The sequence below is a fragment of the Aythya ferina genome (assembly GCF_964211825.1).
Source record: "Aythya ferina genome assembly, chromosome: 2".
NCBI lineage: Eukaryota > Metazoa > Chordata > Aves > Anseriformes > Anatidae > Aythya > Aythya ferina.
The window spans coordinates 7801418-8784661 of NC_140297.1; the positions used below are offsets into that span (position 1 = coordinate 7801418).

General features: G+C 41.1%; 5 protein-coding genes and 5 long non-coding RNA genes across 15 annotated transcripts; 6 read left to right on the forward strand and 4 right to left on the reverse strand.

Annotated features, from left to right (window-relative positions):
• Positions 1–166353: 166353 nt before the first annotated feature.
• DPP6 (dipeptidyl peptidase like 6) lies at positions 166354–724116 on the forward strand. 4 transcript variants are annotated; one of them, XM_084509965.1, is made up of 26 exons: positions 166354–166549; positions 548559–548673; positions 556809–556907; positions 580273–580367; positions 583442–583516; positions 603024–603076; positions 617790–617871; positions 639579–639699; positions 669849–670003; positions 670819–670916; positions 675708–675831; positions 676734–676772; positions 682359–682466; positions 683011–683102; positions 684714–684761; positions 686688–686806; positions 706934–706981; positions 711508–711606; positions 713999–714068; positions 716075–716269; positions 716950–717004; positions 717759–717864; positions 718338–718396; positions 719954–720026; positions 720126–720199; positions 721855–724116. In XM_084509965.1, exons 1-26 carry the CDS (start codon positions 166490–166492, stop codon positions 721999–722001), a joined length of 2409 nt encoding a protein of 802 aa, XP_084366091.1. In that variant the 5' UTR covers positions 166354–166489; the 3' UTR covers positions 722002–724116. The 4 variants fall into 4 exon arrangements, with proteins under 4 accessions (XP_084366091.1, XP_084366093.1, XP_084366090.1 ...); XM_084509967.1 differs by lacking the exon at positions 166354–166549 and adding an exon at positions 225578–225776; XM_084509964.1 differs by lacking the exon at positions 166354–166549 and adding an exon at positions 307571–308068.
• LOC311432532 lies at positions 263995–265016 on the forward strand. The gene is made up of 3 exons (XR_014690120.1): positions 263995–264070; positions 264431–264522; positions 264900–265016. It is a non-coding gene; the product is annotated as an uncharacterized lncRNA (long non-coding RNA).
• Positions 563411–564349, forward strand: LOC311432583. Its single transcript, XR_014690150.1, has 3 exons — positions 563411–563513; positions 563624–563701; positions 564234–564349. It is a non-coding gene; the product is annotated as an uncharacterized lncRNA (long non-coding RNA).
• LOC311432765 lies at positions 594411–595883 on the reverse strand. The gene is made up of 2 exons (XR_014690301.1): positions 595819–595883; positions 594411–595677 (listed from the first exon to the last, which is right to left on the reverse strand). It is a non-coding gene; the product is annotated as an uncharacterized lncRNA (long non-coding RNA).
• A 26894-nt stretch (positions 724117–751010) lies between the features above and the next one.
• On the reverse strand, positions 751011–785473 carry PAXIP1 (PAX interacting protein 1). 2 transcript variants are annotated; one of them, XM_084511254.1, is made up of 21 exons: positions 785299–785473; positions 781796–781930; positions 779872–779915; positions 775215–775278; positions 774108–774221; positions 770705–771349; positions 767507–768104; positions 766571–766665; positions 765516–765611; positions 765035–765172; positions 763520–763641; positions 762783–762967; positions 762605–762648; positions 760734–760801; positions 760259–760361; positions 757663–757831; positions 755868–755968; positions 754522–754656; positions 754363–754438; positions 753744–753808; positions 751011–753323 (listed from the first exon to the last, which is right to left on the reverse strand). In XM_084511254.1, exons 1-21 carry the CDS (start codon positions 785383–785385, stop codon positions 753312–753314), a joined length of 3096 nt encoding a protein of 1031 aa, XP_084367380.1. In that variant the 5' UTR covers positions 785386–785473; the 3' UTR covers positions 751011–753311. The 2 variants fall into 2 exon arrangements, with proteins under 2 accessions (XP_084367380.1, XP_084367379.1); XM_084511253.1 differs by having other exon boundaries at positions 767507–768230; positions 785299–785471.
• A 21070-nt stretch (positions 785474–806543) lies between these two features.
• HTR5A (5-hydroxytryptamine receptor 5A) lies at positions 806544–809179 on the forward strand. Its single transcript, XM_084511503.1, has 2 exons — positions 806544–807425; positions 808280–809179. The coding sequence occupies exons 1-2, from the start codon at positions 806682–806684 to the stop codon at positions 808610–808612; spliced, it is 1077 nt and encodes a 358-aa protein (XP_084367629.1). The 5' UTR covers positions 806544–806681; the 3' UTR covers positions 808613–809179.
• A 1763-nt stretch (positions 809180–810942) lies between these two features.
• Positions 810943–813261, reverse strand: LOC311432283. Of its 2 annotated transcripts, XR_014689937.1 has the most exons (3): positions 812572–813261; positions 812297–812471; positions 810943–811786 (listed from the first exon to the last, which is right to left on the reverse strand). It is a non-coding gene; the product is annotated as an uncharacterized lncRNA (long non-coding RNA). The 2 variants fall into 2 exon arrangements; XR_014689938.1 differs by lacking the exon at positions 810943–811786 and having other exon boundaries at positions 812287–812471.
• Positions 813262–921415: 108154 nt separating this feature from the next.
• INSIG1 (insulin induced gene 1) lies at positions 921416–929899 on the forward strand. Its single transcript, XM_084511965.1, has 6 exons — positions 921416–921568; positions 922284–922652; positions 924432–924556; positions 925085–925251; positions 925717–925816; positions 927629–929899. The coding sequence occupies exons 2-6, from the start codon at positions 922301–922303 to the stop codon at positions 927656–927658; spliced, it is 774 nt and encodes a 257-aa protein (XP_084368091.1). The 5' UTR covers positions 921416–921568; positions 922284–922300; the 3' UTR covers positions 927659–929899.
• LOC311433154 lies at positions 928527–937122 on the reverse strand. The gene is made up of 2 exons (XR_014690597.1): positions 937013–937122; positions 928527–933981 (listed from the first exon to the last, which is right to left on the reverse strand). It is a non-coding gene; the product is annotated as an uncharacterized lncRNA (long non-coding RNA).
• Positions 937123–974400: 37278 nt separating this feature from the next.
• Positions 974401–977435, forward strand: EN2 (engrailed homeobox 2). Its single transcript, XM_084511964.1, has 2 exons — positions 974401–975490; positions 977111–977435. The coding sequence occupies exons 1-2, from the start codon at positions 974938–974940 to the stop codon at positions 977425–977427; spliced, it is 870 nt and encodes a 289-aa protein (XP_084368090.1). The 5' UTR covers positions 974401–974937; the 3' UTR covers positions 977428–977435.
• Positions 977436–983244: the final 5809 nt, after the last annotated feature.

A 983244-nucleotide genomic window follows, 5' to 3' on the forward strand; every position in this document is an offset into this window, starting at 1 on the left:
CCATTTAGAAAAAAATGGGTATAGATTTTCTGTCTTTTACCTGATCCATTTCCTTTCTTACAAAGGAACAGCTAAGAAGGAAAGTGCACTCTTGTTTCATAACTGTTCCTCTGATGCTTATGGTGATTCTTTAATGGAGATGCTTTGAATCATTTGCTTTAAATTGCTGTTACATATTATTTTCATATCCGCTTTCCGTTACAGTTAAGCAAAGCACCCATTTAGTAATTCTTGCCCAAGGCCACAAGCAAACAATAGGAAGATATTTAGTGTTACTAAGAAGCCGCAGGAATGTAGTGTATGTGTTCATAAACTATACATACATTTCCGTGGACAAAATGGGCTTGCACACATGGCTGGGATTTGTGCTCAGAGTTATAATGGTTAGTTGTGAGGGAATCTTTACATTTGTGCTCCAAGAGGAGGCAATTTCAGTAATTTATTAGAAAATGCTTCATTGCAAAAGGTGTGAGCACTCTTTTTAATGCAAAGAATTCAGTGTATGTTGCATATGCTTCTTCAGCACCTTCTTTGCAGGGTGGTTAGGCTCACAGCAATCAAAATTAAAAGCAAATCCCCAGATGAAGCAGTAAAACCCCTGGATTCAGCCCTGAAGGCCCTTAATACCAGTGTCAGAGCAGATGAGTGATGGGGCTGCTTCCAGAGATGATTGCAATTTCCTATTATTATGATCTGTCAAAAATGGTGGGTTTACCCAAAGAGGAAAAAATAAAAAATATCAAAATGAATCTATCAGCTTCAGCAACATTTTTCTCAAAGCAAATAAAATGCTTTAAACCACCCTGCCTCTCCCTATCACACATGATCACCCCCTGCAAACCTAAGGAAAGACTTTAAAAGCGGCAAAACATTCTGCTTTTGACATTTTCTGAATGCATCATTTTTCACCGTGAAGTCATCTCATACTTCATTTTTTTTTTTAAACCTTTGTGAGTTATAGTAAAAAAAGAAAATGGAAAAAAAAAAAAACACAAAGAAAAGCAAATGACAACAGCAACAACACAACACATAATTCACGGAAACCTTTCCATGAAATAGTTCCTATTTTGTTTTACAGACTATGAGTTCATTGAGCTGATATTTTCACCTCTGGATGCTGAGGTATCATATTGAGCATATCAGCACTTGTCTGCACTTTACAACCAAGGGGTATCAGAAATGGGCATATGAATAGTGGGAAGTTACATTGTGGTATATCATCTAGAATATTATAAAAAGGGGCTGATTTACAGACTTTCAGCCACTCTGATGGCACAACCTAGCACCTGAGTGCTGTGGGAATGAGAAAGCTGTATCCCGTGACAAAGTGGCTGCTGTATCTGCATGTACCTCTTCACTTACATTAAATTAGGTTGCCTAATGCAGACCTTTTTCTGAGTTTAGAAAATAATTGGCTGGATGAAACCAAATGCAATCTGAGCAAAACCAAGAGAATTAATGATTTGTCAGCTCTGTGTTTAGTAACAGCAGAAATTAAGAGACTGTCAAAAAGATGTGCTTCAAAAGGTAAATAAAAAGGTTTTATAATAAAAGTGTAAATCAAACCCTTTATGTTTTTCTAATTCACATTGTCATGCTTAATATTTATTATGTATCCTGTGGTTTTCTCACTACCTTGCTGTTAATTCAGTGAGACAAACTTAGTAGGTGACTGACTCAGTAGTAATGTAATTAAAACTCCATAAATCATTTTCACCCAGTGTTTAGCAGTGCTTGGCTTTGGGTCCTTCTTGAAAACTCGTTTCTAGAGCATTAGGACACGGTGCAGTGGAGATAAAGGATTAATGTTTCTTTGTTCTTCTTGTTGTTGTTTTTTTTTTTTTTTTTTTTTTTTTTAAGACTATTTCAAAACAACAACAACAACAACAACCTGCAATAAATGCAACCAAAAAATAAAAAATAAAAGGAAAAAAAGGAAGTGATAGTCACAATATGGTGCTAACAACAACAACCACCACCACCAGCGACAAAAACACAAAAAACAACCAACAAAAAAAACACACAAAAAACAACCAACCAACTACCACCATCACCAAAAAAACACAGAAGAAATGATTCTCAGCATAATTACTGATGTAACTCCATCATCTGGTGCCACCCTGTTTTTACTACATAATGAGGCAACTACGCTAGAGTCAAGTGATACAAACTTCTTTCCTTAGTCATGCACAGAGGAGATCACAAAGTATTTGCTCCCTAACCACTCCTACAGGGTATAAGGGGTCAATCTGATTACTGGTTATTGCAGCCTGATGCCACAGTGATCCCTGAATTATACAGCCTGGACTTCAGAGACCTCAGCCAAGTCCATCCCAGCCAGAATTTCCCCAGGATGTGGAAGACGTGCCTTTCTCAGGAGCAGGCTACATCTTGCTCCATACATCAAATCAAACACAAGTTTCTCCCATGTCAAGAAAGGCTGTTTCCCTGAAAGACCCTAGTAGCAGTGGCAGCTCGGGACTCTTCTGGGACATCCTTGTGCTTGGGGCCAATGGGCAGTGTGCTGGGATGAGTGGTACTCAGCTGCTTGCTCTGAAGGGATTTGCCTTCTTTTCTGCCTTTAAACTAGGCACAGTCTCTCTGGAAGATTCTTGCAGATAATACAGTAATGTTGTTCATCAGACAGCACAAGCATGTGCTTTCATGCTCATTTTTCTAGCTCCAAAAGTTAAAGGATTGTAAAAGCACAGGGATGGATAATTTACATCCAAGAATTTTAAGGGAACCAGCTAAGGTACTCTCAAATTCCTTTAAAACTGATGGTTAGCAAGGCCAAGAAATTGCAGAAAAGTGAATACACCAATGTTTTTAAGGGATAAATAGAATGACTTGGGTAATTACAACTCTTTCAACGTGACATTGATCACAGAGAAGATAATGGAACATTCAATCTGGGATTTGACTGATAAAGAATTAAAACACAGTAATGCAATTAATGCTAATCTGCCTAGGACTATGGGCAATAGATTTTATCAAATTAAAGTGGCTAACTTTACTTGATGGCTTTACAAGCTGTGTTGACAAGGGAAATACTATCAGTTTGATGGACTTAGACTTCCCTAAAACATCTGACTTAGTTCCACATAGAAAAATAGAAAATCAACGTGTATGCATTAAATTGATTAAAAGCTGTTAATGGGCAGGACTCGGAACATTCCTGTAAATTGAGGATCTTTACCGGGCAGGTGAACTGATAGTTAAGACTCCTATTTAACACTTCTGTCAATGTTTTGAAAGAAAGCATAAAAAACTTCCTGATAAAGATTAGTGATGACAGTAATATTGGGGGAGTGATAAATAATAGTAGAGGGGTGATGGACTCAGAGTGGTCTGAAATGATTGCTAAACTGAGCTTGGCCAAGAAGCATTGCCTATTACAACAGCAAATATAAAGTCATAAATCGAACAAAGAAAGCATTGATGTTGGATGGAGGCTGCTGCTGGAGAAGCTGATTCCCTGGAAAGGCTGCTCAGACTAAAACAGAGTCAGCATGGTATTCTGTTTGGGGGTCTCACCACATGAACCGAGAGGCTCCTTAGACTATCAAATAGGGGAATACCAAATTGGTATAGTGAGGTTTTAACATCCCATATTGTTTTAGAATATATCTATACATGACTAAAGCCTCCATTTTGCAAGATAAGTAGCGCCATGCTGAGTTCTTTCTTCCATTAACTATATGCTTAAAGCATTTGCTGAGCTGGGGACCTTCACCACAAGATATTCAGATATTCTTAAGATATTCTTCCATTATCTTTTTTTTTTTTTTTTTTTTTTTTTTTTTTCTTCTTTCTTTTTTTTTCCTCCTGTTGGTTTCAGAAACTCATTTGGATGCAGTGGTTTTCTGTGGTTTAATTTACTTTCTCTATGTTATTATTGTCTCCAAACTGTGTATATTTACAAAAGGAATTAAATGAGTACTATTTATTTTACAGCCTGTAATGGTCCTTTTGGAGAGAAGCCATTATGTAGATACTTACAGCATACATCTTTTCCTATTAGAGAGCTCTTATGACATAAACACAACAAAACAAATATCAGGCTCAGTCCTGCAAACAGTTTCTCGCTTTATTGCAAGAAACATGCTTTATTTCCAAGAACAGCTCAGTTAAGACACCGAAGTATTCATTCAGCTTAATAGAGGCTGGAATATCTCCTGATTTCATCCCATTACAACAGATGCTTTGTTATTGATGTCTGGGTAAAAGTGTCATTCAAAAATTAATGTGCTTGTGTGTGATCAAATGAATGTGCAAAAATCTCAGCTAGTCTCAGTAGGAAAGTTCCTGTGTCTCCCAGTTTCAATTAGGATGGGATATCTGCCAGGATACAGTCCTACAGTACCCCACTAACTACTGGCCTCCAGGTGAAACCCATCAACCATGACACTTTAAGGCCAATCATCCAACCAGATTTTTATCTAACTGGTTTCCTACCAATTCAGACCATAACATGCTAACCTGGATACAAGACTATTGTGGGAGGTGGCTTTGAAAGCCTTGCTAAAGTTGATTTAAATGACATGTACTTCTCTGCTATTGTCCATAAATCCATTTGTTTTATTATAGAAGGTAATCGGATGAATCAGGCATAAACCATCTCTGGTCCATCTGACTATTTCCTTCTATCCACGAGCAGAGAAATGTCTCCATAGTTTTCCCAGGGATTGGAGTGTCTTCAGGAACTCTCCATTTGTTGTGATTTATCTGCACGTCTTTGAGGTTCATTTCAAGGAGTAGGTACTGAAAGCATTTTTCTGTGACTGGCTTAGTTTGAAATTCACTCTGATAACACTAATAGTTGTTGGGCAAGGAACAGATGAAAGAATCAGATTCCTTCAGTCCCTGGACACCAGCTCAGTTCAGCTCAGAGAACCAGGCTGAGCTCAGCCACATGTGACAAAACCAAGTACTTGGCACTGGGGCATAAGGAGTAGAGGCAGAGCAATGCAGGTAGTGCCTTGTATAGTTTAGTTTGATGGAATTTTCCCTTTCTAACTCCTAGTTTCATTTGATGATAAGTTTGTTATCATCATCTTTCACCTTTCAAAGTTCTCCAAGCCGGATATCACCTCAGGCTGATGCTTATTTATTTATTTTTGTTATTATTTTAATTATTTACAACTAATTATATCCAGAGAACAAATATAGGGATAAAAATATCATGTTAGCTGTAGTAAAGGCTTTCTTTCAGTCATGTTGTTGAGAAGGTATATCTTCTGTGTTTTGAGATGATGACTTAAGTCTACAGCTAGAAGGTCTGTATTATAGAGCTGTGTTTTTGCCCTTCATCTGAAAAATGTTCCAACACAAATCTAATGTAGTAATCTTCAAAAAAGCTACAGTTTGTACATATTTTTTATCAGATACAGAGACCCGGGACCAGGAGAATCAGAGAGAGCATGGTGGAACAAGGACCACGAGCTGTGAGGTACAAGGGGACAGGAGACCAAAGATAAGTTTGGAATAAGAGGGTTATTGTGGTGGTGCAGCAGAGGTGGTATTTTGTGGAGAACAACTACATCTAATACTGTTTTGCTATAAGCTGATGACCACTGAGGTGGGTGAGAGCAGTATCTCGACTGACAAGGTCCATATGGATTGAGAGTTTCAGGGGAGACTTTATCTGATTTCTAAATACCTTGTCCTTGCCAAGCAGAAAGGAAAAAAAGAACAAGGTAGCCAAGAAACTGTTGATTACAGAGAGCACAGCTAGGTAGAACTGCTGTGTAAATTTGAAAGAGAGGAAAGTGTGCCATGGCTGAAGACAGCAGAAAAATGTTGGTGTCTGAAACATCAAGTGAGTAAAAGGGAAGAGCCTTGCTGTCACAGTGGCTAGAGGACCAGAAGTGCTTCCTGAGAGGGAGGCAATAACATTTTATTTGATCTTCTCTATTACAAATCTTGCAGATATTTGCTGATCAGCTGACAGAGCTGTAAAGTTTCCATGCATTATGCACTGGATCCTATATAACCCTGAATCTTTCTTTTAACAGTGCCATTAATTCAAGACTTGTTTGTCTCATGCCCTTCCAGAATGGGGAGATTGGGCAGATGCAACCCTTGCAAAACCAGAAAATTTGTAGGCAAGCTGCAGACTTGGAAACTGAAGAGGGACAAGAGCATCTAAAGGACACAATATTAAAAGGTTTGTCTTCCTCCACTTGTGTCACCATCACATAAAAGCTTATATAATAGAGAATTTCCTATATTCATTGATGTTGCTGAGCTTCATTTTTCTGCAAACAAAACTGACACCTCCAGTTTATAACAAAGTCTGTCTTCATGGCCAACTGACAGGCAAAAACTGGGAAATGAAGAAAATGAGAAATTTCACAGATTAACAGGATAACCAGTGGCTTTGCTGTCTCCTGCAGCCTTCATATCAAGACTGGATGCCTTTCCGGAAGGCAGGCTTTAGCCAGATGCTAATCATTGGACTAAACAACCAGATGGAATGGGATGGCTTCTGTTTTGGTAGAAGATCAGGTGGTCTCTGATGACCTTAAAATCTATGACTATCTAACAAACAGGCATAAAGAGCAATGTGCTGTTATTAGCACAATTTTAATATGGAGTATTTGTGGAGATCAGGAGCTCTTCTTGCTCTATCAGACCTAAATCTCATTGCTGTTTTGGCAAAGAACAGCTTAGCTCTACCCCATCATGCTTGTGTGGTGGTCTTGGTATCTTCTGTGAGTTCTGAAGTAGGACTGTGCTCTTACTGGTGTTATCAGTGTGCTGATAACTGTAGCAGGGCAAAGTTAGCACCCTATTATGAGCTTTGCATTTACTTGTTTCAGTTATTTACCTTGAATATTTCAGAAGGGACCAAGGTATAAGCTGGTACTGTTTCTTCAGCACTAATCACTTTTTGGGGCTGTAAATCATACTATTAAGTCGTACTTGTTACAAAGCAAAGCATTTTAAAATGATTAAATTTAACTACCAACACAGTACTTTTGTGGCTGCAGTAGTAAGAATTTTGTTCATACTCTTAAAATTCATGGAAATTCTGAGTTATCATCTTCAGTGGGATTTGGATAAAACCCCATGACTTTCTGCTTCCATTATTACAGTCAATAATGATGTTTCATTGACAATAATGAGGCCAGAAGGAAGCCATGAGGAAAGTGTTTAAATGGTCTGTCTTTAATTAATTCCCCCCTATAGAGTACCAGGCCGTAGAGTTGCCTTAGAAAAATGGCTTCACAATGCAATTAAATGGGTGCAACTACTTTCCTCATACAATACTCATCAGTATAAAGAAAACAAACACTCTGAAGTAAACTTATTTTGCTCCATGGGTTAATCAATGGATTAATCATGAACACTTTATTCTAGTAGCTGGTGATCATCTACCTAGGAAAGGATTGCAGGACTCCCAAATGCATCTCCTTCATACATTACACTCTGCTTACAGCAGTGGAGGAAGAGATCTCCAGGACGCAGGGATTAGGCTATAGACTTAACAGGCAAACAGAAGAAATGGCCAAAATCTAAGGAGAAGATTTGACATGAACTTTGTTAAATTATCACCATCTTTTACATATTTGAAGTCCAAGCTCAGGGTATGGCTACTTTATAGCGCTTTGTAAGTTAACAGATACCTGGCATTTATAAATGCCTGATAGAAATTCAATAGTTACTGCTTATGTTCAAGGTCACAGGCCTGGGAAATGGGAACCAACCCACAGCCAGAAGCATGCTCTCAGGTGAGGTAGCTTGGAAAGATTTCAGGGAGAGAGTGGACCACCTTTCACAGCTTCATAGCAAGATCATAGCTTCTGGAGAAACACCTGATCTCTGAGCATTTGCAAGGAATGATTTTCTTGGTTTGTTTTTGTTTTCTATAATACATGCATTGCAGACTACCACAGCCTCTTCAGATTTTTTAGGGAAAAAAGTCATTAAGGGGTAATCATTCCACATTTGTAGGATAGTTCACTGGCAGTATTTGCTCTAATTGATCCATTCAGGAGAGTTATGTTGGTAGTGTGAATATAATCGACCAGCAGCAGATTATTATTTCTGTCACAGAGCTCCTCTGCAGATGTGATAGAAAGTAACTTTGGTAGGGGCTTACGGGCTTTGGAGAATCTCATCAACCCTGAGCTGTGCACATACTTGTATGCCACTGAGATAAACATGAAATACAACATTCATAACCACCAGACCCTTGGGCTCAGAACACCTAATGAGCGTGGAATGTGTTTCTTATATTTATGTAGATGTTAGGGAATGTTACATATTGACTGAAAATAAAGTACTATTTTTGCAATGCTTTTTTTGTAAAAAAATGTATTTATATTTATACTTAATATGTTGGAATAACATCTGTTCATATTAACTTAGGAAAATTATTGACTCAAACACAAATTATGTGAACAATCATAGATTTCTGACTGACAGCTTGTTAGCAACATTTGCATTTTATGCCTGTATCATGACAGGTCTGGCAAATGACAGCTTACTAGTCCATTAATATTCAGAAAAGTATTGATAACGTTCTTGTTGCAAAAAAATAATTTGTTTTTGTCATCTATCTTTTAGAAGCCAAAACCAAAATTAAGTGAAATTTGTCTCAGATTACCATGAAAATGCTGTACCTGTAAAGAACAAACAGTAGCTGAAATATATCAAGGAGTTTAATTAAAGAATATCTCTTGGTTTGGGATTTAATACTTTAATCAAGTTCTTTCTGAAATCATGGCATGCATGTTATTCTGTATTTATGGTGGTGGCAGGGAAACACCTTCGCTGTTCCACTGCTAATAGGTTTTATAGAAGCTGTGATTTGGCAACAGTTCCCAAAATCCTGATTGTACTTTCTCCCTACCCACGATCAGTACCTTGCCAAGACATATTTTTTTTTTTTTTGTATTTAAATTAAAAATGAAAATACAGCATGTGCAAACTCTGAAGTAAGCCAGTATATGAATCATTTAAACTGCAATGTATACCACTCCAAAAAATAGTTTAGAGTGCATTTCTGAAAAGAAAATTGTGCAAAAGAATGGCACCTTCTTATCCACAGATTTGTGGCTTCCTATGTGTATTTCAAGAAGATTGCTTTGTTTTAGTGACAAATGCACTTTATTACTGTTGTAGCTAAGACAACTGCACAGCAAAGAGGCAATGAGCTGTGCATAGGGTTCTTTGTGTATATTGCTGTTGGAGACTCTTTCCTGTCTCTAAGTTGTGCATGTGCAAAGCCATTGAAAACAACGGTATTGAAAAAAAAAGTTAAGGCTGCAAAACTTTTGCCTTTGCTGCAAAATTACTTTAAGCCCTCAAGCTCTGCCCACACAAAATAATTTATAGTCTGGAATGAGATGGTGCTTTTATGTATGTAGAGTACACTGGTCTTGTAGGTCACATAAACTAGAGTCTAAGTGTGCATCTATGACATATTTGATGAGGAAAGGCAAAGGAAAGGGAGGAAGGGGAAAAGGAAAGGGAAACAGAAGGAGTGCAATCCTCAAGATGTTAAAAGTGCATATGGCTGGAAGCAAGAGATTGGCAACTCTTGTATTTGTGTATGAGATAAAAATGATACTCCACAGCAAGGCCACCTTACTCACCCCTTCTCAGTCCTCATGGGACTCCAAGGGACAGACTGAACCTGTCCTGGGCTGGGTGTATAACAGGATTTTTGCAATGAGGATGTTTTGCCATGAGAAATGAGCTCTCCAGCCAGACTGATATTTAAATTTATCTGGTCTCCAGAGTATTGTAGCAGCTCATGGGAGGCCTGTGTTATCTCTGTGGAGCGTGAGACTCCCACAGGAGGGTTTACTGAGGTGAAAAACCCTCATTTAACTCTGCAGAATGGTTTGTGGCTGCATCTGCTGTACGCTTATTTCTGCTTTTCTTTTGTCTCCTTCAGGAGAGTTTCTCTGAGACTGGAGTAGCCCCATATGACAATGACTCAGTTCCTGAGTCCATTTCATTTGGAAACCACTGAGAAGCAATAAACACAGAATCCCACATTGGCATTAATGCAAAACCACTTTTTAGAGCAGAAGCTGACATTACCAGGCGCCAACTGATGCCTTTTATGAGCCACTGACAAGTGCTATTTGTGGAGACAATTCAGCATTTAACTGTGTGTAAGAAGTGAGAAACAGGGTTGCCTTATTTTTATCATATTATTTAGCATAAAAACATCACTTTGGCTTCTCAAATGTTGACTTATTCCTCTTGCTGCTGCTTTACTTGAACAGATGAAGCCAAATTTATCTAGGGTATGATTTTGACTTGAATTGAGATGAAAGCCACCTTTCATCAGGTACCTCATGCTTTGTCGTTCCCCTGCCATTCCTTCTGTCCTATTTGAGCATATTATTTACTTATTTGTCATTTTAATTTTGTGTCAACTATTGCCAAGGCTGGTTGTTACTGTCTTCCCTGACCTCCAGATATGTTACCAGAAATAATTTGGGATAGCCAGACTTCTTCAATAAAGAAGTCAAAGCTTTAGAAATATTTGTTTGAGTTTTAACTCATCCTTGGAGCCATTTTTGCAAGTGGACAAAGAGTTGTGATTTTTAGAAAAATTCCTAGTTTTCCAGTACCTTCTTTATTTCCATGAGAGTTAAATTCTCTGGCTAAAAAAGCAAAAGTATTCTGGAAATATTTTCTACAGACAGATGTTTCTCTCCTTGTAACCCTGCTGCTGGCAGGAAAACATGCTCTGGGTGGCAGAGGAAAGTTCCTAGGGAAGTACATATGGCTGGGTTTCGAGCTTTTGATTTTGCAGGGGACCTGTGCATTATGGCTCTCACATATAAGGTCTCCAGAAAACAGATTTACTAGCAGGGCTTCTAAAGCAGGCTGTAGGACTTGGTACAAAACCAAAAGCTCCGCTTTATTTGGGATCATTACTTTTTTGGCTGAACAACACTAAAAACTTTATTAGCATTTGTCTTCAGATTTCCCAGCATTGCACAAGTCCAATGGCAGCAGTAGGAAGAACAAGTCTCACAGAATTAATACCACCTAACTAGGACTTTGTAAGGAACTTGGTGGTTTCAGGATACTTACTTCAGAGCCCAGGCTAGGACATGTTTCAGAGAGCAAAAATCTAATGTGATTCTCTGAGGAGTCTTATTATGATGTTTCAAGTTGTGTTGTTGGTAAAGGAGACCTCCAGAACCACTAGTGATTTAAGAAAGTACATGAGTGGCTGAGAGCAATGGTTGTCACTAGAGGTCCCACTGATCCTATCTCTGTTTGATTGGCCCTCATCTCTCATGGGATGTGGTAAGAAATGTGTGTGTGAGAGATACTAACAACACAAGCAAACACGGACTTATTGTCCTTGACAATTAATGAGATGTGCTAATAGCAGAGATCTGCCCTTCAACGGGTTTACAAATCAGGGAACAAACCAAGGTCTCTGGGCTGTGATTTGGATTGTATAGTCCTGCCGGCAGAAGCTGAACTATTCCTGATAATATCCAAATACCTGCAGTTCAGCTTTCAGAGAGGACCCATGGGGTGATTCAGAAAAAGAATCAGAGAAAGAATCTGTCCAAGCATCAGGTACTTTAAAAAAGAAAAAAAAAATTAAAAAATAAAGAAAAAAAAAAAACATCTTTGGGCTATTAAATGTTGAAAGCAAATCTTAATAATAAAAACTTTTTTGATTTTGATGTACAGTATTCAAACTTTATGAGCCCCACCATGTTATGTTAAGAATCTGTTTTGTTCTTGACTGGTTTTCAATTCATTTGGAACAGGCTCTAAAAATGGGAGGGCATGTGTGTATATACAGAGAGCTACAAGAAGTCTGAGCTAGAGGTAGAGAGAAAAATCCATGTGGTTTTATTTTCAGCCTATGGTCTGTGATTCCCCAGAGGAAGGTTGAGGGCAGGGGGCTAAGAGGGTCTGTTCTTTCTTTATAAAGATCCTCAAGGAGTAATTAGAAAAAAAAGATAGGCTAATCTCACTATCCAGGGGTTCCTGCCTCTGTGGGAAATTTCTGAAGGTCTGCAAGTTGGAAAAAATAGACAAGCTGAAAACCATTAATCTGCAGCAACACTGGAACATCACAGTATTTCCAGACTTTGCTATGAATTCTCTTGCTTCCAGGGGGTGTTGAGTGAATAATGTCCAACAAATAATTTATGTGATCTGCTTTTTTAATTTTTTTTTCTTCTTTTATTTTGTCTGTATATTGATCACAGTTTTCAACTCTGCCTCTGGGCGTGTTTGTAAAATGTGAGCCCTCATGCTTACCTATCACAGAGGGGTTTTATTAGCACAGCTGGGCAAACCCCACAGTCTTATGATGCAGCCCAGTGCTTCAGGCTCTTTGAAAGTTCAGTGAACTTCAATGTTGAAGAGGCCAGGTGGGATTTGTCTCATAGTGCTGTGCAAACAGCCTCACTCTAGGACAGAAAAGGCTTTTGAGAACACTACGCAGGGCTCTGTGACTGTAGTTCCAGCTTGAACAGATTCAAGGGAGAGTAAGCCTGGTTGTTAGACTTTGTTCATTCACTCTGTTGAGTCCTTTTGAAGGATGAAAGGTGTTACCAAAGTATATGATGAATTATTAATTTTTAATAAATGCACCTAATTTTAAGTATACCCTGCACATAAGAAGGCTACCTCACCTATACAAAATGAAAACAACAACAAAACACGAAAATTTCAACAGAGCTACATCTAAGTAATGTATATAATTATGAAGCCACACAGAAAACATCCCAAGCTTCAATTTTGTCTCCTATAAATAGGACTCCTGGGCTAACAGTATTCTGCTGACCCATAGAATAATAGTTGTCATGGCCCCACAATCACTTGCATGCTCATTGACAGCTTGAGCATATGCTTATTTTATGCTTATTTTAATAAGCCGAGTTCTTCTTGATAGGTAACTTCTGTCAGGACTACACTCTGGATACTGCAGTGGGTTAAGAGTAGGGTCCCTTGTTCTGGCAGAGCTTATTGCTGGACAGGGACTTTTTAATTTGCATGAAGTTAACAGTGAAGAAGAAGCAGTCTCATGGGTAATGCTAGTTACCTTCTAAGGCTTCCTTACTGAAAAACAATATGATCTTTTTCTGCCTATAACTGATTTCATGCAAGTTATTTCTATAGTACAAGCCCTCAAGAAACCACACCAGAAATTTCAAAGAAACATCTTTGCTGACTAAGCTAGGAACATCATGGAAACAATCTCTCTGATGGTACTCTTTATTCTAATTATAGGCAAATCAAGAGCAACAAATATAAGGAAAAAAAGCATGAAAGTCCACTGCATTTTTGTTTCTCCTTTTTTTTTTTTTAAATAAAATTAATTGCTTAATTAATTTATTATTATTATTATTATTATTATTATTATTATTGATAAAGATTTATGTGGCTTCTTGGTTCTAATCTGAACTGTTGACCATTGCCAGCCAACAGAGGTCTGCATTTGAGCTTGAATGTCTCAATAACTCCTTTTGACAATTACTCAACTTTGCACTTAAATAGTTTGAAGCAATTGCCCCTTGATTCCTAACTGGTGAAAGTGGTCTGGTCAATATGTCTATCTCTTTGAAGAAAATGTTGAAGTACTATTTTCATTGGGGGAAAAAAAGAAGGCCTGCATAAAATAACATGATTTATCCAGGAGGTATGATGAGGATGTTATTTTTAATGATAGCTCAGCTAAAATAAAATGTGCAATGACTCTAGGAGGTTATCATCTAGGAGAATCGGAATCTCATGAAGACAGAAAAAGGGCAGCATGAAAAATTGATCATAGGGATACATATCTAGCTTACACAGAAGACATTTTTCAAAGAGGAACACCTTTCACACTTTCTGAGGGAGTTCTACCACTTGAAAATACATTTATCAGAGACAGGAAACAAGAATGCTATGAAACTTTCAGCCTGAATCTGAAAGGTGGCAAAACACGTTCCTGTGTTTGTTGCACACTTCGAAATTTGGATACATTCACTGAAAGCTCTAGGTAAATTTGTACTGATCTTTGAGTGATTTTGGACAGGTTTGTGAGTGCCACTGAAACCTAGGTGACAGCCTAATTACTAGGTGAAAGCAATGTCCATTAAAATCTGTAGAAGCCAAAAGCACTTAAGAACCTCTTAAGAAAAATGACTCGCTCAGAAAGGCCACACATAAATGATACTTACATATAATTTACATATTTAAAAGCCTACTTTTAGTTTGATACAATAAGAAAAAGTAAAATAAAACATGCAGCATACCTCAATCTGTTCCTTAATTTCTTCCCAAGATGAACAAGTGCGTCTATGTGTCTGGTGTTTGGTTCTTTCCTATTAACTCAAGTTGATCATAGAAGCCCTTGATGAAGGGCTTAGGTTCATGCTCTTTTTATTATTATTATTTATTTATTGTTTATTTATTATTATTTAAAACCCTGTTAGATTTTCCCCTCTGAGCACATTACGTGTTGTGCCAGTCTGGGTCATGCTATTGCACACATTTCCAAGAACTGCTGCTAGATCTGCTCTTATGTCTCCTGGCCATGCTTCCAGGCACACAACATAGCTACGAACAGCTTGAACTTCCATGAGCTTCTCACACTTGTCCGTTGTATTTCTGTCTTTTTACTATGCGTTTGGTTTGGACTCATATAGCAATGTTTGTTGGTTCTGATGATTTTTTGTGCCAGACTGAAGGTGCTGGAACTTGGGTGTGTTTAAACTTTTTTTTTTTTTTTTTTTTTTTTTTTTTAATATAATATGGTATAATATAATCACAGAATCACAGAATTTCTAGGTTGGAAGAGACCTCAAGATCATCGAGTCCAACCTCTGAAATATAATATAATATAATATAACTTTATAATATAATATAATATAATATAATACAATATAATATAATATAACATATATAACACCATCTCAGTAAAGACTGAGATCTATTATCTATCTGATTATCTATTCATATTTCCATGAATAGATAAACACTTTTTTTGGGGCCAAGCTCATGTTCTGACAGTCAGTGGAATTAATGGTTTTGTTTTGCATACCACAAGATTGTTGATAAATTTGCTGGACTTTAGGCAGAACCCATGAGGATTAGGCATTCTTGGAAGGCAGATATTTTTGTACAGCTTTTTGAAATCTATCCTTTCAATCTGAACATAGAATGTGTGTTGAAGGTTTAACAGTACAAATTATCACTGCTCAGTGGAGTTATCATGTGGAAATTCATAAATTCTATATTGTTTGCTCAGCAGAACTAGGTATTTTATAGTAACCAGTCTCTTAAAATCCCTTTCAGAGGTAGATAATGTTATTCTTGTAGTTCTCATGTGACTTTCCAACTCAGAAATCTATGCTCAGCCCATGCTGCTTGTGGTCTACTGTTAGATTTTGTGTTACAAGTCATAGTTCATTTACTATCATACAGAGGTAAAAACATTACCCTGAATGTATACATTTTATGGAATAAATAAAGCAGGCCAAGTGTTGTGCAGTTCATAACACTTGTACTGGATAGCTAAAAAAACTGTGAAGCTAATGATATCCCATTCAGCCTAGAGCAGTCTGCATCCTGCTGTGAATAGAAATGGCCTGCGGTAGTGCTCATGCCTTGTGCTCATTGCCACCTCAGGAAGTGAATGCATTGTGACTCTTCTTTGCTGACAATGAAGAACATGCTTTTGACATAAATTGCAGGGAAATAAAGATTTTCCTGTTTATAGCACTCCAAAGTCAATGAATACTTACTCAAGGACAAATTCACTCCAAGGACTGTGCTGGATTGAATTTAGCACAGGGACATAGAAAACAGGAGCAAAGATACACTACTCCTTTTCCTTTTCTATAATGTGAGGTCTGTAGACTAATTTAGATCACCTTACCAGCTACAACAGAGTTCTTCAGAGTCCTTGAAATCCCAGAATGGGTCATGGGGAAGTTGGTGACTTCTCTCTTTCGGATCCCATCCCATTATTGTAGCTGTTTCCATCAAAGGGAAAAAAAGTCCTTATGCACATTGGGCAGCTGAGGTCCACTGCTTCCTTAGCGAGCAGTAACACCCCAGAAGCCATGTGAGCCCTGACTGGAGCCAGTGGAGTCAAAGAAGTTTTCTTTGGCAGATAACCAAGGCACAGGGACAAGGTGACAGGAAAACAGTCTCCAAAAGTATGTAACAGGCAGAACTCTGCTGACAGCCAACCTGTGAGCTGTTGGACCATCTTCAAAACTAACATGGCCATGCAGAACATTCCCATTCCAACAAATCAATAAGGTCAAGTGGCAAAGTGGCATTGATCTCTGATCAATCAGTTTTCTTCTCACAGTTTAATTATATCTCAAAATAAGGTCAATTTTTGTACTAGACTTATATTCTTCATGGTGCAGAGCTTCAGATTGATGGGAAGTTATTGTATTCCATAGAGTTTCAAGGGATTATGTTTTTATTCTGCCATCACTTAAAAATTTAGTCTTGTAGTTTTCATTAGTGTATTTGATATAATATTCAAGTTCATGTGCTTTAAGTTTAGGTGTGTAGTGACTTCCTCATATGCATGACTTGCAGCAAGACATGCCTTAGGATTTGAAAGTGTATTAAAAGGTAGAGAAAAGCACAGAGAGAAAGAGACGGATGTGTCACCTTAGCAGACTTGAACAGAGATCTGAGACAATACTGGTTCAGTTTTGAAAGTAAGTTTCCTCCTTTGGGATTGTAGGACAACAATACCATTAAACAAGAGCTATCTCTCCAGGCTTCTACCAGATGTAAATCTCTATAATACCAAACTAGAGAAAGGAAGGACAAGTCTTAGTCTGCAATAACAAGCATTAGAGAAGAAAAATGTTTTGCTCTTTAAAATGTTTACTTTCTACCTGTGAACTGAACAGCGATGTATAAGGTTAGTTAAGCAGCATTTTTATTTTAAAAATAAGGAGGGAGTGTTCATGTCCTCGGGGTAAAAAACTAGATGCTTTCTCCTTTCTTTTTGTCTTTTGCAGAAAACTGCACTTAGTTGTAGGTTTTGCAAAATGTTATGGAGACTGTTGCCTGTGAGTATAACAGAGGTGTAATCACAAGCAGAGAGAAAGAACTTTCAGCCAAAGATCAGAGGTGGAACAACACAAAATTACTATAAATCTTCCACGAATAAATTTAGACTGTATTTCTCCAATAAACAAGGCTGTCTTTCAGTGACCTTAATAAGGTCAAAGCAGCTTGTCAAATCTCAAAGTAGAGCTCATGATAAATTACATGATGTGGTAATGCAATAGCAGAGCATGGGACCCAGTAGCTGGGGAGGTCCCTGGGAAGCTCCATGAGGCAGGAGCTCTGCAGTGGTGCCTGCAGTTGGCAGCCACTGCCAAGGTCCTCCTGGGAAGGACCTTCTGCCTGGTAGAGGACAGCCTGCAAAGTGATATAACTACTGGATACAGATGGCCAAACACTCTTTCCTGGGCACAAGTGCAGCTGAAAGCTCTTACTGCTGCCACTGCCACCATGAAAGGTGGCTGGCTCATCTATCAGCGTCATTCATGTTCTTTTTCTGCATACAGTATGGGGTCAGTTCAGTTGCACACAGACATGGGCCATTTGAGATGTCTCCACCTGCTGCAGGCAAGTCTCCTGTGGATCCTGCATCTTTCCTGAAAAACACACTTGGATGTCCCGGGTACCCATGGGCATTTTGCATGGCAAGTGCACCTATGTTTAGGAAACTAAATATATTTCCACAGGGTAAATCATCTACGTTCATCTACATCTACATAAATCATTGTCTACATCCACCTGTATGAGCTAGTCAATATGCCCATTAAACATACCATAACTAAATCAATAGAGATTTAGTCAGTATAAGTCAATGGTATCTATGGGGCAATTCATATCCTTCTGAAACAGACATCTAAAACAGGTCGTATGACTCCCACCCTAGATGTGCTGATTTCTCTCCTGTGACTATAAAGGGAGATCGAAGTAAGACTGCTATAATCCTTCATTCTTCAGATGTCAAATACAAAAGTGAGATCAATCCCTATCTTATTGTAATGGTTAGGTGTGAACCTTGATGAAACTCCCTAAATTCAAGAGATTCTGGTTGGAAGAAAATGGAAGGTGTAGTTTTAGTAACTTATTAATCAAAGATTTGTCCAAGGGATGGGGTCAGCTGCCATCCCCAGTGATGGTAACCAGCTCAATGACACATTGCTTGGTTTAGATCAGGCCAACTGCTTGAGTCTGACCGACAAAACACCAAAGGGAGCAGCCCACTTAAACAACTATAGGTCAGATGACATTCCCCTGCTCAGAAATCAGTGTAAACAGATTGATTTACTAAACTGTATAGACATGTTATCCTGTCTGTTACCAACATTTGTGGTATTTGCAATGTTCAAACACTATGTCTTTTTTTTTTTTTTCTCTTTAGTCTATCAATGTTTGAGGTCTGTAGATAGTGCTATTGCATGTTTTGCCCAAAATATCTGAAGACAAAATTAACTGATATCAGCAATTACGAGATTACAGGATTCATAATCGACCTCTTTTAGAGTGACTATATAAGATAAATGGATGTGAAGTCACTAAACTGGTCTCTGATTATCCCTTAAAATCATGAACACTCTTGCAGGTAACATTTGGGATGTTATGTAGGAATATAAATACAAAATTTATTGATGGCTTATTGATTTTATACAGTGATTCAAAGCATTTATCGTAGCTCTACTTATCTTATCTCCAAGGATGGCAGCAGCATCAGATTCCCACTAATGGAAAATGCATTTCAGATTTCTCCGAAGAGTGATACAAATTGTTTGGTAATAGTATTTTGCATAACCACCTGTTTAAATAATTACCAGCATCTTCCTCCTCCTGATGTTCTCTAATAAACCTAATGATTTCTAAAAACATTTTACAATCTTCTCTAACAGGCTCAGACATGTCAAGGTTTTCTGGTCTAACAGTCCACAAGGTGAAGAAATCGTGCTTAGCATGCATAAGACATGCTCCAGTGTCAAAGCCAAGTGTTTAGCCAAACATTGCTAACATGTAGTGTTTTCTGCCCATATCCAGCTGATGCTGCCTTGCATCACAGAACATTTAGGTTTCTTCTTGGATCAAGAAGAGAGAAAATAATTTTGTCTTTGGGATTAAGCTGGTGATTAATCTTTTGAGTTTTCATTTTGATTATTTATTTTATTTCATTTTTTTTTTACATGTAGTAACTATGGTTACTTGATGCTGTTGTTTGAATTTATGATATTTACATAGCCTTCTCCTGTAGTGGAAGTGGGAAATCGACTCCTCAATTGAGCTGAAAGTGTACTTAAATAAACAGCAGTATAAAATGCAAAACATGTTGTGGCTTTACTTCAAAATTTGTTTTGCCATTCCTGTCAAAGTGAAAGAAAATTTGGAGAATATGTTTTAGTGGAAAACTTATTTTGCTTTCATTATGGTTACATTTAAACCTGCTGGAAGCTTGTAAGTTGTCTGCAATGATGCATTGAATGCTCATGGTAGACAGAGATGGTGACATGCAAAATGTTTGTAGATGTGTACAGTTCTTTTGCTGGATCACAGGCCTGTGGAGCACGTGGGTTCCTTCAATGCATAGTGTAGAACAGTCAAATATTTACCCTTGAAACAGGGAGACTGCCCGAAGGTGAGAGGTCTTCAGAAAAAAAAAAAATCTGGAAAAAAACAGTCTTAGACTAGGATGGTGGTTGAGATTAATTTCTTGTTTCAATCAACCCAGAAGAAATCTCCTAGAAAAAGGGGAATTTGGATCAGATCCAATATGTGCTGGAGACACCAGGAGCCACAATGGCTCGAGTTCCCTGCCTTCCCCGCCTCCTCCCCAGGACAGCAGCTTGCTGCCACCTCCCTCAGAGATGCCTGACAAGCTATAGAATAAGTTTGACTACAGATCTGGGTCAAATATGTTCATTTCTATAATTTATTTGTCATTTTTAGCTTGACTTGAGTGATCCCATCACCTTTTGTGACAAAACCATTGAGAAAGTGGTGCTTTAGGGCAGGGTAGTAGAAACCATCACAGCAGTATCATCACTTTGATTGTGGTACAATCAAACCATGGCATCAGTCTTGATACCTCATGATGGCAACGGCACATCTCTTTTTGGCTCTGTTTGCTTGGTGCTACCACTTTTCTGGTACTTGCCCTTTAAATTGAACAAAGCCAAGATGTTTAACAATCCTTCTCAGTTTAGTGAGAGTGAGGTCATTACTTAACTGCTTTCTGTGTCAGCATCATTGTTTTTTTCCACTAAATGTCCTTATCTTTTCTTGTGCTTTCATATTCGTAAGAAGATAACAGGTCCTCCATAGGAGCAAATTTAAAATGTATTGCTGTTAAAACCTGCAGATACCGATGAGCCAGAATTAATGTTTAAACCTCAAGGGCTTCCAAATGTCAAAGACAACATGGGATTTGTGCAAGGACCTGTTCAGAAACTTTCCAGAAAGGCTGCCTGTTTGCAAACAGTGATTTTCACTTAGTCCAAGCACTTCACTTAAAACTCTCATTCTCAAAAATTAAATCTTAGAAAATAATTACACATTGTTTCAGTTTCCGTGAGGATGTGCTATACTATTGAGTGCAATTATCATTGCCAACCTGTTGTGAAACAAAGTGTTTCATGCTAAAAGCAGCGGGGATGATGGGCATTGAAGCCTTCCTTTTAAAAACTCATTGGGCTGTGTGCACTGGAGTTAATGCAGTCCATTTTCCTCTAGGTTGTATCCTGTGGCTGGCTATCTGCTGTCTAATGAAGTGTGTGTTCATGTTGCATCTTTTAATACTTTACAATCTTTTGTTGGCAGCCAGTTTTCATGAAACATCTCTGAGACGTGTGTTCTTGTGTTGAATTTGGCTTCATTATAGCAGGACAGTCACACAGTCTCTTTCACAAATGCGCTAAACACAGCTTAAATTTTATATCCTTAGAAAAATAGGCTAAAAGATCTTGGCCCAAAATAGTTAATAAAATTCAGAATTTGCTTGCTGGGTGTGGTTGTGTACAAATCACTGTTGCAATGGCCAGCTCCTGTATTTGCTGGTTGTTGCATGGGTCCATGCCTCAACCAAGTGACGTTCTTGAAGACAAAATTTGCCTTGGGATTGTTTGTGTCAGGAAGGTTTGAGGGCTGTGACTGCCATTGGAAAGGATTTGCTGGTTTAAAGAGCACTCTTTTGTCAAATGAGTGCCAGGGGGTAACATTTTGTAGTTTGTAACTTAGGCTGGTGATTGCAGCAAAATTGCTGCTTGTGGCAGAAGCAGATGATGGCTCTGTCTGCAACACAGAGTCAGAGGATTTGAGAGAGGTTTTAATGATAAGATATTTTTACCCTGCCCTAGACCCAAAAGCCTGATATCTAGTCGTGAGCAGAATAATTTTCCCTGATAAGGATTCATTAAAAATGTTCTCAAAACATGTCCAGCTCCTGCATTAGACCATCTAGTTTGTAAAACATTTCCAAGTACCCATGAAAGCAGCCAACGGTGAGATTTCACTAGTGGTTTGAAGGCTGGAAGATGTGTAACCAGCTCTCCCTTCTCCAGTATGGATACAAGGCAGTGCAAAGCCAACTATTTCTCTTGCTGAGCTCTCTCAATATTTAGTTCAGTGCTCTGGGACAACTGCCCTCCTGCCTTTGCAGAATCCAGTCCTCAGTGCACTGCAGGGGACATGGTCTCCCAGATCAGATGATGGACGTGGTTTCCCTCACTAAAAATGATCTGCCACAGAAATGAGCTGTTCTGATCATTCTTTCTCTTTGGAAATCTCATCTAATGGTACATTTTTCCTCTGACTACCAGAATGCTAGTGAGAAACATGGAGACTAAATTGCAGAGGTAGAAGAGGGAAAACTCTGGGGTTTCTAGACTCTTTTCTCTGATAATTATCAAATTACTCAAGCAGAGAAACACAACAGAACACAACAGAGAATTCACAACAGAAGTGAAGGTAGGGAGGAGTTTTAAAAATACAATATTATTATATATACTATATATGTTATGCATTGATATAGTTTTATTGTATTAACAGATTAAGAATATTGATTTTCAGTAATTCTTCGGGGCAGAATTCTCTTCTGAGCTCAGCACAGTTACGTTATTTCCTTCTCTCAACATCTGGGAAAACTTTGGTGTGAGGATGATATGAATGAGCCTGGGCTGCTGCAGGAATCTGATGTCTGCAAGTGCTTCTGCCACGATCTGTGTTGTGGTGTTGCACGGTGGTGTAGACCTCCCAGCTGAACCCTGATGGGACTGCAGATCTCCAGGAAAAAGGACAACGGAATTTCCCTTGCATTTCAGGCCTGGTACTGCCTGAGAAACATGGCTGGACTGTCCCACCTGAAGCCGTTCAATGTATTTCAGTTCTTTTACTCAAACAACATATTGTAATATATATTGAAGCTGAAATCTCACTCCTCTTTCTTTATTCTTATAGTGCTGGAAAGTGACTTTTTAAGGTGCATTTTTTTTGTTCTCTGCCATAAGAATACAGCACTGAACACAGGTGAATCGTCCCTGTATTAATGTTAAATGAGGCCTTTCATAAATCATGACTAAATTTCCTATGTTACATTATGCCAGAAATTCTCAACTTAATGCTCAGTGAATTTAAAGTAACAAACAAAGATTAGTTGATATGTAAGTTGCATATCTACCTAAAAACACATTACAAACTCTATTAAAAATTTGCAGATAATTTAAATGTATTAATTTAAATTAAGGTCATTAAGTAGTGGTACAGTGTATTTTTAATGCTGGAAAATGCCTATCTGGCAGCCTAATTAAATATTTAGAACAAACAGAAACAGCTGAGATCTAATTTTCAAATGTTACTCAGTCATGTTTGGAGAAAGGTAAATACACCTGCATCTGTCTACCTTTCCAAACAAAGAGGTTGACAGCTACAGAGTATCACTAGAAGATTTATGTCTCTTTTTGTCTTTCATCTACCTAAAACAAATAAAATTCATGCTGCAGCTGAAGGGATGGAAGCATTAAAGAAAAAGGTAATCAAGCAGAAGCTCAGCCTTTTTTCCACAAATTCAGTCCTTGCTGATGAAAACAGCCCTTCCATTGGTGGCTGTGACTAACAGCCTTAATTCTACTCCTCTGCAAGTCTCGAGTTCTATTTAAATCTTTATACTGGAGGATTTACTATGTTCATCCCACTTGAGACTGATCATCTGCACAGCATATTCCTTTCACTTCAAATACTGCATTCACTAGAACTGGTGCAAGTGTCCATATCCCACCTGGTCCCACCATGTGTATAAACTCTGGTGCATCTGCAAAAGGAAAGAAGCACACAGGTGAGTACTGGGTGTATTTACATTTTTTGTTTGCTTGGCCCAGTTGAAAAGGTCCCCTAGGGACAAGGCTGAAGGATGTCCATGTGGCTGAATGAGCCAGAAGCATTTGATTGAGGGGAAAAAAGCAGTGCCTTGACTGTCCATTGCTCTGTACTGTCGTTTGCATACTTGGTATGGAAGTACTTCACACCCATTCATGGTGGTGAAAATCACAGCACAAGGTACCAGAGAACCCCAGTTTAGGGGTCTTTGGTGTCTCTGGACTGCAAACAGATGGAGCAGGAGTATATTGCTCCCTTGGCTTAACCTCCTTGGATCAGTGTGGCTTGTGCCGGTCTGGTATAGAACGCACATTAGTATTGAGGTGTGTGATGGATAGAGATGTTTTGGGGTATCTCTTTCTCCCTTGCTGTAACTTCCTGTGTAAGAATTTATTTCACTGAAGGAAAGAAATGCAACCACAGATAAAAAAATAAATATTTCTAGTGTTGGTCAGCCAAACTGGATCCTCTACAGTGGGGCTGGTGCTGTTCTCCACTGGTCAAGCTGATGCCCCACTGAAGCTTTGTTATTCTTCAAATATGTTACCCTTTTCTGAAAGCACTGACGAGCCTTCCTCAGAAGAACATAGAATCATAGAATCACAGAATATCCTGAGTTAGAAGGGACCTACAATGATCTCCTGGCTCTATACAGGCCCACCCAAAAATCAGACCCTACATGTATGCTTCAGTGTTGAACTCTGTCAGGCTCAGTGCTATGACCACTGTCCTGGAGACCCTCTTCCAGTGGCTCATTTTGGCTGCCCTTTCCCCATGACAGCTAAAAAACACAGCTAAGGAGAAGCAAATCCTACCACAGCCATGTGGATCTACATGACACAACGTAGAGCTGTTCTAATTTATGACCCATCCTAAGGTGGCAATTTTGTCACCTGGGATATCTTTGGTCATCTAAGCTATCTGCATTAAGCTGGCAGATATTTTGTAAGTCATAAGGAGGACCTGATTGTTTCAGACAACAGCCTGTACATATCAACAGCTTCTAATAAATCAGACGACTGTGTTTTTCCAGGAGTGCTGGCCCTAAAAAGAGGGGTTCAGCCAAACACTTGTGTCTGCAGAGCGTGCCCATGCACCTGCTCCCTGTGGCAGTATCCCCAGTAGTGCAGTGGCTGTGTTTCTCTATTTTAAAGCAGTAGATAACTGCTTGAAAAAATTCAGTGGCCTTATAAAGAAATGTTTCAACGGGGTGAAATCCCTCTGGCCTGCTGTTATTTTTATACCTGCCAGCTTTCCCAATGGGTGAGTTTTTCCTCCCCTTGTTCAGTGTCTTAACAAAAGTCATTAAAATTGCCACAAAGCTGTCTGTTGTGAGCAATTCCTGTGTGTGAAAGAAAGCAGACAGGAGGATGTTAGAAGAAACATGTAGTTTTGAAGAAATCTTTTCATTCTGCTGATCAATTTGTCTTCCTCAATCATGTGAAATAGAAGCAAACACTTAACTAATAAGACTATTTTGTAAAACTTCTTTTTCTTGTCCTTGTTTTATATTACATGAATCTATCAGTTTGCCCTGCATAAACAAACAAGATTAATAATCTCTGGATGTTCACGAATATATCTACCTCTCATTGTGAAACCTACTGAAATGATTAAAAGGAATAATAAGTACAGTATTTTATGTTGAATAAAATGTCTTTTATTTGGGCATTAACACACTCTGGTTCTTACTTACCAATGCCCCAAGAAACTAAATTCTCATGAGGTAGATTAGCCTTTGAGGGCTAATCAGAAACCTGGTAGAAGCATGTTTGAAGGGGGACATATTTCAGAAGCTGGATGAAGTATGGATGTTAAAAGCTTGTTTCACATGCAAACTGTTCAGCATAGAAAATGGTTTGTTGTCACCAGAAGTGACTGTGAATCCATTTCCCCGTCTCATGAAATATGTTGAAGCTTCACAGAATTCTTTGTTCCAAACCCATATGTATTGAAGACCTATCAAAATGTTTATGTTTACTTATTTATATTTCCTGAGAAATGAAAAAGGGAGGTGGAGGAACACAGAAGACTTGGGAGAATGAGTGAGTAGATTGTAAATAAGTCTTTCTCCTGCACGCTCTGTAGATGATCTGGTCTCCTTTGTAAGAGGAAAGGGGCACCTTTCAACCTTCCTCCCATTTTGATAACACTCAGTAAACATCCATGCATGAACACCTACTGAAGTAATACAGTTTGTGTCTCCTTTGCCTACATAGCTACTGATTGTGGATTTTTGCTTCTCATCCTCTCCAACAGAAGAGATTTGGTCTTGGGGACAAGAAAAAGAGCAAAGGCTCTCAAAGACTCATCATTTCTTAACAAGGAATGCCATTGAAGATTTTCTCACTCAATTAACTTTTTTATTTATTTTTTTCTGTATTCAGCCCAGCACATAATTTTCCTGATCTGTGCCTGCAGTGATGGCACTGTTGTAATGCAGTGGATAAAAGTACTGCTTTGCTTCTTATGACACATTGAAGAGACATTGAAGCAGTGCTTTGTAAATTTGGGCTGTCTTAAGCACTTGGTGCCTTAGGAGAGTAGGAGCACAGGGATGTGGAGGACAGATCCTGCAAGATTTTGGGAGCCTGACCCAAAAGTGAGTTAAGTGAGCTTAGCCTATATTGGTACAATTTCTACTCAAATTAAATACTTCACTATACAAATAAGTGTTACACAGCAAAGGGTCAACCACCCTGTCAGCATCAGGAGGAAAGGGAGATGAGGTGGAGTCTCCTCTCCCCTCCCCATATCCTCCCTTGCCCCCATAGCTTGTAGGTTTGAGTATCTATCTTGAGGGCAAACTCCCTGAGCAGCAAAGAAGCAGCTAATAGAGAAGGTAAAAATAGGTCAATACATGCATGAGCACTGAAATGCACTAAAGAGAACCACAGTGACCGTTTGGGAAGTGTCCCATGAAATGGGCATATATCAACAATTGCAAGAGCATTCAGTTGGGGTACAGCTGGTTTGGGATCATCGCCATGACCAGAAATGCATGGAAATGTGGTGGTGTCTCTCTATTTCATTTTCTCTTCCTGCTTTCGCCCCTGTCATCTAAATTCAGTGTGGCACTCTCTAGACCAGTCTGCTCTGTTCAGAGCTCAGAACATGGTTGTCCCCTGTCATATTCCTACCAGGATTGTTCTGACACACAGAGATCATGGCTTGCTCTCTCTTTTCTTATTAATTCTTCTCTCTCTCTCTTTTGGCCTATGAATATGGAAAGGATTATAGGCTGAGTTCATCTTCAGTTCAACCTTCATCAGTAAATATGATTAAAAGCAAAAATTTGCCGAAGAAAATGTATTCTGTCAGCACAAACAATACCTCAACTCAGACCCACTCAGACAGGTGGATGAGGGGAGCGCTACGTGACAGACTTCTGAAGGGTTGCTCCAGCAAGTGTCACGGCTGCTTGAATTTAAAATGTCAGAGACTTGCTCCAGTTATAACTCCTGCTGGGCACCAAAGCCTGTTGAAAAGCCCTAAAAGACAGCTGGAAAGGGAATATTGTATCAAATGTCAGTGTGTTTTAATTGACTGGTCTGAGCACGGAAATCCACAAAATACCCAAAGGCCAAATCCTTGCCCTCAGATAGTTGGCTTCAGGAGAACTTGCAGGTGCCTTCAAAGTGTATATCATGCATCCCTGTTGTCTGAGAAGATAAGAGTCTAATGCGGCTGCTGAAGTTCAGCTTTGAGTTTGAGAGGTGTAGATCTGTGCTCAGCTCCACAGGTCAGGGGTTCAAACCTTTCTAACGACTCTTGAGGAAGCAAATCTGACACATCTATGGCAGAAATCAGCCCTGGAAGTTTAACGCTGGTGAGTTCTCAGTAATCTATTGAAAAGCAATACTAGGAAGAAGGGCAACTTTCTGCCTTTGAAAATGCAATCCCCAAACACTGCTATATCTGAAAATGTGCTTTAGCGGTGGTGTCACATTATCACCAGTGCTGACCTCTTTGTACTGGACAGACCTGCTCAGAGACAATAGGACCATTTGACCCAATAAGTGTTTATAACCAGGTGTTCAGGGCTACAGCAATGGGTAGAGGTTCTCAACATTCACTGCTTTTGAGGCCTTTGGCTGAGCTAGACTTGAGCCAACCTATTGGGGGGCTGCTTGTAATTCCCTTGGTCATCTGTCTTTTCATACTTGCCCATAGCTTTCTCCCAGGGAAAGGAAAGAGTGTGGTGAGATGGATCACTCAGCAGGTATGGGCAGGAGAGCTAATACTTGTTTCAGATAAGAATATATGGTTGAGAAGCTAAGGCCACAGGTCTGGGTGGGATAACACAAGTCAAAACATTTTGACTCCTGTTTTAGTGAAAGAATCATGAAAGCTTCTGAGAAAATAAAACAAAACAAACAAAAAAGCCACCACCACCACCACAACAAGTTTCCTTGGGAATCACCTTCTAAAGTGATACTAAAATGCTTTTTATACATAACTAAATAAAAATAAGACCACTGTGCAGTGCTTACTTCTTTCTCTATTTTTCTCTATATTTTTTTTTCATGTCAAGTTTTTGATCACTTCCATATGTGGGAAAAAAAGATGTATTTGAACTTTATTTCTAGTAATTCTTTGTGAAGGACTTTCCAACATCTTACAGGGCACCAATATCTGCTAGAGAATGGACTAAGAAAGAGCAGCATAGAGGCACCTTCCCATCACCTGAGTCACGTGTGACATGTTGTGATGTGCATGCAGACAATATGGGAGACAGCAGCCATAGCCAAGGAAAGTTTGTGGCAGGCAGAAAGGGCTTAAGTAATTTAGAAACATGATATGAGTACCTGCTCCTTGTGGAAAAATGAGAAAAATCTACTGTAAATCCTCTGGCACGATGCAGAAATAAATAAGTGTTGCGCCTCGTGGCACAGACCTTTAAAGAGTGAAAAAGATGTTCTTGCTCCCCTGTGGTTCACTTGAAATAGGGCTCCAGTGTCAGCTCATGAAGGAGCCAGCCACCTTGCTCTTTTGTTGCCCTGCTCCTCGAGTGCATCCACACCTTGTGCACAGAGGGGAAGGCTCACATTCTCAAGCACTGCATCAGTTTATGATAAGACCCAAGGCAGGAAAAGAAGAACTTAGCTTTAAAGTGGGAGTGGAGGATTAAAATAGAACCATAACCTGAGGAGGTTGGCATTTTTATTTTATTTTTATATTTTTGTATTGTGAGTAGCATCAGGCACCAAAAAGAAATGGAAGAAAAATCCACTTCTGTCCCCAGAGATCCAGCAGTCTAAACAGACAAGTGAACAAAAAGTAGGAGAAGAAAGGGATGCCTGGAGAGGTGAAGCAGCAGCTGAAGGTCATGGAGCCAGGGCAGAGTTAGCAGAGGAGCCAAAGCTTTCCTACTAGCAGCCTATCCTTTGTCTATTTGTTGGACCTTCCTGACTTAAGATGCCGGTTTCAAAGCCAAGTTAGCAAGTATAATTGTACCCCAGTCACCTTTATTGCATTCTTATAGTTTACTCCGACAGCCTTATAGGCACATCATTTTATGGACCACTGAAATGGAGGTATCTGCAGTGAGGAGCTCAGTTTAGACTGTGCTTAGCACTACTGTAAAGTAATGGCAGACAATAAACTAGAGAAGACAAGTGGGAGGGCTGTAACATTGAATGTGCTGATATATCAAAGAAAAGGCAATGAAATCCTACGTTGCCAGATCATCCTTCATCCATAAAACAGGACAGTTCACAGCAAGGGAGGATTACATTTAAATGCAGCTCTGCCTTACTAACATCTTTTTGGCCTTTTTCCTTCTCTCTTGCCTGTGCTCTGATGACCACTGGGCTTTTCCTATAAGAGTTTTCCCTTTAATCTCAAACTTAGGGTGTGAACCAGAAAAGAAGTCTTTTATAATCCTTAAGGATAAACCAAATATAGGTCATAAGCCAACTGTGCACTTAGCATTTGTTTTCAAAAAAGAGGACAAGGCTGGACCTGGAAGTAAAGGTGTGCTTGCCAATGAGAATGTACATATTCACAAAGACATTGCTAAATGTAAAGGAGTAACGAACACAAAGTGATCAATCTGCTTTGTTCAGGGAGGCTGGAGAATGACTGCCCTGCCATACCAAAAGCCAGGAGGGTAAAATTGCTTTCACAGTAGCAATTTTATAAATGTATGCTACAACTGTTGGAGAATAAACTATTGGCATCTAAAATAAGCAAAGAAAGTGGTAGATACAACCAAACACCAATATTAACAATTGTACTAAAATTTTTGGAATCAGTGTGAAAGCAGGCAACAAACAAAGACATGAAAGTGAGCAGAAAATGGACAAAAAGTAATACAGGATCATCAAAGGGAGAACACCAATTCTGCCCAATACCTTCCTTTGAAAGAGATTGTGTCCCTGGGACTTTCCTTATTTAGAAAATCAAAAGCATTTGAGACAGTGCCACATGGGAAACTATCAGTAATATAACAAAACATGAGGTTGAGTGCAAAAACTCTATGGTGAGTATGGAAATGACTGAACAGAAGGCATTAACAGTTGCATGTAAAGGAGCTGTGTCAGTCTCAGGGAAGTTACTGACAATTTTACTCAAAAATCTTTGCAAAAGCATGTAATAGAGAAGATGGGAAATAATAAAGAAAGAGAAATACCTTCCTTTACAAGAAGGCTATGAGCTACTAATGTGACATGGCTATGAAAAGGCAAATGCTATAGTAAGCTGCACTGGGAGGAGCACATCCAGGTAGAAAAAGTAGAAGTAGTAACAACACTCCGTAAGGCAGAGGACTTGTAACATTTTGCTATATAAATTGTAATGTAAAATTCTGGCCAACTATATTCAAGTGAGATTAACCACAAGCCAAACGGAGCAGAAAAGTAAAGTGGATAGGAGCAAGAAATTGTGTTTTACAAAAAGAGACTCGTATGCTATGACTCTTACAGCCTACCAACAGAGGGATGAACGAATGTATGACTACTGTCATCAACTATGTGACAATGAGCAAATACACAGGATGGAAACTCAGCACCAGGAAAAGGAAGATTAATGCAGGTGAAATAAGAGACAAACACAGACTATCTGGAGATATACTTGAGCTAGATATTTTTAACCATCAAAGGAGTGAGGCTCTGAAACAGTTTTTGGAATGGGTCAGAATACAAGAGACTAATAAGGTGGCACATAGTTTGTGCTGCCTGCAACAGCAGGGGCTAAACTCAATGATCTGTGGGATCCCTTCTTGCCCTGAGCTCTTCTACGTCAAGGAAGAACGGGTAACATCATGGGTGGACACAGGGACATAATCTTCATATGGATTGTTATTCACTGCCTTCTGATGAGGATTTTTTTTTTGTTAGTTTTTTATATGTATTGGCAGTTTGAGCACTGGCTGACTGATTCTTGGATGTGATGGCTTTTGGAGTAATTGACACTCCTTTCAGCCCAGTCTTGAAGGCATGTCATCCAACTGAGAGTGTGACCCTGAGCATGCTGCCCTCCAAGGATATGTCAAAAAGAGCTGGAAGAAAGCAAAGCATCAGTTGCCTAAAGGCATGTATGCAGTTGTAAGAGATGCTTTGTTTTATGTGTCTGTTGTGGGGGAGAGGTAGTGTGCAAAGTACAGCAAATAAACTGAGGGTTGAGCACTGCTTTTACAATTACTAAGAGATTTCACACCCCATCCATTCTAAGAAGATCTCTGGTCCAATAGCTAAGGTTTACAAACAACTTGCTACCATAACTCACTAAACCTTCATGACTCCATAGGTCAGAAATGCAGTCCCGGTGATTAGAATTCAATAGATCTCCACCTTCTTATACCAGGATTAGGTCTGGCCACAGTCATCCTGATGGCCTTTGACAAAGACAACATATTACTTTCGATACAGAATTTATCTATGCAGTTCAACAGAGTAAAGTTATCAGTTATCCGAATAATGTAATATGGAAGGGAAATACAATTTCATTTAGAGATCTACAGGGATAATTTAGTGTTCCAAATAGCCTCTTGACAGATACCTGCAAATTAAGGGTTACTCTCTCCCTCAATTTAATAATAGGGCTCCCCTAGATGCATCCATCTTAGTAAAAAAATAAATTAAAAAAATCAAAATCTAATTTAGCAACTCCCCACACAGTACTGGGATATTTATAAGCAAGTAGCATCTGAATTACTCCAGCCTTTAGTAAGCCTATAAATATCATTTAGAGAAGTAGACTCAGACTTCTGTGAGCTGGAATCAGTGGACTACTACTCAAATCCTCCCCAAACACCCCCTTTAGATTCCTTGTTCTACAAGGAGCTACAAGAGATAGTCAAAACCAAGCTCATGATTTTGATTTACAGTAGTTGTATGCAGTTTGTAGAGCATATTTAAAGTATCTCAAGATTTTCCTGGTTGGATTATCTTGTGTATCTCAAGATTACCTGGATTATTGTCTTGTGGTAATAGGACTATCTTTTCTGTGATGTGTAGCAAAGAACTATCACATCTGTCTGAACAACACTGTAGAAGTAGGAGATTGCCTCTCCCTAGCTCTGCCAATGTCATTATTCAGTGTCTTGTTCTTAGCCAGCTTAGGGCAAAGAAGTGTTCCCCAAGGTCTTGGTGGAACCTGATTTTCTCTGCAAGTGTCTGGGGAGGTGGTTTGAATAACTGAACTTGTAAATGGATCTAGACACTTTGAAGACCATCAGCATATCAAAACTTCTAATGGCCTGGGTTGCACACTCAGCTGGGAAAAAACACTCTGCAACCCAGACCAGCCAGGTGAAAACCAGACAAGCACTCAGTAAAGATGGTAAAACTACCTCAGTCTTTAACTGGGGTGTTTGGATACTGACACAGTTGGGAAAAGTCACTGGAAAACTTTTATTTTGTAAGGATGGCATGAATACAGAAGTTGAATAGGACAACTCTTATATCCAGTGATTCTGTTAAATGGTGATACCAATGCAGGCACACCCTTTGTTTGGAAGGACACGAGTATGTCTTGGTGTTTATTTGGAGAAAGCACTTAGAAGGAGGAGTACCACTTGAAAGACAATGAGCAATCATTTCTTATTGTGCCATTAAAGTTTTATTTATTTATTTATTTATTTAATAGAATCACTCAAAATCACAGGATGGTTGAGGTTGGAAGGGACATCTGGAGGCCATCTGGTCCAACCTCCCCTGCTCAAGCAGGACCACCCAGAGCAGGTTGCCCAGGGCCATGTCCAGGTTGTTGTTGAAGATCTCCAAGGAGGAGACTCCACAACCTCTCTGGGCAACCTGGGCCAGTGCTTTGTTACCTGTACAGTAAAGAAGTTCTGCTTGATGCTTAGATGGAACCTCTTGTGTTCTAATGTGTACCCATTGCCTCCTGTCCTGGCACTGAGCATCACTGGCTCCATCTTCTTTGCACCTTCCCTGGGGGTAATTATAGACCTTGAGGTAAGATCTATTGGTAAGATAGGTCTTACCAATGTGCCTTCTCTTCACCAGGGTGAACAGTTCCAGCTCTCTTGTTTCATCTCACAGGACAGGTGCTACAGTCCCTTGATCAACTTGCTGGTCTTCTGTTGGGCTGTACATGTACATGTATGTCCACGTCTCTCTTGAACTGTCGGCCCAAAACGGGACACAGTACTCAAGGCTTTGTCTTGCTGACTTGAGCAACTTTTACAAGCAAACATCATTTACTTGTGTCAAAGTCTTGGAGAACTCAAAGAGGTCTTTTGAAACATCTCTCTGAATTTGTTACAATTGCAATATGAAAATGTACAGTTAAAGGAAAATTGTAAGAGTTCTTTCACCACTGATAGTCGATATCCAAGAAAGATAAGATCTGAAATAAGAAGTTCCACTCATAGACATTTAGGCTGCTATGCAATACATTTTTTGCCAGCATAGTTACTTCACTCGTCGATGTGATGAGACTGATTTCAGGTAGAATTTGGTTTCCAGGCCAAAGGTCCTAGTTCATCTGCATTTACATGCCATTCATTCAATATAGTTTATTTTCAGAGAATTGAACAGTTGGAGAGACAGGAATTGAGACACAGATCCTTGAAGGTTGTCATAACTTTTCTTTACTGTCCTACTGATGACAATATTGATTTGTCTACCGTCTATGTTCAAACACACAAAACTGTAGCAGCACAGAGAGCTGAGAGAACATATATCTGATCAGTTATCAAGGCAGATTTTATCAGGAGAGATTGTTGTGTCCCTTCCTGTCATAACTGTGTCTTCCCATGTCTCTGAAAATGCCTTGCTTCGGTGCCTTTCTTTAGTGTGCTGAGTGGAGGTATTTGATTTATGCATCTTCTTTTGACCCAACTGGAGGGCACTGCAAACAAAGCACAAAGCAAAGACATCTTCTCCATGGGATGTAAACTCCTTTGAGTCATTGTCAGACAACATTTCTGTAGTCTTCCAGTTCACAGCTCAAAGCTGGGTTTCACAGCATATTCCAGGAAACACAGAAATTTTTAAAGTTCCTATTGAAAGGGACATGTACAGTGAGAGTCTTAACACCTACTCAGGTCAGGTACTTTGATTCTGCTACAAAAGAAGGAAGCTGTGAGCTGCAATTCCCACAGAGGTATTCAATGTTTATCTCCAAAGGGGTATGACACATGAAGCTTAGTAATAAGCACCCATCTTCCCAAGCAGACAAAGCTAAATGCAAATTTCATGGCAAGGCAAATGCATAATTTTCAGTTCATGCTAGGAAAAAGGGGGTGGCTTTTTATGACCCGATCCAGTTTCAGAGTCTTCTTCAACTGATAGATTTGGTCTGTTCCAAACTAGCTGCTGCTGCCATTGAGTGCCAGCAGTCCTTGCTGTCTTCTTGCTGTTTCTTTATTTCTTTCCTAGAATCTGATCCTCTGCCTTCCTCTACCCCCCAGCACTGACTGTGTTTCAGTGCTTTGTGAAGATCCTCCTTCGGCTCCCCTGGGGATCCATTTAGGACCTACATTGTTCATCTGGGACACGCTGCCCATATCAACCTCTCCAAATTCTCCTGTCTCCCAGTCTAAAGCCTTAATACCTCCATTGCCCTTCCCAGGCCAAAGCAGTGGAAACACTTCCCGTACTGGACAGTCCTACTGGGTGGTTCTGATTGCTTATATAGCAGGTTGTAGGGAAGACAACAATCACATGAGATACTTTTTTATTGTGCCACCACTTCAGTGTGTTCAGCACAAAGCCCCAAGTGTTACACCAAGCAAGAGCAGCTTCATTTGGGATCCACCAGCAGTTTCCTGCCCCAGTGCACGTGTCATGCTGATCAAGGCTAATATGCAGGGGGGTGGGGGTGGGGTGGTTTTGCCTTTTTGGTGATTCTCTTTTTTTTTTTTTTTCGTCCCAAACAAATTTTTCCCTCCCCTTCCATTCCTGCTTCCCCTTCCCTGTACCCTTTTCCTTCCTCTCTCTTCCCCCATGCACAGCCAGCACATACTCATGCACATATATCTGTTGGCTGCAGCAGCTCCTGGCTGGCATGGGGCAGCTACCCAAGGGCAATTATGACGTCTGTGGCAGAACAGGAAACCAACATCCCATCAAAATGCCAAATCATCATTTTCAGAAGCTAAAATGTCATTTTTGCATTCTTTTAGCTCAGAGCACAGGCAAAACACCAGGCCTGACATGCCTGTCAATGGGAATGGAAGAGACACTGCTGACTCTGTACAGGTGCTGCTGTCCTTGTACCAGAGGCAAGGCTCAGGGTTCTAACACCAGGATGCAAGTGACCCTTCCAATGTGCAGCTGTGGCTGTTTAATCTTCTAACAGGAGCACAACATTGTTGCTGTTCATGGAGCCAGTGTATGGCTTAATCGAGTGGTTATCTTCAACGATGCGCCCTGAAATTAAAAAGTGGAGCCTGCCCAGCCCCTGCTTATCAGCCATGAAACAAAATATGGCCACTCAGATTTTAGGTTCTCTACATTTGCAGGAAAAGTGATGGTGCAGAAACCTCCCCTAAGGCTGCACCCCATACTCCAAACCACAGGCAATGAGGAAAGGCAAAGAAAGGGATTCGCCTGCCCTGAGCAGCTTGTGTAAAGCAGCACAAAACCCTCCCCAGCTAGCCCACAGCTGGGATGCGATCTCCTCTGAAGATCTCCCTTTGCTTCAGATATGAGCAATGCCATGGCCTTTAATCACATTCCTCCCCCAAACAGCCACGTGTACAGGCTGGGGCCTCTCACTGCAGTGCATTTATTCCCACAAAGCCTGTGGTGCATGTGTGAGGTACTGTCTTGCTAACTATTCCTCTCTTCATAAATTATTGATAAAGCTGCTCCTTGACAGATTACAAAGCCAGGGAGCCCTGGGCAATTCTGCTCCTCCCCTAAAATGTTCTTAAGCTTCTATTTATCTGAAGAACATATGCATGCTTTTACTGATGACTTTGCAGCTTTTGAGATTGTCGCCTTCTTCAGGAACACAATTGCTCTGCCTTTCTGCAGACAGGAACACCTCTTTTCTCCCTGCTCCCTAACACTCCACTTTTCATATTGCTTTTGGGTTTAATAGAGAAATACTCTGATGGAGACATGACCAGATTGCATACAGATAGATCACGAAGTATGAATTCCAGGCTGACAACTGGTTTTGGTATAAATGCTCAGCAAAGAATTGGGTTAAAGCACAGGCACTAGCACGCAACTGTAGCTGGCTTGTGCTGAACTTTGCTTTGTCACCTAGCTGGTGAGGGAGGAAGGCAGTATTACCTCCAACTGACTGCTTAAGGAAAGCCATATTGGACAATGGGAATGAGTAAATTGGATAACTGTAAAATAATTAAACTCCTTGGTTCTGGTTCTGTTTTCCTTCTGTTTGTATGAGTTGGCCATATACGTACTCAGTTTCCCCCTTTGCAGAACTGCATGCAAACTTCTAGCAAACCACAAAAATAAGCTGTGGCAATAGTCTGGGAGTCAGGATGATCAGGTTTTGTTCAGGAAACCATTCCTGTGCCAGTGTATGATACAGGAAACTCGTTTAACACTTTTCTTTTTTTAAAATTTTTACTCAGATAACCCATCTGAAACAGCAAACAGTGTTTAATGCTTCTTAAGTCTTGAAAGCACTATATATAATTAACAGATGTGTGCAGAATGTGTGGCAGTTCTTAAAGGAGAGTCCAATGCCAGAGGGATTGCCTTTATTGCTACTGATTGTATTGTTATGCCTGGTTCCCAATAGGAACACATGATTTTTCATCAAGCTGGGGGCAGTGTTTCATGGGTGGGTAACGATCAAGTATCTGTACAGGTGCACATCCATCCAGTCATCTGGGCAGCCAAAGAGCTTGGGTTCAATCCATTTCTGTAACTGTAGGACCGTCTCAGGATAGTAGGAAAACATAACTTTAGTAGAGTTTTTCCAAATACAGGCTCAAATTGACCACCTGGGAGCCAGCATGGAAGATATGAGCTTACAGGAGAGTGCCTGTGGAGTGCCTGCCCCAAGTCATCCTAGTGTATTAAGAATCATTAAAAACACAGGGTAGAAACACATTACTGTTGGAAACTGAGCTCCCCAGGCACATTCTGCCTACAATAAGTTGCCTCTGAGGTGCATTAGCAACCAAAACCTGACTTATCTCTTGAAGCAGACAGAGTAGCCTTCAAATGGTAAAGAATACATATTACTGTCAGTGATGGCACAGACAGGACTCATTGTCCCAGCCACAACCAAGTTTGAACTGCGTTCAGGGAACTCTGCAGTGCTTGAGCCAAAGAGGCAGGCTTGGGGCAAGCAGCTCTGCTGGAGTCATGTCCATGCGCAGGTCATGTTGTGTTTGCAAGTTTTTTTTTTTTTTTTTTTTTTTTTTTTAAACTGGAAGCTGGTTTACAGTTTTTAGAAAGTGGGGTAACTGTCAAACTTCAAATTCTTTCCACTTCTCTCAAAATCATCTTTCTAAAATTCTGCACCCTTCTACTGTGCCAAAAATATTCTTAAATATTCCTTTTCAAGTCAGCAAAATCTCCTTCTATTTCCATATTTCACTTCTGTATTATTTTTGTCTACTCTGTTTTGCACTTCTAGAATGAGGTAGGGCTTTTTTTTTTTTTTTTTTTTTTGTTCTCTTTGAAAGCTGCAAATGATCCTGTGCCAGTCCTACTTCGTGCTGGCTTCAAGGAGAAGGCTCCTTCAAATTCCCTGAGGAAAGGCATGCAGAAGGGAGGAGGGCTGGTAAAAAAGCATGTAAAGGAAGATGGTCCACACTTATCAGCTCCATTTCTGAATTGTTAGAGTCATAGAAACACTGAATCATTTAGATTGGAAAAGACCCTTAAGATCACCAAGTCCCACCAGCCACCTAATTATCAACACATGTCCCAACCACGTCCACACATCTCTTAAACACTTTGAGGGATGGTGACTCCATAACCTCCCTAGGCAACCCATTCCAGTACATAACCACACATTCTATGAATAAATTCTTCCTGATAACCAGTCTAGACCTCCCCTTGTGCAACTTGAGGTTACTATATGAGAATATGTATTTTCTCGTTTGAAGCATTTATTGGTGTCAATGGCAGGGCTTGAAGGGTAAGAGCTTACACACTGCAGGTTTGATTTTTCAAATCAGATGTAACTTTTCTCTGTAAGTCATCAGATATCATACTCTAATGGACATTGTTTCCTTGCACCAGAGAAAAATACAATCTTGGTTTCTTTCCCCTGTCCTGCTGGGCCAGTCCATGTTTCAGAATATGAAGAATCATAAAATGTAAGTGACTGGGCTATTTTTACTGTACTTTTTGCTGTTATATATACACAACTTCTCTGGCAAAATCCACATTTACTAGCAACTTTTTTTTTTTTTCCCCTCTTTCCCCCCCCCCCCCCCCCCCCTATTTTCTCTTGAGCCATCAGACCTGGTGGTCTGGCTCAGTTCTTGATTTCTGGGTAAAACTTGGGGGTAAGGTCCCTCAGCTCCATATTTTTGTTATATATCCCCTTTGCTGTCTGAGACCTGCACTTATACTAGTCCAGAGTGAACTGGTGGGAGGAATATATACTACTTGCTAGAATAGGTATTTCTCATCCATTGTCATCAAAGGTATGTTTTCTTAATCTTAAATTACAGCCATTTTTCTGCACACCTGGAAGAGAAGGTTAATATTGAAAATAAACTAACAGGAGTGCCTGAGGGCAAACTCTCTAGTAGCAATTACCTTCCCTGTGAGGTAATCCTTTTGTTCAGTTTTTAAAGGTTATAGTTTACAGTGCCAGGGTCTTTTGAGGTCTTCACTCAGGATTATGAATTTTTAGGTTTGCACTGTAGTTGGGATCTCTTTATGTAATGTTTTTTATTTATTTTCATTATCAGTGAGTGTTTTAAAATTGCTACTGAAACAATCACTCAAAGAACACCAACAGAAGTGGAACATCAGATGACCCCTGATCTGTTACAGGTATTGTGAAGCATTTCTATGAACAGGACTTCTGGGTTCTGATCTTGAGAACAATGGCTTATTTCTGTAGCTAGTAATGTAAAATTAATCTGAACAACGCTCCCCAGTTCAAGAAACTCAAAGTAAGATATCTTCTCATTTATTTGACAGGTTTCAGGGAAGAGTTTCTCATTCTTTCCTGACCACAGCCTGTTGGCAGCTCTCAGTGTCTCACAGACCTGATCACATCTCCCCCACTCATGCCCTCAGTGAAAGGCTTGTAGACGCAGAATAGATGTGCCAGCCAGGTGTGCCTAAGGCTTCTGCAGTCCCACAAACCACAAGTGCGGAACTTCTGGGACTGAACTGCATGGGCACGTGCCAAACAAACTGAATATAAGTAAATTCTGTATTGGTCCTCAAGAATTTGCAACCTGAAACACTGATACCTCATTCCAGGGACATTTTCAAAGCTGGAAGAGTGATTACACTGCCATTTTTTTTTTGTCTCAAATTACAGTATGTCAAACTGTGAGACAGAATATAGTACAGAGGAAACACTGGCCAGCAGTGACCCATGTTGGAACTGGATACACTGCAGTGCAGCACTGCAAGAAGATGCCAGCTGAGGTCTGTCAGCCATACAGCTGTTCAGGCTATGGTCCAGTCAGTCCACTCTTCCTCTCCACAGGATGTAGTAATACGGATACTAACACATCTACTTGGTTTCTGAAGTAAACTTTTTATAGTTCTGGCTATTAAAGTAGGATTTTATGTATTATTTTTTTCCATCGTTCTGTGTTGAAGATTCCTCAGTTCACTGAGTGTACTAAGATCTCTGCACTTGGCTTCAGCCTGGGACATGACTCTACTCTTTTTCATATGTTCCATTCTCCTGATCGCCTAGTTTTTACCAACCATCCTAAATCTTCCTCCTTACTACAACAAAAAACACAATGCTCATTTCATGTTTTGTCCAGGGCTTTAGTCCCTTCACAATCCATACTGGCCCTGTCTTGTTTCTTCTTTTTCCCTATAATATCAACACCTTTCACTAGCTCTTACTTATTTGTTTTGACAGAATTAAATTAGTTTAACCCTTGGCATTTCTCATCCTGTTGATAGCATTACCAGATTGAATCTTTTTCTAATGTTTCTGTCAGGATGGTCCAATTCCCCTTTCTTGTTCAGGTTGGATTATAAAAGTCATTTGCTAAAGGCAAATAAACAAGAACTTTTTACTTGTAAACAAAACTTAAAAGCTGTAATAGAACAGAGAACATCACAGTGCCCTTCTGACAAAGGATGAACCATCACTTTCTTGTTCATTGATCCCATTTATTTTCTATAGCAAGAAGGCTGCAGCTCCCAGCAGACCTCTGGAGCACACCATGGAAAGGTGACTCTTTTTGACACATGCATTTAATTTAACATCCCTCACAGTGGGCTGCATCTTCATTGTCCCATTACCCTGTCTCCTATCTTACGTGTCAGCTCTGCTGGTGTGGTGGTTTTATCCAGCTGGGCAGCTGAACTCCACCACAACCGTCCTCTTATTTGGTAGAAAGGGGAGAAAATGTGATGAAAAGAGATCAAGAGTTGAGATAAGGACAGGGAGATCCCTCACCAATTATTGACATGGGCAAACCAGATCCAGAATAAGGAGATTAATCCAGTTTATTACCTATTACTAACAAGCTAAAACAGTGAAAAACAAACAGAAAACACCTTCCCCTCATCCACCCTCTTCTCCCTCCTCCCCCCAAGCAGCACAGGGGCACGGGGGCTGTGGTCAGTCCCTGAGGCTGTGTCTCCACTGCTTCCTCATGGCCCCTCTCTACCCCTGCTCCATGCAGGGTCCCTCCCATGGATGCTGTCCTTCCCGAACTGAGCCCGCGGGGGCTGTCCACAGACAGCAGCTCTTCAACAACTGCTCCCACACAGCTCCATCCCACGGGGTCCATCCCCCAGGAGCAAACTGCTCCAGCATGGGTCCCCCACAGGCAGCAGCTCCCCCCAGACCCCTACTCCTGTGTGGGCTCCTCTCCACGGGCTACATCTCCGGCCTGGGGCCTGCTCCTGCAGGGAGATCTGCTCCACGTGGGACCCATGGGCTGCAGGGGGACAGCCTGCTCCACCAGGAACCTCTCCACAGGCTGCACACAGGCTGCAAGGGAACTTGTGCTGCATGCCTGGAGTACTTCCTGCCACACTCACCTTGGAGGCTGCAGGGCTGGTGAACTCATATTTCTCACTCCTCAATCTCCAGCTGCTGTTGTGCAGCAGGTTTCTCCCCCTTTCTTAAATCTAATCTAATCTCACGGAGGTGCAAACGACTTCTCTTACTGGCTCAGCCCTGGCCAGTGACAGGTCCCTTTGGAATGGGTTGAAATTACCTCTGATGTAGGGCAGCTGCTGGGCTCTGCATACAGGAACCACTCCTGCAGCCCCACACTACCAAAACCTTGCCATTTAAACCCAATACACCTGGGCAGGTGAGACCCATACATTTGGTGCATGACCAGCACTCAGCCCTGGAGAAGCGTACCTCACCACAAGGCTCTTAGGTGTCACCTTGTCCACTGAGAAAAGATGGCAGTGTTTAATCATCATCACCTCAATTTCATGAGCGTTAAAACCATCCAGACTGTTTTCATGTAAGACTAACTAACAGGTTTTGTTTGTGAATAATGAAAAGTAGGGTGAAATTAAATACCTCTAAAATATGTTGTCAGTTCTCTCCCCATGTTCCAACTCTGCTTTGCACTGACAGAAAAATAAGATGCATATGAAAATAAAATCACCAATGAATAACTCATCTATTCAGGAGAGCATGCAAAGTCAGGAAGATTGTCTTTCCCATTTATGAGTTTAAAGCATGAATAATTTAGCAACATACTGGCACACTAAATATTTATTTGTGGTACTGTTCTAAGCAGAAAAGATTAAAAAAGGTACAGAAAAAAAAAACAACTTTAACCATAAAGATAAAAATAGGAGATTTACAAACAATCTTAAATGATTTAGGAACAGAATTTGTGCTTCTAAATCACTGCATTTCTGCTGGAAATGTCCTCCAGCATCCTATGTGGTTCCTAGATACTTACATTGGTTTGTCTTGATGTGTCTTATATTTTGCCACTTTTTGAACACAGTTTGTGATAATATTTTGGAAGTAGCACTTGAAAAACACACAGTGGATACATGGGTTTTAATTCTAAATACATTTTATCCAATGAAAAATTAAATTCCACATCCTTCACTAGCTTTTTTTTTTTTTTTTTTTTTTTTGTGATTGGACTAATATTCTGAGCCCTTGCTTTGTTTCGTTCAAATCAAATCATGATCAGCTCTCCCTGAAATCAGTCACTGGAGGAAAGATGGGGGCAGAAAAAAAAAGATACCAGATACAATTTGCTGTAAATAAGGAGGAAGGAATACACCAATGTGTTTGCCACCACGTGGTTTCCAAATATGAAAAGCAAACAGCATTCAACACGCACAGGCAACTCAGGATCTCTATTTTCTCTCCCTGTTCTCAGATGTCACCATCTGAGGTGGTATTCAAGCTCCTAAATTTCTGAGTTGCTCTTCTGTATCAGTTTACAAGCAGTGTATGGGGGGACAGGACAGACTGGATGACATGTTTGGAGACAGCCCCATGTGTAAGTTCTTGTTTTTATAGTTAATGCACCATGATTTTAAGACAGAGCTAAGTGTGTGCAATTTTAGTTAGAGACAAGCAGTATAGGTAAAACTGTAAGGAGAGACCATATTTTAAATACAGAAGCACAAGATGCCAAAGCTATGAGTGAGCATTCAAGTATTTGCTTTCTGAGTCATATTAGAAGTATTTTTTCAAAAAGCTTTCTCCATATTCTTCACTTCTGCAACTTCCCCCCCCCCCCTTTATTTATTTATTTATTTATTTATTTATTTTTTATTTATTAATAGGCTGAGCATATTGTTTCTCTCTGTGAAGTGGTAAGATGAACATCACACTTTCAGGCTGGTAAATGAACTGCTTGCATCCTGTAACACTGTGCCTAATGTTATGTTAAACCAGTTTCTGCCAAACCTCCCACACAGGAAAAAGTACTTTGTGGGCCTTGCAGGCTGCTATTAGAGAGGATGGGAAACCAAGGCTCCAAACATGATGTTAGCTTCCAGAAGAGGAGCAAAATGTTTGAAGTGTCAATGAGATGAAAGAAGAGTCCTATTTAATACTTAGGGTGTGCATATAGAAATTGTTGGATGGGATTATGTGTTGATATTATGGCAGATGGTTGAAGTCAGACTAGATGACAACGGTCCTTTATGGCCATATAAGCTATAAATGGCATGAAACAGTGTATACATGTATTCATGTTACACCCACAAAATCTATTTGAAACAACCACTAGGATTATGTGATTAGGCATACACCAGCTGAGGAAGGCCAAAATTAAGGGATGACTGCTAATTTAAGAACAGCCACTATGCTTTTCTTTTACTTTCACAATTAATTATGCACATTGCTATGTGATGTGAGGATCCAGGAGGAAAAAGAGTTATTTGTGACCTCTCCTGGGTAGCTGGTGGCAAACCAGAGTGAGCAGACCTGTGGCATCAGCCCCTGGAAGCAACTGCCTTGGGTTTTGGGAAACCTTGAGCTTAGAGCCCTTGGGTTTGGGACCTCTAGGAAAAGGGACTTGGCTGCATCAGGGAAGGGTTGTTCTTAGGCTTTCCTATTGAGTGAGTGCTCCAGCTGGCAAGACTCCGAGCTTCACACCAGGAGACAAGCTTATAGTGACATTCAGACCTGCAAATCCCCACTCTATTATTGGAGTAGACCTCAAACCTCAGGTACCAACTGGAAAACAGAAGCAACAACATTTATCAGCCACAAAGGAGAGCTATGAGGATAAAGAAGTCTATTATGGACATACTGCAAGGTGCTCAGATAGCAACAGTTAAATAAATAGAAAACATCTCATACAGACCTGTCATTTCCTCCATTGATCATCTCCAGAGTGGAGGCTGGTAATTATAGCCCTGTACATTAAATTCAATCATGAGTTTGTCAAACAAAGCATAAGTTAATTAATTTTTACTTGTTCTCTGTAAGATTTTTACTCAGCTCATTTGTGTTAAAAGGACAATGCCTTAAACCACTGCCTTTAGTGTTTTCCAGCCTCACTGTCTTGGTTTAGGTACAACTCAGATCACATCACCCTGAAGCTTGTACTAGCCAGATGTGTAAAAGCTGATCTGTTTTTTCATATGTTGTCCTGTGGTGGGTGACTGCTTGTCTGAAATTAGAATCACGGCCTTTGTTTACTATTCTGAGTATAAAACTTTCCTGCTTGAATTCCCTTTTCATCCTTGATGTGATTTCAGGCTCTTTAATTATTCGACACAATGAATATTTTCTTCTTCACTTCACAACTCTGTCTGTTTTAATTTCTTCTCCTCTTCTAAAAAAAAAATAATAAAAATTCATTATTTGTTTTGCCATTCAAGAATAAGCAATCTTCTGGAAGCTTGAGAGTGTCCATCTCTCATCTTTCATCTGTAGGTGAAAACCTGCAGCTGCCATGAACTCATCGGTAGCATGTACTAATGCCAGCAGTGTTCACACTGGGAGTTTTCCACCCTCTCTCTGAATCCTCCTTGCTTCTTGCACAACCATCACTGCAGTTTGATGAACTAATGGCAGTTTCCTTGGCATATCACTGTTTAGATGGGTGTTGTTTTAGTATTTTCTTGGCAAAGGATACTGTGGTACATGTCATGGTAGGAAAGTGGCCACGGTCCTGTTGTGTACGTTTACAAACACCAGTGCCTTGGACAGCCAGGCTTGAGATAGTTTCTGAAAAAAGAGTAGAATTCAGGGTGACAACTACCAGCAGGGGAAGGAGCATTGCCCACCTCCATCCCGAACACTGTTCTGGGCTCCAAGTTTTGACTTTTCTCTTTCCCCTTCCCCTTGTCATGGCAACAAGAGTTTGTCCCAAGCCTGGCATGTCTGTGTCAGTGAGGTAGCAAATCCATAACTGGAGTGCTGTTTCCCTGCTGTCTGCTCAACCCAGCACCACCTTAAGCCCTACAGCTATTGCTGTACTCATGCCCAGTCCTAAGGTGCTGGTGGTTTTACTTATCTATGTTTTCCAATCTCCAGGCCCAATATGACAGCTCAGAACTGGCTTTTTTGAGTGAGGGTCTTCAGGACAGCTCATTATCAGCCTAAAAATATTGGTTTCTGTTGGGTGTTACCTGTCTGTTGGAGGTTTCCTTATCCTTTCACACCTCTTAGTGCTGCCTACTTTGAATATTTTTCTCTAACACTTTCTATATCCTGGTACCTGAGCTGGTGTGATTTGCACTAATCCTTTGTACTGTCAAAATCTGGATTTAGCTCTAGAATCCCTACTTATTAAAAAAGAAAGAGGCTTCTGAAAAGTGGAATACTTATTACCCAAGCATACATTTAGAAGTAAGGCTTTAGGACACATTACTGATAAAAAATTGTTTCATTTTAGAAAGACTTACCTTGCTTTATTTTGGGTGTAATGATCTTTGTTAAGAGCAGCATCTCCTTTGTACAATGACTGACTGAAACCTACAGTAAATGAATGTATGCAGCACTGAATGAATGCTCAATCCAGAAAATTCAAGAGTGAACCTAAATAACAAGAAATTAGCTCCTAAGCTAAACTTTGCAAATATTTAGAGAAAAACATAGAGTTATGCCTATGTAGGTTCAAATTGATTTTTGGACTTAGTTTACACTGTCAAAATTTGTCAAAAACAGGGAGAGAACTTTTTTCAGTGAAGGAAGAGAAATGGTTAAAATGCAGCTTTTTATGGCATTCTAGGGATAAAAGATAAGGAAAATGTTCCAGACTTGTTAGTGAAAGATGAACCAATGACAAAAATGTAAGAGAGACCCAGAGACCACAAGTGCCTTTCATCAAATACTGCCCAATCAATACAATGCTAAACAAAATCTAGACTGCTGGGGTAAAAAATAAAACAGTCAAGATCACTTTGGAAATTAGACTAAAAATAAAGGGTAGGTTTCCTTCTTTTTCTTTATTTGTTTAATTGTAGTCTGGTTTGTTTAGCTGGGGTTTTCTGTGGAAGGTGCATTTAAAAAAAAAAAAAGTTTTTATAGGAACAAGAGAGGGAAGAAGAGTAAATGATTTTCATCACAGCTGCTTATTTCTTTGACGAAGCAGCTTCCAGCCCTGCAGCCCTCCCCAGCCTACCTGCAGCAGAGCCTTGCTCAAGGCAATAGGATCATGCTTTTGAGAGGAGCTGGAGGCATGAGCTCTCTGGATGCAATATCTATTTGGTTTTTTGAAAGCTCTAACTTTTTGGCAGTGTTCAAAGCTAAAAGATACCCAACAGTTTAGTTGTCTGCTAAAACAGTTGCTAGGGAAGTTGGTAGGAGCGAGGAGGTGGATGAAAGTTGGCTCAGTACTCTCTTTGCCATGAGCATGGGGTTATCTCCTGCTGGATTAGCTTATCTGAAGGATTTAGAGAAACAAAAGAGCACTGGCTCTGTCACGTCAGTCTCTTTCCAACCAACCCACATTCAGTCGTGCCCCAAGCCTATGTTGGAATGGAGATGGCTTGGCAGTTGCTGTTGATGAAAATGGTTTCAGACAAATTTCTATTAAAAGAATAACAGAGAGCTTTCTAATCAGGGAGGGTTGGCAGAAAAGATGCTAACCAGCTATTTTAAAATAAGTTAGAAAGAAAGCATAGTAGACAAAACATATGCAGTAACTTAATAACAAAAAGCTGACAAATAATATGGAAAGAGGGAAGCTGCTGTGAGCATGCATACAAAACAAATGTTCTGCTGAAGTGAGGTTCCTGTCTCACTGTGGGAATTCAGAGGAAAAAAAAAAGAGTTTCTGTCTCTGATGCTACTAGGAAAAGTAGTTTTTTGCAGTACAGTTCAACAAACTAATTAAAAAATGATCCGTCTCATGGTGAGTTTGGAGAAAAAAGAACTATCTCATCTGTTTTTGAGTACCAGAAGTGATACTTCTCCATGATTTTACAATATGAATTCTCCCATTAGAAGATTTGATGCAGAAGTAGAAAAGTAATGACCTTAGTGGGATAACCAACAATATTTTATATCAAAGAAGATTTTACAGAAATTTGAAGTTTAGTCTGCTATTGCTGTAGGTATCTGTGTCAAACAACCAGATTTGTATTTTAAGTGTAACTTTGTATTTCAGCATAATTATATTGCTTCCCTACTAGTGACTAGCCTGAAAGCATTTTTAAATTAAAGTTTGCTTACTTTGCTTTAAAAATGTGGAAAATTTGAAGTTTTTATACCTCATATATATGAACTTCAGTGCTTGATACACGTTTATAGGAAACAGAATGTTCAGGTAAGAAGGAATTATAAAATTATCTGTTCTACTGTAGCACTGTGTTCAGCCCAGGTGAAACAGCATTTTGGAGAATTTATTAAAGTTATGCCCAGGTTGAATTCAGACTATATTGCCAGTCTACTTAGCTAAATCTGAAGTGGACTGCTTAAACCTTCCAGTATACATAAATTCTTTAGGGAATTAGGTAGTTCTAGACATAATCTGCCAGAAAACACACACACTACTTCAATCTTTTAGCTACCAAAATATCTGGTAAAGCCTGTATTTTTTTGATTTCTCTTAGACTAAATCACTGATATGATCATGATATTTAAAATTGGTCTTCAAAATTCTTTTAAATGTGTTCTTATGCATTTCTTACCACTGCCAAGTTATTTATTAGAGTCTCTTATTGCACCACTACTCATACATAATTGTGCAATAAATTGGATATATCAGCTAAATCTGATTCTCTTTCACTCCTGTAGATACAGAGGTAGGTACAAGGCATTAGCATACTTTAAGGAGTGCAAAATTTGATACTTTATACGTGACTCACTAGCTTTCTGTGGGTAAACACTAAAGAAGGTTAGCTCTTCTCCAAGAGATTAATCTCCTTCCAACCCACATCCACTAATTGATTTTTCTCTGTAAATTGTTGCAGTTCTGGAAATAGTTTTACTATCTACTGAGGTTTCTGATTCACTGCTTTATCTGAAGTGGCACTTTCTATTTCAAGGTATTCTCTGATTCAAGCACTTCTGCAGGTGTTGTATGAAAAAGGTTATCATGATCATCATTGCCTGCATGGGAGTCACAATGCTAAGAAGATGCCATACAGATTGGATTTGTGCTGTTGCTCTCATCACCTGGATCATGTTCAAACACTTGGAGTTGACAAATGGCTCAGAAGTTCAGAACATCAGAACAGGAGTGTTGGAAGCAGATATCTATCTCTCTGTTCTAATGAGCTCCTTGGTTCTCTTTGATTATTTCCTCAGAAATAGCACAACTAAATGCTTCTTGCAGCAAAACTCTTCCTTCTCTGGTGATAAATTAGAATAGAATGGTTGTGACTTGATTATGAAATGCAATGTTACTGAGGAGAAGAAAGAAGAGGTGAATCATTATTAGGAATGGCGTTAGGGTGGTGATAAGGTTTCTCAGCAGTAGTGATGTTAAAGGGAGTGTGCAAATTATATGCTGCAGTTTTAGTATAACTGCAGAGTGAAAGGAAGACATATGACTTACAATTTACTGCAAGGAAACTGAGTGGTTAGGTCTGTCCTGAACTCCCTGGAGGAATCACTGAAAGAAGTCATTTGATTTCTCAAAGTCATAGCATCATAGTGTTGGAAAGGCCCTCAGAAGGTCAGCCAGTACATCTGCCTCCGAAGGCAGGACCAACTTTATCTGAGTTATTCTTGTCAAAGCTGTTCTGGAAGACGTCCACTGCTAATGATTCATATGCTCCCCAGACAGCCCATTCTCATGCACCCTGACCTAACCGTAAAATGCCTAGAAAGCTTTTTTCCTGGTTTACAATCTGTTGGGTATTAGTAAAATATTTTGAGCTTGGTTTTTAAAAGTCACTTTGTGGACTCAGTGAGAAGACAGCTTGTTAGGACCACAAGGCAGATACCTAATTCTTGTTGTAATACATTGCTGCAGAAGGTCTACTAGTTTAGTTCACGGGGTTTAGCAGATGTACCCGTGGCAAACAATTATGGTAGAGTCCAACATTTGCATCTTTCATCATACTGTTGCACATATTGAACTGCAGTTTTGGAGCTCATTAACAACACCTACCCATTAGTTCTAATAAAAAGACCTGAGATATGGATTTTATTTTTTTTATTACTTTATATTTTATTTTTCCCTGAGAAAGACAAAGATGGAGGATCTGTCCTTGCTTTTATAATCCAGCAGATAAGGAATTGAATGTGGGTTTTCTTGTGCCATTGTCAGACTCCTGGGACCTGTCACCCTGCTTCTTAAATAGTCACAGTCAATAATTTGGAGGATGACTCTGGAAATTGAGTTGTCTCAACAAGAAGAAAGGTTATTTAAAACTTTTGCTGTGTATCTCCATGAAATTAAAGTTGATTCAGACTCAAGTTCACACTGCATCATTTCAGAAATTTTTCAACATTTTGTTATTTCTGCAGAAAAAAAAAAAAAAGTGTTGAATTCAATAGATGCAGAAAATTCAGGAATAGTTCGAGACATCTCAAAACAACATTCCCAGAATACAAAGGAGTCAGAAAATTATTACCTTTGGGCTTTGGGTTTGTGAAGATATAGGGGAAAACAGCTTGTCTGCTTCAGAAAATAGGGAAGGCAAAACAAGGGATAAATATAAGGCTTTTTTTTTTTTTTTTTTTTTTTTTTTTTTTTTTTTTTGCGGTGGAGCACTGCTTTAGTTGTTTTCTTTTAAATATCATATTAGCAATATCTAAAAGGAATAGACATCTGTCTTGATGTCCATTTGCTATGATCCAGGACAGACCCATCAAAGGTTAAATCCCAGGATTTTATAAGAATTTTATTTTATTTTTTTACTATTTCTAACCACTTTCTTCCTAAGCATGAAGAACTTAGCAGTTGTGGACAATGGTTCTCCATGATCCAAAACAAAGCACATCTCCACACTCTTTAGCCTGCTTTCCATGTACTTATCTTAAAAAACTGAAATCAACTGAAATGGACTCCAGAATTGCAGTTTGTGTTATTTTTGTATCAGGAAGTGGTGCTGGAGCCCAGGATAAAAAGCTAACACTAGAACACTGGTGTTGCTGCTGCTGGGGCTTTCTTCTCTTCTTTCCACCCCAATCCTCTTTTCTCTACACTCTTGAGAATTTGCATCCTATTTCTGCTATTCCACTGTCTTCACATAGTTACCCATGCAAACCACATGGTTACCCATGCAAACCACGGTCTTTCTTTCTTGCTATCACAACTGTCTTTAAAGTGGGCAACTATCCTTCATGGGATGGTTATGAAGATGAAGAAATATACCCTGGTAGGTGAAACATTTAGTGGGGAGATCTGGTTTCATTTATGAATATGTTTGGTGTTCATGGAACAGTCCTACCAACTCTCTATGCCTCAGTTTCCCCAAGAGTAAGCAGAGATAATAATGCTTACCTTTCTTTTCTCAAATATTTTTATTTTTTTTTTGTCTGATGATGATGATGTATGTATCAGGTAATAGTTGTTTTTACAAGTGTTAACACTAAAGATTATATATTGCATATGTATCTTAGGGAACAGGGAGATAAATCCCCTCAAAAAACAAAACCCTGTCTGGAAGAACTGGATTGTTTTCAACTGGAGGATGAGCAACTGTTTGAAACCAGTGCTTGTATGCTTGTGGATGGAGGCACATGTCAGGTGCTGTCCTCCAGACAGTTGACTTCTGCCTGATGTCTACAGCTGTGACAGAATTCCTCTTTCAAGTGGCCACTGAGCACTACCAGGATATATCAGAAGTGTATTGAGACAGTTCATCCTGGAAAATGTGATTTCACAGTTAGTAGAACATTAGACATGGTGATAAAAAGGCTTAATGTGTGTTGTTTGTTTTTCTGGCAACAGTGATTTTTTTATTGAACGTTTGAAGCCGAGCAAAATGAAGTCTCTACAAGATTTTCTGAGTGACTCTGTTTTGATTTTTCATCTGGAAGAGTATTATTTCCTCAGACATTACAAAAAAAATACCCACAAAAATTTTTTGTTTGTTCTTGACAATAATATGCACAATCCCTGTGCACTTTGGCCTTGGACTTTGCCTGAAATACACATCACAGGAAGACAGCTTCTTCAGACAGAAAGGGCAGCTTTGGTGTTGACATCTAAAACTATCAAATAAGGAAAGTATTTTAATATCTAGGTTATGACAAAGTAAGTCTGCACTGCCTTCTGCCCCAGCTGCCTTCCATGCCCCAGCAGCAGTGCTTCCAGCATGGCAGGTATAGCCAGAGGAGCTCAATCCAGCGTGATGCTGATGCAGCCAAATAAATGATGAGGCTTCATCCAGAGCAACTCCTTGCAAATGCACAGCTCTGGGCAGGGAGAGGGATGAGACCAGCACTTTTGACAGCAATATCAAATTATGTAACCACATTTTCAGGTTCGTAGGCAATTAAACCAAGACTGCTGAAACCCAGGGCATTAATGTGCTGATGGTGATTTACATTAATCCAGAGGCTGTGAGCTGTAGTGCAGGGGTAGCTACATACCTACTTTAGATACGGCAGTGAGGAGGGAGGCAGAGAGCCTAAACTTCAGCTACCCCTACACTGACTGTGAAATTTAATTCACAGCCTTGATTTAATTACGTTATGGTAAGGAGGTTCAAAGTGATGCATGACATTTTACCTCCTAGCTCTTAGCAGTAAAGGCAACAGGTTGGGATGCAGGACGGTTGCAGGATGGTGTTGTTAGTATGTGTGTCCTATGCTTAAATTGAAACATTTTGCCCACCTGGCATGTCAGTTATCTTCTAAGATACTTCATATGTTTTCCAGTGTCTTGTTTTTTTAACGAAACTAAGAAGAGTTTTATGCAATGAAGCTGCCCATCACTACTGTATCTGTGTGGTGGCAGGACTGGGGTGGCAGAAGTGACTGTAGGCAGAAGGGACTGCCAGGACATGTATGCCAGCTCCTGTTTTAACGTGTAACATATAGGATCAAATCAGAGTCAGCTCAAATGGATTTGACCGAAATAACAAGTGAAGGATGAGCCGACCAGAGAAGTAGAAAGGGGACTGATAACCTGTTTTCTTTGAAAACATCCCTGCTCTTACTGAATTTGCACCTGGGGCAGGTGGGCATTCTTCATGCAACTCTGAGAACACTTCCAAAAGTGAGGAGAGAGCAAACGTCTTCAGACCCACAGGGAACCAGAGATGTTGAGAAGAAAACCACTTGATCAAGGACATCAAAGAGAGAAGGTGGGTCTCTGGGAATAGGAACAGATGAGTAAACTCAATCCATCATGATGAGTGGAAATGCCTCTTGGAAATGCCCTTGCCTGAAAGCAAACTGAAGTCTCACCTGTCCAGCAAACTTCAGGAATATCCTGTGTTTCAGGAAATAACACAAGCCCCTGAAGTGGTAAAGGATCACTTGTAATGACCTTCTATGAGATAGGACTCAATTTAGGGATCTAATCTGTGTATGACCCCTGCTTCCTGCTCTCATCAGTTATTAGATGCTGGGTGCTACTGGAAATCTGTGCTGTTTCACAGAGGATTGCTTAGCTGGACAGGGGACAGGCTTCAGAGCTACAGGCTGGGAGAGGAATGGTTGGAAAGCTGCCAGGCAGAGAAGGACCTGGGAGTGATGGTGGATAGTCGGCTGAATATGAGCCAGCAGTGTGCTCAGGTGGCCAAGAAGGCCAACGGCATCCTGGCTTGTATCAGGAACAGTGTGACCAGCAGGGCTAGGGAGGTGATCGTCCCCCTGTACTCAGCTCTGGTGAGGCCGCACCTCGAGTACTGTGTTCAGTTTTGGGCCCCTCGCTACAAGAAGGACATGGAGGTGCTTGAGCGGGTGCAGAGAAGGGCGACGAAGCTGGTGAGGGGCCTGGAGAACAAGTCCTACGAGGAGCGGCTGAGGGAGCTGGGCTTGTTCAGCCTGGAGAAGAGGAGGCTCAGGGGTGACCTTATCGCTCTTTTTAGGTACCTCAAGGGAGGCTGTAGCGAGGTGGGGGTTGGCCTGTTCTCCCACGTGCCTGGTGACAGGACGAGGGGGAATGGGCTTAAGTTGAGCCAGGGGAGTTTTAGGTTAGATGTTAGGAAGAACTTCTTCACTGAAAGGGTTGTGAGGCACTGGAACAGGCTGCCCAGGGAAGTGGTGGAGTCACCATCCCTGGAAGTCTTCAAAAGACGTTTAGATGTAGAGCTTAGGGATATGGTTTAGTGGAGGGCTGTTAGTGTTAGGTTGGAGGTTGGACTCGATGACCTTGAGGTCTCTTCCAACCTAGAAAATTCTGTGATTCTGTGTGATTCTGGGACAGGACAAGTACAAACATACCCTTGGCTTTTTGAAAGGGAACTTGGAGATCCACTGATAAGAGATTGAGATCTGACTATGCAAATTGTCATGGGGCAGGCAGAAAAAGGAGGGGATTCCTTTAAATCCAGATAACCGAATCAGCTGTTTATCAGCTGTTGTTTCAGCATGGCCCACACAGGTGACAATTACACAGAGCTTGGGGAAGTGTCAAAGCATGGTCCATAGGTGCATACAGAATTTATGTGGATATAGTTGTGCATTGTATAACAAAGAACTGTGGTTGCTTTCAGTTCTGTTCTTGATTGGTGACTAAATAAAAGAGAAAATTTCATCTGGTTTGTATGCCCTAAAAGAGATGCTCTGTAATACATATATCTTTTTCTGTCCCTATGTTTGTTTTGGGTAGGAACAGGTTTGTCAATCAATCAAGACAAGAGTTCATATGTACAATACAGTCATTTCCAATTCCTGTGATGGAAAAAAAATATCAATATATGTAGTCAATGAAAACAGGACTTTATCCAGAACAGTAACAATTTCAAGTTGAATGTTGGGATATACTTTCACATATAATGGTAGCATGAGATAGTAAACCTCTCCCTGTCTAGCTTATTAGTTAGGTCTGTAGCTGAGCATCCATGTGACCCCCAAAACATTTCATTACCTCCCTGTAACTCTTTCTCACTTTTTTTTTTTTTTTTTTTTTTTTTCTCCAGCTTGTGGTCAGGTTGCAAGGCAAGGGTGCTAAATAAATTTTATTCTTCCTGCAGCACAAAATACCTCTTATCTTATTTGGGGATCTCAGAACAATCATATCATGAGCATCTTGATCAAATATATCAGTTACCATGAGTCCAAACTCTCTTCAGCTAGCCTTGCTAGTGCTTTTGCCTATCACTTGAGGACAAAGAGAACTTCTGTAGTGTAGGAGTTGTGGGGCAGTTGGGATCTTTCATCTTTCATATTTTCTATATTTTTGATATTTTTTTCCTTCACCTGCTCCTGTGCACTGCCTTCAGATGCAATAAAGCACATTTCATCAATGTTTCTAGTGGGATTCAACACATTTCAGTACTCCAGATTCTCCTTTATAATTCTGCATTTGTTGTCATATTGTTTATCAACCATTCCTGCCACAGAGTCTCACATGAGTTCATGTTGATCATCATTTTTTAACATGAGTCTCTGCTCTATACAAGCAGTTCTAGCCGGCTTAAAGCAGAGACTCTGGAAGACCCCAAAGCCAAACACAGTTTTCAATAGACATGACAAAATGTGGGTGATTTTATTAATTAACAACTTGTTCCTTATCAGCTTTAGATGACTTGCCAGAGTATACTTTGTCAGTCCATTTATCATTCTAATTACTGCATAGTCTTTATTCCCCCACAGTTCCTTTGTAGAAGATATCTTTCTCTGGCATCTCACTCTTTAAACCTAAACAAGTGGATTTTAGAGTTGCATGAGAAACACTTTAGCAATATGTATATATAGATGATCAAAATTTTGTTCAAGGAGACAAATCTTAAAATAAATAAAGGAAGCAAAGACTCCAGGTGGGGCCTCACAATGGCAGAGCAGAGGGGGACAATCACCTCCGTCCACCTTCTGGCCACTCCTCTGTTGATGCAGCCCAGGATGTGGTTGGACTTCTGGACTGCAAGCACACTCTGCTGGTTCATGTTGACCTTTTTGTCCACCAGAACCCCCAAGTTCCTCTTTTCAGGGCTGCTCTCAATGAGTTCTTCTCCCAGTCTGTACTCATGTCTGGAATTGCCCTGATTCAGGTGCAGCACATCGCACGCGGACTTGTTGAACCTCATTCAGTTCACATGGGCCCACTTCAGCCTGTCCGGGTCCCTTTGGATGGTATCTCTTACTTCTGGTGTATTGACTGCACCACTCAGCCTGGTGTCATTAAAAACTTTCTGAGGGAGCATTTGATCCTAATGTCTATGTCATTGATAAATGTCAGTCTGCTCCAACTGGATATAAGCCTTGTTGGACAGTCAGGATATAAACTCAAGCACTATCCAAATAAAAGTATTGGTTATGAACCAAACAGACAATACATCTCCAAGAGATAGAAAAGAAACACTCATTAAGTGTTGATAGAAAGGTTGGCAGATTGTTTAGAAATGTGTGTTAAGGGCACAGTATCTGCTCTGCTCATATAGGCATCACATTAATTAGCAAAATCTTTAAATGAGGTTAAGGACTTAGAGCATGAATTCTTGCCCTGAAGATCTTAGGGGAAATACCTATCTTCCCTCTTTCTTTTTCTCTCCATCTTTATAGCTCTATCAAAAGGAAAATGCAAGGCAGACGTGCTCAAGTGTGATGAGACAAATAGGTGTCAGAATGCTTCCCTATAGAGATATGAATTCAAAGTACAGAAGGGGTCAAGATGCTCTGACTTACACTAAGCCTCCAAAAACTCAAAAGCATTTCCTGAGCTGCTTGCTGCAGGTGCCTTCTGAAAATATGGCCCCATTTACAATTGCTGGGCACCAAGATCTTCTGAACATTAAGTTCAGTGGAAATTAAGACAAAATATGTCAGAATTTGGTGCTAAAAAGGAGATGATGCCAAACAGAATCTTTTCTGATGCCAGCTGCTGCCTACTTTGCTCCTTTTAGGAGCTATCACCTGCTTTAATATTCTCAGTGATTAATGTAGGCCATCCCCAATCCTCAGGCAAAAGTTGTTACTACTTGATTAATATTAAATACTTTTGGCTTTTTAACATAATAATTTTGTTTTTGCCTAATTATGATCTTTAAAGGATTATATATAGTTTTTTCCTCTCCGTTTGGCAGCCCTAAGTACTCAGTAGTTATTGATCAAACCTTCAACATGAATCCTAATGGAACCACGAGAGCATGTGATACATCTCTGATCAGTCTCTGAATTGCTAATGAATGCACTTCAAGCGAATTAGATTTGTTTCAGCTTTGTGCAGTTCATACAGAGGCTTTGAAAATACACAAAATAAGAGTCCTCATGCTTTTTTTTTGACATTATCAGAGATAAGTTTTATCAGAACCTGGGGTCCTAGCCTATTTTTTTTTTTTTTTCTTGGAAGCTGCCAGTATAAACTCATAACTCTCTTCTGAATTGGCACAGCACATTTATCGTGCTCTGCAGCAAGAAGAGATCAACAAGAGATAATGGACCATGATACCACCACAGCTCTGGGAAATGGGGCAATGGAAACAACAGCAAATGATGATTGAAATGCCAGTGTTAAAGCTCAGCCCTGGAACAGTTTGTTTGCATTGTCTATTCAGTTTCCTCCTCTGAAAAATAAAGCACTGTCTACTTCAGACAATTCTCATGAAGCTTAGGGAAGCAACACAATTTTTCTGATTCTGGATGGAGTGGCAGGATTGGAAATGGTGGCCTGACATCTCTTAACAAAAAAGGAAAGAGGAAAAGGGGAGCTTAGTCTTTCTAAGTCCCTGAAGGAGGATTGCTGGAGTAGTAGATGCTCAAAGAGAGCCTATACTTACATTACGCATTACACTGTGATGAAACCAAGTGCAACCAATGTGCAAGCTGAGTATGGGAGACATAAGAATCAAAGCTTGCCTGTAGGTGGCTGGCAGAAAACTGCTGGGGACCAACACATCTGACAACTAAACCACGTTCCTTGTTCCCAAAATCTGGATATTGACATTTGGCAAACATTTCTGACAAAGAGGGCTGAGTTATGTCTTCTAGTGTGGTGGTGATTTGTAATTCTCTTGAGGTTTTACATGATCTCAGGAATCTTGCTAAGAGCTTGCATTGTCCACACACTTCTTCTTCAGCCATGAATGGCTCAAGTCTTTGTATTTCACACTACTACGTCTTTAGGGTGCTATGAGGTCAAAAAAATCCTCAATGATTGGTCTTTTGGACACTATGGTAATGAAGCCATATTATTTGCCAGTAAAAGTGTCAGTAATTGACTGGTGTGATCCAGCATGAAGTGGAAGATAGCTTATTTTTAGGAAAGATGTTTTTATCCATTTTATCAGTATTTTACACTTGCTCTCAGAACTTTGAAATTCTAACAAGGACCATTTTAGAAATTAAAAATGTATGGCATGAGGCTATTTGATTTTACCATTAAGGCTCTCCACTGCTGTATTCCTGAGTCATCAAGGGAGGAGGAGGGGGGGTATCCTGCAAATTAGCAGCTAGCTGTGCATTACACAGCTGCACAGAAGGACCTTGAGTGCATTTTACTCAGGGAAAAATGGTAGTGGTGGCTGGCAAGAACTACCTTTTATAACAGAAATGGTAAAAAGCCAGTCAGTTTGCAATAAAAAGAGATACAAACCTCTGGACATGACACATCAAAACATTTAGACTATTTTGATACTGAATCCCAGTCACTCAGAGAGCCCAATGAATGCACCTCACAACATGCATGCTATTTGCTTTATGTGTTTACCCCTTCTTTTGGAAGGCTATTGCTCTTTGCTCTTCTGGTCCACATAATTTTGCCCGTGTCTAGATATTATACAACCTCTAATTCCCTGTGCAGATGGCTTTTCTGTGATTCCTGCATTGTGCAAGAAGAATAGAATTGGAAAAGTCAAGGGCTAGGTTAATTGTACTGCTGCTGTTTTGCAGGTGTGCTCAGCACTTCCTTTAAATTCCTGTTGGCTAAAGGGTTCAAAGGCAGGTGGCTGAAAACGGGCTGCTACCTCTGTATTTAAACACTTGCATGTTAATGGCCTGACCTGTGAGAAGCAATGGACACCCACATCCTCCTCTGCACACATTTGGGGCATTATCATAAAATGACTTGAATATTAATGCCCCATCTTCCAGTCGGTTAACCTCGAGGGTTTTGCTAATATTAAAGGACTGAGCCCTGTGACTTTTCTGTTGGGTAAATATATTTATCATAGGTGAGCTGCAACATGGGGCAAGAGGAGGTCAGAACAAAATTCATGCCTTGAATCACTAACAGAACTGGAAAGAAAACTTCTGTAACCGTTACAGTCAGTCTAGTTTCTTGCTATAAGTCTCCCTGTGGTAAGGTCTGCTTGATTATGGCTTATTGGTGTTCCTTATTGCCATTGTTTTGCTCTCTTTAATTCTGCAAATGCTATCACGTTCAATCTTGGTCTGGTTGTCTAAAGGAGTGGTCAGAGGATACTGGTGTAAAGTGGAGTAAAAGACCTTCATTCATCTGCAGCTGGAAGGTGTGACTCTGAATCCATGTCCAACCTGATGGAAATGAACCAGCCTCTCTTAGGTCTTTGTAAATATTCCTCAGACTTCACTTAAAAAAATCAAGCTTTGGCAAGTACTTAGAACTGGGTTGGAAAAAACTTTTATGGTCACAAGTTCCAACCATGAAACGGACCTACCAAGTCCCATCACTAACCCATGCCCCACTGAAGTGTTAACACTGCATTCTGGTATCAGGGACATCCCCAGATTGGTATCTGAGGGTTTGACTGAAATACACTAAATGGTTGACTATTTCCAAGAATAACTGGGTGAAAGAAGATGATGTGTCATCTTGGAGACATATAGTAGTAGACCAGAAAAATATCTCTTCTGTAGACTTCAATAGGAAGATTCTGATATCTAGAGGAGAAAAAAATCTCAGGTTTTAAGAATTGACTTACATTAATGCTTAAATGAGTGGCATGGTTTGGAATGAGACAGTAATTTTCTTTGTAGAGGCTCACACAATGCTGTTTTTTTTTTTCTTTCTTTTTTTTTTTTTTCATGAAAATAGAGATTATAGCAGACTGATTTATTAGTTGTTGCAGAACAGTGCTCACACAGAGCCAAGGACTTTCCAGCTCCTTGTGCTGTCCTGCCAGTGAGGACGCTGGGGGTACACCAGGAGCTGGGAGGGGACACAGCCAAGACAGCTGGCCCTGACTGACCAAAAGGATGTCCCATACCATGCGGCATCATGCTCAGCAATAACAGCTGGGGTGAAGAAGAAGGAAGGGAGTAATGTTTGGAGTGATGGTGTTTGTGCTCCTAAGAAACCATTACAGGTGATGAGCCCTGCTTTCCTGGAAGTGGCAGAATGCCTGCCTGCTGATGGGAAGTAGTGAATTAATTCCTTGTTTTGCTATGTTTGTGCATGTGGATTTTGCTTTATTTAGTCCTTATCTCAACCCATGAGTTCTCACACTTTTATCTTTCTGATTCTCTCCTCCATCCCACCTAGGGAGAATGAGCAAGTGGCTGGGAGGTGCTCAGCTGCCTGCTGGGGCTGAACCACAGCAGTGAGGGTAATAGCTAACTGTAGTATGACATGAAGACCTTCTCTTCCTCCCAATTCAGTGTGGCATGTGATGATTCATTCAAATCTTCTTAAAACACAATGGTTTTAAGTTGATCTGATGGCCACGATGCCCATGATCTGGTGCCCATTTGTGCAGCGTCCCCTTGGGCTGGCTTCACTTCATGTTAAACTCTTCTCATATTTGAATATGACTTCAAATCAAACACGTTTGAAACAGCTTCAGCACACATTCTGTCTACAGCACCAAGAAGCAGAAGCTGTATTTGCTGTGAAACTTGTGATACAGTTCTTCTTTGTCCACATATGAAACACTAAATCACTGGAAGGCAGCAGGAATGGTTGTACTGTGGCTGTAAATTTGTTAGTGCTGCTGTGATGAGCAAGTCATACTTAGTTAAGCAAACTGTTTGTTTTCACTCTTCCTGAGCAAGAGGCCAAGAGAAGTTCACTGTAATTAACAGTTAGAGATACATGGGATGGAAAAGCATGAAGCAGTGTTTATTTAAAGAGCTATAAAACTGGTAAAAAAATAATTTTCCTACCAGAGGGGGAGCTATTAGAATCAGCTTTCATTAGGAATGGTTCTGTAATAAAGAGTTGTAAGTTCATAAAAGAGTGTAAAGCCATCTGAATAAACACCAGGAGGAGATCTCAGCAGCCCAGGAGCCACAAGGGAATGGAACACCAGGTAATACTCATAGGTCTTTCACTTCAGGCTCATGTGCATGTAGAAAGCTGCATTTTGTTAAATGCCCAGTGAATTGTGAACTTCAGTGGCTGGAATGGAAATTTAGGAGTCCTGGTGGGGAGCTATCCTTCATGCAGCACCCATGTGAGAAATGCTGGAGGGTCTTTATAGTGTGTGTAATATTGCTCAGCACACTGCTGTGCACCAATTCCTTCTGGCTGCAGCTATAAAGTGGTGATAATGTTAATAGCCACAGTGCCATGGCTGATAATCATCCTTAGCTTGGGTTTCCCAGGGTGCATGACTTTCCATACTAGTAGTTTGAGCACCTCAATAGTCTGTTCCTTCCCCTCACAGGGGATGGGAGAGGAATAAGCAGGGTCAAAGCCACAAAATTCAGAGTAGCTGGGTTGGGCCAAAATTTCATCCAAAATGACCCAGGAAACATGCAGATCCTCAGGGCATGTGAGCTCTGCTGAGGGTGTTCCATGTACCTTCCTCCTGGGCCTGTTGAGAAGGGCAGCAAACATGCTGGAGAGGATAGCACAGTACACTGACCCCAAAACTATTCAAGTGGTGTGATAACAGCAGTAGCACAGCTGTGCTTGGCTACTTTGGGGGCCTGTGTTTATATTTTAATTCAGAGCCAAAGCTAATGTTTGAACAAAGGATTTTGCTTTTTGTTTTTTGGAAGGATGCTTTAAAACCTCTCATATTCTTGAGAAATGTTCTCTCAAAATGCAATGTCTACTGGTCATCAGAGGTATATTATTTTTTTTTTTGGGGGGGGGGGATTTCATTGATATTTAATTTCCGATAAGTCTCATTTTTAATTTGCTTCTCTTCCCTTCTATATTACCAATCATTTCCTAAGGTATCATTCCTACTCTAAGTGACCGGAAATTAAAATAAAATAAAATAATAATAAAATAAAAACTCCACTGAAATTACAAGTGGAGGAAATATTTTTGAAAAATAACAAAGGTTGAAAAATGGTCTGGCAACATTTAATGTGGACACTAACTTCTATTCATAAATCAAATGGCTTTCTTACTTAAGGAACTTGTCCTGTCTTCACTCCTTTGCAAGCACTCACCACACCTTTGGGTGCTGTAAAAATAATAAATAATAATAACTATCACAATCACATGTTGCCAAAGGTAGTAAATACAAGTTTTACTTAAAAAGAAGTCTAAAAATTATAGGTGTTGGTTCATTATCAAAGAACATTTTCTACTTCACACCATTGTATGAGCTTTTGGATTCACGAGGAGAGTACAGAACTGAAAATAAAATCCATTCTCTAAAAGCTTAGATTTCACACACAGTGCTTTATCTTTATTGCTTAGTGGGATAAATTTCTAGCTAAAATTTACACAGCATTTTATAAACCTAATAAGATATTTTCTATGCTCCAGCGTTCCCCAGTCTTAGAAAAAAAAAGTCAATTCATATAGTTAAGGGAAAATAGGAACCTTGCCACCTGACAATGGACCTGAAATCCATCTTCTCTACTATCCTGGCTCTGACACCAACCCATAGGAAGTGCTTCAGAGGGAGACCAGAGAGTTTGGCAGCAGGGAGATACAGGCTAATTTGTTTCCCCATACTGACCTCTAATTAAAGGAGATTGGCTTAAATCCTGATGGGTGAGGTTTTGAAATCCTCCAAACCCCTTAAGCACAAAGCCCTCTATGGGTGAAGGAGGGAGATGGAGAGGAACAAAATGAAGTTATGAAGCTCACAGGAGTCCTGTGTAGGGGAATAGAGGGGAATGACTCCAAGACCCTCCATGTAGCGAAGCTGCTGGGGAGGCAGATGGTGTGCAGACTTCAAGACTTTCCTCTGACTTCATGTGGATACTAGAAAACATAAATTAATTGGTTCAGGTGACATTAGGGGACTTTTGTAGACCTATTACCCCAAATCAGACCTTTTAGGACCCGTGTTGGGACCTGTCCTCCTAACAGGAGGACAATCATTTCTAAGCAGACACCAAATCTAATCAGTCATTATTCAATTTATTATTAATAATGGAAGCATTAATATCTCACAGTTTGTGCTCAGCTGGCTCTACTGATCAGGTTTTGGACCACTGTCTAATAATTTCAAAGGGATTTTGGATCCACATATTTCCAGAAAACTGAAATGGCAGATAAGTCACTGTTTCAAAAACCCCAAGATAAATCCAGACATTTCTTGAACCTTTCATTTGTAGAAATTAACATGATGAATTAATTAGGAGGGAGTGAATTTATGTACAAAGTGTTTGAAGTCATTCTCTGAGACTGTGTTTGAAGGATATTTCATACATTCTTTGCTTTCCTCTCCCTCTTTTTTAGTAACTCAGCAACCTCCAGACCTGAGGATACTGGAAACAGCAGTATGGACAGATTTCACAGCTGCTGCTTGGAACTGTTCATTTTCACTCCTATCCTTGAAAAACAGAAATTTACTAAACCCTGTTCAGTGTGAATTAAGCTCATGATCACCCCTTTTCCAGGAGGACATGACTACAAGGTGAGGTGACAGGTCTGGCTACTCACTAACATCTCACCCCCCCTCAGTACATTTACAGTACTGTTCTCACAGTACAGTAAATGTTGGGTAATTTGGTGTACTTTCTGATCTGTCAGTGAGTTAGTCCTCAGACATGAGCACAGTGCAGACAGGTAGATGGAGAGAAAACACCATGTGTGGGTATAACCATTGTGCAGTGCTGCTGGGCTTGGTGTTAACCTGGGTGTAGGATGGAAACAAGACATAGGGTGACTTTTTTGAGCATTATAATTCTTATGGGAATGAAACTACAGTCTCCATGGTAAGTGATTAGTCAAGAAAGTGCAAGGGCGATGTTAACAGGCTGAAATAAGTCCATTGAAAAGGCCCTAAGGTAGTCAGGGCGTAAAGTGTGATGGCTAAGCTTCTACAAGGCCAAGCACAAGAGCAGGGACTTAGAGAGCTGTAGACTCTCCACCAATCGAGACATTCAAAACCTACCTAGACAAGACCATAAGCAACACTGTATAAGTTTGAAGCAGGCTCCCTTTGTGCAGGGGTTGTACCAGATGAAATCTGCAGAGATCCCTTCCGTATCTGAACTTTTCCATGGACCTCTCATCTAGATCCCAACAACCAAATTAAGGACACCTTGGCTTACAAACTGCCAAGAGAAAAAAGGGTCAAAGGGGATTTGGATCTATACAGATCCACCTGAACCCACCTGAATCTTTTTGAGGTGCAAATTCCTCATACTTCCAAGAGATGGAGATTGCCACAGTGAGTATTTGCCAGAAAAAAAATAATAAAAAAATGAATCCCTTAGCTCATAAATCTCAGAGCAGTAACTTAGGAAGAAGGTAAGGCATATACCCAGTTGGAACTTTGCTTGGATAAGTGGTCAGCACTTGGGTCTGCTCTCAGAAGCACACCAGCATGAGTTTTAGTTAGGGAATGAGATTATCAAAATGCTTAGAGTTATGTAGTTCACCAGGTCAGAAAAATAATGATCAGCATTAGCCAAAATTGAGCCACTGCATAAGCTTACCTTTGTGGCAGGGATTTCTTAAGCTTAAAAATAAGGTCTTTCAGAAACATATAGACATATATATATACACGCATATATACATTGCATTACATATATTATGTTGCAGAAGTGCGTTGTGAGGGATAAGAGTGCCTTAATTTATTTATTTATTATTTATTTTTTAATTTTTTTTTTTTTTTTTGCCTCTTGTCTTGGCAAGGAGAAACAGAGTTTGACTTTGAAAATAACATTTGAAAGTCCCTACATCAAATTTACCTCCCTTTGAGGTGCTGCATGAATGGCTGTCAGGTAGAGGCACAACAGATTTGATTCAAGTGTGTAAGAGGAAAAGTAAAGTGAACTTTTTTTTTTTTTTGAGAAAAAATATGTTTACCTCTATTTGTTTCTTCTGCTAGATTTTATCATGAGCAGTGATGAAAAGAGAAAAAGGTTTCCTTAGCTGGGTCCACATTTTCATTTGCATTTGCAAGAGTAGAGGAACAAAGGGCAGAAATGTTTTAAAGCAGAACTATGTAGATCAGGGAATTTCCATACTGAGGGAAATGTCAATGTCTTAACATTTGCTTGCTCTTCAGAAGGAAACAAGCTTATTTTTGAAAATCACAGAAGTTCTGCAGAAAATTGATTTTAAAATTCTGGAAAGGAGTTTATTTCACAGTTTCTATGAAAATAAAGAAGCTGTTTAGAAGTACCAGTATTGCAAAATATTGATTCACAGGGAAGTACTTCATTCTGAAAGTTTCCATCAGAAAATATAAATTATTCTTTTATTCCCTAGGAAGAACTCTCCTGCTTCAATTGATTCCTTTGCCAGCCTCCCCTTTCCCCGTTTTCCTCACGGTGTCATCGAGGAAATTAAGTTAATTGAAAATTAGTGGCCAGCTACACTTATTACAGATCACACACAGTAAATCACTGTGACAAAACCAATGTGAAGAGGTATTGGGGGACACTACTTCTTCTGGCCTCCCTCCAGCTACCATTTCTATGTTTCAAGGATGATGGACATTTTAAACTAGAGCTGCTATTCACCTGTTATTTTGTTGCTGCTGAGCCAGCAGGAGTCTTGCAATGGACGTAAACTCCTCATCCTAGGAGAAAAATTACCTATGAATACTTCTTTTTACAAACATGTTGAATTTTCAGGTCAGTGTGGAGATTGTTCTTCACTAACTGGTAGCTGTCAGCAGCATGTTCAGATTGGTAATTAGGGCAGATTTACAGAATGGATTGCAATGGGGGAAGGTTAAGATGTATCTGTCTTTTAACCTGTTTTTAACTCCAGCTCTCAGTTTGGCTACATCACTGCTAATCAGGCACTTTCCTGAACCAGAAGTTTCTTATTACATATATATAAAAGGACACTCTTTTTAAGAAGTGAGAAATATCATCTCTGTTCCATCCACTACATTCTTTCCAGAATACTACTGAGTGATCTTACAGACAAGAAATAGCTCCTATGGCAGTACTTATAGACAAAGTAACTGATACTTATGCAGTTCTCAGAATAACACACAGTTACTCCTCTTTAGCATAAAGAGCTCCATATTAGCCATTATAATGCACACTGAACTCATGTTTTCTCTAGGAATCATAAATATTGTGGAACAATTGAATCACTATTGCAGTGGCTGTAGCACTGGTGACGACTTAAATTTAAGAGAGTGATTGATTTACAGTTTATTAAACATTAATTTGATGCCTTTTGTAATGTTGGCTCCAGTGCTGTTTTCTCTCAAGTCCTATTTCCTTTGAAGTTTTATCACTGTCTTTTTCAATAGCAAGATCAGATACTTCTTCTCCATAAGTGTTGCTGCTCAGGACAATGCTGCGCAAGACCTGTTTCCTTATTCAGGACTTTCTGTTGACCTATGGAATCCATTTATATCTATTATGGTGCTGGATATCTGTAGCTCTGTCACTAAAACTGAGAGTTTTGTGATTTATTTTTTTCCATTTTGAGAGTGTGGCATTTGTTTTGCTCTTTTAAAATCCTGAAATGGTTAGGGATATTGGAGCTGGTAATATGTATGCAGTTAAAAATATTTTATGTTTCATATCTTTTATTCTCACAATATACTGTCATGACTTCCCAAGAAAATCCCCAAGTATCTTGATGGCAGTTAACAAAACATATATCACGTATCTATCATTAGATCTGTCTTAATAGAATAAAAATTAGAAGTTTGATTCTTTTTATAAACTTTTCTCCTAGTCACAGGGAACAATTTTGCACTCCCTCCAAGTTAACAGTGTTTCTCTGCTGTTTTAGAGTTTCATTGGCTTATGACAAGAGTTGCATTAGCATATTAACATTTCCTTCTTCTAATTTTCCTTGCTCAGAAAATAGTTCTCCTTTGGATACCTGAGATTATTATTGTTATTATTGTTATTGATATTATTATTTACATTGCTTTCCCGAGGCAGAAAAATCATGCAAGTGTGTGTGTGTAATAATTTCTGAACCGTTGTCCAGTTTTAGTCAAATTGGTGAGAGGTGACAAAGTAGAAAGAATAGAGAAGTTAGAAAAGATTTTGTGAAAATTGGAAAGCAAGCTGCCATCTGAGTTAAAGTGCACAGTCTGAAATTTCATGGCTTCAGTTATCAGAAAACCCAAACTGAAGAGGTGCAGGAAACGGAGGAGACAGAAGAGCTCTTTTGAATAATCCAGTCACAGGCAAATCAGGGTGAGGGTTTATACTTTCTTTAAGAGCCATCCAGGCATACACACGACAAGATGGGAAATGAGACTCCAGTGCTCCCAGAACTGCATTATTGCAGTTAATGTGCCCATAGAGCAGGACCTCTTGCTTGTCCCTGTTCAATCACATGCCCTGATGAGGAGAGTTCATGGTACAAATAGATAGATACAGGAGTTAAGGTTACAGGTGGTAGTAGGAACAAAGACACAAAATGTGACATTCCTGGAAATAAGTCTAGAAACTTATATTCTCCAACTTTTGATGTTGCATTTTTAAAAAGGAATTTTGGTATCTCACTCCACTGATTTAATGACGGAATGCCGTTTTCTTTATTCCATCTCCTGTGGTCAGTACAGCACCACATGCCCCCCTCAGTTACATTCAGCTAGTGGTAAGGTTATTGTCCGATATGCTGAGAATTTATTGTCTCTCACATTTCAAGCATCCACAACTGCAGAGATAAAGAACAAAATGTCTTCGGTTCCTCATTTATCATTTCTGCTCTCGTAGGATCTGTCATTGTGAAATTAATTTTCAAAGTGAAGTAAGGGAGAAATCCCTTTTAATTGCTAAACTTTTCTATTTTTTTTTTTCCATTATTAGTTGCAGTTAGATACATGAATTACTTCACTGTCTATAGTTCATCAAATATCTTCATAAAGTGTCTTTGTAAAGCAATTTAATTTTTAGTAATACTTTCCCCTTTCAGGGATAATGTGATGACTACATAAAAGGAAGTTGCCAAAAATGCTTTCTGGGGGGTTAATAAATCGATGTAGTAAACATCAGTTCAAGTAATATTGAAGGCAAAAGGCAAAGTGGAAATTTGCCGTAAGTAGGTATGTTCTTATTTGCATGGATATTTTGTTGGTATCATATTTCACTGCCAGCGTGTTATAATCTAAATCCTTTCAAGACAATGAAAAAAAAACAGTCACACTCATTGCTTCCAAATAATTCGCAGATTATGTGTTCCATTTTGCCATTTTCTTAGAAAATCAATTCCATGTCTCTTTATTTTAACTTTGGTGAGCACTTTTTTTTTTTTTTTTTTTTTTTTTTGTCTGGAAAAGTCCTGTTATGCCAGCTTATTTTATCACTGACTAGGATCAGCAGCATCTGCCAGAAATGCACTGTCTTTCCAACCCCTAAATTTTGTATATATAAGAACCCACCTAACATGTATTTCTTCATCTTTGAAGGGAAAGATATTATGGAAAAAAAATATGGTAACTAGTTTGTAATATTATGGTTAAAAAAAGGAATTCACCTTCTTGGAGTAATTTTTATTTTCTTTTTTATTTTTTAAGTAGGAAGAAAAAAATTTTCCTGGATTAGCATATAGTGACTCATACCAGTTCCTATACTAATAGTTACACAGGAAGTTACACTACTAGCGTTCAACATATTTTGGTCACCCAGAGAACCAGGTCACAGATGAGTTGGCTGGGATACTCTTGCATAAGCCTTTATAAATATGTGAAGCCAACCATTTTTAGCTTCAACAAGGTATTTAAATAGCTTGTAAGGGCCTTAAGGCAAATGAAGAAGCAAAAGAACAATTTCAGAAACACTTTTTGCCCTGGGAATGGCAAGCTCTCTAAGTCTTGGGCAGGCTTCAAAACTGTACACAACATAGAAATGAACTGGTTGCCCTTAGTTTAGGGAGGTTTTGCTCCTGTGCCTTCACACTGAAAACCCATGCTATCCAAATCTCTCCTGTAAAAGTACAGCTTCTGCTATGTTTTCCAGCTGGAGAAGGAGTCTTTTTTTTTTGTTGTTATTGTTTTGTTTTGTTTTGGTATAACCAGGTAAACTCTGATACCAGCTTTCTTTTTAATTAAGTATTCTGTCTTTACAAAGCAGGGAGTCAGGTCCACACATCAGACTAAATATCCCCCCAAATAGGTAGCAACCAGTGATGCTTTGCTTCCATCATTCTTTGAGGTATGGCCAGAACTCAATATGGATAACTATGATCGGCAGCAAAACTCCAGCCACAACAGGAACAACATTTTCTTTACGTATTTAATATAGAAAGACTGAAGCATGTATGCAGGGTTAGACATAGCTGCAACTGGCCGTGTTGTTCAAAACTGCAAAGCTACAACAGGAGTAGGAAAGAGCTGTAGGAGGACCTTGAGTTTCACAGCAGTGTCCTTATTTTTGTCCTGGAAAGGACAGCAGCACACAGGATCACAAACACTTCAGTGAAGGAGGTAGTGTTGAGTGGTGTGCAGTAAGATCATTGGCACAGGCAGAAATTTAATGGAGCAGAAAGTGGGACTGGAAAAGTAGAAAGACCATCCTTAGCTCCATCTTCACTGCTCCACCATCCCTGGCATCCCCTCAGGCACACAGTAAAGGCTGTAGGGCTTGGCAGAACTCTTTCTCCAGCCCCATTTATTTATTTTTATTTTTATTTTTATTTTTATTTTTATTTTTATTTTTATTTTTATTTTTATTTATTTTTATTTTTTGGTGGTGGTATCTGCTTTTGTGGGTATCTATTTACACTGTAATCATATCTATTTTGAAATGTTTTGTTTCATTTGGATGGGCTTCTGTTTTTCTTCTGCTCTTTAAGTTTAGATCTGTTTTTGAATTGAAAATGTGGCTTCAAAATGAAACCTAAAAAGCATAATTTCAAGAGCTGTTGAAGTGAAATGCTCCATCATGTCAGAAATGGAAGAGTTTATTTGGGAAACATGGAAGCAAAACTTCAGTTTTTCTAATTTTTTATTATTTTTTTTTTTCAACTGAAACAAAAACAAATGCTCAGGAAATAATACAAGATTTTGCAAATTTTCAGGGATTAATAATACAATAATACAAGATTTTGCAGATTTTTTTCAGGGATTCTTTATGACTAAAGTGAAACTTTGCTAAATGGAAAGAAGAGACACTTTATTGTAGGTGCTTGGTCCACTAATGCTCAAGTTATTTTATGTTGTAAATGTCAGCTGTAAGGCTCAATTTCTGTTACTAATAACTGGTGTCCAATCTATAAACAGTTAGGCAGTCATATTTTGGAAAAATGAGCAGTTGTTCAGAAAGGAATATGATGCTTTTATGAAGTAAAAACAAACAAACAAATAAATAAATAAATATATAAAATTACTTTACTGTATGTGCCCAGGTCCTGGCCTCAGGACGACCAAAGGAAACGTTTTGGAAATTCAACACCAAAGTGGTCATTTTAGAATGTTCTTTTTAAAGCCACATTTAACAATTATCTCTTGTTTTTCTTCATGTGTATTAGCTAATTGCTTTTCAAATCAAAATGAATAGAAGTAGATCTCCTCAGGGACTCTGGGAGTATGCTGGGAACATGTTGTGTTACATCTGCTCATTTCACTTTGAATTGCATCAGATTTTGTAGTCTAACAGACTGTTAATGGGTGCTGTCACATGTAGTTTGACACATTCATATGTCTACATTATCAGCTTGCAGTCTTGATCTTGCCCCCACTGGAGCCATGAGAAGAGGTTCAGTCCTTTATAGGGGACATACATGTAGATATGCCTATGCATTTTGGGAGAGCTTTCTGAGGTTGCACTATTGCATAACTGCTATTGGACAAGATCACTTTGCACATGGAAGGTGCACATGGGTAAAACAGAATGCAGGCTGAAAAATGGACTCCTATCTTACATTTAAAAAGTGAATGAACTACTTTAAGGAGCTAAAAACTATCACTGGATCAATCCAGTCCAAAGAACATCAGCCTGCCCATAGAGATCTTCAGGGAGAGATATTCGGCTTCAGCAGAGAGATGTTCATTCACCCTGAGAGCCCTGCTAGAATTTTGCCAAGCATTAAACTTACATCTGTTAGTTACACAGTGAACCAAATTCTTGCCTTCAGCAACATTAATTCCAGGAGTTAATCTGTGGAGTTGCTGTGAACTACGGCTAATGGAAATGAGAAGCAAATCTGATATAGAATCTCATGTGAAAACTGGCAGTATAGATTATTTGAGACATTATTTCAGAAATATTTCATAGTTGATACTAAGACTTCAAAGCTCAAAGTCATCTCAAATCTCTTGGCATGGGTATATGACATTTATTAATAGCGGTGCTGAAGGATCAGCTTCCAGCTGATGTCATCAGACAAATTACTTCTCCATTACCTATTGATTACAGTTCTGCCTGGCAAAGAAAATGTGCTTACTTTTCATACCAACAAGAAACAGAAAGATGTAATAGCTGACCACTTTAGGTAATTATGCAGTTCTTGAAATGCTACATCTATAGCCAGATTGAAACTGCAGCTTTACCAGCATCCAGTAATCTGTCTTCTCATCAGGAGTCCCAGAAAACATATTTTTCGTGTTCCTCACATTTCCATGGATCTTTTCCATTAGATACAAGGTTCAATTCATACTTCTAGCCTGATTTCACGCAGCTGGGGAACTGTTAATCAAAGGGTGACTTTATTATATCTGATCAACAAGGCAAGAGAGAATCATTAGTGGGGCTTATGAAAAAGTTTAGATCCATTAGGTTTAGACAAAAGCAACACATTTATTTAAAAGAAAATGCTTGCAAGAATATGTCAGTTTTCACAAAATATGTCAGGGAAAAATCAAAGTGATTGTTTGTTCTGATAAAAAATACCATATCTCTCCATCCTATGAAATAAGCCTGGTTTTGTTGCTCCTACTTGGAGATGGTGTGGAGGTGACTGTTTAGACCTAATTACATCTGGGGTATAATAGACACAACGTTGAGACAGGAGAGCTAAAGGACAGCCCATTGAGCTAGGAATGTGATGTGCAGGTCTTCAAGGTGAATCCCAGTGAAGAAAGGATGGAGGCAGAATGACTATTCTAGACGGGTGATGAAAGAAACATCGTTAATTTACAGGCATCATCAAAAAGGCCATTTGTCTTGTCCAGAGTCTTGTGAATCACTGCTAAGGATGCAGGGCAGCTGAGATTCAATTCAGACTTTCTGATCACTCTGCAAAGGCCAAGGGAGTGGAACTGGGAGGGACAGTGGCACTAGGGTGGGCAGAAAAAAATAAAATTTGTAGGAAGAATGTGGACAGCCAGCCTCTTGGTGCCAGTCTACAGCTGTGGTCTGGGAAGTGGCTATATTTTGCTGCTTCCAAGTGTCTCCCTCAGAGGAAGAACATGAAGAGGTATTTCTGTGGGAGCTAGAGAGCAGCTATACAAGAATACACAGAAACTACTGCCTATCTCAGCAGTGCTGTGGACACCCATGGGTGTGCTCTGAAAGTCTGCGCAAGTCTGTTAAGACCTCTAAGATTTACATGAAAAGAACTTTGAAGAACTCTGCCCTGATTTACATCTTTTACAACTCCAAACCTTCAGCCAGCTTCCACAGGGAATAAATCAGAACAGGATTTGTCTCACTGATTATTTAATTACTCTGGGGCTGTTGAGCAGCTCTCTAGATTGGCACAGAGTGGCTAGGGGACTTCAGGAGACATTTTGACTTCTTGCAGAGCATGAAGAAAAAATAATATATATATATATATATTTAATCCACTCTCAAGGGAAAAGTGCTGACCCAATGAAAAAATGGTCAGTGAGCTGGATTTTATCAGTTAAAAAAAAAAACACTCAGAAGTCAAACAAACAAATTAAAAAAATCACACACACAAAAGAAACTTATATAAAAAGCAGCAATTCAGATCCATTGTTAACATTCCCATTGTTAACATTCATTTCACAGAAGAAAAAAAGAAAAAGCAAAAAAAAAAAAAAGCTCAGTATCTCTAGTTTTCCTGCAACATTCCCCTTTCTCAGGCAATAGTGAATCCACTGCCAACTCCTGCTTTCCTGCTTCCCAAACCAGAGAGAGGAAACACCCCACCTCGTTGAAGTGAGCATCTCAGTTATTTCCTAGTCTCTGCTTTGAAAGCATCAGATGCTTTCTCTACATCATGTAGTTGTATGAACACCATGATTATTTGTTAATGTTATGAATAGAATCACCTGTAAAAAAGATGAATGAACTCCAAATAGGAGGCAAAATTGAGGAGCTAAAATTTATTATACACCAACATCAGCTCTCTGAACATGAGCATCAGGTGAATGGGCAATTGCAGAGCTACAGCAGGTGGGTGTTTGACAGGGTGATGCTTTTATTTTTGTGAGTAGGATTGGGCTCTTCTTGCTTGATTGCCTCCATCCATTTTTACCAGGGTGACATTTTTCTCAGTGAGGATGAAGTTCTGGACCTTTCCTATATGCACAGTGAGCTCTTTTGCAGTTAGGCATATTTATCAGTAATAAGTAATAATATGTATGTTTATCTATGTTCACAGTCAAGAGTTACCTACACCTCCCAGTGGTGAGTGAGCCAGAACTCAGGCCATCTTTCTGGTCCAGAAGATAAATAAATGAAGAGACGTGAGCTTTTTATTACTTTTGCAATGTCTGTAAGTGGTCTTGGTAAGTGACTACAGTTTTAACAGAGGAAAGTTAAGCAGCCTTAAAAAAGAGTACAGTTTTGTGTTCACTGAAGTAGAAAGGATAACTTTTCTGGCATGATGGAGGTTTCTGAACGTTATTACAAGCCCTGTGAACAAGTGGGGTTTTAAGATTACAGTTCCAGAACTGAAATCTATTGAGGGATACATCAGGGACTTGAGGCAGAAACATAAGCCATGGGTAGGTCTGTTATCAAGGATAAGGCATGTATGACATGTAAACAATATCCAAAACATGTGAACAAATCTTTTGAAAGGAATTTTTGCTGCTAAATTTAGCAGGGGTGGAGATTTGTTAGTGTTTCCAAAGAATTTCCCTCCATGAAAAATTGATAGCATGCTAAACTAAGTGAATGAGGCATGCATCTGTACTTCATGTAGCCACCACCATTCTCCAGTCTCCTGGCATGAACTTGCAAGCAGAAAGAGGAAACTGAAGCTGATGGAAGTTTTGACACCATCTGCAGCAGAACCAGGATTTTGGTCTCCAGTTTCACACAGTTATTGCACTTAGGAATAAGAGGCTGAGTTCAAGCACTACCTACCTGCTTGCCTAGGTAGGGGAGCTATGTAAGACTTTGGCATGAGGCATTTGGAAGAGGCTTGTAGCGTGGCTGTGCATGTTATAGAAAATTGCAACTGGCATATGAACCTTAAGGGTGAGACTTCATTTAATGTAACCATGATACTTTACACAGAGTTCCTTCTGCATTTAATGGATAGAGAAAGATGCCTCCAAAGGATAATGGTGCAAAACTGCTGGTGAATAGGCAGAAGTCTTCTCTGTTCAGTTTTACAGATGGATCTGCTGCATTTTGACTGCCTTCATCTTTATTGTTCAGAGCCCAAAGCAGAAATAATGTAGCACTTTTCAACTGACTGATAAGCAGACAAAGCATGTCTGCTAGTCCATGTCCCTCCTGTGATGCTGGCTTCATCAGTGTGATGATATCCACAGACTGATGATTCCCAATTTTCACTGAACCTCTTTGGGTAGGATAAATAGGACAGGCATTTGTGTTCTTGTTTAACAGCACTTTCTGCAGATCGCCTCCTTAGATTAACATCTCGCCTTTGTTCAGCTGTCAAAAATAATTAATGTAATGGTGCAAAATGTATTTGAGGCAAATAATAGCACAATAATGAATATAAACCATGTAGCATTGCATTGCAGGTAAAGCAAAAGGGGAAGGAGATGGAAGAATTAATAACTGAAACTACTGGGTACTGATTCTTTTTTAAAGATAAACATGGAGTGATAAATAGTCTAAAAAGCAAACATCTATGCAGCCTGAAACAAGGTGTAGACAAGCAGAACACAACCTCCCCCTAAAAGCAGTAGAAAAATAATTAGAGAACATCTGCCAAGGGAAACTAAGTCATTTTTAAAGACTGCCAACAAATAATACATAATGGATTGGATTACATGCTTTGGTCTTTGTATACCCCAAGCTTTTAGTGGTGTCAGGAAGAACTAGCAGAGTCATTGGGGTAAAGTGAAGCCCTGAATAGGAATCCAACACAAATTCTACATTGTTTACATCCTTCCCTGCCATGCATAGGATTATAGGATTTTATACCTTTGCTCATCACCTGAAAGCAGATCTCACAGGGCTGATTTACATAATGTTACATTTAAGCTTATTTATCTGGAACAGCATTGCAATTTTGCTTGAATCTTTTCTTTTCCTCCTTTCCCTTTCCCTTTCCCTTTCCCTTTCCCTTTCCCTTTCCCTTTCCCTTTCCCTTTCCCTTTCCCTTTCCCTTTCCCTTTCCCTTTCCCTTTCCCTTTCCCTTTCCTTTTCCTTTTCCTTTTTCCTTTCCATCTTCTTTGTCTTTTTCTTTGTTTTGCCCTTTTTGTCTTATCTCTCTACTCTTTTTCATCATACTATTGGATGAAATATATTAGTATTGAGTTTGCAAGAGAGAAAAACTGAAGATTCATAAAACTTCATGAAAGAGAATTTTACCAGCCAAAGACCTGATTTAAGCACATTTACACAACTCCTTAATTCCTTCACTATCTAAAGCATCACTCAAGTATGTGCTTAATGCAAAGTATGTTCTTTCAGCCCATTGACAACAAGGTCTAGTAAAAGTATTTGACTAGACATTTTTTCCTAGTTGTATGAAAGCATATTTTATTGTACAGGTTTCCTGTTCCTTAAAATAATAGGCCCAACTGTGGTGGTTTTACCATGCTAGGCAGCTAAACACCACAACCGCTCTCTCACTCCCCCTCCTTAGATGAGGAGGGGAAGAGGTAAAGTAAAGAACAACTCACAGGTTGAGGTAAGGATAATTTAAATAAAGGGAAAGAATAATAATTATTATTAAGGAAAGATTATTATTAACCAAACAATTTAACTAAAGGGGGAAAAAAAAAAAGGAAAGGGGAAGAGGAAGAGGGAGGGGGAAAGGGAAAGGAAAAAACAAACCAAAACAAACCAAAACAAATAAAGGCTATGTGGAAGTGCAGAGGAAAGAAATTACTCTCTACTTCCCACAAATGAGTGATGCTCGACCATGTCCTTAAAGCAGGGCCTCAATGGACATAGCCGGTGTTCGGGAGGAGGACCAACGTTTTCACAACGAGAGTCCACCCCTCCCCTCTTCTTCGTGTTTCCAGCTTTTATTGCTAAGTGTGACATTATATGGTATGGAACATCTCTTTGGTTGGTTTAGGTCAGCTGCCCGGGTGATGTTTCTTTTCTCACTTTTTTGCCCACCCCCTAGGAGGGTTAGAGAGAGTCCTGATGCTGTGCCAGTGCTGCTCAGGAGCATACACAACACAGGTGTGATACCACTGCTGTTCTAGCTACAAGTGCAGAGCACAGCACTGTATGGGCTGCTGCAGGGAAAGTGTAACATCCCAGCCAGACCCAGTACACCAACAAAAAGGAAGGTAGTTTAGATCATACTACATTGCTCTCTTGGTGATTAGGACAAGCAGGTGTCATCAGGCTTTTTAAAATCAATGACGCTTTTTTTTTTTTTTTTTTTTTTTTTTTTTTTTTTTTAATGGTAATCATACCCTTCTTGAAAGGAGATTATCTGTTTTGTTTTCAGAGGAATTTTTAATCATTACTTTTTAGAGAAATAGAGGTAGTTTTTATCCAAGACCACTAGTAGAAAACAAACCAAAAATCTAATTGATTTGCTCTCCACACACATTATGCTTAAGCTATGCCCCTTGCTTTGGGGCATTATCTAGTCATCTCAGGGGCCAGAAAATATTTATTTTCCCCATTTTTAAGCTATAGTTTTGCTTCTGGGAAGGAACCACAATGAAGAATGGTTATGGTTACAAATATATGATAGGGAGGATGTGCTGGTGCTCCTAATAGTATTAGTTGTTACACCTAAGATTATAGTGTTTTGTCTGTTTTGAGGTTCCAAAAGGATTTTTCTCCTCAGTTTGTTTTCAGGAAAAGGGAATTGATGTCCTCTGTAGAGTGGGTTGCAGTTGTCCTATGGTACCTGGGAGTAATTTAGCAAATCTCCTGCTAGAGAAGTCCAAAGCAGGGAGTGAGCAGCCATAGTCTCCATCTTTCTGATGTGGCATGTGTGGATTTTAGTTCCCCTGTCTGTTTTTGGTCAACATAGCTTCTTGGAGAAGAAGGTCCGTGGGGTGAAGACATCTCTGAGCCAGCTAAGGGTCAAAGAGTGTCATTTAGAGAATGTGGGAAAGGATGGTTTGGGGTTTGATGTCTTTTGTCTTGTCTTTTGCCAAATTTGACCTGATTTCAGATTTGACTGTCAACAATATATCATCAGCTAGAAAGTATTTCAGACATTACTGTCTGTTTTGTGATCATGTGTACAGCAGCTTTCCTAGACAGGCCCAATTATACATTACCCTCAGGAAGTCCTCACCTACTATCAGGAAACCTTCACCTACTTTTCAAAAATTCGAAATACTGTTCCTTTCAGACAAATGAAGAGTGACAGCACATTGGCTAGCAGTGACCAGGTGCCACTGGGTGTTAATAGGAAAATTAATAGTGAAAACCAGACTAATCAAGTTCTATGATACATACTTGGCTGATCATGGCTGGTCATGGTTATCTTTGTTTTTCAGGTCCCCAAGTGTGCTGCTGCTATACTGTGTTACAGAAAAGATAAAGCTCTACAATGGGAGTGTGTGAGATAACATGAAATGAGTGCAAAGCCCTACTAGGGAAACTAAAGAGGACCATATCTATCATCTGATGGGATTATAAGGGTGGGGAAGCTTGAAAGATTTAGCTCCTTTTGTACAACACAAATCCATTCATCACCTCTTCACATACAGAGCTGTTCAGAAGCAAGAAGCTTTGGCTCTTTTTAGATGGAGGAGAAATAATTTTCTGCTAAGCTCTGCTTTTCTTATTTATAAAAATTATGTATGTTTTGTCTATGTCTAAGAAAGATGCAGACTGGATATTAAAAAGCTTTTTTTTTTTTTTTTTTTTTTTTTTTTTTCATGTTGGTATTGAATGGGGTTTGCAAAACACCTTGATGACTAATTTTCTTTCATTTCAATGAGTGTCAGGTGATTTAGAAAATGCTGATAAGTACCTCTTACCTCTCTATAAATATCTTAAAATATCTGACCTGCATGACCTATATAAAAGCAGACAACACAGTTACAATTTGAATGCTTTGTGGATGGTAAATGATCCAGGCTGATTGTTTGGCTTCTCTCCACACTGGAATTTCTCCTTCGATGGTCACCCCAGAAAGGACAGAACTTTCTGAGGTCAACCAAAGTTATGTGCATGAGTAAGGGAGTGGAACTGCTCAAATGGAGGGGATGGCCTTGTCTGACAGCTAGAAATATCCTCCTGACATTGTAGGAGTAAATCTGGGAAATGTTTCCACAGGGGATGGATGTTGACATCATCTCAGTCACTTCAACCAGGACTGGAAATAATCAGGGCCAAACTGAACTTCGCTGGGAGATAAAACACTGAGGGAATAACAGTCTTCCCCAGTCTGCTTTCTTCTTGTCTCAGACACATCTTGAATATTCAGTCAATATATTTATTTACATAATATATCGATTTGCAAATGTTATCAAAGGGTTTCTGACATACCATTTGAAGAAGTTCTGATGCGGTAGAGGCTCTTGCCATGTTGTTTTTATGTGCTTCTGTGGAAAGATTTAGTATTACTAATTATTCCATGTCACATTCAGTTCTACTTTTTGAGAGTTTCTTAAAAAAAAAAAACAAAAAGTGTTGGACTTGGACTCTTGGGAGTCGGGGAAGTAGGAAACTCAGATTAAAAACTCTTCCTTGAATTCTTTAACCCTGGAGAATTTTTTACTTTGTTTGGGAGCAGGAATAGGAAATATTCTTTGCTCTATGACAAGACAGGAAACGTCCTGTGGAGGACTGAGGAGAAAGATACATTTAGAAAACATTTTCAACAAGCACGCATCACCAGTAAAGATGTCCCTTTTCATTTCCATCTCTTTCTTTTTTGAAAAAAAAAAAATCTCTCCAATACTCTCTCTTCATTTCTCTTTTTAAGAATCTATGGCACTTAGCAACAAGTGCCAAGTTCTGTGTCAGGAAACTGGTGCCAGGAGCTATTAACATTTACGTGTCCTTGAATGTGGCAAGGAGTGTTTCCTTGATTTATTTATTTATTTGTTTGTTTTCATTTTTATGATCTGGCTTATAAAACTGGTGAGAGCAGACTGGAAGAGAGTGAATACTTCACTTTCTTTTAAATTCCTGCCACCTACTGTTGTCAGAAGCCATAATATAACCTAACTAAATGTCATAGTACAAAAGTAGAGGTATTTTGTTCTAATATCCTTTTATTCTTCTCCACTGCTAGCTCATGAGTTGGTGTTGATGGTTGTGCCTTTCAACTTGACTTTTCACAAATCCTCTTACTTGTGGTTTATACTTTTCAAAGAAGGCAAATACATTTTCTTTTTTTTCTGAATGTACTCCAAACACTACACCATTATAAGGTTGTTCCTATAACTTTTGTTGCTTTGAAAAACAAAATGAAAAGCAAAAAAACTATAAACAAAATGAACAATCCTCCTCCCCCTCCCCCCAAATTACTGTTTCAAACTCCTGGCAAATCTTTCATGTGCTAACTTTCTGCCCATGGACATTCTGGTCATTGAAGCAAAAGATATGGGTATTAATTGTGGTTTGTACAGCATCACTGTGGGAACAGTGAAGCAAAATACATGTTTGCTAGACTATTAGGATGCCTAGTGGAAAAGTGCACTTTAGATATGGCTCAGGATGTGAAGTCCTGTAAACTGGTTGCTCGTCTGTGGAAAGAGACTACCATGAGGTCTCTGGGTAGAGCACAGGTCACTATTGGTCTGACCTAAGTTAGAGTTGAGGACTGCCTCTTCTCTGAACAGGCTCAAAGCTTCCCAGCTAAGACAAATGCTATCTGGCAGCAAGACCTGGATGTGGGAAGAAAGATGAGACAGCAAAACACTCACATGTGGGGAATATAAAGCCAGAGGCAGGCAAGCCAAGACCCAGTGATTTCTTCCAGTTTTGCTGAAGCTGTGGTTGGCAGTGGACATTGATGCTGCTGTTGATTGGAGAAATTATCTCCCAATGAGCTCTACTCCCAATGAGCACCTACTAGAGTAAACACTGGAGATTTTGTAGCCAAGGATCTTAGAGGCTTATCCACACAGTTAAGTAAGAATGTAAGGGTACATGCTCCGGCCCTGAAGTCAGATAGTGTGGTACTGCTTGTGTCCATAGAGCTTTTTCCCTTAAAAAAGAATGGCTTCCCCAATGCTGCATTTTGGGACCAGTCACTGACCTACATGATCCTCCAGGAGACTAACTTCTTACTGTCTTGTGGAAGCAGGCTGGGAGAGGTCACAAGCCAAAACTTCTAGGAGTCTACCAGCAGTGGCAAGCATGGGCTTGTGCCCAGGCTGTGCTTGTTTTTATAGTCCTGGCGCCTCTGATCCTGTAGACTTATGGACAGATGGCATATAAAAAAAGGCAGAGTTATTTTACAATGTCAATTTGTCCATTGGTAATGAATACCAGTCAGTAAACTTATTTTCCCTTTGAGCTCACTATGCAACCTTGCAAAGTGTAGAATTTCATAGGCTCAAAGGGCAGCTACAAATGCCAGCAGAAGAAAATCTTGCTTTTCTTCACCCAGAGGAAAACCATCTCTTTGGTGTGTGCAGTCTCAGATTAGTTTGCAATTTCTTGTGGTGGAGTTCTCAGTGCAGTAGTGCTTTTATTTTAATACTGTAATAGAACATCTGACAATAATCTCTTATGTAATTATCAGTGCTCTGTTTCTATCAGAAAATCCTGATATACCTGACTTCAGAAGATAAAGCTTTTTGCAAGATAGAGGAGGACTGTTACATACTGTCAGTAAATACTGCATCTAATATCACATCTATTTTTACTGAAGTCAAAATCATTATTTTAATGCATTATTAGTTGGTGTTTTTCACCTAAATGTCACACATTAAAACATGTCATTTAGCACCCAGGTGTTGTCAAAGTAAAGATACGAAGTAGCACAACATCATCTGCAAAAATAACTTATAACAGGAGTATTGGCCATGAGGATTTCAGTTATATTCTATCTATAAAGGAAGACAGTGAATATGATATCTGGGAATACCCATGTAGTTGAGTAAGGAAGTCACTGTATGGAGCAAGGGACTGTCTAACTGAATCAGTGATAAATGTGGATGGCAAAGGTATAATGTGATTTCTGAGTTGGCTTGGGCAAACAAAATGTCAGGCTGCCATTGAAACAGGCAGTCTCTGCTCATCTCTGCTGCCCTCCTCATCTTCAAGGTTCTTCTCCTTCCCTTTGTGGTTCATGTAGTTCTACCGGGTGACTGAAATGTTCAGCCAGATCAGTGAAGATGTTTCTTGATGCTTAGTTTGGCATTCCTATTTCAGAAGAAATTGGGTATTTCTCAGCTTCCAGCTATAGATAGGTGCATTCATGTCCTCACTCAGGACTGGGGAAAGATGGAAATATTCATTGGATTTTTCTGCCTCATCCTGATTTCCATGGGAAAGAAACCTTGGTTCTTATACAGATGGGTATACGGTAAACTGGTAGATCCTTATAATGGCAACAGAATCCTGGGGTGGTCAAAGTCTTTGCTTCTCAGGTAGAGACAGAGCAAAGAAATGCACAGCTTGTATAATGTCATACATGAACTCTGTTGCAGAGCTGAAGATAAATTTCTTAAATACCATCCAGTAGTATCAGTCATGGGGTCTTGACATGCTTTCAGCATTTATCACTGAAATATATCACCTTTACATGTTACTACCCTGAGAGTCAGGGATGTTAAGGGCTCAGTTCAAGTGGAGTATTTTAATTATCCATTTTAGGATGAAATAAATGATGTCCTGAACTGTACTGATCACAGTGGCTAGATTTCCATGGACAGTGGCTAAATTTCCACAGACCATTACAGGAGCCCAAGGTCAACCAGCTTCACTAGAGTCCCACTCCCTTGTCCCAATGGGACAGCACAGCTGAAATATTGCTTTTGACATGACAGGCATCTAACATGTTATTGGCCCTAATATACTGCAATTAGAGGTACACTTCAAGACTGTTTACAGATTCCAGCGAGCTCTCTCTGAACTGGGCAGGGTTATTGACTGTGATGGCTTCTACACCAGTAAGACAGCCAGCCTGGTCTGAGATCAAACTAGCCAAAGGAATATCACTGTCAATAAGTTATGGTTTCCAAAAGCCAATGTCTTTTAACTATTCTACCACAAGAGTGCTACTGGGACGTGTTTTCTATTATCTAATTTGGTAAAGCCAATCCTTATTTAACATTATTTCCAAGTTTAATATAGTTTGTCTTTTGTTAGGTCACAGCACCCACAAATCAATATGTATTGAGTTAGCCAACCGCAAGGAGATAGTTAATTCTCATCCACCATGCTTTGAGCACTACTTTCATCGACTAGAGAAGGCAGAACTGGCTTTTTACACTGAAAAGCAAGGGGGAAAAACCACTAATGACAATGTGAAGAAGTGACCCCAAGTTATTTAAGTTAGAATTATCACTAAAATAAACCATCAGTTCTTCCATTGTGACTTTTTCAAAGTCATTCACAGGCTTTGAAACTTCCAGCTGCACTATATAGTTATACGCTATATGGCCAATTTCAAATACATTAAAGGCAAGAATGATACAATCTGAGTTACACTAATGTATTTTCTTGTTATATAAATTACATGTTTTTGCATTTCTGTGAGAAGTTTCTGTATAAAGCAGCCAATTTTGGTGCCACAGGAAAAAAAAAAATACTGCAGTGTTTGGCTACTAGAAAATATAATAAGAAGACTGTCTACACAGCTTATTGTTATGCACAGACTTTACTAGCTGGTAACAAATGGTTATCATACCTTTAACAATGTGGAAGTTTTTAGATCTATGAAGTATCAGCAGTCATTGTCATTTATTTTTTTTAATAACTCCAAGCACTCCAAACAGCATTTTCCTTGAAATGCTAGAGTATAGCTGATCACACATTGCTTTTCTTTTCCTCTAATTAAAAACAAATATGTAAATGGGCTTATGATTAATGGGAAAACTTGAAAATGTCATTATTCACAACTTAAAACTCGTAAGTAATAATCCTAATACATTTGACTTCAAATGATCAAAAAAATATGTGGATAAATACGTAAACAAGCAAACAAACAAAAAAGAAACCTGAGACTGGTGATGATGAATGGTTGGCCTATGGTTATGGTTCATTCAGAGCGTGCGGGCACTTAATCTTCTCTGCCCTACAAAGGCAGGATCCCAAACCCAAGTAATGATTGTGGAGTGTTACTGATACACAGGGATAATATAATTTTTCTAAGTGCTGTGTTCAGAGTCTCAGCATTGTTTGGTAACACTGAACAGAAGATAATGCCTGAAGCAGATTTCAGTCTCTGGGGGATTAAATGGCCGGATGCCCAAAGCTCTATCAAATTATTATTTTAAGGATACCTACTAGGTAATGAGAGACCAGAAAGAAGTCACACCCAGCCTTGGTGTAACATCCTGCAACACCACAGGCAAAGAGGTGCCAAGGTGTGACTTGTGTGGCACTGGTGGCACCCAAACCATGTCATGGCTATACATGATGTGGCACAAATCCAGGAGCTTCTTTTCCCACGTGTGAAACTAACTGGCTTCTGCAACAGCTACTGAGGCTTCTGACAAAAGAAGCTTGTGGACTTTTGTTTATGCAAATGTGGGAGTGCAGCCATTTTAAATCTCCTTTCCTTCATCAGTCCTTTATAATCTTCTCAATCTAAATTTTCCATAATCAAGTTTGCTTTAAGCTACATTTAAGGAACAATTTTAGTTAAAGGAGTTATGCTATTTCTGACAACAGAGGTGAGCAATTATCCAGCTTCTCTTTAGACATCTCAGTATTTTTAAGTGCTTGGGTTTGAGATCTGAGTATTTTAGTGCATTTTTGTGTGGCAGTGTACATCCATGCAAAGGCCACATATGATGAACATTACAGGTTGCTTCTTGCAGTTGCTGCTTCTCTGAGTTTTGGAAGTATGTCTTTTTTTTTTTTTTTTTTTTTCCTATCCAATTTTAATTTATGAACACAAAAGTAGTGAGAAGCATGGCTCTCCTATGATATCAAGATTTTATTCACAGTATCATAAGGAAATAACATTTATAATAGAATCCAGCCAAAATTATAGAAATTGTTGTTGTTGTTGTTGTTGTTTGTTTTTCTCTTAACATTTCCCACGTCAGGTAAGAACATAAACTTACTGTTAACTTTTTCCGGTATTGCCCTATGTCTCTGTCTTTCTGTCTTTGTTTACCATAATTTGTAATGAACTCTGCATGCCTTTTATAAAGGACTATAGAGCAGTTTTCTTGAAATATTTTTGTCTCCTCCTTGTATCAAACTTCATGAAGAGGTAGGTGAAACAGTCACACATATAGAACTGCCTTCCTACAGAAAGATAGAAGAGAAGACAGCAAATAAAAACTTGGTCAAAAAGGAGAGGAATAAACAAAATACTCCTAAAAAAATTTATGTTATGGGGTAAGCTGCATGTACCTTGTCGGTCAGGGTAGTTATGTTATAGTGATAGTATTAATTTATTAATTCCATGTGGCTGGGACCTTGTACAAATTTATTAATTGCTACCTTTTTTTTTTTTTTTTTTCTATCTGCAAGATGAACTAGCATTGAGTCCAGATGGCACTGTTGAGGATTTACTTTTAGTTACTTTTGTGAAGTAATCCAAATGTGTATGAAGACCTGTACTAACCTTACTGTTCATTCATATTCCAGACCATGTGAACTTTCTATAATTGTAGAAGAGATTTTTGCAAGATGAAGTCTCTCAGTTCCTTTTAGTGCTGTCAAAGCTGATCCAAAATCTTTCTTCCTTCTCTTGGATCTGACACCTCACTTAATAACAAGGAGTTTTTTTTTTTGTTGTTATGTTCATTTCATTTAATTATAAGTACTGGTAAAATAAAATTTACAGCAAACTTAAAGGTTTAATTTTTGTGCATGTACTATTTCCTGAATATATTAGCACCTTTCCCCAAAATTTCATACAATTTTGTGATTAAATCCCCAGAGTTTAAGGGTGAGGTTAGAGAAGACCTATCTTACATTTCTTATACCACTTGAAGGATGGTCTCTTAAATGCATGTGTCTCTGGTTTTGGTTCCAGACAAGGATGTGAATATTTGTTAAAAGTGATGATACTTGCAGTGTCCTTTAACATTCTGCTTCTTCAAAATTTGGACACAAATGAAGCCTCTGCTCTCATTGCCCTCTTTTATTTTACACTGTTCTCTTCAGTGTCACATGTGTACACTTCCAGGGACACTTAAAAAGGGAGGGTTCATTCATTGTCCTGGTTCGTAAAGACCAGCTGATGTGGAAGAAAAATTAACATTAAAGAATTTTCTTGGAGATTTTCCAGGGAAAGCCTCAAGACTGAGCAAATGAGAAAGGCAATATCCATCAGTTACACCTGACTGTTCAGAGAATTAAGCTTGTAATGGGAACGATAACAAATGCATTTTCTGTCAGTGGGAGGTTTCCTGGCAAAGCTAAAGCCAGGAGACGAACATCAGGCTGTACTGAAATTGCCTAGTTTAGTGGTGTTACAACCCATACCTGCTGCAGCTTATTTGAGCTGTCATTCATGTTTCCTTGCTGGTGCTGGCAGTGTTGTTACGTACTCTCCTCCTACAAAAACTAGGCAGAGATACAGCCAGGAGCCAGGATAATGTTCAGCAAGCCTGTCCAGCAGTCCTGGTTATGCCACCAATCAGCTGAATAATGCAATTAAGGCATTCTGCCCTGTGGTTCCCACCTGGCTCTTGTCCCACTTAGAGACAGTCTTGGCCAAGCCAGGGAGACAGGGGTGAAGCTGTGTTGTGCAAGGGACTATAAAAAGAGGTAGAAAAAAAGAGGTAGATTTGTACCTGAAGAGCATACAATGGTTGCAACCTCTAGTGCTGCTGTAATACAGTTTAATCACAAAAATATTTTATTATAGCTAAATATTCATGGTTACTGTCTGTAGATTGATAAATAATCACAGCCAAAGCCACACAGCAGACTTTTGCTCCTACGTCCTCTGACTGGACAGATTCTGCTGGATTTTGGAGGACTCTGACCAGTGACAAGAGGGATGTTGGGACAGATTCATCCTGGGGCCTGAGGTAACCAGCAGCTCTGATGAGGTCCTGAGACCATGATGTTAGGGACGGGAGGGGATGTCAAGAGAAGGTGGGTTAGCTAATCTGGCCTTTAGTAAAAGATCTGACCACATTACTACTTCTACAGCCTAAACAAACCCCTAGATGGATTAAATCATAAACAAGAGCAGCAGAGATGGAAATTTTTCCATTTGGTTGATACTTCCAACAAGTCTCTGCAATACTGTTTATATCTTTTCTCTCTCAGCTATGTGGGTCACAAACAGACTTACCTGCTCCTAAAAAGTCATCTCATGCTTTTATCTGCCATCAGGACCAGACACGCTGCTGCAGATCCACCTTGCTCTGGCTCATGACTGTTAATTCTTCCAACACAAAAAATGTGCCAGCAACTGCGTTTTCCTACCAAACTGCATTATTATTACAGGCATAAAAGAACTAGAGGATAGGTTGCATAAGCTGCATATGGATAAAAAGAAACAGGTCATATCTCATTTGCCAGCCTCAACAATTGTACAGATTCCCCTAAAGGCAGCTTTCCCAAGACTGCCTCCTATTTGCAGGGTTGGTCCTGTAGCATCCTGCATCTGTTACCTGCTGTGCACAACTTCCCTGGCTGCACCTGCCTGCAAAACAGTCTGCACACAGCCCCTCTCTGCTGCTCACTGTCCAAATTCTGCTCCTGTAGCATCATGGTCATCATAAGAAGAGTGCTCAAATCTGTCAACAGCAGAAGGTGAATTTATCCACCTGTACCATGGCAGCCATGACTGCTCTCTGCTCAGGCCCTCCTTGGCAATAGCAGCCAAGATCTGGTCACTTGTTTTGCTCCCAGTGGGAAGCAAATAATAATAATAAAAATATTGTATTCTTTTTCTAAACATCTACTAGAGGAGAAAAGAGCATGGCATCTACACGTCAGGAGGAGGACACCAGAAAAGGGTTGGCATGAGTTTTTCCAATGGGTTTGCAAGATTACAGTGAGGACGGAGACTACCAGGAATGCTTGTAATACTGGCTATTAAATTATTAAACCACTGTTCTCCACTGTTTAAAATACTTCAAAGTGTTTGGAGCAGAGAGATGCTTAATTTGTACTTTAGCTAGGACAAACAATAGGCTATGATTTGTTTAGAGATATTGCAATTTCTTCCATGTATTCCTCCATGCAAACACCCAGAATTTATTTACCATAGAACACCAACACTGGCCAGCTGGTGTCTGTGATGGGAATGGGGGACTTCACTTCCTGGCTCTTAGGTCCTTTTGCAGAAGCTGATTCCTGTCCTCAGCCTGGTTCCCTCCAAGCAAGGGAGAACATTGGCTAAAATGCACCTTGTCCAATGTGCATTGGTCTCCAGCTGGTCTAGACCAGGACCTAGAAGACATGGAATTATGCCCAGAAAAGAGAAGGAAGGGCACTGCAACCTTTCAAAGGTCATTCATGCCTCCAGGGTTAATCCAAGAGCCTGAGAATTCCTTCTGTCATGTCACTAGCATCCAGTCAGTCATATTACACTTGAGGTCCTTTGCTAAACAGGGAGAAACAGTTCAGAGAAAAATGAGTAATCAGCACATCTCATCCCTCAGTGCATTAGCTCAGCTGGTCTTGCCCTTGGCACATTAGCTGTATGTCCTCCTGCCTGCTGGAGGGCAGAGCTGCAAGACACCCTCACCTTGCATGATCTGTTAGATCCTGCAGCTGAGCTCTTCATTGTTAGTAACTACTAGTAGCTAGTACCTACCCAGAAACACAGATTTGGCTGCGATGTGCAAAATGAGAGAACAGTAGCCTTGGGTGATCCCTTCTGTGCCTGACTATCTCAGCAGCAATTTGGGTTTAAGAATAACTTCAGCAGAGGTTCCATGCTTTGGAAGCTGTCCTCCTTGGTCTCCTTTTTTTTTAATCTGGCCATCTTTAGAGCACAGCCTGCCCATGATCTCCAGAGCTGTTCAGAACCATTTCTGTGGATATCAAACTTTCCCTTTTCACTTCTTCATTTCAGTTTATACACAGGAAGTAAGCACACCTGAATCCTCAGGATAATTTTTTTTGGAAAATTAAAAACAAACAAACAAGCAAACAAAAATATTGTGTTTATTTTGAGAAAAGAAAGAAAAAGGCACATGTTCTTAAACAGAGCCAAGGTGGATGTTTAAAATATTGATATGGATACAGAAGGTCTGTTGACAGAATGATAGCTTGGCTTTGTGTGTATTTGTCATTCCCTTTGTTCTCCAACGAGACAAGCCTGGTTATTTATGCTGGGGGCAAACTCTATTGTACAGGGTAACAAAGCTAAGAATGAATTATTAACTCATTGGACAGGTAAGGAACATGCAGTAGCTCTCCTTGGCTGGAGACTGCTGCCTTCAGTTCAGCTTGGGATGCAGGGATGGCACACTGCTGGAGGTGGGACAAAAGATTCGCCTTCTGAGCGCTGCTGTGCTCAGCCACCTGGGGTGGATTTAAACTCACATGCCTTTAGAAATCTAAAGTATCGCCCTAGGTTTCCTTTAAATCAACAAGAGAAATGGGCACCTACAAGCAAGTGCACTTCTGAAGCCATATTATAGATGCCTGATTTTGAAGGAGGTAACCCCCTCCCCAGACACTGCTGCCTGGATCTCCATTGATTCCAAAAGATGTCTTGGGGCACTGGAGTACCTCAAGATACTTAAGTGCAGATATCTACTTTTAGCCAGCTGAGTGCATCTTTGGTGGATGGAAGGATTTTTTTTTTTATTTTTCTATTTACCAGAAGTTCTTTTAGCTGTAAATTTATATATTCCAGTTTTTTTTTTTTTTTTTTTTTTTTTTTAATCTACAACCATTCCCTGAAGGTGAGGAAGTATGTGTAGCAAATTTAATTCTTCCTGAAAAGTGAGCTTGGTTTTCTTATTTACTTTTCTCTGATTCCATAGACACAGTCTTCTGACTTGCCAAGGCCCATGGATGACCAGGTATAAGCCACTGGGTTTTAGAAGTGTACTGTAGGTGAAGCTATGAAAATAACCTTGGTGACAATGTTAGTGGTTTGTACTTTTTGAACCAGTGAGATACCCCCAGAAAAGGTTGACAAATTAAGGGATGGAAAAGTAAGAAACAAATTTTTGCTCTCCCTACATGTACAGAAGTGGGGAAAAATGGTTTCCTGACAGTACTCCTGGTAGGTTTAATCAAAGCAATTGCTGCTGACCTAATTCTCCTCTCTAGTAAACCAGGTTCTGACCTTTACAACAGTAGAGTTAAGGCAGCCTGAATACGTAATACTTATCTCCATCACTGAGATGAGAGTCCCTGGCATCCCAGGGGTCTCAGTCCACATGAATAATTTTGCTTCCCTTAGATTCAGCTTGACTCTATGTGTGGGAACTATTTAATCTCCAAGTCCAACCTCTAATGGAGAAGAAGAGACCTCACAGATGCTTTCATGAGCCTTTTCCTTATGCATTATACCTATAGCCTAACAAAAGGCTCTCTTGATTGAAAAGTATGCAGTTTTTCTGGGAAACTGAAATCCCTACATTGCAAGCTGGAGATAAGAAATAATTGTGCATCTGTATTGTAAAGAGACAGAAGCATTCTGCTGTTGCAGTATTAAAATAATGACTGGCATAAAGAAAAGATTTTGAAAAATCAAGCAGGGGGAGCAAGACTGCATGCAAGTGAGTGCACATGTTGCATAAAAGGCTGAGTGAGGATTAATATTATATTAGTTATTCAACAACACTGAATCACTGCAGTTTTCATTTAATGTTTCTCCAAATGACTATAACCTTAAAAGTCAAATACATGACAGATGCACTTAATCACCTCAATGTAAGAAAAATAATGTTCATGCCTGTTAAATAGAAGAAATGAAACATGACTAAGCTGGTGTTTGTTACAGTGCCTAGTTTCTGACTTTTCTGAGCTGTTTGATGATAAGGCGAGTCTGTAAGGAGTAAGGTAGTTGCTAATGCCTTTTCATCTTTAGAGCAATGGCACTCATTGTCAAAGCAAGGGTTTCAGTACAATTCTCCATGCTGGCCATGGGGTTGGGCCAAGTCCACACCAGAATGTAAAGCCTTAGAGCACCAGGATGTCCTCGCCACTGTTGTCATTGGGATTGGGGGAACCATCTGCTCCAGACTAAGGTCCTGTGTAAGGTGACGAAGAAATGAATAACTCTGGGAGGCTCACACTAAAAACTAACTAACTAATTAATTAATTAATTGTTACAAAATGTTGCACATTGTTCTTCAGATCCATGGGTCAACATTCAGCTTACACCAGTAAACACAACATGTAGTTTCTGTGAGCAAGCATAGCTGGGTGTCTTACACAGCAAACATTGAAAGCAGGGGGAAATGCTTAATGACATAATGTGTTCATTTTTGTTTGTTGAAAATCATTTTAATTTTTCAAAGAAAACTTGACATTAATGGTAAATTCAACTCTAGGCTGAAAAAAAAAATACCTTTCCAACGCCCTTGGCTACTCCATCAGAATGCAAGACTTCTGATTGGAGTACTTTTTTTTATATAGTGCTTCTTTCTTCTTCTCCTTCTTCGTTTTTACCCAAATTTTTATTCATTACGAAGTCAAAAACTGTTGAGCTGAAAAATTATCACGTTTAAATTTCTTTTATGTTAAACGTTTCAGTGAAGCAGCAAAGTGCTTTTTGTATTTCTCCATTGCCTAAGGCATTTCTTAAAGCCTTTTCTCATGAGCTACTTTTACCCAAATGCCTGAGAAGAGAAAAAAAAAGAAATATTCTGAATGAATTGATTTATGAACATAGCTATTGCTTTTTAGCATACCTTTCATTTTTTGTCTTTCTATCCTGGATGAAAGATACTTAGTCTACGAATATTATTGGCTCTAAAACTCTTCTCTCGTATTTCTCATATAGTCACAGATATTAGAGAGAAAGAAGACTTATTGGGCCATTTAATTCATCTCCTTACTACTACAGGACTGATATCTAGAACATTTACAGTACTTTGTTCTGTCCAACTCTAAATATTTTGGTAGATGATGACTTTGAAAAAGCCTAGAAAGCCATTACAGTGTCTCATCAGTCCCAATTCCAGCAAGACCAGTCAAGATAGCCCACTTGGACTAGTATGGTCACAGCACAAATTTTTTTTTGTGTACAGGAGACAGTGATATGATTGCCACAACTTGTGGCTGCTTCCCCAGCCCATCCATTTCTGCATTGCTCAGGTTGGGGCAGCTTTTTCTGTAAGCCTACAGCAGTCCTCATCCTAGTACCCTTGCACTCTTTCATCTCTTACTGCTTGAGGGTTGGGGACAGGAGGGAGTGTTGCAAACCTTTCATGACTTAATCATTAAGGATGCTCTGCATACAAGCTTACTCCAAAAACAGTGCTTATGACTTTCAGAGAGACCTCTCTGGGTGTTTTTTTTCATATATGTAGATACTGTGATTTTTGTTTCTGTAGACAGCACCTTTAAATCTCATGGAGTAGAGCGCAGCAGTAATTGGATTTTAGCAGACAGAACACCGAGTACTTTCTTTATACCAGGGACTTTGCCTCAGTTTCTTGCTTTTTCTCAGAATGTTAAAACTGCTGTCTTCTGGCTGTGTCCTAAATGTAATTGGATATTGGTATCCTCCTTCCCTTGATCTGTTTTTTGGGGGAAGAAAATATTTGAGTTGAAGTACATAATGGCTCTGTTATATCTGAGTGCCTCTGACATATTTTAATACATTTATTTTTTAATCAGAAATTACTAAAACATCCTGAAAGAGCCAGGTAAGGAATTTGGATTTGGTCCTGACAAAGTGTTTTATTTCTGAACAGAAAACATTGTACAGCTTTACCAGCATAAATGTTATCTAAGGTCAGTATCTTTGCTGATCACACAGATTATAAAAAGTGAAGGCTGAGAAGAATGGATTCAGGCAGAAATTAAAAGATTATTATTTAGACTCTTACTTCTATTAGTCTTGTGAAATAAAAAATAAAATAAAATAAAAATAAAATAAAAATAAAAATTGCTAAAATAGAGTTTTGGGTCCCAAAAACCCTTGCTGGAAAACTAAAGCTTGGAATTTAAATAATTCCAATGTATTATTATAGATTTGTGAGGACTCATTCTTTCAGTATGGGTTTTACCTGTAGCAATCTGTCTGATATCGTCACCATCAGGAGAGTTTTTTAGTGCAAATGAGATGAGAATCCAGCTTTCAGTGTTAGAAAACTTGGTATTAAAGTAAGCTGGCTAAATTGTGTCCTCTGTCTAAATGCAGGATCCTGCCAAACAGCAAAGGGAGATAGATAAGAATGAGGGAGCAACTGATGCACCTTTCTGTCTATTCTTCATTAGTGCATCACTGAACCCTGACACAAACGTTTCTCCATGGCTGTGTAGCAACACAGCTTTACAATTTTTATTAAGGCCAGTTAATGGGTCTTCACTACCCTTGCTGCTCACTGTTTTGAAGTATTGGGGCTCTATCCACATCACTTAATTTTTGGCCTAGGAGACAGTGGCTGACTGGCAGAGCCCAGCACTAGCTGTGTCAAAGCATGGGATGTCTGACTGAGTTTCTGCCAAATGTTATTAAGGGAACAGTTGCCAGTAAATGCTAGTAAAGATATGGCTTGCTCTACTTTTAAAGAACAGCCTGCAAAGTGCAACACCCACTCATCCTACTCCCGCAAGTCATGTGTGCTGAAAGATAAGCAAATCTATGTGAATAATTTCATTGAAATCTACATTCCTGTCTGTATTAATGTTTGCACTGCTGTACCACTTGGAAGCTGCAGTCATAGATACATACCATTAATATTCTAGGTGCTGTACAATGGCAGGAAAAAAAATTTGGGGTGTTGCCATCATGTTTTTTGTTTGTTTTGTTTTGTTTTGTTTTGTTTTGTTTTTGTCAGGGTCTTGTTCGCCCTGTTCACCCTTAAGTCAGGTAACCTTAGCACTTTCCTAAGCAATTACTGTTTTCTCTTGGACTGGTAATCTTGGCTGTAATCCACTTTGACTGTTCTGGATATTATATTAAAATATTACTGAAAGCAGTGTAGAGACTGAGCATCCTTGGTACTGTCCAAAAAACAGTGCAATCATTGGCTAACCAATGCAAATAATTGGCTAAGTAAGGGTGGAGCAAGAAGTCACCAAGTAGAACATCAAAGGTAAATTACGCAACAAATAAGATTAATAAGAAGAATTAATGGAATAACAACTAAGCAGCATAAAGCTAGGAGGCTCTCCTGTTAAAAAGGGATGTGCAATACAGGCTGTTCTAGGAATCTTCATTACTCCCTACAAAACAGCAAAGAAGTGGAGGAAGGGGGAAATATTGGAAAAGCAGAGCTTCCAATCCTGCTGGAGGGACAGGTTAAAATTCTGCCTCCCTTGTGCAACTGCTCTTCACTAGAGCACAGGACTCCATAACCAAGTCTGTAATTCAGCCTTCTTGACTCGATTCTGAGCAGGGCACTGACCATATCTGGGTAACTGCAGATTATTTGCAGATATTCCTTTGCTTCCAGTTTAAGGTCTCTCACAGAAACAACAATAAAAATGCTTAGATTGTTACTTCAGAAACACTCGAAAATCATTGGTCTGCTTTCCACAATGATCCCTTGAAGCATGATATTGTCATTGTTCATGGGGAGGCACAATGAAAGCCAACAGTAAGCACTGAGACATGCATCTGTAGTGGTGAAATTCTGAATGGGGATATGGAACACAAGTAGGAAAAAGAGATGGAAAACTGCTTTCTGCAGCTCTTTGTTGCTGTTATGAATAGCACCACAATCTCTCTTAATGAAGCAGATGTTCAGATAAACAGATTTCAGGCTACAAACACTAAAATATAGAAACTTCCCCAGGGCTTGAGTTCCAGTTCTGTTCCTTTTATTAAGCAGTTGCCATGCTCTGCTTGCTACACTGTAAGCAAAAGGCATCTATTGGATGGAGAATATTTTAGAAATAGTGCTATTACAGTTTCATAGGCACACTGTGCTGTAGTTTCCTTCATCATCTTGGATGTAAACTTTGTCTTTCATGTTTGTGATCCCAAATGCTATTTCTCCTCTCTTTCTCATGTGGGACACCATGGCTCTAATGCACTGCTATTGTGAAATTGGGAAATCAGTTTGTGTAAAACAGATGAGTTTTCATTTAATGTTTTTTAAGTCAAATAATGTGTCAGTGCTTGCTAACTGGGACTGTGTCAAATAATTACCAAAGCCTCACGAGAAAATTGTTATATCCAAAATAAATTGCATCCACATTTGGTAACACTAATATATTTACTTTGGGGACTGGTGCTCGTTTTTGGATATACAGAGGACAAAATTACAAGGTGAGAGTGAGAAGGAGACCTTCTGGAGGAAAGGTCTGGTTTGTACTTGGAGAAACCTGGATCAGCTGTGAGGTCTCACCGATCCTGAAGCAGAACACAAGAGATGGCTTTGGAGGATACCTTAAAGGACACAGCAGCTGCTGAGGAAGCTTGGTGAACATTGGTTTGGGACATAGACCACTGGGTCAAATACAACATCTGCACAGGGAACATCTGCTCTAGGTTTGTTTCCAGCCTTGGACATGAAGTCCGAGCAGCCACCTGAGGAGTGTCCATCAGGGGACATCAGCCACAGGTATAGACAAAGTAAAAAATCAGCCCTGTGTATATCTCTTAGAAATACACACTTATTCTTAAGCTGCTATTGTTGATTTTGAAGTGGCCTGCCTGGCTTGTTCACAAGCAGAAAATTGGCATCTAGAAGTGTAAATTTGGCTAATGAGGAAAGGCGCACAAATCTGCAGAAACAGAAGCTGGCTCCATACAATCTGGAGGCAAAGCAAAAAACATCATGTGCACTGAGGTATAAAATGAATAAAAAAAAAAAAAAAAAAAAAAAAAAGAAAAATTGGACCATAAAGGGCAGCAGCAGTGACTGCAATATAGCTTGTGTGCTTCTGGCCTCCCACAGCCCATGTTAGACAGCACAGCTGCTGTACATGTTGCTCTTCTCATGGTTTTGTCTGGGGAGTGGAGTATTTGCCTTGTGATGTGGAAGAGCTGTGTGATGCGGTGGCCAAGACAATGTGCCAGGACCTGCACAACTTCTGTCTTCATCCAGCACACGGCTAGATGGCACATCTCACTGCAACAGTGATTAGAAAGACACAGTTCCCTACCATCCCCCCAGCTTGAATCAAATTAAAAAGTAATAAGGTCTTGAGTTACAAGACACCTGCAGTGAAACCTCTGTAGAGGCAGCTGGAAACAGAATAAGTCTTCTCCAATATCAAGGGGTAAGAGTTTGCCTTTAAGCTTCAGAAAACAGCAGCATTTGTGCAGGCTGTGTGAATATAAATGTGCATGCCCCACAGTCCACACCTGAGCATGATTTTCTGTTTCCATGCTGTGAGTCCTGATCAAATCAGGTGTGGGAATGGCTCTGTCCCACACCTGTCCTACAGGACCTGCAGGGTAAAGTGAATGTTATATAAAGATCAGTTTAGCATTCTACAAGAGAAAAAGGATCCTGAATATACAGGGTGGTATAGATGGTAGAAGTCATCTGAATTATGCAACATTTTATAGAGTTAGTGTTAGTTTTTCATGCTTACTAGTACATATGGATGTTTGGTGCTCTTGTGAAGACAGACTGGATGCTGAGGCTGGGTATGTGCACATTTCTTTCCTCAGGTGCAAGGATGTTTTCTGGAGTCCACAAATGCAGGGAAGAGAGAATTTCTGGCCTGGAATCATAGAGCCATTGACAACTTGACAATCCCAAGTTGGCAGGCACCCACAAGGATCATCAAGTCCAACTCCAACTTCTGGCTCCACACAGAACCACCCAAAAATCAGACACTGTGTCTGAGAATGCTGTCCAAATGTTTCTCGCCATTTCTACTACAGCTCCTGTAGTTTCAGGCCTTTTCATTTAAAGATCACAGACTTCTCTTGGGCTATGGGAATATTTCTCAGGGAGATGGCTTTCCTATTTGAGTCTGTGTTGGTCTCCAGTCCCATGTCTCCCTTGTTTATTATATTAGTAATTGACTTGAGATGACTCCAGAAAAAGAAGGGTACATGAGTAAAAATGACTTTGTAAGAACTAAGTATGATCACAGGGGAATTGAAATGACTTTCCCCATTCAGACTTTTCAGGAAGATCTGCTTCTGTATCTATAGGACACTTTGTTATCAGTGGAAAGAAAAAGGTATGTTAAGAGTGGAGGTCATCTGACCTATTATAGATGTCTATTTTAGAACAATGGTTTTTCCCCACCTCTGTCTCCATTGACTAGATCTCCACTGAATTTAACAGAAGCCTACAGTAACCTCAGCTCAGTAACCTCAGCCTCAGCTACAGATGTCTCCATTTAGTCAGCTAAATCCACAGGCTGATACAGAGAATCTGGGTCAGAGATGTCAAGTGCAAAACTAATAAAGAAATGAACAGACACATTCATCAAACTCTTCTATAGGACAAAACAGCAGTGTGCTAGCAGCAATACACAGCTATTTCTTTCCTTTCATTAAAATGTGCTTAACTTGGATTGCAATTCACTTAAAGGCCTTCCTTCACATTTTGCCTCTTCCCTTAGAATTAGCCTCTGAACTCGTAGCATTTTCTATGAACACCATGACCTCCACTAAGAGTACATTATTATTTATTTATTTATTTATTTATTTTAACCAAGATTGCTCTTGTGTAAACAAAGCTGAATATTAAGCAAAATTAGTTCAAAACACTAAATCAGCTTCTATTTGGAGCGGGTGAGGTGCATGAGTTTGGGATGTTTAAATGATGTTTCAAACCTAATTAAATAAATCCAAGGGACTCTGAGTTTTCCCACTGGAATATGCCCTGTGCTTGTTGCACAGAGGCTAATGGACCTTTGGTCTCCCAGTCACCTCTGTGTCCCTCAGTAGGTGTGAGGCTCTGTGGAACAAGCCACCTGCACAGGAGAATTAAATGTACTTGCTGCTGACAGCAGTCTCCTAACAGTGTGCCCAAAGCAGAGGACACAGACTGCTTTCTCTTCTTTGGCTAGGTACTAGGTGCCAAGCACTGTCTGGATGTCTAAGGGCAGTGATTTATCTGCATGCCTCATTGCACCTGTGGGGTGATGGAAAGAAGTAGCAAATGTGGCACTCTGGCATGAACAGTGGACTACTGCATTTCTGTAAGAGAAGACTTTGCCTGGCAGTGCAAGTTAAGACCTTTTCAGTCATTTATGATAAGCACAAGAGCCAGAAACATGAAGAAAGCTGTCAGGAAAAATTCTTAACACCCTGGAACTCAATGATAAGACAATGGCCTGTAATTTCAGGCTCTCAGAGCTCTCCCAGCCCTGGCACAATATGAAATGACTTCTGTGCTTTATTTCTGTCAAAGTGCTACAATCTCCTGAAGCCAGGAACAGCTCGAGAGGCCAGATGAATCATGCCAGTGGCAGGGCCAATTGACTGCAGTCTGAAACTAGGTCTGCAAGGGGTGGACTGTCCTCCCCCCCAGTCCTGTTCACCTCATGGACTGGTGCCGCACCTCAGAGACATGCTCCATGCCTTCTCGGGGACAACATCCAAGAGGCAAACTGTCTGTAACAGGAGATTTTGTAAATCTATTCACTGCTTGGTCTGGTCTTGGTCTTTGAATTTTAGGTGATGGGACTCTGGTGTGCCAGGCTGATTGCAGTAGAAATAGCTTCAGAAGATCCTTGGTTTCAATAAATGTATTTCTGAATGTATTGCCTCTGTTATTGGTTCCATGTGAGACCTCACCATGCTAGTTTTTATATAACCAGCTTTTTGTGCCAAAAAGCTTTTCTGGCTATCAATGCCAACTGCAAGTCATTTCTTCTTTCCTTGAGTCTGTCCATGCCTCTTACCAGCAGTTTTGTGTAGCTGCCATAGATAGTCATACTATGGTATTGTTTGAGTGTGGTGTGGGTGGGGACATTTGGGGACATACAAAAGTGTGGCGTTTTGTACATCACTGACAAGATGTATTTGGTAAGATGACATCTGAATGTTAAGATTTACTGCTCTGTAGGAAATGAAAGCCTTGTTGTGAGTTACATTAGATGTTAGCCCAGTAGTAGCTCCATTCAGGATGCAAGAAGTGCTCTTTACTTGAAATATATATACTTAAATCTTTGGAACTGAGTTAAAAAAGATTAAACTGCAAAATACATCAAAGATATCCTTCTTGGCTACTTCCTCATCTCACCTCTCTCCTTCCAGGTTACCTAATTAGTCTCTTTGCCTATAAGGGCTGTATTTGCTTCCGTGTTTCTTCTATGTTGCCCAAAGGAGTGTTAAGTCAGTACAAGTGTTAAGATCTTCTTCCACTGCCCTGTACATTGCCTTCATCTCCTTTAGCCCCAGATATAGAAATTTGCCACCTTGTTTATGATGTTGCCACACTGTTTCACACTGCAAGATTTTGAGAGTACAGCCCAGCATTTTGTTTACCTTCCTTCCCCATCCTTGTCAAGACTCCTTAATGTTTCTGTTGTAAACTATATTTCTAGTCACAGGTCATTTAGCTTCTTGCCTGCACACTGGATATAATCTTCCGAAGATGTTTTGCGAAGGTCTTAATTCTTAGGTTATGAAAAATTTGAAATGCACTACATTTTCCCTGGCTTCACACCAGTTTCACTTTGTAGATATTGACTGAATATTATGCTCAAATAACAAAATCGGTATGGGGTCCTTCATTTCAGTAGCAATCCCTAACCCTTTGAAACCATAGGCTGTATGGGATCTCTGCTCATCAGAGTGTCAGTCTGTGTAAGAAAATGATAAACAAATAGCTTAGCCAATATCCCAGTGGTTGTGCCAAATGTGGACCTAACTAATGTGGTGTCTAGACCACAGCTAGATCAGTTGGATCACACTTTTTTCTTCAGTGGCACTTCCAAGTATCTCATTTCTGACTGAGCTGTGAATTTATCAAAATATTGCCTCTCCTGCTGATCATCTTACATTTGGTTCCTTCTGCTGGGCCATAAATCATAAAGTTGCCCTCTTTGTTTATACTGTGCATAGCACAGATGGAGCTGTGACCCAAGGCTGAGGTCATCTAGCCTCCTGTAATGCCAGTATAATAATAACAAGCTTAAAAGAAATCCGTGCCTTCCTAGAGGTGCAGGGAAGGACATCTGCTGTAAGCAATTCTTTTGTACAAGCTGCAAAGAAATACTGCGAAAGCTGTGCTTGTGATTTGTCACTGATTTCTGTGCAGTCGTTACCCTTTCTCTCACCCAAATATTTTCATCTTCAATTGTTCCTATATTGTTAATCTCTTTATTGTTGTCGTTGTTTTTGTGGATACAATTTCTCCTCATAAGTGACTTTATATTGTTACAAGCATTGTTTCATCACCACATTGTGTTGTACAGCTGCTATTTTTTCCTAGAACTGCATTTGTATCTGTAATTTCCTGCTTAGTACTTAGTACAAAACCCTGTTGTCCTTGCCTGTAATTTTTGCTTTTTCTCCTTCTCAGTCCTGCTTTGCTCATCTATCATTCAGCTTCTATAACCATGTTTCCCATAGTATCCTTTTCCTTCTTTGTAATTTGTATCTCTTGCAATATTCAGTGTGTTCCCATTTCAAAGTAAAGTTGCAGCAGTTTTATTTTCTTACACTTCCTTCTATTCCAGATTCAGCTATCCTTTCTTTTCCCTAGCATTTCAACTATCATAATACCACAGTTTCTTTCTGCTTTATTGTAATGCATTCTTTTCTGTGGTTTAATTTTATTTTCTGCTTGTACCTTTTGAAGCTTTGGAGTGTTTCTCTACTTTCAAGTTTTTGTTCTCTTTCCAGTACCACTTCCTTGATTTACTTATATTTTCTCACCCCCTAAAGCAATTTCTGTACTTCTCTGTAATGCTATTACAACTCGGGGCTTTTACAACTGGGCAGGTGCCAGGTGACTGCTGGTGGCTGTGCTCAGAGCAGTGAATCCAGTGCTCAGGAGTGGCTCTGAGCCCATGTCTGTCAGTGGACAAAATGCCCCCACTGCTGGCAGTGGGATGGGGCTCACGGCACCCACCTGGATGCTTCAGAGCAGCTGCTACTGAGACCTGGGGGCTACAAGGCTACAAGAGGGAGACCTCAGGTATAGGAGGTCTGCAGGCAAGCAGCATGAGAGCTGAGCTCTCACTGGAGGCAGCTGGTGAAGCTGCAGAGGTTTGCACAGGGAAGGACCTAGAGGGGATTGCAAGTTGATGCTCTCCCTGCAGGTGCTGCACCCAGTGGAGGGCAGGAGACAAAAACCTGTGCTACTCCCTCCCTCCCAGGCACTGGCTGTGTGATCTCCCCCATTTCCTAAATGCACTACATCGCCCTCTTTTTTCCCCACAGAAACCTGACTGCTCCCTGCCTCTCACCTTCTCTCTTATTCACCCCCATCAATGTGGTTTTCCCCCTTTCCTTCTCTGCCTCCCTCCACACACGTCTCTCACAGAGCTACTTCGTGTCTGCCTAAGTACCCTGAATAGTGGGATCTAAATAATTATTTTGCTGTCAAATGTTCCATTTTCTTTTCCTTCCCTGGTCTATAATTCTTCTGTGAATGGTGACTGCATAGTTAATCGCAATTCATTACACGGCTGTCAAAAACCAAGCCCTCGCTCCTCTTGATATATTTAATCAGTGTCCTTGGCTTGTGCGCAGTAATGTGTAGTGGGCTTTAGATTAAACTGTTATTGTTTTTTAACAGCTTATACATCTTCAAATGGAGTCATTGCAGGACCTTGGGGGAGCTGGTTGGAGAGACAGGGATAGAGTGAGCAGCAGGATAAAAAACTGGCTCCTGAGCATGATCGGAGGAGATGTGGCACAAACAGAGGCTGAACAAGGACTGGTGGGAAGATGCCACCACCTGCGAGCTGTCCCTGCCTTGTGTGGCCAGGCAGGGCTTGGGGACCTCAGCCCAGGCTGCAGCCAAAGCAGTTGGCACCTATAGAGTGTGAGAAGGGTTCTCCAGTGAAATGTTGTACAAATATCTCTGAAGCTTGATGGGCCAAGAGAGTAAGTGAGACAAGGCTTGTGCAGAGAGGTAAAATCATTTTCTGCATTGGTTGTTAGCATTGGCTGAAGCAGGGGGGCTTTTAGGTAAATAAGCCTTTCTTCCAGCCAAAAATAAATGCACTCATCCTCAAAGCTGAATTAAGCTGAGGGTACTGTTTAAATCACCTCACTTCTACCATCCTTGCCATGAGGGACATGCACCATGAGGGACAGCGCAGCCTGTCCTGTGTGCCTACAGCCCACAATGAGGACCTGTCAGCATGAGGTCAGGCTTCAGGTCAGCCCAGATGTATTGCTGAGTTCATCTTTTTCGTAGTCACTGCCAACACAATGTCTCCAGACTGCCTGAACATCTATAGGCACTGAAGTGGCTCCATACTGCAACTTCACTGTTCAACACTTAAGAAGTTTAAACAACCTTAGTTTGAAGCCAAGTTAAGTCAGCACTTCACCTGGGAATCACAGATGGCATCTTCATTGTCTGAACTGAAAGCTTGGAAGTGTCAGCTGCACCCTAGATCACCAAACTCATTAACAGCAGTACAGAATAACCTGCACCAAGTGGAAACATGTTGTGTATGAATAACAGGTATGAAAATTGTGAATATATTCCCAATTTTAGAAGTATCCCCCTAGGACAGCACTTTAAAATCCGTGAATCCTACATCTGCTCCTCCCAGAATGTAATGCACTTCACCCACTTCACAATGTCCTCAGAGAAATTTTATGGATAAAACTAAACAACCATGAATCAAAAAGAACTTGAACAGGCAAAGAAAAAAAGACCAAACCACCCAAGTATTAGTAGAATTGTTATTATTATTATTATTATTTTTACAATACAGTCACTCCATTTCTACTCTCTCAGTCTTGATCCTCAAGAGAAAGCTACAAAGCACTTTCCAAAGGTGACAATCAAAAGACATTACTCATGATAAGAAAAAAAATCACAGCATCAACAGAGACAAACATTTATGGCATGTTATAATTCTCCCCTTTCATCACCACACGACAACTCACTTCTCGGATAAACCAGCCGTGCTCCATGAACTATAAATTCTCTCTCTCTGTTCTGTAGCTCTGTCTCTCTCCTTCCAGTAGAAGATATTGCCATGTCACCTTTCACTTTGTAATATCCTTTCTTCTGTCTCAAAGGTACCAAATGCTATTTTTTTTTTCTAAGTGATTAAGAGAATCTAAAGTCATACCTTGCCCCTCAGCTCATATTCACCTTTGAAGTTTGGTGCACCTATTTCTGACCCAGTAAGGAACTTTTGAGCCTAAAATGTCTGTTGCAAAGTAAATCAGTTGCTGTAACAAAAGATGCTACCTTCTCCCCACAAACTTTGCCTAGCTTCATGAATAACTTAGATTTGTGTTGAAAAAAATGCATCCCAAATATATCTTTTCGTAAAAATGTTATTCACATTTGGTTTTCAGAACCCCGCTTCTATTTATTTGTTTGTTTGTTTGTTTGTTTGTTTATTTATTTTCTCTCTCTAATCTGGGAGTGATCTCTAGTGGGGTAATATTGTCTACTATATTAGGAATTATATGAATTGGATTACTTTATTTTTGAAAAGTATGTGCAGATGTGTGTGAATAAATCACCTCAGATTGGCCTGGGTGGTTTGTAATACCAATTTAATGCTTCGTGGCTGTTCCTTTCATAATACACATATAACTGGCTCAACATTTACATGTGAAATATCAGTTTTTTAAAGCAGCCTGTCTGTGTTAAGCTATAAGATATGTGTTTGTGACTCTGACTCCTGACAAGATCCCCTAGGTGCTACAACGAAGGAAGGTATTATGAAGCAGGGCCTAATCTTGCCATTCATGTGGTGTCTTGAACTTAAATCAGCATGGCACCAGATATGCTACTTGGCATGGGGATTGCAAGCAGGGCTGGGCAAAAGACCCTTCTGAAGCACGAGTACATGAATCAGAGCAGTGCTGAGCTCCTCATAGCAGCTGATCATAGATGGAAAGCCCCCAGGTGAATTGTGCAGTCTGATACCTGATGGTGAACAGCAGCTTTGAAACTGGGAAGGTTTTGCCCTTTCTCCCACAGGGCCCGGTGCGTGATGTGAGTGCAGGAACATGCCTGCTGCTGCTCAGGGGGTGGAATTGGTTTGATAGCAAAGCAGGCAACAGGCATGAACACTTGAATTCAGGACCCTCATTTATGCTGCTACTGAATTTTAAGACTGCTAAAGTGACTTCTCCTGAATTACTGCTATCATTCCACAAGGATTGTATTTTATCTTCTTTTCAAAAAAGACTTGTTTTCTTTCAGTCAGTAAAAGCCCATCAGACTATAAATCACTTCTGTACTCCTTGTGTCATTAATAACAGCATATTATCTCCTAATCTCTGTGTATGAACATGCAGTAGGGAGGCTCTCAGGGACTGAAATTCCAGGGAAACACTTCCCCAGGTGAACTGCAGCAGTTGGGATGGCGGCATTTACTGTAACATTTAGCATATATGATGTTTCAGCTCAGCATAATACATACCCAGACCTCTCCCTGGGTTAAGTGCAAGCTGCTTGCACTGCAGACATGACTAATAACACATTCACTCCTGCTTGCCTCAATCCGACACGGATTTTGTATGTGTGACACTGTTGCGGAGTCAAAGTCACCTGCATGCTCTCAAATTGCAGAAAAGGCCTGGAGGAAAAGTAAGTGTTCAAGAATTGATGCTGTTTTAACTTCAGTAAATTTCTAATGTCATTTTAGCTTGTTATAGTACCAATAAATGAAAAATCCTGAAAACCCTAAATGTGTCTTTGCCAGTTGTTCATGCTAAGTACTTGTGGCTATATGAGATACAAAGGGGATGCTACTGGAGATTATTTATTTATAAAAATATATCAGCTGCAGTAGCTCTGACAAGACAAGTGCCTGTTTCCACCTGGGTGGAGGCAATCAGGTGCACAAAACCCACTGGTTAAGGAGTGCTGGAGTGGGCAGTGGTGCTGTGGAAAAGAATCTGGAAATGGGTGCAGGCCTCACAGCAAATGCATCAATGGGGTCATGGAAATAGGCATCATGCTGGGATGTCTAAAAATGGTGCCATGGGTAATCTTCCATGATTATACCATGATATATTACACTATGATATAATGCAGAAAAAGTACAGATTCAGCTACAGCACCGTATTCAGTCCAGGGCACTCAAACAATAAAGTAGACTAGAAGTTTGGAGGAGTTAACTGGAGTTTTTTGGTCAAAGAAGAGAGGCAGTAACAGCCTTCAGAGATGCAACAACTTATTATGAGCAGCAAGGTGATAAACTGGTCACCTTGTTCCTTGTGAGTGGGAAAGAAAAAAGGAGCATTAGGCTGCAGCATGGGAAATTTGTTAGGAAAAAAATTTTAAGGTCACTTAAAAGCACTAGGAAGGCCTAGCATCTCCACCTTGCAGGCTGTTGTGAAGAAGTCATGCAGGCACCTTTTGGCAACGGTATGTTGATGGAAGGTTTCATCTTCTGTAAGTGGGAGGACCGTGGGTTTTGTATTGCCCATACATAATTTAGGAAGCTTGCAGCTGCTGCCTGTAGGCTTCCAAAAACAGTGATGCTCAGAAGTCCTTGGCAGCATTTTTCTGTCTTTCTCAGTGGCACTCAAAGGTGCATAAGGATGGAATTTTTTTTCTGTCTGATCATCAGATTCTTCTGCTCACTTATCCTTGGTGAACGCTTCATGTTCAGTGGTTAACAGAAAGACAATGGGTACATTCTGAGAAGTTAGACCATCTGTTTTGCCTCAAATATTGTCTTGTCAAACTGATTTTTTCTTCAAACCTGGGCCAAACTTATGAAGAAGCATCCAGAAATAATTAAAAACAACAACAAAAAAGAAAAAAAAAAAAACAGAACCAACCAACCAACCAACCAAAAATCTCTGAAACAAAGTCACAGCTCATTTGTTGCCTTGACAGTTTTTCAAAGAAGCATTTATTTTACCATGCTCATACTGACTTTTCCACTTTCATTTTCTTTCTTTCTCTCTCTCTATATTTCTTTCTTTCTTTCTTTCTTTCTTTTTCTTTCTTTCTTTCTTTCTTTCTTTCTTTCTTTCTTTCTTTCTTTCTTTCTTTCTTTCTTTCTCTTTCTTTTCTTTCTTTCTTTCTTTCTTTCTTTCTTTCTTTCTTTCTTTCTTTCTTTCTTTCTTTCTTTCTTTCTTTCTTTCTTTCTTTCTTTCTTTCTTTTTCTTCCTTCCTTCCTTCCTTCCTTCCTTCCTTCCTTCCTTCCTTCCTTCCTTCCTTCCTTCCTTCCTTCCTTCTCTTTCCTTCCTTCTTTCCTTCCTTCTTTCCTTCTTTCCTTCCTTCTTTCCTTCCTTCTTTCCTTCTTTCCTTCTTTCTTTCTTTCTTTCTTTCTTTCTTTCTTTCTTTCTTTCTTTCTTTCTTTCTTTCTTTCTTTCTTTCTTTCTCTTTCTTTCTTTCTTTCTTTCTTTCTTTCTTTCTTTCTTTCTTTCTTTCTTTCTTTCTTTCTTTCTTTCTTTCTTTCTTTCTTTCTCTTTCTTTCTTTCTTTCTTTCTTTCTTTCTTTCTTTCTTTCTTTCTTTCTTTCTTTCTTTCTCTCTCTCTCTCTCTCTCTCTCTCTCTCTCTCTCTTGTTCTTTCTTTCTTTTTTTTTTTTTTTCTTTAGACATAAAATATTTAGAGAACAAAAATAGGTGTATCAAATCATTTTTCCTAGTGATACACAACATTTTTTTGAAGCTGACTGGACACAAAGTAGTCAAATACTTACACCTTTGGCTTCTTTAGAGGGCATATGGGCAAATAAAAATCCCATTCAAAGACTTGTCTATAATTTTAAGTTTACCATTATCTTACAAAGATCTTATTGATTTCCCAATTCAGAAAGTAACTATTACAGCAGAATGCCCAGGCCAGGTCCTCACTCCAACAACCTGATGACTGAATCACTCTTTTCTTATGAAAAACCAACAGGATTTAAATTTGATTCAAGAAATAATACTCTGTTTTACTGACAGTTCCAGCAGCCTTGTAATATGTTAATCCACCTTTAATTTAACCTCAGTGGTCTTCAGACTTGACCATACTTAGTTGGGGAGCAGGTGCAGCAATGATACAGGGCAAGAAATGCAATGGTTTACTCTCCAGAGGTGGGCTATGAAAAAAGCTCCTAGAAAATACCTCTAACAAAATTTACAGCTGGAGACAGCAGTGCTACCTGAAGAGCAGGCTGTCCTTGTAAAATTATAAACACCTTTCTTAGCCTGGTATGTGCAGCATTTGCAAGTTCATTGAGCAGTTGTTAAATAATATATTCAGTATCTAATTATTCTCTGAGACGGGAACAGTCAACAGGTTGTCCAGCTCTGCTTTGGTTATGAGCATTGATATTTGCTTAGCAGGTAAACCAGCTGGATGCTTCATTTTCCTTGTTTTGTTTGCAATGAGCATGAACCTGGAAGATCTTATGATCCTTCTGCAAACTGTCAGCTTCTCTGCATCCCAACTAGTTTCTGGAGAGAGCAGAGAGGACTGAGAGAGCACCTTACAAGGCCAGATCTGCACATGAGTGGAATACTTTAGCATGAAAAATGTAGTTGCAGTCAGCAAAATATTTCCCTCTAGGTTTAGCAAATGTAACAGGAAAGCAAAGGAAGTTAATGTTTGCCAGAAGGGAAATGAGTAAGCTCCCCAGTATGGTTCTCAACCGCGCAATCAATCTTGAATATGGAGCCCAGCATGCCCAGAGGCAAACACCCTACTCCTTCTCCCCAGCAGGAATTTATTAGCTTGAGACACTTTCCACAGCTTTCTCTCTGTACTCTGTTTTCATAGTATAGAAATGCTCCTTGGGGGACAGACACTCTGCAAGTGTTATTCAAGTAATTGTTGCATTGCTCTTTGAGAAAAAAAAAAAAAAAAAAAAAAGGTGAGCAGCCACACACATTCCCTTCTTTGACCAGGATGGCTGATGCACCAGAGCATGTATTTTCAATTACAGACAGATGTGGCAGTTGAGATACTTTTGGTGGGGCTGTCACCCAGAGCCCTGAGGCTGGTTTCCCCTGCAGGACTTTATCCTGGGGCATTGCTGAGTGCAGTGGGGGGCTTTCCACCTACAGCCATGATGAGTTTTAAGCAGCACTGCTGGCTGAGTGCAGATTTTGAGACTAATTCTCCCTTGTTCCCGTTCAGAACCATCTGAGAAAATATCTTATGGCCATTCAGAAAATATCTTAATCTTCCTGGACAGCATGGCAGAGATAGCAATGGTATTTAACTGTAATCATTACTTTCTTTAGGAACTGCTGCAGTGGTGATCAAGGGAACTGACAGTCTCTGTCTCTGACGTGCTGGGGTCATGACCAGTAAGACTTGCAGTCATCTCGGTGAATCCCTTGAGCTGGCATCTGCCTTGGGATCATCTTGCTTGTCTTGGGGTGTCTGCAGGGTAAAAGTTACCATCTGAGCCAGTCATACTTCCTGGCAATAGATAGGCACAGTCAGGTTGTCACTCACTGAATCTGTCAGACCTCTCTTCTAGATAATTCTCCCTTTAAAATTCACACTTGTTTCACCAGTGACTGTAATGGATATCATTGCCTCTACTGCTTCAGACATCTGCATTTGGTCAGAGCCAACCCCTTCTCTGGACTTTTGCTACCTGTGAAATGTCTCTGGCGCAAAGACTTCTGTCTGAGAATGTAAGGAACCATATTCTGTACCAAGACCAACAGGTTTGAGAAAAAACCTATTCTGAAGGTTCAGTGATTAATATGCTGCTGCTATCAACTTGCATTTAATAATTAACGTGCTGTTGGCGTTGACTTGTTTTTAGCTTCTTTTCGGAAGAGGGATTCCCAAGGCAGTAATAAACTGACCAGGGGTCAGATCAGAGGCATCATCAACCTTTGTTTGCTGGTGCCACTACTAAATCTTAAACGCCCATTACAAAGAGACCATGGCATTGTTTCAAATAGTCACTACCTAGTTTGAATAATGCTGTTATTTTTAAACCTCTGTTAGTAATGAATGCTCTCAGTCTGAGAAATCTTTATTTTGTGGACTTGGTTAAAGATTTTGAAGAACATTTTTCAGAAGGGGATTGCTTTGATGATACACTTTAACCATAATAATTGAACAATCCCTATCTGAAAGCTGTGTTGTTGAGATATCATTTTACTTCTGGTGGAAGGTTGGAAATGCTGATGGTTTGTCTATAAGATGCATGAGCAGAGGAGGCAAATTAAAAAACAGGGTCTAGATGAATAATTATTTTGCACACTTACCAGATGAAATTGATTATCAGACAGTCCTCATCAATTCATTTTCCCTGCATCTGCTTTTTTTACAAGAATGAATATATTTCACTCTATTAAAATTTCATGATCTAAGGGAGCTTTTAACACTATTAACCAATAATGCCAATAAACTTTTAGAGCAAAGAGTTGAGCCTCATAGAGATGTGCAAAATCTTCACATGTGGAATGAAGTAAAGAAGGTAGGAAAAAGAGAGGAAAGAGGAAGAACTAAATGAAAAGAAAGAAAGATTTAATAAGTGGTAACTTATCTTTTGTCTCTTCCTCCTTGTGTTACTTCCTGATTAGAGTTTTCCTATTATATTTCTATCTGAAATTGTCTCCTTGCTCTATAAAGCATAGTGAACACATCAGGTGAAGAAAAATAGTTTATCACAATGATTTTTGAGACTGTTTTTTGCAAAATTCATGACATCTACTCAACACTGTTACCAAACATCCATGCTTTGAAATTTGTAAGCTCAGCCCAATACAAGAACATGTCCTTAGCCAATATTTATGTTGAGGGCCTTTGCAGTTACCTGATGCAGGGTGTGCATGCCTTGGGGTATTCAGTGTGAGAATCCTGAATTCTGCTTTTGATAGGGATACTGTGGTTTTTCCTGTCTGGAGTAGTTACATGGCTGCATGAAACTTCAGAATTGATATTTGATATAATGTTTTACTTTCTTCCTGGCACTTCTTGCTATCTTGTCAGCCGTGAAAAGGCACATAGAGTCTCTGCATGGACTACCTGCCTTTGTATTTGCCAGCATACAAGAAACAGCCACAAATGTGGCCCTGGGAATACCTTTTGCTCCTGTTTAGAAACTCCCAGGGGTGTGAGAGGATTTTCTGTCTAATTATTTAATGGTTGTGGTTGTTTTATGGTGTAACTGAATGTTGAGCAGCCAGCATTTCTGCTTTGATTTTATTTTTTAATATTTGTTATTATTTTTTACAGGGTATGTTTTAGTTCAAATGTGTTACTGCCCAGCATGGGAATGGGCTGTCAGGGAGTTGGCAGAGTTTGGAATTTGGCAGGGTATGTTTCCATGATGTACCTGACCACCTGAGACTAGTGTGTCTGCTTCTGCAGGAGTTGCTGTGTTAATTTGGGACTGACCATTCATAGGTGATGAAAGAACTGAAACTTGGATTTACTCAACCTAGCCTTAGTATCTACTCAGAAGACTGGAGAAAAGATGGAGAAAGCCTACTAGCTAGTCATTGGAAAGAGATAGCACTGCCAAGCAGTGGCTTGGATTATAGTTGGATTATTTTGGCTTGTCTGCTAGAGAGAAGGCCTGGGAATACACATTTGGGTGAGAGCTATGGAATTCAGTTCATCCTGCAGTAATAGCTGAGGTGCAGTGGGGAATCAAGGCTGTACCTGTGTGCACACCGTGCACTTAATGTCCCCGGCTGCACAGATGACTCAATGGCCAAAGTTCAAGAAATAGACCAGTTTGAGATGAGGGGACTGACTGAACTCCTTGCCACCACATTTCACACAATGCATTTCACTACTCAGTGTAGGAGCTCACCAGCTGGCAATTTTGGACTGTCCCAAAGACTTCCTGAGGCAGTTCCTGCTGTGTCTAGAGCAATTTTTGTGTTTCAAAACAATTTATACATTTTGACATGTTGATTAATACCCTGGGTGGAGAATCTGGACTCCCTGAGGCAGTTCCCTCTGCAAGATTGATCAAATTGTACATAGATAAGATGTGCATAAATGTACAGTAGAAACATCTCTTGTAGATGCAGAAAGAGTTGCAAAGGACAGGCTTTTGTTCTTCTGTACTGTTGTACATTTCTACTAAGACAAGATAAGTTTGCCTGTAGTTTAAGAACACCAATATATACATGTATGTATTGTTCACTTGCTGTTGTGGTCCTGTAGGACCAGGAACCACCTGAGTATAAGAACTGTTCATTGGGGGTTCTCACATAATCCAGATAGAGATGTTCTTGCAAAGGTGTTTGTAACTCAGACTCCTGTCACCATCCAGGCAGTGACCAGCCACTGTTCAAAAGATTTAATTCACCATATGAGCGTCACCTTTGGCAAAAATTCCAATAAATCGTTTTTTATAAAACACTATGTGTTGACTGAGTTTCTGTGCAACATGTAGCTGCTGAAAGGTGAGATTCGTGCCTATCTGAACCCATAAAATCAATTTCTACTATAGCAAATTGTCTAATCAAGGAGCGAGGTATGTCATACAGTGTTTAAGAAAATTTGTCATGAGTCTGCAAATGGCTCTTTGCTATTGCACATTCTCCTCTATCAGCTCAGAGTTCTGTTTATAATATTGTGTCCTCCTCCAGAAAATAATTTCTGCATCAATCTCAAAAATAGGAAAGTTTTCTTAATCAGCTGCATCCCAGTTGGGAAAGAGGGAATAGCAGCAAGGACAAAAGTGATGTCCTTGAATCCTTCTTACAAATAATTTAGATTCAATCTGTTTACAGAGGTTAGATACCAGTATGTAATTCAAATCCCATTGGACTGTAACATCAAGGGTGAAGTGGTATTTAGATAGATCATGCAAACACAAATCTTCATTTTCTTAATGAAGTTAACTAACACATTTCACCTTACAGTGCAGAGTACACCGTTTCTAAAGAAACAGCAAGGAAACATAAAGCAAATTCTGAGTTTCTTGATTAATCTTACAAGCAGCATTGATGTTTGAATGTTTACAAAGTTATTAATAGGTCAAGACACATCTGTATTTCCAGGCTAAAACCACAACATTAAAATAAAAGGAAATATTTCTACCATGCATTATGAAGGAAAGAAGGATAATCAAAAACTTAATTTAAGGGCTTCGGTTCATTGTGATATTGGCTCACTGTCCTCAGTACTGTGGAATTAATATAACAGAATTTGGATGCATAAAATATAGACTTCTGCATAGGAATTTGTAATCTCCTTGAGCTTCCTGTGTCATCATTGGAAACTCAGCTAGAGAATTTTCATGGACTTTGAGATGCAGCTGATCTCAAAGTTGACTTTAAAATGTTTGTTCCTCTCTGTGAACAGAAGAAGAAGCCTTGGTAGGTTCATTCATTTGTAGATTGCAAAGGTGCAATGTTAGCTTAGCTAAGCCTACACTACTTTCTATAGCAGAGAATCCACAGAAGCACTTGAACATTGTAGCTGAATATAAGAGTATGTAACTGGATGCTTTTATTGTTCTGAAGAGAGAAGACACACCACAGGTCCATGAAACCTCCAAAGAAACCCCTGGGAATGAAATCAGGAACAAGTTCTTGTCTCAGACACATCTTATAAAAAGTTGGTCTTGCTTCACAGAGTAGGACCATAGAGATGGGTACTGTCATGTTCATTTTCAGGATGCTAGAAACAGCAAAACTGTAGAAATTATAGGAGAAAATTGAAAGGCACTGAATCTATGCTCCTTACAACCAGTGTATCAAAACTTCCCTGTCTCTGCACAAGCACTGCTGCTGCCAAGAGAAGGATATTTTGCACTAAACTCAAAATCTCAACTTGCTGCAGCAGCTAGACTCACTTAAAAATGGATGGCTCAGCCAACGACCACTCTACTAATTTGCTGAAGAGATTATTTCTGCCAAAATGCAGAAAGAAAACAAAGATCATCTGGGCTTTTTCATCACTGCTAATACAAAAGTGAAAGTGATGAGACAAACTGTGTGTACAGAAAATTGAACCTCTGTGACAAAAAAAAAGCTAGTTAGCTAAAAGGGGAGCCAAGCAACTAGGAGACAGTGACACTGCAAATATAAAACATCCCCATCTTTGGCTACCAGGTTCTTAATAAATTCTGCTTTTGCTTCAATGTTTTGCTCACCACCTAATGGCTCTATATTTCCTTGCCCTGGAATAAAGGTTCTCACTTCATTTCTGCTTATCAGTTTTGAATTACATCTTTTGCAGAGATATTCCACATTGGGATGTGCTGTCTGTTGAACACAGAAGCATAGAATCATTTAGGTTGGAGAAAACTTCTAAGATCATTTAGTCCAACCTTTAACCTAGTACTGACGTCCACCACTAAACCATTCTAATAAGTTCTAAATCTGCACGTTTCTTGAAGACCTCCAGGGATGGTGACTCAACCACTTCCCTGGGCAGCCTGTTCCAATGTCACACAACTCTTTCACTAAAGAAATTTCTCCTAATATCCAACCTACATACACCTACATACAACCTACATACACCCCTCATCCCCCTGCCCCCCAGCACAACTTGAGGCCATTTCCCTTCATCTTATCACTTGGGTGCCAAAGTTTTCAGGTAACTAATAAAGAAATTTACAAATGACAACAGCTTCTTTTTCTAGGAGTTTTCCCAGCACTCAGCACAAGGTGTTTTGGTCCACGACTGAGCTCCTAGGCTTTTCTGCATACAGTTCATGTCTGTTCTCACTGCCAGCTTAAATCATTATAGGATCTTGACTGTAACAGAGCAGTGACTTACAAATATTGATAGCTTACATTAAAAATGTAGAAACAAACTCTTATTGAAAAGGAAAGCCATCTTAATCACAAGAACAGTGTTCGTTTAGACTTGTTGGTACATTTGCCCTTCCTCCTTGAAGACTACCTTCAGAAAGAGGAAGGAGAGCCCTTAAAGCTTCTTTTCATAAAGTGTGTCTTAACACTGACAGGTATGGTCTGAGATGTGAGAAACTCTTCCAAAGCAGCAGTCTGTCATCATGACTTCTAAGAAATCCTGTATTACACAATGTGCACATATGTAATTATGGATAAAAACCTTCCAGAATAACTACATGTTGGCCAAACCTCATCTTCTGAGCATTCTGCTAGGCTGCCACAAGATTCTATTTCTAAAAAAAAACAAATATTCACAAGTAGTTTGAAGACTGGTTGCTTCTGGGTGCTTAAAATCTAGCTTTGCTATAATTATTTTTAATTCTAGAGCTTGTCATGGTGAAGTGTTTATGCGATTCCCAGCTTTTGTTGACTGTCAAAGGGAAGTGGAGAGCTTACTCCCTTCATACTATTGGAAAAAAAACTAGCACTGTATAAACCTGTTGAGTGGAAATGAGAAATTTAAAATGTGTTTTGCTAGGGCTTTGGTGACAGCTGTCTTCTCCCCTTTCATCGCCATGCTAACAGGTGATAGATGAACAAGAAAGGCAACTATCTCCCTTCTTGCCTTTGTCTCCCTTCAAAAGGAGAAAAAAATGAATCACTTCAGAATAAACATAATTCCTCACCCATGAAGGGCAATTAAACTTATTTTACTAGTGAAAAGGGGAGCTTAATAAAGTTATGAGTGTTTTAAAACTCGTAAAAGAAATTTTTACATTCCCCCTTCACGGATGAGCTCACACAAGTCACAAGCTTGTGAGCACGTTATCAGCTGCATTCAGAGAATAGCAGGCTGTTAAAAGTACTTTGTTAACTCTCTCTGTTTCCAACCTTTTTCCCATTAATTCAAGAATCTTTTTTTTTTTTTTTTTTTTCTTTTTCCCCCCATCCAAAGGATTCAAGCCCAATAACAAATATGATCAAAACAAGACAAGTAATATATTCAGAATTTCATCTCCTCTTTTTATGCCATGTCAGTAAGTCATCAGCGAAAGAAGTGGTAGATTTTCTTTCTTTCTTTCTTTCTTTCTTTCTTTCTTACATTTTTGTTGTTGTTGTTGTTGTTTCCTCCGTTTCCTCCAAAATAGCTATTGAAAACTGAACAGGTTAAAATATGTGACTTAGGCCCCAAACACATGACCAGAGAAGCAAAGCTCAAAGCAGTGTGATGGAGCAAATCCTGAAAGGCAGCAGTAATGTGCAAGTAAATAGGTTAAAGATAGGCATTTGAAAGCCTAAGAGGTTTAACTCTGGTTCATCCATTAACAGAATTGGCTCTCTCTGAGCACATGCATATTGCTTTGGATGTTTGCATCATGTCTGGTGTTTTCTGCATTATTTGGTCTTTTCTTCCCCAAGTCTGGACAATATGACTTGCCGCAAGCTGACTTATTTTAGTGGTTCTGGCCTCAAATTGATTTGTATTTGCAGACAGAAATTGTCTTTCTTTTTAGTGCTTATACAATCATACATACAACAAGGGAGTTGAGTGAGAAGGGAAGAGAGGTCTTGATCTGTTTCTGGTTTCCAGGAGCTCACGTACAATAGAAAGCAACTTAATTTGTGACCTGCTGCACTGAAGATTCCTGTATATGCCAGTGCTACAGGAATTTAATGTAATTTCTGTGATAAAAGTTACTGAGAATTGTATACTAAAAACAAAACAAAACAAAACAAAACAAAACAAAATAAAATAAAATAAACTTGTCTTTTGAGAACATCTTGTATCTAGCAACATAGTATGAATATTGGGCTGAAATGCAGTGTTTTGGTCACACCTCCCATTTCTGGGGTGAGCCTCACAGAAGGTAACATTTAAGATAAAATTTCAGACACCTAAAACAAGTGCACAATAAAGATGCACCCCAGGTGGCATTTCCAAAGCGGTCAGTATAAAAACAGTTGAAAAAGATTGCTAAAAAGCTGGGTGTCACTGGTGTCACTCAAACCCTCCATAAGTGGTTGCCTCTTAAAAGTGATCTGTTCTGTTCCTCTTTTCTTGTAGAAAGACCATGCTGCTCTTTCTGCTCTTTTATTTACTCCCCCTCCTCAAAAGAACAGGGATAGAAATTATGTTAAAAAGAGCTCATTGGTTAAGGACATGAAAATCATTCACCTGTCAAGGGCAGAACACACTCAGCTCAGGAATAGGTTTCATTGCCCTTTTTCCTTCCCATGGGAAATAAACTCCTGGCCTCTGGAAATAGGGACACCTAGGTGAGATAAGATGTCACCTGTGGGTGGCTCATGATACAGGCCCTTCAATGGGCCTGAATGTGGAGTGAGCACTAGAGAAGCAATTCTGGTGTGACCAACTCAAAGTACAGTCAAGGAAGGGAAGTCAAGTGACATGATACTGCGGGCCCCCAGAACAAAGCACCCACAATCTGCATTTTGAAACAGGCAGAAAAGAGCTGTGGGAAAGTTCTAAACATGAAATATTTTGTCCAAAGCTAAAGAAAAATGCTAATTAGTATTACAGTGTCAGTAAAGCTTGCCAATGAAGCAATCATATATTTTTATTTCTTTTCTGCATCCTGTATTTGCTACCCTTGCTTCTGAGAGCCTGTTGCTCTTTGTGTGGTACCTGAAGCATCCTGCACAGCTTTCAGATGCCTTAATTGTGAGGCTGGTGAAAAAAAAAATCAGACAGTGTCAGACAAGAGCAGCAAAAAATATTTTCCAGTGGTTGTCACAGAGAGCAGGGAGAACAAGAAACACAAGGAAAGCTGCAGATAGACATACCTTGATGATTCATTTCTGATTCTGCTGATGCCTGAAAATTGACAGGACTCCCCTCTCAAGAGTAAGCAGGGGAAAAGGAGACAGAGATAAAATCAGGTGGAGAAAGCTCACTTGCTATTCATTGCAATAATTTTCATCTCCTAGCATTAAGCTTTTGTATCTGTTCTTCTAGTGACAATTGATGAAGATGTAAGAGCATGGAAACCTAGGCTTTATCATCCCATATCTTCCTAATAATACTCAGGCAAAAGAGTAACATCCTTTATCAGGCAGAATGACAATGTATAAAGCTGGGATAAGAGATTTCCTAGGACACCATAGTGGTGGTTTCACTCTGCTGGGCAGCTGAACTCCACTACAACCATCTTCTCATTCCCCCTCCTTGAAGGGAAAGAGGGGGAAAATACAATGAAAAAGGCTCAGAGTTTGAGATAAGGACAGGGAAATCACTCACCAATTATTTTCATGGGCAAAACAGACCCAGCATAGAGAGATTAATCTAATTTATTACCCTTTACTAAGAAGCTAGATTGGTAAGAAACTAAAAACAAACATCTTCCCCTCATCTACCCTCTTCCACCTCCTCCCATTAAGAGGCACAGGGGAATGGGGAATGGGGGCTGCGGTCAGTCCCTGAGGCTTCGTCCGTGTCACTCCTTCACAGTCCCTCTCTGTCCCTGCTCCACGCAGGGTCCCTCCCATGGATGCCATCCTTCCTGAACTGAGCCTGCGGGGGCTGCCCACAGGCAGCAGGTCTTCAAGTGCTGCTCCCACACCACTCTGTACCACGGGGTCCATCCCCCAGGAGCAAACTACTCCAGCACTGGTCCCCCATGGGTGGCAGCTCCCCCCAGACCCTCTGCTCCTGTGTGCTCTTAGCTTTACTGCAACAATATAATTACATCTACGCCTACCAACACCAACATCCACAGGCCAAAGTAGAATCACATCTCAATATTCAACCCTTGACATGGTCATTGCAGAGTGATGGATCAGCATCACTTACAGCATAGAAGTCAGAAAGGTTACAATAACACCAACTGTATGTTAGCACAATAGCTTCTGAAAATAATACACATTTTTCCCACTTACAATGGTGATACATTTAACAAATGTCCCCTTCAGACACAAATTCAATAAGCCTTTGGTATTCTGTGTGGGGCCCAAATATAATATCGTTATGTGATACACACCATTTTACTGCTTTCTAATATAACAACTCTCCAGTGTGAAATATGGTTTATGATCAACATAAAATACCGATCACTTTAGTACAGTAGTAAATCAAAATTTATTTTGTACCTGGGCTGCCATGAGGGTATGATTAACTTTTATAAAATGGGCAGGATTTTGGGAGCCATTTGATTGGTCAATATTAGCTCTAAACCACAGGTATAAATCTTTATGACTAAACAGGTCGAAATTCATTAGCCCTGTGCCCCTCCCTCCTATCACGTTGCCGTAAAATGGTAAAAAAAGAGTTCCAGTGGAAAAAAAATAATCCTTGTATTCATTCCTTTCTTCACCCCAGAGAATACAAATATACTGCAGGATTTGGGTTTGCACTTACTGAATGATGATCACTGAAGGTCTGACAGCCATGGGCTGGCTGTGTTTGCAAGGTTGCACAGCATGGAGGATTTCACAGGAGCCAACATCCTGCAAAAGGTGCTCACCCTTCTCAGCCAAGGCCTGAAGCCATCAGTGCTCCTTTTCCACATCCCAGGCCAAGCCTGAGAAACAAAGCCACCTGGTGCTGCTTGGAGAGCCAAGATGAGGAAGAAAACTTGGCACAGACTGACCAGAAGTCTCCAATGTTATTGAGTCCTAGTCATTGCTTCCTCTGTGTCTTGGGGCAATCCTCTGGCCACATGATCAGCTCCATCTCCTCTCAAAATCAAAGGCGCCTAATTTTGTGCATTTTTTCATTTTGGTATTTTGTCCTTGCTTCCCAGTGCACGAATGTCCATGGGAGATGGGGGATTCCTCCAAGCCCATGCAACAGGTGAGTCTGTAGAGTTCATGTGCATGATGGAGACAGTTGTTTTTCTTTTTTAAATTCTACATGAAGAAACAAGATGGCAAATGGTTTGGCACCTTGTGTTTCTAACCAGATTTTTTCAACATTTACCCTCCTTCAGTGTTAGCCAAGGGTCCTGCATTTTCACCTCCTGTAGGCCCCTAGTTAGGTGGGGTTTTTGTGTGAAACTCATGAAATGCCATACTGCCATGGTGTTGACACCTCCATGGTTTTAACCCCACTGATGACCTGATTTGCAGCCAACAAACTGCCCATCAGCTATCTAACCAGCAAAGGGACATTGGCTGGAACAGCAACCATGGGCCATGGGAACATGTTCCCAAGGGACTAACACCTCAGCACCCCTATGGAATTCACCTTCAACTGATGGTGACAAGGATACATGGAGAGGCTGTGTCACAGCAGGAGTCTGGCCAGGACCTGTGTCTCTCCTCTGTGCTACCTCTCTGTCAATAAAGCTGTAATAATTGTCTCCAGACAGTTAATGATGTGTTCATGTACCAGAGTTTCTAACACCATATAAACGATTCGTAACATTCCTTTAAACATCTTCCTTCATCCATATTAGATTGCTGTTCCCGTGAGATCTATAAATGGATATTATTCATCAGAGAACAATGTTATTGAAGAAATCAAAACAGAATCTATTGCTTTATGCTTGGGAATTAGGTGGCTTTATTATAGAAACTCAGGGTATAACTAATGTAGAGTTAGGATTAGGATAATAATAAATCACCTATTGGATGGGAAATATATTTCTTTGCTCAAACGAAGCCTAAGGAAATTTCCCCCATCTGAACAACAAATTTAGTAGAAAGTTCAGTTAAAACTGGAAGGAGTATGCATACAAAACTTGTTAAGCAAAGAGGACTCATTTCTCGTCTGAGTGGCCAGAGATTAATCCTGTGCAGGAAGTATCCTCTGCAACAGATTTTAGCATCTTTCTGACCCAGTGGCCAAAAAGCACAGCCGAGCAGGTGAAATCTTGCTCATCGCTTCCCGAACACTCACTGCTTATTGTTTAAATAAGAAATGAGTCATCAGCAATTTTAACTAGAGGCATTGCTGGCTTCATTGAGCACATTTTTTTGACTTCAGAGAGCACATCCCTGCCTCAAACCATTCCTTTAGAGGGAGGATTCACTGCTTTTTGTCTGGAGCAGTGTCAAGCATGGCACAGCACTGATGCATCTGGGGTTCTTCAGAGTGATTTGCTCCTGTTTGATTTGATTTCTTTTAAAGGAAAACAAACAGACTAATAGCTATGCTGAAATAGAAGATGCTTCCCTTATGGACTACTATTTCTGGAACTGGAGAGCCTCTTCTTTCTGAGCAGCACGGGATGGGATATGTTTAGATTCTCAGGTAGAAGGAGAAGCCCCCCTTAGATGTGGCTCATACAATTACACTCTTCTCTGTTAACATGGAGTTTAGGCTGGGCAGACCTTTAAATGTTCTTGTTTGACTTGTGCCCTCCACATCCAGGGTTGATTTGCAATCTTTAATGCCTTTGCATGGCCATCTGGTCACCTGGCCGTCTGCCTGGGGACAGCCTGCTCCTACCCTTGCCCCTGGACATACGGCTGTAGCGATGAGAGAAGGGGAGTCTCCACCACAGGGCAAGAGATAGCGAGGGCATGGAACTGGGAAATTCAGCGGAATTCTCCTCTGTGCTCCCCTCTGCTCTCAGTCTCTGCTCTGGCAAGGAAGGGGAAAAGACCAGGATGAAAAAATACAGAGAGTGAGCCTGGCATCTGCAAGGTCCCTGATTGCTCACTCTGATCCCATGGGACTCGTAGACAGGCAGAGGGGATCCAAGGCAGGTGACCCCCTTTGAGCAGTTTACCCTGAGGTCCCCTGATGGTCTGCAGAGCAATTTGAGTTATCAACCGTCTAACTTCAGACTGTCTCCTGCTGAACACACCCAGCTCTATAGAGAGCTGGAGAGAGCTGATTCCCATCAGACATCCTGCCTGCAGACATCTACCCGTGGGCAGGTAAAGCCCTCCTTTCCCACTGGCTTCACCCAGTAACAGTTCCCTGTGGGAGCAGAGCACCAGGACACCCACCTTGTAAAGCTGGATTTGCGTTTTGCACAGATGGGTGGGTGTCATTTTAAGGTCTGGGTATGAGAGCATCAATACCATGAGTGCAGTTCTCAAGGGTGCAGCCCACGGAAAGCTGATGTTCCCCCCTCCTTTTAACAGCAATTGCTAAAAAGCATTCCCCTAGGAGTTTCATTTGTGTACAGTCTGGCAGAAAGCAGCAGGTCTAAAATATACCTGGACAGAGATAATGAGCTCCAGACTTTCATGCTCAGGAATGATTAGAGCAATAGAGTTGTTTGAAGGGAGGAGATATCTCCAGGGGCTAGCAGGCAGCAGGTCCAAACCCAGAGGGAATTAAGTCAGTACTTATTACAGAAGATAGTTGATTTGCCATGATTTGTCACATATGTATAATTCAAAAATTAGTGTGCAGGTCTGTTCCTTCAACGGTGTATTCTAACAGGTTTTGGAAGGATTTATTTACAAAGGCTTCTCGCAATATTTTGTCCATTTCATTTTCACTTTTTATTACAGGTAACAGAAGCTGGGAAAATACTTTGAAGAATTGCTTCCTGTTACTATACTCATAAACTGCCCTTGATTAGACAATGAAGTACTGGCTATTTTACAGAAAAGTGAAATGAAATTCTTGCTTCATGGTTCACCACATTTTTGGAAGATTTTTACACCAAAACCACTCTTTACAGCTGCAAAGTTGGAAAAAAAAATCTCAAAATGAAGTGCCAGCAGAGGAGATTTAGGAGTAAATTAATAGACTAAAAAGACATAAATTGCTAGAGCGAGATGATACTAATCCAAGTGCTCAAATAGTACTCAAATATGAAATTGAGGAATCATTAAGAATTGGTTAACTGAGCCTTCCTATCTGAGAAATACAGGACAATGAATACAATTTCAATGGCAAACATGACATTTAAAAATGTTTTAGGCATAGTGTAAGGATCCTGAGATTAGTGATCTTCTCTTTTGCATCAGACAAAATGTATAAGCTCTAATAAAGAAAAGGATTATAAAGCAATGATATGAAAAAATGATATATTGTGAAAAATTAATGGGATATTTGTCAAAAAGAAATTACATCTTACATATCACTTTTAGGATTATTTGCAATGAGCCCATGAGCATGAAGATAAGTAAGGTTTTGTTGGTGCAGAGGACCTGGAGTTTAAAAAACCTTAAATGTCTCACCAAAGACTTGTAAGGATGCTAAGTTCTTATAGGTTAAGAAGGAAAGTCCTACTTCAGGTTAATTACTGAAAGCAATTAAACTAGCAATTGCTTAATTAATTAAGCAGTTAGGTAGAAATAAACAGTTTGTTTTTACACTGAAGAGTAAGAAGATGTGGGGTTCTACATTAAGGATCTCCATTAAGTTCTGTGCTGTGTGTGTTTTCACAAAAGACGGTGGAAAAAGGGAATATACTTAACCAAAGCTACACCTGACTGATGAACTGTGAAAGAGTCTTGTGATATTCAGCAACTTGGAGATAAAAAGGCATGTATCATTCATTCTGGACCCCTTGTTGAGGTCTCACCAGCAGATATATTACATGGGTGTGGCTTATCTGTTCTATCATCTGCACACAGGATGCCTGATGGTATCTTTAATGGAGTGCTACATGATGTGTGGATGCTTTCTGAAGCCATACAAGATATTTCGTTGGAAAATTCCATCCTTCAACACAAGACCTCTGGCCAGTGCACGATGTGCTTGTGGTTTTCTTACATGCTCAGAGCCAGACTAGTGACAGAGACAGCAGACACACCTGGAAAACATCAGGCTGTGGAGAGAGGTGCCCACACCCCCCAAAGAAGCCAAAGGATCATGAGCTTTGTGCACAAGCAGAAACCCAGTGCAGATGTTATGAACAACCTTTAAAGGCAATTTGCTGAACTAAAGGCAATTTGCTGAACATCTTGCAATGCTCACTTAACTCTACATATAAAAGCAAACTGATAAACAGGCAGACAACACATCACTATTTAAATAAGTCAAACTGGAAAGAAATGTTGAAGCAATGTCACTGTGGCAAAAGTAAAGTCCAATAAAAAAAAGATATGAGTGATATGAATGTATAGGAAAGAATATTTATGAACATAGATACTGTAAATCCTTTTAAGTCTATCCCTGTTCTTGAAAAAATGGAGAGCTTTCCTTTCTGTGGCTCACTGTCCTGGTGTGGACAAAAAGCTTTTTTTTTTTTTTTTTTTTTTTTTTTTAACCTTTGCTCCTAAACAAAAGTGTCTTCCCATGGTCAATCTGTAAGCAGTCAGTGTTCAAATTATGAGCTGAAAATTGCATCACTGAAGAGCACACACCACATTATGCCCAAACAGAAGAACTTTCATCTCAAAAGAAGAGGGGGAGGAAGGAGACATCTTCTGTACACTCCTTCACCACCCCATGTCCATTCAATTTTCCCTCAGTGCTGAACTAGTTTCTTTTTCTAATATTTCCTGTATTTCCTTTATGTAGGTTGAATCAGGCCCATCCAGTATTTAGGGCAGCCCTTATTTCATATTGATTACTTTTAGCTCTTAGTATTCAGCAGCAGCAGAATTCTCTATTGAAGTTCGATGTGAAATCTAACTAGAACAGCACTCTTGTGATAATTATTTTATGAATTAATTACAGGTAAGTGGCTGTGCATAAGGGCAATTGTAATTATCTGTATCATACAGTGAACTCCTGCAAATTGTCATGCACTTGGGCCTATATATTCTTTCCCTGCCTCTTGAAAACCAGCATATTGAAGCTGACAGAACTGCTTGCACCAGAATTTGGCTCACAGTGTTGACTGAATGCAATCCTTCTGTTCTGGGCTTTTTTTTTTTTTTTTTTTTTTTTTTTTTTTTTTTTTTTTCCCAAAAAAGATCCTGTTAGTGGCTTTTTCCTCTCTTCCATATTGTTATTCAGTTGCTATGTGAAACAAGTTTCAAGGTCAGGCAATAACTCTGTTAACCTTCCTGATAACACCCCTTCTTTGGGCAAAAAATCAAAGTGAATCAGGAATGAGTATGGAAGCATCTTCTAATAATGCCTGCTTGTCTTGGGGATCTGGTTGAGCCCTGCTTAGTTACGTGATATCCCATCTCTGCTGCTTCACTCCTACTTTTGATTTTTTTCTAAAGAGAGTATTAAGCCTGAAGCCAAACAATCATGAAATAGTACAGACAATAAATTCAAGGCTTATGCACATCTCCCCTCACACATGCTGAATTGCAGCTTCATGTCTGAGAAACCCTTACAGTCTGTAGCGGCCAGGAGCAGCTGACCTGGATGTCACTGGCGCATCCTGATGGAGAAAGTTTATTTCTCCATATCTCCATAGCACCAGTGCCAGAACCTGACCAGAGTACCCCCACAGGAGCTTCTCCAGTGAGGGCTGAGCTGGGGGTACCTGCTCTACCTGTGGCCTCACACTAAAACTGGAATTTTTTTGTAACTATTTCTCATTGTCACAAGTGTTCCCCACATCCCGTGTCCTTCTTTAGCCAGTATTCTTCTGGGTGGGTCTGTAGACACACAAAGGTGTTTGGGCACCTAATTCCAGTGTGGAATGGAGAGATTTAGGCACCACTGCAGATCTGAGTTAAGGAAATACATCTAAGCTAGTTCAGTGTACACTGGGGCAGAAACTGCAAAGGCTGGCCAGGGTTTAATGAAGCTTTTGTAGGTATTCAGAAACTATAAATATCTGGCACAAATAGCATGGAATGTGTGTAGGGGTACATCAAAATTTCTGCTGATCAGGTAGGCACGTCCAGAACACTTAGGAGATGGGAAAAATCATATCTCAGTCCTGATCTGAGGGTTTAAGGGTCCCTTTGCTCCCCCCATCTCCCATGGGGATGTCTGCACTCATTCTGTGTAGCTCCCTAAGATGAGCTCCAAAAGGAAAACTAGTGTTTGAAATCAGAGAAGATGATCTGTGTGGGAAGAAGAAAAGATCAAAGACTAATTAACCTAGATCTTAGGAAATGAACTACAGATCAAGCAAGAAAGAAATGAGGAAAATGAGAGATTTCTCAGGCTGCAGAATTTGGATCTGGAGAGTTGAAGTACTCTGCAAGTCTGCAGTGAGACCAAGGGGCTCCGTAGCCATGCAGTAACAAAGCTGAGAGAGGATAGAAGTAGAAACACTTTTCTCCAAAACTGTTTACAAAACACTCAAGGAATGCTAGAGAAATGTATAACCTGTGCTGTGTGTAGACTGAAATGTATCATTTTTTGCAAATGTCAAAATCAATATTATAAAGAATAGGAGTCATTTCCCCAAAATGTAGACTTGGAGAACATTTTCATTACAGTGATAGAAGGCACTGCATATTAATTGCTCTTCAACATTTATTCAAGAAGCTCTGAGGATTTAAACCACTGGTGGAAGTTAGGAGAACTGCAGCTTCTAAACAACTCCGAAAATCAGTCATTTAATATTTTCCTCTTTGGGTTGTTGTGAGGCATTTTGATTTTCTGACCATCCACAAGGTGGAAGCTAGTGGCCTTCTCTTTACAGAGGACAACCTGCTTGTTGGACTTTCACTTGGCCCTGAGCAGTGCTAAATAAGAGAACCTAGATGAGTAAAATGTGTGGGATAGGGTTAAAACAGAGCAAAGGGCAAAACCTGCCCCTTTTGAAACCTATCTAAAAATCCCATTGAAGTGCAAGGGGGCAGAACATCACATCTGCTTTGGAGAGGATGACTTTAATTATATAATATGGTACTCAGCAAAGATATAATTCTCACAGCATCTTCTGCCCTTACTGTAGACTCAAAAGAGCTACTGAGCCCAGAAAGGAGGCAGTTCTGTCCTCACACTCCACACTGCTCTGATGAATGGTGGTCTCCTGAAGATGCTCAGATGGAAGCTGAGGGCCTTGTCACTTCCCAGTGCTATCAGAAAATCTTGCAATTGTCAGGGAATAAAATGTAGCTGCACTCACTCTTCTATGTTTCTTTCTTGTGGCTGCCCATGACATCATTTTTTCTACCATCCAAAATAAGTGGCAGGACATAGCCTCCAGAAATATATTTCAGGCTGCGTGCATGATAAATCACCTTTCACTGCAAAAGGTGAAGAACTGACAGCCCTGTGTCTATGCTTCTTAGCCATGTCCTTTAGAAAGAAAATTGCCTCCATCTGTTTTGAAATGTTTGTTTAAGTTCTGGAAATAAGAAAGATCTATTTACATGGAAGTATTTTTTTTATTTATTTTTTTTTTTCCCTGGAGGTATCCTTAATCTTGTCTTCTACAGTGGTTGAAGCAAAGTTCAAGAGATGTGTGGCCAGAGACAGGTTTATGATTATTTCCTTAGAATTGCCTATTTATTTATGAGCTAGGTTAGCCTGGCTTAAGTAATGTATTCAGCAGTCTCAGTTCTTTTGTCAGGAATATAAAATACCTTGAGTGTTTGAGAAGTTGATTTTTATTAATTCTCAGCCTTTTCAAAATTCAGTTTTACTGCTGTCCTTTCAAGTGTTCCTGTCTAAGACCAAGTGCTGACTACAGCAGCTCATCTTGGGAAGTTACTGAAACCTCTGAAAGAGAATAGTCAGGCTGGGAGAGAGTCAGGCTGGGAGAAAGCACAGCTCACAGCCAGGCTGGCTCATCTGCTTAGATGTAGGCAAAGAGACATCTGTGTCTTCCAACTTCTTGGGTTTCTGTGGCTCCCATATCTCACCTTAGATCCTTCTTTTCTTCAGGGCACAAATGTGGGCTTCTGCTTGGTGGCCTGATATGACCTATGGGAAGACAACTAGCCATTTATGTCTATAAAGTAGTGTAAAACTGAATTCTGCAATATGAGCTAGGGGATCAAGAGACGCAGAGTAAGTCTCCAACATGAGATTTTACTTTGCCCTTTCAAGATTTTACACCCTCCGGTTAAGTAAAATATTTTATACTCTAAATATTTTAGACTTTAAAATATTTTAGACACCAGGCTTTCTTTACAGAGTTGTAAACTAATGTTTTTCCAAGTTGCCTGTTCCCATTCTGTTATTTCATCTTCCCCTCCACACAGGTGAGCCCTGGGGGCTGAAGAATCAATTCTCATCTTCAAAGATGTTAAAGCAGCTAATAAGATTGATAGGGTTACCTTCATCTCCAGATAAAGCTGGCCAGCTTTTACTTGCTGCTCTGTATATCAAAAATTTCTACCCCTCCTTTAGAAAAAGAAAAATAAAGGTTAATATTCATTCTTGATTGATATCTGATAAACATTTGCGGGCACAAAGTACAGTGGGATATAACTGGTGATGGAACAGAATTTTTCATTTTTGTTGTTAGATGTTTTATGAAAAGGACATCACAAGTTGTAACTGTTTAGGGATTTAAAGTTCCTACATGCATCTCAGTTACAGTAAGTGTTTATAGCAATGTGAAATCCCTGTTGTCAATCTGCATCTTCTAACGTGACTGATTTTGTAGTCTCTGTTGAGAACTGCTAATGAAAGTTTTGTTTAGCATGAAGTCTTCTCTACCTTTTAAAAGTCTGAAAAGAATCTCCTCCCCTACACAGAAAAAAATAACCCAACACAGCCTCGTACAGATTAGTCTACCCAACGCAATGGAGTAACAGCATGGTCCATGGTCCTGGGCACTTGGACTGACAAAGGAGAACAGTGGTACTTCACTGTTCCCAGTGCAGACTGGCACTGAAAGAAGACAGGACACATAGCTAGCCAGAAGATTTCACACCTTTTTCTTGGCATAAATTCTGATGAAGGTCTGAATCTCTTTCTCATCCATGGTGGTCAAAAGTTTTTATGCACACCTTGTATCACTAATGCACTATGTTTGTCTCCCTCCCCTTCTCTCCAGCTTGGTCACAGTCTTAGTCTCCTTTCCTTGGCTCCTCTTCTACTTCCTAGTGCTAATCAATATGTCCAGACACTGTTTCTATCTTAATCTCTGCCTAATTTATAGGCAGAGATCTACATATCTCAAGATCTCAGAAGTGTCTACTGATCTAGTAAAAAGGGTAAAGTCCAAAAACTTCAGCCTGAATGATAATATATGATTTGCACAATTATTTTAGGCATGAAGGTAACTCTTCTTTCATATTTTCAAATGGTGGAAGTGGTACTAAATCTGCTAAGAAATGTTTCAAGGGTTGCATGGCATGAGTAGCGGAGCATATTTTTCTCTGTCCTCTCCTCAAAACAGTTGTGGTTCCTCTGGTGAGGGTTTCTGGTTAAGTTCAGCCTGTGGTAGATATATGATGATGAGTTTTATTTGTATAACTGATGTTTGGCAAAGTCATAAGCAACTCAAAGCAGGTTGTTAGATGAGGACCTTAGTAATCATGCCCCACTGCCATGTGCATGCAGTTTTGTGCCCTTGTGCATGTATGGGTCTGTGCATCAGGCAAGAAACATAAAAGAGGTTGTTTTCCACCAAGTACGTAGTTGTAATACTTTGGCAGAGTCCTCAAATCAAAAGGTCACGGAAAAGTCAAAGCACACAAAATCCACCTTGCTCCACAGGTCTCAAAGTCAGCTGAATAAGAATTGCTTCAAGGATTAGGATTAATTCAGGACAGAACTGTGCTCCTGTCTTGGTATGTATGCCCTCACTGATAGGATTCGGGAAAGAGAGAATGAAAAACAGTGGAAACAAAGTCTCATCTTGAAAATGTTTGTGCAGAAAAGCAGTTCCAGTGAGCAGCCATGCTAATAAAAAAAAAGAGAAGGCAATTTCAGCTATTGCCAGGACTTTCATGCTCTGCTTAGGCTGCACCTTTGATCCTGTATGAAATCCCCAAAGCTTCGTGCCACCTGACAACGATGTCCCATCTCCTGTGAATTGGTTTAAAGGACGAATCTGTTTCTAAAGGACAGAAAATGCATGATACAGGCTCTACTTAGGAAAACCCATGTGATTTCATAAAAACAGGGTTATGCTTCACTGGCTTGTTAGAACATGTTGAGTTTTACTGTCAGTGTAAAGGCTTCCGTAATGAAACAGCACTACACTGGATAGGATATTCATAAAGCTTTTAAGCCAATTCCTTGGTTTCCAATTAAAATAACATCTAAAAGGCAGAGTTATAGAGCCATGAGATATTAGTGCAGTGCTTAAAATTAGGCTAATTCTAGAAACCATCTCTTAAAAAAAAAATTAAAAAAATTAATGACCATGAGAGACTGCAGAAGCCAGCTGTGGGACATGAGCTTTGTTACTGTTTATATTAACGAGTATAATGACACTGAAATCAAGGTTTTCTGGTTTGTAAATTACGCTAAATACCAACAAATGATATGGGCTTTGAAATTGGACTCTGAAGCAATATCAAATAGTGAATGTGATTAAATATAGATAAACAGAGAACAATCAGTCATGGAACTAGAAACCAAAAAAGCAATTACAAAAAATGGAAATTTGCTGCTATAAACTGACAAGAAAAGAAATTTGTCAAAGAAAGAGAAAATGTATCAGAAGATGTCCTGAATTCAGACAGCAGTTTCAATAATGAATGCAAAAAGGACATTGTCTGCAATGCTGGGGAATATAATCATCTGAAAATCAAAGGGAGAGGTAGAGCAGTGTTTCTGTACAACGTATTAGTTAAAGACCTTCTATAGTAATTGTCATTATGCTTTTGAAAAAAAACACCACACACACACACACACACAAAAATAATAATTTATCTTAATGGGACAAAATAGAGATGAAGTCTATTATTATGCATTTCAAAGATTTGAATGATAGAGAAATTGTATAAAAGAGACTTGTTCCTCGTTGTCTGGTGAAGAAGGCCATACATGTAAACATTCTTACAATAAACCATCAACATTGCTCCTGAGGAAAAAGTACACATAGGTAGGAATAACAGAAAAGAAATATATTCCCCCCTGGTAATTCTTACCCAAATGCCCTGGTGCCTTCTCCTCTCCCTACAAGGTGAGGACAGCACTGTTAAGAGGGGTAAATGGCAATGAAATATTAAGGAGGCATGTGCTGGGAAGAGTACTTCACATGAGGTGTCTTTGGTGCAGTAATGGACATGCAAGAGATGTCCTGAAGAACCAACAGCTATTGTTACACACCATTTATGAAGAGATGTGTTCTGCTCTTTAGAGCTTTCAATGCAGATGAGCAAAAGCAACCAGGGAGAGCAAGACATTTGCAGTGCAGTGACTTAGATGGGGAGTGGAACCACAGTTTTGTAGTGTTAGAAGTACAACACTATTTCTGAGGTGTAGAACATATGTATAGCGAAGATTAATTCTGTTCATAGCTTTCCCATGGGCTTTTTCGGCAGCTGCAGTTCTCTTCATTTCTGACCCTCAATTTCCAGATCTGCTGTGTGCCCCTTTCCTTTATTGCTGCTGCAGTAGAGCTAAGCTCTCTAACACATTTAATACATTTATCCTGTACAGCACAAGCTGTTCAGCATGAATGTATTGCTCTTTGCTCATCCCTCTTGTGTTCCCATGGCACTATTGTTGACAGGTTTTGAACACATCACAGACAGAGAGGAGGAGAAGAAGAAATGAATCAAGCTAAAATCACAGGCAATGAAATTTCTTTCTTCTGAAACCTCTTTTTGCTTTATGTTTCATCAGAAAGTTCATTTATTACCCTGTTTTTAAGTGAGTTGCCTATTCTACCTTCAGGATCCTAATTGCTTTTCAGATTGTGTATATCATTAATACGCTATATCTTCATTTTCTAGCCTAGGTAGTAATCAAGCGCTCAGTCATTGTTATACTCACCATTCTGCCAACATTTATTAAAATGAGGCAATTAACTATTGTCTTAAATGGAGTTTAGAGGTAAGGCTCATTAGTTTTAGACTCATTACAATTAAGTGGGATGATAAATGTAAAATTATTTCACTGCAGCTTTGTACAGAAAACTTGTTTGATTATGTACTGTCAGTGTTCACTTTGTGTTGCGATTTTGCAGTTCTTCTGGGCCCATTTTATGAAAATCCAAGCCATTACATAGGCACTGTTATAAATGGTAAATTGCATTCCATTCACAGTCCCTGTGTTTGACATTGGAGTTATCCTGCCTCTCATCTTCTGTAAGGCAAAGCTGCCCCATGAGAACTAGATCTGCTGTCTTCTGAAAGTAGTTACACCGTTCAGTCCTAGGGGCCATTTTATTCTTAATCTTGGTCCCTTGGCATCTGATTTTCTATCTAAATACTTATGAATAAAGTATTTCTAAAAGATCCATGCAATAGCATGAGGAGGCTATTATTCCTCCATTGCCTCTGTAAGTGTCTCCATGTTACTGTAAATGGTGCTGTAAGTGCTGTAAGTTAGCTGGTTGTGATGTACAAAGTCCTATTATGAGGTCCACAAAATCTTCAAGGTACAGCCCTCAAAGCGCATTGAGAGAAATTGTTCAGCATGAGCACTCAGGAACACTCTCAGGGCAGAAAGTGCCACCCTTCTAGCCGAGACCTCCAAATTTGACCATCTAACCTTAAGATCTATCACACAGAGTGACCTGGTTTCAGAGGCTGATTCCCCCTACTAAGCTCAACTCCCCTACTTGGAGCTTTCAAATGAAGTCCTTTTCTAATTAGGGTCTTTGAACAGAAAAAGGTCATCAGGATCTAAACATACCCAGCCAGGCTTGCAGGTGCTGTCATTGGTCTCCTCAGAGGGAAGCCTCTGATGTGTGGGGCATACCATGCCACCACTCAAACCTGACACTTGCTTCACTTTTTGGAAGTTTAAACATCCTTTAACTTCCAGGCTGGTATTTAACCAAGTTGCCCAGTTTGGCTTGTTCATTGTCTAGAGACACAAGAGTGAGGAATATTATTAATATCTAAAATAAGAGAGACTGAGGGAAAAGGTAAATAATAATCTTGGTCACTAAATGATCCCTTAGGGCATAACTATGCAGTACAACATTTCTGTGCCTTTGAACTAGCAGCTGAACAGGGCACTGTGAAAATGTTTCCAGAGGTGGGGTATGTGTTCTCAGAGATGGGGTATTCTTATGCAGAGACCCAAACATACTCTCCCTTGTAGGACATATTACAGCTTTCATATCACTGGAGATGTAAATTGCATCGACACTTTGCCTATACTCATTTTAGAAATTTAAGGAAATCCATCAAAGTAAGGAGTAACCTAGATATGCCCAGCTCCACACCTCAGTAGCTTCCTCACGCATCTCCACAATGAGATAAAAGGGACAGAGCTGGTTAATGGCTCTTTGAAATCTGCCAGGCTTTCCTCTCGGTTTGTGACAACTTTGAGAATCCCTGGGCTGGCTGCAAAAATGCTGCTGCTGTAGTCCTTGCTCCGAGCTGTTCTTGTCTTTGAAACCAGACCAGTCGGGGGGAATCTGGCCTCTATCTGCAGGGAGGTCATGATCAAATGCCTAAGAAAATTGCGCTGAGTCACAAATGGTCTTGCTCATCAGAGAGATACCACTGGCAGATAAAGAGGACTCTGTTCAGTCACAAATGTGTCAGTGAGTCCCCAAGTACAGGGGAGCTGTGTCAGGTCCTCAGCATATGCCAGGGTTGGACATATTTGCACTGGGGTGTCACATTAGTCATGTCATCTCCTTGAGAAAAAAAAAAAAAAAAAAAGAAAAGAAAAAAAAAGTAAGCTTGAAGAATTCAGTCTCTTTTTGGAGTCTCTTCTGGATGCTCACTAACATAACTGTGCAAAAGACCTGTTTTTTCACTTCATTAGCCAAAAAGAAAAATGGGACAGGGAGCAGTGGGAAAGAGGAAAGGATTTCTCTCAGTTGAAAGCCAAAGCCTTTGCGAACAGGAAACTAACAAATAATTCATGTCACATTGAATAAAACCTTGTACTTGATCCAAAACAAAATGCTTATATGAGGAGTCTCTTTTATGTTTGAAGGTTTAATAAAAGCAGTCAAACTAAATTAAATCAAACCTGACTTTGAGTGAAGGCCTCTTCTTTTAAAAAATGTCAGAGCAACAGGTGACAAGACAAGCAAGAAACCTGCGAAGTGCAAACAGAATGATAGAATAATTTAGCCTGGAAGGGACCTCTGGATCTGCTTGCTAAAGGCAGTGTTCAGCTGAGTTTGAGCATCTCCTGGTTTGTAGATTTCACTTTCCCTCTTGGAAACTTTTAAACAGGATGGCCATGGAGCACCACTAGATGGGCTTCTGCAGGAGGGGAAATCATCAATGCAGAGTCATGGTGCCTCAGCTATCTGCTACTCCTCAGCAGCAAGGCAGCAGTCACTCTGCCCAGCATCCACCCAACTTAATGTCATCTGAACAGCTCTGTAGATGAGGGATATAAACAGCTTTTTTTTTTTTTTTTTTTTTTAACTTCATTTTTATTATTGTTATTGTTGTTATTGTTGTTGTTGTTGTTATTATTATTCAGAGACTCTGAGATCAGGTTTCTAACCCAGAAAAATATCACACTGAGTTAGTGACTAAGGTTGACCCTGAAGTGTACACAGATCACATCACTCTAACACCTGGGCATCATAGTGGTGTTAGCTCAGCCTTCCTCTTAACAGCCTGTGGGGAAAGATGTGTTACTGTCTTCTTTCCATGGGATGGGGAATAACGCATGGAGAGACTGTGGCTTGAATCTTCAAAGGCACCTAGTATGCATGGATGACATGGAAGAGGAGCAGTGTCTAATTCCTTTTAAAAAATGACTCCCTATGAAATTTGTTCAATGCTTTCCAACCAGGCTGCAGTAGAGCAAAAACCGAACCTTTTCTCCATGGTCTGAGTACCTTGAGTGCTGGAGCAGGCTCTCATTAATGGTGGCTGTTCTCAACAAATGAGTTTTTTTGTGAAATGTTGCCTATAGAAACCTGCAGAAGGATTCGTGATTCTTACATTTGATCTGCAGATAGAGCTTTTAAATTGTCAAATGTGGCCCCAGGTGAGGCCAAAAATGCTGTTTTGGAGCTGGCTAGCAACACACTTGAGAATCAAGTATTCTGCCATGATATGATACTTATATTATCACTCTGGTTTGTAAAAAAAATAAAAATAATTCTTTACGAATCCATCATCCTAACCAGTTTGCAGTGACAACTTTCTTTATGCGCATAGAAGAATCTTTCCCATAACTTCAGACACTTCACTTTGATTGGTTCCTTGGCTTTTAAACTGTAATGTGTAATATAACATACAATATAAAATAACAAAATGAAAACAAGTAATTTGTGATTAATCAAAATGACTTGACCTTTTTCAGAAAAAAAAATAAATCAGTTCAGACTAGTACATTATTTCAAACTGTTCTGTGTTAAAGGGAGAATAAAACAAACCAAACAACAAAACAAAACAAGCAAACAAAACAGTAAGCTTGTGTTTTCAACGTGGTACCAGATTAAATTTCATATCTGACAATACTTCTTGGGTCAGAAATTTTGTTTTTCAGCTTGTTCTCATTACGGATTTCCTGGGAGAGCTCAAGAGGTAACAAAACATAATACAGAGAGGCTACAGAAAGCCTAAAACCCTGTAACAAATATTTCAGGGAATGTACTTTGTGCTTTCAGTTGTGCAGTATTGCATCCATGTAACCAAGAAAAGAATTTGTGCCTTTCTGAGGAACCTACACAGAATCAGGCACTGCCATTTTTCTGCATCAAATCCTCAGGAGCAAATAAATAAGATCAACACTGAATTATTGGTTTCAACAGTAAAATTCCAGGCAGCAAGCCTCATTACACTTGTTTGGGAAGGGAATTTAAATGAACGAAATTCAAAGTGTCTGACTTACAGTGTCACACTGCAAACGGCCTATCACTCCTGTAAATCACTCTCAACTGCCTCAACACCAGTTTACCAGAGAGTTTCTGCTCACAATACACTACCTCTAATTTAAGAAAACCTGCTAGCAGCAAGGGTAGGAAGCCCAGGTGCCTTTACTCACACATCGTGTGTTTGCCCAGAGAAGAAGGGGAGTGGATGGACTGATTTGCCAGATTAGATGTGACCCCACTTCCTATCTCGCTCAGAACAGAGTGCCTGTGATTAGTAGCTATCTGTGAAATCTTCAAAGTGAATTGAGACTTAGTGGTCTCATCTGACTCCCTAATGGTATGTAATCCCTGCGCACAGGGGTTGAGATGAGTTGATGTGACGTAATTTGTAATTTGGCTGCTTGAAAAGCTGAGAGCTGTCAGCTAGCTGGGTAAATCCTGCTTTCTCCAGGGAGTGTATTTTACAGTGTAAGATAAAAAAGCAGCAAAGCAACCACACAGCTTTCAACAGAGCTGAGAAACACCACTCACGCTGTTCAGAGCCCCTCACTTTTCTCTCTCCTTGCCTCCTGCAAATAGCTTCTTCTTTCCTGGGATGTTCCCTATTCTTGGTAATGTGGCTTACTTCCAGAAACTGGGGTTACTTCCTGTATCACTGATGTGAATATCCTAGCTGTGGCTCTAAAGAAAAGGAAAGTAAATACTACATTCATTCAGATCCTCACTTCATGCCTATTTAGATCACCGCTGACTTCAGTAACCCTGAAATAATTCTATTTCTGTTTGTAGGAGATTTAATGGCCGGTTGTCACTCTATTTTAAACATCAATATCACATTGTGTTTCTCTAAATGGATGATCCAGGTGTTTTCTCAGGATTAATAAGGCCTATTTCTTGTCCTTCTCTTATTTCCTGTTCTAATTCAGAAGGAGCTGGTTCCTATGGCATCTTACTTAAATCCTTGTTAGAGTACAGGGGGCTGTGTGAGGGACCCTGGGGATCTCAGTGTTTCTCTGCAAGGGACTGCTTCATATTGAAAGTTCATTTTATGTCACTCCACTGCATTTTCATTGTTCATCCTCCAATCCAAGATTATCTTTGCCCATCTGTCATTTATCCTACCAGTTACATGACCTGTGAATCACCCAGCTTTTCTTTTAAAATCTCTCTCTTTTTTTTTTTTTTTTTTTTTTTCTGTGTTCATTCATTACTGGAAGTTTGTTTGTCAAAAAAGAATTACCAGCATATAGTTTAACCTGAAATAGCAGCAAGCTCCACAATGTGCAGCAGAACTATTCGTGCATGCATCTGTAGCTATGTGTGTTACTGCAGCCTCAGCCCCTGCCCTGAATATGTGATCCCCCATATAACACAGGGGCAGCAGAAGTCTGGAGAACCACATGTGTACATGTTGCAGCCCTCGAGGAAGTCCAGATGGCCATAATGTCAGATTTTGCATTTGTGATGCTTCTTGAACAAATGCAGACCTGGTAGTATACACTAAAAAATTGATATTGGAATTTGTCACTTTTTTTTTTTTTTCTTTTTTTTTCCCACTCACTGTTGTAGTTTGCACTCACACTCCCCTAATATTGCCCTTGCAAAAGTGCTCTTTGGCAACTGGTTTATGTAGGAAGTAGGTCTGTCATCATTCCTAACTTGCTGGTCTTCTGCCTTTCTGGATCGCAGAAGGGTTTTGCTTATGCTCCTTCTTGCTAACCCATGCAGTAGCCATATGTGGGTCTTAGCACAAAGAGGCAACCTTTGACCGAAAGAAAATCTGTGCCCCCAGAATAGCTGTGGTCCAACCAAAGCTATTGCACCTGAAACAAATTAATACAAAGCTATCTGCTGGACTTATGCTATACAGAGATCTAATAAGATGTTCACGTAGAGTCCCTTCTGGCTTTAAAGCCATTCTTCCTGTCTTTTTTCTTACTGAGTAATTACTCAAGAGGGAGACTGAAAATGTGATATTGCTGCTACTGATATGCACTTTGCATTATATGGCATCTTTAAAGCTTCATTTGGGGCTGTGTCCCATTATGCTGGGAGCCATAAAGGCAGAGGGGAAGTCACTGTTGACCTCAGGGAAATCAGCATTTAATTTAATAGCATAAAACAGGTGGCTGTGAAACTTGGAGGTTGGCAAGGCCTGGGAGTGTGGACAAATGGAGGGAAAAGGCTAATGGGAGCAGTTCAGACAGGAGGAGAATATATGGCAAGTTAAACTGACATTTTCCATTCTAACTCCTCTCCACTGCAATTCTGTGTTTAGGCTGCTGTAAAAGCAGAATAAGTCCCAGCTGTTTTGTCTCAGTTCCCACGTACAATATCATAATTTTTTACTAGATTTTAAATGTTTTAAATTCTTTGTCCTTGCAAAATTGTTGCTGTTACCTGGTGCTATAACCACCTTGCTGGTGGTAAAAGAACAGTGTCTTAATGTTTGCAGAGGGCTGCTGTAACCAGAACTTGGAGCAGTCTCCTACACCCAAACAGCATAGCACACTCTCCTGTACCTCCCTCTTGCTTCCCCTTTAGTACATGGACAAGCTTTTGCTACCTCAATGACAAGTAAATGGTAGCCCAGGGGAAAACACAGAGGTGCTGGACAACAGCTGCATCCTTCAGCGTTGAAGGATTGGTTGATAGGGGTAGAAAACCTAGAAAATAGTGTTAGGCAATATTATTTATGTTCCAGGTGGGCTCTAACCACTGAGCTCAAGGGCACATATTTCTCTCTTGCACATGATACTGAGCTTCTTCTATGGTCAGGAAGGAAGCAGGGGGCAAGACAAGCTGCTGGCTTCAGGATCCAGGCTTAGTTCCCTCCATGTCTCTAGTCTTTGCAAAATCTGTGGATTTTCATGGGAATTGCATTAGATTAGATTGCATGCCAAACATCTGTTCTCATCTCCCTGCTCATGGAGGTGCTGGAGAAGTCAAAAGAACATTTCTCCCCCACCTCTGTTAGGTACCTACAATTGAAAATACCATCCTAAATGGCTAAAAACAGGTATGATCTTAATGGGCCACCCATTGAAAAGAAAGTGCCACTGACCCTGCCTGGTACATGGTACAAAAAGAACAAAGGCACTTTCCTGTTGTCAGAAACCTCAGTTTACCAGTGACAGGAAGAAAGGAGCCATGACTTCAGCCTCATAGCTGCAGGACGATCTAGAGCAGGCAACTGTCCTCCTGCTACCTAAATCCTCAGAGATCTGAATCCAAATGCTGTCTGTTGCTCATGGAAAGGAAAGGGAGCTCCCACATCCCCTTCCCTTGGTATTGCTTGTGTCTGTGCAGAGGCAGATGGGTTCTAGCAGCCGTGTGTTAAGACATGTCTGTGTGGAAGAAAAATGTCTTTTCCACAATACCAAACTAAGGCAACATTTCTTTTTTCTTCTTCTTTTTTTTTTTTTTTTTTTTTTTTTTTTTTTTTTTTGAAGTAGAATTTACAAGCCATTACCCATCACATCCAGAGTATTACTGGAGCTGTCAAGAGAAAGGAATCAGTGTAGAAACCTCATTCCACTGAGAAATGTAAAATGGCAACAAGTTGGTCCCTCTACAGTATGTCCAATGCTTAATATAAAATGATGTACAACTAACCTGCAATGAGTTCTGTGCATGAACTCTCTTCTGGGATGCTTTTTTGTGATATCCTTTCTTGTTCAGAAAAATAGCTCCTTTTTAAAACATTCTTCACATTCTTCTTTTTTTTTTTTTTTTTTTTCCTTCATTTTTATTTATTTATTTTTTTTTCCAGCACAAATTAATGAAGAAGCTGAGTGATTCAGCTGCTAATGTGATCATAGGAGGGACATGTTTTATCATTTATGATTCTATGGTGATTATAACTCCCTCTCAGTTACTTTTCATGCCACACACTCTGCATTAGTAACAAGTGGCTTCAGGCACATTCCTTCTCTGTAGGACAAAGTGCTGGCTCAGTGACCAAGTCTTCTCCTTGCTCATCTGCAATCTGTACTCGTTGCTTAGTGCCCTTCTCTCTTCCATTTACTTCCTTCCAAAACTTAATTTTACATTCCAACTTCAATTAACCTCTACTGATACATTGTTTCTTCTGGCAAGGGCTCAAGGACCTTGGAGGAATCTCCTGCAAACATCTTCCCCATGCTCTTTCAGGTCTGATTTCAGCTCCTGGATTGAATCTCACACTGGCAAATGGTGGCAAAGTGGCTAAGAGCTCCAACCTCCTCCGTCTTTTCCTCTTCATCATTTTTTTGTCTTTTTCCCATCCACTCTCCCTTGTTTTTTTCATAGCTTCCTTTTCAGACATGGTCCCATGGTCCTCTCCTTCAGTATTCAAATACTTCAGAGGAAAAAAACAAAACAAAACAACAACAACAACAAAAAAAGTGTCTGTACCACTCCACTAAAAATATTTGATTTTTTCTCAGCAAATTGTACAAGCCATTACCCATCACACCCAGCACATTGTTGGGGCTGTACTCACCTGCTTCCCTAATAAACTTCCCACGTCCTTGGTTTCCTTCTCCTTTCAACTCTCTAAAAATGCTGATGACAACAATGAATTCAAGTTTATATTATGCCAGCCATTTTTTTCAGGCTTACTCTTCACCCAGTTTTATGGACGATCTGAGTACTCTCTGACAACTCTTTTTTACTGGCTGTTTAGATCTTTGTTCCCTCCCTGTCCTCCTTGACACTTCAGCTGCTTCTGATGTTGTTTCTGTTTTTTTCAACACTTTGTGGCTTGTGGTGTCCTACAGCAAAAACTCTCTTCTAAGAGTTCTTTTCTCCCTGATTTTTTTTTTCTTTTCTACTTTTTTTTTTTTTTTTTTTTTTTTTTTTTTCTGGTCACTTCTGTAAGTGATGTCAACTCCATTTCTCCCTTCGTGGTCCTGGTAATCACTCATGTGTTTTGCCCTGAAATCATCTTTCTCTGCCACCTCTCCTTCTTGTGTCTAAGCATCCCAGATGCCTAATGGTCACCTTGATTCTCCATACAGACAAACCAAACAGGATAGTGGCTGAGGGAACACTTTCCAGGAGAGTTTTGGTGTTGAGCAGGTTTCTGTACATTTGACACTTCTGTGCAAATTCAGATGAGGTAGTTGTAGATAAATACTGCACAAAAGGCATATTATGGGTGACCCAAGCAGTTGTAAAAGTTAGGTCATAGGCAAGCATATCTTCACAGTATAATAGTAGTTTTACAACAGGAATTTTCCAGGGCCTGCTAGATATTATGTCCTATTAAGATGATCTGTTGCAACCACTGTTCCTTCCCTAGGATGCAATAAAGAGCCATTCCTTATATATTATTTACACTTTGCTCTGGACTAGGTAAATATATATGGTAATGCTGAGTGGGTCATTTTACACCTCGCTGTGCTCTCTCTATTTTATTTGCTGTGTTAATACACTTGTTTGCAGTGGTCATTTCATCAGAGTATCCTTCAGAGTAGCAAGTACCATTTCTCAGGTTATGGTGCATACATTTTCTGAGGGATATGGAGAAAAATGAAATAGAAGAGATTATTTTTTAAACCCCAAGATGTTTGTCACTCATACAGTAAATCAACTGTGCATTACACAGCTACATTACTGCTTTTTAAAGTGTTTGTATTTGAAAACCAACTATGGAGGAAGCTGCAAATTCCCTCTGGACTTCATGCCATTAGACTACTTTAATCATGCAACAACTTCACGCTATTATTGAATAGAAAGGGCCTGATTTTCATTTTTGTTAAAGGCAGTTTCTACCGAGAGCAGAGGTGCATTACCAAGAGCAGCTCTCACCTCTTAAGGCTGACAGGGCTCATATTTGGTGCCACCAAGCTGCCAAGGTTTCAAGTAGCTGAAGATGAAGAGATGGCTCCTGTGACAGGACATCATCAAGCAATGACAGACCAGATAGATACCAAGCCACTGCAGTGTTGCAGATGGAAGTGGTGGCTGGGATCTCCTGGGAGCACAACCCTTTGGAGAAGTTCAGGATCCCTACGGATAGAAGCAGACTGTGGTGACAGCATCACTGAGTGAACATCACAGGGCTTGGTGAGTGTGATAGGCTGTGGAGTGGCTTCTCCAACAGGAGGAGGTGTCACAGGGCTGAGCCTCTGCTCTGGTTTTGCTGAGGTGTGCAAGCTGTCTTTTCTATAGAGCTTTCTTGGAAAAAAACTGTCTCTCTGAGCTACGCTATATCTGTAAAACCTTTCTTCTTTTCCAATGGTGTGAAGAACAAGTTGTCCCTCATCTTTTTGCCTCTCCAAGCTATAGAGAAAAAAATACTATTTGCCATTCTTGAGCACACTCACACAAGTAGGTAGAAGAGTGTGAGCAATGCGAGTGTCCTGCTGTGCGCTTGCAGCCTCCCACCATGCTTAGGACTGGGGTGGCACTTTTCTGTGCAACAGCACTTTGTAGGGTTTTTCCCCCTGAACTTATGTGAATGTTTCTTTAAGTGTATGAAAACAATTAGCATTTACAAATCCATCTGTCAAAACTTCCACAGCTTAAAAATTTATTGGGCAAAAAGAACTCACTCTGTTGAATGTTTGTTTGCTTGTTTTTTAAACTTGCCATTTTACAACATCTTATGATGACCTCTAATTATTGTATTTTGTGTGCTATGTGCAATTATCACCTTGTCAACTCCATTGTGATGTTCACATCTTGTACCTTTGCTTAGTGGTTCTACTCAGACTAGTCACTTCTTGTATGGAAATAATTTCACACCTCTACTTACCCTTGTGACTTCCTCTGAGCATTCTCCAATTGTCTATACCCTTTTGGAGAAGAGCCATTAAAATCACAAGCATTACTTCAGATTTGGGATCATTTAATGGATATAAGTAATGGCATAATGATGTTTTCTATTCTGATAGTGTTATGAAAGAAACTTTAGTAACTAACTAACAGGTTATGCATATGGTTTAGTAGAATGTCAACTAAAATGAAAGATCTCTGAGATAGATTGTTCAGCTGTCAACTGATATTGTTGAGAGGTTCTCTCTTCTGCCATTTCAATGTATAATCAAGTCTCTGCAGAAGTAGGTAAGAAATATCACTCTGTGATCTCAAAACAGTCACCCGTTCTCTGGACCATTTAGCAACTTTGCAATGCAAAATCCATGTTAGAAATGAAAAGCTTGTACAGCTCGACACTGCTGAACCACAAAATTACTGACTGTCCCAAAATAGTTACGCCCTGCTAAGATAAGACAGTTAAGTGCTTCACCACAAGTAAATTATCATCTAGAAAGTATAACCTTTGCTTAGTAAATCTCCAGAAGAAGTGGAATCTCTGTAGATAATAGCTCAGATAAACTAATGAATGACAGTCAGGAAAACTTTACTGTATAATCTTGTTGTACATACATGGGCTGCTTAGCAGGTGTTATGGAATGAACTCTTATTATCTAGTACAGAGTCTTTAAAATAAGGCTACATCTAAAGGTCTCCACTGGTGCAGGGCCACACTGAGCTCAGGACTTTGAATATAAAACCGGTGTAATAATGGAGCACCGGGAATTAGTAAGTATTATAAAATCAGTTATGCAGTTACTTATCTTAAGCCTTCTTTGAAGTGAGAAGGATTTTTAATACAGTGATGCCTTGAGTTTAAATTCACTCATTTCAGGGCTTACTACTCACTTCTAAGAGTTTCTATAGACTATTGGATCAGGTAGTTTTATTTCTTACTTATCAAAGACAAAAGGCTTTCATTGAGCTGTTCACATGGAGTCCACACAGGGAGTCTAAATGCCGGATAAGCTTTAAGCATCTGTGCAGGGTGCCTCTCCTCCAGTGCTGATGGTGAATGTCTTCTGTGTAAGAGAGTTGTAAGCCGTAAACTTGCAGCATCGAGTTTCAGTCTCTTCCTTTTAATCTTAATTCAGCAACACTCTTTCTTTTGTGATGACAATTTTGTGACTATACTTTGAATTTCCAGAAAACTAGGATTGAAGACAATTAGTTTAATTTCTTTCCAGTAGCAAGAATGACTTACTTAATTCATCTGCACTACAAAGGGATGAGCCATATTGATTCATGAGCTACCATAGCATCCATGTACAGAGTGCAGACACCTATGTGCTTGCTATATTGCAGAGGACTGAGATGGTCCCAGTCTAAGTGGAGAAGGAGGAGTTTCATCTTCAACTGAAGGAAAGGAAGGTAGGAAGGGAGGAAGGAAGGGAGGAAGGAAGGGAGGAAAGAAGGAAGGAAGGAAGGAAGGAAGGAAGGAAGGAAGGAAGGAAGGAAGGAAGGAAGGAAGGAAGGAAGGAAGGAAGGAAGGAAAGAAGGAAGAGAAAGAGAGAGAGCGAAAGAGCGAAAGAGCGAAAGAGCGAGAGAAAGAGAGAGCGAGAGAGAGAAAGAAAGAAAGAAAGAAAGAAAGAAAGAAAGAAAGAAAGAAAGAAAGAAAGAAAGAAAGAAAGAAAAAGGAAGGAAGGAAGGAAGGAAGGAAGGAAGGAAGGAAGGAAGGAAGGAAGGAAGGAAGGAAGGAAGGAAGGAAGGAAGGAAGGAAGAAAAAGAATTTGAAAACAGCAATGTTTCATATTAGTGTGGTGATATAACTGCTGAGGGAAAAAAAAATCCCAAAGGAAATTATGGACAGCTTTCTTGAATAAACGTTTTAGTCAAACACAAATTTCTGGGCTAAACAAGAGTATGTGTAAACTGAAATGATGAGGGACACCACAGAGGTCAAAACAAGGGATCTAATGATCCATTCAGTATTTAAAGTTGTCTGAGTTCATGAAGCTGATCTTGTACCTGGCTTCATTAGGACTGTAGGGATGCATGGGTTACCCCAGCTGTGTGACCAGGCCTTATTATTTATTCACAATTAGAGAGATTGTCATTGTCACTTCATATGATGCTCTGTAGCCTATTGCATTTTTAGGAAACAGGGCATTACCAATATGTTCTCAGTGGAGTTGCATTTGACCAGGTAGGGACACCACCATAAAAAGGGAGTTCAGTTTAAGCTTCCTCAAATCTCAGAAGAAAAGGGTATTGATGAAGAATTTCATTTCCAGTTTGAACTGAGATTGAGTCCACTTCTGATATGATTTCTTTCTTTTCCTAAAGAACATAACATCCTCTAACTTTGAGGCCATACTCTGCATTGAGTCAGTGATACCATTAATGCAACTTTACCAGGACATTTTCTTCACTTCATCTATATTTACTTTAACAAGATGCAATAAGATGTATCTTGGTGTTGCAGGATTTTACTATCTAACCCTTTGAATATTGTCCATTCCTCAAATGCATGTCCTGATTTTCTGAAAGAAAAAGTGTATCTCCTGGGAATCATACAACTTCAGAGACAGTAATGAGCACCATTGACATTTATTTGCATTTTTAGTCCTACTAGAAAATCAAAGCAGGATTTTTGTGAGCAGTTCTCAGATCTTCTAATATGTTTATTAAGAAAAATATTGTCTTGCTCTTTTCCTCTGGGTTGTTAGAGAAAAAAAATAATCTGCTATTGAGAGAGAAACTTGGCCCTAACTCAACACTAGCTAAACAACTGCTTATGGTGCACTCTCTGAACAATTATGTATGTTCTTAAATGTGTAGTTGAATCAGGACTTTTCTCAGTCCCAAGATAGATTATTGTGGTCAGCCTTCTCTTCTCAAGCACCACCAGAGTCTGAAACAAGAGGATGTTTAGGCTTATTTTTACCCCCTCCCTCCATTTGAAATAATTAACCAAGGCTCCTAAGTATATTTTTTTATTTTTATTTTTTTATTATTTGTTTTTTCTCTCTAAAACTGGTGAAAATACCTTACTCCTCTTGACATGGGCAACAAAAGGCTATAAATCTCTGGAGCCTGCCCCACACCACTGTCTTCAAGCTCCTTCGTAGCATCACCGCATGTTTTCCAGCACTAGAAAAAGGAGGTATGAACCATACTGGGGTCAGCTTCCTGAGCACCAGCAAGACCACACATCCGTGGAGACCAGCAAATGCATACAGGGCCATTGGACCCCAAGGGAGGGTGGAAAGAGCTGGTGCTCTTCCTAGCACTCTCTTTGCTAAGATGCAGTGCAAAGTGTGCCTACACTCAAAGATGATTGTATTGGGTTTATGTAGCAAGGTATTGGTAACAGGGGGGCTGCAGGGGTGGACTCTGTGAGAAGAGCCCAGCAGCTGCTCCATGTCAGATCAGAGCCAGCTCCAGCTGGCTCCAAAAAGACACGCCACTGACCAGACCTGATAGCAATAAACAATGTTGTTTGTGTTTCTGTGAGAGCAGATTTAAGAAAAGGAAGAAAAAAACTGCTGCGTAACAGCATCTGGGTGAGAGGATTGAGAAGCAGCCGTGCAGCCCCCAAGGTGAGTGCAGTAGAAGGGTAGGAGGTGCTCCAGGCATGCAGCAGCAGTTCCCCTGAAGCATGTGGAGAAGCCTTTGGTGGAGCAGGCTGTCCCCCTGCAGCCCATGGGTCCCACATGGAGCAGATCTCCACGTTGCAGCCCGTGGAGGAGCCCCTGGTAGAGCAGGTGGATGTGGCCTGGAGGAGGCTACAGCCCATGGAGAGCCCCCGCAGGAGCAGGCCCTGGGCCAGAGCTGCAGCCCGTGGAGAGGAGCCCACGCAGGAGCAGGGGGGCTGGGGGAAGCTGCCACCCGTGGAGGACCTGTGCTGGAGCAGTTTGCTCTTGGGGGATGGACCCCATGGGACGGAGCCGTGTGGGAGTAGTTCAGCCCCGCGTGCTCAGTTTGGGAAGGACAGCATCCTGTGGGAGGGACCCCGCGTGGAGCAGGGACAGTGAGGGACTGTGAGGGAGTGGCGGGGATGAAGTGTCAGGGACTGACCACAGCTCCCAGTCCCAAAAGGAGGTCAAAGAGGGTGGATGGGGGGAAGGTGTTTTTAGTTTCTTACTGGTCTAGCTTGTTAGGTAAAAAAATAGATTAATCTCTCTATGCTGGGTTTGTTTTGCCCATGAAAATAATTGTTGAGTGATTTCCCTGTCCTTATCTCAACATCTGAGCCCTTTTTCATCGCATTTTCTCTCCCTTTCCCTTCAAGGAGGGGGAATGAGAAAATGGTTGTAATGGCGTTCAGCTGCCCAGCAGAGTGAAACCACCACTATGGTGTCCTAGGAAATCGCTTATCCCAGCTTTATACATTGTCATTCTGCCTGATAAAGGATGTTACTCTTTTGCCTGAGTATTTTTAGGAAGATATGGGATAATAAAGCTTAGGTTTCCATGCTCTTACATCTTCATCAATTGTCACTAGAAGAACAGATACAAAAGCTTAATGCTAGGAGATGAAAATTATTGCAATGAATAGCAAGTGAGCTTTCTCCACCTGATTTAATCTCTGTCTCCTTTTCCCCTGCTTACTCTTGAGAGGGGAGTCCTGTCAATTTTCAGGCATCAACAGAATCAGAAATGAATCATCAAGGTATGTCTATCTGCAGCTTTCCTTGCATTTCTTGTTCTCCCTGCTCTCTGTGACAACCACTGGAAAATATTTTTTGCTGCTCTTGTCTGACACTGTCTGATTTTTTTTTTCACCAGCCTCACAATTAAGGCATCTGAAAGCTGTGCAGGATGCTTCAGGTACCACACAAAGAGCAACAGGCTCTCAGAAGCAAGGGTAGCAAATACAGGATGCAGAAAAGAAATAAAAATATATGATTGCTTCATTGGCAAGCTTTACTGACACTGTAATACTAATTAGCACTTTTCTTTAGCTTTGGACAAAATATTTCATGTTTAGAACTTTCCCACAGCTCTTTTCTGCCTGCTTCAAAATGCACATTATGGGTGTTTTGTTCTGGGGGCCTACAGTGTCATGTCACTTGACTTTCCTTCCTTGACTGTACTTTGAGTTGGTCACACCGGAATTGCTTCTCTAGTGCTCACTCCACGTTCAGGCCCATTGAAGGGCCTGTATCATGAGCCACCCACAGGTGACATCTTATCTCACCTAGGTGTCCTTATTTCCAGAGGCCAGGAGTTTATTTCCCATGGGAAGGAAAAAGGGCAATGAAACCTATTCCTTTTCCCCTTCCAGCAACATCAAGGATGAGACAGGATGGTCTTCTTTCTCCTTTCCATCATCACACCCCCATGAAGGATGCTTTATCTGCTCTGGGAAGTGCTGCTTTCTGCCCTGGCACAGCACCCAATGGCAGGCCAGGCAGTGGTGATGCCCAGTTAGACAGCGTCTGTGTCTCTGCAGGAAGGAAGCAGCACACAAATTCCCCTGCCAGCTGCTACAGGGGTGAGCAAGGAGTGTTGTGCCCCGTCTGCACCTTGGTCTGAATTTATCATATCTAATTTGGGCATTCAGAGGTGCTGGGAGACCAACCATTTCTGCAGTCAGTGCAGGAATCATTAGATCTTACTGCTCTACTAACCACAGTAGGATCATTGGCTTATTAGTTTTACAGCTTAGGGTACTTCAGGTAAGTGCCTATAATTTGGGGAGAGGGAAAAAAGAGGACTCTGGCCCTTCATTCCTGAAGAGGAGGATATATATTTATTTTTTTTAAGTAAAGTAGGCTACATAACTTTAAGGTTATATATCCCATAAGTGAGGGAAATTGCCAAAGAAATACTCCTTTAACTCCTCTAACCTGTATATGATAAGGGGAGTAAGGTGTGAATACATACCATACTCCAGGTAAGAGTATAAAGTAAATCAATTTGTTCTAAGTAAGAAGGTCTGAGAGTGGATACGTACCGAAGAAGCTTGGCTAATATTGCCGCTGTAACATGTAGGAGTGGATGGGTCATAAATCAACTTCATTGGAGCTGTAGGAAAACTGCCTGGAAAAACAGATTCTAATGCAGCTTCATGATGGTAAAATTGCATGAGAAACCTCAAGCAGCTCAGCTGTAACTTCATAAGAAAATTAGATGTCTGTATTCCCTAGACCTTGCTTGTTCTCCAAAACAAAATTCACTCTACTTAAATTATTTCCTTCAACATATCTTCCATGCATAAAGTGGATACATCAGTTTTGACATGGACTGAACAAGGCCATTTTACTTCAGTGCTGCTGGTGTGTGGTTAAAGATCTGTTACTGAAGATATTATTAATTGAAAATTAATTAGTACATTGTACTTTCAGTGACCTCTACTCTGTGGTGTACCCCACTGTACTTAGAAAAATGCAGTAAGTAAAAAGAACATTGCAATTTTATTTTTAGAGACTTTTAAATGAACTCATTTTCCTAATCGTCTTAATTTAGAAGATGAAGAGAATACAATGGGTGGTATACTTGTTGGAAAAAAACAAATTCCTAATCCTTTGTCTGATACATACAGTATACTCTAGTAATACCTCTTGCATGAATTGTTGAGTGTCTGGTTGAAGAAGAATTTACATATTACTTAGCCCATGCTTATCATTAACGGTGGAGTTTTTTTGTGGTTATAACTGTTACTTCTCATTAACCTCTGTGTGACTACAGCACTGTAGTCACCTCTCCATCATCTGGGGTCTTGGTAAGTTGGAATACTCTGAATAACAGCAAAACCCTGGTAGCACTAATGTACTGGAATGGATGGAGTAAGAGTAAAAACATTCAGCCTTATGAGGCTTATGAGTTTTGCTCCATGCTAACCCCAGGCCAAAGCAGGCTGCTGTGGATTCAGTGGGATGTCATTGCACTGCACTCTTCAGTGTTCTGTGCTTCTGGAGGACTACAAAGTGCAAATGTATGGCAATAATTCAAATCTGGCCTCATAACTGAGCTAACAAAGCAGAACCTGTCTGGATTCAGAAGGACTTTTCTGATCCAAACCCAACAGTGTGGGACCCAGGCGCACTGCTGTAAAGATGCTCAGGTTATGCTGGTACCAAGGGATGCATGAGTACTTTCCCCATCTCTGTCCCACATCCTGACTGCATGCTGGGGCACCACCTGGCACAAAAAATCCTTCTCTCCTCCCTTGTTCCCCATGATCTTAGGAATCAGTGCACTCAAGCCAGTGTCCAGATGACAGTCTGGTTATCCTGAGACATGTCTTCATCTCAGTGCCCTGTAGTTACTTTGAAGGTAATTCTGGCAGAGGATCTGTTATCTTGGTTGCAACTCCTAGCAGGAGTTAGGAATGTGCTTTTTTGTCTTGCTCCATCAACGCTGGAGTTAATGAGCCCAGCATAATCCAAGCTGATTGAACATGGAACCACCACAGTGTGGGGGTTCAGACCTTGGTCTAAGAAATACACTAGAGAGGTACCTGTGGCAGTCTAGATAGAGCCACTTTTATTCCCACTTTTATTTATTTATTATTTTATTTTACTTTTACTTCAAGTTGGCACAGCCCAAAAGTGAGTGGACTTACCTCTGGCTCTAGAAATAATACGGCCATATCTCTACGTGTTTCCTCAAACATCACAGTCAGAGGTGAGACAGTTCTGAAGCTCTGGCATGGATAACCGACTGCCAAGGTAATGAAAGTCAACTACACTCGGTACCCAGAGTGCATTAGCTTAGGCATGCATTTTTCAGAAGGAAGGGAATTCAGTTAAGTGTTGGCATTGCAGACTTCAGTATTTAAAAACTCCTTAGTTTTAGAAGAGCTTTGATGTCAGCTAAGTAGCTAACCAAATGATATCCTTTGGGAGAGCAGATGATGTAGTTAAAAGAAACGAAGACATCATGTGAAACCCAGAGCAATAATCTTTGCGTTAGTAATACAGATATTTAACAGGTACAGCTTTTCATCTCTCCACCTGTACAACTCCCCCTGATATCACTGAGAGGATGTTTGTGCAAGGGTGGTGGGATCATACCTGCAGTGATCTGAGAATCAGTAGATGGAAGTTGATGGCTTTTTTGAAGGGAAGAGGGTAATGCACAAGTCACCAGCTGTAATTTAAAATGTTCAGACTTACAGAATACCAAGAGAAAGAAAAAAAAAAAAAAAAAGTCTTTTCATTAGAAAATGGCTAGTCAAAACCAGCTCCCCAGTCTAGGAATGTTGACTCTTAAAGAGAAGGGGTAGATTATATTCCTTTGTTTGTAAAAGACAATACCCTAATGGCCAAAGCTCCTTTGCAGACAGGGCAGAAATCAAGGGAGAAAAGTAAAGTGACTGAAAGAGGAATAAGGGTCAGCAATGTCCCCAGCTAATCTGAGGTTGCTGTGTCAAATTTTTCAGTGTAAGACCTCATCTTTTATTCCAACTCTGAACAAAACCTTCAAAACCTCTCTTTGTGTGTGTACATTGTTTTGTTTTTCCGGCCAGGCCAGGCTGTCAGTTCCTTTGAGGAGCGGAAAGAGGGAACCCACACAGCATATGGTAATACTTGGCTGCATTGCTGTTCCCAGAGAAAGCTGTTTGGCTCTCCTGAAATACAGACAGCCAAAGCATGTAAGGAAAAGTACTGCGGATTAGCACTCATATGCTGTGTTATCTCAGACACAACAGTGTTTTTTTTTTTGTTTTTTTTTTTTTTTTTTTTTTCCATCTGAATACAGCATAAATAGGACAAGTAACTTATACTATGTATAAGTTATATAGTAAATAGTTAGTATTTTGGAGTAAATCACTGAAATTACTCAGTCCAATAACCTACCAGATTTGGTTTATACCAGTACACTGAAATTAAAGTCTAACTATGGCCTCTCAGGGTTCACAGAAATTGATAAATAGTCCACATAATTGGTGTCAGCAATGGACCTCTGATTTTCCACTTTAGTTTGTCATTAGCTGGCTCCTTGGCTTTACTCTGGGCCTCCTTAACTGTCACTCTCTGACACAAAATTTAGCACAATTCTAGCACCGTGCTCTGTAGGGACAGTGCCTTAGAGGCTGCATGGGCAAGGCTGTTTGCTCTCTTCTCCATAAAACATTTTCCAATAATCCCAGAGCCAGGTCCTACACAGTGTGGATGTGGTCAGTCTTCTCCAGGAGAAGCGAGACCCCAGGAGGGTGCACATAGTCCAGTCTGTGCCATGTGGACTAGGGTACAGGGCTTGGTGACTGACCTGTCTTTATTATATGTTCTAAATAGTACATTTATAGTACATATGGTAGTTCACAGCCTCGGGGTGCATGCTAAACGTGCATCATAGCCCTCAGCCTGAGTCCTACTCTGGTTACTGTTCATGAACCACCTTGAGTAGTGGCTCACCTAGCCTCTAAGCCTATTGCCTCCTTAGGATCATTGTAAGAAGAAGAGATCTTACATCAGATTTATCTGTAGTGTAAATGTACTTGAACAGGCTTGCTTCAGGCAATCTCTTTCAGATATGCGCCTTTAAAAGTTGGGCTGAACTGTGTTGGTTACAAATGTTCCCTGTCAAGTATATTTACCAGCAGCACTTGTTCCCAGCTTTGCTGCTGGTCAAATGTCTGTTGAAACATCAAGAAAACAAGGGCTCTGGAGTTTTAATTCAAATACTTGTATATCACTGACAATTATCAGCAGCCTTCCTATTGTATAACCTCCCTAGGTTATCAAAAACCCTTGGGAGTAAATACTTTAGTGAAAGACTGAAAAAGCTATCTGAAAGACTTTCCCCCCTTCCCTTTTTCTTCATCATGACTAGCCTGGTGACCACCGACTCTCTGATTTCAGTGTGCAAGTTGTTAACCTAGCAATTAATTGAAGAGCTTGGATCAGGGCAGGGACTTTGCCTAACAGCATGGATAAAGTACTTGTGGCTTTTGCTAATCATTTAAGTGGATTTACTATGTGCCTGGTTTTCTTAGTTCTCAGGCAACCTGAACTGCAAGTGCAGCTTTAGATAAGTTGAAGGGAAATACACGCTTTTAAAGATGAATCATCCAATATATTTTGAGTGTCTATTCTGCAATGAGATGATCATGTCATAGAGTCCATTGAATAATAGATGAGATCTGCATTGACTAGAAAGGAAGCCCTTAGTGTAACTCAGAGGTACTCCACTGTAACTCCACTCCACTGTAGCTACCTACTGCTAGGCAGATGAGTCCCATACTAAATGCCTGTCTAGCAAATTCAGTCAGTTTGAACCCCAGGTTTTTTAACTCAAGGCACATGTGAAAGGTGAATGTACATGAAATTGACAGTTTAGGATCCCTCTCTTTACACGTCTATAATATCACTGTCTATAGAAGGATGGCTATTTCATTTCACTCTGGTGTAGCTGCTGTGCAGATCTTATTTGGGGGATAAAAGCAGCTGGGTATCCCAGCAATATAAATCAGTTTAATCACACTACTTATCTGGGTGTATGGTGTGGCTACAACAATGAAATCAGCTGACTTTCTTCAGCTATTGGCTGCTCTGGAGCAATGGAGAGATTTCTATCCTTTAGAAAGGACTCTACAACTACTGAATATCTAAAGTAATTCAGGGACCTGTCACAGGCTTTCCCTGTGACAGCAGTGAGTGAAGTTTCACCACAGAGGGAAAGGAAGAGAAACTGAGAAACTACTTTGCTCTTTTAGTATGGATGTAATCAGCATCATTACCCAAGGGAATTAAGCTGTAAATCTAATGTCAACTTCAAGGTTAGTATCATCCCAAGCACGTCCCAGGAAGGTCTGGGTTCACTGCAGTGAAGTACTTTGACTTACTGCTGTTATGGTACTCTTGATTATGTAGTCCTGTGACTACATGAGCTGTTACCTTGGAGGCCATTTCCTACCTGTGTCCCTTGTGAAGGTGATTTTGAGGGCTAGGACACTGGGAATTGAAAATCCACAAAAAGTCAGAGGAACAGTTCAAGTGTGGTGTTTGGGGCTGAAGTGTTCAACTGCAATGTTCCCTACCCATCACAATCCCAAATCCAAAGAAGAGGGTGGGTTTTGTGAATCAGCAGTTTTGGGATGAATTTCAGTCCCAAACCCTTCTTCCTTTGCAATACCAACTTCCATCCTCCTGCACACTGTGCTGAGGGCCTTTCTGCATAGACAACGGGTCTTTCTTTCACACATGTCCATGATGAGATTTAACCAGTAACATCCAGAGCTGTGACCAATGCCAGAGTAATCTGAGCCATGGAATTCCTTCATTCCATCTCCTTTGCTCTGCCAACTCTTCTGGGGAATGACCTTCTCCTTTTAGAGCTCCTTAATTTTTTTTTTTTATTTTTTTTTTTTCTGAGGAGTCTGAGATCACAGAAATGCCTTTCTTTCTCTTCTTTACATGTCTGTCTGTGAATGCATCTCTGTCTTTTCATCTACCTGTTCTTTTCTCTTCCTGCAGTTCTTCAGGGAAAGTTGTGGTCCCATCTTAGCTACCCCAGCCTGTCCACACCACCACGGAAAAGCAAGCTGTTCCAGAAGAACCTCATGATTACTGAAGTAATGCAAACTCACATTGGCAGACTATAGGTTTTGCAAGCTCATTTATTCTGCTACCACATCTCCATCCCAAACTGGCAAAAAGGCTCCAAACATTCTTGCCCCTTTCTGTCACCTTCAACATCCATGTTCCCTTCTCTCTTTTTTTTTTTTCCCCCTATCTGATTAACTTTAAAGTGAATACTCATGCCTAAACACCTGTGATTGAATCTTCTTCTGTCCTAATTTGAATGAATCAGTTCATTATTTTATGAACTCCCTTCAAATCTGAATACCCACTAATGTTGCATGATCATTACAAAATCCCCCAGCGGAATTTGACTGCACTTTCCAAATTCTCAGAACAAATTGGCCATCAATTCCTTCTAATATGACTGCAATGGTAGCAATGACAGCAGGAAGATAGGACAAATTTTCCTCTTGTTTTATCCACCTGAAAACCCCCAGGCAAATTTTCAGTCAAAATACTTTAAAGCAACATCTGAGTAACAGAAGTTTTCAGTTTTGCAGAGCTCAGTAAGACCTTGCAGGATCAAATTTCTCTAACTGAAGCCTGGCCCTAATGCATATTTATGAACACGGAGGCTCACTATGCAGCCAAATCCTGTAAACTATTATTTGTATATGATAAGATTTACACATGAAAGGGCAATTGTTGTTCTTGTAAATAAATAGCTTGTAAAGGCATTTGCAATTATGCAGGCCTCTTTTCAGGACTGCTGGCTTTTGCTACCAAATTTGGGTGAGAAATAGACTTCAGCAAGGTTTTTTTATAACTCTTTTTATTATAACTGCATGACTTCTTCCACTGTATTCAGCTGAGACACCAACTGTGCACCTCAAGATCTTGGAATATTAGTTCTGCTCTCTTTAAAGGAGGCTTAAAGTTCCTTCAGTTAGGCTGTAAAATGGATAGTCTGCTATGTAAGGAAAGCTAATAAACCTAGATTATTTATTTATTTATTTAGTTAGTTAGTTAGTTTTAGGAAGCCAGATAATAGCTTTTCCCTAGATTGCTTCTTGCCATAATGAATTTGTTTGGTGACATCTCATCGCAAGACTGATGAGGTGCAATGGCTCTTTGCAAATGGATAACAAAGCACTGCAAAGAAGCCTTGCCATTGTTTAATTATGAATAAAATATATTAGATGCTAACTCATAACATGCAGAGCAGGAACAAGATTTGCAATGTAACATTTCCTGCTTTCCCTGCTGTTACTTTTAGCATACCAACTAATAACCTGTAACATATAATTATAATCCTTGTATATAATGGACATGAATACCACTTTAACCAAGAAGAGCTGCACTGTGAAAGAAAGAAGACAACAAAGTGGTGATACTAACTTTCATGACAAAGTATAGTTATAGAAGTCATCATGCACATATGTTTGTGTGAGTCCTAAGGAAGGATTAAGATCATATATTACTGGAGTCAGCTCTGTGTCAGGTTCTGTATGTTTGAACTAATTATTGATGATATAGTGCCAAACAAATATGGCCCTGTGTTGATGGATATGTCAAAATCACTGTCTTAGGACAATGTCTATTAACTCCTACATTGATTCCTTTTGATGGAAGAAATGGTCTAGTGGTGGAGAGAGCAGACCCAGGTCCAATTTCTTGTTTTACCAGGAATGTCTTGAGAAGTGGGAGCAGCCTTTTATCCTCCTTGGGCCACTAGACCCATGAAGGGTTTGAATATTTGACTATTGGACTTCTTTCTAATGGGACATCAACTTGTCGTCCCATGCAATGCCTGGAGAAAAGGAATGTTTCAAAAGGATTTTCACAACCAGACTAGGAAAGTGTATGTACTGTCAGAGGAGATGCAGCAGACAGATGTGTTTCTTAAATCCTGCTCTCTCCACAGTTCAAGCACTTAATGCATCACCTTCTTCTATTTGGGATTGAGTTCTGAGCTTTATTCTTTCCTTGAGAAATACAGCAGAGATCAATACTGTCTTATGAAGGATATACTGCTGTAGTGGCAAAGCTTATGTATCACACGTACTCTGTGTCGGATCATTCAGTAGTCACAAGGCACCAGCATTGCCTCTGAGCACATTAAAAACTTTACTACCCACCAAGCAAGAAAGCTAATGGCCTCTTCTTCTGCAAGCAAGTGCCTAAACCAACAGGCTCAAAAAGGCCATGATATTTGTCTGGAGGATCTTTATTCAAAATGCATTAGAGAAGCTGCAACAAGAGCAAATGAGAATGACTTCCTTGCTATCCAGGCCTTGCTGCTGCCCCTCAGAAAACCTGTGCACACCCCAGGTTGACCTCTAGCATTGGGATGGGGGATGTGCCCATAATCATCTGTGGTAAAAGAGAACCAAACTCAGGTCCACCAGGTCCCGGTGGGGTGCTTTAAGAAGCTGGTTATTTCTGAAACATGGAAACCACACTCCCAGCTCAAGCTGATGTTGAAGGAATCAGCTTCTGATGCATGTTTTTTTTTGCAAGCCAGCCTCAGCAAGATGCCCATCAGTCCAGAGGGTGAGGTGGATGGACAAAACAACTTTTTCCATATTCCCCAGGCAGTTCTCTTGATTGCCCACAGAGAACTTGAGGTACCTCGGGATTTTTAACATTCAGAGATAGCCTGCCTTTCACTAACCCCAGAGTTGGGTGAGAGGACAACAGTGAGTGTTGCAGCTTTCTTTGGATCAAGTCCTCAGTGTCTCCATTACCCCTCTCTAACAGGGGAAAATAGCATATTTGAGGGTAAATACACAGACAATTGCAAGGAGAGAGGTTAGGTGCAGTGGTGATTGAAGTGTTCTCTTAGCTGGGCAGAATCAGATGTCAGGCAAATCTATCTGCCAGAGAAAATCAATCTTCAGGTAAAACCAGATCAAAACCATGAGGAAAACAGAATTAGAGGGGAGAAAATTCTAGTCTGCCACTTCCCAGACCTTATAAAAAACAAGTCAATTCAACACTCCACTAAAGCCTTCTTATCAATCAGACTGAAAAAAAAAAAAAAAAAGTGTAAAGCCAGTGTTTTTATACATACATACTGCAATTGTACCTACATCTTTTTAAGAAAAGGGTGCTAATCCAGCAAGAAAAATCTGTTGAATTTCAATCTACACCTGACACAAATATAAGAAGTGACTGAAGCCTCTCTTCATTCTTTTTATTTTTCTATTCATAGACCCTTTAAAATCCTATTTTCTGACTACATGATTTGACCCCAAGTCAGATTGCTCTGTAAGTTTAACCTTCTTTTTCTGTACCCTAATAAACCTTTACATTATGAACATATTTCTGTTCAGTTGCCACCTTTTGCCTCATTCAGTTTACTGTGTTCACAGAAATGCCAGACATTGCACTTGATCAGCAACAGCTAAAAACTGCTTAATTTTAATGCCTGAATAATAATCCTTTTTTTTTTTTTTTTTTTTTTTTTTTTTTTTTTTGTAATGAAACTCAAGAAGAATCAGAGGATGAACTGCAGTTTACATTTCTTCCACTCCACAACTCCAATTGTAAGACTGAGTAAGAATACAGGCTTTGATTGTCCACTAGATATCAAATTGGGTTGGACTTCATCATATGTATAAAAAACTTATAAAGTATAAGAAACTATTGTATTACAAGGCTGGAATTAAAATCACCTACTGAAACTCACAATAAATCTGTATCATTGTTCATCAGGAATTAACATCTTGAGAATAAATGAGATAGTTACCAACAGACACATGGCTGATCCTTCAACTCAGTTGTATATATTTATAAATGTCCATACTGTGCACGTCTCTGCTTTTACATATGCATTGGTCTGTTCCTCCCTAAAACCTTTTCAATGGACTGGCCATTTTAAACCCAATTGGATGGAGAGTTAAGAGTCTCAGAGTTATTACAAGATTCCTGAAAATAGCCTAGAAGAGGAGGGATTGAGACCACAGTAATTCCTCACTGAGGAAAGGGCTGCTGTATGAAGTCAGCCCCTGCTGGAGAACCTAAATGGAGGACAGCTGTTACAAGCATCCCAGCTGGAACAAATGTTTTCTTAAGAACCTAGTCTTTGTTTCTTTTATGTTTGTGAGGCTCTCTCTTGTGATTTCCTTCATGCTTGTCCTTCACTAATTCCCACAATTTTTTTTATGTTGACTCTGCTACCTGCTGTGTGAGGAAATATGAAGATCTTTAATTAGACTGGAAGATGTGTATTGTTTTCTTCAAGGACAAAAAATCAACTGTGGGGAGAAAAATGAATGTAGGGGGGTGGGAGAAGGAATCTGGAGAAAGGCTCATGTGGTAGCTTTTGTTTGGTGGGGTTCAGTTTTTTTTTTTTGTTTGTTTGTTTTGTTTGTTTCTTTGTGGTGACTTTTGTGGATGATTTCTAGAATGCAGTTTAAGATCTCTGTTTTTAAGAACTTGGTGTGGCCTACAGCAGTTGCATTACTGCTTACAACATTAAAGAAATATGTGTGCTGAGTCATTTTTGGTAGTCTTTGACCCTAAAACTTAGGTTGTTTGTGCATATGACCTATATTTTTAAGATCTTAACTGCATTGTATACAACATATGTAGAAATTCTGATCTCTTTTTTATTTTACCATTCTATACACTTATTCTTGAGATGGCCTTACCAGAAACTTTTCCTGAATAGGATGTAAGGCTGACTATGGTGACTTTAAAGCAACAACTTGAATCTAGTTATACAATTAAGTGTGCACTTGCAATGATCGCTAATGCTGGGTGTTGTTTCTGCCTAACTTTTAATGAGGAAAATGAGTTTTATATTTGTAACAACTTTCTTAATAACATACCTCCCAATCAGTCCTGCACTGATTAATTTTAAATGTAACATGTCAGCAAGTGCACCCCAGTGGCTTAATTTATTTGTCAAATTAAGGATATGTGTGCGTTGCTATAGAACCACCAATGTGTAGGGCTTGACTCTAATGCTGCAGTCAATTGTTTTTATTTTTTCATTTTGAATAATTCATCACTAAAAGGATCAACTTAATTTCCCCCATTCCCTTCCCAGAAGACTGTAATTAACAAAGACCACATTCCTTATGAGGTTTTACAACTTTAAGTACACAAACTACACTTAGTTTTTGGTTTAAAAGACTAGATAACACCCCCTTAATATTAATTAGAATTAGGTGTTGTCTGTATTGCAAGCTTTTTCATCTTATTGTGATGAATTCTTTTGAGTTCCTATAATGTGTTAGAGTACAAATTATTCCTCATTGATCTCTTACATGGAAGTAAGGTGGGGAGAGCCTAGAGTCTATGGTTCAAAGTAGCTGGCTGTTAAGTATTGATCTGTTTAAGTTAACAAGAGCATTCTTGTCAAGTTCTCCCTGTGTTCCTATATGTTTTGCTCTTTTATATAAAAGTCCATATAAAAGAACTTTGTTTTCTGTAGACATTTTGATAAAGACATCAGAAAGCACCCAGGAAAGGGAAAAAAATAAATTAGAAATGCTGCTAACACTTGCACAACAACACAATTAATTCTTCTGGTAACTGATTTAGCAACGTTTGCTTCATTTGCTGCTCTTGATGCAGGGAAAATCTGTTGTTTCAAAGGTTTTCTCTCACTGCTTGTGAACTCACCTGAATGTATGTGCTGTGAGCTACATCGCTTGTCTGCTCAGACAACTAAAAGTTGTTCCCACACAGCAATACCACAGGTAACAACTATACCTGCAGAGATAACATAGCCTGCTTTAAAAACGCACAAACAAATCCACAACACACAAAGCCACTAAACAAGACCAACAATAGACTTGGAGGCTGAAATGCCCTGTTAAATAGGGTACGTTGTAGGTTGTGTTTTTGGTTTTTGCCCTGTAAGCGTACTTTTAGGTATAACTGCTTTTATTGATGTCTGACAGCCTTAGGCAGCAGGCTGTATAGAAACTACTAACTCTTAGATGGTACTGGGGTTCCTGAAGGTCTTACCTCATTGTATCAGCAGTTATCATAGTATCATAAAGGTTGGAAAATACCTTCAAGATCATCTGGTCCAACCATTACCCTACCACCAATGTCACCCACTAAACCATGTCCCTAAGCACCAGGTCCAGCCTTTCCTTAAACACCCACAGGGATGGTGATGCCACCACCTCCCTGGGCAACCTGTTCCAATTGACCTGAAACAGAAAGAATCCAAGGACTGATTGCAGCCTCATTTATTTATTTATTTATTTATATTTTGGAAGGCCATAGGCTTGACACAACTAACACACCTGTCCCTGATACTGGTTGGGTTAGATGTTCCATGGTGGGAAGCAGTAGGGTGATTGCAGCTAAAGAGCAGAGGGAGGCAGGGAGCCAGGTGCAGACCCAATCAGGTTAGTCTGAGGGATGGGAGCTGAGGATGAGATGACAGAATATGCTTACAGCTCCATTTTAAACATCAGACCGTGACTTATGAGGAAGAGTAGTGATAGGTCAAGGAGTAATGGCTTTAAACTAAAAGAAGGTAAATTTACATTAGATATAAGGAAGAAATTTTGCACTGTGAGGTGGTGAGGCACTGGCACAGGTATCTCAGAGGAGTTGTAGATACCTCATACCTGGAAATGTTCAAAGCCAGGTTAGACGGGGCTTTGGGCAACCTGGGCTGGTGGGAGGTGTCTATGCTCGTGGCAGGGGTTTGATGATCTTTAAGGTCACTCCCAACCCAAACCATTCTGTGACATGGCTAAAACCAGGCTTCAGTAAGAACATACAGACCCTAAGATACATAGATTGTTACATTCAGTGGATGAACAGCTAAATCTTGCCACAATAAGCTGTGTTTGAACTCTTCTGAGATCATCCCTGAAACTCCAGAGCTCCAGAAAGTCTTATAAGTATTGAACTATATAGCACAAAAAGATCGTAACTAGAGAAACTGAGCTCATCTTCGGGTACATTTCAGGGTCTGTCTTAAAGCTCAGATTTGGCACTGCAATATAGAGCATGAGCTGCATCCCGATCGGTGTTAGAGTATCCCCAAATCCATTTTCTTGTACAGCACAGCAGCACATCCAATGCAGGAGGTAAGCAAAACTTTCCCCCAGATGTGTATTCAAGGCCAAATCATGCCCTCTAGTGCACTGTTGCTGAAGGGGGAAGGAAGACCTGACTAAGGTTTGACTTCTGTACAAAATTAATACACCTCATTTACTCCTGATTTTTCTGCCCATTAGGCTGCAGTAGTCATCACTATTTTTCAGCAGATGGACTTGTTTTGCAAAGTAGAACATTGTTCATTGGTGTTAGCAAGGCCTTTAGTGTTTCAGTAATGGTTGCCAATGTGTATCTTGTGTCTGAGTTCTTCCTGTTATTTTGTTTGCATTGTTTTGTTTTGTTTTTCAAGTGCCAGTGGTAAGCAATAACTTTTACTGCTATCTTACTGATGATGTGCATGGGGGCTTCAACAACATCTCGTGTAATAGTAAGGTAAATTATTTGCAAGCCAATGAAATTTATACTGAAAGTGCAAGGTAAAATGCTTAAGAAATGATAGATGGAAGAGAGAGTGGATTCCCAGGCAATCATTGCAAACGTTATGTGGTAGTTTGATAATTTCAGTTCCATATTGTTTCAGGGGGCTCCTACAGTGTTCTCTAGAAATACGTTTTTAGGCTCTTTGTCTTTAGAGCTTATAGTAGCCACAGTGGGGGTAGGACCTTAACTTAAGGCTCTATCACAAGGCTCAGGCCACTGAGCTGGGTTATCTCACAGTATTGAAATGAGGCACAATGGATATTCCACTCTGGCTTACCTCACATTAATCACAGCTGTATCAAACTGACCTGGTAAATCCTTCATCCCTATGGATAATGTGAGATTTACCAGGTTATATGTGTTTCTGTGCACCTGAGTATGGTTTTCAAATACCAGAATTTAAAATACTTGAACTTCTAATTGTTTCCCTCCCCTGCCTTCCTGTAAAATTGCGAGCTTTTAACAGCATGCCTTGGAAGACAATGAGGTGTTCCCAGCCAGATTTTACACAGAGTTAAAGAAGGGGTTCTGCCACTGACTAGCAAATGCACAAATGTTCATGTGGCAATTTTACAGCAAATTGTATGAGTTTTGAGTTGAATCATTTTGAATCATTTAATTTTTGAGCTTTCTCTTCTAAGTCAAGTTAAGGAGGATAAGGGGAAGGGCAAGTCCTTTCTCAACAGATGGGTCTGCCCAGGTGGAGGTATGCTGTCTGCTGGGGGCTGTCGTATAGGCCTCCACAAACTGGAGGTACATGCTGTAAGCTGGTAGGTCTTATCTTGCTCATCATCAACCTTGATTTCCACTGCATGTTGCCCAAATAAACAGTTAAAATGCAATGAATTCAGAAGCAGCTATTCTACAGGAGCCTAATGCAACTTGTCTTAAAAGCACCTGATTTTAGGGAGTGGAAGCTCGTGGCTAGCACTTTGTGAAAATGAGGAAGGTAACTGAAGCATTCAAAGTAACTCATCTGTTTTCAAGAATCTTGGCTTAAAACATTTTTTTTTTTTTTTTTTTTTTTTTTGCTATTCTTTTTCCATTTAAGTAAATGCTTTACTTGCCCTGGGGATACTGTGTGTTATCCTTCATGCTAAAAAGTAGTTCACACAGAACAAAAATGAAAACTAAGGCTGCTTCGGAATTTTCCATCAAAACTGACCCGTGATAAATACTGTGTTTTCAACTCAATAAGGGCAAAATGGATATTCTCCCACTCCAGACCACTTTTACTGGGGGGTGAGCAAGACTTATTATTATTATTTTTTTCTGGAAAGTCTTAATGTTCTTAGTTGAAAAGACTGTTAAGTCTTAAAATAAAATAAAATAAAATAAAATAAAAATCTGGTTTTGTGGATACAAGGGATACAAGTCCCTTTATCCTTCTCTGATGTTCAGAATTCATGGACAGCAGACCTTGGTCTGGGTTGACTGCTTCATTTCCAAAAGAGGACTGATAAACATCACAAGAGATGAAATGAAACTGAGAAGTCCAGCAAAATGGGTTTGAATTACTTCCCCTGTGAAAATCTGAAGAAATCTTTCCAACTGCTTTTCCACTTATTATGACATATTTTGAATTGATGAAGATATTTCCCTGAAAACCTAGATTATTTTTTTCTTCCCTATTTTTTTTTTTTTTAATGAGGAAAAAATTCCTTTGACTTGCTCTAATGAAAAAATGTCTCCAGAGAATTTTAAAATAGAGCTTTTATTATTTTATTTTATTTTTATGGATTTTGTACATATTAGCTGTCAAAACTGACCTGAAGTTTCAAAATATCTAACTGGTGATTGGTGAAGGGTCAGCAAGGCTCTTTGAACTTGTCACCCAATTTATGCATGGCCAAATGTTGCACCATCTTGTGGACAGCACGATTATGACATCGTTGTAGAATTCTCTCATCCATTTGTAGAAAGTGGTACCAGAGTTTTAGTTAGATACAGATACTCATTTTCAATGCACATATACTACTCTTTTATCTGTTTTAAAGAGCTTGTTTCTTTTGCAAAGGTGAAATTTGAATGTAATTTTCTTATTGATTTATTAAATTAAAAGGCCTCAGGTAACCTTAATCTAGCCTCAAGAACACTTCATGGCAGGTTTCATTGGATGATTTTTCTTATGTTTATAATTTGTATAAATTATGCAATATTTTTGTAACACCCTATATTATGATATGATTTAATATCTCATATATATTCTTGAGCCTGAAAGTAATGTGGAGAGATGTCTTTGAAAGACCATTAAGTATAAATAAATTAGAGTGAGAGCTAGAGTGGTACTGATGAATAACATTCCTCAATAAGGAGACCTAGTAGACTAAATTAGATGAGTAAATTATTACTTAATAATGCCATGCTTAAAACATTCCTAATAGTTAGGGCATTCACCTGGGAGTGTTAACTTATCTGGCCAAAGCACTGCTTACCCAGCAGCTATGTAATATAAAATACAGTGCAGTTCCAGAAGCAGGCACAAATGAAGAAATGCCAAGAAAACGCCCCTAATGGCACTCTGTAGATGCGGGTCACCTTGGGCATGTGCTTTTTAGCCTTATGAAACCTGATTTCTTTGCTGGACAAGTTCATTGGTTTCAAGGAATGTGGGCTGGGTGCTGCAGATGGGGCTTTCTGGCTGTCCCTGGTGCCCACTGAATTTAGGAGCCTGTTGGAGGTACAGAATACCAAAGTGAGACTGGCTGTTTTCTAACTTATTTTGGTTCCACTGAGGTCTTTTATCAAATCTAGCCTGCTGCCCTTCCTCCAAAGTCTTAGAGCCCTGGTACAGCCCAGAACCTAGATGCCATGCAAGTGCTGAAGCATTTGAGCTCCTACTTCCTCCTGAATTACTACAGCAGGCTGAGATAAGTGGGCAGGGAAAGGTGGGGTGATATTTGGGCAAGCTGAGGGGTCCAGCATCTGTGTTATTAATTGTTGCTAGCTTTTTAAGCTCCCTTTTTCCTGCTTGTCTTGGGTGAACAACAAGCAAAAGAAGAGCTGGAAAATGTAACTGAGGAGACAGGAGAGGCTTGGTGACCACATGAGCTGTTTTCAGAATGCTAGGAGAACGACACCAAAAACTTGTGTCTCTCATGCTTCTGAGGTTCTCACAGGATTGACTTCTTTCAGAAACAGATTTACAACCTGTCATCACTGCAGCCTGCAAAGGACTGCAGAGACACTGTGAACTAGCTCTAAATGCCCTCATGTAAGCACTGAAGTCTGAGCTTTGAGGGGGAAGATTTTCAGACCAAGTTGGGCTCTGAGCTGGCAGCATTGGCTTGATGTTTTACCCTAAGTTAGAGTCAGCATGGATAAGTCCTGGTTGAATCTCTGCTCATGCTCAAACTTTTGGGGAACTTTGGACACCTCTTTCCTTGTCTGTTCATAAAGCCTGGAAGTCCACATAGATAGCTCTGTTCAGGGAAGATTTAAAGCTAATTTTTCCAATCACTACACTAGCTTTGATTAACCCCCACTTCTGGTAGTGTTAAGAAGTGAGTTTGGAGAGCAGCTGTATGCAATTTCACTGCAGAGCCACTGAATGCAGTGTGGACAGAACAGGTCCAAGTGCTGCTCTCCAGCATTTTGCTTAGTCCATGTCAGTGGTCCCAGCAATACAACTGCAGCAGGAGACGCTCAGCCTCATCCACATGCAGAATTTTTCTGTATTTTTTTTTTTTTTTTAACATGTGTTGCCTTAACAGAGACTAAAGGATGTTGTGAGCCTCCCTGTGTTGCTGTCATGAGAACTGTAATGATCAAGCCAAACTCTGCATTAACTGTGTCCACTTCAGTGGATTCAAAAAGCTCAGTCAGGCTTCTGGCTATGACTAAATCATCTAATTATAGCCTTCCCGTGCTGTGCTTTTTGCATTCGTTCCTGATCCATCATTGCATTGATTTTTAGAATTGTGTTCTTTAGCACTCTGTGGTCTCAGTTTTCACATCCTCCTTGTCTCCTCTGCTCTCAACTTCTCTGTGCTTGCTGCATGTTGACTTCTTATCTTTCTAAGCATTTTCCTTAAACCATGGTTTTAATCACGTTTCTCTCCCTAGGTGACTCTTCACCATTTCTGCAAAGCTTTGACTTTTGTGTGAATTCATATTAGACTCTCTGTAGCTCTGCTTTTTGACCTGTACAAAATAGATGTTCCCTCCTGGTTACATCACAAGTGACGTCAAAAATTGCAGAGTCGTAAAATATTGAGTTTTAGACTACCTTGGGCAGCTTTCTACTGTAAATATCAAAAAAAGGAAAATGAAAGTGTTATGTCTTTGCCATATTATTGCAAAAACTTGGAAGCCCATGGAGTTCATAGAGCAGTGATACTATGCCCTATTCAACTCAAATTTATTTCAAAACAGGCTCCCAGAAATAACTTATAAACGTGGGGGCATATTTCATCTAATTCTGAGCTTGAACTTGAAACTAGTTGAATTTAATGGTTTGCGGTCCTGCTGTTTAATATTGAGATTTGTGATACTGGATGTTTCTCCAAAAGCCTCAAATTGTAGAGACAGAATAAATATGGAAATCTCTTATTTTTATTTTGTTTTAGTTTTACAGAGTTTTTCTGTGAAGTATAAATTTGAAGAACTCATAAAAAAACACTCAACACTTTATTAAAATTCTATGATATAGTTTTAGCTTTTTTTTTAAAAAAAAAATCTTATGTCATGATTGTGTGAATTTTCCTGTATCCATTTTGCATAGCTGTAGCTCAGCTCCAAAGACAGATTAGCTGTCTTGCTAAATGTTCCCAAAAAGTATGACTGAGATTCCTTCTTAATACCCTTCTCAGCTGAGCTTATGTATAATCCTTTTCAAAGTGTAAAATGCCGAGGGATGTTTATATGCTGTAGCTTATATGACAGTATATTGTTGTTCCTTCACACTTCACTGAACTGTCTTCAAATACTAATCTATAAATCACTTACAATTCTCATATGCACTTTAAAACTTTGTGCAGCTCGTGGCATTGTATGTTCTTTTCTAGATATATAAGACACTTTAGTGTAAAAAACAACAGACTAATGATTTCACATTTGTTTTTCTGCAGTACTTAGGGGCCTTTGCTGAAACAAGGGACAAATTATGCTGGACCATGTAGGACTGCATGGGTATGTCCTGCTTTAAGCGAGCTGTAAGTGGGTGGGCAGAGGTGGGATCTTCCCATTTCATTCATGGCAGAAGACTTTTTTATTTTTATTTTTTTAATTTATCATTTTATTCTATTTTTGTTTTTATTTTTTCCCCTGAGATCATATAGGATTGGACAGAGTTTGCAATTGAATCGATATCTCCTGAATTTCAAAGGCTGCACTTCCACTATTCATTAGTCTTTTTTTTTTTTTTTTTTTTTTTTTTTTTTTTTCCAAGGGTTAATAAATATCAACAAGCTAACTCATATTTCTGAAAGCAAGTACCTTCTCCCCACTATACTAATTACAAGCTGTTCTTTCCCATGTATAAATGAGGTCCAATGCTGTAAGGTTTTTATCAGTTTCAGGGGAGAATGGGGATTCCTGCAAGTGGGGCTCTGGGCAAGCATTAAGTGCAGAAAGGAGAGGAAGTAGGAGACTCTCCAGCTCTTCCTTGCCAGGGCAGAAGAAAAACTTTGCCCTGTGGTGAAAATAGGATCCCTGACTGCTCTAGTGGGCTGGCTGTGGATGGAAGAGGAAGTTACACCTCAGAAAGGGTAGTAGAGTGGTGTCTCTCCTATACTGCTTTCCTTCAGGACAAATCTGTGCTGAACAAGCATGGGGTGACACCCCCATGATCAGTCTGTGTGATGCAAAGGGTTTATTGTTTAAGGAAGAGAATACGTAGGCAGGAAGTTTTTTTTTTTTTTTTTTTTTTTTTTTTTCCCTGAAGAATTTGGCTTGAGAGGCAGAATAGGAGAACAGATTTTTTTTTCCCCTGTTCCCTGTAGTGGTCAGAAGGGTTTTCCATGCATCTCCTTGGGCAGTTTTGCTTGCCTAGGTCTTCCTATGAAAACTGTTCAGCCTGGATTATTTGCAGTTGTATGAACATGGACATCTGTGTGCTCAGCACAACAAACTCCTGTGAGACTATAATGCCACCAGGGCATATCAAACATGCAACTATCTGCTACAGAGGGAAGTCTGATGTCTGACAACATGCTAAGGCTTTGGGACCTCTCTCCTACATCAGAGCTTAAAGGCTTATGGCTCTAATTAAATTTACCTTTTAACTACACTTCTGCTATCAGCTTCCATAACAGTCTCTCTAAGCCTGTTCTAGCCATGCAGCTAGAAGATTTAGCCAGTTAATCATGTGATGAGATGTGTACTGTTCAGAACTGGCGGAGCTGTGATTCTCCAAAGCAGTGTTGGCTCTGGTGCTCGGTGAGCAAACCGGGCACTTCTGCTTGCCATAAAGCATCATGGCCCACACTTGCTTCCCTGAAGAAAGAAGCAACACCCAGGAAGGATTTTATTTATTTAAAGGTTTCTAACTATGAAGTAGAAATGCACTAAAAACAGGGAAGTGGTGGAGTCACCATCCCTGGAAGTCTTCAAAAGACGCTTAGATGTACAGCTTAGGGATATGGTTTAGTGGAGGGCTGTTAGCGTTAGGTTGGAGGTTGGACTCGATGACCTTGAGGTCTCTTCCAACCTAGAAAATTCTGTGATTCTGTGAAAATGCCTTCATTAATCTGATTGGATAGCTGAACCCCCAGGAAAACAAAACAATTTCATAAGATGCAGCATGCATGCTTTTAGCCTTGGTTAAGCAGATCTTACTCAGAGGTAGGGCTTTTGTTTGTTTATTTATTTAATGCTCTTTTCCCTATTTTGCAAACTAGATTTTACAAGTTTTTGTTGCGAGAACAGAAGGGGCAGCATCTGGCTTCATGGGCTGAACTGGAGGGATGGAACAGGGCTAGCAGAATGTGTCTGGATCATAACTTGTGATGTAGATTATTTACTTTATTTTTAGTGTTTTTATTTTATTTTATTTTATTTTATTTTATTTTATTTTATTTTATTTTATTTTATTTTATTTTATTATTTTATTTTATTTTTAAACCTAAACACCAAATTTTTATCAGCAAAGCAGAGTTGGCTGTACAGTCCCCACTTCCCCTGAACTCCAACACCTTTGGAAGAAGAATTCTACCAAAAGCAAACAAATAAAGTAAGATGCAAAGTTCATCGCTTATTAGAAAGTAAACATCTCTCCAGCAAAACACAACGCACCTTTTCTTCCACTGCAAACAGCTGGCTTAACCCCCCCTGAGCACCGAAAGGGGGGAGGATAAATAAATAAATAATCTTCAAGCTTAGTGGAAGCCTTGAGGTTTTTAACGCGATTTCTCAGTGTCCATGCTGGGGTAGGGGGGAAGATCGGGATAAACCCGGAGCAGGGGAGCTGTGCGGGGCGAGGGGCGCGGAGCTGAGCGTTCCCCCCCCCCACGCCGCGGCGGCCCCGGAGTGCTGGGGGCGGGCAGAGCCGCGCTCGCCTCGCCTCTGCTTTTGGAGGGCGGGGGAAAGAAGCGGCCGGGTGGGGAAGTGGGGGGGTTGCTTTGGGTTTGGGTTTGGAGCTGGGAAGCCGGGAAGCCAGCTCGCCAAACCCTGCGGCCGGGGGCGAAGTCCCGGTGCGGGGGCAGCCCGCCCTGTCCATCTGCCCGGCGGGGCGCAGAGCCCCCCCAGCCCAACTTTCCCGGCCGGCCCCAGCATGAACCAGACGGCCGGGGTGACCAACAACGTTCGCTGCTCCGGCGGCAAAGGGCCCAAGGTAAGACCGATAAACTGCCCTGTTCTCCCTCGGCTGCTCCCGGGCAGCAGCCCCAACCCTAAACCTGTGGCTTTGGAGCAGCTCTCCCCGCCCCGGGGCAGCATCCCTCCGGTCCTGCACTTCGCCAACTTAAGCATCCATCCTTCTCTGGCTACCCCCAGCTCTGGGCTCACGGCCGGGTTCACGTCCTTTAGGCTGCGGCTCCGGGAGGTGCCGAAGCGGGGTTGTAGGGAGCGAGGATGCTGCGGCCTCGTAGCATCAGTGCTGGACCGGTCCCGGCTGGCGCTCCTGCTTCTAAGGGGTTAAAATGATGTGAAAGTAAAGATTAGTGCCGGTGTGCTGTGTGCGGTCAGGTGCGTCTGTAGCTGCTGCTTTGCTTCTTGCCACGGTGTGTTTGCATAGCCAGCATCTGGAGAAAAAAAAATAATAGCTGGGATAAAACACCTGATTGTGCGCTCTGCTGAATCCAACAGAAATGGAATGGGGTTCTTGCACCGGATTCAGATCAAATTTGCACTAGCCTTTTCTGGTATTAATGAGCATGGCCCTTGCATTTGTCTTTACAACACTGGTACGCTGTAATGTTAAATGAGAGTTGGGTAAATTAATGTGCCTCTTGTAAGCAATTCTGTTGATGCTTCTTCTACAACTCTTCAAAGTGTATTTCAATGTTTGTATTTCTATCGGGAGAAAGGGGGGGGGGGGGGTGGAGGGGAGGAGGGAAGGGGTTTTTGCTTGATTTTTCTCCCTAAAGATTTCAAATGTCTTTGTAAGGCTAGCATTTTGTAGAGAGACATGTTTCCGTGTTAGTTAATGGGGTGCACCATAAAGAAATGCAAAATTTATGTTTCACCAGAAATGGTGCTGTTAGCTTCTTTTTTATTTCTTATTTTACCTCTTAATACTGGCTTTGCTTTCTGTCTTCTAGACTTGACATAGTGGTGCTGTTTAAAATGCTGGTTCTGCTGCTCACCTGGTTGGCAACGTCCCGTTTAATCAATACAGCCCTGCTTGTAAGAGTTTGCCAACTCTTAGGCACACTGATGTACCCTGTACCTCTCCTGAAAAATGAATTCTGTTAGTCCTTTTTTTCTCATATGATGTTTTAAGGATTAAACCCACTTGCCCTGCATCTATGTGAGTATTAAAAGACGCTACATGATGAGGGCTGTGGAAGTACACAAACAGATTAGATGAGTCTGCTGAAGTTATTTACTTAGCTCCATGACTAATCATATATTTGAAGTGAAACCCATTCATAAGCAATTTGCATAATTCAAGGGCCTTAAACTGAAGGTCCTCCATGGATCTTGCCTGTAATTTCAAAGTTGGGCCTCCTTTCTTTGGACTTTCTGGTTTTCTGTGAGTTTTGGGTTTAGCAGGTAAGGTTATTGCATGTCAGTAATAATTTTTTTTATCAAGCTGCTGACCTAACACTTTAGTGCAGAAGGAAGAGACGAGGCTCAAATGTGTATGTTCTTAGCACATGGTAACTGATACCTTTGTATTCGTCTTGAAGGCAACATCATCTTATTTTCAGACATTGTAATAAATGGATATTTTTTTCCATTGGAAATAAATAAATATATATTTTTTTCAAATCAGAAGATTGACATGATTGATGGTTTCTAGTTTTTAATTAAAACACAGTGAGCTCCATGGATGACTGATTTATTAGCAAGAAAACCTTGCGGAGCTCAGAAATGTGAGCATATAAAATAGAACCAAAAAACAACCATCTGAAAAATGTCTGTGGTGGACTAGACAAGAGGCAAAATAACTAAGTGTTTTGTGACACTGACTTCTGAAGCATGGAAATGCTTGTGAGATGTTTAATGTCTTTTTTTTTTTTTTTTTTTTTTTTCTGGGGGAAAAAAAAAAAAGACAAAAAAAAAGCAAACCAAACTTCTCTAGTTTACCCATCTCCTAACTTTTGAACTCACTGGCTAACTTTAATCAAAATAGACAGAACTATGGAAATGTTGCAAACATCAACTTTCTACAAGTGGCATGGAAATCAATTGCTTCATAGAGAATTACTAACCTGAACAAGGGAAGAAACAGGGAGAAATCATCCCTTATCTCCACTTGCCCTGTCTCATCAACCCAGTCAGCATGTGGATATAAGTACAACACGGGCTTTCCACAGACCATCCCGGGCTGCGTAGAGGTTGGGACAGAATGGGGGAAAGGAAGAAGTGTTGAATAAACTCCCAAAAGAACCGGATGGTTTTGGTAGGAAAGCAGCAGCAATGTGTGAGAGCTGGGGTATTTGCAAGAGGGGATGGGTTGTGCAAATAGCATGGGGTGGAAATCCATTGCAAATCAAGCACCATTATTTCCACAGCTCATGAAATAAATTGTTCTTTTTCCTTCCCCCAAAATATGTTAGCACATTGTGTCATCTTAAGAGCTGCAATTGCCAAGTCACTGGGGCAAGGTCACTCTTCTTCCTGTCTTCACTTGATTTTTCCTCTTGCTAGACAATAAGCACTCAGGCTCCAACTTTCCTCTGACAGATTTACAGCTATGCACAGTTGTGATGAGCAGTGGAGACAACGTTTTAGAGAGGGATACTGTTAAAGGCCTTAAGTGACTGCTTTTGTTGTAATTTCAAAGTGTAGTAATGCATGCCCACTAAAACATGTAAGGTTTACAGACATTTCCATGTAACACCTTTTACCTGTTTTAACCAAGATCTATCTGTAAGACACGAGTGGTTTCTACTGAAAGGCTGCAATTTGTTTGTTAGAGAGAACTATTTTTGAGAAATTGTTGGTGTACATATGGTTTTTAATGCTCTTTTTTTTTTTTTTTTTTTTTTTTTTTTTCCTGCCTATGACTAATCCCATTGCCTTTCTTAAGAGAATTTGTGGGAGGAAGGAGAGTGGATTCACCCCAACACTGCAATGAAAATCTTCATTGTAGGAACATTTCTGACATGTTTGGGTGCTTGGGGTAGTGAGCCCTAAACTGCTGAGAGTCTGCACAAAACCAGCCAGCCCTCTTGTGTGGGCTGAGAGCAGGCTTCAGCTCTAAGGAAGTGAGCATTTTTGGAGAGATGGTTCAATTATTCAGATACTGGCATAAGAATTTTGGGGTCAGTTCCCAGCTGTCTCATTTTGACAGATTTCTTGAACGAATTAACGAGGGCTAGCTCCATATGGGGACTCAGACACTTCAGCACTGCACATTGCAGCTCCTGGCTCTTGGCTTCTGTTAGCAGTCCAGAGCCCTGTGCCAACCAGCACAAGGCACAGAAGTTGTCTTAAATCTTGCTTCTTTTCTGAAATTATTACCAAAGTAGATGTCGTGAGAAGTCACTATTTGATATTGACACTCCCAATTTCATCCATCTCAAGGGAGGAAAGTCTACAGAAAAACATTGGGAGTCATTTCTTTCTTTGGAAACAGTTCTGGTTGGGGTCTTCTATCTGTGTACAGAGAGCAAGGAGGTATCGCAGGGATCAGGATTTGTGGATCTGGTGTACTTTTAAGCACTGATGGTGATTCAGAGTCTGACCAGCTCCTGTACTCCAGGGAGTTGCTGTAGCTAAAGGACAGGCTGCTGCACAGCAGGAGCACTCCTGTATTCCCCTCTTGGAGAAGGGCCAGCGCCTGTTCTTTGGAGTGGGGAAGGAGATGGAAAGCCTCAATGTCTCCAGGGGAGAGAGGGATGCACTTTCTCTTTACTTTGTGTGAAAATACATTTAGCCAAACCGTTGGCTCATACACACATCTGGAGGGTATGGTTTGAATCCCACAGTTTTGTACAGCAGCCTCATGTGAAGATTAGTGCATAATGGTTGGCACAACACTCCTGCTGATTCAGTCTCTTCTTATTTCTCTCTGGCCATCTCTTTGAATTAATATATCTGTGGTAGCTCTTTAGTGTGGAGCTCAGTCTTAGACACAGTCAATGTGCATCTTTTGGGTCAGGTTTCCTACCTCTGAGACATGTTGTCCCATCAGATATTGGTACAGCTTTGTTGGTGTACACGAGTACACAATGTATGACCCCAGTAGCACATCAGTGATGAGATCCCAAATAGCCTGCATTTGTTCTGATGGTAATGCTTTTATTTTGATACCTAAATTGCAATGTTTTGTTAGACATTTAAATCTATTTGTTCATCTGGGCTTTAACCTCTTCTTCATTCAGATCCCAATGAGTGGGTTGGAGGTGAGTGTTTTCTTCTCATAGCAGGAGTGATAGGAATCACTCAAGCTCTATGGCAAAAGGAAACAACACAGGGATAAAATTGAGTAAATGGTGTGTGTTCCCATCGTGGTTTTCCTACGTGTGGCTTACAGGACACATTTTAGGCTACAGGAGATACTGAGCAACCACCCTTCCTCTCGGCTTTATGTACGTCTGCATATTAAGAAAAGCTCATTGAATCAAACTCTTGAGGTTGGGACATCTGCCTGAATAACTGTAACTTGATTTTTAATCAGCACTAATGAATGCCTGAGGATAGCAGCAAATCATTTGGACAGTCTTCTTCTTCTTCTTCTTCTTTTTTTTTTTTTTTTTTTTCTTCTCATTTTAAAGAAGAGACAATTGTACTAATTATCAATATCAGTATGCAAGAAAGTGGGTATGAAAACAACTCAGTGGAGTAATTTAAAGTCTTTGTAAAAGTAAAGTACACTGAATTATGATGAACTGGAGATAGAGTTTTGATTGTACCCTTGGTTGCACTGCCATTATTTTGAAAATCACAAAATTAACCTATAAGAGAAATAATTTGTAGTTTTGGGGTGTCCATACAGAACAGAATATTTGCAAGGAGTTCAAGGGGTTGATCTAAATGGGCAGTGCAGTGCTCATGCATCTGTGGTCAACAGCTCAATAATGACCTTTAAACAGGATATGAAAGATTTTTTTTTTTTTTTGTTAATGTTGCTTTATTCTTTAAACCGTCCTATAATAAAAGATTGTTTCATCTTTACCGGGTGAATCTAATTCTCTTCTTTTCTACATGAATTATTACCCCATGTGAATTTCACTGTTTTCAGTTGAATTACTACTTATTTATGTTGGTTTAATTGCAGACAGATTCAATACCTCTAAATTTATGAAAGCAATAGAGCTGCAGCATTTCTAGCACTCCTGGATGCAGAAAATGAAGATAAAGAAGCTATAGTAGTTCCTGTGTATTATTGCTAAAGTGGAAACAAGTTCAATTTTACTTGCACATTGCATTTTACTGTGTGGGGGAAGCTGCCATGTATGGGCACAACTAAGGAGTATATTTATGAGTTGTCCATTTTTAATACCCTATTGGGAACGGAAGGTTGAATTCTGCACCCTATAAGTATTAAAGTAGGACCTGCTGTGGCTGCTAGGGTTTTAAAGCATGATCAGTTAGCCATCTTCAAAATCCAGCCCTGCTCAATGGGCAGACCCTTAAATCACACTTCCATCTCAAGACATCAACCTTTCAGAATAGTCTAATATAGCACTGCATGAGAGACCCTGCCACGTTTGAGGCCCAGCCCTGCTGGATGCTGTTACTCCTTATAGACAGAAATGGCTTTGCCTCAGAGAGTTTACACTTGAAGTTGACAATAGGGGCAAAAATCTGGGATAATAGGAGAATTGCCTTGTTTATACAGACAGTGAAGTAAGGTGCTGAATATAAACTACCAAACATAACAAACCTAATAATTAACTGAATACTTAACTGAATTTCTCTATCACAGACAAAGAAGGCAAAACTAGCTATTGTCCATTTAAGATCCAGTTGGCACATATGCTCTCAACATCCCACCAACATATCCCTCTCTAAAAAACGTGTTATCTCTTGCCCAGTATAGGTGTCAGCAGGAGAAAGTTGGGGTCAATGAAAAGGAAAAAATTTATTGGCTTGGGAAACCTATACACTTCCTTTGTCCTTTAGGAAGCCAGGATTTAGTCTGGCTACTCATGGAGAAACATTTATTTTGTACACGGGGTGGAATTGTGTAGTGTTGATTTAACTCTTTCCCCTATATCAATTTTTACAGATCCTCTATCTACTGTATCCTCTGTGGGGGATTGTTCACAAATCAGCAGAGGAAGGCAAAACCTGCCAAAACTGGGAAAGATGAACTGTAAATCAAGAAAAAATGCTAGGGAACTTCAGGGGAAGTGTTTGAAACTGTTTTTGTCACATTCTCACTCTTTCTTGTAAACTGTAAGTTCTCAGTTGGCAGTATCTGGTGGAAGCGCTGAATTAGTGAGAGATGTTTTGCTTCTGTTGATGTAAATGGAAAGACTTAAGAAATTTCTAAAACCTTAAGCAACCCAGCCTTGAGAATTTTAGGAGTATTGATTGTGTATTATCTCAGACAGTGAAATCTGATTTCTCTGTGGTTCTCCCTGTATACCTGATGGCTTTTGCCAGTTAATTCCAGCCATATTCCCTTGAGTGCTTCCTTGCACCCGTCCTGGTGCCAGCTGTTCTGTAAGGTTTCCATCAACTGAAAATTTTGCAAGGAGCATGATGGCAGGTTCAACACTAGAAATTTTGGTGGAAGATGCAAAGATCCCCTTTGAAGTATGGGAAGACAAAGGGAGATGGCCAGGCTGACTTTATAGATGCCCAATGGATCAAGAACCTCCTGGTAGGTGTCATGCTTTCCCCAGATGGAGAGAATCTAATTGCAAAATGCAACCTGGGGAAGAGCTCCCGCAGTGCTTGTTGATGCCACTCGTTTGTGACATAACAAATGTCACAGAATCACAGAATCACAGAATTTCTAGGTTGGAAGAGACCTCAAGGTCATCGAGTCCAACCTCCAACCTAACGCTAACAGCCCTCCACTAAACCATATCCCTAAGCTCTATATCTAAGCGTCTTTTGAAGACTTCCAGGGATGGTGACTCCACCACTTCCCTGGGCAGCCTGTTCCAGTGCCTCACAACCCTTTCAGTGAAGAAGTTCTTCCTAACATCTAGCCTAAAACTCCCCTGGCTCAACTTAAACCCATTCCCCCTCGTCCTGTCACCAAGCACGTGGGAGAACAGGCCAACCCCCACCTCGCTACAGCCTCCCTTGAGGTACCTAAAAAGAGCGATAAGGTCGCCCCTGAGCCTCCTCTTCTCCAGGCTGAACAAGCCCAGCTCCCTCAGCCGCTCCTCGTAGGACTTGTTCTCCAGGCCCCTCACCAGCTTCGTCGCCCTTCTGTGCACCCGCTCAAGCACCTCGATGTCCTTCTTGTAGCGAGGGGCCCAAAACTGAACACAGTACTCGAGGTGCGGCCTCACCAGAGCTGAGTACAGGGGGACGATCACCTCCCTAGCCCTGCTGGTCACACGTGTTCTGGGCAATGGGGAGTAAAAGGAGTGGGGTTGATTGTAGGGTTGTGCAGGTATGCACCCACAAGGGTGTATTTTGCCTAGAGCAGATGTTATTTCAAGGTTTTTGAGGGAACATAAGAAAGCGGTTGGAGAAGGACTATTCTTTCACCAGTAAATGCTTGCCAGGAGCATTACAGTAGGGCTGTGAGTAGTTTCCAGCTATGTGGGTGATTTTGTTCTCCATATCTCTGCAGTGACCTCAGGTGAGGGCAGCCCCAAGACCTGAATCTAAATGAGCTCTGGGGATCTGCAACATCAGAGCCATCCTGCTCTTGGTTTATTTGTGGGTGCTGCTCTCTGCTGCTGTTTTTCATCTTTAATGAGAGCTGAACACACCATAAAATTTTATTGAGTGTTTATGCTAACAAAATTAACTAACAGTTGGTGCTTTAAAAACGCAGCCGGAGCTATGAGTGCTATAACTGGAATCTGCAATGGCTTTTTAACTGGTGTAGGACAGGGCAAATATGTGAGCATCAATGTCATTTAACTGCAAACCTCTTTATATTAACTTGTTATTGACCAGAGTAGTTTAATAGAAATTTCAAAAAAATCTTAGTGTGATATGTGCTGATACGTGCTCAACCCTGCCCCCGCCCCCCTCCCCCCCCCCCAAAAAAAAAAAAAAAAAAAAAGGCAGCCATAGCTGGAAGCTACATCAAAAATGTTGGGCTAATTTATAATACCAAGACCAGTGGGCTGATAATCAAAATAAATTAGCTTAGCAATTTCAGTACTTAAGTGCTTAAGTCAAATAATAGGAAGAAGATTTATTTTAGCATTTTGACTATTGTGTTTCCCAATAAAATAGATATAATATCATGCTGTGAACGCGGTATGGATCACTTGAGGCCATTGACTTCAGCAAGAGTACAAAGAACCTCTAGGCTATAGAAAAATAAGAAAAGGGATTAACTTCAGATGCAATTTCTTGTTCACTGGAACTCATTTGGGTTATTTCTATATTGGTGCTGTTAAGTAAACAGGAGAGACATTTGCCTTATTTATTTATTTTTCTCATTTGTTTATTTTCATGCATCTTACCTACACCTATTCTGGACAGAATTCAATATTTATGATTCTTATATTATGCTGGGGATTCTTATGCCCATTTTAAACAAAAATAGCTAGATTGTCATGCTGGGACATTTCTTTTGTAGATGAAATGGTTTGGTTATCAGTCAGAATTGAGAAAAATGTATTGACCTAGGTATTGGTAGGGCTAATCTGCATTTCATGGTGTTTCCAGAAATAAAGTTTGGTGTATAGACTTGCATAACGCTAAAGGGGAAGATCTTGATTCACAGATTAAGTCCCATGTTACACTGGGATGTTGGCCAAGTGATTTAGGCTTTATGTTTTTGCATTGTCACTTAAAAATCAGCTGGGATTTATGATAAAGGCCAGACACTGCTGCCAGCAAGAAAAAAATGCCCTAGCCTGCTTTTAGTCTCCCATTATAGGCATGGTCTTGAGGGTCTACTGTGAAATCACTGCAGTCAGTAGTAATTGTTCCATACTGGGGCAAATATTCTGTCCATGCTTTAGTTTTTTCTGTTGCTAAGAATATGTATGAGCACTTCTTTTGCATGGTCTACCAGCTCTTTCATGACGGATAACAACTTTGTAACCCACTAAGTGGGGTTTCCCTTCTTACCGTTCATCTTATATTACTGTGTTTAAAATCAGAGATTTTAGGAAATGTTAACATTGTTATGAACATATTCTCCTTTGTGTTCAGGCATAGGACGGACAGCAAGACAGAAGGATGCTTGGTCCCTGTACTGTGAAATGCAAACCTTGCTCTGGAAAATGTCCACAGGGGAACCTTATGCAAAGGAGCAAGTTGAGCTTGGAAGCAACATGCATGTGGCGAGAGCAGGAACATGTCAAATTTTCAGCTTGTTTGAAGGGGAGATTCTTAATATTAGGAAATGGTGGGGTAGCAAGAAAGAGAGCATGTACACTAATTTCTAGGTGTTGTGCCTTAGAGTAGGAAAAATGAAAGATGCTGTGGCAAATCAAAGGCTTTTCCACATTGAGAGTCCCAGGGAGAGTGTTGGGAGGTGACGGAGGTGGCTGGTGCTGGGCCCCTGCCAGGTAGGCCTGCAAACTGAAAAGGGGCAGAACAGCAATGTTTCGAGGTGAGTTAACTTGCTTATTTGCAGATGGCATCTCAAACTGGAATGCTAGGAAGAGGTTTAAATTATGGCAGACAGATGTGTGCTGCTACTAATTTACTGCTACTCAGGGCAGGAGATACACCATATACTTTTTTTTTTTTTTTTTTTTTTTGTAATGTTTCTTTATGCATTAGTTTATGCTTCTAGGTTTTTGACTCTTGGACTTCCTCTTAGCATCCCAACACCATTGTGTTTGCAGCTCTTCAGTGCAGTATTTCTTTATCCAAGTCAGATTTTACAGGATAATGACCTCACACAGAGCCTTTGCTGCTGCTTTAACTGTTCTCCGAAATGGAGGATCAGGTAGTTTTTCAAAAGAAACAAGTCCAGGAAAGGTGCAGCAGCAGGGACTCGCTTCAATGTTATTTCTATTGCAGCACTCCCTAGGAACACTGGTTGCATATTGGGATCCAATTGTACAAGAGGCTGTGCAGCCAGAGAGCACAATACTACTTCTTATCAAAGCACAATACTGTTCCATCAAAGAGCTTACATTTTAAATTTGTTCACTGGTTTAGGGATATCCCTCAAACTAAGGACTTTATTCTTCACATTTTATTCTTGCTCTTCAGCACTGATTTCAGTGTGCGATCCCATTGATTGCCATGGGGCTTCTTGTAGGTTGCTTAACGTGAACCAGGTTTATATCTGGGGCCCAATGAAAGCACACAGTGTAATGCATTTTTCTCGACATGATGTGTTGCTGCACTGCCAGTCCTTTTCTGGCCACCTGTGGCACAGTTAATCTGCCATCAGAGAGGCTGCCAATGTCTTTCAGTCATTTACGGGGAGTGTAGCCACTTGTTATTGTTATGGATCTCTTTTCCACCAGATCAGGACTAATGTTGGATTTCCCAGGTTATCTTCTGTGCGTTCTCTATCTCCATATTTTCTGATTTGTTCCCACCTCAGTCATTTGAATTATACTGAGTCATTTGAATTATACATTCCTAAACTCCCTAAGGCTGCAGATATGTTACAGAGCATATCTGCATCTGTCCTGTGTCTTTCACTCCTTTATTCTGGGTTCATTCTTGCTTCCTTCCTCTACCTCATATGCTCCTGCTGGTTTTCATGGCAGGGAGGACACTGAATATTCCACTTTAAAAATAAGTTAATTTAGTTCTTGTGAATAAAACCAGATAGTTTTCCTTTAAGTAGTAAGGAAAACTCAAGACCGTTTGTTAACCATTTGTGTGAAAAGTTGCCCATGAAGGATATCTAAAGTGTTAATAGACCCAAATACACTGCCATTGTGATTTAACCAGCTCATGGACTGACTCAGGTTGAAACACAGATATCTTCACATGAGCTACTGAAAAGTTAATGATGTTTTTTGATTGCTACAACACAGGCTTTTAAGAAGGTTTTTAAAGCTGCTGCTCAGAATCTGCACCTAAAATTTGGAGCCACATGTGATCATTATAGAACTGATGAGATATATAGCCAAGGATGAAGAGAGGAAAGAAACTGTTTTTGGACCCTCAAACTCTGTATGCATAGCAATATTTCAAGTATTTTTTTTTCCTTGCCTCTTTCCTTTCCCTCAAAAAACAGTAGAAAACTTCAATTTTTATTACATAATGGAAAGTAATCAATGTTCTGCACCATCATAATATTATGGTAAAAATACTCAGTTACAGTATTTTGCTGTCAAAGATAGATTTAAGTGACTCCAATGGTTAGCCTTCCTCGGGTACTCTCCTTTGCTAGCTTCATTGCATTTTACAGCTTATCTTTTGCATCAGAAAAAAAAAATGATTTCTATTTGATGTGGACTAACTTAAAGAGCTGAAGATTATTCCGTTTGTTGTTGGTTTTGTTTATTTATTTTTGTAATAAGAAGAAGGAGGTACATGTCTAAATTTCAGTGTTGCCAGAAGAGGCAATATATCTAAATTTCTTGTGTACTACTGGAAGAGTTCCCACTAAAGCTTTTTCAGAGTGTAAAGCATGAAGTTTATTGAAGAACATAGTAATGAAAAACTGTGGCTCCTGGTGCTTAAAAATTTAGTGGTTGTACAAAATGAAGCTTTCGGCACTTCAAATTATAGTTTGTAGAGACATTAGTACAGATGACTTATTCTTTCTGAAAAAGCTCCCCTCTTCTAACTTCCTTGTAAGCATTTATTAGATTTGGGTTTTAATATGGAGATCATCCAGAAGATAAAAATATCAATATTTTAGCTAGAAGCTGTCACTTATATATACTCTTCTACTATAGAAACAGAAATTGAGGAGTTAGGGGAAAGCTAGCAAAGTAAAAAGTGGTCCTACCACCTTTGCCCTCATCTTAGCAAGTTAACCCTGTAACCCTCTTTGTGTAAGCAATGACTGCGTCCAGCTGAGAAATTTGCAGAGGCTGAAGCAGTCAGATGCACCCAAATACTAAAATAAGATGACAAAATGTAAATGTTGTCAAAACGAAGGCAATAAAATATCCCTTGTTTTGTACAAAAGGTACTTACTGTCCCATGAAGTGCTTGGAAGCCAGTTTGTATGTGCTTGTCAGTGGTTCCACTGAGTTCAAGTCACAGTGCTTGCCCAAAAAAGGTTTATTTGGTGACTGGGAAGGTTATATTGGTGCATCACTGAAAAGACAGCTTCTTTCTGATGTATAAATGTGAAGGAATTTTCACATTTTGGCTACATGCTTAGCTATGCTGTAACAGCTCTCCTAAGCATCACTATAATAGCATTGCCAAGCATGAAATTTCACTTATTTTCCAAGGTTTCCAATTTCTTTTAATAAAAAAGAAAATCAAATAATGTTCAAGCTTATAGCCAGTATTGCTGCAGAGATGTTCCATTAAAAGGTGAAAAAATACCATCAAGATGATGCAAGGATGTTTACTTGAGTCCTCAGGAACTTTCACTCTAACTGGGTAATCAAGGTAAAGTGGTCCTTGAAGGATAGGACTCAATTTAAGGATTACAACACCAATGTTTAGGTGTGTGATTTCATCTCACATGTAATTTAGGGGTAGAGTTTCTCTCCATTATCACTATGTGAGATGTGCCAGGTATCCTTCCAGCTGCTGTACCATGGGAATACAAATTTCCTGCAGCTCTTGTGTTGTGTTTACCATCATCAACAATACATCTTGAAGGTCCTGGGACATCTCAAATGATCCTGGCCACTTTCACTTAGGTAGCTGTATTGGATTGGCCATACCTAAAATCCAGTTATAGTTACTGGGATACATTCAGTGCAATTAAGCTAACTGTAAGGTCCCTGTGGGCCTGCTGATCCCTAACTTTGACTTTTTTTTTGGACTAGATTCTTGTTGATTATAACAGGAGTTTAGACACATGGTATTTTATAAGCACCTAAATTTAGGAATCCTAATCTCAAATTGCAACCCGCTTGCAGTTGCAGCCTTGTACACTGTGTTACTCGCTGTCTGTATGGATGAGAAAAGATGGGAATAATTTTGGTTTTGAATTCTTGCCTGCCATTTCCCAAGGGCCAGGACATTTCTTTTGGGTCAGGCTGGAGAGCTGAGTACTACAGTGTGATTAGCATACCTCTGATCAGTTTATCTATAATAAGATCTTGGGGAAAAATGACTTTTTATTTTCCTAGAATTTGTGGCTTGGAAAAGAATGGGTTATTCTGATCAGAGTAATTGTGATCAGAGTAATTGTGGCAGGAAACTTAGATTGATGTTTGCACTTCAATCCTGATAAATCTTTGGAGAGAGAACCTCTTGTCTGGAGCAGGAGAGAAATGATTCTTATGTGAATTGTGAAGTAGTGTTTTTTGTTGTTGTTGTTACTGTTTACTTTTTTTTTTTTTTTTTTTTTTTTTTTTTGAAAGGTTAGACCAGACAAGCCAATCCTTTTTTATACAGGGAAATAAGGGTTGCAAAAATGCTGATATCAGTGAACAGGAGACTTATGAATCTCTATGTGGAGATGAAGGCAGATAAAAGAGGCAAGATTAAATCCTGCTTTGCCTGTAATTATGAATGTGATATCAACATTTGCAAGGTCCTTTGGGAGCCCTGCAGGGCACGTTGAAACATTAGCTGGTCAACTACTAGCCAGGCCATGGTTTCTTTGGCACAGCTGCTCTCTCCTCAATTGCTCTAAGAACCAAAGATGGGGTAATTACTGGGTGTTCATAATTAAGACTAGGTCTCATTCTCCACTACATTAACATGGTTTTAATGCCAGCATGGTGACATTTTCTTTAGTCCTATTGCCATGACCTCACTGGACTTAATTCAGCACATGGCTAATGGTAAGGAAAAGCCAGGCTGTGCCAGTATTGCTAACATCTCTTGCTGTATTAATGATATTATTATGGCATCCTACCCTAGTTCATTCTTATTTAGGAAATCAATCCTAAATCATTCTGACATTTGAGATAAGCGAATATTTGGAAGATTTTGTTTGTTTGTTTGTTTGTTTTTTAAGGGAAATATAGCTGCCTTTATTCTCATTTTCTGTTCGGTAGCTTTGGATTGTTACAATGGAGTTTTCTTCTTCAGTTGTACTTTTTAAAGATATGCTTTCCCATTAAAAATAACTCTAGAGCTAAGTGACAATATAATACGTAAAAATCAGTAGGAAAACATCGTTTCCTATGGAAATATGGAAGCTCATTGGAAAGTTACTTTCAAAACTCTCCCAGAATTTAGAGACATTATCCTTAGAAGGGAGGGGATTAGGAGTGAAGGAAGAGGAAGTTATCTGCTAGGATATTTCTGTGGACTCCATTGGTGTAGTGTTTCAGCTTCTCAAAATCTCTAATGAGATTTTCTTCAGATCACTACTGATTACTGTTAAATTGGATTGGATTACATTAGATTAACGTTACTCCAGTTTTACAGACAGTGGAACTGAGAAATGATGACAATGGATTTTTGAAGATAGTTTTATATTATATATAAAGATGACATTTTGTGATCTTTGCACAAGCATCTGCCATTACATGGGAGATGGGAACTATTTGCGGGATTTCTCTTTTTTGCTTTTGAGAATCTCAGGGGTGCTTTCCTGAAACTTAGGCCACATAACTCTGAAGCCCTTCTGGGATGCCCTCTGCTGCAATCTGTGGAAGAGCAAAAGAAATGAGTCCAGACTTCAGCATTGTATAATAATAAACCAACCACTCATTTATTTGCCCTCTGGCTGGCAGAAGGAAGGTATTTGCACTCAAGTGGTTTAGTGACATCACTGGACACTACCAGCCTTTGCTGTTTTTATCCAATGCCCAGGCATCTCTGGAAATATAAGTATTCAATTTCCCGGATTTCATTAGGGTTAGGTGTCTAGATACTTCAAGAACTGTTACCCTATAAAACTGCTCCTGAGTAGTTTTGACTTGGGAGTATTCACTGACATCAGAAATAACATGGTTTCAGGTACTTGCTATTGTCCTGATAGTTAATTATTTTCAAATAAATTCAGATAAATGAGTGGCACTTGTAAATATTATTTTTATGTACTGAGTAATATGCTGAAGTGAAATTTTACATGCCAAGTCCACAGGTGCTATCAGCTTCACTGCCTCTGGAAATAATCAAGGTTTGCCATGAATGAGCTGCATGATGTCAGTAGTCCTCAGATACTTACAGGAACTAAGTCTGATAGGACTGAGTTACTCAGGGGCCTCTATATGTCCAAGAACAATGGGGATCTGAGAAAAAAAAAATATTTCCAAGTGTCCATCTAAATCATTGAGGGATTGAAGTGGAGAAGAGGTTAAGATGCCTACAACACAGATGAGATTCAGTTTCTCCTGTTGCAGTCTTTGCAGACATACTTTAAAAGAAAGGCATCTTATAGGGAAGCAGCGAGGCCTGTCTTTAGTGAAGTTCTGAGATCTCTGTGTTCAAGGCCAGGCTTTTTTTTTACTTGGACTCATACAAGCTGCACTAATCACCAGAATACTCTACTACTCCTTAAGAAATTTGAGAATGAGATTTTGGCATTTTTTCCTCCTTGTAACATCCCTTTTTAAAAATTTCCTTCATTATTTAAAGGAGAAAGGGCAGTACAAGTTTTCAGATGCATGCTTAGTATTTTGTAAGCTGAATTGTATCCTCCTTCCTTCTTGTGGCTTGAAATGAATTTTAGATTTTTTGAACAGTGATGTAAGCCGTTAAAGTCTTTCTGTTTCAACAGCCACAGTGCTCCTGTAAAGCTTCCTCTTCCTTCAGACAAAGATCAGAAAGATAGCATACTGAGAAATCCTCAGTGGTTTGGAATAAATATCATGTTTTATTTAACAACCAGAACAAGAGGGTTACAGTGGTATATTGGTGTGCATCATCTTATGCATTGGCTACATTCATGAGTTAATAGCCAGCAAGAGTTTACTGCTATTTATCTGCCTATCCAAACTCAACTCTGGCATGTCATTCCCAGCACAAAGCCATCACTTCTCCTTCCCTCTGGGATGACCTTTGTGTGGGAAGCCAAAGAGAAGTTGCTGTATTTTTGCAGCCAACATGGCTCTTCTCAGCAGGGCCCTACTTATTCACTGGGCAGCTTCCAGACTTTGCAGCCCCTTGCCAAAGCAGCTTATCAAGCAATGCATGCCCATGTTTCCACCTCAGTGAGCTCTCTATGTTCATCACTCTTCATAGAGCACCAGAGATGGAGATCCTGATCTCCAAGGGATCAAGTCAAGAAGTTCTCAGTGCCAATGACAAGTAGAGGCTGATGCCTGAAGTGCAATATCAAGAACTCCACCTACCACTTTTCTTCCTATACTACTTTTAAGGCTCTTTCTCTCCACCTGCAGTGGGCCAAAGGTCTCAAGCCTGGCTGAAAATCAGGACTGTTCTGTCAAATTTTGGTTTTATCTTTTTTTGCATCAGCAAATGGTGTATTTTCTAACAAGACCCAGATGTAATCATAAGCTGCATGCTGAACTCTGTGCCTTCCTTTTCTTCAACCAAGTTGCAGATTTTGTTTTTTCTTCTAAGGAAAATGAACACTGTTGGTTCCGGCTATCAGAGATCTATTTTTTTTTTTTCCTGCTCTGTGGTTTCAGTTCAGTTTGTGCTAGTATGCTTAACATTTTTTGTGGGAGGTTTGTTTATTTTTGAGATGAGAACCTATGACAAGCTATCCTGTATTTATTCTGTTTAGCTTGTCAACTCAGATACTTGAGGTCACTCATTGGTAGTTTTAATAGTCAATATTTGCATTCATTAACTTCTGTCTTGGCATCAGAGGGGTTTGCATTCACAACCTGAGATGCTCCCTGTGAGGGACCTGTTTCCAGAAAAGCTGTAGGAGAAGAAATAGGTCATTTATTTAGCAAAGTTAGGTAGTTGCATATCACTTTTCAAAAATCCTAACTATCTATACATATATTTAATTGTGGAATTCATTTATTTAGATATTAAAGTCTTTGAAATCTCTCTTTCATAAGAGGAAAGCATTTACCATGACATCCATTTCATGCTGCCCCTTTGCATCTGAAAAGGCTCAAGTTGTAACCCGCTTGGTCACAAACTATCAATTACTTCTGTAATTCTCTTTCACAGTGCACTGCAGGAAAAAAAAAAAAAAAAAAAAAAAGAGGGAAAAAAATAAGAAAAAGAAAAGACAGATTTTATATGCTAAGGAGACTACTTCAGACAGAAGCAATTAACTGGCGTTGTACAGCTTGTACAAGAAAATCGGGAGATGTGAAGTGAGGATTGGTCTTTGAAAATGTAGGTAACAGGCAGGGCTTGAAAGACTCCTGTTGTAGCAGAGTGGGTAGAGGGCATAGCATAGTGATTTAATTCTAGGTCCTGAGCAGCTTCCTTACTGCAAACCGAGATGAAGACCTTGTTTCTCCCTGTAATCACATTCACAGGGATGGGGCAGTTTTGCTCTATGCTGGAGGCAGCCCAGAAGTCTCTAACATAAAGTAGTGCCCATCTGTATCATCTCTGTTTGTCCAAGAATTATATGTGACCAAATTCTTTGCTGGAATCAGTGTTGCTGGGGTCAGTGGAAATGTGCCTGCTCACACTAGCAGAAATTTTGCACAGCTCCATCATAAGCAGACAGACACCCCCAAACAAGGCTTATGTATGTGCTAAGAGCTGAAACTGATTGACACCAAGAGGGAGCATGTCTGGGGGGGGAAAGGGCTGCTTGGATCTGCCTCAAAGTCCAGTCATTCAACACATGAAATGATACGATGGAGAAAAGCATCTAATGCCTCTGAAGATTAAATTAGTGGAAAGAATCCTACTCAAGGAGTAGCAGGGTATATAGATTGACCTCACTGGGACTCAGGGGCTCAAATTATCTTTGAGCATCTGGGCATCAGTCCAGTAAAAGCCAGATTTGTGTCCTATACAACAGATTTTCCCCGGTTCTTCCTGAAATAATGCATTTCTGAGGCACATTTTGTTCATATGAAATGTTGCTAGGAAAGCCAAGATGGAAAATTCATAGATACCTTTTCAGACTGAAGCAGCTGGGAGATCTCTGTCTACATGTGACTTTGCTAGCATTTTTTTATTATTTTTTTTTCAGATTCAGAAACCCACACGTAAACAGAAAAGCTCAGGAATGTCATGTAAATTAGTGACACTACCTTACAGAATAGCCAGACCATAAAGCAATAGGTGATTTACTTTTTTTTTTTTTTTTTTTTTTTTTTTTTTACTTCAGCACAATTTTTCACCGTGAAAGGAATTATGTGTCCTTTGTTTAATACATAAAGTAATTCAGCATGCTACTGTATACTAGAAATCAAGTATTAGTTCAGGCTGTAAAATTCATTTTTGCATTCCTGTTTTTTCCTGTCTGATTTTATTTTTTTATTTTTTCCCCTGTGTGGCTAGTGGCTAGTGATACCCATGGAGTGGGCAGGGTTCAAGCACTGTCTGGCTCAAAATCTGATGGGCAATTGGAGGACTTCCTTGCCCCAGAGAAGTTTTGGGCTTCTCTGTCATTTGTCCTGTTTTATATCCTCTCTTGAAAATAAATCACTAGTGTTCAAAATACTCTCTTCTTTTCATTTTGTTGAGTTAGTATATTTTTGAAAGTTATTCACAGAGATTTGTGGTGTTTAATTGTGCAGGTTACTTGCTAAGGAGTGGCTGACCTGGAGACATTACTTTATCTGCGGAGTATGAACTCGTTTTGTTGTTGTTTTAATTGCTCCCTCTTAACTTTTAATCTATTCTATATTAGGTGTGGACTGCTGACAGGTTCAGGTTGGGTGATCTCAAGGGCTATTTGTATTAACCAAACCTGTGCTCTTTTTTATTAGAGATGGAGCTTTGCATTTTGGGAGGTAAAGTCTGCAGGCTCTGTGCCATTCTTGTAGGAATTTCTTTAACTTCTGACACCTATTTTATTTGGGGACTTAGGTTTTAGGTAGATGTCATTCAGCAGTTGCCACTCATATGGGAAAATTTCAGCACCTGTTTGAAAAATGATAAATAAAATCAGGCATCGTAGCATTTGAACCCATAATACAGGCTTTCCATGCATTAATACAGCTAATGGAAGAGCAGAGACTTTTCATGTCTCACTAATAATGCTGTGCATTAACCAGTGGTTCAGTGCTGAATAAAATGGCACAGCTTTAGCAAAAATATGTGAAGGCAGTACTCTGCTGACCAGTCTTGAAGTTTTTCTCCAGCACTGCTCTTGCTCTAAGCATGCGGATGTGGATAGAAGTGACCCATGCCCCTGCCACACGCATAAATCTAATGCAGTAGTAACGGAGATTTTTCTGCCCTCATAATATGGAGAGAGACCCACTTCAAGTCTCACAGAAGCAGAGTGCAGGAGTGATGAAAGATGTTGAATCTGGCCCTTTTTTCACAATTTTTACACAAGGAGCCAGAATATGTAAAAAATAAATAAACAAATAAAAAATCTGTAAAGGATGAAGATTCAATTCTGCGTTTTGTGTGTGTGTGTGTAAGTCAGTTGCTGGAGCTGATTAAAACTCAGAATTTATCTTTCCTCCAAAAATTTTGTCAAAATCGATATCATTTTGTAAACAGAGCCGGTTTTCTCAATCTGGCTTTTCCTGACGGAAATCTGTTCCAGTGGAAATCTTCTGCCAGACCTTGTTGAAGAACATATGGATCCTAAAACTGCTGTGACTGAGGAATGAGGCAGTTGTCTGCTTGTGAATTTAAAAAATAAAAATAATAACAATGAAAAAAAAAACAACACAACAATAAGAGGAGCTGCTGATTTGGGACTTATTTCCCTATCCATCTCCAGTTTTGTTTCTTGGTCTGAGCAGAATTCCTGAGCACTGATCTTCATTTCTGAGAAAACAGGTTCAGCATGTATATGACCACATACAAAAAAGGATCACACAAAAACAGGTTCAAAAAACATTAAAATAATAATGATAATAATTAAAAAAATCATTTACTGCTTGTGGTGGAAAGCTGTAAGCTTGTAATGAGGGTATATTTGAACTGAAGATGAAAAGCCTACTGCTATCAGGGAGCTGAGTGTACTGTCAGATAAACAAAAGCAAACAAACAAACAAAAAAGAAACAACCAACCAATCAAAACAATCAAAAAACAAAACAAACAAACAAAAAAACACAACTATATCAGGCAGCATATTTGTAGCAATGGTAAGAGGATATATTCTAGGTAAAAGATAATCATCCTAATACATATGCCTCCAGTGCATGTGCTGAATTAAATAATGGAAGTATACTTTCTTACAGTAAATATATGTATCATCAACAGCAATGCTGAATTTGGCTCACTGGCTCTATTCTGTTCTCTTAATTGTTCATATGAACAGTAGCTCTAACAGTTAATAAAGCAGGTTACAGTTCCTGGGGTTTTGCCAACTTCTCTAGTGTATCTCTCAGCAAAAGCAGTCAGCAAAAAATCCTCTGGGGAAGATAGAGTGTTGGCAGCAAGAAGTAGCAGTTCCCCAGGGGTCTTGGCAGGGGTCTTGAGTTAATATAGAAATGTCACTGCTGCAGTAATAAAGCAAAGATGCTTCTTTCCCAGTACTGGCATCCCAGATGTGGTTCCTACATTATCTAAAATTCATGGAAATTAGATATTTTTAGCACTGTGCTCATTAATTCAAACAGAAATGGAGTCCCAAATAGTAAGCAAATATTTTTCAGCTTTCATGGGCTCAGTTGCATCAGTCTATTCTTAGTTTATTCATTCCTGGTTGTGATCAAACTGGATTAAGATGTGCATTCATACGTGGTGACAAGTTTGACTCAGTGCCTTGAAAGGTAGGAGGATAGTTAACTGATTTCTATAGCTATCAAAGTATTTGATTGTGACTAGCAATCAGAAGCATGAAAGGAATTTGCTGCAGCAGGGCTGAATCTTTAAATACCGCCAGTACATTTCCCAAAGCTCACCAAACTGGCCTGTGTGGTTAAGGCAAACGCAGAGTTAGAGATGAACCAAAGGGGAAGGTGGTATTGGAGACAAAAGGGCAAATATATTTTGAATTCAGTCAGAGAATTGCTTTGCATCACAGTGAGTTTTTCATTAGAGGTGTGTGTTAGATGACTTTTAAACTGTTCTGAGAGAACATTCCTGCTGTTTATCATCCCCCAAAATAAACAACAAATAATGTCCAAAACATGGAATCAGAGAGGCACAGTGTTTTGCTCACTATCCCATTGCAGGTCAGGGGCAGAAGGGTGAGAAAGGCTTGTAAATCCCAAATTCTCTTTGCATAGACACTGCAGGCTCTTAGTAGCTGCTGTCTGGCAGAGAGCAGTAGGAGCACCACCTTGCTTTCTTAGGATATTTTCGATCCTGAGAGCTGTTCCTGGTGGGTGGCAGGGATGACCTGGGTGCGTCTGGCTGCTGCTGCTGAACTCAGAAATAGCCTGAAGATGTAGCTTGGAGCAATTAAGCTGTCTGTTTTGCAGGTGTGCACATGTTTGTACCTTGAGCAGAAGCTAGAAATAGGTTGTTAGGGGAGGTCTTGTACAGCTGACTGCTAATCGTGGTAAGAGATTTTTATATGCCTAGTGGGGATTTTCTCCATTCAGTGTGGGAAAAATGTTCAGCTGAGAGTGCAGAACATATTTCAGCTCAGCTCTGGGGAAACGTGAATGCTGGTCTCATCCTTCATACAGCTGATGGCTCTACTTAAAATCTCTAGATAAGAAAGTGGCCATCACCTTAAATGTTCTCTGATCTCTTCTGGACCATGTCCATTAGCTTTCTGTTAACAGAACTAGGGACTGAGGCATCTGGCATGGCCTGAAACCTGGACACCAGGCAGCTGGCTAGAAGTCCTGTGCCAATGCAGTACGACTTGTTTCTTTCTCTAGTGCACTCTTCTTGTCAGAGCACTTCTTAGTTCCCTGTAATCTGCCAGCAAATGCATTTGGATCAAGTGTTAGTGGGGTTGAATTAATTGTCCCTGCTATTCCCAAGTGAGGAAGTACAAGCAATGCCGTGTTTGAGGAAGCACAGCATGCCCTTCTCTATCACTACATCCCTATGTATTCTCTTCTGGTCCTTCTGGAGAGGCAGCAGAATTAGGGTACGTGATGTCCCTGTGCATAATAGCCTGCATACTTCTGTTTCTGTATGCTGCTGGACTGCCTTGACTCCAGTAGATTAAATATGTCTGGGACAGTTCTCAGATGCTAAGGCCATCTGGCATAAATGGCCGTCCTCTATATCCTAACCTCTTGGAGCCTCCCCAAAAGGGTGCAAATTGCTTTTTGTAAAGGGACAGCACCTGTGTTAATTCCCAACCTGCACCAAGGAGTTGCTTGGGAGACTGCTAGCATGCAAAGACCAAAAATCTGCCTGTAACTTTGTTAACAGTTTAATGTCATAAAGCTCTCAGGGCTTGTGTCCATGAATGGTCTTTGAGACCAGTCATTTGTTAGCACGGGGACACAAGCCCCACAGTCCTGGGTGCACAAGGATCAGGAAGGTGCCAATATCTGTGAGGCCTTAGTGAAGAGAACTGTTTTCTTAAAAGCATGCATAGATTTCTCATTTCTCCATATGGCTTTAAGATAGGACTGAAATCCAGAGGTAAAAACTCTCCTGAGGTGTTTCACTTGCTTTCACAAGTCAGTATGTAGCTTGTTGGCATCTTTAGAGAATGGCAGAATGAAAGGATTAAAAAGGAACACAGGCATCCCATAGGCACCATGGCTGGTGTTCTAGGTTGCCATTCTCTTACTTAGATACGGGAGGCACTTGGGCAGAGCTTCTTCCTTAAAGACCCATAGATGGATAGTCTATGTGTCAAGATGCAATTTAAGAATAAAAAAAGCCCATAGTAAAAACATTTCATTCCATAGCTCTTAGTGCCATTAAACCAGTCAGCACAGGATGTAGAAGTAACCCAGGAAAGAAAAAGCATGATAATTTTTAAAAGAACATAGGCTGCTAAATTAGTTTGCAGCTTCCAACCATCTGGGGAGAAAAACAAAGTATGCTCTTCCCTGCTTGAACTGATGAATTAAAAGTGAAGAAGCAACTGGGTTTTGTATTGCTGGTCTGCATGTTAATTCAGAGCCCAGAGCTGGTGGATTCTGCATTGACTGAGCAGAGTTAGCAGAGCATATATGTTGAGAACTTGCCTCTCTGATACCATTTGAATTATTTCATCCAGATAGAAATGGTTGCCTAATGGCACGCACAAATGGCAACATCTCTTGTCTGGTTTCCCTGGGGAAAGGGGGCATTATGTGATCACAGTGTGTGTGAGTGTGCACTCTGCTTCCCAGTAGTTTTTGAATTCAGTGGGCCAACATCAACCAGCTCTGATGAATGGCCCAAAAAGCTTCATGAAAATCAGTGGCTTCATAGAGGAGAGAAACTCTTTTTGTGCCTCCACCATATAAAAGGCTGCAGTACGTGTTTGTTCACTATTCACGGGACACTGGAAGCACTGTATGAAGGAGGATTAATAGGAATAATCAAGGGGTAAGTGTCATCTGGAGATGACACCTGGTTAGACGGCAGAGAACTTAACTGTGAGTTACGGAGCTATGGAAAACCAGGCTTTAGTACCTCTGTTGTACAGGGAAAGCCATGTTGTTTTAAGGGCTCTGGACCACTGAGAAATAAAGAAGACACAGCATCCTGTTTAAGACTTCCAGAATGTAGCCCATCAAAGAAATAACTAGCAAATAACTAGCCTTCTAGATTGTGCTGCCTTTCTGAGGCAACAATACTATGGTGAAAGTACCAGGTCTTTATATCTTCCTTTGAATTTGTGGACATTCCTCTTGTAAGGAATGGTTGGGTCCTTTCTGGATAAAGAACAGCTATTTATGTGAGGATTGTCTGTGCCATGATGAGATTATGGACCTTTTGCAACACAGACTAGGTTCCTTTATCTTTTTGCACACATGAGAAGATAAGAGCTGTGTCCTGGCATCTTTGCATGAAGCTGTGTTTTTTTTCTTTGCAACATCCTTTGCATATTTGGCATCCCATATTCCTGAAACTCATCAGAGTACGCCTGGGTGCAAGGGAGGTAGAATCTGCCAATTAGTCAAATGTCAAACAGAAGTAATGTTTCATTTAAGTTATTGTGTTGTTTAAAGCATTCATCTTCACATTACTCCTGAAAGGTAGGGAAGTCCTCATAGCCCTCTTCTGCAGTTGGAAACGGTGACACAAAGGTCTTTTTTCAAAGTATTTCAAGAGGTCTCTGCAGGAAGGCAGATTAGACTGAGGCTTCTAGGCTTATTTCCAAATCTGTGTAAGATCAGCTTTCACTTGAGGTCTTTACTGATGGGCTGTGACTACCTCCAGAGATGGGTTAATTTGACCAGGGCAGATGTGGGATTTTGAAACAGCTTCTATTGTAACCTTGGAGAGATGATGGATAAAACACGGAGATGGTTAGGAGCTGTTCATGTAGTCCATTAATATTTGAGAAGAGGCACTACTTTAATAAATAACCAAACCTTTGGGCTGACAAACCTCAATAGAATTTTTTTGATGAATAATACCCAACTTTCAGACTTAGGTCTGTCAGCTGTTGTCTTTTGCTGTTTGTGGATTTTTCATCCAAAATCTTTTTGTAGTTAATAATTCAAATTTTGCAGGCTTTATATTCACTTTGTTCTCATCTTCAACGCATTCTTTGAAAAAGCATGGGAGCTTTCCTCGATATGATAACCATGGCTAGGTATAATATACCCGGAGAGGTCTTATCAGTTCCTTCCAGTGTATAGCAATTATAGTAGTGCTTTTGATTTATGTTATATTCTCCTAGCAACCACGCATTCTGTTTGCCACCTTCATTTCAGCTGCATATTGGACTAACAGCTTTAGGGATTTTTTTTTTTTTATTATTATTATTTATTTTTTCTCACAGTAAAAAACCTTAATCTCTCAAAGAGCTCCAAATCACTTTCCTGGTCAATGTGCTAAAGCTTCTCATTTTTTTATCACAGTTTTTCTTTTCTTAGTATTATTACCATTTTATTTTTTTCAAGATCTTTTACTTTCTCCATTTTTGCATAAGCTTTAAGCTTAACCACTTCATTTATTTAATACCTGGCTGTATCTTTTTTTAGATTTGAGAGGCCGATAAAGACACAACAGGTTCACTCCCTATTGGTATTGCAGTCTTACTGACCCTATCCAAGTCCTTCATTCAGAGTGAATGGTGACACTCAGAAGTTGCCAAGGAAGCCTTTACTCCATCCACAATACTTCCACTGTTTGTGTTGCTGTTGAATTTCTGCTGTGAATGCCTCAAAGGGAAAATAGCATTTCCCCCCTCTTGCTTTCCAATGGGAGGAAAAGAACCACTCAGAAGAGTGCATTTCTCTTGGGAGGTTGTTAATTTATTATGGTGTTCTAAATTTATGTATAAACAAATGCTAATTTGAGAGCAGGCAGCTTTTATAGTGACAGAGCCATCTGTAGGGGACCGATTCTAATTTAATTTTATTATTTCTCTTTCTATTTCTAGAACACAACTATCACTCACATCTCCAGACCTCTGTGTCATTAAAGAAAAATAAAAAAAAAAAAGCAAAAACCAACAGCAGACACCAGGCTCATGACTATTTCACTGGGGCAGGTCAGGGCTTGTATAGCTAAGCATCCATCATATGGCATACTGGGCAAATGGGGCTTTTGGTGACACAGTCTGAGCCTGGTTTGGGCTTTGACTGGTTTGACTCAAAGGGAAGCTGGATCTGTTTCTGCATCTCTGTTGTCTGTCTCCATCTCTTCAGCATCATACAGCCTTGGGGCCAGATCCTGCACATATGCTTGTGATTGCTTTGGGTACACGTTCACTCCATAGTCAGCATGAAGGCAGGTGGGGCAGGACCGAGCAGGCACCAGGACATACACTGGTGTTAACATGGGAGCATTTTTCTCGTGTGAATGGCTCCAAAGACATTTCTGCCTGTCCTGACCTCTCCATGCCATTGCTCACAACCTCTAAGGTTCACAAACTCTAAGGTTCCATCCTGACAAACATTATCATGGAAGGCAATAGCATTAGGAGAGAAATGTGAGCAAGTTCTAGAGAGTGAGTTAAACCTGAGCTTTGTCCTCTTGTTGCCTTTAATAACCTGACTACATCTTGTGGACAGGCTGGCCCAGGAGCCTCTTGTGAGCTCCTACTGATCATGAACTGGGGGCTCCTCACTCCCATTTAATTCACTGGGAGACAAACTCTTTGAACTTTTTTGAACATTGAAGCAGGTGGCAGCCTTGGTTCAGGTGCAGATCTGAGCATCAGTGGTGCTGAACACAGATGGGTGTGTATGTGTTTTTGTTTGTCTGTTTTGTTTTTGTTTTTTGAAAAGTGGAGACAAGAAAACAAGATTTTCTTTCATGATCTATCCAAAGCAATTATGATGGCTGGTAACCTTCCAGAGATTATGTAAATATAATATCAGCTCCTCTAGAAAATGCATATTAAACATGAAAAGCTACAGAGTGTGTAACAAATGGGAGGAACTGGGTGTTTTAACATAGTTCCCAGTTCAGAAACCTACATCAATCAAGTTAAAGGCTTTGAAAACCTGTCTTACTTCTGGGGAGCTTTCAAGTAATGGGATTTATCACTTTAAAATCCCGTTTGTAGGACCTAGCATACACACACACACACATGTGCACGTGCACACACCCACCGTTTTTTTTCAAGAATAGTAAATCACATGTAGCATTAGCACAAGATTTTGGAGTGTGTTAACACAGCATATTTCAGTCAGTGGCAATCTTACTTTTCACAAATTCTTTGGGTGGTTATGAATACATGATGTAAGAAAGTACAAGGAAATCTTCAGGTAAATTGTAATGTTATATTAGGAAAATGCCGAGATAAGTTTATGCAATTTTTTAAGAAAACCAATAGTTTCTAAACTGTACCCCCACATGAGTATGTGGCATGATGGCTATATATGAGCTAGGCAGGCTGTTCCCCTTTTCTCCTCTTTGAATGTCTCTGGAAAAAAATATTTTTCTTTTCATACTGCTCATCTGTGTGTATAATTGGTGGCAGCTATGCTATCAGGAACAAGAGCAGTTTAGCAATAATTCTGCTGTTTTTCAATTAAAATTGAATCTACATTACCCTAAATTCCAAAGATTGACTCTTAGCTTTATTGTTCATGGGGAACACATTTCTTCATGTGACCTATGAACTGCTTGTTTCAAGCAAGATGATTGCTGGTGGGGAATTTTCATTTTCCTTTATTGTTGTATAAATCAGAAACCTCTATAAAAACTTTGGGCAATCTCTGGCTTAATCCTAAATTACTACATGATATCAAATGTATTAGCAGAGAATGTATTTGTGAAAGATGTGCATATGAGATGTTTCACCACAGCTGGAGATGGTACTATGCAGCCCAGCTCAACAATTTATAGAAGAAATCTCAGATGCCTTTGAAATGTATTTGGAAATGTTTCCCATGCTTTTGCCCAGAATAAGCTTTGAAGCCTTTATATAAAAAATTTTGGATCAGGTGCTACAAATTTGAAGTAATCAGCAGTACCAGAGTCTTTAAGAGACATTGCAACAACTGACCAGAGTGAATGGTCTTGAAAATCTCACAGCTGTAATTTGTACATTATTTCTTTGGACAAATACCCTTTCCAGTGGGTGTTTGACTTATTCATGTTATCTGATGACAGACTTCTTTCAGTCTACACCATTTCAGCATTGGTTAGGAGCAAGTCCTAACACCACTTTAGTATCAGTGGACTCCTAAGTGAACATCTATCCTACCATCGTGGTCATTTCCAATTAACTACTGATCTGGAAATTTCCAGCTCAAATTAGAGAGATTAAAAATTAGGATGAAGAGGAACAAGGGGTATGTGCAAAGGTGTTTTTTGATGTTTTGCCTCATTCCGTCCTACTTGGCCATTTCTCTTGCCCTTTTCTTCACTAAGCAGGAGAAAGGAAAAAAAAAACAAAAACAAAAAACCACAACATTTGTAAAACTTTTTGTATTCATCTCCAGGGTAATTGTATCTTTCAATGCCCAGAAGTCCTTAGGGCTTTGTAACTCATGCTGTGTCCTGATACAGTGGAAGGATGATAACTCAAGGTGACGTATTTGAGAGGCGGTGACCGTTAGTTCACTGAAATGAGTTTGCCTTTGGCGAGAACTAGGTCAAGTCAACGTACTTATGAAAATCCCACCCTCCCTCTGTACCAGACATAGCCTTCAGGTGTAGCTGTTGTAGGCAGATAACAAAATCCTAAGTGTTATAGAACACTGATAATTTATAGTAGCATATACTTTTCATTTCCATCTTTATAATCCTTGGAGAAAATCTGGATTTGTCCACATTGACTTTATAAGTTCCCTCAATTCAAGCCAGGAGGCAGACTGGAAGGAGCAGTGATGAATGCACCCTCATACTTCTCTGGAAAGAAGCAGGCTCTTATTCCCAGTTCTGGACCTTCTACTACACTCAGCATAGCTGGTTATGCTGTTTTGCCATCCTACCGAAGGATGGTGGCAGCACTCCAGAAAACTATTTTGTAACGATTGACACTTTTCTTTGAGGACTTCACTAGCAGAGGGCACAGACCCTCCCTGAGTCCTCCCTGGATTTCTACAGTGCTGTAGCCTGTGCTCTAGTGACAGTCTAGACATCCCCTCTGACCTCTGTCCCCTCAGTCTGAGAGCTGGCTGAACCCAAGTACCAGCTCTACATGTAAGTTGTATCTGTGGGAAGCTTCTTGTTTTTCTTGGGAACTCTTCCATGCTGTACTGATGATAAATTACCTGCCTTCCTCTCCATTTCCCATAGGAAAAAACACCTTATAACCCCAACCTCTGCAAAAACTTCCCCTCCTGCTGCACAGATGCAAGCTGCCTTTTCTCTCAGGTTCTCTAACTGATTAAGATATTTTCTTAAATTCTGAAGAGCTGTTCTTAGCTTGCGTGTATTTCTGAAGAGTCATGTTTCCGTGTCAGGCCTGGAGGAGGTCATTGTGTGTCCAAAAACTTGTCGTTTTTTCCAACTTTATGAGCTGGTCTACTAAAAAATGTTTTCTCTCTTCACAGACAGAGGTATAAAGGAAAAAAAATCATGGGTTGCGTGGTATGTGTGTTTGTGGTTGTCAGCAAAGTGTAGTCTGTTGGCAGTTTGCTATGGACAGAAGAGTGCAGTTTTGAGTTTTCCATCCTAAATATTACTTTAACTCTGAACGGTGCATAGCAATCTCTGAGACACATTAAAGAAAGAAAAAAGAAAAAAAAGATGACAGTCCTATCTCTGGGGTGCTGTGTGCCATCTTTACTGGAAATAATGCAGGCTTGGTGGCCTGATAGTACATTAAATGCCTTTATTGTTTCTCACCTTTAGTATTGAAGCATTATTTCATCTGACCTTGAAAAGAATTATGTTTTTATGTCCAGAAAAAGAAACAAACCCCCCACAAAACAAATCTAGCTGAGAATGTAACTCTAAGCCTCCTCAGCAACATGGATTACTAAAATCACATCACCTCTGTGCTGTGCTCACTCCACTGACTGCCTATATAGAGCAGCAAAAGGATTATGCAACCATCTAAGAGATTGGCTGTCATAACAAGATCCAAAATCAGGTGAGTCTGATCTAAATTTGGGTTGTTGTGAATGCTTTTCAGATAGCTCTCTGTACACAACTCCAGGTGTCTCAGTCTGAGAAAAGGGTAGATTCATTAAAACTCAGAGTCAAGCTCTCTCAACTTTTTTTTTTTTTTTTTTTTTTTTTTTTTTTTTTTTAAGTTATAGTACACATAATTACATTTAGGCTTTAAATCCCTAACAATGTCTCTTTGGTAGTTAGTCTTAATTAGCATTGGTCTGTATATGCTGAGCAAAAGCTAAAATTTTAGCTTTGCCTTGTTCCACTCTTCCTTTTACTGGAGTAGTTTAAAGGATCAACTTGTCAGGAAGAATAAAAGACTCTCTCATGTTGAGAGTTCTCATAAAAGGCCCTAAGAGCTTCGATAGAGCCATTACTGTCTATTGTGCACAGCCAGTTTGTAACATACAGACATAAGCCTATATTTAATGCACTGAACTCTGTTAACGTGATTGGGAATCAGCATGTTTTCCTGCTGAATTGGGCACCTTTAGCCCCTGTCTCCAAGAAAGCCCTGCTATTGTGTGCTTTCCATCACTAACTTTATTGCTTTGAAATGGTTGTATCGTGGAGGAAGAAAAAAATGAAAAAATATGGAGGAAGAGAGGAGACGTTGACGTTAAAAGTGTGAGCATGCTTTGTGCTGTGACAGTCTATGTATTAAAAAGACAGCTTAAGGAAAATTCATTTCTATTAGGAGTGGGAGAATTGAATGTGTAGAGACCTGAATGAGATGCATAAAATTACAAGAGATGGAGGAAATACTGAGTGTCAAAAAAAAAAATGAATCAGGCTGCAAAACAATGCACTGTAAAGGGTACTAAAACTTTGAAGAAAGATTGATGTAACAACAGCTGCAGTTAAATATTGAAGGAAAAAAAGTTCTTTCTATACAGTACCACAAATCTTGACTTTAAATCAGTTTTAAATGGGATGAATACATCAAAATGTATAGGGGAAAAAAAAAGACACTGGATTTGTGTAAGGATAATTAAGAGATTTTTTTTTTTTTTTTTTTTTTGACAGTTTTGATCACTGAAAACTTTGTTATAGGAGAAAATTTGGAATTATTTTTGCAACTTTGTGCTTACAGTCTGTGGGACCCAGAATTCCACATGGAAGATATAACAAAGCAGTCTCATACACTGATATCTTGGCAGTTGCGTCAAACAGCTCCCTCAGCATCCCACCTCCATAGCTACCAAAAGGAAAAGGATATTAATGCTATCAGAAAGAAAAATTCTGCATCAAAAAAAAAGAAAATTTCTGCATCAAAAAGACATTTTGTCAGCAAAGATAGAAATGGATAAAAGGCTTCAGAGTCCATTTAGAATTTAGCTATCAGTGACATTTTTTTTTTTTAAACTGATGGTCCAGTGCTGTCCAATACTGCATGGAACTAAGGAATGCAAAAATAGTGAAGTAGACCTAGTCAGGCTTTAAAGAAGAGTTAGTTTTTTTATGAGATTAACAGATTAACAGAAATATCCATTTTTAATATACTACAAACATTTTTTTAATTTATTTTTATTTATTTTTTTCCCTCCTGATTCCTTTGCTTGTCGGGGGCCCAATTCATTTTTCCTAACTGAGAAATCCAGAAAATCTTCCATTAGAGTTAATTTCTGTTGGTGAACAAGTCACTGAAGGGACTATATTCTGGATGAGAGAGACATCTCTCCAGGGCTTCTCATCACCAGCAGAGACAAAAACTGCTGGAAATGCCTGTTTCTCTCAATTGAGAATACCTGACGCTGATGCCGAGGTAAGGGTGTTGGAGGAAATGAGATAAATACCAACATCAGCCTTCATAATTAATGTTAGCCATCACAGTACAGATTGCAGGCTATAGTTTATGCTCCTTTCTGTGGACTTCATGCAAGTGAGGTTCGTTTTTTACAAGGACACTGGCTAGGTTTGAGTAGCTTAGTGAACCTTGCCATTCATCCCTACAGCTTTTCTAATACCTTTCTGTTTCCTTTTTATGTGCTTGGATGCTATAGTACTGCTGTGCTGGTGGTGGGGAACCTCCTTCCAAAGATGCACTTCATTTATGGGAGGGATATGTCTTGCAGGCAAAGGACATGCTAGCCACCCTGCAGCCAACCTAGCCAAAGAGGAATCCTGGTTTAGAAAAGGTGGAAGTACCAGGCAAATATAGATGCAGGAATCTAGGCACACGCTGACAAGTGTGTCTCCAGTGTCCAGAAGCAAGCATAGAAAAGAATGAGAGATTACAGCATGGTCCTAATGAAAACAAAAGCCTGATTCTTTCACAAAGTTTTTTTTTTTTTTTTTTTTTTTTTTTTCCCTTGCAAAAAACAGAAGGTTCAGTATTGTCAGCAGGAAAATCCACTTTTGGATTGTATTCCAGGTTATAAGCTTCCAATAATGTTTCAGGAGGAAAAAAAAAATAAATGTGAATAAGCAGATTTACATCAGGGAAATATCTGACTGTCATCCAACAAAACTTCAAAGATTGTCTAAGCAGTTGGATCAAAAAGAAGTTTTAATTTGTTTGGTTTTGACTTCAAAATTTCCATGCTTGCTTTTTGATGTTTTTGCTAGTTCTTTTCTAAATTTCAATCTTCAATATTACTGTCTTTTGTTTCTTGGTGTTGTTGAACTTGTAAATCAGGTGATAACTCCTAGTGTAACAACTCCACTTCATTTATTTTGTGCACCAATCACTGTGTTAGTTGAAAAATAGTTTATACTTTTTGCATTATCTAAATTAAGCTGTTTCAAGGTGCATTCACCTACAGCATCAAGAATTTATTCCTTACACCTCTTTTGCTAATTATTCAGTGTATATGTGCGTATTTGAAATAGTTGCTGCTCCATTCAGGAAAATTTGTCTGTAGTAATTTTGTGCATCTAAAAGTTGTGTCCTCAGTATAACCTGTCTATCTTACAGTGATAGAGTGGAGCCATATCAGAATTTTTATATTTTATAGCATTTGGTCAGAATCCATGCAGATTCAGGAATTTTACCTATTTGCAGAACCATAACATACAGTGTTACTCTGTTAATTCATTTCTCAGGCAGTAGGATATACAAATATCATATGATTTTTCATAGATAGACTATTGATTATTCTTCTCTGTGGAGTAGTGATAGGACAAGAGGTAATGGCTTTAAACTGAAAGAGGGCAGGTTTAGCCTAGAAATTAGAAAAAAATTCTTCACTCAGAGGGTGGTGAGGCCCTGGCCCAGGCTGCCCAGAGGAGCTGTGGCTGCCCCATCCCTGGCAGTGCCCAAGACCAGGCTGGATGGGGCTGGGGGCAACTTGGGCTGGTGAGAGTGGTTGCTGCCCATGGCAGGGGAGGTGGAACTAGGTCCTTAAGATCCTTTCCAACTCAAACAATTATTTGATTCTATGTTTTGTCAGAGTGCTTTTGTAGTACCAGAAATTGAATTCCTCCATGATTGCTTTTGGATTTTTTTTTGGCATCGCTAATGTCCCAACACTGTAGCCAAACTAATCTAAATTAATTTAGGTGTACTGATTTTATGGGCAATTTGTATTAACTGGTGATCTGTCCTTTATGGTTAACGTTTTTTACATGAGCTTATTTTTACCTGCTGCATTAGCCTGGCATCCAAATTGAAATTTGTCAAACTTTGCCTCATATACACTGGACGTTTGACAAAATAAAAGATTTCAACTCATCATCTTCTCATTTGCCTTGTTAATGCATAAATACAGTCTATTTTAGTATTTTCTAGACCGACTACACCTAAATAATTTTCTCTCCTTTTCAAGTGTTGTCGCTTCTAAGAAAGTGGTGTTATCCCCAAGATCTACAGAGAACTTACCAAAGCCCTCTGCTTATCCTCACCATGTTGAAACCTGTCATGTATTCTTAGTGTTTTATTTTTAACCAGCTTCTAACCCATGACATTTCTTTCTCAGCCTATGAGCCTGGAGATCCTAACACAAATCCACTGAAGCTGGTGTGAATCTCTTTCGATTGTCTTCAAAGGGCTTTGGATTAAAACCGTTTCCCCCATAGTGTCTTCGGAGGGATTCTCCAATAAAATAAGATTGCTGTAATATCATTGTCAATCTTACCCATTCTGTTACCAGAGCGCTGTATGACTACAGAGGTCTCACTTTATCCCTCATAAAAGTCTAATGAATTGAGGGTATCTGTGCTAGGGATCTGAACAGGGGCAGGCCAGAGGCTGATAACTGCATGTGGTTGTCTGTGCTGTTAGGTTGTTAACACAGTTGTTGGCACAATTTTCGTCTGTCACTGTCCTCAGAAGTGTTCAGGCACAGCTCCAGCTGTAGCAGAGGCTAAAGACCTTCCCAGTGGGCTGTCAGCATATGCTCCCTGTTTCAGAGAAGTGAGGGACTTCAGCTGGATGGATGCAACCATGTTGCTTGGCCTCAGGAGGTGAGATCGTCCAGTGGGTTATTTTGTCTGCTTACATAGATATAACCATTCAAACTGGTAATAAACAAAATTTTCCTAAGCTGTATATTTTGCATAGCTTTGTGCACCACTTTGTTTTGATGCAGAAGACAAGGTTGCACTTGATGTGTGAACTGGAAGCCAGGGCATTGAGTGCCTGAGGAGAGATTGACAGGATTGGGACTGGCCTCTAAGAGGCACAGAAGAGGATGGGAATGAGTTTTGATGTTCTGTCCTTCAGTCTTTTCTTCTAGACCACCTTCCTACTTATAGTTTGGTAGGTGCAAAATGTCCTGGTCTGAGATTGTGACGTGGTTGTCCTCCAAATGATCCATGCAGGATGTTCAATGGTGCTTTTAAAACTGTTTTTTTTTGTTTGTTTGTTTGTTTGTTTGTTTTGTTTTGTTTGTTTGTTTTTTGTTAGTTGGATATTTTGTGTAAGCAGTTGGCTGAGAGAAAGATGATATCCTTCACATGCATACTTTAAGGTAAAAACCTGCTTTTTGCACTTTAACTGGAAACAATGAAGTTCACTGTCAAGTGATCTACATCCTAAATAATCTGTGTAAAAACATTAGAGAACACAATGTTGCAGGGATTTTTCAATTACTTGATTTCATCTTTCAAAGACAAAATGACATACCACAGTGACTCTTGGACAATAGACCATCCTTGCCCCAGATTAACCTTGTGTTTATTGAGTGCAATTGTCTTCTGCTCTTAAATGCCATGATGCCATGTCTGTTGAAATATTTTTTTTTTTTTTTATTCCCTTGAAACACACAAGGTGTTTTTTCAAGTCCCTCTAAAAGGGACTTGACTTAAAAAACAAAACAAAACAAAAGACAATACCAACACAATCTGAAACAAGAGACAGACTGTGCCCTTAGGGAAGGACTGTGCTGGGCATTTTTGAGCATGTGAAAGAACAGAGTTTTTCTTTCCAGCATGTGTCAGCAGACCTGCATGACATTTAAAATGCTTTGGGTTGGAAAGCAGACTAGGAAAAGAGACATTTCAGTTCATCAGTCTTATATATTTTTTAAAGTAGTATTTCAATTGACCAAAGTATGCTTCTGTTCCTTAAAATAGAAAATGTATAAGAAAATCTATTAACAGGTGGGATAAGAAGTTCATGGAATAGATGTAATACTTTTCTACATTCCTCTCTACAAAGCATCAATGCTCATCAAGGCAGTGCAGCCAGTGGTATGACTGGGCACCAACGGAAGATCCTACCAAAATGCGAAACAGGAGGGGATCTGTCTCCTCAGCTAGCTGTAAGTGATGACCAGCCAGAAATGAGTAATCAAGAACACCTCTTGTCCTCCAAATTGCCACTTATCTCCATCTTCTTCACTAAGAAACTTATGAACCACCTTCCTTCATAAATTTCCATAAATCTTATACACTCATATCTCAGTGTGTAAAAAATATGAAATAAGAAGGAAATGTAGAGATTAAGAGTGGAAAATGTCATGGTTTTCTTCCCTCAATAAAGGCCGTGTGCTTTCACAGGGATGGTGCTCTTGTCTATGCTTGTCTTTATCTTTCCCCTCCATTTCATTTACTCTAAGCATCTGAGCACCACACCACTGTCTGCTGATGAGCTTTGTTGTATGTGTCTTAAAATGTAATTTCTCCATACAAAGACTTTTTCCTGGTGTTTGGAAAGTAACATGCATTTCAGTGTCAATGTTTAATGGAATTACTCAGAAGAAAAATTATTCTGGGTTTAAAAATCATCATGATAAACCATTCAATAAGACATCAAATCAACACTTTAAATTACCTAGAAACATGAATCTGTACAGGACATTTGGGTTTGAGGCCATCCCTCTGCTATGGCCAGTCTCTGTCAGATAAATCCTTTCATAAACTAATTAACTGATCCTTCTTAGAATAAATTAGGTTATTTGCTACCATTACTCCCACTGGAAAATTGTTTAAGAGCCTTACTTCTCTATTGCTTTGAAACGTTCTTCTAATTTTCAGCCTCAATTTATTCATGACCAGTTTATCTCCATTTGTTCTTGTGCCAGTGTTGTCCTTTAGTGCTTAAATAGCTCTCCTTCCTCTCTTGTTTGATTCCTTGATGTATTTATAGACAACAGTCATATTCCCTCAGAGCTTTTGTTTTACTAGGCTTAAAAAGCCAAGCTTGTCTCTTCCCATAACACTGGCATCATGTTAGTGTGATTTTCTTCATCCTTCCACTGAGCACCTGGTCTTGTCTGAATTTGTTTCACCTATACTTGCATGGTAACCTACAAATACCTGAAAATAATAGCGGCCAGCTCTATTCAAGGTTCTATAAAGGAGAAATAATGGGAAATGATACTTGAAGTAGATGAAGTGGAAATTTTTCATATGTTTGGTAGCATTTATAAAAAGCTGAGCTTATTTCAAACACAAAAGCAAACCCACTTCATGCTGTAAAATGTTTACACTTTGCTTTCCCCCACTGCATCTAGCAGCATGTTAATTTTGCTGTTTGAAGCTGGTGTTTTGTTCTCCCAGGATCTTTTTCAGGCCACTGTTTTCATTTTAGTGTGTCTGGGATAGATACAAAAGGGAGAGTGGGGGAGGCTGTGCATTTGTGAGGTCACACATCTCTTTGGCAGGTTATTTCCCTTTTTTTTACCCCATCTTCATGTGCAATTGTGCCCTGCAGGAGCTGCTGTGTAGGTTTGCAGCACACTGTCTCATTATTACTAACACCACAAGTTTCCTCTAGCTCTAGTTCACACATGGTGGCCTGAGCACTGCCCTTTGCTTGGCAGGGTTGAGAAGCTGGGACATGTGATGTGCCAACAATGGGTCAAGCAGCTCATTGGGGTCACTTTCATACCTTGAGCAAATCCAAGCCTGGAAACTGGTCTAGTTTTCTTTCATGCTTTCCCAGGCTCCCTGAAACATGTTGTGAAAACTTCATTATTTATTGTTGTAGTCATCACATTGTGTTTGTTTTTGGGCAAGAACCAAAGATGTTGGCAGCAGTTTTGAGTAGTATATGAAAACAGTTTCAAGGAGTTTGTATTCTGATGTTTCAGTACTGCATAGATTTAGGCATCTATTTAACTTTTAAACAAAAATATCTTTTAAAAATACATGTAACTTTTAGAAATGTATGTTCATCTGCTTCAGGTTAAGCAACTGTGAAAGCCTTTGAAGAGTTGGAGCCTATAAAGATGCACTCAGCTAAGACAAGATGCTTTGGGAAATGCAGAAGAGGTGTTAACACACTTATTAATTCAGTTTCTCTCTTGTATACACAAACTCTCATGTGCTCTTCTCTTTAGAATAAGAAATGTGACATTTATGGGCCTCAATGGTGGAGTAAGTCTGTAGAAGAGACTTAAAACCTGGTGTTCAGGTGTGTGCTTCATTTTATGTGTCAAAGTCAGTTTAGAAGACATATACAATATTTTTTTTTTTCCCCACAAAAATTCCTGAAATCATCTGTTATTCCTTTTTCTCTTCATATTCCTGACACATGCTATCATCAAATGGCCACTTCACATACTTAGCTTCTATTCGCATATCTGTTTCTCATCTAAAATACTTCCCTTTGGTTTCAACCAATTTCTAGGCTTTAGGAGGGCTCTTAATTAGAGATGATCAAAAACATTTTAAATTTAACAACTATCAGGAAATGCAGCTTAATCAAAGTAGAAACATTTTGAAGGGACAAATTGGTTTCAGTTTTGATACAGTTTTAAATAGAGAATAAATGTAAATGAATCATGTCAGCTGTTTCATTTAAAAGTATGAAATATTTCATTTTTACTTTCCTGGTTTGATTAGTTTTGTTTTACCTGTCATAGTATCAGTCAAAACATTGTTCACATTGCCATTCATTGTGTATATTTTTTGTATTTAATATTTAATTAAAATGCATTGGCATTATTGGAACTTTTCTGTATTGTGATGGGATTATTTTTTTCCTCCAGAGTTTTGTGTTAGTGAGAAATATGGATTGTTAATTTTGCTTTCTGATTCGGGATTTCCTAATTCCAACAATAAATTTGTGGTGAGCCTCTCCTCCGTATTTTATTTTATTTTTTTATGCTGCATGGGGAGTAATGCTTCCCCAGACTTTCATGTTTTACAAAATGATCCAGATCAGTCCCATTAAAACAACCTTTGGCACCAGAGGGTTCACCCAGATGTCTCTGAGTACTGAAGCTGGCTTGGCAGATACAGCTCTAAATTTCTCCAGAAGATGCAGAGAATGGCAGAGGTTTCAGGACAGGTGGTTTGAAGTCTGTCTCTAAGAGTCACACTGGGGGAATGTGTGTTGAAGGAGTTTTCATGAATCACAGGCTCACAGTGCCTTTAATGAACAAACAAATAAATAAGTTATTGTGACACACAAGTTTTGTAGCTGAGACCACAGCATGGAAGGCTGGGAAGGCACTACCCAAGTCTGGGTATTTATAATGTTGATTTAGCTTTCTTTGCCATTCAATGCCCCGTAAGCAGTTTATTTTCTGGAAAGTTTGAGAGCCCTGTATTTCATTGATGGTTATGCATCAAGTGTTTCCTTGGTTCCCAGGCTGTGCTCAGGCATCTTTCCAAATTATGGTAAATATTGATTTAGTGCCCTGTTTAAACATGCATCTCTGGCGCAAACTCTTCAGTGAGTGTGACTGAGTCAAGCAAGAATTAAATTCACAGCCAGAGTTCACTATAATAGCTGTCTTATTCTTGCCTTCTTGCAAAGCATCATGCTGTCATGTGTGGCTCTGAGGTACATAAATTAAATAAATGTATTAAAATGCTAAGATCCTTGACAGTGAAATATCCCCAGACTCTTAATTCTGCAAAAGTCACCTCTGAAGAGTGACTGTAAAAAAGGCGTGTTAAGGCTGTGCCTTGGGCTCCTAAGAGAGCTTCCCATCAACGCTTCCTCCATCTTCAAGTTAAACCTTCCATGGTTGCTACTGTAGCACTTTGAGCTTGAGCAGTTGGTGTTGTTCCACACAACATCAGAAGTAAAAAAAACATCCCTAAGAAAAAAATGTATTCTTGGGTTTGTAAGTGAAACTATAGCATCTAGAGGGGATATGGTAGAACGTTTGGATAGTCTTTGGTGCATGGTGCATGATGTGGAGTCCTCTTCCCCATTGATGGGCCAATTTAACATCTGTTGGTAGGTAAGCTTTTCTGACAAGATTTATGTAATTGGTGATCTTCACAGAGAGCTTTCACATGATCCCCTGAGGCGTTCTCTGATATTACTAAATTGGGGTCTTTGCTACCTGAGGCTAATATTAAATGAGTTCCTAACTCCTCAGGATTAGCTCCTTTGACCAGAGTTTTTACAAGAACACCGACTATGTATGTATTTAAAATAATGCAGCAAAATAGAAAATGATTGAAATGGTTGTCTTGAATGGTTTGAGGGATGAGGAGGGTTAAGCAAGCTCAACTGAAAGGAAAAAAAAAAAAAAAAAAAAAAAAAAAAAGCTAACTTCTGCCTGCTCCATAAGAAACTATTTTAAACTGTGCAAGTTCCATCTAAGATTTTTTTTTTTTTTGCGCTTATATGAAACCAAAAATATATTCTCTTTGATGTTGTATAAAGCCTAGCCACTAGCACTATTTAATAGCTTGTGTCTCTAAGAATCCACATTTCTAGCAGAATCTAGTTTTCTTCATGAGAAACATACTGTTGGCTGTACTGGATAAAACTGTATTGGATAAGAGGACTTTGACTTCTTACCAGTGTTGCCTCTACTCTTAACTGAAAAGTTTCAGCCCCATCCTGCAGGAGTGACACAGCCCTCAGCAGACCTGGGAGGATGTTTGCTTAACAGTGTCCACTGCTTGCACAAGACCTTTTCTTGGTCCTTTCCTTTTCAGATGCCACCTGGGACCTGCATGCACCAGTGGCTTAGTACCTAATGCTGCATTTCTCCTACAGCCACATATTTTGCAATCTGCCTACAAGCAGTGAAACATGAGTGAAGCATTATTTCTTTTTATTTCTACATCTAAAACCTGTAACCTGAAACACAAGTTTTTGAGAGCTCTCTTACACAGAAAACTTACCCATGGTAAAGGGAGGCACTTGGAAAAGGGAGGCAAGGCATTAGAGGCCATAACTGAGCTTTATTATTATTACTACTACTATTATTATTATTAAATATGTTTTATTATTATCTTTTATTATTATTGAGAAAAGGCAGATTTCAGCCTTAACTTGTATATCAACAGAGGCTTCAAGAAGTGGTAAAAAAGGGAAAAATAGACCCAGGTTACCACTATATGTGTGACACATTTCTTTGTGTCTTATTCCCTCGTGGCCTCTTTTCTTTCTTTAATGCCCATACCAGCCATTGTCAGAAGGGAGTGTGTGTTTTGTGGTAGGTATGAGGCAGGGCACTGTGTGCAGGCAGCTGATAATGGCTCTGAGAAAGGAAGAGGACATAACTCTTGGTGGTGTCAGTTTAAGGTGCTGATGGATTGAATGGCAGATTCAGAGAGACAGGTTGGTGTCCCTGACAAGATCAATGATGTGAGAGGTTAATTAATGGCGCATGGCTCATTTAGTGTTAGGAGGGGCGCCAGCTGGACAGACCATGAGATAGATTTGTTGAAAGAGCATTACAGCTGCAACTAGATGTGTTGGATTTTTTCTCACAGAAATGGGCTCTTCATGTGTACTTTCCTACACCAGCTTGGTTAAAGGTGCCCTAGGGAAATTTGCCCAAATATAAACAGTGTGTTTGTACATGTTTGTATATACGGTACACATATGTTTGTGCATCCCATCTTTGGCTCCCTAAAGGTCTTAAAGAAGCTAAGGGTCTTCTGAGAGAGGAAAGCTTTGATGGTTCTCAAAGAGTCATCATAAAGTTGGGTTCTACTGAGCACACTGACTCCGGCCCAGGCATTTATTTAATAATGTGCTGAACTTCTAGCATGGGAATAGTCCTAGTAGGTCAAAGCATGCACATTAACGCTTTGCTGGGCTGAGTCATGTTGCTCAGCTTTTTACAAGGTAGAGGCTGTAATAAGCAAGGCTGTTCAGTGTAATTGTGATATTTCACAGTATTCAGACACAATGGTGCTCTTCATTTAAGCACTTTAAAAAGGCCATGGTTTTTGCCTCATTTTAGCAATGGAAAAGGACTTTTGCTCAGGCCAACGGCAGATTTGTAAGCAAAATTCAAATCTCTTGAGACATGGCCCTACTTCTGGAGTAGGTTCAGCTGAGTCTCCCTGAGGATCCACTGTCACACAGGTACGGTGCCTGCTGCAGTGCAGCTCTCGTTCTTTTGGCTCTACCGTCATAGAAAGTCACTGTGTAAGGACTAGTTGTCACTTGGCTTCCATATCTAGGTCTATGGGGTGATGGGCAGAGTGAGCAGGACCCCTTCTTCCTCCAGTCACTGGGAATGACAGTTAGTTCCTGTGAGCATAAGCTTACGTGGTGGGGAAGAGGTGTTGCTCAGCAGTCTCCTTCAGGTTTCCCATAGGAACAAGCAACACTTGGAGCTAATTTTACTAATCATGTGGAAAGAACTGTTTGATCTGAATCCACACGTCTTGCACCTCTACCAGCAGGGCTCCACAGAGCCCTCAGTTCTGTGAGAGGAGCAGAACACATAAGTGAAACATTATTTTAAAAGCAAAAAATTGGCCTATTCAATTCATCTATCCAGGACCATGTAAGTAATTGCTGGAAAAGTTGTGCCTGCTGTGCATGGCCATTAACAGCAATATGATTTTGTAGAGGCTTTTTTATACTAGATAAAAACATTTTTATACTATTTTATACTAGATTTTCTACTAGGATTTTATACTAGAAGCAAGAGGGTCTTTCAGAAAACATTCTCAAAAAAAACTCTGCATTCCTTAATACATCCCAGAACCCAATGTTTCAAGCAGATGCTTCATTTCTAGACAGCAGCTGAAAAAACACTCCTTGAAGCAGGTGTACTGATGTGTATTTAGTAAGAGTAGGGAGGCATGCTTTTCATTTCTTCGTTATAAAAGCAGCTGATCTCCAGAAAATAGGTGGGTAATTGCTGATTAATCAAGTATTGGAATTAATGGTATAAAACAGTACAGTAATGGAAAATATTCAAAAATGTATATTGTTCTTCACTGGTTTGTTGATTTTGTAATAAATACTGATTCAGCTGAAGACCCACTGAATGATAGGTACAACTGATGCTATTTCATCTTATAAGTTCTGGTGCTGTTGGTTGCTACGGGTTTTTATAGATTATCAAAAGAAAGATAAACATGTCTGAACACCTGCCATTGACTGTCTTAGGAGCATTTTGAGAAAATACAGACTAAGTTTGCCCTCTACTGGATTGCAAAATTATATCACTGACTTTATGACCAGCTAGAGATATTATGTGCTTGTTATTCCCATGGAAGTTTTCCATTATGTGATATAACACATACATATTTTTACCTCAAGAATGTATAATTTTCTATGTCATCTTTCCAGGCAGTCACCTTTGTGTGAATAGTTCCCTGAATTATTTTATTAATAGCAGTTTCTCTTTGAAATGACTTCATACAGTGCAACCTTTGAATACTGTTTCTTTTTCTGCAGTGGGAATAATTCTGAACATCAGGAATAAACTAACAACTGATTGACAGAAGCCATCTGCTTGAACAGGATCTTCATTTTTCCCTCTGACATCTTGTTTTCAGCTATGGCTGGGGTCTCCAGCAAGCTGTACTTGCAGCCAGGGAATGGGACTAGAGGGGCTGCAGCTCCTGCTCTTTCTCTGCCAGTCCGGCTGCCTGCCATGTATTTACCGCATGCTTTTAGTGTGGATGGAACCACTTTGCAGTCAAGGCATGAAACTACGCTGCATCCTATTTCTAATTGCGTAGTGGGACTTTGTGTCCCATTTGGCTTTTAGTTTTTAAAAATAGTGGCACACATATATCTGTGATGCACTGTATTTTGACATCAGCTCCAGAAGGATGACCCCAGAGTTATGAGGTCATACCCATGAAAGCTGATTCTGCCTATAATGAATCACAAGGTATATGAGGCCAGATCCTCATCTAATGTAAATCAGCAAAAGTTCTCTGACCTGAATGTAGTTGTGCTGGCCTGTGCTGGCTGAGGATTTTTCTCATTTTTAATATCACTTCTCATTTGTTATTTTCTTATTTTGGATGAGCTTGTAATGAATGTTTTTGGCCTCGTCACACCACTTCAAATTTCTGTCCTTGTTTGCCATTTTTTGGTCTGCTGGGTTCTGTTTTACTACCAAAAATGCTATGTCACACATATATTTGTACCAAAAAGAAAATCAATAACTGACTGGACAGTGCTCATTAGATCTTTGTTCTGACCTTTTGTCCAGATTTGTTCTAAACTGCTGGTAATGTGTTACAAGCAGTTCGTGACAATTTGTAGGGCTCCTTTCACAGCCCTCCTGTGGTCTGTGGAGCACCCAGCAGGAGTGTGAACCAGAAAGCCATACTGAGAACTGTTGTGCTGGCAAAGCTCTAGTATTTTGGTATAAATTGTGTTTCCACACCCTGGTGAAAGGTTATGGTGAAAAGTCATGAAACCAAGACCAAGCCAGAGAGCCCAGTGGTTCCCTTGATTTCCCCACAGCTCCCAGAAAGTCAGAACTTTTCTTCTCTGTGAGGTAGGAAGACCACAACCTGAAAAGGTGATAAGGCACAGAGTTTGCTCTTCTGAGAGCTCTCTTCCATCCTTATTGATGAACAACAGACTCCAGGGCTCCTGAGTGCAGCTGTGCAAAGCTCAGGGGAATCATACAAATCCATGGCAAATAACTGCAAAGCAACCGTGTTTCCCCTTCACCACTGTACCACACTAAAAGTAGAGCATCTCGGGCTCCCCACAAGTAGGGAAATTCACCTTTTCCAGACACATAAAGTTCCTTCCAGTAACATGATGGTTTTCCAGAGCCAACAGGTTGTGCTTTTTTTTTTTTTTTCTTTCTTTTTTTTTTTTTTTCTCCATTGTAGTGTTGTATATGACTAACCTGAAAGAGGCATGGAGATTGAATATTATCTATGCTGCCCACCAGTCAAGACTAAATTTGGAGGGCAGGAGGAAACCAACATATCTTACAGCATCAGGTAATAGAAGAGGAGATATTTCTGGCTGGCTGATTTATTTGTCTATTTATTTCACCATCAATTTTGGAGCTAAAGTCCCTAGGAAAATGGAGTAAGCAACAAATGATCAGTGGAGAAAGGTGCATGATAAATTAACATGCCCATGGCTTTACAGTTTGTCTCAGAGACAAGCACCTCTGTGGCAGGCAGAAGAGAGTGCAGCTGCTTATGCTTGGGAAGAAATCTTTTAATATTTGAATGCTGGATAGGTGGAAAAGGAGGTCCACTGCAGTAGTGGAGAGACCACTGATTGCTCTGACCAGGGAAGCTTCTCTCAAAGTATGTAGGTGGGCAACATCATCAGCCTTTGGTTTCTGAATTACTTTAGATGTCAAAGCTTGGTATTTGTCCCAGAGGTTCGTGTCTCACAGGTTCCAGACACTCTCTCAGTCCCTGTGGGAACAACTACGTGCTGTGGTTTCTCATGCTGGACAAAGTTTGTTTGCACTGGGGAATGTGATGGCAGAAACCAGCCCAAAAAACTCAAATCAGGAGGTGTAACTTGGCAGAGAATAGCTCTGCTGAGTAAGGAGTTTCTGTGGTTGTGCTTTTTGTTTCGTTTTGTCTTGTTTTGTTTTGTTTTTAATAGTTCCCAACTAGCCCTTCTGTGCTAAAGTAGCACTGCAAGGAACACAAGCTAAATGTCCTGAATCCCACATTTTCCGAAATGTGACATTCTTTGGGATCTCTGAGATTTGGGGACCATCTGGGTCAGAGCAAGGAAGGTGATACAGTTCTGTGTTGTGAACAGGGCTGGATATGGAAGCAGCACACAGGGTATTCACCCTCCTGCATGCACCCTGCCCAGTGCCAGAAGGAGCTGTAAGGAGTCTGTTGGCTGCAAGTTTCCTATCATTCCTGTAAATTCTCTCATTCAATGTGATTTATTTTCTCTTTCTCAGTGAGCAATCAAGAACAGAGTATGTCAGTAACAGCTGAACAGTTGCATTTTTGTGGTGCCAATTCATTTCTTGACAATAATGACTTCACTTTTGTCCTGTAACTGATATTATTGGGATAAATCCCAAACACTGGTATGTTTGATTGTGCATGGCCTGAAAGGCAGTGGCTTCATCACTGGGGCAGGGAAAGCAGTCTTCTGAACTTTAAGTGTGGCTTCAGCATGGGTTTCTGCCCTGAGGCTGGCAGAGTGTGGGTCAGGAGTAGTGCTGATGCTGTGTAGCAGAGAGGAGAGCAGGTCACAGGGGGAGCTTTCAAGCTTTTATGTTAACACCTTTGATTTATATCTTTCCACCTGTGAGCCCAAGCTGTTCTAGCACCATCAGACCAGCTGTCTTTCTAAGGTAGTCAGAAGGTCCCCTGTTATCATGGTGTCATATAAATTTTTATGATATTTTTCTAAGGATAATTCTGTAATAGAACTAATAGTGCCTTATTTTTCCATGGAGTGACATTCAGAGAAGCTAAGATCTGGGTCCTCAAAGTTTTTTGGCCTTATTAGGCTATATTAGGGTTGTCAGTATGCTAATGAGCCTTGATTGCCCTGAACAGCTTCCTCTTGGAACTCTGCCCACACCTTCTGCCCATGGTCCAGGAGCTCCATTTAAGGTTGAGCTCAGAAGTCCAAGGCTCACCTGAGCTATGCTGTAGCTCAGCCCTGAGCCCAGTCCTGTCTCCTGCTGTCCTGGCACTGACTGCACTCCCTGGATATACCCATGGATCTACAGTGTCAGTAGCATATCTCCAGACCTGTCTTCTGCTGGAGCTCTTGGAATGGCCCTGGCCCTGACCCACCATTTCACCTTAGGACTTCACCCATCACCACCCTGGCCCTGCTCAGGTGCCCTATCACCCTTAGCTCCTGACTTATTCTCCCTTGTAGAGCAGCCCTGTTTTTCCTACTCCCTGGCACTCAGCCCTGTTGAAGTCATTGGGCCATTTATAGACATTTCAAAAACTAGCCTGTGTCTTGCCTGAGGCTGTGGAGTGATAGCACAGACAAGAGAAGTCTTCATTGAACCATTGTTTTTTATGCTGCATTAATCCCCAGTAATTAATAAGATTTACAAACTTACATCCATTACTTAATTGCTTCAGTATTCATAAAAATGTCACAGCGTTTTAGTTCCTTTAGCTTGAGAGGCTGGAACTATGCAATCTGTGGGGCAACATGCAGATGTTGCCTTTGTTATAATGTCCCTTTGTTATAACATTTACTTGGTAGATAAATACATGTAGGTCTTTATTGTTAGCTCTGGCCTGACAGCTGCCTACTAAACATATTTTTGATAGAGAAAACAGAGAAAAGTGATGGAAAAGAATTTTGAAAAATGAAAGAAAATCTAAAGGGTAGCTTGATAATTTTCATTTCTCAAAAGCCATTTTAAACATCTTGGGAGTAGATGGGCAGAGAGAAGAGAAAGGGACCTGGATTGTGAAGACATTACATAGAAATGGTCAGGGGGTTGTGTAGAGCAACTCATTTAGGATATAGAAAGACTCCTTTTCCTGTAATGCACATGAAAGGAGAAGAAACACCTGTGTCCATTTTCCTTGCATTGGAGCCTGGCTCTGAACTCAGTTCTCTAGGTATTACAGAGCTAGTGTGTTACCTCATTTGGTAGTCTTCCATTTTTATTTTCACAAACAATAGCCATGGCTTTAGAATGCAGCTGTGGGATTTATAAAGGAAAGGAAATAATTTTTCTTGCGTTCCATCATATCAGCTCACATCTAATTTATTCAATTCATAGATGCATAAATCCACACAGAAGTCAGATTCAGCTGAAAACAAAGTAGATGGAGTATTTATTGTATAGGCAAGAGCAGCCCAGGGGATGCCAGAAAAAGAAAAAAGAACACCAAAGTACATATTCTGATCCCAAACTTAAAAGAACCTCCATCTCATAAACAACTCCGATTTCACATTCTTTACAGAAAGGAAAATAGTATCAGGGCAACTGCTTAAACAGGCTTGATATTACAGCTGACTGGGGAGTAGTTTCATCTCTTGTACCAAAAAGTGCTTATTTTTTATTTAATTAAAGAAAATTGCAATGATTTTAATAGGAAGTATGGCATAACAGCTGTAATTGCCAATCTCATCCAGCATTGGAGTTACATGAAATCATTCTCCTCTGACTTTGGACCAGATTGGTAAGACCTGTTTTTATTTCAGAACTTGTTTTCTCTGCATTTTGTAAAAACAGTGAACACTTGAATTTCAAAGAGGTAGCAAGCATTTGTGTGGAAGTGAATGGGAGACAGAAGAGATAGTGGCTGCCTAAGGTTAGGATTTCAAACCACTTCTAACTGCAGCAACAGATGTAGGAGGATGTATTTTGTGCCTTAGTAAAGTGATGAGAAAATAAGGTAATTTTCTTCCTATCAACTGTTTGCAAGTTCTTCTTCTCCTTGGCTTTTCAGGATATCTGCATGTATCTGGTAGCTCTTGACCACAGAAGACTTTGGGGCCCTGATTTTCTGGGTTGGAAAGGCTAAGGGGAGGACACCTTGCTACAGAGCTGTAGGGTGGTTGCTGGATGGTGGTTTGTAGGGAACCCCAGCACACAGGCAAGCTTTGGAGCACCGTAGCTATGCATGTATGAGAATGAGCATGTATGAATACTCATGTGTGTGTATGAGCCCAGGACAACCTTGCATGTCACAAAACCCAGTGCTGAGGGAGATGAAGATACCACAGCAAGGTGAGGGCTGAGCAGTAATTTTCATGGTTTTGGCTTTAGATTCAAACATGAAGAGAACCATGAACATACTGGAAAAAGTTCATTGTGCGTTCACAAAAAGAGGACTGGAGCCACCTCTTCTATGAGGTGAGGCTCAGAGAGCTGACACTGTTCGGCCTGGAGAAGAGGAGGCTCAGGGGGGACCTTATCAATATCTATGAATACCTGAAGGGGGGATGTAATGTGGACAGAGACAGGCTCTTTTGACGGTGCTCAGTGCCAGGACAGGATGCAGTGAGCACAGCCTGGAGCCCAGGAGATTCCCCTGACCCCCAGGCTGTGCTGGGCAGGTGGTGGAGCCCTGGCCCAGGCTGCCCAGAGGCTGTGGGGTCTCCTCCTTGGAGAGCTCTGAAAGCCACGTGGCCATGGGCCTGGGCACCCTGCTCGGGGTGGCCCTGCTAGGGCAGCAGCTGGGCCTGCAGGACTCTGAGGTGCTGCCAACCCAGCCCAGTCTGTGATTCTGTCTATTCCACTCATGTCCTGCTTTAGGCTTCTAAATCTTCCTCTGGCCTTAATTCCTTTTGCCCCTTGTGTTTCCATTGAAGAATTACTGTGGTAATGCTTCTTCTGTCCATTCTGCCATGTATTTGATCTTTGTGTCCTTTCACAGCATGGATTTATTAAAATGTGCTGTTTACATTTATAATTTGCTGTTAATTCATCCTTGGAACAAGCAATTGCACTTCTATGAGACATTTTGTTTGACTTTGTAAAAGATAATTGAGATAAGTTCACTTTGCATAACATCTTGCAGATAGCTATCACAGGAGTCAAAAGCTTTTCTTACATAAAATATTTCAAAACCAGAGTTTCTGCTTACAGAAAATGTTAGCATAAAATATATTATTGTCTGTAGGAGAAAGTATTAATCAGCTCTACTTCAAAATGTTTTCCATAGCAAAACTTCATAGTGTCACTTATACTGTGTGCTGATATTTAATAAATTGCTTTTGTTTTTCAGCCATGACAAGGCAAGATGAATTTTGTGGAAAAGGACTGTCTAATGGAGATGTGCTGTATAATTTGGATGATGAATTACTGGAAAACCAGAGTAGTCTGTGTTGTGGTCTTTTTATTGTTCAGTGCACTAATGGAGTTAAGTTATATTTACATTTTCTAATTATATTGTGTTACGCAAAAAAAAATATACGTAAATATCCTCTTGCCAAACCAACCACTGAGCTCCATTCCTCTCTTAGAGAGAGAGAAAAAAAAAGAGAGGAAAAAAAAAAAAAAAAAAAAAAAAACACAAACAACTAAGCCTGAAAGAGAAAACAAAATAGATAATGAAAGCCCACTGCAATCACAAAGAGTCTCCACATGGTATGCCAGGCAAGCCTCCTGCTTTTCATCACAGCCATGCCATGGTGTTTGCTTGTCCATCGAGCACACAGTTTGAAGTCTTCTCCTGCCAACAGCCTTGGCCAAGATCCCTTGCTCAACGATGCTTTGGGAAACTGTCTTTACAGCCCTCTTGATTTTAGATTCAGCCAGGGAATGTGCTTGCTAGGGGTTGTAGTGCTCAAAAGGCTGTTTGAAATCATGCTCTCCTGTGCCAGATGCAAAAGAGCTATAAGGGCAAGGGTAGATGATCAGATCCCAGCACTTGCCACTTTTTCCCACCAGAGCCCAGGCACAAAATCTTTTACTCTGAAGGGATGGTTCAAACTTTGGTGCTCCTCTGTGTGGTGTGTTCTGGAAGGCAGGTGAGCTGCATGAGTCATTAGTCCTCTGGGGTAATTACAGAAAGGGAGGGACAAACCATTCAATGAGGCACCTTTTTTTCTCATATCTTTGTCTAGAATGCCAAAGTGAGTTACAGAGTGCATCACTATAGTACAACAAAACATTATCATTTTAAAGCTGGTTATTTCTTTAAACATGCTCTATCTGCCTCAGTCAACTGAGAGAGCCTACAAAACTCCCCCTTACCTCCTCTAAATGTGTTGCTAATAACTGAATTTCCTGAGACTTGTTAGAGTCAGTGGATTTGGTTTATTGCTTCATATCTATGTATCTTTGGAAGAGAAAAATGATATAATACTTATTCTTTTTGATGAGACTTCCAGGGCTTGTTCTTTGCTGCTTTCCAGGCATTAATTTCAATTATCTCTGTTTTCTTACTTAGCTGTTTGCCCATGTTTAAATGCCTGTGTCTAGATTATATGCTACAGGATACATTAGAACGCAAATTGAGAAAATGTATTCATTTATGATGCCCAATAAAATAGAGCTTTGAACCATATCTTTTAATGAGAAAGATGTCCAAGGCAGGTTTAAACTTTGGTGCTACTTCCCCAAAGCTATCAACCTAATCTGATGTCTAGGAAAAAAAAAAAAAAAAAAAAAAAAGCAATCAGATCCTTTACTGTCTTTCTAAACAGTTTGGGTATTCAGAGACGACAAACCGATATTATTCTAATGTCATGTTTTATGTTATTGTAAAGAAGTCGCTGTCCTGTTTGCTCCAGCATTTTAGAAACATGATAAAAAGTAGGCCCTACCCAAAACAGTTCACACCTTTATAAACTCAAATAATGCAAGTTAAGTGATTGGCCCAACCGATTAAGTAAATCCTTGACTTTGATGACCTCAGTAACACCAGCCTGGCAACTGGTGCACACCAATACACAATACAGATTACTTGTAGACATGATATCCACTGTTCAAAAGGATTTACATGCCTTATATCAAAGAAATGAGAATTTGAGCCTTGCTCACCACTTACACCTAGAATAAATAGTATGTTACAATGCCTATGTTGCAAGATTTGGTCATCCACTGTACTGAAAATCCATTGAAAGTCCATTGAAAAGTGAAGCAAAAATTATCTGCGGGTGTTGTAGGAACATCATCTGACAGTAAGAAGCATTAACATCGCCTTCAAAGTGAGAACTCAAAGTGAATTGACAGGCTTATATCAACCTCTCATCATATAAAAGGAGGAATGCAATTAAATGTAGTCTTATTTTGTTGAAATATTTTTGTCAGGCACAGGGTGTTCTGAGGTGATACAGATAATTAGCAAAGAAATTTAATCATCCGTATCACAATGAAAGAAAAAAAATTGGCTCCTTAATCAAAACATAGACCCACATGATCTGAAATTAGAATGTTTCAGCATGTCTTCCAGGCTAGAAAGTCTAGCTCAAAATTAATGGGAGTTGGCAAGCATTAAATTATCTACCTAAAAGAACCCATACAGTTTCATGAAAGAAACAGAAATATACTGATACTCACAAAATAAAAGTTATCTGCTGGACTACAATACTGAAATAGTGTCTTTCCTAACATATAGCAGAGACAGAATGCTTTCTGAGCAATATACTGTCACTAGGGCATTTATTAAAAAGAATGTTCATTCTTGGGTAGAGTGGGAACTGTACTATTTTTACCAATAGTGACCTTGACTTACAGTGTTGCACACTGAAGGAAACTTTATGGCTAGACCCTAGCCATAGCTGTGGGATTCAACAGCTGGGCTTTTGTTTGTTTCAATGGGATGAGCTTGCTTGGGTCCTAAAGCTCGGCATTTTCCTGGCAATATATGTGAGATTCTACTTGTGGTTTTGATATCTTTCCAATTTGTCTGGAATCACTGTCAGGAGTGAGCACTTGAGTGAAGGGGACTTTGATGCTTTTTGCCTTTTCAAAGTACCTGTCATTAAAAAAAAGTAACTGTCAGAATGGCATTGACTTAAAAATATTTTAGAGAGTGAAATCCAGTGCATAACAAAATTTCAATGTTTAACACAAGTCTGCCAATATTTTCAATTCAGTGTTAATGAAAAAACTTAACGCATATGTTGCTTTTAGCATACCATGTTTTAGTTATTCTTTTATGAATTTAGTATGTGTTTGTTTTTTAAAACTCCGAAGCACCCACTTCAGCTGGAAGAACCAAGTAGCACAAGATACTCTTAATTTAGGAAAGACACTGTGATCTGTTGTTTATGCACTAGATTTGGTGAAGTCCATATGGAAATCCAAAACACGTTCAATAGTGAGAATACTTGCTTAAAGATGTGTGTATGTCATTTCTACTACAGAACATGTAGTTTTTAAAGTTTTAGAAATTTTAGCTGTGTTTAACCAGAAGTGGTACCTACCTGAAAAGCAAGGTCTCAGAATGCTTCATATGCTTCATATTAGTGTTTTTCTGTTGTCACTAGTGCATCTAATGATTTTGACCAGATTTTCCTACCGTTCCCATATATTTACATTTTATAGGCCATTCCATTTTGCAGAAAATGTATTCTGAATGCTTTTCCTCCAACTCTGAATCCCTTGGCAACTTCAACAATCAATTTCATTCATGAAAAAGTAATTATTTGAATTCTGCATATTTTTAGCTTTTATTCATGGGGTTTAGAAGCTGGAAGTGTGAAGAAACAGAAGATTCAAAGGGGAATCAGTAGTTTTTTTGAGCAGTCCTCTGGATCCTACTGTCCTAGCCTGCAGCTGTCTATGTTGCCTCACACTCAGGCTGTGTAATGGAGTGTATACACTGCCTGTCTTAGCAAGTAAACTCACACACTCTATATGGGCACGTACATCCATATGGACTCACCTAAGCCTCTCTTCCTATATGCTGTATGAGTGCTGTAAGTGTACTTCAAGTGTCTGAGGCATTTAGAGGTTAGACAATACCAGAGCATAGCTCTTGGTTCAAAATTTGAAAAACAGCCACAAGTGCTTCTATCTAATAAAGTAGAAATGCAGGACATGTGGGCTGGGAGCTCTATACACCCATTAGTGCTACAGATCTCAATATGAGATCTCTCATCAGATATGCTTTTATGAAGCATACTGTGAGTGTGTAAGCTAGTTGAGGTGGCAGCACAACATGAAGGCAGTGCCCTGTGTGAGCCTGTAAGCTCTGTGGTTTGTCATGGACTACATGAAAACACGCTGTACCAGTGTTATGGTCTATTTGCAGCTGAATAATTCACTTGCAGATAATGGGGAGTTGACTGCATTCCAGGTAGCTGTCTAGAGGTGATGTGTCTCAAGACAAGTCCCTGGTGAATCTAATAAATTACCATGTTTTCTAAGAGCTAGATGTCAAAGCACATACATGTACATGGTCATTTAGTGTCTGAATAGTGTCAGAAGGAATCAGCTGTATTGAGCCCCCCACAGTTTTGCCCAGCATGGAGTAGATACATGACAAATAAACTGTCCAGTTGCACCTTAGGGAACACACGTTCCTATTACTACAACAGAAACATGCTGGTAAGTCTTTTCTCAAAAGGAACAGTTTTCAGCTATGTGGTTTTGAATTCCCTGGGCATGTAACGTCGCTTAGTCTGGTGTCTCACAGAGTGAGGTTGTGCCTATGAAGGAGGATGAGAAATAAATGGCCAGGCTAGCAGAGAAATAAGGTCAAGAATATGAAGAGGGGGGGAATGTCCTTACATGGTGACAATGTTGGCAGTACCCCCACCAAAATGTAGGTGTGGGTTTTAAAAATAAATAAATAAACAAATCATTAATGGCCCAAAGATAAATCATTCTGAAATTCATATCATACTCCTTATCCTCAGCATATCTGAGATGACATTATTTCCCTCCTTTCAGCCGCTTCTCTCCTATTTGGGTTAACAAAGACGTCTTAAGTACCCTCATGCAGTAAGAGCTAGCAAATGTTAGCTTTTTAGCAGCAGCCGCACTGTCAGTACTCTAATTTCTTGAAGAATTAGGGATTCTCAGAAGTCAATTTTTAATTTATTTAACAGTTCATTTACTTTATCTGTCCCTACAATGTCTTCTCTTTACTAGAATGAATTATCACTACAGTTGTCTCCATGTTTTTGTTTAAATACATAGGCAAGGTTCCAGCATAGTTTGAGTAAGGGTTTTTCAGAATAGAGATGTATCATGGCTTGACTAACAAAATTCTCAAAATTGGTCCACTTAGGTTGAAAAAAATTGCTTGTTTGTAACTCTCTCTCTCTCTCTCTTTTTTTTTTTTTTTTTTTTTTTTCCTGTGTTGTACTACTAAATATCATTATGGAATTTATTTACTACTACTAAAGTTCTATTCTTGTCTTCCATTAGGTTTGCACAATGTAACAGTCAACCATTCTATTTGGGATATCATCAATCCCATCTCTCTTGCATGCTATAACTTAATAGCAAAGCAAGTACTACAGGTGATCTTTCCCTTGGTAATTATCTACTTTACTTGGCACTTATTAGACCACATATTAGAATAGATTGCACAGTAAGGCTGTAGAGTCACCATGCCTGGAGGATTTCAAGACGTATCTTGATAAAGCCCCAAGAAACCTGGGCTAATGTCAGAGATGACACTACTTGGAAAGGAGATTAGTGTAGGGATCTCATGAACTCCTTCCAGCCTGAATGATACTCTGATTCTGAGTTTTTGAGTTGGGTTCCTCCTCAGGGTTTCTACAACAAAACACTAGCACACAGGTAGTAAGTCTCAATAGGAGAGGAAATGTTGTATTTTTTTATTTTTTTTTTTGAGACTCCTGATTTATTTTAGATTTAAGGCTAAGTATTTTCAAGTTCTGCAAGTTATGCTCCCTTGGCAAACTGATGTGTGATAGAAAATGCAAATCAAACCCACCCCAGTGCTCAGTTCAACCCACTGGCCTCATAAAAGGAAGAAGATGTGGGTCTCACCACAACACACTGTGCTGTGGATCTGGGTCTGCCAGGAAGTAAGAGTGTGAGGTGTAGTATGACTTGGTTTTAGAGAGCACAGTCTTGAAATTAGGGTGGAGAGAAGCCTGAGCACAGGCTTGTGGGTTGAGGCTGACAGGAGATGGGATTCTCACAGAAGTGTTTGACTTGGAAAAAAAAAGTTGTTTAATATATTTTGAAATTACACAAATTATTTTACAGGGGAGAATAAAAAGTGACCTTAAATTAAGGAGAGGAAGTAAATTGCTGATACTCTCAGAAGTGACATTTTTTTTTTTTAGTTCAACAGCTGTTGTATTTGTCTGTGGTCTTACATACTTAAAACATTTTTCTTTAAAAATACTGAATAAATGAAAGTCAGTGCTCTGCAGCCAGCTAATACTGCGTGAGATTAATTCTTCCCTTCTGTTCAGAAGGACTGTTCCCAGGCTTGTTTTGGCTAGTGAGAAGGAGAGCTAGCATCAAATGCAGTGAATGGGTTTTATTTGATAAAATAAATTCTCCCACTCTCTTATCATCATAGCTTTAAATAAAGTATTGTGAATAGGATGTAAGCATTGTAGCCTGTGTTCCCTTTCAGATAAAGAAAGTCTGCATCAGAGTACTGAATCCTACAAAGAATAAAATTTCTATAAGGCAGTTTTTTCTTTTTTTCCCCACAGTATTGCATACTGTGATAGAAGTGAGAAAAACACATTTCTTCAAAATAGCCTATAAAAATATTGGCAGATAAAGATGCCATATTGTTTTTGTCATAATACCTGAGATATAGAGAAAATATCTGGATCAAGTTTAAAAAGCCCAAGTTCCCAGGGTTTTTCTTCAGGTATGTACCTTAGATACAAATGGATGGATATTTATATATAACTATACTATACATATATGTGTTTATAGTTATAAAGAGGTTTCACTTAAAATCATGGTGTTAAGAGTCAACTGAGTCTAGGCTGAACTTTCCCATGTTTAAACAGTCAGTGACTCTGCTGACAAAGGAGGTACATTGGGACTAAAATGACCAATGCAAGAAGTCACGAATTCTAACAATTTTTCTCTAATAAAACACCTGACTTGGTTAACAAACATTTTTATTTTTGAATTGAAGTTTTCTGGACTAGATCTTTAAATTCAGAATAGCCACCAGCAAGCTTTTTAACAGCTTAAATCTTGTTACTGTCTTTGGTTGTAGGGTGATTGGTTATCTTTCCACATCATTCAAAGTCAAAAATGTTCCCTACAGAAATGTGGAATTTCAAGTCATTTCTACATTCACCATTTCACTTCCTAGGCATGGAAATTTGATCCTTGTTCAGTGAGAATAAGTATTGTTGCATCTCTAGTGAATTTCCACTAAAATTACCTGGAGAAAATCCATGAAGAAGAAAAGCTCAATAGTGAATGCCAGATGAAAAGAAGTCCAATGGGGTTAACATACTTGAGAGATTAATGTGGTAATATCATTTGTAGCTGCCTAAAACTTACCAAACTGCTTCACTGACCATTTTTAGTGCAATCACCTGGCCACAGCTCAAGGTACAAGTCTGGAGCATGACTTAGTTTCACACTTCAACATCCCAGTGCAAGTCCTAGCTGTTTCATCAGCCAAACAGAAGTGATTCAGATAGGGAAAATAGCAGCCAAAGTCATGATAGGCAGAAGCCAAAGTCCTTGTGACCATGAGGGTTGCAGTTTTGGAATCATCTTAGAAAGTGACGCAAGTCCTTTCCTTAAGAGACATTCTGTTTTCTTATATAGATCAAGTATCCTGCTGTCTGGATGGCAACTGAGTACAGCCAGTAACAAAAAATGTCATTCAGTTTGGAGTTTTCTGATCTTATGGGTCACAGGCTAATTTAGGCTTGTCTCTAGCCCAACCTCCAGCTCAGAGCCAGGTTGCTCAGGGCTTTATCCAGTAGGATCTTGGAAACCTCCAAGGGTGGACACTGGCCATAAAGCTTTCAGAGATAAAGTGATTACTGCCTCTTTTCTCAAAGTGTTAAATGGTTCAAAAACCCGAGAACTAAAAGTGGTAAATCAAGAATTTGTCACATAATAGATTTTGGTTTTTCTCCAACATCAGCAGTGTTATCGCCTTGCACTGTGTTGCAGACACTGACTGTTGGTTCCTATTTCTTTTGAAATCTCTGGATTATGAAAATGTGAGTATAATTTGTGGTAGGTGTAGAAGCACACTAATGCACATATGCTGGCCAAATGAGCACTGGTTGGTGTCAAAAAATTTTTAAAAAACTCAAGAACTGGATAATGTCAAAGGTGAAACTAAGCATTTTCCCCTTAGTTCAACTTCAAACAAAGCTGTTTTAATCAAGGCAATTGCTATGGTTATTCCAATTGCATGTAAATTAAAAATTAAATGAAAATAGGCAAGCAAACCCAGTAGCTGCATTATGCCGAAGCTGAGGGAAATATATCCAAAAAACCACTATTTCCAGAGTGCAATATACGGTAAGTAATTCTATTGGTATATAAAGTAAAGCAAGAGGCAAATGGGACTACTAACTGTGAAGTAGATAACAAATATTCTGCATTCATACATAATTAAAACACCTGAGGGTAAAATACTGAGATGCAACAGGAACTGTTTGATAAAATATAAAAATTGAAGTAAAGAAAACAAGAGACAAAAATTCGAGAAACATTATGAAGAACTTCCTGCTCAAGAGGCACCATGTATCAGGTGTATGCGGTTCCCAAACAAAGACAAGGGAGAAGATAACCAAGACCTATAAGTGAAGTTTCAAGTTCTAGTGAGTGGCATTTTTGTAGTATGTCAGCTCACACAGGTGGACCTCATGTACACCAGCATCACCTGCCATCGGTATTTCCCACGAGTGGCTTTGGGTCTCAGCCTGGGCAGAGGTTAGGCAAGAATTAACCATAGCTAAAGCACTTCACAGGTGTTCACTTCCTCATTACCATTGCTTTCTAGACATGTTTAACATTGTAGGTGAGAGACTTTATATTTGAGTATCTTTCAAGAGTCGTATCATGGCTGAAAGAAAAATAGTGTGAGCACCACTATGGGATTGCACACTTTTTCTCCTGTTTCTAATGAATGGCCATTGCCTATGAGATGAAGATGCTACAAGCTGTGAAGGACTGGAGTTTGAGGTGCTACAGATCAGCACAGCAAAAGGACTTGTGGAAGGGTCTGCAACTCCCCCAGTGTAAAAACAGGGAGCTTCTACTCTAGCCATCACTTTGGTTAAACCTTGGCAAGAAGAGAGTTTCCGCCTACGCCTTTTTCTTCTTGGTTTTCCTTCTCAGCTATTAAGCAAATCACTTCCTTTCTTCTCAGAGTTTCTTCTTTGGAGTGGGCAAGACCATCCCAAATGAAATCAATGGGCATCTAATCCTGGAGATGGCTGTGATTACTCCTGGTGCATCACTGGACAAGTGACACACATGCAATCCAGGAAGAGAGAAAAAGACGCAGCTCTTCTGGAAGGAGTTTTTCACGTGGGCAGGCTGAGGTGTAAGCCTTTGGGATGCGTGGCAGGGCTGTTTCTGGAAATCCACCTACCTGCAAGGGCAGCTGGAGAGGAGCATCTTCCAACGGCCGCTGAAGGAGCGGCTTGGCTGGGGGTAGAGAGGTTCCCCCGGGCTCACAGCGGTTAAAAAATCAACCAACCAAACAAAAAAAAAACCAGAAGTGGGGATGCTGCTGGAAGGGCGCAAAGGGATGCCCGGGGGCTGGCTGTAGGCACAGGGGTTCATTTCCCCACGGTGGGGCCGAGCTCCGGCTGCATGGAGGGAGGCACCCTGCACCCCGTACCCCACACTAGGGGCGCCCCCCAGGACTAAGATGGGCGTTTCCAGGGGGCTCCTGGCGAGCAGGGGGCGGCGGGGGTGGGGTACAGCCATAGAAACGGCGGCGCGCATCCCCCGCTGACCCCCGCCGGTGGGATTCCTCATCCCCACCCTCCCTGCAGCAGCCGTGGCCTGTCAGGGGCCGCGCAGGCTCTAGGCGGTGAACAGTTAACGCCGGGAGAGGCGGCTCCTCTCCCCCCCCCCCTTTCCTCTGATCCTGTTTGAAGAAAAAAAAAAAAAGAAAAAAAAAAAAAAAAGAAAAACGTGTACATCCCCCCCCCCCCCCCCCCCGGGAGAGCAACGAGTCGGGCACGGCCAAGGCAAGGGACCATCACCCCACCGCCCTTCTCCATCTCTCTCTTTTATTTGCTATCCAGCCCCCCAGTTTGCAAACGGTCTCCTGGGGTGGCCTCGGCTCGCCGGGACCTCCCGGGCCCGGGGCGGTGGCCGAGGATGGCCGGGGCGGGGGCGGGCGGGCGGCTCCCTCCCGCTCCCCCCGGCGGCTCCCCAGGGCAAAAGCTGCAGCTGGGAGGGGACTGAGCCCGGCTGCACCCCTCTTCTGCAAGCTCCTACCTCCCCTCCGGCAGGGCTTGCTTTATTTTGCTTGCTTTATTATTATTATTTTTTTTGGCAAAAGGGAAAATATATCTCGAAAGGGTGGGGAAGAAAAAAAAAAAAAGAAAAGCAAGCAGGCAGCCTCCTCCTCCGCTGCTCGTAGTCCCCTCCACTCCACACCAAAAAGCCATCGCAAGTGCATGCCAGTTCTTCACTAAAGTGCTCCAGCCGCTGGATTAAGTAACTCCGGGAGAGCAGCACACGCACGCACGCACAGAGCAAAAAACATGAAGGAAAAGGCGATGTTTCAAACCGCTAAAATGCAAGGAAACATGATGGTAAGTGGCTGCGGCTGGCGCCACCAATGCTTGTAAGTAAGTGTCGGGGCTCCCTGTTCGGGTTCGGCGCTGCCCGGAGCCCTGACACCCCCCTCCACGGGCTCCCCTTGGGTGCTGGGGCACCCAGGGAGGATGCTCCTGGTCCCCTCCCGAAGGATGCTTCTGGAGGTGCGGAGGCTGCAGCGCTGCCCCCCACTAGGAGGGGGTCGGGGGCGCAGCGTGGGGTGGGGGGCGCCCGGCTGGGGGTCGGCAGAACCGGGCTCTCTCCGGTCATCGCTCTCTGGTACGGGCAACTTCGTCAAGTTGATGTTGGGGTGCTGGTGGGGGGGATACCTGGCATGCTGTTGAGTATTACTAGTGCAAGCATTTGCCTTGATGCCTTTAAAAAAAAAAAAAAAAATCCTACTCGGGTACTCGGGATGCCTTTCTAATCAGCTCCCCCTCCATTAAGGAAAGAGGAAAAAAAATAAAGAAAAAGCCAGCTGCTCTCCCGGAAGAAGCGCTGGTTGCCATCTTGTGCTGATGGAAATATATTGGTGTGTTTTGCCCGCTGGTTTGACCCGCTGGGGATGCGTGGTGCCCCGGGGGTTGCTGATGGGATGGAGGGGTGGTGATGGAGCAGTGGGATGTCTGTAGGGCACTTCTCTGGGAGAATAACTTCCTGTGCCTGACCTGGAGCTCACAAAGGGTACCTGTTGGTCTCCTGTCCCCTCCCTGCTCCCCAGCAAAGTGCTCATAGCTGGCTTTTGGCCACCCTTGGGGGGGGTGGTGGTGATGTTGGGGTGTGATACAATTAGTACCATGAGTCTCTTTTGTGCCTTATGTCAGCGTGTTCAAGAGGCAGCCAAAGTGTTCTTCATCCTTTAATTAAGTTCTGTAGTAAAAGGCTTTGCTGGCTTTTTAAGGCAATGCCTCCTTCTCCAAGTCCGGTAATGTTGCTTTTTTTTCCAGCAGTAGTTTTTAAGAGGAAGGTGCAATGCTATGTGACCTGTGAATTCAACTAAGGGAACTGAACAGGAACTTCTGCAAACAATTCCCCAGCAGAATTGCACAGCCAGTGTGACTGCATCGTACTCCTTTCATTGTCCCTTTTAAATGCCTGGGAAATATCTGGTGCTGGAACTTTTTTAACATGGGGAAATGTAGATTATTATTTGCTCAAGCTACTGATCCTAGAGGTCGTTATAGTCTGTGATGAGGATGTGCTCTACCACTAAGAAAAAATAATTAACCACCTGAGATGACATTGTTCGATTAAAGTGCAGGATTAACCTAATTTACATAGGCAATGTCACAGAACTAATAAAAGCCTCACACACATTTTCCTTGCTGGTGTATGAAGTCAGGAACTGAGGAATGGGCAGGAATTCCCCCACTGCCGCTCAGCTGAGGGCTGGGGCTTCTGCTGGGATTTTTGGCTGGTACTTCTGAGTGTGGCAAAATGGATCCGCATCTGCACACCTCTGCGAGATGAGCAAAGGCTGGAGTGATCGATCTACACAGAGAGCTTTGTAGCCAGGGCTGTCCACAATTCAAACCCTGCCAGAGACAACAGCGGTTGCCTTTGATTCAAACGGGAGGGGAGCAGGATCCAGCCCCCAGGCTGCTAAGTCACAGTTACCGCTTTCTTACTGTCACTCAAGGGGGGTCCCCCCTGACTTGATGCCAGGTTTCCCTTTGACAGCATCTTGGGAAAGAGTTCTTCAATGAAATTCAGAGACAAGGAAACTGTTCCACTGACACAGCTGATTTCTTTAATTAATGCTTGTGTTTTTATGGGCCACCTAAAACACACAGCTGGTTTCTGTGCTAAGCTGGTCTGTGTTTGCAACTGAATCTGCAGTTCATTTAAGCAAGAATTAAATTTAGGTGAATATTTGAGCTTTAAAATCTTTGGAGGGATTTCCCATTTCTTCAAGTTAATAGCTAGTGGACCTAATCCTGAAATCTCAGCTACACTTTCAGTAGAAGCTCTAGCAAGTTAAGACTAGTAGTTTTGTTACTTTTTTTTTTTTTAATATATTTTTCTTTTTATCTATTTACCACTTTTGTTACAACTAGTATCAGAGTCCTGAACTAATCATGTCAAACCCTCCTGCTCTGAGTATCTTCTCACACACCTGGCAGTCACTGAGATGAGGAGAGGGCTGTGTGTGGAGTTGCAGGGGATTGCATTAAACCCTGCACTACTTTAATTGCCTTACAGAATTTGAAAAGTCATTGAAAATTCAAAGTCTGCAGTGTTTCCTTGTTTGTTTGTTTTCTAGCACTTTTGCTGTTGTTTAGAATCTGGACAAGCTTCTAACTATATATTGATTTATTTTTTTTTTTTCTTAAAAAAATCTTTCTTAAACTGAGCTATTTCATTCTTAAAATGATGTGGCAGCAAGTGATAATACTGGCATGATGGCCATGCAGTGGGCCTTTTTTAAGTATGGTGATAGCTCACAGAGTTACTACACCTGTGATTTCTTTATTACCTAATTAGACCAGCAAAAACAAAGCCATTCTTGTGACACCAAGATAAATGTTTTTATCCTTGTGATTGTATTTCACCAGGGCTTTCTTTTGGCTTTTTTAAACAACAACATTTACCTGGAAAGGTGCCTATTCTTTATTTTACTGCACTATTTCCCATTCATCATTTGAGCCAGGGGAATGTAACTTTGAGAAATAGTTCATGCTCTTACAATGGGATTTCTCTTAATTCTACATAAATACCGTAGGGAGTGATTAACACACAGTGGTTTCCTCTAGTAACAACTGACATATCCCACGAGTTTTTCACAGTCTCTTTCAAGTTAATATGCAACGATAGGGCTTGGAGATAAATGTGCATCACTTCTGGAGATTAATTTAATGCACCTACATTTGATCCTAACTGTAGGTGCAGCTATATGGTTTATTTCATTGAAGTATTTATTTTTTTATTCCCCTACACATTCAGTTGTCAGGTCAAGGACGATAATACCAACTTCAATTGCAGTTGTTTTATTCTGCCCATGCCTTCATTTCCCCCAGGACTGATCTATCAAGCACACACAGGTTTGCTTTTTTCATCTTCCCATCTTCCTTCTTTTTTGTATTTTTTTTTTTTTTTTTGGATTTGCTTGCAACCACATAGGGGAAAAAAAAATGTTTTAAAGAGGACCTCTAGTGCAGTGCCAGGTTCTCATTTTATGTACACCCGTGTACATTTTGAGAACCAAAATGGGTAGGGGTGCAACTGCAATGAAGATAAAGAGGAGCTGCTACCTTTGGAAGTAGACACTTAGGCAAGTGGAGAAAATGGGCTTAGTGAAAGAACATAGGGGTCTGTGAGGCAAAATTCAATCTTCTGTACAAGAGCATGCTTTATTAGGTGTGTTCAGTTGGCAGTGACAGCAGTGAGCACCCTGCTGTAGCCAGCTCTCCCTGTTAGAAGGATGTGTTCTGAGTTAGAACTCTTGTTCTGAGTTCCAGCCTAGCCAGAATCTGCCCTAATGTTTGGAAACTACCAAGAGAAACTCCAATGAATGTGCTGATTTTCTGCTTTATTCTCTTGAAAAAGAATTATGGCTGGGGCAGAAGAGGCTGTCCTGGTTCACTGGGAGGACTTATAGAAGAGTCTGGAGATTTAGATGTTTTCTTTGACAGTCTGAATCTTTACTCTGGTAGCTGCAGCTTGGATGCATATATAAAAACAAATAAAAATAAGCCCAGTGGCAAGTGTTATCCTCAGAAACTCTGTTGGCATCTCTGAGGCCTTGTAGGCCTCAAGGGTACAAGTGGCATGAGGATGAAGCTACCTTGTCAGTCTTGGTGAGCTCTTTCTGTGTCTTCCTAGAGACACACTGGTGCAGCCAAACAGAAAATCTGGCTTTGATCCTGCCCATTTTGTTTTCTAGTGCCTCTCAGGAGCAGTAAATTCATATTAAAACCCATAAATAACAGGCATTGAAGTTCCATTGTAATTTCCCTTATTTGCTGTATTTTATCTACAGGTTTATTGCTTGCAGTGATCAATTACATTACACTGAACGTGGGGTAATGTTCCTCAGCCAAGAATACAGCTGGCCTACCATGGGGTAACGAAGCTGCGTAGAGATTAATCTTTTCTTGAAACTTCCACACTGGAGTAGGTGGTTGTGTTTCTGTTCCAGCTCAGTCTCCCTGCTACTTTTTCCTTCCCTCTGCCTCAACTCCCACTTAATTTAGAAGCCTAACCCAGTCCATAGTTTGTGTACTACCCATCAGCTGACCACTACCTCGGCTGAAACACAGGGGCTCCAGAGCTACAAGCAGGGGAGCTATGGCAGCAGTTCCCAGGTGAGCTATCATGACTCCAACTGAAGTTTAAGTCAGGCAGAAATGAAATTGTCAAACAGCAAGAATTGCAGCAGAAGATCTTTGGCTCTACTGCTGCTTATTGAGAGGTGGGTTGTATTCGGAGGACTGTAGTAGTCCAGTATCCTTTCTGGGTCAAACATAACGGAGAACAAGTTTTTCCTTTTGTCAGGATAACACATGCAGCAGAGGGTACAATCCACAGGAGGTACTAGAATTCCTGCATTTTGCCCAGTGGAAGAGCTGTGAGATGTGCTGGGCATGTTCTGATACTGTGTTAGTAGTTGATGGGAAATTACGGGTGTTTGCACATTTAAGGTGGGATGGTTGAGAGCTCCACAAGGAAATATCCAGAAGGATCACAATGTTGCCTACTTTGTCTAAAGGGACACCTTTATCCTTATGGTGTAGAGGGGCTGAGTCTACCCATGGCATGTTGGGAAGTGGTAAGGGATCTGCTGGAGCTGCAAATTCCATGAGAAATATATGGGGCCAGGCTGTGTCTCAGAACGGCTTTGGGACTCATGTAGTAGTCTGTGCTGCTGGTCAGTATTTAGCAACGGGAAAGAAAAATTGGGAACTTGTGGTGAAACTAATTTTCATAATTGGGAAGGTTCAACATCTTGAATTTTGATGTAGGAATCACTCCTGCATCACTCTGTCTTGGGTATTAACCAACAGCTCCTCTTCTTCTTCCTGCTAGCAAGGAGAAAGGAACACTTTAATGTTCTTTTTTCTGTCCCTCCTTTGGGTCTTGACTGTTCACAGTATAGTCTAAGCCCACTCTTTCTGAACCTTTTCTCTGCTTTCCTGAATGGTAGGCGCCCTAACTGAGGCGCCTGTTGTGATTTTACTGCTACCCACTCAGATGTCATTCACTAGCACCCTGAACAGTAACTGAGACTGCAGAGCTGGCTGTGCAGTCAGGACAGCAGCACGGTAGTCATCCATATCTGAGGGGTTACTTTTGTTTGGTAATCAAGTGTGGAAGTGCAACTTCTTTCACAACCTAAGATCACAACATAAAGTGAAAGTTTTGGAGAGGTTGATGGCCTGAGATGACGAGGAAAGTTCCCCTCTACATTGTGCAATGTGTCTTTCAACTACTAGAAGATAATTCATAGTATGCTCCTTTGCACCAAGTGTCACTCCTGTGCATCCCACTGGTTGAATTTCTTGGCAGAACCTTGCGCTCACTTAGTATTCATCTAACTGTCTATATAAAGAGGAAGGCAGTAACAAGTCATGCACAAGTATACCTCTGGTTGGTACAGAACTTCTAATAGGAACAGGATCTTTAATGTAACTGACAAAGGCAGAGCAAGATTCAAAAGCTTGAAGTTGGAACATTTTGGACTAGAAAAATAAGATGCACAGTTTTTACAGAGAAAGTATTTATCTACTGGAATAGTCTGTGAGGGAAGCGTTATAGTTTCTCTGGCTCTTATAGTTCTTCATTAGAACAAGGTAGGAATAGGATTCCTCTGACTAAACATTGGCTTCTTCAGTGGAGACATCTATATCTAATACCATCAGCCTTGGCTCTCTTTACAATCATTTTAGTTGATGGAGTCTGGGGCATGATTCATCCTAACTTCATGTAGGTGTACACAATGGACCAGAGGAACTGCACTCTTAAGTGCCGATTTCCTTTCATTGACTTAAAGAAATAAGGAGTACTGGCTGAGCCATAAACATCTACACTGCAGATATCTATGGCTTGAGTCTGTTGCTTAAACATAGCCATAGACATTCCAGAGTATCTCAGATGACACTAAACACCTCACCAGGTCTTTGCCATTATCAGGACAAGTACTGCTCTGCAGGGCTTGCCAACCATCTTCAGTGGGACTGGGGATACACGAGCTGCATGGTTAGGATTTTACTCTGGCCAGGTCCCAGCATACGCGTGCAGAAGCAGGTTGGGTTTTCCACTGCTGCAGTCTACCTGTAGCAAGAGAGGAGCTGCATCTCAGTTAGATGCCATCTTGCTGAAGAAATTGCTTGGTCCATGGTTTGCGTGTATACAGAGCTGCCCTAGAACATTATAATGCACCTCTAGCTATAAAAGGACTCAATCTAAGTGGTTTTATGTCATCACAAACTCAGTGCATGCATTTATCTTCTAGGTCTGTGTGTTTGCATGTGTGTTGTCTGTGCATTGTTGTACTAAACAGTGACTCACGTGAGGTTAACAAGCAAAACCTATTTATTAGATTGTTTTATGTCCCGTAAATCCTGTGTAATCCACTAATGCATAATTCTGTCACTTAGGAAGCCAGGCATTCTTTCCCAATGGAGCATCGCATTTAGCAGATTCCAATGGTTCATTTTAGAAAAGTTTCAGAAGGGAATATTTTTTAAAAAAATAAAACTAATCTACAGAATAAATACATGTATAAACCATTAGGGTCCAAGTGCTGACAATACATCAGTAATTGGGTCCCAGATGTAGCATGCATATATACATAGATGTTGTAGATTTGCTACCGTCTTAAGGAAATATTATTATTGTAGAAAGGAAAGCTTGCATTTGTCATGTCCTCGTTGCCCTTGAAGTGGATTATCAAGGTTATGTTAAAACTCTGCTTTTGCAGTGGCTGTCTTTGTGGTGGTATCAGTAAAATCCTGGGATTTTGTGGAGCACCTGCATTGTAATGCTTATTCTGTGCATTGGGAAGAAAAGCATGTCTTGCAGGTAGTTTCCAAGCACAAAACTTTTGCTGTGAGATTGGTATGTCCAATGGTATCTTCTCCATCACTATCAAATTAAAGGCTGGGAACAGCAACAATAGAATCACCAGTGGTATTTTGACCAGAGGAGAGAAATACTATTTGTGCAGCTGAGTCTGAGTTCAACCCTGAATCATACAAAGAAAGGTATGTACAGTCTGTACATACCAATCTGAACAATTACAAAGCACAAGGTAGGAGAATTTTAAACTTACTGAATGGCCAGCAACCAGGCCAGGATTTTGTTTGTAATAAGAGCCTTTCTGATGGGGTGTCTCTATTTATTGTCTTTATTAAAAAATATGAAGTATTTCCACCATCTCATCCCAAATCTCTCTAGAGATTACCCTGAGATGCACCCAAAAGCCCACATGAGACAACTGACCACTCAAGACAGTGGGATTAGCTGCACTGCTGGCTGTTGCGTGCCCAAGTGAAGCACTGGACAGTGAGCAGGCTGCTGAACCCTGTGAAAAATCACTCTCAAGTTACTGAGAATACTGGCCAGATTTCATCAACTCAGGTGTGTGTGGAGATGGTTAGACTTGGCAGGAATTCCAGTCACACATTAGATGGCCTCATTCTGTAGTCATTATTCAGCACTTACTCAAGCAAAACTTTCGCTGAACTTAATGGGTTTACTACCTCTGCTGAGCTGAATAAGGAATTTGTCTGAGACTCAGGTGCCTTCAGACCTGAATCTCAACACAAAACCCCACCACGTGATGTGTCACAAAGGATTTTCAATTATTATCTTTTTAAGATTGCAAACAGAAATATACTGGAGATAAATAAAAGAAAAACAACAAAGGTAAGGGGCATGATAAAGAAGTAAAGCAGAAAGGGAGAGTAAGGTGGTTATCCGAGAAGATGCTGCAGGTTGAGGGAAGCTCTATAAAGTTTTTACTTTATCCCATTTTGTGTGTTGTCCCCCCATAAAGAACCTCAAACGCTCCATCAGATGCTTCATAGAGCATGCTGTGTGCCTGCACTTTTGTTAGGATATTCTCTGATAATGATGAACTGGGAAACATGCTGGAAATGAAACATTTTTATTTGTTTACAATTTGGGACTGATATTAAAAACATGGAGAAAAATTGAAATGATAGTTTGGCATGTTTTCTGTAAATACTGAGTATTTCTTCTGTAGTATACAATATAACCAAAACAACCTAGAAATAAGCTTGTATTGCTCTTTTCTTGCATCTAATTATGAGGATGTGAAAAATATGTTCATATGAATGCCTTCTCATGCTGCTGTGAGGGGGCTGAAAGTACCTTTTATGAACATCTCGTTTGTAAAGCAAATGATTTTAATGCAGGAATATTATTATTCATGAGCTCTGAGTTTATTGACTCCATTAAAAAACAGATCTATGGTCCACACGAAGGATATGTGAATTGCTGTGAGAAGAGCAGAAACTAATTGTACTTCATATCAGTATGACAGTACCTTTGCTGGTCTTGCTATTTGAGAGTTTGTTGTTATTGTCTTTATTTTTCAGGAAAGGAATGCTTATGCTATGGTCCCTGATGTTTTCATATTATTCTCCATGCATTTTATTTTATTAGCATTAATCATGAACATTTTGATTTGTAATTTGTCAAAAACTTTGTTAAGAAAGGTACTGTTAGTTTGGATTTGCACATTCCTGGAGGAATCAAAATCTATTAAAGATTACAGCAAACTTAAAAATAAAAGTTAGTTACTTCTTCTTTTGGTTCCTTGGCTTTTATGGATAGGCTTCCATAATACAAAGAGAGCATCCCCACAACTTACTTATTCATTTTCTAACAGAACTGGGGTCCTACTGGAGAAAGGAGGCTGTTGGTAATATCGAAGGGCAACCAAATAAATTAAAACAGCATGTATGCAATAGAAATGAATGCAAAACTGACATTCTCCAGAGGCATGCTCCTTGTTATGTTCCCTGTTCAGCAGTGTGCTTAAGCACCTGTTTAACATTAATGGTAAACATGCATATGCTTAAATGTTTCTGCTGACTGGGGAGTTATGAGAAGTCTGCCTTGCACACACATAGTTAAACAGCCCGTTTTCCATCTGTGTGCAAGACTAGAGCACGGTGCTAGCTGAGCATTTTCCAGGTTAATTAGATTGGCATAACAAGATCCCCAGTGGACTCTGTGCAGTCATCAGCTCTTCTGCACTCTCCAGTTATCAGGAGGTCTGCTGGAAGTAGCGTATCTTTTGCTAGTAACTGAAACAGAATATTGCACTGTATTTCACCAGCGTGTTCAAATGGAAACAGAATTGAATGGATTGTGAGTACACCATAAATATCAATTTGGCTCCATATTGCTAGCGTGAATATGGTGCATCCTTCAAACGCACAGTGTCTACCAAGGACTATTTATTCTATGGAGCTACCAGTAATGGCTGTGCTTTCATGAATTATGCATGTATTTGTCCCTAAACTTCACCTAACCATGATTTGGAGTGTTTAAATTTGATGCTGGCTGTAAGTACAAATTGCAGACATTTTTCATAAAATGTAATGTCTTTTCAGATTTCTCTGCAGTACTAGTAAGAGTCTGTCGTGCCTGCATCAGCAACAAAAGAAAAAAAAAAAAAAAGGAATCAAAACTTTTCTAATTCAGTATAGGGGGAAAAAAAGTATCTTGATGCTACAAAGCCTTGCGAGGCAAGGCAAAATTATGTGAAGTCAAGGGTACTCTGTTCATCTTTTCACTAAAGCTAGTGAAACAGGATGTAATCCCATTGTAGATATAAAGCAGTTATTATTTATCAAATGAAGAAAAGAAAATGATCCCACTATATGCCTAGAAGCAGCTTGCCACAGTGTAACGTTGTAGCAGCGAGAATCATATTAGCCCTTGAGGCCTCTTGATGGGTTAAAATGAGGGAGAAAAAGCACATGCTTTTAGGGAGAGATTAAATACATGAGAAGGAATGTGACTATTTTAGCTGAATTCAGTGGCACAAAATTTGGCTTTCCAGTATTTTCATGGAGTGACTGCTTTGGTTTCCTCTGAAGAGTCCCTGTTTTCTGTATTTATACAGTTCTATCTGTACATTTGAATATCTGTTTTCTGGAGATTTCTCTAGAATGGGCTTGTTGCTGTTTCTTAACCTATCCTCTTATGTTTTTAAGGAGTTATATCCTCGTGAAGCATTGCATATTAACAGTGACATGATGGAAAACATTGAGACAAAGCGGGCTAATCCACAGAATGGTGACAAATGGCTGTAGCGCTGTCCTGAGCTCTGTTTCCTCCTATATTGAAGAAGACACATCATGAATAGATGCAACTAAAGAAAGGCAGAACAATGAAAAGACCGGAAGGCTTTGGGCAATTTGCATTTGGGTATGGTGAAGCTTTCAATCTTCAGTCACAGTTTGAATCTATCCTAAATTGATAGTTATTGATGCTTGCTAACGTCCATTGCCTGCTTGCTAATCTTGGTGTGCTGTAAGAGGAAGAGAGCCCAAGCTGCATGAGGAATTGCTGTGAACCAGCTTGTGACCACACCACTTGGGTGCTCTCTGAGGTGGCTGATGGAGCCCACGTTGCACATCGTGTAGCAGGAACCCCACTTGTGCCCAAGTGGCCTTGGTAATCTTGTCACAGGAATTAAAATAATTTGTGTGGAATGTTTTATTTTTTTATTTTTTATTTTTTTTCAGCTCAGAAATACCAGAGGGTAGAATTCACTCCTTCCGAATGATGTTTTTGTTGTTTAACATAGACGTATGTGTGTTGCATGTAGGAGTTGAAAGTACAAGACCAGCTGATATAGGACTGGGGGATGAGATGGGTCCTAAGAGCTCTTCATCTCTGTGGGGCAGGCTCTGGAGTGGACTCTTTGTGCACAGTGCCTTTTGCAGGGAGCTAGCGGCATTGCTTGGAAAGCAGCTTGAAGGTAAATTGCCATGTATGAGACGCAGACGCTCAAGTCGCTGTTCCTGGAGTGAAATAAAGAGCGAGCTAAATTTGTAGTCAGGACACACGCAGTCTCCACTTATGGGCAGAGTCCATATGTCAAAGAATACTGCAGTTGGTGAATTCATGCACGGGCACATCAAGAACTTGCAACACATAGGAAATACTGGAATGGAGGATACTGAGCCTAGTTCCCAGCTATCTGAAGCAATCACAGTGTAGCAGTTCTGTCATCGGTGTATGCAGGAGAATTTTTTGCTTGAGGCTAGTAGAGTCCATCAGATCACAGAAGCTGAGCCCAATAAACGCTTTTATTGTCTGAAAAGTGAATGCAATTATTTCTCTTGTGCCTTGTAAATGTGTCAGACTGGTACACCTACTGTGCTAGTTTCTATCTTGTGCTTTCTCTTTTGGAGATTCTCATAGGAAGACACTTTTCATCTCATGTAACTAAACATACAGAAATTCATAACAGAAATATTAAGATTGGTATTAATGAAATACAAATAATTTTGGCCAGGCTACTTCAACACACAGCTCTTGGTGCACAGGGCAGTGTGATGAATGAGCTCTATGTGAGAATGAGAGTAGAAAGGTGTTTATTAACAAAATCTGAGCATGCTGGCTTTATGATTTTCTTCCATAAGGTCTTGCCCTGGAGCTTGTGACACTAATTTCCCACATATTTAGGAGTTCATAGAACCATAGAATGGCTTGGGTTGGAAGGGACCTTAAAGACCATCTAGTTCCAACCACCTGCCATGAGATGGGGTGGCAGGGATGCCAAGCACTAGGTCAGGTTGCTCAGGACTTCGTCCGACCTGGTCTTGAACACTTCTGGGCTGGGGCATCCACACCTTCTCTAGGCACCCTGTGCCAGTACCTCATGGCTCTCTGAGTGAAAAATTTCCTCCTAACATCTCATCTAAACCTCCCCTCTTTTTAGTTTAAAACCATTTTCTCTTGTCCTGTCATTGTCTACCCAAGCAAAAAATTGCTCTCAATCTTTTTTGTAAGCCCCCTTTAAGTACTGAAAGGCTGCAATGAGGTTTCCCTAGAGCCTTCTCTTCTTCAGACTGAACATCCCCAGCTCTCTCAGCCTTTCTTCATAGGAAAATGTCTTCATAGGATTTGTTGTCTTTCATTCTCTGCATGTTACCAGCAAGGCTGCACTTGATTTGAGGATGGGGGAAAGTCAAGTGACCTGACCTCCCCAGCTATGTGATGGCAATGAAGCCTGGAAAAGATGGTAGAAGGGGGGCTGGAGTATGTCAGATTCCAGTCATGGGGTGTCTTAAAATAACAAAGCTTCATACATTTGTGGATGTCTAAGTCTATTACACCCACAGCATTACCTTTATCAATCAAATCTAATCTCATCAAGAAATGAAATCAGGTTTATTTGACAAGACCTATTTTCCAGAAACCCATATAGGCTAACCTTAATTATACTCCTGTCCTTTAGTTCTTAATTAATTGACTCCCATGTCATTTTTACTACTTTTCCATTCTTAGAAGGAGTCCCTCTGAAGGGAGACACCAGCAAACTATCGCTTCCATGGGTAAATGGGACATTAGTTTTGAAGAGTCTGGTTGTAAATTCTGTAAGTCATGAGAGTAAAGTCAACAAGGGTGAGGGGGAAATGAAGGGAGCTGCTTTGTGATACAAGGTAAGACAAAGAGCTGTGAGCAAGAACGTCCATTCAGGATCCTATGGCGTCAGTGAAATGATGGAGTGTGTGTGTCCATGAGAGGACAGGAGAGTGTGAGGCAGAGCAAATTGATGTTAGTGAAAGTCCTAAGGTGATGGTATTGTTTGTTATAAATTTTGTTTGCAAGCTGAAGGAGTGTATGCTGAAGGTGTGAAGAGAGGCAAAAATGATATTGATGATTCAGTAGAGAAACAACTTTATGATGAGATGAAAGTCACTAACAATTCTCAGCTATAACAAGGACAGACTGGGGTGAGAAGCAAAAGAATACTGAAGCAGGTCTGTGTATGCTGTGCTGGAGTGGAAGGATGTGTTGCACAATCTAACTGAAAAGCCTACACCACATTGCTATGATGTGGAGCAACTTAAGAAGTTGTTAATGCAAATGTGTCCTGCCATGGGGAGAAAAGCAAGTCTAGAGATTTGACTATAAACGAGAGGAAGGACTAACCTATGGTAATGAAATGCAAAGTGTCTGATCAAAATTCAGCATGTTAATCTGAATAGTAAATCTTTTATATGAATGTGTCACTTGAGCCCCATAGTCTACAAGGTTTTCTTCTTTCAGTATATGTTGCCCTTGATGTCCATTTTGATTGCAGAGTGTGGTAACGTTTCACTGTTGCCACTTCGTTTGCCTGCCAGGGCTGCTTGAAATCAAACAGCTTTAAAGATTTCCAGCTACTGGAGGCTACAGTGCGTGTAAGGCAACTGTGATGTGTTGAAATGGAAAGCATAGGGCCTTTGCCTGTGATTGAGAGAGTGTGATATTTAACCAAAGGGCACTCCATCTGATCTAGTCATATACAAATGAAAATTAAAAGAAAAACTGTATTTAAGTACCAATGAGGGTAATGCTCCCAGGAAACCGTGCTGAGCAGTGGCTGTTGTGTCCTCAGCTTCATGGAGGCTTTGACGTGTCACGCTTTCTGAGAAGAAACAGTGTCCAGCAGTGAAGACACCTGGCTTAGCATGCAGCAAATTTGAATTTGTGGGGAATACAACCCTGATATCTTGTGTGACCTTGGGTAAATCTCTCAGTGTGGCTTTGTCATCGGGGGGCAGCTGTATCACCTCCAATTGAGGTTGCTGCAGCCTACGTGGAGCTTCCCACTGGTCTTTTCCTCTGTTCCCCAGGTGTGAAATAGAGAAATTAATTTCTTCCTTTGCCTTTGTATGTTTTGACTAGTATTTTAAGTTCCTATAATATTCATGTGTATTGTTACAGTACATAAACTGTCTTACTCTTCTAAGTTGGAATATTGTCTATACTTAAGATTATATTAAATGTCATAGATCTACTGAAGGTAAGTTATGCAGTAGGAGGTAATAGGGACATGTAAATCTCTACAGTTGAGCTGCACTTGTAGAGCAGGTTTATTCTAAATTACAAAGAAAACAAGATACTTTCTTCCATTCTTGTCTTTGTTTTTGTCCGAATCAAGGTTTTATTATGAATCTAAGCAGTATTTGTTACTATAGGTGCTCTGTAATTATTATTTTTTTTTCCAATGGTATTCGATGTATTACTAAATAGATGATATTTCAATTGATGAGAAAATTCTGACTGACAGTGGAATCTAGTAAAAGAATTGAGATCAAGTATTTATTTTTAAGCTTCTGGATTTGTGTCATTAATCTTATACAAGAATTGCATGATTTTGATAATACTTTGTTTAGAAAAAGAGGAATTAAAGCACTCTGCCAAAGTCAGATGTATGGAAAAAGAAAAACAAACAAAAACAACTTTAGCATATAATCTTTGATTGTTGTTTGCCTTTATGTAATATAAATATGTAGAAAATTAATTTCAGTTTTAATAAGATGAGGCAATCTGATTGATGGGAACTGAAATTTTGTTTACCGGGAAGTTTCAACGGTCCTTGTTTTCATCCTGCTTAGGAAGAAAAACAAACATTGAAATTTTTTTATTATTTTTTTATGCTAAATTGAGATTTAATTTTCTTTCCTCATCTTAGTTTTACTTTTTAACACATAACTTTTCCAACAGTCTAAAACCTACCAATACCATCAGAAGTATGCTGTAAATTGGGGTGACAGAAGAAAGCATACTCAGACACTAGGTATTAGTGCTTAATTCATCCTTTGCTGTTGTAGCTATCATGTTATGCAAAACCACACTCCTCATACACAACTCCTTTAATACCCAGCATGGTATTTCAAGCATGAATTGACTTAGGTTTGCATAAATAAAGAGTGGTATTGGATCTGGAACTGTCTACAGGATAGAAACATTTTATATTGAAGAGTATTTTGTTTCTCTGTCTTCAGAAAGAAAGACATCTGCTGTCTGAGTATGCAATGGGTATGTGTAGCTTGCTTTGTCTTGATGCCCTGTTGGATGAGAGATAATTCCAGAGGAGTATTTACAGCTTTCCCAGGAATGAAGCAATAGTTCCTTTGCAGCTGTGAATATCCATGTAAAAATGTACTTTCAAAGTCATTAATTATTTAGAGTGCAGTAACAAATACTGAGGGCTTCCTTAAAGTCCTTGGCATACACTATGGGATGGTTTCAAGCTGATTGTTATAGAACTTACATATGGACAAAATTTTAAAACATACCTAGCTGAATGTGGCATCCAAACCCCACACTGGAAATTGAAATTCACTCCAGTTTTGGTGCCACCCATTTAGATCTTGATTCTCCATGCATCTCGTGCAGTTGTGTTGTTCAAGAGGAGTAAAGAGATGAAAACGATGCCCAGGGAGAAACTGCAGCACATATAGACAATATTCATCCTATTTTCCTGTAGTCAGCCACTGACAGTGAATCTGGGTCAGGCAGCTGCTCTGAGTGCCACATTCCCATGACTAGACTAATATCATCCCAAACTTGCTTGTGTGAAAATATCAGAGCTGCTGTCACACTCGACTGCATTTAAACTTGCCCTTGATCACAGTCCCACCTCTGTTCCTTTGTTCTAAGTACAGGGTATTCTGCTCTTGTTAGCTTTGCCAAATTTGCTGAGATTTGTGTGTTGACTTTAGACAAACAGCTCCCAAGGAAATGTTATCACTTAAGGTAATCCTTATTACCTTGCAGGTTTACATGGCAAGTGGAGCGTGGGGTGTGTTCTCAGGAGGGTGACTTTGTGGTACGAGGTCCCAGAGTAGCTGGTAGCTATCTACAAGAATGGACCCAACTGACTCAGAAAAGAGCTGTGCTCAGAAGCTGGCCCAGAGGTTTGCTGTTTTTATTTCCCAAAACAGAGACCTCAAAGTTTACACTGTTTGTCATATGAGCTTTTTTAGAAAGTAACAATAGAAAAAACAAGCTGAAGAATAGAGTTCAATGAGCTCTTTGGAGCTAATTTGCAAAGCACTATTCATTTAAATAGTTGCTCAGTGTTGTATGGACTTGTATGCTCCTTGTATGGACTGCATGCTTCTGTACTGTCTAAAATAACTGTGTGAAAACATCAATAAAAAAGTTAGCTGTGGTCCTAACCTGGTTGATTTTCTTCCTGTATGGAAGATGTAGCTTTCACCTTCTCCTTCCTTCAGGACTTTCCTATGATTGCAAGTGTACTATGGGATAAAAATCATCCGCTCCTCTTGGTTTGTCTCCCTCTACCTTTACAGTGTTGTGGCATATATCTAGGTCATAATGTTACTCTGCTTGATGAACAGGAGAGGCAGACAGTCTTTTTGCTTTCCCAGTAGAGAACTCAGATGTTACACTGAGGCGTTCCTACTTCTTACTGTGTTTTTTTTCAGTCAGCAATGTTGCAAGGAGTGTTTCATTATATATTGTTGTAAAACATAATTTATAAATGTTGAATCCAAGGCACTGAATTTAGCAGTTAGTGAGATGGTTGCATATTTATGTAGACAAAAGCTATCATGGAGTTTGGGTGCCAAATTCTATTCCAAATGATATGTTAAGGCTTTTTTTAAAGCAAAAGCAATATTTCATCTCAAAGCTGCAGTGCATAAGGGCCATGTCATGCTAGCTGTGCTAACTGCAGTCTTTTCTGTTGTAATGGCAAAAATTCAGGGCTATTAGCAAACTGATCCAGACAGAGAGGGATGTTTTTGATGCAAAGGAACTGTTTCCTTTCCACCTCGGCTGCTCCAGTGCTGCACAGCAGAGACTTGTGGAGCTGCAAGTAGGATGGAGTGATCCTATAAATGACCCTGATTATCACTCTCATAAATGACTTTGCGTTTTCTAACCAAATGACCAATGAAGCAAGAGACATTGAACAAGATTTTTAATTATAACAAATGGAATCTGTGCTCTCTAATCAGATTGCTGTATAGGTGGCTATTATTTATTGCTAAAAGTTAAAGCAATTAAGCTTCAAGCAGTCATTGGGCAGCTTATACCAAAGAATTACTTCATTTGAGTGTTTTTTTTTTTTTTTTTTTTGTTTGTTTGTTTCTTTGTTTCTCTGGTACTAATACTGCTGCCAAAATAACAGCTGCAGGTGTTACTGTTACAGACTTGCAAATGTGAACAAACTTAATATTTGGATTACATAGAATATAATGTGGAGTTTTTCTATTTCTTTTCTTCTTCTTAGCATGTCTTTCTTTATCTGCGTTTTCCATCTATCTCTGAGCAGATTCAACAATGTTCTTTCTCCTTTACTTTTCACCTGCATCACAGCTGTCTGCTTGCCTGTCAGCCAAGCATGGTGGGGTATCTGTTTCAGCTGTTTTAGGGCAACACCAAGAGTAGATGTGATGTCTTAGTTCAGAATGCAGTTAGTTGCTGATGCAGCATGATGACGTTTTGAAGAGTAAGGCTCACTCCTCCTTTGTAACATATTTGTACCAGGGATTTGCACTGATACAGCTACTCTGGTGGAAAAAAAAAAAAATCTGTTTCAGAAAACTCTAATTCACCTCATTGTATCTGTGTTCACCTGTTTGTTAAGTGGGCAACTTAACATCTGTCTATCATGTTGGGGTGCTGTAAGGCTTGCTCGAGAGCTGCTTTTAAAGCATTTGGAGATGCTTAGATGATAGACATAATAGAAAACCACTGATTCTGTGCTCTACTTTATTTCTCCCTTTTACCATATTAAGTCCAGCTCAGCAATTACACAAAAATATCAGCACAGTGCTGTTACACAAAAACACGTTTGCTCATTGTTTTTATTGAGAAGTGATGTTTGTATTCCCCATGCATGCACACATAATACCTTTAGAAATTAGAGCAAAGCCACCTAAGTCAAAGTAGATTTAACTCACAGCAGGTCACACTGAGAAGGTCCAAGACAAATGTTGCCAGAGCTCCTCAGACAGCATAAATAGCAGAAACAAGAAATCAAATGAAGTCTGTAGTTGGATTGCTCTTCTCTCACGGCATAGTCATCTGGAAGCAGAGGCAACTGGTTACTTAAGGGAGCTTCGAGCAAGGATCTGAGCATTCCTCTAAGAGGATAAAAGTTGCTGCTTATTCATATGTTTTCCAAAGCTTTCATGGGATTCAAATGCCTGGTTCTTTAGAAATAGAATAATCCTCTGAGTGGCCTGGAGGAGCCCAGCCTGAATGTTACGCTATCAGAAAGGCATGTGTGTTGGTACGCTACTGTTTGGATGTCAATGTGAAGGCAACTTTTTTGACCTCTTCGTGCCACTCAGCACAAAGGGATTCATTTGGAACTACGTAGTGATTGTAACAGAAACCTGTGTGCAAAGTACTGCATGGAGGCTTGCTCCAGAGGTACCAGGAGAATGGTGTCTTCTTAAAATGTGGCCAGGATTAGCCATTCAGGAGCCAGACTGAAAACACATTATTAATACTTGCTGCCTTCCCCCATACTGGTGTGTTACAGAGCAGGCCAGCATTTATACCCACCGCCCCCCACTTATTTCTGTTCGGACACTGTCAGAGCTCATCTGTCTGGGGGTGCTCATAAAGGTCTATCTGAATTAATTAAATAGTTGTCAGTTGGCTATTTACACCACACTGAACTCTCATTCAGAATTAAAGTATCCTTCATTTCCTTTTATTTATTTTACTTGTGAAGTGGATTAAGTTAAATTAAATTAGAGCTATTTTAATTCCATGTGGGACTATCCTCCCAGGAATTTAATGTGGCATAACTCATCCATTTGCAAAGTAAATTTATATATGTCTTCACTGAGAATCTCAATATAAATAGATCCTTAGGCCATATCAAGAAAACTGTTTGCTGTTAGGCAATGCACTTGGGAAGTGTGTAAAGTTATACTGCAAAGTTATACTGCACCAAGTGTACACCTGGGCAATTGTTATGGAACAGTAATGGAGTATATATTAACATCCTGGATTAATTTGTAGTATTCTATCCCCTTTATAGACAAAACAGGTTCTGTTGAGGTCTCTAAGAATTTTCCTGGGAACTTATGACCCTAGATTCTGTTTAGAAACATGATAATCACAGATTCATAAAGCAAAGCTGGAATCTGAGACCTGATTCAGGAGGGAACACCATGAAAATGCTTAGCTTTAAATACAGAAATAGTTTGATTGACTGGTTAAGAATTGTTCTGAATCAGAGCCAAAGTGCTGTGGCTTTTTGTGACATTTATATGGCCTCAGGATATGGATGTTCAGAGAAAACTTCAATGACAGTCTTCCTTAATAATTCAGAAGTCCCGATTTTTCTTCAGAATTAATATCAGTCACGATGATACAATCATTCTGTTCACTTGAGGCCAGACTATATGAGGACCTGTTTGCAGAAAGTAGCTTACTGATTACAGCTTTCTAACAGGCAGCGGGAGCACTGGGCTGTAACCCCTTCTTTAATTAAAAGTTGTTTGTCACTTATTAAGGCTATTTTTAAACTTTTTTTTTTTTTTCTTAGTTTCCTGGGGAAAACAGTGTCATGCTTTTCATCAACTTTAATTTTTGTTTAAATTTTGTTTAAATTTTAATTAATTAATGCTAGATTTCTATATGTGTGGCTCTTGCTACAGGAGGTCTCTCTTCATCATTAGGAGGTGAAAAACATTGATAGCAACACTATTGTGAAGTAACACAGAGCTGTTGATGTACTTTACTGCAGTTAAAGATTAATATTTCCTGAGGAATTAATGATAGAAAAGGGATCAGTAGGGAAACCTGTGGGAAATCATGCAGCACCTTACAATTGCTATGAAATTTACACATTTCTACCATTGTAAGTAAACTCTCTGCAACATATGATGAATGAAATTGGAGATGGGCCACAAAAGCTTTTTTAAAAATTAAATTAAACAAAACATTAAAAAAGAAACGTTTAAATTAAAAAAGATCATCTGTAAAGATGAAAAATTAACAACTGTGAGAATTTACCTAGGGACTTGAAAATTTCTAATCTGAATCTGAAAAAAATCTTTTTTTTTTTTTTTTTTTTTTCTCCTACAGTCATCTTCAGTATCATTGGAATAGTACAGAAAACACCTGCTTTGTACCACTATCTTTCTTTCAAAATACTGCAAAGCTGAATGAGCAATATTCTTGTAAAGTTTGGTTACCTGAGATATGAATGATCTGTCAGTGGTGCCTTAGGAAAAATGAAGAATGTTTCAAGAAAGAACAGTTTTGTTTATTGCAAATCTATTATTCACAGCTGAGTATATGTATTCTTTTTTTTTTTTTTTTTACAAGTGTGTAGACTGATATTACAGATACATTTGAATATGCAGTGAAATCTTAAAAACCTTAAAGTTAATAACCTAAAATAAACTTATTTTAGTATTTCAGTAAGCAGGGGGAAGAAAATTCACAAAATCAAATGTATTCTCCCAAGAGCTTCAAAGGAATAAAATCCCTTTCATTTAAAAAGTCATCTCTTGATTGTAATCGCAAACTTGCAATGGATTTCTTCACAAATGTATAAAGAACATTTTAGAAAGGAGTAATGCATTGAAAAAAATCTATTCTGTAAGAAACACTTAAATATGAAATTCAGTTGGGCCCCGCCCAGACAATTTTCCTCATCTGAGGCCTAGGCCAAAGCCAAGGCTTTGGATCTGTAAGTGCTCAATTACCTGGGCAACCTGATTCTGGAACCCATGGGAAGATGTAGCATGCATGGTTGAGCATCTGCAGAGCACCAGAGTGGGTCTTACCCAAGCCTGATGCAGTTCACGTGGAGAGCTACACTGGCCTGCCCTCCCTTTTTCACACCTTCAGGAATTGTGGCTCTGCCAAAACTGCTTGTTGATAATTCTTGTTGATAAGAGTTGATAAGTCTTATCCCAAAGCTTGTATTGAATAATTTCCAATTGCTTGCAGTCTGGTGAAATAGGAGCTAATGTGAAACTGGGACACAGGCAAATTTGGGAATCACGTACATCTGTGCCTCTAAATCTCATTCAAGACCCTGTATTGTGTAAGGTCAACCCTACCCTACAAATTGGTCCCATATTTCATTGCTAAGCAAATTGATGTCACAGTCATGTCCTTCCTATAAAGAAAATTATATCATGGGAACTATTAAAGCTTTCCCTTTAAACTACTTTATTTTGTGTTTTAGTACAGGACCATTTTAAATTAATTATCCTCTAATTTGTAGTTGAGGCACTCAGTGGCTGTAAGTGATAACATCTCCACAGTGCAGTTAATGTTATGCTTCTTTGTGTATATAAATACTTCACAAAAGCATTTTTCTGTGATGTAAATTGAATTCTAATACGTTAGACAGGATCATTTCTGTATAGTGCTTAGCAATGCATTCCAGGTGCTTGAAAGCAATTTTAGAGAGGGTGAAAAATTCTCTACAAATTGTTATTTAGACAGATCTTAGAATTTCTGTCTGTATTCTACTAGAATAGAGTAGACCTAGTATTCAGTTAATAAGAAACATTTTTTCTGTATGAATTTAGCTACTTGACTGCAAAGAGAGTGAAGTGATTTGGATTTTCAGGATTTTTGAGTTTTTAATGCAGGTTCAGTTGTGAATTTTTGATGAAAAATATATTAAAAGTTAAAAAAAAAATAAATGAGAGAATTCCTTTTATGTTCTGATATACTTCTATACTTTTTTTTTTTTTTTTTTTTTTTTTTTTTTTTTTTTAATAGTGAGGTTGAGAGCAGGAATTCCAGCAGTGATTTTTGTAGGAGGCTTTGTTTTTTCCAGTGTTCAAGGTGACATTTTAAAGACTCTTAGAAAAGGATCTCACTGCTTTTGGGAAATAAGGCCCAGTTAGGGATGAGTTGAAGTGAAGGGGAAAAAAAAAAAAAAAAAAAGAGCTGTCTTCAAAGTCTTGGTCTATGGATTTAAAATCTTTGATTAAAAAGAAAAAAAAAAAAAAAAAGAAAAAAAATAGCAAAAGATCTAGCATTCAATTGGGTTTCAAAAAGCTGAGTGATAAATGAATACTAGAGAGTAAACTTTTTATTTGTGCTGTTAATATATTGTTGATCTTATTAACCCATCCACAGGGGAGGGGAAATAGACATGGTTACTAGATGGATTTTTGCTCTTTTAGATAAAGCCCTAAACTTTGAAAGCACTCTCTGAGACATTTTTATGCATGTCTTGATTGTTATCCCTCCGTCATTTATGCTGTAATGCATTACTGGAAGATCTTGAGTAAATTTAATTTCCTTACCAGCTGCAGCCTTTTCCTTTTGGCAAAGAGTGATTATGTTTGGCTGTGTTCAGAATGAGAATAGAAAAAGCTTTTCACAGGGTTTCTCAGATCTGTGGTGCTGTGTGAAGTACTGAAGTAGGAACTGGTAATGGCAGAGACCCTGTGAGATGGGAGATGAGACATTCTGCTACAGCAGCAGAGTCCCTGCTCTCCAGTGGCATTGCAGGAGCTCTGAAGGAAATAACTGCTTTCTGCCAATACTTAGAACACAAAGCATACTAGTACCGCAGACAACATCACAGACTCTCTTAACCGTGAGAACAATCTGGGATACTTTTTTTTTTTTTTTTCCTTTTTATTAAGTCTCCATCCAGTGTGATGTAGTTAAAAGACACCAAAGAGCTTAATCAGCAGCTCAGCATTACAGACGTGATTTCCAAAGTGCCAGGCTTAGCAGTGCTCTCATTGAAGTCAGTGGGCATTTTCTCAATGACATTATGGCTATGGGGAGCTTACATGTTTTAAAAAAGCAGTTTGTAAATTCATGTCTCATGGGTGCATTTCAAACAGTCTTAATACAAGAGCTTCATCATTTTGCCCTGATCACAAATTCATTTGATTGTACCACATTAACACTGGCTGTTCAGATATGTGGGGTAGATACAATCTAATGTTACTACTAAATCTGTTTTGTTATTAGTAAGTTTTTCTATGAACCCAATAAGACTGCATTTTCAGGTGTGGCTTTGCACCAGAATGTTTGTTTCCCTGACCTTTATGTACTGTAAAAGAGCAAACAAACAAAAACCTTGGAAGACAGAGGAAAAGAGAAGCACAGCATGATAACAGCAACAACTCAGCAAGCTTCAGTCTTACCTAAATGCAAATCAGCACAAACTTAGACTAATTAAGTTCTGCAGTTAATGACAGACTATACAAGCCTGATTTAGCAGATCCTCTAATGAGACCCTTGGGACTTGGAAAGCAGAAGCACAGTGCCCTCTGAGGTTATTAAGGCATTGCATCCTCACTAAAGATTACAGAACTGCTACTGTGAATGGGAGGCCAGGGCACTCAAGATAGTCAATCCAGGTTTCCTAGAGCAAATAAGAGTCAACGAAAGAGCAGGAAGGAAACATATCACCCTGACATTGCTCTCCTAGTTATTGTTTGTGTACTCAGTATGAGAGAAAGAAGATTCTCCAGGGAACAAAAAGAAGGGTGTTTGGGCCTCTTCCAATATATTATGCAGCAAAAGATCTGTTTATTTAATTATTTGTTTATTTATCTTTTCGTTTGTAATCAGAGGATTAATAACATATATAATTTCATTTGTGTTTTCAAGCTTGCTTTGGATGTTACTTGTGTGCTGCAGAGAGATAGATGCTTTTCATTTGCTTTATTTCACCATCATGGTATTTGCTGTGAATTACCAGAGATCTGCAACTAGTGCCATTTGTTGGCACTGTACTTCAAAGTTTGTCACCAAAGAATGCCAAGGAAGTTAAATGTGGGAAAATAACTTTTTATTTATTTATTTATTTATTTATTTATTTATTTATTTATTTTTGGTATGTGTGTGTTTGTGTTAGAAATGATTCAACACACATGAGCAAAGGCCTTTGAATGATCACTCTGAAGTCAGAGTTCTGACACTAAATATCTCTGGGCTGTGAAATAGATATGAAAAAAAAAAAAGCATTCTAAGGATTAACATGCAAATAAGGGCACAAGTCTGGTGGTTTGTTTTCAAATTCCCACATTCAGTACTGCTCCAACAGCCTTTTTAAAGTGGAGCAGTTTGCCCACAGGATAGGTTTATAGGATCACAGTGGAGCCTGTTCACTCTGGTAGGTCTCACCACTCCAATTCACTGATTTGATGTCCATGCTAGGATCCAAATTCTTGTTCAGCACAACTCCAGTTTAACTGCAAAGATATGTCAGAGGTCTGTGGAGTGAGGTGCAAAGTCTGGGCAAAATAAATTTCTGTTTTTCTCAAGGCAACCTGTGTTCACTTAGAAAAACAGCAACAACAACAACAAAATCCTCAAACTTAACAATTGGCTGATTTACTTCTCAGAGAAAAAAAAAAAAAGCTTTTCCGACCACATGGGTACACCTTACGGTAGACTACCATGTCATATGATCCCTTCATGAATCTGCACTGGGAGCCTAAAATAGGCATTTGCTGTGACATTCCATTGCTTGATTTGTGCTAAGTGGCCCCGAAGGCTCAAAGGGAGTATTTGCTCCTATAGACAGTTGCTTGTAGAGCATCTAGCACAGTAGGGCCCAGACCTAAGTAGGGCCCTTGTCACAGCCCAGCTGTGGCTGCCATAACCTTCTTCCTGCTGCCACATCTTCTGAGAGATGCCTGGAAATACACATTCACAGTGGTTCAAAAATACACTTCATTTTCAAAGATAGTTGCAAGCAAAGGAAGAAAACATTGAGGGTGGAAGACAAAGCAGATATTTCAGGGTTGCTCAACATCATACATTTTCACAGAACTATTTAAGTTGAAAACCAGCTTTGCAGGAAAGGAAATTAAATTGGTGAAAATTTATACAGTGGCAGCTTCTCTTGAGTTGCAGATTTTACCAGAAGAAAGGAATAGAAATAAGGAGAGGCACTCAAAGATGTTTAAGGATAAATATCAGGAAAGAGCTCCTGGTTGATAAAGAATTAACTTGTCTTTGTCTGACTTTTCCCAAGAACTGCATACTATTTCTGTTAAAACAGCAGGAAACATGTCTCTGGTTATTGTCTGGGAAAAGGCATGGGACTGGGTGGTACAAATGCATTTTTCCTCGTTCTCAAGCCCACTTCCATGTAAATCTTAATTCACTTGATGGCTGCCCACTGGAATTCCTTGGGTTGTTTCCTCATCTCTCTCCTCTTTCCCCAGTGCTATGGATAAAGTTCTTGAGTCCAGCTACTTTCTCCAATTTTCTCTGGTGTGTTTTCTTTGTGGGATTTGGTCTTCAACCACAAGTCCTTACTCATATTCCCTGATTGTTCTTGAGGGACTAGCTGCTCTGTTCTCCAGCATGGTGGTGAAAGATGTGCACCACGACACAGCATGAGATGCCAGAGGCTACAGAGTCCTGGGGAGATACCATGCTCTTGTTTTGAATCCAGTAAAGTTCTCTTAGCTGGTGAGCCTGGCTGAACAGCTAAAGCAAGGATGCTTTAATTCCAAATGACTGTGTATGACTTCAGTGCCTGGGAAGTCTAGGTTACAGACCAGGACTCCCTGTGGCTCTTAAAGCAGAAGAAAACCATGGAAACTGCCCCAAAGAACTCATAACTTAAGATTTACAATCCAACTGGTAGCAAAAATAAGTCTCCAAAATGACTGTGGTGTCAGAAAAAAAGATTCACACAGAAATAGGAAATCATCACTCTAAAGGCAGACGAGAGCTGAACAAAATCAAGTCTAACAGGAAATCTACCAGTTTCGAAGTAGTCACCTTGAGATATATTGTTTTTAAAAGCGTGTTCCATTAATGCAGAGGTTGATTAGCTATTTCCTGTGTCTGGTCCTAATTTGTTAAAAGTACTTTTTTTTTTTTTTTTTCTTTAAAGAAGTTCTTTTCCAAAGTTAAAATTTATCAAAATTTGTGTAAGTTTAAAAAAAAAAAGTTGTCATTGTGACCATTATTAAAATTAGTAAGAGTAATTACTTATATCCAGCATGTTAGTATCTAGATCTGCTTTCATAAATGGAAAATATCGAGAATGGCTTTCTCACATATCGATTGCTAAGTGTGAGTATACATATATATTAAAATGTGTGAGCATATATACACATATTTTGAGTCCATTGCAAACATCTCAAAATGAAGCCAATTCAGTATTTCAAAAACATCTTTTCATTTTTCAGCCAACTGACTGATAATAACATCTGATGTACATAAAATGCTAAAGAAATACATCATTTCTCTAACACAGCGTCAATGCCTAATTTTCTGCATTTTCAAATGACAGTTGAACATTTTTCAGCATAATCTGTTTTACAAGGTTGGACCTCCTGCTGGGGAGTAAAGTGCTGTATCAGTGAAGGTAGATGTCAAAGCAAAGTGCTTTTTTTTTTTTTTCTCTTTTTCTTTTTTTTTTTTTTTTTTTTTTTTCTCCCCACTTCCTTCCTGTTAAGGTATAAAGCAGCCTTAAGGGCCTAGCTTCCACTGAAAAATCTAAAAGTGTACCACTTGTTCATCTACAGATGATGAGCTATCAGCTGGCAATAGTGTTTTAATCCACAATCTTGAGTAACCCTGCTGAGAGCAGGTCTAATCGGCACAGCAGTGATGGCCCAGAGGTGATGGAATTTCCCAGGTGTAGTAAAAACTAAAGGTTAAGTGCTGTTCTCTCATTGTTTTTTATTTATTTATATATATATTTTAGGACTATCAGAGCTTTATCTTTTCTTTCTTTGGGCTCAAGGGCTTTGTTTATAGCTTCAGCATTAGCTTTACTCAATGCTGCAATGTTGGTCCTCTAAAAATGCTCACAGCCTTATGTTGTAAAAAGAGGTAGGGGGATGAGGATTGGATTGCTCCAGCTTAATATGTTCAGCAAACCAGCACTGGCTTTGAAGATGCCCCTGCTAACTGGGAAATGTCAGTTGTACTGTTTCCTGGCTTACTGAAATTATAAATTGATGTGGAGTAATTTGCCAAACAGTTTGATGGAAAAGAGACACCTGGAACAAAACAAACAATTCTAAAGCGCTGAATGACAAATTTCTCAGGCCCAGTCCTAGCACACAATAACTGCTTAGGCAATGTTGAGAACTAGTAATGAAGGAGAAAACATGATTCTTATTTATAAACAGAAGTTACTACAGAGTTGCTACAGGATAAATATAAAGCTTACTTGCTGTTCTGCAGTAATGTTGTATGGAGAAAATTCTATTACATAATCAAAATGCCATTGTGTGGCTTTTAGAAATTATTGCTATGGTCCTCTCGAATGAGGAAGAAAGGGTGTTTCAGTGTAGTAATAGAGAGGCTGGGACAGATTTGTATGAACAAATTCATAAGAATGATGTTCAGAGGGCGTGTTGGAAGCAGGACAGTCTGCTTCTTCATGCTGCAATTAGTCAAACAAAGAGGAACATTAAAAAAAACAACAACAATGCACTAAACAAAGAGAATAAAGGTGAGTAAGGCTTGGGAATTTTTTACTACTTCCCTTGTTTGCTCTATGCACTTTGTTTCTTTCAGAGGTCTGATTAAAGAATGCTTTGTGCTGACGATGCTGTCCTAGAGTCATTTTAATCAGCTCGCTGTTCAAATATCCCTTGAGTGAAAGAGCTTAGAGATGTCAAATGCACTTCCTCTTGTTGCATTAAGAGTGCTGGAAGATGGAGGAGCAGAGAGAGCTGCTGTATGATCCAAACGTTCTTGAAGCAGGTGGTGCTGCTCAGTGTGGTGTAGAAATCCCAGCCTGTCATCTCAAATATGAATTAGAGAAATATTCCTGGGGTTCTTTGGCACATGTCTCCTGGGGGCATGACACTGTCTTTGTCTAATAAAAGCCTGGCCTCAGCAGGGTGAGTGACAACTTATTTCCATATTTTTATTGAACTAGACTCCTCAAACCTTGTACCAATGTTCATTAAAAGCTGCACAGTTTAGGGAAGAAACATAAATCTGGACTTCCATTTTACATCAGAAGCGACTAAAAGGTCATCAGACTTCCCTTTGTGACTTCAGCAATGTAGATTTCTCTCTGAACTTTGTTCCTTTTTAATATGAGTTACTCAGGTCTTACAGTATGCTGATTACATGTTGGAAACAACTTTGAAATGTGCTGTTGGCAAAAGGTCACCACACTAACAATTTATCAAAATCTTTTAAATCCTTTCTGTGAGGAATTCAGTTTAGATTTTAAGAAATGAATTTCTTTTAACTGATTATAATTAATTTTAGCCCATTTAGTAAAACAGAAAGGACCATTTTTTAAAGGCATTTAACTTCAGTGATATTTCTTGTCCATGGAGATAAAACTGCTTTTAAAATTAGAATAAATAACTTCATCCTGATTATTCTAAAGTCACCAAACAAAGAGGTGAGCTGACCATGATATAAATCAAGTATCTGACAAAACCAGTCCCTTAATCCAGGGCCTTAAATCCAGGATGTGCTCTTCTGGATTTAATGTTACAAACCATGATGTATGTTCAGTTTGAAGTCTGTGGATGATCTGAAATGAGTTCACTGGGATTATGAGGCTTGAAGCAAAGCTTATGGGCAAATCTTCTAGCCTATGCAAAGTCAACACAGTCAGTCTCCAGTTAGGAGCAATTTGCTCGAATGGTGATCTGCCAACTAAGGTAGTGTAGAGGGGCTGTAGAGGGTACAAAACAGGCTGTTGGCTGTCAAGGGAGCTGAGGATGGCCAACTTGGAAGTTTACAGTATCTACATTTGATCAGATAAATCCTATCCTTAATAAGTATTTCATTCTCTAGAGTTGTTTGTTGCATTTTCTTAGTTTTCATTTATGGATAGTGAGCGTGTAGCCAAGGACCATTTAAATCTTGTGAGGAGGAAGGCTAGAAATAAAATGAGGTAAACAGATACCTACCAAGTATCTCTTAAGTATCTATTAAGTATATATCTATTAAGTATCTCCAAGTATCTATTGGGGAATGGCTCTTTTGTCTTTCTTTGCAACCCTCCACTTTTCAATGCCCAGAGGAGAAAGTGTGATTTATTACAAGTTATATGCAGAACTGATCACTGTGTGAGCCTCAGGGTGCCTCTTCACCAGGAGGTCTGTACTGAGAATGTTAAACAGTAGCTGGTTTATTGATTATCTTTCTTATATGTCATTACCATTTTTGATACTCTTTTAAAAGGTTCCCACTCCCTGCAGAAGAACCTGACAGCTTTTGTTTCAGACTGATGCCTGAAGTTTTGATTCAGCGTTTTCCATGACACAGAGAATGGGGACAGGAATGGGGAGGGTGAAAGTGACTGACTCAAGTGATCAGCTGCATTCTTCATTAGTGGCCTGTCTAAGTGTTTTCCCGTCCTTGTTGCATCTTCCATCCTCCATCCCACATGTGGAGTTTCCTACCCACAAGGAGCAGTTTGAATGGCTGCACTCTCTGTGGAGTTTTGCAGTCCAAGTGAGTGTAAAACTATCTCCCATGCTCGCCCTCTTGCTCCCACAGCTGCATGGTGTTTTCCCTTCCTTTGCACATCAGTAGCATTCATGCCCTGTGTGATCTGCTCACTGATGAGCAGAAACCGAATCTTACTTTATTTTGATGGGTTTGGCTGGCTGAATGTGCTGAAGTGATTCACCAAGAGCACGACATCTAAGTCAACAAGGAGCACATGGTAAAGAGGCTGAGAAAGAACCTCTCCATTCAGTGTTGGCATGGTGTTAGATGAGCTTAATCACAGCTTTGGGGGAGGAGAACCTTCTGAGTTAAAAGATAATCAGATTTGGTTTTAACTGGATATATTTAACAGACTACTTATTTTACTTACAAGGCAAATTTAACAGTGGTGATATAAACAGGCCGAACTGGCTCAATTCATGCCGTATATATGGTGAAAAGTGAGTGTGGGAACAGCCTGAAGAGTTGTGTGTGCTACCTGTGCATACATCATAATTTCCTGAGCATATCACAGCTAAAGGGGGATCAGAAGAAGAAGGGAAAAAGCAGGAGCTGCATGATTTGTGAGCAGTAGGGGTACCTTGTAACCAGCCAGGGTGAATGCTGAGATGCATCAATCGTTAATTGGTCACTGTAGCAATACTGTAATAGAGCTACAAGAACTTTGATTTTCTGCAAATGAACAGTGATATAAATATAAAAGATTAATTATACTTCTGTTGCTATGTGGGTCTCCATTTCAGAATAAATATTTTTTTTTTTTTCTGGAATAAAAATGATTTTATTCCAGATTAGAGTGTATGCACTGGGAGGGTATTAACTTATCTATAGCCATATATTTTTTCTGTTTTGTAGCCACATCATCTAATTTCCCCATGTAGCTGAATACAGAACTGGGTGGGTTTTGAAGCCCAAATGCAGTAATAAGTGAGATGTGATACAGTGAGAAAATTGATCTGAATGTCACAGCTTGTAATGTAGAGGACACAGGTACCTGTTAGTACCTGTAATGCCATACTCCTCAGCCTCAGGCATGATGGAGTAATCACTTTGAAAATTATCCAGAGTGGAGGGCCATCTCAAACAATTTGCTGAAAATCAGTTTCTGCGTAGGTGTTCCTGCTAAGCGAGTACCTCATTTAAGCTTCATGCTGATTAAGAAGGTCTTTCTATACACAGGGAGATATTAAAAAGAGGTTGCTCATTTTTTTCCTAGTAGATTTAGCAGATATTTTTTCTCTGGGGAAGAACACAATTATTATCAGTTTCATTTGTTAGCAAGTAATAATGTTGCATTTATTACTGAGTAACCAAGGAGAGAGCCTTGGTTTCTTAGATGCTATAGACAGAGAGAACAAACAGCTCTTACCCCAAAACCACATGGTCTGTGTGAGATAGATTTGTAGGGAATAGGTCAGGAGTCTACAGTTTATACTTAAGACAGTCTTAATGTTTGTATTATGTGCCCAGAGCAGGGCAGTGCACTTTCGTAATAGCTTCTGGGACATTTTACAGTGGTTCTGCTTGTTCAGCTGGGAATTAGCTAAAAGGAAAGCAGTGGAGCAGGTGTGAAGTGAAACCTAGGACAGAAGATGTGAGAGACAGAGTTGGAGAGAGCGGAAGTGCAGAGAATATCAGCACTCAATGGAGGATGCCTGGGCAGCACTGCAAATGTTCCTGCGAACAAAGATTCCTGATGTATTTGCTTCCACAATTGTTTCTGTTTTCTGGGATGTCTGGAAGACTATCTTTTCCTGGTGCCATTTACTGTGGAAGAGACACTGTGAGCACTGTACAGTGGATAAGCCTTCTTCTGATCAATTTTTGGATCAGAGGAAAGAGAAGTTATTCTTAATGGAGGTCACGTTACTGACCCTCTCTTTCTCTGATCCAGATCCTCATTTGATTATAAGAAAACCTCTACTAGGATTGCTACTGGTTTACTTGTAAAACAGTGGTTTGCTTCTTTTTCCCTACAACTTGTATTTCTAACATTTCAGCTTTCATCAGTTCTTGCAGGGATTTTGTGGAAGCTGAAGATATTGGTAATGTTGACAGTGTTAGTTTTGTGTAGTATAAGAGGTAGCATTCTCTTTTTAAGGACAGAAGACAAAAGAAGGACCTGGGAAAATAAACCTGTAGGTGTTAAGTTAATCAAGGCAATCACTGCGGTGTCCCAATCAAAAATGACAGCATTCTTCTTTTTTAATTCAGACCAACACATGACACCTTCTGCAGTCCTGCTGACAACACATGTGCCACAGCACGTACAGCAAGATCAGAGCTGATGCTAGACTGACTGAAAAGCAAGAAACTTAGAGCCTGAATCCCAGTTCTGACAGCTACTCCCAGTGACCTGCAGGATAATGTCTGGCCTGCCACATTTGCCTCATTCTAGGGCAGTGAGTGAATCCCAGCAGCCAAACACTTACATAGAACTTACTGCTGTGAGCTCTAAATAATAAACTCTTGTACTGTAAGGGAGGGGTCATAAAATTGACATTTGGTCATCAGCTCTGGAAAGGTTGGTCCACCCCAATTTAAATTATCCCTTCGGGGAAAAAAAAAAAAAAAAAAAAGAAAAAAAAAAAAAGACGATCATTAACCTCTATATCTCTGTTCCCACACAGTGGTAGAGGAATAAAAATGGAGTTTATTACATAAGTCTGTAGCAATAGTATTTATTGCCTCAGGACTTCACATCAATGCAGATAAAATGCATATTGATATTGGCCCACATATAGCTGTGCATGAGAAAACTCTAGTCTGGAAGAAAGCGCAGTTTTTCATTCTTTTCTATAAAACGTCAATGAAATCATCAGCTTGATAAGACCTCATAGGCATAGCAGTGGTAAAAATTATAAATGCTAACAATTATGGCTGTGTTTAATTGGGCATGGATTCTCTTGCAGCTTAAACACAAAGTTGTTTCTTGCCAGTGACTGTCAGCACAAAGGATTAATCTCATTTGGGGATATGGTTTTGAAATGATGTTCCCTTATCAAGAAGAAAAACTACAAGGATCACTTTAAATCTCTGAAACATTGAGGCAAACCTTAGCTGATGCAAGCTTTCATTCCTCCTCATATTGCAATCCAGTCAGCAAGCTGATAATAGTGCTACTTATGTGTCACCTTATTGTTTAAAGCAGCTTCTGATAGGTATGTAGCAGAAGCCCTTTTTATTCTCTAGAGTATATGATATAGAAGAGATGTTCAGTGTTAATCTGTACAGATGATTTTCTGAAATATATTGGTCTGGGGTTGGATTTCAGCATCTCTATGTGAGAAAGAGTATCTGAAAAAAGCAGTGGTTATATGTTTAGTCTTTTAATGGAATGGATTTATCAGTGTTAAACCTCTTTGCTGTTATGAAGGATATCTTCTAGAAGAGTATATTAAGAAAGAAGCAAACATTTGATTTGCACAATCTTATACCAGCACCTTAAAATCTCTTCTTAAACTATATCATTTCTCTATTCAAATTCAGGGACATTATACATGTAAATGCATTGTTAATTATGGAAGTTTGGGCTTTGGATAAGCATTAGGATGTAGTCACAAGGGATTGTAACTGAATATGAAAATTACTTTTACAGCTATATTTTACTCCAAGAACATGCTTAAGCAAGGCCTATCCTGAGGAGGCTGCACAAAGAGTAATTTTTCAGTTTTATTGGTGATCTATTATAGTGCAGATTGGCCAAATTATGATTGTCTTAGTTTTACCCCTACAACTATAAAATAATTGTGCCAATAAAAAAGAAGTTGGGACTATTGACTCCATGACTTTTTAGGTAAGCTGAGAAAAGAGGCTATCCACATTCCCCCAGATTAGCACTACTATAAAGATCTATTAATTCATCTGCTTCACTCATTAATCAGCTATAGCTAATAGGGTAAAACTGAGCAAAGGTTTCTGTAACAGAGTGCAGAGCTTATTAGCACACAGATACCCTGGTCCAGCATGCCTGGGGTGTTATAACAAAAACATTCTGAACTTGGTTTACTGAATAGTTGTATGAGATTATCCTATCCTTTGCATTACATGTGCTGAATGGAATAATGAGGTCAGTAATCAAGAGCTAAAACTTTGCTGATGGATAATAATCCACTTTCTGGTAATGGTTGACCCCTGTGAACAGTCAGCATGAGTTGCATTGATTAACAAGATGAGAGACTGCAGCTTGATAGGAACAACCCACTTATTAGTGTAAAACAATAGACTTATTGTAAATTGCACAGACCAACAAATGAGCAGGAATAAATTGATGCTTGGGCATTTTGAGATCTCTTGGTGGAAAATTCCTCTATAGCACGAACATTAAGCTATGCTCCTGCACTTTAAACTGCCCTTAAGAGAAAGTAATACAGACCAGTATGGCAGAGAAAAGGCCATGGATGTTCACAAAGTGGATGTTCATGGTACATGTTGATACCTAATTTATTAATGTACACAAATGATCTATGGTAAAGATCAGGACCATGACACCATATATAAATAATGCACTTGGTAAGCAGTTGACCTGACCTCCTAGAAGCAGAACATCAACAAACTGTACTCAATAAAATCACATATATGCTTAGCTTATGAAAATTACATCCAAGACCTCCTTTGAGTAAGGTCTGAGAAGCTCCATGATAGGCTTTATGCTCCCACTGTTCTCAGGAGTATGTAATGCATGTGTTACTGTGTAATGTAACTACTAGCAAAAAGCATCCAAAAAGTTTGAGAGGGACTCAGCTTTTCCTAGGTAAGAGTGGGATGACATCTCTGTGTAGGTTAAATGCTGGAGGAGACACAACACCTTCATAATCTGTTGCAGAGAGTTATTTGGTGCGACATGTTGGGTAGGAACCTCATGTTTATATTGATTTTTTGAAAGAAAAAAAAAAAAAAAGAAAAAGATTTGGTGAAGTTTTTTTTTCAGGCTCCATTTCTCGACTATCATCATCTAAGGTAAAAAATAATTAAATATTGATTATAGGGGGGAAAAAAAAATACATTACCCCATTACCCAAACATGTTCTGTTGTAACTGGGACAAACTGATTCCAGAAAGGAAAACTGCATTATAAAAGTAAAACAACAGCAGCAATTATAAGTGAAGGCAAATAGGAATTAAAAATTATAGCAGAAAAATCCCTAGCAAAGCAAAATATTTCTAGTTGTGATATTAATTTCCTGCTGACGTCAGGGAAAGAGTGCTAGCAACAAAGGTGCAAAGTTAGAGAAAAGATGTTACTTGATCTATCAAGACAATTCAAAGGAACCTGTTGGCATTGTGCAGATACCTAATCTCACAGGTGATGCCATAAAGTTGAACTAATTTATTCATGAAGAGTTAATCTTCCAGTGACAAATCTTTAACCTGAAAGCTTATTTACTGATATATGGCCTTAGTGCAAAACACAGAAATTTACTCAGTGAAAATATTCTTAACACAATTTGGCAGGAAATGCCTTCATTCAATCAGATCCCTAAAAATATCCTCTTGGTGCTGTTGTGAATGCTTACTATTTAACAGCAATGCTTCTTCAAAGATATGAAATTCAGGTTCACTGGAGGTGAGCGTTCTTGTTGCTTAACACATCCTGTGTAAAGTCTGTTACTGAAAAGTTCTTGTTACTCTGTGATCCTGTGCACAGTAAGCTGCTGCTGGCACTTAGGGCAACATGAAGGTTGAAGGACTTCTACTCTACATACCGTGCTATTATATTTTGTGTTTTAGACAAGATGAAGGCACTCAAGTGGTAAACTTTTGCAACTGTGTATTTTTAGGTCAGCAAAAAGTTTTTCATAAATTTGGTCTGAATTTGTTGAATCAGATTGAACACTAAAAGGAAAAAGGAAGATTTGTAAGTAAAAATTCTCTGCTTTAGAATTTTCCATTTGAGATATTTTGTCTTTTTCTCTTATAGCAGTGCATTTCTTTATTATTAGACCACACATACTTTCTCCAAAGGACAAAGATGATGCATGTTTAGTGAAAATAAAATGAATGTTTTGTTTGTTGTTAAATTATTGTTTAATTGGAAGATACCATATCCAACTTTTCATCTAAAACTTTACCCATATTTCCTTTACTTTTCTAATCAGTCACTAACAAAAAATTAGTCATTCAGGTTTTATTTCTCATGACCCCTTCTGTTCCCACTGAAGTTGATGCATAACATTTCAGGACAACAGTAAACCATAGTATGATACTGGTTCTGCCTGCCTTCATTTTGTCTGAGCTTCTGGTTCCTTTCAAAACTGACTGGCCTAAACTCAATTTTAAATTAAAATTTACCTTCATAGTAGATGAGGAAAATATAATAGCAACAAACTGTTGCTTTTAATAGGTTTATGAGTTTATGTTAGTGGTTCCTGAAACTTGAAAGTGGGTAGGTTCAAGAGATGAGTTTCATTCAGAACAGGATGCTGAAAACTTGTATCCATTAAAAGACTTTTAGAGATGTAAGCGAGAAGAATTTAAGATGGTGAAGTGGCTAAATGCATTTCCTGAACACTCAGAACGTGATTCTTCTTGTCATTAATGATGTTGCTCACATTGTTTAAACAAAATATCATGGTCCACTTCAAATATTGAGTACAGAACCAAATCTAAACAAAACAAAGTAAAATTGCTTCTGCTTTTAAGAAGGTGAAGAAAAAAAGCAAAAAAAACATTTTTAGTATTGGGTCTTTAATTTCTCTGACTTTGGGTGTACTTTTCTTTGTCCACATTCATTTTGTATGTTCTTACCTAATCTATAATGATTTGAAATCTAGCATCACTCCCTCTTTGACGAGTCTGCAGAGAGTATGTGTATTTTTTAATGCACATTTTTTTTATGTTTTGGGAGATGCATGTTTTTATGCTTTTTTGTTTTTGTTTGCTTGTTTTGGCCTTTAATTTGGATATCACTTTCACCAGCAGTCTATCATTAAAAATACCAGAGTAATATTTCTTTAATCAGAAAATGGGCAGTGTGTTCAGATGACTTTTTTTTTTTTTTTTTTTTTTTTTTTTTCACTTCATGAGCATCTTTTTCTCCTGTTTCTCCAAATTTCTATTCTGGGAGAAAAGCTAAAGACTTTTTCAATTCTCCCTCCCTCCCTATTCTCTGTATAGCATTGATTAGTTGTCTCATTTAAATACAGAGCTCAATATTGAGGTGTATAAGTGTGACATAAATAAAACAGCACACTCTGCTGAGCCAAAGGGGCTATTTTGCTTGGAACTGGGATAATTTATGGTAGGCTTGGCACCAGCACAAATACATAGTTGGTTTGTTATCACAACCACTTTGGATTTGTGGGAAACAGGTGGTCTTGGACAACGGAGTGGAGAATAGGAAAGCTGAGGGCTGCTGCTGCACTTGTTAGGATAATGCTTTGAGGCAGCTGTGCCTTGGTATGGCTGTGGCTGGACCAGCCCTGACTACTGCCACAAGCAGCTGCAGGAGGAAGGATGGTTGCCCTGAATGGGGGAAATAGTGATTTTTATTTAGGTGATTTATTAAACCATGATGAGCGCAATGAGAAGATCCAGGGTGTGGAGGCAAGATTGTTTGGAAACTTGAGCTGAGGAAGGGGTCTGGAGCCTTGACCTGACTGGGAAGGGGGATTTTCCTTCCCTCTGTCACTATTTTTACCATGATGTTGGTGATGATTTTGGCTCAGCAGAATGAGACCTCCTACATCTCAGCCTCCACACCTCTCAGCCTACCCTATGCGTATCCCACCCAGCCATGAGCCTCCTTGGCTGTGCATCCCCCCACTTTGCAGCCCTCCCAGGACAAGAGACTGCTGAGGCTCCCTCCAGTTTGCCCACCCAGGAGAAAACCCTCGCTGTGCTTTTCCTATGGAGAAGCTTTCCCCCCTGTTCCACTGCCTGGGGCAGCCGGGGCTGCTGTGCTGTGTGAGTTGACACCTCAGGTGAGGTGTGGGGATAGGGTGAATGCTGCCAGGTGGTGTCAATTTAAATAAAGCTGCCAAGAGAGTGCATCATAAAAAGGAGGGATAAATGAATCTCCAGGATGCAGCTTCACCATTTCAGCGACCCACAAATTACTATGGAAATTGCACTGCTCATCACCCCCCCTCCACTTCTCCTCAGGCAGGAAAGCAGAGTCAGCGGAAAGCATCGTCGTCCAGAGCACAGCCCCAGTGCCCATTAAAAGCAGCCTGAGGAAGGACAGGGAGAGTGCAAACAGAGAGGAAAATGCCTGTTGAGCAGGGCTTGGCCTAGGGGAGCTGCCGTGTGTTCACATGTGCTGAGGGAGAGGGGCTTAGGCGGACCTTGTCGTGGCCACAGCGTGGCAGAAAGCAGGCTGTGGGCTGAAGTGTACTGGGGGCCCTCACCTCAATTGTCTGGCAGAGTGTGGGGCTGTGCCTATCTCTGAGGAGAAAAAGGCTTAAATCACTTAGAGCATGCTGCTCTAAGCCTCTAGCGGGAGGGGGAAGGTGGGTTTATTCCCAGACCATGATTTGGAGCTATGCATGGTGCTGAACAGGGTGACGTGAAGTCAGTAGGTCATTTATTTGCTTGATGGACCCTCTGCTTGGATCTTCCTCCCCTTCACCCTTCAGATACTCTCACCAGATACTGGCTTAATGCATTGCAATTAGTGTATGTGCACAGTTTTTTAGTATTAACGGAAGGAATGCTGTGCAGCATTCCTCATATTTCTTGCTGATGCTTTTCTGTGCAAGGTCTGAAGACCACTGAACCAGAAGTCATAAGATTTAATCTATCACCTGCATATCTATAAGATCGATCACCTGAATACCCTTAGGAGAAAGGCAAATCCTTTTCTAGGATTAAGCTGAAAGTAGGGGGAAGCCATTCCCCAGGATAATGTCTCAATAATGCTTCACTCCAGTTAAAATGCTGGTGTTTTTCATCCCTTTAAGCACTTGGCTAATAGAAGGTAATAATTGGGTTGATTATAATGTTTAGTTTTTGTTGTTGGTTTATGCTATTTCCTACTGTGAGGAATATATGTAAGATGGCTTTAAACTATTTCATTCTGTGGCTTGAAATCAAAATTAATCATAAGGCTCTCTTTTCTTTTTAATATAATCAAGTGTTTCAAGTTGTAAGATTCAGCTTGCGCTGTACACCACCTCATACAAACTGCATGCTTCACGGAGTTAAATAACAGAGTCAGGGCTTTTAATCATAAGTAATGGCAAAGGCAGAAACAAATTAAGAGCTGCAGGCAAGAGAAGAATAATATGTCCTGGTGAGCTTTGAGAACTGATGGTTTATGTGATTATTCATACTCCAGGAGCACTGGTGGGCTTTGTCCTGGGAAGAAGGGCTCAGTGCGGTGCACACGAATTGCACAGGAGATTCCTGACTGACAGTGAAAGGCAAAAGGTGAATGAAATACGCAGATGGAGCAGAGGATGATGGAACGGGAACGTGTCCATTTAGGTTTTCAGTAAAGTAGCTGCTGGCACAATAAAGTCCCATGGATGTTATAGACATTTGGCAGCAGTGGGAAAGGGGGAGAGGAAGGGGCCCAGCCATGGCTCTTTGGGGGAATTTGGTTAGTGTGTATAAACACAAAGAGTCAGTGGCGCTCAAAAAAATGGTTCCTGGGCACAAGAACTGCAGAAAAGGCATTTTAACTTGCAACTTCCAGTTGATATGAAGACATGGCAAATAATTTCCAGGGAAGAAAAACTCAGGGTGAATGTGATGTCATACTTGCAGTTGTATATTTTTTAAAGTAACTTTTAATAATTTTGCAGAAAATTCCAGTTCTTGGCTGGAAACCGAGTATACAGTTCTGAAGCCCAGAGAAGAAAGTGTTGCCAACTGAACCTTGCTGGTATTTTCAGATTTCTGGAAAATTCAATGCATGCAACCAGACTGATGGAACTTAAAGTATTAAGAGCTTATGTTAATATTGAATAATGTACATGTCTATCAAAATATGTTCTTTCGTTGCAACTGCAGTATGTTAGTATTTAATATGTTCAGCTGATCACTTAACTCGATATAGTTTCCAGCCTGCCTCTCCAATGCCTTGTGCTTGAGGCAGTCATTCACACCCTGGGCAAGGAGGAGTAACCCTCTGCCACAACAGAATGGTTGTGATTTAGTCTCATTTCGCATGAGTGAAAATCATTTTACATGCTGGGAAATAATATGAGAGGAGTTGGGAGTCCTGCAAGCAGCCATAGGTTAAGGGAGTTTTTGTTTATTTTTTTACCTTGATGGAACAATTTCAGCTGATACTCAGTCCATGGACGAACAGACAAAATTTGTGCTGCCCCTCAAGCTTTTCCTACTGCTGCCTGTGCACCACCCTGCAATCCCATGCAGTGACCTGTGCAATTCTTGTGGCTCCCATGGCACCATTTGCTGACTAACTGGGGCTGGTGGTTGCCGGTTTGTAGCATAGTTTTCAGACATGGCAGTTAGAAACAAACCATCTGGATGTTCTGGATGTTCTGTGCCTTGTGCTCTAGTAAATGATGAATAGTAATTTCCTGTTGTTATTGGTGTTGTAGAGAACTTTTTTGCTGTTGTTGTCTGACACTGAAGTAATTCTTAAGCTTGAGTTCTGCCCCTTCAACATGCAATCAGCAGAAAACTCTCTTCTCCTGTCCTGATCACTCTTGGTCCAATTCTCTGGATTTACTCTAAAATTACCTTTCCAACCACATTTCCTTTCTGCCTTCACCCCACACCCTGAATGCAACTGTCTAGTTTGGTGCGTTTTCTACTGCAGCTTAGTTCGTTTCCTCTGTGTGTCTGTTTCAGAGCTGGAAGCAGTCCAAGTCACCTGTTTGCAACGGCTCTTAGGTTCTTGGCTTCTTTGCTTCAATAGGAGGCCACCCTGGTTTGGACTTTTTATCTGTGTGTTTTTGTGGTGTTTTTTGCTTGTTTGTTGTTTGCCTGTTTGGAGTTTTTTGTTTGTTTTTCTTAGTGGTCACTTCTCTGTTAGGCTGCAGTTGTGTATTCTAAAGAAAGCAGAGTCCTGACTTTCTGTCAGTGGAAGGGATGATTGTTTCTGCCTTCCTCCATAGGTAAACAGGGAAAAACTGGCATCACAACACTTCTGTGTTTCACCACAGTTTGGATGGTATCTTCTTTAGTCCGCTATCTGAACCCAGCACAACAGATGTGCCACCGATGGCAAAATTTCTTTTAGTTTCAACAGTCCATGGTTGAACATCTTCAGATCTCCCACATTAGAGAAACTGCAGCAGAAACCTCTGAGTGGATAGTTCCCCACCCAGTGCTGTAGAAAGGGGATTCAAGTCAAAGAATCAGTGCTCATAATATTTATTTATTTATTACTGTTGCTCATCAGCTCTCTGCTCATTTCAGTGGATGCAGAAAGAAAAGCTCTTAATTTCCACGATCTTTTTCAATGACTCTCATGAATGCTGTGTTTCACTGGCCTCCTGGGCTGTATGGGATGGTCTGTTTCTAGCTCTAGTTTGCCAGTTTTTAGTCACTTACCTTGAAATATGTTGATTGTGATACAATGCTGTATAAAGCCTCTGGTGACCTTCTCCTTCCTCTGTCACCTTAGGATTTCCTGTGATTAATCCATTGCTCATGTTTCCCTGCAGTGGCTGATCCTCTCACATTCCAGCTACTGTGAGCTTTATGCGGTACTTGCTCTTGTTTTTGTGGTCCTCTTATCGACATCCTGCATTTGCCCGCTGGCCTTAAAATGGCTTTGTCTTTCATCAGCTCTTGCTCACAAGTATTATGGTCTGCTGTTACTGCCTTGTCAGTGTTGTAGGGATAGCATTGCAGCTGGCTACTCAGTCCTGCTGGAACAGAATTGGTCATTGACCTAATGGTGTACCTGCCAACATGGTGATTGAATTCTTGGCAGTTTTTTCCTATACTGTGTACACATTGATAGCCCTTGGATTTGCTGAAGTCATGTTGTGGAGCTCTGTTTAATTGGAAATCACTGCATCTTCAATCACTGCATGCATCACTTTCTTTCTTCTGAGAATGGTTGTGGCTTTTAAAATTAAAAGAATGGTGATTTCCAACATGTTACATGCCAAAGACTGCTTGTCTATTTTTCTTTCTACCTTTTTCTTTTTTCCTACCATATATATTCCAGACTCAAATGTCTATGTATGTGTTCTGCTTTATGTTTTCTTTTTACCTTGGCTTTCAGTACTTATTCTCTTTTAACCTTTTCCCTGTCAGATCACTTGCCTTTGCTGTTTGCAACCATTTCTCTAAGATCAGCTGCAATTCAAACATTTCTCCAGTATGACAGAATCAAACATCCCAAACAGTTACTTTCTGATTGGGCATCTCTAATGACTACAGTGTTACATGCTGATTGCAGTAAGGTCCTACCTACTGCGAGACACCGACCTCTCAGCACTGTGTTGTTCAGCAATGGCTGTTCAGCAACAGCCAACAATTCTGCTCCATTTCTCAGTTCTTGCTACATGAAGAAAGGTATTTCTCTACAAGCTGTTTCTTTTCCTTGAATGTCAATACTTACCAGAAAGTCTTATTAGATGTTATGGGGTTTGAAGCAGTATTATTCCTGACAAGTCTCTCCCAGGAGGATTTCACTTTTTCTACAGTGAGATAGCAAAAGTTCTCATTTTTGTTCCTTGTAGGTGGCTGTTAATACTGATTGCTCTTTCTTTTACTTTTTCCATATTTTCACAAAGGTTTTGTGTAGAAAACTTCTTTCCTCCAGCTGCCAATCAGAAATCTGAATCCCCATCTGTATGCCTTAGTTTCTAGTAAATTGTCTTCTGTTCTGTTTCTCCCTTTAGTATATTTCTGTATTTTTGTATCAATTGTAAGGGCATAAAAATCCCCATTTTAAAAACCAAACTCACCTTTTATTAAGAGAATTATGAAAATGCTGTATGTAATATGGAAGTACAAACATGATGATTGCCTTGTACCTTCAAAAAACTTTTTTCAAGATATGATTTGTTCCCTCCAGGTTTCGTGGTGTTTGCCCAACATTGTGTACAAATGTTTCGGCAATATGTGAGGCAATGGAAAACTTTATTTAATTTCTAGAGTGAAAGCAAATTCATTAAGATTGTTATGCACTATTACACATCTGTGTTTTCTGGGTGTTCATCTTTCTCATCTTCTGTGATAGGCCATTTCAAAAGTTTTCACAATGTCTGTATGTTTTCCTTTTCACACATGGCTCTTGGCTAATAATTGTGTTATACCTGCGTCTCTGGTTCTCCTCAGTCCACATCAGTCCTGCTTTGTGCACAGATTATGGGATAAAGTGTGATACTGACATGTTTATTCTGGATAGTGAGAGCTGAATCCAGAACCAGGATTCAGTTTATTAATGCTGAAACTTACATGCCTAAACTCTTGAAAGTCTAGAATTACAGTCCTGACAACCTTGGCTCAGCTACAGACTAAAATTCTGGATGCCTACATCTAATATCTTGCTTTTTAATCTTACTCTGCCAAATGCCTTGGACAGACTCTCTTTGCATTCTGAGGTTTGTGTCTGTTTTTTCTAGGTGTCACAGTCTCCTGCCTGTGCCTTGTCAGGAGAAAGAGTGTTCAGCTCTCAGCAAGGTTGTTCTAGTAGGTGCTGCCATTGTGTGCTAACCAGGCATCCATCAAGTTTACTGAAAAAATACGTCTGCTGCTTCAGATAAATGGTAGAGGAGTATACAGGAGGGATGCTCAATCTTTTTCTTTTTCCCCATAGGACATTTTGGGGGTTGAGTTTTCACCTACATAAAGCATTAGACTCTTCCTCTGCCTGAAAAGGATTCACACCCATGTGTACTTCCCCAGATGTAGCAAAACCTTTTCCCTTTATCCTTTAAAATGCTACCGTGCAAGCAATTTGGGATTCATGGGCCAAGGGACACCACATGACCAACTCACCAGCTTATTAAAGTACTTATCTTTGAATGAGAAGTCTTGGGTTCACATTCTTGCTTCTAGGCCTTTTTATGTATTTTGAATTAAATAGTTATTGGTTATAGCTCTGAGTCCTTCAAACTGACATTGGATGGCTTGTTTCATTATATAGAGCCAGGTGATAAACTGTGTCTGTCAGATCAAAAACTAAATAAATATAAATATCCCTTAGGCCAGGGAAATTCTCAGTTTACCTTGCAATTTTTTGTGGTAATGAAAACGCTTGGAAAAATCAGCACCTCAACTTCAAGAGTTTTATACAGGAGAAAAATGAACACAGGAGAAAAGTGCGCAAAAGCAATTTACTCCTTTCAGCAGCTCTCTAAAATCCATCGTCTTTCAGTCCTTATCCACAACATATATTTAAAAAGCATTCTCTTCACACCTCATCTCACTAAGAATCCTTAATCAGATCTTTGTCATTTTAACCTGTTGCAAGTAGAAATTGAAGAGAAATCACAAATTCAGCATTTTTTAAACACAGTAAATAACCTCGGGTGAGGAGTCTTGCTTTGTCTGTGCTGCCACTGGTCTCTGGGACCTTGGACAAAAACTGGAAGCTTTGTTTGTCTCTCCCTACTAGTAAAGTAAAAGGAACCTCCTTCGTAAAGGAGGGTAAAGGGTGTTGGGAGGTATGGAGTAACATAATCAAATACTTCACTTTTCTTCAAATTATTATTATTATTATTATTATTATTATGTAGTCCCATATATTTCTGAAAGGCTATCCAGTACCAAACCTAAGCTAGAAACAGGTGATACATCTGAGAAGCAGCAGATCTGGTCCCTCCTTATGTGTTTTAGGAGCCCCAGGAAGTTCTCATATAGCTGCACCAAACAGCTGACATCCCCTATGCATAGTCACTGTTAACTCTTTTCTATTAGGGATCCTCTGTTTTTACAGTAAAAATCCAATGAATACCTTTTGTAGCCCTTAGGATATGTGTTGGTGATTAGTGGGAATTCCTCCAGGAGTATATATTGGGACTGGTCTGTAATCAGACCTAGGAAGGACATTCACAAGAGCAACTGAATTAAGTCTGGACTTCACCTCAGTTTAGCATCGGAGTGTGGACATGCTTTCTCCCCTGTGCTTGGATAGCAATCCCCTATCCTTATAAATAAAGGAGAAACATCCATTGTTACCAAATATTAAAAAAAAACCTCCAGAGTGCTGCTTATTTGTCTGTTATCTGTACACATGCAGGTACAAGTAGTATCAGCGAGAAGAAATATAATAGGGGGGTCAGAGTCTAACTGCTGAAATGGATGCTCCGTCACTGTATGCTTACTGCCCCAGTCAGTTTGGACATAGAGACTTCAACTGCCTTCCAGCAGACTTCTTATTTAATTAAATTTATTGGGATGTGAGAAGAGTACTATGCTCTTAGTGATATTTTATATTAATACCTTGCAAAAACACTGGACTAAGCTACTTTTGTGGTTTATGCATAGCTGTCTGGACTGAACTAATATTCACTTAAACACAGATGTATTTTTTAGTTTACACTATGTCTGTTTTGTAATTGCATTATGTTCCTCTCCTGTCTTTGTTGTATTTGGCTACAGTACTCAGATGTTAAGGCAGCAATTTCCTTTGTATTTTACATGCTGGGGAGCCTGTCTGTGCTGCTTAACATTTTATGGTGAACTTTCTCCCATTTTACAGTCACAATCTTGGATTTGTGTTTATCAGAAAATCTTATATTCAGTAACGGTATTCTTAAAGGCAGTTTTTGACCATGGTGCTTATGAAGGAACTTGCAAACAGAAAGTGAAGAGAAAATAAAAGCAGTATAAGTAAATTATTTTAAACTTCATGATTTTTAGGCTAGTTGCAGTATTTGGAGAAGTATAGCACTGGACTTATTCATACCTTTTCAAAACTTGCATTGCTGACTTTTTGGTATATTTTTTATTACGTGTTCAGTGATGCTACTGTGTACTACTTGGAAATAAAATGAATAATAATAACTTAGTAAATTGGACAGAGTAAAGTATAAAGAAAATATAAGCATGCATATATATAGAGAAGAAAACCTTTTACTTTATAATATTTTCAAAGTTCTTCTCCAGTATGAAAATCCTCATATGAAAACTATATAGAAACATAATAAATCTTCAGTAGAGTTCTAAAATATAATTTCTGCAGATGCTACCAAAAAGACAAAAGATCCTCGAATATCTCCTCAGGAACTCCAGGTTATTATATACCTTACTAGACATAAGGCACAGCATTAGCAGAATTTTAAAAAGTACAATTAGGAAGAAAGTGATACTTTGTCTACCTTTTCCTTTATTTGCAAGGAAATGTTCACTCAGATTAAATAGATATTAATTCAGGTTGAGTAGTACTTAACAGGTCCATTCACAAACCAAAAATGTGACTGTGTCTGGTGCTATATAAACTCTGAAAAAAAAATTCTAATGCAGGCACTTAGAAGTATGCATATCAATTTTCTTCTCTGCTAAGATAACCACCTGTAGAGGAGACTCTGTACAATGATTTTATTTATTAATTTATTTATTTTTATCTGGAAACAAGCCTTGGTGGAGATACTGAAAATATTTAACAATATACTTGTATGTCCCATTTTTATCCCCCCCCTCCCTTTTTTCCCCCCATGTCTCCCTGGTAGTCAGGTGCCAATGGATGTTTGACTTTGACCTCTTAAAACCAGTTTTCAACTGCTGTCCATTTAAAAAAACTAACAGTGTGGTAATGAATAGCATTTCAAAAGTATTTCCCAAGTACTTTGTAATGGATGGAGTACTTGGCCCTCTGATCATGTTAGTGAGATGTAGTGTTTCTTCCAATACTCTGCTCGATGTAGGACTAAGGATCAATTTTGGTTTTAGCTAATTGCCAAGGCCCAAATAGTGCACAAATTACATTTTATGTCAATTCAGACATCACAAACCCTTAACACAGAGTAAAGAGCTACAAACACTCCTCTGTTTCCTGCTTGTGAAAGTAATATTGGAAAAATACAATCCTAACAAGTCATGTCAGGTTAAGGACATTTCTATTTCAACACATCGGTCTAAAGTGACTAGTGCATTGCATGTTTTCTGACAATGATCAAGTTATTAAATAGTTTATTATTTGGTATGTTATTTTCAATGTTTTATTTCCTCTCTCAATAAATTAATTAATTAATTAATAAAGAGTGCAGCCGCACAACATTTAGTGCTGTGCATCTTTGACTAAGTAAAAATGCTCCAAATGTTACTGGTAACATTCTGATCTGCATCAGGCTATGGAGAACTTGGTTCAAGTCTATATTTAACCTCAGTGAATTTAAAAAACAAAACAAAACAAAACAAAAAAAACTGTCTCTGTCTCATGAACTTTCAGAACATCTTGCAGGAGTGAACAAAAGGGTCCCAAGCCAGTCTCACTGGCATCTTGGTAATGGAGAAGTTCTGTTCCTTCCAGAAGAGGCCTGATATTAGACTGCATGTAGCAATATGTGTCTTGCACTAGAATTTAATGTATGCATCACCAAGAAACAATATGATTTTTCAATTTAAAAACTCATTTTTCTTGTGAAGTTTGCATGTGGAAAGAGAGAACTTTTCTGTTTTTTTTTTTTGTTTGTTTGTTTGTTTGTTTGTTTTTTGTTTGTTTGTTTGTTTGTTTCCATATTAGAAAATCAGACTCCAAGACTTTTCACAGATAGAACCCTTGCCAGAAACAGTGGTTTCCTGTTTGTACTCTTTTACGCTTTGTAGACCCTCAGCACTTACTGAACTACATAAGAACTCAGCCATTTGAAAGCTGAAATAGAAGGTTGATAATTTCTTCTTTTTCTCTTTTGATTTTTTTTTTTTGAGTTTCTGTTAGAATTGGTGAATTGCCCAGAATTGCAGAAACACTGTAAACAAATCTATTTTTGCTATTTTGTGCTCTGCTGTGGTCCAGTCTTCCTCATGTCTTCCTCTCTTTGTTGTCCAAGCTTTTCAAACTGTATTAAAGCTTGAGGGTGACACAGCTCTGTGGGAACAGACAGGCCTATCTGTGTTCCCTGGAGAATAAAGAAGCTATTGCTCCAAAATAATTTGTGCTCATCTATGGACAACCAGATCACCCAGCAAGACAAATTGGATCTAATTTGGGTTTTGGCACATGCCCACATTTCTGTCAGCTTCCCTTGCACATATGCAGGCTTTCAGGGCTGCTGTGGAAGACCAACAGGACCTGATCTCACCAATGAAATTGTCCATACTTCTGTACTGAAGTCAGACCAGCTGAATGAGTTGCTATTGGGCCACATTTTGTGTCACTTAGCTAGGAGGTTTCTGTTCTGGTTTTGTAAACCTTCAAGCCAGATTTACTGTATTACTGAGCAATGGTCTGAGCAAGAAAATGTGAGGTTCTTACCTGTGCTTGTTAACAATTAGAAAGCAAAGACACATTTGTGCAGTGTATTTTAATAAGACAAGGTTTATTTAAAAATTTTTGTGAAAATGGATTTGCATTAAAATATATCTAGTTTATACTCCTTGTAAAATAAGTTACATATAACACAGTTACAGCTTGCTACAGAGGCCAATGGCAAAAAACTCCCCGGAAACAGTCCACTGCCTAATCCCACTTCTGAGGCTGTCGGCAATGTATGAAGATACATGGAAGACTTTAACATGTTTTAATTATTTTTTTTTCCTAGATATTGACCACAAAGACTATTTGCAGAAGTTAAGCAGTTACTTTCTTAAGGCTTTGACATCTGTTGACTTTGTTAAACTTTCACAAAACATTTTATTTGATTGTAATAATTCAAGTCAAGCTTCTTACTAAACTTTCTAAGTGTGTATATATATATATATATATAGATAGATAGATAGATGTTTTTTTGGATGACAACTATGAATGATGGTTTGACACTGCTTGTCAGAGTAGCTGAGACTAATATATGCTAAAGACAATGCCCCTCTTCAACTTGACAACTTGACTAGACTTTTGAAGCTGAGTGGTTGAATGAGTAGTAAATATTTTAATTCTGCTGGTCTACGTTTGAGTAATGGATTCATGTAGTAGATGTCGGATTGCTGAGAATCTGCTTTATCATTAGACAAGTTTTAATAATAACAAAACCAAAGAACTAGTGTGTAGTAAAGAAATAAAGAAGCAAGAGATACAATGTCAAAACACATCCCCAGTATTATGCTTAACTATAGGGATTTTCCTTATCTGTTCCAAGTAAGTCAGCTACTTAACTTCTAAAGCCCTTCACAACTGTTGTGTCCTGGAGACTTCTTAAAGTTGCATCTTCTCCTTTCCTTTTGTTTTTTAAAAAAGCAACTTCTTTCTATTTATTTCTTTATTTATTTATCAATGTAAGATAGAATGATCTAGCTTTGATCAGTCGCTCCTTTCCAAGACCTCATTTTGTTACTTGTGATCTACCACTGGAACATCACAGGTATTATGACTGTATTAAATGTGTTTTTCCCCTGTCCTTACCAAGGTTTATTAATTAACAGTCCTATGACACATAGTGATGGATTATGCACCTGACTTTAGGCTTTAAGTTGCCTTCCTATTTGTAAAATTAGCAATTTTAAAAGATGATGATATAGCTGCTAATATATTAAGAGAAATATCAGCATACAGTCGTTTTGAAATTTGTGTTATATTGCTCACCACATGATTTTCTCAAGAATATGTGAATATATGTATATATGAAGATAAAAATCAGTCTTTTAGTGAATGAGTAAGGATGGAAAATTAAAACTGCTTAGCCCTTCACTTCCTTTCACTAATGCTGTTAGGTTTGAAGGGATTTGGCCAACTTTACATTGCAGAAGTCTAGTTTTGCACTGTGGGCTCTGAAAAGTATTTTAGGAAGCACTGAGACTATTTTCTTACACAATACCCAACTTCAAATGCAATAGCTGTGCATCTGTTGCCTTCTGTTGGCTGTATCCATCATCCAATACCACTTGCTATTGCCCAGAAGAGATACAATTTTTATGAGATACTCCTGGTTTGCCTCCCAGGATGCCTTAGAACTGACATCTCTGTCAGATTGGGTCAAAAAAAAAAAAAAAAAAAAAGTGTTCTATAGTCCATTAGTGAAAAAAGAAAACATAAATATACACATCTTAAAAGAACTCTATAAATTTTGGAAGTTGTGCTTGTGGGCTAAAAGAAGACTCCTCATGTTCTCTCTCTCATTTGTTTTCTAGACACCAAAACAACTAATCATACCTTTCTAGGACATTGATTTATCTTATGTGTACATATTTCCAGCAGCTGGGATGGACTTCCAAAGTATAAAAGAAAATACTTAGAAGTACTGATGTGGTGCAGAAAGAAACTGGGTATTTTTGATGTGGCTGTTTCTCATTGTTATTCTTTTCCATGGAAAGTCCCCCCCAAAAAACAAACAAACAAACACCTCAAGTTTTGGTTTGACCTGTTTTAAATACAGTATTTTTAAAAATATTTTTGCTGACTTCAGAATTTTGACCTGATTCTGCAATAATCTCACATGTTTTGGTTAAATAGTTTCAGGCAAGATGCTCGGGAGAATGTGTGGAAATTACTTTTTTTTTTTTTTTTTTTCCCAAAATTATCAAAAGGGATCCAGAAAAACATGTGCTATTTTGTAAACTGAGGTTGGTTTTACTGTCTCCATGACATGGACTCCACTCTCTGAGTGAAGAATTTCATCCTAATCTCTAATCTAAATCTCCCATCTTTTGGTTTTAACCATCCCTTCTTGTTCTGTCATTATCTGACTGAGCAAAAAGTTGCTCTCTATCCTTTTTATAATCCCACTTTAAGTACTGAAAAGTTGCAGTAAGGTCACCCCCGAGTCTTCTCTTTCTCAGACTGAACAGCCCCAGCTCTCTCAGGCTGTCTTCATAGAAAAGGTGCTCCAGCCCTCTGGCTGGCTTCATGGCTTTCTTCTGGACGACCTCTAACAGCTTCACATCCTTCTTGTGCTGGGGAACACAGACCTGGACACAGGACTCCCAAGTGGGGCCTCACAAGGGCAGAGCAGAGGGGCACAATCATCTCCCTCTGCCTTCTGGCCAATCCTCTGTTGATGAAGCCCAGGATGCAGTTGGTCTTCTGGGTTACAAGTGCACACTACAATAGCTTGTGTCAAGCTTTTGATTCACCAGGACCCCCAAGTCCTTCTGTTCAGGGCTGCTCTAAATGAGTTCTTCTCCCAGTCTGGATTCCTGTCTGAGATTTCCCCAACCCAGGTGCAGCACCCTGCACTTGGACTTGTTAAACCTCATTAGGTTCACATGAGCCCACTTGTCAAGCTCATCCAGGTAAACTCTTCCATTTTTCTCTTGTGTATGTTAGCTCTGCACTCAGCAGCTTGTCTCTCCTAACTTTTATTGCTTTCACTAGAAACAACACTATGCAGTGCCTCACCTGTGTTTCACTTTCAAGCCCGGTGTGATGTGGTGAGTCAAATGAGATTATCTGAGCTGTTTGTCCATAGTAAGAATCCTCATATATGAATGTCTACAGTTAGGATCTTCAAACTGAAAACAGAGTTGAATGTTAAAATATACTATTAAATTAACTCATTATGAGTGGAATTAGGAATGTGTCAAGAAAACTGGTGTCTTGCCAACTGCAATTTCTACTTTACATATCATAATGCCAGTCATTTCCAAATGACTTTCTAGTTCTTTGAAAAGTTATTGAAAAATCTACTCCTACACAGGAAGAGGTTAAGGAAGGTTGGTCCTGAGGTTTTTCCTTGGATTCATTTATGAAAGCAGTAAGACTTTTAAATGCAACTGTTAGCTAACTTCAATTAGGCCAGAGAAACTCATCAGGAATTCAGCAAAGTCTTGTTGTTTGGTGAAGCAAATAGACTTGATACTTTCTCTCAGTTTTGCAAATACTACAGTCTGTTACTGATGCAGTAGATACACACACGGACTCTTAGGAATTTGTTTTAATGCTGAGAGTATTGATCGAACAGTAATCTGAGTTTCTGAAATGTCAACATCAGTTTACAAAATTATCTCTGATAATGTGCTGGCTCAGATTATGGAAAGAATTGTAGATTTTGTAGCCTGAAATGGGTAATTTTGATAACCAAATCAGAGCTTTTGTGTAACACAGCTCTGTAGGGGACCAGGTAGAGCTTCTGTGCTAGTTTGGCTAGTGGGCTTTACCTGCAGAGTATATTGTCTCTTACCTTACATAAGACTGGGACACTTTCTGGGAAGAGATCAGTTTTCTGCTATCTGTCCCCATTATCTGACAGATTTTTGGTCCCTACTAATGACTCAAAGAATCTACTGAGGAAGAAGAAATCTGGAAGGAGTCTTTATTTATTTATTTGTTTTTGTATGAGCTTGTTCCTGTTTGTTGGTTATACTGGAAAGTTCTTTTGACCACCTAGAGAAACCAAGTCAATAACCCTTGAGAGCTTTGAGATAAGCAATACAAGCAAGACCTTAAAGTTTTATTCTGGTACTGATTAGACACAACTTCAACCAAAGTCTTGGAGTCAGGACTGAGGTTTCTTAGTCAGGAAACTTTGAACAGGCAATTTGGAAAAGATAGAAAGAACAGTCTTGATGAGGAGGAAAGAGGAAGAAACTTCAGAAAAACAGGTAGAAACTTTGGCTCTTGTAATTGGGGCACATAGAAGAAAACATTAGGTTCATTTAAAACCTCTTGCTAAGAGAGAGTGCATATAATCCTTCTTGTGTGATAATCTATAGCTCCCTTAGGTAAGTGCTTTGTTTCAGAGAAACTGCCTGGAGTCACCATGTCTTTCTGTGGATGGGTCTCAAACCTGTCCAGCCCTGAATGAAGTATGGCCTGATGAGGAAGCACAGTTGCTCTCAGAGAAACTCTCACAGTTAGGATTATGTGAGAGCAATACCCTGTTAAAAAGCTGCACAGACTGTAATATTTTGCCTTAAAATGCTAACACACTCTGGGGCTGCTGGTTGGAAAGGTTTGTGCATATCCTGAACCCTGTATTCAGGACACAATTTTATTAATGCTAGTAATTGGTGAACTCCTACATAAAGCAAAGGGTGCAGTGATATTAAGGGGAAGTCTAGTTCCCACACCTAGCCAATGGGAAATTTTAATTAATCAGTTGATTTGTCCATGGTTTTGCTCTCCTAATTTTAATTCTGTACATTTTTTTCCCCCCAGTTTTTCATGCACTGGAAGGCATATGAACTTCTGATCGATGCCACTAAACCTGATTTATTTTTTTTTTTACTTTCTTTTATGAATAGCTTCTTGCACCTCTGACTTTGAAATAGTTTCAAAGATGTAGTTTTACTGTACACACAGATCCAGTTATGCTGCTTAAGGCTACATACTGTTCTCGCATACCAAACAGCTTTACCTGATGACCATGTGTCACCAGCATTCTCTTGCTTCAGGTTACTTTGTGTAGGATCCGTCATTCAAAACCAAGTCATTCTAGCTATGTGATCACGTGTATATCTTTAGTCATGCTTGCAGAACACCTCCCCATTAATTAGGTACTTGTTCCTCCAAGGTGATTAACAAACTCATTTATTCTGCTAATTGCCAGAGGATTTGACACCTAACCTCAAGAATTACTGTAGATTTGAGACAGGATAATGCTCAAGATTTCTTCTTTGACTAGCTGATTCAATGTCCTCTCAGTTGTTGACAGCCTGCACAATCAGCAGAACAGTTCTCTTGAAATGGCTTCCCATCAGTGGTGCACTAGGTGAGGAACAGCAGGAGCTCTTTTATAGGGAAGAGAGGCAAAGCATTTCCTTTAGAGTACTTATCTTGATTGATGATCCCCAGAAGTGTCCATGGCATCCTCAGTTAACCTCAGCTCTGGAGCTGAGATTGGTTTCCAATCACTAGGTTTTATAGGTTTACCTTTGTTTTAGGCACTTCCTTTTTACCTCTTATCTAGGAGTCTAGAGTCTTTTGCTTATATCTTGGACAGAAATAACAAATTATTTTTTCAAAAATTTTTTTTTAGTTTAATTTTATTTTTTATGGAGAGTCAAAATAATGACTTCTCTTATGAGTAAGGCATTAGAGTTGTAGTTAAGCAGGGAGAGTTCCCTTGCAGTGATTGGAATGAAACTTCTTTCCAATTGAAAAGCATTTCTGCTATATCTATTTGTGCATGCAAGGGAGGATGATGTTAGTGACAATTTGCACTGTGAATTTTATCAGTTTCAATCTTCATGAAAAAATTTAGCAATCAAAAAAAAAAAAAAAAAAAGACAAGACATAACATGATGTTTCACTGCTCCCTAAAAGCATAAAGTTTGCCAGTGTCAGTCAGTCATTTTCTGTGGCAAAGCAATACTTTTGTAGGGAACCTAAACTAGCTTTTACTTGATTGAGAATTAGACACTTTACCCTTTCTGAGTTCATTCTTTAAAAGACAAATAGGGGAAATAACTTACAAATGCATTTGGAAGAAAACAGTAAAACAAGAATTATCTGCTATGAATTTTCTTGAGCCTTTTGAGGTGAAGCATCCTTTTTGATACGGGACTATTTCACTCTTGGAGGAGTTCCAGGAAAAATATTCTCAGCAATGCTGTCTCTGGCAGTACAATATTCTTGGTATTGAATAGATATGTCCTTGTTTTGGGTGTAGGCTTCTTCACGGAGTTGTCTGAAATATAGAGAGGCCAGTTCTCATTCTTGAATTTTCTGTTCAAATCTTACAAGTCCTGGTTTAACATCTGGGAGAAGCTTTATGTCTGTAAAAAATGAATCCTGGCCACTGGAGATGCCACTTGAGTGATGATGTGACAGTGCTGGAGATTTCTCATATTTTAATACTAAAAGTAATTTTAATAGAATGCAGTTTGGGGGCATTTTCAGTTTAGTTTAATTCGTAGGTTGATTGATGGGGTAATAGTCCTGTGGATATTTCCTCGGATCCAGCCCATCTGTAGAGTACTGAAAGTCATTAAAGCTTTTGTCCAGAGGTGGAATGAGGTCTAGAAAGAGCACCAGACTCTCCAATATTCCTTAGGTTTTTTGCTGCTACATGCATGAGCTCACTAGTGCAACTCACCAGGAGATGTGATCACAGCAACTTACTGCTAAACCTGACCTTTTGAGGGAGCTTGTCTCATTCTGTGAGAGTTTTCTTATGAGTTTAATCTACTCAGTCGTTTCTATTGTTTTTAAGCAGACGGCTGTATTCAGTAGCTTGCTGAAGAGTTTTTCACGTTACTTATATTTGAGAACTTTTGGATTGAGTTACTGGTAAATCTAGCCCCATCTGTAGGGTTCTGCAGGGGGGTTCATCTGTCTTTCTGTGCTTGTGCAAGCAAGCAGTCTTAAACAAATACAGTCATGCCACTGCCATGAAAGGAAAACCTGGAGGACAGAAGTAAATTGCAAAAAAAAAGCTTCAGAACATTAAGATCTTGTAATCCCACAGCCATTTTACTACTTCAGGGCTGAGTCTATTCTCATTTAACGTAGTGGAAAAATGGGAGGATTAATGCCATTGAAGTCAGCAGGAGTGATGCCTGCTGAAGTGAGAGTAGAATCAGAGTATAATCAAGTGACAAATGGGTAGTGTAATTATGAACATCTTAAAGATACCTGCTATAGTCCATGATGGTGTTAATGATCAGCTTATTATTATGATTATTATTATTATTACAGAACTGTATCATTGTAAATATGCACAGTTCCCATGGAATAGAGAGACTTTTTGGTACATTTCAGCCTTGCAGTTTCCCAAGAGAACTTGGAAGACAGACCATGGACATTCTTTCCTGATCATTCACAAGAAAACCAAACAAAACCAAACCAGAGCTATCTGCTCTGCCCACCACAGACAATACCACAGATACGTATACAGTTTTTGCCATGTCCTTTATAACTGGCTGTTAAAAAGTGTTTGGTCATTTTTTTGTTTTGTTCTGTTTTTTAAATCCCTCTCAGTTTAACAGTTATTTTTCTTCTGTATGTTTCTCCTTGTTTTTCTCCATGCTCTCTCCAAAACTATTTACATTTTGTCTCTTCAAATGGGCACAGAATCCCAAACGTAGTCAAGTAAATATCTAACTGGAATTACATTGAAAACTCTTTTCTCCTTCACCAGTCCCAGCATAGTATTTGCACTTCTCAAAAGCATGATGTAGTTTTCTCATACTTGGTTTAAGATTCACTTTAATATCAGATCCTTCCCCGCAGAGCTTCCATTTATGCAAAAATTCTCTAACCCATGTTTGTGTATTTCCTTATTTTCACTGAACTGTAGTTTCTGTTCCTTATTGCATTTTTCTATTTCTCCAGTTTAAGGTCTGTCTGAATTCTAATATACAACAGTGTGTTGGTCAGCGTATTCTAAAATCAGGCATACCTGTGAACTGTAATGAGCCAGAGAGAATGATGTTACAGATGATACCCTCACATTTGTTGACTTTGGAGGAGTGGAGGAGTAAAACTATACTTTTGGCATGACAAAGTAGGTGCTGATGGCATAATGAGCATAGATCTGTCTGGTCTGTGATGTTTACATCACTTTTCTAAGCCAAAACTTAGAGGTGCATTTATATAAACTGCAGAGTAAGACAAGGAATCAGCTCAGCTCCTGACATAGAGATATTCATCTCTTTGCAGAATTATACCCTGTTATATTTTATAAATAATGAGATACTACATTTTCCAAATATCTATTAATATCCAGGAGATACAAGTGCTAGTGATAAAAATCACTGTAGCATTACCAGTTTCTTCAGAGGGAGAATGTTGCTGTCATTCTCAGGCTGAGGGCAAAGCAGAGGAAATGTATTTTTTTTTTTCTGTAACGCTTTTACCCTCTAAAGAAATCAAGGTGAAATTAAACCCATCATAGCTGTGCTGAAAAATAAAATTTACACGAGGAGAATATGAATGCAGTTTGTGGGCAGACTGTTTTCTGCCTCTAGGAAATACAATGAAAATTCAAACTGGCTGGCTGAGTATTGGTTTGTGAGTGTTTTTGTAAGGTTGTAGACAGGCCTGACGAGTCTCACACACAAAGTATAACATCACACATTTGGCTTCCACCTCACACTCCCTGCTTGGATCCTTGGCTTGTGCATCTTGCATTTGAAGTATGTATGGTTTCTCTCCTGCTCAGTGACCCCTTAGGGTGTATGATCTCCCACTGCAGCCTGGTTTCGTGGCTTTCTTTTTTATCAGGGCATGATGTACAGGGACACATCCACATCTGATGGAAGAGAGACTCCACATCTGAATATTTCTGTAAATTTAATCTTGGCTTCTCCTCTCACTTGATTCTGAGTAGAACAGACACTGTCAAACACTGTTTTTTAGTGGCCTACCAGTGGGAGTTTAAGTACGTTGATGTTTGTGTATGCATGGACGTGTTTTAGGCTATGTATGCAGACACTCTTCGTTGCTTTTTCCATATTAGTTTAATCCTCTGTGAAAAAGGATTAAACTAGAAAACAGTACTCTTTCTGTGAAAGAAGTTGATTGTGGTATTATCCTGTCCTCTCCATCACCTTTGTAGCTGGGGACAGCTCTGTTTGCTTTTCCTTCTGCATTCATTGATGAGTGACTTCACACGTACATAAAATCATAGGTATTCTTTCAGGATCCATGCAATTTTCAGAACCCTCAAGTCAATAGACATACCATTTTCAAAAGTGAGTTAATGGGAGATGATCAAAGGCATTTATGCTCTCAAGTCAGATATGGGGCTGACTTGATGATTATTATGGGAGACCAGATATCCTAGGTAACTCGGAGATATGCAGACATTGAAAGTTATTTTTTCACATTTCTTATTGTGTTTTTGGTGCCTTTAGATCTTGTCTCTGTATGAAATAGGTTCTGAAATAGATTGATTGCCTCTTAAACTAAAGGGGTTGTTCATTATACAGGGAGCATATGTAACTAGAGCTTAGCTATAAATACATACATTGTAGGTTCTTAAAGGTATAAAAAAAAAAAAAACCTCACCTTCATAAAGTGAGGGCATATCATGGCTAACAGTTCAGGTGATAAGAAAACAGTGAGTTTTCTGTGACTGTAGCTGGTTTCTAGAGAAAGTCTGGCATACACTGTTGGCTTGAGATCCCTTTCTGCTATGTTGTTGTGTTGTTGTTTTTTTTTTTTTTGTGTGTGTGTGTATGACATTGCAGAAATCACTGAGGCTGCAGGTTGAAAATGGGCAACTGTGGTGTATTGGAGCTTTATAACCGTGCATTCATCTAAATATCGCAAAAGAGGAGTCTCATTGTGCAGAAGCAAATCCATAGATAGATAACATACTTTATAATGGCCTATCCATCCTGTTTCCACAGTAGAAGACAATCTGGAAGGGGGAAATCTGTGCTGTTGTATTGAAATACAGGGTTTTTGTGCCTGTCGAATGTTTTATTGCATGCTGTTAGTGAACTTATATGAAGAAGGAAGACTTACCGTGTTGCTATCTGGAAACTCTGAGGCTGGTGCTCAGTATTGATTTAGTCATTGTCCACAAGAACACTGAAAATTATGCCTTCTGTGGTTGTTATGCTTTCATCGTAAAGCCTTTATTGAACAGCCTTGGCCAGTAATACTAATGGATGGAGCACTATTAAGCTCACTCCTCTTGTGGGTCAAATGAAGTCTTCTCAAAATTTAGAAGTTCAGTGTGTCCTTTCTTTGTCAGTGATTCTGCTATCAGTTTTCCTGGCCAGGTGGAATGAACATTGCAACAACTGTATTGTGTGAAAAATTTGATTCCTAAAATAATTTGGCTCCAAAGTCTCTAGACAAATGAGAAACCTGAAGTGTCAGTTACTGAAGACATTAGGGAGCTCTCACATTCCCTGAGACAGACAAGGTTTTGTGTTATTTGATTTCAGTTTTCTACTGTGTCTGCATCAGTCAGCAAGGAAAGATTGACTGATGTCATTTACTTGGACTTCTGTAAGCCTTTTGACGCAGTCCCACATGACATCCCAATCTCTGAATTGGAGAGAGATGGATTTGAAGGGTGGACCATCTGGTGGATAAGGAATTGGCTCAATGACCACACCCAGGGAGTGTTGGTCAATGGTTCTTTGTCTTGGTGGAGGTTGGTGATGAGCGGTGTCCCTCAGGGATCTGTCCTGTGACCAGTGCTTTTCAATATCTTCATCAATGACACAGATGATGGGAATGAGTGCACCCTTAGCAAGTTTGCACATGAAACCAAGCTGAGTGGTACAGTTGATACCAAAGAAGTAAGAGATGCCAGGACAGTAGATCCTGGCAATAGATCCAGAGATGCCTGGACAGGCTGGAGAAGTGGGCCTATTTGAGCCTAATGAGGTTTAACAAGTCCAAGTGCAAGGTGCTGCACCTGGGTCAGGGAAATCTCAGACAGGAATCCAGACTGGGAGAAGAACTCATTTAGAGCAGCCCTGAACAGAAGGACTTGGGGGTTCTGGTGAATCAAAAGCTTGACACAAGCTATTGTAGTGTGCACTTGTAACCCAGAAGACCAACTGCATCCTGGGCTTCATCAACAGAGGATTGGCCAGAAGGCAGAGGGAGATGATTGTGCCCCTCTGCTCTGCCCTTGTGAGGCCCCACTTGGGAGTCCTGTGTCCAGGTCTGTGTTCCCCAGCACAAGAAGGATGTGGAGCTGTTAGAGGTCGTCCAGAAGAAAGCCATGAAGCCAGCCAGAGGGCTGGAGCACCTTTTCTATGAAGACAGCCTGAGAGAGCTGGGGCTGTTCAGTCTGAGAAAGAGAAGACTTGGGGGTGACCTTACTGCAACTTTTCAGTACTTAAAGGGTACGTGTAACTCGATGTTCTTGCCTCAATGATCTTGAGGTGTCTTCCAACCTAGACAATTCTGTGATTCTGTAATTATAAAAAGGATGGAGAGGGACCCTTTACTTGGGCAGAGAATGATAGGAAAAGGGGGAATGGTCTTAAACTGAAAGAGGGGAGATGCCCCAACCCTGGATGTGTTTCAAGGCCAGATTGGACAAGGCCTTGGGCCTGATCTAGTTGGTGGCATCCCTTCCCATGGCAGGCGGGTTGGAACTAGAAGGTCTTTAAGATCCCATCCAACCCAAGCCATGCTATGATTCCATGACTCTATTACAGTGTAGATATCTGCAGGTAGAGGTGGGAAGCCTGGGCTCCCTTGATAGTGGAAGGATCAATGTGCTTTTAGGGAGTGATTTATCCAGCCTTTTTAGATCTCTGCTTAGCAGGATATGGTGTTAACATCATTGTGATAACATCCTTGATGTTATTAACTGTGTTCAGTTGCTCTCCACTGACTGTGAAGGGACTTTGTTATGACTTGTTCAGATGTACACCTTTATATTTAATCAGATTAATCCCAACTGAAATCTTAACACCTTCTCTATCCTGAGACAAGACCTCTGTTCTAGTCCTTCTTATAATTTTAGTAGGGACTTGAACAGGATTTCTGGTATCAGCACTGTTATCAGCTATGCTCTATTGTAAACACTGTTTTTCATCAAAGTTTTCAGAGTGGTTGTAAACTTGCTAGTGGTTCTAAACTACCGAACTAAAGGACTAGATAATTACACTTGCATGTCTGTTTCATCTGGCATTATTCACCAAAAAAAAAATAAAAAATTTAGTGTAACATTTCTTGAGGATCTAATGAAAGCTCCACATCAGCAGACCCCACAGTAGTATAGTGGCCGTGACTGTTTACCTTTGTCTTCATTGGACTCCGACCTCAGTTTAGCTAGCTCAGTTTAGTTAAACTTAAACTTAAACTCAGTTTAAGTTTAGATACTTAACTCATCTTGAAGATGTCATTGACTTATTATCTCATGAAAGCTTTCTTGTTTTGCATATGTAGTTCTTTGCTTTGTCAAAAGTAAGGAAGATTTGATAAAGAATGCCCTGGAAACAGGACTGGTTTGGGTTGAAAAAAGTATCCATCTGAAAGAGTGGGTAGATAAGTGGAATGTAGAAGGTATTTCTAGTGATGGCATTGTCCATGGGATTGTAGTTAAATCCTAGGAAAGGTATTGGATCCTAACAATTCTTGACCCTTACGTTAGGGTAAGTAGTAGGCTTTTAATGTTAGCAAAACTTTCAATTAGGAATATATTAGAACATATGGGTTCTTAATGTGTTTATCTTTTCTGCTTTAACTTCCAAAGGAAATCTTCCTATTTCACAGCACTTTATTTCTTATTTAGGAAACTGCTCTTGTTATGACTACTTGTGTCAGAGAATTCTAGAGTACGGAATTATATAATTAATTTCTTAAGGACATAGATTACTAGTCTATTGTCAGAAACAACTTGCATAACATTTCAACACCAATATTACATTCTAGATTTATATAAAGGTCCCCTTGTGAATTTGGTCCTTTGTGACTCTGTTGAGCATGCATTCAGTGTTTATCTGCAAATGTGAGCATGTGTGTGCTGTCTGATACATTCACAAATAATCCTGGGATTATAGCATCAGTATCCATCTTTTAATAAACTAGCTATGGGCTTTTCTTTCACTTAAAATGCTATGTAGACAACCTGAATGCAAGAAGCCCTGCCTTACTCTGTGAGGTTCTTTAATCTTGCCTTGTATTACATGGAGAAATTTACTAAGAACAAGCATCTATTTTGCATAGCATCATTTTTGGTGGTGTGAACTGAGACCCTTGTAATTAGTACAAAGAGAAAAGAAGAAGAAGAAGAAGAAATGAGCTTGATTTTATTCTGCCAAGACTGTATTTTAGGAATGTGCAGAGTTCAAATTTCTGTCAGCCTCACATGTAGGGAATTTTGTTTTCTCAAGAACAACTACTTGTAATGTAATTAAACATCATATGTGAAGTATTGTAGTGATTAAGAGCCTTTTAAGAGGTTAGCAAAGGGCAGTCTATTGTGATGCTTATAAATCACAAACTAAATATAAATATGTATCTAAGAGCAGGGAGAGGTCTGAGATGGGGAAAAAGAATAAACATTGATGTCTCTATGTTAAGTTTAGTGAATTAAAATTCTCAAGTGAAATTAGTCTCTAACCTTTCACCACCTTTTGATCAGGCTCAAGTGTTTTAGTAGATAATTTAATGGCAAGAGTTCTTTTGTGTCTGTTGTGGGTTTCATCCTGCCTGGGTCTGAGATATGCCACAGAAGCATAACAAAAGCATTTGTCTATTCTTGGAAGTTGATGATGAGCCTTGTAGTCATTCCCATACTTCTTTCAGTGGAGAAGATCACACTCACACAGAGAAATAAATCTCCTTAATGCTTTCATAGTCTTATGGCTTCATACTTCAGGAGATGAGGTGACCTACTTAGGGGAAAAAAAGATGGTTAAAGAGAAGTAAAGGACAAAGGAGCAATGTAGATTCATGAAGAATCATAGCAGAACAAATTGATCATTTTGGTTTCTGGAGAAATGAATCGGATTGCTTTCTGCTTGAGGCTCCTCAGTTCAGCTTGCAGAGATCCTATGGAAACGGTAACGTGTTTAAAGTATCAGGCTGCTTTGGGTAACAGGCAATATGACCAACTGGACAGGGGACTTTGGTATCTGGAGGGAGAGACTTTTACCTTTGTGACTAATTTTGCTGCGAACATGTTAGTTCTCTCTGCTGCTTTCTCACCTTCTGCCTTGCCTCTGAAATCTGTAAGCTCTTCAGAGAGCTATTTGGCTTACACTGTACATTTATATGTAGGCTGGCACACTGAGCCTGACCACACTGACCATGGCTGGGGTTCCTATGCACTGCTGGAGGAAAACAAACAAACAAACAAACTCCTTTTTTTCTTTAATTAGTTCTAATTCCACGTATATCTGTTGATATTTCCCTAGTTGTGCTCAGATATTTGAGATTTTTGAGGCATTTCAGGAAATGCCCACAGTCCTTGCTTACCAGTTATCCTACTGCCTGTCCTATCTATTATTCAGACAGAACTCCACTGACTGCAGCTGAGTCTGGGATGAAGCATTACCGCAAATAAAGTTGAAGGTATGATCCCAAATGGCCTTCCAGTAGTGACAGGTGCAGGAATGGTATTGACTTTTCTGTACATATGGTTCCATTTGTTTTATGTATGTTGAAATGATGTGAAGAACAAATGCTTTGTCCAAATTTATCTTCCGTCTTTTGCTGAAACAGTACCCACATCACATGGCATCTTAATATTCTCATATATCCCAGAGGGTGTGTCAGATCTATGCCAAAAAATTCCCACAAAAGCCCTGTGCCTTTGAAATCTTGCCACTTCTCAGGTTTGTGCCAGCTCTGCTTCAATAGTCCAGTTGCTTCTCTCCCTAGAAGTCCTTCAGAAATTGCTTTGCCTCACAGCTCTTGTGGGGCAGGTCATAGAATGTCTCAGACCCAGAGAGCATCAAACCTTTGAAATCATTCTTCAAAAGAAACTTGCTGGTTCCGTGGAAGGGAGTGTTTGGAGGGAAGGGGGAGCACTAGATCCACAGAGCTTTTTCTTTCTGAATGTGTCAATTTAAAGTATATTCAGATCATTTCATTCTAGGTATTCGGTTCAAGTGGATTAGGGAGGAATCTGGGCTTGCTGTAGTCAGTGGAAAGAAGGATGCCCTTCCAGAGTGTCATTTGAGAGTCCATAAGTTTTAAGCATGCTTACTTCCACTGACTGAAAATCCCAACTGTAGGTAGTAAGTATATTTTTTTCTAATGCATTCTCTTGTGTTTGTTGTTGTTGTTTTTCTTCCCAGATTTCCAAAGAAAGTGACACATTTGCAGTCATGCTTGTGTGTCTCTTATTTCCCCTATCAAAGAAATTTTAAAATCAACTGACCTTCACCAGAGCTATCTTAAGGTAGAAGTCTGTATTGCTACAATTTTCTTTAGAAATAGGTAGTCTGATAAGTAAAGACAATTCATAGCCCCTTGAAGGGAGGCTGAAGTGTAATTTTTTGTCTTATCAAGCACTAGAAACAGGAGGAATTGTTATGAGATGCCCCACCTTCAGGACACACTTCAGGTCAGAGCTAATACCTCATTAGACACTACAGAATCTTACTATTAGAAATTTCTCAATAGAAAAACTGTGCTTTCTGAGTTCTGCTATTCTGCAAAACTGCATGATCTTTCTTCACTACCTTCCTGCCTTTACTGTCTGGTTTTAGGACAGTAGTTTGTTGTGTGATGCCGTATACAAGTGCCACAGTCTGGGAGCAGCAGTACAAAATACCCTCTGTATTAGCTGTAAATAACTCTCCTTGCTGTGCACCTGTTAGAGCATCACAAAAGATATTTGTCAAGATGCAGGAGGCTGAACTTCAGCTGAAACTACATTTTGCCACATACATGATCCAATCGATGCCAGTAAGATTGTCTGAAGTTTAAATTAGCACATAGCCTGACCTCTGCTGTTTACTATTAAGCAAAGGGGACAAATCTGTTTCCATTAATCATGGCAATGGTGGATGTAAAAAGCTGTATTAAGTCATAGTGTTAATCTCAGAAATAGGAAGGAAATCTGAAGTAAGGAATTGAGCAAAGTGTGTGGTATTAAAAGTTACTTCTATGCAACTCTTTCTGTGCCACTTTAGTTCTGCATATTGCTCTGCTACAAGGAAACAAGTGTAATTCCAGCTGGAAAAGAACAATGCCCACCTAATACAAGTTTGTAGTATTGATAATTTATGAATAGGCCACCGACCCTAAGGATCCTTCAGCCCTTTTGGTGTATACAGAAGGCTATTACTTTTCATGTGCATATTTTCTTTTCAAATAGTAGGAAGAAACTTGCCTATTGCAGATGATCAGTTCATTCGGACTCATTTCTCCACTTTTAACATAAGAGGCTTGGGCAGGGAAGCTAAGTAATGAAATAGCTTAGCTGAGCTTCTCCCTTTTGTGGGTCATCAACAGGATGCAGGTTTCTGAAAGATTAAAATGTATTTTGTAGCTGCAATTTGTTGTATATTCTATTGCATTGTGGTACACTAGTGAAATAACTGTTGGTGCTTTGAAACGTACTCATTTGTGCTGGAATCATGAAAGACATGTACAGACAAGAGTGTCAGGTAAAATTCAGAGTGCCTGAGGAGAGTGAAATACTGCCCTATTGTATAAAGAGCAAAGCTTACTGAAATATCAAGACTGCTTATTTAAACATCATGATGTGGCTGTTTGTGTTTTTTTTTTTTTTTTTTTTTTTTTTTTTTCTGTACAAATAAACTGGAAATCTGATTTCTCACATATAAATAATGACATAAATGAATGTAGTGTCTCATAAATGTTCTACTCCTCTAGCTAGCACCTATCTGGGGTTAATTTTCCGGTTTAGGGAGTATTCACTTCTTTCACTACCTGGAGGCCTAATACCCTATGAAACTTTCCTTCTTGTGGAAAGACCTCCTTCATCTTTAGCAGATATTGGATCAAGCTTGAGTTCCAGCTTCAGACTGTCACAAATAATAGTTTGGAAGCCTTGTATTTTTGCTGTCTGGATTGAGATTCCAAACTTTGCCATGCCATGTCAGAGTTTTGTGTATGTGTGTGTATGTGTGTGTGTACAAGTACATAAACACTGACATACTTGCTGGCATTTTCAAAAGTGAATCTAGAGTGCTGGCAGTCAGTTTCACTCTCCACTCAAGTTTGGATATGGATGCAATTGAGAAGCTGAACTTCATATTTGGCAATACTGAGATCACGAAGGTAGGATAAGGAAACAGATGAATAAGATCGTGCTTTGGGAAGGAGGAAATTACATTTAATCGTGACTTGGAAAGGAGGAAATTGCATTCATTGCCCTTTGGACAATGCCTACGGACATTTCTTTTCAGTTGCCTTTTCCATGCCTCGTCATCTGTGGGCAGATTATTGTCACTTTGTCACAAGGCAGCTAGGGACATGCACAGATTTTCTTTCTGAGGGAAACATTTTGGTTGGCATGGCCAGCTCAGGATCTCTGCTGGCCATTTTTAGGTCACGGGTGGTGCATTAGATGCCAGTTATGATCTATGTGCCTGGGGCTGGTTTAGCACAAGAATCATGCTTGCATCACGGAGCTGAGATCAGAAGGGTGTCTGACCTGTATGCTGATTAAAAGCTAAGTCAATTAGCAGACTGTTCTCCAGGACTCTTGATTGTGTTCCTAATCACAGATCTGAAACAGCGCATATTTCAAGAATTTGAGTATGCTTCAAAAAGCAGTGAGGACTTAAGGTTTTCTTCTTCCACCACTGAAGCAAGTGTTAGCTGTGAAAGTGGCTGGCTGACTGGGTTTCTGTAAAACTGATTACTTTAAAGCTGTTGAAATTTGTTTGAGTGGTTAATGATGTTAGGGCACTGAGAGCCATGGAGAGGCAAATTTGTTAATCATTTTGTATCTAAATAAACAAATAAATTGTCACAACACATGCAGTGTTTCCATTCTCATCTATAAATAACCCTTTCTTCCGCTACTCCCCTTTGCTCAGTGCTGCAGACACAGAGCATCTCATTGATTTGGTTTGATGATTTTAAGAAATGGATGCGAATCATTCCATACTTCCTCAGCTCACCGGTGAACCTAGAAACAGGAAAGTAGCCAGGCACAGAAACACTGCTTCTGTAGTGCTGCCTTCCTGAGCTGCCCCTGCCCTTTGGCCATTCCTGTGTGAGGAGGCAGTCTGTATGCAGGAACATGTGGTGCTTCTTGTAGGATGGAAGTGAGGGAGGTATGTAGCATGCCATCAGCTCCACAACCTCCTCATCTGCTGCCTAAAAACACAGGATCCTAGGGGGAAGAAAGGGGAAACCTACCTCTTCTCTGTCCTTGCCCAGGTAAATGGTAAGTCAGAATTGCTGTGTTGGGTGAAACACATATATCATGGGCTTAAAAAGCAAGGAGCCTTGTGTAGTGACAAGCTTGAGAAGAACTGGCTGTGTTCCAGGGAAGAGTAGCATGGAGAACATCCCCACAGAGCATGGAAAGATGCCTTCTAGAGAGAAATGAGGTAGGGCACCTCGCTACCTGAGGCAGCAAGAAAGGAAGGATGAGTTAGTTTCAGCTGCTTTTTCAAGGCATCCTGATTAAAAACCCAGGGCTGCTGATAAGCATTAATTCTCCTTTGCATGTTTCTCACTGCTCTTGAGGAGCAAAAGAAGTTCCTACATGGTGAGAAGCAGTCAAGCATTATCCTTTCTGGAAAGAGGCTGAAAAAGGTGGAAAATGCAAGGGGTGAAAGAGGCAGGACTGTAGCCCTCCACAAAGCAGAGGGTGCTGGCTGGTGATGAAGCCAGCTGGCTGGCTGGTGATGTGAGCATCCAGGCTGTTCTCACCATAGTATAAAATTGAAGTCCTGAAGACTCCTGTGACAACTGAACACTGCAACATTTCTTATGGGTCTTATGGCCTATTTCTTATGGGCCATATGGTCATCACCCATTTATGTGGATGAGCATTTCCAACTGCAGGTGTATCCTGCTGTCATTGAATTCAGCAGAGAATTTTGCAGGGGCTTTGCTGATACAGGACAGATACTTGAATAATGAATATCATGTGAAAACACACATTTGCTTGAAGAAACTGGATAGCTGGCTGCAGGTCTGGAGTGTGTGCCTTCTGACTTTTTGTTTCTCCTCCAGCTGTTAATTATTCTTCTGGTTTAGATCTTAAGGGAGGAATTATTTATCTTTTGCTATTTGTGCTTCAGTGAAACATTAACAATCTCTTACTAATTGCCTCTACTAATTAGCTCAACAGTAGCAGTATTCCTGCTCATCTAGTGAAGCCATGGATGGAGAATATGGAACAGGAAGGAACAGGAATAATGCAATCTCTTTGTTGTCCTTGTTTTTTTTTTTTTTTTTTTTTAATTATTATTTATTTATTTATTTATTTTTATTTTTTAATTTTTTTATGAAAACTGCACAGAAGTAGAGAAAAAGCATAGTAAATCCTGTTATGCAGCAAGTGCACTGCTCAGGACATGCCTGTAGGAGTGCAGATGTTTTGAAATGATTCTGTTATCCTAAGAAGAAATTTGAGGGTTTGCAGGAGGCTGTAATTCGGTGTTTACACATCTGTCACTCTCTCCTGTGTACATTGACACAAAGCAACCACAGGCTCCTTTAAATGAAATATTTCAGCCCTAAGATTTGAATGTTTAAAAAACATTTGTGCATAGCAAACCACGTTGATTTAATATGTGACAAGCATTCCTCATTTGAAATGAGTGCTTACAGGCATCTGCTATGATACCAGTTATTTACAGAAGGAAAATTAGAAATGTTATCCAGCAAGTTACAGTATAATTAAACTGAATGAAATATAAGGTTGGAGTGTGCAATAAATAACAAACTTATTTATTGAAAAAATTAAGTGCTGCTACCACTTATCTAATACAAAAGATTCTGCAATGGCAGACTTAATAAATATGCCTTTTCTGTGGTGCTATTTTCCACACAACATAAATCCTTCTTACTAAATAAGATGACTGAAAGAAAGCAGAGTTATGGAAATACATGACTGATGAGAAAGTGGTACAAGTTATTCTAACATAAAAAGATGTCTCACACTTCTAATGCTGACCTTTTTCCCAAGGAAAAATATTTACAGTGTTATATGTTACTTAATAATTTCAACTATTTTGGTCTTCCGGTTCTCAACTCTTTATCTTGAATATATATATTAAAGTAACTGTGACCATTTTCTGGGATTCAAAAGAGCCTGATCATTCTTCATATGTAGACATAACTAGGACAAATGCCTGTCCTTGGCATCCAGGTGCCTTCCTACCATTAATCTTCACAGCCCACCTGGGTAAGTGGAGATTATTCTGCACACATTTTATTCCTGGGGTAAGTTAAACAGAATCAAACAGCTTGCCCAAAATTTAATCTTGGTCTGACTGAAGTTAATAGGAGGTAAATGCATCGTTATGCTGGAGGCATAATTTCACACATCATGAAGATGCGAGTCAGTAATCAGGAGTTTCTGTCTATGCATCCGACAGCCAAATCACTTCTCTGTGGCCTGTTTGCTGACTCTTCCTATACATGTCGGCCAGGCTGGAGCTCCATATAAAGCAGTGTGAGACTGACTTTTGTTCTAAATGAGGCCAAGATAGTGTTCTACCTTCTTCTGCTTTTTGTCTTTAAAATGTCCCCACAGCAGTTCTCTAACCTGTAAAAATAAAATAAAATAAAATACATATACATTTTCTTTTACTCATTGGAAATGCTCACCTGGTATCTGTGACCTTGGTATAGGCGAGGAGGTAAGCCTTGTACTAATGTTAATTATGTGTAAAGGCATTTATAGAGATATTTAAAAGGTTACCCTTCTCAGAGGAATAATCAGGGCACTGTCTGCAAAATAATGAAAATTTAAAAATAACTAGTTGAACAATGCCTTGTAGAAATGAATAGGCTATACAAAAACCCACATAATGTCAAATTGCCTGCCTATTTCTAACACACTTTTTATAAAGAAGGGGAATATTGACATATTGGCTCTAATTTTAGATGCCCTAGTGAAACAATGTGTTGCTATATAGGTTCACTTACTCCCGTCCCCATAAAGATTATGCTGTAGCTTTTGGTCTCTTTTTCTGATGCTGACTATAACAATATAGGGGCCAAATGACTCCAGTCTATTAGAGGACTAAGGCCAACGGAGTGTGTAGCTAAGCATATCATTTGCAGAATGAAATTCTGGCTCTGGCTCTCCTTGACTCACTCACTTGCATCTCATTGCATTTTCTTTGTTTTCCTTTAATATGAAAAGAAATCACAACTATTTTTTGAGCTTTGCACATGCAATGCATAAAGATGTTAACTGGGGTTAAATCATATCTCCATTTTCTTTTAAAATGGAGACAGGTCTATTTCTGTGTGGGTACAGCTTTGGGAGAGGCATGCTGTGGATCAGGGAAGCAGACAGCATTGACTTCAGCAGCAACTTGTTGAATCTAAAGGAAAGGACATGGGAGGCTGAGACGCTCCATCTCTTATTGCACAGGACTATTCCTAGTATTTACCTGTTCACAGACTATCTTCACTCTTGCACCAGGGCAGTGTTACTTCTTTAGTTAACTGCAGTGCTTTAATTTCAAGACCAGGTAATTTTCCCTTTCAACTTAACATGTTCTCTCTGGCACCCAACAAAGAGAATAGAGTTGAACAGAACTCAGGTTTCAAGGGTTCAAAAACTTTGCTGCTCTGTATTGGGATGGGTAATCAGTCAAGGAAATACCTGCTCTGTGGCAAACCAAAGAATAAAATTAGTTGGAGATGATTTATTTATTTTATTTGTTTGTTTGTTTTTCCAATTTAGCCTTTTTGTTTTACTGTTTTTCATTGATATTTCAAAAACACTTAATTTCTGGAAATAAATCATAGTTATTTTCAGTTTGAAATCAGTGCGTGTATATCTTCTATCCCTAAGCAATAAATCCCCCTCCACAACTGTCTTTGAACTGGGCATTTTGTTTTAAACCAACCTTTTTTCTACCAGCAGTTTTAACTTCAATGGATCAGCATTTTTCAAGGGTATCATCAAATACTTCCTGACCAGCTCTCTGGAGTGTCTAATAAGACTCAGATGAAGGAACATGCTTTCCAAACCAGAGCACGTTTCATGTGCAGTCACTATGCTTTCACGTATTTCACAAATATAGGGATTTCTTTTAACTTCATTCTAATCTGTTCTTTTTTTTTTTTTTTTTTTTTTTCATATTTATATATCCTTATGAACAAATATTGTCCATTATGATAAAAGGGAAGTGATACAAAATAGGAGAATCCTAAATAGTGTTTGACTCATTCTGCATTTAGGTTGCTGTGGCTTCTTTTGAATCATTATCTATTGTATTTTGGTATTGCTTTGTGTTTTACTGACTATACAATATATTTCCCACAGAGACTAGTTCTATGCATTTCCTGTAGTGAAGACTATTCAAATGGCCCATAATCCTGTAATAGTTTATAACAAAATCAATTTCGTATGCATTGGAAAACATTCTCCACTACTACATTCAAAGGGAATGTGTGCAAAGAGCAGAGAATTCATATTTGTAATGATTTTTTTTTTAAGTTGGAAATACGTTTTCTTGTGTAATTGAGGGTTTTCTTTTGTTCTGTTTTATTTTGCTTTTTCTATTTCTTTTTAAGGAGAATCCCATTTTATCACCTTAGCTGGAAAGGTTTTAGGATTTAAATCTTTATTGCAGACTAAGATCTCCTGTTCAGACCTTGTATTTTGTGTGAATTTAGCTCAAATTTCCTAAGTACCTCCATGGAAATAATTAAGTGAATTATTGTGCGTCGCTTTGTGTACAATACCTGCCTGGCAGCACATCTTTGAGTTAAAAGTTAAGAACTGCTGCAGCACCCTCAAGTGGTGATGCGGATCTGTATTTACAATGTTTTTCAAATGTTTATTTCTAGGGCAATGAATCATTTTAATGTTTTGGGCTGACCTGCTCAGATATTGTCAGATCCTGCACTCCTTCCTCAGGTAAAGCTCCCGCTGAATCCAATTAATCACACTGGAATCTGAGCAAGGGACTTAGGAAAGTTTTTTTTGATTGTCAAATGATTAGAGCATAAAGCATTCACTCTGACTGCAGTAACTTTGGCTTTTCTGCCAGTTGTGCAGGACTAAATAATGTGAGGACCCTACAGAAAGAGAAACCAGCACATTAGGGTTTTTCTCAAGACTATAGTTGCAAGCGTACTAGACCTGTGGCATGAGCAACAGTAGGATTACAAACCCGAATTGCTTGAGTACCCCTTCTTCCCCCCCATTAGTGACATCGCTTGTAATGCCTGAGGAGGAAAGTTTTACTAGCTTTGTCATGAGGGTCTCTGATTACAGTTTTATTATTATTATTTAGTTATTTATTTATTCCTGTTAGCTGCCAATTTTAAGCAGCCAAGTGAGAACTGGAACGGATGAGTGGCCCTGGGTTGGAGCCTGTTGCTTCCAAACTTTGCAATTGGCATCTCTGCTGATGCTCCACCTCCTTTTCATTCTGCTGAGCTCTCTCAATGCTCGCAGAAAAGAAAAAGAGTCATTACACCATCAAATAAATGGTCCTAGCAGGATGTCTGTGAACAATTCTGCCCCCCGTACAGAGTTGTGAGAGCAAATCACCTACCTATGCTGGTCCTCATCTGTAAAACACCAATGAGGGGTTTTATTTCAGAAGTTTACTGTAAGTCTTAATGGATGTTGTCTCCACTTTAAGGGCCTTAAGTGAAAGTAGATATCAAAACGCCTTCTCTCTTGTCACTTGTAATAGTGTGTGCTGGGCAGAGGGCACAAGCTGATGGGAGTGGAAGAGCTTCCTCCACACTGGCACTGCATTGTGCGGTCACTGCTAATGCTGCAGGTTAGCAGAACAGCACAGCTGCTTGTTTGCCACTGCAACTTCTGCCAGGTCTGACATGTTTTCTGCATCAAACTCAGAACAGGCTTGACAGACTCTGTAAACAAAACAATATTGTTTCTTAAGGTCACAAAGTGATCCAGACTCTTATTTATAAAATTATATTGTGCCCAGTTTGAGCCCAATTATTTATCTTCTGATAATTATTAAGAAAATTTTAATTTAAATGTTAAATATCATTAATTTTTCCCCTTTCTCACAGTTATTCTATATAGGAAATAGAACTTGCTAATATTTTAGCTCTATTCTGTCCTCACTTCATTCTTTTTTTGTCCTCTCTTCCCATGAAAGACTCATCTCATTTAAAGTGTACCATCTAGGCTGTCATGTACATAACAGACTGCATTGTGTTCACAAGAGAAACATGTCAGCAGAGGGCAGGGTCTAAGAGTAGTGAGTTTCCAAAGGGATCTGATAAAGAAATAACAGCTATTTCTAATACAAAGTAGATAACAGACAAAAATTATGTGTGATGGAGCATATTTGATATAATATCTCTGCTTTCACCTTAAAGGCCCACTGTCAGCTTAGAAATCACATTGTGAGCATTGTGATCCTTTGTATTTTATTATTTTCTATATAAAGGCACTACCAGTGACACAAAGGAGCATGAGAGAGATTACTTTGTAAACTTGCCTTAGGCTGCTCCTAAAATAAGCAGAAAGGTGCAATCAGACCTCTCCCACCTTGGCTGCAGTACTAAGTTGGGATGTGCTGGCAGCCCGCATTGCAGCTGACCCACAAACCTACTTTGAAACATTTCGGGGCACATGTGGGGCTTGTGAGGTGGAAGGACATGTGGCTCCTGCTGCCTCTTAAACTAGGTAGCCTGGCTAGAGAATAGTCAAAGTGCTCGTGGCAGAGCGGGGAACTGGAGCTCAGAGCCAGCATCCCAGTTAATTCAGCCACAAGAACAAGGAGCAACTCAGCACTGGATCATAAACCCAAAACACAGGTGCATTAAAGAAAAAGAGGACTGCTTCTCTACAGCTCCCTAGAAAAAGCATGCCAAAGCTGAAATCACAGCCAGTTTGTTTATGTAGAAATAGGTCTTGCTGAGTGTTCTGAAAGAAACACTATTTTGGGCTTAATAGACCAGCAAAATCCAAAGATTTGAGCTCAATGTGACTGTTTTCTTTCATTTTAAATACAAAGAAAGCTCAGAGGGTTTCAAGATGAAGAAAATGCCTTTGAAGGGAAAATCCTAGGTCATTTAAATTCTTACAAATTCAATATGACATCCCAAATTCTGGCCAAAATGCAGGTTTACTCCTCTTTGGGGTGACTGTCCCACTTTCTGGTTGTGTTGTCTCTGTTATCCAGCAAATATTTCCACCTCTGACAAGTTGTTGCCCGCATTTGTCATAATGTGCCGCAACTGTCAGGGCCATGTGTGCTTTATGTTGAAGGACCCGTATGTGTGCAGATGACACAAGTAGGCCATGCTAATTGTTGTGAGGTGTCATCCACTTACAAAAATACCAAGCAATACCAATACAAGAATGTGTTCTTTTGGATGAGGATGCTTGCTTCTCAGTAAAAGATATTTTCAAGGAATTTGTTATCCCCAGAATCAGTGCTGAATTCTGTTTTACTGAGTTACTAGGTAGGAAAAATATATTTTAAATGGTGAATAATATCTAGAATAAACAATTCACAGAAAAATTGTAAACTTTGCCCAGTCTCATGAAATGGAAGAAGGTTTTAGTGCAGTTATTTATATGAGATCGTTGAAGATGCAGTGTTGAGAAACAATTTCATCATTATCAAGAACCTTAAATTTCAGATAAACAGTGCTGTCATTTCTGTCTGCTTGTTGCTGGTAGCGGTTCCTGGAGGGGCGGAATCAGCTAGTGTAACAAGTGGAGTTTCAACAGAAATTGTTATGGCCTTAAATCATGGTGCCTTCGTTTTCTCAGCCATTGCTTTCAGTGTTGGTGCATTTACAAAATGCAGCACTGTCTGTGCTGCTGAAGTTTTGTTGATGTCATTGCTGCGGAAACTGTGATGGACTCAATGGTTGTTTCTTGGAGCTCTGTTGTGACATTTTTAGCTGCCTAGTTGCTGCTTGTCTGCTTTGTGGAGAGGAACAAGAGGATCTGAATGCTGCTGGGTGCTTGCATAACTTGGAGGGAGTTAGATTTTTTTCCACTGGAAAAGCAAATTAGACTTCTTTCAGAGTTTTGAAATTACCACTAGCAGTCAAAATTTCACGGGATTGCCTTTGTCACAGTCACATTCAGATCATTATGAAGCAGCTTGTATTTTCGTGATTAGCAGAGTCCTGGGTTGCTTCTGTCTTTGCGGTGAAATTATTGAATATCCTTGAAGTTAGTCTTCACTTGGCGTGAAAACTAACTTTTATTTGGTTCACTTGGCATACTTTTATGATTCCCTGGCATATGCAAATAAATATACATGTAGATTTACTTCTAAGTCAGGAGGGACTAGACGTGTGTGTGCATTGATTCACAAAGCTTAGGGTTTACCTATTTTTTGAAGATGTTACTTAGCAAGACAATAAGATCTACATTCACTTAACTGGCAGCCAAAAATCAAATACTCCTAAATGTAGGTACATGCCAAAAATATGCAAAGATACATGGGAATATCCACTGGAATTTTCTGAAGCAGTGGCCCATATTGATTACAACATCATTGATCTGATTTCGATAATTCCAGTGCCTCACATTACTAAACACCTTTGCAAAGCTGACCTCAGTGTCTCTGACATACTCTAAAAGAGCATTAAAGTAGGAACGAAGCACATATATTGATGAGTTAAATCAAAGCACATCCTAAGAGGTATTTAAAATGAAAATCTCTCTTTGGGTAGCTTGTCTGTTGATACTAGATAAGTGTGTTCATAAACCTGTGTTAAATCTGTAAGGATGTAATTTATTGATCTCCTAGCAGTATTCCATTCTTGTCCTTGTGTCTCCCACCTCTTGAAAAATGAATACACTGTTTGGACAGCCATTGATAATCCAGTATATTTGCAGTTACACAATGGCAGTTGACTGAAAGCATTAACAAATGTTTAAAATAGCCTCTGAGAGCCTCAGTTGTTTTATACTTTATATTACTTAGACAGATGAATTGGATGAATGGAGTACTTTGTACTTAGAAAACTATTAGTGAACTGGTAAGCTTTTTTTTTTTTCTTTTTTTTTTTTTTTAATCAATTTATGAAGACAAATGGGCAGGATATGCTTGAAGACAAATATGGATATGCTTATAAAGACAAATGGGCAGGACAAGCATATGGTTGTTTCTTTGCATATTCATATTTCTATCTAGGTTCTCCTTTTAGCTCTGTGAGTCCAAATCCTAAAATTGTGTCATTACATCCCATGGGTCCTTTATTCAGTCTAGGTTTTAGTTCTTTTCCAACCAAAAAGAAAGCTATCAGTTTAGTGACAGATAGTCCAAAGAGTCACAAATCTGTTTAAAGGAAATCTCTATGTTGTAAAGAAGAGGTCTTTAAATGAAGAGGTCTTTAAATGAAACCATTTTGTCTTGTCTATTCCCTTAGAAGTCCTTGGCATGCATCTGAAATGCTGACTGATTAAATCCCTTCTGCTTCTCTATGATTTTGCATGCACGAATTCTCTTTGGCAAGTGGAAATTCAGAATTTCCGCTACCATTTTTATAGTGCTGAATTAGAGAGGAATGGCATCAGCTCCTCCCAGCATGGGCAATTAAGGATGTGCATATGTGGCTCACAGACATAAGAGGGAGCAGGAACCTTGTGTATCTCCTTCATGTACAGAGCTGAACATAATCTCTGGCCTCGAGACAGAGCCAGTCTGAAGAAGCTGACTGAAGTGTCAGTGGATACTTATGCAAAATGGTTACTGTTACTGGCTTTCAACAATTTTTGTTGCCTTTCAGAAGCTAAATTTATTTCCTTTTCTTACTGGTGAACTCCCCTGAGAGACTGTTTTAATCAAACAAACTGATTGTTGTCATTGGCATATCTAACTTAAGCATCAAATAGTAACACATTGCAAAGCAGAGAATAATATGCATAGAGACCAGTTCAGCAACATTAGTTGGGTCTTGCATGGCTGCCAACAGCTCTTGGCATCCAAAGAAAAATTTATCTGTAACTTTAATGCTTAACTTCCTTGCTTGTATTGAAGACATGGCATTGGGATCTCATCCTAGCTTTTCCCAGACAAAGCTTCCAAAGACAGAATATTAATTAAGGCAAGAAAGACAGACTTCAATACAAATTACTATTTGTATGTATTACAGTACTTGGTCCAGTGGTAGACCAGGACCCCATTGTGCTGTGCAGCTTCACAAACACATGTGCATCGGTACCGTCTTTTACTTAGGCTTTGCTGTTACCTTTTCTGGCAGCAAAGTGGTGCAACCGTTGTTCTAGGCACTGCCTTCTATCTTTTTTTTCTGCCTTTTATCTCCCCTGTACCACTTGCAAAATCATAAAAACTAGGGATGGGAAAGACCTTCCCTGTCATGTGGTCTATCCTTTCGCCAGCCGGCAGAATTATTCCTTACAGCACATTTTCTAGTGCCTCATACAGGCTATTTATAAATGTCCTCGGCATTAAGACTTTCACCTATTTCCTTTAGAAACAGTAACGCACATACTACCGGGAAGAGCTTGCTGATACTCAGCAACATGTTCTTAGTTTCATTCAGTGAGACCTAGCTGTGTATCAAGACTTCTGGTAGATAAAATCTCCATTCTACTGAGCACAGAGCAAACAGTTATACATCAGGTATTGGCAGTACCCTCTGGAGTGGCTGATCCCTCTATTTGAAAATCCTCTCATTGTATGGCTCCAATTAACCTTGTAGTACTCCAGTGCATCTCCCAGCTCTCCAGAGGTGCTGGTGGTTTCCATCTCTGCCAGCTTTGGTCCATTTCTTCTTTGCTTCTTTGACCCGAGTTGTCCACCTCCTCCCTCTCTCAGCCCTCCTGGTACTTCACTGCATGTTTGCCTATTCTATGTGCTTACATTTTTCTTTCTTCACTGCTCACCTTGGGTCCATCTCTTCCCTTGAACAGCCTTTTCTTCCAGCCTACTTTGGTTTCTTCCCCCAGACTTGTATCCTGTAAGGCCATCTTGCCTACTCTTCCCAGTATGCGAGTAACATTTTCCCTTGAAAAAGCCTCCATCTAATCATTAAATTATTCTTAATGTGACCAGAAACTATTTTTTTTTCCAATACTGCTCTGCTATTATTCCACCCTTGCTTATGGAAAGCTTGCTTTTTTTTTTTTCTTTTTTTTTTCTTTTTTTTTGAATTAATTAATTAATTTATATTTGTAAGGCCTGGAGGATTATTTTTTAGAGTAATCTCTGTGATGACAGAAAGAAATGTGCCTTTTTATGTACCAGGTTCCCTCAATGCTGCGTTTCTACAGAATTTGCTTAGAGATGCTACTTGCACAAATAATAGTAAAAGAAAGTGAACGTCGTAAGTCAGGATAGTCACTCCACAGTATATAATGCCCCTCAGTATTATGCAGCCCTACTGTCACCTATCTTGACAAAATTTTATGTTCCCCCCAGCATATGCATTAGATAAGAAAGAGTGATCAATTGTTTCTTCAGGGACTGCTGTATCAGTGCATCTGACATAAGAAAGAGACTTTCTGTTCTCGTTTGGCTTGGTTTTTAGATGACAGCAGACCTATAGATGGCATAAGCCTGAGGGCAGTAGAGATTCATGAGTTAGAAGTGTTTATCTTGTCTAACAATAGTAATAGGAGTTAAACTAGTGTATCTTTGCTTTTGTAGTGCCTGGAAAATTGCTATTATAAGAACTCAGAAGGATATTACACTTGTGTTAATAAATACCTGTCAACTGTCAACTAATAAATGCAGTCATTTCAAAACAAATAGTAATCTGGGGTTTTGTGGGATGATATGAAAAGTTAACCAGGATATTCTAAAATTGCCTTAGAAGTTCAGTCAAAAAGGAAAATCTCATATTTTAAATAATAAAAAAGAAAACTGTACATGAACAATTAAAAACATAATTTTTGTTACTATTTTCCCACTAAGCTGCTGCTCATAACAATAATCACATATAAACTAGAAATATGCTTAGCTCCATTTGCAACAATTTCCCTATTATTTAGATGACAAGTTCAAAGTTTAAGCAAACATTAATTGCTTAGTCAAAGCAAAAGAATGTAACATGAATAATTGTTCACAAGGCTTGAATCACCTGTCAGACATAAGTAATATATATTTTTAAAATATATCCAAGAGAAGTATTGTTGGATTGCCTCTTTGCCAGTGTCATTCTGAGAAGTCTTGTCCAAAAATAAGTCTTTTATGTCTGGTTTTAAAGGCAGGAGGGCTTGGGCTTGACCTGCTTTTGAAAGTGTTACATTAACAGTGCTCAAATGTGGGGATGCTGTTTATTTATACAACATGGAAAAACAAAGTGTCATTTTTATCTGTGTGCTTTAAAAATGCCAGTAAAACTTAGTTACTTGGTAGCTGCAGGGAAAATATCTTAAGCTAACACTTTATTTTGATGGAAATGTCACTAGTTGGGAATCAAGCCTCCTTGCAGAACTTTGGATACTGAATTAAATATACAACTAAGAGGCACTTGAGAACACTGTTGGTTTTGAAATGCCTTGATTTGTACCTTGGGGTCCGTTTTTAGGAGTTGAGGGAAGGATTCTTTCTTACATATAAGATGTGTGTTTAAAGATGTTAATCTTATGGTTGCACTTCTGAAATATGTTGCCTCTTTAAATGTGTTGAACTATACAATTTACTTTCTTCTCAAATCTCACCGTAGGCTAAGCAGGTCTTTTGTTGTAAGAAAACCACTGTTAATACACTGATCATTTATTGCCATTTACTGTCTTATCTCAATGCTTCCTGTGCTCTTTTTTTTTTGACTCCATCCTATTTGCTATGCCCTGTTGCTGTGCACATTGTATGAGAGAATCTGATCACATAACCAGGACATTGTAAAGGACTCTGGGCTCCAAGTCATGCACAGGTGAACAGCAAATTAACCGTGGAATTTCAAGCAGAGTAGAGGACTTCCAGGCAGAGCTGTAACTCAGGAGTGCTGGGTTGTGTCCCTCCCCAAGAGGCGGACAAGACTCCCATAATGTGTGCTTGTGGGGGACAAGCTACATCCTGAGACGGCTTGCGCACAGGCAGAGTGAAGTGCTCTCCAGAGTCCCTAATGAAATCATCTGGGTCCCCTATGACTCAGAGAAATCTTTCTGCTTTCAGTAATGGCCCTGACAGACTTGATTCTGGTAGAATCCTGTTGCAGGGAGGGGTTATTCAAGAGATTTCTGCCTCCAGCTGCCTGCTCGTCCCTTCTGCACAAGGTCATTCACTGCAACAGGGTTACAGAAGTGTGTGGTGCAGTTTCCAGTGGTGCAAATGGTCTTCCTTCACCAACTGCAACACCTGGCTCATGCCAGGACTTTGTTTCTGCTGCCCGTGGTCTGTCATGGAGTAGTGAGCTGGAATCAGGAAGGCCTTTAAATAGCTGTGATTATTTATTTCAGGGCAAATGAATCACAGCCCGAAGCTGCATGATCAGGAGTTTTGGTGGATGAGGACCATTTGGCTGGTTGTTTTTCACTGAGCTTTTAAAGTATTTGACATTGCAATTTTGTGTTCTCTTAATATAATTTTTCCGTGAATTGTGTACACACATACATGCACAATGTGTGCATGCATGACTAGACAAACTTGATTATGTGAAATCTTGATTCTTAAGAATTAAAAGCACAAGCTGAATGTATTTGGAGCTAAATTGATCCTTAGTGGCTCTTTCAGTTTTGAACTGTGCTGTGAGGCAGAATGTTTTTTTTTTTTTTTTTTTCTGTTCTTTGTTTGAGACTTTTGAATTCAGACATTTAATCTTTGGTGTTTTTTCTGCTTGGTGGTTTAGTCTTGCCTTTCTGTGGCTTTCTTTGATTATTCCCTTGTGTCCTAGTTTTCTTTAGAAGTAAAAAATGTATTATTGCTTTTAATTTGTTTCTCTTGTTCCTTTTTTTTTTTTTTTTTTTTTTTTTTCTCCTCAGTTTTGGCTGTTGCCAGTTCCAAATAGTCATAAAATCACCGTTAATGCAGTTCAAGATGAAATTTAGTGGAGCTAACTGTACAGACTTCTGGTAATGTGTAGTCAATTTGTGGCAGAAATATAACTTAAGAGGGGGGCAAGCAGCTTCTGGAGTTACCTCTGGTGAGATATGTGTTGCTATGACTTAGAAGCTAGACCTTCACTTTAGATCTTTGTGCGTTCATCTCATTTTTTAATTAAATGTCAGGATCTTAGTTCTGAAGATCAAAATGATTCCTTCTTTCAAGTTCTATCAGGAAGGAGGCAGAGAGGTTGTTTGTTTTCTCTCTCCATGAGATAAGGTTCCCTTTTCATCTAAATGTTAAGACTTTTCATCCCTGACTTTGAAGACACAAATAAAAAGGAGCGGATGAAACTGTTTAGATGTAAAGAGATTTTTTGATCAGGCAGTTGTTGAAATCATTGAGGGGGGGGAGGAGAGTGTCAGGGACAGCTGCACGTTAGAGTATTGTATGTATATGATCGACTCAGTTGTGGGTTTTGTTTTGTTTTTAGACTGAGGCAATTGAATCTTTCAAAGATGGTATTTTCTTAACGGCTAAAACTTTAAGTAAGAATAGCGTTTAGAAACATCTCAGCCTTTCAAGTCCACTTACTGAAGTGTAACCAAGTTTGTGAGCTGTCCAGCAGTGAGTCTGTGGCTGGGAATGGCCAAGATCTGGCTCCTGCTCTGTGTGCTTCCCATGAGAGAATGGCAATAGCGCTGGCCAACTTGGAGGTCAAAGAGGCAGCTTTTGCCATGGGAGGAGAAGAGGGGACAGCAACTCTGGCACTTCCCTCTCTCCTTTCAACCTGAGCATCTGTTGCCATGGAAACCCCGGCGCCTGATGCTGGAGCAACAGGACCTGTCACCCCGCGTCCCGGTACGGCCGTGCTGCGAGCGGCTGGACACCCCCGGGCAGGTCCCCCGCTGCCCGCCGGAGCCTCTTTGCTCCTCCGGGAGCCTTCATTCACGGCTGCCGTTATTTCTCCGCGCCGAGCGTGCGGAGACCGGCACCGCCGCGCAAGGATCGCGGCTGCGGGCGGCCCCCGGCCCACACCCGGTCCCGGTCCCGGTCCCATTCCCGGTCTCATTCTAACCCATCCCGGCTGCCCCCGGTGCCGACACCACGCTTGTTTATTCCCTGCCGCTCCTGCCGAGAGCCACTTTGGGTGGATTTCCACTGAGGGGCGCTGAAGCACGTTTTAATGCAGCAAAAAAAAATGAATTAATATAAAAATAGTAAGTGAGGCGATTTACCGGATTTTTTTAAAAAACGACAAACAACAACGTCCAAAAACCCGCAACCTCCTTCTCCCCTTCATCCCCAGCCGGGGAGAGGCGGGGGAACGAGAAGGACGGAACGGAGGGGATGGGGACCGGGTAGTTGCGGGTGCCAAAAACCTCGGGGCGGACCCAGGACTGGGCTGGGTTGGCAGCGGAGAGGCTTCGCCCTCTTTTCCCCTGCCCCTTTCCTGCGAACCGCTCCGGGCACCCCAGCCTCTGGTGCCGGTCCCGCCTCCCTCCTACCTGCCTCGCCTTTCCCCTCCCCATCTCCCCTTCTCCCTCACGAGCAGGTGTCTGTTGTTGCTGTCTCTCTCTCTCTCTCCTTTTTTTTTTTTTTTTTTTTTTTTTAAGTTGTTTCCCCGGAAAAAAAAAAAAAAAAAAAAAAATTGAAGAAGAAAAAGAAGACGCCGAAAAGGAGATGATTGTAGAAAAGCCCTCCCTCCCCAGAAGAGCAACGTGCTTTGAATGAGGCTTCCCAGCCTCTTCCACTCCGTCTCACACACGCTGTCACTCTGCCTCTCGCTTGTGCACACTGTTGGTATGCGACCTCGGAGGCGACTGCTCTGCCACCTCAGCCTGGGGAGTCGCTGACAGCCAGCGATTGAGCCAGCCCCCCTTCTATTCCCCCCCCCTCTTTTTGCAAACACACACGCACACCCCCAAAGCACATTTAATGCTGATCCACTCAGGCGCCATTATCGGGGGTACGTCTTCTTGGAGTGTTTTGGTTCTTTTTTTTCTCTCTTTTTTTTTTTTTTTTTTTCTTCCCAGCACTGGATGGTGCAGCATTCCCGGGGCCTGTGGTGTTTCGGCTCGATTGCGTTCTATTATTTATTTATCTCCTCTCGCCCCATCGCTCCCCCCTCCCTCCTCTCTCGATCCCCCCGCTGCTCTCCGGGTGCCGAGGACCGGGGAGCAGGAGCCCCTTACTCTACCTGCCGCTGATGTGGGACCGAGCCTCCCCAGCGTGTAGCATGCTGTAGCCAAAAAAGAAGAGAGGAGGGGGAAAAGAAGAGACACAGAGGGGGAGAAGAGGATCTTTTTCCCTCCCTCCCCCTCGTTTCCCGCGGATTGACTTCATGGCTTCACTGTACCAGCGGTTCAGCGGGAAGATCAACACCTCCCGCTCTTTCCCCGTCCCTCCCGAAGCCAGTCACCTCCTGGGCGCCCAGTGCAGCGAGGAGGACGGAGCTGCCGGCAAGACCCCGCGTCCATTGCAACAGGAAAGCAGCCGGCCCCGCTTCCAGTACCAGCCGCGAAGTGACTGCGAGGAGGAGGATGTAAGCGCCGGGCTCGCTCGCGTTTGGGTTGGCTCGGTTTCGGGTGCCCCCCAGGGTGTGCGTGTGTGCTCCCCTCCAGGCTTGCGGCGGTGTTACGAGCGGTCGTGGCGGTTTCCCTCTCTCCTGAGTGTGTGTTTGAGCTCCTCTTCTTCCCCCGAAGTGCTGGGGACGGTACGGGACGGAGCCCGAGCCGAGCCGAGCCGGGCTTGACCTCCCCGGTGCTTCCCCGCACCTCTCACCTCGCTCCTTGCGCGGCTCTCCAGTGCCGCGAAACAGGGCTGGGGGGCACGGGGTCAGCACGTTTGGGAACAGCGAGGGCAAGCTCCGAGAATCTCCCTCCGAGCGAGCCGACACAGCTTTTTTTTTTTTTTTTTTTTTTTTTCCTTCTTCTTTCTTAATTATTCAATTTTTACCTTTTATCACTCTCCCGGGGCACAAGTTTTCACCTTGTTCCTCCCTCCTTCCTTTCCCGTCAGCCTTCCCCAGCCTGACCGAGGAGAAAGTTTTTAACCCCTGCGGAGCCATTGCTGGGGCTCTCTCCCTTTCCTCCCTGCCGCCCCCGGGCGAGCCCCCGCGGGGAAGGGGCTAAATCGGCCGCGCACCTTCCGCTCCCACTCTGCCTCCGGGACTAGCGACTTCAAAGGGTGCATCTGCATATCGCCTTAGTAACGAGTGACTCATCCAGGCCGCTGCTGTGCCTGATGGAGTTAAACTGGCTTGGGTCGATAGCGCTTAGTTCTTTCGGGGGGTGGAAAGTGGGGATTTAGGAAGCGGGGAAGTACTCAGCGGTAGTTTCCCACCGCTGGTGTAGCCTGCGTGGTGTTTGGTTTACAGAGAGGTCTGGGGTGTTTTGCTCCTGTGGAAGCACGCATAAGGGGGAGCGAAGGGCTGCAGTTGAGAATGATGTTTGTGTGGGTTAAAAATACTTCTTGCCTGAGTGGGATGCGCTGTTGGCTTTGCGGCAGGGTCCAGCCCTGGTGCTCCTTCCTGGGAAAGGCACGGCTTCAAGCTGAGGTAGCACAACTGGCTCACTCGGAGGAGAGAGTTGTGCTTGCAGGGAAACTTCCACGGTTTGTCCTTTAATTCTCCATCTCTTTCCCCACCCCTTGATTAAAAACTTTTGCAGTCGGTGGAGCAGGTGCACTTTTGCCAGTGAAAAGCCAAATTGGTCTGAACCACCCCGAGGTGTTTTCCATGCTGATAGTGCCAGGAGCCTGAATTTACGTTTCCTTGTGAGCCACTGATTAGCGACGATCTTGGCGATGCTGCTCCTTGGTATCACTGCAGAGTATCTATCCCAGTGTCTGGGCCCACACATCCACCCGTGGCCCTTGCCGGCGTGGCTGGGGACACGGGGCCCTCCCGGCGACGAGCTGGGCTCTAGGTGTCGCTGCGAGCCAGCGGAGTGCCGCCGCCGGGGCTGGGCTCAGGCACATTTTCCTCATTATTTGACCGTTTTAATTTCGCTTTCCTGGGCTTGGAGACGACAGATGTCTGGAGCCGCTTCTCTGATCACCAGAAGCGCTGAGCCGAGAAGCAAAGGACGCGGTTTAGCATTTGCGAGTGATTTGTGCTGACAGGCTCTAAAATAATATTAATAACATTAATAATACGCTGCTAAAAGAAGAATTGCTTTTTTTTTTTTTTTTCTGTCTTTGTTTTTTTTTTTTTTTTTTTTCCTTGCCCCCTCCTGGTTTGTGTGTTGGTGGGGGCAATGTTGTACAGTGTGATCAATAGAGGGAAAGGTGCCTTCCTAGAGGTCCCCCACGATGAAGTGCAAAAAATCCATAACCAAATACAGAGGGTTGGAGAGACTTGTAAACACACGTGGGAACCTCGTGTGGACTATTTTTAAAGGGGGCAACATATCTGAGAAAGTTCAATTGACCGGGTCAGGCTGTTCAAAGGTAGAGCCTGGGCTGGCGAGTCGTTCAGGTCGGAAAGGTGCTGAGGCGATGAAGCCGGTGAACATGTCCTTCAGCTGGGCTGCAGGCAGGGGGCTGCCCTCAGCGGGAGAGGAGGCAGGGGCAGGCAAGAGCAGAAGGGGATGGTGCTGGGCCAGCCGGATAGGACCCGGAGGCGCTGTCCGTGGTGCCGAACGCGGGCGGTCCGGGGAAGGAGCTGTCCATGGTGTTGAACAGAGCCCGCCCAGGTCTGGGGAGCTGTCCATGGTGCTGAACGTGTTCGTCCCGTGTCCAGGGAGCTGTCTGTGGTGTTGAACCCTCCTGTCTGTCTCCGAATAGAACCAGTGGCGGGCTCCTGCCCTTGACCCTGGTGAGGTCACGGGGGAGAGAACGAGTTTCTCACCTTCCTCGGCAGCTGCAGGCAGGACGAGCTAATGTGACTCTGAGCATGAAATCCCTGTGGATTTGTGTGAAATCTAAAAGGAAATGTGAGGCAAGCAACAGGGAAGGACAGTGGGAGAAGTGAAAAGAGAGCGGTCTGTTTGTGCAGGGCGCCAGGAGCATGTGCTGTTGTTTATTGTGAGGGAGGGCTTAACAAGACATCATTGGAAACTTCTGATATCAATTTGACACGAAAACTGTAGTGGCACATTCACATCATCTTTAATCCTTCAGGACTGATCTAGTAGAAAAAGAGCTCAAAAATACGGGGGGGGGGGGGGGGGGGGGGGGGAGGTTTTGTTTTGTGGCCACACTTGAAAATATCAAAACAAACCCGAGAATTAGACTGTTCTGTTCCTAACTTTGTCATATGACTAATACTCAGAAGAGGCCTGAGATTATTTGATGGGTTACTAATGATGACTTTCCACATTGAAATGTGCATGCTGCATTCAGTATTATGTTTTTAAGCATGGATACAGACTTCAGTGCTGTAAAAAACAGAGGGAAAGACAGGATCATGCCTTTGAAGGTCACGGTATTGTTAGTAAATGTTTTGTCTACCGAAAGTAGTACTGGTTGGAAAATACTAAATGAAACCTATATGTAGTTGAAGAGGAAGCAGGATTTTTATATTAAACAAAAAGAAATATTAAATAAAGACAATCGTGGCAATAGTTGTAGCATAGCATAGTAATAGCATAGCAGCTACTCAATTCACTTTACAGCCACTATTAAGATGGACATGAAAACACAGCTTTTGTAGTATGAAGGTATAGAGAAGCAGAAGTCACAGCATTCTTTAGTTAAATATTGCACTTTTAAAGTGTTAAGTATTAGTCTGATAAGAGATCATTTTTTTTTGGGGGGTGAGAAGGGGATGGGATGGGGAGTGATGATCCATACAGGCCAGCTATGAATAACCCCAGAAAAAAAACTTCCACCTTGGCTTTGTGGCAGTATTGATACTGAAATTAATTATCACAGGAACTGTAAACAGAATTATGACTTTTTTTTTTTTTTTTTCTGTAGAATTATGTTTTCACTACATTCATTAAGGTATGAGAAATATCTGTGAAGACAAAGTGAAATCTATTGTGGTGGTATCTTCTTTTTAGATTGATTAGATTAATACTTTTCATACTGTACCATGGAAGGGATTTTATCCTAGATGTTGATTTGAGATTACTTTTTTTTTTTCTTTTCTCTGTAAAATAGAACTTTTTATTTTTTCTAAGCTTATCCTTCTTTGGCATTACAGTGATTAATGAGTTTAATTTTTGCAGGCAACTGCCAGGAGGTGCTGAGTAAGATGTATCATGCTGATTGTGTATAACCCTGCTCCTTTTAATTACTGGGATGATAACAATGCATTAATCAAGAGCATAAGAAATTCAGCACTTTTCTGTAACACAGAATATTGATCTATTTTATAGGGCATCGACTATAAAGTGATGATCACAGAACTCCTTTTTGTATTAAATTCTGTATGATAAGTTATGTGTTAAAAAATATTGAACTCTTCACTAGAAAATTATAAAACTTTTTATATAAAGACCCCTATGCTGCATTCTTGTAGGTTCTGTCACTTGGCCAAAACTCCTACTGGCTTTAATGGGAGACTTAACCATATAAAAACAGCTAAACCTAAAGAATAAAAGATACAATTAATGTGAATACTTTTTCATTTACTGAATTCTTAATAATTCTGTATTTCTTGCATTGCTTAAAACTACATTTGGTCATATATTATACTTTAAATGTTTTAAGATTGGTTACTCAGACTGATTTACATTTTGTGATTTTTTTTTTCCATTCAGATATAAATAGTAATAATTTTGAAATGCCGCAATAAAACTGCATTTCCTTATTGCATACATTTAGGATTAAGTAATTAAAATATCAGTTGTTAATAGAGAGAGTCTGAGAAAGTAAGTATCAAAGCGTTAGGGTAAAAAAAATTGTAAGTTTTTACGTCAGACTTGCTGTTGCATGTAATCGTAAGTGTTAATTTTCAGTTCATTATTTGTCTAATGGAAAGAGGTATTGCTTTCTGAAAATGTATGTCAAGGACAGTGTTTCAGAAAGGTTGAGGGCTGAACTGCAACAGACCTTTCAGAAATGATGTAGTCTTTTCCCCAAGAGATGAGAGATTTGGTTTGATAGAAGGTATGGCTGGATTGCAGGAATCATAACATTACAGGAAGATTGAGTGGTTTGAATGATAACCAGAAATCTTGTCTGCAGACCTGAGTTACCATGTTTATTTACAGAAACTACTGTTGTTTAATTCTGTAAGAGTCTCTTCTTCTGCCTTTTCTTGGTGGGTTTTTGGATGCTGAACTCAGTTATCCAGCAGCCATTAAGATTTAAAGGGCTGGGACTAGTATTTTCAAGAGAAATAGAGTTAGGCCCTACTAAAATTCTGTAAACCCAGCTTTTTAAATTAATAAAAATTACAGCGTATCTCCCCAGAGGCAAACCATTATTATTATTATTATTATTATTATTATTATTATTATTATTATTATTATCATCATCATCATCATCATCATCATCATCATCATCATGCAGCTTCACCATATATTTTCAGTAATTAACAATGGACACTGGAGGTGATACATTTTTTATACTTTGTATAAAAATTATAAAAGGATTTAATTCTAAAAGAATTAAACCACCTCATGATGTTTGTTGCCAGATCAAAATCAGCTGTTTTTTCTGCAAGCTTTACTAGCCATGGTGATGATGCATGCACTAAAAAAAGTCTGCCAGATAGAATGTATTTTTAAGTATTCATGAATAACTGTGTGAACAGGCTGAATCATCTCTCTAATAGTAGTGAACAGTGAAATAAGTTGAAATACCTTATTTAGAATCTTTAGCTCACGTTACTTGTCTTGAGTTAGTAGAAGCTGGGACAAGTGCAGAATGAAGACACTGAGAGCAGAGTCAGAGAAGTTTGTGTGGTTTTCCAAAGGACTTTCCAAGATATGGGGAAAAAAATGACATGGAACTGTGATTCTTTCCATTTATCTGTATATTTTGGTTTTAGGAAAGGCTAGAAAGATGGTAGTTCTCAGGATGTCCATCCCACCATCGCAACTTTGAAAATGCTCTTTTGGTCAGAATAATTTGTCCCTTAAAAAAAAAAAAAAATAATAATAATAATATAATAATAATAATAATAACAATAATAATAATAAACTCTTGTGAGCTAATAATTTTATGCTTGTGGTGATTCACATAAATCTTCCTTTAAAATTCAGTAACTTCAAATTGATTTTGCCGGGATTTTTGCCTAATATGCTGGACAATTCCCAGCACGTTGCCGTGATGTACGTGCATTTTCATTCAGTGACCAATGGGTGGCAGTGTCTCTTGCTTACGCTCTGTTACGCTGAGCTCTTGGCATTTCATTGATTTTGTAGTAAAGCACCAACCAACCATTTGTTTACATACCCATTCGTACACGTGAGGGTTATTTTCAGTTCCTTATTGCTTTCTCTAGGCATGATTGACTTGCTGAAAATTTAGTAACTCTCTCTTTCGCCATCAGGGAGCAATGCTTGTTTTCAAAGCTCATCAAAAAATGGTTTAACAACAGTTTTGAATGGTCCCATATTCAAACATGGAGGAAGGAAGGGAAAAACAAATCTTTTTTTTTTCTAAGGAAATTTTGTCTCTTTTCTCCCAAAGGAAAATAAAATAAATCCTTCTCCAAAACTCTCTTGTGTTCATATTTGGATTTGATACAGTGTAAATTTTCCAAAGTACATACAGATAATATAGGTTAGTAAATCCAATTTCTTTAAAAAAAAGTTCTTGTTGAAATCCAAATATATGTTTTGGAATCTGATTCCTAAGTAGGTGCCTAAATGCTTATTTTGGATCAGGTTCTTACTTATTCACCTTTGAAAATATCATCTATATTTTTTAAATTCTGTGTGTTTGTATTCATGTATTTGGTAATGATAAAATTCAGCAAATATGAATTCTCTGAGTTAAACTATATTTTGAATCTGTGCATAAGACTATATGAAGAGATCTAGTCTCCCATAGGATTTTCTGTCAATACCTACCTAAAAATGAGAGTAAGAACAGGTCTGACATGGGTACTGTGCACATGCATATTTTGCAGAGCAGAGCAGTGTAGAAGGGAACAGAGGAAGGGTAGAGTGGTACAATCCCATAAGGTGTTTTGAAGGATGAGTGGGTTGTGGTTTTTGCATAGTGGAAACATTTGCTCTTCACAACTTTTCCACCCATAGAGTGTTTAGGAACATTCAACCAATGTTTTAGTTATTTCTCAACTTCTAAGCACTTCAGATTAGAGATCTTTCATACTTTGTTCTGTTAAAATAGCCTTTGAAAGTTTTTCCAAGATTACAGAAAAGATTAACACAGTTTTTAAGCTCCAGGGAATCGGCAATGTGGATCCAGGGAGAGAGGGTAAATATTTGTCCATGTTGCAAGTAGCAAGTTTAACTAAAGCAAATGGAGTGTGTGGGGTAATGTGGAAAAGGCCAGTATTGTGAATCTCTGTTGATGAGATCTTAATAGATTTCTGTAGAGCATATTTTCTAATTGCGTATCACTTGTATAGCGTAAATTATTTTCCTCTAAACAGAGTACTTGACAATAGAGCTGTGCTATTATGTAGACTCTTCTACCAGTTGTTGTCTCTGTGACTTTTAAAACTGGATTTAACATTACTATCTTCACTTTGCAGATGGAAAATCAGAGGCTGAGTTGACACATTGCCTCAGAGACAGGGTGTCTCAGTTCTACAGCAGTGACAGTTTGCTGTGGCTCAGCCCTGTGAGCTGTTGCAGTTTCTGGTTCTGGCCTACAGGGTCTTTAAGACCAAAAATATTTCCAGTTATCACCAAGGATGTTCTTACAGGTGTAACATTAATTGTGAAGTGCGTCACATCTAAGTCTTTGATGTATCTAGCACTCATTAGGGCAACTTTCACATGGCATTTCAGATCTCTGATGTTTTCCTCTGGCTGTTCTAGGTATTGTATCTTTCTTTGGCAGAAGGAGATTTAAAGCATCCAAAAGGAAGGATAGGAGTATCTTAATACTTTCATTATATAATATTTGGGCATGGGGGTGGGGGTGTTCCTTCTGTATTTGTCAAAAGCATCTGCTCCAGAATTTCAAGTAGATTTCATTCTAGGTAGACCTCAAAAGCAAATGCAAATTTCTTCCCTAGCTTGCTATCTTAGACATACAGAGCCACATGAAATGGAAAAGCTGCAATGGGAAATGCCTGGTAACCTTAGCTCTAGTTATACCACAGTCATTAATTTTAAAGTGTTTATGACAAGCATATGTATGTGTTCCTTCTTTTCTATTAAAATGAGCTCTGACTCTCTATAAAAGAAAATAGCAGTGGTATTTTGGTCAGAGGAGAAATGAAACCCACAGAGACTAAGCAATTGCAGATGTTACAGCAGTCTCCAAGCTGTAGATCTGAAGACACTTGGTGAGTGGAACCAGCAGTTGCTTTAAACAGGATCCCTGTGCCTGCTGCTTTCCTACCATTCTGGCAGAGGAATAATGATGTCCAGCATCTGGGCAGCAGCAGGAGGCCTGTTACTGCCTGGTTGTCCTTCTCAAGGGTATAAGCAGTGGTCTGCAGAACATCGTCATGTAAAGCTGGTGTCTGTGGAGATGTGCTCAGATGTTCTGCAGTGCCTCTTGCTACTCCAGAGTGAACAAAAAAATGCCTGTCTGCAAGGTCAGCTTTGGGAAAAAGAAATAGTATGTACTGGTGACAGTAGCAAAACAGACACTGATGTCTGTGCCAGGGTAGAAAAGCAATCTGGTGGTGGCTGCTGCCACTGCTGAAAAGGTAGGATGGTATGAGAGGTGTCTCTAGGATGGATGGCTCTTCCCGCTTGCTTCTGAGCCTCACCAGTGCCTTAACAGCAAAAGAAGTTGCAAGCACAGCTCAGTTTTTCCTCTCTCCTCTTCCCCAATCATCCCTCAGCCCTTCATCATCACAGGAGCGAAACTCAGTTTTGTTTGCAATGCCAGGAAACTGTGAGTCAGTTCTTCCTCCCTATCTAACAGGTGGCTGCTGGCAACCTGTTAGATAGTCTTATCTCTCTCTGCCCTGGCGCCTACAGATGGATCTCCCAGCAAAAACTCAGATGGCTCCTCTCCAGAAGCTTCACAGTGACCTGCCCTCTGGCACTGTAAAATGCAAGTTGTAGCTGCTGCCTGCCTCCCCTGCCTTCCTGCTGGGGCAGGTGGGTCAGGGTATGTCGTATTCCACAGCAACATGAGGGACCTTGAGCAGAGAGGTTATTGGGATCTGCTTTAAATACTGCTTGACCCCTTGCATAAGAGACTGATTGTCCCAAGATAAGTTTATTGCATATACAGCTCTTAGATTTGCACAGATTGCTCCTGGGATTATGTTTCATGTGACTGTAGAATCCTGTCTTTATTTGTCATTTATTGCTAAATCCTTCCTCATGTTTCTGGATAATCTATATAAAATATGGCATGTCTTTGTTTTTGTTTTTCTATTTCCTTTAAAGGCCAGGAAAAGAAAGGTAATACTCAAAAGACCAAATATCTATCACATTGTTGATAGTAATGCTTTAGGAATCAACAATGATGTTGCCATAGAGACATAAATGGTTTATAGTGAACCAAAGATTTCCACTTTTACTGGTCTTGCTGCTGTTAGGCATAGTGAATGCAAGTATTTTATTGACACAAATCACCTACCTGTTTTATACAAACTTTTTTTTTTTTTTTTTTTTTTTTTTTTTTTTTTTAAATTTGAGCATTTATAATCCCATATAGAAGAGGAGGCACCTGGAGAAAGCACTGAATGAAGGTATTACAGTGTCTCACAATGGTGTCTCTAATAGTGGGCGCTGTTGAAGCAGCTGCTTCATTGTACTGTGAACTGCACAAACAGCACTTGTCAAAACAGTTACAGTGATTCATTGCAAACAAGAGTAATTAATAAGGACTGACATAACTAAGGTTTAGGATCACAGTAACCCAATCTATTTTACTTGCCTTGTTTATACTCTCTGTGTTTGGGTTCTGTGCACTTGGAAACAGATTGTTAAAGGAATAGATTTCACCAGTTTCTGGGCACATTTCTATACCTGCTGTTTGAGGTAGCACGGATCTGTGGTAGCACATTGGAATGGCTATTTGGGAGGTCTTGCTGTTCTTGGGTTTACCAGCGACCTGCTGTATGAACTTCAGCTAGTTATTTATCCCTGTGGGGCAGGATCTGCATCTGCTGGATACCATAAAGGAATCAAGGCTGTGACTTCATTCATGGCTTCACTGCAGAGGTACAGAATTAAACCATTTCTGCTTCTGGTCTAAAGTTTTGGCCTAAACAAAATCCATAGAAACACAAGATTATTAATAATTAGCAGTGTGGTCATTGATTCTGACAATGGCAACGTTTTGGGGAGCATTGCTAATAACCAAAACAGACCTGATTGTGCTTGTTTATGGTGGGCTAAAGGTCTCTCTCATTACAATGTTTCACAGGCAGTGCCAAGAGCTCATAATCACTATAATGCACATTTTTATTTTAGCTAAGAAAAGCTAATAAGCATCTGTAGTTTTGAAAATGTCAGATTGAGCCAAAGTGCATGCAATTAGATAAGGATAATGTAGCAGATAATAAGAAGATACATGATACTGGATGAACAGTTATCAGACTATTATTCTTTGGCTGCTAAACTGCTATAAGTCATATAAAAGAGAGTGGTTGTTAGTTGAGGGAAAACATGCCACAAGTTGTCAGAGAAGGAAACATGAGCTAATGTGATGAAGTGACAAGGTTACCCCTGGGGGAATATTAACATGCATGTCAGTCTCTTGGAAGCTGGAAGGGTTATCTGGGTTAAAAGTCATGTACTTGGGAAGGTGGAAAGGCCACTGAGGATAAAAAAGGAAGCCAATATGGAAAGCAAGGTGGGTAAAATGAAGTTATTTATTGTCATCATCTCTAGGGTTTCATTTTCTCCTGTTGTCAAAGATTCTCTGTCTTACGTGGTGATATCTGGGCTATTCTGAGTGCTTTAGGAGGCTAAAACATTACTGAGACATCATCGTCACCAAAAAGTAGATACAGCCATGATATACTGGATATGAATTTTCAAGCAGTGTCCTTAGTCTAATTTGCCACTGGGGGAAACAATGAGGCAGACTCCAAAAGCAAGAGAAAAGAATAAGAGGATGAAAGACAGACGAGGGACAACGGAGGGAAAGAAGAAAAAGGAAAGCTGTGATGCACAGGACTTGATGCTAGCTCTGTGACCCTGGAAGCATCTTGGTGGGAAACAAAGGGATTTTTATTTTATTTATTTTATTTTATTTTATTTTATTTTATTTTATTTTATTTTATTTTATTTTATTTTATTTTATTTTATTTTATTTTATTTTATTTTATTTTATTTTATTTTATTTTATTTTATTTTATTTTATTTTATTTTTTTCCAATAGGGCTGCTTTGTATGTAATGGGCTGCTATGGCTGCCATGTAATATTATAGCTGCAATCTCAGAAGAAAAACTTATTTTCATTATGAACTATTTGCATTGTGGATAACAAACTCAAGGCATATTGTAGCACTTACAAAACACTGCCCCTTACCACTTCCATTCTACATCAGAATATGTCCCTTTTTGGTGCAACTACTACCTAAATTAACAGTGTTTGTAGTACAAGATTTTGAGAAATGTTGTTTAAGTATGTGTTTGATACATACATTTAGGGAATACGTCTCCTTATATCCTCAGGCCTTCACATATGTATGGGAGTTTCCTATGCTATCACCATCCAGTGCAGTCTGCATTCCTACATTGTATGACATGATTGCAGATATGTGGCTTTTCAAACTGAGTTTTCATCTTTCCTGACCATTCACCATTATGCATGGCTGCTTAGCAGTAACTGAAAAACATGTTTTCTATACCCCTTTCATCTTGCATTTATTTTCATAGACTCCATCCAGGTCTAACAGTGTGGGTTTGCAAGAATTGAATTCATGGTGTAAGCTTGGATCAGGTTTCTGGTAAGAAAGTTTACAGAAAGCATCACTAAAACATTCACTGTCTATAAACACTTAAGCTCAGTGTGGGTTGAAATTCTCTTCCTGTGAATATTCAAGGAGGGTCATTCTGTGCATTCTCTGGACACAAAACTCAGTGTAATCGTGTTCAAAAGGACTTTTTTTTTTTTTTTTTGGGTGGGGGGAGGGGGTTGTTTTGTTTTAACAGTTCACTTAATAGAAAATTATATGTCTGCCATTAAGCTGTCCCTCTCCAGGTATAGGGGCAAACTTGTTATTCAATAAGGAGGGGAGGGGAGGGGAGGAAAGCTCTCTTCTCTCATGTTGAGTCGGGAGAGACTACAGTCTTTCACAGATACAAGAATGTTTATAGCAACTCTGCAACTCTGTAGTGGCTCTCCTCTTTGGAGGAGCAAGAAAGAAATTCTTCATGGCACTGGAGAGAGAAGGTGAAGGTTAAAAGCAAGGTTAAACCAGTTTAATCTCACCCTGTAAATCTGCATGTGAAATCCCTTGTGTTACAACCATGTCACTTCACTGTTTCTTTCTGTCTGTGCTAAGCTGAAGCTGTTCTGGATCTGGGCTTTTGGCAGATAGCACAGTGCTAGTGGACTGGAAAGATACATGAGAATGCCATAGTCAGCTTTTTAACTGTGCAATTTAGTATAAAATGCAGGGAGCAGCAGTGTGAATCAGAGGAACAAATTTGCTCTGAAAGTTCCACAAAAGGCACTTCTTTTCCTAAAGACAGATTGTGCCAGTCAAACCCAAAAAAATGTAATTTAATTTGAAAGTACTTTTCTGCATTCCTTTCACCCGATTTCAATTGTTGATGAGCCATAAAATTTTTCTGTGGTCCACTGGAGTTCAACAGATGAGAATTTCCTAACTTCATAAAATGATTAAAAGCACTCCAAATGTATATTATTAGAAAGGCTTCTGTGAGACAACTCAATCAGCAGGCTTCAGGTGCCTTTATGAAAGGTTTGGTAAGCATTGTTTGAATGGGAGCTTGCTGAGATGTAAAAGAACTGGGCAGGATGCATAATAAAATACAAGACTTTAAATATAAAGTAACTTAAAGAACAAACGGTAACACACGTGTGTGACAGAGGTTTTCCCAGGTTGCCACAATGCCATGGAGATGAATTGTACAAGGATCAATGTCTCTAGCAGTGATAAGTGAGATCTGTGTGACTGATTTTGGCAGCAGCCTGCTCCTGTGTTTTACTTTAACCCAATGCCTTGGACATAGCACTAGAAAATAAGTAGATTGGTTTTATGTGTAATGCCTATATCTCTTCTAGGAAACTCATCTCTTCTAGCATGATGTATCATAAACCAAAAACTGAATCCACTTTCATCAAACGTTTGTGAGTGATGAACCGTTACAAGACCATTCTGTTCTGTTCAAGGCATTTCTACAAAAAGAAGAGGAATGATTGATGGACTTACCGCAAAATAAATGTTGAACATTAGGGACTGCCTTTCCTCTCCTCTTCCCCCTTTCATGCAGGCTGTGACCTTCCAAACAGACATGACAATGTTGCTACTTCTATTTTATTTTTCTGTTGCAGTTGTTTTCATGAATAACCAGCAGAGGCTTATTAAAGTGTAAATAGTCAATAAGACTTCTGAAAACTCAGCTTTTTAACATTGGTTTGGATACCCCAATTTTTTAAGATAGGGTGAAGAAACCTGGCTGCTACTTTTAGCTGAATGAGTTATTCAGGGCTGACAGTTTGGCTATTGACATTGCTGAACCTTCTGATGAATACTTATAAAGAATATCTACCATAGTTAGTCTTCTCTTGTTCCCAAGGAAATCAGAATGCTTCAGCAAGGTACGGCACCAAGACCTGTTCCTTACAGTAACATAACCTTCAGAGCTCCTAAGTGGAAAAGTTTATGCTTGCTAAGAAGCAAAGAAAGGGATCCTCTTATCAAAGCAGAGTATTACAATTTTCTATGACTTGATCTCTCCCCTTTGCTGCTAATGGTGGAAATGAAGAACCTGTCCATCTTTGGGATATCTATCTAGGAGAAACTTTTATTGTCAGACCCAAACATTCCCAACATTTTTCTTGTTCAGCTTCAATAATCACTGCTTCTCATTTATTCAGGTCAATGGGCCCTTTCCCAGGAGGAGAGTACAGTTTTTTAAGATGAAAGATAGTGTTGGAATAAGAACAGATGGCTGTAATCTGGCCATAAATTGGTTTAGGCTAGAAATTATGAGATTTTTAAGATCTTGAGCATTGAAGTATTGGAAGAGCCTTCCAGTAAGAGTACGCAAAGATAAGTCATATCTGGCTTTAAGATGGATCTCAATAACTCTATTTTTTATGGGATTATATACTTGGCCTTGGAAACAGAGAAACCACAGTGTCCCTGTTTACAACTAAATCCACTAAAGTTTTGCTTGGAATCAGTGAAGAGATCTCTTCCTCCAGCTGGGTGACAGGGACTTCAGTTTTAATTATGCAGGCTAAATGTCTTTTAGAAGAATCTTCTGAAGAGTTAAAGGTTCTTACTATACTAAATATATATGAAAAAAAAAATACAGTAAAATGGGTTAAACAAGGTTGAATCCATCCTTTGAATACATATATACGGTTACTTGGTCAAGTTTGATCAAGAGTCCCTGGATTGCTTCATTTTAATCAAATTGCATGAGGTGTAACAGGTATATTTACCTATGGATTTCTAGCTACCTCCCCCATAGGCCAAACAATTTTCCACTTCAAGGGACAATGTGTTTAAAGGTCTGTCACTATAAAGGCAGCATCATCTACATAGCTTTTAGTTGCTGATGATCTGTGTAGGCAAATTAATTCCTCTTATTATTGTAGATTTGTATGTTGGTTTTTTTTGTTTGTTTGTTTTTCACCAAAGTACTTTTCTCTAGCTTTTCTACACAGAGTACTGAAGTCCTTTTCTACATGCAGTAACTTTGCCTATCTTAGTAATTAAGACAGGAGCCTCAAAAGGGTTTTCCTCTGTCTTGTCCTTCATGAACAGAGGAGAGACAGCTGAGTTGGAAGGGAAACTGAGGGAAAACAAACATGTTCATGTGGCTCAGTAGGAAGAACTCTCAGATGTAGGGCTCTGCTCCTGATGTAAAAAGTGTCCAAGAAGTGATACCACGTGTCAGGCAATTCCTGTTAGCTTCTTCCCCTAACGTTGTTTTTCCAAGCTCACCGTGGGCTCAAAATGTTGGCAATATAGGAATGGCTGTGCCTGACTTGTAAGCAGCTGTGCCATTCATTGAATCTGGCCCTGAGCACTTTTTAAACTTGACCTGTGACATAGACTTGTTTAAAACTAATGCAGCCACTTCTTCAAATAAAGTGATGAGAGGCATACGTGTGAAGATATTTACCGTAGCAAGACTGCTCTAACACAGCAGCTTTCCTGCCAATTATTCCAGCACTGACAGAGGAGAAGAGCTCACTCCCGTTCTGGACCATGCAGGAGGGAAATAGCAGAAGCACAGTTTTCTGAAATGGGTGGTGAGGGAGAGGTAGGGATGCTATATAGTTGTGGTTAGAGGCTGGGGATGCTGATGATGGCTTCTTATAGGGTGAAGAAGTGGTTTGGGTATGTAGAACAGTGTGTGTGTTGATGTGGAAATGGGTAAAGTAATCTCCAGTTATCTTATCCCAGCAGCAGAGGGAAAGCATGGTGCATGTGAGCAGTAAGTCAGCAAATACCAGAGCTGTAGCACCTGACCGGGAGTTAGACATCTGGCTTCTATTGCTGTGCCATGTAGTTTTTCAGGAGATTTTAAATCTCTGTGTGGTATTAGACAGATTTTCCAGAAGATTTTGGTTATGCAATAAAAGTCATCTAGTATTGTTTCTACTCTGCTGTGAAGATGAAACATTCTTATTATATCCTGTAATCTCACTTGTACTCTCTATTCTTGATGTTTTTTCTAAGCCCTGGGCTAAAAGGCGTTGTGATAGAAATGATTAACCCAACAAAACACCCAAACTATGAAGCCCTAAAAACGACTGTCTTTTTTGTACTTTTCAAGACAGTAAAAAAAGATGAAGCAGTGCAGGTTACATTGCTTGAAAGTGCTAATATGGGTTGAACACTCAGGATTTCCATGCTTGTATGAGCTGGAATTTCACATGCCATGAAACACACAGTATATCTAAATCCTGGCCTCCCCAGGGCCATGTGCTCCCAAGAGATGAGCTTGCCTTGCATTAAGGGTACATGTACGTGGCCCAACGAGGTACTTTTGTGGAAGAACTACGAGCACTATATTATACCAGTGCAGTGCCAGCTTTTATCTGCTGTTCATTTGTATTAATCAGAACTCATTTATCTACTGAATACTCACATGGCTGTGAACTTTCAGTCCCTGGTATAGGTGGTTCAGAGCTCCTTTAGATATCTCTGCATGGTATTACAATGGACATTAGAGAAATCATCACCATGTCAGGCACTCAAAAAATGTAGGCAATACCAGCCTTAAAGTTTCCAGTGAATCCCTTCATTCAACCTGTTCTTGTATTCATTACTCTAGTTTTCCTGCTTATGTCTTTAACTAAATAATTGCATGTAATTTTTTTTTTTTTGAACAGGACCCCCTCTTCCCATCCATGCTTACAGTTATTTAATGAAAAGCTCTTCAAGATTTCATTTCCCCTCCTCCCCCATTGTTTAATGTATGGCCTTAAGCATTAATCTGTGTGCTTTCTTAAGATGCTGTTTAATTTCCTCATGGGCTCTTCTCTAGCATTTACTGTCACGGTTTTTGAATGTGCCTCATAACCTATTGAATTTGTCTTCCCAGGACAGCTGCTGAGTGTGAGGAGGGGTTTATTGCAGTTCTATAGACAGAAAACTGAGGAAGAAATGATAATGAATAGAGAATATCTTGAAGTGGGGACTATTTTAATGGGAGACCATAGCACAAGTCTTTGACCTCAGTGACAATGCTGACTCTCAGCATTTCTACAAATAGTATCAGAAGTCCCCAAGGTAGCCATTTGTAAAGCAAGAAATACTGTAATGTTTACTTAGCGGAACTCAACTTAAATGTTTTGCCCAGCATCAGAGAATCTGGCTGTATGAGAGACAGGAGAATCACTGTGTCTTCAGGGTGTCAGTCCACTTGCTTAGTCATGAAACTGTCCTTGCTCTTTCTTTCCAGCTCAGTGCTTCATTTACTGCACACTATTTCTTTTGGGTCATATATGTCAGTGTGGGCCCTACAGATGGCTTTCTTCAGCTTTCAAATCCCCTCATGAGGCAAGGTTGGAAGTCTGTGTATGCTTATAGACAAGAAGGCTAGGTTAAGTTTAACTTAGGCCATATGAGTTCTGTATAGATCCCTGATATTTTGCTATACTTGGTTTTAAAGTAAGACTTATGGGGAGAATTAGTGTCTTTTATTACACTAACTAATAGATCCTGTGGGTAGGCAAACTTAAGTGCATGAGTCCTTCAGATTTGAAGCCTTCCCTCTCACATCAGTTAATTTAATGATGCTTGTTCTTACACAACCCATCTCTGTTACGTCCTCAGATCACTGAGTCTACAAAAGCAGCCCCATCTTAAAAAAGTAAGCAGGAAAATGAGAGATGACATTATATGACAGCAAATGAAATCCCCAGATTAGAAATAGGAGAATGTTACCATAGCCCATTGAGTCAATGGGTAAACTGAGAGTAGTTTGGTTTCATCAGACACTGTGGGGAAAGAGGTCTACCTCTTGTCTGTAGTTTCATAGCTGTCAGGGCACCTTGAAAACACAGAGTGACTTGGGAATTCTGAATTCTTCTCTGATAGAAAAGGGCATAGTATTGTAATTTCTACCTGACTCATTAGGAAATTAGGTCAACTGTCTCTGACACATTTCCATTAACTTTTCCCTGTTTGTATGTGTTTGCCTACCTTTGTATTGTGCTTTAACAACAGATTATCTTTGATAGAACCTAATTTTCTGTGGTATTTGTACAGGGCCTGGCACAGAGAGAACATTCTCTCTGTGGGGTAGTTAGGTAAACTTAGCTGATTTATTTTGTTATCTTGCAAACAAACCTTTTTATTTTTATTTTTTATTTTTTTTTTTTAAGCAATATAATTATATATATATATATATTTTATGAAACTGACAAGGTTGTTCTGACTTTATGGTCAGGTTTGATAACAACAAATAATAATAATAATAAAGTAATCTAGGCTAAATTCAAGAAATGAAAGAAGGAAGTTACAATAATCATTCAGATGGAGTAAATTATCTTTCAGAAAGTTTTCTAATCAATAGGACATGGTATTTTATGTGACTCTGTCTTATAGTGCCTTGTAGAGATAATAAAATATTACCAGTAACAAAGGTTTAAACCCAGATATCCAGTTTCCCAAGGAGTGTATTAAACACCATGGTAGAGTTATGGTAGAGAGGTAGAGAGGCCCTCTAGCCTACATAATATTTTAAGTATTCAATTGAAAGTGGATCAGTTTGTGTAGTAAAAAATGTGAGTGTCTTCTCACAGAATATTTGCAAAATCTGCAGCCAGAGATATTCCAGGATGAAATTCCAGGAGGTACAGCAGTAAAACAAAACCAACTGAGCTGAAAAGTAGTGTCCCCAAAAACATAAAGTGCAACTATTTTTTCATCCTTCTTATTCTCATGCATGCTCTGCCAAAATTTTATATTATTTTAGTTATTGCAGAGAGTTTATTTCTACCATAGCATTTTGAGAAATGTTTATCTTTTGTATTTTCAGTGCTTTTATTCCTGAGAAAGACTAATTGAAATCTGTATTCGATTTATCTTGCTGCTCTGTAGGATATCACATTTGAGTTAAGTATAAGCAGAACTTTAGAGCTGATGTAAACTTAGAGGATTTTCTGACTTCTAATAAAACAGAGAATCCTTAGGGTTTTAGAATAGCTCCTGGTGGAGGCAATAGGAAGAAATGTTCATCAGTGCTTAATGGAAAACTGTAGTCCTCCTGCTAAGAGAGAAATGCAGAACCACAGGACTTTTTTATTGCTCTGTATGACAAAAGATCTGCTTCCAAGTTCTCAGAGGCAGATGAAACTTCATGTACCTGGAAAGTAGAGATTTTCCTGTGTCTTGAGTGACTCAAAGGACTAGATTTGAAGAGGAAAATTAAAAGAAACAAATGCAGGTTTATGGATGAATGCAGAAGAAATTATCCCTTTGTGTACTCAGAGACATAAATGTCTTCTGGGAAAAATATTTGAATAGAGATGGCTACAAAGAGGAAAACAAGTTTGAAATGTGGTCTGTTTAGAAGAAAGCTCCCTAAGGGTGATATTCCTGAGGCTGACATGAAGTCTTTCTGGAAAGAAATTTCAATTTCAGTTTTTGGCCTGTAGATATTTAGTAGTTGTCAATCAGGAACAATAAGTTAAAGAATTGAGGTCAAATAGCAAAATTTGGTGCTGTGTTGTTTGCTAAAATGAGTAGTTCTGGGCTACTATAAAGTAGATCTGTTTGTTGATTTCTATAATTACATTCAGTGTATCTGATCCTCTGGTCACAAGACCTTGTTGCATTGAAACTGGGGGTTTGGGTGTGGATTCTGAACCAGCAAAGGACTTGCTCTGAAAGCACCAGACAATGTTCAGCATTCCCCAAACACCCTTAGGTTTGGTGTCAGAGGAACAGGAGTTTGCTGCATTAGCTGAGAAGTGCTGACATATTTAATGTAGACAACAGCAGCTTGAGTGCCTGATGTATCCAATAAGCTTACAACTACCTGGTAAACCATAAATCAGGGTTCTGTCACATGAGCTGCTCACAAGTGGCAGCTTGCAGGCAATAAGTGCCTTCTAAATGCTAAGCTAATCCAAATCGCCTCACTGTTCCCAAGGACTAAGAGCATGCACAAAGAAAGTGACTTCAAATCAGCTGCCAAGTGATAGTTATATTGCCTGCTGTAGCTTGCCTCTTTGTACCTAAGCCTGAAGGAACAATCTATCCTTTTGAGACAGCCTGTTTCTGCCTTGTCCAGTGGAGTCCTGATCTGTGAGTGGCACAGTGACAATACAGTGATGGACTGATCAGTATGGGTAAGAGCCACCTGCAGTGTGGCTTCAAATCTCAGATTAAATTTGTGATCTTCACCTGAATTTTTAGTGCATAATGTATTGGTATACCTGTCCTTTCCTATCCATCTCATTCTGTGCTTCCTAACTATTGATGAGGAATTACTTTAATAATCTGTTAATTTGGGAACCGTATTTCTCATTTTTATACAATCATAGAATCATAAAATGCTTTGAGTTGGAAAGGGCCTTTACAGATCATCTAGTCCAAACCCTCTGCTATGGGCGGGAACATCTTGAACTAGATCAGGTTTTCTCTGAGATTTGTAGGGATCTCTCATCTGTTCTACCATATAACCAACTCATATTCTTTCCACATTTTCTCAGAAAAAAAAAAAAAAAAAAGAAAAAGTCTGGGTATCCATGTGCAAATTATTTCTGCAAGATTTCTTCTTCACCCCAAACTCATACAGATACTTTTCTGGTGTGGCAATTCATTGAGTCAGTCTAGACTGGACTGCGATAAATTAAGACATGGTGCACTTAAATACAGATGTCTCTGTATAGAGGAAAGTTAAATTTCTTACAATCATCATCTGTTGAGTTCCTTCCGGTGGGTCACATGCCAGATATGTTCCATGGAATGTATCCATCCATCCATTCATCCATCCATCCATTTCTTTTAACCTAACGAAGAGAAGAGGAGATGTTTGCTCACAAAATGCTGCATTTGTTTTGCCTGTGGAAAAAGTGGAGCTGTTGCTACCAGGATGGTGCAACAGGTGGGGAAGGAGCCAGAGCCCTGTCTCATCCTGTCCAGACATAGACCAACAAGGCATGGAGTAGTGGTGTTGGTTTTGGCTAAAGGCAACTCCAACACTGCAATGTTGTACTGAGCTTCCATGAATTGCCACTGCTTTGAGCTGAGTAACAGTTTCAGGTAAATGTAATCCTAGAAGAATATCCAGTCTTGATCAGAGTATGCCCCAGTGACAGAGAATCCATCAAGTTGTTTAAGTCTTGCCATAAGTCAGCAGAGTTAATCACTGTGCTCCTAGATGAATGCCTCATTTTTCACGTGAATTTGTCTGTATTTGTTTGACTTCAGATTTCAAGCATTGATCTCTGCTGGGAGGCTGAAAAGCTTTCTGTCATTCAAAATGTATGGTAGAAGAAACCTGTGCTTGATAAACACAGCTCTGTGCTAATGTCACTTCCATTTTTTCACTCTTTTCCTACCTTTGCCATTTAATGACACAAAAACAAACAACAACAAAAAAACTGTCTTACTTCTTCAAAGGTTCATAATGGAATTACTGCAACTCTGAAGGTTGAGTTGCAACTCCTGTAGTCGTAGTCATGTCTAGTAAAGGTTATTGTGACTGGCAATCTATTATGAGTTTAGGCCTGGCAGCACAAACCTCACTGTGGGTTCCTCACGGCTGCACAATAAAGGAAGTTTGTATTTGTATGGCTGAACTTGCTGAACTTGCTGCTGGGACTTCACTGCTCCAGGGACCAGAACTTGCTAGAACAGAGACTGTATGCTGCTGTCTCCTATCACAGGGTATGGAAATACATTGAGGTTTTTAATTTATTTCTCCCTGATCTATATCTCTTGTCATGGAATTCAAATTAATTCTTACCACTTAGGAGTCAGCAAATTGCCTGTTTATTGTCTATGAGAATGATCAGAATGGAAACTCTGTGGAATATTACTGAAGTATGAATAAACAAGCTCCCTGCTGGCAGTGTCTGTCTGTCATAGTTTTAACTGAAAACAAAAGTTTTAGAATGGATTGCTCTTTAAAATCATGATAAAACATGTTACAAATAATAAGAATGTTTTGCTTAAACTGAGTCTGGTTACATGAGAGAGTTTTGATCTACAGGGCTTTGACAGCCTGCACTTTGGGCACCAAAATAATGAACTCATGGCTTCTGCGTGCAAATCCCAAATGAAATTCAAGGATAAAAGAAAGAAAAAGGGGGAGAAGAATGAGTAAGGAGGGAACAACCTGTTCTCTTGCCCAAAATATACGCTAGGTGTATGATAAAACTTAACAGCCTGATGAGAGAAAAGAAAGGAGAAGCAAAATACAATTCTGGTGGCAGAGGGACTAAGAGAATAGGCTGGGAATATGTGCAGATAAAATGTCACCAGGAGCCACTGCTGAAGCAGATGGAAAAATTAATTTCTTCTTCTGTTTAGAGAATATGAGGGTAGATGAGAATATAGCCTGGATAACTTTGGGTTTAGTTAAACTGAAATTTGTGGATTCTTGACAGTAGCTGCTTGAGAAGCTAATTTGTAGAGAACTGACATTTCACCAGAGATACCTGAAGGTCCTCTGCACTGCAGCTGTATATGGTTTTCTTGGATTGCTTAGATGCTTTTGAAATGGGTGTGCTTAGGTCTTCAACAGGATGGCCTTAAGGTTACTTCCCCAGGCACAATGGTTTACAGCTTAAGTTCTTAACACAGCTGTAGTGCTGAGGAGAGAGATGAGACCAAGGAGGTTATCTCCTAGCCTCTGAGAGCAGGCTTTTTGTCACAACACATTCTTGTATTTGTCCAGCTTGACTTTAAATTATTCAAACAATTTACATCCTTGCATTAGTCCATTTCATAAATAGAATCTCAATGAGCCCCTCTGTTCACAGAACAAATCATGCTGCATGCCTCCAAGAGCTGTGTGCACTGATTTGGGATGGGCTATGGACCATGGAATATGAACCAGTCACACAGGTTGAGCATGACCCTGTGATTAAAACTGTGGATTGGAGCTTAAAACAAACCAGCCAAACGTGTGCATCTCTCTCTGTAGGCATTTTAAAATCCCGTTCTGTGAGGCCACAGGGGAGATTGGTTTCAGTGGAGCCTAGACTGAGGCTGATGTATTTAGACACCATTGATGGCATTAATGCCATTAATGGCATTACACACTATCTGTGTTTTGATGTTATTCTGCTATTCTCAACTGCTGGCTTCCAGACCAATTTACATAGTAGTGAAGTCCTTCCTTTTAAGGAGTTAAGTGAATTAAAATCCCCAAAGAAGGAGTTGAGCATTGATCAGTTGATGGTGGCAGGGCAGCAGGGCTTGTTCTGCAGCTTCACCAGTGCATGTCAGTTTTGTCATCTGGAGAAGTCCTGCACAGCTTTCTTCCCCTCCTGGGAGTGGGCATTAAGCATGGCTGAGCTTTGCCAATACTTCACATTTCTGTTTGTGTGTTGCTGCTGGAGACATGAACAGGATATGGAGGCACTTGGAACAGTCACATCATGATCCCTATGGCATCACAAAGCCAGGCAGTATGTCACATGGCAGGACAAACATGTGCTGTACTATTGCACGTATCCCAAACACATAGGCTGAAAGGAGGGACCAGAGCAAAGCATAGCCCCTCTCCTCTATTGCTGCTGCCTTCAAATTTCTTCCTGGGCATTGGACAGCTGGAGAAAACATCTTTATGAGTAGAACAGTGCACTACCATGGAGAAATGCAGCAGGTAAACACTGAAATGAAAGATGTACAGCATCAGTACTGATGATGTCCAGCACCTGTAAACTTAAGCCTCTGTAATTTGAGATTTGCTGAAGAAAACCAGGAGACAATTGTCAGTAGTGGTTGCCTAGTGAAGGGATATTAGACTAGAGTAAGCTCACTCTGTAGTTCCCCTGGCGTGTCCTCCTGTCAGCCTGTGGCTTGGATTGTTCCTGTGCCCTATGTTGTGTCACCAGGTTTTTCGTATAAACACATATAAACTTCTGGCATACATAACATTCTCAGGCAACGAGCTTCACAGTTTAGCTATCTGCTGCTGGGAAGGGAAAAGAAAGAAAGAAAGACTTTTTGTAAGAAGAGGAGAAAACGATAATTTCCTTGCTGTTCCTGCACACCCAAGCTTTTCACTGTCCATCCTGCAATGAAGCCATCAGTCCCGTGTTTCCAGGTATGACTTGGTCTGCCCCTGTCCCCTTCCTTCCTGAGACATCACTAGGGTAATCCTTATTTTTGGGACACAGTGGGGTGATTTCCTTACATGCTATCTCAGAATATCTAGAAACATTGTAATTTAAGTTCTTGCCTAACAAACAGAAAAAAGCTGTGACTGGCAGAGGCTGACCTTGTGTCCAGCCAGAGCAGTGCGCTGGCACAATGCAATAAATTTGCCAAATTATTCTAAACAAGAAGTGTATTATTTTTTTTTTACCACTGAAATGAAGAGCTCTGTTCTTTTTTCTAATGAGGTTAAGCAGTAAAATCTGGATTTTCTGTAAATCTCTGGATTGTGTTAGTAGTGTGTTTGAAATACATAGCATGGGGAGCAGAGATGGGGAGGGCATATGATATTGCTGTGAAGTTAGCATGCTGCTTCCTGAGCAGGTGTGTGTGAGCCCAGCTTTGCTGTCTAGCTTTCTCTCATGCTGCGAGTTTGTGCTGGAGTGAGGAGAGAGATCCCCAGTCTCTCTCCTAAGCAGTGTGATGCAGACCAGACTTTGATTTTGGGCTCCCAGGTGAGAATTGTGTAAAATTTGTGTGGATTTCAAACTGATACTGAAGTTCTCCACATTTCTGGGAAAAGAGGGGAAGATGAAAGACATGGAAGACAAACCAAGAAAGAAAGAGTAAAGGACTGCACACAGAAAAAGGGGAAATGAATAGACGTGTGTCATTGCTTTGTATCCGAATGGCTTTGCCACCAGGTTGGCATGCTTATGCATTGTAATGCATTTTTCAAGCTATATGGTGATTTAAAGCCATGACTGGTATCAGAGACTGTAAGGAAAGTAAAAAGCTGCCTGCTTTCTGCCCTGAAATTCCTTCGTTGCCTTGGCTGTATGCCACTAAAGCACAATTAAACTAGCACGAACAGGATGTGTCACTGGATTGAAGATCACAGAGTTCCACCAAACCCTCTGGTTTTGCCCCCCAGAGACCTGCAACAGAAGGTAAACCCTGCGTACTGCTTACATCCCCCAGGCACTGATGTACAGGTAAAAGGCCTCACAAGCACAGCCAGAAATTTATAGCAGAAGCAGATGATGAGACAAAAACAAGAATATAAAACAAGTGACAGAACAGGAGATAAGAGAGTTGCAAGTAAACTCTTAGTTTTTCCTCCTCCTTTCCTGGTACTGTAGAACAAAGAACAAGGCTCTACATTGCCAGCAGTATAGAAACATGCTCTGGGTCTCCAAGCCACTCAGCATGCCTTCAGTAAATCAGCAATTTGTTGATCCTTGTGGCAACAGAAACTCTTCTTCGAGTTGACAGTGCTGTCCTCAATAGCAGATTACATGGACAGATGAGTCCATGCTGCCTCTGATGGTTGCAATCTCAGGGCCTAAGCTTCTGTCCACATTAGTTCTTTTGGCCCTTTTACTGTACATTTTGGGCCCTAAAAGAAGACTGGTGCCACACATGAAATATTTTAGAAAATAATTTTTGAATTGCTTCCTGATGTTTCCTTATTGACAAGGCATTTGACAGTGACAGAGCCCATCTCCTGAGCTAGGCAAGGTGATTTATGCTCTTGCTATGACATCTTTATGTAGAAAACTACACTAAACTCAAATGCCCAAGCTTGTACTAAAGGCTACAATGTGTTCTGGCTGCTCCCACTGCTGCGTATTATTTATAATGCTTACCCCACATTTGCTAATTCTCTGGCACCTGTTACTTGATGACACCTCTTCAGTCCCATAGCAGATCCAAGCACCTTCAGTGTCACAATGACTTATTTTGAGACCATGGGTGCCCACGTCTACCTCAAGCATGTATCCATTGTATCCACAACCCTAGAAAATTAAATGACCCTTGTGTGGTCTTGGTGCTGTTGGAAGGGGCATGGAGGGGCCCTTTGAGCATGTGTGGCCTCCCAGTTTGGGGCAAGAGCTCTGGTCATTCTCCATGGGGCTGTAGTGGGAAAACAACCCTTCATTTCTAGCTCTTCCCACCAAAATATATCCATCTACTGGATGGGAAGCAATTTAATTCCTGCAATTTCTATAATGGCCATTTTTTCCCCAGAGCTGGAGAGAGAGGAAGAAACCAACCAGGTCTAATATAATACCTAAACCTCTGGCATACAGGTCAAAATTACTTTGTTTCTGAGAGCTACTGATAATGGTCCTTATTTGGAGGAGCACCTAAGGGCACAATTAAGCTTTGAGTCTGACATTGCACCCTCTTGGCCCACCAGAAAACCCATGTTCTCACAACATGCTGGTTTAAGCATGTGCTTGGAACAGCACGTGTAAGAGCTTTGCTGAGTCAGGGTAAGTGAGAGCAAACTGCCATACCGTGAATAACAATGAGAGCCAGAAAAGCTTTCTTAAGGACACCATCAGCTTGAAAATCACACACAGCCTGAAAATTGTATCTGTTCTAATTAGCAGTAGCCCCGTGACTGCGAGAAAGTAGCAAGGCATAAAACGTCTCTCCTCTTGGGTTGATAATTATTCTCCTGATTGTGCTTCAAGCTCTGTTGTTCTTGCTGCTTTATTTGTTTTTCGTGCCTGCTTTGCGTTCACCTCGTGCATTAGCACGATGGCCTTGCTCTGGCATGTTGCATGCTCTTTGCCTTAGGCTGTGCAGACGGGCACATCCCCAGAGCAGCAGTAGGAGGGCTCACAATGCTGTGGTGGAAGTGGGTCTCCCCAAGTGTCCCCATTTCTCAGTGAATCCCCTGTGGGCAGAGGAGCAGCCTTGCTGACTTGCATGGTGGAGCTGGGGAGCGAGGAGGCAGCTTTCTGTGCTGAGCAATAGCACTTTTTCTCCCTAGCCCACATTCTGGGTGGGGGAATGAGGGTTAAGAGTCTTTCATTTTGGGGGATCTGTCATGGTGATGAGGGGGAGACAAAATGAAAAGTAAACTTTCAGCCCTAGTGCTGAGCTGGCAGCAGAGGGGATTTGTGGGGCAGGGTAAAATTTGTCTTCCTTTTTCTGGGTGAGTTTTAGTATTGCAGCTGTGTGGCATCATGTGGCCATGTCAGCATTTGTGCCCATGTCAGAGGAAGGTGATGGCAGGATTTTGGCCATTACACAAGTTTAACACCTTCTCAAGCTATCCTTGTAGTTACACTGTTTGTGCTATGGGACAAATAGGTCCTGCTGAAATGTGAATAATAGAAATGCATTTAACCATTATTCCCAGATGTTTCCAGGCTTTCAGCCACCTCCCCGTCCCAGCTCAGTGCTCTGTGGTCAGCTGGAGCCTGTACTCAGAAATTCTCCACAAGCTGGCAGCCACTGCCTCCTCTACATGTGCGGCTCCCAACCAGTTGCCAGCAGGACATAGCACGGAGAGAAGCTGGGATTTATGTGCCTCTCCTCAACCTTTCTGCTTGTCCATCCAGATATGTCCCAGCATGACAAGCCCTGTGCAAGGCTTTGCTGCTTCATAGCAATCTGCAGGAAAAATAAAATAAAATAAAATAAAATAAAATAAAATAAAATAAAATAAAATAAAATAAAAAAAAAAATAAAATAAACAAATAATAACAATAATGATAATAACAGTGAAAATTCTGGCAGCTCCTCAGTTTTCAAAGAAAAATGCAGCACATTCACCAGCTGTTAGCAGCCCAGCAGTAAACTCTGGCCACCTTTCTAAAAAATCCAGTGACCTGCTGATCTCTGCCCCTCAAGTGCTGTTTAGGTTCGGGTGACTGCTCACATGCTGGAATTTCTATTTCTGGTAATCATAAAGGTATATTTGTTGCAACTAGGTAGATTTTTACATGATGGGAAGGAGGCATGTATTGTTTATATGGTTCAAAGAGAAACATATTTTTATGCTAACCTGGTGCTTGCTTGGAAAAGTAATTTAGCAAATAGCTTTAAGTATAGCTGTCAAATATGAAGTTTGAAAAAGGGCTTTTGCCAAGTATCATGTACATACCCTAATTTCACAATTTTCCTCTTGTCTGGGAATGGCTTAGATTTCTGATTGTACCAACATGCCAAGTTTAAGAGCATGATGATGCCAATCATTTATTGCAGCTTAATTCACTAAGACTTTTGCTCTTTCAGTGGCAGAAGGATGAGGCTGGAAGCTAATTTGGTAGTGTTGTGTGACCTTGTGACCAGTCTGGAAAAAAGTGGTTCTTTGTTTTCATAGAGGAGAAGAGGGGTGAATATGATCTGAATTGTTAAGGTACATAATGCACAGTGCTCCTTAGGGTGGCTAACATGAACATTTCTCTGAAACAGAACTTTAAAAATACATGCTATTGATGGAGCTCTTTAAGAGAGAATGAATAAAATCCAAAGTATGCTACTGAATGGATTTTTTTCCCTCACATTTTTCATTGTAATCTACGTACAAACAGAAAAAGAAGAAAAAAGAAAAAGAAAAAAAAAGTGCACATACGTGGCAGTACTGACATTTAGTCAGCAGAGGGCAGGGTTTGCTGAGTAGAAATTCTGCTGAGAGGAATAAGGCACAAGAAAGAGTTACAGAACCCAGGAAGGAGAAATTTTGAAGATGATGCACCAATTCCTATTGCCTCCCCTCTGCCCCGTTCAGCTGTTCTCAGTTGCAGCTTAGGTTTTGTTACTTATATCTCTGTTTTTTATTTTTATTTATTTATTTATTAATATTTTAAATAATTATTTCTTGGTTTTAACCCATAACATACAACTAATCCTTCAATTTAGTTAAGCTATTTAGGATACATTTATGAGCTCTGCAGGTTCAGGGATCACGTTTTAATTTTCATAAACGTATTTTTTGAAAATTGTTGCTGGCCATATTGTCTCTTTTTGGAAACATTAAAACGGTAGCAGAGTTCAACAAAGTAAAATTGAAAAGCAGAAAGAGTCATGGGGAATTTTTTCTAACCTGAGGTCAGAAAAAGGTGAAAAACTCTTGCAGGAATGAGTTTCATTTACAGAGAACAGGAATAAATTCTGGACTTCTTTGTGCTAACATGGTTAAGTACGAGACCAAAAGGTTGGGGAAATTGTTAAAGTCTGTTGGCTGTCTACCTGAATGGCTAATAAAGGCATTTGAGGTTTTACACCTTTCAGAGTGTGGCAGCAAACTACTGAACTATTTATGTTTTCTAATATTGATATATAATGCCTGCGATCTGTGTACTAATAGTTTTTTTATTTGTTTGTTTTTTTATACTATAAAAAAAACAACAGCAATGTTTACTCTTCTTTGTTAAAATTAGAGTAAATGGCAGAGTGTATGAGCTCATAGGACATGAATAATAAAAGTGATTCTTTTTAAAATGCCAGAAGGAAAATTCTTTATGTATAGGAAGACTGAGATCTGGATCTGCAAGCTTTAGAAGTGTCCCTATAGCTGCTCTCATCTGTGACTGAATTTAGATCAGGTTTACATGTGATTGCACATATGAAATGTATGCAAAGATATTTAGAGGAAAATGTCACTGTGGGAAAAAAAAAAAAAAAAAAAAAAAAAAAGGATTCACAGTGACAATAAAGAAAATGTTATATTATATATCTGAATAATATAAAATGTTATATTATATTATATATCTGAAATACTTGAGATGATAGTCATTTTTTTGTTAGCCCAATTCCACTTTCATTAAACTGCAAAGAATTCCTGTATGTTATTAGTCCAGTTTCGTCACTGACTTTGTCAAAGCAGTTAAATTCTGCGATAACCTAAGGAGGTGCTATAGATGCTTCAGACATAACTAAAAGAGAAAGGATGAGAGAAGTAGCTATTTCCACTATTTTGTTTTTCCTTATTGTTCTGGCAAGATATGCTCCACTGAGGTGCAACTGCTCTGCTTGGAATAAATAGTGACAAAAGTGAGAATACTTAAATCCTCAAGGGAAAATATGAATATTTTAGAGTAGTCAGATCCTTCAGAGAAATGATTATTTTGGCTGGGAGAGGTTAGTCCTGTTTAGGAGCACAAGCTGATGATTTTAAACTTCAGCCAACAACATTCTTGCACATCAAGTTCATCTAATAATATAGAATTATGAGGGTAGGAAGAGGCTAACTGGTTCATAACTAATAGATAATTTACTTATTTCTTTAAAGAAAAGAAAAAGTGGAGGGACAGTGGATTGTTTAAGCAGAGAAATAGTAAGAAGTGCCACATGGTGACAGTCTGGAGTTCTGGAAATTCCCATAACTTCCACGACCAACTACACTGATGTGGTTCATTACCTTAACACTTGAGAGGATCACTGGTGCCTTTCCTCTGTCAAATACAGTCTGCTTGAGGCGTCTTTTTGTAGGTGGAAAACTGACAGAAGAGGAGACCAAGAGTTGGCCAGGGACGCCTGTGGTCCCAGGAGGAATTAACCCCAAATTCCAGTCTTACACTTCTGACCACTGTCCATCCTCTCTTCCTGCAGCTCTTGTCATTAATACAGATAAAAGGTTATTTATTTATTTATTTCTATGTCTGACTCAGTAAGCGGTAAGATTTGTGCAGAGGTCTGCTTCTTGTTTCGCTGTTTATATGTACAGTCTTTTAGAGAAATATAAACAAAGAAAAGCAAAGCAATTTTTTTTTATATTGTTATATATATATTTTTTAGAACCAAACTTTTCTGCAAAGTTGATTTCAGAAGTAAGTTGTGGATTTGTTAGACATGTTCAGATTAATGCACACTGCAGTGCAGTGAATATTAAAGGAACTGTCAAGAAGGAAAGTCTGTGTATGGGATAAATTAGGACTCTCCAGGGATTAAAAAGATGTAGGATTTTTTTTAAGTAGCTAGTCTGCTATTGAAAAATAATGAGTAGTTTCCATAGCAACCTGACTTTCACATGGTGCACACATACCGTAGCAACATAAAAAAGAACAGTATCAAAGAAGGAATAAAATTGAGCTGTGCTATTTGGATTTTTTAAAAAATGTTCCTCCATCATAAACTCTCTGTTTACAATGCAAAGATCAGTAAATCGCAGAGGATTTTTTTTTTTTCCAGAATAAATAATTATAAGAACTTTCACCCAAATATTTGGAAAAAGGAAGCAAAGTAAGAAGTAATACTGTAAAGAGGATTGGAAAAGGTTATATTTTTTTCCTGTCCACCCTGTAGCTTGAACAAAGCCAAGAGTATTGCAAGTTATTAACATCTTCTCATGGCCTTGTATCTAATAGAGTTCAGTATAATAAAGAGCCTACTGCTATTATTTCCTGAATGTATATTGAGGTGTTTGACACTGTGAGATGCACACAGGTTGGTCATCATTTCACCTGTGCAGAATATTTGTAAGAGAGATGACAGGAAAGTCAAACTCTTCAGACTATAAGTTCTCAAAATTAAGACTAGGTTTCTCTGAAGGTCGGCCACATGTTGCAATTTCTTCAAGCCAGGCTGGAGTTGCTTATTATTTCACAGGGAAATGAAATAGAAAAGATGTAAAGACAAAACAGAAAGACAACCAACAACTTTGACGGAGGTTTGTTGTGGTTGTTGCATGTCAGTTTGAGTACAGAATTCACAACGATGGCTGAAGGCTGTGAACTACAAGGAAGTGAAGCTCAGGAAACTTTCAGACACACTAACTTTGACAAGTTGAACTCTCACTCTGCGTTCTACTCAGGAATATTACTCTCCTGACTCCATAGTCTAGAAAGAAAACTACTATTTTACTTTTCAAACCTGCTTATCTTAGAGAAAAACTGACTGGAGAATTTTAAATGCAAAGAGGGGAAGGGATTATAAATATAAAAATATTAAGTTAGGGTGAGAGGAAGGAGAAAATTATTAATAGTAATCATTATAATAAATTAGAAGATGGAGTTTCTAGATCTTTGGTAAGGAAAGACAAAGATGATGAGATCCTAAAAATCACGTTTCTTCAGAAATAACCTTTCTTCCTTCAACAGCATTTTTAGTTTGGTAATGGATATAATATCTGAGAGTTGCCTGGCTCTGTACCACAGCCCTAATCACACTCGAGAAACTGCAGGTGGACTTAGTTCAGCATGTGCATCCTTATTAGGCTAACATCTGGCCAATGACTGTATCATGGTATAATTTTAAAAGGAGAATCTGCACAGAGCAAATGTGGTTTTCAGTCCTGCAAGGATTGATTCTTGGTCCTACACCATCTCAATCCATGTGTAAATCACTCATAAGAATTCATGAAGTGATGGCAAAGTTCTGTGATTATGCTGTACTGATCTTTGTGTCAATGTTAAAGATGATGGAACAGCTACAGGACAGATAGGATCTGTTGGTAAGCTGAAAGAACACAAAACCTACCTATTTTGAGAAAGTCAAATCTGCAGCAAAAAATATAGGTCAGAGTTGAAAGGTAAGATGAAGTAATGTACCTGAAAAAAATACTCAGTGTCATTGAGAAATGACAAGTGAAGGACAAGCTCCATGTGCATTAATATGTACAAAATGTTCATGTGTATTTGACCCTTCAGTAAGAATAAGGATGGTGTAGTAGGTCTTTGGACTTGCAGGAATCATTAACAAAACCTACGCAAGGGACTAGTATCCGTGCTTTAAGAAAAACATTTAAAGCAGTGAAGAGGATCCAGATAAAAGCTTTGGTGTTTAATAAGGAAAGGAAAAATATGCCTTGCTGGGAGCTGGGTGAATTTGATGTGTTTAGTTTGCCAAAGAGAAAGTTCGTGGCTCTATCATATCACTCTTATCTACTTGGGGCAGGCAGAGTATGTTGAAGGAAAATGAAGGTAGAAAAAGATTTCAAAATGAGGCAGGAAGATGTAGCCTGCTGGTGGAAAAACTTGTGAAGAGTTATTTGTAAGGAACTGTGTCTTGGGGAATTTTTTAGTAACAACTAATCAGTTGTCTACAAAACACTCTAATTCAAATGGAATTCAAATTTGAGCAAGATCTATAGCCATTGGGATTTCTTAATAAGTAACTATAAATGTTCTTTACAGTCGATGAATATATTAATTGTTGATTTTTGAGAGCTTTGTCATGATTTATTGCACTACAGGCATTGCTTCAGGACAGCTGCTTTGGGATTATTGTTATACATTTGTCTTACTTCAACATCAGCTCCTCAAGGTAGCTTGTCCCCCTTTCACGGAAGGTGTTGTTCAATCAATCCAAGCTTGATAAATTCAGCTTACCTTACACTTACCACTGAGTGCCAGGTCACAAATGTGGATGTGTGCATAGTCATTGCAGAGAGACTGATATATAGTAATTTCCTGTGCTGAAGTCTTTTAGAAATGCCAGCAAGTGGTGCACTATAAATTCTTCTGTTTTGTTTTGTTTTGTTTTGTTTTGTTTTCTCTCCCAGCTTTCAAAAATAGAAAGGAATTATTTATTAATTGCAAACAGGTGAAAAAGCCATAACAATCATGTGATTTTGTTTTTTCAGGAAAAAAAAATAATTCACAGATTATAAAATGTGATGATTTTTCCTTTAAAATGAAGAGATTCTGAACCATCAAGGTTCATAAATACCAGAAGGATTGTATCCTTGAAATTAAGAATTTCCTTATGTGATTTTCTCAAATGAGCTATGTATTTACAGGGAAAAGTGCCATTTTCAAGTCAGACTGTTACAAGTAGTTGTTTTTCTTGGTGATATTTTCCATCTGTTTTTCTTATTCCTAGTACAGGACTTTTCATATGGCTTCAGTCTTATTAATATTAACACAAAAATTGACAATAACAAAAATGTTCTGATTTTAACTCTATGAAGGCAAATTAATAAGTAAGACTCACCCTAACCTTTTCATTAGTACCATCCAACACTTGTAGTTAAGCTACTTAGAGCTATGGCAGCTTTTTTTGATATAATACTTCTTAATGCCAAATGCTAATTATTCATGGGAATGTGCTTTCCTGTAGCCCCAGGTTGTTGCAGAAAATGACAGCTTTTAATATTTCTAAAATAAAATAATATATTTTTTTCTCCTGTGGCATTTTAGTGCATATCACATTTAATGAAATGTAGACTTTTAAGGTCATTTCATTAGTAATGAACTCAACAGGATTCTTTCTTTCTTTTTTTTTTTTTTTTTTTTTTTTGGTGCCTGATTAAACTGTCATAGTTTTAATAAGAAGTTCCTGAGTAATTTTATTTTTGTAGGGAGTTCACTAGGGTTTCCTAACTTTGAAAGTCTCTTTCCTCTATTATATATATATATATAAATAATCTTATATGATTGCTAAAATGAAAACTGTGTGTGATAAGTTGAAAAAGATTCCAACTCTTTTTTTTTTTTTCTTTTTTTTTTTTTTTTTCTGTGAAGATCTGAAGTACATTCCCTTTTCTTCAGTTATATGACTCTCCATCCCACCTCACTTACTTTTCAATTAATCTTTTTTTTTTTTTTTTTTTTTTTCCCCAAGTCCTTCTCTTTGGGGAACATAGTTTTATTACTTCAGAAATCCTCTTCTGCTTTCTACAACTATTTAGATTATTTTAAATACTTGCCACGAGAATTATGAAAACCCCTAACAACTACTGCAAGGCCTGATGTGCACCAGAGAGTTATTTTAACCCATGTCTGCAGGCCTGATCCTGACCTGTATGAATCAGCAGAGAATTTTGGACGCCATGGAGAGGAAGATGCATCCCAGCCACATGGCTGCGGCCTGCTGTGTGCTTGCAGATGAAGACAAAGCAGTGCCTGATTCGTTGTCTTATTGGAAATTTGCTGTCTTTGGAGTTACTCAAAAACATGCAGTCTGTGAGAGGCCAGAACTGATAGCACAAGATCATGCTTTGCAGAGCCTGTCCCCATGCAGCGTACCCTAGCAGGATGCCTCTCTCCTGCTTTTCCTATCTCCATTGCTTCACAAGGACATTTACACTCACAAAACTCCTCTAAAGCCCATAGTAGTACTGAAATGGTTAAAAAACGGCACCTTTTTAGGTACCATCACTGCTAGAAAGTGCTTTCTGGGGTCATTTGAGCTTCATGCTGAGGCATGTTGCTAACTGCTGGTGGTGTGTCTTCTTCAAAGGATGGCTTCCATCCTAGCTTGCTCCTCTGCAGAGAGCAAAAAGCCTTTGAAAGTACCTTCTGCCTCATCAGAGTAATGAGTGTTTAGGAAAAAAAAAAAAAAAAAAAAAAAAAAGGAAAGAAAAGAAAAAGAGAGTCAGCTCAGTGGTTCAGAATTTTGCTGGATTCTGTGTAATTAATTAAGATTTTTTTAAACGTTGGTTGCTCTGCCAGTCTGTGTATCTAGGTTGTGCCAGTTTCCAGGATTCCCCTCCACCCCCATCCCCGCCCCTCGCCCCGGTTCCTCGCACAGACGTGAGCAGCTGCAGCAATGGAAGACTTCTTTGTAGAGGAGGCAGCTCCAGTGGAACAGGTAGGCGGGCTGGGGTGGGCGCTCACACCCTGAGTGGGCCACGATAGCCACTAATTTTTAAAGCCAATGGTCCTAGGCTCCAACCAGCTTACAGCCCTTACAAAGGAGCAGGGCTGGCAGTGTCTCTGAAGACACCAGCTGTAGCTCAGAGCAGCCTCTAACGTTGAGTAAAGATGCCCTCATGTCTGCAAGGAGAAGGTTAAAAACTTCCCCAGGTGACCAGAAACCTCCGTGTTTTGCTCGCCAAGCAGGTATTGCCATGAACAGAGAGCTCTCTCTTCCTGGGAGGATGTAATTCAGCGGGAACGAAGGCAAGAAGGGAAGGTCTAAGGCCTTGTGGGGAGCAGGGAGGAAGCAAGGCGGGCTGGAAGTTGGGCGAGCAGGCCTGGGTGTGATGGATCTTTCACAGCTCCCCACTCGGCTGTTTTTTTTCAGGACTATTTATTCACTGTCTTTGCCGTTCCACGTGGCAGTGGAGCTGGATAACTGAGGACATTGCTGTAGTGCAGGTTACATCAAGATCAACTTTACGCTTACTCCATATGTTGATAAACAACATTTTCTTCTTATGGGATTTTTGTTTTTGTTTTGTTTTTCTTATTCTTTTTATTTTATTTTATTTTATTTTATTTTATTTTATTTTATTTTATTTTATTTTATTTTATTTTATTTTATATTTTGTTTTGTTGTTGTTGTTGTTGTTTTATTTCATTTTAATTTATTTTATTTTTTATGTTGGTTACTTTGCAGTCATTTACACCTCCTGCCTCAGCCGTACCGTAGATAACATATTTCTGGACAAGCAGAGCCCTTGGACGAAAGGTCTTACAGTGATCATTGAGTGTGGAAGAAATTTGAAGCTGATTAATGCCATGGAGTTTGACCAAAAGGATATAAAGCAGGGGGTGACTTGTTAATGTTGCAGGTATTTTAGGCCAAGCCTGGTTTAGGGAACTTTTCCTACATTAGGGCAAACGACAACTACAGAAATTACCTGTTAGATTTCTGTCTTTCCACCATGCTGATGCTGTAGTGTTTGAAGAGAATTTTTGCATTAGGATTGATTTGGGTTGCCTAAGGTGTAATGCTATACATATTGAAATTTTCAAGGTGGAAAATGATGTGTAAGTGCTAGTTATTCAAACCTGCATTTTGACTAATAGATGAACTCTAAAATGAGCTATTCTCTTTCACCACATCAGGAATGTAGACTGAGTTTTGCTGCTATTTCAAAAACATCAGGTGCATTAGCAGTATCAGAACCTGCTGCACTTTTCCAGTGATCTTAATCCAGAGATAGCATTCAGGAAATAACAGCTGAGAGCTGGGAGGAAATAGATGCCAATAAATAAAGCTGTGGATGCAAGAGAAACCTATACAATGAATGGGAGTTCCTGGGTCTGATGTTGCCGGTGATGCTCCAGGGTGCTGTGGCAATGCGAGGTCTGATCGCTGAAGCAGGATGCTGTGTTCATGTGATGGTTCCCCAAAAATGCATTTATCATCTGGCACCCAGGCAGACCTAAGATGCGTCAGCTCAGGGACTCTCTGTCCTGAGCCATACTGCATGGATGGGCAGGTTTTCATCTATTGGGCTTTTAGTCAATCATTGTGAAAGGACGGGAGATAATAGCTCTTCCTTACTTCCTGGGATAGTGTGTGAATAAATACTTCATGAATCTTCCAGAGACTACAGGACCATAGATATTTTAAAGAGACTTAAAGTTAGTAGATTGTGTGCACTTCATGCCTGATACAGTGTCTCATCCAGTGATGAGATCAGTGTCTCTGGTTAGAGAATCTGAAGACAAATTCGAGCCTGCTCAGTAGCTTTGGAAGAAATGTTCAGGACATTCATCTGATAGCATTTCAAAGTGAAAGATTAACATTTTGCAAAGTCACATCATGTTTCCTGACTCTTCTTTGAAACAAAAGCCTGTTGTTTCTAAACTAACTTTGTTAGTAAATGTATGTTGCAGTTGGTGATTTTTCTTTATGGACAGCTGACAATATGTGTGAGAAGAGTGAGGAGTTACGGTCTTGCGTTAAATAACAAAGTAGGCACATCAGTAATAAGGTACCACTTCTTTAAGCAGATTTATTTGAATGATTGTGATATAAGCTCATAATTCAATCTATGTGGGCAATTCTCTTTTGCTGCAGCCTCATTTCCATCTGCATTGATGCAGATGTTTGGCTACCAAGCAGAACAGGACTCCAGCTTAATGTTGGTGCTAGTCTGGAATTTATGACTTTGAAAGTGCCCTGTTTAATTGCCTGTTTCCCCTGGGAGTGGTGTGCCAGAGTGTAGAGAGCACTGTAGGACTTCTACAAAGGTTTACGTTCAGCTGTTTCTTTCAGAAGTACTCCTGGAAGAAAGTGTTGGAGAAGAGTGCCTTTGAATTGGTCAAATTCTGAACTGAGGAATTTCCTGTTTCTGTTTCTTTTAATAGGAAGGCTTACTTGCAATGATTATATTTTACTATAGATTTCCATGTGCTTGCACTGTTTTTACAAAAGCTGATGTTTTAATGTGAGGAGGAGACAGTATTCTATAGCTACATAATTGTTATACAAGCATTTTGGGTAATGGCAGAAGGAACACAATTAAAGTTCATAAAATTTACAATTGCAAGCACTTAAAGAGGGTAGGCTTAGAATTTCAAATGTCCATGATAAATTTGAGTGATAGTGTGAAATCAATAAAATAAAATTCAATAAAAACAAATACTAAGTATTGTAATTAGGAAGGGAAATCATATGACACCAGGACAAAAAGGGGAGTAATTTGGTAAGCAGCTCTCTGCAGAAAATGGGGTTTGTGGCTTATATATATAGTGGATGACAAGTTAAATAAGAATCCAAAATGTGTGTAATTGCGGAAGTGGTAGAGTTCATTCCAGAATATATTGATGAATATGTGGTTTTCAAGTTATGGGAAGTAATTATTCTACTGTATTTGGTTTTGGATCGGTTTGAAATTGAGTACTGGTCCTAACACTTGGAGGAAAATATGAGGAAGCTGGAAAAAGCCCATATGAATTCAGAAGGGATGAGAAATGTTCAGAACTTAGAAAAACTGTGTTCAGTTGGGGAAAAAAAAAAAAAAAAAAAGAAAAAAAAAAGAAAAAAAATGAGAAAAATAATTCTAACAGTCAAAAAAGCTTAAAAGCTTGCCTTTTTTGTTGTTGTTGTTTGTTTTTTTTTTTTTTTTTTAATAAGTTTTCTTCTGGGAAATCTTATTTTACAACAGAGAGCTTTTGATTAGATTTTAGGAGAAATTTTATCATAATAGATGACATTACGAAAGATTATAGAATACTTTTTTCTGATGAGAAGGATTCAGAACAGAGTAGACAAACATCTGTCAGGGTACTTGGGAAACTGTACTGGGACGGACTCAGAATTCTGCTGGGATTTCTTCAGCAGCATGTCTTTGTTGATTTTACTGCTATGCAGAATAAATGCTATGTGTTGGGAGGAAAAAAATAAAACAAAATAGAGAGAATCCTTGTTGTGTGCTTCAGAGTAGTTTTGTGCTGGCACAGAAGAGAGATGCAGAAACAAGACCTATATAAGTGCTACCAAGTCACCATATATAGCATCCTTAGTGGTCATGGCCATTTCTCATAAACAGAAAAGTGCTGCTGTTGCTCTCCTTTGGATTAAGTGCTGAGTGAATATTCAACATAACTTCTGCAGGTGAACAGCTTACAAACAAAACATAAATTTATAAACGCCCATTTGGAAGAATGCTGGTTCTTTAAATTATACAAGTGATTGATCCTACATTGATCAACACCATCTTTTATCATAAAATCACAAACCATCTCTACCCCAAAATTACCTACTGAAAGATGTGATTGCAGAAATTATAATTATTTTAGAGCTTTCCCATTTTTTGATTAAAATCAGGATATTTCACTGTGTTTGATGTCAAGGTCGGGGAGACAGGAGTAAGGGGATAAGTCAGAAAAAGCTTTGGTGTAACTGTTATGATTCCTTTGCTGGAAAAGGTCCCATTTTACTGCTTGGCTAGCAGAGTAGGAGATAAACAGAAAATGTTTCCTGTGTGGGTTCCAGTAAACAAAATCAAAGATCCAGAGCTGTCATCTGCCCTGCCAATTCTAGGAGGATACCTCTAACTATTGTGTAGCAGGCAAAGGATTTTTCTGGTTAGTCAGTATCTAGCAAAATCCTAAAATAAAAATAAGTAAATGAGGGTGCTGCTGATTTAGAATTCTTGTATTTCTAAGTCTAGTGGCAGTTACCACAGTTATATTGCAAGACATAAACAACTGTTAATGCTTTCTGCTGAAAAGGGAGTTTCTTACAGCTTAAGCGTGATTTAACAGAGCAAACAGACATTTTTAGAAGCACATTGATATATCATGCATATTTGGATCATTTTGGTGGAGTTCTTCTGGGTTACCTATGGTTGTGACAATCCAAAACTGTAGTGTGAAGCATAAAAGGGGTTAAAACCTTTAGAATATAACTAACAAACATTTCTCCTGTAGGGGAAAAAACAAACAGACAACAACAACAACAAAAACAACTACCAACAACTTGTCTGTTGGCTCATCAAGACTGTACATCAGCCTGTTTCAGCCTGTTTCAGTTTCCACAATAAAGTAAGAGGAAATAGCAAATGCTATTTCTATGGTATTGTTAGAACTGGTTCAATGAACAATTCAAGCAAATGTATCCAATTAACTTGGCCCTTTCATGTATCCTCAAACCATTTGCAGATCAGTCTTGTCTGCAGCGTATTAATCTTTGCAGTCAGAGTACAAAACACACTGCAGCACCTAGATCTTCCACAAGCTAAGTCCTTGGTGTATTTTCTGTTCTGTGGCAGAATAATTAAACTTTTTTTAAAAGATATTGGAAACTTAACATAGATCTTATCTTATCTTATCTTATCTTATCTGTCTGGTTTGGCTGTTTAGATAACTAATCACTTTGAAATTTATGAATTTTCAGGATTCAGAAGCAGGTATTCCCTAGAACACCTTTGTACCCTCCAGCAATTTCATAAGCCAGAGTTCTCCATGTATTTAGTAGTTCTAAATGAATTTTTCTTCTGTGAATTTGTCTGATACCTTTTGAATCAATGTAACCTTCTAGGCCATCTGCTGATTTTATCTGATATTGTGTAGTTATTATATTGGAAGATAGAGTGAACAAGTACTCCCTGCTGACCTCCTTTCCACTTGTTTTTATATACCCCTATCCTCTTGTCCCTTTTTAGGCTGATGAGTCTGAGATTATATATCTATTCCTCATATGGAAACCACTCTCCATCTTCAGTCTTGTTTGCATGTTTCTGTTTCTATTAAATCATTTTAGGGACAGGGAGCAGCTTGGAGCTGCACACTCTTGAAGGTGAGGATAATCCATGGAGTTATATAGTGGTAATTTTTTATTATTTTTTTTTTCCTGTTTTGTTTGTTACTTCATGTAACTGCATGAAGTTCAACAAGGCCAAGTGCCGGGTCCTGCACCTGGGGCGCAATAACCCCAAGCAGAGCTACAGACTGGGAGAGGAATGGTTGGAAAGCTGCCAGGCAGAGAAGGACCTGGGAGTGATGGTGGATAGTCGGCTGAATATGAGCCAGCAGTGTGCTCAGGTGGCCAAGAAGGCCAACGGCATCCTGGCTTGTATTAGGAACAGCGTGACCAGCAGGGCTAGGGAGGTGATCGTCCCCCTGTACTCAGCTCTGGTGAGGCCGCACCTCGAGTACTGTGTTCAGTTTTGGGCCCCTCGCTACAAGAAGGACATCGAGGTGCTTGAGCGGGTGCAGAGAAGGGCGACGAAGCTGGTGAGGGGCCTGGAGAACAAGTCCTACGAGGAGCGGCTGAGGGAGCTGGGCTTGTTCAGCCTGGAGAAGAGGAGGCTCAGGGGCGACCTTATCGCTCTTTTTAGGTACCTCAAGGGAGGCTGTAGCGAGGTGGGGGTTGGCCTGTTCTCCCACGTGCCTGGTGACAGGACGAGGGGGAATGGGTTTAAGTTGAGCCAGGGGAGTTTTAGGCTAGATGTTAGGAAGAACTTCTTCACTGAAAGGGTTGTGAGGCACTGGAACAGGCTGCCCAGGGAAGTGGTGGAGTCACCATCCTTGGAAGTCTTCAAAAGACGTTTAGATGTAGAGCTTAGGGATATGGTTTAGTGGAGGGCTGTTAGCGTTAGGTTGGAGGTTGGACTCGATGACCTTGAGGTCTCTTCCAACCTAGAAAATTCTGTGATTCTGTGATTCTTTTCTAACAATTCTCAGCATTTGGTTTGCATCTTTAACTGCTCCTGAGCACTAAGCTGACATTTTCTTAGGTCTACTTATTATAACCCAAGCTGTCCATCCTGAGTGCTGATTGCTCAAAATCCATTGTTGTCCATGTAAACTTTAGGGCTGGTTTCCTTTTGTGCATCACTTTACATGTACTTAGATTATACTTTTGTTGGCTATTTTTTCATTAAGTCACCCAGGAGGGCCTGGTCTTAAGATACTTGACAGTCACTTGGGCAAATCTCTATGTCACTCCTTTACTATCCCACTCACTGTCCTTAACTTGTTGGCTCTTCTGTCTTTATCTGCTATTAGAGCCAGTATTGGCATTAATCTTAGTTCTACTGATGGATATGTTCACAAGGATGTCATTGGAAGAAATGTGCACTACATGTGCCATGTTAAATTCCCTTTCCACATGGTGTCTACTCTACTGGTTTGATTTGATACTTGCTAGTATTTTTTTATTATTTTTTTTTTCCTGGCATTATAATCAGAAATGCAGTCATTCTGTTCAAACTGATAATAATTTTCTTATAAACTGTATAATAAAACATAAAATAAACTCGTGTTTTGGGGTTCTTCTTATGATTCTTCCAGTTTCACCACTAGACCTTGGGCAATTATACTGTCTGAGAAATTTAGTTACTTTATGGAGACAATTTGTCAGTTTGAAAATTGGACATGCTAGATTTATGGCTCTGGCAAACTAATGATCTCTTTCTTTGGTGCTTTGTCAAAGCCTGGAGTGCTGCCCATCAGACAGTCTAAGCTTGGTGTCTTTAGGGGAATGTGTTTTGGTGATTAATAAGGTGTTGTCTTCATCATAAAATTATTGCACTGAATCTTGACAGAATGCTTCTGATTCAAGCACATTTATTAGACAGTATCCATTCATGACATTGATGCCACTGTATTAGTTTCCTGCGTTAGTTTGTAATAAAATTAAAAAAAATGTATATTGAAAAAGCAATGTATATATTTGCATAGATTGCTGAAAAAGATATCAGATAAAATATTGCTATGTTTTTATGTTCTGAGAATGTCTCGAACTGCAGCACTCCACCAGCTGATAAATTCCTAGGATCAGGTATGGTTGAATAAGTTTTTACCTTGGTAAGTCAAAATAAAGATGTGTGAGCAGTTGTTTGGAGAACTCAGAAGGTGAAAGGAATATGAAAGTTAATGGCTCTAGGAAACGCAATGAAGGTGGGAGAGTGCATATGCTTTCAACTGTAACTGACTCACACTTGTTTAGGTTGCATCTATGATGTGATACAAACACATATTATTTCTTGATAAGAAGAAACCAAGAAAACTTCTATTTTTCAAACACTCAATATCTTACCAGACAGGGAATATCTGTATCCCATTTCCTATGTATTTAATGTGAGTTGCATTAACACTGTCACTCACTAAATTTTGCTGTTAATAGATACTGTAACCCTGCTGAATACCTTACTGTGAGTTAAAAATACTTTATGGGAGATTTTTCAGAAGCACAACAGCCATTCAGGTGTCTAATGCTCTTTGAAAGTCTGCAAAAAGAGTAGTAATTTTTGCCCCATATGAGCCAAACCCAGAAAAAACAACAACAACAACAACAACAACAACCTTATGGTGCTATGTCTTTTATTGGGGTTGCTCCTTTGTGCTTTGGCAGTAGCACAATGTCACTGTACAGTGACATGTGAAACCAAGTTTCTCCTGACTGCAAAGGAAAGCTTCATTTCCTCCTTTGAGCATTAGTGTCCCATATTGCCTTTGAGCATTAGTGTCCCATATTGTGCTTTATCTGCTAGGACATTGATTCATAAGCACGTGACACTGCTTGTTTCTAAGTTAGTAGGATAGTATTGTAGTGGGTAAGAGCCACAATGAAATAAGGCTACTGAGGAGGAGAGAGTATTTATAATGTCAAGGGGATATTCTTCCCTTCCCTTCCCTTCCCTTCCCTTCCCTTCCCTTCCCTTCCCTTCCCTTCCCTTCCCTTCCCTTCCCTTCCCTTCCCTTCCCTTCCCTTCCCTTCCCTTCCCTTCCCTTCCCTTCCCTTCCCTTCCCTTCCCTTCCCTTCCCTTCCCTTCCCTTCCCTTCCCTTCCCTTCCCTTCCCTTCCCTTCCCTTCCCTTCCCTTCCCTTCCCTTCCCTTCCCTTCCCTTCCCTTCCCTTCCCTTCCCTTCCCTTCCCTTCCCTTCCCTTCCCTTCCCTTCCCTTCCCATTTCCCTTATTTTCTTCTTGATGTAGACTGGATTTGGAGCTGTTAAATTACTGATAATTTTCTCCCCAAATGTTTTACAATTGATGTTTCACATAATTACAAAGATTTTTTTTTTTTTCTGTTATACACTGTACTCTGTCAATTAATGCCAGTAAAATGAGTTTCCGAAGTCTAGTTAACACCTGCACTTCTGTATCATATCCTGATCAGCCTTTTTGCTAGACAGAATTTCTTCTTGTTGTTTGGTGCATCTGATGAATGTGTCATACATGCTTTTGTCCTTTCAGGTCTCCAGTTACTTTCAGACTGCAGGTTTATTTAGCTATTAAATAATGTCACAACATCCACTTGTTAATCAGGGTGTGTGATACCTGGCAGCCATTTCCTGAGTCCTTAAAAGCATAGAACAGAGAAGCACAGAGTGTATGAAAGGACATGGTGGTATCTTAGAGCACAATGCTTTTAACAAAGGTCTCCTCAAAGAACCCTCTAGCATAAGACACAGTTTAAAATGCAGCAAAAGCTTTTTTGCCCATGTAGCTAGATGACCTTTTCACTAGCAGAGGATACACCGAGTCCTGACAGAAGGCACATGGACCTGTTGGCACAGGTATGTCTACCTGTGTGGGAGGGCTGAGAAAGTCAGGGCTGGGGGGAAGTCATTAACTCCCTCACCTCACCTTGCTGTGCAATTGACATTTTGCAGTGTACACCTTTGCCTTAGCAAATGATTGCAGTGTGACCTCTGAAGCAGAAGACACAAGAGTGACTGTGCGATTTATGTAAAGCTTTCTTCCAAGCATGTGAAGGATTGTGGGAATGTTTGAGGCACAAAGCAGGTTTCTGCATGGTGGGAGGCTGCAGGAGCATGAGTTTCATCCAGGGCTGGTACACCTGCTGTAGTCAAATTCAGGCACCTAACATCAGTGCTCCCAGCCGTTTCATGCTGTCCCTCATGTGACACCCCTTCCCTTTCAAGTCTCAGGGTAATCCTAAGAACTGGTGCTCATTAATATTCCTCAAACCAAAGGTTTCCTTTGAAGAGACTTTTCCTTAAAGAGTTTGGAAGACTAACGCAGTCTTCAAACATTTCTCCTACAGTCAGCTCCTTACCAGTGACCTCCCCTGTCTGTTCTTCTCAGGAAAAGCTTTATGTCCTCCCCTGCCTTGCACAGATTGCAGCACATCGCCTGACTGAATCCCGGATCTGCCGCATGGGAGGACTGAGCTGGGTATTGGGTACCTGGAGCAGTGAATACTGAACAATTGGAGAGGCATTTCAGGAGATAACATATACATAACATATACAGGCAGCTTAAAGAGGTGTGATTCATGCAATCAAGATTCATTTGGGAATGAGGTAAATGGGAGTTTTAGGCACACAGCAAATTCTGATCTGATGTGTTTATTCATGGCATGTTTTTGAGCTATTAGATAGCTGTACAACATTTCAAATAATCTCTGGTCCTTATCAAACATCAGAGACCAAGCAAGCCTTTGAGCTGGGTAGGTGTCTCTGGGTTCAGTTTTTCCTGTAGAGAAAGAGTTGTGACTCTAGATATCAAGACAGACTTTGTGTGTAGTTTTAAAAGTACAGCTACATTTATTTATTCATTCAGCCTTGCAAAACTGTCATGGAAATTTATCAGTTCAGCCACAAAGACTAATCTTCTAGTTTTAGCAGGATGGAAATACTAATGACATTTTACTCGTCCATCAAAAATAATTACTTGTCCCAGCTGAGTGGGCAAGAGGAATTTGCAAGACTCAATTAAATACCTACATTTAGGAGAGTTTATTTCATGTTCTTGTTGTAAAGCACTTTGATTTTTATCAGGGCTGTATAAATTAACCACTTCAGTGCTTTCCAAGAAACCTCCTATGGGGCAGAACTTAGATTCATTGGTAGTCTTTGTGCTGTTAAATATGGCTTACACTGAGAAGCAGGTAATAGAAAATATCTACAGTAGTAAAGTGATTGCCACCAAATTCACTAGTGGTATATATATAATACTAAATGAGGCATAATAATTAATGAAACAACTCAGGAAAAAAGGACCAAAAAGGACGAGTACTTTCTCAAGATTTTATTTATCTATCTATCTATCTATCTATCTATCTATCTATCTATTTATTTATTTTGAGACTTCAGTGTTTATTTAGCTAATAAGGAGCTAGACATCAAACTGAGACCCACTGAAATGAAGCACAACACTGTAGATTGGTGTGGAGGCAATCTAGAGATGCTTGCAAAGAGTTTTATTTAATGGAGAAATTGGGCTTCTCACACCTTGCTGCTGTGCCTCAGGTGTGCACATCCTAGTCATCCCTGCCGTCCTCCAGAGGCCAGCCTGGGGAAGATGGTGACAGTCCCTGTGCTTTGTGCATTCATGTTACATATCCCTGAGGGAGAGCTGATGAGGAGGCACTATGCTGTCCTGAGCACTGCTGCAGTGAGATGCAGCTGGGTTTTGGAGTACCTCTTACCTTCACAACGTGCTCTTATCTTTGTCAGGGCTGTGATAGCAGAAGTGTTTGGGTTCCAAAAAAAAACCATGTTTCCGATGAATAAAGCATGAGGTAATAAGTTTATTCATATGCCATGAGCCTTCCTTATAGCTTCTGTGAGTCAGCTGGTCATGCTTCTGAGAAACAAGACCAGCGATCTTCAAGGACACTACATCAGATTCATTTGTGCCATCCTTTTTTTTTAAAGATTTGTTAAGCTGGTTTCCTACAACCTTCCACATACCTTAGCAGCTAAAAGATGTCTTCCAAATAGCTGGTTTCTGCTGCTACAAAGCCAAGTGTTCTCCTGGTGGGTAGTTCCAGGTCTAATTTCTGAAAAAGAGGGGATTAGTTCAGGATTTATGTAATGAAGTCCTGGATGTAGGATAAATTAAATAGCTCCTTTTATTCTGACATAAATCACAAAGCACCTGCAGTCTGAGTGACTGTCCCTTAAATGTCACAGGGACATGGGTCATTGTGGAAATATTACAGGTTTGAGTCACACACTTAAATAGAAACATGGAAATCAAAGAGAGTTGTCAACCCATCAAGCTCGTCAACTCACTTGTACTCAATATGCCCTAGGAGCCATCCAGAGCAGTTTGTTGGCTGGACTAATACTCCACTGTCAAATCATTTCAGTGTGAATCTTGAATGATACCATCTAAATATAAATGGTAAAAGGCTCTGATGACATAAATGTATTCAAAATCATATTTTTTAGCGTATGCCTAGGCAGGGCTTTGGATGAAATATTTCTGAATAGTTAAAGAAAATAAAATGACCACTAATTAAAAAAGGACCATGACAAGAAGGTTTCAGTGTGTATTGTAACATGTTTTATTGTCACTATGGAGACAGTATTAAAAAAAAAAAAAAAGGCAAATAATAAACCATCTTCTTTTGAAAACACTAAAAAGCTTCCATCTATATTAAAACCATTAAAACTATAGACCACCCACCACCTAATTAAACCTATGGCAACATAATGACCATTTAGTGGTATTGAGCACTCAGAATTAGGTAACAAATTTGCTCAGCCAGCCAGTGGCATTAAATAATCATACACACATAACCTCAACAAGTCAATAAATCAACGCTATGCAAAATCATTACTCCTTTGCATGTCTTTTCTTCTCCAAGATTTCTGCTTCCTTCCAATAATTTTGCACATTAAAGGCTTTTCCAGGATGCCTCTTGGAAGGACATCCAGTTGAGATGGACAAGAAGAGGGAACAAATGCCAAGCCTGGAAGGAATGCTCTACTAAGGATTCCGTACTGCAAGAAGGGGCTTACAGCTGCTGAAATGCCTTTCCTTTGTACAGATGAGGAAAGGTACTCCCAAAGGATAGACAACTACTAATGAAATCTTTTATGAGTAGATTAGTTCTTGTGCTCAAATTCTTCTTTTTTTATGATTGTTGGTCAGTACAACATGCTTTGTTTCTTGATGTCTTGCTTTCCACACTGTAAAGAATAAATAATCTTGGTTCCTTCTGTAAGAGGGAGAATAAATATGCTACAAACTGTGAAACAAATAACAGAGAATTAGAGAAAAATAACTGCCTTAAATTATAGGCCATACCAGATCAAGACTTGTTTGTTACAATCTACCCAAAGGCCAGTCCATGGAAAACCTGAGCTCACCTGTCATTCACCATGAAAAGTTCTGCATTTAGTGTGTCACCCATGAGCAGATATGAAGTGAAATTTTCTGGAGAGTGTGTCACATTGAACTCATCTTAAAGTTGCACATTCTTCTATGTGAAAAAGTCTAGAAGTTGTCTGGTGCTGTCAGAAATTCTATGATTTAAATCTCTTGTTTGAATGCAGTTGTCAGGATGTGCCTAGGTGAGTAATCCCATTACACTGGGGAGTGAAGTTCCCACCATGGGAGATTAGGTTACTGGTTAGATAGCTACTGGGAGACAAGCCATGGCCTGCAGCATTGCCCATACCATCAGGTTTTTAATTCTTCATAAAGCCAACATTTATTCCTAAGCCCTTTCTTAAGCAGATGTCACCGGAGTTTTATGTCAATATGTGAAGGGCAGGGTGACAGTGAATTAGGATTTTCTCAGGAAAAAATATCTAAGCATTTCCAAATAGCTCTGTTGACACTCTGAAATAAGCTTCTAGAGCTTCATCTGCTTTCTGTGTGACTCTAGGATGCTAAGAAATACAAAGATATGGGTTTTAAAGGTTACATGTAAAGAATGAAAGCAATAAAGAAATATAGACAGGATTGAAAGGTAGGTAGGAACCAAGTGAATGTGCAAAAGGAAGGATGAAAGCTGAAAAAAAAAAAAAAAAAGAAAGAAAAAAGAAAAAGAAAATTATCTATCTGTAACAGACAGGGAAACTAATATCAAGTGTGGAAATATTTAGAGATAAACTCTTTATGAATATCGATCCATATTATTCATGGTTTCCAAAAAAAAGTGTATGAAAAAAAAAAAAAAGGAGAGAGAGGATATCCTCCTTATGAAACTAACTGTTTAAAGAGAAAAAAATAAGACTGAGAAAAAGTGTTTCTGTAGATACAGTTGCATTTTCTGTATTCTATTAGGGAAAACAAACTCATCTCAAATTATTTCTCCCCCTTACGATTATCCATTTGCAATCATGATGCTGCTTGGTTTAGAGAAAAGTGACATTTCATGAAGAAGAATCTAAATTCAAAATCAGGCATCTGTACAACCAAACACTCCAGAAAGCCAGAATTCATGATTCCTGTAAAACTTTCTATAGCAGTTCCTGCAAATTAGACAAAATGTAACAGTTCAAGATCAGCAGTGTATCAGGTCAATCAAAAAGTACATCACTCACCCAAGCTCCAGCCAGTGCTATCTGGATTTGAGTCTCTAGCAAATCTATTTAGACAGGAGTGCTATGTGAACAAACCCCCAGCTGATCAGGTTTGCAGCACAAACCCCAAATGAGTTTGTCACTCTTTTAAATTCCCCTATACACTGGTGGAAAATTGCTGGAAAATGAAATGAAGAAATGGCAGAAGCAGTTTAGTTTCCTGTCAGCTACCAGGTGCAGACAACCTTGCATGAATATGATACATCAGCAAGCTCATGTCAGTGTAATCTGGGCTGGCATGTCAGCATGAAAGAGAAGGTGTTCAGATATTAATGGTCTGTGGCTGGACTTCTGTTCCTGGGTCTCTGTGGTTTAATCACATCTGTGGGCTTCACCGTTGGCCTTCGTACCCTTTGCTTTGTAGAGATGTTGGACAAAAGCTGCTCGTCCTACAGCTGATCTTATATGTATGAAAATCGTGGGAATCTGTGCAGGTTCCTGGCAAGCTATGCGTACAGCTTTCATTGCAAGGCTGGAGCGCCAGCTTTCTCTCTCTGCACTGTAGCTGGTAAGTCTAATTTTGTTTATATGTGTGGCCCAGCACAATGTGCACGGGCTTTTTCTGGGCCTCAGGACACACTCTAGGCTTTACTTTGTGGCTTAAAAGTAAAAATCAGTAAGTTTTGTGTGCGCAGAGAAAACAACAAAACTAGGGAGGGACTAGAAAACAAGGCAAGAGGAGTGGCTGAGGGAACTGGGGCTGTTTAATCTGGAGAAAAGGAGGCTCAGGGGAGACCTCATTGCTCTCTACAACAACCTGGAAGGAGAGTGCAGCGAGGTGTATGTTGGTCTCTTTTCTCAGGTGACAAGTGGTAGGACATGAGTATTACCAGGAGAGGTTTAGGTTGGGTATCAGGAAGAATTTTTTTCACGGAAAAGGTGGTTAGGCTCTTGAACAGGCTGCCCAGGGAGGTTATGTAGTCCCCATCCCAGGAGGTGTTTAAGAGATGTGTGGACATGATGCTTAGGGATGTGGTTTAGTGTTGGGCTTGGTAGTTATGTGGCTGGTTGGACTTGGTGATCTTAATGATCTTTTCCAACTTTTTTTTCTTTATTTATTTTTCTGCCTATTATAGGGATAAGGAAAGGAATAGGGAAAATAAGTTGATTGACTCTAAAGGTGTTACCTTACTGGGGAAGAGACAGCCATTAAAAGTTCCTATGTCAGTCAATGTGCCCAGACCTTCTTTACTTTCAAAGTGAGAACCTCACATTGAGGCACACTTTGTATGTAATAAGAATGTGTACACAGATTATTTGGAATATCTGATCTTGAATAGCCATTTCTGGAATAATTTCTTTTACTTTATAATTTTCATTTTGCTAAGACCAAAGCTAGCTCTGTTCTTCTAACCTTCTTCTAGCAGCCAGTTACAACCGGAGATGTTGCGTGGGATGTGGAGTCCAAAGGACTGGCATTACAAATACTTAGTTTTAGGTGAGAAACGATATAATATTAACTTGTGCTCCAGCTGTTCTCTCTCAGCTTCATGCCCAGGTCTTGGGTACTAGAAAGAAATAGGGTAGCAGAAAGAATGTGTTCTGTGTCTGCACAGCAAACGATTTCCCCTCAGAAGTGCTGAATGTTTAAATATTTATTATTTGACTCCAGTAAATGTACTGAGAATTGAAGATGTAGTCTCACCAGTGATCAAGCTCTTAATGAGAACAAGTAGTGGTAACCCCAGTGTAATGTGCAAACTAGAACAGTGCATGGGGTCACGTCTGTCTTACGGCAATGAGTGACTTACATATGGAAACCCCTGTGATTACAAACAGGTGTCACATTATTTTTTCTATTAACCTGATCAAATAGGTTGAAATCCCCAGTGACTTCAATATTGAGGCTTGTGCTGTGGGCTCTGTGGCACAATTGACTGTAATCTCAGGGGTGGGAGAGCCTTGCACGGGATATGAACTCTGGTGGGCTGAATTTTCTTTAATAATTACCTCAAAGTTTATTCCCTTTAGCTAGGACTGTTTAGTTTGAAAAATCAAACTCATCTATTGTTTCTCATCTATAAATACTGATCTATATATATTGATTCTCATCTATAAACTCATCTATTGTATCAGGGATTTATCATTGGGCTGAGTAAAATCCTGTGAAGGAAAAGCAGTCTTGAAAGTATAGAGATATGTGAACTGGCTGAGCAAGCCAAAAAGTGTTGTTGTTTCGTGCTATGTTACTGAGGAATGTGATTAACCAATTTTTGGTGTCCACAGTTATTACAAACTCTTCCTTTGAACCATTCAATTGAATAGGGCAATTTTTATTTTTATTTTTATTTTATTTTATTTTTTCAAACAAAGCAATTTATTTCACAGTGGTGAGTTGTCTGACAGTGAGTTTGTCCTGTGTCCAGAGGACATTTACAACCCTTGGGAGCTCTCTTTTACCAATTCGTGCTGCTCTCCCAGACTTCTCAATTAATAGGATTCCATCTCTCTTCTTGTAAGTGAAGGTCCAGAGTATGTGGTTATTTCTTATTATTCTTCAAACCCTAGTGGAACCCTAATCCATTTTAAAGGGAGAAGATGCCCTCCCCCCTGTAAGATGCTAGTGCCCTTGACCACATTGGGTTGTTCAAGAGCCCAGATAAAAAGGAAATACCTACCCTGAACATGACCCTAGGCAACAGCTTACATTATGTGGTGGGTAGTAAATTCACTGATTCATGGACTTCTTTGTGCCCTCAGAACAAAGTGAGTGAAATAAGGCAGGACACAAGCACAGACTTCTTCCTTGCAATCAAATACTTTCTGATTTCTGATTCTGGCTCTGATGGGTATCTGCAGGTGCACTGAAGCACACAGGTGCATGGGAGTGGGGAGGAAGAAGGGGAGCTTAGAATTTAAATTTCTGTTCCAGGCTGTTTTCTGTGGTTGCAGTGTATAATAAAGTTGGTGCGATACCATAAAAACCACGAACAGGTTGAGAGGTTGGAATGATTTCTTCACTTCTGAAACGGCTGCATTCATCCTTTTGTGTCAGTTGACATCCCCAATCCCAGCTCCCTTGTAATTAAGCTGTTCAACCTCAGCCATAAATACCACATCGAAATATGGTATTTTTTTAGCACTGCAGCCAAGCGACTGCAGTCCTTCTGCAGGTGTGCTGCAGTAAGCCATGAAATGCAGCTGCCACAAAAGTGTCTGGGAGAGCAGGGCCCAAATTACTCCAGCTGCATAGCAATCAGGCTAAATTGCTGTTAGTTTGATCGAAAGGACAAATAGGTTGACAATAATACATGACCATATTGACAGACAGCCTTTCACAACAGCTATAGAAGCTGAATAGAAAAGAGGTAGGACAAGACTTCAGTGACTTCAGCCTAACAATTAGATTGCCTGTTTCTGTTTTATTTCTCCACTAAATGCTATTATACTTGACATTTATGTGTGTTCACTGCTATAATTTTAAATTGTATTATTGAAATAAAGAATGGTATTTGAAAACCACAAATGATAGCTCATTTAGTGCTTTCCTTGTGGTTTTTGCTCATCATGCTTTGGACATGCAAAGGATTTGGCAGTTGCACAAGTGGGCACATGCAGTATGTCCATTGGGAAAAAAATGCATGTTTTGGACCAGATTTATAGATGAGTTGAATCTTTTTTGCTGTGTGTGTGTGGTCTGGTAGGGCAGACACATGGGGCATTTCTGTGGTCGTGGTTTTATGTGTAGCCAAGCAGATGGCTACCAACATACTGGGAGGGAAACCATGTGAGATGATGATTTTCTGATATTTTCAAGTGTGGGCAGCAAGTTACATATGTTTCAGCTCTCAGAGTTTGGGCCATTTCAGAAAGCAACTTAGAAAGGTATTAAATAATAGCACAAGAATTTCGTAAAAGAGGAAATTGAGTGGAAGCACAGTTTAACTTGCAAGAGGTAAGAGTCCTAAAAGACAACAAGAAAGGTACTATAAATTTATTAAGAATATGTGGAAGGCAAAAGAAAGTGAAAACCAATTACTTAATGTGGAAAGAAAACAAATGCAAGATGACTCAGAAAAGGCTGAAAATTTTAATGCCCTCTGCTCCATTCTTCTAAAAGAAATTTACTTGTGACTCTATATTTAAAGTGATTAGTCTTAACAAGGAGATGGGTGACAAGGTGAAACAAGAGAGGAGAAAAGGTTGCAAAATATGCAGATAAGGCAAATGCATTTAGTCCAGTAGCACCTGATTAAAATTGCCAGTGAATACTTGGGGAATGAACCACAGGGAGGGAAAAAAGAAGTCATAGAGAATGATAGACCAGTCAACTTGACTCTGATAGCCCAAAGGAAAAAGGACCTGTCCATTAATAAACCTGTAGAGGATAATAAGGTGATAAAAATAGACCATGTGGATTTGTCAAGTATAAATTGTGTCATTCCTGTAACAGGGTAAGAACTGCCAAGTGGATAAAAAGTGGTAGATGTGATATATTGCGAATTTGGTAAGGCTTTTGATACCTCCCCAAACGGCATTTCCCAAGCAGTCTAGAAGGAGATTCTTTATAGTAAAATCATCTTGAAATGGGTGTAGATCTGCTTGAAAATGAATACATATTAATGGTTTGCTATTGAGCTGGGAGAGCATGTTACTGGAATTTACATAGGAATTTAGCCCTGGGTCTTCTAGTGGATATTTTCAGTGATTTGGATGCTGGAAGGCAGTCTACTCTTCTACAATTTCCTATTGATGTCAGGCTGAGATGGGTTACAGACACTTCAAAGTACAGGATTAGAATCCAGAGTGACTTGGATACACAGAAGGAGCCCTGAATATGTTTTTCAAATAGTTTAAAAACAGTAAAAGTTAAATTAAAAAAGTAATAATTACAAGACTAAAGGAAGAGAAAGCAAATGCAGAGATGCAAAATGCAGAATATTTGGCAACAGTAGTGCACATAGCTACCTGCTATTAGAGTAGATCATAAGCTAGATAGGCATTGTTGATATTGTTGTAAAGATATAAGGGAATGTCATATAGGCTTGCATTAACTGGTATAATATGAGCAGGATGTGGGAAATATTTACTCCTCTATATAGACTTTTTTGTGCTTTTAGACAAGTTTTAAGAATGATATACACAAATCTGAGGAAGTCCAAGGGAAAGCGACAATATTTGAAAAAATCAAATAGTTTCTGTTGGAAGGCTGAGTTTATTTGAATTTAAATGGGAGGATTTTGAGGCATCTCCAGTGCAGAAGAGCATCTCAGAAAAGGGACAGCAGTGAGTGAGAAACAGTAAGAGTGAATGGACTCAATTTTCAGTAAGAAATATTTAGGTTTGTTAGCAGGAAAATATTTGTGACTCTAACAGTAATTAAGCATTGGAACAAGCCTGAAATGGTTGATGAAAGAACTAGGAAATATGACCTTGCCTGATTAAGGATATTATGCCCAAACTGGTGACACTTTTCAACAGCACTGGAGAAAGAGTAATTGCTTTTACTATCTACCACTCAGGAATCCTTGCAGTCATCAGGGCTGTGATATAAGGGCAAGTCATTGACCAAGGTAGCTTCCAGTTTCTGTGAGTCACTTTTTGCCAGCCTCAAATCTAGAGAACTGAAAGATTGCAATTATTCAGGTGCACCCTTGCAAAGAAGTCAGGTTTTTCCTCACTCTTTGGTGCTTCCCATAGGTCTCATCCAGCAAACTTTCAGTTCTTTATTTCTGATGCTCAGTGATAGTTTGCTGACAGATTACTAAAAACAAACAAAAATTAACTGTAATGCAACCATATATACTATATTGCATATAGTACACATATATACTATTATAGTTTAGTGCAAAATATTACACCCAACAATAAAATTGACTTGAAAATATTTAATGATGGCAGTTTGTACTGTAGATTTTCAGATGATAATTTGCTATCTATTCAGTGCCATTTACCTGTGAGCATCAGAATATATACATGAATGGAATTGTGCAGTGCCAGAGATGATGAATGAAAACCTGGTCCTACTGAAAACAGTGATAATACTTCTGGTAACTTTAATGAAGTGAGGATTACACGAAAGAGAATAAAAATAAAGGAAATGTAGCTAGTCTGAAACTTAGAAATAACAGTAAGTCACAAAAACTATATTTGAAAATCCCAAGATAGATGCTCAGATCTAAGCACCCATGATTGTCAAGTCTGGATGCAGCGATGTATCGTGTTTTTTTTTTTTTTTTTTTTTTTTTTTTAAGTAATTTATTTATTTTCATATTTTACTCATTATGACAGAGGTTAACTGTCCTTCAAAGTAGGACTTGTGAAGGGTGTTGGAGAATGATCAGCACTTGCAGTTCTTACCTGCTGAAAAGTGTATAGGTCACAAACAATATTTCAGTGAAGCTAGAGCTCTAGTCTCATGGTCCCAGCAGAGACAGAAGACTTTATTTCTCCCTAAATATATAACAAAGGCATGGGGATAAATCTAAAGAACTTTATAGTATATTTTTGCTCTTTGTAGATAACATACTATTAATAATTATCTGGGACAAATATCATTGACAAACTATTGATAAAACATCTTACAGATATATTGAAGAGCCAAGTTTTCTAGAAAAGGTGAATCACTGTTCAATGTTGAGTCTAGTGTACAGTGAAAAAACAAATTGTTCTTAATTTTTAAAAAAATGTTTTGGATCAAAAATATTTCATTTGGTCAGTAAATAAGACCAAATAAACAAAACAAAACAAAACAAAAAAAAAAACATATACACACACAAAAAGAAAAAAACAGTTCTGTCCTTTTGGTCCAAGCTGCAGGCTACTCTATAGACTAAAATTTGAGAAAGTGGGCCTTTTTTTTAATTTATTTTATTATTTTTTTTAATATTTCAGAGAAAAAAAAACCTAATTCGATTTGTGGAATGTCCATTTTTAACATTCCTGTTTATATTAAAAAAAAAAAAAATGCATAATGCAACATGTATGGTGAAAATTCTGTTTCAAATGGAAATACATTCCGTTTCAGGAATTGTATTTTGTTCTACAAAGTTAACTATGAACTCGAAAATGCGGAAATAAATTAAGTCCTTTTGTTCCCTCACTAGTAAACTTTAACAAATAAAATTTAATATCCTTGAAGGACAAATGATTCAGAGCACTGAAAACAGAAAGTTTCTATGGATTTGGGTCATGCACTCAGTCATTTCTTCTGAACTTAAACATAGCTATGAGAAACAACCTTAGTTCTTTATACATTAAAGCTAGGGTCTTAACTTGATACTTTTGTCACAATTTGATTTTGAGATATAAATCATTAAACCAAAATCTCTATAAAACCTCATTATACAAGGGGCTTCTGTTAGTATCATTGATTGATTTGCTGATTTGCTGTGTGCTCATCATTGATCAGGTGAGGTTTTCAGCTTGCTAAATATGTTCCATATGCATCAAGTGAAGTTGGTATGAAAACAAATACACTGAAACTCTGACACTTGTGCCTTTCCCAAGCCTAGTTTGAGCTTGGTACATCACAGAATTGCAACACACCTTTGTAACCATAAGCCCAGTTAAGGAAATTACTTATTTCTGAAAATGGGCTCTCATCCCATTGAAATCTACAGAATTTAAGCTGATGCTTAATTCTGTTAATTTTGCACTTTAATTTTGCTGAATTCTAGCCATGATTTGGTATTTGTATTTTGGTATCTAAACAAAAGATGCTTGGCTGTGTTCAGCACACACAGCTTTTTAATTCCTTTAAATTCCTGTATCTGAAAACAAACAAACCAACTGAAACATACCAAACCAACCGACAAACAAACCCAAACAAGCAACCAAAAGGTGTTTTTCATTTTGATTTTTTTTTAATGCAGCTTTTGAGCCTGATAGATATTTAAAGACAAAGTCTTCATGACCTATTAGTGATTATGTAGGCTGAAGTGTCCAAAATGGCCTCTGAGACACAGAGATCACAATCCCCTTTGGTTGAACAAGTAATAAAGAACATTATTTGATGGCTTTTTCAAAGAAGGAAGCATTTCCTCTTTTATTACATTTTCTTTGTTCAAGGGCGTGCTCAGATTAAAGAGGGTGTTAATAAGGTATCTAAAGGTTATTGATCAAAATAAATGCAGGCAGTGGCATTTTTTTCCCAATCTGCAACTAGTCAGAAAAATGATCGCATCAAACTGGAGACACTTTGCTCACAGTGACATATTTATTTCTGCTCATACTGCCATACCTCACATCTTCCAGGAAAAAAAAAAAAAAAAAAAAAAAAAGGAGAAATTTTAAACTTAAGGTAGAGGGGGAAAAATGTTCCTTTGTTCACACTTACAAGTTCTTAGTTCCAACAGAAATTTATTGTGGTTTAGACAAGTTGAGTAGTTTGTGTCTCCTCTAAAATAGGGAAAGTGATTTATTTATCTTTATCCTGTTTGTAATCTCTTTGATTACTTAAGACTGCAACAACAAACCACATCAGATACCATTTCAAAGAATCTGGCATTTGGAAAAAAACTTTTAAAACTCATACAACAGATATTTCTATGGGTAAAAATGTGATAGAACACTGTGTGGTAGGCTCATCTTCATGCACTACACACCTATCAGCTCAGTTAGCCTCCCTCTGTCTGATGAAATAATTAAATTGAGAGCATGATGATGCACTGTTTTAATTCTGCCATTGCTGATAGCTTATTATTTTTTCTACTTCAACTTTAAAAGGTGCAAAGAATGTGAAACCAGGATGCACAAACCTCCAGGCCCACCAGCAGAAAGTATGATTTACCAGATTTCCTCTAACTGGAATATCTGAAGAGGAAGAACGAGAATGTCCTGGAGGCAAAAAACAAACACCTAGCACCCTGTGCAGACAGCTCGTTTGAAGCACAGAGTACTTTTTTAATTGTGTGTACCAGAAGAACCTGGGTTGTCCCTGGGCAGCTGCTCAGAGGAGGATTTGACCCCTCCTGCTCTGTACCCACTCTTCTGACAAATTTGCTGAATGCTGGACCTTTGAACATTTGTATCTGCTTTTCCTAGGCTGCTCCACTGTCCTGCAGCATGACAAGCAGAGCTCTACAATACAACTTTTGAGCTGCCTGAGCAAAGGTCAAGCATCTTAAATTGACTTATCTAACAGACTGGATTTATTCCATTTGAATTCGTCTGGCCCCTTCTGTTAGACTTGTTTGTCCATAAACCTGTAAATGCATTTCTAAAAGTAAATTTCATGAGACTATTTAGTATCTTTCAACATAATTGTGCTGTCTATTACGGGAACAGTGGTAAGACAAATTCACCCTGGTTAAATTGCTGGTCAATATATTTTCCACTTCATGAATTCCAAAGTTCTGAAGGTGCTTGATCATATTCAAAACCTCATAAAAATTGTCCATTTAACAGCAAAAAGATGAATTCTTCCTTATTTGGAAATGTTAATTTTATTTGAACTCTAAGATAGTACATATCATTGTACTTTTATGTCTTTGAATATTCTGGTCAGGTTCTACTACTGTGGGTGGAGTATAAGACAAACTTTACAGCATTTCTTACAGTTATAAGCTATAGAAGAGCAATGTCTCAAATTCAGATTGGGACAGTGGGAGTTTTTTTCTTTCTTCTCTCCTCTTCTAATGATGAACATATCCCTCATAGCACAGTGCACAAGTGGGTAATGCCTGTTTGAACTGTACTGAGAAAGGTCTTAAAGTTAGTGGAGGGGATGTTTAAGAAACAAAAGCCTCAGTCCCAGTTCTGTGTAAATGCTCTGGGTGAGCTCATCAAAGCAGCTGGCAGTTAGGTAAAGGTATCTTAAGCTATACAACCTTTTAGGTATTTCTTTTCTGTTGTTCACACATCAGGTCTTGTCTCTTTGATGATTTTCTTCTAGTTCCCTACATCTCAAGTAGTAATCACTGACAAGTATGAAATCTGTAATTTATTCCTAGGTAAGCAACAAAATTAGGGAGTGGATGTTTAATTAGAATTAGAAAATAAAATAGCATGAATTTGCTTGGTTATTCTTTAGAGCATTAAAACCCTAGGAAATATCATGTCCTTTAGTTAAATGCAGATGTTGCCAGAACACAAAAACCTTGGCTGCCAGAACTGTTAGTGCATGGACATACTAACTTAATGACATTCCCAAAATACATTTTCTACGTTTCCTTCAAACAAAATGTCAATGTTATTTTTATTTTATTTATGTATTTATTTTTTACACAGAGCTCATCAGGCTTGGTTCTGTACAAGCACAGAGCAGACAGCTGGTACCAGCCTGAGAGAGTTGGACTCTGAGACCTTGTATTTCTCCTGGCAACTTTCTATGTTTTTGAAAATTTGGACATAAACACTGGCAGGCCAGAACACCTTGATAGGTCCTCCTTTCCCCAACTTCTTTTATATGCATGCTGCATTCAGCAATGATTTGCACTTTTGATTAATTTTTCTGTTCTTTCACAACCAAGCACTACTTTATAAACTCAGAGTCTGGATGCCGAGTCACTGCAATCCTTCCTTATTATTCCATCCCCTAAAAGCTCTATCAATCTGGTAATTGTCTGCTGTGTTACTCCTCATCAGCAAGCAGACTGGCCTTCTGGATGGAGGTAGAAACATTCAATACCTTATCCACTATGAAAAATTACTCTTTGATGTCAAGTAAATTGTAAGAATTACAGTCAAACTGCTTCACATTAGTAAAATACAAATGTAATATTAGCAGAGTACTAATCTTTTGTTAATAAAATAATCTATATTTTTGCCTCTAAAGATAAAGATAGTTAATAGAGGATGAAAACATATAAATGAAGAAACTTGCATTTTGTTGGAATTTTTCTTTCCTTCCCTTTCCCAATATTTTTGCTTGATTTGCCATGAAGTATTATGGCTTTTCAAAACTTACCACAAATTTTTTTGTTCCACTCTTCTGATCTTTCCTTCCTGCCTGCCCTTACCTCTCCAGAGGTAAGAAAAGAAGAGTGCTTTGGTGTCTTTTTGCTTTCTTTCAGATTTACTAGGAAAGAGGAAAGAAACTAGGAGAAGCAGGGAGGATAGAAGGGAAGAGAGTAGGAAAGAAGACTTTTTAGTTGTCACTATGTATAAACTATAAAATATTAAAACATAAACTGGTAGTTTATATGTTTCTGTCCAGCAAACACCACCGAAAGTCCTAGTTCCCTACACGTTCCTGTTAGGCCGTAGAGCACCAAACTATAGAAGGTACTTTCTATACTGATTTCCAATGTGCTTGTGTCTGAATCAAACACCGACTGTAGTTTCATTTGGATAAGGACTGCATCATCTGCTTTAGATGCTTGTGCTGCACTCAAGCCAGTGCAATTTGTTAAAGCCAAGATTGTTAAAGCCTTCAGATTTTTATTTATTTATTTAATGTCATCTTGTTGCTCTTAACTTCCAGATCTCTATCTTTCTCTAGTTTCTCCCTGTTTCTCCAACACTGCTGAGTTTACTATGTGCTGTCTTCCTCTGTATCTGCTGCTCTCCTCCACTCTTCTTGTGTCTGTTACCTCCTTTGGTTCAACTGTCCCCAGAAACCAAGTTCCTTCCCTGATTCACCTTCACATCACATCTCTCCCTTCAGATTCTCCAAGTCACAGATTTCCCTTTCTCCGTTTGCAGCTTTGCCGGGAGCTGCATGACACATGGCCATGGTGTTCAAGTCATCAGCACTTGTACACACTGATAATTAAAGGGTTATTAAAATAGTGCAGTGTGAGTCTAAAGGATGTCAGATTAAAGGTTATGCAATGAATTCAATTAAATTGACAGTAGAGAGCTGGGGAGGCAGGGGTTCAATTTCTTATCCCAATTGGTGGTTATTTTACTTCCCTAGCACTCATTAAAGAGAAAAAAAAAAAAAAAAAAGTTAAGCCCTAGAGACATCTCTGACTGCCAGTGCAAACATTCTCATGAAAATACCATAAAATCCTTAGCTCATAGATAGGATTTATACCTTCTAAGCAATGCACTTGACAGTCCTTAATCCTGTTGACTTTAAGAATTCTCTGAATATTCTTTATACATTTCTATAAGAATGTCTGAAAAGTGGAACAGGAGATTTTCCATCAAAAATGGTATGTAAGCATCAAATCCATTTCACAGCTTGTGGATGTAGATTGTCCTTGAAGTAAACAGAGGTTTCTTTCAAAGATAAGAAGAAACACCTTAGATTCAATTACAAATAAGTAACCTCAAAGTCAACCCATTTTGTAAGTCCCAAGCAGTATGGCAACTTTTGGCTTCCTCGTACTGGAGCTGACCATATAATTCACATGAATATAATCACATTGATAGGCCTTAAGGTCAAAAAGGACTATCCCATCTGAATTTCTGTATGCAAAAATCTTTACAACTTTCCCCAGCATAATGGTACTCACCTAGATATCTTCCAATAAGTTGCAATGAAGACAGGGATTTAAAAACATACTTGTGAGAGCAAAACCAAGGAAGAAAAATACAGACACAGGACAGGTCCTTTGCAGTGGTCTAAGTGTTAATAATATTTTAGAAAAATAAACTCTAAGTAGATATTTCTGTTTTGTATTTGGACTAAACATGACTGTGTATCATTTCAATGTGATGATATGTATGGAGCAAAAGATATACTGTCTTTTATTGTCTTTTACCATCATTTTATACAGAGGTACAGAGGTACTTTAGACACACTTCCTTTTTTTTTTTTATTTAATTATTTTTTATTTATTTTTTCCTTCCTGCAGAATTTTAACAGGAATTGGGAAATAAGGTAGAAATAACATAATTGTCTGGTCATTACAGCCTTCCTGGCTCAGCCTGCTCTGAACAACCAATGTATAGTATGTATACATTAGCTTGTTGGTGGTGTAAAAAGCACTTAAAGTAACTACTGAAATTCACAGAATAGGACCTAAATATTACTACCTGCATGACTGTCTAAAGTCCCATTACAGCCTGTGCAGATCTAGCCAATACAGTCAATCATGGCCAGAGACCTAAATGTTTTTCCAGGCTAATACAGATCCTTAATTGTAGGTACTTTAATTTACAAGTTGAATCCCATCCACAGTGTCCCGCTGCTCATCTGGTTACAGTCCCTAATAACCAGACACATATTTCCTGGAGGAGCTGTGGGATTTTTGGCCTTGTCTGCACCATTGTGTACCCACCTGTGGGTCTGGGCATTTTTCCCTGTCTGTGACACCAGATGGGAGGTACAGAGAAACTATGGCTCTGGGAACAGCTTCCCAATCACATAGGGTTAAAGGAGGTGTGGAGAGCAAGTCTCCCTTTGCTTCTTTGTCAGCTGCTGATTTGTTTCTGATATTGCAGATCATCAATTATCTCTGTCTTAACCCATGAATCTGACACACTGGACACTTCGTTCTAGCCTGTTCCTGTTTAGAAGTGTACTAAAATCAAATTAACTGTACGCCCCACCCCAGAGGAGTAGAACAAGTGAGACATTGCCATGAGATCAGGAACAGTGCCCTCTTAGTAACACAATAACTCCCTGTTCATGCAGTAGAAGAAAGGAAACAAAGAAACATGTTGTCCTTGCAGCAGTATCACCATTGTTTTACAGCTCCCCAGGGTGTGCAAGACGTTTTCCAGATGTGAAGGACTCATTCTTCACTTTCAACAGCTGCACACAGGCTTCTAACTAAACATCATTGCAGCGCATATTTTGGCAGGTTGGAGAACATTTCCTTGTGATTGAAGACCAGGGAATCAGAAAGTCCTTGTTGTGTCACAGCCTCTGGTCCTCAGCCTGGTTCTCAGCCTGCCTGCCTGCCCACAATAAACTTGAAGACCAAAAAAGAATTTTAAAATTGCTGTTCATCAGTGCTCACACCAGAGGGAAGTAGCTCTTCAGTTGCCCACTCTAAGGAGTTGTCAACTCAGTCAAACCCATAGGGAAAAAAAATATCCTACTAAGACTTATATTTGGACATAATATATTTTAATTCATCTGTTTTTAGGCTAGTAGACTTGGCTTTATTCTTTTCTCATGTGAATTGAGTTTTCTTTATAGAAAAATCACCAATGTTACTAATTACTTTATTTTAAAAGTATTTTACATATCTGAGAGTTGGCTTTTTTTTTTTTTTTTTTTTTTTTTTTTTTTTTTTTAATCAGTGTGGTTTAACAATCACTTTTTTTTTTTTTTTTTAATATAAAAGCCAATATATTTCACATACTATCTGGAACTAGACAGCTACTTTTTTTCAATTATGTTAAGCATATGATTAATCTGGATGGAAATAATAGTTTTATAAAATACAGTATTTTATAAAGTTAACAGTTAAAGTTTACAGTTCTGGCACTTTACTAAGCATAAAAAATCTTGTAGAAAGTGGAAGTTATTTGCCATACTTTTGACTGCTTTCAGGTGATGCAATCCTTAATATAAATACTAAGTTAGGAGATGACACCATCTTCCATATTTCTGTCCTGGTTTTGGCTGGCATAACGTCAGTTTTCTGCATAGTGGCTGCTATGGTGCTGTGTTTAGAAAGCAGCAGAATAATGCAAAACACATTGAAGTTAATGTGAACCCTACCAGTTACTAGTGGCTTGAGTTTGCTGCCTGCTTCCACCTGCGTAGTAACTTCTCATCCTGGAAGTCCCACGGAAGAAATAAGACACTGCTCAGAAGAAGAAAATAATGTAGAGTCAGCAGCCACTGACAGCAGGACTGTAAACAGAAATCAACCTGTTTGCTGGGAAATTTACTTTTTCTTTCTCTTTTTGTCAAGTGTTCACTTTTTCTTCCTGTATTACTAGAAAGAGGTAGATATGCCTTTCTATTCATCAATGTACTTGATCTCAAAAAGCTTGATTAAGCCAACAAATGAAGGTATGGAGTCTCCTGTTCTATGGCAAGACAAGAACAAATGGCTTTTAAAATAAGGTTTGATTTTGAGGCTCAATGGGAAATAGTGAAGATCAGCTTTTCAGAAGTAACAAACTCCATTGAAGCAATGGGGTAACCAATTAAAAATGCTCATTTTTCTAAAACATGGTAACTGACTATGCTGTTTCTTCTAGGAGTTTTTAATGGCTGCATATATTATTGTAAAGAATATGCGTCAGGACACTGGAGTTTATGTGACTCATGTATCATTGCAAATGATGTAGTGACATGTCTTAGGCATATCTCCAGACAAAGCAGAGAGACAAAGCAGCAATGTCATTTCAACCAGATATAATGTGTTTGATCTACAGATGTTTCAAGAACAGATTCTGACCAAAACATTACCTAAAGTTAAAATAACAGAACAGTTAAAATAAGAGAACAGAGAATAATCTCACTATTCTGTGGGCAGAAACTTTTCCTCATAGTGTTTCAGTAGGACTTGCCTGTCTTTATCTCTGCAAAATCAGTGACCTTTTATTGTTCAGATTCTCCTTGACCATTGAGGTTACTGTATTGCCTAATTCTGATGTAGACCAGTATTTATAGATACCCACATCTTTAAGAAAGCTTAGTTCTTTTCCTCAGTTGCTGGAAAAAAGTAGTAATGACTTTTGATGTGTTTGCTTTTCTGTAAGGATTTAAAAAGTGAAAGAGTTTCCAAAGCTAAAGATCACTGACAAAATATACCCCTCTGACAGATCCCTATCAACAAACAGTAATCTGACAGATTCACAGATTTTACTGTGAACCAGGTAGCATTGCTTGGCAGAAGACTTACATGCTTCAAGTGAGAGTTTGAAAGTCACTTACAAAACACTTTATATAATAAATAGTAATTCTGTAACTTGGATAAATAAAACAACAGAGATGATACCCAAAATATGAACAGTTCAATGCAGTATAAAAATACAAAACCAGTGCAACACAAAGTAGCACTATTGCATGCCTTGCTTGTACCTTGGTTAGTAAATCCTGCCTTTGACCTCTGGAATCAGTCTCACAGCTAGCTAGACTGAAAATTTCAGGCAGAAGTTTTGGTTTTACTCTACTGGGGTGAAGAACATTTGTCCACAGCTCCAAGAGCACTATTCTATTCTATTACAAATAATAATAATAACAAACAAAGAAGTTTTATACTAACACCAGGAATGTCATGGGATATTTAAAGAATATCAGTGAAAAAGAAAAGTACCACCTGCAGGAAAAACAAGGCCTTCAGAAGAGACGTCTGGAGCCCTGCTGGTACCTTATGGTTTTTTTTGGATGGCACCATTACCTGTGTTGTGGCAACTGAAACAGACCCTAGGATGGTATCTAAACTATAGGTATCTCAATATGAGCCAGCCAGCTGAGCTCCTGTGATAGTCAGTAGAGGCAGTCAGTAGAGGGAGTCGATTAAATTAATGGAGTCAGAAGAGTTCAGATCATACTGAGACAGAAACCTATGTCTCATCAATTGAACTGTGCCCGAAACTCCATTAGCTGCATTGACTGAATCTCCATGGTCTGCAGTAGGACCTCAGAGATGTGGTTCACGTGGCCACACTCAGGCATAGGTCTGAAAGCCCAACCCCACCTTAAACGTTATGTAATGATCTCTACCTTTTTAATTTTTAGTATTGAATGAGAATCTGCATTCAGAGTTCTTTATAGCCTTGTGGAGGTTGTCATGATGGAATCTGTGACTTTTTAACAGAAAATAAACAGAACTTTTGGTAATAATAATAATAATAATAATAATAATAATAATAATAATAATAATAAAGCCTGGGAGGGATTTGGGTACTAAGTGATTATCATGCTTGCTGCTTTCATGTAAAAATAATCAAAAGGGAAACAGTTAATGAGTGATTGTCCCAGCTCAGGGTTTATTTAAAGTTCATGGCAGAAAAGCTGTTGAGACTAGAAGAAATGTGGCTCTTCCCCTTGCTCCTCTCCTGTTTCAGTCATCTATACATTGAGGAGGAATTCAGTGCTTTTGCTTAGCTTGCACATTTCATGTTTTCTTCATAGCTCTTGCAGCAAGAAACATCACTTCCAAATGAAAGATGGAATGGCATTTCATGTTAATGAAATGAATGTGATGGCAACCTGAAAGCATTGGTAATCACAACTCTGTCTGTGGATATGAGACAGGAAAGCATTTTTCCTGCCCTGTTAGAGTATTAAATACTGATTAGACTCCAGTGAAAGTAACAGGTGTAAGAGTGTAAATAAGCTATCCATGTTTCAAACAGTGCTTTGTTTTGTCACAGTGGGTATTTTAACCTGTTTAGAATTTATTTTTTTTGGCTATAAAAATGTCTTCAGATGATTCAGAATTACTGACACCACAGCACAACTCAGCCTTTGCTCCTTGCTAGATCTCATAGCTTCCATCACTCACATGTCTGCTCCTCCTCAGTAACCTGTTTCTTCTTCTTTTTTTCCTCCTTTTATGCCAAGCATTGCCATCCCACTGCTCAGTGCACAGCAGTGCTACGGCTGTCTCAGCTTTGCCTCTGTAAGGCCTGGTTGGCTCTTGGGGAGGGGGCAATTTCTGTTCATCCTTAAGTTGCCCTGGGAAGTGGCAGCTGGTTTTCTGCATTGTCCTACACTGTCCACCACCTTTCTGGCAAGCGCAGCTCAGCCTGAAGAGTAAATGAATGAGGAACTCAAAGGTGCAAGGAAATAAGTTTTTCAAGCCATGGTTAATTAAAAAATGAAGAAAAACAGGGAAGAATGAACCTTCCTGTCTTTCTCAGACCCTTTCTAATAGCTCTGATAAAATTTAAGTTGAACCTCTTTGAACCACATTCCCCTCTCTCATTTTTACTGACACTTTTAGCAATCCATTCAGACTACAATGAGTGGCAATTAAAGAAAGTTCAGTAGGAACAGAGTGGGCTCTGGGCTCACCGAGCAGTTGTCAAGAATGATATTAGAGTGAAAGAAATGCTGAAAATCCTGTCTTTTTTTTTCCTCCCCTTTTTCTTGTTTCCTAAGAAAGGGTACAAGGAACTTGATGAAGTTTGAGCTGCAGGAGGCTGTCCTCCGCAGCTACCCTTGGGAAGTCAATGAATTATTCCCCCTTTAGTTTTCTTGTAGTCCTCTGTATGGATTTTATTTATTTATTTATTTGGAATGGTAAAACTTAATGGCAAGGAGTACCTCCTGCTAGATGTTTATGACAATTAGTCCACGGACTCTAATTTCAGAAAGAGCTGTGACCAAAATTGTAAGGATCATTAATTATTCCTTCTGTAAGTAATTGCATTTCTTTGGATGAGTAGCTTTTCTGCAGAACTATATAATAATATCTTTGCCTATTAAAAATAAAAGAAACAAGAAATGACTCTGTCCTGGAACATCTGAAGAATACAGGAGATAATGAAAGATCCTAATAATTCTGTATTACTAATTCTACCTTTTTTGGCACTGTTGACTTGAGTGAAAACACAATAACATATCTTGAACTCAGCTCAGTTCAAAACCTGTGGCTTTTTCAATGATACTCATGAAGATACTGAACACCCACACCCCAAATTCATTGCAAATTTGCACTGATGTAGTCACTGAATCTAGCAGGCTGTAAGGATATCAGATACTCTGAGCTGATCCTGAATACTTTTTAACATTTCCCACTCAGGGAACCTGAAATCTTATTGCCAAAATGCTCAAGTGAATTTAAGCATTAATATATGTATCAAAGACTTCTGAGTCACATGTGACTATTATGAAAAAAAAAGTTTGATTTTACAATTTCTAGGTTCTTTATTGTTCATCAGTTTGGTCTGCTTTCAGGTCTGTGATTGTTCTCTTCAGCCTTTGAGTGTGGAGGTCAGTGAGTGACCAAGCTGTTTCTAGTTGTCCTTGAAATGCAGGCAAGAGGAGCCAACATGATGCCACATTGGCATGCTTATTCCTCTGGCATTTTTTTGTTTCTTTTGAAAGGGTACTTGAAGCAAAAAGTCCAGTTTAAATACAACATTTAAACCTGAGGGATTGTTTTCATTGAATCTGAGGTAGGCCAGTGAATTTCTAAAGCCTCTGAGGTAGTTTTGAATGCAGGAAACAAATGTAAGTGGCTTTATGTCATGCTACCATCTAGCATTTCACTAAATGGCTGCTTGAACTGCTAGGTGCTGGGAATTCTAGAAATGGATTTCTGACGTACAGAAGTTATTTTCATACATTGCTAAGTAATTCCTGCATACAGGGATGCCTTCTTTGATTTAAGCAGAGGATTGCTGTGGGATCCTGATAGAGGAGGTATATTGGGGAACAACCAGAGTGGGGCTTCTTGGAGAGGGAAGGCCAGCCAGGAGGGTATCACTGAGCAGGGAGTGGTCCCACAGTGCCTGAGCAAGGTGAGCAGAGCTGCTTCAGAAATGTCAGCCAGGGTCAAACAACAGGTCAGGTTTCCGGTCACCTCTGTAGGATAAGATAGGTTCACAGACAAGCCAGAAAGTCGAATCAGCAGGTCAGGACCTGCAGACACATGGCCAGGCCCAGCAGCCAGACCCAGGGGGGGAAATAAGATTTTGCAAAGCCTGCATAGGGTCTGGACCCACTGGCACCTGACATTGACTGTTCCAGCTCCCAAGAGGACTGGGGAGGGGGACTTGGCTTTCCTTGCTGCATTTACCCCCACACATCCCACATCTGACTGAGTGGTGGCCCCACTGCACAATGCTAGATTTTACAGCCACTCTTGAGGGACATGCTGTGAGTACCCCTCGCAGTGACCCTTCCCAGCTAAGGCATCCAGGTGTCGCATTAAACTCTTGTCTTGGCCCCTCTGAATACATCCCACAGACAGATAAATAATGGTAGAGATGGGCCCTACTCTGTTCTCACCTGCTTTCAGTGTGAAGAATTTAAGCAAAGAGAAACAAATCACTCCCCTACTTTTTATGCAGAAGGTAATCTTTTCAATATCTTCATCCTGCTGCTGTAATGGATGAGTCAGAGATGATAATGTGACCTCCTCTGTGGCCAAGCCATCCTCTTGAGCTTGCTGAATAATTCTCTTATGTGGAGAGCATTCATTAACTCAAGCAAATTTTTCAGGTCTGGGATTTTGCAGGTCAGTCTCCAGTGTCAGCCCAAATGGCCTTTGCTTTCTTCTATGTATGTGCTGAAGTCCATTTGACTAAAAGTCAGACTGGTCTTTGTGCTGTGCTAGTCTGGAAATGCAACCTTTTGTTCCAAATGCAGACACTTAGTAAGAGAAAAAATAACCATGAAGAAATAAGATATAAATTATGCTCCTTATTTTTATTAGCCACTACACAATATTATTTTTATGTCTCAGAAAATATTTAGGAGAACTCTGTTTTACATCCAACTTCTGCAAAACCACTGTGCAGTTATGAAGAACAGGTGAAAATATACCACAGCAGTTTCTTTGAATGCTTTGTTACATCTTCACGAGACACTCAGAGAAATATCTAGCAGAACAGATGGTACAAAACACCATATAACATCCTTATTCTGATGTAACAGCAGAGTAGATCTTCTCTCTCTCTCCAGGGCTGCTCTAGTATCTCTTGAGAGCCAAACGGATGGGCTCACAGCAGGACATGGAAGCGTTGCAAATGGCACTGCTGTGATTCTAGAGATATTCTGGAGAGTCTGGCTGCACCATCTAATATTACTTGATGTTCTCTGGCAAACAAAATTTAATTGCTTTCCATTTACATAAGAACACACAAATTTCAGTAACTCCATCTCATTGTTTTGAGTATTGAGAGCAAGCTATTGAAAGCAGGCTGCTTTACGGTATAGAAAATTCCAGGGTTCAAAGAGGCTAAATGCTCATGTGTTTGGGGATGGAAAGAAAAGTGGAGGTTTTTTTTTTGTTTTGTTTGTTTGTTTGTTTGTTTGTTTGTTTCATAAATCCAGGCTTATTTTCTGATCATTCTATTATAAAAAACTATTTTTTTCACCATAAATTGAAAACCTTTTCTTCTTTGACTGAAGTTGAAATATAAGCCTCTTTTTTGAAATGTTTTTGAATTCACAAAGACTCTGTGATGACCATTTTTATTCAAAACAGAACTTTGTATCTGTGGAGCAGAGAAAAGTAAATGGAAATGGTTAAACACTCTAGGAAAGTTAGGCTTCTAAGTAAACTGCTGAAAACTATAGCAAATAGTAGCAGAAAGTTCCTTTCTTGTAAATGTTTTTGTTATAAGAAAGAGGAGAAACTTTGTGTCACTTTATTTGCATATGAAGCTGACAGGAAAATGTTACCTGTTAGGGAGGCAGAGCTTGCACAAGGGAAAGACAAGCAAGGCAGTGTGCAGATTCTGCAATAGGCTGTGAATGGAATCACAAGAATCTAGAGGTCAGTGAACTGTTATTAAGAAATGAAGAGACCATGCTGTGCTATAATGACAGAACAATTCTAATCCACTACTTTGCCCAGTAATTTTTAAAATTTAAATTTGGGTTTGGATAGTTTGGTATGGATATAGTAAGTAGTCTAATAAGCCAGGTACTACAGAAGGTAAGCTATCTGGCTGGAAGGTCTAAGGTTTATGACCAAAGGTTGGAAGTCTTGTCACTGTGTCTGCAACATGTCACCTTGGAAAAGCCACAATAATATTGTAAACTTAATTTTAAAAATCATCAAGAGTGTTTTATTTCTAGGTTATTTGCGTTTCACTGGTTGTGTTTATTTCATATGCAAGTGTTTTTCAAGTACCTATTTTTTGGTATCATTTAAATTCACAAAAGACTGTGGGGCCATGCAATCTTTTTTTAAATTTCACTCCAACTCTGCAATTTGTGCAATTTGTCATCCAGGAAGACATCTTGTCTTATCTAGAGATATAAACACTGGAAAATCTTCTCATTCTCTCATTTTCACACCTGGCTGGAAAAATCAGTATCTCTGTTATCTCTAATTTGACATGCAAGACATTTTGTTTGGCTGAAAGAAAATATTTCACTGTCCTCAAGCCAGTTTTGGTTCAGATTGCTTTAGTGAATTATAATGGCTGCATTGATTTCTTTCAAATGTGTTAGTGAAGATACTGTTCAGAGACCCTAAATGTTTCATTCTTTGCCTGGGCCCTTCCTTGGTGTATAGAGGCTATGTGACTCTAGAGGAGTGTTATGAACATATCAACCATAGCCAAGACCATGACACCTGAGAACCAGGTCTGTAACAAAAATGGGGGCTACCAGGCATCAGATGGATGATAACATGAGTTTCCCAGCCACTTGAGATGGGCACATACCAGGGTATAGTTAATCCGGATGAAAATGTTTTTCATTTTGGCAAACCAAAATTTAGTCTTTCAGTAGTGCAGATACTAAAAACTGAAATATGTCACCAGAAATCTACCATAGAAAATGCAGATTTTTTTCTGGAAATAGTTTCTCCTATTGCAAAGAAAAAGTTATTTGAATGGTATATTCCCAGCCCACTCTAACATAGTCTGTCTAAATCTTAGTATTGCCATCTGGCACCCAGTTGGAGATCCGCAACAGCATATGTCTCTTTTACATTACTATTTGATATTTATGAGTAAGACAACTTGATAATATATTTAGCTAATTACTTTTTTTTTTTTTTTTTTTTAATTTAATGTCCAGAAAATTCATGGCAAATTTGGTCCAAAACTTTGTTTTGCTCCAGTGAAGAGCAAACAGCTTTCAGCCTGAAAAAAAAATAAATAAATAAATAAAAAAATAAGGAAAGCTAAAGCAAATATGTTACACACAGAGAATAAAAGAAAAATTGCTGCAACATGATGGGTTGGTCACACAAAGCTTCAGTTCCACATGGAAAGTAAAAAGCAATCAGGTAGTTAAAATCCTCATCCCCCCCAAATAAGAAAATTTTATGATCATGTTTTAGTTGAAAATTATTACTTTTAAATGGAATTGGTATTGCTATCCTTGGGTTGGCCAGCCCTTCTCCATGGCCCTGAAATATATATCTGCTTTTTAAAGGACATTGAAATACATAACTCTGAAAACCAGTCATAATCATTTTGTTTTAGAAAAGGTACCATTGTGTTCCATCAAATTCAGGTGACTCATTTCCTGCAAGGAGTGTGGCTCCTTGGAAGATGGCAGCTAAGGCTAATCAACACGTAGTACAGCTCAGTAGAACCAGAGCAGTAGGGCAAAGCAGTTGGTTTGGAGGGTCCTCCCATGCCCTTTTCAGAGTTACTTCAGTTTGGATTAGTTTGATGAGGCTAACAATACGTGATGTCTAAGCCTGTCTGGAGAAAAGCTGTCCTACTAATTGTTGCTTCTGTCCTTCTTTTGCCTCTCAACCTATCATAGTCAGGAGCAGCACACTATCATGTTTCATACAGTATATATAGTATTGCACTGCCCTGCCCCCTCGCCCATATGAAACTTTATTTCTGTTGCTGTCCATATCCCTGTCTTCATTCTGTTTCTGCTTCTTTACGGATGGCACTATGGCACCGTGGAACCTTATCCCAGCTCAGTGCTTGGTCACAACAAAACAAAGGCCCATTATGGGGAAAAGTGGTGTGCTTGGTCTTGCAGAGCAAAACATTGATTTTCGGAGGACATCCTGGACACACTGAAAAGCCACCCTCCTAGACATTCCTTTGTCTGAGGCCCCTGGGAACATCAGTGCTGCAGCTGTTTTTCCTCTAGTGGACTGGAGGTTTGGATCTGGCAGAGAAGCTCAGGGTGATGGGACAACATTACACTTAGGAAATAAGATGACAAGAAGTAGGTACAAAATATTTTGAATCTGAAAGTGCACAGTAAAGAACCTTTTATGTGAGTTGCTGGTAATGTTTCTTCACTGGATGAAGTTCTGGGAACCTCTTTTGTATTCATGTATCATGTAACATCTGCCTCCTTCCAACTGAAGGCTGAAAAGTTTGGGGTGACATAGTTCTTTTGGGGTTAAAAAAAAAAAAAAAAAAAAAAAAAAGTGAGTTGTTCAAGGCAAATCCTCCAAACTCTCTATTCTTGATAAGGTATTTGTGATACACTGATAAAACTATCTGGGCATCTATTCTGCATGGGTTCAAAAACTGTGTAGGACATATTGAAGGGATGTATATTGCCAACTCAGTCCATGTTGGCCATGATATAAACAGTTGTTTTCAACTGTAACGTGGGTCATGGTGGTCCGTGGCAGCTGATCTATGGACTTCTCAGAAAGATTTTTCTAGGAGGACCCAAGAGATCCACATTTCTCACAATTCGTCTCATATTCAAAATGGATGTTGGCACCTTTCCACTCAAAGATTGTGTCATCCATGGTCTTTGTGTCCCTACCTTGTTGGCAGAGCAGCTGTATTCTCCCCATACAAATAAGTCTTAAGCCTGGATAATGATGGAGCTTGTGTCACATTCAATCATGTCCTCACCATACACCACAGACCACCTTGACTCAATCCCTGTGTCATCTGCTTAACCCCACATAAACACAAAGGCAAACACATGCTCACCCTCCCTGGTAGCACTCAGTTTTTCATCCCTTTCATGCAAACATGGTTACCCCAAATACATCTCCCTGTGACTGTTTTGGCATTCCCTGTGCCTTGGGGTGGGCCTGCAACTGATGTTTCAACACCCCTCAGGAAATCATGCAGACCAAAGCCTGAGTTGTTTACAAAAGAAAAATGCATCTGACAAGCAACAGCTTCAGGACTGGGGGCAAGAGGCATTTGGTGCAAAGAGGCTTTGCTTGGAAATGGCAGGGAGAGGAGAACATGGGGCAGGGAAAAATGACCACCAGATAATCCAGCTTGGGTGAATAACAGTTGCAGAAGTGTGGGGAGACAGAGCCAGCTGATCCCTACACTCTGTGGACAGTGGGGCATGTTCTTCACAGTGCAGCCTCACTTCCCTGCCTCCCACCCCAGCAAGGTGTGAGCTTTTGTCTTGGTTCTGTCTCCTCCAGTCTTTCAAGAAAATGATTAGTAAATGGTCCATCTCTCCTATCAGTAACTGAAACACTTAGTCAGGACATCATCAGGTTGTCTGGGTTTGTGATGGGCATGCTGAGCCCCATGAAGCCTGGTGGCTGACTAATTTTGAAGTAGAGGGAGGCATTCAGTCCTTTAATTTGTACAAGAGGCTCTTCTGGGTGTTGCTTGAGTTCATAATGTTTTAACCCCATGATACTGGGGCATGAGTGTTCAATACATGCTGGAGGACTTCACAGTCTAATTCTTTGAACATCTGTGCTGTCATTAAGTGTTGTAACACATTACATGTGTATCTGGAAAGGATATGCCAATTTGGTTTCAACTAAAAAGGATCAATCCATTATGCCAGATGCACTTCCTAGTCCACACAAAGACATGTTGAGTACTCATGGGACAAGGATCCACATAATCCAGTACAAGGGATCCACCTGAGAAGTGCCCTACTACTTCACCTTGAGTGCTGATGTCAGCCAGCATCATGCCCTCTCCTCTTGAGGAGCCAAGGCCATGCGAACTTGTTGTTGCTGTATGTATGGGATAACCCAGAACATGTATGTCATGAGATAATGCAGAACATCTGGGATGGGAGGTAACTGAATAGCAAATCTGCACTGGCTACTTGGTAGTATTGCCAAATACAGTAGTTCAACAAAAATGATGGATTTTTACATTTTTGCCATACAAAGTTGACATTCTTTTGAAATATTTACCAAAACAAAAGTAGTCACTTGAAAATTGGTTCTGAACATATATAATTTATTTATTTATTTTAAAAATAATAATATATTCTGACTAAGAAAATACACAGTGGAGTAATGAGAGCTGTGGAGGGCATTACTACATGGAAACTTCAGCTGAGTTCACTGGGTTATTACTGGAATCCTGCAATAAATTATTATTAATTAAAGACAGTTTTATTTATTTTTTTTCCTTTTTTACTATGGGCAACAAACAAATGAAATATCAAAATCTCATTCTTTAGGTGAAATCCATAGGTATTAAAGAAAGGACAGTCATCTACCTTACTTGAAGTTGGCTTGGATTTTTAGAGACTGCATGAAGCTATATATTACTTTAATAGAGCCACATTTCATAATGCAGCATAATTTAACACATTTAAATTGCACAACAAAGAATGTCCTGTTTTCTAAGAGCAGTATAAAAACTAAAGCTACCTTTGGATGAATGTGTGCAGAGCAAATGAGAACAGAACAGATGGGAAAGCATTTACATAGGAGATGGCAGGCAATTTCATTTTTTCTATTGGCATGCTAATTAATGATCTTTCCAAAGAAGGAATGCTGCATAAATCTCCTAAAGGAAGGATAATAGCAAGGTCAGATATATCTGCTAAACTATGCAGGAATTTGAATGCACAAGTATTGCAAAATGGTGTGTCAGATTAATAACCTGTTTCAAAGAGAAACTTGAAGCACTTGGTAAATACAATTTGAAATGCAGATATGAGATAGAAGGGCAATGCACTGGAATTTCAAGTTGCAAAACTTAAACTCTTGAGTTGTCCTGGATCCTGGAGCAGTGATTTGTTAGTGCTATTGCACCGAGTGAATGCTGAAAAGTGGGCTGGGGTGAGGGAACATGGCTTTGTCATTTTCTTCCCTTTCCTGACTTCATGGACATCCATGAAGGTCTGCATAGTTTAGCTGAGAAACAGTGATTCAGAAACTTCAAAGTGTTTAGTTTAGTTTAGTTGAGATAAAATTTGAAGAGAGGTTTTTCTACAGCTTAGAGCAATAGCTAAAACAGTTACAATGCTTGATGTAAAGAAAACCCAGGTGATGCTGCTAGCTCTGCATCAGTCATTCAGTCTGGTCCAGATGGGGTACAGCTCACAGCTGTAGTCTGAACCGCAGTGGCTGGGGGTCTTCTCAGCTGAGGAGTGTCAAAAATCCTTGCATAACAAGACCATGGCAGTGTATTTCTGTCTTTTTGTAAAGTAAATGATGAAATTGCCTCAGGTCATCCTGATGGGCTATGCCACAGAACAGTAACCTGGGACTCTCCATTCTCAGCTTTGTCTGCCTGCAAAGCTGCACTGCCTGAGAGTGTCTACAGGCTCTCCAGCCTCAGCTCTCTCCTTCTCTCATACTCTCTCTTTTATTTGGTCCCTCTTTCTCTGTCCTCTCTGCTGACTTTCTGTCCCTGCAGCCAGCTCCCTGAGAATTCAGGGTTTTGGCATCACTGGGTGTGCTGAATTTCATTTTTTAATGCATGGAGATTATAAACTGAAAATATACTGTCAGCTGGAAACCACTTGGAAAACATTTTGAATAGGAAGATTGCAAGGAGAGGAAGTATTAAAAGATGTGTTTCAGGGAAAGACCACAGGACCACACTGTGAGTAACAGGTTGGCTCAGGACTGAAATTCTGGGAAGAGTTTGATCTGTAATGTCTGTAGGAAATCTCTGTGCTCACTCAGCACCAAAATTGCTGACTGTTCAAGTGGGGAAGGAACTGGTTGTTCAGAGCAGGTATTTGATCCTCACTTTGGATCAGTTCCATTTGTGAATAGCTCCAAGCTATATTCATAAGGAAGACTCAGAAAAGTTCTAGAGTCGAAAATGTAAAGTGTCATAACCTCCAGCTAATGGAGGAGCAGCCATCTGAGAAGGTCCTCTCAGGCCCCACTGTTGGGTTTGAGCACAGCAAGAGGAGCCTTGGATATAGGGAGCTATGTGGCTTATGTATCTCACTCATGGGCTCTATCTAGTCTTAAGGACCCAGTTGTCTACCATTCAAAACTAGGGATGTTGCTGTTGCCTTCCTTTCCTCCCTTCTTTCCTCCCTAGCTTTTGTAACCACTTTTTGTCTAACCTTAGGGGACATGATACACTGGCATCTTAATCCCCTTTCTTCTTTGATCAGAGCACAGATGTGAATGAAGTCACATCTTAATACTTGCTCTTACTGTCTTATCATCTACGGGTTAAGATACCTGGGAGGTGAGTGAAGCAGATCCCAGTCCCTGCTCTGGTCAGCATGTTAAATACGTGCCTCAGATGGAACAGCTTGAGTAGAGAAGACATGATATATCCCTGTTACCAGTGCAGGCAGGGAGGGAACAGGTAATAGTTTTCCTCTTCAGATGAAGAAATTAACTTTGTGCACCTAGCTATATGTGCCACTGTAAGCCCAATGTCTAGGCTCCTGTATAGGGCTTATATTCTGTGGAGATCTAGCCAAGAATGTGGGGATTAGAAGCAATGTTGTTGAGTGCTGTAAACTCCTACTTCAGGGTAAATTAATTTATTTTGCAGTTTACACTCCCCCTCTTGTTATTTTCCATAGTAGCTAAAGCTTTTCTGCATAGAGAAGGCATTTTTTGTGACTTTTCATCAGCCTTTAGTGGAAAGCAACGGGCTTGAATTCATATCTAGAAACTACCTTTGCAGCACTAGGGCAAAGCTCCATGTGTGTCTGGAAGTAAAACTTAAGGGAAAAAAAAAAAAAAAAATAACGAGAGAGAAAAAATAAGAGGTACAGGGATGGCAATCAAAAGCCTGAACACCAGTAGGAAGAAAGGAAGAAGCAGTTGACAGGCTATTGCAGTAAAGCCTACTAACGGTTACTCATACTTCATCAAATGAGAAACTGTCTCAATCCCAACATTAAAAAAAAAAAAGAAAAAAAAAAAAAGAAAAAAAAAAAACAACAAAGAAAATAAATTTAGGTGGAAAAAAAATAACGTGATGATTTTATCTATATTTTCAGTAATATATGAGATTCGTTAACAAAATTTAGATTTAGATTTAGAGGACTTGATAAGCAAGTAGGATTCAGAAATGTAAATATACACTGAAAGAAACGAATAAATATAACTAGAAATATAAAGAAAGACTTAAAAATTACTTTTAACCTTGAATGTGCAAAAAATTTTGTGCGTGTACTGTAATATGTATGTGAAAAGGTTCAAATTCTAAGGATTCCATGAACAAAAGAGGATAATATAGCCAACAACAAAGTTTCTAAAGGATTATTATATATATATTTTTTAATACAGAGGTATGGATGGCTGTTAACATGGCTGGCTTAACATCTAATTTAATAGAAAATGAGACACTGGCAATAAAATAAATAATGTTGTTTAATTACAGTTGTGACCTTTAGTAATTGCTACATTATTACTTGGTATTGTAAGAGATTTATTGAATTTACTGAAATAATTGTTTTTTCCTCTGGCAAAACCATCAAGCACTGGAATTGGAAAATATCTATTGGATGATCTGGTTTGTATATCCTCTGCTGCACAATGTCTTGTCCAGTTCTGCTGTAAATATCTTCAAGTGTTGTTTTGTGCAAAACTCACTGGAAGGTTATTCTACAACTTCACTGAAATTACCCTGGAAACATTTCTGCTTCTGTTCAGATGACATATAGGGTTACTTCCATCTCATTTCTGCTAGTTGGATATTATTATTATTACTGTGCTTCTTTTCATATACCGCGTTCTTATCAATCTATATGCTTCACTGATTTCACCCTTTTCCAAGAGTTAAACCCTTATCAAAAGGGGATGGTTTTCATTGGTTTATATAAGTGCTTCTCCGATTTTGAAGAAAATGTGAGAATTTGTATTATTGCATCAAGAGCATACAACTTTGTGCAATTATTAAAGAAAAAAAAAGGCAAATAATGACTACCAAATAAGGTACCCACTGTGAAGTTTGCATTTTAGAAACTACAAACTCAGATTCCCTGCTGCCCCTAATTCCATAGTATCCTAAAAACAAAGGAAAAATTCCTAGGGCAAAAGATATTAGTTTAAAAACAAAAAAGCAGTCAAATTAAAAACAGACCTCTTATCTTCTTTTACATGACCAGGCATAGCAAGTAGCATTGGAAATGCCTTATATTAATCACACTACATGGGAGGAAAATAAACTCAAAGAATTAGAGCTAATATTTAAGATGCATAGCCAGAAAATGATGGTTTGGCAGGTGTAATGAGCATTCAAATTATTTTCATAGGTTAACATTTAAAGAAATATCAGAAATCTGTAAAGATCTGTCATTGTGTCACCAGTTCAAAATAGTTAACTTTATTGGGTGGTTGGGTGAAATATGTAAGTAACTGACAGGATGGGGCTACAAGGTGTAGCTGGGTAAAGAGCAGTGAGCTGGCTGACATGGGTTAACACCTCCCAAAAGTAAATGTAAAAGTCATTTAATGTATATCGAACTCATACATCAGTTATACACTTGGATCATTTCTATGGGATCTCTCTAATTTTCTCTAATGGAGAACCTCAAGAAACAAAAAAAAAAAAAAAAAAGAAAGAATAAATCCACAAATTTAGGAAAAATAATAGCTGGTTTTAGATTAAATGTGTCCTCAAAGTGTCCATGCTGAAATGACATGAATTGGTTATGCTGCATCCTCTGCTGTCACACTTTCTCTGTAGTCTTCTGTGCCTCAGTTTCCCTTGATCCCCCCTTCTCACTGGGGTCTTTCTGAGGCAGCTGTAAATGAGTGAAGACAAGAGACACTTCCATGGAAGAAGGCAAATCCCAGACTTGCTGGAAGCTGAACATCATAAATGGACTTGAAATTAAGTAATTTACCCATATGAATAAAACATAGAGTGCTATTTTTAGCAGCTTGACTGTTCTGACAAACCCAGTAATTTTTCAGCTAATCTCACAGCTGGTCCTCCTGAGCCACGGGCTATCCCCTGTTCTCCAGAATTTGGAAAGTAACATCATTAATGATAATAGTATGATTTTGATGGAATTTTCTACCTTTTAACCAAGCCCAATCCACTGAGGCCTGGAGGCTCATTTCAGAGGCAACCTCCCTCAGATAAGCTACCTCAGCCAACTTTCAGAAACTCATTCAGATTATTAAATTGAACCTCTCACTCTCACAAGAAGATATTGCTTATACTCAAAGACTTAATAAGTCTCCTGGTCTAGATAGCTCCCTCTCTGATCATTACAAGAGGCAGGGCCATTAATATCAGCTTATCAAGCTTTGCCGCCCTGTCATATTTTCCCTTCTTTTAATTTTACTGAAAGTGTTACATTAACACAGTGCTTCTGAAGAAATATGGAGATTTTTTTTGGTCTGATTTTCCTCCTGACTGTCCTTATTTTCAAGAGGCAGGTTGTTTGTCAAGCTATTGTTGTGGCAAGCCTTTTATTTTCTTCTCAACAGAAAAGAAACACAGTTTTGATAGCTGCTACAGGGCTTCCTCATCAGGGATTGATGGATGCAGCCAGCCATAGAAAGTCTTCCTGGATCTCCATTTCCCAAATCTAGGGCTGGCCATGACTCCTGCCACTGTACTGGGCTGAGCTTTGGAAATTTCAGCTCCCCATCTCCAGGCTTCATAAAGCCACACTGCGACAAGAGAAATGGCTACAACTCAGCCATCCACAAATCTCTGGTGTTGGGCCCTTCTACATAGGGAGTCACCCTGCTTATCAGTCTCACACTGCTATCTGACCTTACCTCCAGGCATCAGGGGCTGAGTGGGAAGGATTTTCTGCAGGTACGAAAGCTCTTTGGAGAAGTTTATGCTCACTTTCTCCTACCAAGCTCCAGAAATTACCTCATTGAGTCCAACCTTAGCACATATTTTCTTGTTCAGACATTCATATGCAGGATAAATATGTGTTTAAACAGAGCATCTGTGCCCTGTGTCATCATGAGCTATTCCCAGAGCTCATCACTTAGGGGCAGAGCAGTGTGGGCTGTAGTTTCCAATGACAAACTGATCTCTTTTAGTGCACTCTTTCTCATGGATGGTTGCCTGGATTGTTGATAATGCTTCAACCTTATAATGTGATAGACACACAAGAGGCTCCCAAAATGTTGTACTAGCTCGCTAAATGACAGTGGCAATAGAATAGTGTCAAATTCAGAAAAAAACTGGTCAAGACATCCAATAAAAAAAAACTTTTTTAATCATCCCACTTATATAACAAATAGATTGCATCCATCTCTTGACATTTGCAAAAATCAACAAAAGTGGGAAAAATTGGCCGCTAACAGTTATTATCTTATAAGAAAAAAAAGAAATCTATACCTTTTCAGACAGTTCATCAGGACATTGTCTTTTCTTTGTTCCCCTTATTGTTCATCATATTCAAGATGGAATTAACTATTTTCTCAAAGGTTTATTCCTTTCAGAAATTAATTCAGAAAAATCACCTGTCTTGGTAAATCAGACAGAATTCTTCCCAAACAGACCTTTCAAACTAATGGATTGCTCCTTGAACTCAGATGACCTTCACATGCACTTCAACTCAGAGGACACAGCTCTCACCCCATGGAAAGCCTGGCCCCAATGTGTGGGTGATAGCAACCTTATAAATGTGCATTATCCCTCACACAAATTATGAGTTTTTTTTGTTTGTTTGTTTGTTTGTTTGTTTTTCTGTGTGAATACTAGCATAGTCTTTAATTTGTTTAATCTGACTTCAAACAGTTGAAAGTTTTGACGGAGGCAGCTGGGGGAGGGGTGATGTGGAAGGAAAAATTGTGGAAGTTTTTAAAAGATAGCTATAGATAGGAATTACCATTTCCTACTCTAAATAGGGAGAAGATTATGTTCTATTTTTGGAGCTACTCTGTCCCAGATAACAACATTTCTTCTGTCTGTCCTCACTTTGTCAGGACTAGGTATCTTTCCTCTTGGCAACTCTCTTTGCCTTTCAGCAGCCTCCCCCTCCCACAACCCCCATTTATTCATATCCTTCTCACCAGGCTGCTTTATCACTGCTTCCTTGAGATTCACTCTTTCTTTCTTCTCTGGCCTTCAATCTCCTCAGATGTGCTCTAAGAGGATCTTTCTTATCCCATATCTTTCAGCTCCAGGCTTGCCTTCGTATGCCTCCTTATAAATTTCTCCTCTCTCAGCCTCCTCTTCTAGGACTGAGCCTCCCATAGCTCTCCACTTGATTTTTTTTTATTTTTATTTTTTCCAAATACAGGCTCTGTGTGTGTGCACTGTCTGTCCCCTCCCTTGAAATGGGTGCAGACACTTTCACTGATAGAATCACTGATTTGGGGGCTTGTTATGGAGACTCTGAACCTGCTGCATGAGACTGTATTGATCTAGGCATATATTTCCTGCTACTTTAATTCTTTGTGTGAAAAATGCAGTCAAAATATTCAATTAAGTACAAATTAGACACTTTGCTATTCAGGTAACACCAAAAAAATTCTACAAGTGACATTTGTGAGATAAACAGTCTCTTGGATGCCATTCCCTTGCTCAGGACTGCCTGCACAGATGCACTCTCACAAGACTGTGTTCAGGCCAAACAGTTTCTATTGTAAGGCAGAAAAACAAGTCTGGAAAATGCCTCTTCCAGAAGAGAGGCCACACAGATGTGCAGGATGAGCTGAAAAAGAGCTCTTTCAGCAGGATGGTATGTTCTGCCTGAGCTCTCTGAGCTATGAACTCCTCTTTCTTAAGGTGTACAGAGGTGTCAGGAGTCTTTTGCCCATAAAGCTTAGCTTCTCTGGGCTGCATGTGTCAGATGTGAGGCTGGCATTGGCCTTGGGTTGCTCCAAAGTGCTCTGCTGTACTGCGACCTCCAATGGGAGGGATGGCTTCGTGTCTGATATCACTGATATCAAAGCATCTTGGTGTCCTCTCCACTCAGTGCATTGCCTCACTGGTCCAAACCCACCCCTGAGAATGTCCATGCAGGAAATGCCATCAGTGGCAAGTATGTCCCCACCGGTGGAACCCTATGAAACTCATAGGCACAGTCACCACTTTGATATTCCATCACTGCAACTTAAGGGAACAGAAACAGCCCAAAGAAAAAAAAATAAATATATATATATATATAAATATATATATATGTTTTCCTATCCACCTCTGAGCGCCATCATTGTATATATTTTAAAAGGCCATACAAGAACAAGGAATCCTGCAGTAATTTAACTGACAAAACAGCAAATATATGTCTATTGGATGTTTTCTGGCTTTATTCAGTTTATAACAATTAACAGGGGAAAATTATCTACTTTCCTATGTTATTAAAAAAAAAAAAAAAATCATTCAATTTATCAAATTGTACCAGCCTGTTCTAACAGAAACTGAGGCAGTTTGCCAGAGACTAATGATTCAGTTTTATATGATTATGTTCTTTAGCCAGATCCAGATATTTAGAGGAACTAATAATTAGTTATACTGCTAATCTCTAAAATGCCTGCAAGGACTCACATCTAAGTACTGTACTTCAGTCACGACATATTTGTGTTTCATGTCATTTAGTATCAGTATGTTAATGTAAGAACTGAACAATGAAAAGATTATATGACCCGTACAATTTTACACAGCTTGGCATCATAAGGATGTATAAGCAAAAACCAGCATAACACCTAAATAGAAGCTGGAGGTTTAATTAGAGAAAATGATGTGGCTATAAAATTTTCTGCCTGGTATTGTATATAGCTGACCTTGATATTCAATCAAACTGTCCTTCAGTGGGGGCAAAGCCTAACCTTCTGGCTATGTTCTGCAGTTCAGAGCAGACTGGGACTGCAGAGTGACGTTTCAGTGATGCCTGATAGTTTAGGATGTCTTTATTCATAAGGTCAACATGGAAAGAAACCTGATCTTCAGAAACATAGCAAAAATTGGTTCCCTCTATGATCATTTGTATTGGACCTTGGGAATTTTTTCTATGCTTAGAATTACCAATTGTTTCAAAAAATAAAATAAAATAAAAATGTAGCTTTATTGCTTGTTATAGTATAGTCTTCTTTTTTTCTGTAACCCTCTGTGTACCAGCCAGTGCAACTGGGATTCATCAGGGAACCTTCAGGCATCTGTACGACGTTGACTGTAATACTACTAAACACTGCATTTACTGTTACATAACATTCAGTACTTAAATTCATAAAGAGTTTAAAAGACATCTGCCAAATCTGCAGATAACAACCCTGGAAAATATTCCCCTTTTCACTGTGTCTCTGAAGGAGCAGTGGGAGCCAGCTCTTCACTCATGAAATGTGCAATGCTCCTTCTTTCTTTCCAGGTACCGTGTTCTAAAAATCTCCCTTTATTAAAAACAAAAACAAAAACTTTCCCAGTCATAAGGGAAGGGGGAGATGGGTGTCCATTTCCTACAATAGAAGAGGCTCAGTTTGGGCTCTGTGACCAATGCCCATCTAAACTGTCATAAAAATTAACATCGGAATTACCAGATCCAAATGTCATAGAATAATGTTCCATCTGGTCCAGAGCTCTGTTTCCAGAAGTGACTTACACCAGATGCTTCAAGGGAGGAATGAAATATTAAACATTTAGAGAGTACCACTAATGCCCTTACCAACTACCAACTTGGTCATTGGGCAGCTGCTAAGAAGTCTAGTGACAGAGGGAGCCTGCCAGCATCTCTGCTTTTCTAGCAAACAGAGCAAGGAAAAGCACTTCCCAGGGGAATATCAGTATCCGTTATATCCATCCATGTGCACATTTATCATTTCTCCTGAACTCACATGCACACGTGAATCCAGATGCACACACAACTCCTGTTTTCTTAAGTGCAAAAAATATGCGATGCTTGCAACACATCAAATTTATGAGAGGTGAAAAATTGCTCAGGAGACCCTTGAAGGTAGAATTAGTTTTAATCAGGCTAAGACAGATGAAAACCTAATTTAGTCACCCTAGGCTTTATTTATAATCAAAAGAGCAATACCATCACTTGTTCGTCATGAATCTTGACTGGCACAGGTCATGACTCTTCTGACTGGGTTTAGATGTCTGGTTTAGGATATAGTCCACTAACTTGCTCTCTATCAACTGCAAAAGGAGTTCAGGGTGACTAGCTCAGATGGAGATCTCTAGAGGGCAGATGTCTGTGTTTTGCTAAATGAGTCCAATCTTTGGTGGCAAAGCTAATATTTTTAGAATGATAAGAGGGTTTAAAAAATTAAGATCTAAAATAGTTAAGGCACTTGGGGCCATATTTCAGTCTGCCCCTCTCTTTAGTCTGCCTTATGACCTGGGCAGAAATTACTTCTAACAGAGTCTAGATGATTATGGGAGTGGGATAAGGAGCTTTTTACTTCTAACTAGCAGCTCAGAATGATCCATCTTCATAATGATCAAAATGTGTTAGCAGTAGTTGGCCATGAAATGGGTTGATTGCATCACTAATGGTGGATCACACAAAATGCCCTCTGGATTGACATTAATTTGTCGCGTTGGTGGAGACTTCAGATAAAAACTCTGAACAGAGACAGTGACTGGGCTGCTATTTCTCTTGTAGAGTTTGTTCTTTAAGCAAGAGGGGATGGTTGTACAACTTCTGGCTGTACCTAATGTTTCCTGCCTTCAAGTCTAGTGTCTCCCAAAGTCACTACATCTATGTTTGTCCTAATTGCTTTATATTTCTGTATTTTTTTTTAATTTATTTTTGTCATTATTTAAACCACAGGTTATTTTATTAGAGGTAGGAACTAGATAGTTTTACACATGTATTTACACATGTATTTTCTTTAAGTTTATTTTGTTGATTATCTTTCATTTTATAAATCTTTGTCTCTTGTGGTCAGGGACGAATTGACGTCAGGTGTTTCAGCAAATCTGATAGAAGTAAAACCAGAACTGGAAGACCATTACTGTTCCTAACATTCCAAGTCTACACTGGGTGTATAAACAAAAGCTGAAAGCTGCAAGGCACAATGTTGTATCACTAATCAATGTCAGACAACAACATAAAGTAGAAAGACAAAATACACTCCCACAAAGAGCAGCATACCATACACATTTCTACATACTATGTAGAAAGCTTTACCCGATAAGGGAAAGAAATTGAAACTGCCTTTATAAGAACATATGATTAGTTCTGAGAATTAGTTTTCCACCATGGATGGAAAACTAATTGATGAAGTGTAAAAACAGGTATTGTTTAATTCCTTTCCCTCAGAAGGACACAGTGGCAGTTTTATTTATCAAAAGAGTAATTGCAAAGAGGAAAAAAACTATCTCTAGTCTTGAGTAGGTATGGCACAGAGTAACAAGATTGAAAAATTAGCTTTCTAGCTGTAAAGACTAGACTAGATTGCCTAGGACAGTTATCAGGTCTCCATCAGTGGAGTTCTCTAAAGTAGAGTTGACAAATATCCAACAGGAATAGTTACTCTCTCTACTCCTACTTGGTAAGATTTTATTTTATTTTTTAATTTGAGAGAGCCAGAACTTTCTTATAACAAGATGGAAGGTAATACATTGTATTTTGTTATATGTCGAACTATTTTGGTACATATAACTTTTGTTATATAATTTATTTTTTATATATAACTTATATAACTATATAGTTATATATAACATATATAAGTTATATATAATATAATATAATAATATAATATATAACTTATATATATTATATATGTTATATATATAATATATATAAGTTATATATAACTATATAGTTATATAAGTTATATAATGTGTTGTTGTTGTTGTTGTTGTTGCTACATATAACTTTTGTCACATGTAGAACAGGTATACAGTGTCCTGATTCCCGCTCTTAACTGAGCAATGAACACTCAGTGAAGCACAGCCCTGGAACTCCTTGTTTTGGAAACTACTGCTCACCTGGGCAGTCCCAAATGGTGGGTACCTGGAAATATGAGATGCCCAGAGAGCTCTGTTAACTCAGACAACAAATGCATCTCCCCCTAGGCCCCAGGTTTGTTGCTTATACATATTTGATAATACGTACTCAATTTGGTGTCTTGATGTAGTTTCAGGATAGTTGAGGCTTGCCCTCCTTTGTGTTTCTGTCCATCCACTTGTCTCTCCTGCTCAGTTTCCTAGATCTCTTGCTCCCAAGCAAGAAGAATTTAGCCATCTGTCTCTCAAAGCAGGAGGTAGGGCCCAGAGTCCTCATTCTCTGTAGCTCCTCCTGGTCCTTTCTGCAGTCCAGAAGTTCAAGACATTGGGGTACTGAATGGAACAGTGTCACATAGCACTTCTGCTGCTGATGCTGGTGATAGAGCTGGGACTAACTCTTCAGTGAACCCAGTGGCACAAATCAGGAGTAGCTATTGCTGTAAAATGATCACAAGGAAGATGTTGGAAGTTTTCAGGTGGTTCATTTAGAAAACAAAGCCAAAAACCTAATTAGTGACTAATTACCTTAAATATGAACTTTTGATGCTTGGGACTAAATCTCATAAAGGCAGTGGGTATATTGGATATTGTGGTCTAAGTGCACTGGTGGAGTTGTGAGAATATTGCTTTTTCCTCTCAAACCTGTTGAGTTCAAGAGCTTTTAGATAAGCTGAAATGCAGAACATATGTAATGCAGGGAAGGAGACCTTATTAAATGCCTCATACTGGAGAAAATCTTTGTAGCTGAGTTTAATTAAGGCACAGTTTGCAAAAAAAAATAAATTCTGTAAGAAATAGGCTATTTCACAACAGATATCAGTGATGCCAGGCTGCCATGGAATACTTTGTTCCACCTGTGCTGCTTTCAAGGCTTCTCTTCCACATCTCCTGCATACTGGAAATCATCCACTGAGTGCAGCTTTGAATAACTAAGCCATATGTGCTACTTTTTGCAACGGCTCTTTGCCTGCCTCTCTGCACATTTATACACGAGGAAGGACTTTTTTTTTCCCTTTCATATTTCTCTAGCACAATGAACAGTTGTGGCTGAAGCACTCATTTCAGTTAATATATATGCAAATAGTAGTGACCATTAAATATGCATTGTCTCCTCCCAGTAATGATTTCAGTACATTCACGTTGTTGCAGTGTGGCTTCTCCTGAGTGCTTTTTTGCTGCAAAGCACTGATTCTCATTCAGTGATGGTTGGTGTTTTCAGGGAGCAGGGGGCAGGTTCAGGGGTTGGCCATGGCTCCCAGCATGAAGGGCTGGAGGGTATTGCCAGTGAAGGGGGCTGCTTGTCCTCAGCCTGCCAACATAACCATGCTCTGAACCAGATCAATGTGCTGAGAAGCAAACTGAGCTGCCTCGAAAATAACCTGGTAAAAACCAAGAATTTTCAGAGCCATGTCACACCATGACCCCATAAGGAATTGTGTTGACACAACCAGGGAGGCACCATGTTGCAGCATGCTTCATGTATGAAGTAGTAACATTAATAAAAGTGTCTTCTGGTTTTGTCTCTTAAGCAAAGTGAACATGAGTTTAGCCATCTTTGTAGTTCATGTGGCACCATCCCACTTGGAAAAAGCAAGTATAAGAAGGGTAGGCAATGGGCATGTTGTTCTTCTCACTGCTGCAAAGAAGTGTATGTTGCCATGCAAAGTCCTGTTTCATGTAATGAAATCAGCATGTAATAAAACCAGAGCTGTCGGTGACAAACAGGACAATCTGTTCTGGTAAGAGGGGAAGGATAGAGCAAATCAGTTTTCTGTGTTTGGACCAAAAGCTCTTGTCTTTGGGGACAACATTGAGCTTCTCAAGCTGGAGGGATAAAGGAGGATGTCCAGGTGGGAAAAAAAAATCTCTCCAGACTTCTGTCCATGAGCCACAACTCTTTCTGGGCAGAGCTGAGTCCAGCATTTTCTTGTCACTGTAGCATTGTGTCTGCACCCTTTTTCATCACAGTGTTGAGCTATAATAAGGCACTTCCAAGTCTCATCCTTTACAGGTCCTTCATGAAATAAAATGAACCGTTGGGTGTTTTGTTTCCTCCTTTCACCTCTGGAAGATGCTCCTCTTGTTGCAACGATTCATTATTTTTAAATTATTATTATTGTTGTTATTGTTATTGTTATTGTTATTATTATTATTATTATTTCTTTTTCTCCACAGTTTCAGCTTCTCACTTCTCTGCTCTCTGGTTTGGGCTGTGGCTCTAGTTAACATGCTCATTTCCAGAGTCAGTTCATGTTCTGAGTGGTGTTAGTGTGTGATTCTGCTCTTTGAACCCATGCAAATTTCATGAGAAAACAGGACTGCAGGTTTCCATCCTTTCCTCTCTGAGGCCTTTTTAAGTTTTTTAATGGTTACTTTACTTTGCTTGTCAGAATATTCTTCATCTCCTACTGTTGGTGTCATCATGGTCTTGTGCAGATATTGATTCTGTCAGCTGACAGAGAAATAATGTTGTTCCCCCAAATCCTCTTGTTAATAATGATGGGATATTTTCAAAAACCATGGAATCCATGAAAAGATTTAAAGGCTGATAGAGAGCCTTAAAATGAAAGTGTAGTTATTATTATAACCCCTCAGATAGGAATGGTATATTTCAGCTTGATAATGGACAAGCTTTGTGTGTTGCCACATCTGTGAACTAAGAGTGCCTTGAGCTTTGGAGCCAACTAGCTGAAAAGTGAGCTGAGTTAACTTTGAAGGCAAAGTTCAAACTCAGATGTATGTTGCAGTTTAAATGCTTTGTGGACATCTAGTATACTTGTGAGGAAATGTCTAATTTTGGAGGAAGGTAAGGTTTCAGCAGTGTTGTCCTTTAGTACAGCCCTGAAATAGGGCAGCTCTGAACTTGCACTTGGCTGCTCTGGTTGATGCCCAGAGTAGGCATATGGTCAGATCGTGACCTGATGAGCAGGTAACACTCTGGTGCCATGAGGACCCATGGGCTTCCATAGGTAGGTAACAAATGTTAGAGCAGGCCTGAAGCCACTTCACAGGGCAGTGTAAGCTTGTCAGAGAAGCAGAGGGTCATAGCTCATGCTCACAGCACAGCTGAGCATCAGCTCCAGCTTGTAAAGAGATGTGCTCACATCTCCTAGAGAGCCCTGTGGCCAGGGTATCTCTCTGTCAGGTGAGAGTGTAAGGTGGGAGATCATGAGCTTTTTAGAAATAAGACTTTTGTGGATCTTTTGCTTGTGCTGTGATAGTCTGCTAGTACTTTGCCATACACTTTGCCACCAGCATTTCTTTTGAGAAATTTCCCCAGTGGTAGAAATAAACTATCCTGAACCAGCTGCCACAACTTCATATTTGTCAGCTACTTAGAGGAGTAGGAAATTATTAGCAGCGTTTCTAGGTAGTTTGTTCCCCTCGTATTGCAGGCACTCTGTTGTCCAGTCCCACTGATAAGCTACCCAACAATGGTCTTAGAATCATGTAACATTTTTCCTTTCTATTCTGATTAGGAAGGTACTCTAGAGTTAGTTAGTTAGAAACCATCTTATGAATTTTAGCTTACATTTGTTCTTTCTTGTTTATATGCATCTGTCCTGAATTGGTGTTGACCTTGGGTTTAAATAGCTCTTCTTCCCCATTCCTGCTTCCTTCCCCAGTGTATTTATAGATGGCAGTCATATCCCTTCTTAGCCTTACATTAATTATCCTCCTCTAGTTATTCTCATATTACAGGTTATCCATTCTTTCAGTCATCCTCCAGCCATTATTTTCATCCGTTATGATTTTGTTTTCTCTTGAATACAAGTGACCAAAATTGTACCCCTTATCCTAAATGAGGTGTCAGCAGTGCTTTGCAGTTTCCTACTAATACTTCTCAGTCTTTACTAGAAAGTAAAGACTTTCCCAATAACTCCTTGCATTTCAGATTTCTTTTTTGACTGCCTTCCACAGTGGTGGTTCATAATCCTGTGATTGATTGGTACAATCAAACCTTTTTCCTCTTCTGTTAATTTGAGATCTGTTGTAGGAACCTGATTATACTTACAGGAACACCCATGCAGTGCTATATCTCTCAGTAAATCCACCTGAGGTGAGAATTTGAGGTTGCAGTAAATATTCTGGGATGATTTTACTCCATTATGTTTAACTAAATTACTGGATAAAAGCTCAGCATCTTTCCTTACTGGAAGCAAAGCAGCAAAACCCAAAGAAGCAATTATTCCTAAATAGCACAAAGAGTATATTAATGTGTAACCCACCAAGGTAGTCAAATAGAGAAAATTAATACTGAAGAAAGATCTGTGAGAATTTGAGAAGAATTTATAGTGAGGCACAGTTTTCATATCAGAAGTATTCTATTGTCTTTTTACAAAAGGTCAATATGACTTTTTGGTTACCCATAGTCTCTGTCTTCTGTCTGTCCCTTTCTTCATCTGACTGCTTTTTACAAAGTGACAGTCAGGCAGGAAAAGTTCTCTACTTGAATGAAGAGACGACAGTGATTAGATTGATGCTTTATACTTGCTCTAAGGAGGCTTATTTTGAAGTCAGAGTTTATGCAAAGGAGAGGGGAGACTGAGAGTGATGTGGTAAGCAAGATCTGGGCTCTATTCTGACCTCTTCCACTTCACTTACCTTTGTGGAGATACCTTGAAAATGTCAGTGATTTGATATTTGTGGGTTTCAGGCTTTTTAGATCTAGGGAAAAGATGTGAGCGTAAAGAGTGTAGAGAGTGAAATACTCTAGTTTATTTATGATTTAGGATTTTATCCTGAAATCGTGGTAAGAATGTGCTGAAAGCCACTTTTCAGCAAATTACAATGTGAGAAGACCATAAATTGGTGAAAGCGTTTTGAATGATTCTGAAATGGATTTAATTTAGAAATAATTATTTTCCTGTCTTCCAACCATAACATTAAACCACAAGGTAGAGTCACATTTAGCTTGATCCTGGCCTGGACATACAATGTTATTTATATGCCCTGAGCACACCAAGCATGCCTGAACAATTTCACTCATTAGAGTGTGTAAAAACCAGAAGTTTCTGTCAGTCTTTTGAGGACAAAGAAATATGAGGCCAAATCTCCTAGATCTTAGAGGAATCAGTTAAAGGAATAATTCAATTTATTTGAGGTATATATTATTTTGATATCATGCTAGAGTCTAATATGATACTTCTGCTCCAGGTGTCTAGTGGTACAGAAGCAAGACAGGGAAGAAGAGAAAGGCACTGATACTGACCCAGCTCTTACTGTGCATCCACATGTTAGCTAGCATTGAGCTGCCAGTCGATTTGTTCAGAGACATAGATACAAGCAGAAGTCATACAACTGCACCTTAACTTCACCTACAATTACTATGTTGGTTTTTTGTTGTTGTTGTTGTTTTTTTCCTATATCATCACTTGTCTTCATTTAGCTTAACTGAAAGTGCTGTTGCCTCAGTGCTTATACTACACAAGATCAAGAAGAGTTTCTAGTTGTTTTCTTAGGTCTAACTAATCATAAACAAATTTAACTAATAATAAACATTAAGGGATTTGGAGTATTCTTACCTCTATTTTCAATAATAGGCAGATTAAGAGGCCTGTCAGAATGCCTGAAAATTAGTTCTGAAAACTTAAAATTTAGAATAATGTTAAATAATTAAAAAAAAATCAAATTACTAAGGGGGAATGAGGTGCTTATAGAAAATCTAAGGAGGTGTAATTAGTTCTTTTCTATAAAAAAGACTAGGCTCACTTTTATTCTTTATTAAACAGGTCAGATTCTACCTCCATTAAAATCAGTGAGAATTCTCCTTATGAAAAAATGTTAGGACTTTGACATCAAATATGAGAACAAAATGATCAAATAGATACCTTGGGCCAGTTTGTCACCTCTGAAAATTGCATCAAACTGCTCTTGGTTTGCTCTCACGACCACTAGAAAGCAAGTCAAGTCTTGAATTTGCTGGTCAATGCGCATCTCCATAAGGATTCTATGATTTTCCTCTACAACGTAAGTAATCAGACATTGCACAAGTAAAAGCTTGTAGCTTCAGACCTGCAGCACTTCTGTCTATATCTTTTCTTGTAGAGAAAGAAAGGGCAAGTTTCATAAGGGCTGCATCAATACTGACCGGTAATATCAAACGTGGCCTTCTATGAAGTGTAATTTGATCAAGAGTACACCACAAGATGGGAAGATGGGAAGATTTCAGCAATACTAACACGATAAAGATTTACAAATCAAGATAAGAATCTAGGGAAGCATAATGTGATAAGAAAAGTAACAAAAATCACATGGGAAAGTGGTGGTGACCCCTTTACTCATGTGGAGAAAGCCACCGTGTATTCTGACTCTCAGAAACAAAATCCTTTTACAGTATCTATATTGTATGACTTCCTTCCAGACACCTGGCTTCCAGACACTACCTGGCTTTCCATTAGAGGTGACACGTAAAAAAAGGTGTCCTCTGCATAGTCACATCTGGAAAGATGTCTCATTGCTCACCACAGCAATGAGCCGGTGGGGAAGTCAGCTCTGAAGCAGTAACCACCCATAGGAAATCATAGTTTGTCTAACAATGTTATTTTCTCATTCCACAAATGGACTTAAAATATATATTTATTTTTTTTCTCTTTTACCAGAGATATATTTCACACACTTTCTGCTTTCTTTTCCCTTTTCTAATATTATAAAAGGGAATGAAAGAAGCCTATATGCATGAAAAATAAAACCAAATGGCTCCTTTCAGCAGCCTGTGGATAACATGAACTGTGATCAAATTTTTCCGTGGTTGGGACTTGCTGTGGATTCTCTCACAGCTTCATTTCCCTTAAGAGATAGTACAATCTCCTGAATCATCCATTGATTTTCAAGAAATTTAAAACTTAACATCTTTGTACCTTCTATCATACATAGTTGGTGTTTTGTTGTGTTTTGTTGTGTTTTGTTTGTTTGTTTGGTTGGTTTTGTTTTGAAAAAGGAATAAATTTTTAAAAATAATTTGTGAAGAATGACAAATATGCACTTTCACATCATTATATAAATTTCATATCCTTAGGAAACCACAAAAATAAAGTAGAAAACATTTCTCATCACCATTACCTTGCAGCATATTGCAGACAGTTTTGTAATATCATGTGATTTCCATATATTTTAAATAGCTTTTTTTTTTTTTTTTTTAATAGGATTAAAACAATCCCTTTGTAAAGACTCATCATAACAGTTCTTAAAAGTGTCATGGCTGTCAGCTCACAAGTCTTCTTAAAGTCAGAAGGCTGACATAATAATTTTTTATTTATTTATTTATTTTTTTCACTGACCTAAATCAAGTATTGGATGGATCAAACCTTCTTGCTCTATGATCTCAAAGGAGCTTTTTTTTTTTTTTTTTTTTTTTTTTTTTTTTTTTTTTTAATGTCATGTTCAGCTATTGGTTACTTTATGCTGAGCTGTGAACTGTGTGGTTATTGGAAGCAGCATTAAAAGCCAGGGAGTGACTCTGTTTTCAAGAATATCTATCACTCTACTGTTTTAGGCACCCGACTGGTTGTAGAAATATTTACAGCCACATAGGATAAATATTTGACCTGCAGGCATCAGAGATGAACAAATCCAAATTGTCCAGAGTGAAGAGATTAAAAAAATTATGGAGGGTGAGTGAACAATGCATTAGTCTATTAGAAAGATTACAATACTAAAACATAAATTACAAGCAGATAATTTTGGTGTTTGCGGAAAAAATGTCCTGCTGCATGCATGTTATTTGATCAGACTTGTCATTGCAGCTTTTGATTGGGTGTTTATTATTTTGCAGATAAGGTGCATCTTTGCAAATTTTTTTCTAGAGACATTAAGCATTAAGCATTCAGGCTAATTTGATATTTCAGAAAAATTTCAGAGAATTTGAAAAAACACATGCAATAAGAACCCTTGAGGAAGCTAAGTTAAACTGATTTCCTCAATGGTCTTTAAAAATGTCATTTAAAGGTGGATGAATATATATATATATATTTATATAAAAGTAGAAGAAAAAAACAAATAAATAAATAACAATAATTAAAAAAATATATATTTTCCCCTGAGGCTGTATTTTAGAGCTGAGATAAATTGCAGAGCTGATATATGTGGAATGTGCTTAAAAAACATGTTACATCAGAGTCTAGCATGATGGTCAAATGAATTAAATAATAATAGAAAGGCATATTTCCTTGTTATTGCATATGTTATAAGTTAGAAATCAGACCACAGAGAAATTGAACAGATTGTTCTTTACCAAACATGAAATTAACCTGGTGCAACAAGTGAAATGAGCATCTCTCTGGTATTTCATGAACTGTTCTTTGAAGATTTCCTTGAGAAGTTTGGGTTTTGTTCGTTTCACTGATAAATATACAGGAAAGAGTAGTCACTTTAAGAGCCTTAAATAAATTTGTTTGGATGCTTTCAGGATACGGGACTCTGATATCAGTTAATGGAGTTACATAAATTGTCTTGCATATAGTCATTAAATAGTGTGTATTTCTCTGTTGAATTGCTTCCTGGTAATATCGATTTGAGTATTTAAAAGTAGCTTATATGATATTGCATTAATGATGAAAAACAGATGATTTCCATGATATAGAGCAATTTGTCATCAAGACATAGAGTAGTAGAGGTTTTCCGCACTTTAAAGACTGTCTTGAAATAGAAGCAATATCTCTATTTATGGTTTTGTGTATTGAAAAGTATTATTGCCTGAGTGAAAATTATATTTTAATCATCAAATAAGTTACATTTGTGCAAACAGGCACAGTTTTCTTAGAAATTAAAGCATATCTATTAAGCATAAGTAGATATTATATCATATTAAGTGACACAAGATAATTACTACAAAGCATGGTACTTAAATGGGCTCAGGGAGGAATTTAGTTTTAACAGGCAAAATGTCCTTCTTGGATGGAAATATTTTATTTGCATATGGCTGTGTACATTGTTGTGCAGCTGAACACTTTGTCTTTTACCTAGTATTTGGTAAAGTTATTAAACTGCAGGCTATTAAACTTCTTTTAATTGACACATTTTCTGCTCCTCTCCCTAAAGCATTCATCCTATTCCATCATTTTGGTACCTGATATTTCAGGGTAATACAGTTCAAAATTAAATTTCTGCAGAGGCAAATGTCAGTTTTAAATGTTACTATTTCTTCTTTCTTACTTCAAACTATTCAACGTAGAAATATTTAAAAATCTTGAAGAGGGCTTTTATGGTTGGGATTAAAATAGAAGGGTAGACCTTTTTATTTTTATTGTGCAGCATGTGCATTTTTAATAAGCCATAATATATTTATGCAGGAGATTATATGCTTATGATATGATGCACGCTCTCTTCTTCCACTTAACTCTTGGCATTAACTTGCTCAATATTTATGGATATATCAAAATTATGATTTACACTGTACTTATCATTAAACATCCCTTGCAATAGCTTTCCACAGTTCTTGCCATCCTCCAGAATACAGTCATAAAATGAAGAGATTAACAGATAATTAAATTAAATCCTTAATTATTTGGGGATGATGAATTCACTCTGTGATTCCAGAAAGGTATAGAGAGCCTTTTTCACAGGCAGTATAAATTGAAACCAATGGGACTATGAAGATTTATGCCTGCTTGAAGATCTGACTCATGCTGTTAATTATCTACTCCCCTTTTAAAAACATATTAATAAAAATTGGATGTAGGTACAGTTTATTATAATATGAAGCTTTCAAGGTATTTTTTGAAATATTATATACATTCAAAGACAGCATTGCTTGAAAAGTATCAGTCATTTTTCACACAACATAGAACGTTCTTCAGCTAGAAGCAGAAAAATGTTGTTGTTTCTCCAGAAATTTTTGACATCCATGAGAAACCTCTCCTTGTTTTCAGTTAATTCTTGATCTGGCCTATGTTTCACATGGATCTCCAAAGCCCTGACATACAACACTGACAGTTAAATCTTCTGAAGTGTTCATCAACTAGCCACTCCTGCTGGTGAAGTAGCTGGGAGCAAAACACTTCTGATAGTACAGTCAACTCATCTAATTAAGGACAGAAAGCCAAATGTATTAGAAAAATGAGAAAAATTAATTATAGGGTCAAAACCAGAAGAAAAGAATAAACAGTCTTTCTGTATTCAAGATTGAGTTCATTTGCTTAAAAAAAAATATATATATATATATTCTCCCCACAGTCATTATAGAAAAGATTACGTATTACAACATTTAATGGTCATTCTAGGCTATCATGAGTATTGAAGATTATAATATTTAACTTACATGCTGAGCAGTCTTGAGAGCTCATTAGTGGTGGTAGATAATGATAGAAATATTTGCTTAATACCTGTGCCATATTTCAGGGGATCACTGTTCAAGTTTTTTATTAATAAAAAAATAAAATAATTGTCATGGAAACATGAAAATTAATATGAAAGCATACACTGGCTACTTCAAAGCCACTGAGCCTTTTGTAGAAACCCTTATTTAGAAAATGTTTAGACTACACATTATTTACTCAATAGTACACCTCATTGTGATCCATCTTACCTGTAAGTATTTAAGCTCAATTTTGTAAATGTTTTTTTGACCCAATAGACTGTGGCGGTTATAAAAACCTATTACGATCTTTCATCCCAAGTGTTTGAAGAGCATGTTTGGAGAAAATATGCCTTTGAAAAATCCCTATAATTTGCTCTGAAAAGTACTTATGGTGGTGGGCTGATACTATTCGTAATCTTCAGGAACAGTTCCTGGAACTAACTGATTCCATCAGGAAGCTGTACTTCCCTGCTTCTTAATTTATTTTAGGTTGCAAAATGGTATAAAAAGCATTGATTTTGTAGTAATTTCTCTGTCTCACTGCTTCTTAAAAACATATATTGATAAATATTATTTAGGTGGTTTGCATTAGTATGCGTAGAGGCTGGATTATAAAAAGAAAACAGTATCTAAGAGGTTTTAAAATACATTAACATTTTTTTCAAGAATTACAGCCTGACCACCCCCAGCCCCAAAAAAACAATAAGATTGACATGATTAAGCCTATTAACAGAATACCTGTCCAGTCTCATAATCCTGACTTTTCAATAAATATGTTTTCACCTTTGTTGAATTGGCAGTGACCTGCAGGTTCATTGCTGAGGAATAGGGTCTGAGTGCAAGTTCCAGCTAATGTGGCCTCAAATATTCTGTTTGTTCTCCATAATGTGTTCATTAGTGAGCAGTATAGTCAGCTTTAAACCTTATTGAAGACTGACATTGCCTCCTTGCCATTCCTTCCTGATACTTCTGGGTTGTGTTTTGTCAGAGCAATCTACAGGGGCTCTGCCTGTTGTGTCCCAGAAGACACATGCAAATAGTAAAAGCTGATGGAACAAGAACTGAGTGAGCAAAGATGGATTTAAGAAGGGAACACACTACTCAGGAAATTTCTTTATGTCTCCTTCTCTACCTCTCCCTAAAGCAGCTTTTAGACGGAGACTAATGGGTGTGCAAGTCCATCAATTAGCCCCCACCTCCTCCAATGTCAAGGGTATATCCCTCATCCTCCACTCCTTCAGCAAGCACTAATGCGAGAAGAACAACTGGGAGAAGAGTGGGAAAGAGTGAGGAGGCATCTGAATGTCTTCAGTTGACCCTCGGTGTGGGTGGGGAGCGAGCCTTTGGGTTTCTGCCCAGGCACAGCCAGAGCAGCCCTCCGGCACCATGAGCAACGGGGACCTGCCTGATGCTGACCTGGTTAGTGCTGGCAGGTAGGAATGGGGGGCCAAGAAGCTCAAGGATGACAGAGACCCCCCAGAAATTCAAGATATAGTGGTGGGAGGTGGGTTAGGGGAACTGTTTACCGTCTTGGCACAAGGCAGCAGAAGGGTCAAGATTTCTGGTTTTGTGTTTTTGTGGTCCTCCCTTTTCTTTCTCCTCTCCTCCCTTTTAAAGTCTTTGTGGTTAGTCAAGAGAGGAAAGGAAGAGAAAGGAGTCATTTGGATGCAGCAGGTCCCATCTTTACTGTTTCTGCTGGGGCCAATTCCCATCACTGGGAGTCCTTCATCCTTGGGTAAATAACCACCCAGGAGGAGCAACAGCAATTTATGTGGCTCCTAGTCCTTTTGCTTGGGGACAGATTTTGCAAAGGATCCACTCCATGTCCCCTTCTAGTTAACTACTTTCAAAGACTTGCCATGGCTGTGTCAGGAAGCTCCACCACCACCACTCCAGACCAGTGGATCTATTACAAAGATCTGCTTGGAAAGAGTTTAGAGGAGTGAACCAGTAAAACAGTTAAATGTCAAAAAAATGCACATAAATGTGAATCAATCTTTTTTATTTTCTGTTTATGAGGCTGAAAATGTCCAATCATTCTTTTTAGGGGGACCATTGGCACGGCTGCTTGGTGTGTAATGTGTTTCGCTAATGAGGGTGATTACAAAGTGCATTGATTTAAAATAGTAATGGATCATTTTTATTTTTTTTTTTTGTAAGGATATTCTTACGCATGGCAATTAGCACTGTGGAGGTGTTCCTTGCAAAGATAGGTGTTGCAGTCCTTTAACAGGTCTTAGTTATTTGAAATCTGTTCTTAGTGTTGCAAAAACAGTGAAACAAACTATAAATCATTAGAAATATAGATTACTGCACACAGTATTACTGTGTATTGCTCCTTTCATAACTCTTATAGTGTTACCTATTACACTTAACTATTAATATCTGGTGTTTGTTTCAAAATGGAAACTATTAAATTCACTGTATATGTAATTGATTTATCTTTGCTTGTTCCCCAGGGTCAGCAGAGAACTCCCAAGTATAGTAGAGCTAAGTGTAAACTAGATTATAGAATTTACCCATTCTTACAAGTCTCAGTGACCAGGATTTAAATTAATTGATTTAATTTTTTAACGGACTTTGTAAAGCACTCTGCAAATATATCCCATCACAACTTTATATGAAAAGGCAGAATGAATGAACTTGCAAATGTTATTTATGAAGCTACTTCTGCTTTTCCATTTGGATTTTGCAAACCTCTATGGCTAAAAAAAAACACCACCACCACCATCAAAAAACACAATATTGAAACAACAGGTTAATCCCACAAAGTCTTATCCCTCTAAGTGATTTTATTCACTACAGCAGTTATTTATTTTCTGTGGGTTCTGCCCATAAAATTAAACACACCTATAAAAGTTTATTACATCATCAGACAAAATTAGTGAAAACTTTTTCACTTACATGAAAGTGTTGCATTGTTCAAAAATTAATATAGTCAGATATTCATTGGTGTAATTGTGAGGGTTTTTTTTATATATATATATAGAGAGAGAGACAGCTGATTGAGATGTAAGTTGTGGATACACAGATTTGGAACCTAAATGTCATGTGGTGGGCTTTATATCCACCTCATTCACCTTTGGGATGTAGGACCCCATGAAAGACCTGCCAAGGAAATGTCCTCAGTTGAACAGGGCAGCTCAGAAAGTTTCAACTGTCTTTGCAAGTTCAGACTTTTGGAGGTTGCCTGAAGATATAGGAGAGGTTACTTATTTGTTAACTTTCTGTTTCAGCTTGAGTTACATTCCTACCAGGGATGACTTCAGAACTTCTTTTAGCACAGGGTCAGCATTTTAAAAGAAAACTTACAGAAGAAATAATTCTCTCAAAATATCACACTGCAGCTCAAGCACTTTAGCAATGTAAAATTGAAAAGCCAGAAAGCTAATGAAAATATGTATTTAAAACTTTTTTAGAAGTCTTCATTTTTTAAATTTTTTTTAATTATTATTTTTTTGAAATCACTTTCTATCTGTGATTCTTATTTCACAGCAAAACATTATAAGATGTTAATAACTGCATATCTATTTGGAAGTCAGTCTTGCTGATGCTGTGCTAATGGCCATTTCTAATCACTGTTAGCAGCAACAGCATGCTGTAGAAAATTTACGTTAACGTTTCCAGTCAGCATTTTCATTATGAATTACGAGATCCAAGGTTTCTAAAGCGAAATCCTGGTCTGCTTGAAGTCGTTGGCAAACTTCCATCAGCTTTGGTAGGTCAAGAATTAGATGCTGAGGGTCTTCTGGGTGAATGCATCTAATTTAACAAGCCATGTGGCACAGGGTCTTTGCTAAATTGCTTGCACAATTAGGTAGTTTCAAATGTTCTGCTTATTTAAATGACATGAAACATTCTTAATTGGCTTAATTTATTTTTAAATTATGAAGAGAAAGAAAGGAGGAAGGACAGCACCGGAATTCATCTCTCCTCTTCAGGACAGCACCAGAATTCAGCTCTCCTCTTCAGCTTCTTTGATCTGGCATTATTTACAAGCACATCTCCATCTCCTGTTGCTCTTTCTGAAAGTACCCATACAGGCTGCATCAGCACATGTTTAGCTACTATGGACTGAGCTTCCCGGCACTAGCAAAACAACAATGGGGAGCCAGTACTTGGCCTTTAATTCATTTTAAGTAACAATTATGACCTTGGTAGAGTACTGGGGTTTGTTAAGTTTAAGTTATGGTTTATTAGACAGCCTGTTCACTTTTGCAGCCAGTGATATCTCTCTTCAAGAAACACTTAGATAAGTGTATATGCATAGAGACATTCTTACTCAACTCAGTTACAAATTGCCTTCTCCAAGTGGAGGGCAAACATTTATTACCCAACGGTTCATGCATCTTTGATAAAAGTATTTTACATAATCAAAGCAACATGTGAGCCTGCTTCAAGCTGGCACCTGAGGAATACCACTGCTGGTTAGTTTTGCATACACTCTGTGCTAAATTAAATATTTAATCTGAAAGTTTCATATGTTATACAAAATAATGCATAGAACGTAATGGCAAATAACACAGTCAATGAGAGCCTGACTATAAATGTTGAGCTTGTCCCAGGAACTCCTCTTGGGTCTGTCTCTTTACAGGGTAATGGTGACTTCTCCTTCTTTGCCCAGCAACAGCACTGGAGGATGGAAAGGTGAAAGCATCCTTGAAGAAGTGTGGTGCAGAATATTTGCTTGGTATATAATTACTACATTTAGAGAGGATATACAGTTCCCTGGTGACAAAAAAAAAAAAAAAAAAAAAATTGCACATATTAGAAAAATGGTGTTAATAGCTCAAAATGCCTCTGCAAATGCAGAAGTTTGCGTAATTACACAAATTTGGAGAGTGTAAAAGCCATATAAAAGTAACCATTTCTGATGGTAAATGAAACTGACAACTTCTTCAGTTCTTAAGGAATTCATTTATACAAACGCTAGACTTTACTGAACTTTAAGGACTTGCTTTTAAGTGTTTTGTTAATTGCTCTGGGATAAGATCATTTTTTGTCTGAACTTGTTGGTTCATGTCTTTAGGCAGGATGACAACCTCCTGCCCACCCCTCACACCATACGATGAATATCAGAGTGGCCTCCAGCCTAGACTGAGGACCTCATTAAGAGGGAAGGCTTCTCAGGAAGCCTTTATTTTGGACAGTTTCACCACATGCTGATAAACAGAAAAGAATTTAACTTTTCATCTCACTAACAGCAACTTCTGCATCTATTTGTCCTTGCCTCAGACATGCTATGGTCCTATTTTTGGCAATTCTTCTCTGTTACATTTTCTTTTATTACTATTGGCTTCCAAATAAATCATGTGAGATTTCTGTTCTGCTCTAATACCTACAAGGGGGAAGAAGAGGGTCTCTTGTACCCTTCTGAGGTCAATATTAATTTTGGCACTCTTTTTTATTGCTGAAAAGGAAATTCCCTTCCTGTTTTCTGTATAAAGGAAAGGACAACAGCTGTATCTGAGGGATGACAGCAGTGATTCTACTTGTGTGGTAAAAAGCCCAAGAGGGCATTTTGGTAAGCAGGAGAATTGATGGAGACCTGAAAGGACACCTTTGGGAGTATGTAGCTTAAATCAGTCAGCCTCAGAGACTGAGAAGAGGAGAAAAAAGGTCTTTCTTAATATGTTGACTCTTAGTCTCATCCATCTGGGAAAGCTGTTTTTGTAATCAAAAGTTCTCTGTCATTCAAAGTATCCATTTCTGAATGTCTCTATTGAGTGAATGTATTAGAATAGCTGAGTTGTGGTAAGTACAGTAAAGTTGCATCCTGTAGATACCAGCTCTCAGGGAATAACGAGGACAGTGAGTCATAGGGGGATTTATCCCAAGGTTGTATTGACATCTAGACTTGGCCTTGTGCAAAGCTGAGCCCTCTCAAGCGAGGAAGCCTAGAGCTGACTTGGTTGGCCCTTTGGAAATATGGCCAGACTCCTATCAGGAAGGACATCAGTCTGATAGAATTGATGATCATCTTATTCAAAACTGGGATCTGGTCTGTACAAAAAACAACAACAACAACAACAACAACAACAACAACAACAACAACAACAAAAAAAAAAAAAACCAACCAACCAACCAACCAACCAACCCAACAAACAACAACAACAAAAGTGAGGTGCATTTCTTGCATTTCCTTCTCTTATCCAGTTGTTTTTTCCCCTTAACCGGTGGAGAAACACTAGCTAGATCACCTGAATGAAACAGCTTTGTGGCTGCTTACCGCATTTCACTGCTTTTACAGCTTCTACAGAACTTTTCTTGAGAACTAAGAATTTCTCAAGTAATAGCTTGATTGACAACAATCAAGTAATATAGTTTATTACTTTTCTCAACGTTTTCTGTAGTTTCAGGCTATGTATAGACAGTGGATAGGACAAAAAGTCCTCTCGCAGAAGGACACGTATCTCACTGTCTTTCTTCATTTGCAGAAGAGCAGACCCTCTTGGATCTGTAAGGAGGCTGATAGATGACTGTGACTAAGAGCCACACTAGAGTGCAATGAAGTTTTTTGGCACTTTGTTCTTAACAGCAGTGCTGCAAAGAGATGTGACACAGAGAGTTCCAATGCTCACTTCAGTCATGTTCCCTGTCAGCTCTGCTAGAATCACTTGTTTGCTCAGAAAATGCAGCAGTAACAGCACATACTACTTTAAATAAATTCAGCTTATTTTTAAAGCAATAAAATAATAAAATGAAGCTGAGATAGTTTTTGAAAGACACATGGATGTCTTCCTTCATATCATGGGATTTGTGGTGACTCATAAATTCTTTATGGATCCTTCTTCAACAACTTTGTGCCTGTAAAATATCAACTAGCTTTTGTGGATTTATAACTAATTGGTACAGTCATCTTGGTATTGCACAATCTGTTATATGAAAAACATAGATACTAAGTATGATGAAGGCTTTTGCTTTCCCAGTCCATCCCTCTCAGGTTTCATGATTGCCTCAGAATGTGCTTTTTAGGTATATATACACATTAATTTTGACCTTTGCAGATTATGGACTTGGTTTTGCAATAGGCTTGCACATGAGGCATCCACTTAGCACATCCATGATTTCCTGTATGTTCAAAGCCTGTGTGGTCTGCTCTAGCTCTTCTATACATAGCACTGCTCTGGGCAATGAACTACATGTAAATTAGACCTTGGTATCTGAGTACTAGGTACAACTCTGGCAGAAGCCATTCCCTGCTGACAACTACCCCGCAAAAAAAAGAGGGCATCGAGCTGTTTTGACAAACTCAGCCTCTTGCTTTGGGTGCATTAAGATCAGCCCTTAGCTTCTGTGGTAAACCTTCCTCCTGTGTTTGTTTTTCTCCGCTATTTCTATTGTGTCTCTGTGTAAACCTTTCTACCTGTGAGAGTCTGTGGGGCTGTGGGGGTCTCCTCCTTGGAGAGCTCCAAAAGCTGCCTGGTCATGGGCCTGGGCACCCTGCTCTAGGTGGCTCTGCTGGAGCAGATGTTGAGACTGATATCTTCCACAGGTGCCTTCCAACTTCAGCCATTCTGTTATCTGTGATTTTGTAGACTGATACTATTTATATTATTTCTTCTGGTAAGCAGTCTAAAACCACTGCTCTGTTCTGATGTCTAGCTTGGGGACTGTGTCTGAGTAGCCAGACAGAGCTCCTGGGGTGTTTGCACAGAGAAAGGAACTCTATGCAGTTCGTTATGCTCTCAAGCTCTCCCATTCATGATTGGTACTGTTCCTGGCACTGTTTGCTCCCACTTCCCCATCATTGAGCATTCAGGGACCCACAGGGATACCCCAAGTTTCTAGCTCCTTGCCATGGATGCTGCTGGGGTGGGTGCAGCCAGTAGGTATGTATCCTCTAATGTGTGCAAACAGTGCCCATATTCCTTCATCAGCAGCTCTGCACATAAGTTCTTATCAGCTCCTTTTACACCAGGACAAGGTGAAAAGGACTCTGCCTTCCTGGTCTCTGATAAAATGCTTCTAAGAGTATCTTGAAGAGAACCCCTTTGCTTTTTTTTTTTTCCTACATTATCAAATTCAGAAATCATATATTCCTTACCCCATCTGTCTTGCTTTCTGCTCAATATGCATTTGTCTCCTTCAGCATTCTTTCAGAGGATTACATGTGGAGTAAGAGGAAATGATCAAAGGATTGGAACAATTAGTGTTTGAAAGCACATTCAAATATGTATAAAATGCTTTGATTTAATGACGAGTAATGTGGAGACAGGTTGATGGCAGTCTACATATTTATGAAAGATGTAAACATGAGGAAAAAGAGAAAATATTTGTCATAACAAGACAGGGTTTAATTTACATTTAAGGAATTAAATTTTAAATGGAAAAATGCATGCTGAATACAAAGCAAAGCTTCCTGCTTGTAAAATCTCTTCAGCTATGGAATAGTTCCCAAGGGATGTAGCTAAATCCCTTTAACATTATATGAAAATTTTCTACTGACCTAGAGGAAACACTGAAGTATTGATTTAGGAGAACCGTCTTGCATCAGTAAAGATGTGGTCTGAATGATCTAATTGTTTGGGGTTGTTTTCCATCACTAACTCCCAGGATCCAGCAGTCTTTGAATTTCTCAGGATTTGCAGAGGGTAAACAATCTCAGACAAGCAGTTTCTAGTTTTAGTGCTATGTAGTGAGGATGAACAGCAACTGCTGCAACGAGTGTTAGCCTTCATAAGGCTATGATTCTATCTCATCTAATTGCTCTGCAATTATATTTTGGCTTGGTGGAAAAAAAAAAAAAAACAAACACACACACATACAAGCACACAAAACAAACTAAAAAGCCAAAAAACAACTCGTCTCCTGTTTGCACCAGCAGTGCTTTAACAGACAAGTGCTAAAAATTTACTAGCAGAAGGAGCAGTGTTTGTGTAGTGCAGCTGATATGAGTCCAGAGAAGGCAATCCTGTTCAGACTGCCTATAGCAAAGTTTATTGCTCAGATATATAGAAATTTCATAGGACAGCATAAACAGAAATTAATTCTCAAACAGCCCTCAGAGGCAGGCAAGCATCAGTATCCTCGTTTTATGGGCTCAGCTCCTTGGAAAGACTTCAAAACTTTGCCAGTATTGGAGGCATGGCATGAGCATCAGCTGTCTTGCTTGCTGGAGTTGCTCAGCACCTTTCAAAGCCAGCTTACTTGTGAGCATCTACAAATGGGCTTAGATGGCCAGCATTAGTCTCCTAGATTAGAAAAAATATGTCTTTACACATTAGCCAAAAGGAACTGATGCCAAAGTTGGAGTTGGAATGTAAGGTACTAGATTTTCCTCTATAGCAAGCTTTATGTCTGTCTGCTCTTAGACAGGCATTCCCCATTCTATTCTAGCAGTTTCTTTAAAGCTTTTTCAACAGCACCTGCCTGTCTCAAAGCCTGGGTGATGCTTGATGATATCTTTTCCAAGCTCGCTTAAGTCAAAACACCACTGTGCCCACCAGTGCAGAGCTCCCCCAACCTATCACGCAGGGGGAGCTGGCACAGCAGCTCCCTAAAGCTCAGGTGCATCTCTCCCCAGAGGTCTGGCACTGAGAGCAATCTGGGGCAGCACTGCACCTCCTGGAGAGATGTACCACAGTGGAAGCAATGAGATGCAATGCCTGTGCAAGAGCTTTCAGCAACTACTACTATTCTGCACTATTAAAGCGCTTCTAGCATTCAACGTAACAAAGTAGTGTTCAGTGTGCTGTGTTGACTCCAGACATGAGCTGGGAATAAAGAGATTCAAAGTAAGACTTCTTCCCAAAGAAACTGAGCTTTGCAGTGCTAAATACAAACAATTTTACTTTGAGTTTTCTGTACCTGATTAAAGAAAATACAGAAATGAAGTGGCAAATTTGTGTGTTACAGTTACACAGAATATATGTGTGTAGTTATGTGGATAAAAAGAGATAAAGAAAGTAAGTGTAAGTGTAAGACAATAAGAGAATTTATTAAAATCCAAACAAAAAGATTACTTCAGAGATCAGTAACTGGTAGCTAACCTAACTGGGGAGAAAACCTTACCTGGCTTATGTTAGATCAGAGGTGTATGTTATTGTTCATGAGAGGTTTCAGTCCTCCTGCTAATGTAAAGCAGGTTCAAGTGCCAAGGAACACCATCTTGATACAGAACCAATCCATTTTTTATTATCCAATAACTTACAAAGAATTTTCTTAATTTCTCTAAGGCAACTCAATAAGGTATTTTTAAATTTTCTTAATACAGCCGTGGTAAACAAATATCCATACTGCTGCTCTGAAGTGATTTTGTTCCCTATAAGGTAATCAATACATTTATTCTCTGATTTAGAACTAGGCTGGCTTTCTGACTTCTGCCCATAGAAAGCTCCAGGCCACTTCTGCTGAATCTCTTTACTTCCAATATTTTCTGGAAATCTTTATTTCCTATTAGCATAACTAAACAGCACAGAGAAGCCTACACTTATTACTTGTCTATGCTAAGCTCCTTCATGTATTGTTACATGATTCTGGATATCTCATTTTTGTTCCTTGCATTATCTTTCCCTAAGTAATACATATAGGACTACAGAAAGACTTAAGATTACACGATAGAACTGCATTTAGCTCAGTCTTTCTGCCATTCATCAGCATTACTTAGGATTTAGGTCAGTCATCTAAGGATTCATCTCCTAACTAGCAGATAGGTTTTCTTTGAATTGTTAAGTCTCACAGGTCTCTTCTTCCCACATCTCTGAAGTGGTTTATGAGAGGCTTTTTCATTTATAAGCTCCTGGCATGCTCAGATAACTTTCTTACATGGCTCGACACAGTATCAAAGTCCGTTATTTGCTTACCAACTGTAATCCCTCCTCTGGCCTCCCTGCAGAGGAAGACAGCTGAAGTACCAGCCTGCTTGGGACTCAGCCGAGCCCTGGCTGAGGGAGGCTTCATGCAGAAGAGCTTTTCATAAATGTCAAAATCCCTTCATTTGTGAGCCCAGTGCTGGTGATAAGAATTAAATATGGGAGAAGAAATAGGAGGAAAGGCAAAGGAATTGCATACTCAAAAGCAAAATAGCAGTTTTTACACATAAATACAGAGTTCTTGGTATCTAGTGTAATTCAAAAGAATTCAGAAACAGATTCCCCACATCTTGGTATTCTGTGTTTTTATATATATGTATTTAAATATACACAGACAGACACACTCCATGTATGCCACAGCCACAGCATGCATGGCTCTGTGTCGGATGTACACGTACAATAGTCATTCTCAGGGAGAAGAGCGATATTGCTTCAGAAAGAGGTGTTTGGAGAGAACTTTGAACACTGTTGAGGTAAAGCCATTCCGGCAGTACAAACTTGGGGAATATGAACCTCTCTTAACTTAAATGAACTCTATGTAGGTTGAAAAACCTTTCTTTAATACTACTGAATCTTTGAAGTGGAAATCTGCACGTTGTGAGGGAATGACTGAAGTATGGAAGCCACCTGCCCACGAGAAGCCTGTAAAGGATACTCACCTGCACTGAGCAGTGCAACTGTGTAACAGGAGCTATTGCTCTATGCAGCTCTCTCTTTACACTGCCTATTTCCCAGCCCCAATATCAACACACAGACAGTGCACTGTAACAGTATGGAATGACCTATCAAATCCGATGTCACATAACCATCCCAGAAATGTACAGGGCCCCAGGACGGAGACCTGGGACAGACAGCATTGACAGTGGGCTGTCAATGGTAATGGTAGGTAAGAGGACATAAAGTTTCTTAACTCAGGGACACGAAGAGAAACCTTGCAATAAACAGAGACCCGATCTCAAACAGTGTTGTTTGGGTTTCATGCGCACAGCAGAATTCATGGGGAACTTCACGGGGAAGATAATTTGATTCAGGTGAAGGTCTTCTCTGTTTCTCACTTACAGGAGAGAAATCCTCTTGTTCTGGTTTTGCAAAACTCCTCTCAGAAGAGCTGGGCCCTTGCACTCCCTCTGTTCAAGGATCAGCACCTTCCTGCTCCTGTCTCCATAGGCACAAGGTGCTTACAAAACTCCCACTCTAAAGCACCAAGACTGTATTTGCATTTACCAGGGATCTGCTAGCCCAGTCTTATGACTAGGGTCAAAAAAATACCAGCTTTTCTCCATCATGGTCACAAGCCAAGTTCAAGGGAAATCTAATCAAGATGAAAAAATAACGGGAAGCTGCTTGGTTTCCAAGATGCCTGAGCAGAAAAAAAATAAATAATAATAACACTTGGGTAAAGGTGCGATTAAGCACTTCTGGTAGATATACATTTCTCCTGCAGGGAGAAAATAACTCATTATTATTATTATTACTACTTTTACAGTACCCTCATGCCTCAGCTGTTTCCATAAAACAACTGCTGTGTATATGTAAAATGGAAGGCACACTGTGATGGCTGTTCAGAGAGTTTGACAATGAGATTGGCTGAATGTCCTATAACTTGTGAATTGTGAACATCCTATAAATATTTTAAAACTTCTGCTTCAGTTACAGCCTCACAGAAATCCATATTGAGGCCTCATTTTTCTGACAGCTGCCTTCAGAGTTGCAATTCTGACTGGTTTTGCTGCTGTGAAACTTAATCAAGAAAAACAGGTCATTGCCAGTTTGAGCCTACCCTCAACATATTTGGTTTAGGCTTGTATTACAGTAATCACCACTTGCTTGCGTAGGTTTATAATCTCAGATTGTTTCCCAGACCAATGGCCTCTAGGTCCCTTTACAAACACCTGTACAGTATTGTCAGGGATTAGTTCCACCAAGCATTTATTCTGTGGCTGTAGGGCTACGTGGAGTTTGCAGCCCTCTGATATGAAAGATGACTATTCCACCCGCAGGGATATTTTGTGTACAGTGTCCTGCATGCCTCAAACTTAAGGCTTTGTGGGAAGTGGGTGAGAAAGACAGTCCCCTGGACAAGATGCAACTGGAGAACCAGGTCCAGCTCCGTCCTTTGTCACTGATGCTCTGAGAAGGGTTTGGTTTAACTTGAAAACTGATTTTCTCTCTCTCTCTCTCTCTTTATTTTTTTCCTTCATATACATACATATATATATATATATATATATATATATATATATATATATATATATAATGGTTACAATAACATTTTCACACCTCACAAACATTCTGGGCAGATGATACCTACTGTGGAGGGAGAAGTATTCAGACACCGCAGTAATTAGGATTGGGTTCGTGCATATATCAATGACAGTGAAACACCCTTGAATAATCTCTGCCTCAAAGCAAAATTTGACTTGCTTAATGATCTCATTTTGTCTTGTTGGGTGACTAAAAGGTTACAATAATCTCAGGAGATCCTGTAAATCCTCTGTTGAATCATTATGTGCAGTGGGGCTACTTTTTCTATAAAAACTTGAAGGAAATCAGCATTTCAGGATCTGTGGCGAGAGGAATTTCCATTACAACTTAGATATGAAAGGAATAGGCCTTCTGCTTTGCAGTCATTTTGCACTAGTATCACTGATAGAGAGGTGTAAGTTAACCCCAGAAAGTGTATAGTTAACCAGTAAGAGCAGGGATAACAAAAAGAAAAGAAGTACAGCTTTAAAAACAAAAGAAAACAAAACAAAACAAAACAAAACAAAACAAAAAACACATACCCTCCATGACTGAACATAATTTTCTGACTTGCTTTCATATCATATTTATTCCTACCAATACTATCAAATATCCATAAATACTATCTGGGAAACTCCTAGCCTAACCAATGATTTGAAAATTTGTTTTCCTGTTAACAGATATCCTGCAGGAAGTACACTGCTTTCATTTCTGCAGATCTAGAGTCATCCACCATCTTCCAAGTCCTGCACTTTCCAAAAACAAACAAACAAACAAACAAACCAAAAAAAAAAGCATTCAGCTAACCATCTCACTGAAATATATTAGAGAGTTACTCCAGTCGTGTCTTGTTTTCTGCACTCTATAATAAGTACCAAGCAATTACTCTGTGGTTATGCAATTTGTAAAATTGATCTGCTAACTAAAAGTCTGATTCACTGACAAAGAAAAAGTAAAGGCAAATGAAATGTCTTCTGTAAAGGTTAAGTGCATATTTTATTTGTAACAGAGTATTATGAATCTCCCCAGTGCAGTTTTGTGTATTTGAGCAGCAGTGTGCAGATGAAGTTTCTTAAAAGTTGCAGTTTTGTAGTTAGTGAAATTTCTGAATCCTGACTGCTGTGGATGGTCTCTGGGGCAGATTCTCCAGTGCCAACTAACATGACTGTGCTCATCTTTGATCATTTCCTTCTGTATGGATGTTAGTTCTTGTCTGTCTTCCCTACCAGACTGACCATTTCCACAGAGATTGTGTGATCTCTAATGTATTTGTTAAATTTTACTTCTTTGTCAACTTTTGTTAAGAGCAACCACAAACTCCTGTTAGGGCAGACATATGTACAGCATAGTCAGATCTGTTTTGTTTCGTTAGAAAACCAGATTTTAGAATCAGATTGAAAATAAGTGCCTAGTGAGGAGTTGTGAGTCTTATTTCCTATGTTTTTGAGAACGTGATGGTATTCTGACAGGTCCACAGTCAGAAGCAAAAACAGTAATAGTAGGTTTTTGGTAATAATTCATAAATTGTTTGGGATCCTCAGCAGCAGATTCTGTGCCAGAAGAGTGGGAGATATGTTACAGAAAAATGTAGAGAAAAACCTGTTGTCTGTACAGAGAGACTGTAATATGGGGTAAAGCTGGAGACAGGACAAAGTCTTCACCCCTTCATTCTGGGACTTCGATTTTCTGAAGGTTACATCCAGACAGTGAAAGAAGCTCTTCCTTCAGCCTTTGCCACTAACAGAATTTGTCACATCATGAATTCTGAGGACAGGTGGGGCAGAATCAATTTGTACCCTGTTTCATCCAATAAATTACAGCAAAAATAAAAAAACAGATTTGACTGTTGCACATAGCAAATCTTGCTCAAATATTTAGTGTGGAAATCATTTTTGTAGCTTCTTTTGTAGCCTTTACCTGTCTTCGATGTGCAATTTGTTACACCTTTTCAGTAGATGTGCAGTTTCTCATACCCTTGCAGTAGAACAAATACCACTCCCAAAAGACCACAGATTGGAAGAGGAGGCATAGATTTCCAATCTTTGCAGTCTAAAGAAATGTGCTTCATATCAAGTGAGACTTGGCTAAACAGAGAGATATGGATCCAGTTTTTAGCAGCTTTCAATCTGTGAGCCAACCTGTGAGCCAATGTCACTAAATTAAGCAGAACAGAACCTTTTCTGGAGCAAGAAGAAATGATGTTTGAGCACCCTGCCAGTTCATCGGTGATTAGCATATGCCTTTGCTCATTACTTCATCAAGAAACTTGCTCCCAGTCAAATGACAAGAAATGAGAAATGCTTTAACTAATCCAAAATTATTTTGCTGTAATTAGTGCAATCTTGAGGAAGAGAAGTTGAGGTTACTGGCAATATTTCCTAAAGAACTATTTGTACCAACAGTGATTACCTAGAAGTACTGTAGTATTTTGCAGTCCTGTATACCTGTGGGGGGATGTGTTCCATACTGTGGTCCCTGGCTTTTGCTGTATGCTGCCTGAGTGATCATCAGCTAAGCACAAATGCCAAAATTCTGTCCCCATGCAGGTCTTCGATCAAGCTATCTACTTCTCCAAGAGCTAATAACTATATAAACATAACTAGGGACAGTTTATACATATTTTTAGGGTATGTGTGACCTCCAGTGTAAGGTTAAAACCATATAACCATAGTTGTCCACCCCATTGCACTTCATTTACATTGATGGCTTGATATGTCTGTCATTACTCAGCTGTTAACTGTTACAGCACAGCTGCAACAAGCTCTTGCTTCAAAGTTTCTTGGCAAAATTCAAAACCCACAGAAACAATTCTATGAATTGTGGCCACTGCATCTTAGTTTATCTAGTGGTAATGCAATAACAGGTTTCACTGTGGAAGTGAAAGCCACCTCTAAAATTGAATAATTGAATGCATACAGCCGATTCTGTGAATGCATGAAACTTTTTGGTTTTGCATACTTGAAAACTTGTACTTGTAGTTTAATATTATTTCATTAATAATAATGGAACAAAATATAGGTTAAGTCATGAATCAGTGCATTATTTAGAATCGGCATATTCTATAATTTCCTTGATAACTTTTAGATTTCTGAATGTGAAATATAAAAAATCTGCTCTAGTGATAATTGTAAAATAATCCCAAACGTTCTGCATTACGTTAATCCAACAAATGTGTGTTTAGGTTGTCTAGTACTAAATACTCTGTGAGTCAAAAATATACATTTTTTTTTCCTGAGTACAGTTACCAATAAAATAGCATCTATTCTGGACAAGTAATTGAAAAGCTGGCACTGTTCCTGTGAATGAGTACAAAAAGTACCACAAAAGGTAGCCCAGTAGCTTTTCTTCTATAGTTGTAATTTGCACAATGCATCCTTTTTTTTCCTTTTTTTTTTTTTTTTCTTTTTTTTTTTTTTTCCTTCTGTCTATATAAGGCAGCTGTACAACAATTACTGTCAGCATAAAATGAGCAAGCTTGCAAATTGTCTTCAAAGTCATCCAAGAAAGCAACTTTATCCTTCAAAGTTACTGAAATATTATATTGATATTATATACAAGTATTCAGATAATTTATACGTTTTCTTTGGGATAAGTTAAGTGCACTTTACGTGTTTTATCTGGATGACTCCTAATGCATGGAAATGTGAATTATTCATAAGTTGCCTCTTGGTTCTAGGAGTCTTTATAAAGCTTTTGTTTGCTAATGCATTTGATAGGCTATTTTGTGCACTAACACATTATATAGATAATTCTAGCAATAAAATAAATGCTAAATTATGCATTCTGTAGTTCTGCATTAAGAGCTAGTACAGTGTGCTTCATCATTTTTCCTCTGTTCTACTTCACAAATCTAAAGATAATTGATACTGTGAAACTATCATCTAAATCATTGAAAATACACTGCTGTTGAACTATTGCTGTACATGTTGATGTAAAATTGGTGTTGTTGACAAATTTATTAAAGCAATGAAAGCCTAAATACCTAACCTGGATGCTTCAATATATTACCCAGATTACATTTTCAGCTTCTTAAATTTGTAATAGGAACAAACAGAATTTATAGTCATTATCCAAGCAAAACAACAGATAATAATCTTGAGTGCTTGTGTGTGAATGATGGGCTTTAGTTAAACTGATGACCTAACACCCCCTCCCACCAAAAAAAAAAAAAAGAAAAAGACAGAACAACCTCTCCAATTTTCCACCCAAAAAGATATAGGATCTAAGGGGCTACAAACACCCACTTCTTCTTTTTGAATCACAAGAGGTTATGGATGAAAGTATTGCTGAAGAAACATCCATGAAGTTTTCTCATTGCAAAATAGTGAATCCTACTGGGGAAGGGAGGACTCTGCACACATGAAGAGCCCTGATGGATGTGAAGGTGATGTGATGACTGGCTCCAACTACCTCCTGACAGATCCTCTGTGACAGCAGCTCCTTTCACATTTCCCCAGTCAAGAATAGTTGTGATAATAGTTAACTAACAACATTAATAAAATACGGAGTTTCAAGTGCTTATCACTAGTTAGTAACTGAGTTAATTCTTTACTTATGCTCTGGGGTATCTTTCACCGTTGGATGTCCTCAGAGACATCAGCATCAATGCTGTCAGGCAGGGCAAAGCCCTTTGCTTCTGGTTGGTCATGCTGTCCTTGGAGACAATTGCCAATGAGTTAGCATGCTTATGGTCATATTTCATGATCAGGATCTTAATAGTTTTCTGCAATCTCTCAAACTCTTTATTAAGATTATTATCTGCTATCTACTGGCCATTTTGATACAGGATCTCTCTACAGCTATGACTTGCACTGCTAGATTGGTCATATCTTTCCCCACATATGTTAGCATTCAAAGGAACTTTTGTATTCCATCCATGTCCATGAGACATGGCTTTGGATTATGACTTAAACCTTGATGTGGTCTTCCTGTATGCTTGCCAGTGCTAACTCAGCCGCAGGCATATACAGTGGACTTTTGCGAGTTTGAATACGTTGGCACCACAGCATCCTTTTGCTTAGTAAAAGTTCTTATTATCAGCATGTGTATACTGTGGTAAATACATATCCCTCAGGTACACTGATAAGCTTTTTTCACTGGAAAATGGTATTTCAGCAAAAGTATCAAAAGAAACAGTAACCCTAGAAACAAGTACAAAGCACAAAAACCACCTGAGGCAAAAACAGAGGCAGAAACAAAACTGCCTTCTGATTTAATGAGATTACCTTTTATGAGGAATTTGTAATTATGAATTTAGCTTAGTGTCTTGAATGCTGTTTGGCCCCTTAGGTCTTGCTCTTCTTCAGCCAGATCCTGAATTTTATATAAGCTACCTGAGCACCTTCTAGTGCTAGGACTGTATACCACTTTTACACCATCACTGATAAGTACTGAAGGGATTAGATGTCCTGTTGCTTATGTAGAAATTGAACTATAGGGGAAAACAATCCGCCATGGAATTTTGTACTGAGCCTAGCACCAAATCCATGCTCTGGAGAACAGACTGAGCCCTGCTCAGTGTCTGGCTTGCTAGGTCCTGTCAGGAAGCTGTTTGTCTATTAGGTTCGTATCTTGCCTCTGGCAATGAGTAATATGTAATGTTTTAAAAAAGGGGGGAAAAAAGAAACCCAAAACATAGTGCACTTAACCAGTGCTATTAATTCATTCTCAATGCCCTACAGGCATCTTTGTACATTCTCCAACCTGATCTCCTATAAGTCTTGCCTCAGGTTGTATAAATTAAAAATAATTGCTGCCAATGAAAATTTTTAAAATCTGGATTCAAACTAAACTATCTTAATTAACTTAGAGCTGCTTTTCCTTAGTTTTTGAAAAAGGAGCAGTCTTAAATACAACACCTAACAGAGAAAGAGGGTTGCACTGCACATTTTTCCAAATGCAGACCACCAGAATTCTACCAGAATTCTTATTTCATTTGCATGGTTCAGGTGGATTTATTAAACATTTCCCATTCCTCTTTTTTTTTTTTTTTTCTTGAGTCATATACCTCCCACTTTGCTATAACACCAAAGGATATTTTTAATAGCATTACACTATTCTTAAGAATCACTGGTTACCCCACCTATGAATTTAGCTTTTAAGTGGTTGAAAAGCACAGCACATGTGTAAATGTTTCATGAGTTAGATTTACATTTACTACTGGAAAAAAAAATCTGCTATAGTATTTTTTTTTATTTATTTATTTTGCTAATGTTTTCTTAGAGACATGCTGAAAATATTCTCTTTTCCTGCTGCATTATCTTTCCTTTCTTTCTGTATTTTTATTGCTTCTGGTAATTTGGTTGATAATCACTTGAGTGTATGAGTTATGGGAAGGCATACTTACCAGAACGAATTACAATATTTTTATTTTTTTTTAATTTTGAAAAAGTTATAAAAATCGTGATTATATATTTATTTATTTTAAGATTGTTTCATCTTTGTCTTGGAACTTCAGAGCTTTTCTGAATTTCCAGGGCATCCATTGGTTAAAAGTCATCAGAGTGTAGTTATTCATCATTCTTGAATTTAGCGTGTGGATGGATGAACAAATTTGGAGGGAGTCCAGATCTTCATAAACTTTGTGAATTAGGATACAGGCACTTAATAAAACATATGATTTAATTGATCCTTAATATAATGGGAAACATTTATATATTACTTGATCTTTATGCTTATCAGTTTACAAAATATTTGTTTGCAAGTGCAGCAGATTATTCAAATACGGATCTCTGTTTTAATTTAAGCGTTCTTTTCACACTAGGGAAAATTTAGCATGACGTACTCCTGAACTAGAATTCTCCATTCTCATCACTTGCAGTCTGATGTTACCCTGTACTTTTCTCATGGAAATGTAGTTATAGGGCAAGAGCTTCAGGCTCTTGTGTTGCACCTGGGATTGAAAAGAGTGGAGGATCTATAGTAGATAATGTGATTGAGTACCACAGTCATGTAGAATGTAACCATGGCACAATTCCTAACAAAAATTTAATGTGTTCCTAACAGAGAGGGGTCAGTATAGTGTCTCATGGAAGAGCTTTGCTTCTTCTGTTCCCTTTTGGTCCTGTTACAGTATGCTATGGATGTTGGTGTATCAACAGAAAAGGAGAAGGGAGCTGTCTAAGCTAGTCTGGAAGCATGAGGACCCAGATCTGCTTACAAAGGCACGAGTTGGATATAAGATTTTTATTTACCTGGTTGCATTCTGGATTTCAGCTGCCATCATCTTATGGAAATGACTGATGTGGACTTGTCCTAATCACATAATAGGTTTGAAAAGTCATTTTTCATGGGACAGGGTATGGAATAAAATGTTGGACACTTCAGAGATCTACTGTTTTACATATTACTTGGCTTGATCTATTACTAAGACTGATTTGAAATAAGATAATTTGCAGAATCAATTGCAACAGTCCATCCACTTTTTAAAGTAAAACTTCAGGTATGTCAACTGTGGAATGACTATAGAAGGACCAATGATGGAGAGGGCTCTGCAGCTCTGGAAAGTCAAGACCAGTGAGGAAAGTGTGGTTAGCAAAGCATTTTCCTAAGCATTCCTATTGCTTAAAGAAGTAAGGGAACTGTGTGCTTCCCCATTTAATAACTTAACAGAGGTTACAGTCTTTTTTTCTTGTCCCTCACACTTTCCATATTGAAGCCAAAATTGGTTTTGTTTTGTTTTGTTTTGTTTTGTTTTGTTTTATTTTATTTTATTTTATTTTATTATTTTATTTTATTTTATTTTATTTTATTTTATTTTATTTTATTTTATTTTAATTTTCCATTTTCTGTTTCTTTCTTTTCTGCTTTCTTTCTTGGGGAAAAAAAACAACAATACAGAGAAGAATTGTGGACTTCAACTATCCAATTTATTTTTAAGCATGAGACAGTGCTTTCAAAGAGAACAAATCTAATCTCTTCAGAAATGCTCTCCTGTCAAGATTTAAATTGCAGAATCTCCCAAGTATAACATGTAGAGTCATTGTTAAGGAGATTAGGCCAATTTGTACAATTGGTTCTAGAATCGCAAAATTAACATGAAGTTAGTGTGGTCATCCTGAGAAGTGAGAATATTAATGAGACAATCATAAGATTTGATCTTCAAAAATAATTTGATTTTTTTTTTTTTTTTAGTAGTAGTATTTTAACAGGGTAATTAGGAAAAAAACAATTCACATTTTACTGATTTAATTTCCCATAGTCCATATAAGGACATAAAAGTATTAATAAAAGTCTATGTGGAAGGCTAATTTATTATATCTTCTTACATGCTCTACTTAAATTTTGTGTTCGTCGTTATTCTTTGTGCATTGCCATACTTTACAGCTGAGATTTCTGAGATACATACTTCCTAGTGACATTAATGGGAATGGTACATCAAAATCCACTAGGTGGCTTTGAAATTCTCTGATATATTTTCAGTGTACTGTGGAAATACTACTGAATTTATCCTTACACCACCCCTCAGAGACAGGTAAATATCCTTTAAATATATTTTATTGAAGATGAACTCTGCAGAACAGAAACATGAGAGACATAATGGATCTAATCCTATTGACTTAATCTGGCATTGGAAGCATAATTTTGAGCCAAAACCATTAAGCATTCATCAGCAAAACTACTCTGATAACATATTTGCCTAATACTATTAAAAAATAAGAGATAGAAAAAATATTTTATTTCTTTTTTTTTTGGTGTGTGAAGTAGGAGAGTATATTTTCATATATTCAGAAGTGAAAACCAAAATATGTATTTATAATTAGCGCTATAATACCTCATGGGAGAAGTAGCTCTTGAGCTCCATATTATCTTGTCTTCCTTGGCAGAACTACATGATGCTGTATTGTATTCTCACTTGGACGCAACAGCTCCTCTGGTTACAAAACAAACTGCCAGTGTATTGTGCGTAGTCTGATATCATTGATAGATAAAGTAACCAATTTGCTATTAGGCAAACTAGATTTTTATTATTAATATAATCATATGATATTAAAATTCATATTTCCTGAAGGAAAAAAAAAAAAAGGCAGGGGGGTGAAAGAAAGAAAGAAAGAAAGAAAGAAAGAAAGAAAGAAAGAAAGAAAGAAAGAAAGAAAGAAAGAAAGAAAGAAAGAAAGAAAGAAAGAAATCTGGATATCTGTCAAGAACATTTTCATTGTGTTGAAAACACAGTTTCTCATCAAAACAATGTTGACCAGCTAATTATTTATCTAACAGACTCAGTTAACAAGGATGGACAGTTGTTGTTTTTTTTTGCTTGTTTGGTTGGTTTTTGTTTGTTTGTTTGTTTTTTCCCCATAGCCTTTAATTTCTGTGTAATTCTTCTACACTTTATAAGTGGCCTTTCCTCTCTGTTCACCACTTGTAAGACCTCATGTGAAGTACTGCATCTGGTTTGGGGACCCTTCTAAAAGCTTCTTTAATGTGTGATTGAAATCAGATATTAGGAAATAATTATAAAGTTAAGCAAACGGGATAACGTTATCTTTCAGCATGGTGGAAATCCTGTTATTGGAAGTGTATCAGGATATCCTGGACAAACACCTTTCAGAAATGGCCTGGGGCAGTTATTTCTTCTGGAAGGATAGTCAGATGAAACCACCCCTTGCAGGTTCTTCCACACTGGATTTCTATGATTTTTCAGTAATACATAAGATAAAGTGCAGGGTCGGTGCCTTGGCTCAGCTGCAGTCTTCTTGTGTGACCTTGGGTACATCAGTTAATTTGAGCCGTGTTTCAACTCTTCATCTCCAAAATGGAGATTACTATTAGTGTTTAGTATTAAAGGTGCAGTTAAGGTATAGTCCTTTAATGCTTTTAAAGCTCTGGCATATTACATTAATGATAAAGATAAAGAAATGTCCTCGCCCTGCAGAATTTATAATCGAAAAAGGTCAAACGAAGAATGTGAGAGGAAGCATCAATATCTTTGTCTTACAGACGAACAACAGAGCCAAATAGAGAAGTGATTTGTTAAATGTGTTAAAGCAGAACTGAAACAAACCCCCCAGATTCGTGGTGTATTCCTTTCTCTCTTATCATAAACACCACAAATGTGATTTTCTTTCTTGAAGCTCCTCCTTCAGAGTTTCTGTATGGGAGTCATTTTTCCTGGCAGCTTTAGTAGGAGCAGTACAACCTGCAGACGTTCAAGTTTATTTCTAGACTGCAGCAAGTATTTCCAAATCAACAGGGCTAACCCTCTGGCTTAGTGCATCTTCCCTTCTTCTGCCCAGCCACAACATGTTCACACTGATGTCTATTTCAAAGGGTGACTTTTTTTATTTTTATTTTTTTTTGTCCATTGGACGGGCATTTCTATTAATAATGCATATTTACTTTCTTTCATGGCTTCCTGGCATTGCTTTGTGCTTTTTGACTTCAAGATCATTGGACCAGAAACCCCAGCAGCTGCCAGTCAGCTTGATCCAACACTCCCTCACGTTCAAAGCTTGTTTCCTTCAGCCAGCTGTGAGTGCTGCAGCACTCCTCCTATTTTTGCATAAGTAAAAATGATCTCTACAGCTTTGCTGTGCTTTGTAGAATTTACCGAGGCCTGAGGCAAACCCCACTAAATAACTTATTTATTTTTAAAAATACATTCATCTGAGAAAACACATGAAAGGGCTGGAATTACTATGGGAAGCACTTTACCTTGGGGTGGGAGCTGCTTCCTCCGTGTCCAGCGATGGTACACGCAGCACAACCGGTGACTCACCAGATTACTGCTCGGGTGGAACAGGCTGTCACGGGCTGATGCGTGATGCCACCGGCAGGACATCGTCTCTTAGCAACTACTGAGAGTTGCTGTCTTCACATTTAACCCTTCCAAATTTTCCCCATGTGCCAGGACGCCACCAGGATGTGTTTGCACAGCAGCTTCTGCTGCAGTTTAATCAATACTTCTCTTTGAACAACGTGGGGCAGGCCAGAGGGCTCCAGCAAATTGACTTGCCTGAATCAGATGGATCAATCCGTGATGCTGATGTGATGGCATGAAACTTTTTTCCCTTCTCTCACCTTCCCATTTCTTTTCCCCATGCCTTTTAGAAGGCAAAATTGTTTCTGCTTTGCTTTCATTGAAGTCTACCTTAAAACACGCTATTCTGCAAAGCCCTTATTTCGGGATATCCAAAAGGAATATTTTAAAATATTCAACTAGTTTAAATATGGTGCAGGAAGATTAATTAGCAGTGTGACCTCTGAACTTTATTATATATCACTTTATTATATATCAATAGATAGATGATGCATCAGCATGACCCAGCAGTTCCCCTCCAGTTCCTGCTTCCCACCACATGCAATACATCTTCAATGTGACAGCAGAAAAGAAGTTTCTGTATGAAGAAGAAAATTAATTAAAATAACAAAACAAAAACTGTTTGTAAGGTCTTTCACTACACTTAAAAAAAAAAAAAAAAAAAAGATAAAAAAAAGAAAAAAAAGAAAAAAATATAGAGGTGGATTTTATGGAACAAATTCAATCTCAGCAACCTAAGTACAAGAAATCATGGTGTCATTGATTTAGAGGTACATAAGCATTAAAGTGGCAACAGCAGGTGCTTATCAGTTCTGGGCTGGTAAGGGATGGCTCATGCCCAAGTCACTGTCTTTAGTAAACTGTCTTTTGTCTCCAGTCATCACAGAAATGAACTTGGGTCTTTGTTTAACCCTTTTCATATATCTGTGCATTTGAGTCCAAGTGCACTTATCTGAATGGAAAAAAAAAAAATCATTTCATGCTTTTCTTTAAGTATCATTAAAAGCATTTGATGATGGAAGTATGTTGTGCACACTAGGCGGGCAGGCGTATGAACCAAAAGTTTTATCCCTGTGCTTTGGCCTGAAGTGCTAGCCTGCTTGTTGGCTGTCCCATCTGGATATGAGCCAGCAGTGTGCCCCGGTAGCCAAGAAAGCTGACAGCATCCAGGCCCGCATCAGCAATAGTGTGGCCAGCAGGACTAGGGAAATGATTGTCCCCTTGTACACAACACTGGTGAGACCACACCTTAAATATTGTGTTCAGTTTTTGGCCCCTCACCCCAGGAAGGACAATGAGCTGCTCAAGCATGTGCAGAGAAGAGCAATGAAGCTGAAGGGACTGGAGAACGAGCTATGAGGAGCAGCTGAAGGAACTGGTGTGGTTTGTTTGAGAGAAGAGGAGGCTGAGGACCTTGTTGCTCTCTACAACTACCTGGAAGGAGGTTGCAGCAAAGTGCATGTTGGTCTCATTTCTTGGGTGACAAGCAATAGGACTCGGGTAACAAATGACAGGACGGGAGGAAATGGTCTCAAGCCCACTGGGCGATGTTTAGGTTGGACATTGGGAAGAATTTCTTCATGGAGAGGGTGCTCAGGCATGGGAAGGGGCTGCCCAGGGAAGTGGTGTATTCCCCACCCCTGGAGGTATTTAAGAGATGTGTGGATGTGGTAGTGAGGGGCAAGGTTTACTGATAGGACTTGGTAGGTCAGGTTGATGGTTGGACTTGATGATTCAGAAGTTTTTTTCCAACCTAGATGATTCTAATTGAAAATGGCTCCTGAGAACATACAAATTCTGTGAAATGTTTCATTCGTACCCCACATCACTGGGAGCTGAGCAGCTGGCACTTGCTGTGCATGAGCAATTTAGAAAACTGTTATTTGAAAATGAAGACCAAGAAGAGTTCCTCCTGATGTTTCACCATTTTTAGTTTGAACTGTGAATGACCAAGAGGGTGGTAAATATGCAGAAACAGGTTGCTGACACTGCATTCCCAACATACCTTGCAGAGGTTCCACAGTCAAAGGTCCTTTTTTTTACCACACATTACGAGAACTAAAATCTCTATTGCAAATCAGTAGTAGCCGTCATCCATTATTTTTTTTGACTCATCTCATTGCAACAGCTCCACTACTGAGCAGTGCTTTGCTATAGTGCAATCTGTGTTCATTTAAAAAAAAAAAAAAAAAAAAAGGTTTCAGATTCTGCACAGGTTTGTGTAATATTGCAAATCTTTCAATATCTATTAGAGCTGAAACTTGAGGCGTGAATGTTAATGGTACTGAAATTTAACACTGTGATGATCCGATGAAGCTGCCTAAGGAGGTTTTTGTAAACCTTTTGTACAATATCTCTGCTTCTTTGCCAGTGAAAATTAACCTCTGCTTGCACAAAAATGAAACTTCACCTAATTCATTTAGAGATAGCAGGGAAAAGAGAAAATCAATTCCTAATGAACAATATCACATTAAAAAGATCTAATTAGGAATGGCTTTTTTTTTTTTTTTATTTTTTATTTTTTATTGCACTGATAATGGTAAGCTTTAAGAATGACATCATGACAAAATCCAATAGCTTACAACTGAGTGAATTTTTTAAGAAGGTGTTTTAACTACCGGATCAATAACTTCACACAGCACATAATTAAATTGTACAGAAATTCTCAATAAGCAGTAATGTCAGAAAAGTGGTGCTCTATTTTGAAATAAATTATAGGTAATTTTGTGCTGTATGTACTTCTAAAAGTTTTGTGAATGTTTCTGAGAAGTGGGAATTTCTCTGTACACATCACACTGAGGACAAAGACTTCTCTATTTTGTCTTACTCATGATCAGCTGGAATTGGGTGGAAGAGTTTTCTGAATTTATGTAACAAACTTTCCCTGGAAATGTTGTTTGGATTTCCATGCATCTTTCTTTTAAGGCTGGAACTTGTAGAAATATTAGAGACATACAAAACCATTCAATGTAGCTCCCATTATTTTCTTTTCAAATTATTATTATGATTATTATCATTATTATTATTATTACTACTACCGTTACTTTATTATTTCAGAGAGAAGCAACTAAGAACAATTCTACTAACCAGAGATAGGCTTAATTTTAACTTTTCATCCAGGGTTAACACAGTCTTCAAATCAACTTCAGTTTTACAGAAATGAAACACTCTCTAATGGGTTTTATTCAGCTACTGCATGGTTTAATACTTAGGATAATCCATCAAGGCTTGGATATAGCTCAGATACAATAATGTGCTGCATATCCATTACATCCAATGGCCCAAAGTATAATTTGCCAGTGGCAAAATTATTTTTTCTAAATGCGCACAGCTAATCTGCACTCACATATTTTGCCCACTGAGGGAACAGCATATCTAATGTGTAATCTTTTTGTAATGAGCCTATTACTCTGGTTTCTAGGTAGAGCTCCACCAGGCATATCTGTGGGCAGTTTTGTTCATACTCTCATTAAAAATTGTCTTAGTAAGATTAGCTGCTGTTTGGCAATTTGCATGGCTAGATATATTTGTTTATAACAAGAGCAGGAGATAATTAATACACTTTATACAGCAAGTTTCAGCCATGGAACTAAAGAGGCACTAGATAAAATCATTTCTGTTTTTTTCTTTAACCAGTGAAGTGTAGCAAGAGTTTCAAAAAATGTAGGAAAAGAATTCAAGGTTACACAACAAAAGAATTTCTGTAGCACAGAACTTAGAGATAAGAAACAATGTGCTGCACATAATACTTATGAGATTTGAATTAAAACTGCCAGGGATATTGGCAGTGGAGATGAGCACTGTAAGGCAGTGTTCTGCAAAAAGAGTTCATCACTGGTAACAGAATTTGAATTATGCTTTACTAGATTTCCTGCATATGTCAAAAATAAGTAATTGCCAATTATCCTGCTCAAAAGAGCTGGTGGGATACAATCATTTCACTTAAGCATAAGTGCAGAGCTGCAGAGCTGAGGAAAGAGCTCTGCAGAGGGAAAACTTCAAGAAATAGTTTCTGATAAATCAAGATAACTTCAAGTAAAGCAAAGACTAATTTTAGCTTGGTTCTGACATTTAGTTGTTCAACAGTACTTAATAATCTTCAGCAATATACCAGCTATAGCAATGGGTTAATTCAACAATACATATGCTGAACAAGGCAGTACCGTTAACTTTATAGTTTGGGAAAGAAACTGAGCCACAGAGGCCGTGGCTCTCTCGGACTAATTATGGAAAACCAAGAATGAATCTGGGTACTGTAAGCTTATCCACTGGAGTCTTCTTTCTCTGGATGGGCAGAAGAGAACTAATTAGAAAATACAATTCCTTATGTTCTGTGCTTATTTTTCCCTCCTGTCTGCATGAAAAAAAAAAAAAATGTTGAAACTGTACGGAAGCCGTTATATTTAGTTAGTTAGTTTAGTTAGTGTTCAGAACCAAAGCTCCAAATTTTTATTCCAGGTTCTGTTGTTACTTCATCCTAGGCATGTCACTTATTAGCTTGTCCAGTGACTAAAATGGAAATAATTAAACGGAGCAGTGGTGTTATGAGATGTACTTGTTTTAGATTGCTTTAGTATCTTTACAAGACTTATAAAGAAAGGCCAAATATTGTAGCACTGCAATCTTTTCAATGTACAAAAAGGTATGCCTAGGAACTGCATAGAAAATTTAAGAAAAAAAAAATAAAGAACAAAAAAATGACATAACCATATCATAATTGTATAGACTTGCCTATAAATACACTCACCTTATTCAATACTTAGTATGACTAAACCCCCACTGGCACTGGTAGAACTGAGAACTGAGTTTGGCTCTAAATGTCAAGCAATTGTAGTTTTTTCAAATTTCTGTTTTTGTGTATATGTTTGTGTGATAAATATTTGGTTAGGAAGAGGTTTTGTAAACAGACTTCTGTCAGTTCAGACTTGATTGCAGATTAGAGGTGTCAACAGTTCTCTGAAACACCCACTCCCCCGATCCTAAGTGCCTACACACAAATTCCCAAAACTTGAGAACTGCAAATGGGGCCCATAATAAGTGCACGTGGGACAGCCAGAGAATTTCCCCAGGCACAAAGGAAGTCCAATAGTCTCCTGCATTAGCAGAGGGAGCACGCTCAGCTGCACTGAATAGGGAAGTTATCATCTAAGCCTCCTCAATCACAGCCTGCTGTGGTATAATGGAGCTTGTGCTAAATACTGTAACTTCTACACCTGTGTAGGGGATTGTGTAGGTCTGTCCTGATCTGTTCCTGCTGTCCCAGGATGACTGTTCCCTGAGTGCAGAACAGCTGCCAGCAAGTTATGAGGGTGCCTCCAGGCACACAAGATACTGAAGTGGGATCTGGAAGATGGTTCCTGCATCCTCTGGGATTTGATTAGCAAAGGGTTTTTGGGGACTGTAAGTGGAAGACTAAGAACACAGAGAGGATGAGGGATGCTTTTGCTCCATTGCAGTATTCATGTTGCATATCCTGGAGTCCCAGCTGAGCTCTTGATCTCAGTGACCTAATCTAGGGTTCCAAAATGGAGGGACTGAGATTTCTGAAAGCAGCACAGCAAGTGGTGAATTTGACTCCGGAAGTTAAATAGGACTTGGATTACCATTTAAATTAATCTAAGTTTTGGCTTGACCCCTTCAAGCTATTTAGCTGATCTGATAAATTTGTCAGGAAGCACCCAAATGAGTGCAAGTATTGTTTGCTTAGAAATTTAGGAGAAATGCTATGGGAGGTGATTGTCTCTCAAATTCTCATTGCATTCTTGGTTTGGCTGAATCCCAAATGTGGAGAAGGAGAGTTGAGGAGGAAGAGACTGATAAATTTAGATATCTATGAAAATCCAACAAGATCTGAGATAGTTGCTGTGATTGTGCTCTCTGCTTTGGGGCTTGACAGTGGAACACATGGCTTGGATTCTGCAGGTTGAACCTGTCCCTGGGGTTTCCTCCGTCAACTAAAATAGCCTCATTACATACCATGAGGTCACCGTATCATCTATTGTGTTGTGAGGATTATGTCTATCTAAGAAAACAGTGTCAAAAAAAAATGATTTTTCAGAGGAAAGCAAGAATAAATCAAGTAAAATCCTATTTATTTTTGTTTATATATATATATATTTACTTTAAATAAATAACATGCTTGTAGGGTGTTGATCAATTTGCCTGGAAGCTTGATAATTCATGAGTGAGGCTGTTCTCTGAAAGAGAAACCAATCCCTTCCCCCTGCATGGGAGCCTCAGCAGGATTCAGCTGTGGAGTGAAAAGCCAGCCGTGCTCACAGCACTGCCTTCTATGGGGAAACAGCAGCTGAATTTTAATTTCTGACTGGAGAGAAATGTAGGTTAGAAGGTTCTGCTTCCCTACCTTCCTCCCCTAGAGTTTCATATCCCTGGCTGAGAGGATTATAGCTCTCTAGGAAAGCACTTCAGTGGTCTGGCATTTTTGGTCCTTCTTCCCTGAAAAGCCTGCTTGCTGCTCTTCCGTAAGGGGCTGGGGGGAGGTGGGTAAACTTCTGCAATTAGCTGATCCTGCACTGATGAGCTTGGTAACACTTTGTTCTCATCTTGGGTATGGGGTGCCTTTACAGAACTGGTCCATAATCATCACTTGACATCCCTCAATACTAGGGAGCGGCCAGCCAGCTGCAGGCTGGACCCTGGTGTGCTGCCAATCTGGTCTGCAAGGTCAGCATTGTCTGAATGGGTTCAATACATAGTTGAAGAGGAAAAACAAATAAGTGCCTTAAAAGCAATTGTGTCAGTCTGTGTGGGATTTCCCTCTCTGAAGCATAAATGCCAGCAAAATTCCTGTCTGTGCGTAAATTTGAGCTAGTCGCTCCAGGCTCTCTTTGTAGTCCTAGAGGAGAAAATGGCACTTTAGTGGTGTGATTGCTGACCTGGGTTACCCCAGGCTTCCCACTGACTGTTTTGGCAGATAGCTGGTCAGCAGAAAGGCATCAGTCTCTCAGGGAGCTCAGGTGTTGATATCTCCAGCCAGATGAGCCCTACACCCAGCACCCCTCTTTTTGGGGCTCATTTCCATCATCCTGCAGTGTGCCAAGAAAAAATCCCCATCTAACATTGTGGTTTCTATTCTAGGCTGTGACAGAAGCCTAATCCTCCTCCACCCCTGGGTTATTACCCAAATATCATCTTGAGGACAGTGTGCTTGGAAGGGCCTTTTGGAAGCCTGCAATTGCTTCTTCAGCTTTTTTGTTACATCTGTTCAGAGACAGAGTAACATGCTTAGTGGCTTGACCCCAGCTTCCCCTTCTCATCTTATTTGGCTCAGTTGCTCTGGAAAATACTACAGTGGTTTGTGGGTTTGGCCGTATCTACCTCTCTCTTGTAATAAGGACTGAATTGCTTTTTACTATCCTTTTCTCTCATTCAGTGTCCTCTCTGTCCTTCCCTGTTGTTGGGGCAAGACTGTATAACATGTAATTCATCCCTCTCTCACCCTACAGCATCCTTTTTAATAAACAGACCTTGCTTTGGCCATGCCCTGCCACTCTGAAGCTGTGATTCAAATGCTTTAATACTAAAGTATACAATTACATAGGTCTCTCACCTTCATTTCTTCTACGCTCTTGGAGTGATACCAACCAGCCTGAGTGATTTATTGCATTTTAATATATTGAACTGTTCTTTCACATCTCTTCTCCATTCACCCTCCTCTGCGAGCGCCTTGGCTTCATTGCCTGTAAAGTGTCACCTTGGGATGGATATTTCCCCTTCACCTTCTGAAGGGAAAGAAAAATGAAAAGAAATCTGTTTAGCTACTCTGCTCTCTGAGTGAGCCGTTTAGCTTCTCATTCTCTTTGATTGCTCCTCTTGCACCATGGTAGTGCTGTTAACTAACTTTCCTCTGGGCTTCCTGCTGCCGACGCACCAGGACCTGGGTTATTGCTCACCTTTGTAGTTCTGGTTAATTCATCCTCACCTCTCCACCAGCCCTTCTTCAGCAGTATATTTGCAGTAGAACTGGAAATTACAGGTATGCATACATGTGAGTGACTTCTTTATTCACTTTGTTTTGCCCGAATGTTTTTTCTGTCCTGATCTCATACATTCTGATGGTAGGGGAAAGGAGAGGAGCTGTATGGTAGCTTTGCTCATTTGATTGTGTGAGCTTTCCCACTGCGCACAGAAATAAATATTAATTTATTTATTTTAAGAGTTGTCTTGGGGGAGAAAAAGATTTAAAATTTATTTACTGTGAGTTTTCTTGTTATTCAGAAACTTTCTGAAAGGAAAATTTAAGAGAATAACAAAGAGTATCTTGGATCAGCATGACAGTAGGTAAAGAATACCTTTCTAAAGTCCCTGGAGGGCTGGCGAATCAGTAAACAAAATACAACAAGATATTGAATGCATCCAGAGGAGGGCAACAAAGCTGGTAAAGGGATTGGAAGGTGTGAGTTGTGAGGAGAAGCTGAGGGCACTTGAGTTGTCCAGTCTAGAGAAAAGGAGGCTGAGAGGCGACCTCATTGCTCTCTACAACTTCCTGAGCAGGGAAAACAGGAAAGAAAGGGCTGGTCTCTTCTCCTGGTAACTGATGACAGGATGCATGGAAACTGCACACAGCTGCACCAGGGGAGGCTCAGATGGGATATCAGGAAAAATTTATTTGCTCTGAGGGTTGTCAGACACTAGAAGAGACTTCCTAGAGAGGTGGTTGATTAGCCTCACTAGTATGTTTTGTCTCTTGGTTAGCCCTGAAGTACTCAGGTATCTCAGCTGGACTAGATGATCTTTGTAGGCCCTTTCCAACTGCTGGATGGTAGGCTTTGATGTTCCTCACCCATCTCTGGGACTGCTTTTTTACCCTCTTACTTACCTAAACACAAGTAAGGATTATGTCGAGAGTACTATTTCTGCTGCTTCTAGCAGAATCTGACTTCAAGGTTAATCTGTTTAAAATGTGGCTGCTCTGACTTGTTGACACAGTCACCTCTAATTACAGAGTCAGAGCTTGTATAATACTAAGGTTTATGTAATTCTTTCCTCACTTTTCCTTTGTTATTTTTGTTCATTCTCATTCTACAGTTTATTCTTGGCATTGAAATCCCTGTTTTGTTTTTGTGTTTGTTTGTTTGTTTTTTTTTTGTTGTTGTTTTTTTTTTTAATTTAACAATAAAGGGAATTTATAGACAAAAGGCAGATTCTGATCTCAGTTAGACATCTAATTTGCTCTGAGATTTGGACAACAAGATTGACTACATTGTATAAAACAACACTGAGGTTAAGTTTTCCTATCAGATCTCTTGGATTTTTTCTTGTTAGCCTCTCCTTGCTTAGCCTTACTTGTCAACATCTAAATCACCATTATTTGATTCCTATAAAGACATCTTCTCCTTGTAGAATTAATCATTTGACATGATTCTTACAAAGCACCTTTTGTTTTTCTTTCCCCTGTTTTCCAAATTTCTTTTGCTGGATGCTCAGATAGGTAGCATAGTAAAGAAAATAAATACTTTTCTTTCTGTCTGTCTGTCTTTCTTCTCCCTCTCAGGTAAATTAAAACATCTTAATAAGCATATATAAAATTTCTCACTGGTGAAGTTAGCCACACAAGGAGAGAATGCAATCCAGTAGGCATCTGAATGAGTGGACTAACTGTGGGAAGAGACCTACAGTAGCTGGCAGATGTCGTATATATAGCAAATTAAATTGATGGGGCTTACAAGATTTGGCAGTGTGAATTTTGTCAAGTTGCCTTGTGTTTGTCCTCCTGGAGGCTAACAGTTAGTATGGATGCTCACCTTCCCTTCAATGTACAGGCATTTGGCATGGGAATTGTGCTTGTATAATTTCTGTGACCAATTTGAAACTTACTATCAAGACTGTGGCCTTGTCTGAATACATAAGTTGTTTCATTTTACCCTTAGGAGCACAGCTAATGCAGTACTCCTACTGTGGAGGCAGTGTTCTTAACATAAAGATACCTTAAAATAGTACATGCTATACATTATAATAAATACCTTATAACATTTTAGTTGTTTCTCTGTAGGAAGCAGTGCACCTATGGGATGCCTCTATGTTGATAGAACTGCATCTGCACTAGGTGTTATGCCAGAATATTTATTTTAGTAGCATGACATCCCATCCTTACCTACCACATCTTTACCTACCACAACTACATCAGTATAAACCCTGCACTTAGGTCATGCCAAAAATATTATATGCTTCTTGGAGAGCTGTCTTGACCTGGGGTGAGAAAATGAACATCACAAGACTGGTAAAACACACCACTGTGTTTGAAGAAAATTTCTCTGGAGTTACTGTGTGTATTCAGGTGCAGGTGTACATAACCATGGGGTGGCTTACCCCCAGCAGCAAGAAAAATGCTCAGCTCAACATAAGCACATGGGGGATCTAATCCCTGCAGGAGAACAAGGCTACAAGGTGGAGGCTGTTGCATCTGGAAACCAGATGCAGGCAGGAAAGAATGCTTTTACTCGGTGATGATAATTTTCAAAGCTTTGTATTGGTTTTGCCTTGCTTTGCTTTGTTTCAGAGGCTTGTTTAGAAGACTCCTGCAGAAGATAAAAAGTTTTCAATAAAAATATTCCTGCTTTTCTCCCATTGTCTTCCTTCTCCAACTGATTCTCATTAAGAAAAAATATAGATACATATATACTCCTGAATCATCTACCTGTCCCAGATTTCTTGGATGTAAATGGAACATAATGAACAGAACTTGCTTCCAAAAAGTTACCGTTTTGTAAAGAGTGTGAGAAAGGAAATGTCAAGTCTAGGTTTACATAGAAGTTCTTCTGCAAAGCTGTGATTAATACAAACATTTCCTGAGTCATTCTCTAATGCCTCCTCTTTTTCTAAGTACTGTAATCTAAATGAGAAAGTAAACAGATAGAACAAGGCCAATTGTTGCAACTCCCAGAAATTCACAATGGAGAATTAAACCCTAGTGGTGGGGTTGAAGGGAGGTAATTAAAACAGTTTGGAAATCTTAATAGATAGAAGGAAAAATGGGGGCTTTTCTGTCAATAGATAATCTCAATTGCCAAAGTACTTGCAGATGGCTTTCAGCCTAGATATTTTCAGCTGGGAGGATCTTCAGCAGCACAATGAGCTCTGTGAATGCTGACCCTTAGTAAGTATCTAAACTAATCTTCATTTAAAATATCTGGGGAATCAGGAAACAACTGACTCTTACCCGAGCTTTTCTCAGATGCGTTTTGCAAAAGGCTCCCAGCAGACAGAGTAGAGCTGCTCACAAAGACGTCAGTAATCTTTCCAACCTCATCTGTTCTTGTACAGATTTGTATTAAAAATGAAAGAGCCCTGGTGAAATTAATGCAAAATACAGTTGGGAAGATAATGAAAACTCTTTTCTGACAGACTTTAGACTGCTGCAAGCATCCCTCACTTCCCTATTCCAAAAAGAGTATAACAGTACTTTTTAGTGTTTTGTTATATTTGAAGGAGAAACACACGCATTTTCTACTTTTTTTTTTTTTTTTCCCCTCCATTTTTTAGTAAACTAAAATGCAAATTGGATGAGGACAACATATAATGTCCTCGCTTATGATTTTTTTTTCTTCTGCAGAAAAGATGTGTTCCGTATTTTAATAGCACCATCTGTCACAGTAGCAAGTGCCAAGCTGCAATATTGATCTTGTCACTTTGGGGAATAGTATGATATTTAGGATTATAAATAACATTTTTCTTTGCTCTGTTCATGTGTTTAGTTTTTATGTAGAACCCAAACTCAAGAAACTACTCTTATCACCTAATAAGTACTTTCTTAGAATCCATAACAGAGGTCTCATTAGAACCTGAAGAGCGGTATTTGTGTTGTTAGCTGTCATGCCTTAGTAATGTGAATAATTTAATCGGTCTATGCAATATATGTAGTGACAACTATAGCCACAACTATGCAAATTTAATAGTTTCTAGTGCCCATAAGTCATCACTGGGCACGAGTTTTCTCTCTTTAAAAGAGAGGTGATTATGCTGATGAGATTTTAAATGAAGAGCACTCAAACTGAAGTTACAAAGAAAGCAAGTGCTGCATTTCTTGCTATTTTCCATGTTAGACAGCAGCTCCCTGGGTGTTTAAAGGCTCTGTCCCCTTTGTATAAACTGGATATTGTGTTAAGTCTTTATTTAGGCTGCCTTGGAAAAGAGAAGATGCAGTGTGTGACTCATTTGTGTTCCAGGCTCTCTGGAGAGACCAGAGTGTTAATATCAGGTAGAAGTTATCGTGAATCTGGAAAGGTTTCAGTGTGTTGCACTGCTATATTCAGAGACTTCTGCCAGCACATTGCTGCTGAGGAGGAGACAGTTATCCCAATAATGTAAAAAAAATTTGTGTCTTTCTTTCCGTTTGCATTTCTTCACCTAGATGTATTTTTCAGCACAATGGGCAAAACTGATGCTCTTAGGTGGTTGATGGCAAAGCTGCTGGACAGGTGAAAGAAGTAATGAAATTTTTTAAGTGACAATGATATTTTACAAGATTTTCAGGGTTGAATACTTCTCTGTTGGATGTGATTGGCATTTTAGTGACATGGCAGCATATTACTATTTTTTTTTCTTCTTCTACTCCACAGTCTCCTTTGGTTTGGATATTACTTAAATTTTATGCCTGTTAAAGTAAGTTTTTGCCTAGGATTTGTTGCATTAAAGTATTAGAATAGAAATACTTTAATACTGTTTCTTCTGTTAAGAGTTCTGCTGAGCTCTGTATATTTATCCTCTGCATGTAATTTCACTCACAACTTCAAGGCAGCACATGGAGCTCATAAGTACTGCATTTTACAGATTTTCAGCAGTTGTCATTAAACGTCTCTCTTGAAAAAAAATAAAGCTCTTACACAAAACATCAAAAGCATGTACTAAAATAATCCATTATAATCCTATTCTTCATTTCTGAAAGGCTGTGCAAATTGATTTCATCTAAGATATTGCTGAACTATATTCAAGGTTGGGGTTGGTTCTTTTATTTGTTTCATTTCCTTTAACTTATAGAGATTTACAAAGTGAAGTATTTTTACTGTGGAAAAATGAAATCTAGTAAATAGGTTTCTGGATGCTGAATGATGAAGTTTGGATAATCCTTTCTCTAACTCACTGTTTTTGCTGCCTGCTTGCTCAGACCATTGATCGCCAGCATTTCATTAAAGTAGCACCTGGTGAGAGGAGAGCCAGGTATGTAGCCATGTAGAAATACATAGAGATGGCACACTTTCCTTCTTAGAGAGATTGTTGTATATAGATTTACAAGCAGTCTGTAATAGGAATCAGCCAACTACTTCAGAAAATTTTACATATAAGTCACACTTACACACATAGGTTACACATACATATAAGTTGGGACAAGTTCAGCTACCAAAGTGCTTGCATTGCCTTTGGATACCAAATGTGATTCTTATGCAGCTGGACTCTGACAGGGGCTGATTTTCAGCTTTGATATCCATGGGCATCTAGGTCAAACAGTGTCCAGCCTGGGTTTTGTGGGACCTGGCCCCTGCTCTCCTTGGACCTCAGCATTGTGGTGGATGGGCAGGGCTGCTCAGTCCTTGTATCTCCAGAGGGGACCAATGAGAGTCAGAATAGGAACAGGCATTATTTTATATACTGTTAGGTGTAGAAAAAGAAGCAATTACCTTGTTGATAGTTTCTTTTTCTATTTTTTTATGTTTTAATATTTATTTATTTGTTTGATTGATTATTTTTACCAGCAAAAGGAAATATCTACCTCTCCTTCCTGCTCTCTGGCAAAACTGGCACTAAGTACTCTTGCAGAGATGTAATGAATACAGATATAGAATGCTGTTGTTTTCTTATATGTCAATCACTTTGTGCAATTGCAAATCCAGTCTTCTTTGCTGATGTTCTCAGAGCCAGTAATGCCCTGTTGCAAGTGGGAAAGAAGACAGCAAGAGACATTGCTCTGTGTGACAGTTATTGCGCATATATATATATAGATAGATAGATAGATATACATATATATATATATATATATATATTCCACTCATCTGACTTTTGGTGGTGGCAGGGAGCTATGCCATCATTAGCAGCCAAAAGGATGTGGCAGGGGATGTATTTGTGCAGTGAGCTCAAGCCCCCTGGTGCCTTTCCAGGGGAAGAAAGTGGAGGAAGCACTGGGCTATCTCAGTGGCCAGGAGTCGGGCTGCTGGGGAGGAAAGTGAACTGGAAATGACACCAGAGAGCAAGGGCAGGAGAGCTGTGAGGAGCTAAAAGGCTGATGCAGGGAGCGGGAGGATGGGGAGAGAGCATGATTTGTAGGTAAATGAGCAGGTGGGAAAAGATTACATGAAACTCTGTGATCAAAGACAAGATTCTGTGTGCTTTTTTCACCAAGAGCTTCATCTCTTCCTTTGGCTGAATAACAAGATTTGTCTCGAGCAGAGATCTCTAAAGCAAACATGGATATTTCCTCCCTTTGGATGATCAAACAGAAGAGCTGCATGAAGTTACTGGAAGTGCCTGATTAAAACCAAATCCCCCCAAATGACTATGGTGACAGTTGTTTCCAAATGCAAGAAGTTCAGTATAGCTGCAAGCAGCCCACTCAGACAAGGCTATACCTCAGAAAAAGGAGTGATGAACATCCCTGGGGAAGCAGAGAAAGAAGTAAAGGGTGTAACAAAGATCACAAAACAGAGTAGAAACATTGCTCCAATGAAAGTAGAGATTTGTGCTGAGTGTAAATTAATTAAGCAGCAGATTTAATCTGAGGTTTATGGGCATTACTGGGAAAGAAAACATGTCAGACCTATTATAGCTAAAGTATTTGTATCTGTAAATAGACTGTGCAAATTCACAAATCCAAGAGAACATAAAAAGCAGCTGTTTTGGAGATAAGAATAGATGTAGCATGGTAGATATTTGGTCTTCAGTGTACCAGGACGGAGACTAGAGCCCAGTGTGATAGCAGAGCAGGGTGAGTGGAGAACGATGCATGGCTTTGTGAAGGAAAAAAATAATAATTAGGGAAAATATTTGTCTCTAAATATTAGCAGAAACAGAGGATAGAAACAAGTGCTTTGAGGTGAATGACTTCAGGCAGTAAATTGTGCCAAGAATGGTGCTTTCTCCATTAGAAAGGCCAAAGGAATGGCTGCTGATAGCATTTTTTACATGGGGAACATCCTGTTTCATCGCTGGGCAGGCAGAGCTGGGCAGAAGATAGGGCTGCCAGCAGCTCCCCTCTCCTCAGTGGGTCACCCAGATCTGCACTTCCAGACATTATTTCCAGAAGTTTCTGCCTTCCTTGATGTGGGTGTCCCAGCTGAGCATCCCAACCAGAGGGGCTCTCTGGTGCCCATGATGTGGACTTTTATCTGTGAACCAGGCGTCCCGGGGTGCAGGTATTTCAGCTCTTGCCTTTGTTATGACACTTGCTGAAGTTCTTACCCTTGAAATACAGGTTGGGAAAGGAGTGAGCATCCTCTGCCTGGACAAGAGGATTTGAGGGGACAAGCATGGATGCATTTTGGGGCAGAAACACAAAGCTTAGGACTTCAGGGTTTTTGTCTGTAATGGCAGCTGTCTATAAGAGTCATTTGGACAGGCGACCTATGCAATCAAAACATCAGAGAAAATAGGAATGAAAAAGATCTCCGAAGGTCATCTAGCTCACCCTTTTGTCCAAAAGCAAGTTTAATTATACCCATGCCATTCCCAAGAGATATTACATCTTCTCTGCCTCTGTAAATTAAACGATCCAAGTTCTTTCAGGTTTTTCTTCAGATACAATGTATTTTTAGAAACCTGTGATCCTCTCCTGGAGTCTTTCCAACTGATTCACATCCTCCAATCACCCAGGGCTGGTACCCTACACATAACCTCCCCAATTCTGAAGAGAGCTGAGAATCACTAATGCCCTTGTGGACTCTGTAGAAGTTTTGAGATTTTTCTATCAATTTGGAGGGAGCATATGGAGATAACAGTTTAATATCTTAAAGAACTCTTTGGTTTATGGTATGGGACCCTTTTACTAACTTTGGTCAGGATGAAATAATGAGCTAAATTTGAAAACTTGTAGAAAATGCATCAATGTAAACACTTTGGAGAAGACTGAAAATTACAACAAAGTTTTTGATAAATGGAAAAGATTGTTTTTACAAGGAATTGCTTATTGCAGCTGTCCATGTTAGGTCAGGTCTCATTTAGCATCTTCATTTAATGATCCTGAAGAGGGAGTAAACAGCCTGTTAATGAATCTGTGTGTGATGCTATATAGGGAGTAACTGTGAGTAATAGGCAGGAAAGGAAAGACTACAAAGGGACATAGAGACGATAAACACAGATAATGGAGTTAATTTCATCTCTGCATAATACAAATTAATGCATTTGAGTAAAGTGGAGGAAGGGAATATGCTTAAAAAAAAAAAAAAAAAAACTGGGGAAAACAGGCATAGTTAAAAGCCTGTTACAGGAAAAGCAGACTTAGGTTTGCAATGTGATATTGCAAACCTGAAAAGCTGAGCAGCACTTTGGACTGTTCAGGAAAAGGTTGCACACATGTAGGATGTGGGAATGTCTCCTCTCTGTTGGCTTGCTTCTGCCATGTGTGCTTCCTATTTGAATACAGACCCCCCCCAAAACAAACAAACAAACAAACAAAAAAAAAAATAACACTTAAGTTGAAGGGGAAATGTTTAATGAGACAAGATTCAAAGAGTTTGGATTTGCTGGTCAACCCAACGGATAGAACAACATATGGATATAGGTTTCAACTAGTAAAAATAAATAAATAAATAAATAAATAAAAGAAAATAAAAAGGTTAGAATTATGAAGAAATACTGTTAAGAATAGGGAAACTGGCACCAGCCATAGGGCATTTAAGCTGATCACTTGTGATCTAGCCTGGGGCTTAGAAAATTCTACATAGTGCATGGGAAATACTTGGACTCAAAGGGTTATAGTAAATGGGGTTACATCAAGCTGGAGGCCCGTCACTAGTGTGGTTCCATTTCAGGGCCAATTCTCTTTTTCATAAATGACTTGGATGCAGGACTTTGAGGTATGCTGTTTATAGATGACACTACACTGTGAGGAGCTGTTGACTCCATTTTGGGCAGAGAGACCTTGCAGAGAGATCACAAATTAGAGGGCTAGGCAATCACCAACAATATGATTATTAAGAGCAAATGCCAGATTCTGCACCTGGGAACAGGCAACCCTGGTTATAATGTATAGACTGAAGGAAGAGAGGTTGGGGAGCAGCCCCATGGAAAGGGATGTGGGGGTTCTGGCTGATGAATATGAGCTAACAGTATGCCCTGGCAGCCAGAAAGGGTGGCTGTACCCTGGGGTTCATCAGGCACAGCATAGCTAGCTGGTGGAGAGGAGGGATTGTCCTGTTCTGCTCTGTGCTGGTACAGTCTCACCTCAAGTACTGTGTGCAGTTTTACATGCCACAATACAAAAAGGACATAAAACTATTAAAGAGTGTCCAAAGGAGGGCTACAAAGATTGTGAAAGGTCTGGAGGGGAAGATGTATGAGTGTCTGAGGCCAATTGGTTTGTCCAGCCTGGACAAGAGGAGACTGAGGGGAGAAAAGTTCTGACCCAGAGGTGGTCGGGCACTGAAACAGGCTCCTCAGGGCAGTTGTCATGGCACTGAACCAGCTGGGGTTCAACAAGTGTTTGGACAATGCTCTCAGACATAGGGTCTGATTTTGGGGTGGTCATTTGTGGAGCAGGGAGCTGTACTTGATGATCCTTGTGGGTCCCTTCAAAGTCAGGTTATTCTATGATTCCATGAAACATATAGCAGGGAAAAGCTGATTTGTGGGAAGATGGCATAGAAGATAAGGGATGTCATCCTCATCTTTATTGCCATTTATTTTAGTTCTCCCTCACATCACTCTGACAAGAGTAGCACAGGAGGAAGCTTAAAGTAAATGACAACCTGGCCCTAAGAGTTGCTGTTGAGAGCAGGTTCCCTCCAGTGTTTCAGCCCTTCAGTCTCTTCTGCAAACAGACAAATATAGTGATAGTTATATCAGAAACTCAAAGATTTGGATGTAAAAACTCATGGGTTTTTACTTCAAATGATTTCATCTCTTCCCTCTGTGAGCATTCTGATGTGCTGGAGGCTTGAATAAATAAAATTACCTATGTAAACTGCAACACTTCCAAAAACAGTTCCCTAAATGCATGTGTGCATGCAGTTATATAAAGAGAATGAGGGAATCTGTAATTATTGCTTTTGTTTAAAAAAAAAAAAAAAAAAAAAAAACAAAGAAAAGAAAAGAAAAAAGAAAAGAAAAGAAAAGAAAAGAAAAGAAAAGAAAAGAAAAGAAAAGAAAAGAAAAGAAAAGAAAAGAAAAGAAAAGAAAAGAAAAAGGCAGCTTAGTCCTTTTGTCCAATACAGCGGTCAGTCTTGTCATTGTTGTGAGTAAAATAAATAAATGATCTGCAAAGAGAAAAGAAAAAAGACATCCAAAAATTAAGCTGGGATACTTATATAGTAATGGGAACATGGATAAAGACCTGCAATGTCCTAAAATATCACAGAAACAAGGTAGCAATGCAGAGGTGAACAAGGTTTTTAAGAGACACAAGTAGGGCATGACAGATGAGGTTGTCATTGCAAATAGCTGCTGCAAAGTCTTTGCCATTGGTATTAAGAGAAAAAGCTGAAGGTCATAACAGAGACTAGAATACTTATTCCTCGGACACTACAAAATGCTAAAAAGTTTTATGATTATGCCGGAGAACATAGTTAGGCAATCAGAAGTGTTGGAAGTTGACAAGGCACTAGGTCCAGATGAGTTACATTCCAGCACTGAGATGGAAGCAGCATGTGGAATTGCAAACTTTTACAGGTATTTTTTTGGTCCATCTCCTAGGATAGGGTTGTTCAAGAGGACTGGAGAAAGAGGAGCTAACACAGTCCTTGTTCACAAGTGATGCTCAAGAAAAAATCCAGTGTTTATGCCATTCATTGATATGAGTATAACTGATAAGGGAAAAATATGTTTTGCTTCTGCAAGCACATGATAGAAGATTGTTTGCTTGGACTCAGGAAAAGGGAGTTCTGGCTTATAAATTTGCTTGCACTTCTGAGACACATTATTGCACCAGGAGACAAATGTCAAGCAAAGTCTATAATTTATCTGACTTTCCTGAAAGCATAGCATGCAAAATATTGATCTACTTAATAAACACACATTATCTCCTGAAAACGATTAAAAAATAGCTCAGTAAGAATAAATACTATCAGTAACAATGCAGAGAGATAAGACAGCTGAGAGCAAATGTATTAAATAGAATCTAGCAGCATTAGGGTGGGATCTTACAGATTCTTATGCTACATATGCATTGTTTTGAGTCTTAGACTTAAAATATTGTGGAGGAAAAGTGAAAATCTCATACTTCTTTGTGTGCCTTGTGTTACAGGTCAGATTCAGCAAGGGGCAGGACAGTGACAAGCCATTCAAGGCCATGTGTTGTAATCTTTAATCTGTGCAAAATCTTATGTCTGATGTTAGCAGAAGTTGCCCTTGAGGGACGATTCCATATTTGAAGGAGCTCAGCTCTGTCTGGGGTGATGATTGGCCTCATACCTATTAATGATGGCAAACCAGATTGTTTAAAGCAGTGCTGAATTTGATGTCACAAAATACTTAACAGAAGATGAAGAATGGGGTGTGATGGTTTCAACCTTTCTCTGTGCTGAGTTCCTTCCCAAGGAAGGGCTCCCATACTGGTTTGGAGATGAGAGTACCTAGAAGCAAAGGGTAGCTGCCCATCTCTGTCCTGGGTGTGATGTTTTTCATGTCTGCTAATTGTTCAAGCTTTTAGAGGTGTTGCATCAACCCTGCCATGTCCCAAGGCAGCAGACATTAACAGGAGGGATTTCCTCTTTATTTTGCTGCTCTTTGGCTATGAGCCAAATTCCTCAGGCATTTTCTCATCTTTTGCAGAAAGATAAAGCTGTAATATGTTTCTTGCTGATGAAGTTTTCAGTCAAAGAATTGGTCAGACAATGGCACTGTAGGATCTGTCCCACAGTTTAGAGGCAGCATACTTTCCATGCATGCCTCCATTGCAGTTCTGTGCGTTGTTACTCTATCATGCCAGAACAGCCCTCTTGCACTCACTCTGCAGGAATGCAAATAGGAATTGCAAGAGCTCAGCACCTTCAGGGATCTGGTTATGATAATCTCCTTCTCTAGCATAATCTTCATAGCTGAACTGCTGCTAATGTGTTTGCAATTCTCTATTTTAGAATTTAAATAGTAATTATTAGTGGCATGTTCTTTTGGGTGATCAGCCCAAAGCTGCAGTGGAATAGTGTGACCTTGAGTTTTTCTATAGACAATGGAAATTAGTTGATAATGGACAACAGTAATTGCTTGGATGACAGTGCACCTCTGGAGCTACATCACCACAATACATCACTGAGGCCAGGAGCTTAGCAGGATTCAGAAAAAAATGAATTAACAGAATGCAAACAAGATGTTAAAAAGAATAAAAAATGGGATAGAGGATAATACAGAGGGTAATTATAATGTAATTATATAAATATAATTATATAAGTAAGCACACTAGCTTCATTGGGAATACTGCATGCAGGGCTGTGCTCAGAGATGCCTAGTGAGGATGTTTTGAGGCTTGAACACTTCTAAAACAGAGAAATTGATTAAATACTTGTGTTATTTACTTTTGGAAGGGAGTCCACAAAGAGTATATCAAACTGCCACATAGGACTCTTCAGGTGTCAGCCTGTGGGCCAGATCTAGCTCATGGAAACCAAGTGTCCTGCCAAGAATCAGTAACTCCATCTTTATCTTAGATCTGCTTCCCTGGGGAGGCACGAGGCAGTGGAGTGTCCTGCTGGGATTTGTCTGGCAGAACAGGAGACAGGATGCTCTGCTCTCTGCTGCTTCAGTGCTGGTGGGAAATCTTGGCAGCAAGGAGGTGTGCCAGAGGGGATAGGATGATGGGGGATTTGGGTGAGCGGTTGGGAGGTGCTGAGGTCTGAGGGAGTTGGGCAGAGATGAAGGGTATCTCATGGGAGGTGATGAAAAGTTGTTGTACAAATAAAACTAAACAGTCATGCAGCAGCCAGAAGGCAAGATGTGTGTTTCTGATGGGGATGTGCAAAATAACCATAGGGTAAGAGAAGAAAGGGATGTGTAGGGCATATACACATGTATGTAGGGTGCAGGGTAAAGGAACCTGAGAGTTTGGAGCCCTTTTCTCTCATGGCAGGGGAAGGCAAAGGAAGGGGATGGGACTAACCAGATCATTGGGATGTCTTTTCCTCTTCTTCACACACAGACAGACAAATGGCCATGGTCATTGTTGAACAGATACACAATAATCTGCAAGGAGAAAAGAACCATGATAGAAGAAAGCAGAGCAATGAAATTTCCCACCCAGGCTCCTATTAAATAGGTTTTCTTTTCACCCATTTCCCAGTAGCAGTTCAAGTTCTGCTGCAAGGCATGATCACAAGAAGAGAAACCAAAAGCAGGTGGAAGGTGGAAAACCTCATGTTTACAATGTTTGAGTTCAAATCAAATACCAGAATGTCGTTATCATACATGGAGCTCATTGTCATGGATTGGTCTGAGAGAAGAGTTCTTCCACTTTTGGGAAGAATATGGGCACTTGTATCAAACTAAGAATACCACTGTTGCTCTCATTATCAATAACATGCTTAAGGAGAGATAGTCAGACTCCATGATTTAAGTCAAATTTTATTTTATTTTATTTTATTTTATTTTATTTTATTTTTTTTATGAAGATAAAAGCTAAGCTGGAAGCACAGCATCATTCCTGTGTCTTATATTTTCTGAAATTCATTATACTGTCTACCCAATTAATCTGACCACTTGTACTTTCTAGTCAGTTCTCTTCTGCACTACTGTGTTTGCAGGAACAAAAAGCATTCACGATTATAAGGACAAATTTTATAAGCACATTAAATAATAATAATAAAAAAAAAGGCATTTGGAAAAAAAAAATGTAATGTTTCTTAACAGCAGAAAATGTATGCCTTGAAGCAAATTTGTGAACCTTTACTCTGTGGCTGATTCTGGCTGTCATTACTGTGAGCTGTGCTCTGCTGATCATCAGTCTGATCCAATGTAATGCGTCCTCTGTTTTTATCTTGCCTTCTGGTACAAAGATATCCTTCTTTCAGAAATGGTTTCGCTGGTAAAGTGGCTGCACTTACAGGCTTCTTATTAGGCAATTTTATTATAATGTTTGACAGATTGACGCACTCATACAATTTAGTATTATTGTATCACAGATAACAATAGCAAAACTAACTATGAAAATAGGAAAAAAAAATCTTTAAATATTACATGGTGAAGAGTAGCTTAATTTCATTTTTGGCCAGGGGGCCTTCTTCAAGCTGAGGGAAAAAATATATAATTCCATTATCCTGTGTTAAATTGCTATCTTATTTTTTTCTTTAGAGTTTCTCCAGTGAAAGCAGCATGACCAAAATCTTGCTCGCTTTTGATATACATATACATATATATATATATATATATATTAATGAAATTTGAAAATGGGTAATATATCTATGATTTTTCCATTCTGTGGTTTTATTGCTGGGACAATATTGTCTCTGTTATGGCTTGTGAGCAGTGCTTTGTATGTGTTCTTAAATAGATCTGATGCATGAAATGATGATGTTCCTGTGCTTTCTCAGGCTTTGAAGTCATTAGAGATAAGTATTACCAAGTTTGCTAAATGTTTGGGTGGACAAGCTGCTGTACTGTCAGACCTGAATGTTCAAGAAGTAATAATCCGTACTAAAGAGAAAAGAGAAAGAGTATCAGCATTTTTAAAATGAATGTGTTTTCAGGCCTTTTTATCTCTCTTCTGGGTTTTGTGTCTTTTGTGTTAATGAAGTCAAGCTTTTTCTTTCTTCAAGAAGAGCAGAAATTATTTTTTTTTTCCTTTTTAATGAAATTCGGGTTTTTCACGTGGCTCACTGAGTGAGGAGGCTCAGGGAAGCTCTGTACATCTTTATTTCCTCAAGATTCAGTTACTAAGGTCAATGCAAGGGAAGCTGGTCTGTGTGGTGACTGTAGGATGAGTGCTTGCATGGGGCCCTTGTGTGGGGTTGGAGCTCTCCCAGATATATGGAGTCTCCATTGCCTCATGGGTTACCTTGGATTTTGATGGAGATTTTCTTAAAGGTTTGGGATCTTTCTCCTCTCCTTAGCTCTGACTCTGCTGTCTCTATATGAGGATGGAGCCATAGCTCTGCTTCTGTCTGTCCATCCTTCCTTTCTCCTGCTTGGAGGGAGTTGCACCTTGTAACAACCTCTCCAAACATGTGTGCACACTAACTTTTTTTTTTATTGTATTTTATTAATATTTTCACTCTTAGGTTTGCTTAGGTTTGCATTCTTAGGAAATAATAAAATATTATTTCTTAATATTTTGAATATTTTGAACTTGAGTAAAAAGTCAATGGCTCAAGAAAATCCGGGGGGGGGGGGGGGGGGGGGGGGAAGCTGGTTGGTGCTATTCCTTAGTTGCTGGCTCTTTTGTCATTAGGGGTTGCTGTGATTTTTGAAGAGCTGCCATGCGTCAGCACAGCACTGACTGTGTTTCCGTAGTGAGTAAAGCAATTATTGCTGATATGCCTTGAAAATGGGGAAAGGCATCTGTTGTTCCTCTGAGGTGAATGGTGAAATGGAAATTGATGCTAATAATAAACATAATTATAAAGATGGCTGCTGGAAAGACTCCTGGTCTGTAAGGGAAAAGTGATGCTTTAAGAGCTGTGCTGTGGATCTAATGAGAATTGGTATTGCATTTTAAACCATTGTACTGAGGCTGGAATGACAGGTCTGATCAAGTCACACCTAATATGTCACATTACTTCGCAAAAAATTCTCTTTTTATCAAAAATACATGATGGCACAAAGAATTAGCTTGGAATTTCTATCTCCACATATCTCATTTTCAAAACTATTTTTCTGAGCTTTTTTTTTTTTTTTTTTTATTTGTGTGTGTGTGTAAGGATTGTGGGTTGGAGTTATTTTGTTTGCTTTCTAATACAGAAGGGACAGAAGTCAAACAGATTTCCTGAGTTCAGTAAAGCTTAAACTGGCCAATTACAGGCCATCATCAGAGGAGTGTAGGGCTGCAAAATGCAAAGAAATGTGAAAGTCTGTGCTTGGTGCAAGCCTCCAGCTTGCCATGCCTGCAGGATCCAGTCTTTGCAACCACTAATGTCAAAGAGGTAGATGATGAGAACATGTATTATTTTGGAAGATTCATGCTGCCTGGTAGTTTATGTGCCAGGTGTCTAGATCTGGGTCACAAAATATCAGCCTTTAAATTAGAGATGGCTTTGTGCAAATGTCAATGGCAAAGGAGTTGAGTTGAAAATATCTTTAAATAATTGCTGTGAAATTAAGGAACAATTTTGAAGTTGTAATTGAGTTTGATGCATCATGATTATGTTATTGGTAGCAGTCCCTGGCTCATCCAATGTTATTATTGCAGAATCAATGTTTTTCATTTAATATTTTCTGAATCATTGTAATCTTCAGTGGTACTTAATTGAATAAAACATAAGATTCACTTGAAATAGCCGCAGATACAAAGTACTGCATTTCTCAGAGGAAGAATGTTTTCACTTTGTTTAACCCAAAGCATCAGTTTATTTGCAAACATAATTGATACTGGCTTGCAGAGTATTCCTAGAGTACATTAAATGCAATAGCCATCAAAACAATATTAGATTTACGGCAGATGAGTGTAAATAGTACAATATTAACTGAAATGGATCTTGGACTGTAAATACACCGTCACGTCCCACTGTGGATGGATCAGGAGTCTCATTCATGAATAACTCTACAGATAAGCGGTGTTCAAAAGGAGAAAACAAAAACAAAAACAAAAACAAACAAACAAAAAAAAGCCTTGGGTTTTGAATTACTTCCCGATACTTTACAAGAACAACAGCTGTGGATTTCCAGAATGCTGAGCTGCAGGGTCACACACAGGCAAGGGGAAAACCCAGCTCCTGGACCCAGCAAGGCTGTTAATGCCCAGCACCACAGGTAGAAACACATCCCTGGGTTCAGTGGAGGGTGAATCAAACCCCGGCTAGCAATGATGGGCTGGCAGAGGCTGGAAACCTGCATGAGGAACTGTACCTTTCAAATCCTTGCTCAACCCAAATGGAAAGGTAACAGAAACGAAAGTTACTGAATGATGATGTCAATCATTCAAGCCTTTTGGAAAAGGTACTTTGAAATAGTCTATGAAAGGAGGGGAGAAGTGTGATGCTGCACACACTGAAAGAGTTTTAGTACAGGGTGCCTCAGAAGTGAGTACCAGAGAAAGAAATGTCAGTTCTTCGTGGGCTTAGTCAGAAAAACTTCGTAACAGCAAAAAAATGGTCACTTTAGGAATAGACAGCCATGTTCTGGGCAGGTGTCAGGCAATATATTCTTCTTGGGACTGTAAATTATTTTCAGCAGAGTCTGTTCTGTTGGAAACCTCTTGAGCCCAAAGCACAGGAAAACCCTGGGCAGTTCAGCTCCTGGGTACTGACATAATACAAATACAAGAAAATAAATAAATAAATAAGCAAGAGATTATTTTTCTTTTAGCCTCCTTTCAATCGCTTTCCAATATGTTGACTATATTGGTTGCACGCACCTGTGTCACAGGATTATTTTATGAATAGATGCTTTTCAGTTGTGACTTCAGCTCACAAAAATGGATTTTCATTTATACTGTGTCTGCATTGCACTTCTCTGACTGTGTAAGGAGGCTTTAAAATTGATGTGTGTTGCACTTAGAGCCACTTATAGCCACTTTACAGAGCCAGAGTAATGTCAAGGAGCTTTAGTGCCTGGGAGAAGAAGATGCACAGGCCTGTGCCAAGATGGAAGCTCTACCAGCCTTTTAAAGCAATCAAGTATCTTTGATTATAGAAATTTAAACTTCATTTACAGTGCAAAATCTGTTGAAGATACTTAAGTTTCTGTTTCCCGAAAAAGAATTCCTCCCCGATAAATTAACTACCGCTTCTTCCTCATGGAAAGAAAGACAAAGTGAAGAAGAGTTCTGGCACCATGCTCTGCAGTGCAGTGTGGGCTCCACTATTTCAGCAAAGGTCTTTGTGTATCGGAAGGGTTTGTTTTACTATCTCTTTTTGTCTTAACATTGGTTAAGTTTAACAAGGCAAATTCATATTAGGGAGAAAATAAAATATTTTTTTGAAAAGGTTTCTTTAACAGAACTGCTTGGAATCCTCTAACAGTGTTGCTAAAGATTGTATCTTTACTATAGAAAATTATATTGCAGATTTTATTTAGCAAAGAGATATGAAAAAGTTCTTTTTTATTATAAACAGAGTCATCCTAATGGTTCAGTTGATTAAAAAAAAAAATGTAATGCTGGATGGACTATGAATAAATACATTATTTTCTTACTAACACTACCACAAGAGTAAACCAGCAATCTCAGACTACTGTCTAGCAGGTAACATGAACTATTAAATAATGACCATGCCATTCTGCTGTCAATACAATCTGAATTGAAATCAGCTTCAAGAAAATACCAAATTAAAACATCCTTTCAAGACCACCATTGAGTATAGTGCTATTTGTGTAATTTTGAATCACATGCAGCCTGTTCCTGGCAAATATAAAGAGAATAAAGTCTGTTGAAAATATATTAATCTGTTCTGGAAAGCTTGTCTCTTTACTTAATTTCTGTAGTTAATTAAAAGCTTGATATGTTGCTTAGTATTTTCCCATTTACCCTGATTTTCTTTGACCACTGGAAGGGACAGAATGATCAGGTGAAGTGCTGCTGAGGAATCCTGTTCGTTAAAGCTTTGTACAACAGTCTTCTTTTCATGCTGAGCTCAGATTTACTGGCAAGCATGAACGTGTGTCCTTTTCCCATCAATCTATTATGCTTTCTTCTCATATCACTCCTTTCAGAGAAGCTGTTGCTTGATCTGATATCACCAAACTACAGCATGAGGTGAAAAGTATTTAACCAACTATTCCCTCTCTGATTTGCTTTATAAGGCAGATGGAATTGATTTTTTTTTTTTTTTTCCTGCTGGTCAGCTTCTATTTCCACTATTCTAGGCTCTTGAAGTTTAAACCTCTAAATGTCCCATTCAGCAGCCATTTCCCACACCAGCAGATGACTTGATCTGTGGAGGAGAACAAGAGAAATTGAAAGGCTGCTGATTAAATGAGTAAATATAGGACCTATGCCTATTATCCCTGGAAAATATGTCCAAAAGGTTGTCTTTGGGTAATATTTGCAATAAAAGGCTAGTAGTTTTCTCAGGTGTGATAAAATCTGACCCTTCTTGCTTTAAAAGGTCTGATCTGCCCTACAGAGCATGCAGGGATGGGTGTTGCAATTTCTTTCTTCCAGTGTGAGTTCATGTATGAAGGTGAGACTTCATAAGCTCTCCTAAAGCAATTGCAATTGTGGATATTTTACTGGCAGAGCTAAATGGAGACCCAAGTGTTTTCCAGAACATATCATTTACAGCAAAGCCTGATCTCAGCACATGCTATTGATTCGCTTTTGTTTCCTACTGCTGACATTTAGCCAACAGGTTTTAATTCCTTCTGCACCTCTTCCTGCAACTAATCCATAGTTGGGATAGTGAAAAACTTGGGTGGTGACTGAAAGTTGGAGTGGTCTCAGCTTTTGTGTCTTTTTGGACACTGTTGTACTAGAGAATATTTAGGTATCGCTTGTGCCAATGCGATGTACACATGGTCTGATTTTTATATACATATATGTGACGGGTATGCGTAATTGCAGAGATCTGTGAGGTCTGGGAATGAGACATGCATTACTTATATGTGACAGGTACATGGTTCTGTCTGTGACACAGCACTGTCAAGCTCAAATTTCATACTTGCATGGTTTGTTAAGGGATATATCTTCAGGGGAAAAAATACACAATTCTTCCATAGCCTGTTTTTTCTAGCTCCTAGGTTTTGCAAGAGCTGTGTAGCAATGTTAGGGAACTTTCTATCAGTCTCCAGATATCACAAATTCCCATCCTTGTGCTATTTTCTCAACTGAAGGAAATCAGAGAAATATATATATATTTCATGGAATAATTCAGAGATGTGTTCAATTATTCAGCTGTAGGTTACTTTGAAATGTTTGTGCCATTATTTCTTGTTATTTTCGTACAGCATTATGTGTTATAATGAGAGTGCTATAGAAAGGATGTATTTGTTGATTTGGATTATGTGGAGGAAAGTACAATTAAGTGTACCTTTCTGGTAAAACTGCTGTGTATTTTATTCATATTCACAAAAAGTAACAGTGGAACAAACTGTAACAGAACAATCTCAAAGTCATATTGAATCACCACAGTGTTAAGCAGAGGTCCTCAGGTCCCTTAAAGAATGCTGCTTACCTCTCCTGGGGCCCTACCGCAGCACTTGGACATCCAGATCAATTACCTGTGCCCAAATCACTGCTGCTTACTCTCACTGCTTCACCCTTCACCTGCCTGGCTGTTAGACCTCAAAGAAACAAGCATGTGGGCTGGGGAGACACAGAGTATATTTGAGCCCCAGGAAAGGACTTTTTATGCTCCCTGTACATTTTGGGCATCCAACCTCAGCTTTCTCTTCTCTTCTGTCAATGGCAGTCATAGGAACACTGTAACCATGAGCATGAGAAGGACAAAAAGAATGCACTTGCATTTTAAAGCCTTATTCTACTTCCAGTAGGGACAGGTGGGGTAAAATGTGAGGCAGTCTGTCATTTCAAGTAGAGATGGGAAGGATTTAACAACACTGTTTTCAGCCTGCCCAGTGTTGTGCTCACTGCCCTCTCTCCAGCTCTGCCTGAGCACCCAAGGGGCTGTTGCTGAATTCCTGCTCTAATTAATGAACGTTATCAATGATAAATAAAGGATGTCTTATCTCCTTTTAGAGGTCTTATGCAGTGCTCTGAGCTCAGCTGTTCTGAAGACCCCAGTAAGATGAATGGGACATAGAGATCTATGCATCCTTTGTGTACCCATTCTCTTGTGTTACTTGCAGATCAAATAAATGGATGGGAACAGGATGTTGCCACTACATTACTTGATTTACTTACACTATTCAAGGTTGTGTTCAGGCAGTGGTGTATGTGTGAATTGTACATCATGCAGTAAGTTTTCTACTTTACTGCATCATCCGGTTTCGTGTGAGCTGGGAGCCAGGTTTGGTGCAGCTTTCTCAGTACCAAAGAGTACCACTCCCCACTGAGGCAGTTAAAGCAGAGGGACAGTGCTACCCAATTTCAAAAACCAACTCTCACTCACTGAAAGCTAAACCTCTCAAAGGTGCTCCAAGTGGCACATCAAAACTGCTGGTCAATTTTTAAAAAGGAGAGCATGGATTGATCTGGTTTCTGTTTGCTTTATCACATGGAAAGTGGACTACTGAGGCTGTACCAGTATTAAGTCAATGCTGCTCATCCTATTCCTTCTCTTTTTTTTCTTCTTTTTTTTTTTTTTCTCACTTTTTTTTTTTTCTTCTTATTATTATTTTCCCCAGCCTTGGAAAAAAAGACAAACCTTACCTCTGTGTTGAGGATTCTGGGTAGGCATTTCCAGCTGGCCTGTTTTCCATAAATATCATTTTTACTTGCACTACATTTTTACTTCAATATACTGGTAATAGGTTTTATCCATCCTTTGCTTTAGCCCACACACCTTGTGAGACATGCAGTGCAGAAAGGTGAATGCAGGGTGGGTATTGAGGCACAGCAAGGGAAAGCAAGTGAAGAAACATAAATCTGCACACAGTTTATTTCATCCACCTGCTGAAGCAGAGCGATGCCCAAGTGTTGTTTTCTGCCTCTTCCTTACACCTCTGAAGGTTTACAATTCTTGTGTAGAAGAATTGGAAAATATTTTAGGGTTTTGCCTTCTAAGTAAATAAATAAAAATTAGACAGATTGTGTGTTGGATTCCTGTATGCTTCTTTTAGAGAACACAAGTGTCTGGAGTGTTTTTATTGTTCAGGCTCTTGAAAAGGCTATTTTGGGCTGGTGGAAAAGCTTATCTAGCACAGAGCCAGAAGGAATACAGCAACATATGTTTACCACAACAAGTTTCATCCCAAGAGATCTAGAAACAGTTGAAGAATGATCACACCAGTATACAAATCCTTGCAGCCATCCAAGCTCCCACCACTAACTGGGGCACCACCAGTCCCCCAGCTCCAGGGAGCATTCCAAAGAGGCAGTCAACACCCAAGTGCAAATAGTGGTGTAGGTGCCAGAGCTGATGCTTTTGCCCCTCTTGGTGCTGTTTGGGAACATTTGGGAGAAGTTACCATGAGGGTCCCCTGCATGCTCAATGGGTCATCACCAACCCTGGAGGTGTTGAAGGTCAGGCTGGATGGGCCCTTGGCCAACCTGATCTAGTGGGTGGTATCCTTGACTATGGCAGAGGGGTTTTATTTAGATGATCTTTAAGGTCCCTCCCAACCTGAGCCATTTTATGATTCTATGATGATTCTACAATTGCTCATCAGGGTCTGGTGGCAGTCCCCAGGTGTCTTCCCTCTTCAAAAAGCCAGGCTCAGCCCTCCCAGCCTAGGGGGTCTGATGCAGCCAGCCATCGGGCTGCCCCTGCAGAAACTGAGGGCACTTGGTCCTTACACCTGTGTCACTTGCAGGACTTCATCTATTGTGGTGGTATAACTTCTGATTAAATACAACACCTTTAAATGGATGGATGTTATAAAAATCTTTCTATGTAACAGCATCAGTATTTTGCACAACCCTGCTATTGAATGGAGTATGTTGTAAGTTCAAGTTTATTTTTTTCTTTCTTTTTTTTTTTTTTTTTTTTTTGTTTAAAGCTGATATAAAAGTAAATGAAAAATAACAACCATTGCAGTGAAAAGTGTGCTTCATAAAACAAATGTTTAAAAAGCCACTTGCTCCAGCTGTGGCTTTTATGTACGAGGATCTCTCAGGCAATTGTATGTGCTTACATAAGATGTCTTTCACAACATTTACATTTAAACCAGTCATCATCTCATATGCAGATCATTTATTCATCCTATAAATCACTGTTGTAGCTAAAAATGAAGATGGGGCTCTCCCTTTACCAAGCAGTAGGCTTCTAAATAGCCTAATATGTTTGCAGCTGTTTTAGAGATGTGGATTCTCTGTTTGAGGGTAATCTGGGGAGGTTGTTTTGCTTTCTCTTTGCTTTCTCTATTTTCTCATCCCTGGTGGCCTCTTTTACATTTTCTCACTTAGATATTTGAGCTATGAAAAAGGTATTACTCTATTCTATACAGCTTTTTTATATATATATAAAGCAAATAAATATATATATATTATAAAGGAACAAAGAATTAAATCCTTTCACTCCCAAATTAACCATCAAAGAGCGCCCATGCTGAAGCAATGAGGAAGGGACTCAGCTGCTCCCTAGAAATAACCAGAGAGGGGAAAAAATGTCAGGGAAAATTGGTCCCTATGATCATGGGGAGCAGAAAGACTATGCCAGACTGCAAGGAGGCAAACTTTGAAAAACTAATTTGCAGACAATTCACAGCTGGCACTGGAGCTGGGGCCTCAGAAGTCTCTCTCACACAGATAAACATGTGAGGAAGAGGCATCTGTTGCATTTCAGCTGCCAAGGTCACACCAGCAGGAACAGACAGAGGGGAAGGGAAAAGCCAGTGGTACGGTCCGTATTCCTCGCAGCAACAACACAATGCCAAACGACTATGGCACTGCTAATCATGTGCCTTTGGAGCTGTAATGAGGTATTAAAATACATGTGCTGGCTCAAAAAAATAACCCTATTGTGGATCAAAAGTAATATTTTGGAGAAGTTTAGTCCACTTAAGTAGGGAAGTTTGACTATCTGTACACATTTGATTTTTAGGGTAAGCAAATCAGAGAGGATACATAAACCCAGGCTAGGTTGGGCTTGATGATCTTAGAGGTCTTTTCTAAACAAAAAGATTCTATGGTTCTATGATTCTATAACCCAAAAGTGAGTAGGGTTGAGATATCTATCATGTTCCCCAGAGTCATGCTCCAATTTGAGTAGGAAAGCGTTATGTGAAATAGCTCCAGGTTGCACACAAGTAAGCAGAGTTCACAGCTTGCATCCCAGCGTTGTCTCATTTGTTTACCTTGAACTGTGGGATCCTGCAACTAGGAGCAGCAATGAGAAACAGAAAACAGCTGAAAAGTGTTTCAAGTAAACCTATTATAATCACTTTAAACCTCATTCCCATGCTCAAGTTAAAAATAGATGCACCTTAGCAAATCTTTTTGTGATGCACAAATAGTAATAACACCATAAGACTGGGACGTCGACCGAGAAGTTTTTCTTGCCATGTCTGTTGTCTTTGTGTCTCCACTGCTTGTAGAGGAATATTGTCTCAAATAGTAAGAGTTTTCAAGCTTGTAGAAACATTTTTGTGTACCCCTTTAAGGAACTGATATACACTGAAGTACATAATTAATAGCATTGACTAAATAAACTGGTTTTGATCTGTTAAACGAAAATACCACACTAAATTATGTTCTTAATGATCTTGGTCATGGGTAATAGAAATATGATGTATTTTTATCTGTAACTACATTCATAATTATTATTGCCTCTAGCATGTTCAGAGAACATTTGAAATCCTGAAAATCATCCAAGTGGATCCCCAAATCACAGAGATCCTCAGTGGAGACTCTAAAAGTTCACCTGGGCACAGAGGTGACAGCTCCTGTGAGGATGGAGCCTCATGACTAACACTTGGCAGACCCAACATGCTGTAGACCCTAGGGGAGAGGTGGCATTAGCAGGGCTGGTACAAGATAAAGCTAATTAATACATATATTTTTAAGCCAAAACTTTTTTTTTTCCCTTCTATAAAAATATCTTTTGGAATATGGTCCTTGACAAGAGATAGGTTTTGCTGAAAGATGGGGACTGCTTTGGAACCAGATGAAATATTTGTATAGTCTTCTACTAGAAACAAGGTTGAGAAGCAGCTCTGGGAATGGTGTGTATACAACAGAGATGCTCTGCCTTTGAAGAAATAGCTGATCTACCATCTCAGTGTTTCCAGTTCCCAATCCCAGCTGGGACCATTGCTGTTCAATAATGTGATATTACTGTTGTCACATTTCTGGAGAGGGGCAGGGCACAAACTGTTTTCAAAACTACAAAATTAAATTTTCCCTCTTCAAAGCTTATTCAGATAAGCACATAGCAGAGACCTCCAGAGCAAACAGACAGTATGCCTTGCTGCTTCGGTTGCCTATAAAAGCATAAACTCCTGCACAGGGAGTTTCTAACCATGAAACTCTCATGGTTTTACTGTGATCTGTGATAGGATCTGTAGTGGTGGAGCTACTTGGGGCTCTGACCACAGAGACCAGAATGAAGAGGGGCTATGTGGATTTATTGTGAATGAAACATTGGCATTGGGGCTGCAGAGAGTGAATTGGTCACCAGCACAGCTTGGCACATCTTCAGGATCATAGTGATGCTGTGGACAGCCTGTTTTGTACAACCCCTTCCCTCTAATTCCCCACTATTTGAAATCTTCTAGGAAAGCTGAAATGGTGGGGGAATAAGGCAGCTGGAAATGTATTAAATCAGACTTAGAGATTAATTGGATTTCCCTTTCCATGTTCATAGAAGAGCAGGGGTCAGGTGGACCTTCCTCTCCAGATAGTTACTGCAGGAGCTGCCAGGAGCTTGTGTCCCCTTCCTGCTGTCACCCCCTGGGAAAGCAGCACAGATACCTACTGAGCACTGCTCACCTTGTGCTCTGTAGATCTGTTATGACCCAAGATTCAGCAGTCACCTTTTAAATGCTAAAATCCATGGCTAAAAACTTTCACAAACTCCTCTCATAGTGGGTGTTTGTGCTGGCAGTCTGTCTCTCTTACTGAGTTGCCTTACTAACATCTCCTTCCTCCATAACACTGTATCCTAAAAACTGTAGTTTTAGCACTTTTCCTTTGTAACCTACTTATAAGTAGGTTTTTATATTGCCACGGATTGCCAGAGTATGCGTGTTCCTGGGCCACGTGTCCTCCCAGAAATTAAAGTATACCAGGCAAACCAATGGGACCTGGTATGTTATGGTGTGAAGCTCAGAGAGACTGTCTGTACAAAACCAGACTGTGTGCTGTGCTCTGCTGCAGGTAGCACGTTGCAGCACCTCAGGCACTGATGGTTTAGTTCCACAAATTTCAAATATGTAGCTCTCCACAGGATATGATTTTCATCTGGGGGGGGGGGGGGGGGGAGAGAGGAACATTAGCAGGCTGTACAAAAGTTTAGCTAATCGAGTAGGAGTAATTTCTACTCATTTTGTCCACTGTTTTCAAATTCCTTGATGTGGTGATGAGGGGGGGATAAATAGCCCAGTGTGGTGTAGCCAGAAGCCCAGGTTTCAAAAGAGCAGAAGGACTCTGCATCCACTAACTGTACCTGCTGCAGCTGCAGGCTTGCTCCTGTCCTTGCCTAGTCCCTTCTACAGATGTGTGCAGTTGGGGAGCTCCCTGTAAGCACAGACTGCTGTTGGATCTGGCCTCTGTAACATGCAGGGGATGGCAGAGCTCTGCACTGACTCCTGAGAGCTTCCATAATGGGACTGCTCCACCTTCATGGGCAGCAGAGACCTGCACCTACATGGGGGGCAGGGTCAAAGATAGCCTCAGTAAGCTGATCTGCCCTAAATTTGGGGGAGCAATAACAAAATGCTGTTTCTTCATGGTAATATGTGTGGTCATACACAATTGTTATTGTGTTTTAGCTAAAAATACTGCATAGGTATACTTTTCTTAAAGAACCATTGCAGCATTATGTCCCATTTGCACCATAGAAAGCTTGCAGCAGTCTTTGAGCATGGGGGAGTGTGGTGGTGGAGGTGAAGATGCTCTCCAAGAACTCCTGGGAGCATTTTGAGACTGATCCCAGAGCACAATTCTGTTCCTGCCAGTCTCAGGGGAACAAGGCATTTCCCTTCCAGCAGGAAAGATTCTCTGACACACGTGACTAACTTGGTACAGGGTAATTGCAAGTTGTCTGCCTTACTGCAGCACTGTGAGATTTTGTTAAAACAAGCACTCTGGGTGAAGACGAGTTGAGAAGCTGGGGGCAGGTCCTGTCACCTGTCACTGGATCCTCTTCAGGTGGGATGGAAATGACTGTCCTGCTGCCGTGCTGAATGAGCCAATTGATGTTGAGTGGGGATGTCATTTGGGTGACTGTAGCTGGCACCTTGGTTAACTGAGAGCTGCCTGTGCTCACAGTGACACTCCTGAGCTGTCCCAATGGTGGCACCCTGTGGGAAATGCAGATTCAATGAGGCTGTTCAGGGTTGGCAGGGCATGAGAAGGGCTTCCTGCAGCACACTAAATGGTCTCTGTGTAAATCCTGTCCGCATGGCTGCTGGGGTAGGCAAATCCTAATTCTTGTCCTGTGATAGGGAAGGATTAATCTGGCATACATGATGATGAAGACAAGCAGTAAAGTTGGTTGGTACCCTAGCACAACACAGAGGTCAGGATGGATGTCCTTGGTCCTGATAATGTGTGAGCAGATTATTCTGTGCTTGTAACGACTGAGTAGCAGTGTTCACTACTTCCTCTTCTAGCATTGCCCCAGGAGGCATTTGGCAACCTCTGGTCCCTTCTGATCTAAGAAGGTTGGTGGCAGAGAGCTGGAGGACATAGCTGTCCTCTTCCTCCACATCCAGCAGCAACTCATGGACATCTGGGGGTGTGAAACCCCCTGCACAGGCAGTGGACACGGAGAAGTACCACCAGACAGAGACCAGGGAATTTCAGTAACACTGGGATAAAGGTACCAAAACACTGGGATGTGCTGGGGGAACACTTGGAGTCATAACACACCTACGTAACGAGGCTAAGACGTATGAGTTTGCATAGCTAACTGCTGGACTAATTAGCACAATTAACTTCCTATGTGTCTAACAATAAGCTTATTGGAAAGAAACCTACAATGTAAGGAAGAGTGGACATTTCCAAAGCTAAAGAAAACTGCGTGTCTCAAATTGCTAACTGCAAAGGAATACACATTGGAAGGGCATGCAAGGGTTAATAGAGAGGAACAAATATATTTATTTCCAATAAAAGTGCCATTAAGTTCAGTGACTGACAGGACTGAGGGGTCAGGGACACTGTGGATGGTCTATGCAGTGAGAGGATCCATTTTGCAGAAATTTCTAGGACACACTGTGAGGAAGTGTAAAACCAAAACAGTTTTGTTTAGTTTGAATTCCTTCTGGGAAGAAAAATAGCAAAAGTGTGGAGTAAAGCAAGACTTCATTACTACATACAACAGGTGGGGAAATAGACCAAGCCGATTGGAAAATTCAAACCGATCCACTTGTACAAGCCCTTGAAAGTAATTCTGTTCTGATGGCTGGGGAAAAATGTCTGAGTGAGAATAACCTCACTATAAACATCTAGAAAATATTGTGACTTAAACTATTGGGACTAAAGAGATGAAATTGCAGTGTAAGCTGGGACTGTGTCATAGAATAACCCAGCAAGAGGTTGACACAGGCTATTAGATTTAAATGTAAATTATTGCTTCTTGTTAGAGAGGTGCTATTCACTTCTTTAATGAGCTGTTCTTAGCTTCTGGAGGCTGGGACCAGGCAAGGTTGTCCAGTTTCCTACCAGCACAATTACACGTTGCAAATTTTTTATGTTGTAGTTTCCATGAGCTGATGTGCTCTGTAATGGTGGAAATGCAGAAATACCTTCTGGTGCTGAGGGGCTAACCTCCAGGAAAGCTTGGCTTGCTGTTGGTGTGACCCTGAGCTGAGAATTAAATTCATCCCGGAGGGAAGGAGTGATTGCCTCCAGCAGAGCCATGTTCCTGGTGAACGCCACCTCGTATCCTAAACCCATGATGTAAAACTGAGGGACAAATGGGGCACAATCGCTTGCCAGGTAAATGCCCTGCTATTCCCTTTCCTTAGCAAGTGATCTGCTGGCTCAGCAGAGATCACAGCATCGTGACAGAGGATATTTAGCTTCACACAATGCTACAGCATGGAGCCAGGCTCTGGGCTGGATGCAGCCCAGCACAGTGAGTGTGCTGGGCAGGAGGCGAGGAGGTGGAAAACAGAAACATATTAATTTTGATAATCACCTAAAGTGAAGGTGTGCAATCCCAAATTGTGCTAGTCCTGAGCCCATTTAGAGCAGCCTTTGTGTTATGTCCAAGGGCATGGGATCCCCTGGGGGCTAGCAGTACATGGTTTATGCCTCAGACTCAGCACACCCCACTTCTCCCTACCCCATACTGACAGCCACGTGGGCAAGTGGGCTAGGAAGGCTTATTTGTAGGAGAGATCTCTGCTGTGGCATGGAGTCTGCAGGGAAAGGGGTTGGGCAGTGTGGAGCAGGGCAGGCAGGGCAGCTCCTGTGTCACCCTGCATGAGATCGGCAGGGACAGGAGGAAACAATATAGGGGACTTACAAAGTGCACCCATCACAATAGGGATTTGCAGAGGGCCAGAGGAGTTCCTTTTACCCTAATAAGCATGCCAGCCTCCCCGGGATGCATTTGCACTCTCAGCACCCCACCGGTGGGAACCTGCACCCACAGTGCATCCTCCAAGCCTGCCTCGTGGCACCGCTTTCCTTCTGCCAGAAACATTAAATCCTCAGTGATGGGAGGTGAGGGGAGTGCATCCTCCTCCTCCACCACCATCACCATCACGACCTCTACCACCACCACCACCACCATGACCATGACCATCACCATCATCACTACCATCACCATCACCACCACCACCACCACCACCCACTCCCCCTCCACCACCACAGCCCTGGGACTCCCAGCGTGGCCACAGTGGGGTTCCAGTAGCCTAGGGCTGAGCAGAGGGCGAGCGGGCGGCACAGGGCGAGGGGGCGGCCGGGGCATGCGCAGCGCGGGGGCTGCCGCCGCGGAGGTGGGGAGCGAGGACCACGGCGCTGCCTCCCAGCTCCCGGCTGCCAGTTGCTGGTTGCCAAGCAGTTATCATTGTTTCTGTGACGATTGCAGAGGCTGTTGCTAATTGAAGAAGCCCCCACAGCATCCTTTTCTCTCTCTGCTCCTGCTTCTGCTTTTATTTTAGAGGCTCAAGGGGGAAGCCAGCTAGACTAGTGATTTTTTTTTTCCTTTTTGACGTGGCGTTTTTATTTATTTCTTTTCGTGGGGGTGGGAAATTTCTCAGCTGGTGATTAAGTGATGGACTAGTTACTCATCCCTTTAGTCTTTGTGTGTGTGTGCGTGCGTGTATGTCTGAACACACACAGACAAGCTTACACACACACAGAGTAAAATCCTGTTTGCCACTGCAGTGGGCACAAAAAGGTGAGCATGACTACAGCCAAGGAACAAAATGCATCAGGGAAACAAGCCCAACAACAAGAACAGGTAATGCTTATTTTCCTCGATTTAAAGCAGACATAGATTTGCATTGTATAGCTGTGTTTCTTGTATGATTTATGATTTCTTGTGTGTGTGTGTGTCTTTTTGGTGTGCATTCCTAAAATTGCCAACTGAGTCACCAGTCAGTGGCAGGAGGAAAGTACTGTGTAGCTGGGCTCAAGGTCTGCTCTCTCGGTGTGCCTGGAAGCTGGGGGGGGGGAGAGGCTGAAACTGTGCTATTTTTAACAGACTGCACCTCTCCCTCCAGGCTCAGGGGTTTGCTCTGTAACTTGTTCCCTACATGCATGTGTGGGGCAGCTTGCTGGGACAGAGGCCCCCTTTTGCTGCAGGTGGGCAGCAAGGCTCAGTGACAGCCACCCTACAGATGGACATAAAATTGCAGAAGTGGGTTTTGTCCTCTTACTTTGTCTGTCACTTTCAGGGTTGTTTTTTATTTTTTATTTTTTGGCTGATATTTCCTTGGAGGGATACCTCGGGGTACAGCTTGTGCTCAGCTGCACAGGTGCCATCAGTGTCATGGGGAGCAAAAGCTGCCATAAGGAGGGAGTTGGGGGAAATCGCAGTGCTTACACCTTATCTGAACTTGATTAATTTTTCTGTCTCTTGGTAGGCTCTTTATGTATTTCTGTAGAGGTAGAAAGTTAAAGACTTCATTCTCTGCCATGCCTCTTGGTTTTTAAGAAAGCATTCCTATTTGACTGCACTTACCCGGACAGGATGAGGTAGAAACTTTCCCTTTAAAAAAAAAAAAAAAAAATCAGCGGGTGGCTTTAAAAAAAAAAAAAAAAAAAGAAAGAAAGAAAAGAAAAAAAAAGAGAAGGGGAGGAGGTGGGGGACATCCTCAGCTGTAAATGACAGGCACTACTAAAGGTGGTGACACTGGGGACAGCCTGGTGGCGATCCCCCAGCACAGGCGCAGCGGCTGCAGCCCGCCCGGCCCCGGGCGCATCCCGGCCGCTCCAGTTCCTCCCCTTCATCCCTCCTTAAACGCCGCAAGTTCTCTGCTTTAATCCTCCGTCAGGACAGCACGGGAGGATAATTTAAACAGAGCTCTCAGGGCACAAATTAATCCTTAAAATAGTTCTCCTCGGCTTGATAGGTTCTCGGCTGAGAACCTTGCACGGTTTTTTTTATGTATTTGTTTTGTGAGTTGGTGCTTTTTTAACGAGATAAGGAAGGGAGAAGCATGGGGAGATGCTGGGCACCCTCACACCACAAATAGCACCATAAATTCTGCATTTCCAGGGTGACATTTTACTAGTGGCTAAAACGGGCTGAAGAGACCAGTTAAAACAAAAGAAAACAACTTTGATGCTGAGGGTAAAGAAACTGTGCCTCCATCTAATCTTACCTCTGTCATGCTTCCCTGTTTCTCTCCATTGCTTTTGGAATACGTATTTTTGTCACTGCTTGCTGCAGCCTAGCATCACCAGGCTGTGTTTCTGGGAGGAAGAGGTGCACACTGGCCTTCTCTAAACACAGAGGGCTGCGGGGCTGCCCCTTGCCTTCTTAGAGCTGTGTGAAAACGTCGGGTGGGTAACTTGAGGAGTACAAGTCGGTTGCCCTTTATAAAGGAGCGCTGCTTTTATTTCAAGTGGTTTCACCTGTCAAATACCATTTAGCTACTGACTTGCCATGTCTTTGCTACTTCTCTCTTTCCCAGTGAAGTACAAAATGTTCAGAATAGGTCTTTAGTATTATGCAGAAACTTGTCTGAATACGTTCTATAACTGATTGAGTTGCATTTATATCCATATGGTACACTTAAATATTTTAAAGGTACACACTGTTTGAGCTCTGCCCCAGTGTAAGCATGAAATAAAAATATCAGGAATATATAAATATCAATGATATTGATGAATATTAATGTTTGAGTCTGCAAGCTACTTTGCTCACTCCCATAATTTTTTTTGTTGTTTCCATAATACGATATTAGTCAAATGGCATTAGTGGGGATTTGAAGCTAGCCTGTGTCCTTTGATTACTGTGCACTTTTATCTTTTAACACCAGACACAGATCTAAACCTTCATTTTATTTAAAATAGTTCAAACAGAAAAAAGACTCCATACAAATTCTATTTCCAGCTGAAAATTGGCTTGTGTATTTCAAGAATTGCTGAGGTTCTTTTCTTGCATAAAAATAATCAAGAAACTGAAAATTGTAGCTGGGATAAAATTAAAAGTAAAGTGCTAGTCTGTGGAGGACTGAATCTTTTTCTAAAGCAGCTGCTGCTGTCGTAAAGAGGTTGTGACTCCCTTTTCTGTATTCATCGCTGTGACATCCCTGGGATCCAGAGGCAGGCAAGTGACACAGTTGGCTGTGTCCTACCCTCCTAACCCAAACAGAAACTGGGCACGAAAAGACATTGCAGGAACAGGGTGGGGAAAGCCTGCAGAAGCTTTGTGGGCATAAGTTAAAAATCTAATTTAGACCCACGTGTTTATACAGAAATCAAGGCAAGTTCTGCCTTGAGAGTTGCAAAAATTGTAATAGTTAGCAAATGATTAAGATACGGAGTTAAACAATGCACTATCTAACCTGCTTGAAGCCGTGGAATAAACATCCCTTTCTTCCCTTTGTTAATTTTAAATGTTTCTATAGTTTCCTCTTGATAAGCAACATCGCTCACCTGCAAACTGGTTAAACTATTCAGAATTTTAATCATTTATCTCCTTGCTGATCTATTTAACGAGGCTGAACTTTAAGTCTTTTGGGCATCATGAACAGAAAACATCCTGTAAGTGGTATGTAACAATTTCTCCTACAGTCAAGTTGTGATTGCTTGATGAAGATGTAAGTCTTAAGTAGTTGCCTCTGTATGCTTTGAAGGTTCTGCCACAAATATATATATATATATATTTGTTTTTTAAATGGTTGTAGGTAGATACAGTGTACATGTATTGTGCAATTATTACAGTCATGTTTCTGCTATATCTAGTGTTCAGAAGTCCATAGAAAGCCCTGCAGACACTAACAGGCTTTGGATCTGGCAGAAGAGAATTAGTGAATCTAGGTCTGTTTCTTGGAGATTGTTAGCTGGACATGAATATTCTATTAAAACCACTTTTCCATTAAAAAGAAAAAGAAGAAAAAGAGAGAGAGAAAGGAAAAGAGAAAGAAGAAAATAGCAACAGCGGGTCAGTTAAAGGGTAAATGTGCTGTGGTAGTTTATGCCTGCTGAAGCTGTTTGTATTTTAACATGAGTCTGAAAATTTGTTAGGGTCTAATATATTTCATATCTGAGTTTAGCCTAATTCTTTTTACTTTTAATGGCCTTTGGGAATGCAAGTATCTCTATAGTCATACATAAAAATAAGGAGGCTGATGGCTTGTTATTGTTGTTCTTTTTATGACAGAGGCAAAATGAGGTAAAAGGCATAATGCTACTATGAGACTTTAAGTATTTTGAAAAATGAGTCAGCATACCAAAGATAACAGGATCACAGATTATCAAAGAACAACTTTTATAAAATGTATTCAAAGGCGTGATTGGTTAATTTCATACTTGAACACTCAGGATAAATGATTGTTCTTATTTTTTTCCTGCATAAAGAAGAACTGTCATAGACCTGCAGGGATTGAGATCCTGCTCCAAAATGTGCACATGTCCTAGAAGAGGTAGTTAATGATTGCTTACATGCAGCTCCATGTACAAGGCCAAAAATTAAGTGGGGAAGCAAAATAACTCGAGGGCTGCCTCTTATTGAAGTAAACTCTATGAAGTAGTGGCATTAGATCAATAAAACAGTTCTGCTTATTAACTGCCATTAAGATAATCAATTTTGAATTTTACAGAACAGATGAAATTCCAAATGATAGGTGTCTTCAAATGGAGAGAGAGCACATTTACCTTGGAAAACCTAGGCTAGGCTCGGGAATAAGAGGATGAAAGATGAATATTTCATGTTCCTAATGTTCCCCTGCCACTCTGTACTTCACAGAAATAGCCTGCAGTGTGTTGCAAAGTGAGTACAGTTGGAGTATCTAATATACTATGCTAAAATGTGACTCTGTTTGAGTAAATTTGTCTAAAGAGGTGGAGGGAAGTATGTTATGCAGACTTCTTCCCTACACGTTTATAATTCAGGTCACTCTGGAATTCCTGTAGCAAGGGGAGTCAATCCCTGTGTGTTTTGTTGTCTTCCTTCAAGGTCATAAATAACCTTATTAAGATCTGAGTCCAGTGCTGACACTTAATTCTCAGAGTAGATTTAACTAAAAAATATGGCTGACCTTACATTAGGAAGTTGTGTGGACCCTTGAGGGTGAGAGGGATGGTATTGGTGTCCCAAATTATTATACACATATTATACACATTTTAAAGAGGCGGGTTATTTCAAGCTAGTTCTAGACTGGTGTGAATGTACATTAATGGATGAACAGCATCTGCTCATTTAGTTTCAACCACAGGGAAGCCAGTTTATGTGCTCTGAGGCCACTCAAAAATGTGAGTTAAAGCTTGGTAATTGTGTACAATTGTGAGATTTGTTTCAGTAGTGCTCCTCTGATCTGAACAAAAATATTAAATGCATTCCACATCTTCAGCAGGGTTGGGGGGGATGTAGTTAAATAAATGTAAATTCATGTGATCTATGTTCCTGGGTCTGAAGATAATCTTAAGTGTTCATTTTTTTTTTAATCTGAGGTGTGAATTAAAATCTTTCCAGATCTGCTCTGTTCACTTCAGGTCTGTCCAGCAAAAAGTTGTACCTGGGTGCCAAGTATCTTGGTTAATTCAAGCTTCATCTGAAAGACTACAACAATCCTGATTCTCTGTGACCCTAAAGTCTCTTTCCATCACATGAGTAGAACAAATCCAAAGAGTGCAGGATCCCTCCATGTTGTAAACAGGATGTAGTGTAGAGCAGTTTAAGGCATATATTATAAGTTGTGAATTTTATCTGTTGAAGTAGGGAATGGACTTTGCCCTTCTATTTGTAAATAGCATTCCAAGTGTATGTTAGACCAAGAAGAGCCACTAGTGAATCCTCTGTGCTTGGGGGGTTGAGATAAAACATTGTAATTTTGTGTTTGGAAGCAGACAAAAGTTGACTGGATCACAAGAAGGCTCTGATTTACAGTGCCATTAGCTAACATAGTCAGACTCCCCACTGCAGCACCCCAGTGGCATAAAATCCATTGAGAGTAATTGAGGAGCACTGTGACATACCTCTGCACTACCCAGATTCGACAGTGGGCTGGAAAGAGCTTGGCCTGGGGCTGTTGAACAGGTGGGAGTGAGTCTCCCAGGAGATGAGCTAATTTAGCATATTATCTCAGTGACTTGTGATAGCAAAGATCCTACATTCTTGGCTGGAATTGAAAATTGTCATATTCCAAAGGTGAGTCCCTGCTTGTGAGAATCCCTCATTCTCACTGATTCGCTGCAGCATTCTGTCTCTAATTATTACAACTGTGTAGAAATCAGGGAGCAGTGTCTGCTTGTGGAAAGTGTCTGGCAAACAGAAGAAAGAAGAGAATTATGAACTTGTATAGAAAACAAAGTTGTTGGTTCTTGTATGTTTGTTTTAATGAAAGGGTTTAATATTAGGTGTTTAAGTGCCTAATTTATTTTAAAATATATATATTTTTTGATATGAGACAATACCATTCCTTGTTGATAACAACCCTGTAAATTACATACCTTATTGTAGACCCAACACAGGCTTTCTCCAGGAAGTCACAGAGAACATTTGTGTTTCATTCTGTTAGTGGTATCTGATCTTTTTCTCAAGAGATTAAATTTCCTTAATTGTGCTCCTGAGAACACTGTATTCAAGAACATGAAATTGCATCAAACTGGCAGTCTTTTCAAGCTGTTAATTTGCTGTGAGGAATGCAGGCAGCTGAGCAATGAGGAGGGGGAGACAGAGATGGAAAGGAACATGTTTGGCATAACACTGACATCTCAAAGGGAGAAGGCTGTAGAAGAGCTTTTCTGGTGTTCAGTATGGAAATGCAAGTGCTTCTGGAAGGCCTCAGGTGTGCCAACACTGTAGATCTAAGTGCACAACTTCTAAGGGGTTGTGTAATTGCATAGGATGACATTAGAGATTGTGTAAACTTTAGACTGTGCCTATAGCTTGACAGGTCAAGTGGTGATTACTCATGGTATGTGTTCTACCTCTGGTCCTTGGGACAGTATTGGTTGAGTGCTACTCTCTTCATGCCTGACATAGATACCTTATACTTCAGTCTTTCTCATTAAATCTTTCTTTTGTTGATAGGTCAGAATAATTTTTCAGTAACTTGTCCCTGAAGTTAACCAGTTATCTAGGTCTTGGGATACTTGGTTTGAACTCAGTAAGAAAAAAATATATATATTTAAAATTTTTATTTTATTTTATTTTATTACCTCTTAACAAAGAACATTCAATTCTTCACTCCAGTTGTGGTCCATTAGCAGTGCTATGCATTGCTACAGTCATTTCATGAACAATGTTTTTAGCTGCTTTCAGTTCTTATGCCTTTAATGATGCTTCTTTGTGATCTTTATAAAGCATTACATTGCCATGAATCGTGATCGCTTTGGACGATGTGAGAAAAGGTATTACTTTTAAATGATGTCGAGTACAATATTATTTATTATTTATGTTTTTTTTTGTTTTGCATTAAAGACTTTTTTTTTTCCTCCTTTCCTTCTTCCTGTATTTTGTCCTTCCATCCTTCCTTCTCTAATTCTGAAGTGTGGTTTAAGTAGGTGAAATAGATTCAGAGAAGAGAGAGTACTGGCAGCAGCAGAACAACAAAGCTGAGCTTACCCCTTCTCCAAAGGGCAGCTGTGATTGTGGAGTAACACTGACTGCAGAAGTGAGAGGATGGAGTGGAGTGGGTTGAGCAAGCTTTCAAAACAATTCCTGAACATAAATTTGAAGAGAGAATTATATTTGAAATCAGTGAAGATGTTCAAGAATAGAAGGATGAGTTAATATCATTTTCTGATCAAAGAGCAAAGTCTGAGTGGGATTTCAGGGATGGTCCAGTGGTTTGAGTATGGGATTTAGTGCTTCCTGTGTCACAGACTTCCCTTGTGGCTTTAAGCAACTATGTTAGACATAGTTCCCTGGCTGCAGTCAGCAGCTTCTTGTAAGTATCACCTTATGTTGATAAAAAAAAAAAAAAAAAAAAAAAAAAAAAAAAAAAAAAAAAAAACAAGAACAATGAGATCTCCTGAGGATAAGTACATGAAATATTATGAGCTTCTGAGATACTGTAGGAACTCAGGCTGTATGAGTAAGTACTCAAGATATTAGAGCGATGTACTCCTTGACATTTAGAGAATGTATGGCAAGAGTCATAGGAGAAAGTCTGAAAGTTAACACTCATTCTGAAGCATTAGATATGAATAAGAACTTCACCAGAAAATGATCAAGATAACGTTAAATTCTGGGAGGATTTTGGATAGTTATAAGCTGACTTGCAAATGAGAGAGAGAAAAATAAATATATAAATAAATCAAATTTGGGGACTGGATCAGATTCTAAGATTCTGGGAATCTGAAGCAATTTTAAACTTTGAGGCAAGATACAGATACATCTTTCAGCGCTTTCTTGCATAGTGCAGAAAGACCTTTTCCGAGAAGGAGTAATTCAATTTTTATTTTTTATTATATTTTTTTCAGCAGGAATACTGTGGTGTAATTAGAAGCCCACACAGATTAAATGGGAAAGTAGATAAAGGGATGATGAGCCAAGGATATGTGCAGTCAAGGGTAAAAACAAAACCTTTCAGAAGTGGAAGCCAGATGGGCAAGAGAAGCAGGCTGAAGTTCAGGGTCCAGGAGGCTGATGGAGAAGAGTTTCCTGAAAGTCAGGATGAGGTTATGAGCAAAGGCTGAAGACCACAAGCCAAGTGTGAAGATCAGAGCCCACTGCTTGCAGACAAAAATCCATTTACAAAAGCTGTGGATGTTGTGGAGGGAGCTATTAAGCATAATGGAAATGAAAATGGCTACCTCCCACCTCCTTGCCCAAACTATGCAGGGCAGGAAAATCCTCCATAGATCAAGCAAAATGAGAGAAGAGATGAGTGAGCTAAAGAATAACTGCTGTCTGGAGGAGTTATGGGAGCTACAGAAGAAGCACAGCAGGATTTGGTGTTTAAAGAGGCTTATGGAAGAAGAGGAAGCTTCCTGTAGGCAGTTGGTCTGTAAGGAATTAGTGAGCACATGGCAGCACCCTTTTGTATCCCACATGGAGATGATGGCAGAAGCAGGGAGGTAAATTATCTGTGATCATGTTGCGTAGGGTTAGGGTGATGGCCCTGCTGTACGGAGCAGCAATGACACACACCATTCCCAGGAACACAGTCATTGAAGGGTCTCAGCAGGCTTTGCAACCTTCCCAAGGGCTCACAGTGAAGAAAAGCAGCTGCTGTCCATGTGGGTGATGTGATGGCACCAACAGAGGAAGGGGTTTCAAGGTGAGAACTAGCCACAGGCTTTGTATGATAAAAGGAGTTCAGAGCATTGCTTCTTCTCTTGCCTTTACTGGGCAATCTTGATGTATCCTTGAGCAGTGCCTTGTCTCAGTTTCTCCATCCTGTAACACACTGCTAACTGCTTATTTACCTGCTTTGAGGGAATCAGGGAAGACAGCTATATTTTACCACCTCTCAGACTCCCTCTGTCTCCTCATAAATACCCTGCCTTCAAAATAAATACTTAATAATGCATTAAATGAAGTCTCTGCCTTATATTCTGTCATATGGGAGGGCATGGTGGGAAAAAAAGCAGCAACTGGCTTTGCCAGTTGAGATGATCCCTGGAAGAACAGGAGGGGGAAAAAAAAAGTTAAGCTTCTCTTCTTGCACAGGGAAACAGTTCTGCTTTTCTCCTTCTCCCTCATATAACTCATCCCTGGGTTATCTGATTACCTGTGCCCTTACTGTTGCTGGAGTAAAACCTTCTTTTGAGAGAGAATGTGTGCTAGATGCATGATGTATGATGCATGGTGTATGATGGTAACTGGCTAGAAATGTATGGCTACTAATATTATGAGATATGATTTTGTGATCAAAACTGCAGGTGGCAACATCAGATGGACTATTTCTCAAAGTGGGATTTTACCTACCCTGCTGGACAACATCTGGTCACAGATGAACAACAGGGACTCTTTTGGGATCTTCTCTTGTTAAATAGCCCCATAGTGCCAGCATCATGACCAGTAGCCTTTGTGAGAGAGGCTGGAGATAGGACAGGGAAATCTCTACGGTCCTTGTGGAAGGAGGGGTGACCTGGGGAGAGATTTCCCCATCTCCATGACCACCTTGAAAAAGTCAAGTTGTAAATGAACATGTGCAGGAGGACAGGCTAATTTTATTAAATTGGCATGTGCTGGGATGGAGAGAGTTAGTCAACAGGGTTTCACAGTGAGTCACTGAGAGAGCACAAGCATCTAGACATCATCCTAGACGTCATGTGTTGCTGCCTGAAACTTCACATGTCCTTTGCAGCTCTTCAGTGGTCATAGGAAGAGACAACCTCGTTGTGTGGGAAAGCCTCGTGCCCTTGTTGCATCTGTTCTCATGGATGGGAGTACATGGGAGTACACAAGTCCTGGCTGGGTAGGGAATCAAACCCTGAGTGTGTCTCTTGGTGAAGGAGGATGAGACAGGAAGAAGTACTTAAGAAGATTTAAATTGAGCTTACACATGAAAAGTTTATGAAGAAAAAAAAAATAGAAAGGAGAAGGGAGAGAGTTTCTGTGAAACTATAAAAACAGGCAAGTCTCAAGGCTGCACTGTTGTTGGGTTATTGTTGGTTGTTTTTAACCCTTCAATTACATCCTTTGTCAGTCTGAAAATAAATAGCTGTTGTTTTTATTGTTTATAAAAACTAACCAAGATACAAATAAGTGGGAATTTTATATAAGGGTTCATAATGCCAAAGTAGTTTATATTACTGCTTAACTGCTGCTGAGCTTGAAATTGGGAAGATAATAAGCCTTCAACTGAAGCAATTAGTCTGCAGTTTTTGACTCCATTACCTTTGCTTATGTTTGTAGCCAAATAGTTACATGCAGATATTTAAAGCTTAGTTGTAGTATAGTATTGTCAGAACTGAATTCACAACTTAGACATTAATTTGTTGTTAATTTAGCTTGTCAGAAATATAATAATAAATATGTAATTGATTGGGGGTAAACACATACAGTGATATATTATGTAGAATGTATTTCAGGTCTTTAATTTACCTTAATTATATGATGTGACTAACCTCTTAACTTTTTTTTTTTTTGTGTGCGTGCAGGGCTTTAAGGGATGTGATATTTAATCTTCATATGGCTGTAGTATTTAATGAATGTTACATTAAGTTGTAACCAGCCTTGAGTACACTGACAACCTCACACTTTTATCTTTCCATTTTCATGGACAGGAGCAAACAGGTTATTTTTAAATGCTTGTGCAACATTTTGTGACTCTTAGTAGAGAGGAACACAAGGATGTACAGGGAAAACATGTGGCAACACAACCCATATTAAAATGAGAGAGGAAAGAGACACAAAGTCATTGTTTACTAGTTGTACAAAACCATCTACTGCAAAGTAGATGATATAGCTTGAGGGAGGTAATTACCAAAAACTTCAGGCTCTTTATGTTTTTGAGGCACTGTGGTAATAGATAAAGGAATTGCTCAAGGTAGGAGGAATTTTTTAATTTTTTCCTAAAGTTATGTTGCTGTAGATGTCACTGTGCTGAGTGTAGCAAGTAATGACTGTTCCTTGTGACGTGGGAAATTTGGTCCCAGACTTGTATCTAAATTGCATTTCTACTTCGTAAGCAATCTTGACACTTCACAGTTTAGTAGAACCTAACAATACTAGTAGTCTTCTTTTTTATATTTTTAATGCCCCAGTATGTCTGCTGTAAAAGTTAATTTACAAACATTGCTGAGAATGCTGATCCATTGAATCTAATGAGTATTTGAACTAATCTTGGTGAACTTAATCAGTGGAGGCTTCAGTTGCATTAAATTGAATTCTTTGTGGTCTTTTCCTTGTAAGGTGTAATACATATTTTTACATGAATCATATTGATGCTTGGCATTGCTGTTGCAAGTCATGATATAATTAGAAGTCCTATTCTCACACTGCAAGCTAAACCAAACAGGTAAAACAAAGAACAGTTTGTGAATGTAAGGGACAGGAAAATCCAAGGAGAAATTGATTGAAATAGCCCTGGAAATTATTTAGCTCATAAGGCTTGTCCATTTGTAAAATTTCTATTGATCAGTGAACCTTTTGACTTTCCTTGCTGGAGGCTTTTCATTTTTTTCTTGTTTATTTGAATAGATATCTCTTGGTAGGACTAGCCAACTTCAGTTACTATTCATGTACTTGATGAATGTTACCTTCCTATTCATTACATATGTAAGGTTTATAGTAAGTAAATAGATGATGTCATCTTTTCTCTTTGTTCTCTCTCTCTCTTTTTTTTTTTCTCTTACTTTTTTTTCTCTTTTTTTTTTTTTTTTGTTTGTTTGTTTTTCTTTGGGGGGCCTGTTGATATTTTTACCCCTTGTCCCCTTGTATATACTGGGCTTGTTAGTTTCCTTCTGTTCTCAGCTCCTAGCTGTGGTGACGCAATGAGCCTGAGTGTGCCCTTCTTACTCAGTCTGTGTTTCTCCCTCCACCTGACATACTTGGCAAGAGAAGGAGGCTGACCAGAAAAGGAATAACATATATTAAGCAGATGGTCTCCAGTCCAAGTACAACTCTGTTGTCTTGGCCCTGGCATTTCATGCAGAGAAGGCTGTGTGAAGGGATGTCAAAAGTATTAAGACTGGACATAACCCTAAGTACTTTGCCCAGTTGCCTGTAGAAAACTGAGACTTTAAACCTGCAAAACCAAAAAAGTTGTAATTGCCAGTTTTATTCCAGCTAACATATTCTATTTTCATCTGTATTTTATGATAGAAAGAGCTGAATATTTTAAGTGGCTCTTCTTTGTACTAGTCTGTCAGAAATGGGAGAAATGTTAATCTGAGAAGTTAAACTTCTCTTAGGTCATCTGCTTTGTGAAGTCTGATGGAGCTCTGGCATGAAATGGACTTCAGACTTAGGACCACTACAAAAATCAAGCCAAGTTTACATTCTGGAACAAGTTTGCAGGCCTGGTCTCCTGATCATTTTGTTGTTGTTGTTGTTGTTGTTTTGTTTTGTTTGTTGTTGTTTTTTTTTTTTTTTTTTTTCAGAAGATTTATTGGGTAAACCATTAGCTAACATCCTCTAGTATCTGGGAAAACATTGTTCACACAGATCTCCTCCTGATCTGGAGTTGGGCAATGACTAGAATGCACATGGGGACCAAAACTCTGTCTCCACTGCCTCTACAATGTCTGGTATTCTTCCAAGAAATTCCTATAGGTTCCTAGAAATGCCTGGAGGGTCCTAAACTTCACAACTTCTTTGTCCACTTATAATGCTCTTAGCATCTGTGTGGGTCAGTAGATAACTTGTCATCCTGTACTTCATGCCAGGAAAAAAAATATATTTTTTTTAAATCTTTATTTATTTATTTATTTATTTATTTATTTATTTATTTATTTATTTGGCTTTTAAGCAGCCTGAGGTGAATTACAGAAAGCCTACAGGGATCAATGAGCACAAGGCCACTGTCACAGGCGGCTGAGCCAAGATTTTAAGTCTTCAGTGTTCACCTTGCTGTAAATTAGAGATGCTTGAAATTATGTTTGTTTGTTTGTTTGTTTGCTTGTTTTTTCTCTCCATAGAATGCAGTTCATCCATGCAGGGCTGCTTCCACTAAATCTCCTAACTCAAAATATTTTGGGAGACCTTTCAAATCTCCACATTGAACACATTTGGATCACAATCCTAATTTCATTTAAGAATATAAATATATCTACACTAAAGTGGACGATCAGAAAGTTTTACATTGAGATTTGAGAGGATGGGGCATTACCAAACCCAAGAAAATGGGTTCTGAAAACTGTTTTCTGCAGCCTAAAAGAAGTTAGAAGTTTATGGTTTTGTTCGTGTGGGTTTTAAATACCTAATAACTCAAACTTTAAAAGAAACTGAAAAAATAGATGTGCCAGAGGTTTGGGGAAACAGTTAATGAGAGATCACAATGAAGCAACATGTGTCTGTTCTTTCTCTGTTTTTTCTGTGTGTAAGGGACAATGATACACATTCTTCAAACTATGTTCCATATCATGTTTCTCCTGTTCTATCCAGGTTCTTATATTTTTAGTTGCAAATACCTATGGGTTGCCATAAACATGAGCTCTAATATCCACTGAATGTCTTTTTTGTTTGTTTGTTGTGTTTTTGTTTTTGTTTTTTTTTTTTCCATTTTTTTTTTCTTGGCCCATTTCTTGACCAAATGCTTTATGTCAGCCAAGGAGAAACTGTTTTTGTGAGGGAAAAAAAGAATTAATTTGTTTCAAGCCATTCACCAAATACTCTTTGTTCTTTTACATGTGGTTTGCTGCTCATCAGGTGTAATGCATAACTTGTATTTATTTTCATTGTTGAAACTGCTGATAAAACAAGAGATGACAATTCCTCTAAGGAGATGGAATTTAGGTGACATTCAGATATTTATACTTCATTACTTTTCATTGACTTGACAGTTTCCATAAAGTTTCTTTCCATCATATAAACCTTCAATTACCAAATGAAGATTAGTCCATGGCCCCAAGCCAACAGACTGTTGAACGACATTTTTATATTCTTTATCAGCATGGATAATATGACTAACTCAAGAATAGATCAAAGTCAGTTCAGAGTTTCTTCAGGATGGATTGTGCTGGTAGTGCATATAAGTGAAGACCTAAGTTTGTCTGAAAAAGGTGTAGCATTCACATGCACATTTGCTCCAATTGTCTTTGCAAATATTAACCATTGTTACATTCCATTGTCTTTCATATCCTGGGAGGGAGGAGAGAATACACAAAAATGCATGTTAAGCCGTACTATTAGCTTAAGCAAACAAACCAATAAAATCATTTATGTTTGTTTTGAAAAATCGGAATGACCAAGAGAAGGCTATGAGCTTTCTTTAAACAAGAAAATTCACTTGTGACTCTTGCTTGCAGGAATTATGGCTTTTAGAAAAGAAAGATTTTTGCAGAAGTAGCTGCTGCTGTGGCTAGCTCTCCGAACTTCCTCCTTTCCACCTGGAAGGGGGCTTGTAGAGGCATCAGGTGACCAAAAACATTTGCTTCCCACTGCTTAGCTTCAGTGTGTACCATCAGTGTCTCTGTTGCAGTGCTCACTGACACCACAGAAGGGGCACATGGCTGAGGATGGCACTGAAGACTCCTGTCCATTTTTAGCAGCAGATTTCGGTGCCTGCAAGCCATTTACTCCTATTGTTTCGTTTTTATTTTATTTGTTGTTGTTGTTCAGTTCAATAATACTTAAGCTTCGGCCACATGCTCAACTTGAAAAAAGCTGAGGTAGTTCCTAATTTTTTTATTTTTTTTTTAAGAACATTTGTGACAAATATCCTCCTGTATTTTATCTTGGTAATACTACTGAAATATACAATCCTGTTTGTTGTGAAGTGAAGGCACTCTGTATGGATGAAACACAGTTATAACCACTGAGCAAGCTGCAGAGTCTTATTTAGATAGCTGGGATCTGGCAGGAGATGACCAGTTAACACAAAAAGCCAGAAAAAAAATCAAATAGCTGTAGGAGATGTTGAAAGTAACAGATGAGAAGAAGTTGCTTGCAGAATTTTGATTCTACACAATAAATTATTGTTGGCAAATTGAACTGCTGCCTACTTTTCAGTGATATTACAGAGCTGGAAATAATGCATATTTTGGCCAGACAGTCATCTAATGTCTTTTATTGACAGGCAAATAAAACCTGAATGAAGAAAAAGACTAATTAATCATTACTTCATGTAACCTTTACCAGCATGATACAGTCTTGACATTTGAATCTTAGCGTGCAGTATTCATTTAAATTAGGCCTGTTTCTTGCAGTAAGATCCAAAGGAGAAAAAAAAAAAAAAAAAAAAAAAAAAAAGACATGGAAATACTTCGGGAGGTTTCAGGGGAGCCTAATAGAGTTAGGTGTTCGAGTCCAACCAAAAATGACAGTTTCAAATGTTTTAGCTTTCTGTTTACCACATAGTTGTAAATAATGCCCAGGGGGGAAATTGTTGAGTTGTGATAAATTGTTGAGCATCCAAAAGCTATTGCTGGTCTCACTGGGGACTGCTGCAAGCTCAGTGCTCTTGAAAATCCAGCCAATTATGTAGGTGCTTATGCATGAGCTTTGAAGGCTCACTTTTCTTGTGTATTAAAAAACATGTTTTTAAAAAGCTTTCCACTGTTACTAGCCATTTATTTTTCCCTATGTTTTCTTCTGAAAACAACTAAAAAGGTAACACACTTGAAACAAACACATTTGAAGTGCCGTGTAGTCAAATGATGGCATTTAATTTTAGGAAACCAAGGGAGGTCTGCTGGTTAGTATTAAGAATGCAAAGGTAACAGTTTCTCAGACTTTAGGGCACTATACAATCCTGTTGTGTTTTGTCCTTTTCTTTGTACCTAAGACATAAAAGTAAAACTGCATTGTCATTTCAGAGAATATATATATATATTATATATATATTTATTTTTTTTTTTTTAAATTGAAATATGACAGGCAATGAAAGGCCTCAGGACATAAGATGTTCTAAAATAACTATTTATTATTAACAATCATTATATTATATTATTATATTACCAGTAACTATTAACAATAAAGAAATATAATTATAGGCTTACAATGTTTAAATATAGCCTCCTTAAAGAAAGGTGTATGTTGCTGAATTAGCTCTTTCAACATATAAGGAGTTGCATAACAACGCTTTATGCTTTCTTTGTGCTTTATATCTTCAAATTACTTTTAAAAACATTTTTCCTGACATCTCGGTGATGTAGGTAATCTGTATTACCCACACTTGGTGGAAAGGGAAATTTTATATGCTCATGAAGTGACTTGCCAAGGGCTAAATGCCTCTTGTGTTTCAGCCTCCAATCCCATGCAGTACAATGTTGTTCTGTGCAGTGGGGAATATTGGTTTGTGTCAGTGCTGGCTCCAAGTAGTTTGTTGCAAGATGCAGATATGTACTCCATTGTGTAAGCATTTTGAAAATGTTAACAACGATTTCTTCCTCTGTTCCTCCCTTCCTCAGGTTTCTGCTCTTTTAAATAAAATCAGACACTCTTGGGTTTTTCAATTTTTGTGGGCACCTCTTGAGATTTGACAACCATTTCAAGTAAGCTCTCCTACATGCTAACACTCCATCAATAACACTTGTGCACACAATGGTTATAAAAGTTCATGTGTACATACAACACCACCATGAAAATCATCAAACAAATCCATGTGCATGTCAGCACCCATTGAACTCAGGGCCTGAGAGCAAGAAATCACTGCCTTAAGGCCAAGATGTTTCCAGAAAGGTTCTGGACAGAATCTCTCTTATTTGAGACCCAGCATTTTCCAATTTCCACTGGATTTCTACTGGCCTAAGTAATAATTGAATTTTGAAAGGAAAAGCAGAGTTGTACAGCACTCTTGAACAATGGCTTATCTCTAGAGTAATGAATGTAGTGCTTCCACTGCAGATGGTTTTGACTTTGAAGTGTTTTGTTATTTGTTCCTGAAAGAAGAAGTAATTCATGATATGTGCTGATTTGTGTCAAAAAAAATAAAATAAATAAATAAAAATAAAAAAAAATAAAAAGTGCCATGGGTGAATGCTTTGCAGTGACAGGAGAAAATGGGCCCTGGTACTGCCTATTGGATGCACTAACATAACCTTTTCTGGTATCTGAGTGCCTGATGATTCCTAACAAATTTATTGCCACTGGTAGGGATGCTGCTGTAGATTATGAAGCCTGAACAGAATATTTTGGTTATATGCTTAGCCTTTACTATGTCAGGCTGCATGCTTACCTTTAAGTTGTGCTCCTCCTTCTAACAGAGAGAGGACAGAGGCACCAATATTTTACCCATTTTATCTCACACCTGTCTCCCAGGACTTCAGTACTTTCAATGCCAAATTGGCCTTTTGCCTAGAAAATTCTGTATCTCCTGTCCTTACCTGACGGTGACTGCAGTATTTTATAACCTGCAAACGTGCGGGCTTCCCTTAAGGGGCAAAATATATATAATTTAGTGGGCAAATAGGATTGGCATGTGAGAAGTGTTAATAGTGTTGTTTTTAGCTCTCCTACTGGACAGCTATGCAGCCGTGGGTCACTGAGATGGAATGAAGAAACATGATTAAGGCAGGTCATGCCTGACGAACATGATCTCCTTCTATGACAGAGTGACGCGCTGGGTGGACGAGGGAAAGGCTGTGGATGTGGTCTACCTTGACTTCAGCAAGGCTTTTGACACTGTCTCCCACAGCATTCTCCTCAAGAAACTGGCTGCTCTTGGCTTGGACTGGCACACGCTTCGTTGGGTTAGAAACTGGCTGGATAGCTGGGCCCAAAGAGTCGTGGTGAATGGAGCCAAGTCCAGTTGGAGGCCAGTCACTAGTGGCGTCCCCCAGGGCTTGGTGCTGGGGCCAGTCCTCTTTAATATCTTCATCGATGATCTGGACGAGGGCATCGAGTGCACCCTCAGTAAGTTCGCAGATGACACCAAGTTAGGTGCGTGTGTCGATCTGCTTGAGGGTAGGAAAGCTCTGCAGGAGGATCTGGATAGGCTGCACCGATGGGCTGAGGTCAACTGAATGAAGTTCAACAAGACCAAGTGCCGGGTCCTGCACCTGGGGCGCAATAACCCCAAGCAGAGCTACAGGCTGGGAGAGGAATGGTTGGAAAGCTGCCAGGCAGAGAAGGACCTGGGAGTGATGGTGGACAGTCGGCTGAATATGAGCCAGCAGTGTGCTCAGGTGGCCAAGAAGGCCAACGGCATCCTGGCTTGTATTAGGAACAGCGTGACCAGCAGGGCTAGGGAGGTGATCGTCCCCCTGTACTCAGCTCTGGTGAGGCCGCACCTCGAGTACTGTGTTCAGTTTTGGGCCCCTCGCTACAAGAAGGACATCGAGGTGCTTGAGCGGGTGCAGAGAAGGGCGACGAAGCTGGTGAGGGGCCTGGAGAACAAGTCCTACGAGGAGCGGCTGAGGGAGCTGGGCTTGTTCAGCCTGGAGAAGAGGAGGCTCAGGGGCGACCTTATTGCACTCTACAGATATGTTAAAGGAGGCTGTAGCGAGGTGGGGGTTGGCCTGTTCTCCCACGTGCCTGGTGACAGGATGAGGGGGAATGGGCTTAAGTTGAGCCAGGGGAGTTTTAGGTTAGATGTTAGGAAGAACTTCTTCACTGAAAGGGTTGTGAGGCATTGGAACAGGCTGCCCAGGGAAGTGGTGGAGTCACCATCCCTGGAAGTCTTCAAAAGACGTTTAGATGTAGAGCTTAGAGAAATGGTTTAGTGGGGACTGTTAGCGTTAGGTCAGAGGTTGGACTCGATGACCTTGAGGTCTCTTCCAACCTAGAAATTCTGTGAAATCTGTGAAATGATGAGGCTTTCAGGAAGATCCCAGTTTTTGTGTTTCTGGTTTTCATAGCAATTTCTTTTTCAGTAATCCACAACTAATGAGAACAAGAACGGTCTAGAGAATGTGTGGAGGCTAGAGGAAAAGGAGCCTTACCTTGAAAACATTAAATATAACATGATAAAAATCTGTGTGGGGAAGAGGAAAAATGCTAGTAAAATATATAATTATTACCCTCTGTTTTGTTGAGTTCTTTCTGGCAATTCTGCAGCTACAACTAAACACAGTTTCTTTCCTGAAGTACTTTAGGTGGGCTTTCCCCTTCCTCATGGCTATTTCAGAGTAAGTGTTGCAGAGCTGTCTGGACACTCCTGCATTTTTCAAAAGACAAGGATTCTGGCATTTGGTTGACTGTAATTATGGGTGTTTTCAAGGTAGCCCTTTGTCTCTAATAATTCTAAATGACTTTCCTTTCTTGGTTTAACAGTTCAGTTCTAAATGTATTTATAATACCTACACTCTTGGTTGTTTGATTAGTTTAAAATCCTCTGTAAAGGTACACAATATGGAACGATAATCACAATATTCCTTTATTTTTCATTCAATCCATGTAATATCAAGCAATGCATACAGACATGCACATGTAAATGGGTATACTAACCCACCCAAAAGAAATTTCTCCTATCCAAGGAAACAACCAAATAAGACTTGAGCCAAATAGTAGGAAACCTGAAAAAAAAAAGCCCAAATATCTAATTTAACAGTTTTCAAGTAAAGATGTCATTACTGGTGATTTATTTATTTATTTATTATTATGGGTAAATTATTTGTAAGCATAATTTGGGAATGATGAGTTTACTATCTTGCTATTCGGGGCTCTAGCTGTTAAAGGAATCAGAAGGTATGTAGAGACTGAAAGAGAAAGACAGATGGAGGTTGAGGAGATTAAAATGTTACCATAGAGTCACAGACTCCCTTGTGCTCTCACTGGTCCTTGTGTTTCTTTGTGATGGTGGTGGATGATTTGTGATATTTTTGATTTGTGATATTATGTGATTTGTGGATGATCCACAAATTTTTTACAAGTTATATAGTTCACTTTTTTTTTTTTTTTTCCCCTGAATTTCAGAAGTGCTAACATTTCTAGCTGAAATTGAACTAGATAAGAGTTGTACTTAACTATATGAACTTTTGAAAATTAGTCTGAAAAAAAAAAAATCAAATCTCAGGCATCTGAAATTGGACACCCTAAATTAGCAAAACATTTGTCCTTGATCTTTGTCTGACTCATCTCCCCATCTGTGCAATGGGATAATATCCTCTCTTCACCGCATAGAGGTGCTGTGGAAAAGAAGTGATGAATATCTAAACCACTCACATATTGTACTAATGAGCTCCACAGAAAGTGCTGTGAGAATATTGGTAACACTGCTTTTAAAGCAAGTTGGAATTGCATGCTGCAAATAAGGCCATGCACACAATGGTGAGGATCAAGTGAAATATTGAAGAGACCTCGTTATGTGTGAGCACCAGGCACTTGGTGCAATGAGTGAGGCAGTTGAAAGCATGTAGGATGCATAATTATACACTAGCACAAGACAGGTGAACAAGAGGATAAATTGTTGCTTGTGAACCTTGAAGCTTAAATCTGACATTTCCCAACTTAATGCTTGCATGTGAACTTTAACCATCTTTTAGGGTAGATGTTGTCTGTTATTGTTGAACAAGGGTGAGATTGTCAAAAGCACTTGGCTCTCTCCTGCCTCTGCTGCCAGCAAAGATAACAGGACTTTATGGATTGCTTTAGTGGGAGCAGAGTTAGGCCAGTTCTGAGTGTTTTTCGAGTCACAAACTATGATTTATGTAGCAAACTGTCTCAAAAAATACACTCAGAAAAATGCAGTACTTAATGCTTGAACTCTGTGAAGCTCTTGTCATTTGTAAGGGCTGTTAGCTTTGTCTATTAAGAACATCCTTGTACGTGATATGCTAAAATTAGGAATTGGCAGTGTTTATTGTTGTTTGCTAGTGCATAACATGAGTATGCACATTTTCTCTTATTAACCTTGAATGCAGAATTTCATTGACCTGATTCTAAACATCAGAAACCAGGAACCTTGAGGTAACCTACAAAGGTTTTTATCTGACATGCTCCAAATTGTATTTAAATGACCCAGAGTCAAGTTTTAGTATTATTTATACTACCGCAAGTGTCAGAGATCAAAACCTTATTGTGTTAGTTTCTTATCAGACACTGCCATGAAGATTTGGTAGTTTAAATTGAAAAATAGTAAACATCAGGTTTCTTATACTTGTTTTACACACAGAGAAGGCAAAATGCGGCCAGCAGGAAGATGAGTTTGTTTTTCATTTGCTTACGATGAGAAGAGATTTCCTCAAAGTCAGACATGAAATCTTTAGCAGAATCACAAACAGAATCCAGAGCTGTTAAACCAGAACTATAACTTTAGCAGTGTTAATTCATTTCTATTCTCCTTTGCAGAGGTACTCTTCTAGTCTGTATGGTGAGGTTTTGCTTTATTATTTTTTTTATTATTATTATTTTTGCCATCCTTTTAAGATTTCGTATGTCCTTTTCACATTTGAGATCTATTGTTATTGGCAAATAATTATTTTCCTCTGCAAAAGAGATTTTTTTTTCATTGTTGTTTTCCTCACACCACATGCCATGTTTCTTCTAGACTTTGGAAACAGAAGTGTTCTGAATGCAGTGCTACAGGATATTCCTCCCAGCCCCAGCATAATTTTGTAGCATACCCTTGGCATAGACTCCCTGATTCTGCATATTTTCGTAACAGTAAAGAAAAAATATCTTAACTGCTACAGTTTATTGGGCCTTGTGAGGAAAATATTTATTCCATAGAAATTAAAGAAGCAAATATTCCTCAAGTTGAGAACCTGAAGCAAGCTAGCAACTGAATAGAAACAGCTGTCTTAATTCCAGGAAGCTGTCCACTTTCACTAACTAAAGTGCTTTGGAAAACTTCTGTCAACTTTCTGTCATGGAAGCATGTTTGTCTAGCATACTATCTTTTTTCCATTGCTTCATGGGTTCCATTCTACCATGGTGAGTTGTGCAATTATAATTATCTTTTAGTAGCACAGATATAGCCAGGTACAAACTGAGATATCTTTTAGTAGCACAGATATAGCCAGGTACAAACTGAGATATACATCATAGAAATGTCTGTTTGCCATACTAGATAGGGTTTATCATGCTGAATTCTCTTTCTGAGACTACCACATCTAGAGATAGGTAGAGAGATGAAGATACTATCTTTTCTAGGAAATCATTGTCTACATCTAATTTAATTGACTTTCCAACATCCTTTACTCTCTTTTAGCCATCAACTTTAACTCGTAGTTTTAACTTATCATATATGTATTCATATTACAATAATATCTGGTAGTTCTGACCATGTGTGTAAAGCCATTATGACAGTCACTGTTTCCAAAGAAAAGATCTATGTATAAAACAAAAGAGTATGCATAAAAATAAAAAACAAAGAAATAGGAAGACAATAGAAAGGTCTTTTTTTTTTTTTTTTTTTTTTTTTTTTTTTTCCTAGGATTTGTTAAGGATACTAAAATACAGGGTTATATATCAAGCATATTATAATATCTAGGATCATCATTCAACAGAAATGAATGATTAACTCATCTAAAAACTGTGCGACTTTTTAAAAATCTGTATTTTCTTCAGTGAGACTGAAAGGGAAGGAACATACATTTTCAAGCAGAATCTTTTCTCCCATTTTTGTATTCAGGAGGTTTAAGTTCTACGTGCAGTTCAACAAGCCTGGCTGGATGGTGGCACAAAAGACTCTGCATTGCTTGTTGCCTGCAGTGGTTCTGGCACCACAATTCAAAGGGGAAATTGAACAAAGTGATTTAATTATTTCTTCTCTCCCAGTATCTCTTCCCTCTGTGCTTTATGAGTACTGAACTCTCTATTTTAAATTTGTTTTAAATCACATTTCTGTATTGTTTCATTTTTTATTGTGGTTATTATCCCTCCCCCAAAATATCTAACAACACCAATGAGATCGTAGGAATCCTTATGATGAAATTTTAAATGTTAGATATAAATTAGTCTTAGGAATAAAAATGATTCATTCCCATGCACAAAAGGAGTATATCAATAAATCTCTAATATTATGTGTTAAATGTGTTCTTAAGTGCATTTGGAATTTCACATGGTGTGCACTTATGTAAGCCCATCTCAAAGAGATTAGCAAAATTCCAGATATCTCTGTGATTTGCTAGTTTGAAACCTTACTCCTTTATCTACCACACTTCAAGATTTATTCCTAAAAGGAACAAAATTTCTATTGCTGAAAGACTGGGAGTAAATCCCATGTACTGGTGCACACCTGTTGGTTTTGTGGGCATCTGTGAGATTGCTGTTTGTTCTTTGGAAAAAATAAAAATCAGCCACTTATCCCAAGTTAGCTGATTTAGAAAGGGAGAAAGTAAATACTTTCATCTTGGTACATTTTTATAAGATAAAGAAAATTTATGAAAATGAGATTTCACCAGAAATTGAATTATTGCATGCACTACAAAAGTCCATTTATTAGTGAAGTTAATGACTAATGTATTTCCATATTCCATTTCCTTTGAGATTACAGCTTTTTTTCTAGGGTTGAATGGAGAAACTATTCTTCTGCTGAATAGGAACAGCATTTGTCATGATTGTGGTAGGACGACTCTTGGGAGAACTTTATAGAAAATAACTTCAGGCAGCAGTTAGAAACATCCAAGTTTTTTACCTCTTCAGTGATAAAATTTGTGCAGTTTGGTCCACTGAAGGACCCAGACCATCCTGCTCTTTGTGAATTACCCATTCATTTGCACAAACCATTGTTCCCCTGTACAAGTGACTAAAGCTTAAACATGGTTCCATTATTATATTATGTTTTGTTAATGTGAGTAAGATATGGGTTGCTGTAACTATATGTTCCTGTTGTAACCTTCTCAAAATTATAGCAGAAAACACTTAAAACCAAACTATAAAAATATATATTATTTTAATTCTGTGAATTAAGTTTATTATTTATTAATAGGAAGTTAATATATTGTAATTAGTAACTGCACATCAGGTTACCTGAAACGCTAGAGTTATTCAAAAAGTACATAGAAGGAAAGCGCTATTTGGAGCTACTAAATCCTACTACCTGAAACACCATTATCCTTTTAGTTAAAATGATTTCCTTTGTGACTCTTGGTTTCTTTGCTAGAAACTTACAATACTTGCTAAAAGCTCATGTTATTTATCTTCCATGAACTCTTGTAGATCCATGATATTTTAGCAAATTCAGATATTTAATAGCAACAAACTCTAGATTACTTTTTTTTTTTTTTCTTCCCAGAATTTAGCCACAGGTTAGGTTGTTTTTCATCCATCATCCAAATTATTCAAAGAGATATATCTGAGAAATACAGTGAAGATAAATAATAAAAAGTGAGGATTATGGAATCTGAGGACGCAAAAATAGTCAAAACCAAGATCTCTGTGAACCGTAATTCAGCACAAATCTGATCCGAATGTCACTCCATGCTTTCATCCCTCCTTGCTACATTCTTCAGTACAGAATGTCAGTTGTATCTGTATGGAAAAACGTTTGCAATTTACTTACAAATGTCTACTAGAATGCAATTCTGAGCTCAGTTTTGACTGAACTATGACTGAATTATAGGAAATATTCAAAAAATCTTAAGTTACATGTCTACTATTACTACATACACTACTGTCTGTCCTGTTTGTAGCTGCATTGCCTTCATCTGTTGTGCTCCTCAAATGCCTGTCTGAGAATGAATTTAGGAGGCATTCTGTGTCCACAGGGTAATGTCTGCTCCTGAGAATAAGAAGATAAATTCTTGGTTTCTGCAAATTTCCATGTCTGCATTTATTGTATATATATCCCTATTGGCAAATGTTCAGAAATGAGGGCCTTGGAAGCATTTTCTCTTGTGTACACAGTGAGTCTTTCTCTATGTAGTTCTAAGGAAATACTTCTTAGCATCCCACTTTTAGCTTAGATACATCAAAGACATTATTGATGTCTCTTGATAAGCAGACTTCTGGTTATGCTTAGTGACTGCCTTTTATTATAATGATATTTCACAATTTTTTGTGCGTATGATTTATGAATAGTTCAGTGCCTTTTAATGAACTAATTATGTCTGTTTGGTTTTATTACTAATACTAGAAAATATCTGCTATTTAATATTTTTATTTGATACCTGTAAACAGAAAAATGGTTTTTGGGCTCTTGGGTGATAGATATGTTTGGCTATCATCAAAGCCATTGTTACACAAAGCTTAGATTTGCTTGAATTAATAACAGGAAGTTGGAAGATCCTATAGGAATAGTCTCACAGTGAATTCTACAAGTTCTTTGAAGTGCTGTGCTAGGAAAAATGCTGTATTTCTAATAAAGCAGCAATAGGATTCTATTTGAAATGGTATGAAAGAATCATTACTCACTTCAGTCCCTTTGGCCAATGAACTTGACAATATCCTCATGCATTAAACTTGCATTCGTCTTAACAGCTCAACCATACCAAGCGAAGCATAATGTGAGAAGTTTCATTGTTGGTTATAAGCAGGGCTATCATTAGTCATCAGAGCCCTTATTAAATTATATGATTTGTTTAATGGACCTACTGTATATTTAAATTGCAGAAAAATCAATTATATATTTTTTTCCTAGGGAGTTAGAAGAGAGGACCTGCAAACATACATAAATATAAATTTATGTGAGAATGTTCTAATAGGAACTAGACTGGAGATAGAATTGCTGTGATAATTAATAATTCTATGAAGTCTTTCTTATTTATAAGAGCTGGAACTTAGTCCCATTGAAAGATAGCATTTATGTTAGACATGTTTATACTTTGACCTTATGTCAAAGCTTGAAGTGAGACCAAAATGACATTTCATATAAGCAGTCATTACCTCAAGTTATTCATTGTCACTGCAAATTTCAGATATGATTCTTTTTCTCCAGCATTAGAAATGATATTTAATTATTTAAACCTAACTACCTCGAGCTATTTTCCTGCCCTTCATTGTCCAAGACACTTGCAGAGGGTTGACATCTGCCATATACAGAGAACTTAAGATCTGCATCTTTCCAGAGTGGCAAAGAGAATCCAGTAGAATGCTCTATGGCATCTAACATAATCTGTGATTTGGGAATAGAATCCTATTGTTATATTCATAGAATCATTTTAGTTATATTCATTATTTAGTGGCCTTCCATTTCTTTCTAGTTTCTTGTAATGCTCTCCAACAACTGATGTTATTGCCTTCTAAGCAATCCCTCATATCCACAACACTTCAGATATGTTTACTTTCTTAGCAGACTGTTCCATCTAATACTTTTAAGATTTTGCATAGCTTCTTTCCTATATTTCCTGTGGTCTCTTCTGCACCCCTCTACAGTGCTGTTTCATACCAACTTCTGTACACCTTATCTTTTCTAATAATTCTATACATTTATGAATGACTTAAAATTTAAAGGTAACAAGAATCTTGGCATAATATTTGCAGACATTATTGCAACTTCCGGGGTGGTGGGTGGTGGCAGGTGATGGAGTGAAGGCTGCTTGGTATTTACAGATTTTTATTTTTTTTTTTTTGTGTACTTGAAAGAATTACAGCTAAGATTGCCTCCTATATTCAAGTTTCTAACATGCAAAAGTGATTTTTATCTTCTGTATTTGTCATGAGGTAAACATCATATGTATGAACTGATTATCTGAGATGTATTGGTTCAAGAGAATGTAGGCAGAAAAGACTAAATGATTATGAACTAAGTTAAGAGCTATGTGCTATTTATGCAGTGCTCTGGAAAGCAGAATTTTCGCATTTTGTAAGAATGATAGGAGAAATTATTTTGTATGGCTCAGCAAAGGAGAGCAATAATTTCCAAAAGATTATGTACCTGTTTGCTGTAATTTATATAGAAGAGATTTTTCAATTGCTCACATTGAAACTAGATGTAAGACAGCTTGCAACTAGAAAGTATCATAAAAATAATTCTAGTGTAATTTCAAAGACCCAAATTCCAGAACTACTTTTAATTCAAAAATGCACCAGGAAATACAAAAAAAAAAACAGTGCAGTAGTTGCTGAAGAATGAGAAAACATATGCCAGAGTCATTTGAATAGACGGCTTGGAATATGACAAAAAATGAAATAAAGCTATTTGCAAGATTAGTTCATTCTTAATATTATGCATTATGTCAGGACAAAGTATTTGCATATTGATACAAATAACTCTAAAGTTAATTGAAAAAAAGAAAAAAAAAAAAAAAACACTTCTAGACTTGATTTCAAAGGATAGTTAGAGTCTTGCTTTTTGTCCATGCTTCCACCTTTTCATACACCTCTGCTGGTAACTGTGGAGTCTGGTACGTGGTTTCAGCCAAATGTGATAGTGTGGGCAGTGATTTCAGTAGTATTGAGTTCCAATATGGTAGGAAAAAAGGCATAGGAAAAAAGAAGCTCAAATTAGTGTCTTCTCAAGGGGAAAGGACAGAGAATTAACTTGGCAGTTGTGTGGTCTGGTTGGCCTGCCAGCTGACTAGGCAGCACATGGGGTAGTTTCCTTTTCCCTTGCCAATTTTCTTAGGTTGTGTCTCTGCCCAGTCCAGAAGTTGTAAAGGTTTCTCACAATTTTCATTTGCATTGGAAGAGATTTGTTGATCCCTTTTCAGCAAAAGTAACTTTCAGATCAACCAGAATCTATGAACTGTACAGTCAGACATAGAGGAATAGCAGTTAATGTATAAGTGTCTAGAAGATTAAGTTTGAAGTTCTGAGCAAAAAAAGGTGGAAGTTGTTGAGTTTGGCCAATCCTAATCAATCCTGTGGGAATACTTCTAGCACTCGCCACCCAAGTTTTCTTCAACCAAAGAAATACAGATTTCATTGTACTCAGTGACAGGAATATTGCAAGTAGGCTCTCAATCCTGGGTGCCTGCAGTAATTCCCGGGAGAATAGCATCTGTTGGCACAAATGGACTGTGAAGCTGATTGCTTTTCTGTCTCAGATACATCAGAGAGAAGACTCATGTAGTGAGGCCTCGACAGCTTTGTAAATCTCAACCTGAAAAAATGCAATTTGCTTGCAGGACTCCAGGCAGGCTAATGCCTTCCAGCTGGAATTTCGTGTATGTGTGTTTGGTAATGTTGTATTAGCATAAGTAATGGCTTTATTTCCTGTGAAGGTCTAAACAAGGAAACAGCTTTAAAGACTGACAAATCAAGAGTCCCCAAACAGATAATAGCCACTTGAGCTTCACAGGGGTAACATTTAGCTTTCTTTCATTTCCGTAATTTTCTTTGTTTCTTGCTCATCAATCTACTCACTTCTCCATATTCTTGTAGCAGCCATTTGTTTTGTTTTCTTGCTTTAAAGGCTTGTTGTTTGGGTTTATTTATTTATTTATTTATTGTCATAAACTCCTGATTACTTTTTAGTTGTCTTTTTTTTTTTTTTAATAGAAAAAAGTATTGTTTATATAATGAATCTTTGGTTCAGTGCCTTTTCCTTTTCCTTTTCCTTTTCCTTTTCCTTTTCCTTTTCCTTTTCCTTTTCCTTTTCCTTTTCCTTTTCCTTTTCCTTTTCCTTTTCCTTTTCCTTTTCCTTTTCCTTTTCCTTTTCCTTTTCCTTTTCCTTTTCCTTTTCCATCTTTTAATAAATTACAGGCTTTTGTTTCTCTTAATACGTAGTTTGGGTTAGATATCATATTTGGTTATATCACTCATGTGATGGTTACAACTTGTGGCCAAGGTTTGCAGCCAAAATGAGAGAAACTTTCACCTTCAAATGAGTGTGCAGAAGTCAGTGTGTCATTCTCTCTGTTTCTGAAGATTCAGGAGTTCCCTGAAGCCCAGAGTCAGCAGCTGATTTATAGTCTCCCATCAGGAGAGTTCGCTGCCCCAGACCTTTTTCCTGTAGCTTGCTGCTGTCAGACTGGATGTTTGTGCTCACGAAGCACTGCATGGTCTTCAGTTGGACTCTGCATGGAAGAAAACATGTCTCTGAGCAAAGACTATTGCAAATGTCACTAATCCTCTTCTATGATTCATGTATACCCACAGGATATACCCACGGAGACATGGATGCCATACTGTAATTCAAAGTCATATGCGGTTCAGAAGAGGATCTGTATTTCTATTGGTTTCTATAAAACACCCATCCTACACATATGTTTTATTCTTGCCTATTAATATGCATACCACCCAAAGGCCAGAAACAATTTGAGTTGTATTGTGTTCTGCATGGATAAAAGTAATAGCAAACAACAATCCTGATTCCTAAGAGGACTGTTGTGTGAAAGACAACATGGACCTGTGGTTGAGATGGGCAGAAGCAGCAGGTACTGAGGGGAAAGTGGAGCAAGACTAATGAGATAAACACAAGCACAATAAAAACTAATATCATAGAATCATAGAATAGCTCAGGTTGGAAGGGACTTTAAAGACCATCTATTTCCATCCCCCTGCCATGTGCAAGGACACCAAGCACTAGATCAGGTTTACCAGGGCCCCATCCAACACCTTCAAGGATGGGGCAACCACATATTCTCTGGGCAACCCATGCCTGAGCCTCACCACACTCATTGGGAAGAATTTTCAGCTAACATCTCAACTAAATCTCCCCTATTTTAGTTTAAAACCATTCTCCCTTTTCCTATCATTATTTGCCTGAGCAAAAAGTTGCTCTCCATCTTTTTATAAGCCCCCTTTAAGTGTTGAAAAAAAAAAAATACAATAAAGTCACCCCAGAGCCTTCACCTCTTCAGGTTGAATATCAGCTCTCTCAACCTTTCTTCACAGAAGAATATCAGGTGTGGAATAATTCCAATTAAAGACAGAATTTACTTCAACAGCAAATATGGTTATCATGATGAATTGCTATCTCTAAGAAGACAAGCTTTTGGAATGAGGATATGCATTTTAATACACATTACTATGGTTCTGTATGCATGTCAATACTTCTGATTTCTGTCAAATTGAGCTGAGACAAAGAACTTACAGCTACGTCAGACTCAGATAAAAGTGTCACCAAGAAGTTTAATTTTTCAAGATGTGTAAAAAATATACAAAATTTAAGCAGTAGACCAATACATTTACTAAATACAAAGCTCCTCTTTGTCCCCCTCTTCACACATATCTTTTGGACTTCTTTCCATTTCTAGTTACATAAACATACTAATTATGTATATGTAATGAATAAAGTGTAAGTTGCTACTGCTCTTACTACTTCCTCAAGCCTTTATGTTACAGGTTGTGTCAAATTTATGGACAAATCCTGCACACTTGACTCATGCAAGTAGATCTGTTAAGTTTAAAGGAGATATCTCTTAATTAAGAATTGCTCATGTAATAATGACACATAAGACAATGACATATAGCTGGGTATTCGTCTGTCAATGCTATAAGTACTCATGAAAATATATTTTGTTTTCTCTGACTCTCCTCCCTGTGTGAAGTGTTGATGAGAGAACCATAAAATTCTCATCAGCAAAGCTTTAAAATCACACTTTTCTTTTGGGATATCAGGATCTGTATTCTTACATACAAGATTTCCCTGTTGTCTGCAACCCAAAGGAAACAATTCACTGCAGGAAAAGCAAACAGTATTTTAAATGGTCACATAAACTCAGCATAAAAGACTATTTATTTTATGCATAAGTACATTGATAATGGCGTTTTCTGCATTATTTTAATATTTGAACACTAAGAATTCCAGGTTTTGATTTCTCAGTTTGGAGGGCTGCAGGAAGTCTATTTTGCTGTCCCTTATTGCAGTTACAGAGGGTTCAGGCTATATTCAAATCTTCATTTACTGAAAATTGTAGTTAATCATTGAAAGGCATTATAATAATAAATAATGTAGCTATATAAAGCATAATCTTTTCATGGATTGTCTATTCAGCATAACCACCATGCAACAGAAGGATAAGAGTATAAGAAAGGGTAATGGAAAAGGAAGCAACCATTTTCAGCCTTTATTTTTCAGAAGGAAGTATAAAAGAAGTGAGGAAGTAAAAATAAAATAATGTGTGAAAAGGTCCAGCATTGTTTGTGTGTGTCTGGGGATGGGGTGGCATTGATATACATACTTTATTTTTATTTTTATTTTTATTTTTATTTTTCTACATGGAACAGTATAGAAATATTACATATAATTTCATGTTGCTTATCTATTACACACAAGATTTTATTTTTTTTTATGCATAGAGAATTTTCAGTCTTATTAATGTAGTTTTTTACTTAAAGTTCTCAGTACCTTGATATATCTTTCACATCTTTTGGACATCTATTTTAAATATTCTACTGCTTATTTATTCCATTTTTAATAGGTTTGTCCAGGTGTAAAGCCCCTTTACTAGCTGTACTTTGATTCAAGAGGGAAGCTCTTACTATGGTAGGATGGGTTTCTTTCACTGATGCAGCAGGTGTTGGCCTCAGGGCACTCATTGAGCTGGCAGTAGCAAACCGGCTGTGATTACGTGCATGTGAGAATGATACTTTGCATCTCTGTGTGCAGAATTTAGTTGGAGATTATTTCTTTCCCCCCAGCACATTTTAGATAAGAGACTTTTTTTTTTTTCTTTTTTTTTTTTTTTTTTTTTTCACCCCATTGGTGATGCTCCTAGTTTTACCTGCTGGCATTTTATTCCCTTCTGCAAAATAAATGACTAGCCTATGTCACCTAAATTTACTTTTCTAAATCTACTAAATCTACTTTTTGTTGCCACTGTCATTTGCTGAATTCTCTCTTGATCAAGCAAATCAGCATTCTGAAGGATCAATTTTTTTCCTCGTTTACTAAGAGCAAACAAGGGACACTTCATAACCTTACTGTTAGCCTTAATATAAGAAGATAAATACGCATAGCCTCCTTTTCCAGAAAGCAGATTAATAAGGACACATCTCTGACCTGATGTTAGTCCTTAGCTTTCATTATAAAATCAGAACCAAAATGTTGGAGATGGTCTAAGAACCTAAATATCATGAAATACTGCTTTGGTGAGCCTGCAGTATCTACTTTTTTGTTGAAGTAAATAATGTTACTAAATTATTTGAAGTATTCACTCAATTTAAAAGATTTGAACTAGCCCACACAGGGCCAGGATTTCTGCTTATCTAACATTGCCTGCACTCTAGGGTATAACTTTTTATACTGAAATGTTCTGTTATCAAAGAGTTCCACTTGTTCTGGGTTTATGGTAGTTGTGTATGGGGCACATATGCATCTCTCTGAGGTTAAAAGTGTTAGTGACACTTGGAAATAGGGTACTCACCCAGCTAGAACATCGTTCTGATCCTCAATATAGAATCTAAGGTTCACTTTGTTGTTTTGTTCAGTTTGATTTTACTTGACTGGAGTTTTAAAGTACTAGGAGAATTTTGTCAGTGTCCTATTTCAAGGAAGTCTTATTAAACACTTTCAGTCATACTGCACAGAGTTTCCTGCTGAGTATTGTTGCTGAGGAAGGAAATTCCAGCTTGATATTTTCATTAATGATTTCAGAAAGTTGGACTGGCACTACTTCCAAATGTTGAATCGAGAGGGGTTATAAGAAGACTTTTCATAATGTGAACTACATTGTAAGAGAAAAGTTGTACAATGGTCATATTCTGTCTCCATTAAGGATTATACTACATGAAATCAGCAGGGAAAGCAATTACCTTCAGAGAATAGTAACCTTAAGAAAACACTGTAGGTATTTCTAGCTGCCTCTTGATATGTTGGAAATTTGCAAAAATATAGGGAGTCAAGTGTTGGTGATATCCCCCCCCCCTCTCTCTCTCTCTCTCTTTTGTCATAAGTATTTGTTCCACTAAATTCTAAGTTAGAGGATGAGACCCCTCAAAATCTTCCAGAAATGTAGCTCAGAATTAGATTCCTGCAGTTACTAAGGATAGATAGCTTACATTTCTACTCATCTAGTTTACCTGCTGGATCAGGATTTTGCTTTAACTTACAGATAGCTATATGTTTGCAGACTCCTGATTCATTCCTCATCTTGATATATGACATGAGCTGATTGTTGAAATGTATTTCAAATCCCTTTATATTTACATCATATTCTAAGTATAGAGCTTAATGCAGTGTTTTATAGTGATTCAGAATAGGTGACTCAGAATCAGGGAGAAGTGACTAAATTATTTTGACTGCTCCTGAAGGCATTTCTGTCATAAGGAGATACTGGAGAAGAATTTGAATATTGCATCAGGACACAAATTAAGTTGGCAAAAGAAAATGAAATGTGGCTATGGAGAGTATTGACACGCTGGATTGGGAGGAAGATAAGAAGTGTGTAGGACAGATAAAAGCCAGACTTGGTATGCTCCATCATGCAGTTTGGAGAAATACAAACTTCAGCCTCAGAGATTTTACAGAGCAGTAGTTATGGAGGGATAATGAAATGAAAAAGAACTAAAAGTTCCTCTGTGAAGAAATATATAACTTGCTTGATATGAATTTTAGCTCATATTAATGCTTATATAGTATGTGTTAATGAGTAAGTGTTTGATGTAAAGTAGGTGCTGTATCCTTACTTAGCATTTGAAGTACTGCATAACCTGCAACAATACTTTTAAATACTTTATCATATATAAGTACTGAAAGTTGTCTCACTTTTTTTTTATTTCCTCGTGATAAATGATTTGCTTAACTTGTTGAAGCAAGACTGTTTTATTGAATTCTGGTGGAAGCCTCCATGAATGATGTATAAGGTCTCATTTAATTGGTCTTTTGGTCTTTCCATTGTCTCCTGAACTCACTTTGCTTCCCGAGTGAGTTTAATGAACTTGCTGTCTGTGGGGAACATTGATATTAATGGTGCGGTAATGTTCAAAGGCCCTGGGCAGGACTGGTGCAAGGTGCTGTGCAAACCCACTGATTTGATCACAGGCCCTAGTTTCATTTTGCCAATCTTGTTACTTGGTTTCATACATGCAGCAACTTCAGCGAAAAAATAGTTCCTTTGAAGCTACACTGTGGTAGCATAATTGCTGCTCAGCAGCAGCAAGGGCATTGGAATCTGGCCTGTGGAGTATGATTCGAGGGACCGAATAATTGGGGCCATTAAAAACATTATGTCAGGTCTGTCCATGTCCTCAAGGGGAAATCATGCAGGAATAATGGCAATAGGTCCTCCTATATTGGCCCCAGCTGCTCAGCTTTCTTGAGTGGGGTGGTAGGTTTACTTTTTCTGCATCACCTGGTTCAATCCTATATCATTGCATGGATCAATGTTTTGTGTGATGAAGGGGACGGTAAAACATATTCTCTTAATATTAAAAAGATATTAAGAACTTGCTAGAATTCTTATTCTTCCATTTAATAGAAGAGTAGTTTGGAGCACAGGGGAGCTGGAAAGGAAAAATATTTACTCTATGCACATTTTAATGAGACAAGAGTAATTTTACTCCAAGGTGGACACAGATCTGTTTAGCACTTGTCCTGGAATCACACCATCTGGGCACATCTGACCTAGCCTTGTTGGACCCTGCCTGGTGTGGTAGCACAGTGCTGGGACCACAGACCTCATAGTCAGATGGTTACTGAGTGCTTTAGCATGGAGTTGGACAATTGCTCTGGCACCCGATGGTGATGGGAATATTCTGTCTTTACTTCTCTGGAAGTGTGATTGGTAAACAAAAAAGCTTGTGGGCTCTAATTAGGAAAATGCAAAGATGAAACACTGTCCAGACAGAATTAATTTTCATTAATTCCAATTAATTTTCCAAATTTAAAATTGATTAATTTTAATAGTTTTTTTCCCAGTTAGGAGATCTGACTGGTAGTCATTGTGATCACCTCTGCAACACAGCTGCAGAGAGAGAATATTCTTCCAAGATTAATGTATGAAAATTGGACTGTCAGATTCCTATTCCTGTTTCCAATTTTATCTCTGACTATTAGTGTAACCCTGCTCAAATCACTTATTGACCCTGGACCTTCATTCAGTTTATTCCTCTGAGAACTCCATCCAGTAGCTTTTAGTTCACAGGGTGCTGCAGATTAAACTTTGCCAAGTATTACAAAGTGTATTGAAATTGCTAGATGAAAACAGTTTATCAGTGAAGGGCACTGTTAAATTATTTCACCCTAAACTGACTCATCCTGAGAAGTTAAAAATAGCCTGTCGATGGGTTTTGTCTTTCAATTGTGTTGTGACTTTGGAATTTCATTATTGCACTTGCATGGCCAGCCCAAAACCCATGTCACCCTACTGGGAGTGACTTGCTAAGCAGCCTCCCTGCTCTGTGGGGCTGCAGGCACTTCAGTTATCTGTATCTGGGGCACATATTTGCAAGAGACTTTCCACTTGAGCAAAGGAGAACTGATATAATGAAATAGATTTTTCCAGGCTGTCATGATGGAGCCCCTACAATTCCTCAGACTCTGCTTTTTCACTCAGCAAAGCACTTTGTGATTTCTGTAACTGCAGAGAGCACACCTTATGTGTGTTTCTGCTTCCCTGGCTCAAGTGAGTTTGATGAAATACTGCCAGTTATTCACCTCTCTATCAGATTTATTTCCTCATTCAGGCTAAGCTGTTTCCGTGTGCTCCACAGTTAGATGTTTAAAAGTCACGGTAGATTTATGTTCACTTTTTTCATTTTTGGCTGATATACTTCTGGTTGTTTCTTGTTTTGCTTTTGTTGAGGTATGTGAGAAGAGGTTAATGGGAAAAAGAAAGATTTCTCACACTGATTTCTGACACTTTCTTTTTTCTTATTTGAGGTAAGATTAAAACATTTAAGCCTTTTAGGTTTAGGGAGGAATATTAACAGGGAGGTGCATCAAATTTACACAAGTTGCATAAGTCAGGGGAGAGACCAGTTCAGTGTTTCCCTGCCCCTGCCTCCCCTGTCTAACCATCGCATGGTGTCCCCAGTTTAACAGTCTTGGTTCCACCCAAATCCTAAGGCTTTCCACACCTACGAAGGCTTAGGGGCAGCTAAAAAAGAAACTCCTGATCTGAACAAGATCAGGACACCAAGAAACTGAGCCAGTAGTGCTCTATGAGGGATCTGCCCTTTTCAGAAATCTCTTACCAGGGAGCATTGCTCAGGGGCACCCTTTTCATTTACACAGAGGCAGTGTGGCTCTCGTGGGAGCTGTTTATTGATGCTATCTATCTTTCAGCTTCTGTTATGTCTTTTATTTGAGAGACCTTTTCTCAGTTCTGAACGGGTGAGGTAAACCCCAAATACTGTGTTCAGATGTTTCCAGGAGGAGGGAGGCTTAGAATTAAGCCCCAATGCCTTCTGAGGTGCAGAAGCCCATGAGCCTCCCATGAACTTTGTGTTTGACCTTTATGACTCACTTTCTGAACAGATTTTCAGAAGAAGTGATTTTTTTGTACTTTCTTTCTGGTTTCAGTAGCAGTTCTAATTGCTGACTATTCATGATGGGGCCCAAAAACTCTGTTCCTTTACTCTAAATTTTCACATTTCTGGATGATGTCATGTCAGGAGGTCCTTTGGTTCTGTATATAATATCAGTAATGTGATCTCAATTATTTGGTACAGTAGGGCATGAAGTAAGTTCATTCATATGTTACATGAAGTAAATTCATTCATCTCTATAAAATGGGCTTGGAGAGGACAGAAATAGGTGGCTGTATTAATCTGAGTATGTATGAATTTTGGATAAGCAGATTGGCTCAGCCAGGGAGGACTAGGCCTTCATTCAGTGAGTCTCGTGTTTGATAGAGCTACAGAACATGGATTATGACTATAGAGAGAAGGAAAACAGAATGATGGATCCATCTAAGTAGGAAATAAGGTGAGAACATCTCAGCATGGTGCAGCCTTGCTCCCTGATAACAGTTACAGCCTTCTCTAGGTCTTACTTTATTTATTTGCAAAGTAATTACACTTTCAGTTTTCTGTGATTTTCCAAGAGTTACATAAGGCCATGAATCCCCAAGCTTTCTTTGTTATTCTTGTTTTTATAAGATCCCCAGACTCCCCTGGAGGCAGCTCCCAGGAACTGCCCCCAGGCTTGCATGTCTTTCAAAATCCTGTTTCTCCATGGTGTGAGATGCTTTGGGTGCATGGAGTTGCTTGACTGGAAGGACTGTAATACTAAGCTGTTATTGGAGAGCCCACCAGCTAGCTGGCCTCCTCTGAAAGTGTGGCATATCCTATTCTTGTGATTCAGTCCTGCTCATCAACAGCTGAAGAACTCATCAGTGCTGGGGGAAGAAGTGAAAGAACTGCACAAATCTAGCTACAGGAAAGCATATGTATGAAAACAAAAGTGCGACCTTACACTGAATATACAAGATTTAATGGGTCTGATAAATCCTTTTGACTACAACTGAATAATGCAGAAGTCTGTTTGGGCAGAACCTTTTGCAGCTTTATGAGAGTTTTGGATGGCCTTCTGGAGATCTTGTATGACTCTTTGGAGACCCAACAGGTATCTCATGCAAAAACGTGTTTCTAAGACAAAACGTGTTTCTAAGACAAATAAGAGTTGTGTATAAAAAAATGTATTTGCATAACCTTGATGTGTCTGTGTAAGAATTAGCTTTTACATCTGGCAAATAAAATACTGTGTAAACTTTCTGTGACCAAAAGATGACATTAACACAAAATGAATTGTAATTAATCTTAGTTGACTGCTAATTACCTGTAAAATCTGATTAAAGAGAAAACTAAATTTGCCTGCAGTAATTAGTGTTTCGATATGAAGTCTATGTCCATGTAAATATGTCTAGCTCTCTCTGCTAATTTATCACCAATGATATTTATGAGCTTTTTTTTTATTTCTTTCTGCAAAGGTTACAGAGAATGAAGGACAAAATTAGAATAATGATTCTTTGTTTATTAACACAGCAACAGAACAGATATTATATAGATATTTTATAGACTCCAACATCTTGATATTATCAGAGAAACATAGCATTTCAAACATATTAGCATAGAAATAGGTTTGTTTCTTATTACTTCAAATAGTTCTGCTTGCACTGGTTTGTCATTCAACTGTCAGCAGAAAGGCAACAAACATTCAGTGTGAATTGACCCCCAAGAAAAGTCTGGCGATTCTTCTCTTCATTGACAAATGGATTTTGAAATATTCACATAATGAAATCCCCAGAGCAAATGGACTTTAATAGCTCATAGGGTTTTGTAAAGCAACATAAAACTGCAGCTAGACACCCGGGGTGAATTTTGAGTAGGGATAGCAGGCAAGTATATACGCACTTCCTAGTGTGATTGAAAAGTGTAGGACATGTAATTCTCCATTCTGACAGGTTGTAAGTCCTCTTCCCTGTCTTCTTAGCACAAATTCATTAGCTGTCTTGTCCTCCATCAAAATGTTTTAAGAATATTTCTACACCAGGAAAACTTTGTAGGTATCATGTCCAACACCAAAAGGGCAATCTATAAAGTATTCTGCATGGAAAAATCACAAAACTACACTCAGCACCGGTACCATTCAAAATGCACCCCATCACCATTGTATCTGCACTAAGGAGAGGATGGACATAGCCTATCTCAGCCACCTAAGTACAACCTTCATGCAGCAAGATATTTTTCTATGGAAATAATCACATCTTTGATTAAACCACCTGAATACTACACTTAAACTCATTGCTAGCATATATTTAGGGGCTTTTTGCTATTACTTCCTCTGGGATTCTATACAGAAAATCACTTCATGATTATGTTCTGAATTGGAAAAATAGAATAGCCTGATTCTCTCCTTTCTGTCCTTTAAATGATTCTCCCAAACCTCACCAAACTGCTTGTCTGAAGCTTTATGGAATCAGGTTGTGTAAGCTCAACAAATAATATGAAAACTACCAAAATATCTCCAAAGCCACCTCAAAAAAAAAAAAAAATGTTCTTAACGAACAAATAACTGGTGAGCTCTAAACATGAGAGCCTTAGAGTGCAATATACTTTCTCTAATGCACCAAATACACTCCTGCAGTTATGCAAGTGAAAACAAACTGTGACTTTGCATCAAAATACTTCTGTGCTATTAATTGGAAATGAATGGAAAAACCAGTCCTCAGAGAAGAACATTTCTTGCGAAGAACTACTTTATCTCTGACTTGCTGAGCCTAGTTCTCAAGGGAGATGTGCAAAATACCTTTGAGGCAGTTTGGGTTTAAATGCATAATGTTGCTGGATATTAGAAATATAAGAACAGAGTCATTTTTATTTTGTATTACATTTTTTTCTAAGCCTTGCTTCTTGATAAACCCTTTCTGTTCCACCCTCTGTCCAACTGATAAGGAAATGAGCCTTATCACCTCTCTCTTTGGTTACTCTTCGAGATGTTTTTCTCCAAAGTTGTTCAGCTGATTAACATAACTAAACAAAGCTCAGAATATCATGTCCCAGATTGTACTGAGACTGAAGTTTGCTGCTTCCATTTCAGCCAAAACTGTATCAGTTGTTCTATAAAAGATATTCTGATCTTCCAGTCTTATATGATCTTCCAATCTTGCCAGTCTTATATGGATAAAACATGGCATTTAGGTGTTTACAACAGGACTGCTGGTATTTCTCTCCTGAATTCTGTCTCCCATGAGAGCAAGGAGCAAAAGTTGAGGAAGGTTTCATTTTTCAAAGAGGAATTTGAAGGATATCTAGGCAACTTTCTAGATGTGATTCCCTCTCTTTTTCTCCTTGGAGTAAGGATGTGTAGATGTTCTCCTGGTGGATCAGGAGAAATAAGAGAAATACCATCACGCTCTGCTTACCCAAAGTCAAGTAGGAAGACTGCAGAAGCTTTCAGCTAGATCTCCGAAGACACAGAGTTCTGAATTAGGCCCTTAATTCTTCCCTAAGGTATTAAAAGATTATAGTGTTAATGGGTAATTACCAAATAAACAAATAACATTAACTATTACATCATCTGTGTATATCCCTTTGAAATTTTGTATTGTCACATATATCAAGGTGGAGAAGAATTTGTCCCTATACAGATAAATTAAGAAAACATTTATGTATTTTAAGATTGATTAGATCCTTGATTATTTTTATGTTATTTTTAAGGTCTAACCAATTGTTACTGAAAATGAAATGTATTCCAAAATACCAATAGACCATATATTAAAAAAATAAAATAAAAAAAAAATCAAAACTAGTTTATTTACTACTTGTACTCTATTTTTTTTTTTTTTTTTTTTTTTTTTACACTATTTACTCTACTTTTTGATATTTTGTCTATATTCCGTTGTTATTAGATTAACTGGAAAATCTACAATAACCAGAGTTTTTGTGTTTGAGTACTCGCTTGGGCCAAAGTCCTGAAGAAAAGTTCAAGTGTCTGAAATAACTGTGCTATTTGTCACCTCTGAATAATTTCATCATGTGTCATGATTTTGATTATGAAACCTAAACTTCCTAGTCTTTGAGTGGACATTTCCATGTTCAGAGCTTGGTCAAATTCCCAAATAGATATAAAAGAGTGTATTTAACTAAGTTAACATTACTAACTATTAACATTAATTTAGCCAAAGAGAAGCAATACTGGCCTACAAACTATGACTTGACTACTTAATTATGTAATAAAACTGACGTTGAATTTGGAAATGCTCAGGTTCTGTACTTGTGGAACTGTGCTATTCTATTCCCGTTACTTTCATTCTTCTTGCCTTTCTTTCCCATATTCAGTCATTTTATGTAGTTAAAATAAAACTCTACTTTCCTTTAAACCAGGGTTATGCATCAATTGCATTGCCTGAAACAGTGAAGTCAGTTTTGACTAGAACCTTTTGCAGAAGCAATAGTGATGCAATGGAAACCTGTCTAATATGTATAAAACATTGCCATTGCATTGTAGTGGATCCTTAGTGGCAGATTTTCAGGCAGTTTGTTCTCATTTTAGGATGAGAAGGCACCTCTCATTCATTTTATGGTGGAGAGCAGGAGGTGAGCTCAACATGCTTTAAAAAAATGTTTTGATTTTTCCCAGTTGTATTTTTCTTCAGTGTTTTCCTTTGTTACTTGATAATATTTAAAATCCACGATTATGCTTGCATAATTCAAGAACTGTTGGGTCACTTGCTCATATTCAGCAGACAGAAGCGCAAATAGTTTTAGCCATTAGGTATCTAAGAATCTCTTCTGTTTACTCTTCCCTAACACTTACTTGTGTCTTACACAGAAACAGTTATAAAATTGTAGCTTTGCTTTATGCATTGTACAGATAATAGTTGGAGTAATTCTGAATAGCTGAAATATTGATGTTTCCTTTGGCAATTTAGCCCCACAGGAAGTCTACTGAGTCTTTTGACTATTTAGAGGACAGGGAGTGTATCTGTATGTTAGTCCTGCAGTGGAATTCTGTTGCTCTCTAGAACTCTATGAAGAAGAATATCTGAATCAATACTCTCTTGCCAGCTTGACTCTGTGTCAATACTGCTAATGTAACCTTACTTCTGTATATATGGGACTGGAGTTAGCTTTCTACTTAGTTCAACTCCAACTACTAGGAATTTTCACTAATTATTCTTGAAATACAGTGAAATTTCTGTAGCAGATCCAAACTTCTTCCAGTCAAAATTATTTAGAAATCTGAAACTGAGAAAAAGGAAAAAAAAAAAAAAAAAATCCATTACTTGCATAACACCTTTTTTTTTTTTATTTATTTTTGTTCAAAGCTTTTAATCTTTTTGTCCTCAAATGCTCCAGTCTGCCAGGTGATTTCGTCTGGTAGACAACTGCTATATCCTGAAGCAACAAATGCTTATTTTCTTAGAAAAGCATCTTCCAGCAGGCCTGAGTCAATGGGAGTTGTAGGAAGCCCTCTGTCCATTGTGCCATGGTCCTGAGCTGGACCACTGGCTGTAATTTGGCCTCAATTCTCCATTGCTTACAGCCAAAGCTTGAGTATTGGCTGTTTCTCCTTAAGGTTTTATGACAATTGTCTGTGTTAAAAATACTTAAAAGACCCCCAGGATGAGAGCAGAACTTAGTGCGTCTTCATGAACACCAATAATTTGCCTTGCCAGGAACAGCTGAGTTTTTCACATCTGGAACAAAGTTCTGCTAACATTATCCCTATCTCTAACATCAACATTTTTGAAACAGTCTGCTTTCACTTCTCTTCTTTTTTTTGAATGCTGTGTGTAACAATGATTTCAGAAACTAGTGAGCCAGGTCTCAGAGAATACATGCCTTCATTAAAAGCTAGCTGTCCCAATGAGTGATGAAGTGATGATGCTTTCTGTCCTAAGCCAGCCTGGCTTCGTGTCTTTACCCATGCCCTGTTGCTGAATTCTGGGGTGTCACGTAGTAGGGTGATACTTGGGAATGTACATGAGGAATATAGGCATGAACCTTTCTCCACTGCAGAATATTGTGCACCAGGCTGATAATGCAAATTGACATTTCTGCTTGTCATTTGGAAGTGAGTACTGTAATGCTAAAGTAACTGAAATGCAACTGAACTGTCATTTAGAGGTAAAACTTAATATGAGTGAAGAAAAAGGGTAGATTTGAGAGCAAGGTAGAACTGCCATTTTTGGACATTTCCAACAGTTACAAAAGGAAGTTGTTGAAATCAGATGAGAAAAATATCTTTTGTCTCATGGGTGACCTGGACATTAATTTTTTTAGATTGGAAAAGGTACAACATGCAGATTGACAGAAGATGCTAGGTTAATTTTCCTATGATGTTTTAGAAACAATTCAACAGTAAACAAATAGGGGAATAGTATTCCTTTCTTCTGATGATCAGTATCAAAGAGCTAGTAAAATAATGAATCAGACTAGATATTGGTTTGGGTACTGGCTTGGGTGAATTTGGTTATTGAGTACTGGCTACAGGGATTTAACAGTGCTTTCTTTATGCAGCAGGCACGTGATTTTTGGCACCAGGAAGGGAAGGAGAGGGTTGTTTTTGTTATTTTTGTTATTTTTTTATTTTTTTTCTTTCCTTCTAGTGTGGTGACTTAGCTCTGATTACTGAGGCTGATTCTTCTTTTATGTAAGAGACAAAAGCAGCCAATGATTCAGTCTATTAAAGCTGAACTGTATCAAAATGACTGGTGATTCTGTGCTGGAAATCAGCAATGGGCTATTGCTTGGAATAAAAACCAAGCCTGATAACATCATTTTTTCAAGACTGTCCAGTCTACATCTTTAAAATTCACAAGAAAAACAAAAGAAGACTTAACTGCTGAATTAATCAAAACAGCCTGAATTTCTCTTCAGCAAGCAGATTATCTTCAGAACAAACAAACAAACAAACAAACAAAACACCAAAGAAAAAATGAGCAAGCAGATAAGAAAGATGTATGACAGGACTGTAAAATGGAAGCTACAGAAACCAACAGACCTTGAGCAAGCTTTATACACTTCTGATGCAAAAAGCCAGGTAAGATAAAATCCTTTAGCTTTGCAAGAAAAAGGTAGAACAATCCGCCCCTGGCTGTTGCAACAGAAGAAGGAGGTACAAGGGTCTGAGACATGCTTGCTTATCTTTCAGTGCTCATATCCAAGCGACTTTTTTTGCTCCTAATTCCTCTAGGCTTCTCATTTGCTTGTTCCTTTGACTCAGATTACCTGCAGGATAATCATGTGCTTGAACCACCTGTTAAAAAATAAATGGCACGGCAAGAGAACCCAGCAAGATATGTTGAATGAATGCTAGCAGAAATAATGGTAACACACACAAATCCAAAGGAGATGATAGGTGAAACCTTGCAGCCCTTGCAGCAACAGCACGTTCAGTCGGTGCCAGCTGGTTCTCCTCCACCGCCCACTCCCTGCAGGAGCCAGAGCCCCAAAAGGACTGATGCTGGTTTTCACTGCTGGAGGTTTCTGGAAGTCTGTTCAGCATAAACTGTTCCTCTCAGCTGTTTTACGTCTCTAAAGGAGGTGTGATCAATGACAAGTCACGGTGAATGACAGGTTTCCTAATTCAAATCATGTCTGGTGTTGGGTTTTGTATCACAAGGCAGCTGTATATAAACTTCCTGATCTCTGCCAGGTTTTCCTTTCCTTTGAAATATGCAGATAGTGTTTAAAGTAGAGAAAACATCTGAAAGCAAAAATTAATAATATTGGGCTAGATTCTCAACTGATGTAAAAGAGCTCATACTTCTGTGGTGATGTTCTGAGTTACCCCAGACAGGAACCAGACGCAGAAAGGCTGGCAGTTTTCTTAGTGTGCTCTTTCAATGTTCTGGGATTATCAAATTGCCTAGGGGCATTAAGCAACTTCATCAATTGTTAATTTCCTTTTGGTGCTTTGAAAATACCATGTGAAATTAGTGATTTTTCTTCCACTGAGGACTATATGCTCTTTTCTTTTCCCTTGATGTCTGTCCATATGCATCTGCAAGGTTTGGGGAAGGACATGGATCTGCTCCTGCTCCTTCCCACTCCCCAGGCAGTGACATCCAGAGAGCTGTGCAAATTATTATTTAATTTCTTCAGCAGTTCTAAAGTAAAAGTGAAAAATGGCTCTACCCTAGGGGCTGGGAAGAAGTTAATATCTTTGAACCAAGTTAAAAATGTTGTTGACTGTATTGGTTTCTGGTTAGTTTACCTCTAAAAAGAGACAAGAGCAGACTTATTTTGGAAACATCATAAGGCAAATATACATATATATATATATACTTCTATTCATCAAATATTTTGTCAGAAGTCCTTTTGTTTTTGCTGTTATTGAAATAGTGTCCTGCCTCTCATTTGGGCTGGCTCTGGGCTCACTTGCTCCTGCCCTTGGGCACTGAACTCCTGGCCAATTCAAGTCAGTGCTGAGGCTGCTTTACAGCCTCCAATCTTCACTGGGGCCACGCAGTGGTTTTTCTATGCCTACCCTGTGTAAAAGTACAAGAGGCAAGGAAAGGCTGCCTAATTTGTATTCCCACCACAACTTACAATTTAAAGGTATTTAGGTTGTCCGTCATTAGCAAAGGTTTCCTGCAGTTCTGCATATCATTATTCCGGCTGCAGCTTCATAACCTGATGGTCTAGGTTAGAAAAAGAATGTATTGCAGAGTCTGCTGTCTCAGATTAATGCTAAAATAGTGTTTAAATGCTTCTGTGTGATGTCTTGAATGTGGATCAGTTGAAACACTACATCTACCTATCTGCCTAATCATATAGCTACTGCTTGAATCAATAATGTTAAGTAGATGGAGATCTATTTGAAATACAAATCCAGAAAAAAAAAAAAAAAAAAAAAAGTCACTTGTTTTCTTTAATCTTTGGACCAATACTGTTATAGAGGCTGTTTCATTAATATATTATCTCTGAAAGGTAACTGGGCCTGTTGGAGTTGAAATAAGATTAAATGAATCAGCTACTGTAGTTCATCTGTTAAATCGGAGCACTTTGTTCTCAGTTTGTAAAATGATCTTCAGACTAATGAAGTAGGGTCAATCACATGCATTTTTGCTGGAACCAAATTGCTGTTAATTGTGTCATAGCTATGGTGAAGTCAGTAAATGTTGTCATTGTATGTTGACTATTGTGATGCCAGAAGATAAGACATTTTTTTCATTACATGATACAGATTTGGTGTCTGTACAATGTCTAATTTCTTCCGTGTAGAAACTCTCCACATAGCTCACATTTCTTGCAGAAATATCTCTGGCTACTTCATCCAAATACATCCCATTGCTGAAATGGATGACTTAGCAATGGACAACTGGTATTTAGCACTGTGGTAAACCTGGGAATCATTTAACTTCCATAGACCCCTTTGTAAATTCAGAGTATTGAGCAACTCCTGAAAACCACATATTATCCCCAGTTATGCTGTTTCAACTAGTGGCTCACTGGTGGAGGAAAATGACAGGAGAAACATTTGTAATAATAATGTATGCAATGTGTTGATTAGGTATTGCAGTGATTTCATCAAGACATGTATTGAGTATTTAATACACTAATGAAAAAATACTGAAAATAAGAAGGAGGGAGGGAGGGAAGACTGTGTTAACTGGTAGTATCACACCTTCTGGTTGATGTTTCAAGGGATATCAGACAATGCAGAGCCATCTGCTTTGATACACACCTCTGACACTCTGCAGAGGAGGTTTAGCCAGGCTGGGAAGACACTGACAAGAATAGTGACCTTGGTCTAGATTTGAAAAAGGCTGGTGAGATGAGGTGAAATGGAGAGGAGAAAAAAGCTGCCCCATCTAAAAGGGGATGGGGTAGGAGTGACCTACATAAAAGGCTAGGGGAAAACAGACCTCATCAGATATCTTTTCTGCATTAAAACTTTTAAATTTAGTCTTTAAGTTTCATTTTGTTAAAATTTAATAATCTTTGACTTGTCACTTATACTAGCCCCAGGTTGCAGTCTTTGGAATGGCAACTGTGCTGGTGCCAAACCCAGCTGGCTCTGTGTGCCCAATGTGGAGCCTACTGTGAGATGTCTTCACTACGGAGGGACCAGATGGGTCTTTTCCTGAAAAGCAGAAATGGGGAGCATCTCACCAACTCAGAGGGACCACAGTGGGACAAAAGTAGCACCACACACTTGATTTGTGGTTATGCAGGGGGAGACATATTTCTGTCTGACAAAAAGTCTTTTTTTTTTTTTTTTAAAGTTATATTCTTTTCCTATGAGAGAAAACACAAGCACTGATGAAGTTCCTGGTGAAAAATTACAGCCTAGAAGAGCAAAATGCACAGAAATTAGGTTATTTGCCATTCTCCCACCTCCCCAGGGAATGCACCAACCATTCAGCAGCTAGCTGCTCTGGGCTGGATTTGTCTCAGTCTTTCTTGTTGCAGCTGTATAAACAATTAAATATTAATTGGACTAGAAAAACAGATTGGCCAAGTGGAGAAAAAAAGGGACTCACCTGGGACATGAGCGGCCAAGTTCAGCTCTCAGCTCTGAACCTGCTGAAGTAAATTTTTCTGACCTACTTCGGAGCTAATGGTCTTGGTCAAAGGATTATATTTTATCTCTATTGCTATTACCCAGGGTCTCTTTCGTGTTCAGACCATACTAAACATAAAACAACTTTGTTAATGATTTCATGAAAATTAGCACAATCCCACCAGAAGTGTTGATTTCAGTGACCCTCACCATGATCTTTTCCCTACATGAATATTGAAAGCTGAAACATGAAAATAGATACCTGTTAACTTATTCTGCTTTTTTTTTTTTTTTTTTTTTTTTTTTTTCCTGCCAATGAGAGGATGGTCAGTTGCCTTTTGCAAGTTGCTAGCTGCTTTCTTAGCATAAGACATATCATATTCCAGAGATATTAAAGTTGCTATTGGGCATCAAATACCTACTTTGTTGCCTCAGCAGAGCTCCCAAACCCTTGCATTTTGTCAGTACCTGTAGTGCAAAAAGACCAAGGAAAGAAATGTGGAGTGATGAAGATATTGTATCTAACTTAGAAAGCAAACAAGAAGGACCAGGTGTCCAAAAATGACCACATGGATATTTGTATGGATGTTCATTCAGGAAGCAATGAAGCTCTGTTTTTCGGATTTTGAGCACAGATTTTTTTCATATACAGAAGAACTATTATGAAATAATTTCTCACTTCTAAAAGCACAATTATGAAATAGTTTCTTACTTATGTTCAGGCTTACCTGTGCTTGGCATTCCCAGTTGAGTGGAAACTAAATTAAAAATATGGCTTGGAGAAGACTAATACCCTCATCTTTTACTTGTTTCCAGCTTTTAAGTTGATCCCTTTTAGTCTCAGAAATGTTAATAATCAAATGCGATATCTAAGACTCCCTCTACCCCTAGTTTTCTTCTCACTATTCCCTCAACATTTCTGTATAACTGAGCATAAATCAGCCACTGGACAAAATTTAACAGTGATGCTCTGCATTGAGATGGCATGTTTTGAAAACTGGGCTTATTTGTTTTCTGTTTCCTGTGCATCCTCCTTGAGGTTCGCAGGGCTGGCATGGGAAGAATGGCATTTGCCTACTGCTGTTGCTGCCTGCTGCAGCTCATCTTAAAATTTCAAAGCAGATAAGGCACAAGGGAGATCTTAGCTATGAAAAGGGCATGAGATTCCCAGTAATTCTCGGAGTAGAGCTTGGGTTCTTGTTGTCATCATTTTTAACACTGTCATAACAAGTATGCTCTGTATTTGTCAGTATTGTTGCAACTTAGTGTTCTGTTAAATTCAGCTAGGTTGCAGCAGCATTTGCCAAAAATTATCCTTTGAGGCAAACCAACAGTGGTGGTGTTTTTTGTTTTTTGTTTTTTGTTTTTTTTTTTTTGTCATTTTGCCTTTCTTTCTTATTAAATGGAATGATTAAAAGCCAAGTCACATAGACTTTTCTTTGAGCTGTTTTAATGAGTAACCTGCAGAAGCAAATGTGTTGCAGGGGCATCTGTTATGGGAGGATGGAAATGATCACAGAGCAGTCTGAGCCATGCAAACAGGAATTTCAGGGGAAGGGGGAATCTGTTGCTTAATGCAGTCCAGTTTCACAACAGCTCCCCAAAGCCAGTCTCACATTTGGCTGTTGTCACTGGAGATATAGCAAAGGACGATGAAGTAAACTGGATTAATCAGGGACCTGTTCAGATTTTGTCACCCCTGCTGGTCTTTTGCATTAGGAGAGTGTGACTTTGCCAGCAGCACAACATTAAGGACAAAGCCTCCAAAATCTGCAAGTCATTCAGATGCACACTTGTTCTCACTTGTCCTCCTTGTGCTTCTGGGCAATGCATTGCCATTTCCAGAGGGCTCCTGAGAAAAACAGCTGCTGGGTCAGTGATTGGAGTGGGGATTGGAGAAATGCCTTCTGGAGAGAGACAGATTTAACCTGGTCCCTTGCACCATGTTTAGCACACCAGCAGCTCTCAGTTGCCCTGCTGCAAACTAATACTGTTGTGTGGGCACTTTTTTTTATTTGTTAAAAGTCTTTTAGGATCCCCAGCTGACAGGGAAGTGCTGTTCCCACTGTGGATGCTTCAGGTACCAATATGTAGCTGCTGTGGGCTGAAGAAATGAAAGAGAAGAGTTTTAATCATTGCAAGGGTGTTGACCTCAGACCTCAGGGTTTCACAGAGTGTGGCTTGAGTTCCGTACAAAGTCAGGATTGTCCTAAAAAAAATCAGGAAATTTAAACAGCTATGCTGTCTTGAATTACATTAGTTTTTTTCTGGATCTCTAAGGACTCATTCAAAACATGTTAACAAAGTTTTCTTTCATGGTGAAAGCATAAAATCTTGCTTTTTTTTTTTTCCTAAGAAATACTTTTTAATAATCACATGGCTAAAGAAATGGGATCATTAAGGAAATATCAGGAGTTTGCCAATACTGGTGAGTAAATCTGCACACTCACAGCTTTTATTAAACTAAATGAGAGTGGTGGGAATTGCAAGGCTCTGAAAGGGAAGTTTTAAATCATTAAATCCTTCTGATCTCTCCATGGGGGCATACAGTTTCTAACTATTTTATTTACAGCCTTCTGGCCTCTTTCTTTATCACTGATCCTCACTTATGTTTTGGCTGGCATCACACCCAACCAAGGGACCAGTGACCTGGCTGAGCACTGGACCCTGTTGAGCTCTCAGAGGAGAGGTGGGGAGCAACCTTTTCCAGCCTGTCCTGCTTCCCATTTCACAGCAAAGGTCCCGTGGAACAGGAAAACAATTCTGCTAAGAGGGAAACAAACACAAGTGTTTCTTTGGAAAGCATTCTAAAAAACAATGAGCTGTAACATGTTTGGATTGATCATTACAGGGAATTGAAGGTTTGCTGGAGTAGCCCTCTGCTGCAGGAGAAGGAGTTCACTTCTGTAGCAATTGGTCTTGCTGTGATATGGGGTGCATTTGGGAGCTCTCAGCCATGTCTCTTCCCTCTGGTCACACATCTGGTTGACCAGTAATTGGGAAAAGCTATTCAATGTGAGCAAGATTTCTGATGACCCTTCAGCTTTTGGGTCATTAGTGGGCAACAGAGTTAACGGGGTTGGAGACTGCCTGTTTTTCTAGCAGGCTTGCTGCCCTTGCTATCATGTAAAATACTCACTGCATTTAAATCTGAGAAGGTTTTTTCTCCATAAGCATGAGGGAGGTTATGTCTGGTGACAGTGATGCCTGCTGGATATGTGGGTGACCAGTGCTGTGGTACTGGAGAAGGCTGACAGGTGGGACCCTTCTTTCACTGAGGCCAGTGGTAATGTGATGTTTCTCCTGTTAGTCTCTGTACCCTGAGCTTCCTTCAAGCACAATGAGCACAGGAGTGTTTCAATATCCCACAGGAACAGAAGGAGGACAAGTCCTCATGATTTACCTGAAGCAACGCTTAGCTGCACTAATAAGTTTAAAATCCAGTCAGACACTAGATCAGATGAATCTTTTGAATATATATATGTATTTATTTATTTATTTATTTATTTATTTTATTATTTTTGACATGAATTGCTTCTACAGTGCATTCCTTGAAGCAAGGATCCTTTCTGCTGATCAATCTTACTTAGCAGGAGCAAGCAAAGCTAAAGTCCCAGTGTTTCACACAATCCCACAGGGCTGAAATGATACAAGCTATTTTGTCCTGCCATTTCAAAAGATGGACAAAGTAGGGAATTAATTATAATATTGATTCCAAAGTAACCATGTTAGATTAAATGGTTTGTTCAATACCAGGTGATTTTTAAAATGTATTAAACAGTGCATTATTTATAATCTCCACTGAAACAAGAGGACACGAATATTTCATGTAATTAAAGAAACGGATTCTGAGACCTAACTTTGCAGGCTGAATAAGTAGGTTAGGTGCACTTCTGGGGATTTTTGCTTTACAAAAGGACATGCAAAGGACCTTATGAGGGCAGGCAGAAGCTCCATCTGGTCTAGTGCCTTGTCTTGGACAGTGCTCGGTAGTAGATATCTGCAGAAGAGCATAAAAAAGGGCAAATGCACAGCTGTACTTTCTCAGATCACCCTCCCTGTTTCCAGCTATCTGTGGAGAAGGGCTTGCACAGCCAAGGATATACATCTCCAGATGTAATTACACATAACATCACTGAAATCAGTGCTATTCCAATAGATTTACACTGCTGAAATAAATGTAAGGTCTAGCTTTTAGCTTTCCGTTAAGGCAATGTCACTGAATCCTGTACTGACTCCAGAAGGAATAAACAGGAAAAGGTGATTTTATTGCATTATACCTCAACAAGGCCAGATGGACACCTTTAACAGGAATCGGAATATAATAAAAGCCAGGAGTGCAGTAGTATGTCAGTGATAAAAATCACACATCAGGATTATGAAGATGAATTATACAGCAGTTTGCTGCTTCTTTGAGCCTGAAGATTTCTCTAGAGAATTCAAGGTTTAGATATAAAATGTTTCTGGCTGATAGAGCTGCTCACGTTGTTGCTATGACTTGCTCGTGTTTTCCCCTAAACTGATATAGTTTAGTAACACCTAAGGTTTGTGTCCTGCAGTCCTATTAGCTCCAACACTACTTAAGCTACAGAAAATGGAAGGAGATGGGCATCTCCTTGCTGAAAAGACTGATTTTGACTGCAATATTTCTGGGGGAAGCCAGTGGCTCAAGATTGTCACTGTAACTGTGTTCAGTATGTGGAGATCATGATCTGAAATTCTGTTGTTGATGTTGAGGAGTCAAGGGCCTGCTGCATTGCTAGGCTGGGATACGCTCATGAAAATGTTATTTTTTTCAGCCGTGGTGGAAAAACAGTAAAATCTTTTATTCTTACCAGTCCCTGTGTAGCCTTCTTCTCATCAACTCCCTGTTGCTTGTGTTCCTGACCCTTTGCATCCAGATCCAGACCACTCACAGCTCCTACAAATACCTTCTCTCTCACTAACAAGGACATTGTATATCCACCAGCATCTCCACAAGCTTCAAGTGGGATCTGGCAAGCAGTTAATCTGTGGCTAACCTGGCCTCCTCCTGAATGGCATAGGTGGAGGAAGGAAGGTTAGCTGTTAGCCACAGTTTTTGCCTCCGTTCTCTCAGTAGTTGGTATTTCTCTTAATGCCAGGAAGCACATGACTTCAAAGCAAGCAAACAAGTGAGAAAAAAGGCCCTGGAGATGAATGTGCTGGGAAGATCAAATCCAGAAAGTTAATGATACATTTTAGGTTTTCCATTTGAAAATATTCATGGCTTTTCAAGTAATCTCATCATTTGGTGTATGTGTGAGTCTGACTCATGATCTTTGATTACGGAGGGACTGGCAATGCTCAGTTATCAAAAAATGTGGAGAATTTTGCTTTTGCTCTGTTTTTGATGTTGTTTTTTTTGTTGTTGTTGTTTTGTTTTGTTTTGTTTTGGCCATGGTATCCAGACATTTGAGTCTTCTGTGCAGAGCAGAGGAGCTCTGTATATGAGATTTACAAGCAAGAGCCTTTGCAACATATTTTCCTTGGGTCTGGGGGAATTGCCTAATGAAAAAAATGTCATAAGAGTGCTTTAGAGAGGGTTTATGTGCAGCAAGGCAGTGAAAACAGCCACAGTCATATGAGGTTGCTCTATTATAAAGGGAAGGTAGAATCCTGGAACACACGGAGCTTCTCCCCTACCTGTATTTTGCTATTTTCTTAGCTGTTTTCTGGATGAAATCCCAGCCAGATCTCTTCTCTGTGGTGGTGAATCAGTGGGAACGCTCTATGCATACTCATTAGACTTCAAAATCCTCATGCATAAAGAAGAGCTCACAGTCAGGACAAGTGATGCTGTTCAACCAACTGCTTTCTTATTGAATTACTTTTATGTCCAGTGCTGAGAAATGTTGCACTTTAAATTGTGTTTTAGTTGTTGAGTTACTTTTTCTTTCTTTCATTTTTTCTTCTTTAACCTCTTAGTTTTCCCACATGGGAAATATTCTGCTCTTTGGTAGATGTTAAACAATTAATAAAATGGCATATTTTGCATCCTTTTGTCTGGACAGAGCAACAGAGCTCTTGTGTGCACAGATACAGGCAGTGACAACAAATTCCCACTCTGCTACTAAAACACATCTGTTCTGTGCTAGAGTTTCGCTGTACTGGTGTTGTAAGATTATTATTTTTTTATGTTATGTATACCAGAATATTTTACGCTGTGTGCTATTTAGAAAGAACATTTTGTTTAATTGTTTTAAACTAGCAGCAAAGGATACATAATTTCTCTTAGCCTTCCTTTCAGTATAAGAAAAATTCTATATGGTTTTTTTTTATATATATTTGGATTTTCTGGGACACAAGACGTCTGAGAAATTTTCCTTTCCCAGATAAGTCCTGTGCAGAGCAAAACAAAACAAAGCAAATTAAACATTAAAATAAAATTCTGTAGTCATTAATTTAGGGGCACAGCAGCATCACAGAAGCCTACGAAGGACAGTTGTCGAGTTTGGTGAGTGAGTCTGGGTTGGGAGCCTCCATGCAGTTCTCAGCCGATGGCAGGGCCAGATCCTCTCCTGAAATCTTCTGCCCAGGACTAACAATCAGGGAAACATACGCTGCATTTGATAGTTAAACTGAAATAGCCTTCATTTCCACTGATAAGAGATGTTGGAATAATGTAATATTTTGCATTTAATTAGAAAAAATGAGTTGAGAGAGTATGTCATTTTCTTTTATATGACAATTAGAAATGTGCCGACCATCGCAGTCTGGAATTTATGTGCAACTATCCTTTGCAATTAGTCATTTTATTTACTGTCAAATAAATGTGTTTTTAGCAGGATTTCTGTGAAACTGCAATTACATCTAGGGAATGGGTAGATTAATCCCATCTGCATATGCTGGATGGATCTTTCCACAGATACCCCGCATCCCAGCCCCACATGCTTTGTTCTTGTGTGCCTTGCTAAATCAAATAAGGCCAGGAGAAGAAAATTCTCTGCTTTCTTCAAATGAAAAACTGAAGCAATATAACTTAACCTTATTTACCAAAGAAATATTACATTTCCCTATGCCACCTACTAACATGGCAATTCCGAGGAGGAGGAATGCGTCATTCCGCATTGAGGAGAATATTGGTTGGAGGTCAGCACCTAATCCTGCAGCCTTTCTTCCCCTTGCTAAAAACTCCATGACTTAGAAGAGAAAGGACTCTGGGATCGGGCCATAACACACAGAACAATTGAATTATTTCATGAGATGAAGGGGATAATAAATCATGCTAGAATTAACTTTTACTTTTTTTTTTTTTTTTTTCCCCTCTCTTTTTGAGGCAGTATGTATTTCCAGAAACTCATTTCCTTTGAAATGAGTATAGTACAGATTTCCTGCTTTGAACTCTAATTGTAATTATTTGTTGCAAGAGATGTTAGTTCATAAATTCAGGTAATGCTTGAAGATAGTTAAGAATCATATCTCCCTTTGTATACACAACACAAAACCTTAATACATGCATACCTATACATGAGTGAGGTCAATGTTGTTACTGTAAAACAGGAAAATGTGTCTCCCAGTCATGTTCATCTACATCCGTGTTGCAGCACATGCTGTTAAACTGATGTTAAATCAGCTAATTATAGTCATGCTAAGGTCTTTTGTTAAACTACTTTTTGAAACTAAAGAATATCTGTAGGAAATGTAATCTGAAATTTTACCAAAGTATTTCACTAAACCTACCCAATCAGAAGGATTCATTCACATTTGTAAGTTGATATTTCTCCAAATATTGATGTTTTTACATGTCTTAGGAACTAAACTGTAGCCATATGATGATTGCAACTATTTGCTAGACCATCTGTCTTTCAGGACTACCAGAAAGTCTAGATGGATGGAACTAGGTATTTAATTTGGAACTAGGTATTTAATTCCCTTGAATTTACTTATGTCAGACAGAATATAGCTCACTGGTATTTCCAATAATGATAACTAATTGCCTCAGCCAAACTGTGACATCTCAGTAGGAATCTGCATTTGCGAGATGCTTACTTGGTCAAGGGGTGATTGAAAAGAGATTGCACATAAATAGCCTATCATATATACCAGTGTAACCAGTATCTTTGAGATGAAGTGTATGGGGAAAGTGCTCCATATCATTTCCTTATAATTTTAAGGGATAAACCTGTCCATGGTGTGGTGGGGAGAAGTCTCTGCACCTCCCTGAGCAGCATAAACTCTGTGGAAACATCACAGAAGAACAGTTACAGAAAAGCTTATGCTGAAGGGACCACTGCAATTTCCTAGCCCAAAACTGCTCCAGGCAGGGCTAGGTCAGTTACATTAGTTTGCTCAGGTCCCTGTCCAGTCCAGCTTTAAAACTCTCCAAAGACAGAGTTTATACAGTCTCTCTAGCTCTTATTTCAATGCTTTACCATTCTTATTGTGAAGATTTTTTTTTCCTTATGTCTAATCAGAATGTCCTATGTTGAAACGTGATCATTGCACTTGGCCATTGCTGTACATGAAAGATCTACCAAGAAATCTTCCTCAGGTCACCAAAGGTCTACAGAAGAAAAATCAGGAACGTGAGAGACATTCTCATTCATCACTATTGTTCACTTACAAGACACCTGCAAATGGATCAGTAGAGTCAAGCACCATACAAATACAATGTCTCTCCTGTGTACATGCAGCTATCCTTACATAGTCTTTAATTACACTATCACCCACATTTTTATTTTTATCTTTTGCACTAGACCCTCTATCCTATTCAGTTTCCAGGTTTGATGACTTCAGAGTTTAAGCCAAGACTGTATAATGAAATGAGTTGCTGTCTTCAATATTTGTTGAAGAACCTGAAAAGGATATAGTGAATTTTACGTTAGGCATCCTAAATTAGAAACAAATTTGGACTTTCAGCTGTCTAGGTGTTGTTTCTGAGTTTGTAAAGAGAGGATAGTAATTCTCACTTTCTTAAAAAAAAGTGTTAGTAAGACAAGGTTTTTAAGTGAATAAATCTGTGGGCTTTGAGACTGATGAATACCATAGACTATGTCCATATTGGTAAGTGAAAAGCAGGCTCATGAGTGTGTTAATCACACCCACCTCCACAGCCAATATGTGGCCTGTCAACTTGAACACTAAATAGCTTAAACTGCATGATTCAGAAGAGGTGGTATCCAGAAATCTGGTGCTATCCAGGGATGGGATGCCATTCTCTCTGACACAGCCATGCTGAGTCCATCGGGACAGAAACAAGAGCTTGAAGTGATGATAACATATTAAGCTTTGTCCTGCAGGCTGCATGGTGCATAATATGTGCTGGTGAATAAACCATGTGAACACTGGGAGAGTCGAGACTTCTCCATGTGCTCAAACCTTTGAGGGCTCATGGAAATTTTTCAAGTGAGTTAATAATCTTATAAATATACCAATATTTGATTATGAGGAAGTAAAAAAGTGTAAGATAAAAAAGGGGTCAAATAAATTATTGGAAGACATGTACTGAGCATACTTACAGTGTGAAATAAACTTACTGAAATAAATGAGATATGGTCTTAGCAAAACGATCCGGGGGCATGGTTTTGCTTCCAAATGTTTACAGTTTGAAAAGGCATCATAAGTCTTGACTTCTAATTCTTGAGATCTGACTTTGCAACCTCGGTGATTTAGTATAGTTTTTTGTTGTTGTTTGTTTTTTTTGTTGTTTGTTGTTGTTGTTGTTGTTGTTGTTTTTAAGCAATTAATATTAGTAACATCCAAAACTGGGCCAGCAATTTTAGAGGCCAAATACATTAGCACACTCATCTGTAACAAACGTTGCATATTCAGATGATTCATATGGTGCTTTGGAGAATCAGCTGGTAATGGGTATTTTGCTGGACATGTGGAGATTTGTGATTTGTGGTGAAGGACAGACTAGCCATGGATTTGAGCAGATGGTGGTCATTACTTGTGCCAACATGTAACTGTGTTTAATTATAACAGAAGTGTTGAGGCAGATTATTTTTCTGGGCCCTTTACATATATCTTCATCACAAAGTGAGTAAGTATGCAAGGAAGCAATGCATATGAAATATCAGAACTGCAACAAATTCATTATAATCATTGTTGACGGACACAATGTATAATATTTGGAAGTTCATGGTCTCACATATATATTTCCAGGTAGATCTTTCACTTGAGAGCAATAGACTCAGTTTTTCTCAAAGTGTGGTGACCACATAGTGCAATTCAATTTGATGGAAACTACGTTTTTCCTTGAATTCATGAAGAAATACAGTAAACTCTGCCTATACATAATAAATATGTCTGCACACCTTCAACTACAAATACAACTTGCCATTTTAAACCATATTATGTGGAATTATCTGTAATGTAATGTGATTCTATCTTGGGGACCACACTGCTTTATGTTTATATGCTCTCAATGGGTCATATTTTCAATGTTTATGAGCTATTTTGTTATTGTTTTGCTAATGACACTCAAACCTCTTTCTTTCTCTTGTCCTCATAATGCATCTTCAGTGACAGATAGTGTGGTCTCTTGACTGTGGGTTTGTGGCTGTGGAATAATTTTTAGCAATTAAACACATTATTGATTAAACAGTTCCTTCTGTTCCATGATTCATCCCACTGCACAGTGCCCAGGGAGCAAAAAACAGCTGCAAAGTGGGCAAAATGTAGAGAAGACAAGCTGTGTAAGATTATTCCTCCCCAACCCCACATTTCACAGCTAACTTTCAGCCCCAGCAACATCTTGCAATCAACAGCCCATGACAAAATGCTCCAGTAGAAAGCCACATATCACATGCAGAAGTAGTACATAAACTGAGTGCTGCTGGAAGCAGGGCTGATGTTTCCTACTTGCTTTGAGGAATATACAGCTGAAAGCATTATGACATGTTTGTTTATGAATGTAAAAGCAATGATAATAAACTTCCTTCAGTAGTACATTTTTTTTTTTGGCCATATGGCTTGTTTTGCTCCCCACAATTGCTGGACCATCACCTACACCCAGCTCCTACTTGCCTGCTGGGGTTACTGGTGAAACCAATGCTGTAGGTACCATTCTGTGTTTTTCAGCTCTTTGCATTTATCTTTTGATGTGCTTTTGAATTAGCAGATTTAAGCTTGTGTGTATCAACCCCTTATTTTTCACCATTTATTTATTATCATCTCTTGTAATACAAATTTCTGCCTCATCCATTGAATGCTTTTTGATGTTGGTTGTTGGTCATCCTCAAGTCGTGCTGTTTCTCTGTATTTAGGGAATTTCAGTTTGAGATTTGGGCCTAAGACACTTGTAATGTATCTGGGCCGGACACAGAGTGAAGAACTTCGGTACCCAATAGGTCCCAGTTTGTAGCTAGGTTTAAGAAGCTGGGGAGGAGGAACAGGTCAGGCATGTCTGTATAGGAGTCCTTGGCTCCCTCTGCGTGGAAGAACAGGGTGAGATGTATGGGGCAAGGCTGGGGCTGGCCCAGGGGCAGGGCAAACCATGCTCTCCTGCTGAGAGCACCACAAGAGGCAAAATTTTCCTTTCACTCTTCTTTTAAATACACATTTTGTATAGAACTTTGTCTGAACTGCCACTGAAAAAAACTACTTTGATTTATGAAGTTCTCTGTTGTGTTTTTTTCCTCTTTTTTTTTTTTTTTTTTTTTTTTTTCATTTAAGAGCTCCAAACATTTTCATTGCAGTGGATTTCAGTGAATAGGTGTTTGAACTGTCAACACATAATCATGCAAGTAAAAAAAAAAAAACAACACGGGTACTTGGGGTACTTGGGGCATCTTGTGTTTTTTTCTGTACTGTGTTTTTTTGAGAGATGTGTTTGTTTTAGCTGTAGCTGTGATATACTGCATTCTGTTGGATCTTATCACAGTTTGCAATTTCTTCATTAAACTGAAATAACAAAATTTACTTAGAAATAACAGGAGGCCATTTTGTTCTTTGAAGCTTTGCGTGCAACTGACCTTCACTTAAGCATTTGTACTATATAAATATTTCAAGTGAGCCATGAATCAAGATTAATGCATTAGGTGACTACCAAATCATTAGTAGTGCAGGATGTAATAAAGTTGATGCCAGGGCTTTATTAAAGAGGGCGTGTTAGTCATTAAGATAAAGTAATGGTGTTGTGTAAATGTGAAAGCAGAACCTCATTTCCTCTGGGTGTCTCATCTTAAACAGGTGGCAGTGTTAGGAATGGCAAGTAGCGAAGTAGGAAGTCAGGCATGGTTTAAATCTCTATGGTGACTGAATTCTGATTAACTAATTTACCGCATCTCTTCTCACAAGGAAGATGACGCTTTACCTTATTTTCCATTTGGCCTCAAAACTGTAATCTGGATAGTGTCGAGAGCTGATTTGTCACAGTCAGAAACAAATACTGAAAAGAAGAGAGCAAGGCAAAACTCATAGTTTGCAGCAAGCACACAAATGTCTAATCTTATCCCTTTTTTTCTGGCAATACCTACAGAAGAATGGGCAATAAGACATTTTTAATCCATTTTCAAGGAAGATATTTTGAGGATAAATAGGAAAAAAAAAATGGAATGCACAAATTCTGCTTACATTTGAAAATTCCCTGGTTTTATTGATTGATGTCCATTTATTTTGTTAATTTTGTTTGAGCTGCCACGTATTCTGAGTTTTAGCTATGAAAAGATCAGAAAGACACCTTTTTTTTGGTGGGGAGAGGGGAAGGGAGGGAGGAGGATAATTAAAAAAAAAAAGTTCACTTTGTCATCATTTTCTTTAGTTACCATCCCAGTGAATCCCCACTGATGAGGACATCAGACAGTTTAATAAATGTGAACAAAAATTTGTAGAATTTTTGCAGCAGAAATTCTGTGCACTTACACCTACTGGGAGGGTTGAGAACTCTTTCCCATCTCCTGCAGGCTATGGTTAGTCACCCAGAGACAGAGAAGAAAAAATAACCTTCATTGATGCTCACTTGTTATCTGTGGCACCAGCAGCTTCCTTCCCCTTTCATTTGCTGGAACTCAGGCTTTCCATAACTTTTAGGCCATCAGGGTGGATTTCATAACTGAGGAAATGGATTTCATAACTGATGAGCTGTTGATGATTTTTTTTTTGTCTGTTCCTACTCTTTTTAAATTAATCCCTTAAGATATTGATGGTGATTGTCCTGCTTTTCTCCATTTTTAGTCTTGTTCTATTTTGATCTCTTCTGTCTCAAGTAACAATTCTACCACTCCTACTCTCATGAGTTCTGGTGAAAATGCTGCTTTTGTCTTCTTTCCATTGCCTTTAGCACCTCATTTATCACTAGCTTTCCTCACCCCCTTATATTAATGTATTTCTGGGACCATCTGAACAATGGATCCAGCTTAACAGCAGCCACACAACCCAGGCTGCAATGATTCTGAAGCCAGGACTGTAGCCTTTCCTGATAATTTATTTTTTCTCTTTCATCTCAAAACAAATTTTGGAGATTGAAGATTTTGCTCTGCTCATTGCTAGTACAGTGGGGTTTCTTCACAGGTTTCCCATCCTCGGCTTCCTTCTTGAAATATCATTTATCTTCAGATTGTTTCCATCTTACCTGTCAGGGCAACTTTACAAGTATATTAGTTACAGGGTAAAATACCAACAGAACATTTCGCAGTGGCCAAGCCCTGCAAACCAGTCATCTGCTATTATATAGTATTTGAAAAAAAAAAAGCCCATGGTGGCTTTAGAAACTGATAGGTGGGGAAAAAAAAAAAAAAAAAAAAAGTGTATTACTGAAGAATTTAAACTTTATGTGGATAAGTGTTGTAGTTGATGGCTCTGCCTTGTAAACTGCCCTGTCTTTTATAATAAATTTTCCTTAGCTGAAGTAAACGTTTACTTTTTTTTTTTTTTCCAATGTTCATTTTTGTAAGCAGTAACTAACATGTGATGTAAATGATCAATTTATAACTATCTGGGGTTTATACCTTATTTCATGGTGATTTATTTTTGTGTAGAATGTGCTTTTACTACAAGTGACATTTCAATAGCGTATTGCAGTCTCAGGAGTCCTTGAACTATTTCCAAGCAGTGAGCCTTCTGGGGTTTAAGCCAGTTGGAAATCTGTCTGTTGTGTTGATGGATTATGGTCCATGTAGTGAGCACTCAGCCTCCACAAGGTTCATGGCATCTTCACCTTTAAGTATCTAATTTATGTAGAAATGTCAATAAATTATTTAGAAGGGCATGCTTGCTGATATCAGCAGTTCTGGAGCAAGTAAAAATGGTATGACTTTGAAAATCATTGGAAATGTTGGCAGATCTTCAACATTTTTTATAGGTTCTGGCTATTAAATATTTGAGAAGTAAAAAGCTTGCTTTTCTTCTTTTCTCCAAGATTTTATTGTCACTTCCTTAAGAATTTAACAGACAGTTCTTGGAATAAAGTCCATATCAATTCTGGAAAAGCATGCATCCCAGAAACGTGCAAGAGGGCATTGAGCATTCAGTGTGATGTAGATATGAATAGCTTTTGTCTTTCCTCCTGGATCATTAAGAATTTGTTCCTGAGTCTGCAGAAACCTCATCTCTATGCCAATAAACCAGGCACTGCAATGGCCCATTCACTGACTGCAGGGTATGCTCTGAGCACCTACATGCTGCTCAGCTCTTTCTCGCTTCAGATCGGGTGATGCCCATATAATGCTCCTGTATCGAACTCAAAACTTTCCCTTGGGGCTGGTTTGTATTGCTTGTGGAAAAGTCAAAGTTGTGCCAGGGATTTGATATGGGATGGACAGGAGTCCCACTGCCTGGGCCAGGCCACATTTAGTTTCTTACCATAGGTACGTCTTCAGGGGCTAGGCAAATATCCAGGTTAGTACAACATGCAGCACATCTGACGGCATAGGAGCTTGCCCTGGAAGCCTAGGTAATCCTGATGGAGAACTGCAAATGTTGACTCTTCAGGTTAAACACCTAAATCTGCCTGAAGGTGTCTATCTAAATGGCAGTGTTTTTGCAAGTGCTTAACACCTAAGTTCTTTATTAAATCAACAGGAATTTGAAAATGACCTTGTGGGCACAGTGGGATAAAATTAACATATATTAATGTACAGGCTTGCTAGAACTTGCTTTAGAAGAGAGAGCAAAATCCAGCAGTGCTATTTCTACACTTAGGGTTTGCAAGGTACCACCAGGCAAAAGAACCTTTGCAAACACTAACCTCCTTTCCACTCCTTCACCCAGAGCCTCCTCAGATAATAAATAAATTATTCAAAAAAACTTGGATTTTTATTTGATTGCAAGGCAACTTTATCATAGCACTGCTGTGTTAAGATGTCTGCCTTTTCCAGAAAGATTAGGTAGAACTTCAATTAGTGTTTGTGTAAATGAAAGCAAGAAAAAATACTGATATTTGTACTAAAAGACTGGAGACCTAGATTTTTTATTGAATCATCTACTGAACTATTTTGCCTATTTTATTTCAGCTTCTTTAAGTGTCTGGGGTATGCTCAGCCAGTGCATATAACACTGGGCAGAAGTCACTAAGCTCCTACATACAGCACAAGGCTGTTCAGAAATACTGAGCATTAACAGCTCATTTTGTTAGTGCAGGGCTGATCACATAAAAGGCAGAGGCTGCTCCACCCCAGCTGGGCTGTCTCCACCTGGAGCCAGGGATGCTGCCTCTGGAGCTCCACAAATGGTCAGTTCAGTGCTTGGCCACCTGTTGTAAAAAGAAAGTATGGCAGGATAATGTATTTTACTGCTTGATTTAATGTTTATATCATAATATTGGCATTAAAAATTAGAATTAAATTTAAACTTTGTGTAGAAATGAGAAATCAAGTTATATTTCAGATAAAGTTTTGCAGAAATATGACACAGTATATTGATTTCCTTTAATCCTGAAATTCATTGAAGTAGCAGTGGAGCTTTATTCTTATTCTTTATTCTTAACTTATATCTGTTTATCTAATACTTAAAAGCTTATTTTTTTTTGTTTTGGGAAGTGTATTTTAATTTTGCAGACAGGATTAGGTCTTTAGCTAGGATTGATAACAGAAGACCAGGCTACAGCAGTTTTCTTCTATTCCCAGTGACAGCACATGGCAAGTCACTTTCTAAAGGCATCGTGTGAAAACAGAAGTTATCTTAGCATGAAGTTGCCATATGACCTCATGAGTTGCCCAGCAATTTGGAAATTGAATAGTTTTTCAACACCAAGAGTAACTTCAGGCCCCAGAGATGGATTTGTGTGTGTGAACACAGACCGCTAAGCTGATAAACCACGAGCATCACTTACTACAACAGGCAGAGATTGTGCCACCTGAATGGGCTTTGGTGCTGCACTGGTTGCTCCTAACTTCTGCACCCACATGGTAGCTCATTGTCTGCTTCAAAGTAGATATCCATCGCACCTAAACAACAATCTTGTTTTAGACAGGAAACATATGGTGAGAATAGACTTTTTTTTTTTTTTTTTTTTACTGTGGTTGGAGTACTGCAATTTTAGGTATGGATCTGCTTCAGGGCATTGTTGTGAGATGGGAATTGGTTGTAGGGACAGCATTTATTGAAATACATCCTAATTCACCTGAATTTGATTCATATAAACAAATTAGCTCTCTGACACTGTGTCAATATATAGAGGTAGAGAGGCTCTGGATGCACTTCCTTATGACAGGGTTGGGAAAAGAGCTTTAACAATGTTAGGGAACATCAGGGTTTTCAGCTGCTGGCTGTCTCAGAGGTACACTAATGATGTTAAAACATTTCAGGTTGTCAACAGTGATTTGCTTAGCAGAGGCTTTAGGGTCAACATTGCTTCTTATAATTAAGCTCTCTTCGTGTAATGTTTGGACAGTCTCTATCACAAGGAGGTCACAGTTTTGATAGGAACTTTTAGCATCCACTGTCAAGACTGCTGACAAATTGAAAATCTAGCTATTAGCACAATGATGGACACTCTTTTATTTGTTGTGGACATACGAGTGCATCAGCGCCCGCAGCTCATCTCTCCCCCCCAGCTCAATGACAAACTAAACATGATCTTTAGAAGCTGCAGCATTTCTTCTGGTAATTGCCAATTTATGCAATCATCCCTTTACCTCTCTAGTTGAATTTAGAGGATTCCATAAATGAGCTATTCTTCTGTGAAGGAATGATATCTGAGTGGAGCAAAGTGATGTTTGTATATAGAGGGTTTTTTTTTTTAATAGTTAGGTCAATTGTGGTCATTAAATTTTGTTCCTCCATATGTTTATTGGCTGCTGCAAGAATACTTTGTTTTATATTTGTCTCCAAGCATTTAAAAATTATTTGATTTGTCCTGGGCTTTCCTATTTAGTTCTATCTGGGAGCGTTCCTTAGATACAAGGACCTGGCTGGTCATTTCAGGGACTGTTTCTTTGATCAGAGCAGCTATCAGTAAGTAATCACCTCTGTCTTGCAGTAGTTGGAGTTCTCACAGGGTGAAAGACAACTTAGAGCTACAAAACAATATCAAACTAATGGTTGTAAACTGTGATGTGTTACAGCATGGTCCAGAAGAATCTTGTTAGCTGAGCTGCTTGTAGAAATATTTAAACCTCTCAGTGAACTCCTAGTCTGAAAAGTGAAAGCAATACATCACGTTTTCTTCTCTATATAGGTGTGTGTTTGCGGGCTGCAGGTATGTCAAACTATGTATATGTAAACTATGCATATGGTATAGTTTATGTATATGTATATGCAGGTATGTAAACTACGTATATGGCATAGTTTAGAAAGAAGAAAAGTAGGGTATGAAAAATGTGATGAAAAAAAAGAGTTGGTACGAAGACAGAAGTGTAAGATCCATATTTCAGGTTTAATTTTTAATCACTATCCAAGTCCACTGAGACATGAAAATAGAGTATGATCAATTGATATAAGGAGTGTTTCTTCCAAAAATTTTAATGTCATTATTATGAAGTAACACCTGTTACTGCATAGAAAGTTATTAGACTACATGTGCATGAAGTAATACCCATAGAAGAAGTTAGATGAATAGCCCATAATAAATCATAGACCACAAGGGTATGCAGTTAATATCAAGATTAATTATACACTGATTTGTAAGTCATTATATCACAGATAGCAATGTTGAAGTTTAATTTTTCTCAAAAAAAAAAAATGGTGAATTCTGATATAACTGCTTAACTATTTATAGGCACCCTTGAGATGCAGGCTAAAGCAAGACAAGAAAACATATTACTATTTCATTGGTTTGCCTTGTATAATGGAGTGGCTAAATCTACAGTATCAATCACACTAAGACTTAATTAGAGATTCTGTTTTCTGACCCAACCTTGTAAACACCTCTGTGGTTTTTTTTTTGTCTTTTGAAGTGTGCAGTAGCAGGCTGTTTTTTTCTTATATTTCACTCCTGATAATCTTCTCTCGTAATGGTTATACAGTGGCATCATTTTTACCTGATTTATTAAAATGACTAAAAGGCAGAAAAACACAAGATATACTCAGCCATGTTGATGAAGTGCTATATTTAACAAAAACAACATATTGAGCATCTCATAATTTATATTCTTGAGCCATCATCATGTGAAGCCCCATAAAATCCTTTCTATCCCTTCTCTGATTAAGGACCAGATCCATTTAGAGACCAAGACACCCATAACGTGGGTTCAGCTCCCTGCACTATGCACAGAGAGGGTAGGATGTTATTGGGAGGTGACACAGCAACTTGTGCACAGGGCAGGCATCCTCCTGGCAGGGAAAGTGCCCATGTTATAGAAGGCTATGCTGTGTCTTGAGCCTTTTCCTGTAGGGCAAGTGCTTGGGAAATCATACATCAAAATATCTAGGAAGTGCTTGAACTCTGCATCTCACTGAAGTCCATGGGACTTGAGCACAAGTTTAAATTGTTTCCCAAATAGAGAAAGGCATCCCATTAAATGCTTTCCTGAGTTCATCGGCAGCTGAGCAGTCCCCAGGGGCATGAGGGTATGAAGGAAACCATTGCACTTTCCCAGCAATTTTTTCCCCGTGGATAGAGGAGAACATTCTACCTGAAAGGAGGCAGAAAAGCCATAGAGTAGTATTGTGCGTTAACTGGTAGCATCATTTCTTAATTGGTACCAAAAGGATTTAGTGAAGTAATAAATACAGTTACTGATTTGAGGAGCTACACATATTACGCTGTGTGAAAATGATATTTAGATGAAGAAATCAACAATACTCTAAGGTACACTGTGTGGTTACTTAATAAAACAAAGGCAGACAAACAACAAACAATTGTAATAGTCATGTTCTACTTTTTTAGAAGTTACCAATTTTCTCTATCTTTGCTTAATTGTTCTCATTTCCTTTAAACTATATTAAAAAAATAATACCAGTCCCTGTATGCCCACTAGCATAACACTTGTAGTTATAAAGAGCTGCACATGTCATCCCCACACATTAGCAACATTCTGAACTCATAGCTTAAATGTTGCACATGGGAGTGATGCATGCCATCTGGACTAAGGTAAATGTCATCCCTAATGGACATGGGAAGCATTTTTCCAGAGACTGATTCCAAGCACAGCCCCATTATTGGACAGGTCAAGCATTGCCACCTCTGATCCCTCGTCCACCCGTGGCAGTGATCTGTGCCAAATCAGGCTCAGTGAAAGATGCTCAGGCAGTTTGCTGTGACTGCTGTGATCATCCCATCTGCAGCAGAGGGAAATGGGATTCCTCTTCCCTCCGCAACAAATGTTTTAACAATGGATAATGAAAGTGGTAAGCTAGAACTAAACGTGATATCCACTCATGCACATAACAGGAGCTAATAAAATACACAGAGAATTCATTTTCCAGTGCAGAACAGCAGCAAATGAATAACATGCGTAATGACATTCTTCAAGCCCAGTCAAATGCTCCTGTCCTGACCGGGCAATGAAGAAGTGCTGATTTCTGGCTAAAATACATGGAGCTCCAGCGTTTCTTTGTGCCCTGGCCAGCCAACCCTTACATGGCTCTGCTTCGAAGACTACTCCCTCTAAACCTCTCTAAACCTGCCTCTAAACCTCATGGGAGATTATATTTTTCTGGACGTGATCAAGGAACCCATGGAAATATAACTCTTACAGGTTATCTCAAACAGAGAGGTGTTTAGGAAGAGGGACATCAATTCTTAAAGGTGTTTGGGAACCTTGCCTACAGTGAAACTGAGGGCATTTGAGTGTCTAAATGGTCTCTAACAAACTACTCTTGGTATTGTTGTAATAAAGCCCATCCAGTGCCACCCCCTGCTATGGGCAGGGCCCCTTCCCACCAACCCAGGCTGCTCCTAGCCCTGTCCAGCCTGGCCTTGGGCACTGCCAGGGATGGGGCAGAAACAGCTCCTCTGGGCAGCCTGGGACAGGACCTCACTTCAATCTGAGTGAAGGACTTCTTCCTAATAGCTAACCTAAATCTGCACTCTTTTAGTTACCTTTGTATAGATCTGCTGTTTTTCCCACAAATCTCTACTACTAGAGTGAATGAGTCAATGCCAAATAGTGGGGTCAGCATCGCTACCAAGTGGAGTTAAAAAATTGTCACTTACTGGATAAAAAACTAGATTGGTAATGAGGGCTCCCACCATGCATGGTTAGTCACTTCTGCCTGGAGGAGAAGCCATGGAGGGGGTGACTGATGGGGAGAGGGAATACTGGAATACTTCAGAATAAGAAAATTGAACTAGTACAAGCATGGAAGAGTCTATATACGTAAAGCTTTTTCATCCATTTCTCTCATTTGGGCTTTCCATGTAGGTCTTTTAGCATCAGATGCACCTTCTGTTTTAGGAATTTGAGTTTTTAATATAAGTGAGAAATTATTTAAGATATAATTATGATGTATATAAAGCATGGATGATATATAATATAGGAGACTCTTGGGAAGTTCATGCTCAGCATGAACCCAAGTGCAGAGGTTTCTTGGACTTGTCTCCAGCGGGCACCTTGGTTCAGATGCTGTGTTGTCAAAGGATCAGGATGTCAAGACATCTTTTATTCCCATGGGGGATAATGACTTCCTGCCTGAATGGCAAATGTTCTCATTCCTCATGAAAAGTTATAGGACAAAGGTTAAGTTGCCTCCTGTAATTTCACAAAGATATTTGACACACGCCTCAAGCTGTCTTTTCTATCTGTGCCAGACATTTTTTATTGTTCTAGAAGCTGACTGAGTAGTGCAGCCTGGTACACCAGGGCTTGTTAAGACCTTGCAAGATTTATTGTTTTCCACTTTATGTCTCCAGCCTGCGAAGGAGATATGCTGTGTGACCATGTAGCTTATGCCGAGAGCACTCCCTCAGGTGGCACTTGCATCTGGACTTCCAGAATCACTGGAATTATGTTACCAGACCCCCAGGGAAGAAGTAGAACTCTGCTTATTCCCTGAAATTTTATATATATGTATTTTAATATATTTGTTATTGAAGCAGGCAGATTCCGGTTCTTTGTCCTATTCCCCAGAAGAGTTTTTCTCCCTCTCAGGTGGGGAAAAAAAATACTGAAATCACAAATAGTGATGAAGCCATTAAGAAAATGGAAATTAAGATGGAAATTAAGGGAGAAGTGGGATATACTTTTTCTGTGAATTCTTACATCTGTCACAAAGTGTTGTGTAGGAGAATGAAAAAGATTCTGATTTTTTGTTGTTAAATTAATGCAAAAAAAAAAATGGAAAAAAAATCCAAGGTTTGTAACGCCCCATTAGTTTGCTGTGACATCTCCTGAAAATAATATGACTTTTCTATTTGACATTATGAGGCTATGATAGAAACATTTTATAAAGGCAAAATATGTAGAGAAAAGCAATGCTTTTTCTTCTCTAATTCTAAGATGGCACAAAAGTGTCAGGCACTAAGGCACAGCCTAAAGATATTTCTTGCTAACAAGGAGAGGTCATAAAACATATAGCTTTTTCCTCCTCCATCCTCCTCCTACTAAAAAGTAAATGAGAGCATGTCTGCTTCGCAGTCACTGCCACGAGCCCTGGCTTTAAATGAGTTCACCTGGGTCCTGAGCCCATGCATCTGGCTGCACCAGCCTGCAGCTTAGCCCAGGCAGCCTGCCTCAGTGTTTGTCCCAGCTTCTCAGGCAGGTTTGCAACACTAGTCTCCACGTTTCAAGAACAACATGTCTTCAGGTGCCCTGTGAGCTACTGGGGATGTGGGGCACATGTATCACAGTGCTAACTGCCAATCTGAAATGCTGTCAGAAGCACACATGGCATTAGGGTGTGCTGTCAGATTTAAGGGTCTCTTTCCACTGTGAGCACAAATTGAGGGAAAAAAAAAAAAAAAAAAAAAAAAAAGGCTTTTACTTCTGCAGTTCCTCTGATGTTTTGCTCTCCAAATCAGACACGTTTTTCATTAATTATTCACTCCAGACGTATTCTCTCACCATATGGGAGGGGGTTAGCTGCAGAGATGAGGTTCCACTGCAGCTCACTGCTGCCTCTGGGGCTGCCCGTGAGGGCTGCAACCATCCACCAGGCAAGGCATTGCTGCAAGGTCCAGCTCCATCCAGCTCACTAAAGGATGGTTTGTTTCTCATTTCCTCAGAAATGAAAACTAATGGACAAAAGACAACTCACTTCTGGTACAGAGCTAAGTAGGAACATCTGTAGGGTGTGAGGGTCTGCTTCCCCATGCCAAGAAATTGAAAGAAAATAAACTACCTACATGTGCATATATATTTCTCTGCTGTACCAACAAAATGTAGTGAATGAATCTGTGGAAGTCTTAATTTATTTATTTATTTTTATTTTATTTTTTTTTTTTTTGATCCTGCTTCCCTCACTCCCTTAGTTCAAATGAATGACAAAATTGACTTGAAATATTTTAGTACCTTTGTGTGTGTGTGTGTGTGAAGCAGTGGAATTTGACATTGTATTTTATCTTGACAACCAAAAGACTAGCACTTGACACTCTCTTCTTTAGTAGCTCAGACCAATTGCGAGAGGATAAATGTTATACAGTAGGCTGATCTGACAAAGAGACTGTAGTCATTGTTTTATATGGTAACAGGTGAAGGATTCCTGGAGAGAGGTAGAAAATCCCCTGCCACCATGAAAGGACAGGCAGGGCAGACTGGGACCTGGTCAGCAGTGTGGGTGGCACTGGGGGAGTTAAAAATGCCAGCAGCAGAGCAGCCTTGTCCTCTCTTCCTCGAGGCAGCTTTTGGCAATGGCTGAGTACTCATCCCTCATCATTCAATAACTGAGATCTTTCACATCAGTTATCTGCTGTCTATAGAGGCAGGGAGCGATGGACCAAAGGAACAGCTGTTAAACGCACAAGTGTTTATGTCAATGCAGTAGAAGGAAAATAAGGCAGTGGACTTATCTTGACCAGCTCATACACCTGTCTGTCCCTTCGCGGCGTCACTGCTATTTGTTGGCAGCCAGCATGATGGCTGGCATATAGAGCACAGATCCGTTGTGCCATATCCTTTCTTCTTTGACACAGAGCATTTCACAAAGTCTTACTGTCCTCAGTGCCGCATTTCTGTTCTGAGTTTGGTGACAGCAAATGTTGCTTGAGAAGAGCACAAAGGCTGTGACTGATGGTAGGCTGGGGAGACACTGTTTGGAGCTGTGTAACCTGGAGGACTTGCTCTTACTGTAACTAACTGTAAAGGTCACCATATTGCTGGGTATTCTCTACTCTCCAGGGAAAGAGGGCACTGGGTGCATAGCCATCATGAGTGGAAGAGGATTCCACAGTCTGCAAGTGAAAGAATGGAGAATCAAGAGCCCACACATATAATTTCTGGGGCCCCATTTTCCTGAACTACAATTATGGAGGCATTGCCATGAATTTAGGGGTTCTGGTTCAGCCATCTTGAAAAAGTTAGGTTTCAACTAAGGTTTTCTGTTCTAAATGTTAGTCAAGATTAGTGTATACCTGAAACTTTTGTTGAGATCTTTTGTGCAGGTACCATGAGTCCAATAGCTTCATTATGATTCTGTGATTCTGTGATTATTTTTGCCCTTTAGTATCTTTCTGTCTGTACCTAGGCCAGCATAAGGTTCTGTCAAGTAGGAAGCTTGGAGTTCAGAAGCCAAATCCTGCTTTTTCTGAGTATACAGAAGTGTGTGCAACTGGAGGTAGAGGGGTCATGATCTGGTGAATGTGAAGGGAGATGACAGATGGGATTTCTAACCAAAATGACTTTATATTTTATTACAGAAAACGTTGAGCAGTGCAAGCTGGTAGTATTGAGAGTCCTGCTTCTAATTATGATTCAACATTATATTTCACTGCTAATAACCTTTTTTATAATCACAAAATATAAAAATGAAATGCACATTGCTGATTTTTGTGTGTGCACCAATGAGTAATACAATCATGATGTAGTTTTAAATTAAATTCTTTTGTTCCTTTTGTTAATTTCAGTTTTATGGTTTTCCCCAGCCAGAGCCTAATTTACAGTAGAGAAAATTCCCTTAAATTGATTTTTTTAAAATACACTCACATACACTACATTAACCTTTTCATTCCCTTATGGTATGTGTCAAAGAAAAATGATCCCTGTAACATCTAGTTACTGGAGAGATGCATATGTAGAGTATATAAATTAGTAGACTTCTCATTCTGCTCTGGACAGATTTTTCACAAGTAATAACCTGGCTGTGCTAATGTTCATCCCTCTTTAAAAATACCAATGCCTCAGCTCACCGCATTTGCATTCTCCTGCTGCTACATATCTGATCACTTCTGAGCTCAAAAGTAGTGATGGAAGAGTTTTATCTTTGAAGGCAGAGAAGAAGAATGAATGCACCAAGGCTCATGCCCTCAGAAGCACCTCTGTGCCTGACTCCTGGTGAAGCCACAGAGAATTAGGGATCTCAACATCACTGAGGACATTAGTTTATGTGTGGTGCAATGAGGGATTTCACGCAGACAACTCCCTGGGCAGTTCTGGGGGAACGAGGTACTTGGTAAGGAATTCCATACCGGAAGGGGTTTTGCACCATTGTTTGGGTTCAGGATGTCTTTAAGTCTCACAAGGTGAGTATGATGGGCAGAGATATGAAGATATGATGAAGATGAAGACACCTTCTTAGGTGTGTTTAATCTTAAGTTGATCTGAAGATCCTCAGCAATCTAGGGAAATTAGATTGCCCTCTCTCCCTGCTGGGCCTGTTCGGATCTCTGAAGTTTAGAAGCCAAACCCCACTTCTGGAGAGTAAGAGGTCAGTGGGGTGAGGAATGAACCTCCTTGTTTCTTGGTCACTCACCTTCCTCCTTTCCTCTTTCTGAAGCACTTTTTCATGGGATGCAGTGAAACTGCCACATAAATGTCACTGTGTCTACTTGGGAGATTTCTCTCTCTTCAAGCCCTTACAGCATGTTCAAACCAAGGTGATATTCATACACTTAACTTCTGTTTCAAATACAAGGGGAACCTCTTTAACCCACTCTTTCTCACTTTTGACATCACAAGTGAGAATGTAACAAAATGAAAGAGATAAATTTAATTACAGAGGCAACTTTAGAGTTTGAAGCCAGTGGAAAACACACAGGTAAACCATCAGCATGATTTAGGAGAAGAGACACTTTTGTCAGTGCTGTTAAGATGCTAACATTAATTGTGCAGGGAGATTAAAAATCATTGAAGTGATGCAGTGGCTATGCTGCTGGATGGCAGTGACCCTTGTGAAATAGATCTTCGGGGACAAAAAAAAATGAAATAAAAATAAAAATAAATACAGTCTCTGTCCTTCAGATTTTTTGTTGTTGTTTTGTTTTGTTTTTGAGTAGGAAAATGGATGTCTCATTTCTATTATGTGTTTCACTTGCCTAGTCTCAGAATTGTATTGAATTAAGGATATTTCTTTCAAATGAAAAATGAGCAAGAAAATAATTCTTTCAATACAAGAAGTCTTGCTCCTGTGGTGTTGTGCCATAGCTAATACAGCACAGTATGGGAAAGAATGTTGGCATTTTGCTTTCCCAAGGAAAAATGACTTGCTGTTTGTTGGTTGTGTTTACTATTGCCCAGAAAGTTTTGAAAATGAAAATAAATGACTTTGTGAAGCTTTCTGTAATGCGCAGTGAGAACCCTGGTAAAAATAGAAATCAATTAAACCAGACCAAGCATAAGACTCGTAAACCTTTGGAGACCTTGGAGTCACTTTGCCTGTCAGCAGCACTCGGTACTGAGCCAGTCTGCTTGCATTTCATGCCGAAAGCCCGAGCCACTCTCAAAGAGCTGTAATTCGTCAAACTGCGGTTTTCCTAAGCTGGGGCTCGACAAGGGCCGGGGGAATTAAGACTTTTTTTTAAAAAAAGTCATGTCCATCAAATCAGGATATGCATGAAGTGGTTTCAGGTTTGAGAAAGATATCTGAAAAAAGCCTGAGAAAATCCATTAGGAAAGCTGAGATGTTACATGGGGCTCATAACTATTTTTGAGGAAGAAGCACAGTGGGGTCTGCTCTGCCTCAGCATCCAAGACAGGCTCATCAAAGTCAGCTAGGAGGGAAAAAATAAAAGGGGGGAGGGGTGGAAGTATAAAATAAAATAATAATAATAATAAAAAAGAATAAAACAGATGTCCTTTCCCTGTTATGTGAACAAAGGAGACAAAATAATCCTGAACAATAAGTATTGCAGAATTAGGCATGAGCTGGGAGCCGTAGCTTAGATTTAGGGTTTGAGATTTAGGTGGAGTTTAGGTCTGACTTTATATTATAAGTTAACCTGAAGGGACACAGAGGCCAAACAATCGTCCATAATCATTTATGTGTTTTGTTAGGATGCTCCCAGGCACATTTATGGCTCACAGCATGTTCCCAGGACTGACACATCAAAGCTGGTGTTTCAGAATGAGCCAGGGACTATGCTGGGAAGGAGGATGTGATGTAGTTATCTTGTACAATGCGTAAAAGGGTTTGGCTTGAAATAAAAATTCTCTAAAAATATAAATATAATCTGTGAATTTTAGCATCCAGAATAACTCCAGAGTTGGCAGTTTACATGCCTCCTACACTATAATTTTAATAGGATGCTCAGACGGTTGAGAAATACAGCATCATAATCTGATTAATTTATGCTATGTAGAAAAGACTGAAGGACTCAAGCATGCTACTAAAAATATTATTATTGACTTCAATAGGGACAGATTCTGGTTTAAAATGGGAAGAACTTTTTATCTCTTGTGAGAATACTACTGACTTATTTAAGGGAAATATATATATATATATTTCTGCTAAACTTGACTTTTATGCAGAATGCACATCTCACAAATCCTGTGGAGGACAGAAATATGTGATATTTTTACTAAAGTTTGAGAATTTTTTAGTGTGCACCCATCAGATTTTATCATCTCCTGCCTGGACATTTTTCTTTGTTCAGTAAGTAAAAACATTTTACATTGTATCTCACCAGAGAGGCTCAGTTAGTTTTCATTACTTTTGAATTCTCATTATTATGGGTTTTGGTCAAACGTTCTTTCCCCGGAAAAGTTATGAACTGGCACTGCAGTGTCACCCCATGTCATCTTTTATTCTGGGTCTGTCCCTATTGTTCACCTCCATGGGACATGGGAGGTTGGTTCTGACTCTGACCTGCTTTGGCCAAATGCTCCCACAGCCACAGGATGTTTGGAAGCCGTCACCTTGCAGCACCCTTGTTGTCCATCCACCATCATCCAGTAGGAAATGGTGAGAAAAAGACATTTTGAGCAAAAAGCAGCTGAATTATCTAAATTTGCACTGACAGACAATGGTTGGTGTAGTGTGGTTGGTTGTATTGAAGGTGCTTCTTCTTTCTGTTTTATTTTCATTTTATTTCAATTACCACAAACATGCATGAATATTTGAGTACTAATAAGAGTTATGCAAGGTTTGACCAAACAGGAATCTACCCTCTTCCAGTCCCTACCCATTTTAATTCACGCATATGTTCACATAATAGTCACTGTATCACAGGTTTATTTCCAAGTAACCTGACAAGATAACTTTTATTTTCTTAGCACACAGACCAATTTCTGCATCCTGAGTTTAATGGACACCCAAGGAGAGTGCAAAATTAAATGATAAAACCATTCTCCCTCCCCGCCTCCATCCTTGTACCCACTGGTTTGGTATTTCCCAGCTGTCTCTGCAGCTTGGTGACCTCAAAACTCTGCTGTTTTCATGGCTGTTTCTCACATCGTTCCAAAATAAATTATTTAGGAATTAAACTTTGTTCACTTCATGTTTTACTTCCAGTACCATTCAGAAACAAGTTATTTACAAATTAAATTACTGGAAAAAAAAAAAAAAAAGCCTAGAAGTTAGTAAAATATAATACTAAACAGAATTTCTAATGCAATGCTGTATTTCTACCCAGGGAGATTAAACACTTCACCACTTCTCTTATCACAAATTCTTCCTTGGTGTTCAGAGTCATAAATTGAATGGCATTTTCTGTTTTTCCTGAAATTTAGTTTCTCTAAAACTGTAATTGCCTTTTTACAAATGTAAGCAGAATGGCATTTGGTTGGAATTGAGGGATGTGACATATGAGCAGAGGTTTCTCCAAGCTCTCAAACCTTGCCAAGAAGCTTCTTTTCCTTTTTCCTGAGACTATAATTCCTAAAGAAGTGGAGAGATGACATTCTAGCATGCCTTGGCAATGTCACCTTTTGCAGTTCATTTCTGCATGGGTATGAACTGTTTCAAGGCTTCTATGTGTGTTGCTGCTTTGTTTGGATGAATCCAGGCTTTCAGTGCATTATAGTGGGAAAACTGGAGCAAAGATTACACTGCAATACACAGGGGTCCTGGGATCAGTGATATTATCTGCAACATTTGGGCTTGCCAAGTCTTTTCAGGGATCTGATGGAAACATAGACTCTTATGGAATAAAATCCTAAACATCAAACCTAGTTTTACTGGTGCCATGGCAGATGTTTCACCCTAGCAGACAGTTTGTTTTAGTTTTAGTGGGCGAATATATGTGCTTATATCAAACACTGAAATAAAATCAAAGAAATGCTATTGATTTTATGGGCTTTGTCCCTATTGGGAATAGATCTTTAATTATTAATTGAATTATAGCTAAGGGCCCCTGAGAGGACTGGTTGTCCCACTGTGCCAAGAACTATAAAAACATCTAGGTTATGGTGGATGAATGAAGCTGAAGGTAGGAAAATGAAGATTAATAAGATATTAAAACAGGACCATCACAAGTCTTTACTAAATGTATCTCAAATCACATACATTCTGCTATACACATGCACAATTATTACAACCTCCTTTCTCCTAGGCTTGAGATAGAAGATGGCCATGTCCTTGTCCGGAGCCATACTTCGTGCAACCAGCCCAGCTGGTGTTCACAGCTTGAAATTTTATCACCTTGAGAACATGCTCCTGGCAGAATTTCAGACTCCATGTTCCCCATTTGTAACCGACTTTGGAAATGCCTCTTTGTCTCACTGTCCGTAAGCACTAGGCATAACTGGAGAATATTTAAGTAGTAATGTTGCTTATTCATGCGTGGTAAGGTGTTAAGAGAATGTTGCAGCAGGGTTACTATTCCTGGGTACCAAAGTCATGTGAGATGCCAGTTCAAGATACAGAGATGCTAAATTAATCTTCTAGTGCTGTTAGGTTTGGAGGGGTTCCAAAACCATTTCATCACAGCGCTCATAAAAATGATAGGAAGTTGTTAAATATCCATTTCTGCAGTACAAAGCAAATAGGAATTCCAGATATTACTGTATTTAGATCTTTTTACAGATTTTTTTTTTCTCTCTTAATTTAGAAGTAGCACTGGGTTGCACTTGTAGCTGACACAGGCTGGCTTTGCTCCAGTGGAGCCGATGATCTGCATCAGTCAATGCTAGCTGAGGATCTGGTGCCTTCTGCTTTAAAACTGTGGAAGACCCGTCATCTGTTAGAGCTAACAGTTAGGCGTGATGTGCAGATGGCATTCATTTTCTCCTATTGCCTTTGTAATATAAACATGCAAGACTGAAAGCTCTATCAAAGCATAAAACATGCAGGGTTTATTTTTACAAAGGGCTGAGTGTTACAGACACAGCCTTTTCCTTGCTCACCCTCAAACACTCCATTAGTGCCCAGCCTCAGAGTATTTTCTGACGTGCACTTTGCAGCAAATTGTGAGAAGTAGCTACAGGGCCAAAATGAATGGCTTCGGGTAAAAGAGCCTCACATAAATGCAGGGTGGGATAGCATGTTGCATGGGTATAGGGTAGAAGATTTTTCTCGTGGTGCTGTGGAGTAGAGAGCAACAATGTTAACTGTTACAAAGTCATTGTTCCCTATCAATAAAAACATTTTTTTAGCCAGTTCTTCTGGCTGAAGAAAAACGTAATATAGCTGTCTTTCAACACAGCAACACACAGGATGTTTTTATCCCTCTAAATTGTTCTGTTGGACTTTTCTGTGAAAGTCCAGGTGTATCCCATGCCTTGTTTGTAAAAGCAGGCCAAGTTCTTCCTCTTGTTGAGGTCTTTCAAGTGACAACTTTAGCATTTCAACAACTGAGTTTGCTGTAGCCTCAGGTTCTCTGAGCCTATCTGCAAACCGCTTGCTCTTTGGCATCCAGCTTCAACTGGAGTACAGCTCGGGGTGGTCAACAGCAGAAGCTGAGAAGGCAACTGGAGGGGAGAAGGATAAGAAAGAAAACAAAAGTCCAGTAGAGGTACCTCCGTTTGAATTCAGAGATGAGAAAGATGCGGTTACTTGCTTATTATTGTTTACCTGTCTTATGATACTGCCTAAACACTTTAGTGATTGAGGTCTGCACTCTGCCAGGCAGGATACCAAGAATGAGTCCTGCACACAAACAGCTTCCCTCATAAGTTTAAGACATTTAAAATTTAAGCAGAGGATACAGACAGGTGGAGGGGTGTGAGGAGACATAGGGCAGTATCGATCATCAATAATAACCAGTGGTCTCAGCAAACCTCCTATTGTAAACACTGCTACACTGAGTTTGCTGCTGTTATAATTGCAATTAGTATTTCCTTTATGCAACACAAGGTTAATAATCAGTCAGTATGGGGTACTGGCTACTCATCTCATTTTTAATACTATTTAGCTGTTATAATCTGCAGCAATTTTGTATTATAAAGAACTGATTAACAGCAAGATTATTTTTCTGCTGAAGGTCACGGGGACACCAGTGGTCCTGTACCTTAACTGCTGAGCAATGTGTTTATCCTGAGCCATGGCTGGAAATTGGTGAGCTGACTTGCCAGAGATATTACATTCATCATGCTCTGTCATCAGGCACAAGGTTTAATTCAGAATAAAGTAGAACAAGATGAAGTAGAATACATATTCCTCAATTAACTATGTGCTGAAAGTCTTGCTGGAAGATTTTTTTGTTTACTGAGTCTCAGTGTAGCACTTCAGGTCATACCCATGTTATTTAGCTCAAAATTAGAAGAAAATCAAAAATTCAAGAAGCAGAGTTTGCAAGAATGGCAGATATAGAAACCATATAAAGGCACTCCTGTAAACCCCTCTTCTGAAGCCAATCAAAGATCTCACACCTGTTTTTGTTTCATACCATTTGTATTTTATTTATTTATTTTTCTTTCTGATTTACACTGTCATAACTGAGAGGAGAGCTCATTTTCCTGTCTGCATGAGTAGCAATGCCACTGGGAGATTTCCAGCAGATGTAGATTGTTTTATGCATCCTGTATAGTCTGTAAGTGTATAATACCAGATAGGATATACACTCAGTCTCTTTTCTTGAAATGTAGAAGTGACATCTCTGTGTTGAAAAGGACTAAGAGGTGAACCATGGCCTGCCCACTGTTGGTACTTCAGAAATATTGATCTAAGATATATAACTTTTATTAAATAATACCAATGATTGACGATTGATATGTGTATTGTTTTCCTTCCATTTAACTATGTTGACATAACATTAAAAATAAATAAATGACAAACAAAAAACCAGTTTTGAATGAGCTTTTGTTTCAAAAAACTGTTATATTATTGTAATATGGTCACCATGCAGACAGACTTTTTGGCAGGTTTCAAATAAATATGCCAGAAATAAGGTTGTTGACAGCATCTTGGATTGGAGTGTATCCAGCTTTCATCCATAACATGTCAGTGCAGTGATTCTTTCACAGGCAGGAAAATATGTCACCATAGATCCATATTTTAGAGTCTTAAAATACCATAGATGTCTGGATTTATGGCTTCAAAGTCAACTTCACAGGTGGGTAGCGTTATTTTTCAATCATCAATGAAGATGAAAGCGATAACATTTACAGTTTGTAATATGCAACATCAATGAAGGGTGCTTGTTTTAAAACCTGTGGTAACATCTGTTTTACTTTCCTAATCCAGAAACAATTAAGGTTTTATGTAAGAAAGAGAAGGGGGTTGAAAAAAAAAATGCAAAAGGAAAAAGGAGAAAAAGGAGGCTGAAGGTCTTTAGCTCGCTTGCAGATATTGTGCAGGCTTTGTGCTAGCTCTTCATGAGAAGCAGAGGGCTTGTGACTCTCACAAACAACTGACTTAATTTTAATGTTCTCTTCTACACTGTTTTTAGTAGAATCATCTCATCAGAGCAGAAACTGTGCATGCTTAGTTTATTTTCATATGTGAAATATGCTCAGATTTTGGTATTAAAGACAAAATAGTATCTTTAGAATTAACAGCCGTGGTTCACAAGGGGTATCTGCTGTTTGGTTCAAATCTCTGTATTTACATCTGCACACTAGGATCTTTCAGAAATGAGCAAATTATGCCTTTGTACTGCACACTGGAAACAAACTCTTTGAGGTGCCACTTCAAGAGTGTTATTTATGTACTTGAATCCGTATCTGACAAGGGCTTAATTAAACACCTTCCTGACTTCTAGAGCCAGCTTTCCTGAGCAATGTGAACAGGCAGCTGATGTCTGTGTGGAGGAATTTATTTTTAAGGGGTGGGAGCTGGGAGCTTGCTGCCAAGGTTATCAGGGATCAGTGACGAGTCTGTAATCTCCTGGAGATGAAGGCTGGTCATAGTGGTGCAGCAGCATCCCTCCAGAATTAACAGAAATACAGGTAGGAAAGACTTAAGCCATGAGTGCTGGTGTATATGATACTGTGTGCATGTGGATTTCCTGCAAGTGATTTCATCAAAAGAGACTTCAAATGACTGAGAACAAAAAAGCTGCTGTCCAAGCCTGTGCTGAATAAAGATGTTTACCTTTCTTTGAAATGCCGTTTATCTCTCCTTGCTTTTTATCAAGGAAAACTTTCTGACAGAATTTTGAAAGCAAAATGAATCTTTCCTTTCTGCTTTCTTGCAATGCATTAAAACCCAAAGTATTGTTTTTAAAACTTTTCCTCCTCTTGACATATTAGAAATCCCCAGTCTTTGTTATTGTGAGTTTGTTCCAGTATTGATTGAATGAGTAAAGAATTAATGGGGTTATTATACGATAGCAGATTCAATGGAAATATTGATGCACTGAAAGCTTAAGCACATGTGAGCATGGGAAATCTCACAGAATGCAAGGTTTTATTTTTGAACTGGATCTGAAATTGTTGATTCAATTCAAGCTTATTGAAAACCTCCTGAATTATTTTTGTCAATTTTAAAACTTCTGGTTGCATGGGGGGAAGTTTATTTTCAGGAATATGGGTGTTTCCATGAGCCCTGCAGTGCTGCCTGCATCTTACCTCTGCCTGTTTGTCCTTCAGACACTGTCAAGGTTTGGCAGTGGCTGGGCAGATGTACTGTGGCTTTTCAGCTGCTTCTCCCCATTTCTCCTGTCATCCCGTTAGGTCCCTCTGTGCCCTGCTGTGGAAGGAAACATATTTCTGCCACTTCTTTTGAGCCTGATTTGCACCACCTGAAAAATAGGGACTGTAATACTTTCCTAATAAAGGTGTCTAAGACTACATTAATTAATATTTGTAAAAGTGTCTAAGTTGAAGATGCTATAAAAATGCAAGTATTTATATTGTTTTCTTGATGGAAAAATTATATTTCTCAAGGCTCCTGACCTACTTTTCATATTTGTTTATAGATTCATTCCTTCTAATTATTTTGCATTTCAAATACAATGCCAAGTACAACTGTGGGGAAAACAAAGATGATGGGATGCTAACCTCTGCATCTCTTTGCTAGAAAGAATGGGCACCATTGTGCTCATTCCAGAACTACAATTATTAATGAACACAGGTACCACCTCAGATGTCTAATGGTTCAAGCCCAGCTCTCCATTGCAGGTTTATAAACTTTGTAATGGATAGATCCCCAAATGCATAGGAAGAGGATTTCAGCATTATATTTTTTTTTTTTCTGTAAAATGAATTCTTAATATTAAAAAAGTTGGAAAATGTCTTCCTGCATCTTCTGAAATCAAACATATGAGGTTTGCCTGACCTCTGTTCAGGTAATTTTGCCACACTACAGAAAATAATAAATAAATAAACATACATTACAGCAAGTTAAATAGTTTCATTGTAATACAGAAGCACTTCCTCTATTATAAGGCTTTATGTCTTCCTAGTTTGTTTGTTTGTTTGTTTGTTTTTAAAGAAAAAAGGAACAACAACAACAACAACAAAAAAAAACACTTTAAAGAAGTATCAGCAGGTCTGCATTAGACCCGCCATCCCTAATAATTTAGTAAATGAAGCAAACCTCCTAAATCAGTGAGGTTAATGTGGAGGAAAAGCATCGATGGCTGTTCTGGCTGTGAGGTTTGATCTCTGGAGGGACGTCATCCTTCCAGGAAAGTGGAGAGCACGGATAATTCATACAGTTCCTGTGTCTGCTTCAATTCATGCATAAATTCACATTTAGTGTACAGTGATAAGGGAAATCCAGAAAAAAAAAAAAAAAAGAAAAAAAAAAAAAAAACATGAAAGGGATAAAATGCAATAAATATTTAAGATCTTGTGAATGTGAACACAGTACTTCATAAAAATCTCTGTCTCAAGAACAGAGGTGCTGTCTACATCCTAGACAGAACGTATGGTTTAAGCATAGTGAAGTCAAAGCTCGTCAATGAGTAGTGATGGAACTTTTATTGTAAAGATTAAAGGGCATGATTAAATATAATGGATATGCTAGACATTAAATCCATCTTCATGTCCTTAGACTTACCAACATGGGAATGAATGCAAGGTGTATTGAGTGGATATGATGTTTTCTGGGAAGGCAAAAAAGGTCACCATGGGAGTATCTTCTCTGATATTTTATCTCTTTATATGCCCCTGTGAATTATTTATCTTCCTGTATTCCTCTCTGGTATCTTATTATAAAAGTATCTTGAAAGTTACTGGAAAGCTCTTTAGTCAAACTTAATGAGGGGAGGTAGGAAATTAGCCTTTAAGTGAGCTAAGTGTTGGTGTGGACAGCCAGTGCCAGTATGCAAGGAGGCAGTGGGAAGTGCGGGTTACACTGCTGAGCATCCAAGGGGTGCACTGCATTTATCAGTTAATCTAATTTAGGAGGAATTTAATACCATAATGTATTAGAGTGGCATAACTGTACTTGGCTTACCTGCCTGCCCCAACACGGCTGCATGGTGTGATTCTGTAGGAATACTTTGCTGTTTAGATTCTGTTGTTTTTCTCCTTGTCTCAGTGCCTTTTCTAAATGTACGCTTTCCTTTGATATTTCTAGGAGCTGGTGGGGAGTAATCCTCCACAAAGAAACTGGAAAGGAATTGCGATTGCATTACTTGTTATTCTCGTTATCTGCTCCTTGATTGTCACCTCTGTTATACTCCTGACACCAGGTATTTATAACCTTTAAGTCACTTTCATTCTGTTTTTCTTCTGTAATTTTACACTTCCAAGGATAAAGGAATTGCAAGCTGACTGCAAAGTCAGCATCAAAAGAATCATCCTTCCTGCTCTTTAGCTTGATGAGTTGGAGACCATTCTTAAGCAGATTGCTTTAAAGTGTTACATTTTGATTCAAAGGTCAAGATCACTGAGCTGAAGGTACCAGGGTGAAACTTGGTTTCATAAACATAGATGGCAAGTATAATTTTAGATGGACAGGGTAACTGAGACCTGTCCAACCTGCCCATATGGGGCAGCAATCAGGTCATGGGACTTCCTGAAGTCCATGCCCATGTGGAGCTGCAGCTGTTACCTGTTGGGTAACATATCCTGGAGCATCTATAGTGGTATTAAACGTCTGTGTTTAGGCAACTAAATACCTTCCCATTCAACTATATTGATTTTTATGTCAGACTGCAGTGGTCCAGCTTTACAAAGCAATTCCAGATTGGTATGTGCTGGATAGCACTTAACTACATCAAATGATTAGTCACTTCCTAATAAGAGATTCTTCCAGATAGTCCTGTTTTCAAGCTTCAGCAAAGTTCTGCACATGTAACTTTTGTAATTTACTTCTCTTACAGTAGCTACTGTAGTTCTAGGCTTGAATTTTTGTGTGAGATCACTGTGATTATTGATTATTACATATTTATACAGCCCTCTAAATTTCCATGACTATTTAAACAGAAGAAATAATCTACTTTTGTGGCTCCAAGAAGCTTGTTATTTGAATATGAAAAGACAAGTGAATGAGAGAAAAGACATAGAATTCAATGTCAGAAAGGGTTAGGAGCTACAAAACAGAGAAGGCAGAAGGTCTCCTGTAGGGATGTAAAGAAGAAAAGGGCTTCATTCTTGGATGAGTACATGGAAGCACAGAGAAGAAGAGGGAAGAGGCAATAAGGGAGAAATAAAACCATAGGAAATGGAAGACCACAAGGTGGTGAAGTAGAAAAATGAGATTAGAGTTGTGGGGCAGAAATTTCTAGGAGCTCATAGCATGTGAACTGACATGTAGTTCAGCAGATTTAGCCCATCTTCCCTGACACAATTCTTATTCAACAGTCCTGCTGTAAAATAGACTGAAGAGAGCGATAAATCAAGAAATACAGGACTTCACAAAGTTAACTGGAAAATAAGTGAAACAATCTCTGTGATGTCCTTTTGGTTATTTAAAGTCATGCCATGTTTGGTTTATTTCATGCTATCCTGAATTTTTCAATGCAAATGCAAGTAGTACATGGTCATGCCAGCGTAATTAAGTAATTAAATTAATTAAGGTTAAACTTAATTAAGGCTCATTCTTTAAATTACTTTTGCTAGGGTTCAGATTAACACCTTTGGACATAGCAGTTCATCTCTGAGACATTTTTGGCCATGGTCTGTGGTCTGTATTCATATTAAGCAACACTTATTTGCAGTGATGAAATTGTCCCTTATCCATGAGACATTGAAATGTTACCTCTTTTTTTTTTTGAAGTGTATTTACAGTCTTTTCATAAATGAATGCCGAAGCATGAATTCCTAAGCCCATACTTGTGGGTTTCAATAAGTTAACAATGACTCTTATTGCATAGATAAGACTAAGTGTACAGCTTTCACTGAAGAGCAGGAATAGATAAAGGTGGATAAATGGGGTGGAGCATGAACATACCTGTGCAGTACTAAAGACAGTCTGAGTCACAAGTCTTTCCTTTTACAAGACCACCTGTAATAAGGATATCATTGTAAGGTTGGTCAGAATATCTGATGAGGATTTAGCATCTCTGGTTTCAGTTCCGAGCTCTGCTACAGACTTCATTTATGACTTCTCCTGAACCTTACTCTCCTTTCTATGTAAAGACACACAAAATCCACTAATGACTGTTATGACTACAGATACTACAATGCTATTGTACAAGTAAAAGCTGAGCCAGAAAAGGTATACTGAACATTGATTCCTTGTAGATAATGTTCTCTTAGGAAAACACAAGTAAATATGTGTTATTATGACATTCTATGTTATGTAGTACAAAATGGGAATGGGAAATGTATGCATTCAGCATTAAGTAAAATTCATATTTGTATTTGTGTGTTTATTTTATTTGTACGTACATACAAAAAATAACATTCTGTGTTTGTGTATGTATTCATAACACATGTATACACATAAATCATCCAGTTATTAGTAAGATTTTAGCAAGAGCTCCAAATAGCACTTTTGAAAGTGTCTCTGTGTTTCTGTGTTTAAAACTTAGGAAAATGCAAAGTCATTTTCTATGCTCAAATTTTATTATATATATTTTTATTTTTTTTATAAATTATTAAAGTGGAATTTGTTTTGTTTTTCTCCCTTAACGGTGTTTCAGAACTGTCCTCTGCATGTAAATACAAAACCTCTGAGCTCAGTACCGTTTTTTTTTTTTTGTTGTTGTTGTTGTTGTTTTTTCTTTTATATATATATATATATATATATTATTATGGATCTAGACTGCTTCATGGTGAGACTCGGCCAAGGGTAAAATCAGATAGCTTAGGTTGCTGCTGTGGCTTGGCAGCAGCTGAGCTCAGTCTTCTCTTGGGCCACTGACCCTGGAGCTTGTTACAAGCACATGCAATGGCACAGGGTAATGGAAGGCTCATTTCACAGGCATTGCCCAGCAGTCAGTGCTGAGTGAGACACTGAGAATGACTTGGCAAACATAACATTTTAAATTGCTAATCCTGAATGGGGATAGCACTTCCCAGAGAGGTAGGAGAGGAGCCTGTCCAAAAGGAGAAGCAGAATGTGAACTTACTTGTCATAAAAGAGCTCACTGGAAGAAGAAATATTTATCCTTTGGTAATCAAACTGAGAATACAGTGATGGATATTTGAAGCAAGAGCAAAGGAAGGGATAGGAGGACAGAGAAGGAAAGAGGCAAAGCAGTTTTTTGGATGTTTGTGGGGAGCTTCTGCCAAGTATGAGAGTGGTATTGGAAAAAAAATCCTCTACTGAATCTCTCAAGCAGGATGATGTGGTTTGGCATGGTCAGAGCAGAAAGCTGGAGGCTACTTCACATGTTTGTCTTTCTTCTGATGATAAGACTGGAGTGCAACCTGACACTCATGCTAGCACAAATATATATTTGCATTTCATCTCTGCATTTCTCATTTGTAGTTACCTTGTCCCTCTCCCTGGCTGAGAAACCATTCTTCTTTTGGTATTTTTCCAATGATTTGAAGGACTGTTTTACAATGCAACACTAAGGCATGCAATGAAGAGGTGCTGTAAAACCAATGCTGACCATCATGAAATTACTACAGAGAGCAATTTGGGGAATTCCTGGGATATAGTGCAGTATGCACAGGCATGCTCAGACATTAATAATGATGATGATGATGATGATAATAATAATAATAATAAATAATTATAATAAAGTGGGTATTAGCTAACTGGATCCATAACGTGAATCATCAGGATGACATTTCCCCCATAAACTGAAACTCGGGACAGTCTTTGGAAAATGCAAGAGTGAGTGGTAGAATGGGGAATGGGAATGGCTTGTTTCACAGACCAGATGCTGATTAAGGTTTTTAATGATAAGGAAAAAAGGATTTATGTACCTCTCCAAGATATTTGCAAATCAGTCCAGAGCTTTAAAGAAGGTTTAAACTCTGAATTCAGCTTGAGAAATGCTGAAATTCTGGCTGGTTTGGGTTTCTGAGAAGCAGGTCACTCACCCTGCTGTAAGAGCAGCTTGTAAATTTGGAACAGCATTTACATTCAGTAAACATCGTACTTCCAATAGCAACGTGTTATTGATAGCAAATGCTTAGGTCTTATTTTATAAAATTCTAATAAAACAATATTACTATGATTTATATATCTCTTGATATTCTAGAAAATAATTCTTAAAAGAAGCTGTAGCTGGTGGAAGCTTGAATTTAATTACACTGTAGTATACTACATGCCCACAATTGCCTACGCTGAAGGAGTCTGTTTGTGTGTGTGTGTGTGTGTGAGTCCTGCCATTCCACCCACCTTTGAAAAATATGAAGCTATTCACTTAAATGATAAAAGTGTGAGACTGAGACTTTCTTAATTGACAGTTGCTCACTTGTTGCAGCATATGGCATCTATATGGGTCTTGTCTTATCAGAGGTGTGTGTGTATTTTTATAAACATGTGCAAATGTTTGTAGGTTTGCATGTGTGCACACATATACATATCAAAGCTGAAAAGAGGACACAATTCTGCAGAAGTTTTGCATTAAAAAAAAAAAAAAAATCCCTCCCAAAATGTCATTAGACAATTTGCTTAGGAAAAAGGTGTTTTCTGGGCCCCTCTATTTGGAAAGTGAGATTAAGAAGGACTTTTTTGCATATCCGTTCCTGATGTTTAAAGCTTTGTGAATGTGTACATCAAGTTTGTTCCTTTCAAATATAACCTTTAGGTGAAAAAATGTACACTCAATCCCATGTAAAAATCTTTACAAATTTCATAAGATTTTTTTTTTGGACAGAGATAGTACTGAAGATAGTCATTGTATAGCATCAATTCACAGCACTCTGTCAGACAGCCAAATACATCACCTTGTATACTTAATATGGCTTTTGCTACTCAGCAAGAGCAAAGAAATATCCACTGACCGGTTGTGCAATGCTGTAATTTGTTTGCTTACAACTGTTACATATGAATGTGCATTATTAGTCAATAAAAAAGTAGGATTTTACAAAACGGAGAGAGACTGCCTGTTTTTCTTGCCTTGGCCACTTGCCTTTTGGGGATGGGAAGATCTGCTGAGGTAGAACAGGGCTCAGGTCTTCTCAGTGACTGAGCTGGCATGCCGAGGTGGGATGGGAACTTCTAGTATGTTGGATCAGGCCTGCCAAGAGGTGGATATTTAAAAAATAAAAATAAAAATAAAATAAATAAAAATAAAAATTAAAATTAAAATTAAAAAATCCATGACTTAGCAGCACACAGTAGCCCAAGAGACATGTGAGAAAAGCATCTGACACAGACCTAAAGCTGAGTACCAGGGATACTGGAAAGAAAGATGGGCATCCAAAGGTATCTGAGGCTTCCTGACCTGTCAAGCAGCCTCTGAGCATTACTGGAGTTGAGAAGCTTGAAAGAAAGGATTGGTACCACAGAAGCAAAACAGGCAAGGAGGTTGGCCAGTCTATAATGGGGCTAGAGGAATGGAGCAGACATTCTTAATGAATGTTCTGACTTGCCTATGTGTTAGATGAGAGGCAGTAAATCTGAATTTTTCACCAAAATGTTATTTACTGATAGCTTATTAATTAATTATTTTTCTCCTCTGCTCTATGACTGAGATTAGCATTATCCACAGTATACTGGAGGAACTATTGCAGCTAATATTATAATATGGTGTTGGACAGTATAAGGGAATCTTATCAAGACATGTCTTATAGAGGCTGATGTGTGTGCATGCTTTATTCACTCCTTCTCCCTTTTACCCTTTTGTCCCTTTTTCCCTTACGAGGAGTTTGAAGGGCTGTGAAGGTGCAGAGGTCACGCAGCCCCTGGACTGGCCTTTTGCATCCTCTTCAGAAAGAGGGAATGAGAAGGGCTTCCTGCCCTGCCCCTTCCCAAAGATCCAGCATGTTTGTGTGTGCCTTTCCTTATGCCTTCATGACGGGGAACAGTGTGTCCTCATTCCCTGAGGTGGCTTTTGGAAAGCAGTGCCTGAACCAGCTACAATATCCCACTCTGCAGTGCCTGATCTCCGCACATGCCTAGTGCTAAGCCCTTGCTCCATGGTAGGAACTAACTGGAACAGTTTCCTGGAGCTCTTCTGACCTATATTTTCCAGGTTAGTAAATAAAATTATGCAGAAAAACTTGGCATAGTGCTGTCACATAGAAGGATTTGGCAGAGGACTTGTATTAATATGTCTTGGCACTTTGAAAGCCAAACTAAACAGTGTGATTGAAATCAATTAGATTTAAAAACAAAAGAAAACAAAAAATGAAAATTGAAGAATTTCTTTTAATTTGGTTAAAAAAAAAAAAAAAAAAACACCTTCTGGTGGAACAAAACATTGTTCAGAATTAATTTTCAGTAGTCTCTGGTAACTCAGGAGTTTCAATTTAGTGTAGTAGAGAAGAACTTTTTCTCTCTAACAAATGGCTTCTAAGAGTCTGTTTCCACTGCTTGTAATCACCAGTGCATTCAGTCAAAGTAACAGCTTTAGTTCTAGCCAAAGGTACCAATGGCTGCGTGATACCAACAGACCCCAGGCATCTGGATACTGTAGCGAGGAACAATATTGCTGTGGAAATACTCAGGATGTGGCCTTATGTTTTACTTTTACAAGCAGATGTGCTTAAGGCTGATTGAAAAGTTTGCATTAAAATACTTTTTTCAGGAAAAAAACTTAAGTGTTGGGAACAAACTACTCAAAGTCATTTTTAAATATCTTTAGAAAATGATTGCTTGTCCAACAACAAAAACAACAAAAATCAACAAGAAAACAACAACAACAAAAACAACTGTTGATGGAAAACAAAAATCGAAAAGAAAATTGTGGATTTCAGGTTTTCTCTAAAAAAAAAAAAAAAAAAAAAATTGAGGAAATGAAAATCCATTTTCATACTAGGCATACTAAGCACTTCTATTGTTCTGTAAGCTCAATAATCCATCAATTCAACATAAACACTTCAGTCATAGGCCCAAGTGCCTCTGCATTATTTTTATGAGAACTGTTACACAGTGGAGAGGTGCTGGTGGAAATGAGAAGGCACAATTTTTGTAGAGAAGAAGAGGCTACCTGTGGCAAACTTCTTAAATGTATGTCTTAGTTTTACTCAATTCTACTCATATGTGATCAGTCTTGGTGGCATCCTAGATGAGAAAGATTTCCTTGTGATAAGACAAAAATCTGTTTGCAGTCACTGGCTGAAGCTTTAGAAGTGGGGTGAGGGAGCACATTACGCCGTATGCTGTGGGAGTAAAATTTCCAGCAGTGCCTAAGAGCACCACAGAAGTGGTGCTCAGGAAAGCAGGACTTGGTGAATTCCATCACATACTCTATCTCAGATCCCTATTGGATGTTATTTATTTAATTACTTGTTCAAGAAAGTTGTCAACCCATATCCTAATTTCCAGTACTAGAGTCTTGTTTTTTTTTTTTTGCAATGACACCACACATTTGGTCTTGAAGTTGCCATGGAATTGTTCTCTGCAGGTTGGTAGGGGCTCTTGCTGTAATACACAATACTTTATTTTCCTGTATGAAGGACAGGGGGGGAAGCATACAGCAAGGTTTTCTTTTTTGGAAAATTAAATTTGCTACAAAGTAGATCTAGGAAGAGTGAAATAAACAAACAGTGCTGCTCATTAAAGAGGATCTTCCAGAATCTTCAATTGGCAGTCTGGTTCTTCAATTTAAAAGTTGACCACAGTTCCATGTTACAATTGTGTTTGCAAATGAAACCAAATCCTTTCAGTAAAAATGAAAATCAGTATCATCCAGACATGCACCACCAAAGGATTTAGAGGTATTTCTCATAGATTTTTCAAAAATATCTCTTCAGTTAGGTGTTTTATGAATTCTTAAAAATATTCTGTCTAAATCCTTACAAGGCTAAATACATTTGCAAGTGTTGTTCTGCATGACAGTTTTTAAGGAAACAAAAATATCAGTTTTAAGTAAGTCAATTTACATTTTATTTTATTTTACTAAAAAAAAAAAAAAAAAGAAAAAAAAAAGAAAAAAAATGGTTTTGGAATAGTGAATGTTGAAAAGTTTTAATATTCTTGAGAGTAGTCAGAATTCTATAGTGCTCTGATATCTGCGTGTTTGCATGCCTTTTTATATCTTTTTTGATCTGTTTCTGTCAAAAAGGTGTGTTTTGGATCATTGGTCCTTTTGTAGTTGTTGAATCTAGGCATAAATAACCAGGAGGTTTCTCTTTGTGAACTATTAGATGGTCCTTTTCTACTGTTGACAATGTGAAGGAGCTTATGAGTGACAGAAGGCTTAATATGGACCATTCCTGAATGAGATATGATATGGCACTACTCAGAGTTGCTGTAGTTTCAGGTACAGTTCAAAGTAGAAGTAATGGCAATTTGTTTTTGTATGCTTCACAGTTGAAGATAACAGCTTGTCTCAGAAGAAGAAGATAACAGTGGAAGATCTATTTAGTGCTGATTTCAAAATCCATGACCCAGAGGCTAAATGGATAACTGGTAAGTGAGGCATGAATGGGCGTCGGCATCTTTCCTTCAATGGCTCACTCCCGGGATACCTGTCTTTATTTTCTTCTTTATTCCCCCTGTTCTTTTCTTTACTCTTCAAATTACAGAATCATGCAGCGGTTGCGCTTGGAAGGGGCCTCAGGAGATCATCTTGTACCAACCCTTGCTTAAGCGGGAGCAGCTAAAAGAGGTTTCCCAAAAATTAAATCCTCGAATTCCTATTCCAGTTTTCCTCCCGATTAATAAGTATGCAAACACCACTGCTCTGTTATTGCCATTTTTTATTTAAGTACCTCCAGTGAGAGAGATCCCATAGAGATATCCCACAGCTAGGCATAATCAAATCTTCTGGTTTATTTTTGTTCATCAGAACACTTATTTTTTTTTTTTTTTTTTTTTTTTTTCCAACAGAGAGGTGAAGTGTTGCTAAGCAACTGGCAAACAGTGGTCCAGCAGCAGCTGGGCTGGTGCTTGCACATACCCCATTTGCTCTTTTTGTCCTACCCTGCCGTGCATTTTCTAGTCAGGGGAAAACCAAATAATACTGGAATTAATGCACGTAGTGTTTGCTGGAGTGGAACTGTTTGGGGGACGTAGATTCTAGCTCCCGCTGGAAATTGCTGCAGTCTGAACAATCTTTGGCAGGAATAAAATGATCCGTGGTATGCCATTCATATAGGTTCCAGTCCAACTCCGATTATCGCTAAAGTTATTAGTCTTTCTTCTGAATTTAATGGGGAACTGGATCAAATCCTTCCTCTTGTTTGGCTTTCATTGTCTGCTGTGCCCATTGGGAACAATTCTAATACCTGTAATGAAAAGAGAGAGAGCTAAAGGGTTGTGCTGAAAGAACGCGCTCCCCAGCCACCCTCAGCACAGCTGTCTCTGCCTTCTTCCCCCAACTATGGAATTGCAGGAAAGCAATTGCAGACAATACACACCTTCACAAACACACCTGCGGTGGGCAGGAACTCTTTTTCAGGCTGCGTACTCTGGTGGAGCAGTGCTCCCCATAGCCACTCTTTGGGAAGAATGTAAATGGAAATGTTAGGAGTGCTCCAGTTCAGAGTTATTTGTCTACTATTCCTTTTTAGCATTGATATCCCTAATGGTCTTAATGAAAGAAGAGTTGTTTTATTGTGACCTTTGCAGCTATTTTTTTTCATTATTATTTGCTAGACTATGAAGGAATGATGATGAATTAAACAAACTTTTACAGGAACGGAGAATGGAGTATTGCCATGGAGCTGTGTATAACCTCTCCTGTCTGAGTATATCTTTTCACAGAAATAAGTTTTTTGTTGTTGTTGTTGTTGTTGTTGTTGTTTGTTTGTTTGTTTGCTTTTTCCCACAAAACTACAGTCTTCTGTGCAAAAACAGTATTTCCTGTGCTTTTCTGGTTACAATTACATCCTGGTGCCATATGCACTTTAATTGAGAGTCCAATTCTAGCATGTTTTTAACTTTATTTCCCTCTTCCCATGTGCTTTCACTGACTCCAGTGCAATTTAACATAGATCTTGCCTGATCTAAAATTGCTAAAATATCATTTTATACAAGAGAATTATGAAGTTGTATTGTGCAAACCTGCCTGAATATTTTAGAAGGACTTGTTTTGTCGCTGTGTTTCTAATATTGCTGATATTGATTTTAATACAGCTAGAGGCATTTTTTTAAGCCAATAGATATTCTGTAGATTTACCCAAGTAACTTGAGGGTTGAGAGCAGGTTTGCAATCTGCAATGTCATTCATGCAAGTACCCATAGCCATTTTACATTAATTACCTTTCTGAGTTATAGTTTCTTTTCATAGCTCTCTCTACCTGGCTAAATGGCAAAATCTTGGTCAAGGTCCCTCATAAGCAAGATGAAAGACCAATAGTCTGACATCCAAGCACACATTCCTATTGGTTTCATGTTCTCAGTTTAAGAGCAATGAAAATCTGTCTGAAAACACCCAAGCCAAACTAATAAAACCTAGTACAGCAAGAGTGTCGAAATGGCTCAGCAGAAAAATTGCCTATTTAACAGTCACAAAATGAGTGACTTTAGCATAGTTTAGTGGATAATCTGCACAAAACATAAATACCTGTGGTCTATCCTTGCTTCCTTTCTCATCCTGTTAGTTATGTAGCAAAATACCGCAATCATTCAGAGATCTGCAAAATTCAGTCCTCTCAGCTCTTCAAATCTATATTTCCTTCCTTTCCCTTTCCAAAGCAGATAAGTATTTCTCTCCAGGGTGACAATTTAAAATATTCTGAAAACTCACTGGAATTGACGGGATGAACTGATGTTTAAGCATTTTTTTTGATTCGCGGTGGGCAAGTGGAAATAACATATTTCAGATCGATAGCTCTGTCATTCCATTGATTTCAAAGGAGCTAGAAAAGTAAAAAGAGAACCAGTTTCAAAGCTGACATAACTACACATCCAATGCAAAGACCACACGCTTTCCCTCAGCTTCCAATTGCAACTTAAGGCTGATTTGTGGATATGGCTGCATCTTTTTTATTAGAATTTCAATTAAATTTACTGGCATGAAGTGAGAGATATGCCAAAGATGGGACTTTGAAACTCTTAGCATTTTTGTGATGCTGCAGTAATTTTTAATTCCAATTTACATCTCTATCCAATGGTTTATGGAGAGGAAAGAATATTTTGTTTAATTAGCTGCTGCATTCACTGTCGTCCACAGCCCCGGACATTGCTCTTACTGAGTCACAAAAAAAAAATCTATAGGGGACCAACCTAGTACATAGACCAGAGTCAACTGCTCAAGAGTATATTTCTAGTTCCACATCTTCCATGGATTATTATTGCTTAGATATGTTTTGTAGCATAAGTTAACACTGGCATCATTGTGAAGGTTTCTCTTTTCACAATAACACTGTACATACAGTACAGTATATGGTATATATGGTATAGTACAGTAGATATATGGTATTATAATATAAGAAGTTTGAGATTGTTCTAGTGACCAAATTGCATTCCCATGCCCAGCAATTTAAGTGCAAAGAATCCAAAAAGCATCTCCCTGCCAGACTCATCCATCCCTTTCCTCCCAGTGTGCTCTGGTTGTTGCTCACCGCATGGCACCCTGCGCCTTTCCATTCTCTTCCTGTAGTGTAAACTTCCCTTAACTGTACAACTATAATTATGTTGTCCATATGCTAAGCATGCATGCGAGCCCCAATTAGCAGCTCATTTCATACTGTGTATCTTAAACACTGTATTTGGACACTTTCTCGTTTGCATATCCTCCTCCGTACAGTGCCACAAGTGTCCCATGCAGCCTTTTGTTAGCCCACTTGCGGATGACAGATGGCCTAATCGTTAGGCAAGTCTCTAACTGCTTAGCAGTTCTGCTTTCAAGCTCCACATTACTTTGTAATTAGGTTTCACAATTGCTAGGCTTTTTCTGTATTCCCCTTGACATGGGATTTTAGCTCAGGTTTCTGAGAAGCTTGCTGGGATGCTGCAGTGTTCCTGCAATAGTAGACCAAAACTGGGATAAAGGTATTTCATCATGCAGAACTCCTCAGCCACCTGGACAATAACTGATAGTCATTGCCTGGACCCAGCCTGAGAAACTGGTTGGGTTATGAGTGCTGCCACTGTGGTCCAAGGGTGCTGCAGTGATTCCCACCAGCTGTGAATCTGCCCCTGTGTGTCCCAGGAGCTCTCCTCCCTTCTCACAGGAGGCAGAATCATGCCCAATGCCTAAGAAAACAGTAGAAACAGAAGTGTTACACCACTCATGGAGGCTTATGCTCATCTTTTCTTCTTTGTGTGTAATAACAAATAGATTTTGCACACACTGAAAGTACTTGGCTGCTGCTGCTGCTGCTAGGAAAACATAATAGCAGCCTATAATATACAACCCCTGCTTATTGCGATTGATTGGGTGCGGCCTGCCATCGTTACTTATTTCTTGGAAGATGTTTTTCCAGCCTAGCTGTTGGCATTTTGCAAGACAGAGTGTGTATTGTGGTGGCTGTTGTCAGGATTTGGGGCTGAACATTAATGACTGGAAACTCCAACCTGGAGCACATCTCCTTTGTGCCAGACACGGCGAGACAGTCCTTGCGGAGAGGCTGTAACCAAACAAAAAGAATAGAGGATGAGATGAAAAGTACAATGTACTCGAGCAGCGAGGAGCACAGGAAACCAAAGAATGCCTTCAGGGTTGGAAGAAGTTGACTAATCCAAAAACCTGAAAATTAAGCCCTGCTGTCCAAGTTCCTTGCCCACTTGCTGCAGTTGAAACACTGTCAAAATATTATTTATTCTTATCCGAAGGGGAATAGTGGGTAACTTAGCAAAAGGCTCTGAATGCCATTTTCAGAAATGGCTTCGTTATTTGGAAACCTGCCCCTCAGCAAGAGCCAGAAAGGCTGTGTGCCTAGCTTGTATCTGAGAATGGCAGCTGGGCATTTACATTACAGTCCTGAAAAATGCACTAATAACTAATATCTAAATATAATAGAGCAGTTCTTTTATCTTTAATACTGAGTCACATATGTTTTATCGCATGTTTTACTAATAACATTATAGACTCTCTAGGCTCTTTTTAAGTCTAATATTGAATTTAATGACCTAGAACTAATAAGTTTTATTTCCCATGCTGAAAAAAAATTGTCTTGCAGTAACTGAGGTAATTTATTTCAGTTTACCTTTAATAATAATGCTCAGATCAACAATACTTGGATAGCCCAAATGCCTCCAAGTCTATTCTGTGCAGTGTAAATTCATTGCACTGTATTGATAAAAGCACTGATGCATTTCAAATGATGCAGATGCACGTGGAGTGAATGAATTATTTATCGTTTGCTTTACATAGATATGGAGAACTTTGTAAGTGCTAATACTTTTCATTGTGAAAAAAGGGTTGTGTTAAGATGCTGCTTTGACAGCCCTGGAGACTAAAATAGCATTGTTAGAGAGCTGTAACATGGCTAGCTGGAGTTCAGGCTTCTCTGGCTAGCTCCTCCATGGGCTTGACCACATCAGAGAGACCAAATGAACTGCATGTGAGAAGGAGCCTTGTTCTTAACAGGGTTAGGCTGCTGGCATGAAAGGATAGCTTGTCTTTGTCTTTCTTATCAGAGGAACAGGTTCTGGTCTTGTGTGTGTTCTGCAGGTGCTACAAGATGAGGGCTACATACCCGCCCCAACTCTCATCCTAAATAAATGCAAACTGCCCACAGATGTTTTTGTTAGTGTAAATTTGGTGAAGGCATAAAGAAAATTGGGTTACTCTATTAGAATTTTTGCTTCATTGCCTGCTGTGCTAAACAGAGATATTAGTAAGTTAATTTTAATGTATTTTAATTTTGTGTTAAAATCACTTGAGAGAATGTGTTTGCTGAACATAGTGGTTCAATGAAAACTTGTCACACTCCCAGTTCTGGTGTGCCAAACCTCATATCCTTCCTCACGGCAGTTTGTTTTTGCAACGTTTTTGTGAGCATTCTGGCTTTCTGGTCACTCTTGAAATATTTTCTGAGATGCATAGCAAGCCACATGGAGCACAACACAGCAGTTTGTGGTAAAGTTTTCAGGGAATTTTGAGCCCCACAGCTCTGAGATACATGAATAGTGATCTATGAACATATGTATGCTAGTTAAGTAAGCACACGGTGAACTTTGAGGTAGTGTTGGTGTCAGTGGAAGTGTCCACGTGCTTTAGTGATGGTTGATTGCTTTTTTTAATCTAAATGTCCTTACAAAATGCCATCTTATATTGCCAAAGAAGAAGAAATAAAGGCTCACACTCTGTCAAGACTGCTACAATGGGAAAGAAGAGAGGAATGTATTAAACATTTTGGACCATAATTTTGATTTTAAGACTCATCCTGGATTATCATCTCCAGGGATTTCATAGAATAAAATATCTACTCTGAGAGCACTGAAAGGAGTTTGCCTTGCTCCCTGCCTTGCAGCTGCTGTGCACTTGCTTAAGTTCAGCAATGACAGTAACCTATTCACTAAAGACAGGAAACCATGGAATTAATGGCTTTTTAACATACTGTAATAGGCTGTGGAGGAGAGCATTTCAGCCATGTAGCTATTTTGTTCATTGCTGCTAGAGAGAGTGAAATGAGAAATCAATTTAGTTCTTTTAAAAATTAATACAGTCTGCAGAAGCAGACTGGGGAGCAGGGGAGCAGCTTTGTAGCTTGGCTATAGAAGTGCCTCTGAGTTCAGCGTCTCTGTAGTGCTGGGGTGGTGGTGGGGCACATGTGGCTGGTAGTAGGATGAGAAATTCATCCTTTGGCTTCTGAATCTGGAGGGAGAAATATACTGGAGAAGGTCTTGTTTGTGAAAAGTATCCCACCCTAGAAAAACAGAAGCAACACTGTAATGGCCTTTTTTTTTTTTTTTTTTTTTTTTTTTTTTTTATGTATTTATTTATTTATTTATTGAGTAGTTTGATATCTTGAAGCGGTCAAGATTTTCATGTAGCTAACCCTGCATTTAGGAGCCTCCATAGGTAACCTAATTGCCCCAACATCTGCTGAATGCTAACCATTCCTCAGGGTGTCATCAACTGCTTTTGTGCATCAGCACCTCTGAGCCACAAGTCCTCTTGAAGTATCAAAATATGTCTCTAGCTAATGAATAACCAAACACCCACGTGCAAAAGCCATATGTGATCTCAGACATCCAGTGCAGTAGCTTTGTGTTTGTGTCCCTGCATTAAGCCAAGTTGAGTGAAGAGGCCAGCATGGGGACAGGACTGGTGGTGTGAAGGTCACCTTTGAGAAGTGAGATTAAAGGAGGTGAGTGATGGAGAGGGTTTGGCAGGGTGGTGTAGTGGGGAGCACAGGCTGCAGAGTTAATGGGGGTGAATGCATGAGGGGAGGGCCCTGGGGTTATGCAGAGGAGCAGGGGCTGGAGTTGAGGAAACGATGAAAATGAGCCTGCAAGTCAGTAATGTGATCTTGTGTCTTAGGCCATTAAGGCATTCTCACAAAGAGCTGCAAAAAACACTCAGTTGTTTGGGTAACCTTACAGGGACCAATTAAAGAGTAAAAGATGGCTGGAAGATGCCGGGGAAGTCCCTGGATTTTTCCTTCTTGTTTGAGCTCTGCTAACATCCGCTCCAGGTAACTGCCTAATTCTGTTCCTATTGACATTATTTTTAAAAGAGCAGGAAAAACAGATTTCTCCCCCACATACAGCTTGATGGTCACACTCTTGCATGTTAGACGAGCAAACATTTCCTAGACTTCTTACATCCATTCACAAAAAGAGATTCCCCATTTTGCATTCATGCCTGGCTCCACTAAAATTAGCGTTTTTCTCTCCAAGTAACTCAGAAGTGAGGTGGTGCCTCCTGCCACGACGATGTCTGCCAGCGAGGAACATCTGTGGGGAACAATCTGAAACTACAACAGGTGTGAAAGCAAGGAGCACCTGGGCTCTTGAGTGTGTTAAATTTCTCTGCAGATTTGAGGTTAAAATCTGTGGAGATTGGATAGAAGCTGCCATGCTTTGTGCCTCCCTGTCATCATTTTTTGTGCTTCACCGAGGTGCATGGCAGCTTTATATGGCTGGGGGTTGAGACAAAACTGTGAAATTCAGTGCTGGCTTTCTCTACCCCTCTAGGCTTCCTGCAGCTGCACTCAGTTCACAGGGGGTAGGCTTTTGATTAAAAAAAAAAAAAAAAAAAAAAAAAAAAGGAGGGAGAGAGAGAACAGCAGGAATGGAAATGGGGAAGAAACAGCACTCTGCCATGGGGAGCTGCTGCACCCGTGGGGGACTTTAGAAGATGCAGCTCACATCAGCAGTGTTTCTGCTGCTGAAAGAAAAGAAATGCATTCGCCAGCTCTGCCTACGTGTTTAACAGTTTGAATCCTGTTAAAAAGGGACCCGGTTTTTCATCTTGTTTAAAGTGGCTCAAAATCAAAACCCACTGCTTTCAGAGATGAGGGAGATGTGCTGGTTTTACAGGGATTTAACTGGGAGAGGGATTAGGTGTTCTCTTGGTGTGTGTTAGTTAAAGCTCCAGGTGAAGAGCCGCAGGTTCAGTGTGACACTAATAAAATACTCTTCCCCAGCTTTTACACCTGCAAAGCGAGCAACCATGAGCTCCCAGTTGTCCCTAGCCCCTGGGGAAAAGGGAACTGCTGTGATGGAAATTGCATTTGATAATCCTGTAAAAGGATGGTCACAACTGCAGCCGGCATGGTTGAATTTGTACCAAAATAAAATTGTTGTGCTGGATTCTTGTTTGTTCATTTTCCTTTGTCTCATCAGATGTGTATAGCACAGAAAGGAAAGAGGAGGGAGAAGAGAAAAGTAGCATGTACCCAGCTCCCAGGTGATAGTGAGATGCAAAGAAAGGTGATGGTCTTCTCCCTTGCCCGGACATCTGGCCACGGGTAGGGTTGCCTTGGGAGGAAGTAAGAAATGTATTTCAGTTAGATCTCTCACTACTGAGAAAACCTGGACAGATGGATAGGGAATTCAATTCTGAACCTCAGTTAAGGAAGATTAAGAATGAAGGTTTGCATGGACCTGCTGAAGATTTTCCTAACAATCAGGTGGGTGTAAGGACAGAATGTTTTGGGAAAGGAAAATCTAGGAGAGGAGAATCTAGGGAAGAGGGAAAAAAAAAAAAAAAAAAAAAAAAAAAAAGGTAGAAATGTGTTGTATAATTGCAGGATATGCTGAGCAAGAAGTACATGAGAGGGAGGGCTGATGAGAAAGGAGAGCTCTTCAAGGTACTTGGGGTCTCTTGTTAATCAGCCCATACTGATTACAACAACACTGCTGGTACCTTCAATAGTGATTTCCAGAGATCTGGAATCCATCCACACAATTCATCTTAAAAGCTCTCCATTCTGTAGGATGCAACTTGGTGCCAAGAAAAGGCAATTTTCCATTTTTCACACTGCTGTGCCTGACTTTGCTTAGTGCGAAGCATGTTTTCTTAACTCAGGAGCTTTCCCTGAGCTTGTTCCACTGCTCTTGGACACTTGTTGAACATGGAGTGCTCACCAAAAATAGAGTGGTATGTATTTTTCCACTCACCCCTTTTTAATGAACATTAAATGAATATATACCCTGATACAGTAATATCATAAATCAGAGATTAAACTTTACATCAGATATTTGTAATTGAAATTTTAATAGGCAAAGATTTACTTATCTAAGAAAGAAATCCTCTGGTGAGTTTGGATCTCCTGAGTGTATTAAGCTGATGAACATATAAGAAGCAGTATTTTTTTATTATCATTACAAGAAATAGTACTAGGCTTATATATATAATTCATTAAAAGAAATTTAGAGTAAAATAATTATTGTTGATCAAGGGAATATAATTATACTTTAAAATGTAGATATACAAATCTCACATCAGTGAAAATTCAATTAAGAATGGAAGAGACCAAAGGTTTGCCCATCCCCAAATCTTGTTTCCATCAGTGGCAATATGTTCATGTGCAGGGGTAAGAAAATGCAGCAAGCTTTACACACTTTTTAGGTCAGGGGAATACCAGGTCCTCTTGTGGTTTGTTTATTTAGTAACTCTAAGTATATTTCTTGTCCGACTAACTTGCCAACTGTCCTCTAGAGACTTCTGCATCCTTCATGTCCTTCATCAAGGAGTTTCACAAGCCTATGACCTACTGCACATGGAACTGCCTCCTTTTGCTCACTTGGGAATTTGCTCCCGTTTGCTTTGTTTGATGGTCCTTATGCTGGTAGTTTGGATCATCTTCATTGTGTCTTGAATGGTTTCCATCCCTAGAGTGTCATTTTTGAGATAATAGGATCGTCACTACACTGAAATATCAGGGGTTGGCTTCTTAAATATGTTCAAATTATTTTAGTTTCATGACATTTTAAGCCAAGTTCATTGGTGTAGCACAACTTGTTTGAGCCCAAAGAAAAGGTGGAAACTTTTGCACTGAACTAGGGATAAACTCTATATGACCCGGTGCTGAATTGTACCATGCTGGATGATCACAGTACTGTAAAACTTGGGATATATGTCCCCAGCATGACTTTCACGGGTTTACATGAAGCCAATGCTGTTCCATACACATACCCCAGGGTTTAAAACTGGTTGCTTTGCTGATATCTCTTTCTACTGCCAGCAATGAGGAATAATCTCTGGTAGAAAATGCAGTGATCCTGTAAGTGATGCTGAGGCAGAAGTTGTGCATGCTGTGAAATAATCTCTGATTATAAGAGTGTACCGCCTCTAAAAAGCTACATCTAATATCATGCTTAGCAGGGAAAGAACTCAAGGTAAGGCATCAAAGGTGAAGAAATGAACAAAAGAAAGAAAAGAAAATGCAAGGAAAAGGAGACTGAGGAAAAAACTTCTTACAATATATTTCTTTCATAGAGAGAAAGAGGTGATAATGTAATCAGATTTGTGTATGGCCGGACAGGGAGTTTGACTCATAACCCTGCCAGCTTGGTATGGTGCCAAGCTTTCCTGTTGATACTTCACCTGAAGTCCCTCTTCACCTAAAGCTTCTGGGGAATTACAATAATATTTATTTTAGAAGAATATTTACTGGTCAAACAGAAAATATTTTATTTTATTATAGATATATATATATATTAGTTTTCAAATATACTATTACAACTGTGCGTGAATGGCCCTCCAAGGCAAAGAATATTTGGAAAGTGAAGGAAAATAATCCAACATTTAATTTCATTTAAAAAGACTTCTGAAAAATATTGGGTTCTTTTGAAGACCTATAACTGATTTGTCAATGTTTAAGGTTTTCAATAATTCCCAAAATCTAGACAGTAAGCTTTAAAGCTTACTTGGTGTGGATGTTAAAAGGAAATGAAGTCTAGTAAAATGACAGTGGGGAATTTCAAAATCTCAAGTCAAGAAGGGAAAACAGTAGTTTCAGCCCAAAACCAATTTGTCCATAAAGGAAAATATTTTGGATTTACTGCTTAAATGATGCTTATTTTGGCATGCAGTGGACCAGCTAAAAAACATCTTTATGTTACAAGGGTGTTAATTCTGGCAATTCAGAGAGACTTTGAGCTCACTGCAATTATGCAGAGGCAATCAGTCCAGGTGCTGCTGGAAAGTATTGGCCTTATGCACTTTCTGCAGGAATATCTGAACACCATGGTACCTACCAGTGAGATGAGAAGAAACTTGGGTTTGTCCAATTTTATTGACTTGGAAAAAACAAAAACAAAAGTTTTTTTTTTGCACCCAGAAGTCCTTCCAGTAGTCACATTTATTATCACCCTAATAAATGCTTATTCTCAGCTCATCAGTCTCATTTTCCTATTTCCTAGTGAAATTCCCCAAACCATTCCCTGAACTGGTGGTTCTCCCTGTGACAGTCCTTGCTGTGATGGCATTCGCGTATGTGAGTAGGGACACAAAAAGCTGCTGATGATGCTGTTTTTTATTGCTTTGGCTGATGGACTGGCTCATTTTACAAGATGTATTTCTTGGAGGACATGCATAAGCCATGGTCCTTACTAATAATTTGGAAGGTTCTTTTACTGTCTTATTCTCCTTCCCAGTGGAGTATGAACTCTGTGACACTAAAAAAAAATAATAATAAAAAAAAGTTCATGCACTCTCAAAATCACTTTTTTTTTTTTTTTTTTTTTTTTTTTTAATATTACAAAGAATATATATGTAAATATATATAATTTATTGAGCACTTTCCTTCTTCCAGGTTTTAATTTCATAGGCAGAATTTGAGAGAGTTTACTATTGCCTTTTGCCTTGAAACATTTAGCTGTGTGGTGGTTTTGCACTGGTGGGTAGCTCAGCTTTACCACCCTCCTCTCTCACTCCCTGTCCTAAAAAGGCAGAGAAGGGGAAGGGGAGAGAGAAGTGAGCAGGCCTATACATTAGCAGCCCACTTACATATTATGGATATTTGCCTTAATGTTAGTTTTGCTAACGATATTGCCAAAGGTCAGGAGCAGGGGTTACCAGTCACACACACTATTTTTTTATTTCTTTTATTTTTTTTAACGTCTTACCTAGTGAGATATTTTTATAAGTAGATTTATATACCTATAATTGTAGTATTTCTGACTTTTTCTTAATGGGCGCAGAATGGCCAGCATGGCTAAATTATCAATTGAAAATAGATCTGAGTATGAAAAATAGGGGACAGTTTGTTAGAATTCCACATTTGGCATTTATTTTTCTTCTTTCCAGGACAGGAAGCTGAGAACATATAATCATTTTTTTGTTGTTGTTGCAATCGTTTTTTAAGGGAAATGATATAGGACTATAGTCAAGAGAAAACAGTACTGAAAATAGCCTTTTTTTTTTTGCCAGTTTGAAGGACCTTAATCAACACAGTGAATTTTGGTAGCTCCATCAAAAAATGATAGATTGTACTGGGAATAGACATTTTCCACAGTAGGATAAAGACCATGAGAGGTTCATGGACATTCAGGATAAAGAGAAGGATTTCCCTGAGTGACAAAGAAATGATGTATTAATAAGGGAAGTAAAGGAAAATATGAAGAAGTAAAGACATATTCATTAAATAAGAACAAACAGCATCCTTTGGTTTTGGAGCTGTTGGCTGAAAGTTTTTAACACACTGAGAAACCATTAAGAAGATACTTTTGGACCAAAGATTTTGTAGGATTCAAGAAAGGACCAATCATTATTTTGGTGTAATCTCATTTACTTCATTGCATTTAAATTGGGTGTTTATATCTGCTCTTCTGCTTTGGTATCTGCATCAGCATGTTTGCTCTCTTAGCAGCAAACCACCACTGATTCAAAACTAATATTGGGCAGGGCAGCAGATGATGCATGATACTGGTTCCTTGGTGAGAATGGGAATAAGAACAAGATGGAATAAGAAGTTCAGTGAATCACTTTTGTGATTCACCTTTGTGATTCACTGTGGGGCTGTCTGTGGGAGCTGGACTGGTCACTGCAGGCAAACAGATTTGAGGTATTCCAGGAAAACTGTATACTTAGCTAGAATTAATTTAATTTCTTCATTGACAGTTAATTTAAAGCTGATTCATTTGGATGTCTAATTGGAAACTGCTTCTCCTGGTAGCTGTTCCCTTGCATTTGGAAGTCCATTCAGCTTCAGGTTGTGCTCCTTGCTAGGTCCTCTGCCAATATCACGTCCAGAGGTTCATTAACGGCCCGTCATAACTATTCAAGGTGTTTCCATGGGCTCTGTATCACAGTGCCCTCTTGTGACCAGCCCAAATTCCGTAACCGCACACCGGTAACCGGCGTGGGTAGGATGTTGTATTTAATGTCTTTCGTCGACTTTCAAAGGTCTGGCGTGAGTGTGACAACTGCAGCTCTGTCGCACTCTTTTTGCTCTTGAACTTCCGCATAGTTATAGCATGCTAGATACGTCTGAAATAAGGTGATGTAAAAGGGATCCTGCAATATTGCACGCAAGGAAAATTAAACATTTATCCAGAAATGTGCGCATAGTAAATTTGCTTGTTAATGCACAAAGATCTCCTTCAGCTGGTACTGAAATTTCAAATTTCACTCTGTCTACAATAAAAACAATAATAATTAATAATAATAATAATAGTAATAATATTAAAAAAAAAAAGGTGTTCTCTCTCTGTCATGGCCACTAACAAGTGTAATTGGGTTGGGTGCAAAGAGAAGGAGCCAAGGAAATGCATGGAGGAATTAAGAAAGCAAGCTGTGGGGTCACATTTTAATGAAAATATATTCATGAATTCTTTTTTTTTTTTTTTTTTTTTTTTTTTTCTCAGTGTCAAATGCATTATTACATTTATGTGTAACACTCATGGTTATATGCTCCCCTGTGTGAAGGCGACCTAAATGAAGCAGATAAGAGGTGGTGCTTTTGGCAGAGAAGAGAGGGGGTCACCAAGTGATGCTGCAGCTCCAAGGGGTGCATGGAGAAAGGCTGCCTGCACCCTGCTGGCAAGGTGGGGACAGTGGCTGTCACATCAGCTGGTAGCTATAGTGGCAATAGCTCTTGAGGTTTTATATTCCTGATAAAGTCAGTGCCTCAGCATCCCTCACATCACACAAGCTGGGATGAATTGCTATGTTTTATCCATTATTTGCACTTTGTTTTGCTGTTTAGATGCACAGTGAGATTATGAAAAATAGATAATAGATAAATGTGTTCTGGGACTATTTCCTTGGAAATTAGCTCTTTAGGGTTAAATGGCTTCTGGCCTGTGCTGAAAGTGGGAAGTTTCAGGCAGGAAATCGAAGTGATGGGTATAATCTGGAATACCTCCAGCTGTCCAGTCTCAGTAACCTGGGGTCATTCTCATTTTTCCTGCTGTAACTCCTAGGGTTTGAAGAGCACTTGGTATGAGCACAACTGAACTGAAACAGAAAATGGCAGAGAATTTTTTAGGAAGATTCCTCTACTTTGGAATAGGCCAAAGCCAGTTCAGGGCACTGCAAAGTCCCCATGCTGTTGCCAGTGAAACAGGGCCAGCAGCAATGAGCTGCGTATTTTTGCTGTTGTTAGTTTGTTGGTAGGATTTTATTTATTAATTTAAGAGGAATGATTTGCCCTGAATGGAGTCAAAATTGATTTACTTAGAGGATTTCTCTCTCTCTCTCTCTCTCTTTTTTTTTTTTTTTTTTTTCCTGATTATAGTCTCTGTCTCCTTTTCCCATGCATGCATTAAAAAAGCAGGTAGAGGATGGGAAGAGGAGCTATTTGAAGTTGAAATACATTCTTTGTTTCTTGTATGGACTTCATTTTTTCATGCCTGTGCCACTGAGTCATGATCTCTACATACAGAGTTGCCAGATTGGGGCTCTTTGAAGCGAAGTTCAGTCTCGCAAATGAGGCACAGCTGCAGAATTGTACCCAGCTTCAAATTTGGGACTGAGATTTCAAAGGTGTTCACAGACAGGGTTTAGGGCTTAGTTCCTAGCCTTCTTTCAATGAGACTGAATAGACTGAATAAGCTTTTTTTTTTTTCTTTTTTCTTTTTTCTTTTTTTTTCTTTTCCTCTTTTAGTTAGGGTCTTAAAAGGTTTGAGGTTAGTCAAAAAAAAAAAAAAAAAAAAAAAAAAAAAAAAAAAAAGAGAGAGAAACAGAATGGTGTTATGGATTTTTGTAGTTTTAAGTTTTCCCAGGACTCAGCCTTCTTTGAGCTTTTGACAAGTTAATTTACAAGTCTGCTAGAGATGCACCTTGATATGGGAATATTTCTGAGCTATAACTGTGTTTTATTTTACTGGCACTACTGTAAAAGCAATATATTGGTGCACCAAGTACAACTGCATTGAAGTAATGAGCAATTAAAAACACTTCTTGCATAATAAAGCACATTCTCTCATGTTGCACTTACTTAATGTACCAATGCAGTGTGTTATACAGCATTTAGCTAAATTACAGTAAATCACCTGTTTCAAGTTTCCCTTTCTACTTCTCATGTTTAAAAAAAAAAAAAAAAAAAAGTGCTTGAAACAGTAAAAGGATAATGACCCATAATCCCAGGAAGATAAAAATGGGATTTCAGTTGTCTCCTGGAATTAAAGGCTGTAGCGATGTTGTTAAAGCCAAGCTGTTCTTCATCCCCTGTTGTTCCCTTGCATCAGCATCACAAAGAACAACAGGCTGTTGCTTATTTCTGCACTGTGGAGTAACAAGACTGAAGAAAAAGGAGTTGCTGGTGGAGAGCAGGTGGATAGAAGGCAAAAAGTAGGGTGATAGGGGCTGTAGCGAGTTACACGTGCCTAGTGACTACAGGGGCCATCCCCAAGGCCCAGGGCTTGCTGAGGGTAGGATGAAGCTGTGGGTATGGAGATGGGGTTTTGTTGCCATTCACCACTCGTGCTCCTTCCCTCCCTTCTCTCTGTTCTTCCAAAGCCAGCTTACTGCAACACCAGGGGACAGGAGATGGGAAGCCACTTCTGAATTTTCTCTCTGGGAAGCAGCTCAGTATCAAAACAAGCTTGGTTTGTGCTTTGGGCAGGGAACTTCAGATCCAGGTGTTATGAATACATGCGATAAATATCAAATAGGTACACTGCAGCATGTCTTGAAAGAACCACAGATTGTAGTATTAAATGAGTCAGCACAACATTCTGCTTTTCTACCTGAATTTGGGATCGAGTCTGTCTGGACACCTGAATGAGCTGAATCTGCTGAGGATTGTCTGTGCTGTTATTTCCCATTAGATTCTCTGCTGTGAGGTTTTACAGCAGTGAGGGAGCATGCATGGCCCTACCATTTGCTGACTGCTTATTCCTGTGAATTTTTCAAGTGCAGGACCGAGGGTGACTCCGGGGGTCATGCAAGGCTGCTGGACTCCCGTTAGGCAGATCCTGCCCCAAGTGAGCCAGTCACCCTGCAGACCCACTAAATAAGTTACCATTTCATGAAAACAAAGGCAAGTAAACGTTTCTCTAAGCCTGGCTGTGCTTGTTGTTCTCCCCACTTATATCATGCTCAAGTCTTTTCCTTGTCTGGTATTTTTTGTTACCATTTGCTGCCTCTTTTTGTTGTTGTTGTTGTTTTCCTGACATTTTTTCTCTCCTCTATTTACCCTTTTCTGTAGTTTTTCTTCTTTGCTTCCATTATTTCCCCGAGCCCAAGGCTCTCTCTCTGAACGTAGGGGACTGCAGCTGGCAGGATTAAGGGTTTTTTTAAAGTCTTGGTGCCACACACAGCAGCCTGCTCACCTCTGCTTGCCCTTTTTCCTTCCCCTTGTCACACGGAAAACATTTTTTTTTCTAGGAAAGTCTAAACCTACCACAATTTACCTGCCAAAACAAGATGCTCACATGAGCAGTTCAGATGTCTCTGCACCAAATATAAGCCTGTTGCTTTGCCTGGCACTTATGGGCTGCTTCATCCCCAGGTTTTGCCTCGTGGGCTGGTTTGTGGGTGGGAATGTGCCAGTCCCAGCAGCAAACACCCACCCCTGCCCAGCACTCGTCTGGGTGCTTGCTTTTGTTGTGATGCTGTTCCCATGGTGATATAGCAAATTTCAACACAAACCAGCAGCCTCCCCCAAGCCTGCAAACACTGGCATCTCTACAAGCTGGCATTTTTCTTCCTGTGTACTGCAGGTCTGCTGTGGATGGTCTGGATTTGCTTTATGCAGCCAGACCCTCCTCTTTGGCCTTGGCATGTGTGTGCAAGGGGTGAAGGCTGTGGGACGCTCAAGCCCACCCATTCCTTTCCCTATTCTAATTTCCATCCTCAGTGTACTGGGTCTCACTGAGAAACTTTTAGGATGCTAAAAAATCATAACTTTTTCTTTTTCTTTTTCTTTTTCTTTTTCTTTTTCTTTTTCTTTTTCTTTTTCTTTTTCTTTTTCTTTTTCTTTTTCTTTTTCTTTTTCTTTTTCTTTTTCTTTTTCTTTTTCTTTTTCTTTTTCAATTTCATTACCCCATCCTCATGAGTTTTTCTGAGTGAATGTGGTTAAAACACACAGCATTGCCAGCCTGAAAATACCACCTCAGTCTGAAAAAACAACAATATCACTGCTGCATGCCTCCTTCCTATTATCTTCTGCAGCCTGGTCTCTGCTGGGGTGCTGTGCCTGAACAACACCTGCCTGGAAGGGCTCTGAGAAACCCTTGGCTGGTGCAGGCATTTCAACAAGCACCTGCTGCCAAGCAGTGCCCCAGTGTCCTAAAGACTTCACTGCTCTGGGTCATTAGAAACCCCATGACAGCTTTTTTTTGGAAAAAGGGATGAAAACATTGGGCTCTTCACCTGTTTCCAGCTGCAGTAATTGGCCTCATTGGGTGGAACAGGATGCTCTATTTTCACTCACAAAACTCGGAGGACTCTTCCAGGTTTTCTAACCCCACTGAAAAGGGTGGAAAAATATCTTACTACAGCAGAAGGGGTGAGAAATGACTGAATAGTGCCTGGTCCTGTGGCAGTGACAGCCTTGCACATGGCCCATTGCAATGCCACCTCGTTTTCCACAGAGCATGCTACCCTTTGCCCTCTGGTCACAGAGTAATTCATTTGCCAGCCTCACTGGTCACGCCACCATCCAGAGGCTCATTTATCTGATACAGTTCGGAACAACTTCAGGACTTAGGTTTCTCTTATTCACCAATCTCCCTTAATCTTAGGGATTGAGAACAATAATTCCCCCGATGCTGACTTTCATCAGACTGAGACTCACTCAATTATCTTTCATGTCTGCTGATCTGAAGCCACAGCACTTGAGAAGTTGCCTTTTCCTCTAAGTCTGTAGCTCTAAATGACTGGAGCTCTCCTAACAACCCTGATATTGCCTTCTGTTTTTCAATAACTGTTCCTGCTATTTGCTGCACGTGAATTTTAGCACTTTTTTTTTTCCCCTTATTTTTCTTTCATCAGTTGGTAAGCTAATAGAAAATTACAATTTTATTAACAGCATGTTCTAGAGCTGGATTCAACTTCTTATTCCCCCCTACCCCAAGTCTTTTATCACAGAATTCTGCTTTCTGCTTTCCATAATCTCCGGCAAATGATGAAAATTGTCCTCAAAAGCAGACCTGCCTTGCTATTATCTTACAAACCAATCTATCTTCCCTAACAGTGTGTGCTTACAGACTCTCACAGGAGCTGTACAGTCATAAATTCTTGAGCATTGACGCCAATGCAAATCTGTGTTCCTGTAGCTGGGTGTAATTCCTTTGGCTTCCTTGCATCTGCCAGAATTCAAACTTACTCCTTCCAGAGGTAAAGTTGTCCATGAACATATTGTGCTCTGTGATGAGCTATTTAGTGTGATGCCCAGATTGCCTCATAGCAAGTGCTCCTCCAGCTCCTCTAACCATGGCAGTGGCTGATGATCCTTTTAGATATCCATATCCTTTTAGATGACCCTTTTAGATATCCATAATATGGCAGCACTGGATTAGGCATGATAAATAATTAGCCTTCCTATTTCCTTTAATATCCGTCAGTTTATCAATAGAAGAATTTTTGTCAATGAATTATTGTACTCTTTTTTTTTTTTTTTTTTTTTTTTTTTTTTTTTTTTTTAATATCATGGCAAATGATGCCTGATCTCTTGCTCTCTTGCTGGTGATCCAGTGTTTTGTTGGCTGCTTGGGCTGCCTTTGCATGTTGAGCTGATAACTCAGGGTTCCCAGATGGAACCTACCAAGTCCCATCACTAAGCCATGTCCCTCAGTGCCACATCCACATGTCTTTTAAATGCCTTCAGGGATGGGGACTCCACTGCTTCCCTGGGCAGCCCATTCCAATGCCTTACTACCCCCTCCATGAAGAAATTCTTCCCAACACCCAATCTAAGCTTCCCCTGGCACAACCTCAGGAAATTAATGCCAGTGTTTTGTCTGGTTTCACCCCAAAGGAGAGGTTGCACAAGCCCAGAAATAGCAGGGGACAGGAGCTCCTGGCTGCTCAGTTTGTTTTCTCTGCATTCACATTTCCTGCCTGAATTTAAAAAAGATGTTTTCAAGGAAGCAAGGAAACTCTGACACTGCTAATACATCATTGGGCTTGGGTTTCCCAATTTCATTTATTTGCTTTATCTTTAAGAAAAAAATTTGCTGAAGCTCCCATTCCTCCACACTGACTGTACAGCACTGAGGCTGCTCTGTTATTTCTAGTAATCACTGCTTTCTGTAATCAGTCACTTTTGCAAGTGTGACTACGTGCCTGTGCCTACACTCTGGGCACATAATGTGTTCCACCAAGCAGACAATTTCCTGGAAGTTGAGAGAGGGGGAGGAGCTGGCGGGGTGAACTCTGCTGTTGAAGAAATCCATTATATAATGGAATAAATGGCTTTAAGCCTGAAAGTTACATTTTTCAGCATCATTTACACTGAACACCAGCCCCAAAGAAAGGCAGGTATAAAAAATGAGATGCAGTGATGACCTTTATCAGCTGTGGTGACAGCTATAAATCAGGCTGCAAATCCTCATCAGCTTGCTGGACAGAATTCATTACAGACAGAGATTGCTGCACTGCTTTTTGTCTTTGATTGAGGTATGTCCCATTTAAATAAATGCTCCTTCACTGGAACAAATCACACATTTCAAAACAGAAGTCCAAGAATATTATTCATTGATTCATTTGAGGACTAAGACAACTTACAGACCAGCTAAATCTCACTGTGTTTTGCTTGAAGTATAATGCAGATCAATTTGTTCTTTTTTTAAGCAGACCAATTTTCTGTTCATTAATTCAGATGCTGTGTTGATGGCTCGTATTGAATATAATAGCAAGATTTACTGCCCTAACGAATCAGTGCTGCTTCATTTATCTTTCCTTATTCATATCAGAAGTATATGCAGCAGATTAGCACCTGATTTTAAGCTCATTACACTTTATGAAATAATGAAAAATTCTTTCACTGTCTACTTCTGACTATACAGAAACTTTTGTGTCTTGAAGTTTTGTACTTTATCAAAGTGTAATTTTTGCAATACATGCAAGCAGGAGCATAGGGAGAAATAATAGTTTAGTATTAATGTCATTGTGAGCAGTAAAATAACTTTCATCAGTTCAGGTGATGTTCATGAAAGATCCATCAAGTATTAACAGGCCACAGACTCATAGTATTAATATTTTTTTTTTTACCTGAGTGTTGAACTTTGAGTTAAGGGTGAACTTTCATTGTCAGTTTTTCCTGTAATTAGAAAACATTCTGAGAGGCTTGCAATTATGCAGATGCTTTGCTAGCTATGTTTAAAATGAGCTTTTTCTACTTAGAGTTTAGAATGTAATTGGGAAAAACAAAACAAAACAAAAATGCTGACATGGGATGATTATTAAAGCAGTAATCTTTTTCAAAATACCTGATAATTAGGTAATATTCTGTCTCTTAGTTATTCATGTTTTCTGGAATATCTGAGAATAAAAATATAAACTGTATATTTTCCTCATACAACAAATGATGCTTCAGTGTTAATGGCTTAAGGATATGTATAAAAGGGAAATGTGTGTAGGGAGTGTTAAGACCTTTTATCACATCACTGCAAAATTGTTGGCACAAAGGTGTTTCTTCAGGACCTGGTGTAGAGGCTGGAGGTTGGAGCTGTAAATAAATTGTGCTGGACCAGACCCCAGACATCGTCTGTTCTGGTGTCTGTGCATGAACAAATGCTTAGCAAAGATTTAAAAAGTTAGCACATTTCTCAAGATGATAGTTTGGGATATTCTTCTGGTGACCAGCAATTGTTGGTTAAAAGACTTTCTAAAAAGTGTCTCCCCCCACGACCCATATTCTTTTCTGCGTTTTTCTTCCAATTTTATAGTTCTTGTTTGGACACCCACTGTACTCGGGGACTGTGAATTCCACACCTTGCTATGTGTGAAGTAAGCCCTTTTCTTTGTGTTGAACCTGCCACTGGCTGGCATTATTTAATGCCTCCTAATATTTATTTTGGAAGAGGCAAGGAACAAGCACTCATTATTTATCTTTGCTGTGCTGCTTATGACTTTTTGGACTTCTGTCCTAGTTCTGTTCAATCAGTACTTTTCTAGGTTGAAAAAAATCTTTGTTTAGTCATAAATCATATGAAGCACTATTTTAAAGTCCTGAATATAATCAAGAATGCTTATGAAAATGCCATGCCCTTGAACAACACCACAGAACTAATGACAAAATTTTAATACTGTCATATCTGAACAAGAGCTCTCTTCATTACTCTGGTCTCAAATGCAAGTCTTAATCTAATTCAGATCCTGCAGTTTTTATTCAGTGCTAAAGATATTGATAAAATTTATGCCATAATTAAAAGGAAGAGATGCTTTAAGAACTTTGCCCATGACTCTGAAGTGCTGCTGAGGTGATTTTAAGTCTCAGAGTTTGTTATTTGGAGAGTATCATCCATATTGCATCAACAATTTAGCCTTGAAGAATCTGCTTCACCTCACTCTCAGAAGTGATTTTTTTTCTTCTTGATTTTAGTTGTAAACCAGTGACATGAAAGAGATGACTGTTTTATCATTAATAATATATACAGTGTAAAAACTTTTCATCTGCACATTTGAAGTATTTTACAAAGATGGTTAACAACTGTGATGAGGATGGTCATCTCCTGTCTGAAAAAAAAAAAAAAAGAGACTGAAACATGGGTAAGGAGGGAACATGTCAAAGTTTTAGAAGAACAGGGTCTGTGGACCCAATGTTGTCCTCAGTGGGTTTCCTCAGGATGAGCAGTGGCCAGCTGCTTGAGGTTACAGTGAGCTGGGTCTGTGCTTGTATGAATCCTGTAGGATTTAGACCCACCTTTGACTCATGCCAGGACAACCCATGGTTTATTTTAATCATTCATGTGTCCGTAACTCTCATGGGATACACCATGACTGTCATTTTCAGGTGGTCACAGTGAGGGTAGTCAATGAAGAATTGTTTCCCTAACTGAAACCAGAAGCAGAAGTTGGGTAGAATCCATCAGTTCTCTAACTTAGTCAGGTTGTAAAAAAAAAATAAAAATAAACAAAACAAAACAAAACAAAACAAAAAAACTAGTAAGCCTACTCCTGTGTCAAGAAACAGTGCTGAATCTTTTAATGGCAGTGTGCTTGTGACTTTGGTTTTATCTTTTATCTGGGGGGCAGTGCATGCAAGCACTGATCAGACTCAAACTTCAGTTTATGACATCTGACAAAGTCACAGCCCTCTACTGTTGTAGCTTTTTTTCATCCTGAACCTTTGACCTGCCACCCAACTCTCATTTGGAGCCTCTTTCATGCATCTGTCCCAGCTTTTCTCACAAGTAGGTTTTGAGCTTCGAGTGCTGGAGGCTCTCTCCTGCCTGTGCAACACCTGCTGCAGGGCATTCTTGTCTTTGCCCAGATGTCATGAGTGTTGAGATAACCCAAAATGCAGTGTGGGCATGGTGATTTGTCTTGTTGCATGTGGAAATTGCAATTTCTACTCATGCATCTCCTTCTGCTATTAGTAAGCAGAACAAATGGCAGAGTTGGAAGATCTGTTCAATATAAGGTATATCTGTTCAACATAACATTTGCTGTGTTAATAGAGGAGTTGCCTTTTACTTTCAGGGACTTCCTAGGGAACTGGCCTAATAAACTTCCACTGAGATTAAGGATCTCAGAAACCCTTAAGTGTTAGGATTTTTTTCTTACCTTGATTTATCTGCACTAACAGTAGAATTGTCTGTGAATTCACGGTTAAAACAGAGCACCCGCTTGCATTCAGCTCTGGGAAAGTGTGGCAGATGAAATAGGTGACAAGCTCTAACCATGTTGTTTGATGACTACCCTGGAAGCCACCTTAATGTTACAGAAATGGCTGCATTAAAAATAAAAATAAATAAAAAATCTGTGTTCTTTACAGGAAGTCTCCCAGCAGTTCTTTTGGTTCAACTCCATTGTCAGGTTCTACATAAACAGACAATTTCAGACTTCTTTAATGATCTTTTCTTTTCCTCCTTGCAGATAATGAATTCATTTATAGAAACCAGAATGGCACAGTGATTCTGAGGAATGTTGAAACTAACAATTCAACAGTATTAATAGAAAACAAAAAAATTGTAAGTATTTCCTATAATGAGTAGCAGAATTTCAGTTTTCTTTCAGTTGGATCAATAAAGCAGAAAATGACTTAGGTTTCGACTTCATGTATTGTCAAGGAGAAGCAATACGCTGGTAATGCTATGGGCTAAGCAACAAGAGATAACTTGAAATTCAACTCCAGTTCTCATTATTATTTTGAAATCTCAGTTTCTTTCATACTACTGGGAAGTATCATATAGATATTTGAAGCTAGTCTTGCATATCATATAATTGAAAGATATGTAATCCTTGTCTTTGCATGCCTAATACAAAAGACAATTTATATATTTACTGTCAGTTGATAGTATTCTCCACATTTCTCTATGCAAACACTTATTTCTTTAACATGTGAGTTTGATAGTTTTTCTTTCCTGATGTTTGAAATATGATTTCAATGTTGCTAAAGAATACTGTTAATGAATTGTAGTGGTTTGTATATGATAAGAACTCCCAGAAATTTACTGGGGAAAGAAAATAGTAAGTTGTTACCAAAATGAATGAAAAGAAAATAAAATCACAACTACTATTACAGGGTATTACTTATAATAATGAAAGTTTTCTGATGCATTGTTTTGTTGTTGTTGTTTTGTTTTTCTTTTTTTTTTCTTTGTAGCCAATTAAACCAGCTTTTTGTAAGAAGAAAAAACATTAAATATAAGAGTGTTTTCAATATTTAATTTAAAAAATGATTTCTGAGATAAAATAAACTTATGGTTGCTCCAACAATGAAATATAAATCTTGTCCTGGTACAATTGCTGCTAATGCAGTGCCCGCTTAAGGTTTTGGTCAACTTGAGAGTTAGTTTGTTTGTTGTTGTGTGTTGTTGTTTTCTGCTTTTTGTTTGTTTGTTTGTTTGTTAATTTGTTTGGTTTTTTTTTGTAGGGTTTTTGTTGTTGTTGTCATTTTGTTTTGTTTTTTGTTTGTTTGTTTGTTTGTTTCATGCAGTATCTTTACAAAACTCCAAAAGTAGGGAATGGCTAATGTGTTTATAGTAACAACCCAAGAACTGCAGAAAGCAGCTTTAGAAACAGTAGACCTGACTTAATTTCAAAAAATAAAAAAAAAATAAAAAAAATAAAATTAATTTCAAAAAATAAAAAATCTCTAAGAAAACTTAAAACAAGATTCCAGGTTGACTTTATTTTGCAGTTAAATTGAGTATGCAACTCATACAAAACTAGAGTAGAGTATTTGTCTTATATACATATATATATATATCTTTTATACATATATCTTTTTTAATGAGACAAGGAATTCCTCACTGAATTATTACTGCAAGACCCAACCTTAAACTTCACATGCTGCCATTTAACTTTCATCCTTTGCTACATCACACAAGCAATCTTTTGGTTTTTGTTTGTATGTTTGTTGGTTTACCAGAGCATAACCTATCTCCTTTCAATTCTACTGTTCTTGTTTTGATTTTTTTTTCTTTGTGACTGTGTCAACCTAAAGAGGCATGACTTGAAGCACCATTAACCTAGGGCCAGTAAGGCCAGTGAAGCTGAGTGTTGAAAAATATATCTTCCCTTCATAGATATATAACGAGTCAGTTTCATGTATATATATAACTAGTCAGTGTTATATATTGGCTTGAACCAATCTTGATCTTGACCTGTGGATCTCTCACTTTCCCTGGTTTCACATAATGATTATTCTTATATCTGTTGTGTATAATATTTTCTCTGAGAAGAGTGTTTTCACCACACTATTGGTAAAGGAACAGTCTGGCATCCATTAATGTCAAGGTCTATTCAAGTCAGGCTAATTCTATTTGTTTATTCCCCTGGTCTTTAATTTTTGCCATTCATAAGAAAAGCACAGTGTTATGAGATGATTCTATATATCCTTGCCGTGACCTCCTTGCTGCCTGATCTACACTTGCTCCTTTGTCATCTGGATAAATAAATCTGCAGAACATCACCTTCATGTTCACCCAAAAAGCCCCAGTACAGGAGCTAGCATTACACCTCATTCAGTCACTTTCCCTTTGTCCTCTTCCTTCCCACTCATGGATCAGCATAACTTCTGCCATCTTGGAATATTTTCCTTTCTTCATGTCGGTAACATATCAGAAAACAAAAACTGCCTTCATGCTGACATCTCTCCATCCTGAACCATGGTGACCTCTCTGTCCCCTCTACCTTTGGGTATTGTCCTACTTCATACCACGTCCAGCCCTGCTGAATATCAGGAGGTCTCTCTTCATGGGATCCTGATCCCTGAAGTCCAAATTCTCCTTCCCATTCTGCAACCAGAGAACCTCTCAGTGACTTGCATCCAGTTTGTTAGGTGAGGGGATAAGGCTTAACAGGCAGTGGATGAGTGGTGTGTTGGTGGCACCTCTCTTTGACATTGGTGACACATATATTGGCACTGTGTATTAACGAAGACTGGAAAGGAAGAGGATGTCTGCACTATACAAATAATAAATACGGCAGAGAAAATGAAATTTCTGACAAGTCTGAGACATTTTGTCATCTTTTCTTGATAGCAAGACTCACAGTACAGTTTTTTGCAGAACCCAGATCAGGGTGCACCAGGAAAGCTGATCACCACAGCATCCCAAAGACTTTCTTGACTGGTAAAAATAGGATAGGATTCCACAGGGTCTTAACTGGTACAGGCAATGGTGTCTCTTTACTAATAATTTGCTCCAGCAGGTATTTACTGTTTGTTACCTCCAGCTCTTTGGCCAGTGACTGCAGGGAATGAGAAAGAATGAATAAGTAGTTATCACAATTTCCCACTACTGCTGCCTACCAAACAGTGTGCAACATATTTGTAAGGAAAATTCTGCCTGAGCTAGCTGCCTGGTCTGGGGCACAGTGCAGTTATACCTTTTCTTATGGGAGCATATATTTGCCCAAATAATATTTCTGGTTTTTTGAAAAGAGATGCAAAATGTTAGTTTTCAAGACACTTAGAATGACAATATTCTTCATCTTTAGAAAGATGGTCATAATAATCAGTTCTAGATGTTATTTTAAATGGTATAAAGTTGAAAATGGTTTAAAAAATATTAATTTTAATATCTGATTTATTTTCTAGGTCTCCTTAAAGGCTATTCGATATGAAGTGTCACCTGACCGGGAATATGCACTTTTTGCTTTTAATGTTGAACCAGTAAGTAGATAGATTTGATTTCAAAATACACAACTAGTGGTGGACTCTTTCTTTTTCTTTTTCTTCTTCTTCTTCTTCTTCTTCTTCTTTTTCTTTTTCTTTTTCTTTTTCTTTTTCTTTTTCTTTTTCTTTTTCTTTTTCTTTTTCTTTTTCTTTTTCTTTTTCTTTTTCTTTTTCTTTTTCTTTTTCTTTTTCTTTTTCTTTTTCTTTTTCTTTTTCTTTTTCTTTTTTTTCCAGTTCTATACCAATAAGATAATATTTTAAATTATTTGCTTCCAATGAAACAAAGAAAGAAAACCCCTCACTTGGATATTCTGAAAGCATGTCACACTGCCATCTAGTAGAGAAGAAAGGTATAAATTACAGCATAGAGGAAACAGTGTCATTGACAGAATTTTATAGGCTTTGGGAGGGGGATGTAAGGACATGTCTTTGCTACAAGGATTTCTATTCCTCTTCTGTGTAATTTTTTTTCCATGGTGCCTTTTTCAGTCACACTATAAATTTCTTCCCAAGAACAAAAAGCAACTGTCAGTGTCTCCCACAACTGAAATAATACATTAATTATGGTGTCACTATTCCCAGTGCTGCAGTTAGGGTTGAGCTATCACTTTCATTATAAATCCTTTTCTTCAGAGGTTTTGGTATAAATCATTTGTAAGAAATCACCATTGGATTACTTCTAAGTTTTAGATTAGGGTGATTTTTTTTACCAAACTTCAAAAGAGAAAAGTGTAACCAGTCATTTTTAAATGACTAAAGAACCAGACACAAGGGAAGCAGATCTTGGGCATGAATAATATTTACTTTCTCTTAAATTCTGCTGGTATAGGATCTGAAAAATTTGAATGATGGCTATGCTGTACTATTTGGATTAACTATAAACCCCATACATTTTGTTCCATAATTTAGGGTTGCACCAATTCCTCAAAATGAAAATAATTAATTTACTAGCAACTGCAAGTCTTTTTCCATACAATAAATCTAGTTTGGGCTGCTAACCAAGAGAAATTTTTGGTCCTTGAGGTAAGAGAGGTTGTGGCTCTGTTGCTCATCTGATTTCTGTACTGTCATCTTTGGAGTTATTCCTGACTCACAGTGTAAAAGTCAGGAGAACCATGCCTGCTGCTAGAAAAAGGTCAGATAAAACTGTGTTGGAAACTTTAGGGATAATTCATAAAGGCATTTGTTTGGGAGATCCTTGCTGGTGCAATTTCACTTCCCCAAAGATTAGCAGATTTCTGGAAAGAGTTGGATGTGGAAATATTAAATTAAGTCTAAATACCTCAACCTTTTTCCACTACTGGGGATTTTGCAGCCCAGACTTCACTCTTAACATACAGAGAAATGCCTGAGGCAGGCAGGGGAGGAGGTGGAGGATGGGAATGGAAAGGGCTGGATGCATTTCTTCCACATGTCCCTCACCACATCTCAGTGCTTTCAAATTCATGTTTATGGGATACAGGGAAAACATGGGGTTTGTAGTGCTGAAGGTTCCAAGGAGGAGGGGAGAGGAGCAGCACACAGCTGCCTGTTGCTACTTTCCCCACACCAACTCTTCCTCCAGAAAGGAAAACCCAAGGTGGCAAGCTGGAAATAGAACCTCTGGGAATATTTCAGGACACGACTAGATGCATATTCAGTGTAAGAGAGCACTGCAGATTGCTCAAAGGTTCATATATAAGATTATTATATCAAGAGTTCCTGAAATGGTTTTCTGAAACAAAACTAAACTTAAAAAAAGTCATTTTTTTATTATTATTCTTTTCTTTAAGATCTATGTTCATATCAACTTTGTTTTTGAAAAAAAAAAAAAAAAAAAAAAAGTATACTAATAGAGTGATAGTAAGATTCACTCCTGAGTATTGCATCCTTAAGCCATGCTGGGTAGCATTTTGTCTATTAAAGTTGCAATAACTGCTAAATTACATATTAAGCTCTCTTCTCCCTTGATGTACAGACTGTGGCTACAAATAATTGAGCATTAGTTAGTTTTTCATATTTTCTATCTTTGAAACTGTATTTTTGGCCAAAATTCAAATTACACTGTTTTCAGCAATGCAAGAAATTGATTAGCAAAGCCTTGGGCAGTTGTCCTTGTATCAAAGTCAAAAGGAAATTTCAGGAAATAAGTTGTCAAAGGATGTTTGAATTAAAGTTTAATTCTACACATACTGTCAAAAAAGAAATTTCTTGAACCTATTGTGTATGTTTTTTTAGAGGTGTCAGAATGCATTGCTTTATTTTTTGCCATTTAAAGGTGTAATGTGCTACCTTTTAAATGTTTGTGTGTATAAATGTTTTCATTATTTTTCCACAATACATTTGTGCTGCATTTACATATGTGTATGGTATCTTAATATATATCATATAAGGTAATCACTTATCTGAATTATAATGTAAATATATTCAGTCTCCATTCTTAATACCTGTTAGGAGTAAAAATCAAAATAGAAAAGCATCGCATGTCACTAAAATGAGGGGAATTATTTTTAAGAAAAACACTACAAAAAAAGTAATTTTCTGGAAGTAATGGCTTCCTGGTAACATTTTGCTGTTTATTTGCACAGGAACATCTCTGCTCAGTGTTGGGTCTGGGTGAAGGCATTGATGCACACATTGCAATAATACAGCCCTGAACATGCAGATACGTTCTGCAAAGATATTGAGGCAACTGATGTGTGTTTTCCTGTTGTATCACTTCATCACCTTGGAGAATGATGAATTAAAGTGTGCTCCTTATATATATTTCTCCCATGAAGGCTGGCAGGCAGCTGTGGGGCTGCTGTGGGTGCAGCATGGCCAGTCAGGCTGCCAGCTTTCCTTCTAAACTCATTTTTGTAGTGCTTGTATTTCCAGAACTTTAATCTTTCAGCCAGCAATATTCTGTGTAAGCCTTGTGCTAATAGGGAGATTTTCCCACCTTAACCACAGAAGATATGTTGTTTATGTTTTTTGTTTGTTTGTTTTTTCCCCTCTGGAAAGGTCATAGGGAAGATGCCAGGCTTCTTTGTCTTTAAAATATTTTTTGTAACTTTTCTGTTGTTTGCCTGTTTTTATTTCCTCACATGAAAAAAAAAGCTCCAGCCTGCAAGTGAAACAGGGTGAAGTTCTGGGAAAGAACTGGGGGATAAATGACCCTATAGGGAAACTTCAATTTCATATTGTCCTATTGTCCTTCACTGAAACATGCATATAGACCTCTCACCCTCAGACCTCAATAACCCCAAAACTTAGGCAAATCAGGGTTCAGCCACAGCTGACTTTCTATCACTTGAAGAGTCGAGGGGTTACAATAACAAGGATTAAACAAAACCCCATGGGCTTGGGTAGATTGCTGTGGTAGTCAAATAGAGGAGTTTGTGTAATGGTGATAGAAGAAGCAGAGGAAAGCAAATGAGAAGAAAAGTGATTTTCTTGAGTGACGTGGCTAGATGTTAAATAGAGAATATTTAATTGCCTCTATTATGAATAGCTGTCATTGTAATGGAAGAGAGGACATAAAGTGGTCCAATTCTTCTTAAAGCTTTGTTTCTTCTTTTCCAATTTACCAGTTCATTACTGTGTGTGAGCTAGTTAAGAGCAATTACATACAGGAAATCCTGGCTGATTAATACGGACCAAACTGCTAAGTCTTCTGAACAACAATTAGGGCTTAGAGACTTTTATAGCTGATACAACAGACCCTATTACCTATTTTGTAGTTAAATTAATGAATTTTTATAATGTTGAAAGCTGCAAAGAATTAATCATCATTGTAATTAAAGGAGGTCCAAGTACTTTTTTTTTTTTTTTTTTTTTTTAAGTAGTTTCTGTGGTGACTTTAGTACTTCTTTCCATCCTGCCTGTTGCCATAGATGTCACGATGTTTTACAAATGGTTGTTGGTGGTGTGTTTTGGTTAATGTTTCAGACAGAGAGCTTGAAAGTTCATTGTGGCCCTCCTGAGCTAAAGGCACCTCAGTGGCTTCTGAGCTAGAAGCATAAAATCCTAACCAGGTGTTAAGCAACAACTGAGTTTTGTTTCATTAAAAAGGCCTTTTCTTGGTCTATGGAATTTGTATGGGTCTGGAGAGAGAAACTGAGGAGCTGGAGAGGTGGCACCAAGGAAGCCTCGCAATGCCCACTCCAAACATTGTACATTGTATTGAGAGCAAGAATGAACTAGAAATGGGTTATATTTCCAAAGCAGACTATCATTATAGTTGTTGTATTTTTTTTACTGTTTGTCCAAGTCTGGTTGTTATTTAGAATGAACAGGTTTTGTGCTTGTGGCTCCAATTACAACCTCATAACTGCTTTAATTAGGCATGTAAAAATTAAGATAATATAACGCTTGTTATCTCCAAAACACTAATGGGTATAAATATTAATGAATTCTCATAACATCCTTTTGAGCTAGGTGAACACTATTATTATGATAAATATGCCTCTGAAAATTAGACACTGTCATAGTTATTATCAGTAATACTGCTAATATTTTAGCTATGATATTTATTACTTAATTGAAACAGATTTACCAGTGTTAGAAATAGTTTTTTATAAACCTGTTTTCTTTCTGCGGCAATAAATATATTTCAAATTTACTATTTTGTATTCCTACACAACTTCGTTTTCAGGAACAATGATAATTTATAGTGCTTGCACTGAGTACAGTGAGAAAAGTGAGGATATTTGTTCCATAAAATCAAGTTACACATTTAAATGATTTGTTTAATTTTTGGCTCTTGCTGTAAACCAATAGAATATTCAAGAGGAGCACTTGAACCACATAGACTCATCAAATCTATTATGATTTGGTAAATCTTGTGTATATTTCCCTAAAATGACATCTTTGATTGCTTCCTATATAATAAATATTCCTAGTACCTTTGAGCAAATAGTTAATATTTCAGTGCAATTCTCATACCTTCTGAAATTGCACAATTTTTATGAGCATGCCTACAGGAGTTGTTAGCCAGTTGATTCTGGGGAGCCAGGAGTGAATGTGAGGTCCTTCTGTTTTCTGAATCACCTTACATTCTTAGGTCCTGTTTTGAGTCACGTTATTTGAATAGCCAAAAATAGCAGAGTAAATATCCTTGTTTAATAATATACTTTTTATCCTGTTTTTTGTGATACTGATAAGAAGTGCTCCAGCTCCATTTACATAACAAAAGCTAAGGCTTGTGTGTCCAGAAGTATTGTATTAACAAGAAAGTACCAAGAACATAGATGAGGTTAATTTTCTGGGTGATAGTTTACTTTGTATTTGAAGCCGAAGTAGTTGCTATTATTTGAGGAAGTCTAGTGGCAATCATTTAATTTAAAAGGCGAATGTGTTTTGATTTTTTTTTCTTTTTAATTGTGAATCCAGTCTTTCTAAAATAACTTTTGTGACAGACTGCTTATCTTTTCAAATCTAAAACCCACCATGAATAAATTCACTAATCTGGCATTTTGAATGTGGGCTGAATAGCAACAAGATAAAAAAGCAGATTTTCAAAGGCATCAGAGAAGGTTGATTCAGGACCACTTTCATTCACTTTTTGGCTCTATCAGACCTAGGCAACTGCAACCTGGGGCACCTACTCTTCACAGTCACCTTGGATTATATAAACCACAGCTGGTAATAAACCAAATCTGAGCAACTGGGAGATTTTCCTAGGTTTGCATCTCTGTTCAGGCAGAAGTAGCAGTATCTCTGTCAGACATAGCAATGTACTGAGTTCTGCAGTATGTTGGTATCAGTAATTGGTTCAGCCTAATTAATATTTGATATCTACTGTGGCAGAAAGAGACAGGGAAGTTTGCCACACAACTCTGGAGGGATTTATGGGTTTTCAGAACTCTATTAGAGAATTACGCAAACAGTGTCTGCTCAGGTGTCCTCATTTGTGCCTTTGACTGCAGAGCCCTTGCAATCAAGAATCTTTTTTTCTGATGCACACACTTCAAAAAATAAAAATTCTCACTATGGGAGGGTGCATAGCCATTTTAATTGAGTAAACATGCTATCAGGTGGCGGGAATATTTGTTCTTACTGCTCACTGGTGATCGCTCTTTCCAATTTCTCATATGTGGTGTGTTTGGAATAAAAATCTTTGGATGCAGGCATAGGACAGTAGAGCACCTATTAGTGGCAGGTTTAACCCTTTAACTAAAACACTTCATTTTAGTAACGTTAGCACTAGTTTAGGACTAACACAGAGAAATAATAGGTCAAACCTATTCCTTTTTTAATACATTTTGGAGGAGCTTCATGTTTTGTTACAAATCCCTGCAAACCTCCAACAGAAAATTGCTCCTTTATGTAGGCTAAATGTATTATTTTTTCTCTTAAAAACAATCCTTCTGCCTTGACATGGCTTAGTTTAATTAAAGAAAAAAATCCAGCTAAAACAAATAGGTAGATTGGGATTGGACATTCATATATTAGCTGCAGGAACATTTTTGTAGTTGACTTCCTTGCACAGTCGGCGTAAGTGTATCCCAGTTTAAATTAGGAGACTGTAACTGTGAAAGAAAAAATGGGTGGGTGAAGGATTCCTGTGCTTATTATCTGGGGGGGGGAGGGGGGCGATTTTCACCGCTTCAATGTAGGCCTGGGTGCTCACCACAGCATCATCTCTTCAGCAAGTGTTGGAGAAGCAGAATCGTCTAAACATTGAAGGTCTTGGTGGGGACCCTGCAATTATTGTGGGTAGCCATTACAGTTACTTGTGGCCTTGCAGCCCTTTCCTGGAGTACACAACTAAGCTGCATTAGGATCCCAATTTTTTAGCTGTGTTGTTCCCCATTATTGAAGGATATTTTCATCAGAAAAGTGCATATGAAATGATCATCTAAATGCTTTCATAAAACACGATACAAAGTGTTTGCCATAAATTACAGGCAAAGATCTGCTCAACAGGTACAATTCCCAGACCCAAATTCCAGTTTTGCTAATGCATACTACCTGTATAGCAGGGGTTCAGTAAAAATGAACTAAATCTCATTTTCTTACTGTGTCTCTATTCTAGACACCATTGTTTAATGTGACTATTGGAACAATATACTAACTGCAAGAAATGGAGAGCACTAAAACTTGAGTATGCTGACTTCAGCTACTCTGCCATACCTGTAATTAGAGCTCTAACTTTTTTTCTACTAAAAACAAAGGATTAAACTCTTGCTGCTCTTCTAACAATATCCATAAATTGAGCTAGGACTAAATTTTAAGCCTCATGGTTTGTGATGGGAGACTTCAATACAAATTGTACAGATGTGACTGAGTAGAAAATAATACTTCAAACTAAGCCAGACAGTCTTGGTCACGTAGCAGAGGCCAACAAACTGTGTCCTACATTTATCCACAGACATAGATATACATCAGTGAACAGAAAAGCAAATCCACAGTTCCAGGGAAGAGTAGAGTAATATCGAAAGTCAGAAATAATTAGCCTGTCATGCAAGAGGGCATAGGTATATTATGTATCTGTATCAGCTATCAGCAGTCTTCCTCTGTAAATATTTTCTTTAGCAAATGAGATTTTCATCAAACAGAGAAGAGAAAATAAAAAGACTCGAGGCAAAACACTATGATACAAAAACAACTTTCTTTTTTTTTCTTGGATAATATTACATTTTTCATGCTACTTCCTTTTCTGAAAGTATAGATGATCTAACTTTAACAGACAGACTGGTAGAGATTAACATTCTAACAAAAATCACAAAACATCTTTAAAAAAAAGTCCTGAAATTTATTTTTGAATAAAACATATGTAAGGTAATTGTGCAAGGTGTCCTAGATAGTCAAAAATCAGGAGAACCTTCCTTGCTTTAACAGGAATTAAATAAATGCAGCTATGTAGAAATTACAGGGAAAATAAAATAAAAGTAAATTATATATATATTTATATATACATATATATATATAAGAACTTAGTAAAAAAAATAGATTCCGTTCAACCCACAGGAGCTTCAGAATTACATGATCGCTGAGTTCCTACTTCTGGTGTAATTTTGCCTCCTAATTTTTCAGAAACAATGAAAATCACATTTTATGTTGCAATATAATAAGTATAGACAGCTGTTTTAAAATGCTAAAGAAGGAAATATGTTAAGAATAGGATGCAATATAGGAATATGGCACTGATTCAAAGAACATTTGAAAAAAAAATCAGAAAAGATTTAATTCTTGTGCCTATGCAGAAGCAGAGGAAACAGTCCCTGCCTGCAGCAGTTTATAATCTAATTCTTCTGATTTCGACTCTCTTATTTATTTATTTATTTTAACTCACTAGAATATGAAGAAAATATATTTAGTGCCCTCTTCTGGAAAACCAAATCTTTCTATGCAGAGCACCCCAATGAAGTTCCCATACTCAGAAATGCAAATCTTCTGATTCAAATGTTCTTTTTAGCTGTTACATGCCTCAATCCAGGGAGTGTGTGGCTCTGTGTTTCCCCTGACCAAGTGCCTTTTATCTCTTTAGCTGCCTGAAGAATTCTGTTTTTGTTTTTGTTTCAGGACTATGTTAAAACCAATAATTATCCTTGGGCAGCTAACGACCCAGATTTGAAACTGGGATCTTCTATTCAATTTTCTTCTATTCTGTACAGGAAAAAAAAAAAAAAAAAAAAAAAAAAAGAAAAAAAAAAAGGAAAACCACAACCTTACACTTTCTTAGAAAGGGAAATGAATCCTAGGGCATTATTCAAGTCTTTAAAGTCAAAAGTCTTCAGATTTTGGTGTGTAAGTGTGGAAGAGTATCAGTATTGCTGTGAAGGGATGTGCAGCATGAACGGGATGGGGCATGCTCTGTGTTTCTTCCTGCCTGGTTTGCTTTCCCCTCACTTTTCGAAGAGATGCCCACCATCACCACCGTCCATTGATCCCTCAGACCCTCAGAAGATGTCTGCAGAGGCCCAAGGACGACACATAAAATGCCCTGCTGTTAGAGGTCTCTTTTGTGATTTCACTTGATAATTTCCTTATCTCAGAAAATAGAAATGTTGCCTCCAATGAATTAGATCCACACATGCATCAAGATACAGCTCAGGGTCTTTTTATATCATGTGGAACTGGAAAAGGAATCTTTCCCTGAACAGAGAACATTTTGGGAGCAAGGTGCTTGGCATATATCTGAAGGCTTTCATTCTACTTTCACATCCACTTCCATGCTCTTTCACTTCTACTCTCTAGCTCCTTTTGAAGGTCTCATCTTTCCTGTCTTGGATTCCTTTCTTTGAGTATTCTAAGACTGCCCTGAGCCTATGAACATCACAAAAGATTTCAGTGACAGTGCTAGCCTCTTTGTAGTATACACCCTCAGAACTGCTATAGTAAAAAAGCAATTTTGGTATGCTAAGGGTAAATTTTAATAGAAAGAACATATGCTGTAGTTCTATAGCTGATTTCTGCTGCTAAAGTGAATTATTTAAAAATGAATAAATTAATTAGATATACTAAACATTCAGCCCATTTTCACGGCTTGGTTCTCATGTAATTGCTACAAAGCTGCACCATTTGAGTTGTAAACACCACAGAAAGGAGGATTTTAGAATCCCCCCACAGTCAGCCTGCCCAGCTCAAGAAATATTTCATTTAAAGAAGACAGTATCTAATGCTTCATTATAAGCATTGATTATTAAGCATTGATTTCTCGTGCTGTCCTTTAGCCCTCTGATTTATACTTTCAAAGTCAACCAAGGTGAGAGTCAATCGAGGGAATATAGATGTGAACAACGCAAACTCCTCATCTGTATTTGCTTCCCTGGGCTGCATTTGTAACCAGGGTTCTCTAAGGTGCGGATCTGAGGCTGAAATGGACACCAAGGGCTGATCAGAGGAATCATACCCCATGCATGCTTTCAAGACCATTGTCTGGGAAAGGGGTGTTGCTACATGGTGCATAGGGACTTGGTTTAGTGGGTGATGTTGGTGGTAGGGGGATGGTTGGACGAGTGATGAAGAGTGATGAAGGTTGGAAGATGATCTTGGTGGTCTTTTCCAACCTTAATGATTCTATAATTCTTTTATTTTATGATACATGACATTGTAGATGCAAAAATAGTAAATGTAAAGAATGACTGGAGAAATCAATTGCAGAGACATCCGTCAAGGAAGGCAGGTGTGAAGGCAGCAGCTCCAAGCTGCAAACTGCAAGAGCCTGGGAGTGCTTCGGGGAGGGATGACTATATCTATGCTACCTCTAGTCTTCCTTCTGAATCTGCATTGGGCTACTGTCAGAGCCACGATGGTGAGCTGGATGGACTCTGGGTCTGACCCAGTACAGCTACTTTTGTATTCATAGTTATTAGGTAATAATAAAAAGTTATTAGTGTCTGTTTTTTTGTTGTTATTGTTTTTATTGATTTTACCTTTTCCTTGGATATATTGTAGGGTACGTCAGAATCACAACATTAACTTTGTACTCAATAATTTTACCCTCAAGTTTCTCAATGGGACTTCAAAATAGGCAAGTGCAGTGTTTGGAGAATTTGCATCCACTCTTATACTAAGGTTACTGTAGAGCAGGAGGGGAACCTGGGAGCTTATACTATGTGATGTGAATACCAACAGAAGTCTAAAAAATAAAAGATCAGTAACATAATGAGCTCATTATTCAACCCTTACTCATGGTTCTTAATAAATTGATTGCAGATGCTCCCCAGTAACCTGGGACAGAGTAGCAATGAGTGCACAAATGCTGGTGCAAAGAAAAAAAAAAAAAAAAAAAAAAAAAAAGCTTCAGAGTGCTTTGTAGCTGCCATTTTATTTACGATTAAAAACCAGAACAGTCGTCCTTTAAGCCAGTGACTGCAAGTGCTTGCTCATGCTGCTGGTGCCAGTGGAGTGCTGTGAGGGACAGGTGGCTCGGGAGCAAAAGGAGGCTTTTGTAATTGCTTGGCAGGGCAGAGCTGTATTAGAGTGCAGCAGCAGTTGGCAGATTGGATTAACGTTCTCCTAGGGGCAAGATCTGGCACATGAGCTGTATGTTAATACCTGTAGCCTAAGTTGATTCTGGAGCTGCATTTGTAACAAAAAGAACATCCGCTTTACCTCCACCATGTCACAAAGGCATAAATCCTAACACTGGCATCAAATTTCTCTTTTGACATCATCAGTAGAATAAGGCTCTCAAACGTGTAATTTGGAAACATATCTTTTAATAAAGAATTATTATCATGAAACAACTGAGATAAATAATCAGTTTGTTGAAAATGAAGTAGCAGCACTACCTTACAGCACTCTAGTCCATCTACTACTGTATCGGATGCAGCCATCACACTTTATTTGTGGTTATCTTACCAACTAGAGGTGACATTATTTGTAAAGGAGTAATTCTTTGGTTTAGCTGGTTCAGAGACCTTTGGAATGGTAACTAGAAAATCAGCTTCTAATGCCCACACACCCCGCGGTATATTTGTGGGAGAGATTTACATATTAACTGAGCTTGTTGCCTTCAGCATATGACCCTATTACAAATAGCTTGAGTTTGTGTTACAAATGTTTCTAAAAAGCAAGACCCTATGGCATGAATATGCCATCCTTTCCCAATGTCACCTTGTTGCGAGATTGATTCTGCTCCAAGGAAGCCTCTCCAGCATGGGTGACAGGAGGGCTGGCCATTCACAGCACCGCCTGACTGGAGAGCTGCTCTGATCGTCCTCTGCACACCAAGGACGAACTTATAGCCTCAGGCTCCTTCAGGCTCATATTGCAATGATTTAATTTTCATTTCAGAGCAAATGGATTGAATTGTTGAAAGATTTAGAAAACAAAGTCATGTAAAGATTTTTCTTCTGTTCTCCCACTCTCCATCCCTTGTACAGACCATTTCATTCTCTTCTTCCAAAGCAATTGCTAAAATTTCTTCCCAGTTCAGGAGATACTCAATTTCTTGTCCTTGATTTTATATGACATTGGGTAGCAGTGGAGGAGTCCTTTATTCGCACTGATATAACTGAAATGAGTTATATGAGACGCTGACCCATTAGGTCTCCCTGAGACATTGGTTGCTTCATGTTACCTGCATCATTTTGCCCAGGAACAAGTATGGCGAATTCTTTGGCTGATGTGTTGGGATCCTTTCCTTTCCAAAATAAAGGGTTTATTCCCTTCTCTCAGTAAAAACACATGCAATCCCCAGGTATAGATCTTGATTCTTTTGCCTAAATGTTAATTTAAGTTGGTTCCTGTGGAACACAGAGACAATTATAACAAAGGCAACCAGTTGCCAAATGCTCTGCATCTTGATTAATCCCTGAGACCCCTTGTTCTAATTGCCCTTCCTGCCTAAAACTATTTTCCCCATCTTTGCCCTTTCCTGAACTTACCAGACTACCCCAGCATGGCACAGCACTACTAATGCACACTGCCCAAGGCTGCAACCACATTGCTTGTGGGGCTGATCATCTGGCTGTGGTAAGAGCATCCTAAATTGGGTGTTTGGGAACAGCTGGGGGTTGTTTGGCTGCCAGCTGAAATGATGCACAGGGAATACTCGATGATAGCATTTCATTATAGTTTTCCTAATTTATTAGAGGCACAAAGAGAAATGGGCAGTGCTCCTCGGAAGGCTGCAGTAACAAGCTGGTACACGGCATGAGACTGCATTAGAGGTACATTACTTGGGAAGGCATAACGTATAAAAGGATAATACAATGTAGAGACAAAAGAGAGTTTGCTGCCTCAGATGAAAACAAAACAGGTCAGTATCACAATGAATTTGAAAGGTGAGAATGTTGAAAAGACTTCAAATTATATGGCTTTATTGATTTGGTTGGTTCTTACAAACAATCAAGCTTAGGGTACAAAATACTGGTATGGATTTTTTTCTCCTTCCTTTTTTTTTTTTTTTTTTCATTACAGTGATACAAAAGAAATAGATATGGTTTTTCAGAGAGTCTAATTCCAGGTTGGTTACTATGGAGTGCCTATTAAGAATAAATGGTGGTAATACTTTGCTAGAATATGGGGCTGGGGAGAATATATATGGCCAACCTGTCTCCACAAACTGAAAATAAATAAATGGAAGACCATTACCTAATTGCCCACAAAATATGCCTCAAAGAGAGGTATCTGCTTGTGCTCTAAATCACAAATATGTAGGAGAATCAAGAAAAAATGTAATTTCACCTAAACATATGTCTGAAAGATGAGAAGTTGGACAAAACATTACCAAGAAGTTAGTGTTCAGCTACAGGACTGTTTTTTTTCATCCTTTTTGGAGGGTCAGTTCAAACTACTATGGGAAATGAAGGATTTCTTCTCAATTGAACAGAATGGTTCATATGTTTTCAGGTTGTACAGACTCAACAAAACTGATAGCATCATGAGGAATTTTGATGAAGGCAAATGATGACTCACATTTAGTCTTTGATGTTAACTTTCATCAAAAATACAGAAAATTCTCCAAGCAGGTACAGTGACCTGCTTTGATTCTCCACAGAATACCATAACAAAGTATGGCAATGCAATATTTTTAGTCGGACAATTATCCTTGTCTCTAATGGAAAATTTATATGGATGACATCTATTACCCTGGAAAAACAACACAGTATTTTCTCGTTGATGAAAGACTGATAGAAAAATCAGTGTGACAGTGTAGCTCTGACTGTGGGTTATCCTTTACTGAGCACAGTACGTGCATTTAGTAGAAAGAAATGCAACCTGTAGCTAACCTTTGCTTGTGGTTTTCCCGCTGAACATTTTTTTTTTTGTCCCCTGTTCATGCCATCATTAGAAAATGGGGTACCAAGCACTCATGTTGCTTCCAGCATAGACCTGCAACCCTCCCGCATTCTGCCATCACTTTATTCTCTTTTCCCTCTTAATTTGTCACCTTCAGAACATGGTGAAACATCACAGATATTAAGGAATAATTCTTCCTTTACCTGCATATTTTACTTCACAGCATGAATTACAGTTTTATGGGGTGCCAAGACCAATATAAAAGGTGTAGCATGTAATTATGTCACATGTTTGTGATCATTCAATTGGACTTCCATATGTGTATTTGGGGGGTTGTCTGCTCATAGCACAAGTAGGAAAATGGACTACAAAATCTCTGTACAGAAAACATTTTTCTGTACAAAAAGTGGGAAACTCTTTTAATGGATCTGGCAGTTCCTGTTTCACCAGCCACTTGCACTTTATTTTTGCTATCTTACTGTAGTGCATGAAAAGGAATATATTATAAAGATAATTTGGGTCTGTTAAAGAAACCTGAGGGGATTGACTATTTGGAGATATACTTTATTGTTACAGAATAAAAAAATGGTTCCTTTTACCCAGATAACTACTGAGGGCTTTATGATTAATTATATTAAAATACTTTCTTGCTGTTCTCACACATCAGCCAACTACTATACAGGGTTTTTTTGATGACCATTTGGAATGATCATTTTTGTTTGGGGATGCTGGGGTGACTTTTTGGATGTAATATCTGATTACTGAATATGAAGAACACACAAAATAGTAGATATTATGTATTAAGCCATTCAAACTGCTTTATAATGCATCTTACAATTTTAACTTACTCTATGGCTGTTCCTTTTCAAGCTCTACATTTTATGGGATTATTTGTGAGTTTTCTAGGTAATAATTTAATCTAAGTAATAACGCAGCATGAAGGACCAGATGGCTCTATGGAGTCATTTAGAAAATGGACACAAAAGATGTTTTATTCCTGTATTTATCAAGTAAGTAATAATCGGGGAGTCATGGCAGACAGTCCATTTGTGTTTAATCTCAGATCAGCAAACTGTTCAATACACTGAGAGATAAGACACTAAATTAGCTTTTTGATTGAACAGCCTATTGGCTGATGAGAAGATTGAGCTGGGTTGGGGAATTTTCTTCTAAACATCCTAAAATAAAGTTTTTACTGCCTGCATGTGCATTGTTTCCATTGATTCAGCACCTTGTCATACAGACATTAAGGGAAGCCATTTGATGAATGCAGATTACTTCAGTTGCTAGCAGGGTATCAGCCCATGAAGTGTGACAGAAACTGGCACAGAAGATGGAACTGTAAACTAAACTCTCTAAACTCTTCCTTTTCTTTTTTTTTTTTTTTTTTTCTCTGATGGTAGTGCTATAACCTCAGCAGATATCATATCATTTTCATCACAGCCATATGATGGAAACTATTTCCAAATTTCCTTCTAAAAAAATTCCTAATTTCCATACAAAACATTTTCCTAATTTTTTTTCAGTTGCACAGGCAGTGCCAAGCTGAAAATAATGATGAAAATTTTATACTTTTAATAAGGAGTTAATGTGGGTGAAGGTTCTGTTGTGTCCAGGTTGTGCCCCTGTGACAAACCCAGTGAGATGTGGGGAGGTCACAAGGAGCCTGCCTGTCTTTTTGGACTTATGTCAAGTACTGCTGCAGTTGTCTGGAGGCATGAACAAGAGCTATGCATTCTAATTTAAAGTATATGAATAATCACAATGAATAAATGAGTCCGAATCCATTCCATTTTTCAATAACATACACTTTCTGTTTAATAAGCCCTGCTGCACTAGGATCTGTGTCTTTGGAGATCATATAAGGGCTTTCAAGGAAAAATTGCACTACCATCCACACCACATTTTGCTCTGATGGGGAACAGAAATTGCTTTTTCCAATTAATATCTGTAGCTTGTAAGAATCAAAATTGACTTGCTGTTTTGGAATTTGGTGGCAAGGAAGGAGACACTGCTTTACTGCAACACATGCTGCAAGGTTTGCAGTCCTGTTGTCATATGGTCAGGTCCAGGTTTCTTTGTTGATTACATAAAACAAGGTCAGTGGCTTCACAGCAAAGTATTGTCATACATAGTTAGCCCTGTGTTTTTCTGAATTTGAGAGAGAGAATTGCCTTTACAAGACTTGGGCGAAGAGATAGCTATGTATATTTCTGCTCCTTTGTGACTTCAGCAAAGCCAGGCACAGGTTGCAGCAAATAACATAGATTAAAAGTAAGCAAGATCTGTGCTGTGACCTGGGATAAGAGACCCAGTGGGACAGTGCTTCTGGCACAGTGGTTTTAGTATAATGACTTTTACAACACTCATTGATTACAGCTGGCATGGAAGTTTTTGTGACCTGGTTTTGGTCATACCTAAAACCCTTCAGAACAGTCTTAAATCTGTTCTGACCTATGTTGGCAGGAAGACTTGGCAAGCAAGGTTTTACAGATGAAAACAATGCCAAAAACTGCTACCTTTGAAAGCATCTCTTTTCTGAGAGGAGGTGTGTGCCTCTAATATGCAGCCAAAAATTAGGGTTAAGAACATCAAATCAGTGCAATAAACTCTTACTACACCCCTCGGATAGATAGGAGGAATGCAGAGAGTTAACACTGTTATTTTTGTTGAAGAAAATAAAATCAGAGAGGCTACATGAAATGAATATGAACCTTTAAGAACTGTCCAGTCTCTGACACCTTGGGTGTCAGAAGAATGGTGATCTCTTTTCTACACTTTTCCTTGATGTGCAGTTTTCCTAATGACAGGTAAACAATTGAATTTGACTCAGTTTTTCAGCTGATATATTAAGCAAACATAGCCTTTATCTCAAAAATTTAAAATAATTTCATGGTTTTTTTTTGTTGGTTTTTTTTTTGTGTTTTTTTTTTTTTTTGTGTGTGTGTGTTTTTTTTTTTTTTTTTTTTTTTTTCCATATCTAAGAGGAAATCAGCCATTTCAGTTCTCAGGAAGGCATTAAATGGTGTTTCTTCTGGGTCCCTATCTGAGTAGGGGGGTTGGTCACAGTTTGTTTTCCAAACATGTTTGAAATAGTGAGGATGAGAAGGATTTTTGATCTGCATGGGGTGTTGTGCTAAAGAACTAAAATAATAAATCTTTAAAAGAGGAAAGATTGCTCCAGTGAATGAACTCTGCAAGCTACAAGCCTTTGAAGTCTACAACCTACAGGCACAGCTAATGTGAGAAAGTTTAGAGTTTGCCCAAGACCCAAGACAGTATAACAAGTAATGTTCAGAAAGTAAAGAAGTTCTCTAAAACTCCTACAGATCTATTTTTTTTTTTTCCCCACACACACTCCTAAACTCTCTCTCCAAATAAATAAATAAATTCATAAATAAATAAATATTTACATCAGTCTCCGTTAGTGGCTGTAAGACAGCTCTGAACTCTCCAGTATGACTACAGGGACTCTGTATCTCAAGTGGGAACACCAGCAGATGTATTTCTCAGGCTGTTCCTTTTCCCTTCAGCTTTCCACATTTCTACATCTTGTCCTGAAGCCCTTGATGCTTCCCTCTGTTCATACTTATTCTGGGGGCTGATTGGCTGATATGTGCCTCTGCTAAGAGACTATACAATGAATTGTTACCTTGAAGGCCAATCTTTGTGTAGTTCACATTTTTTATATTTACATCATTTTCTATATCTTAGTGCCAGGATACTTGAAGACAAAAGTTGCTCAGTATTTATTAGCATTTATTAGTATTTATTAAATATTAGGAAACCAGTGAGCACAAAACTGTCTTTCCATACTTATAAAACTACTTCGGGCTTAACAAAACTGCTTGTTAAATACATAAGTATTTCACTATATGGCCATGTATGGTTTTCCAGCTCTGTAGACAAAAGTAGTCCTCTACTACATTCTCTTTAAAGAATTTTAGCAGTTTAGGAACCTCAACAATGCTTGAATAAAAAGTAAGGCCATGGGCTTCAGCAAGGTCTGCATTTTCAGTATTTTAAGCTTCAAGAGCTCTTTGGAGTTTTGGTGTGATTGGGGGTAGATGAGATAACTAATTTATTTGATGTCATCTGTAACAGGTGAAGCTGAAAAGGATTTGTACTAAAATAAATGCTATCTTGAAAAGAATTTGTTTGTGCTACTAGACCTTCCCTGGCATAATACACCACAGAGATTGACCTTGTCAGGGGAGATTTATGTACCTGTGTGCCTCAAAAGGGGTATGATTTTGGGGTACAACCTGGTGATATCCTTGCAAGAAGATGAATGAATTGCAGAAAGGAGGGATTTCACATCCATATGCCATTCCCTCTCTGCATTTCATAAGGAGAAAACCATTGTTTTCACCTCTATATTCTAGTTGTAGATTTTTATTTTTTTATTTTTTTTCCCCCAGGGAGTTTTTTCAGTAATGTAAAGATTTAGTGTTTGGATTCAAACTGTAACAGAGAAGTTTGTTTTGATATCTACAAGATGATGTACCTCATGTTCTCATGTTTCTTTGCCTCTCTACTAAGCCCCAAAAAGATGGGAGCATCTTAGAAACCACTGTGCAGGCTTGCCCACGAGAGTGACTTGCAGGAAGCCATGCTTACTTGTCTTTGATGCTATCAGTGTGCCTGGGATCTGGGATGGTCTCTGCTGAAGCTCGCAGTGCCATGGAGGACATGGTTTCTAAGCATTAAAAAAAAAAAAAAAAAGTACCTAGTGGGGGAAAAAATCATTATCAGACAAACTTGATTTGTGAAGCAAGTATTCAAGAAAATTTTTCCTTTTGTTCTCTGGGACAGAATGCTTTTTGAGAGCTACTGGAGGCAAGGAGAATTAAAATTTGAAACAAGTGTCCAAAGGAATGATTTTCATATACCTCTATATATGTATATTGTAATGGGGCATAATTGCAAAAGTGGGTGCCTGTGTATTTATACAGGCATATATTTATACAAATTTGTTCTTATTTAGACTTTCACACTACTGTCTAGCTTTTTGTGTTGCTCAGCATTTCTTACCTTGGACAACCACAGATCCCTATTAGGGAATGCATTGTCACTAGAGGAAAATTGTCCACTAATTCTTAAATCACTGACCTTGACACCAGTATTATTATTATTTACTACTTAGAAAATGTCATAAAGTCTTCCTACTGAGATGACCTGCCATACAAGCTGACAAGCTCCTCCCCAGGGCCCAAAGACTGCAAATTGATATGAAGATGCAACTTAGCAACTTAACAGGTCAAACAAATGTGAGGTCAGCTTTATGCCTGAAGTCAATCAGGTTTCATTTGCTAGCTGACATGGGTCTTACAACCCACTCTGAGATCACGTAGTGTCACTCCCTTTTTATTTATGCAGGAATAAAGCAGAGAAATATGTGTTATATCCCTGTTGTGTCTAGTTATAATGATGGAGAATGTCTCTAGCTGACCAAGGTGTCCTCATTAATGATTGTTCTATATTTAGCCCGTGTGGACAGCATGTGCCCCCAATTTAATCAAAGACCTGGTAGTCATGGTAACGACACTGAGCATCTGGATGTATACGATTTGGCAAACTGTAATAAAGTGCAAGATGAAAAGCACACACAACAGTGCTAGGTGAATCCATGTATTGTGTTTTTCTTTTTTATTTATTTTTGTGTGTGTGTGTTTTGTTTTTTTTTTTTTTTTCTACTACAGATTTTGAAGTACTTATTACAGCTCCCTAGCTATAAATACTAGATTTTACATATTTATTTATTTATTCAGAGAAAGATCCCTATTAATGCAGGTGACAACTACTAATCTTTTTTTTTTCTGTTTTGTTTCTTAATTTCATTTTGCAGGTGTATCAGCATTCATATACGGCATATTATGTCCTCAGCAAAATACCTCATGGGTAAGCAATTATTCAATACTTTAATTTTAAAATTCATTCATTAAGAATTCTGCAAAATAATGTGTATCTTGACAAATGGTTTCCCTGTGACAGCCCTTTGCAATGGTCTGGCAATCAGCTGCAGCAACCACTGTGCTGTGTGTTGTACCAAAGATTACATAGTCTGGAAACAGAAGTACTCAGCTTCCCTGGAGAGCCAGACTATGTGAATTTCATATTCCAGTTTTCAAGTTTTTGGACAGAATGTAGATGTGCTGGTGTCTGGCTGAGAGACAGTTGGCCATTCACCAGAGTGCAGTTGGAGGATCTATCCAAGGGAGTTTAGTTCCTTAAATTTAGTCAGAATTGAGGCATCACCCTTCAGCTTTGGGTCTTTCAGCAGTTTCCCTTGACACAAATGCTTTCTCTAGCATCGCAGATGAAAGCAGATAGAGAAATAGTCTGTTTCCAGGATCCCAATGTTTCTTTGATGCACACACTCAAAATTATACTGAAGCTATGAGCCTTTGGGTTTATAATTTATCTTTTCAGAGAGTGTGAGGTAAGTGCAGACAAACAATAATGCCACACAGGCTTTACAAAACATTTTTAAACCTAACGACGGCATATTGCTTTACATAAAGCATATAACATGCAAGATTACAAGTCATAATATGTAATAAATTGCACAGACTCTTCCTTTAAGCCCCTTATCTCCTTTAAGTGCAAAGTGTTTAAAAACAAGGGTAAAAAATAACAATACATTGTGCTGAAATTTAATTTCAGTATTTATTGTGCTTATTCACTAGGTTATCATTTCTATACATTATGGTTAAACAAGTAGCAGAAGTTTGAGATCCTTGCAACAGCTCACAAAACCAGAAAAAATAAAAAAAAAAAAATCTACTTGGTTTATGTACAAAGCGATCATAGAATCACCAGAAAATTCAGGTTGGAAAGGACCTCATGATGTCCGAACTCCAGCTAAAAACAGTCTGCTCAGAGCTTTATCCAAGGGTTTTCGAAATCTGCAAGGACATGGACTGCACAGCACTGCTGGGCAGCCTGTCCCACTGCCTGATTGTCATCATGGGGAGAAAGTTTCCCCTTTTGTCCAGGTGATATACTAGGATTTGCCTCAGCACACTTGTTTGCACACGTGCAATAAATAAATAAATAAAAATAAAAGCTGAAATAACTTTCTTTGGTTTCCACCAAGCAATCAAGAAAAAATACTTTTTACAAATAAAGCTGTACTATGGATACCTATTTTGAAATCTGTGAGTCCTGGAGCTCTCAAATTCTGCTTCCATATAGCATATGTTTTGTGATCGACCCACAATAAAAAATCATGAGCTCAAGGTTAAATTTTTTCCATGTACAGGTAGAACACGTGTATTAGGAGATTTTTCACCATCATCCATGTCAATGCTCTGGCATCCCAGTGTGAAACATTCCAGAATTCTTCATTCTCTTTCCTTCCCTGTCTCTGTCTGATCTTCATTTTTTCTTACTGGATTTATTTTACTTTTTAAAACTTCATCCTTATGGCCAATTATATCTGAAATTAGCTTGTGGGTTGAAAGGATGTCAAGCAACAGGCTGAACACACAGCATGAGCACATAAGCTTTATATCTGCTCCAAACGTGGCTAAAAGCAAAAGCTTTTGAGAGACAGCACAGTTTTATCCCAGAAAAACAGTACAGGTGAAGACAGAAGTATCATACATAGTGTATATTAGAAATGCTAAAAATTAACAATGCAGGGATCCAGGCAGTTTGCTACTACTGCCTGACCTTTCTTCATCCCTGACAATGAGTTCCTTGTCAACCCAGCCTGAATTTTATCACACACTCAGCTGTGTTTTACCTTTCTCTTCATGTTGTTTGAGTCATGGTACAGTCAGCTGAAGGAAAAAATATGTCAGAGGAGACAAATCCACTATGAGGGGAAGATTTGGAAAATTAAACAGTGCTGGAAGACATACAGCTGTATCAGGCATTGGGGTCCCCACAGGACGATACAGTTTTGGATCAGGCAGCATCTGACAGGAGGAGAGTTGGAAGGGTGGCTGTGTTTGTGTTGTGGAAGGTATGATTTACAAAGCAGTTTAGGCTGTAGATATGTATATAGGCATTGCAATCCACTTTGCAAAGTAATGATTGCTTTTATCTTTCAGGTGATCATAGCACATGCTAGTGTTGGAAGTCATGGCTTATAAGCATTTTCATGGAATGTGGGCATTTATCATTCTTCTGGAACGATAAATTTTAGATATTTTTTAGGGTAGTGCAAGAAAAGAAAGGGCAGGTGTGGTGGTTGATGTTGGATATAACAGGTGATGCAATGCATCAACTGACCTGGTAGTAGAGTCAGTATTGGATGAAGGTAGGAAAATCTCTTCACATATTTCATATTTAATACAGGATTACTGCTCTGATGGATGGGCGTGGATGAAGATCGTTGAGGTCAGGACCCAACGTGTTAATACAGCACAAGGTGCAGTTCAGTTTGGTGCCCCAGGTCCATCATTGACAACAAAATTTGCAATCCCCAGGCAACATCATTGCCTTCCATGAGCTGATAAAATGAGGGATAGCTCTGCTAGGGCTAACTATTAAGGAAGCCAAATAATCTAACCTGTGGCATCACTTTTTAAATAAAGTGACATTAATGTCAGCATAAATTGTTTTTTAAAGGGAAATTTCTAATTCTTTCTTAAATGTTCCATAGACTTTCCAGATTCAGGCTGTGCCTAAAGTCAAAAGGGACTTGTACAAGCATTTTGCAGGTTTCATTCAGAGCTTTCCATAAGTGCAATGTGCCAATTTGGGAACACCATCAGCTGATATGTTGACAAATGATATTTTATAAAGGGTACAGGACTGTAACATTTTTCTATGAGAGCTGCTGTGAAGATGAACTCCCTGTGGAAGGAGGAGTAGTGCAATTTGGCACTCTACAGGACAATTGGTATATGTCAATGACATATATACCAATGATCTTATTTAAAAATGAAAATTAGGCTGAGGTAAAAGAGAGGGTAAATAAACCTGCAGGGACTCTGCAGAGATTTAATTTCTTCTTCTTTGTAATTTCAGCCTTCTCACAGCCGCCTCTTAGTACATTCAGGCTAGAAGGCCCTACAGCTTTTGCTACGCTTGCTTTCTGTTTTGTTGTTTTTGTTTGTTTGTTTGTTTTGTCTATTTGATTGATTTGTTTGCTTGCTTGTAGCCCGAGATTTTCATTTTTCAGAGGGGAAGCAAGCAAAGATCTGCAGTTCTCATTTTCCTGGGCTGAGCACTTGGGATGTGTAGGGGAGTTGGGTCAGTTCAGCTTTCCTGTACAACGTCCTTTTTTTTCTCCTCCCTATCACCCAAAAATGTGATCCTGGCGCCGGGTGCCATCTAGTGGAACAAACCTCTTTTCTCACTTCTCTTCCCTGACACAAGCAGCTCTCCGTCGACCCCTTCTCTTTTCTCTGAAAGATGCTGCTGTTCAGATACCTGCTGGTAAATGCTTACAGTTGTCTGCATGACAAATATTTTTGCAAAGCTCCTCTCATAACCCCAATGTTGCACTTGCCGCGTTGTAATTGCCAGCTAATTGTAATTTATAGGTATTGTGATTGCATCCCCAGGCTTAGATGTGCAATAGGTAGTTCTCATGTGAGGTGCTGGGAAGAAAAGGAACAACAAAACAAAACAACAAAAAATAACCTACAACTATTTCATAATTTTTTTTTTTTTACCTAGCTCTGGAAAACAAACATTTAGCTAATACAATGTAAGCACAAACCAACAATCTGTTTTTTTGTTGTTGTTGTTTGTTTGTTTTTAATTATATTGTGGGTTTTAATAATATTCCTCTAACTAAGTCCAATATGGATTATTTTAGTCTTTCACATGTTTGGTTGGTTTAAGTAAAAGGCTCAGTTTGCACACAGTTCTCAGTCAGTCCATGGGGAACCTGACTGTTCCCCTCACCCTGCTACAGGGTTTCCCTCACCAGTGTTAACGTCATTTCACAGCAGTGCCTGCTGCTGGGCTACTGGTTTGGTCTAGCACTGCAGGTCCTTAGCAAGAACTAACTTTGGATTGCTATCCCATTGGGTTCCTCTATCCTTAACTTTTTGCTATGGCCAAAAATAATACTTTTTTTTTTTTTTTTCTCTAAACTTTCTATGTTGTGTTTACATTTCTTAAAATAAAGCCCATCATAAAACATGCATTTTCTCAGACCTCCTAGCACTCATCTCTTTCTGCACAACCCATTTCCCTCTGAGCACAGCAAGTGGCAGAGGTTAGCGCTGCCCCCCTCCAGTGAAGTCTCAGCATGGTGTTAGCATATCCATCCGGGGCACGTCACGGCAGCTTCCAAATCTGCTTATAGGGATCAGAGAGAAGTTAATAGTTATCCCCACTCCTCACTGACTTTGTATACAAGGAGGAGGAAATTCCAAATGCCTACTGCTATGAAGAATTCACAGTTCTTCCCATATTCATATGGTGTAATCAGAAGAACATGGTAAGTAGATAACAGTAGAAATTGTGGGGTTTAGTTCAGTTCTTCCTCCATACAATGCTTTATAAAATATTGCACTACTTCCCCACACTGAACTCCCATTACGTTCAAGAGAAGTTCCATGGGTGGAGTGAATGCAAAATATGCTTTGGAGATCTACTGAAGTGATAATGGGAGGAGAATCTAAGCCCATTCTTCACTGTGAGTAAATTTTCAAAGTGATGGCTGTAGTTCTCTGCAGTGCTCTCACTGATGTTCCTGTCTAATTCATTTATACAGGTATTGGCAGGGAACAGAACTAAAGAAAGCTTAATTAGACTTTGCATACACCTGACCCTATATGACTTTGAAAGACAAGCAGGTTTTCCTTGCACATGCTCTCATTTTCATGTTTATAGTAAAAGGCAAAAAAAAAAAAAAAAAAAAAAAAAAAAAGTCCGTCAGAGAACTGGCTGCACTGCTGACATCTTCCAGACCAACCAAGTTTCTTCTGTTTTGTTCTGGACTATTATGCCCTTTCACTGCAGCATTCAAACATTTTTGTACAGCAAGAATCTTCCCGTACTTCAGTGTCTCCATCTGTGAAGCAAGGAGAGAAATATTGCTTACCCCACAGAGGCAATATGTGATAATTACTGTGGAGATTGCTGCACGATTTCACTCTTTCACATTTATAAACTAGAGCCCACATTTTATTTTAGGAGGAAAAAGCACTGTAATTAATAGAGTCTGTTTTCAGCTAATTAAATTTTACTTATAGGAGCTGAGTATTTTCCCCTAACAATGACATAGGGGTTGAAATAAGCCCATATAAGAGGTATGTAAAAACAAATAGTGATGTGAAATTTGTCACCAAAAAAAATAAAAATGTATTGTGCAGTTTCTAAATAATTGACTACTGTGGCATATTCTCCCTCATCCCTCTTTCCCAGGTATCAGTTCATCATTTGTATCATCTTTCTAAGGTGTGTTATGTAGTTAATTCAGGAACCTCTGCTTTGTAATGTCATGGCTCTTGTGCCAGACTCAGTGCCAGTATGCTCTTGTGAGGACACTCATGGTCAGATATGCTTACTCAGTTGTATTTGACTGCAGAACACTGGCCCTTGGAATACACTTAAATTTGGTAGCTAGATTGTGGAGCCTAACCTTAAATCTTCCAAAATGAATTGGAATCTTTGAGTTTACTGGAATTTGTCTTAATCTCTCTTGGAACTGTTGGGCTTCTTGCTTTTATAATCATCTGAATTAAACACTCTAAATCACAGTGCTTGAAGAGCAGTTAAATCACACGTATGTTTATTGCTTGGGAATACATTTTGTACCTCTTTAATAAGAAAGCTCCAGCATTTATTAAGCAAGGCACTCATTTGAGCATCACTCACTTCCAAGTGGTGGCAGGCTGAAAGCAGCTTAGCCTTGGAAGGCAGTTCCAGGCAGGACTCTCAGCTGTGCTGGTGGGAGGAAAGCCACTTCAGCAGCTCAACACCATATCATTTCCACCAGGGATCTGCCATTTGTTCGCCCATGTTGGTCACTGCGTAGCATTTGTAATGTGAAATGTTCCTCTTCTGTGTAGGCAAAGCACTTCTTTACCACACACTTCTCTTTTCCAGAGTTAGTTGTGATGTGGGTGGACACCTTAGAAACCATATATAGCAATAATAATAAAGAATGGGCCCCTGATGGGAGGATTGGATATTAAGAATTAAAGTAATGACTGCTGAGACTGAAAAAAAAAAAAAATAAAAAACTTAGGTAATTAATAGTTAGATGCAGATGTTAGCGGCTTAGCAAAGAAAAGCCCAGCAACCAACTTTCTGATGTTACTGAAAAGGTCAACAGCTTATGGCTCATCAGAAAACTGGGGAGGAAAAAAAAATAAAAATGATTTGAAGCAAAGTCTCCCATAACATTTGTATGAGGCAGCATGCCCTGAAAATGGAGGTAGGATTCCTATTAAATTCCATTCTTGAATAAAATGTACAAGGTCGCTGAATACACGCACAGCTGGACCATAGAGCGGCCTTCCAGTACCTAAAGGGGGGCTGTACAGGAAAGCTGGGGAGGGATTCTTTGTCAGGGGGTGCAGTGATAGAACAAGGAGGAATGGCTTTAAACTAAAAAAGGGGAGATTTAGATTGGAAATTAGGAAGAAATTCTTTACTGAGGGTGGTGAGGCCCAGTCCCAGGCTGCCCAAAGGAGCTGTGGCTGCCCCATCCCTGGCAGTGCCCAAGGCCAGGCTGGATGGGGCTGGGGGAAGCCTGGGCTGGTGGGAGGGGGCCCTGCCCATGGCAGGAGGGTGGAACTGGATCATCTTTAGGGTCTCTTCCGACCCAAACCATTCTGTAATTTTGTGATTGCTTAAAAGCGATAATATTGCTGTTGATAAGAAATGGAGATAATGGCTCTAGTAAGTGTTTGTCTTGTTTATTTTATCAGATGAGAACATGATCTATGTGGGTAGAGACTCTTTAAAATACTGTGTTTCAATATTTCTGAAAACATCCACACAACTCTCCAAGATGATTTTTATCCCATTGACGTGTTAGAAAATAAGGTTTGTTCAAAGATTCATAGTTTGCAAAACTATATGGAGAATACTGAGTTGTTCTAGTTTTCTCTGAACCCCAGTAACATGAACTGTTAATTAGAATAGAGCACAAGCCCAATATTCAATCTCTTGACCCAATTAAAGGTGTGATCAAATGTCCATTGAGGTCACACTGTAACAAAGCACTTCTGCTGGTCCAGTAGTGGGGAGATCACAGCTGCATCTTATTTTATGTACTAATAATCCCATATTGCTCTCTGCAGGCACCACTTCCTGGTGCTATATTTTCATTAGATTTTCAAAGTCAGACAAGGTCAGCTGGATAGAAAACACTAAGGTTTCATCACAGACGTACTTTCCTGGAAACTGGCAGAGTTGCTCTGAAGAACCATGTGCTTTTATCCTATGTCCATTATTGTTGAGATCTCAACTAGATTGTTGAGATCGCTTACTAGGTTGGTTGTCTTAATTTTTTATTTTTTTCCCTGTCTTTTGGATAACTGGTCTTCCCAGAGCTATTGTGATGGAAAAGCATCTGCTATAATTCTGTCTAACCTTCTTGATAGCATACAAATATTTGAATTTTCTCTTTCCCACACCTCTGTTGTAATTAATGAGACTTGAAATCCTGATAAATCCAGTGCCTTACCTCATGCTTTGCCTAGCTCTGAGATCAGAGCTGGCTGAGAAATCTCAACAGAGTCAGAGAAAATTACTTTTAAGTGGTTCTGGTTATCACCTCTCATTTTCTCTTTAGGGGACAAAATAATACTCCAAGGCAAAAAGTGTTTTATTGTTGTGCTTTGTTTTGTTTTATGAAGCAAAAATCCCCTCTATAAGTTATGATTTAGAGGGGTCACATAAAAAACACGATAATCTCATCCTTTTAAAAATACTGTTACCAGTATCTAAAGACCATTTCTACTCTTTGCTTACTCAGGGAGACCTAGGGATTTTGATAACAGTTTGCTGTCTTCCAGCCTGGATTACCGTGAGTCCTAGCCATGCATCTGTGTCTGTTACATTTTTTTAATCAGTTTTTGTAGACCTTCACTAGAAAGAAAAGCCTGTGCCTTCACTTTACATAACTCCCAAAGGAAGTTGATGGCTTCTTTTCTGACAAGTGATTGATTTTAAAGTGGTATTAGTATTTTACAAGCTTTTCCAGGTCTAGTATGAAATATGACGTTGATGGATGCTTTACAAACAGAGGCAAACTATAATCAAACAAACTTCTGAGCTCCTATTCTTTGCTAAATCTGACTGAATTTCCAAACTGGGTACAAAGACATTTTAGATCCCATGTGTTGTATTTTTTTTCTTTTATGCTCTAAATAAATGACATTTTATCTTGAACAAAAAGGTTGGTGAGCTCTGTTGTTTTTAAGAACAGCTGAGATGTTTTTAAGAACAGCTAGATGATCGGATGTCTATCTGTAGTTGAAATTAGTAAGTTCAAATTGCTTTTATTACCTCCTCTTACTGGAACACTGAAAAGCACTGTAGAGGAAGTATGTATATGTGTGTGTTTATGCATTAAATATTTAATAGTGGATAAGCGTACCTGAATGGAAAAATTTTCCCTATCTATTTAATCACTTTTATTTGAATTCCGGTTATGTCTTCTGACAGTCTAATTTCTTGTTTAACTTTCTGGAAAGTCTTTGATTCTCATTTGTATTATATTTTATACCATCTCTCTAATATTCTCTATAGGGCTGTGTGTCTCCTGGGAAGCAATTTTCTTAATGACACCTGTCTCTTCTTCTCCTTGGTGAATACTGAAATAAACAAGTCACTTAATTGTTTAAGAATGCTTTTTTGCTCCTTGAGAAATGGCATTCATGCTTCTTGAAAACCTTCCACTCTTTATCTAAACTTATCTATGATTCTTTGTTCACTTATGAACAGTTATGTTTTACTTTCTTTTATTTCTTTTTGCAAAGTTCCTCCATTTCACTTTTTTCCTCATCATTCATCAAAGCTTTTTTATTATGAAGTTTCTAATTCTTTATAAACCTTCCACATTTCTCCTTTCCATGGTGTTTGCTTTTTTTTTTTTTTTAACATTTTTTAATATCTTTCCTTCCTTCTTCCCAAAGAAGAAGAAATCTATCTAAGTTTCTGCGTGATTTTATGCTATTAGAAGTAGATGTGAAGACACCAAGTTCTAGTTCTGAGACTGATAAGTAGGATAGGCAGATAGGTTTTACAGCTAACCATAAAAATGTCTTAGTGAGCTGACGTGTTTAGGGCTGTTATCTTTCAAGATATTCAGTGCTCAATTGATGAAAATAGCAGAAGCAGGTATTCCTTTCTTTCTCACTTTTTTTTTTTGTTTGTTTGACTGTTTTAATTGTCTTTATTTCTTTGAGTTATTTGCATATAATACTGCAACCTTAAAATGTGTTCTGTATTTTCCAAAATTATGTCCCAATTAAACACGGGTATTCAAAGTTTTTCTCAGGAACTAATTCCGGCTCATATATTTAGCTCTGGTTATTCTTTCAGAAAATAGACATGTGGAAGTGGTCTTTAGTGAAAATTGTTATATTTTTATTAACATCGGCCATAGGTGCAAAGAATTTCATACAAATGTTGTTGTTTTATATTGGAAATTAAGTTAAAAAGTTATTAAAACAGACCCAAAGAAGAACAGTCCATACCACACCCCAGACCTTGACTGTTTTTGAGTTTCAGACTTTTTCAATCTGGTATTGTGATATATTTTTCTTAGAATATTCTTGGGGTAAAAGGAAACTCACTCAATTACAGTGGAATTTATTTATTTATTTATTGTTAAGCTTCACTTGAAGTACTTACTATAGAACAGTTTGTCATGTTTCTTCTCAAAGGGAGATTCAGTGCCATAAAGTCTCCAGGGCAAACTTCTATTCTTTAGAATAACAAAAATTGTCTGAAGGAACAAATAAATTGGAAAAAAAAAAAAAATTATGCAATCTCTTTAAAACTAGTCCCTCATTAACAACAGTATTTTTTAAAAATTTAAAACGGGCAACCTAATAGGATTGATTAGATTGTTTTATCCTATGTAGACATTTACTATTTCAATAATTACGATTAAAATTTATTTGGTAGATGGTTTGCAAGTTGCACCCAGGAATGTTCCTTACTCAAAAATTTTGAAGGGAGATTTTTTGAGTAATGAGTACTCATGTAAAGAAATGAGTAAATTTCTCTATTTACTGGTTCAATAACCTTTTGTGAACTTTGTGCTGAAATCATCTCTGTGTCTGGAACAGTTTAACTGTCACTGCTCCAGACAATATTGTCTTAACGTGGATGAATTTATACAGCACATGCTGTCTTCTGTTTGGCTTTACAGCACATGCTGTCTTCTGTTTGGCTTAAAACAACATACTTTTTTTTTTTTTTTTTTTTTTTTTTCCCCAGACTTTAAAATCAATCATTTTAAGAGATGAAATAAATATCATCAACCCTTTAATAACCCCCTGCCTTGCCATTTCTTTGGCTGGAAATAAAGGTTATAGTCCCTTTCCATAAGGAAACAGTAAAAGTGTTGTAACAGCGCAGTGAAGTTAGTTCTTCATGCAAACCCATAATAGGAGATATACAGGCTGCCTTCAGAACAACCCATTTCCAAGTCAGCACCCTGCACAAATGAGCACACAGGGGAAGGCTCAGATCCAAACAAGGCCTGATGATGAGGGTCTGTGAGGAACACTGGCTCTTTGGAGAGGCTGAGATGACCTATAATGTTGATTGATTCAAGAAAAAATACAAAAGAATTTTAAGCAGGATACTTTGAAGGAAAAAGCAAGAGTGGAGCTATGAGAGGTGATAGCTTCTCAGCAATAACACAGTTCCCAGAAGAAGCTGGTTGATGAGACCAGCATGAGGTCACATGTAACATGCAGTGCTTGGACAATGGGCGAGTGCTCCTGAGTTGTTTTTGTTTGTTTGTTTGTTCGTTTTCCAAAAGTCCCTTGTGGCATTTTTACTGAGGAGAACTGCATGTCCAGAATAGTGTGAAGAAATCTGAGGTGTGTTGGATAACAGCTCTCCAAATGTGTGGTTCAGTTTGTGGGCTGCAAAGAGCTTTCCTGGGAAGAGCAGTAGAGGGTTGTTCCCATTCCACACTGGAGAGGCGGTGTAGGCACATACTCCTCCTCCCACTATGAAAGACACACTCAGTTTGTGTGGTGGTTTTACCCTGCTGGGCAGCTGAACTCCACTACAACCACTCTCTCATTCCCCATCCTCAAAGGGAAATGGGGAGAGAAGAAAGTATGCTGGAAAGAAGAAGAAAAAAGGTTCACAGGTTGAAATATCCTTGAGATAAAGATAATTTCATTAAAGAAACAAAACAAAACAAACAGACAAAAAAAAAAAAAAAATCTGTACGGAAGTACACAAGGAAGAAAAGCAATTATTTATTCTCTGCTTTCTCTACTTCCCATCAATGAGTGAGGTTTGGCCATGTCCTTGGAAGCCAGGTTTCAACAGCTGCTGCAGGAAAAGCTAAATCCATCCCAGCCAGATCCAGAACAGTCTGTAACTGAGGCTGCCAGGGAGGCAATCCATGTTTATTCTAGCACAGACCATGCACCCAACATTGTCCAAGTAAGTGTCTAGGAATCTGCTCTTTCATGGTAGAGTCTACACGTGAACTTCACTTTCATGCCAGCTTCAGGCATCCTGTCAGTCCAGTCTCACCTGGCCACTGCTAACACAGCCTGCGTGCTGATCCTTGCAGCTTCTCTGAAGGCTGCTATATCATGCTGGTCAAGGAGGGTTGCCTTCTCAGATCCCTTGCAGGTGATGCCAAAGTTCTCCGCAGGTGATGGAGTGAATGGTTCTACTCCCAGGAAAAGGAATCTCTTCAGTCTATAAGAGATGAGGATCATGTCCATCTCTCAGGAGCATGTTGGGGGGAAAACTCAGATCTTAGATTTCTTTTATATCCCATGGTGAAAAATAATAATTCAGAGCATGAGGATGGCTGCCTGGTTAACACCTCCCTCCAGTGGTCCACATCATGCTCTGAACATGCTTGCTGTGACACATTGAATTTAGAGACAGTTTATGGTAACTTGGTTTGTAAATCAGGCACCTTCAGACAATATGCAATTCCATCAGTCAGCCAGCCCTCCTATCTGCATATTTATCAAAATGTTTTGAGGCAAACAAACAAGATTATACTACAAGAAAAATTTCCCAGACATTCTGAACAACATAAGAACTAATTCAGTAGATGCAATGATATTTTTCCTCAGTGAAAGGGAAGATGACTTTGCTTTTATATATGTGTGTGTGTGTGTGTGTGTGTATTTGTTTATTTTCAGCAGCAAAGCTCTTTGCTGGTAGCCTGAATTCAGGGCTTTTACCTTCTTCCTTGTCTTTTACCTTATCAGCTAGCAAAGCTGTTTGGTGCAGCTTTTCTCATTGCATTAGAGTTGTCCTCTTCTAAAAGATGATGCAGTGAGCAGAACTGACAGGACTTGTCTGGGCTCTGGCCTGAATTATTGAATGTAATTGATACGTCTGTCCCTTAGCTCCGTCTGGTTTATCTGAAGCATTACAAGTTTGAATTCTTACAATTTGTCTAATCTGTTTACTTGGTGATGGTATTTCCTCCCTCTATTTGTAGCATCTTGTTCCTCTTCTTACTATGGGTAAAAACAAACCAACCAACCAACTGACAACAACTAGATAATTAATTTGTCAAATAGTAAAGTACTTTTTTCTACCATAAGAGGATTTGATTTGATTCACTAGCTTTCTTTTTTTTTCCTGCACTCAGAGTTTACTCTCTGTTGAGATAATCAAGATAGCTAACCAAAGAGATTGAGTCTTAACAAGGAGAGCTAACTTGAAACTTAAGCGGCTAATGAATCCAAGCTCGAAAAGATACAGAATATGATCTGCTATTAGTAGGAGTTCAGCATGACTGTTACCTGTTCTCTTATCCGTATCTTACAAAAGTGACTCTAGGCTTCCAGCAAAGACCATTAATCATGAGAATAAAAGATGTAGCTATATTCCACCAGCAGCAGTCCAGGATGACATATTGCTGGTAGAGTCATGATGTTGGGGCATCCTGCAATACAATTCTACTTGAAGGGTCAATACCTCAGCAAACTACTCGTGCCCCTCCACATCTGCCTCAAACCTGTTGTTGTGAGTACTTTATCGTTCAGTCAGCTCCACAGACCTCTTCCCAGAAACAGTAGGGGTTTATGATTTATAACTACTGACCCTCACCCTCTAGCAGGGGTGTGGAAGTTGCCATTCAAACTACAAAAGTTATGGAAGGGGAACTGTAGGCATTGGAATCCTGCCTTAGCACACCTCGTTTAAGGTCTGCCCTGGTGGCATGTAACTTTGAACAAAGGTTTGCAGGAAAAACACCTTTTTCACATTTGAAAGACCACACAAAATATATTTTTAAACACTTCTCTTGCTGCTCCCTTTGGATGTGTTGTGACAGCCATGGTGCAGTGGGATGATTCAGCCACAGGAAATCTGTCCCAAATGGGCAGAGCTGGAGAGTAGCCATGGTATAGCACAACTCAAAGACCAAGCAACAGAGGGCATTCAGTTAACATCTAGTTATTGCATTGAGTTTTGTTCTGTTTGGAAAATATTATCTGGAAAACATCACCTTTAACAAAGTAATGAACATTGTAGAGATGCCTTTTGCTTAAGGGCTAGGCAGATATTGTCTCATTTCTCTGGTTTTGGATGATGTTGGCCTCAAATTGCCTTGTTATTCCTTTCTATAGGCTAGTGATGATAATGCCCTTACTTTTTAAAGCTGTTTGAGATCTTCTAGTGAGACATACTGTATACAGGCCTTTTTAGTGCTCTTTTTCATAGAACATTACTACATACAGAGTTGTAGCAATATAACTTCAGAATATGAAATGTAATTATTTGTGCTGAGTATAAATACCATCAAGGCAATGGAGGGGTTTTACTTTCTGTGCTGTGATAAAATGATATTAAGCTACTCTGACATTTACCAAAAAAAAAAAAAAATCCTTTTTCTATATTGCATTTCCTGTGTCTCACTGATGTTCTGCTACAGAAATGAAGGTAATGGATGAAAGAACAAGAAAAGCATTTTGATTTTATTTTCTAAAAGATTGAGATATTTGGTATTAATAGGAGCTTTTGCCTTCAAAGCCAAACTGTGTATCAGTTCTTATACAGCTGTTAAGCATTCCTGCCATCATGTTCAAAGGAAAGTTATTAGGCAGAAAAGCCATGAGACAAAGAAGACTTTATATTTTTCTTGTGGCAATATGTTTGAAATATATAATTATTATTTATCTTTTGTGGATATCATCAGTGTTGATAAATACAATTGCTTTGTTTGCCGTCCCTTGACTAATTCGTAAGGCTTAGGCAAGTTGGTGGTGGAACTAATGTGTTTAACTTCATATTAATAAGAAACAGAATTTGGCAGTTAAAAGCTTGATCTTACCAATGCTTGCTAGAAGTATAGTGCTTACCATACAGTAAAATGTCTGCTAAAATCTGGCACCAAATATTAGGTGATTCTTGCTGAAGAATGTCATGTAGAATCACGGTGGTGCCAAAACAGGGTGTGCACCAGCTTAAATGAGGACATTCCTGAAGGTGAAATTTTATTTTTCTCTTTTTGCAGGGATCCCCAGAATTTGTATCCCCCTGAGGTCAGCAATGCAAAGCTTCAGTATGCTGGTTGGGGTCCAAAAGGGCAACAGCTGGTAAGAGAAAGAACAAACATGTAAATGAATTTAGAGAATATTCTGCTAACTAGATTCTTGAAACCTGTGTGTTAGCAACTAACATCTATTGGGAGTTGTTTTATCATGTAAATTATTTATAAAATTGCTAAATATATACATTTACTGCAAAGTAATTGTGGCTAAAAATGCAGGCAAAAGATTTTATGAAAGCTCTTTGAGAGGATGCACCTGCTTCTCCCAGTATTGGACACAGGACAGATTTATAATAGACAGTATGATTTAGTTAGTATATTATTGCTTCACAAGGGTGTCTCCAGATGTGCAAACTTGGCACTAGAAATATTTTAAATCTAGAACAGACTTGTTTTGAATTTGCCCTGTAGTTGTCTGCAAAATGGACAAAAGTAGAAATGTATTATAGAAAGTTTTCAAAGCATACTTTAAGAAACAACCAACCAAACAAACAAAAACAGCTTGTTCGAGATTCATTGTGTTTCAATGGAGCCTTTCATGCTGCAATGGTTTTGAAAGGTCCCATTATGTCTCCTGGATGCTGCCATCTTGGATTTGCCCATTATTTACAGCACAGATTTCCTGGCTGTGTCCCCTGGCTTCATTTCCTGATGCAAACCCAATGTAAAGATATAACATATGCCAAACAATCTCTATTGTAACAAGAAAATTAAACATGTCAACTTCTTTTTATTGATATGGAATTTTAACACCAAAAAAAAAAAAAAAAAGAGATTTAATAGTAGCCAAGGAAATCTAGCATCTCTCTCTCCTGTCCCTACTGCTTTCTTCAGGGTTTTCTTGTTTTGTGTTCTTAACTAAATTGTTTTCAAAGTTTGTTATTTAAGAAACTGCAATAGTCATTGCAAGTCTACAAATCAGGTTAGAAGGAAAGTAACGGCTACAGGAACAAGAAGGTCTCTCCTCTGCTCCATCAGGAAAATCAGGCTTCAGAAATTCATTGACCTCAAATCTGGTAGGAGTGGAGATGCAGCAGCCTTTGCCTCTATGCAAAATGACTTCAGAGAAGCTCATTTTTCCTCATTTCACCCACATATGTGCCCTGGTTCTGTCCTCTAACATGTTCCATTGCAAATTCCTTAGTCTGCTGCCCAACAGATCCCTGCTGAGCAGTTTGTTCCAAATCACAAGAGATTGAGGTCTGATGCTGACCAAACTCTCTTATATTCGTGAAGACCAATGAGTTCACGTCTTTAAGCTTCTGGTTAGCTGATAATGTGCAATCAGCTGAAAACACAGCTAGAGACTGCCTCTAGGATATGGCAAAGAAAGCAAAAAGAGAGCAGCATATTTTCTTTGCTGTTTGCTAGTGTTTTCTGTTATAAGTCTAACAAACTGAACTTCACAATATATAACGAAAGGTACATCTGCTAATGGAAAGATAATACTGAGTTGCATTAGCAATTTTCTTCTGTTCACAAGGGCATCTCTTTATCATATTTTTTGCTGTGGACTTACATGCTTCAGCACCCTGAGACTCTGCATGTTATTGACTTGCATTTATGTTAGTTCTACCAAGCTGAATGGATGTATTTAATATCCATCTTAGAGAGAAGATTAACTTCTTTCACACCAAAGATAAGACAACCAATCTACTTCCTCTATTGCCTTCTTTCCCAAAGTAACATAACTATGCAGAAAGAAAACATATTCATATCAAAATAGACAAATTATGTATACAAAAAAGCAATACATACAGCTCAGGAGAAGAAAAGGCTTTCTAACTCCCAGCTTGATCTTTTAATACTGAAATAATTGATACCGCTTTCCACTGATTTTATTAAAGTTGAAGTAAAATCTTAATTCCCTAAGACATCAAGTTTGGTACACGTTCTTTCTATGGGATGCATGGAAGATTTTTTAAAGTAATTTCAAATATTCCTATTACAATTGAATTCTATATGTATTTTGGAATCGTCTTGCAACAGTGGATTTGTTCTGGATTTATTTTTTTTTTTGGCTTCTAAGTATGTAAATCTGTTGGCCTGTAATTCAGTCATGTATTTATTCATAGCTAATGATCAGAAGAGAATTGCCAAAGAGAGAGAAGCTTTTCTGAAAAAAAAAAAAAAATATATATATATATATATATAATAAAAAAATCTTCAAGCATTATAAATGAGGTAGAGAATACACCATGCTCAGTCTTCTGTATTTCAAGACTAACTGAGTTACTCAGAATATAATTCCCAGTGAAGTCATTGTCTCCTTCTGTGAGGCCAACATTGAGTGCAAATGCAGAGAAAAATCGAAGTCTTTTCAAATCTGATGGTGTGAATATTTGCTAAATGTAGGCTGGGTTGTGTTGCAAGAGAAAGGAGATGTTATTAAGTGGGATGGAATGAAGTAACATGCTGGAAACTAGGTGTTGGCTCCCTTTATCCTGGGTGGGACAAGCACATGTTAGAGTCCCAGAAAAAAGTGGGAGTGAAGGGTGAGTGGGTTTGGGATTGCATCACCTTGAGGTACCCTGGCTTTCAGGAAACAAAAAGGATTACCATTGAAATCTCCATATTCAAAGGAGAGGTAGGACTGGTGAATAGATGGTTTGGTCCTGCAACTTTTTATTTCCATTGTTTCTCCTTCCAAGGGGAATTTTTAGTCACTGTCTGACCTCTTTCCCTCTTGCATGTCTAATCATTCAAAAAAGAATCAAATCTGATACAGAAGAAACTTGAATGATCTGCTTTCCTTGTGGTTTAGAATAAACGGTGGAACCCTTTGTGGTTTAGAATCAACAGTGGAACTTTCTAGAAGCAATTTTCTGTTTATCTTGTTTTCCTTTGTCCTTACTTATTAAATTACATGGCAACTGTTAGATTATGAACTCCTCAGAGCATGGTTCTTGACTTCTAAGTAGCCAGTAGAACGCCACATATGCCAACAGATCTACATAAATAATGGCAGATACTGGAACTGAGCAAATCTATGTCAGGAGATCAGAATGCAGAAAAACCCTCACTTCTGGTATCTCAGGAAAAAGAGAAAAAAAAAAAAAAAAAAAAAAAAAAAAGCTTTAACCTTTCTCAGATTTCATCCAAAGACTTAGCAAGTTAAAAGTCTAACAAAACTGGTGGAAGAGTCAGGCCTTTCTTCTGAGTCAATAGAAAAGGAGCCACCAAAAGTACAAGAGCTAAAACATTCCTTAAATGCGGCAATTAATAATTGGCTCCTTCTTTCATCCTATGATATAAACCATATTTTTGGCCTTTGCAGAAAGTGTGGAAAGCTGTATTAAATTGGAATAGCAGTGTGATACATTCACTTTCAGTGGGTGTACATGACTGTGAAAAGGACTGAAAAAAATCCATCTTTTCCATGATGCATCCAACAGCCCAAAGTCCTTCTTAGTATGCAATGGCATCAGCCCAGTGACCTTCAGCATCTTGCTTGGTGGCTTTCAGTGAATAGGCTGTATTTCCCTCAAACAGTATCAAAGCATGATTCTTTTCAGCAACATAAGGATGTTAGTGGCATGATAGAATTGAAAAAAAAAAAAAAAAAAAAAAAAAAAAGTATTATGCTCTATCTTTGCCCTATTCTGTGTATGCTTGTCTCGGATTTCCTCTCTTTTTCTGGTCTTGCCATTTGTGACTCAACAAAAACATACTTTCCTCTCAATGGATTATCAATTCTACCACAAAACAAACAAACCAACAAACAAGAGAAAAAAATCTCTTAATTGATTTTACTAAATAAAAAAATTTTAATAAATTTTTGATTTATTTTAAGAGTCTCATGTTTTATATCTTTAGATTTTTGAAGTGGGTTCTGTACATGGGCATGTATGCGAGTTTTCCATAGTATATTTTCCCCAGTATTGTCTGTGCAAAGATTAGTCATTACTATCACACTGATCTGAATTTTCATAGAACTTATGAGAGTAACAGTCTCAGACCTCTCTATATATCTGTAGCTGAAGTGACCAAAGAATAAAAAAATAAAAATAAAAAATAAATAAAAAAGTTTTCCAGATGTTTTTGTCTAGGTTACTCCAAAATGAGCGCATCTAGGTTTAAAATATTTGCTTCAAGGACACACTAGGGATGTGGTTGAGTCCTGTTGTCATAAGGAAGGCACAAGCTGCAGGACAACTTTAATAACATGCAGTGAGTATTCGCATTGCCAACACTAAAGTACAGTTCACAGGAGTTGTTAAATTCCAGTTGTCAGAAGCAGAATAATTTCTGCCATGCTTCTATTTTCCTTTTTTTTTTTTTTTAATCAGAACCTGTAACAGTCCTGACAGATATTAATGATAATGATGACACATCAGACGCTGGGGGATGCAGTTCTGCACAACTTTAGAGGCAGCAGTTATAATTCAAAAATCTCTCTCATAGTATTTATTCTTCAGCAAAGAGAAACATTTTTGTAAGGTTCTCCTGGCCAGTCAGTCGTTTACCGTTTCCACTATTTCCTTAAACTACCAAAGTCATGAAGGAAAAGTTTTATAATTGTATTTTGCTGTTGTTTTGACTGCCCTTATATTTACTGCTTACCCACAGACTGGTCAGAAAGTGTTTCTTCTGCATTCAGAGCCAATAAACCATTTTCAGTGTCAACTCTTTTGGAGCAGGAGTTACCTTTTATTCTTGCAGATTATGCAGCAATCAAGTGTATAATTGGTTCTAAAGTAATAAAAGTTATGTTTCACAGCAGGTGCAATAAGAAATCTCAATTTCAGTGAAATGCAAATACCAGGGGAAATGAGGAACAAGTCTCTCAGTCCTTACCATGTTAGGACTTTTCAGGTGCTCTCAAACCATGAATGCTAATGCTGGTAAACAGCTTGTTGTTATAGGTATTGCTGTCAAAAAAAAAGTGCAATACAATTTAGAGAAATATTGGAGTTAATTCCTATATAAAACATTTGAATGATAGATCCTGCTGCACAGGGCCAGAACCAATCCATTTAATTTGTTATCAAATCATTTCAACACTGTAGCATAATGTCTTGCTAACTACGTTATCTAGATGCAAAATGATGTTTAAGTGATGACACTTGGAACTAAACTGGAGTGACTCCTCTAATTAGCAGTTTTTTTCCTTTCCTGAATTTGTGCCTATCATGCCAGTTTAGTTTCAGGCAGAAGGGCTGCACAGATACCAAGTGAGGAAGACAATTTTCATAGGAGGTACTGAATCATCCGTTGTTCCTAATCCAGCAAATACTTTGAACTGCTGTCTATATTGTGGGTCTCTTTGTTTTTACTATTATTTCATAGATGTTTATATCAACATCTTTAAGCTGCTGTTCTCTCACCTTTTCTTTTCACAATGATCTCTGAATTTGTATTTAGCTGTGGTCTGCTGTATGTAATTATTCTGGCTTGGTTATCTTGTTAGTTGCAAAGAATAAGTGGTTCCCTCCTTTCTAAATCCCATATATGCCCTATTTAGAGTTAGAGGACAGCTTTTTGCATGATTTCTGCATTCTGGTAAAAGCATGAGTTTCATAAACCTTCCCTTCATCCCCTTTCCCAGTGTTAGAATACAGTTTTTAGGAAATCCCCAGTGAAATATATTACACTGAAAAAGTAGTGGTTTGTGGTGGTGTTTTTTTTGGTTGTTTGAGGTGTGTTTGTTCGTTTTTTTGCTTCCCTTTGATGCTCTGCTCTTTGGTTACAGTGGCCTAGGTGCCCTACTTTTTATTTTTGCACATGCTTGTCACTTTCTCTGACATCAGTAGGTTTTATGTGTACAGTCCTCATTCACAAAAGGGAATATCTGGCATGCTCAATGTTGTGAGCTCTGCTGAAAATGGTTGTGTCCTTTCCCATTTCAGCATTCTTGGTGATGTGTTTTCACCAGTGACAAAAGAGTAAGACATTTAAGATAAGTGAAGAGGTTTCAATAAATGTTACTGAAAAATGATACAGGTGATTACTATAAATAACTTGTTGCCCTTTCTGTGGACATGAAGGATTTCAAAGAAAAAATTCAATTAATGATTTGCCATAGAAGTTTAAATAAATCAGAGAAAAGTTCACTTCTCTTACATCTGAATAGGAGACAATAAGTTCATATAGCATTTAGGGCATCACCCCTAGAGGATCACCACTGCTATAGATTCTCTCCAGGTCTTTGTAGATGTTACTTTTTTCTGGTTTAGTTACAGCATGAAGATGGCAATATAACCCTACCTCCCAGTGGATGTAAAGTATTAAAACATTCAAAATTATGGATATGCACACACGGAGTATATTCCTACCAGAAATATGTGTACAGATGGTTTTGCTAGCTCAGACAACTTTCTCTCTTTTTGTCACAGAGCATCTTGTTGCACTACAGGGCAAGTACTGAATTCTCTTCCATTATATGTTACAGCAGCTCATTGTGTGCTTCTGAAGTTGCACAAACATGCAAAATTCCTGACAGTGCAACATACCAGCACACAGCCATTTCCACTGAAAATAATTCCCTCCTTGAGATCTAAAATCTTGATATTGTTTTAAATTCGGTTGTGTTAAGGGGATATTAAGCATGTATCTTCTGGTTAGGAGCATTTTCATTTAAAAAATCTAACATCCAGAAGCGTATGCTTGGTTCTGTACATAAGTGTTTCTGGCATCTTTTACAGCTGTGGTTTGTAGACATAGTCCATTAAAATAAGTACTTAGGAAGTTACAAGAAAGCTGCTTTTTTTTTGTTTTTTTTTTTTTTTTCATGAAAATAGTTTCCTTTTACTTCATAAAGCATCAGTCATTAGTAACAGTATGTTTAAATACTATGTTTTAGGATAGTGCAAGCAGACTAGTAGCACAACCTAAGAGACTGGAGCACAGCTCACCTTTGTTTGCAGAGGTGGTCTTGTGTTCCTCAGACATGAATCAAAGTTATGAGAAAACTTCAAGAACAATACCATTAGGTCTACTGGTATATCCTGTTCAGCTCCTGGAATAAGTGTTTCTGGTTTCTGTTACTAAACAACATATAAAAGAGGAATATTAACTCTGCAAGGACAGTCGTGTACCTGGAGGAAACCAGTTGCCATTTTTTTATGCTGGCAAGTAATCTATGTGCTCCTCTTAGCTAGATATTCATTCTATAACACAATAAAATAGCTAAAATGAAACACTGTATCATCTCACATTAAATAATCTAATTTATAGTGATGCTCTACATAGACATCAGTGATATTAGGTTACAGAATACAGGATAATCCATCAAGTATAACTTAAAAGCAAAATCAGAGCTCCATACTAAATGGTACATTTACTGATACATACTTTAATACAACAAGGCAGTTATAAATTAAAATAACCCCATTAGAATCCAGGGCAAGAAATTCCAAGCAGACACGGTTCTGTTTGTCGATGTGAAATAAACCTTCTTTTCTTCCTCGAAGAACAGAAAATAGGACAGAATATTTTTCTTAAAACATACCTATTTTTAAATCTTCCAAGTCATTATAATTGCTTATTTGGCTGGACTCCGGTGGATTCTAGGTGTGATTAGAATCTGTACATGATGTTATGGACTAGTATCTTCACAGAACATAAATAGAAATAGAATGTATTTGTAATGATGAAATGACAAAAATATGAAGAAGAATGTTGAAATCTGAGCAGAATATTAATGCAGTTAAGGACTTAGGCTGGGAGAATGAAGACAAAAATCTCTTCTGTGTCTTTTTTTCCTTTTTTTTCCTTTTTTTTTTTTTTTAAAAAAAAAAGCGGGGGGAGTGAGAGGAGGAGGGGGAAATGTGTCTCTAGATCATAGAATTCAGCTGTTACTCCTATAGGCTATTATATGGGACTTGAGTGCCAGTTTAGATTGTTTCTAAAGACCTTAAGAACCAGAGGATCTTGCAAACTCTTCTGTTTTCCAAAGGGAACCTTAATATTTCTTGAGGAAAAAATCACCAAACTTTACTGAATGCTACAGACATAGATAAAATCACAAATGTGATTTTAGTAAGGTTTATATATAAGATTGTCATTCTTAACTGTTCCTAAGGAGGAATTGCAATATATAGGCTTTATATAAAATTCTTTATATATATATATATATTATTTATTATTCACAGCAGACTTGTATTTTCCCTAGACTTTCCCTAAGCATTCTTGTTGTCTTTCATGTCACTTACAGAAATCACCTTCAAATAGGCTTTGGTTTTCTGAACTCCATCCATACCCAGACAGTGTCTCTATATTCCTTCCAGCTCATCTGTCCACTTTCTTCTACTTTTTGTATGCTTCCTTTTAATGTTTGAGTTGGGTCAGGAGATCAGTGGTCATCCACACAGACTTCCTGCAACCTTTGCTTGGTTTCCTACAATCAGAATTAATCATTCTTAAGTTTGGAGGAGGGAAAACATGAAAATCCAACAGCTTTCATTTATCCCTCTTCTCTCCAGATCCTTGTCTCATGGAATTCTTCCAGGCAGATCCCTGAACAGGCCAAAGACTGTTCTCCTGAAGTCCAGGGCTGTCATCCAGATCCTGAACTACATGGTGTCTGTGGCCAAGGCCATCCCCAGCTTTCACATTCTGTGCAGTTCCTGCAGTCAGGTCCACCTCTGATGTTTCAGTCTTCTGCCCTTTTCTCACTGCTCACTGATGAACACGGTCTCCACCCATGCCTAACTCCTGTAGGCATCTACACCAGCACCAATGATAAGCCCCAGCCATCCCTGTAACCCCAGACCTAGAGAGCCAAACCCTTGAGAGCTTCTTCTGGCTCAAGGTCTTCAATATGTGAGGGTAGTTGCTCCAGTCAGTGCTGGATACCAAACCTGAGGTGGTTACAAGCCACAGACTATCAGAGCTATCTTTACCCGGCAGCCACAGGCACCCTGATGTTCTTCAAGCTTTCCAAAAGCCTCCAGTAACTCAAAAGGTCAAAAAGTGAAGCCTGGAACCTGCTGCACAAATTGCTGCATCTCTGGGGCAGCCAGGGCCTAGTCACTGATAGTAGAAATAGAAAAAAACTTAATTTGAAGACATGAAGGAATGTTTTTCCATTCCCTCTGGCTTCTTAGTCTCCTTGTTGTCCATGGACAATGAAAGCAAAATTAAGGTCTTAACATTTATTTCACAAGGCATACTTTTACATACATTTTACAGGTGATAACTCTTCTGTGCTTCATTTGCTAGATGCTGTCACTGCATGCAGCAGAGTTTTCATTTGTATTTTACAGTAACTCTGATGGTTTTCCTTTGCAGAATCAATTGCATTTCCTTTCATTGCATTGATCTCCATGCAGTTAATCTCTTACACTACTAATATCAGATGTGTACAAGCCTTCGATCTCCAATGAGGAGTCATTAATACTATTTTTGAAGTGTTTATGGATCAGCACGGTTCTTATATGCATCAATCTGTACTACTGTATTCTCAGATTTTAGTAGTCCCCTGGGGGCAGTTACAGCTTCTTTACGTTGAAAGCCTTCCCACAGAATCATTTTAATACTGGCATAGTCTTTGCTTTGGTCTATAAACACCACCTTTCCCCATTTCTAGATAAAGGGTAAGTAAAGTAAACCTTAGCCCTGCCTAAAGTAAACTTTGTCTGTGTGCTGCATACCTTCAAAAACTGCTATGCTTTCTAAATCCTTGGCTTTGGAAGAAGTCATCTTCTTTCCTTGATTTAAAGCAAAGCTAAATACTTGTATGAAAAACTGAAACTGTAGCCGTCTCTGTCAACAATTTATCAAGATGTGATTCTCTGCAATGTGTTGATCATGTGGAATACTTTCATTGGTTCATCACTAATCAAAATAATGACATTTTGGTTTTGTAAAGAAAAAGTTAACTTAAAAAAATATTTATTTCTTTCCATTGTTATCTCTTTGTTATCTGTCTCATTCCTAAGCTGCAAAAATGAACTGTGTGGTGGGGGAGAATGCAAATACTTTGAATATTTTTGACTTATTTCTTTATCCCACCTGCTATCAAGTTATATTTAAATGGCAACTATAAAATCCTAATTAAAATACTAGCTGTTATTATGTATTTTCACTGTTGAGGGCCAGTTTATGATTTTAATACCCTTTTGAATAACTGATGAGTTGGTGTAATCATATCATGTGCATTAAGGACAACACTCATGACAGAATGCAAACTTTGATGTTCAACTAGCTTCCATTAATGCATTTTTTGGTATTCAGAAGATCAGCAAAGTATTCATTAAATTGTGCATAGTCAATGAGCAGCAAGCTTTAGAACTGATTTTGAATTGATCACACATTTCTCTGCTGCAGTTGATGTAAGAATGATCATTGCAAAATGCCAAGACCTTTTTGGTACAATGCTTGTCAAATTTCCTTGATATCCCAAAGTGAAAACACAATTATCATATCTCCTTCAAGACTCTGCATGGACAATGATGGGCATGCTAATTCTGTGTAGTAAGGACAAGTTTTAACTTGGGCAAAACAGCAAGGGAATCTTTCCCTGTGCAGCTTTTCATTTTCACAGTCCTCAGCTTCTAAGTTTCATAGGGTACGGGAAAATCAAAACTAGTTCAAGCGGGGCTGTCTCCAAATTACTTTAATGGAATTAGAGAACACTATAAAATGAGGCATTGAGGCATGTGAGGAAGGAAGAGATGCACATTTTGTATGCACATTTTCAGGAAGAGCTTGTTCAAAACTATTTGTGTTTATGATCTGACATTTCCAATCCCCACTTGCATGCCTTGCCTGTCAGATCCCTCAAAAAGTGTACAAGCAAAGAGGTAATTCTTCTCTTGTTCCTGGACACATCATGAGGCTAAAGATGTCCTTTCTTTTTTTTTTCTTTTTTTCTTTTTTTTCTTTTTTTTTTTTTTTTCCAAGTATTTCAGACCTATGTGATGTGTAACACCATATAAATATCTTTATATCTAATATACAGTTCAATTCACAACATGAAATTTTACCAGCCTTTACTTGAGGGTGGAAGGGAGGAAGGGAGGAAGGAAGGAAGTTATCTCACACTATGAAGTTTAAAATGTCCTTGATTAGTCTGTGAGATTGTTCACATGCACATTTGATTTAAGAAATAATTGATGGAAATAGAATGATTTGGGGTAGTAGAATCCCCGTTTATATCCCAGGGAGTGTTGCAGGCCTACTTCACTCAAGGACTGATTAACCGTGCAGAAGTCTGGGTCTACCTCAAGAGATTACATTCATTTACCCATGTGTATTCTCATTGCGCTTGTTTGGAGAAATGAGTGCCTGCTGCTTAAGAAATTTGGTGTGATTGACCTGTAGGTAGAAAAGACCAAAGACTTTGGCATGTCTAATTTTAACAGCATCAAAACGATAACCACTGAATATATGCTACAGTCCTTCACTTGGGGTTGTTCCTCCCTGCAGCAGGAGAGGGCTTTCAGAGATGATGAAGGGTGTGCATGAGGAAGCCTAGCACTATGGAAATACTGGCTGGGAGCATGCATGTGCTGCCATTGTCATCACAGAGCTAATGGGCCAGATCTTGAGTGGATGAAGGTACCCAATGTTTTCTGTTGGCTGTCTATATTCAGTGGAAGTGGTAGTTACATAACTTATACGGACTGCATTGATTGACTTTATTTGGACTCAGAAGCACACAGACAGCCATCAAAGCTGCTGGAGAAGGAGAATCCCATGGAGCTAGGCATATTTTATCTTCCTTTAGTTCTTCGCTGGCACCTGCATCCCCCTGCTGAGTGTACTTGGCATCTCAGACAGACTGGATCGTGCCTTTGGAACCACATATTTACAAAAGGTGACAAAAACTCATATACAAGGTGAGGCAGGATTGATTCCAACCAGTGTGTACTGGCAAATGTACAGAGTAGGATACATACGAGAACCATTTTTCTTTGCTATTTCAGCAAAACAAATGTTACAGTGGCTGCAGTTCTGCCTTTGCAGAAGGAAATATGAGTTCAAGTAAGTATCTTGTTGGAGCTGACCATGACTCTGCAAGTAATTTCATCAGCTGAACATGGAGTTCATAACAGGACAAGTAGCATTTTAGATTGCTTCTCTCTCAAGTATTCACAAGCTTATAATAGTCTACCTGATGTGAAATGATAATAATAGTAAGGATGATCTTATGGTTAATGCATTGGAATAGAGATCAAACTGTCCAGGTTTGACTCATGTTTTTTTCCAGTGTTCCTATGTGACATTGAAAACTGGATTTGCCTTCTTATATATAGGAATAGTATTAAATATATGTGGCCTCTAGATGGTCGTCAGGAGAGCACAGGTTTCCTATGTGTCTTGTCTATCTGCAAGATGATTTAGATAAATGAAGGGGCTTAAAACAGCTCTGGGTACCTGTGTTTGAGCAATTTATTCTTGTCTTCAGTGTCTCTACTTTTTTTCTTCACTTGTTGAATGGACACAACAGTGCTTATCACTAAGATGATATGCTGTTGGGTAGGGACTGTCTTTTCTGTGCATTTGTTCAGCACCTAAGACAATGAAGTCCACAGATAATTACCTTTACAAAAAAAAAAAAAATTACTGATCTGCAAAATAAATATAAGTGTTTCTTAGACAGAATTTTAAAATGAATCTTTTATTTTATTTATTTTGCCAGAATACTCCCTCAGTAAACTGGTTTGACAGTTTATTTGCAAACTTCTGTATAGAGGGAAAAACAAAACAATACAAAACAACAATCTGAAAATAAAAAAAGGTTTTAACATTAAAAATAGTAGACAATGAAAAACACCATGTTGGATGGAGAAAGAGTAGCATGTTGATTTATTGAGACTATTAGGAAACTTGGCCAATTTGTAATTTAAAACAGTTTCAAGAGAAATCTTTGTGCTTGTCTGTGTATGAAGACCAGGTCTATTGACAAAACTTTCTATGTGAAATAGAAAAACTTTTCATGTTAACTACTCTCTGTGGTTAAATCTTGTGGACTGGCCTGGCAGTGGAAAAGGTCTTCTGACATGTAGAAAACATTCATGCTTCTACAATGTACCAATAAGCTAATAGGCACTGAGCTACTAAGGAGATGCTAAATTTGAGTGATGTTGCCCATTACGTGACAAGTTATATTATGTTAGAAAATATGAGAGAAAGAGAACACCAACTTATAATTCTACCTGAAAGCTGGAGAATAAGTAGAAGCAGTAAAAATACAGATTAATGTGTATTAGCTTATTTTATCTTGGTCTTGAAGAAATAGGAACCTTACTCACCTTTTTGGCTGTAAGGAAGCAGGGCGAAATAACTGGAAGAGAAGATGTAATATCCTTCTGCTCAAAATAGTTGGCCACTCTGACCTTTGCAGTGGTCTTAAAGAGATTATTTTCATTAGATTCCAGAAAAAAAAAAAAAAAAAAAAAAAATTGTAAGTTAAACTGTTGAAAAATAGCAGTATTCTAATTACTGCATCATAATTACTTACTACCACTCTGGATTGGCTTGGTAGATGTCGTGGTTTAACCCGGCTGGCAGCTAAACACCACGCAGCCGTTCGCTCACCCTCCCCCCTCCCTCTCTGGGACGGGGGAGAGAAATGGAAAGTGAAGCTCGTGAGTTGAGATGAAGACAGTTTAATAAGACAGGAAAATAATAATAATAATAATAATAATAATAATAATAATAATAATAATACAATGATGATAATAGTACTACTACTAATAATATGTACAAACAAGTGATGCACAATGCAATTGCTCACCACCCGCTGACCGATGCCCAGCTTAACCCCGAGCAGTCCGGCCCCCTCCCCCCGGCTAGCCACCCCTATATATTGTTTAGCATGACGTCAGATGGTATGGAATACCCCTTTGGCTAGTTTGGGTCACCTGTCCTGGGTCTGTCCCCTCCCAGCTCTTACTGCACCCCCCCAGCCTGCCCGTTGGCAGGACAGAGCAAAGGCTGAGATGTCCTTGGCTTAGTATAAGCACTGCTCTGCAACAATTAAAGCATCGGGGTGTTATCAGCACTCTTCTCATTCTAAGCCAAAACACAGCATTCCACCAGCTACTAGGAAGAAAATTAATTCTGTGCTAACTGAAACCAGGACATCTATCCACCCCTTATTCCATACCATTTATGTCATGCTCAGTTTACACTCTTTTCCATACATTCTAATTAGTCACCTATAGTAATCATGGTAGTGATAACATACAGTATAATATACTATTTAACATGGTGCAATTCAGTTCATGGGCTATTCTCACCCAGTATTAAATCTCCTTGAGGTACACACCGGACCTCTCCGTTCTTTTGCATCACCCACCAAGTATATCCAGGTCCCTGAGCGAAAACAATTCCACGAATAGGTTTGCCTTTTCCTGAGGCAGGAGTAGCCCAGACTGTTTTACCCAGCATATTTTTTACATGCACTACAGGAACTTTATCCCCATCTACAGTACGTAACAGGTTTGATTGGGCAGGTCCAGCTCGGTTGGTAGATCCCCTAGTATTGACTAACCAGGTGGCCTTTGCCAAATGCGTATCCCAGTTTTTGAACGTCCCAGCGCCCATTGCTTTCAAGGTAGTCTTTAACAGGCCATTGTATCGTTCAACTTTCCCGGAGGCTGGTGCATGATAGGGGATGTGATACACCCATTCAATACCATGTTCTTTGGCCCAAGTGTCTATAAGGTTGTTTCGGAAGTGAGTCCCATTGTCTGATTCTATTCTTTCTGGGGTGCCATGTCGCCATAGGACTTGCTTTTCAAGGCCCAGGATGGTGTTCCGGGCGGTAGCATGAGGCACAGGATATGTTTCCAGCCATCCGGTGGTTGCTTCCACCATTGTAAGTACGTGGCGCTTGCCATTGCGAGTTTGAGGGAGTGTGATGTAATCAATCTGCCAGGCCTCTCCATATTTATATTTCAGCCATCGTCCTCCATACCAAAGAGGCTTTGACCGTTTGGCTTGCTTGATTGCAGCACATGTTTCACAGTCATGAATAACCTGTGCTATAGCGTCCATGGTCAAGTCCACCCCTCGATCACGAGCCCATCTGTATGTTGCATCTCTACCTTGATGGCCTGAGGTGTCATGGGCCCATCGGGCTATAAATAATTCACCTTTATGCTGCCAATCCAGGTCCACCTGAGCTACTTCAATCTTAGCAGCCTGATCCACCTGCTGGTTGTTTTGATGTTCTTCAGTAGCCCGATTCTTGGGCACATGAGCATCTACGTGGCGTACTTTCACAGCCAGGTTCTCTACCCGAGCAGCAATATCTTGCCACAATGCAGCAGCCCAGATAGGTTTGCCCCTACGCTGCCAGTTGTTTTGCTTCCATTGCTGTAACCATCCCCACAGGGCATTTGCTACCATCCATGAATCGGTGTAGAGATAGAGAACTGGCCATTTTTCTCGTTCAGCAATGTCTAAAGCCAGCTGAATGGCTTTCACTTCTGCAAACTGACTCGATTCACCTTCTCCCTCAGCAGCTTCTGCAACTCGTCGCGTAGGACTCCATACAGCAGCCTTCCATCTCCGATGCTTCCCCACAATACGACAGGACCCATCAGTGAACAGGGCATATTTCTTTTCATTCTCTGGCAACTGGTTGTACAGTGGGGCTTCTTCAGCACGACCCACCTCCTCCTCTGATGATATCCCAAAGTATTTGCCTTCTGGCCAGTCCATGATCACTTCCAATATTCCTGGGCGACTGGGGTTTCCTATTCGAGCCCGCTGAGTAATCAGTGCAACCCACTTGCTCCATGTAGCATCAGTTGCATGATGCGTAGAGGGGACCCTTCCCTTGAACATCCAGCCTAGTACCGGTAATCGGGGTGCTAGGAGGAGCTGCGCTTCAGTACCGACCACCTCCGAAGCAGATCGAACTCCTTCATATGCTGCCAATATCTCCTTTTCAGTTGGAGTATAGCGGGCCTCAGATCCTCTGTATCCCCGACTCCAAAACCCCAGAGGCCGACCTCGAGTTTCCCCAGGTTCTTTCTGCCAGAGGCTCCAGGTGGGGCCGTTCTCCCCGGCTGCAGTGTAGAGCACATTCTTTACATCTGGTCCTGTTCGAACTGGCCCAAGGGCTACTGCATGGACTATTTCCTGCTTGATTTGTTCAAAGGCTTGTCGTTGTTCAGGGCCCCATTCAAACTCATTCTTCTTACGAGTTACTTGGTAGAGTGGGTTTACAATCAGACTGTAATTTGGGATGTGCATTCTCCAAAACCCCACAACACCTAGGAAAGTCTGTGTTTCTTTTTTGTTAGTTGGTGGAGACATAGCTGTTATTTTGTTGATCACATCCATTGGGATTTGACGACGTCCATCTTGCCATTTTATTCCTAAAAACTGGATCTCCCGTGCAGGTCCTTTGACTTTATTTTGTTTTATGGCAAAACCGGCTTTCAGAAGGATTTGGACTATTTTCTTCCCTTTCTCGAAAACTTCCTCTGCTGTGTCACCCCACACAATAATGTCATCGATGTACTGCAGGTGTTCAGGAGCTTCCCCCTGCTCTAGTGCAGACTGGATCAGCCCATGGCAAATGGTAGGGCTGTGTTTCCACCCCTGGGGCAGCCTATTCCAAGTATATTGGACTCCCCTCCAAGTGAAGGCAAATTGTGGCCTGCACTCTGCTGCTAGAGGGATGGAGAAAAATGCATTAGCGATATCAATTGTGGCGTACCACTTGGCTGCCTTCGATTCAAGTTCATACTGAAGTTCCAGCATGTCCGGCACTGCAGCACTCAGTGGTGGCGTGACTTCGTTCAGGCCGCGATAGTCCACTGTTAGTCTCCACTCGCCATTAGACTTTCGCACTGGCCATATGGGACTATTGAAAGGTGAATGAGTCTTGCTGATCACTCCTTGGCTCTCCAATTGACGAATTAGCTTATGGATGGGAATCAGGGAGTCTCGGTTGGTGCGATATTGCCGCCGGTGCACAGTTGTGGTAGCAATTGGCACTTGCTGTTCTTCGACCCTCAGCAACCCCACAACAGAGGGGTCCTCTGAGAGACCAGGCAAGGTAGATAATTGTTTAATGCCCTCTGTCTCTAAGGCAGCAATACCAAAAGCCCACCGGAACCCTTTTGGGTCCTTGCAGTATCCTCTTCTAAGATAGTCTATGCCAAGGATACATGGAGCATCCGGACCAGTCACAATGCGGTGCTTTTCCCACTCATTCCCAGTCAGACTCACTTCAGCCTCCAATACAGTCAACTGCTGAGATCCCCCTGTCACTCCACAAATATAGATGGGCTCTGGTCCTTTATAGCTCGATGGCATTATAGTACATTGTGCACCGGTGTCTACTAAAGCCTTATACTTCTGTGCGCGTGATGTGCCAGGCCATCGAATCCACACAGTCCAATAAACTCGATTGTCCCTTTCCTCCCCCTGGCTGGAGGCAGGGCCCCCCTAATCCTGGTCAGAATCTTCCTCGTTTCTGTGTTTGAAGGACTGTCTGCTGGAAGTTGGAGCAGCAAACTTTTCGGAGAATCCCTTTTTCCTGATTGTTTTCTTTTGCAACTCACGTACCCGTGCCTCTAGGGTCGCGGTAGATTTTCCATCCCACTTTCTCATGTCCTCTCCATGGTCTCGTAAGTAAAACCACAGGGTGGCACGGGGTGAGTACCCACCATATCGTCTTCCTTGTGTGGGTGAACGCCTACCCCTGACAGCTGAGACACTGCTTTGTACAGGTGCGAAGGAGAATAATCTCTCTTCAAGTTGGTGAACCTTTTCAGAAAGTTTCTTCCCGTCCTGAAACCAGGACAGTAGAGAACAATACTTAAGAAACCTTTAAGCAGTCATAAGAAAAAGAAAAAACAGTTTGAAATAAGTCCTCCTTAAATCAGTGTTGTTACAGCTCTTGTATGTTTTACATGGATTAAGTTTATTTTGTGTTATTTTAAACATTTATCTTACTGTATAAATTTATTTTACTGGATAAATACTTAATCTTTGGCTTAAAGTTCTCTTACTGGCTTAGGCTGGTGGTTCAACCAGCCTAGTATTTTTTTCTTCAGTATCAGTTGTGTCACATAAGGAAGTCAAATGGCTTGCAGTAATCATTTCTAATGTAAGTTGCAAACAGGCAGAGGTTTCTTCCCAGCCCTAGTAAATTAGTGCTGTGTTGATACCTGAGGCTAAGGGGGTTGTAAGTTTATGCTGAAAATTTCAGGTGATATCCTGAGCACCATAAAGCTAAGAGCAAAATCCACATTGAAATTATTACCCTGGGAGTCAATGAATACATTAAAAAAAAAAAAAAAAATCTGAGTCCCAGAGGACATTCCAGTTATCTTTGTTAAGACATATTTATATCATTTTATATATATATATATATATATATATATATATAGCTTAGGGATATGGTTTAGTGGGGACTGTTAGCGTTAGGTCAGAGGTTGGACTCGATGATCTTGAGGTCTCTTCCAACCTAGAAATTCTGTGATTCTGTGATTCTGTGATATATATAATGCTTTTATAGCATCCAGTAGGAAGAAAAGGAAATTCTTTCTTCTATTACATCCAGTGGCAAGGAGTTCCATACATTAATTCTGCTTTCAGTAGGAGAGAAAATATTTTTATCCATTTTTTAAAAAGCTCTCTTTTAGCTTTCATTGGTTTCTGTGTTGTTTTGGTTAATAATAATAATAAAGGGCAAAAACAACATTCTTTTCTGTCCCATCTTCATTTGCTTGTGGAGCTCATGACTTACTTGTTTATTCTACAGAATTAACTATTTTAGCTTCTTCAGTCTATGTAGGGATGTTTCTGTTCTTCTTACTTCTTTCTGAATATCTAATTTTTCCTCTGCATTGAATGTGTCATAACCAAAATGAGCATGGTACTCAACCTGCAGTTATCTCCTTTGACCCATTCTGTTTTCATTTTATGTTATTACAGGACTGATATGTAAAGGAAGCATAAAACAATGTGAAAATGATGTCCATATATTTTTTAAATTATTTTTCTTTATACAGATTTCTTACTCTCTAATTAGCTCAAAGGATTGACTCTCTGATAGAAAGTACTACTTTAATGTAATAAAATCAAAACAGTGGAAAATATTATAAAGGTATTTCATAAAATCATCTGATATCTTTCTAACCCAGGCTGTGAAGTAATCCAAAGACATTTCTTTTTTGATGAATAACTGAAGTTCAAAAGCTTTTTCTTAATTTATAAGATACATTACACAAAAATCTTCCTTGTGCTGCTTCAGTTATCCTTTATCTTGATTATGCTTGACATTTTTAGGGTACAAGACTCTGTAGTTAGGAGGATAATTTTAAATTCTCTATGAGGTGCTGCAGTTTGGCTCTGAATTACACAGGAGACAGTTTGAAGTCAAAGCACTATATTATTTTCCATTGCAGCTACCAGATACTGCATGCAGACTGATTAGTGCAATGAAGCTTTGAAAGACAAAACAGTGAAGACAGGAAACATTTGCAGCGCTTTACAAAGCAAAGGGCAGGAGCAGGTTGTCATTCTACCTTATTTATTTTTCCTGTAGACTCATTTAAAATTTAAGGCAGTACAAAATACTGCAAAACCTTCCTTTGCTGGGCAAGAAATGGTTCACATCACTTGAATAACTCCACCTGATTGTGTGCCTGTTGCAGGAGAGACCCCCAAACACCCACCACGTGGGTAGACTTGGAGGTTTGGGTTTGTCTTACAATAGCATCCTTAAGGTGCAGTAAGAATTGAGAACAGGTTTATTGAGTCCCAGTCTGACCAGGTTTCCCTCGCAGTTTTACCAGTACGTGCCACCAAGGTGTTAGGAACCATTCAAGATGCCTCCCATGGACACTGAACACGTAAAAACAGAGGAGTGCAGACCTTTGCCTGTGGCAGGAGAAGCTGCAGAGCAGGATGGTGTGATGTGGGCTGTCCAAGCAATGTCCTTGTCCCTGCAGCCATCCTATGCTGCCTGCCCCTCTTCAGCCTCCTAGCTGGACTCCTGCTCTTACTATTGGTGTTGCTGCTACTGATGCTCCTTTGTTTATACTGATTTTTATTTTTGACTATGAAAAGCAACCTAGCATTTTTCTCAAAGTGACTTTTCTGCTCAGCCTTCCTTAATTTTATGTGCATTTAAGTTTCAACAACCCTCCCATGCAGGCTGGTTAACACATTAAATTCTTTACTCAGTGTCCCTTCTCTGGATCCTCTGCGTACCAAACATTAAGGTACTAAAGAGAATGTAGTATCTTCTACAATGTATATTTTACTTTCAAAAAATAAAAAATAATTAAAAAAAAAAAAAAAATGTTGCAACTTTTCTTAGTTTAGAAGCCCTAGTAGGCAAAAAAAAAAAAAAAAAAAAAAAAAAAAAAAAAAACAAGTTACCGTTCCAGTCATCCTTTTTAACCATAGGCAAATCCTCAATAACAGCTGGCAAAATTAAGTTAGGACCTAAATTTTCTTCTGGAATCTTTCCAGCTCATCTTTAGGTGAAACGTATACTGTAATAGGATGTGAAACAGGAGTTGAAAGTAAATATTTTTCCCAATTCTATCCTTTCATGAGAGTAACATGAGAAATTGCATTCTTGTATCGTGGTACAGACACCTAACATTTGTTCCAATATCTCCAAGGCTATAAATCCCCATCTGTAAATGTCTGCTGAACTCTATTAACAGTTTGTCTTATAGTCTGTCTGTGTTTCCTGATGCTCTCTTCAGTACATCTTTGCAGTATGAATGGAATTTAAAAATATTTTAAAAACAAGACTAGGATGCAGTTCTCTTTGAGTGGAGGAGAGGAGAAGATCTGTTTGTTATGGATGACATTAAAGCATCTAAGCAGATGATGAAGACTGATACAATAGACCAATATAATTTTTATTTATTTATTTTTTTAATGGCTGGCTAAAGTTTTGCTCACTTTGTTTACTCATCAACTGTTAAATATCCAAATGAACTGCCTGATTCCAAAAAAATTTATCTAGGAAACGTAATAATGCGCACAAAAAATGGGAGACATTTGGGAGACTGATGTTAGCCCCTTGACAATCTTGGGTTGAAATTTTATAATTGATAAAAAAATTATATTGATACATTCTTGCTCAGTTCTTGTTCAAGCTGGAGTTGCTAAGAGGTTGGACCAGGTGATCTTGGAGGTCTCTTCCAACCCCTGCAGTTCTGTGATTCTGTCATCATCCCCAGGAAGAAGAGCTGGGGACTGTGGCTGGGACAGAGGTCTAGGGCATCCCTTTGTGTCCTGCAGTCCCTGGCCAAAACCCCCATCTTCCCATACTTTGTTCCCCATGTGCTGCAGTCCCATAGGCTGCCCCACTCTGGCAGCACATGCTGTCTTGTTGCAGTTCCATTAAAACTGGACGCAAAATTGTGTAATAGGTTGCTGGTCCTGTTTTAAGGAAAGAGGAGCAACTGGAAACAAGGAATACACAGTTTCCAATAACCAGTTTAGTCACCATGTAGCAACAAAATCAACTCTGCAAACTGCTGCTGTGTCTTTGCCCACTTCTTGCAAATCCATAGAGATGGTGTTCCTTGTTTCATGCCCTCATTGCACTGTTCGATTTCTGAAATGAAGACAAGAGTAAGAAAAATAAAGCTTATATTGAAGGACCAAGGCTTCATCTTGTAAATTAGCATCCTTCTATTAGTCGATGGCATTGGAGGCAAGCTGTGGAAATCCTTTTTTGACAAAAGACGCTATAAAAATGTGCTATGTGATTTTTATACTGCCAATTATTGTAAAAGGAAAATGCAACATTTTATAACAGAGCCACTGCTTAATGCTGTTCTCTTTTTCTTTTTCCCTTCAAATTAGATATTTATCTTTGAGAATAACATCTATTACTGTGCCCATGTGGGGAAACAAGCCATCCGAGTGGTCTCCACAGGAAAGGAAGGTGTTATTTTCAATGGGCTCAGCGACTGGCTATATGAAGGTAGGACACAACATTTAGGGCAGCAGTTAGTTATGAGCTTAAGTTACACTCTAAATCTACAGAACTGTCTAGAATTGGATGTTCAGCACTATATTTCTGGGGACGGGTGGACCACAAGCTGAAAATTTGCTATTCTAACAGTTGTCTGAAGTGCTGGGCTGGAAAAAATGTGAAATGATGTCAGAATTCTGTTTTTCAGGCTGTTTTTCTTTCCTTTAGTCCAAAGGTAATAAATCACAAAGCATTAATGAACAGAGCTGCTTCATTATTTAATGGCACCTGCAATCACTCAGAGACGTGCCAGTTGTCAAATCACAGGAAAGGACAGAAGCAGGGAGGAAGAGTGGTTTTATTTTAAGGGAAGAACCTAGGAAACAATTTTACTTGATTGGTTGTTTGCCACAGCCCTAGGTGGGCTCTGGAAGCTGCCCAGATCTTGACAGCTAAAAAATTTCTTAAAACAGACAGGTCCTCACAGTAATTGCCTTTCTTCCCTTAAAAATAGGCTGGATGGGGCAGAGGGTCATTGCTGGAGCACTACTTTCTTTTGGTCCTTTCGGCTGGCAAATGGCTCTTTAGATGTCTGTGAGCAGCTGCTGCAAAATAATCTTGCCTGCTTACTAGCCTAAGAAAAGATTGCAACCACCTCTGTTCTTTCGGGGAACATAATAGCCTTTTACAATAATGCTCAAGCAGAATTTAAATTAAAATATATAACAGAACACATACACACAGCACGCTTCCCTCTCTCTTGCTGGCTGATGCTGCCAGCAGTTTCCCCAAGAATCCTGTTTTGGGGACCTGTCAATGTGACATGGTTTCTCCCTAAAGTTACAAGTCCCAGAACATCCTCCCTCAGGTCCCAAAACTGCCACTCAGAGAAATCTGTCTTACCTCAACAGACAAGCCTATTAACTGAGCCCTGCTGGTTGCTTCTAGTTTCCTTGAGCTCTAATGGAACAGAATAGGTTGCCAAATAGCATTCACCATCAATTGGTTTTTAAAATATGAAGTCCTCCTCAAATTATCCTGTATCATAGCTAAGTCAGGGCTGTTGGGCTCAAAATGAGGGAATTAAAATCAACTCTTTCATTTATCATGCCCAAGAGAAACTATCAGCATTCAAACTAATCAAACACATCGGTGGAAATCCCTGATACCCATTTAGATTACTTTTGGTATTTAAACGTATGTTGATGTTGTACCACAGAATATTTGCAAGTTAATGTACTCCTTTCAAAGTACTTTGTAAGCAGGGGAGTGGCTAAGAAGTTGCAAAATGCTAATTTTATTTATTTTTTTTCTATTTCTGAATTTGTTGCTGAAGTTTTGGGCTGGCCTATTTGACTGTATGTCAAGTGAGCATATTGGTACCCATCTTTTGCTGATAAACATCATTTGGTACATAAGGTCTTATGGAGTCTTGCATGCAGCAGCATATTGACAGGAGAAGTTTGTCACACCAGTGAACTCCAAGCACGCTGGCCAGCCTGTGATGACACTTGTGTTTTGCTGACACATGTTTTATTCAATTACTGGATTGCTCAGGCAATTTCTTGGCTGACATTGACTTTCAGGTTTGTCCTTTATAATGAACTTACTTGTTAACTGTATGTTAATGTGCTAGGATAATAAATGAACCAAATACTGTCTGCATATAACAGGCCAGGTTCAGTAACCTCTTTGAGCAGCATGTATGGAATAAGACCACTGAACCTGTCATTCCCTGAGAGTTTTGTGGATGTCATGACATAACATCCCTTTGGAAATGGCACTGAGTTTGAGTATATACATTTTATGTTGAAATGAAAACTTGTCTTACTTCACAAGCAATGTAGAGAGAGACCCACAGGAAATGTGAGACGCGTGATGGGTGCAGAACCTGAACTCTAATCCAGAGCTGGACCATGCAGGCTGAGCTCCCTCTCTTGCATGGCATCACTTGTGCAGTCTTCACAGGGGTAAAGCTGGGACTGGAGTCAGGACTGAGGATTTGTGGCAGATGTGTGAACAAGCTGTGGGGATGCAGGATCGGATCAGTCCACAGCATCCATGTGTGTGCAGTCTGAATGTATGCATGGATGGATAGAGAAGGATCCCAGAAGAAATTAGGTATTACATGGTGGTAGGTGGCAAGGGCCAATGAGAGATGGATGACATCCCTACTGGAGTCTGGGAATTCAGCTGTCATGGTCAGCAAGGCTGAAACTGGGGTGCTCTGCTGACCAGCACCCTTATTTTGCCAAATTGTCTCAAATATTTTGCAACATTGTCTCAAATATTTTGCAAAATTTGTCTCCATTTCTTGGATCCTTCCTCTTCTGGAGGGATAAACCAAACAAAAATGTAAGTTCAAACTCACCTGACTGGGATTGTTTAAGATCTGAGCAAGGATCAAAATTTACCATCCTGGGCCTATCTTTCATCTTCCCCCATCCCCGCTGATGTTTGGAGATGTTTCCCTTGGGTCTCCTTCACAAAGCTAGGTGGGATGCTCAGCCCCACATTTGCCTGCACCGCTACCATCTCAGTGCACTCTTGGGATGGGTGCTAAGCATATGCAGAAACCTCATTCCATCTGTGCAGCCACCTCCAGCAGATAGTCAGTGAAGGAGCTGCGAGAAACGCTGAAACAAGATCACAGCAAGTTCAGCGCCTAGCTTTCCCCTCGGGTGCTCTTTTAGCTGCTGAAGTTCACCATCACCTGCAGCAGCAGCAGCCGAGCCTCCCCAGAGCGCCTGGAGCTTGCTGTGACGGTGCATGACCTGCTTCTCGCTTTTCCTAAATGCATTGCCAAAAAAATAAAAAGTGAATAAAAATATTTATGTTTTCTATCTGAGGCAGCCAGTTTTAAACATTTTTAGCCATAATCTTTAAGAGCACATCACCACCAGCCCACCCCTGTCTTTTCCCATGCAACCCTCCTGCTGTACCACATGGCTCACAGCCCCAGTGCCGCCTTTCGGGGTACCTCCTGACGGCCCATATGAATAGTGGGCCCAGGGGAAACACTTCTCTTCATAACGTGATTGCTCATGTCAGGACAGAATAGATGCACTGTACTATTAATCATACATTTTTTCCTAAGTCCAGAAGCAGAGCAGAACTAGAGGAGATTTGACAGGCTTTTTTTTTTTTCTTCTTGCCCTGTAAAAATGCAGGAGTTCATTTCAATTCAAGTTAAGCTTTGCTTTTGTAAATCTGCCAAAGGGGAAAAAAAATTCTTCATGGTATTTATGCTGATCTGTAGACTTTTGATAATATAGTGAAAAACATTTCAAATCAATCAGAGCTTAATCTACTTACTGCATTTAGCTGGAAGGCTATAGATTGATGCATAGATTACTTAAACATGAAAGCATAGATTAAACTTGGCTTTTATTACTAAAATAAGCATTCACAATGTTTTCATATACTCTCACTTAACGTTTTCAGAGCTGTGCCTGATAGATGCTTATACTAAAATGTAGTTACACCCTATAAGAGAGCTTTTAAAGTTATGTGGCTGAAACCAGCTAAACATTTAAACAAATAGCACCAGCAAAGAGTTCTTTATATTTCACTGTTTGCTATATGACCAATGTTGGTTTGAGCACATATTTCAGGAACAACGAGGCTTAAAGATAACTTTTAAGCTAGTGGTGGCAAGTACAAAGTATTTTCAAAGTGATAAAATAAAAGGTATTTATATATACTTTATATATGTACTATTTTATTAAAAGAATTATGCATTTTAACAAGTACAGTGCAGCTAAAGCCCATTTCATTTAAATGCTCTGTTACATAAATGAATTTGACAGAAATGAATTCTGCTGTGGTGTAATTAAAGGGTCTCCATTGGCTACCAGACACAGGGGGAGGCTGTTGGATGCTGTGCGACAGGGTGGCAGAGGGGCTGTGCTGCAGGTTGCCTGTGTGATGCTGCTCAGTGACACAGAGAGGATGCAGTGTGCCTGTGCTGCAGTTTGGAAGCTCGTCCAGTTCATTTGTGTAGGGGAGGGACTCCATTTCCCTGATGTTGTATCCTGGGAATTGCTGAATCCTGCCAGAGCCTGTTTCAGGCTCTGGCATGCACATAAAGTGGCTCCGCTGAGCAGTACAGGGACCTTTTCTGGGCTGCACTGCTCTAAAGTCCTGGGGTGACCTCCTTTTAGCAAGCCTGCATTCACAGACACGGCTCTACAGTTATGCTCTGCTGCTTGGAAATCACAGAGGAGCAGGACACCAGGCGGGCTCCATCCCTACACTGATGGGAAGGGAAGGATGGATTTTTACCTACAGATGGGCTAATCCTATCCACAGATTGTGAAACTGATTTCCTTTTGTCTTGCTGTTTGTGCCCTCAGATGTAAAAGTAGTCCCTTACGAGCCGTTATGTGACATGATCTTCTGGGCACATTTTGTTTGAGACTGAGAGACTTCAGTTGGAAAAGGAAAAAATGCACGAGTTACTCATTGCCCCATATCCCCTCAGAGTGATCAGAAAGATTTGTCCTGCCAGTCTCTAAAGATCATCTCAGAGCAAGCATTCCCATTCAGACTTGGTCCTGGCCTGGTGGCTGGGACGTCTCCTCTGGACCTCTTCTCATCCTCAAGACAGAGGAGCATGTCTGAGAGGCTCACATGGCATTCATTTAAAACTCTTATGCAATACGAGTTATACGTATCCAACATTTCAAATGTTCTCTGTTCTGTTGAGCTTAATGCATTGTAGTGTTGCTCTGCTTTATTTTTGGCTGGGGAGCAAGAGGAGCAGTGAAAAGAGACTCCTTCAGCCTTGACTCGTATGTCTTATTAATCTTCATTCTGCCTGCATCTTGCTTCATCACCAATAGATCCTCTTATATGACTTTGCAGTGACACCTGGTGGGAGAGGCCAGGATGTCATCATCATTAAGACAATGAAACTGCAAAATTTTTGCTGCAAGATGTAGTGAAAGACTCCCAATTTCCCCTCCCATAAGTTTCCCTAAAACTCTCCTTGAGCTTGTGGGAACAACATACCCAAAGCTACTGGCTGATTCATGCTAATAGTGTTTCTGTTCCTTTTCTAGACAGTGCAAAGAGAGAAAAGAGAATGCAGTAATAAAGAAAAATCTCCCATAACTTAATCAGCATCTCAGAAAAATCAGAGAATATATTTAGAACGTGTATGGCTGGTCTCAGAGGTGCTGTGCCTGGTAACAGCTGCCAAAATAAATAGCATTTCTTTTGAAAAGTATCTTTTATGCTTATAGTATTTCAAGCAACTGAAGTAGATTTATTTCTTAAACTTGGAAGTATTAGTCCTGGGAAGCTGGAAATGGTCTTAATACTCGTTAAGTGCTAGATAAGTCTGCTGAGATAGTGCCCTGCTTAATTTCCTAAGTTGTCTGTGTGCCCAGTTTGTCATTGTATAATTCGAGAACTCTGAACTTCTGCTTGGAAACAGGAACTTTGGTGATCAAATTGAAAAGGGACATTCATAATTAGACTGAAAGCAAGCAAGTCCCCAGATTCCTGTTCAGTGTCACCAGAGGAGATTAGATATTCTTACATCTGGTAGTATAAGCCTAGCCTTTCCCAGTAAGCAGCTCCAAGGCTTTGGGGGGAGGAAGGAAAGAGGGGGGAGTATAAAGAACTAGTCTGAGACATCACTGAATTTTTTAAGAACCTCTGGATAAATTAATCTCTCATCAAAAAGATTCTCAAGCCAGGGCTCCAGACAGACAGAGAGGCCAGTCCTAATGGGACTACTAATGAAGCAGACGACTCCTTTTGGACAAAAGATGTGAAGAATCACTAGGGCAGTGAATGGTGATTCTCGTTTGTTTTTAAGAACTTTCACATTTTCAGGTAAAAAGAATTTTCAATGGAGGTGGGTAAATGTGCAGTCCTAATTATGTTCCATTAAAGAGTAAAGGAGCAAGGACCACAGAGGGCACTTGGAGATGTCTTTAAATAGTGCCACAAATGCACCCTGAGTCCCAAAATCGTTGGGGTGTCCTCAGGAATGTGCTGGTGCTATTTGGGGCTTTTGAGGAAGCTGCATGGAATTTTTTCCCCTTATTTCTGTGCTTGTTCGGGCAGGGTGGGAAGCCCAGTGTAGTGTTTCAGTGAAATTGTCACTGTATTAAAATAGAAAGCTTTCTTCTGTTTTGCATATTGGGCATCATTCAGCATTGCCCATTAAGTACATGCAGCTGTTGTGTAGCACTTGCAGGCACACAGTTCCCAGTTGGCCATTATTTAGCTGTCTATTGAAAATGTAGGTGACTATTTTTTTTTTTTGGTGCACCTTTATTTTCATGCGGATTTCTACCACACGTACATAAAATCTGGCCATTTCTTTTGCAACCACATAAGAATGAGGAGTAGTTCTTAACCTCAGCCATGTGTTTGAAGTGGATGCTTCCACTGTAAATAATTCTGTTGCCAGGAAGATCAATTATATACAGCAATATTTTGCCTTATCCATGTTAAAACAGAAGGAAAATGAAGAGCCTTAAATTTCACCTGCTCGTGTAATGAAAGATTTGGTAGAAGTTCCATTATCTTCTAGTTTTGACTGAGGTTCCCTGTCCTGGGGAAGCTTGCAGTGCAGATTGCATCACTGGTGATGGGCTCCTGGCCCTTCTCAGTTGGCTAGGGTCAGAGAAAATTGAACCACTTACAATGCACATTGTGAATGCCTGCCTTGAAATCAGCAAGCTCCTGAAAACTTTTAAATGTTCTGTTATCTGGACTGGCTTCAAAACCCAGCACCACGCTGCAGTAAGCCATGCCAGCTCCAGCCCAGGCTTTAACCTTTGCTTTCTGTAGAAGGTTGTTTGGAAGGGGGTTGCCAGCCAAACTCAACACCTGTCATCCTCTAATTTTTGGATTGCCATCATTCAGGCTTCAGGATGACTTTTGGAAGGGAAACAGATTATTTACTGTGGTCAGCACTCTCCTCAGGGTGGTGGAAGGAAGCCAGATGTCCATCCTGATATCGCTAGTCAGCCAGCAGCTGCCAATACTCTAAGTCGAGAGGCTTTTGGGGAGTGAGGATGTTGGTGTTTGCACCAAAGACGTCCTTTCCCAGAAGCCCTGCTTAAAAAGTTGTTTCCTCAGGAAGAACTTTGAGCCTCCACGCTTCCCTTGGCATCATATTCATATGTTGGACACTTCACTGGAAGGAATTCAGAGCTCCTTAAAAGCTGTGGCTAAGCTGAATGTGGGCTGTTCCCTCAATAGCCCCTCCTTGATGGCCACTGATGGTGACAGCTTGGAGGTATCTCGTTCTTGAGGTATCATGCTTATAGATGTCCTGGACACAGTCAGAGAAGAGATTCTAAATAAATCTGATCTGCTTTTATAGTATTTTAGGGAGATTCTTCCAGTTCCTTTCAGTTCTTCCAGTGTCTTTCAATTAATTATTTCAATTGTTCCAGTGTCTTTCAATTCATTCTTTATTGTTGTTTTTTTTTTTTTTAATTTTATAATTTTGTTTTGTTTTTGTCTTATCATTGGATGATTTCTATATACATGCAGTATTAACAAAATGAAACTGTCATATATTGCTGTTTTCAGAGTTTTAATCTTCTAAGAAAAGGTAATATTGAGTTGCAATTGGTCTGCTTGGCTGTATGATTAAAGAGATTATGAAATTAATTGAATCTCTTTCTGAAAATAGATTTGCGGTCAATATAGAAAACATGAGAGCACGAATTGTGTTCAGTTAGAGCAGTTTAAATCCAGACTAAGTCTTTTGATCTCTGCAAGTTTAGCTGAGATGTTCAGCTTCCCACAAATTTTTACCCAACTGTTGCGGCAGAATTTCTTCCCTTTCATTGCTATTTTACTGTTGGTACTTTATCAGGCATACAGTTAGCTCATATTTACCTTATGTGAAAAAATGAGACCCAGTTTGCAATCAAATTAAACCTGATTAGTTAGCTACTGTTCTGCTTAAGCAAAAGTATGTGAATAAAAATGAAAAATTGACACATAAAATATGTAGATCAGTATAAAAGTATTAAAATAGCACCTGGTAGGTATTGACAAATAAATACAGCATCACTGAGCCTAATATTTCTTTAAAATGGTGTGATAAAAGTTGTATAACACAGCTATTAGAGATTTCTGATTGCATGTGAGTTCTGGTTCTCTGCTCCAAAGTCATTTACAGTAGCCTCGGGTTAAATACTGTATTTCGGATCTGTGTCCCCATTTTCTGATTATGCTGGCATTTTGAGTAACTAATTAGTAAACTAGCGATTTGAATATCGCAAAATAGATTTTGAAGTACACCATGCTAATTTGAAGTCTGGAATAACTGTGGAAGCTCATAGCGGTGCTCCAGATCTGCATCAGAGTGATGAACACAAGGGTTGTGCTGTAATATTCCTGCTGTGTGTCCACTGCCAGAGTTGCAAAAGAAATATCTTAAATTGACGTTATTCTTGGGGAAAAACAAAAACAAACAATCTCGATTTTGAGAGCGTTGGGAGTTTTTGAGCCACTGATATGACTTTTTCTTCCATCAAGTCGTATCAGTGGGTTGACATGATAAAACATGGAGAATGCATTTACGTGTTGAGGTTAACTGTGGACAAATCAAAAATGCATCATTTCTGTGTTGGCAGAATTGAGTTTGGTTGCTGAGACAAATATAGCAGTCTTCCCAGCTCTAGAATCCTGTGGAAGATTAAAAGAATTCATGTTAATTTGCACAAAAACATTTCACATAAATACTGGGGGAAAATATATCTGTTAGGGCATGTCACCCAGGGACACTATAGGAATCTCTGTCCTGGGAGGGTTTAAGAATGCTTTGGACACATTTTTGTCGTAGGTTGTAGAGATAAAAGATCACTATTTCAGTGCTGGGTGGGGATTAGAAGATGTCTTTGGGTTTCTTCCAGACCAACAATTATACCTTTTTATGTGTAGTTTTGATGGATCTTTCTGATTTCTTTGCAGTTACACATGTTGACTCTGAGATTACAGAGTCACTGTAAAAGCTTTTGGAACATCCCTTCAGATGGTACAAAATACCTGCATCTATACAAAGTAAAGTAAACACACATAACCACTGCTTATACAACATACGTGTAGCGAGTGGAGCTCTTTGTCACAGCACATCTACATTTGTCTCATTATTCCCCTGAAAACCCTCTTCTTTCTCTGAGGGTCTCCATGATTTTTCTGTTTAAAAAACATATTTCAAAGGAGAGATCCAAGCTTAGTATTTTTAAAGTGCTGCAATCACAAAGTGATTAAAGCAACAGAAAGAAGAACAGCCAAAATTGAAAGCTGCTGTAGAAATATTGTTATTGAATAATTCCATCAATTTGACCTGTAAAGTAAATTTCTGTATCTTTTTCCTTGTTGCATTGATTCTTCTGTGGTTCAGCCTTGCTTATCAAAATTCAGGGGCCAGTGGAAAACCTACAGGCTGTTTAAGTAGTTATCCTCTTTGTCTCACTGATCTTTGGCCTGAGTAAAGACTGTGTGCCAGGAAAAAAGAAAAAAGAAAAAAAAAAAAAAGAGAGAGAGAAAAATTTATTCTGTCCAAATTAGAGCTAGTGAAAGCTACATGAAACGGATGAAAATTCTGCTGAGAAATGTGAGCCTTACTAGAGGTCTGACCTATCCAGTGTTGTATAAATGTAGCAAAATCAAAAGAAAGTCAGAAATAATGACAGAAGTCAGCTCATATGTTCATAATTTGCACACATCAGGCTTTCTAATGGGGAAAAAAAATAGGAATGCAATAAAGTGTGTAGAAAAATCCTGCAACTCCAGCTCCTAACATGAGCTGGAAACAGCCAGGGGTGGGAGCAGGTCTGTGAGCAGAAGGGCAGAGGAGGCAATGACCCGTGAATGCAAAGGGTGAGCTCCTGCCAAGGGCAGGCAGGGGCTGAGGAGTGCCCCTGCAGAGCTGAACTCAGCAGCTTCCTCCGGCAGAACAGGCAGGAGGTTAAATCTTTGCATGTGAGAAGCAACCTCCAGCACTGCTATCTGTGTTCAACGTTACATGAGGGACAACAACTGAGATGCTCAAGTTCTGGTTCTGGGAAAACAGGATGGGTTTAAGATGTGTGTCAGGATGCCAGCTCTACACCAGGCAGACCTCAGTCACCTTTTGTACATGAGGATATGGGTATTACAGGTCAAAATACAGTATATTTTTCAGATTGGAGTGAATAAGCTCCACATTGACACCTACCAGCATGTGGAGAAAGCCATACCTGGATTTTTGCTCTGGATCAGGAGAACCAAAGAACAAGGGCAGATCTTTAAAGAGTCAGATTGGCATGCCAGCAGTTGCTGGAAGATAAAGCATCCAGGGGTTATATCACCCTCAACACTCTATTAGTTTATGTCACTATAAGTAACTACCATATGGCCTCGCTCCCACACCAGCTGTTTTCCAGCCTTCAGTGGATACAGGTCTACAGGGCAAACTGTGCCAGAGAGTAACCATAATTGGAAAAGTGGAGGAAATAGTATATCTTAAATATCCTCTTAAAACTTAGATGGGTAAGTAGCAGAATGCAGGTGGCCAGCATTGGCTGCTGTGTGCCAGGCTGGGGACAGCAGCTGCCTGCAGACACCCTGCAGCTCTTGGTGCAGAACCATCAGACCTTTCAGCCAGCTTGTGCTACCATCTTGGCTACTGATTGCATGCCAGATAATTCTGCTTAGATTCCTTCATTTTTGGGGGGGAAAATGACTGAAAATTTATGTCCTATTTCCCAGTCATAAGGAGTTTTAAGACCATGAAATTCTTGCCCATCAATCTATGCCAGAAAATTTTAGTTTACGGTTTAGAGTCACATCAAACAGCACAGCAATGCAAAATGCTAAGAGCTCAATATGTTAATTCATTTATAATTATTTAAAATGCTGCTTATTAAGAAAGTCCTCGGTTGTGGATTTTGAAAGAGTCTTTCTTTTAAATGTTTTTTTTTTTAGATTTTAATGAGTGTGGAAGCACTCTGTAGTTCTAAAACTACATCAAGCGCTCAGTGTTTTTATTCATAACATTATTTGTGAAGTAGCCAGGACTCCTTGATGGTTGTGCCATGAAAGATTGCCATATGGATATAAGCTACACTACAGAAATATCTCCTGTTTTGTTTTGTTGTTTGTTTTTTTTTTTTCCCCTGGTATTGATTATACAACAAAGGTCAACCACTGCAGTCTGTTGGGCAGAGTTTTTAAATTCCACCCTATTAAAAGAAAATTATTTCCCTTGATTTATGTAGGGAACAAATGTGTCAGAAAAGTGGATGTAAAATTCACACATTACAGTCTCATCTAGTATGTATAACACTCTGATGTACATTTTAGATTCCTTTAGATCCTTGTCCTTTAAATAAGGAAAATTATATGATTACGCAGAAGTTGATACCTCTAAACACTGTACATGTTCCTTAAACTTCTCAGAGTTTTACTCCAAGACTTTGCTTGTTTTTTTGGTGGTTTTTTTTTTGATTGTTTCTACTGAATTTCATAGCATTATATTTTTGAATATAGATAATTAAGCTTTAAATCTGTGTTGTTTGGGCTTGGCATCAGAAAAACATACCTTCCTGCTGATACCTTCTAGTAGTTATATTCCAGTCTAAGAAGTATTAACAATTCTCAAAAATGTAGAGTAAAAGGTTTACATCATCTTTCAGGTCTAGATGTTCTCTGCATAATAATTTTAAAATGAAGTAGTAACAGATAATTTTTTTTCATTTTCTCAATAGTACAATCATTTAAAAAGAAGCATTACTAGTTTATTTCTCACTGTGATTTACAAAGGTCTTGCCTAGAACATCTGTAAATTTCTCATGCATCACATTTTCTTATGCATCTGTAATTCCCTTCCAGGCTGAATCTTTTACTGTTTTTTTTCCTAACTATATATCTTTTTTGTTGTTGTTGTTTGTTTGTTTATGCTTGAGGTATTATTTTTATGCTGGTTTTAAAACATTTGAGGGGTTTTTGTTTGTTTGTTTTTTCAAATCTGTGTGGTAACACAAGCAACAAAGACTGAAGGAAAGAGGCACTGTCTCAGAAAGAAAGAGTTAATACAGAAGGGATGTGAACATGTGTTGGCAAAAAGAAGTAAGTCCAGAGCCGTCTTCAAAACTTCATTATAGATCAGAGAAACAAGCAAGATTGCATTAGCTAAAAGAAAAACCCTTATATAGCAGGGTTTAATCTCCTTGGAAATGTTGCAGAGTTTATTTGAAAAATAAACCTAACAATACTCTATTAAATTTATAGAGGAAATGGAAAGCAGAAACTCAGAGGCCTGTAATTGCCACCTACAAATATAATCATTAGAGTGAGTAAGAAGTAATGAAGGAGGAAATCAGATGCAACTCACCTTCTTAGCCCTTCTCAGGAAGGTGGAAGTCATATTGCCACCGTGTGGTGAGACTACCAAAAGCTAAGAGCAGCTATCCGAGCAGTCTAGAGTGTTGTAAACAGTCACAAATCTGCATGATTTGCTGGAAAAATAAAGTATGCAAATAGCATCCTGATTAGAAAGGAGAAGCAATGCGAGATGAAATCACATTTTGCTTTTGATTAATGTATGCCTTTGGGTTTTTTTGGTGTTTTTTTTTTTTTTTTTTTAACTTGAATTTTAATTCAAAACTCTAACTGTTGCATAAAAAAATCAGTGGAAAAGTGTGCAGAGAAAAGAATTTTTAAAAATATTCTCTTTTTAAATGAGGTAATTTATAAGCCTTTATGAGTACAAAAATCCATTGTTATGTTGCATCTCTCCTTGAAAATGTCTCCAAAGCCCCTGCATGCATTTTGATTTTTCTCAAGTTTTTATAATAATGCTGGGATACTTCCCAGTGTTATCACATTTATAAATATGAACCTTTCTGTCTCACAAAGAACTTTTTAGAACATGTTGTATACAATAATATATATATATATATATGTGTGTGTGTGTGTGTGTGTATTAAATGGGAAGTCTTCCAGTTTTCCTTAAAGCAGGATTTGGGATTCATAAAAGTGTGTCAGCTTGTTCCTTCCCCCTGCCCAACTTTAGATCATAATTCCTCCTGGCACGACAGCTGATTGCAGTAGAAATTATTAGGATTCAAGGGCATGATTTCACAGCCTGAGTCGGATGAGCTTTGCACAATCCCCGCTTGGATCAGATTAGTGCTGGCCCCTGAGCTGACACACAGCTGAGGAGAGCCAGGGAGCCTCTCAAGCATCATCCTCCTGGAGCAGGGGCTGCCAGCCACCTCATTCTCTTTCCATCCACAGATGTCTGTCCCCAAAGGTGCAAAGGTGCTCCATGGCAGGACTCATTTCTTATATTTCAGTGACACACGATGCTTTCTCTCATCTCCAGTGTGTTTAACATCACTTGCATGTGGTTGTGCAGGTTTCAGCGTAGCCAAGTTCTTAAGCTTCATTTTAACCAGCAGCTGCCTTTGTAAGAACAGCTCTTTTAGCACCCTCATGCTTATAGCTAAAATACAAGAATAGTATGAAATGACCATCGTGGTTAATGTTCAGCTGTATTTCTTGGTACGTGTCTAATTACGACCTTCGCAAAAGCAATTATTCTCTCCTGATCATAATGCCTTTTACAATCATCAATTAATAAAACCTCCCATTATGTCCTGGTAGAACAGGAGTTATCATCTTTTTAGACACAGGCAAACTGAGTCACAATTATTGACCTGGTTTTAGATGAGCCGAGAGAAATTAGGACACAAAACTGAGGTGAGAGTATCACCTTGGCCCCCTAGATGCCAAAGAAAAGGCACAGCATAACACAGAAACCCAGATCTGGCTGTTTTCTGCATGGTCCTGGGCCATACACCAGCCCAGACTCCTAGCAGGTTGTGTGGCAGGACATGAAGGATGCCCAGATGGGAGAGAGATGTGTCTGTGTGGGTCACCATGCAGAAAGACTGCACTGGTCTAAGTGACTTCAACAAGGACAGGAGCCTTTTCAACCCATAGGGCACCCTACAAGCAGGAGGGAAAATGCCTGGTGTTCAAGCTGCCCCAGTTCTGCTGCACTGTTATTTCTGTTTTGCACAGTGGAAGGGCTGAGAGGCTCTCACCTGACTTGCAAATCCCCCAAAAAATAGGAGCAAATCACTTCAGGCCTTCCCTTTCTACTGATATGACTCACAAGCATTTGCCTCCTACATTAGTTTTGCTTTTCCTCAAAGTTGAGTCATTGTCTTGTATTTGATTTAACAACAATAGAAAAAAAAATAAAAAAGAAAAAAAATATTAGTTGCTACTGCATCAGGCTAGATCAAAAGCAATTTTTTACAGGAGGCTTTCAAGATAGGCAGATTAAAGATTTGGGAAAATCGTAAGAAACAGAATGGAAGAAAAACAGCTCCTAAAAGCAAAACATTATGCTTTCATGCTATTGTGCTTTTAAAATTGAAGGCAACAGCCTGAAAACAGACAATGAAATAAATCCTACTCGATGGGAATTATCTGGAGATTGTTGTATTTATTGCATTTGTTTTGATTTTCCAGTCTCTGCCTTAGACTTTGCGCACAGAGATGACTTAAAAGATTCAATACATCCTCAGTGTAAAAATTAAAGTTTGCTTGATTATTGAACTGACCTGTACTACCCTGGAGAATGCTACGTATTATTCTGGAGTATCACAAGCAGGCTTGAGACCTTGAGAACAGGACAGGAGGGAAAAGCTGTGTCCTGAATTGCTTCAGGTGCTCTAACCAAGGCTGTGCTGCCTCGCGGAGGCACAGCACAAAGCTGCAGCAGGGTTTTACTGCAGGCTTTTCAGGTGTCTATAAATCCCCATGATTTAGTGCTTCTTGCCCAGATTGTATTATGAATGATGACACGTTGGAGGAATTATTTTTCAGCCAAATGTAGGTATGTTAGAATCCTTTCCTGTTTCTCTGCTCTTTTATTTACTACTTGGCATCTGGAGCAACTGTGGAGGTCTCTTCAGCTATTGAGGAGGATAAAAAAACAGGTGGGATGGGAGGTTCAGGAGGCTCAAGGAGATGATGGAGTTATTGTCAAGAGGTCAATGCTCTAGGGAATTTCCCTGGGAATTTATATAGGTCTGGCAGTGAGGCTGCGGCTCTGGCTCATGGGCACCACTGATAAGCACCAGACCTGGAGCAACTGTGGGAGGTGTTGGCATCCTTCTGCTTGCACTTCTTGATTGGCAAAGCGCCGAGACAAACAAGAGGTTTACTTCTGCCCAGTCATAGACTCATGGACTCATGGTTCTTTTAAAAGTTCTTTTCTTGGGAGTGCTGAACTTAGCTAAAACATTGTGGCCTTTGAGTATGTATGGGATGACTCTTGCTTAAGAGACTACCTCCGAATTTTAGCCACCTGATTTTGACCTTGTTGATTTGCACTGCATGCTTGCCTGGCAAATAGTGAACCAGGGAGGTCTGGCATGTGTCAGAATTACTTTTCAGTTTCAGTGGTTTTGTGAGCTCTAAAATTATGCAAGAAAGAATAATAATCCTGAAAAGGAGAAAAAACAACTTTTATGGGGTTGTTCTGGCTCCCTTAGCAGAGAGCCTGTGGTGCCAGATGAGAGGTGGGAGTCGCAAGACAGAAAGGCAGACATAATAACAACTTTCTTCTAGTGTGAGCTGCCATTTGGAAGTGTTGTAGTACAGGATCTACTCATTACAGAGGCCCGAGATTCTCTTTAATGAGGAGATCATGCAGCACAACACTCCAGAATGGCACCTCAGCTTGAAGGGAAGACACAGGAAGAGTGAAGAGTGGGAGGGATGGAGGTAAACATGCCTCCAGACTCCAACTTAGTGAATGCCCCTGAGTCTGCTGGGCAGCTAGGCAAAAGGGGGGAGGTGGTAAGCAACAAATTGTTAGTGGGGACTCAAGGAGTGCCACCAGGTTGTATTTCAACACGGAGTCTTCAAAAGGGCTGCTGCAGATCCCAGCTGGGCCCCAGCCCTGGCCCAGCTCCTTTCCCTGGCAGAGGACAGTGACAATGTGATTAATGATGCTGCTCAGAGCCCAAGTGCTACCCCTAAGGGGGTAAAAGAGCCAGCCAGCCAGCCAACCAACCAACCAGCCAACCAACAAACTAACCTTTCTATTTCTGTCCCAAAACTGATGAATGAGCTATTTGCTTAGGCAGTATAGAAATTGCAAACACAACTTCACCAAGTGTTTGGTAGTAAACAGCAGATCACAAAGTGTTCAACCTTGGTTCCAGCCAAGAGTAACATCTGTGGGGCATCCAGAGATTGTTCCTGACCACCTCAGTACTTTCTTTGATCTGGACTTCTCCTCTAGAAGAAAGTATGCACTTGAAAGCACAACAGAGGTATGATTTGGAGGAGAAACTAGCCCTCTGCCTACAACACAGCATCTTAAACAAGGAGATCAAGAGTCACTTCTGTTCAACTTCATTTTAAGTTTGTAGTTCACTTAGTGGAATCAGTGTGCTCTTTGCTGACCACTTGAAAAGGGAAAGAAAGTATAAAGGAGTTGTTTGGCTGCACAGTTTTCCTGAGTAAATGTCTATTTTTGGTTTGAAGTGGAAAATAATAAATCATGTAGTGCTTTCACAGGTATAAAGGAAGTGGACTTTGCTCCTTTGAACACATAAATACTTGGTGGAAAAGCATAGCACTTTTACATTTCTTCCTATTACAATGAAAACCAAGAAATGGATCATTAGTATATATTACTGGATACATTATTTATACCACCTATGGACTTAGAATTGCTCTAAGCCAGTTCTCTGAGTACACAAGGCAGAGGGAGATAATTTACAGGCAATTAGTCAACAAGATGGTTGTGTTCATGGCAGTATATCATGGCTCTTTTGCCAGTTAGGGAATGTAGATGTGCAAACAAGAAACAAAACTTCCTCTTAACATTTGTCAATGAAATGCTTTTCAAACTGAAAAATAATAAAGATCCTTCCCGTGGAGTAACCATGCTTCAGGTATGTTCATACACTGGTGGAGTCCTGCTGAGCCTGATGAAGATGGGACCTCACCACCGATGTGCCCAAAACATAACTGAAATTTATGGCCACTGACTGGAGCACATGGAGGGAAGGACAGAGAAAGATAACTTTGAAGATGCCTGAAGAGTACATCAATCACAGCACCCTTCTGTGATTGATGTTCCCCAAAGTTGGTCTCTGCCCACACGGGAACAGGGCAGGATACTCACCTTGGGGTACCCTGTAGCTCAGAGCCATCAGGGGGAAAGGGATGTTCAGCCAGCCCCAAGCTGATCTGTCTTCCAGGGAAAAGTTATTGTGAGAAGACGAAAGACATCCAAGGAAGCCTCGGAAAGAAGAGGACAGTATATATGAAAATTGCCATCTGTGAGGGTAACCCACATCCAACTATGCCAGGAATAACATGATTTAGAAAATAACTGATTTGGGGGATAGAAGAACAAGGAGTACAGTTCGGCAGTTTTGGTCCTACTCATCAAGGGCAATTGTATTTTACTTGTAGTTTCTTCGCAATTGGATAACGTTCACCATTCAAACATTTTTGAGGCATTTCAAGGTGGATATTTTATAGGCTGGCAGTGAGAAAGTACCTGATAAGCTGTTACCTTCCTGAGGACCCTGAGGACTTCCTATGGCCTTGCTGAGCATGGTGCTAATCAAACACCCCATGAAAACAGTCCCATCCACGAGTACATGCAGGGAGTAATGAGATACCAGTCAGCCATGATCTCAACACAGCAGCACTGCTAACACTGTGGATGACACAGGAAAAAAATACACTAGCAAAGGTGCTGCTATAATGAGGCTTTTCTATGTGGGAATTGTCCTTGATACTAAACAGCAAGTGTTTAAAGGTAAAGGAGGCTACAAAGGGCCTTTGAAATGAAGATTACTCTACACTAGATATAATGAGCTGTTAGGTAGATAAAAATGGAGCCATCTACCCTGCCAATAAATGCAACAGATAAAGAGGGAAAAGGGAATGGGCTTCTTGTTGTGGGTTTTTGGTTTTTGTTTTTCCAAAGCCACCCTTAATCAGCAAAAAACAGCAGACAAAATTACCTTTGGTAGATGGGGATTTGTGGGGTATGGGCTGCATTTATTATCTGGTAGGTTATAAGCTTTATTATAATTTCCGGTATTTGCCTGATACATTCAAAGGAACAATATGAGCTGAATCTAATGCATGTCATTTATAACTCTGTGCATGTCATTTATATGGTAATGGGGGAGTTTCCCCTCATCCCAAGTGATTTCTTCAAAATTCTACATGCTGGCTCTCACTGTACTTAGCTTACTCCAGTGTAAATTAAAATGCACATTCATGATCTTTGAACAAAGCGGGCAAGGATAATTAGTAATTTGATACTGTTCTGTACAAAGCAGTTCAAAGTAATACTTATAATTTGCAGCTAATTAATCATTTTTCCTTAAAATTCTTAATTGCCTTTCTATGATATTTATTTTTAATAACTTTTTTTTTCCTATCGGTTTTAGATCCAATTATGCAGGCAATTTCTTTTTGTTGTTGCTGTTCTTATACATGACACTGTCTGTGTTTATATGTATATTTCTCTATGCATTTTGATCTGTTTTTCTCAGAAATTTTACATGCTAGTTTATGGATGGGCTTAGTCACCTGAAATTAAAAAAGTTAAAATGATGATTTCATTGTGTAACTATGAGAAGCAAGATACAACAGGGAATAGAAAAATTCAAATCAATAAAACAAAATAAAAAATATCTAAACCTCTGGAATTCCATTGCTAGTATAAATAGTTAACCTCATCTGGTATTTAATTCACTATCTAATTAAAATTCTCATTAGGAGACTCTAATTTTTGTATCTTTAAAGGAAACCAGCAGTCATTAGAGACACAAACTTTGGACTTTCTAAGGAAATTAATTTTTTCATAAATTTAAAAATAAAAATGCTGCTGAATAGTGAAACCTATGTTGGCATAGTACCTATAAGGGAAAATGTGGCAAAGCTCCTTTAAAAACATCATGAATGTGTTAAACCTTACACATAAAAAAAAAATCAACTGGATTTTGATTCTTTATCTCCATTGGAAAATTGGAAAAAGGTCATTCAGCCCTTGTCACTGACAGTCCAGCCCAGCAATGAGAGGAGCTGGAGATCTCTGCCCATTGGGCTGTCCCCTATGCTGGAGTTAATAATGGAGTCCTATTTATTTTTTGACTAACTTCTACAAAACTATCTCAAAAGCTTGCTGCAGACTTTGTTCAGCTATGCAGCCATGGTGACTGCACAAAATGGGTGGTTCTTGGTCCACAGAGCTCCTACTCGAAGCTGTGATTTATCAGCCTTTGAAAGCTTTCATAACCTTTGTGCTTGGCAGATGTGAAGGTAAACACAATAACTTTCTTTCCACCTCTTCTACCTCATTAGAAGAGAAAGTGTTTCCCTAACCTGTCTTTCATTGTCGAGGCATGTGCTCACTGTCTTAATATAAAAGGCTGCCAATTGGTCATTGCAGGAATGTGCTTTGCTGCAGACTGATTTACGTTCTACCAGAATTTCCCTATCGGGCATTCTGCATACAGAGGACATTGGGTTTTATTTACTATTGACTTACTGAAGTAAGTTTTGGGGCTGAAGATGTTGATGAGGGTGACACAGGCCCAGTGCTCTTTCCCTGGGCTGTACCTGGAGCAGGGTACCATGCCCCTTTCCCTCTTATAGTAGAGCAGCTGGGGACATCACCTGTCCCCAAAGCAGCTATGACTACTTTCTGGGTATTAGTTGGGCTTAATCTTAGGTCTGCTACTCCCTGGAGAGAAATGGACTAATTCTGAGAAGTCCGAGGAAGGGAACCATGCAAGCTTTTGTTGATAGGGTTACAATAGCTACATGGTAGTCTGCAGCTCAGAAAAAATGGAAAAATAAATAAATAAATAAATTTTTCCTTATAATAGAGATAAAATAGGTTTCAGTGGGTTAACATTATCATGCAGATATATTTGTCTTTTCCATTTGCTTACCTTAATCAATAGTAGAGGTCGCCTAAGACTTTCATGTAAGAGGAAGAAAACATACATGTATAGCAAGAGCATGGAATGATTTTGTTAATGTTTTTTCCTTACTTAGAAGGGGTTAATGCTGTTTCTTACAATGCCTATACCTCCTATTTTCTTTTACTTTTCCTTCAGCATTTTTACGGCTTGTTACATGCACGACACTATCATGCAACAGTGCATCTAAATGATTTCTAATTTTCACAGCATCATGAGAGGCTTGTTGGTGGGACTGGGATGTGCCCAAGAAAGAGACCTTGGAGATAAGGATTTTATGGGCCTGGAGAGCTCATGCTGTCAGGATTCCCTGCATATGTAGATTAGGTTCAGCCATAAACCAACCAATATTGACCCTCATAGAGCCTGCATAACCACAGATAGTTTCACTGATTTTAGAACTATTCATCTTTTCTGGACTCCCTACTACATTATTATTGGACATGACTACACATGCTGTTGTTACCAAGGAAGAATAAAAGTAAGCATTTTGTCCTTATATAATTGTGTATCAATTATTTTATATGATTTCATGACTTGTTTTGATACAATTTATGCATAGCAACTGGAAAGGGTTTATTTGCTTCTGGTTCTCACTCTTGAAGAGTATTTTTTAGTGTTTTCTGCTTGCACATACAAATACCACAACTCATAAACATAGTCAAACCACACTGATCCATCAGGTTTATAATGTTATTATATGCCATTGCCTTCATTAATAATAAATGTTTCTGTTATTTAATAAGAGTATGGTGGTTTGCTTTGTTTTGTTTTATTTTCTGAAATAATGCTATAAGCTAATTCTGCTTCTGTTTTTATCCTGCACTCATTTTGATTATTCCTGGGTAATTCTATTGATCTCAGTAGTTCCTCTAATTATACAGCACTGTAAAATCGGATTCATCCTCTAAGTCATTATTCAGCTAAATCTCCCAGTTAGCCAGACCCTGAATCACTGCTCAGGTTGAAACCTCTGGGGATTTTTGCCATAGTAGGGCAATATAAATTCTGAGTGGGTTGTTAGTGTCTGTAGCAGTTTACACTGGGTAAGAAGTTTGGAGCTAAACTAAGTTCAGTTAATGTGCTACAGTTCCCATTTTATAATGTAGATCCTTATTTTGTAGTACTAACAGGTTTATTAGCCCTCACGTAGGTGACTAGTAGAGTGAATAAATCATGCAAGTAATTCACGTGAAAGACAGCTTGCACAGGTACTGAAAGAAGTCCATAGGGTTGAGGAATCAAGTTTTTTAATAGCAATGTCAGGCTGTTCAGTCTTCTTATCTCTCCTATTTCTTTATGAAACATTAAAAGAGATTGCTTTGGGGCACTTGTGTTCTTGAACTATTGCAATCCTCTAATGAATTTTTGATAGTCAAATTCAGAGGGTTTTGTGATCACTAACTTTCTTGATATGTCCGTAGCTATTGAAATTGATCCCTTGTGTCAAAGTTGGCTGTCCATCTTCTTGCTGTCATAAAACCCACAGATTAGCTGGGAAGAATCTGTAACTTTTAATTTAAAGGAAAGGTGCAGTGGAAGCTGCTTGAGCAGGTTTGAATAGAGTAATATTCAGCATATAATGAAAGCCTTGATTTGTCTCACTGCATTGCACAGATAAGCAAATTGTATTTTCAGCCATAGCAACCTGTTAAGTGGCAGGGAGAAAAAAAAAAAAAAAAAAAAAAAAGAAAAAGAAAAAAGAAAAAAGAAAAAAAAAAAAAAGGACTTGACTATAAGGAGCCCGACTACATCCAGTCAATTGGGCAACAAGAATTCTGTCTTGTTGAGGTCCTTACCACTGAGGACGTAAGAAGAGACCTTGCAACAATCACTTACCCACAGCAATGAGTGCAGTGCAAATTACTCAAGACTTTTGCCAGCTAAAGTTACTATAGATTTAGTGCCTCCAGCACTAACAGGCTTTCATGGAGAGCTGACAACAGGCTGTGGGTCTATGCTTATGGCAGGTAGTGGAAAAATACATTATTATGCATTAGTGACATACTGCAGTCTGCCACTGCGGACGTGTTTTCTAGATGCATTTGCTCTTTGGAGTGAGTGTTAGAAATAAGAATATCTGCCTATGTGATCTCTAAGTAATATTTCTACTTTCATAATTCCATCCCCATTTTCATTATCTCTGGGCATCCTGACAGATTACAGACTTGCCTGTTTGGATGAAATGTCTGCATGCTGGTCTAGCCAGAATGGTTCAAAAAGGTTTTGCTGTGGCTGTGACTGACTCATACCAGGGAAGGAGGAAACCTGCTAATTGTTAAGAGCTATTGTAAGCATTAACTTTGGATCCTTTTGAAAGCAAACAGCAAAGGATTGCTAATGATGGTGGACAGGAGAGAAAAACCCAGAAGCATAAAGAAGGAAAAGTTATGAAAACAAAAGTGGGATGTGGAGACAACTCAGTGTTGTTCTACTTTGGTGTACATCTCCCTTTATGTCTTGCAGTGTTTGCTGCAAAACTGGCTCCAAAATATTAATGTGACCTAAAGATGGTATGGCAGTGTGTATGGAGTGTGGTCACCTTGCCTGCCTAGAGGGTCTGGAGTGGGGAGCAGACCTCCCAAGGCACTTGTGTGCATCTATTTTTTTATATTTTTTTGGTGGTTTCGTTTTAATTATTTTTCATTAAATCTATTTCTATGAATGAGGGGAACTTTAAACATTCACAATTTCTTAGTTATTACAGCCTGACCATCTTCATGCACTCTGCTGAATGCAAAGAGCTGCAGAGAAGTACCCGAGGAGAGAATCAAGCCTGTAATAGCTGCTGTCAGTGTTCTGAAGTCCCCAAGCTCTTAGCAGCAAAGAAGGTCTGGCAACTACTTATCAATAACCTTGTAAACATCACCTCAGTGCCCTGACTCACACAGGAACTACAGGATCCTTTGGTGAAAGGAACACAACAAATTAGAGGAATCAATGGACCAGGAAAAACAACAAAACATTAAACCAGCAGTTTTGATGTGGTTGAGATGCCCTCCTGAAGTGGCCACAGTCCTTCTCCTTGTCCTAAAACCTGTCCTCAAGGAAACCATGGTGGGCACTGCAGATATTTGGGACTGTGGAAAAGGAGCCTGGATTTGAGTGGTCAAAAATTGGGCAACATCTGAGCACACGGAGGCAGAAAGCATAGGATGAGCCCTCATCCCCTGCAGGTGGAGATGAGCTGCTCCTTCTTCCCAAGGGCACAGCTGAAGGCTCTGCACGTCCTCTGGCATCCTTCCTGCTTACTCAGACTAGGAAGGATGACGCTGCACACCCTGTTCACAGCACTGTGAGTCCCTGAGACCAGACAACATCCCAAGTCAGGGTGCTGCATAACTGATTAGTAAGATGGTTGGTTTGAGGGCTAGGATGGCAAACAAACCCCTGCTCTGCCTGTTCCTCCTCAACCAGGAGGAGACCAGGGGAAAAGATAGCATCTCACCAGAGTGTTCTGCAAGGAACACAGGGCTGCAAGGCTGCACGAGCAGAAAACAACATGTGTTCAAGCAATTAAGCTGCATGACTAAGGGGAAATTAATGACACTTGCAGCCCACACCTTCCCCGTGCTTGAGGAGATGCAAATCTCCTGGCTGGGCTCCTTCCCCCAAGATCGGGGCTCCATGTTCCCGCAGCTGCTGAAGAGATGGGAGCACCTCGACTGTATGATGCTGCTGCCATCGGGTGGTGGCTTTTTGGGATCAAGGATTTTATGTTAAAGTGTGTCCTTTAAAGCATGTCCTCAAATACCACAGGGGAAAGTAATAGTTTATCTTTACATACGCCCATTGCCTGTCATAGCAGAGGAGGATGTGTGTTTTGAGAAGGAATAAGGGGTCAATGGGATGAACACAGTACTCAGTTTTCCTTAAGGATCTCTTTGATGATGGCACAAACAGCTTGAGAACTTTTCTTGCCTGCATACAGGAATCATGGGATTGGGTTGAGACTGGATTTTGGAGTGTTCTCTCTGCTCCTTTTTTTTTTGTTGTATTTTCTTTGTTGTTTTTTTGTTTGTTTGTTTGATTTGTAACCTTCACCTGTTTCCAAAAGGGCATAGAGCTGTTTAGTGATCCTGAAAAATGACTTTTTTTTTTTTTATCTGACTCAATTAGAAAACTCTAAAACAGTATTAATACCACTGAAATCAATAGTGCTGCAGGGCTATTGCTGACATCAGCATAAAATATCGTCAACACAGGAAAATGTAGATTGGATATAAAACAGTAATCTAACAAAAATAATACAAAAAAAAAAAGTAATATAAAACAGATTTTTATTCTATTTGAATACACATAACTACTTTTACACCCATTTTATATGCATTAAAGTGACTTAATGGAAGTCATTGTGGAGCTGCACTACAGCAACTGAGAGAAAATTTGGCTTACATATGTGCAGAAGATGGTGTTCTTCTGAAGCCACCCCTGAAAAACAAGTCAGGGAAGGCCAATGTGAACAATGTGCTTTCCCTAACCATGTAAAAATACCTGCTTTTAAACTAGACAATAGTAATCAATTTGGATGTGTGGTTGGTGGTTTGAGATGATCTAGTAATTGATTTTAAAACAAGTGGCAGCTGTCAAATAAGCATCTGTATTTATGTGATGTTTCTCTGACAACCCTTGGGGTTTTGCTATCTCAGAACTCTTTGTTTCCTCCGTTCCTACACCCCCTTTTGGTTCTCTGATCTCTCTTCCTCTTATCTTCTTTTGATGCTTCCTACTGATAAATTCTTTTGAGTTTTCTTTCCTAATGTAAGCCTTGGCCTTTGTACTAGGCTTTAATTTCATTTTGCTTAAGATTCCTTTTTATTAACAGTTTTAATAAAATAGTAAAATGCCTTCAGCACACCAAATCCTAAATGATCTGAGCATCATCTACTATACATTGCACAAACAAAACCACTGTTTCTGCTTCCTGGAATCACTGTGCTTTGCCACATCAGCAATAAATAACATATAAATTAGAAGTTCCCTCTGACAGACTAAATCTTATATAGTTCTTTATGTAAAAGTACTCTGAAATTAATGGGTCTATTAACAGCCCGCTAGATGTACTTAAATGTGTGTGTGTCTGTGTGTACATATACTCAGAGAATCAAACTGTATTCTGTCTTTGTTGTCTTCTGTGGGCACAACATTAAGAATATTGTTTTGATTTCCTACAGAAGAAAAAAGTTCAATGTCTGGAGCAAGAAAATAATTTTAATTGTATGAAAGAAATTGATTTATTTAATAAGTAAATCCTTCTAAGTGTCTCTACACACTATACCCTTTTTTGACCTTTAGAGATGCAGAAAGCCTCTATTTTCTAGATGCAGTTAAGAAAAGCCTTTCTGCTCAGTCTCCAAGGATGCCTCCTCAATAACTGAAGTTACTTTTCTGAAGTTAATGATACTGCAATTGTAACACAAGGGGCTTTGCCAAAGGTGGACACACCATTCAGATTACAAAGTTCACTTGTTTGTCTGCAGCACTGATCTATGGGAAAGCCATTTTTCTCTTTGAAGAGAAAAGGTTAGTTTCTTTCTATTCACTATAATATTTTTCCCTGGCCATTCTTATTGGAAGACGATAGCAGCCAAAGACTGAAAAGGCCTTAGGACCAGTCCTACACTGACTTGCTCCCTCCTGTAGAAAAGCTTTCTGTGGCACTGTTTGTGGGGATGTACATGCACATTTACTGCCACACTTCCCAGGGGAGCTGGATGTGTGGATCTGTACGTATGGGCACATCCAGAAGATGTCTGTGGAGTGACATGCTTAGGTGAGGTCCTGCCTTACACAAAGCAGAAGCATCTGGACAGCCAAAGAAAAGTGTTTGATCAAAGTGGTGTCTTCAGCTGGTTTTGTCTTGCATGGAAATTGGACTGTTGATGCTTGTATAGTCTCAGTGGCTGAATTATACGGCTAATAAACTCAATCTCTGTTGAGTATGAGAACAGAAAAACAAACAAACAAACAAAACACTTTAGAATGATTCCTTTTTTTTTTTTTTCTCTGTTTTTATTTGGAAGTGACAGAAAGGAGTTGCAACAGCAACTGTCAGAGGACTAAGCTAGCCAATCATTCTTGTCTCCTTGTGCAAGTCTCTGTTTCATTTAACTCACAGTTGGAAATTGCAAGTCATTCATAATGACTTTGTAAGTTGGAAGAAAAGTCTAAGCAGCCAATGGATTTCCCATTCAGCTCCTGGTGGAGGCTTCAGGTTTTCACTGACAGCAAGCCAGAACTTGGTCACCTTCAGCAGAATCATAAGTATGACTCAGGACTGGCAGAGGCTGTGGAAATAGATTTTTAGAAACTTGTGAAGAAATGTGTTTCTCGCCCTCCGTGGCCATAATGCTTCTGTGCACTTATTAACAAGATGGAGCTCAGCTGGTTGAGAACTCTGCATAAGCCTGGGAAGCAGATTTATCACAGGAAAAATGTAGAGATAGCTCAATAGCAGATTAGGTTATATAACATTAAAACCACCTGCACAGATTTCCAGATGTCTTTCACAAAACAGGTTTTACCCAGAATCTTCTGGTTGCTACTGAGGTTGCAGAAGATAAAGCCCTGATGCTCTTGTCTCCTCTTCTTTAAGAAATTGGTTGCCTAAAGTAACTACAAGTCTCCAATTTCATTGCTCTTGCGAGTACCGCTGGCATAAATTCAATCTTGAAAGAAGCAGACAGACACTTCCTTTCCTTTTACATGCATGCTGGGTTAGTTTTGGCTGAGACACCTGCTAGAAATATCCATCCAACTGCTCATCTGCTATGCAGTCCATCCAAGGCTTGCCCATAAGGTACCATTGCTAAGTGCTACATCTGAACCCAATTTCATCACGTCTTGTTACTTGCCAGCCAAGAAGCACAGCAAGGGACTGCTGCTCCCTGTTTCCTGGTGATGAGCAGAGAAGCATCTAGTAGGAAATGTGTTCCTCTGAGGAGATGGCATTCCTGACATGGGCAGCCCGACCCACTCTGGATGCTCTTCAGGTCTCCACACCAAAGACTAGCAGCTACATAATGCAATCTTTAATCCATTTATATCAAGATTACTCTCTTCACATCTCTGCTGTTGCCTCCATTTTTTATTATTTTTTTTCATCCTTCTTATGCAATGATATTAGAGTCTTGAAAAGGGATATATACCCACCTCCAGCCCAGGACTTTAAATACTCCTCCTGAGGTCTGTTATCTCATGAAACCCTTTGTTTCACACAGTTTTGAAATGGTCATTCTGTTCAGTCTTATTCAGCTAGAATAGGTGTTAAAATACACATCCTATAATGCTCTGTAAGCATAAGCTATTGATGGGATCCCATGTGAAGGCCATTTCTAAAGCAGTTTTGATTTTTACCTGAACCAGTATGTCAGTACATGCATTGCTAGGAGAAAACAAAGGATTAACCTCAGCAGTGTGACTTTATATACAAGGCTTGCCCACTTGGACTGCCACCTTCCTCAGCCACAGCCAGAAATGCCCCACGTCAAGCTGTCTCATGACTTTGTGTTTCACTGGATGACCACCTGGACAATATGTGTCTCCCACCAAGGATTCACGACTTCTAACCAAGGTCATTGTGCTGTTTCAGAATGGTTCAATGTTGAATGGGGTAACATAGAATAAGTATTGACTGTGTTTGAACCTGGACAGACAAAGAGCTGGAAAAAAAGGAGCACAGAGCCACCGGCAGCTGATTGAGGAATCTCCACACCTCACATCCTTCCTACATCATGTAGCACCTAGCAACTGAAAGCTGTAAAGAAGAGAGCAAGAGTTGTGTTCAATATATCCTCTTAGCTAGGAGCTTGTAAGGAGTACATGGAGAGGGACGTTTAATGAGAACCGTGTTTCTTACAGATGTGAAGTGGGATCTGAAGTGACATAGAAAGACCCTGGGGTCTTTCTGATTTTCTGATTGTGCGGTAAATACAAGCACAAAGAATAAAGTGTCCCCAAAAATAAATTGTCTGCAAATTATGTTCTGCTTTCAGCTGAAACTTTCTGACACAATTGTATTTCAGAAGAATGTTCGCTGGTTTGCTAAAGCTAACTGATCTCTCTAATAATGGCAAGGTCCTGGCTTTCTTTCAAAGCAAAGGTTCACACTACTAAATCTCATTAACAGAGGACTACAAAACCTGTGCTAAAACCTTTCTTGGCATGTGACCTTCAGCAGAACTGCTTCATTAAGCCTGAGATCCCGGAGAAAATGTTTGCTGAATAAAGTCATTCTTAATTAATGTTAAAATGTCAAGAATTCATCTGCCACCCATTTTTACCTTTTCCGTTATACTTTTAATTATGACCTTAATAAGGTAGCAACATAAAAGTCAAGAACAGCATATTTTAAATGTATACACAACAGGCAGGACAATGCAGCAAAAGAAATATAACAGAGATGTACTTTCCCATGTGGTATTTGCAACTTCCTAGACATTTTCCTAAACCCTCAAGATGTTGCCATTAAGTACTGATTAATTAATTAATTAATTGTAGAAAGCCTAAATTTTGATGATTTTCCCTTGCACCTTTCCTAATGTTACCTTGAATGCTATCTCAAGCCCAGTGTAAATCTGAAGTAACAAAGATTGCCCCATTTGATCTATGACAAATCTCATTGTGTATCTATTCTCCAAGGAGATTCATCCAAGATTTTATATCAAAAATAAAATAAAATAAAATAAAATAAAATAAAATAAAATAAAATAAAATAAAATAAAATAAAATAAAATAAAAATCTTTGGTGAATTTCTACTCTTCAGCCCAGGTGGGCATTTTGGTTGGACCAAGAGGTCATTAGAGAGTGGTGTGCAAACACGGTGGGTCCAAACTCTGAAAATCCACATTCATTTCTCCAATGACCAGTGATGATAACAAAAGTTGGAGCTGCCCAGACCTGTACAGTTGGACGTCAGTGGTGAAAGCTCAGAAACACTCTGCAGCCCCTTTAATTCTTATTTTCACATTAAAGTAACAGCACCTGTCTTCCTGCCCATCAATCTGTACAGCATATGCAAACCCTTCTGCTCTGGTTTAAATAGGAATGACTCATATGATATTAAGCCTCTTAATGAAAATGGATTACATTATTGCCTTTTGCAAAATAGGAGGTTTAAAAAAGCCAAGTTAGTGTCTTCCAAATGTCAGTAACTGGAGACACTTTGGACACAGAGTGAATTTTATAGCTTTTCTGAATATCTATAAGCTGGTCATCTTTGCAATGAAGCATATTAAACGATAAGAGAAAGTATTAGAAATTAAAAGTCCTTTGAATTTATACTAAATGTGAATTAGTTTCTGCCAGACTTCAAAATTGTTTCTTATGATTGTAAACTTGTTTTCCACTTATATACTTGAACTCTGACATGCTTGTATTGTCATCTTTCCAAGTACTTTGTCAACAACAACCACACCTCTGACCCTGGCTACTTATGGAATATTGCTTTGCAAAAATGACTTTTAAAATGAAATAGGGATAAAATTCAAGATGGCAACCAGGCCACAGACTCTAAGGAAAAGGGTTACAAAGTTCCAACATTGCATAATTTACAGGAAATTGGTATTTTTGTTTATTTCCAACTGGCAACAGAGATTAGGAAGATTCAAATTTCATCTGAACCACTTGTACCTATAAAGGCTGTATAAAGACTGGTTGAATCCACTGATAGTGTCTAGTATGACTGTAAAGTATTTATGGAGGAGAATTAAACCTCAGCCACTGCAGTATTTCCATGGGGTACAACAGCCCCAAGGGAGCCTTGCTTTTGTTGTTATCAGGCAGGTAGGAACCCAAAACCTGTATGTTCTTATACCCAAGCACAGGACACATAGTAGGAACAGGCGGGCCCTTTGTTCTTTCATTAATAATTTGATGTTTTTTGAGCAATACAATTATGCTTAGTAACCTATATATTCAGAGTAATTGTTATCAGTTGTGTTCATTTGTGCATATGGCATAATTTAATAAACATTTTAATTGATATTCCTGTGGCATCTTCCCTGTGCTGTGATTAGACTGGGATTTTCATATCTACATTATTTTCATTTATTGCTAACTAGTTATTTACATCTAATAGTCTTTTCTTTTCCTCTCTCTCTCTGTCTGTTTTTTTATTTTTATTTTTATTTTTATTTTTTTTTTATTAGAGGAGATCTTGAAGACACATATTGCTCATTGGTGGTCTCCTGATGGCACCAGGTTAGCATATGCAACAATTAATGCCTCCAGAGTCCCCACCATGGAGATCCCAGTATACACTGGCAGCCTTTACCCTACTGTTAAAATGTATCATTATCCAAAGGTAAGGGAAAAATACAGATAACAGTCCTGCTGTTCTAGTTTGGAAAATAAATAAATAAATAAATAAATAAATAAATAAATAAATATTTTTTTCCTTGGTAGGCTCAGACAGGAGACTGTATAATAGTACATATTCATAAGCAATGAAAATAAACAGATCTAAAAAAAGATCAGCCATTCATCAGTAAATGGTCTTCATTGTTCTTTAGCTGTATTTGTAGAACTGCCATTTTCTGATTCAAGCATTAGTCATTCCAAATGTAATTAAAATATTTTATTTTCAGTTCTTGCTTTGTACCTGAACAAAAGCAATTGTGCTTCCATGCTAGATAGGAGTTAACAATGTCTAAGAGTTTGCAAGCAAGCCTCACTACACTTAGGTTCATGCCTTATATGTAGGTTTTTTTGGAAAGTAACTGTGACCCAACAGGTCATGTCCTTTCCTACAATACACAATGAATCCATATTTTACTGTGTTTACCATTATCTTGTTAGACAACCTTTTTAACAAACACATAAAAAAAAATGAAATGTTTATAGTCACCAGGAAACAGTATCTTTTACCAAGAATAGATGAATGTTAATTAAAATTTCCCCTTTATTCTCCCTAACAAACTTTGCACACCTCTGTGCTGCACCACTGCCATTCCAGCTTCCCTGAGAATGGCCTCATACAAAAAGAGTGCATTTTATGATCCTTGGGCTTGTCATAAATCAAAACCAAAATGTGTTTTGTTTTGTTTTGTTTTGTTTATATTATCTTATTTTATCTTACCTTATCTTTACTTTACCTTATTTTATCTTATTGAAATCTAGGCTGGAATGGAAAACCCAACTATCTCTTTGCACGTGATTGGTCTGAATGGCCCTACCCACGACCTGGAAATGACTCCACCAGATGATCAGAGAATGAGGTAGGTTCTTCCTGGTGCTGAGATACCAATTCTGTCAGGGGTTTATATCAGACACTTACTGTTTTTTGAGATCATTTTACATTCACTTTCTTTGCCACTGTTAAAGAGTTTCACTTTGGGTAAATCAGATTAAATTTTTTCATGTTTTTTCTTCTTACATGTATTTTTCTGGAACACTATTAGCTTTTTACTCAAAATTGCTGTGACCCAATCTAACTTCAGAGTAGAGTTATTTCCAGAGTACTCAGCAAAATGTCCCAAAATCCATAAAAGCACTTTCATTTCACATGTAATCACTGGCATTGTAAAGCGATTATTGTCTGCAGCCTGTACAGAAGACCATGAAGCAGAAACAGGGCAGATCTCTAACCCAGCAAACGTGAGCTCATTGCTTCTTGACTTGAGCATAGGAATGAAACCAGAAGGACATTCTGCCAAATACTTCCTAGTATTCACTAAAAATAAATAAATAAGAAAACTTTTGCTGTTTTTAAGGCAAATATATTTGAGAAGTTTGACTGCAATTCAGCCAACTGCTTTGCCACCCGTTTTTAATCAAGCAAGTGCTTTGTCCTTTTTGCATTCAGCAAGAGCTGAAAAGTTTGGCTTGGACTTTGGCTCGTGGTCAAAGCTGGAGGCACATTTATGGGTCAGCGAACACTTGTAAGGAGCATCATGTTGTTCCAGACGGCTCTCAGGAGAGAAACAGCTTTAGTCAAAGCCTGGCACACCTACCTGCAAAGCTCAAGTGTTGGGTCCAAGTCTGGATTTCAGTAACTTTGATTTACACTTGAAATAGGTTTCCAGCACACTGAGAGAAACCAGACTGCTTCTTCATGTAAATTATCCACAGAGGCCCAACCATACAGCACCATAATGCTTTCCATGCACATCCAACGTAACGCAGCAAGGTTTTCATTCCCAGCACATCACTGGTTCACATGGCAGCATCCAAGCATGCTCACCTTTCTGGACTGCTTGCTAAGTTAGGCTGCTGGATCCCTGATTCCAGTGCCAAGAGAGTTACTGGTACAGCACTGAGCTAATGATACAGGGCAAGGGAAGGTGTTGGGTTGATCTTCCTTAGGCATAATAAGTACATAAGGCCTGTGCCTGATAGCTGTGCACAGGCTGGGTAGTCATCTAACAAGATGCTAAACCAGTGGGATCACTTACTGTGGAAATTACCTTTCTTTGCATTAAAGCTAATGCCAACCCCACAACACAATAAGTCTGAAAGGCTCCAATTCAAACCCAATTATGAAACAAAAGATGTCTGCCCTGTGAACAAGCCAAATGGGTAGAACTGCAGTTGCCTTCAGAAAACCAGCTTCAGGTCTGCATGTGGCAGGCAGCAATGCCAGCTCTTCGTACCCAAACCCCAGGATCAGAACTGCAATTCCTTGACAATATCATTTTCCTGCTCGTACCGCACTCCATAAACATAGACCCAGAAATGCTTTAATTAGAGTAATAACTTGAGGTTGCAGGATCCATGTTGTTAATAAATTTGTGCTATGTGGCTATGGGTGGCTGTAATTTCTTTGGTAGCAATCAATACTGTAAAATGATGCAAAATATATCATAATTAATTAGTCTCTTTATATTTCATCAAAAACATGGCAATTTCCATCCCTGGGGCATGATATAAGTAGAGCTGCTAGAGCAATAGGGGTATTTTCATTATGCATATGTTTTCCAAAATGAGAGGATTAGTGTGATAATGTTTCATTAAATAGACAAGAGAGATGCACCAAAGAGCTAGTTACAGAAAGGAGTACCAAAGGTTCAGGGGAAGCTGAAAATAAGGCTCTGCAAGCAGAGTGGACCTATATGGAGCATTTCAGTGTGCCCAATCTGTTTACACAGAGGATATATGGGCAGAGCAACCAGATATATGATACATGATATATGGACAGAGCTTGGTGCTTCTTTTATCTGCAGCAAAGTGCTTTAGTACAATTGATCATTTTAAGAATAAAGTGGAAATATACCATTTTTTTTATTTTCTTTTAGATTTAAAGAAATACAATTTTTCCACAAATTTGGGATAATTATAAAAAAAAAAAAAAATGATGATGGGAAGCAAATTTGGGGATAAAAGGGCACTCCTTACAAAATTATTTTCATTTTTAAAAATCTGTCATTATATTCATTTTTTCCAAATTTTCTGTAATGTCATTCTTTGCTGTGAGAAAAAGAAAGTGGAGGGAGGGTAAAAAAATGCAGTAAAATAAAATATTCTGACATGTCATGTCTGAGAGGCATTTTTATTTTGATGAAAAACACTGGACTCATAACAATAAATTGCTACGTCAGCAGGTGGTGGGAATTAGACCATGGTCCAACTTATTCTTCACATCACATTTGCATCTCAGATGGCAAATGAAGGAAAGATGCTATCTCTCTGAGTGCAGAATTCATCCCTGGTCCTTCCGCAGACCATGACCATAAGTAATGGAGGAACTCAGACAACTGTGTGTTCTTTGTCATGCTTAGGTCTTACTTGCTACTATTGCAGTGCAAATATTAATAGTTTAGCTTCATACCTCCAAAAAGCAGCCAAGCAGCATTAGGGCACAAACAAGGGCACTACACAATAACCATGCTCAGGTGTCTGTGAATCCAACCAGTAACGTCTTTACCAGGATGGGCAAATCCCCTGCAAACCTCACAAATCTCCTGGCAGGGCTCAGACAGGCAGTTCCTTTCCCCTGGGAAGGGTAACCACCTCTGATGAAGACGTCTACAAATGAAGCAGTTGGGTATGGTTTAGACTTCACTCTGTGAGAACTAAGTCCTCCTTCAATCAGCTCCCATAAAACCAGGGCTAGGTCAGAGGAGCAATGCTTGGGAAATGCCCTGGCCCCCCACTCCTTTCCACTGGCTGCTCAGCCTCTCAGAGCTGCAGATGTTTGCAGTTAGCTCAGATGAATCACACCATATTGTCTTGTTTTCCTCTTTTAAATGGGAAGCATAAAACCTGGTTGTCCTACAGAAGAGATGTAAGAAGTAAATTAAAGACTTGGTGCCACTCTGAGGCCAGAATAATAAGTACTGTACAGTTACCTCCTGTCTGCGGTGTCCATGGGTTTCACAGCCGAGAGAGGCTTTGGAGAGAATTCGCAATTCTGCAAGCATCTCCAGGGTGATAGGGAAGATAAAATATAATCTAAAATAATAATTAAAAGTTCTCCAGCAAGAACTGTGGCTCCAGTGTTCAAGCAGTGAGAAGGATGTAAAAATTTAGTACATCTTTCAAACATGAAATTGGATTTATGGAAAAAAAAATGCTCCAAGCCACAAAGTGTACTAAACACACCTTCTTTTTCTTTGGAGACTGAATTTTCTCAATTCATTGTAAAAAAGGAAGGTGAGGTGGTTGTACGGTTTAATTTTGCTACATTGTTTTTTTCCTCTTAGGGAAAAAATTGCTAAGCTCTTGCTGATAAAAAGTAAAATTATAATTTTATTTCAAGCATTGAATTTTCAGACTGCTGTTGTCTCACCTGGAAGTATCCTTCCTCCCAGTGTGGTGGATGCAATTGTTGAGGTCTTTTGTTATTTTTCCTCAGCCAAATCCAGGAACTAAATATTACTGAAAACTACAAAATCAATTTCCAACTTGTTATTTTGCTAGACAAACGAGTCTTTGTTACTTTTGCCCTTTCTCTTCAATATATACAGGAGTGCTTGCCAGAACACGGAGTACTTTCCAGTGACACGGCACATTAATTCCAAGGGTAGCAACGATTCCTTATACATATTTTATAGCAAACAAATGAACTAATAAATTTTTTATAGACTGTATGTTGTGAGGAGTTGTATTATGATTTAAAGGTGTCTTTGGCCCACATAGCCCACTGGTATATTAGACCATCAGTAGCTTTGTCAGCTCAGCAGGAGCTTTATCCTGCAGAAGGGGTGGTGAAGCCCTGAACTGCTGCAGAGGTGGACATCTGTGAGCACCTCCTAAGAGGGTGACCATCAGAGTATTTATTTGTGAGCCTGGATTTTCCAGCCCAGCCCAGCCTAAGCAGTTGCACTGCTCAATATCGCACATTGCTCAATTTTCCTATGCTTCCTAGGGCAAGATATTGCTTACAGGACTGTGCAGCCCACACTGGCATTTTACTCTGGGTGTTATCACAACCTGAATATGTCCAGCAGCAGAGAACAGCACAGGGAGCGTGGGATGGCAATTTTGCCCATGCAAACTGTCACATCTCTGCTGACTTCTTTATGGCAACCAGCTGTGACTGTTTTGCAGACACCCTGTGCCTCTCTAAACAATATCCTTCCTGCTCTTTCCCTTCTGATGCAACACTTGGGGATATTTTGGTGTGTAGCAGGGATATTTAGAGACCATTAACTCTTCATAAGCATAAAGAATCTGATCACTGGCAGTGATGGGTTTGAGTCAGCCAGTTAGTCTGCTCAGAATGAAAATTGTTTGCAATTCCTTTTCCACCTGTGCATAAATATGTAGCTCCAGGCATTTCAGTCCTTCGTGGAAGACTGAATAGCTTGAAAGGTTCTTTATCTCTACATGTGGCTTTTCTTTGAAAACGACTTTCAGAAGAGGAAGATAAAACACCTGAACAGCCCTAAAAATGCCATTTTTAGGGGTTGAAATCCACACGTAAGGAAGACTTAGGACAGAAGAAACATCAAGACACGGCATTCACAATTATCAGAGGTGTCCCTGAGCTGCCTCCGACTGCTCAGCCGATTCCTTGGGATGTCAGTAGCGTGCCATTTTTCCCGTTTCATGTTTTTCTGTGTTTTCAGGGACTATTACATAACCATGGTGAAGTGGGCCACCAGCACCAAGGTGGCAGTGAACTGGCTGAACAGGGCCCAGAATGTCTCCATCCTGACGCTGTGTGACGCCACCACAGGCGTCTGCACGAAGGTAGGCGATGAGCCTGGTGGTTACTGGTGTCCTACATGAGGGGGGATTATTTCAGCCACCTTGCCTGGGGACACATCAGCTGCTGCATATTTGTTTAGGCAGACAGAGAATGTAAAAACTGCTTGCCATATTTGCTGTGTAAGGGTGGTTTTTTGTTTGTTTGTTTGTTTGTTTTGTTTGTTTTTATATCTTGTGAAAAGGCAGGAGAATTATAGTCATGAACATACTGTGTGTGTATGCACATATGCGTACAAGACTGTTTGTCTTGAAATACCTGTGTACAGGCACAGGCACACATACATCAATAAACCATAACCTGAAAATATTTGTGACATTCTACTTCAATGGCATTATGCCCTTGCTTCTCTATCCACACTATAACTTAAGTTAATTAATACCTCCAACAGATATACTAATGTAAATGCATTTATATTGATATTACCTTTGTAAATATTAGATGATCTTTTAAACTGGCATAGATATTTACGTAGTATAATAGTGTTCTGATACACCTTTCCCTTGAAAAAAAATGATGCAATGCTGTGCATAGATCACAGTGCAGTCTTTTCTTAACAACCTTGCTTTCAACTTTTATTTATTTTTTACCTACCTTTATTTATTTGGGAAATAATATGCCATGTGGATTTTTTTGTCTGTATGAGTAGAATGTTTCATTGAATGAAAAGAATGAAATGAATGAAGCATGCTGATCCATCAGAGCTGAAATACAGGGCAAGCAGTCACTGGATTACACAGTGATCCCAAAGCACAGGCTTGAACAGTTTGGAGGTTTTTTTGTGCTTCTACACAGATTTTCAAATTCACTCCAACTGCTCTCTGCACTGATAAGCAACATGTAATACATGCAAGTTATGTTATTTAACAATCTTCTTTTGTTTTAGAAACATGAAGATGAAAGTGAAGGTTGGCTGCACAGACAGGTAATAGTTATCTTCTCTTTGTGGTCAAATTATTGGTATTTTTTTTCTTTTCTTTCTTTTTATTTTTTCTACCAAGAAAAAAAAAAAAAAAAAAACTAAAACTAAGAAAGGTAAAGGAGTGTGATTTGTGTTACAGAAAACAGTGATTTAAAACCCCTCAGAGGTTTTTGATTTATGTGATTTTTCTATTCTTTTATCTTTTCTTTTTCAAAGAAGAGTGAGGGTTGTTTTTTTCAACATCTGCCTATATTAAACCTGTAGATTTCCAGCATGTAAATCTCTGAAAGATCATTTATAACACTTCCCCAGCAGTCAGTTTGTAAAGTGATCTCAGATTTGATTAAGCTGTTCTTTATAGAAAAGCTGCTGATACCAATTCAACCACAACATTGAACTGTTTTTCATGGGATATGTGACTGCCAGACAGGGAGGAGCGTATCAGATAAAGTACTTGCACTATATTTTCCCAATTCCAGTTTTAAAGTATTTCACATTTTTGTCACAGCTTGCTCAAAGCATCCAAGAACCTATAGAAACTGCAATACATCAGTTCACAGCAAGAACAATGATCTCCTCTCTTCCAGTGGCTGTCCTACAGCAATGGGCTATGTCTGATCCAGATAAAAATCGATTCTACAGAGGAAATAGATTTTGTGCTCCAAACATTTCAAATAATCTTTTACTCTACTTAGGTATAGAGTAAAAATATTCTGCCAAAGTATTCTTTGCATTTACAACACCAGTGTTGGCTTGAAGAGAGAACAAAAGCTTCCAAAATAAGCCAAGTCAAGAAAAAATTGAATTGTCCATATTTTGTGTCTTACAAAAGGAAAAATAAAAAAAGAAAGAAAGAAAAAAGAAAAAAAAAAAAAAAGAAAGTACTTGTCCTGAACAACTAGTAGGTGATCTGCAAGTTTCTAATGGGCTTCCTTCAGGGAAAAAGAGTTTATTTTAGTGCATCTCCAAATATCATATATTTAGTTTGAGTTTGGAGAAGGATGTTATAAACAAATGGGTCAGACATCTTACTGCTTACTAAGGTAAGCTAACACTTGGTATGGACTTTGGAGACATTTATATTACTTTTCAAAACCATCTGTAAGAGTCTGAAGAATTACAGAGCTCTTTTTGCCTGTATTTCTGACAAGAAAAGTACTTAAAATTTTAGTTTTGACTGAATATATGATTACTAGAATAATTACATTTTCTGTATTTACCCTTAATTCTGTGACACATTGATCTAAAAATCTGGAAAGCCATTTTCATGCCACGTGCATCTATCTGCATATGAGAATGATGTGAAAATGTTGAATGTTAGTGCAATTCCTCTAACCTCTTTAAGGAGATGAATCATACATTAGGCGGCCTCTGAAGGAGCACAGGAGTGTGACTCAGTTCTGAAAAAAATTCCTTGGTTGAGACATCTTAATATAGGTGTATGCATATAAGCCAAGGACCCAATTCCCCGCTGTAGTCAGCTGGTACCATCAACAGTGTTGTCAGACAATTAATGGACCTTGAGCATGATTCAGCCCACCCTGCTGAAGACACCAACTGTCTGGTTGGCCATCTTCTGTATGTTCCATTGGCCAGACCTTCTTTTGAGAAGTACATCAAAATTAAATCAATAAGACTAAGAATCTGTATGCCTCAATCTTTAAAATACTGCCTCATAGTACTCCAGACACACGGTTTCACAAGTGTTCAAGAGCTTTACATTTTTCTTGGGTGTTTAAGTACATCTGATCTTCCTGGGGTAGGGGCAAACTTCACAGTAGGCTGGGAATAGGAGACAAGGAGAAAAAAACATCAGTGAAATAGCAGAAGACACTCTAAAGAGACATGAGGGAGTCTCCAAGGATGACAGAGTTCATATTTTTCAGCTGTCTGAAATACTGGGAGTTTTGAGATATGGCATATGGCCCATGAATTTGATTTTGTTGTTGTTGTTGCAGTGGTTTGGTAACACAGTGAGATTTAATAGTCCGTGTATAGAAGGTCATAGTAAATGATCTTGCATTCCTTTCTGGGCTTCAGTTCATGAGTGAATTTTATTCAAGCCTTGCAACTTTGGAGAGCCTCTCTCCAACACAGGCCAAGAGAGAGACTGGTGTCACTGTCTGGATGACTGAAAAATGGGATTAATTACTCAAAGTGTAATGAGAAATATACACAATTTTCTAGAAAGTGTCTGTCACTCTGAGTCAGATGATATGGCCAGGATTTTCAAACCTTTAGCACAAATAAGAATTTGCACGTGTTTACCAAAGCTGCCAAGGAATTTTGGAAGTTTTTGCTGCTTTTATTTACATGCCTTCCCATGCTCTTCTGAGTATAAAAAACAGACTGACCTTCGTTCATACATTTGATTAAATGTACAAATTCTCTAGGGAAAAAAAAAAAAAAAAAAAAAGATTATAACTGTAAACAGTTCTGTTTCAGTTTTTGTGAAGCAGCCATTTCCAGATGGTGATGGAGACGGTAGAAAGCGATGAAGTCTTTGTTGGCAACATTTTGGTTCCAAGTAAGAAACAGGTTGCTGGAAATGGAGTTGTTGCTGCTTTTTTACTGATGGTGTTCAGGTTGGTCAGTCCCACCAATTCATTCTCCAGCCACAGGGTCATCCTTTCTTTAATGATTATTACTTCAGCTGGAGGATGATGAGGGCTCTGGGTACTCAGCTCCAAGCACTTTTCTCCTTCCTCCTCACCCCTCACAGCAGCAGCTCTGTGTACATCGGCTCCCTGAGCAAGACCACTAAAGGCAAATGGGATCAGGGAGCTACATGTGGTTAGATGTAAGCTTCAAATTAAACTGCTATGGAATTATGCAAAGGTTACCTTCCTTTTATTTTTACTTTTTTTCCTGTAAACGTGAGTCTGAGAGCTCTGAGTTACTGCTATGTGTTGCTGATATAAGGACAGCTTAGTCCTCCATCTGCACAAAGCAAAGGGTTTCTGGAAACTGCCCTTGACAATTTGGGTAAAATTCATTTGTCTAAATACAGAGATCTAGCTGAGCAAAAAGACCACAAGAGCCACAAGGACTTAAGAAGTGCCCTACTGAGCCAGACCACTGCTTCCCCAGCTCCATCATTCTCTCTTTAAGTCACAGCAGCTGAGGATATTTAAGAATTGGTGTCAGCTGGCTGCTTTCTGCAGTCCAATCCTCTCGTATTTCACCACCACCTACAATAAAAATATTAGAAATGCTTGAAACTCTGTCTGTGCCTATTTCCTTTAGTGTCTGTTGATGAGTCATGAATTTGTTCAATTGTTTTTTGCACCTTCTGATACCAGCTGTTTTCAGAAGCCTCTTGTGGCAAAAACTTTCAGAAATTCCCTATCTGCTGCAGAGCAAAAGTACTAACTTCTACCAGCATTAAATTGATCTCTCATTATTTTCAAGGACTGCTATTCTGTCCTAGTGTTTTGGGATTCAGTGAGTAATAGTCAGACAAAGGCTCAGTTTGTGTCATGCAGAGAAGCAATAAAAAATTAAATAAAAATGAAATGAAATGAAATGAAATAAAATAAAATAAAATAAAATAAATAAAATAATAAAATAAAAATGCCATGTACTGCTTGAGGCCTATACACACACACATGTAGGTATGTTCCCGAGGTTTTGGAGTGATTCCAGCATGAAGAGCAGGGGTTTTGTTTGTTTAAATACCACCATTTTAAATGTTGTTAAGCTGCTCGTGTTTATCAGCTGAACCACAGCTCAAGCCAAGTTCACTTCCAGATGCCCAGTGTCACTCTACATTCTAGTTAAAAATACCTGTTCCAAAAGTCTGCATGGTGACACCCCACCTTGCCATCCAGGATAAGTGACCATCTCTGTCACGACCTTAAAAGAGGTTCTGGTTGAATTAATGCATTGTCTTTCCAGCAACAAAAACATGCAAACAGACTGTCTCCTAACATGAGGCAAGTGCTGAAGCTTGTGTCTGTCCTTCGTGCCCTGCATCTCCTTCCCCTGTAGCACTGAGCGAACATCAGACTAATCTGCACAAAGCCTGGCAGAGACGTATTGCTGGAATACATAATGCAGGAGGCACAGATATAGAAAAGTAGGGTGAGCTCACTGCTATTTACCTCTGTAAAGGAAAGCTTGTGGAGCAGCAGTTTTGCTCATGTTATCAGAGTTATTTTTCAAGTTCTCCTGTCATGAATGACATTTGGAAATAATGTAGAGTTTTGTGTTTCGAGTTTCCAAACAATGTCATAAACAAATGAAACCATTATTTCATGCAACTGCAACAACCTGTAAATGGGAATAATTTAAAATATACTGAAAACCTAAACAAGAAAAAAATAAAAGGAAAAACAAATAGTTTGAACACCTAGCTTAGTGTTGATAAAAACCAATAAGGAGTGGAAAAGAATTAATCAGTGAAGAAATGGTAGCAAAGGAAAACACAGTAAGAATAATGTGCTAGTTTATGAGAAATAAAAATGTTTCTCCTTTTGCTGTGTGCATTTGCATTAGCCATAAGTCTCCCTGTGCAGGGAAGTTCTTGCTGGCTCAGTGTGGTACCTGAACCTGTGTCTAGCAGAAAGTGGGGGTGTTGGATAAATATTGAACCAGAGAAGGACCCAGAAGAGATTCAGCTAGTGTCCCTGTTGCCTTCCCTTGGAGAAGAAGGAGACATAAAGCTGGGCCAGGGCACGCAGGGCTCAGCTGGTCCCCAGGAAAGCCTGGTATCAAAGGAACATTCAGCAGAGGTTCACTCGTGTTTTTGTCCCAGCCATTGAACATACAGAGGACATTCAGCTAGCCAGTTCCTTTCACACAGACCTACTGTGTCACACCATATGGACCATCCTTCTGCTTCCCCTTGTAATCTATTGTTCAACCATCTCCTGCAGAGGAGACTTCCCATATGCCTTGGGGGTTCCTGTACAAAAAGAAAAACAAAGACACTTCCATGCAGCAATTGCTTGCCGTATGTGTTGTTTGATTGCCTTGCACTGAGTCCCTTCTATCTCTGATTGAATGTACCAGTAACCAAATAAAGGCCATTCACCGCATTCACCTCGGAGCTCTGAGTCAGAGACGGTTTTGCAAGATATCCTCCTTCTCATAAATAATTTGGTGAAATAAAGGTTTGTAAGAGGGCAGGATAAGACAGCAGTGAGATTCTGAAGGATGTTGCTAGTTGGGTTTCTTTGAGGACAGGAATAGATTGGTTCTTCCAGCAGAGTACACAGGGTTTGTCATGCTCATGCCAACAAGCTTCAAGTCATTTATAAAGGCTCAATTCCAACTGCCCCAAGCAGTCGGCTGTAGGTGTGCATTTTTTGCTTTACAAATGGGAGGTGACCTTATAGCAAAGGGACCCTCCTTACTGCCTGACTCCTTGACTTCCCCAGATGAAAGGTGTTGGCTTCCCCAGCAGCTCAGAAGCACTATTTATCAAAACTTTCTCCAGTTTTTAGTCAGCTTTTTGCTCACCTCAGGTTGCTGTTAAAGGGCACTCTGTACTTTGTTGTAAATTAATTTCACAGGGTTTTGCAGCACAGATCAATTTTACATACTGTAATTTAATGGGAACACAATGCTTAATTTTGCTGTTTGCAGAACGAAGAGCCGATTTTCTCCAAGGATGGTCGGAAGTTTTTCTTTGTGCGAGCCATTCCTCAGGGAGGACGTGGAAAGTTCTACCACATCGCTATGTCATCGTCACAGGTAGGGAAGGTGCAAGCATAGAATCTTGTGAATAAAGGAAAGCATTCAGTGGTGGTTTACCAGGCATAAGATAACATGAATTTCTGAATCGGATACTTAGAAGGAAAAAGTCTATCAACTATCTCTTTTCAAACAATATTGTTTCATTGGTTTTTGTTTGTTTGTTTTGTTGTGTTTGTGTGTTTTTTTTAATACCTTCTTAGTTGTACATAAATAAGTAAATCCCTACACTGCCAGAAAGGATTAATCTGAAGCTTGTGGACACACTGGATTAGAGAAACGGGTTTGAAGCTGCTCTGTATTGAATTTATCCCATTATCTTCAGTGGAGCTAAGATGATTTTCACTGTGTTATTTGTATACCTGTCTATTCACGGAAATATGAGAGGGAGGTAGAGTGTGGAAATTGCAGGTGCATGGTTTGTTTTGAACAGGTAATGGAGTTTAGAGAGTTCCCTTTCTCAGAACAGAAATACAAAGAGAAGCTTTGCTCAGATGTCTTCTTCTAAGAATAAAGAAATCAAATTCTCTTTTATTTTTGGCAGCCCAACAGCAGCAGTGATAACTTACAGTCTATTACATCTGGTGACTGGGATGTGACAAAGATATTGGCATATGATGAAAAGAGGCATAAAATGTAAGTAAACTTTGGTCTGACAGATCAGTCATCCACTGCTTAGCACTGGGCTATGGGGTTAGTTACAATAATGTTGTGTATGCACCTGACATGTATGAGCTCAAGGAGATGGGGATAAGACAGACACCTCTGTTTCTGCCTCTGTTTTAGTTTAACTTCCTACACCATTCCATATAGCTTGTCTTTGTTTGATTTTCTATACACAGTTCAAACCTCCCTTTCTGTGACTATAAATGCAGCTTATATTTCTATAGTAAAATGCTTTCTCCTGCAGTGACTTCAGATGTTAAACTCTGAAGGAAAGATGACTATCTTCATTGACTTCCTAGATAGTCAGTTTTATAAAGAATCCTTTATTGACCTTCAAAAATAGCAATTTAATAGAAAAAAAAAATGCAAAAAAAAGGTCACATTATGTGTTTTTGTTTGTTTTTGTTTGTTTGTTTTTGTTTTTTTTTTGTTTGTTTATTTGTTTAAACAAAAATTAAGCCAGATTTCATGAAAATACATTAAAATGTTTGAAGTTTTTCTGGAATCAAACATCATATAGGGTCCTTTGTATGCAAAGACCCATTAGATACAAGATTGAACTCCCAGTTTCTTAAGGTCGCTGAAATGTCTAAGTCTCTGGAATATGATAAACTTTGAATGATCAGAGCATAATGCTCCTTCAGGGTGCTGAACACCCTCAATTAGCAATAACTTCAATAAGAGAAAAAGGTTATTAGCACTTGGAAGAGATGAGAAGCAAACTTGCACCAAAACTCTTGCTTGCATTTTCACTTACCAGTCAAACAGAAAATACCATGCACTATTTGTGCAACCAAAATTTACATTTAGGTGAATGCAGCTTATTGGAAAGAGGACAGCAGGGCTGAATACCTGTCTGACATGCTATTCACCCCACAGACACTATGTCCTCTATGTCTGCTCCTGTGGTCTGTCACTATTCACATGAAATGCATCTGAGGCATCATTCTGGGCCTTGAGGTTGTTCACCTCCAGCAGTATTAGGAGGTTCAAGGTCAAGAAAAACTGCCTCACTGTTACTGCAGAACAGGGCTTTCACTCTTTAGCTGGGAGAACAGATCACCACAGTCTCAGCATAAAACTTGGGCAATGAAGCATTCTTCATTTATGCTGCCTTCCCTGCAAGTTCAACTCCCTTTTTCAAAGGGGACATTTCCATATGTTTCACGTAAGCCCCCGGTTAGCTAAACATGCAAAGAATTAAAAATGAAGTAAAAATGGTTCTAGAGAAAAAGAAAAGCTGTTAAAAGGTAATTCTGCACCATAGAGCTTGATGTGAAAATGTGAAGGTCGTTATCTTCAAGCACTTGAACTTTTTTGACCCACTGGTATGCATAGTCCGGGACCCAAACTTTTTCACATCTGTTTTAATTGCATCCTACCAAGTACTTGTTTGAGCTGGCGCAGTGACATGTTCCTCTGTATGTTTTTCTAATTTCAGTTTAAAATTTCCTTGCTTTTACAAGATCAAGCAAATAACTACGTGAATTAAGATGTTATTGTATAAGATATTTGTAAGTGTCCTCCTAAGAATTCAATTATCTTTTTTTTTTTTTTTTTTTTTTTTTTTTTCTTTCTTAGTTATTTCCACAGCACAGAAGATTTGCCAAGAAGGAGACATTTGTACAGGTCTGTACTTTACTAATGTCAAATGCAGAATTTCTCTTTTCAGTCTTACATGAATCATTACATAAGAGATTGCAGTAAAAACAATTACTTATCTGTTTCTTTTAATGACATTGTAACACCTAGACAGACGAGCATAACACTAGCGAACAAAATGTGGGAGATTTGGAAATGTTTGAAATTTAGCAATTTTTTCATTTTATTGCAAATTTCAAATTAATCCCAAAATTGATAACCTGTTACAAAACTTTCCAACAAAACTACTTAGTGTTTGAAAGAATTCAGAGTTACGTAAACTAAGAGTATAAACTGTTTCTATACTTCCAGACTTTTCTTCAAAGTTCAACAGCACTTCACCTGCTCAGGAGATTGAAAAGAAAAAGCAATATGTTATGTTTACAAATGTGTTTTCTTTCAGTAATTCTAGGTAACTTTAGTATTCTCAGTAACTGTACAATGAATAAAAGGTTAGTTTATAGTAAGCTATTGTAATGTAGCTATCACAAAGTATTGTGGGAATAGATTACAAAAAGGAGGAAAACCAAACTCTGAAATAACCATTCTGGAATCATTATTTTCTTCTATTTTTCTTCTCAGTGTTTGTAATGAAGGGCAGGGCTGGTGATAGCATCATTTTATAAAAGACTGCCAGTACATTTTCATTCTCTAACATGATTTCATAACTTTTTTTCCTTAGTGGGGAGAAAACTAGAGTGAACTATATTATCTACAATTTAATCATGTTTTTCTTTTTAATTATGTTTTCCTGTTTGCTGCATTACATATTTTTAAGAGTAGTTCAGGTCAGTATTTATTTTCTTGAAGAATAGAAAATGGGGAAGAAAAAAATCAAAGCCATATTGACTATTAATTTTTATCAGCAGATGGGAAAAAAAATAAAAGTCACTTAAAAGCTGAGTCCAGGCACAGTTGCTCAGAAAACCTCACTAACCTCACCTCCCCATACTGATAACAGGGAAAAAGATGCCCAAAATGTGAATGTCCTCAACTTTATGTTGATTACAAAGTGACATTGGCCTCATTTGATTTCCTGAATTGGGTAGTCTGAAACATAATCTCAGCCTAAACAAGATCCCAAGGGCTGCTCAGTTGAGTCTTTAGTGGCCCTAAATAGGTTGCTCAGCCTCATCTCTTTTCACCTTGAAATGCTAGCAAAACCACTCATCTACTTCACTGCAATACTTGGAAGATATATTAATTAATATTCTTGAAGTACCATGAAGCTGCAAGATGCCATAGCACTGCAAAATTTCATTTATTAATATGTGTTAATAATCAGTAATTCATTCTTCAATCTACAGTAGGTTCTTACAAAATGCTTCTGAAAATATGGACAAACCATATTATCTTCTTCAAAATAGACCCCTAAACACAATCTTTTCTTTCTATTTGGACATTGTAACATCAATTGTTCAAATTCCTGAAAATACCTTTAGCCTCAGAGACAGCTGTTACCAAACCAAACCAGTGAGGCAACCAGTTAGAAACTTAAAGAAAGCAATTCCAGTCCTTTATTGTCTCCTATAATATAAATTGGTATAGAAACACTACTCCTTTATTTCATGCTTTCATTCACTAAATCATAACTTCCTCTTGTGGAATTGCAACTATGATTTTATTTTAAAAACTGTAACTTCCTACATAACCATCTGACCTTGCAAAGAAAGATATCAGTATCTGCTTATATATTGTCCATTCAGGAAAAAGAAAAAAAAAGAAAAAAAAAAAAAAAGAAAAAAAAAAAAAGCCATTACTGCTGTTTAAACTCAACCAAATGGAAATGCTTTGTCTCTTGCTAATGTTGAGCACATTATATTTATGTTCTTGTTCCACAGTGAGGTTCAAATAATGTTGCTTCCAGATAACATTTGCTCAGTGACCTTCATGGACTTGTATTAACTTTTTCAGCGCAAGCACAAATGGGAACTTCAACAGGCAGTGTCTGTCTTGTGATCTGATTGAAAACTGTACATACTTCAGCGCATCATTCAGTCACAACCTGGAATACTTCTTACTGACATGTGAAGGTATGTTGGTTTTGTTTTTGTGACTATTGTGTCTAAGGGTAGGATTTAGGCATGGATGTCTTAGATATCCTACGAACCTGTGGGCAGTTTTGAAAGATAGGCCCTAAATATCTGTGTCACTTCACTTTTAAAGCTTTACTCTTTTTATTTTTTTCTTTTGTGTATTGTTTTTGGTGGTGGTTGGTTGATTGGCTTGGGTTTTTGAACTATAAAACACGTGTGCAACCTGCTTCTGTGCACATCTTACTACTGAATACAGAGACAAGTTCCTTTAGCCAGTCAAAGCATCCTCAAGTTAAAATAGGAGCAAAACCTAGGGGAGATAAACATCAGTAAATTTATGAGAGAAAAAAACAGCAAGGTGGGATTAACCATGGGTGACTGGAACTAAGTTCCAAATGCATTAACTCTGCTGATTTGATTGTAAGGATTTTCTTACACCAGTACTGTGAACTGGGGGATTTCAAAGTTGATAGGTTGCCGTCAAAAGACAGTTTGCCAATAAAACTCAGCTTGCAGAAAAGTATCTAATGGACAATGTGCTTGGTGGGTGAGTACAGAGTATCTGTTGTTTCGCTGCTCATTCATCTTGCATTTCCCTTAGCTTGAAATAATCTACAGGCCCAACAGAGGCTTCCTGATTTGAAAACACCTTACAGGACATTTCTGCAGAAGAGTTTTAAAAGCCAGCTTTCTCCAGCTCTGTTAAGAATCAATGAAGGACTCCGTAACATTTGATCCTATGTGATTTAATTCTGCTTAGTTATCCTAAATTACCCGCACTGTGCATACACACAGAACTGGATTGCAGCTCCCATGCCCGTATGGGTAAGCATTGTTTTTACTGGTTGCCCAATGCCATGAATGAAGTATCTCAAATGGCTGTATACCCCTACAAAAGTCTGGCAAAGCAGCATGCCAGCAAGAAAGGTCTGATTTTCAGCAGCTCAGGAAAAAGTAAGTATCTATATAATATAAAGAACAGTAGCTGTTGTGTATGCTGTTGTAGAGCAGTCAGGTGGTGCATTTGCTATTCACCTGCTTTGAATAGCAAATATTCACTGGTGTCAGCAACTGTGGAGCACACCAATGATAAAGAAGAGGTATATGAGATGGCAACATGGGAAACAACCAGGATAATCATGATAAACAGCCAGACCCCCTGCTCCTGCATGGGCTCCTCTCCATGGGCCGCAGCCTCCTCCAGGCCACATCTACCTGCTCCACCGGGGGCTCCTCCACAGGCTGCAGCATGGAGATCTGCTCCATGTGGGACCCATGGGTGCACGGGGACAGCCTGCTCCACCAGGGGCCTCTCCACAGGCCTCAGGGGAACTGCTGCTGCCTGCCTGGAGCACCTCCTGCCCTCCTGCTGCTCTCACCTTGGGGGCTGCAGGGCTGGCTCTCTCACTTCTCACTCTTCTCTCTCAGCTGCTGTAGCACAGCAGGTTTTTTTTTTTTTCTTAAATCTGCTCTCCCAGAGGCCCAACAAGCATCAGTCGTGGCTTGGCTCAGGCCAGATGGAGCTGGCTCTGATCTGCCATGGGGCAGCTGCTGGGCTCTCCTCATACCCTGCAGGCCCCCTGCTACCAGAATCTGGCCACATAAACCCAGTACATACCAACCAAAAAGTCTATATATTTCTTAGAATGTGTTTTGTCCCAAGAAGGAAAGATAGACTGTATTTTTGAAGACATTTATAAGTAGACTAAAAAATACATGGCAATACAATGTAGTGAAGTAACACTGGCAGTACAATGGGTAATTATCTTAATGGACTATCTGCAAATCTATTACCGTATGTGGCAGACATATGCAGAAAGTGTAATTTCCCACTAAGTATTCAGTAATGTAGTGAACGTTACTGTATTTATGACGTTTGTCTCTTGACAAGAAAAGCCCTGTGTATTGTTATTCTTGTACTCATTTCAAGAAAAGCTGTCAATAGCTCATAGAAACAGATCTCCATCACACCAAGATAATTGCTTTGCCATAAATTGAAGTATTTGTGAATACCAATATTAAATTTTCTAAAGGATCTTATTGACCATTGGGGATATGTTTGTATTGTATTATATCTCATTTACAAAAAAAAATGAAGTGTTACCTGAAGAGATTAATGAAATTTATTAGAGTGTACATTAATCCAGATACACAAGATAATCATTTTGCATAACAAACTGTGGGCCAGATCCTCAGATGCTGTAAACAATACCTCCATTATCAGGTCATTAGTGTTAGATCTGTTTACATCTGCTGAACATATCTTTGTCTGAATTTTAATTATACAGGATTAAATTGTCAAACTCTACTCTCCACACACTGCAAATAGGTCACAGCTTGAACCTTGAAACTACTGTCAATATCTCCATTCAAATACCTTTGCAAAATGTGTGTGCATGAGAAATACAGAGATCCTGGCAAGATTTCCTTCTTCAATTATTTTATAAAAGTACACTAAATTTGGTAGTTTCCTTTCTTACATAAATGAGAGTTGTACTTTTTAAAGTTCTTTACTTTCAAGAAGTTTGCTGGTATGTTTCTTTTTAGAACATTTTGTGCAGGATCCATTTAACATCAGGTGTCTGTTGTGTTCACATCTACAGCAGAGTCAACTCTCTTTGGCTCCTGTTATAGCCAAAGTGGGTATGGAAAGGGGAATCATTGCTTCTGTGTGAAATGCAGAGTTCTGGACAAAATAATCATTCCCTCAGACTTTGGTGGCTGTGCTGAATATGCAGGGAATGGAGGGTGGATGTCTTAATGTATCATGTGCATCAGGCTCTTGGAGTCAGATGGAGAATTTTGAACACCCTGACATAGGCTGAATTCATATTTAGATGCTTCCCAGGAAGTTTGGCTCATGTTTATAAGACACAAAAACTTATTATACAGGTGTTGCAGTTTGATAGAGTCACTTGGATCCACTAACAGGAGGCTTCCTTCTCCATTGCTTCTTAGGCTGCTCACACCTGAAGTCAGTGTTAATATCCAAGCAGTGGCAAACCATACCTAATGCGGTTTGGTGCTTTCTCCTCCATCTAAACTATAAAAAAGCACCCACAGCATGGATCTTGATGTATACATGTACTCTGTAACTGGCTACACAAATGTGTTTTTGTAGCAGTAACCATGCTAGTGTCAGATTTATATGTACCTTTGAACTTAGCTAAACTTAATATTTTTATTTTGACCAACCCTGTAATATTTTGAGAATTCATATTTTCTCAGATGTCCATAGGACAATTTAATGGCCAAATATTTATATGAAGTTTTCAATGGCTTGAAAACCATTTCTGCATTGACTGTTAGAGACTAACCTCCGCCATACCTCAGTTTCTCTCTAACCCTTTTAAGAACTCACTTTGCAATCTTCAGTTGCCAACTTCACTGTGTTTAGAGATGCAGACACAACTGTGGCTCAGAGTAACCTCTCTAAAATGGATGTCAAGCTTTGTAAGGTTTGATTAAGTGAAAGGCACTGGAAAGGGAAAACATATAGCTATTAAGAAAAAGAAAAAAAAAAAAAAAAAAAAAAAAAGTCTGGCAAGAAGTCTGGCATTGCTCATTTGAACCCAAAGGTAAAGAGCTGGAAGATTTTTACTCACAACTTCAGTACCTTAGAGGCAGGATATAATTGTCTTAAAGGACTTTTTGCTGTCCTTAACAGCAGTGCTATGCAGCACAGGCTGAAATGAGAGAAGTTCGCTATAATAAACGGTAACCTCTCTTTCGAGAGGACAATGTAATGCTTACTGTCAATAGGCAACATTTATTGCAATCACTCAGTCCCAGAAGGCTAGTTACCTTATTTTTCATCTAATTTTATATGCTCATGATTGAATTACTGTGGTAGGATCTAAGGAAGCATGATGCTTTGCAGACTGCTCTTAGATTATCTTGTTGAGACACTGTGGAAAAAGCAATATGTACTGGAGCAAGGTCACTCCTACTGTCACCTTCATCACAAAATATGGGCTTACACTTCTGTCTCCTATCATAAACCAGCATAGGCTCTGCCACTGATTCCCTTTAAGATAAAGAGAATGAAAATCTGGATGGAAGTGTTTTGCTACCTTATACTTAAATTTAATTGAGGATGGATTTTTCTCATCTGGAATACAATGTAAAAATCAATTGTATAGACAAAAAGGTAAGAAATGACAAGTTTTGGCTGTGGAAAGCAACATTTTCCTGTTTATTTAGTGGTGTTCAGATATATAAAGTGCAGAGCTGAAAGACACTGAGACAGTAATGCACTAAAAAACATTTTTAGGTGATTGCTCCTCCTTTGCAAGAATGAAACCTTATCAAGACAATAACTGTAGTCAGTTCTGTAATGTTTTAGTGTTTCCATTTTAAATAGATGTTCTTCATCTTCAGTGACTCCTTCCCTTGCTCCCCAGAGTTACTTACCAACACTATTAAAACCTGAGTGTTAACAAAGTCATTCATGGAGGAAGAAAGGATGGACAACCGCTTTTATTGCAGGCTACCTTGTACTCTGACACTCTGTGTAGCAGGTTTGGTTCCAGTGTCTTTGCTCTCATAAAAAGTGTGTTTGAAGTCATTGAGATGTTGCTTGAACACATGGAATTGACAAAGATTTTCCAGATCCTGGAGTTCAAGTCCCTGCTATTGCAGGCAGCTGCATCATATCTTCCTCTGAGTCAGCTGGTCAGTCGCCATCAACTCACCCTAGCCTTAAGCTAATCTTGGCCAGCTCTATGCCTTTGGGGAGCATACAAAGGGTTCCCCACAAAGGGTTAATGCCTGCTAGCTTTGAGATGAGAGGAATGGTGAGGAAGTCTTCTAACCCATGCATACATTACTGCAATTAATGCCATTTAATATGTGATGAAAATGATAGGGTGTGTGCTGTTCATGGAATGCCTACCAGCCTGCTAATTAAAGTTCTCCATAATCATGCATTATCAGGAAGGGATTAATCATTTTTTTTAAGGATGACACAAAGAAAATTAGTAGTTATGCAGAGGGGAGGGGACTATAATAAGGACTAAGAGGAAACTATTGCCTCATGCTCAGCATGGTTGCTGGTGATACAGAAGTGCCTTTGCCACTGCACTGTGTGTTATCATTTTGTCTATTGACCAATTTGGAAAAAAAAATATAATCTTTCACTTTGAAAAGAGAGGACAGTGTATCTTAGAACAGGGAAAGCTATTTTTTCTTATAGGTCTCAAGTCCTTTCTATTTCTCCAGAAATAGTAAGATTGTTCTGGTTCAAAACAAATTAAAATCACTATAGTTTATCCAAGCTCTTTGAAAATTCTTTTTTGTTGGATTCTTTTTGTTTGTAGTTGACTGGTGTGTACAGGTGAAAGGTTGTTAAAGCTGTCTGTCTCTTTGGAGAAACGAAAGTAGGCTTTTCTAACAAAAATGTTGAAGTATTACCACCTGATTTCAAAGTCCTCTCTACTAATGCAGTTATCAGTAGCTCAGCCTAGATGCTGTAGATCAGTAATCACAGGTAGCAGGAACAAAGTCATTTCTGCCTTTTCTATAAGTCAGTTTTGTAGCTGTAGAGAAAAATGATATGTTGTAACTGAGCTGTGTTTGATAATATGCCTAAAGAACCAACAGGAAAGAGATTTATCTGGGTATAAGTCTGCTTTTCCCCAGGTATGTCCTCTGAGCCAGCAGCCACTATGCCAATAGCACTGTAAGTACACTCCTGGTCCTGCAGTGCTGAATGATGCCTGTAGGCTGGGTTAATCATAAAAAATGAGATTTATAGCTCTTTGGTTCTGCCAGATAACATCCTGGTTCAGTCCCATAAACAGAGCAAGGAGTACAAAAGCACTGTATAGGAAAACATTGTAAAGGATCTCCTTTGAGAGAGTTTCACACTAATAAAGAAGCAATGCAACCAATTTAATGATAATCTGAGTCAAATTCCTCATATTATTGTACATATAACTTGTCCTGTCATTGTAGCTTTGAATTTTAAAGATGAGTGCTGCAAGTTTATTATTTACAGAGGCAGCACGTAGCTATAAACTTCTCGTCTCCTTAAAATGTTTCTTGAGAACTGAATTATCTTCTTTCTTCCACTTGGAGGGATATGGAAACATCATCTGAACATGTGAGCACTTGGTAGCATTACCTGCTACTTCCACCTATTAAGTTTATCCTGAGCATTAAAATGTGCATTTATTGTTCTTATATTTTCCTAATTATTTTTGGAGTCAAAAAGACTTTCACTACTAAGTTGCATCAAATCATCTAACTGCTTTGTGGAAGGCTGTCCTCATATCAGTTTTAATCACATTTTAACCCTGAAGAATCCAGACAATGTTTTAGCAAGGCTTGGCCTTCCAGTATGAAGAGGTCTAAAACCATGTTGTGGAACCATTTTACAAATCCCTTTTTCTGTCTTCTCATGTGGTCACAGCACAAGGTCCTGCCCACATGGATGGCACAAGTCCAAAATGTTATATTTCTGGACAACACCATACACACAGAAACCTTTTTAAGGTAAAAAGGGGCTAAGTTAAAAAAAGACATTCAGTGAAAGCATTAATTTGCAATGAGGGCTGCTTAAAAAGAATTCATCAGCATAGCTTTTATGTTTGTCAGGGCCAGGATTTGGAAGGGGGTTCACACCCTTGATTTGTACAATCATGTTAAAACTAGTAACTACCACTATCACCTCTCCTGCATTAATAATGTGGCTCTTTACTAAAACCCAGCACTCCCATGGAAAACAACTTTTAAAGGAGGATGGAGGTGGCAAGAAAAGTGGGAAAACTGGATAATGGATGCTGCCTTGTGTGCTGCATAGCCGAGCGCTGTGCAGTGTGAGATAAGCTCAGCCAGCAGCCAGCTGGGTGGGAACATCCTCTGAAATGCCAGCATCCAGCACTCTTACCACTTCTATAGTACAGTCCAAGGATTTAAAAAACGGGATTTTTTTAAAATGTGAGTAAACATAAAATCCTGTGTGCTGTTTCTAGTATTGTGCCTATTCTTAGATGTCATCTCTGCGTAAACACATTGTGTTTTTTGAGTACATTTATTTTGGAAAATCTTGTAGTATTTTATTTTCTCACGGGATTACCAGCTGATTCAGCCAGGATTGAGTGTGCCCCAAAGAGAAGCTAAATTAAATCGATAAAGCACTTGGATTTATTGATGAATTTCACTCCAACAAAATAACATTTTATTTTCCACATCTTCTTATCAATTCAGCCAGTTTCATCTGTACTTTTTTTAATGCTGAGTTTATAATGCTGAGTTTTGGGAATGTGTTTGCCCTGAAAACTCCATAAAAACCTGGATATATGATGTTTAACTATCAAATATCTTCACAAAATTTGCTAGTTTTGGCATTTCACTCCTGAGAAATTTCCTTCTGTAATATTCATTGCAAAATCATGGGGACTTCTACTGCTAGCGACTTGCTTTCTGAATAAAAGTGTCTGAATTCTTTTTGCTATAGTAAGGAAGCTCATGACCTTTGTCTTTCATCATGAGTGAATCAAATCACATTTTGCTTCAGTTTCTTTATTAATATGAGGGGTTGATGGGATCATCACAGGGACATTTTGGCAGCAATTTGTATAGCTCTGTCATTTTGAACATGGAAAGCTTAATATTTAATGTCTCCAGATAATTCTATATTGAGATTTATCAGGATACAGGGAAGAGGCAATAGAAATTTTATTGTTGGTAAAATAAATACAGTGCTGAGTGTTTAATTTGAGTTATGGAAAGACGCATAAAGCCCTTTGCAACCTTTCCCCAGATGATCATTTTCATGCTTTTACCAGGTGGGGAGCAGAGGTACAGTGAGAATTAGTGACTTGCCTATGGCCACATCTCAAGCCAAGTATCATGACCCCCATTTCCTTCCTCATATTGCAAGACAGCACTCTAAGGAAAAGCACCGTTGGCTACTGGAACAGACCAGAAGTGGGTCTAGCTCCACAGCCTGTCTCCATCAATGGAGGCTGCATAATTACCCTCTTCAGGATTTTTGCAATAATGTACCCATCAGGGACATATCTGCCCAGCTCTCGCAATAAGAGGTTGGCTCATGCCTTGAGGCAGGAGAATAATGAACCTCTTTCTACATTTTTCTCAGCTCCTTCATTTAATCAGACCTTTTAACCTGTGCTGTGTGGGCCAGACCCACCATCCCTTCAAATCAATGGAAAACCTGGAAATGGGGATTTTTGTAGTAGCTGTGGACAAGCAGATGACAGGAGAGCCCTAAATCAACATAAGACGTCTACCATTCCACAAAGCAAGTTCACAAATTAATGTCTGGTTTATAAAACCTAGTTATATTGCTAATGCATTGCCTTACATATCACACAGAAATCTGGCATATAAGGGTCTCATCAATAATGTTCCTAGAACCAGACTGATCTTAGTATTCATTATTCTCATGTAAAGAAAAATAAAAATAAAAATATGGGCAATAATAATCAAAGTACATAGCACAGCTCTTCCTTGGATACTTTTGGCTGTTTATGGACTATAAAATAACTGAATATTTAGACAAATATATCTGCAAGTGAAGTAGGTGGATTGCTTTCTCTGTTCCCTAAAAAAGCAATCATTTTAATTGCAGAGTACTGCTGGATTCTTTAAATCCTGTGTTGAATGTGAACACCTATGATTTCTATACTTTGAAACAGGTTTTTATAATATTTGTTTTAATTTGCTGGTCCTTATCTATACCTGGAGAGTTGATAACTGTGGGCTGAAAAGTTAAGCTGCAAAATGCTAGTTAGGAGACACAGGTTTGATTTTCTCCTCTGCCACAAGCTCCTTTCAACTCAAGAAAGTATTGTAATTCAAACTTCCTAGAGATGTTGTGAAAATAAAATCCATTACTAACTGTGGTGCTCAGACGTGCAGTGACAATAAGGGCACAGAGGCTCCTGGAAGGATAAAATACCAGAGTGGTTTTAAAAGATTCAGTGAATCTTCAATCCCTTCACTGCAGAGCAACCTTCGTAGCAGAAACTCAGCTATTAGCATGCAGGAGAGCACTCCCATAACAAAAACAGCATGTAAAATGATTAAATCATACCAGAGTGAAGAGCTAACAAGGCATGGTTGCACACAGTTGCTGTTAGCTCACAGCACCGTGCAACATTTCATCTCAATAGCAATTCAATAACCGGTCTGTAATTACATCACAGCCCTTAATAAGCACAGGCCCAATCCTCCCAGGTGCTGAGTGTTCTGAAATCCCACCAGCCGTGGTGGGAGCTGGAGAAGCCTGGTGCAGTAGAGGAGCCCCTCGGCACGTTGCAGTGTGGGACTCCTGCCAGACCAGCTCCTGTGTCACTACAATGACACTCGGTGCCTTTGGAGACAGGTCTGGCATTCAACGGTCTCTTGAATAAAGGACTGAATTTTGTTTTATAGAAGAAGTAAAGTAGCTACAAAATAAATAAATAAATAAATAAATAACCCAGTATGGGTTTAAAGCACGTAATTTTGTATCATATGTTTTTATAGAGCTCCAAGTGTTAGGAGCTGGAAGACCCAACACAGCCACAAGGAGGGCATGCAGGTGGCAGCAGGAATACCATCCTGTGGCTTATTTTATTTGGAGGGTCCTAGGGTGTGTATGTGTGTGCAGTTTGCTCCTTGTAGTTGGTATGGAAGGAGGGCCAGGAGGGACAACTCTACCCTGGGGTGCATCAGGCATGGTACTGCTAGCTGGGCAAGGGAAGGGATTGTCCCAGTGTGCTCTGTGCTGGTGTGGCCTCACCTCAAATACTGTGTGCAGTTTGGGGTGCTACAGTATAAGAAAGATATAATGCTATTAGAGAATGTCCAAAGGAGGGCTAGAAAGATGGTGGAGGGTCTGGAGGGGTGTGCTCAGCACTAGCAGAGCAGGCTGAGGGGAGGCCTCATGGCAGCCTGCAGCTCCCTCACGAGGGGAGCAGAGGGGCAGGCGCTGAGCTCTGCTCTCTGGGGACAGTGACAGGACCCGAGGGGACGGCATGGAGCTGGGACAGGGCAGGGTCAGGCTGGGGGTTAGGGAAAGGTTCTGCACCCAGAGGTGGTCGGGCACTGGGACGGCCTGCCCAGGGCAGTGGGCACAGCACTGAGCTGCAGGAGTTCAAGAGCATTTGGACACCGCTCTCAGACACAGGCCCTATTTGTTTGTTTGTTTTTTTGGGTTGTCCTCTGGGGACCCAGGTGCTGGACTCGATGATCCTTGGGGGTCCCTTCCAACTCAGATATTCAATGAATCTATAAGTCTATGACTGATCTTTTAGGAAGAATGTGAACAGAGAAAAAGTGGATGCCTGTCAAAAATACAGGGGGAGTGCTTAGTTAATGTTGTTTTATGATAAAACACCTTGTTCTTTCTTTTGAAAGAAGAGCCAAAGTTCCTATTTAACCTCCCCAGGTAACCAACATTAAATGCACAGAAGGAAAATGCCTGTATATAATGCCCTCTGAAACTAAGTTATGTTGAAAGCCTGCTGCTTGGCAGTATTTGTGAAGCATGTGGGTTGACTGTCGACTAATAGTATCATAAAACTGCCCATCGTGGTAATGACAAAACATCTCCGAAGCACTTCTTGCTGAAATTCAAGTAAAAGCTTTCTAAGTGCTAAGGTCCTGCTAAGAGGGCCAGCACTTGGCATTTCAGGTGACCTTTGACGAAGACTGTAATAAATGATGTCGTCGAGGTAGTCTAAAGAGACTTAATTAGATGCTGAAATAACTACTAGTGCTGAGACAGAAGTTTTATTAACTAAGTCAAGAGCCTATGGACAGAGAAGCACAGTAGGCACGTCCCGGTTTAAGCAGATATGGAAGGTTGATACTCAGATTTTACCAATGAGGTAGCACCAGCTGCCAGCACACTTCAGCATAGCCATGCTCTGCAGACCCCAGCCAAGACTGAGAGCCAGTTTTAGATATTTTCCATACTGCAGGTGCAATAAGCAAGAGCTGCCAGGCTCTGGGGAAGGTGGTTTCTACCTGCAGTCCTGACCGATTGTGCCTCTCTGTGCCCCATCTTGCCTTGCTGGGAAGCACAATGCTTTATAAAGCACCCTGTAGTAATTTTCATCTGGACCATTAACACTTAATGTCCACAAAGTCTGGAAGACAAAGTCAGTGCTGCTGCTGAAAGAGGCACCCCATCTTATGTCCACCTTTAGGGCTTTTCCCACTGATCTACCACCAGTGCCTCAATTCAGTATGGGTCCAGGATCCGATCTGAATGTAAATTTAATATTAATTAAATATATGTACCTATACATATTTTTTCTTCTGTGATCAGTTCTCGAAGCTGTTGTGCTCTTTTACTGGATGGTTGAACAAGCGTTTGTGATCATCCAAGGGAGTGGGAAATGCTGGAATGGGACCAAGTATCCAAGGAGGGTGGAAGCAGGCAACATTGGTTTAAATTATTTATGGAAATACAGAGCAAGGATCTGGGAGTGTTTTGTGGCCATCAGATGAGTGCAGCTTGTTACTGCTGCACCCCAGAGTAGACTGCTATCTATGGTCTCTATTATTCATGACCAAAGTATGGTTTTCATCTGCTGGCCCAGAGTTACCTCATTTTCCAGCACACTAAATGTTGTGATATGCATCAACAGAATGCTTTGCTACTTGCTGCCTTACCTGCAGCTCATGGAGGGTCAGATTTTCTGGACCATTTGAGGTGTCCTTGGCCTGATCTGGGGTATACAGTAAGGGGTGCAGAGCCATTGTTAGACACCCTGTGTTATGAAGGGCTGAATGTCGTGGTGTCTTTCTAGGTGGAGCAGGACAGGCAGCCTCCAGGAGTGCGCTATCCCTGTGCTGCTCCACACCCAAGGCTTCCTGGCCAAAATATCTGAAAACTGGAGGTAAATCTGAAGTGTATCTGACCACCATGATGTGACAACAGCCTCCAGGAGCTGCGAAGGACCCAACAGCATGAGTGTGGGTTTTCCACCCCACCAAAGGAGCCCTGCGGCTGTGGCTGATGCTCACAAATTGTGTCACGGGATGACTGTTATCTGCTGTGACCAGAGAGGTTTCCCATACAGGGATGATTGCAATGACGCTTGGCTTTTTGTATACCCAGTAGTGGGAGGCTGTAATTAGTGCTTCGAGGCAAACTGTGACCTCTTGGAACTTTTCCTGAGGGTTATGAAGCTTAAATTAGTTTCTGCTGTTTGAAAGCATGCACAGACTTAATCTGAGGGTCCCATTTATATTATAATTACTATATAATTCACATTTGCATTCACTTGACTTCCTTTCTTACTTAACAGCTAAGGTTGGCTCTCATGTCTCAGTGCCTTTGTGTGTAGTTCAGGGGTCAGAAGTCCCAGGGGTGAAGCACGGCTGGGGATGTTCTCCCTCGCTCGCATGCCTGTACGACTTTCAAAAAGCAGGCTGATAAGAAAAATCCCTTTTGCACAAGCAGAAGCTATCACAAGAGCTTTTTCTCCAGGAAAAGATAGGACGTTATTAGTAGTTTGGAATTTAAAGGAGAACTTATTTTCTGTTGGCTGTTAACAACATAGTTATTAAAGGAGTCTGAGATTAATTAAATAAAATGCTGGCTTTTCTACATGTTCCAGTCACATTGTCTTCCTTTTAGTAGACCATTCATTTATGCTATAATATTTTCCCGTATTATTATGTATCCTTAATGCTGTGTAAAGTATAGAAATACCCATAAATGGTGACATAGAGTAAGTGAAAAGAAATATGCATGAATAATTAACAAAAATATATATATATATTAACTAAAAACACCTGTAATTTCCAATGCATGAAAAAAAAATAAAAGGATTGTGGAATGAAAGTGAAACTCCTATGACCTTTAAAATTATTAAATTATTTTATTCTGCAAAGCATTACTCATTCCTTGCTTTTACCTGCTCTGTTCCTGTTTAGATTTTGACTCTTGCTTGTAAATATGAGCTGTCTGGCATTGCCCAGAAGCAGGTGATCCATCATCTGCTTACAGCCAGGGTTCCTGTCATTTGGTCACTCCATATGTACAAAATTTTATTTGAACTCCACTCGTAGGAGATAAATGACCATGACAACAGGCTTCCTCTCATGCTTCATATAATGAAGCTTCACAAATCAGGCAGTGGCCTCCTGCACGCTGAGACCAGGGTGCATGTGCGTTATTTCCAGCTATATGAGCGACCTTGGTTGAACTCATTATTCTGTAGTGGATAGTACAGATGTTACCATCCCGCAAGATCTAAGGCTTCCTCCAAGGAAAACTGCTTCTTTCACCTTGTTTGCCAGCTGGACCAGCTGTACGGTTTATTGCAGGCTTTTGTTTCCTGTTTGCATGACAGTTATTTAGTGCTTTATTAATGCAGTCAGTACATTAAGGATATATTAAAGCCTGAGAACTCATGAGACGAAAACAGCTTAATAACTAGGCAATGAGAAGCAATGTTATTTGTGTTTTCTTTTAAATAGCCAATATCAAGTGTCAATTATTACTTAACTAGCTAAGATACCATTATTTATTTGCAAGAAAATTTTACTTACAGGAAAGAATAAATTAAGGTTATCTAAATCAAATTATAATATATACAAAATCCACAAATACAAAATCAGCAATGAGGCTTTACTTTGTCAGTGTTCATGGGCTGTAAACAGCACTAAGAAGAGAATATTTTTTCTCGTGCTGTAATTACAAGGAGATATACTGTTCCTTTGAATTTGTCAACAAGAGGTTTATTAGAGGAGCTGGGAGGATCGACAGGGACTGCAAGGTTCTTTCTGCCTTTCCACCACTCCACCAGGGATGCAGCTTTGGGTGATCTGGTGAGCACATGGCTGCACAGTCTCTCCATCATGACAGCACTGCCATTTGTAATATTTTTTAATCACAGAACCACAGGACTATAGGAAAATTCAGATTGGAAGGGACCTTAGGAGGTCTCTAGTCCAACTTCCCGGTCAAAGCAGTGTCAGAAAAGAGGTCAGACCAGGTTGTTCAGGGATTTACCCAGTCTTGTCTTGAAAGTCTCCAAGAAAGTAGAGTGCACAACCTTCCTGGGCATCCTGAGGTATCCAGAGACTTTCCAAGGTAGGCAGGGAGTACAAACAACGGTCCTCTACATGTGATTTTTCTCTCAGGATTAACTTATATTAATCCTATAAGAAAGTTAAGTATATTTAAAACACAGGGTTTTAAAGGTTGAATCTTTGCTTTCATCTCTTTTCAAAGCTTGGAGAAGGCCTGAATTCAAATTGAATAGAAGGTTAAATTAATGAGGGATTCAATTAGAAAGTGCAGGAGGTAGGAAAGAAATTGGGAAAAAAAAAAAAAGGAAGAAAATTATGTATGGGGATTTCTCTGGTCAGATCCATTCTCTCAGCTGAAGGTCTGAACCAGCATACTGGAACAAAACACCATCACCTTTGGGAATGACAGTGATCCCCATGTGAACTGGAGTGGTTGTTTCCTGGTATTTCCATCTTCAGGTACACACACTATCAGGTTTAGGAATACTGCAAGCAAATTCTCCTAACATTTTTACAGCTCCTTATTTTTACAGCAAATTCTTCTCTTTTTCACAGCTCATCTGGTCACTACAATGGATGAGTGTACTTGCAATGTTTCTTGAACCATGTAGGTTTTCCAAGTTCCTACTTGGAACCATACACATGTGTTGCTAATTTCTGTCTTTTGAAAAACCTGGCCACAAGGAAGGAAAAACTTTCACTCATCCCCCTGGATGTGATGCCTCATTGGATGATATTAATTAAGAGGGAGAGAATGAGGATTAGCTTGAGAACTGTAAGGGAAGGTTAAGGACTGGCTAAATGAAAAAAGGCAGTAGATTATGATGAAGAGAAACACAAGGCTAATTGGGGATCAGCAGCAGGGTTCATTAGGGGCTGGTCTTGGGAATGACCTTACTTAGATTTTTCCATGACAGCCTGGGAACCCAAAGCTGGACTCAGCTAATGAAATTTGTGAAGGCGACAAAGCTGATAAGCATCGTTAGAAGGCAGAGAGAAACAGTGGAGAAGCCGTCTGTCTTGCAGGCCTAGAATGGGGAAATTAATAGCACAAAGAGCAAGATTAAGCACGCGGTGACAAAGGGCAAGAATTTGTCTTGTATGTTTGAAGCTCCAAAGAGCGGGTGGGTGTCTGGGCCTGCAGTGTTCACCACTGGGTGTCTGCAAACCGCCTACCAGCTGGGGCCACGGAGAAGGAAAATGCGATTTTGGCATGGATCAGGCAAGCAATTTTCCGTAGAATCAGGCAAATGGCCCTTTTGCTGTATAAGGACTAGTTAAGACATCCTCTACAGCGGGGGATAGAGTCCTGGTCATTTGTGTTTAGGAAGGATGAACTGAGAGTGAAACGCTCTTGCAATAAAGGATAAGAGGAAAAGAGAATTTGTCTTACAAAAAGGAGCTAAAACAATCTCGTTTACCTAGCTGGATAAGGGCTCTGGGGAGACATGACTGTTCTGACTGCAGAGGGAACACTCATGGTTAGTAGAAAACAGCTTTTTGGCACAAAACCAAAAAGGTCTAAATTGAAGTGACAGCCAGCAGAGTTTGAATTAAGAGGGCAGCTTCTCTTGGAAGAGTGAGGCACCAGTAGCAATTGCCTTGGGGAAAATATATTTAGAGGGCATTTGTCAATATTTTTATAACACACTATTGCCTGAAGAAGCAAGATTTCTCAGAGCTGGAGGTCTCCCCTCCCTCTGTCTTCCAATGACTACAGGAGAGACACTGGGCTGGAGCTGCTTAGTGTCCTTCCAGCTTCCCACACTGCTATTTGCAGGTGCCTCAAAATCCTAGGGAACAGACCCTGGTCCTGACCACACTTACTCACTCGAGCAATCTTTTGAAGAACTCATCAGAGCTATTTTGTGCAATGTAATTAACCTCTTGCTCACTTGCCCTCTAGACACAGCTAACTGAAGCCATCTCAGCACAAGCAGCTTTATTTCTGCTCTATGCAAAGCAAGCATGAAATCTATTACCAGTAAGAGACGGGGCAGACATGAGCGGTACCATCAAGGCGGCTTGTGCAGTTCTGCGTGTTGCCTGACAACTAGACAGTATTGATTATTTTACAAGACAAGTTACATTTGAGGAAGTAAAGATTAGATTAAAAAATTAAATGCCTTGGGGAGGGTGAATAGCAGCACAAATCTGTTTGATGTTTGTGTCAACAAGGTTGCCAAAGCAAACAGCACGAACATCTGTCTGTAGCGCCAACTGGAAAATATTGTAAATGGGAAAATATTTTAATTATAAGCAGTGGCTCACAGAACTTCCCATGTCTTTATTTATTAGGATGATATTATCACCCCAACATATGAACTTTATGCAGCACATATAAATAATTCATGGATTAGCAAATAAAGAGATCTGGAATCTGTACACAGAGATGGCTGTTGCCAATTATCTCACTTGTGCAGAGCCAGACCCTCTCAGCTCCCATCGCTTGCAGCTGCTCTTTTAAATCATTCATCAGTGCTTAAGAGATACGCTGGTGGCACTGGCAGAGAGTATTTGAATTTTCATTGTTTACACACTGTGAATTTAGCTTCTGGTTTGAAATTATCTGCCACATTGAAGCCTTTGAGAATATGAATGAAGAGAATAAGACAATTCCTCTTTTTTCCCGTTTTTTAACACATACAGTTTTGATTCCCTTTTTTTTTTTTTTCAGTTTTACGTAATATTCTTTTTATAATGACTGCTTCCTTTGTGAAGTTGTAGCTGATATAATTCACTGTGTTGTTTAATCCATGAAAATATCAGAAATATTTTGGGATACTCTCTTACAAGTATTACAGAAATAATGTCTTGTGAATATTTTCTATATGACCTTCAGTTTTTATTCTAGAAATCTACGCCTTGCTACCTAAATATCTACAGAGCTGCTTATTTCTAATAATGTTCAAGCAGAACCCTCTTGAAAATAATAGTGAAAACTGTTTAAAAATTGATGCTAAGCTGTGGGCAATGCTTTTTCTTGTAAAATTACAGAAGCACTGGCTTTGTGTGCACTTTGGGAAAGCAGGTAGTACCTCCTTGATGATACATTTGCCCTTGTCACTACAGTTCTATGGCTTAATTTACTTCAAGCATGGATAATGAGAGTAACATTTTTAAAGGCAAAGACTTTGTGATAGAGACAAATTTTTAGCTATGCTAGTTGAAAACTGAAAATTCCCATGAGGAGACTTTTACACAGCATTACTGACTCTGCATATGGGGAGGTATAGGTTATGTCTGTTCACACAGAAGCTCTCCCATCGACAGTGTTGGTCCTTTCTCTTAGGGTAAGAATAAAGCAGCAGTGTTAAGGTGGCCATTGAGCTGCTGGAGCAGGTTGGTGCAAAGCTGGATATGAGGTGGTGGAAACACCCACGTGCCATGGAGAGGGAGGATGGGGACAGAGCCCCTAGAGCACCAAGAAGCAAGGGGCAAAGAAAGCACCACCAAGTTCCCAAGGAGAAGTGGGCACAAGCACTCATCAGAAGTGCTGGATGAAGGACCAGAAGCAGCAGGATGTGCCAGGGCTCAGGAGTCCCCATCAGGACGGTTTGGAAGGGCTCAGAAGAGAGGAACAGTGGTGCAGGAGGTGGCCTCACACAACTTCTGTCAGCTCCGAGCCTCCCATCGACCAGACAAGGTTCCACTCTCAGATCTGCAAATGAGAGTGGATGGCACTTACCAGATGGCATGTGTAATGGGACTGTCACACCGTTACAGGTTTTAAAAATAAAGTACTGGAGGCAGCTAATGAATATACACTTTCTAATTTCAAGAGTTCTGTGCTTTCCCTGTCAGGTGTTAGGCACTCAACATGCATGTGTTATAAGACTCTTGGTGTTTGTGCATCAAAAGGCACAGTATGGCAAGTAACTAGGATAGTTTAGTTTAAAAATTGGCATTGAAATTAGGAGTTTACATCATTCCAAAAAAAAGTAAAATTCTCGATGACCTTCAACCTGCTCACAAGGCTAAACTGACACAAACCTGATGATTACACTCTACATTTGTCTGTATCGTTTTTCCTCATTTGTTGAAAAATAAAAGCTGAGCAACTCTAAAGTCTACTTTTTCAAGGATATTTATGTATATTTAAAAATATTTTGATTTGATATTTATATTGTTTCAAAATGAATATCTTTGTGTGGAACCTCACTTGAAAATATTAATCTTAGGAGTTGACAGTGACGTAGTGAGAGACTAACTAAACACAATATATAATACATGGAGTTTTCTAAACAGCACACTGGCTTTTTTCTTTATTTGTTATTTTCTCACAGCTTTCCCAGTGCTAACAAGAAAAAAAGAAAAAAAAAAAAAAAGAAATTAGAAAATGAAAGAATTATATCACTATATTTCTCTCTTTATTCCTTTCTTTTTATTAGGCATTCTTGTGTTAATTAAAGGACTGCGGTAGCTCTGATGAAGACATTTGGGAGGTTTCCTTTCATTTTCAGTGATGATTTTATCATGCCCATGATGAATTGTTTATTAGGTTTGTTATATTTCCAGCAGGCTTGTTTCTGGGACTGCAGAGAAAAAGCAGGGCAGATTGATATATAAATATGGTTAACATATCAATGTATATCAGCAGTAGAAAGGTAAATTTAGCTAAATCTTGGCGATTAAAGCACTCAGTGTTTCTCTCTGTGATTTATACTGACTTGGCTGCAGTTGTAAGAAGGTGAGGCAAATACAAGAATCTGATTGTTGCTGAAGAAAATTCACAATGGCTAGAAACCAAATTCGGGGCTGGAATCCCAATGAGTATCAGGCCCCTTTAAACTGTCTTAATTTTGAAGTATAGAAAAGGCCTTTTCTTTTTGATATTCAGCCCAGTCCAGCTGCAGGGTCCCCAGATCACCAGACTGCCAGAGCCCCAAGAAAGTCAGAACCACCATTTCCAACAACCTTTTCCCCAGGAGACTTTGTATAGCCAGCTCCAGATTCTGCCCTCCCTCATCACAAAGCCAGACTGACCCCAAAATGCTGACAGGAGGTACAAGAGGAGCCCTACCACTAGGATGCACAGTGGCAGATGTCCCAGGTGTTGGCATCTGCTGGGTGTAGGGATGAGTTTCCCACCATGTGCCAGTCAGTCCCATACAGCTCAGCCTTTGCATCATGTTTTTGGGAGAAGGAAAGGAAAACCAGATAACCACTATCTCTGAGGTTATCATCGTGATCATTGAGGTGTGCCTTCCACCTTCCTGAGCCGTACAAACCTGTTGGAAAAGCTATGAGCAGGCATGATAGTAACCTGAGAGTAGCTGTTCAGGGTCAGACCAAAGCTCCTTTTGGCCCGACGTGCTGTCTTTAAGAGCAACTGGCAGTTGACTGTTGGAAAAAAATAAATAAATAAATAAATAAATAAAAGCTGAGCAGAGCAGCTACAAAATTAACTTAATCTCAGCTATCATCCCATTTGTCTAACAGTCAGCCACTTGATGACTTTCTGAATTGGAATTTGAATCCAGACTACTGTGCTAAAGACTATAGCATCATACAGCAGTCTGTGCTAAAGACCACAGCATCCTAGAATCTGTCGCATCCCATGACAATGAATTCTGTTGTTCATCCATGTGCATTGCATAGTAATGATAATCCTCTTTTTATCATACTAACTGATTTCAGTACCCAAATGCTGTATTTTTCAGACAGCATATGTGGTCTTTTTCAGTGTAAGAGCCAAACTGGTGTTTAATTCATTAAAAAAAAAAAAAAAAAAAAAAAAAAGCTTACAAAATGGCAACAGTTATCCGTGGCATATAAAATGTAAATGCTTTGTGCTATGATGTTTGTGTGTCATTAGAATAATTTAAAAAGCAAGTGATTTAATTGTGTTTGTGCTAATTATAATGTTTACAAATTAGGGAAAGATGCATTTAGTGGTCCGTTGGGAAAGGGCTTTGAAACCTCACATGTCTTCAAGTCTACAGCACTGTCATTTATTCATGGAATCTTTCTAATACCTGGGTGATTTGGTTTTTAGATTACTCTTGCATGGTAAGCAATTCTCGGGAGGCTTCAGCTGCGTGGAATTCAAAACCGGGTTCACGTGGGGATGTGTGCACGTCGGTAGTTATTTAACTGTGCTGTTTTCTTCTTCTTTTCAAGGTCCCCGGGTTCCGATGGTGACTGTTCACAACACAACCGACACACAGAGTAAGAATGGGCTTGTGTCTTGTATTTTTCAGAGAAAGGTAGCCAGGCAGGACACTGAGGCATAGCTGCTCTTTGGTAAATTTGCATCGGGGGGGAGCCTGGACTCTGCCTAAATGCAAGTCTTCTGCAAGTCAGAGGCAGCCAGACCCTAGTTTCAAGCTGTGGACTCTCTCAGGCCCCTGGCTGCAGTTTAAATTGTCCATTTGGATTCCCGTGGGTATAGGTGTGTGTCTCTGAAAAGCTTCTGTAGAAAAAAAAAGTTGTTCTTAAAATATTAGAACCACAACATCTTGCTGTTATGCATAAAAGGGTCGTGATTTGTGAATGTCATTTGTTATCAGCTTTCTCAAAAAATGTACACTCCAGGTCTCTCTCTTCTTTTTGTCAGTCTTTCACATTTTTTCTTTCATGTTCTCCCCAAAATAAAGAAATATTTAGTTCAATCTCTGATTTTGAAAAGCCACCCTGATATGAATTACCAGGTTGAGGGAAAGAACGAGCAGGAGTGTGAGCCCCTCAATTTGTAGTACCCCTGCCAGTTTTCCTTTCTGATCATGGGTGTTGTGGCACTTATTTATTTGGACATACTTTTTTTATGCTCGTGATTCTCACCTATACCAGCGTGAAGATGGATTTATTCCAAATACAGGTTTCTACCCCAAAATCTTTGTACAGTCATTTGCCAGACTTACTGGGACTCCCTGCAAAACCCAGAGAGCCACAAAGGTGCTGGGGCTCCTCCTTCGTGCCTGTACCAATTCAAATTAACCAGAAAGATCTGTTTTTACCCAAAATCAGCATAGCAGGGACATCCAGGTAGTCAGGTCTCTCATGACCCTCAGAGACTTCATAGCAGGAGGTGGGACTGAGTCTCACCTGAAACCACCATTTGTCTGCCCCTCTCATTTTGGTAGGAAACTCTTTCCTGTCATTTTAATGTAGCATTTAGCTCAGCATTAACCTGCAATTAAGGCCTTTGGGCATTGCTATGATAGAAATAATAAGTAACAGCTTTATTCTAGCTGCTCGGTATGTGGCCGTATCTGTTTATCAGGTATCAGTTTAGCTTAGCTGGATTTACAGCAACACCCTGCTGCTGTATCTGCAAAGGAGCAGAGCAAGCCAGGGAATTTCACCCCCAAACTAAATGTTTTCTGTGAAATGCTGAGCTGATTTATTCCCATTGAAGGTGAAAAGAAAGAATCCTCTGACACCAGGACATGTAGGGAAAAAAAAGCATGTGCTCCACCTGCTTTACACAGTTTCTGTGCATGACATTATTGCTTCTTTTCTCAGTTCCTGTTGGCAACATCCATTTCAAGCCCTTACTACACCTAGAAAAGTTTGGCTTGTAAACAGGATATGTAGAGTCCAATCCCAAATTCTAATTGATTTTTTTTTTAATCAATTTTAAAATCAGATTTTCAGCATACTGTATTCTTGCTGTTCAAATAGAAATGCTCAATAGTGTTCCATGTAGTGTCAACAGCGTCTGACGCAGTTAAGGAGATGTTTTGCACATTTAACTTTAATTTGTTCAAACTCAAGTGTTCCTTTGCAAAGAATGGCATGCACAAAAATTAGCAGCGTCCTGGAACGAGTCAGGTTAAAGCAGTATCTTGCTGGACCATCCTGTAGGGGAGGCAACAGGTATCTATTCTGCCCAAGCAAAGTAGTGAAGGACCATGGCTTAAGCTATCTGCTGTTACCTTATTTATCGGGTGACAGGGATCTATTTCCTTGTGCCTCAGTTTCCCCTCTGGTCTGCAATTTTAAGGGTCAAAGTGCCTTGACAAAGCTGAGTGTGGTGCCAGGGCTTGTTCGTGTTATTGCTGCTGGTGGGAGTGGGGCAGGGGACAGCTCAGAGTACCCCTGTACCCAGAGCCCACCAGGAAAAAGAACCAGAACAGAGGCAGAGCCAATTGTGGAGCGATTATTATTATTATTATTGTCACAGTTTTGTTCCCTTCTTAAACTACTTCTGCTATAAATAGCAAAAATTGGCATGTACAGTTGTTCTAGTCAACAAAAATACAAAAATTGCTTTTTTAAGTAACACTGAGAGCAAATTGCAAACTCCTAATGTTTTAATCTCTACACGGGTGGCTGCTCATATCTCAGTCTCTGTACAGGGACGTAGCAGCAGGATTTCTGAGCTCTGTCTTGCAACCACGCAAGCTCCTTGCTAATGACTGACTCACTACCTCTGACGCAACCTTCGTGCCTTGTGGGCCATTCAGAAGTCATTCATCCAATACTGCTTGGCCATCGATAATTTTTTCTTACTTTTTTTTTTTTCTGTCAGAGGATGCAGGCAATTATTTTCAGGATAGGGGGACCTTCCAAGTAAGCTTCTTTATTGTAAAGTAGACTTTCTAGTTTGTTGCTATCTGTACAAACCAAGATCAGTGGGACTGAAAGGCTGACTAATGCCATACCCATCATTCCTGAATCTGGGTTCTTACAGGATCTAATTCCATCCACGCAGGTCCAAAACATGCAGTCCCTAATGCTGCCATGTCTTCCTCCTCTCCACCCATTTTTGTATTTTTTCCCCTTAAACACAATAATTTTACAATAGATGTGGAGATGCCTCACAATAACAGCATGTAGAAGACAGTGCTCTCATGAACTCTGTCACAGGCTTCTGTATAGCTTTACAAATGGGTGAAAAAATGATGGATACTGTAAAAAAAAAAAAAAAAAAAGAGAGAATGAAAGACTGGAAAAAGTAACATAAGGCACACTGAGACTAGTTTTATTTTGACAGATATATTTGTGTGGTATTTATTACATAGAGAGCTCAGTCTAGTCATGCACAGAACGCAACCCCTGCTGAAATTCATGATTTTCTGCATATAATTAGCATTTCTCTTGCTTCCTTTTTTTTTTTTTTTCACCTCATTCTTTTGCTTTTGAATAAAGGGCAACTGACAGTTGCATGTTACTGGCTTTGCTTATTTAATGTGAGCCCATTACCCTATACAGGGAGTTTGCCTCTGTATTCTGCAATAATCTGATAATAGTGAGTTGCACTGAATATTATAGTGTGCTTACATTTAATTAAGCAATGACCATTTGTACTCCACAGACTCAAGCTCCCTGTGGTCCTCAAGCAGAAAAGAAAGTCCTTTAGGAGATACGCCAATCTTTTATTTCCTCCACAGTCTTCCTGGCTTTCTGAGGATGCAATTATATGAACAAATAAAACGGCTTGACTAAATTCCCTTACGTGGCAGGCCCCTTTCTGCTGATAAAGCTACTTGTGTGTGCCGTAATTAAATGAGAATCTTAATATTTAACTAAACGTAATAGGCTGTTGCTCTGGCACTTTTGTGGGGGTTGTGATTTCAATAGGGATGAGCCAGGCTTTTCAGAAGCAGGGTGAATAGGCAGGGAACCGATTGACTCTTGCTGAAAGACGTGGAAAACGTGCTAATGGGAAAGGCAGGTTTTTGTGGTGTGCCTGCCTTTTTAGCAGAGATGGGCAATGAGAGCATGTTTATCGCATACCCTGGGTATTATTGGAAGAGTTAGGATTACACATCTATTTGTTGGTGTGTTTCTAAGGGGAAGCTAGAATGAAACACGTAATTTGGTGTGAAGCCCTCCTTGGGTTCACACTGCAGAAACAATGCTCTGGACCCCCCTCGTTCAAACCCAGCCCTGCAAGGGGTTCCCAGGACCAGGATCCAAAGCCAGGATCATCCCATGCCTGAATCCATCCCCATGGGGCCCAGAGCCTCATCTTCACCGGGAGATGTTTCCCACCACCTAGGACTTACAGCCTGAAATGTGTCCACAAGGTGGGCCCTTTCCTTGCCAAATGAGAAGGACTTGTTCTATCTGTTCCTGGAGGTGGCTGCTATTGCTAGAAGATGCTCAGAGGGTATAGCATGTGGCCAAGGTACGGGTGATAAAGGTTAAGTCTTGGGAAGAAGGAAGGAACTCCTTACTTCAGTCCCAGAGAGTCCTTGGATAAGAGACACAAGCAAAACAAACAATTGTTGAAACATAGCCTGAAAACCAAGACTGCTCCCAAACCCAAAGTTGCAATATTTTATGGTCTCTCACCCCTCATCTCTGCCCATCGCTTTCCTTCCCCTGCACTTGCTCATGCATAGCACCACAACCTTGTCCTGAAGCACTCTAAGGTCTCCTCCCTTTACCCATTTATTGTGTCTATCTTGGCCACAGACTTGAGTACCTCTACCTTTGACCTCTAGATTTACATGGCAGGTAGATATCGCTCTGTAACCCTAGCTCAACACAGGTGGTCACATTCTCATCTGCTATAAATCCACTTAATGTCACTGATTTCAAGGAATACAGTTTTTTTCCATTCCATAATCTGGAATAGATTTCAAAGACTTTGCTAAATTAGATGTTTGTGAGGAGGATATAACTAGTAAGAAATTGTCCATTAGGAAAGTTGTGTTACAATTACTAAGGTGGCTATAAAATGCCAGCATGCATTTTCATAAACAATGCTGGAAGTTTTTGTGATCTTGTCCTTCTTCTTTCAGAAATTTTTGAGCTGGAGGTAAATGAAAATGTGCAGCTGACAGTAAATGACAGGCAAATGCCTAAAGTAGAATACATGGAAATCAAGATAGATGATTACAGTAAGTAGCATTTTTCCTCTTCCTTATTTTTTCTTTTTCTTTTTAACTACTATTGCTGTGAAATGATACAGTCATCTTGCCCAGACTGGCAAGAGGAAAAATTACTTTGGCTCTCAATAAACTCACACAGTTTGCAAAGCACTCTCTTAAGAGGTGCTACATAAGGAAGTTATTACTGAGACAGGATTTGATGAGAATGCAGCTGAAGAAAGGCAAAATAATGGGGTTGGGTGGTGTTTTTTTTTTTTTCCTTTTCTTTAAAAGTTTTCTTTATAGAGGAAAATCCACTCTGGGAAATGACACGGTGTGGTGCCCCCATTGTTCAGGGCGTTCGCCTTAGCTGGACTGGTTTATTATTTAAGATGAGTGTGAAGTGGAATTACTGTATGTGCTTGCTGGCTACAGCTGTGACTGCCTTTCAGTATACAATACTGAACTGCAGTGAATGAACATGACTGCCTGTCGAAGTCATTCAGGAGTCTTTGAGAAAGCTATATCATTTGATAGGGTTGAAAAAAAAAAATCAGCTTTACAACAAAAGCCAAGAGAGATTTCATCTGGAGTAGAGAAGGCAGAAACTCGGAGCAGTTTATATCAGCAGCTGGTGCATTGTTTGTTCCATTTGTATAACTATTCCCCATGTATCTGTATGCCAAAGAGGACAAAGGGAAGGAAAACCTACTGGCAAACAGGCAAAGCATAAGCATTTTCTGCCTATAACTGCACCTTAAGCAACCTAAAAACTATCTGCTCTATCTGTAAGCACATACCCTGTGTGGAAAATCCACATAGTCAAGGTTGTGCAAAGGCTCCCCAAAATCCCAGTTTGTGTGTCTGGTGGTAGCTCTAAAAACATACAGCTAAGGAACCTGGGTTCATATTTCCCATGCCAAAAATCAGCACACCTCTCAGACAGGGTGCAATGAAAGGAAGGCAGCGAGGCGTGACTGATGGTCACGATACTAATTTTGACCATTACCAGGTGTTATAAAAGTGTGGAACAAAGGCTGAGAAGCAGTTACCATTTGAAAAAGATAATAATGACTCCAAAAATGTTCTGCTTGCCACATTGGCATTAGGAACACAAACCCAGTGCATAAAATAACGAGAGCAGACGCACTTCCAGGCTTTATGGGCAGAAGGAGGTGGAGGAGCCTGTTGAAAGGTGATGCCTATCCCATCCGTAAGCCAACTCGTACTGATAGTGGCAGCTGATGATGAATGACTCCGACTGATGCTAAATTTCTTACCTGCGGGTATCATTGAAGCTGGATTCTGCTCATTTAACCAAATATGCATGTGTGTATAATAAATAAATACTAGCAGGCTGTAGCAGCATGGCTGCTCTCATGTCCGCCCCGTGTTTTCACAGCCGTGGGCTGATCAGCCTTGGGAACGCTGCCTGTGGCACTTATTTATATTTAAAGTCAAGCGATGGCCTTTTTGGCTGTCCCTGGGCCATTGATCCAATTTGCAGCCCATTAGCATTCAGATGGAATAACTAATTAGTCGGAGTGTCAGACAATGATTGCAAAGCAAACCACTTAAACCACGCGGCTAATCTGTGTATTAATCTATTGAAAATGCTCCTAATACCGATTTAATTGCTGGGCCTTTGCTAATCTGGATTGTAGTTAACATTTTAAAAATAAATGTGCTCTCGTTAATGTGGAAAGCATTCGTAAGGGAGCGTGTTCAGCTGTCAATAAGAGGCCGTCAAAAGCAGTTAAAAGAAGCTTTGGTGAGTGTCACCATGCCACACAGACCTCGGGCGTCTCCCACTATTGTTGGTTGGTTCAGGACCAGCCCAGCTATCCAGGCTCCAGCACCTTTACCTCCTGTTTCATAGCATAGTTCAGCCTCCTAAAAACTGGGATTAAAATACATGTTTCTTTACGTGTCTTCACACCACTACAGAAAATAATAATAATAATAAATATATATATATATAAATCCTATTCTCTCCCCCACCCGCCGCACTTAATTGGATCTTAAACTATCATCTTCCTTGCCTATTTCCCCCCTCCTCTGCTGCCCTGAAATATTGATTCCTGGCTGTGTCACTCATCCAGCTGCCAAAAAGGAAAATTATAGCTATTGCCAGATGTTAATTGAATGCTGTAAAAGTGATGCATGACTGAGCAGCACACTCTCTACTCTCGATTTACATTTCTTGTCACCTCGGCTACTATAATATGAGTCTTTTCATTGACAACATCTGTGCTCCGAAGGTGTTATTTACCAGCGCGTCTGATGAAATGCCGTTTTGTTCCTGTTCATAAGCAGCCAAAACACCAGAAATATGTATTATCGTTATGTCAGCTTTCCTACACTTAAAGGCATGCTGTCATTTGTTGTTGTTTTTTTTGTTGTTGTTGTTTTTTTTGCCTAGAATTGCCAATGCAGATCCTAAAGCCAGCAACCTTTTCAGACACAGCGCACTATCCCTTGCTTTTGGTTGTGTAAGTTTTTGCTCTTCTTTTGTTTCTGTTCACATTATTAGGGCAGCGTGGAAGCTTCAAACATGACCAGAGCCCTTTAAGATATGTTTTGTACAGTGAGTGCCAGCCTGTTTAGCACCTTAGTCCATCACATTGGTCCCTACCCAGTGCCTCACGTCAGAGTTGGGCAAAGTTGGACGCAGGATCCTTCTCTCCTGTGTTTGGGCCAAGGGTTTCTGTTCCCTGGAAGGTGCCCTAATCAAATCCTACAGAGCACATTGTAGGATTTTGTGCAGCTGATGCACATACACTCACCATTCAACTATTTTGGTGGCAGAAAGGGGAGGGAGGAGGAATAAAAGAATAAAACCATCAACTTTCTGTCCTGGTGCATGGGCACTCAGCTGGTTAGGTGGATGCACCTCCCTCCGGCTGAGCAGCCTGTTAAGTGCAAGGCTGCAGCGCCTGCTTCGAGAAGGGTTGGGAGAGCTCGACTGGGGCCAGCAGGAGATCTAGCACCAGGGATCTGATCCAGGAGAAGCTCTGCCCTGATTCTTTCCCTCCATGTTTAACAAAAGGATTTCAGTAAACAGCTCCAGCTTCTTCCCATCCACAGCAGGAGCTAGGTCTCCCAGGACACAAGGAGGAGCACCCTGCTTTCCTCCATGGTGCCTTTGAAGACCTCCACGATTTTAGCATTTATATTAGGCAGGTAGGATTTCCTCCTGGCAGGCATAGCAGATGGGTACCTCTTTATGCAACATTTAGCAATAATACTATGCAGAACTGAGGGTTTTATGGCAATTTGGAAAGAAACCCCAGGTGGCAATTGACTGACCTTGGAGGAACTTCCCTGGCCCGCTGCATCCCACTGCATCTCTCACTCCCTGCCAGGGGACACCCTGCAGCAGAGAAGCCCCATGTAGGAGGGAAAGCATCGGATAAATGCCTGAACAGCACCCTGTGCTTCCCTCGATGAAGGACAAAACCACCGCAATAAGCACGTCGTTACATCACAGAATTACTGCAGAGAAAATGTACTTCATTATACAAGTGCTTGAGGAAGATTGGTACTCATCAAGCTAACAGCACTTGATTAGGCTGCCTCTGAAGCTGGATGCGCGCGGGTCTCGCCTGAATAAATGCAGATTACTGAAGTCACATGAACATTAAAAACCTGCAACAGCTTGTCTGATGTCCCCAAGAACCCCCCAAAAAGGACACGAAGTGTGTGGGAGCGCCAACAGCTCTACAGTAATTGCAGTCCTAAGATATTACTTCTTATCATCATCATCTCTTGTTTTTTCCTGAGCTCTCTGGCTGAAGTGGGGTCAATATCTCTTGAGGCAGTTCCCTTGTGCAGGGACAGGCTCTGAGCAAAAGGGTGAGGAGGGAGTCTTGCCCACATATTCCCCTTACCCACCGATCTGGGGGCAACCTGGGCATTTTTTACCACTTGTAGAAGTGCTCTTACCCTCTGCACTTGCCTCAATAAATGGACATGTGAGTGACAGCCCCATCTACAGCTACTCTTGAGGAACCCACAGGAGAGGGAAGGGCTAGGCTGTGTGAATGGGGTCGGGAAATGAAACCCAAACACTTGCCCATGAAGGAAAGGAGAACTGATGTCTGCAGGCTTCATCCAAGACATTTTGGCAGTGCCCCAAGCCAGGCTGCTCACATCAAACCCCCACCAGAAACACCCCATCATTGGGCACGGTAGAGAAATACCTAAATCAGAGCTGCAAACAGGGAAAACTCCAGAGCATCACTGTCCTGGATCACTCACAGGAGTCTTGCCCAGTTAGTGGTGTACTTATTCGGGGTGTTCGAAGTTCAGAACTCCCCCCCACAGCCTCTACCCCAGCCTCAAGCCCCAGCCCACCCCACCAGCCTCCTGCGCCTCGCCATCGCAGAGGCTGCTCTCCCCTTCCCCAGTCCTGCACTGCCCAACCCCGCGAGCCCACGGGAAGAGCTTTTGCTCCTCAGAGCTCTGCCCCTTTGCTTAATGCCTGTCTGTGTTTCAGGGACGGGACGCCCGGCAGCCAGATCGTGACGGAGAGGTTCGAGGTGACGTGGGAGAGCGTGATGGTCAGCTCGCACAACGCCATCGTGCTCAAGTTCGACGGCCGCGGGAGTGGCTTCCAAGGCACTAAGCTCTTGCACGAGGTTAAGAGGAGGCTGGGCCTTTTGGAAGAGAAGGACCAGCTGGAAGCTGTCCGGTGAATGACGCTGCTCTTGAAGAACTTAATTTGTAGCTAGCAATTAACCCAAGGCTCCCATTAGTCCCACTTCCATCAGTGACCAAGCAGTGGCACATGGGAGAGGGAGCCCATTCCAGCATTGCAGACAGGGGAGAACAACCCTTAAAGAGCTAAATTAGAGCACACTTATCTGCATCACGTGCTCAAAGCCCATTTATTTTTAGCTCTGTACAGTCACAAGTAAGCTGGAATATCAACTCATGGATTAATTTTCTGGGCTGGCAGTTGGAAAAAAAAATAATCTTTAAACCTTCACACTTTTTATAACATTAAAAAAAAAATACTGCAAAACTCTAAATGGTGAGTCCTGTCATATTTTTAGATATACTCTGAGCATAATCATGTTAAGAACACTACCAGCATAGTGTAACAGCAGCAGTTTTATTATGGCTTTCAGAAGTAGGGCAGGTTATTTGTTGCCATTGCTCGGTCAAATCCAGCACAACAGGTCATAAGATTAAATCGAACTGAGGCTCGCATGGGAGCAGCATGCAGCAGCAGGAATTTACACTGTCTGCACCATTTTTTTTCTGAGGCCACCCCAAGTTCAAGCCAATAAAAATCTTTAAATCACTACTTTTGCCGTATCTAAGGGAAAACTGTTTTTAACTCGTAGTTTCTCATCTCTTATATTCTAGGACAATGCTGAAGGAGCATTATATTGACAAAATGCGAGTTGGTGTGTTTGGGAAGGTAACATTTTCCTGTTGTTCCTCTACACTCTTTGGGTTGGCTGATGTGGTTAAGCAGCTGAGCTAAACCCTGATTTATTGAACATGTCAGAAGTGACTTTTTGTTATTATTATTTATTTTTGAGAAAGACTGCTTCTTGCCCAGAGAAGCTGATTATGAAAGCTGTCATTTTATCAATGTATTCATCAACTTTTTTGTTGTTTTGGGTTTGTTTGTTTTTTAAATTAACTTATAAGTGCATAAAACTACTGTTTGCCAGAAAAAGTCAGATAATTAATTATTTTTTTTTTTCCCCTTGCAAGCTTTCATTTCATTTTCATCTCATCCCTTAAGGCCTCTGGGAGTGTGGGCAGATCTAGCTTGTGTTGTACAAATGTACAACAACAATATTGATTTCTGAGGCTGATTCGCGCCCCAGAGTGTGCCCGGCTGGGAAACAGCAATTGCAAAGTACACACGATTTGAAATGAGAATGGGACTGTGAGTAGAAATTGTTTATTGTGGGAGATACAGGCTTAGAGTGGGTGATGAGAGCTGCACATACAGCGGCATCTCTGCAGGGAATTATTAACAGACTGATGGCAGACACCAAAATTGTGATGTCCACTTTAAATAACGAAATGCTGAGAGGACGTTTTGGAGAAGTAATGTATCTGAGCAGACCTACAGTCAGGACGTGGGTTGAAAAGAAGCACACAGCCCTCCTGACTTCAGACTCCTGACAGCTGATGTCCCTGCCCTGTTTGTGTTCCAGGACTACGGCGGCTACCTGAGCACTTACATGCTTCCAGCTGGGGAAGAGAACCAAGTCTTTGCCTGCGGAGCTGCTCTTTCCCCACTGACAGACTTCAAATTATACGGTAAGCACCATCCCAGAGCCCTTCTCCAACCGCAGATGGTGTGCCCACCCTACCCTTGCCCAGTTACCTTCTCTTTCTTTCCCAAGATCCTGCCTGTTTTTTGCACTGTGTGTCTCCTTAGGACTAGCTGTAAAGCTATAAACCCTTTTAACTCTCCAACTGCTGTCACCAACCTCTACCTGTGCCTTGAACAGTCTCCTCCTTGCCTCACCCATCCATTTGTGTGAGCTCCTCCTTGCCATCCATGGGAGCTGCCCACCCACCCTGTGTTCTCTCTACCCATTAATTCCCCATGCACACAGTGCTCCCTTCTCCCAGAGACAATTCCCCCTGCACTTTTAGAAATATGTCCCATGTCATTAAAGCTATGCCATAAATTAAATGCTTTATTAGCATCTGCAGCGTTTGACTCAGAAGCACCAGCATCTTGGTGCACCAGTGACTGACAGGTGTTTTCTTTATTTCTTTTCAAGCTTCAGCATTTTCTGAAAGATACTTGGGCTTGCACGGGATTGATAACAGAGCATATGAGGTAACTGCATGGACAATACATTTCCCTGAGAAAACGTGAACGGGGTTTTAACTCTTCCTCCTGTTCTGTGGAGGGAGCATGGATGCGCAGTGGACTCACTAGTAAAACTTCCTTTATTTAAAAGGCAGAGAGGTATCATTAAGCCCGGTTACTGCTTTTGTTGTCTTGCTAGTAATAATGGATACATTTTTTATTGATTAACCTTCATGTCCACCTGTCTCAATTGGGTAAATATAGATATTCCAGTCTTCCTGATTGAAAGAACTGAGCCTGAGTAACTCGGATGTGCCCAAATGGCCACAATGTCACAACCTCCATTCAAGTTCATCCCAATGGTTTTCACAATTTGATTCTTGCTGAAGTGTAATTTTAGACCCATTTTCTTAAGGAGAAGTCATAGAGCCTCCTGCATACCTCAGCGGAGGCTTTTTGCTGGTAATCCAGATGCTGAATTCATTGTCTCACACTTTGCACTGGTGATCTTCAGATCATGGTAAATTCTTTTTTGTCCTTTTAGAAATTTGAAGGCAGGTAAGGAGCAGTGAAAGCAAGTGAAAATATTGCAGAAATGAGAAATTTGAATTGCCACTTGCTCTTTGTGCATCGAGAAGTTGGCCTTAGCTAATAGTGGCATTTTGGGTTGACTTGAGATAACTGCTAGGAACAGCCCCTGAGCACTTCGCAGAACACTGCACTGCCCCAGCCATGGCCCCTAACTGATTCACTTCTCCTGGATGCTGCAGTTGTACCATGAATTGCTTAGGGAGAAAGAACTGTTCCTATCCCATAGACCTGACATGAACTTTATGAAGGCCACATAAGTCCAGACCAAGGGAGCAGAAAGCAAGGAGCCATATGGAGGGAGAACAAAGCACCAGATATGGTCATACACAGTAAAAAAAACTTAAATATCATGCACAGCAATCAGAGGATGAGAGAACCCATTAATTAAGTCTAAGAGAATCAGGAAGACCAGAGTCTGCCCATGAAAAATTTGCAAACTCTTGTTAAGTCCATACAGAGTGCAGTATTTGCAGTCACTCAGATTTGTATTTCCCCTGTACAGTTGAGAGTTGGTTGGGGGCAAAATTGTTCTCAGCAGTGGACACTTGAGTTTAGCATCAGATCCTTCCTTGGTCTGTCTAAGCTCATCAAGGCTAGCTTTCAAACCATACCAAAGTCACTGCAGCTCGCTGACGAACTCTTAGGCACATGCACTTGGGCATCCTTTTTGTCAGTGCTTCGTATTCACTGGAAATTCACTTTGACTCTTTCCACGCGTTTTGCAATTCAGGCTTTTGGTGAACATGAAAGCCTCAGAACAGATGAGGGTCTCTGACCTCTTCCTGCTGCTGGTGCTGAGCCTGGAAGGAGCAGTGGGAGTCTATTTTACTTCTAGAACAATTCTTCAAGTGGCCGAGAGAATGTGCTGTGCTGGTGCCTGCTTGTTATCCTTGTGATCAAGTATCAAATGGAATTAAGTGCTTCTATTCCTCCCATATAAATTGCTAATTTCTTGCAAGAGTTTTAATCTTATTGCAACCTTTACCTTCACAGATCACCAAATTAGCACACAGAGTCTCATTACTGAAGGAACAGACATTTTTGATCATTCATGCTACTGCTGATGGTAAGTTAGCCTATCATTTGCACTCATTATATATTTGGGATGGCTTTGATTTTTCTTAATTAAATTTGCCTCTTTAATGATTCTAATCTGTTTTTACAGAAAAAATCCATTTTCAGCATACTGCGGACCTTATCACACACCTAATTAGGGCAAAGGCTAATTACAGCTTGCAGGTACAGTATGTGTTTCCTTTTTTCATATTTGAACAGTTATTTCCCCATCTGAACTCAAACTGCTGTTATGAAGCAAGCTTTGAAAAGCCACTTGCAAATACAGCCTGCCAGTAGAAACAGAATCAGCATGTAATGTGTTCAGATGGATTTGTGTGCTTACTTGATACCACTGTTTTGGTTTGGACAGTTGTTGAACAGTTATTAAATTAGAGTCAATTAGGTTTTGCAAGACGTATCTCTAAGGAATCGATGCCTGTTAACTTTCAGTGGGAACAACTGGCTAAATTCAGGATGAATTACAGATAAAAAGGGATCTAAATTAAATCAACTGGAAAAAGTTAAGGAGAGAAATGTTGCTCAAATCTGACATCCCCAAACGACATATACCAGTCTGGAAAGCCTCTCTTTCTGCAGAATTACAGCTCTGATTTGCTGAACTGCCCACATCCATGCCATTGAAGGCTCAGTTTCCAAAACAAGGCAATCCACAGGCGGTGGGGATGGTCCCTGTGCTCTGCCACCTCCCCAGCCACAGCCAGGAGAGTGCGACCAGCCCAGGCTAGACCATGCCAGGGACCACAGCTCACAGTAGAGATGGTTGCATTGCAATGACCAAGCCTACTAACGCTTGATTTACTGAATACCAGCTCCCTCTGGCTGCACTTCTGCAGAGCTTCATGTATAGTTGTACTCACTCCATCAGGCTCCAAAGGCAGGTAGGATGGAGCACGGACACCAGGGCTCAGGAACAAGCATGGCATGGATTTGGTGGGACCTGAGAGGAGCAAGGTGCCCCTGCACATTTCCCAGTGCAGAAGCATTGGATTGGCACTTTGGAACTTGAAGGCACTGATGGGCTAGGCACCCCTTAAGGGCTAGGTGAGGAGTGAATAGAGGGCCATGAGATCTACATCGTGTATCAGAATCATAGAATGGCTTGGGTTGGAAGGGACCTTAAAGGTCACCTAGTTCCAACCCCCCTGCCATGGGCAGGGATGAAAGGAATCAAGGTACTCAGAGTAGTAAGACACCTCAGTCCTACCTGCAAGGATCCAGTCCAAGAAAAGCATTTTCCTCCATCCCTTATCCCAATCTAAACGAGTAATGATGATGACCGTCTCTTGCTTTCCTTCAGTGTGTGCACAAGTTACTTGTTTCATTAAAATGGAAAGTTGTGCTTAAGCTATCTCATTTTGAGTTTCCACATTTTTTCTACTTAAACATTTTTCCAGCAAGCTTTGTTTCAATTTTTTACTTAATGACATTTCTTTTTAAAACCATCGTTTTTGTCAGCAAAGCTGAGCTCCTTGTCTCTCCACAGATTTGCACTGATTTTTTCAAGTCTTCATAAGCACCAGAGCAAACACTGTTACTTTTATTGTAAAGGTGGTTTGATTCAGCTTAGCTTGAACTTGTTCATAATGGAATTGAATGGAAAACCCTCCAAAAAAAAAAAAAAAAAAGTTTTTTTTGATGTAAGTGTGCACTCATAGCACTGCAGTGCCTGAATTAACCTGGACCTTGTGCACATCCTTAGGAAGACGTGGTGCCGGGGAGGAGCAGCAGGTTTGCAAGCCAAGTTGAGTTGTAGATACAAGTGATCGTTCCCGAGATTTTAAGACCCTAACAGTGTGCATTTCCTTGTTCCTTTGCAGATTTACCCCGACGAAAGCCATTACTTCAGTAATGAAGCATTACAGCAGCATTTGTACAACTCCATTGTCAACTTCTTTGTGGCGTGTTTCCAAGTTCAGGACAAACTTCCAATAGCCCCCCTGAAAGAGGAGGAGGACGACGATTAACCACATGTGTCCGTGCTAAGCACAAGGCAGATCTCTCTAACAATATGCAACTGGATCATTTTCCTGAAGAAAGAGATGTTATGTTGTTAGCATGTATTTAAAGAAAACTGAAAGCAGCTCATCTGCTTTACTTGACAGCAACTCCTTCCTAAATGGAAGAACATTAAGCATGGTGAACTCAGCAGAAACTGCTGTCTGAAACAAATCCATCACAACCAACATCTTCTTTTTCTTTTTTCTTTTTTTTTTTCTTCCTTTTTTTTTTTCCTCTTTGTTTGCCACAAAGTGACTTTTAGTGTGAAAGTGGCAAGACATTGGACTTGAAGAAACACCCCAAGAAACCGCTTTGAGGACTGGAAGATTTGATGTCCCTTTGCATTCAAGCAATCAAGCAGTAGCAGTGAAATCCATCATCCACATTAGGTTACTATAGTTAGCATCACACTGTGTCAGAATAAAATAAAATAAAATCTAACCTAATACATGGAAAAATTACAGCACAATTATCTTAACGAATAATGATTCATGCATACTTGCCTGCTCTTTCTCATGTTCAGAAGGTTTGTCATTGCTACAGGGCATACAAATTCAATTGTACAAAGTATCACTATAGTTACGCTGATGTTTACCTTCCTGTAATTATTTCTTAATTTTGTATAACTTTTACTTCTGTTTTCATTAGGTCTCATGCTTACCTTATTAGCTTCTCAGCTTGTTCTGGATGGGGAAAAAACATATTCCAAATTAACCAACTCAGTTTAGACCTTTGGGTTCTAAAGAGGCAATGAGGGTCAGGGTAACCAGCCACTGAAAAAAAAAAAAAAAAAAAAAAAAAAAAACTATTAGACTAAAGCAAAGAAAAATCTCACCCTTGTGTTCCCAGCACAGCCTTTGCTTGCAAGATTGAGCATTTTCTTTGGCATCCTTGAAGAATATGCACAAAAATAGCCTGAATCAGCTTAACATTGAGACCATTGAGACATTTTTACGATACTACAGAAAAGGTAACAACCTATCTTTATTTTGGCGGGATTTGGAACAATTAATTGGCAGCCTGTTGGGAAAAGTCTACATTAGGCTTTGGTAGGAGGAATTTGTACCAGATACTTAGCAGATCATCTCATAAAGCCATTTAAACAGAACCAATATGCACAGATTTATTGCACATGTTGTCTGTGGCTTACTTTTATTCCAGGTCGGTGATTATCACATTCCAAACATGTTTGGTTATCTCTTCTGCTCATACGAGATTTGCTAAGCATACAAGATTTAAAAAAATAAAAAATAATAAAAAATTGGAACATTTTCTGTGCAAAGCAAATTTTAAAACTTCTTGTGATAATATTTCAGCTCTCAGAACAAAACCCAACATTCATTCACTTCCACATTCCCACATCATAAGAATTTTGGCTAGCGTCACTCCTTGTAAAATATTCTGACCAAATGTACAGCCAGTATTAATACTGTATATTTCATTTTGTTGTATATAAAGGAATGTAAGTCAGTTATTTGTCAGGTCCCCAATCCAATATTAGTCTTGTGTTCAGCTTGCATGCGATAACACTTCTTTGCTGATCAGGACTCTTTAGAAGTACTAGCTTGGAAATATAACAATTAATGTAATTTCTTTTCTTGTTTTGACAGCTTGAATGTCAATGCCGGTTTCTACTTTTTACATAGTACCGTGGGTAAACTCACATCCTGACAGCAATGATGATGTTTCCATTGTGTTCTTTAGTGTGTCTTTTTTATTACCATTATTTTAAGCTTTGAATGTTGGTTGTACTTTGACCATCATAAAAAAAAAATATACTGATAAACCACAGAAATGACCTGGTTTGGTTTTGATTATCTTCTTTAATTTACAGTGCAATGACATTGCGTGAACAAGAACTACGGTATAAATCTGCTTTATCCGGCAAAATGCCAAATAGACAACAAGAATGCTGCGTGTCCAGATTTTGCTACACTAAACAGGCTCAAAAGCCTGAAATGAACTTGACCTGAGAAATGTAAAAATCTGCTCTGTCCACAATCTTTTTGTAGAAAGAACTTTAGAATGTGGCATGGTAGTGTTTGTTCATTCATGGAATAAAACATTATTTTACCACCCTGGTTGCTACTTCTGTTATTCAGCGTTAAGTACTTAAGTAAATGTTGAGGTGCTGGACATGCTATCCCTGGCTGAACTGAACCCAAACTCCAGGATATAGATGAGCTTAATGAAAACAAGCCCTTATGAATAAATACTCAGCATCGTTTACTCTGCCTGTAGCCTGGTCAGTGGTGTCACCATCGTAAGTGCTGGCTGCTTTTAGGAAAACACGTTTGTGGGATGAGCTTTTTTGTATGCCCGTTTTGCTCCACTGGCTGCAGGGACAGCAGTGACTATCACAGAAAGACCTGGGGGACAAGTAAGGGCCCTCCCTTTTGACCCTAAAACACTAAATCACGTTGCAAGGCCGTGCTCTGAAGTAGCCACTCGGAGGCACAAAGGTGAAAAGGATGTTTTCCATCATGCTGACTTGCTGCATCCCTTCGGTGCTGGCCTGCTAGCTGATGCCACCTTGACTGGACCAGATTCACAGGAGGAAAAACATATTGCACAGCAAATATAAGAAACAATTACAGACATTTAATCTTTGTTACCAAAACAACCAGAAAGTAGAAGCATTAGCAGTGGTACAGGGCAGGCAGCTTGCGCTAGTGCAAAATCGCTTTGCTGCTATTTTGCTTAATTACCTAAATGTAACTAATATTTTTTTAATCGTCCAAACAAATCAAGCTCGTACCCTCAGCTAACTGGCATTTCTGGATGCCATAATGTTCAACTGTAGCATCCTGAAGTGGGAGAGAGCTAATGAGCAGTGCCCTACTAATTCAGGAGAAAACCACAGAGGGAAAAATGAGGCATTGCTGGCAGCTAATTAGCAAAGCCAGGCAGCCAGCCACGTTTGTAATTGTCTGTGGGTTCAGGCATGGAGCAAATAAACCCATCCAAGCTCTCTGCCCATGAGTTCATGCCAAGTGAAAGCCTCATCTCTGAAGGTTAGGAAGGAAAAACATTAGTGAAGGAGAAAGGATACATGGGATGCACACTGGAAGACCACTGGAGGGTGGTTAGCAGTGGGGAGAAATGGGTGTTCAGTGGGGGAGACCAAAAGGACAGTGCTTGCCCTGGGTAAATGCCCACTCCCTTTGGTGTTCTTTCTGCTATGGACTTCTTATCTGTTTTCTATTTGCAAAAGAACAGGGAAAGGGAAAAAAAATAGAGAACATAACAGAAAAAAGCATAGTATCTCAGTTGCTGATTCGCTAATCATTGCCTCTTCCTGAGCCTATACTTGCCTATTTGCATTTTCCTCTCCCTACCCAGGCTCTAGATCAGAAGCTCCCAGCCGAGCTCAGGGCACTTGCTAAGACCTGAATCCTCTTCCCACTTCATCTTTTTGTCTTCCTCTTTGGTTTGGTTATGGTCTGAAAGCAAACCCAGCACCCCCTTGGAGACTGGGTAGAAAGAAATATAAAGCAGCTTGGTGAACCCTCCCAGTAAGTCACAGCCCAGCTCAATTCTTCATTCTAATGGCCAATTCATGCTTGGCCAGCATCCTTTGCTCGGTGCTCAGTCCTTTGCTGGGAAGGAACACTAACAGCCAGGGGACTTGAATCTCTGCTGATGGAAAAATCCCTCGTTTTTTGTAGCCTTGAGTAGGACATCACCACTCACCTACAGCAGGAGCCAGGAGCTTACTCCGTGGGGACACAAGACTCGATGTCCATGTGCTGATGGCCCCGGCAGCAGTTGGAGGGGAAGAGCTGATGGAGGGTGTCTGGAAACAGGGAAGCAGCTTTGGCCTCCCCTGCTTTTTGGCATCTTCCACTTAATTCTGGTTTGTACAGCAGGAAAATTGGGTAAGTGGTGACTGCTCTCTGGAAGCAACGCCCAACATCTTTGCAAAGCATCGTCAGAGAGGGAAAGCTTTGAGCTCGGGGTGACACTGAGCCTGTCCTTAACGCATCCCAGTGCAGGACTTGGGTGTTTATATAAGAACGACAGTTTTCATTCCCCAAACAAGTCCAAAAAGCCAGCTGATGTCAGCAGCTTGTTTCTGCAGTAGTAACATCCTGAGAGCACAGCTGGATTTTCAAGCACAGCTGAAGGAATGGGGGGCCCAGGGACATGGGCGCTCCGTGGGGGCTCAGGCAGGGACTGGCTGCCTCCCCATCCCCAGCCACTACTACACTGATACCCATTCTTATCAAGCCAGTAACCCTTTAATTACTAGCTGTAATTACAGCAATGCAATCTCCAGGGATAGAAAATAGCCATTCAGCAGCCGGCGCAGTCTAGAGTCTTTTATTTGTCCACAATAATCAATGGCTTTTGTAAACAACAATTTCTGCTGCCGCAGTTGTGTTGCTGACTGAAGTGAAGGGGAAGAGTCAGAAATCCGTTGTAAGATTGATTTTTCTCCTTTCTTTTTCTTCTTTTCTTTTTAATTGCTTTGAGACATTCATTAAAATCCAGATATTAAATGAAGCCACGTTCTGTCTCCTCGCCGGGACAATAGCTTTAATCAAAATGTCCATTTCCATGACCAGAAGAGAAGAAAAGAAAAAGGCAAATACAGGTGTAACCATGCTCCAGGAAAGTACAAAAGTGAACCATGCTCCAGTATTCCTGTGGAATAGCAGGGTTTCCCTCTGTTTTTTTCTTCTTTCTTCCTTCCTTCCTTCCTTCCTTCCTTCCTTCCTTCCTTCCTTCCTTCCTTCCTTCCTTCCTTCCTTCCATGTACCTTTTGGGTCATTTTAAAGGGACAAAGGACTCTTTCAATGAGCTGATCATTCATGCCAATGTGTCATTTGTAGCCACCAGTGGTAACCAGCCTGCACCAGTTCCTGAGTACCTGCTCCTCTTCTGGAGCATCTCATGGTGGGATAAGTCCTCCAGATGGAAAATCAAACTTGGCACATGATGCAAAGAGGGCAAATCCTCTGCTCCACCTTCAGCTCTGTGACACAGAGGGAAATGAGGGAAGAGGCTCAGAGCAGGGCAGTCCTCTCCAACAGCTCCCTGTGAATTCACCACCCCCCGACATGCAGAACCCCAATAAAGACCAGCATCTTCATCAGGCTGCCCACCCATTGCTCCAAACCCAAGATTCTTCATGAGCCTATAGTCCACCATGCCACATCAATGAGATCTGTGCTATTTGTGTGAAGATATTGCCCACGATACACCCAGAACTTTGACATTTATTGCAAAGCATTGAAGAGGAAGGAGGTAGGACAAAGAAGAGCCTAGAGATGAGACCTTCCCTATGATTAAGGCTCTGCCTGGAAAGCCCTTGTTCTCGAAGAGGTATTTTCTAGAAAATGAGAGTCCTGAAAACAGTAAATGAAAGCCCCATTAACTGTCTAGGATTTATCCAGTAGCCTTTTGCTTTTGCTTCTGTGATTTTCATAATTGCATAATTTGCAGGGAAATTGAGATGGGAGGAACTTTTCTCACCCACCCCAGGGGCAGGTTGCAAACAATTCATCACTCAGCAGAGGAACAGCAGCCAGAACCTCACCCAAACTTCTCAAAATAAACCTGCAACCTCTGGTTCAACAAAAAATGGGGAAAAGCAGGGCCCAGCCTGCTACGGATACCTGCTTTGGGACCACCAGGCTCTTGCTTTTAGGGCATGAAGATGAGTGGTTGACACGTGAGCATCTCCTTTCACCCAAGCAGATGGGGAAAGCAAACAAAGAAGCATTACAGTTGTCAATTAATGACTTTTAAGAAATTAACTAACCTCTCAGCTTTCAGCCAAATTCCGTACCGCAGCAGTAAGCAGAGCACGCACACTTGGTAGTCTGTATTTATTATGCTTTTACAGAGCCAGGGAAGCTTTTGAAGGGTAGGATGCCATCTGCTGCTTCGAACTGTTATTTCCTCACTCCCGTCCCTTCCCAGCGTGCAGCCGGTGCTGATGGGGGGAAATTTGGAATACGTCTGGGTTATTTGCAAACTGAAAACACTTTCAGCCATGAAACAAAATTTGCCTGGATAATAAAAAGCTGAATGAAGAATTTAATCTCACAAGTTATGAAGAAAAGTCTCTGCACCAAATGAGGCATCCTCGAGAAGATGAATGATATTGACACACAGACCCGTTTTCAAGCAAGAATTATTTTATTTTTCTTTCTTTCTTTGCAAATGTACCTTTTGGGTCATTTTAAGGGAAATATATATTTTTTTTTTTTTCTATGTTATTTCCAGCTTAAGCATTTTTAGTAATTTTGCCAGTGCCCATCTCCATGTCCAAGGAAACAACCATCACCACATCTGCGAGCCGACGCAACGCCCTGCGACCGTGAAATACAGCCCCAGCGTGTCTTTCTGAAATCTGTGGAGTGAGGAACAAATGAAAACACCTTCAGCTCTTGGGGACTGGAACTTAAACCCATGAGCAAGCTCTATTAAGTCCGGTAATAGACACCAGCCGTACCCAGGCACTCAATGGCAGTAGCCTGGGATGGATGGTGCACCGCCCGCGCCAGCACTCCGGCAGTAATAAGAATCACGCTGGGCTCACTGCACTGCCTAATCCATAATTTATTGGGCTTCATAAATATCAAAACATACCACAGCTGTTAGCACTTCAGTGCAAAACCCGCAAATATTGCTTCAATTATTCAGGAGCTCATTGCAGGAACCAGTCAACTGTTTCCAAGGTGCAATTTCTGAAGGTATCCATTACTTGGGAGCTGCTGGCTGGGCCCCTGGGGCAGGTGGGAGCACTGAAAGCAAGAGGAAAAATCGCCTCTTGTAAAAAAATAGCCCCAAAACCTGAGCTCTGGGCATGGAGAGGGACAGACAGCTTGGTGGCAGCACACAGAGGGGCCATGTGTGGACCCCTGCACCACTTGGAGGGGGCTCTGCTGCAGCATCTCACTCCCAGGGGCTGCCACAGCCAACTTTAAACCATCAATCCCTAAAATTCCCCTCATTAAATTTACCCTCTGTGCAGGATACAAGTCACATTTGTTGAAATGATGAAGCCCAGCAGTTCGTTTTGACCCTCCAGTGATGAACCACCATTTGAAGTCATCCTGGGCTTCCCCTCCTGAAGATATTTCCATCACCCAAAACTATTTGGGTGCCTGATACAGGACCAGCACGTGCTACCACTTGTTGGGTGGGCTGAGGTCAGGGTTACAAATACCTGGTAGCACAGGGGCTAAACCTGATTGATACACTGCACCCCCTGTTTCTACAACCAGGTTTCCAGGTTGGACTGATTCTAGTCCAGTGGGACATTGCTAGTCCTGTTTTATGGGCCAGTACATTTTTCCACTATGAAAAATATATATATATATACATATCAGTGTAATACTAACCAGTCTCCCCAGCCATCCTCCTGCGAAGGGGACAGAAGAATAAAATGCTTGAAGCAGCAGATGGCACCTCATCAGTTTTACTCCAAAATGAGGAATTTCAGGGATAATTAGGTAACTGAAAGCTTCAGGAAAACAGGCATCCAGCAGGAGACAGTGGTGAGCTTCGCTGTTGAAAGGAAAGGCTGAGCTGAACTAACAGCAAAGAAGCCACATGGAAAGTTGGATTATAAAACATCATAGAAAAGGGAAGCAGGTCTCACTTGTTGGGCTCTCTGGGGACTTTTTCTGAGCATGAGATGAAGCATGAGATGTGGTTCACCCCAAGTGCAAAGCAACCTGACCTGGCTCTGTCCCCATGTGCACCTCAAGGATGGATGTGGCTTTGGAGAGGGACCCTGAGAAATGAGGACAGGGGACAAACATTTAATCTGAAGGCAGGCTCCAGGGGCAAGGGAGGAAATCCAGTCCCAAAAATGCTGAAATAGATAAAAATCAAGGGAAGGTTTGACACAGGATGCAGGACTGGTCCCCGTTACAAAAATGATGCAGAAAAATATCATTCCTGGTGCAGGGGAACATCTGCTCTTTTTGAAGAAAATTTCTGGGACAACTTTGGATTCTAGCAAGTGAAGGTCCCCTACACCAGGCTGTTCTTCATGGAAGGGTGTGCTTGTGACACATACCCAAACCTGGAGCCTGGCTGGTGGCTGGACTGAAAAAAGATGAGTGGTCTCATGAGGCATCACAGTCACAGGGGTTATTGCCATCACAGTTGTGTAATGACACAAACAAAAAAAAAAAAAAAAAAAAAAAGCCTTCCTCCTCTTCTCAACATCATCTTTTTTTTCCCCAGAAGTAACCCTAAAGGTTGTCTCAGTACAGAGAGTGTCCCTTTGGGAAAGCCCTGCCTCCAGCTCGGGACACCACCATGGGACAGTCCCCATCAGCCAGACCCAGCAGCAGGTTGCAGAAGAGTTCAGCTCCATGGGACACATCACTGCGGGCAAAAGAGGGGCCAAGAGCTTCTACCCAGAGGGATCAGAGAAGATCCATATAACGGATCACCTCTGGGAAATCCTGGCAAGGGACTGCCTGGCTCTGGCTGGAGATACTGAGAGCCACCTACATGCTTGTAGTTGGACGTCTCAGTGCAACTGGAGCCTTGGCTTCTCTGCCATCTGTGGAGATGTGCCCGTGTTCATATGATGCACTGCACTCACATTTCTGGGGCTGCCAGGGCTTGGAGAGAAGGCCAGTGACTGCAACACCTCGCAGGAAGCAGTCAGGACAACATCAGATAAAATGCAGACCTTCCAGAAATCCCACCCGAGGATTTGAACAAAACTTTGTAAACTGAACCCAAATTTATTTCCACATCCAGACACTAAAGACTCACTACCCATTTTGGTCAACTCCATTGCTCCAGAACTGAAAAGCTGCTTTCCTGTAGGAGTATTTTTCTATATTTAATGCTCAGAGCAAACTCCTGGTGTTTCAACATGGCCAGGGCCGTCTGAAGGCCTTCTAGGTCAACAGAGTCCATCTCCTTGTTTAAATGGATGACAGCTTCCTGGCCCCATGAATTTTGCAGAGCCAAACAAAGCAAAACAAAACAAAAAACCCTTTGCAGGTCGTATTTCTATTAGAGAGTTTTGCGGCACGCGGAAGGGCAGCCCAGCAGGAAAGGGCACCCGCTGCCAGGCAGGGCTCCTGCGAAGGAGCAGCATGAAATTTTCATGCAAATTTTCCACCAGGGCCACTCGAATAAAGCTCCAGATTTCCCTGCCTTTTTTAATGAATAAATTACTCAACCTCGTTAGCGGAGTCTCCAGCACGAGGGCAGCGAGCATCACCCTTGCTGCTGAGCTGACTGAAGAAATGCCACTACCGGGGATGAACGCTGCCCTTAAACTTGTGCCGGAGAGCACATGAAAAATGCCTTAGCTCCTAATCTCACCCACAGCCACGTAACGGGGGAATAATTGAGATGTAAGTGCTGCTCAGGCACGAAATGCAGAAGGATTTTTTTATTTTTTTTTTCTCCTTTATTAGGCTAACAAACCATTTCTGAACCAGTGGAGCTCTTTAATGTGCCAGGGATTTTGTGCTCGGTAGAAGCATTCCCCAGGTCTTTGGGGAACAGGCGTTTTCTCCTAGGATGCCACAGGCACCTGGGAGGGGATTTCTGCAAACAAAAGGGCTCTGACAGTGACTTATTGATACAGCTGTGGTAGATCTAACACCACGGGACTATCCGGGCATGCTGCTTGTTGGCCTTTGGCTCCTCGTCTCTGTTTTTCAGCTCACCTACCCACAAAGCCAGAGGCCAGAGGAGGCTGCAGGGTGGAAACAAACTCAGTGCTCGCATCTCCAGAGCCAAAACGTTGGTACCGAGGTGCTCAGACCCCTTCTGGAGGTTATCCTCCAAGGGAGGACGCACAGCGTGTACAAGAGAAGGGCAGCATTTTATAAACCTTTCCAGCATGTTCCTTTATAAGGCTATTGCAATGGCTGTGAGCCCCCCAGTACCCTGTATCATCCCCGTGTGCTCCAAAAGCCTTCAGCAATGTATCGCAGCCCTTCCCTCTGAAAAGAGCAGTCTGTGCTCTTTCTTTTCCCCTTTTTCTAGATCATGGGACAGCAAACCCACCCACCCCAGTCTCCCCACTGCTGGCTCACACACCAAGTCCATTTGGTGGCACTCTCTGCCACATAGTTCAGACCCCACAGCTTTAAGCCAGGGCTTCTCAGCACTGTCTTTACTACAAAATCTCAACAAATCCAACGCATACGCATCAAGTCTAGCTGCAATTAAGGAAAACATACATATGGAAAGCCTGCTACTAGAAATGTCCTTCCTAAAATACAGACTAGCGGTTCCCAGGCTTTCAGTCAGTACATGAACATATGGAGGTTGCCTGATTTTCAATTCCATTAACTTTCTCACTCTGCAGAGTGCTACAAACTGCAGCTTTTCTGCATACGCCCCTGGCAGCTTTAACCACAACCGTATAGAAGGCAGGAGGGAGGAACAGCAAACGCCCCCTCTGCACCCGGCCAAACATCTCCCTGCACACAAGCAGCTGGAGAAGATGAGCACAGCTCTCTAAAAGCACCATGAAAACATCCATCAGTGCTGGACTGGGTTTGGTTAACAGTTCGGTTGCTCGGGGTTATTTGGGGAAGCATTCAGCAGCTCCAGTCCTACTGGGCTGTTGCTGTTTGCTTTGTTAATGCCCTGTTTCCCAACGCAAATGTTTCCTTCAAAATTTGGAGTAAAAGAAGAAAAAAAAAAATTACACAGATTCAGGCTCTATTTCTGACTTTGGGGAAAAAAAAAATAAAAAGGAAGGGAAGGGAAGGGAAGGGAAGGGAAGGGAAGGGAAGGGAAGGGAAGGGAAGGGAAGGGAAGGGAAGGGAAGGGAAGGGAAGGGAAGGGAAGGGAAGGGAAGGGAAGGGAAGGGAAGGGAAGGGAAGGGAAGGGAAGGGAAGGGAAGGGAAGGGAAGGGAAGGGAAGGGAAGGGAAGGGAAGGGAAGGGAAGGGAAGGGAAGGGAAGGGAAGGGAAGGGAAGGGAAGGGAAAAGCAGCTGAAAAAGCAACAGCACATTGCCATGGATGGGACCATGGTACAAGGTTCTGTGGTGTTCATCTGTCCCCTGCCACATCAGCCTCTGGGCTCACCCCAGATAACCCCCCGTGGCCCAGCAGGCTGCTGGAGGAAGGTCAGGGAGATGCTCTCCAGTTTTCTGCATTCACCAGCAGAGCAAAGGGGCAGCTGGGGCAGCTCTTGCTCCTCTGCCCCCGTCCTGCCCCTGCCCGTGTTTTATATTCCACCTTCATTCCCTTGCATTTGCCGCAGCTGAAGCTCACATTTAGCTTTGAGTCCTAAAATTTCCTTAATGTCTTTTTGTGAATGCTCACCAGCATTTCAGGGGCTTGGCATCTTCTCAGTAAATCTGCCTGTCCCGTTCTTTCTGATCCTGCCCAAATCTCACCATATGGCATCAGATGCTTCCCCTTATCTGATATATGTTATTTTTTCTGTTTCATTTATCCTTTGCTGTCATTGCTACACACAACCGCAATCATTTTTTATGATCACTGCATGCCACAATCAGATTTAATAATGATGTTACACTTTCTTAGGCACCCAGTAGCATCCTCCTTTAAGTAGTTGCCACACCTGTGCTGCAACCACCCTTAAAAGTAACTGAAGTAACTGTAAGTAACTGTATCTGTTGAAATTAAAATTGCATTAAAAAAAAAGGATGCAATTTTGCTCATGGGAGGTTTGTCAGAGACATCAGCCAAGCCAGGGTTTCACCCAGAATTTGGAGAAGGGAGCAGAGAAGAGCCAATAATAGAAAGGAGCCAGCTGTGAGAGCTGGGTCTGCAATCTCAGCCCAAACCACACGGATGACAGCAGGGCTCAGCCTCCAGCCGCTGTAAGAACTGCTCTCTTATTGTTCTGGCTACGTCTTCTGCAGGTCTGTTCCTGAATGAAGGATGTTTGTGATATGAATGAAAGGAAGACAAAACAAACCAAAAAAAAGCACCACGACACACATTATCCTGCCTTATGTGCTCCTGCAATGAGAGCACCATGAAAGCAGGGAGGAATTAAGCGGCGACACCGATGTTCTGCCTCGCTGAGGGTTTGCAGAGCGGTAATTAAGAGGAGCACTTTGTGCATAAGAGAGCTTCTCCTGCTGCAGAGGAAGAAAAAACATCTCTGCTCGTTTTAATAAGGCGCTGATGGATTGCACTAATCGTTTACAGTAACATTTCAGCACCTTCCTCGTGCAGATCTAACTGCTGGGTAACCCTGGGGTGTTTGCCTTCAGCCTGGACCAGGACCCGGTGCAGCTTCTGGGGAAAGGGGCAGCAATATAAATGGTGCTGGATGTGGCCCTTGTTGGGTCCCGACCCAGCCTGGGTTTATTTATTTAAGCTTTTCCAGCACGGCTTTGAAACCCCTGCTGCTTCCCAGGTATTAAACACCAACAGCTGTGCAGATGGACGCAGCCCCCATTCCCCCAGGTGAGGCTCCTCAAATTGCTGGAACAACTTTCAGAGCAAACCCACAACACCCAAGATATTGTGGATTAGTAAAACCCACCCCAGAGTGAAGGCACAGCCAGAGAGCACAGGCTGGGATACTGGTGATGGAGAGGAGGGCAGGGAGGTGATGTGCCCTCCGCGGGCTGCTATCACTGATGGATGACATAAGCAGGCACATCTGGAGGCTGTCTGGTGCAATACCAGAGCCTTCAAAGCACCTCGTGCTTTTGGAAGCAGACCCCACCACAGGTGTCACCCAAACTGGAAGGGGATGGGTGGGTGGCTGTGGGGTTAAAGTTTCCAAGCAGAAATAAAGCAGAGATGCAAGAGTAGGAGAGTAAGAAGGAGACAGTCAAGGGAGCAGGCACTTTCCCCTGACCTGCAGCTGCCCAGCAAAGCTCAGCTGGTTGGAAGGGAAATGGACCATAGGTGCTGAGCGTGGTGCTGCACGTGCATCCCTCCCAGGAGCGAGGGATGGGGCAGGAAGAGGGACTCGCATCCACCAGGTTTTTAGTGGCACACTGCAAAGCGCTCCAGTGCTGTAGAGATTACAACCTTGAAGCACGGGAAGAGCTGAGAATAACCTTTGTGTCTGTGTGTGTAAAATGTTACAAAGATAGAAAAATGAAAAGAAACATGAAAAAAGCAGAAGCAAACAAATCCAAGGTTATGCTGGCCATTACATGTGATTTCAAAGGCTGAATTTCTGACTTATTTTAAACCAAGGTTGAGTCTCTTTCAGACTTACTGCTTAGATTACAGTCTTGCTCTGAAAGGAAATATATCTACCTCTCCGTGCCAGCGACGAAAAATGTTGCCATTCACATCTCATTGGAGGTACTAGAAGAAAGTAAGCGCTGCCTGTAAATAAGCTGCCTCAATAATTAATTGCTAGCACAGGCAGCACAATAGAAAAGCTCCAGAAATAAGTTACTGCAAACACAATTTCAGACTAACAGTGCATGAATAGCTTTTGAAAAAGCCTCCAAAAAAAACAGACCTTGAGTTTTGAAGAGAGGTAAAAAACCACCAATCAACCTGTCTCTGCTGATCTCAACAGGAGGCCTCAGCCTAATCGACATCAGGTGGGGCAGCATGCAGCCCAGAAAGGAACCCTCATTGGCCCCCATAAAGGAAATACAAAGGGGAAAAAAAAAAAAAAAAAAAGACAAAAAAAAAAAGGCTGAAAGTAGCAGGAGTGTGAGTTGGGGCATGGTGAAAGAGAGTGGAGAAGATGGGGATGGGAATGGGTGGATGGATGGGTGGAGAGATTGGATGGATGGATGGATGGATGGATGGATGGATGGATGGATGGATGGGTGGGTGGATGGGTGGGTGGATGGATGGGTGGATGGATGGATAAGGTCTGTGAACATGGTCAGTGATAAAAACCCAGGTACAGAGATAGCAGATGCATGACAACCACAAGAATCTTCTGCTCAAGGAAGCTTCATCCAGAAGCAATGGGAAGAAGAATGACCAAGGATGGTTAGATCTCTTTGGCCCCTGCCACGAAGCATGGATGTTGGCTGGACCCTCCCCTGGAAAATGTCAAGTATGAGATGTGTAAAGGTCAACACATCTTAATGGGGTTAGGGAGCCACAAACCTGGCCTTGCCAGAGGGACACCTTGATGGTCAATCCCTCAATCCATGCAACCATGGGTTGTATCGCATGCTGTTGGGAGAGCAGACAGGCAAGGGCTGAGGATGCACTTGGCACAGACTTTACCCAGCGTGGTTACATACGTGCCTATGTGCATGCACATGACACAGCAACCAGACTCTTTAAAAAGAGGTAAAAAGAGGGAAGGAGACCTTTTGGGCCAATTCAAGGCTAACTTGAAGATATCATTAGCAAGTAGGAGAGGGATGGCACTGAAAGGAAGCAAGAAGGAGAGATTATAAACAGGAAAGGAAGAGAAAAAATATGCATCCAAGTGAAATTTATAATTCCCATGTAAATGAAAGAAGTAATGATGCACATCAGACTAATGAAATTATTCTGCAGACTGACTACTAGCTAATGAAATTGCTTACTTAGCATACAGTAACTGAGCTGCAACTGGCATTGCACTGCGCTCGTGCGAGACAAAACTCTTCCCATCAGTAGCGAGAAAAATGCCACTGAGTAGAGCAAGACAGCTTTGTTTTACCCCAAACCCATCACACAGTGCAGCCAGGACATGCCAGGCATGGGGTCAGCTGCATGGGAGGGCTCGGCTGGGGGCTGTGTGTTGACAGCTCCACTCGTGGGTGCTGGAGCACAGAAATCAAACCCTATTTCTTCTGGTTTGTGGGTGGGCGGCCAGGAGGGATATGTTGTGGCTGGAGCTTCATTAACTAGCAGTTGTGTGGGAGGCAGTGGAGCTGTGTCTGGAGACAGTTCTCCACAACTGTACACTAAGAGCTCCAGGGCAAGACCGACAGCACTCTGCCAGAGCGCCTTTCTTACCCTTACAGCATGATGGGCTCCAGACAAGAAGTCAAAATGCTTCAGATTTTGAACAGTTACAACTGATTTTTCTTTTTATATATATTTTTTTTTTCTTCTTTTTTTTTTTTTCTTTTTCTTTTTCTTTTTTTCCTTTTTTTTTTTTTTTTTTTTTTTTTTTTTCCCCAGGAAACACAGAAATCAGAGCTTTGCATCATCTGCAGGAGACTTCCTGATGTTCTAAGCCTGGAAAGGAGGTGGGTAGGAGTTGGCCATGCTGGAAAGCCCAAGAATGAAGGGGGCAGAAAGACATACCCAAGGTCTCCTGAGACCAGCCCTCCAACTAAAATTACCACTTCTAGGAGAGGATTAGAGGTTAATGGATGAAAAATGCCTGCACAGGAGCTGGCAGCTGCTGCTGTGGCAGGCCATCCTCCTTCACTGCCTTCAGCTCATTCTTAAGGAGCTTTGGGGAGCTTGGTGCTGCCACAACACTGAAGATCAGCCTTAGATACATGCTGAATCACACCGAGTGCTTCACTTGAAAGCAAAGCACCCTCTAGATTTAAGAGACAGAAGGGATTTGATTACTTTAGATTAAATTTTATTTAAATAATAGACTAGAATAACTAGTAGAATAGTTAATAATAGTAGTTACTAAAATATGCAATTCTTATAAATACTTAAAGCTTTAAACTGTGCAAGTTTATCACTGATTTTTGGACCTTTTTTTTTCTTTTCTTTTTTGCTGTCTTTTGCAGCAAAATTGTACACAACCAGAAAATTTGACTGAAGAGCTCTTCATCAGCCATTTTATCCTTCTGCATTAGGATTCAAGATAAAACACTCAGCAAAGTTCAGCTTGGTCTGCAGCCCAGTGAAAAGACATGAGACAAGCGCAGGCTCTCTGGAAATCCCACCACACACCTCCCCAGAAGACAGAAGATAACTTGCAGGGGGGATCATTGCAGGAGGGTGCAGATGCTTCACCTGCAGAGCCATTGCCAAAGACATGGCATCCCACTTTCCCAGGTAGATCCTTATGTCTGTCTACATGTGCTGCCTAAAAAGCCCTTTTCTAACCCCAAAGCAATCACTTCTGTGTCGCACATTGCAGAATAACCACCCCCATACCCATAGGAACCACTAAAGGGCTCTGGGACAAAAGCCACATCACCAAACTGAAAGGCTTTGCGAAGTGAAGCTTTGCAGAGCCAGAAAAACAGCCTCCTCCTCCCCCAGATCGATGTTCCTTCATCCCACCCCTTCAAGGTCAGCTAAAGTTTTTCAAGAGGCATTTGCCAAGGGTTGGGCAGCATTAGCACACCCCGTTCCTCCAAGGCCCAGCACTTTGTAACCTTCAGCCTGCCTTCATGTTGGATCCCCTGCCCTGATCCTATTATCGCTGCTCACTGGGGAGACCAGCTAGGTTTGACGGAAGCCAAGTCTCACAGCTTGTCAGCTCTGAAATATGTTGCCTGAGGCTGCCCGGGCTCTTGCTATTCCTCTTTCAGTATGTGGGCTCAGGCAGCCTGCAGCTTTCCCCCTCTTTGCTGCGTAGATGAATTCCTCTTTTGACCACTGCCATTTAAAATGTGGGAGCTCTGTGCTGTCGGACACGTGCAGCCTTTAGCCTTACAAAACACAGCCTCAGGGGGACACAGAGACCATGTCATGCTGGTCAGAGCTGTGGGTGGTCACTGTGGCTAAATGCAGCCATGCAGCAAAGCAAGGAATTGGGGATGGGCCCGATCCAGGCAATGGTGCCCAAGGCAGCAGCCCTGAGAGTGTTTCTGACCCCCGTATCCAGAGCTCTCCAGAGGGATAACACCCACTGGAGTGCTACACCCACTCCAACTTGGGCACAGGCTCAAGGACAAGACACTTTTGCCCACCAAGCAGTGTTTTCCCACCTTCAACAGTGTTGAACTAAGTGAAATCAAAACTCTCATGCTGCAGTGATAGCTTCTAGCTGGTTGGCAAAAGCTTCCTGTGACCGTCATGGTGCTGGGAGACCCAGGGGAGGTGCAGGACTTGCCAGAAGTTGCTTCATTCCAGGTTGATGAAAGAAAGCTGCATTTCCCTGCAGCAAAAACAGAGCTTTGCCTTGCATACCCCAGCTGAGAAACACCCCTTTTATAGAGAATTCTTAGGACAAGAGGAATGGCTTTAAGCTCAATGGCTATGTCCCTCCCAGTTGCTTTAAAACCACATCCAAAGGGGATGTGTGGCACCATGCTGGCTTTGTGATCACTTGGCCATCAGAGCAGAGCCTGCAGAGCCTGGTGACACCTTTGGGAGTGCACAAGATCCTGCACGAGCAGGGCACCACGGAGGCTGCAGGCCAGCAATCACACAGGTTTTGCATCTTCCTTCTTCTCCTGTGGGGCCAGGGGACGTGTGAAGCTGAAGTCCGGCCACAGATGCTCTGGGTCCACCAGGAGTGAGCTGGCGGAAGCAAAGCAGGAATTGTGATCTTACGGGCCATGTGGCCCTGAAAAACTTCCCAACTCCCCAGGATGGCATTTCTGGCCCAACCTGATGCAAATTATTCCTTGCTTGAGCTCAGGTGAGGATCCGAGCAAAAGTTCTCCCCCTTCTGAGACCATCCAGGGGCTGACTGTTCCCTGCCTCCTCTCCTGGTTTGGAGATGTATCTCCTTACTAAGCTTGGCACTTAATTTGGTAATTCACTTTTTTTTTTTTTTTTAATATACATGAAAAACAGAAAAACATAATTAGATCAGAAATAAATTTTTAAGCCCATTAGAAGGAGAAGGAAATTGGGATGTGCTTTTACTGCAAGACTTATGGGAACCATTCCCTGTAAGTGCACCTGGCAGATTTCTTTCTGCCCTCTTCTCTTTGCTAGCCCTGATAAATTCCAGCCCTCTGGGCAGCGTTAGCAGAGAGCTGTCCCAAGGACACCAAGGGACAAGTTGAAAACAGGCACTTGCACAAACTGGGATCTTTAAATGTCCTCAGGGACAGACAAAGCCTGCACAGCACACCTGTGAAGTTACACATGGGGAAAGTCCCTGGAAAGCAGGTGTGCCTCATTCTGCTCCAGAAACCCTTTCCTTCTGCCAGAGTGAGCAGAGAGGAGATGAGCTTTCACCTGGGTAAATCCCACCACCCTGGAAACCACTGGTGAGGCACTGGTGACACTGGGCCTTCAGTACTGCGTTCAGTTTTGGGTTCAGCTTTGGGTTCAGCTGACAGCGTTCCCTCAAGGAGCCACCAGGAAGGCTGGCAGGGAGGGTGAGAGGTTCCAGCAGGGCTTTCAGAGGGGATGGGGACGGGCTCAGGTCCCCAGAACCTTGCTCCAAACGTGCTTGGGTGCCCCGAAGGCTTGGAGGGCACGGCGACTTCCCTGAATGGTGCCTGGGCAAAATCCTAAATAGAAACATCCTCAGTGGGTGGGTGGAGGCATTAACGCAATATTTTTATTATTTATTATTTATTATATATTATTTTCATTAATATTATTTAATTTTTATTATTGATACAGTTATTTTTAATTTTTGATTTAAATTGGGCTTGCGGTCATGTGTTCGCTAATGGAGGGCGGCAGGTGGCAGCAGAGGCCGCGAGGAGAGGGGCAGCAGCACAGCGAGCTGATGGCTGTCCCTATAGCTGTCCCTACAGCTGTCCCCACAAATATCCCCACAGGTGTCCTCACAGCTGTCCCCACAGCTGTCCCCTGGGGACACGCGTGGCTACTGGCCTCCACCCCACACAAGAGGGGTCCCCAGGTCGGCACAAAGCCCCCCTCAAAGGTTTAACACGAAGCACAGAGTGTTTTGGGTTGGCAGGGACCTTAAAGATCATCTAATCCCAAACCCTGCTATGGGCAGGGCCCCCTCCCAGCAGCCCAGGCTGCCCCCAGCCCCATCCAGCCTGGCCTTGGGCACTGCCAGGGATGGGGCAGCCACAGTGCCTCTGGGCAGCCTGGGACAGGGCCTCACCACCTTCATAGTGAAGAATTTCCTCCTAATATCTAATCTAAATCTCGCCTGTTTTTAGTTTAAAGCCATTCTTCCTTGTCCTATCACCACTCCCCCTGCCCAAGAGTCCCTCCCCAGCTCTCCTGCAGCCTCCTTTAGGCCCTGGTAGGCCGCTGGGAGGTCTCCCTGGAGCCTTCTCCTCTCCAGGCTGAACAACCCCAACTCCCTCAGCCTGGCTCCACAGCAGAGCTGCTCCTCTCCTTGGTCCAGCCCCAAAAGCACTTCAGGGTGATCATGAACACTGAAGAGTCCACCTAGTCTACAAATAGGAGTACTAATATGGGATAAGATCCTTGGCAGGCGGTGTTTTCCAGTTTGTTTTTCAGGTTGGACTAATACAATGAGCTGTATTAATTTGTTCGTGTAGGAAGGAGCCAGATGGGCTTTAGATTTAAATACCCAGAAGTTTTGAGGAACCCAAACTGGTCCTGAAACCCAAACCAAAGCAAGCAACAGCCATGCCCCTGATGTTGCTGAGCCTCAGAGTTACAGCTGGGGGCTCAGTTAGAGGAAACACACACAGGATGAGTGCACAGCTTTTTGAATACAAAAACACTAACCACCCCCAGCCTCCTGGAAGGGGACCCCACTGTCACTTCAAAGGTGCTCATTCTTCTGGAAGTTTATCTGGTTAGAGTAAACCTTGCTTCTGCTGGAAACAACACATTGCATCTCCCTCTGTCTTTCTTCTCTTCTCTCCCATTTCAGTTTGTAGTTGTATTCTGTTAGGGGACTCTTTCCATGTAGATCTCATCACCCTCACACTTACAAAAGAGCTGTTTAAAGTTATGAAAACATACTTTACAGAAGCCTTAACATGACTTGCAGAACATAAGTCAATGCCTTCCCAAAAGACAGAGAGGGATCCGTCCTGCACTGCTGCACTAGGTTTGAATGGGCAAAATTGCATAAGAATACCTTTTTAATGTTTTTATCATAGCTGCATCATGCTTGTAATTTGTAGGGTATGAACTGCATGACAAGACATAATTAGGAGCACTGCTCATTTTAATTAAGGTATCTTACTCGATATGATATTCCCGATCCCCAGAGGTGCAGCGATCGCTCTCTGAAGGTATCTGTGTAATGCATCCTCCTGCTGTACGGGCAGTCTGCTTCACATGCTGCATCTCCTGCACCAGGCGCTCCCTCAGAGGAAAACAACCCCCTGCAAGTGCTTAGGAAATATTTCTGTGCTGTGAGCAGGAGAAATGGAATTTCAAGGGGGAACCATGCTCAGGGAGTGGGTATGTGAGTGAGGAGCATTTTAGCTTCAGGTATCCATACGGATGGTGAATGAGATGTGCCAGCCAGGGATCTGGGGACAGCCCTTGCTGGCTGCAGCTCACCCTGCCCAGAAAAGTGGATTGAGGAAAAGTTTCACACCCCAAACCTATCCAAACACTTCTGTCTGTGTTTTCACCCACTGCCACCCTAGGATGCACAGCACAGCCCTGAAATGCCTGCTGCTGCCCAGGCTGCTCTCTCAGCTCCTGGGTAAAAGGAATTGCCAAGGAGCTGAAGCTCACTGCCCTGGTCCATGCCCACAATCAGCAGCCGTGGAGACACCAACTGGGATGGCAAGATTTCTCCTGGAATGCCCTAGGATTTTTTTTAATTTATTTATTTTCATGGTATTTCAGAACAGCTTGTCTCTGTAAGCCACTTCAGGAATGTTGTAGTAATTAATCACTACCTTCTCCATGAGCGGAAAAAAAAAAAAAAAAAAAAAAAAAAAATACAGGAACTCTCTCCAGAGAAAGTTTCCATCTCTGAAGACCAGAAAAAAAAATGATTCCTGCCTTTTGCAAACAAGATCAGAAGGAGAAAAGTGATGAATTTTAATACACTCTTCTGCATATGCTATTAAGCCCAGGCAAGAAGATGGCATCAGTGCCTGACGCCTTTCTCAACAACCTCCATGGCACATCAGGCACTGCCAAGCACTAGAACAGGCTGTTGCTAATTGATAACATTCACTTTGGTGGGAGAGAAGCGGACAGACAAAGACAGCAGCGAAATTTGGGGATGTCCTTGATGGTCCCCCCTTGCTCGCAGTGCAAACACCGCAGGGTTAGGGCAGTGATAAGCAGCGCCAGAGCAGGTTGGGTTTGGGGTTGGTTCCTGAGCATCCTTGCTGCTACCCCAAGGGGAACCCCACAGTTCTCTTGGGGTGACACAACAGCAATCCCCATCTCCATCCCTCCCTCTGATGGGGGGATTCACATCAATCACATTGAAAGAGGAAAGTGAAATTGGTGCAGTTCGTATTAGCGGGCTGCCTATTAAACAGAGGAAAGCCTTCTTCACAGAAACCTACACAGACACACACATCTGCAATTATCTTTTTAAATTCTAAATCAAAGCAAATTAGCAGCCTAGCGCCGAGCAGCAAACATGATTTGATTAGGCATTTCATACCCGGCATACAAGAGGGTTTTTTTGAAGACCTCAATTACAGCTGTGAATCGTGCTTTCTCTGTGCTGTGTGGAGCTCACAGCCCAACACTGGCAGCTCCACACACAAGATCTCATTCCCAAATTCTTTTGTCCAATTCTTTTGATGACCAGATACCACGAGCACAAGGGTCAGGGGCTCAGCAGTGCTCAGATCCTCACCTAAAGCACCAGCCCTCTATGCCACAGGAATTACACAAACTTCTTTAGTTCTTTAGTTAAATGTATGTTTCTAATCCTGCGGCTGATGAGAAAAGCTTGAAAATCTGCTTATTAAAGTTTTTATAAAAAGCCCTTTCAGATGGCCAATTAATATTTTAGATGTTGTAAATCATCCCAAGTCCTTTGGGGCAGCAATACCGAGTGTCGGTGTTCACACCACACAGCTGAACCGCGTTGTTTCGGCCAGTCCCTGCACACACAACCCCTTTGCACCATTTTTTTTTGGTTCCCAGGAGCTTCACCAGGACTATGTCCATCACTAAGGGCATGGCTGCGTGCCCAAGAGCTGCAGCACAGGGTCCCAAAACAGCTGAGGCTGGGAGGAGGGCATCACCCCCCCACACAGAAGCAGGGACACCAAGAGCCCATGCCCAGCTCCTCCAGGTGGCTGGTGAGGAACAGCCCCAGAGACAAGGATGTATCTTTGGGACATTCAGCATCCGAATTAAACTGGCAGCTCATTAAATGTACAGCACTCTATCAATATTTAATGCTTGCTAGCTTTAGATACGGATAGCTTGTTAGAAATAAATACGGATAAATGTGTTCTTACAGGAGGGACATAGTGCCTGACAAACATCAGACACCTAAAGCTGTTGGGACAGGGGATATGTAAACACCAAATCTTGGTGAATGAGACTGTTTGCAGCACCAGCTTTCGATTCCCTCTGAGCACGGAGCAGGAGGCGAGCACAAGGAACACAGCGTCCTGCCAGGCTGCAGAGCCCAACAGCACCAACAAACCAAACAAAGCTGTGTGAGCAGGCTCTGTACAGCCAACTGAGGCTGTCCTAAAGAAAAACCCTCCTCTATCCAATGCTGCCTTTAAAGTTGAGGGTTGTGGCTCTGCAGGAGCACTGAGACACACAGAAAGAGCAGAGCTCCTTCCCTGAATCCCTGGGAGCATCCCTGCCCTTGCATCCCTGCCCTGCATGGCCACGGAGCACAAATGATGCTCTCCTTCCTGTGATGAGGCCCAGGACCCTAAAATTGCAGCCGCTGTCACTGAGAAAGCAACAAGCCAGTGTGTGCAACCTACTCCGTGATGCTCCCGTGCCTCTTCCTGCTGCCACCTCCTGCTTCTGCAAGGGCCTGGCAGCAGCTGTTTGTGTAGGAGGAACAGCACAAGGAGGAGCTGCAAGCAGTAATTGCCGCAAAACCCCTCGGCATGTCTTTTACCTGGTAATTTGTCACTCAGAGAGGCTGACATGGAGGGTGCAGGGTTTAAATTTGGTTTGGTTTAAATTCAGTGCTAATTGCACCAAAGGCCAGCACAACTTCCTCGTACCTTTTGTCAGCCTTGAGCTGCTCTTCCGCAGGGACTGAGGTTACCTGGGCTTTCTTCACTGGGTTCAGCAGCTAAAGGGCAAATCCCGGGGAAAGCAAATCAGTCTTAGCTGCAACTGACGTATTCAATTATTTTTTAATGACACAAAGGAGTGTATTAATTCGTTAAACACCCAGAGAGCCATATTCAGCATGAAATAAAGTAAAACAAACCATCTGCAGAGAGAGGCAAAGCAAAGCAGTGCTGAGTGCAGCCACTCCTGAAACCTCTGGTTTATTGCTTCCAAATCTGATAGCAGCCCAGCCTGGGAGCCATGGGTTTGTACAGAGAAACACAAAACAGTGCAAGTTGGGTTTTGGTAAGGGTCATTTTGGGGGACGAAAGGCAATGAAATCCTTTGGATGCAGAAAAAGTCTGGTTTCTGCCTTTGCAGGTATAAAATGGTGTGCTCCTGCTTTGTTTCCTCAGGTAGTTTCATCCCAAATACTTCATTAGTTGGTAGGTTAATCATTCATTTTGCCTTTCTACTCAAAAAGCCCCATCTAAACTGAAAGTTTCTTGCAAAATGCTTCAATGTAAATGGAACAATTTACTAATTTTCAGCTCCCAGGGGCTCATAACCTCACAAAGCCCCCACCTTCCTTCACCTCCCAGAGGCATGAGCATGAGGTTTCTGCTCTTACTCAGCATCATCCCTCCTGACCTTTGGGGTCAGCATGGGAAAAAGCATGGCAGTCTTGTGCCTGTGCCAGCCTCTCAGCTGCTCCAGGATCTGGAATTAGGTATTTTAAGGTCCCTCCTAACCCAAACCTTTCTGTCTCAGTCCTTCACAGCCACCCAGCCCTGGTAGGTCTGCTGTGTTCACTCATCCTTGTCTGACCCAGCTATTGAGCTTCATATTTCTTCCAGCCCTAACACATTTCTGGGTTCTCAGGAAGTCCCTGGGTCCTTCATCCGTGTGAAAAGAGGCGTTTTCGTAGCTCTGGATGTGTGAAGCTTGGTTAAATAGCTTATGAAGTGATGCAACCTGCAGAAAGAAGCAGCTCCCTCTCCTTCAGCCTGCAGCAGGGTTTGCTCTCTTGCCGTCATGTGCCTGATGCTCTGGGTATTTAAACAGCCCAGGAAGGTGAGCAGGCTTGTTGGGAGGAATGATGTCTTTCACTAAGTCAGCTGGTGCCACTGGATAAAAGAGGAGCTTTCAATCACCAAGACCTTCCTCCAGATATACGTGTGTCCCTTAGCTTGGCCACCACCCATCTCAGCTACCCCAAGAAGATCCTCGCTCTGCTACCAAAGCTTTCCCTTGCACTTCTGGGTCGTCACAGCTCTAATGGGGCTTCCAAGGGTTGTTATATCGGCGTTTCACCACAAATCGAAAGGAATGGCTATTTGCAAAACCAAACAGAGCTTGCATTTCATGGGTCTACATTTTGGGTATTTTTCCACCTTAGAGCAAAACCAACCAGAGCAGTTAACAACAGTTACACTGCTTTCTTCTACTTATCTTCTGCCTCCAAGATTGAGAGAGATACTTTTTTTAATAACAGGACTTTATTATATCGTCTGTTGCAGGGAAGTGGAGATGGAGTTTGCAATAAAATCCTCTTGGCACAGCAGGCCAGGAAATGAAGCCGCATCGGACCGCGACAGAGGAGCTGTGAACAAGAGGCACAGGGGGACATTCATGGCAAGGTGTTTCTCCAGCCTGCACATACACACCAGAGGGCTTGCTCGGGGCCAAACCACTTAATTTCCTTCCCAAAACCATGCTGTGCCCCCACGCTCACTTGAGGCCAGGAGGAAGAGCGCAGGCAGAAATGAGAGCTGCTCTTCGTGCTGCAAGCAGCATCCCGCAGGTATTAGGGACTGATCAGAGGCAGCGGAACAAATACATTACTTTTTTTTGAAAGTACAATTTATTTAATTATTATTATTTTTTTGTTTCAAATGGCATTTACCTCTCAAGCAGAACACAGATGGTTCTGAGTAGGTTTGAAGTGCTCACATGTTTCTTCAGAGAAGAAGCTAACTGCCCTCACCCGCTCTCCTGGCTGGCATCACTCTGAGCACCTCGTCCTTCTGCTCCAGGCTGGAAGGCTGCTGGCTTTACTGAGCTGAAATGCATAGCTTTGCTGACAAAACCATTTCTCTCTGTCTTCCTCTCAAAGTCTCAAAGTCTTCTCTCTCAAAGCCTCTTTGCATGGAAGACAAGGATCGTAGGTCATAGCCATAAAGCTCTGTTTTATCTCCATCCTCTTTGATGGAGCTGCTTCATTCAAAAGTGCCGTATTTGACATGCTTATAAAATTTGGCCTTTTCAGCTTAAAAGGTAGCTCACTATGAGGAGAAGTCCTAGGCAGACACATCCAAAGTTGTGTCTGATCTGGGTTGTCCCCAGATCACCGTGCTTTCTCCCAGGTAGACACAGCTGGGCATCCTTCTGACAAAACACTGCTTGAGGACTTTACTGACAAGGGTGGGAGCATCTTTCCAAGCTTCACTCACTCTCCACAACTGTCTGGCTACGTACTCTGTTGGCTAAAATTCCCTTGGCAGAGCTCCAAACATCTCCTGAGGGCTCAGACAGCCTCTCTCCACTTGGCTTCCTCCAGGGAGAGTGCCTCTATCCCGCTGAGGAGCTCCTCAAACGTGCCCTTCCCTTGAGATGAGCTTGCTGCATTTCAGAGAAAACTTTTTCCCAAAATCCTGGCTAGGCAGTCAGGTAACACTGTTGGCATCATGTTGGGGAGAGCCTCGCTTGGTCTTACAGCCCCGCAGGTAGAGACAAACACCTGCAATGTCCTTATTAACATTGTTATATTCAGTACCACTATTCCATAGCAATTTTAAGAAAACATACTTAAAATTAAACTCTTGAGTAGTTTGTACACATTAGTGCTGTGTACAGTGAGCCTCATCTTTTCGTGTGCTCTCTGTTTCTTCTGTAGCCATGCCTCAGCTCTGCTGCTTGGCTACTTCTTTCCTTTCCTCTTCCTGCAGGCAGCACAGAAAGGCAGAAGAAAGGAGAAAGGGAATGAGTTTTGACTGACTGTCAAGACGTGAACTTTGAATTTAGCTAACCTGTACTTCATCCTCTGCCTCACTGCTCCCAGGGCTAACTTCTCTCTGAACCTCAATTCCCCTCCATAAAAAGGGTAACTCCTACACGTATCAGCCCAACCTCCTGTTAAATCAATGTGCTTTTCGAACATAAAATATATAAGCATCAACAGAGCTGTCTTCTTGTCTTCTTGCCCCGAGGAGGGATAAACCAACTAAACTGTGCTTAGAAAACGTCTGATGAATTTTTTAACAGTGCAGCTGCATAAAGAGTAAACTTCCACAACCTTCCCAAGCACATCCGCTGCGGTGCTCGTCTGCTCCCCTCGACTGTTTTACACGTCTTGAGCTGTGCAGTTAATTTTTATTCAGGAGTAGCTCAGCCTGAGTTGAAACCAGTAGGAGATGTGAAGGGCAGCATGAAAGGCTTCTGTAAAAGCATCAGTGGTAAAAAGGGAAAGGAGAAAGAAGAAAGTCTGCTGTTTGATGCGGCAAGGTGTTGAAAATACATGAAAAAGACTGAGGTGCCCAGTACCTTTTTACTCATTTCACAGATTATGAGTTCACCTGAGACCTCCTGGGCTCTTGGGACTACCAGCAGAGTGCTTGGGGACACTGCACTACCCACAGAAGAAGCCAACTTAAGCTAATTGGTCCTACATACATTTATAGGACACATCCAAAGGTGTCAGCTGCTGTCTCTGTAAGGCCCCTTTTGATGATCTTTGACAGGTCACGGTGATTGGGGTAGCATGTGGTAGACTTCTACAGTGGGGTTACAGCAGTGGTGGATAGGGGAAGAGCAACCAACATCATCTACCTGAGGTTGTGCAAAGCATTTGACACCGTCCCCTATGACATCCTCATCTCTAAATGGGAGTGACGTGGATGTGATGGATGGAGCACGGGATGGGTAAGGAACTGGCTGATGACACCAAGTTGCATGGTGTGGTCAACATACTGGACGGAAGAGATGGATGCAAAGGGACCTGGACAGGCCTGAGGTGGGCCTGGGCAAACTTCATGAGGTTCAACAAGGCCAAGTGTAAGGTCCTGCACCTGGGCTGGGGCAATCCCAAACCCAAATCCAGGCTGGGCAGGGAATGGATTGGGAGCAGCCCTGAGGAGAAGGACCTGGGGGTGCTGGTGGATGAGAAGCTCAACATGAGCCTGCAATGTGTGCCTGCAGCCCAGAAAGCCAACCGTGTCCTCGAGTCTGACCTCGGACCTGGAGCCTGAGCTCAGCTCTGGGGTCCCCAACAGAAGGACAGGGAGCTGTTGGGGTGAGTCCAGAGGAGGCCACGAGGATGCTCAGAGGCTGGAGCACCTCTGCTGTGGAGCCAGGCTGAGGGAGTTGGGGTTGTTCAGCCTGGAGAGGAGAAGGCTCCAGGGAGACCTCCCAGCGGCCTGCCAGGGCCTAAAGGGGGCTGCAGGAGAGCTGGGGAGGGACTCTTGGGCAGGGGGAGTGGTGATAGGACAAGGAAGAATGGCTTTAAACTAAAAAAGGTGAGATTTAGATTAGATGTTATTAGATGTTAGGGTGGTAAGGCCCTGTCCCAGGCTGCCCAGAGGAGCTGTGGCTGCCCCATCCCTGGCAGTGCCCAAGGCCAGGCTGAATGGGGCTGGGGGCAGCCTGGGCTGCTGGGAGGGGTCTGCTCAGCCTTGAAGAACAGACTGGCTTACTGCTGTCCTCAACTACAGGGTGGAAAGAAGACAGACTCTTCAAAATGCACAGGCACGGAATGAGAGGGACTCATGGAACACTGGACAGACGGATTAGGTATGAGGATGGTTTTATTTATTACCTTGGCAGTAGCAAAAGACAGAAATTGGATGCCCACAGAGGTTGTGGAATCTCCATCCTTTGAGATACTGAAACATTGACCGGACCTCCACAGGTCTCTTCTAGCCTGACCTCTACAGTTCTGTTCCACAATTCCACCTCATGACAGATGGCAAGGAAAGCTGCAGGATGGTGAGTGGAGACCAAGTCTTCCTAACGTCCATCTAAACTGGGGGAATGTCTCTGCTATCAAAACCATATTTCACACCTATTTAATTTTAAATAACTGATATATCAACACAGGTTTTCTACAAAAAACAAAAAAGTACTGAAAAAAAAAAGCTTATGTTGTAGACCTAATGTTTCTGTAAGCAATATTTCTGCAAGGTTTTTGTTGACATTTTTTGTTTGTTCTTGCTTTTTTTGTTTGTTTGTTTTTTCCTCTAAGATGTAAGTAAAGGAGGCAGGAGCAACAAGGACACTTGAGCATTATAATCTTCCACTAAAGGAAAAGCGAGTTCATAACAGCAACCTAGTATCAGAACACTTCATCAAACCCTTCCTCTACCAACTAATCACAGGCACAGTAACATCTGTGCAAGCCAGTTGGCTCTGGACAGCTCCTGTGGTTCTTGAAAGACTTTTTCTTGGCAGGTTCTGTTTTTTACTCTAATTGAAAGGTTAATCAAATCAGTCATACTTGTATGTTGGCTAAATAAACACACTGTCTCCACTGATGATGAAACAGATGCGTTACCACTTATGTTTCCCACAGGGTTCATTTGTTCCATGATTGCATTTGCTTTTCTCCAAGCTTCTCTATGCAATATCTGACAGCATTTTGGATAGTTCTCATAAAAAGGAAATTTACCTTTCAGATGCTATTGCATTCACACGTCTCTTAACTGTAGTAGGCTTTGGCAAAGGTGCTATGTATCCTCCACACTCCTTGATTGTGGAAAACGTGCAAGTTAATCCCAAAAAAGGTGAGAACCATTACTGAGAGGTAAGTGCCTAATTGAGTCTAGCAGCTTATGTTGCCCAGGCAGAAACTTCTAACACGTTCAAATCTGGTTTCTCTCTGCCTTTCTTCCCCTCAATGAAATGTTTCATTCTGCCAAGAGCTGTCTTAGCAGGTCTTGTTAGCTTCTAGAAACCAGTGGTGCAAAGTTGTATGCCTTATGATCCTACTCACAGTTAAACATCCCTGCCAACTCATTGTATGCATCATATTCAACTCTTTCTCAAACCAGCATTTACATTGGATATGGCAATCCATTGTTTGCAAGATACACAGGAGATATGCTTAATGCTTGACAAGTAAAAAGTGTTTATTCAAGGTAAGAAGTTTTGTGTATCACAACATTTCCAAAGTTCAAAAGCTACAACAGCTGATACCTGTTTTAAAGGAAAAGGCACCAAAAACTTTCTGCACGCTGGTAATCAGTATAATGAAAAAAGTCTCAAGCCATACAGAGATTAACACAGATTTACGTTAATTCAGTGTTACACATTCTGAAATGTATTTGAAGACAAGAAAGTATACCTTTTTCTCCAATAAAATATAGTGTGTATGCACTGCATTGTTGAATTTTTTTTAGGGTACAGTTCATCTCACCTATTTTTAATATTCTTTAAAAGGTGTGGATAACCAAGCTAACTTGCTAAACTGTTAAGAGAAGTGATCTCTGCAGAGGTCTTTAATTAAATTGGGTTTTAGAGGTATGCTCCCCCTCAACTGACAGTAAAGAGAGGGCATAATAGCCAGATCTATGTGTCTGAATGTTTTAAGTTATATACACAGCTCATCAGCTAATAGAACTCCCACTGCATTCCTTTTTTTTTTTTTTTTTTTTTTTTTTTTTTTTTTAAGTGTAAAAAAATTATCAGCTTCCATCCTTAGGTCTCCACATTTGAGATTTTTCTTAATCTCATAATGAAAAGGAAGCAGTTATGGATAGCTGAACATCACACTGAGGAAAACACATAGCTCTGCAGTTACAAATAAATGGCATTTGGGAAAAAGTACTGTTTCCTCCCACCCTGCACTATACCTTTTTAACCTCCGACGCATCTAAAAACATCTTAAACCAAAGTATGAAAATCTCATTTACTACATTTTGTCACCTTACCAAAGGTCACAGGGATTGAAATTGCTGTTATTATGTAGCCCCTTACTACTTACAATAGAAATGGCGAATGCAGGAGTAAATGAGGATAGCTGAGGAAGCCAGAGCCAGCACTAACAGGCAACAGGCACAGTACTGACCTCTGCGGGACTTCACTCATCTTGAAATTTACACTCACTGTGTTCCTACAGCTTGAATCTGTCATTTGCTTAAGCACCTTGTTGAACTGAGGCATGGGGAAAAAAGGCAACAGAAACAGTGGTCAAATATCAGGTGGATTTACATTTTAAGCCATAACACAAATGAGATTTGAAATTAATAACTTCTCTGTAGAAAGCTTTGCATAAGCTAAAAATAGCTCCTTATCTCAGTTTAATGCGACTGTTTGAAAAATCTTCCCTGCAAAATAGTTCTGCATAGAAATACAAAATGCTAGAAAAAAGTGTGATAAGCTGTTGTTTAAAGTAATTTTTATCCTTCATTTTGAATCGTTCTTTGAATGGTTCACAAGGTGATATGATACACTTGATACTATGCAGACAATTGAATATCTGCACACGCCCACTAGAGTTTAATGGCTTGCTGATCAAAAAAGAAATGTTTTTAGTGTGACTTTTCATCTACTAGAATCTAAACTGGTAGAAACGTAAGGTCAGATTATGAGAACTGTGTGTGTATTATGAAAAACAACTGAATATAGATGGGGGAAACTGATTTTTTAATATTTATTTAGTAAAACTCACTATACAAACAAAACTTATCACAACAGCATAATATGTGAGGTTATAGTTTCTCCTGCCTTCAAGCTATTCCTTTGTTTCAGTAAAAACACACTTACACACTTACAACAACTTCCCTTATAAAGCATTGGGATTTTTATATATTAAAACATACCTGGTAAAATAAGCTTAAAATAATTTTACATTGCTTGGAAAAAGATTTGAGTAATTTACTCTTACCAGAGTGCCATTGTTGCACATTATTCAAAAAGAATGAACCACCACTAAAATATAGAGTAAAACATTTAAAAGTACATTTATTTAAAATGTGGGCAAAATATCAATATAAAAGAAAATAGAGTATAAGAAATAAAAATAAAGTACAAAACATTTTCATCTTCAACATCCATAATTTAATAGACAGCAAGCCCTTTTATTTTTACATCCAAATTACACTTTTGGCTGAAGTACCATCATTTATGCTAAAATGTTTAAAAACTGGCTAATCATGATACCTAAAGTGGGCTCTTTTAAAAGGGTAGTATCATACAAAACATAGTAAATTATGTTTCCTCATAATAAAATTACACATCCTAAAAAAGATGCAGTTGATTTTTGCTTTCCTGCTTTAAACTGCTCTTCATCCTTAGGTAAACAGCTGGAAAACAGCATCCACAGGAAGTTTTAGTTACTTTGTACAATGGCTGAACAGCTAGATTTAATGCTCCAAGGACTCCGAAGCAGTAAGGCATTTTACTATCCATCAAGTAAATTTATATGTATGCTTGTTAAGGAAGAACAACATTAAGAAACTTTTATAAAACACACCCATAAAGACATAGAACCCTTACCGGTCCTACACTGCATTTATCAACCAGTTAAAAGCTGTTTTTGTCATATGCAAATCACATGTGACATTTTCCTTCATGACAGTTTTTTTCCCCCCATTGCTTAATATTCTTCTCCTGGTACTTTCTGGTGACCCTGAATCCCACCTCCACTGAACTATTATTTATTTTTCAAATCAAAAAGTAATTCTGCCTTGAAATTAAACTAGGTTTCTGGGTTTCAGCTACTTTCTTATCAAGTAAACATTATACATACCAAAAAACAGTAAGTAGTTAGCTCCTAATTCAGGAAACCTTGCAGTAAATCACACTTCCTTAGGCAGCTGATAGCCTTTACAAAAAAAAGGATATGATTCATAATCCAGTGTTTGAGTAAGTACTCCGGTCAGGACAAACTCGGCATTGTGGACATCTGGAAATATTGAAAACATACATAGTTTACACCATACGAAGACATTCTTCCTTCTGCAGATGCATTAAGAGGTGCCATTCAATACCTTTCTGCTCTTCATGCAAGACATAAGGAAATATGGTCCTAGCACTACCACTGCCCTGCTGTTAGCCATCCCACACTTCATGCCACATATCAGGCTTCCCAGTGTACCCTTTTGTTAGTGAACACAGTATGTTTGTGGACTCTACAATGAAGTAAAAGCAATTGAAGTGGAAAAAAAAATAAAATAAAAAAACAGATCTTTAACTAAGCTGACGAATAACGAGAATTAATCTTGCATCATCCAGTGCCAAAACCCCAAGCTCAAGCCCACCACCAGAGATTTGTGCTGACCTGGCTAGAAAATACCCCTATTACAAACACCTAGGAAAATGCTGCCTCAGATTTCTCCATGCAGGATCAACCACATACCCCTCTACTAGTACCTGGAAACGTTCAACAGGCATCTGAACTTGTAAAATAATAGAAAAATAATCAATACTGTTCAAATTACATCAATTCCTTATACATACCTATGCCTCTAGCAAAATACTCTCGACATAAGTGAAGGTCATTTTCACAGGAAATCAAGATTATCTCTGGCAAACTCTAAATGAAAGAAAGTAATTGTAAGCTCAGAGTAATATAGCAAGATATTACCAGTAAGTTTCAGAAAGCAACACTGTACGTACTTTATTCTGCTTATGCTCCATGAGTTTTCGAAAAGAAGGCTGTTTAGATAACACTTTTCCTCCTGCACATTCCACAATAGCTTTCATGGTGGAAAGACTGGGACAAATACCAGGTGTAATGTAGAAGAATTTTCCCTAAAAAGAGAAACAAAAGAATAAGAAAGCCTTATTTTCTTAACTGATTTCAGTAGTACATTTAATTTTTGCATGACTCATGCAATCATGGAAACAATTTATAGTGGCCTATAGCAAGAAGTCCAACAGTTGATGAGCTGTCTGTAATTACCACTGATCTGCTTTCCCTGGAGGGATAAATCTGCAGTTTTGATAAATTTGACTAATTTGGGTATGCCTATTTCATAACCCTTAAAATAACAACCACGAAACCATCAAATGACCACTGGTTAAACTACAATTAAAATATATATATACACATATATATTAACTGCAACTTGGCAAGACATGCAAGAACAATAATGCTTCTTCAAGTACAGGGATGCCTAGAGGGCTGCAAAAAAAGCTTTTAGTTCTTTTAATTAAAGCTTTCATTTTTAAAATTAACATCATAATACATTAATTACATACATTACCTCGTGACTAAAAAGAATGCTACTTGATTGAGACTGATATAGGTGAACAGATCACAAAGTAGATTATCTCTGTGTTTAGCAGCTATGTATAAAAAAGTTCTTGCTAAACTGCAAGACTTGCTAGACTGTAAAACTGAGTGAAATGTAACACTTAGATTTAATAAAACACAAAGATGCCTATTCATTACAGGCTGTGAAAATACATTTTTAGGTGGTTTGCCTCAAGAAAGACTCCAATTCAATTAGGCTGACGAATCTCTAGCAACTTATATTTTCACATACCTCTCCGCAAAGTGGCGTAAATTCAGTCGGAGGCATGAAAACCACCATGCATAATCCTAGCAAACTGTCTGGTGCTAAGTGCATTATTCAAGGAAAATCAGAGTTAAACTTCCTGAGGTTGAAATGCACACTCTCAGCTCCCATTTTTTGAGGCAAGTGCTTTAAACACCAGGAAATTCAGGGGGAAAAAAAAAAGTGCTCTCTGTAATTGGCATTTTGTAAAAGAACAAATACTGGTTTTATACACTGAGCACATTTTATTCCCATGTACAGGATCCAGTCACTCAGACGCATCCCAAAAATGCTTATGTAGGAAATCTGCATTAAGACAAAACCAAAATTTCTAATAAATAGTATGTGTTATATGCTAGACTGTTTTATTGTCCTGAGCTACAAAAGCTGCTGCTGTCCCAGTGCTGAAAAAAGTAGGTTGAAAAGCTTCAAGCATTTAAATGCCTTTCTTAAACTGTGTACCTTGAACAGGGGAGCCACTTGTGCTCTCTTTAGGGACTCTTCTAAACTAAAGCAGAAAAGCACCTCAGCTTCAGCATCCCGCAGCACGAAGTTCTGCTCGTCTGAAAAAGACAAGAAATGTTAAGACAAGAAAGACAAAAACAGCAGCATAATATAGCAGCTAATCTGATTAGAAGACACTGGTGGCAGATTGAGTCTAAATGGTGAACACAGGTTTTACATAATGATAGTACCCCTTCTGTTAGGCTCCTTGTGAGGATGACCCACCATTACTTGGAGAATAAAGTTGTGTTTTACAATTGCATATCCAGCAACAGCCACTGTCCCATAAAGTCTGTTTTTCTAACTTACTGGTGCAACTTACCCAGAAACTGTCACCAAGACCCCATGCAGCATTAACAGAGCAAACTTTCAACCTATTTCCCTTTTTCCTGTTACTCAGCTGACTTTACTTTTAATTCGGGATGGGATTTTGGCCTTAGCTTTGCTGTTTCACAAAAAGGCAGGTTAAAAATCTTTCCAAATTAGATTTAGCTCAAAGCATCTAAGTTTAAGGAGAAAAAAAAATATTGTACGGAGAACTCGTCTTCCCAAGCACAATTTTGACAACTTACAAGAGATGGTATTTGTACTTTTCTATAAAAAATAGATTATCAATGGGACGATTTTTCCAAACAATTGCTGTGTTTTCCGTCGTTGCACCATGTATAAAAGTGAAGGCAGCCTATTAACTACAGATCTACTAAATTTCAGTAGACAAGTGAAGTATTTCAAGTACTAGATCAAAACAGTCGTTCTTATAAATCCCCAGGCTTTATTTATCTGCTAATAGCTTTCAAATGGATTGATTTTTCAGTTCACTGATGCTGAACCAAGCACGTTGCCGTCTCCAGATTAATAAAAATGTTTGCTAATTTATTGGTTAATTATCCACTGATTTAAATCTTTGTGATGGTTAGGCAGCAATTTAGTTTGCTCCTTTCAAACAAATTACATAAAAAGCATAAAACAATCATAAAACAAGTAATCAGCCTTTAAAAAGATTTTCTTCAGACCCAGCTTCCTTGTCAAATCAACCTAAACCATCTCTTTTGTTATTTTCAGCTGTCAACAGAGAAGTGCAAAAATAAAGTTGATATATTCCAACACAGTTGCAGAACTAAATTAATTTGTTTTATTATTTAAATGAATTCTTGTATGCATTTCCAACAGTGGCTTAGTTCTTTACAATTTATATTTTAGAAGAATTACTGAAAGCAAAAACATTTGGGGCTTAAAAAGTAATCACAGATAAGATCTATAAATGGCTACATCAGAGAGACAGACTGCTTAACAACATCCAACTATTTATTAACCACTCTAAAGCAGTGTCTTTATTTTTTATTTTTTTTATTTTTTATTTTTTTTTACTTTCCTTAATGGAAAGAAACTGGATTAAATCAAATGAAAATTATGTGCAACATAATGTTATAGAGGAACAAGAACTTAGTGAAAATGTATACATCATTTCTTCTTGTAACAGCTTTATTTAACCATGCCAACATAGCCTTCTACCACAAATGAAATACAAACTATCTGCTAGAGTAATTGTTTAAACTTTATACTTAATTCTCCGTGGGTTATGAACTATAGAGGTCAGACTTGCTGCAGACTTTAAAATCTGTGTTTTGTAAAACTGAACTCTTTAGAAAACTGGCAAGAGACATGAAAATTGAAGTCAAAGCAATACTTAGGCTATATTCACACACCTAAATCAACCAGCCTTAAGTTTATTGTAGGTACCAGTTCAACTTACCAACAAACTTCTGGCATTTGAAGCACTCTTCTAACCACTCCGGAGTGACTATGTGCTTGACTACAGAAATTGCTGTCAGGAACTTGACAGTGCGGGTCACTTTACTGGCAACGAGGTGGGTGCATTTCTGGGCTGATTCTGCTACTTCGCCTCCCAGGATATACAGTTTCTGAAAGTTATGCAAAATACAGATCAGAATGAAACAGTCCTTTATAAATTGTAAGAAAAAAAAAAAAAAAGTGGAATGATAACAGTTTAAAATTAAGCTCCTAATGAAACAGCAAACATAGGAGAGTTTCATATTACAGTAATTCCTTTATTAAAACTGATTAAAGGGCAGAATTTACTGCCATGGAAAACCCAGGTATTTCCAGACACACCTCATCTGGCTAGAGTGAGAACTACATTCTGAGTCTGCAGCTTTATTTTATTTAAATAATAAAATAACCTTAAGATACAAATTTTTTTTTTTTTTTGAACTGAAACATGCTATCAAGCCTGAATAGGAAGAAAATTTAATAATTTTGCTCTTTTCCTCTATGGAAGGTATAATATACACTGTAGCTACAGTAAACTTGATTTTGCTACTCTTTTTTTCACGATAATATTTTTTCTTTGAAGAACATATATTCTTTAAATACATTAGATCTCTATGCATTGTTACCTATGCATTTTAGATGGTGCTAACTATCATTTTTTCCTAGGTTTAAACTACCCTACCCAAACTGTCTCATCACAGTTGGTAGCTTGTCAACTAAGATATAAATCATTACCTGACAGGATTAATAACACAATTGATCAACTGGTAAGGCATATCAAATTATAGAAGGAATTAGAGTGCTTCCTCTGACAAAAAAATTTAGCAATGAAAACATCCAAAAGTACTTGGAGAGCTTCACTATTTATGCGCTACATATTACTGATTTTTATAAATATTTTGTTTGAATAAATTAAAAATCAGAAAGAACTATTTTAAAGCATAAATATTTAACACACTGTGGTGTTTTTAGTACAGCAATCATCTGGAGTCACCAAAACAAGAGGCCTACTGCATGTATTAGAAGCCCAGGAAGATCTCTGGCTTCCCTCTGTACGCCACTGCTGTGGGAACAACAAAGAAGTAGGATACACAGGGACAACGTTTTCAATTCTTTCTTACTGTGCTGACTAAGTGCTGGTTTGCATCAAGGTGATACACAAAAGCACTATTCCGTGACACTGAACCTCTTCACTCTTTATCTCCTGAAGGGTATGCATAAACACATTGTGAATACTAAACTTGTACACCTACAAAAGGCAAAAGCTGTTATTTTCATCCTTAACACATGTTCACCTCAAACACTGTGTTGCTATGAGCGCAGATCTTGTAATATTTCTTCTCTAATGCTTAAGGAGCCCTTTGGGTATACAGAAGAGACTGCCCCTCCAGCTCAAGAAAATGGGAAGTATCCAGCCCCAGGAAGGTATTCAAACTCTGAAAAATCTTAATGGTATCATCACAGCTAAGTTTGGTCCAAATTCACAAGACTTGAGGCTGAAATTTATTTATATGCTTGTGAGCCATAGCTGTAACAAAATCAGATTCTTTGATTCTTCGTATAATAAACCTGGTACCAACGTGACAAAATAAGGAGCTGTCACTGGAACTTTACTGAGATATACAGAAAAATAATTTACATTTCAAAATATTAAAAATCAAGCTTGAAATGCAAACATTTTAAGGGAAAAAGACTACGGATTCCAACTACTTTAAAAACAACCCTAGGTATAATAAAGAAATTAGGTTATTTGGAGAATGCCTAAGTGATGCATGTTTCTAAGAAGCATAGTAGACCCAAACTAGTCCTTCTTTACTTTCGATTAACTGGAGTAGGCACAAGTGGCAGGATCTTTCATGCCCTACTGAAGTCAGCAGTTAAAAACAAAAAACAAAAAACAAAACAGTAACACTGTGCCACAAACCTCAGCCAATATGTGACAAATAAATGAAAATTTCTTCTTTTTGGCCAAATATTTAGCACTTATTAAGGTTCAAGGAATGACTGGGTTTTTATATCATTAAAAGAATGTTATAAATTATTTAGAGTTAAGTTCTGGGAGAGATTTATTAGGGAACAGAACAAAATCTCCCTGGGAACACATTATCTCATGCCTGCAATAAGCTTTGTCATCAACTTCCTTCAAAACATTTGGCATCACAGATAACAACAGATAATAACACTTGAAGCAGCTTGAGTTTTACCCAGCACAACAATCACTACTTTCCTCACCTAAATTTGGACATGAAGTTCACTTATATAAAAAAAAAAAAAAGTGTAAGGGGCGGGCCTCTTTGCCTTTTAAAACCATCTTACGGAACAAAGAACAGTAGCAGAGAAGCAGGAAGTACACTACAGCAGAACAGTTATCAAATAAAACTCAGTCCACATAAATGACTGATCTCAGCCCCAGTAAGTGTAGGTTTTTATCCATCCTATTACATACAGGCTAATCAAGTCTTACTTTGTAAGAACTCAATGTCCATGAAAAAATAAAATAAAAAATAAAAAAAAAATCCATGTAGTTCACATGAAGTTAAGTGGGAAAAAAAAGTCACCTTGATGTACTGTTGAACTTGCATAGGCTCAAATCCTGTGAAGAGTACTATCGGTGTCAACTCTGGGGTGAGCTTTTTAGTAGGTGGTGGTAGGTCTTCAATCCTACAAGATACATGAAATACAGCAGAATGTGAAGTTTGGGCCAGAAGTCATTTTTTAAAAAGCAGATAAACTCACTCTCTGCAACTTTTAGCAATAAAAATGCTCAGATGAATGAGAATTAGGCAGGATCAGTGTTCCGGATGAAAAACTGTTATGCTGAGAACAGAACATTTTCTCCCAATTCTGTTCTCTCTGTGTTCTCTTACTACTCCATTTTCATTCTTCTATTCCTGCCACTTGAGTAGCTGGCAATATGCAAAAAATCCTGCTAGTTATTGCAATTAGCAGGGTACAGGATCGAACCAGGCTGATGGGCAAATGACAGTTCTGTGGAAAGGTAAATTAAGGACTGTTGGCACTGACTGTTCTTACCGTGCTCTTTTGGAAGATGGCTGAAGACTGGGTTCATTTTGCTTTGGTTTCAAAGGCAACCTCACACCCTGAAATTAGAACATCTACATGTTTACATCTGAATTGAGCCTAGAACCCTATTTTGACTTTAAAGCAGGACAACTGTGCACCAATGTTCTAAGACTATACTTTGAAAAATACACAAATGAGAAGGATGTACTGCCAAATGTGTACTGGTGCAGTGACTGCTTACACAGCTGACTCAATAGCAAAGCTGAGCACTAACCAAAGCTTCTCCACAAAGTTATCCAACCATTTAATTGAATGCCAAACGTTTTTCCCCTTTTAAATAAAGCTGATTACCATTACTTGAAAAAACAAAAAAATAAATGAGAATGAAAACCCTGTGCATTTGTTAAATACATGAAAGCTACAGTAGTCTTCCAGGAACTTATATATCAACAGAAATATTTTCTATCAACAGAAAATAGCAGCATCTGTATTTTAAAACCTCAAGTTCCCTATTTACAGAAACAGAAGCTCCAGTGGATGCTCGGGTATTCGCTGCATAGACACTCCTTTTTCCTCTGTACTAGCTCAGTCCCCCATGGGGGTTTGCTCCCCACTCTCAGAAACCTGTAGTCTTATGCTAGACAATCACTAGTAAAAGCAGCTGGGAAGAAAAGCTCAAGCACTTTCTTCTTGACAGATGTTCCAACTACACTATGAAAATGCAAAAAGTAAATTGCATCAACACCATCTGACAGGCAGATGTCCTCACATGAGGACCCCAAACTTTAAATCTCAAGATGGAAAGAACTGTCTGCTGTAGAAGGCAGTGAAGTACCTCATCTGACCCTTTCACATGCCCAGTGTTTTCTGTTACCAGATCACCTTGTCCGTATGTAGGTGTCCCAAAGGAAGCTGGACAATATTAACTTCAGAGGTCTCTTCCAATCTAAATTACAAAATTCTAAATACACATGGAAAATAAATGTTCCTATATAGTAAATATTGAAAGGGACGTACTTAAATTAAGCTTTTTGACCCCTTAGTTCTCTGCGTTTGCTGTGTAAGCAAAAAAAAAAAAAAAACAGACCATCACTGGTCCGACTGGACCACAGTAAAAATGCAGATGCCCAATTTTAAGATGAGCTCAAACACTGAAAGCTCAAGGGCTGGAGGTAACAAATCCAAAAATGAGCTAGTGAAAAAGCTATTTTAAATACTACTAATAATAGTACATACAAAATCTCTTCAAGTATTTGTGAACCACTAACAGAATGCATCCTTCTTCAAGGAAATATGACTCTCACAAAACTTGTTGTTGTTTTGTTTTAAAAAAGCTACCTAAGAGAGTATGACAATTTCACAGGGGTCTATAAAAAGAAGACTGTTTTGAACTTCAGGTTCAAAAATTGTACTAATTAAATTGTACTAATACTTTTATATTGGATCTGAACATTCAATTATGAGAGTTATTAAGCTTCTGTTTTCTGAAGAGTATACAAATGGACTGAGGTGAAGTACAAAGTACTCTCAACCCTTAAGTTGTGTTACCTATTCTATTTAAAATTGTAGCCAAGATTCTAACAAACTTATTTCTGATTTTGAGTGCTTTATACCTTAAAAACATTATATGGCCTGTTTCTTTAAAATCAAAGAGTGATACAAAATCCCAAGAAAAGAAACTTGATTTTATGTAATATCATGCAGTTTATTAGTTCTGTAAAAGATTATTTCTCAGATTTATAGAACACTAGCCTGAAGCACATGGATGGTTTGTGTGTATCCCCTCTGGCATGTTGTGCACACCATATAGCACATGTGCTCAACCATTAGAAACACTAAGCAGTAATCTGACAAAAACAGCTGTGCAGAATTCAACATACCATTAGAAGTTCTGGTGATACCTTCAGTGGAACTCTCCAAGAATCTAGGAAGTGAAGAATACAACAGAAGTGAAACCACTGCAGAATTACTTACAACAGAACACACATGCTTCTATTGATTAAACAGGTACATATGTAAGTGCTACACAACACAGGATTTAGGGACTGGAATTCTTACCCAGAAGGTTGAGAACAAGATGTTGACTTGGAGAAAGTGGATCTTGAAGACTGAATACTGTATAGCGGCTGTGCTGTATCTGCCGTAAAGCTTCAAAGTTTCCTAGCAGGATGTCACAGAGCCATTGTGCATTTACACAGGGTATTCTCCACTCTTTGGCTTTCTCATACTTCAAGCCACTGGGTCTTAATATTCAGAGATGAGGAAAAAAAATATTTGATAAAACAGGTAAAATAGCATTTATACTAAGAAACTTTAAACACCAGTATTTCTGTGTTGGTCTAATTGTTGTTAACTGTGATAGAGAAATAAAATACTCAGAAAAAACTTTTGCTCTCTGTGCTAGCACAAGCAAAGTCAATTCAGGTAAAACTTGAGTCCAAATGGAATCAGATTAGACCTGGATTTAATTCAATTTTCCCTCCCCCAACATTTTAGAACAATTATTCCTTCCCCACCCCAATAGATTTTACAGATGATGCAGCAGTCAGCATCACTTACAAAATAATCTCAAAGAGTGAAACAAGCAATGACTTCTCTTTTGCCTGTCTTCAGTAGGCCAAATTTAAGACGTAAGTGTGCAGTAATTTAGCTCAATAAACAACATCATAAAGTTTAATGCTATCAAATCGCAAAAATGATTAAACATTCTTAATGAGATGTAACGAGCACTCCACATTGAGAAACATACTAAGTGGCAACTGAGAACGTGAGCACCGTGGAGATAAACCACTTACTCTTTGCAGATGAGAACTGTGTTGCTGCGGCACAGATAGCCCGTGTACTTAGCACCTGCTAGGTAGGCCATTAGTTTGAGGTCATCTCTGTCACTATCAACAAATCCTGTCACAGAGATTATCTACAGAAAGAAAGACGTAGGTATAACTGAAAGTAGATAGCATTTACTAAGCACTTCTGTTGAAAACAATTTTCTCTTACAACCTTTTTTTACATTACTATGAAACATAGAGCATCTTAGCTATGGTACACAGGCACTGTAGGATACATAACATGGCTTGTAAGATATATAAACTACAATCAAAGGCTGGCTTGTTTATACATAAAATGACATGTTTCTGGCACTGATTCTTCCCAAGTCAGAACTATTTTTATTCTGCTGGTCAACTTTTTGCTATTTACGAAGTCTTACTATAAAAAAGCTCCCATCTAGTTTTCTTCCCATACATCTTCCACCTTTCTTCTTCTGCTGCTGTTTATATTGTTGCAAATATTTACACTTACTTCCCCTACTCTCCTTTTAAAAATTTCTAAGTGCTCTGCTTTAACCTGCCAGGAAGCTGAATAAACTGTCCCAGCTGATCACAGGTAGCAAAATGGTAATTCTATATCTTCCTTTCTTATCCTCAGTCTCACAAAGTTTTCATTTTCACTGTTCTTTCCTTTTATTTAAAAAGCGACAACTGTGATTTTGTTGTTAATAATAAATTATGTTAACCACTGTGTTCACATGCACACTGTTATAGTCTATTTTCACCAACCCTGTTTCTTTTCATGTCTTTAAGAAAAGGCTGATACTAAGGCTGTCATCTGTTATGCCTGCACTCAAGACAAAGATCCAGTGCCAAGACATAGTTTGGCATCTTGATTTATGTTGCATTGTATTTCAGTCAAGAAACGTCTCATTCAGCTTCAAGTTTATTTTTTCACCCCACAGCTTTCCACTTTCCCAGCTCTCCTCATTACATGCCAAAACACAGACTACTGGAACTGTGACCTCCTTTTTTCTGACTAACAGAACAAGGTTCCTTCTCTGGTATTTCATAGAATCATTTCGGTTGGAAAAGACCTCTAAGATCATCTGGTCCAAACTTTGGTAGGTATTGACTGAGAAAAATAAAAAAAATACTCAAAAAACCTCTAGATATTGTGTTAGTGTCAAGAAGTATAAAATATTAGATGTACTTTTAAGAACTGAAAGGCTTGGATTCCCGTCATATTGTTATGGATAACTCATGTCTTGAGTACTCATTTTTACCTCAGTTTCTTTAAGAGAATAATAACCAAACTCACATTTTAATATTTAGCTTTCAGAATTCAGCAAGACTTGCAAAGCACTCTGAATCGCCTGGTAGTACGCCCCATACCAACACAGGGCTTTAAGATTGAGAGAAGCTCTTCTTCAGTTGACAAAATAAATATGCATTTTGCTTTGGGTACGTACTTTCCAGCTATGTTTTAATATCGCTCATGTAATGAAACAAACATTCTTTAGAAATAATTTTTTTCCTTACATGTTGAGAGCATGGCTTTCCTCCTGGTGGAAATGCCACTGGGAAGTGAAGGGCTCGATGAGGTGGTACCATTTTCTTCTTCTTCAAGATTGAGTTCAGCCAATGTGCTGTTATGCACCTCTTCCTTTCTCTTAAAGCCTATGAAGACATGCACAGATTTTTAAAACTGAAACACATCTTTATTTTATTTTAGACTTTCTAAAATACAGAGCTTCTGTTTTAATGACTGTTTGCTCCTCCTCAACATTGTCATGATCCTGTTTCTGACAGCATCTTCCTTAGTGTTCTCTGGGATAAACCTACTACATGAATTATGAAACATGTATTATGAAAGTCTGTTGTACTGTAAACTACAAATGATTTTAAAAGCACATAGTGGAAAAAAAAAATATAATCAAAGCATGGAGTATTGCAGAAAAAAAACCTTACCTTTCCAGTAAGGCAATGAAAGCATGCATGAATACGGTACTGGTTTGCTTACCTGAGCATACATGTTACTGACTTGGCTTTCACAGAGAAGATGTGTGCATCTGCTTGTAAGTGTAGGGTCCACTGTCCCACCATGTGCTTGAATGATCTGGTAAGAGAACCAAATTAAAGCTTCTAATACATGTAACAATTATAAAATTACCCTAAGAAACAAACAGTCTGAAATCAACGTCTACTGTTTAGAAGACTGTACCATTTCACTGAAGAGTTACCCCCCCAAAAAAAAAGGTTTGTTATGTAGCTTAAGAATTTTTGGGAAAAAAAAAAAAAAAAAGAAAACAAAATTAAGTATGCACCTTTTCATTGAACCACAAAAAGTGTAACTTTTTAAGATGCAAGAAAGAAAAATAAAATAAAGATATATAAACAAAAATAACTTTGTTTTTTATTTTTGCAGAATAACTATTAAACAATTTCTCATAAACCATTCAATTCTATCTCAGCAATAAACACAAGTGCTGTTAAAAATGTCAACAGCTTACTTGATTATGCAAAATTGTTGGGAAAATTCAACTATAAAATCCATCAGAAGTTTCTGAAGAACATCAAAGTCCTCTCATTTAGGAAAGGATACAATCAGATTTTTCTGAAAAATAGAAGTTGGCAAAAAATAGAAACACTCTATTCCTTCATCTTATTCACTCAGGTGGATACCTCACAGCCTACTAAACGCCAAAATTCTATGCAAAAAACAGTCTTTTAATACAATTAAGTTAAAGATAGAAAGCAATGCTGTATTACATTTGCTGTACTACTGTTGCCTGATTAAAAGCATAAATAGTTGGGAAACACTTAACGTTACAGCTTTTTTAGTTAATGTTCTGGCTAAAGACCTAATTCAACCTGGCTGCATGTCTGAAGCATTTACTACTTTTTCTAGTCAGCCTTAGTTGAGTAATGTTTCTTTTTTTCCCTAGTCATAATATAAACATTAAACAAAATGATACCTAAAGAAAAGTGAACAATACTTCCAATCGTTCCTTTTAGGATTTAGTTACTGTGAGAGTAAGGTTATCATCGTTTTTTGGAAATACAGCAGAATCTTACCCGTTTCCAGGTTGCTAGCAGCTGTTTATCAGACATCTGTTCTGGGTAATCAGCAATTGCAAAGACACAGCCCAGCAGGAAATATTCTTCTGGAACTGGAATAGTTTGGCACACAAAGGAGAAGAAAAATAAAAACTTAAAGCTCTGAAAGTTTCATTTCAAAACACACTCATCTTCGCTATTACCAAATTATAAAGCACATTTAATTTTGAAGCTAGCTTTTTCTTGGAGAAAACAGGATCCAAAATCTCAAAGCTGACAGTGATGTCTAAAGGCACAGTTTGGCCCACTATTTGTGGGGAACCTGGGGTCTTTTTTTGTTGTTTTCTTTTGTTTTGCTGGAGGAAGAGCTGGGTAAAGGGGTAGGAGAAAGGGACACCAAAGGAAATCACAGGACACACGCTCCTTTACATAGATCATCTAGGAATAGTCAAAATAGTCAAAAAGCTTTCAGTTCTACTAGAATGGGCAGAATTCAAAGCCAACTATGACAATCGCTATCTGATACTGAACCCTCCTCATTAATTTACTACTATTTCCAGAATTTAACCTACCTTTACAGTTGTTATCCCCTCTTAAAGCCTACCAGCCTACCCTTTTCTTTCTTTCAAAGAGGAAAAAAAAAAAAAAAAAACATAAAACTATGCCATGAAGAGACTAACATTTCCACAGCACAATTTATATGCTAGTAGCATAAAGCATACATTTGAAAAGAAAAAGTTTTCAGTGCTCTCGTGCTTTTCAGATTTCTGGACACCTTATTTATAGCTTACACCTGTCAGCATAAAACTTAGTAAAACAGGTCCTGAGCTATGAATGGAGTTTTGAAGTCCTCCAATAACATACTGTAAACACAGCACTACTTTTTGATGTTCTAGCCCAAATCCTGCCATGTCATTAGAGATTTTCTCCAGGATCAGAAGCAGTATTACTAACTTTCTACTGCAGGATCATGCCCAAAGAGCGGCTGCTGTTGCAGTTGTGTCTGTTGCTGCTGGTGGTGTTGCTGCTGCTGGGTTGCGACCTGGTGCTGTAGTGCTTGAGATGTCTGAGTTAAGTGTTGTGCTGCCTGGTTCTGCATTTGCTGTTGCTGATGCTGTTGGTGTAACCTCTGTAGGTGCTGCTGCTGCAATTGCTGCTGCTGCATTTGCTGCTGCTGATGCTGCAGCTGTTGTTGCTGGAGGTTCTGTTGCTGTAGCTGCTGCAACTGTTGCTGCTGGAGCTGCTGCTGCTGCAGCTGATGAAGCTGCTGTTGCAAAGCATGCTGCTGTTGGAACTGGAGCTGCTGCTGAGGACGGTGGAGCTGCTGCTGGGCATGCAACTGCTGCTGCGGAAACTGAAGCTGCTGCTGTGCGAACTGATGCTGCTGATGAACCTGCTGCTGCTGCTGCGGAAACTGGTGAGTCTGTTGCTGCTGGAAGGACTGCTGGGAGATCTGGGGTTGCTGCTGCTGCTGCTGTTGTAGCTGCATAAGTTGCTGAGGTTGAAGATGTAAAAGAGGATGGTGCTGTTGCTGCTGTGCTTGATGTGTCTGCTGTAACAAATGTGTCTCTGGTGTTAGTTTCACTTGGCTAAACAGCACCGCGTTTGGATGTCCCTGTTGGCTATGATTTACTTGTTGTTCTAAACTTTTTGTAGGTGCTGAAAGTGATTGTAATATCTAGAAAACAAAGATTAGTTTTGTAATCTTTTTGTTGTCATTCAGTTTTAAAAATATTTAAACAACTACTGGGAAAATCTCTCTTTTAAAAGAAAAGAAACTTATGCTTAAATATTTGCTGAGCTCAATGCAAATCCTCAAGTGCTAATAGCTTTTCCAAAGTGAAAAGACGTGCACACAGAAAAGCATTGAGCTACATGTCTAATTAAATGCAATACACATTTTAACAAATTTAAGACTGAAACCCATCCCTGTATTCTTGGTAATTCATTCAAATAGCATCATGACTGTTAACACTGCATCAGTAATTGTATCAATCAACTGCCATACCCATTTTACATCCCTGCTGGCACACTAACTTCAAAGTTTAGTTCCGCAGCCTTGTTTTCTTTCACTTAAATATTGCTAATAATGCCTCCATTAATTAGTACTGTTTGAAATATGGGAGTTGAATTCAACTTTTCATTCTCTTGACCTAATCCAGGGATATTCAGCCACATTTTTAGAACTGAATCCCAACATACAGCTCAGCACGAAGTTTTTGAGAAGAATAATAGATCTTCTTTATGCTCAGTGCTTAAGTAACCTGGAATTCCATTTCATTTTTTGGTGTATAATTCACAGAGTGGACACTAAGACCCAAGGCTAACTATCTGTATCCTCCCCACACCAGATGTCCATCAGATCTTCATCGGAGGTGACTCAAGTTCTTACAGTGCACTTCCAAACATCTCAGATTGCATTTATGCAACTCTGATGTTGTTGGTACAGCATATGTTACAGCCATGATTACCAACGCATCACCCATCAGTGATCTTAACTATAAACAGAGTATCAACATTCAATAACGAAAAATTAACAGACACAAAGAATGTCCCTGTGGCTAAGTATTAGGAGAGATGATGTTACTCAATATTAGGAGAGATTGTTGTGCTACTAAAAGTCAAAATTACAGGAATTTCAGGACAGGTACTTCAAAACAATGGAATAAAACTTTCAGAAGTATCCTAGGGCTATATTCACAAAGTATGTCTGCAGCTGCAAACGCCTTATTACTGCAGACTTTGCCATTCACTAGAGATCTCTGGTTCAACTTTCAAAGACTGGGCACTAAGACACAGAACCCACCCAGGCACGGTACCCAAGCAGGATCCAAAATGCAGCTTAACCCAGACAGAGAAAAGGTAAAAGAAGAAAACTGTGGAAGTAGCGTTTCTCTCTCCAGGATGCAGATCCACAGCTGTGAGATGCAAAGCTCCAAATGCTGGAGCTAGCACTGCAACTCACACAGCAGCTGGACAGGGTGCTTGAAAGCAGTCCTTGTACACTACCATCAGTCCCTTCTCTGAGTCCAGAGAACCAAGCCTAACCAAAGCACCTGCATCAACTGCCTTGCACCTCTATAAATAGTACTTATGCAAAAATACTTCCATACAAGGCCACTAAAGAGGATTTTATAGTGCAACAACTAGGTTGTGGGTGATGTGACGTTTAGGCATGAAAGCACTGGCCAGCCAACCAGGGTTTTGGCTATTCTGCTCATTCCTTACTCCAAAGTTTCAGTCTTTCAACAGTTCAAGGCACTGAGAAGAGGAACCTAAGACTCAGTTTCAAAAGAAAGCCAGCATTTCCTTTTGATATAGGAAACAAAGAAACAAGAAATCCAACTGACTCTACTTTTTGTGTTTCTTTAGAGTACTTGCTGTAAGCTTGTATTCAGGCACCTTTGAAGGTTTTACCTTCAGGTGAACATCCAAATAAATGCCCCAGTGTAATTATCTAAGTAAAAGTTGTGTCTAACATTTACCAGCACCTACTTCTCTCACACACACTCCCTTCCCATAAACCTCTTAGGATTTTAATGCTGCAAGTTATGTCAGTGCACACTCTTGATTTTTAGTCTCTGCTAAAAATAAATTCAATATAAAAGCTACAATTATTTCAACTATGACTGGCATAAAAAGTTGTAAGTTCAGACTTGTGCATCACAGTCCTGACTATGCTGTACCACAACTTAACGATGCCCAGCTGAACAGAACAGGATAGAACTGACCCTTCTGGGAGCACAATCCATTTTACAGTTAGGTGTGTTTATACCACTAATAATTCCTTGCACTGAGTATAAAGCTTGAAGGCTATGCAATCAGGTTTTCTGCACTAGCCAAATTACTTTAAATTAATCATTTTTCCCCCTCTTATAAAGAAATCAATACTGAAATACCATGAAACTCTAAACCAAGCTACAGTGAAACATGGCTTTACTCTTAACATTTTTTCCACATGCATTACTTCTGTGAACCTGCTAGGAATGAAGTCACTTATTATTAGGAGGTTACCAATTTGGCTACATCTAAGTAATGCAGAAAACTTTTAATCCTTTGCACATTCAGAGGACAATAAAAGGAAACTTAAATTCTCACGTTAGTTCCTAATAAAAAGTCCAATATCTTATAAATGAAAAATCCAACACTTACATGTGCTACATTTGACGGTCTATTAATCTGCTGAATATCAGCACTATTAGTAATATTCCTTAACGTCCGCACCGCCGGGCTCCATGCAGCCATCATTTCTTGTCGATCAGAACTTTGGGCACCTTGGACCGAAGCCATCAAATTGCCTCTCATATCCGGAGGCAAGATATTCCCTGGCACTGGCGGGACATTGGCACATAAATTAATTAACCCGGAGTCTTTCCCTTGAGGCAACCTACGCTTTGCTGTGGATGCCTGGGGAACTTCAGCTGGCGTCCAATTCAAATTCCTCTCTTGCTTCTCCGGAGAAGAATCTGAAGAATCATCAAACATCAGTTCCCCTTTTGCCTTCTCAGCAGTAGTAGATTTTGGTGAGAAAACCTGATCACCCAAAGGCGACCCTTCTCGAGAAGATGCTGGGCTGGATAATTTTTCATCAGTACTGGCTTCATTTTGAGAATCTTGCTCTTCATTTTCTGCTTCTTCCTCCTCTTCCTCCTCCTCCTCTTCTTCCTCCTCGTATATAATTAAGCGAGGATGATACGGAGTCTCTTCTTTTCGAGACTTATCAGCTACAGAATCCAGTACCCAGTCAGGTGTCACAATTTTAATGACATCATGTTTACAAGCACATTCGTATTTCTCCTGGGGGAAAGAAAAAAGATGAAAACATTCAATTTAAAGACAAAAACAAAGAACAAACAAAAAACACAGCACTCTAGCTTTTGGAGGGGCTTGACTAGAGCATGGACAAACAGATCACAAAAGACTGTTCAATGACAAATTGCTCTCTTCCAGAACCAGCAGGACAGACCACGCTACTGGCACCACAGGTTCAAACTGATTTAAACAAAAAAGATCCACATTTACTATACAATGGACTCAGAAGACACAAATGCAGAAGACGAAGTCTTCACTTCCAAAACACCATTACTCAAATTCTTCTAAAACTTAGGATTCAAAAAGATATTTGGTCCTGAGAGAGTTTTCAGAACACCAGCAGGAGTGTCACAGTAAATTCTCAGATGCAGCTGCTCTCAAAGTAGACATTAAGGTGAGCCTAAATACACTCATGTTTGCTCCACTGAAGTATAAAACATTATGAAAAAGCATTCAGGGAAAATGAGAATTTCACAATAAAGCAGAGATGAATATTTAAGAGATGATCGCTGAAAGAATGAATTTCAGCAGGAATATACAGCAGAAAACAGCAGGGTACTTCCCATACACCTTCCCAGAAGTTGCAAACCCTAATGTTGCCCTCAACATGAAAGTTACATTTCATATTAGCTAAATCCATTTCACTGAGAGGTTATGATATTGACAAGGTAGAAAATTTTATCCCTTCCTTCCCCATTATCATTTCACCGTTTAATGATGTGTAGAAATAGGGGAACTTCACTATTTCTTTTCCTAACTGAGCAGAAGTACACACAGGTTGAATGTTTCATTTATTCTAATGTCTTCTTTGATACAAACTCCTCACAAATATCAAAACAGTGAAAAAACTTTCAGCATAAGATTTGAAACTAATTTCAGGATCCAATATTTGAGAGCGATTGAGCTGGGATTTTCTTTGTATGTCAGACAATATAAATTAACAACCAGAGCATTCAGAGGAAATTAATTTCATTTAATGATTCTCTGGAGTTATTTCCTACAATGAAACTGTCATTCATACACAATAAAGAGATTACAGACGAAACCAAGTTTATTTGCAGATATGAATTTTCATTCTTTTTTTTGTGGCAAGAATTATTAAGAATCTTGTTTTATCATCTTGTGTTTAGTCAAAGCAATCATTTCAGTTTTCACTAGTGTCAAAACTCTTCTCATTACAAACTGCTGCAGGTTCCTTTGTAGTATTATGTCGGAACAGCAGGCGCAGATGCATTTTAAGTAATCATCCTATAAATCTGTCCCTGTTCAATGATTATGGAAATTAAACAAGATATTTATTTCGTCCTAAAGATATGAAATGCTAGTGTGTTTTCTTCCATTCAAGTGGCAAACTTAAGACAGTACCCTTTGTTCTAAAAAGCTTACATTGAAGAAGTGTTGCCTTAAATCATACTATTGCCTATTAAAATTGCATTTTAGCAAAGCTCTTCTATCAAGCATTACATTTTGTTGTGGCAGACAACTAGGATGGTTCAGTACATCCCTTTAGCTTCTACAGACAAAAAATCACGGAGTTAAAAATAAATAAGTTCTTATTTAAAGTTTTAAATGAAACAAGCAATGAAAAGCATGCCTTCACTGTACAAGCAACTTTCTCTCCTCCCAATACCAGCCCAAGATTTATTCTAAAGCACTTTCCTACATATTCCACGCACGAGTTTAATGACATCCCACTAGCCATATGTTTTTCTCTATCTTAATATTAGATGGTTTACATTAGCTTAGAAATACTAGAAGGGTTGTTGGCGAAACAGTAACACATTAAGTTTGCATGAAATAATATTGGAAACTTGACAAAGTTTTACATGTTAATCTAAGGAGGCATTATGTAGATCTTAGAGCTAGTCAGTCAAACAATTGAAAACGCTCTCATGCTATTAAAGGAGAAAAAAGAAAACACAAAGTAAAACCAAAAACTCGCTGCATCCACTGCATTAACCAGAAAAAATCCAAGCAAATTTTTGTTAAGTGAGCTTAAATTTAAGTGGTATAAACAGACTAATCCAATTGCAAATGTATTTCTTCTTCAGGAAGATGACTACCTGAACACACCAGGAAGTTTCAGTAGTATTATAACCAGAGCCACTGCAGTACAGAAGCTTGTTCTTAGAGGCTCAGTGCTGCCTTCAGCCAGCTACCTCAGCTTTCTGATTCAGTTTCTCTGTTTGTAGAAAGACAGCAACATTTGGTTTCCTAAAAGCGAGTGTTTTGAAGCATGACTACTTTATCAATCAGAACTTGTGCAAGAATGCTGTGCACGTTTATCCTACCATCTCTCTTTAAGAGGGAAGTGTTGAGGGACTTGCGAGTTATCTTTAATTCCCTTCCCCATGTAACATCTAAGGCATTTCACTCAATTTTTAAATTACGTTGCTTTCATTTTTCTTCCCTGATTCTAGCTACAGATAAACAAACCACAATCATTCATGATTATGATATGTCAAATTAGTTTAGGACAAACAGAATAAAGAACACGCTTTATTCAACCAGACATACAAATAACAACCTGAAATTGGACATAGTTTGAATTAATGAGGCTTAAAGCCATGCAGAAAATAAATACCAACTGATTAGCTGCAATGCATAATTGTGGTGAATTTAACTGTTCAAGTCTAACAAACAAGCTTAAGGATCTTAACTTCACAGAGAAAGAACATTTTTGATTATTCAAAGGAAAATGAGGGCTACACCAGGAAGAACTGTATACATAATAAACTCTTACCCCCTTTGGCTCAGGCACAATCAAATGAGTACACTTCTTATTTAGGTTCAGCTGGCAATTCCCTCCATAAAAAGTAATCAAAGCCCACAGCGTGTTTCGGTCTTCAGATGAAACCTAAGAGGAAAGTAAATAGGTCTCTTACTTCTGTGAACAAGCTGCCTCCACTCCAAGAATTTTAGTACAATTCCTGACATTGCACTTGGAAATCTGGCTAATAAATTACCCAGCACTTCCAAGTACCAAATTAACGTGAAAGTTACAGGAAAAAAGGGTGACAAAGACAACAAAAAGACATTGAACAATCATTTTAACCTGCATAGAGGCAAATGTCCTTCACTTCTGTAAAACTCAACACTAGGACATCACCTTTCACAAGAAGTAGAAGTTAATGATCAAGCAAACAAGATTTATTCATTACCTTAGGCAACCTGTTTAGATTCATTCAATAGAATTTTAACAAGCAGACCAAATTAATAGCCTACGTAAACACATCAAGTGTTGTTATTTCTAACAACTCGTGTTCAGCCCTGCCAAGAAAGCCAAGTGTGTTTAAGCCATTAACGTTCAAATTTAATGACAGCATTACAGAATAATTTAAGAGGTATAAAGCACACGTACACACCACTGGCACCTAGGTCCTGATCCTGTCCATCTGCACACACACACACAGATCAGACTACTCCCAGATCTACGGAAACGGACACAAACCACTGAAGCCATTTCCACTTATATTTACTCACTGACACCCCTGTTAATTCTTCAGTGCGTAAGCAGGAACAGCACATTCACTGAATATTGTTAATACAGAAACTAAAAACAAGGAGCAAAGATTTCATACTCTACTGTACTCTTCATCTTAGAATCACCATGCTGCTGGTGATAAATAAATTCAAGATATATTGTTGATTCAAATTTCAATTGAGTTTGAGTCTTCATTTTCAGTGAAAAAAAAAAAAAAAAACTATTTTCCAGTGAAAAGCTGTTTTAGGTGATAATTCACCTAACACACAAGGAAAAAAAAGTCACAACAGAAAAACTGTCCTCAGAAAACCAAAGCATCACACAGTTCGTACTCTGGGGTAGACTGAAATATGGTTCACTTCTTACCTGAGAGAGACAGGCAGTGACTCCAAAAAAGACCTGACATGATTCCGGAGAGAAGCCATTTACGCTGAAAAGCAGGTGTCAAGGATGCAAAATAAGCTAAAGAGAAGTTTCCTGACAGATACTGGAAGAAAATTAACTGTTGTGCACAGTACATCTCTGGTATTATCAAGTACTTGCCCATTCAAAAACTTTTACTTTTAAAAGCATGTGTTTTATTTACAATTCAAGTTCTACGTACCAGGAAAAAAAAATTAAAAAAAAGTATAAAGTAGATCAGGACACCTAAGCCATTATGACCAATTTTGGTTAACATTACAAACTTTTCTCTTCCTAGAATATCTTCACCTATCCCAGGATGCTAAACACAGAAAGTAGGTTGGGGAGGTTTAGGTGGGATAATAGGAAAAATTTCATTACTGAAAGGTCTGTGAAGTATTGGAACAGGCTGCCCAGGGAAGTGGTTGAGTCACCATCCCTGGAGGGCTTCAAAATACCTGTAGATGTAGAGCTTGGGGACATGGTAGTATAGGTTAAAGGTTGGACCAGATGATCTTAGAGGTCTTTCCTAACCTGAATGATTCTCTGATTCTAAGTAAAGTTTAGGAGTCACTCCTTTATCAATAGCTTCCTTCCATTATCAGTCAGTGCTTATCTTCCATACCTAGAAGTACAGGAGAATACAGGAGAAATACAGGAGAATCCAGGGAATAAAGTCATAGTCAGCAACAGACAAAATAGAATGAACATGGTACACAAGAAATTCCAGAAAACAACTGTAAAATTTAAAGTTGAACACCTGTTAAGTTTTAGAGAGATTATCTGAGAACACTAGCAGGCAGGTCACTAGAAGAAAATATCAAATCTGCAGCTAATTTTTTTCCTACCAAGGTATAACACTGGATAGAAAGTTGGCCAAGCAACAGATTCAAAGGGGAAAAAAAACAATCTAGGAGCTACTGTGAATCACAAACTGAAAAAAAAAAATAAAAAATCGCACTGGGATGTAAAAGCAGAAACACAGCCTGAAATTAATGTGAAGTTTTCCACCATACTTTCAACACTCAACAAGATCTCTGACAGCAATGCATGTTTGTTTTCAGATGCTTGAAAGAGATGTACAAATGAAGCAGTATGTGAAAAGAGCAATGAGAATATTTTTTCTACAGACCTAGTAAACATGACTTATGAGAGGAAACTGACAGAACCAGAATTGATGGGCTTAAGTAGTTAAGACAACATCTCCAAGTCCATAAAAGTCTACCAAATGAAAAGAGAATTCTCTGGTGTCTCAAATAAAGCAAAACAGGGTTAGACAGCAGCAAGGTATTGAGGCTAAACTCTAGGAATACAGCAGTGAGGCACTGGAAGGTGAATGGGAAAGAATATGAAATAAGTTTCTGTTACGGGGGCCTTGTGAAATAGAAGAAAGAGTGGTTTGACAGAAGTGACATGGAAAAGACAGATGGACCAGCTGACTTCTGTGACCCTTCTGCTTCTTCCATACTTCCATGTTGTTTTGTGTTTAAGAAAAACCCCTAATTCCTCAGAAAAAAAACAACTACAGAAACAGACATGCATCGTGTTACGGTGCAACTGCACACTGAGACTAGGCAAACAAGATTACCCTCCCCATGCTGTTGACAGGTGCACCAGCAACAGTTAAACTGAGATCTACGCAGAAAGCTGACAACAAAGCCCAGAACACATCAACAGATTACTGCAATTATCCAGAATACCCCAAGAAGTCCACAGAACACCCTGAGGCTCACCATGTGGCTCAGTATTTCGTCTCAGGCAGTTTCAGCACTGCAGCTTTCAGCAGTGCACGGTTGCCCACCCCTTGCCTTAGCACCTGCTGCTAGCACTTAGAGCAGCAACAACTCAGTACCTAACTTGTAAGAGGTCCATTAAAAGCAGGGAATAAATGGACCATCCATCTTAGAACAGTCAGAAGCAGCAAAACTATGTTCTGAGTTGATCTGGAAAACAAAACAGAGTGAATGCAACAAAGCTCACTTCATTTTTTCCCTCAGTAACAGCCAGAAATGCTCTGATCGCCCTCCTCCTTTCATCTGTAAAGACCAGGGAAGAATAAGCCTTCCTCACTTGTGCTTTTGCTGCCCTCTTTATGGTATTATGACTGAAGTTTTCACATACAAGACTGCAATTTCTTCTCCTCCAGTAAGTCTGTTTCTAGATTCGTTTTTCTGTTACTTCCCTTCAACAGCAGTTTAGCCAGATTTTGCTGACAGCACTTCACAGTGAACAGAGCACTCTGCTTTCTCAAGTCCCCCCTGGTGAAAATAACTTTTAGGGTGGAATGTTAAAATGTATTTATATGGAACAGACAAAATTACTGGGCTTTTATCCTATATTAACTTTTTCTACATAGACAAATGCCAAGGAAGTAAGTACTGAAATTGGTATGCAAACAAAGTCTTTGCTCTTGCTGCATCCATGTACTTAATTGACAGAAGATATTTCTAGGACTTGCTTCTTCAGTAAATTCACTGTTTTGAGTATTACTCCAAATTAAAACTTAAACAGAAGACTAAAGTGCAGAACCTCAAAGCTCTGCCAAAACAGAGCCCAAAAGCCATCAACCAGAAAAAAGCTAACAAAAATAACTACTCCATTTTTTTCCATTATTGCAGTACCTAAAACCCTAATGAAAGGCCGGATGCCACTGCGCTAGAAGCCATAAAGAGACTGAAACAGAACAATGTTAAGACTTAACAGCCCATTTTACTGAGCACTATAAGGCTCTGAATATAATCCCAAACCACCAGGTTCTAAGGACATGAAGGGCCAGAAATAAAGGCAAACGTGCAAGTACACATTTACTGCTGACAGGTGTGCATACCCCTCTCCTTCCACGTACCCCAAGAACATGATACAGCTGAGACGTGGGCTTTTCCTTTGGCCATTCATATATAACCACAATAAAACTCCCTAAGCAACAGCCATTCAGGGCCACATTCCCACATTTACTGCTACAATTTGGTTATGGACTGCATCGCTCCGTAGTTTTTATCTGTTCCTTTCTCTTCTGAGTACATAACAACATCAGCACTTTTAAAAACACCCTTTTACGGACACCTGGTTCCAAATGGAAGACTTATTTCCTAATAGTGCAACTTCTCTATGGGAAAGAAGAACAACACAACACGAGATTACACAAGTGTGAAAAAGTAGCTAATTCCAAGCTTTTTTTTTTTTTTTTCTCTCCCCAAAACAGCCTTAAGGAACAGGGAGAAGAGAGCTTACAGAAATGTGACATAAACAACTGTACACTCCCATCCTGATAAGGGTAGGCTGATAAACACATTTATTATCTCTAAATGCAAAGCACAAAAAATCACCAGCCTGTATCACATCACAACAATCCCTTTATTTCAACTGTAATAGTTCTGCTACTTGGGGTTTTGACGTGTAATGTTTGGTGTATCTTTTCCATTCGGAAGCCAAGTCATTTACGAAAAAGTTTCTTCTCCTTAGGTCAGCTGATTGCCCACGACTATGGCGTTTCGTGCTAACTGGTGAAACCTATTTGACATGTTGATCAATCAAAACACCTGTAAAGACCTCAATATATATTTCTTTCTGATTCAATGCTTTCCTTTCCTACAGCTCACTCTTTGAGGTTAATTCTCTTGGGGATGCAGAGAATATACAGGGTATCTTCAAAACAGACAAGACACAGTGAGATACAAAGGCATATACATGTACCTTGAAATACTAAGCATAAAACTCCAATCATAAATGACTGAGACACATTAAGACCTGAATCCCTAATACGAGCACCTGGATTCTTGGTTATACCACCTCGTTTTCCATTATGGACACCACCACCCACTACCCTTCCGAAATGAGATCTCCTGCCTGAGAGCATTCCTCCCTAGGCTTGGCACTGTTCAGTGCAATCATCTTCTGGTATCTGTACTGGAACGTACTGCTCTGCTCCAGCTTCTCCATCTCCACAGTCCTTATCATAATGGTCTGAGGGAAAAGATGCACGAGTTTCTTTCTATAACAACAGCCAATCATCATTCCTGTGATCCAAAGAAAAACTGAAACTAAGATGAAACCATAATAAATGGTAAAATGAACTACACCATCCATATGCTCCAAACAAGTTAAGCATAAATCTAACCAAAATGAACAATAAGCGTCTGCCAAAGGCATGGACAGACTACTCCAGTAATAGAAATACTCCCCCTATTTGTTAACAAAGTGTCATTTATAATACAGAGTATGGATATGAGTTACTGTGTGCTTCTTCTCTGTTTCGTTTCTCAAAAAGGCAGTAAATGGACCATTCTACTCAGAACCACCATTTGCCCCCTTACTGCATTCCAGCATTTTTTCCGGATTCTCACAGTTAATTATCAACTTCCAGCTAAAATGGTTGAGTCCATTTGATGACAATTTTCTTGCAAGTTTCTTTTAAGAAGCTAAAATAGCCCAAGGGAGAAGAAAAGCAAAGTAAAACAAAGAAGCTCCAAGCATGCTACGATCCTTGCAGGCAACACCCATCCTATCATTTTAAAAATGTAAGATGCACATACATGTACATACATACACCTTTAATGACTGGATGCTCCCTATTTTAACACATTTGCTACAAAACTTCATCAAATTTGAACTTAAAGGATACGGTAGAAGAGCTCCACAGCGAACAGACAAGGTCACCCAGGAAGGCTGAAAAATAAGAAATGTAAAATGTTAAAAAAACTCTGCCTGCATGAATGAAATATAAGGTCATGTCTAAGTTTGTACTACACCTAGTTTGAATTTACATTGCATCTCTCAGCTTTAGAGTCTAAGTGTTTTACAGAGAGTTTACTAAGGCCTAACAAAAGAACCATTCTGATTGATTTGTAAAAGTTAAGAAAGACTTCTCAAAGATCATGCAGTAATATGGGAACAGTTTTCTTGTCCTTCTGTAATTCCTTGAACACTGTTTACAGTATTTATTCATATGCTCTCCTTTTTAAGTTCTCCCTGCTCTGAAAAACAAAACAATAACAAAAAAAAACAAACAGCCAACATCCCCTGCCTTACACTCATGACCAAGGAGTGAGGAACTATAATCTTACACAGAAAGGGGTCTCATACAGTTTAGAAGTGAAAAGGGGGAAAGAATGACATCACATTTAATATGACATAATTTTTCCTCCAAAAAACAAATATATACATATAAACATATATACACACACGCATATATTGTGGTAACCATGTTTATGGTGCCCCAATTCCGGCTATTCTCTCTCCCTTAAAAAAAAATGTATTAAAAATAATAGTTCAATATTTGACTTCATTAAAAAAAAAAAAAAAAAAAGAAAGTGAGATTTTTCTCCCTTAAATTTTTCTCTTCCTTACTCTCCATCCCTTTTCTCTCCGTAGCAAGCTACCTTCGCCTCTAACTCCCACTCCCTCGATATTAAGTCTAATCTTCTTGGTTATAGATCATGCTGTGATGTTTTCAGGTCCAACTACGTGACATCACTGAAAGACTTGCTGTCTTTTTTTTGGCAAACGAAAGAAAATTTAGTTAGAAGTGCTCCAAAAGAAAATTAAATTGTTTAAGTAAAAGGAATTTGACAGCAGAAGGCACTGCTAGGACACTGATGCCCTCCCTTCCCACGAGAGTGGCTGCAGTCTTCTTGTTTATAAGACTGAAATTATGCCACAAAACCCCTTTTATTAAGGGGTAGATATTAAAAATAGGAGCTCAGCTTAAAATTAATCAGCACACCCACTATAACCATAAGGTCTCTAGCTAAGCACCCTTAATTTTTGGGAATTTGTTAATTCATACTTCTACACTGCCAGATGAACTCTCATGCTACAAGCCATCAGAATTCACTACTGTCACCTGCAACCATATGGACGCAATAACCCAAAACCATGTACTGGCAGAGAAATAATAATGATTTTTTTTTTTTAAATCATTCGTGACTTGCAGAACAACAAGCTCACATTTTCAAATATGAAGCCTGTAAACTCACTGGAAAAATAAAATACCAACAATTTTCAGAAACATATAAAACGAAGAGGGGAAGAAGTTTTTTTTCTAAGCACTTCTATTGTTTAAAATTAACAACATACACATAAGCAGAACCCAGTAAACCATTCTGCACGTTCCCAATTATGTGTTAAAAAAAAAAAAAAACAGACAAAAAAATATTATTTATATTTACAATTTATTTTTTTTTGCATTGCCAGAAACTTATAAACTTTCCCATCAGAAACATCTCTAAAGTCAACCTGAACAGGCCACGATGTCACAGAAGACTGAAGGAGGAACTGCCAGGCAGGAGAGAAAAACAGGGAATGGACCACACACACAACAGTAAAACAAACAAAACATGGAGAGATAACAGATACAGAGTAATGAGAGAGAGAAAGGAGAGGACCCACTTGTAACAGATGTCTACAACTCAGGATAAAAGTTCATGAAACAAGAATAAAAAATGTTAAAGATACATTTCCTTGGACATTATCTGGAGAGGAATACTTTGTGTTACAACGAAGTGTCTGTGTCAGTACTTAACCAAGGTTCTGGCTGAGCCACTCACCTTTACCACTGGGAGATCGAAAACTTCACGAGACTCTCCAACTTCTGGATTGTCCCCGTCTTCCGAAATAATATGAGAAGCAAGTGCATTGTAAGACACCTCCTTGGCTTTCCCAGCCTTCAGAAGCTGAATAACCTAAACCCGAAAGAGAACAGGGAGAAGCAAATGATTATTATCACCTTTATTTGAGAAAAATAATAAAGAGAGCAGACTTTTTAGTGGAACGAGTACAGCTTCCTCGTTCTGTACAAGCAGAGAGCACTCTTTTTGTGGTAGGCAAATGCATCCCTTTTAAATCTTGGTTTCCAATAGTTTGCAACTCTGCTGCATTTTAATGACTGAAGCTGGAGGTTTACTTTCCAAAGTAATTTAGGCTTGCATAGGAATTGGGATGTTCTGCATTTTTCCAAAACACATATTCCTTCAAAATCTAGTTTTTCTCAGGCAGACTAAAAAATCCCCTCTCCTTTGCCTTAGATTTTCCAGTCGTTAGCTTCAGAAGCCTCTGAATATACGTTGAGCAAAGTACAGAAAGGAAAAGTAACCAAGTCAGTAGCTATGGAAGCAACATGTGAAAAAAAAGCAAAAAGGCAAACACAGATTAAAAAAAAATGGATATTAGAAGGATTTGCAATTAAAAAAAAAAAAAAAAAAAAAAAAAAAAAAAAAAAAACAGTGTCCTGAGAAGGGGCAACTTCTAACAAAGGGCTGCTGCATTGGGAAAAGAATTGATAGAGGATTAAGAGTATTTCAATATCAGAAAATGCAAAACCTCTTACCACTTACAAAACACATCTTGTTCCTGTTTTTAAAAGGCCAATACAGAAAGTGTTGGTTTAAATGTTATCATTCTCCCTGCTCAATTGTAGAGGTCTGTGCGATGAGTCCAGTCCAGCCCATACTAAACGGGACTCAATTGTATGACAATAAAAGTAGCACAGAAGGCTGGGAGGGTGAAGAGGGGGGAAAATGATCAAAAAAAGTCTGGAGTTCAAAGCTGAAAATTTCAATTCAGATTATTCTTTTCTTTTATTATTGAAAAATTAGTAGTTTTACTACTGGTAAAACTTTATTACTGGTGCTGCAACTCCAATGGAAAACATTAAATCAAAATAAAGTGTTTGAAAATAGTAGAAATTTAAAAACATTCCCAAGGAGGAGGACACAAGCTCATTGTCCTGCACAGCTCTCCCCAAATGCCCTTTGCCTGTCTATATTTATGGGGACACTAAAAAGAGGAGACTGGAATGAAAGCTGTGCATCCCAACCTGACAGCATGAGGAAGAAGTTGCAACTAATGAAGCAGAAATAGGATTTTTTAATATCAAAACAATGCTGCAAAGAGTTGCTCATGCAAAAAGTTCTGCTATCATCAGGTTTAAGTCTAAACACCATAACTGTGATGAATGATAGTGCCCCATGATTAAAGTGGTTCAGAAAAGACATTTAATAACATGGCTTATGTCAGCTTCAAAACTCTTCCCAGAGCATGTGACTTCTTCAGCTGAAGTAGTGGCAAAACTGTGAAGTTGGACTGAAAGATCTTCCCTGTGTAAGTGCTTGCATGCCTGCAGCTGTAACCAGGCAATAAAACACTGGCAAGCCTCAATATGGTCCTGCACTTCAGACGCCAGCTTAAACCCATTCAGAGAATCTCCATTTTTGGGGCATATAAATTCCCTCTTCCTTATCTCCCACTAAATCTTGAGTTAGAAGAAACAGGAAGAGTGTGAATCTTTGAAGTCAGGCAATGGGCATAAAATAATAATAATAAAATGAGATAACCAGAAGCCAAATACCCTGCTCAAAGTCCTCATGCTACAAGGCGTTATTTTCTCTTTCTTTGATATTGATTTTAACCAGTCCGACCAAAGCTCAACGGTTTGGCTTCACATCTTTTAGGAAAGCAGGAAAAGCATTTATGAAAAGAAATAATCCTAATAGCTGACATCTAGTTATCGCCTCCGTCAGGTGAGGACAGCCAAGTGCACATCCCAGAGGAATGGGCTCAGACGAGTGCCAGCAGCCCAGTTCTCCCTCATTTGCCAAAGAACATCCAGGCACGATTCCAGACTTTTGTTTCCCTTCTAGTTTATGCTGTATACATTTTAACAGGTAGTGGGTATGCTGTTATTCACCTGAATATACTATGATTTGGGTTTTTTTCTTTCTTACTCTTGGATTTGTTTTGATCAGAGTGCTCGCTTGTGCTAGGCCTGTTCCAGTATTTAAGATAACTGATGTTTGGAGAAAACATTTAGAAATAAGCTGCTCAAAGAGCGCTCATCCCCAAAAGATGAAGGAGGAGATCTCTTTTCAAACTCATCCTAACATCCATTGGTATAAAAAGGAAGTAAAAACTTCAAATATACTTGCAACTTTTATAAAAACTACCAAGGCTACAGTCAACCTGCAACCCAGAAAAGCCACCCGCAAATGGGTGAGAATTTCGTGTGCGTGATCAGAGCGAGCTGGAGCCTCGTGGCAGTGACATTAAGTGCTATGAGGAATGAAACAGGAATGAAACTTCACATGTGAAAACTTGCTGAAAGGAAAGCCTGGTTACTCGCTCCGTGGCAGTGCTGCTGACTGCCTCGCTGTGTCAACACAAACCGAACGAGGTGCCTTTTGGGACGCTATTCATGTAAAATCTGATCTACCAGAGCCCCGTTGTTACTTGCAGTCATCTTTATATACATGATAATGTTGCTGCTATAGTTTTAGATAGTTGTTATTCAGACACATTTACAAATATTTCATGTCTGAGGACTTCAGGTTGGTGTTTTTTTCCTGTTTAAGTGCAGAGCGGGGCTGTTTTTGAGGTATAATCCTGTTGTTTTGGGGACAAAAAACAACTCAACAGGTCAGGAGCTGCAGGACCCGGGTGCCCAGCACCGACTGGAGCACAGCACCCAGGGCAGAAACCCCTTTTAACTTCCCCGTGGAACCCCTTCCCACCCCGCCGCCGTCCCAAAGCACCACGAGCGGCCAAAACACGGAAACTTTTTTATTTATTTCCCACACAACCCGACCCCACAAGGCCGAGGGGAGCCGGGAGCCTCGCACCACAGGGCGGGAGAGGTGTGAGGGGGGGAAGAAGCGGGCGGGGCGCTGACGGGAGGCGGCCGGGCGGGCGGTGCGGAGCGCCCCGGGGGGGTCCCCGCCGCTCCCCCCGCCGCCCCGGCCCCGTCTCCCGCAGGAAATCCCTCTGCCCGCCCCTCCTCCCCTCACAGGGCTGCTACGGGGCCTGCGCCGCCGGCCCGAGGCTCCCATGGCGGTGGCGGCGGCGGGAACGGCCGTTAACAGTCGCCCCCCACCCCCCTCAACGGTCCCTGAGGGGAGGCGGGAGCGCGCTCCCCCCCCCCCTCCCCTCAGGGTGCGGCGCGAGAGCCCCGAGCCCGCGCAAAGGGAAAGGGGGGGCGGGGGGCTGGAAGGTTCCATTCTGCCCCCCCCTCATAAAACGGGGGGGGGGGGTGACAGGAAAGGGGGGGGGGAGCCGGTACCTTCGGGTCGATGTCCCCCACGGTGAAGAACTTGACGTCTTTGAACATATCCTCCGGGACTTTCAGCTCGTCCTCGTCCGCCGACATGGTGCCGGCCGTCGGGACCGCCGAGGTGGCGGCGGCGCCACCCCCCCGACCCCCCCCCGGTGCGCCGTCCCCGTGAGGAGCCCTGCGGGGCCCGGGTCTCCCTCACGGCGCGTCCCCTCCCCCCGCCGCCGAACCGCGCGAGCAAGGCGCGCGCTGCGGGACGCACCATCCCCCGCCGGGACGTAGGGGGGGCGAGGGGGGGAGGGGAGAGCCGGTTCGTCTGCGCGGCTCCCCAATCCCGAGCTGCCGTCCCTTCTGCAGCAGGGCGCCGGCCGCCGCCGTTCCGCCGCCGCTACCTCCGCTGCTCCTCCCGTCTCCGAACCGTCCCGGGATGTGGTATCCGGGCCGGGCTGTCCCCCCCCACGTTACGGAAGGCGATGGACTCGCCCGCGACGACAGAGGCGGGCAGCGGGGATACCCGGACCCGCCCATCAGCGAGCAGGCGACGGGAGGGGGAGGGGGGTGAAGGGAGCGCGCCGCCATCTGGCCACGCCCTCGGGTGCGCCGAGGCCACGCCCCCTCCTCCCAAGCCACGCCCCCCGCGGGAGGACCGTTACGGGCCCCTCAGGGAGGCTGAGGGGAGGGAGCCGCGGGCTCCCCGCGCTGAGGGCGCAGTTCCCTCCCTGACGGGGTTCAGTGCAAATACAGTCTCCGCACCATGTATTCTAACATCCAACTCATTAATAAACATTCTGAATGCTACCTAAACAGAGTTTTTCCCTCCAAAGCCTTCTCAGAGAACCTGTGTTGATACTAAACCACTCGAACCTTGAGGGGGGTGCACGGTAACTAACATTAACTGGTCAGAAAATTGAAATTAGCACCCTTTATAGTCATCAGAGCGCTTTCAGAGCCTCTCATCTGGCATATTTTACACATCCGTGCGTTAATGTGCATAATCCGTGCATTAACGTCCGTAAACCTCACTTCCCCCACCCCTCATATGCTTTCCAAAGAAGTTTTGGACACCTCATATTATGTTCCTATAGACATTTCCCTCCCATACCGAAGAGCAATGCTTTGAGATGGCATCAAAAGGCTTGCTGAGATAAAAGCACTGCACATCTATTGTTGGGGTCCTATCTACGATGCCTTTCCCAGGAGAAAATTAGATGTATTTAACCGGATCTATTCTTGAAACATACCTGGTAGAAACTAGTAATCTGTTTGCAAATAATGCATTATTTATCCATTATTTTTCTAAGAGTTTAAGTGAAATTTATAGTATACAAGTTCCTGGCTTCCTTTTTATTCTTTTTCAAGGAATTAATTTTATTTGCCTTTCTTCTGTTTCCTTGGATCTTCACATGACATTTACCCCTTTCTACTCCAGATAAGTTAGCAACACTTATCAAAGTTTGCTCTGACCATTTCTTTTCCTATTTCAGAAAGTGATCTTTTCCTTTGGTTGTATGTTTTGCTTTATTAGCTCCCTGATTACCATTTACTTTTTTTACTGAAAACTGAGGTAAAAAAAGCCATTAAACTTCTATATGATACACCTTTTTCATAGTACAGGAAAAAGTATGAATAATCATCTGCTTACCTCAGCCTATCCTCTTTATCTACTAATTCATATCCTCATCTCACTTTCTATCTTTCCTAATAACTGACTCTTGTTTAGGCTCATTTTATTCTGCCCCAAGTATTTTCTGGACTGTTTTTGAAAAACACTTCCCTGAGTGTGTAAGAACACGGTGACCTGATAATTATAATCGTGTTGTTTGGAACAGCTCATCCTTAAGCGTGTGATGCATGAGTGTAGGTTGCCGAGGATGTACGCAAAGTAAAGAGGAAGGCAAATGTGGAACTAACCAAGCTTTTGGGACAATGTTGGCGGAAATGTTGCACAGCTGATGAAACTTTGTGGCTTGGCTCATGCCCGTGACCTTTGCAGTTGGACAGGTTGGCCAAAGGACAAAAGAAGAAGATGATGGAGGATGAAGTAGTGACTGTGGGGCTGGAGCAGCCCCCAACTCAAATGGTGCGCATGTGCATTTGTAGATAAGCTTACACAACACCTAGGAGATGCTTATACAACACCTGGCAGCCCTTAGGACATGTTTTGGCCCCATGTGTCAGAATAGCTGCCAGGTAGGAGGGGATAAAATCGGGACTCTCCAGAAGGAGATGCAGATGTGCTACTGAGGCCAACATTGCCTCAATGCGGAGACCCGTTCAAGCAGTGGGTCTGCCAACTCCTTGCCCTAGGAAGCCAATGATTGGGGAATGCACCGCACTCATCTGTACCTCTGTCATCTCACTGGGGTTGGTATGTATGCAAATAGCTCACAATAAAACTTGCTTATCACATGTGTGTACATATATATATATATATATATACACACCTATAGCTTGTCTGATCTTTGTTGAGCTGAAACAACCAGCTTCAGTCCCCAGAATCCAACTGAAACACCTAAGTTTTGCTTTCCTTTATATAAGGACACCATCCAGCACCCCACAAGTCCAGCCCTTGCTTTCTTTGTTACGTAGTTTCCTCTCTTTCTAACTCCCTTTTTGATCCATTTTAACTCTAAGAACTACTTTGAATTTCATTCTTCTAGAGAAAAATATTTTTTTTTCCTTTCATTTTCTTTCCTTTTCATTAACACTATTGCTTCTGGAAGTTTCTTTCCTTTTGGGTTTCAGTGCCTCTGTAATCATCTTCATCTTCCAGCATGGGTAATTCTCACCTCTTTACTTTCATAAATATCTCTGTCTTTCAGGTTTCTGTTTCACATTTTTCTCTGAATTCTTTTCTCTTCATGATGTCGTTCATTACTTGGCTTCATCTTCTTTCCTAGTGTGATTGCTAAATTGCCCCATCTCATACGAGTACTTTCTTTACATCTAATCTCATATGCCATTGCATATTCCCATTCCACAGAAAGAAAGCCACAATGATTTATCCTCTTGATTTCTCTCCTCGGCCTACTTTCTTTGTCACTATAATGAGTTCCCCTGGTCTTCCTATCCTTTGGGTTCACCATATCCACAGTATTTTTAGTTCTTCACACAACTCAAAGATTGCAAATATTTCAATTATTTCAAATCAGGCACTGTGCTTATACTGACAAAGAAGTGTAATGCAAACAACCAGTGCTTTGAACATGATTTTTAATAACAATTCTCTTTCCTAAAGCTTTAGCTCAAACTGTGCCATTGATTGGGCCACTTTGGATTTTCTGCTAATCGAATCAAAAGAATATGAGAGAAATGTGGTATTTTGAATCCTATCAATTTGAAAATCCTCTACAACATACCAGATATTAGTGATACAAGGTCAGCATACTGCGTTAAAATGCTGAAATTCATTGAAGAAGCAGCTTTCTGGAAAAAGTTTTCCATTAATCTAAGTATATAGTAATATCCTTAACCAGAATTTTTCTTTTTGAACAATTATAACGAAAAGGGAAGGGAAGGGAAGGGAAGGGAAGGGAAGGGAAGGGAAGGGAAGGGAAGGGAAGGGAAGGGAAGGGAAGGGAAGGGAAGGGAAGGGAAGGGAAGGGAAGGGAAGGGAAGGGAAGGGAAGGGAAGGGAAGGGAAGGGAAGGGAAGGGAAGGGAAGGGAAGGGAAGGGAAGGGAAGGGAAGGGAAGGGAAGGGAAGGGAAGGGAAGGGAAGGGAAGGGAAGGGAAGGGAAGGGAAGGGAAAATTAAGTTTAATACCATCTATAGGAATAGAGGTTAAGAATTGGTTAAAACAGCTTTACCAAAATTAATCTGTTTTATAAATTCAATCCTAGAAAGCAAAGGTAAAGTTGAAGCCCTGACCTTGGATGAAGGAGAGGGACATTCAGGTCTCTCTTACTGTTCCTGAACAGCATAAAAGAAATTTCTCTTCTTCTTCCCTCTTCTCCTACTTCACAGGTGGATATGGACACTGGATGCATACGTTCTCTGTATGGTCTCTTGTTGCAGTCTAGACACCTAGAAGTGTCCTAGTTCCCCCTGTACTCAGCTTTGGTGAGGCCACACCTCGAGTGCTGTGTTCAGCTTTAGGCCCCTCACTACAAGAAGGACATCGAGGCCCTGGAGTGTGTCCAGAGCAGGACTACGAAGCTGGTGAAGGGCCTGGAGCACAAGTCCTGTGAGGAGCGGCTGAGGGAGCTGGGGGTGTTTGGGCTGGAGAAGAGGAGGCTCAGGGGAGACCTCATTGCTCTCTGCAGCTACCTGGAAGGAAGGTGTGGGGAGCTGGGGGTCGGCCTCTTCTCACAGGTAACTGGTGACAGGACCAGAGGGAATGGCCTCAAGTTGTGCCAGGGGAGGTGCAGGTTGGAAATGAGGAGACATTTCTGCTCAGAAAGAGCAGTCAGGCACTGGGACGGGTTGCCCGGGAAGGTGGTGGAGTCCCCATCCCTGGGGGTGTTCAAGGAGAGGTTGGACGTGGTGCTTGGGGACATGGCTTAGTGGTGACACTGGTGGTAGGGGGGTGGTAATTCTTCCCTCTAATTATCATCTAAAAATTGTAGTCACAGAGTCAGAATGGTTTGGGTTGGCAAAGGACCAACCTGTGCCACCCCCTGCCATGGGCAGGGACCCCACCACCAGCCCAGGCTGCCTCCAGCCCCATCCAGCCTGGCCTTGGGCACTGCCAGGGCACAGCTCCTCTGGGCAGCCTGGGGCAGGGCCTCACTGCCCTCATTGTGAGGGATTTCTTCCTAATGTCTAATTTTAATCTCATCTTGTTTACCTTAAAGCTGTTACCCCTTGTCGCTACATATCCTGACAAAGAGTCCCTCCCCGCCTTTCTTTTAGGACCCCTTTAAGTACTGGAAGGCTGCTATAAGGTCTCCCTGGAGAATAAAATTAATGAACATATTTTTTTACTTCTTTATGTATTTAGTGAGTCATCTGCCAACAAGTTATTTAATTTCTACTAATTACACTACTTCTAACAAAAATGAGTAACTCAATTTTCTGCATCATGTATGCAATCTAGTTTTACAATCCATAAGAACAGAAAAGTATCTTGACAAAGTATGCTACTGAACATGGCAAACATCCCCTGTATTTGCCAAAAAAAATACATTTTGGATTCTGCTTAAAGGTCAGCATGCAGAATTAAGTCAAATCAGTGGGCTGGTCTGCTTGGTTGTAGCAAGCTGTAGAACAAAGTGCTCACCTACATCTGCACAAGGATGAGGAGCACAGGGGCACAGGGGCAGGTGGGAGCCCAAAGCAAGGAACCAGCGCCTTGCCCAGGGCTGTCCCAGCACAGCCCCGTTGTACAGGCATGACACCCATCACCACAAATCGTGGGGAACAGCTCCCCGCATCATCGTTTGGACTGAGGCAAGTGGCTGCTTTGGGGTGGGATACATGATGGGGTGCAGGGGAAAAAGAGGTTTGGGATTGCACAGCAATTATTATAGGATACTTAGGGGAGGGAAGCAAAGGGAGGGGTATAGGTTCTTTAGGGAGAAGCGAGAGTGGGATATTTTGTATTTTAAAGAGGGGTGAGGGGTTAAAAATGGCTGGGCACATACAAATAGCGGCTGCGCATCAGCACAGGCTGTCCTGCCCTCCTGTAAAATTCCTTCCTAACGCTAATCTGTGTGTGCAGTGTGTGTGGAGTGCAGCAGCTGGGGTCAGGCCATGGGCTGGAGAAGCCGTGTATCCCTAGTGACTGAAGCATGGGAGTGCAAGTGTGGGGCCACGAGCAGAGATCAGGCAGGACCAGCCCATAAATAGGTAAAGTGGCCTGGGAGCAAGGGGGTGAGTGGGTCTCTAGGGGCCAGCTGTGGCTTTGAGGGCACCCCTGAACTTCTCAGGGGTGAGAGCACAAGCAGGGTTACTTATGGGACCTGGGAACTCAGGGGCTTGTATGTCTAGATGCCAGCAACTGGGGAAACTGGGATAAAGTGGCCAGTTACTGGGCAGACTGAGTGTTTGAGACCAGCTGCTGGTGGGGGCCACCTTATACATATATATATATATATATATATATACACACTTATTATTTATTTATTTGTTTGTTTGTTATATTATTTATATTATTTATATTATTTATATTATTTATGTATATTATATATAAAATATATATATATAATTATTATTTTTTCTCACTAGTGGACTTGTTTGTGTGAGTGCTCTGAGCGTGTCTGTGACTCACTGTGTATACGTACACATACAGTACATCTATGCTTCTCTGCCTGTGCCTGCTGGAAATACATCTTCAGCCTGACTACTGGTTGGACCTAGGGACACGGAGCAGCAGCTGCCGTGTCTCTCTTGGATCCATAATGATGTATTTTCCTCTAATTATTCGTTCTCCCCATTCATCTCATCTCCTTTCAGAAGGGTTTGCAGGCTTTCCCTGTCACATCGCTGGACTTGTGCCCGTCACATAACGGGATGCTCAGTCACGTGGCGGTGTGCTCCTGTGCCAAGCCAAGCACCTGCTGAATAAATGTAGGTCTGATCACAGTGCAGAGGGATGAGACCAGTTCAAAGCAACTTAACCTTTTCAGAGGTGCTTAGCACGTGGCAAAAACTTAATCTACCCAAGAAACACCCAAGATTGGACTCTTTATTTTAAGTGCAGTCTTTGCTCTGATGCAGCCACGGCACTGTAATTCCATGGGAGCGAGCACTCAGAGAGATCAATTATGCCTTAATACGAGCTCATTTCTGGGCTTAGTTACTCTAGTGGATAGACTGAACAGAGACTGCACATCGCTGTAGTCCACAATGATCTCAGCAGCACATTATCTGTTCTATAAAAACACCAAGCACAGTAATATGTCTTAACTCTGAGAGGTCTGCACATAGAAGTTTATGGATCATGTTTTCAGAAAAAGCTGTAAAATGATGTGTCCTTTGCAACTGGCATTGCTTGCACATAGTGAAAGCCCACTGAGTTGACAAGATTTGTGCAGACAATTAGTCTTCGTTTACATAAATGCCTTATTTGTGTGCCCAAATGATTCTATGAAAAATTCATATGCACCTACAGTATCATATTTAGGCATAATTGCTTGTGAAAAAAAAAAAAAAAAAAAAACTTTTTTTTTTTTTCTTGCAGTTAATTAAATTTGGGGCTTAGATTAAATTGTATATTTGTTTTACTCCAGTGAGCAGACGCTTTTCCCAGGTCTGAGTTAATAATACATACTTATGTGGCAGCAGCTGGCTCTCTAGATGTTACTTCTCCAATAAAATATATCTTCACAAATTACCCTTATTTATTTTATTGTTTTTTTTTTACAGAAAGCTGGTGTTAGCTTCAACATGTCTAGAAAATTTTTGAGAAGTCACGGACGGCAAGCTTCCTGCCTTATCACCCTACCAATTCCTTAACATGAATAAGAATCAGGTTTTATAACCTGAACCAAAATATGCAAAAGAGATAAATAGAGGGCCCTACCTCAGTTTGAAATGTGCAGATTGCCTCTTTCCTTCAGTGGAACTGCTTGCAAAGGCAAACAGGGTTTATAATTAAAAGCTTTCTTTTTATCTGTGCTGCAACGCTGAATCCTAAAAGGCTGATTTGGAGCTGATCGTTTCATTCTTGATTCTCTTCTAGTTCCAGAGTAACACTGCGAATGCCGTGTCACTTGGTTGACAGTTTTCTTTTTTAATATAATAGTTACAAGATGTTTTGCAAATGCCAAGTAATAAGGTGTACTTTTACTACAAGTGTGCATAAAAGGGTAGGGGAGGAGAGCGCTCTTGTTAACACATCTAACATAAGGGCATTTTTTAATCAGAGGTGAGGCTTAGCATTAAAGGAGGAGATACACTTCTTTCTATTGCCTGGCATATTAGTCCACAGGGAAAGGAGAAAGAGGATGGAGTGTGTCACATTGCAACGACAGAAAAATAGCCCTGAGCTGCAGCAAGGTATGCCTTTATCAGAGTACAGCAACGCATGCAGTGTAATTGTAAGAGTTACACTTGTCTCAAGTCACCCCTGCTCTCAGATCAAAACTAGCCGTGGGAATTTTTGTCTCTCCTGCAAATGCAGCATCACACTACCATGGGGTGTGCTGTAAGCCAGTCTGCTGGGAGGGCTGCATAGCAGTTTTTAGGTAATAAAGGAATAAAATATATGGACTCTTCAAAACTGCAATATATCCAAACACAAAGCTGAGAGGAGCGTCCAGCATGGGTGTTGGGGAGCAGGAGAAACCCTTGGTTAACCCCTCCTCTTTACAGCCTACAGTGATAACATCTGCACAGCCTTTCTGCTACTTTGTTCTAGTTTGTCAAATTTCCTTATGGCTAGAAAGGGTTCCCCAATATCTAATCTGAATCTTCCGTCAATGAGGCTGATTCTTTATGTCTTTCCTTCACGCTACCAATAACCTTCTCTATATAAAATCTCTATACACATACTTAGTTTTATATATATATATATGCATAAAATATATATGTAGCATTATGTTATAATACTTTCTTAAAGAGTTCTGCACCTGACTGTAAAATACCGAGAAAGAATAGTGCAGTAAGAACAGGTAAATTGCTAATCTGACCGACGTGGAGCCAAAATGACTGAAAACGAATCTGCTGGTTTAATTTCTTGAGCCAGTTCAACCTGGATTTATGAAACAGTACAAAGTGGTCCGTGCTGCTGAGATGAGAGGGGAAACTGTCCACTGCTAACTCCTGCTGGCTCCTACTTGCAATACCACTTAAACTGATATAAACCACCACGAAACATCCCCAGTCCTGGTTGCACATTTCTACCTCTGTGCTTTTTTCTGCATTATGCTCACACAAATGCGTCGGTGCCCCAGGGATGACCCATGCTGATTTTGCTGAGAACAGCAAGAGAACAGAGAAAAGGCTGTTTGTTTTCTTCTGTAGGTCATTTTCCTGACTCAGTTACTGTCCCGGTGCTGGCACGGCACAGACGGTGACTCAGGGTTCGTGGAGTGGGAGACAGAGGGCAGCAGCTACACGAGCCTGTCTGGCTGCCTGTGGTGCCAGAGAAATCCGCACGTAGCCATGGGGTCCACGCTAAAACCAATGAAAAACATTTCTGCCATGGAGACTTTCCCCGGCTGATGTAAATTCAGAGCAACTCCACCATCTTCAGAACAGGTCCTGAAACTTACAGCGTGGAAGGCCAGGAGGTCACTTAGATTAACCTCCCCGAGTAGCACAGGGACCAGAATTGATCACTCCGTTGTTTTCCTCTAAAAACAGAGCCGATCTGGTGGCACATTTCTGCTTCGTGGCATTCCTGAATTTAAAGCAGCGTTTTCTGGGTGGCAGAAAGGCGTGCCTGCACGTGCTTACACACAGCCACAGCAGTTTAGGTACTTATCTGCCCACGATAGCTGCAAACAGAGAAGCTGCTTGCGTTTGTCATTCATGTGTGGTTGCAGCTCTGGGAGCTCCCAGAATGTACACGTGGATGTGACCGCAGTACACAGTCAAGCAGCTGTTGCTGCCTGGTCGGACTGTCACTTTCTTTTCTGGGGAAGGAACCTGACTTTCATTTCTTATATATTTTCAAGTGAAATGAACTTCAATTTTATCCAAAAATTGTCTTTTTCTGAGCTGAGTGTCTTGAGTGACTGGGTAGCTGAAGTGGAACTTCCAGAAAGAGATTGGACCTTCGTATGAAGACACCAGGAGATGACGAATCCACTGCTGCTCTTAGATGATCAATGATTTTAACATGAACTCAGAGCCAGCTTAATTAATTAGAGATTGATATGTGGAACTCTCTGCCTTTTTAGTATGCCAAGCAGAAAACATTAAGAAGTAACACAATTACTACTTAGGTCCTTAATTATCTGCCACTCTTCAATGCAAAAAATAAATTAGAATTATTGACTGGGTACCTAGAGTAAGTCTGTTTTAATGATCTCAATTACTAACTGGGCGCTGGGATACAAGGAAACAGGTCTCACCATCAAGCCCTCCCTCACTAGAGCCAAGTTCAGCACAAACACAGCCACGCTGCTTCTACTCTTGGCTCTGACTCTCTTTTTTTGCTTCCTGGAGGCTTTCTGGACAACAAAGGTTCAATAAATCCCCAAATGTTCTGGCTACTTGAAGTACATGCTGTGTGACAAGCTGAAGCCCCCTCGGTATGAACAAAAAGCTCTCTGAACCAAGAAAGCCTACAATCGATTTATGTCTCAAGGTCTGGTTCCTCCGTGACCTGGCAAGGATTAAGTTCACGGGATGGCTCCTTCGGTGGCTTATAAGGTCTTTCACTTCTACAATATCCCTGATGTCCCTACAGCCGAGTCAGATATAGCTGAAAATGCCCAGAAATTGGGGAAAAATAGACAACTGCTGTACCATACCCAAGAAAATGTGATCATGTTGAACCTCTCCAGGACTCCAGCCTGAGAAGAATTTGCTGCTCCTGATTTTGGCATACTCCAGCCTGAAATTGTTAGCCCTCAAAAGTGCTTAAAGGACCACCCTGCTCCTCCATCGCTGAGGTTTCTGACACACTCTTCTCCATGTTGGTCACTTTTAACCTCCGACACCCCACCTGACACTCGCAGCTACAGGTTTAATGTTTAAAGAAGCGGCTGAAAACCTCTCTGAGTTTATTTGGAGCTCGCTGAGTTCCCTGGATAAATCAGAGCAGCCTCGGGGGCCCAGGACTTGCCAAGTCTGAATTCTCAGTGTTGCGAATGGAAGAAAGTGTGGCGTGAGGCAGAAGGCACCAAAGCTGTAATGATCTTTCTCCGGGGTGTCAATTACCCTCGCTGTTTGCCTTACAGCACACGTAGGTGATTACAGTGTGAGGGCCAGGATACATTTGTTTAATGTCTCCTTGAACTCCATTACATTTTCCACTCATCTTGCTGGAGCCTTATCTTCAATTACACTCCTTTCCATATGCCCCAAGCTGTTATTTGTTACAAGACCAACCTGACCCTGTTGTATCCAAAATGTCAGGGAATTAAATCAAATTTTTATACTTTTCAACCCGAACAGTTATCTCCTGATGCACATAACAAACAGATAATGAGATCTGCATTTTATTAGACACACTGGTACTTCCCGATGTTTAACTATTAGGCAGAGCCCTTTTGCTGCTCACAGTTACGATTACATCCCTTTTCTCTGTGGCTGGATAGCTTTCAATTGATTTAACTTATTCAAAACATGTAGCACAGTCTTTTCCTCGGCATTACTTGCACTCGTGCTTAGGGAATTGGATATGTTTCTATTCTTTTTTCCTAGAAGGGAAGGGATATTTCCATAGTTACATTTCTCTACAGTGTAAGCTTTTTTGCTTTCTGTATTTCGTGACAATTTTCCTAAGCTTTGTTTCAGAGTTAGATTCAAAAATCACTTCTTAGCTTTAAGGGTATCCTTAAATTCTACTCTTTATCCTTCAATTCTACTCTTTCTTCATAGGATTAAACCACATATCTGAAATTAAACACAATCTTAAATGAGGATGTGTTCCTGAAATAAGTCCATGTAAGAAGTGCCCCGCTGGACACATCCCAATGGCTGACATACACCATCTAGTTGTAGCACTCAGCACTTTTCACACTTTATATGTACGTACTTATAATTTTTGTTTCATACAGTGTTCACGACAATCAAATGACAAAATCACCAATTTGGGATTTAATCAATGCAAATATTTAGATACATCACGGGGCACGGAAAGATCTGCCCTCCCCAAAAGAGTCTAGGTGGCACATGGCTCTCCTACCTGCTGGAAAGTGAGCCGCACACCCATACACATCATACACATTGCAGTCAGTAAATACCAAAAGTCTATTAATTAATTAGAGATTGATAGAGATTGATCTCTAATTGATATCTCTGGTTATCTCTCTTGATCTCTCTGGTTTTATGGGCATACTCTTGTTCAATGAAAAAAAAAAAAAAAAAAAGGAAGAACGCAGGGAAGTGAATCAAACTCACTTTACCCTAAGCTGACAAGAACAGTATCGCATAGGTCGTTGTTTGCTGCATCTCAATTTACAGAGGGTAATTTCTCCTAATAGGCTAACCTGATTGCTTGCTGAACATACCTCAGAGACTGTTTGTCCTGCTTTTGTACAGCAAAAGCCCACCCACGTCTCTCTTGATTCTGAAAGGGTAAAAGCTACGATAGGAATATTATTTTTTGGATTAAAAACCAAAAAGTACAGATAGGGTTGTCTCTTTGACATTTCCTAAGTATTCCAGAGGATTTAGAGATGTGTGATTTATACATTTAGCTTTATTAAAATAAAAAAAAATGAAAAAGGAAAAAAAAAACTTACTGCATTTTAAATTATAATCCTCCCTGAAATCAATGGGAAAGATGCAGTCAGATCCATGGATTGCTTAAGGAAATCTATTTTGCTGATGCCCACAGAAAACAGCTGCCATAAATTTTTCGAATCCGTGCTAGACGTCTCGATGGCTAACTCTGTTTACACAACCCAAACCTCCGCACTAACCCTCACCTGTCCTGCTGGATATTTATCAGCCATTGTTTGCACGAAGCGTCTTAATGAACTCCTCATGGTTCTCCACAACTCATGATGCTCTTTTGCAACAGCTGCCATCAATCTGATGCTGTAAGGCAGTGCTTAATAGGGCATGCCTCTCGCCAGGCAGGAGGGATTATCCAGGGCAAGGACACCGGGATTTATGGTTCCTTAGAATCACCACTGCTGTAAAACCAGAAAAACTGCAAGAAAGCCTCACAGACATGGAGAAGGAGCACTGTAGCTGAGAGCATTTGTCTTTGTGCCTCTCTCACATGATGTGTTGAGCCCCAGACTCCACTTCTAGGCTCCCGCTGAGGTGCAGAAGGGACGATGGAAGGGAAGGACAGTCACCAACCCAAACAGGAGGGGGCACGTGCATGGGGGCAGCTCTACAAGACTGAGACCAGCACCAGGAGTCAAAGCTGAAGGACAGGAGGTCTCCTTCCTATGTGTGAATGGTGGACGAAGGGCTTTAAAACATCAAAATGTTAAGTGGTTCCTCTTTTTTTTCCCCAATTTTTCTATAAAATTGTTGCTTGCGATTACAAAATGGCACTTGTAAGCCTACTGACGAGTCAGTTGCCAGTGGTGATGTTTCAAAGCCAGTGCTAACTATTCCAGTGCTCAACAAGGAGCAGAACAAAGGAGAGGCCTCAGCACACAGCGAAGGGAAGACAGAGAAGTGTGTGGAGGAGGAAAGGCACCGTCGGTCTCTCCAGAAAGCTCTGAACATGCACCAGGTCAGATGAAGAGTCCTTTTAAAAAACCCAGCGAGATGCATTTGTTTTCAAAACGAGGCTCATCTTTCAAAGTAATCCATGAGGCATCTTCTGTGCAGACGGATAATACTTTAATGAAGACACCCCGTGAAGCTTGATCACATGAAACCCTGAAAGAACTTAATGACATCAAAATGGAAGAATTGGACTAAATTTACTTGAAATTCTGTAGGGAATTTGTCTGCAGGACCAGACAAAGGTGGGCACACAGCTGTACCCCAGGGTAACAGAGAGGAGCAGGCCTCAGCAGGCCTCAGCCATTCTTGCTGCAGTGCTTTTCCCTCCGCCAGCTCTTGCACGAGGTTTTTGCCACTGCCACACGACGTGTCCCCAGAGCTGAAGCTGAACATGAACCTTTGGTGAGCTGCTGCAGCTCTCAGATGGCTGGTTCACCACCCCTGAGTTACAGGTTACCAACCTTGACCCTCAGACCAGCAGACAGAAGAAAATAAATCACCTATTTTGTAATAAAATGCATTGCTAGACAATTAAGGAAGGTCTGGCAGCATTTTGCTGTCAAAGCAATGAATACTGGCTGTCAAAAATAATCATGCTGCTAATAAATTCTTAAAAAAATACTTTTATACAACTGTTTTCATCCTACAGGGTCAGAGTTTTACAGCTGTAACAAGAAGACACAGCTTGATCAGGTGCCTGCTGAAGTGAAAGGAACCAAAATAAAATATTTTTTAGCACGATGCTGCCAAAATCTATGAGAGAAGGGATATTTGGGGTCCTATAAAAATGACTGTCTGTTCAGGTAGCCAGAAAGGTTTGCTTCAAGAGGCAAGGATTTTGTCAGCCTGCAGGAGATGTCTGCAAATACTTTTCTTGCATGGGCATGCATATCTACCTTTTTTTTTTTTTTCTGACTTCTAAATAATTCCTCTCATTTGTATGAGCCTCTCACTCTCTGAAGAAGCAACGTGGATATGAAATATGAATAACATTCTGCAGCTTTCCTGTATTCTCTAATGAGCTTTACACCGGTGGAAGGCCTGCCATGTTGATGGCACTGAGAACTTACTGAAATCACCAGCACTGCTCTGATCTGCGTGACCTGGGCAGGCAGGAGGAGGGAAACGTATAGGTATGCCGAATAATCATGGGGAGGAAAATACTCCACACGTGGAAGGAAACAGCGTGTGAATACTAATCTGAGAAGCTCATCAGCAAAACCCAAGCTGGGAAAGCTGTACAAGCGTGCCAATGCTCTCACTGGCTGGTAGATGGTAGAGATGTGGCTGCGGATGCTCAGAAATCTCCAGAGAAGAAGGCAGCAACCAAAGGTGTATAAATAAATCGGGCTACTGGTGGAAGACGAGAAAAGAATCTCCCACTGAAGACATCATTTGATGGCTGACATTGGTGGTTTCATTTTTGTACATGCTGTCGATTTGTTACGGTAACAAAACCAGTCTTGAATGCTAAAGACAGTGGTGGGTGGAGATAAGGAACTCAAATCAAGGAAGACCTTGCTGCATGGAACATGCTGCCAAGGAACCAAAGGGGGAAGGAAGGAGGTATTAGGAAAATAATAAATAAAAATAAAGGTGCTGGCCTGGAAAACTATTTGAAGTGTTTTCCGTCCTTATCATGGTAAATGGATCTTAAAATATTTTGTCTCTGGAGTTCTGATAGATGATTTCCAGACTATGGTTGGACTTATCTAAATAAATGTTCAGAAATCTACCACCTGCAAGGAGGCAAAAAGGTTACCTGGAAGACAACACACACCAGGAAAAGCCATGTTCAGCCTCGTGCTATCACAGCCATTCCTATAGCTTCACACCTATGCAAATTATCTGCCAAAATGCGTAAAGCTCAAGATAAACAAATCTCTTCCACAACTTGGCATAAGAAGAATAGGCCTGAGCTGAAATGATAATTGAGTTTTAGAGACCCATCCATTTCCTGTCATCGTGCCATCTGTCTGCCTGGCAGAGTCCTGACAGTTTGCACTGGCAGCTTCGATTGCCAGAGCTCATGTATTAAGTTAGAGGTACCCGGTCGTCACACACGGCTTCTTAGGATTTTCCTACAGGCCTGGGATTCAAGAAGATTGACAGAACCACAGGATACTCTAGACTCCCAAAAGCATAATGTACTTTGACATTTTTAAACTTTGTTTTTAGTTTTTAATCAGAAATACGGATTCACAAGCAACCTGCAGAGACTAACTCCATCAGGGACAGGAGACAGCCATACATCTCGGGACTGACCACGGACAGATTACAGATGCAGGTATATATACGTGTTAAGTATTTGCTATCAGCAGAGAAATAAATGAAAACTGCGGATGCCTTGCGAGGGCAATACCCCCTGAGGCAGGCTCCAAGTTATTGCATTACTGTCATAACTACTCGCTGCAGAGTACCTGTGACTAAAAGCCAATATGACACCTAGCAACTCGGCCGATTCCCCTGAAATTACACAGATGATTAATGCTGTCCCTTAAGGTATGAAAGAAGGGATAAGGTTATTTATGTTTCATTTATTTACACAGAACGCAACTTCAGCTGTGGCACTGGATGATGCAGGCGTTGTCTGTGAGACTTCATGAAGTTACGCCGGTCCTCCGACGATGAACGTGGCTTTTTGCTAAGCAAAAACTAAGGGGTAGTTCCAGCAGGAGTTAATTCACATCAGGCAGAAGATAGGTAAACGCTCCTAATGGACCATTTACTGGGAAATATATGGTGTTTCAAGGTACTGGAGTCCATCCTCCCTTTAGGCTGCCTGTGTAATAGATTGTGGACAAATTCAAGAGACACAACTGTGAGGAAAGGCACTCAGCAAGGAGGCTGCATAGGAGGGGACTTTGCTCTAGGCAAAGAGGCTGCTCTGTTAAACAGCTTTTATTCTTGTTCTGCTTTGTTCTTCCAGCAGAAATTAAAGTTTAGACCTGTCACTGAATTCATACAAATGGTGATAATTCCTAAAGGAAGGCTGGCATCCCTAGGCTGAATTAGACCTGCCATTAGAGGCTGAGTGAGGAACAGATTTCAAGCAACACAAGAGACCCAGACAGACAACCAGCTCAGTCCCTGGAATGCTCCAGGGATGCAGGGTGCTCAGGTCCTCCTTGCCCCTCCTTGGGATGCTTTTAACCTTTGAACCATTCCTATGTACCAAGGACATGCTCTAACTCATGGACCACTGCAGGTGGAAGGCGTCTCGCAGTATTCTTCCCAACTAGAGCTACTGCTCTGGAGCTGAGAAAGGTTGGATGAAATGAATTAGACAAAGAGATAAAAAAGATGAAAGAGATGAAATTTTCATTAAAACTGGTACATGTCCATGAAAAGCTCCAGTTCAGCATCCCTCCTCTCCACTCCCCAAACTACATTCCTACCACCACAGGACACTGAAATCCAAACCAAGCCAGAAGTGGGGCACCATAAGAGTCTATCGTGATGCACATTGCCCATCACATTGCCCATCTCTGAAGATCTTGGTTTTAGCAAGACTAGTGTGAGACTCAGAAGTGTGGATGGCTGTAAGGGTGTGAGAACAGCCTCACAGTTTGCCTGGTTTATGTGTGTTTGTATTTGAGAGTTTTGCTGCTGCAAGAAAGGAGTGGGTGGTGTGCAAGCGTGTTCAGAAAGCATGTCTGGATGTAAAATGCCCGAGCTCGAGTTGATGAATGTTAAGCAAAATTGAGTTGGTGACTACCTGTGTTTCAGAAATTGCACTGACAGGATACACACTTACTGAGCAGTCTGGCTGGCAGCTGAGCAGAGCTCTGAGCGATGCTGTCTATATCCAGTGAGTATGCAAGTGCCTTTAATGCTGGTCTAACCCAGCAACTCCACCTGCCCTGTAGATCGAAGTTCTCATTTGTTCAGTGAAAACACCTCCTGGGCCATTTCCTTTCACTTTTCTGCCAGTTTTACATACAGAGGTTCAGAAGATCTGTATACAGATTGACAGTAAAAGTGTACTGACCCTGTCCCTAAGAGCAGGCACTACTTGGACATGTATGTAGGAAGGGACACCGCAGTGACCATGTCTGGAATTCCCTCCCGCCCTCCAACTATCAGCTACTATGGGATAGTTTGAACTGGAATGTACCTCCATTAAATGGTATTTTGTTACAAGTAGCATTTAATGGTTTCTAGTGGAAGGAAACTGCTAAATCTGGGAAAGCAGCGTAACTATTAACTCCTCTGGCACCATCAACGGCACCATCAGTGAGATAATCCTGACTTTGTAGTCTAGATGCTTGTCTCAGTTTCATAGGTGAGATCATTCCACAAACATAACTAAATTGCCACAGACCCCAAGCTTTCACTCACTTTATAAATATCAGTGGTTCTGAGGAAATCAATGGGCTTACTAATGTGTGCAATGTAAACAGCATTTGGTCTTTAAAAATGACAGTCACTTCCAGAATCCAGTGTATCAAGGCACCTTGCTTAAAGATTACAGAATCAGAATGTGGAATGATCTAGGGGGAAAAGGAGTTCTGGAGATCACCTAATCCAACCCTCATTAAAGCAGGGCCAACTGGTGGTCTTCTATGATGGCGTGACTGCATCAGTTGGCAAGGGAAGACCAACTGATGTCATCTACTCGGACTTCTGTAAGGCCTTTGACACAGTCCCACGTGACATCCTGATCTCCAAATTGGACAGAGATGGACTTGATGGATGGACCATTCAGAGAATAAGGAGTTGGCTTGAAGGTCACACCCAGAGAGTGGTGGTCAATGGTTCCATGTGCAGGTGGAGGTCGGTGACAAGTGGTGTCCCTCAGGGGTCTGTCCTGGGACCCACGTGAACCTCGTGAGGTTCAGCAAGGCCAAGTGCAAGGTGCTGCACCTGGGCTGGGGCAATCCTGGACATGAGCACAGACTGGGAGAAGAACTCATTGACAGCAGCCCTGCAGAGAAGGACCTGGGGGTTCTGGTGGACAAAAAGCTCAACGTGAGCCAGCAGAGTGTGCTTGCAGCCCAGAAGGCCAACTGCATCCTGGGCTGCATCAGCAGAGGGGTGGCCAGCAGGGGAGGGAGGGGATTGTGTCCCTCTGCTCTGCTCTTGTGAGGACCCATCTGGAGTTCTGTGTCCAGGTTTGGGACTCCCAGCACAAGAAGGATGTGGGGCTCTTAGAGAGGGTCCAGAGGAGGGCCACAAAGTTGGTCAGAGGGCTGGAGCACCTTTCCTATGAAGAAAGGCTGAGGGAGTTGGGACTGTTCAGCCTGGAGAGAAGGCTCTGGGGTGACCTCATTGCAGCTTTTCAGTACTTGAAGGAGGCTTATAAAAAAAATGGAGAGTGACTTTTTACTCAGTCAGTTAATGACAGGATGGGGGGAATTGTTTTAAGCTAAGAGAGGGTAGATTTAGATTAGACATTAGGAGGAAATTCTTCACTCAGATTGCGGTGAGGCACTGGCACAGGTTGACCAGAGAGGTGGATGCCCTATCCCTAGAGGTGTTCAAGGCCAGGTTGGATGAGGCCCTGGGAAACCTGATCTAGTGGGTGGCATCCCTGCCTATGTCAGTGGGGTTGGAACTGGATGGGCTTTAAGGTCCCTTCCAATCCAAGCCATTCCATGATTCTATGATCTTGCTACCTGCATCCAATGCCCCATCTCCATACACCCCTAAGAAGAGTCTGCCTCCACCTTCTCTGCACCCTCACATGGGGTAGCTGGAAACAGCGGAATGATTCTCCCCTAAAACTTCTCTTTTTAGGGCTGAAAAACACAGCTCTCCTTCTCCTTCTAGCAATTGTCTCCTTCTCCTTCTGGTTAGTCCCCAGCCAGTACGGTTGTACAGGGTTCTTCCTTCCCAGGTGAAGAACTTTGCATTTCCACATATATTCTATATATATATGTGTTTGTGTGTATTTACCCACAATTTCTATTTCCAATTAGTACTCAGCTGACCCATCCAACTCCAGAATCTGCTAATATATATTTTTTAAAGTCTGGTAAGTAAGATAATGAAAATATAAATATTTTTTTTCATTAGGACATAATCTAGTTTTACTTCTTCAGATTTAATACATTTTATTTCCATTTCCCTTTAAATGTAATTTTTGTGTATTTTTTTCCTGAAGCAAAGAATTATAGTATCTTTTCAGGAGCACATATTCCATAATTTGTGGCTAATTCTGTTAATTCTGGGCTTCATAGGATTCTCTGGGAAGGGCCCACGCAACAAAAACCTCTCGGTGCTAGCAGTTGCTAAGTGTTTTGATCAGTTGAATGATAGTCAAGGACATTTGGCACCTTGCAAACCAGGAATTTTAAATCAGGAGGCTTTTATGAAAGCATGCAAACCTCAGTTGCCCTTTGCATTGCAAGTAAAAAACCTAACCATTCAAAAATTGCCAATATTCATGTGCACAAAAGATAAAATAACAATCTCTTCCCCCAAAAAGATGGCACTATGCTCCCAAAATTATGTTACAGCCTCTAAGGCTACATCTGTTCTATGAGCTAAAGCAGACCAGGTCCTGTTCTCTGGCCCTAGGACAAATGTCACAGCCCAGCATGAGTCCGTATGGGTAAATTCACATCCCCCAAAAAACAAGGTGGCCGTCAGGCTGCCCCACACATGCCCCACATGGTGGGGAGCAGAGCCTGTGCCCCCACTGTGCTGTGCCCTGCCACGCACACAGCTGACACAGGACAGCGTGGGGCCAAATCCCACACACCCACCTGATGCAAATCCCCGAACCTGTTTTGGATGTGCTGCCTTGTGTTTCCCTTGGCAGCATGGAGAAAGGAGGAGCAGTGCTAGGAAACATCTCATTTGATTCCCCCGTTATTGTTACTTTGCTGGTTTTCATTAAAAAGTCTGGAGAGGTTCAGAGGACACAGCGGAAAGCCCCCATTTGGGTTTGCCCCTGAACACCATGAACACACGGGTGCTCCCCAGAACATCAGCTTCTTTTAGCTTTTCTCCCCCAGCTCTCTAAAAGTCCCACAAGTGTCATTGCCACCGTTTCGTCATACCAATGCAGCCCCTGCCGATGCAGGCTGTGAGCCCCTGCCTGCTTGTCCCTGCCACGTGCCTGCTCCCGGGGACAGCCAGCTCCTGCCCCAAACCTCTCCGGACCCCTTACCCTGGGACCTTCCAGAGAAGGAGGAGGCACAGCCCTACCTGAATGCAGCCCCAGTCTGGCAGGCAGGAGCTGGCTGGCATCCCTGCATGGAGCTAGAGTGCCGGGAAAGCTGCGCTCGGTGGGCTTAAATCCTGCCTTCCACTATGAGGCCCTGAATCCCTCTTCTCATCACATTCAGCACGAGAAAAAAAAAAAAAAAAAAAAAAAAAAAAAAAAAAGGTGAAATGCTCAAACGGCACTTCCTAACAATATAGAAAAGAGAGATTGTTGCTAATAAAGGGCCTGCCGATCGCTCACAAGTTGGGAAATGTCAGAGCAGAAGTTCTCCGAGAAATAATCCCCCTCCACGTTCCCCCCACCCCAAATAAAGCAGGGTCGCCAGCCGGCTCGCTAGCTGCAAGCCCAGGCGAGCCGCCACATCCTCCTACCCCCCCGAGAAGCCCCCAGGTCCAATTCTGCACGGATGCTAACTTTGTGCCCTTCTTCCACCCTACAGGGGGCCAATCCCACCCCCGGCATCCCCAGCGGGGACAAAGCCGGGCACGGCGCATCTCCCCTCTCCTCTCCTCCTGCTCCAAGCGGGATATAAATTAAAAAAAAAAAATAAAAAAATCAAAAAACCTTTTTCCCCGAAATGACTAAGCACCAAAACGCTCCGCACCCGCGCAAGGAGGCGAGGGGGGGGGGGGGGGACGACTCACCTGCCCCGGCCCCTCGGTAGGGGCAGCAGCTCCTCCGCACGGGCTCCGCCGCCGCCGCCCCTTGGCTGCCTCCAGCGCCGCCCCGCTCCGCTCCGCGCCGCCCCGCCGGAGCGCCGGGGGGAGCCGCGCAGCTCCCCGCACCCGCGGAGCCTCCTCCCGCCGCCGCCGAGGACGGAGAGGGCCGGGGGATATCGCCGGTGCTTGGTCGCCGCCGCCGGGTTCTTCCTCCCCGGGGATGAAGACTCCGGTGGGGAGCCCCGCGGAGCGGGCGGTCCCCGGGGATCCGCGCCCGCGGTAGTAACAAGGATCCCAGCGCCGGGACCGCTATGGAGAGGGTGCTCAACGCCAGTTGTTTCGCTGCTGCCGCCGCGATGCACGATGCTGGCAACCGGAGTGCATCGCCCGCCGGTGCGGATGGCGGCAGGACGCAGCTCTCCGTCTTCAGCGTGTTGGTCCTCACCCTCCTGGCCATGCTGGTGGTGGCCACTTTCCTCTGGAATGGGTTGGTGCTGGCCACCATCCTGCGGGTGCGCACGTTTCACCGGGTGCCCCACAACCTGGTGGCCTCCATGGCCATCTCCGACGTGATGGTGGCGGCCCTCGTCATGCCCCTCAGCCTGGTGCACGAGTTGTCCGGGCGGCGGTGGCGGCTGGGCCGCTCCTTGTGTCAGGTGTGGATCTCCTTCGATGTCCTGTGCTGCACCGCCAGCATCTGGAACGTCACGGCCATCGCCCTGGACCGCTACTGGTCCATCACTCGCCACCTGGAGTACACGCTGCGCACCCGGCGCCGCATCTCCAACATCATGATTGCCCTCACCTGGGTGCTCTCCGCCTTCATCTCCTTGGCCCCGCTGCTCTTCGGCTGGGGAGAGACTTATTCGGAGGACAGCGAGGAGTGCCAGGTCAGCCAGGAGCCCTCCTACACCATCTTCTCCACATTTGGCGCCTTCTACCTGCCCCTGTGCGTGGTGCTTTTTGTGTACTGGAAGATCTACAAGGCAGCCAAGTTTCGCATCGGGTCCAGGAAGAACAACTCCATCACCCCCGTTACACCCGGAGCCCTGGAGGTAGGTCACCGTGCTTGCTCTTTGCTTTGGGGAACTTCTGGGAGCAGCTGAGCTGCCGAGACCCTGCAGCAGTGGGGAAAACTTACACCTCAAGTTGGCAAGCAAACAGCATCCCTCCAAAGCCCAGTGAAGCCTGAAGGCTTTCAAGGGAAAGTTGACTTCAGAGCTTGCAAGCCCAGGCTTCTGACTCCCGCATTCCCAGCTGGGAGCATGCAAGGAGTGGTCAAAGCAACTTTGGGCCATATGGAGAGCCTTGGCTGCACATGGGTGTACGGCGACCCACAGAGGTGCCCCCACAAAATGAGGGATTGGTGCTCATGAGCGAGAGCAAGGGGTCACCGTTCTCCCCTTGGTGAGGTGTGCAGGGGTGTGAGTGCAGCTGTAGGGTTGGGGAGGTTGTGAATCTACCCACAAAGAAGACACACGCAAAGCACCCTTGCAAATCCTGCCTGGGTTGTGCTAGTTCATCCCAAGCACGGTCACTGTGCACCGTAAAGATTTCTTGGGGGAAAGAAGGAAATCTGTTTTAATTGTCTTGCCTCTCCTGTTAAGGACTCTTAAACTCAATGCATTCAGAGTAAGAAAGGGGACTTGCGTGCGTGGTGTGTGGGTGTGCGCCTGTTTTACTGATCTGATCCTAAAGGGGAGAGAAATCTTTGTGTGATGCTGCACGTATTTCACCTGGGGCTTTGGTTTTGGGTCTGCGTTGCCCAGAAGAGGGTCACACCGTGACGTAGATGGCCCGCGTTGCCCTGGGAGTGCTGGCCGTCGCTCGCACAGTCTGGTTGCCTACCCGCTGTGTGGGATCGGCTGCCCGAGGCACATATGGCTCAACTTGTGTTTGTGTTTGGCAGGTGAAGGAAGCCGCCCAGCAGCCACAGATGGTCTTCACTGTCCGGCATGCCACTGTTACGTTCCAGACGGACGGAGACACATGGAGAGAGCAGAAGGAAAGGAAAGCTGCCCTCATGGTGGGCATCCTTATCGGGGTCTTCGTGCTCTGCTGGATCCCCTTCTTCATCACGGAGCTCATCAACCCGCTCTGCTCCTGCGACATCCCGCCCATTTGGAAGAGTATTTTTCTATGGCTAGGCTATTCGAATTCCTTTTTTAATCCACTCATCTACACTGCTTTCAACAAAAACTACAACAATGCCTTCAGGAACCTGTTCTTTAGACAGCACTGAGCGAGAGAAAGCTTTCCCGCTGCCCCAGGGGGCTGTTCTCAGCTCTCGGTGAAACCAACCAAACTCCAGGGATTTGAAAGCCACAGATACTGAGGTGATGCTAAAGATGCATCCCCATGGGTCGTACGTCCCTGTTCCTACGCAGACTCTATCCCAGCTTCTAAGGCAGTTGCTATTTTTCTTGAAACAGCATGTGAGGGTTTCTCCGGCCAGCAGCGAAGCATTCTTCCTCTGGTGCCCCACTGCTCCCTTGCCTTCGCAGGGATGTTTTTGGGACTGTGTGGTGGCAGTAATAATGCACAGCAGCCTTCTGGCAAAAGGTCACATCTGAAACTCTGGTTTCAGCTCCTGCCTGGTCCCTCAGAGCATTAATCAGCTTTGTCCCACGTGCATAGCTGGGACCGCTTAATGTGAGGAGGTTTCGGGATTATGTGTGAAGCTCGATGTTTATGGCTCGGTCGGACAGACTGTTTGTCTTGTCTTTCACTGGTGGAGATTGTTATGTGTCTGTATTTGAGGAATAAAGGTCCTCAGCAAGGGTTAAAAGCAGACTCCCAAGTACTTTCTCACATGCTTTATCAACAACAGATTGTGCTATTTGCTATTGGATTCCAAGTAGCAAAGCTTTTTTTTTGTTGTTTGTTTGTTTGTTTCTTTCTTTCTTTCTTTCTTTGTTTTTGCTTTGTTTTGTTTTGTTAATATATTTATTGTGAAGGCTTAATGCATGGTATACACTTGAATGAGAAAGAATGCCTGGGAAATCCACCCCTCATTCTCTGACTGCTACTTGTGAGCATCTGTCTCAGACTTTCCAAAACACCATGTGTTCCTGGCCTATAAATGTTAAACTTTGTGTCTGTGTTTGCCATTCTAAACCACAGATGTATTTTGAGCGGCTGTGGGGCAGGTTTCCTGTCGTTGCAGGGGATGTAAGGAGCGTATTTCAGATTTTGTGTCAATACAGATCTGCATTTGGCTACTTATGGGTGTGATTCAGGTCTTCCTGAAGTCAGAGCAAAGACCCCACTTAATTTCCTCGAGCACTGGACTGCAGAAAAGGGGCAATTAATGATGGGCAGTGTTTCATTCTGGAAACAAAACTAATCCATAGATGTGCTCCGCCACGAGGACCACACTTAAGCAGTTCTTCTTTACCCCATCCTTCCTCTTCCTCCCCCATAAAGCTTCTGTCCTGCCTGGTGGCTATTGCTCTGTGTCCTCCCTGCCTTTCCGTGTTGCCAACATAATTACAGTTGTTGACATTTCACTCCTAGAAATATGCACTTTATACAGTGCCAGGGGAAGGCTGACAGGCCTCCAGATAAAGAAAAGCATTAGTTTTAACTATCACCTCTTAGGGGGCAGCCTCTGAAATCAGATTGGAACTGAAATGGTGAAGGAAAAGACAAGATGGGAATCAGAATGACATGATTTCATGTCAGATACCTCAAGAAGAAGAGATAAAAGGGAAACATGTCTATAAATCATGGAAAAGCTCCCTTGTGGCAGATAGGATTAGTTCCTATCCTTAGTGGATCATGAGACATCAGAAGTTGAAATTGTCACTGGTCCTTTAAATCAGTCAAATATATGGTAGAGTTGGTTAGAAAAGACCTTTCTCTTTTGTAATCTTGAGACAGGTGAAAATGAGAGCTCAAGGTGCTCTCAGGCCTTGCAGTTCTTTCAGGACCAGTTAGACAAACATCCATCAGGAGTGACACAGACATAGCTGATCCTGCCTCCAGGCAAGAGGAGAGACAAGAAGGCCCCTGAGATCTTTTTCAACACTATTTTATAAAAGTCTGTTAGAAATATTAGGTAAAATCCTACCCTCACTGAAGGCAGTGGACAAATTCTCAGGGACTTCAAGTAAATCATCCAACAAGCTTTGTTGTGTAAAAGGATGGTTTTAATGTTAATTAATTCATGAAGATGGGTGGGATGGGAACGATCTTCTAACTCCCCTGAAACAGAGTCTCTGATCTGCACTAACCGTGGACCAGCCTCCCTACAGCTGGCAAAGAGTATTTAATTTCTTCATTACATTAAGTATTACCTCTGACATATCAAAAATTGTGATAAACTCTTGAGCAAATTCCTTTTAGTGGGGATATAAAGGTTGCATTGCTTTCTTTGGACAGCTCATCACCAACACAAAGTCGTACTTTTGGGGAACTTGACTGCTGTTGTTGTGTGAAGTGTTGTTCAGCCAAAAGTGAGTTGGAAAAAAAGGTTCCCTCTCCAGCCAGACCCTCAGCTCAGCTCTGTAGTAGGAGCTACATGACAGTTTTCAGCTAGTCCTGAAAGCAGAAAATGGACTATTTATTTCATCTGAACTACATGGCTCTGAAATACAACCCATGCACTTTTAAAAACTATCATGCTTTTAAGCATGCAAGACTTTCTTGAGGTCTGAAACAGAAGAAATAACTTTTGAGCTAGAGTTGGGTAAAAATTTATCCCAATGTATTACGCTAAATGATCAGACAACTCTCCATCTATGCCATTGGTATTTTCCTTTTTTAATTGTTAGGCACCACGGCAAAAATTTCAACACAGAAGCATGGATTAATCATGACACTGGACTTTGGCCCACTGTTTAACACACAATGCTATGTCTATACAACCCCATTTCAGGCTGGGCTGTGTCCCTTTCCATTTCTATTTGCTGTTGGATGAGTACTGCAGATTCTCGATGGTTCCTGCAGTTCTATGTCATGCAGGATCCTTGAAGAGGATGTAGAATAAACAGTATCTTAACTTAATATCCTGTGTAAGTAGACAAAACTCAAACTGAAACCAATGGGAAAGATGCCTGCTGTTGCTGTGGCTTGCTGTCTGGGTTGAAGCTCCCTCTCATTACAACCTGTGTTTATTCGTGCTATGCCTTAAGCAGTGACAGGGAGACGGGAGAGTATTATAAAATGACACTAAATATTTCTAATTTGTCTATAGTCATGGATAGTCCAATATCCTGGCGCAAATTACATCCACATCTATTTGACAACCCACATCCCATACAATCCATACTGATCTTCTGCAAATAACAGCTTCCAGCTGGTCATAAGTTTTGTTCCTTTGATTCTGCACATAATTAGCAGCTCCATTACGGGCTGATTCCTACAGCTCTTGCTTGAGGCTTAAGACCAGTGGCTTTTCTTCTAAATACCACTCCTGCAATGTAATGTGATCACACAGGAAAAATATCAGTATTCCGGAGACTGTGCTGAAGATTTGCATCGAAACGTGCAGCTATGATCAGAGCATATGAAGGGGCATAAAGAAACCTTGACTTCTGATCCTGGCTCTGAGGCTTTTTACAAAGCTCTGCCTATTCAAACACATATGCCGCGTGGGCTCCCAGAGACCCAGATCATGTTTGAAGACATGCAGCCCCTGCTTCAAAGGATGTCTCTTGTACCTTCTTGTTCCCATTTATAAAACGGAGTCAGTGGTGTGAAGAGATCTACCTCACTGAGGCTTTGTGAGGCTTAATTAGTAAATGTTTATCGTGTACGGGGAAGGTGGAACACTCTGGTTTGAATGCTGAGCCGCATTATAAATTGGGCTCCTATTTAATTTCTCAGAAGAACATTATTACCCATTATTATTGAATTTCCTATGCAATTTAATGGCTATATATAATACTTCCAGAAAAGATTTAACTAACCTTCTTCCACTTACAATTAATTTATTTTCCTCTCAACGCTCTGGCAGTTCAATGAACATCTGTATGGGAGCACGAAAGCTGGAGCAACCGCGGCGCGCGCTGCCTGCTGAATGTCTCCTCGCAACACTGAGTGCATTTGGTCAAGGTTCAAGGAGCAGCAGCTCTCAAGGCGGCCTGCTACCCTCTTTCCTGTATTTTTTTAGGGAGAGGAAAAGGTCACAAAAAGCATGCCCTTGGATTAAATGACAGGCAGGCTGAACACCTTCCCCCTCCACCCCGTACTGCTGACCTTTCTTCTCGATGCAGGCAAGTCAAATGGTGACTCCAGGACAGCCAGAGGTGGGCCACGCGTGCCTTCACCTTCCCTTAATTTACCCAGATTTTTCCTGAAAATTTCCACTGATGTGGCCTTTAAGCTGTCAGTGGCAGCTGCAAGAGGTGGTTTCATGGAGGTAAAGTTGTGGGCAATTAAGGAAATTTCATCTGACACAGGTAATTAATGGCTATTAGTTCCAGCGATCGCTGCGGTGAGGTACAACTGATGAAGTGTCAAGGTGATTTCTGTAAAGGAATGAATGATTTTAGCTGCTTTGTCCAGGAGGGGCACAGCACCCTCATCCACTTGGATCCCTCCCTGCACCCACACACCGGGACAGCAGCAGACAAAGGGAACACGGTGAGGGTGTCATTAGTGCCCCATGGGGGAGCAGTGGGGTAAAATGCCTCTATCAAAATCTGCATCCCTGGCTGAATGGCACCAAGCTGCCAGCTGCTTTGGCTTTAAAAGAGGTGGGCAAAAAGCTCTTTAATCACCATTATTTTCCGTATCACCTGAGATGAGTTGCAGAAGGCTGGATGAGAGCTGAAGTTGTGCTATTTTGAAAGGGCAAACTGAGGGAACTGAGTACCCATAAGGCTGATGCTGTTACTGATTTACAGCTTGAAACCGATCCTTGGCAAAAATGTGGAACAGCTGATAAAGGACTCAATGAATAAAAAACTACAGGAAATAAATATAATTAAAATAAATCTTGTTGATGTCTGCCTTTGATTGCAGCACACGGTTCATTGCGGATGGTGGTACAAAGCATTCATTTCTCAGTAACGAATCTGGCTCGATGGCACGACACTGCTATGAAAAAGTGAAGGAGAAATCAATGTGGGGTTCAAACTGCCCGATATTTGCTAATGATTCTTGGACTGGAAAAGGTGTAAATGCAGCCAGTGGAGTCACTCACATGGAGAAATGAGGGTGCAAGCCAGTGAGGGGCACTTTAGCACAGCGTGATGGAAGGGGTGGCACTGTCCCTTTGGACGGGGCCGTGGCAGGTTTGCATCAGGAGCTGGGCACATGGGACAATTCGGCACGGTGGCAACAAACAGGAGCTTATTGCCTGTGCAGGGGCTGTGTCCAAGCATGGAATTTAAGCTGGTCACTGGAGGAGAGGCTGCAGTTCAGATTCGTTGCATTTTGCTCTTTCTCCTCCTCTGTGCACGCAGCCGAGCAGAGAGCCTGAGCCTTGCAGCTCTCTCCGCAGTGTAATTTCTCATGCTGGGCAAGTCAAATACTTTCCCTAATCAGCCGGAAAAGCAAGACAGGTGGGGCCTTTCTCCAGACCCCCTGGGCACTGCTGATGTTCCTCAGCCTAACCAGCATCTTCATTAGTGGGAGCAACACCTCCTGCAATGCCGAGCGCCCGCTGGAGCTGGCACCACGCAGGGCTGGGTGCAATTCCCAGGGCTTTGCACCCTGGAGCAGGCTCCATCCCATCACTGCAACAAAAATGGGAAGGGGGGAAATGAGAGATATTCCCTCACCGTGGGCTTCTGCTGAGCCATTTCTGACAAACTGGTCCCAAATCCTGCATCTAGCAGCGCTCCGTGGGAAAGCAAACCTGGCCAGGTTGCTGCTGTGGTGGGGTTCCTCATCTGTGTGGGAATGCAAAAGGAAGGAGAAAAAAAATATTCCCTGCTCTCCACAACCCTAATTTGCAGGAAGAAAAATTCCCAGCCCCAACACTCTGTTGGAGATGAAACGTTTGCTGCATTACTGGGGCATCCACCCTGCCCAGTTCCATCCCCTTCCCATGCTGCTGGCTGCAGAAGGTGGAAATCCCTGAGTGATTCAAGGCTGTCTGCTGCTGGCCACATCCCCAGGTTTGTGCAAGCACTGGCCTGCAATGCTGCATTTTTCATCATTCCAGCAGCAACCTGAGGTCAGCGCGTCTTCCTTGGGCCCTGAATCGTGGTTATGCCTCAGGCTGCTGGCACAGAAGAGGGCACTGTCTAAAAACCAGCATCTCCCCTTGCCAGACTGCCCCTGCTCTCTGGGATCGGGGTGCCAAACCGGCAGCTGGGGTGCACGAAACCAGAAGCATCTGCTTGCCTGAGCCACTGGGACCCAGTGCCTGAACCAGCCGGCTGCTGCCAGGCAGCGTGCGTCCCCGCTGAGGTTGGCGTGCAGGGAAAGAGGGAAAAAGATGTCACAGGAGGACAGGGGCTGCAGATGATGTATCGACTGTGCAGCAACAGGAGTCATGTGAAAACGGCATGTTTTTAAACCCCTCGTGTCCCAAAATAATTGTGAATGTAGGGAAGGGAAGGGAAGGGAAGGGAAGGGAAGGGAAGGGAAGGGAAGGGAAGGGAAGGGAAGGGAAGGGAAGGGAAGGGAAGGGAAGGGAAGGGAAGGGAAGGGAAGGGAAGGGAAGGGAAGGGAAGGGAAGGGAAGGGAAGGGAAGGGAAGGGAAGGGAAGGGAAGGGAAGGGAAGGGAAGGGAAGGGAAGGGAAGGGAAGGGAAGGGACGCTGATGGTCCCTGAGTTTTGCAGCCTAATCAAAAACCTGCCTTCAAGGGTGGGGAGAACAATTCTGATGCAGAGCCAAACCCAAATCTTCCAGCAAGCACCAGAGCATATGGAGCCTCTCAGACAGCGCTGGGGAGGTGCAGGCCCGTGATGTTTCTCTCTCCTCAGCTGCTCGCCCAGTGCCAAGGTTTGCAGGTGCGTTAAGGCAGGATGCCCCCGCCGCGCGTCTCGGACCTTCCAGGCACACATCACGGTGCCAGGGTGAATATTAAACAGACAGGGGGAGAGCAGCAGATGCGAAGTGCAAGGCAGCGCTGGCACCAGGGGTTACTCAATACCTGGAATTTGAACGCAAAAAAAAAAAAAAAAAAAAAAAAAAAAAAAAAAAAAAAAACCTGCAAGTCTGCAGTATAAAATAATTAAGCTTTTCTGAAGGTTTTTACAAGGAGGCAGGTGGATGCCAATGCAGCACGCAGTTTTGCAGCACAACCTCAGCCTTACGGGGATTTCAGAGCACATTACCCTGGCTAAAGCTACTTTATGTGATGCTAATAGCTGCCAACCAAATGAAAGTTAGGGCTGTTTTGTAGTAAAATAAGTGTTTAAGGCACCCAGACAAGACTATAAGCAGCATAAACCCTTTAAATTCCTTCAGAGATCCCAGCAGCTGTCAGTATTTGAATGCAGAACACGGCAAATAACTCCTGAACAAAATCTGTTTGACAGCAGATCCACTGCTGCTCCTCAGATAGGCTCCTGCACGTTGTGGCTGTCACTTTTATTTCCACCTGTCTCCAAGACAGCAGTTACCCACCTGTAGTGAGCGCGCTTTTTTTTCCAGGAAAAGAGTGAAATGTCTCAGCCCTGTCCAACACTGCTGTGGCGCTTGGATCCTCTCAGGACACCTGTCCTCACAGAGGGGCTCACACCCAGCTGTGTGACTGTTTTGGGTTTATGTGGCAAGGGTTTGGTAGCAGGGAGCTGCAGGGGTGGCCTCTGTGAGCAGAGCCCAGCAGCTGCCACATGGCAGATCAGAGCCAGCTCCAGCCAGCTCCAAAGGGACCCGCTGCTGGTCAGAGCTGAGCCATGAGTAACGCTGGTTGGGCCTCTGGGAGAGCAGATTTAAGGGACAAAAATGTTGTACTACAGCAGCTGGGGGAGAGGAGTGAGAAGTGTGAGAGAGCCAGCCCTGCAGCCCCCAACATGAATGCAGCAGGAGGGCAGGAGGTGCTCCAGGCATGCAGCACAAGTTCCCCTGCAGCCTGTGGAGAGGCCCCTGGTGGAGCAGGCTGTCCCCCTGCACCCATGGGTCCCACATGGAGCAGATCTCCACGCTGCAGCCCATGGAGGAGCCCCCGGTGGAGCAGGTGGATGTGGCCTAGAGGAGGCTGTGGCCCATGGAGAGCCCCCGCAGGAGCAGGCCCTGGGCCGGAGCTGCAGCCCATGGAGAGGAGCCCACGCGGGAGCAGGGGGTCTGGGGGGAGCTGCTGCCTGTGGGGGACCCGTGCTGGAGCAGTTTGCTCCTGGGGGATGGACCCCGTGGGATGGAGCCGTGTGGGAGCAGTGCTTGAAGAGCTGCTGCCCATGGAGAGGAGCCCCCATGGGCTCAGTTTGCGAAGGACGGCATCCATGGGAGGGACCCCGCGTGGAGCAGGGGCAGAGGGGGGCCGTGCGGGAGAAGCAGGACAAAGCCTCAGGGACTGACCACAGCCCAGGGTCCCCATTCCCCTGTGCTGCTCTGGAGGAGGTGGGAGAAGAGGATGAATGGGGTGAAGGTGCTTTTAGTTTGTTTTTAATTTCTCATTGCTCTAGACTGTTACCAATAGGCAGTAAATTATATTAATCTCCCTATGCTGAGTCTGTTTTGCCCATGAGGATAACCGGTGAGTGATCTCCCTGTCCTTATCTCAACCCACAAGCTTTTTTTCATCCTATTTTCTCCCCCTTTTAGTGTCGAGGAGAGGGAGCGAGAGAGCAGCGTGCTGGAGCTGAGCCACCCACCAGCATGAAGCCACCACAGCACCGCCGTCCCCAGCCTGCTGCAAGGCAGCACAGAGAGCAAATCTGCCCCAGCACCACAGGCTCCCAGGCAGAAAAGGAGGCACAGACACCATCTGCCCTCTCTGCAGCGAGATAAGAGTCTGTTTGGCACGTCTCTTCGGCGAGACGTGAGGTCAAAGGCTGACAGCGCTCGTATCTGCTGGAGGATGGCAGCCCAGGGCAGGGAGAGACTGATTAGTTTTCATTTCCTTCCATCAGCTGCCATGCAGGGGGAAAAAAGGAGCAATATCCCTTTTATTGTTCCCAGATGTGGTTCTGGGAGATACTTAGATGTATTTATTTTTTTAACTGAATGGTCATGAAACACCCCAGTAACCTGAATGACCCAAACCTCAGTGCAGAGGATGGAAGGAAAGCGTACTGTGCTGCTCAGCTATGGACCAGCTATGCACGATGCCCAGATACTGCGGGAAATGAATGGTACGAATGTTGTGTTTAGCACTTGGATGCTTTGCTTTGTGTGGTCCTTTGTAAATAGTTAGCATCTTTCTTTCTTTCTTTCCCTCAACAACTCTTATAGTACCCCTCTGAACCAGATCAAACCCACTGCCCTCCTCCGCCTTCCCCTTTGACTGCTCTGAACGTTGGGATGCTTCAGAGCAGGATTTGTGCTGTGCTTCCAGCCTCCTTTATCCAGCTATATGCCTGCTAACATGGCTTGGCCAGGCAAAGGCAGAGTGCCCAGCACGGCTCCTGCCTGCTGGAGCCCCACATGGCCCCAGGAAAATGAGTCCTTCTTGGGCACAACGATCAGCCCACATGCACTGGAAAATGTCAACAGAGATGTGTAATTTTCCTATAAAACAAACACAAACACTATTTCTTTTTTTTTTTCTGCTGACTGGGAATACTCTTTGTGCAAACATACGAAGGACAAAAATCTGTCTCAGCAAAAACTTAATTACTAAAGCTTCTCTCTAATCAAAGATAAAAGGAAAGGCAAGCCAAAAGTAAACTGAATTTTCACCCAGGAAGATTCTGTTAGCTTGTTGCATTTTTCTGTTGCATGAGTTATATGTGACTGACGGAGATAAAACATCTCATGAACTCTTTCTGGAGGAGATTAGCAAAAAGTTTTGGCAACCACAGTGATCACTCAGGACTGAGTGCTATTTTATTCATCATTATGCACAAAGGGCTGATGCTATAGCCAGAGGCTGCTGTAGTCAGGTGAGAAATGGGACCAGGAGGTAAAGACCACAGCCATCACTGAGTGGTATTTTTGTGAGCATCTTGTTGCCTGATTTCCCATTCAAAAGAAGTGAGGTATTGTTAAAAATAGATGTTTTTCCACTACATGGGCAAGAAGCCTACAGAGACTCGCTCACATTTAAACATTAAATTTGCAGACTTTTACAGATAGGTGAGGTGAATTTCACCTGGGGTAAAAATTAATTTTAAACCCAGAGAAGTACAGAATGTTCATTTACATTTTTTTCCTCTTTGATGAATGGATAAATCTAGGAACCTGGCAGATTTTTTCCCTCTTCCCTCTTTTGGTTCACTTCTCACAGATTAAAAAAAGAGAGATGCTGAGGGTCAGTTTCAGCCTGTGGGCCTAGGGCATCTGGACTGTGAAAAACAATTTTTCCCACTGTACCATGCTTGCTGCCCATGTGCCATGCTTTCTTTGCTTTCTCTGAGGCCTCTCAGACTCCAGCTGGCCTAAAGGAACTCATCATCTTCAAATTGTGCCACCTCTCCAAATCATTGCAGCTGGCAAATTATTATTATTAGAAACATGTTGTGGAAACAAGAGCATGGCAGCTACTACAGAGGCTTGTCTTGCCCAGGGGTACCCTTTACCACTGCAGATATCCATCATTTAACCATTTTTGCTTCATGATTTGTGTTGGCAGGGAGCTCAAAACCCATCCAGTGCCACCCCCTGGGAGGGAGCAGGGACCCCTCCCAGCAGCCCAGGCTGCCCCCAGCCCCATCCAGCCTGGCCTTGGGCACTGCCAGGGATGGGGCAGCCACAGCTCCTCAGGGCAGCCTGGGACAGGGCCTCACTGCCCTCACAGTGAAGGATTTCTTCCTTATCCCCAGGTGCTCCTTCGGCCTCAACACAGCAGTTGCAGGGAAGGAGGGCTGGATCCTCCCCTGAGAGATGCACGGTCACAGAGCCAGCAAGAAGGAACACATCTGGGGGTTCAGAGCCCTGAAGAACTAGCATTGATTTTGAGAGGTTTCTTCCAGACTATGATTTATTGTGTAAAAAATGTGAGCATTCCCATTCGGGAGTTATTACGCCTCATATTGAAGGTAGCTATGCACTTTCCAGGTCCAAGAGGACTACTGGCACTTAACGTGACCAAATGGCAAACCTGGGATTTTCCCACCACCTCCCTTGGCTCCTTCATGGTGCTCTTGTTTAACCAACCTGCTAACAACCAAAGCATCTTCGGTGTTTCATATTCTATTCTGAGCTTAGAAACCTATCTGACCAAAACATGGCATTTGCAAACCTGTTCTCTAACTTGGGGAACCCATTCTTATTTCCAGTGTCTCATCAATTCAGAGCTAGTGTCGGATGGGTTTAGTCTAATCCTACTGAAAAGACCTGAGTGAAGGTTTTGTTTGTGGTAGGTTTTGTTTTGTTGTGTTTGTTTCTTAAAGGCTTTAGTCTTAGACTAACACGACAGAAAATCTTGCAGGGACTAGCATGTCGTTTTGACTGCAGTATGACAGATAACTTCATTTATTCACATTCGTACCCTCCACTACAATTCAGTCTATTGTTCCAAAGTCTGATTGCATGTGGGAACCAGGGATACACCTTGTACTCTGACTGACAGTATTCTAGGAATTAATTACAACTATCTTTTTTTATTATATTTTTTTAATACAGGAAAAATGTTTATTGTCTATTTTTTGTTATTGCCTTCAGCGATCATCTGGAGAATTCTTGTAGCTACATGTCTCACATGTATTTAAAGTAAAAAATAATAATAAAAAAAAAAAAGATACAATGGCCTCTTTTTTTTTTTTCCTTCTTTTTCTTGCTTTAGAAAGAGTTGCGTGGAAGCTGTTTGGCAGTGCGTGGGTGCATTGTGTGTATGTCAAACTCACCACGGGGAAGCTAATGAGGGGAGAAGAGTTTTGCCTACAACTTAAACACCTCTTCCAGCCATTCATTTGACTGGCATTTCAGGGAAAAGCCAAACCTTAGAGGAAGAAAGAAAATCCTGAAGTGTGTAGGTGACAGACAGCAATGTTCAGCTGCAGTTGATGTCACAGCGTGGCTCTGCAGTTTCTGCTCTGAGGCTGAGCTGCCCTGGGAGATGGCAGGCTGCCCTCCTGCTGTTGCCTTGCTCCAAGTGTTGAGTCTTCGTGCTGGACTTGGCTTGTGGCTCTCTTGAGATGCTCAGCTGCCCCCATGCCCCACCACGGAGGCTGTCCTGTAGCTCCCACGTGCCCAGGAGCTTTGTGATCCCTTTCCTCACTCCCCTGGGTGGGAACACAGCAGGTCTTTCTCATTTAGTTCAAAACCCTGGTAGTCAAATGCCTCCTTGGAGTGAGTTTGCAAAATCCCTGTAGAGCAGGAGATTTACTAGAACAATATCACTGGACAAGGGGAAAACAAATGGATTTTAGCATGTGACACACAGCTTCTTTGGCTACCTGCCATTCTTTGTAAATGTCTAAAGGCAGAAATGGTGATGCTTTTTCAAGTGATGGCTCTTGTGGTCTCAACAGGAAATCCCTCTTTCGCAGAGGAGTCTTACAGCAAATACAGGGAACTTTACCGCTGGCAACCGCAGGTGTTACAGGTATTTTTGAGCCTGGAGACAAATCAACAGGCTGAACTGCCAACAAGAACCCACAGCTTCCTGTCAAAAGTGCTCATCCTAAAAATACACAAGAGCTTACTCCTCTTTGCCCTTTGCAGGCAGTGCAATCATTCCTGCAAAAGGGCTCTGATCCCAGCTGGGCCTTCTTGGTGCTCCGACGCTGCAGGTACCAAGAGGATTTACAGGAGGTGCAAGCTGAATTTTCTTCTTTTGACCCGTTTATATATGTTTTAAGACTTTTTGAATGTGTGAGGCATACTGCTGAGCTGCATGGTAGGTGCTGCTTGATTTAAAACCATTAAAAAACAGAGAACAGCTGGTTTCTGGTTGCCCCACGGACTGTTCTGGGGCCATTACTCTACATCTTGTTCTGTATATTCTTTTTGAAACCATCTATCTGAAATGCCTTTACAAATGAAAAAAGAAAACAGGTGTAGGCAGGAATAGAAAGGGAGGAGACAAAGAGAAAATGTAGTCAGAGCTGCCTGAATGGTCCACTGCTTTCTGAGGCTACATCAGTCGAAAGAAAAATGTAAGCAATGGTAACAGGAGCACAAGCAAATTGCCCTAAGCCCAGTTATTTGACTTCCAAAAAGCAACAAAGGGTGAGGCAGCAAATACAGAATTTGGATGGCTTTGAACAATTATGCTTGTATTTTCAAAGCATCCTAAAAAGGGAACGCCTAGCTGAATTTCTTGAATTTCTCAAAAGAAAAAATATTAAAATAAAACAAAACAAAACAAAACAAAACAAAACAAAATAAAATAATAAAAAGACTTTGTATTACAGACTTGCTTTGTCATGGAGAGTCTGACAACAGGGACCCTCCCCAGAAGGGAAAGAAATGAAGAGGCACCACATCAGAAAAGGACAAGCTTTGCCAGGTGGTTAATTGTGGGAAGAGCTAACCAAGCACTTCACTCTTACTTGAGAGCAAACATCTGTTGTTTTTTTTTTTAAGATTCAGACCAAGACAGGCAGAAGGGCTGAGGGCGGTGATGGAAAGTCAAGGTTGAATCCTATAAAAATTACAATAAAAAGTGAGCCTTATGAGATGATCTCAGTAGTCACTTAGAGATCTAGGGTTGTTTCTCCAGCTTCAGCTTGGATTTGAGTTCCCTTAAACACCACTGGCTTTGATGTTCACTTTTCCTCATGTTTAAAAATTACAGCCCTGAAGACTAAATCTGAGAGACGTTCACATTAACATTAATGCAGCCTTGGACGCTTGGCCTGCTAATCAAAATAAAGCCATGATAAACCACTTGATGATAAGCAGTAAGAGTGCTGCAGTGGGAGATTTGGGGTGCTGAAGACCTGCAGATGCCAGGGTCTCACCTGCTTCGGGGCCCAGAACACACCCTCAGTGACCCATGAACTTTTCATCACCCTAGTGTGAAAGCTGCGGAGGTGATCCTAACCTAAAGCCCCGATGTCAGCGTTCAGACTGCTGCTGTGATTTAGCTCCAGTTAAGAAAACTGCTTTTTTTTTTCCCCTTTAATAACTTCCTGGTACCTGGTGCTGACCCTCACCTTCCCAGCTTGGTCATGGAGCTGCTGGTCACTGGGGACATGCCTAGAGACCTGTCTGGTGGCTGTTATCTTATCTGCAGGGGACATCTAGATACTTGGTTTAGATGCCCAGAAGTTGTTGCCCCAGTCAGAAAAGGGATAAAGATGATAAATGTCTCCCATTCATCAGCATTTTAGATAAATTACACATGCTGTAAAAGAACCAGAAGCTGAGCTTAGAGTTTTATGTGAGAACAAGGGAGTAGCTCGATCTGAAATAATTAGCTTCGTTTGAAGGAGAAATAAAATCAAGATGGATGTGTGCTGTGTTCCCAATCCTCCCCTGAAGAAGCATGAACTTCACAGATGTATGGGCCTGTCTGGGAGCATTCAGCAGCATTCACTTAGGTCATTATCACACAAGAGCTGGTCCAGGTACAGACTTCCAATTACCTTTAAAAATAATAAAGTGCCTAGAAGATACTTTCATTGCAATTTCTGTTGCATTTTTCCCTTTATTGTGGACATAAAATGATTACCGTAGCTCTTGGCTGGCACCTAAGAAGCACCAATGTAAACAGAGATACCAAGTATCAAAAAAATCTCTTCTTTCTACATTATCACTGAAGAAGAATTGCTCCTTTCAGTTAAGCAGTGAGTTGCTGTTTTAATTTTCTCCTCTCCTGCTCCAGCAAGTGCGGGGCTTCCACTGCTGGAGGGCTGCTGCCTGCACCCTCCCTCTGGGGGCAGCAGCAGGCACAGGGTGCTGTGTCCCCAAATCAATGCATTTGTTTATGGGAACACTTTCTGATTTCTAAACCCATTTCATAAATATATATATATATTTATGAATATATATATATATTATATATATAATATATATTTATATATAATATAAATATATATGATATAATATATATATATATATATATAATGTATATATAGGTACCTATAGATAATATAGGTATCCTGGAGTATATTTTTGTTGGACTTTTCCTTAAAAACTGTTTCTTCTTTCTTGTATGGCATCATCTAAAATTTACATCTAAAATTAATATAAGGTGTACAATGTTTCTAACTGCCATGAAATTAAAAGAACAAGTCGTTTAATTACCTACTCATGCAGGTGACCTTAGGTAGGCTGTCAGCCTGGGTCACCCCAAGGCAGTTAGCAGGGCTGACACCAGCTACAGACCTGCTCCTGAGCATGCAGCGAGGCTCTGCAGCAGTTGTCAACGATATTGGAGTTAAGAAACATTTCAAAACCTCACTTTTTTTTTTTTTTTTTTTTTTTTTTTTTTCATTCTGATCTTTCTGACTCCCACTGAAATGCTTTAGATAAATGGCAATGCCCTGTGAAGAAGCCAGCAACCTGCAGCTATGCATGTACATGAAATAGGGCTGGCTGTCCTCGGAGGGGAAGGTCTGCAAGAGGATGGAGAGGAGCAAGGGGCAGAGAGCAGAGGCAGGGGAGGGGACTTTGGTTCCTAACTTACCTTTGCTATGGGTACCAAGTGCAGGTCATTGAAAGAATTCATGTTCCTCTGCTCATCCATGGACCTTGGGACCATCTTTGGGACTGGCACAGTCGCTGAGAAAGGAACAGGACAAATCTCAGGTAATTGCTCTGGGTCTCCTCCTGCGTCCACCTCCTCCTGGTTTCTCTCTGCATCCCCTGGACCACTTTGTCCTCTTTGCCCATGGCCTTGCCTGTGGCTGCTGGGTGGGATGTGGCAAAACACAGCACGTGCCCATTATCCCCATCACATGCCAGAAATTCCAGGACCATAATATTTACTGAGATTTTAAGGTACTTATGTAGAATAAATAAATAAATAGGAAAATCCATAAACAAGTCAGTTTTAACACAAATGTGTCCAACCAGTCCAAACCAGAGCAGAGTGCTTGCCAGTGCTGGGGTCTCCAGGCCAAATCCCAGTGCTGGAGGAGGCAGGGAGGGCCCTTCAGATAAATCTGTTGCCCTTCATGTTGTCTGATGTTTCTCAGCTGCACTCTGCTTTTACAAAACAGGCTTTTTCACATCGGCAATCAAATTTGTCGTCTGAGGAGGGAGAGAAGCAATTCCCACTTCCCATTCTCCTAAACACTCATCTGTTTTTAAACAGGTTTATTATGTCTCCATTCACAGTGAGAAATGTGCAGAGCAGCAGCAGCACGAAGAAATTCGTGGTGGCTGAGCTCTTTTCCCAGAGCAAGGCACCAGCATCTCCCCCCAGCTCCCTCCCAGCAGGAACACCAGGCTGGGATGGAGGAGATTTGGGCAGCCGGGGCTGGTGGGAGGGGTCCCTGCCCATGGCAGTGGGTTGGAATTGGATGGGCTTTAAGGTCCCTTCCAACTCAAACCATTCCGTGATCCTATAGCACACGCCGCCTCTTAAGAACAACCCCTCAAACAAGTGCCATCAGCTTTCACAAACTATTTTGGAGAAGCTGGGTAAATATCACAAAGTGAGATCACTCTACACGTTTCACTCAGCTTCTCCCCAAACCCCACTGCTTGCTCAAGGGCTGTAATTCCTTGTCCAGCACTGCTCCCAGCAGCAGCTGTCTTTTGACAGAAAGGGTTTGAAATCCTCTCTAGTAAGGAGTGTGTGGGTTTCCACATGCTGTATCCACTTTGTTCACAGTTTGCAGGCAATTTGAAATAAGCTATTGAAGACACCAAGGCAGGCTCTGCCTATTGTGAAAAGCTTTTATAAAAAAATACAAACCTTTGGATCAAGTTTGCTGAGGGGTGTTTCATAGTACTGAATATCCATAATTTTAACCAAGCACATTTTAAATAATACTTTTTAAGCCTGTCATACAAAGTACTGCCTCAGAATAATCCCACCAGTTTGGAAACCCGTCTCTTCTAAATTGCTCTTTTAACACGTACTTATTCCCCAAATCCTTTTTTAACAGGAGGGCTGCCTTGATAGCCATGGAAAGTACATAAGCCTCACAACGAGATATGCAGTAATGCCCATTACCACTCTGTACAGCGATGTCCAGCTGAAGCAGGAGCTCTTCACGGCAAATAGAAAGCACTCCCGTGCTATGGATGTGTATAAATAACATAAAACAGCCCTATGTATGCTTCTCTGGTGATGTGCAGACGGATGTTTGTCTGAAGCCTGGGATCCTGAATTCAACTGTTTTCAGAAAAGTGAGAAAGAATTAAAAAAAAAAAAAAAAAAAAAAGGAGCAGAATTGGAAGCAAGCCAAACTTCATGCCTGTAGCCCACAAAGAGCTGCAGGACGCTTTCAGCTGTGAATGTTTCCCCGTGCCCAGTTGCAAGAAATGAGCACAAGTGAGGAGAGCAGGTACACACGGATTTTCAAGATCTGGGGTCAGAATACACGAATTGAAAAGGATGGAAAATGTTCATTACAGCTGAAATCAGTGAAGGGGGTAAGAGTCTTGTTTGTCAAACCAAGCAGACGGTGTTTGTTTGTTGTTTTTTTTTGTTTGTTTGTTTGTTTTCTCAAAACTCCACTTTTTGAAATGCTTTTGGCTTTTACCCACCACACTGTGACTCTCCAGGTGGCCAAGAAGGCCAACGGCATCCTGGCTTGTATTAGGAACAGCGTGACCAGCAGGGCTAGGGAGGTGATCGTCCCCCTGTACTCAGCTCTGGTGAGGCCGCACCTCGAGTACTGTGTTCAGTTTTGGGCCCCTCGCTACAAGAAGGACATCGAGGTGCTTGAGCGGGTGCAGAGAAGGGCGACGAAGCTGGTGAGGGGCCTGGAGAACAAGTCCTATGAGGAGCGGCTGAGGGAGCTGGGCTTGTTCAGCCTGGAGAAGAGGAGGCTCAGGGGTGACCTTATTGCTCTTTACAGATACCTTAAAGGAGGCTGTAGAGAGGTGGGGGTTGGCCTGTTCTCCCACGTGCCTGGTGACAGGACGAGGGGGAATGGGCTTAAGTTGAGCCAGGGGAGTTTTAGGTTAGATGTTAGGAAGAACTTCTTTACAGAAAGGGTTGTGAGGCATTGGAACAGGCTGCCCAGGGAAGTGGTGGAGTCACCATCCCTGGAAGTCTTCAAAAGACGCTTAGATGTAGAGCTTAGGGATATGGTTTAGTGGAGGGCTGTTAGCGTTAGGTTGGAGGTTGGACTCGATGACCTTGAGGTCTCTTCCAACCTAGAAATTCTGTGATTCTGTGATTCTGTGATTCTCCTGGTGTCACCGTTATCTCTCTATCAAAATTTCTGTTTTCATTGCCTCTCAGCTTATTCAGCCAGGTATGTCTGTACTGCTTTTGTGTGTTGCAACACACTCAACCCCCTCCGAAGCATTCAAATCCTACACATCAAGGCGCCAAGCAGGCAAACACGATTACTTCCAAGCAGCATTTATATCACCAGAACTCGTAGCGGGTTCAATATGCAGAAGAGGTCGACAATATTTTCAATGAATAAATTGAGAGGGATCTAGGTGCTTTGTACATGTTAGAAATTCAGCTGGCGTGCCGTGTAGTGCTTGAGCTTCCAGGAGCAAAGCACAGCCTGAAAGCCCTCATCCCAAACAGCCACAGGCAGATCTCCCCCTGTCCCCGGACTCACTTCTATTTACAATAAGTCTTAATACAGAAACCCAAAAACCTGCTGCAGTCTCCAGGGAGCTATACGTCTATGTTAGTGGATGGGAATCTTAAAAGTGACTTGATTTCATTTGCTGCCATCTGTTTCTCCTCACTACCTCCTTTTTTTTTTTTTTCTTTTTGTTTTCTTTTTTTTTTTTTTCCTTTTTTTTTTTTTTTTTCCTTTTTTTTCTTTTTTTGGCTGAACTGTTGTGGTACACCTTGTGCCGACCAGAGCAGTGACAGTGCTGGGGCAGGAGATCATCTCCTGACCAAAACACCTCTTGGACCACCTACAGAGTATCCCTGATCCACTGAAGTAGAAGTGGCCCAGACAAACCTGGGGGGCATCTCACAGACCACCCCAAATCTCCACCTGAGCAAAATCCCCCCTAATCTTGCTCAAATCTTCAGCAGAGCCAGGCTCCTTGTTTGGGTTGTCACAGCCCCATTCCCACCTTGTTTCTGGTGATGGTCCCTGTCCCCTCAACACACCCAGGGACACATGGAGGGGGCTGCACATTGGGCCCATTCACTGATCTCCACAGTGTGGTCAACCTCCAAAAAGTAGGGAAAAAATATAGCCAGTAACAAAAGGAAGATTTTCCTGCCAAATTCCCATTAAGCTGCCCAGATGGAAACCAGACGCGGAGAGGTGATGTTTTTACCTCCAACATTATCTTCTTCAGTTTATTGCCCATATTTCTCAGAATGAAGGACTAATTTTAATTTTAAACTAATTTATCCTTGGTAGTTTTATATTTACAGTAGCTTTTGTGTGTGTGTGTGTGTCAATTTTTCCACTGTGCCTGCAGTTAACTGAAATGCTTCCCTTATTTTTTTTTTTCCCATAATCACTAATTTCCCCGATACTGCAGACTGAATTTATGACTTTTTCTAAGCACTCCATAATGTCATGAGCCAGCTGAGGATCACTGTTGTCCTCATGCATATTAAGCCCAGCTGTACAGGGAGCTCCTGCCTTACCAACCACTTGCTTTCGAAAATGAGAAAATGGCAAGAAGCTCCTCTTGCTGTATTTCTGCCAAAACCCTGCGTTGTCCAAAGGAGAACAGGGAGAGGTTGTAGGAAACCTGACCTAACTTCTGGGTGCCAGAGGTCCTTCCCTCCTGACCTGCAGGCGTCTCCATGTCCTCAGAGCTGCTGGAAATGTCACCCCCGTGCCAGGTCCACCAGCTGGCCCAAGCACGTTGCCAAGCCTCTGGTTCACACCGAGCCCTTTCTGGTAAGGAATTTTCACCTTTTGTGCTGCCTCTCACATCTGTCAGCACTCTCCAGGTCTGCCAATATCTCTCCGCTTTCCCCATTTCATGGGAAAAGTTCTACAGCAGGCTGTGGGTTTTTCCTTCAGGACAGTTCACTCTTCCAAAAACAGGGATTTGCAGATGGGCCCCAACACGTGCAGAAGTGCAGCAGTGGCTGTGCTGTCTGACTGCTCAGTGTTTGCAGGAAAACCAACACCTCTTGACGGAGATCTCGTTTTATCTCTTTTGACGCAGTTTCTGGGCTTTACATCCTTTTGCAACGTCCAGATCTGTGACCCCTTTTGTTTCATGCTCTGCTTTGGCTAGCTGACAATAGTCCTTAAAAAAAGCTGTCTTGTCCATCACCTCTTGGTATCTTAGTTTTTATTTTTTTGATGCATAGAGGGTCCTGCAAGGTAATGCAGTTACACAGCAAATGGAGAGGCACCGCCAGCCATCCCTGATATCATTGTGGTCATGCACAAGGATATCCAGAGCATCGAAGCAAAACAGCAGCCACAGAGAATTTCATTGCTCCCATCCAGCCAGCACTTGGCTCCAGACCCCAATCTCAAAGGCCGGTCGGGCTGCAGGGCACATTAAAGCTTTCTTTGCTACCTGCATTGCCTCTCGCCACCCGCCCATGCTCCTTCCCATATCACGCTCTGCAAATCTCCTCCCTAACCTCTGGCACTCCTGAATGCTTTCACATTTGCTTTTATGAGTACGAGCTCCTGCTTAATTGCCTGTAGCATTGCCTCGTACTAAAGCCACTGATTAAACCTCTCACTCCCAATAAAGTTTATTCCATCTTGGAAGAAATCACGCTGAGCAGGTGGGGTATCAGCACCACAGCCACAGACCTCAATGCTCCTCCACCGAGAAGCCAAGCTCCAGCCACCCCTACAGCAGCCTTTCTGGGTTTATTCCTTTACTCGGCAGCCCTCCTGCACTTCACCCCTTCACCTGCTTTGTCAAAGAGGGAAAAAATAGCAATTGTGTGAGCAGAAATGGGAAAGAGGACAGATTTAGGGTGAAGATACATTATTTTGAGGGGTAACGTGTATAATAGTTGGAGCAACACTAATTTCTTAGAGTAATTCTTTTGGTGTTAGACAATGATGCAAGGCAATATCTGAGAAAAATAATAATAATAAAACGTACTTAAACTAGTTCTGATTGCTCTCTTTCTGAGAAAAAAATCATAACTGTGCAAGCAAAGCTCCCAACCCAACCTGCAGTGATTCTTCTCAACATATGCCTACAGCAAAAGAGGGAAATGTTTGCCATGCTCTGCTGTCTTTACACAGCTCTCAGGTTTTCAAAGTTTGATTTCACGTCCACCTACAATCCATTTATCAGAAGTTGGGTCACTCATTCACTTTGTTTCCTTTCCTATAACCTCCCTGCCCTGGCCTAGGCTGTTGCACTATCGCAACACAAAGTGTGATGCTGCCTTTTGCCATTGTTACTCATCGAGTCTCACTTCACTGGCAGAAAGCCCCAAAATGGGAGCCCAAAGAACAAAATCTCTATTTCCCACCCTTCACAGAGCAGCCTTTCCTGCTTAAAGTTGTGGAAAGTGTTGATGGGGTTGAACTGGTTGGTCTTCGTTTTCCCCAGCTGGTCTGCACATTAACATCAGCTCCTGCGGAAAATGTTGACCTCCCACAGAGCTGTGGTGAAGAAGAGCCCTTCCACTTCTGCTGGCAGGCACTGTGCAGCTCACGTTGGCTGTCCCCAAGATCTGTTTTCTGTGCACGGGCTGTTTTTCAAGGCTTTTCTTCCTCTCTGTTTTAGGTTGGAAAGCATCCCCACCCACACAGACTGCAACATGGAGAGATGCGGGGTCTGGCAGCCAATGGAGAGAAGAAATTTCTGGAGGAAAGAGCTGAAGGATTTGATTGCCCTTTTTTATGCAGTGCAACCCCATACATGCCCTGAACCATAAATATTCCTTGCAAGGCACTGTGTGGTGCCAGCAGGCTGCTCATTAAATTGCCATCACCGCTACAGCAGACACCCGGACAAGCCTCCTGCTCCTCACAGAGAAGCTGGTTTTACACGTGGTGGGATGAAGGGGAAGGTCAGAAATTTGAAGGATTTCTTCTCCAGGTGGCCACACAGAGGTTCCCAGCCCATGTGTGAAGAGCTGTGCATGCTGCAGCCTGGTCTGAGACATCGCGGCTGGGGGTGGCGATGCTCCATGCACAGTGGGTGCAGCTGGACAGGGAACTGACTGGGAAAACCCCTGCAGATTGATTGATTGATTGATTGATTTTTAATGGATGACCCCAAATGTTTAGTTTTACCATGTTCAAAATGTCACCTTTCTATTTTTCAGTTTTAAATGGCATTTTTATATCTTACTTCACCTTCTCTACAGAAACCTGAAGAAATCCTGGAAATTATTATTTCTTTCCTATCTCCAGGCATTTTCCAGTGTTTATATTCATCTTTAAATGATTTTTCATTTGAGTCCTTGGTACGTCTAATGAACTAGAAGACAAATGCATGCACAGAGCTGCTCACTGTCTGTGCTCCGGGCTGTTTTCATGGCAGAGCCCAGCAGGAGATCGCAGTGTGCCATGCTGGGGGCTTGCAGGTGTCAGCAGCAGCTCTGGTGTGGGTTGTTGGTGCCCTTCCACCATGCAGACATGTACATGTTTTCGGGGATGCAGCATGAAGGATTCGTGTCAGCACCGCTGGGTTCCACTGAACATACAAGTATCTCCATTCATAACTACCTCGAGTAGTCAAAAATCACAGCACTGACTTAAAAATAATGAGATTTAAAAACAAAAACAGTACACAAACTCCTTGAATCTAGGACCATTGTTTTATTTGGCATGTGGCTCGTGATGGGTCACTTAGCCCAGCGTTGCGCTGCACACATGGACAGCAGCTTAAAAAACTGCATTATGCATATACCAAGTCACTTTTATCAACTTTGATTGCAGATGGTTCCTCCTTTTTAATTTTAGTCTGCATTTAGGCCTAAGAAGCTTTCCTTTACATCTACTAACTTTTTTTTTTTTTTTTTTTTTTTTCCATACAGGAGACAGAAGTCATTCATACACTCCCACTGCTCCAAGCTCTGGGGCATTAGAAATTCTGAGTGTTACAGGAATTGCAGAAAAAAAAAAAGGCAGATCTGGATGCTGGCTGTGGTCTCCTCAAACAAACAGCAAATGTTACATCTTAGAGAGGTGTTGACTAAGAGCCAAACATTTTGCAGCTCCGTCAGAAAGTACACAGTGTGTTCAGTTGTGCAGGAAACTCATTCGGCTGAAATCTAGGCAGCTATTAGTACAAATTTCATCAAGACGGATTTTTTTTTAACCATCAAAATTCCTTCCGATATGCTTTAGTAAACTGAAAAATATACCGCAATAATAAGCTATCAGCAGGGAGATAATGCCTTGGAGAAACCACCACCACTAATGCCTCAAATATCTAGGCACTGCAAGAGAGCCCCACTGCCACAGGTGCTGCGCAAGCCAAGAGGAGACACGAGGAATTTGAGATCTGAGAAGTGCCCTGGAAGAGCTTAAATCTGCATGGGGGGACATCCACTGCTTCTGTCTGGAGTAGGAAATTATCAGCTTCCAAATGAACAGACCATCTAAAGCCATAAAAATACAACCAAGCATGAAAGTAGGTGCCCAAGGTAGACCTGATGGACATGCGCATCTCGCTGTGTCCTGCAAACCTCTGATCTTGCTGCCCTTGTTTCCATGCGATGTAAGGGAGATGTTGTGCAGATCTTCATGCACCTTTATAGCCCCAGCAAAGGGCACAGCACAGCACCATCAGGGTCCTGAGGGCACCTTCTGCTCTGGTCCCTCAGCCCCCTGCACAGCACTGAGTCTCTTCCTCTGACCCAAACATCTGGCAAAAGGCTACTGTAGTAACAGAAGACATAAGAAAAAAAAAAAAGAGCTTTCCAGATTATGAAGTTTCTTTCTTCATTAGGAAAAATAAGTGAGTGTCGTGGTTCCGCTCGAGTGGGCAGCCGAGCTCCACCACAGCCGCTCTCTCACTCCCCCTCCTCAAAGAGGAATGGGGAGAAAATATGTGAAAAGGGCTCAAGGATTGAGATAAGGACGAGAAAATCATGCAATAATTATTGTAATGGGCAAAACAGACTCAGCATAAGGAGATAGTAAGATTTATTGCCTACAACTAACAAGCGAGAGAAGTGAGAAAACAAAGGAAAAAAAAAACAAAAGCACCTTCCCCCCCCATCCACCCTCTTCCACCTCCTCCCCCCGAGCGGCGCAGGGGAACGGGGAATGGGGGTTATGGTCAGTCTACAGCACTTCTTCTCTGCCGCTCCTTCTCGGTCACTCTCGTCCCCTGTGCTGTGGGGTCCCACCCACGGGATGCAGTCCTTGATGAACTGATCCGGCGTGGGCTTCCCACAGGCAGCAGCTCTTCCAGAACTGCTCCAGATATGGGTCCGTACCACGGGGTCCATCCCTCAGGAGAAAACTGCTCCAACCTGGCTCCCCTACGGGCAGCAGCTCCTGCCAGGTCACCTGCTCCTGCGTGGGCTCCTCTCCATGGGCTACAGGTCCGGCCCTGAATCTGCTCCGGCAGGGGTCTTCCACAGGCGGCAGCCTCCATCGGTGCAGGGCCACCTGCTCCACCGTGGTCTCCTCCACGGGCTGCAGCGTGGAACCCTGCTCCACCGTGGTACTCCATGGGCTGCAGGGGCACATCCTGCTTCACCATGGTCCTCACCACAGGCCGCAGGGGACTTCTGCTCCGACACCTGGAGCACCTCTCCCCCTCCTTCTACACTGACCTTGGTGCAAGGCTGTTCCTCACTCCCTTGACTCTCCCGGCTGCTGTGTGGCGCAGCGTTATTTCCCTGTCTTAAATATGCTCTCACAGAGGCACAAAACAACATCGCTTATTGGCTCGGATCTGGAAAACAATGGGGCCCTTCCCAAACATGGGGCAGCTTCTAGATCTTTCTCACAGAAACCACCCCTATGGCTCCCTGCTACCAAAACCTTGCCACGTAAACCCACTACAGTGAGAGACCATAAAATTTTTATGACTTAATTCCAGGGCATGAGATGTAAAATAATATTAGGAACATGGTTCTATTGACTGTACCAGTGTGACTGAGTACGAAGCCAAGCTTGCATTGATGTAACCAACTGGCCAAGGCTGGCCATCTGTGTTGTTAGCAGTGTGTCCGAAGGGCAGGTCGTACATCTATCACGGAGCCCTGCTCAGGACTATGGACTCCCAGACAGCAGTAGCAGACATGCCCCGACCAGGACAGACTTTTCCTCTGGAGGTGCAGCTTCTTAGTGCAGCTTCTTGCCAGGCAATGCATCGGACATCATGGGGGGCTGAGCTGACGGTTGTGTTTAGACTCCTGCTAGCTCTGCACAAGGAAAACACCATGAAAAAGATTTGTAGCTCTAGACTGGAAGAAATGAGGAAGAAATGTTTGTAGAACATCACAGGGTAAATCCTCAGAATTTAACTACTTAATGATGCAGATGGTGCCAGATCTATTCCCGTGACACAGGTCCTAAAGGAAACAAAAGGAGAAGAAAAAAGCCCCAATCACCTGCCCATCATTCTGCTAATCCCAGCCCACATGTTGTTCCAGATATGGAAGGGTAGAAAGTCTTTGCTGAGAAAACCAGCCCCTGTTACTAAATTTGCACTGGCATCTGAGGGCTGCCGTAAATGAGTATAGCTGGGAGTACCCACCTGGCTTCAGATGCAGGGTTAGGATTTGCATTACAATTATTTTTTTTTGGTCATTCCAAAGACCGGTTCATTCATCAACTGATGCTTTTGCCTGATAATTAGTGCCTAGCAGCACCTTGGAAACAGTGATCCTATTTTGTGGGTGACTTAACGCAGAAACCTCTCTGCCTGAAGAAAAGAGAAGAGGCGTCGTGTTTACGAGCATGCAGGGAAGCTGTGCAGCAAGTGCTTCTGCAGACAATGCCCGCACTTGCTCTGCAGGAATGTATAACTAATGCCCTTCTGGAAACGGCCTCATGAAGCAGAAACCATGAAGCCATGAACAGATGGGAAACAACCTTTCACTCACTGCTGCATTTTGAAATTGGAAATAATTTCTAACTAAGAACACAAATGAACAAAGCGACTGCAGAAGCAGAAATACTTCTGATATGGCACTTCCACCCTTTTCATGGGAACACTCAAGTCTTCCCAGAAATTCATTTACTTTAAGTAATTATCTGCTTTTTCTTTATTTTTTTCTCTCTTCTTTTTTCCCTCTTTTTTTTTTTTTTTTTTTTTTTTTTTCCTCAAGTGTTTAATTGTGAGAAAATAATTACAGAGGAGTAACGTGATGGGCTCAGTGAATGTATGTGTGTGTTATTAAATATCTTCAAGGAAATCCTGCATAAATTTCAAGCTGGGGTATGTAAAGCATGCCACAGCAGACAGCCCAAGCACCGTGAGGAGGAAGAGTTTACCACTAGGAAGCAGAGGATGTATTCCCTGTCCTGCTTCTTATTGGGCTCAATCTAAAAAGACAAAGATGAAAGGAAATTCGTCACAGGCAGGACAGGAGGATTAAAGGTGGGTGGAAGGGCTGACGAGCGAATAGAGAAGTGATTCTGGAGAAACCATGAATGAGAAATAAACATGTCAAGAGAACCGAGGGAAACAGTTGTGATATTTATGAATTCGTAGAAAGCAGGTAGGCATGTTTTATGTTTTATTGTGCAATTTTTCCTTCAAGGGAAACAGCTTTGCGGTCAGGTTATTTCTTCTCCCACACTGTGGCTTTGCTGTTTGTAGAACAAGAAGCAAAATAAAAGAGAAGAGATTCGTGGCTTAAATTCACCCCTGCAAACATGCAATGAGCAACCCAGTGGCTCTCACAGGTGATGCCCAACCACAAATTCCAGTGTTGGAGATTGTCTTTATGTCAGTCCCTCTGCAAATACCACTTGAGCAGCCTGAAAATGCCCTGGGGATAAAGCCCACGGCCATAGGGCTGGAGCTGGGTGGACAGGGGCAGTTTTGCAGTTCCTGAGGTGGGAGTGAGCCCCAAGGAGCTGCTGGGACCCCAGCATGGTCCACACCATCAGTCACTGCAACTTTTGCACTGATAGAGATGAGCTGCTGCTAAAACCATGAGGAAAAGTGGGAGAAGGAATGCTGGAGACCATCACACTGGTGGAAAATCACCACCTGAGCAAGCAGGAGCCCGCTGCTCACGTAAACCTGGAGATGAAAAGGCCATTTCAGTGTGCCTCATATGCACTACAGAGCACTACAGCTGCTCAGGCTGCAAGAAGGGATTAGGGCTCATCTTCTTCCCTGTCACTGAATCATTTTTAGACTAATAGGGGCAAATAACAGTAAATGAATCAAAGAGAATGTGAGTTAAGCAATCAGGTAACACATCTAATGGAGATAAAAATGATGGAGACTGAAAGGGCTGTGTTTTTCCATTTGCTCTTTATTAAAAATACGAAGATGAAAGGCATGCAATACCTCTGAGAAATACGCGTGGCTGAATTGCAAGAGTGACACAAATTACCCAGCATTTACCCCTGGAAGAACAGAGATTTCTGCACGGAGCAGCGTCCACACTTCACCTTCCCAAGTCCTCGCAGCTCTTGTGAACAGCCCTGCTGGAGACACCGAAGCTGCTCCCTGGCACGGGGCTCCTGCCTGCTGTTTGCCCTTTCAAGGTCAGTAAGAAGAGCAAGGTGCTGGGCCACAGGTCTCTGCCTTTAGGTCTTCACCCCCAACACCCAAGTCTTTCAGCCTCCAACATCAGATATATGTTGAAGAGGCCCCAGGGATGTAAGGTGTTGCAGTGTGAATTATGTGCCATCACTTCTCTTTCTGGTCAGAAGTAGAAACTACAAAGACTCTTCTGATTAAACAAATAAATAAACTGAACGAAATCCATCCACTGGGGAAGCCGACTGGCTTAAACCAGAGATTCAGAGGGTCTACATCCTCAGGGTACAGATCTCAGGGGGGCTATTTTATCTAGTCCAAAGCCTGTGTCCCTTCATGGAACTGGTGGAGCTGTGCACCACGGGCACAGCTGGACGAGCTCCGAGTTGAAAGCTGGTTTCAGACACCAAACAAGCAGTGGTGCATCTGTAGATGTTACGCTGCACAGCAGCTCATCGATTTGAATCTCATAACCCCTCAAATCTTTGCATCTCGTGGGAGTGCTGGCTGCTCTCCTGGCACCCAGACCTGCCATTTAGCCTGTAATGCACAGCGCGAATTGCAGCAGTGGCACCGAGTCTTCAGACACAGGCAGTGGCTCATTCCTCTTGGTGAAATGGGGCCTTTTTGGTGCCAGGCAGGCAGCAGGGAGCCATCTTTCACTTAAAAGTTTCACTTTACGAAAGGAGTTGGGCTAGCCAGGGAACATGGAGAGGTAGCTCAGAGTTACTCCCCTATGACATGCTGATGGGCCAGATTGAAAGGAAAAAACACAACTGTGTTTGTCATGACCAGAGACAAAAGTGGCCATGAAGAAGGATGCTCAGAAAGGACCACACTGAGCCACCAAATGAACCTGCTAAAGGCAGTGTCTAAATCCCAGTTGACCTCAGCAGATGGTTTATCAGGACCCAAAGCTACAGGTCATTTCTGCATGTCTCCAAATAAAACACGCCCCAGATGCAGGATGTTTTCCCCCACTATTTTCACTTTATATTCTGTCTCCCTTTTCTTCCACCCAGTTTCCAGACAGGGGTAAACTGTTCACATAAAAGCTGATTTCTTTTAGGGATGTTGGAGAGCAATAAAGGGAGGTGGTGGCTTTCTTCGTGCTTCTGGGAGCACATCATGTACCAAAGGATGGCTTTTTTCCATATTTACTGCAGAGCATCGCATGCTGTTTTGCCAACTTTTTTGGCATGCAAAGCAACAGGAAAATAGCAAGTTCGAGATAACTTGTAAGGTTTTAAATTATGATTTTCAGGAACACCTTGAAATTCTGTGTTTGAAAATATAAAAATTTAATATGTTTTTGGCTGTGAGCAGCAAGTCATGAACACCCGAGGGTGCTTAGCAGCAGGGAGAAAACTTGCCTTTGATATGGGATGGTACCTACAGCAGGAGGAGAGGCAAAATGCAACCTGTTACTTGAACACATGGATTTGATTGCTTTCTGCTTTGCATTGATTTTGTACGCCATGAATTCACTGACTTTAATATAGTAGCTATTGATTTGTACTACTGAAAGAGACGGGAGAAGCTAGCCCCCTCTGTGACAAGCAAGTTTGTTTGGTTTTATGACAAAGATTTCGCTTCCATGCAATTACAAATGAAATGACTGCTTCGAACTGAAATACAGATTTTCCCAGGTTACACGTGCAGGGCTTGGCAGGGCTTGCCCAGCCTCAGAGCAGTGGTCCTTTAGGATGAAGGGAAGGCAGGAACATACACCCAGCCAGGAGAAACCTGCACCCTGCTCTGCTGGACCACCACAAGCAAATAACATCACACCTCCTCTGTCTAATCCCAGCTGAACTGCACTGCCCTGACTCACCACCAGTCCATCAGTAATTTATTTATTTTTTTGACAGTCATAAAGGCAGAAATGCACATCTCTGTGCTCCAGCCACCACATCTAATCACTCCTTCCACTGGGCTGCTTTTATTTTTGGCTTGGTTTTGTGCGATTTGGGTTTGGTAGAACATCCCCTGGATAATAAGACCTGGTAGTGTTAGCATTAAAACCCAGTCAGGACCACCCAGCCTGCCAGGGCTGAGTCATTTGGAGGTCTAAGGCTGCGGGTGACCCAGCCTCTGTGTCCTCCTTTGATGTCACTTTGCGAGCTCCTCAATGAGCACCAGGCCCACAGCCATGCTCAGGAGAGCCCATTAGCTTTCCATGATTTTTGATTCACTCAAAAATGAGTCAGACATGAGGAGCCTGGGCATGATCAGGCCATCTCTGAGGATCTCCAGCAAGAGTTGCATTCTCCTAAGCAGCTGCAATACCCAGACTCGCTCACAGGTAAAGAGCAAGATCACAGCATGCCTCTGGGCTCGACAGAGATGGGGCTGAGCAAGCAGCAGCTGCCTCCAGACCTATGCTACTGCACTGACTCTGCCAGGTATAACACCAAAAATAAACCCTGGCCGTGAATTCATGCCAGTCCCTGATGGCAGCTCTGCCAGCCCACAGTCACACCTCTCTGCAATCCCACCAGCCAGCAACATATGGAAGTGAACGCAGCACTCTGGCCACACTGGGCTCCCAGGGACGTGGCTTCATTCCCCGGTGAAGGAAGGTTTTCCTAAGCCTGCATAAAATAGCCCTGTCGAAATGTTTTGTCCGCAGTAAATGTACTTTGCAGTTACAGCACTCCATGAGTCCAGCCTAAGGGGGGTGTGGGGAGCGGGCACAGCCTCGGCGCTAAGCAGCAGGAGGGATGGTTTAGGTAATTCATCATATTAGAAGTGCCACATGAGATGGAGCAAATTAGACGGCTTGTTCAGCTGCTAATGAAAAGAAGAAAACATTTCCAACCAGAGCACTGTGAGCTCCTCTGGTCTCCTGCAAACTCCAGGAAGTTCACGGAGGGACACGAGTAGCGCTGTACATGATGAGGTGGTGCAGGGCTGCTGTGAGGGGAAGAATACAGACTTCTTGCACAACAAGGTCTCAGGGTGACCTTGAACAGAGTGGCTAAGCACTGGGAATGATTTGGAGGCTCGCAGGGAGGTGGGAATGATGGACCCCTCCTCTCACCTGTGTCCTCAGCTGAATGGTGCAAAACAACTCAACTATGCTGCAGAACAGGTGATTGTACATCTGTCAACAGGTGCTGATGTGTTAGAGAGATGTAACAGCATAATTAAATAAATAAGAAAGAAGAATATGGGCTTATCCTCAATGTAGGATGGCTGAAATGTAGCCCTCTTGCCACATGCATGCTGATCAGCTCCATGGGACACAGCCTGGAGAGCTCAAGCCTAGAGCCAGTCCCCATCCAGTGCCCTCCTGCCCCATCTCACGGGCAGTGGAGAACCTTCCTCCTCCCCCTCATCCTTGAGTGGCAGTGAAGCCAGTCTAGTCGTGGCCAAGTAGCAACTGGGTTTCCCATGGAAATTGTTACACTTACTCGTTTAAGCCAACTATTTCCAAATATTTTCCTGTTTATTCCAAAAAGCTCTGTGCCCATGAACATTCCTGTGAGCTAAGTCACTGCCTATATTTCAAGCACCAATAATATCCATGGAAAGCTAACAACAAAAAGGCAATAGCATCGCCCTCTCTATAACCATGCACATATGCTCATGTTATTGCCTCTGCGGCATTTTGCTAGCTTTGGAATTACCATGACAAGGGAATGAGCCAGATGGAAATGGGAAAAGAAAACCCACCTCCAAATTCAGGGTGTTCTCTGACTTCTGGGCACTCAGGAAAAAAAGAGCTGTTCCTTTGTTCCTTTGCAAAAAGACAAGAAAGCAAAATAGATGTGTTTTTATTTAATGTCTCTTTGGCCTTTCTACCTTAAATGGACTGTGATTTTTAAATTATGTGATGCATATTGAGTACCATCTTTTGTGTACCATCTCTTAGAGATTATATATATTTTCAATATCCAATTACAGCGAAATAAAGGTCAGGGTCCTATCAATGCCCTGTTCCAGAGGACACAGAAAAACCTTCAGCTCATCGGTGTTTTTCCTTGCATTTGTGTACTTAATGTTATATCTTGTTATTCTAATGGGGAAGATTATCCACTTTTAAAACAAATTTTCTGTATTGATGACACTGCAAGCACAGCTTTGTTAAGCTGGTTTCTGCCTGGGAATGTTCAGTGCCCTTTTTAAGAATTAGCTTGATGGATATTTTTTCTCCTTTGCCTTTTCAGCCTTGAATCACAGGGGAATCACAAAGGTGGAAGGCAAAACTTCAAGATAATACAGAATTTTTCAGCAACTTTTTTTGTGACCAAAGACATTCTGGCCACAAAGGATTCATTCTGAAATTCAAAGCATCTGGGTTTGCTGAGTAGCAACATGAGAAATATCGAAATATGCTTATCTATGAGGATCATCTTCACTGAAGGTTGCAATGGGAAAAAAACACAGAAGGCAGGATGGGATTTAGTATCCAAAATCACCTGGGTTCTTTTAAAAGTCATAGTTAGACTCTCGCACTAGCTTTCCTACAGAATTTCTCAGGGTGAGACTGAAATTTGGCTGGTAAGACCACATGAAGGCTAAAATATAATCCTATGCTACTTTGGGGGAAAAAATCTTGACTTGAGTATAGAGATGAAAGGGATGAAAGCCCACCCAAACCCTGGTGCGTGCTAGCAAATAAAATAAGGTCCAAGTATGTCATTTTTCCACTTGCCATGAGCCAGGGACTGAGGTGCTGCTAAAATCTTCCTGAAATCCAGATACTGACTCTTATCCATCTTGCCCTTAGCCCTGTGCTCCTTCACTCTTTTCAGAGAACTCAACCAGATTTCTCTAAAAATATGAAGTGAGTGTTCCCAAGAATCTAAGCACTAATCAATCCTTCAGTAGGACAGATGTGTTTTCTAGTAATAATAGTAATTATTTCTGAAAGCCCTTGGAAATTTGACTGCTGTTTACCAGCAGTAAGTAGGAACAGAAGAGGAACTATTTCGGGTCATAAAGCCAGGCTGCTGCTGTGCTCAAAGAACCAGTTCTCTTCTGCAAAGTTCTTTTAATGATGAAAGTTTCCAACAAGATTACTTTATTAAGGGCATTTCTACAAGACACAGGTGTAGACGTAAACCAGCCTTAGAAAAATGGGGCAATTGGTAATAAATAACCACTAAGTAGCTCATGGCTATTTAGATTTTGTTACTTGAATGGAGAAATGTAAACACAGTGACATTCCTGATGTTTTCAGGAAATATATGACTGATGACCCCATAAATTACCCCTGGATCAAGTTAACCACCGGCATATGTCCCATCCTCACTTGGACACACATGCACATGAATGCAGTCCTGCAAATCCACCCTGTCATCAAACAGCCTGTGAAAGATAAATACAGCAAATAGGGGCTCCAACGGACAGTGGAAAACCAATCTAAAACCTAATACTCGTGAAAAAAGATATGGACAAAGCTTTCACCACTTCAAATAAAGTAAAGGAGTCTTCGTCAAAGGTGTAGATACGACAGGACAAATCTTTCCATATGGCTAGTCAGAACAGAATCTCAGCTCCAGTCAGAATTTGTAGCCAAAAAGGTTTTTAAAACTTCAGGCTCACAAAAATATGCATTGAAGAAAGCCAGCCTTTGTTGTTGTTTTTTTCTTTGCTTTGTTTTGTTCTTCTGATTCTCCCTCATTTCCACTTCATTAGGATTCTAAGAGCGAGACAAGCCTGTAGCACTGTGGTCCCACAAGGTATCGTGCACAGAAGGTGCTCACCATGAAACCAAGCCCTGATCCTACACAGAGGAGGCAGCCTGGCTACCGAGCTGCCCATCACACTGCATGAGGAGCATCCCCAAACCTTAACCCCCAAACCCAGCCTCCTTGGACTTTGCTTTCACCCTTATATGACCCGCTTTTCAACCCCTGTAGTCCCTCCAAACAGCATTATTATCTCTCCCAGGAAACATCAGACCAAGTGCTTTATACACACAGAGAAGATTGAAATAAATAAATGTTGTTTTGAATTAAATAAGTAAATAACAGAAGCAGTTACCAAGAACAACAAAGATATATTTTCCACTGACTAGACATTCTCAAACCTTGTAGTTTAAAAAATTATATTCCAACTCTGCTCACTTGATAATCAGTTGAACTTTTTTTTTTTTTTTTTTTTATTTTTAATCCCTAAACATTGGACCAAACTCATGTTTTTTGGCTTAGTTCTGCTGCCCTGAAGACAATGGTAAACTTTTCGCTAAGCTCTGGTGTGAGCTGAGTTGGGTTGTAGTGACTGCTGTAAATTCCTCTCATAGATGCTAAAAAATGGAGCTAAAACCTCGTTGTGTGAGTCTTATGGATGTCTGGAAAATATAATCAGTGTTTACAGTTTCCTACAATTGGTGGCAGAATGAAAATAAATACAAGCCTGAGTAACGATGTGCTCCTTTACTGCTCTACTTGGTTTAATTCTGGTCTCAAAAAGTAGGGGAGAAAACAGAAAAGAAAAAGAGGGCTCTAGACTGGAGCCCTGCAGCGCCTACAGCTCACTCCTGCTTGAAAATTTGCCTCAGTTTGTTTAGTGAAATTTCCTCCTACTCTCCAATTATTTCTCATTTTGTTCACAGCTGCACACTACTTCAATAATTCCTTCTGTGAGGAGACAAACCAAAGACACAGGTTTTAAAAATGCAGCCCTGGTGCCTTGACTTTTTGACCAAATTTATCTGAATTAATTGTCCTTTGGTGCCTCTTCTGCTAGAGCCAGGCTTCGTTTAGGAGACCTAGTGCTGCCAGAGGAGCGGATATTAAGGGGGGATCTGCCCGTTCCTGCGAATTTGCACATTTCTCGGCTGGCAGGCACCTCTCAGACACCTTCAGATGGCTGTGAGGAGGAATTTTTCCAACAAGAAGGTGTTGGCCTCTCTGGGAGGCAGAGAGCAGTTAACGCTGGAGCTAATTATGGTGAGGCTGACAGAGGCTGACACGTCTATTGTTTGATGAAGGGGCCACCGGGATTTCTGCCGAGCGAGAGGGAGGGATGCCTTTCTCCATCTCCCCACAGGCCCTTGACATCGGGGAGTGAGAAGACAAGGATGCCAGACCTTCTAATTATACACCAGCAACCTGCGAAAACAGAGCTTTGGAAGTGTTGGTTAAAAATAACGCCCCCAGGCTCGGAAGCCAAGTGGCATAACAAGAAAGAGCAAAAGGGTGGGAGTGGGGAGGTGGGAGAGGTCTTCTGCTCAGCCCCTCGTGGATGGGGCCAGCAGAGCTCCTGGGCCCTGATTCACAAAGCACATGTACAGGTTTGTATCACCTAAAGCTTTGGCTGTATTTTTATTTTATTTCCCAGATAAGTTTTACACTCAGTTTAAAGGCACCTTTATCAAAAATAGTCCTGATATCATCTATCGAGCCAGTTGTCCTCCAGCCCTTAGGACAACTGCTCTCTTATTTTCCTGTAAAGAGAAGTATGGGCATCTACTGCTATGCCCCAGGCCTTGAAGACCCGTGCCCAGCTCTGCAGCAGACAGACCAAGGTAAGGCAAGCAGGGAATCTCTGCAGCTGGCATTTATTGTGGATAAACCTGAGATCTGCACAGGGAGGAACTTCCGTGCATTGAGCTTTTGTCTGAAAATCATCTGCTGCATCACTAAAACCACATTGGAGGAGTGTTGTCTGAAAACCTACCTGCATCCCCACTAAGGATGGGGATCCCACAGAGGGGGATACAGATAGAGCAATGGGTTTCCTATGTCCTAGTGTCCCTAAGGTCTCCGGTGAAAGGACCTTCCTCATCCTCTCTGGTTTGTGAACTGGGGCCTCCAGGTATCTTCACTGGGCAATACTGGAAAATATGTCTCAAATATAGAACAACTTGGCACTAAGGTAACTTTTCTGAGGAATGATTATCCATCCTGCCCCTTCCATTAACCCACCCGGCTGTGAATGCAGCAGAGAGTTAATCAGATGAGTTTCTTATCATCTAAGGATGACGACGTTAATATTCCCTCCTCAGCTTTTTCAGAACAGTTGCTCTGCCCACGCCTTTCAGCCCAGCAGCTGCAGCTTTCCGTGGATTCTCAGACCCTTTAATTAAACAAAGGGAAGAAAAGCCCCATAGTCACAGAGGTGGATCCAGCCCACATCCCCATTACTTTCCACGTAGTGTGGCTGACCCCCTTGCAAACCGGTGGTGTCACAGAGCCTAAAACTTGCCAGCCTGCCCCTCTGGAAAGACAGTTTTATTGGGCAGCACATCCCAAAATGAGAAAGGATTGCCGTCATATATCTGGCTCCTGGTTTTATCAGTGTCCGCAGCTCCAAGCCAAAGTGAAGTATTAGGAGGTAAATCACCTCCATAGGTTTCTCACAGGCACTTAGGAAGAGAAAGCAATTTTAGGCAGGACCACAAGGAATTCCTCTTCCTTGGTAAGGAAATTCTATTATCTCACCTCGTGCTCCATTGTTGCCTGTCAATATTAAACTAAATAAATAAGAGATGGGGAGAGAAAACCAGAGGGAAGTGATGCTCTATCAGGGCTCTCGAATGGCAGAGGAGCACAGCTCACTGCCCTGGCTCTGCAGTTCATGATGTCTTTTTTTAATCTCTGTCACAGTGTTGTTGATGCCCCCACTGAGACAACAGCACAACCCATCTTCTCTGCTGGCTGTTAGACTTTCCAGTGCGAATCTGCCACTGTTGAGCATCTTCCACAGGTACATGCACAGCCCAAGGTGCACAAACACGCCAGCCTCTTACTCCCTGAAGGAATGTGCAGACAGTGGTGATGCTCTCATCCTCTGGTTTTTGGGTTGTTACACAACGCCTGGCATTCCCCCAGCAGCCTACCCACAGTCACCACTGGAAGGTTCACAGAATTTGCCCATTTCTCCTCTGAGTTTCCAAAGACAGCTTTGAAAGTACATGAAAGCCCCTGGCAAGCTGGGATGAAAGGAGAGGAAAGAAAAAAAAATATTTATTTACTTATTTATTTGAGGCTGAGGCCCTGAACCATGCAGGACAGGCAGCAGCTTGCAAAGCAGAAGCTTGTGGAATATGAAAATGGTGGGTACCAAGGGCTGTCTTCAGTATTTCCATGCCAGAAAGTGATCTGAAATACCTTGATTATGGGAAAACAATGCACTGAGCACAACTGCCAGTGCCCATCACTTTCTGGAGAGGCACTGGTAGAACATGAGCTGGAAAACTGTACAAAACTGTCCAAAAACCATACAACTGTGAATAAAAAAATGTCAAAAATTATCAACAGCAACCTGAAATGCCAAGAGGGATAACAATATCAGCTCGATGTGTCTCTGGCAGAGCAAGTAAGAGGCAAAGACAGTGCTGCAGGGTGATGCATGCCCAAAGGCAGCACAGCCTCTGTCCTTGGAGGGCTTTAGGGACAGCTCTTATGTGTGTTATGTCTCAAATATCTCCATGTCTGTGCTCTTTTCAGTGAGGAATCACCCTGCATTCCTCACCTCTGCAGAGGGCTTTGAGGACTCAGAATCAAGACCATTTTCAAAGGACTCAGCCACCACTTTGCTGAGAAGTATTGATAGTGCTGCATGGGTTACAGTCCAGATCCACACCTCCTGGGTTGTTTCTGCCTGTTATAGGGGATTACATGCACTCTAGAGGTGTTGCCCAAGCTCTGCCTACACCCTATGTCCATACAAAGTCATGATAAACCACCAGGACGTGCCAGACTTCAGGAAAATGAGATATAGCCTGCTCCGACCATGCAGGAGAGTGGAGCTGTCCTGGGGATCTCCGAGCCATCAGATGAATCCCTGGGGCACACAGGGTGAAAGAGAGCCTCATAATAACACTGCCTACATCCATGGAACAACAGTGGATGAGAAATTAAAATACCAATTGTCTATTCAAATAAGGAAAAGGATGAATGGCTGTGAGCACAGGAAAGCATTTCAAAGGAAGTAGAGTCATGTCTTGCAGAAATTGCACGAGGCTGCTGTTTGTCTGGAGGTAGCAGAAGCTAAGACCTGACAGTTTCATCAGAGAAATTGTTTAGGAAATGACCAAGGAAACATACTTCATTGTTCAAATATCAAGCTGCTCATATCTGGAGAGGAGAGCGTGTATTTGTCAGCAGCAGTAATACACCCCACAAAGAAGAATAGCAGGGAGGCTGAAAATTTTATCATAGATCTGCTGTGACTCAGATATCCCTGGTGCTCAGGCTGAATACACAACACCAGAGAGGAAGACTCATATTGCATTTCCTAGAATGAGAAGCGATGGGCAAACACCAAGCATGATATAAGTCCTGACAGAAAAGAAAACAGAGATTTTCCCAACTATTAAGTGGGGGGAAAAAATAAAAATAAAGGCTGTGAATGATCTCAGTGCAGCAATAATCAAGAGAGATGCATCTGGAGTAACCGACAGCTATTGAATTGGGGAAGCCATGATTAGACAGGAGAATTCAATATAAGAGGTCAGGGGAGTACTGCAATAGTTTACAGTGTGGGCAGTGATAGATTAAGACAGATTTGCAAGAAAGAAAAATCTACTGAAAGCAATTTTCCTTAAAAATCCTTTTTTTTTTTTTTTTTTTTTTTTTTTTAGGTAGAAAACAAACACATTTTAGGGAATAGAAGGAAGATGTGTGCCCTTTCAAGAATAAAAAAGTGTGCTGCAATATATCTAGAGAAAAGAAAAAAAAAGAGCAGTTTAAGTACATTGCTTTTATTTGACCATGAGAGCACCCAGTTCTGGTTAGGTGACCTTGGGAAAATCACCTACCCAGGCTGACCAAGCCGGTTGCTTCATTAGGAAAAAATATAAAATAAAATGGGGGAGGGTGACCACATCTTGGATTTGGCTTATTTCTATTGAAGAATTTCCAGTTTAGAATTTCCATATTCTCTTCAGAGGCCACGTGAACAGAAAGTTGCAGCTGTTTCCTGTTGTGTTTACTTGTAGATTCACGGCAGGAGCTGATTTTGATATGCGTACCACAACGGCAATTCCCAGTCTGCAGTAGGGAGAGCAGCCCACAGTTCAAAGTCAAGCTGGAAGGCAACTGCAGGGCTATTAATGAAGCTCATCGTCATTCCTGTCCAGTGACCTGACCTGGAGACTGTTATTCCTCTTACAAGTGGGCTTTGAGGTAGCTCCCGCAATGAGCTAAGTCAGGAAAGAAAAAGGAGGGCCAAGGCTGTGGCTGTATTCCCCATATGCCATGTTTTTTTTCTCTGATGGAGGTGAAGTTGCACACAAGGTTTGTTGGAAAAAAATCCGCATAAGAAAAGATTTATCACTTCTGTTCAAGCCTGAATTCTTGTTCTTTTATGTTATTCTCTAAGAGCCACATCAGAGACGTATTGATCACAGATAGCTCGTTCCCATCACGAGATAGTGAAGCTTAAGCACAAAGCTGGGGAGTCAGAGGTGAGGTACAGGTCTTCGAGGCTCAGGTTTTTTATTTTGCCTTTGGGTCAGAATAAGTGATGAATGGGCCTTTCTACATTCTGCTTTCTCAGACCTGCCACATACAGACTAAACTGTTTTGGGTATGGGAGAATAAAATATCAGAAAAGCAATCTAGGTCAATAATTAGGATTACAAATTCAGGACAGTAGATGTGTGTTAACAGCAAAGAATTGCAAAAGCACTTTGTGCCACTAGATGTCCGAGCAATAAAATGACATGAAATTATGTGTAGATGTATGTAAAGTGATGCAAATAGAAAAATAATTCTAATTTTGCTTGCATAATGATGGACTGTGGTATATTACCAATCAAGATCAAGTCTTCTGTTTAAAATAGATGATTATATGAAAACGTCAGCTTGCTGCAAACACAGCATTGGGAATGCTTAGAAAAGTAACAGAGAAGACAAAGGAAACATTATTATACTATGCTAGCATCTTGAACACAAACCTGATACACTTATCGATTTAGCTTCTTGTACACATTTTGGATGCTGAGACCACAAATCCAGCTATTCATACCTCACCCAACCTAGCACAGCATTACTACTTATCCCCTAAACTCTCCTGCAGAAACCACGCATGCTTCTCTCCCTCCCATCAGTTAGAGGCAACTGTCTGACACGGCCCTCAGAAACTCTCCTTTTTAATGTTGTTTCCAGGTGGAAGTCATCACCCTGGGTGTCCTTATGTTAACCAACTGCAGCAAATGCATCTGCCACAGCACACTGCAAGCCACCTGTCTCCTTGTTCCTTCTCCTATGTCACCACTCAACTTTCTTGAGAAGGTCCCTCCACACTGGGAAACACTGACAAAGCCCAGCCAATTCTGTAAGATATACAGATATACACACCTATATGTACCTCGGTACAGGATAACTGGCTGCACCTGCACAGCTCAGCACTGTGGTCTTGTTTGACCCAAAGACTATAATAATATGAGTTGTTCTGCTTGGAGATGGCAGCTTTTTATTTGCATCCTGAAAAACAAATCACACGAAGAACTCGAGTTTATAATTCAGCCTGCTATGAAAAGGCAACTAACCTCTCTCTGTTATTTTCAGAAGCTACCTGCGTATTCTACACACTGCTCTGATTACTTATTGGCCTTTTTTACATGAATGCAGATATCCAGTCATCTTAAAACAACTTAAAACAGGCTCTTAAAACTTCTAGGACATGAGAAAAATGTCAATGAGTCAACAAATGAATTATAATTTTGTACCCCACAGATGAAGAATAGAGGAATACAACAGGTCCTGAACAGGAATGAAGATTCAGAAAGGAAAATGACAGCAATGCTCTTGAGATGTATACAGCTTTGTATTTATGGTGTTCAAAGATGCAATCAGTTGAGCAATTTCTGAACAGGACTGTAACAGCTGGTGAAAATGGCTCCCTGCAGTTACTGGTAGGCTGGTAATTCGGTAACCTGATTTGGGTTAGAAAGTCTATCGTGCATAAATCCCAAACAGTCACCTCAGCTGCCCGCACACAGGCACTGCTTGGGATGCCCTCAGTGTCCTGCCTGCCCTCACCTTTGGAAGGGCACAGGATTCCCACAGGACCTGTGCTAGATCTGCCATACCATGGAGCCACCAGTCTTCATGGGAGAGGTTGAGATGACCAAGGCATTTCAACCCAGAGGTGTCTAGGCTGCTAATTCAAGCCATAGGCTTCACGTTTCCCTTTAAAACAGACATGAGCTGCAAACATCATTTTTTTTAAAATAAACTAGGCTCAGAGTGAGTTATCATCAAGGTTTACATGGCAAGAGAAAGGTGAGGCTAGGAAGAGCTCTCAGCCTTGCCATCATGCCTGCCCTTCCCTGTGCACCAGCACCATCCTGCACCATGTATGGCAATACTCTGAGTACCCAGCAGCTGTTGCAAGGACGCTTCATCAGCTCATAAAGACTATAAACCCATATCTCCAGGTTCAAAGCAAATTCAATTAGCATCTTGTTTATTTGAAATAGGGCTATGTGCCTGAGTGTTCTTCTTCCCTTCAACTATGAATAACAAAGAATTATTTAAAAAGTTCTCAAAAACTCAAGACAGCAATTAAAAGAAGATGAGCGATCTCCACAAAGTACAGCACGGCTGCTTTCCAAATTAATGTTGTAAAGTTCCTCAGCTGGGATGTTACTGTGACTGCAAGTTATCCTCTCTGAGGCCAGAGATGTAGCAGGATCCCCACGCATCCCTCTTGTACAGTTGTACCTCACTGTGCACAGGTCACACAGCTCCTACGTGGCAGAAATTGTGCTTGGAGTTGTGTGTCTGGATACAGAGTGAAAAAGGACCTGTCAGGCCATCCGTGGTGGGAATGGAGTGACTTGCACAAGCCCTTCCTGCAGACCCCAATGGTTAAATGCAAAATCCCAGTAACAACATCCCAATCCCAAAACAAAAATAGCATTTTCCTGACAGGGAAAATACTTGTGGGGAGTAGCCAGATACCTGCAGTTCCACAAAACTGTGCATTAGGAACAGCCAAGTTAACAAAGAAGGCCATTTTTAAAACACCAAAAAACTCCTCTGCTTCTTCTTGAATGGAACTTGACTTGTCCTTAGTCCGTCAGTGCAAGCTAATCCCTCGGCTCATTTGTAAGGAAAATAGTGATATAAATGGATAAAGCTCTCAAGGTAGCTGCTAACAATCATGTTCCAAGCCAATTTTCTGCTTCACTAATACTCTGAAGCTAATCAGCATTTTTCTAAATGATCTCCGTATAATACTAAATTTTTATGTCCCCAAAATACCCTCTTGGAAATATTTATGCTGGTCACACACCCAGCCGCTTATTCATCCTTACCAATTAAAATACATTTTGCAGACATATTTCTGCTAGCTGCAGCCCCTGAAACCGAGTGACCTTCTCCTGGCTCGGAGTTTCCCTGGCAGCCAATGTGGAAAGTGAGGTGAAGGACAGCAGGATGAAGGATGGTGCCAGGGCGGATGCCGTCACAGCACGGAGCAGAGGGGCAGCAGACGGCGGCTTCCCAGAGCCCCTGATACTGCAGAGCATTGAGAGAGCTGAGCATTTTGTGCCTGGAAGCAAGGCTGGGCACTGCAGGTGGCACCGAAGGAGACACGTAGGTGACGTACTTGCCCTTCAGGGCACGTCCGGTATGGGATTAACAAAAACTGATTTGCATTCAGATTCACCATACAAATTTAAACTTGCTGCTGCATTGCCTTCCACAGCAAGCTTTGTAACAACGGTATTCAATTAACCAGCTCTCAGTTTTCTGATAATGGGATATATTTAAGGGCGAGACTACTCTGTTAGCGACTATTCGACTTCTTCCTCCTTGGCATCCCACCAAGGTCCTGGTTGGATATTATCTTGTCCTGAGTGTTTGTCACTGCTCATTTTCTAGATTTCTTCCATTAACTCTTCTAACCATCACCTCAGGTTAAGATGCAGACCCTGATGAGACCCATGTAAAGGAGCTCTCCAAGATGTTTGAAGATGAACATAGATGAAAAATTTAGTTCAGTTTTTCTGCAGTAGCCTTGTCTGAGTGCGCCTTCCATACCTCATTCTTTGGTGGGCTTTACCACTCTGATAGGCCTCCTCTCCTAGGGCTTGAAAATGATTTATTGTTAATTTTGATGCCTTTCACAAGCTGCTCCTCACTTGCTTTTTATCCGGTCTTGTTTCATTTTAAAACTAGCACATTTTTATAGCCCTTTTATATCTTTTCCTACTCCAATTTGAGCTGTTGCATGATGCCTCCTTGCTTCCAGTAGAATCAGCCAGAACATCCACACTGGGCTTTCACAAATGAGTCTTTTTACAGGTTTTGCCTTTCCTGGTTCCCACCCAACCCCAAGGAGGGTCCATGACACCTGCTGCCACACAGAGGATGCTGGGCAAGGTCTTTGTGGGAAGCCTGACATAGGTTATTTCTGAAAATACACCCACTATAATTTCCAGAGGGGTCTTAGGTCTGAAGAAGAGCTAGACTGAACCACAAAGACTACAGAAATTAGAGGTGCTTCCTGGCTTCCTGGAAAGAAAAAGGAAAAATAAAAATAAAATAATAAAAAAAAAAAAAAGGGAGAAAGATGGAGATGCAGGGCCTCTGCTTTTTTCCAAGATGCTGATAACTTTTAGCTGAGCGTGGGTTTCCTCAAACACAGAAACTGATCACCTTCATTTTTACTCAGTATCTCCATATCAAAAGGATTTAACCCATTTCTACACTGACTGCAGGATTATTTCTCCATTAAACAGCACCTTTTTCTACTCAATTTTAATGAAATACCAGATGCATAGTACTACAAAAGAGTAAGGGAAAATATTGCCAGCTACCTCTTCAGAACTCTGCAAGGAGAAAAAGCTAATAATAGTTAAAACTTCTTGCAGCTGCGAGTTACTCAGTGTTGTGATGACATGGGCTGTAATAAGTAGCACGGGAGGCAGGCAGGAATGGGTTCACAAAGCTTTATAATGAGCACGATGTGAAAACAAGATTTAAATTTTCAGTTAAATCCACCTAAGAACTACCTTAGCAAAGACAACTGAAACATTTGCTATTTATATCTTTATATTAGCAGTAAAATTCATAATTTCCAAGAATCAGTTCTACAACAAAATTCCACTTTTTTCAGGTTTAATTCCATTCTCATCTGAATGGAATATACTTTCAGTCAGTGAAATCAAAGAGAACTTTGATAATCCCTTGCAAACGACATCCTTCAATAAGTCTTTTCTATTACATTTACTCCAAGCAAGTTCTTCTCCAGGCTTGCTGAGGCACCATGGAAGATTCACAAGTTACAGAATTTCTAGGTTGGAAGAGACCTCAAGATCATCGAGTCCAACCTCTGACCTAACACTAACAAGTCCTCCACTAAACCATATCGCTAAGTTCAACATCTAAACATCTTTTAAAGACCTTCAGGGATGGTGACTCCACCACTTCCCTGGGCAGCCTGTTCCAATGCCTCACAACCCTCTCAGTAAAGAAGTTCTTCCTAACATTCAACCTAAAACACCCCTGGTGCAACTTTATCCCATTCCCCCTCATCCTGTCACCAGGCATGTGGTAGAACAGGCCAACCCCCACCTCGCTACAGCCTCCCTTGAGGTACCTATAGAGAGCGATAAGGTCGCCCCTGAGCCTCCTCTTCTCCAGGCTGAACAAGCCCAGCTCCCTCAGCCACTCCTCGTAGGACTTGTTCTCCAGGCCCCTCACCAGCTTCGTCGCCCTTCTCTGGACTCTCTCGAGCACCTTGATGTCCTTCTTGTAGCGAGGAGCCCAAAACTCAAAACAGTACTCGAAGTGCAGCCTCACCAGAGCCAAGTACAGGGGGACAATCCCTTCCCTAGTTCTGTGAGCAGAAAAAGGAACTGATCCTAATTTATACATTTTTAATATATAGCTGTATGTTTTAGTCACTAGAGCAGAGAAGTATCAATTAGATACATAGGAACAAGTCAAAGTACTGCTTTGTCAGCAAGTTACACTCAGTGCAGAGAAAGAACTGCAATACCACAATCTTTCTTAATTTGTGGTTACGGCTAAAATGAATTAAATGTTAGAAGAATTTCTGTTCCATAGAACTGCTGTCACTTCAGTTTGTTTTTTTTGTTTGTTTGCTTGCTTGATTGATAAAGCATGTAAGTTCTCAAGATTTCTATCCAAGGAGAAACGACTTAAAATTAATTAAAAAAAAAAAAAAAAAAAAAAAAAGGAATGAGGAATGCCAAACCATTTTTGCCATCCTGGAACAAAAGGGGGACAATTTTGACCCAAATTGCCCTGTAAAACACAGAGCCTAGCAAGCCCGTGTATCCCACTTTGCAGAGACGTTTCAGAGGCTTCCCACAACGTGAAGCTCCTGCCCTCAGTATCATAGCAACCTTATTTTCCGATCATTTTAATAAACTAATTACCTCAAATGTATTTGGCACTGGTCCTGCGGGAATGTTGTGGGAACATTACGGCTGCGATGATTAGAAGCTTCCTATTCATTTCCAGGTTAAATGCATTTGTGGTCATTTTATACCCATTTGTTCTCCTGCGAACATCGCCTGCAACCGTGAACTAGAAGTCCTGAGAGCTGCAGGACACCTGGGGGTAGCACCGCTGCTGCATCCTCACCTTCATTTCAGCCAAAGCACATCAACATCAACATGTGCCACCAGAAACTTCACAATTAGCCCTGGCTACAACCAGCTGCTGGTCCACCCATAATGCAAACCAAGGAGCTTCACATCTGAGAGTTTTGAGGGGGATTCAGCTGAACAAATGTACAGAAGGATTTCAGCTGCCTAAGCACGAGCAGCTGGTGCCATTTCAGGCTTCTGTGAGGTTTGGATGGTGCAGATGGACATGGCACAGGACCTGAAAGGGACTCACTGCTCAGACAGGGTATGTTAAGGTACCCCCAAAACCCTGTCTCCATTAGGAACCTGAATCCCACCTGGAAGTTCACCATAGCACATGCTGAATAGCTTTCAAGGGTTTGCTCTCTCAGTCTCCACTGATTATGATGGGTGTTTAGCCATGGTGCTTGCAAAGTGCCAGTACATAGGCAACTGAATATAGGTGCCCTAATTAGGGACCCAAATCCCACGTCATCTTGCAATATTAATGGGAAAAAAAAAAAAGAAAAAAGACTATATTTCTGGACAAACAGCCTCCACATCAGTGTAATCTGCTGCCTCTGTAACCCCCTCTACAAAAGAAAATGACACCAATGGAATGATCCTGCATTAGATTTGGATTAAGGAATAATTAAGGAAAAACTAGTGGCAGCTTTGGATAGCCATTGCTAATTACCAAAACATGACGTTTGCATGGGCAATGGGATCCACCCTCTTATCAAAGGGGTATCACATATTCAGAACAACATTCCAAAAATCCAACATCTTAAAAAGAGAAGGGAGCTAAACAAAATGTAAAGCATAAACAACTCTTTTCTTCCTGCTTTCCTCCAAGTAAAGGGTTACAGAAACACAGGAGTATCCTTAAATTTACTGCGGACATAATGTTTTTTTTCAGCCTTTATTTCCAATATCAGACTTTGACAAATAACTTTTTATAGTTGGATCTTATGCTCTCCCAAGGTGAAAGCATAAAAATTAAAAGAAATCTATTAGAAAATCTGGACTGACCTAGTTTCAGTTATCCTTACAAGGCATTAGTTAGAAAAGATAAGACATTGTAAGAAAGATTTTATCTTCTAGAAGTGAGCTTTCTTATGGTGTTTGGTTTGTCTTACCTGAGGCCATCACGGTGGAGTCAGAAGGTCCCTCAAATGCAGCAGGAAAGTAGGGGAGAGCATTGTAATGGAGAAGAGAAGGAAGAATACAGCTGGTATTGATAACATAGAAACTTTAATGTGTTGGACACCTTTAAATGTAGGTCAATACAATTAAATGGAAGGATAAACCAAGAGAAGATTACAAATGAATTTCTTTATTCCAACAATACATCATCAATGTATGTTAGAGGTGGAAAGAGTACCTGGAAGGACTTGGATATGAAAGGCTTAGGTTGTCCTTGCCTGATAGGGCAGGAAAAATGACAATCTGTCCCACCAGCCAAGAGAAATACCAACATAAAAGATTTCCAGTCACTTCAAAAATATTGATGAAAATGAGCAGAGAGATAGCAAGGACTGACATAAAAGGCTTGCCAGCGGGGTGGTGGTGGTGAAAGATGGATCTTTGAAATCCAGAGCTGTATTAGTTAAAGCAAAACTTGCCAGTCATGCGAGGCAATGAGAGGTTTGGAAGCAAAACTCTTGCCTCCAGCCCTGTTGTCAGTAGGGTAATGCTGATGCTGCTCAAGGACCAGAAGGAGGAGGATGGAAACAAGAACAGGAGCATGGTAGAGTCAGGCTGACCCTGACCTTGAGTAATTTCATATCCAGAAGCTGGAAGGACCCATTGCCCTTCCTCAGTCCCATATGGGACACTTGGGCAGCAACAAATATTTTAAGCTACTCTATCCAGCCAGGAACAGCATAATGTAATGGGAGAAGAGCAAATTTAAAAGGGAGAGAAAAAATGAAAGGAGTAAAATGACAGTCTCTTATGTCTGACCTTAAGAACAGGTAAGATTTCAGAACAGACTTGGAAGAAAAGTATAATGGCAGTAAATGATATAACAAGCAGTATGGACTTATCAAAGTAAGATCAGGAACATAATTTGCTTTATAGATGCAGAGAGTGCAGTAGAGCTCATCCATGCTGGCTTGGAGAAAGCATTTGATTAAATACCATCTGGGAGATTAGCTCAGATGGGGAGGGTGGAAGCTAGATTGACTGCAAAGTGGGTGTGCTGCTGGCTGAAGGGGAGATGAAAACACATACTGCTGCAAAGGTGAGGATCAAGCTGGAGGGGAATTATTAATGGATTTCCTCAACAATCAGTCTCAAGACCAATATTTTTATTAATTACTTGGGCTTGGAAAATGCTTGTCAAAATCTGCTAATGACAAAATTTAGAGGCGGTGTCAATATGGAGGTGGAATGAGATAGCTGAAGCAGCACATGATCCTGAGGACTGAGGTAAGAACAGTGAGGAAAAACTCACTGGTACAAAATGCAAGGTAATTTAACTGGGAACCAAATAAACAAGCAGCTTTCTGACATAATTGTGTAGCTCGTCAGCTGTGGAGCACCAGCTGATCAGAGTGACCAGTGGGAAACAGCAGCTGGGAAAATGGAAAATCTGCTCTTAGTGCCAAGATGGGCTGGGTCCTAAATCCCTCTGAGGAACTAGGAAAGGTCTCTGTGGTAGAGGTAGGAAACACAATTGTCCTGGTAAAGAGTATTGGTGCCCCTCATCTGTGAACTGTCTGTGGTCAAGTGAGAAGTGGGTTCAGCCAGAAGGGGGTAGATGAGGGTTGTTAAGATAACTAGAGAAACTGGGAGGCATTTGTACCAAAATAGATAAAAAGAGTTTGGTTTGATCAAGCCTGGGAAAACAGCTACCTACAAACACACGAGTGGTAAATAGATAGGAAGGAGGAAATGTGTGCAACTGGCATAATAATGTTGGCAGAAGAATGAACTGGCACAAGTTATCATGAATAATAACACATTGCAGCACGGAAGAAAGTTTCTGGCTATTTATTAAGAGAATTAGTGGGGAGAAGCAATCTCCTTTTAAGAGGGAGTTCACCCAGATTGTGGAAAGCACAGTGTGCTTGTCCTCATGACCAAGGTAAGCAAACTCCAGGACATTAACAGGTCTTTTCTGGATCTTTGCTACTGAACGGGAATTCCAGAAGTAAACAGGGGAACAGCCTGGTGCCATGAACAGGAATTTGCAATCCTGTCATCTCTGTTCTTAGAGAGGCAAAGGGAGACCTGCTGGGTATCTGGACATGGGCCAGCCTGGGGTAGCTGGGCACATTCTGCCATTACAGTGGGACACGGTGTTTCGTTTTAAATCCTGCCCTAAAAACTGTTGCACAGAATGATGCTGAATAGCTAGTGTGCTAAATTATAACTTCACTTGGTGACTTTTTATTTAACCACCTCCAAAAGTAGAGCCCCCTATGACAGCCCTGAACCAAGGATTGTCCCCTGCAGTTCAGTGCAGAATGGCAATGTAGGGACACTCACAGCTGTCCCCAGCCTTCCTGCATGGGCAATTCAACATTCACCATGAACAGCCATCTCCTATGTTGGCCTTCCTGATAGTGCTTGGATTTTGGCAACTGCAATACTGGGAATTTTATAGAAGAGCCTGGCGGGTCTGTGGTGAAGGTGAAACAGCAGCAGACCTGAGGGGAGAAGGGAAGAGGACTGGAAAGGGGAGAGGAACAAAATCAGAGAATGGAGGAGAGAAAGAAAAGGAAAAGGGCCCTGGGGGCTGCTGTCTTATTTATTAGGCCACGGTAGCTCACCTGGGAGCGTGGAGGCTCCCCTGGCATGCTGAGATAAGCAGCTGCTGCCTCCTTCCCAGAGGGAACATTGAAGTAATGGGGTGTTCAGGGGATGTGCCGCTGTGCCAGAGGCAAGCAAAAGGAACGGTGTCATTATTGTGCCTACAGAGGCTGGTGGGTCCCCAAGAGACAGTGACAGTAATGGTGTTTTAAAGTAACTCAATAACTATTCATGCCAGGAGGATGAGTTACTCTGAGTGGCCTTATTTGCTATGTTACTAGACAATAAAAACAAGAGGCTTTTCACAGCTGGTGCAGAGAGGATACTTCCCCCATCTTTCTTTTAATATAGGGGAATAATCAAAAGTTGGTGTAAATGGACACTTTCCAGTCCCAGGAAGGTGGATGTAGTGCTTTGCAGAGCATGCACAGCTGGGGCTCAGTGTGCCAGGGCTGGGGAGAAACAGTAGCAAGGGCTGAGCATGGAGAGCAACCACAGAAAATGCAGCAATCTGCAAGAAATTCCCCCATCAGTGTATTCCCGCATGGAGCTCTGTGTGGGAATGGGTCCGGTTCTGGCCCTCCCTGTACAAGAGAAACTTGTACAGACCAGGAAGAGTCCAGCGGAGGGCCACCAAGATGACTGAGGGACTGGAGAACCTCTCCTAGAGAAGAGGCTTGGCTGGGAGGACCTTATCAATGCCTACAAATTTCTGAAGGGAGGGTGCTAGAAGGACAGATCCAGGCTCCGGGGGAGACGACAAAGATGGGGAAGGGTCTGGAGGGGAAGACTGCTGAGGAGCAGCTGAGGCCCCTTGGTTTGTTCAGCCCCAAGCAGAGCAGGCTGAGGGGAGACCTCATGGCTGCCTGAAGCTCCCTCATGAGGGGAGCGGAGGGGCAGGCGCTGAGCTCTGCTCTCTGGGGACAGCGACAGGACCCGAGGGAACGGCATGGAGCTGGGACAGGGGAGGGTCAGGCTGGGCGTTAGGGAAAGGGTCTGCACCCAGAGGTGGTTGGGCACTGGGACAGGCTCCCAAGGCAGTGGGCATGGCACCGAGCTGCAGGAGTTCAAGGAGCATTTGGACAATGCTCTCAGACACAGGGTCTGTTTTTGGGGTGGTCCTGTGTGAAGCCAGCAGTTGGACTCAGTGATCCTGGTGGGTCCCTCCCTACTCAGGATATTCTCTGATTCTCTTTTCAGTTGTGCCCAGTGCCAGGACAGGACCTGGTGTCAATGTGCACAGGGTGTGTGGTTCCCTCTACCAGAATGAGGTCCCAAAATGCCCACTTGACAGGCTGTTCTGGGGGGCACCCATCAAGAACAAAGTGTGCAGAGCAGGGACAGTGTCCCAAGTGCCACCTGATGCCCCGGAGCTGGGTGACATGGCAACAAGATCCCATGTCTTGGTCCTGCCTGGAGCTCCATCCCCAGTGAGCCTGCCCTGCAGTGCCCCACCTTCTCCAGCTCTTGCTGCTGGACAAGCCATGAGGTGCTCAAAAGAGCCCAAGTCTGCATTATTTTTTTTCCTTTCAACTGGAGAGAACTCCTCCTCGTCTGGGCAATGAGGTCTTAGTAGAGTGCAATCTCCTCCATCTACATAGCTGTTGTGGAGAAGGTAGGAGCCAAACCTAGCTCTCAAGAGAAGTACACAAACACTTCTCCTGTCAGACTCCTTCCCTGGGAAAAACAAGACCAAAAACACTCATACAAAAATTACACTCACAATCATTTATTATCCAAACTTGCTGAAAGACACTGAAATTAATCAAAACATAAACTGGGCAGGGATACGTTAAGCAAGTGAAAAATAGACACAGTTTGGATGTGCTGGCACATACCTGTCAGATATAATTAAGGCTCCCATTCTTTGTTTTTCCTACCAATAGTTCTATATATTAAGTTCCATTCTATTTTAATTACCCTTGTTGTAGCATTGCTTCATTCAAAATGAGTAGCTCTTAGGAATGGTGCTTTCAGGGAAACACATTGGGTATTTTTTCCTTCATTTTTATTTTTTCCGGGAGAGGGCATTTGTAGTTGGCATTTTCAGTAAGTGTGGGGAAATCCCTGTTTCCAGTGCCTTGGGAAAGATAATGAAGTTTACACAGTTCTGAAAAACTAGAAGGGAATTGAAGGCTTAAAATTACTTTTATAAAAGAAAACTGGAAGCTTAATTTTAGTGTTCATTCCAGGCAGCAAGTAGGAGTCTCACAGGTGAGATAAAGCTTTGTAAAGTAATTAATTCCCCACGTTAATTTTATTTAGGTGCCACTCAGCAGTATCCAAAGGTCCAAGCCTGTGACCACCTTCTTGTAGTACTAGCCAGGCAGATTACAATAAATCCTCCATGCCACCCAAAGTCCCCAACAAGACCTAGCTGAAAATTTCCCTCAGGCTCAATTTTTCTGGTAGAAATTGAAATGCCTGCAAAATCATCTGTTTTAACCCAGCTTTGATTATTTCAGGTGGTAGAAATGAGTCTTGGCAGCTTATGTCCTGCACCCAGGTCCCTGTGGATACTTGCCCTACAGCAGCTGGGGAACACTCTCTGCTTTGGGTTTATGGGTCCCTTGCATCTTCCTGGAAATCTCAAATGTGTTTTCTGTGCAATGATATGCACTGGGAGTCTGATGCCTCTAGGGCATGTTGGATCCACTGCAGCAAACTAGGAATCTGTCCATGTGCATGCTAAAACTCCCACACTCAGAGCTCCTGGGTACCCAGGTGAGTGTCCTTGCACAGAAAACACCAGGAGCAATTAACTCATGGTGACAGAGATGACAAAACCAAGAAACTTCATCTACATGAAAGGTCAGCCTTGCTCTTTTTTTTTTTCTTGTACAAGAAGAAAAATTGTTGCAGATTCTGTATATACCATTAAATTTTGATATACGGAGGTACATGGATAAGCAAACTGGAACAAAAATGACTAAAGACAATGTTCTCAAGAGACTCAAGCCCAAGCACTTTTTGTTCTCAATCCTCAAATTTAAAGCCATGAATTATTTGGGATGTTTCCTTTTTAGACAGCCACACAGCCTGTCAGAAAATTGATGCTTGCCACTTCCCTTCAAAAGACTTTTTCCAAGTTTTTATCTTAGTTGCCAAAACATAAGGCGTGCAGGTCTTCTGTTGCTTTTGGAAACCAAGTCCTTATGTATTTAAAGAATAAAAACATCCCATAAAGTCTACCCTCTCCTTCCCACCTCTTTTTTTTCAAAAGCAGGCGTGGTGGATGCTCTCTTGGTACAACTTTTTCAGTGTTTAGTGTTTTGTGTTAACCAAGTAAGCTGGAGAAGAGAGCTGATGGCACAGCCCCTTGTGTGTGCACCATGTGGGCTAAGATTAGCCTACACAAACACTTTCTGCATGGGATTACACAGGACCAGAGCTGAGATCCCCAGTTCAGCTGCTTTCACCCACTGAAATAACTGCAGAGAGCAGTGATCCATCAGGGAGCAGCAGGAAGTCATTCCCAGCCCTGTGCACTGCTCAGACCCTCAGGTTAGTATCACCCAGCTTCATCAGCGCACTGCTAAGCTGTTTTGCTGGCATTTGGAGTACAGTAGCATGATGAGTTATTGATATTTCCTTGAATATTACACAACTGCTTGACAAGGTAATCCATCATGAGAGTGAAAGCAAATAATTTCCCGGGAGCACACTGAATTCCGGCATTCAGTTCCCTCTCTGGTTAAGCCCACTTGCTGGTCCCATTGTGTTGCTGCCTGTTCTTTGAATTGCCATTTATAAATTGCTCTGTGTACAACCAACTCTGGCGTAAAAGGCTTTAACAATTGCAACATACAGTCAAATGCAAATAATTGCTTTGACAAAAGGAATAGAAATCACATCAAGGCACATAAACCCCATTCCCTGGGTACTGCAGTTTAAAATAGATTGTGCCCTATGGCTGATAATGTACTCCTGTTGTAATCAGTAAGAGTCTACTAAATAAGTCAATTATTGTTCTAACAAGGCATTCATTAGTAATCTGGACAGAGATCATATGGATGGTATATAACAGCTGGAAGTGGCAGAGAGAAGCAGAGAGATGGCAGGATGAAGGCACAGGTATAATAGGAGGAGCTGCAGCCCTTTTCAGAGACCCTGCTTTAATTAGGAAGAACTGCAACCTGCCACCGGTGAAGCAGAAGCTATCTCACTCGGTTTCTGGTGAGCGCTGTGCTTTGCCAAGCCCTGAAGGCAGGAGGAAGGCAAACAGCACAGATCCAGAGCAGATCCTGCTGCCAGCAGCGTGACCCTGCTGCCTCCAGTCCAGGCACGCCGGTGTCAATGGTGCGTGTGCAAGCATGGCATGAAGGCTGTGCATCCTGCCAAGAAATTCACACTACACACATATAGGACAAGCCATCTGAGACTCATCTGAGCTAAGCAGCACTGCCATTTGTGCCTGGCGCACAAGGCTGAGGTACAAACTTCTAGAGCTTGAAGCAATACTTGAATGACAGATGAGTCACAGCCACCACGTGCTTCACCTGATGAAATGATGGACTCCAGCTGCTAAGGGAGTTCAAGCTGATCCTACAAACACTGGGTCTGTAAGGCATTCTGACCTGCAAACTGCCCTATGGGTCAGGGTGCCACCACCATCGAGCACCACCATGAGCCCAGGTGAAGGTGGCAGTGAGTTTGGTGGCATGTGCCCTCTGCAGCGCAAGCACATCCAGGGAGCTTGATGGAAGCACATCTCTAATGAGGGCTTTTTGCAAGCAGATGTTCCTCTTAAATCATCCTCATGTTTCCACAGAAATCACCATCTGCACTGGCACGTAGGTGAGTGCGTGATGCCCTGAAGTTGTGTGCAAATTGCTGCCCATCCCAAGGAGAAGGCTGACAGAGTGCCTGGTGGTTCATCTCTCCATAGGTCTCCTTTGTGCGCTCTTCACCAGGTTAATCCTGCCCTCTTTTCTACCAGCAAATTTGCAGGAGGTCACAGGGATGGGCACAGCTGTGAGTAACCCCTGTTGCATGCAAACCCTGCTTCGTTTTTTTCTGCTTTCTCAGCAAAAGCTTTGTAGGGCATGAAGATGAAGTCAGAGGGTGGGTGTGCAGAGATGCGGTGCAGGAGCTGGGAGCAGGTACGGTCCTGCCCCTCCTGTGCCTCAGTTTCCCCACGGAGGTGACACAAAGCTCAGCATCCCCCTTGCTTGTAGGCCAGTTTTGGTATTTGCAGCATTACCCAAGAGAGGAGAGGAAGTGTTCCACGTCAGTGCAGAGTAAATCATTAGTAAATGAGAGCTAATGAATGATCACATGAATCCCAAACCGGAGGGCATCCTCCCTGCTGCTCCAGCTGCCTCTAGGTGGTTGATTTCTAAATTACTCTTTCCTCATCGCTTCAAGACATCGCCTTGGGAGCTAATCGTGCTGCTTCTTCCAGCGTGTCCCACTGCTCATCTACACCCGAGAGCCGTGCTCCTGCTCCAGCTCAGGTGGGGCTGACCCCAGCCTGGATGCAATCTATTCCTGCTGGAAAAGCTGATTTGCTTGAGGGGAGAATAAGTGCTGGGTGGTGACAAAGCACCTTTACACACACACCTGCATGAGGAGCTGCATACAGGGCTCGTTTACAACTGGTCAGGGTGCATGGGCAACCACTGGCTTTGTCTATGCAGGGAAATTTGCTCCATTTCTTGCAGCAGAGCCCACACCAAAGCAAGAGCATGGATCGCCACCAAGATTTCTTCAGTAACTACAGCACTGTGCAGGGACAGATGTCAGTACCTCTGGCCAGGGAGCTGTTATCAGCTCTGGGTGCAGGGAAAGTGAGGCAGAACAGGCAAGGGAGGCCCTGGACTCCCTCAAAAAGCAGCAGCAGGGATGCTGGAGTTGTGCCATGAGCTGGGCTCACATCTACCAGCACTGACTTCTTCAAAATACTAACAAAGAGGAGGCAAAAAGTCTGTCTTGTCAAAAGTTTGGCTTGAAAAAGTCACAGTCTTCCAAAAAGAGTGTTTTGAATCCTAGCTGTTGGAAAATTTCAGCAGGTTTCTGCTCCATGGCCATGGATGCGGCACTTCTGCCCCCAGACAAGCACAGCCCCAAGGACTGAGGATTGCTTTGCTGCAGGGTCTGGGTCCCTCCTGAAGGCTAGTCTCACAAATGTCTTTATGGCTCCTGTAATTATTTCCCTCCCCAGTTAATAACACCCTTAGGCTCCTCGTGAGGTAGGTAAGCCACGTGCAGAGCCTGGGGCACACGGAGCCGTGATGTCCCCACCACTGCCAGCCACAGCAACCAGCCCACCTACACCTGTTTGTCCTGATTAACTGCACCTCCTTAAGCACTTAATTTTATTTTTTTCCAGACCACAAAGTACTGTGCCAGCATCCACAGCCAGCCCCAACATTTTCTCTTTAGTTTACGTCTGGTTCAACTGAGCATGTCCAGCTCTGTAGTGCAGACACACAAAGAAACAAACATATTGCTATAGAGACAGCTATGATTTGCATCTTAATTAAGCAATGACAGATGCCCTGCTGATAAAGGCAATCTTTAGCTATGGATCCCCATTGGTTTTTAGGTTACAGCATCCCCGATTATAAGTAGGTGCTTCTGAAAACAGCATTTCAGCAGGTGATTGGCAGAGCGTCACGTCTTAATGTTTTTGCTGCGCTGATGCTCTGATGTGAATACATATTTCTCGCTGGTGAGACACTCAAATACTCTGGGCTCAAAGCAGAGAGGGACTGGGGAAATGCCAGCTGGTTCTGCATGGCATAGACCCCAGTGCTCAGGGTGGGAGGACCTGGGGCACGTGAAAGGGCTGCAGGAACCAGCAAAGCAAAGGCAAGTGCTTGTGCCACAGGCTGAATGCATGGGGACAACCACAGCATTCAGCCTCAGGGAAGTGCTTTGCTGTGTGCAGTCCTGAAGAAAAATGATCAGCCAAGGAATGGCCTCAGACCTGGGCACGGTGCTGACAGTGCAGCACTAAGCAACCCCGAAGAGCTGCAGAGGCTGGAGAGCTGAGCACTTGCAGGACAGGAGATGACCACGATGGATTTTCATCCCTGGCAAAACTTGACCAGTCATTGAACACCAAAACCTCATTTCACCTCTTCTGCACTAAAGGGACTTTGCAGAAATAATGCTTTCCTGCTGGTTGGAGCACATGGCAGCAAGCAGGATGGAAGGAGTCAGCTGCAAGCAAGGAGAAGACAGGGTGCAAGGAGACAGGGAGTGACAAGGCTTGGATGAACCTAATCAGGTGCAGCATGTGATCTCTGGTGCAGCCCATGAAACCATGCACCCCCGCTCCCCATATAAACCACCCCCATGCTTAGGGATGTGCCTGCAGCCCTCTCGTCTGTGTTATCTTTGCAACCATTTCAGATTAAGATCTTTCTGAAATTTGGCCAAAGGCTCGGGAGGAATGGGTAAAGTGAGACAGGCAGGCAGCAGACTGACACCTATGCACGGTATAGGAAACCAGTACCAGTTGCAACAAATCCTTTATGGGATTTCAGTCCAAATGGTTATGTCTCTGCAGGCACATTCTGGTAATATTGGATGCCAGGCTCTATCCTACATCAGACGGTGACTCCTACACCAGAGGCATGGATTAGGCCAAGCAGACAACAGGACTGGGAAGAGATGCAGCTGCAGCAGATCACAGAAACCCCCCGCTAGCCCACAGAGCCATTCCACTGCGGCACCTCCCCATCTTTCTGGCAGAAAGTAGAGGATGTGTGTTTGTTCTGCCAAGTGAAACCGGAGTTAACAGTCAGGTCAGGTGCCTCCCGGGAGGATCATTCAGCCCTCACGCCCCTTCCAGCTCTGTGGCATGCTGAGCAGCTCCCGCGCTTGAAGGGCAGGAGGCCCATGCCTGAGCACACCAAAAAGTTAATTGGAAGGAGCGGCAGTGGAAAAGGCCTGACCTTTTCCTGAATTGCAGCCCAATGCTGAGCAGCAGAGGTCATCCAATTAGTGGGGAAAGTGATGCTGGAAGAGAACTTTCTGCCCTGACAACGTGATTGTGAGGGGCCCCATCGCAGCACACGCAGTTTCAGGGTGAGCTGTTCCTCACAAGGAGAAAGTGGACACTTCTCCCTTGGACACGGATGGTCACCACCAGCACCAAGATGGCTCCTGGAGCTCCGTAAGTGTTGCCAGAGATTGGTTACAGTCCCTACAGCCTGCTGAAATGATGCCCTGATTCCTGGCTTTTCTTGCTGGCAAAGCTGAGTTATTCCAAGGGAAACAGCCAGGTAGGATGAAGTGTTTAGACCTAGCAATCTCCTGTGCTAACAGTTAAGAGAGACCATTACTGTATCTCTGACTCTAACTGTATCCAGGCCCTAACAGGTTTTCTGCTCTCCACGGGCACTCAATTTAAAAAGAAACTCCTCCATCAACACTTCTTCAAATATCCCCAGGGCTACTCTCCAGGCTCCAGCAGGACTGAGTCAACAGGAGTCCTCCGGGCTGGTTCAATGGGCTGTGTCTTAACGCATATCCACTGGGATGTTTCTCATTTCACAGGCTAACAACGATTTTCCTCATCTATTTTCTGATGAAAGAAAGCAAACAATTACTGCTCGGGATATCAGCTAGCAGCGTATCTGGCTTACGCAGATAAACTCAATTCCTTTGTGCTGCAAAACACTCAGAGATCATGTTAATCTTCAACAAGGTGCTGCGAGTATTTTACAAGGTGTATATTAAAAGCAGTTGTACCGGGATATTGATCTTTCCTCCACATTCAGATTATTCTCCACGCTGTACGCTCCTTTGTAGTCTTAGAAAGCCATGAGAAGTGCAAGGAGGAACAGTGATTCACTTTCTTCATCTTCTGCTATACCGTACAATTGGCAGAGTTAAAGTTAATACCCCGAATCATTCAGAATGGATCTAATTATATTCTATCTGAATCAGAACAGCCTTTTACTTGGTCAGAGGTTCAAAAGAAAGCAGATGGAAAATGCATAAAGTCAAAAAAGTGAACGGAGCAGCTAACTTGAAGGGGATTTCACCACCAGCCATCCCCATATGGCAAACAAGGAGCTGTGGAAGAGCCCTCATGACATGTAGGGGCTGACTGATGGCACTCGAGGAGCACCAGAATAAGGAGAAAGGAAGAAGAAGAGAAGCATTGGATGCTCTAGGAGATGGAAAAAAATGCTAAGAAGTAAATGTATGGCTGTTCAGAGGATGACAAAAAACAAACAGCTGGAATCTTGTATCACAGCCAGCTTTTAAAGAGCAGAAATGTAATTCGGGTAATAGTTATTAGAGCGCTTCCTCCAGAGAGGCCTGTTTGTTAGTCTCACACCAGTTTTGTTTATTGTGGTCATAAAGAGAGCCACCAATATATGTAGAAATAAAAAGCAAACGGGGATTACCAGAGCAGTATGTGAGACAAATCTCAGATTTTCTAGAGCATGTATTTAGCAAGCTTGAAATCTCTTTTAAAATAAATCTGATTTTCTAATTTTTTAAATGTCATTGATTACAGTTATTTGGTTGGAGAAGGAACATAAGCAGGTGTTACTAAGAGATCTACCCTCATTAGGAAGATTTATACTCATTTCTTTAACAGAAACCTATGATCCCCATGTGATGAGCGAGGTCCGGCTCCCAGTTAAAAGCAGGAGAGATACATGTAAATAAACGCTGTAATTAGAACTGACACTTTCTGCTCAGCTGCTAACAGTGACCACGGGGATGAAAAACGACATTAGTTCCACCCTGGGCAGAGCCACTGCATGCTGTAAGAGATTCGAGGAGAGCATTAAGCAGCAATGAACTGGCTTACAGGCTCTGGCCAGGGATGCTGGGCGGCTTGTTCAATCCGCAGCGCCAGTTCCAGCAGGATGACTGGCACCAGCACTGACAGAGAGCTGCCAGCTTTCATTGTAGCTGCTGTCTGCAAATGTTGTCCATGTATGGGGAGACAAATCTGTCTTTGGTGATGGTGTGGTGCAAAAACCTTCGGCCAGTCCTTCAGGTTCCCAAAGCTGAGGAGGTGACGTGGTGTTGAAGACCATGGAAGATGGAAAGCCCTGGAAATGTGAGAACTTCAAAGACTGGCACCAAGAAATGATGGATGCTCCAGGTACCTGGAATATTCCCATGGAGTTTTCTATCCCTCAATCTATTCTACCAAGAGGAGTCCTTCTAGGACAAAAGGGGCAAGACTCCAACCAACCTTGTTAGCCTACACAGCCATAGCACTCGGTAGCAGCTCCTGGTGTCCCAGCAGAAACCCCGAGGCACAATCCTTGGCAGCTACGTTGGGTGCTCATTTGCAGGGGAATTAAAAAAGGATGTAGCAATTTCACGATGCCGTGGCATCAATCAGAATTCATAAGCAGCTTCCTGAAATTATCACATATGGTAACTACACGGCATCTGGCTGGTAATTAGATGTCAATATTTAAGGAAGCGCGGCTGATGCACTGTCTCTGGCTTTGTGCTTTCTTTTTCACTCCTGTTGCCTCTTGAAGAGGAAGCTTAGCTATTTGTTTCTGGTCAATACGACAGCACAAGAATTTGGGATGGGTTTTGCTTTTGTGCCTGAAAGAAGGCTGACATGGCCCCAGTCCAGCCCCATATTGAGCAGCCAGGTCAGCAGTAACACCTTTTCTCTAACCTCTGCATGAAGTCTGTGGGTGCTAGCTGTATATCTTTATTTGCTTTTCCTTCACATGAAATTAAACAGTTTAAATTTTTTTTACATGTGGTCAGCTCCATGACTTGCGCCCAAGAAACCAGTGTGGGCAACCCCAGGAGGAACAAAACAGCACAAATGCAGTCAGCACCATCCCGTGCCTTGTAAAAAACACATTTTATAACCTTTAAAATATGATAGGAGTGTTTTAAAATAACAGCTCAGCAGAAGATTGATCAAAACAACTTTAATTAGAGACATGAGGCTATTTACATTGGCTTTTGCCTTTCTAATTTAACTTTAATTTTCATGCTTGAGGGTAACCAAGCAAGCCAAAACTCAAGTGGCTTAGTGGAAATGTGTGCTTTTAATGAAAGCATCTCTCACCCTCTGTAGCAAAACAGCAGAGATGACCAGGAAACAGCAAGCAGGAGCCGACACGTTTGGAAATGCCCCAGGTTTGTTGATGTGATGTGTCCCTTATTCTGTGAAGCAATGTCTGATCATTGCTCCAGGATGGTGACCTCGTGTCCAGGTATGACCCCTTCCTGGAGACCCTCAGAGCTTCTGCATTGTCTGTAGCTGGAACCTGATTTATTTTACCCTTATGGGCAATGAGGTTGATGCTGCAAAGCGTGAGGGAGATCAATTGTTACCTTTAGCTGTCAGGGATGCAGGGATGGCAGGGATTGATCCCATCAGTGGCAGGTGTTATGCAGAGGATTCATTACTCAGGCATTTATATTTTGGATGCTGTCTTTGCCACCCCAGTGTTGCCTGTTTGCAGTCACCCAGCTGTAACTCTTCCTGGCTTGGCAGCAGTTTGGTGATGGAGAGCAGCTGGAGGTGAGGTGAGAGGCACAGGGCTCACTGCTGATCTCCTCGGGAACAGGAATGGGGCAGATTTCATCCCTCCAAACCCAACACCTCCCAAACTAACACCCTAACCCTGTGTTAGTAGGTTCCACTGTCATTTGGGAAGGACAAACAGTAGGAACACACCATTTGGCTGAAACCTCTTTTGGCAGTATGAACGTGTCCAGAAAGATTTTAACATTCTAGAAAGATGTAAAATTCTAAAAATGTTTAAAACATTACAGGTCAGTTTGATACAATCAGCCCACGGTGGATGCTCCAGTTACCAGGAGCACACATGCCCACGGAATGTACCACTGCTGTCTTTGCCCGTGCAGCAGCAGGATGGTGTTTCTGATGACTGCAGCCACACAGAGAGGTTTTAATCAGAAACTATTTCTCGAATGGCTTTTCTTACAGGGGAGTGGCTTCAGGTTGCATCAGGTCTTTAGTGAGAGAGTTGTGTGGCATTGGAATAGGCTGCCCAGGGAAGTGGTTGAGTCACCTTCCATGAAGGTTTTCAAGGAACGTGTAGATTTGGAACTTAGTGGCGTGTTTTGTGGTGGACTTCAGTACCAGGTTAAAGGTTGGACCAGAGGATCTTAGAGGTCATCTCCAACCTGAACAATTCTGTGATTCTGTGATCCTTTTCAGACATCTCGTGCTTTCTTAAGCTTTCTTGAGCTGCTCGCCCTGTTGGCTGCCTGCTCTTGGTGGCACTCTCTGCCAAGAGGACTGTATAGCTAGATAGATGCAGTGAGAGCCAAGTGAGCTGCTGAGACTTCAGATTAAGTGATGTGTGGAGATTTGCTCTTCCTACCTGAATGCTGAGTAGCATCAGAAAATCAGGCAATGGCAACACCAGCCAACTTGACTTTCTGTAGTTAGATGGCATTAATGTTAGATGGCATAAATAAAATTAAATCTTTTTCTCCAGTCACCTCTCACAGGAGAGGACAGGTCAGACCTCCCTTTGCTGGGGAACAGTGCTTGATGCAGTAGTGATGGCCTCCAGATTACCATCTCTGACCCTCCTGAGGAGCCTCAGCCTCCTCCTCTAGGTCTTCTCAGAAATTCCTGCCCCACCATGGAAGAAGCAGCCGTGAGTCCACAAGAGATGAACAGAGATGGGGTCATCCCACAAGGATGTTCCCACATGGACAGGGTGAGAACCCAGCCTGGAAGCCCCAGCTGTCCCTTTTCCCTTCTCCAGCTGTTTCTTCATCCCATTCCTTCAAGTGCTTGCAAATTTTAATCTGTCCATACTGTGAGTTTGGGGAGAAAACACCCAGCAGGCAAACATTATTCTTTTTTTTTTTTTTTCATATTCTTCTCCCAGATCAGTTACTAATGACACCTACAGGGCAAAATTAACAGCACGGCAGAAGCTAGCTGTGACTGCAATCTAAAGCAGAAGCAGTGATAAGAACCAGGTAAGAATAAGTAAATAAAGCTTGAATTGATCAAACACCCACAAGCGATGCACACACTTCCCGAGCACAGCTCCTGCAAAGTCTGGGTGAAGGACGGCATCCCTGCCTGCCACAGCCCCTGTGTGCACGAGCTAAGCCTCTTACTTCAAGTGATAAAGCTTGATTAATAAATCATTTCAGGCCAAATGGCTGGTAAGCACTTCAACATTACTGTATTTATCAGATGGGCTGCAGAAGAGATGGAATTAGAAGAAGCTTATAGAGCAAGTTTGGTGAAAATGGTTCCCTCCCCTCGACTCAGATGCTCCATGCATAGGGATGGGGAGAAGGGCTTCCAGTGCATTAGTATGGCTAGCGTGCAAAGTGAAAGGCTCATAAAGATCTGAAGGATACCAGAAAGCACACTGGCCTCTCAGAAACCTACAGCTGGCATAAATATCACTGCTGAAACCCCGTAATACCTGGTCTGAGTGATGACCGGTGTGAAAGAGGAGGTACAGCACTGCGGTGAGCTTGACTTTGGGTAGAGGGAAAATGGGAAACACAAATCATTGCAAAGGAGCTGCTTCATGTCTCAGCAACAGCAGCTGGGCATTAGTGGTGAATGAAAGCCAGGAAAAAAAAAACACAGCCCAGACGTGATCCATCACCTGCCCAAAGGGCAGGCACTCTCCAGGGACTGGTGGCAGGGAGGTGACATTCCCACCAGCTCATAAACCTTTCCATAGCCATCTCTGGAGAAGTCTTGGCATCAAACTCAAAAGGACACAAGCATCTGGCTCTGAGGAAAGACCAAGAGGACAAATAATCTTGTAGCAAGTCCCAAGCCAAAAAAGCTCCTATTTTCCTACTGCAAGAAAGAGGAGGTTTATTGCTTTGATCTCACTAATGCTTTGAACCCGCAGGGCAAACTGAAAAACCTATGTCTACAGTACGCCATAAAGATGATTGAGAGAATTTCAGGCTGATATCAAGCAGGAAGGGCAGGCAGAAATACAATGCTACGTCAGCATGAACATGGCACAAATGTGCAGAGAGGGACCAATAAACTGGGGACTGGAAAACAAACCATTATTAGGAATGTAACCTGGAGCCAGAAAAAGGTCTTTGCCAATGAAATAAAGAGGACTCACTTCTTGCTTCAAGCCTTACCCAGAGCAGGCTGCATCTATATTGGCCAAAGCTCTGTTATGTTATCAAGTCTACACATTCATTTCTTTTTCATTTTCCCCCATGTTTCACAGTTTTCTTGTTTCTAAGAATGAAAAATATACCTAATCAACTTCCGAATTTCTCTCGCCTTTTAATAAAGTTGGACTTCATCACAAATTTCAAATAAAGCAGGAAAAAAATGTTCTGGAAGCATTTTTATAAAACATTCTTCTCTTCGGGGTCTAATAATTACACAGACTTGTTGCAATCAAACCACTGAAGTTATCAGGAGTGTTTGCAAAGACCTGACTTATGGCATGTCATAAAAGAATAATGCAAAAGTCCCGGTAGTTCACCACAAACACTCCCAGCCTTCCAGGGCAGGTAGCCACCCCTCTTGGTCCAACACCTGATCCATGGCTGGGCACCCTGATGGCCATGCTAAAGGGACCCAAAGGATTTCCCAAGATTTTCTTTTGACTGAAAGTGCACGACAGGGCTGGGACTGGAGCAAGGGATGAAGCTTGGGGTCACTGCAGAAGTCCCAGGGGAAGGCGATGTGTTCTGAGGGGTCTGGATGAATGCTCCTGCGGTCTCCTCTTCCCATAACATCTCTGCATTTCTGAGCCTGGATATTTCCAGTTTCTTCTTTAGATCTGTGCCTGGATGTGGCAGGTTTGAGCCTGGGCAGGTTGTTCATGCACAGTTTGATGCTGAAGTGCAACAAGCCTTCATGCTTTTTGGGGCTCTGCTGTGACACCCTGTTGAGCATCCACATCCAACAGTCCCCCCAAATTCTTTTGCAAATGCCTCCTACTCACTTCCCTTATCTCTTTAGTGGTCTCACAGTTATTTAATCTAGCTCCTTGGAGTTTCATTTTCATTTTAATTTCCCCAAGGTTCTCTTACATTTTTTTATTTTTTTTACTGCCTCTATTTCAACTTCTGCAATCAGCCCTAATTGAAGTTTTTTCTGGGCTGAGCCATCAGATGTGCAGCTGATGAGCACTGGTCTAAATCATCCCTCTGCTTTCTTAATTCTGCAGTTGAATACATTGTATTATTAGGAGAGGGGAGGGCAGGAATTCCTGTTGCTTGAGCGCTCTGCTTAGACCAGGAGGATTCTTGATGGCAGAGGTTAAAGCCCGAACACACTCGTGTTGTGTAGCACTGACCACAAGTTCACAAGGGGCCACACCTGTCTGTGTACCAATTTCTGCTCATTTTTACATGATCACAGCTTCCACCTCTGGCTGATTTTGCTGAAAGAGCAAAGGGTTATGACCCAAAATGTGTGGTGCATGGCTCAGACCAGAAGCATCTCCTGGGGGCCAAAGGACAAGTTCCAGAAAGCTTAGTAGGTCTGAGACATTTTCTCTGTGGAGATGATTAAGCCCCAAGGAACCAAGATAATTCAAAAGCAAAATACGATCCGTTACCTTTGAAGTGTTGTTTCTAATTTAATTTTAATGATGCTTATGAGAAATGTGACAGCTGTGTGTCTGATTTTTAATTGCGGCATCTTCTATCTGTGAGGCTCCAATGTCGTGCAATGGAGGCTCTGCTGATTTCTGGTTGTATCTATTGCAATAAATATACTAGAAATTAGATCTTATATCCTAACTTCCCTCCTCAGAGCAGGGTTACGTAGCAAAACCTAGTTTATTAGCTTTGTCGTTAAAGGCAGCAGCTTTGTCTGCTGTAGCTGAGGCTGAATTATGGATCTGAAAGTAGAGTCTGTTGTGGAGGTCTATAAGGAAGTATTGTACCAAGCTACTGACAGAATTGGAAAAGTGGAGCTCTTGAGATGTTCTGGCTTTGGCACATTCACTGTCCCAACAGTCATATTATTTGTATTTAATTTGAGATTGATGGATTAATTTGCTTTTTTTTCTTACTTTTTGTTTGTTTGTTTGTTTTGTGTTGTGTTTTTTTTTTTAAATTAGTGGGTTGGCAGTCAATCTGGGATCTCCCCACTCCTCCTGCTTCATTCTGTCTTTCTCTGTCAAGAAAACCCTTTAGGATTGAGCCATACATTTCAAGAGATTATTTATTATTTTGTTCTATTCTAATAGCATTTTTCTTTGGACACAGAACACACTGGTTTCATTTCTCACCTTTCCATCTCCCAGGGACACACCAAGAAGGGTGAATTCTGTTACAATAGACTTTTCAATCATCAGAAGTGTTGCCTAAAAACCTTTCTGGATGTCTTTGGAGGAAGTTTTGCATGCCCAATTTCAATCACTCTTCTCACCTTAATTGCTGATTCCTCTCCTTACTTGTGCATAGTATTAAAGGTACCGAAGAACCAAAGCAACACGTAAGAAGTCTGGATTCAAGCTCAGAGCTGAGCCTCTTGTTAGTTGGGTGTTCACCTAGAAATAAAACAGGAACAGATTTTCTTTATCACCCACAACATTCACCCTTCACTTATCTCCCTAGTATTCCTCCATGCCAAACCTTGGTGTCAGAGGGCTGGAAAGCAGCTGTGCAGAATGAGATGAACACCAGGCTGAATGGGAGTCAGCAGTGCTCCCTCATAGCAAAGAGGGCACCTTGCACACCATGCTGCAGTAACAGGGGGAGGCAGGCAGGTCAAGGCAGTGATTTCTCCATTGCATTGAGTTATGGCTCTTGGGATGCTTGGGGCCCAATCAGAAAAGATGATAGAACACCATCTAACATGTGAGAAATCCTCATTAGATACAAGGGAAAAAAAAAATCCAAATGAATGAAAGGTCACAGAGATACCAGGGAATCTCCATCCTTGGACATAACCCAGGTTTGACTCTACAAGGCCAGCCACCTGGTCTAGGTGTGTCCTGATGCTGGATGACCTCCAGAGGCCCTTTCCAGCTGGAATCTCCCCATGAGCTGGTGATCCCCTGCCTTTCCTGTCTTCCTCAGCCAACCAAACCAGAGAAGCCAACGTGGTCGAGTGACAAAATCCAAAGCAACTGTTGTGAAGTCCATAGAGTTATACTACTATAAGAGAAATCTAGCATCTCTGTGTACTGGAAGTAAATTCATAAGCAGCCGTACACCCATCAAACACCAGAAAAAGCCCTCACTGACTGCATTTCTCACTGCTTGTTTCACACCAACATTTTAAGCTATTAGCACTGAAATGCATAAATAATGCTTTCTTATTTAGCAGCCTTATTAAACCCTGGAGACTGACTTAAGCTCCTAGTTTGTTACATTATTAAGCTTGTCACTCATTATTAGATCAGTTTGGGTTTATCGTAGCTCTGAGCTAAAGACTATTAAAAGCAAAAATTGGCATTTACATAACATTAAGACAGCGCAGGCCAATGGAAAGTTGGAAGAGTCAAAGTTTAAGCTGATACTTCATGATCAATGTCCACAAGGGAAGAAGGAGCCCACTAGCAAGAAATAAAGTGATGGGATCTGGTTTTCCATGGCCTTCCACACATGGGAGGAGGTGATGGCTGTGGAGCAGCTGGGCTGTCTGGAGGGGAGCTGCAGCATTTTTGGTCCTCTTGGCAGAAGCAGATACAGCCTGTTTTTCACTGGGAGTTCCCCGTCTGGCCTCTGTTTAAATGCTGTTTCAGATTCCAGCCTTGCAATAAGAAGAAAATTGCAGCAACCAAGCCAAATTCCGTTTTTAAGGAAAAACTTCACCAGTCCTTCGATCTGACCAGGGTATCTTCTGAAGAAGGGACGGGAGGTGTCCACACCGACAGCCAGCTTTCATTTTGTGCTCTGCAGGCTCTGGCCCGTTGATGTGGTTGGCACCAAGGCCCCTTTGCCCACACACCATCAGCAAGCAGAACTGCAGGGCTGCACATCTCCAGGCTTAGTGCCCGTGGTCCAGCCCCAGCCTGGAAGCCAGAGTGGCTCTCAATGTGTGTGTCTGCAAGGGCTGGCCATGCCCAGGTGTGCAAAGTCTTCACAATTCTTTTATTTTCTTCAATAGAAATGAATACAATGAGCTTCTGGGACAAGTTCAGATCAGCCACAGTGCTCAGCCCGCTCCCCACAGAACCCCCATCCCTCAGCAGGAGATGCTTGGAAGATGCTTAGAAGGAGAGGCCCTAAACTGCCTCTCTGCTGATGGGCTTTACTCTATTTCTTACTGGTTGCTTGATTTGCAGGCAAAGAAAAGTTTGGTATTTGAATTTTTGTGATATAGCTTCAAGCGACTATAAAAGAAAACACAATTTTCTGAACATCTCTTGAAATACCACCATTCCAGGGTGCACCTTCTTGCATTCTTATTTTCAAATCCGCATTCTGTCCCCGCCTAAATTCTGGACTCTCTGATGTGTTTCTCAAAGGGATCCTGCAAATAATGAAATCCCCACTTTTGCAAAAGCAAAGATACATGTAACTCAGTATTTTTTCCTACAGAATACGCCTTTGATCTTTGTCATCTCCATTTCATTTCTTTGCCATTGCAGTGGCCTCATATTTCATGTTAATGGGGGATATTCACCCATTCTTTTCTTAAACTGTTTTTCTTTACTTTTTTGTGAGGATCAAAGAGCAAACATCATAGCTTCTGATCAAACACAGACTGATTTTGTATCTCTCATCTTTCCCATTAATTATCTGACCATTACTGAAATATGTCTAATATGCTCCTGATGGGGTTATCAGCTGCTTTATCCTCCCGTTTGGTCCTTCTGGTCATGTTATCATCTTTCTCTTTAATTCCTCTAATGAACTGAGAAAGAGAAAAAGTATGTGAATAAATTAATGTGTGAGGGAAGGCTTCACATGCTGTTGGGGAAGCAAAAGAAGCTCAAAAGTTTGCTGAGCATACGTGGCAGTGAATTAGTGTCTGGATGAGCACACAAGCGTCAAAAGCAGCTTTCATTCAGCTGCTCATCCACAGCCACGCCAGCTTGTCCTGGCAGAAGGTCCCAACAGCATCGTGTTGGCTGCCAATGGCACCTAAAAGGTCAAGTCCTTGCTCATGAGCGCCACTTGTTTCATGGCTCAGGGGAGGAGACCTGGGCTTTCCTTCACCCTACACCTCCATATTGTGGTACCAACAGTGATGAAGGACAGGGCGGTCACACATTCCTTACTATTATTTTACCAGTAGTTGTTTTTTATTCAGCACCTCTTTCATCAGCCCTTGTGCTCTGAGCCATAAGGTTAGCACCAAATCAACCCCCAGGATCTGCTTTGGGTTCTTCTCAATTTTTACATGTATTCCCAGATTGGTCTGATGATCAAGAAGGCTGTACCAGATGAGGGCATGAGCCTGGGTCCCCTTTGCTTGATCACAGAGATTTGGGCAGAGAACAAATCAACATAAAGTTGAGATATTTTCAAGGACAGTGACTTTAACTATAAAACCGAAGCTGGGCATGTGTGGAGCTTTGCAAAACCAAAGCTATGCATGGAGAAATACTCCCTGTTTCAGCAAGACAGCTGTTAAATTAATTTATCAGGTTTAAAATCACATCCCAAGGACACCAGGCATTTTGCTAACACCCAAATGACCTGTGTTCAAATCCATCACGCGTCTCAATGTGTACAGCCACGGTGTTGCTGTAGCTGTGGCCTTTGAAGATTGCTGGATTATATCTGTCTACCTGAGGGCATTTTTGTTCTTCACCATCTTTTCACTTGGTCTAACCTTAACGTGCCTCATCATGAAGTGCTTTGCCTTGGTTTCATTGTGACACAGAACTGCTTGACCCTGTTGTGAAACCTAATACTTCTTTTCCTGCTTTCTCTGTCAAGGCCAGGAGCAGTGAAAAGCACCCTCGAGCAGTTTGTTGGCGTAACTGCAGCTAAGGCAGCCTACTGGTAATGAAGGCACCATCCTCTGTCTGACAGCACGCTTTCCTCCTTCGGTATTTCAGCCCACTGGAAACCACCTGGATGAGTAACTCTGGGTACGGAATACCCCTCTGAGCTGCTTCTCTTCAGAAGAAATTAAATGTGGAAGAAACATGGAAGGCCATCAGAAAAAGATGAGTGTCCAGCAATATGAGCTCCTTAAATATGTCTTGAGTGCTGTCCTTACTTGGTCTAATTGTAATTTTGTTAATGTGGAGTTTAACCCTGAGCGTTTATGAATTTGTGCAATTAGTGCCTTTAGCAACTCCTACAACTAGAGCTGAGTTAAAAATAGAGCATTTTTAGAGCTATGACAAAGGCTTGAACATATCAAAATCTCAGTATACAAAAATTAGGAGAAGTAAAAAATTGCTAATTTTCAAATGCCCTCTCTGCTTGGCAGTCTCACTGCAAGAAAAGACAATAAAGAAAAATCAGTGTTATTGCCATGGTAAGTCAGTGATGTGGCAGGGACACAGCAGGCATAGCCCATAAAACTGTCATCGTTTATTTTCTGAATTTTCCAAATGGTAAAATCCCTTTCAATTTTACAGCATTCTCCCTGCGTTCGTGACTTGAAGTTGTTTAGGTGCAAGATCATACCCACGTCAGCTCTAATTTCAAAGTGGGTATCCAGTTGTTTCTACCAACTTTACTTTTCTACTAGGGAATTCCTTAGACGAAAGCATTAAAAATTAAAAGATATACAGAGAAAAGAAAAAAGGCTGAAAATATGTCTCAGGCAATTAAATAACATTACTCATTTATTTTCCAACTCATCTCTCCAGGCAGTGTTGATGTATTTCTCAGGGCATCTTCCCCTTGCCCGTTCCTCTCAAGAGCATGACTTTCAGAAAGTTCCTAATTTTAATCACGTCCTGCAATGAAGCTCTGAATAGAAAATTAGAAGCAGTACAAGAGACAATGTCACTGAAGAGTGACAACCTTGAAAGACTTTGCTCTATATTTCATGAGATGTTAGGGCTGACGTCTCTGAACCTGTGTAGCCCTTGTACATCGAGCTCATGGTTACCAAAGAAACTAGCCTTCAACACATAGCCCAAAAAGTCTTCTTGTGCATCCTTATGGACTTCACAAGGTAGACATGCACTGAGCTACTTCATTATCCAATGCCAGTGTTCCTCTGGGGTCCCTGAGCCTCCTGGACTGCCCCATGTCAGCTCTGTCTGCATGGACTCCTGCCTCAGGAGGCTCCAGAGCAGCTGCTGTAGGATCCTCAAGTCCTCCATCAGTAGGACCTTCAGGTCCTCCATGGTCAACGGCAGAGGTGGGTGCTCCTGGAGAGGATGAATACTGGTAGTGTGGATGTGCCCCCTTGTTTCCCTTAAATACCACACATCTCTGCAGATGTCGTGGTTATGTCTGTCTTTCCTTGAGGTGTTGAGTGCCATGAGGCTGCAGTGATGGGCTTCTTCCTTGACATCTCTCCAGGAATGAAAGGCAGAAACCCATGTCTCCTGCTCCTGCTTGGTGCAGCAGTCAGCAAGGACCAGAGCCATCCTTGGCCACCACGTCATGAAGCAGGGGATGGAAGCAGAGGACAGAGGTGTGAGGCTGGAGCTGGGTTGGTTGTTGCTGTTGGTAGGCCAATCACTAGAGGGAGACCAAGATCTACCCTATGGCTGGTGGGTGCTCACCTCTGGTTGGAAAACAGGAACGATAAGCAGTAACATAGCATTTTCCTCTTTATTTGCCAAAAAATATTTGTGGTCCAGATCAGGGAGACTGTTTGATGTGATTACTACATCATGCAGTATAGCCTGTGTGGATGCTGCATCACGTCCTCAGGATCTCCTCGATCTCCTCCCAGTTTAACACCGTGGCCCTGGTTCAAGTTCTTAGCAAGCAATACCACTTGTCTGCTTTATTACGTGACTGAGAGAGGATTTGGTCGATCTCTGTGGAGAAATGTCTACATCTGAATCACATCCATTAGGCTTCAGATACCAGCTGGGGCTTTGCCACTCGGAAAACTATTGTTGCTGTGCTTTTATGCTTTGAACCAAACGAAAATCAGAATTGATATATTAGGCTTGGAGCTGCCCTCTGCTCCTCATGATGGCCAAAATAGGATTTGCTCTGAAGGTTAATCTTGCTTTTGTCCCTGTGTGTGCCAGGAGAGGAGACTCTACCAAAATCTGCTCAGTGTGGACCAGAGTTGGGGTGGCTCTGCCACTGCTGGTGCCTTGAGGTTGGTCCAGGAGGACAGCAGAGGTGTCCGTGCCAGGTTCTTCCCGCACCATAAACCTTGCTGTCACACCCAAATGAGACATAGCCATGCAAAGACTAATTGCAGTGTGAGTCCAGTGTGTCATAGCAGGATAACCACACCTGTGCAACAGGTGACACGAGCTCCACGTTTCAGGAACAACAAGCACGTAGGGAAGGAGCTCAGACAAAATCTTCTAGCAGATAGTCAGTTTCCTTCCTGAAACGAAGTACTATTTTTGGAAGAGAAAAAGTAGATACATTGGCTAGTAAAACCTCTACATCTATTCTAACTTGCACGACACTCTGGTGGTTGAAGTTTCTTACCAAAGCCTTCAAGCTTCTTTGTCTAATTCAAGGTGCACTTGTAATTTCTGGCCCCTTCTTGGAGCATGCATGTGAACTGATTTATTTTTTTTTGCAGCTGGTGTTTGCTGGGTGCTCGTGGCCCCTCCGCCTCATCACTCCTCGGGGAGCAGCAGCTGCAGAAATATTTGCAGTGCAACCTGATGAGGCTCATAAAACACTGCGAGTGCAAACACGATCAGATTTACAGAGCCGCATGTGTCCCACAGCCACCGGGGGCTGCTGTCGATGGAGACGGTGACAGCCACCATTTGTCACTTGGTAAAAGGGCACAGCTCGCCTCGCAGACCAGCCCTTGCTCTTACGCAGCCCTGGGTATTCGTCCTGTGGGGATGCAGCCAGGCTGAGCCTGCTGGAGAGGTGCCACCAAGCTTTGCTGCCCTTGGTCTGAGCAGGGAAACAGCAGAGGAGGGTGTGGGGTTAGGAGGGTTTGTGCCAGAGGTGGAGACAGTTAGAGATGTATTAGCTTTTGCATCAGATTTCAGCATTGCAGCTGGCCTCTGCTTTCCCAAACGCAGCCCCTGCTGCCTCCCAGACCTGACTTTCTGATTTTAAAAGTCTGCTGCTTGTGCCATGCGTGTGCCACACTCACAGCTCCATCCCTCTGTAAGATCTCCTTCCATGCAAGGCCAGAGGGGGGCTTCTTGCTTGCAGCCAGCCACCACGAATTCTTGCTTTCTGTGTGCAAGTGAGCTCAGTCAGAGAGCTGCTGGATACTTGTGCCCGTCACTTTTTCACATTTTGGCCATTTTTTTTTATTATTATTATTTTTTCCCTACTGCACCTGGCCATGCCTGACAGATAGAAGACACCCAGAAGCCTTCTGCACGCACCCTGCACAGGTGCAGATGTCTTCCACACATTGAGGGAACCATCCCAATGCCACCCTTCATGTGCATGAAAATAAAAGTGTTGGCCTGCTAATCAATTTGCTGTGCAGAGTAATTAGGGCAGGGTTCAAAGCAAAGAATAGAGAATGAGGGGTTAGAATAGAATGGAAGGGTGAGAACAGAGAATTAATTCCTTGCACCGTGTTTTTAAAATGCTTGCTACAAATCACGCTCTTTCCAGGCCCCAACAAAACCTAATCAGCAGTTAATCTTCTCGCAAGATAACTTCATCAGCCAAAGCAACTTGTGATAGATTTATTTAACCATGGTATTAGTTCATCAAATCACAGCCTCATTATAGGCTAATCTCCTCTCAAGCCCCAGAAGGAGTCCTGGACGTGACAAGCCATCTCCTTCCAGCCCCAATGCCATAGCTGTGTCTGTGGATCTGGAGGAAAAACAAGGTTTTGCTTGGTCTCAGCCTGAGTCTCGTGTGCTGTATCTGGGAGGGGTTTCCACAATCTGGGAAAGATCCAAAGCACTGGACTTTGAATCGGGGAGCCATGAGAGTGCAGTCCTGATACAAGACTTTTAAACAAATCAAAGGGATTATGAAATGTATTAATGAAGAAAAAACACAAGGAGCAATTCATGAGTCCATGGTCAGCTTGGCTGCTGTAGCCCTGTCACAGCTCACCACAAAAAGCTTGTTTTTTGTCTCCATCTGCTGCCACATCTGGCTTTTCTGGCTCTTTAAAGAAGTCCAGGAAATGTCAGGTCACTTGTTTTGGAGGCACCCTTGCTAGCTCAGCATCAATCTAGAGCCACACTGCTGGCATAAATGGACAACACTTTTCTTGGAAATGTAAGGTATTGCTTAAAATAAATGGCAGGCTGATAATAGCAGGGTCCTCCACAGATCTCACTAAGCAATAATTCCCAGAGATTTCCAGCTCTGGAAGGTTTCAGCTGGGAACAGCCCTTTCAATTTAAGCCGTCACGTTGTTAACCTCAGCAAAATTGCACAAGCAGCTGATGGAGCAGTTCTGCAGTGCTGTCAGCCAAAGCCAGAGCTCTGAACATGCCTAGTTTGTAACAATAAAAAATAAAATAAATAAATAATAAAATAAAATAAAATAAAATAAAATAAAATAAAATAAAATAAAATAATAAAAGAAAAAAAAACTGTGTAGAAGCCACCTAAATACTGCAGTGGTCTGCCAACAGAATAGTCCACAAGGATAAAACTTCTTGGCTGCTTTAAAATAAAAGTATACTCCACCAGTGTAGTTCACCGCATTTTGAAGACTACAAGAGCACTGCTGCTTTGTGTAGCAGGGAGATGAGGATGAAGAGCTGTGGCTGAAGCAGCCCGGGAGTGGTGCTGTTTGTCTGCCTCCCATTGCAGGCCTGGCAAGAAGCTGGTGACTGCAGCCAGCTGTCCTTGAATATTGTTCCAGAGAAAGGGATGTCCTTAAACACCAGAAAGCCATTCTGCAAGGTCTCCTTGTGTATATCTGCTCATATTTAGGGTCTGCTTCAAGTTCATCTTCAGCCTTGTCAACCACACGTGCCATCCTTGCCCTGCTGCCCCACCATGGTGCTCCCAGCAAAATCATGCATCCTTTACAGCCAGGCTAAGGTGAGATGCTCTGAGAATCCCCCTCTGGCCTGACTACATCTCTCTGTGGGCATCAAGAAGAAACAAGAAGCTTTACAGAACTGGGGTAGGCTCAGACTCCAAGTGAAGAAGCCCAAGTTTACGTGCCCGTACTGCCTCGAGTCAGTGGTCTCTGGAGAGCCTTTCAGTCCCCCACAAAGCAAGCAAACACCTACACTGCTCTGCTGACGTGTTCCATTGATGGGAACCGCAGCCCAGACTCCCACGTCACGTGGAGATGCCTACGTGGTGACACCTCATTGTGGGTGTTCCCTTTGGGATGCCGAGTCCCTCCCTGGAGGGCAAAACAGGATTTATGGGGTTGCAGTCACCCCGCAGGAGATCTGACCTTGGAGCCACACACAGACTGTGGTTATTGTGGAGGGCAGACACTGAGCACTGACATTTTCAGGACTAGGGTCTGTGGAGTTTGTGCTTGAGAAGGGCATTAAGACCAACATAAAAAGCAGCTGGGAAAGGAAAAAAAAAAAAAAGACAGGATTTTGCTGGAAGTGACCGCCACTATTTGTCACTTTCCATAGGAAGATTTGATATTTCTGGCTCTGCAGCTCCAAATCCTTGCCTAATACCAAGTTATAACCTCAAATCAAAGGCAGAAGGGTCTGAAGACAAAGTTTAATGATGAGACAGCTTGGCGAGGGGGGAATGCTGATCGAGATGAACATTTTGAAGGCCAGCAGCTCATCATCAGAGCTAACCCTACAGCAAACAGACCACAAGCCCCAGGTTGTCAAGAAAGTTTGTGCCTTGAGACCGAGTTGGTATTGAGATGGTAGGTGATGTGTGTGGAGAGAACATGAGGATTTGCAGTTTCGCTTGGAAGAAGCAGAGGAATGGGAAGGCAGCAGGGAAATGGAAATGACTGCAGAGGAACCTGGTGCTTTGCCCTACTCGTCGGGGAAAGTCTTAGCACTGCAGGTGGGAGATGTGGCCATCGCAGCATGCTGTGGGATGGGAGGCAGAAGGCAGCACAGCATCCTCCCGGGTGCCTCAGGTTTGTGGGCTGGGCAGGATTCACCCCAGCACGGTGAGCCACGGGCTCCCCTGGGCAACAACACCACATTTCTTCTGTAGCACAGCTGCGGATATTGCATGTCAGAGCTGTCATCGCCTTGTCCTCACCGATGGCGCTTTGAGCAAGGCTCGTGCTGGGTTAGAGCATTGTTACTTAGCAACTTCAGCCCGCTCTGTAAATGAAGTGGTGTGGAGGGCTCTTCTGCAAGGGGAGGAGAGCAGTATTTGAGGTAGCTCTGCCCTTCTGCTCTTACCTAGGCATTTGGTAAAGCTGTTTCTTTGTACTTTTTCATCTGCACGTCACTTTTTCCTAATCTTAGACCACAAGCTTTTGGCAAATTCTGCCACCTCTACACACAGCAAGAACTACAAAGTCTGTGTGTTAGACAGAGGCTCCAATGTACTTTGATAATGATGTGAGTGAATAACAATAAAGTTGTTAATTAAGCCCCGTGCATTTTGTGTGTGAATACACAGATATCTGTAAAACTACAGTTATGGGCTCAAAAGAACAAAAACTGTGAAATTCATGTCTTGTTGGAGTCTGTTAACTACAGTGTCAGTAGGGCCAGGCAGGTCCTGGAGTTGTGGGGTTAAGAAAATGAATGACCCTTGATGATATTTTGTACTCTACCACAATTTGTCATAAATTCAAATGGAAAAATTAACCTTGAGTGTATAAGAGTTGCTCAGACAAAGACTCCACTTCCATCTTGGTCCAGGGTAAGGAGCTGCTCTCTGTTCCTTGTCCTGGCAGATGGGAGCCTCTGCAGCAAGCAGAGCTGTGAGGAGATGGGGGCAGCCCTCTATGGGCCTCAGGTCTGAACATGGGACAGCAGAAATTGTGAGTGTGGCACCACTGGGGAGCAAACAGCCTGTCTTCATGGGACAGGAGGAGCTGCAGCCCCACTCATGAGGTCTGGTGGAACTGAGACCTCATGAAGCCGTTCCTGCAATGCTGAGGTGCATCAGGCCAGTGATCCACGACCTAAAGGTGATCTGAAGCACTGCATGCACAAAAGGTACTTAAACCTGTCCGTACAGAGGGCAGACCCCTGCCCTGGCCTCCAGCACCTCACACAAGGCCCACAGGACCCACCTCAAGGCCCACAACCCCAAGCATCACCCTGAAGGTGGGCGTTGGGCCCTCTGAAGAGCCAAGTAGGTTGTTCCTCCTTGGAAAACACAGTAGGACCCAGCAAGGCAATGCCCCAGGTGATATAAATGCTTAGAGCACTTTGTCAAAGGGCTGGGATGAAAAGTAAACTAGGCCAAACCGTATTCTGGAGGTTGTTATTTATGGCCACGGGATGTGGTGGGTACCAGAAGTTCCCAAGGCATGAGCACGGCAGATTTACCTGAGGAGGGCAGTCACTATCACAGTCTGGGACCTGGGCACCTCAATTCTTCTTGTGTTTCGCCTGAAACACTTACTTTCCCTACCGATTCACTAATAACTTCATTACTTCTCTTTGGTTTTTGGAAACCCACCTTTTCCTGCATCCAGTCCATTGCCTTGTCACAAGGGTGTACACTCTTTAATACTAAAATTATGAATTTACTTTTGCTGCCTTTTAATTATGTTCAAGCCACTGGGTAATTAAGGTCATGCTATATAAATGATATGTCTGGGCTATCACCATGCCAACAATCGCTGTGTCATCTGGATGTTTTTCACCCATCATTTATATTTTCTCCTCAATTTTTGATTGCTCTATGATAAATATATTGGTAAGTCTTGGGCAAAGGTATAAACCCTGAAAGGAAAAATTAGATGATAATTCCTAATTAAAAAGATTAAGTTACTTTCTGAGATTAGCCAGATAGTTTTTAATCTATTTAATGTGATGTATCATTTTTAATGTGCTGTACCATTTTTCATGCTCTGTACTATTTTTTTTAATGCCAAGTTTTAGTAAAGTTTGAGCATACTATGTGATGATGGCAGACACTTAAAAAAGCATAAGTACAATGCATGCAGTTGACCTCCATCAGCTAAACCTGTTAGCTCACCAAGGAATGCTATCAACATAATTTAAGAAAGAACTATTCTCTATAAAAGTATCTTGATTGTTACCAGTGTTTTCCAGCTTGTAAATTCAGATGAGCATCTCATTTTCTTGAGAAACATGACGGGTGGATGCTGCTGGAGAAATCAGAGAGGAACACAACAGCAGCAGCTCTTGCTATAGCATACAGAGTTGTCAGGATTTCTTGGCAAGCTGTATCTACTCATATCAAACCTAGTTATATAAATAAAATATATATAAAAGTAAATACAGAAGTGCTGGAACAGAGCTATCAGAATCTAAAGAATAAGTAGCTGTGTCATGGAAATCTGCAACTCAGAATTTATAACTTATAATGAATAAATAGCTCAACGTTATATTTCTTTAAACATAAAATGTAGGGAAAAAAGGCTCTTGAGAAGAATGATAGAAAAAGAATCATTCAAATAAAAATATGATAGCAGAGAGGTACTTTTATCCTTATATGTATACCATTGATGAGACTGGGTAGGAAAACTGAACTACTGAATGCCTTTTTCACTGGCAACAATTTTGAAATGATGTTTAATGACAGGAGAGGATTTAGTGGGAAAAAATTTCACACACACACAGAAAGATCTGAAAAGTGAATAAGATACCTAAATAGCACAAGAACTGAGAAGCTCCATCTGCTTGGCGTCATCAAAAATAAGATCAAAAATTGGTCTGATCCCCAAGCATAAATATCTTTAAAGGAAGGAAACCTTGAGAACAAAGGGGATGTGAAATCACAACCAATGTCTGGAGGTTAAAGCCAGACCATTACCAGTGAGGTACACAACACAACATTTTAATGGGGAAGGTAATTAGCTACCAGTGCAAACTAACTAAGGACAGGATCATCTTTAGGTGGTTTTCTGAGGATTGAGAAGCAATGCCACCCCCTGCTGCAGTCGCTATGATAACCAGCAAGTGGTTTCCAGCCTGGAGACTGCTTTCTTCTGCCCTTTATCTGCTATGAAGTTCAGACCCATCTGTGCTTCCTCTCTAGAAAGTGACGGAGGAGTGACATATTGCCCTTCTAGCCATAGCTGACCCTGCTAAAACAAAACTGTCTCTTCTGGTGTTCTCATATGAAGGTGCTGGAGTTTGCAGCATTTGCATGTATAGCGATACCAGTGCTGGGTTGCTACAGACAGAGCTGCAGAAGCCCTGCAAGTGGGCTCAGCACCACATGAAGTTGTGGGAGATGCTTCCCAAGAATCCAGGCAGGATCCTGTCTGCAGCCTGCACTGGGGGTATGTAAACACTTCTCCAAAAAATAAGCAAAACACTTGAGACTCAATAAAATAGCACTGCATTTTACATTATTTTGAATATTGCCAAGCAGCCCTAGTGAGCAGCACAGGTGATGACGGGTCACTGGTCCCATACAGAACATGAGAAATAAGCGATGTACCTTGAAGGGAGAGGCATGGATGATAGTTTTTGTTAGTTCCACTGAGCTGTAATCCCCCACCACGCTCCTTTGCTTGTACCTAGGAATTCCCATCTCATCATGCCTTTTTTCCATAACAAATCCTATTATTATTTGGTGTACAAAGCAAAAACTGTATCATGCTTTTGGAGATGCCTACACTACATCCTCGCAGCTGTCAAATCCACTATCTGCAAAGCAGGTTTTATTTTTACCACATGCACTCAAGGAAACAGCTTACCCTAGTTATGGTTTTCAAGAACACAGACATAATATTTCAGATATGTGTACCATCATCGTGACAAGTCTGTCAGTCAGTCTGTCTTGGGAGCAGCTTTATTTTTCCTGCATTAGCTGTGCTGTGATCAGACCTCAGAGCCCCAACATGGCAGATGCCACATGAGAAAGCAGTGAAAACCCAGTCCCTGCCAAGGCTCACTCCTTTCACTGCAGTACAAGAGCCTTCAAAAAGGCTGCTGGAGAAGAGGAGCTTCATCTGGTGAAGCCATCTACGCCGTGCAAAGAAAATACAAGAGGGTCCTGAGTGAACGTGCTAGGGCTTTACAGCTGTTTATTCATTTGGCAACTCAAAGCCTGACACGAGGGAGATCAGGGCCCATTTCCCAGAGGATTGGGACCTGGGAGCCTGCAGCAGGAAGGCCACTCAACCCTCTCTGAGGTGATGGCAGGGGGAGCCCCTCCTGGGTGAAAACCGATGGAAAAGGAGTGAGGAAGCCTTTGGCTTCCTTCCAGCCTACCCCCAGCAATCAGGGTCCCAAACCGTACAGCAGGAAGGAAAAACTAGCAGGGATTAATGGATTTTATTTTCTACATGGGCACTTTTAATGAGAGGTGATTCTCTCATGAACCCTAAAATAGTTTAACCTAAACCTAACCTAAATATAGGTTATCATTTGCCTCAGGTTCTGGGAGGTTGGTACAGCCATGAGTGATGGCGTTAGAGCAGTGATGGTGCAGTGAGGACCCACATGGTGGATCAAAGTGGGATCCTGAAGCCTAATGAAGCACAAAGACAGCCCCCCAGCTTGACTTTTTGTCCCTGAAACACATAACCCAGCCAGAGGCATGGGGGGCAAACACCACCCGGTTTGGGTCACACCAGGCCTAACTCCTCCTGTTCATTTCTTTGGAATCCAAGGAGAAAGGCACAAAAATCGGGTGCAAATGCCACCATCACCCCACACTAACTTTTTTATCTACACAGGAACAAAACGGGGTTGGCACCTGAGTGCCCCGTTCTCTTGAGGACACGCATGCCCTCATATCACACACACGTGAACCAGGGCCCAGCGAGGCCCTGTTCCCAGGCAGAGCTCTGACCCCATCCCCTGAGCACCCTGAGCTCTGTGCTTCATGCTTGGGCCTTCGCTCGCCTGCACTGCCTGGTGACATTGCCAGGCGTCCCCCAAGGGGTTGGGGTGACATTGCCAGGTGTCCCCTATGGGCTAGGGTGGCCCTGCTCATGCCTCAGCCCTGGCTGGGGGTGAGGGGTGAGGGCCATTCCTCTCACACTGTAGACACAGCCTCAAGGGAAAACAGCAAACTGGGATACATGCATGGCATAGCCTACATGAGCAAAGGTCCAGAGATACAAGAATAAAAAATGAATGTATGATCTTTTTCTTTCCTTAGCCCTAATGCTCTCTCTTCTTTGTTCAGTATCATCTAATTCACAACAGCTTTTTTAGAAGGAGATGCTTACATTCCTAGAATCACAGAACGGTTTGGGTTGGTAGGGACCTTAAAGATCATCTAATACCAGCCCCCTGCCATGGGCAGGGCCCCCTCCCAGCAGCCCAGGCTGCCCCCAGCCCCATTCAGCCTGGCCTTGGGCACTGCCAGGGATAGGGCAGCCACAGCTCCTCCAGGCAGCCTGGGGCAGGGTCTCACCTCCCTCCTCACGTCCCCGGCACTTCTTGTCTGTCACCTTTAGTTCCCTTCCTCCCTGTTTTTTCATGTTGCTGCACCTCCTTCCAGGTTAAAAAACCTCAGTCCCGAGGTAGGTGGCCACCACCACCTCATTAGTCCCCTGAAGTCACCGCAATCCTTCCCCACTTGTTGCCCCGGTCTCACTGGCTGGTGGCTGCATTGCACAACTGGGTGTTTTGACACTAAGCAAGTGTGGAAAACGGAGACGGAATCCAAAATATGACCCTAGACTGAAAACATGCATACAATTCGGGACAAAGACTATCGAGCAGAACATGACAGTGCAACATCTGAAAAACCAAAGTGCTGTGGCACCCGTGTAAATGAGACACTGCAAGGAAGGAGGGAGGAGGTTGCTAAAAGTAATAATATGTTCTTTTTCTTTCCACAGAGAGCCCCATTTGTCACGTAATGATACAGTCAATAGCTTTATCTACCTTTTGCGGCTGGCAGGCAGAGTATGTGTAGCAACATTACCCCCTACAGTTCAGCAGTATGTTCCCACTTTCTTTAAGCTTTGGATATGGCTCTGGGTTTTGCTTATCTTAAGCCTACAAATGAACTTCTTATTTTATCTTGAATCTATTAAACCTGTGCATGCATGGAAAACACTTGAAGGAGGCATGAGGAATGGGTAAGTCAGCAGCCTGCAAAGACTAATTACTGCAAATAAAATCTTGCAAAAATGCAACACGTTCAATTAGCCTGAGCAACTTTATGTTTGCACTTTCTCCTAATTTACAGCTTTTCGTTAACAAGTTTTTGTTTGACCAATAAAAATGATGATTTTTTCCCCTTCCATGAAGTTTTAATCTACTACTTGAGAAGGATGTAAAAATGTCTTACAGGATGGAAAATTTAATTGAAATTGCAGATTTGGCAACTTTATTGTAAACAGCACACTTTCAGAAAGAAAAAGTTGTCCTATGCATTTTTTTACTTTTTATTTTTTGAGGCAAAATATGTAAAATATACATGACGTTTACCACAGTGTGGTTGCCTGCCCGGGGGTGCCCTGTGGTCTGCCTGGCAGGAGGGCTCATGGGAGGATGTATTTGGGGAATTTGAGTCTGACCCCGCAGTTGCTCTCCTTGTCATGTGTTCTTCTTCATTTCTTAAACACAAAATGAAAAAAAAAAAAAAGAAGAAATGCAATAAAGCTTTCTTTAAAATAGCAATCCAAGGGGCAATATGCTCAATGTAAGATAAGCTTAATGCCAAAAGCAATACCAACTGGACTTGAATTCGAGAAGGGAAGCCACCCCTGTATGGATTCCCATAGATTGGGTGGGTGGGCTGTGTGATCATCGAACAGGAGCCCGGGTTGAATTTTTCAGCATACCATGCAAACTACAGCTCACACAAATAGCAGGCAAGCGATTTCCTCAGCCAGGTGTGACAACTTCATACAAGCCCAGTGTAAAACAGCAGCATGGAAAATTCTTACAACAGAAGCAATCCCAAATCTGAATGGATTCAGGGGGAAGGGCAATCATTTTTCCACTGATCAGCCTGAGGCTGTGTCTTTACCACCCTTAAAAGTGCTTTAAAGAATCCCGGAGAATTAAGTTTCCATCACTGTTGCGTGTCCTGCCCCATTTACACACCCTGATGTTATCAGTGCAGACTGGGTGACACACACCAGTGTTTCCTTGCTGGCAGAGGAGAGCTACAGGCAAAGCTTTGCAGACACAGCTTTAATGGATCTTGTTAGATCACTGGGGCTCCCTGACTTTGGGGTTGAACGTACCTCACCTTGACTTCACAGAGACGAATCGATCCTGACCACGGGGTGCTTTTGCAAGTAGCGGCAGCCCTACAGCAAATTCAGGGAGTAGATCACAAGAATTTGTTCCAGCTCACATTTTCTCTTCCTTTCAAGAGTCTGTGATAGCAGTGCACAGTGGCAATTAATAAGAACAAACATATGGTTGCAAGGAATCCCTCAGTTCTCCATCACGCTTTAACTTCCTTGGAGAGCAGAGCCTGAAGGAGAAGTGCAGAGCGAAGACCTCCACAGGCACATCTGTGCACTCAGAGATTAATCCTTTAAGAAAAGCTCAGGGCTGAGGGAGCCAGGCGCTGTGTCAGAAACCAGGATTTCCAGCCCAGCACCTGCTCTGCAGCTCTCCCCGTGTGACTTGTGACAAGTGTCAAGAAACTCAGATCCTAGGAATATCAAAAAGAAACCTGTGAATACTTACACATTGGGTTTTCCCTGAGTTTGTTGTTATTACAGTCGTGTTTGTTTGTTTGTTTGTTTGTTTGTTTCTGGGATTTTTGCCATGATGAAATGAAGGTTGAAATGCCAGCACCCCCAGGGCAGACACCGAGCTTCCCAAACAGCCTTGCAATACCTGCACTGGGTGCTCCTGGCACAGCACTGGGGCACATTTGGGTTTCACCTGTGGCTCCCTGCAGGTTCATTCCCTGCCAGCAACACAGTGGGAGCAAGGTCCCAAGGCAGCAAGGATGATGAGAAGTTCATTGCTACAAACCCTCACCAAAGGAATTTGAAGCTCCACATCCTAAAGAAAGCGACACCTCCAATCTCTTAACTCCCGTGCAGCTTCCCAACGAGACCTGTGCAAAAAGAACAATCAGAGCTCTCATCAAAACCAATTTGATATGCTAAGGCGATGCCAAGTAATTATTGTAGGACACCACGGTACAGCTGTCTCGAGCTCCTGTGCGCTCAGCACATTTTGAGATGACTTTGGCAGTGCCTTTGCTGGGTTTTGCAGTCACATGGGAGCCCTTCAGGCTGCCAATGTGCTCCTGGGACACCACAGCACGGCCACCTTCTTCTCAAGGTGGGATATTTGGGTCCAACCCTTCTCTTGGATGTGCTGGGGTGGGCACTGGAGCCCAAGGGGCTGCCCACCTGCAGGGCTGCAGTTGTGGATCGGCCCCGTCCCATCACCAGCGCTGGCGGAGCTGCTCAGACATCCAGAGCATGAGGCTGTCCCCTTTGTCAGGCCCCAGGATATCCAGGACATTTTCCTAGAGATTTTTCATGAGACGCTGTAGGAGACCTTCAGCTTCTTGAAAGCCAGGCAAGATACCCTAGGGCCTCTCCAATGGCACTGAATATCCACGTTTGTGCTATCCTATCTGGACTCCAGAAGGTCATGTCTGTCACATAGGTTATCCATGGATATATCAGATATCATAAGATCTATCATATGGCAACAGATGTCTGCATGTGGACAACCAAATTGGGCCCTGGATCCCCATTGCCTGTGATTACAGCTCAACATTTTCCTCATAGCCCTACAGGTTGACCAGAAGACCTCCAGAGGTCCCTTCCCACCTAAACTACTCCATGATACCCACCCACATGTAGACACCAAAGTACTTGTGTCCTAACCTGTGGGCCTATGTGTGTCCCACCTGTAGCTTCCTTCTTGTCCTGCACATCACAAGAAATATGCCTTTGCTGCCCATCTGCACGGCACTTGCAGGCTGGATCCCAGCCTGGTGGAGCTTTCACATGGGTGTTAATGGGATCAGGAGCATGGCCCACGCAAAGATCAGATGTAAGCCTCTTACATCAGCACCCAGAGGCATTAGGCTCTTCATACATTCAGATCAATTCTGTAAAAAACAATAGGAAAAGAGAGAGCTTTGTTGCCTGTTGTTCTGAATTAAAGGAGACATTGAACAGATCACCAGAAAATATTAACAATTAATGGTGTCTAAAACATGTGCTTTGAATTTTTTCAGAATTTATCTAAACACAAAAACAAAAGGATTTTCCTCCTTGAAACAAACGTGAAATGCTATCTAGTGTTGGCTCTTTGCTACTGCAGTCTCACATAGGTGTTTCTGAAAGAGACAAAATGGGCAGTGAAGCATTAATGCGCCCTGGACAGCCTGCAGCAGCTCTGTGCACAGGGTGTAGGGGAGCCTTGTCTGATTCTTAAGTCTGGTCTGAATCCCAAAGGCCATACAGAGCTCACACTTGCTGGATTCACCTCCCATAGAGGAGAAACAGAGCAGGGAAAAAAAAAAAATCAAGAAGAGAGGATGGGAAATGAGAAGTTGCAACCAGCTGCAAAGCCACACACCAGCACCGGGATGGCTGCACTTTCCCATCTAGTTTAACACAGCACAGGAGTCTCTCTAGCTGGAAAATATAATTTATTTTTAATTTATTTTAACTATGTCCACTGTAACATTGAATTATGTAAAATTCTAGTATTAACTATATATACATATATTTATTTATTTTTAATTCATAACTGGATTTAAAGCTCATAGGACAGAAAGACAATGAGCTGAAGGCCCCCTGGGTTTCAAATCAATCCCTAGTATTTGTCCTACATGTAAAAAAATTGAACTTCTGCTTGTAAACATTTGTGGTTTCCATTCTGCTGGCTGAGTTAATTACAGATCAGGTTCTGCCTCCAAAGCCACACTTGCAGGAGAATTCCCGCACGAGGCCGTGTTTTCACTGGCAGTTTTTCTGTCCATCAGCCAGCTGCTGTGACATCTCAGCACGTCCAAAAACATCTTCTTTAAATTGCCATCAGTCTTGCCTACGACGGATCAAAACATTTTGACTTCCCCTGCGTGACGTGCCTCAGAAATGTCACTTTTGCCCGCAGCAGGTGACGCACCAGCTAACAGTTTTCTTGTCCTTGCAGGAGGAGGAAGCAGAGGGAGGGGATGGGAAGGAGGCAGTGGCAGCAGATTTGGATTTTCCCCTGCTGAATTTTCCCCTGCTGCCTCTACAAGCTGCATCACTCACCTCTGCTTGGGGCACATGTGGCTGGCACCACTGAGTGCAGGGCTCATGAGGAGCTCACAGAGAGCTCCCAGGGTACTCCTGAAACCCACACACAGCTTTCTTCCTAAAATAAAGGCTGGATGCTTCTCGCACACCAGGCATCAGTCATGTTGCTGCTGTTAGACTGGCAAATGATGAGGCACAGTTGTGTTTCCTCTGTCTGATCCCAAACCTGAAAATCAATTCACAAACTAGCAGGAAAAGATGGGAAAAGATCCCCAAGGAATGGGAAAGAATGAAATGAATGTCTCACCCAAACTGGGTGAGACAACCAGCTGATGGCAGCAGGGGAAATGGCCCTTTCTGTGGCTGCAGGGCAGAAATCCTTTATGTTTCCTGAGCGTTTCCCCTTGAGGATTTCCTCTTGTTCACCTCAGCCTGCAAAGGTGAGTCCTGTGACATTTTAACCACAGGGGCTGGCGCCACAAGGCAAAAACCCCAGGGGAGCTGGAGCAGGGGCCCAGAAGGATGCGACAGGCCCTCATGCTGGGAGCCCGCTGTGCTGCTCCAGCACCCGATAAGATGACAAGTGGCACCGATTTGCTGTTATCTAATAAAAATACACAGGAGACATGCCCCCAGTGGAAGAAACAGCCAGGTGTAGCAGCACTTCAAAGGCACGCTCGGGGCTCTTGGCAGTCAAAACAGAGAATCTTTTTTTTTCTTTTTTCTTTTTTCTTTTTTTTTTTTTTTTAAATGGTAGGGAAACACATTGCTGGAAAAGTCTTTCTGAGGTGCAGGCTTGCATATCTAAAAGCAGTGAGGCAGTGAAAACGACCATCGGTGCTGATCAGCAGGGTCTTTTAGACTCTTCTACAAAAAGCACCGTGAGGCTCCCCCAGCTCCTTCTCCCAGTCTCACCAGCATGGTTCCAGTTTCTGGTGGCTCAGTTCTGCTTCCTCAGGACAGAGGGAAAACCCACTAGGGTCACACTCAGCATGGACACAAGTAGGGTATTTTTCTTCCACCAAGGCCTGATCTTAAGAGCAAATCCTCCATCAATAACAAGGTGAAAACCCCAACCCCAAAACACTGGTTTTGAGGCTGGTTTATGCTACTTGGGACTGTCACAACCCCTTTGCTCTCTGGGATTAAGGTCATGGGCACCTCACCCACAAAGGAAAAAGAAAAGAGAGAAGGTACCGGGTCTGAAAAAGCAATTTCTCAACCTGCCACAGTGTCCTGACACCTCGGTTTCACAAGTCACTTGTTTTCTGCTCATTTCAGAACATTTTAGCACCCTGAACCAGTAGGAAATCGTTTCTTCTGGCTGTTTTTTGGCTACACAATTCTTTTTTTAAGCTTGTTACTGATACCCGGAGGTGAGGCAGCCGTGCAGACCGAGCTGTGTTGGGAAGGATGTGCTACATGGGTACGGCCACATGCATTTTAACTCCTTACTGATACCCTGCCTGGAACGATCCGGAGGCAGGATCTGGCCCTGCTGCTCACAGCCCTCACCCTGCTGTTCTTTGGGTGCTGTTTTTGCATGGAAAAAAAAAAAAAATCTCACAAATAACAAAGCCTCAGGAAGGCAGCTATTTACCAGAACAGAGTGAGTCACCGTGTTTACTCTGCACGCTGGGATCTGAAAGACAAGAAGCCACAGAAGGTCACGGAGGAGCTGTCTCCTTGCCACTTATTTTGTCTGCTCCTCCAACAAAGGCGAAGCCATCTGCGGTACAAGCGACGAAGCAGTGATGACCAAAAGATTTCAAAGGGGCATGCAAGGAGTGCCAAACGCTCTCGCTAAAGCCAGAGCAAACAAGAGGAGTCATACGGCTCTTTGTGTAACCTTTACTCTCCCGTTACGTGCACCAGTTTAGAGTAATTGCGGCAAAGCCGCTGATTGTATTAGAAATGTAATGACATTAGCAGGACTGTCGCCGCGTTTGTAGCAACAGTTGTGAAATTAATTTTTTTCTTCATTAAGGAGATCCTTATTTGCATGATTAAAATGTCAGCCCAGATAAATGCGCGTGCCAGAGAATGAATCACTGAGCAAAAATGCCACCTGCCAAGCCCGGAGAATAGGACAAACAGGCAGGCGGCGCGGGGCAGCTCGGAGCTGGCTCCAGCTCCCGGCGGGAGCTGCTCCTGGGGAGCTGTGATGGCCACGATGTGCTGGGGCAGGATGCTGAGTACCAAAAGGATGCTGAGTACAAAGAGGTAGCCCTGTAAAAGAGGGAGAAATATGTGCAGTCCAAACTTTCCCCTCTGTTTCTATTTGGAGGTGAAAAAGCCCATCCATGAGCACGCATCTCCCGTGTCCTGTTCTTGCCTTCCATGCACACTGCTAATGCGTGATGCTATTGTTCCAAAACGGCACCACCTCCCCTCAAAATGGACCGAAGCTCCTACCCAGAATCACATTTCCTATTTGCTTTCAAGCCCCGGGCCCTGAGGCAGGCTTAGAGCTGTCCCCAAAAGGGCTGCGTCCCAAACAGCAGCTCTGAGGAATGAAGGAGTGGGGAGCACCAAATCATCTTCCTGTTTGGGGTCAAGAGGGGAAGCTGAAAAGATAGTGTGGTCTTAAGGATAGTGGATGTTATCTAAATCAGACAGATCCTCATCCTTCAAGAGCATTTTCATTAATAATGAAAGCAATAAAAAAATAGGATAGAAAAAAATATGGTATTTTAAACTGAGATACTCCTTTTAGAATCCACTGGGGTTCTCCTCATCTGTATTTTCATGGCAAATTTTAAGATTTGGACTTCTTTCCATTTCAGGAAATGTAATGAAGCAATTCTGATGTCTCCAAGGAAAATGTTTGTTATTCAAAACATTGGATTTTGATGGCATGAAACATCCCGATTTGATCTGATGGCTTGCTTTAAAGTAAAGTGCTAAGAGCCGGAAGGCGGAGCCAGCCGGGAAAACCAAACACTTCACTCTGCAAGAGGCAGAAACAAACCTCTTGAGCCACTGCAAGGCTGTGACCTGGAGGAGTCCAATATAAAACTTCCCCAAATCATTGCGTATCAGTGAAATTGTGCTGGGTAAACAGTATTTTCTATTGCACTGCTCTGTGACACCTCGTGCACGCAGGCTGCAGGAGGGCTCGTGCCACAGAACCACTCGGTGCCCAGGCAGGCAGGGCAGGCAGCTCCAAGCCCAAGCCGAGCTGCCAGTTTATCACAGCTGAAGCAATGAGGCAAAAATAAGCTGGAAAACTGCAGCGTGCCCCCCCCCCCCAGCCTCATCATCTTCCTGAGCAGATCACCACTGCTGGCATAAAATCTTTCTCCTGACCTTCGTCTGAGCAAAGCAGCCACATCAATACCAGTCTGTGATATGTTTGCTTCGAAAGAGAATATGCTACTGAGGTATTTCGGGTCAGACGTTTTTTTTCCACAACCCCTGTTAATCAAGTCTCTGTAGGCAAGGAAATTGCTGCAGATATTTCTAACAGAGCTGAACTCAGCCCAGTACGAACAGAGCCAGACGAGTCAGCTGAGACAGATGTTTCTTACGATTTCAAAATTGCCCTGGCTATTTTTGTAAAAGTTAGGAAAGAATCAGTAATAGTTCCCGAGTGCTAATTTGCATGGATGGATTTGTTTAGGAAATGGTGTGCTCCAGGCCACAAAGATGAAGCACCACTGGTGGGAAGGGGTGAAACTAAGGCAGAAGGCTCCAACCAGGGGATGCAGATCACAGAGATAACTCAGGGCTTCATGCAAGGTTTAGGGTTAGGACTGGGTTTAGGGTTAGGGTTAGGGTTAGGGTTAGGGTTAGGGTTAGGGTTAGGGTTAGGGTTAGGGTTAGGGTTAGGGTTAGGGTTAGGGTTAGGGTTAGGGTTAGGGTTAGGGTTAGGGTTAGGGTTAGGGTTAGGGTTAGGGTTAAGGTTAGGGTTAGGATTGGGGTTAGGGTTAGGGTTAGGTTTAGAGTTAGGGTTAGGGTTAGCCCACAGGAAGGAAGAGGAGGTGGGGTGGAAGGTGCCACATCACACCTCCCGATGGACTCAGCACATCACTGCAGAGCCCAGAAAACCTCTTTGACCCAAGAGTTTGGTACAGGGGCAAAGCAAAGAGGCTCTTGCTCTGGTTCAGCGTCTTACACATAGGCAAGATCTCAGCTGCACAGCCTCTTCCACGAAGCCTCCAGGGACTGGGGCAGCTGTTGACTCTCCAGGAACAAGAACAAGTACTCACTGAGTCCTTGCTGGGGTTTCAATTCGGACCTGCAGTGATGCAGTGAGAAATAGACTCCAGCCTGCCTTGCCATGTGCCCTGCACAGCATTGGGCTTGAGGTGATTTGACATCCCTGGGCCTCTGGAAGAGCTGCCCCATGACCTACCAAGGTCTCTGCTCAGAGCAGAGAGGTTCAGTGCGGGGTTCTCGATGCTATCTTCTGCTGCTGTCACACCGAAAGCCAGGCAAGCCCACAAATCCTTATTACTTATCGGTTTTCGGCTCGATTCGGATCAATTTGTATTACAGTGTGGTGGACGTCTATTTAATTCTTGCATCCTTCCTGACAGCAGGGAAATGGTTTTATTTTTATTATTATTACTGTGGCTTTTTGCATTTATGCTGGAAAGTCCCACAGCAATTGTGCAAAGGAAAGAAGAATTAGGTAGGGTGAGATGCGTGAAGTTAGATGACATAACAGAAACTAGCAGTGAAAAATCAGAACTCCTAACCCCTGGATGAACTGAAGAACGGCATTAACTAAAACACTCCTAATTAACTAAAACACTCCTAAAACTCCTAAGGTTTTGTCACTGCCAGCCCTCAGTCTTTGGGAGGATGGGAAGCCCTATTTTTATCAACACCCCCTATTTCTCTGGGCTCCCAGTAAATGCTTATCCTGTATCTTAGGCTGTGAACTTTGCACTCGCAGACTTCTTCCTCCACTGTTGCCACAATAAAAGGCACGTGAGCATGTTCTCTAAAATTAGCTATGTTAGGAAAAAAAAAAAAAGCAATATCATAAAAGCCCTCCTTGACCTTGTTGCAGAGTTGGATCAACACCTAATTGTTAAATGCTGCACGTCTCCCTAAAGACAAAACAAACACGAAGAAAAGCTCCTGGATTCTGGAGACTGGCAAAGCTATCTGCCATCTGCAGAAATTCAGCTGGGCCTTCAGCGGATAATAATGGCAGACAATACCTTTATTTTCCTCATTTTCTCTCCTTTTACACAACTGAATATCTTCCCCTTTTGGAACAGGCGTCCCCATTAGCCTGGCAGAGGAAATGTTTTCCTGGGACCCTGCTATTGTGAAACACTCCAGCTAATCTTTTCAGTGTGTCGGTGGTCAAAGTCAACAGCATCTTGAAATTGCAGCCTGGAACAATTGCCTGCGGTCCCACCATTGATGCTCCTGTTACCTCCACTAGAAAAAGCACTTGCAGTGCTCGAGCTGCAAGCACGCTCTGTTGTAGAGGTCAGGCAGAGGCTGGCTGTCTATTTCATTATATTTTTTTTCAAAATTCCCTGATTCTGGACTCTTTAAATGCATTGACAAGAGGGTGCAGTGCGAGGCCAGCTGTCTCCTGCCCAGCGTGCAATGGTTTCACATGAGGAAGGGCATCTTTAAAGGCAGGACTCTTCGGTTTTGCATTTTAAGAGCAAGTTGGGAGAGCTTTCCTTGCCCTGTGCTGGGACTGATTCAGGCAGTTCTGCTCTGGGAGGAAAAGGCACAGCCAGCAGCACGGCCTTGGCCCCAGACCCCAGTGGGGATTCAGCAGCACATCACCCTGCTGTCCCCCTCCATCCCCCTCCCTCCTATTTATTTGTTTTTATTTTTGACTGTGAATTTCAGAGATTTTAGGCTTCTTGGAGCATTCTGCTTAGGCACAAAGGAAAAACTCCAACAAAATCTTACGCTGGCCACGGTGCTGTATTCTGATGCGGCACGCAGCATCCCCAGCCACGGAGCAGAGCTCGCTGATTTTCGCTGGATTACACCAGGGGTAGCTACTTTCTAAGTGACTTGCTTTTCTTTTTTAATTTATGCCTCTAATTTGCTATCTAAATGAAAGTTTCTCCCCAGAGTGTTTCTTTTCTGCAGTCAAAGGCCAATATTTGGGGGCAATTGTTTCCAAGCCAAGTGGCTAAAGTCAGGTTGATAGTGTTATAATTACATGAGCTTGCATTATGCATACTTGATTCCCTCTGTGTCTTTCTCTAGTCTGTGGCAGCTGATGGTAATGGAGAAAATGCTGCTGTATTACATCCTAAAATTTCAGTTTCCTGTTTTGGAAACTTGCAAGTCTCGTGTAATCCCTTCTGGTACAGGCACGTGCTCTGGGGAACTGCTCCCTTGCCCATGTGCTAATGAGTACTTCCTATCATTAGACCCAGGAATCATTACTGTGTAATCATAACTGGTTATAAAGCAATTAACAGGGAAAAAAAAAAAAAAAAGCTCTTAAGAAGAATGCTGATGGTGTTTGGGAGCGGGTCCTGCCTTCCAGCTGCCTCCTGGCAGGGGACGTGTAGGACAGCGTGCCAGGAGCCTGGCCTGGACCTGCTCCTGCTGTGCCCCCAGCCTGGGCAGGGCACGGACATGGGGCTGTCTTTGGGCTGTCTTCTTCTGTAGGGACGACTGCTGGAGAGCTGTGACAAAGCAGCTGCACATCCTTTTTGGTGTATGAAAATCTCTGTGGGACTTGCCCAGCAAAGGGCAGTCAGAGGCAGGCACCTGGAGTCCCTAAAAAACTGACACATTTCTCACCACTGGCTGAAGAGGGAGCCTAAGGTGGATTCTCAGCTCTAGATCCCTTTTGACAGATATTAGCTGGGATTTTACCCTAACATTTGGGTGACTTGCTCTAGGTCAGAACAAAGAAATTGCAACAATTCTGGGGCTAAATAAAACCTAGGTAGCTCTGTTCTGCAGGAACACCTGCACCGTGCAACCTTCTTTCTTCTCCCTTGAGAAGAGAGAATACATAAAACCAACTATGGGACCCAAGCTCCCCTGCATTTCAAGCAAGAAATTCTTTATTATGAGGGCAGTGAGGCCCTGTCCCAGGCTGCCCAGAGGAGCTGTGGCTGCCCCATCCCTGGCAGTGCCCAAGGCCAGGCTGGATGGGGCTGGGGGCAGCCTGGGCTGGTAGAAGGGGTCCCTGCCCATGGCAGGGGGTGGGATTAGATGATCTTTAAGGTCTCTTCCAACCCAAACCACTCTGTGCTTCTGTTCACTCTGTAAAGCCACGAACTTGGCTGGAGAGCATCTCCATGAGCCCCAGCTTCAAGCAATCTCCCTAGGAAACTGCAAGAACCTCCATACAAGGAGCGATGTTTTGCATATGTATGGGCCATGTGGCATGATTCACCCTTGCTCACTGACCTACACAGTCATTTATGCCAGAGCAGGATGGAAACAAAGCACTGCGGGTCCTACTTTGGCAGCACCACGCCAAAAGCAAGGTGAGATGCAGGTGGGCATCCCCACATCTGTTGTTCCAGCCCGTGGTAGAATTGTCCCCAAGCTGGAAGGCAAAATGCTAGTGTCTTATAAAGAAAAGCAAAGGAGCAGCATAAGTCATAAATATGTCTGTGAAGAGGATTTGCTGAAATCTCACCACCCTCACTGGAAGCTCCACCAGCACCAACAGGGCTGGTCCTTTACCACTAAGCCTGCTTGTGTAAGGTTATACAGAACTGTGGCAAAAACCCCACTCATAGCAACATTCATGCTGCCATGAGGCTATGGTGAACAGAGGATCCAAGGTTGGTGGAAAGACACTGTGTATTTTAGGAGATGTTTTGTTTTTAATAGATATTCCTGGAAAAAAAGCAGAGAGGGGTAGAAGCTATAGGAGACAAAAATGTTGGCAATTAAACTATTAGACTGATGAGTCCAAGCTTAGCCTCTACACAAACAGGATGAAGTGATGAGCACTGCTCTGTCTGCTCTAGGAAGCTGAAAAGAAGAAAAATCCTTTGGGAAGAGGTAAGAGAAGGTGAGAACTTCATTGAAGCAAGTATCCACCATGCCAAACAGAGGCAGCGTGGGGTGACGTTACGAATGGAGAAGCTGCTCCCGCAATGTACTGAACATCCCTCAAGTCCTACCCTAATTAGCTGAGCCTGGCATCTCGCAGTCAGGCCATGAGAAAATAGTGGAAAGCTTCCTGATTTATCGATACCCGGGGAGAAAGGGCACGGAGCTGACTGATTGAAAGCAACCAGCCCTGCAGCCAGTGCCAGGCTGCTCAATCACAGCAGGAATCCAAAGCGGGGGGATCCGCGGGGAGGAGATTTATCACTGCCTACAGCTGGCAGCACCATTTATTGATCCAGGAGCACAAGATGCTGCCGTGTTGTATAGGTGAAACACTGATGGAGCAACACGAAGCTCGGCAGTCCCATGGGGCTGGCTCAGGGAGTCCTGCTAAGCCTGATCTTGCTCCTTGTGCAGCATCGTGGTGGTTCCCAGCAGCAGCAGGGCAGTGTGATGGCTTCAGGGCTGGAACATCACTCCCACCAAAGGCTTAACAGCAGCAAAGGGCCACCAGGCCACTGGGTTGATTGTAAGGTGGCAGCTTAACTTATTCCGTCCCTTTTTAACTGTTTCTTGCTGGCTGTTCTTAAATTTACGCGCTAAGAAAACGCACCCCATTCTGCCTTCAGCTGTTCCCTGAATTAAACAAGTGCTCCCTAAAATCCTTGCTCTGAGAATGCTTTAGGAGTAACAAGGATGTGGGAAATGGTGAATTGGTGGCCCTGTGCTCCTGTGGGGTGGCAGAGGGCTCGGCTTGGGTGGTGTGAGATCAGCAGCGCTGGGGTACGGCCACCAACCCACCCCAAGGAGAACCAAAGAGGGTTTCTCCAGCAAATGTTAGGCCAAGGAACCTGCCGTTGGAGCTCCTACTCTTCCTGATATCCCAGTCCCTCCTCTCTACATCTGAGACCCTCTGCCCGACATATTTTCCATCCAGGTTGAAGAGAGCTGGCACCTCCCGCTGGGCGAGCAGCACCCTGCCTCTTGGCACAAACCACTTCCACCCACACCTATGTCAGCAGGAGGAGGCTTGGTGCCACTTGGCCGAAATCCTCACATTTCCCTTCAGAAGTTCCACTTCCTCAGTAATTTTCACTTCTCATCAGCTTCTGCATAACTCTTCTTTCCTAAAGCCAGCACAGGAATTTTCCCTGCATTTTAACTCTTTTCACCTCCTCCCCAGATGTACAGGCTAAAGGTTTGTAATCTAGCATCACTCCAAATGCAAGTGCTCTCATCTTGTTTTGACAGCTGAGCTATAATAAATTCTAATGGACTACCTGGGATCCTTCTTCTAATAGCTTTCTATGTTCTTAAAAAAGAGATTAAAGAAAAAAAAAATGCTTTAAAAGAATCAAATCAACAGCTAATAATGGGAACTATACCAGTTCTTACTCTGCATACGCAAAACAGAGCATGCAGGCAGCAGCACCTTTTGCCCAAAAGAAGCTGGGTCACTGACTTCAGGATTTTGCACATTGAAATGCCCATGACATACAGAGTCAGCATGCCAAGGAAAATGAGAATGTCAATGCAAGGAGCTGTAATGAACTTTGTGAAGAATTTGGAAGAGAGGCATGTCTGCAGTCTTCTGACTGCTTTGCAAAAGCTTTAGCAATGCAGAGACCTCCAGTACCCATAACATTTCTGAAAGCTTGTCAAAGCATTTTCTTAGTTTTTAATTAGCTTCTGCAAGAGGTCACGGCTTACAGCTTGGAAGAGAGAGCCGGGAGTAAAGACACCCAGGGTCTATTCCTAGCTCGGGAAGTGACAGGCCAGGTGGCTCCTGGCCACCCGCCGCAGCCCCTCTGCCCAACTTCCAGACCTGTAAAATGGGCAAAATAACCTTTGCTGCTCAGGGATGATGCGAGACCTAATTAGATGTTTGCAAGGAGCACGCTGACCCTCGGATGAGCTGGGCAAGGGAAATGAATGGTATTATCATATGGGTAATGAGCTCTCGCAAGACAGGAACTCCTTTGTTCGACGAGACAGGCTCTTCCAGCAGCAGCCAGGTTACAGCCCAAGTTTATTAGAGGAAAGTGAGTGTTGCTCCTCTCTGTGTAACTGAGAATATATTGCTTTATATTAGGAGGATTTATCTGCAATGTATTGCATTCCTCAGAGCCTTTACCTTTAGGGAAAGCCCTAGGAATAACTCCTTAATGCCTAGTTTTGTTATGAAAATGAACTTTAGCTATCTTATGAATTGTTTATCTTAAGGCTGCACAATCACTTTGATTATAAGAGTCTAGTGTTATTCAAAAGACTGAAGAATCTCAAGTGAGTAGATGAATATTGAAAAGATATGAGGGACATTCTGCTTTTCAGATTCTCTTCCACTCGTATGCCCATTCCTTATATGAAGAAGAACAAGAGTGTAATTGTATTGCAAGCTAGTATTGTGATACTGAAGAAGCAATTATTATATGTGTACAAAAGGATCATTAAATATTTCCGTCGGTAACCACGGATCGCACCAGGAGTGTATCACAGTCATGCCATATTTTCGTTACATTGCCCACAAGAAACTTAGTGAACAATTAATTCCAGCACGAGCAGGAGGAAATTGAAGAGGAAGATCTTTTTTCATCCACCCTTAAAAACAGGCTGAAATGAGAAACAGCGACAAAAAGTGACTGAAAACTTTGCCAGGGGGTGGTTGGTGGGATAACACAGGAAGCCGTGAGTAACCCTCGGGCTTGCTTTGTTTCTCAGTGCTGAGAAGGGATAAATACAGGTGCCTCTTCTCCCACCTGCACCTTGCTATGGCTGAGCTCCAGCAGCACAGCTTCTTGTGCTGCTGCCTGCAAAAGGCAGTGAAATCTCCCGGGCACAGGTCCCAGCCCTTTGGCGAGCTCTGCTGAGGCCCAGGGGAGAGGCAGAGGAGGAGAAGCGCTGAGGAAGCGTAAAGGAGAAGATGCTATTCTTATCAGTGGGCATTTATACTTCTGGCACCCTGTGACAGCGCCTGATTAACAGGCGAGGTGCGAGGCATATGTCTGTGCCACTGTCATAGCACAGAACGGGAAAAAGCTGAGCTCTTCCTCCTTTGAAATGTTAAGTAAGAGAAGAGCTCTGTAACTGCTAACAGCCAGGTTACTGAAGGAGGAACTGAAGGCTGTTATGAAATTGGTATAAACAACTCCAAGGCTCCAGAGGTTCCACATCTTTAATCAAAGATAAGTCAGACCTGCGATAACACCGGAGCTATCGAGTTAGCTTCACGTTAATTGAAGTGTTCAGACATCACAGCTAAATGCTTTTCTTTCCATTGTTTATTGCTGGCTGTTTTGCAATTACAGCCCTAAGTACAAAGCATATGGCCTTTCTCAATTCTTCCAAGCTATGTAATTACTCCAGCAAAAAGATTAACAGAAGGTCGGTTCCACATCAGCCTTTTCACAGAGTTCAGCAGTCATCCTCCTTAGTTTTTTTGTAGGTATGTGACTAAATTCAGCACCTGCAGTGACTGCAGTCCTTCAGCCACAAAGCACGCACACCAGAGGGAAAGTTTCTTGGATTGCTTCCTCGATCTTTTTCTGGAAGGAATCACCACCTGGAAGGAGAGGGAAGTCAGCTTGATGCCGCCGTGACAGTAAAAGCAGACACTTCGATGTGGATAACACTTATAGCTGACACATCAATGGGAAATGATTCTTGGTGAATTTTGTAATTTGGAGGTGAAAAGTTGTGAATCCTGCTCTGACTTTCACATCTTCATCTGCTGGAAAGTGTTCTAATTCCCATATAATCTATTTTTAACACCCCTGTAATTAATTGCTGTACTTTTCTCCACCTCGTCTGAACTCTTTTATTAGTAGTTGTGGCCCACTTTGTCTGCTGAACGGAGCAAATCCATTTAGTATAGCAAAGAACAGAGATCTGCAGTACCTCCAACACCTACACTGCAGGTAAACTTCTTTGAAACGAGTCATGTAATAGGATCTACTCCAGATTAGCAGAGGTATAAAAGTGGATCTGGATCTTAAGCTTAAGGCCTCGAGGTCTTTCTTTCTGGATCCCTATAACTATTCCAGCTGTTCTCAAACTGGTAGATGGGATGAGAGCAGCCTATGCAGCCAAAAGAGGTGTTTCCCTTCACCAGCACTTACTGCCAACACTTAAGCAGGCAAACATTGGGTAATCCCTATGACTGTTGTCCTGGCATATCTCTTGTTGCTTAGAAAACAAACATGTCAGTGGCTAGGCAGAATGATTTCTGCTGTAACAAAAAACCCAGCTTATTTGCAAAGCACTTCTGATAACAGATGCTGTAAGGAGAAGGTTAGTAGGTCAGCAGATGAAAATGTGGGAGCAGTTTTTACAGCATTTTCCAGCCTCCTACTCAGTCTGCTTTTAAAACTAAATGGCATTCAACCCCAGGGAATATCCTCACTACATTTTAGATCTTACGAAATATGGATTCTATTACTAATCATTTTTGCCTTTGAATTTCCACCTTCTTTTCTCCTTTCTGTAGTTCATATCCTCAAATAATATTTACCTGACAATTTTTTCACTAAATATCTTTGTTTGACTACGGGACAGCCTGGGACACCCATTGTCTATTCTAATGGGATGCAACTACTTGTGGTGTTTACAGAAGATGGCCAACGTGAGGAGTGCAGAAGATAGCCATCCTAGATGAAATCAAAGGTCCAGTTAGCCCAGTATCTGAGAGTGGCCAGCGTGTTAAGAACAGGACAATCTTGCATGGTTGGCCAGCCCGGACATTTTCCCAGCTTCCAGCTACTTGGAGTTTAGCAACTTCATAAGCAGAAATGTTGTCTTCATATTCAGTAGATTTCCTTCCATTATTTTGTTCTATTTTTCTGTGTCTTCGCAAACAACATACTTTTGTAGGTTGCACATTTCAGATTCTGTGGGAGAAAACTAAAATCATTCTTTTTGCCGTTATGAAAGTGGAGACTCATCATCTGTGGTTATTTCATCCCTAACAAGAACAAGACCGTGCTTAATAATATTCAGATTTAAAACAAAACAAAACAAAACAAAACAACGACACTTAGGATCTGCAGGTTTGGATGTTAGTGATTCAGTGCACAGCTTCTTTCCCTGTGAGTTATTAAAATCACTGCTGCAGTGTGTGGATATTCCTGGATGTGTGTGGATATTGCTGGATATTGAAGAAATGCACAAAGTTCTCAGCACTTTGAGACTTTAAAAAATGACTAAAATAACTAATCCAGCTTGAGTACAGCTAGTTCTGCTTTCCTCAGCTTGCATGGCTGAAACAATTTTATTGATAGTCACTGAAATGCCCACTTATGGGCATGACGATCTTATTGATGGTCACTTAAATGCCCTCTTTTTGTCCTCAGCTGCCACAAATGGTTACTGTGCTGTCTGGTGACTGTCCTGTTCCATCCAAGAGGAAGCTGTACAAAGATGCACGAGGAGGCAAACTATGATGTTCATTAAGACCTCACCCCAAACTCGATTTTATGACTTCGGCGCTGGCTTTAATTACTGAGTGGATTGAACAAGCTAAGCAGTCTAGCAACCTATTATTAACTTTACCTGGAAACACAGCTGAGTCTAGCTATTAGAGGTGCTTCCAACTTTGTTTTGGAAAAAAAAAAAAATCTAAATGAGGGCAACTCCTCCCCTGCCATCCAGTTTCACCTGACCTCTGCTGTGTCACACCCTTACAACTTTTAGCTGAGTAAGATGAAACTACAAGGAAAACTGTCTTGTTGTGATTCAGTACCTGGTAAGTACAAAAGGAGTTTGTCCTTGTTCCTGCACCAGAACACTCTGCACAGCGACTTCTTTCTTCTACCCCTGCACTGGCCACGCTTGCTATTTAACCTTGGGGTCAGTTCTGCTGATAGAAACACAGCTACATGACACCAGCCTCTTGAGTACACACTGCTAGTAAGTAGGAACTTACTTACAGGAGTGTCTGCACAGATGGCAGGAAAGGCGTTTGCTCAGCCAGGGCTTGCACTGTCACTGGCTGCGAGCACTCTCGCTACAGTGGTGTCAGCACACCAAAGCAGCACGAACCAATACAAACCTCCTCCTGTCGTAAGCATTTCATTCCTGAAGAAACAGGTCATCTAAGAATACAGATTGCCAAAAGCACACATGGACAAATAAACAGCTTTTGGACGTGCAACGGCAGAATGGGGAAATGTCCTAAAAACCAGGAGCAGCAATTCAGTGGGAGAAATAATTCTGTTATCTCAGGATTCAGATTGCCACATCAAAGTCCTTGTGAACATAGCCAGTGACTTAATGTGTACACAGACACCTGGGACTTAGTTCTGTGAAGCATCAAGCACTCCCATATGGTGCAGAGAACTTCCTACAGAAGCTCAGGAGTTTTGAAGACTCTGAAATTTAAAACAAAAAAAAAAAAAAAGAAAAACAAACAAACAACAACAAACCTGCTAGTGCAGATACTTCCTGCAAATGGAATAGATGCCAAAACATGAATGCAATACATGAGTTAATTACTGCTCATCTGCTTTCAACAGAAAAATAAATTATTGCCTTGATTGATTACAAGACTGCAAAAGTACAGTTAAAGGTTAGATAGCAAGTTTATTCACAGTGTCTTTGAAATAATAGAAGACAAAATTATTGAAATAGGGTAAATATAAACCTATGGTGTTTTTTTTTTCAATTAAACAAAACAAACTAGATCCTTCTTTTTTCACATCATTTTCATATAGAGGTGATTTTTTAAATACCTAAACATTTAAAAGTCATCCGGTCCAAGCATCCCCTACCACCAGTGTCACCACTAAGCCATGTCCCCAAGCACCACGTCCAACCTCTCCTTGAACACCCCCAGGGACGGTGACTCCACCACCTCCCTGGGCAACCCGTCCCAGTGCCTGACTGCTCTTTCTGAGCAGAAATGTCTTCTCATTTCCAACCTGAACCTCCCCTGGCACAACTTGAGGCCATTCCCTCTAGTCCTATCACTGGTTGGCCATGTTGAACCTCATCCCATTGGCCTCTGCCCATCAGTCCAGCCTGTCCAGGTCCCTCTGCAGGGTCTTCCTACCCTCTGGCAGACTGACACTTCCCCCCAGATTGGTGTCATCTGCAAACTTACTGAGGGTGCACTCAATTCCCTCATCCAAATCATCAATAAAGATATTAAAGATGGGCCTCAACACCGACCCCTGGGGAACATCACAGTGACTGGTCACCAGCTGGATTTCACTCCGTTCACCACCACTCTCTGGGCCCAGCTGTCCAGCCAGTTTTTAACCCAGAAAAGCATGTACCTGTCCATGCCATGGGCTGCCAGCTTCTCCATGAAAATACTGTGGGAGACCATGTCAAAGGCCTTGCTGAAGTCTAGGCAGACTATATCAGCAGCCTTTCCCTCATCCACCAGGCAGGTCACCCGGTCGTAGAAGGAGATGAAGTTGGTCAGGCAGGACCTGCCTTTCATGAACCCATGCTGGCTGGGCCTGATCCCCTGGTTGTCTTGCATATGTTGTGTGATTGCATTGAAGTTGATCTATTGCACAACCTTCCCCGGCACCGAGGTCAGGTTAACAAGCCTGTTGTCCCCCAGATCCACCTTTCAGCCCTTCTTACAGATGGACGCCACATTAGTGAGTCTCCAGACACCTGGGACCTCTATGATGACCATGACTGCTGATAGATGATGGAAAAAAGCTCAGCCCCATGGACTTGTGACAGTCCAGGTGGAGCAGCAGGCCCCTAACTGTTTCCACATGAACTGTAGGGGGGTTCTTCTGCTCCTTGTCCCAGATTTCTGGGTCAGGAGGCCAAGTACCCCAAGGATACCTGGTCTGATCCAGATCCCAAAGCATAAATTAGCCCAGCCTGACTCCTGGCAGCACTGCAAAGGAGCCTTCATGTCTCTGCCCTGCTCTCTCCAGTGCTCTTTTGGGAGCACGATCCTGAGGCTGACACTGCACATCTCTGCTGGAACCTGCAGGGACTGCTGGCAAGGCCTTCGCACAGCTGTGACGCAGGTAATCTGCTGCTGGGCTGGAGGGAGCCATGGATCTGACAGATGTTCACGTAACTCTCCGCTTCAATCAATAGGGCCTGCTGGTCCGAAGTCAACTTTCCACGTAGTAAATAAACTGAGGTCACCACATCCCCGGCCTGGTTAATCCACAACCCAGACAAGCCGTGCGTAGATAACAGAGAATTGATTTCCACAGCGCAATTGTAGACAAATGACTACAAACTGCCCATTCAATTTATGAGCTACAAGGAAACATGAATGTTCTTATGATTATCTGTGATCACCAAAGTTTCTTAAGAAACAGAACAAAAAGGTCCAAAACAAAAGATAACGAAGCGGCTTATTTATGGCATGAATTCTTGTTTGCTGATTTAAAAAGCAAAGCAATGCTACCATGGCAGATAGAGGAGTCTGAGCTGGCTCTCAGAACAGCATATCCAGTATCACTTGACACGGATTAAGGGCAAGCAGAGGGAAGTGAATTTCAACTAGCTTTGGATCCTCCCCCTTTCGGTCTTCTCAGGAGACAAAATAATATCTGGTGGCATTAGCAGATGGACAAAATGGGGAAAGAAAATGGGAAGTCGGTTTGAAACAGCTATGGCTCAGGCAGTTTGGGGAAAAAATATAAAAATTTTGCTTAACAGCAGAAAAAAGACACTAGCAACACTGCTATAGTAGCTAATCTGAGCATAAGTATTAAGGTTTGCTGCATTTTTTCTTGTTCTGTAGTTATGTGTTGACACCTAGTATACAGGACTGTGGGCCTAAAAAGAAGTGTTATGTGTGCTAGATTTGAGTAGCTGAGAACTGAATTTTGCTTTTTGTCCTTTTGACTGGTTGAATCAAAGGATCTGTTCCAAATGTCTGTCTAGGGTAGGATAAAGCATTGTTAGCCTTCTCGATGCTGCCTATGCAATAAACTGCAAAGAAAACTGAAGGAGACAAGTCAAACAGGATTGCTGCTCATGGGAACAAAACTTTGTAAAAGGCTTGAACTAAAAATTTCATACCTCAGTAGAAATTCAAGCTTTCCCAAAAGGTAGGATTGATCAACTTCGCAGCTGTGGGTTAGTTGATAACAGGCTCCAAGGCTGCTGGCAGTTCAATATCACTTGAGCAGTAAAGAAGCCTTTGCAGCAGTTTTGATAAACATCATTACCTCAAGTCTAGGTCCAAATTATTTTTCTAATGCTTGGTTTAAGCAGTACATCTCACCAAGCCATTTCTCCAGGGCAAAAGTCCAATTGTACTTCCACCAGTCAGAAATATTCTCTGTTCTCCTTGCCCTTCTGTCAGTCTTTTTTTTTTTTTTTTTTTTTTTTTTTTTTTTAAGCTGAACAGCAGCCTTTTGAAACGACTAAGTTGTTTGACGGGCAGTATTACATAAAATTATGTTTTTAATAGTGTTTTCAGCTGTTTTGTATCTGTTCCTGAAGAAAGGTTTATTGCAAAAGCAATGACACGCTCCACTGCTTGGGAAGAGCTAAAGACAAGCTACTCTGCAAGCTGGCTCCTCGCGAGGACTGTATTTGCAGAACAACCTTCTCCCAGCCCTCGTTTTTTCTGTTCCCGCGGGAAATATAGTGATGGACATATTTCATCTCAAACATGAAACAGTAGCAGGCATTATTTCTACAGAGAATCCCCAAATATTATGCAGACAGGAACATTAAAGATATGCCAGCAATTCTTACAGTGTTTATGACCCTGTTATCTCAAAGATCGGAGAAATTAATTGCTATTTGTAAAATATATGGTCAGTCTAATCTGAAACACTCACAGCAGACATATTGTCTTTTAAAATATTGTAAAATTCCTTTTCATTCATCTCAGCTTTTCATGAATGAATCTTTTGGAACAAATCAATTTTTTTCCCCCATTGAAATGGATCGGTACAGGGTATTTCCCAACACAAAGTTAAACCTTAATGACCTCCCTCAGCAAATTAGGCTGTGTACTTTAAACGTGTGCTTAAAATTTTCCAGTGTAAATTTAACTTTTGCTCATGAAGAAAGTCATTGGGCAGTTAGACATTTCTGACTGACTGCCAATTCAAACATCAGGTATTTGTGTCAAAATTTCTCTGGAGAATGGGCAAGACGCAGCTTTAGCAGATCCACGGAGGTGAGTAGAAGCAGAAAGGGACACTTTCCTTTCTCAGCCTCATGAAAGCCTCTCTGATACATAAATGAGCCTCGGTAATATCCCAAGACCAAACAAGAGGACAAATTCTGCTTGCACAATTCAGATGAGATATCACAGTAGTGTCAACAAAGCGCGCACAGAATACAAGTCAGAAAGATTTGGCCAAATCTTTCAGCAGAACCAGACAGAAGCATTCAGAAGTGATGATGGATAAAGGTTTGATGGAGGGTGAGAAACGTCATGGGCTACTCACACACACATCACCACCGTGATTCAATGCAGCACCCAGAGAAAAGGCGAGACCTGAAGGAGGAGTATGTTTCCATGGGTGGCTGCCACGAGATAGGGATTAGATGCCGTCGCACTATTACTACAGTCTGTTTACATATAAGAAGCAGGAAAATCACTGCAGAGAAATAGGATTAGTACTAATCTCAAAATCACAAGGACGACTGTTTATATGGATTTAGTAAGTTAACAAGTATCGAGTGGGGCAAGGGAAGTGGTACCATTTTTAGCCTCCCTTTGTAATGAAAAAAAAAAGATTTATTTGGCCTTGCTGCCTCCTCTGGTATTTGCTTTCCTACTTATCCTGTAACTTTAAAACCACTGACCAATCTTAACCTGGTTTTACAATTGCAAAAAGGTCAACGAATGAGTAAATTATAGATGTTTTCAGAATGAAGGCAGCAGTGAAACAGGCAGCAACATATGTGTTTTTGATAAATTCCAGTTATGCTGGACTCAGGGAAATAACACCACGTACTTGCAAGAATCTATGAAGGAGCTTACAGCTCCAGAAACAAGAAAAGTTAGTCGGTTTGCCACCAGTTGAAAGGCACGTGCTCACAAAAAATGATTTGGTACAACACGTGTGGAATGGCTTGGTGGTTAACTGCATTGAGACACGCTGTACAAACAGAGAAGACAAAACATCTTGTGGGGCTGGTGGGGCTGTGAGGAGAGCTTCTCTGCAGCTGCTTATTCCCAACCATGCAATCAGTATGTATGGATAAGTAAATTAGACCAGAGAAGGCTGAAAAGAGCAAACCAGTCGGTTTTATCTGGCTGCCGTCCCCATTCTGCTTCACAGAATGATTGCACAGAGAGATCTGTGAGCACAGGGTAGGGGCTGGCAACAGGAACGAGTATGCAGGAGTAGAGATAGGGCTGACTAGCCAGTCGATAAATGCTTGCATAATCTGGGGTTCAATCCATATGTTGGAAAGTCAGACAAAAATCTAGAACCTGCAGGGAAGGATGAGGGAGAACGGAGGAGTGGATGTGATAATAAAAGGCCTAAAACAGACTGGGAGGTTTTACTTTGCACCGGAATAATTATAACTGAACCCAGTATGATACCAGCCAGTGTGAGAGCATCACGCCTTGGCTCTGTGGAGTTGAAACTCTAAATTATTCCTATTTATTTCTTAAGGACAAGAATAAATAGCTGAACCTTGAAGAAAATACCAAGCGAGAATTTCAAACAAGAAAAAGAATATTTAATAAAATGAAACCCTCACATGTTAAAGTTTTTTCTTAGACCTAAAGAAAGGCACTAAGCGCATTCTGTGTTGTCCCCATAAGGCATGTATGAAGCAATGGCTCTTGGAGCCTATGCAATTCTTTCAAGACGAGGCAAGATAAATCAGTTCACAGTAAGCTCCAGGCTTTCACAGCTGCAGCCATGTAGAAGCTGAGCGAGGATCAGGTTTATACAACACCTGAGTCGTGGAGCTCATTTTCACTTTTCCTTATTTCACAACCATTTTTATTAACCTTCGTACGAAGAAAGGCTCAATTATCTGCTAACAGTCCCTTCGGTCATGAGTGTCCATTATGATGTGTTCATGTATGTGTGGGTCTTTACAGTGTACGTTGTCGCTTTGCTGATGATAACACATGCAAGAGTCACCTGGCGAGGTTTAATCAACATATTTATCATACATGGAAATACGCCTTCCATGGGCATGAGGAACTTGCAGTTTTCAAAATAGCCTCGGGCATTTGGACCCATTTATCTGGCCTTCATGTTCACGCAGGAAATTTCTACATCTGTGGAAAACTCCCCCTTGGTGTCTGAAGGCAGACTGGTAAATAAGTGACTTGTTTCTCAACACTCGGTGGAAACTGAACGCTTCTGAACATCGAAGTCAGCAAATGAGGCAGCTTCCCCCTTCGTGGCAGTAACCACAAGGCCTCCCGGCTGGAAAAGAGTAGCCCGTCTGTAATTTGAGAGAAATATGGGCAGCACAGTTATTTATGCTGAATCCACTTTATATGGTGTGACCGTATGTTGTGGCCTCATAGTTATCATTTTTATGTCAGGCTTTGCATTGCCAGGAGGGTGTAAAAGGCAAGGGGTGTCAATAGGAATCAGGCCCTCTTTGTTTTCTGTGCATGCAAGCATAACATTGCAAATATTTACCCAATTAGACAGTTAGCTCCACCCGACTATGAGCAAACAAAAACAACTGCTCATAGCATTCCAGAGAAACAACACAGTGCGAGAACAAAGATTTCCACGCACAAACACAGGCAGCCATCTAACCATAAAGCAGCAAAACCAGCAGATTTGTTGATGGTAAAAAAAAATATAGGGGGAAGTTCTCTTCGATATCCACACATCTTTGTGCTGATGATTCAGAAGCAGGAGCTGCTGCTTGATTTTTCCAGCTGAGTTTCCCTCGGTGAATATGGGGAAAATAAATGCGTACCCAGTCCAGCAGATGCCAAAGCTGGCTGATGAGAAGACTGATAGCTTCTAACCATGGGGCACAATGCCCTTTTAGCTTCTAAGATGTGATACAGAGCTATTATAGCTTCTAAAATTGGATACAGAACCATCTCATCTTGGGCCATTTTGTACTTGCGTCTTCTCTTTTCTCTTACAGGGGTATAGTTTGTTGTTCCTTGTGCTGTTTCTCACTTGCCAGACGTGGGACACAAGAAACCAGTAACACCCAAGAGGTTCGTGCCTCCTGGCCATGAGGTCTTTTTGCAATCGCAATTTCTGAGCTTCTGCAATAGATGTGAAGGCACCGATCTCACCTTCACCAATGGCACCAGCCCCTGGCTTTGTGAGGCAATGCACAAACAAACCTTACCACCGAGTTAAAGCTGGATGAGCTCTGGGCATACCAAGCACGCTGCATGCTAGCAGGGTAGGAACACATGGCAGCCCTCTGACCTCAGAGCTCGAATCTATCCTTCATTTACTGCTGAATACAGAAAGCAAAAGCTTTCTCTGCAGTCAGAGGAACCAAGCACCTCCCAAAGCCAGTCCAGACAAAGTCGGATCTCAGGAGCCCTGTGCAGGTACGATTTCCCTCAGCTGCCTGCAAAGGCAACTGCAAGGAACTGGGCTCGAACGGAGGCACCACCATCAGGTGCGTTAATCCCAGCAGGCTGAGTGTGCACGGTGCATGTTCCTACACCAATGCATGCTGCTCTCCTGTGCTTTGAAATCAATCCAGTAAGCCTGAAAAATGCCAGGAAGCTGGCAGCGTGCCGCTCGGATCATTAGCAAGATGAAATTTGCAGAATCCTAAGCTAGTTTTTGATTTACGATGACTCTTTTAGCAATATCTGTAAAAACAAAAGTAAAATTTCCGATGGCATACAACCGAAGCAGTCCTATAAGGACCAACCATACCTTACAACAATAGCAGGAGTTACATTAGCATATAATTATGTCCTTGAGTTTACATGCAAGTGGCCTGATCTCATTATTACAAGTAAAGCGTGTCCTTTTATGAGTAAAAGCCGAAGGGTTTGGCTCTAAGTAAATGCATTTTTCAGCACATCCTGGCCTCAGCAGTTTCTAAACTATCGCCCCAGGCAAAGTGGTAGGCTCCCTGTGTGCTGCACTTTTTAAACCTAAAGTTCAGTTCTGCAGCCTGAAAATATACCTGACAGCAATTCTCACCACCCAGGTGGAGTGCACTGCATTTCAGATTACTGCTGATGTCATCACCGAAATAGGAACCTTGACATTTTGTCTGAAAAGCGGCAAAACAGTAGCACTGTTTGGTCTGGAAAGTGTCTGAACGGTAGCACTAACCATGATACAGCAGGGAAACCACATGTTCCTATCACACCATGCAGTAATTTGCACCCAAGATCTCTCTCCAATGTTGTCTTTCCTCTGCATTGGTCTTCCTAGCTGTATCCTGAGCTTTACATGGCCAAGCTTTTCCCAGTGCCCTGTTCAAAGGTAGGAGTGCTCTCTGAATACGTGAGTCTACACTACAATGGGAGAAAAAATCAAACTTAACCACTCGTACTTCAAGGTGAGCTTAACTCTACATATTCACACATGGAAGAGGCACTGGCAGTATTCAGGCATCTCCTTGGGCTGCTTTCAGGTAATTTATAGTGAGCTCTAGATGAGCTATATGTGTCTTTAATATACATATGTATAAATAAAATAAATAAATAAATGAACACGGTGAGAATCGGGCAGCACAATCCTATATGTAAAGCTCTGGAAGAAAGTGTTTCCCATACTTTAGCAGCAGCTCTAAAACTCTCAACCTTTGTGGCCCAGAGTTGAAGGGCCGGGAGGATGTAGATACATAACCATGGTGTGTGACACTGAGTCTGTGCTTGGAAGCTACAGCTCTGCTATTTACAGCTAATACTACAGTAAAGCCAGACAAGGAAGTGGTGGAGCAGAGGAGAACTCATCTGATTCAGATCTTTCCTGTCTCATCAGGCACCAAGGCTGCAGCCAGCCCTCCTCACTGGAAACAGTCTCTCTACCCATTTAAGTGACAAAAATGGGAAGGTTTCCATCATTCCATCAAAAAAGTGCTGGAATTGTGTACCACGAGAAGAGGGAACTGTAAGGGGAACTTATTGCACATTGCAGTAATGTGCAATAATTTCCTCAAGGAAATTCTGTTTGCATTGTAGCAGGGAATGACCAAGCCGCAGGTCACTACAGAAGTGAAGAACATTTTGAGGTCACAACTAGCCACGGGCAGGCTTGCACTTACACCTTGGAAGAAGCCCTTTTACAAAACCTGGTGTTTTATAAGGATCAGTGATAGAAATGTACTCTTCTGCGTTCTTCTCTGGGCAAAAAATGTTCCCATCAAGAAATAACCTATATAAAAGGCAATGTTCCTTCTGTTAATTTTGGTTTATTGTTGTTTGTTTTTGTTTGTTTGTTTGTTTGTTTGTTTTGTGCTTTTTTTTTTTTTTTAACATGGTACATCTGTTGTTTATTCCACCTTTGCTTTAGACTATCGTGACTTGGACTACTCATAAAAAACTGGCTGTTCCCTCACGTGATGGTTGACTAGCTGCTCATTTATGAGGGCATTATAGCCAATAATTTTGTTTTTAAGGAAACACAGTCCTTGTAGTGCCCTGCTTTTATGCCACAGCTAATGTGGAGAAAAAAAAAAAAAAAAAAAAAAAAAAAAAAAAAACAGAATTACAGCAATTTTTAACCACGCCTGGACAGAAGTGTTTGCAATGGTGAGTAACACCGCTCACACCAACCTCATAAACCTGCTAATGTCATCAGAGAACCAATTTTTTGTACAGCATAAACAACAAATAGTGTTGTTTTTTTTTTCCTAATGAAGCTCAGACCAAACCACCGTGTTGACTATCCAGCCTGCAGTCACTGAACTAGCTGCTCCATAAATACGCAGGAGGACAGTGATGAATGAAGTTGAAACAAAGGCGCTGTCTTTGTGTCAGGACAGAGGTTCATTGACAGTGAGTCAGTGCCCACAGCTGCATGTGGGATGTTGATTAGCTAATTATATGATAGTTGTTACACGAATTTATAGACACTTGAAGGCTGCAGCCTACATATAATTGTTCTTTCTGTTTTGTTCTGGGAGAAACGCAGCTAGAGAAACGTCTGCAACTAAACAAAAAAACTTCTATTAACATTTGTCATATGCCCAATACGATATTATTAACTGCACAAAGAAATGGCTTTGTTAGGATATCTTAGGGTTTAATTTCCATGTTAAGACTCCAACTTGAGTTTGTCACCCTCAGATTATACACAAGCAGCCGAGTTTTCAAGTTCTGCTCACTGGGGATGACTCACGTTATTATATACTAACCACCAACACACTTTGCTTTACCCCTTTGTTTTACATGCCTGAAGTGTTCTGGCTGGGGTTCCTCTTGTCACCAGTCCATACTTTTTTGCATACTGCTTATTGTACCATGTAATCACTCCCTGTACTTCTCCTTTTAGCTTTTAATGAGATCCTGCGCTGGGACTTGGGCAATTCCACAAACCCATGCTGCACAATCCTGCAGGCACTGTGTCACTGCGGTCCTGGGATCTCCGAGGAGGCATCGTGCAACCCGCAGGCTTCGGTGGAGATTCCTGACAATTCACCCAACTACAGCTGAAGACAGCCAACAAAGCAAAGAGCTCAGTCTGATAAACTGCAGCCCGTGTCAAAAGATTTTTGGAACTATTGAGCATAAAGTTGGCATCAGGGACCAAACAATGCATGTCACTAAATCCCTTTATGGAGACATGGGAGATTAAGGTTTAGGTTATGACCGGGCAAGTTCCTTTTCTCTGTATCAATCGGAGAAAGCCTGAAAGGTGAATAAAAATCCAGAAAGTCATCAGTGAAGCAGAGGGCGAGCAGTGCTGGGGATAATACATCTTGTTCAGCAGCAGAGGAAACGAGTTGTTTCTGTGATTCTCTACCACTGCCTTCTGAGATTGTATCAGCAGCCAGCTCAGATTTTGGTCTGTTCTGAACAGGGAGGAAAACAAAATGCCCCAGTATTCGCTAGTAACCTATCCGAAGTTTCCTGCTTGAGAGGCCCACGACACAGTCTTTGTGAGACACGCAGGTTGTCAGATTTCAGAAATGTCACAGTTTAATGCAGAAAGCAGGGAAGAGCAGGTGAAATCATTTCTGTCATTTACGTAATGATGCTGAGTGCTTCCAGAGTCTGCTGTCTTTGCTTAGGAAAGAGATAAAAATAGCTGTCATTAATCTCACAGACACCTGAGCACTTCTTTCCAGAAATAACCATTAAGCATAACGTTTCAGGCATTAATCAAAGCTTGCAGAGGTCTAACACTTTTTAGGAAAAGGAAATCCAAGGCATTATGGCTATAAAGCAATGCAAATGTAAAGGGGCATTTAACCTTCATTCTAAGCAGGTAACTTCGTGAAAAATATGCTTGGGGGTAGTTTCTCAACTAGTGTACATTCGTATTGCTTCCACTGGTTTTAGCAAAGCTGCAGCAAGTTTTACCATCTCAGAAGTTGGTCTCGGCTGTCTGAAAGAAGCCTGGAAGAAAAAAATTTGTAAAAAGTTGGAAAAAGATACTGCAGAAAGAAGCAAAGGAGACATACCCAGGAGGAAAGGAAAACACAGGATAAAAAATGCTTAAAAGGTTCTTGCAGGAAAGATAACTAGCAAATGTCTGCAGCACAAGGGAACGTGAACTCTGCCCAGATGGGTAGGACTTAGGGAAAAAAAATAATACAGAAAGATATCTTTTTGATTAAAGCAGAGATGTAGCACAAGCAAGGATGAATTAGTATTTGTTTCCCTCAGGTCAACTCCAAAAGAAATTTCTTACAAAGACGGGTCATTTTATCTCAGATCTGCAGTCCTGTTGATAAATCTTGAAGTGATTTAAGAAGAAAATTTCGCAGGGAATGAGCTCTAGCCCTCATTTAGAGTTGCTGAAGGTATTGCTTAGTGTTCCAGGAATATACATAAATCGCTTGTGTCAATTCAAAACGTGTACACGGTTGCCATGAAGAGAAGTGTTAAGTCTGCATGTGATTTCCTGGAACAAATCAAATGTTTCTGTGGAGGAACTCATAAGTGCTGACAATATAGTAAGGCTGTCTTCTCTGAAAATAGTTAACTTGAACATACAGTGCAGGTCCACTGGGTTAGAAAAAAAAAGCGAAGGAAAGGAAATGGATGGTGTAACGCAAACCACAGTTCTGCTCTGCCATGTGGGCAATTCATGAGGCTAAAAAACAAGCAAAACTCCAGCTGCACTAACACGAGAACACTTGGTGAAGCAGGAAGAAGGAAAAGGGATATTCTGACAGGATGAAAACCAGCGGCTCTGAATTAACTGGCACAACCACATTTTGCTGGTGTGTGTGGCAGAACGCTGGTGTGCTCCATTTCACGATGACAAAACCAAACTGGCAGCGTGTGTGCGAAAGGCAGCTCCTCAGTCACCTCTTAATCAACATTATAGCCACTTCAGAAACGATGAATGGAAAAGGTGTGAGGTTTCTGGAATGAAAGAAATTTTCTATTTATTGACATTTCAACTTACTTGAAGTTAGAGGAAGAACGCCAGAAGTAAACCTATACTGTAAAACAAACTGAATATAGTTATGCATACTCAAAATGCAAATTAATGGGGGCTTATGAAATAGCTAAAAAAAAACGTTACCAATCCTACTTGTTGATCATCTTTCAAAATCTGACAGAAGAATCGAGATAATTTTAACATATGAGAGTAAAACCAAAACTGCTTCAGTGCACTGTGGTGAAACTGAACATGAAGACGTACAGTGCCATGCACAGAGTCCACCTATGCGGCAGCCCAGCAGTAAGGACTACAAGGCAGAACTGGTCTGATCCCACACTAGTCAGTATTCAGATAATAATATTTGTCTTCTCTATGACTTCCAGCAGTGGCACTATGAATTCATCCACCTCAAAGACAGTACAGAGCCTACTCCAAAGGCACATTACACAGCAGGCTCAGCCATCATAGGGCTTTGAATGCCAGCTGGGGCAGATGGAAGATCAAAAGGGATAGCCACACACTAGATGAATTTTTCACTTTATCATACAGAAAGGATGTCCTTCTTTTCGTATGATTTATTGACAATTGTTACATTGAACACATCAATGAAACACAACTGGGTTGAACTGGGACCAAGGGCTACGAAGTTGGTGAAGGGCCTGGAGCACAAGTCCTGTGAGGAGCAGCTGAGGGAGCTGGGGGTGTTTGGGATGAGGAAGAGGGGGCTTGGGAAACCTCATTGCTCTCTACAGCTGCCTGAAAGGAAGGTGTGGGGAGCTGGGGGTCAGCCTCTTCTCACAGATAACTGGTGACAGGACCAGAGGGAATGGCCTCAAGTTGCACCAGGGGAGGTTCAGGCTGGAACCGAGGAGACATTTCGTCTCAGCAAGAGCAGTCAGCCACTGGGACGGGTTGCCCAGGGAGGTGGTGGCGTCACCGTCCCTGGGGTTGATCAAGGACGTGGTGCTTGGGGACATGGCTTAGTGGTGACACTGGTGAGAGGGGATGGCTGGACCGGATGATCTTGGAGGGCTTTTCCAACCTTAATGATTCTGTGATTCTGTATGTCATTTATTTTATCATTCTGTAACAATCCTGTGATTTCTGTGATTCTGCATTTCCTTTATTTTACCCTTCTGTAACCATCCCGTGACTCCACGTTCACTGCGCCCCTCGGCGCTGAGGTAACGCTCCCTACCCCCCCCCCCCCCCGCCATGAGGTAACCCCTGACGCGCGCGCTCCCGCGGCGGGGCGGGGCGGGGCCGCTGACGGAGGGAGGAGCGGCGGGGCCGCGCGCGCGCGCGGGGCGGGTGGTGTGTCCCTACGTCATATCAGCCGCCCGCCCGCCATTGGCTGCGCCCGCCTCACCCGACGCCGCCGGGCTGAGCGCGCGACTCCCGCGCTCGGCGAGCTCGCGCCGCGGACACGCCCCCCTCCCCCTTTTTAGCCACGCCCCCTCGGCCCCTTTGGCCACTCCCCTCCGCCGCGGGGGCGGGCGAGGGGCGGCTGCGGCGGGGCCCGGCGCTGCCCCCGGCCGCCGGTAGGTCGGCGGCGCCTGACGTGACCGCGGCGGCCGGCGGTTATAAACCCCAGCGCCGGCAGCGGGACGGCGGCGGGGTGGGTGCTGGATTCGTCCCGTCCCTCGCGGGTTGAGCGGCGGCGGGGGGACTGAGGTGAGGCGGAGAGCGGCGGTGGGTCGGGGCCTGACAGGAATTGGGGTGGTTCTGACAGGAACTGGGGGGTCCCGGGGCCTGTTGTGACAGGAATTGGGGGGTCGGAAGCTCGGAGACGCGGGTTCTGACAGGAATGGGAGGCCCCCGGCGCTGACAGGAGCTCCCTGAGCCCGGGTCTGACAGGAATGGGAGCCCCCAGCCCCAATAGGAGCCCCCCCGGCCAGATCCTGACGGGAATGGGAGCCCCCGGCCCTGACAGGAGCCCTCCGGGCCCCATCCTGACGGGAATAGGAGCCCACAGCCCCAATGGGAGCCCCCTGGGTTCAACCCTGACAAGAATGAGACCTCCCTACTCCCCCCCGGCTTGATCCTGACAGGAATGGGAGCCCCCCAGTCCTGATGGGAGCACCCAGACTAGACTCTGACAGGAAGGGGAGCCCCCAGCCCCAATAAGAGCACCCTGGGCCAGATCCTGACAGGAATGGGAGCCCCCTGTGCCCTGACAGGAGTGGGAGCTTGCCAGGCCTCATCCTGGGTCCTGACAGGAGCCCCCCAGCCCTAACTGGAGCCCCCCCAGCTCCCATCCTGACAGGAACGGGAGCCCCCAGCCCACTGGAGCTGGGGTCTTCATCCTCCTGCCAGTCCCCTCCTGCTGCATCTCATGTCTCGCCCTCAGGCTTGCTATAACCAGTTGTTTTTCCCGCTCGCGTTGCAGGGCTGCCGGTGAGGCCGATGCCCCGGCTGGAGAACTGCACCTGGAGCTGTTCGTGCGCTGCCAGGGGGAGGCACAAAACGCAGCCGGGCGACGCGGCCACCAAAGCGGGCGAGATGCTGAGCTCTGGAAGCCCCTCGCAGGTGTCAGCAGGACATGGGGCGCGGAGCCCCGGCGGTGCGGGCAGCACCCTGAACTGGAGCCGGCACCTGGTGCAGCGGAGCGTGGTCCTCTTCGTGGTGGGCGCTTTCATGGCGCTGGTGCTGAACTTGCTGCAGGTGCAGAGGAACGTCACCCTGTTCCCCGAGGAGGTCATCGCCACGCTCTTCTCCTCCGCCTGGTGGGTGCCCCCATGCTGCGGGACGGCGGCAGGTGAGCGGCGGGCAGCGGGGCTGACCTCATTTTGTGTGTTTTTACCTGGATTTTAACAGTTTGGGGGTTATTTTGGGGGGGTGTGCGCCTCCTTTACACCAATGGGGAAGGAAGGCAGCGCAGCTCACTGTGCCCCAACCTCGCGGGCGCTCCCCACACCACGAAACCGCCTTGATTTGGGTATTTTGGGGTTTATTTCCCCCCACACACACCCCGGAGCGCGCCGCGAGCAGCAGCAGGCGCGGTGCAGCCCCGCGGCGCGTTCCCGCGGCGGCGACAGCGGCGCGCGCGCTCCCGCTCGGCCCCGCCCCCCTCGGGCCGCCATTGGCCACCGCCGAACTGGTGAGTGGCGGGCGGCGCTCGCCATTGGCTGAGGGCGCGAACAGGCCAGGGGCGGGGCCCAAAACAAGGAAGTCACGTGCGGAGGGGGAGCCGCGGCCCCGGGACGGGCAGCGCGGAGCCGCCCCGGGGCGCCGGGCACGGAGCGGGCCGGCGGCGTTGTTGTGCCCGGCCGCCTGCTGGCACTGCGGGTAAACCCAAACCCCGCCGTGATGATGCCCTCCTAGGGGTTGGAGGGCTGGCAGGTCGGGTCAAGGGGAGCAACGCTGTTGTGAGCGCGATTTGTGTTGAAAGTGCTTTCACAGCGCTTTTTCTGCCTGTTTTTAAAAACAGAGGTGCTGGCTTGTGGCGCTGAGCAAGAGGGTCTGATTAATGGAACTCACGTGAGTGATAAGCTCCATGCTAAGTGCTACGAGATAGCCTCATTACGGACTTCTGATAGCCCAGTTATGCTTGGATTAATCTCTGGCATGTAGCTGTTATCTTAAGGTAAAAGTCCTGCTAGCTGGCGCCAAGAAGTGAGGCTTTCAGCACCAGATCCATTGACTTACAGCAGTAGCTCCTGTAACCCTCTTCACATAGAAGTGACTTCTCTTAGGAGTTTAAGGAGGAAAAAAAAATAAAGTAGGGAAGAAAACAAACATCCCAAACAGTTAAAGCTCACTGTCTAATCAGCATTTGTTATAATACATGGAATTGCAAGCCTTAAAAGAATTAAACGAGTACCCAGCAACTGAGCACAGACAAACATTTTTCCTTCTGCAACCATTTCTCATAAGGCTGAGAGAAGGCGATATGCAAGCAAAGCTCTGCCTGACTAACAGTGTGAGCAGATACTTTTCACTGACACGACTGATGGCAGCTGTTTCCTTAAGCTCTGCCCTGCTTCTATTTGATATCCAAATTCATTTAATTTGGATGGGAGCATAGGCTGCATTACAGTCCAGAAGAAGGAGGGAAATCAGCTCTGCCAAGGAACTTCTTAGTCCAAGCAAATAGTAATTCAGGGCCTGATTCACAAGCAATAAATCAAGTTTGTAAAAGGAGCTGTCCTGCATATGAGCAATAAAGGTATGCTCCACTCCTCACTATAATTAAGCTTTTTGTTATTTACTGGTACAAAGCAAGCATCTACTCAGGCTGGGAAATGATACTTCCTCATGGGGGTTAAAAAGGAGCTTGAAGTCAGATGTATGTCTGCTATAAAGGTCCAAACAGAACGTTGCTTGAAAAAGTATGGTGGTTATTTTTCATTTCTAAAGTTTGGGGAGGTTGGGCGGGAATGCTAACGACTGTTTTCTTCATCAGGCCTGCAGCAGCATGGTAGGCACATCACTACTAGAAGGCTTTATCAAGCACTTAATTGCTAAACTAATATTTAATAGTAATGAAATAATCGTGATGTAATGGTTAGTATAAGTGGTCTTTCTTCTCTTGCAGCTGTTGTTGGCCTGCTGTACCCCTGCATTGACAGCCACCTGGGGGAACCACACAAGTTCAAAAGAGAGTGGGCCAGCGTCATGCGATGCATAGCAGTTTTCGTTGGCATTAATCATGCAAGTGCTGTATCCTTCAACTGGTTGATGTTGTTGCTTGATGTGCTTAGTGTATTGCCATGAAACAGGCTCTTCCACTCATGCTTGGGAGAATCACAAAGGTAATGATAATGCCATTGGCAGAGGCAGACTTCTGAGACCTGCAGTACAGTGCAGTATCTGCTTTAAGACAGATGACGTAGTTAACTTAAAAGTAGTTATGGGGTTCTGGGATGGAGAAGGGCCGGACGTATGGCTGCTGTAGCTGAGTGTAACAGGGTAACATGTTGGTTTAACCTGTATGTGTTTGCTATGTAATAGTTAACACAACTAACTACTGAGATCCACTAAACTCTTCAGTAAGAGCATTGTTCGTGTTGAATGGTGATGGCTTGGGCAGAAAAAACTTCAAGTCAGCAAGAGCTGTAATTGCTCAGCAGGTCTGAAAGGCAGATCCCTACCACTTTGTCACTAGAAATATGAAATCATGCTTGCTTTCAGTTTGAGTAGGATGTGTGAAGATTTGAAAGGATTGTCCTTAACATCTTTTTTTTCCAGAAATTAGACTTTGCAAACAATGTCCAGCTGTCCCTGACTCTAGCAGCCTTATCGCTGGGTCTCTGGTGGACATTTGATCGTTCAAGAAGTGGTCTCGGACTTGGAATTACGATAGCCTTTGTAGCAACTCTGATAACCCAGTTCCTTGTATATAATGGTGTTTATCAGTAAGTTACGCTTTTAAATGCTATTTCAACTCTCTTGTCTTAATTAAAGCAGGGGGTGCAAAGGTATTGCAAACTACTTATTAACATATTTGGTGTGTCCTTGTAAGGCATCTTATATGTCTAAGGCAGCTAATTGTTGTGCTGTTCTAAAGGATGGCATGGAGGGGAGGGGGGCAGACTGAGCTGTTGTCATTTCACCGTATACTCCAACAAACCAACCTTCTCCTGACTTGGTGTATCACCAACTGGAGCTCAGGGGAGGAGAATTCCTAAACCTTGCTGGCAAGGACATTGGCTAGTTAAAGTTTATAAGTTAAGAGACTTAATTTGGTCTTCCTATTTTTGCTCCTGTGTTTCTGTGTTGGTTGGGTCTGGTGAAAAACCTAGAGCATCTTGTTAACAGTACATAAAGTGATGATAACATGATAATACCTTGTCTCTGATTTATTTCCTTTTGTTTATTAGGTATACATCCCCAGATTTTCTTTACATCCGTTCTTGGCTTCCGTGTATATTTTTCTCAGGAGGTGTGACTGTAGGAAACATAGGACGCCAGCTGGCTATGGTAACTACTGTATAATTAGCATTTCCTTTTAGCAGTCCAAATAACTTCTGTCTTTGTTACTCCAAGAACAAACTATGCCTTTAAGGGTATGACTCACAGATCAGGAGATTAATACCTATCTTCCCAAGAGCTGAAATGTAAACATGCAACCTGTGTTGCCAGTGGAGTGGGAATTGTCTTAGCAAGTGTTTGAGTATGTTCTGTATGAAACTTTTTCCAGCAAGAGCCTAAATGAGACTTGAATCAGTATATCAGTATACCAGATCCAGTCAATTTAACTTTTCCTACATAACTCCTTTATCCTGGAAAGCATTCAACTATTCTACTTCAAGTAGTTGAGGTGTCTTCCCTTTTCTCTGAAGGAAGGGCCTTGATAGGCGTAGGAGCTCCTGAAATAATAAGTCTCCAAAGCTCCTTAGGAAAGGGAAAAGCTGTTTTTAGGGACTGAACTACAAATGAGCAAAAAGGCCAGTCAGCAGCTAGCTGTCTTGCCTCGAACAGGCTTTCTGTCCCTTCTGCCTAACCTTTCTAACCCAGGGCATAGACACTAATGTGCTTCCGATGTGGATGGTCAGAACTTGATACAGCAGATGGACCGGCTCCCAGCCAAGCTGGGGGGAAAAAGCCACATTGCTTGACCACCACTGATTAATTTCTGTAGTACTAATTCTCAGTTTCACTACATTAACAGTAACCCCTAGTAGAAAAGACTGGGGGGTGGGGGGAAGGCATTGGCAAGTCTGCCTGGTTTAAATAGTTTTCTTCTAAAAAATTATTTCCTGATATAACTTGGTATCAAGCCAGATCTCCCAGGACCTTAGTCAATGTCTTAACTTCATTTTTATTTTTTTTTTCCCCTGATGTTCTTTAAAGTATAAGTTCATTACTTCCACTTCAAATCCCAGCAGTACATGCAATCTGCATGTGCTTTTTTTTCCCTTAGGACTAAGTGTATGGGGGCAGAGAAGGGTAGATTTTTTAAAATAAAATATATCAGTAACTTTTTCCCTCTCAGCTTGATGAAACCCAACATTTCATAGTTTGATTTCTGAAGAGAAGGTGAAGGTGCTGCTGCAGCTCTTGCTGCATGTTGATACCTAAAGCTGCTCCTTCATTACTCATCAGTTGGATTAGATGGAGAGCAATACATTATCTTGAGTTGTAACCATCATTCTCAGCATCTGGCAAACTAGGGTTATCTTAAGGACACCCACCTCACAAATATTTGTTTGCTACTGCTTGGGGGCTGCAGAACTGAGCATGTTCAATACTTGGACATCTGTATTTTCTCAAGAGAATGAAGGAGAACTTACTACAAGCTCTATTTTAAATAAGTTGTTTAAATGCCTTCTTACATTGATGTACGAGGGTTTCACACTAGAAAAGGAGCTTAGGAGGAAATGAGCAAGTCTATCTGATACTAGGCTTTGCAGGGAAAATCCAGTAACTTTTGCTTGAAGTCAGCTCGAAAATGAAACATTAAAAATGAAACAAATGTCCATTAAGTGAGTGCTGTGCATTGCCTGCAAATAAATATCCTGAGATAGGAAGGCTGTAAAAGTCTTTATCTGTCTACCAAGCCCAATTCTTTTCATCAAATGAACAAATTGAGGCAGCACAAAACTATGGTGACACTTCTGTCCACAGTTCAGGAGTACATCCTTGCTGGGATTTTACAAGAAGCTGTGTTTGCTAGGTCACTGTCAGTTTGATTAAATAGTCAACTAACTTTCGTTATTGGAAATATTGCATAACATAGTAACTTCTTACGTGGTACTAAAATATACTTTCTGTTGTTCTTTTAATCCATAGGGTATTCCAGAGAAACCACACAATGACTAAATCCTTGGAGGAGAGAGCATGGTGCCAGTGTGAAAGCAACATTGAGAAGATGTGTTCCTGTTTTAAATTGAAGATTATTTAGAGAAAATAATCTCTCTATGGGCTCACTGCACAAATGACTTGTGGAAAAAAAATTAATCCACTCTTAGAATAGCCAAGTGAAATTAACTGCTTATCTTGAAATCTTACCCTGATTTACTGCATAAGCATTTGCATATGGCTGTTCTCTCAAAGAGTTTAACACCAAGTTGAATACAAGCATTCAGGCTAAGTGGCAGTTTTCCAAGTATTAGATTCCAGTGTAAGTTATTGAAGCAGCTGCCACATTTTAAAGCCTTGAAACAGAAATTTAATTACAAGCGCCTGTATCAGTGCCCAAAGGAAGTAGATCGATGGTGCTTAACAATGATGAAGTATGGTTTAATAGGAATAGTATTTATCCAAATCTTTTAAAAAAAAAATATATAGGGTTATTTAAAAATAAGAGTGATCAAAACAGATTAAAGGCATTGCACTAACGCTTTTAGGAGTCTTATGAAGGAATCATGCCCTTACCTGTAATGCTGCATTAAGTTTGACTTTAGCAGTGGAGGGGGTTTGAGGGACGAAAGGCTTGAAGTCACCTGGCTGGGAAACTTCTAAATTACTTCAGTACAGTAGGTGAATGCTGGAGACAATCTTGTTCCAACATGAACTTTATCAAGAAACTCTAGCTTGAGCAAATCTCGTTCTGGCCCAATTCAGTAGGAAAGTGTTTGTAAGTGTTCCTGCTTAGAAGTATGCATGTGCTTCAGTGTCTCACCAAAGCTGCCTTCAGGTGTCTTAAATGTGTGGTGTCACTGAAGATACCTGCATTGCAGGTGCTTGTGGTTAGTGAGGATGTGGCCCCAACTCCTCGGAAGATCTGCAGTTTCCTCCTTACAGCTGTTTTTGATCTTGCATCTGTTTGAGTGAGGGTTTTGACTAAAAACATTGGAAACAGAAGCAAGCCTAAAATGTGACTTAAACTGCATGTGAAGAATTTTGAACAGCTTGTTTTCTTAATTCAGTTTATGAAAGAGATCACTACTTGTTTTTCTCACAACCCTATAGAACTTGCAATCTGTGATTGCCATGTGTAAAAAAAGAAAGAAAAAAGTGCTTATGTCACTACATTAAACGTTTGGTGTTTCTTAATACATAGTTCTGTGAGCACAATGTATTCGTTTGATAGCTTAGACCACAGTAGACCTAAATAGCAAGTATTAGGTCTTAAAATTGAAGTGCAATGTACAGTAAAAATCTGAGCCTTGTATTCTCTTACATAGCGATCATTTCTTATGACAGATTAAAGAGAAGAAGGTTCTGAGTTCATTTCAATGCTGCATGGAGTCAAATGGAGCAATAATTTATTTAACTAGTAATAGTAAAGCTAGTTTTGTTGTATCTTTCATCAAGCCCAGATTTTTAGAAATACTCCAATTTTGTGGTTATGGTGTACTTGTAAACTTTTATGCATTTGCCTTTTTGTATTCTACATTTTTTGTGTGTGTTTGTTTCCACTCTTACATGGCTTCTGATGTAATTAGAGGCATATGTTAAAGACTGACCCGTCAAAAAAAGATGTTGAGGCAAGGTAGCAGCATCCTGGCTGTTTTCACTCTTCTACGGGAATGCTGTAACTGCTGCTTGTGCTTCTGTTCTGGAGGAAGAGATTAGCACAGAGACGGTATTACAAAACAGCCCCCAATTCTAATCTTGCTTTGGTGTGAATTGAGTAATTTCACTGGCATAAGATCCTTTTCTCAAATGCTTAAAACCTAAAAATATAATCACATAAGTCTTCAGATCAGGACTGGATCAGCTCAGATACTTTAAGTGTGCTACCTGCTGGAGAGACAGTTTTGCAACCATCTTAAAACTATTTCCAAAACTTCATAAAACTGGACATAAGATGACTGATTTCTACATATATTTGATTGATAAAGAAGTATTTAAGACTTATTTGTAAAGCCTGAAGCTAGATCTGTATGTGTTAAAAAATAATGCAGCCAAAAAATGTAAGTCAAAAGTTCATTTTTTGCCAATACTTAGAGGTACCTGAACCAAAGTGATTTAAGTTTGGAAGAGGTGGGAGGGGAGTGAAGAAAATTTGCACTATGCTGAATTTGAACACTTAAATTCTCATTCTTACTGATAAGTTTTCATTGGTGTGTTTTGGTTTTACACTTTTTTTACTATTAAAGTTCTACGATCAAGTCACGTTTGCCATGGGTTCTCTGTATTCACATTATGCAGGAATCTTTCTTGAAAAGGACAGTTGTTATGGTTGCATAACTAACAGTCAGTCATGCATACTCAGTGGTATTAAAAAAAAAAAAAAAGAAAGAAAATAATAATCCTAAACAGAATTTATAAGATTGAGCTTTTAGAAGGTTTTCCAGCATGAATTACAGGGTTTAAGAGAAACAGTCTTGCTATTTTGCCAAGTGACATAAGTGTGTGTTACTGCCAGGTGAATTAGGCTACAGAATGCTATTACCATTGTCTTCCAAGATACTCAAGTTCATAATCCGAAATAGAATACAGAGGGGTGCAGGGTAAACATGCTACGTCTTGCAGCTTGGTTGTCTGCAGAGAGGTATCACTAGATGCCAAAGCATCTTAGAGGGCACGCAGCAAGGAAGAGTAAGCACAGCTGGTAAGGCTAAGTGCTGCTGAGGCTTGCACCATCTGATTTAGGAAAGATAACATCTTGATAATTTAAACAAAAAGATCTTGATTTTACTTTACCCAAGTGCTTGTTTGGGGCTTCCGTGTTTGTAGGGGAAGCAGTAGAATGGTTTTGCGATCAATCTTCGTCCACTTCACTGCAGTCTGTTGGCTTAGCTTGAGCAGCCTTCATGATGAGGTTCCTAACTGCTTTGGCATAGCCAGCCTGCCTTCTGTTCAGCGTAACTCTGCTGCACAGCAGCTGAAGCAGTAGCCAACATCTCCAGTCTGAGGATGGCCTGGATCCTCCAGGTGCATTGCTTCCCCTCAAACTGCTTGAGCTTTGTCAGAAGGAATTAAAAAGCATGCACAAAAAGATTTGGGATGTAGCTTGGTGCCAAAGAGAAGTAGGACATCTGACTGAGGGTCTCTCTTTGGGACAGGGAAGTGTGCCCAAAGTTTCTACATGGAGAAAAAAATATATATATATATCAGTCTTGCCAGAAAGTGTGATGATTTGGCCTGTGTTTAGTTCCTGCACGCTCATTCTGTGGGTTATTCAGCCTTTGGTTTTAAGCGTGGGGATTTGCAGGTGCTAAATTAGCCACAGGAGGGCCCATAGACTGTTCGCTGAATGCAGCAGGAACATATTGAGGTGAATAATGAAATTAAGTCTCAGTAGCCTTGCTGCACAGCAGAGGAGCTCCAAAATTCATGAGAACAAAGCATTACATGCAGGACTAATTGGACAAAGCATACTTTTATAGAAAAGATCATTAAGGGTTCTACCTCAGAAGCTTTTGAGGGGTGTCTGTCTCAAGGGGACACAGCCGGAGAGGTTCCCTCCAGCGAAGGGGCCAGGACAGTGTCCTAAAAATAATGGTGATTTCCTTGGGTAACGAAGCACCACGTGAGTTGCCCCGCCTCGTGTTGTAGTCCTTTCCCTGCCTTTAAATCCTGTTGTGCAATGACATTTTTCTGTCTTCGCAGGCTACAAACGCTGGTTGTGATGACAGCTTAATAACAGCGGGGTGAGGAGAGCAGTTTTATTGCACAGCTGCGTGATAAGGAAGGCGGGAGGTTGTAATCGTGCTGCTGGTTAACCCTCAAAGACAGAATTCAAAGGATGTGTGATAATTTCTGTAAATAAAGCATCACTGCTCAAGGAGTCCTAAAGGGTCAGAGCTTATGAGTTCAGCTCAGTGAAGGTTCCCCCAGCTGTAAATGATGTTTTCTCTCCTATGGTACGTCATGTCTAGGTGGTTTCAGAGCCCTGTTATATTGTATTAAATAGCAGGCAAGTGCTGCAAAAATTCCACCAACTTGTTACGTTTCCTGTGGTAATGAAAGCAGATCAGCATTTTTACATGGAAATCAAACACGGCTGCCCTGCTTCTCCTAGGCTTGGTGCTGGGAAGGGGAGCTCCAAGCTCCCTGTCTCCTACAGCACATGGTCCAGAGGGTTCTTTGCGCCGGCGTTGTTTTCTGATTCATCAAAAGCAGCTGAGCAGCTCATAGCTTCAGAGTAGCTCATAAGTGACTTCACAGGGGTCAGATTCATTAGTCCTGAGTGGTTTTAGCCTTGGGTTCTTCAGGACAAGAGCATTGGCATTTTGAATTGCATTTTGAATTGGAAAAAATATATTTTTTCCAGAAAAATATATATCTTTTTTCCTTTCCTTTATGGAGCTGTGCTCATGGAGGTGGCAGCAGCCTTAGGGGGAGAGCAGGGAAGTCAGGGCTAAAGGGCTGGATGTCCCCTCCTGGCGGCCTCGGTCGTGTTTAAAGCCACTGAGCAATCGTCCTACCAAAGCTCCCGTAGGTCACCTTCAAACATCTTGCTGAAGGCTGTGTCAGAACGGGTTGAGAAAGAGTGAATAAAAACATCAGGAAAAGAGCTCAGATTTTTACCAGATTTCTTCTTCTTATGTGCAGAAAGCCCTTGCTATCAACAGGACAGATGCTAGGGTCTTTGCTTAGTTTTTACTTTGTCTTTACTCAAACCCCCTGCAGAGCTGCTGGGGTGAAAGTCTTACCATGGTACAAATTAGTTCTTACTCAATACGTACTTAAAGAAATAACCCGGAGACTAATAATTCTCTCGTCAGGCCCCGGTTGTGAAACACAGGCATCTGCCAAGAGTTTTGACGCCCTAGGTTATGGAAGGCAAACCCACAGGGCTGAAAGGTTTGGCACAGGAGGCCCACAGCCTCCGAGAGCGGCAGCTGAAGGCCACGCAGAGGACGTGGGACATTTTGGGTGGCACAAGTCTTCAGCTCTGAATCTCAGCATCACTATCCACTGATGCACAAGCCGAAGATGTCGATGAGCACTTAAGAAGAGAAATACCAGCGCTTCAGGATCGTGCCCAACAATTAAATGTTGGAAGTGGACCCCAAAGCCAACAGCACGCAGATATCCCAGCATCATCACCCCCACCACCAGCAGTCGTGGGAAGGAGTCAGGAGAGGGGAGTCTAAATGCAAAGTTATGAGGTTGCTAGAACAACCAGCCCCACGCAGGGGCCGGCGAGTGAATCCCATCGTATCGGCAGTGGGATTTGGGGAGAGAACAGCTGCATTTGCCTGCCTGCTCCTTGGGCATGTTCCACCTGCTTAATTGAGGGCAGGTCCAAATGAGCCATCTGTTGACCTGGTTGAGGAATCAGAGTTTGCCGTTAATTTGAAGATATTTTTACAAAGTTATTAAAGACCTGGAAGGAATGGAGAGACGAGTAAAAAATGAAGGTAAGAAGCTTTGCCTTGGAGGCACAGGTAATATCTGTAACAGATGCTACACCCTATGCCTAAGCTAATTGTTAAATGAGTCACCCTGGCAAAAGAAGCATTAATAAAGGGAAGCGAAGACTGAACATCTGGAAAATAATATGAAAGGAAAGAATTTTCATATTTTGGAACTCCTTGCTGGGTGGGAACTGCTTGGGGAGATGGCTCTAATTGCTTGTCTGAGAGAATGAGAAGTGAGGCTATTCCCAGCCCGCCGTCAGCACAGTCGCTGCCTGCTCCTCCCTGCTCCCTCGCCCCAGTGCTGCAGTAACAATGCAGGGCCACGACTTGCAGGGGCTGAGACGTGCTCTTCATCTTCTGCACCTCTCCTGGACAGCGATGTGGGCCTGCAAAATGTGCACCAGCCTCCCCAGGACTTGGTTCAGGCTGAGGAGAAGCTGGTGTGAGCAGCCGAGTGCTAGAGCTGCAATCGAAACAAGGTGGTTCAGTGGCACCCGGGTCTTGGTGCTGATGAGTGTTGGCCAGGATTCATTTTGCTGCCCCCTCTGTTTGCCTGGGGCCATCTTGGCCATGGCCATGTGGTGGGCTTGGAGAACATCAGCCCTTCTGCTGCCTGCTTTGTGCATTTTTGCTGGGTACGGGGAGCTGAAGACATGGGCAGGTTTCTCCCAACGCACAGCACGTTTCCCTGCACACATCTCTGGGGAATGATTCTCCCACCTTTCCTCCATTTGGACTTCTTGCTCTTTGGTTATCTTGCCCTTTCTTTCAGTCTTTCCTTCTTCCTCGCTGGAGAAGTCCTTTCACCAAACACCCTCAGGTAGCCCTGGGCAGCTCCTGGGCAGGAGCTCTGGAGCATCACCCCGAGAGGACACCGTGGGTGTCCTCTCGGGGTGAGCTGGAAAATGGAGAAAGAAGAAACACTGAGCAAGGGCTCGGCACCAAGACAGGAGACCTGCATCTCTCATTTCAAAGAGACCATTGTTTTGCTGCACAAACCCTGCTGTCTGATGCAGGAACATAAAATACAAGCAGTTTGATCTACTTTTATAAATAGAGAATAAAACCCACTCAACCACCCTCCAAACACGATGCTGCTCCCAGCCCTGGTGTGGAGGCACCACCAGTGGCACGTCAAGCCCTCTGGAGCTTTTCTTTCCAACCCCAAAAAGGGAATGGAAGAGTTTTTCAGTATTTCATGTTTGTGTTTTTCTAGATAAAGGTGCAGAGCCGAGCAGGGGTTGGATACCAGTGTGCCCCAGCTCTCACCACGCTCTGGTTCCTCCGGAGGGAGGACAGCGTTGGGTGGGTGTTTCTCCTTAGTTGAACGCAAAACCATCACTAACCAGTGACTCCAATCTACTTTTTCCCAATTCTCTTCCAGAATACGCATGCAAGAGAATCAGTTTTGCAGGAAGGGTGATGGGAGGGGTTGAACAGGACAAGTTGGCACAGGGACATGGCACCAGCCCAGGGGCAGGGCGTTTGCCGCGATGCCGTGGCGCAGTGCTCAGGAAAGACATTGGGGTTAGGACTGGGACAAGCAAGGACGCAAAGAAGGGTCCCCAGGGCCATGGTGTGGACACAAGGAATGGAGCTGGTGGTGAAGGGCACCTGGACACCAGCCCCGACCCCTTCCTGAGCAGCACGGGCAGGCAGAGGCTGCGGCACACGAGGGTGCGACGGGGGGCTGCGACCGGGCACGCGCGCTCCCGAAGTCGCGCGCAAGGATCCTAAAACATAATTATGAAATTTTAAAAAACAACTTGACGTTATAATTATAACGGTTCCTGGAGGAGCCGCGTAATTGAATTCTAGGGTGTCTCGCTCTCATTGCAGGCGCTAACAAGAGAGCGGCTCAGCTTCCCTCGCAGCCTTCCCGGAGCCCGGCAAAGCTCGGGAGACACCCAACAATTCAATTATTGTTTCCCCCTGGAAAGCAGATCATTTTAGACACGCGGCCAGCTCTAATTACAAAGGAGAGGGGGGAAATTTCTCGTGTCCAAAATTATTTGACTCATTAAAAGGGTTTATTTTCCACGAGGCCTAAAGCAGGGATGGAGGGATGGGGCAAAGGTAGGGCAGAGCCTCAGCATCATCCCTGGGGCCTGTGCTGGAGGCTGAGCCCCCCACAGCCCTCTTGTTCCCCCAGGTGAGGCCACTTTCAAGGCAGAAGGAAAAGCAGAGCCACATGAGGAGGTGCCCACAGGATCCACTTCCACAGCAGAGCAGGAGGCTTCACCCAGGCAGCAGGTGAGCAGAGCTGCTGCCCTTGGTGGGGACGTGGCACAAGGACATCCCTGCTCCCTGCCACCCTCAGCAGTAAAAGCACAAGGCCTTTTTTTTTTTTTTCCTTTCCCCCAGATTATTTTTAAACGTTCTATTGTGAGGAAAGACTATCTCATGTAGGGGAGGTCCCTTTTCCAATTACCATTAATTAACTCATCTCTAATAGATTTTTTAGAGCCCTTCATTTCCCGTGGCCATGCCAGGGCGGTGGGCGGGAAGCTGAGCCGCTGCTCTGCCCCAGGATGGATCGGGCTGCCCCGAACCTCCCCGAGACAACACTTTAAAACATTTCCATACCTATTTTCTTTGACTTTTAATGTAATTTGTAATTATTTCTTTATAAGCCCTGCTGGGTGATGCTTCTACCTTGCGTGTCTGTCTCAGGCAAGGGGGAAGCGATGCTGGGTGCTGGCTCCCACCCACCCTCCCGGGACCACCCTGTCCCGCCACCCCAAATCCTCCTCTTCCCTCATTTCCAGAGTGGAGAAATTAATTCTGATGTGATGTTTATGGTTAATTTGAAGTCTAGCACTTGTTAGATAATCCTGTTAGTAGCTTGCGAAAACAAGGGACCCCTTGTATAATCAGTAATTATAACAGGCGTTTTATGTTAAATTATATCTAATAGGCAGGACAAAAAGGAAAATGTGTTTTCAGCTTGAGCCTTGTCGGTCCAGAAGGAAGAGAAGCCTGCACTGTGCAGAGAACTTGGTGAAAAATGTACATCTTGGGGCAGGGAATAAAAGAAAAGATTTGGGGATTTCCACACCAGGATATCGGGGAGCTGGATCAGTGTGACTGCCCTTGCACCATCGAGGGGAAGGAGAAGTAGAGGTTAGAGGCAGAGGTAGAAGTTAGAAGTAGAGGTTGGAGGTAGAGAACAGAGGTAGAGGTTAGAGGTAAAGTTTAGAGGTTAGAGGTAGAGGAAGAAATGAAAGGAAAAGGGAAATAGAAAGGGAAAGGGAAAAGAAAGGGGAAGGGAAAGGAGAAGGGGAAGAAAAAAAGGAAATAAAGAAAAAGGGGAGGAAAAAAGGGAAAGGGGTAAAGGAATAACACCTGGGCAGCCCGGCTTCATGCTGATGGGGCGAGCGGCGAGCCCTGCAGCCCCTTTGCACCTCACCACCAGGGAAGGAGAAGAAAACGTGGAGGGGGGAGGCAAACGCAAAGCCTCCATAAAGCCTTGAAATAGGATAGAATAAAATGGAAGAGAATGAAATAATATGAAATCATATGAAATAATAAAATAAAATAAAATAAAATAAAATAAAATAAAATAAAATAAAATAAAATAAAATAAAATAAAATAAAATAAAATAAATCCCCCCAGCCTCCCTCCGTCCCGCGCATCTTCCGCGCATCCCCCGTCCGTGTCCGCGCTGTGCCCGGGGGGTGCTGTGGCCACAAAGCCGCTTTTCGCCCGGCCGCAGGGTTTGCAGGTCGGCAGGGCTGGCTGAAAATAAAGCAAACCGCTGAAAATCGCGGCGTGGAGCTCGGAAAACGAGCTGCCATGAAAGGCAACGAAAGCCCGAAGCCGGGCGGGCTGGAGCCCGAGGTTCTCGGCAACTTTTTTTCAGCCTGAAATTTCGGCTTTCCTTAAAGCCCCCCCCCGAGCCGTGGCGCTGTTTACCCACCCGAGTTATTGTAAATACGTTTAGCCAAAGAGGCTCTGGAAGAAATCTCGCTCCACCACCGCGCAACCCGGTCCCTCGGACGTGTGCGGGGGCAGAAAATCTAATTAAAAGCTAATAGGAGCGGCACGGGGGGTTAATTCGGCGGGGGGCGAGGAGCAAATGTTTGAGCAGGGGAGCGCTAACACCCAGCCCCCGTGTGCAAGCAGAGCGGGGCGGCGGGAGCCACCTCCCCTTAGTTCCAATTTTTGAGGCAGAAAATTAAAAACAAATATTTAAAGTCGGCGCTTCGGAAGTTTTAGCGTGCTCGGTGAAGTGAAGGAGCTCGGCCGGGCGGCCCGGGGGGGAGAAAGGCTCCCGGGGGGCTGTGGGGAATTGGGGGGAGTCCATGGGGACACGAGGGGAGATGGGGGGCGAGATTATAGGGAGATGAGGGGGAGATGAGGGGGAGACGATTCCTTGGCTCAGCTTCGGGGGCTGCGCAGCCCCGCAGAGACCTGGGGGGGTCGGGCTGGGGGCTAAGAGAAGGGATGGGGAGGTGAGGGGGAAGGGAAAAGGGGAAATGGGAGGAAGGGGAAGGAATAGGGGAAGGGGAAGAAGGGGAAGGGAAAGGGGAAAGGGAAACGGAAACGGAAAGGAAAAAAAAAAAAAAAGGAAAGAAAAGAAAAAGAAAAAAAATAGGGAAAGAGAAAGAAAAAAAATGGGAGGAGGTAAAGAAAAAAGGAAATGAAAAAGGAAAAGAAAAAGGGAAAGGAAGGGGAAATTAAAAAAAAAAAGGAAAGGGAAAGAAAAATGGAAAGGGAAATAAATTGGAAAGGAAAGGAAAGGAAAGGAAAGGAAAGGAAAGGAAAGGAAAGGAAAGGAAAGGAAAGGAAAGGAAAGGAAAGGAAAGGAAAGGAAAGGAAAGGGAAAAGGAAAGGAAAATGAAAAAAAAAGAAAGAAAAGGAAAAAGGAAAAGAAAAAAATGAAAAAAGAAAGAGAAAGAAGGAAGAAGAAGGAAGAAAAAAAAAGTAAAGAAAAAAAAAAAGAGAGATAAAAAGGAAAAAAAAAGAAAAAAAAAGAAAAAAAAAGAAAAGAAAAAGAGGGGAAAAATAAGAAAAAAGAGAAGGAAGCAAAAGCAAGCCGCGGAGCAGGACGTGCAGCGGGGCGGTGCAGGCGGCGGCCGCGGGGCAGAGCCGGGGGCTCGGGGCGGGCCCGCTCCGGGCGGGGCGGCGGCACCCCCGGTCACCGCCGTGCCCGTCACCGCCCCGCCGTGTCCTTCTTCTCCTCCTTTTCTTTCTCTTTCCTTTTTTTTTTTTTTTCTTTTTTTTTTTTTCTTTTTTTTTTTTCCTTTTTTTCTCCCCTTTTTCTTTTATTATTTCCCCCCTTTTTCCCAATTTTTACCTTTTTTTCCCTCTTTTTCATTCCCCCCCCCCTTTTTTTTTTCAATTTTTCTTTTCCCACCGCGAATTCATCACCCGAGCCCCATTTTCTCCGCAAAAAGCATTATAACGAGCCCGGCACGCAGCGAGCTCCCCAGCCTTGCCGCGCCTTGTTGCGGGGCCGTCTCCCACCTCCCCATTTCGGGAATTTTTGGGGGGATGCTCAGCACCGTGTCCCACCAGCCGCCCTCCTCTCGGCTCGCTGGGGAAGTTTGTGCAAGTTATTTTTGTTGCTCTCCTCCAGACAAAATAATCTCTGCATTATTTTGGCGGGGGCAGTTTCCGTGTGGCACAGCCTGCCTCTCCTCCGAAAATAAAGGAGAAAAAAAAAATCAAAAGGAAAAATAAAAAACAAAACCAAAATAATAATAATAAAAAAGTCTTGGCGTTTATCCTCAGCTCCTGCCGCTGCTCGGTAAGGTTTAATTGCAAAAGTGAGCCGAGATGCCAGCCGGGATCGGTCATTAGGAACCTTTCTTAAAATCTTGTCAGCCTGCAATGAGACCCAGATTTAATGGAGGCGACCACATACCTCCTGGGCTGCCAGCTGAAACTGAGACCATGCAAAGGAGGATAGAAATGCCAAATAAGCCACCACCTTCCCTTCCTAGCAACCAACTCTTTAAATTTATCGCTTTTTTTCTTTTCTTTTCCCTTTTTTTTTTTTTTTTTTTCCTCCCTTTGAGGAGCTGGGCAGGATCTTTATTTTTCAAAGGTGCTTTGAGGAAGGAGGGGGGGGGGAGAGAAACAAGTTTGGCCCCGGGGGTTTCGCTTGGGTCGGTTTTTGGCTTTGTGGATCGGCTCCGGGGGGGGGAAGAGGCGGTGAGAGATGGAGGCGGCCGAAAAAGCCCCTCGGCTCCCCGGCCCCCTCCCCGGCCCCCCCGGCCCGGCTGTCCTTGCAGCGAGGGGACGCCAGGGGGCAAGAGGCGTTCACAAAGCCGGCCTCCCTCTGCCCGTCCCTTCCCTGCCCTCCAGCCAGCCCTCCAGCCCTCCCGACGGGGTTTCAGCACCGCGCCACGGCAAAAAGTGGCTTTTTTTTTTAAGAGAAAAAGGGAAGAGGATGAGAAATGAGAAAAGGGAGCGAGTCGGAAAGAAAGGAGGGAGGGAGATAGAGAGGGAAAGAGGGAGAGAAGGAGAGAAAGGAGAAAGAGAGGAAAGGAGAAAGAGGGGAAAGGAAAGAGAAAGAAAAAAAAAGAAAGAAAGAAAGAGAAAGAGAAAGAGAAAGAGAAAGAGAAAGAGAAAGAGAAAGAGAAAGAGAAAGAGAAAGAGAAAGAGAAAGAGAAAGAGAAAGAGAAAGAGAAAGAGAAAGAGAGATAAAGAGAAAGAAAGAAAGAAAGAAAGAAAGAAAGAAAGAAAGAAAGAAAGAAAGAAAGAAAGAGAAAGAAAGAAAGAAAGAAAGAAAGAAAGAAAGAAAGAAAGAAAGAAAGAAAGAAAGAAAGAAAGAAAGAAAGAAAGAAAGAAAGAAAGAAAGAAAGAAAGAAAAAGAGAGAGAGAGAAAGAGAGAGAAAGAGAGAGAGAAAGAGAGAAGGATGGAAGGAGAGAAGGAAGGAAGGAAGGAAGGAAGGAAGGAAGGAAGGAAGGAAGGAAGGAAGGAAGGAAGGAAGGAAGGAAGGAAGGAAGGAAGGAAGGAAGGAAGGAAGGAAGGAAGGAAGGAAAGAAGGAAGGAAGGAAGGAAGGAAGGAAGGAAGGAAGGAAGGAAGGAAGGAAGGAAGGAAGGAAGGAAGGAAGGAGAGAAAGAAGCAAAGAGAGAAAGAGAGAGAGAGAAAGAGAAAGAAAAGAAGAAAGAGAAAGAAAGAAAGAAAGAAAGAAAGAAAGAAAGAAAGAAAGAAAGAAAGAAAGAAAGAAAGAAAGAAAGAAAGAAAGACACCCACAAGGCAGCACACATTTCCAGTCCCCCACCTTACCCACCCCTTGGGCACAGCCGTGCTGGCACGCAGCACACCCAGCCGCAGAGGACACCGAGCAGCGCTGCTGCCACCCATATTCACAGCACCCGTATTTAGGGGAGGCAGCCAGGGCCCCACTCACCTCACCGCTGCCTGGCCCTAGTCCCGTCCCCCCGTGCACCCTAAGGACGGTGCCGTGGGCCCCTCGGCTGGGGCAGCTCCCTCCCGTCCATCCCACGGGGCTCGCAGCCTCCAAAGGAAATCACTCAAGGGAAACTTCACCGGAGACAAAACCACAGGCAATTTCCTGACTACTGCTTTCCTCCCCGGGTTATTTATTTTGGCAATCGCGCGCTCAATAAATGAAATATTCAATCAACTGACCTCCTCGCCAGCTCCTACGATTCTTTCAGGATCCCCTTTATTTTATTATTAGGATCTTGTTGTTTAAATAAACTACGGAGAGGGTTCCCGGTTCCCGGCTTTGCTTGGCAACTGGTGCATTACGCTGCTTATGAATTTTGCAGACAATGAACCCCAGTGTGGATGAAGCGGACCGTACACATGTACATGCCATTTCCCGGGCACATCAGACATTAAAGCAAAGTATTGCTTATTCGCTCATCTTTTCACACCTTCTCCTTTCCCAGACTTTGCCCCAAATGCCCGAGAGTTGGGGTGTGCGGCTAATGCCAGAGATTTCGCTGAGGAGACAGAAACCTCTTAAAATAATCAGATGGCAAAATACCAGGCTCACCCCCGAGAGCAGCATTTGTAATGCTCCTGCCTGGCATTTTATTCCCTGCTTTATCTCCCCGTATCACACAAATCCATACGCTGTGTATCATTCCTCTTTGAAATGCCATGAACTTGGTGTTTTAAATCAAACCAGCCTTTTTTTTTTTTTTTTTTTCATTTCTTCCTATTTTTTTTTTATTATTATTTTTTTTTTTTAGCTGCAAAACAATGGAGATTGTCAAAGGGCCTCGGGTTGAGCTTTTCTGCGTGTTCACAAAGCGTTAAAGCTTTATCGAACAAACCGGCTCTGTCTGACCCCTGCCAGACAAAAGGCAACTTCCATTTCCCTCGGTGGCAGAGGAGAGGGCAGCGGGGATGGAGGGGACATGCAGTGGGGACAGAGGGGACATGTAGCGCACCCAGGGACCCTGCGGTGCCCAGCGGTGCTGCTGGGGTGCCCCATGCCTGGCAGAAACCCCGGTGCCACTGGCATCAACCACTTTGGAGGTGCTGCTGATGTACGTGGTGGGGGACACGGTGCCGAAGCACCCAGGGGAGCGGCAGCCCCACGTGCCAGCACCTGTTGGTGGCTCGGCTGCAGCTTTTGGGTGGTGCTGGGCTGTGCCCCCCCGAGCAGTGCTGTGGATAAACAAAATAGTAAATTTGTTTGCCATGGTTCACCCTGATGAGCTAGTGATAGATACCAGCTGGTATCCAGTGGTGGAGAAGCACAGAACAGTTTGGGTTGGAAGGGACATTAAAGATCATCTAATACCAGCCCCCTGCCACGGGCAGGGACCCCTGCCACCAGTCCAGGCTGCCCCCAGCCCCATCCAGCCTGGGCTTGGGCACTGCCAGGGATGGGGCAGCCACAGCTCCTCTGGGCAGCCTGGGACAGGTCTCACCTCCCTCATCATAAGGGATTTCTTCCTTATATCCAATCTAAATCTCACCTTTTTTTAGTTTACAGCCATTCCCCCTTGTCCTATCCCTACACCCCCTAACCAAGAGTCCCTCCCCAGCTCTCCTGCAGCCCCCTTTAGGCCCTGGCAGGCCACTGGGAGGTCTCCACAGAGCTTTCTCCTCTCCAGGCTGAACAACCCCAACTCCCTCAGCCTGGCTCCATGGCAGAGGGGCTCCAGACTCTGAGCATCCTCGTGGCCTCCTCTGGACTCACCCCAAAAGTCCCTGTCCTTGTGGTGCTGGGGCCCAGAGCTCCAGGTGGGGTCTCACAGGGGCAGAGCAGAGGGGGACAATCCCCTCCCTCCCCTGCTGCCCACGCTGCTTTTGGTGTGGCCCAGGACATGTCTGGCTTTCTGGGCTGTCGAGATGTTCCTTAGGGAGCCCCATTTGACCTCCAGCTGCTGGCCCAGAAGAGCGACGGCCATTTTAGCTCCTCAGTGACATCTTGTGTCACCACATGGGTGTCCCCCATACCTCAGGACACCTCCAGGTATTTTGGGGGCTCCTGTGACAAGCCCTAGGGCTCTCTCTTGTGCATTTTGCTCACATGTAGACACTGAGACACCAGCATTCACAGGCCAAATCCTGCCCAGCACATCCGTGGCGTTAACAAGCTCTGAGCAATGTTTCCTCCATCTCCAGTGTCAGCCTAGAGCCTGCCAGGTACCAGCCAAATCCGCCTCCTCCCTGTAGGTATATTTATTGTGCTGTCACCTATTGATTTTCAGTCCTGCTCCTGAAATGTTCATCTCCAGGGTGAAGGTGGCAGGAGGCTTTGGGCTGGTGGAGCCTTGGGTGGGGGCACAGCCGGCTCCCCCCCACTCCATCTTGTGTCACTTGCTGAGGGAAGCTGGCATGGGGCTTTGCTGTCGGTGGAGGCTTGCCAGCCTGGTTATATTCCTAAATATATGTTTGGAAATCAGAATGCACTCCCTGAGGTCAGTGGAGTTGCTCTGATCTAAAACCTCAAGTCAGGAGGTGGTGGGGAAAACCACCTTGTCCCCCCTGCAACCACAGGCATGTGTACCTGGGTACCACTGCCCAGGGGGAGAATCTGAATAACACCCCCAAAGCACCTTTGTTATGAAATCCTACATTATCCCCAACACATTTCTGTTGGGATTTTAAGTATGTAAACAATGAACCAAGCTACAGGTGTGTGCCTGAGTGGACAGGCAGTGTCCTGGCACCTCCTGCAGGCTATTTGAAATGTTTTGGGGCACAATAATAATTTGTGCTAACATTCTGGACTCAGAATGCTCCGGATATTCTCCCTGACAGATACTTGGGTCAAGACTGAACAGCAGCAGCAAAGGGCCTGCAGGAGAGGTTCAGTTTGCATCTCGTCCATCCCAATCACTGTGAAAGCAAATCTCTCTGCACAGGGGTTGCAGTTTCATTCCCTGAACTAAATGGTTCCCAAGAGCATGCTGCTTACTTTAGGACTTCCCTGGAGCCAGCCGAATTCACCCTGTGTAAAAGATCTGTAGGGAAGAGATAGTGCAGACCATTGAGGCTTAAAGCAGTGGCTTCATGTGGGAGGTGGCAAAGCCCAGGACTCAAGCGGGTCCCTTGGCTGCCCTGTGTTGGCAGCAGTGGGAGATGAACGCCATAAACATTTCCCATGCAGGGTCCCGACTAAGGGACCCTCTGCCTCCAAACACGCCAGCAGCCAAAGCCTGACCACAAAAACACTTAGAAGAAATTAAATTTGGATTGCCCTTTTGCAGGTATTCACAGCAGGGGGAAGCTGGACCCTGTGGTGGGTGGGAAATCCCAGACACATTGCTGGAGCACACTGCTGCTCCCGGCTGCCACCAGCAGAAGGGATGGGGGAATCGGGCTGGGTTTGTGGAACTGGGACAAAAGAAAATTATATTTAAATTCTGCACCCCACCACTGAATCGTGCAGCAGCCTACTTTTTCTACGGATAACGCCTTGGGCAAGGCTTGCGTGGCCCAGAAAAGCAAAAAGTTTGAATTTCTTCTATGCTGCTTCTTTAAAACCTCCTCCTGTGCTGTTGGTTAATGCTAGGAGACGAGGCTGGTGCCAGCTGTGGTGAGGGAACGTGTGCCCAGCCGGGGAGCAGGGCTGGGGAAAGGGGAAGCAATCGCGCAGGTGAGCGGGGGAAAAAAAAAAAAAAAAAAAAAAAAAAAAAAAAAAAAAGGGAAAGAAATTAATTGAGAAACCTCAAATTACAAATCAATTTGAGGAAATCCCAATCTAGCTGCAGACACTGCGAGCAGTTAAAGCTAAACTCGTTGAGCAGAGGGTTCTAATTAGCACATGATGCCAGCTCACTCCGACGAGCTCTGTGCTGCTTTCTGCATGCCGGGTGTGCTTGGTCCTGCTCCGCGATGCTCACCAGCTTGACCCAAAATACATCAAAGCTGGAGTGTCAGCCATGCTGTGATTAGGGGCTGGAGGAAGTCAAATTCCAAATTTCTCTCTGAGGTACCTCTGCGCCGCTTGCCACAGGCTGGTTTCTGACCTCATTCATGCCAGTGCAAGTCTGCAATAGCTTCAGCTGTTAGCCACAGGCTTTATTACAAATTGTCCTTGTGCAAAGAGACCAAAATCTGGTTTAGAAAGCTGGCTTCGTCTCCCTCGCTACCACGCAAGAAGCCCTGCTGTAGCCAGAGTCAGTGGGACAGGTGTCACCTGCTCACATAAGGAGAGCCAGTCCCAACCCACACCGATGAGAGCAGGAGGCGAAGCAATTTCCTCCATAATAGCGGCGTTGCTTTGGTGGCGCGGGATGCAGCCCATCAGGCTGAGTTGGGGTTGAACTGGTTTTGCACGAGACCAGCCACAGAGAAAGGCTGAGGTCCCAGCCAAGGTGCCTGGAGTTGCTGGAAGAGGTGGATGAAATGCAGCACCAAAAAAAAGAAAAAAAAAAAAAAAAAAAAAAGCCATCTCATTAAGCTTTTTTGGAAGGTATGACCTCATTCTTTTCTGGGCTGCTGAATTGTGGAGATGCGTGGTGTTTTCCTTGCAGAGAAGTCTGGGTTTCCTTTGGGAAAGGCTGAAAGATGATCTGGGTAGAGCACTGATTTTGAAACCCTTTGCTCTCCCTCACCCCTCGGGGAAGGAGGCTGCAATGTTCCTACAACCCTGCGACCCAAGCAATGTTCGATCAAACATGTGGCACCAGATGCTCAGCCAGCGAAAATATGGGGCTATGTAAAGCTGTGCTGGTTTACACCTGGAGAAAACCTGATTTTTTCCTCTGTCATGAATTTCATTTTTCTTACACCCTATCCTTCCTCAAGTCATGTATCCTTTTTTAATCTGATGCCTTCCACCAGGAGACGTTTGCTGATCACTGCATTGCCTTCTCTTGCCGATAACTGGTGCACAAATCACATTTAGCTCTGTTTGTGCAGCTTGTGGCAATGTCCTGGGAAAACGGGCGATGTTGTCACAGTCTCATACTTCTTGGCTGTGCTGCTGTAAGATGAGCTCGAAATCTTCTCAGTGTCTTGGAAGCCTCATTGCAATGGCAGTGGTTATTGCTATTTTTTATTGAAGCATGTAAACAAGGCAATGTTAGTGGGAAGAAATAGCAGCTCCATTAGATTAGCAGCTCCATTAGATTAGTAACTGAAGACAGCCTTTGGGGTCTGAAGCTTTCAAATCTGAAGTCAAGTGTGGGAGCCCCCCAGCTGTAATGTAACCTCACCTGCCTTTTCAGGGGCATAAATGGCATTCCCCTGGCCCTAAATGCTGCCTCTGGGAGCTCCCCTCCTCCCCACCTGTGCCTGGGCATCTTCTGTGACTCGGCTGTTGGCACAGGGCTGGGACACGTTGCCCAAGTGTGGCAATGTGCATGGAAAGTGTCTGCACCAGGGCCAATCCCTTAGGTGCCCCATTAAATCATGGGAAGCAATGGGTTAATTAATTCCAATTAATTCCAGCTCAAGAGTTTACCTTCCTATACTGGGTGTTTCATTCCCCTATAATTTTGGGAGTGAGAGTTACAAAACCAAACTTAGCAAGTGCACTTAAACCGTGGAAACAACTGGACAGGAGACCCTAAACACAGGCTGTCCGTGCCCTCCCCATCCCTGGCTGTACCCCACCAGCCCCTCTGAGCTGAATTTCGGAGGAATGTTCCCAGCTTTCATTTCCTGAAGGCCATGTATTGGGGAGCAAATGTGAAAATAAATTATGGCTTTTAAATGTAAACAGGCAGGAATCAGCCTGGGACATGGGAGTTTGGCACGGTATGCACTTTGCTACATTAACCTCGTGTTTGAAATGTGCTCAGCCATGGGGCATGTTTTGAAAATAGGACAGAATGAAGGCGGATGTTATTCCTCTTGGAAAAGAGGGCGATGGGGAGAGGATTTTACCTGTTTAGAAAGAAGAAGACCCTGACATTTCTGTATATATTGCAATGTCTTTTCAAAGAAGTTGTGTTACTGGGTGGTCTGACTTGCGTTCCCCTTATTGGCATGCACCACATTTGGCTCTGACAGCAGCGGTGGAATTGCTGGGGGATGGGTCTCTTTTTAAGATAATTTTCCCTTTTTCAAATATTTTTGAAGTGCAGCTTGTATTAAACCAGGTAATAATTAGATAGTGAAAGTGCTCCTATCTAATGCTTAGATTATTACAAGTGCCTCAGGCAATTCTTGGAGGTTTATAACAGACATAGAAATCAATGTTTAATGTCAAAAGTGATCCTGGAAGGTGTTTATTGAGAGTTATTTTTTAATATAAAGTGTAAAGATTAGAAAAAATATTTTTATTCTTGGTTTTACTTCTAGTGGTGACTTGGGGAAAGATACCATCAGGGAGAAGTATTATCATAAAAGTCAGTGTCAGAAATTGTTTTAAGATTCTTGATCCAAACCACGAGTTAGAACCAAAAGCAGACAGGATATTTAAAGTCAATATTCCCCCGGTTACTGATATGTTGTGCTGATTTCTTATAGCTACTGTAAACCAGCACCAATGCTTACATCGGTGAAGCTTTGTTACTGAGCCCTGTGAGAATCTGGCCTTTCAAATGAAATTTTCTCCACATTTGAGCCTACAGCATTATTTCACATCCACTATAAAATGTTTTTGTACAGCAGCGTGGCATGAAGACTGCTTCCCTGTTCCTAGACAGATGCTCTGGGAGCAGGCAGGGGCAGCAAAGCTTCTGCAGGTTCCTCTTCCACCCCTCACCCTCTTCTTCCATACTTCACTTTCTTCTTCCACCCATTGACCTACTCTTCCATCCTTTGCCTTCCTCTTCCACCTAACTAACTACAGGGGCTGATGGACATTAGTAAGAGTCATATAAAATATGAAACCTATATTTAAAAAAATATATCAGGCCAACCCTTGAAACTCACTGTGTTTCAGCAGGATTGGTCTGAATTGCATCAAGGTGGAGAGAACAGAACATGGTTTGGACTGTTCCTCTACCTCCCATCATGTTTCAGAGCAAAATCCCAAATGATAATCTCTTTTTGCAGTTGGTTTTTAAGCTCACTGTGAAAATATATATGTATCTTTTCTGATCTTCAAGAATTTTTGATTTTCAATTATACACACATTTTTGGGGTACAAAATACTGAAATGAAGAAAGTCTGGACACTAGACCTAATGTGATGATGACTTATTGCAGAAAGAAAAATATATTTTTCCCCTAAATTATGCCAAAGTACTGAAACTAGTTTGTCTCTCGTGGTACTTTTGTCACAAATCCAACAAGCAATTAGAGCATTTTAAATTTTGCCTGGAGTAAATTCTTGATTTACAGATTTTCCTGCACAGCTCTAGATGGCTGAATGGGGTTTAAAATTATCCAGGGAGACTGTCAGGAAGCTCACTTTTGTCACATATGCCAATGTCCTTTTATGATCCCGTCCAGGGTTTGGATGCTCAGTATCTTTGAAACTCAGGCCACTCATCATAGCCTTGGGTCTGGAGCTGGATGTCTCGTCTCCCTGCAGGCACTGAGGTGTCAGGGAACTGCTGCACTCCTTTACTGCTCGGCCAGACTCATCTGCTATGGGTGTTTGTGGAGGCAAAGACTGAGAAACAGCTTCATATTTTGGCCACTTTTTACCCAATCTCATGCTCTGTTCCCGTGTATATCACTTTTCCCTGTACATTACCAAGTTTGCAGCGCTTCCCTCGGGCAGCTTGTCCTCACTGCTGAGGGGTGAGATCCAGCAGCTGGTGAGGAGCTGTATGCTGGAGTCAGCAGAGGTTAAAGTCTGGTCTGGAGTAGAACACAGACTTTATTTTTTATTCCCCTGATGTAATCCCTTAGTATCAGCTGGATGATGAACACATTTTTCATAACTCCTGTGTATGCACCATACCTGTGATTTCACATATAGATTAGCTAGGCAATTCATCCTATTCCATTAGGGAACAAAGCTTCATGCTACGATAACCCATGTGCATCTTCAAAAAGCAAGATGGGAGGTTTGGGCTATCCAGCATAGACTCTGAGCCTTCTCAGCTTACAGTTTCCCAGCTCCAGCTTCTTCCCCCTGTTCTTGAATCCATTCTCACCATTTTTTCCATTGCATGACGTTAGTCACAGGTGTGTAGCACTGAAACAGCATCAGCTTCGGAGTGAGCATTTCAAATTTCTGTGAGTGCATAGAAAAGCCTTGGGACCTGGAACAGTGGAACATGCACTGGAAAACACTTTTCACTGGAGCGTAGAAATTCAGCCAGGGCACGGACATCATGGGCCGTGCGATGTGCAGCAGGATGGGTCCATGTCTGCTGGCTGCCCCTGCCCACGTGAGGCCGCACACCTCGGCACAGCGGTGCTTTTTGAAGGTGGCAGCAAACTGGCGGATCAAAAGTTTAGCCCGGGGGCTGCTGTCAGGTTGCTGAAGCAAATAACTTCATACGGTTTTCAGAGACGGGTGGGATCGCCGCAGCAGGAGGGAAACATAAATAAACGGGGAGCTTTTTCTGTAAAGAAGGGCTGGCGCCTGTCCCCGACTTCCAAGCCTCCTCTCTGGGTGTGGATGGGGAAAGGGAAGGGCTGTGGGGCTGGGAGGGATGGGGAAGTGATGGGGTGGCTGAAAACCCTGTGCCCTTCTCCTGGGGACCCTCCTTGTTGGGAAGAGAAGGTCACACATGGTGTAGTATGGCCACCAAAGCCACTAGCAAACCTCAGTGGTCACAGAGCCCTTGGACTCATAGACACAGTGGCAGCCTGGAAATGTGCAAACTGTGGAGGTTTTCCTACACTCCAGCAGCTGGCACCAACACGAGTCTCTGGGCTGTGACACTCACACCAGTGTCAGGCATTCTCCTGCAGGGCCTTCCAGCAGCACCACCTCTGGCAAGGAGCAAGTTTCAGCCCTGTGTTGGTTAGGACACTATTGCCTGAGGAATGTGGGCCAGCTTTCTGGCTGTGTGCATGTCTCCATTTGGACCAAGGCAGTGGCTGTCCCTCACCAGCTCTGTCCCACACGTGGGCCGCAGGAAGGCTTGAGGCCCACATGGGCCCTCTGGGGCTGGGGCCAGGGAATGGGACCGAGACCTCACATTTTAATACATGTTTGCACATAGCACATGGATAGTGGCATACATACACAAACACCTTATTTTCTGCTCTGCCTCACAGCCCCATGAAGCAGACAAGGCAGTCACTGTGTTAGGAAAGCCTGCCCAGAGCCCTGGGTGCCCACTGAGGTGACCAGTGCATTGGAATGGCACCTTGACACAGGATATTTTGGGTGCTTCATCCAACAATACACTAAACCAAGGTGAAGAGTTTTAAACCAAGTGTTTCAAAGTGAAGTGTGTTGTAATTCAGACAGGCACCTTCCCTCCGCCAGGCCATGGGTTTAATAAACACACCAGGCTTATGCCTGAGCTCCACGAGGATATCCTCTAAGCACTTTATGACAATTCGCCACTTTTTTTTTTTTTCTTTTTTTTTGAGACAGAGCAGAAATCCTGATTGCTGGAGCCAACATCAAAGCTTCTCTCCTTTAGGGCTTTATTTGTAACTTCACAGCTCCTGGCCTTGGGAGCCAGGGCAGGGTAGGACAGACGGGGAGAGGACAGCTGAAAGGTGGTTCTCCTATGGGAGCCACTTTTTTTTTTTTTTTTTTTTTTTCTATTGATGATCTTTTTATGTGATGCTTCAGAGTAAAGAGAAACTCAACATTCTCTCCACCCCCCCCCCTTTAAAAAAAAATAAAAACAGTTTTGTATTGTGTGGATTTGGCTTAGTTTTGTTTCTCCCCATCTAACAAGAGCCAAGTGCTGGTCAGGACCAAGTGGCACACTTCTGACACAAAACAAGTTGCCCCATAAGCAAATGCTTTAAGCCTGCTCACTGACATGTTGAGCTGACAGTGATGGGAGTTTGTTTTCTCTGGTAGACCTGTACTGGGGACATTTTTGCCATTTTCTGGCTTCTGGGGGTGGCAGTGTTATACCCATGCCAGGTAGCAGACACTACAGCAGGCACAAAGCACAGGTGTGAGGGAGCATCTCACTGATGGATGATCCAAGGGGCACCAGGCTTCAGCCACCATGAGAGCCAAAGCACAAGGCAAAGCCTCTCACCCTGGTCACTTCCATGAAGGGATGTGGTCCGTGGGGGGTCAGCAGTGTCCTTTGGCTGGGCAGAGTGCAGGGGACATCTGGGCTTGTGTGTCTGAGACACAGGGGTGGGCCTGCAAAGAAGCTGGTACATTGCTCTGGAAACTCAGACATGGCTTTTCCAGTTCTGACAGGCAGAGGCTTATCTTGCATTTTGGGGATGAGAAGGAAGCAGAAGGCACTGAGCCTCTCTCATCCTCCTGAGAAAACAGTCTCTGGGACCCAGGAGGCCAATGAGGGGCTTGCAGGAGGAAGCACTGGAAAAGCAAAGCTCCTATTTCCACTTCTTCTGGACTGGATCTGGAGTCACAGCTTCACAATTTCCACCCAAAACCCACCCTGGTTTTAATTCTGTCTTCCTTCCGTGTACTCTGGTGAAGGGGAGAGGGCGTTCCTCAGCTCAGGTGATACCCTTGAGCTCAGTGCTGGGCTCCGGTGCCCAACATGGGGCAGGAACTGGGGGGAGACGGGACAGGGAGCTCTGGCTCCCAGTGTGATCTGGGGACCTGGCGTCCTCAGCTCAGCTGCAGGTTTGACCTGCAAGGACAAAGGCGCCACACGCCTGGCAGTGACCGTGCTCTTCCTCTGTGCCAGGCTGCTGGCAGGGGCTTGTTCCTTCGTGCTCAGGGTTTTATTTTTAGGCAGAGAGCAGAGATGCTCGTGAGCCACTGCGGCATACCGTACAGGGAGGTGAAGGCAGGGCACTCGCCTGTCCATTCCTGTGGAGCAGGAATGACATTTCAGTTCGTGATTTCACAATAATTTGTCCTGCATTTCTGTTCTTCTAATCAGTTGGACACTTGAAAATTTGAATCTCCCATCCCTTGAACCTGCTGGCTTGCACTTCCCATGCCCAGAGCAGGGATGTCCATGGAGGATGGACATCTCGAGGACAATCTCATTGAGCAGCACCTCACAGATCCCTGCCTGGGACACGTATCACTTTCTTCTGGGACCAGATGTTGAGGAAGTTATAAGCAAGTTTCCTTTTCAGTGAACCTGATGGGTGGCCAACACCACACAGGTCACCCCACCAGGGCTCAGGAAGGCACCACAGATGTCACCTGAATACCTCAGGCCTCCTCCTGCACAACAAATACCTGCTGTGAGAGTGCGTCCCTCTTTTGGGACAAGGAAAACAGCTGAGCTGAGAACTTAATTCCTACAGATTGCTGTTCACCACCCTTACAGGGAGCTTTATGAGCATTAGGGCCACAAAAGTGTGACTGAAGAAAGTCCCCACACCCCTGCCAGTGGTTTCTGAAACGTGTTTGATACAGAGTAGTGGCTGCTTTCTTAGGCCTGCTCCCCAGTGGTGAACACAGTAAAGTCCTGTTGAACTGGTGCTAACATAACTTCACCATTATGTTTAGGTTGTTGAAGCCCTTCAGAATTATTACATAGGTTTTATGTAATTATTTTAACCAAATGACCACAGATGTTTGTCATTCAGGCCCAGTCAGGCCCAAATCAACTTTGTCTGGTGCCCAAATGTGAGACTGGGATGGGGCTGAGGAGGGTGCTGGTGAGTGCTGGTGGGTGCTGGTGAGTGCTGGTGGATGCTGTTGGGAACTGGTGGGTGCTGGTGGATACTGCTGGGTACTGGCGGGTGCTGGTGGGACCTCCCAGCAACTCCAGAGTTGACCCCTCCAACCCCGCTTCACAGCAGCTCCCAAAAACATCAGCTTCCCTTTTTGCTGAGCTTTAATCTCCTGTATGAAATTTGACATTGAAACGCCTCCCTTATAAAACAGATTACCGCTGTAATTAGCTACAGGATAAATAAGGCTATAGTGGATATTACACTAGACTTCTCCTTTCTTCTGTCAGTGAAGCATTTTTTTCCCCCTATTGCTTCTCCCAAATCGTCATGAGACCTTTGTAAAGACAATATTAGCACAAAAAGCTGTGGGCAATTGCTCTTGAAAAGATACTTGCTGTTATTTAATACTGTGAAAGGGCAAAATGAAATGCTATTTAGATGTATTTTCATGCTAAATTAAAATGATGAAACTACCTCTTAATGCCCTGACAATGAAATTGGGGACAGCTTGTTTTATCCAGGTAGGCTCTCCAGATTTCTGGTTGATAATGAGGCAGACCCTGGCTCTTGGTGGACAAGGAGGCTGGTTATAAGCTTGGGGACACCAATACGAGGAGCATTGTCCTGGAGATGGACCTTGTCCAGTAACAAGAAGTGACTTTCTTTGAACATCATCAAGCAGGCAGGCGACAGCTTTGGCATTCAAAGAGAGAAAGGAAGGGGAAAATATAACTTGTACTATTGCCTTCATCTGTATGACAGCGACCAGACTTACAATACTGAAGAATGAAACCATCAATATATTGATGATGAGGTCTGCACATGTTTGGCAGTCACAGCACCACCCAAGGCTGCTGTCGTGCTGTGCCCAAGCCCCAGATCAGGATGAACATCCCCAAAAGAAAAGCACCTTGAAGTCCGCGAGGGATGAGGGTACCAAGTCCTGGCCGCATCGATGTTTCCTGACAGATGATGGTCCGACAGACATTGGTATCATGCTCATTCAGAGATGAGACTGGGGGCAGTGTGAAGTTTGTCACCTCCCAAAGCCCAGGGGGTGTTTTTGCTGCCCAGCAGTGAGTGTGTGCCTGCTGCAGCATCCCTGACACCTAGCAATTCCCTGGTCTCTTCCTGGCTACTGGAGCTGCTGCCGCCTGGCCCACAGTGTCCCATAGCAGCCGTCCTGCCACCCCAGCTCCCAAAATCACCTAAAACCCCAAGCCTTTTGCTGTGAGCAGCTGCATCAATTGGCTCATCCCATTCTAGAGCTGACTCAATTTTCTTCTCATGTGTGACAAGGTTTTAAAGAAACCCTTTCTGCAGAAAAAAAAAAAAAAAAAAAAAAAAAAAAAAAAAAAAAAAAAAAAAAAAAAATTAGTTAAGGTAACACTGCAGTTCTGGATAGAAAGCCCCAGAGCCAGCCAGAGCTCAGAGCTGATATTTTCTCTGTGGTTTGTGCCCTTGTGCTGCCGGATTTCACGGGGCCCAAGCAGCGTGTGGCCGGGCTCACCATATGTGCTGCGGTACCCGTGGACGGGAGCAGAGCTGGAGCATCACTTCAGCGTGTGCCTCGTGGCTCGTTAACCATCAGCGTGCTGAAGTGAGACCTTAATTCCTCCCCCTTGATCCTGCCAACATGTGCAGGGCTCAAGGATACTTCTGTGGGGAGAGAAATGCCCAGGTTGGTGGGATTTCGTCTTCTGGGATTTGTTCCTTAAACTTCCTTAGCCTGTCCTGTAGAAATGAGCTGAAAGAAGAAAAATAGGTAGGGGCAGAAAGCCCAAATGTGCAAAGGAGAAGCCGGGAGGGAATGTTAGGGGTAAATCCAAATAACCACAGCAAGGGATGTGTGAGAGCAGCCCCAGGGCAGGCTCTCCCCTAGCTGCTCATTATATAGATAGATAAATGGATAAATAGATAAATGGATAAATAGATAAATTGATAAATAAATAAATAAATAGATAAATTGTTTAAATGCTATCCCCTTCAGTGAGTGTGCATGTCTATATCTGTGTGTATATGTGTATAAAACCCAGCATCACGAACCAAGAGCCTGCATTATATGACAGCGCCTCTTGCCCGGCTCGGTAATAAGCAACCAACCTGATGATTATTTCATGTTCCAGAACGCCTAACCTCACATCAAATGTATATTTTCCTGTCGTACAGCTCACCTGAGGCTATGTAAGCCGCAGCGAGCTGCCTGTGCCTGTCTCGTGCTGGGATGTAACTTAATGATATGCTCCTCACCCGGGCCAGCGTGTCAGCCCGGCGAACGCGCCCCTCCTGTTCACACGGCATGCTTAACCCCTTGGGAATAGGAGATACCCTGACACCTGATGTGTCACATAATCTATCAGGACGCCAGAGAGAGATCTGGCCGCCCCATCTCCATAAGCCCTTGATCTCCATAGCAGGGCTGTCACTTCTCCCCGCAGAGAGCGTAATTTAGGGTTTGCTTTCAGCCGGCTGCGGCGCACCTCGGGTTTGATATCTCAATCTGAAGGGGGAGGCTGAGCACCAGCCCCTCCGCTGTGACTCCTCACGGGGTGGAGGTGCTCAGCTGAAGGCTTCAAAGCCCTGCCAGATGTTTGTTAGCCTGGTAGCAGTGGATTGAAGTCATTCACAGCCCCATGCCCTGCCCCAGCCCTCCAGAGACTCTTCCGTGCAACCCAACTGCCAGCTCTGAAGCAGCAAAGCCACCATGAGGAAAAACATAAAAGTCTCTGGGTGCAATAAATGACAATGTTGACCCACCATGGGACATCAGGTCATGTCCCACCACCTTCTCCCACCACCATGGGTCCTGCCACCCCCTCAGCACCTGGGACAACCCCGCTTTCCGAGATGGGAAACGCCACCAAGTGCGAGAACTTTTTTCACTTTTTTCCCCCTCTTTTTTTTTTTTTTTTTTTCACCCATCCAGCTTCGGTTCCCATGGAAACACGGCCAGAAAATCAGCTGGCCAGAGGCAGCCGGGGAGTGGGAAACCCCTGGGGAGGCTTCGAGATCTGAAAACTACAAGTGGTAATTTGCAAAACATGGGCTTTTTGTTGCTTTGGGGCTCCCGAGTCTCTCAAAATATTTAAATGCATATAAAAGATGAATATATCTTTCCTATACATGATAATAAGCATGCGGTTTAACCACCAGAAGCTCGCACCTGTGGCTGGATGATGTTTTGGAGAGCCCCTGTTGCAGGCTGTGGTGCTGAGGATGCTCAACCCCTGGGCCAGGAGGCAGAAGTTGGGCTTTTGGGGCAAAAGTTGCATTGGGTTGGTCTCCATGCCTTGCTCTGAAGCTCTGTGTTCGGGGCAAAGCCTCTGGGGCAGTTTAGTGCTGGTATTTCTGGACAAGGGGACACTACCTTGGTCCCCCAGAGCTGGAGGACAGTGGCTGCCCTGCTGCGGGACCCAGCTCCATCCCTGAAGGGATGTGAAGGGTCCCCGTGCCTCCTGATCCCATGTCACACAGCCCAGCCTTGAGCTACCAGCAGGAGGAGGTTATCCCAAGGAGCCACAGAGGCATGTGCCTTGTGCCACCTAGATATAGAGAGACATACAGCAAAAGTAGAAGTCTCCAAGCATTAACATAAACAACAAAGTGGATTATAGCTTGAAATGGTACAAATTTTAAAAAATATGATTTTTTAAGGACTGAAAGCAGAGCACTGGAAAGTGCAGCTATTGGCCACCCCTTGGGACCACAAGCCACATCCTTCAGCCCCCGACAAATGAACCGCTCTATGCCATGGCACCGCAGGAAAATCATTCCTAACACCACACAGGTGGAAGCAACGCCGTCATTTTGGCCCAGCAGCAAAGATATTCCCAAAGCACGTTTGCCCCGGGGGACATCAGCCAGCACGGTCCCACCTTGGACCCGCAGGCAGTCGAGACAGAAAGCCTGCCTCAGCCCCTGCACAGATGCCATTGCCAGCCTTCCTGCTGGCTGTGTTTAATTCAGGAATCCAATTATATCACTTTTAAATCCCCAAATCTTGTGCTCTTTCTCCTGTGCACATCTCCTCGCCAGTCCCAATCGATATCTCCAAGCCTCTTACTTGGGAGCAAACTGCAGCCGGGCTGCAGGATTTGCTCTCGCACCAGAGAGGCAAAGCTCTTCCCCGCTGCTGTGATCGCTCGGGGCTTGCTGTGCCAATCAGGAAACATCACTGGAGGGGGGAGGAAGGGGCCAGGCTACCTCGCTGTTGCTAGAAAATTAAAATTAAAAGTCACATCTAGGTAAAAAACACAGTGCCTGGCAGGCAGCGGTGTGTGCTCCCTCTGCCGTCGCTGCCGCAGCAGTGACAGGTCCAGGCAGGGGCTGCACAGCCAGGTCTTGCCACGCATTTTCCTCTTCCCCTTGTTATTGTTAAAAACCTTAAACCTTCACTTCAGAGCAGTATTTTGGGGACTCAAAGAATGGACATTTGGAAGAGAGCAGGATCAGAAGGTGCCCGCACAGGGGAGTTTTATTTTATCAGCGCCGCTGCTTAACGCTAGGTTGTGCACCTGTTGGCTGGAGGAAGTTTGGCACAGCCAGGAAGAAAACTTTCCCTGGTTTCACCTTTCCCATCGCCAGGCTCCTCTGTGTGCTCCAAACTACATCTTATTCAGCTACAAGCCAAAGTCTTTGGGCTCCCCAAAGTTGCTGCTGGTGAATTTATAAGTCGACTGATGTCAAAGGTGTTGGTGCATGGATAGACAACCAGAGGAGGTAGAAACTACCCAAATTGCTCACCCACACCTTGCTCTGTGCCTGTTCAGGCTTCCTTTCCCCCACGGGAGGAGCTCCAGCCACGCAGCCCTGTGGCACGAGGCGGCAGTAAGTCTGTCTGGCAGCCCGATGCGGAGGGAGGCGAGGAGACAGCCAAGCCCAGAGACCTTGTGAAGATGCCGAATCCAGTCCCAAGTGCGGGATGGCAAAATAAATGAATTACTGAGAGTGAGATGCCTGTACCCACGAGGTTGTGTTGTTCATTCCAAATTCCTCCAAGCTGTGGCTGTGCCTTGCACCCAGAAACAAATGTGAGCTGTCACCTCCTCTGCCTCCCAGCCAGGCTGCAGGGGACATCGCTCCTCCTGCACCCGGGGACGGGCAGGGGAAAAGTCCCACCAGAAAGCACCCAGAGGGCATAGCTGGGGATGGGCCCGCGTGTTTTCTCCGAGTGTCAAGGATGTTAAACCTGGAAATGGGCCAGCGGCAAGTATTTGTAAACACGTTGTAAATGATCCAATTTTCCCGAGCATCTGTTCACAGAGCACTTGCCAACATCGCCGATCGGGTGCGGGCTGCTCGAACGGCGGAGGCCGGGGGCCGCAGCCTGGCTGCGGCTTAGATCCCGCCGCTGACAGCAATTAATTCTCATCAGCTCAGGTCTGGCAACGCAGGCTCCTTTAAAATACTAAAATCTGTCAGCACGGAAGCACCCCTATTACTATTGCTCTGCTTTTCGGGTCACGAACACCATCAGCTGTTCCAGAGTCAACATCCATCATCCTGCAGAAAGGACCCCGCCAGCGCTGGGCCAGGCTGATCCTCAGCTGTGCATGCTCAGGAGCTGCAGAATTTGCAGCCTAAACCCCTGTGCAGGGCTATCAGGGGCTGTGTCCTCTGTTTTCCCCCAGGAAAAGAGCCTGCCCATCATGGGACAGCCGCTCCCTCTGCGGGAGAGAAGCCTGCAGCACTTCAGCTTCGTGCATGTGCCTTGCTGGAGCTAATGCTAAAACCTCCATCAGTCAACAAGCCAACAGCAGTGGAAATGAGTGGTTTTTTGTAGAGGGTTAAACGTTGCGATGATGCTGGCACTGTTTCTAGGTCTTTGGATAAAGATAGAGCTCAGGAATTGGCTGCAGCCTGTCAAGACAAAATGACCTCGTGTGATCTCTGGTTTCTGTGTCCTGCTCTGTCCTTTCCCGTCTGAAGTTAATAACTCCTCCAAAAAGTGCAGTGATGAGCTTCTCCTCGCTAGGAGGCCTGGAAGGAAAGCACAGAGGCATCGATCCCCCAGGCCTGAGCAAGCAGCGATGAACCAGAAGAACATCATTGGTGCTATGGTCCCAGCTGCATCTTCACCTGTGTTATTTGTTCCTTCCTCAGTTGGGCAGGAGTGCAAAGTGGGCACATCCTGGTACAGGAGCAAGCAGGCAGGAGACCCTCCTGGCACTCTCAGGGAAAAGCTTCCCAATGAGGCAATCTGTGAAGCCATTCATCACCTGCTTTTCCCAGGCACTGAGACACCTATTGGCTCCCGGGGATGTCAGTGCTCCTGTAAATCAGACCTTTACTTTGTCTTTGTGTCCATGTTAGAAGGAAGGAGCCACAGGAGCGAGCATTTCCAGCACCTGTTGAGAATCAGCAAGTTGGGCACTGCAGGTAACACAACAGAGCCTGCATCTGGAGGGCAACCAGGAGCTGCAGAAGGGATCCTACCCTGAACCTGGGCATTTCACCTGGCTAATTCCCCCTTACAGGGGCACACGGAGACTCCAGGGGTGCCTTTAATCCCCCTTTAGGGCTCAGGCATTGCTCCAGACTTGGCAGCATCACGCGTCTGGCAACCTTTGGCCAGGCACTTCGATCACTGCTCACTCCACTGCACTGTCACGCCTTGGCCTGGCAGATTCAGGTCTGATATATAATTTTTATTAATTTTTTTTTCAGGAGGAACTGACCCCATTCATGGCTCCTCATCTGTTTGTCCTCATGCTAGTAATTAGAGCAGCGAAATGCCAGGGAGCACGCCTGGCAAGCCCATGCCCTGGGGAAGCAAAACTCTCCTGCCTCCTGACAAAATGTCTCTCAAAATAAGGTGTTTTAGAGGTTTCGATGCTACTCTCCTGCCCCAGCACCCTCAGGAGTCATTTACCATGATGATGTGGGTACAGAACTGGTTGAACTGAGAGGGGAAACCCATTCCTGCTCCCAACCAAATTGCTTAGGAAAGCCCATGGGTTTCTCCATGCAGGCTCCTCTGTAAATGAATTTTGGGGTTAAAATCTCCACCCAGCCTTTATGCTACCTTTGCACAAGTCACTTCTTGGTTTCAGAGTTTCCTTTTGCCATACACAAGGCAATTCCTTAGGCCATTGCTGCCTTCTCACCTTTGCTAGCAGTGGAGGGAAGAGCCCTGCCCAAGCCAGGGGTGGGCTTGCAGGAGAGAGGATGCTCAGCTCCTTGGAGCACCATGGGCAGCCCCCAGGTGCTCGCTGCTGGTGGAACGACCACTGGAAAGGACAAAAAAAGGATTTCTGGTCGCTCGTATTTTTGTATCTCATAGCTGTGTCAGTCAATGAGCCAAGAGAAGCAATTTCCAAGGAGCCCTAAGGGTGTTGAGTGAGCAGAAGCCACAGCTTGCCTTTACCAGGAGGAACATCCTCACCCATTCCTACATGAACCGTGCCACCAGAGCCACCGCATCTCTCTGTGACTGTGCTGGAAATATCCCCATTTCTCACAAGATCCAGCACAAAGCTCTTTAGCAGCATCATTGCAACCGGGTGTTTTTCTTTGGCGAGGCACAACAACCTGTCCTTGAGGTTCCCCGCAGCTTTGGCTGCTCAGGGCACGTCTACGCCCCTCCAGCTACAGCAATTCGCATGAAAGATTTGAGGCTTTTCTGCCTTGGAAGATGCCTGTGTAATTTTTTTTGTGTGTGTCACGGGTAAGAAAGAAAACAATCTTGTTTGTGTTGCATATTTTAGGCACTGGGAAGCTTTTGCCTGAGAGTTTGCATTGCTGAAATTTGGGAAAAAAAAAATAATTCAGAAAGTGAGCCTTGTGGTTAATGTACTTTGGGGCCTTTTGGGCTCCTCAGTGCATTTTTTTTCTTCTAGTTGTCATTAACCTGCCTGTAGTTGGTTTGTGATCTTGATTTGAAACCAGTGAAGTCTCAAGTGGAAAGCCTGGGTTAATTTCCTTGGGAGCCCATAGACTCATTCGGGCACTGGGAATTAACTGGCGTGCTTTCCTTGTACCCGACCAAGCAAAAGTGTGCTCCCAACTTAACGTGTGATAAAAACAGGAAGGTACCTACGGGATAAAAGGCAACACACACCTTGAACCAGCACGGTGAATTTGTCTGTAAGCGCTGTGATTGAAAGGAAATGATTCATATGCCTTGAACAGAATAAATAAATCAAGAAATAAAAATTAAAAAAGCAGTTCTGGTGTTCGCTTATGGACACAGAGGTAGGAGGAGCCCAGGTGCCCAGGAGAATGGCCTTGAGGCCTGTCTCAGAGAAGGGGAAACTTGCCTTATTTCCAGGGTGATTCTGCTGGTTGTGTGGTCCCTCTTCTGGGCAGGAAGGTACAGGACAGAGAAGTGGCCCAGGGATTTTTAATCCCTTGATAAAATCACTACAGGAGATGCTGGCTGTGTGCAGCAGCACCAGGATGTAGAGTGGGGCCAGGTTGTGTGGGCATGGCAGGGGCACTCCTTCCTTCCATCCTTCCCTCCATCCCTCCATCCTTCCCTTCATTTCTCCCTCCATCCATCCCTCCCATCCTTTACTCCTTCCTCCCGTCCTTCCCTTCATTCCACCCTCCCCTCCCTCCATCCTGCCTCCAGCCCTCCTGGGCCTTTTCAAACCATCTCCCCCATTCAGAGGGTATTTCTCCACACCAGGCTGATCAGGGGGATTAAAGAGCAGTCAAACCTGATAAATTATCTGCCTCAACCATTCTTTCAAAGCGGCCACCGTGCTGGAGCCAAGTCCCTGTCACCTCATTTCCCTCGTGGACCCACAGACCCCTGCATCCACCAGGTGCACACTGAGCAGGGGACCCCATGGTGGCACCACGCTCCCCTTCCCACACCCCACATCGCACGAAACCCATCCTCTCCTCCTCTTTTGGCAGGGATTTTGCCGTTCAGAAGCGTGAAGGATGTCTCCCAGGCTGAGGCAAGCGAAGCAGTGCGGGGAGCAGCCTGCCTCCTTTAAGGCTAAACAAACAGCCTTCCCCGCAAAGCTCCCAGAAATGTTTGTCCTAATTTCTCTCCGATTCAATGTTCTGCGGCTGCTTTTGTGGCAGCTCCAGCTGCCTCTCGCCTCAAACCCTTCCCAGCTTCTGCTCTGTGCTTGAAGGCAGCAGCCGGAGCGAAGGGCTTTAATAGCAATAATTTGGGCTGTAATAGCAATAATTTGGGTTGTTGCTTGCTTAAATAGAGACCAAGCCTAGGCTGGCCTGCAAGGATGCTCCAAAACATGCTGTGGGTTATAGCTGGATCACCGGGGTGCTTTGAGGGCCCAGGAAATTCCGGATTTTCCATCCCAATTAACTGCTCCATGCAGTTAATTGACCAACACGCACCCGCAGCGATGACAGTCCTCCATCCTCTATGGTCACCCAGGTTTGTTGGTGGCACGGGGTAAGCCTGGCAGAACTACTCCAAATTTGGGCTGCTTTCCTGCATCTTGCGAGGTCGGGAGGAAATCCATCCGTAACCAAAGGAGGAAATTGGAAGGAAAAGGGGTAAATCCAGGGTTTAGGCTGCCTCCAAGCACTGATGCATCGTGGCAGTGCAACTGCTTGGATAAAAACGCCCTAAAACCACTCTTTTTTGCCCTTCAAAAAGTAGTAAAATGGGCATCATGAGATGCACAGACAGACTCAGTCCAGTTGTTTTTCTCCACGTGGGACAATCATTAACATCAACAGGGAGGCTTGCACACGCTGTGACCCCATGACCACCTTTGCACTTTGCTATTTTTCTTTCCAATACCTTTCAGTCCCTTAGGTAGAATAGGAAAAGATGCCCCCGAAAAATTAAAAAATCACCTGGCTATGCATAAATGCCTCGTATAAGTGGATGCCAATATGCCATGTTAATGCAATACAGCATGGTTAGGTCAGTCCACCCAAAATTTTATGAAACCAGCAGTGCTCTGTGCAGCAGCACCAACCTTCGGGAAGCTGGGGAGCAGGGACAGAAATAGTTTTTTGTAGTCTAGTTAATTGAAAATAAATGCAAGGTTAAGTACCAGACTGCTAGAATATGCTTTTAAAGATGCTAAATGTGGTGTTTTGTGTTTTTTTTGTTTTGTTTTGTTTTAGTTTTTTTGCAGTGCTACACAGCTGTGCCCAGATTAGAGGTGTGAGAAGCAGGCACACAACTGCTGGGGTCCTCAGAGCCAGGCACGGCACTTGGGGTCACATTGTGCATCCCCCCTTGACCGACACTGAGCAGTCATCACTGCCGTCATCATCATCGTCATCATCATCATCGTCATCATCATCGTCGTCATCATTACCGTGATCATTAACATCGTCACCACCGCCTTCCCCAAGGCACAAGTGGCCTAAATAAATGAACCGGCTTCGGCGGTGCAGTCACAGAGATATTTAGTGCTGGTTTTCAGGACAGTAATATTATTTTACCAAACTCGGGCACCCAGTCCCCTCTGTTTGCTCCAGCTGGCTTTGCTGGGTGGTGCAGGAGGGGTCCCTGCCCTACAGCAGGCACCGGGGATATGCTGGGAGGAGAGCCCCGGGATGTGCACCTCTCTCTGGGGGTCCTGGTGTGGAAGCCCAGCTCCCACCTCTCAGACACAGGTATTCATAAAGCAGTCTGGCCAAAAATTGGGTCACTCGGTGCTTCAGACAACACAGTCACTGCATCCTCCAGCCCTCCTGCTCTACCATCAGCCTTCGTGTGGAGTTCGATGGGTCAAAATACTCCTGAGCCTATGAACATAGAGGTGGCACACTGTTTGAGCTGACAGGCAGCTCAAAACCAACCAGAAATGCTCACTTAAAGGAAAAATACTACTTACATTGGACATGTTCATGCCTTTTCTGCCTCTGCTTGCCTCAGGTGGCCCAACGTTAATTACCTGGTTGGGGTAAGCCTGCAGAGAGAAAGCTGTAAGCAAACATCTCCCAAAATGTCAACTGCTTCTGGCAGTGCCACCCATCCACTCAGGGCAGTTCAGCACTAACACGACCCACGCCTAAATCAGTATGGGTCAAAATTGTGGAAGAGTGAACTGCTCTGGAATAGCCCGCGTGCTGAGAACAGGTTTGGGAATATATCCCCAATTTCCCCCACCCCCTGCGCCGTGTCTCTGCATAAAGATGCCCTGAGGCACTCCTCGTCCTAAGGTCCCTGCAAGGTTCACAAGCAAGGATGTAAGAGCTGCCGGTCTTTTGCATCAGCAGCAGTTTTACTCAAGTGGAAAGAAGGACAACTTTGGGCCGACTTTGTCCGTATTTACAAAAGGCCTTTGATCATCAGCTGTGGAAGCTGGTGAAGCAGAGGCTGCTCTGTGCTCACAGCACAGCTCAGCAAAGATGCTCCAGAAGGGCAATGCCTGGTCAGGGGAGAGCACTCTGCTGGAGATAATGTGAAGAGAAGGATCAGGGGGTCACCTAAAGACATCAGGAAGCCTGTTGCAGAGCAGAGATTTCACCCCAGAAACCTGTTTCTTCACGGAGCTTCCCTTATCCAGGAGGAAAATGAGAGACAGCCACGTCCCGGGAGGCTTTGCAGCACTGGTAGGTACCCTTGGCTGAGGGCACACGGGTATTTAGGGGCTGAAATCACTCAAAAACAAGGTTTCAGCCCAGGGTTATTTAACACCCAGGGTATAAAGCATCAGTTCCCACTTAAACCCACCTGCTCCGGCTCATCCCACTCTCTCCAAAAAGTCTTCCATCACTTTTAACACCCCGTACCACCCAGTAAAACACAACTATTTCCTTCTCGCTTCTCTCACCTGCAGCCACATTTCTCCTCTGGTGGTTCTTCATCTTCATCTTCATCTTCTTCATCATTTTAACCCCTTGGGAAGGGCGCAGAAGGGCTGCACGCGAGGCAGAAGCTCCTGCTTTGGGTCTCGGCACTGCCGCTGTGATCGCTGCTCCTGGTTCATTAAATTGATTTAATGATGAAACGTTCTCCCTGCTCACAGCTCGCTCCATAGCAGCTCGGTGTGCCCGGTGTTACTCACATTTGTGTTGCCCTCGCTGCTACTGTGTCTCCATAAATATTGATGGCAGCGGCGTGTATCTACCACCCCCGGTCAATCCTCGGCGAGCGGTGTGTGTGCTGGGCTCTATGGCCTTCCGCCTGGTTTTATGGAGAGGCAGCGATGCAGAAAGGGAAGGAAGGACAAGCTCCAGCCCACGGCAGCCTGGGGCTGGGGGCTCGGTGGGGCTCAGGGTGTGTGGGCACAGAGCCCTTGGTCACCCTGTGCGTTGCGGGGTGTGCAGAAAGGGTGCCCGTAAGTGTAACATAAAGAGATAAAACACAAACGGGGTGTTTGGTGGCCTGGTGTGTGAGCTGGGAGTGTGGATGGACATGAGAGATGCTCTCCAGGCATAGGAGATGCCCCGGCACAGGCTGGTGAAGGAAGGAGGGGATTTATTTACAGCCACTTGGGTGCTGAGTGGCACCTCATCGGGCACGGCCGGGCATTCGTCACCCGGCTGGCGGGGAGACATTTGCTGAATGACACTAATAGAACCCGAAAACAAAGCGGCCGAATGTCAGCAATTCCCTCGGACGATTTAAATGCACATATTTTAGGAGCAGCCTCCTCCACGCATCCTTCCTCGCCCGCTCCCCTCTCTCCAAATATCGAGGCCGAGGTGACGGCAGCGCTAGGGAGGAGAGGGAGCAGCAGTGCCAAGCAGGGGCCGCAGCGTGCCAGCTCCGTGCGATGTGACACAAATGTCACTCAGCCCCTGGGGATGCCGAGGGTTCCGAGGGGCTGTGTTTGATGTGACTGGGAAAGCTCTCGTGTGCCGAGCTGGGGGAGAGTGTGGCAGGCTTGGGATGGCTCCAGCTACGGTGTTGCTGTGATGCCCGGGGCTAGCAGAGGGTCCAGCCAAATGTCCTCCCTGGGGACAGCCCTCGGGGCTGTGGGGAAATGTCACAGCCACTTACCCGTGCTGTGGTGAGGATTTCTTACAGCCAGGGACCTTGGTGAGTGTAGGAGAGGGATGGTGCCCCCTGAGCACTCCAGTTGTCCTGGGATCTCCCACTGGTACATCCCACCAGGACCCAAATCCACAGCATGGAGGGGTGCAAGCATCTTTCCTATCAATTAAAAATTAATTCCCTTGAGACTGGGCGATTGCTGCGTCATCCTCTGCCCCTCTTCTCTCCGTCTTGCTGCAGAAACAACCCCGGGGGGCTTGCAGGATCAGTCCCTGGTGCAGGAATGGGAAAGGGGTCAGGCAGAGGAGGAGGTGGGGGGATGCAGCTGCTTTTGTCAGCCGTGCCCCCATCTCCATGGCTGCTGGCAGTGCCGGGGAACAGGCAGGGTGGAAGGGTCAAAATTTGGGACAGGGGGGACAGGGATAATCTCCTGCCTGGGTCCTGTCCCCCACAGGGAAGCAGCCTTGGGAGGGGGCACGGAGCACCCCACGTCCCTCTGTGGGTGTCCCCGAGCCTGAGCATCCCAATGGGGATCCATCCTCCTGTACAGAGCCGGGGTGACGTTTTGGGGTGGAAGCAGGAGATTTCACCACTTTCCATCCGTTCCCTTCACGGACAGCTGGAAGGTGCCGGGATGGGACCGGGGGTGGCCTGGAGCCCCCCGGATGGCATCCCGGAGCCCCCCGCATCGCCCCCTCGCCCGCCCCCCTCCCGGCGCGGGGCGGCTCGGCGCTGCTCTCCCTGCGAGGTGGAAAGATCGCTCCTTTAATCTCGCCCCTAACCCCGTGACCTTCCTCCCTTAAGGAGCTTTTCCCCTTCATGTCCCTGCTTTTTAAAGCCTCCTTTACAAATAAAAGCAATTTCCTTTTGGAACTGTAACTATGACATGGGGAGATGCGCTTTTTTGGGGGGGACAATGAGGGGGGAAGAATAGGGGGCCGGCTCCCTTTTGGTGTCTGTGTTGGGCCGGCTCTGTTTGTTTGGATACTTTTCATAAGACAGTAAACACCGGGCGAGTTAAAGGCTTTAATTAAAAAAGGTGGGGAGCTGGGGGGGTGGTCAGGAGGGGGGGCCAAGCCTTTCAATTTACACAGCGACTTAGCGAAGCGGGCCCCAGACGGACAAGATAAATACATCCCGGGCGTCCCGAAAAACCCAGAGGACAAAGATAACCAAGACGGCGACCCCTTACCCACGGGGAGCAGCAGCTCTGTGATGTGCCCTGAGGATGCTCCAGGCTCTTGGGGGGGGTCAGGGCTGGTTGTGCCCCCCCAAAACCGCCTCCCCGTTCCGGCTGGCCTCCGTCCCTGCCTCCCTCCCCTTGTTGCCCACCACGCAGAGCTGCCCCGGGAGAGCTCGGCCCTTTCAGTGCAGCCCCACAACCTGGCTTTGAAGTTGCTGATTTTTTTTTTGGAGAGAGGGGGGGTATTTTTCTTTTTTTCGGGGTCGAGTGCGGAACGGAGCTCAGGGGGCCCCGCATTGTCTGGGGGCTGCCCCAAGCCCCGGGAGCCTGCGGAGCTGGGGGAGGCTGGGGATGTGTCAGGGAGAAGGAGGGGAAAGGAGAAGGAGGAAAGGGGAAAGGGGAACTGGAAAGGGAAAAGGGAGAAGGGAAAAGAAGGGAGAAGAAGGGAAAGGAAGGGAGAAGAAGGGAAAGGAAAGGAAAAGAAGAGAAAAGAAGGGAAAAGAGGAAGAGGAAAAAGAAAGTGGAAAAAGGAAAGGGGAAAAAGGAAAGGAGAAAAAGGAAAGGGGAAGGGGAAGGGGAAGGGGAAGGGGAAGGGGAAGGGGAAGGGGAAGGGGAAGGGGAAGGGGAAGGGGAAGGGGAAGGGGAAGGGGAAGGGGAAGGGGAAGGGGAAGGGGAAGGGGAAGGGGAAGGGGAAGGGGAAGGGGAAGGGAAGAGATGAAAGAGAAAATGGAAGGGAAGGGAAGGGAAGGGAAGGGAAGGGAAGGGAAGGGAAGGGAAGGGAAGGGAAGGGAAGGGAAGGGAAGGGAAGGGAAGGGAAGGGAAGGGAAGGGAAGGGAAGGGAAGGGAAGGGAAGGGAAGGGAAGGGAAGGGAAGGGAAGGGAAGGGAAGAGGGAAAGAAAGGAGCCCTCCCCGACCCCTCTCTCAGAGGCCGCCCCCTCCCCGCAGCCAGCCCCGGGGGGCACAAGGAGGGCACCGGACCCGCGGTCCCCCCGCAGGGGGCGGGTGAGGGCCCGGCTGCAGGGCGGGGATGGAGCTCCGGGGCTGCTTTTCCTTCCCGAGAAACTTTTCCACAGAGCAAAAAGAGGATACGGGAGGAGAGGAGAGCATCCCCCTTATCTCCTCCACATCCAGCTTGAATCCTGGCTTCCAAACTCTGTCGTTTTTCTTTTCGGGGAAGGCCCCGCCGAAAACATTTTTTTTTCTTTTTTTTTTCTTTTTTCTTTTTTTAATCTTTTTCTTGCAAACTCCGAGGAGTAGCTCCGTGTGTGTGCGTGTGTGGGGCCGGCTTTCCTCGCTCCTGCGGGCATCGCCCCATCCCCGGCCTCCCAGGCGGTCCGGGAGCCCCGAGAGCCGGTGGGGGGACACACTTGGGAAAAGCTCATCTTTAGAGGGGGCAGCAGCCCCGAACGGCCCCAACCTTATCACAACCCTTCCCATCCTTTCCCGGACCCCAGGGGGGATCCGTCCCCGCTTCGCCCCCCCACCGCAGAGCCCCACGGGGGGACCGGGAAACCTTGGGGCAGGGAGCCCCGATCCTATAGGGGAGAGCATCCCCTTCTGCCCCGGTCCTAGAGCAGGGAGCATCCCTTTCTCCCCCGGCCCTACATGGGGGAGCCCCCCCGGCTCTCCCGCTGCCCAGCAGCTGGAAAGTAGCCTTCGAGAGAGCATCAACGCCGATGCTGCGGTGGGGAGCCGGGGGTGGAAAGCTCCCTGTTAATTAGAGCGGGGGCTTTATTCCAGCTGCGAGGAAATGCCGAGGTGTAAATCCAGGGTGGGGGGCGGAGGGAATTAGCTGGCGGAGTGGAAAAGCGCCGCAGCAGCTCCCAGCTCCCCGGCCGAGCCCCCGCTAATGCTCCGGCCGGTGTAGAGTTGCCGAAATTCCCCGTCACAACACGAGCTGTTGTGTCTGCCCGGATTAACTCCTCCGGGGCACGGGCAACGAGGAGGGAAGGTCCCCGGGCACGGCGCACACGCTTGTGGGCGCGCACGGCCACGGCCACGGGCACACGGCGGGCACGGGAGGATCAGAAAAAGGGGTTGGGGGAGCACCTGCGGCACCTCCCAAAACCCTTCTGCCTCCCCGGGGGGGGGAAAGGGAGAGGGGAGAGATCAGGATCCGGCCCCGGGGGCTCCAGAGGGTTGGTACGGATTGGTGCGGGTTGGTACAGAGTGATTTGGACTGGTGTGGGCTGATACGGACTGATTTGGACTGGTACGGACTGATTTGGACTGGTGTGGGCTGGTACGGACTGGTGTGGACTGCAGGGGGCAGGAGCTGGGAACTGTTTTATGCCCTCCCTGCAAAGCTGGGGGCAGCGCTTCTGTCTCTGGGTGCGACTCAGACGCGGGCGGGGGTTTCTCTCCCACCTTCATTCCTTCTTATTTATTTATGTATGTATGTATGTATGTATGTATGTATTTATTTATTTATTTATTTTCTTCAGGAGGCGCAGGGGATTTGTTGCTTTGCCCAAACCAAGAAACTTTCCCGCAGGGGGATGCGGCTTTCGCCCTAGCAAAGGCTGCGGGATCGGCCCTGGCTTCCCTTCGGGCTGGTGGCTCTGTAAGGGGACTCCTGGGTGGAACAAAGACCGGCACCCCGGGGTGGGGACCGGCACCCAGTGCCACCCAGTGCCACCCAGTGCCACCCAGAGCACGGGCTGGGCCACGCTGGCCCCTGGCGACTGCCCAGGGCTCGGATGGAGCGGGCTGCGGGATCCGGGCCGCGCTGCGCAGCCTCCGCCCGGGGAAATCGTTGGGCGTTTTCTTTTTCTTTTTTCTTTTCTTTTCTTTTCTTTTCTTTTCTTTTCTTTTCTTTTCTTTTCTTTTCTTTTCTTTTCTTTTCTTTTCTTTTCTTTTCTTTTCTTTTCTTTTCTTTTCTTTTCTTTTCTTTTCTTTTCTTTTCTTTTCTTTTCTTTTCTTTTCTTTTCTTTTTTTTTCTCCTTTCTTTTCTTTTCTTTTCCTTTCTTTTCTTTTTCTTTTTTATTTTATTTTTCTTTTTTTTCCTTTTATTTCTCATTCTTTTATCCTTGCATTTCTTTTTACTTTTCATTCTTTTCTCCCTGTTACTTTCATTTCCTTTTTCTTTCTGTCCTTTCCTTTTCTTTTCTCATTTTCTTTCCTTTTCCTTCTCCTCCTTTATCTTTCCTCTTCTGCTTTTTTCATTTTCTCCTTTCCTTTCCTTTCCTTTCCTTTCCTTTCCTTTCCTTTCCTTTCCTTTCCTTTCCTTTCCTTTCCTTTCCTTTCCTTTCCTTTCCTTTCCTTTCCTTTCCTTTCCTTTCCTTTCCTTTCCTTTCCTTTCCTTTCCTTTCCTTTCCTTTCCTTTCCTTTCCTTTCCTTTCCCCTTTCCCCTTTCCCCTTTCCCCTTTCCCCTTTCCCCTTTCCCCTTTCCCCTTTCCCCTTTCCCCTTTCCCCTTTCCCCTTTCCCCTTTCCCTTTTCCCTTTTCCCTTTTCCCTTTTCCCTTTTCCCTTTTCCCTTTTCCCTTTTCCTTTTTCTATTCCTTTCCCTGTCCTTTTCTATTCCTTTCCCATTCCTTTTCCTTTTCCTTAGCACTTTTCCTTTCCCATTCTTTTTTATTTCCCATTCTTTATCCTTTTCTATTCCTTTCCCATTCCTTATCCTTTCTCTTTTCCCTGTCACTTTTCCTTTCCCATGCTTTTTCCTTTCCCTTATCATTTTCCCTTTCCCATTCCTTTCCCTTATCATTTTCCCCTTTCCTTTCCTTTCCTTTCCTTTCCTTTCCTTTCCTTTCCTTTCCTTTCCTTTCCTTTCCTTTCCTTTCCTTTCCTTTCCTTTCCTTTCCTTTCCTTTCCTTTCCTTTCCTTTCCTTTCCTTTCCTTTCCTTTCCTTTCCTTTCCTTTCCTTTCCTTTCCTTTCCTTTCCTTTCCTTTCCTTTCCTTTCCTTTCCTTTCCTTTCCTTCTCCCTTTCCCGTTCCTTTTCCTGTTCCTTTCCCGTTCCTTTCCCGTTCCTTTCCCATTATTTTCCTTCAATCTCTTCTTTTTTCCCCTTTTTCATTTTTTTTTCTCTTTTATTTAATTTCCCTTAATTTATATTCCTTTCCTTTATTGTCCCTTTCACCCTCTTTTCCCTTTCACCACCCTAAGCCATCTAATTGTGCTCCAGCCTTACATTTAGCTTACGAACCTCCAGCACATTTTGACGAAAGCCTATTTTATCATCGTTATTTTCTCGGTTTCGATTCTGGCCGCCACGGCTGCCGGCGGAGCGGGCCGGGGAGGTGCGGGGGGATGCGGGGTGGATGCGGGGAGGTGCGCAGGGATGCGCAGGGATGCGCAGAGCTGTGCGCGCTGCCTTGTAGGGCCAGGGGCAGGGCAGGGCCGCCCCGGGGACAGTTCAGGGACAGGGGCAGGGACAGGGACAGGGGCTGGGCCAGCTCTGCCCCTCGCGCCCCCCTATCCCCGGAGGGGGTCGCCCCCTCCCTTTCGCTCTGGGTCCCAACCTGGAGCCCCGTGGAGAGCCCCGGCCCCCGGGAGCGGGTGCTAAAAGTGTCAGCGCCCGGCAGATTTTTCTCCCACCCTTTTACCCCCACTGAAGGGAAAGCCGCCCTCACGCCAAGCCATCGCCACCGAGGCGGGGAGGACACGGACACCTGGCTGCGACCCCCGGCCCCTGCTGCCGGCCCTGCCCGATTTTTGCCTTGGATGCTCCACATCCAGCCCGGAACAATTTTAATTTTTATTTTTTCATTTTTAGAAAATTATTATTATCATTTATTATTGTTATTTTAATTTCGGTTGGCGGCGGAGCAGGGAAAAACCCGGCGGCAGAGGGGAAATGCAGGCGTACAGCTGGGCTCTCCCGGCCGGCCGGCTCCGAGGCAAAGCTGCCCGGGACTCGGCGAGGGTCTCCGTTGCTTTGCCCACCCCAAAATTCTCTCTGGAGCCCCCGGGAAACAGAGCCCGGCCCTGTCCGGAGCTCTCCTGGCACGGCCAGCCCCGGCGGAGGGCAGGGGGAGGCAGCGACCTCGCCCCCGTCCTCCACCCTCAGCACTTGGCGAAGCTGCCCAAAAAAAAACATCGCCTGGACAGAAAGTCGATGGGATGTGGCAGCGGGAAGGAAATCCAGGGGTGTGCCCCCCCCGGATATCGCTGCCTCCACCCCCCCCTCGAACATCACTGCCCCTTCCCCGGGCCCTGGGGTGCTGGGGAGGGGGGGGACACGCTTGGAGAGGGAAAAAAAGCTCCGCACAACTGCGCGGCTCGCTGCGTGCCAACATTTTGCAGGCGCCCACCCTCGCGCAGGAAGGATGGGGTGCCGAAGGGGCGCTCCCTGTTTTTTTTTCATCCCCATACACTGAGCGTTTTTGCACCTCGGTTTCTTCCCGAGCGTGGGCACGGGCCGGGGGACGGTGCCCCGGTGTGCCTGGAGGCTGCTGGGCGAGGAGGAACGGCCGGAGCCTCCCTCCGCAGCCTCCTCGTCCTCCCCTTTTTGGAGCCTCTCCCCCCCCCCCGGTGCCTCCTTGCCCGAGGTGCGGAGCGCGGTGCGGAGCCCGCGGGATGTTGCGTGGGGGCCGTGCCCGCCCCCCCCCGCGTGTTCGTGGCGAAAGGGAAAGGGATTTTCTTATTTTAAAGGGTGAGCCTCGCTGAAACTGCACGGGGAGGCTGCGGGAACCGAAACCTCGCAGGCTGCCGCCGGGGCTGCTGAAGCCGGCGAGCAAACGACTCCAAAAGCCGGCATCCCTGTGCCCATCAGTGGGGTTTCTCCCGAGAAATTCCACCCCCCACACCCCCTCCACCCCCCCGCACGCCGCTGGGGCTCCCGCAGAGCGGCGAGAAAACGTGCTGGGAGATCCTGCGGGAGAGACTGAGCCCCGGGGTACAAATAACCCTGGGAAAAAAAAAATAATAATAGGAATAGTAATAATAATAGTAATAATAATAAAGGTTATTCCGATTTCCTCGGTTAAGCATCACATCGCCATCCGTCCCCCCCCCCCCTTTCTCCCCCCGCATACCTGAGGTGCTGCCTCGCACTCCTGCCACGGGTTTATTGGCAGAGGACGGGCAGGGGCAGGAATTGTTTGTGGGTTTTGGTGTTTTTTTTTGGGGTACAGCTTTTGTTTATCCCCCCCCGCTTCGGAGTTTTAGCCGAGGAATTCCTCTTCCCCGCCCCGCGCAGGGCAGGAGCTGCGCGCAGGGAGCGCGCAGGTAGCGCGCAGGGCAGGGGGCTCGCAGCGAGCGGCGACAGCCCGGGGCCGCCCGGGAGCGAAATATTTGAAGTGCAGCACCTTGAAGACGTTTTAATTACGGGGTAGGAGCAAAGCGAGAGCTTCCAAGTAATTAGAAAAATACTTCTTGGGAGACAGGCTAATCGCTTTTCATGGGGCACTTCGAGAAATTAACCTCTAGGTGCTTGGCTGAGCAAAACAACTTTGGGTCGGCTGTTGCTGGGCTCGGCGCTGGACGAGACCCGAGATGCGAAGGGAAAAGGGGGGAAATAAAGAGAATAAAATAAAGGAAAGAGAAAAGGGAGAGAGAAATGAAAGAAAAAAAAAAGGAAAAGAAGAAGAGCAGAGGGAGGACGCGCTGTCCCTTGCCCCTCAGGACGGGGAGCGGTGCATTGCCGAAGGAAAGTGGCACTTGTGGGGACAGCCCGGCCTTTGGGGTGCTGCGGACACTGGTGCTGAGCCACTCCCTGCCCGGCACAGCTCAGCACGGCTCGGCTCGGCTCGGCCCTACCCGGGGCCGGGCAGCCCCCGGCCGTGCGCCCCGTCGGGGCGGTGACACCCCCAGAGGAAGAGGGGGGGATAACGGGACGGAGCCCGGGGGGCTCCCGAGGTGCTGAGCCGTCAGCACCCTGCTGGCTCAGCCCCCCCCCAGCCCCAGGGCATCCATCCGGCCGCACTTCGCTCCCTAATTTTCTTCCGAGGGGAATTCTTCCTAAAGACAAAAGGCAAAGTGGCAGGCTGTCCAGCCCGGAGAAGCCGGTTATTTTGGAAAGGGGGGGTGGTGGTGGTGGTGGTGGTGAGGGATGGACGGGGAAGGGGGGGTCGGGGGGGGGGACACACGGCGCCGCGCCGCCGTGGGATATTGTTTGTGGAGCAGGAATACGTGATCAAAGGCTCCCGTCCGGCTCCGGGAAGAGCGAGGCCATTCCCGACGCCGCCGAGCTTTATTCCGCCGCTGATAACCCTGCGGAGGGGGGGATACGAGCCCAAATCTCCCCCCCACACACCCCGTGCTCACCCCCCAAAATCCTCCCAGCGCTCCAGCACCGCGCAGGTAGCGGCTGCGCTCCCCCAAGGGACCCCCCCCGGCCGCGTCCCCTCCGCCTCCATCCGCCCCCCCCCCCCCCACGACCCCCGCTCCCCCCCACCCCCCCCGACCCCCTTTGTATCAGCGGCGCTCTCTGAATATTATTTATGCATTTCTGCAAGGAATTATGGGATGCCCCCCGGACCCCCCCCCCCACCCCATACACACACACACACATCCGCGATAAACAGCGTGCAAAATTAAAAATAACGCGCAGCGCAAGGAAGGAGGAGGAAAGGAGGGGGGGGGGGGCAGACAAAAGGGGAGGGGGGGGTCTGCGGTGAGACCCCCGCTTGGAGGGGAAGGGGAAGGGGGGGCGGGGGGGGGGTCTTCCATCCCCATAGCATCCTTCGGCGAGGAGGGGCGGCCGAGGGGAGGGGAAGGGGAAGGGGAAGGAAGGGGGGGTGGGGGGGGGGGAGCTGTCACTTACCGGGGCGCCCAGCACCACGTGTGCCGTCGGTCGCTTTGCCATTGGGCCGAGGCACGTGTCGAGGAGCCCGGGACGGCGACGTCACCGTCGGAGCCCCGTTAAAACCGGAGGACAACAAGCCGGGGCTCGCGAGTGGCCGGGCGCGGCGGTGGCGGCGGCGGCGGCCGCCGGGGCGGGCAGCGCGGCGCAGGGCGGGCGGGCGGGTGGGACGTGCGCCCCCCCCCCTCCCACCCTTCCCTCCCTCCCTCCCACCCTTCCCTTCCCTCCCTCCCTCCCCTCTCCCTCCCTTCCGACCCCCCCCCTCCCCTCCAGCACCCCCCCCCCCCCCACCACCACCACCACGACCCCCCCCGCCCCCCCCAAAGCTCCCCGCACCCGCCGAGGCCCCCGCATGTGCGGCCGCGGGGCTGCGCGGGGCTGCGCGGGGCGCCCCTCTCCGCCCTGCCCTCGGCGGGCCTCCGGTGGCTTCTGAGGTCCGGCCTCCCTTACCCTTCTTTTCCATTTATTTTTTTATTATTTTTATTTTTTTATTATTATTATTTTTCACATTTTTTTTTACATCCCCCCCCCGGCGGATGAGGGAGGCGGCGAACGGGACCGAGCGGCTGAACGGCGGCGGCGGCGGGACGCGGCGAGAGGCAGCGGGAGGAACCCGGAGCCCTCCTTTTATTTTTTATATATATATTTTTAATTATTACTATTTTTATTTTTTTTTTTGCCCAACTTGGAACTCGTCGAGCCTCGGCTGCTGGGTTTTCGGCTCCCGATAATTTAAAAAAAAAAAATTGATTTTGATTTTTTGTTTTTTTTTGCCTCCAAACTCTGGATTTTGAACGCCCAGGAGAAGCGCAAGCCGATAAGCCACCTGTGCGTGCGTGTATATAAAATATCCGTAAACCTATTAAAATATATCTCTATCTAAAAAAAAAAAAAAAAATATTAAAAGACCAAGCGGAGGAGACACCGGGAAAAGAGCTCGGCGGGGCGGGCGGCGGGGCCCGGCCTCGCAGCATGGAGGAGGGAGCCCGGAGTCCCCGCGAGGAGGCCGGGGAGCCTCAGGAGTCCGGCGGCGGCGACGCGGAGCCCGGCGGAGGGCGGCGAGCTCTCCTGCTGCCCCCCGGCGACCCCCCGCCCCCGGCCCCGCACCCTCACCCGCACCCTCACCGCATCACCAACTTCTTCATCGACAACATCCTGCGGCCCGAGTTCGGCCGGAGGAAAGAGGCCGGCGGCCTCGGAGGAGAGAACCGGAGGCCCGGAGCGGAGAACCGCAGGAGCCCCGCGGCGGCGCCGACCCCCGGAGCTCCTCTACCCGGCTCCGGGGGGGGTTCGCCGGGTCGAGGAGAAGGTGCCCCCCCCGGGCTGGCCTTGCACGGAGCCTCCAAGAAAGGGGGAGACCCCGCGGCGCTGGAGGCTGCCCTAAAAGCTCGGGGCTTGAGCGGAGGAGACCTGTCGGTGAGCTCGGACTCGGATAGCTCCCAGGCCAGCTCCAACGCCGGGAACCAGCCCATGCTTTGGCCCGCCTGGGTTTACTGTACGCGGTACTCGGACCGGCCGTCTTCAGGTAAGAGCTGCCCCCTCTCCACGCCGACCCCTCCCCGGGCTCCCCCGGCCGCCCCCCGAGCTCCCCAGGGCAGGGAGAGAGGCAGGAAAATCCCCCCCAAAAAACCCTTCCCCGTCCTTCCCTCTCCTCTCCTTCCCGCTGCTCATCGCCGTCCTTTGTAGGGGCGAGGGTCCCAAAAAGAGGGGGGAGAAAAGAGGGTACCGGAGGAGGGGGGAGCACCCACCACCGCCCCCCAGCCCGCAGCCGGGGCCGCCCGGCCGCGGGGATGTGCCGGAGCGGGGCACTGCCCCCCCTCAGCTGCCAGATTTATCAAAAAAGGGAGAAAAAATCAGCTTTGGGCTCCGCGGACATCCTCCGAGCTCCCCATGCCCTGTGTTTTTTGGGAGGGATGGGGGGCTGCCCCCCGCTCCCTGCCCCCCGGCAGGCCTCGCCTGCTTTGATTTATTTTTTTTTTTCCACCCCCCCCCCCCTAAAAAGACGATCCGTTTATTCCCCCAAAAGAGGCCTCGGAGCTGCCGCCGTCTCGTTTCTTTCTTTAAATTTCCCCGCATGTGCTGCAGGGCAGATCCGGAGGGGCTGGGGGGTTGGGGGGGAGAAATCGCCGAGAGCCGGAGAAGTTCCCCGGCAGGCTCCGGTTAAGCAAGGGCTGGGGGAGAACCACCCGAAAACAGGGATAAAAACCTTAAAAAAAATAATACTGGGGGGGTGAAATGTCCTTGTGGGGAGAGGGGCTGTCCGGGTGGAAAAAACCCTCGCTAAAAAAACTAAAAAACAAGGGGGAAGCATGGGAAACACCAGGCAGGAGATGTGCTCCCAGGGAAAAAAAAAAAAAAAAAAGAAAAAGAAAAAAAAAAGGAAAAGAAAAAAAAAAAAAAAAAGGGTTTCTCCTACAAAAAAGCGTCCAGCTAGGATTTTCGCCCGGAGAGGCGGCCAGCAGAAGGAGGGTTTGTAGGGCGAGTGGCAAAGGAGTTCGTAGGGTGTCGAAACCCCAAACTCTTTGGCTCCGAGGTAATAATTGGAATTTTACCCCATTGTTCTCCGGTGCTCTCCTTTGTTAATATTTAATTAACATACATCCTCACAATGGCTCGGCCCGGATAGAAAAGGCTTCCTTGTGCTGCCGGGAATAAATATTCCCCGCAATAAGCCCGGCCAGCCGGGCCGGGCCGTGCCGTGCCATATGGGGGCTGCAGCAAAGCGGCGGCAGCGCGAACACGCGGCCGCTTTCCAGCTTAGTTTCTTTATTATTTTGGGGGTTCCCTGGCTAAAAGGGTAATAAAAGCGATTAAAAAATAAATTCTGGAAGGGGAGGTTGGATGGAGGAAGGGGAGGTTGGTTTTTGAAGGGGAAGCGGGGAGCCCCCGGGTGGGGGACGCGGCTCAGCTGCGCCTTTTGGGGTCGGGGTGGATGGGGTGGGGGATCCGGGGGGGGTCCCGAAAGGGGATGATGGTGTGTGGGGTCCCAAAAGGGGAGCATGGAGGGAGTGTGGGGGTCCCAAAAGAGGATGATGGGGTGGGGGGGATTCATGGGGGGGGGGGGTCCCAAAAGGGGCTGCTGGGGGGGACAGGGGGTGCCGTCGGGGCGGCGCGGTGTCGGTGCTCTCCTCTCTCCCGGCCGTAGGTCCCCGGTCCCGCAAACCAAAGAAGAAAAACCCCAACAAGGAGGACAAGAGGCCGCGCACCGCCTTCACCGCCGAGCAGCTGCAGAGACTCAAGGCCGAGTTCCAGACCAACCGCTACCTGACCGAGCAGCGGCGGCAGAGCCTGGCCCAGGAGCTCGGCCTCAACGAGTCCCAGATCAAAATCTGGTTCCAGAACAAACGGGCCAAGATCAAGAAGGCGACGGGCAGCAAAAACTCCCTGGCGGTGCACCTCATGGCCCAGGGGCTCTACAACCACTCCACCACGGCGAAAGACGGCAAGTCGGACAGTGAATAGCCTGGGGAGAGGGGGGGGGGGGGGGGGGGGGAGGTCGGGGAGGTTGTGGGGAGGGGGGGGGGGTTTGCAGGCAAAGTTTATACGATGCAATAATTTAATTAAAAAAAAAAAAAAAAAAGAAAAGAAAAAAAAAAAAAGGGCCAGTGTATAAAGATTATACCAGCATTAATAGTGAAAATATTGTGTATTAGCTATAATTCTGCAATATTCTATGTATATATAATTTACAGGTAAGGTGGTGTAAAAATCCAAGATATCTGATTATAAAATATTTTTTTTTTCTTATTTTCTTTTTTTTTTTTTTTTTTCTTTTGGTTTGGTTTTGCTTTCGGGGGTTTGGGTTTTGGTTTCGATATTCTTCTTATTTTATTATTATTTTTTTTTTCGGTCGTATGAAGATTTTAGATGCTATCTTTATGATTTTTATTTTTATTTTTGAAAGCTTAAGTTGCATTTTTTATAGACTTAAGCGCTGTTTTAATGGACATTGGACGCTGTTTTTTGAAATTCAAAAAAAAAAAATAATTAAAAACAACTTTTGCTGAAGTCCAAAGATTTTTATTGCTGCATTTCACACGACTGTGAACCGAATAAATAGTTCTCCTATTTGTTCTATGAGTTTTACCTTTTTTTTTTTTTTTCTCCCCTGCCCCTCCCCTTTTCCTTTTCTTTTTTTCTGTTTCTGTTTCTTTTTCTTTTCCTTTTTTTTTTTTTTTTTAATTTTCTTTTTTATCGCTGTGTGCGTCTGGGGCTGGCTTTGGGGACAGACGTGGAGAATTTAATTTAAAAAGAATATATATATATATATATATGTAACGATAGGGAAAGAAATCTCAAAGCACCGTGTCGAAAGATGCCCAGGGTCCCTTCCCGACCTCCCCCCCACACACACACCCAGTGAGAGGCCAGGGCCGTGCGTGGCTGCTGGGGAGGGGGTCATCTCCCTCCCCCCCCTCTTTTCCCTTTCCCAAAACTGGTTGGGAAAACTTTGGGAAAGGGCCTGGAAAACTTTGGGGTCACCCCTCCCCGGGGCCGGGAGGGGTTGGCAGCGCCCGGGTCCCGGCAGCACCTTCCCCAAGGGTTTGGGTGCAAAATGATAATAATAATAATTTTTAAAAAGAGAGGGGGGAAAAAAAAAAAAGAAAAAAAATAAAAGAAAAAGAAAAAAGGATAATTTTTTGGTTCTTCCCCCATCCTCGGCCCAGGAGCACGGCGCGACCCGCGGGGTCGCAGCGAGGGGCGGGCGGCCCCTGCCACCCCCACATGGGCTCGGTGGCACCGGGGGGGCTTCTCCCCACGCCCCCCCCCTTGCCACGGGCACCTGGTGGCTCGGCCCCTCGGCCCTGGAGCGGCAGCGTTTTGGGGTTTCGAGGCGCTGGGGTCGTTGGTGTGGCCGTTTGGCCCCGACCCCTTTTATCCCCCCCACCCCAAATCCCACGGGGGGGGGGACCGCGTCCCGCGTGGGGTCTCGGTGTGCGGGGGGGGGGCTGCTCGGGACGGGCTCTCCTGCGATGCTGGGGTGGGGGGACTTCTCGCTTTGCCTTAAAACCTCTTTATTTTGCAGCTATGATAGACACACGTTGTACATAGTAGTGTAAACTTAAAGAAAAAGAAAAAAAAAAAAAAAAGGAAAAAAATCACACTATAAAACGAAAGCTGTAATTTTAAATTCTGTGAATAATCATCAGCTGCTTAGGAGACAGGATTAAATGACATTGCCTTTTAGCAAGAAAGCAAAGATTTTTTTTTTTTTCTTCCCAGTTTATAAAACATGTGCATTTTACAATTGCAGTATCAAATATTTATAATCTTATGAAATATGAATGTTTCTATTTACAACTGTGCTCTCGAAAAATTGTGAAAACATTCTCACTGCATTTTTGTGTGTTTAAATTCTCGAGGATTACGTTAAATAAAAAAAAAAAAAAAAAAAAAAAAAAAGAGAGAGAGAAAAAAAAATAAAACAACAACATTTTATTATGAAATCCGAACCGTGGCCCTCGGACGTCGCGATGGAGCAGCGCTGCTGGGGGAAGCTGCCCCTAGGTGCTGGGGGAGCCCCAAAACCCCAAAATTGCCCTCCTGGTCCCTGAGAGATCGCACCGGAGCCGGAGTGGGAAGCTGAGAGCGTGGAGCCGGGAGTAAATCGGTGGCTGAGGGAGGAGATTTTTTGCAGCCAGGCATTTCGGCAGCGTTTTGAAGGACGAAGAAAGTTTTTGGAGGATTTATTTCGGGATGAAGAGCAGGGGGCAAGCGGCGGCTGCGCAGCGAGCATCGTCGGGTAAAATAAAATAAAATAAAAATAAAATAAAATAAGGAAAAAAAAAAAGGATGTGGAAACGGAAAGGAAAAAAAAAAAAAGTTGAATCTCACGCAGAGTCAACAGGTTTCACCTTTTCCAGACTTTCCGTGCCCGGCTCCGCGATGCGCTGAGGCCGGGCTGTGGCACCGAGGGGGTGCTGCTGAAAATCCCCCCTCGGGAGCACGGTCCGGGGGTCCCCGGGGCACTTCCAGTAGGAGGAACGAAATTTTGGGCCGGGCTGGACCTCCGGTCACCTGCCCTGCTGCCCCAAAGGCAGCCCAACCCCTTTTCCATGGGGCAGGGAGCAAGGGGCAGAGCCTCTGCTGGGTGCCGTAGGGGCACCCCTGGATAAAATCAAGCTTATTAGTATTTTATCATCATCATAATAATTATTATTATTTGTTAAGCTGCTTTGGAGCATGCCCTGCAAGGGGCAAAAAGTCCCCACGACCGTGCACGTCGCCCTGCTTCCCACCTGCTGAAAGGCGCTGGGCAGTGGGGCTGCTGGCAAATCCTTTTTTTTTTTTGTGTATTTCGGGTCTGGGCCCCACGGAGGAGACTTGTGTCACCTCGGCCAGGCTGGCAGGTGATCTGCCATCCTGAGGGAGGCAATCGGTGGCTGCTGGCACTACACAGCGGAGTAAACGTGGCTGGAAAATAGCTCGGGTTGTCCGGTGGGACAAAGCGGTGGCACCGTGGGTGTCCGGCGGGGAGGTGGCACCGAGATTTATTTTGGCTTTTTTAAAGAAGTTATTAAAGCCTGCACCGGGGGGAAATTCTGGCACCTCAGGGTGCAGTGGGGCAAAGTTTCCACCTGTCCTCCCGCAGCCCGCAATCACGGCGAGAAGAGAAAACAGCTGCGTGGGAAAACCTACCCGGTTTGGGGGGTTTAAAAAAAAAAAAAAAAAAAAAAAAAAAAAAAGTATGGAAACTTATCTAAGCTGCTTCTTTCTCCGGTGACGACAGCCAGCGGGTCTGCGAGGAGCTGCCCCAGCAGGAGCAGGGACAGGAGGCACCTCGCCGCTGCCTGGATTTTATCCAGCCCCTGACGCCAAATGCTTGCAGTGGCTGTGATGCCTTCAGCTCGGGGCAGCAAAGGGCCAGCCTCGGCTGCACTCCTCACCTGCCCTCGGTATTTTTCGGGCAGGCTTTCAGGAGAAAAAAAAAAAAGCTAGAGTTAGAGGCACTCGCTGCTTCTCTCGTCATTTTTTGGGGGCTGCTGCACAAAAATGCCGCTTTCCCTGCACCCCCACCCCACCCCAGACAGCGCTCCCACGGCCGGGCAGCGGCTCCCTGCTGGCTCGAGGAAGGACAGCACAACTAAATTAGCCCTCGTTAATTTAAAAATTTAAAATTAATTTAACAGAAATAGCTGCCGCCCCGGCGCCTCCTGCAATTTTAACAGGGCGACGCCACATCGCCAGAGCAGCCCGAGGAGAGCGAAAAGACCTAAAGCGCGACCCCAAACCGCACAAACCCCCAAATCTCCTCCAAAAATCCGGCTGCCCGACGGCAGGGGACGGGGACAGGGACAGGGGCAGGGACAGGGACAGGGACAGGCCCTGCAGACACCCGCCACCTGGCACATTTTTTCCTGGCACTCATCTCTCTGCTAACCGGCCAGGCTCCTTCCCCTCCAGCCAAAGTCCCCTAAATAATAACAATAACAACAAAAAAAGCCATCAGCCCAGGGAAATATTACAGGACCGAGAAAAAATCCTTGCGCGGTGCCCAGCAGCCCCTCGGTGTAATTATTTAAGTGTGTTGTGTTGTTTGTTTTTTTTTTTCACCCCTCTAACTATGTTCAATAAGCATCCGAGCACTAAGGCTTAGTGAAGATGTTACTCCTCTCCTCTGTACCTTAACGCAGGATATAGCACAGGCGATGTACAGACCCATGCCCAGGCACTATATATGCAAATGCCCGCGCCATTTATTGTGAAACGCATATCAGAGGAAGAGGGGGAAACTATTTAGCCAGCTCGGGTTCGTGGAAAAAAAAGTAATTCTGTATCCCGCTGATTTAATATCCGACCTCCACATTCAATCCCCGCCCATGCAGCTATCAAAAGTACCCCTGGGATGGCTGGATATCATCTCCAAACTAACATCTGTGATTATGAAACGCTCAGAAGGGGAAGGTTAATAACAATTTGTTTCGAAGGGGCACGAGTCAATTTTACAAACAAATTTGCGCTGCTCTAACAAACAAACAAACAAACCAAGTCAAAACCAGCAGCCCCGGGTGGGGGCAAGCCCTGGGCGCTGGCACCGTGGGTTTGTGTCCTTCTTCCGCTGGGATGGAGCCGGAGCAGCCCGGGACGAGCCCGGGAGAGGCAAACGGGGATTGGAAACCTCTCCTTGTGCCCGCGGAGAGCTTTGGGGATGCTCCCCGGCACCGGCGTCTCCAGCAGAAACAGCGGCAGACACGTTTGGGGAGCTCCAGCAGGCAGTCCCGGGTTTTGATTTATTTTTTAATGTTATTTATTTTTTATTATTTTCAGGAAGTCAGGACGGTGCAGGAAGCAGAGAGGGGCGGATTGGGGCTTTGCAGCGCTGGGAGGGGGGGGATGCGCACAGGGCACGCTGAGCGCAGCCCCGCAGCTGAAGCCCACTCCAGATCTGCTCCGTGGCACGCTGGGGACCCCCGGCCAGCTCAGGCGGGGATGAGATGCCGAGCACGGCCCCAGCACGGCCCCAGCCTCGGGAATAAACGGCCTGAATTATCCCGGGCAGGAGGAAACCCGCTCCGCACAACAGCTGGAGCCACCCCGGCCCGGGCACTTCACCCCCAGCACCTCCTCTCGCTGTGCCACCTCCTCGGCCTGGAAAGAAATTTAAATTTGGCGTTTGACACATTTTTAAAGCCTTAAAAAATAATAAAATAATAATAAAAAAAAATAGGCACATAAGCGAGGGGATGTGCCGCTCCTGGCGCTGCGTGGGAACCAGGGGGCGCGGGGGGAGGGGGGGGTGGCCCCGCGTGTCCCCGGGATGGGACCCGGTGCCTGGTGCCATTCCCCTGGGACCAGCCCCGTGTCCTCGCCAGCCCCCGGTCTGTACCTCCCTGGGAGCGCCCGCCCTGTATTTCTTAAAATAAAATAAAGATAAAATTTTAAAAGCCTAGCTGCTGCTCCTAAAGGAGCTGGTGTTTTCCAAGCCTCCCCTTCCAGCTGCCCATGGCCGAGCAATGCCTCTTCTTTCCCGAGCCCCGGGGCCAAATTTCTTCCGAGTGTCTGAGTTGGTGTGGGGCTGCGGGTCTTGGCCCCCTGCCCCCTCTTGGGCTGCCCCCCGTGTGTCCCCACAGCTGGGGACAGCATCCCCCGGCTGGGGCAGCATCCCCCAGCCCGGACAGCATCCCCCAGCATTTACAATTCGTGCGTAAATACGCGTGGGTAAACGCACCGCAGGCATTTCGTTAGCGGCGGGTGGGTGCTGATGGGTGCGGGGCACCCAACCCTGCCTGATGGGTGCGGAGCAGAGGAAGGTGCCCTGCACCCTGCCGGCCCTTCGGC

Excerpts from the sequence above, each read along its gene's own strand:
- DPP6 (XM_084509964.1), top strand. The coding sequence starts at position 307,868 with ATGGCTTCACTGTACCAGCGGTTCAGCGGGAAGATCAACACCTCCCGC. Across the intron at positions 706,982-711,507 it reads CAACACAACCGACACACAGA|AAATTTTTGAGCTGGAGGTA; the intron begins GTAAGAATGGGC and ends TTCTTCTTTCAG. Across the intron at positions 720,200-721,854 it reads AGGCTAATTACAGCTTGCAG|ATTTACCCCGACGAAAGCCA; the intron begins GTACAGTATGTG and ends GTTCCTTTGCAG.
- PAXIP1 (XM_084511253.1), bottom strand. The coding sequence starts at position 785,385 with ATGTCGGCGGACGAGGACGAGCTGAAAGTCCCGGAGGATATGTTCAAA. Across the intron at positions 779,916-781,795 it reads TCGATCTCCCAGTGGTAAAG|CCTTCCTGGGTGACCTTGTC; the intron begins GTGAGTGGCTCA and ends CTTATTTTTCAG. Across the intron at positions 754,657-755,867 it reads AAGTGGCTCCCCTGTTCAAG|GGAAAATTCTTCTACATTAC; the intron begins GTACACAGTTTA and ends TTCTCTTTTTAG.
- HTR5A (XM_084511503.1), top strand. The coding sequence starts at position 806,682 with ATGGAGAGGGTGCTCAACGCCAGTTGTTTCGCTGCTGCCGCCGCGATG. Across the intron at positions 807,426-808,279 it reads TTACACCCGGAGCCCTGGAG|GTGAAGGAAGCCGCCCAGCA; the intron begins GTAGGTCACCGT and ends TGTGTTTGGCAG.
- INSIG1 (XM_084511965.1), top strand. The coding sequence starts at position 922,301 with ATGCCCCGGCTGGAGAACTGCACCTGGAGCTGTTCGTGCGCTGCCAGG. Across the intron at positions 925,252-925,716 it reads GTATATAATGGTGTTTATCA|GTATACATCCCCAGATTTTC; the intron begins GTAAGTTACGCT and ends TTTGTTTATTAG. Across the intron at positions 925,817-927,628 it reads TAGGACGCCAGCTGGCTATG|GGTATTCCAGAGAAACCACA; the intron begins GTAACTACTGTA and ends TTTAATCCATAG.
- EN2 (XM_084511964.1), top strand. The coding sequence starts at position 974,938 with ATGGAGGAGGGAGCCCGGAGTCCCCGCGAGGAGGCCGGGGAGCCTCAG. Across the intron at positions 975,491-977,110 it reads CTCGGACCGGCCGTCTTCAG|GTCCCCGGTCCCGCAAACCA; the intron begins GTAAGAGCTGCC and ends TCCCGGCCGTAG.